General features: G+C 44.8%; 1 protein-coding gene across 7 annotated transcripts; it reads right to left on the bottom strand.

Annotated features, from left to right (window-relative positions):
* Nucleotides 1-327,874: 327,874 nt before the first annotated feature.
* On the bottom strand, nt 327,875-832,035 carry USP28 (ubiquitin specific peptidase 28). 7 transcript variants are annotated; one of them, XM_086957380.1, is made up of 26 exons: nt 831,835-832,035; nt 766,193-766,270; nt 755,197-755,329; nt 748,143-748,245; nt 746,423-746,585; nt 696,200-696,286; nt 695,443-695,580; nt 687,266-687,339; nt 677,836-677,912; nt 649,896-650,044; nt 648,194-648,321; nt 611,607-611,702; nt 549,582-549,758; nt 512,899-513,134; nt 512,647-512,717; nt 492,083-492,311; nt 481,652-481,846; nt 475,702-475,841; nt 467,714-467,899; nt 466,190-466,285; nt 406,962-407,140; nt 388,524-388,602; nt 387,388-387,467; nt 377,039-377,162; nt 373,923-374,118; nt 327,875-328,730 (listed from the first exon to the last, which is right to left on the bottom strand). In XM_086957380.1, the coding sequence occupies exons 1-26, from the start codon at nt 831,886-831,888 to the stop codon at nt 328,555-328,557; spliced, it is 3,444 nt and encodes a 1,147-aa protein (XP_086813506.1). In that variant the 5' UTR covers nt 831,889-832,035; the 3' UTR covers nt 327,875-328,554. The 7 variants fall into 7 exon arrangements, with proteins under 7 accessions (XP_086813506.1, XP_086813507.1, XP_086813508.1 ...); XM_086957381.1 differs by having other exon boundaries at nt 481,652-481,843; nt 831,835-832,029; XM_086957382.1 differs by lacking the exon at nt 549,582-549,758 and having other exon boundaries at nt 831,835-832,029.
* Nucleotides 832,036-1,153,433: the final 321,398 nt, after the last annotated feature.

Consider the following 1,153,433-nt stretch of genomic DNA (forward strand, 5'->3'; position numbering starts at 1 on the left):
ACGCGCTGCTTCCCTTCTAGGTGTACTGGATTGAGCCATATAAGAAATTCCCTTTGCACCTGATGCAACACCTATTATGTCCGTAAGTTAACAAGATCCAGAGTTACAGACAGAGAATGTCTAATAAAATGTTTTGGCAAGCGTACTTTTAGGGTATCCAACCACAGCGTTCAAGAATATGTTACGGCATTTAATTCTGTTTTTTCCCATATACTCTTAGCAGAGACACTTTATATATATATATGTGCTGTACATACATGGAATTTAATCATGATATATTTCTCATACCAGGTGTGAACACGTGGATGCTCAACTGAGATTCTCCACACCCTGCAAATCATCGATGCTGTCCACCATTTTCGGATATTATGATGACAACCGTACCACCAGCCTACAGCTGCTAAAGATACAGAAATCTTCTTCATACTAAACAGCATACAATCAAAGACTGCTGCATTCCGCAGCATTTCATCTTGAATCTTCCGTACAACACTCTAAGGAAGTCCTCAAATTTTCCACCTCTCTGTTTATAATGTCTTCTGATCCTCTCCTGCGTCCACTTTCAGGTACTAGACTTGGTGGCTCTTGAAACAAAGCAGAGTTCTTGTACAAACTCATCTGCATGAGGGACTTTGTAAAACGCGATATAGAAGTATACCTTGAAGCACTTCACCTAGAGTACAAGCAGGGCTTAACAGCATGAACCTGGAAGTTCTGATGGCTTCTTCTATCTACAGATTCCTCAACTTGCGAATCTTCCCAGGTGCAAGAGTGGGTTTCGAAACATGCCATAGCTTTCACACATTGGCACATGTCACCGTCAGACTCCACGTGGACTGCACTACGTCTGGGGGTTGAAGGAGCTAAATTCCACGTTCTAGATTTACTTTGGGACCCCAGGTCGATGTCTCTTTTTGTCTGCATGAAAGTGTGGAGGGGAGGAAACTCGTTGGCCAATTACTCATTACTGTTCAAATGAACTAGGACTCCGCAGAATCAGAGACTCACGGTCCAAAGTTTAGCTAGTTTATTACAAACCCCAGGAAAATTGGACATACAAGCACCTCAAAACAAGGGTGTAGGAATACATTGGAACTAATACAAAGCCAAATCTACGAGTGAAATTGAGACGGTGCAGCATGAACAGAATATTCATTTCCAGAACCAGGATACCGAATATGATGGCTCCAACCTCCAAATTACCCTTCATTGGGGTTCGTAGGTGAAAGGCATTAGTCTATACCTAAACTACTGTGACATCCCTACTTAGCATTCCCCAGGCAAGTTCCATAAAGGTGTCAACACATGAAGGCTTCCTAAGAAGTCCCTCCACATTGAATGGGTCAAGTAGCATAAAGCTACAGAGCGCATTCTAAGATGCTCTCTCTCTCAATGCAAGGCAGAAGGCCCCGGACTCTGTCCCTAACTTCAATACAAGGGGCCCGATTTACAAAAGTAATCTGTGACAAAATCCTAACTTTACGACTTTTGGTATTCACAGAACACATTTAGGAGTACTAAAGTTAGGATTTTGTCTCAGTTAAACTTAAGTTTTGGTCTTAAGTTAGACTTAAGATAAACGTAAGTTTAACTGAGACAAAATCCTAGTCATAAAGTTAGGATTTTGTCTCAGTTAAACTTAAGCTTGTCTTAAATTTAACTCAAGACCAAAACTCAAGATTGACTGAGACAGAATCCTAACTTTAGTACTCCTAAATGCCTTCTGTGAATACCGAAAGTCGTAAAGTTAGGATTTTGTCTCAGATTGCTTTTGTGAATCGGGCCCAAGAGCTTTGGGTAGCGTACCAGGACATATTGCGGCATCACCACTTCCAAGCAGGCCACCTCCTCGTAAGTAACTTTCCATGTGGCAGCGATGTTCCCAGGCCTTGGCTCAAGGACCTTGATTCCCAGGCTCAGTCCGATGACAAAGAACACTGCCCCTTATTATCAGCATCACCGTTCAATGTATCTTCTCCTCCATAAGCCTAACTCCTAAAAGACATTATTCTAACTAAAAAGGATGCATTTTCCACCTGCAACAGAAACGTGAGAACAAACAAATTCCACATGCACATGAAATTCACTAGTGAGTCTAATAAGATAGCTTCCTGGGAAAAATACAATTCAGTCCTCCTGACATCGGCCAACATAAGAGATGGCACATCATTTTATAGGGCACACATATAAATGAAAGTTATTACAGTGCACGTGTAAATTCGCACATTACACAAACACATTAATTACAAAAATATTCGTTAGCCACATGTACAATTCTACATATTAAGGTTTTCACCTAGCTGCATGTAATTGCAATGCTAATTTCTTCATGTTTATATACCTAACACTTCACTTTTTACGGTATTACAGTACACGATCTAATGAACCAATGTTAGCAGAATAAAGGATTACATGCGGGCGCGAACTACCCATGCTTATAGTGCACCCCTACAAATGAAAGAGCAAAATAGTGCTCAGTGTGATGATACACAGCCACATAACAGCATCACCCCTGCTCACTCTCACTAGATTCTCTTTTTCTGCACCCTTCTATACGGATCCAGAGCTCCGCTGCCAACTTAAGTTTACCGACTTAACAACATTCTAAAAAATTCAGTGTGATGGGGAAATTACTTCTCCAAAGAGACACCATCAAGCTGTGACATGACTGCCATAAGCAGATGTCCCTGGTGCTGCTTTCCCCCACTTGTCAGTTTCCCTGACAATACAGGAAAGTCCAGGGGTTCTTGAAAGGCTTTGACTATCAACAGAGGCAGCCCATTCAACAGCCTACCCCAATCTTTCATGGATCCATGCAGAGCCAGACTGGGAACAGCAACCAGCCCTGTCAGATTCCTGCTTGACCGGACCGGGGGAGAATGGGGGGATAAGCACCTCTACCGATTGTTACAGGGGGGCTAGATTGCCTTGAATTGCGATATTGCAGCCCCTAGTTAACAAACTGGTCCCCACTGGCAATAAACTGGCCCCCACCTCTCCGGCCCACCAGGGAAATGCCCGGTGCCTGCTACAGCCAGTCCGGCCCTGGATCCATGCATGCATAGAGAATGAGCAGAATTATGTCAGTGGTTTGTATACTCTGGAAGTTGTGGATGTGATGTTGCCAGCTTGCCAGCCTTCCACTAAGTTAATCTATGCTGGTCATTGTGCTACATTTGTGGCTTGGTGCAAGCACTGTTGCATTGACTATCTTCAGACCAAATTGTCTGACTTACTCCTGTTTATTTTATGTTTGGCTAGACAAGGCTTTGGTTTGGTCGTTGGTAATGGTGGCCTATCAGCCTTTGTAGACTTTCTCCATTTGTCAAGTCAGCCTTCTCTGTTCGAATCACCTGCTGTTATAGGTTTTTTGAACGGGTTACTTATATGTTGCCACCTGTTTTCTTTGTTAAGCAGCAGTGAAGCCTTCATTACCTTCTTACTTTATTGATGTGAATGCTCTGGGAAGCCATGCACACTTGTACCATGAGATTCTTGGCTCTTAAACCATCTAACCATCCCCCTTATCACTATCAGTTTTGTGTGACACGCCCAACACTTCATTAAGCTATAGATATTATCTGTGCAGCCACCATCCTGCACATTCTTTCATGATAAGTTAGTGCTTTGGACTGTGGTGTCCCTTTTCCCATAAGTGGTGTTGCCCTTCCATTTGATGCTGTCTGTCATGCTCCCTGCATTTTTCTCTCTGTCATCACTTTAAGAAGGCGGAGTGGATGCACCGGTTGGATCCCAAATGGACCCTCAATTTCTACGTCAATAGGACTAAAGATTGCCATCCCAACGATAATCTTTCCATTGGTGTCACCTTTTTGAAGGTACTGCTTGGGTATCGCATGACAAGGTGAGGAGTCTGCAGTTAGAAGTGTCCATCAGAACGAGAGAAGAACAAGATACTTACCTTTGGTAACACTCTTTCTGGTGGACACAGTAACTGCATATTCCTCACATCTCGCCCTCCTGCCAATTCTGTGGAGTGGACTTTTCATGATAAAATGGTCCCAAAATAGAATTAGCACACTGTCTATACTTATTTATCAGTAACTGCATCTGAGAGCACGGAAGATATAGTGATACATTTATGTCAGCTTGCAGGGGTGCTCCCTTTATTTGGTTCCATTTGGTCGCATCTGGGGCCTATGCATAGTCAATGCAGAGTACAATATCTCCAGCTGCCAGTCCATGGGAATTATTTCAAGTTTCCCGATCCAATATAGTGCCAGGTAGGATTCATAAGGTAAGGAATATGAGATTTAATTAAGTGTAGAAGGGAATGAGTTTCACCAAATGTATGTAACTGATTCATTTCAGCACATGACACTCAGCCACACCTGAGTCAACTTACTTTTATATTAAAATCCGCCAGTCCTTCAAGGTCTCTGTGAGGAAGAAAACCAAGTGGCTTGGTCCTTGATCATCTTAGTATGAAAACTGCGAGTCAAACTTTCCCATAATCTAGGCAATGTCTCCTTTGGACCTTAATACATTTACACTTACATGGGCACACACCTTAGGAGTAAATCTTCCACAGATTATCCAATCATTATGATTGCACGACAGGCATCAGACTCCCTAAGCATCTGTCAGGAGAAAATCACATAACACTAAAGCAACTGCCCTGGCACTAGCACCCACCCACTTCAAATCCTGGTGGGTGCGATCCATGAGGCAATCCACACCTACAAACCTGGCTACTTAAATCGCAATGCTAAAATCTCTGTTGGCACTAGCACAACTTTCAGTGTCTCCTTGCCAGACCCCTAAGATTATGGATAATGATCATTGAAACATGCTATAACTGTCTATGCCTGTAATCTGTGAATGATGTCGTCCCGCATCTAAAACTGGTCACGTTCCTACAGCACATCCGGAAACATCACAAGACTCATCTCTTTTTCACCTTCTGACCTCTCAAGCATTGATTATCTCCCCTCTTCCTCTGCCACTGTCTATTTTACCTCCCAACCTCAGATTAACACACTGTCTCTTTGAAAAGAAAATGCCAAAACCTGCCTCTTTAAACTCACTTCTTGGTAATATATTTTCTGTTGCTACGTACATTTCTTTGTGCCCTTGGAGACATGACGACACTCTATAAATGCCCTCAGTAAAATTAATAAATACAGTTATGCCAGGTACAGCACACTAAGAAGGTCTGCAGGTGGTCCAATAGGTAACCCTGGGCGTAGTTCGCCTAGTCGCGCTACACGTAGTTACGCAAAGTGCACTTCTCACTACGCAAGCTACGCGAACTGCGTAGTGCAGTAGGGAAAATGCTGTTTGCACTGATTGCACAATGCCAGATGCTTGTCCGCACTGGGCAATCTGCATCTTGCACAGTGCAAGCGATCATTTTCTGCAGCTCGAGTAGATTTGTACAGTGACGAACACAGTAAGGCCTGAGAGCTCTTAAAGAACTGCAGTGAGACAACGGTCATGTGGATAACACACTAACACAAATTAGATGGTCAATGGATCAATCATAGAGCTGATAATAGAAACAACATAGTGAGTTAGGGAGAAGGAGGAAGACAGCAATGAGAACTCGAAAGAAGAGCAGAATGGGAGATAATGCTGAAGAGGGCAAAGAAAGAGGAGTGTGATAGAAAAGGATGAGAATAAAGTGAGGACTAGAGAGCAGAACAACAAGATAGAAGGAATGAATGGCTAGTAGAGGGAGAGAGTGAAGGAGGGCAGCTAGAACAGAACAACAAGAGGGTAGGATGGTGGCTGGGGGAAACGAGAGAGTGGAAAAGGGAATAAAAGGAGAGAGTGAGTTGGGGACTAAACAGCAAGCATAGCAGGGTGCAGGAACATATTAGTGCGAGATGTTGAAAAGAGGAGGAGGAGGCAGTGCTGTAACACATATGTATGGTGGGGGGGGGGCCTGCGCCTCCCATATTTCATGGATATTTATAGGCATTAATGGGTTTTGAGCCTCCTGGCCACCGGGGCTGCAGTGGTCTATGTTATGTCGCTGGGAGGGGCAGGAGTAGAAGAAGAATTGGAGGGAGTAAGAGCAGAGGAGAAAGTGAAAAGGGGGATGGGGAGAGAGAACGGAGAGGATGGGAGGGTGAGGAGTAAGTGGGAAGTTGAGAAAGAAGGCAAGGAATATTTAGAGGTAGAAGGGAGGGAGCTTGCCCAGAGGAGGGAAAGGTTGGTAGAGGAGGAGAGTGAGTGCTGAGGAGCGAGAACAAACAGCTGGAGAGAAAACTGAGGGAAAGAACGGGAAGTAGATAAAGGATGAGAAAGGTGTGGTGTAAGGGAGGTTAGCACAGGAGTAGAGGAGAAAAAGGGGAATCAGAAAGTGTAAAAAAGAGACAACTATAGAATGGCTGAAAAACTAAATGGAAGGAAAGAGGAGCCATGCGGGAGAGGAAGTGGAAAGCAAACGATTGTTTGCAGAAGCAGGAGGACTACAAACTTGCAGTGAGCTATCAAATTGAAAAAGCGGTCACGAAGCCCGGAAGTGGTGCACGCACACGCGCTCTCTAAAAGGAATTTCAAGCAAGCATTGGCCGCGCGGCTGTGAAAGTGACACGGCCGCGAAAGTGAAAGTAATCGCGAGCATTGAAAGCCGCTGCAAGTGTAAGGGTAGAAAGCCAGATGGCGCCTAATCGCTTTGCGCCTGCAAGAGTAACCGCAAGCTCTAGGCCATTACAGCATTTTCAAAAGCGCACTTACTAAAAGTCTCACAAGAGACAGCGCATGCGCTGGCTCAGGTGAGACCTAAAAATACCTAATAACATTGTGCATCTATTCAATAAAACCTATTTAAGTCCCAATTGCCAACTATGACATTGCTGGATCCTTTATGGATATGTATCTTCTCACATAACATTTGCACCAATCTTTTCTTTTCTCCTTATATCTTTATTTTGTGAGATTGCTTTGATTGTAGAATTAAGGAATTTACCTTTGAGTAACTGATAGTTTCCACTCTCCAGTCAAAAGCTACAATTGAGGAATGATAGATAGAACTATATGCTTCACGAAATTGTTTGTTTTATGAATGAACTGGATATTCTCTTTTTAGGAGACACAGCTTCTGACTTATATGTAGAGGCATTGAATGCTGATTGTGCCAGATTTACACAAGTGCAAAAAAAAATATTAATATGTGCAAACTGGCACCAATGTTTTGCATGGGCAGAGAGTACCTAGGATGCTGAGAAGGTCCCATCACGACTCAAGGTGTACGTCTGAAACACGCAGCATGGCAGGAGACATAGAACCAGGCAGCAGCAGGGATAAAATCTCATTATGAACCTTGAGTGAGGTTGAATTCACAGTTGCACAAGAAAAAGCATTAACAAAAGTCCTAGGTGTTGTACTTCCGAACAAGGAAGATAATTTTAAATTGAAATGTGAATTGGCCGGTTTCTTCCGGAATGTTTGCCTCAGGGTGTTTTTCGGAGAAAAAGAAGGAACCGCTAATGAGGACGGAGACACACAGTTTAGGAACAAATCAATCGTTGTCTCAACACTAGGACAACTACCCTCAGAGGTGGGTGTTTTTGAGCAAGCTATATTTAGAGAGATAGAACAATCGGAAACGACTAACAGAAACAGGAGTTTTTTCAATCTTACTACTCCAGAAAGAAAAGCCCTGGAAGAACTGAGAGAGGACCCAAAAATAGTAATAAAATCCACAGACAAAGGTGGGACAATTGTTATTTAAGGAAAAGAAGCCTATAACAACAAATGTCTGTGCCTCTTAAGTGACAGAAGAAACGACACCATCCTTGAAAATGATCCCACAAATGATCTAAGGAGGGAAATTAGTACCCACGTAGAAGAGGCTGGATTAGCCAGAAGGAGGCTATGTTTATATGTAATCAACATCCCACAGTACCTTACTTTCGCACCTTACCAAATGTACATAAACCAACTTGTCCCCCCTCAGGGCGCCCCATAGTTTCAGGGATCAACTCAGTACTCGAACATCTAGGCAAATTTTGTGATTTCTATCTCTGCCCCATAGTGCAGAAAAAGAAATGCAGGTGTATTTGAAGGATACCCGGGAGGTACTTAACCTCATTAAGGACCTATATTTTGACTCTAACAGCGAAATGCTTATTGGACTCGATATTGAGTCATTGTATACAAACATCACCCAGAAAGAGACCCTCAGGGTGATTGAGAACATACTGTTTTCAAAGGATTATAAGTACCAGACACACAGAGCCTTCATTCTTTGCCTGATGGAACTAGCCCTCACTAAGAACTTTTTCCAATATGGAGATACAATTTTTCCACAAGTCCATGGGATATCCATGGGGAGTTCTTTTGCCCCAAGCCTAGCTAGTCTCTATGTCTCACACTTTGAGGGTGAAAACATCCTCTCACGGAACAACCCTTTCTTTGACCAAATACGAGTTGGAGAAGATATATAGATGATGTGATGTTAATCTGGAAGGGGAATAAGCCTTCAGCAGAGGAATTTCTGGTATGGCTAAATGAGAGAAACCCCTATCTGTTTTTTACAGGAACAATGACAACTGGATCTCTCTCATTCCTGGACCTGAACATCAAGGTGGAGAATGGAGGCTTAGTGAGTAGTGTGTTCCATAACCAACTTATAGGAACGAGTTACTACCATTCAAGAGCTTCCATCCACACTCCTTAAGGGAGAACCTCCCATATGGACAATTTCTGCGTTTACGCAGAAACTGCTTAGAACTGACGGGGTACAATTGAGAGGCTGAACTACTGAGCATGAGACTCCGAGAACAGGACTATCCCGAACAAGTAATCTAGGGAGCGCACAAACTTGCCAAGAGTAACAACAGGGACGCTCTACCAGAAATACATCAAAGCGAGAAGGAGGACAGGAGTATCACTACATATAATACGGTCTCTAACCATATGAAGAAGGTTATATTAAAGAAATGGCTTATACTCAATGCAAACGTACTTAACAAGCTACCACCTCTTTTTTCTTTCAAGAAAAGTGCAGGTATTAAAAATATGTTGGTCCATATAAGACCTAGGACCCAGAGACCAGTAGAAACAAGGGAGAACCCCTGGAACTTACTGGTTGTTAGACCTGGTATCATTGGCATGAGTCTCCCTTCCATTTTTTACTGAATGCCTCCTGTTTTTGATCTGTTTTGCTGGTTTAGATGCTTTGGGCACTGTGTAACTGCTATTCAGGGCCACAATGCAAGTGCTTCCTTTGTTAAATTGATGTATTGATTAGTGACTCCATGATTGGGTTATTTGATTTACTTGTAAGACCCTAGTACAGTGCACTATGTGTACCCAGGGCTTGTAAATCAAATCCTGCTGGTGGGCTTACAGCACTGGTTGTGCCATCCACAGATGCAGCTTCTAAAAGTGTGTCTCAGGCCTGCCACTGCAGAGCCTGTGTGCAGTCTAGTACTGCCATGTCGACTTGGTAAGTTGCACCCACTTGCCAGTCCCTAAACCTTCACTTTTCTTCATATCGGACATCCATAAGGTAGGCCCAAGGACAGGGGGCATTGTAAGTGTAAGGTAGGACATGCCCTGGTGTGCGTGGTATGTCCTAATTAACCCTGGGCAAAGCACTACGCTACGCTCTCGTAGTTTGCGAAGTTTGCGCTACTACGCGAACTGCACGTAGCACAGTGCAAACATGCGTAGTATAGCGTAGCGTAGTGCAGCAGTCATTTTTTGCTTGCTAACGGTCCTCAACGTCAAGTTGGCGAAAGCGAGCAAGCAAAATGACATCCTCGCGAGACTTTTTCCTTGTTCGCGATCGCGAGCATGGAAAATAAACCTCTCGGCGTGATTCTCAACGCGGGGAGGCCAGGTTTCTCATTGCAAGTGGTCGTGCATGTGCGCGACCGCTCGCAATGAGACACTACCAGTCCGCGTTGAGAAAGCTGCAGCTCGAGTAAAAATCTACTCGAGCGGCAGAAAAGTACAGCTCGCACTGTGCAAAATGCAGTTTTCAATGATTGCACAGTGCCGGATGCTTGTCCGCACTGTGCAATTATTGAAAACGACATCTTGCACAGTGCAAACATGCTACTACGCTGTTTGCGAAGTGCTACGCATAGCTTGCGTAGTGCGAAGTGCACTTTGTGTAGCTATGCATAGCGCTACTTCGCAAAGTACGCCCACCCATAGTCCTAATAGTGAATTACAGCCATTTTCGTTTTTCACTATTGCATGGCTACGTCTTCCCCATAGGCCAGAATGGGCAGTTTGATTATAACATCTTATAATCCTAACTGGCCCAGGGAATATGGCAGAAATTTGAATTTAGTATGCCTGAACTCAGAATGACAAAATACATATTTTAGTGAAGTTGATTTTAACATTCTGTGTTTGAAAATACCACTTTTAGAAAGTAGGTATTTTCTTACCTAACTATCCAGCCTGCCTCTGCTAGCTTGTATATTGCGTGTCTGGTTTTGTGAGTGGCAGGGGCTGGGGGATTCCAGGAGACAGGGTGAGTCAGCACAAGGCTGAATGGATCTATCTGAATGCAGATGGGTGGGAGGAGTAGCACCTGGGTCTGAATAGGGCTGTGCATACCTTCCATAATGCTGGCGCCATCGTGACATCACCTCCTCTCCGGTAAGGAACCGATGCCTCCCCTGCCTGCGCACGCATCCAGGACAACGACGCATCATCTCCCCCGAAGTAAGGAACTGACACTGCAATGCGCCAACGAAGCTGCACCTCCCTGATGCCGTGAGCTGTCTTTGTTTTCACGTTTGTCAGGTACTGTTCTCTGTGGGTCTGTTTTGATTCGGAGCCCGACGCCGATCACCTCGTGGTCGGTCCCGTACTTTGGGATTTCTTTGACCTTGACGTCGTGATAACTCCCGTTGGGGTTATCTGTTGCTAAAGACTGCTTTTAAGACAATAACCTATTTTTGAACTCTTTCTACTATCTTGAAGAATTAGTGTTGATTACAGTATTGTGGATTTTTGTCGGTGTGGTCTTGTGTTAAGTTTACATAAAGAATACTTATTTTTATAAAACCTGTGTTGTGTCCATCTGTAGTTTTTTCACTGTCTTACTGTATGTGTTCACAAATGCCTAACATACTGCCTCTGAGATAAGTCTGTCTGCTCGTGCCAAGCTACCAAGGGGTTGAGCAGGGGTTATCTACGTGTAATTCAGACAATGTTATTTATCTAATGAGATGCCCCTGTGGCATTCAAGATGTGGGCATGACTACCCGCAGTGTGAAGGTTCGCATACTGGAACATATGAGCAACATACGGTGAGGTAGGTCCAAAATTAAACTCACGACCGACTATAAAGAAACTGGTCACACAGAAAAAAATCTTGAATAGACGGTGATTGACAGACCATACATCCCATCAACAATCACTGACACTACAAACTTTCTTTTCATAAGAGAACAGAGATGGGTGAATAGACTAAATAGCAGTAGTCAAGGTCTAAATTATTCTATCCCTTGGTACCAATTATATGGTATAATGAACACTTTAGTTAAGAAGGAGAAAGGTCTGAAAGATGCTAAATCTTTGATATTAATCACAAGGTAGAAAAAACATACATACCAAGAGGAAATGATAATCCAGGGGTAAATAACAATAATGTGTAGTGTATAACCAATTGAAACTAGCTTCCCGTGATTCCTGAGGAGAAGGGATCATTAAGGATAAAAGTGAGATTAAATACAAATCTAAAATTCCCTGGCCATAATCAAGGGGCAGGGATGGTAGTAGTACATCAAAAAATGAATCTCTTGTTAATCTCCCAAGAGACTTTTATTTTGAAAAATATCTTCCGAATACAGAATGATTAAGCCTTTAGGAAATAGGTGATGTAGGGTTTACAATATGGCTGCCATAACACAAGACACCCAGAATTAGATGTGTATTCTTAGCCCATGAAGCACAAATAAGAAGTGAATTCCAATATGGCTGCTGCAATTTACGGAAGCTTCACACAAACTACGGGGGTCTAGTTGTTCACCGGTGTATTACCGGATGCAGTCATGAGACTGAGGGGAAACAGGCTAAAAGGAAGTCCCAGCAAGAACGAGGCATCGCCCGAGGACCCGAGATGGGGATAATAGACAAACACCGTTTTTTGATGAAGTAAGCTGGGAACAATGAGGGTGCCGCGTTACATCGCTTAGCGGTGGAGGGCAAACATGGGAGAGGATAGGAAATGGAAGTCTCCCTTTGGTATGAATTACTTTATACCTCCTCCAGGTTTTAAATATCAGAGGGGTCATGGCAATGCCTATGAATTCCAAAATTTATTATAAGTCGAGCATGTGTAAATAGAACTATTAGGATGACTAAAAAACAATTTCACGTGTTATTCAAGATGGTGACGAATGGGGTAATTCTACTGAAAAAATAAGATCCGAATTGGAAATTACTGCTAAATTACATTGGGATCTAATATAAAAGTTGAACTTGTGCGTCCTTACATAGAGTGTGACAATAAGGCGGCGTTCCCACGACGGTCCCGGGTTTAGAGAATTACTTGTGAAACTCGGGTAAGAACTTTGGCATCATACGGGCTATTTTTTTTTTTTTTTTTTAAACGGGAACACATGGGCACATTTTATTTTAAAGAGGCTCGGGATTGCAGTGTCTGTAAACCTCACATGTGTCCTAGCACATGTAATGTGCTAGGACACATGACTACTCATATGTTTTTATGGGCTAGATATGGGGTACAACACAGAGGTGCATTTAAGATGGGAAAACTGAAAACATATGATGGTGTTTTTTGGAATGGAGTGAACATGATTTATGTATTTTGTCTCCTTTGCAGAAAACGAATATGTTACAGATAAAGCAGAAGGTGCATTTTACCTTTTACAAAAATTGCTTTTATAGAAAAAGATCAAATACTATCCAAGGGATCTACACCCTGAAGAAGGCCTTTGACCCATGAGGGAAAAATTAGAAGGCTGAAACATGTTGGTACTTGCAGTGGGGATTTAGGGGCAGTTACTCCTCCTTTATATCCCCAGATCGCACTATTTTTAACCCTGTAAGAGGGGAACCAAGAATAAAGGTATTGCAATGGTATCTCCTTAGACAGTTTTACTCTCCTGTTTTTTTCTGCACTAGAGATCCATTCTTTAGGGAATACTCTTCCCTTTCACAAACTTTCCTTTCTTTTTCTCCCTCACCTTAAAAAAACAGTGCTTCATCCAGTGCGTTGGTCTGCGCCTGGACATTTGCTGTGGCCCGATGATGAAGCATGCCACTGCATAGTGGGAGAAGGCAGTATTGTTTTGTTTCTACTTAGTTGACAATCGCGACACAGTGGAGAGGGCAGGAACAGAAAAATGTCAACCAAAGTTGGGTTAACGTCCCTGGCTCTTTTATTAGTCCTTCTCTCTTTTTTGTGAATTTAGGAACTTCTGAAAGAACCTGAAAGCTGGAAAACCTACCTCTTATACCTACCCCTTCTGCCAAGCATATAGCGGATGGTAACCGCCTGGATAAATGTGGGCAAGCACAATTTGCACTTTGCTTCTAATTGGCACTAGTACTAAAATGGGTGAAACAGCATTTATCTACAACAGATGAAAGCTTGACTTAGAGGACACTGAATGATATGTTTAAGGCACATCTACAGAGCAAAAATGAGGTTGTAAGGCAACTTCGGCAGAAGAGTCAGAATCACGCCAAAACCATTCACTGCTGCAGCTGATCATTATCCTGGTGGAACTCGCTGTCCCAGGATACCCTCCTGTTTCTGGAGGGGGCAAGGCACCAACAAATGCACTCATACAGCTGCCTCGACCACACGGCACGGGACACCAAAACCATTCACCGTTGCCGCTACTGGTTGGACTCGCTGTCCCTTGATACCCTGCTGTTTGTAGAGGGGAGAGGCGCCAACAAACACACTCATAGAGTTGCCTCGCCCTCTGTGGCGTGGGACGCCAAAACTATTCACCCCTGCCGCTGATCATTATCCTGGTGGGACTTGCTGTCCGAGGATACCCTGCTGTCTCTCGAGTGGGTAGGTGCCAAAAATTGCGCTCATATCGCTGCCTCAACCAGTTTGGTGCAGGATGCGTGCAAGCCAGGCCTGGGTAAAGCCCGAGGCAACGTCAGGCACATCTTACGACCGGAAGAGGCCAGGCCACCCCCCTAATGTTTGTGTCACCATCAAAATCAGGTGAGAAGCGGTTGAGCATTGTACATGAACAGACTGTTTGTTTGTCCAAGTATGAGAAAGCATAAAGCAAAGAAGCATCTTCCACAGCCTCATAAGCCGCCAAGCATTGATACCATGCTTGAGAGGGCGCTCGGAGTACTAAGTACTGAAATCGCACCAACTGAGAGAAGAATTTCTCTGGGGCAAGGGTCACACCCGGTTGAGGTAACAGATTGCTGGGAAGTGAGCTCTAAAATACATCTGGCACTACTAGTAGAGACTCAGTGGCAGCCCCAGTAGGGGATCCTAGAAGCAAGAGCCTGGCAGAAACAAATTGGAGAGCTGAATTGAGGGTGGACATCCACAAACAAACAGTAGCAAAGAGTACCTTAAGTCATCATGCCTCCCCTGAACGAATCCCAAAATGTAAAAAATCAGCTGCTTGTGCACCACGCAGGAGATTGCAACCTGGAAAGACAATGGTAAGGGGCGGAAAGGATGAAGTAGACCCTCTAAACGCTAATGTTATGCATGTTTTATTGAAGGAGGTACTAGACCAGAGTCTGGCACCTATATTGTAGCGGTTGACAGCAATTGAGGGGATTCTAAAAGCAAAACCGCTCTCCTGTCTAACTTGTGCAAATCATACTCATACCCTGTCAGAGGATAATATGTGTACTGTTGTGCCACATAAACCCACGAAAGAGAATCAAGTTAAGCTCAAAGCAGTCACATCCTTAAATATTGTTATCTGCTTTACTCTGCGGTATGACATGATGAGCAGGGAGAGGGAGCAAGATACCTCTGTAAGGCAGCATGACAGGGGTCGTGACATTTCATGTTTATCCTATAGACCCTCCTGAGCCTTACCCTTCTTGTTATGTTACCACTCTACGAGAGAAAGCTAGTCTGCAAGTTGTAAGTAATAGCACCACAATTTTGAACTTACCTCCGGAGTACTGTCCCTACGTTGTGATATTGGTGGCTACACTGCCATTAAAAAAGACACAAACCGAATTATAGGAACAGACCCCGGAATAAAGTCACACACTGGCTAAAAGTGAACAAGCGTATAACTGACATTAGACTCAAGACATTATAATGGTCAAGCGGTTGGGGTGGTTGGGGCCCTAACCAAAGGCTATCCCAGGGAACTACATGGTTATACATTTTAGGCCCCCCTGTGTTGCAAAGAGACTGGTAAACCAATGTTACAGAATTTCTTGTTTGTTTCATGTTGTTACAGCTTAATTTTGTTAGACGGTTTGGTCTGCCATTAGTGATTCTGGTTTTTTTTTACAATGCATTCTTATGAATAGTGTATATCAGCTTGGCTTTGAATTTGTAATACATATATACTTAATTGCATCTACCAACTTTGGGTCCTCACTGTGAGGCCAAATGGTTACACAGAAAATCAAATTTGTGGATGATGTTACCTCCTCTTTATTCTTCAGGCATCTAGAAAGGTCTGTTGCAGAGTGTTATACTTTACTTTTTTGCCTCTGCCGCCAGTATTTCTGATGGCTTAGATGCTTGGGGCACTTTGCCACTGCTGATAAGTGTCAAAGTACAATTGCTCCCGTACACATTGTTATTATGATTGGTTAGCCATGATTGGCATATTTGATTTGCTGGTAAGTCCCTAGTACAGTGCACTGTGTGTGCCCAGAGCCTGTAAATCAAATACTACTAGTGGACCTGCAGCACTAATTGTGCCACCCACATGAGTAGCCCTGTAAGTGTATCTCAGATTTGCCACTGCAGGGTCTGCCTGTGTAGTTTTAATCTGCCATGTCGACCTGGCAAGTGCACCCAGTTGCCAAGTCCCAACAATCCCTCTTCTTACATGGAAGGCACTCCTCAGGTAGACTCAAGGTATCCTCATGGGCAGGGTACAGTGTATGTAAGAGGTAGGACATGTGCTGGTGTGTTTTGCATGTCCTGATAGTGAAATACTGCCAATTTTGTTTTTCACTATTGAAAGGCTATCTATCCCATAGGCTAACATGGGAGTTGCTTTGTAACATCTTACACGTATATTTTTCCATTGGGACAAGATGGAGAAATTGAGTTTAAGCTCTCTGAACGCAGAATTTAATAACACATCTTTTGAGGGAGATGGTTTTTAATTTGTGTGTTTGTAAGTGCCACTGTCAGAAAGTAGGCATTTTCTTGTTACACCGTTCTGTGTGCCGCCAATGTTTGTGTATTGACTGTCTGATTTTAGAGTGACAGGAGCTGGGGATGAGCTAGACAGCCACAAAGGGGGTTGAGGTGTGTTTTGCTTTTCCCGGGTGACTCATAGCTGGGCTGAATAGATCTTGACTGCATTTAGAATGGTGGGAGGAGTTTCACCTGCTACTGAATAAGCTGTGTCTCCTTTGCTCAATGCTTTGTCCTCCTCCTGTGGTCATGCTGCACCAGTGAGGACAGAACTGGTTTGGACTTGACTCAGAGATCCTTGCCACAAAGAGAACAAAGAAAAAATGGGGTATCAGTATTTGACCTTAAACCCCAGAGAATTAGATCACTTCATGACTCAAGAGCAACCTCTGCCAAGGAGAAGATCTGGAGAGCTGTAAGGAGGAGACCTGCCCCTTTGCTGCTCGTGCTTTGCTGGGTTGGCCTGCAGTTGCTGCTTCTGCTGAGGATAAGACAAGGACTGGAACTTTGCTGTGAAGAAGACTCCCTCCTGTTCAGCAGTCTCAGAGTCACAAAGACTTCACGTGCAACCCCCTGACCAGCAACTATGACTCCTCTGTGGACTCCTGCATTTAAAAGGGAACCAATTCCAGTTCCTGGGCCCTGAGAATTGTTTGGTTGGTGCTGCAATGCAAGAAAAACATCTCTGAGGCCATTAGCGCCACCGCCAGTGACTCCGCGGCCTGCATAAGGTCGGGGGCATGGCTTGTGAAGTGCTCGATGTACCTACCTGTACCACAGCTCCGTCCCCTTCGATGCCAGTTATCGGTTTTCCCGCCGCCATCGCTCGTACAAATGATGTCACAGCCTGCATCGCGCTATCGCGGAGCCTATAACCGACGAATATGACTTCACAAACTCTTCGTCGCATCGCCTCACATGAACCGATGCCTCATCGATGATGTCGCTTAACTTCCCATGTTCAGTATTCAGTGCCTTACCTCCTTACGGGCTTGACACCTCACCTCCCCTGTGGCAGAAAGCAACCCGCTTCACCGTGGCACCGACTTATCACCTCCACGATGCGGTGCACAATCTGTTGACTTTGTTTCTAAGATACTATTTGTTTGGGGGACCATGTGACTCCGAGCATGGCCCGCGCACCTCGCAGTCAGCACCGTACTTTGGATTGATGCCTGTCAAAACGCTGCAATAGCCCCAGGTGGAGCTATTTGTTTCTGAAAGTGCTATTTTTGAAATAACCGTTCTTAAAGTGATATCTCAATACATGTATGTTGGGTTTGTGTTGTTCTGGTCTTGTTTGGTTTAGATAAAGATACTTTATTTTTTTAACCTTGTGTGGTGTCCAGTTGTGGTGTTTACACTGTGTTACTATGTGTTTGGGTACAAATACTTTACACATTGCCTTTGAGATAAGCCTGTTTGCTTGTCCCAAGCTACCAAGGGGGTGAGCAGGGATTATTTAAAGTATGTAACTCCCTTACCCTGACTAGAAGGAAGGGTCCCTACTTGGACAGGGCTGCATACCTCTGCCAATTAGAGACCCCCATTTCTAACACAGGGAGATTTGGACAAGGGCCAGAGTGATCTAGCAGATGGAAGCAGAATACGGTTACATCCTGAGATAAGGAAGTTACAATACTTTATATAAGAATAGTTTAGATCCCAGCCCCATACCTAGAGCCCATGTTTTGGTTTGGAGGATTGGCAGAGTTCCAGAGGTTCGGGACAGAGTTGTAACAGCAGAGAAGTGAGTATCAATAGGTTTGAGCGTTTGAACGGCTTATGCTCAACTTATAGTGTTTATAACAATTGTGTGATATTTGGCGGAGACGTTTTGAGTGTTGTAGGGTTGTGGTGATTAATGTGGAGAAGTTAAAGTTGTTCTTGGGCCCAATGCGCCCTAAAATCTGGGGGATAATATTAAAAAGTGTAGAAGACACTGTATTGTAATTGTACGCTAAGGTTTTGTGGTGCTTTTTGTGAGACATCGTCAACAGGAAAATTGAGATAGGATTAATTATCTTGTGAGTGAAAGTAAGGTGTGGTTAGTGTGGTGGACCCTTTTGAGCAGGGAGAAACTTTTCTAATCAGAGTGAATGCCTGTGTGTATAGGAGTTGGTTGGAAAGTGGTATTCCGAATAATTTTTTGTATGATTGAATACTGCCTATCTCTTTAGCGGAGAAGGCAAAGTTATTAGTTGCAGTTGCTTTAAGTTTGTGTGCATGCGTATTGCTGAGGAGAGAGTGTTTGTGAAAATTGTGAAGGAGGATAAACTGCGAGGAGTGAGATTGACATCACGAGTGCCGTGCTGGTATTGGTTGTTGATTCCAAACGAGAACTGTGAGTAAACTATTATGACCTGTTCTGAAACAAAATTCTATTTGTGATTATTGTCAATGTTACCTGAAAATTAAATATGTTAAAATGATACAAGATTTGATTAGGGGAGATGAAACGCTACCCGTTAGAGAAGGAAATGAGACATCACCTGAAGATACTGCAGTTCATTATGAGGCGATAAACTTAGGGCTCCACACTTTTATTTGGCTTAATCAATGGCATAAGATCACTTGGAAAAAAAGGTGCACTGGCATTTCCATGCTATGGTACATTTAACATGAGAATTATTGAAAATTAAAGAGGATACTGTACGAAATGAGGCCACAACCTAGACTTACATAGTTTGAAGCGCTCAAAGCTTGGGAGCACGTGAAATGCAGAGAGAGGGAAAGGTGTTAGGGAAGAGCTAGGAGGACAGTGGATACAAACGTTGATTTAAGGCGGGATGTAGAACAGAGGAGGCGGAGAGCAGACATGACAGAGGGGGCCAAGTTATATCCTGCATTAGTAAAGAACTTGTGCAGGGAAGGAAAGATGAAAAATAGAGAGAAAGGGGATGAGTCAGAGGAACAAGATTAGAGAGACAAAATAGAGACAGTGACTCTAGTGACAGTCTTCTAAGCATATTGTTGCCCACCTCCGCCTAATGAGACCCAATTATTGGGAGGTGGAAGCGCTCATGCAAACAGAAATTCAGAAGAGGCTACTGCACCAATAAATGTGAACCTTAGTACGACCAAAGCCACCCCTATAAATGTGATTCAAAACCTGATAGGAGGAAATCCTGGGATTTGTCTCCCGGGTGCCTCTACAACTCCTAACGTTCCATATGCTCTCACTGTCCCGGTTACCATTGGTCCTGTGGTTCCTATATAGAATCCCAGTTCCACAGAAAATGTAAGACATAATTTGGCTGTCCCAGTCAAGCCGAAAGCCCCAGAGAAGGCTCCCACAAGCTTGAGTGAGGTAAAATGTGTCTCCTTAAATCCAATGAATGCCAGTTTCCCTTGGGGTACAGTGTATGTAAACAGTAGGACATGTGCTGGTGTGTTTTACATGTCCTAACATCTAAATACTGGGGTGAGTGCAGATTCAACTATGATCCAGACAGGGTTTGGACCTTTAAGGCCATTCCCGGGATTGACAGATTTAGGTACACTTACCTGGGAGCCATCTTCCAATGCACACAGTAGGACCCAGAGAGAGGGTGCAGCAACTAAAGCTCCTAAAGCACAACATACACGGTCAAGAATTAGATGAATGGTTAAAGGTTCGTAATGCCTCATCGAATGAGAGTAGAAGCACAGAATTGAGACATGAAACACTGAAGTTCTCATAAGGATAAAACCCGGCAGAAGTAAGTAAATTGAAACTTGAATTGGATGAAATGATAAGTGGAAGTCTTGAATTGGCTCAACGGGATACTTACCAGGAAGGTAAACTTTTGTTTATGAGTAATGATGTTACCAGGCGAGCAAGTCTATGATAAATTGTCTGAAACAGCTCAAAAATATGAATTAGATCTGGATAGAACGTGGGGCCTGATGTAGGTAAATCCCATTTACCGATTTTGAAATACCGAATGCTACCGATTCGGTATTTCAAAATCGGTAAATGGGATGTAGGTCCCAACATCTGGAATCGTTACCGATTCCTTACAAAATCGGTATTTACCGATTCGGTAAATACCGAATCGGTATTTGCTATTGAATCCTATGGGCCTTTGAGGCCCATAGGATTCAATTCAAATACCGATCGGTATTTACTGAATCGGTAAATACCGATTTTGTCAAGGGTGCAGGGGGTGTCACTTTGACACCCTCTAGCACCCCCAAAACGGGCATGTGTGCAATGTGGCACACAGACATGCCCTAAGGGCACGTCTGTCTGTCACATGGCACATGTGTACAGGAATCGGTATTTTACCATGGATTTGTATTCCATGGTAAAATACCGATTCTGTAAGCCATGTGCCAATGTTAAATTGGCTACCTACATTGCATTTTCGGTAATTTTACCGAATCGGTAAATATTACCGAATCGGTAATTATTTTACCGATTCGGTACATATTACCGAATCAGTAAATTTACCGATTCGGTAATGATACCGATTCGGTAAAATTACGGAAAATGTGCCCCTACATCTCGATAGCCCTTTACCGATCGGAAACGGCCGAAAATCGGTATTTTCGGCCGATTCCGATCGGTAAAGGGCTACCTACATCTGGCCCTAAGACCCTACAGGAAAACCAATGACTCTGTTTTTTGTGATAATGGCATAGAGTGTATGAGAATACCAGGAATTAAACTGCAGATTCAAGAGTTGATGCTTAACATTCAGATTTGGAGTACATTAGGTAAGTGAGAAGGTAAATGGGTGAAGAAGAAGTGTCCCAACGGACCTATGGAGGAACCGCCTCTCCCCGGGGAAGGGGGAACAGGTGCTACAAGTTTGACTTCATAGGAAGTACCTAGTGGAACCTATATTCTTGTACTTTGGATAGGAGTGACAAATGACTTTCTACAGAGAAGCCTGTAGAATGGTACAAACAAGTTGAGCAGTTTGTGAAAATCTTGAAGGTTTTGTGGACTGATTTGAATACTCTATTTGATATTGTGGTCCCAAGTGACTTGTGGACAGCACATAAAATAGACACAGGGTGGCCCGATTGAGAGCCGACAAGGGACCCATTGACTAATGGCCCGTCACCCATAGTAATGAGGAAGTATAACCAGGTGATAATGTGGTTGAAGTCTAAAGTGTTGCCCACAAGATATTGACTGGGTCAAGACTGACTGAACTGCCCTGGAACCCAAAGAGACGATTTATGCATACAATGAGAGATTGTTGCAGGCATTTACACAGTACAGTGGAATAGAAATGTTGGAGCCCAAGGATATGGCTTAGATTAGCATGATCAGTCTCCAGCATTTGATTTGTTGCCAGAATAATTTGGTTGCTGAGATTTTGAGATATGGCAACTACCGTAACAATGAAATAGAATGAGGCAGAAGCAATTGAACGAAACATTTATGGTAGTGCTCCACAAAGGGTAGGTCAAAAGCAGCCTTTTCTAGGGAATGTTCCCCCGCGCAGGGAGTGTATCAGAAGGGAGCTCCTACAGTGCAATGGAAGTGGATTTCAGCCACCAGGTCGAGGTCATGGCGTTCCAATAGACCCGAGTACTGGGATCGATGGAGCTACTTTGAACATTTTTATTCTGTGTCATTATTGTAGTAGGTTGGGGCATTAGGGGTGGGAATGCCATCTTAATCCAGCAAATCAAGGTCAAAATTCAGGGTTTATACAGTCTCAGAATAATAACCCAGTGCACTGGCGTACCAAGGCTCCTGCAGTCCCTGTAGTACAGGGGGACCAAGCTGCAGGGGCCCCAGCAGCACAGTACCCTGGCCATAGAACTCCTAAGTGAGCCTTAAGGAGGGCCTCCCATGTACTTTGCAGGGGGCCCCCTCAAGCTTTGTTGCACCACTGGTGCTGTGCAGTAGCAAAGGTGCCAAGAACAAGGTTGCAAAATTTCAATGTGCCACAAGCCCCAGTGATGCAAGTTCCACAGCCTCCGATGTCACGGCAAGCTGCTAATGGTCCTAGATTCGCTTCCAATCTGGTTACAAATACAAGCCAGACTTATTTCCTGAATAACAATCCTTTCCAGCAGTATTCCATGTTTGACATAGTAGAAAATTATGGCTCCGATCAGTTCACCTGGCGGTGCCTGAGAGGGGAGGAAGATTGCGTGCTTCGCATAGTCTTGGAGGTACACCAGATTGGTCCATTTATAGACGGTAAGGTAAAGGGCCACCCTTATCATTTTTGGTTGATATTGGTCCTACCTGTTCTACTGTGAGAACAGTGGAAGTTCCAAACCTACCTCTCTGGTGAAAAAGATTCCAAGTTGTAGTTGTTGCAAATAAACAAATGACCAATCCTATAACAGAGGATCTGCCTGTAAAAATAAGTAGTTTTGAGGATAATCACCAATTTGTATTCTGTGATCTGAGCCCTGTGAGTTTGTTGGGAGGTGATTTGTTGAGCAACATGAACTGCATTATTTACTGCATACCAAGAGATTTGGAGTTTCAGACTCATGATGAAGTTTTTGCCTTTATAATCGCTAATCAAATCACAGCAATTGATCTGTTCCTTATGATGACAACCGAAGAGCTACCCTTGAATCTCAGAAATACAGTGAAGTCAGAAGTGTGGGATTTTTCAGGGAAGGACATTGGACTAATTAAAGGAGTTAAGCCTGTCCATATACAGATAAAGCCAAATGTTGAGTACCCAAGAACCCAGCAATATAATTTGGCCCCTGATAACTCCAGTACTCAAGGCAATGATTCAACAAGTTATTATGAAGGACATTAAGGGGAGTCTGTACAACTCACCAATTATGGGCTTACAGAAGGCAGGCGGTAAGTACCGAATAGTGCAGGACCTCTGAAGGATAAACACATTTGTGGTTCCTTGTTGTCCAGTAGTCCAGAATCCTGCTGTGATTTTGTTTCAGATTCCATGTGAGGCTGGGTGGTTTCCTGTCATCAATTTGTGTCAGGCCTTTTACTCCATACCCTTGCAGAAGGACAGTTAGATCGTCTTCGCATTTCTGATTGGCAGTTGTGTTTTGGGTGGTGCTGAGTGCCATAAGAGTATACAGATCCTTAAAAAGAATCTAGAGTCCTTGGTCATGCCCTGTAACTCTGTCCTGATACAGTACATTGTCGATCTACTGGTTGCGTCAAGCACTCCGGAAGCTTGAAAAATGGACACTATTTCCCTGTTATTCCACTTGGCTTAGAATGAACACAAGGAATCCCCCAGTAGGTTGCAGTAGTGTTAGAGGGAAGTTTTGAATCTTGGTCATCACATCAAGAAAGGTGTTGCAGGAAAGAATCTCAGCGATTCTGCAAATGAAACTACTAATAACGCAGATATAAGTCATAATGTTCTTGGGAATGGTGGACTAATGCCGCCAGAGGATAGCCAACTTTTCCCTAGTATTTAAGCCTTTGCAGAGACTGACACACAAGGATATGTCAGCTATGGTAGCCTGGGATAATGATTGTTTGGTTGCCTTCCTAGAGCTGAGAGAAAGTCTCTGCTGTGCCCCAGTAGTGGGAATGCCTGATTGAAACAAAGGGTTTTCACTTTTATACAGTGTGAGGGAAGGCTGCAGTCTCTCAGTGCTTACACAGACTCATTGAATTGCCTGTAGACCTGTTGCGTATTTTTCTGTTACACTAGATCCAGTAGCTGTGGCGTTGCCCAGATGTCTTAAAACTGTGGCCACTGCCAAGGTCAGCATGGAGAGATGTGAAGGCATTGTATGGGTCATCCTTTAACTGTGTATGTGCCTCACTCATAGAAATACTGTTGATGTGTTCTCGCACTCAACACTTAACAAACAACCGCTTGACCCAAGAGATCATACTGGCTGCTGAAAATGTTACCGTACGGAGATGTTCTGTTTTGAACCCTGCCACCTTTTTGCCCCTTCCTGAAAATGACAATGATGAGAGTAAAGTGGAGCATGATTGTCTTGATGCTACTGAAGTGTGCACCAAGCCAAGACCAGAAATACAAGATGAGGCACTGCCTGAATCTGATTTGGCATTGTTTGTGGATTTCTTATGTTTGTGAGACCATGAAGGAAATTTACGAGCTCCCTAATCAGTTTGTACAGTTTCAGGTGATTGCAGTCATCAAGTGCGCGGCTCATTGTAAGGTTGATGATTATGTGACCGTTGGCAAAAGATATGCAGACGAGGTCGCGAAGTACTGTACTCAAAATGCTTGCACCTTCAATTGTGAATACACTAATAAGGGGAGAGACAAGACAAATAACCTTTTATTAAGATTCACTGATACCTGGGAGGAAGTCAAGAGGCTGCAGGAAGGAGTATCACAGGCAGGGTTGGGTTACTGCGGTTTGTGTGAATAGAGATGAGGATGAGATTTGGGTTTCAGGAGATGAAAGACCTTTGTTGCCTAATAGTCTTTACCATCGATGGCCAGGCATTATCACGGTCCTACTCATGTAGGGGAGAACACCATGGTCAGGTTCTTCAGGCAGACTTGGTTCAATCTAAGTTTTAGATTGATGGCTGAAGCATTGTGCCACAGAGGTGTTGTGTGTCAACAGAACGATGAAGGAAAAGTACTGTAGTGACATTTGAGCCACATAGGGAGCCACAGAATGCCGTTGAATTTCATTGTGATGCCTGTGTACGATAAGCTGAGGTACGTTCTGGTTGTTGGGTATCTTTTGATGATTGGTTTGAGGCATGCCCGACTATGAAGTATGACACTCTCACAGAAACAAAGTTGCTTTTGAGGGAGTTAATATCTAGATTTGGCTTCCCGACCTCTCTGGAATCAGACCGATGCATGCACTTCAACAATGAAATCTTGAGAATGTTGTGTGCCGCTTTACAAGTTGAACAAAGACTGCATTGTAGCTATATACCTGAGGCTTTAGGTCTGGTGAAGCAGCTCAATGGGACTTTTAAATCCAAATTTGTAGTGTGTGCTTCTATGACTTTGAAATGTCCTTATTCTTTACCACTTGTGTTGAGGAAGCTAAGCAGCATACTTGATCGTAGGACAGGATTGTCCCCCCATGAAATCATTATGGGCAGATCAAACAGACTGCCAGCTGGACCTGCAAATGTGCTTGTGAACATTACTGATCATCTGATACTTCAGTACTGCAAATAACTGGCTGGTGTGGTGGATTCTGTGTCTCATCAGGTTGAAGCCACCACATCCTCACCTCATCAAGAACAGTGCCATTATCTGTGAAAGAGATGTTTCACCCATGTGGTCCTTTCCAGGTGATTCTGGTCACTACAACTGCTGTCAAGTGTGGAGGTCTCCCTAGTTAAGTCAATGCTGCCCACACTTGATGATTTCTGTGTCTCCTTGATGATGTAACAGCACCTTTTCTAGAAGTGATAGTAGTGGTCGAGAGACCATGGGAGCAGGTTAGCCAAGCTGTAGGGGACCAGCAAGAATCTGAAACAGTACTAGTTCGACCTGAGGGGGGTCGTGGAGAGACAGTAGCTGATGCCATAGAGTCTAGTCCTGTGGTTGTGACGACAACAAGACTTTATTATGGGCTAACCTATCTGAATGGGGCATTCCAAATCAATTGCTTGGCATGATTAAATTGCTATATACCAACACGTGGGTCCAGGTTAAAGTCAGAGACAGTAGATGAACAACTCGCCAATTCAAAACTAAAAGTGGTCTTAAACAGAGTTGCGTTTTGGTACCGTTCCTTTTTAATCTTTTTATGGCCGACCTACCATCATATCCCAAAAATGTCAATGCCCACTCTCCCACCTTCTTAGAACAAGATGTCAAATATTTACAAAATGTAGATGATACCATACTGTTAAGCAACACTGCTATAGGTCTAAGAAGATTAGTAGATGAATTCAACAATTATATAACTGCTAATGGTTTACAAATCAATACCAAGAAGACAAAAATGATGACAATTGGCCGTACCAAATCAGACAAGAGAGTATGGAAGATTAATGGCTTACATATTGAAACTGTGAAAATCTATAAATATTTGGGTATTACATTCAATGATATATTGTCTTTTAAAAATAATTTTATTAACCAAAAAGCTAAAGCTACAGCCTTGTCCTTTGCTTTTAGAAAGTTAAGAGATACGTTGGCATGTCCAAACCATGAGCATTTGCTTAAGGTCTTGAAATCAAAGCTTATTTCCTCTTGGCTTATGGTTCAATGATTTTTCGAGGAAAAGACGCAAATATCCTTCGTAACCTGCAAATAAAAGTTTTTAAATCTGTTTTTAGGGTTCCAAGGTATATTGGGCATGCCAATGTCAGATTGGAATTTGGCCTGAAAAGACAAATTTTGATAAGATAATCTGTCTTTTTTAAATCGTTACATTCTTTCTTTTATTCAAACCAGGGCACCCTTACGAACCAATGTTGATAGGAGATAATGAGGTATGAGCATGCTAAGGGCTGGAGAACATACTTGATGAAGAGTTTAAATAACTTTAAATCGCTGCCCCTCAAAGACTTAGCCAGGAGCAAAGCGGCTTTTAAACAGATAATACATCGATCAGCTAACTTCCTATTGATTCTCTTAGACAAGGATGAGCTCGCCAAAAAGAGTCACTCCTGGTCAATTATTAATTCATTCACAAAAATAGAACCACAGTCATATCTCACAACCCACCAAAAACCATTTTTAAGGGACTGATTTATGCTGTTACGATATGGGAGATATCCCACAAAGGATGGAACACCCACATGGGAACGAATTTGGCCCACAATCAGCTGTAGGTTATGTGGTTTTTATAAAGAATCTTTTATGCATATTGTAACTACTTGCCCTCAGCTGTTAGAAGAGAGGAAAGCTCTATTAAAATTATCCATCTTTAACGAACTAGGGCTGAGAACCTGTCGACAAGTTATAATACCTTGTCTTGCTGGGAACAAGCCTCGCCTGAACCCACAGTTTGTAAAGTTCGTCCTCACCGCAGAAAAAAAGCTACTTCGTGAGTGTGACCCCTGACATCAATTGCATGCCTAGAATATTAAAATTAAAGTCTAGTTTTACAGGCCAAAGTGCCAATCTAAAAAATGTTAAAGAAAAAATTTGCAATCCCATAAAATGTTTCCTGTTGTTATGTGAATGGCCCTCAACCTGACATTTTAAAAGATTTTAGTTACCCGTTGTAATTGGGCATAATCTCAATTCTAAATTAATTACTCGCTTGTGTGGGCCTGCTCTGATTAATTATTGTTTGTTTAGAAAGTTGTTAGATGTAGACGCTGCACAATCGCACTTTAACTATTGCTGCTAAATGTAAGTCTTGCACAAGTGCTCCCTAACTACTGCTGCTAGTAGTAAGATTCCGCACTGGTACACTTTATTTATTGCACCTTAATTTTGGCACCTTTGTGTATGCATTTTAAACTTGGGGGTTGGGTAGTTGTTCCTTTTAGAACGTTTTTATTATCCATTTGGAGTAATGGCTGTTGTGATTGCTGTGAAGTAAAATTTTATTTTAAAATGTTCCTTGATATTATTTACTGAAAACATTTATAATGTGGGTTTTTGCATTTTAAAGTAGCAATATTATACTGATCGAATTGGAATAACTAAGTGCTCTTTCATTATCGCTACTAGATGTAAAACACTGCACAAATGCACTTTACAATGTACCTTGATATTATCCTCAATACAATGTAGTATATGTGCTTTGTCGGATAAAGATGTGATTTCAGTTAGATCTAATTGGTAATTTCAAGTTTCTGTCACAACCCAAAGTGTTTTTTAATCTCTTTTGTAATGATTTTTATTAATCAACAAATAAAGTATTTCTCTCACAGACCCAGCAGAATGACACGTCAACATTTTTTTTCGACTTGTGCCCTTAGGGCTTAGTGCTGTAGAACCACAAGTGGCAGCAAGAGAACGTTGGCTAAGAAGACAGGAGAGAGGCAGCCTACTTCTGCAAGGAGAAGGTGGGCTCCAGGTTATTCCGGAAGATACTGAGGATTCCAATCCAAGTGATTTAGGAGGAGAGGGGACTGCACTCAGAAGATCAAAACTAGCTAGGGGGCTCTGTCGGAAGTACTCTTCTCCAAAATGCACTTACTTTGCTGCAAATGACAGGAAGAGAGAATTCTGGGAATTCTGGGATAACTGTAGAGATTCAACTGAAACACCGGGTACTTGATCTTACTTTTGAACTTCCATTGTTGCTAAGATTAAGTGCCTTGAGACATCTTATCATGGATGTGATTGAAATTCCTTTCTTGAGACGTTTCATTCCTTTCCTGATTGTTAAACTTGAACCGTTCCTTACCAGAGACATTTAAATAGACTTTGAAGGAGAAATAAGAAGAGTACCGAGGCCTGAGTCTGCTGAAAAAAGTGTAAAGATGTTATTTAGAAGAATACAGAGTAGGGTTAAGGAAGTTTCATGAAGATTTTGTAGATAATTAAATTACTGCAAGAGCTCTGATTTTGCAATTTGCACAGGTGAAAAACAACAGAGAGGACTCTGCTGCTGCCAAGCTCCCCTCAACGTATCGCTTTTAGAAAAGTTATCTAAGCCAATTCTACCACTGTCATGTTCGTTCGGCTGTTGCTGTCATTTATGCCCCTTTTACATACATTGTCCCATCCACACGACAATAACGGTTCTGAGGGGTAAACTTTTACCTAGTAGTTTGCCCTGTCTTTTTGTAAATAGGCTCTTAGTATATTGCCATAATAATGCTATACCTGACATACATAAACATGTCCCCAGGCACCGAATACCAATTCTGTATAAGGGTCACCACTTTTTTTCATTGTTGGCCAACAGCCCGCTGATCGCATTTGTTTGGAAAAACATTCATGATTATTTTCAAAACATTTATGCTTGTTTTAAAACATATTGATTCTAGAAGAAACCCTGGAGTGACCACTCTGGTATATAAGACCCTTATTCCCCCATGCAAATTAGAGGAGAATTCCTTCCATGCTGACACAGGGTCCTGCATGCAGAAACTTCGACATGTCTGACATCCCTTGTGGGGTGTCATCCTCGGAGCAGAGACAGGGTGAGGGGATTGGAGCTTTCCTAGATGATTCTTGGTTATATACATACATATATGCACATATACATGCTACACCTACATATCTAGGCCAGGTACATTTAGGCAAATTACATGGGATGCACATGATAGGAGTATGCAAATGCTACTGTTTATCTGAACTGTATATGTACATTGTTTTTTTAATGTATCTTTATTGACATTTATAACACACATGACAAAAACGGCATGGACAGTCACAAAATTATACAATAAGACTCATCAAATATTCAGGAACATTATGTTGATTGGGGCAGGTACATTCCATTCATATATATTAAACCAATTATTAAGAGCCAAGACCCATCTTCATGAATTTTCATTACGGATCTCGGTCCCCATAAGGTTTAATGCATTAGTCCATGTCTTCACCATAACAGGAGGAGTTCTTGGCCCCGAAGGTCCCACAGCATCCAAGAGGACTTCATCCCCCAAACAGTAGTGCACCAGGATGTGCGTTTGAAGAGTGGTGGACAAAGGGGGTGAGGCCTCCAACCTGCTCTCAGCAATCCCGCTGTGTGGGACTTACTGAAGGAACTACGAGGGGTCCTTGGCCCCCAAAGACATCGCATCCAAGGGGACTTCATCCCCCAATCAGTGGTGCATAACAAAGTGAGTTTTCAGACTGGTGGACAAATGGGGGGGGCTCTGATGAGCTTTCTGGAATCCCATCAGGGCCGGACTGGGAACCACAACCGGCCCTGGCAAAGTGCTCGGCCGGCACCTCCCTCCCCACTCGGAAGGGGTTGGAGGTGCCGCCGAGCTCTTTGCCGGGGCCGGTTCTCGGCTGAATTTGGTACAGGGCCGTTTTTGCAGCTGTGCTGCTAAAACTGGGCCCAATACCGGCCTCCACCTGAGCAGCACACAGGTGGTTGCCCGGTGCCCGCTATGGCAAGTCCGGCTCTGAATCCCATTAGCAAATGGGGCAGGGGTGCTTTACAGCACCAACTCACTCTTTTGAGCTTTCCTAATGTCAGATATAAATAGTAGTATGCATTGAGGAAGACCAAATTATGGATTAAGGTTATGTCAATCATGCAGCACAAAGTACAAATTATGCAGCACATTCTCAGGCAGTATTATTTCCATCTGTTTGAGCTAGAAACAACATTTTTGCGGAATATGAAAACTATGCAAATGTGGCAAATGCAGTATATCCATAATTATGCAGTAAAAGCTGAAAGCGAGGAATCACATAAATGTGCTGGCCATTACCATACCCCATTGTTTTATCATCAGTTTTTTTATGAAAGACAACCAAAACCAAATATTATAATTCCAAATTCTAATTCCGGTCATTTGTCTGCATTGTTGTCTGCATTGTAAAGGATACAGCTTTTTCAAGCTAACTACCTCAAGATAAATATATCAAAATATATGTAATGGATAACATGTAAAATGGTCTCATATTGCCATTTCTGAGGTTCTTTTGACATTAACAAAACACACGCCCTTCAGCCTCATAGTTTATTATGTCATCAGAGCGTCTTGATAACTATATTGGACAATATTACACAATCATGTATTGGCTGTTTTTTTTAATCTATTTAAATATAGAGTATGTGAATGTTTATTTACATTTGCACACATTTTTCCTCCCATTGTATGGTGCCACTATCTTACAATTTAAATACTCACCAGACAATTTTATTTAAATCATTACATTTTGACCCTCCAAACTCACACTCTGTACTATGATCTATGATGTGCAACTGTCTCAGTAACATTGAAACCCAATGACTCCCCAACCTCATGCTCCTCATATTAGTCCACTTTGCTTATAAACATCAAGACCAAAATATCAGTTAGGTTCCTTTCCAACCGACAGGTAGCAGTAATTGCTTTTCTCTTTCATTGAGATCAAAATGGCTTTGTGCTGAAGTGTGGCACACACCCTTACCTCTGCCACATAAACACAGCCCTCACCCGGTCTCTGAGCCTTGTGTGCCAAGCACTTTAGTCCTAATGGACATTAAAAAGGCCTTTGACTCAGTTCACTGGCATTCTATTTTTCGGGTATTGAAGCGTATGAATTTCGTCCCCTTGTTCCATAAATATTTTAACATCCTTTACACCACTCTGTGGGCTCAGGCCAGGGTTAGTGGCATAGTTTCCTTACCAAGTGAGCAAGGCACCAAGCAACAATTCTTCTGTAACTCCATATTTTAGGTCTGGCATTAGCAAAGACTTTTTGATGCTACTAAAATTATATGTATAACATACTTAAAGGGGGTTTCAGCCACCTCTCTTCAGCCATTGGTCTGTTGTTGTGTCATTCACATTTTGCTTCCGTCTACTACAGCATACAGCACAGGGCAATGAGTCAGCCTGCTTAAGCCACTGATTAACTTCATTTTGAGTGACTGCATTTTTCTTTCACAAGAAGTACATCCACATACAAGATAGTTCCCATCGGTACCATTGTTTTTGTTTTTGGTTTATAATTACTTTAGTATTATCTTTTTGTTTAGAGCCTGAAGAGATAGCAAAATGCGTTCGATGTGAGTACAGGGCACATTCCTGCTTGATCAGACCCAATCTCCTTTTGGAGTGGCCGTGTTTATATGACTGTTGCTATTTCACATCAGCTCACACAAACTCTGAATATAAGATATCAGTGTGCTGTATTTGAAACCCTAACTGTCTGTCTCTGTCTCTTTCTTTTTCTCTTTCTCTCTCTCTTTTTTTATTCCTTCTTTATTTCCTGTCTTTGTTTTTCTTTCTTGCTTGCTTTCCTGTCTTCTTTTTCCTTTTATTCTTTCTTTCATTTCTACTTCTACTTACTTGCTTTCTTTCCTGCCTTCTTTCTTTCTGGCCTTACCTCTTTCATTCTTTCCTTCCATCTTCTTTCTTTCATTCTTTCTTTTTCTTTTTTTCTTTCTTCCCTTCTACCTCTGTTTCTTTAATTCTTTCTTTCTTGCTTTCTGTTAAAAATGGGTCTCTAGTTGACAGTGGTTTCCACCCAGTCCAAGTAAGGACCCTCACACTAGTCAGGCTAAGGGAGTCACACAGCTAAGATAACCCTTGCTCACCCCCTTGGTAGCTTGGCACGAGCAGTCAGGCTTATCTCAGAGGCAATATGCAAATCATGTGTACTCACACACACAGTAAAACAGTGAAAGTACTACAAACGAAGTCCACACAAGTTTAGAAAAATAGTCAATTTTTATCTGCATAAAACAAGGCTGAAACAACAAAAATCTAACATACACAAGTCAAGATATCTCTTTTAAAATATTAAACAAGTTTAGTCCATAGAAATCAATGGATGAATTTCTTTTAGCACAAAGTACTGTATTGCATCAAAAATCAAAGACAGTGCCAGGCACAGGTGAGGTGAGGCGCCGGAAATCCAAAGAAATATGTTGGTCCCTTACTCCACAGGGGAGGTGATGTGTTGGTTCCTTACTGCGAGGGGAAGTGATTTATTAATTTCTTACTGGAAGGGGAGGTACGTCAATTCCATAGCCACTGATCAGGCGCTGTGTCAGATTTGAAGCAGGTGGCACAGTGCTTGGGACCGCGCTGCGGCAATTTTTCCGACGCTTAGCAACAGTAATCTGGGGTTAGCGATGAAAGTCGTGGTCAATGCGCCGATCGGGAACCACACTTTGATGCAGGCAGTGGCGAAACGTTGATCTTGTGCAGCAATGCATCAAGAAAACAGGCACTGATAGTCCTTGCAATAGTGAACGAGATGGGAGAGGAGGAGGCAGCAGGGGGAGGAGAGAGAGGAGGGGGCTTGCTGCTGTTTCCCTTGTGGGAGCGAGCAGGAACCATATGTTAAAGCTAGCTCCCGTAAGGGAATCGCCAAACATGCACGCGTTGCATTCAAAGCAATGCAATGTGTGCACGATTTTGACTGAAAAATAGAATACATTGCTAAAGGTCTCTTTCCTATGCAGCGCATGCGTGCTGCGTAGGCGAGACCTAAAAATTAAATTAGCAGTATTTCACTAATAGGTCATATAAAACACACCAGTACGTCCTACCTTTTAAATACACTGCACCCTGCCCAGAGGACTGCCTTGGGCCTACCTTAGAGGTGACTGATGTGTAGTAAATGGGAATGTTTGGGCCTGGCAATTGGGTGCATTTGCCAGGTCGAAATGGCAGTTCAAAACTGTACTCACAGACACTGAAGTGGCAGGTCTGAGACATGTTTGCAAGGCTACTCATGTGGGTGGCACAGTCAGTGCTCTAGGCCCACTAGTAGCATTTGATTTACAGTCCCTGGGCACACCTGGCACACTTTACTAGGGACTTACTAGTAAATCAAATATGCCAATCATGGATAAACTAATACATTTTCGAAAGAGAAGGAATGCATTTTAGACCTGGTTAGCAGTGGTAAAGTGCCCAAAGTCCTAAAACCAACATAAATAGGAGGAAGAAGGCAAAAGGTTTGGGGATAACTGAAGGACTGGGTTCTTTTGGACCCAGCGGTGCCAGGGCACAACACCTGAAACCTTCGTGGGTAACCTGTTCCGGCGTACAAGTCACAGAGACACGGGACACTTCCTTCGGCGTCAAAGAGTCAAGGTTTATTTACTGCAGGGAACACAGAAATCACGGCAAGTACAACGCGTGCTACTTGTGGAGACTGCTTCAAATTGGTTATGTGGATCGCTCCTTTTATACAGTTTTTACCCATAGGCTAACATTAAACACAAAGGTTTACAACTCAGTTCCCACATCTAGCTCCCAGAGGGGTCGCTTTGGTCGCTTTGAAACACATAAGGTCCGGAACATAAGTGCGGAAACATTTGGCGGTTCCCAACTGTAAAAACCCATCTTCCCACCATTAGCAAATTCCAATCAGCAATCAAGTAGATCGAAACAGGAACGAAGACAGGTGCAGAGGAAGACGGAGACAGTGGGGAGATTGGAAAGGGTGTAAAAGGGGAGGTGTCGGGAAACACGAGATACAGGCATCAAAGGGACGTGCCTAATGAGATGCACGGCTGAGACAATAAGTCCGTGCGGCAAGATGAGCCTCGAGCGGCGCCACCTGCCTTACAGTAGCAACCCCCTCGTCATAAAGACACTTTCAAAGAACATGTGTCTTCCGCAAATATCTTGGGAGTCCCAGGGTCGCGAAGCGGACAGCGTCCGTTCGCTGACTACTTGAGGGCAAGAGACAAAATGGATGCCGTATCTAAGATGGAACCCGTGGGTACAGATGAAAAGCCCACGTAACAAACGAACGGTTTAAGTTAGCACAGCGAAACTGCGCACACTTACTAAAGTCGTCATTTGCGGTTCATAGATACCAGACTCGACCATATTCGTACGAGTCGGAAACACCACTTACAATTGTCACGGAACCTCAGACGCTCCTTTTGCCCTCATGTAGGCAAGCACTAGTCGGAATCATATTCGATATTCATCAGACCATCAAGATGTCGTTGTAGCATAGCCTTGTCCAACCGAGTCCCCTTGGTAACAGGTGGTTGTCTCATACACGTTGTAGCACAGAGGCCACATAAGGCAGGACCACACTGCACACAAAGGCAACACGTGAACAGGAACACTACCACAACTCCGATGATCATCAGAATCTTCCAACCCCAAGTCGACATCAGGCCCCAAAACCAACCGAGTAGCGTCCAATCCCCTACATCCACGTGTATGGATTCGGAGATCTTATGCAACTTCGAGATGGCTTGATAGACAGTAGGAGCATTATCAGGTATGAAAATGCAACAGCTCGAATGGATCACTTTACATACCCCACCACGATCTGCCAAGACGACATCTAAAACCATACGGTTTTGTAACGTCATAAGTCTCTCCGCCTGAAGTTCTGTGGTGATATTACCAAGGGCACTGGCAGTAACATTAGCTGTCGATTCCACCACTCGAGTCAAATGTCTCAGGTTCCTACTATTAACCATAGGTCCCCAAAACGGGAGGAAACCCTTGAAAAAGTCTCCTGCCTCTTGACCGGCAGTATCCTCTTCGCTAATTACGCCTCGTACAACTCTAGTCTTATGGTAATCGGCATCTACAGTAAACGTCGGAGGCAACAGATTTGCAACAAAACATGAGCCCATGAAGTCCGAGGGCAACCATGTATATGCACGATCATGACAGATGAAGTACGTACCCTTGGCAGCCAGAAACACAGGGATCGGGGACATTGACAGAACGTAACTTTCAGTGCAAGCACTTACTCCAAGTGAGGCTTGCGAACCACGACCCACAAGACAAAGATTACCAGTGTGGGGTACGACCCATATTGGAGGCGAGCTTTTAAGCTGCTTTTCATTAATGAACGTACTATATTCCCCTCTATCCGGTGCCCTATAGGCTTGTACCTCTGCCTTAGGGATGAGAAAAGCATCATAGATCTCATCTTCCAAATCCTGTATTATCATCGATACCACCCACTGCCACGAGGTAGGACCCGGTTTGGGGGAACGTTCTGGAGAGGGGTGGAAACCTAGCGCGCTTCGAAGCATTGTTTGGTATGCTCGAGCTGACCCTTGGGAACTATACGGTAACACCAGATATGGAATTCCCTTACCCGTAGTATGTGGCATCAACCCACACACCCAACAATTAGTAGTGTTAACCACTAACTGATGCTGATGGAGGAGCTGGATAAAGGAATTGTTGCGGAATTCTACACGTCTAGCCTGTTCGTGTTCCGGTAAAATGTGAAAAGAATGGGGAGAAACAGTAGTAGCAGTAAGAGTAAGATTAGGGTAAGGAGTAGGAGTAGGGGTAGGAAGTAAAAAGTAAGACATAGCGTAATACACCCCACCCGCCAGGAATGCAGAAGCAGTTAAAAACAATACAAACAATTGGAATACAAAACATTTAGTACGACTGAGTTTCTGCAGTTTGACTCTATACGCCTGAGCTCCTTCCAAATCGTTCAGCTTCGAAAATGCCATTTCCCTATGACCGTCCGCAACGTTTCTTGACGCACTTCGTTCTGTGCAGCAATGGTCAATCCCTAGGAGTTCCTAGGAACCGACGGCCTTTAACCTAGCGTCAAGACCTACTGTCCAGAAGGAAGTACGCGCGCGGCCCTACGGCCCTCAATACACAATATGTATTTATTTAACACAATAATTCAGCTGTGGAAGGAAAAAGATACAAGGAAGAAGCTTAATATATGTACAAAACAAGTTTCAACGATACGAAATGTTCAAAGTTGATCAGGGGAACGAGGATATTGCAGTTATCAATTTCAACAGAGCAAGAAATTTTATTAGTCCTTAATGCGAGAACGCAAAGAATATCGATGTTTCCCGGGACGTGTCTGCTCGTCGAACAAAGGATCCGTTGAAGAGACAGCGTCCTGCTGATCAGTTTGTTGATTTGATCTTGAGTCTTTTGCTGACAATGTTCCAACAGTGGCTTTCTGCTGCGCTGAGTGTTCACCAACAAGCTGTGCGTCGCTAAAAGGTACAAACGCCGGCAATGTCTCTGCTTCTGTTGACGCAATGCCTTTCCTCACCCACGGGTCTGCCGGTAAAGGAATAGGGACTCGTTTGCAATGGGTAGCATGTACCCAATTCTTCCGCCCCTCAAGACGAACGGCAGTCCTCGTGGCCAGGAGCACCTGGTGAGGTCCAACAAAACGGGGGTCCAGATTCTTCTTGCGTGAGAAATTACGGGTGACAACCCAATCACCGGGCTGGAGCTGGTGGCCTGGACCCTCCGTCTGCGTCGGCAAGGCGTCGTAAACCTGTTGATGAATTAACCTCAGTTTAGCAGTCAAGTCATGTAAGTAATCAATCAACATCGGATACTCAAGATCAACGAATATACCTGGCCTAGGAACCCCCCACACATTCGCAGGACGGCCGAACACTATTTCATAGGGACTAAGCCCTATTCGGGAGTGTACAGTCGTCCTAGTTGACAGTAATGCTAGAGGCAAAGCGTCAGGCCACGAAAGTCCAGTCGTAGCCTGAATCTTCGCTAGCTTTAGTTTAAGGGTACCGTTGTACCCTTCAACCAATCCAGCTGACTGGGGATGATTGGCGCTATGGAATTTCTGATTAATTCCAAGGCCCTTACACACATTCTTCATTACACTTCCAACAAACTCACTTCCGTTATCTGACCACACAACTCTAGGCATTCCATACCGAGGAAAGTATTCCTTCAGTAGGATTTTCGCAGTAGACAAAGCAGTATTGTCTTTGAGGGGATAGGCCTCGATCCATCGGGAGAATGCGCAAACCACAACCAAAACGTATTTCAGGTTATTGCATCTCTCCATATGGATAAAGTCCAATTGAATCACCTCAAAGGGATACGAAGGAGGAGCAAAACTGCCAGGGGGAGTTGGGGTTCCTTTGCCAGGATTGTACATTATACACACCATACAATTCTTCACCAGACGTTCAGCACACTTTGTAATACCATCATTCTTCCACACAGGCGACAACAACTTGCAAATGCCTTTCGCGCTGATATGTGCTAACCCATGTGCCATTGTCACAACGGCCAGCACATACGCATCAGGCAACATCCATCTTTTCTGATCCGACAAATCAATCCAACAACCATTCACATCCAACTTTCCCGTACTTTCTTTCCACTTCATCTTTTCCGTATCGGTGGCCTCATTCTGAATTGCTTTCACGCTCTCTATAGTATTTTCACACATACTCGATTCTGTAGGCCACCTAACCGAACTTGTCACATACATTCGAGTGCTAAGGTTCCGGGCAGTCTCCTTAGCAATCTCATCTGCAAACGCGTTACCACGACCAACATCATCCGTTACTTTACGATGCGCACTACACTTAACAATCGCAACTTGAGCGGGCAAAGTCAATGCATCCAAAAGATCATTCACAAGCTGGCCATGCTGTATTTTCGTGCCGTGTGACGTCAAGAAACCACGTTCTCGCCACAATCGTCCAAAGCTATGCGCTACACCGAAAGCGTACTGGCTATCGGTGTACACATTCACACGTTTACCTTTCGCTAACACGCATGCTCTAGTAAGAGCAATCAGCTCTGCAGCTTGGGCAGAATTCTGATTCAATCTCGCAGTCTCAACAACAGTATTCAACGTTACAACAGCATAGGCAGTAGTCACATCACCATTCGGCAATTTAAAACATGACCCATCCACATACAAAGTGCCGTCAGGGTCTTCCAATGGGGTGTTTTTAAGGTCCACTCGACCTTTTGTTTCCTCTTCTGTACGCAAGTAGCAGTCATGTTCTGTTACTGCATCTGACTCTGCACTAATTGGTAACAAAGTTGCCGGATTCAGGACATTACAACGTTTTATTTGAATGTGGCTTGCCAAAAGCGTTAATTCGTACCCAGACAACCTCGCACTCGTCAAGTGCTGAGTTTTCGTTCGATTCAAAAGAGTATCGACTGCATGCGGAACCATCACCGTAAGCATATTATCCATGACCAATCCTGCTGATTGTCGGATAGAGACCGCTGCTGCCGCAGTTGCTCTCAAACAACTCGGCAATGCTCTAGCTACTGGGTCTAAGGTCGAGGAAAAATATGCACATGGACGTTGCTTATCACCAAAAGGTTGCGTTAAGACACTCAACGCACAGCCTTCTCTCTCGTGAACATATAACGTGAACGGTTTACTGTAGTCAGGGGTACCTAACACAGGAGCCGAACACAATGAATCACGTAGTTCAGAAAAACTTTTCTGACATTCTTCCGTCCACGGTAAAGGAGTTGAAACATCCTTGCACGTAAGAGCCACCAATGGTTTCGCTAGCAATGAAAAATTTGGAATCCACTGCCTACAGTACGACGTGATACCTAGAAAGGCACGCACATCTCTTTGGGTTTTTGGCACAGCCATTCGCGCAATCGCTGCAATTCTCTCTGGGGTCAATCTCCTTCCCTCCTTTGACAATAAGTGACCTAGATAGGTTACTTCTTGACAACAATATTGGAGTTTAGAAGGTGACACCTTGTGATTCAACTCACAGAGATGTTGCAGCAACGACACCGTAGCAATTTTGCAAATGTCCTGAGTATCAGCAGCCACCAATAAGTCGTCGACATATTGAATTAAAGCCGCTCCAACCGGCAACCTAAACGCATCCAGTTGACCCTTCAAGGCTTGACTGTAAATAGACGGACTTTCACAGTAGCCCTGAGGAGCGCGTTTGAACCGGAAGCTACGTCCACCAAGAGAGAAACCGAAAAGGTCCCTGCTCTCTTCGGCGATCGGGATGCTGAAAAAGGCATTTTTCAAGTCAATCACCGAAAACCATGATGCAGTAGCTGGAATCAGAGTCAGTAGCGCCGTGATGTCAGGCACAACAGGGAATTGAGGAACCACAATTTTATTTACCTCCCGTAAATCGATAACAAAACGATAAACAGGCGGTTTGGTAGGATCAGTACGTTTAAGAATGGGCAGTACAGGGCTATTGCACACGTTTCCTCGAGTCTCCTCAATAACATCTTTCTCGATCAAATCATAGATGATCGCTAACAAAGCTCGTTCACCATCAAGGGAGATACGGTATTGGGGAATACGTGGCAATCGCACATTCGATTTCAACTGAACAACATAAGGGGAGATATCAAGTAGGCCCACATCGTTTGGACCCGTCGCCCACAAAGACGCAGGAAGAGAATCCAATTCCGGTGGAAGCTTATCGAGGGACAAATACATAGGAGAGACTACTTTCTCCCCAAACGTAAGCTTTACACCCGCAGGAGAACAATACAAAGTTGCATACAAACGTTTAAGCAAATCCAGACCCAAAAGATTTTCGCCACAACCTGTGGTCAAAATCAGTGGAGCTTCGAGCTCACGCGGCCCAATTTGAAGGGGCAAAGGGCGTGAAACTGGATTGCTAACGGGGGCGCCAGAGAATCCAACGGATACATTTGTTAAGCCAGACAAAGGTGCGCCAGGGAGTTTCGAATGCATAATGGAACTTTTCGCTGCACCAGTGTCCAACAGAAAAGGCTCAACGACGCCCGATGTAGCAACTGCGACGTAAGGCCCTCTCTGATCAACCGGAACTGATACCACTCCCTCTCCTTGTCTTCGGCTGTCCTAGTAATTACTGTCGTCAGTTCCCTGATCGACGTAATAATCGTCTACATTGTACTGCGCAGATCGTCCTTGCGATGATCCACGTTGGTCGAAACAGTTATTAGAATTTGATGAGTTGTCAGAGCGGTCATTCTGAGCACCACGACCTCTACCATGTGATGCATTCTGCGAACCACCACGGCCTCCTCTAGACGAATTACCACTATTACGATCATTTAAAGCAGGACAATCAAATTTAATGTGTCCCTCCTGTCTACAATAAGCACATTGATTGTACCCCAACGAAGATCTGTTGAAAGAGGAATCATTACGCGACTGCGATCGATTCGATTGCGACTGTGATCTATTCTGCTGAGACGCATTCTGATTAGAACGCGGCGGATATGCTTGTTGTAACAACACTTTAGTTTTCAGCTCTTTTGTCTTTTTATCAGCTCGGTCATTTTCTTCTTTCTCTCTATTTTCATAATATTGCGCCGTAGCCAGAATCTGAGCTGAGGTAGAAACGGCCCATGCACTTTCTGAATTCTTCAATTTATTGCACAAGTCGGGCAATAAGTTCGACACGAATTTATCCACAAACAGCCTTTGTCCACCCTCAGTACCCATATCCTGTCCACTATGATCAACGAATGTTTCCTCAAACCTCGTAAAGAAGTCTGAAACACTCTCATCTTTCTTTTGCTTACAGGCTGACAACTTGTCCCAATTTACCCTCATAGCTGGCATAAGCGTTTTCATTAAAGTAATGATTCGCTGGGGAAGAAGTTCGATCAACTGATCGGGTTTAGTAGCAGCCGCTTGTCCAGCGTCTGCCGCTGTAATAGCAGCCCAATCACCACCTAATTCATTCGTGTGATCTTGATGACGAATCTTAGCCCATACCGGCTGCGGTACGACGTTGCCAAACAACATGTCAATATCGGCAAGATTCATTACCGTAGCATCTACAAGCTGCGATAATTCTTTGTAATACCCCGCAGGATTTTTGCGAGGATCAGGCAAAGTTTGTTTCACCTGAAGCACCTCCGATCGTTTCCATGGGAGATGTATCCATACTCTCTGGAAATGTGCCGCCACTGGAGCGTTAGCATTAGTATTATCAGCGGGTACCCAAACCGGCGGAACTTCACGCATGGGATATTGGCCAGACTCAGCTTGCTGGCGTTCAAGATCCTCAACAAACAGTGCGTGAGGAATAGGAGCAAGGCGAAAAGACAGCAACTGCTCAATAGCACGTCGGACATTAGTATCGACTATCAGTCCAGTTGCGAACTGAAGCCGAAGATTAGACAGGGCGGTCAGCACCTCGTCAGGCGCAACAGCCGCTATCTGATCATGTAGAAGTTTACACATTTCGTCAAACACATATCTCTGAGTCGGTATGTTGAATTGACTAAATGTTTCAAGAACGACTCGGGGTGGATTTCTTTGCGGATTGTCCATCCAACCCATCGCCATATTGTATAACGCAGCGCGTTCCCTATTACCAGGAAGCTGACTACGTCTCTGTGGTGGACCATCAGAACCAGCGGACCCAAAGACAGGTCCGAGCGACTGGAAAAAATTTGTCGCAATGGGAGAACTACGATTACGAGTAGAGGGACAAGAGTAAGACACAGAACTAACAAGAGGAGGAGTAGAAGCGTTAGCAACAACAGGAGTTAACAACACAGGAGCAGTAGCGCGAGCAGGAGTATGTGGAAGCGGAGGAGCGGTAGGAATAGAAACAGGCACAGGAGCAGGAACAGTCGGAAGGGCGGGTGCAGGTTGAGGAACGGGTGGAGGAATAACAGGTGGAAGAACAGGTACGGCAGGGACCACAGGAGCTGCGGTACCCTGTACGTACGGGGGTGGCGACTTCATAAGATAGGACATTAAAGGATCCTCAACTGCCTCTTCCTTCTTATCCGACTCCGTAGGCAAAGCAGGATAACATTTATCTATGGTCATACGTTGTAGCCTCTCAAACACTTCCTTATCCTTATCCTCCTTATCACGCTGAAACTGCTCAGCTTTCTTCACAATGGTAGCAACATTATCTCGCTCACTACGTTTATTCTGTCTGATCTCTTTCTGTCGGGCTTCTTTGCGCCACAACCGAAAGGCATCAAACATGGCCGGCCTAGATTTGCGTTCGAACAACTTTATTTCCAAATTATCTAAGATCGACGCTTCGAAGCTACCGTGAGGTGGCCAACGAAGATCGCCGTCTTTCTTTGTATATTTTATCCAATAATCGTTAAAAGCAATCGGGCCTAGCCCATGTTTGCTATATAAGTCATAAGTAGGAGTTCCAACCGGAGGTATCGGACACGAGTCCTCCAGCAGGGAATCCGCACCACAAGGTCTACAACAACTGAACAAAGTACTGCGACCAGGCATCTTGCACGCTAGCCGAGTTTCACAAACTTCAAGGGTTACGGGATTTACCAAGTCCCAGCAAGAACAAAAACCCTCGGTCTTTGGCGGCTGCAGTCGTCAAACAAATACAACAACAAAGTACGCTAGCAAAGTGTCACCGACAAAAACACTCACACAGCGTGTACAACAAAGCCACTAGTGTTTACAACAAAGACACTCGCTAAAGTGTCTACAACAAAAACACTCGCTAAAGTGTTTACAACCAAGGATTCTGGGAGCGACCCACAAATACTTAACTCAAAGATCAATGGCGTCCTCGGGAAGGCCCGTCAATCGTCTCGCTATACCAAGGTCTACGCCAGGCGCCAAAACAGGTCTACAGTCAGGGCAGCAGTCCGTCGCAGCCGTCAGGAGGCGGGAATCTTCGCGGGAAAAGTCTTCGGGCCACTTATTTCGACAACAGGATCGATGAAGCGGGGTGCACCTTCCCTCGGAGATTTCACACGAAGTTCCTCACGATCGTCGGGCTTGGACCGGTACCACTGATGCAGCCCCACGTTGGGCGCCAACTGAAGGACTGGGTTCTTTTGGACCCAGCGGTGCCAGGGCACAACACCTGAAACCTTCGTGGGTAACCTGTTCCGGCGTACAAGTCACAGAGACACGGGACACTTCCTTCGGCGTCAAAGAGTCAAGGTTTATTTACTGCAGGGAACACAGAAATCACGGCAAGTACAACGCGTGCTACTTGTGGAGACTGCTTCAAATTGGTTATGTGGATCGCTCCTTTTATACAGTTTTTACCCATAGGCTAACATTAAACACAAAGGTTTACAACTCAGTTCCCACATCTAGCTCCCAGAGGGGTCGCTTTGGTCGCTTTGAAACACATAAGGTCCGGAACATAAGTGCGGAAACATTTGGCGGTTCCCAACTGTAAAAACCCATCTTCCCACCATTAGCAAATTCCAATCAGCAATCAAGTAGATCGAAACAGGAACGAAGACAGGTGCAGAGGAAGACGGAGACAGTGGGGAGATTGGAAAGGGTGTAAAAGGGGAGGTGTCGGGAAACACGAGATACAGGCATCAAAGGGACGTGCCTAATGAGATGCACGGCTGAGACAATAAGTCCGTGCGGCAAGATGAGCCTCGAGCGGCGCCACCTGCCTTACAGTAGCAACCCCCTCGTCATAAAGACACTTTCAAAGAACATGTGTCTTCCGCAAATATCTTGGGAGTCCCAGGGTCGCGAAGCGGACAGCGTCCGTTCGCTGACTACTTGAGGGCAAGAGACAAAATGGATGCCGTATCTAAGATGGAACCCGTGGGTACAGATGAAAAGCCCACGTAACAAACGAACGGTTTAAGTTAGCACAGCGAAACTGCGCACACTTACTAAAGTCGTCATTTGCGGTTCATAGATACCAGACTCGACCATATTCGTACGAGTCGGAAACACCACTTACAATTGTCACGGAACCTCATAACCCTGCAAAAAAGGGCCAGGACCATCACTTTCTTTCTTGCCTTCTTTGACTATTGCCTTTTTTATTACCTTGTATCTTTTCCTTCTTTCTTTCCCTCTTGCCTACTTTCTCTCATGCTTTCTTTCTTAATCTCTTGCCTTCTATCTTGTCTTTCTTTCTTTTTTTCTTTCTTGATTTCCTAATTCCTTTCTCTCTTTCTTGCCTTCCTTCTCAAATGCAGGAGTCTGCCAGCCAATGTTAGATGAATTGGTGTTTCTAGGTCTGTGCTGGCCAAGACCTTTTGATTTTAATAAAATTATGTGTACTACATACTTATAGGGGTTTTCAGACAGACAGGAGTCCATTAGTCAGTGGTTGCGTCATTCACATATTTCTTCCATCCGCTTCAACATGCATCAAGCGGCTATGTATTAACCCACTTCAACTGTTGCCTAACTTCACTATGGCTTATGGCATGCTGCACTTTCACACGTACCCCATCCATACACTACGCCGTTCCCGGCAATACCAGGGAGTTCTGTAGTAATGTCTGCCGTTCTTTAGATAAAAATACATTTTTACATTTAGCCAATGTATTTTTTAGATTGTTTAAAGCCTGACAGCTCCTTGAACTGTAAAGATTTACAAAATCCATGACAAAACAAAACAATGCTAGACCTATTGGCTTTGACAATGCTTGTTGCTCTTGCTATCGAATTACTGGCAGAATCGATTAGACAGGATGCATGTCTTAAGGGATTTAGTTAGGATGATCACCACGAAGTCAGAGGAGCCCTGTATGCAGACAATATGCTAGTATATGTCCAAGAGCAGGAACATCTTGTACCTAAGCTGATGAAAAAGTTACAGATATATGCGAAGGCCTCTGACCTTGCCATAAATTGTGACAAAGCTCTCTATGTACTGGTCACCGGTGTACACCTCTGATTCCCAAGGAATATGTACCAAACAAAAAGTGGACAGCCAACCATTTTAAGTACAGTGTTGCACATATCGTAAAAGATCAGCAAAGAAGCTGGGAAGTGAACACTAACCCACATTTCAAAGGAATACGTCTAGATATGGAGGCCAGTGCCATTTTCCATTGCAGGCAGAGAAGCACTCTTTAAGAGGGTCTCCCATTTGCAACTTGTCTATGTGATGCAAACTTACCTCATCGAGAGTCCCACACATTCTATTAACAACCTACATTCATCTGTATGCAATTTGTTTTTGGAGGGTGACCAATATAGATATCCTTTACCAAATATGAACTATCATACCAAGACAGGCCTAGCAGACATTATATGGTATTCCAAATAACCCCAAGGAATGACTGGACGTTCTTGGATTGTGATGATCCCATAAGCAGCCTAGAGCTGGCTCAGCTGGATCGAATGGGACCACTTGATCTTTTATATTGTTCAGCTATCCATGGGAATTTGCCTCCAACCACTCGGACCACACTGCTGTGCTGGTACTGTGCACTGAGGTGGATCTGATGGGCAGGAGTACCCACATGTGAGATCTCGGTCTGGAATGGGCTCCTGGCTGGGACAGGTAGCAGGTTTGCAGGAATTCCGAGCCAGGACCTGATTGGCATATCTAAACTTAGGCATGTATGGGACAGCAATCATATTAAAACATGTGAACAACTCTCTACTACACAAGACACAATTCTGCAGATATCTACAATTGTATCATGCACTCAACGCACTTAAAAAGAAACTTGTTTCACTCGCCCAATTCAATCCTATTAAAGCTAAGGTCACCATTGGCAAATTAGAGTGAAGGAGGATCTCCGGGATTTATAAAACAGTGCTATCCAGAACAGCAGCCCAGTCATATAACTATGGGCTAGGTGGGAGCAGGACCTGCTGGTTCTGGAAGAAGCCAACCGAGCAGAGCCAAACATGGCTCCTTGCAGTCCTGCACTGTGGTGTAGGCTGATAGAGCTGAAACATGTCGCATAATTTAATAATGCCCCCACAGACTATGAAAAGAAGTGCAAGCCCCAACCGTCTCTGGCACATAATAGTGATAGGAACATTATTTCACACAATTTGGTTGTGTCCTAAGATCCAACCTTACTGGACCAGTGCACATGGCACATTGGCCCAAGTGGTTAGCAGACCCCTTGTACTTGAGCCTAAGATTGCACTGCTAGGGCCAATGGATGAAGGGGGGTTCAAGAGGCAGTACCTTGGTCGCTAAGGGTTAAACTGTGTCAAAGAGGGACATTGGGAAGTATTGAAGATCCAACACAGCCCAATCCCTCAATGAATTGGTTGGAGACATGAGTACTGCACCACATCTGAAAGGTTTATCTATAAAGCCTGTGCCTCAGAAACCAAGTGTTCACTTTACTTAATGCGAAGTACAACATTTACTGCTATGTTAAATTTCACTTACGATGTGAAGATAAGCTAAATGCAACATCAAAGTGCACAATACCACGCTTTATCGTTTGTGGTGGTTAAAAAGCATATCGGTGGCTTCCCCATTAAAACAAACAAACAAAAAAATGTAATGCTAAATTATAACAAGCATTTGCAATGCAATAGGTCTCGCATTAGGAAAGTTTGAGCTATTGGTCTTGTAAATGACAATTTTTTTTATTTATGTGTTGGTTTTGAAAATAGCTAAATTAATAGCTTTGTCATTTACAATGCCAATAGTTATAACTTTCGCAAATGTGACACCTATAGCATTTGTAATGCAACATGTTTTGTATTTACGTGACTTAGCTGTATTGATATTACAAATTACAATGGCTTTTAATTTTTTTAAATAATGAATACTTAAATAAAAGGGATTTTAATTTATAATGGCAATAGCTTAAACGTTTGTAAATAACTTTTGTGAAGATTATGTTCAGTGTATTTTATTATGACGAAAATCCAAGAACAGAAGTGAAATATTAACATCTTTTTGTGACATTTGTAATAAAGTTTGAAACATTGAGAGAACATATTCGAACCAGTTGTTGTTGAATGGTTGCGCAGATTGATGCTGGGGTGGAAATGTACTATAAAAACACGCTCAGTGCATGCATAATATAACACACTTTGTGATGTGCTGTAGTGTAGGTGTGCTGCATGTCTGCTTGCGGTTGCATGTGTGTGTTGCAGCATAGATAAACAGCAACCGTTGCGGTTTATCTATGGAATCATATGTCAGTATTTTATGTTTTCTCTGTTTGTGTCTCCGTTTGTTGCCTGTGTGTGAGTGCTTTTGTGCTTGTGTGCACGTTATGTCAATTGTTACATGTATCTGTCTGTCTTTGCTTTATTTTTTTTATATCTGTACATGTCTGAATTAGCTCATATGTGCGTGAGTGCTTGTGCGGTCATATATGTAACAGTAATGAATGTAACTGCATAAACGTGTGGGTTTGTGCTTGTGTGTGTGCGTATTATTATTATTATTATTAATAATAAATTTTGTAAAGCGCGTAGTCACCCGTGAGTATCCCAGCGCTAGGAACAGTTATCCTGAGGGGTAGTGAAGAGCAGGTATTGGGGTAACTGTGCATGGTGTGGGTTGCATGTTAGCATCTGTATGACTGTATGTATTAATAATTGCCTGTGTGTGACAAGTCGTTGTGTGTGCATGCATTTTACTTGTCTGTGTGTGTCGGTGAATTTGTGTTTAAAGATTTGTGGCTTTGAGTTCCTGCCATGTTTAGAGCAAACCGCAATGATAGAGAAAGAGAGGGAGTGGGGGCTGGAGGAGGTGGACAGGTTGGGGGCAGAGAGGCGGTGAGCGCGTGTGGGCGGTGGAATGAGCAAGAGAGAGTCAGGAAGGAAGAGGAGAGGAGAGGGTGAGTGGGAGTCAGAGAGAGCTGGGGGAGGCAGGGGTGCGTGGGAGAGACGGAGAGCTAGAGAGAGCGAGGGGGAGGAGGGAATATATCATTTAGCTGCATTCATAAACCCCTATGCGGCTTGTACCAGCGCAGCGCTATAAAAGTAACGGAATGATTGCAATTCTATGGTTCCTGAAAATAAGGGGGGAAATAATTGCCTGCGACGAAGGAAGCAGTGGTCTTTTCATTGGACGCGGTGAATAGGTTTGAGGGGCATGTCAGGCGCAACCCAGTGCAGTGGCACCTGGCGAAGGGGGGCGGGGGCACGCGTGAGTGGAGCGCCTTCAAGGCTGCACTTAGAGCGCGGCTTGGTGCTGGCTATATTGAGAGGCGCCATTCCGGAAGCTTCCAGGGCCTGCAGTGGTGGCGTTTCTTGCTAATGCTGCGCTGATTTAAAGCCTCGAGCACACGATTCACTGCTCACCTGTTCCCCAACAGCCTGACCTGCACGAGCTCAGGACACATCCTAAAACACCCACCTGTTTACTCCGAACCACAGCGCAAGGCATCCCTGTACCCCAACATCCCAAATTACCAGGTTTCAAAAGACAACCCAATATGCACGAACCCCAATGCATCGAACTTCTACAGCATAGGCAAACTAGCAACCGGAAGTTCGGCAGCGTGAAGCCGGTCGTGGGGCGGGACTTCCGCCTTCGGCGTGAAGCCCGCATCCATGGAGTGCCAGAGAGCAGCATTGGTGATGCGGGGCTCCCATGCCTGAGGGAGAGCCCCGCGGTGGCTGCAGAAGTCAGGAGTGGCGGCGATGCGGTGAGTGGGGCTTAGTTGTAAGGGGGGGAGGGGGTGTGTGTGTGCAGGGGGGGTAGGGGGCGGCGGCGTGTGTATGCGTGCGTGTCTGTGTGTGTGTGCGTGTCTGTATGTGTGTGTGTGTGTGTGTGCAGGGGGGGTGGGGGGTGGCAGCGTGTGTAGGTGTGCGCGCGCCTGTGTGTGTGTGTGTGTGCAGGGGGGTGGGGGCTGGCAGTGTGTGAGTGCGCCGTTAGTGCATGCGAGCCAAGCGAAAGCAGGGGCTGTGTGTGCGTCTGCGCAAGCGCGTCTCAGAGCCGCGGTCAAAACTGAGAATGGAAAAGCGCGCGTCTGACTCGTGTCTACATTCCCAGAAACGGGTGACAATAGTTGTCGAGCAGACAGCAATCAATGCTTCGCATTGATTACACGTCGAGCTCGACCTAAAAACAAGAGGCCTAGTACCAGCTCTCTCATCAAAAGAAAAATCGAACTGTTTCTTCCAGAAAACATCTTGAGAACTGGTGGTCATGCCCACAAACCCCCGCATCTCAGTGGTGGTAATGCCCTACTCTATCAATGCCCCCTGTAACTCCACATTGGTGCCCTTACGAGCATCATAAACACCACAGCACATCTCATCGAGGGCCAGAAGAAATAGCATCACGTCACTCCTATCCTAATGTAACTCTAATGGTGCCGTTTGCCAGTCTGCAGCACCATCTTTAAAACCAGCTGCATCATTTACAAAGCCGTCACTACCTGCACCACTGCATATGCTATAGACAAGTTCATCTCTGATGGTGCTCGGCACACCCGCAACCAGGACACTGTCCGACTGTCCAATAAGACATTTAAACAAGTAATATAGAGTTAGTAGAGTTGCAGATAGTGAGTAGTAGATAGTAGAGAGTGATTAGTAGAGTGTGAGTAGAGCAGAGAGAAGTAGAAAGTGAGTAGTAGAAAGTGAGTAGTAGAAAGTGAGTAGTAGAAAGTGAGTAGTAGAAAGTGAGTAGTAAAGAGTGAGTAATAAAGAGTGAGTAGTAAAGAGTGAATAGTAAAGAGTGAGTGGTAAAGAGTGAGTAGTAAAGAGTGAGTAGTAAAGAGGAAGTAGTAGAGTGAGTAATAGTGAGTAGTAGAGAGTGCGTAGTAGAGAGTGCGTAGTAGAGATTGCGTAGTAGAGTATTAGAGTGAGTACTAGAGAGTAGTCGAGATTGAGTAGTAGAGTGAGTATGGAGTATTAGAGAGTTGTAGAGTAAGTAGTAGAGTAGTAGAGTGAGTAAGAGTGAGTAGTAGAGAGTGAGTAGTATAGAGTGAGTAGTAGAGAGTGAGTAGTAGAGAGTGAATAGTAGAGAGTGAGTAGTAGAGTGTGAGTAGTAGAGAGTGAGTAGTAGAGTATTAGAGTGATTACTAGATAGTAATAGAGTTATTAATAGAGTGAGTAGTAGAGAGTTGTAGTGAGTACTACAGTGAGTAGTAATGAGTATTGTGAGTAGTAGAGAGTGAGTAGAGAGTAGTAGAGTGAGTATTAGAGAGTAGTCGAGATTGAGTAGTAGGGTGAGTAGGGAGTATTAGAGAGTTGTAGAGTAAGTAGTAAAGTAGTAGAGTGAGTAGTGAGAGTAATAGAGAGTGAGTAGTAAAGAGTGAGTAGTAGAGAGTAGTAGAGTTGAGTAGTAGAGAGTGAGTAGTAGAGGGTAGTAGAGAGAGTAGTAGAGAGAGTAGTAGAGAGTGAGTAGTAAATAGTGAGTAGTAGAGAGTAGTAGAGAGTGGGTAGTAGAGAGTTGAAAGTGAGTAGTAGAGAGAGTAGAAGAGAGAGTAGAAGAGAGAGTAGAAGAGAGAGTAGAAGAGAGTAGTAGAGAGAGTAGTAGAGTAGAGTAGTAGAGTAGAGTAGTAGAGGGTGGGGGTAGGGTGAGGGTGGAGTTTTATGGTGAGGGTGGAGTTGGTGGATGGAGTTGGTGGGTTGAGTTGGTGGGTGGAGTTGGAGGGTGAAGTTGGGTGGAGGTGGAGTTTGAGTTGGAGGGTGGAGTTGGAGGGTGGAGTTTGAGTTGGAGAGTGGAGTATGAGTTGGAGGGTGGAGTTTGAGTTGGAGGGTGGAGGTGGAGGGTGGAGTTTGAGTTGGAGAGTGGAGTATGAGTTGGAGGGTGAGTTTGAGTTGGAGGGTGGAGTTGGAGGGTGGAGTTTGAGTTGGAGGGTGGAGTTGGAGCGTGGAGTTTGAGTTGGAGGGTGGAGTTTGAGTTGGAGGGTGGAGTTTGAGTTGGAGGGTGGAGTTTGAGTTGGAGGGTGGAGTTCGAGTTGGAGGGTGGGGTTTGAGTTGGTGCAGTTGGTGGAGTTTGAGTTGGAGGGTGGAGTTTGAGTTGGAGGGTGGAGTTTGAGTTGGTGGAGTTTGAGTTGGAGGGTGGAGTGTGAGTTGAAGGGTGGAGTTTGAGTTGGAGGGTGGAGTTGGAGGTTGGAGTTTGAGTTGGAGGTGGAGTTTGAGTTGGAGGGTGGAGTTTAAGTTGGAGGGTAGAGTTGGAAGGTGGATTTGGAGGGTGGAGTTGGATTTGGAGGGTGGAGATGGATTTGGAGGGTGGAGTTTGAGTTGGAGGGTGGAGTTTGAGTTGGAGGGTGGAGTTTGAGTTAGAGGGTGGAGTTTGAGTTGGAGGGTGGAGTTTGAGTTGGAGGGTGGGGTTTGTGGGTGGAGTTGGAGGGTGGTTTGAGTTGGAGGGTGGAGTTTGAGTTGGAGGGTGGAGTTTGAGTTGGAGGGTGGTGTTTGAGTAGGAGGATGGAGTTGGAGTTGGAGGGTGGAGTTTGAGTTGGAGGGCGGAGTTCTAGTTTGTAGATACTCAGCTGTTCCCAAAACCGCCACCCTTCTGTACACCCCAGGTCTTTCAATACCATGGTCTCCCAGAGTCTCTAGTCTTTATTAAAATACAGGCTACATTTATGTGTGACTTTTTGTTTGAGAGCATCAACTGTGGTGGCTGGGGCTTGTTACTACACTGGGGCATAGAGACTGAAAGCCCAGAAGAACTGCACATGTAAGGTGCTGTTCATGGGACAACAACGCTTTTGGATTAGTGTTTAAAGGCCAAGGCAATAAATCTTTCTCGAACAAAAACCTCCTATCCTTCATGGGTTAGGACTATGGCCAAGTTATTCCTAAACAACAAGTTAAGCTGTTCTTGCGTGTAAGAGAGTGGCAGGTTTCATTCCACACTGTTTAAAGAAGAGAGAGGGGTATAAATAAGGAAAAAAATATTATTTTTTTTACTTGAGATTCCACAAAAACAATATCTCCGCCAGCGGATTGGTCATGGACTGACTGATGGGGTAAGGCATCTAAAAGGAGGCAGTGTCAGTCTGTTGTGTACTCCAAATCATCAGAGAGGAATAATCAATAAATTTCTGGTATTGTAACTAATTGTTAAAAGTTTATTATTTTGCTTATTCAGATGCCCTCAGGGTAATCACAGTTGATCTTAGATTCAAATGGCGCCAACCTGTTCATGAGAGTGCCAAATTCTTTACTTGGACTCTCTGAATGAGTGTTGTGTAGTCTGCAATATGAGGAGGTGCTGTAATCAAAGGTGATGATTAATCGCCTCACTTTAAACCAAAGCACTATTTTTTCACACTAGAAGTTGGTTGGACATGCAGAGAGGCAAGTAATAGTTCCCTTGTTACTTTCTTCGAGGATGCTTTATTTATATAAAGTTTTATGTAGCGCGGACAAGACCCAGGCGGGTATCTGAGCCCTACAGATGTTCCCGGACCAAAAGAGGTAGGCCAGTAGGTCCGTAGAAACAACAGTGATTGGCAAGATATTGAAGTAAAAAGAGGAACAAAGGGATATATATGAGCATATATGCACAACAAACAAATATGTTCCGTTCTGCACGCATAATTGGTAGGCTCGTGTGGTATGTGGTTGGTCAATAAATATATCTGGTGGTCACGAGCATTCTATTGTGGGTCAGGTACACTGAAGTTAATCCATGCCACTCAAATGTATTGAAAATGTATTATGTGGCATATAAACAAAGGTCGGCTATGGGGATTTGCTGACAAGTTTTCCTCCTCGGGCAGACATGTAACTTAAAATATCAGTGATACAACGTCGTGTGAAATGTTGCCAGCCTGCAAAGAAGTACAGCGCCTGAAATCCAGACAAAATACTGTTTTCAGCTGCTTTGATACGAAGCTGTGACAGTAGGGGCCTGGTTTGCAGAAATCGAAGAGCTCCCATCAGGACTTATTTTCGTCTCGAAGCCCCCGTGTGGCCCACTCCTCACACACACCCACACACTCACACACTCTGCGCCCCCCACTCAATCACGGGCCCTAATTGTGAAGCGGCTTAATTTCCTCGCTGCTCCCACAGCGCTTCTCCATCCAGCCTGCAACCACTTGGCTCGCCCAGCTCCAGCTGATGCGAGACCTTCATAGTTGAAATAAAAAAACAAGAGATGAAACGTGGATGAATATTTATCGAGATGAATTATAACATTTACGGATGTTGTATCGACCTCGAAATGATAAAGGCTGAAAGAAGTCAATTCCGTCAAAGAGGCTTTACACGCAACTTCAGTAGCAGCAGGTGCATTAACTACTTTGGCCGTGAACCATCGGAAGACGCCAGTTAGCGTTGGGAGAGTCTGCCAGGGGAGGGGGGTTGTTGAAGAAAGAGATGACCGCCTTGGACAAGCAAAGAGAAGAAACTAACAGTGAGAGCGCAGAGAGAGAGAGAGAGAAAAGACAGAGAGAGAGAGAGCAATGCGGGAGAGGGAAAAGGGAGAAGAATAGAGCGAAAAAGTGGGTTGGAAGCTGTAGCGTGACAACAAGACAGCAGACGATGCGTTGTCACATTAAGATTTATTTCAATAACAAGGGCCCGCTGTGGCGGGATTAACTAGCGGTCACCACGGGAGTCAGCTGTCATCTGAAACCCCGTTTACAGTGACGTCACATAAATACCATATGAACATTCTATGGTGACGTGGTGTGACGTTACATGGAAGAAATGGAAAACATACTAATAACATTACCTTATGCCCCCACAACAAGTACAACATGTACAACATCTCCCTTCCTCCATCAGAAACACAACAAGAATTTTATTCCATAACATAGTCCTTAAACTTTGTCGGCAAGTTGATAACTCTGCCCACTCTGGAAGATTGCCCCCCAGTTTGTTTGACTTCAGTGTCCCTCGCGTCTGTTACAGTACATTCAACACCCTCTAGATTGTTTTCTGGCATACAGTCTTCCTGGGCCAGAACAGTGTTCCCACTGCCTACAGAAGAACTTCTTGAACCGTCTCCCAAAGCCAAAGAACGTCCTTGGCTGACATTGGAATGCAACCATTCTGTGCTACTAGACATGTCATCCCATTCCAGGACGCTTTCATTTAGACTTACATCTCCTTCTTCCACATTCCTCATTATTATTTTTTCTTGCCCATGTTTGAGTTTTACCACATCATCTTTATTGCGCCATCCTTCCCCTTCGATGAATACAGCACCACCTGACGCTCTACCAACTTTCATTGGTTTGCTGAGTTTAGACTCGCCCTTACTCACCAAACCCGGTTTCTTTACTAACACCCAGTCTCCAGGTGCCATGATTTTGTCTTTAGCTCTGTTCACCTTATCAGAATACATTTTGTTTTTCATATGTTTACACTCTATGCTCTCCCTCACTTTGAGTTCCTCTTCACACACTTGTCTCGCTTCGATAGCTACTCCTTTCCATCCATGGTGTCATGACATTGTTACATGCTCTTCCCCTCATAAGGAAAAAAGGTGTATACCCAGTGGCTTCCTTTGGCGTATTGTTATACGCATTGATTTTTTCTTTAATGAATTCTTTCACATCCATGCCATTCGCAATGGCCATTTGGATTCCTTCTTTAAAGAATCTGTTTATTCTCTCCACTTGGCCGTTGCTCTTTGGGCTGTATAGAGGTGTTTTTTCCTGTACAATTCCACGTTTTTCCAAGAACTCAACCATCACTCGTGATATTAGTTGTGATCCATTGTCTGATACCATAACTTTAGGCTGTCCCTCACTTTCAAAAACTTTTTCGAGAAATTTTATGACCACTTCCGTTGTAACTACATTCACAAACTTGTAGCTCACCCATTTGGTATAGTAGTCCGTCAAAACTATTAGGTATCTGCACCCTTCCGGCAAGATGTTGAAAGGTCCAGCAAAGTCTATTGCTACCTTGGCCCAGGGGCCATCAGGGATTTCCACCATTTGCAGTTCATTCTTTTCAATTCTCCAATGCTTATCAGACTTTAAGCATTTCTCGCATCTGTCCACGTGACTCCTAATTTCACTGTCCACGCCCGGCCACCAATAGTGCATCCTTAGAACTTTTTTTGTGGCCGTTGCGCCTGGATGTCCCCTGTGGGCCATCTGAATTATTTTCTGTCTGAGCTCAAACGGCGGCACGAAAACCTCTCCCCTTTTTAAGTAACCATTCTCCAGTGTTAGTTCATCACTCACCAGCTGGTAAGACTTCAGTTCATTTGGAAGGTTCCTTATATGCGGCCATTTTGTTTGTACATACTTCTTTACTTTGGTCAGGATAGTATATTTTTCCATACTCTCCTCCCACTCCTTGTCAGTTATTAACCCTTCGCACATAACTGTGGCATCAATGTGCGCTACTACACACTCCGTGTCGTCTTGTTCCTCTTCTTTTTTCTCCTTTATTGGCAACCTTGATAGGCAATCCGCTCTACTGTTTTTTCCTCCTTTTATGTGCTCGATCTTGAAATTAAATTCCTGGAGTTTTTACATTAGTCTAATCAGCCTAGAGCTTGCGTTTCCATTGCCTCGACCTTTGCCGTCCATCATATATACTAATGGTTTATGGTCGGTTACAAGTGTGAAACTTTTCCCCCACAGATAGTCTTTGAGTTTGTGCACTGCCCACACACATGCTAAAGTTTCACGTTCAATTGTGCTGTAGTGGACCTCTGTGTCATTTAGCTTCCTGGATATAAACGCAATCGTGTTCTCTTCACTTCCATTTTTCTGGCAGAACACGGCGCCTATTCCCTCATTGCTTGCATCTACAGTCACAACGTTGTTCAGTTGTGGGTCATAGGGTTTCAGCGCTGGTGCTTTCGCTATCTCTTCCTTGACTGTCCTGAACGCTTTAGCTTGTTCGTCCTTCCACTCATATGCTATATTCTTTTTCAACAGTCTCCTGAGTGGTTCCACCTTTTCTGCATAATTCTGTATGAACTTCGCATAATATTCACTGAGGCCAAGGAATGACTTGAGGGTTTCCTTGTTTCTAGGTTCCGGGGCCTCCCTTATTGCACGTACTAGATCATCTTTAGGCAAGATACCCTCAGCTGTTAGGACATGCCCTAAGTACTCAATCTCTTTTGTCATGAATTTGCATTTATCTTTTGAGACTGTCATGCCCTTCTTTTCCAGAACATCCAGAACCATTTCAATCAACTTAATGTGCTCTTGTTCAGTTTTGGAATGCAAAAGAATGTCATCTTGAAAGGCTTCCACCCCTTTCATCTTCCCAAACAAAATATCCATGAGTTTCTGGAAAACCCCTGACGATGATGCAAGGCCAAAGGGAAGTCTCACATACCTGAACGCGCCAAATGGCGTAATGAAAGTTGTCAATTTCTTAGACCTTTCTGACAGACACACTTGTTGATACGCGGCTCTTAAGTCGATCAGTGAAAAATATTTTGAACCAGACGTTGACTGAAGAATGTCCTGGATTTTTGGTAGTGGATGACAGTTCACAATATTGTTTTTATTAAGCGACCTCAGGTCTACACACAACCTAATGTCCCCTATTTTTTTCTTCTTTGATACTACTATAGCAGAAACCCATTCAGATTCTTCTGCTTCTTCAATTACACCTTCTACTTTTAACTTCTCAAGTACTTCCTTCAACTCACTTCTTATGGATAATGGTATCGATCTTACTTTGTGCTTACATGGTATAGCACCCTCCTTAATTTTGATGTCATGGTCGAACCCCTTCACACAACCAATTTCATTTTTAAACACTTCTTTATGTTTTTCAAAAACAGAATTTAAATCACTATCACTTTCTTCTAGGCATATGCTGTTCATCATTCCTCTCTTAATATTACTGGGTCTTTTGCCCCCGGCACTAGTACCACTCCTAGTTGGGCCAGATCCCTCCATCCTACTAGTATCCTCCCTTTCTCTGCTACATAAATCTTTGTTTCAATTACTCTCCCCTTGAAACTCACAGGGCCCGATTCACAGAATGAACTTACTACTTTTGGCATTCACAGAATGCACGTACTACTTTTGGTATTCACAGAATGAACTTACTCATTTCGGTATTCACAGAAGTTAGGACTACTAACTTTAGGACTCCTAAATGCCTTCTGTGAATACCGAAAGTCTTAAAATTAGGATTTTTCTCAATTTAGTAGTAGTAAAGTTAGGACTACTAACTTTAGGATGCCTAAATGCCTTCTGTGAATAGCGAAAGTCTTAAAATTACGATTTTTCTCAATTTAGTAGTAGTAAAGTTAGGAGTCCTAACTTTAGGACGCCTAAATGCCTTCTGTGAATACCGAAAGTCTTAAAATTACGATTTTTCTCAATTTAGTAGTAGTAAAGTTAGGAGTCCTAACTTTACTACTACTAAATTGAGAAAAATCCTACTTTTAAGACTTTCGGTATTCACAGAATGCATTTAGGAGTCCTAAAGTTAGGAGTCCTAACTTTACTACTACTAAATTGAGAAAAATCGTAATTTTAAGACTTTCGGTATTCACAGAAGGCATTTAGGCATCCTAAAGTTAGTAGTCCTAACTTTACTACTACTAAATACAGAAAAATCCTAATTTTAAGACTTTCGGTATTCACAGAAGGCATTTAGGCGTCCTAAAGTTAGTAGTCCTAACTTTACTACTACTAAATTGAGAAAAATCGTAATTTTAAGACTTTCGGTATTCACAGAAGGCATTTAGGCGTCCTAAAGTTAGTAGTCCTAACTTTACTACTACTAAATTGAGAAAAATCCTAATTTTAGGACTTTCGGTATTCACAGAAGGCATTTAGGAGTCCTAAAGTTAGTAGTCCTAACTTCTGTGAATACCGAAATGAGTAAGTTCATTCTGTGAATACCAAAAGTAGTAAGTGCATTCTGTGAATGCCAAAAGTAGTAAGTTCATTCTGTGAATCGGGCCCACAGTGTCAAAGAAATACCCTAGCATATTTATTTCCTTCTCCAAATGCTTTCGGGTTTATATCTGATTCGGTCAGTTGTACACCTTTCCATTTTTCTTCAAAAAGGGTATCAGATATGGTTGTTATGGGCGCACCTGAATCAGCTGTAAATTTCAGTTCAACCTCAACAATTTTTACATCGCTAACTGGGCCCTTTATTTTTCCTTCCTCCATTTCTACATATAAAACTATATTCGCACACATTTCTTCATCAAAATTGCCTACAGCATTTATATTCATACTGTTACTCATTATTTTGGTTTTACATAAAGTGGTATAGTGACCATACCTTTTACATTTGATGCACTTTTTGTCTATTGCAGGACAGTTTTTGAAATCAGCCAAGTGTTCATTTGAACCACATCTGAAACAGCACAACTGCTTACCTCCCACCTTCCTTTCACCTATACTTTTTTCATGTGCCTTACCATCAGCCTTCTTCTTGTCCTGTAAATAAAATACATTAGTGTTATTCCCTGTTGAAGACAATTCTTTAGTGGAAATTAGAGACCTTTCTATACCCCTAGCAATGTCTATAACCTCCTGCAAGGTTGGTCTTTTGCAAGCTAACAGTCTTTCCTGCACTTTCTTCGTATAGCAATAGAAAACAATCTGGTCCCTTATGTACACATCTGTCATCTCCTCATATTCACATTCTACTGCCAGAACTCTTAGAAATGCAACATAGTCTTCTACACTTTCCCCTTCTTGTTGTTTCCTTTGGTCAAATTTATGTCTTGCGACCATTATATTGTTTTCCTCATCGAACTGCCTTTCCAATCTTTTTAATGCCTCCTGATACTCATTTAATGGCACAAATGTTCCAGGTGGACTCTCATATTCGGGCAGGCTGTCAAAAATATCCTGTCCTGCTTTTCCTAATAATCCAAACAACAAGGAACATTTCCTTTCTGCGTCAAAAGCTTTCCCATCTATTGACACGATGTAATTTTCGAAAGCCCTCACCCACTTTTTCCATTTCATCGTGGGCTTACCAGGTTCGTCTAGAAATCGAGGAGGTGCACATATATTATTGCATTCAGCCATGTTATATTCGATCAATTTCCCTTATAGCCAACTATTTTCTCCGTGGGATTTGATGTAATAAGCTTACTTTTCCTTTTAGTTTTATTTATTAAGCTTACTTGAGTCTGTTTTCAACTCTTCCCCTTTACGCTTTTATTATTTTATTCAAGCGCGATGTCTCCGATGTGAGTTTTTTATCTGCCTCGCGCTCGTTCGATCGCTTACAAAAACAATTTTAAAGATGGCCGCACTTTGTTTACGTTGATGACGCGCGTTGGCCGGCTCCAATCAGCTCACGCTACCGGCATGCTTCACGCGGCTCAGCTGAGGTAACTGACTGACGCCTCAGCTGTGAACTGTCAACGAAGCGCGCCAATTACTGAAGCATTACAAGAAAGATTTCGCTGGCATCGCGGCGTTCACAGGGTTGTCTCACAGTTCATACGTTACACTTAGTCAAGCTGTACATTTCATCCGCCAGATCCTTTAACATATTAAATTTCCTGCTATTATTTACTTTATGCGCTACTGATATTCTTATGCGTTACATTTATTTCTGCATAAAGATTCTTCTTTCAGTCAGCGCTCGCTCTTTCCCACAGTGTACTCACTCCGTACAATTTTCCTTCACAGGTTTCTTCCCGCTTGTTCATTCCTTTGATGTGATCTCAAGCTTCGTAAATCAACTTGTCGATCCTTCAATTGTGTTCGCAGGCCCTTGTCGTTGCCAGTCCTCGTCGCCAATTGTAGCGTGACAACAAGACAGCAGACGATGCGTTGTCACATTAAGATTTATTTCAATAACAAGGGCCCGCTGTGGCGGGATTAACTAGCGGTCACCACTGGAGTCAGCTGTCATCTGAACCCCCGTTTACAGTGACGTCACATAAATACCATATGAACATTCTATGGTGACGTGGTGTGACGTTACATGGAAGAAATGGAAAACATACTAATAACATTACCTTATGCCCCCACAACAAGTACAACATGTACAACAGAAGCGTGGAGACAGAAGTGCGTGCCTGGGATAAAAGCAAGCACTGGCCGCACAGCCATCAAGGCGGTGCGCAATGTGCTTAATAAGAATGACGAGGATCGCCATATGCGCTGCGTCAGGCCTAAAAACCGAGACCCCAAGAAACTGGTTTTACCCTCTCTTTCTTCCATTCCTTTATTTGCACCTATGTGAAATGGATCCAAAAAAGAACTAGTCAAAACGAAACCTAAGAGCCGCGCGCGTGAGCTTTTACCGTAGACAGCCGTTGCGCGGCTCTTAGGTTTCGTTTTCCAAGGCGCATGGCAGAGTCGCGCTCGCACGCAAACAGCCAGCAGCAAAAGCGCGCTCACGAGGCCAAATCCGAGACGGAAAATGCGCGCCTCCGACTCGTGTCCCCATATTCAAGTATACTAGAGTATACACGAGGTCCATCGCTACGCTCGACCTAAAAAATAAATCAATATATGCTGTATTTGTTAGATATTTTTCAACATGAGGTCATTGTTAAACTATAGAGCAGAGAAAATTGCTTCCAGTTATAAATAGCTACAAGGGCCGCTCTATTAACCCACACAAGAGACTTGAGACAGAGACAGTGGTAATGATCTGCTTGTTCTTTCCTAGGCAGATTTCATCTTCACTTAAGCGGTCATAAAAAGAACTGTTTGAATCCCTTTCTGTAGATCAGCATAAACAAGTATAAGAGCCAAGAAAACAACTCCAATTCGGAATTCTCACCACGTGCTTTGTGGGTCTACAATTGACACCATAAGGGTGCCCGTGCTACCAGGTTCAAGGCGAGCACTGGCACCACAGTCAGACTTTTCCATGGTAGCGCCATCGATGGAAAGAAAATGCCCATCCCCGGGCTGCGGGGGAGGGGGCCGAGTGGCTTTTGTTTTCGCAGTCCAGTCTCTGGTCCACTACACAAACTTCTCTGTATGTGCCCCAATTCACCAGTACATTCACCGCTTCGCTCTGTCAGGCTGAAACCAAGAGGCTTATTTACAAGCCCCTTGCGCCTCCGCTAAGTCACTTCGGGCAATGAATACATCACTGATCGTATGGGGGTTAAAGGTCACTTTATTTGCAACAGGCAAGCAGTTGATGACAATTTACAATAATTTTGATAAGGCCTAACTAATACAAATCAAATCTAACACCCCCCGAGCCCCCGAATTGATTCCTCACAAACTTTTCCCCATATTGAACCTCGTCCCCAACCCCTTAGTTTTGCCACCTGCCTACCTCCTGCCTCATTTCTCTGTCATCTGTTTCCCTCTGTCCTAAGCTATTCTGACTGCCCCAACCCTTCCTGTAAGCCTCAAACTCGTCCCAATCTGCCTGTTTAACAAACTACTCTAAGAACTTAAACATTCTTTAAGAAAGATTTTTCTGAGCAACTGCTAAAATTAGAGTTAACTAACTTAAAGGGAAGATGGGAGGGGCCACAAAGAAAAAACATATCCAGTTCACTTTGGGGTAATTGTGACTTTCTTCCAAAAATAGGAATATTCCTTTTCTCATTATTACCATTCAAAATATTAACTTGCTCAATAACAAAATTGTTAGTATTTAATTCACCACTAGATGGCAATACAACTAAATTTTCGACAAGATTTTCTTCACCTTTAAAATCACAAACTCCTTTAGGGGCATTCCCTTTACCAAAAAGCATGCCCCTCGCAGCACGTGTGCGTGACCTGCATCTCCCTCTCTTCAAAACCGGGAAGGCAGGCTGCTGATTAGAGGTAAGGTGATCTTCCTCCTTCCGATTCTCTTTACTTGCTAAACCACGTATTTTATGACAGGCTTGTAATGTCCTGTGGCGCAAGGTAGCGGTCTGGGCTACCCGCGCCGGCAGGAAACGTGAGCGCGGGTGCGTGACGTAACGCGCCCGCTAGATAAATAAAGGGGCGTGGCAGCGGACAGGCAGTCCAGAGCCGCGAGTGAAAGTAAAACCGGCTCTGTGTGTCATTGCGTGTTTTGTGCGCCGCTCCTTATAGCGCTAGCGCATTATCAAACACCACACTGGCGACGAGGGGCTTATTGACCCCATGCTATGCCAAGTGCCCACCTCCCTGCTGTGATTTGGGAGACAGGTTCTGGTGCTGAGGTGTCTAGGCCCAGGGAGACCACGAGTGCCTCGTGGATGCCTGCTGATGACTCCAAGTGATGCATGCTGCTGCTGAGAAGCCTGAGAAGCCCCACCTGCACCACCCATCGTAGGAAGCCCCTGGCAGCACAGTAAGGTGACCCTCGCCGCACCCCCAGAGCCTAACCCACGCCGGAGTGCCACGTGAGCCCCCATTGAGGTCAGGGCTGGACACCTGGCGGGTCGCCTACAGGGAAGAAGGAAGGGCAGACGGCCACTCGAGTTCGCCCAGCGCGGTCATAACTGACCTCGGCCAACCCCTCGCCGACGCCCCGTGAAGTGAGTGAACAGCGCACGTGCCGCGAAGAACACCACGCACGCGCCAAAATGGCGATGATTCCTGCCATAGAGCCATTTGTCGTCGACGGAGCCCTGTCATCCCTCGCTCCACGATGGAGAGACTGGGTAGACCGCCTCTAAATATATTTCGAAGGTGCGGGCACAGCCCGGGAGAAGCGCAGAGCATTACTCCTTCACCTGGGAGGGAAAGATATCCACCGCATATACAAATCGATAGTGAAAGCCACGCCAAAGACGTACCACACCCTCCTCAACGCTTTGAATGCACACTTCGAGCCTATGGCAAGTAAGGACTACGAGCAGTTCATCTTCCGCCAAGCCAAGCAGGACACCGAAGAATCACTGGACGCCTTCCATGGGAGATTGAAAGAGTTGGCCAGCACGTGCGGATTCCAAGATGAGCAGGAAGAAATCCGAGGACAGATAATCCAAGGGTGCTACTCTTCCAAACTCAGAGTCTCCATCCTCCAGGAAGACGGCAAACCGCTGGCGGACATCTTAAAACTTGGGCGATCCAAGGAACTTTCGCAGGCCAGAGCGTCCCATATGGAAGCAGCCCTCCACCGGCCCATGAAGACGGAGCAAGTCAATACGGCAGAGACAGCAAACGTCGTGAGGCCAAGAGTGCGCCAATATGGCGGCAAGAAACAGCAGGACAAGCGCAAGGAATGTGAATACTGCGGAGGACCGCCCCACTGCATGCAAGATTGCCCGGCAAAAGGAAAGAGGTACAGCGCATGTGGGTGGATGAACCACTATGCTGCGGTATCCAGGTCGACGAGATCAAAGAAAGAAGCTGCGCAAGCAATTGTGGAGGAAAGAGATAGTGAGGACATGGACGACGACACCAGTGACTATACAATCCATTATGTGTTTGCGATTGATCAGCCAAGGAAAAAGAAGCGACGACTGCCAAAATGCTGAATCAACATTCACCAGCAACAGGTGAGAGCCAGGATCGACACTAGAGCATCCATCGAACTGATGGCGGCCAACGTATATAACCAGCTCAGCAATAAGCCCCCCCTCCGCAAAGCAAGAATCAGGGTATTCGCATATGGCCAGAAGACACCTATTCCACTCATAGGATGTTTCAAAACGGAGCTGCAACATCATGGCCTCAAGGTCCCCACCACAGTATACGTCACTAAGGAAGGCAGCGGCATGCTATTGAGCGGGCAATCAGCAGAAGAGCTGAGGCTCATATCATTCGCCATGGCAGTGCTGGAGGATGACCTAGAGGCCATCTTAGAGGAGTTTGGAGATGTCTTCAAAGGCATCGGATGCCTGAAAGGAAAGGAAGTCTCTCTCCACATTTACCCATAGGTCCAACCGGTGGCCCTGAGACACAGACGCATCGCGTTCCACTTAAGGAAGAAGGTCGAGGAGGAATTGGAGGCACTGGAAAAGCAGGGCATCATCGAGAAAGTCAGCGGACCCACACTGTGGGTGTCCCCAATTGTCGTGGCTCGGAAGCCAAAACAGCCTGGACAGGTCTGAATCTGTGTGGATATGCGCCTCCCAAACGCAGCGGTAAAGGGGGACTGTCACCTAACCCCAACCATTGATGACATCCTGGGAGAACTGAACGGCGCAAAATGGTTTTCGAAGATGGATCTCCGGTCGGGGTATCACTAACTGCCGCTACACCCTGACTCTCGATACCTGACCACCTTCTCAACACACGTAGGCCTCCGGAGGTACCGACGCCTCAACTTTGGGATCTCGAGTGCCGCTGAGATGTTCCAAAACACCATTTGTGAAGTACTCAGTGGTCTCCCGGGAGTCTTGAAAGTGAGCGATGACCTGCTCATCTATGCATCGTCAGTGGAAGATCACCATCAGAGGCTGAGGGGAGTCCTATAAAGGATCAAAGAGTCCGGCCTGACCTTACATCGGGAGAAGTGTCAATTCCTGAGAAGCAAGATCAGTTTTTTTGGTTACACATTCTCAGATCAAGGAATCGCTCCAGACCCCGAAAAGGTGAAGTACGTCCAAGAAGCCCCAGCCCCCACCAACATTTCTGAAACCAGAAGTTTCCTAGGCATGGTGAACTTTTGCGGACGCTTCGTCCCCGATCTTTCCAACCTCACCAAGCCTTTGAGGGAATAGACGAAATCCACCACGACGTGGCAGTGGGGCCTTGAACAAGAGCAAGCATTCAAAGCCACCAAACAAGCTCTGTCAGCGGACACAACGCTATCATACTTTGACCCTACCAAGTCCACCAACGTCGCAGTGGACGCCAGCCCATATGGACTCGGAGCAGTGCTCACTCAACTACAAGGTAATGGAGAATGGGCCCGATTGCATACGCGAGCCGCTCTCTAACAGACATGGAGCAGAGGTATTCACAGATAGAACGAGAGGCGATCGCCATCCACTGGGCCTGTCGGCACTTCCACGTCTACCTGTACGGTCATCCCTTCACGGTGTTGACGGACCACAAACCACTCATACCCCTATTCCAGGGCTCGGTGTCTAAACCTCCACCTCGGATCGAAAAGTGGATACTCCAGCCCCAAGGCTATGATTACCGGGTCGAGTACAAACCGGGATCGTCGAACCCTGCCGACTATCTTTCAAGACATCCCCGAAAGGCCACACAGAAAGAAAGAGAGGAGGCGGAAGATACTGAAGAATACGTCCGGCTGGTACTAGAGAGAGCCCGGCCCCTGCCAATGAGTCTGGAATCCATCATTGAAGCAACCCAGAGAGATGAGTGTCTACAACTAGTTGTTGCAGCGGTCCAAAAGAACGATTGGCGTACGATCCAAGCCACCCTGAACCGGCGGACGCCGCAAGCTTAAGGGACCCTAGAGTCCATGATGAGGATCCGAGACAAATTGTCGGTCGACAGCCAGGGCTGCCTCCTGCGAGGACCGCGACTGGTAATGCTGTTCAGCCTAGCTCAGCAAGCCGTAGACCTGGCACACCGTGGACACCAAGGCATGGTAAAAACTAAGAGCAGGCTGAGGGCCAAAATGTGGTTCCCAGGGATGGACGCAATGGTAGAACAAGCAGTCCGGACTTGTACATGGTGTCAAGCAGCAGGCCAACCTGACCGCCCTCACCCGATCATAACGGAGGAAAACTCCAAAAGGGCGTGGGAATGTGTAAGCGCTGACTTTGGGCTCCTTCCGGATGGGCGCTATGCGCTGGTGATTATCGACAACTTTACAAAATATCCCGAAGTGGAAATCGTAGCGAGCCAGGCCGCCATGGAAGTCATCACCAAGTTCGAAAAAACCATTGCCACGCGTGGGATATTTGAGGTAGTCAATACCGACAATGGCCCACCTTTTCAGGGACAAGAGTTCGCAGACTACCTACAGAGTTGGGGAATCAACCACCGGAAAGTGACCCCCCCGTTGGCGCCAGGCCAACGGGGAAGTGGAGAGATTCATGCGTACACTCAACAAAACAATAAGCATTGCAAATGCTGATGGATCACCCGTGGAAAGAGCCATATACAGCTTCCTGCGAGAGTACAGGCAGACACCCCATCTTATCACCGAAGCAGCCCCAGGCCCAGCAACCATGGGCCGAATGTGAAGGACACTCTCCCAAGCCATCCCATTTGGGTCCCCGCTAGAGTGCAGGTAGGCAAGACCCTGGCAAACCGGACCCGATCCAACGAGCAAGCCAGCACCAGGAGAGGGGCTAAAGAATCGGACATTCAAGAAGGGGGCAGGGTACTTGTCAAAGACCGATATCCAGGAAGCAAGTTCCGGCTCCCGTTCGAGCACAGGCCCTGGACTGTTCTACGTCGGACCGGCACCATGGTGACTACGCAGAGAGGATCAGAAGTTGTCACCAGGAACATCTCATTTTTCAAAAAGGCACATCCTGGAGCACCAGATCATCACAAACCAGTTCACCCGCCGGCCAGGCCCAGCCAGCAAACTGACGAAGATGAGTATGAGCTACCAAGGCAGGTCACCTCCGAAAATGAGAACCGAGTGGACCTGGACACCCAGTCGATGTTGGAGACTCCGGGTGCGAGCTCGCCCGGCTCCCCTGTGTCTCCAACAAGTGGGGCCTCGCCGAGAGTGACACCCTCCGTGCCACTATCACGAGGGGAGCAATCCAGGTATGGTTTGCGTCGGAATCCAGCCCCGTCATCCCGGCTAGCTGATTTCATGGTGTGACCACCCAGAGACTGAAACCAAGAGACTGGTAACAGATCCTCGTTTTTTTTCTATAATGCTGTTTGTAATTTGGTTCAAATAAAGGTTAGAAGGAATGTAATGTCCTGTGGCGCAGGGTAGCGGTCTAGGCTACCCGCGCCGGCAGGAAACGTGAGCACGGGCGTGTGACGTAACGCGCCCGCTAGATAAATAAAGGGGCGTAGCAGCGGACAGGCAGTCCGGAGCCGCGAGTGAAAGTAAAACTGGCTCTGTGTGTCATTGCGTGTTTGTGTGCCGCTCCTTATAGCGCTAGCGCATTATCAAACACCACAAGGCTGTCATATGTGAGCTGTCACTTGAAGAACATGCCAGCACGGCAGCAGAAACACCGTCAGCTGACGTCTTCCTTTACTTCTCAAAACCCACCCACGCATGACCAAGAACACCGGGGACCAACAAATCCTCCTGCCTCACTTCATACAGGAGCCTCAGTGCCTCCCTAACAGAAGCAGAAGACTCAGTCACACCTGCTTTAATAATGGCCCAGCTCTTTCAGCAATACAATAACCGTGCCACAAAGAAAAAAACACTCTGCCTACCTCAGCGCGCACCCTTCAACTGATTCAACGAACGCAGTGTTCAAATTCACTGCGTTCTAAAGCAGGTGCCTCACCCGCTCTACAGCTGCTGCCTGGGCCGTACCATTCACCCAAAGCAGCCCGGGTGGACATTTGGACATTCTTCAAATGCTACCCCCAGGAGCTCCCCATATTCACATTTTAAAAGTGATGTAGCGGCGGCGCAAGGGGCTTGTAACTAAGCCCCTAAGTTGTGTGGGGTAGGGGGCTTGTTTGCGTGAGGCGGCATGGGGTGAGTGAGAGATTGGAAGGCAAGGGTGGTGGCTGATGGGTTGTAAAAAACAGTGCCTGTGCATATCAGTTTTTAAAAGTACATCAAAAAGAACCAAGTTCCTAGTGGTAGGGACGCTGCTCTTTGCATGACCTTAATGCAAACAGCTGCGCGCTCCCACGCCAAAGTCAGCCCTGAACAGCATGCACTAGTTTGCATGGTAGGCTTTATAGAGCTCAATTGACAGTGTGAAAATGCCCCCCCCCCTCCTCTGTGTCAATGAGTCCAATATTTGGAAAGGGGGTTAACTGACACCACCTTTAAGTGACGTCTCAAGTTGTTTGTACGTTTGGTCTTTTCAAAATACTTTGTCAAAAGACGTGCGTACATTTTGTGTGCAGGGAAAACAGATTTAATTGTTTTGTATACGTCCACCCCTTCTCCTAATCCTTTGGTTGCATATTTTTACATATTGCATAAAATGCAGGTGTTTATTAGGAAATTAAACACATCTTTCAATTTCACATTCAAAATCTTTTTTGTTTTCACTGCAAAATATTTCTCAAATTGTGTCTCTTCAATGCAATCACTATCTTCTGTGGAAACTGGCAACTGAGGTACTTTACAACACTGTCAGCTACACTTGCACCTGCATTTTAACTTACATGTACCGAAAAGTGCAGACAACACATTTACAAATGTTTGTGAATACCTACTAAGGAGGCAATTGACAAAGACAAGGAACCAAGCTACACCCAACTGAAGAGGCCCAATCAGGTTGAAACTTGTCTTGGGTTGCTTGTGTTCCGGTTCAGAGAGGGCCTCACAGGCAGTTTGGGCGGGACTGTTCCTGTTGGAGCAGGACCAAGACTGAATTGCATATGGGTGGTTTTACTCTGTGGTGGCATGGTGGGCAATATAATGGTGCGTTAGATTGCTACCCCAAGTGATTTGTAGTGCTTAAACGTATTGAAGCATTGCTCCCATCACCTTTTGTATGTTTGCTGTATCGCCCTAAGAGGTCATAGATATGCCCAGGTGAGGGCCCCTTGCTCATTGTGCCAGTAGAACCAAGTTATACCTGACTGAATAGGCCCAATCAGATTTAGACTGGTCTGGGTTGCTTTTGTTCTGGTTGAGAGAGGACATTGCTTAGCAGTTCGGGTGGGTTGTTACTATTAGAGCAGGACCAAGACTGATTTGCATATGGTTAGGTCTACTATAAGGTGAAATGGTGGACCAAAGAAGTATCGGTTGAAATAATATTCTGAGCTTCCCACATTTAGACTGCAGCGGATGGTCCAAGAGCCTACCACAATTAAAGATCCCATGACTTGGCAGGGATGGTGTTTGCCGAAGGTGTTCTCATTGATAGTTCCTCACCTTTAAACAAGGCAGGGGAATTAAATAACTGGGCAGGTTTGTAGTTAGAGGAATCAGTTTGAGCTGTAAAGAAGTCTGATTGAACTTTTATGATTTTATGATGACATTGATTTAAGGCTTTCTTGCAGATTAATTTATCTTTTGGGGTGTCCTGGCGCCTCCAGCCTCTTTCAAGTCTCTGCCATTACTTGTAAATCTCTTTGAGCTCTTCGTTAAACCATGGTGCTGATTGTCGTTTGGTTATGGGGGTGGCTACTTGTGATTTAATGGATGCAATAGTGTCAGTTGTTTATGTGAGCCAGGCATTGACTTCTGCATTGTCAGTGTCACAATCTCCACTCATATGTGGAGGATGCATGTTCAAGGAGAGACTTAACTGCGAGGGAGAGACTGTGGCTAAGTGTCCCTGTGATCGGTGGAGCTGGGTCTGCAACCACGAGGGCCTAAGTGAATCTTCCATGCAAAGCAGATAAGCGAGTGGTCTGACTAAACTAGGGGTAGAATGCCGGACACTATTCTATGACCTGTAGAAAAAATTGAGTTTAGGACATGGCCAGCAATGCGAGCGGGCTGATTTACAAATTGCTGCTTATCATACGAGAAACAAAAAACAAGGTGATTCTAATGGCAATGCTTATTATCAAAAGGAAAGAGACCAAAAAATATATTAGGTCTGCTATCACACAAATTGGTCCTTTTGCGAGAGAGAGAAATCTTTATATACCAGAGAGAAAACACAACTCTTTTTTTTGAGGAAAAAGATTCACATTTTATATTTTTATCTTCGAGATGAATCAATAATTCATACAAATAAAGGAAACAATTACTTTGGTAGTTACTCAAAAGAAGTGCATAAAGAGGTGTTCATTAGGGTGCTCATGTGCAAAGTGAAATAGGAAAAAGAAAACCATCAGGGAAAAAAACGGGGAACAATTGTGTAATTCTTCACATGGACACTGGCTGATGCAACTTAAGAGAAAATACCAGTGTGGTAGGCCTGTTTGGAGAACAATTTTACAAATGTTTAAAGTCCATACTGGGGGATAGTAGTCCATTTTTAAAGTCCATACCGGGAGATAGTAGTCATTGAGTATGGATTCACCATCCAAGAAGGGCTAGCATGTCAATCCAGGCCAAAAGATAGAGAATGCCGATGTTTCGGCCTGACTCCTACATAGAGGGTTGATTACGACATCAGCATGTGAGTCTTCATCAGGATATCGCAAACGCTATATGGCAACCTATGGTTCGACGTGACAATGGGTTCCCAAACACAATGTGTTCAGACCCACGTGGGGCCAATGGTCCTTAATTCTAAAATACCATAAATGGTAAGTCACTGCAGTGGTGCATGTCAACAGAGTACAGAGTATATGTAATCCAGGCTTCTTGGTGGATAGATTATATTTTCAGAGAAATGGTCAAATTGATCACCGTTTTATTTAGCAAAAGCAAGACTTAAAAGTGAGCAAATAGCAGCGGTCCTTTCAAGATCAACATCTGCTCGATCGACCATTTTTATGAAAAAGCGTCCATGTGAAGAATTGCAAGATTGTTTCCCCCTTTTTTCCTGATGGCTTTTTTTTTCCTATTTCACTTTACACATGAGCACCCTAATGAACACCTCTCTATGCACTTCTTCGGAACAACCGCCGAAATAAATCTTTCCTTTATTTGTATGTATTATTGGTTCATCGTGAAGAAAAAATATAAAATGCAAATCTTTTTCCTCAAATATTTTTTTTGTCTTTTTCCTTTTGATAATAAGCATTGTCATTGGGGCCACCTTGTTTTTGTATTACATTGTACTCAAGTCCTTTGGCTTACCATGGATTACCCCATTATTCTGTAATGGCACATCCCATGAGGGCATGTTACCTAAAAGAAGTCAGCCATATAAGTCGGAAGGAGAGTCAACATGTATGTTGAGGTCTCCTATAATCGTGAAACTAGAGGTGGATATTCTCAAAAACTTGTGATAATTATCGCAAAGTAAGCTTAACGCAACTCTTTATAACTCAGTCCATTGCGGGAAAAAAACGCCTTTTTAATGTTGTATTCTCAATGCGATAGTCTCAAGATAAGGTGTCAAATGACCACGTAAAAATTAACGTGACGCCAAAAAACCGTGAAACATGAAAATAGTAGCGATGAGGCCAATCACAATACAAAAATCAGCGATAACCAGCGACAGGGCTGCAATTCCCACGTGTCATCATGCGGGAAAATGCACCATAAAAACAGAACAAAAAAAAAGAGGAAAAAAAATAAACTGCGTAGAACCATGGATGCAGCCAGACCAAGTGCAGAGGCCAACTCGAACCCCACAAGCCCCAGAGACCATGAGCAAGGAACCTCGGGTCGTGGAAGGCCAAGCAGAAGAGGAAGTCGAAGACGGGGTTCAGTCCGCAGAAAAGCCGGATATTCTTCACGGCGGTGATAGAACGTTAACAACAACTGTTCGTCACTTCCATTGTGTCATTGGCAACACAAACGGAAACATGCCAGTCCACCGTGAACAACATTAATGCAGTCGGAGTGTCGAGGAGGTCAACGGAGGAGCTCAAGAGGGGCTGGCATGATGTGAAAAGCTAAACCAAGCAGAAACCCGCTGCCAACAGGAAGGCAGCCACAATGACTGGAGGTGGGAGTCCTGGCCACAGTCATCAGTGTGGAGACGGAGCAAGGAGTTGGGAGTCCGGACACAGCTCTATATGACCTGACGCAACAGGGTGAGTAACGACCAGAGACTGAGGGGACAGAGTGAAATGGGCACAATGGCGCCCATGCACAATCATATGTAGCACACTGGACACCAACAATGACCCCGCATCATGTCCCCTTAGCCCCGTGGCACAATGCAGCACACTTACAAATACCAAGTATGCCTCCATTCACCAGGTGCAAAAGGGGTCCCACCCCACACATCACCAATCTCACAACCAACCGATGCACATGACGATCAGCATAGCAGCAGTACAATCATCTTTATATTCTGCACGCCACAACGCTGAGGTGGCTAAGTGTGAACGACATCCATAAAGGAGCAGGTCACACTCTGACACATCCACATGTACCAACAACCCCTGACGTCAACAATACATCTGCAGACAAACAATGCACAAGGGTACAAAAACCGTCCAAGAGCACAAAAGACCTAAGGCGCCAACATCTCAGCACTGTAAAAGCACAAAAGTCAAAGGCACACCACCTCAAAGGGATAAGGGACAGGAATATCACAGCTGCAGCACATCTACATTGATGACAATGTGGTACATAGTGCAACACTTGCACTGCAGAACAGAGGACACAACTGGGTCCACTTGTGCGTAGAAACTAGCCAATCACATCTGACATAGCAGGAAACTGTGAGATGAAAATGTACTTGTACAACCTCACATCCGTGATGTTGTCCAAATGTCCACTGTCCCACATCAAATAGTCCGCTCCTCCCAAACAGTCACAATGTACATTGTCATGCAGATTGTATGTAAACTTGAACAATGCATCAACATACATGTCAACACAATGTCAAAATGCATCTCCCCTTCACATTGCAGAGGGACAAACAGCACCTCAAGCAGAGCAGACCAGACAACTCATCAGTGATGCGGAAGGGGACCTCCACACCGTCGACACATATGCACTCAACAGTTTATGGACATCTGAGGCAATCCACCTCCAGGAGCAGGGCAGCCCAGCTGCATCGAGGAGACTCCACCCCCTGCACAGACCACCCAGCTGGAAGCACCCACCACCACGGCTGGCTCCCAGCACCCCACCGAAGCTTATATCGCATTCCAAGTCCAAGTGTCAGACTGCCAGAAGGAGGTGGCCAAACAGGTGTGGTTGGGGTTCGACCTCATGGAACTAGATCACATACGCGGGTGTCTAAGTCCCATCAGGGACCACTTACACTGCCCAATGGAGACCCACAGTGCGACAGAGACACATGCATTTGTATATTTCAAGTACTGAACCATGCCCAGAGCCCCGGGATAATCATTCACACCCCGACCCTGGACTTGCGTACGCTGGCCCAGTCTACTCCTCTTACGTATTGAGTGGGGGACGTCAAAGCTACATGTCCAAGGTCTTACCCGCTGCCTGTGGTGACATGGTTGCATCCGCAGTACTCAGCACAATGTAATGTTGTAGGGCCCGGGGCCCTCATGCATACATTATGACCACATGGACACACTCAGATAGTTTGTGGAACTGGCTACAGGCACGTGCACCCGGAACCTTTATTGCCAGGTTCACATGTACAGAGACGCCTGTGCTGGATGTGTGTGGGGTGACTGTAAGCCAGCCTTCATGGAGTGGTTGGTGCTGGCAACAATTTGAACAGTGATCACAATTAAAGCAGAAACAGAAAACACCAGCATAACCAAAATAACTGCGAAGCATCATGGTGGTAGCCGGAGCAAGTACAGAAGTCACCCAATATGCAATCAGAAGGGTCCGTGAGTTGCAGTGCACTGAGGTTGGGGCACCAGAGCTGAGCGTGCTCATGTAAATAAAGTGTCTAGGATTGTGTCCCTTCAGGATATTCCTGCAGTTGGGTGTGTTACACCTGCATCATCTTCCTCTTCATCGTCAAAGATCTTCCACACTGCCTGAGGTGACATTGCTGCGTGAGCTGTCCACAGCACAAAACTCAATCAGAAATGGTCCATGAGTTGTGGTGCACTGAGTTAATGGGACCTGGGTGTGTTACACCTGCATCATCTTCCTCTTCATCGTCCCAGATCTTCCACACTGCCTGAGGTGACATTGCTGTGTGAGCTGTCCACAGCACAAAACTCAATCAGAAATGGTCCATGAGTTGTGGTGCACTGAGTTAATGGGACCTGGAGAGCTAAGCAGGGTATCAAGCTGATGATGGCATCCACGACAGGTGTGAGCAACTCTGATAGTCTGGCAGTAAGACTCTTCTGACTCCGGCAGTTGTTGGTTGGAGGTGGTCCTGGCGGTGGTGGTGTGTGCATCCTATGGTGATGCGACGTCGGGGCAGGTGGTCAGGACTCGATTTGATGTGTGAGCCCAGGTGGACCGCAGTTGAGGCCGGAGGCAGCAAACAGCACAGGGCCACAGACACATGGCGTTGATGACCCCCAGTCCATCGACCCAGAGGCCATCCAATATTCAATCCAACAGGGTCCATAACTTGAGCTGCACAGAGTTAGTGGCCCCAGATGTACTGCGGCTGGCACAGGCACACTGCCACGGGACGGTGACTTGCAATGCACTGAGGTAGGTTCATGCGAGCTGAGTGGGTCCTCGTTGATGTCCAAGGAGAATGTCGTGGAGTGTTTCGGGGGACAGTGGAAGGTTTCCTCCAGGGCATGATTCAGAGGGCGGAAGCCAGCAGAAACAGGCAACTGGAGGAGTGGAATGCTACAGCCTCATTTTTACCACCAAGTTAGTATCACCTACATAATGATGAAGACAACCCCCTGTCCATAGACTCAGGCTCCATCAAAGTTCAACCAGAGAATGTCCATGAATGTCGGAGCACAGACTTAGTGGCACCAGAGCTGAAATGGGATGCAGTCTTCAATGAGGCCTGTACAATGCTATGAACTCTGCCATAAATAAATCAAGGCTCAGTTCCAAATGTGTGACCTACTCAACCACAGTGTAGGCCGGAGACACTGGTCACCCAGGTACCACAGACACATGTAGTTGGAATGCTCTACACAGAGTTGGTGGCACCACATCAAAGGGGGTACAGTGATATCAATCATCCCATGAACATATGAACTCGGCCATCAGGATATCAAGACTTATTTCCAAATGTGTGACCTACTTGACTGTATTGTAGGCCGGAGGCAGCAGTGGAGTATGTTAACGAGTACTGCGGGCCTGTGTCGCGGAGTCCATGATGGTCTGAGGAGGCTGCCAAGGTCGCGGGCCTCGGGCCTCGGAGCTTGCACCGGCACGTGGTGGGCCCTCTTTGACACACGCCGGTGTCAACAGGTGAGCAGTGAGGCCTGGGTGCGCAGGGACAGGCAAAACAGGTTTGGGAACCGGCAGCCCAAGGTGCAGCAGGTGCACAGGATCGCAGGTAACACCGCTCATGGCGACGGCGTCAGCCTCATGGCGGGTTGAGAGGTGCTGCCCTGACAGACATATTGGCCATTCCGTAAGAGAACCACCCCCAGAGCTACGTGCTTTTTATTTACACCTCTACGCTAGCCTGGCCTACGCCGGGCCAGCCCTCTCCGCTCACGCTTACAGGGGGGGACGTAACAAGCTACAATTCTGCGTACTTCCCCACCAGCCAGGGAGACATGGTTGCATCCACTGTCCACTACACTCCAAGCAGCAGCAGTGTATGTCGACATGGATATGTCTGTTGTCTGTATACTGCAGTCTGTCCAGCACATCCACGCCACACTTGGCATTGTGTATATGCTTATTCATGGGTCACTTGCCTCCTTCGCACTTGGCTGGTTCCCACCTCTCCCCACATTCTGTTATTGTGTGGCTGAGGTGCCATGCCATTGATGGCTCATGTACATGGTTAGCCCAGGTTACCACAGTAAGTTGTGCTGTCGTGTCTGGTGGGTGCAAACTAAGGAGATGGTAAAGGAGGAATAGATATCTAAAGAATTAAATAATAGAGGATATGAGAAAGTGTCTCTGTATATACTGGACCAGAATAAGGTACAGTGTGTATAGAGTCCACAAACCCCAAAGGTATAACAGAGGTTAAAGTCAGGACTGACCTTACTCTCAAAAGTGGTAGCTTGGTTGAGCAGTAAGGCAGTACCAGAGGGCAGTGCAAAGCATTTGTTGTACACACTCAGTCAGCAAAGGATTTCACACACTCACAGACTGAACTCCAAGCCAATGGTTTTTATATCCAAAGATATAGGGCCAGATGTAGGTGGCCCAATACCGGTCGGTAACGGCCGAAATTACCGAATTCTGGGTGTTACCGACCGGTATTAGGCATTTTGTATGTAGGGGACTGAAAATCGTCCGAATCGGTAAATATACTGAATCGGTAAATGAAAAGTGGTAAAATTGAAAATTGAGATGTAGGCACTGTTCCCTCTAGGCCGCGGGCGCACGCACCTTCCCTGACGTCAGCGCGCACCACCTATTGTGGAGTGCGCACACAGGCCGTCGCAAGAGATTCGCGCCGCCCGCCGCTTTTAAAAAGCGAGCGGCGCGAGCGGCGCGAACATGACATGCAGCACATTTCCAGTGGTGGTGGCGGCGGTTGGCGGCGGCGCGGGCGTGAGAAGTTGCAGGTAAGGAGAATGTATTTACCGAGGCGGGAAGCGGGAGGAGAATGTAATTACCACGGCGGGAGGCGGGAAGCGGGAGGCGGGAGGAGAATGTATTTACCACGGCGGGAGGCGGGAAGCGGGAAGCGGGAGGAACTGGGCAGGATGGGCGTAGGGTAGGGAGGACGCAGCGACAACATCGAGCATGACCTGTGGATAATTTTTCATCATTTTCCTCTTGGATTGAGCCTTTCCTGTACAACTTGAGAGAGCAGAAGCTCCTAGTTACGGGTCCTATAGCTGCTTTGTATGTGAACGCGGAGTGTTAAAGTCTCAGACATATGTTATGATAATTTTTAGTGTTTGTGCAGACCTCATATCCTGCACTACTAATTACCCAATTTCCTAGAACAAACTTGTGGCAAACAATAGCAGCAGTATCACTGTGCTAGGATTTAATAACATCGATAAACCTGAAGTGCTCACTTTTGATTACAAAAGTGATGACTTATCCTTACACCCTACATGCAAAGGGTGTCAATAAGTTTTGTAATGGTAGCTCTTGTATTTGAACAAATGAAGAGGCAATTTTGTCATTCTAATTGGGTTCAAAGCTAAGTATTGCAAGTTACATACATACTTCAGCGCCTTTGACCAAGCCACTGAAATATATACAAAATGTGTTTTCCTGTGTGTAAAGGGTTACATATTTCTATCTCTACTTGCGTCTAGAAAAAATATGAATTAATTACAGTGTTTTCATCAAACTGTGAAATTAACAGATTGTATCTCGTAAACACATAATTAAACTTCTCAGACTCTGTCAACTATAATTTACCTAAACCCTGGTTCAGGTGTCATTTGTGATAAAAAAATGGCAATTCCTGCCAAATATAGTGTATTTTTCCTCACAGGAAGGCTTCCCTTTCGGATTCTGGAGAGGTAGCACATGCCAGGATTGATTTCCCAAGTGTATATCAAAAATATACTATCACTATTTGAAATAGTTCATGGTGTCATCGCCTCCTAATATGTGCTATCAAATGGCCTTGAGGATATTTCCGATAGAAAGCTGTTAATCGGAGCCCATGAGGGGGCTCTGATTGTCAGCAATATTTAAACAAAAGGCCACAGCAGACTCAAAAAACGTGTGTCACACAGGTCAGAAAGGCACAAAAAACGAGTGATGCACAGGTCAGAAAGGCACAAAAAACGACTGAGGCACAGGACAGAAAGGCACAAAAAACGAGTGATGCACAGGTCAGAAAGGCACAAAAAACGAGTGAGATACAGGGCATAAAGGCACAAAAAAACGAGTGGGGCACAGGACAGAAAGTCACAAAAAACGAGTGGGGCAGAAGGGCACCAAAAACGAGTTGGACACAGGACAGAAAGGCACAACAAGCATTGGAAATGCAATAGGTCTCACATTAAAAAAGTTGGAGCTATTGGTCTTGTAAATGACAAATATTTTCTTTATGTGTTGGTTTTTAAAATAGCTAAATGGATAGCTTTGTCATTTACAATGCCAATAGTTATAACTTTAGCGAATGTGACACCTATAGCATTTGGAGTGCAACATGTTTTGTATGTACGTGACTTAGATGGCAGCTCTGGTCGTTAGGCCACATCTCTAGAGAGCACGAGCGTGCAGCAGGGGAGAGAAGCACAGAGAGTGCAGCAAGGAAGGGAAGCACGCAGAGGGAGCCCAAGAGTGAAGCAAGTGTGAGATGCACGGACAGGGAGCCTGAGAGTGCAGCAGGGGACAGAAGCATGGAGAGGGAGACAGAGTGTATCAGGGGCGAGAAGTACGGACAGGGAGCCCAAGAGCGAAGCAAGAGAAGCAGGAGAGGGTGTCTGACATTATAGAAAGGGAGAGAGTTGAGCATAGAAAGGGAGAAGATGAGTTTGGGAGAGACGCATGAGAGGTGAAAGGCAGAGCAATGGAGATAGACCTGGGAAAGGAGTAACCATGGGGCAGATAAAGATGAGAGCAACAGGGAAAAACTAGTGGTGTTGACTAATGCCGAAATGGTATAAATGATGCTGTGTTAGTGCTCATTGACAATCGTGTGTACCTTGAGGAGAGACGATAACATACTCCAAAGAGATGTAGTGGCACCAAAACTTCCACTGTGCTAGCACGCTTACCTGCAAAGTCAATCATGGCGTCTCGGCTCACGGAACAGCATATAACCCTTGTGAGCCAAGAAGCCCGTATATAAACAGTAAATGTAGCGAAAACCTTCAAGTAGCCATGCGCAAAGAAAGACTTTGTTGGCATCAAGCCAACATGATGTACTCCAGTTCTGCTTCCAATCCTGCATGGTTCACCAGCTTTTCACCAGGCATTTTAACCTCCTCAGCTACTTATTGAGTCAACTTCCAGTAGGCAAAACTGAGATCTCTCTGCAGCAGGTCCATCATTCTTCAGTTATCTTGACATATTTATGGTTGCCTGAAAATTGCTTGAACGTAGTCAATCATATTTTTGGCGCGCCACTGCAGCAGCTTCAGGTGGGATCTTTTGATGGATTGTGTGCTTCTCAGCCATCCTGTGGGTTACCTTGTTCACCCACCTCAACCATTTGCAGTTTGTATTTTGTGCTACACCTTCTGTAATGCCGCTTTCCCCTGGGATTCACATTTATAGACCAGTTTAAGATAATGGATGCTAATAATGGAACACATGGGCACACCCCTGTTTGTCCTAGGCTGAAATCCCAGGTAATTATTTGGTCATTTTTTGTCTTGGGCCTCTTTACCGGTCCCATGCACAGTTTGTAATTCTTCAGGCGTTTGCTGACTTACTTGTCTTCACTTGTAGGTTTCCAGTCTGTACGGTATTTGGATTACAGTGGTCAGGTGCGAGTACCACAAAGAGAAGGTAATTCTGTTTACGTTCCTCGTTGGGTTGGGGCTTACTGGGTAAATAGATTCACAATCTGCACCCTTTTTTCTTTTGTAGGTTCATGAGACCGTACTACAAAGACAATTGCACAGGCAGACTTGAGTGCAGGCAGAAGAGGTAATTGTTGGGTTGAGTTAAACTGTGGTGCGTCTTGAACATTGTAGTACCATATATACTTACCGATGTTTTCTTCTGTTGCAGGTTTCACAGCAAGAACCCCATACATTTAAAGAGGCGCACGTGAGTGCAGGCAGAAGAGGTAATTGTTGGGTTGAGTTAAACTGTGGTGCGTCTTGAACATTGTAGTACCATATATACTTACCAATGTTTTCTTCTGTTGCAGGTTTCACAGCAAGAACCCCATACATTTAAAGAGGCGCACGTGAGTGCAGGCAGAAGAGGTAATTGTTGGGTTGAGTTAAACTGTGGTGCATCTTGAACATTGTAGTATAACAGTTTGCATTCATGAGCTAGGCGTCAACGTAAGCCATGTTTCCTTATTTTGCAGGCTTTGTGGGACAGCAGGCTCAAACCGGCGGGTACGGAAATGTTCAAGCGCAAAGCTGTAACTTCGGGAGAGTGCAGTGCTTCACCACAAAGGAAGAAATGTTGCCTTGTATTCAAGGAAGAGTGGATGAAGGAAATTGTGGAGGCTGAGACACAGAAGTCACGAAGCAAGGCCCGCATGCAACTCGGGGAACTATTTCAATACAGTCCGGATGTGGGCTTGATTTGCAAAGCATGTGCCGAAGCCAAGATTGTTGGGGACTTTTCCACAGGGAAGAAATGGAGTGATGGCTGGAAACTGGACTACATGAAACGCCATCTACTTAGCAAAGTACACGAGTCTGCCATGGTGATATTGAGAAACAGAAGTGCTGCTGCGAGGTTTGGTTTTGGAGTACGGGCAATGCTGACAGAAACTGCCACAGACAAAGCAAATAGAATGGAAGTAGTTGAACGCCAAAGATCTATGCCTGAGGAGATAAAGATTCTCATCAACAATGTGTTGCTGGCAGTCAAGATGAACACTTCAATGTTATCTGTACAAGACATCCATGACCACTTAGCTTTGTATGTGAAGATACCAGACAGCTGGAGGAGCAAGAACTATGCCTTTGAGTTCCTTGAGGCCATCAATAGCGTGATACACTGTGAAGCTATGACAGAACTTTGGCAAGCTTTGTATCACACCTTGATAATTGATGAGAGCACAGATATTTCTGTTTCAAAAATGCTCATCCTGTATTTCAAGTTCCGACCTGTAACATCAACTGAGCATAAAACGCAGTTTGGGGGCATAGTGAAGCTGACTAGCTGTAATGCTGAGGCTATCACTACTGCCGTGAAAGAATTCTACACTGCCAATGAACTGGACCTCATGAAGATGGTCATGTTCACATCTGATGGTGCATCTGTGATGCTGGGGAAGAATAATGGTGTTGCTACTCGCCTTAAACAATCCATTCCTCATCTAGTTGAGCAGCATTGTGTCGCCCATCGAGAAGATTTGGGAGTTGATGATGCCTGGAAGAGGGTTCCAATGATTAAAGAGATGGAGACATTATTGAGGACTGTCTACACTGTGTTCTCCAGATCTCCTGCAAGGAAGTCCAAGCTGGATGAAATTGCATCGGTCACTGAATGTGAAGTTGTCTCTTTTCGACCACTGAATGAAGTCCGGTGGCATTCAAGGCATTTTACTGTTGGTGCACTAATTCGTAATTACGAAACTGTTCTTAAGTACTTTGAGCATGAGAAAGTTGAGGAGAATGATCCAATTGCTAAATATTGTTATAAAAAGCTATCGGACTCCAACTACCATATTTCCCTTGCAGTACTTAATGACATTCTGGGTGAATTTGCATCTTTGTGCAAACTATTCCAAAAAAGTTCTTTAACTACTGTTGAAGCCGTACAGTATGCAAGAGCGAAGATTGGCCAAATTAAGCAACAGTATTTGGGGGACACTGTCTTTTGGCGCAGCAATGTAAGAGAGCTGATGGTTTTGTACAAGGATAGGCAAGAGTTTGACAGTGGGCCTATTTTGTCTTTTGTTTCCCTTCTTTGTGAGCACATGCAAAAAAGGTTCCCTGAGGGTGAGCTAAAAGAATGGGCAAGTTTTGAGATCCAGGCAATAGCCACACAATCGCATTTTGATTTTGGGACTGAGAATATTGAAAGACTTGTTGAAAAGTATAAAAATGTCTTGGCCCTGGGTGATTGTGAAACACCAGAAGATGTTGTTCGACAGTACAGAGACTATAAATATGTGGTGGCAGAACATGTTAAGGGTGGGTTATTTACCACCTTTCAAGACATGGTGACTTTCACTGTACGCAATGCTGCTCAGTATAGTGTCGTGTCTCAGCTTGTTGATGTCTGCGCAACATTTCAAGCATCTAGTGCAGACTGTGAACGAGGATTCAGCCTCATGAATACTATCAAGAGCAAATTGAGGAATAGACTAGAGCAGAAGCATTTGGACATGCTGATGAGGACAAAGGCCTACCTCCTGAACGGGAAAGTTGACCTAGACCGAGTTTATCAGCACTGGAAAAATGGCAAGGATCGCCGTGAGAAGCAACCCTGTCACCCATCTAGTGACGCCACTTGACGTGTCTGAACAGCCCTCTACCTTCTTGTGTATATGTGATATTGTATAGGCTCGCAGCATTTCCCCACCCAATGAACTGTGCTCCAGTTAAGAATATTTATTAAAATCTAATGATGGTACCACCATTGAAGTCTTGTGCTTTTCTAAACTTGAAGTGTACTTGCCAGTGTAACCAGTTCATGTCATGGCGTGCTTATCCAATATTGCAAACTGCCCTTAAGACCCTTATTGTGGCGCTGCATGTGTGAAAATGCACTATCTTTTCGCTTTTTAAAGAAAAATTTTGGAGTGCCATTTGGCGCCGCAGACCCGCGCGGTTTGGTTCCTGGCGCACATAGCCATGGTTGCAGCGCACAGAGACCCTCCACTGCCGCACACAGAGGAAAAAAATTAGAGGAAACATTGGATGTAGGTAGGCTCTGAAATACCACATTTGCTTGAAATTCGGTATTTAAGAGTTTGTATTTACCATGGATTGAAATCAGGTGGTAACCAGTTCAGCCTATAAAAAAGGACCCAAAATGCAATATTATTTTCAAAATGGCGGCATTCTATGTCATTTCGAGGCGGCTACGGCTACAGGAGGAAGGAGAGAGGCAATGGCTGAGACAGGAGCAGGTCTACAGACAGAGGATCACCTTGTTCATTCTGACAGAGCCAGAGATTCTCCAGAGGTACAGGTTGCACCCAGACACCATCTTGGACCTCATCAGGGACCTCCACCCACTGTTGGAGCACACTACCCCAAGGGTGCACGCCATTCAACCCCACGTGCAGGTGATGTGCAGCCTACACCTGCTTGCGTCAGGGTGTTTCCAGAGTGTTGTTTCTGCGGTAGGAGGGGTGACCCAAAGCAGCCTGTCACACTTTTTCCACAAATTCCTTGATGCCATGGTACAGAGGATGGACCACTATACTATATAAGTTTCCCTGAAACCCATGCTGAACTGCTCCAAACAAAAACTGACTTTTATCTGATGGCGCATTTCCCCAATGTCATTGGGTGCATTGATGGCACCCACATTCCCATATGTCCCCCTGCTGCCACCGAATACATATATAGGAATAGAAAGTCCACCCACACCATCAATGTGCATGTGATCTGCAATGCCAAGTGAGGCATCACTGACCTTGTGGCAACATTTCCTGGGAGTACCCACCACTCCTACATATTCCAAAACAGCGGTATCTATGCACGGCTGACAGCAGGGGAATTTGGTGAATCAATCAATCAAGGACATTTATAGAGCGCACTACCTACCCGTAGGGTCTCGAGGCGCTTGGGGGGGGGGAGGGTGCCGCTACTGCTCGAACAGCCAGGTCTTGAGCTTCTTCCTGAAGGAGAGGTGGTCTTGGCGGCCAGGTAGGAGAAGGACCTTCCTCCTGTGGTGGCTCTGCGGATGCGTGGGACGGCGGCAAGGGCATGGCTGGCGGATCGGAGGTGGCGTTCGGGAGCGTAGAAGTTGATTCGGTTGTTGAGGTAGCTCGGGCCTTGGTCGTGGAGAGCTTTGTGTGCGTGGGTAAGGAGGATGGAAGGTGATTCTCTTGTTGACCGGGAGCCAGTGCAGGTCTCTTAGGTGTCCGGAGATGTGGCTGTGTCGTGGGATGTCGAGGATGAGTCTGGCTGAGGCGTTCTGGATGCGCTGGAGTCTCTTCTGGATCTTGGCGGTGGTTCCGGCGTAGAGTGCGTTGCCGTAGTCCAGTCGGCTGGTGACGAGGGCCTGGGTGACGGTCTTCCTGGTCTCTGTGGGGATCCACCAGAAGATCTTCCGAAGCATGCGCAGGATGTTGAAGCACGACGAGGAGACGGCGTTGACTTGCCTGGTCATGGAGAGGGAGGAGTCCAGGATAAAACCCAGGTTGCGTGCGTGGTCCGTTGGTTTGGGTGCGGTGCCCAGGGCGGGGGGCCACCAGGAGTCGTCCCAGGCGGAGGGTGAGGAGCCCAGGATGAGGACCTCCGTCTTATCTGTGTTCAGCTTCAGGCGGCTCGTCGTCATCCACTCGGCTACTTCTCTCATCCCTTCGTGCAGGTTGGCTCTGGCGGCGGCGGGGTCGTTGGTCAGGGAGAGGATCAGCTGGGTGTCGTCGGCGTAGGAGATTATGTTGAGGTTGTGTTGGCATGCGATGGCCGCGAGGGGGCTCATGTAGACGTTGAAGAGAGTCGGGCTCAGTGAGGATCCTTGAGGGACGCCGCAGATGACTTTGGTGGCCTCTGACTTGTACGGTGGTAGGCGGACTCTTTGTGTTCTTCCGTCGAGAAAGGATACGATCCATTCCAGCACCTTCTCCTGGATTCCGACGTTGCTGAGGCGCTGCACTAGGGTGCGGTGGCAGACCGTGTCGAAAGCCGCGGAGAGGTCTAGGAGGATGAGGGCCGCCGTTTCCCCGTTGTCCATCAGGGCTCGGATGTCGTCAGTGGCGGCAATGAGGGCGGTCTCGGTGCTGTGGTTGGCCCGGAATCCGGACTGCGATGGGTCGAGGGATCCATTCGTCTCGAGGAAGGTGGCCAGCTGTTTGTTGACGGTCTTCTCGATGACTTTGGCTGGAAACGGGAGTAGAGAGATGGGGCGGTAATTCTTGAGTTCGGTGGGGTCTGCTGTAGGTTTCTTCAGTAGAGCGCTGAGTTCGGCGTGCTTCCAGCTCTCAGGGAAGGTGGCGGTGTCTAATGAGGTGTTGATGATGTCCCGCAGGTGGGGTGCGATGATAGCGTCGGCTTTGTTGAAGACGTGGTGAGGGCAGGGGTCGGTCGGAGATCCGGAGTGGACGGAGTTCATCGTGTGGACGGTGTCTTCGGTGTTGACCGGGGTCCAGGTGCGGAGGGTGGTGGTGGGTGGCGTTGCTGCGGTCGTGGCGTGCGTCGGTTGGGTGCTGAAGCTGTAGTGTATGTCCGCGATCTTGTTGTGGAAGTAGGAGGCGAGGGAGTTGCAGAGGTCTTGCGAAGGAGTGATGTCGTTGTTTCCGGCGTTGGGGTTGGAGAGCTCTTTCACGATGTTGAAGAGTTCCTTGCAGTTGTGTGCGTTGTTGTCCAGTCAGTTTTTGAAAGCCGTTTTCTTGGCGATGCGGATCAGTTGGTGGTGTTTCCGGGTGGCGAGCTTGAGGGTGGTCCTGTTGTCCGGTGTGGGTTCCCTTCTCCAGGCTTTCTCGAGGGCTCGGCAGTTCTTCTTGGAGCTCTTGAGTTCGTCGGTGAACCATGGGGCCTTCTTCCTGCCGGGTCTGCTGGGCGGGGTCCTCAGTGGGGCGAGTTCGTCCGCGCGGTTGCTGATCCACTTCGTGAGGTTGTCGGCGGCCTGGCTGGGGTTCGCTGAGCTGGCCGGAGGGTGCTGGCTCAGGGAGGCGGCGAGCTGGTCAGCCGTGATCTTGTTCCAGCTTCTTCGGGCAACCTGTTGCTGGTGGTGGTGGGTCGTCATTCTTCTGAAGGTGAAGTGGATGCATCTGTGATCTGTCCAGTGGAGTTCTGTGGCGTGGCTGAAGGCGATGTCTTTGCTGGATGAGAAGATGGCGTCGAGAGTGTGTCTGGCGAGGTGGGTGGGGGTGGACACCAGCTGCTTGAGTCCAAGGTTGGCGAGGTTGTCGAGCAGGGTGCTGGTGTTGCAGTCGTTGTTGTTCTCTAGGTGGAAGTTGAAGTCCCCCAGGAGGATGTAGTCAGCGGAGGGGAGGGCGTGCGGGCTGACGAAGTCGGCGATGTCCTCGCTGAATTGAGTGCGTGGTCCCGGAGGTCGGTAGATCAGGGTGCCTCTGAGGGTGGTCTTCGGGTCGGTGTGGATCTGGAAGTGCAGGTGTTTGGCGGAGGGTGGGGTGTTGTCGGTGCTGGTCGTGATGCGGATGGTGTTCCTGTGGATGATGGCGATGCCTCCTCCCACCTGGTTGGCGTTGCGGTCCTTCCGGGTGATCTTGTATCCTTCTGGGATGGCGATGGCGATGTCGGGCGCTGAGGAGGCGTTCATCCAGGTCTCCGTGATGAAGGCAACGTCAGGGGCTGTGGTGTCGAGGAGGTTCCAGAGTTCGATGGCGTGTCTGTGGACGGAGCGGGTGTTGAGCAGGATGCACTTGAGGTGGTTGCTGCTGGTGTTTGGCACGGTAGGTGCTGGTGTCGGGCAGGTCCGGATGCAGGTGAACTTGCAGGTGTTGCAGCTGAAGGGTCCGTGGACGCGTCGTGGGGTGGCTCTGCAGCATCCTGGGACTCGGCCGGTGTTGAGTGCGATGAGGGTGGCGGCGGTGTACGTCAGGCGGGTCGGTCGGGGTCTTCGAGGGCCAGGGGTCCTGGCACTGGGCGCGGTCCAGGCGCGGACGGGCGTAGACGGGCTTACCTTTGGCGCGCCTTCGGCGCACAATCGGCGCGCCCGCTGCGCGTGACTGCTGCGCGTTCGCATGGTCGCCATATAAGGCGAAGTGCGCGGGGGGGCGGAGCAGCTGGGAGGCGGGAGCGGGGAGGGTACAGAAGAGAAAAAGGGGCGGGGTAAGCGGCGGTGGCGGGAAGCGGGGAGGGAGAGCGGAGGGCGGCGAGGTAGGCGGGCAAACAGGAAGGAAAACGTTAAACACGGGCACAAAAACCAAGAAAACAGGCACAAATGGAGATGAAAACAAGAGCAAAAACTAACAGCAGTAAGGGAAAACCGGCAGGCAAGCACGGACCACGCCGCTCGGAGGAGGGGGCGTGGTCAGCGGCAGCGAGTCAGTAGAGGCAGGCAATGGGGCACACGCAGCAGCTGGTGGCCGTGCGGCGCGGGGGTGTCCCACAAGTGGGTCACACTCACCTGCGTCGCACGGTCGCCATATAAGGCCAAGTGCGCGGGTGGGCGGAGCAGCTGGGAGGCGGGAGCGGGGAGGGTACAGAAGAGAAAAAGGGGCGGGGTAAGCGGCGGTGGCGGGAAGCGGGGAGGGAGAGAGGAGGGCGGCGAGGTAGGCGGGCAAACAGGAAGGAAAACGTTAAACACGGGCACAAAAACCAAGAAAACAGGCACAAATGGAGATGAAAACAAGAGCAAAAACTAACAGCAGTAAGGGAAAACCGGCAGGCAAGCACGGACCACGCCGCTCGGAGGAGGGGGCGTGGTCAGCGGCAGCGAGTCAGTAGAGGCAGGCAATGGGGCACACGCAGCAGCTGGTGGCCGTGCGGGGCGGGGTGTCCCACAAGTGGGTCACCTGGAGGATACCTGCTAGGTAATACACAGTGTGCGACCACATTAACATCTATTGCATAAAGAAGTACATGTATGCATGTGAGTGATGTACTCCCATTTCCTTTTAGGGGACAGTGCATATGCCCTCCGCTCCTTCATCCTCACCACCTACCTCAACCCCTCAACACCCAGCCAAAGAAGATTTAACAGGGCCCACAAGAGCACAAGAAATATTGTGGAGCATACCTCTGACATATGGAAGAGCAGGTTCAGGTGCCTGCATAAGACTGGAGGTGCCCGTCAGTATACCCCCATCACCTGCTGCAAAATCATTGCTGCCTGTGCCATGTTGCACAACCTTGCAGTTGAGAAGGGCACAGAAGTGGAATTATCAGATTTCGAGGATCATGATGATCACCAAGCTCTGCCTGACCCACACAGCTGGACATGCAACACCAACAGATGGCAGACACAGACGGGAAGAGGTCACACGCAACTTTTTCTAAGTAAGTAAAGAGACACAGACAGGTGGAGTATGCACCCAATGTAGTTTAATGTAGTCACTACGCAGGTATCTAAGGCACAAATGTGCAATACAAACTCTGAACTTTCAAAATTGTATGTCCTGGGTCACTTCCCTATAATATTAACTGTTCATTTGCGTCCACCCTTAGTAGCGCCAGATGTATGTGTCTCACTGTGTTCGCTGGGCGTTTGCTCTGTAGCCTCACCTTGTCGCCTGTTGTTCCTCCTTGTCTCTACACCATGGGAGCTTGCCATGCTGCTCCTACTTGTGTTCCCTTCACTCTCTGGCACATCAATAGCAACAGTTTGTGCTGTTTGTGTATTTATGAGCGCCTCTAGAGCACCAGTCATCCTGGCTATGCCCCTTGTCACCTCATTGCTGTTTTGCGTCAGACAGTCCTAACTGTTAATGCTGCGCCTGCATAGCAGGGATGTGGCTGTGGCCAGGTGGTGAATTGCTTTGTTGTTTTGCTGTGCACTCTGCTTCTCCCTGCGCCTTGATGTAATTTCTGTGACCAGTTTGGAGCACAGTAGCTGCACCGATTGTGTTATTTCATGTATCCCTGTAGCCATGTTCTTGTTCACTTCCACCAGTTCCCTGATGCCCTTCCCTATTTCTTCCATATTGCAATTCAGGTTGCGCATTTGGCGTTGACAGGACATGATGCCCTTCCCCTGCATCCTCTGGATTCTCACCATGCTCCCCTCCAGGCCATGGGACACACTGGACCCCTCCCCACGTGCACCTACACTCCTTTGTTAGACTCTGCGGTGCAACGACATGCCTCCTGCTTGGTTGTGCTGCAGGTGTTTCTACATGCAGTGATGCTGGCATGTCTGGTGAAGATATTAACAGAGGGCACTGCGAACGTCGTGGGGATGCCTCCAAGTCTTGAGTTATTCAGGGTCTTGGGAAGGTGGCTGGCTACTCGGTACACCTGTGTCCTGTGATGCACTGGGACCTGGCTCCTGACTTTCATCCCTCTCGGGTGCCGTGCCTCCAGTCTCCTCTGACTGCCTTCTGGATGTGTGACCTGTGGACATATGAGCGTATATCAGCTGAGCGCAAATATCTCACAGCCACTACAATGAAATCTTTTTAATTTGCACAATGTACATGTTGCCTGCCCTTCATTATGTCTGCAATAATTTGCCTGACTTGGTGGTTGCTGTGCTGCATGACATTATCATTAACTGACTACATGTCCCATGATACATTGCTACTGTATAGTGCAGGCACACCTGGACTGGGGTCACTTAGCTTCAAGGGGTGAGGGAAGGATGAGGGTGTGAGGGGGATTGCTGTGCATGCATCTTACCTTTTCTGCTTGCAGCTTTGGCTGAGCTGTCCACTTCTCCCAGTCCGCAGACGCTTTCTGGCTCCAAGATTGAGGCCACCATCTCCTCCAGGTCAGTGAGGGGGGCTGCTGTGTTCTTTCCTCCACCAATTTTCAAAGCCTGTTTGTGGTGGTCTGCCAATTTCTTTTTTGTGAGGCTCCTCAGGTCATAGAACCTTTTTTTCAAGTCCTCTGTGTCTCTGGTGGTCACTCCCACAGCATTTACTTTGTGCAATATTTCCTGCCATATCTTCCTTTTGGCTGATTCAGCCACAGTGAGGGACTGCCTGCTAAAGAGTTTGTGGTGCACCTTCACCACCTCCTCCATGAGGACCTGTAGCTCCACGCTGCTGAATTTCACCTTTCTCTTCCTCTCTGGCTGCTCTGTGCCTTTGCTGCTTGCCATTTTACAGGTTTTAAACTGCACAAACTCTTTCTGTTGCTGCTCCCATTCTCTCTGCTCCAACTGCCTCTACAGAAGCTTCTAATTAGTTGCAGCTGCCTGTGTAGCCACTTCCTGGTAGGGAGGGGGAGGGTGGTAGCACCTGATTGGCTGTTTTCTTAAGTTTCACTTTTGCTTGCTTTCTGATTCGGTATTTACCAAATAGGTATTTACCGATTTGGTATTTACCGATTTGGTATTTCCCATTCATTCCTATGGGCCTTTTGGCCCATAGGAATGAATGGGAAATACTGATTCGGTAAATACCAAATCGGTAAATACCGAATGTCCGATACCGAATTTTACCGATTCAGTAAAAAATACCGATTCATAAATACCGATTCGGTAAAATTCAGTATTTATGAATCGGTAAATCTGATTTTCCTACATCTAGCCCATAGTTGTTTTATTTTTAGAACCAACAGGCATAACAATATACTTTGCTAGATATGAGAACTCTTATGTAATTACTGTGCAAGGAAGGAATAAAGTTGGTGAACACAGTAGGTACAGGAGTTGCTGAAGGCAACTCAAGTCTAGACACACTTTCGCATTGAGCTTAATGGATGGTTAACATAAAAGTACAGTTGATTACAGTACAGATTACTTTAGCAGTTCCAGAGCTAGATCCTAGATTCAGTCCTGGGGTCTAAGCTGAAACCAGATTAGCAAAAACGTTTTAGTTACTGTGGTGAATTTTCATGAATATAAAGCTGTTTTAAAAGTTCACACTTAGAAACTTTTCAATGACAATCTGGCAATGTTATTCAATGGGAGAAAATTCAGGTTGTAGGTAAAGTATGATCGCGTTACTTTTGTAATCCAGTACTGGGCTTCTAGGGCCAGTGCCGGGGTCTGAACTCAAAACAGGAAGGTAATTGCGTTTTCGTATGATTTTTAAAGAATATTTCAAGTTTTCAAAAGTAGGCACTTAGAAGAAATTTCATAGAAAAGCATACAATGGGTTCCTACGGAGAAAATACAGATTACTAGTAAACCCAGCAAGGATTACTTTTACGGTTCAGTACCGTGCTGCAAGGTACAGTACTAGCTTCTTACCTGCTTGCAGGTGAGTACTTCTGAATTCGGACTTCGGCTGATTTTATATGAATATTTGCTGTTCCCAAAACTTCACACTTTGAAAATGTTCGAGTCAAAATGGGTCAATATTATCCAATTGCAGGTAAGTGAATTACCGGTTTCTAGGTGAGTACTTGGCTGGTGAAGTTAAGGTTCCAGGTATAGTCTCAGGGGTCCCACAGGGTCAGGCAAGTACAGTCGATTCCGCCCCAGCAGCGCAGGGTGCAGAGGTAGGTAGGCCGAATGATATCCAATGAGGGAAAGGGGGCCTCCGGTTGGTGGCTGCTGGCTATCAGGCCACGCGGCTGTGGGAGCTGGGCTCCTGGTCACTTGCTCAGGGCAAGGGGGGAAGTAGGATAGGACAAAGGTGGCACAGCCAGTGGCCCTCGGGCGGCTGGGTGCAGGGTGCTCTTGAGACGTCGGGCGCTCAATGTTATCCTATGGGAAAGGTCAAAAAGGAACAAAGGCTGTAGGCTCGGGACGGAGACTCTCCAGGGGCGACCAGCACTTTGAGAGGTAAGTTGGGATCTTGGAGCACAGGTAGGTACCCCAAAGGGAGGCACAGGGGGCTGTAGTGCGCCGGGTGCAGGGGTGTCTTTGGGTGTCGGAAAAGCTTACCCTCGGCTGGTCACGGTTGGGGTTGCCCCTGGTTCTGAGTCTGCAGGCGTCGGCTGATTCATTGAGGAGGGTCTTTGGGCACTGGACTTTGGGTCACAGTCACTTGGGGGATGTCCTTGTGGTCTTGGTTCGGTTGGGTCCGGCCTGTGCTCGGCTGGTGCAGAGTGGGCTGGTCCAGAGCTTCCTGGTTGGCACCAGATGGGTTGTTGCAGCAGAGCCTCTGCTGATGAGAGCCCCAGTCTTTAAGAGGGTCAATGCAGGCAGGTCCTCCGGGTGTCCCAAGGTTGTTGTTCGCAGGAGTCGCCGGGATTAGGCAGCAGCAGGTTCCAGGATCGATAGGCCAGTAGGGGTGGGGCCAAGTCAATTGTTGTCGTCCTGTTGTGAGCAGCTGCACGGCGGGTCTTCTTCTTCTTGATCTTCTTTCTTCTTTTCGTATCGGGATCTGAGGAAGGGAGGTTCAGGGAGCCCCTAAATACTGAATTTAGGGGTGTTACTGGTAGGGCAAGGACATGAACCAATGGGTCCCTATCCTGGGGTGAGTACACCCCCTAGTCTGCTCCTCTCCTGTGGGAGGGGGCAGGAGCCTAGCTGGGATTGGGCAGGGCTCCCCATCTACAAGATGGCCGGAGCCCGGGGTTCTGCTTCACCTCGTCTCCCCCACCTGAGGGGTGGGGTTGGCACAGGCTGGCAAACCCCTTCCTGATGTAGTTTTTACCACCAGAGTGGGGGTTAGAACTGGTGGGGGCCAGTTGCTGGGTACAGCAAATGGTCTGGAGAAGCTCACAGAGGCGGCATGCCTTTGAAGCTTCCCCCTGCCCATCCTAGGGGAGGAGACCTAGCACCTCGACCAGGATGTGCATTTTTGCAGGCCCAGGAAAACGGGGGCTCTCCACCCGGGGTCCAGCAACATGTCTGCTGTGTGGCAGCCTCTGCAGCCACTCAGCCCAGACGTGGACTGTAGGTTAGGATTTCAGAGGGCATCTGTAAGATGCCCTCTGGTGCATTTTACATTAAATCCCACACTGGCATCAGTGCGGTTTAATGTGCTGAGAAGTCTGGTACCAAACTTGTCAGTCTTTAGTGTAGCCATTATGGTGCTGTGGAGTTCATAATGACAACCTCCCAGCACCATATACTCTTAATGGCATCACTGCACTTACAGTGCCCAGGAATGGCCCTGGGTACTGTAGGGGCACAGGGCTCATGCATTTGTGCCCACACCTCTGGCAAAGGGCACCCAGCTAGTGGGTCGACTGAAGTATGCCAGGGCAGTGGGTTCTGTGGGCATGGCACACAGGGATGTGTGCCATGTCGACTCTTGGATTAGTTCTGTACTTAGGCACTCAGCCTGCAAAGGCAGCATGTGGGTGCCAGGGTACAGGGCCCCTGAAGGTTGCACAATAAGTGCTGCAGCCCTCAGGGGGTCTCCTCTGGTCACCATGCCCAGGGTACCTAGGGTACCATTTATTAGGGGCTGACAGGTGCCAGAATTGCCAATTGGGTTTTTAGTTTCAGCACAGTTTTAGGGAAGGAACACTGGCCCTGGGTACCTGGTTGGCAGGAACGCAGGACACACTCAGTCAAAGCACATCAGCAGTTCAGAAAAAAGTGGGGGCATACCAAGGCAAGAAAGATGGCACTTTCTCACAGGGGACTTTTAATTCTCCTATATTAGGGACACTGTCCAATCATTCACTTTACTGTGACTATAGGTACCATCACGAACAAACGAAGACGTGATTACATATTTTATTTATCGTAATCACAGGGAAGTATTGTCAACTAAATTTATATCAATTTCAAATATACATTATACACAAATATATATACATACATATGTACACAGATATACACAACAAAGAGAGACAAATGAACAAAGTTTGTACAAAGAACACAAGATCATAAGGATTCCTTTAACACCCATAGAAAATTAAAGCAAACGCTAAGTGCCCTCCTATTCATTCTAGGAAGTACACATAGAGGTAGTGGGACACAGTCGGTTCACACAAAATATAGAACCCAAATATAAGGACTGTGTCAATGCATCTAATTCCACTTTGATTTAAATAATTAGATCAGACTCCTCCTTATGGAAAGTGTCGACGCGGTCGCGTTTCGGCCGTCCAACCTATCTTGGCCTCCTCAGGACAGTGTGATTATAGAACTTATGCAAATCAAGTTCGGCTGAACCCTTCGTGTAACCTCCTTGGGTCAAACAGATTCTTCAATATGGTGAAAAACACCTCAAGAAAGCTCTATCTTGAGCAGCTCCTTAAGGTGACCAATACCGCGATAACAGTACTTCAGCAAAAAAGCATCTCCCTAGATGACTCAATCACTCAGCAGGGTCTCCCTTGAACACGGCGGTTCAACAGTGTCTGGTGGGTGGGCATGTTGTTTGGCATGTTGTATGTGGGATTGAAATGTGTGCATTACCAGAGTTGTGCGTTGCATGATTGTGGAGTTATAATGTGTGGTTGTGGGACATGTGTGCAGTTAATTGCCCCCAAAACGTGCGGGAAGACAGCTATTGCATAGAAGCCTTGCTTGGCCTCCAGCTGTCCCTGCGCAGTGTGGGGAAAGTGAAGGTGCTGGGGTACCAAGCTGATGATGGCATGCAAGACAGTTGAGAGGAATTTTGATAGGGCTGGCGTTGAGACTCCTCCGACTCTGGCAGTTGTTGGTTGGAAGGTACCAGAGGCTAACAGATGCAGCACAGCCAGCAGCTTTGTCTGTGGAGGGATGTTGGTTGTCTGCTGTGTGGGCACCATCAGCCTGGGGGCAATGATGTTCAGAATGCGGGGGATGGTTGTCCTTTTAAAGCTGTAGAGGGCAGTGACATCCTCTTGTGTCAGTGAGGCTGGCGCTTTTTCTGAAGGTCTGCTATTTTGGTCTGTGCTGCCTCTAGTCCGGGGGGGGGAGGGGAAGGCCCGGGTGGGGGGTGGCTTACCTGGGGATGGTGGCGGTAGGTGTTGTTGCCCTCCTGGGGCTCCGGGCTGCATGATCAGTGGCTCCATGGCATCTGTTGTTCTTCAGGTGTGACTCTGGGCTGGGCTCCCTTTTCTGGTGCAGGTTGTCGTCCGACTTTACAACAGGTCAGAGGAGGTGGTAAATTCCTGCTGCTAATGCGCCTTATCGTCTGTTTTGGGATCTTATTGCCGTTCTGGCTGGTCATTGAGAATGTCGCTTAGTGGTGTTGTTGCAGCTTTTTGCACGGGAACACCTACTCTGTATCTCATTAGCAATAGTTGCCGGGGTCATCTGTGGCGATGTTTTTGGCGGCTGCTATAACAGGTAAACTGGTGATATCGGCTGTTAGCACCAGCTTGTGAATGAGGCGATAAATTGATCACCACTTTGGCTGCGATAAAGTGCCGATAACTCGGCGATAAGTCCTTGAGAATATGCCCCAGAGAGCTTTAGTATAAGTTTAGGTAAGACCCCATTTAGTGTTGCAGGGATTCTGCTCTGGAACAGATCTATGCTTGGGACCATAAAACATCAGTATATAGGGACTGAGTCACCATACCTCCTCAACATCCATGAGCTCTATTCCGACTAGCTATAGTGCCACACTTTCCCTCCTAACCTTACGAGAGAACTAAGTGAATTGACACCCCGGAGCACAACACGCTCGGCCCTCTCAGTAATTGCAGGAACAGGACACACCCTTTTGTTCTCTCACTCATATGTTTCCACAATAAGATAACCAGGAGACATGAAGGAAGTTTAGACTATTCATTTAAACTATTGTGCTCTGAAATGCAGTGTTCGTGCCACAATTAGAAAACATATGCATACTGAAAATCCTGTTTGCATGGTTAATAAACAGTATACCATGAAAGGCCCTGTCATTATATACGACAGAGTAGCCTAAACCGTCTCCCTGCTGCTGAGGCTAAGTGATCATATACATAAAATTTCTTTTGGGATTAGTGGCAGACCCTGTACCTTAGCATACACAGATGGACGCACAACATCTCAGCAAATGCAGTGATCTTTTCTCAGAATCCTTGCTCAGTTTTATTCTTAAACCACTTGTGCTCAGTTTTATGACAAAATAGCTATAATTAGTTCCGTCGGGTAAGAACAATTGCTGGATTCATAAACTTAGTTTTAAGACAGTAACAACATTTGCTAACTAAATCGATCTTTAAAAGTGAGGCCACTAAAAAAAGTGCAATGTAATTCTATCTCCAAAGCACTATACACGCACGATCTCTAATCAAGGGCTATCACGTTCAGATTGAAGTACAGTTTGTAGTGCCTTAATACAATACTACTGGCGCTTCATCGCCTGACTGTTGCCTGTCTCTAATATGGAGGATGCTTACGATCCCTAGAAGTGAGACCACTCGCAGAGGGCCAATGCGACTTTCCCAAGGGAGACCATCGCTAATACAGCGCCTGTGCGAATCTCCTGGGAGGTGTAGTAATCCCATTTTACACACTTGGGTGCTGCACATGTGGTGCACTCGAATGCTATTTACAATATGGCGGCCTCCCATGATGCATCTGCAGTCTTTGAAACTGTCCCTTCCACCTCTCCTTTCCCCACTCGTGAACTGGGGGCGAGCTGGAGGACGAGGCGGACGGCGATTCCCAGCAACACCGGGACCAATGCTTTCGATGGAACTTAGACGATGCACCCTGGGTGGAAATCATAACTGTCTGTACCTACTGAGGAGCCCGAGTAACCTTGGCCGATGCCCGGTGGAGCTGTCCTACGCAGCTATAGAGGAGTGTGGCTCTGGTTCACCCCCTTGGCCGTCACCTACCCATCCGGACATCAGACATTGTTTTCCTCATCTCCCTGTTGTGTTTCCTTCCCTCCCCCGCCTCCTCCCTCCGTGATTCCTTGGCTGCCTCTCCTTCTTCAGCCCTGCTTGGAACCGTGGAACCAGCTACCTTTATTGGTTTTTTTTTGTTTGATTTTATATATCCTGCCATTTTGGGATAATTTTTATTGGCTTCTCTGGATTCGACCTATCCTCTTTGCTACTGTTCTGCTCATTGTTCCCCTAATGGACCTTTTCTACTAATCCACCCCCTATGGTCTCCCGCACCCCTCCCATCGTATACTTTCACTGATACTCAGGTTAGGTTGTCTTTCTTTCACTTTGACTGCTTTGTTTCCCGTGAAGTACTTTATTCCCCCTTGCCGGTCTGCCTGACTCTATCTGCATTCCTTAGCCCTGTTTACCATTCCACCTATACCTTTCATTCCCAATAAGATGTGTGTCTTGGCTATGCTATGCGCTATTAACTCATATTATAGTATAATTTCATTTTTTTCTCCTATGTCTATACTTGGCTCCTGTACTTGATGTAATTATGTAACCTGTAACTCGCTGATCTTCATGTAAAACGCTCTAATACCTCCGGGTCTAGCCAGCGCTATATAAAACTTTGCAAATAAATAAATAATAATAATAAATTTGCTCATAAGTGTGAGCTGGAACACCTGAGACCAACAATGTATGCAGAGTCGTAAGAATTTACTTTTTCTCTGAATCAGAGTCTTTTATCATGTAGCTGTCAACATTTCAGTAAGAACAAGGTGACAATAAATAAAGTGAAGAAAGTACTCAGGTGGCATGGGTGACTGAGTGTCATATACACATTGGTGAGACAAGGACATATAATCTATATACAAATTATACAAAGGAGTGATTCTTCAATGTAGGGAGATAGCGTAATTGCTTGGCAGTTTAAACCCGGAGGACCTGGTAAGACTGGACCGATATGGATTGTCGACGTTTCAACCCTATCGTAAGCGTAAATTAACAAAGTGTCATGGCCTATCTTCTTCAGGACAGGACAACAACAGGACAGCCGATTTAATGTGAAAGGGATCAATCAATCAAACATAAGGTTGGCATACGTTGCCTCACAGGACGTGGACACCTAATTCTCTCAGTTAACAGAAAGACGAATGGTGGCACTCAATGGTTTCAACTATTCGATGGGCTGTTGCAGTGGTGAATCTGCAAATGGGGGGGAACTCTCTTAATTGCTTGGAGGTTTCCATCGCCCAGTGGAGATGCATGGCCAAAGTCCCTATGAGATCGGATCACTTCGACCTCTCAGTCAGCAGTCTCACTCATCTCTTAGGGACTCTGACCATGCATCTCCACCGGGCTATGGAAACCTACAAGTAATTAAGAGAGCTCTGCCCCAGTTTGCAGATTCAGTGGTAGGACAAGTTTAATAAGAGAGACAAGCCATTGAATAAGAAGCAAGCAAATAAGGTTGACAATAAACTCAACCAGTGATAAAAAATGGGCGGGCACTAAGCCACTGTTTTCGATATGGTCCACAGCTAAAAGCTATCTGGTAGGAAGAGACCTCCAAAGGATGCAGAGGTAGACAAGCAAAACAAATGAAAACTAAGTAAAACTAGATCAGAATAAAAAAAGATGGATCAGAGTGAAAAGTGCAACTGGAACTAAGTCTAACAATATCAGGTAAAAAAAGAAAAAATGCAGAGAAAGGAGCAGAACATAAAATAATTGTCACAAAATCTGAAAAATATGATGGTGCAGAGAACCAAATAACTGATATTAAGTGCAACAAAGAACAGAATAATAAAATTGCACAGAGAAAGTGTCATTACAACCAAGGTGAGAAACAGGCAAAAGGTGTATAATAAAAAAGTGAACTGAAATAGGTTTTGCAAATCTAGAAAAAAGAAGACAGTGGCTGGAGCGAAGTGCACCACATTATAGTCCAGTGGGATTAATTGCAATCAGATATCTGTAGAAGTAAATGTGCTCATTGTGAAATTGTATTCCTCTGTTTCTATAGAGCACAGGTATCCAACGTTGGTCCACAAGGATCAAACCCATGCCAGAATTTGCATCTATCCAAGTTACACAAATTCAAACTTAACAAACCTAAATTGAACTATTTCACATAATCAGTGGTTATCATGGATATCTGGCATTGATTTGACCCTTCTGGATGAACAACCATTAGTATCTGGCTAAAGATCCCAAAGAGTGAGTTTATTTCAGTCTGATTTCCATCATTCTATTTTTCATGATTTTGTACAGTGTGTTACCCATATTATGAACTCCACATCCTCTGAAGAGACCTGGAAATGATGAAAGACTAGAAAGACTTGCCCTGTGTATTGGACTTATTAGCCCACTAAGCCATCAACCACCTCTCCGGCCAGTACAGAAATGATGGGCCTCATTTACAAGAAAGGGCTGCAGTGCAGCACTGCAAGCTCTTTGGCTGTGCCACGCTGCAGCACTTTCAAAGCACATGGGTGCAACATATTTACAACAATATGTCCCATCTCTGTTCTTTTCCCTGCACTGGCTCACAATTGGCTGCCATGCGCCGACGTAGGCAACCTTGCACCATGGTGCAAGGATCCTTCGTCACAGGGATGATGGTTTATGTGCAGGAAGGGACACCTCTGGTAATTTCCTAGTTCTATGTGTGCTGCACAATGCAGCATATAGAAAGAGGAAAAAAACTAGGAGAAATTAATATGATTCTCCTCGTTGCACCTCCCTACGCCTCCCCTGATGAGGCATAGCATTTAGGCACATTTCCAGGTTTAGGACTTCTCGTAAATCTGGAAATGTGTCAGGTTCCATGGGAATTGCAATCAGGTATCTGTAGAAGTAAATGTGCCCATTGTGAAATTGTATCCCTCGGTTTCTATTGAGCACAGGTGTTGGAAAAGTGCTGCGTGTAAAGGGGCCGTGTTTACAAGGACAGGAAAAGCCACAAAGGGTGGCGTTTCCTGTCCTTGTAAATATGGGGCAGCAAAGTGTGCTGCCAGTGCCTTGCAAAAAGTGACACTCTGGCAGCACATGGGGCTTGTTAATAGGTCCCTACATTTTTAACAGCTGGTTTTTGCAAATGCCAGTTTGCACCTGAAGCAAATATGCCCTGCAGCATTTTTGTGAACTGGCCCTGCCTTGTTATATCACTAATCACTTGCTGCACTTGCGGGGCAGCACATGCTGCACCTGTATAAGGCAGGCTTAGCATAGTGACATTGCAGATGCTCCACTTAAATCACACCAACCTCGAGGCATAGGATAGGCTGCGGATGAGGGACAGCAGCACGTTGATTTTTTTTTCTTTTCTCACTGTCTCTCCAGACACATTCAGCTGCTGCAACTCATATAGTCTTGGTAGATGACAGCTTTTAGCATGCCTCTTGTTTTTTCAAAGAGTGTTAATTGTAGCCCTTTTAGCAGTGAGATGCTGCATTTGTGTTTGAAAGGCTACTCTACCCTCTCACACACTCAGCTGTTGAACCCTGGTTGTCAACAGGAAAAAAGGCACAAGGTTACAAACTACATTTTATTTTGACTTTCACAAGTCTGCCCAGTAGCCTAACAACATGATACCATTAGGCATCGCTGGATTTTTTGCCAAAAGCATGTTGCATTTTGGAGATCGTAATTTTGCCTTTAACACTGTCATTGTGGGCGCAAAACCCCAGCATGCAAAGTGATATTGGCAAAAATGTCAGAATGGGCTGTCAATGTTATTCAGGAAATAAAGCCAGTTGTTAGCTGTATTTTAAAATCGTATCGAATTGTCCAGTTCTTTTGAACAAACTGCTCGTTTCACACATAAATACAAAAGTAAACTATGCTTACGCATTCTGCTAAGATTTAGGGGCATATTCTCAAGGATCTATTGCCCAGTTAACTGCACTTTATCGCAGCCAAAATTGCGATAATTTAATCGCCCCATTCAAAAGATGGGGCTAACAGCCCATAGCACCAGTTTACCTGTGATAGCAGCCGCAAAAATACATTGTCACAGATGACCCCACCAACTACCGCTAAAGAGATGCAGAGTAGGCTTTCCCGTGCAAAAAGCTGCGACAACACCACTCCACAACATTCACAACGGCCAGCCTTATCGGCAATAAGAACCCAAAACAGGCAATAAGGCGCATTACAGCAGGAAATTAACACCTGCTCTGACCTGGTGTAAAGTCGAATGACAGCCTGCACCAGAAAAAGGGAGCCCAGGCCAAAGCCACACATGAAGAACAACAGATGCCATGGAGCTACTGATCATACAGCTCAGAGCCCCAAGAGAACCACAACACCCACTACCACCACCCCAGGCCGCCACCCCCGCCACCCCGCCACCCCCCCGGACCACCACAGAGGCAGCGCAGACAAAGACAGCAGACCTTCAGGAAACGCACCAGCCTCACAGACTTAACACCAGAGAATGTCATTGCCCACTACAGGCTCAAGAGGACAACCATCCTCTGCATCATAAACATCATTGCCCACAGGATGATGGAACCAACACAGCGGACAACCAACATCCCACCTCAGACAAAGCTGCTGGCTGTGCTGCACCTGTTGGCCTCTGGTACCTTCCAATCAACAACCGCCAGAGTCGAAAGAGTCTCAAAGCCAGCCCTATCCAAGTTCCTCACACATGTCCTGGATGCCATCATCAGCTTGATACCCCACAACCTATACTTCCCCCACACTGTGCAGGAACAGCTGGAGACCAAGCAGGGCTTCTATGCCATAGCTGGTTTCCTGCACGTGTTGGGGGCAATAGACTGCTCACATGTCCTACTTGTGTCCCCTGCCGACTGCACACAATTACCGCAACAGAAAGCACACGCATTTCATCAATGTGCAGGCAATAGTGGACAGCCGGGGACTCTTCACCAATGTTGCCGCCAACTACCTAGGCAGTGTGCATGATTCATACATCTTCCAACAGTCCATCGTCAACCAGCGCTTCCAGAATGGTACCTATGGAAATGCACTTCTCCTTGGTAAGTACCAAATGAACACAACACACACTTCAACTCCACAATCATGCAACTCACAACTCTGGGAATGCACACGTTACAAACTCACATACAACATGCCCACCCACCAGACACGACAGTACAACTTACTGTGGGGAGCTGGGACAGCCCTGTACATAAGCCATCTAATCTTTATTGACCTTCTATGGATATTTTCCACCGACAGGGACTAATGTGCTGTCATCCACTAAATAACCTTGTTTCATCAAAGTGTTGTCATCTATGTACAAACCCTTGTTTTACATTAATCTCACTGGCTCCAAGACTAACCCGAAACTACAGAGAACTGGGTCAGAACTACAGTTCCCATTGTTCCCAGCACGCTACGTGATGCATCCACAGCGGAGTCGTTACGGCAGTTACGGTTTTCCCGGAGGATGCGGACACTCCCCCCCCCCTGGGCTTTACCGCGCTAGCAATACATTTAAACTCCGGCCTTGCGTCTCACTAGTGCACGAGACGGGGACCGGAACTGCAACAGGTAGAAATGCTGGGTGAGAACCTTCACTGAAGTAATTATGTTAGCAGCTTTAGGACACGCTCGGTGTCCGCATGCCAAGACGTACCATGTTACTTCTCCCCGGGGCTACCTGCTCCTTCCCCATCCCCACTACCACCATCATTTTTTAATACCTTTCCTAGGACCACCCACATTATCGCACCAGACCTGTGTAGTACACGCAGCCCTTCCACAGTTGGTAAGTAACAACTGCAGTTGAAAGAGATGATGGGCATAAGTGAATGAATGTGAATGTATGTGCATGGTGTTTTATAAAGTCACTACTATTTCATGAGACGGTGCACGATATGCTGCAATTTGAGACTGCCTTTCATTGGTGCATTGATTTTTGCTGATGGCGAGACTAATGCGCAGATATTGTTAGAATGAGAGTAAAATTGCCGCTTTACTAGGTCTGTCACATATAATGAGTATGTCACAGAACCACTTACTATGAGTGGCACAATGAGGGAACATCTCCTCAAACTGAGGCATGTTCACAAATATTCGCATGTGTTTCACGTTACAATCACCATACACCTATTGGGTATGAAGCACTGATCGTACGTTTTTAATAAAAAATCATTTACAGTGTGTCTATCCCCGATGTAATCTTTCAGATAGAGTTTGGCAGTACACAGACACACATACACTTCACACACCGTGAGGATTAGCTACTCTGCCCTCGCTTCACGGAGAGGATAGGGACTTCCCCTCCTGTAAGTACTCCTCACATAGGGGGGTTCTCCCTCTGCCATGAAGAAAGTCCGGGACCTTTATGGCCACACTAGACTGAAACATGTCGGCACTAGGGTCTTAGGACCATAATACCCCAACAAGACCCGATTTTAGATTTTTATTGAATGAAGGGAAACCCGGGGTCTGACTGAGGTATTATAATCTTTAACCCCCCCCCTGTTTTTATCTATCGAAAGAGCTCCCAACACTGTTTTCGAGCCCACCCTGACTTTTAGGTGTCGGGGTGACCCGATGATAAAGCATGACACCACTAGGAGGTGTGAGGGTAATTTAAATAAAAAGTGCTCTTTCCCAGACACAGGATTGTGATTAGCACAACCTCCCACTAGAGAGGCCTCCCAAATTTTTTCTTCCCTGTCCTTTGACACGGGTAATATACTAAAAACTCTGACCACTGATCGGTCCTTTTAAGTATTTTGGGAGATTAATGTTTTGAAGGGAGGATATACTCCGAGTAAGATTTCCTCTTTGACCCTCCAGACATTGGGACAAATCCTGGTATCCCTATGTGTTAATAGCAATTCACATGCAGACTGCATGTCAATCTCCATTGTGACTGTTTGTGAGGGGATGCATATGCTTTTCCCTAAATAAAGTTTTTCTCCCCTCTTAGACAATTTCTAGGTCTCACAGCGCGGGGATGCCTCCGGGTCACCAGGCGCTTTACAAATCGTTAAATAAATAAATAATAAATAAATAAATATTTGATGCGGGACAATGGTAATTTGTTCAACGTCACATGTGCGGTTGTGCTCGTACATTGTCATCTCACTGTTTTTTTAATCTGCTTTTATGGTGCCTTTTCCTGCTTGACACGTGTGAATTGCAGGCCTGTCGCTGGTTTTTGCTGCTTTTTGTATTGCGATTGACCTCATTGCCGCTTTTTTTTGTGTTTGTGTTTTGCATTTTTGCAGCGTAGCGTAGACTTTATCGCGGTCATTTGACACATTATCGTGGGCCTATCGCATGGTACCGCCGTGTTGTGGATACTAAGTTTACACAGTGTTATTTTCCCAAGATAGTAGACTGCAGTAGGAAGTTTTGCGTTAAACTAATTTTGCGGTAATTATCAAACTTTCTCGAGAATATCCACCTAAGTCTTTCATTTACACCATACAATATCGTAAGCACTGGCCATGTGAAACGTTTTCTATTTTGTGCAGTGGAACGTTTTATACCAATCTAGACAATACAACAAAGGTAAAACATGGTAAGCAGCAATTTAGTCTTCCCTAACACCAAGAAAGAGGGGTGAAAGAAGTAAAATGACATTTGTTCACCCCCTATAGTCATACACATCAGGAAACAGTTGAACCTCTTATGACATTTCTATACATTATGGAATTACTACACATTCTTGTACTCACATAGGATGATGTACTGTCACTTACTTAGTGTGGTATGCTTCAACCTTTAAACAAACACAAAATGGTAACCTGGCTCGGAAAAAAAGGGACAAAGAATGGAAACCACTGTTGAAGCGTTGTGATTAGTCTGAGCTCTGTGGTTTGGCTTAAACAGGGACTGGTAGCCTAGGCATGTTCTTCACCCAGGTTGTACAATACAGCCGGTGGAGAAAATGCAAAGTGCGCATGATTGTTTGGCCGGCCCAAGACGGCCAGCCAAACAGTCATGCGCACTTAAAGAATGCCACCACTCCTCCCCACTGCTCTGCCCAGCCCCGCCCGCAAAACTGCCTCAGTACGGAAAAATAAAATGATAATAACATTGCATTATTATCATTTTATTTGTCCTTTTATGCAGTGCTGAAAGGCAGTGGGACGACACTCCCCCGCCCTAACAATCCTCCGCCTTAGCGGAGGAGCCGCCCCTGCTATATTTGTTAATTCTTTGGTTTTCCAAGTATTAAGAAGTAGACATTACACCTTCTAGAACACTGGAATGTTGAGCGCTCCATTGAAATCAGTGATGTCGCTCAAAGCTAATAATGGCTGGATAAATCTTCTGCTCTTACAATCTATTGTTTGTCTTTCTGTTAGTCCCTTTTCAATTTAGAACTTTCTGCCCTCAGTTTGTGGAGTGGTCTAATAGCCTTAATGCCCTTCTCAGTGCTTAATTTGAGCCGGAAGTTGCCGGTGCTGGGCACCGGGACTTAATTGTCAACAGAAGAGCTTGGGTCAGTCTGCCATAAGGTGGTGCTGTCTGAAGATGACCACTACAGCAGGTAATTAATAATTCAATATATATTAAAAATATCTATTACCTGCCGCCCACGCCATTCATACAGCTTTGGGGGCCTCCAATAGTCAGAACTGTCACACTTGTAAGTGCGATGGCTGTAGTTGTGTTGTTACTATCATTGGCGGCATAGCAGGAGCAATGGGTAGTGCAAGCGGCAGTGGCCTCTAGACAAGAGCCCTGGCACTTACTTTTTTAAAAATTAAGCACTGCCTCTTCTACCTTCCACTATATCAGTTGCTAAAAGCCTCCACATATGCCCCAGCGCAGAATCCGGGCTCGGGTCTGTTACATCCGGTATAGATCCTAGCAGCAGGCTATAAGAAGGCATTGTTATTTGGAGCAGCCAAGCCACGCCCACAGCCTACCTAACCATGCTCCAGAGAAGCGCGAGCTACCACACCTTTAGAGCGGTTTTAAAGACGCGCGCGCGTACACCGCGCTCGGCAATCGCAGCCTGGGTGCTGCACCTGCTCTGAACGCGGAGGGCCGCCACAGCCGTGCGCTCACGCTTTGCTTCAACTGCGCAATGCTACGCCATGGAGGCAGCAAATTCCACCCCAGTGCTAGAAATAGTTTCTCCCGTCCCACTGGCAGGGTACGGAGCCCCATTTAACGAGAATAATACAAATACCATTGCATTCTCCCTGCGCGAGAGGCTACAGCAATTTAGAAAGCCTGTTCTTTAATAAGACTCTAGATAACAAAGAGGTGGGATTAGCGATGGATTAGAGCCGCAAACTCTCCAATACAGCTGGGATTCTAAAAACCGCTCATTGGGCCGCCTTTGTGTGTCCGCAAGCGGAGGCGCAGATGGGGAAATAAATGTGCAATGAGGCGGGTGAGCAATCGCTGGCGAGGGGCTCAAACCGTTCCTTTTCTGTAACAGGATGCTCTATTTATAGGTCATTTATATAAAACAATGAAAGCATTTCGGGACGAGAGCGTTTGCCTTGGCAAAAGAAACCAAATGATCACTTTTGATTTCCGTGCCTTATTGTCGGGCCTTATTGTCGTACTATGTTGCTTTTGCATGTATATATGTATGTATGTTTGTGTGTGTGTATGATTTGTGCTTTAAAGTAAGTGTATATATACGTGTGTGTGTGTGTATATATATATATATATATATATATATATATATATATATATATATATATATATATATATATATATATATATAGGATGTATGCTTTAAAATAGAAAATAGATTCAAATAAAAACTGCACAGTATTAAAACATGTACATAATGTTATTATTCAGAGCACTATTGTTTTTATGACTGGTATTACAGTCACTATTAATACAATGGTATTATGAACAATAAAAACTGTTGCTTCTTTATACAGTGTTTGCTACGGCAGACATTTTCATTTCTTACTCAGTGGTATCCATTTTATAATCCCCAAAAGAAAAACGGATGATTGGACCTTTCCGGGATTCTAATCTATCACTTCAAGCCTGTACACATGATTTGGCAAACAGTGCTTAACTCACTTAGGATTCTTCTGCCAATTTATTAATAATATCGTTACTGTTGATAACCCTCTGTGATTGATCTGCACACAATTTGCCACCAACTTGACAGTGGTTCAGGTACTTCCTGCTATTTTTGGCCCGAGATACTTATTCAAGGCCATCGCAATTATGTGGCAGTAGAGGACCAAATTATGCAACAAGAAATTAAAAATTATGCGACATAATATGCGACATGTGATAGATTTACTTCATTTTTGCCATGTTTATACTTCCTAAAACTGTGTCACCTTTTCTGTACCAGTGTAGCACCTAACTATATCAATAAGCACCAGAAAGGCGACCAGACAACCTTTGAGAAGGACTTACCCCTTGTACAACAGCACGTGTCCCCTGTTTTTAGTAACTTTGGATCCGTTTGAGCTAGAAACACATTTGTCCTCATAAATCTGCACATTATGCAGTAGATGAATGATAATGTGGCAAATACCACAAATTCATAATGATGTGAAAAACGTCACACCTGCAAAATTGCATAACAGAAGTGGCACTGCTTTTATTGTGGCACAATAATAATAGAGATTATAAAGCACCAATCCTATCCTTGGCTAAGACTGTAACTACTTTTATTAACTTATTCCTTTTTAGGTCTTGTCTACTGAAGAATGCAGCAGTCTGTTCTCGAAGACCTATGTATACAATACAATAGAAAATGTATAGGATCGACTTCAGGGAGTCCATTCTTCGTTGTCTAATGGCTTTCTTGTCTCAGGTCCTGCCATGTATGGCTTTCCTCTCTATTCTTGTGTCTGTTGCACCCTACAGCATTTTTGTGTCGCCATGTGTCTGACTGGAGCACTTTTGAGGGACTATTTTTTTAATTGCATTTCAGTCCTGCATGGGAGTGCATTCACTTACCTTGCACTTCCTCTTCCTCATCCCCTGGGGCTCTGACTGGTCATCCTGGCTGGTACTGGGGTTGCTGTCCAGGGCTCTGCTCACTGCTGGCTGCTGCTTTCAGGTACGTGCACCTTTATTTTCCCACGTAGCAGCGTTTTTGTATTGTTTTACCTGCTAGGCGCAGAAACTCACACTAGGACGGCTAGCGTCTATTTTCTAGACACTAATTGGCTGAATGTCACTTTTGCAGCATTAGCGTCAAATTTCATACCGACACAGCGCACACAACAGCATCAGTTTATATGACGCCGGTTTCTTCCGAATGCCATGGTGCGCCGTATTGTAAATACGATGCAAACATGGCATTGGAATGTGCTGCATCGCAGTGGTAATTTTATTGCTGCACCGTTGCGTTAAAACAGCGGCGCACCAGTTTTTGTAAATATACCCCATTGTGTGGACAGATATATATGGTGGCTACAGTCTTGACAAAACACGAGGGCTAGGTGAGTGTACTTTTTCAGGTAGTTGAACAAACAGAATCGCAGGGTGGCAGAGAGTAGTGAATGGACTTTTGTGAAGAATGCGAAAGCATATGTATGAGCAGAGATTGTGGATGAATGCGGGTGATATGGAACAAACCTGTTTCAATGCCACTGTGACTGGTTTGTTCTTAGCTCTGTGTCTGATTCCAAAACATATTTTGTCTAACAAAGATCATATATTTGGAGATCCCTGTAAACAGGTGAAGTTGAAGTTAGGATTAAGTGATCTAGCACTTAGTGGTCTATTGGCACTGCCACTGATAAGGAAGAATGGTAATGGAAATCTGAATTATGGAAATGCCAGGTTTTCAGGAATTTCCTAAATAAGAGGGGGGTTGACATATTTATAAGATCGTGCTCTTCCAAAGTGAAGTAGCACATACAGGATGGCAATATCTCAGAACACAGAGTGGAAGAGAGGAAGAGTAGTGAAGGAGATTATTTTGTTAGTCTTTTAGTCAGAAATGTAGGAGTCTTGCCATAGAGAAGGTGAAGAATTACACACAGAACTTTAAAAGTAATTCCTTAATGGACTGAAAGCAGTTGTGAAGATTTAAAAGTAGGCATGGGGTGGCTAAATCGATGGGCTCCTCCCACAAGGTGAACTGCTTGACTTGAGTTGATTGTTGCCACAACCGCCTCTTGCGTCCTCTGTGTAGTGTTCTAGCGCACAGGACTCATGATATTTTACCCCTATGGCTCCCTATGCATGCTATGACATTATGAGTGATGTTCCCCGCATCCTCATGATCCATGTTCCCCCAACTTCCTCACGACAACTGTTTTTCCTGCATCCCTCATTACTGATGTTCCCCCAACTTCCACATGACCGATGCTACACCAGCACCCTCTTGATTCCATTGCATTTGCACCTCTGCATGCGTTCCCCCTTAACCCCGTGATTCCCGTGCACTTGATCCTCCATCCCAAGACCTGTGAACCCATTGAGCTCCTTGCACCTGTTGTTTACTAGTGCCTTGGTGTGCTTTCCCTTTGAGTTTTTACAAGCTTCCCCCAGTATACAGTGAGGAAATAGAATGCCTTGCAATCGCAGGTACTCTAGGGCCTGGTCGTGTTTTCTATCATGCTCGTTCGAGCAAGAACAATATATTTGCTTCCTGTTGTTGGTTCCAATATTCACGCTGCATCTCTCCTTCCTGTAAGACCAAAGTGAGTGTTCTAAGACATGTTTTCTCCAAGGTTCATGAACCTTTCAGAAGGCCATGTGCCTCACCTGCCCCACTTGCCAAACGTGACCTAGATACTTCCTTTGAGCTTTCAAAAGGGTATATAATCCCCAGATTAACCCCCAGTCTTTGCCTAGCCTCACTCCCTGCAGAACAAGCTTCACCCTTCTCACTCACCTGAAACATCCTGCCGTAACCAAGAAGAGCTCTAAGATCATTCATGTTCCGTGGCTCCAGCTCCCTTGACGACTCCTTCCTGCACAGCTATTCTGGACCACCTGCTTCAAGATCTTCTTCAAACATCAGTCAAGTGGAAGAACTAGGCTAAGTGCTTGATATCAGGTTAATGCACACAAATCCTCCTATAGTAGTAAGCAGGACCGAACACCAGCGTCATAAAAGACTATAAACTTTTCCTCCATGCCCTTTCAGTGATTTCCTCCAATGCTTCTTGTGTATTCCTACTCCAGACCCCTCCGTTCAACCGTGGCATTTGAACGGATTAATCAGAGACTAAAGACTTAGGGCCAGATGTACAATAAACCATTTTGCAATTTCCTAATTGCGAATTATAGTGATTCGCAATTAGGAAATCGCAAAATGGCATGTATGGTTGCAGACCGACAGGATTTTGTGACTCATAAACTAGTCACATTGCAAAATTGGAAATCTAAATTGGCAATTACCTAATCGGTCGCAAATTGTGAATGCGGTTAAAATTGGAACTGCATTAAAAAAATTGCGGTTCTGCTTCCTCGATCAGAGAGATGACCCCACAAACAGGAAGTGCTGCCCAGTAGAAGATAAGAGAGTGGTTGTATGACCGAGGCACGCATGGCTGAGCGACGCGTGCCTCTACCACTACCATGCAGCCCCAAAAACTAATGCGTCTAAACAACTCATTCCTTTACCACGCCTGCCTTTACCATGTAATTTTGTGGTAAAGGCATGCTTGGTAAAGGGATGTGTGGTAAATTTCACACCCCAGCCCACCGCCCTGAAATCTTGGCGCCTGCCCTACATCACGATCCCCCCCTGAGCCTTAAAAATGACACCACCCCTAAAACCTTAAACTATCCTGATTCCCCCTGCCCTGAACCCTAAAAACGTCCTCCACTGCCCTGGAAACTACCCCTACCTCCATGCCTGAGCCCTAAAGCTCTGCCCTACCATAACCCCTTCACTGCGGCGGCTATTCCGCCGCAGTGCTAAGGGGGTGGGGGGGGCCGCGCGGCACGCCCATGCTGGTGACGGAACCGCTCCGTCACCAGCCGCGGTTGCGCTGTGCTCATGACGGAGTGGTTCCGTCACGGCCCCACCCGCTCAATAGAACGCTCAGCGCAGGCACGGAATTCACGCCGCGCAGGCGTGCCGAGCGGGCCGTGACGGAACCGCTCCGTCATCAGCACAGCGCAACCGCGGCTGATGACGGAGTGGTTCTGTCACCAGCAGGGGAGGGGTTAAAACCTACCCTGACTCACCCTGACCGGAGTCCTAAAAACTGCCCCCTGCCCTGAAAACTGCCCCATACCCTCCACCCTGAGCCCTAAAACTCTCCCCCTCCCTTAAATCCTAGCCCCCTCACCCCCCGCCCTGAGCCCTAAAACCGGCACCTCTCCCTTAAAACCTACCCACCAGCCCAACATACCTCGCTGCATCCCCGTCCTTCGTGCAGGTCCTCCCTTCCAGTTCCTCTGCCTGCCCGCTTAGTAATCTAGAACGCCGACTGCCTTAACCACGCATACGCATGGTTCAGCCATATGCATGGTTAAGGCAAGTGTTTAGTTTGCAGTGAAGCAGAATGCATGCTTCAAGCAGCGTTGTAAAGCCTGTTTCCCCAGAGTGCAGGCAGAGTGAGGAGGAAAAAACTGCTGCACAATCCAAGAGTCCTGAAGAGCCCCAAAAACTATTTAAAACCACAGGAATTGTCACCAACAGGCAGAGAATGAGGCAGGAGTGAGAAAGGGAAAATTGAAGTTCTTCGAAAAGGATCTGGAGATTCTAACCAAGGAGTGCTGCAACACATATGAACAGCTGTTTGGCCGTGCATCTGTGCCGGAGACCCAGAAATGCCAAAATCTGGAAGGTAATGCAGCAGAAAATCAATGCAGTAGGTGAGGCACAGGACTCGGTGCAAGAAATACGGAAACTGTGGTATGACCTCCGGTATAGCAGCAGATAAAGGGTGACAGCATGCCTGAGTGAATACCTGGCAACAGAAGGTGATCCCTCAACTTTACCCCCATTCACTACACTGGAAGCAATGGTAGAGACTACCTCTTGAGCCAGAAGTTGGTTTTGGCACCCCCGACACTTCTACACCTGCACCATCGCTAAGTGTACATCTATATAACTGTCTACTGCATGCATGTGTAGAAATAGAACTAATACAAGCTGATCAATATGGGACCATTACATAGCTGAAATACCTCTTATGGTGCATCATGGGACTTGTAGTAAAGAAGATACACACTTTAGTCATTGTCTTGCATTTAATGAATCATATTGTCAACTCAAGACAAACGGGTTCCCCGTATAATGACAGTAATAGCATGTCCGTTCTCCAAATAGATGCACCTGAGGAAGAAATGGATTGCCCAGTTGATGAGGGAGAAGAACAGGCACAAATGGTGGAGGAAGAAGCAGTATTGGTTGAGAGTCTGCCTACACCACCTCATTGCCATTTCAGCTGTGCATCTTTCTCCCAACAGCCACCATCATTTGAGGATGAGGATGCCATTCAGCTGCCCACTTCAATCCTTCCACAAGTCGTCAGGCCTCAACAGCAGTGCCTGCTCGTAAACAGTGTGATATTCCGTTTGTACACCAGCCTTCTGGGTCCCAGGCAGCTGCAGAACAGCAATCGTCATTTGGTTGCCTTGAGGCACCATGCTGCAGATTCAGCACCTGCAGCACAAGCAAATTCAATGAATCAAGAAAACATTGCATAACATTCAGCATGCAATTTCAGTGGGGTTCAATACAGCAGCTAATAAAATGGACAACTTAACTAGAGTCCTTGAGAAACTATGCACACAGATGACAGAGGGCAATAGCAATCAGAGGCGAAGAGAGGGGAGCAGTGCTGCGGGTATGGGTGCCTTAACAAGTTCCATAACAGAGGCTTGTGCATGCCACCTCAGCCTTATCAAAGTGTACTGTGAAACTTCAGACTAAATTGGGGCACTGCAGTGGGGATGTGTTGGGAGGCCTTGGCTACATTACCAGTGCAGTGGAAGCTATACAGAGAGCACATATGGCAAGTGGGGTGGTTGAAGGGTAGCCTGATAGTGAGTGATTGTCGAGTGTCAGCAGCATCTCAGCCACAGATGCACGAGTGCAGCGACACAGTAGTAGCGGTACAACTGCACCTCAACATGGTGCCACGTTCCATTCTGGACATAGTCACAGAAATAATTGAGGTTTACCAATCACGGAATGGCTACATTTGTTGGTTTAAATTCGGTTGAGGCTGTAACCAACTTACATGTTGACCTCATGTTGCATACATTTATGTAGGAGACAGATTGTTCTGAAAGAGTTGTGAAACATCTTACATTAAAGGTATCTTTAGTTTGAAAATTGTAACTATTCTGTAAACATTGTATTTCAATTTGTGGAACTACCCATGACTCACCTTGCGAAATAATCTGTGGCAATGTGGTCCCTGTCCCTCCTTCCCTCCACTGCACTGCTCTCCTCTGTTGGATGCTGTACTGGTGGGCCGGGTTTTTCATCCCCAGTATTGTATTCCAACACTTCAATCTGAAGGCTTCTTCTGCAGGCAATGTTGTGTAGTATGTGTATGCAAAAAAGGAGGGGGTACCCCCGACTATAGTTCCTAATTCGGGATACACAAATCGGTTGAAGAAACAGATAATTAGGAACAAATTTAATTAGTGGACATAAACTGACATCAGACAGTAATAACATAATCTAAACAATGTGCATGGTACAAAAATATATGTTTTATTTTATTTTTTTGAAAGATTTCTTTATGGTTTAAAAAGCAAACATTTTTTATCTCCTCTGTATATGTGATAATCAGTCTACATATAAGGAATGCTGTACAGTTTTGTTCATTTCAATTTTCAGTACATTGCATAACAATTCATTGTATGGAGACTATGTTTAGAATACTGATCAAACTAATCGTTTCAATCTAAAAACATGGCTAAAGGTAACTACGCGCGTTTCGGCTGAGGGCCTTCATCAGGAAGCCATGAAATTTCCAAATGAACCTATGCAAACAAAAAATAATAAATATATACAACTTCTCGTTTCTGGAACACCATCACCTAAGATTCCTGGGGCATCGAACTTTGAAGAATAAGGTACTTAGGCTTTTTAGAAACCCTCACACCATGATATTTCTTCTTCTTTTTTGAATTTTACCTTAATCATTGGTTCACACTAGAAACTACTGTTCTTCTTTTTTCAACAGCCTGCACCATACAACATTGGATCATTATCCCAGGCTATCCCTTACCTTCACCACCTACCCTCAGGGTAATTTCAAATCCCTTCCTAATTTTCTCCATTTTTCTTTAATCAACCATTAGCAGTTATCATCATCCTGCTTCAAGCCCTCGGTACAATTTGGGTTTTCAGAACCTTCATCTCCCCATTATTTTTTCCAACCGTTAAGATAGGATATACACCTATAGAACTCTTAGATTTTGTCCAAACCCCAGTCTTTGTAAATAGTCAGCTAGGATGTGCACAAAGTTGTATATATTTATGTAGATAGTAGGGCAGGTCTGAGCACTTTCAGGGCAATTCTGCTCATGTTTTTAACCACAAACCTGCAAAAATGCACTGTATGTTTTTGAGAATGTATATGATTTGGACAATACACTGACACTGATATGTATTATTTTTTGTTTGCATAGGTTCATTTGGAAATTTCATGGCTTCCTGATGAAGGCCCTCAGCCGAAACGCGCGTAGTTACTTTTAGCCATGTTTTTAGATTGAAACGATTAGTTTGATCAGTATTCTAAACATAGTCTCCATACAATGAATTGTTATGCAATGTACTGAAAATTGAAATGAACAAAACTGTACAGCATTCCGTATATGTAGACTGATTATCACATATACAGAGGAGATAAAAAATGTTTGCTTTTTAAACCATAAAAAAATCTTTCAAAAAAATAAAATAAAACATATATTTTTGTACCATGCACATTGTTTAGATATAGTAATTACTGTCTGATGTCAGTTTATGTCCACTAATTAAATTTGTTCCTAATTATCTGTTCCTTCAACCAATGTTGTGTAGTATGGCACACATTGCTACCATCGTATAGGCAATTGCAGGTACATATTGTAGGGGACCTCCACTCTTATGCAGGCAGCAAAAGCGTGATTTCTGGAGCCCAAATGTCCACTCAATTACAGTCCTGGTGCAATGATGTGCAGTGTTATATCTCCTCTCATCCTGAGTGGCGGGAGAGAGGTAAGGTGTGAGAGTCCAGGGACAGAGGGCATACGCACTGTCACTAGAAAAAAATACACTAGTGTGAGACAACATACATTTTGTGTGCATTGGGCAATAACAAATATGTTTTGACATGTATTTTCAGTACCTAATAAATATCCGTCATCAAAGTCCCCTCTTTCCAGTTGTCTGTAAATTCTGCTGTGCCTAAAGAAGATGGAGTCATGGCCGCTTCCAAGATATTTTGACACTATTTCAGTGATTATTTTGTGGGCATTGGAAACCTCCTGAAAGTTAAGGGAATGGGTATTTTTCCAGTTACTAAAGAAATATTCAACATGGGATGGTGCACATATGGGTACATGTCCCATCGATGCACCCGATGACATTGGGAAAATTGCCAACCTGGCAAAATTGCAGCTTTGCACTTTGCATTTCTTGCACATTCCTGGGCAGGTATATGTGGTAGTGGACATAGATAAGCATGGCATCTAGGAATCTCATGAAGAAGCGTGAAAGCGCACTTTGAGACACCCTTCCTGCAACAGCTATCACATCCTGGTAACTTTCAGTACTAATAGGAGTAACGAGCACAACACCTGAACATGGGTGGGTTGGAATTGCTGCGCAGAGTACTGCTTTCTAAATGTGGATTTAAAAGGGCTATATCTTCCAGAATTACATTGCTACTTAACCTGTATTTGTCATAGATGTCTTCTTCTGTTTGTTGGAAAAGAGTCAGCGTGGCTCGGAAAATCTTTTCTTGTCTCTACCTCCTCCTCCTCCGCTGAGCAGCCAGTTTGCACATCCTCCTTGCTATCATGTACAGGGCAGCCTTTGAGAAGAGGCCAGATGCATTTTGGGCCCGCTTTTATACCTTGCCCTGAGTTACCACCAGATTGGAATCAGTGGTAAATTGCATATGCTAACGACTGTTCTTGCAACAAGTCACTATTTGCGACTGTCCCTAAAATACCATTTGAGAATCGGAAATAGTGATTCCATATTTGCGAGTCTCTATTACCAGTCGCTATTGGTACCTATTTGCAAACCTGTCACAACACTATTTATGGTTTGTGAACGACTCTCATACATTGCGATAAGCTGGTTTTGCATTCGCAAATACATTTGCAACCGATTTGAGAGCCACAAACCTTTCGTACATCTGGCCCTTAACTCCATGCTTTTCTGAATGAACAGTAATTGTAAGAGAAGGCATTTCTGAGTATTTGATATTTGTATGAACCTTGTCCCAAAACCTATGCACCAAGTTTTACTTTGGGAGTGTTAATAACTCAAACCTATGCCCCAAGTTTAGCTTTGGTAGTGCTAATAACTCAAACCTATGCTCTGAGTTTATCTTTGGAGTGCTATGCTCCAACCTGTGTTTCAAATTTACTTGGGGAGTGCATTAACTCCAACCTATGTTCCCAGAGTTGTCTTTAGGAGTGCCTCACTCCAATCTGTGGTTTTGGTTATTCTGCTCCCATGCTGGGCTGTTGGCGAAACCTATAAGTCTCTGTAACTGAAGTCAGCGCATGGTCATTGTATGTTGAGGCCTGTTAGTGTACAGATGGTAATTACCTCCTCTTGATATTTCCACTGTATTGCATCATCACAAACCCACAGGCTCAGGTCTAGTGCGTGTCTACCTCTCAGACACATAAGGTCTCTGATGTAAAGAAAACCCTGTATGCAGTATTACACAGCTGCTGAGCAGATCCAGTACCATAAGTCTATCTTTTCTTATTTTATTCCAACTCGCCTTCCCCCCAAAGGACAGCTTGTGCTAGAAGGTTTCCCTTCCTCCCTTCCTTTGGCATGTACCTTTTTCAGGAGGGATATGAGGTCTCGCATTTGCTCTAGAGTCATCTCCGTTGTTGGGACCAGGTATGTTCATGACAACTGTATCCAATCACTTAAAGAAGCATTGATGCCCAGGTCTTGGCAATTAAGGCATGATGAAAAACTATCTACTTTCAGGATAAAGCTGGTTTCAGGAGATAGCAGAGGTAACACAGGACAATGTCATTTCATGTGTAAAACACTTGAGGAGATGACTGAGGGCTCTTGGGTAACCATCCGCAGTCCCTTGTCAATCTTGACACCAGTCATTACTGACCTAGACAGCTAAGGACATGAACCAAATCCAGCAGGTTAGAGTGAAGGATAGCAACACGTCTGGTTGATTCCACTGATCAGAATTTCAGTTTTATCGAAGTTGAGTTTATGCCAATGATCAAAAGTCATCATCAATTATCACAGGTAGATTGATTAAGGACCAACGATCGAATAATAGAGGCCACAGATCTCATGTACCGATTGAGGCCCTCCTTTATGAGACTCCTTGCACTTCCAGAACATCACTTTTTGTGACGTACCGTGGCGCAGAAGCCTGCGTGATATTTATCGGGCAGCACTAAGCCACTTTTTTTGGCTTAATGCTGCCTGATAAATATCAGTCCTTTTAACGCAGTGTTCTGCGCTAAAGGGGCGAGCAATGGGTGTTGCTGGGGGCGTTCCCAGTAACATCCGTCGCCATTTGACAATGCCCCAGGTTTAGGAGAAATCGTAAATCTGAGACAGCACCAAAAGCTTACGCCTCCCCAGGGGAGGCATAAGGGAGGCGCAACGAGGAGAAATATCTTTATTTCTCCTCGTTTTTCCTTTTTCTAGGTGTGCTACATTGTACAGCACACATAGGAAGTGGAAAAAGCCTCTTGTGATTATTTTTGTACAGGAAGGTTTCCCTTCCTGTTCAAAAATAATCATACCCGCAATGCAGGCACCCTTGCACCATGATGCAAAGGTACCTGCCTTGGCTCACGGCAACCCATTGAGCACTGGTGCAGACGAAAAGATCAGGAATGCGCTGTATCTCAAAGATACAGCGCATTCCTGCCCTATTTTTTGTCACAGGGAAGCACAGCAGGAAGGCCTGCTGCGCTGCCCTATGGCAAAATGGCAAAACCTCATAAATGAGGCCCTACATGTATGGCAACTCTGAGTCCTGGAGAACTGCATATGAGCTTTAGGTAAAAGGCCAACAATAATGTTCCATTGCCACCTGATGTGTTCTCTAATTTAAAATGGAAGTAGGAAGTGAACAAATCTAAAATTTTGCTTCGGATGTCTACGGAATATACTTGGTTAATACGGAACCCATGATCGATAGTGTCAAATGGCACAGAGAAGTCTAATAATAGTGGAACTTTCATCATCTTTGTTGGCATGCAAAGATTGGCTACTGATGCAATATTGTATTCTTGGGGTTGTGACGTTCACCATGGTATGCGAGAACACAAGATGATGAGTTGCCCGAAATTAAACTGGTTTTGTCTGCTTTTGTTAAAGAATTGGAGGTGGTTAGTGATTTTTCAAACATTTTTTACAGGGAGGGGTCTCCTCCAGGAGCGTATAGCGGGATAATCCTCGCCTCCTTAATAGAATCGAAACTTTTCATTACGTTAGCTAGGAAATGTTTCATTCTTGGCCAGGACTGGATCCAAGGATTATGCTTGTTCAAAGCTTGCCCACAACCAGCTGAACCATATTAAACACTGGTTTAAAGTAAAGCCTCTTAAAGGTAGAATCCGAAGACCAATCCAATCGGCCGCGTTGAGGATATCCTTCAACCGGGCACCCAAGCCAAACGCTTTAGAGGCCATAGCCCCCCACACTGAATGCGCTCCAAAGGGACGAAGGCTAATGCCCCCCTCTTGCATCACCCAACAAACCCATCTAGCGATGGTGGGGGAGGAAACCGCATTTACGGGTTTCCGGAGAGCTATAAGGAGCTGATGCTCTCCTAGGGGGTTGAATTCTTCTGTCATTTCCTCATATGCTTTGAGACATCTAACAACGCACAGTTTTGGATAGTCAGGGAACTCTGGATAGGAAATAACCCTGGTATGGCATTTGGTAGGGCGAAGCAGAGTGAAGGTCACCCAATCAAGGGTTGAACATCTTCCCGGAGATATCCAGGGCCCGGAAATCCGAGACCCGTCTGCAAGAAACAGGGCAGAGAAGCATTGCTAGCTTTGCCGAAAGTTCTTTCCTGGAGAGGAACCTGTTAGGTTGCCAAGACATAAACAGGTTGAGAATTTGATTAACATCCCAAAGAGCGGAACAGCGTGGCTCAGGTGGTAACGAAAGACGGATACCCTTAAGAAGCCTGCAAACTAATAGATGCTCACCGATAGGGGCCCCCTGGACCGGCACAAGGCCAGAATAAATGGCTGACCTACAGGTGTTGATCGAGCAGTATTCCAGCCAGTCCGAAGCGAACTGCGCCAGGGTATTCACGACATATACAACGTTGGCGACCAAGGGATTGAAACCATGTCGCAAATACCAACAGGCCCATCTGCCCCACGTGGACGTGTATCTCATGACCGTACTGTCCGCCCAAGCCTTGGAGATGAGACTCTCAGGCTCTTGCAAAAGTCCTGGGGCTTCATATCTACCCTGAAATCCGCCACACCATGAGAAATAAAGAGCCCATCAACACAAGCGGGTGAGGAATCCCTTCCGGGTTTGTGAGAAGAGTCAGAAAGTGGGGGAGTAGGATTGGAAATTTCCAAGAAAGTTGCAGAAGAACTGGAAACCAGACTTGTGACATCCAAAGTGGGGTAATCAACACCAGATCAGCTGACAGCTTGCAGACTTGCGCCGAGGTCTGTGTGATCATCGCGAAGGGAGGGAATGCATAACCCTGCTCCAGACTCCAGTCTTTCAGGAAGGCATCCAGTTAAAGAACCACAGGATCTGGTGATGCAGCCTGGATGCAAACAGATCCACTGAAAAAGGACCCCAGTGATCATTCAACGTCGCAAAAACGGACTGATCCAATTTCCATAGGCTGGAATCTCGGAAGTGGCGAGGTTGGAAATCTACTTCTAGGTTGTCTTGGCACGGCAGGTACTCCACGGTGACAGAAATTTGGCTGTCCAGGCAATACTGCCAAAACCTTGCTGCAAGGTCTGAGAGAGCCTTCGACCTGGTGCCTCTCAGGTGGTTCACATTGCGGACCGTGGAGACATTGTACATTTTCAGAAGAACGCAGGACTTTACTGAGTCTCTTGTCCTACAACGCACTGCAAAGGAGCCTGCCAGAAACTCCAGACAGTTGATATGTAATTTCTGTTCTTCGGATGACCACAAGCCGACTGTAGACAGATCTCTTCACCTGGGACCCCAGCCCTGTCTACTGGCATCTGATTTGATTACCAGATCGGGGCTGATCGAAGATCTCTCGGCCATTCCAGGCCTCCATGTGGTCTAACCATCATTCTATTGCAGCCTTTGCTTCCGCTGACAAGGAGACCGTGTGAGAGTATGGGAACCCTTTGTGGAGGCAGAACGCTTTGAGGCGCTGAAGGGCCCTGTAATGCAGCGGGCCCAGAAAGACAGCAAAAGGCTCACTACCCAGGCCAGCTGGTGAAGAGAAACCTGTTGTTTGGACATGAAGCGACGTAGCTTGTGACGAATCTTGGATATTTTCCTGGAGGGAAGGCTGAGAGTAGAGGTTGTGGAGTCGATCACGAACCCCAAGAAGGTAACTGACTGGGCAGGTCGTAACAGAGATTTGCTTTAGTTTATCAGGAATCCCAGATCCTGAAGGAGGGAGATGGTCATTTGAAGCTGAGAAGTCAGTTGACGAGGGCAAGAAGCCATCAAGAGCAGGTCGTCTAAATACACGATCATTCTGACCCCTCGAGCTCTCAAAAACTCCACCACCGGCTTGAGGACCTTGGTGAAGCAGCAGGGGGCCGAGGAAAGGCCGAACAGGAGAGCTGTAAACTCGTAAATGAGGTGTCGCCAAGCAACTAAAGAAACCGCCTGTGAGGAGGAAAAATTGGGATCACCAAATAGGCGTCCTTGAGGACCAAATGGACCATCAAGTCTTGAGGACCGAGAACGTCCGGAAAGAGATGAATTCCTTCCATTTTGAAATGGCGATAAACTAGCCATTCGTTGAATTCGCTCAGATTTATAACAGACCTTTTGCCTCCGTCTGTCTTGTCCACCAAGAAAATATTACTTAAAAAGCCCCTGGGATGCAGAGAGGTAAGGGAAACAGCGCCCTTGATGAGGAGGGAAGCTACTTCCTCATCCACTAGGGCCAAGTCTTGGCGGAGAACTGGATGGGGCAGGGTCTGGTTCTTTAAACTGGGTGTCCCATGAACACTATGTGAAACCCTTGCACCATTTGGAGTACCCATGCATCATGCGTTAGAGACAACCAAGCCTGGTAACAATGTGCCAGTCACCCCCCTCAGGGAAGAAGGGTGAACACTCACAGGAGAGGGGGAGGATCCTCCCCAAATGCTTTACCTTTCCCACACCGTCCTCTAGTGTGGTAAATGTTCCCGAAACGGGACTGGTCCTGGTACTGACCGAAGCCTTTCTGGTTATCCTGAGGGTGCTGACGACCGGCCGAGCGGCCCCTGCCTCGGCCGGCCCCACGAAAAACACGGGGGTAAACTTTCTTTATTGTGGACAGAGCTCTGTCCAGAGATGTGAAAGTGTTAAAAAACTTGCTGAGCTCTTTCACGAAAGGCTCACCAAATAAACCACCTTGCGCAATAGCGCCAGCCTTGGAATCCGCCAGGTCCCCTAACTTTGGTTCTTTTTTATGAGGATGGACCGGCGGCTCTCGGTGGAGAGGGCACAATTCACATTGCCCAAAAAGATGACCACCCTCAGTGCCCAGCTGGAAAGGGCCTCCTGGGAGATAATGAAGCCAGATTCTGCCTCCTCTGCCATATCTAGAATTTTTGTAACTGGGCCAAGGGCATCCAGGAGCTTGTCTTGGCAAGCCCTCCAGGATCTATCAATCCCTTTTTTGGGAACACAAATAAACTTTTGAAGGAAGGTGGACATGCGGGGTCAATCTCTGGGGTCAGGGCCACCTTCCCCTACAAAGATGGGCATGGACATTCCGCCCGTAGGCAGTTGCGGGCCTCCTTCTCCAAAGGACGGCAAATGTGCTCCGCCACATATTTGGCGACTTTCTCTGCCGGGACCCACTCCGAGGAGCGGGGGTGGACGATGTCATTAGTCAATAGGGTTCAACATATCAGAGGTTATTTATGGGAGAACGGGGGGACGGAAAGGGACCCAAGGCCTTGAAGGGCCTGGAGAATCGGGGTCACCAGCCTCGTACGGGTCAGTAGACGGGGGGCTGGGGTGCAGTTCGGGTGCTTTTGGCTATTCACAAACGCCTGCTGCAGACTCTCGAAAGCGCCAGAATCTACCCCAGGTTCCCAGGGATGTTTTGCAGGTGGGGAGCCAGTGGGATCGGGCCAGAAGGGACTGAGGTGGAAGGGCCAGCAGCCATCCGCTGCTCGAGGCGTGAAAACACCTGATTAATCTGGTGATAGAGCCCATCTTCTAAGGGGGTGATAGCCTGGTCCACCGCTTGGTAGATAGATGAGTCCACAGCCTCGTAAAAGGCATCACCCCAAGGCATGTCCGCAAGAGGGTCTTCCTCCTCTGGGAATTCATCATAGTACTCCATGGCACAAATAAATTTGGTCTGGTTGGGAGGTGGAAACTTACAGGGCTAACAAGGGGCGTAATTGTTAATGGCTGGGTGGCAGCCTGCACTTTGGGCGGTATAGATCCGCAAATTATATGGGGTTCTAGCCCCGGTACAATTGCTGGCTATAAATTAGTATATAGGGAGAGTCTGCTAACCCAACACTTGAGAGTAAACACTGGTCCGGGCTGCGTCCCCCTTGAGGGCCTTCACAGACCAATACAGGACCTCCACGAGGCGTCAAGAATGTTAACACAGTACAGACTCCAAATCCCTCAAGGCAATCAGGCCGGGAAACGGAGCGTAAATATTTAAATCGGCTGTTTGTGGGTAATTAGTACACCGCCGCTGCGTACAGACCCCCAACCGGGCGTTCACCTTGGACCTGAGCTCTGCTGTCCTTTCAAGCTGGCGCGCTGTGTTTGAATTCCTGAGGAGGACGAACACTGCGTTGCGCTGAACCCAGCCTCCCACGCCACCTGTCGGCAGGAGGCCTGCAGAGCAAGCCAGCAGGCACTGCATAGGGACAGGAAAACCCTGTACCCGTGGCACGAGACTCCAGATTCCTAGCTACCTCAGGCTATTAGGTAGCCATGTCATCTCCAAGCCAGGTAAGATGACCTTCATCATCTTGCCACTGCACCCAGGAAGAAGAGGCACGTTTTGCCTCAAATATTAGAGTTGATTGACGTAGAAATGATAAGGGAAACATCACAGAAAAACAGGGAATATAGACTCCCTATTTACTATTCAAACCACTAATGGATATCCCACACCCAGAGATATTAAAACAGAGCCAAGTTTTGTGAGTATCACCCATTAAACAGATTGAGCGAGTAAGCCAGATTTGTATTAATTAATTGTTGCATGATTGTCTGTCCCTCTGACTTAGAGAGGTATAAAGAAATTTGATCCCAGGGCACATTTTGGTCCAGATGAAAGCTCACCACCTTAAGGGCTGAAACATGTCGACAGATTATTAGGCTAACAAAGCCATTACATCCCTTCCTTACTCCTATGTTTGTTTTTTAATTTTACCTGAACAACTGTTATGGTTGTTCAGGGTATTTTTATCCTTAGAAGGCTGCACTGGAATTCATATCAAAAATGCTCCCTGGAATACGGTTGAGCCCATCATGGTTTGTAGGGACCACGATGAGACCCGATGATGAAGAATGCCACTAATAGAATGGGTGAGGGTCTTATAAAAAAACTTGTTTTTTCCTCCAGCTGATAGGGTGGTATTTATGGAGATTGGCTTTGTTTTAATATTTATAGGTATAGTGTACCCATTAGTGTTTTCAAAAATGTATTTGGTCATCTAAAACGATTTATATGGATTGACATTGCACATTACAAAGAAATTAGCCGGCGCTAACCATGTGAGCTTTCTTAGGACTCTAGCCTTTTTCCACAGACTATTTTCGAACTGCAATAGACAAAGGGAAGTTCACGCCTTGCAGAGTGGCAGTGACATAAGAGAAATACCAAATAAGGAAGGGCAGAGTGGGAAAGACATAAGGGAAATACATAAGAAGGAAATGTGTGTTTGTGCGAAGGTGGGGCTACCTTCTAAAATGGAACAGCTGTGGGGAGGAAAGAGTGTATCTCTAATTGCTGCTATATAAATAGCACTTTAATGTGATATCAATACAATTTCTGGTACCAATATATTATGTATCTGTGTACAAAGCTTGGCTCTGGTTTTGACTGATGATTTATAAATTTGGAAATAGGCCTGAGATTTTTATATTAATAATAATGCAGCTATTTATGCCTGTTTTTATACTTTGGATGAACTGCTCAGAAAACTGTATGTGTAATTTATGACACTCAAAAAATAAAATAAAAAAGCTATTTCCGGAAGACCTATTCCCCTGTTAGACCTGACAGCCTTAGGGTGCTTCCCCCAAACTTTTTGCCTGCCTACCTCCTCTTTTTGCTGATTCTTTTTGTTGCCCATACAACTCTGAGCTCTTTACCACTGCTAGCCAGTGCTAAAGGGCATGTTCTTCTCCCCTAAACATGGTAACATTGGTTTATCCACAATTGGGATATTTAATTTATCTGTAAGTCCCTTGCAGAGTGCACTACCTGTGCGCAGGGTCTGTAAATTAAATTATACTAGTGGGTCTGCAGCGCTTATTGTGCCACCCACCCAAGTAGTCCTTTAAACATGTCTCAGGCCTGCCTATGCAGAACCTGTGTGTGCAGTTTTACTGCCATTTTGACTTGGCATTTAAAACCCTTTGCCAAGCCTTGAACTGCCATTTTATTACTCATAAGTCAGCCCTAAGGTAGTCCCTATGTAGCCCATAAGGCAGGGTGCTGTGTGACTAAAAGGTAGGACATGTACTTTTGTTTTGCATATCCTTGTAGTGAAAAACACCAAAATTTGTTTTTACTACTGTAAGCTTACTCATCTCATAGGTTAACATTGGGATTTCCTGTTGCAAAGTCATCCTGTGCTCTGGGCACCCCCAACTTTTTGCTGACTGGTACTGGTGGTAACTGACTGACTGACCCTGGGCTCTGCCTAACCAGGCCTAGGGCCAGTGCTATGCTGAAAACACTTAGAATACAGTGAAAACACCTATATACACTAGGGTACACTAAGGGTTGGGGTACCCCTGTGATTGGTATGGCCTTCCCCATAGGGCTATAGTACTTAATAGGGCAGGAGGATTGGAATAAGTATCTGAGAAGGGCAGAGCCCCTCAGAACTGCTGCTTGAGACTTATTAAAGCAAGACGGGCCATGCTGGAAGTTTGATGTGCATTTCCAAAGGTTTGCACTCTGAAGACTGCACCTTCTGCACCATCTGCATCTACAGCCTGTTGATTACTTTGCTGTGAACGGACTAAAGTATGGACTCCCTGCAAGCTACAGGTTAACAGACCTCACCTGGAAAATCACCACAAGAATCCCCAGCCTGGAGTACTACCAGTGGATTTGTAAGGGTTTTGTTCAAGAGGATTGTGGGAATTGAATGTCTCACACTTTCAAGGGCTCTCTAGGAGATTCCAGAGCCTTGAATAGTATGTTGGATACTTTGGGACCTGCAAGAAGAACTTCAGGAAGGAGTTCTAACACGAACCAGCTTGCAGGAGGGGGCTGCACGAGACTGGTGACAGATCCTCCAGAACAATTGCTAAAGGTGAATGTGTCCCTGTCAGAGGCAACAAAATGGCCAAAAGCGGAACTGTTGGTTTCTAAGCACTAGAACACGACTAATCTTTCAAAATTCATATCTCTGGTTCCCTACATTGGATTTTTTTCATTTTTGTGTCATCTAACCGCTTCAATGCGGCGCACCTTTCCCCTCTGTGTGGCGAATTCCATGTGTGTGCAAATCGGAGAGCCCCGCCATCCAACGCACATGCCCACTGTGAGATCGGACGGCATTGAAGAGGTTAAAAGAAAAAAATATGTCCTTTTATTATAAATTGGTATTGGATTTTTATTTTGTGTTGTGTCTTAATTATTTACTGAATTGGTGTTTTTACATGCTTTACATACCTGTCTTTGAAGCCATGTTACCAAGGGTTGAGCATAGGAATACTTTTCTAAGACCTATTCTGAGACCTATACTGTGTTAGTGGCCTTATTGCCAGCGGCAGACCTACATTTGCCCCTACCAATAAACCACTTTCCAACAAATCCTTACTACACTTTTAAAATGGAGTCCTGATTGAGAAGAAGCAGCTCTGTCATAATTTATATCATTGGAATGGTCAGTATAAAATGTATTTACTGGTAAAGTTGGATTTACCATTTCTATTTTCGAAATGGTACTTTTAGAAAGTTGGCAGCTTGTCTCCAATGCACATCTGAGGTGGGTGACAAATTGAGTTTCTGCAACCCCTCTAAATGAATGTCTGACATACTATCGACAGACAGAATATCGAAATGCAAAAATATCGGAGCAAAAATATCGACAGCAAAAATATCGGAATCCTATCTTCATTAAGGTAAGTACAAAAATATCGAAAAAATAATATCGTAGTACAAAAATATCGGAATCAAAAATATAGTTTTTTAAAATGTATTAATAATAATGTAAAAATAATTTTAAAATACATATAATTTTACAAATATTAAATAAAAATATTAAAACAAAATTAAAACTAATACATATACATTTAAAATAAATAAAACACTTAATAATTTAATGTAATTTTAATTTTTTTCATGTAATTTATTTGATTTAATGTAATATTTTTTTGTTTTTACCCTGTACGCCTGTACCCCAAAAACACAAAACTGACCCTGAACCCTAAAAATATCCCTGTACCCCAAAAACCCAAAACTGACCCTGAAACCTAAAAATACCCCTTTACCCAAAAACTGAAAACTGACCCTTATCCCTAAAAATACCCCTTTACCCAAAAACTGAAAACTGACCCTGAACCCTAAAAATACCCCTTTACCCAAAAACTGAAAACTGACCCTAAACCCTAAAAATACCCCTTTACCCAAAAACTGAAAACTGACCCTGAACCCTAAAAATACCCCTTTACCCATGAACTGAAAACTGACCCAGAACCCTAAAAATACCCCTTTACCCAAAAACTGAAAACTGACCCAGAACCCTAAAAATACCCCTTTAACCAAAAACTGAAAACCTACCCAGAACCCTAAAAATACCCCTTTACCCAAAAACTGAAAACTGACCCTGAACCCTAAAAATACTCCTTTACCCAAAATTAATTAATATTATTTAATTACCAATTAATTATTAATTAACAATAACAATAAAGTAAATATATTAGCACATTTGCTGTAATTAATTTAATTTAATAATTAATATTATTTTTCCCAATTAATTATTTAAGAATAACAATAAATTATATATAAAAAAATTACTATAATTAATGTAATTAAATAATTAATATTAATTAATTACCAACTAATTAATAATTATAAATATGTACAAAATTATATTAATTAATTAACTAATTAATAGAAATTAATTACCAATTAATTATTAATTAAAATATGTACAAACATATATCAATTAATTAATTATTATTAAATTACTTCCCACCCTATTCCCCTATAAGCCCATAACCCGCTACAGAACATATTTATCAATTAATCAATTAATTAAAAATAATTAAAAATTATTTCTCAATTAATTAATTAATAATTCCTACTAATTAATAATTTATTTAACATAATTAAATTACTTCCCACCCTATTCCCCTATAAACCCACAACCCGCTACAGTAGTAAAAGACAATATTTAATTAAATTACATTAAAAATAAATAATAAAACATAATAAATACAATATAATATACACTAAATTTATTTAAAAATTGATATTAGTAACATCGAAGTTATTTATTTCGATATTATTGACATCGATATTTACAACTTCGATATTACTGATATCATACTAATATCGATATTAAGACTGTCGATATTACTTACCTTCGATATTTTGTCCCATCGATATTTAAACTTCGATATTTTTGTATATCGATATTTAAAAATCGATATTTTGTCTGTGTACCCCTCTAAATAGCCACACTCAACGAAAGGTTAGGTGTGTCTGAGTGCCTATCTGCATCTAAATGGCTCATCCTGGGCAGGATGGGAGAAGGAGCTTAAATGTGCACCTTAATAGGCAGTGTCCTGCCCCCACACAAAAGGTTGATTACCCCCTATAGTTAGTCTGAAGCCAGGGCTAGTAAGAAAAGATCTCTGTGCACATTAAAGACCCTCTTTGACTTCACCCCCACTTCAAAGGCACAACTGGGTATAAGTACTGGATCTCTGGCCCCACCAAATCAGACCCTTCTGTACCTGTAAAGAAACTCTGTCGGGAAGAACTGCTGTGCTGCTACAAGGAATGCCACTCTGCAGGACTGCTGCTCTGAAATAACTGGTTTTCTGCTGTGCTTTCCTGCTGCCTACAACACTCTGGTCCTGCTGAGGAAGAACTGGACTTACATCTGAACCCAGAGTAATCTCCAAGGGTTTGCTGATTTGCCTCCTGTTTTCCCGAGACACAGGGATATCAACGTATCACCTCCTGCTCCATTGAAAAAGGACCCAGGAGCTTGCGCCAGTGGAACAGAACAGTGTGAAACAGAACCAATACATCGTCGATGTTGCATGAAGAGGACGGGTGCATCGCACTCGAACCAGAGCATTGCCTAAAGAAACCAGTGCATCACCTAAAGAAACTGATGCATGGGAACCGCTACATCACCCCCGCTGCTGTGTGGGAAGTTTGACACATCCTCTCAATTCCCTGGAGAAACTGGCTCACCGAACTCAGACCCAATGCATCTCAGCTTCAAAACCAATACATCACCATTGTCGCATGGAGAAAATAGAGGCATCACCACGACCGGAGGGAATGACACTGAATGATGCATGGGAACCGCTACATCACCCCCGCTGCTGTGTGGGAAGTTTGACACATCCTCTCAATTCCCTGGAGAAACTGGCTCATCGAACTCAGACCCAATGCATCTCAGCTTCAAAACCAATACATCACCATTGTCGCATGGAGAAAATAGAGGCATCACCACGACCGCAGGGAATGACACTGAAGTGTCACTTGGCTACGCTTCGCTTGTATGGCTAAGCACAAAACTGAGATTTATGAGTTGCTAAGAGATAAAAAGCCGGAAGCAATGTTTCTTACAGAGACATGGATGGATGACGCCTCATCTCCAGATGCTCTCGAAGCTATTCCCCCTGGTTACAGTCTACTAAGACTGGACAGAGAAAAACAACGTGGAGGTGGGATAGCCCTTATCTACAAATTACATCTGGCATGTACCCTAGTCAAGACCCCACTACTTAATAGTGAGAGTGGTTTCGTTACTATAAGAGTTGGACCTAAGAATATTATTAATGGACTATTGATATACCGCCCGCCAGGAAGTGCTGCTAACTTTGGGAACCAACTCCTGGAACTAACAACCCAATCAGTGCTAAGATATAAAAAGTTTCTCATTCTGGGTGATCTAAACATCCATTTCGATGACATAGAATGTAGAGAGGCGCAAGCTGTGCTTATGGCACTGAAACCCCTGGGGGTTAATTTGTTATCCACAGCACCCACACATCAACTTGGCCATCTTTTAGACCCCATTCTTGCCAACTGGGAACGTATTGAAGTCCTACCCCCAATTGAAATAACTTGGTCGGACCATACTATCGTCCCGTTTGAACTTAAGAATGTGCCCCCAGAAACTAGATCTAGGATACATCTTCCTCTGAAACGTAGGGAATGGAAGAAATTTACATCAGAAATGTTTGGAAACGCCTTATCAGAACATCCTTTACCCTTAGGTGATACCTTACAGGAGGTATGGAGCAATTTTGAAAGTTGGATGTCCAATACCTTGGATAAAGTAGCACCCTGGACCACCAAACCCCCGGCAAGGCAATCCAAAACCGCACCATGGTTTTCAGAAAAACTGAAATTGGCTAAATCTAAATGTAAAACTATGGAGCGGAGATGGAGAAAAAACTATGCCCCAGAACATAAAGCTCTTTATAAACTAGAATTAAAAAAATATCAAAAACTTGTAAGATCTGAGAAAAGCACTTATCTTAAAAATAGGATTGAGCTGGCAGACAATCCCACTAAAGAACTCTTCGTCATTTATAAGGAGCTTACAGTTCCCACTAGACTGGAAGCCCAAGATACTTTCTCTGATGAGATATGTAACTCTGTAGCGGACTTCTTTTTAGAGAAAGTCGATAAAATCCATGCCACTTTTAAACCCAATGTCGATGTCTCAGGCCACCAAGGCGGCATGAGAGACAGCTCGGGGTCCATTAGGAAATCTCATCTTACATGCTTCAAAACACCTGAAAGACATGACCTACTAGCTATCATCAATAGCATACAATCCGGCTCTCCCAGCGACGTATGCCCTCCGGCACGTTGCAAAGAGATTATGGAAAGTATGCTAATTGACCATATTAGCCATATGGTGACACTGTCCTTTCAGGAATGTTATATACCTGAAGCGTGGAAAACTGCCCAAGTGATCCCTCTTAAAAAGAAGCCAAACATCCACATCTCTCAACTCCAAAATCTACCCCCCATCTCCCTTCTACCTTTCTGCTCCAAAGTTGTAGAGAAGGTTGTGAATAAGCAGCTAATGGCATATCTAGAGGAGGAAGTCCTCCTCCATTCCTCCCAATCAGGATTTAGACCTGGCTATTCTACGGAATCGGCCGTCCTCTATTCCACCGAGTGCCTCAGAAGGCTAGTAGATGAGGGTGAGACAGCAGCGTTGGTGTTATTAGATCTAAGCGCAGCATTTGACACCGTGCTGCACACAACGCTGCTGTCCCGACTCTCTGAGATGGGGGTGGAGGGATCGGCGTTGGAGTGGATACGTTCCTTTCTGGTCAATAGGAGCTTCCAAATTCATTGTCCACCCTTTAGGTCATCGATTAGGAAGGTAAGCCATGGGGTTCCTCAGGGCTCAAGTTTGAGCCCTACTTTGTTCAACATCTATATGGAACCCCTGGCTCACGTGGTGGAGGCATTTGGGATGACCATTGTTAGTTACGCCGATGACACCCAACTAATATTCAAGCTCACGCCCGACCACAGTGATGATGCCACTAATTTCTCCAACTGTTTATCATCAGTGGCATCATGGATGAACAATAACTGCCTGCGCCTAAATGGCGAAAAAACAGAACTGCTAGTGGTGGGGAAAGCAGTATCTGCCTGGTCGCATAGGTGGTGGCCTACTGAACTGGGTAGCCCACCCACCCCTGTGGATTCGGTAAGAAATCTTGGCGTGATGCTTGATTCTGATCTCTCTTCCAAGTCACACGTCAATAAGGTGACAGGCAGGTGTCTCAGCGTACTAAGGGTCCTTCGGAAGGTTCCCCATTGGTGCCAGAAAAACTATTGTCCATGCCTTGGTGACCCCCCACCTTGATTATGGAAATGCCCTGCTAGCAGGCTTGAGTGTGAAAGGACTCCATCAACTCCAGTGTGTCCAGAACGCTGCTGCACGACTGGTGCTTGGACTTCCTCGCAGAGCCTCTGGTAAAACCGCGTTGGCAAAGCTTCATTGGCTCCCTGTTAGGGAGCGGATCAAATTTAAAGTCCTCTGCTTTGCTCATCGCATTGCACAAGGTAAAGGCCCGAACTATCTGCAGAACCTCCTCACTATACATCGTCCCACCCGGAATTTAAGATCCTCCGGCACGATGTTGTTCAAACTTCCTCGAGTCAAGAGGGCCAGGATGGGTGGCCGCTCTTTTAGATACTTGGCCTATAAACAGTGGAACGCACTCCCGCTATATCTGCGCATGGAACCCCCGGAAACTAGATTCCGGGGTACACTTAAGACATTCCTGTTTCCCATCATGTAACCTCCTCCTCCCTATGGCTCTACTATCATCTGTCTTTTTGAAATCTTAGCAGCAATTAGCGCGGGACACACTGTCTTCTGTGTAACCAGGCGCTCAATAAATGGTTTATTATTTATTATTTCGCATTTCACTGTTGCGACCAGGATCAATTCATTTTGTTCAGCAGGCCTTCCATTGTTTGTGTACACGGCCCGTGCTTCATTGCAGTCAGCCTGAGCTCTTGACTTTGCCCCGGGCCAGTGCAACCAGATTTCCCCATAGTTGCTTCCTGCTTCTAAGCACTATTGACACTTTTATTCTTTAAAAATTCATATCGCAACTTCTAATTATTGGCTTTTTGTTGTGTTGGTCTTGATTTTTTTATATAAATATCACCTATATTTCAAAACTGGCGTGGAGTTTTTTGTGGTGTTTTCACTGTGTGACTGTATAAAGTGTTGCACAAATACTTTACACATTGTATTTTAAGTTAAGCCTGCCTGCTCTGTGCCAAGCTAACAGAGGATGAGCATAGGTTAATTTATGGTGTGTGTCTGACTTACCCTGACTAGGATTGTGGTTCCTGCTTGGACAGGGTGCATACATCTGTCAACCAGAAACCCAATTTCTAACAATCCCACAGTCTTGGGCCTTGTGGAAAAGACATAGCAAAAAATGTTGGAAGCTGTGAGGCTTTCCTGTAAAGGAATACTTGTTGAACCACTAGCCCACTCACATATGAAACAGATTAATCTACACTATCAAGAGTAATATGTCCAGGATTTCCAGTTTTTGAAGGCTCGCTTTATAAGAACTCATGCTCCACACCACTTTAAAGTGAAGAGAGTCTGGTATTTAAGATGCTGGTTTTGTAAGCAAGAATCGTAATTTCTTATTCCATCTTCCCTGCTTGACCTAACTCGTATAATGACCATTAGATAAACACTTCATCTTCCTGCTGGATATCTGCAAAATTTAGGAATGCTTCAAAATTGACTAAATGCTGGTATTAAGTACTAGTCAGAAAAAATAAAATAGCAACTGTGGGGCATATTATCAAGGGGGTTTATCTCCGCTTTTTTGGCTTCAAAAGCCAAGAAAGCCGAGATAAAATTATCTCCCTATTACCTAGCTGTCGCTAACACCAGTTAGCGACAGCTAGTAGGAGATAGCGACCATCTTGGGCCCCACTTTGCATGTCAGTGATATTTATCACTAATGACATGCAAAGTGGGCGTGCCAAGATGTTAGCGACTGAAAACAGTCGCTAACATCGCTATCTCCTATTACCAACTTTTGGAGATATTCGCGCTAAGCGCGAATATCTCCAAAAGCTAACACCTGCCCTGAGCAGTTCTTAGCCATGTTATTTAATGGGAGGTGGATAACATGGCTAAGAGCATTAGCTCGGTAATGCATGAATATCGCTGACTTTTCAGCGATATTCATGCATTGCGGCGATTTTTATCGCATTTGCGATAAACCTTGGTAATACCAAGATTTATTTGCGGTAAAAATCGCCGCAGCTCAGCGGTAAATTTTTGTCTCTAACCAAGCAATAGCGATAATTATCGCTTTTGCTTGGTAATATGCCCCTGTATTTCTTCTTTTCTACTTTTATATTTCTTTTTAGTCTCTGTAGAGTTGACAGGATTCCCCAGTACCCACCTCCACACTTTCTGAAGCCGGATTGGGAGGAGTCGAGGATGTTGTGATCTTCGATGAATGTGACGAGTTGGCTGTTGATGGCTTTCTCGATGACTTTCGCTGGGAATGGGAGCAGGGAGATGGGTCTGTAGTTTTTGAGGCTGGTGGGGTCTGCCGGGGGTTTCTTCAGGAGGCAGTTGATCTTGGCGTGTTTCCAGTTGTCGGGAATGAGGCGGTTGCCAGGGAGCAGTGGATGGTGTGGCAGAGCATGGGTGCGATGGTGTTGGCGACTCTGTTGAAAATGTCGTGGGGGCAGGGGTCCGTGGGGGCCCCGGAGTTGATTGACTTCATCGTCTTATTGTGTCTTCGGGGGTGAGGGCTGTCCAGTTGTGGATCGCTGGCTTCAGGGTGTCGGGGTGGTTGGTGAGGGTTCAATGTGTTGGTTGTCTTCGTCGAAGTTGTCGTAGATGTTCTTGGTTTTGTGGTAGAGAAAGGTGATGAGTTTGTCGCAGAGGTCTTGTGAGGGAGGGATGTCGGCAGACTCGCTGGTGGGTTGGGTGAACTCCTTGATGATGTTGAAGAGTTATTTGCTGTTGTGTGTGTGAGGGGAGGTTCTGTCGTCAATCGCTTTATTCCTCGTTTTTCTGATGAGTTCGTGGTGGGTGTTGGTGGCGCTCTGAAGTTTCTGAGTGATGAGGTTAGCTGGTCGTCGGTGATTCTGGTCCAGTTTCTTCGTGGGAGCAGGTGCTGTTATCTGTGGATGGTGGGTGTTCTGCAGGTGAAGTGGACGCATGGGAGTTCGGTGGTGTGGATGAAGGTGATGGAGTTTCCTGTTCTGAAGAGGGGCTCGAGGTTGCATACTGCCAAATGTGTATGGATTTGGTCACGATCTGGCGGAGTCCAATGTTGTGGAGGTTGTCCAGGAGGGATGTGGTGCTGCGGTCTGGTTGGATGTCGAAGTGAAAGTTGAGGTCTCCCAGTAGGGTGTAGTTGGTAGACGCGATGACATGCGGGGAGATGATGTCCATGATGGAGTTGGTGAAAAGTCCGCGGATTCCAGGGGGTCGGTAGATGAGGGATCCTCGGAGGGTGGTGGTAGGGTTGGCCAGTATGTTGAAGTGAAGGTCTTCCATCAGGTCTGTGGGCTTGTCAGGGAGTGTGCTCAGGCGGAGGGTAAGTTTGTGGACGATGGTGATTCCTCCTCCCGGGAGGGTGGGGCGGTCCTTCCTGGAGATCTTGTATCCTTGGGGAATGGCGATAGCGATGTCCGGTCCCGGTCCGGATCAGATGTTGAGGAGGATGCATTGGTGGGTCTTCGGTCAGTTGTGGTCTGGCGGGCGTGTTGCTCCGGGTCCGTGGTCATGGCAGTGCTGCAGGTGTGCCGGCAGCGCTGACAGCTGAACGGTCCGTGGGTGTCGGCTGGTAATGCTAGCTTGCAGTTGTTGCTGTGTCCTGGGTTGAGAGCGTGGAGTGCCGCTGGGTCGTAGAGTTCACTTTGCGGAGGCCCAGGGTATCTGGTGCTCGTGGCGCTCGGGTCACGGACGTGCGCAGACGTGCTTACCTTTGTCACATTTTCAGTGCTCCAGCGGCAAGCCCTCTGCGAGTGACCGCCATTAGGCAGAGGTCGGGTAGGGCTGGACAGCTGGGCGGCGGGAGCGGGGAGGGGAGCTGGATTGAGCCGGTGGTGTTGGTCGCGTTGGGCGGAGGGGCCATGGGGGCAGCAGCGGCAAGGAAAAATGGGCAGAAAAAGGCAAAAAGAGTGGAAATAAGGCAGTGAAAAGTGCAAGAAAAGCGGAGGAAAGACACAGAAGGGGAGTGAGAGGGGGAGATTAAATCAGTGAAAAAACAAGTGAAAATGGAGGAAAGACACAGAGAGGGAGTGAAAGGGGACGATTGAAATCAGTAAAAAAGGAGTGAAAACGTTGGAAAGACACAGAAGGAGAGTGAGAGGGGGAGATTAAATCATTGAAAGAACGAGTGAAAAATGAAGAGAAAGAGCGGAGGCAGAGAAAGGATACAGAGGTCCTCTGGACGACCAGAGATGAGGTGCAGGTAAAACCTGAGGGTGGAGGAGGGCCTCGAACACCAACACTCAAGAGTGCAGGGGCTTGAGTGAAGGCCTCACTTGATGGTGGAGCTAAAAGGGAGGGGGAGTAATTTCACTGACAATGAGTCAGTGGTCTTGCTCCCTTACCCCCTCGGTAACATTTACCTTAGCTCTATATTGCACCGAATGTGCTCCTTCAATTTCAAGGGTTACTGTTAAGCAGATAATAAAAATAAGTATAAAAACGAATCCGACTTTGACTCGTATTCAATTGGACAATATCTCAAAGTCAAATAATGGATCATATCTAGCCACAGCAAAATAAACACGTAACAAATCGAAATATCCATATGTAGTAAATGGATCAAACATCGCCTATCAACAATATTGCCTCCGCAAGTAGGCCCACTGCCAAACAAATGAGCCCAAGTGAGGAATCCAGGGGTAAATACGGACTCTAGCCTGTCAATCTTAATGACATTGTGTTTGACTAACACGTTTAAACTGCCATTTGGCACTTCTTTCTCTCATATAGGCTAAAAAGATATCCTCTATTACATTACTAAAAATGCATGTCCCACCACACTGACTGAAGAGTTAGGCCCTCCCCGCAAGTCGGATCTAGTGCCTCACTGTCACAGAGGGCACGAATACAGAGGAATTCCACTAATTTGTTCACTTATATCATAGCAAAAACACATGTACACACGTGGACATTTTTGTTCGCTTTTAAGATCAGTAATTATCCAAAATTGTTTTAAAAAACCCTTTGTAAAAAGTAAGGTAAGAGGATATTGTTGTAATAGTTATCCTGCAAAATTTAGAGACCACTGAAATTCATAATTATAGCGGGCAACACATTAACTCCTCCCCAGTGTCCTACCATTGGCATCACAAATAACAATATCGATGATGTCCCGGATGAGAATACATATTAATAATAATGTGTAGCTATATTTTCAGTAGTTAGCTCAAATTATATAGATACTTTTCCTGATGAAGCATCTTGTTAGTAACAGTTTGATTATATATTTTTTTCTAAACAAAACAATATTTTGCTTATTTTAAAAAAATAACACCACAACTAGATTGCATTTCCTCACATGGTGGCATCTTCATGTTCGAAAAACAGCAAGACCCCTGTAACGGGATCTATTGCGAATAGAAACATCATTAGTGTAATAGTGTTAAGAGACAGGAAATCCCTCGCTGCAATGCCTTACTAATCTAAAGTCCATGTATTTAATATGGGGACAGGTTAAATTGACTGCATTGCTTCAGAAATGATTACTCCTGCCCCAGGGATAAGTGAAAGCAGCTGTCTGCCTACCAGCTGCTGGCTGCCTCTGACCATGGATTAAGATTGTAACTCTGGTTTTAGGAGCCTGCCTCCCGCACTCCAGCCAATTCCCATTGCGGTAAAATATCAGTGACCGTGCTACAATTAAAATTCAGCAACCACATCCCCCTTTTTTAAAATAAAAAAAAAAAGACATGATGAATACTTGTTTTTGTGGACTAAAATCTAGAAACAACTGAACCATATTAAAAAGGAAATAACTGTGATATGAGATTGTCAAACAGCTAAAATGCAAACAATTTTTATATTCATCAGAAAACTATGGCTGCCCATGGTGAAGCTCACATCACTATGGTTTAACCGCATTCTTTTTTTTAAATCTCTTTTATTGCAGTTTTCATATTCAAGTGGAAAAACAACAAACACGGGTTCCAGGCCATTTAGGAGATGTCTCTGCAATACAGTGTTACAAGGAAGTAGTACGAATAAAGGCCATGGTATACAGTTGGACGTCACCCACGGCTCTTGGAGTGCTTCAACAAATAATTCCTGGTAATACATTATGGAAGTTTTCCATCCATTTGCACCATATCCTTCTGTGTTTCCCAGGGCAACCGCGGCTTCCATACCACGCGGCCTCTAATAGTGCACAACAGCATTCGCTGGTGGCACCATTAGAGACTGGTGGGGCGGGCAAATAGGCAGTGGGTTGGGGACACATTGAATAAAGGAAATAAGCAATAAAGAAAAAACACTTACCTGCACAAACGTCCTCCTTGCTCCTGTCTGGTCTTCATCTTCTCATCTTCTCAACCGCAGGACCTTCAATAACTCACCTCATCAATCCTGGTGCTGCTCTCATGCTGCACACTGTAGTGGGGAGCGCAGAATCCACGCTCCACTCCCAGACGCACTGCATAACTGGATACTAGATCCAACATACTATTCACCATTTTCCATTACTCAAAATTAATCCAATGTAATCCTCCTTGTGTTTCACAATTTCTTTCCTTAATTCCACTTTGCATGACATAATGTATTTAGGAAGATTCTCATATTTGCGTGGATCCATCCGGACTTCTTCGAAAATACGATCCAAATACAACAGATAGTTTAGAGCAGCATTTCTTTATTGTAGACCCAATGTATTTCGGGCCATAGCATCAGCCCTTCGTCAGGGGACACTGTAAATCAACAATATCAGGAAAGCCCATCATGATCAGAAAATAGCATTTTTAACAATACATGTGTAAGTCTAAATTTCAACTCAGTATTATTCATTTTTTAGTTCAAACCCAACATTTCAAATTCATTAAAGTGCCAAATCCCAGTGTTTCCCCCACGAGCATGGTTAAAAACATATATCAACCCGCAATCCATTTTTTATGAAGACATCCTCTATGCACACAATACGCTTTATACACTCCTATATCACCCTTCTGCTCGATATCATTCTTGCTCCGTATTAAAAAGAAGTAACTTGTGTTTTACTCGGAGCACATGTGCGTTCCAACCCTCCTTTCACTTCCCTTCCCCCGTATCCACCTCTATTTGTATTCATGATGAAAAAATGAAAAAGGACTTCTAAAAGAAAGTCACAAATCGTAACTAATGTCTGTGTGTTCCTTTTTTTTCAGTTGGTGTTAATAGCCACTAGATGAACGCTTGAATATGATGATAGATTGATACAGTACAATTTATAATGTGATGAGATAGATAATTCGTAGTATCTGTCCCGCAAATAACCTTTCCTTAAAAATACCGTTGGCATCCTCTTGTCTTTATTTAAGTTATATTCACCCAGATGCCTATTGGTTTACCGGGTATCCCCTGCTGTTAATATTTATATATTCATTTTATTTTTCAATCGCCTCAAACAGCCAGGGAGTTCCCGCTCTCATGCTGCAAGCACCAAACAATAACCTTTTCAGATTCCTCTAACACCTCGGTTGAGGACTCCGACCTGGGGAGGGCTCCAGTACAGAAAGAAACCAGAATGGACCACCACCACCACTCCTACCCACCCGTTTTTTAGACGGGAAACCGGGATGCAGAAGAGGCAGGGCCAGACCCAATTATCAGTACCAATCTCCAAGGGAACGCCAGACCTGATGCAAGTTCTACCAATGGGGACTGCCTCAAAAACCAAACCGAATAACACTTCAGAACTCGATGTGCAAATGATTCCCATTTCCAATCTTTTTAGACATAACATGTCTTCTCAAGAAATTTCCCTTTTAAGTAAGTGTTTATCATTCATCCCCACAGATCGAAGTAATTTCTTTGACCTCCGGGAAAATTTATTCCAGTTTAAGCCGAATTAGACTAAAACAATTCTTTTTTGACAGACCGCCTAGGGACTTTCTACCAGAATCCCCTTTTCATCCTCCTTCTACGTTCCTCCCACCTGCTGCCACTATGCCGCCAGAAGTACTGATCTTTGAAAGGCTTGTTCTTCAAGAAATCATGAAAATAAAAAACAAATTTGAGGTTGTCCCTTACAATCTTACCCTTGCAGAAAACAGGAATTACTCAATCTAAAAGAAAACTCAAATATTGTAAGAAAAACCAGCTGATAAAGGTGGGGGTATTGTCATTATGGACATAGAAAAATATAACTCGGAGATACTGAGACAACTATCTAACATCTCTCAATATCAAAACCTTAAACTGTGGTCCCTACCTGATATTCGTTCTAAAAAACAGATTTTGAGAAATCAAGCTAGATTACAGAACATATTAACAGAAAAGGAATTGTCTTTCTTATACATTCCACATCCACGTATTCAAGTCATCTACATATTACCCAGGATACAGCCCCCCCTGGCCGACCAATAGTCTCCGGGTGTAGCTTGTGCCTCAAGCCATTCAGAAAATACATAGATGCTATGATCAAGGATTTATCCCTTCCTCGGATACATTCGTACGAGACAGCAGTGACCTCATTAACCTCATAGAAAACAGACCATTCAACACCAACACTGACTTGATGGTGGGCATAGACATTGAGTCTTTACAGAAATATCCCACATGACGATGACCTATTGAAAATTAAAAACCTTTTGGATGCCCAACCTAAACCCACCGCTTCCCGACAGAATTTATAATGGACCTACTCAGAATTGCTCTTAGCAATAATTACTTCTTATACAAGGACACCTTTTACCTGCAAGTCAAGGTGTCTCATTGGGTGCATGCTTTGCACCTAACTTTGCTATCCTGTATGTACACAACTAGAGAAGACTTGCATTCTTACACCTCTCAACCCTTTCTTTGATCTAATAGGATTCTGGTGCAGGTACATTGACGATATCCTCCTACTTTGGCAGTGAAACTACGGCACCTTGAGTTCCTTAGTGGAATGGCTTAATAACTGTCAATCTCGCTTGACATTCACTTCAGTCCCAAAGAAAAACGATCTCCCGTTCTTGGACGCTACCCTTCATGTAGAAGATGGAAAGATAGGTACCTCCTTACTCCGAAAGCCCACGGATTAGAATACGATTCTACTTTATTGCAGTTACCACTCCCACGGACTTCGTGATGGTCTCCTCTATTGCCAGTTTCTCCATATTCAGAGGAACTGCAAATGGAAATAAGATTATTTCCGAGTGGCTGCCATACAATCTGACAAGCTAACCCATGGGGCTCTCCACGTCGCCTGATTTCACTGGCTTGTAAACACGCATTGTATAGCCGTAGAGATATTCTGCTGACTCATAGACAAAAACGTGTAAATACACACACTCTGTTTGTCTTCTCTCTGCCCATCATGCAACAAAATAAACAAAATCATTAAGAAGAAATGGAATATTCTGAGGACACACGGGGGCATATTACCAAGCAATAGCGATAAGTTGGTAATAGGAGATAGCGATGTTAGCGACTGTTTTCAGTCGCTAACATCTTGGCACGCCCACTTTGCATGTCATTAGTGATAAATATCACTGACATGCAAAGTGGGGCCCAAGATGGTCGCTATCTCCTACTAGCTGTCGCTAACTGTTGTTAGCGACAGCTAGGTAATAGGGAGATAATTTTATCTCCGCTTTCTTGGCTTTTAAAGCCAAAAAAGCGAAGATAAACCCCCTTGATAATATGCCCCACAATTCTTTTCAACAAACACCGTTATTCTCCTATAAAATAGAAAACAACCTGGCAGACCACTTGGTACACGCCATCACAAGGCCAAATACATCTGATAACAGTGGATCTATCACATCAGCATGGGACCTTCCATCCATACTGGGACACTACAAATGCTAAAACTGTGTCGTTTCCCCTCTCACATTTAATGCTAAAGAATTTAAAGTGATACATTTTAATCAAACCTACTAGCTTGTGTGTTTCATCAATTGGTGTTCCACAAATGTGATTTATGTGATACATTGTCCATGAGACCTATTAAATATAGGTCAAACTACACAGATGGTGAAACAATGCATTATTCAACATAAATGTTGCATTCAATGCAGAGTAGAAATTACCCCCCTTATCACACCTTAAATTGAGGAAAACCATTCTGAGACACACATGGTGTGGCAAATGATCAACCGACACTACCTCAACGTGGTGGCAATCTTCAATAACTCCTGAATACATGCAAATGTAGATGGATCACTCGTTGCGACTCTGACAACCGGTAGCACATTTTGCTGCCCCATATTTACAAGGACACAAAAATCCACCTTGCATGACTTTTCCTGTCCTTGTAAATATGCCCCTGTTCCATGCAGCACTTTGCATGAAAGGGGCATTCTATGGGTGTTGCTGTGGGTGTTCCCACGCAACAACCCCAGAACCTGACACATTCCAAAGATTTTCAAGAAATCGTAAACCTGGGAATGCATTTGAATGCTACACCTCCCTAGGGGTTCCCTTCCTGAACAAAAGCTATCATTGAAAAAATGCCTTTTTCAACTTCTATGTGTGCTGCACACATAGATGTTTATGAACACTATTTCAGATTGTTTATGTTCAGGAAGGAAAGGAGACCTTCCTGCACATACACAATCATTCCCCTCAATGCAGGCACCCTTGCACTATGGTGCAAAGGGTGCCTGCATCGGCGCATGGCAGCAAATTGTGCGCCAGCGCAGGGGAGAGCAAAGGGATCCGTCATATCATTGTAGATATGATGTATCCCTGTGCTTCAGAATTAACACTTCAGAAAAGGGGGTGGTGATGAACAGAGTGTCTGAATTAAGCAGACCACTCTTACCCAGTCCAAAGATCAGGGCTTGATCCATCACCGTTATTTATCTCACTGCACCATCCCAGCTCAGAACCTGGCTATATGCAAATCAGTCTGTCCCTGGCCCAGTGCATCATGGGAACAGGGCAGACTAAACTACCAAGCCAATTCTTCACCAGAAAGGAGACAAGCTACCGGGGACCGGTTTCTGGCATTTCAGCCGTCTTCGGCCCGGCTTGCTTGAATCCTGATGGTGCAGTGAGAAAGGGACTCATGTCTGAGTATACCCTGCCACACCTATAGTGGCCAAAAACGATTCAGAAAAGGGGGTGGTGATGAACAGAGTGTCTGAATTAAGCAGACCACTCTTACCCAGTCCAAAGATCAGGGCTTGATCCATCACCGTTATTTATCTCACTAAATTAACGCAGCATGACGCAGCCAAATCCCTTTTATGCGTTAATTCCTTGTAAATGAGACCCCAAGACTTTACAGTGGTTTAACTTTGGATTCTCTGGTCAGAGGGCCACTGGACAGAAGAAGCTGTAACTATTGCTGAAGGCTTGTTAATTCAGCAATAGGAGCTGTGTTAGCCATTAGATCTTGTACATGCAAAAAACATCGTCCACATGCATGAATGTCAGATATCGTTCTTCCAGATAGGTCACTCTTCTATCCAGTGGCGGTGCGCCCATTAGGGGCGTTGGGGCGTAGCGCCCCACTATCCATGGAGGACCGCCACTGTGCACGGGCAGGATTCAAAATGAAAATAATTCTGAGTGTGAGCGCATTCGCAAACTTCTCTGCGGCAACGGTAGATCAACTTTACTGGGACAAGTCCGACATCGCGGAAGGAGTGGGGGCGGGGCTGCGGCAGTGATTGACAGCGCAACACTAACAGCACAGCTGCAGTGTGCGCATGTCAATTTTTGGGCTAGTTGGTTTTAGTACTGTCCTGCGCATGCGCACACGGTACAGCACCTTCCCCTCCCTCCCCTACAGCGACTCAGATTGCGAGGGACCCGGGCCTCCCGGGTCTCATTATGGGCAGGCACTAAACCCTCTCTTAGCCAATCCTGGCGCAGTGGCGCTGCTAATGAAGCGCCAGGATTGGCTGAGAGCAGTCACCATGCAGCCAGGCAGCTTGCAGTGCCGCAATTCTTATGGCCAATCACACTGTGAGCGATGCAGGGGTGAATGGCCATTTCTCTGCACTGTCGGCCCCACGTCACTGCGGTGCACCGCGCCTGGTGCGCCAGTGCAAGTCGACTAGGCAGTCACGAGACGAGAGTAGAGTCGAGGAATGCTATAGGCCTCGGCTCGTGCCACCACCGGTGTGTGTCTTCTTCTCTCTGTGTGTTGAGCCGAGCCGAGTGAGCGGTGTGTGTACTTCTACACACTTCCTCAACACAGTATGGAAGAGTAATAAAGTACGTTTTTTTTATTTCACACTCAGCAGGTCTCAGTTGTTTGTTTCTAAATCTATTCTAACATTGGCGCTGCGCCGGCGCCGCATACTTAGGCAGGTGGCAGACAATGGCAGCGGCTCGGAGGCGCTTCTGCTTTGATTTGAATAATCTGGGCGTGGACCCGTCACCACCTGGGTCGATCATATATTCCCTCTCCCGGCCACAATCAGCCTTGGATTTAATCAATACTGCGCGTGACTGGCAGGGTAAAGATTTTGAAGAGCACATGATTTTCAGCAAGGGACTCCAGGAGTAAAGCCCTCCCCCCGCCTCGCCCGTTCCAGCAAAACCACCAGTGCGCTGTTGGGCCTCGATGCGGCCTTAAGTGGTGGCCTCAACCTCGCTCCTGTGGTGTCCAGTCTTTGAAGCAGTGTCCGGTTCTAGGACCACCATGGCGTGCCCCGGCCCCCCAAAGCACAGAGTGGGGAGTTTCAGGGATCGCTGTACTCTGCTGTATAAAATAAGTTAAGTATCGGATGCCTTTCATCCTTTAGAGTCGCTACACGCAGATTTAGAAGGCAAGCACTAATATGGGTTTGGGGCAGGAGCCCTTTGCACTCTCCCATGTCAGTGAACATCACCTGCTTTGGTTTTCCCGCTCATTCGATCAACGCAGCGCAGCTAAATGTGCAGTATTTAAAGATTTTATTTCACACAGTATTACATTTAATTAAGCCTCGAGTGAATGCCTTTGAATACTCTGGGGACTTTTTTGCTGTAAAGAACTGGAAAAATATCTACAGGAATGTTTTGTTTTCTACCCTGGTCCTTTCTTGAACTAAAAGGAACTGCTGGTTTCCTGCTATTCCGGAGCATGCAAATCATGACTAATGAAATAAATGCAAGCCAATGCCACCACATATTTGGTGCCCTTTTACCCTGTGCACAATTCTGTAGCCATTTTTGAAATCCTTGCCTCAGAGAGGTGCAAGTTGCAACAGTATGCATATTTTGTGTCTGCACTGTCCCACACTGGTGTCAAAGATTGTCCTACCGGCATTACTTAACCTTAGAAACAACGTGAAGATTGGAGAAACAAGAAATGTAGGAATGTGCATATGTTAGGTTGTAGGTAAATGCTTTGGCAGTCGTAAAAACGGTTTTCGCAAAATCACAGGGGTGGCGAATGGGAAAGTGCGAGGTGCAATATACTAAATCCATTTTGAGAGTTGGGAAATGCCTTTCCAGGATGCAAATGGGGCTTGGAACTCATTTCAAATCATAATGAGGCTTGAAAGTAGTTTCACCTATTATTTGCGACTCACTTAATTCCCTTGTGCCGAAAAGGAACAGTAAGGTGTCCTAGTTCTCCTTCAGGATTGTCTACACTCCGCCGTAGACTGCAAGTTATGTTTCTGTGCATTTGCCATATTAGACACGTTATTATTTCTTTGTATACACAGTGTGCATGCATGGGAATGGATTGCATAGCATGTGTGTCATGTGGTTCATGCTGTTAGACGGGATGTCTCAGGCTGTGCATACTGCGTACAGGCTGTGCACATGGGATGCCATGGGCGAGTGCGGGCTTTGTGTGTGCTCTGCACACGGGGTGGTTCAGGGGTCTGTGTACACAGGATGGCAGGGCGCGTTCAAGCTGTATACATTGGATTTCTTGAGGGGTGCATGCTATAGGCACAGGCTGTATTAGTGCCCTCTATGCAAATGGGGCCTCATTAATGAGAAATGACGCATCGCTGCGTGAAAGCAGCGATGCGTCACTTCTCAGTGCGCACTCCTTGTGACATACCTGATGCGTCATATTTAATGTATGACGCATCATGTCGCAAGGAATTACAGATACGTCAGTATTTCTGACGTATCTGTAAGCGCAAAAGTGACGCATTGCTGGAGTGTGCCACAAAAGTGACGCAACTCCAGCAATGCGTCCTTTCACATGGGGCAAGCCCCATGTGAAAGGGCCTGCGTCAGTCTTACGCCTACTGTGAGGCAGGCGCAAGATTTTGACGCAACGGCGTCCTAGAAGTGACGCAGTGAAATCTCATAGATTTCACTGCATCACTTCTACGGAGCTTTTTGCGGGGGAACGCCCCCCCTGCATACATTATACATGGCGCAGGTATAATGTAGCGCAGGGGTTTACAAAGTGACGCATCTGCTTAGATGCATCACTCTGTAAATAGTGCGCAACAGGAGGCATGTTTTACGCCGCCGATGCGTCACAAAAAGTGATGCGTCATACATTCAATATGACGCATCAGGTATGTCGCAAGGAGTGCGCACTGAGAAGTGATGCATCGCTGCTTTCACGCAGCGATGCGTCATTTCTCATAAATGAGGCCCCTGGTGTCTCTGAAGCCGTCCTCGTGCTTTCAGGCACACTTGGCTCATATATAAACACACTCTGGCTCTACTGGAGCAGGCTGTGTGCTGTGAATACAAGGTGTGTGTCTCTGCGGAGTGGAGGTGAAGTGAGCAGTATTGCCGGGGTGGGAGATTTGTTTGATTTCCGGAGGATCTCCTGTATTTGGGGAAGTCTCCTAGCGGTGCCTTTGTGTTTTTTTTGTTTTCTATTTATTTATTTTTTGCTGCAGTTTTATGTAGCGTGAACTCCCGCACAGAGATGTTGGAGTGCTTCGCATGAGCACCAGTTGCATTGCACAATAACAGATCCATTTTTAGGTACAAGGAGATTGTGATTTGCCCAGAGTCACAAATAGTTTTACAAAAGCTATTTAAACATGTTGCGGATGTGGCTGGTATTAAAGGTGCATGCTTTTTAACAAGGGACAGCATTTTAAAATTGCCTGCACTATTATTCTGCTTATGTTTTGTGTCTGCTGCCAGCAGTTTACACTCAGTGGTGTCCCTTCTGTGGCAAAGACAGTGATGTTGGCATATCATTGCCCTGGGACAGTAGAGCATCTGTGGATGAGTTGATGCTCTATTGTCTGGTGTTTTTTCAAGGGTCAGTGAGACAAATGTGGAGCACTGAGGAGTCCTGGAATCTGCCAGCTAAAGGTAAAAAAAAACAGAGCGTATCTTGAGAGTGGAGCTTGGCAGTAGGTTTCTTGTGTAGTGCAGTGCTAAAGGGAGACACGTAAGCACTATGAGAAGGCACTGCAACAAATATAGAAGTCACATTTGATGTGCTGGTTAACACCTACTATGATACCTCCCTGCTGGAAAGGAAACCAGGTCAACCCTGACCTATTATTTGAAGTGGATTGAACCTGTGTGTCTTATCAACATCTAGCACTCTCTTCAATACCTTTCTCAGGATCGAGGGCTGTCTCAGTCTGGATCAATCCAGAGAACCGCATTGACGTGGGGGTACATTTTGAAATCAGGAGGGTTAGGTTGAGGGCTGAGGAGTCTAGAAAGAAGGCAGTAAGCGGGTGCAGCTTGTGGCAGTTGGTAACAAGAGAGAATCCACACAAAAGTATCTGACCATTAGTAGCAGCTGCCATGGAAGATTAGGCCCATGGAGCTCGCAAAGTTATTACTTGCACTTCTCCCTCCTTCCTGCTTACACCTCTCGTCCTTACACATGTGTTTTCTCCCATCTTTATCTGGCCTTAATATTCCCCTCTTTCTAACGCCTCCTCCTCCCTGTACTGCACATTCTCTCGCCAATATGTACCCATCACACTCCTCTCCTCTCATCTCTCTATTACTACTCTTTATTTAAAAAAATGTCTTGCATGTGGGGTAACTTCCACATTTTCAGTTGAGCTTGTTTGCTTTGCTCACTCACGACTTTGCACTCATCATCAACTTTTCCCCCTCACCATGTTCAAAACTCACCAGCCACCACTGCTTCTATCAAAGCCTCACATCACACACAAGAGGCTAGCAACTTCACAGCCAAAGCGAGCAGGATTGGGAAGAAGCAACAGTACTGACTGTTCTTCCCTCAATAAGTCAATGGTCCAAACACAACCTTCCTATGACATAAAGTCCATGAGGTCAAATTCCATCATGAGCATGTCGAGACTCCATGGTCTCTATTTTTGCAGAATCATTGATATGTCTGCCTTTTGACAGAGATGTTGTCTATCCTTATCATTCCAAGAACCTATGAAAGTGTCATGTCATTTAGACAATTACATCGATAAGACACTTGATGTACAAACAATGACCTCACTAGAACACTTAATGTGACATCACTCTGGGAAATGAGCCTTGTTATCTCTATTTCAAAGTCAGAAAATAATAACAACATAAATAGGGTAGTCTGAATTGACATGTTTCTAGCTTGTTTATTCATAAGAGTGCCCCTAGGACTAACATCTTAATGCAAACAAGTTGTGTCAGACAAAACTAGAAATGGAATGGCCCACCCACAGAAAAGGTCAACAAACCTTGAAGTATGTATTTAGAAAAGTTCTTCTCTTATTTAATCCCACTTTTAAAATGTACGATCCAGCAACCAAAGCTTATAGCCTACGCGATTCGTTCAATATGCATTGAACCTCATCAGGGCTTGTAGGTCTTGTTCAGCATTAATTTTCACTCCTTGTGCCAGTATCAATAATGTACAGTAGGCCATATACGGCTTTCCACCAAGCAGTTATTTGTAATATCCCATACCAAGTTTGACCGGCTTCAATAGTAGTTCCAAATGGGACAAGGGGGTAATGGTATCCCCCAAACGATACCCGGATCCGTATTGTGATGTTCCGTCCACAACCCGCCATAGAGAAGCCTTATGAGTATGAATCATTCTACAACTTGGGGGCTTCATACATAGTGGGGGTCCCCATGATACACTATCCAAGCACAAGCAAGAAATGCACAGAGCTTGAAGGAGTGCAGTTATGACATTCTATAGAACTTTTCCAGGGAGAGACAATAGGTATTCCACAAAGTAGCTCAGATAAAAAAAGGGCTTGTACCCCATACCTAGAATCAGCTGCCACCGCCAGTTACAATCTGGGAATGGGGACAGAATTACCTCGCCTATACTATAGGGATTTCCACTTTGGGTAGTTTTAACCCCACACTGTCTAGCGCCCAGGTACAGAGCACTGCCAAAATCAAGTAGAACATTGAAAGGGTGGAAATGAGAAAGATTGCCAGTGCAGAAAGGTAAAATAGCGCTTGACTGTTGCTGTGTCACTGTCTCTCCCTCCCTCCCTGTTGCTCGTCAGCACTACAGGCTCTCAACACTGCGAAAGATCCGTGGCATCAGACCGATGCTCATATTGAACTGAAGGGCATCAGAAGGCAATTTTGCCGTACCTGCTTGAAGGACAAGTGTGTGCTAACACTTACTGTTCATTGTCTGGAGTAGATCCAGGCCACATCTTGAACAAGATTAACTCCAATTAGGGAGAGTTAAGGAATCCCTTTCCAGAAGACAGAGTGAAGGAGTGTTTATACCTTGCTAGAGGTTATATGGCAGAGGCAAAGGCTCATGATGTTGAGAAGCAAGAGATGTTTGAGTATAAGTGCCATTAGGGTGTATATACCCATGTTCCAGATGGTATTATTTTGTGTCTTGCTTGGCACTTTATGAATAAACATTCTCTAGTTTAGCATCAGCTCTGCTTGTAAATTTGATTCATTTGAAGATACATCGAGAGCTATTTTGGGGCCCGAAATCTATACTACTAGTATAAAGAGAGAACAGAAACCTTTTGGCAAGGTAAACACGGGAACCACAGCGCCAATCCACACACCCAATACATTGTTGGAATCCTCAGGGTGTGTAAATGGACATAGGCAACATAAAAAAAAAACAGTAAATTAAAAAATTAAAATTTCTAAACAAAGCAGTCCCCTAAAACGAGCGCCGGCCGCGACGTAGCGCTGACCACGACCTTCACGTAATGACAACATGCTGGGAGGAGCGGTGACGTGCGGCAAGGAATGGCGATGAAGTCCAGAGTGGGATGCTCAGGTAAAGCAAAGGCAGGCGGGAGGCGGTAGGCGGGAGGCGGTATGGGCAATGTCGGCAAGAGGCTCGAGGCGGGAGGCGGTATGGGCAATGTCGGGGCGGGCGGCGGCGAGGCGAGAGGGATGCAGTCTGGGCAATGTCGGGGCGGGTGGGAGTGCGCAGAGGCTGAAAATGCTGCCCCCAGGCCCCTTCTGCCCCGGGCAATGCCGGGGCGGGCTGCTAGTTGATAATAAAGTCACTCTAATTTATACTCTTGTATACCAAATCCAAATAGTATGTAAACACACAACCATGTATTTGACTGCTCCTGTACTGGCAGCACATGTACACACTGAATAGGGCTACCTGATGCTGTAGTAGAATGCATGCATTCAGTAGAAAAAACATAGGTTACACGGTTATAAGGGACTTCAGCTATTTTTAGTCAACTTTCTAGGGGGGAAATGAAGAGACAATCATAGTGAGACACGAGGTATTGGTCCAGTGAGTTTATAGACCATATGTCTTGTCTGGTAGACAACTCAGCTTTAGAGCAGCAATCAAACACCTTGACAGTGTAAGATTTGCAGATGTTCCAAGTTATTTATGCGTACCTAGTCCTACAAATTTTCAATTGACAGCGAGCGTGTGAGATCTGATTTTTGCAGACGCATCTGTGGCATGGAATAAATCGGCACTTTTGATGTTGATGAGGAAATGGAGATGCAGTTCCCAAAGGGTGCTGCGATACTGTCACTATTGCTGAATGCATACACTAAAGGTCTTTAATACCTGTGGAGCTGTACAGTGACCAAATAGATGGAAAAGCTGAACTGGTTAGACTGCTAGGCACCAGGGAGGATTCCTCCATAACTGAGGTGAAACAGAAACTTTAGGGACCCATCAGTTGTTGTTGCCACATTCCAAGAAAATATAGTTTTTAGGTCTGAATTTTGATAGTGCAGGTGCCAAATATGCTTATTATTATAAAATATCCATAGAGTAAACTCTGACTGCGCTTTTTGCAACAACTGGCTTTCGTTGGCAGCCTCTTTCAGCATTGGCTTGCCACTGGCTTTCTTTGAACAACGGAGAAATAACACGAATCGAGAGTGAGAAAAACGCTCACTCACTTTCCCTTATTAAATGCAGCAATCAATGAAAACAAGCTCACTACCATGATGGATAACCTATTTTAGATGCCCTTCTCACAAGTGCGTGGGAAAAAACCTCTAAGAACCCTCACTCACCCACGCTAGCTTGTGGGATGCTTCATCATAGGGTTCCCACTGAGACGTCTAGTGTATCTGGGTGTCATGTGATGCCCGATAACAGCAGAGCAGGTTTTGTTTAGGTGAGTCTCCATTGAGGAGGGTCAGGAGCGGCTCCTCCATTGGAGCAGAGGAGCGTCGTCCCACCTAAATTACCTTCAGAGCCCCATAGTTGAAAAATAAAATGGTCATTTATTACCATTTTATTTTTCATCTCCATACCAAACAGAGATTCATGATGGGGTTGGGCCTGCTGAGTGACAACAGCAGGGAGGGGGTGGACTGTTATGCACTGTTTAAATTGCATGTATGTTTTGGGCCTACCGTCTTGCTACAGCCAGCCACATATGGGCACTTTAATCTTCTCTAACCAGGGCTCGAGTTGGGGTACCATGCGGGTGGACGGCATCCCCCCACTTATGTCTTTGGCCTCTCTGGGACAAGGAGCTCGGCACCTTTCATGACGTCACAACAGACTTCCGGTGACAGCGTCCCCCCACTTCTTTCTTTAGGACTTGTGCCCTTGTCTCTAACCCAATTGTCTCAAGTCAGCTGGGTTAAAGTAAGTGCAGGCTTGCAGAGCGATGTAGAGCGCTAAGTGAGGCTGCTTCCTCTAATCAGGGTGCTGCTCTCATGCTTCATGATAGCAGCACCAGGATAGGTCAAGGGAGAAGACGTCCGGTTCGGAGGACGTCGTGTTCATGTCTCAGGGTTACCCACCAATGAAGGTAATTTTAATGATGGCAACTTAAGATAAGGTATAAAAACAGTGGTGGATGTGCTCTGAGACAGTGATGATCTCTCACATCACAGGTCTACATGTTCCAGCCATTTTAGTATGAATGCCAGTAGGTCATGTATGGCTTTCTTCAGGACCAGTGACACATGAGCACTAAGGCATGTGGGGGCTTATTTACAAGCCCCTTGCGCCACTTTTGTGTCACTTTTAACATGGGAAAAGTGACGCAAAAGTGGCGCTAGGGGCTTGTAAATAAGCCCAGTGGTATTTAATACCAGGTTGTAACTTATGACTGTTGTGTCACTTTTGTCGAGTTTCTGTGGTAAACATAAATGAAAATACATTATAGTTATGTGGTAGTCATTGGGTATGTGGAGCATGGCCCATGCACTAGCAGCATGTTTAAACCATGCACTGTGTTTCCAACATGCTGGAACATCCGTGTAACTTCGAGAACAATCTCATTGACTTTTTCACTTCCCCACCACAATGAATTACATGTAGTGAGTTCAATTATATTATATTGACAATACGGAATGCAGGCGTCTTCCGGCATAATGTCAATTTACACTTTCCTATTGGCAGCGCTATATGTGAAACATACATTGCGTGAAAACGTTGAGACTTAAAGTGTACATGAACAGATCTACAAAAATTATGGTGTGTTGAACCATAGCGTTACCTTATCGTTAAGTGCATTAAAAGTGATTACCTTGAAATACATACTAGTGCAGCACTCCTTCACAATATGGAAGCTCTGAAGGGGGCGACCCTTGTAGTCACACACTGTTGGGCCGGGGGCACAAGCATAATCAGATTAAGCCCTAATCCCTCTAGGCATCAAAGTTATTGCAGAATGCCTACCCCCTTACTTACTTCGTCAAAAGTGCTTCCCCGCTGTAGGCCTACTTTAGGTCCTCGTCAGCTCCGTCTCTGACGTCAACCCCAGTCGCACCTGTTTAATTACTATCAGTGGAGAGCAGCAAGGGATGCACAACAAGATAGAGGGCAGAGGCTAATACAATCCGCACAAAACAAATGAATAGTGTCTCAAGTTATGGTTTGAGGTGCCCGAAACCAGGGAGTACTTCCCTCTCTACTCCCCAAACTATAGAACCTAGTTCCATACAATGCATACAGCACAAAATGGTTCCAGCACTCTCTTAACAGTTAAATCAAAGATTTTATATAATAGCAAATTGCGCTCTCAGTAAGAATCTTTTCACAGATTATTTGCACATAGGGTGAAGAAAAAGTATTTAAATCCAGTCGTTTTGATTCTTGTTCCACAAAGGGTTCTCTTTATTATTCACAAAACACTTCTTCCATCACAAACATAGCCAACGCGTTTCGTCTCTCTAGGAGACTTCTTCAGGGCTATACAGAAAAACAAAGAAATATGCAAACACTTATTTACAGGGATGAAAACTATCTAAGTTTCAATTCAATAAAAACATTAGTGTGTACATACAATTATTATAAACATTTGTCAATTACAACAAACAGAAGAAAAGAAGTGTTTCCACACATCATTACTATTTACAATTAAAAAAAACTGTGTATATTTTAATTATTTAACAGAAGAGAGCCTAACTTTATAGTGCCCAAGCTTGGCATACCAATGGCTAACACCCATTTCATATCAGTACAGAAGTGATCTTTATCCATGCAGCAAGTGTGGAATGAAACAGAATAAATAATACCTTCATATCTATGGTGTAGCCTATATATCCTGATCGGTACTTCAAAGTGACAGTAAATAATGTACATTAGATAGTACTTCCCTACAAACTCTGCAATGATAAGAATTTAATTCGGCAATTAATGTTTTTGTCAGGAGAAAAGGTTTCTAGGTTATAGAGATCAGACACAGAAACAATCACAATTGTTCCAGCAGTTTATAATGTAAATGAGTTTTTGCAAAGCCATAATAGTTATGTCCATCAGGGAAAAGAAAAAGAAGCTGAAAAAAAGCCCCAATGTTACTAATGTGGAAGACTACACTTCATTGTGAAGTATTAGCCTATCAGCTCTATAGGAAGCATATAGTTATGTAATCCATATTGGGCTGACACTCCGGTACCATCGTACATGTGAGAATAAATGAGACCATGTTGACCATGAAAACAAGTTTGAACACGCTATAATGTATATCTGACAAAGTAATGTATATCGAAGTATTCTAGACTCCAAAGTGATCATTAGATTATAGGAAACGATAAAGTCTGAGTATTCTTACAGAGCACAGAGGTCAAGGTTACCACTCCTACATGAGGCATTAATGATTACTCCACATGACTCCTGTGCACTATAAACAGTTCAATTTGTTCATAACATGTCCCTCTCAAGAGCCCACTAGCCTGACACCACAAAATTTAGTGATTCAAAAGCAAGGAGCCCCATTGCCACTAATGAGAGGTGGCTGTTACAGTGCATCTACGCAGGAATTGGCCTAGCGTCGTTGACAGCTCTATCGTAATCCCGTTGCCATCTTTAAGGAGGCAAAGGCCCTCCGCATATACACCACACCAGGTCATAGCATCAGTACATGTTCCTATCAAGAGCTTTCACCCCTAACATGACCAGGTTTACTAATTCAATAAACAGGGGGCCCTGTTGTCGCTGATAGGCATCATGAATACATTTTGTCTAGGTAAGATTTAACCTAGTGTCGTAAATGGCTATGTCTTAATACCGTCGCCATTTTTAAATAGGCAAAACGCCTCACATATGCAGTAGCCCCAGCTTATACGATGTGTATTACATAAATGATTATCTGAGAGGATATTAACAGTTCTATGAGAATATAATATCCTTGTTGGCCCTATTGATACTGATACGGATTCATGAATAATTCCGTCTGAATAAAGATTTGGCCTTGCGCCGTTAGAGGCTATGTCTTAATACCATCACCATTTTTAAATAGGCAAAACGCCTCACATGTGCATAGCCTCAAATCGTGTCATCTATGTTGCCTAAGCTATTATCTAAAAAGATATTATCGATTCTACAAAAATACAGTATCATTGTTAGAGAGCATTATTAAAGGAAATCAAGTCTATTGAAACCCAAATTATTTAAACATCGTAAAATATTATGCATACCGATATCCCCATTAATGCCCCGACACGCCTCAACACAAAGCTCACCTTTAGAGCGGCATAGTAACCGTCCGTCCTGCAGTCCAAGGAAAAGTTAGTATAATCAAACCCAATTCCACCTGGTCAATTTTAAATTCCTCTACCCGGAAATAAACGCATAACGCGACCCGGATACCTTCACCCACGTGGTCAGTAAGAGCCAATCCCAGTACTTCGACCATCAAACGGCCCCTCGAAGTACAGAACGTTTCACTAAAATAGAATAAAGAAGGGCCTTGCGAGCTATGCTGATTTCTGCTGCACTGTCTAGCATTGTTTGTGCCCACTCTCCGTTTTTCAATTGTGTCCTCAGTATTGTGTCCTCTGCTTTAGGCATGTTCAACTACTCTTATACTGGCTACCTTCTTCCTCTGGAATTGTAATTTTTTACTTTGAGCAGGTTCCTTGTCTTTGGACTTGACGTGCTCTTCCCCTGGGTCTGATTGTCCTCTTCTTTCCGATTTCTGCGAAAAAGATCGAGAGGGACGTGTATCAACACTTTGATATCTATCAGGTTTTCTCAAGTTATCCCTATTTCTAAGGTTATATCTTTTCTCAGAGGTCTCCCTTTGGGGAGATGGTGTTCTCGGTTCGGAGTTCTTTCCCTCCGCCGAGGAGACCTTCCTCTTGACTGGAAAACTTTTTCCTTGGGAGTGGATTGTTTATTTCCATCCCAACTCTTTTTAGGAGTGTTTTGATTATTTTTAATAAATAATTTTTCAGGATTTTTAAGTAGTTGGGGTTTTACTGGTTTCCCACCCAAACTATCTCTACCTAGTTCTTCATAGCATTTTTCTATGATTCTGGCAAGTTCAATTGGTTGATCTGTTATATCTGTTTCTTTCAATTTCTGGCGGATCGCCACAGATGCTGCTTCTCCCTTAATGTTGGCTAATAATATCGCCGAGACCTGCTTGAAGTATTTCAGTAATTTCATACCAAGAGTTAAAGCAGGTTCTGGACCGTATTCATTCTGAATCTGTTTTAGCACATCTGGTATTACCGCTATGGACGGAACACCATGTGTTTTTGTGTAAATGGAAGCAAAGACTGTACCCCAAGTGTCACAGTCCTCCATATGTGGTGTGACCCCCATTGGAAGGCAGATAGTCAGAATTCTGTGTTTCTCAATAGGGGTAGTATTCGGGAATACTGCCTCTATTTGAGTTATTTTCTGTGCTAACCAGAAAGGAATCTGTTCCCATTTTAAGGGTGTTTTACCCAGACATGATTGTATGTTCTGTGGTGTAATTTTATTTGTGTTCCCCTGATGAGGGGTCAGCTGTGGAATATTAACAGCTGTTTGGACTGTTGCAGTCCGCATTACATATTTGACTAACTGTCTATGTATTTTAATCAGTAATTTTAGCTGTTCTTAAAGTTCTTCTTTTGACATTTTATAAATGTCTGGATGTGGTATGTAGCTGGCTAGAACAGGCCACGTTGCTCCTGGTCTACCTAGTGGACCGAGCCTGGTAATGTGATCATTATGTTTTAGGGCGCCTTTAAACCAGAGCAGGTGCTCTTGGTATTTTAATGGAATTTCAATCTCCTCGAAAGGAGTATATTCATCCGGTGGTTCCTCTATTTTGTAATAGTGGAACCCATGTGTTGTAGCGTTTGCCGCTGGAAAGTTTATCCATGAATAGAATACCTCTGTCTGCCGATATTCGTGTGCCTCTATCACGAAAATGACTGTACCGCCTCGTGCTGTCAGTCCGTTTTCTATAAGTTTTAAAGTTATAGTTTTTCTTATATTGATCGGAATGAGGATAGCATCCCGGTCATTTTGTAGGACACTTGTGTCATCCTCTAGGAGTTGATTTGCTATTCTCAAAGCCTCCGTTTCTTCCGCACCTTCTACCATTTTACTGGAGAAGTTTTTGTTGCAGATCAGGTTTCAAGGAAACAAAAGATTAGGTGCACAATATTTTGGAACACTGTATCCTTCAACGTTGACTAAACCAGAAACTCTACATAGGAATCTCTTCCTACTAAGTTCCGGCGGATTTTAACCTTTCACCCACTCCAGACGTCTATTAGAGTATTTACGGGAGAAAGGGTCTGTGTGAAAAAGCACGACTGAGTTACTCTAACGTCTTGCGTTAGTTTTATCGCCTTACCAAACGTTGGGGACCATGTAGTGTAGTTCCTATTTTCCCTATAGGCTCTGCACATTGGAATAACATAAACAGCAGTGTAGACGTAGGACTGAGGTCTTCTAGGTCTCTACTGACTATGTTAGACTTAATTTGGGTTTGCGCCAGCTAGCTCAGAGGTCACTGGAAACTTTCTTGACTAAATAGGAAGTGATCAGCTTCCCTGGCTCAGACAAGAAGGGATTCAGCTTCCGACAACCGCATAAAGATGACAACTTTGCTCCTCAGAATAAGAGTCAATCTCTAGAGTCGTGTGAAACAATAGACAGCTATTTCACTCAGTCAGTTGTGCAGTTTTAATTTCACCAAGGTGCAGAGAACAGAGAGACGGGCGTTTTCAATAAAAGATATTATTTATTGAACAGTCTTTCTTCTCATGCAAGAGAAATTAATTGCCACAATTGCAAGACTTGTAATAATGTAAAGTGCGTACAGTAAAAGGAGTATCACGAAGTAATGCTGTAAAAGAATTGATATGGTTTCTTAGCCATAAGGTTGTTAAGATGAATAAAATATATACAATATATACATTCATATATACATTGGCTAACGACCTCAACTGATGCTTCTAACTACGCCTACCCCGGTGTACCTGACCTAAGTCTAATACTTGGGAGGGAGTAAGTAAGTAGCAGTTTAAGTTAAGTTGGTTTTGCCAAGAGTTTGATTCAAGAATTCTCTCTAAGGGTTTAGTCAGCACCGTACCTCTGGAATAGAATGTAGGAGGTCTGGTATCTCCTCTCAGGACTCGATATCCCAGTCACCCGCAAGGGTAGGCTGGAAACGCCGGAGCTGGATTTTCTCGGCAGGAGAAAGACAGCGTCTTTCTCAGCGTGTCAAAGAGAAGGGGCAGCGTCTGTGGGCTTCTCGCATCTGCTGGGCTCTCTGCAAGGGGACAGCTGCTCTGCTCCAGTATTCACCACCACCGTGTATTTGCTTAAGGCAACGTTGGTATATTTATACCTGAAAGGTGCCGAGTTTGACGTAGGTGTTGGACATAAGACGTCAATAAAGATGTCACCAAGAACTGGTCGTTCTTACAGTGCTCGCAGGAGTTCTTATTACAAATCAAAACAAAGCAAAAGGGGCTTTCCCAGGTTTGCTGGGGGTTTGGTATGTTGAAAGAACTCGGTGTGCTATCTAGGAATCTAAGGAAGTGGCTTCTGCTGTGTTATGGATTGTCATGAAATGCAGAGGCGAGTTACTGAAATATGGCTATGATTATTATGCCATTATAGGGATATGTATAGATTATAGCCGTATAGGGGCATAAGGTCATGATTTTGATCGGGGTCCTAGATAAAACACATCACCTTGAGGTGGCCATATTGTAGTGATCCACTTGTATATTGTGAGATGATAGCGACCATAAAATGACGGACCATGTATCTACGTGAGAATTCAGATATCATGGGAAATCAAAGAAACTGTGTGATTTCAATATTTGGCACTAGTATTAAAAATGCTCGCAAAAGCTGCAAAGAGCGACCCTATTATTTTATTCCACTCAAGCAAAATGTAACTATCCTTAACAATATCCAACTAACCTGGTCACTTGGTCTTCTGAACTGGTCAGGACAGCTGGGCAGTGCCGCGTTCATGCAGTCCAGTTGTGGGGCACACGGGTCATCATCAGGCACTTATCACAGCTTCAGCTGGGCCTACGACTAGGGCACACACCTCCAGGTGCATTGGTAGCTAATACCAAGATAAGTGAAGAAGATTGCACTGCCCGGTAAGAAAGTACCATGATTCCTTCTGCGCTCTTACTTAGGGAGTCTCTGTCAGACAGACCCTAAGCCACGGTCAATTATGGCAGTCCCTTTCCCAAACAGCTCCTCCTGTAGGGTTGGCGATTCCTTCTCTTGCTCACAGGTAGGATGTCTTGGCACCCAGGACATTCCAGTAATTTCTCCTTCAGATTGGACTTCAAGCAACATGCCCTCACCTCTGGGGAGCTGGCTATCAGTGAAACGTCAACTCTTGTCTGGATATCAGGCCCTGAGTACTCTTCTTAGTAACCTCTCCTTTGTAGAAGACACCACAGCAACAAGTACAGATGGACCACTGGATGACATCTTTCTACCATTTTTGTAGATGGAGAATGTGTGATCCAGGTCTGCTTCGATGTAATAGATTTGGTCGGTTCCCCTTGCATGTGTCCTGGCCAAGCCACCATCTGGACCTGTACTTTGTCTGCAATGCTGTTCGGCCCAGCAGGACAGTCTCCAGGTGGAGTGCCCACCACAGAAATACAAAGAGGTGTGTGAGCAGGTTGTGGCCAACTATTTATGATTCCTCCTCGCAGGGAAGAGAAAGAGAGGCCAGAATCTTTGCCCCTTCAAATGACTCCTTCCCCTAACAACAGATAATGTAGGCTTCACCTTGTATCCTCTGCTATCTAACCAAATGGAAGCGCAGTCAGAGTCATTTAAAGTCCAATGTATCAGGAAGGGCCCTAGCATTTCCAAAGTAGTCCACCTCCTCTTTCCTCACCATATTATCTGGTGTTCCCCCTCCTGTCTAGGATATGTCAGCAATGCACATATGCTGTCTGGGGAAAGAAACATCTCCTCTATCTTGTACTCTGGTGCAGGCTGTGAGCTTCCAAAATGGAACCCTCAGGCCTGTATCAGTCATGCATGGCACACTACGAATTCTTGCACACACGCACATGTACAACACAGGATGTCGGCATTCAGAATCCTCTGTTCATCGTAAGAAGAGTACATTTTTAGGTGAATGAGCCGGTAGGCACCCATTCCCATCTCACAGGTAAAAAGATCTGGTACTATAATTCACTTAACTTGGCATGCTACCAACCCCTCTCTCCATACATGAAACCTGAAACAGAGACTCTAGAGGCAGATGTATCAAAATACCTATTTGCGATTCTCAAATAGCGATTTTTTGAGAATCGCTATTTGAGAATTGCAAAATGGTATGTATCGAAACAAATCGCAGTTTTTAGCGATTTCTTATTATTTCTTATTTGCGAATTCGCAATTAAGGAATAATTTCCCATTCATTTCCATGGGCCAGGAGGCCCATAGGAATGAATTTGAAGTTATTTTCAATTTGCGACTCGCAATTTGAGAATCCCAAATTGAGAATAATTTCAAGGGTGCAAGAGTGTCATAAGGACACCCTGATGCACCCCTGAAATTTACATGTGTGTGCATATGGAGCACATACATGCCCTAAGGGCATGTATGTGCCCCACATGCCACCTTCACAAATGCAAAAAAGTGCATTTGTGAAAGAATTTGCAAATTACCACCAACTTCAAGTTGGTGGTAATTTGCGATTTCTTAATGAGTATTCGCAAAAATAAAATGCTTGATGCATAGCATTTAAGGAATCGCAAAATTGTGATTCCTTAAATGCTTGGGCAAAATAAGGAATCGCAATTTTTGCAATTCCTTATTTTGCGATTTGGCTCATGCATTCCAAAAAAACGTTTGCAAATCGCAAACGGCTTCTTACATCTGGCCCCTAGTCCTTTGTCATTATGAGGGGGTGCTTGGTTTCCCCCGTCCAGTTCAGAAAAAGGTTTAGAACTGATCGCTGTTGAAGGAAGCGGCCCACCTCAAGGCATGCACAGCCCTCGCTCCCAAACCAGCCAGGTAATCCTTCTCTTCTGGTAAAACATTTCGCTTTATTTTCATGACAGGATCTTCAACTCTCCCGGCTGAACATCCACATCTGGGTTATTGCATTGGAAATGGTATGCTTTACTACTAACGGATGAGCCTACATCCCTTCCCGGGTGAAAACTTCACCTCCGTTCTAAGTCTATCTGGACCCAAGGCTCTGCTCCTTATCACAGTCTGTGGCCATCTTTGGAACCTAACAGGGACCTCTCGGTTTAGCTTCGTGTAGCCTGTCTGTAGCCAGGTGCTCTAAAATACCCAGGATTACAATGTAAAAACCACCCTGGATTGCTGGTGACTTTTGCGACCCTCAACCTATGGCTGCCCTCAATATTTTTAACAGATAAAGCTACAAGGGTGGGATTGCAGACAACCGGATGCAGATGCATTAAAAAAAAGAGGTTGACATCTCTGTGCCTGCCTATAGACTAGTTACATAGGCTTTGGCGAAGCTGTTTCAAAAAGCAATGGCCTACTAGGTTACTGTAGTTTCTCAACACGTGGAAAAACAAAATATCAATAAAAACAGGCCTCTGAGTGACTGCAGCAGGATTTTCAGGGTGCTGTCTTGGAATAGCACCTAGAAATTGCATATCCTCTCACTCATCCAGCTATACAGTACTCTGTGAGTTAATCACCTGTTCCAGATGTCTGTCCATACCTACATGTCACTCATGCCTTAACTGTTCATTTTCTGTCTTGAATGAAAGTTTGCACAATTCAGCGATGCTGAATCATTTTTGAATATATAAACGATTACACTTTTTGACTTCTGTGAGAGAATAAAGTTATCTTTGTTATTGCCATGCTGTCCCTATTAATCAAGGAACTTTAAAGCTTGCACTGCTTTTGCATGATTTGTACATGTTTAAGCTGATTCTACCCTAGCTACATCTGTCCTCTGAAGAAGGGATGGTTGCAGTATTTCTGCCCAAGTAATAGCTGTTCTATGAAGAGGGTTTCTTTTACTGCTGTTTCCCCCATGTCTTCCAAAATAAAGAATAATGTGAATATATTTGCATCACATGGCTAGGCGAGTCAGAAGCTTTTATTGCCCTTGGGCAAAACTATTTGTGGGTTCCTGACCCAGAGACCCTGGTTTCAATCACAGCTTCTCGGCTCGACCGAACTGTCTGACCCAGAGCAGTTCCTTTTCTGCACTCTGCCTCCTTTTCAGTGATCATCACATTTGATATTTTCTTCAGGATTCTTCTGTGCCCAAACCTCTGTTGTATATGGTTTAATTGACCATAATTTTGCTCCATCTTGACAACAGTAAGGGCCTTGTATAGGAGGCATAAAACAACTGACTTGCCTCTTGGGTCATTAATTATATTTTCATCAGAATAGATGAGGAAAAAAAGGCAATATTGGTACAATATCTGAACTGCACAATATCCAATCAGGAAACCTGGTTTCAATCCCAGCTTCCAAGGTTGATCAAATAGTGTGACCCTAGGAAATTACAGACTGATTTGCATATGGCCATGTCTGAACTGGGGTGGCTGAGTGAGCTAAAGAATGCTGATGGATTAAACCCAGATCAGTTGACTGGGGGTGAGTGTTTGAATTGCTCAAACGCTCCGTCCATAATCCCCTTTTGTATCGCTTTGTTCTCCCTAGGTTGGCAGGGTATGCTCAGACGTGAGTCCCTTGCTCCCTTAGCCACTAGATTCAAGATAGCCTGGCTGATGAGGATTATGAATCCGAAACCGGTCTCGGGATGCTTGTTTCCAGTCCAGGGAAGACATGGCTTGGCAGTTTGGGATGGACTGTTCCCATGAGGCACAGGGTCAGACTGATTTGCATATGGCCATGTCTGAACTGGGGTGGCTGAGTGAGCTAAAGAATGGTGATGTATTAAATCCAGATCAGTTGACTGGGGTGAGTGTTTGATTTGCTCAAACGCTCCGTCCATCATCCCCTTTTGTATTGCTTTGTTCGCCCTAAGTTGGCAGGGTATGCTCAGAAATGAGTCCCTTGCTCACTTGGCCACTGGATTCAAGATAGCCTGGCTGATGAGGATTAGGAATCCGAAACCGGTCCCAGGATGCTTGTTTCCGGTCCAGGGAAGACATGGCTTGGCAATTCGGGCAGGACTGTTCCCATGAGGCACAGGGTCAGACTTTTTTGTATCGCTTTGTTCGCCCTAAGTTCGCCCTCTCTTGTATATGGTTTAATTGACCATAATTTTGCTCCATCTTGACAACAGTGAGGGCCTTGTATAGGAGGAATAAAACAACTGACTTGCCACTTGGGTCATTAATTATATTTTCATCTGAATAGATGAGGAAAAAATGCAATATTGATCCAATATCTGAACTGCACAATATATAATCAGGAAACCTGGTTTCAATCCCAGCTTCCAAGGTTGATCAAAAAGTGTGACCCTAGGAAATTACATTTCTCCACTGTGCCTTCTTTTCCATGAGCACCTTAAAATAGTTTCAAATGCACACTGTACAACAACTCTTGTGTATGGTTAAATAGACCATAATGTTCCATTTCTAAAAAGTAAAAAGAAGTGCCATTACTGTGCCTCCTGTATTTAATCTTGAGGTAGGGAGACACCATTAAAAACATTTTGCTGTCACCCATATAGAATTGCAATAGAAGTCTAACAGTTTAACAAAGAGAGAAAACACATGGTAACATGACATAACATCACCCAAACTAAGGAATCCAATAACTAGAGACTGTACAACTAATAAACACAAGTACTCTGGAATGAGTTCCAATGCAAGATATGGAACCCACTGTTGAAGAGTAACACACTAGATAGGTGAAGGTTCAACCTATACGAGTATATGAATGTATGTTAAACCTATAAAGGGTTGGCCCTATTTCTTGCAGGAATTTGGACTTCCTTATGTTTATATCTGTTTACCAAAATTATACAACAGTCCTTTTAACGCCTCTCACTCACTCTATAGTGCGCTAGCTATCAGTGTTTCACGCGACCTGTATTTGTGAAACAATTAGGTGACAGTCCTTCGCTGCTGTCACTTGTCCTTAACTGATTATTTATGTTAGGGAACGTTCCGGCCTTTAAATTAGATAAAATAACTGGGGGGGGGGGGGGGGGGGGGGTCTGTGAAAGCAGATTGCCAAAAAGATGTGACCAGGAATACTTTACAAAGGGTGTGGTCTATGTCATTTAAGGTGTCACCTAAATCAAGTAAATTTAGAATATTGTGCCTCATAAATTATTAAAGTCAGCATGCTGCCTGAGAAGCTAGAAGGTGCAAAGACACCAGAGCACAGGCAAACAAATTAACAAAAGGCTGAAAGTAGATCCATGCAGGGTTCAAAGAGATAAAGTGGCCTTCTACCATATGAGAAATATTCACATTAACATTTTGCTTTTGCCTCTCAAGGCTTGGCCACAGGCCTGCGGCTCAAAATGGGTGGAAAAACCATATAATAATAAAAATATATATATTTTCATTACTAATCTCCCAATAAGACTTAGTGTTGCTGATCTAATATACAAGGTTCTTTATTTCAGCTTGGTAAAAATAAAAGGCTAACCACAGAGCCTGAAAGGGACCCATTTCAGTCTCCCTTTTTAGGTCAAGCCTAGCCAGCAGCATGCATGCGCTGTCTGCAAGACCTGATTTATTCAATAAAACAAGTTTGTTCTTGCCTGCTGCGTACCACAGGTTGACTCCAGTGTCACTCTTCTTTGCTGCCTCCTAACTGGTTCTCGCAGCCAATACCTCTCTTCCGTTCAGGGCTGAGGAGCACTGGTCACGTACAGTTTCCTTATGCTGTGATTCTTTATATTTTGTTTGGGGGATCCTTTTTTATGGTTGCCTGTCTGCGCGTGTCAAAGCGAAGGTGACTGGAGGCTCAGCTTGTGACTGTCTGTCATGCATGCCACGCTGCTTCTTCGCTACCTCCTTTTATACTGCGAGTCCCTTCTGCCATTTAGCAGGCCCGGCCTTTTCCTGCTCAGTGGAATGTGGCAGTAGTGGTACCCCCTAAATCACCCACCCCGTTGGCTCCATTAGTGCAGCCCCCATTCCGTGTGCGCGGGACATAGCGAAGGAGACAGTAGACTCAGCCTGTAACTAGAAGGAAACCTAAGGAGCAAATTAAACAAATTCACCAGATAGCTCACAGCTGAAACTGTTCTTGCTCATTTAGGGCATTTTAGAAATGTTCTTAAGCTGTAGTCATCTGAACACATCGAATTCACTTTGCTTTGTCAGGCCTGTACTCTGGTCCAAGAGATAGGGGTGAATATTTGACATCTGTGCTTCAGCCTCGAAACAGATATGCAGTGTCGGGCTAAACCAAATCACTGCAGAAGGAAACTTCCAGCAGTTGTTTGATTTGGCTAACCACAGAGTTTAGAAGACACCAACTACGCAACAAAAGCTGAAAACTGCAGACTACTGTCATAAGCCATCACACAGCTTGAGCGCATTTACTTTCAGCATTTTTGCTTTTACTTGGATCGAAGGGTCAGATGAATTTGTGAGTGACTACTGAGCCAGAGTGGTGCAAATGCCTAAGGTATTACAAGCAAAACTACAAGCCCCACAAAGCACATGCTATTGCCTCAAAACAAAGATGATATTACCCTATGTTTAAGTGCTAAGTGCAGAGTTGTGAAATGCAAAATAAAATTTAGTTTGTGGTTTTCCCTCAATATTTTCTTGTAGGTTATCATGGGTTAAACAGCCCAGAGGGTGCCAGGACAGAGATAGCCTTTCAGATGCAAATGACTGCATCTATAGTTTTTTTTTTTTTTTTTTTTTTTTTCTGTCCTCGTCAAGCAAAGAAAATTTAGAGTATGGAGGAGTCAGAGGCCCCATTTTCTTTGAATCGACCCTTTTTCCTCGAGACCTCCTGTTTACCTTGTCCTTTGAGGCCTCCTTTTGTCCAACTCTTGACACATGATTAACGGAGGAGGAAGAGCTAGTCATTCTGACTATTCGGTTCAAGACTCAGCTTGAAATCAATTGTACCTTTGCCTTAATCATTGGACCCCCTATCCGTTACTAATTTGTACTTTTCCCAAATGTTCCAGAACCTGTTTTTCTTACTCTGCCTCCCCTGTTTATCCAATTTGTATACCCTTAAGATTGAGTTTAACCAGTCAGAGTGTCTTGGTGGTGATTGTTTTATCCAGTTTATACATATTTCCCTCCTGGCTAAAAGGATTAGTAGAAAGATTATATTTTCTTGCCCCTTAGACAGTATGATGTTATGTGAGTATTTACTAGACCCAAAAATAATTAGATCCATGCTTACCTCAATGTGCTGTTCTATAACATCGGAAAGCGTCTTACCAATCTGATCCCAGAATTCTTCCAGCCTTGAACACTCTTGGAACATGTGTAAATCGTCCGCTCTCTCTATTTCACATTTGGGACATTTCTTTACCGAACCATTTTTAAATTTAGATAATTTTTTGGGAGTCCAATATGCTCTATGCAATGTAAACAAGTGATTCTTCTTCAAAGGGGCGGATTTTATCACTCTACATGCAATAGTGTTTGAAGATTACCAAAGGTTCCCAATGTCTAGGTCTGGCATAGAGTTACCCCAGATGTCTTGAGGAATTTTATATTCTTCTTCTCCTGATCTTATCAAGGCCCAATACCAATATGATAACTCTTTCGGGAAAGGCATCATGTTTTGGAGCTTTTGTTCAATACATTCATCCCCTTGGAAACTTTCTTTTACTCCTTTAATCCAGCTAGTTATTTGGTAGTATTTGAATCTCAATAGCGTCCCCCGGGTCTGTGTGTCCAAAGTCTCCCATTCTGTAATCTTGTTTCCTTTTATCAACTGGCCCCAGTAGTTTATATTGGCTTCTTTTAGTGGGTTGATTAAGCTGTCTTTTAAATATTCTGGTGTGCCTGGGGATTCCCAGATTGGGGAGTATTTACTATAATATGGTATTGCCAGGGTAGATCTTATGTCATACCAGATTCTTGCTGCGGATCGTATCATCTTTAATTTGATTTTTTTGAAAAATGTGGGATGTCCAAATTTATATAGATAGTGGTCGTTCCCAGGTCTGATTAGTGCTTTCCAATGCAAAGGCCATTCTTCAGTTTTGCCTAGCAGAATCCTTATATTTTTAAACTGGAATGCTTAATAATATTCCAATAGGTCTGGGATGGCTATGCCTCCATGTAGCTTGTTTCTTCTCAGCTTTTTCCAGCTAATCCTTACTCCTTTTGACCCCCATATAAAGCATGATAATTCCCCAGGAAGTTTCTTTATTTCATCCTTTCCAAACTCCAATGGGAGTGAATTGAACAGATAGGTGCATTTTGGTAGTACTGTCATTTTTAATAAATTTGATTTACCTAGGAAAGATAGTCGTAGTCCTGACCAAGCCTTTAGGAGTCTGCTTATTTCTTTATGCACTCTTTTGAAATTTAAACTCGCTATTCCTTCAATATTTTTAGTATAGTCAATTCTCAGGTACTTTATTTTGTTCTTTACTAAAGCATTGCCTGACACTATATTCCATTCCATTATTTCAGACTTTAGCTTGTTTACTTGATAGTCTGATACAGCCCCAAAATTACTTATGATGCTTTCTATTTTTGGAATGGAAGTGAGGTGATTAGATCCCCAGGAAATATCATTAAGTCGTCAGCAAACAATGCGACTTTCTTGTCCCATCCCTGATAATTAAAGGATATAATCTCTTCATCTCTTCTTAAAAGACAGGCTAAGGGTTCTATGTAAAAATTAAATAATACCGGAGACAGGGGACAACCCTGCCTGGTTCCTCTCTTTATATAAACACTTTCTGTAAGTGTCTCATTGACCAATATTCTAGCAGTTGGATTTTTATAGATATTTTTTACGGCTTTCTCAAAATTATTTCCCAGATTAAATTTTGCTAATGTGGCGCTCAAGAAGTGCCAACTGGCCCTGTCGAATGCTTTGGCATAAGCTCATGAGACAATTCGGTGATCTGTCTGCCCTTAAAAAAAACCCTTTTGGTTTGAATGGATTAGGGACCCTGCCACTGTCCCTAATCTTTTTGCCAGGATTTGCGTATAAATCTTGTAGTCACTGTTTAGGAGGGATATGGGTCTATATGACTCACACTTAGTAGGGTCCTTTCCTGGTTTTAATAGTATACTTACTATTGCTTCATTCCATGATTTAGGGAGCTCTCCATTGTTTAAAAATATTTCATTGAGAAGGTTAGTGAACGGCGTCAGAATGTTCTCTTGGAATGCCTGGTATATTTTGTTAGGTATGGAGCCTGGGCCCGCAGCCTTCCCTTTTTTTAGGGACTTTATTGCATCCAAGACCTCTTTCTCACTTATTTCTTGGTTTAGATGACTCTTTTGTTCCGGTGATGTTTTGGGAATATCAATTTTTTCAAGCAGACTCTGTATCTGATCACCAGGACAAGTGGTTTCTTCAGTATATAGTTTTGTCTTTCCAAATATCCATTATCCCTAAATCCTTCATGCAGACTCTGACCCAATCTCTTGTTTTTGGGGTTGATGGTAGTTTCCCCTAACGGGTACCGGTCCTCCTTTGGGTTTAGTAAGATGTTAAAATCGCCTCCTATTATTGTAGGTGTATTTACTGTAAGTAGGTAAGAGTATAGGTTTTGTAGTTGTTCTGGATCACCCACATTTGGTCCATAGTAACCCACCACTGTGTATATTTTGTTTAATATTTTTGCTGTCACACTCGCCCACCTTCCTTTCTTGTCTACTTCTGATCTCTCTATTGTTGCTTTAAGGGATTTCTTAATTATAATCACCACTCCTTTGACGTTGCAATTTTGATTTGTACAGATGCAGTGCTCTATCCCACTTTGCTTTTTCCACATAGGTTCCCATTCTTCTCTTTTTAAATGGGATTCTTGGATAATTAATATCTCCCAATGAATGTTTTTAAGTACTCCAGGATTCTTGATCTTCGTGTTCTCAATCTTAACCCATTTACGTTCCAGGTCAATATATTCAGCTTTTTTTCCTTCCCTCCTATGTTTGTACTACTCATTCTTGGTCATTTTTTGCATCTTACGTGATGGCCCCTGAACTACATTTGACTTGTTATTAGGACTCTGGGGCATATTATCAAGGGGGTTTATCTCCGCTTTTTTGGCTTTAAAAGCCAAGAAAGCGGAGATAAAATGATCTCCCTATTATCTACCTGTCGCTAACGCCAGTTAGCCACAGCTAGTAGGAGATAGCGACCATCTTGGGCCCCGCTTTGCATGTCAGTGATATTTATCACTAATGACATGCAAAGTGGACGTGCCAAGATGTTAGCGACTGGAAACAGTCGCTAACATCGCTATCTCCTATTACCAACTTTTGGAGATATTCGCGCTAAGCGGGAATATCTCCAAAAGCTAACACCTGCCCCTGAGCAGTTCTTAGCCATGTTATCCAATGGTAGGTGGATAACATGGCTAAGAGCATTAGCTCGGTAATGCAGGAATATCGCTGACTTTTCAGCGATATTCATGAATTTCGGACGATTTTTATCGCTTAGGAGATAAACCTTGATAATAGCAATGTTCCTAAGCGATAAAAATCGCCGCAGCTCGGCGATAAAAATATCGCCGCTAAACCAACATAGCAATAATTATCGCTAGTTGTTGGTAATATGCCCCTCTGTTTTTTTGTTTTTTCCCCCATTTTACTCCCCACCCAGTGAAGTTGTTTTTTTTCTTTTCGAGTTTTTTTTGGTGAGCATATCTGTGTGTACCCCCCTCCCCCCCTGGAGAAGCCTCCCTCCTCTTTCTTCCTTTGGGCATATATGCCCCTTGTTTTGAGCTCCCTGTCTTTGAGTGCGCACTTAAAATTAGTGTTTCCCTATATTCCCATCTTTATGGTTACATCAAAAATCCCATGAGCATTTTAAGCCATTTTTAGAGAGTGTTCCTTAATTACATGTGAGTGTTGGTACGAGCACCCTCTTCCTGCTGGGCCTTGATTTACTCCACTTCTTTCCACTTCCTTTGGATCCCTTATATTCAACATTTTATTGTTCCACATGATCCTCAGGGAGGCTGGAAAACGCATTAGGACATTTGCGCCTACTGACTTAAGTTGCGGCATAAGTTGGCCCAGCTCCCACTGCCTGTCTTGTGTGGTTTTGGAAATGTCGGATCTAATCCTGCAAGTCCACCCATCTTTGGAAAAAGATGCCGCTTTTAGGCCCTCGCTTAAGATCTTCTCCTTTAGTGCGTATGTCAAAAAGTTTATCAATATTTTCCTGGGGTTTTTCCTTTGTTTACCTTTTCTGAAAGGGTCACGATGTATCCTTTGGATATCTTCGGCGAGATTTATTGATTTGGTCCAGGGTATCAGTTCTTCCCGGAGCTGAATTGTAAAACCTTTTATATCCTCCCCTTCCAAGCCTTCTGAAATGTTTAGGATTTTGAGATTGTTTCTTCGAGCATGGTTTTCCAGAGACTCCATCCTCTCACTCATCTCTGATTCTCTGGTTTTCAGTTTGTTTATTTCCTTGCAGTTTGCTTCTGTTTTTTTGTTTAGAATTTCTATTTCCCCCTCCACATGTGTGACTCTTTCTATCAGGGTGTTTATTTTATGATCAAGCGTTTCACAAGTCTCCTGGATCTTAATCTGGTTTCGTTCAAATGTCGTAAATTTGTCTCTTAGTTCCTTCATCATTTCTCCCATCTCTCCCAAGATCTTTTCTACTTGAGACCCTCCTACGCCATCCAGACTTGTTATTTTTTTCCATCAAGTGTGTGTTCGGGTGTGTTGGCTCTAAATCAGTGACAGTCTTGGAGGTGGACACTTGGGTCTGTTTTTGTTTAGGCTGACTGCTTACTTTAGATAGCTGGTCATCCCCTGCTGTTTCTTGCTTTTCAAGGCTCTCCAGAGCATGATATTGATTGCTCGTTGGTACTCCAAAACTCCCTAATTTTGATTTTTCGGCCATCGTTGAGCCTTTCTGTGAAGTGAGTTGTCTTTGGGGTTCTCTGTGTCTCTCCTCACTCTCCTCACTCAGACCCTTCTTCTCCTGTACCTTAAAGAAAGAGCGGAGGGATGGGATGATTTTTTGGGCACTTTTTCCACCCAGCTTTGTTAGACTAAGCCGGGCCGCATGTGATAGAGGTGCAGCGTTTTTTTTGTTTCTCCCTCCGGAAACTCTGGGTGTAGTGCACGCCTTGCCTTTAGCTCTACCAATGTCCTTATCTTCGTCCCAGGATATGCTTGCCGCCTTTAGGTCTTTGGCATTCCTTAAAACCTTAGTATCCTTAAGTTCCAGGTACCCACTTTTTAAGCTTCTCAAGCTGTACGTCCCTCCTGTGACCCTCCCTTCTGCTGAGGTAGATTTTTCAAGGGGGGGGGACTTTGGTTTTATCCAGTTTTGCTCGATGGTGTACTCTGAGTGTTTTACCCCCTAAGCTTTCAGACTTGCTACTCACTGTATCAGCCCCCAGACCCCCCGTCCTCACAGAATGCTTATGGAAGATGGGCAGTTCAACACACTGAGGGAGAAGATGGCGGCAGACTGACAACTCACTCGCGAGCTCCCTGTCCCGATAGCGGAATGTGCGAAATATTCCAGTCCAGAAAGCTAAGCAGAGCATGAACATGAGCAAATGGTAATTGTATTACTTACACGGAGAGTGGTGTGGAGCTGGGCCGGAGTCGGAGCCGAGCGGAGTGCTGTGCAGTGAGGGCGGTGAAAGGAGTACAGAGCATGGGGGCTCGTGAGTCACTCCCGCCTCGCAGTTCACGGAGCTGGCGGAGACATCCAATTGATCGAATATGCTCAACTTTGAAACGGGGCAGTTCACAAGAGCATCCTGAGCCTTCAGGTACGGTTTGCACGGCCTCATAGGGCTCAGGCAGTGGGGGGTCGGTGAATCAGCGACGGTGCGTCATGAATCCCAGGCTGGCCGAGATAAACTCCGGGCATAGAGAGGGAGCTGGAAGGCGAAGTCTAGGAAAGCAGCAGCAGCAGCAGCCTGCATGATTATGAACACAGCGCCGCAGCACAGAGAGGTGCCTGTCAGAGGTGCACTGGAGGGTCTGGAGATCCAGAACTCAGCTAATGGTAATGCTAATGCAAGTAGAGCCAAGAGGAGCTCACCAGTAGTATGGGCAGAGCCAGCCCACGCTAGTTTGTTAAACAATAAAACAGCTCACCGTGTCTCAGCTAGAGGAGGTATAACACCTGCTTACAACATTGTGGTGAGGAAAAGCCCTTACACTGTCTCGACAGAGAACAGCAACATTGAAGAAAAGAAAGGTATAAAGAAAACAGGATACCTATCAAGAACTTCAGTAAGTGCTCTCTCTTGACTGCATCTATTGTTAAGGGGATAACACTAACACTGTTTGGAATCCCTGCTTGCTTAAAGGGCCTATTTAGCAGAACAATGCCAGCATCTGCACGTTGGAGTGTCTAGAGGCGCAGAAAATAAAAATAATGACCTTTCGCCCCCTCTTCTCCAGTCCATCTAGGGTGTATGCATGATTTAGGGAGTGTGCTCACAACACCACTGTGAATATGATGCATCCTTCCTGAAATAAGTGCAGCACAGGCTTCATGTGCTGCCCTGAAAAGGCCATCAGTGCCCCCAACCCCACCTTGTTTTACTTTAGCTAGTCCCAAAGCTTAAAAACACTCCTGATCTATAAGGCCACACAGTAAACTAGCCTGAGTGTGCTACATGACTATATACCACACTTCAACAGCTATACTGAACTATGTGTCATTCATTTCAGTGAGACATACATTCCGTTTAACAGCTATTTATGTGAGGCATGCCATATACCATGAGGGAGGGTGTCTGGTGGGGAGGGAGCAGATGGGCACTAGTGCTTGTATAGTTTCAAAAACGTGGCTTCAATTCTCTTTGGCATAGCATTGATTCTCCCATGTGAATTCAGTATAGACAATTCACTGTTTCATATCTCCCACCCCCTGCCGTCATGTTCTTTAATGAAAACTGTCACAGTACGGTACTCCTTCGAATCTGTCCATGCATGACTTGGTCCTCCTTGTTGGCTTTTTCAGCCCATCACTCCTCTATTTACATTACATCTCTTTTTCCATTGGTGGGGCGATGTTTGCTATCAGCTTTTGTTTCTGGGCTTTGCTCATACATCTCTTCTTTTTGCCCATCACCATACTGATTCAGTCCAGTTCGACTGCTTGTTTTGCGCTTGTCCCTGGTCTTTTTTTCAGGAATTGGGCTTTTTTTTGACTGTGTGTAAATAAAACAACTGTTCTTTTTTTTATTTTTTTGCTAAATATTTTTTATTGAAGATTGAAAGAGTGGTAACAGTATACATAACAAAATGATCTAACAATGTTAAATATATGACAATGAGTGAAACTGTCAGCTAAGCTAAAACAGAGAAATAAAAATAAAGGTTTTAAATCTTACAGAAGTTGGTGCTAATATCTAATATATACATATATATATAGTTTTTAGCAGCACATTTGCCCGTAGGCAATTATAGTTAGGACCAAAGTTTCCATAGGAAAACCGTTTTTTGTTTTGCCAATAACTTTGTCACCGCTTGACGAATCGCCACAATATTTTCACAAAACGTCCTCTTTTGGTTCAGTTGCAGTGTTGAAGGTGGTTTGGGATGATCTCTAAAACAGGGGCTGAGAAAAAAGGGGGGTCCCAAAACAAGTTTTCCCCATGTTAAGTTGATAGGGATTTTTTTTTTAACATGATTACAGCCTCAACTGCTGAACGAAATTACACCAAATTTGGCAGAATGCTAGATGTTGGTCCAGAAAGCATGCTTTTTGTTATTTGGTGTAAATCCGTTCAGTAGTTTTTGAGATATCTAACTTAAAAAAATATAGATATCCAGGGATGCGAGTCCTTGCAGTGGACTCAAGTATCCTACTATAATTTGATTGGCTGCTAATACTTCAACCAGGATATGTTAGCAGCCATATTGGGGTTCAGCTTGAAGCCGAGTCCTAGAAAAAAAGAAAGAAAAAGGGGCTGGGGGCAGATATGGTGGGAAGGTCCCTCAGGGACCCTGCTTTGGTTAAAAATCATTTTTAAAAATGTTGCAACAGACTCGCAGGGGGATTCGTGATTCCGCAGAAATGTGTTTAAAAAGTGCAAGCACGGGCTCCCACGCTTGCTTTAGAATAACTCTTTGGTGGGTGAGGTCCCAGTGGCATATGATAAATATAGGAGGGGGTGCACTGGGACCCCTCCTAGGGATTATTAAAGCCCCGGGGACCCCCACCTCCATGGCTTACTTTAATTATGTATGCAGGCGGGCCCATTAGGCCCGGGGACCACCACCTCCCTGGGGCAAATTAGAATAATATATGGGGCCTCATGGACCCACCTGCCTGGGTACCACCACCTCCTGGGGCTTTATATATATTGGGTTGGGGGCCTCAAGGATCCACCCTGAGTACCTCCACCTACCCGGGCCAATCTCTTAAATGGGACAGGGGCTGCATGGCCCTTCCTCCTGGCAACTCCTGGAGCCCTAGATAGCCCTGGGGGCTACCATCTCCCCGGGGCTGGATAAACCAATGTTCCAGGGTGCCCACCCCCAGGACATTGCAGGTTGTATGGCTTGGTGGAAGCACTGCTCTTGCCAAGCTATAGGAAACGCAACTCTGCTTTCAGCAAGCAAGACCAGATAATGGTCTCGCTTGCTAATAGCAGAGCATGTCTATCTCCCTGCCTGCTGTCAAGCAAGCAGTGAAACAGACATTGCTTTGAGATCCAGGTAGCTGCATATTACCAGCTCCCTGGGTCTCAAAGCAATGCTGGCTTCTGCAAGAGACCGGGAGCGATCAGGGACTGAGGGGGCCTTCAGGCTCCCCCGCAATGCCCCATGAAGTGGCCAAGCTGCGTGGGCCTCCCTCCCCTTTTGTAGAAATATTTAAGGGCTTTGCCCGAGGGGATGGCATCTGCAAGGCCTAAATCATCCTCAGAGGGGGGCTGTGTTGCCAACCAACCCTGAGCCAACTGTTTTAAAAAAGTGTGCTACCCCAGAGTCCGAGACATGTAAAAAGTGCGGTGCACAAGCTCCCCGGATTGGTGTGAGAAATTAGTGCAGAGCAGCAAATGCATCTAAGAAGAAGACCTTGCAACTTTAAGATCAAATGTCTCCCATGCAGATGTTAGGGCCACATCTTTCTGGAACAATAAGGGTTTCAGTCTGCTTAAAGCATCAAAGTGTGCATTTGGAATCTTAATCAAACGCCAAAGCATTGCATTTCTAACTGTGCGGGCAGGTAGAAACAATACTTGTGTATAGCAGGTCACAACCTCAGAAACCGTTACTAGATAGGCAATGCCTGGTATCACCCCACAGCAGCCTTGATAATAAAGCATCAAATAACTCCTATTAGAGAATAATCTGAAAGCCAGTAAGATCACAGCAGTTGTAGATTCCTACAGATAACACAACTAGTTCGCCTTGGACACATTACATGTGCTATGAAGCAAAACTTTACTGCAAACTAAGGAATGTCCCAAGGCACTCTCAGAGTTACTCCCACTAAGATAAACCTAAGTCTCCTCAGTCCACCATCAGTATTTGAAAAGTAAGACCCATGACTCGTGTACATACCCTTCTCCTAGTGCCTCATATCTGCCCAATTGATGGTGTTGTAAGTAATATTTGAAGTGAAAGGTCAAACTTGGCAGACAAATAAAGCCATGGAATATCCAAACCACAGAAGTTATTACAGCAACAGTGATTGGTAGTTTTTCTAGTTTTTCTATGTGTAACATAGTGGGGCATATTCTCAAGGAGCTATCGCCCAGTTAAGAACATTTAATCGCACCCATTCGTCGCCCCATTCACAAGCAGATGCTAACAGCCCATAGCACCAGTTTACCTGTGATAGCAGCCGCAAAAAATATTGCCACAAATGACCCCGCAACTATCGCTAATGAGATGCAGAGTAGGCGTTCCCGATTAAAAACCCGCAACAACACCACTCTGCAACATTCTCAACGACCAGCCACACTGGCGATAAGATCACAAAACATGTGATAAGGCACCTTAGCAACAGGAAACTAACACCTGTTCTGACCTGGTGTAAAGTCGGACCACAGTCTGCCTCACGAACGGGAGCCCAGCCCAGAGCCACACCTGAAGAACAACGGATGCCATGGAGCCACTCATCATGCAGCCCGTACACCCAAGAGGGCCACAACACCGACCGCCACCACCCCCAGGACCCTCTCTCCCCAGGCCCCCCCTGACATTGACATCCCACATTAACTACACAGAATCATGTACCAAATATTCCGCCTGATGACGCACAATCACATCAGGTTAAATGCATGTGTCAACACAAAAATGAGCATCACATATTCACCTTCGAAGCAACAAATGAAATTTTTATAAAACAAACACAGAACAGAAATGAAGACACATGGCGGCAACCCTCGGGACACTCCTTAGGTCACAGCCTGCAAGAAAAAAAACATGATGAGAAGGTGTGTCCTGCACACATCAAGGGACAGAGAGAGCGCGAAGGAGAGAGAGAGGGAGAGAGAGAGATAGACAGACAGAAAGGGGGAGAGAGACACAGAGAAAAAAAGAGAGGGACAGGGAAAGAGAGTGCCAACACTGCGCACCCAGGCCACACTACTCACCTGCTGTCAACGGTGTATCTCCAACCACGTGCCGGTATGTAGTGCAGTGCACCAGGTCCCACATCTGAGACAGACCGGTCATCAGAAACAGAGTCCAGACACCTGAATGGCAAAGTATATACAACTGCATACATCATCGTGTGTGCGCCCCTGCGCACCCAGCCAGCTGCACCCCAGCCCCTGCGCACCCAGGCAGTTTCATCACAGCCCCTCCTGCCACCCAGCAGTGCATGCCCGCTCCTGCGCACCCTGGCCTCAGGCGATAGGCCCGCACTGCCCATTGGCTCAGGCCTACACTGCAGTCCAGCAGGGCACACAAAACCTCAGCCGTCCGGACCGCCAGGACTGGGTATCATCGCAGGCTACACACCCGCTCAGCACTTAAGGTGCCCCTACCTCAGTGCACCGAAAGTCACGGTCCCGTGGCGGTGTGCCTGTGCAGTGCCACCAACTCTGTGCCCCGCTAGTCAAGGACCCTCTATGATTGGGTATCATGGTGCGGACGCCATCATGTCACCTCCAGGCCTGCGGAATGTGATTTCGCAGGCCCCTCTGCCCCCATGCCTACATGTACACCACATGGAAACACCCCGAGAGAGGTTGAAAATGGCGCCGTGCACGTGCGCCCAGCCCTTTTTATTGGCAGGGTCACATGTGCTGAGACGCGGGTGCTGGATGAGTGTGATGTGGGTGTAAACCAGCTGTGAGGGAGTGGCTGTGGCATGCTGACAATTAGACCTGTGAACAGCAGATCACTACAGAGAAGATCTGGCACACGTAGTGTTGTTGTCCCCCCTGGAGTGTAAGCGTAGTGGGCTGGCCTGGGGTTTGCCAGTCCAGCATAAGAGTTCGAACAATGACCCCGGGGCTCTGGGCGTGGTTCCGTACGGGGCTGGACAAGGAAGGAACTTATGTGTGTGTCCCCGTTGTTGTGTCGACCCCACCCGGACATGTGTCACCCTGTGACCCAAGTCCTATGACATGAGCCACATGGACTTAGGGGGAATTCACTGACCCTACATTCATCAATACTATCACACATGAAAGACCATAGACACGACACATCTGTATGATTCAGAATGTTTAATGCACATTCAGTGGAGTTTTGCATCTGGAGCAGTACAGGGCCATGCAAACCCCACATGACGATGTTGGCCCGTGGAGGGCCAGCCAGACTCCTTCAGGGCGAGAAAGAGTTCAGTCCGCAGTCTGATTGTTGTGTCATTGGTGATCAAACAGAATATGGCAGTCCATTGCAAGGTCCAAGGTGAGTGTCGCAGAGTGCATCGGGGGACAGTGGAAGGTGATGATGCAGAGGGCAGAACCAAGCTGAAACTGGCCATATGGCGGAGATAAATGCTACTGCGTCCTTCTTACCATGATGGCGCTTTCATCCGCCTCTTCGTCCTCTGCTGTGCCATGTGCCTCTCGTGTGGGTGGTGCTGGCCTTTCACCAGCACTGTGTGGCAGTGACACCTCAGGGGCCGGAGGTGGAATGTGTGCTGCACTGTGTGGCACTGACACATCAGGGGGCAGAGATGTGGATGTAGTGGTAGCAGCAGCATGCATCAGCACCAGGCTTTGTGGCAGCAATGCCATGAGGATGGTTTTGAGGTCATTGAGGAACCCAGCTACCACTCGCTGGTGTGCAGCCGTGGCAGCCGCTCTTTCTGCATTGACCCGATCCATGGTCTCCATGAGCCTCCGCATGTTTCCCACTTCACGGGCGAGCTCGATGGAGCCACTCTGACTAGTCAGTCATTCTTGTCTCTGAGTCAGGACTCTGGCGATGGCAGCCATGGTTTGTTGGAGAGCATGGAGCGGACTGTGGGTGTCCGTTAGGTACTGTGAGTGGTTCCTGATGGGACTTAAACACCCACGTTTGGCATCTAGTTTGTCAGCCATGCAGTCGAAGCCCACCCACACCTGTTCAGCCAGCTGGTATCCCAACACATGGCGTTGAAAGGCCATGTGGTCTTCGTGGGAGTCCTGGGAGGCATTCGTGGTGGTGGGTGCTGCCTGCTGTGTGGTCTGTGAAGGGGGTGGGTGTTCTTGTTGCAGCTGGGCTGCCCTGCTTCTGCAGGTGGGCTGGCGTAGCTGTCAATGAACTCTTAGAGGGCGTCAGAGTCGAAGTTGTGGTGGTCCTCTTCATCAACAGAGAAGAGAGGGTTGATTATCCCTCTGCAATGTGAAGGGGAGATGCAGTTTAACAATGTGTTCACATGTGTGCTGACGCATTGTACATGTTTACATACAGACTGCATGACTGTGTACATTGTGGCTGTTTAGGAGGAGCTGCCTATTTGATGGGGGACAGTGGACATTTCAACAACGGATGTGTGTGTGTACGTACTTGTACATTGTCTTCTCACATTTCCCTGCAATGACACTTGTGCTTGGCCAGTGTCTACACCCAGTCGTCACCAGTTGTGTCCTGTGTTTTGTTGTGGGGGTGTTGCGGTTTGTGCCACATTGTGGTTAGTGTTGCTGTGCTCTGCATGTTATGTGTATGTGCTGCATTTCGGGGGGTGGCCCCTGCTGCCCTGTTTTGCTGCACCGTATCCCTTTCCTGCAATGTTCCTTTGCCTTTTGTGCTTATACCGGGCTGAGATGTGTCATACTTGGGTACATTGGTCTCTTGGTGGGTGTTGGGGGTCTGGGGCATGGTTTGTCCGCAGATGTGCTCTACTTAATTGTGCATGTGTGCCATTGTGGCCATCTCACCCCGTCCCCCAGTCCCTGGTCGTTACTCACCCTGTTTCTGTTGTGTCCAGTCATGTTGAGCGGTGCCAGGTCCACCGACTCCAGTCACCGTCTCCCTACCGATGTCTTTGGACACCATTTCCTCCATGTCGTCCAGCTCCTTCTCTGGCGCAGGACTCCCACCTCCAGTCTGCATTGCTGCCTTCCTGATGTTGGTGAGTTTCAGCTTGGTTTTGCGCTTGACGTCCTTCCGGCGCCTCTTGAACTCTTCCATTGTCCTCTTCAGCCCTCCCACTGCATTCACCTTGTCCACAATGGACTGCCATAGTCCATTTTGTGTTGCCAATGACACAGTGGAGGTGACGAACAGTTGTTGATGGTGTTCGACCACCTCCGTTATCAGGATCCTGTTTTCCAGCGGACTGATGCGCTTCTTCTTACTCTTTTTCTCCTTGGCCCTCCCTGACCTGTGTCCCAGGCAGGTCCTCTGGGGGCTTGTGGTGTTCTGGTTCTCCTCTGTCCTTGCTCCAGCAACGTCCATTGTGGTTCGCTGTTGTTTGGCATCTGTTTGTCTTTTTTTTCTACTTTTATGGTGATTTTTCCCACCTGGCAAGTGTAACTTGCAGGCCTGTAGCTGGTTTTCCATGATTTCAGTATCGCAATTGGCCTCATCGCAGCTTTATTTGCGCTCATATTTTGCATTTTTGCGGCTTGGCGTTGATTTTAACACAGTCAGTTGACGCGTTATCCGGAGACTATCGCATGGTACCGCCGTGTTGAGAATGCTTGGTTAACACAGCGTAATTTTCTTGCGATAAACTGCGATTTTGGAAGTTGCGTTAAGTAACTTTTGCGATGGTTATCTAACATTCTTGAGAATATGCCCCAGTGTATGTTGTGTCCTTTTTAACAATGATGGACTGTTGTTAAGTGCGATTGTATGATAGAAACACGCTAAAGGCATTATTGTGTTTCTATGGAACACAACCAGCTCGAAGTGTCTGTAGAATCCAGCTCAATAAAATGATATCCTAAACTGCGTCTGTCGATGTTGCAAAGACGATATGCCACTCTTTATGATGTTGATTGAAGATGACACAATGTTACCCAGAGAGTAAATCCTGGTGGGTAAAGTAATCATTCCATTATCAATGACTACCAAAGACCTTTCTAGATTTGGCCTGTTAATTTTGCTCAGTATCTCAGCAGCTTCCTGATGTGAAACTTTCCACACATTGTATATAGCATACAGAAAGCGCTTTTGATGTGGTCTTCGAAGATCCACCAAGATGTTCTGTGATTTCGTGTCATCAGAAAGAAGGGACAAGTTTTATTTCATCTGAAACAACGTGGATTGTTTAAGCCAATCAAGGCACAATTTCCCAACACTGTATGTTGTTACCACCCCCTGAGTGTTGTGTCTGCACGTAACGTGGGTCGGGCCTATTGATCCTAAACCCTTTTTTGTTGTCAAGAAAACGTGCCTGACATACGTTAGTATCTAATGACCACAATAACCATTCCTCCTGATTGATTCTTGAGGACCTGTATGTTCCATTGTGAAGCATGTTTCTAAATTCTCCTTCGTGTAATTTATGAATTGTTGCCAGTTTGTAACTTGTGCAAATGTGGGAATGTTAGGTGCATTCAAATCTCCTATCTTGGCCAGGCCAAGGCAGGATGTTTGCTGCACACTTATGTTCAGGAAAATCATTTGGTGTGCTATAAGACCTGCTCTAAATAAAGCCCCATTCCCCTATACCTGCCAATCTTTTGTTCCCCATATAAATGTCAACATTTTCTTTCAAAAAGTAAAACCCTTGTATAGAAAGCTGGGAAATTAATGATGCACAATAAATCAGCTTGTGTCAGTGAGCATAGTTTTCTTTGCCTGTGAAAATGTGAGTTTATAATAATTAAACTCTGAGTCAGCTGGATTGTGAAGAGAAAAATATGCAAACCTCTGTGCAAATGCTTTTGAGCTACCCTGGTTGTGTAGGGCAGTGTTCCCATTGTGTGTAATTAAATACTGCATGTGGTGTACTTGTTGTATGCAGAAATACGTGACCATAATGGTGAAAACTGAACATTTCATCATAATAGGGACTACTAACATACATTGCTTCAGAATTAAAAACAGTAGAACGATGTAGATCGTCTAGCATTTCATGCACTGTATCAATATCCAGGACCTTTTAAAAAAACACTTACCTGTGACAGCGGCTGGCCGCCCGCCGCCTCTCCTCCATCCTCTTCTTCCTACTCCGGTACTGTAGCAGAATACAGGAAGCAGCAGGAAGCACCCGGCTCCCAGGCTCCTGATTGCCAATCACAATGTTACAATGCAGCGGTGTGATTGGTTTGAGCGCCGTGGATCAGCGTTCAACTAGGGAATGGTGGCCTGGGCATGTTCTCCATGTAGGCTGTAATGCAGTCTGCATGGAGAATATGTGAAGTGTGAAGAACAGTTTTTTTGCAACCACTCCTCTGTCCCTAGAGTAGCCACCCCCCCCCCGAGAAAGCTGCTGTACCAGAAGGAAACATAAATTGATAATGGCGCGAGTTATTATCATTTTATGTTTCCTGCCGGAGAGCATTGGGGCGATACTCCTCCACCTTAGTGGAGGAGCTGCCACTGAGTACTTGCTTAACACCGTAAAGTAGCAAGCAATAACAGAAAAGTGCACAACCATGTGACCTATGCAAAGGATCTACCACTGCGTGCCACCACTTTTAGCACATTTTCCTAATCTGATGAAATTAGAAAGAAAACTCGTGGGCATATTACCAAGCAATAGCGATAATTATCGCTATTGCTTGGTTAGAGACAAAAATTTACCGCAGCGCTGCAGCGGTTTTTACCGCAAATAAACATTGCTATTACCAAGGTTTAACGCAAATGCGGTAAAAATCGCCGCAAAGCATGAATATCTCTGAAAAGTCCGCGATATTCATGCATTAACGAGCTAATGCTCTTAGCCATGTTATCCGCCTCCCATTGGATAACATGGCTAAGAACTGCTCAGGGCAGGTGTTAGCTTTTGGAGATATTCCCGCTTAGCGCGAATATCTCCAAAAGTTGGTAATAGGAGATAGCGATGTTAGCGACTGTTTTCAGTCTCTAACATCTTGGCACGCCCACTTTGCATCTCATTAGTGATAAATATCACTGATATGCAAAGTGGGGCCCAAGATGGTCGCTATCTCCTACTAGCTGTCGCTAACTGGTGTTAGCGGCAGCTAGGTAATAGGGAGATAATTTTATCTCCGCTTTCTTAGCTTTTAAAGCCAAAAAAGATATAAACCCCCTTGATAATATGCCCCAAAATTGTTAAAAACTGCAAATTATAATGCAGTAGATGCCAAATTATATGGCAAGTGCAGTATAATGATTATGGGAAAACCGGTGCAGCAGCAGGATCACATATTTACAGTGTCCCTCACTATACAGTCATTGTGTTTTTAATACAGGGCTTTTATTTAAAACATCAGAAACACATTAAGTGCCTCATTTGGCAGGTGCACACAGAGTCGGTCCTTGCTCCAATCGCTCCCTTGGCGGGAAGAAATATGCCACCCTTGCTGTTAAAAAAAATAAGCAGCAGCAAGCCCTTTTCACAGGTTAGTGGTGGCAGAGGACGACGGGTAGATTGGAGGGCAAGGTAGGGGGCTGAATGGGTGCTAATATACATCGATTACAGCACGTTAAGGACGGTTGAAAGTACTTTAAATGGAATCACTCGAACCAAGGTAGGACGTTGCTAGTTGCAGGGCCTTTATGCAAACTGTTCTTTTCAACCCTCTGAAGATTGGCACCTTGGCGCAGCATGACAACAGTCAGCCCTGGGCCCAAAAGTGAAAAATTGTGCAGAGATGACTTCTGCGCCCATCTTTTCACTTTGTGCGTGTTATAGGAGAAATGGACATAGATTCCACTAATGAGTTTTACACACAGAAGAGTACCTTGGGAGAAGTGGAAAGACTGTTTTGGTACGTAATTCATCTTTATCACTGACGAACTACTGGTGTGCAAAAACTGACCTGCTATGGTGTGCAAACGGCATTACAACCATTAGTACTCGAAACTGGGAACAAAGCTGCAGTCCTGGGCCCTTATTTATGAGGCCTTGCGTCAGTTTTGCGCCGCCGGTGCGTCACTTTTTATGGCACACCAGCGGCGTACAAAATGCGACTTGTTGCGCCATATTTAAAAAGTGATGCATCTAGGTAGATGCGTCACTTTTTAAACCCCTGCGCCACATTATACCTGCGTCATGTATAATGTATGGAGAAGGAGAGTTCCCCCGCAAAAAGCCTTGTAATAGTGACGCAGTGAAATCTATGAGATTTCACTGAGTCACTTTTAGGATGCTGTTGCGTCAAAATCTTGAGCCTGCCTCACAGCAGGCGTAAGACTGACGCAAGCCCTTTGACATGGGGCTTTCCCCATGTGAAAGGACGCATTGCTGGAGTTGCGTCACTTTTGTGACACACTCCAGCAATGCGTCACTTTTGCGCTTACAGATGCGTCAGAAATACTGACGTATCTGTAAGTCCTTGCGACATGATGCGCCATACATTAAATATGACGCATCATTGGTGTCGCAAGGAGTGCGCAGTGAAAAGTGACGCATCGCTGTCTTCACGCAGCGATGCGTCACTTTTCATAAATGAGGCCCCTGGTTTCTTTTATGTGAATGCACCGGAATAAAAACACTTGATTAATGTGGATTTTAAAAAAAGGAAATCTCCGGAATGGATACATGTTTAGTGAACGAGGAACGATCTGAATACCTTCAATGGGAAATATGTTAGTGCCAGAGTGATGCAGGTTCTGAATAGTAGTGTTACACATCTATTATTACAGCAAATATGTCAAAGATGCGTGGGACTTCAGAATGCATGATACTGTAAGACGCAAATAATAGAATGTGCATGCAGAGTGCTTTACATTGTTTCCTGCGGGTGATCATTCAAAAGAGAGCAAGGGTTGGATGTGCTAGAAAAATGAATTATTATATCATGCAGTTGAAGGGATATTTTTATTGAGAGACTAAGGAATGTATTAGTCTTGCTTCCACACTATTCCTTCCACTTCAAATGCTTTTCCCCATCAGCCATTAAATAATAAGAGAACATGAAACCTGAATCTTCCTAGAACAAGTTATGCATCAATCCATGTCAGCCCAGCCCTCTATGATGATGTATTACTTTTAGAAATATGAAATGTGCAGATTATTTTCTGCCTCTCCTTCAGAGAGGCCCCCCTTTCGCAATACTATTGCCATCAAATGTATTAATACGAACACGTATGAAGCAGTTCAATATACTGTTTTCTAAAACTCCTATAAGAGGCTTGAATATGTAGGGGCGTGGCTAAGCACGCAATGGCGGAGGACGTGCTCGGGTAGAGCTCCGTGAATAGCTCCCCTTCCCCCGAGCCGATTATCCGCTACATTGAACCGAGGCCGCCGGAAACTGCAGGCGGACGAACGTGAAGGTCATCTCGGCGATCTGGCCGATTTTTGCTCCGAGGCCCCGTCGGGTCAGACCCCGGCCTATCCTGCGACTCTCCTGCGGACCCGGAGACCTCCCGGTCGGCAGAGCAACCACGAGTGACCGGGGCTTGGGCCTAGCATACAGGCCCCGGCCCACACACCCCCGAGGGCAGCAACGGGACGGCCACCGCGATGAGGGACGACGCCGAGGGTCCGGCAGTGACCCAGCCCAGCCGCTGCTGACCTGCCCAGTGAACAACGGACAGCGGAGACACATCGCTCGCATCGCAGCCCCAGCGAGACTGTTGCCGATGCGCCTGAGGACACCCGGGGGCGCGAACAGACCCGGTGAGGACGGGGCGAGTCGGGGGGCCCCTGGGATATCGCAAGCCATCGGGCGCTACCTGGGGAGACACAGGCGAGAGGGCTGCCGCGAGGGGACCGGGATCGAGAGGCCGCTCACAACTTGCCGCCACGCTTGACTCGCGCTCCCCGGGGGCCGCCAGCGAAACACTGCCGCACTGGGGGCACACACTGAGGGTCCAGCGGGGACCCGGCCCTACCGCCCCTGTCCCACCCGGTGAACGACTGAGAACCGGCGCCTACACCACAGCTCAGAAGCGATTGCCACGGGCGAGTCTGTGGCGCCTGGGGTGCACGAACTGACCCGGCGAGAAGAGGGAGAGTCAGGCGGTCCCTAGGGCGCAGCACGGCATCAGGCGCTGCCCGGAGAGTCACGGACCTGTGGCCAGGCACGGTGGGACCGGGACGGCGGAACCGCACACGCCTTACCGACACCCCCGGTCGGGCCCACGCTACGCAACTGCCGGCGGTGAGGGCACCTGGAGGGGCGCCAGCAGACCCCCCCTCCCCCCCACATGCAAAGACACCTGTGAAGAGGGGAAAAGGACGTGCGGACGCCGCCGGCCACACACGAGACGCCCGGACCCTTGGGACGATTGCTACGCTACGGGCTGCGTGGCGCAGCTGGGCCGCGGAGAGGAGGTGACACACTAGACCCCCACAGCTCTCCCTATGACGACGCCAACCACGGTTGAAGGGGGAACCCCGGACCAACGGACCCTTGGCACCGGCAGAGGGTGATCTCGGTGGTGCCACCTGAGGGGCGGAGAAAAAGACTCTGCTGGACGTACACCCCCGCACATGTCAGGAGGGGTGCGGACCCGCACCGGGACTGGTGGGGCACCGCCGAAAGGGAAAACGAACAAGCAACTCGACAAAATGGCTGCCGAACAATTGGCCACGAGACTAGACAGCGTGCTGGCGGCCGTAGAGCGAATGGAGCAATCGCTCCAGCAAACCAGAACGTCCCTGGAGTCCAAGATAGACGGCGTGGCTGTGGACTTGACCCTCCTGCGGGACGACCACAGGAAGCTGTCCGACCGAACCAAGGCCCTGGAGGGCGAGGTGAAAGAGATCGAACCCAAAGTCACCCAAACGGATAAGCAGGTACAGGACCTCCTGAATAGAGTAGAGTTCCTGGAAGACAGGGCTGAGGATGCGGAAGGGAGGGCGAGACGAAATAACATTAGACTCGTAGGCGTCCCGGAAAAATGGGAGGGGAACCACCCAGCGCAGCATGTGGAAGAATGGCTGCGGACCCTGTTGCCCGAGGGCACGCTATCGCCTCACTTCGTCGTGGAACGCGCACACCGAGTGCCGACCAGGCCCTACACGACTGGCGCCAACCCACGACCACTGCTCTTCAGGATACTGAATTACAGGGACCGGGATGCGGTTCTGCGGGAAACGAGGCGCATGGGTGAAATACGCATTGACAATGCGTCTATCATGTTTTTCCCCGACTACACCATCCAGGTGCAACGCCAGAGACACGACTTCCTGGAAGTTAAGAGAAGGCTACGCACTGCAGGCCTCAAATACTCCCTACTCTTCCCTGCGAAGCTGAGAGTGGTAGCGGGAGACAACACCTACTTCTTCGGGACACCCGGGGAGGTCAGCGAGTGGCTGGACGGAGGCACGAACTCGGCGCCCAAGCACACTCGTGGGGGCGAGGCGAGGCCCAGGAGGCGAGGCCCACGTAACCGCCGGAGATGTGGAGCCCAACAGTCCCAGCGAGCGGATGAAGGATCGCGACACTCTCCCCCGCTGGATCAGATGCTCCAGGAACAGCGTGACGCACTGCGGAAAGCTTCCCAGCTCAGCAACCCGCTCTCCCAGGACTCGCACCTTGAGGACGGATAACAGACAGCGCCCAGCGACGATGATGAAGCCATCTACGGGATTCCAAACTCGCAGATCTCTGTAGACTTGCCGGTGGTCACGCCACAAACCTCTGATCTGGTCCACTGACTCCACTGGAGAAGTATGCACCATGGCCGCACAGGCGAGGGGGGAGAGGCGGAAGGACATTGAGACGCTGCGACACAACAGACGCCAGGTATGACAAGGGGAGTGCCCCTCTCCCCCATGCCTACCGAACGGACAGTGGACCACAGGAACAGTGAGTACTGCATGAGTGGAGCTGGCGATTGGTGGGGTTGGGGTTGGCGGGGTTGCCCCCGGACCTGTACCAGTCCTTGGCCGTCTGCAGGTACGGATAGAGCCCGGTAAAAGACTTGCAACTAGAGGCTCGGGGATGGGACTAGAATCCCTTTAACAACCTTAACTTCCTCTTGGCCTCAACCGTGCTTATGCGCACTGCCCCTTAGACTGGAACTGTTGTCCCTCTCACTTGAGATTATGGACGGTGGCCCGTTTCGCCACTGCCCCTTTGGTATTTTAGTGGGTCACACCCACAGTTGGTTACTGTTATCTAATGTTTTTCCCCTACCCAATGTCTACCAGGACGATGCTAAGTGTACTACGGGGGGCGGAGATGGGCATGTTGAGATTGACAATGGGAGAGCCCCTAGCGGAGCTGCTGTCAGTGCGAAAGATGGGGAGAGGTACGCACCACTAACATGACTTCGATTAAAATATGCACTTGGAATATCAGGGGCATGCACACACCCGAGCGCAGATACCAAATATACTCCTACCTGAAGCGGCAGCAGGTGCAGATCGCACTCTTACAAGAGACACATCTATGCGGGGCGGAGGTGGTTGCACTAAGACGCAGATGGAGGGGTCAACTGTACGCCACAGAATACTCCTCGTTTGCTCGTGGGACACTACTATGGGTTAGGCCGGGTACCCCTTTCACAATGACAGAAGTGATAACAGACCAGGGGGGGAGATATGTACTAGTGAGGGGTCGGTTGGACGGGCAGCCAGTGGTCCTGGCGTCCGTGTACTCTCCAAACACAGACCAGGGAAGCTTCCTGACACACCTCTCAGAGAAATTAGCGCCCTGGCATGGAGTCCCCTGGGTACTGGGAGGTGACTACAACGCAGTGCTAGACCCTGTACTGGACCGCTCGACCCCGCCCAGACCAGACGCCACGTCATTGGGGGCAACGAAGGCTTTCACAGGGTGGGCAATGCAGTGGGACCTCAGAGATGCGTGGCGCGCACACCACCCAGACACCAGGGTATACTCATATTACTCGGGGGCACACGCGCTACATGTCCGCCTGGACAGATTCATGGTGACAACAGAAACGCTCCCACACATCACTGAGACGCATTACCTCGGCCGGACACACTCAGACCATAACCCACACACGTTGGCGATAGCTTGGGAACGCCCACACCCGCCCATACCCACGTGGCGGTTGCAGCCCGCTCTGCTACTGGACGCCCCCTTCAGAGACGCCCTACAGGCCCGAGTGGCACAGTACTTCGCCGACAACTCAGGCACGGCGTCCTCTCCAAGTGTGGAATGGGACGCCTTTAAAGTGGTGATACGAGGTCACTGCCTGGGCACACAAGGGAGCATACAGAAGAAATTAGAGGCAGATCTGAGCAGGGTGGAGGCGGACTTGCTCCTTCGGGAGCGGGAAGCAGTGGCCGGCATGGACGACAGGCTGCGGGAGGCCCGCGAGGAACATACGACACTACTAGAAAGGCTGAGGCACGTTAATTTTGCGGCCCACTCCGCGCGGGTGCACCAACACGGCGACAAGCCGGGGAGACTGCTGGCGTGGCTGGTCAAACAGGAATCCCGCACGGAACCGGTGTCCGCTATTAGGACAACTGGAGGGGAGATAGTATACACGCAGAGCAAGATACACCAGGCGTTTGTGGGACACTATCAGACCCTATACAGGTCACAGATGAGGGTTTCCGCAGTCACAGTTGCGGATTTCCTCGCAGGTGTCCAACTGCCCTCCCTGACGGATGCGCAGCAGGAGGATCTTGGGGGACCATTCACCCAAGAGGAAATGCGAGAGGCTATCTTCGCATTGTCTAACGGCAAGTCTCCTGGCCCCGATGGCCTGCCTGCTGAGTTCTTTAAGGCTTGCTCGGACGTATTGATCCCGGAGATGCTCAAGCTCTATACCCATGCGATCGAGGACTCGGCGCTCCCAAATTCACTAAACAAGGCGAACCTGGTGTCGCTGCTGAAGCCAGGCAGGGACGGCACGAATATGGGGTCATACAGGCCTTTAGCCATGTTAAACACGGATTACAAAATATTCACCTCCCTGCTGGCCCGCCGCCTGACCCTGGAGGTCCCGACCCTGGTTCACGCAGACCAGAACGGGTTCATGCCGGCTAGGAGCACCTCCTGTAACCTGCGTCGCCTCTTCAGAGTCCAGGAGGCGGCCACAACACACTGGCCGAGGTCGGGATGCCTCGTCTTGGACCTGGAGAAGGCCTTCGACTCAGTGGAGTGGCCGTACCTGGGAGCGGTGCTGGGAAAACTCGGCGTAGGAGATGCCTTCATGGATATGGTCGGGCTGCTTTACCAGAGGCCTAGCGTCCGCGTGCGGACGGGCAGGTTGCTGTCAGAGGCGGTGCGGGTACGCAGGGGCACCAGACAAGGCTGCCCTCTGTCGCCCCTTCTCTTCTCCCTGGCCATCGAACCCCTGGCTGCCCTACTACGGGACAAAGGAGGGGATTGGGGGATCCCGCTGGCAGACGGGGTGCACACGGTCTCGCTATATGCAGACGACCTGTTACTCTATGTGCGAGACCTCACCGCGGTGCCTGCGATGCTATCGGACATATTCCGGACCTTTGAGGAGGTATCGGGCCTCAGGGTCAACTGGACCAAATCCGGAGTATACGCCTTCAGCCCGGACCTGGAGGAATGCGAGGTGCACCTCGGTGGCGCCCGACTTACCTGGTACCCAACCACATTCAAGTACCTCGGGCTGCATATTTACAGAGACCCGCAGGATATACTAGAGGGCAACCTGGTACGTGCCGTGTCCTCACTGAGGGCCCAGATGAACTTCTGGAAGACGCTGCCCTTGAATGTGCCCAGCCGGATCGCTCTGTCTAAAATGATTGCGCTACCGAGACTACTCTACCACTTTGCAAACATCCCGATGTATGTCCCCACGAGGATCTTCCGCGATCTAGAGTCGATGCTTCGCGGCTTAATTTGGAACACGGGGCGCCCACGAGTGGCCCTGGCGAAATTGTATTCCCCGACGGCGGAGGGAGGGATGGCGGTCCCCAATATGGAGCTGTACTACCTGGCAGCGCAGCTGCAATGGGTTACGTACTGGCTCAGCGACTCACACCTAGACGACACTGCCAACGCAGACTACCAATGGACGCACCAGCAGGTGTGCGCGCTGTTTCATCCACTGACCAAGGGACCTCGCCCTCTGCCCCTGCACATGGCCGTAGCCCGCAAATGCTTCCTCCGCTGCTTGAAGCTGACAAAGAATGTCAGACCTTACGCTCCCGCCCTTCCCCTGCTGGGCACCCCCCGGAGGAATGGGATGGTATCGTCGTGCAGCTTGGAACCCTGGATTGCTGCCGGGGTGGAGACGATGGGCGACCTATGCGCGGACGGGGCCTTGCTCCCATTTGCGGAACTATCCGAGGGTACAGGCCTGCCGGCAGGACAATTCTTGCTCCACGCGTCAGTGGTGAGGACGTACATGGTATCCTGGGGAGACATCCAGGAGGAGCCACCGCTCCACCACTTGATCCAATACCTGCACGTCATGGGCAGAGGTTCACATATCACGCACTGGCTGGCACAGGCGCTCCTCATACACACCCAGAGGTCCACACAGCAGATTAGGGACAAGTGGGCAATCCACCGAGGGAGAGATTGGACGGATAAAGAATGGAAACTGGTCTTGGCCAGCCCTGTGAATGTCCCGCGTAACTCCCGCTTCCGTACCATCCAGCTGTACATATTACACCAGGCATATCTATCACCAGACAGAATTAATAAATACTTCGCAATAGACACTGCAGCATGTCCCAGATGCGATCTGCTAGATGCTGACATCCTGCATATGCTTTGGGGCTGCCCGACACTGTCCAATTACTGGGGGGAGGTGACATCACTCCTGACACACAGCACAGGCCCGGGACTACCCAGCACGTGGGAGGCATGCGTTCTTGGGCTGTATAAGAGGACTAAACAGAACAAGACACAAGCCCGGTTCTGGGACCTAGGCCTTATCACAGCCAAGCGCCTGCTCACCAAGCATTGGAAAAGCAGAGTACCGCCAGCTCCCGCGCACTGGTATGCATCCTTCGTTAACTGGGCCAAAGCAGAGGGCACGGCACTGCGCGGAGAGGAGATAGCGGGTCTGAGACAGTTCCCGATTGCACACATCTGGGATGAAATCCTGGGGTCCCTGCAGACAGAGGGTGTGGCCAGGGGAATCGCGCAGCAACAGCCGAGACGGACAGGCCCCCCACGAGCGACAACATCATAGACAGGGCTGCACACCGCGCTCACCCCCCCCCCTCCCCTCCCCGAGGGCGACACCGACCCCCCGGCACGTACGCCGCGAACACAGTCGGCCACGCTAATGAGGGCTCTCCACCACGTAATGGCCTACACGCTGCTCTCAACACCACAGCCCTGACACAGCCCACACGGGTACACTTCCCCCCCCCCTACTTCTGACCCCCTCTGCACATTCCCATGTTGAAGGTTTCGCATCCCTGTTCTTCCTAGCTACGGGAATACCCACTACCACATAGCGACAGACAGACACCCCTGGCTAAACACATGGCAAAGAACACGGGAGCGGGTGGCACCCACCGAAAATGTCGTAGGGGTGACACATACGATTGCCACACATGTCGTGCAACAAGCGGACAGCTGGTGGGACGCCGCCGCTCACTGACCCTGTTCACCACCCGCTTTACAACTAACCACACGGGACGGCCGCAGCTCTCTCACTACACTGATGCGCTCCTAGCACATGCATAAGCAAGTTGAAGAGACAATGATGCCGCAAGCACCGTAGGTGCATGGAGCTGCACTGACACCGTAGGTACACTGGGACGTACCGATGTGCACGGTACTGTTTATTTTTGTTGAAAAGTTATTGGTTCAATTATAAATAAAATGTAAAATGAGACGTCATTTACAGTGATGGCCGAGTGCTAAAAGCGCATGTTATGTATAATTTACCCGTGGCACGACACGCCGGACTATAAATAGACCTATGCATAATGCCCTCCCCTGTAAACATCTGCCTCGACAATGCACAGATTTCTTTTTGCAGCCGGCCCGCAGGGTTGTAGGCTTTGCTATATGTACTGCACTTTTTGACCAATAATAAACGTCTTCAAAAAAATAAATAAATAAATAAAGAGGCTTGAATATGTATTTGTGTTTAGGTATTTGTGAAGCGCTGTATTACCGGAAGCCATCATGGTCCTAGGAGGTGAAAAAATGTGCTCTCCTTATAAAGATAAAGCAAGGCATTTTGTGCTTTAGGAAAGTTCAGAAACTTGGTCTGACACCAGTGGGTGGCTGCCATTACTGAGAAGGCCCAACTATCTAGCACTGCTATCCTCACCTCAAGATTGGTGGTACCTGGTTACTCGCAATCTGAGGGGAGCGTGCAACATAGCATTTGAGGTTTTATGTACCAAGCATGGGGTTTGAAAATCACTCATTGCTTAAGAGGGAGCCAGTGGAGTGAAGATTAGGCCTGGGAGGTGAACTCCGCTCCATTTGCGGAGTTTTCCACACTCCGCGCTACGCGAAGTTCTGAAAAACTCTGCTCTGCGACCATCTCCCCGCAAGATTTCTCAATGCGGGCGTTCGTGACCGCTCACGCTGAGAAACCTTCCATTTGCATTGAGGAAGCTGCCACTAGAGTAAAACATCTACTCGAGCTGTAGAAAGAAGCAGTGCCCTCTTGCACTGTGCAGTTTACGCTGATTTTGCAGTGAGGGACAAACTCGGCGCTACAAATCAGCGCGAACAGCGAGACCTAATGCACTCAGCTGCTTGCTGAACTCCGCGAAGCGTGGCAGAGTTTTTTGTTAACTTCGCGGTGGGACAGGTGATGTGGAGCCAACTTTTAATTTCCCTTTATCTTTGTTTGAGAGGTTTGGCTAGGGTAGTGCCCCTTTCCACAGGAGTGGTCACTTAGAGGGTGTAGACACCCTAAAGCTAGGTAGCCAATTGGCTGCTACCTGTCAAACCCTTTAGCGTCCCTAAATTTAGTATTTTGGTGGCATCCCTGGCCCCTGAACTGTAGATTCGATGAACACAAAGAAGATATGGACAAAGAAGAGCTGCTGACCCGAGTACAGAAGACCTGCTGCAGAATTTTGGCATGAAACCCTGCCTGCTACTTCCAGGACTCGACAATTGTGGTAGGGCTAACTCGTCCTGCTGCTGTGAGGACTCCAAAAACCCCAGAGCACCCCCAGCCCTTCGCTAAACACCAGAGAACTCCCTTGAGTGAGAGGAACTAATTCCCTGCAGACCGCAGGCACCAAACCCGCAGAGTCTGGTTTACCAACTTGCTGCTCTCCGGCGACTCTGATGCAGCATCCAAGTAAAAAGCAGTACATATACTCCAGAGGGTCAGATCTATCTCCCCACTAAACTTGGAGACACCAGGACCTATTGGAGCTGTACCACACCAAAACCCAGAGTATCGGAACCCTTGCAACCTACTCCAAGATGAAGAGTACACTCTGGACTCCAACTTCCCAGGAACCAAGCACCCTTCGAGGGACATTGAGACCCCTGAGACTCACTTTGTGAGTGGCCCAGCTGTCACAGAATTGTCTCCACAACCTGACTGACCCTGATCGCAAGGACATCTCGCCACATGCCGCCCAGCTGACCTATCCGTACTGCACCCAGCTGTGCTCTCATGGTGCGTAGGCCCTTGCGACCTCCTACCTCAAGTGGTACCCCTCAGACTTATCTTTATGTCATCTTGATCAGTGTGTTTTCAAGCGGCCCTCTCCTTCGTAGCACACCCGCTACCAAAGACTTCAGCTCCCTGTTCCTGGCCAGATCCGGGACGCTCCCAAGAATCCGCTGGTGGAATATTGGACGTGGCCTTGATACTTATCTAAATCCTGAAGGTGAACCTCGAAATTCAACTGTATGATTTTATATGCACTTTTCTATTTTCTCCCATTAACTTCAATGGAGTGGATTTGCGCACAAAAGGGATTTATTTTGCGAACTTCAAAAATTAATATCTTGGTCTGATAAATTATATAAAAATCTGAGTTCTTTTTGTAAATTGTTCTAGGATTTATTCTTGAGTATGTGCATCATTTATTGCCTCGTGAGTACAACAGATGCTTAGCACTACCTCTGATAAGCCTAACTGCTCGCCCACACTATCACAAATAGAGCGTTATTGGTATTTACTATTGCCTTTTGCTTCACTATACCAATCTGGGTATCACTGGACTCTCTGCATAGTGTACTTCATTTTAGTGCGCTATATAGAGAGCCAGCTTCCTACATTGATGAATTAGCAGTGGGGTATACTACTTTGCATTTCTGAATACCACTCTGTCAATAAGTGACCACACCAATAAATCCCAAAATTCCCTTTAGCCAGTTGTCTTTTTCGATTTGTCTATTTTTCAAAATGTTTAAATGAACTGTTAGTGCCTTAGTTAAGTTCCTGAACCTAGTTGTTAGAATTTAAAATCTTACTCTAGTTAGGACAAAAGAAAAATTTTAAGTTTTTTTTTAAACTTTACCAAAAGGGCCCAACTTTAGTGCAATAATGGACAACTCACAGTAGCAAGCTCAGAAGCTGGACCGGACACCATACCATAATTTGTCATACTCCCAGCTGTGGGCCTTATGTATCGGTTATGGTGTTAAAACTGTCTCTCATGCTACCAAAGAGAAGCTTAAGAGGACTCTGGCAGAACATGAGAGAGATCACCCAGTGGGTGAGGAAGATGTCCGGGAGGATAATCCCACAGGAGAAGAAGTTGTTGAGGAGGTGGTGGAGACCAATCCCTCAGAAAAGGAAGCTTTCTCAGAGGAGTAGCTCGCCCTAGAAACTTCAGCAAAAAAGGTGAACTTAGAAGCTCAACACCTGGACATAGAAAAACAGAGAAAATGGGTGGGCCTGTGTATTGTTTGCACTCCCAAATAATAGAAAATACAGCTCTGCCACATGGAGGCACACATACACTGCAAAGCAAGAAAATACCTGGAAAGGGGTTTCACTAATAAAATGAGGCACATCAAAAGACAGTTTTCAGAATAAAGCGTGTGGTTTTATTTGTGCAACACTCTCTACAGAAAGGCTTTACCAATTGTCAAATAAAACAACATTTAAATGTTTATAGAAATATATATATATGTGTGTGTGTGTGTGTGCAAGCAATACAATATATGTGTGTGCAAGCAATATCACACTTACAAGTAAGCAAATGCAACTGTTAAATGCATGGAGTAAAATACAAGCAGATAATAATGATAATAATACTCGACGTCCACTGCAAGAAATATGCACTGTTAAATGCAAGTAATCAGACACAAGGAATCAAAGAGAAGCATGAAAAGATATAAAGATGTATACACTAAATACATCAGATGATTATATACACAGGAGATTTGAATGTGCACACAGACACTCTCACACAAAACAATGTCAATAATCAGAGAAAGTACATCATGGGCTGCAATAACTTCATCTTAGGCCACTCAAGACTGGGGGATTCACAGCCGGGGTGAAGAGACTCAGCAAGCAGGAACTGCTACACTGAATTAGACACGTCCGTCCTTCATTCAGGTCCCGAAATCCCTCTCTCCAAATCAACAAACCCCACTTTTATCATCTCAATGCACTAGAAGTTTCCGAGATGACCTCCTCTGCGCCATGGAAACTTACTGGAGTTGGCCAAAATCCCACAAGCATTCCAAAGGCAAAGAAGTTCTGAGGTATTCTTCTGCGCTCCCACATGTTCAAACCCCTTATCTGAGAGAACTTTACGAAAGAAGAAAACATCTCCAAAAGTACAGAAAACATCTCTAAAAGTACAGAAAACAATCTTGAACGTGGATAGCCTACACAACTTGAGTGATCTGGGGGCCTGCTTGTGTGTGCAAAGCTCAAGCTTTACAGAGTCAGAATTCAGAATGGCATAAGGTCATGTCAAAGCCAATAGTAAACATTTCATAAAACTTCCCAATGTACAACATAATGCACATTTGAGCACCACTACCTCTAACACTACACTCTGAGACAGAGAAGTACATTCCAAACCTTTCTCTCTCTTATGCTTTGAAACATTCATATCAAATGTTCTGTTACTGGCATGGCTGTAAAAACAACCACTCCCACTCAACAGCTTTAAGGAGACATGAAATGCAAAGTGCAAAGTGGAAATAAAACACATAAAATCAATTAAAACAATGGTAGTCAAAGGTCATCACGTGGTCCAATTCAAGGGAGTGCTTCTGGCACTACAGCCTCAGACCTATCTCTAGTTGTAGCAATATCATAAGTAGGGAGAGAGAGGAATCTTTTGACCCTAAACTCCCCAAAGGAGTTGTCCCTAAATATGTAGAGGGTGATGACATCGCCAAGTGATTTACTGCTTTCGATAGAGCTTGTATCAGTAGAAAGGCAGCCAAAAAGCACCAGCACTCTCTCTTGTGGGAACCTTTCTTAGGAAAATGCCAGGATAGACTGGTGACATTGACTGAGGAAGATGCTGTTATGAGCTCATGAAGGGTACCCTAAATGAGGATTGTAGACTCATCACTGAAGGGTGTAGAATTAAATTCAGGGAAACATGAAAAACTCAGAGTAAGTTCTTGGTTGAGTTTGTAGACTTTTCAGTGAAAACACTAGGTGGTTGGTTAACAGGTAGCAATGTGCATGACTATGTTGGGCTTTACAATGTAATCATGAAAGAGCATCTGTTGAGTAATTGTTACAATGAGAAGTTACATAAGCACTTGGTAGACCTATGTCTACTTTCGCCTGAAGAATTGGGGACGAAGGCAGACCACTGGGTCAAAACAAGGGTAACCAAAACTGCCACTGGTGGCGATGACCAAAAGAAAGAGGCCTACATCCCCATAAGGGATAGATGGTGGCAAAAAAGATCAAAACAAAGAGTCTTCTTAATGCCCCCAAACATGTGCGTCGTAGTGAGCACCCAGAAACTCTTCACATCTCAAGAGTGGGTACTAGGGTTAAATCTGGGATCACAAAAATTCTTGGTGTCATGATTGTAAGGCTATTGGACACCGAACTGGAGACCGTAGTTGTAAAAATAAAAATAAAAATAATGCCTCTGTACACATGCAGTAAATGCATTGATAAGTCTCCAGATGGGATTATAGGTGGGCCCTGGCTTTGCCAGAGAGCCTCCTGAGGCAACTCGATTCACAGAGGGTGGAGTGAGCAACCCTGGCTGTCTGGCCCAGTAATCTAGAAAAAAACAGACAACAGCCACATAAAAGTTGAAGCTCTGTGAGATACTGGTGCCAGTGTCATCATGGTGACTACACAACTGGTGTCCTCAGATCAGTACTTTCTTAGAGAGACATACACGTTCCTCAATGCTGACAATCAGGCTAAAGTACATTCAATGGCTTTGGTTTCCTTAGAATCAGGAGGGGTTACTGGCCACAAAAGGGTAGTGGTATCTTCTGCTATGCCTGTACAGTGTCAGGCAAGGATTTGGAGTCTTTAGCATTGGGTGGAGTCAAAAAGGTAACCCATGCAGCTATGCTGGGTATGCCTTAATAGATATGTGTAAAAATAAGAGCACAGTGTAGAACTCAGGTTGAAAAAGAAGTGTTGAAGCCTGAAAATATGAACCAACATTCCAAGAGAAAGGGCAAGAACTCTGGGAAATTCTATTCAGACACCAGATAAAGTCACCCTCTCCTCAGGGAGAAAACGTGTCAGCCAAAGAGGGAACTGAGCCACAGTAGCTTGGGCCTTACACTGCAGAGCTTTTGGGCCCAGAGGGACCCTCGAGGGAAGATCTGTGCCAGGGGCAGAGATCCAGTCCCACTCTTGAAAGTCTGAGGCAGCAAGTTGCTGATCAGGAAAAGTGAAGTGTCAGTGGTTTCCACAGGACTTACTACTAGGAGGAGGGATTCCCTTACACTGAGGCCAGAGACCCCAAACCTGGTGCTACCAGGAGAGTAGTAGTTCCTCAGTAATTTGGAGAGTTCTCCTAACACTTGCCCATGGCATTCCCCTTGTTAGGCATCTTGGCCAAATCAAAACTTGGAGTAGGTTAGTCAACCACTTCTGCTGGATAGGAATGTCCCAGAAGGTGAAGGAAGGTTTTAACTCCTGTGTCACTTGTCAAACCAGTTGCAAGGCAAGTAGCCACCTAAAGGCCCCCTTAATGCGACTTCGAGTGGTAGGGGTACCACCTCAGACAGCATCAGGGAACCGATTTGTTCTGGTGGTAGTAGATCATGCCACTAGGTATTCTGAAGCAATTCCCGTGATGACTATCAATGCTCCTGCAGCGAAAAAAACATCCTTGGTATTTTTACCAGGGTAGGGTTTCCAAAAAGTGTAGTATGAGATAGAGGTACACAGTCATGTCTGCATACTTAAAAGACATGTGGACTGAGAGTGGAGTGACTTATAAGTTCACTATCCCATACCATCCACAGACAAAAGGGCTTGTTTAAAGGTCTAATAAGATCCCTAAATGGTGTGATTAGTGGACTCCCTTAAAAGCTCAGAAGGAGATGGGATGGCTTGGTACCTACCATGCCCGCTTTTTGCTTACAGAGAGGTGCCACACAAAGGAGTAGGGTTTTCCCCCTTTGAACTTTCGTTTGGTCATCCTGTAAGGGGGCCATTGTGTCTTGTGAAGGAAGGATGGGAGAGGCCTCTCCAACCGAAGAATGATATTGTGGATTATATACCGGGCCTTCATTCCAGGATGGCTGAATACATGAAAAAAGCAAGCAAAAACCTTGACACTAGCCAGAAGCTCCAGAAGGTCTGGTATGACCAGAAGGCTCCCACAGTAGAGTTCCAACCAGGGCAGAAGGTATAACTGGAGGCTGTGGCTCCTAGGACCCACCAAGACAAATGGACTGGGTCCTATCCCAATCTTGAGAGAAAAGGAAAGGTCACCTACTTAGTGGGCCTTGACACATGCAGGAACCTCAAGAGGGTCATACATGTAAACTGCCTTAAACTGTATCATGACAGGGCTGAAATGACCGTGCTCATGGTCACAGATGAGGATCAAGAAGCAGAGTGTGAACCTCTCCCTGACCTCTGCTCAAACAACCCTAAATATGGGTCAGTTGAAGGAGTGGTCTTGTCGACACCCTCACTGCCCAACAGCAGACTGGTTGCAGGCAAGTCCTAAATCAGTCTCCATGACCCCTGGTCAGACTAACTGGTGCACACATGATTTGGACACTGATCACAGCCTTCCTGTCCAAAAGAAAATCTACAGGCAGTGTGATCATCTCAAAGAGAACATCAAGGCCGAAGTAAGTAAGATGCATGACTTGGTTATCATTAAAGCATCAGAGTCCCTGGGCCAGTCCAGTTGTTTTAGTCCCCAAACCTCACTGCCCGGGTGGAAAGAAAGAAATGGTTTTGTGTGGACTGTAGGGGCCTCAATGCTGTGACAAAAACTGATGAAAATCCAATTCCTAGGGCTGATGAATTGATTGACAGGTTAGAGGCAGTCAAATATCTCGGTATTTTTGATTACACATAGGGTACTGGCTGATAGGTATGATCCCTGGAGCCAAAGAAAAATCAGCATTCTCAACCCCAGATGGTTTACTGTGATGCCATTGGACTAAAGAATGCCCCTGCCACCTTCCAAAGGCTGGTGAACAAAGTTCTTGCTGGGCTAGACTCCTTTAGTGCAGTATATCTCGATCACACTACTGTCTCTACTTAGCTCCACCTGGCAGGATCACCTGATCCATCTTGGGGAGTTCCTGAAGGCTCTGCAGAGGACAAGCCTCACTATTAAGGCAAGCAAATGCCAGATAGGGCAATGCACAGTGGTATAGTTGGGCAACCTTGTAGGTGGAGGCCAAGTTCAATCGCTACAACTCAAGATCCACAACCTTCTGGACTGGTTAGCTCCAACCACCCAGACTCAAGTCAGGGCATTCCTTGGCTTGACTGGGTACGATAAGAGGTTTGGGAAGGTATATGGGTCCACCATGGCCACCTCACAGAACTGACCTCAAAAACGATGCCCAAAATCGTTAACTGGATAGAGGGATGTCAAAAGACTTTTGACACCCTGTAGAAAGCAATGTGCTCAACACCTATTATAAAAGCGCCAGAATACACCAAGCAGTTAGTAGTGCAGGTAGATGCTCTGAACATGGCTTAGGAGTGGACCTATTCAAGACCAATGATTATGGCCATGGCTAACCTGTTGCTTTGATTAGCAGGAGACTTATCCCCAGAAAGCAGCATTGGAGTGCCATTGAGAGGAATGTCTTTGCCGTGATTTAGTCCCTGAAGAAGCTGAGACCATACTTATTTGGTTCTTACTTCCTAGTTCAAACTGACCCAGGCCTCTCAGATGGCTTCTGCGAATTAAATGGTAAAACCTCAAACTGATCAGGTGGTCCATATCTAGCACAGAATGAACTTTTGAGCCGAACACAGGCCTGGGAATGACCATGCTAGTGCAGATGGCCTTTTCATGTGCTTCTACTTAGCTGATGAAGACTCTTGAGGGAAAGGTTAGTATCATCGTCTTTTGTTTGGGAGGGTGGGTCATGTAGAAAACTGCTTCTTTTGACAGGTTGAGACTCCACTTTTTGCCTGGTGTTTGATGTGATTTCAAAATGAAAGTGCACTAGATCCCTGCTAACCAGGTTCCCAGTGTCAGATCTCTTTCCTAAAACTGTACCACAGGTGGCACAACTTCATCAACCCCTGTAAGTTCCAAGTAGGGGATATCCCTCAGAAACCCCTCACCAAGACTATGAAAACTGCCATTGCAGATTGCATGTATTGGTGCATAGAAAACTGAAGAGTCCTCATGGCACACATCCCTCCATGCCATGCCCCCATACACTGCATGAGGTATAGGTAAGTCACCCCTACTGCAGGCCTTATAGCCTTAAGTCAGGGTGAACTATATCCCATGTATGCACATATCTCCAAGAGCAGATATGACCCTATAATATCTAAGTCCATTCTTTGATATTGTAAGTGCACAGGAAAGCCATAGAGAGTACATGGGCTGGATACTTGTCATCAGGAGTTTCATAGCTCCATGATGGCTTCACTGTACTCTAGGATGTTTGGTACCAATCATCTCATTTTAATAAATCCTCACTGATGCCAGTGTTGAATACAGGGTCCCCTGAAAACCTACCAAGCTCTGGTGTGGTCTCTGACTACTCTTCACCAGCCTGCCACCACTAGACAAGTTTTTGACCAATGAGGTGTGATCCAGCGCTCTCAGAGGCCAGGAACAAAGCCTGATCTGGATGGAGGGGCTTCACACACCCCCAGGTGCACAATGGCCTTCCAAGGAAGGAAGCTTCAAAGGCGATGCAGCCTTTGAAATGAGAACCAGGCATCTCAAGATAGTAAAGTTTACCAACCCCACTTTCCCGCACCACATTTTGCAGGAACACAGGCAGGAAAATTTGTTAAAATAGGAGTTGGGTCTCCATTCAGCCAGCACCACCCCTAAGGTGGGAAAGGGGATGTGTAGCCCACTTTTCATTTCCCTCCATCTTGGTTTGAGAGGGTGTTTGCCAATTAGGGCTAGGGTAGTGCCCTTTCCCACAGGAAGTGGTCACTTAGAGGGTGAAGACACCCTAAAGGTAGGTAGCCTGGCTACTACTTTTAACCCCCTTTATCACCCATAAATGTAGTATTTAGGTGGCATCCCTAGACCCTGAACTATAGATTCCATGGGCACAAAATAACACCGACAAAGAAGAGCTGCTGACCTGAAAATAGAAGACCTGCTGCAGAATTCTGACACAAAACCCTGCCTGCTGCTTCCAGGACTCAATATTCATGGTGTGCACCCCCAGGCCTTTGCTAATTACCAGAAAACTCCCTTTGGGTAGAGGACCTACTCCTGTGCAGATCGCAGGCACCCAACTTGCAGAGTAACCCCAGCTCTTTGTTAATTACCAGAAAACTCCTTTGGGGTAGAGGACCTACTCCCATGCAGACCGCAGGTACCAAATCCGCAGAGTACTGTTCACCAACTTGCTGCTTACTGGCGACTCCAACACAGCATCCAAGAAAAAAAATATACATATCTGACTCCCCACCACGTTTGGAGATACCATGACCTACTGGAGCCATGCCGCACCAATACTCGGGGTACCAGACCCCTTGCAACTTACACAGAGATGAAGATACCACTCCGGATTCCAACTGCCCAGGAAGCATGCAATCATTTAGGGATGTCGACACACCTGAGACCCACTTTGTGAGTAGCCCCGCTGTCCTCGAATTGCCTCTACAACCTCCCTGCCCCGGACCGTGAGGACAACTTGGTGCACGACGCCCGGCTGACCTATCTGCTCTGCACCCAGCCTGCCTGGCCTAGGTACCAATGAACCAGCTGTGCTCTCGTGGTTCTGAGGCCCTTGCAACCTGCTTCCTTGAGTGGGACCCCTCAGATCTACCTTTAAGTCCTCTTGTGCAGTCTGTTTTGAGGTGGTCCCTTCTTGTAGAGCACCAGCTACCAATGACCTCAACACCCAGCTGCTGGCTGACTCCGGTAAGTTCCTGAGAATCCGCTGGTGGAATATTAGACCTGGCTTTGCTACTTACCTCAATCCTGAAGGTGTACCTCGAAATCCAAATGTTTGATTTCATATGCATTTTTCTAATTTCTCTCATTGACTTCAATGATGCGCAAATGCGCACAAAAGTGATTTATTTTTGCAAACTTGAAAAATTCATAGCTCAAAACGTACTTACTGTAGAACAAAGTTCTTGGTCTGAAAAATAATATAAAAATGTGTGCTATTTTTGTAAAATGGTCTTGGATTTGTTCTGGAGTGTGTGTCTCATTTATTGCCTCTGTGACTGCAAAAAATGCTTAGCACTCCACTCCGAAACGCATAACTGCTCACTCACAGTATCACAAATTGAGTGTTAGTGTGATCTACATTTGCCTTTGTATATCAATCAGGGTCTCACTGGACTTTCTGCACAGTGTACTTCCTTTTAGTGCATTATATAGGGAGCAGATTACTACAACATGGCCACCAATAGCGTTGCTTCAATAGTGTAATTGTAACTGCCACTCCTGCATGAGCAAATTTTAGACCCTCATATACTCCTAGGATTAACTCTAACCTGCAATCTGTTTTTTGTATTTCTTGATCCCCCACTACAAAAATCTGAGCAAATTTAATGTTTTGCACACTTAATTGGTAGGAGCATTTTGTTGGAAAGTTTATTGACAAGTGGGTGCCATCACTTGTGAGGTAATATAAATTTTATGGTCAAGTTATGTTCCCTAGCGCGTACCCCACCGACTCCATGTACGAGTTAAAGTGCATGTAACTTCCCTCCTGTACCAGCTATGAAGACGCAAATACATTTGCGTCCAACGTTAACTTGTCCTCTTTCAGACCCACCATGAATGGGTTGGATGGTCCGTTCCTAAGTATGCTATGCCAACGTCTTTTTGTAGTGTACTCCTACGTTTTTCAGCCCTGGCTGAAGTAGGCCCTGAATCTCTGCCACCGAGCCTCTTTTCTGGCTTCTGACTCCGAGAAATCTCTGCCCAGGCAGCCCCCGTATCCGTGAACTCTGACTTACTTCTAGCGCGGCCCTCCGTGCTCAGCTCAGCCTGCTGCCTGCCAAGATTGACTATAACCTTCGAGTTATCTGTTTCCCTCCCCGAAAATACATTCCTTCCTGCTAGTTTCAGTAAACATCCTTCCTCAGCCTACAGGGCTAAAGGGCCGACCTGTCTCTGTGCAAGTAATTCATAGCTCCGTTGCCATGCTTTCATGGAAGGCCCCTTGCCCCACGCTTCTAATGCAGACACCCAGGCGCTTATACACGCACTCACAGCAAGTATAGAATAGCTTCTGCTCTAGAGACCTTTCTGCCCAGATAGCTTAGTTCCCAAACATCAGATATCAGATATGATAGAAGCACAAGTTGATCTGACATGCCAGACTTCTGTCTCTTTCCGTCAGTGTAAATGTCAAGTCCCCTGCACCCCTCCAGTTATACGTCATCCAGCTGCGCGCGCATCCAAGCTTCCGATTTCTGCTGACATTGCCACATTTTCTGTTAGTGCCACCCCTTTGTGACACCTATCAGTGACGTTTTCCAGAACACACCTCTAGTTCACGCCTCTTGATTACGTACATGTACCACGTGTAATATTGTTATCTTGTCTTCTCTCAGCTGTTACGCCTCCTGCACTGTGACTTATGGAATAAAATAAGTATATAAGCTATGTACTGTTAATAAAAAGGGGCGCGCCCTATCCCTTCTGACACCCTGTGTGGTGGTCAGAACATGATATCCTGATTCCTTTATGAGGAATAAACCCCTTAGAAACTCTTACACCACGGACTCTGTTTTCCTTCATTTTGATTGAGTTATTATTGATTAAGTACTTACCTGCATAGAAATTAAGAGAGTAAATTAATTATTTACGTCATTTTGGCGCCCGAATAGGGACCCCTCCCCCACCTCACGCGCCGGTTGGCGCGTTGCATACTGTGTCCCCTGCCATCAGTTAGATGGAACACACGTGTACTGGCAGGATTTCCTGCATCTCCCTCTGACCCACGGAGGTGACGAAGACTGCAATCAGTGCCCAGACGAGGCGGTGAGGAGTGCGGAGGATCCCGACCAGAGCCCAGCCGAAAGAAGCAAGGTCCGAGGTGTGAAGAGGCCCACCAGTTTTCCGAAGTTTTCCGAAGTTTTCCGAAGTTCCGAGTCGAGTCCAGTCGAGTTTTCCGAGGCCTTCTGTTTTCCGTGCTTCCCGGTGAGTACCATTGCTGGGTCGTATCTAGACGGGTTTGGGTACGCAAGTCCGGTCTGCACTGTTTTTAGGCAGTGTATCTGTACTGTTTAGCAGTATATCTAGTATTCCGAATTTCTGAAATTCTGCACTGTCACAACAGTGTATCTGTACTGTTGAGCAGTACATCTAGTATAGAGGGGTAGTCATCTATGTTTTAAATGTTTTTTGTAATTAATGTCGTGGTATGAATGTGAATGTTTTTGTGCATTATTGTGTTTTCTTGTATAAATAGTTACAGTCGAAATTGAGTATCAAGGATCAAGCATTTCAGTATCAAGTAGGCACAATGCCGTTTTTCAACAAGTTAAAGCAGATAGGAACTAGGAAAGGGATGTTAGAGGAAGAGATTCCAATCCCCCCTAGGGACACTCCAGGTAATTTCATGTATAATAAGCATGGCATAGACGCCATCCTGTATCTAGAATTATGGACCGATTATACCAAGCACTTAGAGGAAAGATACCGATGGCCAGTTAACGGAACATGGGATGCCGAGTGCATCATAAAGATAGAAGAGGTATTACGGAAAAAGAAAGCCAGACAATCTCAGAAAGACGCCATAGAATTTTGGCGTAAGGAATCACATAAACGTGCTGAAAGAGCACTCCGTAGAGAAGACAGACTTAAAGAATCAGAAAAGGCTCAAGAAAACGAATTAGTTACTGAAGGAATTCGAGTAAAATCAGAACAAATAGATCGCATCCGAAATAGCCAAGTGAACAACATGTATCTTTTGGCCGAAGGTACCCCTGACGCCATTTCAGAAATACCGAAAAATTTGCCGTCACCATTAGTTCCAACTAAAGTAATGCATAAAACTACTAAAGACATATTCCTAAATTCATACTTAGACGATGTAGCACCAGCTTACACCAATCTGCCTGTTCGTGCCCTGCCTATAGACAGGGACGGGGGTGGTATTCCGCCCCCAGGTCACGTTCCGCCGGTACCACAACAGACTTCTCCTGTTCCGCCAGCCCCGCCACTTCCCGTACCCAAAACTGACCTACCGAAACCACGTTTGCCTGATCCACCTAAACGACAAGTTCACGTTCAGATACAGACTCCCCAGGGAGGTAATGTACAAGCTTCCGCTTCAGGAGGTGCGACCGCGGGTCCTCAGACCCCGCCACCAACTCACAGATTCAATCTCAAAGATACGCAGAGTCCTCTCACCTACAGGTCTCCCCACTCCTCTAATTCATCCCGCCTCGACGCATTGAAAGAAAACATGTCAGTCTGCAGATATGATCCAGTACCCGGAAAGGACGATTTAATGATATTGGCATCATTACGGTTAAGATCCGCTACTGATAGCTTGTTATGCTATGCAGGAATGAAGGATCGTCTAGACAGAATATATGAGTTTGTTCAAACAGGAAAGGACTCTGACAGTATTAAGGATGCCATGGAGAAACAGAAAGTTGGCATGCAAGCACTGATACTACGATTTTTCATAAACTGTCTAATAAGAGAACGAGACAGGCCCGGAACAGATCAGAGTGAATTAGACGCATTGAACAAGTGGGGTCAAAATATAGCTGATGGAAAACATGACAGACAAAATTGCATAGAGTCTATGTATAAGAAGATTAAGAAAGCAGTGATAGCAGTACACCAGAAAGAGAAAGAAAAGGCTTCCTCCGAGGAGGAAGAAGTACAGGAAGAATCCGAAAGAGATATAGGAACAATAGCATATGTAGGTAAGGGAACTTACCTTAGGAAGGGTATCCGTCCGGAGAGCAAGAGAGTTTTTTTCTCTGCCTTAACAAATCCGAATTCTGCTGAGCATCAGTTCCAGGAAACTGATAAACGGCTTCGAGATCGAGTTGGGTACCATGTACTCAATTCTATGGATGAACAAGAACTAGCCCGATCAGCTGTATCATGGGCCGAAAATGCAGACATATATAATGATGACACAGTAGCGCAGACATTTCTGAACCTCTCCCCCGACGAACAGAAATTAGCAGGTGTATACATGATTCAGCACCTTCTTATCAAATACAGGAAACACTATTCTGATCCAGGTCCTTTACACGAAACACTAGAAGCACTACTGATGGATAGATGGAGAGGCTTAAGCACTAAATTAATTCAAATAATTCTAGAACAACGACACAGATATGATACCTTTGTAAGCTCTGAATACGTTCCCGCCCCACCTCCAGAAAGGAAAATGTACCATATGCAGTGCGGGGGTGGTATTGAAAGCCAGAACCCCTTACGAGAAGTGCACCCTGTTATGGGTGAGGATAAAATATTGAAACGCGTGTATGTACACACGCCTCTGATTAAATTAGAACTGTTAGAAATGAAGAAACTAGTACCATGCCATGATAAAGACCCTGCAGGTTTTCACAGAGAGCTTAAAGACATGTTACTGATGGGAGATTACACGTATGATGACATCATGAAAATGTTGAAAGTATTATTGCCTACGGGAATATTCGAGAAATTAAAGGAAAAGGAATGGGAGGTGGGAGACACAAAGATTGCCTGGGCAGAAATAGAGGAAGAGGAAAAGAAACGGGTCCCAGGGTTAGGCCTTGGGGACAAAACTAAAGCATTACCAGGTTTGATAGTACAGGTCCTGCCCAGATTATTGACAACTAGAAAGGAGGATTGGGATGCAATCTCGTCCTGTAAACAGAAACATGATGAAGATACTAGTGACTTCTATTCAAGATTCGAGAAATGTTTTATTATTAATAGTGGCCTCCAGCCAAGTAGCGAGTCGTACCCACATCTTTTTGTATCAAAGTTAGTAGAGAATTCCCTACCGTTAGTTAAAAATCGAGTGTACAAGGTTGAGAGTACATGGCAAGCAAACACGCCATCTCAGATGTTACAAATGTTACAATATCACCAGAACAGAATTAGAGAAGAACAAGATCAGGAACAAAAACGCATGAAAGACACGAAAATGAAAATGTTAGTAGCTCAGACAATACCATCCGACAGTCACAGAAAAGGTACGACCCAGACAAGTCACACTACGCCTCCCGTTAAAGGGACATGTAACTACTGCAAGCAGCCAGGTCACTACGTACACGAATGCCCAGTTCTGAAACATAACATAGCGACAGGTAAAACTAAAGAAAGACCGCATCCGCCTAGACAAGACCATAACCAGCATCAGTCTACACAGAATACACAGCCTATGCATGCATCCGCACAGACAGCACAGACCGTAGCAGTACCACAGCCACAGCCCATTGCTGCAACTCAGCAAGTTTCACAACAGATGTACCAGTATGCCCAGTCTGCTTACCCCGAATATTCCCGATATACATGAAACAGCCTGGAGAGGGAAGGTGGCTTGCCTCTTATTGAGATTCCTGTAGATCAAGAAGGTCCTTATGTACACAGTCAAGTATTGGGAAAAGACAGAAAATTTTTAATTGACACAGGGGCAAGTCGCACTACAATAAGTCATGACGAAGTTCCAGGGGCACCCCTCTCAGGCTCACAAAATGTTTCCCTTGGTTTTTCGGGACAGCCTATTGTAAATGAAGTGTCCGAACCAGTTCCCCTGGCTGTGGGTCCATTATCACGTGTTACAGACTTATTACTCACGAAATCATGTCCAGAAAATCTATTAGGAATTAAAACATTGAAGGCTCTAGGAGCTATAATCTGCTGTTCCCCGGAGGGAGTTAGACTCTTTCTGCGGGATTTCAAGGGTCACTATGTTCTGCGTGAGTTTGACGTCAGATTAAAAAATGTACCTGATTACTTATGGGCAAAAGGCCCAACAGATGTAGGATGTATGCACATTACACCATACCGCGTTACACTCAAGGCAGGTGTTGTATTACCCAGAATCAGACAATACAAGTTACCACCCGATGCTGTAGTGGCTTTACTGAAAATCATTGAAGAGCTCATTGCCCAAGGAGTGGTCGTCGAGACCGACTCCAATATCTGTAACTCGCCCATCATTCCGATTCTTAAACGTACAGATCCCAATGCACCGCCAGTATATCGGCTGGTGATTGATCTTCGAGAATTGAATAAATGCATTATCCCACAGTATCCTGTGGTCCCCGATATCTCATCCTTATTGACTGCTATTGATTCAGAAGCAACGTTCTTCACTGTAATTGATCTCAAGAACGCCTTCTTCAGCGTGCCTATTGATCCAGAGAGCCAATATCTCTTCGGATTCTGTTTAAATGGACGCAGTTTCAAATTTTCGCGCGCACCTCAAGGATTCACAGAAAGCCCCAGCATCTATAGTCAAGCACTGAAGAGACAACTAGATTGTATTCAAATGCCAGTTAACACCGCTTTACTACAATACGTCGATGATCTGCTGATCACCGCACGAAGTGAGCCCGAATGTGAAAAAGCATCATTGACAGTTCTACACTTTCTGGCCGACAAGGGACACAAGGTGTCTCCTTCGAAGCTACAATTCTGTGTTCAGCAAGTTGTGTACTTGGGTCACTTGCTGTCCAAAGTGGGGAGACAGCTCACTCCCGATCGCATTCAGTTAATTGCAAATATGCCCCAACCCCAGACACAAAAGGAAGTGCGGGCCTTCATAGGCCTCACCTCGTACTGCAGACAATGGATTCCCCAGTATGCATTTCTAGCCAAGCCACTCATCCAGTTAACGACACAGGAGGCAGCGATTTCGACTGCCCTCCCTTGGACTCAGGAACACACACAAGCTTTTGAAGACTTAAAGAAAGCCTTATGTCAAGCACCAGTTTTAGCGACACCATGTTACAACAAACCGTTTACACTTTTTGTTACAGAACGTGATGGTACAGCATTGTCTGTCCTCACTCAAGATCAAGCAGGTTCACATAAGCCTTGTGCTTATTTTTCTAGTACATTGGATTCAGTAGCCCAAGCACTCCCTGCGTGCTTAAAGTCAGTAGCAGCAACAGCGTTAGCAATCAGACAGAGCGATTCAATTGTTCTAGGTCATCAGTTAACAGTACAAGTTCCACATTCTGTAGAGGTTTTGTTAAACAGAACCCAGACTCAACACTTGACTATAGCGCGATTGACAGGTTATGAATGAACACTATTCCAGCCACACATAGAAATCAGACGCTGCAGTATCTTGAACCCAGCAACACTGTTACCTACAGTTATGACAGATCCAGCCCCACATGATTGTATAGAAATAATTAATGCAGTAACTAAGCCTAGACGAGACTTAACAGATGTCCCATTGACAAATGCAGATCTGACACTTTATGTGGACGGTTCATGCATGAGAACAAGTACAGGAGAATTAGTGGCCGCGTATGCCGTGACCACTGAAACCGAAGTTAAAGAAACACATCGTATTGATACACTGTCTGCTCAAGCAGCCGAGCTCATCGCTCTGACCCGAGCTTGTATTCTAGCCAAGAACAGAAATGTTAACATATATACTGATTCCCGTTATGCCTTCGGAGTTGTACACGACTTCGGAGTCCTCTGGTAAGAACGAGGTTTTCTGACTTCCCATGGGGCCAAGATACAACATGGCCCCCTCATTCAAGCACTGTTAGAAGCAATACATTTGCCCTCGGGCATATCAGTCATGAAGTGTAAGGCACATACTAAAGTCACAGATTCTGTTTCCCAGGGTAACGACCTGGCAGACCAGACAGCAAAACATACAGCACTAACTCACACCCAGATTACTGACATAACAAAAACAATAGTACCAACAAAGTGTATGGCAGTTAGAGATCCCGCCCTAGACGTAATTGATATCCAGACACATGCTACTCCAGAGGAGATAAAGAAATGGACTGAACTAGGAGGGATTCAGACAGATCAAGGTTGGGTGACGAAGGGAAAATCTATATGGTTTCTCCCTGACGCAATGGTTCAAGTCATGATAAATACAGCACATAGCCCGGCCCATCTAGGAGAGAAGGCGATGTTAGACAGTTTACAGAATCTCTGGTACAACAAACACTTACGAGCAGCAGCAAAACAGAAAGTGCGTACTTGCATGATCTGTTGTCAGTTCAATCCAGGTAAAAGCGTCCCTGTTGAGCAAGGAGGATTCCATCCTCCCGATCACCCTTTTGAAGTCCTCCAGATGGATTATATCCAGATGAATAGCTGTCGAGGTTTTAAATATGTCCTTGTAATTGTTTGTGCTCTGTCCCGTTGGACCGAAGCATACCCAGTCCCAGACTACACTGCTCCGACCACTGCCAGACAGTTGGTTCGTGAATTCTTCCCACGGTACGGTTTGCCCCGTGTCGTGTATTCAGATAACGGACAGCCGTTCTCGTCCGAGTTGATGAGACAGGTTTCCCTTTTGCTAGGATATCAGTGGAGGTTCCACTGTGTCCGACATCCCGAAGCAGCAGGCCTTGTAGAAAGGCATAATCAGACACTAAAAATCCGCCTTGCCAAGATCTGTCAGGAAAAAGGGGTCGACTGGATAGTCGCCCTGCCCGTGGCACTATTCTACATGAGAATGGTCGCCCACTCAAGATCAGGGCTATCCCCGTACGAAGTGGTCTTTGGCAGACCACCGAATATGTGGGGGACGCCCATTCCGAAGAAAATCACAGATGTTGATTGTAATATGTTGACAGATTACCTTGCCTCCTTGATGTCTGCACTCCAATCATGTCGTTCACAGGTTGCCGCAGCCTTCCCTGACAATACCGATGTGAAGGCGCATGAGGTCCGTCCTGGGGACCTGGTACTCGTCCGGAATTTCGACCGGAAAAGTCCGCTGGAGCCCCGCTGGAAGTCTCCGAAGACCGTCCTCCTTACGACCAGGACCGCTGTGAAAATCGAGGGGAGAAAGGGGTGGGTCCACTCGAGTCACATCAAACTTTGCAATGAACTAAAAAACGGACTGAAACAGGACTCTGACTCGTCCACCCCCACCAAAGACTGTGTTGAAACGAAAGATTTTACCGTTAGCAAACGAGAAAAGACTCCCCAAGAACTATATCGAATGAAGCTCCGATCTAGCAAGTCAGACAGTTTAATTGTTTAAGTCCTCCCCTAGGTGAATCGGTTAAATAGTTTCTGACATGTATCCCCTAGATCGAGATAGAGAGAGAGAGAGAGAGAGAAGCAAAGAAACGTACTTACTACAAATCACTGCGTAGTCACTGTATAGTGACGTTGTTAATAATGTTTTTTCTAAGTATTCTAATTATTATTGCCAGCATTCTGCTACCTATATATTGGCCTATTTTCAGGCGTGAACAATCTGCTTACAATGTCTCTGCTGAACACACTTTTAGTGAATTTCCTGCACATGAACTCTCTTACCGACTTGCGCTGCGCAACAATACATTCATTAGTATGTTACATCACTCCCATCAGACAAATAATGCTACGGACTGTTGGATATGTGGCCGACTCCCTCCCTACCAGAATTACAAGGGAGCTCTGCCCCTCTTTCCGTACCCGTTCACTCACAATGGCTCCTGTGGAGCATGGTTTAAAATAATTAATTCCTTAGATCCTGATATTGCTGTTTTCGATGGAGGCTGGGTTTGGGGAAACTTGAACTTAGTCCTGCTCAACGTCTGTTACCCTGATAAAGAGGGACTTCCCACTCGAATAGGAACTGATCTAGAAAATGAAGTATATGGATTAGGTAATTACACAATTAGCCTTATGATCCTTACTGTTGAATCCGAAGCTGCTCCAGTTTTGCCCCATATGTTAGTATTACCAGTCACAGGTGAATTATGTGTTAGCAAGAAAGGTTCAGTACACGTGGGTCATAGTAAATGCACTACTGTGGTCGAGTTCAGTGACCATGGTAAATCGTCCTTTAAAGCTACCAGTCATTCCTACTTTGTTTGTGGTCATACCGCATACATGCGTTTGCCTCCAGATTGGGATGGTACCTGTTACATTGCATTCCTTCTGCCACCTGTTTTTCTAGCTCCCCCTGATTACCATAGAAATACGAATCTAGCACCGAATAGACCCAAAAGAGATATTCCCCTTGTCGACTACACAGAAACGGCATGGGAACAGTACACTGATTTCAATAAAGGATTCTTTTTCTTCCTAGGACCTGTCCAAAACAGTAAATTGATACGCAGATTAACCAGAACACTTGAAGCAGTAGTACATGAAACTGCCTCCGCCTTAGGTAACTTAACTGAGGAACAATCTGCTATGCGGGTTGTTGTCCTTCAAAATCGTCTTGTAATTGACGTCATCTTGGCAGATAGAGGTGGAGCCTGTAAGGTCATCGGGTCAAGTTGCTGTGTTTTCATTCCACAAAATGCACCATCTGTCTATCAAGCTATTACCCGTCTGCATAAAATCGCAAATCAGATACATCAGAATCCAGGCACCTGGACTTGGTCCGGTTGGTTCTGGACTACGTTAACAGCTTGGGGATGGAAGATCTTATCCTTCCTAGGCATTGGCCTTGTTATAGTATTCAGCTGCTGCCTGTGCCTACAGTGTGGGCCAGCGATTTGTGGACTGTGTGCCACTTCCTGCATTGAGCATTCCCGTTGTCTCTCAAACAGTCAAAGAAAGAAAGATGAACATATAATGTTACAAGAACAGACTGATCGATTCATGAGGATCGATATATCATGAAGGGTCCGTAGGGAACAAGGAGGGAATGAGGTAATATAAATTTTATGGTCAAGTTATGTTCCCTAGCGCGTACCCCACCGACTCCATGTACGAGTTAAAGTGCATGTAACTTCCCTCCTGTACCAGCTATGAAGACGCAAATACATTTGCGTCCAACGTTAACTTGTCCTCTTTCAGACCCACCATGAATGGGTTGGATGGTCCGTTCCTAAGTATGCTATGCCAACGTCTTTTTGTAGTGTACTCCTACGTTTTTCAGCCCTGGCTGAAGTAGGCCCTGAATCTCTGCCACCGAGCCTCTTTTCTGGCTTCTGACTCCGAGAAATCTCTGCCCAGGCAGCCCCCGTATCCGTGAACTCTGACTTACTTCTAGCGCGGCCCTCCGTGCTCAGCTCAGCCTGCTGCCTGCCAAGATTGACTATAACCTTCGAGTTATCTGTTTCCCTCCCCGAAAATACATTCCTTCCTGCTAGTTTCAGTAAACATCCTTCCTCAGCCTACAGGGCTAAAGGGCCGACCTGTCTCTGTGCAAGTAATTCATAGCTCCGTTGCCATGCTTTCATGGAAGGCCCCTTGCCCCACGCTTCTCATGCAGACACCCAGGCGCTTATACACGCACTCACAGCAAGTATAGAATAGCTTCTGCTCTAGAGACCTTTCTGCCCAGATAGCTTAGTTCCCAAACATCAGATATCAGATATGATAGAAGCACAAGTTGATCTGACATGCCAGACTTCTGTCTCTTTCCGTCAGTGTAAATGTCAAGTCCCCTGCACCCCTCCAGTTATACGTCATCCAGCTGCGCGCGCATCCAAGCTTCCGATTTCTGCTGACATTGCCACATTTTCTGTTAGTGCCACCCCTTTGTGACACCTATCAGTGACGTTTTCCAGAACACACCTCTAGTTCACGCCTCTTGATTACGTACATGTACCACGTGTAATATTGTTATCTTGTCTTCTCTCAGCTGTTACGCCTCCTGCACTGTGACTTATGGAATAAAATAAGTATATAAGCTATGTACTGTTAATAAAAAGGGGCGCGCCCTATCCCTTCTGACACCCTGTGTGGTGGTCAGAACATGATATCCTGATTCCTTTATGAGGAATAAACCCCTTAGAAACTCTTACACCACGGACTCTGTTTTCCTTCATTTTGATTGAGTTATTATTGATTAAGTACTTACCTGCATAGAAATTAAGAGAGTAAATTAATTATTTACGTCACTTGCACTGTTTACAGTCATCATAATGTCTTCATCTATCCTCGCACATGAACAAGTAATTGCAGCAACTGCAACAGTTTGCATGTTGCTTTTGTTGCTTCATCAGTCATGGAATTCCATAGAAAGTGTATTCCTGCACACTGAGGACTCACAAGAGCATCATATGAGTCAGTGCAAACATGCTTTTAGTTTAGCCACGTGTCCCCAAAGCAGCTTGACTACTTTTTGGAATCTCTAAATCAAGTAGAATAAGTACTCATTGTAAGACTGGACACAATAATACGAATCAAACACAATCAGTGTAGGGTTCCATATGCTTAAGTCCCAGAATTAGAGCTTTTTTTTTTTTACTTTATTTTTCAGGTTTACAAGGTAGCAGTTAAAAAAAATGGCATCAGTACAATACATGTATACAAATCGACAGACTCATTATGGCACTTTTTTCATTTTGGATATAAGCTTCACCTGGAAATACATAGACCCATCAGGCATGGCAGAATAACATACAAATAAACAGGTAGCGTCGTGAGGAAATGACCAGACCCTGCACCATACAGTGTACTAACCACACCTTAGGAAACTCCCCCGGCCTCCTCATCAGACCCCGATCCCTGCGGCGAAAATAACTCGCCACTCGTCGCTTCAGAATCACTTTGGGAAGATTGCCCTCTCATTTCCAACCCCGAAATACACATGGCTCTCCAGGCAAGTAGGTACTCTTACAATTTCTCATCTCTCCTGCTGCGCTGCATATGTGTTTCTTCGGCTAGGGACCATTCTCTCACGTCTCTGAGCCATTGGGGTATCTCTGGGGCCCTATGTCCCATCCAAGTAATGGCTACCCTGCGCCTAGCCAGCACCAACATCAATTGCAGTAATCTATAGGAAAGCTTCCGTTTCCTACTTAGAGACCAGCGCTAGTAGGCGGTGCAAGGGTGTGAGTGTGATGCAGAGGGTGGCTCCAACAGGCATAATAACAGGATTATTGCAAAAGGTACATTCAAATAACTCATTTTGATGTTATAGAAATTAACTCTAAGGCATTTGAGGTGTAGTATCTACATATCTTTTGTATGCAAAAGAAAAAATGTTAAATATCGCATCTTTTTTCCTAATAAAGGGCCATATTAAAGAGGCAGACACAGTGGTGAAACATTTGAACCTCCGAAGATTATGAAATTGATTAACCATAATCCAACTAAAGTTTTGAAGTATGCTCATTGATGAGATTAAGCTCAACTCTGCCCTAGTGCCCATAGGGATAGATGACATGTTGTAAAAGTAATCGCTAGGAATGTGTTATTAGGAATGTGAATGTATCCTATGCTCTTTAGCAAATGTTTTTCTTTAAAAAAATAACTTTTGGCTAATATTGTGATTATTAAATGAACTTTATGTGCAGACATTTGGTAATGAGGAATTGCAATTTGAGGTTATATGACCCAACTCATATGGGCTCCATTAGGATGTCGGGCGGATTGCCTCCGCCAGCGACATCCTTCCCTGCATTCCCCCCCACCATATTACGATGGCGGAGGGGACCGCAGCGGTGGGAAACACCGCCCGCCTGTTTTCCGCCCCGGTCGCCTTGCGGCCGGGCGGAAAAGGGATTACATGGTGGCGGTGTCTATCAGACACCGCCAGCCATATTAGAATAGGCATTTTTCAATGCCTTTCCGTGGCGGCTTTGCCGCCACGGAAAGGCATGCAGTGTTCACTCTGGGGGGCCCCTGTGGGCCCCCAGAGTGACGGCCATCGGGGGTGGCACACGGGGGTACCTGTGGTACCCCCCCTGAATTTGCATAATTGCAGCGGCAGGCACCGCGCGGTGCCTGCCGCTTCAATTATGCAAATGCGTGCATTTGTTTTTAACATTGTGGCGGGCGGTGCAGTGAGCACCGCCCGCCACAATGCTAATTTGAGGAATGCGCCCGCCACTGTGGCGGGCGCATCATAATGCCAATGTCGGGACCCCCGCCCTTTAGGCGGGCAGTCCCGATCTCCGTTAGGGTGGCGGGCGGACTTTTTCCGCCGCCATCCTAATGGACCCCATAGTGTCCGCCTAATATTGTATTTTTGTACAAAAGAATACCTTAGACTTACAAATACAAGTGAAAAAATAAATGTGATTGTAATCATTGACCACTAGGGTACACAGTACATGCTAGGTTTCTAAAGTAATGTTTTTTACATCTAGATTTTAAAGAAAAAAAATTCCATCCTGATGAAGGTTAAAATATTTGTCTAACACCGAAACGCTGCGTCAACTGTTGTTTTTAACTTGTTTTGTATGGTTGATATATCCACATGATTAGATTGTAACTCAATAGGGAGGAAGTTGAATAAGGATATGAACATATATTGTGGATTTATTGAATAAGTAAATTTTTTTATACAATTGCAACCGTAAAAGGAAAATCTTTTTTTGTAAAACTGTACTGTGATACTATACATACTGGCAATAACAAATGTTGTGTAATGGTAGATAATGTTAGGAAAGTTGACATTCTCTCGAGAGCAAATAAGAAAATAGTAGTTGTGTTTAATAATGAGTTCCCCCTCTCTCTAGACACTACACTACAGGGTTTTAAGTCTTGTTTGGTTCAAATATGTAATCTACATCTGTTGCTGTAAGAGAATAGTCCCATTGTATTCATTGTGGATGTAAAGCTTTCGCGCTTGGAAAGATGGCCTTTGTGACAGCCTTTAAAGCTGGAACTGGAGTCATGACAATAATGCGTTTCCCCTGAGCCAAACATCTTTTTCTCACTACAGCAGTCTGTACCACTGTCTGTCAGTGCAAAACGCATCTCTGCATTGGTATAAAAATGTGATTTATATACAATTGGTACAGTGTCTCCTTCATTGAATGTGAACTAGGTGTACCCTGAAGCATCCACAATGATACAGGTCACCAGGTCTATGGTGTTAAAACGTGTGTATCTGTTTTGAAGCTAGTATGTCAGCTTGTACGAAACGTAGGATTTGTATGTGATCAGTTGTCCAATGTGTACTTGAAAGGTCAGGGCGAATCAAGTTGTACAACGCTTTAACCCACTCTGAACAGTCTGGAATGTATGTTCTGCCAAAGTTTTGGAAACCTAATATTGATTGGAGTTTCCTCAATGGGTTTGTTGGTTTTACAAGTGCACACTTCTCAAGGAAATGTGTTTCTATACTTATGCATTCACTTGACAACTCGTAACCTAGGAATAGCACACTAAGGTAAGCTATCTTTGATTTCTTAAAATTAATTTGTAGCTCATTTGAGCAAATCCCAAAACTACTCTAGCCAAGCGTGTAGAGAGGTTATAGTTCCTCAAATATATGTCATTGACATGGGACAAGGGCTGATCATCAAATTCTTGCTGAAGTTCTGTAACCCAGGCTGAAAACAATACTGTGCTACTCTTACACACTAGGGGGAATTGACAGAACTGCTTTTGAGAACCTAGTGTGCTGAATGAGGTCAAGTACCTGCTTTCAGTTGCTATATTTTGGCAGAGAAATCTATTGGAAATGTCTAATGTTTTGTATCTTTTTCGCACTAGACTTTCTAGCAGAGCTAAACCTTAACCAAGCATGTACACAACCAACACATGTGAAAGGAGCCACGCTAGACTGGATAATCTCAAAAACTGACAACACCTCAATCCTATCAATTGAGCCGTGCGACTGGTCAGATCACCATGTCATTACCTTCCTGATAAACACAGTGAAAAAGAACAAGACCTTACAACCAATGAGACACAAGAAGTGGATGCGAGATACTAAAGATTTGAATATGGAACTCCTAATAGAAAGATGCGAGAAGAACCTAAATCCACCGAACAATCTGCAGAATTTGGAGGATCTTACAGACCACTACACTACAACGGTAACGAATATCGTCAACACCACCATGCCGCTAAAACTCAAAAGAGTCACAGAGAAGGTGAAAAATCCATGGTTCAGCGGAATACTGAATGAAGAAAGACGGAAACGAAGGCTCGCTGAAAGAAAGTGGAGACAACACCCATCATCTCCCGAACTGAAATCCCTCAGAAAAATCAGGAACGAATACAACAAAAAGATCCTAAGCTCCAAAAAAGAATTTATTAGATCTGAACTAGATAACGCCAAAAACAGACCTAGGAAACTATTCGAGATGTTAAAGCAGCAATCCAATAAATTGGCCAAAACTGCCCATGAAACTACAAAAACTCAACTAAGTTGTGAAGAGTTCTCAACATTCTTCACCGACAAGGCCAACTCGTTGGAAAAAGAGCTCAGAGAAGAAGCTGGCAACATTGGCAATACGGACAACCAAACACCCTCAGCGGTCAATAACACAGTGGAAACTACCCATATCAGGACAAAAAACAAAGCACAATGGAATAACTTCAAACTACTTGACCAGAATACCATCACCAAAACACTATCAGACATCAAACCTAACAACCACTATAATGATCCACTCCCCTCAAAATGCCTTAAAGAAATAGGCCATATTGTGATTCCCATATGGACGAAAATAATAAACGCCTCCCTATCCCAAGGGACCCTTCCAGATTGCCTAAAAACAGGTCAAGTCGTCCCCATCATCAAAAAACCTACAGCGGACCCATCAGACCCAAACAACTTTCGCCCAGTAACCAACATTCCTATCCTTGCCAAACTAATAGAAAAATGTGTACAAAACCAACTAAGCCAACACATTGCTAACTTCTCGCTACTGGACGACTGCCAATCAGGATTCAGAATGGGACACAGGACAGAAACAGCAATACTACATATTGTAGGTGATGCACTACAGGCCTTAGACCATAATCAGACACGTCTACTCATCCTCCTTGACGTATCATCAGCTTTTGACACAGTAACCATGAAAAACTACTGAACAGACTCCGTGACAGGATGGGACTGTCTGGAAATGTGCTAAAATGGTTGGAATCATTTCTTAAAAATAGAACGCAAAGATTCCTTGTCAACCAATCACTCTCACCGTCAAGCCCTAACTCAATCGGAGTCCCGCAAGGTTCTACATTATCTCCTTCACTGTTTAACCTGTACGTCGAACCTTTCACAGAAATCCTCCGGAAATCTAAAATATGCTATCATATGTACGCAGATGACACACAGATTTTCATCAAGATCACATCCCTGGAAGACATCAAGAAAATGAACGAGGCCTTAAAAACGTCACTACAATGGCTAACTAACAATCATTTGAAACTAAATGCGCAAAAAACAGAATTCTTACTAATTTCACCTCCAAAGAAACACATAGAAGTAAAGGAATGGTCCAAAACGATCACAGCATTAAACTGCACCCCTTCCCTAGTTGTCTCAGCGAAATCACTAGGAATCACACTTGATGAGAACCTAAACATGAAGGCCCACATCAAAGCAATGGCAAAAAGTGCCCGCCATCACCTGAACTATATTAGAAAAGTGAAACCATTCATATCTAAGGCGGACTTCAAACTGGCAATCCAATCACTAGTTATCTCGAGGATCGAATATGGATGTACAACTCTAGCAGGTCTACCAAAAATTTCAACAGCACCACTAAAGGCATGCCTCAATGCAGCTGCAAGACTCATCACCGGATCAAGGAAACTCGACCATATATCACCCCACCTGAAAGCATTAAACTGGCTACCTTACGAGGCCAGAATCCAGCTAAAAATGGCACGCATAACCCACAAAGCGCTCCACTACAACACACCAAGTTACCTCGCGCAGAAAATTAAACTATCTGGAGGAAACAGACCGGGAAGGAGTACAAAGGAACTGGTGTTGAGACCAGCCAGCTTCCGGAAGAAGAAAACATGATAGAGCTTTCTCAGGAGCAGCCCCCAGAATCTGGAACTCACTTCCTCCAAACATTAGAAAAATTCCAGACACAGCAACATTTAGGAGGGAAACTAAGATCTTCCTAATGAGTAGGTTCCTTCCATAAGCAAGGCTCGGGACTACAAAATATCCGGCCAAGGACTGCAACGAAAAATGCACAGGATATAAACACTTGGGAACTATCACTTCAAGCACACTTAGATTTAATTGTATATCAAACTTATGTCATGTTCTATATATAACTTATGTATAACTTTTAATGGATATTATCTTTATAAGGATGCTTACGTAATACCTCATACCACTGGGAACATTTACTATAACAATGCTTGTCAATAACTGCCTCATTTAATGTGAAGCGCTCTGATACCTAAGGGTCTTGTTCGCGCTATAGAAAACTCTTAAAATAAAATAAATAAATAAAATATGTTGCTTATTAGTGCTACGCTGTGCGCTTTTCTACAGCAAATGCATGTATAGCAGTGTTCAAGGTTCTGTAATCTAAAACGAAACAATAAGGAGCAGACTCCAGAAACCACCCTTCCCTCCAGCGACAACAGCCAGCCTACCATCACCACCTGGACCCCAGTCACCACTGAAGATGCCACCACAACCATAAAGAGCACTCACTCAGGAGCCCCACGGACTAATGCCCTCCGCAAAACTACCACCGAGCCGCCGCCACCATAGCACCCGAGCTATGGCGCAACATCAATGCCACCTTCAAGTCCAGCACTTTACCCAACGACTGGAAATGTGCAGCAGTCAAGCCTCTCCTCAAGAAACCCTCTGCAGACCCAACGGACCTGAAGAACTACCGACCCATCTCTCTCCTTCCCTTCGGAGTTAAAGTCACTAAGAAGATCGTCAACGCCCAGCTGACAAACTTTATCAAAGAGAACTCCATCCTCGACCCCTCCCAATCTGGATTCCGCAGCAACCACAGCACTGAGACCACTCTCCTCAGCTCCACAGTTGAGATCCTCATGCTCCTCGACCAAGGCCACACCGCAGCCCTCATCCTACTCGACCTCTCTGCAGCCTTCGACAACATCTCCCACCGCACTCTCCCAGCCAGACTCCACAATGCCAGAATACAAGGAACCACCCTCTACTGGCTCCACTCCTTGCTCGCCGGCAGAACCCAAAGGATCAGACTCCCGCCTTTCCTCTCCGAACCCACAGAGATCAACTGTGAAGTACCACAAGGATAATCACTCAGCCCCCCACTCTTCAACTTCTAAATGGCCTCCCTCGCCCCCATCGTCAGACAGCATGGACTTAGCATTGTATCCTATGCCGACGACACCCAGCTCATCATCGCCCTCACAAAGGACCCCAAAACCACTAGACTCAGCTTCCAAGAATGAATGAAAGACGTTGCAGCTTGGATAACCAGCAGCTGTCTGAAACTCAACTCCTCGGACCTTCCTCCTCTGCTTTGGACATCTCCTGGTGGCCCTCTGCACTCGGCACTCCCCCACCCCCAAATGACCACGCCTGGAACCTCGGCATCATACTCAACTCCTCCCTCACCATGACCCGACAGATCAACGTCATCGCCTCCACCTGCTTTAACACCCTTTGCATCATCCACAAGTCCTTCAAGTTGACCCCCCCTGAAGCCAGAAAGACCATCACCCACTTACTCATAACAAGCAGACTGGACTACGGAAATGCCCTCTACACTGGAATCAACAAATCCCTGTTGCACAAACTCCAGCTCATCCATAAAACTGCAGCCAGACTCGTCCTCGGCATCCCAAGACATGAACACATTACCCAACACCTGCAAGAGCTCCACTGGCTCCCCGTCAAGAAGAGAGTAACTTTCAAGCTACTCACGCACGCCTACAAATCCCTTCACAGCACCAGACCCAAATACCTCAACGAAAGAGTCTCCTTCCATATACATAAAAGGAACCTCTGCTCCACCGACCTTGCCCTAGCAGAAACCCTGCGCATCCGCAGAACCAGAGCAGGTGGAAGAACCTTCTCCTACATCACGGCCAAAGCCTGGAATGAGCTCCCACTCAACATCAGATGCTCCCCTACTCTGAACACCTTCTGGAAGAGCCTCAAGACCCGGCTCTTTTGCTGACCTGGAACTGCCCCCCCTCCAGTGCCTTGAAACCCTCATGGGTGAGTAGCGCACTTTAAACCCCCTGATTGATTGATTGATTAATTGAATTGAAATGGTCTGGCTTCATTACTCGAAGCAAAGGATTTTCCATAGGGGAGGTGCAACTTTCTATTATATCTTGGTACTCAAGGTGTGGGAGTATTTCTCTAACTTCTTATTTTGTCTCGGTTTCAAAGAGGTATTGTATTTGTTGTTGGTGGGTTGATCTCACAGGTATGCTGAGATAAGGGGAGCTATCATTCCACCCTGCATAGCTGCAGTTCAACGCTGTAGCTTGCACTAAGGCACACTCCTACAGCGCCAGGACACCTCCGGGTAAACGTTGCGCTCTATAAATTGGCTAACATAACATAGTATTTGAATGTGTAACTGCATCTGGGATCAGTAAAATTACTGTTTCTCCTTCAGGGCAGTCCATACCAAACTTTGGAGGCCAATCCTTTTCAGCTAGGAGAATGTCTTAGCTGAATGACATGTTCCCCTAAAAAAGAACATTTATGGTATGCTGTACATCCCCCTCCATCTGGAGTTACCTCTCATATAATTCATAATCTGGTGTTTCTACCTGGATATAGTCACTCTTTGCTACTGCCGCCAGACATTCCAGAAAGATTCTGGTGAACTATTGTGACTTCTACAAGCGCTGTCCACAAGTCCACTCCCCACTCAGAAGCAATGTCCTCAATATCCGTGGCATGCTTGATTTTAAGGCCAGTCACCTTCCTCTTTTTGAATTTTATAAAGGCAGAAGAGTATTGTGAGTCCTTCTTTGGTTTCATGTACTCTCCTAATCTGTGCTCCAATCGACCCCCTCTCCAAGCGTTTTTCAGATGAATCCTGAACAGAAGGGCAGGAACCTGTATCAGTATCCTGATATCAATTGGGCGTTTCAATATTTTCATGGTCACACAGATTATAGCAATTTTCAGTGGACTCCTGTTGAGGAGAACCACCCTAGTCTTTTCTTCATTTTTTTTATTATCCCACTTCTTCTGAGCTGTAGAGTCCGATGCCTGCTTCGAGTTATCCCTTTCTGAATTACCCTTAATTTGTAGTTTCCTAGGTGTGGCTCCCAAATTATATGTACCTATTGATGCATAGGTTTCCTCAATAATTTTTTGTAATTCGCACTCCTGTTATCCCGGAACCAAATCAGTTGCATATAGCCAACGCTGCTGCTTACCCTTGAGTGTTACTCAACATTATTGTGGATACTGTGTCAAATCCCCCCCAAATCCAGGGAATGGACTGCCCCATACTAATTTGGGATCTGTTTAAGCCCTTCTGGCAAAATGGCTGATGAGGGTGTACCATTTGTTTTGGTATATACTGCAGCAAAGACTGTACCCTAAGTGGCACAATCTTCCACATGGACAGCCATGCCCATTGGCAAGCATATTGTGAGAATTCTGTATTTTTCCTGAGGTCCCAGGTGGGGAAACACTGCTTCATGTCGATTTATTTTTTTGTGCAATCCAGAACGGAAATTCCTCCCATCTGATCGGAATATTACCCCTGACTGCGTTGATTGTCACTGGACTATTTCCAGGTGTGCCCAATTGTGGTTATGTAGCTTGAATAGCCCTTGCAGGATTTGTTGTCATTGTACTCATGACAAATTTTGTTAAGCATCTCTATGTTCTAACCAGATCTGTATATGTATTTCTGGAGCTGTGAGATTTTCTATATCTGGATAGGGTGTGTAACCATCTACGAATGGCCATGTTGCTCCCCCTTGCTAAGGAGACTTAGTCTAAAATTGTTTCTTGTATGTGGTAGGGCGCCTATCACCCTATTTTGGTGTACTTGGTATGTAAGTGGCATTTCTAGAGCTTCATGAGCTGTGTAGTTGTTAGGAACTGCAGCCTCAGTGTATGTTTGAAACTGCTTTGTTTGTGATTCTGTGGCTGGGAAAGCAATCATTCTGTTGTGAATGATGTGTGGGCTTCAATCATGTAGGTAGCATCTCTGCCCACCACGGGCAGTCCACATTGTTGCAGCATTTGTGTGACTTCATGTCTGCAGTTTACTGGTGTGTTAATTGCTGTGCTGTCAGCCATATGAATATGTGTAATTCAGTGAGGGAACCTCTATGGGTGATCCTTTGAAATGTTGAAGCTTGAACATCCTACTGCATAGAGTTTACCTACTTGGATGAGGAGTATTTTTCCCTAACACCATGGACATCTCCTGTTAAGAGGTGAGTAGGGGTCTTTGTGTATTCAAAAGAAAACTACTCGGTGATCCATTAAATAAGAGCCCAAGCGCCTACCACCCTATTTTGGTGTACTTGGTATGTAAGTGGCATTTCTAGAGCTTCATGAGCTGTGTAGTTGTTAAGAACTGCAGCCTCCGTGTATGTTTGAAACTGCTTTGCTCGTGATTCTGTGGCTGGGAAAGCAACCCATGAATAGAATACCTCTGTTGTGAATGCTGTGTGGGCCTCAATTATGTAGGTAGCATCTCTACCCACCAGGGGCAGTCCACGTGTTGCAGCATTTGTGTGACTGCATGTCTGCAGTTTACTGGTGTGTTAATTGCAGCGCTGTCAGCCATATGAATATATGTAATTCAGTGAGGGAACCTCTATGGGTGATCCTTTGAAATGTTGAAGCTTGAACATTCTACAGCATAGAGTTTACCTACTTGGCTGAGGAGTATTTTTCCCGAACACCATGGACATCTCCTGTTAAGAGGTGAGTAGGGGTCTTTGTGTATTCAATAGAAAACTACTCGGTGATCCATTAAATAAGAGCCCAAGCTAGAACATGGGTGTCGCTATGTCATTTGGCTTTTACTTTCTCGGTAAAAACTGTGCGTTTGTTGGACAACATAAACGTCAGAACTGTGCAAGACTGATTCTAATTACACCATCAGGATATGTTGGCCTTAGTCCTGCTAGCTCGCAGTGCACCATCTGTACCCCTAACCAGGAAAAATAGCAGGTGTAATATGTAACTTCAGGACATGACAACTCTGACTCCCCAATGAAATTGTTGTAACAGATCTAGAAACCATTTCTTTGATTTCTCATGCATACCCAAAGAGATACACTAGAAATACAACACATGCAGTTTCAATATTTATTGAAGCATTGTGATTCTTGAGTAAATTACGTGTGCTGCAATAATCAAAAGTAGAGGTATGCTTGCATATACATACTGTAATATATTGTACTCCTACCTAGTGCTTCCTAACCTAGTGTGCCTAGGGTGAGTGAATCTCCTCAATCCCTATAGGATAATCTAACTCCTTGTTACGTGTGGGTAAATTGCATCAGGCAGCCCGTCTTGGTGGAGAGCTGGACAACATCCCATGCATGAAGTTAACAGAAATCAGCTGGGCTGGAATTTTGGCATGGGATGAACTCTCAGTCCCAGTAAAATTCTCTTCCGTCTATACAAGAGAGTGATGTTGTTTACATTTAAACATCATCCATGTTGCCATGTTGAAGCCCTCAGGCAGCTATTGTTTATTCTATTGTGAAAGCTCCATCACCGGAAAAATAATAACAAATAACTTTTTGTGTAGAGAACAGAGCCCTTGGACAGAATGTCTCAGGTATTTAATAATATGCCTATGAAGTGGAAACGTGAGCAAAGCAGATTTCAGAGAATATTATCCTGCACAGGCATGCAAAGGCATGTGTGTCAAATGTCATTGTGTTTAAGAAAGAAGGCAACTTAAAAACGTGAGCAGATAAATTGGTGGTGTTTCTATTTGGGCCTATAATGTAACCATATAACACCGCACACCGAGTCAAGTACCCCCTGGCATGTCAGAGTGCCCACTGGCATGTCAGAGTGAGCTGCCCTGTGAATCAAGTACCCACTGGGTTGTCGGAGTGAGCTGTGCCATGAGTCATGTACACACTGTAATGTGCCACAACCAACAGCCATCCACCCAGAAGAGGGCCATCAACGGAAGCCTTAAGTCCTGCTATGATTCTCTGAGAGGCTCACTGAAAGTCAACTGCTGTGCAGCTCTCTGAAAGGCTGCTGTGTGTCACCTTGGAAGATCCCTGCAAACAGCAAGCTCATGCTGCTGCAGGAATCCTGAACACAGCCCGGCACTGCTCCTATGAATGGGGTGACAGACTTGGAGGGCCTAAGAGACTAAGTGCTAAAGCCAAACCATGGGGAAGGGAGCACAAGCTGCACCTATCAACCTTACCTCAAACTATAAACCTGAGGAGGGACGGCACCCAGAGGAAGTGTGGGGGACCCACAAGAAGACAGGAGGAGGCATAATTGGATTAGTCTGCAAAGGCCCCTGAAAGCACACATACTCACACCCGTGAAGCAGGTATTTATGCTTTGTTGAATGTGGTGGAATTCTATGTGTTCTGTTTAATAAAGTACACATCTTTTCTACAAAGAAAACCACAGATCAGGACTTTGATTTTATTGCACTACTGGGGGGTGGCATTGATTCCTGAGCACTCACACTCTAACCTCCCTAAGAAACATGTGACTTCTCGTCCCACTCAATTGTGTAAAGGATTGTACTTAGCCCAGTTTGCAGAGCCATAGAAAGGCAGGTCACGGGTTAGTAGTATAAAATCCATTTTTGAATGGTAGTATGTAACATAATAGAAATCAAGCTTACACTAACAAAAAACAATTTTAGGTTTTCTTCCATTTTTAATGTGACATTATGATACACCATGTGACCACCACTGCTGTTGTTTTCCTTGTTATAATAAAGAATTTTTAGCTTTACACTGAGGCATTCCCAGTCACACTGAATGCTATGTACCTAATCAGGGACAATCTGGTTGTCTCAGGCTGCATTACATACCATGTATAATCTAATGATACCTGAAAAAACTCTAAGAACATCTGAATCTAATGCAATAGTATTATGAGAGAATCTTCAAATGCTGTCTGTATTAAAAGGCTTCTTCTTACATGTTTCCCATTGGTGCATGTTCTGGGAACAATGTTTTAGTGTAGTGAATGTATGAAATCCATAGTCTAAAGTCCTAAAAAGGACCTGCTTTTTCACAATTGTGGAGGCTTATTTTTACCCATGTTATAAAGTGAATCTATGCTGGCTTTCCTGCAGATCTTTACTGAATTCTTTGTACCTATTATCTATGTACTATTATGATTGATCCCAGCTTATGTATTTCTGCTATTATAATCTTTGAGTAAACTTTTCAACTTTAGCCTGTGTCTGTCATTATTATTAAGAATGTCACAGCTATATTTCAATGTTCATGATTTAATAAACTAGAGACAGGTCCAGTCTAGGAGTAAAAACATCCATACAGGGACTACACCACTTTCGGTCCAAGCAGTAGGTGCACAATGGACAAGCAAAGGAGAGACTATTTTGTGCCCGATTGTTGTCACAAAAGGCTCAAACACCGTGGTGGTGGCTTGAACAATCTCTGACACAGAAACTGTGAGAAACTTGCACTGCTATCACCCTCAGTTCTAGAGCTCTCAATAGTGCACCATCAAGCACCCATTCACAATGTAAATTCATCTAGACACCAAGGGTTGGGCTTTGCTCAGACCGAGCCCTAAGCAGAATCAATTTAGGGTCCCTTTCTTTGCCAGCATTCTGTCCTAGCTGTAGCCTACAACTTGCTGTAAAGGCTGCACAAAGTGCAAACCAATAACTGATTTGACACTTTGTTAGACCCAGCAGTTTCTGGCTGGCTGGGATGCATCGAAGCCAGACAGAATCCACCTTCCTATATAGTATGAGTATGATACACTTGTCCAATAACTTGTACACACCTTTGGGTAGTTTTGCACAGAGCAGTAAGGCTTATCCTCAGGGTCAAAGTGTAAATCAATGGCATCTGCGAGAATCAGCTCCCACGGTGGGGGGATGGAGGAGGGGGTGGACTGGTGCGGTGCCCAAGAGGAGGCCCTCGAATCCCGGGGCGCTCCAGAACAGTTCTCTAAAATATGGGTTAAATGGCACAATTTGATTCCACCGTGAACCCAGATATATACACTGTCTCTTGCTATCACCACGCAAATGTAATGTCGGTCTGGACTGGTTTAATCCCACCCAGGTATACTGCTGATTTTATCTCACTGTACCTGTTGATTTATGAGCTGCTGCCAATGAATTCTCTTTGCTGTTTTAAAATTGCTAATAAAGTTGATTATCAAAAAAAAAAATCATTGGCACTGTCAAGCGTGGAGCTGATGTTGCCTCGGAAGTACCACGGAAGTGATGCTCAATTCCCAATTTCCCCCAACCGGTTCACCATATGCCAGAATCGAATAACTGGACACAAATAGTGATACCCATCATGGGAAAACAGGGAAACAAAACAAGGAAGGTAAGGGAAAAAAACAGGTGTCTTCATACACAGCTGGAGTGACTGTCAATCCTGGGGAATCAATGTACCTCTGTAAACCATCTCCTAGATGCAAGGATAAAGAACAAACATTAGTGTAAGTTTTATTGGTATGTAGTAGAAAATCTAGGAAGGGTGAGAAATCTATGTACCTTCTGGTGTGTAGAGGTAGACAAGGAAAGGAATTATGACTGGTTGATAATAGGAATGTAGTTACTCTGTATGCCCTGCAATGTAACACGAATGATTAACCTCTACGCCACAACCAATACCCATATATAAGATAAGACCCTTTGCCTACCTTATGTATAAAGGAACACAAACTAAGGAGATGGAACTAGAATCAATCCTCCTCTAGTTCCAACTTGAAATCAAAATAAGGGTTGAAGCTAGGACCAGAATCTACACTCCTCTAATCCTAACAAAATAAAGGGGAATCTTCCCAATACTAAATTATACTGCCCAATAGCCAACAGCTCATGGGGGAACAAGACAAACACAGAAAGAAATGCTAATCCCTTTAAGTCTCAGGGATAGCATCTGAAGCTAGCCACTAATAAATACCTCCAATCCACTCGCGATTTAACATAAAACCGCTATCTTCACAAGAGAACAGACAGATGTCTAAAGCTCAAATACCTTCACTAAATCGATACCGACGCGAGCCGAAATCCCGACGGGACCCGCAGAACGCCACCACCGTGACCCGGAAAGCGAAACCAAATGACCCCGGAACCGAAAAGGAACGTGAAGCGTTCTTGGGATGGAGGGGATGGGCTATATGCCGGGAACGACGCGTATACGCATGCTCAGGTTTTCACGCATGGGCCACTCGTCTTGCCAACCAACTGGTCGTTGATTTTGCCAACCCCGACTCCGGCTGCAGGCACGACAGTACACCCCTCCTACTCCCCCTCTAACTGGTTTGGGCTTATGGGGATAACGTCTGTGAAACAAGCGTAACAGACGGGGTGCATGTACCTGACTCGCAGGTTCCCTGCTGCGTTCCTCAATGCCATAACCCTTCCAATGTATCAAATATTGCAATCTGCCTCTACTTCTTCTGGAATCAATAATGTTTTCTACTTCATATTCTTCCTCTGAATCAATGATCACAGAGCTTGGTGCTATTGGGAGACAAGTACCAGGCTCAACAGGTTTAAGGAGAGATACATGGAATACCGGGTGTATTTTCATAGATGTGGCAGGTCAAGCATTATGGCTACAGGATTCACTACTTTAACCACCTGAAAAGGTCCTATGAACTTCGGTTTGAATTTACATGACCCTCGTAGTGCAATGGTCTAGTTGACAGCCAGACTTTGTTCCCTAGCTTGTATGCAGGTTCTGGTGTTCTATGTGCATCTGCCCCTTTCTTGTATGCTATTTTAGCTTTGTCCAAATTGTCCTGTATAGATGTATGTACCGTCTGTAAGCGCTGGACTAATGTAGAGACTGCTGGAGTGTCACAGGAAACTGACAGAGGTATAGGTAGGACCCTGGGATGGAAACCATGGGACCCATAGAAGGGAGTAAACAATGTAGAGAAATGATGGCTATTGTTATATGATAGCTCTGCTAGCCAAATGATCTCATCCCAATCCTGACTTGTCTGAATAAACTGACATTTCACAAACTGTTCGAAGCATTGATTGACGCGTTCTGTTTGTCCATCCGTCTGAGGATGATGGCTAGAGGACAAACGAACATCAATCTGTAATAAGGCGCACAAATGCTTCCAGAACTTGGAGACAAATTGTGCACCTCTATCAGTGATAAGAACAAAAGGGATGCCATGGAGTCTGACGATGTTTTGCAGAAAGAGCTGTGCAAGTGTGACTGATGTCGGAAGACTAGGCAAATGAATTAAATGTGCAGTTTTAGTAAAGAGATCAACCACTACTAATAACGTGGTGTTCCCCTTCTTAGTACGTGGCAATTCAACAATGAAGTCCAGGGATACTGTGTGCTATGGGCCAGGTGGAGTAGGGATCGGACATAAAAGGCCAATTGGTTTTATATGAGAGGCTTTGCCTTGGGCACACACAGCACATGTCTTGACATACTCTTGTACGTCTTTAGTCAAGGTTGGCCACCAACAGTAACGGTTCACCATTTCAATGGTTTTCTTATACCCGGGGTGTCCCGCTATTCCTTGTGTATGACACCAGTTCAAAACCTTTTGTCTTTGTTGATATTCAGGTATGTATAAACCTCCCTGCATGTAATGCAGTCCCCGTTTCATGTGGGTGGTCTGAGATTTCAGGAACTCAATAGCTTCCGGGCAGTCTTGGGCTTTAGCTATTCCCCTAAGGAATTGCTCTTCTGCTGTAATCACTCCTATAATCTTGTGGGTATCAATGATGGCGGGTGGATGTTCGTCCACCGGGGGATTATCGTATCCAATGCGGGATAAAGCATCCGCTTTCCCATTTTTCTTTCCTGCTCTGAAGTGGATTTCGAAATCATAGCCACTAAAGAATTGAGTCCATCTAAGTTGTCTCATGGACAGTGCTTTAGTGGTCTTAAGATACTGCAAGTTACGATGGTCTGTTATGATGGTTACTGTGTATTTGGTACCTAACAGATATCGCCTCCACTCCTCCAAAACCTTCTTTATTGCAAGCAATTCTCTTTCCCCAATGGCATAATTAATTTCTGCAGGAGTGAGTTTGTGTGAAGAATAGGCCACTGGATGTAATTCTCCTGTTTCTGGGTGGACTTGAGACAAGACACCCCCTACAGCGACCTGGGAGGCATCGACCTCCACAACAAAAGGACTCTGCTGGTCAGGATGTCTGAGAATGGGGGCAACCGTAAAAGCCTTTTTCAAAGTGGTAAAGGAATCCTCAGCCTCAGATGACCACACAAATGGCGTGTCTTTCCTCAGGAGTCTATAAAACGCCTATAAAAATTGGCGAAGCCAAGGAAACGTTGCACTCCTTAACTGATGTGGGTGATGACCATTGTACAACTGCTTGTACCTTGCGAGGATCCATTTCTAGTCCATGAGTGGATAAGATATATCCCAGAAAGGCCACTTGGGACCTATGAAAAAAGCATTTGTCTAGTTTGCAAAACAGGAAATTGTCTCTCAATCTTTGTAACACTGATTGGACTTGGTGTATGTGATCCTCCAAAGTAGCGGAATAAATCAGCAGATCATCAATAAAGGCAATGACACACTGGTCCAGTAGGTCTTTCAGAACATCATTAATGAAGTCCTGGAATTCAGAGGGCGCGTTGCATAGCCCAAAAGGCATAACCAAATATTTGAATAATCCGAACTTGGTGCAGAACGCCGTCTTCCACTCATCGCCCTCTCGTACTCTCACTAGGTGGTATGCCCCTCTTAGATCAAGTTTCGTGAAAAACGTAGCTGTTTTCACCTGATCCAAAAGGGTAGAGATAAGTGGCAATGGATACCTGTTTTTGATCGACACCGCATTGAGGGCGCGATAATCAATACAACAGCGTAGACCGCCCTCTCGTTTAGGGATAAAAAAGAGAGCGGACGAGGTGGGGGACCTAGAGACTCGAATGAACTCGAGATCCAGCATCTTGTCCAAATACTCTCTTAGGTATATATTCTCCTTTTCAGTTAAGACATACACTCTTCTGGTAGGAATACGGGCCCCTGGTTGCAAGTCTATTCGGCCGTCGTATACCCTATGGGGGGTAGGCTAGTAGCTTCCTTGGCATCAAAAATTTAAAGATAGTCTTGATACACGTCAGGTAGTATTCTATCAGGTTCTTCCACATCATCTATCACACTCATGCCCTTCTTCAGTTCTACTAGGGTAGTCGTAGAACTGAGGTTAGCTGTATCAGAATTTGCTGTACTTATACTAGTCACATCAGAGGTTGGAGTGTGTATATGTACCTTACATGAGGTAGAGTTGAATACCACTTGTCCTGTTTGCCAGTCGATAGATGGGTTGTGCTGCCGGAGTCAAGGAAGGCCTAATACCACAGGGAATTGGGGTGACTGGATAATGTCAAAGCTAAGGGTTTCCCAGTGAGTTGCTGCTATGACTACTTCCTATATCTCAGTGGTATGGGTAATGGGGGCTGATTTCAATTAGCTCCCATCAATGGTATATACCTCCTCTATGTCTTTCTTCGGGATTCTAAAAAAGTGATTTTCCTCTGCCCATTGTCCATCCATAAAGTTACCGGAAGCCCCGGAATCTATCATTATGGAGACCTCCATTTTCTGAGAATTCCATTGCAATAAAGAAAGTACAAAAAAGTGGCTCTGCATGTGAGATAAGGAGGAGACTATAGATCCAGAATGACCCGATGCCTTAGTCTCTCTTGGCTTCGGGTCCTCTAGTTTTCCGATTTCTTGGAATACTTAGGCTTAACGGGACATTCTCTAAGGAAATGTCCTGCTTTGCCGCAGTATAAGCATAGCTTATGGTCTCTTCTGCGTTGCTTTTCAGCCTCACTAAGGGGCCCTTTAATACTCCATATCTGCATAGCTTCAGGGTTGTCGGAGGTTACATCAAAATCAGGCTTTCTTTCTGTATATGTGATTCTATTAAAGTCAATACGTGTCTTGTCTTTCCTCCTTTCCCCCAATCTGTGGTCAAGTTTCACCACTAAATCAATTAGCTCTGTACATGTATCAGGGGGATCTACAACGTGAGCCAGAGCATCCTTTAATTCGTCACGCAACCCTTTATAAAATAAGGCGCTGCGTTTTTCAAGAGGCCATCCTGCTTCCGCCACCAGTCTGTGGAACGTGGATATATATGTGTGTAGATCCTTGGAACCCTGTTTAAGATTCAAAAGATCCATATCTGCTGCATAAGTGAATGTATGTTTATCAAACATCTTTCGCAGTTCTCTCTTAAAAGCATTATAGTTAAGGAGCAGGGGATCACCTCTTTCGATTAATGATATAGCCCAATTAGCGGCAGAACCCCCTAAATAGGAAAGTACGAATGCCACCTTCGCTTGATCCGAAGGAAAACATGCTGATTTGCACATAAAGTGCAATTGGCACTGACTTATGAATGCAGCACATTTAGCGGGATCTCCGTGAAACCTTTCGGGAGGAGCCAAGGGTATAGGGGGAGGAGGAGTGACCACTTGAATGACAGAAGTCTGGGAGCCAGAAACGCCCTCAACTCCCTCTAAATCTAATCTATCTAATCGACCCGCCATCGCTTGGGTCTCCCTCTGGAGATTACCCATCATGTTAGCCAGGTCGCCTAAAGTTACGTGCATGGTACTTGGGTGGCAAATTGATTAAGGCTTTGCGTTCTGTCAAGCGTGGAGCTGATGTTGCCTCGGAAGTACCACGGAAGTGATGCTCAATTTCCAACTTCCCTCAACCAGTTCACCATATGCCAGAATCGAATAACTGGACACAAATAGTGATACCCGTCAAGGGAAAACAGGGAAACAAAACAAGGAAAGTAGGGGAAAAAACAGGTGTCTTCATACACAGCTGGAGTGACTGTCAATCCTGGGTAATCAATGAACCTCTGTAAACCAGCTCCTAGATGCAAGGATAAAGAACAAACATTAGTTTAAATGTTATTGGTATGTAGTAGAAAATCTAGGAAGGGTGAGAAATCTATGCACCTTCTGGTGTGTAGACGTGGGCAAGGAAAGGAATTATGACTGGTTGATAATAGGAATGTAGTTACAACGTATGCCCTGCAATGTAACATGAATGATTAACCTCTACGCCACAACCAATACCCAATATATAAGACATGACCCTTTGCCTACCTTATGTATAAAGGAACACAAACTAAGGAGATGGAACTAGAATAAATCCTCCTCTAGTTCCAACTTGAAATCAAAATAAGAGTTGAAGCTAGGACCAGAATCGATACTCCTCTAGTCCTAACAAAATAAAGGGGAATCTTCCCAATACTAAATTATGTTGCCCAATAGCCAACAGCTCATGGGGGAACAAGACAATCACAGAAAGAAATGCTAATCCCTTTAAGTCTCAGGGATAGCATCTGAAGCTAGCCACTAATAAATGCCTCCAATCCACTCGCGATTTAACATAAAACCGCTATCGTCACAAGAGAACAGAAAGATGTCTAAAGCTCAAATACCTTCACGAAATCGATACTGATGCCAGCCGAAATCCCGAAGGGACCCGCAGAACGCCACCACCGTGACCCGGAAAGAGAAACCAAACGACCCAGGAACCGGAAAGGAAAGCGAAGCGTTCTTGGGATGGACGGGATGGGTAGATATGCCGGGAACGACGCGTATACGCATGCTCAGGTTTTCACGCATGCGCCGCTCGTCTTGCCAACCAACTGGTCGTTGTTTTTGCCAACCCCGACTCCGGCTGCAGGCACGACAGGCACAACACCACCTTGCAACACACTGAGTACCCTACAAAAAGACACCAAACTGTATGTATAAAACCCTTGGTCTTTGTATTACACACACATTGAAATCAAAACGACATACACATTGGGTATATGCTTTACAGTTATATGCAATTGTCGTACTCTCCCATTAGCAGCAGAACTGCATGAGCATATACGTACTAGTCATAGGTATTCACTTGTCATGCTATCCTCTCAGCCTCGTAGGCAACATAAACCCATGTGCATACTTCCCGATGTGTTAACGATCCACGCAATCCCTCCTGCATCAAAAGCGACAGAAACATATAGGCAGGCTATTCAGAGGTATTCCACTTTCCCGCTATCACATTAGCATAAAGCACAACATTCCCGAAATAGCATACCCGGTACAGTTGTAATGGTCAAGGAATTACAGGCTTTGCCTATGACTCATGACCCAGCCCCTCAGCCACTCAAACTACACCAGTCAACGATACATGTTGCACCCGCTAGCAACACTTCGATTAGATTGTCAGGACCACCTAAAGCGGAAGGAAACAGTTACGCTACTTTGTCCCTCCAGATTAGGCCTTCAGTCACCCAGCGGCACCTCCATGAGTGTGGGATCACTATCCCTTCGTAGGCAAAAGACTGACACCAGAAGCTGGCACGCTTCCAATTTGAGAAATGTTTCCCCTCTGGCAGAGGTGCGAGCTGTATTTCCCCTAGGAAGCCAGCCGTGGGTGCACACAAGGCACAACTAGACCCCCAGGGTCCAGTCAAGATATCCTCAACAACAGAGTACCTTGTCACGTGGGTCCAGGGAGAGGGAGCCGGTGACCTCCGATGTTGTCCTCGATGTCTGACCTCCATAGCAAGAGGACAACAGTGCCTGAGGCAGTCTAGGCTCAGGTCCTGTGAACTAGGCAAACAACCCCAAAACCCCTCAGACAGCACATATTACAGAGTGTGAGCTAGCACAGGTTTCCAGTTGAAAGTATGGGTCCCTCAGACACTCCATGACTTCCTCAACACTCCATGAACTCCTCACATTACGGCACCCCAGGTGGACAGCTGATCTTTACGAGAACACTCCACTGCACACTGTGATTACGGCGACCATCAGGATGGTCCTTATACCAACCAACTATCACTTCCATCTGTTTCCTCCACACCCTGCGCAGTCCTTATGATCTTGTGGAAACAGGGAGATTCTTCCTGTTCCTTGTATCTCGTGACAGGAGGCCAGCCAATTGGCCCTTGTAGAGTGGTTAAGGACCCTGCCAACACAGTTGGAATTAGCTGCAGGCCAGCAACAACCAGACAAAATCCACCAAGTGATAATCTGCTTCCTGGAGCATGACAAGCACCATACCACCAGAAGTCTGCTGATAATCCAGTTGCAGTCCCTCCTGCTTCAATGTTTCTTCTTGTTGATGTCCCATCCTCAAACCAGCGCAATATGGTTCCAATCCCAAAACCGTCTCTAACTCCTGAGGGCGGAGCCCCAGTAGTTATACCCACCATGGCCTTTGAAGATGAAATCAGTTCAAAAAGTCACCTTTGAAAGGCACAGGCCCCCCCTAAATGTTGTCCTGACTGCCATTCTACCCTGCGAGGCTTGATCAATATCTTTACTGAAGCGAGGACCCTGCCCCTTGGAATGCAGGTGCCAATTCCACCACCTCGCATCTGTCCCAGGAAGACCCCGTTAAGTCAGAGGTCTGCATTTTCCCTTGAGCCTTCAGTTTATGGCCTTTTATCAGGAAGCACAGTTGTAGCTGTCCCCACCCCACCAAGATGTGGATTGGAGACAGGTTGACAAGCACATCTGAGACACAAGCACAGAAATGCCTACTTTCCCAAAGTGGCATTTCCACATTAGTAATGTTGAATCCACTCACACGACCAGAGGATTTGCTATTACTAACTCATCGATATCAACCACTATACTGCTACTCTTCTGCACATAGGAAATACTGCTCAATAGCCTTTTCACTGGTCCCATGTTAATCAATGCCAGAAGCAGGCTACACCGTACCAAACACACCCTCTGGTGCCATTCACTATCAGTGCATGTAGCGCACCTGCATCCATGCCCTGCCTCTTCCTGACACAGCACCCTGACCCCCAGAGTGTAATCTGATGTAGTGATAGACATGCAGAACCTTGGCAAGTAGTTTTCTAAATGCAAAACTGCCAGGGAAAACCTGTGGCACATTTGAAGAGCTATCTCCGTGGGTGGCACAACCAGTGCTGCAGGCCCACAGGGGAGCATTTGAGCTACATGCCCTAGGTATGAGTCTTAGTCCTTGACTAGGGACTTATAACTAACTCAAATCAGGCAATCATGTATACACCAATCACCAGTATATATATGAACAAGAACAGAGCTTTGGCACTGAATGGCAGTGTCAACATCGCTCAGAGTCCTAAGGCTATCCCATAGATTAGTGGGAAACCAGAAGGGACTAATGCAAAAACTTGAGAGAAAACATCCTAAAAGGGCCTTTTCAAGGACCTTTCAAATACATATTTTCTTTGCATTCTGGAACTTGTAGACCTACAGTTATAATAAGGACAAACAAACTCCAAATGTTAGAATACAAAGAGATTACGTAGAGCTTAACATAAGCCATTCAACAAACACTAAGTTTATACTTGCAAACAGTATTTGAGTAGTAAGATAGAAGCTCTTCACATTTACAAAACAATAATTAGCAGTTTGGGCTCAGCTGCTCCAAACTGAGACCTTCACTGCCTGGCTGCTGTCTGGTCCAACCTCATCTTTCTCACTGCTGCTAAGTAAAAAGTGACAACACAGGGCTTTATGTGCTCATTCTCAACCCTTGGCTGATTCCACAAATGTCTCCACACTTCCCTGAACCTCACTTGAATTACCCATAGGTCAGCTCATTCCTGCCCAGGCAAAATTGTAGGTGATGGGCCGAGGGAGGCGAGGTCTGAAAGAGATGGGAGGGGGAGATGATGTTAAACAGGGGATTTTGCAGCCTGTATAAGAAAAATATGACGATTAATTGCAGTCTGAGCGGAATCGCTGGAAATGGGTCAGAAGGAGACTGTTGCCTGATCTGTATGGAGACAGCTCCATGAGCCTCACGGAAAGTCAGCGCCCTGGGCGTGGGCCCAGCTCACCCATGCTAAAAGCTGGCCCTGCAAATGCTCAACTAGAGGAGACTCAATTCACAGTAAGTACTATTCAAGAGTAATATGCTGCATGAAAAACTATAGAAACACAAGGTATTAAAACAAAACAAATACTCAGGTATAATGATGTATATAACATGTGAAATGTAAACAGGGATTGCATCACTGACATGCAACACCTTCAGCATTTTTACAGTCATTGTTTAGCAATCAATCACTCTTTTTGCCAGTTACGTTAAGGACATGACAAAGGAGCCAGTGAGGAACCCGTTGCGTAGTATTTTTCAAAAATTGTATTAATTACTGCCAGGTCTGAAACACAGCAAGTCCCGGCCCATTTAAAGCCCTGCTTGCAAGTTAAAGATATCGACAAACTGTGGAGTCAGTTCTTCAGAAATTAAACTGATGGAGTCAAGTGCTTGTGGGATCATGAAAGGTAACCGGTAGAGGTGCCGCTGCTAAGAGCCTGTTTAATTTATATTGTAATTTCTTGCTTTTCCCCGAGAGCATATTGGAGGCTGCATCCAAGGCAAGAGGTGAACGTTGTTGAGTAATGTCATGGAGGTGGTGGGGGGGGGGGTTCAAAGGTGGATCAGGTTACTGTGAAGTGTGAACTATTCAAGGTATTATATTTAATCGACATTCACAGAAAGAGCCTCATCATTGGCAAAACCCTGTAGCCATTCTTCCGACCCCATCCCTAGTGACATCGCCAGTGACAACTACACGCACACTCTTTCCTACTGGACCAACCTGATAAACCTCTTCCTCAACCAAGACTCCCTTCCCGTTGCCCTTAAAACAGGGCAGGTTGACCACTTCTTAAAAAAAACGTGTGCTGATATGAATAATCTCAATAACTTCCGCCCTATCATCAACCTTCCTTTTCGTACAAAAATCACAGAAAGCTGTGTAGCGAAGCAACTTTCCATCACATTAAGAATAACAACCTCCTTAATGAATTCCAATCTGGTCTCAAGCAAGGCTGTAGCATTGCTATAGCCCTGCTTCAAGTAATCGACGATGCCCTGCGTATACTTGATTCTGGTGAGTCTTGTCTCTTTATTCTTCTTGACCTATCCCCAGCCTTTGACACTATCAACCACAACACTCTTCAGAACATTTTAACCCCTCCCATACTGATGACGAGCTCAGCTCGTCATCAGCCATGGTACTCGTGTGCTGATGACGAGCTGAGCTCGTCATTGCCATTAGAGCGCTCGCACGCTGGGAAAATTCCCCTGCTGTGCTGAGCGTTCTAAGGAAATGGGTGTGGTCGTGACGAGCTCAGCTCATCATGAGCACAGAAGCACTGTAGCTCATAACCATTTTTCCGACCGCATCCCTAGTGACATCGCCAGTAACAACTATACGCACACTCTTTCCTACTGGACCAACCTGATAAACCTCTTTCTCAACCAAGGCTCCCTTCCCGTTGCCCTTAAAACAGGGCAGGTTAACCACTTCTTAAAAAAAACGTGTGCTGATATGAATTACCTCAACAACTTCCACCCTATCATCAACCTTCCTTTTCGTACAAAAATCACTGAAAGCTGTGTAGCGAGGCAACTTTCCATCACATTAAGAATAACAACCTCCTTAATGAATTTCAATCTGATCTCAAGCAAGGCTGTAGCATTGAAACAGCCCTGCTTCAAGTGATCGACGATGCCCTGCGTATACTTGATTCTGGTGAGTCTTGTCTCTTGATTCTTCTTGAACTATCCCCAGCCTTTGACACTATCAACAACAACACTCTTCTGAACATTTTAAAACAAAGAATGGGGTTGGAAGGCACTGTGCTCAAATGGCAGATGTATTCCTTTCAGACAGATCTCAAATGATCAAAATAGGAAACGCTCTCTCTACTTCAATGACTGTAGGAAAAGTCGTCCCTCAAGGCTCTATCCTCGCACCCACTTTGTTCAATCTTTATATGGAACCATTGGGAAATCTCCTTATAAATGCTGGGATCTACTATCACCTCCATGCAGATGACACCCAAATCTACCTTAAAGTGTCTTCTGCACATAATATCTCAATCCTCAACACCACTCTCTACTCCATCCAAAATTGGATGTCAACTCATCAACTTATTCTGAATCCTTCCAAAACGGAATTTCTTCTTCTCTCTACCTCCCTTTCTCCTCCTCCTGTTCAATATTGGATGGACAATCTGAACTTACTTAACAACAAACCAATTGTTGTCGACAGCGATAAATCCCTAGGTGTCGTACTTGACAAAGGCTCAAACTACACCCCCATATCAATACCATCGCCACGAATGCTCGTTACCAACTACCCCTTCTCTGGAGGGTTAGAAGTTTCTTTCCTGTGCAAGTCCTTAAAACCTTGGTCCAATCACTGCTTTTCACCTGTTTGGACTAATGCAACTCTCTCCTTGCTGGCATCCCCAAAACCCTCCTTTCTCCTCTTAAATCCGTCCTCCATTCAGCTGCACATTTCGTATATGGGGTCAAAAGATATGATCACATCACTCCCATACTGTTTTCTCTTTGCTTGCTTCCCATCGAAGCAAGGTCAATTTACATGGCTGCCTGTATCACCCACAAACCCTTGCACACTTCCACCCCTCGCTATCCGGGGTATAAATCTAAAATCTCAGGCGGCTCTAGACCTTCATGGAATGCTGAAAAACTACTGCTTGAGCCCCTTACTTTCAAAAGGAAAAGATGTATGGCTCAATCCTTCTCAGACAATGTGGCTAGAATCTGGAACTCACTTTCTCCAACCCTCCGAACCTCAGCCACTATCCACTCAAAATAGATCTTAAATCTCTCCTCTTAGTCAGGGATGTAACACAGGCCCCAGCCTCCGAGGTGCGGGGGGCCCGAGCTTTAGGGGGCCCCCTCAGCACATAGTAGCCTCCTGTACGTGCTTCACCCGGCTACTTCACGGGTGCGTGCAAATTCATGCCTAGTTTCTGTGATATCAGGTTCTGCACCTTTTGAGAGCGTGCATACGCACGTAAGAACTTTCCCTAATCCCTGTGCGTCTCTCGCGCTTCTGTGTCCCGCTCTCTTGTTTGTCTCCTGGGGATGTTGTGCGGACTAGGGGCATTAGCTCATGTGCCCCTTAATGAAACCACAGAATTTTCAAGTCATCTTGGCCTATACAACGTTATACTGGCTTTGAGCCCAGCAAGGCCGTGCCTCAGGAAAAATAGTGAGATGCCAGGTTCCAGCGCCAACGCAGCCTCTTGGAAGGTGAGGGATTGCAGTGCTAGAGGATAAAAGGCAATAGCAACTTGGTTTGCTGTTTTTATTTAAGTTCAGCATCTTGTGCATTTTAAAAGATGGCATAAAAGCAGAACCTGCCTTTTTGAGTTTGTGTAGAACGCTTCTGTCATGTCGTGGCAGCAATGATGACAGACAAATGTATATATTTGTAAGAGCTTTATTCGGTGCTTCTTATCGTGTCCCTGTCCCTACTCTAACTGCCTCTTTCCTGTTGCTGCCCCGAAACTCCTCCCATCCCAACTACTATAACGTTCACAATATCACATCTCCCCCTTTGTTAACAAAACAAAACTTGAGCTATTCCTAATCCATTTCCTCAATCAGTCTCTTGGGCTTGAGTATGTCTCTTCGTGGTCGGAGACGTGTTCCAACATCTGCAGGTGCCTCTTCCTGTGGACTGTCAAGTCTCAGGGTTGGACTTGATTGACTTAGTCCGCCAACATCTCATTGGGCAGTGACCCTCTCAAGTGTTTCTATCATGCCTGGTGTGTATTTCTGAAAATGCGACACATTTCGGGTAATCCTTCTCTGCTCAGACTCAGCGGTGATCATTGTGCCTTTATGCTGAGTAACAATTAGAGGTTCGTCCTTGAACCGACAATCCGTTTTCTTGGTCTGCTCCTGTTTGACCACTACACAGTCTCCGGTCTGAAGGGAGGGAGACTTTGCGCGCCGTCTAGCATCCGCATATGTTTTCATTCTGTTCTTCTCCACTTGGTAAGCCCTTGCTGTTTCTCGATGGGTGCGTGTTGGGGACACCGGTTTCCAGAGCCCCTTCCCACGTCGGGATCCTTGTCCTGATGGGTCGCCCTAGCATGAGGGCGGCCGGACATTTTCCAGTTGTGGCGTGCGGAGTGGTCCGATACGCTCTTAGTACTTCGTTCAAAGCTATTTGCAAGTCTTTCTTTTCTAATGTGGCTTGTTGAAAGGTCTTTTTCAGGGTGGCCATGAACCTCTCAATGGTGCCATTGGCCTGAGGCCACAACGGTGTAACCTTACGATGTCAAAAGTTTAGATGCTTCGCAAACTCACCAAATTCATGGCTATTGAAAGGAGGACCATTGTCTGTTTTGAGTTCCTTGAGAACGCTCCATGCGGCAAATACTTCGTCCAAAACAGCAATTGTGCTGGAGGCGTTGGTGGAAGGCACAAACTGGGCTATCAGGAATCTTGAATATTCGTCCATGATAGCCACCACATGCCGGCCTGATTGGAGGGGTCCATAGAAGTCCATGGCAAGTTCCTGCCATACCCCTTCCGGCCATGGAGTCATTTGAAGAGGAGCTGGAGGCTCTCCCGATTTCACCAGTTGACATTGGAGACAGTCTTTCAAGGTGAGCTCAACCATTTGATCGAGCTGCGGGAACCAGACTCTCTCCCTTAAAGCTCTCTTTGTGGCAACCACTCCCCGATGACCCTCATGCGCAAGGTTGACTACTCCTTGACGTAGCTGCCTCGGAATGACAATCCGATGGTCCCTCAGCAGGAGCCCCTCTGAGGTGGTTGATAGCTCATCACTGACGTGTCGGAAAACCTGTATTTCCTGACGTAATTGGGGGTCACTCACTTCGTCCTGGCTCTCATGTCTCCAGCGATGTGTGCGCAGTTGGCGCACTACCTTCTGAAGAATATTGTCCTGCTCCGTAGCATCCTTGATCGCTTCTAATGGGACTGCTGGTGGTCGGGCTACACCTACCACAAAGTGTATATATTCCTCAGCCATCGATGGATGTGATTCATGAGAGGCCTGGGGGTGTCTGGACATGTAGTCCGCCGGATTCTCACCTTTCCCGGGTTTGTGAATGATGGTGAATGTGTACTCCTGCAATCTCAGACCCCATCTTTCAATGTGGGGCGGCATCTTGGCTTTGGGATTGCCAAAAATGGTGACAAGGGCCTGGTGGTCCGTGATCATGGTGAAGTGTTTGCCGAAGATGAACACATGGAAGTGTTCACAAGCCCACACGACCGCTAGGCTCTCTTTCTCGGGCTGAGAATACGCCTTCTCAGTGTCGGAGAGGCTGCGGCTGGCGTATGCCACGATGTCACGCCGCTCAGTGTCGTTGTCATATTGAGCTAAAATGGCACCCAGACCCACCGGACTGGCATCCACCGTTATTTCCGTCTTCCTTTTGGTGTTGAAATAAGCCAGATTGTTTGCTGATTCCACCGCTTGCTTAATTTCTTGGAAGGCCCGCTCGCACTGAGGGCTCCACACAAACGGTTGTCCTTGCTTCGTGAGGGCACGAAGGGGGTGACTGATTGTTGCATAGTCCTTGATATATCTGGAGCAATAGCTGGCCATGCCCAGGAATGATCTTACATCGCTGACATCTTGACGGCTCTTGGTGGTGTTGAGCGCAGTTACTTTCTCAGTGTCGGGTTTCATTCCAGCCCCTGAAAATACGTGACCAAAGAAGTTGAGGGTGGACTGATGGAATTCACACTTGTCCTTGTTCAACGTTAAATTCGCTTCCAGGAGAGCATGGCACACTCGATCCAGGGCTTTGTTGTGCTCTTGTGTGTTTGATTCATACACCAGTATGTAGTTTAGGGAATTCGGGATATGCATGATGGATTTGGGCCCAGATCTTTGGACTGGGGTGAATGTGTGACATTGATCCACATTCGGTCCATCACCTGTTTTGTTTGCAATTGCCACCATAAGTGCGCTGGGGATGCCCAGACGTGGGTCCCAGGCACTCCACACCACTGGAGTCAAGCTAGCCGGGCTGATGAGAGGTGTTACCTCGAAACCGGTCCGGTCCTCGGATGCTTGATTCCGTTCTGGGAAGGACATGGCTTTTGTAGTACGGACTGGACTGTTCCCATGGGGCACAGGGTCAGAGCTGATTTGCATATCGCCATTGTCTAACCCAGGGTGGTGTGGAGTGCAAAAAAATGACGGATTTGGGCCCAGATCTTTGGACTGGGATGAATGTGTGACATTGATCCACATTCGGTCCATCACCTGTTTTGTTTGCAAATGCCGCCATAAGTGCGCTGGGGACGCCCAGACGTGGGTCCCAGGCACTCCACACCACTGGAGTCAAGCTAGCCGGGCTGATGAGAGGTGTTACCTCGAAACCGGGCCGGTCCTCGGATGCTTGATTCCGTTCTGGGAAGGACATGGCTTTTGTAGTTCGGACTGGACTGTTCCCATGGGGCACAGGGTCAGAGCTGATTTGCATATCGCCATTGTCTAACCCAGGGTGGTGTGGAGTACAAAAAAACAATGGATTTGGGCCTAGATCTTTGGACTGGGGTGAATGTGTGACATTGATCCACATTCGGTCCATCACCTGTTTTGTTTGCAATTGCTGCCATAAGTGCGCTGGGGATGCCCAGACGTGGGTCCCAGGTACTCCACACCACTGGAGTCAAGCTAGCCGGGCTGATGAGAGGTGTTACCTCGAAACCGGTCCGGTCCTCGGATGCTTGATTCCGTTCTGGGAAGGACATGGCTTTTGTAGTTCGGACTGGACTGTTCCCATGGGGCACAGGGTCAAAGCTGATTTGCATATCGCCATTGTCTAACCCAGGGTGGTGTGGAGTGCAAAAAAACGATGGATTTGGGCCCAGATCTTTGGACTGGGGTGAATGTGTGACATTGATCCACATTCGGTCCATCACCTGTTTTGTTTGTGATGGTTTGGCATATCACCTCTTGAAATATTTCAGCTGCGGAAGAAATTCCGAAACTCAGTCTTTTGTAACGAAATAGGCCCAGATGGGTTGCAAATGTTGTAATGTATCTTGATTTTTCGTGCAACTCCAGCTGATGGTATCCCTTGTTGAGATCTAGCTTTGAGAATACCCGGGCTCCATTCAGTGCCGCTATCATGTCACTCAGGTGAGGCCCTGGTACCGCTCTCGTTCTATGGCTGTGTTGGGAAGCCTCATGTCCACACACAGCCGTACTTTCTCAGGGGTACCCTTTTCTGGGACAATTATAACTGGGGACACCCATGGTGTGGGACCGTCCGTCTTTTCGATAATGTCCGCCTGAAGCAGTTCCTGAATCTCGTCCTCTACCGCCTGCTGAAGGTGGAAAGGTACTCGCCTTGGGTGCTGAGCAATGGGGCGCACTTGGTCGTTTATGTGTAGGCGAATCAGTCACTTGTTCATCTTGCCGAGTCCGCTGAACAGCTTGGGAAACTTCCGGATGATGTCTGGATTGTCATGTACCCGGTATAGTATTTCAACCAGTCTGAGTCTCTCTGCCGTGGGCAAACTGAGGAGGCAATCAGCCTCCGGTCCTCCAATGACGTGGATATATGCTGGTACTGCCGTGGACTCGTTTTTGAGCGTCGTTGCAAACTTGCCCAGACAGGGAAGTGGTTTTTTCGCCATCCAGGTAAACACCCTGACGTGTGCGGGACTCAGTGCAGGCGGCGGTCTCATCTTATTGTATTCTGTCACGGGCATGTAGTTTAATGATGCCCCACTATCAAGTACAAATTTGGTGGCATGAGTCCCCACTTCAATATCTAGAGGAGGATACTTTTTTAGTTGATCCGGGTCAGCCACCATACATATATTTTCATCCGTGTATGTTGTCTCTCGAGAGTTCGACCTTGATTCCCTCAACAGTGATCTTCTAGTCCATTGAGATCTGTGAGATTCTTTGCTGGAATGTGACGAGCCAGACGGCGGCAGTGCTCGGTCTTGCACAGCTTTCACGTGGTGTCGCTTTCCTTCTGGTCGAGATCTGGTTGTCTCGCTCCTTCTCTCCTTGTTGTACACTCCGCACGTAACTTCAAAATGGTTCATGCGCCCACATTTCCGGCACTGTTGGCCCATCGCTGGACAGGTGTCTGTGTGTGGAAAGTCATAACCACATCTGTAGCATTTCCGTGGACGTTCTGGCTTTTTGACATAGTTCGATTTCTTTTCTCCTCTTCTTGATTCATAGTGTCGATGACTTCGGTGTGTGTGTGTCGGGACGCTGGACGGGATCTTCTCTGATGATCACCTGATCTTCTCTGACTGCTGGAGCTTTGAGTCCAATATGCTTGCTCTTTTCTTTCTCCCTTGCCGGTCTCCATGTTTTTTGCGTGCTCTTCCGCCTGGTCATATACCCTCGTCATTTCCTCAATCTCGTCGAGGTCATGGCTCTTTCTTAGCAACCTCCTGCGGAGGGTCTCTGAATGACAGCCTTCAATGACTCTCAGTCGGATGGCATCTTCCGTTGAAAATGAGTCAAAATTGCAGTACTGCAACAGTCGGCGCAGTCGTGAGATGAAAGTGCTCATCATTTCATCTTTGTCCTGATGTGCCTGATGAAACACGTACCTCTCATAGTCCACATTTCTTTTGTGTACAAACTTCTTGTTGAGTGCATCACGCACCTTGTCATAAGTCCCTCTGTCATCCGTCTGTAATTCTTTGATTACCTTCCCAATCTCTTTGCCAACAAGATTGTGGAGTGCAATGAGTTTGTCTCTGTCTCCTGTGACTTTCGACCCTTCTAGGTAGTCCTCAAAATCCTCCTGCCACTCCTGCCACCGAGGACCCATACCTCCGCCCGCCACCAGGGTCAATGGTTCCGGGGGGCGTAGATGCGAGACGATGGGCGCAACTGGGGCAGCCGCAGCCGCTGTTGCACCACCTCCGTTCCGGGCGGGTGAATTCGACATGGCTGGGCTGACGTGTCAGCGACGCACTTGTATTCTGACCAGTGCTCGCCTTTGCACTGTTCAATGCTTGCTTCTGCAACTGTCACTCTCTTTTTTTTGTCACTTGCACTCGCCAAGGCTTGTTTTGCACTTGTCAATAGTTGTTCTGTACACTCACCAGTGCTTGTTTGACAATCATCACTACTTGTCCTTGCACTCACCAGTGCTTGTTTGCATTTGTCAATGCTTGTTTTGCCTTTTCAATGCTTGTTTTTGCCTCACGCTGGGGATGCCTGACTTTCAAAATGGCCGCTCATGTATTTCACAGGGATGACCTTCCCAACCGCCTGACTTTAAGATGGCCGCCGCATAGGAGTTCTCATCACCCACAAGGTTTCATTCACTTTCTAGCTCACTCGGTCTCACGGGACACTCACCGAGTATTTCTCCTTCGGACAACAGGACTTGTACAGCCTCAGCTCCGACTTCCAGGCCACATTCACCCTCAGGTAGGCCAGGGACGAGCTCCGGTTTCTTCTTTCCGCCGCGTGCCGTTTCCCACGCATCGGGGGTGAGACCTGATGGCGGCAAAATCGGCGCTTTTCTTCTGGCGCCTCCGCAGGCTTTGCTCGCCTCACCAGATGCTTCACACTCTTGTAGGGCGCTTCAGGAGGGCTGGGGTGGGCTCCCAGTTCCTTCTTTCTTGGCCCAGCCTTCGGGACGCACTCCCGATTTATTTTTGGAACGAAGGATCGCGTCTAGCACCGGAGAGGCAGCGCTTCTATTACGCTGCTCCGGAGGGGCTCTACACGATCTCCTGGTCGTGGAACGAAACATCCACCGCTGGCCTCGACCTGTAGGCGGCGGCGGCTTCGGGGCACAGACGGCGCGACAGCGACCACGTCTTGCTGGTGCCCGGGACAGGGCAGTTCTCGCTCTTGATCTTCAGCAGGAATGGCAGGTCACATGAATCCCATCCTCGTCGCCAGTTGTCATGTCGTGGCAGCAATGATGACAGACAAATGTATATATTTGTAAGAGCTTTATTTGGTGCTTCTTATCGTGTCCCTGTCCCTACTCTAACTGCCTCTTTCCTGTTGCTGCCCCTCCTCTTCCTCCAACCCCGAAACTCCTCCTATCCCAACTACTAGAAAGTGCACAATATCACAGCTTCAGATGCCAAGCCCAAGTGACATCTAGAGCTTGACCCTTGGTGAGTAGAGTGACTGGGAGTGATTAATTTGCAAAAGAAAAAGTGCTCAATGTCTTGCAAAGAAACCATGGCCGACCCTATCTAAAGAATCGGGGGTTTGGGTAAATACAGAGGCTGCTTAGCCTTGGTTCCACCTCTTTATTACACCACCAGACGCCCACAACCAGTTTATCTCACTTGAGAAGGCTCTTTTTCATCCCTGCTTTCCTCCTCCATTAGTTTTTTCCGCCGTTGTCTTCCTCATTCGGTCCCATCTTTTGTGGTTTAAAAATAATAAGCGTATGTCTTATAAAATGAGTTCAGGTGGGCCCCTCCTTCAACTGCAGGCTGAGAAGCCCCCTTGGACAGCGGCTATCTCAACCAGAGGTGTTGCTCTACATATCTTTGAGTTTATTGTCAACCCAGCTTCAGCAAACCTAGGGGCCTGACGCATTTTTCACTGTCATGTCTGGTACAAAGATGTATTTGCAACTAAGCTGGCCATGGCCTGACTGGGACCCGAAGCAGCCCTGGCAAATTTTGTCAGCCCTGCCTCCCTACGTTGCATAGTGAGTGCAGTTAGCGAGCCTGACTACTAAAACGAGGTTTTGGGGGGTTCTCCCCCAAGAAAATTTGGACAAAAAAACAACACAGTCTACAACTCATTTTTCATTGTATATTCAATTGTATTAACTTTTAAACCATAGCAATTGTTGACAGAGTGCACCAGGATTCAACATTCTTTGTTGTCGCTCTGCAATGATTCCCTCACTATCACTCTCCAACAGGGATGTACGTTATTACCACGCACACTTTTACAACGCGTTCCATTACAACGCGGTTGTAACAACGCAAGTCGTTACAACGACTTGCGTTGGGGGGGCGCAAATTAAAAAAATGTAATTTACTATTCCAACACCAGTCCCCGTGGATAGTAGGGAAGGTGTTGGGATAGTAAATTAAATGATTTACTATCCTTGAGCGCCCCCCAGCGCAATTCGTTGTAACAACTTTCGTTGTTATGACCGCGTGGTAATGGTACGGCCTTGTAACGCTTGCGTTGTAAACGTCGCATACCCTCCAAGGGTGCCCCTCATCTCACCATAGCACCGCTCTCACATGTATTTCATTTGTTTTATAGCGCCTCTTATACCAGTGTAGGGTGCTCCGACACCCTACCCATGTATGAGAGGCACTATAAAATCACACACAAATACAGAGTCAATGCATCATACGTAAGTAAATCAGTGGATAGAGAATGTTACAGAAGACTAAGGGCACTACAAGGTGTAGAATTCATGTCATACCTACTTGGTAGGCATTTTTAAGAGTTCTTGCTATGGAAAAGCATAAACTCAGGATTCAGTACACAACATAGTATTTATGGTCGGCTTTACTAATAAGAATGTATTTCTATCCAAACAAACCATTTTTAGCCACATTAGGATAAGACTCAGAAAAAAACATAACTTTTCAACCTGAACCATGTAGTTTGCATGCAGCTCTTTGATGACACTTAATAGCTCAGTGTACTGGATTATGATTGTAATTTATGAACTGTACTATAACAAATGTGTCGCTGTAACAAAAGCAGTAACCCACCAAACAATGCACTTAAAATACTATTCTGTGATCTGCATGGTACACGTCTTTCGCAGGGGGCATATTAACCTTCTGCGCTACATTAGGTGAGTCAACACATCCACTAGACAAAGCTCAGATCTCTCTCCAGCAGGTACATTAACTATCAGAGTTATCTTGACACTATTATTGTTGCCTGGAAACTACTTGATATACAAGAAACTCTGCTGCAGATATTTTAAAAACTTCTGCACTGCTACAAAACCGGCTCCTCCACCCTTCCAGCCTCATGGTGAAACACCAGACACTTGGGGCATATTTACAAGGGCTTTATCTCCGTTTTTTGGCTTAACCCCTTCCACACTCATGACGAGCTGGGCTCGTCATGGTGTAGCCTCCTCGTACACTCATGACGAGCCCAGCTCGTCATAAAACAATGTAAAACAACAATTTGCAGCACAGATGGGGAAAACGCATAGCAGCCATGGAGTTAAAAAGCAAAAAACGAGGAGATAAAATTATCTCGCCATATTTACAAGGCAACCCACAGGATTTTAGCACAGGTTAGATTTTGGGGAAAACTGCGGTTTCCACCAAAAACTAACGTCTGCTAAAATCCTTACTTACCTATCCTTAACATAGGAGGTGGATTATGCTGATACGACTACAGGGTCGTATCAGCAAGGTTATCGCTGTTTTGCAGGGAACATAACTGGAAAACCAGCGATGTTAGGTACCGTGTGTCTAAAGCAATATCTGGGTGATTTGATAGACCATGTTTTGAATGGATGCAACACACGTTGCAGGTGTGGCATCATGAGAGTTACCAATAATTTACAGGATTAAGGGATAGCAAAGTATGAAATCCATACTAATATAATAAAGAGAGAGCCCAAACCTTTGAGGCGGGTAATCTCAGGAACCACAGCACCAATCACAACACCCAATACAGCGTTGGAAAGGGCAGTTGCTGCAGAAGGACATAGGCTATGCAGACGCCCACCATGTACATTTAAAAGGTAAAAGAACCGTGCCAGCAAAGTAGTCCCTTGTGGGCGTGTCTGCGTGTGCTGTGGGTGTGTGCTGGGGGTGTGACAAACGCTGGGGCCGTGTGGTATGTTCCGCCCTTCATGTCATGTCTCATATCGTGTGCTAATCCCACCCTCCTCCCTTTAAATACCCCTGCACCCCATAATCATAACCCACCCTTACTCATTAAAATACCCCAACACCCTTAAACACTAACCCATCTTAACCCTATAAATATACCCTGTACCCCAAAACCCAAACCTATCCCTAAACCCTAAAAATACCCCTGTATCCCAAAACCCAAACCTAGCCCTGAACCCTATAAATACCCCTGTACCTCAAACCCAAACCTACCCCTGAACCCTAAAAATACTCCTGTACGCCTAAACCCAAACCTAGCCCTGAACCATAAACATACCACTGTACCACAAAACCCAAACCTACGCCTGAACCCTAAAATACCCCGTACCCCAAAACCCAAACCTAGCCCTGAACCCTTAAAATACCCCTGTACCCCAAAACCCAAACCTACCCCTGAACCCTAAAAATAACCCTGTACCCCAAAACCCAAACCTAGCCCTGAACGCTAAAAATAACCCTGTACCCCAAAACCTAAACCTACCCCTGAACCCTAAAATACCCCTGTACCCCAAAACCCAAACCTAGCCCTGAACCCTAAAAATACCCCTGTGCCCCAAAACCCAAACCTAGCCCTGAACCCTTAAAATACCCCTGTACCCCAAAACCCAAACCTATCCCTAAACCCTAAAAATACCACTGTACCCCAAAACCCAAACCTAGCCCTGAACCCTATAAATATCCCTGTACCTCAAAACCCAAGCCTACCCCTGAACCCTAAAAATACCCCTGTACGCCAAAACCCAAACCTAGCCCTGAACCCTAAAAATACCACTGTACCCCAAAACCCAAACCTACCCCTGAACCCTAAAATACCCCTGTACCCCAAAACCCAAACCTAGCCCTGAACCCTTAAAATACCCCTGTACCCCAAAACCCAATCTACCCCTGTACCCCAAAACCCAAAACTAGCCCTGAACCCTAAAAATAACCATTTTCCCCAAAACCCAAACCTACCCCTGAACACTAAAATACCACTTTCCCCCAAAAACCAAACCTAGCCCTGAACCCTAAAAAAACCCCAGTACCTCAAAACCCAAACCTAGCCCTGAACCCTTAAAATACCCCTGTACCCCAAAACCCAAACCTACCCCTGAACCCTAAAAATACCCCTATACCCCAAAATCCCAAACCTAGCCCTGAACCCTAAAAATACCCCTGTACCCCAAAACCCATACCTATCCCTAAACCCTAAAACTACCCCTGTACCCCATAACCCAAAACTATATCTGAACCCTTAAAATACCCAAACACCCCAAAACATATACCTCAGTACCCCAAAGCATATACCCCTATATCCATACTTACCTTTTTTTTTTTTTTTTTTTTAACATCATTTTTATTGCATCACCAATATAATTGTACAGACAAGATAATCAAAATTACAGTTTCTCTGTGCACAAGGAATGTTACTGTCCATTGCGTTCTTGTTCGGGAGGGCCGCCCCTTTCTCAGGTACGGGTAGCCTCTGTCCATGAGTATTCCTTGTACCACTTTACACTGTCTGACATTAGTTGTACTAAAGTATCGCTGGGTTGCTTTTGTGATTTTCACCCCTCCCCCGCCCCATAATTTTCGTTCCCCAACAGCCCGCCAATTCCCGCTTCCTTCCCTCCCCCCCCGTGGTCGCGCTGTGCTGATTCATCGTTGTAAGAACGTCTGTTGTGATGTAGGAAGTACATACATTCGCTAAGGTGTGCCCCCCGGTATGGTGACAGGGTCTGCTACATCCAGCTCCTCCTCGCCCTCCTGCTCCTCATCATCTATGTCACGGAGCGCCTGCACCATCATTTCCCACGCAGTTGCCCTCTCCAAAGCCTTCTCGTCATTTGTCCTCCAGGCCATCTGGTACCTCAGGGTGCTCTCACATGCCGCCCACCTCAGGCATTCCCCATACCACCTTTTATATGCGGGCCCCACTCTCGATTTCCAAATCCTCGTTATCTCCCGCTTAGCTAGAATGAGCCCCAAGTCTATAAATTTGCTGGTAGTCATCCATACTTACCTTATCCAAACATTAAAAAAAAAAAAAACATGCTTTTACCATTCATGCATTTACAACGAATTTTGTTGTAAATGTATGCGTGGTAAAAGCATATAAAATGTAATGCCATGCCTTATAATGGCATTGCGGATTCATGGTACTTTCGTAATGAAAGTATGCGGTGTGATGGTATGTGGAAAGAAAGTTGCGGAATAATGGGTGTTTACCCTCCCCCCGTAAGTTCATTGGTGGCACGGCGGCCCACATCTCCAGCAACATACTCATTGTTTTTCACCACCCATTTGAAAAATGCACAGGTCTCTCTCATTGATGGCCAGCACCGACATACACTTTTAAACACACCTCCCGCCACAAGTTCTAGAATTGCGAACTTTAGAGCTGGGGAGCAACGTTCGAATCACGGCATCAGCTCAACATCCTGTGATTCCAGGCAAATCGCTTTGTCTCCCCGTGCCTACCACAAATGAATGTGTTCTTCTGTAATGTAAATTGTGCTCATGCCATGTTGTCGAGTTTGCGCTATATAATATTGCAAGGAAAAATAAAGTAGCGAACCTCGAGTTCACACACTACTGAACGCGCACTCTTAAGTGCATCAGCAGTGAACTGTGAATCGGAGCGTTTCACAGCCCTGTCACAGATAAGAAATGTTATCAAAACGAAATCCTACAATACAATATACTACTGGCAGGCAGCAATTCATACCCGGACGTCGGGACGGGCTGCTAGTGTTATATAAAAATTAATGTTGGGATGGAAATATCCCTTGCATGGTGACAGATGTGCACTGCTCCCCTCAGTGTCCCAGCTGCAATGATGTCTGCATTCCTGGTCCAATTTCTTATTGTTATATGCAAACAGGGATCATTGTCATGCACCATGACAAAGGCCTCCTCAGGGACCGCAGTGTTATTGGACCGGGAGGGGAGCTGAAAGTATTACCCTGATAGTAGTGAAAGGTTACGGCCTTTGCCAGGACTTGAGTATCACAAGCGTGGTGGCGGCAGCATACCGTATAGTGATCAGAAGAAGTGAATAGGCCTTTTTACCTGTGTCACTGGAGTGAGACCTATAGACTTGAATGTGGCAAGTTCTGTTGCTGCGTGTGTAACGCACCCTTGGCATACATTAAATTAGTATGTGGTGCTGTGCAGTGTGTGTGTGTGTGTTGGATGCACGTGCTGGGTATATGTGTGCCTGTGAATTATACAATACTTGCAAGATTTCTGCGTTCAATTTTGAGAGACCTAGGGCTGACTTGAGGATCATGAAGAGATAGAAGAATCCCTCCCACCACCCCAGATGTGATGTGGATGGGCACACTGGAGGCAGAGAAGAGGCCCTACAGTACACTCCAGAAGGTGGTCTTTGATTCAGAGAGGCTACTGGAAAGGGGGCCTGTGCAGATCTCAGGAAAGAGAGGGAGCTGATAAGAAAATCATAAAGAGTAGGACTTGGGGCCCTGTGGTAACATTTGAAGCACATAACACTGTGGCCGACATCGAGGTGTGAGCCTCTAGTAACTCCTGTGGCCTGTATTGTGGAGCTGTCAGATTTGGGGTCGCTCCTGCTGTGTCAGGCTGATTTCTGGAGGCAGTGCAGGGGAATGGGCACTTCAAGAGGAAGCAGACCCCCTGCAAAGACTCAGACCCTAAATAACATTTGGTTTCTTGAAATAGACTATACAAAGGGGAGGTGGCCCCAAGAAGCCTTGGGCTGCTCAATCCGTGCTAGCACTGAGTGTCAGTGGTGTAGCTCAGGCCCTGGCAACCCCTGCGGTGCAAGGGGGCCCGAGCTGCAGGGGCGCCCCTTAGCACAGTTCTCTAGCCCGAGAGCTCCTGTTTAAACCCGGGGCGGGGACCCATTGTGTACCTTGCAGGGTGCCCCCTCAAGTTTTGTTATGCCACTGCTCTTAATAAGACACTTCCAGGCTTAATTCAACACTCTCTCATGTCCCTCAAGGCTGTTTGGCATTAATTTGAACGCTGTAAATATGTCTTCTTTACCTATATTTACCTAATTCATGCACCTCTTATTTTATCTTTACCTTTTTAATTATCCTTATTATTTTTGTAACTTGTTAGTGTGTAATTTTCCTCATTTAATGTACATGGTTCTATTGTAAAGCACTCTGACACCTTTGGGTAAGGTCCGCGCTGTAGAGAGCCACCCAGCCTCTATCCTGAAATTAAGCGATATGCACACCTTGTGACTGGGCTCAGTCCGAGGGGATACATAAACGGGCGAAGAGGGCATGTAATCTCTCGCCGAGCTGGCAAAGAAGGGGGGAGATTTACAAACTCTCCACGCAATACAGCGCAGCCCCCTGCACTCTCTCCTCCCCTTTCACTTGCACCGGCGCTGATTTCAGTTGCCATGCGCCATGCACACACCTTAGAGCTGTAGCGCTAGGGTGTGTGCATGAGTGTAGAAAAGGGTTTGTACAGGAAGGGTACCCTTGCAGTACAAAATACTATGCTAGACACGAGGGAAAGCTTTTCCCACTATGTATCCATGCTGCACAGTACAGCACGCATGCAAAGTCGCGAAAGGAAGGAGAAATGAAAGCATTTCTCCGTCCTTGCGCCTGGTTGAAAAGGGCGTCGTTTTCTCACGCTAAACCCAAGCCACTGTTTTTAGCAAATTAGGTTTACCGTGAGAAACCTTCAGTATTTGCATGGGAACGCCCTTGCACCACCCTTGATACGCCCCAATGGTGCAAAGTAATGCTGCTTCGAATTACTTTTAAGTTATTTCCAGCGCTAAACAAGTTTTGCGCTAGAAAGTTAATTATTTAGGAAAAAAAGATTTTGCGCCGTTTGGCGTCACTTTTGTGACGCAAACACGGTGCAAAATCTTAGTAAATCTCCCCTGATGTGTGTGCGTGTCTATGCTGTTCAGCGCTGCGTGTAGGGCCCGCCTTACACCCGAGGCCGCCTGATACACGCACTTTATAAAATTGCATTCAATACATTTTCCCATTTTTTAGGACAAAGCAAAAACGTTCATAAACACTAGGTGGCAGTCTTACCTCATATTAAAAACCGCACGAGACGGAAACAATGTTAAAATAAACTGCTCTCAGAATCTTAAAACACCCATTTAAGAATAAACCCATCAAACTTCCGAACTGCTGCTGATACATCAATCAGTGCCAACATCGCTTGGTGACGTCGCTTAAACGGAAATATACAGCCTAAAGAAAGGTAGGGGAATAATCATGGCGTTTAAAGAGAAAAGAAATTTAAACACAAAAAGAAAAACTACGCACGACACATTAAAAACGTGGCATTACAGCAATAGGCAATTTGTGTCCTTTATTCGCAAAATACTTGTTTCACAGACCCGCATCAGCCCAATCAGCATTACAGAACTCAGCTGGCCATTCAAGGCAGTCTTTATTTGTCGCCTAAAACCCATTTCTAAAAAAAGGGATTCAAATGCCTGGATTTACTTTTAGAAGCAACTTCTGGCAGCAGGGCCTAGATTTTTACAATTCACAATCAGCAAAAAAGGGAAACATCTTCCCTACAAGCTAAAATTTCACTGAAGGGGCTTTTTGGTTGGCCGGAGGCGGGACTTGTAATTAAAATGTCGTAGTCCGCAGAAGCTTTCTAATTCCGTTGTTCTGCAGAGCAACTTGGCATTAATTGCGCTGTACTTTTTTTATATCTTTTTAAATGTTAAATGGAAGCGTTTATCTGCCAATTAAAACTGCAGCCAAGTTTGAAGTTGACTTGTTCTTCGGGCTCCGACTAACTCCTGCAGCTGGGCTCCTGACAGTCAGGCTTGTTCACTCCCACAGGCTTGCTTTTCTCTGGTTCCCTCTATTACCGAGTCAGCTTTTGTCAGTAGTTTGGCAAGATATGTTTGCATATGCCTACGCTGCCACGCGATTACATAAAAAATAAAAAAGCTACAATACTTGTGTTCTCATTGTGTTTGAAGAATATTAGTCCCCGGCAGGGCCAGAAAGTTGTTAGGACTAGGAAATTTCCCACATGGGACCAAAGTGTGTGTCAAAGCCAGGGGTTTGACACAGCGACACCAATAATTACAAACCTGGTGGTCTGCGTTCGTGTTGAGTGTTTTAAAATATGGGGCCTTATTTATGAAGGACTTGCGCCGCGGGTGCGTCACTTTTAACATGGGAAAAAGTGACGCATCAGTGGCGCAAGTCCTTCATAAATAAGGCCCATGGTGAGAAAGGATGCCAGGTACCTGTGGTGTCGTGGGTCCGAGGACCACATTGCAGTAAAGAAGGACACAGCGACCAGGGTTTGGGGAATCTGGAGTGAGGGTGTGTGTGCCCAGCTTCCTTTTATTAAACGAGGCACCTGACTGATGACGCGTATGGTTGTGGCGGAAATGTAGGTAGGCCCTTGCAGATAACAGCTGTGGGGCCGGGTTGGGTGGGGATTCGACAGATGACCACGAGGGAAAATTAATTAAATAATTTTCCCTCGTGGTTGTCTTTCGAAATCTCCCCCCATTCGGCCCAACTGCCCCACCGCTCTTACCTGCACGGGCCGCCGCTGAGTGTAGGTTCAGCCCTCTAGGAGGAGGGCAGCATTTACGTGTCCTGAAGACACTCTGGGGCATATATACAAGGGGGTATCCCCGCCAGATCGTCACGTTTTGATGGCGATAACTCCTTCGCTGTACTTACCAGGCGGCGTTAAGCCACTTAACTTGGCTTAACATCACCTTGTAAATAATGCCCCTATTCACGCAGCACTTAGTGCGAAAGGGGTGGGCAACGGTGTAGCAGCACCCATTGTTTTTAGACACTGCCCCTATTTACAACATTGGCGTAAATATGTGGCAGTGCCAAAAATAAGACCATGGAAAACCTGGTCTTAAACTGCTGCATCGAGGAGCAATGATTCATTACTCCTCATTTTTGGTGTTTCTATGTGCGTTACATTCTGCAGCACACATAGAAAGAGCAAATCACCATTAGTAATTGTTTATCGCCCTTCTATGAACAATCATTCTCTGCAACCCAGGCACCCTTGCACTATGAACATGTGCAAGTGTGCCTGCGTTGGCGCTAGGCAGCTAAATTTAAACACCAGAGCTACTGGAAACTCTGGGGCACACCGTATTAGTGTAAATACTGCGCATTCTGCGTTTTTAGAATGTCAGAGTGCAGCGTTTCCAATTGTGGTGTAACACTGTGCTCCACCATTCTGTTGTGAATGTGTCCCTCCATTCCCAAAAATCAAAAGAATGTCAAAAAGTCCAACAGTCAAAAGCAAAACACTACTTAGGGTCTCAAGAGTCATTGAGCAAAATAGTGCTGAGCAACTGGAGAAATAATGTTGCCTGCTACAGAAGATCATCTCTTAGGGGCACATGCATCAAACTTGCATCTTGCTACTAACCCCTTCGGTGCTCATGACGAGCTCAGCTCGTCATGACCACACCCATTATCATTATGGCCCAGCATAGCCGAGGAATATCCTGCGCAGCCAAGGTGTTAACAGTTAGCAATTTTTAAGGAATCGCTATTTGGTAATGACAAAATGCAATGCATCAAAATAAAGAGCAAATAGCGATTCTTTAATTTCGATTCCTTAAAAATCGCAAACGCTATTAGGTAATCGCTATTTGCTGTTGCGACTCCATTCTTTCCTATGGGCCTCAAGGCCCATATGTGGGAATGGTCTTGCATTGCCTAAATTGCGATTACCAAATTGGTAATCGCAAATTAGGTAATGCACAGGCTAGGGTGCCTAGGCTGGGTGCCTAGGCTGAGGGTCTAAGGCCCCCATAAGGCACCCCTAACAAAAAAAGGTGCACATGTAAGGCACACACATGCCCTAGGGCATGTGTGCGCCACTTGGCACTTTGAAAAATGCAGTATTGTGCAGTTTTCAAAGTATGCACATATTAGCATCAACTTGAAGTTGATGCTCATTAGCATTTCCTAAATGCACAGTTCGCATTTAGGAAAGGCTTCTTGCATATACATTAGGGAATCGCAAATTGTGATTCCCTATTTGCATTCACAATTTAGGTAATCGATCACAAAATACCTTGATGCATGTGCCACTCAGTTCCAAATTTAACCAGATGCTGGGTCAGGGCATAAACACTGATGTGTAGAGGTCGAGGGTGCATATTATCAAGGGCTGTATCGCCACTTTAGCGGCACTTTTTGCCGCTAAAGTGGCAACATTTTTATCGCCCTATTAGCAAGCTGTTGCTCACAGCTGTGAGCGACAGTTTACTGGAAATAGCGCCCTTTTTTTTGCCGCTTTGCATATCAGCGATATTTATCGCTAATGACATGCAAAGTAGGCGTTCCTCACTAAAAGTAAAGGGAAACAGTCACAAAAACAACTTCCCCCTATTATCAATGCCCGCGAAGCGATAAAAAAGTCTCGCTAACCAAGATTATCGCTTGATTTTAACGCCTGATAAAAACTTGACTAAGCCATCTTGTCAATGGGAGGTGGATTGTTAGGTTAAGTACACACTTGTCTATTAGCAAGCTTTTCATTAGCGCAGTTAATTTAGCGCTGGTATTCTCACGCTATTTCTGGTTTACGCCACTATCACTGGATTTTTTATCGCCTTAGAGATACGTTGCTAATAACGTGCTATCTTGGCGATTAAATCCAGCAATAGACAGCGATAAAAAAATGCCGCAAACCTGGATTAGCGACAATTATCACCTCTTCTTGCTGATATGCCTCCAGGATCTTCTGTTGGCTACATGATGGGATCATGTTCATTGAGTAAAGAGTTTTTCCACCTTGCAGATGCTCGTAACTGCTTGTGTTTCCTGCGTAAAATTCAAATGGTGCATCAGGAGCATTGCAGGAGTCCTTTGCAAAGCTTACTTTTGTTGTAAGGTCTCACACTCCACACACGTTGTTTGAAAGACATGGAAAATTGTCAACAAGCTCTATTAATTTTTACATCTATGACTCAGGAGCAGTGCCAAGTTCATGATGACATCGTGAACACTCAACCCTCTTGGTCAACTGGAGGTGGGGGGTTACTGGGCGCCCACTAGGTCAAGGACACATTAATTCAGAGGATGCTAACTCACCAGTTCTTGTCAGAGCAGACATCTACACACAGCACCAACTCGTTTACCTCTTAACGTTTGCTCGAGGCACTGAGGCTTCTTTGGGGCAGTATTCCGCAGGCTTATTTTTCCTACTTGTGACTGGCCTGTTTAAGACTACAACCCCCAGAAGGCTTTCCCAGGGCTACTATTCAGAACAAGTAGCACTAGGTGAAATTGCATCACCTCGACAGAGTGGTGAAAGTCTTTCGCTGCAAGCAGCTAACTGTTGCAGTGACTTTGATTACCTTTTACTTTTAAGGAAACCAGACTTGTAATTTACTGCTGTCCCTTCGTATGGTAGCTGGTTGAAAGATCACCCAATATGTGTAGTCTGCTCTCTGGAGAAGCAGTACTTAGCTGTGCACTTTATCTCAGCGTTTAAAGGGTCCCCACTGGAGTCCTGGTGGTTTGTGTATAAAATCTCTAACCAATACCACTACAGTGAATTTGGGCGAGGGAATTGCATAAGACTGTTCCTGCAGTATTGAAGACAGACTCTATGAGCACTATTTACGGTGCTTGTAAAAAGTAAACTCTCGTACACCACCACTGCCTATGTAACTCATTCTATTGCACAGCAATGAGCAGGTAATTGCTTTTTTGGTATATTGTACCCCATATGTTTTTTATTCCATATTCCCCTCTCAGAATTTCCCTTTCCTAACCCCTTCTCCCTTAGTTCCATGGTACTGTTTCCAGAGATCTTAAGGTTTATTCTCATAGCTTTGTCTTGGGGCTATGGTGAAGAGAATCTCACTTCAAAGCGTCCTTGATGCTTGCCTATCTCTGAATAGATCATACAGGGTTGCATGAGTCCATGGTACAAAACTGTTTTTTGTGCCAGATGAAAACGTGAAAAAAGCAGATTGAGAAACAGCTGTTAAAAATGTGACATGTTGTTGGCCCATGAATAATTGTACACATTTAATACATTTTTGATTAGCATAAACCCGGACTCATGATGGGCTTTAAAAAAAAAAAAATAATCAAACAGTTTAGTCCTATTTATGCTCAATTTAAAATAGGAAATGTGGAAATTTGATTTTGCTTCAAACTTAATTTGATCTTTAATAATGGAGAACCTTCCATTTGATCTAATTTTGCCACAGATTTGAAAGCCTTTAAATGTAACACTGTTCTCTATTCTCTTCTACGCGATGAGCAAAATAGGACAATTTGCTTCTCTTTATCTTTGCATTAGTGCTAAATGTAGATTTTGTAACTCTCAGGCTCTTATTTAGAGTAGTGTCGTTAATGCAGGTAGGTTGACAATGCACTAATTAAGTTATTTTCTTTGAGCTCAGTGGTATTAACCCGGATTTAGCCTTTTATGAACATGAGCTGTATGTCCACTTACTGGAAGTTTACACATTTATGTTATAATGACCATGCATTTTTGCTGGTGGTGACTGTCAATAGTTTCTTTCCCGCTATTGTGATTTAACACCTGTACTACCATATTTTTGCAGTTTTTGGTAACTTGAAACACCGTCCTCTCTATTCCCCAAAACCCTCACAACATGAGCAACTTTGTGCACAAGGGCTGCTCCTGAGAAACACATTTCTTCTCTCTGAAGCAGGACAGTATTGTGCCTTTACTGGGATTGGCCAATTGGAATTTATATGAATAATTACAGATAGATACACCACATTAAGATTTCTCAGCAGTTTCATACAATGCAAACCAGGCTCAAGGCCATTAGAGTGCTTCACAAGAGAGTCAGACTGGCTGCACATTTGTAGGCACCCGATTTGCCCAGAACCCAAGGTCGGGATTTGAACCTGGGAACTAGCTCACCAGTTCCAACGCCACCTGGTATTTGGTTCCACAGTTCAAAAGTTGGCAGCTCTACCCATAGGCCACAACTCCTCCTGCTGATTTAATTCAAGAATAATCTGATGCCTCATTACTAACCTGTAAATGCACACATTAGCTTAAAAGATAGATTGGAATGCAGCCCAGAAGGATGAACGTCGGAGTGAACACGTTACTTATCTTCTTACTAAACCACCAAACTGGTAAACAAAAACACCAAGGGGCAGATTTATGAAGGACTTGCGCCGCCGGTGCGTCACTTTTTCCCATGTTAAAAATGACGCACCGGCGGCGCAAGGCCTTCATAAATCTGCCCCCAAGATTCCAAACCCAGTTGTTCCTTTAAGGTACCACTTTCTTGAACAGTTATGGCCTTTCCTACACCCTTCTGATTTCTGGTCCGTCTTCTTACAAACCCCCTTTACCCATTCGTCCCATCAGTCAAAGGGACCAGTCTTACCGCTTACTCTTTTCCTTCCCTGAGGCAGTTGAGTAGTGTATGTGTTTTCTGATGTAGCCTATAGTAAAGATATCTTGCTGCTTCTCTTACATTGGCATTATGATATAAAATTGGGTTAACATTTCGAATAGTGCAGCATTGTGAAACTGCAAAAATAGGTACAGCTGCAAACCCCTTAAAACCGATTCTTAGCAAATGCCATTTAGCATTCCTGCTTTGCTGGTGTTTTGAAACTGAAACCATCCACTTGTGGGCCTCCACTGCCTCATTATAAAACCGAGCTGAACAAAAATTGGGATTACTGCCTAATTGTGTCTTTGAGGCACCCCTTCATGGGTGTGTACAGGCAGAAGCAGAAAATAGTCAACATAATCACTTTTTTTTTTTTGTTCAAAGGTTTCATAAGAAAGGGGTGAAATCAATGCTGTATTACATAATTCTAAAACAAAATCTGAAGAGTCAATGTGCTTTCAACAGGCGAACAAAGAAGCAGTCATAATAATACATTTCCATAGTGTTGATCCTTGCTGAAACCATTGAACACACATATATATGATTTTTTCTCTAATCCCTGACAAATCTACTGCATTAAATGAAAGTTACCACACCACCTTACAATCTAAACCTGTAGAAGATTAATATCAGCAATGCTGATGTCTCTGAAAAGAAAAAACGTTAGTACGCACACACATATATGTCTCAAACAATAAATGAACCTTCTTTACCTTAAGTGCACTATATCTCATAGATAATATTGCAACACACTATTCTGTAATGCCAAAGGAAAATAAAATACATATATATATGGCCTAGCCAAACGTAAAAGAATGGAGCCAAAATTATGCTACTCCAAATGCATTACAGTCTTTTCAAGCTGAATAGGATGAAAATCTGGCAAGACATTTAAAATATTAACATGGCAATGTCAAATACACATCCCAAGATATCCAAAATGAAGTAATCAGTGCGCGTGAAAATTATATGCAAAGATAGTAGAAAGAGTAAAACAAACTCTCCCTTTTTATTCTGCTTTAATCGATGAAATAACTGACTGCGCCGCAGTCAAGCTGTTGTCCAAATATTTGTACACAATGAGTCGCTTCAGTGTTGAGGTTTGTGATGAATGTTTGGTTTTATTCACGCAGAGTCAACAACCTAAGAATCACTAGGAATTTTTCTCCTATCTTTTGTAGAATACATTGAACTTAGGATTCAGCACCGAAGAGGTCAAGGCTATGAAGGGGCAGCCAACATTAGTGGGAAAATAAAAGGAGTCAGCACTAGAATTAAAGAAAAACAGTCTTTGGGTCATCATTTGCTGTGTTAGGCACGTGTTCTGCATAACACAATTTTAGAAAGCAGCAGTCTTCTTTTGATACGGAACATGTTGAAATCTGTTTCTGAGATTGGCTCCTTTTGACCTGTTACCAAAGAGAATGCACATTTTCAAACAAGTTAATGAACTTCAAATCAAAAAAGGTATAGAAAAACATGATAACTTCAACCAATTGAAACTCTCCTTGAAAAAATATGTCACCCAAGACCCTTCAGCATGTGTGTGTGAAGGAGACTGTAAAGTGTTACCTCTTTAAATACTCATGCCTCCATCAGATTTTGTCATTTCTCTAGTTGTTTGTGCACACATTTTACATTTCCTCCCTTAAATGTTCTGTAGTCTCAACACTGTGATCCCAGAAAGTCCCTTTTTGAAAACAAGCTTATAATGTGTTGCATAACAAATGGAAGGAGAAAGAGAGGAAGTAGAGCTGAGAAAGCCTAGTATGTGCGGGTATATTTGACTGAAAACGGTGCCTTCTATCAAACCTCATCTTTTATGGATACAAATTAACCATGATCGTTTTTTATTGACTAAATTTCAACTGGATTTTTTCTCATTATCTTTTGGCCCCCTCCAATTGGTGCATATAGAGGGCAGTGTCTCGTACCATGTGGTTGTGACGGTAAGTCTCCACAGGATATGATGCACTTTTTATTGTTTTGTAGTTTCTATTAGGTTCCCAGGAAGTCTTTATTTATTCCCATCCTTAAAAAAGCATGTTTTAAGCATGTTATACCTGCTTTTATCTTTTTACAACTTCTTTCAAGCTATTCAGTATTGCATCTGCTTAACTTTGTAAGGGCCTCCATCAGGCTTAGGTCCAGTTGTGATTAACCTTGATTGAGATCCATTAGTCGCTACTTTAAAACGAATGGGGTTTTAATGTGGTTCACGGTTATAACTTTTTATGGGGAGGTTTTGGGATGGTTTTTGTTTTTGATATGGTATTTATTAATATGTCTGTATTTTACGGTGGTTGACAATTATATTCCCTATTATGGATACTTGTCCCAAATGATGCTTGCCTTTTTATCCTTGTTATTAGCCATAACGGTCTTATTGCACTTTTCTTTGTGTATATATGATGGAGTTTTATTGATGTTTGCTTGACTTTTATGGTTTTCACTGTAAGAAACGGATACCTTTTAATAAAAGTAATAAAAGAAATAGTCAGGAATTTGAATAACTGACAAAATGTCAGAATTTGTTTAGTGTCACCCTTTGAAGCACTTTAACGGTCAAATGCTAAGGCAAGAAATGCAGTTGATTACCATTGCCGCAATCTTTATTTTCCATTTGATTCACAAGAAGTGGAGTACCATAAAATGTCAGTCCAGCATAACGACTTATTTTGTGCTTTCTTACTTATCATGGAGGATATCACAAAAGCTGATGAATCTTCTGAAAATGTCGTACTGCTTAGCTCCTAGGAAGACCTACCTATTTCATATGCCTTGAATGCTGAAATGAAAAGATGGAAAAGGCTATATAATCTCACCAGCCTTCCAATGTGTGTAACTGATGCACTAAAGTTTGCGTGTGGTGACTTATTCGCAAACCATTACATTATTTTTCGCATCCGTCTTGTTCTTCCAGTAAGCACTGCTACAGCAGAAAGATCATTTTCATGTTTGAGGTGCTTAAAAACATTGCATTGTATTGTATTGTAATTGTATTTATATAGCGCTTACTACCTCTGACGAGGTGTGGAAGCGCTTTTTCGGCGAGTAGCACGCTACTCCGGGACCCATAGAGGATTAGTGTTGAATGAGTGTAGTGAAACATGCAAGTACATTTTAAGTGGTGGATAGCTTAGTCAGTTATTTGGATTTGGAATGATAGCAGAAGGATAGAGGAGGAAAAAGGTTTGTATTAGCGCTTGTTACCCCTGATGGAGTGTTGACGCACGCTATTCAGGAAGCCCATAAAGGATTAGTGGTGAATTAATATGGTAAAATATGAAGTAATTTCAGTGGTGGATATTAGTCAGTTATTTGGAGTGAGAAGGATAACAGAGGGATAAAAGGGGGAGAAAGGTTTACATTCATATAGCACTTGTTACCCCTGAAAATCCCCGAAAGCCCCATCAATAATGATAAAAAACTGCTCAATAAAGAACAAAGATGGATATACCGCCTTTCCACATCCACTAATGGCCTGAACAACGCCATCCCCTGGAACTCTCTGTCTACCACGTAATTACCCACTCATTGAGTACCCCCAGAACCCCTCTGCACATTTGGGTCGTATTTTCCCTGGATATTGGGTCCTGTTGCTTGTCATCACTATGACACTCCCATGTACCACCAGCCTTCGTGACAAGCATTTTATTATTATCTTTAATTTGAACTGTAATTTTCTGTAATTCTTTTCTGCAATTCTTTATAAATTGGCATCCCTCTGAGATTCCTAAAAGAATGCCACTTATCCCGATAATCTCCCAGCGCCTACAGCAGTTGCCACGCAAGGGCGCCCATAACAACCTAGACGCATGCGCGGCAACACCGCTTCACCGCGCATGCGCCCTTTTGGATTACCGCTTCGCGCATGCGTGTAGACGAGCCACTCATACGCGCGCATGCGCACACGAGCAACCCCGATGCGCTTAAGCGCTAAGCAATCGGCACACCTGCAGCGCTACTATGACTCGAATTTCGAGTCTTTCCACCATTACCTCCCCCTCCAGGTGCCCTCAATTAGCCTATCAGCTTCCGTGCAACGCGACTATGACTCGAACATTCGAGTCTTTCTACCATTACCTCCCCCTCCAGGTGCCCTCACTTAGCCTATCAGCACCAGTATATAAACCAGCAGAACAAGCCATCACTTACCGGTTCTGCGAAGGAGGCACAACAGGTCCCACGCCGGCTCTGACCAGTAATCCTGTGAGTATGCTGATCTACCACCACTACGCTGGGTAAGCGCTACTTTTCTCCCTACAGGTTTCCTAACCCCAGTGGTCCCACCTTTTTCTCCCATATAGGGTCAACCCCATGCCACTTCAATAACCTTGAAGCCATACCTACCTAAAACTAGCGTAAGCCTTAGCCCTTACGCCTGATTTTTTCACTTTCTTCACCAATGTTTAACATTTCCGTTGTTTTAACCACTTCACCACCGAAGTTCTAATGCGATCTTTCACCATAATGGTACCACCAGTACCATTACACTTAAGCCGTGAATAGCCTGCACCCCATCGCTATTTAGCCGGCTGTCAGTACCTATGATAAAATTCTCCTAGTGACTCTTTTTCTCCCATGTATGTTTTGTCTATGTCCCTTTATGTTATTTGTACAGGTGATCTTGAGAAGGGAATCCCCCCTCTCACAGTTAGATACACTTTAGGGCGTGTAGACACATAGCCTGCACTACACATCCCCTAATTTTAACTGCACACACTTTTTATCAGTCCTGAAGAAAGCCAGATTACAGATAAAGCACTGGCTGAAACATGTTGACACATCAAAGGACGTAGGAGGTCGTAACCCGCCTCTAACGTCCTACTGCCTTATTTTTAACCGCTGGCGGAGGCCCATTTAATAAAGTGTTCTTACCCTTTGGGTACTGGGACCCCCGCCAAGCCGTTTTAAACTCACTCACTTAACAACCTTCACCGCACACACAGTGACATACCTGCTCCGCTGTAGTCAGGCGTCGTAGCACACCCGGGACACGCTAGGTGTCACTGGGTGGGCCCGATGATGAAGCATGCCACCAACTAGGTTGGTGGGTGAGGGCTTTCTAAAGACACCCAACAGGTGCCATCTCCTTCTGACAAAACAATACTGAGTCACTATTATGATTATAATATAATATCATACCAACCCCATTCCAGCTAGTCCTTTTTCCTGCTCACAATGCCATTCCAGTTTGAACCCAGCCATATGCAAATCAGTCTTCACCCTGTGTCCCATGGGAACAGTCCAACCCGAACTGCCATATCAGGTCCTCCCTGGACTGGAAACAAGCATCCTAGGACCGGTTTTGGGCTTTCAGCCCTCATCAGCCAGGATTTTTGTCTGGCGTTTTAAGCGCTGAGTGAATTTTTCCGATTCATGCCCTTATATAGGTACAATTCACATTAGGCATATAAATCAAACCCTTATTTAGGCATAGCCAATGCCACCCCAATACAGGCATGGTTACTTCCACCCGTACCAAACGTCATAACGACTTCTTGGAAAACCAGCTTAAGCAGTCAGGGACTTCCCCTTGCTTGAATATTGATTTGTCCAAGAACTCAGTTACTTTACAAAGAACAACTATTCCATAGGGGTTTGTTCCTGACGTTCATATGCCCAACTTTACGTCAAACCTTTGCATTCCTAAACACCTTCAAGGTATAAATATATCTTCACTCGCTCTAGCAAGGTATGGTAGTTCGAAGACCTACTTGCCCGACGCAGCTCGCTACAGCAAGTGCAGAAGGAAGCAGACTATCCAGCTGACACACTGATCAGGAAGCTGCCCTTCTCCTGCTGAGAATCCAGCTCCAGTGTTTCCGGCTCCCCTGGTGGGGTGTTGGGAAATCGAGTCCCGAGACAGAGATACCAGACCTCCTTCATTCTAACAAGGTATATAGCTGATTAGGACCTAGAGAAACCTTTGGTAGATTCTTGGCAAAAACAAAACCTATGCTACACAATACTTGCTTCTTCCCTCGTACTAGACTTAGGTTAGGTATATTGGGGTAGGCATATTTTAGAAGCACCAGTTGAGTATTTTAGTCAATGTTATTTATGTATGTATTTTTATGGCTTAGAAACCATACAATGCTCTTACAGTATTATTTCATATTACGGTTTAAGTTGTACGCATTATACTTTGCAGTCTGCATAACGATTGTAGTAGTTCACCTCTCTTGCATGAGAAAGAAGACTGTTCGATAAACCCTTTTTATTAAAAAATGCCAGTCTCACTATTTTTCTGCAACTCTGTAGAAACAAAGCATGCACGATTGACTGAATGAAATACTTATCTATTGTTTCCGCGACTCTGAAGATATATTCTTGGGAAACAAAGTTGTCATGTTTATGCGGTTGTCAGAAACTAATCCCTTTTTGTGTATTCAAGAACGTTTCTATTGACCTCTGAGTTAGCTTGTACACACACAGTTAAGTTTAGTATATTCGATAGAGACCTAGTTGACCTCAGACCTACGTCAAATCTATAGGATGTATTATTCCAATGCGCAGAGCCCATTGGGAATATAGGAACTAAACTATATGGCGCCCAACGTTTGGTAAGGACTAATTTATCTCTAGATTCTAAAGTAACTCAGTTGTGCTTTTCTCAGAGACCTCTTTTTTCCGTAATACTCCAATAGACGTCTGGAGTCGGTAAAGGGATAATATCCGCCATAACTGAGTAGGAAGAAAATCTTATGTATTCGTTTTTGGTTTGTTCAACGTTGAAGGATACAGTGTTCCAAAATATTGAGCACCTTATCTTTGTTTCCTTGAAACTTGCTTTGCAAACTTTCAGTCATCAAAATGTCCCTCGATAATAATGCCAAGGCCAGTGGAGCTGCAGCCGTTGACGCCGTACAAGCTTTAAACTTTAAAGAAAATGACGAGGATGCTATAAGCATTCCGAAAACTTTAAAGAACACCATCACTATAAAACGTATACGAAATGGCCTATCAGCAAGAGGTGGTAGAGTAGTTTTTGTGATAGAGGCACATGAATATCAACAGACAGAGGTATTCTATTCATGGATAGTCTTCCCTGAAGCAAATCCAGCAACAAAAGTGTTTAACTTCTACAAAGAAGATGAACCACAAGAGGAATTCATTACTTTCGAGGACTTTGAAATTCCACTAACATACCAAGAGCATACGCGCTCTGGTTTAAAGGCGCCCTTAAACATATACATCACATTACCAGTCTCGGTCCACGAGGTAGACCAGGAGCAACATGGCTGGTATTAGCCAGCTATACACCACATCCTGCCATTGAAGAAATGTTGGATGAGGAACTATTAGTTCAACTAAAAGAGCTGCTAAAAATGTATAGACAATTGGTTTAATATGTCATGCGGACTTTCTCGGTCCAAACAGCAATAAGGATTCCACAACACACCCCTTACCAGGGGAACACAAATAAAATTACACCACAGACTCTAAATGCAGTCGTTGGTAAATTACCCACAAAACGGAAACAAATTCCATTCTGGATAGCTCAAAAATTCACTCAAATCGAGGCTGTATTTCCTGATACTATCCCTCATGAGAAACACCGAATTCTAACAATCTGTTTACCAATAGGGATCACACCACACCTGGAAGACTGCGACACTTGGGGTACAGTCTTTGCTGCAATCTACACTAAAACACATGGTGTTTTGTCTATGGCGGTAATACCAGACGTCCTGAAACAGATTCAAAATGAATACGGGGCAGAACCTGCTTTAAATGTAGGTATGAAATTGCTGAAAGATTTCAAACAGGTCTCAACAATAATATTAGCTAATATTAAAGGTGAAGCAGCATCAGTGGCGTTCTGCCAAAAGCTAAGAGAATTTGATGTAACTGAGCAATCACATGAACTGGCCAGAATAATTGAAAAACCCAATGAAGAATTAGGCAGAGACAGCTTGGGTGGAAAACCAGTTAAACCTCAACTGTCAGAAAGTCCTGAAATGATCTTTATTAAAAACACTCCTACTCCTCCTAAAAAGAAGTGGGAGAATACTAGACAAACTTCTAAAGAGAAGTGTTCTCAATCCCGAGGTAGCTCTCCTCAAAAGGAGCCCTCTGAAAGGAGGTATAACCTCAGGAATAGGGATAATTTGAGAAAACCTGACAGATATCAAGATACTGATACACGTTCCTCTCATAACTTTCAGACTTCCTCACAGAAATCCGAAAGAAGAGGATGGTCAGAACACAAGGAAGAACGCATGAAGTCCAAAGACAATCAACACTTTCAGAAAAAAAGGAAAACTCAATTCACCAAAAAGAAAGTAGCAGGTCTAAAAATCAGACATGCCGAGGATCTTGAGGACACAACTCAAGAACGGGGAATGGGCTCAAACGATGTTGGACAGCGCAGCAGAAGTCACCATAGCTCACAAGAACTTGAAGGATCATCTCAAGACAGTGGACTTTAATGAGTACATCCAAGTTGAAACTGCAGAAACCAGGGTTAGTGTCCCACATAAGTTAAACGAAGTAACACTCCGGATGGAGGGGGACATACCAAGAAAAGTGAGAGCACTCTTTTGGGAGTGACTCTCTCAGGGTTATGACATTCTTCTAGCTGAACAAGACTGGCCACCTTAATAAGTCAGGGAGTGCCCACATGGCGAAGAAATCATTATGCCAGCTTTCTTCAACCACATTCCAATTCATTTAAAATATACCTATGCCAGGAAATGGGCAGTAGCCCAGGCTCCTGCATTATATAAAAATCATGTAGGATGAAATGAGGATTCTCCTCACCATAAAATCCAGTTAAAAAATCAACCAACTGCACAAAGGCAGTACCCATTTAAGCAAGAAGCTACAAAACAGGTCAGGGAAATCTTAGATCAACTTGAATACCAAGGGGTGATTGAAACATGCACCTCGTCAATGAAAAATCTTTTGTTTCCTGTCTCCAAACCAGACAATACATATCGTCTAGTTTTGGATTACAGACATTTAAACTCTTGTTGCAAAACTTTTGCAGTACAAAATGCACACAGTACAGCACTAATGAATAACATTGTGCGTAAATAGTATAAAACCACATTAGATATTTCTAACGGTTTCTTCTGTCAAAACATTGTCCCCCAGGGATTCAAGAATAGTCCAGGGTTATTTTCAGCCAGAGTAACAGAGTTACTACAAACCTATGATGATGATGTATTATCATATGTCGATGACATCTATATAACAGACGATGATTTGGATAGGCACTTGAACAGGGTGAACACCATAATATTGGGCTTCACCTGTGAAGGGTACAAATTCAATTTTAAGAAATCACGAATTGCCCATTTAAATGTTCTTTTCCTAGGATATGAACTTTCAAGTGAAGGCAAAAGCCTGGCAGCAAACTTTCTAGAGAAATGTGCACTGCTTCTACCTCCAAAAACTCTGAAAAACTTAGTTGATTCTCGGTTTCCTGAATTTTGGAAGAACTTACATTCTAAACTACGCAGAAAGGGTTAACCCTCTCTACGAATTAATCAAACCGGATTTCAAAACAGTTAATTGGACTCAAAAACACATGGAAATTGTGCGTTCATTGCAAACAGACATGTTATCAACAAAACATTTACAAACACACGTAAACGTACGCAACTTAGTGATCCGAATCATTCCAGGACAATGCGGATTCACATACTTAACCTTTAATGAAGGTGAAAAAGTACCAATTGCTTACAAATCCATTCCATTTCAAATCTTTATTTCGGTCCCAAGACCATAAAAGATGTACACATAATATTACATCAATAAAATCATATTACAAACATATTTTAAAATCAATTCAGATTTCTAAAAAACAGTAGTAATTACTGGAAAGGGACTCTATTACCATTATTCCCTGGCCGCCTTAAGGAGCCTTGTACGTGTGAACCACATTGCAGTTAAAAATTTTGAAATTGCAAAGACAGTTGTCGGGGATGGATCAGTTTTTAAGACTCTGTATGCCGGTTGGAGCTGCCTGAAACCCAGATTTTTAAGCAGGGGGACAAGCCAATGCTTTCTACTGTTCCGATATGCTCTACACAAGAACACAACATGCACATCATTCTCCTGTGAATGCGGGACATGCCGATGTATTGGGTTGTCTCGTCCAACCTTTTGTAAAGGACCTCCAAGGTAAAGTCCCATACCACCACTGCAAGAACAATTTTCTTGTTAGAGGGGGCATGATGTCATTCAGGACGCATTCCATGTTAAAAGTGTCTTTACTTTGGGTGAAATGAGAAGTTAGTGATCCCGCTTGGACGTTCGCAAGTACTCGCGCCAGCATGTAATCGTAATAAGTTTTTGAGAGCAGTTTCGTTGAAACGCTAGTGCTGGCTCTTTCCGTGTCTGTCCATAGTCCTGGCATTCCAAGGGACTCACACATGGTCTTTATGTATCTTAGCCAGGGTATATTACTGGATTTTGGGGTTAGTAGCAAGTCCTGGAGCTCTGCTCTATAGATTGTCAGATCTTGGCTACTCCACAGGTGGCGCCAAAAGGTCAGTGGTTTGAGGCCAAGTTCCTCTGTTATTGGCCTCACGCCCAAGTCCAGTCTTAAAGGGAGCAGTGGTGTGCTTTCAGGGAGGATTGCTAACTGCCTGAGGAACTTGTTTTCGGCAGTTAGAAGGCTTTGAGAAGGTATATGGCCCCAGAGCTCTCCTCCATAGACAACTGCCCCGCGGGCCTGCGCTTTGTAGATTTGTATTGCAGGACCGAGCGGGCGGTAAGATGATTTACTAGCTATTCTTAGAATGCCACCCGCCCTCTGGGTTAATTTCATAGTGGATTTAGCTTGGTGCGCACCCCAAGTCATGTTTTGATTCAGGGTTATCCCCAGGTACTCAAACGTCTTCACCCTTTCCAGGCTTACATCTCCTAGCCTAGGGTTAGGTCTATTGGTCGGCAATGGGTTTAAAATCATGAATTTTGTTTTCTGGGGGTTAACTTCAAGACCCCGCACCCCACAGATTTCCAGGAACCCATCTAACACCCGCTGGATGCCCATAGGGGACTTGGACAGCAGCAGGGTGTCATCCGCAAACATTATTGCGGGGACCCCGCTGCCGCACACTTTCGGGGCATCAATGTTAGGAATCCTAGCCATGGGCTCTATTACCCCGTTCACAAAGAGGCAAAACAGGGTCGGTGCAAGCACACAGCCCTGCCTCACACCTCTGCGAACGGGGAACCTTTTGGTTAATGTACCACTTTTTCCGCACCCGACTTGTGCAAAGTTGTTTTGATGTAGTTTGATGAGGATAGCCAATATGTCTTTTGGGATGCCCATGTCGTGCATGACCTTCAATAGCTTGGATCTAGGCCCCAGATCGAAGGCGGCACGGAGATCCACGAATACCGTGTACAGGGTGCCGCCCTCGATATGCGCTGTCTTCCAATATATGAGATTTAGCCTGAGTATTTGGTCAATCGTTAAGACCCCCCTCCTGAATCCCGCCTGGTATGGGCTCAGCGTGTTGGTTTCTTCTAGCCAGTTCTGAAGCCTATCTAGCATTAGCCTCCCAAAGAGCTTCTGAGATACGTCAATCAAGCTGATTGGACGGTAATTGGCCGGCAGCAGGGGGGATCCCTTTTTGAATATAGGGACCACCTCTGCTCCCAGCCAAGTATCCGGAACCCCCATTCCTCCGACGACCGCATTGAATATTAACGTCAGGTATGGGGCCCATATCCCCGGCTCCTGTTTATAGAGGTCTCCGGGTATCCCATCAAGGCCAGTGGCTTTGGCCACCGAGAGCCCTGTGATGGCTGCCCCGGACCTCTTTTACCATAAATGGTTCGCCTTCTTGTAGGGTCTCAAGGGTATATGGGGTGTGCATCGGGTCGTCTTCCTCTATCACATAAAGGGACTGAAAGTGAGCCTCCCACAAGCTCGGGCAATGTTAGGCTCAATAGCTGTGGGAAGATCTTCCGAACCCTGGTTCACAATTCTCCAGAATTTACAGGAGTCCCTATTCCCTAGAGCTCTCGTGAGTTTCTCCCAGTGGGCTTCATCCCACTCCACCCTTGCATTTGCCAGAAGATTTTTGTGTGACCTTCTTCTTAGCCGTATTTCCTCCCTGCTGCGGCCTGCTTTGACAGCTAGCAGGAGGTCGCGTTTGGACTTACGGCACATGGAGTTATACCAGGACTTTTTAAATTTCCTGCCGCCTCCATCATTCCCCTTGGTAAAAAGGTCTGCCTCCATTGCAATGATGAGGTCCTCGTGCGTTTGCCACAGAAGGGCCCTAGTGGCTTCATTAAAGGGTTTGTCCCCAATAGCAGCTGCCTTTTCCAAAACTGGGGTAATTTTGCCATAGAGTCTGGGCAGCTTATCAACAGATGAAGCAAGTTTCTCCCACCTCACTCTCCTTCTATTGCTCTCCAGGGCCAGTCCTGACTTTGGCCCTGAATTTATTGTTTCCTCGTCCGCAATACCTGGCATGGCATATTCAAGTTCTAGGGCATTGTGGTCGCTGTCCCATCTATCGATTATCTTGAAATCGATTATGTGTGACCAAGATGACATTTGGACTAACACATAATCCAGTCTGGATTCGATTCCAGTTTTGTTGAAGGTAAATTTGCTTGGGACGTCAGATTTCGTGCGGCCATTACAAGCCCTGAGGCCGTGGTTGAGTGTGAGAGCTGTTACCTGCAGGGCAAGAGGGGTCCATGCCCTTGCGGGGGGGCCATGGTAGCCGGCACCAGCCACCTTGAATCCTCTTCTAAGGAGGGTCCATCAAGAAGGCCTGGTAATGGCTCGAAATGTACATTTAGGTCAGCTCCCACCAAGTAAGGAAGCTCCCTGGGTATTTGACTCAAGAATACGGAAAGTTCTTCAATCGTGTTCAACTCCCTTGATGCTGGCACAGGTCTTGAATAAACATTAATTATTACGAGTTCGTGAGAGTTATGCCATTCCATCGGGACCGCGAGGATGTCATCTGAATCTACGTTTAGGGCTTTAGCATTGCAACCCAGGTGGGTAGCCACCCAGGTTGCCAGCCCTCCTGATGGTCTACCCCGACCCCCCCACTTTGCAGGTTTTGTAAAAACTGCAAAGCCCTGTCGAGCATGCTCCTCTCTTGCCCAAGTGTTTTGTAATAGATATACATTTCTAGGATTGGTAAAGGAGGCTCATTCCTCACTTTCCAGCTTGCTGCCCAGGCCCGCCACATTCCACGAGATCAAATTCAGTGTCAAAGGTCGTGATGTTTCTTGGGGCTCAATTTCAACCAGCTGTGTTGTTGGGGGTCCTAGTATGTCCTCGCCACTTATTCCCATGTTTGGGACTGTGACGGTAATCTCTGCCCTCAGCTGATTAGAGTCTTGGCAGGTTACCTGGTCCTGAGGGGCAGCTGTATTTTCCCTTGGCAGGAGGGTAAGTCCCCTAGGGGTAGATCTATCCAGCTGTCAATCGCACTCATCGATGTTGGAAAAAACATTGAAACTATTGGAAGTTTCTAACGGAGTGAATGGAATCAGATGGTCATTCTCCTATTCCCCTGCGAATAATCCTGCCTCCCCTGAAGCGTGCCATAGTTCCTAGTGTGAACCGTGTTCCACCCCGGGTCATTTCCAATGGGCATGGGTCTAGGAACATGCCCAGTGTAGCAATTATTAGATGGAATAAACATATTGCGCTCTGGGGGAGCTTGTGCTCCAGGATAGAATGGACGGTTCACCAAGGATCTTGGGTAGAAATATGTTAGATCGTATGGGACTATGGTGTTGGTCCTGCTACCCTCGTACCCATTCAGGATGAACCCAACCGCCTCAGGGTCCCTAAAGTTTATTACAATAAGGTCACCATTCAGGTTTTTTTTCCCTATTGCCCAGCCAGGGGAGACGTCTGACATGGATAATCTCTCCATTGATGTGATATGGGAGTGGTCTGTTTTGTCCTAGCCAGTGCATAGTTTTGTTTTTTAGCTGTGAGTACCCCTCCCTTTTCCCAGCCTCTAGGGGGGGGACTCCTGTAAGTACGACCACGAAGGGCACTGCATCGGGTGGTAGTTCGGCGCAGGGACCCTGTATTTTGTTATTCGTCAAGCAACTCTGCATACAAATCACATTTGTACACAAAAGCAGAAATGAAATTCACTTCAACTGAAAAAATTCTGACAGCGGTTCAAACTGCAGTAGCAAAAGAGAGAGCCCTCACACAGGGTAAGTGTATTATGGTTGTTACACCTGTACCTGCATTAGAGGCAGTGACAAAAGCGAGCATTCCGAATGCTAAAGATTTACATCCAAGATGGATACAATTGGTTAATTCTCATGCTGCAACAGACGTTGAATACGTTTTTGATCCATATTTGAAAACACAAGCATTTCTAAAATACGAACAAGAATGTCCTCTGCCTACTGAGATGCAGCCTCTAGAGCAGTATAAATGTATAATTTATACTGACGGATCAGCCCAACCCGCTACGGGGGGTAAACAAGCTTGTAGTGCTGCGTGCGCGATTATTAAAGGTCGCTGGCGCAATGGCAAATTCCGACCAATGGTCACTAAAACGCAATCGCTAGGAGATTGTACAGCTCAGCGAGCTGAACTACAAGCATTCAAGATGACGCTTGAAAATACGGACCGCGAATTCCCCACACTCCTAGTGTGCGATTGGTATTATTGTGTTCAATCTAACAATGAATACTTGCAAAACTGGATTTAAAACGGTTTTAAAGATGCAAATGGTGGCACAATTAAGCATGAATTGCTTTGGGAACAAGTAGTTCAGTTACGACAAGAACTACAAAAGGCTCACGTGATACATACACCGAGTCATCAACGTGATGGCGTTCACGTTACAGGGAATTCATTGGCTGATGAAGCCACGAAGGCAGCTGTGCAAACAGCTTCCGTAGCTGCAATCACTCATTCAAAAACGAAAATAGACGGCAAAATAATGCTAGCTGTCAATGCCACAGGCAAAGGCAATGGTGCAGCGTTACCTCGAAACTATCTACTCAAATACTCATACATAATTGACGCAAACTCCGTTCCTTTTGCTCAAATTCCTGGAGTGGGGGAATAGAGTGATTTCAAACAGGAAACGTACAGTAGCTTTGATACACGAAGCACATTTGGGAGAGGGTATGATACATCAGGGGATCTCTAAAGCTATACTAGAATTAAAAGAGACGTACATGTGGCCAGGGATGAATGGTCACATTCACACATTCACAATTAACTGCCATAGCTGCAACAGAGATCGCAGCAGAGAACGCCGGCAGATACCGGACTACAGTGTAGCCAGCCCAGTACAGACACTATTGTTAGACAGTATTAGATATTCTACACGCAGACGTCCCTATGGACAAATGCGGTCCCACAAATATTAAGACAAGATTCCTATGGGTGTGGCCTCAGCGCTCGGCTGACGCTCAAACTGTTATAAAAGATTTGTGAGTCTTTATCGGCACATACGCAGTCGGCACGCTACATTCTGACCAGGGTCCTGTGTTTAGCTCTCGAGCTTACAAGGAGGCCATGGCCAAATTGGGCGTTGCATTGCAGTACTCTAGTCCATTTCATCCTAAGGGAAATTCGGTAGTGGAGATAAAAAAACGGAACATAAAGCAATCTATAACGGCTAGGGTATTAGGCTCGGGTGACGCAAACATCTAATAAGTGCCCAACGTAGTCTTAATAATCTGCCAAGAAGTTCTCTAGGGGGAATCACTCCATATGAAATCCTTTTCTGAATGATTATTTCGGATCTCGATTGTCAGACTTCAGTGGTAGAACAAAAGCCCTTTGATATCAAAGATTGTTTGGCTGTTTTGCAGGACCTAAATGAAATAAGGAAAAGTCAAAGTAACGTGTTCCTGAAGCCAACAACCACTGAAGAGAAATTGACCGTTCCAGCAAGACCTGTCTGGATTCCTAGATTGGGGATATAGTCAGAGAAAAGATCACGGACAAGAAGGAATTTGGGCCTTCTTACAGACAACCAGGACCTGTCCTAGCAATCCAAGGATCAAGAACAGTATTACTGCCGCCCCTTGCTGGTAAAAAGGAGAACAGGTTTGTGTCCATCGACCTGGTAAAACCACATCATGTGGCCGATCATAAGCAGTAGGCCAAGTGGACTCCAAAGATGTAGCAGATGTCCTAATCTGGGTACTATCCAAGAGGTTCAAACTGAGAGACTCATCACCTTTGAAAAATCTGCAGTGCGGAAAGAAAGACTATGCAACAAAGCCATGGAACTTGTACCTCTGGATACCCAAATAACAGTTTGTCTAGAAACGCCTGTCTACAATGAAATAGCATCTGACTATACAAATATAACAAGTGTTCAAGTGGTTCCAGCGATTTCACTGAATCCTAAAGCAATCCCAACAATTGGCAGAACTGCCTCTGGCTATTTTATTAACTTTGATTCCGAGGATCCCAGCGAACCTGAAACAATGCTAGTAAAATAACTTTTAAAGAACAAGCAACAGAACTTTTTCATCACCTGGAAAAGACTTATCTGGTTTCACCATGGATTGAACTTTGGATTGTGTTGGGTGTACTTTTTCTTCTACTTTAGTTCACTCTTTTAATAACTTTGGGAATGCTGATAAAAGGAAGATATGTTAAAAAGGTCACAGCAAGTAAGAACATCAACTTACTCCTCAAGCCACACAAATCATCTCATCGTGAACAAAGAGACTGGTCATCAGTGAACATCACAGCCATTCCTAGTATAGCTTGGGACAAAATTGATTATGACATTTTCGGTCCGGCAGAGCTGTTGAAGATTCCAAACCAGTTCCAGACTTCCTTGAATTACTTTGTTTCATCTAGTACCCTTTCTGATGATTGGGACTTCAAGACTGTTAATAATATGATGTCAGACCTAGAAATGTCTGCAAAGTTTACAAATCATGAATACTTAGAAGGTTCATCAGATCATGAACAAATGTATTGTTATAATGACTATGGTCATAATTTCTTGCACAAATCTGCAAATCCTAGAAATGTATTGAAATATAACCAATGGGTACATTATCCAACGCCACCAAAGGGTAGCTAAAAAACATTTTATGGCAAATGTTCATACTTTTCAGGTTTTAATGTTTCAAATCCAGAATAATTTTACTTTAAAAATGTTAATAGTACATGTTAACAGGCCTTTTATGCTCAGCTGTATTTGTTAGGTTTGACTTTTGGAAAGACAACATTGAGACAAAAACTGTCTGGGGCACAAAAGACTGGTAGGTGCAGGGGTTAGAAGCTTTATTTAGAGCCTGCATCATGCCAGAGCAAATCAGGTTTGAATGACACTGTCCTACAGACATCTTGTCTTGGGTTAGCCAAGATAAAAGATTTAAACAAACCGTCAATACCTACACCTACACCTGATAGCAGTAACACTTCAGAGGGGTGGGCGAAGTACATACTATTTTGCTTCACAACAGAACAGATCCAGATTGGAAAAAAGGTTAATCTGGCCCACAGACACAAATAACTGTCAAGATAGATTCCTGAATAAGACACAAGGGTTCACACTCACTAGGCCAAATCCAAAATATGTTCAGTGACAGCATCCAGGATTAGTAACAACATACAGTGTAGGGAAACTGTGCCATGAATGGCTTCACAAATCTATACTAACAATTATCTTTAAAGACGGCGCTGACCTGAGGGACTTCTTACAAGGACCCCAAAACAGCGTCATAAACGTTTTATATATGCCGGTATCTATGCTCTGTATAATGAAGCATGCAAGATTACGCAAGCAGAGACTGCGGAACGAATACGTGAATTTGATCGTATTAATTTAGAGAAATCTTTCTCTGTAGTTGGCAATGGGTTAACGACTCTGTAGTCCAGGATATATTCTTTGGACAGTATAGTATCCTCTGCCATAGACATAATGGAACAGGACTTGGTCATGTTGCAACATGGTCAGTCGCAATTACGTTCTATAATGCTATTAGGCTGGGCGTTACAAAACCTTCGTTCAGGCTATGTGCCTTGGCGTTTAATCAATACCACGTCACTGTTTTCAGAATTCAGTCTCACTGATAAACAGATCAAACTGGCACAGAGGGGAGCAAACTATACGGTGCTGAGCATTGATAAACTGGAAAGATTGCCGTTTACTGTTGCTGAAAAGCCAGCCATTGAATGGATAACACACAAAACAATCTCTCTGCCTGTTACAATTTTATATTTTCAGTATTGCTTAAAACATAAACCAGCAGGCATATATGAAAGGTTGGGTAAAGAATACATCAAGACATCCTGGGAATTACCATACACACAAATGTTGGAGTGGGGGAAAAGAAGTGTTTCTTAGCGGTAAAAATTGTGAAAACACACTAAGCGGCTCTCTCCTTTGTCAGGGTATTAATTTACATGGGGCCTGCGATGGTTCTTCTAACAATTTATCCCGCCACCTGCAAGGTTCACCAGTTGCAGTGATTGATCCAATTTTTAGGCAACTTTCTAATGGGAGGTACATTATGTTGAATGATCACAGCTGCTGTGGCATGTTGCCAGGTTTAGCCTATCTCGTAACTGTGTCAGCCAGAATCACTTGCTGTATGCAAGTATTGTTTCCAAAAACTAAGACCGAGCAGGAGTCGCCTTCACTGAACATCTCTTCTATACAAATTGAAACTTTAAGCAGAATGAAAGCCATTCTTTCACAGAAAACTGTGCCATTGACCTCGGCCAATGAAACCTATGATCTGCAAGTCGCAAGGACTTCTGCAGAGATACACACCCTGTTAACTACAAATTGCCCTGTACATTTCTCAGAAATGTTAGTTCGTATCTTAAACAGGTCTGATACGAGTGGTATTGTACATGTATTTAAGACAATTTTTTCGGGACTGTTAGCACCCTTTGAAGCAATGCTAGGAATATTTCCACACTTCGTGCACTCTGTGTTTGGCAGATTGCCTCTCATTTTGGGACCCGCTGCATATGGCAAGCCAATCCACAGCAGACACCCAGATCACCGTGGAAAATACTCTACTGGCGATGGAGTGTCATGAGCACATAGTCCAAATTTTGGGATTAACTTGTTTAGGAGAATTGAATACCACATGGTTTATGTCATTCAGACCAATCTGGCAAGATTGCATCTTACCTGTTCTATGATGCCTGCTATGTGGAGAAGAATGCGTGTTAGACATCTGTCTCACACTCCCATCAGTCCTGCCAACGGATGTTGATACTTTGCTTGGACCAGTGACGGCTCATGCACTGTGTTGTCCCCAGCAGCTACCAATCCTGGATGACGGCATTCATTGAGATCTCACAGTTGCAAAATGCTGACGGTGAAGTACGAGAGAAAAGCGGCCCCCAGGTATCATCCAATTCGACATTGCTGACGCGATGAATGCTAACGGTGATGCTTCACATCTATGTGCGATTAATCTTCTTAATGAGGTAATGCAACTTTCACCTACAATGGTAGAGGAATTCTTTACAGACTTAGAAGATTTGATGTTTTCTCCAAACAATAACACTGACTTTTGATTGGCACGCAGTGTTCTGAGAGACTCTGAATTCGACCTTCATTTTCCAAAACAAAGTTTCTAACTTTGGAACTCAATTTTTTTCTATGATCAAACTGTTGTTTTTCCAAACTTGTATTTTTTCATTTTTTGGCACAAAGTAATCTGCTTAAAGTAGAACTATTCATAGAGAACTAGAATTCTTTGAAAACTTCCAAGAGACAATATTTGACCTTGTCCACACTCAAACAGTTTATATAATCTGACATGGAGTGGTCTCGACTTTTTCGTCTGTAATTAAGAGCCATTTCATAAATGTATTTTCGTGATTCATTTGGATAGCATTTTCAAATGTCATCTATCTGCTTTGAATGAAACATTGCTTTAAATGCGTACAGCACAAATGCTTTTCGTGTACAACCAATACCAATGCATTTTTATGTATTTTGTGTGGGTTTTAACACATCAGGTTAAGATATGTTTTTAAGTATTTAGAACTTAGTAATACATGAGAAAGTGGAGTGGGTGTTGTGTGACGTTTTAAGCGCTGAGTAAATTTTCCCAATTCATGCCCTTATATAGGTACAATTCACATTGCCCTTATATAGGCAGAGACATCAAACCCTTCTTTAGGCATAGCCCATGCCACCCAAATACAGGCATGGCTACTTCCACCCGTACCAAACGTCACAACAACTTCTTGGAAAACCAGCTTAAGCAGTCAGGGACTTCCCCTTGCTTGAATATTGATTTGTCCAAGAACTCAGTTACTTTACAAAGAACAACTATTCCCTAGGGGTTCTTTCCTGACGTTCGTATGCCCAACTTTACGTCAAACTATGGCATTCCTAAACACCTTCAAGGTATAAATATACCTTCACTTGCTCTGGCAAGATATGGTGGCTCTGAGCAGTTCAAAGACCTACTTGCCTGACGCAGCTCGCTACAGCAAGTGCAGAAGGAAGTCGACTCTCCAGCTGATGCACTGATCAGGAAGCTGCCCTTCTCCTGCTGAGAATCCAGCTCCAGTGTTTCCAGCTCCCCTTGCGGGGTGTTGGGAAATCGAGTCCCGAGACAGAGATACCAGACCTCATTAATTCTAACAAGGTATGGAGCTGAATAGCACCTAGAGAAACATTTGGTAGATTCTTGGCAAAAACTAAACCTATGCTACACAATACTTACTTCTTCCCTTGTACTAGACTTAGGTTAGGTACATTGGGGTAGGTGTATTTTAGAAGCACCAGTTGAGTATTTTAGTCAATGGTATTTATGTATGTATTTTTATATGGCTTAGAAACCATATAATGCTCTTACAGTATTATTTCATATTACTGTTTACGCTGTATGTATTATACTTTGCAGTCTGCATAACGATTGTAGTAGTTCACCTTTCTTGCATGAGAAAGAAGACTGTTCAATAAACCCTTTTTATTGAAAACGCCTGTCTCACTATTTCTCTGCAACTCTGTAGAAACGAAGCATGCAAGATTGACTGAGTGAAATACTTATCTATTGTTTCCGCGACTCTGAGAGAGATATTCTTATTCTTGGGAAACAAAGTTGTCATGTTTATGTGGTTGTCAGAAACTAATCCCTTCTTGTGTATTCGAGAAAGTTTCTAATGACCTCTGAGTTAGCTGGCACACACACAATTAAGTTTAGTATATTCAATAGGATATATTATTCCAAAGTGCAGAGCCTATTGGGAATATAGGAACTACACTACAGGATAGCTTGATTCCAGTGACATGGAGAGCACGGGACTCACGTCTGAGCATACCCGTCCCACTCGGGGTGACAAATGCAAAAACAACAGTTGATGGACAGAATGCAGAACAATGTCATACATTCACCCCAGTTCAGAGATCCGGGCCTAAATCCATCGTTTTGTTGCTCACCATGCCATTCCAGTTTGAACCCAGCTGTATGCATATCAGTCTTGACCCTGTGCCCTATGGGAACAGTCCAGCCTGAACTGCCAAGCCAGGTCCTCCCTGGACTGGAAACAAGCATCCTAGGACCGGTTTCGGGCTTTCAGCCCTCATCAGCCAGGATAGCTTAATTCCAGTGGCATGGAGAGCAGGGGACTCACGTCTGAGCATACCGTCCCACTCGGGGTGACAAATGCAAAAAACAACAGTTGATGGACAGAATGCAAAACAATGTCATACATTCACCCCAGTACAGTGATCTGGGCCTACATCCATTGCATCGTTTTTTTGCTCACCATGCCATTCCAGTTTGAACCCAGATATATGCAAATAAGTCTTGACCCTGAGCCCCAGTTTGGGACACAGGTTCAAGACTGATTTGCATATGGCTGGGTTCAAACTTGTTTTTTGCTCCCGCAGGGAACTGTCCTCTGTGGTCAGATCGGTCTTCTTGGAGTCAGAAGTCCTTTAGCTCTTGGTGTCTCTGACCCATTCAAACAGGAAGCTAATCACTTGACCCTTGAAGACCAGTTCCAGTTGCTGGGTATCAGCAGGAGTCAGGACGGCTTGTATAACTCCTCATCTTCCAACAGAAGTCAGTAGTCTCTTTCTTAGAGCACAGCCCTCTTCTTCCAGAGTAGTCTTTCCAAACCCAGGAATGTTGTGAGGTCTAAGGAGGTGGTGGAAAGGTGTAATTATGATCATGTGCACTAGCCAGTGATTAGAGAATTTCCCTACCCAACTATTTAGTTAGGCCTAAAGTTTCCATAGGAAAAGTGTTTTTTATTTTGCCAATATCGTTGGCGCCACTTGACCAGTCTTCCCAACATTTCTGTAAAACTTCCCCTTTTTGGTTCATCTGCTGTGTTGAAAGTTTTGCAGTGATCTGTCATGTGGGGTTGAAAAAAAAGGGGGTCCCAAAACGCGTTTTCCCCAGAATATGTCTGTGGGGATTTCTTATTTCCTATTGCCCGAACCGCTGAATGGAATTACACCAAATTTAGTGAGTTGAAATGGAATGGAAGGGCATAATCCCCTGAAAGCTAGATGTTGGCCCAGAAAGCGGGCCTTTTTTAATTTGTTGTAAGTCCGTTCAATAGTTTCAGAGATATTCAAGTTTAAAAATGATAACTATCTGGTAGCCCAAAATCCTACTGAAATGCTACTGAAATTTGATCCGCTGCCAACACATCAACAAGGAAGTGTTGGCAGCCATCTTTGGGTTGAGTTGAACCAAGTTCTACAAAAAATGTAAAAAAAAGACAAGGGGGCAGGGTAGAAACACTCTGACCCCCTAGGCCACTTGGACCCCACAGAGCCAAAAAAAGCATTAAAAAAATATTTAAGAGGGCTCTGGAGAGCTGACAGAAACATATATTTTTTTAAAACACGAAGCGCGGGCTCCCGTACTTTGTTCCTTATCTACCCCGTGTGGGCCAGGTCCCGGGGGCATTTTTTAATAATGAAGTGGGGGCACATGGGCCTCCCTCCTGTGGCTGAATATTGCCCTGGGGAACACCACCTCCCTGGGGCTTAATTTATAGGAATTGGGGGGCTTCTTGGACCCTCTCAGCCCGGGGACCGCCACCTACCTGGGGCTTTATGCTAAAAGAAAGCAGGGGTACTCATCCCCCCCGCAGCCCTGAAGGCCAACACCTACCGGGGGATTTAATTTGAGAAGTACGGCAGATGCCACATGGACCCCCATGCAGCCTTAATATTGAGTGCATGGGGACCCCCCTGCAGCCCCCGGAGGACACCACCTTTTTATTTATTTTATTTTATTTTATTTTGAGAGTTTTATATAGCGCTGGCTAGACCCAGGAGGTATCAGAGTGCTTTAAATGAGAAGCTAATATGAGGCAAATACGAAGATAAAAAAAAAAGAATGTGAAACAACATGTAAAATATACAAATCAAGAATAAGTATATGTGGAAAAAGCTATACACAACCAGTAATTAGGAAGATGATGTTGGAAGAAAGACAAATAGTTACCAAACAAAGATAACAATGATTTGGAGAGACAGGTGTAGGTCACAGGTTATGACCCTCAATAATTAAATTGGACAAACATGCCATACAAGTAGATAAAAGAATAGCGAAACCAATCTGTGAGATATACAAATAAAATAGATTAATGGGGGCAAGAGCTGTACAAATTAAGTAGTTTGTAGTAGAATGTACTGGAAAAGGATACATATTACTAACAATATGTAAAATGGTGAGAATTGGAGATTAAGTGCAGGTCCCAAGTTATGATCCCCAGTAATAATTGAGGAGGTGATTCTTTAGGTTGTTTTGGAGCTGGAATAGGAGGGGTTACAGCGCAGGCTTTTTGGGAGGGCATTCCAGATGATAGGGGCATTACCAGAGAAGGAGCATGATTGTGTGAATTTCTTTTTATGCAGTGGTGGGATTAGAAGGAGGGTGTTGGTGCTTCTCAGAGGTCGTGTGGTGCCTGTGATGAGGAGTTTCTTGGAGAGGTACTCTGGGGTGTTTTGGTGGAGGACTTTATGAGAAATGCAAGCAGTTTTGTAGGCTGATCTACCTTCTATAGGGAACCATTTAAGAGATTTGAGAGCTGGGGAGATATGGCCGAAACGTTTGCAGTCAGTGATGAGCCTGGCTGCAAGGTTGAGCATAGCTTTGATTGGAGCAAGGTGGACCTTGGGGATTCCGTTGAGGATTGCGTTACCATAATCTACACGTGAAAGGACAAGTGATTGAACTACAAGTTTAAAGTCATCGGTAGGTATAAAAGGTTTGATTTTCTTGAGGTGACGGAGAGTGCAGAGGGCTCCTTTAGCTGAGTTTTTGATGTGGACATTAAGGGTTAGTGTGTTGTCTATAGAAATACCAAGAGATTTGACGGAGTTGGACGGGGTGAGTGAGTAGTTGAGTGTGTTGAGGTCAGATATCCAGTATTGAACGGGAAGATGGTTATTTTTAGTGGAGAAGAGAATGATTTCGGTTTTCAAAAGACAGAAGAGACAGTGGAAACTTCCTAATTGTAGCACCTAACCCAAATCACCCCCAAATTTTAAGTCGCCCCTGGTAGTTTGTATGGGCGAAGTGTGTGCACACTGGTTAACACCCTCTGTCACAGTGATAGTTCATCCAAGAACTCAAGAAATCAATACATAAATGCAAAGGTGCACCACACAATCACAGAACTACAATGCCAATAATCACAGAAGTAGGTTTTCTTAGTTGTCATTTTCTTTATTCCAAAAAAGGTGTACAATCAAAGCACGGTGTTCGCAGCCGACGCGTTTCGTCCTCAAGGGCCTTCTTCAGGGCGTATTCTTTTGAGTATAGATAGTCGTCGTAATGGGTAGGTAGTTTCTTTGTAAATAAACGTTTCAAAAGATCTCTTAATTAGTAGTATTGGGAAGCCACAAAATTATTTGTACGCGCAAACAAGTAGTCAGAATGTAAGTCGTCTTCAAAAATTTGGCAAGACGTCTATGAACAGTCCTCTTTAGTTACTATATAGACTAATGTTCAGAGGGAGACGGACAGAGAAACGATTGTTCCATCAGGGATGACTCTTGATAAAGTCCTAAGTTCCCTGCATCCTCCTTCCTCGTACCGCACCACGTGAAAAACTGCTTCCTTCCCAGAATAGAGCACCCTAAGAAAACCTACGTCTGTGATTATTGGCATTGTAGTTCTGTAATTGTGTGGTGCACCTTTGCATTTATGTATTAATGATTTCGGTTTTGTTAGGGTTAAGTTTTAGATGATTGGAATGGAACCAGGTTTGGATCTTGGTGAGGGTGTTGTCCAGGTGTGGGTTGTCAGCGTGATTTTTAATCTTGTAATAGATTTGGGTGTCATCGGCGTAGAGGTGGTAATTAATGCCTGCTTGTTTAAGAATGACAGTGAGGGGTTCCATAAAGAGATTAAAGAGGGAGGGAGAGAGAATAGATCCTTGGGGGACTCCAAGGGAGACAGGAGTGGGGTTAGAGAGACAGTTTTGAATTTTGATTTGCTGAGTTCGATGTTGTAGGTAGAAGACAAACCATTTATAGGCAGTGACATTAAGGATGAAGCGGGTCTTAAGCACTTTAAGTAGGGTTGAATGGTTGACTGTATCGAACGCAGCAGTGAGATCAAGAAGGATAGGAAGACCGGTCTCGCCATTATCAAGTGATTGGTGGATGTCATCAATGACATTGAGCATTGCCGTTTTGGTGCTGCAGCCTTTCCTGAAGCCTGATTGAAAGGGGTCGAGTAGGTTGAAGTTTTCGATATGTTTATCTAGTTGTAGTAGGACGCATTTTTCCAGGACCTTTGAGAGAAGGGGGAGGTTAGTGATGGGGCGGAGGTTGTTTAGGTCGTTGGGGTCAGCTTTGGGGTTCTTGATTATGGGAGAGAGTTGTCCAAGTTGAAGGGAGGTGGGGACACAGCTAGTGTAGAGAGATGTGTTGATGATTGTGGTCCAGTATGGGGCGATGATATGTTTAAGGGCAGGGAAGGGTTCGATGGTAAGGGGTCTTTTGTGTAGGAGGACGGTTTAAGATTACAAATTATTTTAAGGACTTCTAGCTCAGTCATGGGGAGAAAGTTGAACAAGGAGGCATTGTTCTTTAATTGTGAGTTAAGGGAGTTGGATTCCGGAGATGCGGTAAGGAATAGGTGTGGGGAGTGGTTAGTGGGGGCTGAGGGAGTAGTCGGGTGAGGAGAGTCGCTGGGGCGCGGTAGAATAGTGGGCGAACGAGAGAAGGGGTCCACTGGTCAGGGGGATGTGGAGAAGGCATTAGAGGTGAGGGCAGGATTGCATTGGAAGTTAGAGGGGAGCTTAGTGGGAAGGAAAGATTGATACATTTTGGCTATCTTTTCTGAGAAGAAGTGGGAAATTTCTTCACATCTGGCTGAGGAGGGGATCAGAATTGGAGGTGCGGGAGAAGTTTGGTTTCAAATGATTTTGAAGAGTTCCCTCTGTCTGTTTTTGGCACGATCAAGTTGAGTGCGGAAAAAGGATGCCTTTTCATTGAAGATGTGTTTTTTGTACTTGGATCTAGCACGTCTGAGGAGTGCAAGATGGGAGGGAGATGGATGGTGTCTCCAGGTTTTTTCTGACAATCTGAGTGACCGTCTCTCGTTATTAAGCTTGGTATTAAACCAAGAGTTGGAGGGGGTGTTTCTTTGGTATTTGAGTTTAGGCGGGCCAGTTGATCAAGGATATCAGTGACAGTAAGTGTTCAATTAGCTCATTGGCATTTTGGGAGGGGGTGGGGGGAGGGAGTGATAAGAAGTTGAGCTTGGAGTTTAGACTCAAGAACACCCGGGGGGATACGTTTTAGATTTCTGGTCAATTTGTTAGGTCTATTAAGTTTGGAGGTGGGGAGATTTGCAGTGGTAGCAATGGTGAACAGTATAAAGTGATGGTCAGACCAGTCAATGGGGACGATATTGGTCACGGAGGCCAGATCTTCGTTAGAGAGAATAGAGTCAAGGATGGCTCCTTTAGTGTGTGTCTGGGACAGGCATAGTTGTTTGAGTTCATTGATCTTAAGTAGATTAGTGAGGAGGGAGATGGTGGGGTCATCGGTATCATTCCAATGGAGGTTAAGATCCCCAAGAAAGAGATTGTTTGAGTTGGATAGAGAGGATTGCGTCAGGAGCTCAGAAAAGTCCTCTTACCAGGGCTTTCATTTGAAAAAAACACGGGATGCTGTGTGGACCTCCATGCAGCCTTTATACTGAGTGTTGCCCCCCCCCCCCACAGTCCCAGGGACCACTACATCGCTGGGGTGAACTCAAACAATGGAGGGGTGGACACAACTTCTTGAGCAAATAATGGGCCGGGGTACCCCCACCCCCACGGCCAACTCCTGCAATGTCCAATGGTGCCAACCTCAGGAACATTGCAGTTTACTATGACTTGACGGGAGCTATGCTCATGCCAAGCAATAGCAAATTCTGCTTAGCTTCATGCAAGTAAGAGCATGTAAAATGCTCTTGCTTGCACGAAGCAGAGCATAATTGCTTTTGGACAGAGGGAGCTGCATGTTCAGCAGCCCCTCTCTCCAAAAGCAATGCTAGCTCCTGCAGGATGCAGGAAGCTAGCAGGGACCGCGGGGCCTTCAGGCTCCGCCTGCAGTTAACAACGAAAATGACTGAGTGCCCTGAGTGTGACCAGGGCACCCAGTATTGTGGGTAGGCCCTGGGGGATGCAGTCCCCAGGCCAAAAACAGCCAGGTAGGGGGGCCACATGGCCCCCATCCCTTGTTTAAATATTTCTATGGGCCTTCTAGGCCCATAGGAATCGATGGGAAATACAGAGTCGGTATTTACCGATTCGGTAAATACCGAATCTTACAGAATCGTTAATTGGAAAATAAAAATTACCTACATCTGCCTACTTCCAATTTACCTACTCTTAAAGAGTAGGTAAATCGGAATTACCTACATCGGGCCCTTAGGGCCATATTCGCAGAATTTCGGCGTTTGCAAATGCAATTTTGCCAAATGGTATGTGTAAAGGCAAAATAAGGAATCACAACATTTGTGATTCCTTAAATGCAATGTAAGAAGCACCAAAAAGTGCAATTTGGCCTTAAGGAATCGCAAATTACCACCAACTTCAAGTTGGTAGTAATTTGCGATTTCTTTGAAAATTCCACCTTTTTGCATTTTTCAAAGTGCAATGTGAAGCACATACATGTCCTTAGGGCATGTATGTACGCCACATGTGCACCCATGCTTATTTCAGCGGTGGAACAGGGTGTCCTTTTGACACCCCTGCACCCTTGAAATTGCATTCTCAATTTGCGATTCGCTAATTGCAAATTGTAAATGTCTTCCCAGTCATTCCTATGGGCCTCTAGGCCAATAGGAATGAATGGGGAGGTATTCCTTAATTGCGAACCGCAATTTGCGATTCGCAATTAAGGAATATGTAGGATTCGCAAAATTTATTGCAAATCCTACATACATAGCATTTTGCGATTTTCAAATAGTGATTCACAAAAAAATGCTATTTGAGAATCGCAAAATGACTTTTTGATACATATGGCCCTTACTCATCTAGGTATTCACAGATGTCATTTAGGAGTTCTAAAGTAAGGAGTCCTACCTTTACTACTCCTACACTGAGCAAAATCCAAACTTTAAGACTTTTGGTATTCACAGAAGGCATTTAGGACTCCTAAATGTCTTCTGTGAATACCGAAAGTCTTAAAGTTAGGATTTTTCTCAGTTAAAAAATATAAATGTTGCTTAAAATTGTTCAAAAAAAAAAAAGCCGTTCCTACGGAACCACATCTATTGGTTAAAAGACGAAAAATGACCATAGCGATTGCATGAGAGCATGGACACTGTGTGGGTGATTGGAGAAGTTGAAGGGTACTGCGCTTTAATTTTATGAATGTTTGGGTAGTGGCAGCATGATTGAATGAGTGTATGGATAATGGCTGGGTGATTGGAGAAGTGCATGGGTAGTACCTGGGTAATTGAAGGAGTGAATGACAAGTGTCTAGGTGATTAGAGGACTGCATGGGTAGTGCACAGCTATTTGTAGCACTGCATGGTTAGGGCCTGTGTCATTGCATCAGTACGTGGGTAGTGACTGGAGGATTAGAGAACTGCAAGGAGAGTGCATGATGAAATACTTAGTGCTTGAGTTTTGGCTGAGTGATTGGATAAGTACTTGGTGGTAGCTGGGTGATTGGAGGATTGCATGGGTAGTGACAGGGTGATTGCTGGACTGCAGGGGTAGTACATAGGCAAATGAAGGTGCAAATGAGTAGTCTCTAAGTGGATAGAGAACTGTATGGGTAGTGCACAGGTGATTGTAGCACTGCATGTGTTGGTGCCTGGGTCATATCATGAGTACTTGGGTAGTGAAAGGATGATTAGACTACTGCAAGGAGAGTGCATGGTGAATTTACAACTGCTTGGGAATTGCCAGAGTGGTTGGATAAGAACATGGTTCTGGCTGGGAGATTAAAGCAGTGCATGGGGAGTGACAGGGTGATTGTTGGACTGCATAGGTACTACCTGGGTAATTGGAGGAATGAATGACTAGTATGTAGGTAGGTTAGAGGACTGCATGGGTAGTGGACAGGGATTGTAGCAGAGCATGAGTTAGTGCTTGGGTCATTGCATGAGTACATGGGTACTGACTGGATGATTAGAGTATTGAAAGGAGGGTGCATGGCAACTTTATTAGTGCTTGGGTATTGGCAGAGCAATTGGATAAGTACATGGAGATGGCTGGGTGATTGGAGGAGTGCACGGGTAGTGAGAGGGTGATTGCTAGACTGCATGAGTACTACCTGGGTAATTGAAGGAGTGAATGAGTAGTGTGTAAGTGGTTAGATGACTGCATTGGTAGTGCACAGGGGATTGTAGCACTGCATGTGTTAGTGCCTGGGTCATTGCATGAGTGCATATGTAGTGATTGGATGATTAGTGTACTGCAAGGAGAGTGCATGGTGAATTAATAAGTGCTTGGGGTTTGGCGGAGGGATTGTATAAGTACATGGTCCTGGCTGGGTGTTTGGAGTAGTGCATGGGTAGTGACAGGGTGATTGCTTGACTGCATGGGTACAACCTGGGTAATTAAAGGAGCGAATGAGTAGTGTGTAGGTGGTTAGAGGAGAGCATGGGTAGTGCTCAGGGGATAGGAGCAGTGCATGTGTTAGTGCCTGGGTCATTGCATGAGTACATGAGTACTGACTGGATGATTAGAGTACTGCAAGGAGAGTGCATGATGAATTTATAAGTGCTTGGGTATTGGCTGAACGATTGGATAAGTACATGGTGCTGCCTGGGTGATTGGAGGAGTGCATGGGGAGTGACAGGGCGATTGCTAGACTGCATGGGCGCTACCTGGGTAATTGAAGGTGTCAATCAGTAGTGTCTAGGTGGTTAGAGGACTGCATGGGTAGTGCACAGGGTATTGTAGCACTGCATGTGTTAGTGCCTGGGCCATTGCATGAGTACATGGATGATTAGAGTACTGCAAGGAGAGTGCATGGTGAATTTATAAGTGCTTGAGTTTTGGCAGAGTGATTGGATTAGTACTTGGTGGTGGCTGGGTGATTGGAGGAGTGCAGGGGTAGTGACAGGGTGATTGCTGGACTGCATGGGCACTACGTGGGTAAATGAAGGTGCAAATGAATAGTGTTTGAGAACTGCATGGGTAGTGACAGGTGATTGTAGCACTGCATGTGTTAGTGCCTGGGTAATTGCATGAGTACATAGGTAGTGACTGGATGATTAGAGTACTGCAAGGATAGTGCATGGCAAATTTATAAGTGCTTTGGATTTTGCAGTGTTATTGGATTAGTACATTAGTCATTGGAAGAGTGCACGGGAAGTGACAGGGGGTTTGCTGGACTGCATGGGTACTACCTGGGTAATTGAAGGTATGAATGAGTGGTGTCTAGGTGGATAGAGGTCTGTATGGATAGTGCATAGGTGAATGTAGTGCTGCATGGTTAGTGCTTGGGTTACTTAATCTTACCTTTTTTATAGTAGATATAAAAGTTATTGAAAAAAATCTGTTTGTTTATAATCTAAATTTTAAAAAGTTTCAAACTTTAGAATTTGAGTCTGTAAAAGAGAAGAAAAAATACAGTTATAACATAATATTATAGTTTTTAGAACACAACATAATTTTAAAATTAAATAACATATTCAGTTTGCCTTTTTTGCTATTTTCAGGTTTTATTGAATTTCACCATACACAGTGATTTCAATGTTGATCCTCATGTAACAGCGGGCAAAAAAGTACAATCAATAAGATTGTTTTAAAAAACACAAATCTGTGTTCAAAATATTTACAACAAACTCAACTGTTTACTTTCCAAAAATAAAAACCCTCAATAACATTGCATATAATAGAGAGTTGTCCAAGTTGAAGGGAGGTGGGGACACAGCCAGTGTAGAGAGATGTGTTGATGATTGTGGTCCAGTATGGGGTGATGATATGTTTAAGGGCAGGGAAGGGTTCGATGGTAAGGGGTCTTTTGTGTAGGAGGACGGTTTAAGATTACAAATAATTTTAAGGACTTCTAGCTCAGTCATGGGGAGGAAGTTGAACAAGGAGGCATTGTTCTTTAATTGTGAGTTCAGGGAGTTGGATTCCGGAGATGTGGTAGGGGATAGGTGTGGGGAGTGGTTAGTGGGGGCTAAGGGAGTAGTCGGTTGAGGAGAGTCGCTGGGGCGCGGTAGAATAGCGGGCGAACGAGAGAAGGGGTCCACTGGTCACGGGGATGTGGAGAAGGCATTAGAGGGGAGGGCAGGATTGCATTGGAAGTTAGAGGGGAGCTTAGTGGGAAGGAAAGATTGATACATTTTGGCTATCTTTTCCGAGAAGAAGTGGGAAATTTCTTCACATCTGGCTGAGGAGGGGATCAGAATTGGAGTTGCGGCGGAAGTTTGGTTTCAAATGATTTTGAAGAGTTCCCTCTGTCTGTTTTTGGCACGATCAAGTTGAGTGCGGAAAAAGGTTGCCTTTTCATTGAAGATGTGTTTTTTGTACTTGGATCTAGCATGTCTGAGGAGTGGAAGATGGGAGGGAGATGGATGGTGTCTCCAGGTTTTTTCTGACAATCTGAGTGACCGTCTCTCGTTATTAAGCTTGGTATTAAACCAAGAGTTGGAGGGGGTGTTTCTTTGGTATTTGAGTTTAGGTGGGCCAGTTGATCAAGGATATCAGTGACAGTATTGTTAAAGTGTTCAATTAGCTCATTGGCATTTTGGGAGGGAGGGGGGGGAGTGATAAGAAGTTGAGCTTGGAGTTTAGACTCAAGAACACCCGGGGGGATACGTTTTAGATTTCTGGTCAATTTCTTAGGTCTATTAAGTTTGGAGGTGGGGAGATTTGCAGTGGTAGCAATGGTGAACAGTATAAAGTGATGGTCAGACTAGTCAATGGGGACGATATTGGTCACGGAGGCCAGATCTTCGTTAGAGAGAATAGAGTCAAGGATGGCTCCTTTAGTGTGTCTCTGGGACAGGCATAGTTGTTTGAGTTCATTGATCTTAAGTAGATTAGTGAGGAGGGAGATGGTGGGGTCATCGGTATCATTCCAATGGAGGTTAAGATCCCCAAGAAAGAGATTGTTTGAGTTGGATAGAGAGGATTGCGTCAGGAGCTCAGAAAAGTCCTCTTACCAGGGCTTTCATTTGAAAAAAACACGGGATGCTGTGTGGACCTCCATGCAGCCTTTATACTGAGTGTTGCCCCCCTCCCCACAGTCCCAGGGACCACTACATCGCTGGGGTGAACTCAAAGAATGGAGGGGTGGACACAACTTCTTGAGCAAATAATGGCCCGGGGTACCCCCACCCCCCACGGCCAACTCCTGCAATGTCCAATGGTGCCAACCTCAGGAACATTGCAGTTTACTATGACTTGACGGGAGCTATGCTCATGCCAAGCCATAGCAAATTCTGCTTAGCTTCATGCAAGTAAGAGCATGTAAAATGCTCTTGCTTGCACAAAGCAGAGCATAATTGCTTTTGGACAGAGGGAGCTGCATGTTCAGCAGCCCCTCTCTCCAAAAGCAATGCTAGCTCCTGCAGGATGCAGGAAGCTAGCAGGGACCGCGGGGCCTTCAGGCTCCGCCTGCAGTTAACAACGAAAATGACTGAGTGCCCTGAGTAGTAGGCACACAGGGCACACAGTATTGTGGGTAGGCCCTGGGGGATGCAGTCCCCAGACCACACACAGCCAGGTAGGGGGGCCACATGGCCCCCATCCCTTGTTTAAATATTTATTTTAAATGAAAAGGACAGGCCCGAGGGATGGGATCCTGGGGCCAAAATCGGCCCAGGGAAGGGGGGTCACCCCCACTACTTTTAATAAAAAAATAAACAAGAATTAAAAAAGGAAGAAATGCTGGGCTCTGAGAATGGGGTACCTGGTGCTGTAATCGTCTCAGGGAGGTTGGCCGCATAGCCCAACTTCCCACTCTAGAAATGCCAGGACCTGTGGGATGGGGACCCTCGGGCCAAATACTGCCCAGGGAATAGGTCACACCGCCCACCTTTCTTTATATTAAAAAAAACAAACAAATGCTACAGGCACAATGCCCTACCCCCTTTCTGCACCACTCTACAGTCGTGACTCCTGGTTTGCTGCTGGTTGGGGGGGATGAAGCCCCCTTGGCCACTGAGGGTCCTTAGGGGCCAACAAGACCTCCTGTTACCTCCAGTAAGTTCAACATTGCTGATAGGTGGTCAGAGGCCACTCCCCCATTCTCCACCACTCTGCAAACGCTCCTCATGGCGCACTGCTGAGGGGGGATGAAGTCCCCTTGCTTCTTGAGGGCCTCAGGGCTAAAGTGCACTTCTTCCATCGACAAGTAGTGCGCCAGAAGGTGCATTTGCAGAGTGATGGAAAAAGTGAGCGTGACTTTTAAAGACCTATTACTAATCCCAGTGTGTGGGACTTACTGGAGCTAACAGGAAGGGTAGTTGGCCCCAAGGACTATCTGGAGCCAAGGGGGCTTCATCCCCCAGCCAGCAGTGTGCCAGGAGCCACACTTTCAGAGTGGTGGAGAAAGGTAGCGTAGCCTATGAAGACCTCTCAGCAACACTGCTGTCTGGGCCTTACTGGAGGTTTTGTTGGTCCCCAAGGACCCTTTTGAAGGCAAGAGGACTTCATCCCACAACCATCAGTGAATGAATGAATGAATGAATAAAAGCTTTATAAAGCACAAACTTAGCCGAGGGGCGTCAAGATGCTGCGGAAATGGATCAGAGTACAGAGATGCCCATAGATAAGAGGGCTTACAGATTCAAGCTGGTGAAGAGCCAGGTCCTCAAGGCCTTACGGATCAAAGAATGGATTTCCAGAGCCATGATTGAAAGAGGAAGGGAATTCCACAGTTTAGCCGAAGCCAGCGAAACGGCCCTACCTCCCCATTTGGCTTTCCTAAACCTGGGGACAATCACCAGATTCTTGCTGGCTGATCTTAGCTACTTAGCGGGGACATATCTCCGAAAACGTTTTTTAATGCCTTCTGATCCCATATTGTAGAGGCCTTGTGCACCAAGCACAGGGCTTTAAATACAATTCTCCGACCCAGCGGAAGGCAGTGCAAATTGCTGATGGTTGCCGAGACAGAGTGGTATTTGAGAAGGCCCATCTCCAGCCTGACAGCGGCCTTCTGCACTGGTTGAAGTCGATGCACGAGCCCCTTATTTATCCCCACATAAAGAATATTACAACAATCTAATCTAGACAACACAATGGCCACAACTGCCTGTTTCCGCGAGGGGAGGGAGAGGAATTGAGAGATCTTTTAATAGTCCTTATGATCCCGAAAGAGGTGGAAACTATTTTATTTATTTGAGGGCCCAGGAAAGGGAAATGTCAACTTTGATGCCTAGATTTTTGGCACTAAGGCCGGGGCTGGGGCAGGATCCAAGCGCATCAGTCCACCAGGCCTCTGAATAAATCTCCTTTTTGTCTCCAAAAATTAAAACCTTAGTTTTATCCCCATTGAGTCTTAGATAATTCTCTACCATACATTAGGCCACTGCCTGCATACAGTTTTTAAAATGTGCCTTTGATGCTTCAACACTCTCAGTGATGGTAATCATAATTTGAGTGTCATCAGCGTAGGATAACAATTCTAGGCCGAAAGATCTTACAACCCTGGCAAGCGGGGCTACATAAATATTCAAAAGAGTAGGACTCAATGAGGATCCCTGAGGGACTCCACAGAATAACTGATTGGGAGCTGAGAAGAATTGGCCGATCTTAACTCTTTGCGACCTGTCCATAAGGAATGATGTAAGCAAATTGAGGGCGGAGCACTCCATCCCTATTTCCCCAAGTCTACCAGCCAATTCTAAAGGAGAGATGGTATCGAAGGCCGCCGTCAGGTCCAGAAGGATCAGTAAGGTGGTATGACCAGCGTCAACCTGATTTCGGATGTTGTTGAGTACAACGGTTAATGCTGTCTCAGTGCTGTACTCACTTCTGAACCCATGCTGCGAGCCATCGAGCAAATGCTGATCCTCCAAATAAGTGCTAAGATGGAGGTTCAAATGTTTCTCCAGAATTTTTGCTGGGACAGGCAATAGGGAAATGGGTCAATAGTTCTTTAGCTACGCAATGTCCAAAGAGGGCTTCTTTAAAAGTGGTTTAAACACCTCAGTTTTCTACGCGATAGGATACTGGCCAGAGGTAATGACATCATTAAGGATTGAAGTCAGGGGTGGGGCAATGACCTCCATTCCCAGTTTCAAGATTTTCAAGGGACAAGGCTCCAGCGGGGAACCAGACCTGATTCCACTTAACAGCCGCTCAGTGTCCTCTTGAAGTATTGGAGGGAAGGAGCGCAGGTGGCCTTCCTTCACAGGAGCTACCAAAGGATCCGATGGGAGATCTACCTTTGGTCCTCCAGCATTGAGCATCTCCAGGAAAGAATATATATCCTGGACTTTGGCATAAAAAAAGCATGCAATTTTATCACACAGATCCTGGGAAACGTCAATGTTAGCAATGGCTATGGGGGCTAGGAGGGAATTAATCACAGTGAAAAGATCCCTTGGGGACTTTAGGGATTCCATCATCTTAGAATAATAAGAGACCTTTTCCTCATTAATAGCTAGCTTGTATTCTCTCAGTCTAAGTTTGTGCAGATCTCTTTCGACGGATGAAAGATCCCAGCTCCATTTCCTTTCCTGGTGTTGGCATACTCGTCTAAACTTTCTCTGCCTTTTCCAGAATCAAGGAGCCGAAGGGCGTTTTTTGGCCACATAGTGCTCTTTAAGCGAGGCAACAGAATCCAAGGCTGCTGAAAGCCAGTTGGAAAAGTCATCATAAATTGAATTACCATCAGAGAAAAGGAGGCATCCAGAATTGCTAAGGGCCCGATTCACAGAACTAACTTAAGACAAAATCCTAAACGTACTACCATTTTGGTATTCACGGAAGGCACTTACTCATTTTGGTATTCACAGAAGGCACTTAGGGACAGATGTAGGTCACCAATTACCAGTCGGTAACGGCCGATTTCGCCCGTTACCGACCGGTAATTGGTTTTTGAGGTGTAGGATGCCCGAATTTTACCGAACCTGTAAATTTACCGATTCGGTAAATTTACAGATTCGGTAAAATACCGACTCGGTATATTTACCGAATCGGTAATTCCAGATGTAGGTGGCACAGTTTGCTGTGCCACAGGCCCTTAGGAATTCTTATTTTACCACCCAATCCCATTGGGTGGTAAAATACCGAATTCCAGTGTACATGCACATCTGTGTATGTACACCTATGCCATGTGACACACAGACATGCCCTTAGGGCATGTATGTGTGCCACATGGCACACAAGCCTGCAATTGGGGTGCTACAGGGTGTCAAAATGACACCCCGTTCCCCCTGCCAGGATTCGGTATTTACCGAATCGGTAAATACCGATTCGGTATTTCCCATGGATTCCTATGGCCTTCAAGGCCCATAGGAATCGATGGGAAATACAGAGTCGGTATTTACCGATTCGGTAAATACCGAATCTTACAGAATCGGTAATTGGAAAATAAAAATTACCTACATCTGCCTACTTCCAATTTACCTACTCTTAAAGAGTAGGTAAATCGGAATTACCTACATCAGGCCCTTAGGGCCAAATTCGCAAAATGTCGTCGTATGCGAATGTAATTTTGCCAAATGGTATGTGTAAAGGCAAAATAAGGAATCACAACATTTGTGATTCCTTAAATGCAATGTAAGAAGCACCAAAAAAGTGCAATTTGGCCTTAAGGAATCGCAAATTACCACCAACTTCAAGTTGGTAGTAATTTGCGATTTCTTTGAAAAATTCACCTTTTTGCATTTTTCAAAGTGCAATGTGATGCACATACATGTCCTTAAGGCATGTATGTACGCCACATGTGCACCCATGCTTATTTCAGCGGTGGAACAGGGTGTCCTTTTGACACCCCTGCACCCTTGAAATTGCATTCTCAATTTGCGATTCGCTAATTGCAAATTGAGAATGTCTTCCCAGTCATTCCTATGGGCCTCTAGGCCCATAGGAATGAATGGGGAGGTATTCCTTAATTGCGAATCGCAATTTGCGATTCGCAATTAAGGAATATGTAGGATTCGCAAAATTTATTGCAAATCCTACATACATAGCATTTTGCGATTCTCAAATAGCGATTCACAAAAAATTGCTATTTGAGAATCGCAAAATGACTTTTTGATACATATGGCCCTTACTCATCTAGGTATTCACATATATCATTTAGGAGTTCTAAAGTAAGGAGTCCTACCTTTACTACTCCTAAACTTAGCAAAATCCTAACTTTAAGACTTTCGGTATTCACAGATGGCATTTAGGAGTCCTAAAGTTACTAGTCCTAACTTTAGTACTAAACTGAGAAAAATCCTAACTTTAAGACTTTTGGTATTCACAGAAGGCATTTAGGACTCCTAAATGCCTTCTGTGAATACCGAAAGCCTTACAGTTAGGATTTTTCTCAGTTAAAAAACATAAATGTTGCTTAAAATTGTTCCAAAAAAGAAAAAAATGCGGTTCTTAAGGAACCACATCTATTGGTTAAAAAAAGAAAAATGACCATAGCGATTGCATGAGAGCATGGACACTGTGTGGGTGATTGGAGAAGTTGAACGGTACTGCGCTTTAATTTTATGAATGTTGGGGTAGTGGCAGCATGATTGAATGAGTGTATGGATAATGGCTGGGTGATTGGAGAAGTGCATGGGTAGTACCTGGGTAATTGAAGGAGTGAATGACAAGTGTCTAGGTGATTAGAGGACTGCATGGGTAGTGCACAGCTATTTGTAGCACTGCATGGTTAGGGCCTGTGTCTTTGCATCAGTACGTGGGTAGTGACTGGAGGATTAGAGAACTGCAAGGAGAGTGCATGATGAATTACTTAGTGCTTGAGTTTTGGCAGAGTGATTGGATTAGTACTTGGTGGTAGCTGGGTGATTGGAGGATTGCATGGGTAGTGACAGGGTGATTGCTGGACTGCAGGGGTAGTACGTAGGCAAATGAAGGTGCAAATGAGTAGTCTCTAAGTGGATAGAGAACTGTATGGGTAGTGGACAGGTGATTGTAGCACTGCATGTGTTAGTGCCTGGGTCATTACATGGGTAGTGAAAGGATGATTAGACTACTGCAAGGAGAGTGCATGGTGAATTTACAACTGCTTGGGAACTGCCAGAGTGGTTGGATAAGAACATGGTTCTGGCTGGGTGATTAAAGCAGTGCATGTGGAGTGACACGGTGATTGTTGGACTGCATAGGTACTACCTGGGTAATTGGAGGAATGAATGACTAGTATGTAGGTAGGTTAGAGGACTGCATGGGTAGTGGACAGGGATTGTAGCAGAGCATGAGTTAGTGCTTGGGTCATTGCATGAGTACATGGGTACTGACTGGATGATTAGAGTATTGAAAGGAGGGTGCATGGCAAATGTATTAGTGCTTGGGTATTGGCAGAGCAATTGGATAAGTACATGGATATGGCTGGGTGATTGGAGGAGTGCATGGGTAGTGAGAGGGTGATTGCTAGACTGCATGAGTACTACCTGGGTAATTGAAGGAGTGAATGAGTAGCGTGTAAGTGGTTAGATGACAGCATTGGTAGTGCACAGGGGATTGTAGCACTGCATGTGTTAGTGCCTGGGTCATTGCATGAGTGCATATGTAGTGATTGGATGATTAGTGTACTGCAAGGAGAGTGCATGGTGAATTAATATGTGCTTAGGGTTTGGCGGAGAGATTGGATAAGTACATGGTCCTGGCTGGGTGTTTGGAGTAGTGCATGGGTAGTGACAGGGTGATTGCTGGACTGCATGGGTACAACCTGGGCAATTAAAGGAGGAATGAGTAGTGTGTAGGTGGTTAGAGGAGAGCATGGGTAGTGCTCAGGGGATTGGAGCAGTGCATGTGTTAGTGCCTGGGTCATTGCATGAGTACATGAGTACTGACTGGATGATTAGAGTACTGCAAGGAGAGTGCATGATGAATTTATAAGTGCTTGGGTATTGGGTGAACGATTGGATAAGTACATGGTGCTGCCTGGGTGATTGGAGGAGTGCATGGGGAGTGACAGGGCGATTGCAAGACTGCATGGGTGCTACCTGGGTAATTGAAGGTGCCAATGAGTAGTGTCTAGGTGGTTAGAGGACTGCATGGGTAGTGCACAGGATATTGTAGCACTGCATGTGTTAGTGCCTGGGCCATTGCATGAGTACATGGATGATTAGAGTACTGCAAGGAGAGTGCATGGTGAATTTATAAGTGCTTGAGTTTTGGCAGAGTGATTGGATTAGTACTTGGTGGTGGCTGGGTGATTGGAGGAGTGCAGGGGTAGTGACAGGGTGATTGCTGGACTGCATGGGCACTACGTGGGTAAATGAAGGTGCAAATGAATAGTGTTTGAGAACTGCATGGGTAGTGACAGGTGATTGTAGCACTGCATGAGTTAGTGCCTGGGCCATTGCATGAGTACATGGATGATTAGAGTACTGCAAGGAGAGTGCATGGCAAATTTATAAGTGCTTGGGATTTTGCAGTGTTATTGGATTAGTAAATGGTAATGTCTGGGTCATTGGAAGAGTGCACGGGGAGTGACAGGGGGTTTGCTGGACTGCATGGGTACTACCTGGGTAATTGAAGGTATGAATGAGTGGTGTCTAGGTGGATAGAGGTCTGTATGGATAGTGCATAGGTGAATATAGTACTGCATGGTTAGTGCTTGGGTTACTTAATCTTACCTTTTTTATAGTAGATATAAAAGTTATTGAAAAAAATCTGTTTGTTTATAATCTAAATTTTAAAAAGTTTCAAACTTTAGAATTTGAGTCTGTAAAAGAGAAGAAAAAATAGTTATAACATATAATATTATCGTTTTAAGAACACAACAATTTTAAAATTAAATAACATTCATTTTGCCTTTTTTGCTATTTTCAGATTTTATTGAATTTCACCATACACAGTGATTTCAATGTTGATCATCATGTAACAGCGGGCAAAAAAATACAATCAATAAGATTGTTTTAAAAAACACATCTGTGTGCAAAATATTTACAACAAACAACTGTTTACTTTCCAAAAATAAACACCCTCAATAACATTGCATATAATACAAAGATCAAATATGAAATACTTCTTTCTAAAACAATTTTCTAAATACAATATCAAAGAACAGAAATGATAATTGAATCAGCAATTCTTGATATTTTCCCTATAGGCCGAATGATGTTTCCAAAATCATTTGCATTGAGAATATCCAAAATAAACTTCTTAATTTATATTGACATCTTCCCAATAGGCCGAATGATGTTTCTGAAATAGTTTGTATTGAAAATATCCAAAATAATCTCATTAATTCATGTTAACATCTTCCCAATAGGCCGAATTATGTTTTCAGGACTTTGGCATAAAACATTTTAGATAGGAATTTGGTAATTCAAAAGGCAACTGATATTTGATTTGCAAATGGGCATCATTACAAAATGTTCATCCTTTATTGCATTTTAATTACACAGTATAGTGTCCAGATGTTGTAGAAGGTTCTTCGTGGCAAATAATTGCCACTGCTTTGTAAGTTCTTCCTGAAATTGACAGTTTGCTTGCCACAACATATTTAGTTTTAGTTTCCAATTTTCTTCCATCTGCTCTACAACGTTGTATAATTAAAATTACATACTGTCCAAATCTTTCCATAAATAATGTTGATAACATTTCAGATTTGCAGTGACTACATTCCATATTTTGATTAGCTGATTTTACTAATTTGTTAAAAGACACTGCTTTACAATCTAGTATTGTCAAATATATGAATCTTTCAGTGTCTATTTTAGTGGTAGAAGTAAAGGTACAATGTTCACATTCATGTTCCCATCTGTAACGAAGACAAACAGATTTTCAATTTGTATTCCTTCATCTTCCGATACTGCAAGCATAAACATAAGAAATTCTTGAGGATCTTGCTGTACCATTAAGTGTAAATTGTGAAGAACCAGAACATATATCCAGAAGATTCCGAATGTCAGAAAACACTTTGGAATTTAGCTTTATCAGTTGTCAACTTTTCAAAAATAGAATGCAACAAAGGAGAAAACCTTTTTTCTCGACTCTCCATAATTTGTTGTTGGAGATTTTCTAGAAAAAATACGACATTCACAACTACATTAGCATAGCAGTTGATACCTGCACTGTTTTCTAACTGATATCCTACAACATCTTCAACACTGTCCATTTTTTTTTTGGAACCTCAACATTCTCTTGATTTTTTTCTTATTTCCAACATCACAACAGAGTTTCTCATATGCTCGTTTTCAACATACTACAAGCTTTTCATTTACAGGATATTCACCTAAGTTGGGAGCATACAGTCTTATTAACAGATTATACTCCCTTACACAATTTGCATCTGCACTGATCTTTCTCTCATCAAAATCAAATATAATCCAGATAAAGTTCTGACTCGGGACAATGACACAGATGCTATGCCCTCTTTAAACACAGTACTTCCAATGTTTACTAAAGCACTGTCTACACTTAAACCTTGAGATTTATGAATGGTCTCAACAGAACAACGTCCAATCTGTTTTACCTCTTCAATCTGATCAAACGTAATCTTCAAAAATTCAATTCCATCTCTATTTTGATAATTAACAAAATCAACAACTTTTCCCATTGGTCTATTTACTAAACCTTTTTCCACATCCAAATTACGGCGTAAAATTACCTGACAGTTTTTACATAAAGATAAATTATTTTCTAAACCAGCAGTCTTGGATATATATTTTTCCAAAGAATCCAATTTTGTTTTTAATTTTTCTGTTAAAATAATAGTAATTCCTTTGTGTTCTATTTTATCAATGGCTTCCATTTTTATTCGTTGTTGTTTTTCCTGCTTTAAAAGTTCTTAATTGAATGTAGAACACTCTCACAGTGTTGGTATTAGGCAGATTATAGATTTCTTTCCTCCAATTTCTTTGTATATTATTTCCGGAGCAACATTTTCATTTGGAAACAAGATTGTAAGTAGCCGACTTCGCAAAGCTTCTTTACCATGTTCTGTCAATACACCAATTCTTATATCTTGGAGAATGTTTTCATAATTTTTATCACTTGCCTGTCGCATATTTTTAATAAGTTATTTGTATTGAAAATATGACCACATGTTGACATTTCCAATACTTCAAAAAGATTTTCTGGTGTCTTCATGCACAAGTGTTTTAAAAACTGGTTGACCTTGTTCAGGAGTAACTTACAGTAGATTGCCGAAAACCATCACATGTTTTCCTCCAAATAACACATCATATTCTGTTTTTAAAACTTGCTGCATTCTTAAATGTACAAAGGCAAGCATTAAGTTTGAGACCATGCTCACCTCATCAATGATCAAAGGTTTCACTTGCTTTAGTACTTTTGATACTTCCAAACAAGCTTCTCCAGAAAGATTGTGATATTCCAACTTGTTTTCATGTTCAACAGGTAGCATTAGTAAACAATGTAATGTAGTCCCTTTAATGTTGTGTGCTGGTAACCCAGTTGGAGGGGTTACAACACAAGATAAATGTGATTCAGTGGTTTTCTGTAAATAACTGGTTGAAACTTTAATTAAGAAACGCTTTCCAGTACCAACTTAACCACTAATATACATTTGAATAGGTTTAAAGGATGTGCTGTAGCATTCTATGTTTTCATGAAGTAAACCATGGTCGATCTATTGTGTAACTTGCTGATACATTTCTTTATGTTCAATATTTAGTTGTTCTTCCAAGTTTCCTAAATTCATAATATCCTGTTGAGCTTGATGCATTGCTGTTTTTACTTCACTCATGGCGATTGCTGCTTCATTTTCAAGAATTGGTTGTCCTAGTGGATCTTGACTCACTGAAGCAGGACTTTGACTATCTTGAGAACTGTCTCTAGCAATCTCACTGCAATACTAGCTTCTTGTTCAATTTCTTCATTCAACATTTGGAGAGAATTTGGAAAAACTGTACATTAAAAGAATCTTCATAGCACTGAAAATCTCCAAGTAATTCCATTTCATTACGCCAAGGCTTGAACAGAGGCAGAAGTGCTAAATAGTAAAATTTCCTTTTATCTGCAGTATCGCAACTCAGTTCCCTGTGATTAATAAGATTTCTTTGACTGTTTCACCAAACATCCATCAGAACCAATCACTGCATATTTTTCTTCATTTAAGTTCTCTCGGTAATAATTCTCTTAACCCCTTCCATGCTCATGACGAGAGGCACACTGGAGCTGTGCTCATGACAAGGTGAGCTCGTCATGAAATGCTGCTTTTCAAGGTTTTTCAGCACAGGACGGGAAAAGCCATAGCATGAAAGGTGTTAAAACTGTAATATTGCAGTACTTCATAAAGACATATGTTTTCAAGATAGGGACTTCTTTTATGATAGTATGTATCCAACATGTTTTTTTTAACAATATCTGTGCTTTCTGGTTCATTTAATGCTAAATATTCGATTTCTTGTATAGATTTCAGTATCGATTTCTTGTTGCAGCAAGACCTAGACTAACCCAAATGATTCCGCTTGACTTTGAATATAAACTTGCAGAGGTCAACCGATCCGAACATTCGTAGGATCCAATCTCTTGATGAGACAGCGTCTTCAAACTAAAGCTGTCCAATTTCTTACTAACAGTCTTCTCTTTGGAAATTTCCTCCCACATTTCTTTCAACTCTGTCTATTTAGATTTTGTTCTGTATGATGTTACATACCGAGCAACAGCGATGGAATTATCCACAATGTACTGGATATCCATATTAGCATTCCACATTGACAAAATCACTGGATTATAATCATTAATATACTTTGATTGTTCACATCTTTTTAAATTGTAAGTATTTTTGGGAGATTTTCTAGTGATAGTATGCCTCACTGCTGACATGAAACTGTTGAATCTTCCTTTGGATATTACTGGACGTGGAAACCCAAAAAGACACTTTGTATAAAACTTTTCCTTTGACTTGTATTTCCGTCAACAGTATTTGCCACATCTATGAGTTTGGAACCGTAACACTGTTGTCTTAAAGTATTTCTTCTCTTGTATTTGGCTTAGCACTTAGTCTTCAATAAAAGATAAAAAAAGTCTCATCCGAATCAGTTCCAAACGTAGGAAATTCATTGATCCATAAAAACATATGTATATGGGGAGCACCTCTAGCTTGGCACTCCTTTTTCCAAAAGTTATCAATAACTTCTCCAAGAGGTGGGTTGTTTTTATTGCAGATAAATGACATCATAGCTTCAAACCTATGATTAATATTTGAACTTGATTCTCGAAGAAATTCAAATAAATCGCCACACGCGTATTGAGCACAGCTTAGCAAAACAAACCATTTAGGGGTTCCTAAGTTCCTTAACATACATTTAGGTTCTCCATGACGATGATACCAATACTCATTAGCACCACCTTGACACGCCATCAAATTAATCATCTGAGATTCAAAATGATTGTTCTCTCTGTTCTACTTTGTCCATTGATTCTTTTGCAGAAACATGTTGAAGATGAACTCATGTTTTTAATTCATGGTTTACTGCATATGACAGCCCAGACAAGTTACTTTCAAACAAAAGATGAAATATATATGGAATACATTGTCGAAATCTTGGATCTTCGGAGTACAATCTTGTTGTTCGATATTCTGATGCTGGAATCTGTACTGGTCGTTCGTCATATCGTCCAGTGGCGAAGAGCTGTGGAAAAGACTGAGCTTCCAAACTTCTTTCCACACACTCATGGGAGTCCCCTTCGCTTTCTTCATGTGGAATAATTCAATAGTATTTCCCATCACTTCCTTTGAATGTAAAGGATGTTCACTATAATGTTCATAAATTTCTTCACTTTTGGAGATGTCCACTTTTTCAATTTGTCCATTTGAAATTTCGCTACCATCTCCTTAAACTAATTCTTCTTCCACATACACATGTTGTAGTAAACATTGTTTTTCATGAGATATAATGTAGCCTTTTGGACTTTGCTGACATCTACTGATTCTTGCCATATTTTCCGACTCTTCGTAGGAACACCATTAACTAGAATAACTACAGGTTCAGTTTCTTCTTTCTCTACACCAATAGTTTCAATATTTTTCTTTAAACCTAAAGGTAATTACACAATTCTTCCTTTTAATCCTCTTTGTTAATCTGTGGGAGGCAAGTTACCTGTCCATAAGAACAATAGCCTGAAACGGGAGCACAGATTGAATCTGAATTGACTCATAAGTATTTAAATCTACCAGTTCTGAAGGAATACCTACCAACTCTAGGTTATTATGTATAGCTCTAGCTGGCAATTTGTTGTCCACTAATTTGGTATACCAATATATACAAATATGTTGATCACTACCCAAATCAAAGCAATCTTCCTCAAACAAATAAGCTCTAAATTCGTTCCACTTATCATCGTTTTCTTTTTCCCATTTTAAATACAGATCAACATTCCTAGTTTGAGTTCTATAGTGAGTTTGTCAACAACAAATAATACAAACATAGTTTGGTCTTTCACAACAAATTACCTTAAACTTCATAATTTCTTCTTTAAACTTCTCAGAACTACTATCTTCCACGTCTTCTTCAACGCCTACAGCTATCAACTCTCACTTTTTCTACACTCTTGTTCAGGACCAAAGTAACAAAACTCTATTTTATCACAAACTTTTTTTATATCTGATTCTGACCCATGCAAAAGAGCACTGTTTAAGTCACTTAACATGACTGCAGGACTTTTTACGTAGTACAATCTTCTTACTAACTTCTGAATTTGAGAGCGATGTACTGCTAACATTATCAAATGACGAAAAAACCCTTTTACACACTTTGAGAAAGACAAGCAAGAGAATGTCCTTGCAAACTAGTATTTTTTCTCACTTTGCAAGGATCTAGTCCTTGTAGCATCTTAATCTTTTATTTGACAATTTTTTTACTATACGCTCGTAAGAAATTTCGTAAAATACCAATAGACTCCTTTCATATACTGCAAATACTACTACAATCCCAAGTATACACTGGGGCTTTAATACATCTCCCTAGAACTTCATCAGCTATCACTTCTTCTAGATTTCTAAGAACAATCTTTTCTTTTTCAATTGCACAACCATTCTTCACTTCATAAGCGTGACCATTGGTATCAACTGCGTGAACTAATGTATTGCTTTGAAAATAGTTCTCTTCATTAAAAAAGGCTCTGAACTTGAAGTGTGCTTCCATTCTACCAAAAAAATATCGAAAAAGTTAGTTCTGTTAATTAGTCTCTTCTTTTTACTTTTGTCCTTCATAAATGCATTGGTTTAATCTAATAATCGCATTCTGTTTAAAACTAAAATGAACAATTTTCTATTTAATTCAAAAGCCTTTTCGACAATAGTTTCAATCTGTTTTTTCTTTTTATAAAATGCTGATCTTCTTTTATATTTCTTGCCATCTTTTAATACATTTTGTACTACTCTACTTTGAAAAATAAGTTTCCTTATTTCACAAATCCTGGATTGTTTTATCAGAACGTGATTTGCCAATAATCTGTCCTTTTTTCATTTCATTCTTCTTTGTTCTAGAGGTATTTTTTAAATTTCTACAATGTCAAACCCTTTCTAGTCCTTGAAAGTCTTTTAATTAATTATTTTGTTCTCTTACCACAAGACTTTCTTTTTTCCCACATGTTGTAGTTCATCTAATTCTTGCTGTTGTTGTTTCCTAAAATAGTATTGTTTCTTTTCTTGTTTTCTCTTTTTTTTGTCATGGTAAGTCTTTCTTACTGATGAAGAATATCGAGAAAAAAAATAATTATTAATATAACAATATAGAAATATACTATTCTATTACTAAAGAAACACGTTCTACATAAAAACCAATTAAATGCTTTCTTTTGAAATCAAATGGAGTTTGCTGCACTACACTTGGATGATATCATCAGTAATGTAATTTGAGATGTCATCAGTGATGTCACTAACCATGTCATTAATGATGTAATATGTGACATCATCAGCAGTGTATTGCGGGTGTGCGAGTTATAGTTAGCTAAACAAACTATAACAGGGGAATTTCTATGGTTTTGTACGAGAAGAATGTCCAACTAACTATAACATCCCTAAAACCTATAGTTTTTTCAGTGAATTTCTAAGATTTTTTTTAATGCTAATTTCTAACTAGAACGTGCCTGAAACCTATGGTTTTTTCAGTGAATTTCAAAGGATTTTTTAAATGCTAATTTCTAACTATAATGTGCCTGAAACCTATGTTTTCTTCAGTGAATTTCAAAGGTTTTTTAAATGCTAATTTCTAATTATAATCATTAAACCTATGTTTTTTTTCTGTGATTTTAAATTATCATCCCATTCTCAACGCGATGAAAACTGCAGATATCGCCAGTTTTCCCTTGATAGCTTCCGGAAAAAAAATTGCCACATATGAGAGCGAGAACTAACGCTAATGATATTCAGAGTAGTTGTTCTTGTGCAAATTAACACGAAAAAAACACTTTCTGATATTTTTAACGACCAGTCAAATCTGCGATGCGATCCAAAACCAGATGAAAAGCCTAGCAGTAAGAATTTAACATCTGCCTTATACTGGCGTAAGATGCAAAAACAACAATTGATGGACAGAATGCAGAACAATGTTATACATTCACCCAGTACATATATCTGGGCCTAAATCCATCGTTTTTTTGCTCACCGTGCCATTCCAGTTTAAACTCAGCCATATGCAAATCAGTCTTGACCCTGTGCCTCATGCGAACAGTCCAGCCCAAACTGCTAAGCCACGTTCTCTCTGGACTGGAAACAAGCATCCTAGGACTGGTTTCGGGGTTTCACCCTTCTTCAGCCATCTCCTTATGTTTGCTTTGTTCGCCCTAAGTTGGCAGGTTATGCCCAGATATGGCTCCCTTGTTCACTTTACCACTGGATTCAAGGTAGCCTGGCTGATGACAGCTGTTAGCCAGAAACCGGTCTAAGGATGCTTGTTTTCGGTCCAGGGAAGACATGGCTTGGTAGTTCAGGCTGGACTGTTCCCATGAGATACAGGGTTAAGACTGATTTGCATATAGCTGTGTTTGAACTGCGGTGGAAAAGTGAGCTAAAGAACGATGATGGATTCAACCCAGATCTGTGACTGGGGGTGAGTGTCTGAAAAGTTTCAGGGCTTCGTCCATCATCTCCTTGTGTTTGCTTTGTTCGCCCTAAGTTGGCAGGGTATGCCCAGAGGGGGGTCACTTGCTCACTTTGCCACTTGATTCAAGATAGCCTGGCTGATAACGGCTGTTAGCCAGAAACCGGTCCCAGGATACTTGTTTCCGGTTCAGGGAACACATGGCTTGGCAGTTGAGGCTGGACTGTTCCGATGAGGCACAGGGTTAAGACTGATTTGCATGTAGCTGTGTCTTACCTGGGGTGGCAAAGTGAGCTAAAGAACGATGATTGATTCAACCCAGATCTGTGACTGGGGGTGAGTGTCTGAAAAGTTTCAGCCCTCTGTACATTAATTCCTTGTGTTTGCCCTTTTACTGGTGTAAAGCAGGATGACTACCTACAGTATGAAAGGGAGCCGAGCCCAGAGCTACATCTGAAGACCAACACATGTCATAGAGCTATTGATCATGCAGATCAGACATCCAAGAAGGCCACAACACCCACCGCCACCACCCCCAGGACCTCCCCCCGGACCACACACCCCTACTACCACCAAGGCAGCGCAGAACAAGACAGCGGACCTCCCCAAAATGGCATGGCCCCTCAACCACACAATAGCTGAATGTTGGGAGATGTGGCAACCAAGTATGTGTGAAGGACGCAAGTCAGCCATCAATAAAAATGCACACAATGACAAATGTAGCAGTGATGTGCTGGACAGACCTCACTATGCAGAGCACAGACCTCTCCATGAGTGCTTGTAGTGTTGTGAACAGTGGACGCAACCATGTTACTTCAGGCAGTGGGGAAGATTTTGATCATCTAGCTTTGTTGTCCCCACCTGTAAGCAGAAGTGGAGTGGGCTGGTCCACCATACGCCACTCCAGCGTAGGAGTGTGAATAAATAGGCCAGGGCTCAGGGTGTGGTTCACTTCTGGGAAGGCCAACGTGTCCGCCAGAGCGGCGGCCCTCACCCTGCCATGAGGCCGCCACCATGAACGCCGGCCTCTTCGACACAGGCCCCCTGGGAACCCAGCGGCACAGTACCGCAGAGTTATGTCTGTACAGACTACTGCCTTCGATGTACACTGCAAACAGCAGGGCTCACAATCAGATTGAGTCGCGATTGCAGATGACCCAGTCCAGTAGACAACAGACATTGCTCCCAGTGCGGCCCGCCCGGACCACGCATCATTGCAGGGTGCGCACACACTGAGTGCTTCAGGTGCCACTAACTCAGTGCACCACAAGTCATCACCACGTAGCCTTATTAAGGCAGAATTTCTTAGACAAAAGAAACTCCTACCAGTGCGGCCCACCTATGCCACGCATAATCGCATGCTGCACACATGCTGGTTGCTTCAGGTGCCACTAACTCAGTGCACCACAAGTCATCACCACGTAGCCTTATTAAGGCACAATTAATTAGACAAAAGATATTGCTACCAGTGCAGCCCGCCCTGACCATGCATCATCGCAGGGTGCGGACACGCTGAGTGCTTCAGATGCCACAAACTCCTTGCACCACAAGTCATTACCACATAGCCCTATTAAGGCAGAATTCATTAGACAAAAGACATTGCTACTAGTGCGGCCAGCCCGGTCCACACATCATCGCAGGTTCCACACACGCTGGTTGCTTCAGGTGCCACTAACTGTGCAGCTCAACTCAACACCATGTGGCTGAGGGCCCTTGCTGACCGCTGCAACTGGCCTACACTGCGGTCATCAGGGCTCACAATTAAAATTTAGTTTTGAATCAATAATTGCAGAGTCCAGTAGGCAACTAAGTGGAACGTCCCTAAAACCTACATAATATCCTTTTAATATCTTTGCTTCAAGAACTTGTTTTACATGTTATTGCTTTATTACAATGACCAAATTCACCAAGTCCAAAGGAACACTGAATGGCAGTCTACACTGCGGACAGCAAAGCTCACAGTTCAAATTCAGTTTTGATTTATTAATTGCTGAGTGAAATGTAGTCTATGTCCTCAGATTTTTTCAAGAGCAAGTGACCAAAAGCATTCCTTGATGTCTTTGCTGACTACTGCCTTCGATCTACACTGCGGACAGCAGGGCTCACAATTCAGATTGAGTCACGATTGCAAATGACGCAGTCTAGTAGGCAACAGACATTGCTATGAGTGCAGCCCGCCCGGACCACGCATCATCGCTGGCTGCGCACACGCTGAGTGTTTCAGGTGCCACTAACTGTGCAGCTTAAGTGAACGCCACGTGACTCTTGGTCCTTGCTGACCGCTGCCTCAGGACTACACTGAGGTCATCAGGGCTGACAGTTCAAATAGAGTAGCGATTGCAGATGAGGCAGTCCAGTAGGCAACAGACATTGCTACCAGTGCAGCCGCCCGGACCATGCATCATCAATGTCTGCGCACACGCTGAGTGCTTCAGGTAGCCCTTTGCTGACCGCTGCCTCCGGCCTACACTGTGGTAAGCGGGGCTCACAATGCAAATTCAGTCTCGATTAAATAATTTCAGAATCCTGTAGGCAACTAACTATAACATCCCTGAAACCTACATATTTTGACAATGTATTCCATACATATTTAATCTTTTCTTCCATACGCCTACACTGCGGTCAACAGGGCTCACAATTCGAATTTAGTCTTGATTTGTTAATTGCAGAGAGAATTGTACTCTATGTCCTCGGATTTCGTCAAGAGGAAGCGACAAAAAGCATTCCTCGATTTCTGTGCTGACTACGGCCTTCGATCTACAATGCGGACGGCAGGTCTCACAATTCAGATCGAGTTGCGATTGTAGATGACGCAGTCCAGTAGGCAACAGACATTGCTACCAGGGCGGCTCTCCAGGAACACGCATAATCGCTGGCTGAGCACACGCTGAATGCTTCTGTTGCCCCTACCTCAGTGCACCACAACTCATGTACCCTTTATGATAGAATATTTTGTGTATTATTTCACATCTGGTGCCCCTACCTTACTGCAGCACAAGTCATAGACCCTTTATGATTGAATCTATGTGTGGGATCCGATAATTACTGTTGTACTTGTTTGCACCAAACATTCCCTGAAGGCTGGCTAACACTCACCCCACACGCATCCAGCACAGACGTCACTAGACATGTGACCCTGGTAATAAAAAGGGGCCGAGCGTACATGTCCGTACCCAGTTCCACTATCTATCTAACTGTGTCTGTGTGTTCATTATGTATGCATGATGCTGCCCCTGGGCCCTACCACATTACATTGTACTGCACAAATCCTAACTTAAGACAAAATCCTAACTTAAGACAAAATCCTAACTTAAGACTACTAAATGCCTTCTATGTATACCAAAAGTAGTAAGTTTAGGATTTTGTCGTAAGTTATTTCTGTGAATCCGGCCCTATGTTCATAGCCTCACACAGAACGGGCGTACACCAGGCTAGCCCACTCCACTTGCGCTTACAGGGAGGAACGACAACACTACAAGTCCCAGGTCTTCCCTCTAGTGATCTGCTGATCTCAGGTCTAGTTGTCAGCATGCCATAGCCACTCCCTCATGGCTGCTTTACACACACACCACACCCATGCAGCACAGGTATCACAGAACATGTGACCATGCCAATAAAAAGGGGCGGGCGCATGTGCTGGAGGCTTTTTCCATTCTCTCCTATGACTTGAAGTACACATAGTTGGTGGCAGCCGAGGCACTTTGCCCGACACCGGCCTCCTGCCACGTGGCGATGACTTGAGTTCCACTGAGTTAGTGCCCCCAGAGCTGAGCGGGTGTGCAGTCTGCGACAATGCGTGGCCTCAATACACCATCCTGGCAATCGACCGCGTGTATGCAACGGCTAAGGAGGTTTCTTCGGCACATGGTGGGCCCTCTTGGATACACGCCAGTGGCAGAAGGTGAGCAGAGAGGCTTGTTTGCGCAGTGGGGGCCATTCACCTCTGGGAAGCGGGATGGATGGTGTGTAGCAGCCTGTGTGCACAGGGACAGGAAAACACCTCTGGGCGTTGGGAGTGGATGAGGTGCAGCAGCCTGGGTGCGCAGCGGCAGCAAGACACCTCTGGATGGCGGGAGTGGATGGGGTGCAGCAGCCTGGATGCACAGGGACGGGACAGCGATTTAGGCGTGTGCAGTTCTGTGTACTCTGCCATTAAGAATTCTATTCTATTTTTCAGATGAGTAAACTTGAGGGCTGCATTATGTCCCGGCACATGGTTGAAGACACACCGGTGGCAGAAAGGTAAGCTGTGAGGGTTTTGTCCACAGTGTTGGTACTCACTCTCCCTTTCCATCTCTTCCTTTCTCTCTCTCACACTCTTTCTCTCTCTTCCTCTCTCTCTCCCTCTTCCTCTCTCTCACACTGTTTCTCTCTTTCTCTCTCTCACTCTTTTTCTCTTTCTCTCTCTCTTCCTCTGTCCCTCGGTCTCTCTCTTTCTCTGTCCCTCGGTCTCTCTCTCTTTCTCTGTCCCTCGGTCTCTCTGTCTTACTCTCTCTCAATCTTTCTTTCTTCCTCTCTCTCTCTCTCTCTCTCTCTCTCTCTCTCTCTCTCTCTCTCTCACTCTTTACCTCTATCCCGCGGTCTCTCTCTCTTTCTCTGTCCCTCAGTCTCTCTGTCTTCCTCTCTCTCTCACTCTTTCTCCCACTCTCCTTTGATGGGCGCATGATGCACAATCTTATTTTGCTTTTTGTCTTGCAGGCTGTGATTCACAAATTGTCGAGGGAAAACACACCATGGCTGTACCTACTTTTATTTGTTGTCTTGTTTAAATTAAATGTTTTATATGTATAGCCATAGATCACTGTGATTCTCATTTGTCTAACGTCACATGCATCTTTTTTATTATAATTGTGTAACATCAGCCAATTTGTTACGTCCCAGATTTCGGAAGGTTGCTGTCACATTTGTTTGTCAGGTGGGGGTTAGGGGGATTGCAGACACGGGGCTGGTGGCGGGGGATGTCGGGGCACTGTGGGGTGCCCGAGCTGCATGATCATTGGCTCCATGGCATTTGTTGTTATGCAGGTGTGGCTGTGGGCTGGGCTCCCTTTCATATTGCAGGTTGTAGTCTGACTTTACACCAGATCAGAGCAGGTGTAAACTTCCTGCTGCTAACGCACATTATCGTCTGTTGTGTATCATCTTCGCCGATCTTGCTGGTGGAAAAGTTGCAAAGCGGTGTGTTTGCTGCTTTTTGCACGGGAGCGCCTACTCTGCATCTCATTAGTGATATTAGCTAGGGTCATCCGTGACGATGCTTTTTGAGGCTGTTGTTGCTGGTAAACTGGTGATATGGGCTGTTTGCACCAGCTTGTGAATAGTGCGTTAAATTTATCACCATTTTGGCTGTGATAAAGTGCCTTTAACTAAGCAATGTGTACTTGAGAATATGCCCCTCTGTGTTTTAAAGACCGGAGAAGTACTCGAGTGCAGCGCACCCACACTAGGGGGCCGCTTTGAGAGCTGCGCACCCTTCGTGTTCACACTAGGAGGCCACTCTAGCGTCGTGACTCCAAAATGTTTTGAAGAATAAAAAGCGTTCACTTTCATGAATTTACATTAGCCTCGGTGAGCCCATATCCCAGGGGCAAGCCCACATCTAAATTTTTTTTTCTTCTTTTATCTTCAAAGAGGAGGGGGGCCATGTAGCCACCCTCCAGGCCACTTTTGGCCCTCGGGACCCCATCCCCCAGGGCATGGCCTCTCTGTTGGGGACCCTCAATGCCCCCACGGTCCCACAGGCTCCCCGCCTCCTGCTTTTGGGCAACGGGAGCTGCTAACATGCAGCTTTCCTTGACCAAAAGCAATTCTCCTTTCCTTTATTGAAGCAATAGGAGGTTTTCTCCTCTCGCTTCCCAGAAGCAAATCAGGGTTGGTTATCACAAGGTGGAAGCAATGCTCCAGCCCTGTCATAGCAAACGGCAATGTCCCAGGGGTGGCCACCCCGGGACATTGCAGGACCGAGCCCTGGACGGTGACGGTCCCCAAGGTCATCAAGCGCTCCAGAAGGGGGCCGCGTACCCCCCTCCCTCTATTTTTAAATTAAGTGGGGGAGCCCCCGCTTAATTTTGTAAAAACATTTCCATCCGGATTCCCGCACCCAGCGCGCATTCAGACTTAAAAAATAAATTCATTGGGGGGGGTTCTTTTGGGACCCCCTGAGCAGGCCTAGTGGGTAAAGGTGTTTCTACCCTGTCCCCTTTTCTTCATTTTTCACTTGTTTTCACTGTTTTCTTGTGGCTCGGTTCTACTGAGTCACAAAATGGCTGCCCATACTTCCTGGTTTGGCGTATTAGCAGCCAATTAGAATGAAGCCCGTGGTCGGGAGGGGTCGTGAACCCACCATGCCCATAGATAGATATTTTTATTTTTTTATTTTCTCAGCAACTACTGAACGGATTTGCACCATTTTACAAAAGGTCGCTTTCTGAACCAAGTAATACCTTTTTGCCAATTTTGTTGTAATTCAGTTCAGCATTCCGGGCTTACTGGACACGACAAATGCGGAGACTGTATTATGTGTGACTCCACTGTGGAAGACAAATAGTTTGTGTACAACGAAATCAAGTTTGAGCGTAAACATTTCACCAACTGTAACAGTTCAAATGTTATCTATGCCATCTTTTTCCCCTGTGAGAAGGTGTATATAGGCCAGTCTACGCAGAAGGCACGCATCAGAATGTGCCAACATCGGAGCAAAGTCCGCTGCAACACGCCTAACGCACCTTTGGTGGGTCACTTTGTTGAAATGGGACACACGGAAATGGACTTCTGATGAACTATTATCTCCGCCATCAACATCCCTCTGAGAGGTGCAGATGTCCATCAACTCCTAAACAAAGAGGAGTTAAAATGGATTTTAAAGACCCGCAGTATCCACAATGGCCTCAACCGTCTCGAAGACTGGACATCATTATTGTAAAATTGCCTTCGTTTTTTCAGCCCTTACAGATAATATTCTGTTGTAATTATTGGATATCATGACTGTTTAAAGTGCCCGCCTCTGTCATGATACTTGTATATATGAACTTTTTTACACACCCCATTTTCTATTTTTTCATATTATCTCCTTCTCTAATTTATGCCCTCACACCATCCTAAGATGGCCGCCACTGGCAACACCACTTCTCATCTGCCAACACTGTCCCGTTACTGGCTGACTCGGAATCACGTGACATGCTCACATGACCCTCTTTAGGCATTTGTTAGTTTCACTTTCCAGAGCTCTACTCACCACGAGCACCGACTCAAGCGCGTGAGAGGACCCCATTCCGGCCCCCACCTCCGAATTCTTTTCGGTAAGTGCATGCTCCCTGCTAATGACACTCCCTATCACTTATACGGTGCACATTCGGCTCATGGATAACTCACTCCCTTTCAATACAGGATTGCACTAATCCCGTGACGATCCCAAATCTTAAACCAGGTAAGCCTCCAACCTTTTATCTCATCTCACCCGGACCTCTTTCCCCTCTCACAGAGTCCATTCCGACTCGTTGCCACAATTGAAATTCTGAAGATCTGTCAGCGCGCATTCTATCACAAAGGCGTTTTCAGGAATAACTGCTGAGGTATGTGCCGCTGCACCGTAACTTTTGCACGCATGGAGTACATATTACTCTCATCCCTATAGCTCCTCCTCCCTCTTCTAAGGCCACTTTTTCACAGGCGCCACTCACCTTTTAGGCACTTCTTAATATTCTTAGTTTTTCCATTTTTATAACGCACAATGCTTTTAAACTAGTTTGCTCGCATAGAGTAAATGTAAATTGCATCCCCATAGCTCCTCCTCCTACTTTTAAGGCGACAAATTCACAGGCGCCCGCACCTTTTAGGCACTTCTTAAAATCCGCCGTTTTTATAGCACGAAGCTGCCCCGCATGGTTCCATGCTCTTTTTATATTCTCTTGGATTATAAATTATCTCTTGTGGCATTTTAGATTAAGCTTTTCTCCACCCTATGTTACCCACTATGATTAAGGAATAATATGCTTGTGTAAGCTCGGTTTTTGAAATGTGTAATGATGTCAGCATATCTAGCCCTTCCTAATTTTTCGTTTTATGTTCTTTATCCTTTTCTTCCCCTTTTTCCCATCCTGCATTTCGATTGTTTACTGTTTTTTCGTTTTTGTAACTTCATTATCCCACAGCTGAGGGTTATGTCACTATATCATAACAACTGAAGGCATGTATTGTATGTCCTGAAGATGAACTCTGTATTTCTATATAGGGTTCGCAACGTCGTCGACCATAATACACTATAGAATAACATTGTATGATTTTAAGCAATAGTGTACTCATTATATTACTGTCTGTTAACTCGTATGATCCACAGACCTTCTTCCACTTGCCTCTAACCCTTCCCCCTTATGTTTGATCTGTCTTTAGTGTGGTAGTTGGACATCGGCTGGTGTCCCACTTGTATCTGCACCACAATTTCTGTTATAATTATGTAACACAACATTAAATACTATCCGGCTGGACAAAAAATATAGCAACTATTTAGTCTATATTAACTTTATGTAAATATTCCGAACTGTCTAGGGACCGCTGTCTTTAGAAAGTACCTCAATAACCTGTCAAACCCCTCAATGTTATGCTGCTGTTTTCATACTCCCCTAGCTTTACAAACCCAGTAACTTTAACCAAGACCAAATTCACCATCAGAAAAAGGCATCTCAGTGCTTCATGGGTGGCCAGGGTGCATCCACATGCCACCTGTTTAAAAGTGCTAGATGCTTTCAGTTCTTGTGTCACTGGATGCATTGTTTCTCTGTGTTAGAGCAGACAGGTCATGGTACAGAATTCTCCCTCAACATTCTTCACAGTCACCGCTCTGCCAAGTCACAAGGAAGATGTTTGCTTTAGGACTAAGAAGGGTGAGATTAAAATCCTCGTTTGCTCTCGGACGATAAGTCTAGTTTTCACCACCTGCCTTCAATTTATGAGGCTGCCTTTTAGAGTGTTTCATCCTTCGACAAGTGCTGGGTCACCGTTTCTCTCACTTGGGAGTATCATAAACCTTCACTCCAGGAGATGCTGTTCTGTCAACAGAAGGAGATTTAACGCCTCTGTCTTGTCCACTGAAGTCCTATGCACAGGTGTCAACTCATTAATAAACGCATTACTGTTTATTAATATTTCCCACATCATTTGAAAGACCAGTCCACTAATGAAAGTAGGCGAGTGGGCAGCGAATAACCCACTGCTGGCTGTTCTTAAGAAAATTGTAGCAGCTGAGCTAGACAGTCGTTTTGTATAATTCAATGGTATATATAAAGTTAAATTAAAACAACCATTGGCAAAGCCATTAGATCTCGCCTATGCAAGAGATATTGCCTTTGCGGATGTGTTTTAGCCATGTTGTTTCCAATGCCCTACCCTATATTTCAACCTATACCTCTCTCAATATATCCTCTACCTCCACTCTGACTCATCCCAAACCTCATTCTACTACCATGAGCTCCAAAATAGCCCTTTCTAGACTCTTCCCTTCTCTATTCCTCCTTGGATCACCCCAAAGCTCATTTTAATACTATGATCTCCCAAACAACTCATCTCAATTCTTACCTCACCTATCTCTCCTTTGACTCATTTCAAAGTAATTTTACTACTGTGATCTCCCTCATCAATTCCTAGAGATTCTTCCCACCTCGATTTCTCCTTTTACTCATCTCAAATCTCATCTACCTACTAAGATCTACTCACCAAAAAGCGCTTTGACGCCTCATCGGGGGATAGTAAGCTTTATATAAATGCAATTACAATACAATACATTTGTCAATCCATGTTCTACATACAGTACTGTGTCCAGCTGGAACATGGTGTTTCTCCATACCCTGCATCTGGAACAGTTAGCTCTGTGAGAGCATTTCTATTTTGGTAAGTCAGGCTCCTTGTGGTACGTGGCGAGTGCCCAGTGTTTGCTCCTCACAGATGCCACCAAGCTCCCAGTTGTGCTCTTTCTCCATTTACATGTGGATGCATCCTGGTCACCACCACTTCTGCATTGCTTGGAGACCTGCAGTATGGTACCTAGCCTTTGTTTGCCCAAACTGTTGGGCCTTTCCAGTCTCCCGCAGCCAGAAATCCTTAACTGCACTAATTGCTCAGTCATGCACGGACCCCCTCGCTAGCACATCCCAATGTGGTTGTGCTTGAGATCATGGAGCCTCTATCTTGAGCACTTATGACGTGTGTTGTGACACAGTACTTCCCTTGACTAGCTTTGTACTCAGAGTACCTTTCTTTATGTTTTCATCAGCATATTGGCTGCTTTTTGGCAGGACGAGATGGTAAGGGTTTCCTGCTCCTTACAGCGCTCCATGGAAAATGTCTCACTTGGTGACCACCGTGTCAAGCTTAATTGTATCATTCACTTTTAAAGGTTTAGAAAACTTCCAGAGTAGAAAAAGAAAACAAAATCAAGGTCAGTGCTTCAGAGTCTTGTCACCAGGAATGGGGAAACCGAACTGGTGCAACTGCCACTGACAGGGCATGATGAGATAGTGCTGAATTGGGATTCCCTAAAGCGGCAGTGTCAGTCACAAATTGCTGCAGCCCATCTAGCTACATTGTCCTTCTCTTTCCCTTAATTTTCTTTTAAAAAAGATTTGTGAAGGAGAATTTTATAGTTCGTTTATTTGATGTTGTTTTCCTTTTTAAATTGGCTGTATTTTAAAGAAAATAGATGGAATTTGGCCTTTAAATGGACAGCCACATTTTTTTTAAATGAGTAAAGTTGGCTTTTCTACTGAAAAGCAAAACAATTTAAGTGCTATACGATCCCACACATGGACAGGTCAATCCAGTGCTTATGATTTCTAATGAAGATCCCTATATACTTGACGAAAATCAGTCCAAGAGCCCATGCACCTCGACAATTTTAGTCACCAATTCTCACAGCAGTGCCACCACGGAATACTAGATAACAATCCAACCAAAAGATGGTGGTGAGCCAGCTGGTCTATATATTCCATGGTAAACCCAATTTGAGCTGTTAGAAACAACTAGGATGAATATGTTACTTACTTTGTAAGCATCTGTTCATGACATGTAGTGCTGTAGATTCACATGCTCTGCATACTCCTGCCATCTAGTGTTAGTTTGGAGTTGTACAACTTTTTTTTCTTCGTACAACTTGTTTTTTAGGGCTCAGGCCTACGTCACACTGCGTAGCAGTGTAGGCGGAGTCTAAGAGTCCTGTAGTTAGCGTTTCCGAAAAGCTACCTAAGAAATTCCTGGCTGCTCGTGAATGTTCGTCCTTTGTTTTGGCAGCTGCATTCCGATTGGGCTTCTCATGCGTGTCTTTTCGGAAGAGAGCACACAATAAGCCATAGGTGGTAGAGTATCTCCGCCTATTGCATATTCCGTGCGGACACGCGCAGAAGGGCATATTTCTTCAATTATCGCGGCTGTCAGGGCCCGCGGTAATTGAAGACAAATGCTTGGCACGCGAGCACCAGTCTCGAGGGCTCGGGCTTGCCGGTCAAGTCGCGGGCTCCTGTGAACTACTGGGGCGGGAGAGCAGGCTCGCGGGCACTTTTCACTGTCTCCGAATACTCAAGGGCTCTGTATTGCCTTTAAATGCTCCAGAGTCCCAAGACTGATACCGTTTTGAGCATGTTGCCCATATGACGGAGGTCCTGAGGGGTACATGAGAAGCTTGTATCTCAGTCCACCCTTCACTCTCTGCTTTCATCCAGTGGGTAAACAGCCATGGTCTCCTCCTCCCTTGTGCGTGCTCACATTTAACCAACTTCTCTTGAGTGGCGAGTCATAGGAGACACATTTTCACTGGAGATATGAGGGAACGTGGGTCTTAGGAATGCAGGGTCTTTGGTGCTCAGTGGTGTGCCTCAAATTCCAACTTGATTTTCTTATCCGAGCTATTCGGAGAACGCTCAGGCGGGCAGTGGAAGTAGCATCCACCTCTCCGCATACAGGAATGGCTTTCTACCCTGCTGCCCGCCTCTCTGCCTTGCTGCCTTGCATCCCGTGCTCGCATCTACGGTGCAAGACGGAAGGGAGGTCGGCATTGTTGCTCCTTTGTTACGAAGAAGTTCGACCCGGCCCTAGCCCCCGAACAACAGTTTAAAGCACTTCTCAGCTCCGTTTTAAGGCTGAACCCACTGTCGCGTCCCCACTCTGATGGAAGACCTCATTTAACACATCGCTCGTTCCCACGAGCAAGTCGGCATCTCCCATCAGTTCCCGATTTTGCACCACCTGTGTCTTACCGAGGGTGGCTGACTGTTAACCAGTTGTCAGTGTGTTTATCAGCAGGACGCAAAACGCAAGTTGGTCGTTCTTAAGGAAATTACTCTGCCTTCCCTAACTTTTAAAATAGTCTTTAAAGGAGTCTTCGTGCTCTCCGAACGCAGTTGTCAGCAAGTATGCAGGCTGCGTTGTGTGTTGTGTAAGGGTTGGGCAGTTGAATCATTGGGCCTCGTTCCTTTTTTTCTTGATTAAACTTCTCAGTATAATGGAACACACAATTCACTTGAGGTGATTTCTAGGGGCAACCTATAATACAAAAATGTGCGTGACAACAGATGGTAGAGGCTTGTATTCTCTTGGCTTTCTACTGCAGAGAGATTGCAATGGCTGTTCTTGGAAGGGCAGACAGCATCCTCAGGATAAGGGTCTGTGGCAACCACATCTGCAACTTTGCTTCACAGCACTGGTTGTGGCACTTGAACACAGAACTGCCAACTTCAAAAACAAAAAAGAGTGCAGAGTGTGTGCAGAGTGAGTGCAGAGTGACGACGCGCTGATGGGTGAAGAGCTTTCTGAAACCTGCAGAGTGAGAGTGCAGAGTGTGTGCAGAGTGAGAGTGAGTGCAGCAGTATGAGTGAGTGCAGCAGAGTGAGAGTGAGTGCAGCAGAGTGAGAGTGAGTGCTGCAGAGTGAGAGTGAGTGCTGCAGAGTGAGAGTGAGTGCTGCAGAGTGTGAGTGAGTGCTGCAGAGTGTGAGTGAGTGCTGCAGAGTGTGAGTGAGTGCTGCAGAGTGTGAGTGAGTGCTGCAGTGTGAGTGCTGCAGAGTCTGAGTGAGTGCTGCAGAGTGTGAGTGCTGCAGAGTGTGAGTGAGTGCTGCAGAGTGTGAGTGAGTGCAGTGTGAGTGAGTGCAGAGTGTGAGTGAGTGCAGAGTGTGAGTGAGTGCAGAGTGTGAGTGAGTGCAGAGTGTGAGTGAGTGCAGAGTGTGAGTGAGTGCAGAGTGTGAGTGAGTGCAGAGTGTGAGTGAGTGCAGAGTGTGAGTGAGTGCAGAGTGTGAGTGAGTGCAGAGTGTGAGTGAGTGCAGCGTGTGAGTGAGTGCAGATTGTGAGTGAGTGTAGAGTGTGAGTGAGTGCAGAGTGTGAGTGAGTGCAGAGTGTGAGTGAGTGCAGAGTGAGTGCTGAGTGTGAGTGAGTGCAGAATGAGTGCTGAATGAGTGCTGAATGAGTGCAGAGTGAGTGCAGAATGAGTGCAGAATGACTGCAGAGTAAGAGTGAGTGCGCAGGAAAAGACCACACACAAGACCACACACACACACACATACCACTCTCACCACCACACACGCAACCACACACACACACATCACTAGCCGTCAGTGCACGCTTTCACCGGGCACAAACACCATCAGCAGTCAGTGCAGGCTTCCACCAGGCACACACACCTCCAACCGTCTGTGCACGCTTTTACCAGGCACACACACCACCAGCCATCAGTGCACGCCTTCCACCAAGCACACACACCTCCAGCCGGCAGTGCACAATTTCTACAGGTACACACACCACCAGTCATCAGTGCACACATCAATTGTTAACGCATCCACAATTAACTATTGTAGCAATCGCAGTATGGTGCACTTTACTTTGAAACATATTCATCTAAAGCGCAGCATGCCACCATTGCTACAATTCCAATCCAACCCACATAATTCTACTACACACCACATGCATACACTCCATAACACATGGCTAAAAGACATTGCCATTTACAATGCCTTTAGCTCTAAATCAAATAAATCTGAGACCTATTGCATTTCTAATGCTCGTCTTTTAAGAAATCTTTCAAGTGATGAGGTAGTGACTCCTCCTCTCGGTGATATTGCGCATGGGCATCGACTCCTTTGTTAGATTGGTTTCCCACAGGCGGGTGAGAAAGGAGTGCAAGGACAATGTAAAACTCCCATAGCTTTGGCAGTATCAGTGTCTTTCTTCATCTTATCTAATGTGGTGTCAATTTGAGGGCCAAACAGATGTTCCTTGTCAAAAGGCCTGTTTAAAACTGCTTGTTGAACCTCTAGTTTGAAGCCAGAACATTGAAGCCAAGCCTGTGTCCTGAGAAGTATGCTAGTATTGATGCCCCTAGTGGCAGTGTCTGCTGCATCTAAGGCACATCAAATGGAGTTATTGGTGATGGCCGGACCCTTGGAAACAATGTGTTGACCCTTTATCTTTTGTTCATCCGGGAAACGCTGTAGCAATTCTTTTATTTCATCCTAATGGGCCCCATCGTAACATGCAAGTAGTGCCTGGGATTTGGCCACGTGGCAATGATTAGTTGTTTGAGCCGCAACTTGTTTTTTGCAGCATCAAAACATTTACTCTCCTTTTCAGAAGGTACTGTATCTCTAGTTCCCTGACTATTGGTTCATTTAAGAGCTAGGGTATCAACAATAGACCCTGGTGGTATCTTACTACATATGAAAAGGGGGTCTGAGGGAGCAGCTTTATATCTTTATCTACCCATGTTGTTATTACACAGGCACACATTGGCTCTTCAAATAGGTCATCCGAATGACACAACATGCCAGGAAGCATGGGCAGAAACTGTGTGTCTTCATGAGTGGTCCACAATGTATCAAAGAGTAGTCTTGTTCAAAGACTATTTATGTAATTGGACTTCATGATAAGTAGTTGCCCTAGCAATTACTTGCTGGTAAGCACTCACATCTTCAGGATGGGAGGGACTAGCTGGATAAATGTCTGGGTAATCGGGAGTCATGTGGTCTATATCATAAGAATCCCAAGGATCAGGATCCTCTAATGGTTCTCCTATACCCCTTTGAGACCTAGGTGAACCTGGAGGTTTATTATCTAAAGGGTCATGGTGTGGAGAGGAAGGAGGAGAAGGAGGGGATGGCGGAGGTGGTGATGCTGAAAGAGGCAAAGGAGGGGGTGGTGGTAATAGTGGTTGTGGAGGATAATATGCAGGGCTGGTAGCCCTGTCCTTTGTCCTCTTTTTAAGAGTATAGGAACGTACATTTTGTCTTCAAACATTAACTGCCTATTTAGTGGAGGAGGGGCTAAAATTCACCTTGTGCCTTCTTTGATGTGGAGTTTCCTTTCTGTAATGGCCATTTTTTCAAGTAAAGGATCGACTGGGGACATAGAAACTGAGGATTGCTTCGAGGGTTTCGGCTCAACCAATTTCTGAATAAAGAGTTTAGAGGTTTTCTGTCTGGCAGCAAAGTAGATGGAGTCAGTTGCAGCGTCGGTCCCGAATGCTTAGTGGAGACTGAGGAATGTGCCTGATCCGAGTTGGCCGAACTTGACATAGCCTTTGTGGAGGTTTTCGGTGCCGGGCCGGAAGACAAGGCTTCTGAAGTATCTTTTTAGATCAGACCATGGCCAGATGGCAGTGGTGGTCTGGCGAATGTATGGAAGTCTTTTTGGGCACTGGAGCAGGGTCTGGGGCAATGCTACTCACACGCTGCCCTAGTGGGCAGGCAAGGTGGACTCAAATTTGTCCTCCAAATAGGAGCTGGAGATTTCCTCGACAGAGAACTCCTCTTCTTCCACCTCGGCAGCAGGCTCTTCCTGTGCATGCTCCCCACTGAAAATGTCAGGAGTATTGTTTTCGTTGCATCAAGACATCTCCAGTCGATGCGCCCTTTGATCACGAAGTGTCTTTTTCGATCCAGAAGTCTTGCAGGCATCTCAGTCTGCCTCACGGTGCTCGGGTGACAGGCAAAGGTTGCTGACATGGTGTTGGTTGGTGAGCAGGTAATCGGCATGAAACTGTGAGAAAACTAAAAAGTGTCTGTTCCATCAGGAACACATCTTCTGCATTGATGGTTCACGTAGAAGGGTGTGCCCGAAGATGGGCGGCAGTCCAAAGTGCGAACGGTCAGTGTCTTAACCGAAAAAGGTTTTCGAGCGGCACAGTAATAATAAAACACGATTGAGATACACTATACTGTCAAAGACTCTTACCAAACAGTGTTGAACACGGAGGAGCGGCACACATCCGAACCAGGCTGCGGAGAAAATAATCTAACAAAGGAGTCGATCCAAGGTTGCTCACATGGTGTTGGTTGGTGAGCAGATAATTGGCATGAAGCTGTGAGAAAACTAAAAAGTGTCTGTTCCATCAGGAATACATCTTCTTCATTGATGGTGCACGTAGAAGGGTGTGCCCGAAGATGGGCTGCAGCCCAAAGTGCGAACGGTCAGTGTCTTAACCGGCAAAGGTATTCGAGCGGCACAGTAATAATAAAACACGATTGAGATACACTATACTGTCAAAGACTCTTACCAAACAGTGTTGAACACGGAGGAGAGGCACACATCCGAACCAGGCGGCGGAGAAAATAATCTAACAAAGGAGTAGATCCCCATGTGCAATATCACCAAAAGGAGGAGTCACTACCTCATGACTTCAAAGTCGTCTTCTAAGAGTTGTACTACTCCGAAACCAACACTACATGGCAGGAGTAGGCAAAGCATGTTTATCTACAGCCACACATGCCATTGAACAGCTACATTTTCAAAACATGCTTCCAGAAGATTGTACAAATCTCCATGTGAACGGGGAGTAGTAGGAAAAAAATTGCCAGATACAGAGAAATCAGGGCATAGTCTCAAAAAGTATACACAGTGACTAGATAGAAACCAGGACAGAGGGCAATATTTACTTATAGAAATTCAGAAAAAAAGGGTACGGAATCTGGATATGTTTAGAGGAGGATTCAAAATGGTTGAGGATGTGAAGAAAAAACAAAACTTATAAATAGATGGTGGGGAAGGAGGGAACAAGAAACCACATACTGTGAAAAGGGGTGGCTGCATGATGCAAGGGGTTCACAGTTGGCTCTATTTGTCCTTTAATATGATTAAATCTATCAACCCTGTCTCCTCTCCGAAATGTGAAATTAATCAAGCTTGCCAAGGATTACATATCGCCCATCCTTCAATACCTCTATAACTCTTCTCCATCATCAGCGATGGCACTTATGCCAACTTCTGTCTTCCAAACAGTACTGAGCCGATGTTATTCACCTTCAGCAGAGTACTGTGAAACTATTGCCTTTGTTCTCCTTGATGTTTCGGCAGCATTCAATACAGTCTCTTCCCTCAAGTGGCTCTTATAAGGTAAAAAACAGTACTAGTGCATAGCATGCATCCTATCTGGAGATCGCACTCAAAATGTGTCTACTGTCATTTGATTGATATTCTCGTTACGCAAATTATTCCAAACTCATAATAATACACTTAGATAAAAATATAGAATCAATGCACCTAGGTTTCAAAGAATGCCTAGGGGTTATCTCTGAATGAATCCGGTTCATCTAAATGAAATTATACTCTGACAAGAGTATGATTCTTATACTTGGAGGTTCCACTGAAATTAAATGTCCAACCGAAAAGATGACTACCCTTACACCAGTGGCGACAGTTTGCACCTGATGTTTTGTCTTCAACAGCAATCTATTGCGCAAGCAATGTATTTCTTGTGCTTAAAGACTGTGTGTAAAAGGCTGCTATTTTTACCCAATTATTTGCACCAAAAACATTATCTGGAGAGTGATCGCTCTCTGCCTGGACTACAGAGATTCCTTGGGCTCGCCCAATTCACCACAGCCAAGCATCAACTGATTCAATATGCAGTTGTTAGTCTTATGCTGTGGCTTACATGCAGCGATGAAATCTCAAAGCATCTGGGTTGCGCATACACTGGTTCCCCCTTGCCTAGATGGGTCTCTTCAAATTCCAATGAATTTTTATGGGATCATTTACGAGCCTTGCCCCACTTTACTTCCAACTCATTTACATTCGCATATTCCTTCCTGCTCATTCAGAATGACTTCAACCCATTCTAACTATTCATAGAGCCCATTCGGGTAGGGCCTTCTCAAATCAGACCTCATCTGATTCGAGTAGTTAACTCTTCACAATCAACAGAATCTCAGCTTCCGTGACTAGCTTAGGACTCTCCTGTTTACCACATCCTTCCTACTTATTTTGCATTTTCTAGTCCGTGGAATTAAAGTTTTCATGTTGATAAGATCATTAGAGCCCTGATTCTATGATCAACTACTGACTGAACCTGGTCTTTTTGAAGAAAGGTTCTGGAGTACAATATATGCAAGCATCCACATGCGCACGTCTGAGAAACAAAGTGAAAATTACTTTTAGTAAATTACACCAAAAATGTTTCTTAGAAAAAAATCTAAATCCGAATGTTTTTATGCCAACTCAAAGCGGGCCCAACCGCTCATATGCTTACATAAATGTGGATCATGCAGAATAAAAAAATACATAAGATGCAACAGCAGTGGTTAAAATGTGAAATTGGTATTTAATTAATAATATGCCACCCAAACAGATTGCGCAAATAGGTGGCTATTGCTGCTTTTATATAAAACCAGATTTTACACAGGCTAGCTGAAAACATGAAAATATGTTCCCGCGCCGTACCTCAGGGCCCATCTTCCAAGATACCTGAAAATCGATAAATAAGTAATTTCACCTAGGTAAAATAATATTGCATATTTATGTACACAGTATATTAACAGTGGCAAGAGGTGCATACAGTGAAAGTTGGATCTTTGGTTAGCTTCAGGTAGAAAAGCTACCAACACAACTAGTTAGCACTCCCCTTACCACGTTTGTCCACAGGGGAACTACTTTTATCCATCAGGTATCCATTTTGCTTGAATGACTTTTTTACCTTAACAGTCAACAGCGCATTGTAACATTAGACAAAGTGGACTTTTTGTCGAGTGGTTTCTGCCTTTTATAGGATAATTGTTTTTATAATAGTATTGTTCAAAAGGTGCATCAGTTCTCTTCTTTATGTGTTCTTCCATCAAACGAGCCTAGATACAAGTTACATTCAAGAGTCACTGTCATTGTGGATAGTCTTCATGGACCCTTCTGTGTAGGTCAGTGACAGAGATGGGGTGAGGGGTAGAAGATTGTAACAGTGCTGAAGGAGCTGTCCTGTCATGGTGCCTCATCAAGTAACAGTGACTGCTGAGTTGCTGTGAATTGATTCCATGACAGCGGCAAAACGGCTGCACAAGTCGTAGGGAGAATTTGGACGGATCTTGGGAGGCTCCTTCAAAACGATGATTTCAGCTGAACAGTCTAAAAGCCTTGGCAAGAACTCTCCCAGTTTCATCTGTGAGCTCTCTGTAGAAGCAAGAGGAATGGATAGGTGAATTAAAACATGAAAGATTGATGGCTAATGACATTACAAAACCTTATGGGGCTCATGAATTTTTTTTATTGGGTGAGCAGCAGAAATATCGGAGTCGACAAGTAGCTAAGAAATTTCTACCAAACACCTGGACTTCTGCCCTTGAGCGAATGACAGATTCAAGCTGCCAACTGCTGTTCACCCGAGTTTGTAAGGGACTGGGTGGGTAAGAACAGATTATTGCCTATACCATTAGGGCCACTTAAGCTTCAACAAAGAACCTACTTCATGAAGTTGCAAAGGGCAGATCCAAGCAAAAGAATTAAGACTTTACAGTACAATATAAAGCTAGGCTATTGAAAATCTGGCACAGAGGAATTTTCAAAAACTATTAGTTAATCTAAAGTTATCAAACATTGATTCAGCACTACACTGGGAATTATACTTTATGGGATAGTGTGGCTCGTTTATAAACTATTAAACTTCACAGAAAAACAGTATGGTACCAAATTCAGTTTTTTAATGCTAATTTGGTGACAGACACTCCTTTTAGGTTTTTTTTTTTTTACCAAAAATTTTGGCTAAAAAAACAATAGCTGTACAATCGTCTTCTTCATTACTATATAGTTCTATAACACTCTTCCGATTATAGAGAAGGCATACTATTTTACACAAACTTCCCAAAACATTGCTGGATATTTATATGTAGTATAAACCTTATCTCACAATGTGTAATTTTCCACGTTAACGTTTTATGAATGATTGACCAGTGAAAGGAGTGAAGCTCAAGATACACAGAACCTGGTTGGTTTCGGAACTTAGCTGCTGATTTACAATGTGGCTGAGAGAGCATTCCGTCGCGACAGAGAACCAGCTCTGTGACTCCGTCGGTCTGCTGGTCCGATTTAGAGGTGGGCCAGCTGCCAGGCCAGGTTTACAACAACGGAGTAAAATGTATTCCATTGTTCTAGGGTCTGTAGGTGTAGGGGCTGTTTGAGGCAAGCCATCTGACCCTCCACCCTATTTAAATTGGGTGGATGGATGACTTTAAAAACAAAATTTTAATGTCTGTCACCCCAAGTTATGTCCGAGATTCGTTCACTGTACTTACTACGTTTGACAGAACCTATCTTTCAGTGTTCGATACCAATTCTTGGCCCCAGTATGAAGGCTGGGAGATGTGGTATACCTAAATTCCAAGTACAAAAGGTAGCAATTGTGAGCTTCAATATGGGGGAGGGTGGAGGGATAACAATCTTGAACCTTTCTGTCCACTGGTCTCCTTCAATTTAGGATTATTAAAAAAAAAAAAAAAGTCATTGGGCACAATGCTTCAGGTAAAAAAAAAAATTGTTTAGCGGGCACTCGTAAAATAAGACAACAGAATTATAATGTCTAATTATCTATAAAATAGATTTGAATAGAACTGTACTCAGAGCTATAAGGGTGACAACTAAGGTGAAATGCTCAAACATTGAACAAAATACCAGGTGACACTGTTCATTAGTGTCCGCTAATTCTGGTCCTATAACAAATCCTTCTTGTGGTGCTGCAGTCATTGTTCTATCATTTTAGGTGTTTTGGGGGTGGCGAGGTCGAAAATAAAAGTGACCAAAGTGGGACTTCTAAGAACTAGGATTTTCTTGACCCTCTTACACCAAATCCACCCAACCATATTCTAATCACAAATTTCTCACCATTAGAATATTCCCAAGCACCAGACTGGATCTAGAGACGTTTTCCGCCATGTTCCCTCTGCACCGATAGGTGACACTATATGGCTTTGCAGTGACTTCACCCCACCATGGAAGTGATAGAGCAAAGCCTCATATTAGCGCTACGCCAGAATGCTGTCACTTTCTTTATCTTTCTTCTTCCAAAGCCTCAGAGGCAGAGCACTTTGAGCAAAGAGCAAGTGACAGTGTGCCAAAATCTAACTTGGAATCTTATTACGATGTTCATTAGTCCAGTCCACAGAACAGGGAGCTGTGAGGACAGTGAGAAATATTCTGTTAGACAAAGTATCCACAATGTAGAGCTTTATTGAAGATAAGAAACTTGTTCTGGTGGATCTGCAGATTGCACACCTTTAGAATAGACACCCCATTTTGTCTGTTGTGATCCTAGTGAAACCCACATACAGCTGTTTCTCCACAATAGTCTCTTGTATGTTCCATGTAGAAACTCCAAAGCTCTCTAAGGGTCGAGCAGATGGAGTCTTTCCTCTTCGTTCGAGGGGAGTACTGTGTGAAAAATGCCAGCAGAGTAATCAATTGCCAGCCGCAGAAGGATGGAACCACCTTTGGCAAGAAGGAAGCCCCAGTCTTCAGCACCAATTTCTCCAGGAAGAAAATGGCACACAGAGGTTGTACGGAGAGTGTCTGTAGTTTACTCATAAAGCCTGAAAGCAAAAAAGTCTGTCTTGATTGTCAAAAGCTATAGAAAGCAACAGTGCATAGACTCAAATGGCTTGCGCAGGACACAGGTAACAACATGACTAGAATTAGACCCCTCTGAGGCAGGACAAAAGGCAACCAGTGATTCAAACAGAAGGCTGATCAGGCAAATATAAATGGCTGAAAAGGAAATATTAACTACTTAAAAGTTACCTTTTCAATCAACCCAACTAATTAATCTCTACTCTCTCTGTCATAGTCTGCTTACGTGCCAGGACACTCCAGAGTATTTGTGCACGCTACAAATCATTTATAACATAACATAACGGGGTGAACTGGAAGACCATGCTGGGACAACCAAAAAAACAACCAACAATATATCAGAAGGTATGGTCAGCAGAGGGACTTGATGACAGACCCAGCACGGAGATATAAGATTTTTCCAGTACCCTGTATTGATACAAGAATGATAAACGTCCACCTTCCCCAAGACTGGAAACATGCCTACTAAGGAAACCATCTGCAGACCCTAGCAAACTCCACAACTACCGACCCATTTCCCTGCTCCCGTTCCCGGCCGAAGTATTAGAAAAAGCCATCAACAAACAACTCTCCTCACATCTGGAACGGAACCTCCTAGTCAACCTCTCCGAATCCGTATTCTGCAACAACCACAGCACCAAAACAGCCCTCATTGCAGCTACCAACAACATCCAAGCCCTACTCAAACGAGGATAGACTGCGGCTCGGATACTCCTAGACCTCTCGACAGCCTTCAATACAGTCTCCAGCCACACACTCTTCACAAGGATGCACAACATAGAAATCTAAGGAGATGCTCTTAGACAGATCACCTTTTTCCTCACCGGGAGAACGCAAAAAGTCTGCCTTTCCACCTTCACTTCTGAAACTAAGGAAATCTGCGGAGTACCCCAAGGAGCCTTGTTCAGCCCCATTCACTTCAATACTTTTATGACACCTCTGGCCAGCATCGCCATAACCAACGGACTCAACATCATATCCTACGCCAACGATACACAACTCATCCTCTCCAAAGACACCACCAACACTAAGAATAGCTTCCACAACTGCATGACAGGCTTTGCCAACTAGATGAAGCACAACTGCCTGTAGATCAACTCGGACAAGACAGAATAACTGATTTTCAGAAATAACTAAAGGGCCGCCCGTTTCTATTTGAATACATCCGCCTTCGGCTGATTAGAAGTAGAATGGGGCTTGCGGATTCCCCTTCCTGAGCCAGTTAATGGTCCCAGGGACCCTATCGACCCAGGGCCACACAAAATTATATTTCTTTTGAAGAGGGGTGTAGCCTCTCTCCCTAATAGGGTAAGATGAGGCGAACTCTCGCCCCAAGTCAGATGCACAGCAACTGAAAGCCTTCGTGGCCATTCAAAAGTTAATCCATCATTTACTTTTCTGTGATTTTTTCTGTCAATGTTCTATTCTCGTTTTTTTTCCCATTTTTATTCTTTCCAATTTATTCAGTACTCCACACACGGGATTGGTTGCCAATTTTCCAAGCTTCTCACGCATAAACTGTGCCCATCCGAGCCTCTCGCTTAAACATGACAGTGGCAAAAGGTTCGTTCCACGCAGTGTTTATTTAAAACCCAATGCATTTCGGGGCTAAAAGCCCCTTCGTCAGGGGACACTATAAAATAACAATAAACACATGTCATTGTTACAGAACTAAACAACGTTATAGCATTTATGAACAATTATTTAAAACAGTGTATCATGTGCATCAACATAAATATCTTAAAAACTCCATCATCTGTGAGTTCCTGAATGACACCAAATAAATGATTTAAATAAACATAGTTGCCTGTTAACTATATCTTGCCTTAAAAACGCTGTTAAGGATATTGTGCTGAATGTGGCATACAATCTAAACAGAGTGTACGAATCAGCTCACCCCCTATGATAGACCACACATTTTACTACCTAATTTGAGTGTGAACCTATAATCTCCACCGAGATTCGCCTAATGTTGTTTTACCTAAAAAGTTGTGCTTTGGCTACATGTTCTAGCGTATACATGTCTCACTCTCCAATGTCTATATACCTCCCTCCTTATCTCGTGAACGAGAAGGTCCCTTAACATAACCCGATATTTTTATATCCTGCAACAACAATATGTCTAAACGGACATTCACATACCTGCTGGAAAGGAAGAGCCTTCATACTCCTCCCATCTCACATAGTGTGGCTATTCAGTATTTCTCCTGTTTTTAAACCATTCCCCTTCCAACAAGCTTTTCACTGATAGGTACTACTCTCGTTATATTCCCGCCATCTTTATGCAAAAGCACTCCTTGCCGAGCGAGAGAAACTATAAAACCCACAATGCACTACAGCAGTACATCTATGAAATTTAAATACGCACTCTAAGTCACAATTAATGCACATTTCCCTGTTGTAATGTTCGTCCATTTCAAAACAACATGTTGCTCCAGTCTGTTTCCCTGATATTAAAACAAAGCTGTATTTCCCGAACCAAGATGTTCACGCCGTCCTTGTGGATTGCTGTAGTTTAGTCCTTTTACTATTTCTTATGCAATATTCTTCTAGCGGGTGCTTTCCCGTGTAGGGCAATCATGTGACAAACAATTCGAGAAATCGGGATGCACTCCATTGTACTCATGTTCCACCATATTTCACTCTATTAGTCCATCATTTTATAAGGATGCGTGCAGTCTGACATCGAGCCTTGCCCTGTGGCCCTCAATTAGACAATAGGGTAAGATGAGGCGAACTCTTGCCCCAAGTCAGATGCACAGCAACTGAAAGCCTTCGTGGCCATTCAAAAGTTAATCCATCATTTACTTTTCTGTGATTTTTTCTGTCAATGTTCTATTCTCGTTTTTTTCCCATTTTTATTCTTTCCAATTTATTCAGTACTCCACACACGGGATTGGTTGCCAATTTTCCAAGCTTCTCACGCATAAACTGTGCCCATCCGAGCCTCTCGCTTAAACATGACAGTGGCAAAAGGTTCGTTCCACGCAGTGTTTATTTAAAACCCAATGCATTTCGGGGCTAAAAGCCCCTTCGTCAGGGGACACTATAAAATAACAATAAACACATGTCATTGTTACAGAACTAAACAACGTTATAGCATTTATGAACAATTATTTAAAACAGTGTATCATGTGCATCAACATAAATATCTTAAAAACTCCATCATCTGTGAGTTCCTGAATGACACCAAATAAATGATTTAAATAAACATAGTTGCCTGTTAACTATATCTTGCCTTAAAAACGCTGTTAAGGATATTGTGCTGAATGTGGCATACAATCTAAACAGAGTGTACGAATCAGCTCACCCCCTCTCTGATAGGTACTACTCTCGTTATATTCACGAATATAACGAGAGTAGTACCTATCAGTGAAAAGCTTGTTGGAAGGGGAATGGTTTAAAAACAGGAGAAATACTGAATAGCCACACTATGTGAGATGGGAGGAGTATGAAGGCTCTTCCTTTCCAGCAGGTATGTGAATGTCCGTTTAGACATATTGTTGTTGCAGGATATAAAAATATCGGGTTATGTTAAGGGACCTTCTCGTTCACGAGATAAGGAGGGAGGTATATAGACATTGGAGAGTGAGACATGTATACGCTAGAACATGTAGCCAAAGCACAACTTTTTAGGTAAAACAACATTAGGCGAATCTCGGTGGAGATTATAGGTTCACACTCAAATTAGGTAGTAAAATGTGTGGTCTATCATAGGGGGTGAGCTGATTCGTACACTCTGTTTAGATTGTATGCCACATTCAGCACAATATCCTTAACAGCGTTTTTAAGGCAAGATATAGTTAACAGGCAACTATGTTTATTTAAATCATTTATTTGGTGTCATTCAGGAACTCACAGATGATGGAGTTTTTAAGATATTTATGTTGATGCACATGATACACTGTTTTAAATAATTGTTCATAAATGCTATAACGTTGTTTAGTTCTGTAACAATGACATGTGTTTATTGTTATTTTATAGTGTCCCCTGACGAAGGGGCTTTTAGCCCCGAAATGCATTGGGTTTTAAATAAACACTGCGTGGAACGAACCTTTTGCCACTGTCATGTTTAAGCGAGAGGCTCGGATGGGCACAGTTTATGCGTGAGAAGCTTGGAAAATTGGCAACCAATCCCGTGTGTGGAGTACTGAATAAATTGGAAAGAATAAAAATGGGAAAAAAAACGAGAATAGAACATTGACAGAAAAAATCACAGAAAAGTAAATGATGGATTAACTTTTGAATGGCCACGAAGGCTTTCAGTTGCTGTGCATCTGACTTGGGGCGAGAGTTCGCCTCATCTTACCCTATTGTCTAATTGAGGGCCACAGGGCAAGGCTCGATGTCAGACTGCACGCATCCTTATAAAATGATGGACTAATAGAGTGAAATATGGTGGAACATGAGTACAATGGAGTGCATCCCGATTTCTCGAATTGCCTCTCATCCTAAGCCACTGAATGGCCAAAGGACCCCATCACTTGTGGACCATTGAAATATTTAGTTGGGGAGATGGTCATACGGCCCCTTTCTCTGAGTCATAAAATGGCACCAAAGACCCGATCCCCCGGACTCAGTATTGTTCTGTGACGGGGAGAGCGTGAACAGGGAATAGAAATGTAACTTTATGCATGTGTCTTCTGAGCAAGGAACATAGGTTTGCTCCAATCCTGCCAGGCGGGATCTAGCCAATGGGGCTCCCTCCCGACTGCATCTAGGATGGGTGCTGGCAAGTGAGCCGGCGGGATTGCACGACCCCCCCCCTCCCCACACCCCGCCCCGACACCTCTGAGTGGTGGGTGGTCAGAGGTGGGACTAGGGTACCCTCTGCAAAGAAAAAAGATGATTGCAAGATCCTGCCAGTACCCAGGATGGGTAAGGCTGGAGAGCCAGCGGGGCCAAGGGAGCCTTGGGCCTCCACCAGCAGTCTGAAAGTTAATGTTGTTGAGGGCCACAGGTGAAATAAAGGAAAAAGATGAGAATATGAAATTAGTGGAGTAGCTGTTGATTCCATAATGACTGATCCTGATGGGGTGCACCCCATAATGCCATGTGAGGGGTATTTATATGTATACATTTACCCTTGCCGTGCCCCTAGAACTGGCAGGGGCACCACAAAGTATTTTTTTTATATTTTGTGTGTGGGAGGCTGCAGGCAGTGCAGCACCCACCTAGGAACACATTGCCCCTAGGAGAGCGTAACATTTTTTTGAAGCTGTCCGAGCTGGAGCGGTCTGGCCTCCAGCTAGAGTTTAGGGACATCTTGTAGTTGGTCTTATGGCTGCATTGTGTGGCCTGAAGAGTGTTAAGGAAATATTCAACATGTTTAGGGTGTTTTGGGGGAGGGAAAAAGCTTTATTTAAAATATCTTTTCACAGTGAATATTATTTATTGGTATGTAACAAGCACCTTGAGACTGTTTTCAGGCACCATTTGTTGCTGCAGCAGTTTTTGCCCTAAGTGAAAGGGGTATGCCCAGAAGTTTGTCCCTTGCTCACTGTGCCATTGGAATCTAGATATCCTAGCTGATGAGGTGATATACCACGTAACCTGGTGGGGGCAGAGGTGGTAGTGGGTATCTTTATATCAAGTCGTGTTTGCCACTGGGTGGTTATTGTCAGGATTGTGTTTCCAAGGAAATGCCTTTTTTGTGTTGCTAACAACTTTGGCACTGTTTGACGAATCTCTACTAAACCTTCCTAAAAAAGTGCTACTGTTTGACTAGTTTGCCCTTGGAACGTTTCAGGGTGATTAATCAAGCAAGGGCAGAGAAAAACAGAGGTCCTAAAACACAGTTCCCCCATTCATTTTCCATAGGAACTTTAGACACAGCTACAGCCCAAACAGCTAAACGGATTTACACAATTTGGCAAGTTCTAGATCTTGATCCAGCCAGAGGGCTTTATGTTTTGATTTACATCTGCTCAGTAGTTTTTAGAGAAATTAAGGTTTAAAGAAATTGTCTATATCTTGCTGCGGAGCCGACAGATCTCATCCCGAGATCTGATTGGCTGCCACCATCTGAACCAGGAAGTGGTGGCAGCCATCTTAGGAGTCGGTCCAGAGTCCTAAAAAAAAAAAGCAAAAATAAGACATAGGGGCCAGGGTACGGATACCCTGGCCCCCTAGGCTTGGTGGTGGTGTTCCAGAGGGACCCTGCCTGGGGCCAAAAATGATACGTTTTTTCTCAATTTTGGAGCAAATTAGCAGCGGATCCGCTGCAAAATAATTCAAAGAAAAAGTACAGGCTCCCCTACGTTTAAATAGAAAAAGACCCCCCCCCCCCAGGGCTAGAAGGGGAGGCACGAGGGATGTTTTAGGGAGGTGCATGCACCCCCCCCCCCTTTCAAGCCTCCAAAAGGCGCCAGAGACCCCCTCCCCGGGGCCGATAACTTCAACAAAGAGGAGAGAGGCCTCCCTGAGCAATACAATGACCTGTAAACCCTATCCCAGGGGCTTAGCTCATTGACATTGTCCCTGGGTCCCCCACCCCTAGGACACTGTCTATTTCCCTGTCCACTGGTGCATGCATGGATGGTATCTTATAAAAAAACAGAACCAGTGGCTGTCCTGGGTGGGAATGGGATTCCGAGAAACTACATTTACGAAATAGGTGAACAAAAAAGATATTATTCACTGATCCTTCAAGGACAAGCTGTGCATGACTATCTTTGAATTGCTCAAGCACCGAGTCAGACTCCTAACCGAACCATCCATCGAAGAGCATGTCCATAAGGGAAGGTTGGACTTCCAGTGAAAACCCTGATGCTTGTTTTCAGGAGTGCCTTCTATTTACTACAATAGTGGCAATAGCACGGCCTATGAAGTCCTCATTATCAGAGTCAGGAGGGACTGTAAATATGCCCTAGACGGCATTAGAGGCAAACAGTGCCCCTGTTCTATGACAGTTCTGGCACCAAGGGAGTGCCCAAGGTTGAAGATCTAACTGGAAAAACTAAACGGTTACTTACCAGTAGGAATAGTTTCTCAGCTTGAAGAATTGCACAAGTTAAAATGCTGTGTATTAGTCTGCCATCAAGTGGTTGCTTCTGAAATCGTTCTTGCTTTTCTTTTCCTGCTGTGGGCGTCGTAGACCACAATTTGGTGGTATGTCTATACCCCTGTGTGACGTCAGACGGTGCCCCGGATGGTCCTGTGTGTAGTTGCCATCTTCAGATTCTTTTCTTTCTCTTTTGTTTTCCACCTGGTTGCTTAATATATTTATTTCTTATGGTCACTGTTGGGACAGATAATTTCTCCAAATTATTTGGAAAAACCTTTTCAAATGAGTCCCGGTTAGCCCCTAACCTTTACCTACAGGGTTGCTTGAGGGCACAATATGACAACAAAGTCATGATCTGAGCACAAGCTCCATAGGCACATGTGTGGGGGTCCTTGAGAGACATCCGTTTCCTGCAATTGCGGCATAGTTTGAATTCTGCTGCTTTCAGGGAAGACATCTTCTCTGTCACCCTGTATGAGAAAAAAAATTTAGTTGGGAGCTCGGAACGCAGACCGGATCTACCTTGAAGGCTGTTGAAAGAAAGGAAATTATGATAGCATGTATGGGTGGTGGTTATAAGTGGCTCTGCTTCGCCACTTCAGGGGCAGTATGAAGTTGCCGCCGACTCATACAACCAGTGCATGGGAACCATTGTTCAAAAAATCTCTGGAACTAGTGTAGTGCCTGGGATATATTCTAGGGGTAATGAATCTTTGGCTTACATTATTCATCAGAAACTCTGGCTTCCTGCTCCTTCCATCACTTTGCACTTGTCATGCCATTGACTTACAATCTTTATTGTGTCAGATGAGATTTCTATTCAGTATGCCACAGTGCTGTGCTTTATCCTCAGATGGTGGAAATATTTTAATTGAACCGACAAAGGGATAGAAAAACATGCTGCTTTTGCCTTGTGGAATAGTATAAACAAAGGTTTTTCCTTTCTGTGTTGTTAAACTTTAAATTGGTGACCAAAAGGTCTACACATGAACCTTAATTTCTGTTCAAGTTGTGACACACATAGTTGACTTTATACAACCCAAATTACCTTGTACTACAAGACACTAGTAATTTATTTTACTTCTCAAGTTTTATTTATTTTTAAAAAACATCAATTTTTTCAATTAAAAACATGAATAAGCATTCATTATGTATGGCATTCAAGATCATGTGCTCTGGTACATGAAGTGTAAACCTATCTAACAATTCCAATTATGGTTGCTATCACAGAGTACACTGATCCAAAATGTTAAACAAGACTCCAATCTGCATCCATCAGCAATTATAAATAACATTTAATAAAAACATGATACGTAAAAGTCCTTTGTCGACGCGTTTCGGTGCTTTTTGTGATAATATAACACCTTCCTCAGGACGGACGAGTTAAAAACAGATGTGGTCTTCTCTCTACAAAAATGAATGCACAAAATTAATTTTACAAAAAACTAGAGAAGACGTGTAATACAACAGGTTGTGTACATCTCATGTCAGTCAGTTCAGAATTTTTTAATTATTAAGAGTGAACTAAAGTGCTTACTTTATTTAGTTTACTATTGGTCCTTCTCTTGCATGGTGAGGCCCAAAAACATGCTGATTTGAATTTAAGGGAGCCAATTCAATACGGCTCAAGGGATTTCTGTGAATTGAAAAGTAGCGTAAGATTAATTTCTATTATCCCCCATTTATTCGGCATCTAATAAGTAGCATCCCAACTTACTTAAAAGCGGGGAGACTCGTGTTTACGGTCTTTCAATCTGCGCAGAAAATTCAGGAATGTTTCCTCATTCACCTGTGTAGTTTAACCAGATACTCTATTTACAGTCTGTATCATGTCTAGTAATTTTAAAACATTTACTAGCTATCTTTGGGTATAAATACATACCAGTAAGGTTAAAACTTAGGTCCAGCGTGTTATCCTTCTGCTGTCCAGAGTGATTTTTTCTGGTGCCACGTTCGCGGTATAATTACATCGACCCGTGTTTACTGTGGTCACTTACTTCTTCCGTGATACCTAGATAAATGGAGTTTGTTACACTCCTTGCCAGATTTTACATGAATCACAAATCGTTGTATTATTGGGTGGGGTTTTTTACATTATATTGATAAACCAAATTCTCCATAATATTCTACGCAAGGGGGTCCCATAATGTTATTGGAGCTTGTCCTAATGTATGACTCGACGTTTCTTACACACATAAAAGGTTTGCCCAAGGGTAGTTCTAAGGACAGACCTTCCTGTCGATCCCCATCTATTTTTGCCCCAGAGTATCCCTTTAGGCCTCAAGTGGCTGCTGTGGTACAAACCGATATTACACACTGACTGGCAATTACCCAAAGCCCCCACTATATGTCATTTGGTAGCTTATTAGTTAAAAGACAGCCGGGAGGTCCAAGTATTTGAAGCCCCAACAAAAGCTATGGTGTTCTGTATACAGTTGTCCTACCCTTCCTCTTATATTTTTACTTTGAGCGTACTCCACCTTTGTCATTAGACTGGGGCGCGTTCTTTGACTTTAAAACCCAATACTTGCCCTTCTAAAGTTGTTTAAATTGCCCTTTAATACTCGAATGGTGGAGTACGCTCAAAGTAAAAATATAAGAGGAAGGGGAATTGCCAGTTAGTGTGTAATATCGGTTTGTACCACAGCAGCCACTTGGGGCCTAAAGGGATACTCTGGGGCAAAAATAGATGGGGATCGACAGGAAGGTCTGTCCATAGAACTACCCTTGGGCAAACCGTTTATGTGTGTAAGAAACGTCAAGTCATACATTAGGACAAGCTCCAATAACATTATGGGACCCCCTTGCGTAGAATATTATGGAGAATTTGGTTTATCAATATAATGTAAAAAACCCCACCCAATAATACAACGATTTGTGATTCATGTAAAATCTGGCAAGGAGTGTAACAAACTCCATTTATCTAGGTATCACGGAAGAAGTAAGTGACCACAGTAACACAGGTCGACGTAATTATACCGCGAACGTGGCACCAGAAAAAATCACTCTGGACAGCAGAAGGATAACACGCTGGACCTAAGTTTTAACCTTACTGGTATGTATTTATACCCAAAGATAGCTAGTACATTTTTTTAAATTACTAGACTTGATACAGACTGTAAATAGAGTATCTGGTTAAACTACACAGGTGAATGAGGAAACATTCCTGAATTTTCTGCGCAGATTGAAAGACGCAACATTAATCAGGAAAAAGACCGTAAACACGAGTCTCCCCGCTTTTAAGTAAGTTGGGATGCTACTTATTAGATGCCAAATAAATGGGGGATAATAGCAATTAATCTTGCGCTACTTTTCAATTCACAGAAATCCCTTGAGCCGTATTGAATTGGCTCCCTTAAATTCAAATCAGCATGTTTTTGGGCCTCACCATGCAAGAGAAGGACCAATAGTAAACTAAATAAAGTAAGCACTTTAGTTCACTCTTAATAATTAAAAAATTCTCAACTGACTGACACGAGATGTACACAACCTGTTGTATTACACGTCTTCTCTACTTTTTTGTAAAATTAATTTTGTGCATTCATTTTTGTAGAGAGAAGACCATATCTGTTTTTAACTCGTCCGTCCTGAGGAAAGTGTTATATTATCACAAAAAGCACCGAAACGCGTCTACAAAGGACTTTTACGTATCATGTTTTTATTAAAATGTTATTTATAATTGCTGATGTATTTGTAACCAGATTGGAGTCTTGTTTAACATTTTGGATCAGTGTACTCTGTGATAGCAACCATAATTGGAATTGTTAGATAGGTTTACACTTCATGTACCAGAGCACATGATCTTGAATGCCATACATAATGAATGCTTATTCATGTTTTTAATTGAAAAAATTGATGTTTTTTAAAAATAAATAAAACTTGAGAAGTAAAAGAAATTACAAGGTAATTTGGGTTGTATAAAGTCAACTATTTGTGTCACAACTTGAACAGAAATTAAGGTTCATGTGTAGGCCTTTTGGTCACCAATTTAAAGTTTAACATCACAGAAAGGAAAAACTTTTGTTTATACTATTGACACCCGGTCCTTTCTGGTTTCTGGGAAACTCTCTTATTTTATAAGTTTGCCTTGTGGAAACCTTTTGTCAAAATAATCAACTAAGCTATCAATTCACAAGCAGAAAAACAATGACGAAAAATTGGCATGAAAAGTTTTGAAACCAAAGGGAGGTTACAGGAATCTATTAATGTGCGTATTCTTCACTTAATAACAATACCCTTCTTCCTTAACACTTTCAAGTTGCTGATCCTGCTATCTCGAAGCAGACTATGAAGAGCTGATCTACAAGTTACTTCCTCAATCCGGTTTTTACTAGCAGATAAATATTCAAATGCTGTATCCGTGACTTGTCCCTATAGTAAACATTCCTTAACATGGGTTTTACAGAAATCAGAAAATGCGCACATTGTTCATTCATGATTATTGCACTTGCATTGCGTATTCATTCACATGATCGGACTTAGGGTTTTGCAAATACAGAAATAAACACACTTCTTATATAGGACATATCAATTCCGAAGTTGCCTTACTAACAAGTGAGGAAGGTGGATGAATAGTAGGTGTAGGCGGAATGTTTTATTCTGCCTGCAGAATTTGGCATATTCACGTTACTCTTTTAAAGAGCAGTTCCAGCCAAATTCCACCAATCACCGCATGGCTGAATTTTTTTCCTTGCGCAGCCCCAGAAACGTTAGCTGGTGAGTGTGATGTGGCTTCTACTATCATCATTGTCTAAAGCGGGCGTAGAAGTGCGGAGGCGGCTTCTGTAGCAAAGTTGCGGCCGTTTGAGTAGATTTTCTACTCGAACGTCATCAATATCAACTCTAACGGCTCTTGGGCACCTGCTGTTCTTGCTGATTTTTCAGCTACCAGTGCTAATTGACAGCACGTTCTACGCGATGTAGATATGTTCTAGCCATTGGCAGAACTCCAAGGAATCTCGCGGAATTTTTTATGTAACTCTACGGAATTCCGTGGAGTAAAACTTATTAATGTGCTTGCTCTTCTATATGATTAAGTGGTCCAATGTTACTGATAGAGATTTCGATTTGGTTCATCATTTGGAAATCTTTGGACGCCAGCAGTCCATTCATTAGAGGAATTGAATTTCCCCATCTTTAACTGCAGTTCCTCAATGTAGATCTGCAAGGCACGCGGCGCCAGCGGAAGAACCTCTGTCTCCATTTCTTTGCCGCTCGTGCTACCGCTCTGACAGCCCATTAATCTGAGGGGGCTCGGTCTCAGGGGAAGAATGTGTGTTCTAATGCGCCATAAACCAAAATCGTAATGGTTTAATCTTTGCCAATGAAAGGCGGAAAAACGGCAGTCCATAAATATGCAGAAATGTTAAAACTGACGGGTTATTACTGCATCAACGACTGTGCAGTTCAAACGAGAAGAGAACACTGATCTGAAAGTCAAAGGCAAAAAACACAAAAGAAAAGAGCAGCACTTTCATCTCTTCTACCGTGCCGTTTTTGGGAGGTATTTTTATTTCTCTTGCTCAAATGTACAAAGCCGTTAAACCGACACACCGCCTAGCTTTGTATGTTAAGCAAATACGTCTAAGTACATCCGTGCACTGAGAGCTTCTGCCCTTTTATTTACAATATACGTCGCTTTTGTAACTCGTTTTAGGATTTCGTAACAGGATCAAGAGGAGAAAAGAGCAATGTGGTAGTTCTTAACCTCGCTCACACCGCCTGCCAAAGGACTACATTGCCTGACAAAAGTAGTAATCTCATTAACATTATATTTACTAAATAAAGCATACATTTTTACTTCACCCTTGTTCATAGATTCTGTGCTGCCATATATTGCGCTGCACATTAAACATTTTGCATCGCTTGAAACGTGCCCTGCAATATCCCAGCAATGCTGGAATTGTTTTTTTTGCTTCATCACCACATGTGCAATCCCCTTTTATGACGGCTGTCATGCAGCTTTTTAAAATAGGCTGCTGGTAACCATGCTTTTCATTTTGTTTTACTCTTCACTTTCACTAAGCTTGTTTCTACGAAATATTAATTCACAAATTGTACCACTTCAAGCCAAGCCAAATACAGACCCTATTGAGAGAGCGGCGTATAAAACGATATTGCCAATTACTAGTCTCACTATCATCTATAGTGATTCCAAGCACAACACATCATAACCATTTGGACTAAATATTTACTCAAGCGCTATGTGTAGTAAAATGAACTAAAGGGGCGAAATCAATGCAACAAAAAGTCAAGTGCCCAAAAAAACCCAGTCTAAAACAAAGATTAGAAAGGATAATGGAGAAAAATAATTTAAACATTTTAAAAGGTGGCACCGCATCAGTCCACTGGGGTGCACATGCGTTCTGACACATGCATGCGCCAGTGGAATAACACATCTCTGCACTTTTTTTGGGTCGATGATGCACAGATTTGAGAAAAAGCCAACACTGTAGAATATTGGGAAACCCTATAGGCCCCAAAGGCGAGAACTATCGTCTTTGCCAATGCTGGCTTCTTTTTTTCTCCCCATGCTAGAAATGACAAAAGATGGAATCATTTTTTTCTATCTTTGCTGTGCAAGTGGAGATAGTTTTCTTTCACCTCGATAGCAAGAGGTGCTTAATTTTTAATGGCAACATTGCCATCAAGAAAACTTAAAAAATGTTTTGACTTTTATATCTGTCAAACAAGGAAGAGGGGGGTACGAGGAGCTAATAAAGGTCCAGTACCTGTGCTCCACAAAATCATATTAATCCAAAAGTAGGGTTACTGTTCATATTGAGACACATGTAGTGTCTGTCAAGAAAAGAAACAAGAGTGGATATCTAGGTACTATGCTATTCAACAGGAGACTGTCAAAAGTTCTGTTTCTTGTTGCCTTCACACATCCCAAGGAATGTCATGCTTCATCATTGGGTGGTGCTCCTTGTTGGGCCGGCGCTGCAATGCCCTACGGGTCCCCCGAAGAGTCACTTCAGAAGAGATCTATTTATTTCGCCATTTTATGAGTGAGGGTGTGAGTTCTTAGTGGGGTCGTGAAAAGTGAGTGTGGGTTTAAATTTTAAAACTGGCTAGGGGATATCCTGAACGTTTTTAATATGCTGGTTCCCATGTCGGAGTAAAAAAAAAACAGTAAGTTGTTGTTAATAGTGGGGTAATAATGGCCCCAAGTACCTAGAATGAACCCTGGTGCTTCATCAGGAGCAGAAATGTTTTTCATAAAAAGTTTTAATTGAGTCAACCCCAATCGTGATTTATCATTGAGCGGTCCCCCTTTGTTTTGTTGAAGACGGTACCTACTTGTGATAGTATCACCATTGGTTCGACCTAGAATGCAAATTGTTACAGACAATAGGCTTCGTAGGCTATTGTACGGTGACCCGCACCGTTCCAGGGGTTTTGCCGGGTACGGGAGCTTGCTGCACCTACCCTTGACCTTGAGTGCCTGAATGTGAACTTTTATATTACAACAATTTCACTATTAGCTCTTTCCTCACAAAAATCTAGTAAATTGCTACACAAAATTATAGAGGGTAGCAAAGTTACAGATTTTTTTCTGACGGGTGTAGGCACTTTTTCAGATCATTAAAATGGAATGTGGACTAACAACTACAACTTCAGGGAAATCGCACTGCACAAGACACATTCACGGATCCATCTGATGACTGAGAAACATTTCATTTTTTTTTCAAAAAGACCTTCAACCTGCACATAAGCATTTTTGTAAATGATTTGGCGCATACATTTCTAATATCTGCAGATTTCGTGTCCAGATCTCCTAAGGAAACTATAACCTTTAAACTGACAATTGATGAACACAAAAAGAAAACAAGTCGAAAGCACGAGGTTAAAAAAACAAAACATTATTATTAGATAACTGTTTTTTTGGACAGGTGCTTACAGCAGCAGGGGGCATCAAATTCACTCTATTTCTTTGTATTTCTCTTCGTTGAGTTACTGCGTCTTTCTTGCCAGTAGAGAATTTCCATTTTTTCCCTTACGTTCTTGAGGAATAGAAGAGTCTTAAAAATCAGCGTCTTTACAAATTACCTTTATTTTTTTTGCTATAGTCAATGACAGTAAATACATCCTAGTATAAACTTCAGAATTTTTACAAAAAAAGGATAAAGTGCAAGTGTGACTGGTCGAAAATGCAGTCACAAGGACAGGCACAAATGTTGGAACTGCTATATTGCCCTCTAAGGAAAACACAATAAAATTACGGATGGTGCTGGATCTGAATGGCAGGATAGGCTTCTACCAATGCCCTGGAACCATAGTTGAATAGAGTTCTATACCAACAGATTTTCATATTACCTTACAGACGTTTTTCAAAGTTCTTGGCCTTCCCTAGCGAACCGTTTATTTTCTAGAAAAAATGCATTGCAGCAGACGGTTTCTCAAACAGAGAAGACCGGACCAATTCCACAAGTTTCTGTTTAACATATGATAACCACTGGACTTTGAAACCATGATCACAGGCAGGATAGTCGATAATGACTGAGTGATCAAGTGTAGCATGGGGATTAGTTCAAATAGATATATACAGAAAAATGGGTGCAAGTTTAATATAGTCCACAATGTATTTAAGACCAAGTTCCTCCATGTCATTTGCAATGTGGAATTGAGAAATGGGGTCAAAAGAGCAGTTCTCTTCCACTTCTAACAAAGGAGGAATTAGCATAACCCCAAGGTTCTCTTCCACTTCTAACATTACATTACCCCAGACCCCCCTCACGTATATCGCAATATGGACCAATTGTATTTTGTAAAATTTTAGCATCCGGGTAATACTGGAATTTTCATCTAAGGAAGAAGATAGATTAATCAAGGCACCCAATGCTTTGCTAAAAGTTAAGACACTAAAACATAATGTTTATCTCCAGAGAGAGGTAGATTTAAAAACTGTCCCCAAATATGGGAAGGCTGTTACTTTTTTAAGCCTGTCGTAATAGGTACTAACAATGCGCAAGTTGAGGCTGTTTCGACAACAAGACATATTTTTTGTGTGAAGTTGATGTGGAGATAAAAATCTGACACAAACTCGGTAAAAGCAGCCACAAAAGTTCTCAAGGCCCTTGAAGTACGAGTCAAAAGGACTAATTGGTGAACACTAAAAGAAAACAAGTTGAAGGAAAGAGCTAAAAAAAAAAAAGCACTATTAGACAACCGTGTTTTTGACTGTTGTATACAATAGTGAAAGCATCAAATACAGACTCTCTTTCTTTGTATTTCTCTCCGTTGAAATATTGTGTTATTGTTCTCACCAGAAAATTTACTTCTGTTCTCTCAGTATTTTCAAAAAGTCTGAATCTGCTTTGATTATACTAACAAGTATTGCTCACCATGCCACGGTTCAGATTAAAGGCAAAAAAATTCTGTAACGTCACATCTATGCTCCACTGCAGAAAGTTTGCTTCCATAAAGGCCAGGTAAGCTTCCTCCTATAATCTGCAGCAGAAACCTGAACAACTGCAAGTACAGCCAGTTGTTCTAATGGAGAGAAATCGGAGAAAGATATTACTTTAAATAGATGCCCGGCTCATCTACCATAGTTTCTCCCATTCTCAGATCTGAAGAAAGGCCAGTCATCGCCAAACCTGCCATCTTAGGTGCTTTGGTTTGTTGAGAAAATGAGGGGTCTTTTGAACACAGAATGTGACAAATCATTCCAAAATTGGAGTATTTCCACCAAGGCCGGCTCCGAGTAGATGTCAAAGTCAGAGCCAGTGAAACAAGCATTGCAATGCAATAGGTCTCGCATTAGGAAAGTTTGAGCTATTGGTATTGTAAATGACAAATTTTGTATTTATGTGTTGGTTTTGAAAATAGCGAAATTATTAGCTTTGTCATTTACAATGCCAATATTTATAACTTTCGCAAATGTGACACCTATAGCATTTGTAATGCAATATGTGTTGTATATACGTGACTTAGATGTATTGATATTACAAATAACAATGGATTTAAATTTTTTAAAATAATTAATACTTCAATAAAAGTTATTGTAATTTATAATGGCAATAGCTGAAACTTTTGTAAATAACTTTTGTGAAGATTATGTTCAGTGTATTTTATTGTGACGAAAATCCAAGAACAGAAGTGAAATATTAACATCTTTTTGTGACATTTGTAATAAACCTTGAAACATTGAGAGAACATATTTGAACCAGTTGTTGTTAAATGGTTGCACAGATTGATGCTGTGGTGGCGCTGAGTGATGTGATGGCGACGAGTGATGCTGTGGCGTTCAGTGATGCTGTGGTAGCGCATAGTGATGTTGTGGTGCCCCTGAGTGATGTTGTGGTGCCCCTGAGTGATGCTGTGGTGGTGCGGAGTGATGCTGTGGTGGTGCGGAGTGATGCTGTGGTGGTGCGGAGTGATGCTGTGGTGGTGCGGAGTGATGCTGTGGTGATGCGATAGATAGAGGGAGGGCGATAGATAGAATGATTGCGATAGATAGATAGAGTGAGGGCATTAGACAAATAGAGTGAGGGCGTTAGATAAAGTGAGGGCGATAGATCAAGTGAGGGCGATAGATCAAGTGAGGGCGATAGATAAAGTGAGGGCGATAGATAAAGTGAGGGCAATAGATAGATCGAGTGAGGGCGATAGATCGAGTGAGGGCAATAGATAGATCGAGTGAGGGCGACAGATAGATAGAGTGAGGGCGACAGATAGATAGAGTGAGGGCATTAGATAAATAGAGTGAGGGCATTAGATAAAGTGAGGGCGATAGATAGATAAAGTGAGGGCGATAGATAGATAAAGTGAGGGCGACAGATAAAGTGAGGGCGATAGATAGATAGAGTGAGGGCAATAGATAAAGAGAGTGAGGGCGTTAGATAGATAGAGTGAGGGCGTTAGATAAAGTGAGGGCGATAGATAGAGTGAGGGCGATAGATAGAGTGAGGGCGATAGAGTGACGATAGATAGACAGATAGAGTGAGGGCGATAGAGTGACGATAGATAGACAGATAGAGTGAGGCCGATAGATAGATAGATAAATAGATAGATAGAGTGAGGGCGATAGAGGGCAATAGATAGATAGAGTGAGTGCGATAGATAGATGGATAGATAGAGTGAGGGCGATAGATAGAGTGAGGGCGATAGATAAAGTGAGGGCGACAGATAGATAGAGTGAGGGCGACAGATAGATAGAGTGAGGGCATTAGATAAATAGAGTGAGGGCATTAGATAAATAGAGTGAGGGCATTAGATAGATAGAGTGAGGGCATTAGATAGATAGAGTGAGGGCATTAGATAGATAGAGTGAGGGCGATAGGTAAAGTGAGGGCGATAGGTAAAGTGAGGGCGATAGGTAAAGTGAGGGCGATAGGTAAAGTGAGGGCGATAGGTAAAGTGAGGGCGATAGGTAAAGTGAGGGCGATAGGTAAAGTGAGGGCGATAGGTAAAGTGAGGGCGATAGGTAAAGTGAGGGCGATAGGTAAAGTGAGGGCGATAGGTAAAGTGAGGGCGATAGGTAAAGTGAGGGCGATAGGTAAAGTGAGGGCGATAGGTAAAGTGAGGGCGATAGGTAAAGTGAGGGCGATAGGTAAAGTGAGGGCGATAGGTAAAGTGAGGGCGATAGGTAAAGTGAGGGCGATAGGTAAAGTGAGGGCGATAGGTAAAGTGAGGGCGATAGGTAAAGTGAGGGCGATAGGTAAAGTGAGGGCGATAGGTAAAGTGAGGGCGATAGGTAAAGTGAGGGCGATAGATAAAGTGAGGGCGATAGATAAAGTGAGGGCGATAGATAGAGTGAGGGCAATAGATAGATAGAGTGACGGCAATAGATAGATAGAGTGAGGGCATTAGATAAATAGAGTGAGGGCATTAGATAAAGTGAGGGCGATAGATAGATAAAGTGAGGGCGATAGATAGATAAAGTGAGGGCGATAGATAGATAAAGTGAGGGCGATAGATAGATAAAGTGAGGGCGATAGATAAAGTGAGGGCGATAGATAAAGTGAGGGCGATAGATAAAGTGAGGGCGATAGATAAAGTGAGGGCGATAGATAAAGTGAGGGCGATAGATAAAGTGAGGGCGATAGATAAAGTGAGGGCGATAGATAAAGTGAGGGCGATAGATAAAGTGAGGGCGATAGATAAAGTGAGGGTGATAGATAGAGTGAGGGAATAGATAAAGAGAGTGAGGGCAATAGATAAAGAGAGTGAGGGCGATAGATAGAGTGAGGGTGATAGATAGAGTGAGGGCGATAGATAGAGTGAGGGCGATAGATAGAGTGAGGGCAATAGATAGAGTGAGGGCAATAGATAGATAGAGTGAGGGCGATAGATAGAGTGAGGGCGATAGATAGAGTGAGGGCGATAGATAGAGTGATGGTGGTGTGTGTGTGTGGTTGTTGTGTGGTTGTGTGTGTGGTTGTGTGTGTGTGTGGGGTTGTGTGCGTGTGGGGTTGTGTGCGTGTGGGGTTGTGTGCGTGTGGGGTTGTGTGCGTGTGGGGTTGTGTGCGTGTGGGGTTGTGTGTGTGTGGGGTTGTGTGTGTGTGGGGTTGTGTGTGTGTGGGGTTGTGTGTGTGGGGGGTTGTGTGTGTGGGGGGTTGTGTGTGTGGGGGGTTGTGTGTGTTTGGGGTTGTGTGTGTGTGTGTGTGTGGGGTTGTGTGGGGTTGTGTGTGTGTGTGGGGTTGTGTGTGGGGTTGTGTGTGTGTGTGGGGTTGTGTGGGGTTGTGTGTGTGGGGTTGTGTGGGGTTGTGTGTGTGTGTGGGGTTGTGTGGGGTTGTGTGTGTGTGTGGGGTTGTGTGCGTGTGTGTGGGGTTGTGTGTGTGTGTGTGGGGTTGTGTGTGTGTGTGGGGTTGTGTGTGTGTGTGGGGTTGTGTGTGTGTGGGGTTGTGTGTGTGTGGGGGGTTGTGTGTGTGTGGGGGGTTGTGTGTGTGTGGGGGGTTGTGTGTGTGTGTGGGGTTGTGTGTGTATGGTTGTGTGTGTGGGGTTGTGTGTGTCTGTGGTTGTGTGTGTGAGACCTGGGATACCTACTGGCCAAAAGATACATTGTGCAGAAATGGGGAAATACTGACAGACCAAGATTGTACAGCTGGGCGAAGGAAATGTAGAGGTGTCGAGCCCTGGAAAAACTGGTGTACAAAGGCTGGGGATGCCCCAGGAATTTGTGAAGATATGTGATGTCTGGGGCACGGTGGAATGCCAGTGAATGCAGCTGAGGTGGGTGCAGACCAAGAAGGGGTTGGGAGGTTGGTGGGGGGGGGGGGGGGGGGGGGGCACGCAGACGACCAGAGATGTGTGATCGTGCACAGTTAGTGCCAGACAGGCAGGGGGTGTTAATTAAGTCCCTTGTGAGGAAGAGCCTGTTGAGGTCACTCAGTGTGGCATCCCACGGGAGGGAAGAAAACACTGGAACATTATTGATTGCAATCAACCCCCTCCCCCATTCTGCATGTCCCCTCCCCAATCTCTCCCTGCCCCCTGTGGCTTCTGCTTCACAAAGTAAGAAAGACAAAAGCAAGAGTGTGGGAGGGGGCAAGGGGTGCGCTTTACAGATGTGTGCAGTAAAGGGTGAGCGCTCGGAATAAGTGAACGAGAAGAGAATCAGATGAGAAAGGGGGGACACAGGAGGGGCACAAGGAACAGAACTAGAAAATGGGATTTAAAGTGTGAAACGGTATAAAATAAAGGCAGGGAAAGAGAAAAACAGTAGTAGGCAAACAGATAAACTGACATAGAACGAAATAGAAGGAGAGAATGGATGAAATCAGGTGACAAGAAATATAAATAGTTGGAGAGAAACACAGAGGAGGAAAAAATGTCAAGAGAAGTAGAGTCGGGGGAAGATACAGAACGGGAATCGATTGAAAACGAGAACGCTACGAGCAAAACAGTTGAAGTAAATATCTTAAAAGAAATGTAAATCACAGTGCGACTATACACATGCCAAATAGAACAACTGGCAGGAGGGGTGTGGGGGGATGGACGCGGCGCACACGAGTGAGGGCGCAGGACATGGCTGATGGAAACATCTATTATATCAAGTAAAACTGCCAACAACATTTTGATGAAAATGTGCAAAGGGATGTACTGATTGAGTGCCATGCAGAGGGTTGATAATCATAGAAGACATTCTAAATTAAGTGTAGTCCATAATACCAATGTACAATGTTGAACATTCTCCTGTATATTTCCTTTCATAGTAGGCCAATTTGGCGTTCAGTGAAATTTCTGTTTGCAGAGAACTTCGACAAATCCTTGCTGTTTTGTTGTGAATGGATGTAGCCTGTGATGTAATGTATTTACCAGAGTTTGAAACGCCCCCTCCACCACACGCTAAGCGTGCTTGCCTACTGGAATGGGAAAAAAATCGGGAAATCAGAGAGAAATAGTATAAAGTATGTCTATATCGATTTAGGACGGTATAGTGATAACTTTTATACTTCACCGGATGGAAGACAATTACTAAAATGTCTTTACAACCTAGAAGGTAGTAACTAGGGCAGGGAGGCAGAGGTTCACAGGAGAGAATAGACACAGCATAGATGCACAGGAGACAGGTGGAAGAAAGATGCACAGGAGACGGATGGAATAAAAACACGGAAGACAGAAACAGATCGATGAAGGAAAGAGAAATCGAATGAGGGCGATCGATAGAGTGATGGCGATAGATAGAGTGAGTGCGATAGATAGACAGAGTGAGGGCGATAGACAGATTAAGTATATTTATGTTGCATTGAGTAGAGTGTAAGTATGAGGTGTGTAATTATATGGCACGGAGTGGTATTATGTGGTGCGTATTCACGTTGCATTGAGAAGAGTGTAATTGTGTGGCGTGTAATTATGTGGCACTGAGTGGTAATATGGGGAGTGAATGTTGTATCAGTAGAGTAGTTTTGTGGCGTGTATTATATGGCACTGAGTGGTATTTGGAGTGTATGTTGTATTGAGTGCAGTGTAATTATGTAGCATATAATTATGTGGCACTGAGTGGTATTGTGTGGAGTGTGTGTTGCATTCATAGAGTGTAATTATGTGGTGTGTAATTATCTTGCACTGAGTGGTATTTGGAGTGTCTGTTGCAATGAGTGCAGTGTAATTATGTTGCATATAATTATGTGGCACAGTGGTATTAAGGGAAGGTTATGTTGTATTCAGTAGAGTGGAATTGTGTGGCTTGTAATTATGTGGCACTGAGTGCTATTATTTGGAGTGTATGTTGCATTGAGTGCAGTGTAATTATGTAGCATATAATTATGTGGCACTGAGTGGTATTATGGGAAGGTTATGTTGTATTCAGTAGAGTGTAATTATGTAGCATTCAATTATGTGGCACTGAGTGGTATCCTATTAGTATTTATCCATATTTGTTTTGTGAATAAATTAAGTTGTAATTTGTATATTTCCGCACTTATTTATTCAATAAATTTGCACTTATACTTTGCTGCATGCCGGGTTTAGCTTCTTACAAAGCCCCAAAAAAAGCACCCACATGAAAATATTAGCATTCTAGCATAGGTTTATATTAAAGCTTGCAAACATTTAAGGAAATCACATCCTTTCTTTCTTTTTTTTTTTTTAACTGTCATGCTGTCAAGCCGAATAGCTAATGACATAGAATTAGTGAATGACAGCATGGGAGTCAATCCAAAGATACACAATTTTCTGTATTTTTCCACTTTAAAAAAAAAATACAGATAGGAAACACAATGATTTCTGTCAGTATTTTACGGTAAAAATCAGTAAAAACTGAAAACTGACTGTCATGCTGTCAAGCCGAATAGCTAATGACATAGAATTAGTGAATGACAGCATGGGAGTCAATCCAAAGATACACAATTTTCTGTATTTTTCCACTTTAAAAAAAAATACAGATAGGAAACACAATGATTTCTGTCAGTATTTTACGGTAAAAATCAGTAAAAACGGAAAACTGGGAGTCTTTTGCATAACGATGCAAAACGTGATAGCATTGCAAAAGTGAGAGGAAATGCATGTCGAGCTATAGGTAATCAAGCTTTTTAGCGTGTTGTTCAAGCAGTCATTAGCGTCTGCTGTAATATCCTCATTCAAGATGGCGGCCTTTTTTAACCTGTTTCAACGGAGTGCTTCAACAAATGTCTTCCGACTAAAGTACGGTAATACTTCCATCTCAGTAAGGGAACACCGCCCGTTCCAAGATGGCCCCATTTGGCAAGACTGGCGGCTGTGACTTGAGCATTGAAATGGTCACTGAGCGAGTGCACGGGCATCTGAATAGTGCTTTCGGGATGATTTGCTGAGTGCGTCCCACCTGTGCAGCTACGTTCGAGTCATGGACGTATTCTCTGTGTATGAAGGACTTTGCTTGTAGTTCTTACAACTTGATGGAAACCAGAACCTTTGTTTCCGGGAGATGGTTGTTTGAGTAGCACTGTCCTGTCCAAGCAACCACATGTGTTAGGACGGGAAAAGGCAACCGTTTTGAGTGCTCATTAAGGAATAAAAGTCTACGTTTGTCAGTAAGCTGTGACTATTTGGAACGCCTTGTTGGTGCCATGGCAAAACAAGCTCTCGGCATTGCGGTGGGTGGGGGGTGGGTGGGTGAGGGGGTGAGCGGTATGGGTGCTTGTTGCGGGTCGCGTTAGGAACAAGCTCTCGGCATTGCGTGGCGGGGGTGGGTGGGTGGGTGGGTAGCGGTATGGGTGCATGGTGGGGGGAGCGGTATGGGTGCTTGTTGTGGGTCGCGTTAGGAACAAGCTCTCAGCATTGCGTGGCGGGGGTGGGTGGGTAGCGGTATGGGTGCATGGCGGGGGGAGCGGTATGGGTGCTTGTTGCGGGTCGCGTTAGGAACAAGCTCTCGGTATTGCATGGCGGGGGGTGGGTAGCGGTATGGGTGCTTTTTCATGAAGGCGAGGCCAGCAAGTTCGGGAGCGCATTCTTTTGAAGTCTGATGGGGACATCAAAGGAAGGGTGGGAGGGAACGAGCAGACTTGCAGAGCGCGAGAATGGGAAAAGCGGCCATGGGAGGTGGGAGGGGAAGTAGGAGGCTGGTGGTGTGCGATGTGCGGGCGGGGGAGCGGCAGCCTTTGAAGTGTGATGGGGGGGGGGAGCGGCAGCCTTTGAAGTCTGATGCGAGGCACAGACAAATGGTGGTGTGTGACGAGGCTGGACTCGTGCACGCGCCTGTCTCACATGAACTGTGTCTAATCCGCCGTTTTGGTAAACTGTTCTTTTGCCCTTACTATAATCTCACCAGCAATGCGCAAGCGCATTGGCAGGCGAGACCTAAAAAGGAGCCAGTGAAAAAAGTAGCCGGTTAGGATCTTTACCCATGGAACGGGAACATCATTAAAGAGGTTAAGGGTTCTTTTTGTGCCTTTTTGGCCCTCTCTAGGAAGACCTCATTTTGCCCCATGTAAAGGCCCTGCCCTTTAGGATTTGCCAGGTGAATTAGAGCAGGTCGTGGCATTGGAGCTGGAGTGATGCCACTTGCCCTGTGCTCATCCTGGGTCCGCATCATTAACAGTTTAGCCTTCTGCTCTTTGGTAGCCGTGGTATACATGTAGCCGTACATCTTGCATGAAATGGAGTCATTTATTTTTGGAAAACAAATTTGCACCGGGCACAATGCACAATAATAAACTGTGAAGCAATTAAACCGTAGACCAACAATCAAATTATACCAACAATACCACTGTTATATAAAAATATATTTTTCTTTTTTATTTCACTTCTTTTTATCTTGCGGCGATATGATGGCATATATTGGTATGCCATCATATCGCCGCATATATTTGGAGCTCGCAAGAAATAGGGGAGGCTATATCAGGTGTTACCTCTGTAAATATTAAAGGCTGGAAAATATTGAGCATCAGCATTTCACACAGCAAGATGAATTGATTTTAAATGTCGAGCTATGTTACATATCGACTAAATATCCAGATGCAATTATTGGATTCGCCAATTTCAACTTGATATAATCCTCGAGCAACTTCCCTTATACATTGCAGCAACTTCCTTTATACATTTCTGATCTAATCCTCCTGACCCTACAGCGGACTCTAATTAAACAAAGGAAGGGATTATACCAGATTCGTAAACCACTGGTATGACAATCCTGAAGAAGGCTCTGCCGAAACGTGTTGGTAGTTAATAACTGTAACCATTGTTTTCTGAAAATCAGCGTATTTGTGGTATCTAACAAACAACAACTGACATTAGTGTATCTGATACAGACTTACATGTTGTGTCAAATTTAATCTAATTCAGATAAATTGAGCCAGATCTAGTGTGATTGTTTTTTGTTTATCAACTGAGGGCATCTGTATCTTTCAGGTTACACATACCTTGTAATATCTTGTGGTTCAAATGTGTATATATAGAAAAAGTTAGAATGTGTATTTTATGAAAAGAAAATTTGATTATATGTATGTATATTTTTTCTGAAATAATTTATAAGATAAAAAGTGAAATAAAAAAGAAAAATATATTTTTATATAACAGTGGTATTGTTGGTATAATTTGATTGTTGGTCTAAGGTTTAATTGCTTCACAGTTTATTATTGTGCATTGTGCCCGGTGCAAATTTGTTTTCCCAAAAAGTTGCTTTCCTTGTTAAGGTATTATCCTTTTTACAGGGGGCCGCGTGTGTTTTTCCAGAGTATGAAATGGAGTCATGCCTGGGGCTCAGGCACCACAAATGGATGTTGCTTAGAACAGAGAGCAACATCTGCTTGCCACATGAGTGTCACCAGTTAAGACCAGACAATTTAAAGGAGTCAGTTTACAAATTTAACACTACAAAATCCAAACAGTTTGGACGTTTGAAGGAAGCTGGCTCTGCATATACTTTACCAAAGTTAGGTATAGTGTGCACAGAGTCCAGTGGATCCAGAGAGGCCTACAGAGGCTTAAGGTGATCACTCAAGGATTGAATCTAAGACAAATTGTTTTGTATAAAAAGTGATTACTTTGTTATTTTATTTTCGAATCTGGAGATACACAGTTGCAGGTAAGTAACAGTTCCAAGAACAGCAATAATACTTTTCAATGTGCAGTAGGAATTGTTTTGCAAGGCAGTAAAAATTATTTACAGTAGTTGGAATACTTTTTGAATTGTCAATCCGCAATTGTAAATCTTCAGAAATTGTAGAAAGTAAACATTTGAATGCCATAGGAGAAATTCAATGCAATCCTATGGGAGGAAAATAGTGATATACATTAGCAGACTTACTCTTCCAGTCTTCTGAGGTATAGACCAACACTGGGCAAGGTTCAATTTAAGGTAGACACTGGACTACCAGTGGAACTGGGACGGCCCGGAGAAGAGGTCACTGAGCCCAATGTTAGTTAATGGAGACTGGAGGCACCCAGAAGACGTGTGGGTTGTAGGTGGGTACCCGCAGTTTCAGGGCACATGCATGGGCTAAGATGAGCACAGGGGGACCACAAGGTAGCACGAAAGCTACACCACCAGCGGCACGGGGGTGGCCGGATTCAGTTTGCAAATCCGTGCCGAGCACCCAAAGCAAGCGAATGGGGGATCTCGGTCGCACAAAGAGGCTGCAGGCTCGGCAAGGATGGACAGATGAGTTGAGATGCAGGGTAAGGCCTGGGCACCGTCAGCTGGCCTCCCCAAAGTCAGGGGGCTGAGGATGCAGGGGCGCATTTTGATGTTGGATTTTCTTCAGAGGAGCCAGTCGCGTTCAGGGGGATCCATCGAGTTGAGGCTGCAAGCAACTTCGTGGGGTCCAGCGGAGGTGAGCCACCGATGGAGACAAGGTCCGGATAGCTAGGTAGATGTGACTGGGCAGGTGGGCCACTTGGGCCGTGGGCTTTGGGTGCAAAGTGGTCAGGAGTTTTTCTGGACAGGGCCGCTGTCCTCTGGAGATCTGGTCTTTGTTAAAGAGTGGCAGGCTTCCTGGGATTCTTGAAAGTCGCTAGCCACAAGACAGACATCGTCTTCTTGCTGGAAGCAAGTCGGTAAGGCCGGGGCCAAGTCAGTCGTTGTCTTCAAGCTTTGCTGCATGGCGTCTTCTTCGTAGGCTTCAGGAATCTGAGGATCAAGGTTCAGGGATGCCCCTAAATACTGAGTTTACAAGCGTTACAGGTACTGGCAGCCGGTAGTCAATGGTCTACCTGCCTTTTAGGCTGACTACACTCTTTGTATGCCCCTTCCCCCTGGACAGAGGGTATTCCACTAACCTGATTGGGTAGAATCATTCCACTCAAGATGGAGGATTATCCTAAGGAGGGGGTAGCCTTGGTCCAGGACACCTTAGGGGTGGTCTTGGCAGAGAGGGTAAGGAGTAGTTTCTGTCCTGTAACTCCAGTTCTGTAGTAGGGGTATCTCTGTTATAGTCATAATCTAGTGAATAGTCCCGCCCATGTGCGTGGACCCCAGAGCAATCAAAAATAATCTCTTAAAGTGTCGAAAAAATGCAGAACTGCACAGACACATAGGAGAGAATTTAAAGACAGATAATGCAGCCTATAACCAGGCTACACTGTCCAGTACTTCAACTAGAAATTCCACCAAAAAAATCCACAAACAGCAAAGCCTGTCCAGATTTCCCTTGCCTCAGCAGCAAAAACCCTCTGGAATGATAGAGAGGAGGACATGGACAGACAAGCCCCATAGGCTGCCATTATGTGGCTCAAAACAGGATACTGTGCCTTTAAGAGAACTTTTCAGAACTTCACAGTATCCCAGAATGCACTGTAGGTCCCTTTTACTTTCAGTTCTTTTTGAAGGCGTAACACGCCAGACCTGTAGCATTCCTTACATGAATATCTCTCCACCGGGGAGTAGGGCGGGCGCTTATGACTATAACAGAGATACCCCTACTACAGAACTGGAGTTACAGGACAGAAACTACTCCTTCTGTAGTAGGGGATCTCTGTGTATAGTCATAATCTAGTGAATAGAATGGCAAACCCATCCCCACACCAAAGCGGCGGTGGAGAAAATAAAGTAACACCACTATTGTGCGAACAAATTCCACAGCGAAGCCTGTCCAACCTGAGCATCTGCCCTGGCATCCGTGTCCAGACAGTAATGCTTAGCAAAGGTATGAACCGACTTCCAAGTGGCGGCCTTGCATATTTCTGCAATAGGTATTATTAGACCAGGACAACGGAACCCAAGGCGCAATATACTAAGGACCATGGGTAGGTACTTTATTATCAAGAACAGGGGTCCTTAGAAGAAGAAACTATAAGGAAAAATAAATATAGAACAAATGGAACTATATTTTTTTAGGGGGGAAAAAAGTCCAGCCGGACAATTTATTACCCTGATACAACAATAATCATGAAACAATAAAACACAAAGTGTGATAGAAGCGGGACACCAGCCGGTGGCCGACTAACACACTAAGAAAACATACAACATGAAGAAAATAGCAGGCAATAACAGGACATCTGATTGGAATAAATTATATACCAGACAATCTGTAACATACACATATGCAATAGAAAGTGTAAATCAACTTATGCATTTAGTGTAATGGTGTCGACGACGTTTCGAACCATAGACAATAAAGGTTCATCCTCAGGACAGAGGGTAATTGCCTTAAAATTACACATTTGTAAGAGTGTCACAGTTATGTAGCACTCAATTTGAGAAAAACAGGTATTTTGCTCCAGGGCAAAAACTCGTAAATGATCTTTGACGAATGTCCAGGGTAGGAAAGGATCCGAAATAAGTTGCTTTCGATATCCGGGTCTGGCAATGCAGCGTGCAAGTCCACAATGGGGGTTCTTGCTGGCACGGGGAATCTGCGCCAATTCCTACCCAGGACATTCGTCAAAGATCATTTACGAGCTTTTGCCCTCTGTCCTGATATTTGTTGTATGTTGTATGTTTTCTTAGTGTGTTAGTCGGACACCGGCTGGTGTCCCGCTTCTATCACACTCTGTGTTTTATTGTTTCATGATTATTGTTGTATCAGGGTAATAAATTGTCCGGCTGGACTTTTTTCCCCCCCTAAAAAAATATAGTTCCATTTGTTCTATATTTATTTTTCCTTATAGTTTCTTCTTCTAAGGACCCCTGTTCTTGATATTTCTGCAATAGGAACATTACGGAGCAAAGCTGTCGTGGCAGCTTTGCCCCTGGTGGAATGAGCCTTAGGTTTACCTCCTAAGGTCTTATTAGCTTTCTGGTAACACAGTTGTATGCAGTTGTATGCAGGACACAATCCACCTAGAGATGGACTGCTTAGAGGTCGCAAGACCCGTCCTGACTGATCCATAATTGATGAACAATTGGTCTGACCTACGAATATCTTTGGTCTTATCCAGATAAAATTTCAACACCCTCCTGACATCCAGGGAATGCAAGGACCTTTCCGCTGTAGATGAAGGATTCTGAAAAAAGTAGGCGAAGTTATCGTCTGGTTGACATGAAAATCAGAAATATCCGTGGGAAGAAATTTTAGGGTGAGTACGCATAACAACCTTAGCAGCATAAAACACAGTATAAGGTTCATGGCAACACAACGCCTGAATTTCACTCACCCTGCGGGCCGATGCAATGGCCACGAGGAACGCTGCCTTCCAGGACAGGTGCTGCAACAAAGCCTTATGAATAGGTTCAAAAGGCTCCTTCATCAATCTGGACAGCACCACATTCAATTCCCATGAAGGCGAAGGAAGCCTGACAGGAGGGAACACTTTCTTCAAGCCTTCCAAAAAGTCTTTGATCACAGGGATCTGGAAGAAGGAAGTCTGTGAAGGGCATTTCCTGTAGGCAGTCAATGCAGCTAGATGAACCTTAATGGAATGAACATTAAGGCCAGACCGCGCCAAATGCAGAAGGTAAGGAAGGATGACATCTTCCTTGCACGTCGTTGGGTCAAAGTTCTTGGACGCACACCAGATACAAAACCTCTTCCACTTGTAAGCATAGGATGTCCGAGTGGAAGGTCGCTTAGACTCCTTCAATATGTCCATGCAATCTTCGGGCAGATTCAAGTGGCCATATTGCACTATCTCAGGAGCCATGCCGCCAAACTCAAAGACGAGAGGTTGGGGTTATTATTATTATTATTATTATTATTGCATTTATTGAGCGCACAGCTACCCGGAGGTTTCCCGGCGCTTGCCTTGGGAACCCGTCCTGGCTTTTCCCTGTGAGATAGCCCCTACAGAGCATCCCCAAGGTGACAGCCAGGCATCCCGCCGCAGGGGGCCGTTGTGGAGATTAAGCAAGCTTAATGCCCAGAGTTGCAGAGTGAGAACCCATGATTAGAGCAGGCACCGAAGCGAGAATTATCGAGTCCGTGGACATTTGAGCTCAAGACCCTGCCGCGTCGGGAATTGAACCCTGGTCCCGGGTCTGACCTCAGCTTCCGGGTCTGCCTGCTCTACACCGTGAGCCACAATTCTCCACTTCAACATCTGCCGCCCGAACTTCGAGAGAAGGTCCGGCCTGCCGGCAGCCGTATGTGCGGAAGGAGAGACCGGTGAAGCAGGTCCGTGAACCACCACTGCCTGGGACATTCCGGGGCAATCAGGATAATCCGTGCCCTGGACTGTGACAGCTTGATGAGCACCGCTGGAATCAGGGGAATGGGTGGAAAAGCGTACAGAAAGCTGTTCGACCAGTTGATCCACAGCGTATTCCCCAGCGTCCCTTGCTGGTAGTACCTGGAGACGAATGCTCGGCATTTGCTGTTTTCGGCGGTGGCGACCAGATGTACGTCTGGAGTCCCCCATCTTGCGAAGACTTCTCCTAGTACTTCGTCGTTTATGACCCATTCGTGGTTTTCCTGAATCTGTCTGCTCAGTGCGTCTGCCTGAACATTCTGCACACCTGGTAGATGAGTAGCCGTTATCGTCAATCCTCTGGCCAGAAGCCAGGGCCAGATCGTCTGCGCCTCCTGAGACAGAGTGAGCTTTCTCGAGCCCCCCTGCTTGGTGAGGTAATACATCGTGGTCATATTGTCCGTCTGTACAAGCAGAGAGCTGGTCTGGAAGGACGGATGAAAGGCCTTCAGCGCCAAGTGAACAGCTCTGAGTTCCAGGAAATTGATGGGATACGCGGACTCAGTCAGAGACCACGTTCCTTGAATCTGTAAGTCTCCCGAATGCGCTCCCCAGCCGTGAAGAGACGCATCCGTCACAATAGTCTGAGTAGGAATGTCCTTGTGAAAGGGAACCCCTTTGAGGAAATTCTCCGCTGAACACCACCACTTCAGGGACTGAAGAGCATGCAGCGACAGTCGTATCTTGTTGCCCCAAGATCCTTTCCTCTGATCCCACTGGTCCTCCAAGCACTCCTGCAGAGGTCTTATGTGTAGCCGTGCATGAGGCATGAGGAAAATACAAGAGGCCATCGACCCCAGTAGAGAAGATACCGTCCTCACTGTTGTAGATGGAGCGGTCATAAGAGCCTGAGCCTTCCGAAGGATCGATCGCCGTCGCTCCTCCGAAGGAGACACGCTTGCTGACAGCGTATTGATGGTGGCTGCTAAGTACTGAATGCACTGGACCGGGATCGGGACAGGCTTGGACATGTTGATGTGCAACCCCAGCTTGTTCAAGAGAACGCACGTCTTCTGGAAGTGTGCCTGAGCTTCCGAGAAGGAGGAGGCCTTGATCAACCAATCGTCCAGGTACGGGTAGACAAACACCTTGTTCTTACTGAGGTGTGCTGCTACCACTGCCATGCACTTCGAGAATGTCCATGGCGCAGACTTCAGTCCAAATGGCAGCACTGTGTACTGATAGTGATTGGCGGCGACTTGGAATCGCAGGAACTTCCTGTGTTTGTGTGCAGTGGGCACATGGAAGTACGCATCCTGTAGGTCTATTGCACAAAGCCAGTCTCCCCTCTGCAACTGAGGGTAAATTTGATGCAACAACAGCATGCAAAACTTTTCTCTGCGTATCCACTTGTTTGCCTGCCGCAAGTCCAGAATGGGCCTGAACTCGTTCTTGTCCTTCTTGCGAACCAGGAAGAACCGGGCGTATAGACCTCTTCCTCTTTGAGACAGAGGTACGTCTTCTATCGCCCCTTTCCTTAACAGGATATCGGCATCCGCCTGGAGCTCGCGTAGTTGATACTGTGAGCTGACCGGAGGGATCGCTGGAGGAGGGCTGATGAACCGAAGACTGTATCCATTGCAAACAATATTCAGCACCCACTTGTCCGGAGTAATTTTTCTCCACTCTGCCAGAAAAAATTGAACGCTTCCCCCCCACCGGAGCGGGTAACGGATGAAGGGGAAGTAACTGCTCAGGGTCGAGACCCGGCCGGGCCCTTGTTCGCGGTGGAGGACTGCTGTCCCCCCCTACCCTTTTGCCGTTTCTGGAAGGGTCTCCGGAACTGCTGCTGCTGTTGTTGCTGCTGCTGTCCCGAAGACTGCCCCGTCCTCTTCCTTGAGCACCGAACCGTCTTTGGAACGGTCAGCAGGACTTCTTCTCTTTGGGCTTCTCCAAGCCCACAGCCGTAAGGGTCTCCGCCTCCGCCTTCATGCGGGGTCCATCTCATCATCTGCGTGTTTTCCGAACAATGTTCCCCCGGAAAAGGGCAGATTGGCCACCTGCTGCTGGGCCTCCGGCTTGAGTGACGTGAGCCGGAGCCAGGCATGTCGCCGCTGATTGATACCATGGCAGTAACCATGTGCAGCCAACAGGGAAGCGTCCGCAGCCGCGCTGATGACCTGATTGGACACCAGCATCCCTTCCTTGAGGATCTCTTGGAAGTCCTCCCTCTTGTCTCTTGGTAGCAGTTCCACGAACTGTTGCAGGGAGTCCCACAGCGCCCGGTCATAACGTCCCAGCAGAGCTGTATCGCAGGCTGCCTTCATGGCTGCGGAAGCGGTCCCACACGCCTTCCTTCCAGCCGAGTCGATCCATCGACTATCTTTATCTGGCGGCACGGTGGATGACGGGGAGGTAGAGTGCAATTTCCTGGCCGCCGTCACTATCACCGAATCCGGTACCGGATCTACTCTCAGAAAAGCAGGGTCCGAATCCGGGGTCCTGTACTTCTTTAGAAGTCGGGAGGGAGAGGCCTTCACCACCCCTGGCGTGAGGAACAGCTCCTCTGCAGGTTCCTTCAATCCAGGTACTAGTGGTAGAAGAGGGCGAGACAAATGCTTCTTGTGAAGCGTTTCGAATATCACGGACGTCGTAGGTGTTGGAGCCGTCACCGTGATACCCAGCTTCGCCGCCCCCTCAGGAGAACCTCCTGGAATGTGGCAATGTCGTCCACCGGAGAAACCCTGGTTTCAGGGGAGTCCGATAAGGTCGGCGAGTAGGAGCGGGTCCTGGAAGAGTCCGTACGGGACCTAGACCCCCTCCTCCTATGGCGACGCCTTGATCTGGTGGAGGATCTATGGCGACTCCTAGATCTTCCTCTCCGTCCGGAGCGTGAACGTGACTTCCTCGGCCTAGGGCGATCAGCCGGTTCCACCGGTGCGGGTGACTTGGGCTTGGTTGGGGCCTTCGGTCTAGGCGTACCCTTGGAAGGCGTAGGAAGAATAGGCAACAAAACCGACCTCGGTGGGACCGGAGGCGGCTTCACTGGCAACACAGGTCCAGGTTGCGGTGGAGGTAACGGAGGAGGAGTAGGATTCCTCGGAGGGGGACCCCCCTTCACCGTCGGGGTATATACCTCGGAAAATACAGAGTCCGACGAACCCCCTTCTCTACCAGCCTGGGACCTAGGCGAACCTCCCACGGCGTCAGGTCTCCTTCCATCTCTCTTCGACGTCGAAGAACGGCGACCAGACGTCGAAGAACGGCGACCAGACGGTTGGCGCCGGCCCCTTGACGTCGAGCGTCCCTTCCTCGGCGTCGAACGCCTTCGCCTCGACGGCGACCTCGTCCGCCTCGACGGCGACCTTCTGCGCCTCGACGGCGATCTTCTGTGCCTCGACGGCGACTTACGCCTCGACGGCCACCTGTGCCTCGACGGCGACCTGTGCCTCGACGGCGACCTCGACGACGAGGCTGGACGTCTCCTCTTCGCCGACGGCGAACGGCGAGCGCCGACGCCTGGCCTGTCGACATCGATCGCTAGACGCCGACGAGGACGACGATGAAATAGTCACCGGGGACTTCGATGGTCTTGTAACATCCCTCAACACCGAGCGTCGACGTCGTTTCGACTCAGACGATGGGGAGCAGACCGTAGTCATTCCTCTCGACGCCGTAGTGGGCGCAATGGACCCAGGCAGAGAATGGTGACATTTGCTGGCCTTCCTGCCGCTGGGGAGCCCCCCAGAGGCCTCAGCATGGGCAGAAGAAGCCCCTCCAGACCCACCTTGTGCCTTCATTCTTCTTTCCTCGAGGCCCTGAAGTCTGATCTTCTTCCTGTCCTTCAGGGTCCTGCCAGAGAAGCCTTGACAGATCACACACTACTCTGGGATATGGGAATCTGGAAGGCAGAGGATACACACCTCATGGGGGTCCGATTTGGCCTTCTTCCTTGAACACTCCGGGCATTTATCGAATAATACAGGCATATTCGACGAAAACAGAGTGTCAGAACCAAGGAGGAAGGCACCAAAGTACTTAGAAAGTACTTAACTTTGGAAAAAGCAGTGAAAAAACACCAAAAAACCCTTGAAAAGGGAGAGCTCAATGCTCCAGGGTCCTGCTTGCAGGAGCCGGAAAAAAAAAAAAAAAAAAGAAGAACTGAAAGTAAAAGGGACCCACAGTGCATTCTGGGATACTGTGAAGTTCTGGAAAGTTCTCTTAAAGGCACAGTATCCTGTTTTGAGCCACATAATGGCAGCCTATGGGGCTTGTCTGTCCATGTCCTCCTCTCTATCATTCCAGAGGGGGTTTGCTGCTGAGGCAAGGGAAATCTGGACAGGCTTTGCTGTTTGTGGATTTTTTTGGTGAAATTTCTAGTTGAAGTACTGGACAGTGTAGCCTGGTTATAGGCTGCATTATCTGTCTTTAAATTCTCCCTTAAGTGTCTGTGCAGTTCTGCATTTTTTCGACACTTTAAGAGATTATTTTTGATTGCTCCGGGGTCCACGCACATGGGCGGGACTATTCACTAGATTATGACTATACACAGAGATCCCCTACTACAGAAACACCTCTCCTGTCTACTAATTTTCCAACCGACCTTACCGCCAAAAGTGGGGCTTGGTCAGTTGAGGGGGGAGGGGACACTAGCTGGAAAGGCCCTGGCTAGCATTTCAAAGGGCAAGAAGCCTTTGATACTAACAGCCCTGAATGCTGTTCCTGCTCCACCCCAAGCAGCCTTGTCCCTGGTCCATAACAGCACAAGGGCTCCCCCCTCAGGAGGTAATAAACAGTTATGTGTGTGACACGCTGATGCAGACCAGTCAGCTGGATACAAGGGAGTTGGTAATTTTCCATGGGGCACCTCTAACATGCCCTCTGAGTGCATTTTACAATACATCCAACACTAGCATCAGTGCTGGTTTATTGTGCTAAGAAGTCTGATACCAAACTTGTTAGTATTTAGTAAATCCATTATGGAGCTGTGGAGTTCTTAAGGACAAACTCCCAGCTTATGCACTCAATATGGCTTCACTGCACTTACAATGTCTAAGAATGGACTTAGATACTGTAGGGGCATATCATTCATGCAGCTATACCCTCACCTGTGGTATAGTGCACCCTGCCTTAGGATTGTAAAGACTGCCAGAGGGGTGACTTGCCTATCCCACAGGCAGTGGTTGTGGGCATGGCACACAGGGATGTGTGCAGCCCTTAGAACCCCTCTCTGGTCACAAGGCTCTTGGTACCACAGGTACCTTTTACAAGGGACTAACATGTGGGACAGAGGTGTGCCAATGGTGGAAACAAAGGTATAGTTTTGGGTAAGAACACAGGCACAGGCTGCCGCTACATAAGAGAATCTTCTTCAAGATCTTGCTGACCTCTTTCAGAGCCTTAAACAAGATAGGTCCAAAGTATTTGGTGAGACATTTTGTAAGTTATAACCCTTCAAGATGCCCGAGGTTGGCAGGGGGTAACCTAATTAACATCCCTAGATTCAATTACAAAACTAAGGGAGGCAAGACTCTTTCCGTACTGGCCTCTAAGGCATGGAATGCCATACCCAAAACCCTCAGACTTTTGACTCAGGAGAATGCCTTTAGGAAACAATTAAAAACTTGGATTTATAGTCTGCCAGACAGTCTGGTAATGGCTGCTATCTAGGTTCCAATATTGTATTGAATACTGCACCAGAGCGAGGATGCTCCTTTTGGAGCGGAAGTTTGCGCTTTACAAATTCCGCATACAAATACAAATACACTGAGAAACCTGATTGGCAGAGACCCAGTGCACACTCAGTAAAAGTGCATCAGATATCAGACAAAAAGTGGGGGGTAACCATGCAAAAAAATTGGGCACTTTCCTACAACATTTTACTAGTATAGCAACTCTGCATCCAACATCTAATGGCGTAGATAGAAAGGAGCAAGAGGTGAGGAATCTGCAGACTGAAGTATCCATCAAAATTTAACACCTTCATCTAGTAATGTGCCTGTTAATAACCAACCTGTGTGATGGATAGGAATGTGGAACTGTACATACTTAAGATTTGTTATCGTCAGGTGATTGTTCTGCAATAGGGGTATAATCTGCTGAATGGCTACTATTTGAAACTTTTGCATATGGATAAACTTGCTGACAAAGCGCAGATCCAGTACAGGTCGATACAGGTAGTACTGTTAGATCTTGTTTTGCTGTCGGAAAATATACAAAGTACTCCTCCCCATGATAGAGCTATATATTGTTTTATGGTGATGGCCTGGAAGAGTACATAATCTCCTCCCGAGGGGATTCAGCATCAATACTGGCCATATTCCCTACTCTTCTGAAAGTTAATTTGTAATATGATCCTCTAGATCATATGTAAGGTGAGTTCTGAATATGTATTAAGCTGGCTCTGTATTTAGCCCGAGTCATCTCTGTGTCTCTGGCAACCCAAAGACTTAGTTAATGTATACAAGATGTATGCTTCTTCAAATTAATGCTTTTTCTTCATAAGACTGCCAACTGTTGTGCTGACTGCTTTCCTCCGCCTCAATGACACATGATGGCTTTGTAGACTTACTGCTCTTTATGGTAGGTATCTGGTTTCTCTTCTTAGGGCGAGGACCTTTTTCCCATTTAAAATGATTCATCCTCGGAAGTTGAGAGGATGCCCTTAGGCAACTCCTTTCAAGTGGCCTTCTGTTTGTGTCTGGTAGTGTGGGATTAAACGGCAGCCTATTCAACTAACTAATTTTTTGATGTCGAGGGATTGTCCATTTGAGATATATATATTTTTCAGTCTAGTTTTTAACTTTACTAGTTTCTGGGAAGACTTGGGTGCTTCCTCTACTGGCTGCATTTGATGCTCTTTATTTGAATGTACTGCAGGCTTAAGATCGATTGTATTTTTCTGAAGAATGTACCGAAACAGATTTTTTTGTTTCTAAATTATACTCGGAAAGTTCTCTGAAGTTTAATCTAGGTGATTTCCCTTCCGACCGAAAATTAACTGATTTCCTTAGTGTGGCAACAATCATGGGATACTTTTCTTCCACATTCTCTATATTGTTAATAACTTTAATCTTCTTACTTGGGAGCTCTTGCAATATACCTCCAAACTGATCAGTAGAAAAAAATTAAATCATGCTAACATATTGGGGTACTTGCATTTAGCGTCATAGTCCCTCATAATTAACTCAGCCTATAGCTATGCCCAAGAAAACAGTTTTTAAACTTAGAAAAACTTCAGGACACAACAGATGTAATAATGCACAGCATGTAAATCTAGATGAGATTCACATTGCTAAAGTATTCGTCTGAAAAATTCAAAGAGGTGGCTGCTCCTACAAAATAAGATCCCAAGCAGAAGTATCTGGTGGAGATGGCACATGCTACTGGAGCTGCTCTACTTTTAGTAGCTTACTGTACCATATGCTAAAACAAGCATTTGCAATGCAATAGGGCTCGCATGAGTAAAGTTAGAGGTATTAGTATTGTAAATGACACATTTTTTATTTATGCTTTTGTTTTGAAAATAGCTAAATTAATAACTTTGTCATTTACAATAACAATAGAGTTAACTTTTGCAAACATGACACCTATAGCATTTGTAATGCAATATGTGTTGTATTTACATGACTTAGATGTATTAATATTAAAAAGAACAATGGGTTGTATTTTTTTCAATATTTAATACTTAAATAAAAGTTATTGTAATTTATAATGGCAATAGCTTAAACTTTTGCAAATAACGTTGGAAGATTATGTTTAGTGTATTTTATTGTGATGAAAATACAAGAACAGAAGTGAAATATTAACTTTTTTTGTGACATTTGTAATAAAGTTTGAAACATTGAGAGAACATATTTGAATCAGTTGAATGGTTGCACAGATTGATGCTGTGGTGGCTCTGAATGATGTTGTGGCGTTCAGTGATGCTGTGGTAGCGCATAGTGATGTTGTGATGCCCCTGAGTAATGCTGTGGTGATGCAATGGAGAGGGAGGGCGAAAGATAGAGGCAGGGTGAGAGATAGAGGCAGGGCAAGAGGGCGAAGGATGGAGTGCGGGTGAGGGAGGGATGGAGTGTGGGCGAGGGAGGGATGGAGTGTGGGCGGGGGAGGGATGGAGTGTGGGGCTGGGGAGGGATGGAGTGTGGGGCTGGGGAGGGATGGAGTGTGGGGCTGGGGAGGGATGGAGTGTGGGGCTGGGGAGGGATGGAGTGTGGGTCTGGGGAGGGATGGAGTGTGGGGCTGGGGAGGGATGGAGTGTGGGGCTGGGGATGGATGGAGTGGGGGGATGGATGGATGGATGGAGTGGGGGGATGGATGGATGGAGTGGGGTAGCCAAAGGCAAGAAAACGAGGGCAATCAGGGGAGCAGAAGGCAAGAATTAGGAAAGTTTGAGCTATTGGTCTTGTAAATGACAATTTTTTTTATTTATGTGTTGGTTTTGAAAATAGCGAAATTAATAGCTTTGTCATTTACAATGCCAATACTTTTAACTTTTGCAAATGTGACACCTATAGCATTTGTAATGCAGCATGTTTAGTATTTACGTGACTTGGATGTATTGATATTACAAATAACAACTGGCAGGCTGATAGGTAGAAGGCTCAGGCAAGCTCGTGCACGAGGCGGCGTGCACTTCCCAAAACCCTCTGAGAGCCCTTGGCCTTAAGAAATGGTTTGACTGCATTAGGGCTCGTTTCCTATTCCTGGGGAATAGGAAAGGACGAGCCCTAAAAAGGCACTGGAAATGATTAGCGAGCAACAAGCACAGAGCAGATTCACTCATACTTCTGAAACACGAATCGTTTGCAAGCAATACGTGTCCATAAAATAGGTAACACATAACAGGTAGCAGCACATTATCGCCCCATAATGCCCTTGTGCAGATGTGAAGACTGTCACCAAGACAAAAGTACTCATTGTATCAAAAGTGCCTTTAAGTATAGTTTGTGTTTTAATAAATCGTATTGAGTATTCATATGGGAACGGGATAAGCGTTCCTCGAGCCGCTGCCTGTAGTGTGGAACACAAACTCGACTCGCCTCGACAGGTCGCGAGAAGGACATTTTGAATTGTTTGATGTCCACAAAATGTTGTTTAGGTATTGCCTCTACTTAGCAGCGTGACGAGGCGATGTTATCACATTGTTGCAAACCGATTGTATTAATATGCACACAAGCATGAAAAGCCCAGTTATGAGAAGCCTGTAAAAAAAAAAAAGTCTCGTAGTGAGGTGCAAAACGAGACGCAAGGTGCGTGAACCTTACAAATGTGAAGAGCTTGCAGCATGCCAGATGCTAGGATGCGCGCGTGCGTGTGATACAGGTACACGCGCGAGAAGCCCCTAGTGGAGCGGGAAATGCACAAAGATGAGCATAGTTAGATATACAGAACGAGGTGGATGTGTGTGTGGGGGGGTGGTACTAAGAAGTGTGGTGTTTGCGATGAACACAGCACGAGGTCACAAAAGAGCAGTGCGTGCGATGCTCACGACACAAGCACAACAAACTCAAGTATGTGGGAGACTTAAACACAAAGTATTTTGTATGTAACGCATTGTCCGGTGTGTGCTCCTCACACACACACACACACACACACACACACACACACACACACACACACACACACACACACACACACAGGAAGCCTCGTGTGGAGAAGGAATAGACACACAGAAGCGTGAGGTGGGAAAAGATCGTTTAACATTGGAAACTGGTGTGAGGGGTCAACAAACTAGCCCTGTGTGTGATTTTACCACACAGGGTAACCCCGGTGTGAGAATACGAGTGTGTACAGTGCGTGTGAACCGCTCGCAGTCGAGAGCGCGGGAGGCTCACACACACGGGTGAGAGATAGACGCCGAGTATGTGCGAGTCTAACGCTCTCGAGACGCCTGGTGTGTGCCTGTGATTCGCCCGAGAAGCAGAACGTGGAAGATGCTCACAGACAAGAATCCTAGTGTGAGATACTCTGAAACATAAGCGTGTTGTGTGTGACTCTCAAAAACAAGTGTGTGGGGTGAACACAGGTACCATGCCTGTGCGAGATTCAGGGTGAGTGAGATGTACACAAAAACGTGAAATTTGTAGAGCTGCAACAAGCATAGTGCGTGCGGCACTCACAGGCAGGAGAACCGAGCTGACCAGCCCACCCCCTCCCCCGGGTAGAGACTGAGGCCGGAGTCGTACACAGAAGCCGAATACACGTGCAACACATCTGCAAAGACCACGAACAGGCTCTTTTGGAGAAATAACCCCCTGGGGACTGTAACTGAGAGTCAGACCGTGGGAGTTGCACCGACTTCATGGTATACGACAAAGTAATGCGATTTAATATGGCATTCTCGAACTTAACTAGACGTGTAGCCATATGCGATAGTTCTTGTATTGAAGGTGCAAAATGCGTTTTACGAAGCAAATAGTAAAGAAAGAAAAAACAGTAAGGTTCTGAGGTGGTAATACACGTTTAATTTCTTCATTTCCATACAACACAAGGGCTTCTGGATAAATATGCTCAGATTCAAGAAAAACATATTTTTTTACGCGAAATGAGTGTAATTTGTCCCACCGAAGCCTAACAAATACTGCAGGAATAAAAGATATCAAGCGTGTACAAACAGAGGAATCCGGGGTGAGACGTGCAGACTGGCTACTTGCATATCTCGTTCGAAGCAACAAAAGACTTGCGCTTCGTGTTGCCGCCACCCAAGGTGACTGGAAAGCCATTTTAAGTGAGAGAGAAGGAAGACGAAAGATAATGGCCGATGCACAGGCTTCAAAGCGTGAGGCGGCTTTCGCTGTAGCGCTGAGACAGGAAGACTCAGTGCCGGGTTACAACAATTGTACAGCTTTATCGTGGGTATACTATTCATGATCAGAAATTAGCAAGAAAAGGAGCGCTTTTTCTGGGAAAATTATCATGCATTTAGATAACTAATGGACTTTGAACGCAGATGTGGCACTGCGGTGTTTGCATAGAAGATACAAAAGTATCTGTGCCAAGATTTAGAAACTTCAGTTAGGGAAGGTGCGAGATTTCTTAATCTTATGTATTTGAGGAAAAACACAGAGGAGGTGAGGGTGTTGATCATCTTTGAACTAAAAAACATGTACATCAGGGGGTCGGCAGCAGGCAGTCCTCAACGCTATGGGGTCTGGTTCTATTTTACACTTAAATGATATGAGGTACGGGAATATTCATTAATCAGTTTCATTACATTTATGGATTAGGATTAGTCGGTACTGATTTTTCTCTTAAAACTAATAGGCAATATTCATTTTAGCATTAAATAAACGTGCGTCTGAAATTTATGATTTAGAGTCGGGCTAAAACATGCAGCATAATAGGTATTTCACTGGCAAGTACGTATTCAAGTTAGAGTGATTGTGTAGCAATTTAAGTTTGTGTTTGGTAACGTTACATATGTAAAAGGTTTCAGGGAGAAATATTATGACTTGTAAATAAATACATTAAAAAAACCAAGGTTTGCAACGTTTTTAATAAATAAACATGTAATATGTGCATTACATCGTTGGTACATTGCGACAACCCCATCCAAGTTATGTAGCAAAAGTGTTGTTTTATTATGAATCTGCACCTCTAGGATTGTACAAGTAATTAAGAAAATAAAGCAAACAGTTTTAAAAATCACCTTTCTCCTCCTGCTTCCAAAAAGCAAAGCAGTTCAAGATGGCTGTAAACATCCAGTTATTTTGCAAAAGAATCAGCGCTGCATCCTCCACTCATCATAAACAGTTGCTTCAGTGATAAAAAAAAACAAGCTCCTGGCATTGATGTGGGGGGGGGAGAGAAATGCACGGCCGTGAAAGTGGCTCTCGGGGCGCATTCCTTTGAAGTGTTGGGTCTGATGCAATTATGCGAGGCAGGCTGGTTAGGAAGCAAATGGCAAGGGAGGGAGGCTGAGGCTTTGATGTGGGGAGTCACAAGTGAAGTGAAAAATTAGGGGAGGAGAACTGGCAGGCTGATAGGCAGACGGCTCAGGCAAGCTCGTGCACGAGGCGGCGTGCACTTCCCAAAATCCTCTGAGAGCCCTTGGCCTTAAGAAATGGTTTGACTGCATTAGGGCTCGTTTCCTATTCCTGCAGAATAGGAAAGGACGAGCCCTAAACAATGGGCTACGAAGATAGAGCAGTTGCCAATGGAGAAGAAAGCTTTGAAAATAATCAGAGATCTTTGGACTGGTATCTTAGCTGTATTAAAATCTGAAAATCATGAGCAACTTTGGTCCGAAAAACTCTCAAAATTAAATTCCATTTTAAACAAAACCCTTCACCCCTATTGCTAGTACTCACCAGTAATGTCCTGTCCAAGATAGGAGCACCAGCGGTTCCTCATAACTTCAATGGCATCCAGGTCGTCTTGGGAGAGGTCACAGTTCACGATCAGCTGCATGGAGGGGATAATCAGCTCATTCATGATGCAGACAGCCTCTGACACACTGTCTTCCTGGCCACTTTCAAACAGTGATGCAGCAGTATCATTCAACTCCTAGTGACATAAGCAGAAAGTGAGCAATTACCAAACACTCGAAGATGGACCATGCCCTTTCCATCAGTTATTTGGAAAAAACGATAATTCAATTATTAATGTGGCTTGTGAGCTTCTCAATAATTATTAGTACTCGTCATGAGATGAATTGACACTGGGTTTCACAACACAAGATATTACCAACATATAATCGCACTTGACAGAGTAAGTGGACCTGAGAAAACTCAATTTCTAACTTTCAGGCCACAAATACTTTTTTAAATTGGAGATGTCAATCTAGTGAATGATCTTACTTAATGCAGAAAGAAACAAAATATGAAATTGTTCCAGCTCCTTAATCCAACGTAGGCCCATCAGAGAAGTATTTTGTACACACAATAACACTAACAATGGAGCTGTTGTATGATAAAGCAATTCATAAGTGCACTCCACTGCATATGAACCAGGGTTAAAACAGAACCCCATGGTTTAAATACTTTGAAGTGCAACACAACTTTAAAGAACTGCATGTTACACAAAATAAATCATTTTTCTCATACAGAAAACTACCCACCAGAAACAAATCCTGCACTGATGGAACCGATCAGCAAGACAAACAACCATTGGCAAATCCAATATGTCTAACCTATGATAGAGCTATTGGCTTTGCCAATGTCTTTTAGCCATGTTGTACAGCAGTGTGGCTGCTGCTCAATACAGCTAAAGGTTAGTGGCATGGCGTAGAATGGCATAGCACTGAGTGGAGTAGTACAGAGTAGAGTGGCACAGGGTAGAGTGGAGCAAAGATGAGTAGAATGGAATAGAGTAGCATAAAATGGAGTGGCGTAGAGTGAAGTGGGGTGGCGAAGAATATAGTGGCTTGAAGCGGTGTATAATGGAGTAGAGTGCCAGAAAAAGGAGTAAAGTGGGGTGGGGCAGAGTGGAGTAAAAGTGGCGGAGAGTGCCACAAAGCTGAGTGGCATACAGTGGAGTGGAGTGGCACTGAGTGGCATAGAGCGGCATAGAGTGGCCTAGAGCATGGAGTTGCTAGGTATAGAGTGGAGAGGCGTGGAGTTGAAAAGAGCGGCATAAGGTGACAAAGTGGAGTGACAGAGTGGAGTGGCATGAAGTTGAGACGGGTAAGGAGGAGAGGTAAGGCATAGAGTGGCATGGCGTAGATTATAGTGGAGTAAAATGCCATGGAGTAGAGTGGCATGATGCTGCGTAGAGTGGAGTGCCACGTGGAATAGTGGCGTAGAGTAGCGTTGTCTAGAGTGGCGTAGAGTAGCATGGAGTAGAGTGGTGTACAATGGCAGGGAGCGGAGCGACATGAGTAGAAGGGCACGAGTAGAGTGGCGTGGAGTGGATTAGTGTAGAGTGGAGCGATGTTTATTGGCATAGAGTGGAGTGGCATAGAATGAAGAAGTAGAGTGGTGCAGAATGGCAAAGTACAGAGGCTCAGAATGGCAAAGTAAAGTGGCGTAGAATGGCAAAGTAGAGTAGCGCAGAATGGAGTAGAGTGGCATGAAGTAAAGTGACAGAGTGGAATGGCATAAAATAGCATACAGTGGGGTTTGCATAGGGCAGAGCAGAGTGAAGGGGCAGAGTAGAGTGACGTGGCATAGCAGCGATGAGTGGAGTAGCATGGCAGCGAGTGGAGTGGCATGGCAGCAAAAGGCATGAAGTGGCAATGTGTAGCACTGAGTGGAGTGGCACTGTGTGGGGTACCATTATTTGGTACAGAAAATGGCCACCTAATTGCCCTATACCACTTCAAAGTTTGGTCAGGGCAAGTAAGTGCTACATAAATTTAATTTATAATACAATATTTTAGCCATTATCTCAAGTTATGAGCTACATAAACATCTGATGCACTTGATCCGATGCAGGAGCTTATTAGAATGTATAACGCTTCTGCAAGAGCTGGTTTGTTTACAAATAAATGTGTTTTAGACCAGGAGGTGCGAATGGGTGAAAGAGTAACATATATATCGTACTGGTTGGGGATAAAGGAACTGGAGCTTGGTGATGGCAGTGAAAGAAATAGTACCCAAGTCACAGCGTGATCAGCGGACGGACACTTATTAAGTTGAATCAATCTGTGCTTGGTCCATGCTCCACAGAAAGAAAACTAAGTAATGCAAAGCATGTGCAGGCCAATTAGGAGGCAGCACAGAAGAGCGACAAAGAAGCCAATGGATAGTAAGCCATGTGAGGGCTCCAAGCCCTTTATTGTAAACAATATCAATTGCAGTGCACGTGCTGTGCTGGTGAAACTTTAAAAGTGTAACTTAGACAAAATCAATAATAAACTGTTACCTTCAATCATAGTATCAATGACTTGAGAAATATAGTAACGCGGCCCATAGAAAAATATACAAATAATAACATAAAAATGAGGAAAACTGTATCTTGCTCTAAAGCACTGGCTCAAAGGAAAAAAAATATTGCTCAAGTCAAGTAAATCCGATTAGATAATCCAAGCTCATAAAGACATCTTGTGTGAAAGCTAAAGGTTCAGGTACAACAAATATTTAGTGGAAGGAAAAATGGTCAATTCAGTTTTCACTATGACCATCAGGACAATGAGCAGATGCACCCACCACTACACAAAATGTATTATGGTGTAGCTGGGTATGCTCCGAAAGTCACTGAAATAACATGCACATATTGAGCTAGCATCTTTCATAAGACTCCTTGAAACACTTTATTGGTGTTTAAAGTCTATTACACAAAGCAGCACAAAGTGCTTGTATGAAGCAGAGAGAGGTAGAACTCAGAAGCTATTTCAGAGCTAATAAATAATGCAATTATTTGTCAGAGAAATAGAATCAGGTTTGCTAGAAATCCTATCCATTCTTTTCAGGTACCTTATGTATAAGCAAGTGTAGTTCTTGTATTGACCGGCATAGAGAGAGCTTGAAGTGAAGCAAGCACTTACCAAAAGACACTTTCTTCTGTACAATGCAATGAACGACTGCTCCACACCTCGGCTTGGCCCCTGCTGAAGCAGGGTGCTGTTACTCTGGTAAGCATAAACTAAGTATGTGAGAGCCTCCTGGCATCTGAAAAAAACAGTGGATACTCTGTCTTAAGTCCATTACTATCTTAGGTGTTACATATTTCATTCTAAGTAGTAGTAAACATAGATTATATGTCAACAATTTCATAAATATCATGCCATGTTCAATACAAACAATTAATCTTTTACGTAATAAAACATACTATACCGCATTTCACATAAATACATAAAATAACTCCTCAACATTTACAGCCAAGACATATAGTTTTACAAAGAGGCGAGCTAATAAAAACTACAAACCTAAAATTCTTTTAGCAAGGATTATGGAATAGAGCATAATAGAAATCTATACTTTCTAAATAATTTCAGCAAACAAAAACATGCACCATTATCTCACCCATGTGAGCGGCCAAACCCAACAAACAGGTGCCCATTACAACTGTAGCCTTTGACTACGGATGACAGAAGGGACAACCCTTTGAGAGGATGGACTAATTCATAAAGCAACTGTGGTCAGCAAGGCCTCAGTGGAGGATCTCTCCACCAGTAAATATATTTTACTAATGCTAAAATCACAGAGATTTCGTAGGAGAGACCTCATCTGCCACAGAGTGTGTGGCATCAATCCCAAAAAGTGGCAACCCTTGAAAACTGGAACAGGAGTGGCAGTCCTAAACAATGGATCTCATCTTGAATGTTCGGTATCATCCAAGACAGAGGAAAAGCACTCATGGGCTTGGTGTCTAGGATTAGTCTAATAAAGGCCAGCCAAGTTGGGAAGAGGAGGGAATTATTCTGGCTGATGAAGAACCTCAGCCGATCAAACAAGGCCAGATGGACCAATACAAGAGTGGGGGAACCCTCTAGCAGCAGCCAATCCCCCAGGAGAAAAATAAATTGACTTCTAAGTAGCTGAGGTCAACCAGCCCCTTGGAGAAGACCCATGAAGCAGTCCAAAGAGTACTGTCAAAATGTGTAGTGTTGGGACCCCACACAGAAGAGCTGAGAACATTGGCAGATAGAAATTGGCATCTTGGAGATCCAGGGACACAATCTAACCCTGAACATTCAGATTGATTGACTACCTGACTTGGATTGCAGTTTGAATGTATCCACAAGAACAAATACGTTCAAGGATCTCAAGTTCAAAATGGGGCTGATGGCCGCTGTCCTTGGGGAACAAGAAGTAAAGAGAATACAAACCCTATGGCTCTCCTCAATGGGCACCGCTTCTATTGCTCTTTCATGCAGCACAGCAGAACTTTGAGAGGGATTCCTGTTCCGGATGAATGGGCAAGAAATAGGACAGCAAAACCCTTGCAGACAATCTAAGCACACAGCCCTTCATAGTGGTCGATTAGATTCCCACCAGCTCAGAAAATTGGCGAGTCCCCCAACATAAGGGGGGGGAGGGTTTCGGGGGGGTAAATCAAAGTTGTATTGAGGTTGCAGAATCCCTTGAAGTTGGAACTGGAGCTGCAGCTATTGACGTTCTGTAGATATACCTCTTCCACAAAAAAGCTGAATAATTGCTACAGGTACTGCACCCATTGGGGTGGCTGCCACTGGTGAGAAGGTAGGCACCTGAAAAAGCCACAAAAGTGGTAGTTCTCCTAATGGACTTGTTTACGGGAAGGATAGTCTCACAAAGCAGGCTTTAGCCTGGCTGTTCCTTGACGTCTTTCAAAGAGAGGTCAGCCTTCTTGCATCATCAAAGAGTATATAAATTAGGATAGCCAGGGCTTCTTCAAAGAATTCAGTAAAATGCATCCAGTTATACCAGAGAAAGGTGGGATATCTATTTCAATTTTAAACACTACCATAATACTGAAGAAATCAAAGCTAAGGGGGGAATAGTACACACACATGATTTCAAGTCAGTAAATCTCACAAGCTGCCTAAACAAAGAAACGCCAAAGTTAAGGAGATGCCTAGGAAGTGGGTTGTGAATACCTCACAAGAGTTCTATGTGGGATAACGGTATAACAATTTGGCAGTATCCCAGAGTTCTCACTATTGGTGTAATTCACAGTTAGGAGGCAGGGGGTGGAGACTATTGACATATAAATATACATGGAGGGACTTTACTTTTATAATCTGAATTTTCCGTCTTGCTTATTCCTACCGCTGTTCCAGCATCACCACTGATCAGAATTTTGCCAGCTTACACTGGCAAATATTGCATTCACAGGAGTCCATATCCTATCTAAAACATGCTCTAAAGGAACTGCATCAGGCAATTATATGGAAAACTTTATACAGAGTGTGCCGGCACACAATAATAACCATTTTAAGGAGTTTCTTTGGTAAATGTCACTACCTTCATAATATTTCAGATTCATCAGAACTTAAAACTACTAGGACTACTAGGACTTGAACAAGTTACTTACCTTTGGTAAATCTCTTTCTAGTGGAAGATTTATCTAAATGCCGACTCCTCCCCTTAAGCATATCCCCAGCCTCCAGACCTGATCTATGAAGATTTTTCAGGATAGCCCCTGAGCACCAGTAGGTGGCTCCATGTCAGAGCTGTTCTGGCCTAGAAGTGACCGCATATACGTGCCACCCAAGTGCGCTGTCGAACCAGTTACTTACCTTCAGTAATGCTCTTTCTGATGGACCCTTTAACGGCAAACTACTAACCTTATGAACAGTCCCCAGGCATCACTGTAGAACTCAATAGCAGTACTCCTGTATGCCTGTAGGTAGGGCTTTGTGGCTCTGCACCAACCTCACTCAGTAAGGGATGAACTGGGCGTCATATAAATGCTATCCAATGTGTGTTAACATCAGTTTCTTCTGCCTACTTACCCTCGCACTTCAAAGCAAAGCAAATTAGCAATTTGGTATGTCCAGTTTGCCGATCTCTAGAATGGAGGTGGGAGAGGTAGTGAGGAAGCTGAAGTTGCAGAATCCACTAGAAAGAATGTTACATACTCTGCAAGCATCTGTTTGTAGCCTGTAGTGCCGTAGAGTCACATGTTCTGCATACTCCTGCAGTCTAGTGTCAGCCTTGGATTTTTGCAACTTGTTTTTCTTTGAAGAAGTCTTTTGAGTCACGAGGTATGGTGTGACTCCCCGCTTAGCTAGCAAAGCGCGTGGGCATCAGCTCCATTGTCAGATTGCTTTTTGCACAATGCATGAGTGTACAGATGGAGCAGTAAGTAGGAGCAGTATGGTGAAAAGGCATTGTCTAGTGTACAAGGAATTATGGGTCAAGAGTGTGGAACAATATCTGAAGCAGTCACTGGTTCCAGGGGAGACAGATGGACAGGCACATTTGAATCTACAGCACTATACGCTATGGACAGATGCTTACAGTGTAACATATTCTGTTGGTAGCATGTGTGGCTGTAGATGCACATGCTCTGCATAGACGGTGAAGCAGTACTCCCATAAGCTGTGGTCATCTAGTGGATGGTGCACAAGTCAGAAACAAAGTCTTTAAAATGGTTTCAGAAAGCAAAGAGAGGGACCCCTTATCAACCAAAGGAATAGGGTTCTATTTACAGGTAAAAAGACAAGTCATCCTTTGGTCTGCCTAACATTGAACACCAATCACAATCATCCACCAAACTCCTCAATACAGAATCTAACATACACAAAGGAGTCTAGTTGTCAACTCAAAGCCAGCAAATCAGAAATACGTCAGTAGTAGAAATTATACACATCTTTTCATTAAACTCATTAAACCATATATGAAGGTTAAAAGCAGTAATCACAAGGAATCAAATCACATATTTCATGTGCCTATAGTAAAGCACCAATGTTTTAGCAACATGAAGCAGGAAAACTTGGCACCAAGTACAAAATCAACAAATCAAGCAAATAACATAAAAAAAGATGAGTAGAACAAGACAATGCACTTAGTAATCAAGAAAATCCTATCTGTGTATATTAAACTTTAGGACTGGAACCCGATATCTTGACAATCATTGAATATCGATGGTACCAGCCACCAACACAGATTGTGTATCAAGGCGTAGACGCGTTTCGATTGTGTTGTCCTGATTAGACCATCTGCTGCATCTTTACCCTTTGCGATCGCACGGGAGAGTACGGCCTGGGCCTCCTCCGATCACTGTGGTAGCACTTGCGCAACCGTGTTCCACACAGAGTGGGTGTAACGGACCCAGGGACATGCGGTGTCCACTGACCACAGTCCTAAGCTGACGGATGAAAACATCTTCCTAAGATGTTCCAGCTTCTTGGAATCCCAAGATGTTCCACCTTCTTGGATTCCCTATAGGGGGGAGCAGTAGGGAAAGCGCCTTTGGACGCTGAGAATTGGACCACCAAGCTCTCGGGGGTAGGGTGTTGGGAGAGGAAAATTGGGTTGTCCGGTGCAGGGCAGTGGTGTCGGGCAACCATCTTATCCATGGAGCCCCTGTGCTGGGCTTGGACAAGTGCCCAGAAGGATGTCTGTGAAGGCCTTACTAAACAGCAGCAGAGGTTCTGAAGAGGCTGTTTCCGGCTGAAGCACATCAGTCAGGAGGTTAGTCCTGACTGCCACCGTAGGAAGCTCAAGGCCCAAGGCCTCAGCCGTCCTACGCAACTTCACAGCGTAGGAGGCTCCCTCCTCCGTGGCTACTGTAGGCGCAGAAAGCATACCAAGGTCTGGGGAGATATCCAGACCACTGGCCTCCCAAACTTCTCTACACAGTCTGGCTCTTCAAGCTGGTCTGCCAGAGGGGCAACAGACCCCTTCCAGTACTCCTCACCCTCCTCTAGCTGCCACTCAGGAAGATGAGGAACGCCAGGGTGAACAGTGGTACAACAGTATCAGTCCGGACGACGTTACTGGCGTCTGTTGAAGCCGGTCCGGCTCCATGTCCAAGTCTTGGGGGAGGCCGGGCTCGACGCCGGCCGTGGAAATAACCGGCGTCTGAGGTGGTGGAGGCATCGAGGTGTCATGAGGTCGATCGGCACCAATCTGGATCCCTGGGGGCACTGCGGCACTGAGGCTGGAACCGCTGGCATCGAAGGGCTAGAGCCCCTAGCTGAGCCTGAAGGCACGCCGGCAGAGTCGGGCTGCCCAAAGATGGAGTGGAGGGCAACGTAAAATGCACAAAGCTGGGCAGGGGACACCCCGGCTCCCGGCAAGGGAGGGTAGCTCAGAGCTGTCCCATTAGGCTCCGTGGGCGGAGCCAAAAGAGGACGACCTTCCGCGCCCCGCCGGCCGACAAGAAGGCGAAGAATGACGGTGCTTCTTCGCCTTCTTATTGTGCTTTGACTTAGTCGATGATGAAGATTTCGAGGAGGAATGATGGTGGTGACTATGCGACCAGTCCCGCGACCTCCCTCTCCACAGGGACCTCGAGCGGCACGGAGCTGACTGCCGGGCCTCCAGAAGCTTTCGGAACTGCTCCCGCAAAGACTTCGGGTTCATGACCAAACAGTCAGAGCACGACATCAGGTCATGGGCGCGGTCCAGGCACCGGAGGCACATGAGGTGCAGGTCAGTGACCGACAAACTTGTGACAGGACTCACATGGCTTGAAACCGGTCCGACGATGGGACATCTCTACGTGTACCAGGAGTCTAACTACTCCAAAAAGACTTAGAAAAAAGTCGAAAAAGTGTTAGTCAAAAAAAGACCAAGGGTACCGCTCTCTCCGGATCTGCCCTGGCTGGCGCGGAAAAAGAAAGAACCAAAGTCAGGGGCGGTGTACAAGTAGATACTGCAACGTCATTCCGGCGATCACAACGCCAAAGACGAACGTGGAGTCGACCAACGCCACCTACTGACGCGCAGGGGTACTGCTGAGAAAACATTCTCTGGATCCAGTCCTGGGGATAAATCTAAGGTAAGGAATCTATATCTAATAGCCTCTTTCAGAAACCAGTTTATCTGCAAAAACATCTGTGTAAGGCAGCTGAACTGAGTGCCTGAAGTTCACTCATCCGATGAGCCGATGGGACCCTGAAGAAGAAAAAAAAAAACCTTTTCAGGGTTAGGAGGCACAGCAGAAAACTATGAATAGACTCAAAGGGTGAGAAGCAAATTCCCACGGTAGCATCACAAAGGGGTCTGGGAAAAGTATGTGTTGCAAACCATTAAGAAATCTCATCACAAGTGAATTGAACAAAGAGGGCTGATCCGGCAACTGCAAAAAAGGCGAAACAGGACAACATCGCCCACTGCAAGTTTCTAGCTAGGCCTAGCATAAAAGTAACAACAACACTTCCAACAGCCTGGCAAAAATGTTGACACAGTGCATTCTCAGAGGTGGCAAAGAGATCGAGCCAGGGCTCTCCCTTAGTGCTGGAAGACACCCGGCACCACCTTCGGTGGAGCTGCATTTGTGATCCACAATAGCTGGCTAAGGTTGTTCTTCCTTATGTTTAAAGACCCAGCCAGTTGATGTAAGATGTGGGAGAAGCCCTGAAAATTCATCCACACCCAGAGGCAGAGAGCTCCCTGTCACATGGACCATGATCCCATTCCACCTTGCATGAAGTAATATCACTTAACAGTGTTGTTGTCCGTGAGGACTTGAACCAGTCTTCCATTCATGGACAGTGGGATGGCCTTAAACGGCAAGTAAATGGCCCGCAACTCCAGAAGGTTGATAGGAGGCTGGTCTCCACCTCTACCAGATGACCTCACCAACCCAGCATGGACGCTCACTTTTTTACCTTTAGCTCAGGGCTGGGTAGAGAGAGGTATCTGCCGCTGGTCGATTTGTTGTCAAGCAAGCAGCCACCGCCACAGATCTTTTGTAATCTCCAAAACGTAGAGGAAATCAGACAGGCTCTTCTGGTGCTGGGCCGAGACTTCAAATTGAACTGCAGAGCCAGACTGTGCTGCCAGACATGGTCGACAAGCAGAATGCAAGATGCCTGTGTTCCAAGATGCCTCAAAGCCATCCTCACGGAGACCCAAGACTGAGGATGAAATATCAGGATCATAGCCTGAATGTCCTGGGCGTGTTGGTCCTGGGGAAAAGGCATGAAAGTGATCATCCAGGATGGCTCCAATGAAAGGGAGCCTCAGTGAAGGAGTATGGTGTGACTTTGGCACATTGACTGTTATCCCCAGCCATATAAGGAAGTTTGCCATCGTCTGGAAGTGGCCCATGACCGACTGAGGAGAATCTGCCTTCAACAGACAGTTGACATAGGGGAAGTCTCACACCCCCAACCTCCAAAGTTACGCTGTGAACAACTCCATCACTTTCATGAAAACTGGTGGGGGTAAAGGTGAGGTGAAAAGGGAGCACAGGAATCAGAAAATGCTTGTGACCAACCTTCAACCACAGGTGGCACCTATGGATCTGCAGGACAGGGATATAGAAATAAGCATCCATCTAGTCTCCTGGTTACAAGACAGATAGAACCTGGGTTAGCATGAGAAACTTGAATTTGTTCATCTGCAGGAAGAAATTCATGCATCAAAGATCAAAATTAGGACAAAGGCACCTACCTTTATTCAGCACTAGGAAATAAAAGTAGTAACACTCAGTTCTGATCTCTATGGATCCTTTCCCCCAAAAGAGCCTAAAAATCCCGCAGCAGATTTGAAAACTGTCCTCCACAAGCTGTTCTGAGGTAGGTGGCTGGACAAAAAGGAACGAATGGCAAGGCACGGCCCCACTGGCATATTTGCAGGACCCACCTGTTGGATGTTATGGCTTGCCACCCCTATAGAAAATGAGTGATCCTGTCTCTCACTGGCTGGTTGTGTGTCACCTAAATAAGCTTGGAGGATTCTGCTGGGGGGGTGTGAGGGTTCAAGGTGAGCCTGGAAGTTGTCAGCTGGGCCACCTACTCCAATCCCAAAGGGCTGGGGTGCCTGTTACTGGGGCAACCCCCTGGTGATACCTGGAAAGGGGCAAAGTTGTTATGGATCCTGCCTAGTGGGTGTTGACAGACCAAGTGATCACACAGTGAATCTACTTTGTTTGAAGTGCTCAAGGGTGGAGCTGGCCTTTTCACCAATACAGATTTTTTTTTGCTTGAATCAATTCAGAGTCAAAATCCTACTTACAGGGCAGTACTAATATCCTTAATTTCCTCAAAGAAGTAGTAACCGATCCCACTCAAGATATACTGGTAGCACTTGAAATCAATGCACTGCATACCAACATCCTCCTGAAGGTTACTCTTAATGCTGCTGAACGGGTGTTATCTAAAGCAGAGTGGAATTGTAACATAACTCTTGCATTTGTGCTAAAATGCATTGAATTGAATCATGGCTTTTTCAAACCACCCGTTTGGCAAATATCAGAAACCTCAATGGAAGCAGGAGCAAGTATTTATGTGGTCAATCTGGGAGAAGGTTCTGTACGCTGACAATAACACATTAAAAAAAACATAAAATTGCCCAGAAGATTTACTGAGGATGTGCATGTCTCTAAGAATATCATGCCTTGTAATTATACCTCTGACCTGTTGCTCTCTGCAAATGTTAAGTATTTTTGAGTAACAGTGCCAGGCCTAACGCATTACTTCTGATACTACCAAACAGCATCATGCCTTATTTCCGTCAGGGATCAATTGTTCATTTTCAAAGGAGCTATATATTCAAAATGGACTGAAATGTGGTGCATGTTAACACTCCTGTTAATCTTCTTGTATTTAGAGGACTTCTATAAATACCTATCATCCACGAGGAATTTTTCACAAAATATTTTAACTGCTCATGTGAACGTACTTCTCTGTGCAGATGATTTTGTTATCCTAAACCACCTACCAAAAGAATTTCAATGCTCATCAGGCCATATTGACGTTTACTATGACAAAAGTACTCCAAGTGTAAATATAAATTAAATGTATGTAAACATGAGTAAAATGCAGGTAGTGGTATTTGGATGGAAAACGGTGACCTCAAAATAGCAGTCAGGGAAAGACCATCTATGGATAGTGGTAAACTATCATTGCGTGGGCTTAGTTTTTATTGCTCCCTAACATGAAACAGTAATTGGGAAACATTGTTTAGACAGCTTGGACTTGTTATGGCAGGGTAACTTCACCTCAACAATTTTCATGGGATCTTTCAGTTACCCCATTAGGAAAGGTTTTACACGAGTACAATAGTTACCACTGAAATTGCATAACTACCCCTCGAAGGACGCTAAACAGTTAACTCTGAATTGTTCCCTTTACAGGGAAAATGTCTAGGCAGTACTTTACCAATACTTGTTACACATATGCTTGGGGCTCTTAGAAATGAAAAATAAAGGATGTATAATTTGCAATTTTGAATAACTCCAAATCATAAATAAGACCTAAGATTGGGCACATCTGTTTGTTGAAGCTTTTGGGGGAAACTATAAATTTATTTTTGACATATGGGATAAGAACCACTTTGTCCTACTCCAAACACCAGTTATTAATTCTATTAATTTAAAAGGGGGAACACCAAGATTTAAGAACTGTGTGTGATCTAAGACACCTGAAAAGGAGAAAGTAATGGACTTAAGTTAAAAAAATATCTTTTGCGGGGAAAAAAAAGTTGCACTCTGACCCATATCTGACAAACTTTTAACTGAACACACAAATGAGTCTACCAGTTACAAAAAATGGGTAGATGATTAATGGTGGAGTGTGCAAGTCAAACAAACTCCAAAAAAGAAAACATCTTCATCCAGTTGCATGCAATTTGGGAATTTGTCACATACATGACACTTTTACTTTGTTATTTTCACTGGAAAGATTTGTAGTAGCTTTTAATATAGAATTGTTTGTTTGCAAAAGTGTGTCCAGGATGTGTTTTAAAAGATAGTTTAAAACGTTTGTCTTGTTTAATGTGTTGGCAAAATATGTAAATGGACATGTTTAATAAACTTGTTACAGAATAAAAATAGGAGAACTCTAGAATAGATAGATGAAAGAGTTGCAAGAGAGATACTGGCAGGGGTTACAAAAAGAGTGAGGGGATTACATTAGGTTAAGCGAGTAGGACCTTCGGATATATGGGGTCTCTTGAGAGGGTGTCAACAAATGTTAAAGGAAAAAGACAAACAACAAAGACAGTCTTAATCGTTGAGAAAATGAATGGAATATTTGAAGGTAGACTCAGCGTGACATAACCTGGCAGGAACAAACAGAAACACAACTGAACACTTAAGGAAACAAGAGAACATTATTTAACTAAAACTCTGAAAGACTTTTCCAATGGCATTACACTAATTAGAGAAACGTGCTTGCTAAAGTAGCGAAAGCAATTTTTCTAGACCATCGGCAGAAGTGCTCAATATGCAATCAGCCTTTTCTGAATAAACAAATATATATATACATTTAAAAGAGGCTTTGGGTTCACATACTTTCCATTCTGGTAGAGTTCTAGGCCAGTGAGAAGATAAACTGACACTTTCCGAAACAGGCTGTAGTCTTCATGCCACTTCTGCTTAGATGGAGAGAAAAAAACAACAGAGATTACTTGTGTTTGATAAGACTGGTAATTAGGCAAATGTATTTTAAAACGTTGTACTGGTTCTCTCACAGAAACATGAAACTGTACTATAACGAAGAAAAGTAATAGAAAATTAAATGTCAGACATTTTAATCTACAAGTCCCCAGTTTCCAATGTATTTTATATCTGTCTGCTTAGATGTGTAAGAACAGTTTTTGAATAACCTTTCAGTTTGATAATGTTCAACGTTAATTAATAGGATTGTCAATTTATTTGCAGTATTTATCACTAATAAATCTCGAAGATTGTGTTAAATAGGAAGCACGAACCAAACACAAGACTTGAAACAGTTGAATCCAATGTTCTCCAACTCCTCAAATGAAATTGTTTATATTTAGTGCACAAAATGCCAACACAATAAAGGAGTTAGAGTACCGTCTATGCATTAAAAAAGTTGCATTCTAGTGCACACACCGGTTTCGAGAATAACTGATGGGACAATGAGTCAATATATCTTAGATAGGAAAGATTTTGAGCCATGTTACGCAAACATTTATGCAGCCAATGATGTATACCTTTTGGTTTGATATTTTTTCTATACACCTACACATCAAAACCTTCTATTCTCTTTGTGAATTCTGCAAGAAGCTGAATACAGGCCTCTTTGTCTAATCCTCCCTGCCCTAGGCAGTCTAGTCACACACACCTGCACCGCACCACTATAACTCCACGGGTGACAGTGCACTTTATAAATACACTTACAAATCAAATTTAAATATCTCAAATAGAAACCAGAGAAAAACAGTCTGTATGAAGATATTTTATCCACAACAAGCAGAGACAGATAACACAATGAAATGAACATTCTTCCACGGAATGACTCAGTAAAGTATGTGCTACATTGGCAAGCAGCTAATAGCAGCATAACACAATTGCCAATATTATGGCTTACTTAACATTCTCCTTATTTTTTTTATAGTCTACATTACAGAGCGTTAACTTTATCGACAAATAATTCCTAAGGAAAGAAATGGTAGGAGGCTCACCTTATATTCTTCCATGTTCATATCTTCTGGCCCAATCTCTCGCAACTTTGCTCGTGCAACCCTCATGATACTGATTGATCTGTTCAATAATGCAACGTGTAATGTGAGCAAGGATCTAGTTATTACATTACATATTCTGGACATGGCACAAAACAATTATTGTCCAACACCACCATTTAGCAGAATGTTCAACACTCGACAAGGACGGAGACCCAGTATAAACAACTATTTCATGCTATCGTTTTTTTCTATCTGTGACGCGCCTTCAGAAGAGAACTGGAACATAGTGTTAAGGATATGCACTTTACAATGCAGTCTTTATTGGAGTCTACCAGGGTCAGACCGTACAATATTTTTTAGACATAACAAAGGCAAAGGGTTCACCAGTTAAGTGGTTTCTTCTCAGGTAGTCCATCTAAAGACTCAAATATGCAACAGCTTCAAATATCAAATGTATTTTCTAGTAGAATCAAGATAGAAACAAACACATAAAAATATGGAAAATATTCCTCCTGCTTCATCACCAACATCTGCCATTTATATAAAAGTACATACGATCTAGATGTAATATCAATTGTATTAATCAAAAAGTATACCTTTTCACTTTTCTTGACATCCTGAGACCAAAAGGTTATCATGAAACACAGCGTTTTTGCAAAACCAACACGTACGGAGACATCGGACCGAGAGCTGGATGGCGTCACATTAATCTGCCTCATAATTTATTACATCCAGTGACACATATCACAGTGTCTACCCGAATCTAGTACACTATTTACTGAGACTCGACTAGTATACGTTTTTGAGTTAGCTTCAATTGGAAATCTCACTACGACGTCAAGACCGTTTCCGTGTTCCGTACACACTGGACATTTTATACCTAAATAGAAAGCGTGGGGACTACACTACTGACAGCTTTAATTCGCCATCTACGTCTTTGAGTCCGCCACCTGTAGGAGAACACTTTGCAGTGTCGTTGATGTTCAATTATTTCTTTGCCCTGAGGAAGCCCAATTTCTGGGCGAAACACGTTGGCTGTCATTTCTGTTAAGATATAATTTGAAGACTACAATAAATATATATTTGAAGAACAACTTGAAGGACCGTCACTTCTTTTGTCAACATATATGAAAACTGTTTTTGAACAAGAATTTATTTGTCTACCGTATTCTAAATTGTTGCCTCTCTGTTCTTTAATCTTGTTTGTATGATTAGGGTTCTCTAGCAGTGGACCTAAGAGGTGGGCAACTATAGCAAATAAGGTTTTGCCTTGACTGTTTGTGTATACATCAGGGTGGTGCAACTGTTGATTCCTACTGCTATTTGCTGTTTTTTTTAACCCTGGTTATCATGAAACTTCGCCATGCATTAGCTATTTCTTGATTTTTCTTGTGTTGTGTTTTGATCTACATTCCCCTCCTCCTAATGCATAACCTCACACTCCGCTCATCAGCAATGACTCCGGTGAAACAATCAGATTGTCTGTTTAGTGTGCTGTTCTGCAAATACAAACATCTCTGCGCTCTCAGCTGCATGCACTCTGGAATCAGTCACTCATAACATGCATGTAGAAGGGAAAATATGCCATGGCACATGCCTTAAATAATTGGGATTTTTTTCTGACAATACTGCTTTTTCCTCTATGAAGCAAAAGGATGCTGACAAGCATCCCCGGCTATTCTCTAGGGAAATTATTTGAAAGTTGAAACAAAGGCAGTTAGGAGGGGAGGAGCTGTAACACTGGAATGCTTATGGCTGCCAATACATTCTGTGGCAGTATGCATCCAGTCTGCACACAATGATGTATTAGGGATCCTTAGTATTCAGCTTATGCTAGGTAGGAAAGGCAGAGAAGGTATAGAAAACAAAGGGTTTTGCAATGGAAGCAATGGAAAAAGAGGGGCAAGGGAGAGGCTAGTTTGTTCTTTGTGTTCTAACTACGAAGGGTTCAGTCTCTGGAATCAACTTGTATTGCCACATTCTATTAAAAGGTTTGACTAAATAGTTAGCTTTTTAATGGTTATCTGAATCTGAGGTTATTTGGAACAGCATTAAGGGTTGTTTTAAGAGTGTTCCAGAGCATCAGGTTTGGCAGTGTTAAGGAGGGGCCTGCCCTTACACCTTTTAAGCAACTATTACAGCCGCAGACATGCTTTCTTGATAAGGCTAACAATGCCCACAGCAAGTGCCAATCTCGGACTTTGAGGCACTTTATATTTTGTCTATCAAGGCGTCACATAATAAAGTCACTTGCTCAGCCAAAAACGGTCTATATTATAGTTAGTTGTTGATCAGGCCAGTGTGATTCAAATTTGAAATGAGTCTGACTGTGTTTATTGTCCACACTGTATGATTTTTCGTTATTTAAATTTAAGATTTGTCGTCTGGGTATTTTTGGCAGGATGAAACCTGCTGGGGACGTATGGGTGGAAACTAGGGAACAAGGATCTAAAAGCATGAGTGAAGTTTATAACAGCACGGTGCTCAGGAGTGGGAAATAAGGGTTACATAGATCCCTACTATGACTCTATGGGTGAATGTCTTGAAAGAGGCACACCGTTTTAGCCATTCTGGCTTCTCTGCAAGCCTCACCCGCTACGACCAGAAGTGATTCAATTGCAAGGGAGGCAGTTGACAATGTACGAGTTACTTACATAATTTTTTTGCAGCATCACCTCTGCGTCCCGGGGGACGCCCTGACGTTGTCCTCGTACGGGAAGTCAGCGAGGTCATATTAGTCCGCGCTGACGTCAGTTTTCTTCAGAGAAACTTTTCTGCGGCACAACGCGGAGCCACCAACTAAAAAACTGAAGTATGGGAACAGTGTGCGAGGAATGAAAATCCCATGTTTAAAGAAGGGAGATGGTGTGAGACACTATCCTAAAGACAGAATAGACACCGCCTACACATACAAGTGGAGGCTGTGAGAAAGAGCCCCACAGGTTAAGTGGGGCCCCCTGCCCGAGTGCAACAAGGGAAGAACATACAATAGACAGAAATAGACTGCTGGTGCCATGTGGAATTGTGCCGTCCAGTAAGAACGGAACACAGAAAGAACAGTCCACTGTAGGAAAGAAAGAGAAGACCCGCCTGTTCCCTGTAAAAACAGAGATAGGAAACAGAGCACAACTGACCCAAAGAGGATGACCACGAGGAGACCAGGACCCCGAGGCAGTAGAGCAGACTGAAGGGAGGGGAACAGGAGAGGAAATCAAACCTTCCTGTGAATCAAAAGTACCATATAACAGAAAAGAAGTCTCTCAGCAGAGGTTAAGTGTATATGTAAGCACCCAGGGGAGTGCAAACCCGGATCCCCCTGAAGATAAACCCCTATGGCAACTGAAGTTGCCAGTGGAGAACAACACCAGAAAGGTCCTCGCAGAACGGGGAGGCTGGGTGGGCGTTAAGGAATCTGCGGCTAGACAACGTCTCTACCAGATACATCGTTATCGAAGGGAATTAACTCGTACATCTGATAGAGACATCTAGCCGCAGATTCCTTAACTTAGAATAGATACCATAGCCATACCCCAAAACGGGGGCGGGTCTGCGACAGGACAACAGAAAGCGCCAGGCATGCGATCCGTCAACAAGGTGATGGAGAAAGTGGAAAAAACTGCGGCAGAACAGTCCGACAGCAACCCCAGCAGCTCAAAGAGCAGAAATCACAGGATAAGATATCCGACAACATGCCAGAATGGCGCCATACAGAACCAGTATAAAATGACAGGTAGAACGGTATAATCCCCAGAAGAGAGAGAGAGAGAGATAGAGAGAGAGAGAAAGAGAGAGAGAAAGAGAAAGAGAGAGAGAGAGATCCTCACCGCAAAATGGCGTACGAAAGTGCATTAACCCACGCTTGGAACGAACTTGAAGAGATGCAACCAGCGCCTAACAGACCAGTTATAAAAAGGGGGCCCGAAAGTGCCGGTGGCAAGAGCCAAAAGGCAAGCCAGAACCTGAGCAATGCATGGGAGATAGCCAGCAGGACAAGAAGCCTGCCAAGCGCATACCCAAACCTAAAGGGTAAGAGGGGCAAAACCATCAACCCTTAACCCGCTAAAGCAGGTCGAATATGCATCCGGCAAACGGCAATAGAGACCTTAAGCGGCTTACACAGGAACAGAAGGGTGCCCGACCGGGCAGCACGAAGCCAGACGGAGGAACAACCTCCATATAGACTTGTCTACAGTAATGAAAGACCACTTCCATCAGAAGAACTGTCCCACAGGCGTAGTTCTAACAAGAGTAGGCCACTCCGAAGGGAGAGGCCAAAAAACGCCCAGTGAACTAATGGCGGAAGGATCCTTGAATCCAACACCAACACTTCAAAAGACACGGATAGTGTCGAACACCAAAAAAGGGGCATATGACAATTGAAAAATCACCCTAGGAAGTGAAAGCAAGGAGGACCCTATGGGAACTTGCAATCACCTAAAAAAGGGCTCCCCTACACATGGAGCTATTGGTCCAAACTGCGCAACCATGACAAGAAGTGGCAAGGTAGGAAGAGGAAACCAAGGCAACCAGCATGTAGACAATGTATATGCAGGACCATACCCAGCACATTGAAGAGCAGTTAGGAGCCGTTTACGAAGAGGAGACCATGAAACCTCTAAAAAGAGATGGATAACCATGCCAAAAGCAGATGGCATCAGGAAAAACATAGAACACCGTACAATGGACATTCAATTGGTGCCTGGAGCCCACAATATCACCAGGCCCAGGTGAGTGAAGCAAGGCTATATAATAGCGTACAAGTACCCCACATGGGAGTATGTATAGCCCGGACAACGGGGGGGGGAGGGGACGCCTCTTAGGGCAATAGACAGATCAAAAAAACATGCAGGAACGAACCAAACCCATGAACAGAGTTTCGGCCCGTAATGACGTTACCGAGCTGAACTACCGTCTGAAAGCCACAAGCAGAGGACACAACAACCTGTGAAACACGGCCCCAAAGGCCAACAGGCAACTGAATTCAAAATGCATCCAAGAGATGTTAATAAAAGGGTAAACACCCTTGACCACATAAAAGGAGAATGTAAAGCTCACTGCTCATGTGAAACACAGAACACATGTAAGGCTCACTGCCTATGTTAAACACAAAACGCATCTAGCGGATGCGAAAATGAAAAAGTACCATAGAAGACAGGCCTCAAGGGACCTAAGTGGGAGGACGAAAGCCCGCCAGCAGCCGGTGAACCGCCGACTCGGCATGAGCATCACAGAGCAAAACCCCATCAAAGGGTAAATCCACCAGACGTTCCCGGATATTTTCAGGGAAGACACTGTCTCTCAACCAAGCGTGGTGCCTTAAGGCAACAGAACTCGCCATGGCTCGGCGCAAAGAATCCGCAGTATCGAAGGCTGAACGGATTGTAAATTCGGCCATGTCAAAGCCATTCCGAATGGAATGAAGATCAGCGCGAGCACCTTCGGAGGTGGCAGTAAGCAAAGACTCTGCAGAGTCCCACAGGGCAGAAGTTGCCCGAGCCAAAACAAACACTTTATTAAAAGACTGAAGGGCTGCACTAGTGGATGCAAAGACGTTTCTACCCCTGGATTCAAGCCACCTGGACTCCCGAGGGGGAGGAAGCGTTAGAGGGGGCAGAGAAGGAAAGGCAGTATGCAGCACAAACCCTTGCGCATCTGGGTGCACAAAAAGACAGACCGGATCATTTGGAGCTGGGTGGTGACGGTGCAGAACTGAACGTGCCACCGGATCCCCTGAAGCAGGTCGGACCCAGGTACCCAAGAGGGCATCATAGAGGGATGCCTCAAAAGGCAAAAGCGGCTCCACATTGCCGGACCCACGGTGGGGGACCTCCAGCAAGGGGTCCACCGACAAGGGGGTAGTGGGGGTTTTCATATTAAAAATGCAGGTAGCTGAAGAGACCACGCTCAAAAAAGCCACTACAGCCTCTGTAGCCCTATGCGGAGGGGAAAACAACTCATCAGTGGGGGAGGGTTATAGGCTGACCCTCCCAAAACACTGAAGGTGCGCCCAATGCCCCACGGAAGGGAGCCCCATGGAAGAATGAGGATCCCGACGAGGATCCTGGGGAGGCGAACAGCCTGCCGGATCTGGGAGCTCCTGAGGAGGCTCCACAAATTCCAAGGGGGGCACTGGTAGCACTAGCTCTGGCGAGGCCGGGCGGGAGAGCGGCGCCGAACCCTCTCCAGAGTCCAGTATAGAAGAATCCAGAACCCAGCATCAACACAGCATCGAAACGACACGTGTCTGCGCCGATTGTGCTTCGTCAGACGCCAACTCTGCGGCCTCTGGCGTCGAGTTGACCATCCTCAGGGCGTTAGCCTATTTAAGTATGGACACTACATACAATACAAAATAGAATGATCAATATTTTACGTAAGTTGTTGTGTTAATCTCCAGATTAAAAAAAAAATTAAAGTACATACCTAGCATGGTCCTAAAAATAATGAACATGTGAGCCAATGTATTTATGTAGATTACGTGGCGCTGAAAAGAGAATCAGAACCCATTGAAATAAATTGATCCAAATGGCTAGTTTCACTGAAAGTTTATGAGTTGCACTCACTTTGTGGAAAAAGGAAGAATGAAGGGAAGGAAGAGGGGTGAGAAAGAGTTTTTGGGTGTTCCCGGATGAAACACTAAAAGAAAGATCTGACAGGGGCTGGCATTCGTTATTTAAGCAGTCCTCTCCTTTTCAGTTACCTCACGGTTCTGAATGGAGCATGAGAATTCTCTTAGAAATGTTCCATTCTCTTAGCATGCACACCAATTTTAATTACTGTGCATTATATTTAAGCTTCATTTATGGCAATTGAGGGCATCTTTCTCTTGTTAGGTTTAATATTTTTGATCCCTCCCCCATGAGCCCTAATAGGATCACACCCCGGTTTATTTAAAATTAAATGTTCTAAGCTTTCTAATTCCAACAGGAGTTGCCAAGGGAGCACCACTGTTTGGATCCAGAAAACGTGCAGCACCAGCCAATGGGAATAAGGGGAGGGTGCAGGCACTAATACTCAAGTGAGCAGTAGTGCACCTGACAATAGTGCAACAAGCACTAGAGTGAAATGAGCGGACATGACGCCTATGTACCACCCTTGATATGTTCTTATTCCCTGTCCCACCAAACTCAAATGCATGTTAAGAGTGGTTGCATGTTTATTCTGACTGCTACTGAAATAGTCTAAAGCCAACAGTGGGACGAAGAGCTAGAGACCATGTGTATGTACAGCAACCTGAAAGACTGACCCTTCACCTACTTACACAGCAGTGATGACACATTTGCATGTGCGTAAAGTTCTGCCCCTTCTCCCCGCCCAAGCTAGGCCAGAAGTAGTTCGCAGTACTATACTAAGTCGTTTAGACTATTGTAATGCGCTACTTCTAGAGGCCCCAAAAAATCTGGTGGGGAAGTTACAACGGGTGCAGAATATGGCCGCCAAGTTGGCTCTCTCCCGCCCTAGGTCTAGCTCTTCTACTCTAGCTTTGAGAGATCTACACTGGCTTCCGGTACACCTGAGAGTGCTGTATAAAGCCGCGTGTATGGTGTTTAAGGCAGTACATCAACTGGGCCCAGTACCTCTGCAGAATATGTTCACCTGGTATTCTGCCCCGCGACTTCTCCGTTCCTCTTCGGCGCATTTGCTGGTAGTCCCGAGGTTTAAGAGAGTTAGGATGGGTGGCCGCTCATTTAGTGTTGCAGCGGCCAAACTTTGGAATTCCCTGCCACTCTCTTTGAGAAGCCACAGGGACTACTTTCCGTTCAGGAAAGCGTTAAAAACGCATTTGTTTCCTAAAATTGTTTAAGTAGCGAAAAGTGCAACCGCTGAAGTTCAAAGCGCCAGGATGCCCTTTGGGTGACAGGACTGCGCTTTACAAGTACACAAAATAAATAAATAAATAATTTACATGCCGTCTTCAACTTGTAACAATACACTAACCCTGGGAAAATGATTTGTACGAACCGGCAAGGTAAATTCTGTATTCCCACTAGGAACCCTGGTAACTTCATATAGATGCAACAATAGTTCGCTATGGTCGTATTTAACACAAGGATAATGGAATTAGGCTCATCACAATTAATGTGGCTTAAAACATACATAAAGCCAACCTACAAGTACAATTATTTAATATACAAAAGAATCAATTAAATGCAAAATGTTATCAGTGACCAAAGTGATCAATCACACTGTGAACAAGACCGTGTAAATAGGAGTACATATGTTTATGTACAGAAACAAGGGGCAACAATCTTGAAATTCAGCAGCATATGTTACCATCAATCATAATACTACATTCCTCATTCAATCAACCCAGATTGAGTCAATGTGTTATGTTGTTGACATTTCGACACTGGTAATCATTTTCAAGGCAATCACAGGGACAAAAATGGTTAGGGACACAATTTGTCTTAAAAAATAATCTCGGAATACGTGGACACTGTAAATAGTAGACCTAAACGAGATCCTTTTCAATGCATCTTCAGAAAACATGGATCACACTTAAAGAATGAATGCTTTCAGCAAGGTAAGGAAAGCCTATTCCATCAAATTCCAGACACACACAGTGATTGGTGACGGCGCTACTGCCCGCAAAGTTGTCCTACTGGGAGGGCTGCAGTTTTTGCGAATGGACTTTCTTGAAGTTGCTGAAAGCATTAATTGCTAAGAGTGCTCAAAAACAGAGGGCAAGAGAGGAATTAACCCCTTCGCTGCTGATGACGAGCTCAGCTCTTCATCAGCCACGGTGGTCGCGTGCGGATGACGAGCTGAGCTCGTCATGTAACGCAGCTTTTCGTAAATTGCCGCACACAGTGGGAAAAGCCGCCGCAGAGATGCGGTTAAAAAAGGGCAGGAAAGGGGAAGTATGCGCCACAAAGGAACTCCTGAGTTTCTTCAGCTAGATTACTGGAAGTGAGATTACCCATGCACAATCAAAGACTCGCCTGATCAACCTAAACTATCTGATTTTTCTCTTCCCCTCAGAATCAATATCTAACATGTTTAGACTGTCATGGGGGAGCAGACTGTTTTGCACATGTTCTGAATCCTGTAGATCAGAAATGGCGGTGCATATGATGTGTTATTAATGAAAAGATCACTTCATGATTTTTGATACTGGTGCTAGTTGATCAGCCCTGACAAAACATCTGCATTTCTTCCTCTTCCTCTCCTAGAGCAAAATAATTGATGCATTTGCCATTGTTAACATACATGTTCCTCACCCCATTACCGATTCTGTATCTATTTCACTGGGTCCAATAACTGAGCAGTGCGCCTTTCTCCTGAGTTCCATATCACCTAAAAACTTGCAGATTAGATCATTCTGCGTAAATTGAACTGTACTGTAGTTTGTAGAAGTGATGGTGTTTATCTGAATGTGCCTAAAGAACATGGAAATGTTATTCAAAAATGATTGTCCTAGAACATTAATGATACTATGAATCTGTCATCTACCACAATGTCAGGTATTGAGGATCAAGTCCCATCCTCCTCATGGTTTCAACGATTTAGTGACTTCTGTTTTTCAACAGCAGAAACAGTCAACAGCACATTGAAGCCAATGACTAAACTCACTCCCAAATCACAATACCTATCACCTCCCCAGGCGTAAGTGGGTTTCGGTCAGATAATTGCTGCTCTGTAAAAGTAAAAGATATGGGTACCCACAGTAAGCACCCACCATTCTGCCTCTCAAAAAGCCTGATAAAGGCACATAACGATACAGACAGGACATCCATCTATAAATGCTGTTGTACCTAATCAAGTTACTATTCGAACACCAATGCTGGTGAAAGACTCATTGTTCACTATTGATTTATGTTCTGCTTTCTTGTCTATTCTTATTCTTTCCGATAGTCTGCCGCAGGGGTAAACAAGAGCCACCTTCTATCTTTTCACAAGCACTTTAAGATCTTGACACCCCGGTCTTTTGAGGCGGGACTACACTGATCCAGTGCTAAGATGATTTGTTGTTTGCCTCGGACTCCATGGACCTATGCACACGTGATACCCTGTGCCTGTGCAGTTAGTGAAGTACGGGAATAACATTTCTAAAGAAAACTAACAATTGTGTTTACCCATTGTTTGATATTTAGGTTGCGCGATATCAACTGGAGAGGCACATCAATTTAAGTATCAATGCTCTTTGTTTGCTACCATAACTTATTAATATATCCCAGGTATGCATATTTTAGTGATGTGATTTGGGGTCAATTGTAGACCACAGATTTTAAGAGATGCTGGTATTGTTAAAACTTTGCAATTCATTAAAAGAGACACACCGTAACTGTTGCTTTGGTTCAAGTAGGCAGAACAAGTCTTTGTATTTCAAAAAAATGCTATATCTTACGCACCTATTTTGGGGTTAACAGAAAAAACCAAAGCTTTCACACTGTACCGTCATGAGAAGGAGGGCTTAGTCCTAAAGTCATCAGTAAAAAGATCATGGTGACAAAAAGAAACCAATTACATACCTCTGTTTTTAATGCTGTGAAGCAGGGCTACCTCAGTGTCTGTGCATCGCTGCAGATAAAGCTAACCTAGTAATTGGGACACTTTAATTTTGTTGTACTCCATGCTGTGGCTAATCACCAAACTCAGCACCTTTCTATATCTAGGTTTAAAAGTATTAAATACTGTTGCTCTGTGGTTCCCACATCACGCTGGCATGGTGACTTGTGTTCACTGTTTTAAACGTCAGTTGATGGAATATCGCACGATTGTTGCATGATTGTCTATCACCACTGTTTACCTTCGCAAAGCTGGGATTTTGTATAGAATGTTGATGGTTCTTCCCTCAGAAATTATAAAAACCATGAGTTGCTGTTTATAGTTTGTTCTATACATAAAATACAGTATGTTTTTTCTTACCCAAAGCGCAATATGCTGCGATAACTAAATTGCTGCTCTTATGCGAGTTTATATTCTAGTCACTCAAAAACTGTTCCTTAGTCTAAGTAAGCGTTTGAAGTGTCCTGTGACTTTGGGCTCCTTTGGATGCAGCGAAGGTTCCTCGCTTCAGCAGGGACCCGATTAAAAATGGGTCCTATATCAAAGGTTTACTTGGGACACATTTTGATCAATATAGTCAGCAAAAGCTTTACTTTTGTACGCCTAATCTTAAATGGAATACTGATCTGCGCATTTAACAACTTCTGTCAGGGCTATTTATAGAACGTCAAGTAAACCTTTGATATAGGACCCATTTTTAATCAGGTCCCTGCTGATTCAGGAGAGGATCACAAGGAGGGCCACACTGGCCAGCTGCCGAGAAGAGTGGGGCCCATGTGAGCCCCCAAGGTGGGCAGGAGCTGTCAGTCCCACCTGCCCCGCCTCCTGAAAATAATCCCTGCAGCGAGGAGAAAGGCCAAAGATGCAGAGAGCTACACTGATAAGCCCTCCAGCGATAAGACTTAAGACACTGGCCCGACTCAGGTCTCGGTCCCATTACTTGGAAGAACGCGCCCCGTCTGCTTGTGCTGCCCTGACATTCTGGGGATAAAGAGGGCCACATTCAAACGATAAAGAGCCCATCCATCAGGCTCCAACCTAAAGCTGTAACACACAACCACACTCAAAGAGACAGCTGCACACCGAGAGCTGCTAGTCCTGACTTGCGGTTAGTCATATCCCTGCAGGGGCCAAGAGAATACTTCGAGAGCATCATAGAAATGGAAGCTTCTCCCTGAAAAATAGACAAACCAGAAAAACAGCCTTTAAACACACCGGGGGTTTCCCTGCCTCCTCCTGTCCCCCAATCCCCCTTCCGTTTTGGGGGGTTGGGGGGGTGGGGGGAGAGTGGGAAGAGGCATTGGCCCATGATGGGGGAGGGGGTGGGGGGAGGGGGGGGGGGGGGTTAGGAGAAAAAATTAAACACTAAAAATGTCAGCCCACTACGGTTCCACCGTAATGGGCACAGCAGATTCATAGAAATCTGCGCCAGCATTGAGGCCTCCAGATGCGCCAGCACAATCTAGGGACACCCCACAAATCCTAATACGATTGGAGAGTTTTAAGCAGCTCTGGAGGCTAAAGTGGATACATTGACTACTGATCTCAACATTATGAAGGGTGATCACAAAAAACAGAGTGACCGACTAAGCCAAGCACTACACTGACAGAACTCGAACCCCAGTCGAAGGCCATCTCTAAGAAACTGCACGCCTTAAAGGAGCTAGTACAGATCCCAAAAAACAAGCTGAAGACACCAAAGGGAGGGCATAGTAGGCCAATCTGAAAAAATAATTAAAAAATAATAATAATAATTTTTTTAAAAAAAATACATTGAGAACCCTAATGTCACCTTCTTAATTGAACATGGACTCCATGAGTAAGCTTGCCCTCACGGCCTCTCCCTATGTTTACAGGTGGATATTGCCACAGAAGACAAATTGTAGCAAAAATCCTTAACTATCCGGACCAACAAGACCTCATCCTCAGCACCGCCTAGAAGAATGGCCCACGGATGGCGGACAGTTCCACAGTGATACTCCCAGACTTCAAACTGGCGGTTTAATGTCAAAGGCCGTCTTTCCTGGGAGTCAAAAAGCACATATGTGAACTAGGCTCCAACATACGCACTACTCTTCCTGGGTAAACTGAAAAGTGACAATAGCCGAAAAAATCACTTTTTTATATCGCCAGAAGAAGGCTGGCCATGGATCATTCAGCTGCACAAGGAACCAAGGAGCTGGTAAAACACTCCGACTAGTCCCCACCACACCCAATGGTCGGCGCGGCCTATGTATGCCAGAAAGCAGAGAGACGGGGCTCATACAGAGACCCTGACCAATCAACAGATCCGTGCTGATCAGAAGTCGTGGAGGCAGAAGTGGCAGTAATCTGGACCAGGAGATCACTACCGGACTCCGAGAGTCCAGTGGAGACCTGTTGAGCTCTGAACTGAGTGACACTCCCAATATCCTTACCCTGTGTGCCTCCACAAACAGCAGAAGAACTCATGTGAGACTTGGACACAACGTCTAAGTAGTATCAGTTACCCCTCCGATTTCAATCGTCCACCCAACAAAGCTGGTTCTTCAGTCTCACGGCCCACTCAAGCAGCATTACGCACCCGACTCATGTTACAAATCACAACGCTACTCTTTGCAGTTTTGACAGTTCCCCAATTATCATTTTGGTCCAGCACGGTTTCCACACCAGACTGGGAGTTATTGTTAAAGGAGTGTTTGTTTCTACCTGGATGGTGTGTTCTATTGGGTCCCATAAACAGCGCACCCAAGAAACCAAAGCCAGAGAAGGACCATATAGCCAGCCTGGGGGTATGTGTAAGGCATGCCCTTCATTTACCACTTAGTCCCAATGACTAGCCTGGGTAAATACACAGTTCTTACATGGAACGTGTGAAGGTTGGACACCCTGTGCAAGGGCTATGGAGTGCAAGCACAGCTGAAAAGACAGGGGGCCCAAACTGTGTTCCTACAAGAGACCCATCCAACAAATGAGGGAGGTAGTAGACTAAGACACAAATTGCATGGCCAATTATACTGTACTGCCAACTTCTCTTTGGCAAAGAACCTCAGTGATCCAATGGTACCATTTTATACAGAAGATATATGAATCAACCCAGGTCAGGTATGTACAATTGAGATGTCAGCTAGACGGTTCCCCCTTGGTCTTGGGCAGTATATATGCCCCCAATGTTGACTAGTCGGCTATGCTGACATCCTTCTCTCAGAAAATGGCTGACTGGGCAGGCTTGCAATTAGTACTGGGTGGGGATTTTAACTCTGTCTTGAATACTTGCAGGACTGTTCCCATCCCCAGCAGCCTGGTGCCCCAGACCTCCTGCAATGCTAAAGCTTTACAGAACTGGGTGCAGGCTTGGAGGTCTTGGAAACCGGTAATGAAGGAATACTCAGTCTTATCACCCCCACATGAGATACTAGACTATATATTTGGTAAGAATCTCAGAACACAACTCCCTTGATGTAAAATTTTGATGGATATAAGCACCGACTCCCATCCCCACCAGGAAACTTCAGCCGTTCTAGCTGAAGACCCGATCATAGGTGACACATTGAATACTGCAGGCGTAAACTGCTTCCGAACCAACTTTAACACTACCTCATCTCACCCCACCGCCCCCATCGCCAGTAGAGTGAAAGGTGTTCAAAGTAGTATTCAGAGGCATCGGTCTCAGCACCATGAAGGGCGTCAGTGACACACCCCAAATGGAGCTTATACCCCTCTTGCCAACTGAACGTGTGCGTTTGGTTGATCTCACAATTGAGCAGATACTACAAAAAGCACCAAAAAAACAAATGCTTTATTACAGAGGATTTGGTGCCTGGACTACAACTGATATATTGTGAGCTCACATGCCGGAGGGGATACAGCTGGGCACCTGTTGGCATGGCTACTTCTTTATTTATAGCGTTTTGTATAGCGCAAACTTGACTCAAAATAATCAGATCGCTTTACATAGATGGCAAAAGTAACAGTTACATGAGTTACACGTGTTAAATACAATTACATCTAGTAGTCACAATACATAGCCACAGTATACATGAGAAGTATACAGTAAACCGTAGACCTCAACAGACTCACACACACGCATATTATCCATAAACTCGACTGAGGGCAGGGTGATTACCACAGAGGCAGGCATAAACTAAGCATTCCAGTAATATTATAAAGAACTCTACCACCCCAGTGGATGACAAGACCACAGAAGTTTTCCTGCTAGAACAGCGGTCCCCGGACCTCCCGGTGAATTTGTTTGAGTCTACAGGCCACAATCACGGAACAAGAAATCGGGGAAGCCATCCGAACTGCCGACAGGCAAGATACCAGGATCTGACAGATGGCAGTGGAATACTATGCAGCCTTTGTGGTGGTTCAAGTGTCCAAACTCAAGGACATGATACGAAACACTGCTTGCAATGGGCAACCTTCCTGGTACAAACTACGACGTAATAGTGCCATCGATCCTGAAGCCTGGATGGTACCCGACTAAACTCTTCTCATCTCAATCCTAAACAAGGATTACAAAATATCGAGTAACATCTTAGTGGGGAGACTGCTTCCGATCCTTCCTCTGATGATTCAAGCTACCGGAATGGATTCATCACATTATGGAGAAGGTCCCCAGGGAATGGCCTTGAGTGGCGTGCTTATCTCTAGACCTCGACCAGGTGTTAACACACTCAAGATGGCCATAACCCTTTGAAACCTTTGACTGATTCGGACTGCCTCATCAACCCAACAAATGGACAAGACTCCTCTACAGCACCCGCAAGGCAAGGACGAAGACAGGTCAATATATATCAGAAGAGTATACAATAGCAAGGGTTTACAAGACAGGGCTGCACCCATCACCCTTATTTTTTGCACTGGCTATCAAGCCCTTGGCCATGCTGATACGGCGAAACAGTCCAACTGTTTTAACTTGGGGCATTCCCCCTCGATAACATCACACAATCCATAGAACTTTTCAGAGACGATATGCTCATGTGATGTGGAGTTCTACCTCACCCCAATATCACGATCTTACAGTCTTTGGCTAAGTCTCGGGACTAAGAGTTAATAATGCTAAATAACATGTCTTCCTGCTCACAAAAGATGCAGTGCAGAGAATGATTTTACTTGGAGACCACAGTCTGCACTGGGCTGTCGCCATGTTTCGTCATCAATATATAGAGAGAGCCCATGGGCAGAGCCATGCAAGCCTTACGGGCCCAGGTGACCACCTGGGCTTTTTAGCTGCTCTCTGTTTTGAGCCACATAGCAATCACCAAGATGGTAATGGTTCCAAGATCACTCTGTTATTTTGCAAACTTTACCTTGTATTGTGGAAGACGTACTTCAGTCTGTTAGACTCCCTATTGATAACCCTCATCAGGGAGGCGGAGAATACAACTGGCAAAGCTGAGACTACCACTGATTAAGGAAGGATGTCCCCACCTCGCCTTATACAGCTATTAGCGAGCAGTCAAGCTCCAGTAGCCAGCCAGGTAGTTGGTGAGAACTCATCTACACGAAACCGGATGTTCGGATACACAGGCCCAAGCTGGAGTACTGAACAAGCTGTTTAGCTACGGGGGTGGTAGAGTACTGGGGTCCCCAATTTTGATAACCATGTACAAAAGGGCTATGCTTACACAGGCTCTAATGTACCATTTGCCCAGCTCAGTTAGGACTCCCAACCGAGTCAGGACCTCTTTCAGTCCAGGAGCTAGAGGCGTGGGGGGGGGGGGGGGGGGGGGAGACTGGACTCCACACTCTGGGGGATCTCTACAAAGAGGATAAACTAATGGACTTCACACACTGTATGGTCAGTTTAATTTCCTGCAAGGCCAGTTTCTCCGTTATGGGAAGATTAGAGGCTCTCTAAGGAGGTGCTGGGAAGAACCCTAAGCATACCTTCACAAATGCCTTACTACAAACAGTACACACTATGGGGTAAAAGGCCATAGATTGACAACCTGGCTACACAGAGAAATCAGAGATCATACCAATGTATACCGGCAAACACTTAGAGAGTCATGGGAGGGGCTCTCAAGGAGAGCATTTTATGACAAGGAATAGCAGAGGGCCTTGGTATACCACTGAGAAGTCTCCAGAAACACCAGATTTTGAGCTATTTAGGGCCTATTTGATTACACAGCAAATTGGCAGCGTGTTTCCACTGCCATGTACCGTCTGTGTCCGTTGTCATTATGCCCTTGCAGACTTTAGACGTGTTCTATAGGACTGCCCGGCACCGCAACGCTACTATAAGTGAGTCGGCGCGCATCGGCAGCTGTCATGGGCAGATCAAAATTGAAATCCATTGAAGTATTCTTAAAATGGCACGTCCCGAGAGCCCCCATACACAAAGTCACACCCAGGTTTATCCTACTCCTGTTGGTCAAGCAATTCAATCACAATGCTGCGAAAATCCACTTGCACTCCCCCTTGCTCCCCCACCCCAGCCATCTGGGGCGACCTGACAAATGAACGCGGTGTTCAGGGCGGAGGCGCTCCACAAGCAAGAAAACAGATGCATGCAGTGGAATACAATTGCAGACCAATGGAACGCTTTAGTGCATGCACAAACACTAAGGAGAAGACAACGATCGCCGTCCATAACCAGGTCAGGGCAGTTCCCTGAAACACTGCCAAATCTACAACAGTGCACCCTAAACCGAAAACCCTAGAAATATGTTTTAGGGAATGGCCCTCCATTAAGAAACTCCATAACTGCCTGGTTAGATATCGGACTCAGGGTAGAGAGAGCCCCAAGACCAGATGCCTCAGAGGAGGAGAGCAGGACTTACCCCCTGTTCGCACTGGTCAACAACAATCCCCTCACACACTGATGCTGAAATAGGAAGCCCTGAGACAATTCTAGGGCCCACATTGTTCCAGGTGGTTTTCCCAGAGGCAGCTGTACTTAACAAAATTGCTTGTTTGGAAGATGATGCATGTCTCTGGAGTGGGAGCAAGTGAATTTTGGCACTGGACAATAAATAGTACTGTACAAGAAAAAACGTATATTCTATATAGCCCATCATAATGCCTGTATACTCGCTTTATTCATGTTGATTCTCCACCTTTGGCGGGGCTTCGTAAAAGGCAAAGCTCTGGGGGGGGGGGGAGGGGGGGGGAGGCTACACACTTTTCTTCAACTAAGGTGACGAGAGCCATATCAAGTCAGCTCATCATCAACACACCTGTAAGGTTGGCTTATCACCAACATCACAGTCAAGTGTTGCAGACTGTCTGCCTTGATAGACATATCACACTGCAAGCAATTCTCTGCACCAAAAGGAGTCAGATTCGCTGACCAAAGTACTCCTGTTGCTAAAAGTGCAGCGAGGATGCCATCAAAATGTAACCCGCTCCCTGCCCATGGACACCACCTGTAAACCCTGGTAGTAGAAAGCTTCCCAGCTACTTGATCCCTCTGACTGTGGCTGGCACTCCTTGATACAAGCTTGTCTGGCGGCATCATCCAATAGCTGTGTCAGGAAGGAGTGTGCTATGGGTTGGAAAAAGTCAACCACTGGAAGGCCACTGGCCAATCCTGGGAAAAGGCTCGATCTACAAAGACAATACTTTCCTGCACATTGTTTGCAAAGTCTGTTTCATTTGTTTACTAGAAATCAATGTAACTGTACTACCTGGAGGGCCTTAAGTTATCCCTCCTGTTAACAGTACTCAATCTTATTTTCATTTCGTCCAAAGCCAGCACTTAAATATGCTTTTTGAGGTCAAAGTGTCTCTTTTAAAATACCAGAATGCAATTGCAATGGCCTAATGTGTGTGATATGCTGTCAATGTATTACCCCATTCATTCTTTCTAGATGGTCTAGTTTATTAGGCTATATTTTTGTCAAGAATGTAATTGCTTTTTAAAAAAAAAAATATCACAAAGATGTGTGCCAGGTTTCATGTTTGGTTAGATATTGTACTACTTAAACTTAACTAACCTACCTTTCGTCATAGCTGAGGTTTCTGTCCGCAAACTGTTCTAGAAGGGTGCGTTCGATTACACGGCCTGGAGCAGAATTCTGGAAGAAGTAGACAAGGACGTGCTGAAGGCGGGGGTCATTGTGTGGAGTGGGTGCTTCTTCTGACAAAAGATGCAATCGAGAGTACTCTTCACGAAATGCCTGCCAAAAAATGGGGAAATATTTACATTTTGATGCACTAAAGCAGTTTACAATTGTGGAATTCAGGACATTCTAGCAATATATTAGCAGTTTAATAAAAGAGAGTTAACAGCCAAGTAAAGAATGAAAAAGCAGTGGCATCTCTTTCCAGTATTAATGGCCAAATGCTCCAACAATGTACTAAATTAACAAGTTACTTACCTTCTGTAACGCTCTTTCTGGTGGAAAGTCGATCTAACCGCAGATTTCTCATTTTGGGAATATTTCCCAACAGAGTCAGACTGGATCTTGAAACTCAAAAGTAGTTCTACAAGCCAGTAGGTTGTGTTGTGTGGCTCTGCACGAACATTGTGCCATTCTGGACTGTATATAAGCACCATACAGGAGCTCTGATGTCTGTTTCTTTCTAGGGCTTGTCCATACCCTCATATGAAAAGCCCATCAGCAAACCGGCTTGACCATTGTGCAGGTCTCTAGGTTGGGATTGATAGAAAAAGAGGCCATTCCACAGAAATTGGAAGAGACAGGCCTACAATACAGTCTCCAGGACAGACAGACAGAACCTGAGTCACAGTGAGCATCTTGCATTTTTCCTTTTTCAGGATGTAATTGTGAGGTTGTAGTTCGGTTATAGGGTGGAGGCCTCCGTCCTTTTTTGATACCAGAAAGTAGCAGGAATAGCAAGCACAACCTAATTCTAATGCTGGCACCCTCTGATGGCTACTTTTGCTAGAAGAGCCAGCACTTCCTGCCACAGGAGCGAAAGGTGGTCTTCGATCATCCAATCGGGTGATGATGGAAAGGTAGTGAGTAACCCCGATAGACAATCTGAAGCACCTAATGTAATCTACCACCACTGGGACAGATGATGCTCAACCCAGCCACCAACTGAGTGGCCAATTATGATATGAGGGCATATTGAAAGGAGCTCTGAAGGTGCAGCTGCCAGGGGGAAGGGGAGATTGGGTAGACCAATGGCAGTGGTGGCTAGGGGAAAAGCAAACGGCTGATAGCCCCCTACTGTAGCCGTAGACAGTGGCTGTCGCAGAGCCATGGAGAGCCCCAGTGACCTAGCGGTAGCCCTACTGTCATGACACATTCAAGTGCGGAATCCACTTTGTCGCCTAAAAGTTGCCCTCGAAGCACATGCCTGGACATCCCCAAAAAAGCCAGTAGTCCTCAATCAGGCGTGATGTTGGAGCACCACAGAGAAAGCAATGGCTCTGCCCAGTGAGTCTATCGTATCCAAACCTCATCTAACTGTGAACTTTACTGTGTACCTCCTATTAGCAAATGCTTGGTAGACTATGGCTCGGGCGTTCTCCGAGTCCATGATCAGCACTTGTGCAACCATATCCAATACAGTATGGGACTAGCGACCCATTGAGCATGCAGTGTTCACTTACCCAGTACAAAACTGGGGAATAGAATATCCTTTTCCAAAAGGTATCTAGCCTCTTGTGGTGTGGAGGCCTAAACCACCAAGTTTCTCAGGGGTGAGATGCTGATTGAGGAAGCCTTTCCCCTGAAGCGGGGGAAAGACGGCAGGCAATGCTCCTATGCACAAGAGTGCCTGTGTAGGGCTTAGCCCAGGCCTTGAGCAAACCATCAGTAAGGGATTCAATGAAGAGGAGAAGCAGTGGTTCTGAGGGGGACACCCAAGGTTGAAGTACTTCTGTCAGATGTTGGTCTTGACCTCTAGCGGGGACAGTGTCAGGCCTAGAACCTCAGAAGCATAACAGACCACCATCACAAAGGAGGCCCATTCCTCAATAGCCACAGTGGGAGGAGAGAGGCGGCCAGGGCCTAGTGGGGTATCTAGACCTCTGTCATCAGCCAGCTCCTAATAACAGTGGTCCTCTGCCATGAACTCTCCTATTGGTCGGAATAACCATAGGGATCCTCAGATCACCTCCAATCACGTTCCTCAGAGGCCCTTCGGAAAAACAGGGCTCCATCTCAATCTAGGCCATGTCGGCCTGGGTGGCGTCAGAACAGACATCGGGAGATGCCGTGCAGCTCTGAATCAGAGTCTGGAATAACGATGGGTTCGGTGCTGGAGATGGCGCCACATGCCTGGAGGAGGTTGCAAAGTCCCCGCCAGTGGTGATTCAGATCCAACAAAGGATCCTATGGGCCCGACTGGTGCCGAGGGTGAACCCACCGGTGGTACACCAGTTGTAGTCCCTCTAGAATCCATGGTCAAGACTGGCGCCGATGGTGAGCCCGCAGGCGGAACCCCAGGTGGAGTCCTTACAGAATTCCTGGGGCCCGAAGGCTCTAGAGAGATCCAGCCACCCAATAATGAGGCTCATGGTCTCAAAAAATTGGCAGGATAATGTTATCTACTGGCGTACAATGACTGCTCAAAAATGTATGAATCTAGTAGGAAGTTGGGGAAATATTAGATGGCCTCCCCAGCATAGAAGTGATCCATACATGACCACCATCAGCTGTGGGTGGGGAAGTAGATGGTTTTGCCTACTAGTTCAATCACAGTCCAGCAGCCACCACTGAAGATCTTTTGCAGCCTCCTCCAAAACCTGGATAGATTCCAATAGGTTCCCCTGGTGGTGTGCCCACTGAGACTTCAGGTCCCACTGAAGAGCCCACATGTGTTCATCTGGTGTGCTGACTAGCAGGGTCTCGGAGGCCAATAGACTCAGCAGCCTCAACGCTATCCTCACAGAGAGCCATAATTGAGATTGAAACATTAAGATCATAGCTTGTATGTTGTAGATTCTCTGCTGTGGCTGGAAGGCACTAAACTGCACCATACCCAGGATAGCTCTGGTGAATAGGAGTGTCTGCAGAGGAGTCGGTGTGACTTTGGCGTGTTGATAGTGAACCTCAATATTGTTAGGAGGATCGCAGTAGCCTGAAAGAGGTCTACAACAGGCCTGGGGCAAGCCTGCCTTCAATAGTCAGTCATCGAGTTACAAGAAGAGTGGTACACCGGACCTCTGAAGGTATGTTGCATTCACGTTCATCACTTTTGTGAACACTCGGAGGGCACTGGTAATGCCAAATGGGAGCACTGCACATTGAAAAAGCTCCTGGCCTACTGAACCACAGGAAACATCTGTGGGTCTGCAATACTAGAATAAGTAAATACATAATCTGCAGGTCCAACACTACCATCCAGTCTCCATGATCCTGGATCAATAAGACCTAGGCCAGTGTGAGCATCTTAAATTTGTCCTTCTGTAGGAAGGAGTTGAAGGTGGAGATCTACAATAGGATAAAGGCCTCCGTCCTTCTTTGATACAAGGAAGCAGCAGGAGTAATACCCAGTTCCTACTACTTCAGAGGCCTGATCCCTCTCTTTTGCTCCTTTGGCCATAGAAGAATGCACTTCCTTTTGCAAAATAAACAAGTGTTCCTCAATTAGCTGCCTTGAGCGGGGAGGAAGGTGCAGTGGGGTAAGAGAGAAATGCGCTGGCGCAGCCCCACCTGACAAGTTGGAGGACCCATGCATTTTAAGTGATGCCATGCCACCATTTGAGAAAATGACTGATCTTGCCAGTGTGGGTATGCGTCAAAAAAGACGTTTTGTTGTTGCCGATGAGGCGGGTACTGTACTGCTTGTTGTCTTTGATGACCTGAACGTTATCTCTGGATGCCGCAGCCTCTGCCATGAAATGGGTGAGAAGGTTGTCGTGTTGGAGGAAATATCTGTCATTGGCAGTATTGCAACTCAGGTAGCATTTCCACAAAAGGGGCGAAACTGCTGAGGGAACTGCCTTTTAGGGGGGAGACAGCTGCTGGGAATTCATTGCGGCACAAATCTCCTCGAAGAATGCTAGGGAAGATTCAGCTTTCTTACCAAAAAGGTGAAACTCATCTTTTGGCCTATCCATTAAAGATGCCTGGACATCCCCAGAGAAGCCTGTAGACTTCAGCCAGGAATGGTGCAGAAGCACCACACTCTTACCAACATCCAATGAGTCAGTGGTGTCAACACCAGACCATCTAATAAATTCCGCCACTCCTAGCCACCCGATATGGTTTGGGTTGAAGACGCCTGTAGGTCCACAGTCATCAAGAGTTGTGGGAAAAGCATTAGGGTGGACTCTGCTGGTGCATGTCTCGACCACCAGAATATCCGGTGTAGGGTGTTGTATAAAGAAGTTAGGATAGCTGGGTGCTAGTCTGTGACAATGAGTAACATACCTGTTGACCGGGGGCGCAGAGTATAGCTTTGCCCAACTGCCCAAGAGTATCCCTTAAGCCTCATTGAACGGCAAGAAAGGTTCAGCAAGTGCACGGCAATCCTGAAGTTAGAACCTCGGTCATGACAATAGTTTTGACGTCAAATGTAGGGAGCTGCAGGGCAAGGACATATGCAGTCCACCTCAAAAGAGGCACTTTCCTTTGTGGCAGGACCCGGGGCGAGACAAGTCCAGTGTCTGGGGAGGAATCCATACCACTGGTTTCCTGCAATATATCATTCCCAATTTTTCATGTTGTATTGTGGGACAAATTCATCCCCTTCCTTGTAGTCATGAGTGTCTTAATCTGATCCAAAGAGGCGATGCAAACTATAAGCTCTGCCATGTGGTAACGGTAAGGTATCCAAGACGGAATGATTGGCTACAGGCTGTGCTTCGTGGGATAATAAAGAGTGGCCTCAGTAGAGATCAAAATGAAGCTGGTTTGGGGTCAGAGACCACTAAAAATAACTGCTCCTTTTCCAGCACTTAAATCGATACATAACACAAAACGGATTCAATAGGCACAGTTAGCTTAATCTCTGGGACCTAACTCTATTTAGGGCTATTGATGGGGATATGTCCATGGATCTATGGAGGGTGTGGGTTGCCAGGAGGTGGGGGACTGGTACCCCGGAGAGGTTTTCATTACATTACCGGAGGCTCAGGAGACCTTTGATGTGGGGGCAGGCCACTTCCTTCATTATGCCAAGCTGTAGAGTGTTGTGCTGGAGGTTTTGGCTGGTTTTCCTGCGGCTCCTCAGCCCTCCCTGATGCTAGGTGTCCTGCTTTGATGGGGAGGCATCTCATCTCCTTATTTTACAAGGCGATCCATGGTGACATGGCGAATGCCCAATACACTTCCCAGGGGGGCTTAAAAAAGGTGAGCTGGTAGAGCCCATTGAAAAAGATGACTGGGGGCGCACGTGTAGGTTGGCAGGGTGGGTGTTCTGCAACCATTGGTTTAATTTGCTTCATTTTAATTTCCTGCATCGCACTTATGTGATCCCTAGGCACCTGAAAAGGATGGCCCCAACGAGGGAAGCGCAATGTGCACATTACAGAGAGCTGGGGGTCACCTTTCTACATTTGGTCTGGGTGTATGCAGTGATTCAAGCTATTTTGGAGGGATGTGGTGCCTAAAATAGCGGAGGTGACTGATAGTAACATTCCTCTGACACCGTTGGCCTGCCTCTTGGGGTGGTGGTTAAACCCAGGGGGGCGCTAGATTCACAATAAGCTGGCCCAACTTGCTCAGTTATTGGCCAAAAGGCGAGTGGCCATTGGATGGATGGGCACCCGGGTACTGCTGGTGTCCTCATGGTAGCAAGATCTCCTTGAATGAAGGGTGGCTGAGGTAATGCATATGCGTATTGCCCAAACCGATGAGGGTGCCTCAGATGCGATTGTGTTGTGGGGGTATCTTCACAATAAATTTGAAGAGGAGGATGTCTCTGGCTCGGAGGAGGGTTCTGATGGGGTTGGATGATGTGTGTGCTCTTGGTAATGTGATTTTGGCAGGCAAGTTTGTATAACTGTAATATTTACTGTATAATTAGCTTGATGACTTGGCTTCGATATACTCTTGTCCCCTAAGCGGTTATATGCATCTGGTGTTTCAGTTCAGCTGTGTAACTGCTATTTTTCTTTTTTCAATGTACTGTCCTGCGATATGACTGGAATTTCTCCTCCTCTTAGAATGAAGCCATGCACGGCTTGTGTGTTTTCTGTTTTTTTACATAAAATCAATAGAGTTAAAAAAAAAAAGAGGCACAGATGGTGCCATGGGTGAATCTGTAAGCCGGACCCCCAATGGAGGCCTCTGCAGATCCTGTAAGCCTAAGGGCGTGCCAGAGGGAGCCTGAAGCGTGCCAAAAATGCATAGCATGGCCTCCATAAAGGACTCTGCTGCGATTTCGCCGACAGACCTAGAAATTCAGGCTTCATCAGGACCAAACTTTAAACTGGCGGTTGAGGAGTTCAGGAGCGAGACAGAGGCACAATGATGCCCTCACGTCCTCTTTGTTGTTTGAGAGTGGCGATGAAGTGCAGATTCGGACTTCAATTTTGTGTGCTTCTTTCTGGACTTACTCAGAGTCTTTGTCTGTGACCAGGACCTGCCGCATTGGAACCTTCCTGTGGTAGCTTGGTATCACCATGGCAGGGACCTGGGGCACCATGATGTTACCTGGTATGTGCTACCTAGGTGATGAAATGAGATGAGCAGTTGTGCTGAAGGGCAGTTGAAGGATGGATGGGATCTCCTATGGAACCTTGTCTGGCAACACTATGACCCAATGTCTCCTTTAGCTGAGCAGCGTACTTCAATTGCTGCACTTCCTTTCCAATCTGACCGGACACTGTGCAGTCTTCCGATGCTTGGTCACTTAGATGTTCACCTTCAAGTTTTGTATGGCCTTAGGGTTCACAAGAAGTAAGGAGGGAGTAGGACTTGATTGGTAGGTCCAGCACACACGCTCCTACGACATCATAGTAACCGAAAAAGGTATGCTGGTCCTTAAGAGTGAGAAAGAAAGGGGAGAGAAAAGTGGCAGCTGTCAGTCGGAGTTAAGTGGGACTGATCACAAGATTGAGGATAGGACTGATCATAAACAATAGCCCTCACACACCCAGAAGGGAGTCATGCTTCATCATCGGGCAGCTCCTCGTTGGAAAGGCAGTGCAATGCCCAACGGGCGGTCAGAAGGATCATTAGTCCTAAGGACAGCCACTATCCTTTATTTACTCATGCCAAGGGGACCAGTGTATTAAAATAGATTAGGTACCCCTTAGACAAGTGGTACTCAAAGTACGGCCCGCGGGCCAATGGCCGCCCGGCTGACCTCTCTTTGCGGCCTGCAGAAATTCCTCTGGGAAAGATCAGCAGAGAAATAAAAGCTGCCCAAGTTTCGTTTTTTCTGTCATTTTTACTAACAAAGCAACTTTGTTTTCCAGTTCTGGGTGTTTTTTTTTATAGACTAAATTCAGATCGGGGACTCGAGACTTTTGAAGACGAAAATGGCTTTATATTAGCTATCTCCCACCTAAAATTGCCTCAGTTTTAACATAAGCCAATTTGGAAAACAGATTCCTCTGGTTTTTTTCTTCAATATCTCCCATTTTCCAATTTTTAAGGTGTTATTTTTAACTGTCCCGATAGTCTCCCATCCCTCCCTGTCTCCCCGGGGATGGCCCAGTATCGATGCAGCCCTCAAGCACATCCCAGACTATACTTTGTGGCCCCTGAGAAAATATTCATGAGTACCCATGCCTTAGACATTTTTGACCACTCACTTTACCACTCTACACCCACAGCACTATCACAGATACTCATCACGGCAACCAACTTTAAACCACTCTGGCAAAGAACCCCCACGAGGGGCATATTGGGCATTGCAACTCCTGCCCAACGAGGAGCTGCCCGATGATGAAGCATGACACCTTCTGGGTGTGTGAGGGCCATTGATTCTGATCAATCGGATCCCCCAATCCTGTTTATCAGTTCCCCTTATCTCCAACTGGCAGCCATCACTTTACTCTCCTCTTTCTTTCTCTCGCTTAAGGAACAGCATATTTTGTTTTGGTTACTGAGGCCTTTGGGTCCATCAGGGCACTGTAGTCATGCTCTCACCCCATGCACGACAGACATACCTCTGGAAAATCGGTTTGCAACAGTCCCTACAAGTGTTGAACCCTGTTGTTTTTGGAGGTGAAATATTTCCTGTGCACACTGGTAAAAAATTTAATTTGAGTAGAGCTCTAAATTCACGTCTGAAGGCGAGGAAATAAAGCAACTGACACCAGAGCGTCTAGATTGCTCTTATATGCAAGCTCCACTTGTCGCTTCTTGAGCAAATGACGTTTGTAGAACAACAAGACGCCACCTACAGGCGAGCAGTAAAATCAGTGCTTAATTTATAAAAGAATTAGTACTGCTGGCAAAGCTCTGCTCAGAAGCCAGCGGCAAGCGCTGTTAAATGTCACAGCGCCAAATAAGAAGGCTACTTGTCTTGAAACCACCTCATGCCTCTTTAATTTACTAACAGACATTCCTAGCTGTTTTATCTCACTGTTGCATGTTCCTGCTTTCTCCGTTTGTGACCGTTTTCCCGTTTTTCTCTTCCTTCCTCTTTGTGTGTTTTTAATTTCTTGCACTCCGATGAGGAAGAATAAATAACGGACACCAAAAAGAAGTGCAGGTGGGCCCCACTGGCAACCACCAGCTAAACTTAAGCTCTGTGAATAATACTGTGATTAAGATTCTGCATCCAGTCGAATGACTGGGGAAATACTCACAAATAGAGGAATATGCAGTCTGAAGTATCCACCAGAACTAGTTTTTTCATTGTAATATCACACCAGCTAAATAAATAGGCAAGTCATTTGGTATATTATTAAAAAAAACACTAGCAAACATGTATGTATAAGGGGTGGACAGAATTTTTATTTCATCTGCAGTGTGTTGCAAATTGAAAAAAGTTTCCACATAGCGAATTTTGCGAAGTCACGTAGGGGCACATGCATCATAGTTACAATTTGTGATTACCAAATAGCGATTATTAACAAATCGCTATCTGGTAATCGCAAATGCCTATGCATGAAGGAATGGCCGAAAAAATTGTGATTCTTTAATATTAGCTAAAAGCGATTCGGTAATTGTGATTCACTGTTAGATAATGAGCCTCTATTCATCCCTATGGGCATTGCATTCGCTAATTGCGATTACCAACTGTTAATTGCAAATAGCGAATGCAAATCAATGGGTGCCCGGAGGCCTAAGGCCCCCGTGAAGCACCCCACTAAAAAAAGGTGTGCGCGCACATGTAAGGCACACACATGCCCTAAGGGCATGTGTGTGCTACATGGCACTTTGAAAAATGCATTTGTCAAAGAATGCACATATTACCATCAACTTGAAGTTGATGGTAATTAGCATTTCCTAAATGCACAGTTCGCATTTAGGAAAGGCTACATGCATCTGCAATACCTGAATTGCGAATGACAAAACCTACATGCATTGGAAAAGGCCTTTTTCCATTCACAAACGGGCCGTTTGCGAACAGAACAAGGCTTTTGCAGGTACCCCTACATCTCTTGAAACAAAATGTAAAAACAATATTCCTTAAATCACACCCTGCCAAACCAGTGCTTCCCCCTGCCTTATTTAGCGATGTGGAATCAGACCGGTTTCCAGAGGCAGGCTTCAACTGACGCTCCCCGTACCAAACCCTTTGTTGATGGCCCATATGTCATCAGGCTTCCGGCTAGTGAACATGACATAACCTGCACTCCGATATTACATTTGTGCTGCTCAGAACCATGGAGTAAGGTGTGGCGTTTCAGACAAGAAAATGCATAAATGTTTCTTAAGGGCACACGAGCTGCAGGCGTGCTACAGGAAGCACAAGAGTTTCTGGAAATGCTTTGTGCCTGCAGATTAATATAGCCATGTTGACAAACTTAAGTCCACAAACTAAGGAAACTGCAGAGATCGCCATGTTTTCTCCTGGGGACAACAAAGGAAGGCTGTTAAATACAGTAAAAATGCAAGAACATGTTTAATGTGGCAAAGACCAGCTCAACGGAAAAGCTGTAAAATGTTGGTATGAAAAATTCTCATTAGCACAGTGCTTACATCTCATTAATAAACACGCTGAGGCAATGCTCAATTTGTTTTATAGCACGACTGTTTCCAAAGGTAGAAACAAAAACTATGGATTCTGGCGCGTCAGAATATCAGAGTGATATCCATCCAGTGTGCTTTCAGAAATCCTCCTGCCGCAGATGATAAACCAATAGAAATGAACAATGTGAAAAGAGAAAGCAATTTACAAAGTTGTGTGTACCACTCCAACGGCTCCAGCGCGTGTCTACGGCGACTGTGTCAAATGCCACAAAACTCCTTTTCGGTACCAGCAGGCGGGGGAATTAGATGTGTATCCACTGCATGATTTATCAATTGACCCTGCTTTCAGCAGGAAATATAATAACCCGCTTGTCTCTTCGACTGAAATTTAAGGAGTTTACAGCCGGCTACGGTTATGGAAAATAGCTGGCTAATTTCTTGCCTCAAAAGGTCACAATCTGTGGCCAATATGGCGGATACAGCTCCGGTACCTGAATTATAGCCAAGGAGCACGAGCAGATGGTTCAACAGGAGCTACACCTTTATCAGCCCACCAGGGACTGCAAACACCACCTCGTCAGCACTCCGAGCCCCAGCCAGCTTTCTTCCAAGCTTCGAATGACGACGTGTCAAAAGTAACAGGGCTACGATCTGAAACATGGCTCCTCTAACCGATAGCTATTTACTTACAAAGTAGGAACCTAGGTGCATGTTACTTCAGCAACGAAAATAGAAGCTAAAAAATAAATTAGCATACTTTTGCATACTGAGTAATATTGTTGCTGCTGGTGCTATGGGAAGTGTTACAGCGCCTAAATATTTCAAGTTCCTTATACGTACTAAGACAGCTTGTTTTTGTTCCGCAGAGAGCCAAAGGGCGCTGCTGACTCGGGAATGCACGATATGTCTCTCATTGAAGACGTGGGCTTGGATGAAAAAGCTGTTAAAACAGGCTGGGGTCCAATTTTACCTTTGCGATTTCAGCAAGAAATCGGAATTTAAAGCCTCTACTCCCGAGAGAAGGCAGATGCCTGTTGGTAACTCATTATTACAATCTAGCCGTTTTTCTTTAATGTGTGAGTTCGGGTCGAGTGCGTGCAAAATTCATGCGTTTGTGCATTACCAATAGAATCAATAAAAAAATGCAGGTCTTGCATACCTGTGCACACAGCAAAATCATTCCAAGGGCAGAATTGCTTCCATTTTTTAAGACTAACTTCAGTTTGTGGCCAGAGGTCATACTGGGGTCTTTCTCCTCTGCAACCTCTGCCTTTAGCCATAGATTGCCACGAATTTCCATTCTTTCACTAAGTCTCGTTATCATCTATAAGTCCCTACCAAGGGTTAAATTAGGAACCCACGAACTTTGTAGTAGCCATATCTAACACAAGTTGAAAGATGTTCTGACATGAATGCAGGGCAAGTGGCTCTTCTAGTGCAGCAAGACATCTGTAATCTTGCTAACGAGTCCCATAGACTATTACTCCCTTACAGTCACATGCCCTAAATTACTGGGCACCCACCCAGAAGAGTATAGTGTATAGCACCTAAAAATACCACTGTGAGGAAGGTTTAATTTCCAATCAATGAAACAATAGAAACCCTAGAAAATCCCCTTTAACAACAACAAATAAGTCACTTACCTTTGGAACGATATATCTGTAAGAAACATTAGTTAGTTATAGATTCCTTACCTTAGCATTACCCCCAGGCATCGGACTGGATCCGTTAAGTTTTTCATCAGCATTACACATGCGCGCCGGAAGGTGACGTCGGTCGGTTCGGCGTTCGTTGTTGGTGTCGTGTCTCCGGGCTACTTAGACGCTGCCCTCCTGCGCGGACGTCAGTTCTATACACGACTTTTCGCACCAGAAACGCAGAGCCGTGCAAGACAAGGACCACTGGTGCACAAAACTAGGGCCCTGAAAAGACAACCTTAACCATAGAAATCAGTTCGCAGAACGAGGAGGATGGGTGGGGCGCTAAGGAATCAATCACTAACTAATGTTTCTTACAGATATATCGTTACCGAAGGTCAGTAACTTGTTCATCTGAAAGAAACATGTTAGTTATAGATTCCTTACCTTAGAATTGATACCCCAGCAATACCAACCCTGGAGGTGGGTCTGCGAACCAAGATCACACCAGGAAGTCCTGGAGAACAGAAGGCCAAAGAAGCCATCTCTCCGGACTTGACTGTCAAGGCAGTAGTGTTTCGCAAAAGTCTGTATCGAAGCCCAGTTAGCTGCCCGACAGATGTCATTCAGAGGAACGCCTCGTCCCAGAGCAGTAGTTGCCACTGGAGGCTCCTTTTTTGCCAAAGAATAACAGGGTTTGATACACAAAACGACACATCGGGAGATAGTCCGCTTGCCTAAGACCCCAACCTTTCTTGGCGCCCACATATCCAACAAAGAGCTGGTCATTCACCCGGAACTGTTTGGTGAGATCCAGATAAAAGGAAAGCGCACGTTTTGGGTCCAGACGGTGGAGCCTCTTTTCCTCCTTCGAAGGATGCGGATGCAGAAAGAAGGTGGGAAAAGTGATAGTCTGCCCAATGTGAAAGGCAGTGACAACCTTGGGCAGAAAGGACTGACTTGTCCCAATGACAACTTTGTCCGATGCACAGATAGAAAAGGAGGCTTTGAAGAAAGCGCCTGGAGCTCATTCACTCGTCTGGCAGATGTGATGGCCACCAGGAATGCAGTTTTGAGATTTAAAAGCCTCAAAGGACAGTTGTGAAGCGGCATAAAGGGAGCACACATTAAATACGTTAAAACCAGGTTCAAGTCCCACTGAGGCATAACAAAGGGAATAGGAGGAAAGAGATGGGTTATGCCTTTCAAGAAGCGATTTACAATCAGGTACTTGAAAAGGAAGGCTGATCTGGAGGCCGAAGGAAGGCAGAGATGGCAGAGAGATAGGCCTCGATAGTGCCCAGAGCAGAGCTCTGCTGGGCAAAAGAAAGGAGGAACAAGAAAACCTCAGAAAGAGCCGCTGGTGTGCACCATGCCACAAATGTGTTCCACTGACAAGTCTATACCGTCTCAGTGGAAGGACGCCTGGTTGCCAAGATTACATCATAGACTTCAGGAGGCAGGTCGAATTACGTCAACTGCAGCCGCTCAATCTCCACACAAGAAGGTAGAGGCTGGACAGGTTTGAATGGTGGAGGACTGTCCCCTGTTGCTGAGACAGAAGATCCTCCCGAACAGGCAGACAGGTCGGAGGATCGATGGCCATGTTGAACAGCTCAGGATACCAAACTCTTCGTGCCCAATCCGGAGCCGCAAGATTGACTTGGGCCCGGTTGTGCCTGATCTTCTTCAGCACTCTGGGCAGAAGTGGTATAGGCGGAAAGGCGTACAACAGACCGCAACTCCACTTGTGACGAAAAGCGTCCCTGAGCAAGTGTCGCCTTGGAAATTCTAACACACAGAATTGCTGACTTTTAGTGTTCTCTTCGGTGGCGAATAGGTCTAACCAAAGCTCTCCCCACTGGCGAAAGAGACCTTGCACCACCTCCGAGTGAAGACGCCATTTGTGATCCATCATGCACCCGCAGCTGGGTTCGTCGGCCCTGGAATTCAGTGAACCCGCCAGGCGTTGAAACACCGGGGATATGCCCTGAAGTTCCAGCCATGTCCAGAGGCGGAAGGCCTCCAGACATAGGGTTCATGACCCCACTCCGCCCTGTTTGTTGCAGTACCACATGACGGTGGTGTTGTCCATGAACACCTGCACTACTCTTCCCCGGAAAGAAGGAGGGAACGCCTTCAGTGTAAGACGGATCGCCCAGAGCTCCAGTCAAGTCAAGTCAAGTCAGAATATTTATATAGCGCGCTACATACCCAGAGGGTCTCAAGGCGCTTGAGGAAAGGTGGGGAATTACTTCTCGAATATCCAAGTTTTAAGTTGTTTTCTGAATGCTAGGTGATTCTGAGTGAGACGAAGGTGAGTGGGAAGTGAGTTCCAGGTCTTAGCTGCCAGGTTGGAGAAGGATCTGCCTCCCATGGTGGTTTTGTTGATGCGAGGTACGGTAGCAATGGCTTGGTTGGTGGATCGTAGCTGGCAGGGGGGGGGGGGGGGGGGTGTAGAAGGAAAGTCTTGTGTTGAGGCATTCGGGTCCAAGTTCGTAGAGTGCTTTGTGTGCGTGGGTTAGGAGGCGGAAAGTAATCCTCTTGTTGACGGGGAGCCAGTGGAGGTTTTTCAGGTGGCTGGAGATGTGGTCTTTACGCGGGATGTCTAGTATGAGTCTTGCTGATGCGTTCTGGATGCGTTGGAGTTTTTTCTGGAGTTTTGCGGAGGTACCGGCGTATAGGGTGTTTCCGTAGTCCAGTCGGCTTGTAACCAGTGCATGGATGACCGTTTTTCTGGTTTCGGTGGGGATCCAGCGAAATGTTTTTTTGAGCATGCGAAGAATGTTGAAGCAGGATGAGGAGACGGCGCTGACCTGTTTGTTCATAGAGAGTGAGGAGTCCAAGATGACGCCCAGGTTCGGTGCGTGGTCTGTCGGGATGGGTGCTTTTCCAAGGGCCTCTGGCCACCAAGAGTCATCCCAGGCAGAGGGGGAGTTACCTAAGATAAGGACTTCTGTTTTGTCTGAGTTCAGTTTCAGACGGCTTTGCTTCATCCACTCGGCAACTTCTTCCATTCCTTCATGTAGGTTGGTTTTGGCGGTGGTCGGGTCTTTGGTGAGTGAGAAGATCAGTTGAGTGTCATCGGCGTAGGAGATGATGTTGAGGTTATGTTGGCGTGCGATGGCCGCGAGGGGGCTCATGTATATGTTGAAGAGGGTGGGGCTGAGTGAAGATCCTTGTGGTACGCCGCAGATGACTTCGGTAGCCTCTGACTTGAATGGTGGGAGGCGGACTCTCTGGGTTCTTCCGGTGAGGAACGAGGTGATCCATTCCAGTGCTTTTCCTTGGATTCCGATGTTTTTGAGGCGCTGTAGAAGTTTGCTATGGCAGACTGTGTCGAAGGCTGCGGAGAGGTCGAGGAGGATGAGGGCGACTGTGTCTCTATTGTCCAGTAGAGTTCGAATGTCGTCTGTTGCTGCGATGAGCGCGGTCTCAGTGCTGTGTTTGGCTCGGAAGCCGGACTGTGAGGAGTCGAGGGATTTGTTGGTTTCGAGGAAGGCGGCGAGCTGGTTGTTGACAGCTTTCTCGATGACCTTGGCCGGGAATGGCAGGAGCGAGATGGGTCGGTAGTTTTTGAGTTCGGTGGGGTCAGCTGTGGGTTTTTTCAGAAGGGCGCTGAGTTCTGCGTGTTTCCAGCTTTCCGGGAAGGTGGCGGAGTTGAAGGAGCAGTTGATGACGTCTCGGAGGTGTGGTGCTATGATGGAGTCTGCTTTGTTGAAGATGTGGTGAGGGCATGGGTCTGTGGGGGATCCTGAATGGATGGAGTTCATCAGGCGGATGGTGTCCTCAGTGGAGATTGGGTTCCAGTCATTAAGGAAGTTCAAGGGGGGTGGAGGTCCTGCAGAATGTTGGGTGGGTTGGTCTCCGGGTTGGTTGTTGAAGCTGTTGTGGATGTCTGCGATTTTGTTGTGGAAGAACGAAGCTAGGGAGTCGCAGAGGGCTTGAGAGGGGGTGATGTCGTTGGAGTTGGCCGAGGGGTTGGTGAATTCTTTGACGATGTTGAATAATTCCTTGCTGTTGTGGGCGTTGTTCTCTAGTCGGTCTTTGAATGCGGCTTTCTTGGCAGATCGGATTAGTTGGTGGTGTATGCGGGTGGAGTTTTTGAAGGCGTCCCTGGTGCTGGTGTTTGGGTCTTTTTTCCAGGCCTTCTCGAAGGAGCGACAGAGTTTCTTCGATTTCTTAAGATCATCGTTGAACCAGGAGGCGTTTTTGCTGCCTAGTTTGATTTGACGTTTTTTCAACGGTGCTAGGATGTCGGCGCTGTTGGATAGCCATTGGGTGAGGTTAATGGCTGCTTGGTCGGGGTTTGAGGAGTGGACAGGGGGGTTTTGAAGAAGCGATGAGGAGATCTGGTCCGTGGTGATTTTGTTCCAGTTTCTTTGCAGAGAAGGTTGAGGATGGTTGTGAGTAGTGGTCTTATTGTAGATAAAGTGAACGCAACTGTGGTCCGTCCAGTGTAGAGTTGTGGTGTGACTGAAGGAGACATGTTTGCTGGAGGTGAAGATAGGGTCGAGTGTGTGACCAGCGATGTGGGTGGGGGTAGTGACAAGTTGTTTGAGTCCTAGGTTGGCGAGATTGTCCAGAAGGGTGGTGGCGTTGCTATCATTGTTCTTTTCCAGGTGGAAGTTGAGGTCTCCCAGTAGGATGTATTCCTTGGAGGGGAGGGCGTGAGGGGTGATAAAGTCAGTGATGTCTTCGCTGAATTGTGCGCGGGATCCTGGAGGCCGGTAGAGGAGGGTGCCTCCGAGTGTGGTCTTGGGATCGGTGTGGATCTGGAAGTGAAGGTGTTCGGCGCTGGTGAGGTTGACGTCTGAGCTGGTTGAGATGCAGATGGAATTTTTATGGACGATAGCGATGCCTCCTCCTGTATGGAGCCCAGACTCCGCCGGAGATCAGAAGGCCTCTGATCTCTGCCTCTCCCATGTGGCTGCCCCATCCCAGAAGGGACGAGTCATTAACCACTGTGTGTTCTAGTTGTGGAAGGGAGAGGGATCTGCCATTGACCCAATCCTGGTTCGTGAGCCACCACTGCAGTTGTGGCGCAGTGCCCTCCGAGATCTGAACGCAATCGGCCAGATTCCCCTGATGCTGCGCCCACTGGAACTTCAGGTCCCACTGCAGAGTCCGCATTTGCCACCTGGCATGATCGACCAGCAGGATGCAGGAGGCCATGAGGCCCAGCAGCCTCAGGGTCAGTCTGACTCGCTTTTAGGAAGGAAAGACCCGAAACTGTGTCAAGTCCAGAAACGCTCCGATGAAGAGTAGCTTCTGAGAGGGAATCAGGTGTGACTTCGACACATTGATGGAGAACCCCAGCGAGTGCAGGAGGTCGGTCGCAGTCTGGAGGTGGGAGACTACTGCCTGGGGTGAACCCGCCTTCAACTACCAGTCGTCGAGATAGGGGAAGCCTGAAACCCCTGATCTGCGCAAATGAGCTGCGACCACCGCCATCACTTTCGCGAACACCAAGGAGTGCTGGTAAGGCCAAAGGGGAGCACAGTGAACTGAAAATGCACGTGGCCTACCATGAACCTCAGGTAACGCCTGTGGGCCGGCAGGACGGGAATGTGTAAATTGGCGTCCTGCAAGTCCAACGCTACTATCTAGTCTTCTGGATAGAGGGCAGACAAGACCTGAGCAAGCTATAACATCTTGAATTTCTCCTTCCGGAGAAAGTGGTTGACGTTCCTGAGACCCAAGATAGGACGCAGAACCTTGTCCTTCTTGGGAACCAGAATGTAGTGGGAATAATAACCACAACACACTTCTGGGACAGGAACGCGCTAAATGGCTCCCTTGGCCAAGAGAGCCGCAACTTCCTGCTGGAGAAGGGCCAGATGATCATCCGACATGCAGTAGTATTGCAGTGGCATGGCTAGAGGGATAGACTCCAAGGGGAGGGAGCAGCCCCTTCGAACTATCTGAAAACCTACCTGTCCAACGTGATGGCGAATCCTGCCGCCCACTGGCATTGGATGGGCCTGAAGTGTCAGACTAGGAAGGTTTGGAGGCTGCTGCAGAGGGGGGATTGGTGGACTGGCCAGCCCGCTGGCTTCCGGAACCACGACGGGTGTTCCCATGTCCCCAGCCGCGCAAAGGTTGGGTAACTTGCTGCGGCCTGTGGCTCTGGGCGGAACGTAGCGGGGCACCCCTTTCGTAGCCACAAAAGGGGGAAAAACGGACTGCGCAGAGCAGCTGGAGAAGCCCAAGGACTTAGCCGTAGCTTGTGAGTCCTTTAAACGCTCTAAGGCGTTGTCTGCTTTGTCACCGAAAAGGCGACGGCCATCACAGGGCATGCCCATGAGGGTATTCTGGATAGCCCCAGAACAGCCAGTCAATCTCATCCAGGCATAGCGTTGAAGAGCTACCGACGTAGAAATCGTCCTACCCAGAGAGTCAGCAGTATGTAGCCCACAACGGATGGTAAACTTGGCTGCATCCCTCACGGCGGCAATAGCCTGGGAGAGCACTGTACGGGCCTCCTGCGGACACGGAGGCAGCACCTGCGCAACTGAGTCCCACACAGAGTGGAAATACGGCCCAATAGACATGCAGTGTTTACCGACCGCAGTCCAAGCTGGCGGAAGAGAAAATATTCTTTCCAAGATGATCCAGCTTCTTGGATTCCCTTTCCGGTGGAGTGGTATGGAATGCGCTTTGGAAGTACAGGCTTGGACCATCAAGCTCTCAGGGGTGAGCTGTTGGGGATGGAAAGTGGGGTCGCCCGGAGCCGGGCAGTGGCGTTGGGCAATCATCCGATCCACGGAAGTCCCTGTGTTGGGACTGGACCAGGTGCCCAAAAGGACGTCAGTAAGTGCCTTGTTGAACGGGAGCCGAGGTTCCGAAGAACTCGCTGCCGGCTGAAGCACCTCTGTCAGGAGGTTAGTCCTGACTGCCACTGTAGGGAGTTCGAGGTTGAGAGCCTCGGCTGCCCCACGCAACACCACTGCGTATGCCGCTCCCTCCTCCGTATCCACGGTAGGAGGAGACAACATGCCAAGGTGAGGGGTGGTGTCCAGACCACCGGCCTCCCCCAGTTCCTCTCTCCAGTCCTGCTCAGATTCTAACGGATCAGTCAGAGGGTTACCTGACCCCTCCCAGTCCTCCTCCTCATCCTCTGGGGGTCAATCTGGCTGAAAAGGGACCGCAGGAGTGAACAGGGGCACAAAAACCCCACTCAGTGCCAGATCCGGTGTCGGGCGACGCCTGACTGGCTCCGAGTCCACATCAGCATGTAGGCCAGGGGCCGACCGGAGTCGAATGTGGTAATGGTGCCTGAGGAAGCGGAGCCAGTGGAGGCGTAATCAGGTCAACCGGCGCCGATCCAAATCCAGGCCTGGATCCAAGGGGGGCCTGAGGCGCCGGGCTGTCTGAAGAGAAGGCCCCCCAACCGAGTCTGCGAGGCCCGAAGGCGCGCCGGAGGGTTCGGGCCACCCAAAGATGGCATGCATCGCCTCGTAGAACGTACAAAGCTGGACGCGAGTCGCTCCGGGTTCCAGGAAAGGAGGGAAAGGCGGAATCGACTCTTCGGGCTCTGCACACGGAGCTGCAGAAGGGGAACCACCCTCATCACTCGTGTTGGCCGACCGACGAGGAGAAGTCTAAGAGTGACGATGCTTCTTAAACTTCTTCTTATGCTTCGACTTACCTGACCCAGAGTGCAAAGACTTCGATGACTTGAACAAATTAAGGTGGCTCCGCGACCGGTCAGTCGACCTCCCTTGCGACCGGGACCTCGAACGGCACAGAGCCGGCTGCCGGCGCTTAAGCATCTTTCGGGACCGCTCCAGCAAAGCCTACCTCGCCATCGACTGGCAGTCGGAGCACGACTTGGGGTCGTGGTTGCGCTTCAGGCGAAAGAGGCACATGCGGTGTGGATCTGTTACCGACATCAGTCAGTTACAGGAACCGCATGCTTTGAAGTCGGGCATCCCTCGTGCACCAGGGTCAATGAACTCAATAAAGAAGTCTACAAAAGTTGAGAAAAAAGTCAGTCAAAAAGTGACTGGAGGTACCGCTCTCTCCGGATCGGCGCCGAAAAAGAAAGAACTGACGTCAGCGCATGAGGGCGGCGTCTAAGTAGCTACTGCGACGCCATCCTGGCGACACAATGCCAACGACAAACGCGGATCCAACAAACGACGTGCAGAGGTACTGCTGAAGAAAAACTTTCTGGATCCAGTCTGACTCCTGGCAGTAATTCTAGGGTAAGGAAGCTATAACTAACGTGTTTCTTTCAGATATAACTAGACAAACAAGTTATTTACCTCCAGTAATGTTGTTTCTGGTGGGTACTATAGCTACATGCAGATACCCCCCTTGTGAATATCTCAAGGCGCGAGACTTGTTCCGGAGTTTTTTCTCAGCAATTCCCATGCGCACCTGTAGGTAGTGTTGTGCGGTTCCACACCGACTGGCCCAGATGGGAAATTACACTGGTGCCACATATAGCCACTACCCCAACGTCCTGGCATCAGTTACTTGACGCTGTCAAAAGCAGAGCCAATACTGATCAGAGTAAACAGTCTGCAGATCTCTAATTTGGGCTCTTTTTTGAAGGACATTAGGAGTAAATTTCACAGAACAGGGAAGTGGGTGTGTCCATGAGGAATCTGCAGTTAGAGCATCTACGAGAAAACATTGTTACTTACTTCGGTAACGCGGTTTCTGGTACAGTACCTATCTAGCTGCAAATTCATTATCTTTGGATTATTCCAGAGGTGCCTGACTGTAATCAGGAACATTTCAGCAGTATTTCACCATGCCGTCAAGGGTTGCTGTGCAGCTATACACTGATGCAGTTCCACTCCGGAAATGACGTGCAAAGCCTATGGGGCGCCTACTGAAGCCACTTGCGTTCACGGCCGTTTGCGCCCCCAGAAGCAGAGCCAAAACAGTAAATTGGTTGCGACTATTGTGCAGATTAATACATTTATGGGATAGAATCCAGTCACAGAATGGGGAGGAAGGGAGGGTCTGTGAGGAATATGCGGCTAGTTAGTCTCTATCAGAAAGAGTATTACCAAAGGTAAGTAACAAAATGGTTACTTACCAGTAGTAGTTTTGCAGCTTGAAAAGTTTTCTGGATTCACACGCTGTGCATTATTGCGCCATCTAGTGGTTGGGTCTGGAATAGTTTTTTTTGTTGTTTTTAGGTCTCGCCTGAGCCAGCGCATGTACTGCTCTGCGAGACATTTAATTAGGGCTTTTAAAAGTCCTCCCACAGCTCTTTGTGTGGTATTCTGCGTGTGGTTACGCGTACAGGCACGAGCAGAGGAACCATCTGGCTTTCCTGTCGCTCTCCTGCGTGCGCGCCTCGCTCTGCCTTTCTGCACCCTTACAGCACGCCTAGCTCTGCCCCTCCCCCACCACAGACCGCATCCTTGTGATCACTTTCACGGCCGCATTACTTTTACGGCCAATGCTTGTTTTATGTGAGCGCTGTGAGAAGTCATGCAACATACCAGTGTTCGCACATAAAATGTGTCGCTGAGAGATATTCGTTCTGCAAACCAATCTTTCCAGGGTCTCACAAGACTTTCTAGTTTATTTACATTGAGTGCGATGTGCGCATTTTCACTGTCAAATATGTGGGGACAATTGCGACCCATTGTTGGGAGCAGGCAGTGGAGTGTGCCGAGGGCGCTGCCCGAGGAGCCGCCTGCCAACTCTCACTCCCAGGAAACACACTGCCGCTCCATAGACGTGGCCTGTTATTCACCGGGCTGCCTCGATCGGACACACCGCTCTCATTTGCGGGTCATGCGCCCGGCACCCAGAGGGAGAAAGGTGCCTCAGGCCTGGGAGCAGTGCAGCTCATCACTCACTCATTTAGTGGGCAGCTACTACCAGCCTCAGGTAAGGCGGCGGCATGAAGAGGGACTAGGCTCATTCTGCAGCCAAGCTGCTTTGCAGTAATTCCTTCCCCAGTCATCTGTTCCATCCCCCACCAGTAACAGAACAAGTACCCGTAGGAGGCCAGTGGTTCTCACCAGGTTTCTTTCAACCAGTCCCTGTTCTTAGCTTAACCTTCGGAGACATACGTCTTGTTTATTTTCCTTTCCCTGCACCAGTTCTCCATGTTTCCAACAGAGCCGCCAGATTGGAAGGCAGGACCCGGTGCTTTCCACTGCAGCCTGTTTTCCGCTGCCGGAAAATCCGGTTCAGGATAGTGGCTATTTTGTTTTTCACTCATTTCAAGGGTACTATAGTGGAAGTCCACCCGGTGTCCCTGCTCTCTGTGCAGTCATGTTTCCTCTAGCTAGAAGTGCTCTCTCGCTGTCTGGTAAGGACGGGTGACATTCCGTGAAAGCGTTCGCTTTGGTGCATGAAGTACAGACTGTCTGTCTTTTTCGACACCCTTGATAAGCTTTCCTGTTTCGCTTCTGTCAGTGCAGCCTCACTCTCAGTGCTCTTAGTGGCAGAGTATTCTTTATGCAAACATGTTAATGGAAGAGGAGTATAATTTGCATATCTGCAGTTTTTAAATGTTGGGTAACAAGTATTGTTTAATTTGCGTACTAATGCTATAGTCCAAAGGTTGACCTGCTTTTTGTATAGAGCTAGTTGTTGCCAGACCACTGACCAATGTAATATACATGCGTACAATCCCTTGCTGCACCAGCCCCACCGCTTGTAAACCTCTTCTGACATTTCTGATCTGCCTTTGTTCCCAAAAGATTAATTCTACGATATAGTGATACTGAAAGGGCCTTCTATCCTGCATCTGTTAAAACCTGTAATGTCCTTTGCATGTCAGAGGTAAGTTGTGCCCTTAAGCATGAAGTTCACCTTACTAACGAAAAATGCAGGGTTTGTTAACTATCACTCCAAGTCCTTAAGTGCACCCAGGCAGGCTCCTGATTTCTATTTTCAAACATTTCACAACAGTTTGTTACTAATTTGGCTAGTTTTGATGTGGCCACCGTGAAGATGTAATCACTGATATCTTTAATATAGCAATACATAATGCATTTTTGCCATGTGTAACCACCCCTTATCCCGGTTGCTTCCCCTATTTAATGGTAGTTTTTGTAGCAACACCTGAAGGATGGAAGACTGAGTCAAGTGTTTAACTCGCTGAGACATCTTACTTCACACTACTTATGGTTGAAGGAACAATGACATTGCGACCCATCATTTTAGATTCTGCAACTATAGAAGCTAATCCATTTAGCACGCAAACTATCCTTAAACCAATATTTCTAAAAAACAAAAATGGGATATTTCTCAGAGGGTTTAATACCCGCATCACGTCTGAGATAACTCAGTTTGGCAAATTTATGAGCATCATATTTAATAATTTAATTCTTTTAATAAACATTAAGTTAGCTAAGCATCTACATATCTATCCATCTGAAGCAGAAGCCAGAAGAGGAAGTGCACTTTAATAGACACTGTTGACATCTGAATATTCCATGAATATCAATTCCATAATATTCAATTGCAAACATGTTTATGAGTTGAGGAATTTGACACTGAAACATAGTGACCTCAAACAAGACCTTAGTTTAAGAGACCAAGGTTTAAGTTTAATTTTAATGAACTATGATTTTTTTTCTTAGCCTCTATTCTTTTAGTCTTCTGGGATTCTTTGCTCTCTTTATTTTAGCATCCATATTTTACTAATGCTACTAGTGTTTGGCCATGAAACAGTTTATGTTGTTGCACCAATGATATTGTGCTGCATAACTAAATACGTAGAAGGTCCAAAAAGCGAGACCTATTGGCTATGCCATGCTTGTTTTTTGTGTTGTGGGCATCGTCAACCACCATTTGTTCCTAGGTCCATCCCCTGGGTGCTGTCAGACGGTGCTCCGGAGGTCGTTGTGCGTAGTAGCCACCTTTGGATTCTTTTTTCTGCGTTTCAGTCTTCTAGTCTTTCAGATGGTACTTTAGTGAATTGTTAATTATAGTTCCCTACCTACTTGTATTCCTTGTAGGGGAGGCTGGGTGGGTCGCATGTGAATCCAGAAAACTCTTCAAGCTGCAAAACTACACTTACTGGTAAGTAACCATTTTGTTTTGCAGCGTGAATCCTTTTCTGTATTCACATGCTCTGCATTTTATAACTTAGAGGTTTCTCCCTTCTTGGGGAGGTTGTGGTAAGAGGAAGACTTTACGAACAGGTGTTGAAGTACCTTTTAACCTACTTGCGCTTCCTTATATATCTGTATGTCCACACAGTAATGCTTGGTGAAAGTGTGTGTAGATGCCCATGGTGCTGCAGCACATATAGCGTCTATTGGCACATTGGCCATGAATGCGAGGGCTGCTACTTTCTTTCTAGTTGAATGAGCTTTTGGCCGTACGCCTAGAGTTTTTCCAGCGGAGGCATAGCATAGTTGGATGGTTTGGACTATCCATTGTGAAATTGTTGCCTTTGTGACAGGCGTTCTGTCTTGGTATGTGAGTATGCAACAAACAGCTGTTTGCTCTTGTGGGCTTGTTCTGTTCTCTGTAGATAGTATAGTAGAGCCTCCTTACGTCCAGGGTATGGAGGCTCATTTCCCCGTTTGTTTGCGGGTCTTTGAAGAAGACCGGTAGGAGAATACATTGATTCAAGTGATACTTGGACACAACTTTTGGTAAGAATTGATGATTCTTTCTTAGGATTACTTTGTTTTTATGGATTTGACAGAATGGTACTTCTATGGTTAATGCATGTAGTTCACCTACTCTTCGTAACGATGTAACGGCTATTAGGAATACTGTTTTTAAAGTGATGTGTTTGAAGTCTGCTTTGTGCATGGACTCAAATGGTTCTGTCATAAGTTGGGTGAGCACTCTATTTAAACTCCACATGGGAGCTGGAGATGTCCTTGGGGGTGCAATTCTTTTAGATCCCTCTAGGAATCTTTTAAGGACAGGTTTTCTGGAAGAAGCTTTTGCATGATTTTCCTCTTGTGTAGGCTACAATAGCTGCGAGGTTTACTTTCAGGCTTGAGTAGTTGATGTGACTGTCTAGGAGGTGAGTTAGAAATATGACCACTGTTCGTTGTGTGGAGATTGAGTCCATTAGGTTGTTTGTTGTGCATCAAGTGGTGTACCGCTTCCATTTTGCGGCATAACATTGCCTTGTGGTTTGTTTCCTTGCCTGTCTTAGAATTTCCATGGTTTGCTGAGGCAAGTTTAGGTGATCAAATTACGTATTCAGGTACCAGGCCGCTAGTGTCACTGGCTCTGGGTGGAAGATTTGGCCCTGTTGCATTGTTAGTAGGTCCCTGTCTGCTTGGAGTCTGATTATTTGCCCCTGGACAGTTCTAGCAGACTTGAGTACCATCTTTGTCTGGTCCATTGCGGAGCAATAAGAATTAGGTTTGTTCCTGGTTGTCTTGCTTTTTCTAGAACTCTTTGGATTAGGGGTACTGGTGGAAAAGTGTATGCAAATCTAGTGACAGATCATTTCCTATTGACAGGTGGTGATGAAACCTGGAGGCAAAGAATTGGCATTTCTTGTTCTGTATATTTGCAAGTAGGTCTATTTCAAGAGTCCCCCAGAGTTTGAAGATGTATTGTATGGTCTTCTGTTTCAATTCCCGCTTGTGGGAGCAGCTGTTATGCCTGCTCAGTTGGTCTGCTGTTGTGTTGTATATTCCTGGTAGGTGTATTGTTTGTAGATTGATTCTTTGTGAAATTGCCTATCTCCAGATCTGTTGTGCTAGCTTGAGGAGTAGGAATGACTTTGTACCTCCCTGTTTGTTGAGGTAGAACATTGTGGTGGGGTTGTCTGTTTAAATCAAGACAGTCTTCCTATGAATGTGTTTCTGGAATGCCTTCAGTGCTAGGAGAACTGTTTTCATCTCCAGATACTTTATGTGTTTTATGGAGTTGAGGTTGTTCCATTGTTCGTATTTTCAGTTGGCCGAAGTCCACTCCTCACCTGTTGTGGGATGCATTTGTTGTTATGGTCTTAGAGGGAGTTGGGCTTTTGAAAGGTTTGCCTAGTGTTATGTTCCTGGATGCCCACCATTTTATTTCTGCTTGCAGTTTCTGCGTAATAACCACTAGGTCCTCCCAACTCCCTGAGGCCTGTGACCAATTGTTGGACTGCCATACCTGGAAGGGTCGCATATGGAGGTGGGCATGAGTGGGATGCATGATGCCATCATGCCCATGAGTTTCAGGACTCTCCTCACTGTTGGAGATTGACCCCCTTGGTAAAGTGATGTTTCCTGTCTGATGGCTTGTTTCCTGTTTTGCGTTGGATAAGCTTGTGTGAGTTCTAAGTTGAGTCTTGCACCTAAAAAGATTTTTTCTTGATCTGGCTTTGTGGATTTCTTGTGAATTATAGAGAATCCTAGTTTCTGGGGTGTGGGGATTAATGTTCGAGCAGGGTTGCGACAATTTTTTCTTGAATTTGCTTTATAAGCCAGTCGTCTCGATAAAGGTAGACATGTGTTCCCTCCTTTCGTAGGTGTGCTGCAAATGTGGCTAGGCACTTGGTGAAGACTCGTGGTACTGATTTAATTCTGAAATGTAGTACCTTGACTGGTAGTATATTCCTTCGTGTAGGAATCCGAGATACTTTTTGTGGCTTTTGCAAGTAGGCGTCTTTGAGGTCTATTGTTGCCATGTAATCGCCTTTTTGATTTTGCTGTATTATTTCTTGAAGCGTAGTCATATTGAAATGTTGATTCAGAATGAACTTGTTTATGAACCTTCGGTCTAGGATAGGCCTCTGTGTAAGGTCTTGTTTGGGCTCTATGAAATATGGTGAGCAGTTTCCCTTGAAAAGGTCTTTCTTTGGTACGGTTTATATCACCTGCTTTTGAAGAAGCTCCTTGATTTGGGACCTCAACTGTGTGAGTTCTGACTTGTGGCACCTTTTTATTCTTGGGGGGATTGCTGGTGGTGTCTTTGTCAGCTCTATTCAATACCCATAATTTATCAAGCTTACTATCCAATTGTCTGTAGTGATATCTTGCCACTTTTGCAGGTATTGTGCTATTCTGTCCCCCATTGGTGTTGTGTGAGGGTCCTTTTATTGTGCACGAGTCAATTTGATCCATTTCTTCTTCCTCTGGAGGGTAGGCCTCTGCCTCTTCCCCTTCCACGAAAGGGCTGCTTTGGATGTTGCCGATAGCCTAGATATCTGGTCTGTTGACTTGACAATTGACCGTTTCATAGGCCCTGTTGTGGGTGAGGCTTTTGCTGTCCCTGGTAAAAGCTTCTCTTCCTGTGGGTTTCCTTGCGTTAAACCCATCTCTTTTGAAAGCTCGTCTCTGCTGCAGGGCTCCCATAATTCTTGCAGTTTTGTTGTCCTTTTTTATTTGTTGGAGAGTTTCTCCTACTTCTTTCCCTAATAGGGCGTCCCCTGTAAATGGTCTGTTAATGATGGAGGTCTGCACCTCCTGATAAAAGCCAGATATTCTTAGCCAGGCATGTCTCTTTAAGGTGGTGCCTGTGCACATTTGTCTGCTGGCAGTGTCTGCTGCGTGGAGTGCGGACTTTAGGCATGTATTTGCTATATACCTGCCTTCCTGGACAATGCATTTTCCCCTTTTTCTGTCTTCTTCTGGGAGCTTGTTGATGAGCTCCTCGATGTCCTCCCATTGCTGGTGACCATACCTGTTTAACAGGGCGTTTGAGTTAGCGATGTGCCATTGCGTAGCTGCCTCTATCACTATTTTTCTGCCCACCATGCCCATTCTCTTGCTCTCCTCCTCAGGAGGTGTTGGATAGGGCGTTGCCCCTCTTCCTTGCTGTTGTGACAATGATAGAGTCTGGTACTGTATTTCCCTGTATACACTTAGGGTCTTTGGAGGAGGGTTTATACTTCTTGTCAACCCTTGGTGTCAATCCATTGGCTGAGGCTGGTTCCATGAAGGCTTCCTTGCCCTGGTCCAGGATGCTTGGTAGCATCAGAAGATATTGTGTGCCCTTGTTGGCAGGGGCTAATGTCTCTAAAAGGAATCATGTTTCCCCTTTTTCTCCTCTGCGAAGGCAACCTGAAAGCGTCAGCTGCTCTTTTTACGATCCAGTTATAGAAGGCGATGTCATCTGGAGGCAAAGCCTTTGAGGGATAGCAGAATAGCTCCTCCTCTAGGCTTTCCGTGTAGAGGTCGTTCCATTGATACTCAAAATTCTCAGTGGCTTCTTCTTCCTCTGGTGCATTGCTCTACTCTTCAATTTCCTTGTTGTGTGATTCGGGAGTTGGAGGAGAGTAGAGGATACCTTCTTCCTCTTCAGCGTCCTCTATTCCTTCAGCGTAGACATTTGCGGGGTCAATGGTGGGAATCACGGGGATACAGAATCCCTTGAGTGATTCAAACTGCTTTTTCTTTTGGAGGAGTGCCGCCATTTCTGCCTCAAGGCGCTTTTCTTCTTTTAGACCATGAGGGACTTCTCGGTGACCCGAGGTTTCCTCTTCTTTGGAGTGGAGGACTCCGTATTCGAGGGTGGCATAGCTCCCTTTGCTGGTTCGTGCTAGAACCTTGGCTTCAGAACATTAAGCCATCTTCCCTCGTCAAGTTCCTCTGCAGGGTTCCGTATGGATCTTTGGATCGCGGTTTACCTTAAATCGCCTTTTTATACGACCTCGGGGCTGTCTTAGGCTGTTCGTTTTTAACGTGGCCCTGCAGTTCCGACGGATGTTAGGGTCTTACCTTGTCCGCCTATTTCTCAGCGTCTTTCGCCATCTTTTTCTGAGTGCGGTTTTTCTCGGTGTCTCCCTCGAGAATTTCGCCATCCGAACATTTGTGCGTCAACTCTGCTGAGACGCCTTGGTCCTCATCGTCGCTGGAGAGAACCAAGTCTTTGGAGGAAGATTTCCTCTGCCCTTGAGACATTGTCGTGTAGTGGCCCTCTCTCTGCCTTCGGTGGGCCCAGAGAGTCTTCGACAGGAACACCACGCAGTTCTCGCAATCCTTGTCTTTGTGATCCTTGGGCAGACCGAGGTTGTACACCTCGTGTAGATTGTGTTGGGCTAATTTGTGGTGGCACTTAGGGCAGAATTTGAAGGAGGTATTTTCCATGGCCCCTACCTCGCCATTTGTCGAACAATGCTTAGTCGTGTAGTGGAGGTATTCTGTATTGAAAAACGTCTTCTCCGGAGACCAGGTGTGTTCTCCAGTCGTTTTGATGCGCGGTTAGTTTTCTTCAAAAACGTGAGTTTTTCCAGGGATTGTCTGCAATTTTCGGGAGCATCCCCTCTTGCTTCCAGACCCAACGGTGGAAAACAAGAATCTGAAAATGACTACTAAGCACAACGACTTCCGGGACGCCACCGGACGTCATGCACTGACGAACTTAGCACCAAATGGTGGTCAACGATGCCCAAACACACAAAAAAACACTGAGACTATTTCTGACTCAACCACTAGATGGTGGAATAATGCACAGCATTAGAATCCAAAGAAGGATTCACGCTGCAAACCCTGTTCTTCTGATAAGAGACTTCTAGCCACAGACTCCTCACCTTTTGAATAGACACCAGAGCAGTACCGATTTGAAAGCGAGTCTGTGAGTGGACTCTAACTAGAAATCTCAGCAGGACGAGCAGAGAAAAATCCACTTCCAGCATACCGGATTGTCCAGGCAATAGTGCTTTGGGACATTAAGAAAGGACACCTCCAACGCCACCAAGCAAATGTGTAAGACAGAGACTCCGCTTGCTAATGCAGTAATAGCAGCCTTGACCGTGGTCGAATGAGCATGCAGTTCTTCCAGAGGTTACTTTTTGGTAAATGAATAGTAGATCTTAATGCAGAGCACAATCCATTGGAAGATGGTTCTCTTCTGCACTGCCTTGCCCTTTTTCGCTCCAGAGAACCTCACAAAAGGTTGATCATCCACCTGGTGTTACTTGGTACAATTAATGTAAAAGCTGAGAGGTCTTTTGGAATCCAAGCGATAGAGCCTCTCCTCCACCTTACAGGGGAGATGTGGAGCATAGAACACCAGTAGGGTGAGAGTTTAACTACCAAGGAACGGCATCACAACTTGTGGTAGAAATGTTACTTGTGTCCGCAGAACTAGTTTGTCTGGGAAGACAGTAGTGTATGGGGATTCGACACAGAGCTAGAAGCTCACTCATATGTTGTGTCGAGGGGATGGCAATGACAAAAACGGTTCTAATAGTAAAGAGCTGTAAGGGACAGCTGTAGAGTGACCCAAACAAAGTGCACATCAGGTAAGTAAGGACCAAATTAAGGTTGCAATAGGGGCATGACAATCGGAGAAGTGGGAAACCTGTTATAGCCCTTTCAAAAATTGTATTGTAACTGGTGACCTAAACAACAAGCATTTACAATGCAACAGGTCTCGCATTTACACGAGTTCGAGCTATTGGCCTTTTATTTATGTTTTGGTTTTTGAAACATAAATAAAACACATTGTTATTTACAATATCAATAGCTTAAACTCACGTAAATGTGAGACCTACTGCATTGCAAATGCTTGTTTATTAAGTAAACAGCTTCAGTCACCCATCAAGGCTGGGGCAGAGGTAGCCACAGGAAAGGCAAAGTCTTCTGGATGCAGCGTGGAATTATGACACACTTAATTGCATGAATAATCAGTGCTTTTGGAAGTGCAATAGATCTGGGCTCCAGGCAGTCACACATCCCACTTGTATCTCTCAAACTGGAGGAACAGTATGGGTTAGATCAAGTAAAACATCAGGATGAGGAATCAAACCAGTAGGACCTATTCCACCATTCGAACGAGATCTGCAGCAAGCGCCTGGATAAGGTCGCCGGTGACAAGCTGTGCTCTATAAATACCACTTGAGATCATAGCTATGGAAAAGTCAATGACGTGTGAAAGTCATATGCATGGAGCTAGGAGAGATAGACAAAATAAATTTTCACTGGTCCAGTGAAAATAACGAGCCACTCAAGATTTAAGTGATTAAAGTGTTTTAGTTGGCACAGAAAACAAGACGCGTTTGGGGTCAGTACCTCTTTGTGGTAAAGTGGTCAGTGCCTCTAGATGGTAACAGTATAGGAGTCAGTGCCTCAGGGTGGGAACGTCAGAGGGATTGGGTGATAACGGTAGAGGGTCAGTGCCTCTGGGTAGTAACGGGTAAAAGGGTTCAGTAACTCCGAGTGTTAATTGTAAAGAGGTCAGTTACAGTTCCTTCGGCTAGAAACGGTAAAGGGTGGGTCAGTGCCTTTGGCTAGAAATGGTAAAGGGTTCAGTGCCTTTAGGCGGTAACGGTTAAAAGGGGGCACTGCCTCTGGGTGGTAAAGGGGTCTGTGCTTCTGGGTGTTAATTGTAATGGGGTCATTCAGTTACAGTACCTTCGAGTAGGAAACAGTATCGGGGACAGTGCCTCTAGGTGGTAACGGTGAAGGAGTCAGTGCCTCTGGGTGGTAACAATATAGGGGTCAGTGCCTCAGGGTGGCAAAGTCAGAGGGATTGGGTGGTAACGGGTCAGTGCCTCTTGGTGGTAAAGGGGGTCAGTGCCTCTGGGTGTTAATTGTGAAGGGGTCAGTTACAGTACCTTCGGGTAGAAATGATAAAGGAGTCAGTACCTCTGGGTTGTAACAGCTCGGGAAGAAGGGTGAGAGAAGTTGGCCTGCAGGGATGATAGTTTAGAGAAGAGTCCGAGTCCAGAGCCATCCGCTGCAGCCTCTGCGACCTCCTGAGTATTCGCGCAACCACGGTCGCTGCTTCGCACTGCTACCTCACGGCTCACGCTCCGACTGCTGCTAGGTTAAAGTGTCAGCAAAGGTGCCTGTCAAGTGAGCCACAATTTTTAAAAGTGGTCGCCTCTTGAGGTCCACCGATCGCCTCTGTGTTTGACCTCCCCCCACGCAGGCTCACACCACTCCTTCTGCCAACAAACTGAGCAGACTCAGTCTGGCCTCACTCTCCTGTAACGTCAGGGTTATGAAGCAGGTGTGGCGTTAGGCAATGGTGCAGCTAGCAAGTTATTACCATTTGTTATCAACACCGTTTCACACCAGAAGTTTTCACCAAAGCTCACAGGCCCCCTGCAGTGTTTGGAGTTCTTCAAGGTTTTGTTTGATTGCGTGCTTTATTTTTTAATTGCACACCTATTCAGTAAACATGTACGGCATTGTAGTGAGATGGGCTGAGCGCCAGATCACCAGGATCCGCTCAACTACTGCCCCGTGTCGCACAGCTGCAGTTTGGCACGGAAGATGTGTAGTGCCAGAAAGTAGATCGGCAGCGCCGCTGCTGCTTTCCTTAAGGTGGACCGCCAAGCAGCAGCTGTCAAAAGCACTCAATTCACTTCCTGCCTTGGTGCGGAAGCTTCGGGCTAAGCTGCAATTAAAAAAAAAACGATACCTATTGCATTGTAAATGCTTGTTTGCTATTTCCTGCGAATGTCTGTTCCCATTTTGACCCTGTATCTTCATCCTTAAGACAGTTGCTCAATTTAAAAAAAACAATGCCGAAGAGCATAAGGTCTATTAGCACAGAACACTGTAAAACGCTTTGGGAAAAAAGATTGCATTATTGGACAGAGGCGGCATACTGAAGTAATGAATGCCCTACCTATAGATTAAGGAAACTGAAGAAGGCAGGAGGAAAGGGATATGTGCTACAGACGGTGACTAGAGGGGTAAGAAGGTTTACAACTCCTTTGCAGAATATCCTTCACTGGAAAACTGCAAGCAATATCAGCGCTTCAGAAAAATGATTTTGGCACTGGAGCACTCCCTGTTTTTTAAACGCTCTTATTTAGCACTTTGCTTGCAATTGGCCCTACACTTGTGCAAACACTCACATCCATTCCTTTCCAGTGACAGCCACATGCACGGATGAATGGATACATTGTTGGGAGTCTTTTATTGAACACAGCAAGGCAATGCCAATAAGAACAAAACCCGTATCCTTTAGTAGGATGCCAGCATGTAAGTATGGCCACATGGCGACTAGTGACAATATAATATCAGGACGCCTGCCTCTCTTTTTCAGAAGAGAGGTCCAGTTTGGCTGCTTGTGCAGGCGCTCCGGAGTATTCCACAGTGATGGGAGTGCCAGTTCTTGACAGATGAGTGTTTGAAAGTGATGTTGAGTGGGCTTGTCGACCAATCATCTCTGATGTTGTTTTGGAGAACAGACTTTCACTATGGTTCGACCATTGCAGTTGGCTGAGACCGTTGCCGAGACAGTTTGTTATGGTCATAATTGGGGGATTGGGAGCTAAGACCAGTTTGAGAGTGGAGGCTGAAATGAGTAGGGTGAAGATTGCAGTGTGAACTTTTTGTTTGGGTCATCATGCGTCTCGTCTTTCAAAGGTTAAAATATCCTTTAAAAATAGCGGAGGGAGCAACGGGACCTCGTTGCCCCCCCCAGCATGAATGCAGGCTCACCCAAATGCCACGTCCTCTGGCTCCGAGAGAGGATCTTGAGCACGGCACTATGCCAGAGGCAAAGAGCAGCGGAGAAGGAGCCTTGTGCCGCCCGCTGCCCTTCTCCACCACGCCACTTCCAACTCACGGACAGAGCCAAGCGACACACGCACCCCTTTCCCCACCACGCAGCCACAAGTCCTGCAGGCGTAAGGAATGTGCTTGACCAGGAGCAAGGTGGGGAAATGCCCAGCACTAGGGAGTGGATCACACCTCTCCAAAGGCTCCTGATGCACTGTAGAGGGCCCGGGTGCTCGCGTGAGCCCCTCGCCTCGCTGTAATGCGCCCGCAGTATCACCCCGCCCTCACAAGCCCTGGAAGTGTACGCATTTAACTTTGAATCGGAGAGCGGTGTCCGTGAAGCGGGCACCGCGCTCCATTTATTTACTTATTTTAACTTTGATTCGGAGCGCGGTGCCCGCTTGAGCTGCGCTAGCACTTCTGCGCAGTGCATCGCTAGGCGCAAGACCTAAAAAGGGCTGATCCGGTAATGGTAAGAAGGATTAAAAGGCCAAAAGTTAATCCTCAGCCATGCCCAAAGCCATGCAGTGCAAGGGGTAAAACAAACAGAACGTCAGATAACTTGGTCTGAAGGAGGTCAACTTGCTGTGTGCCGCAACGAACCACAAATTTATCCCAACAGGCATATACAGTTTTCTTTGAGGGTTGTCTGACTGCCAAGTTGACCTCTACCACTTTCGGAGGAAGACCAACGGTGTTCAGCTGTTGTTGTTCAATCTCCATGCATAAAGGTGGAGATTGTGAAGGCCTGGATGTGGAACTCTGCCATGTTGTTGCAACAGCAGGTCCTCCCGGATTGGCAGCCTGATCGGGGAATATATGTCCAATTCCAGGAGTTCTGAATACCATACTCTCTATGCCCAATCCAGAGCCACTAGGATGTCTTGGCCGGTCAGTCCTGATCTTCTGGAGGACTTCAGACAGGAGTAATATCGCCAGAAAGACACACAAGAGCCCAGAGTTCCACTTGAGGAACAGCATGTCTCAGAATGAGAAATACCTTGGAAACTCCAACGTGTAGAAGTACTGACATTGCGCATACTCAGCAGTGACAAATCGATCAAGACAAGTTCTCCCTGTTTGGGGAAGAGATTTCACACCACTTCCTGATGCAACTGCCATTTACGATTCAATAGCCATCAACAGGTGAGTTCGAGGTAGTGACTTCTGCACATTGATAGTGTACCCTAAAGATGACAGAAAGTTCACCATAGTATGCAGGTGTTTGAAGAGTGTGTGGGATGAGCCTGATTTCAACAGCCAGCCAGTCGTTGAGGTATGGGAAGACTGGCACCTCTAACCTCCAAAGGTCAGCTGTTAACACCGGCATCACTTTCGTGAACGGCGAAGGGGCTCTGGTGGGACCAAATAAAAATGCGTCTGTTCCACCACGAACTGCAGGTAACATTCATGGGCTGGCAGAATGGATATAGGAAAGTAAGCATCATGCAGGTCCAGCAACACCATCCAGTTTCTAAGGTGGATGGCAGACATAACCTCAGCCAGTGTGAGCATCGTGAATTTCTCCTTTTGGAAAAAAGCATTGAGAGGGCGCAGCTCTACAATACGATAAAGGCCTCTGTCCTTCTTCGGCACCAGAAAGTGGTGGAAGTACCAACCATGTACTACCTCTGGCACGGACACCCAGTCGAATGCCCCATTGGCAAAAGGGCTGGCACTTCCTGCTGCAAAATGAATACATGGTCTCTTGTAAGTCTTTGGGTGAGCAATAGAAGGTGCGGCTGGGAAGAGAGGAAGGCTAAGGCATATCCCCTGAAAATGATCTGTAGGACCCACCTGTCCGATGTTACTGCCAGTTATCCCGGTAAGACACTGTTGATTCTGTAAGGGCATGCTTAAGAGGTTTGGCAAGTAGGGCTGCAGGGGGAGGGATAGACTGAGCGGCCCTATGTTCTTAGCCATGGTGGCTGTGGGCACCATTGAGTTGACCGCAAGATGGATTTCCTGTGGGGGCTTGATGGGCTGGTGGTATGGGGTACCTCTATGAAAGCTGTGAAATGAGCAGGAAAACTGGTGCAGTTGGCGAGGTGAGGCAAAGAGACCCGGAGAGTGTGGGGTAGCTCGGTTTTCTCTAAAACTCTCTAGAGTGGAATCCGCCTAGACCCCAAACAAGCAAGTTCTGCCTAAGGATATGTTCGTTAGGGAAGATGGACATTGCCAGAAAAAAAAGACGATTGCAGCCACGCATGGCAGCGAATAGCCACACTGATGTCGATGGCCTGCCCAATGGAATCTGTGGTGTCCAAACCACAACCAATCGTTAACTTGGCAACAACAGCCTTGAATCGCCTGAGCTAGGACAAGCTGGAAATCTTCGGGCACACCAGGGAAGATTTTTGCCTCCACGTCCCAAAGGGTATGGGAATATAATACTAACAAGCACCTGGCATGAAATGAGCATGGGGCCAGACTGGTGGAGGAAAAAAATCTGTTTTCTAAACATCTCCACCCACTTACATTATTTGTCGTAGGGAGTGTTGGGGTTAGACCAGCTTGTGGGAGTCTGCATCACCATTCTCAGGTGACGGGTGCTGCGAGAGAAATGGAGGGTCACTCGGCGGTTGATGGTGCCTGACAATTTGTTGATTGACTGGAAGGCAAACTCCTCACCGGGGCACAGCTTCAGTCAGTCTGTACCAAAAAGGGAATGTAATGTGTGTGCGTGTCCTCCGTTGTGAAGGTGGCAATCCATGGGGAGGAAGGACGCCTTGGGTGGTATCTGGCACAACTTCAGTTGAGATTGGGCAGTTATCTGACAGAACTGTTGGGACCTCATCTTCCAGCGTGGATGAAGTTGGCATCAGAGTAGAAGTGCTGGGGCCAGCGTAAGCCATGGCATATGAAGCGGGGAGGGAGTGGAACTGGAGGCAAGATAGGCTCAAAGGGTCCAACTTGTGCCAAGGGAGAATCCACCGGTGGAAGCCCAGATAGAAGGCCTATCTACTCCTTAGAGCCCGAAGGTGCACCAGAGGGGATCTATCACATATATTTGTTTGTGACAGTTCCTGCAGGGCTTAAAGCCGGTTGCTTTTGGGAGTGAAATCCTTTGCAGACTGATGAAAAACTGACGTAAATTCCTGTGATAGACACAAAGGGAGCTCTGGATCAGCATCTGGTGGCAGAGAAAGAAAGGAACTGATGTCACCACGCAGGGGTGGCTCCTACATAGGCTCTGCACATCATTTCTGGAGCGGAACACTGTCAGTGGGGAGTCACATGGTGCTACTTGATGCTGAGTGGAGGTACTGCTGAAAAGCTTCTGGATCCAGTCTGACGCCTGTGGAATTCTTAAATGGTGAAGAATATGTGGCTAGAAGCCTCTATCAGAAGTTAGGTAACTATCTCTTCTGAAGGATACTTCTACCTGCATGTTTCTCCCTCCAGTACCCTCCTAGGTGGTGGGTCTGTTAAAGTCCAGCAGAGCTGAACAGGCAAAATGGTCCTCCTGTCAGACCTGGACATAAAATCAGTAGTGCTACATGTAGAAAAGTGCCCCTTTTTACTCACCCTCACCTTTTGCCACTGGTACATTTGTTTTTCGACTGATGTGCATTGGGTCCCTGCTAACCAGGACCCAATGCCAGTGCTCTATCCCTAAAACAAGGTAATATGGTCAAATTGTAACAAAATTGGCACACACCTTGGCACCCCCGAAGGTCCCTAGTAACTGGTACCTCTGGTACCTAGGGCATGGGTACCAAGGAGGGTCCCCATGGGCTGCAGCATGTAATATGTCACCCTAAGGAACTATCATACAAATTGCATGCAGCCTGCCATTGCAGACTGTGTCATAGGGCAAGCCATGAGTGAAAACACGATATGGCACACTCACTGTGTGCCATGCAAAAGTCATTGCATCTAATCCCAATTCAGCATCTCCAATGTAATACCCTATATCTCACCCGTGCCTCTGTCAGTGCATCCTCTGCCTTGGCTCCGACTCATCCCAAACCTCAAACTAATTCACTCTCCAATGCACTACCCTCTTTCTCACCCTATACCTCTTAGTATATCCTCTACATCCACTCTTGAACTACTATGAGCCCAAAATATCCCTTTTTAGACTCTTCTCTACTCTTACCGTACTATGATCCCCAAAACAACCCCTAGACTTCACTCCTCTTCCCCTCCCTTGCATCATCTCAATCCTCTAACTATTCAGATCTCTCTAGCAAGTCTTTCTAAATCCTTGCCTCTGAATCTTCCCTCCCCTTCTATTCATCCCAAACTTGCTCCTGCTGCTAGGTTCTTCAAATAAACTCTTTCTAGACCCTTCCTATCCTCTACTATCCTTTTCAATCCCACTAACAGGCTCACAAGTCAACAGCTTAAATTAATTTCATATTTCCATATACTAATGCACCACTATTCCTATTTAGACTCTGGAGTAGCATGCTACTCCTCGAAAAAAATGCTTTGGATGCCTCATCAGGGGTACCAAGGGCTAGAAAAATGCAAACCTCTCTCTTCTATCCCTTCACAATCCATTTCAACCCAAATAACACTCACATGGCCTTTGCTCAAACTAATTTAAATATTTCCCTATACTAATTCACCACTAATCCTTTATGGGTTCCGGAGTAGCGTGCTACTCGCCGAAAAGCACTTTGACACCTCGTCAGGGGTAGTAAGCGCTATATAAATGCAACAACAATCTTACAATAGTATATGTAAATTACCCCTACAGCAGTAGGCAGGGTGCATTATATTACATATGAGGGAATAACTGCATGAGAAAATATGCCCCTGTGCTGTCTAGTACAATTGCTAGATGGTACAAGTGAACAGGGGAGCCATCTTAACTACATGTACTGGGCACTGGTCATTACGATTTTCCCAGTGTTGTAAGCCATTTTAGGACACTGTTGTAAATTTCCCGACTCATGCCCTTATATAGGTATAAATAACCATATCCTTATATAGGCATAGAAATCATAACCATATTAGGCATAGCTCATGAAGTCCAAAAATGGCAGGGCTACTTCCACTAGTTCTGAAAATCTACAATGATTTCTTGGAAAACTGCTTCAGCAGTTAGGGACTTTCCCTTGCTCGAGGACTGACTTGTCCAACAACTCATGGAGTTTTCAAAGAACCAAGAGTCTTTAATGACGTTATTATGTCCACCTTTACGTCGAACTCGGCACCTACACGGTATATATATATGCCCACACCCGCCCAAGCAAACACACAGTGGTTTGGAGCAGTTCGACTATCTACTTGCCTGACGCGCGCTGCTACAGCAAGTGCCGAAGGAAGCCGACCCTCCAGCAGACGCACTGAGAGAGACGCTGTCTTTTCTCCTGCAGAGAAATCCAGCTCCAGTGTTTCCAAGCTACCCTTGCGGGTTGTTGGGAAATCGAGTCCAGAGACTGACCTTCATTCTAAACTAAGGTACGGAGCTGATTAGACCCTTAGTGAAATCTTGGGCAGATTCTTGGCAAAAGAATACTACAGTTATGCTACACCTCACTTAATTCTTCCCTTGTACTAAGCTTAGGTTAGGTACATCGGGGTAGGCGTATTTTATAAGCACCAATTGAGTACTTTTTAGCTTTGTTATTTATGTATGTATTTATCTATGGTTTGGGAACCATACAATGCTCTTACAGTATTACTTTATTCTACTCTTTATACTGTATGCATTATATTTTACAACCAGTTTTACGATTGCAGCAGTTCATTTCTTATGCTTGAGAAAGAAGACTGTTCAATAAAACCTTTTTATTGAAAAAGCCAGTCTCTCTATTTCTCTGCACCTCTGGTGAAACAAAGCATGCATGATTGACGGAGTGACATATCTATCTATTGTTTTCACGAATCTGAGGATACGTTTTATCTTGGGGAAACAAAGTTGTCATGTTTATGCGGTTCTCAGAGACTAATCCCTTCTTGTGAATTCGAGAAAGTTTCTAGTGACCTCTGAGCTAGCTGGCACACACAATTAAGTCTAGTATATTCGATAGAGACCTAGTCGACCTCAGTCCTACGTCTTATCTATAAGATATACTATTCCAATGCGAAGAAGGGTTCTACCATCTTCATTTTGGTGGAATTCGGAATTCTGGAACAGGGTTAAGTCCACTTCACACAGGAAGTAGTCATATAGGAGGTGCAGTGACCCCAAGGGTAAGTAGCCCTTTGACTACTACCATTCACTCCACTCAATGCTCCGAAATTCAGTATTTAGGTGGCCCCTCGATACCAGGAACTCACATCCACCTGACTAAAGAAGGACAAGAAGAGCCGAAGAATGCAAGAAATGGGTCCTAGATGAGGACTTTGTGCCAAACTCAGTCAGCCTGTTCCTGTCCCGACTCGTCCTGCAGGTGTGCATCCTCCCAAAGCTTTGGAGGGCTTCCCGCACTTCGTCAATCAGTCATAATTAATTTTAAGTGGAGAAGCCACTTCTCTGCAGCCACCGGCCTCAACGTCCAGGACGCCAACCTGCTAGCCACTGGGTCCATCAAAGCAGCAGCCACCCAGGAGAGGTCACTGTTCTCCAGGAGGGCAGATCCGTCTCCCCACCAAGTTTGGAGATGTCAAGACCTCCAGGAGCCACCCAGCATCAATACCAGGGTGCCAGAGCCCTTGAAGCAGCTAAGGCTTGTTCAGTGTCCAGCCCGGACACCAACATGCCAAGACTGACCTACCGACGTTAGCTTAAGGGAGGCCATCGTCGAGAGTGGACCTTCTGTCCCCTCTCCAGGTCGACCTAAAAAGTGAGAGCCTCCAAGGCAAGCAACACGCCGGACAGAACACCTCTTCATCTGAGCCCAACAGCCCAAGCAACTGACAGTGCACCCTTTCCCCATAAACTCTCAAGAACTGAGCTTCCCCCCCACTTAGTTTCCAACACCTTTGTCCCCAAGTCACCACTTGCAGCATTTTTCTGTTACAGGTTTTTTTTTTCCACTGACTTTAATGGTAGTGTTTGTGGCTACTTCACTTTGTCCTGAGGAAGACCCCATCACAAGGCACGACTCACCCTTAACCAAAAACGGGGTCGAAACGTAGACTACACCAACACGGCACACCATTGGACCTAACGAATTGGATTAGTCTAGCCTAAGTGTGATGTTACTAGGGACATGTGTACAAGCTAGAATGTAAAGGTCTACTGATTTTACTGTGATGTTATCAATGTCACACCACCTTTACCCAGACCCTCACATACCCTACCACGCCTATCCCCTTCTTTTTCACTGAGAGCACTACTCAAGTAATGATTTGAAAATTACGTTCATAACTTTGATTGTAAAAAGTTATTTTTCATGTGAAAAGGTAATTGCAATCTATACGATTGAAGAAAAAATGCAATTAGACTTTGAATACTAAAAGCTTTATGGTTTACTTTATCTATTAAGGCAATGAATAATGAATGATGATACATGTATGTGGTGAACGCCTGTATGGTTGAATACAGCTTCACAAGGACAACTGTTCAATAATGGCTCAAACTCGGACCACTTTCTTTGTACTTACTTAATGACCCAGGTCTAGGAGTTTTTAGGGCACATCCCGTTAAAACTCAATTCAAAGTATTTATGCAGCACTCAAACAGAAATCAAGTGAAAATACATCCGAAACTTCCCAAACCAATGTTGTCAAATTCTTTCAAGTATTATTATTATTGTTTTAGACCTCATTGAAAGATCCACAATTTAAATTAAGGTATATACAAATAATAGAGTTGGTCATATATTCGACATCTTTAAAACAGTGGTAAAAACGTTTTTAAAAATGTAAACAAATAATAACATACACATTCATCTGGTGGGACTCCTATTAGATCGAACAAATCATTAGTTTTCAAAATATTATATTTAATACATATAGGATTTATAAAATGGCTACGAGCTTCAACCAGAAGTTTATTTGGGCAAACGTAAAGAACATGCACCATATCTTGAGCACCTCCTCTACACAGATCACAAGAGCCTGATTTATCAAATGTGCCAATCCAGTTTTTGGTTAGGTCTTTTAATGATAGAGTCCTCATTCGCAGCATCAAAATGCAGTGCCTGACTTTATGTTCTAATGTCAATCTCAAATATTTTGTACTAACTTTATATTCCATGATATATATATATATATATATATATATATATATATATATATATATATATATATATATATATATATATATATATAGCTTATAATGGGACAGTTGTGAGCAATGTGCCTATCAGAGTCAAAGCTTACTCTCGGGGTAGTTTTTTTCTGGAAAAACTTCAAAAGTCCTGGGGACCAAGACTGTAGGAGTTTAATGAAGCATTGAAAAGACTCTAAAGCAGTCTCTAGGTTTTCTTTAAAGGTATTTTTCCCTGACCCAGCCGTGAAAGGATTCCTGGCTTAAAAGCGCTCTCAGTGAGCCTTCAGGTGTGTGAAGCAGATTATAGGTCCAGCTAATAAGGTTTGCCTAGGCTCTTGAGAATGCATAGAAGATTTCTAATTCTTGTCGTAAGCACAGGAATATCTTGCCCTGTGAAAGTGATCTTCCACAGTAATTTCCATACTTTCATATTTAGCATACACACCTTTTTATAGGCGTGTGCTCGAACACAAATTAGAATATGGGTAATCTTGGTGCGATAAATTTCAAGGAGGGCTCTAAAGTGTGGCCTCCCTGAAGAGAGATAGAATCTCTTTATTGCACTAAGGTGAGCTACAGCTTTTAATTCGATACATTGGAAGTGAGGAGCAGTTCCAAGTGACTGAGAAAATACTCTCTTCAGGTAGGTGTTTGATGATACTACCGCAATTGGGATTCCTCCAAAGTTCCAAACGAAGGATCCAGGCATTTCTCACTCCCCTAAAAGGTAATATTTTTGAAATGTTTATTTTTAAAAAGTTGATTTCTGAATACTTAAAAAGAGCATGCATATTGCACTGAAGTCTGATTGGAGTGAGGTCAAAGATGACCACGTCATTAGCGTACATTAATAAATGGAATTTTTGAGATACTATTTATGGTGGGAAATTGTTTACCTCAAGAAAGCAATCAGGTAAGTCACTAAGAAATAATGAGAACAGAAGTGGAGCAAGGAGGCATCCCTGCTTAAGTCCTTTCTGTGTGGGAATCTCATGTTTAAGTCCCTTATCCCCTCCCATCTGCTCTCTGCACCAAGTTGATGTGCGGAGGGCTACTATTTGCTTCAGGTAGGTTGCTGGGACTCCGATTTTCACAAATTTTCTCCACAGGGTGGGCATATCCACCTTATCAAAAGCTGAACAGAAGTTGAAAAATAGACTAAAAACTACCTGAGAATTACCGTATTTATATCGATTAGTTTGCAAAATTGCAATGTTGTCAGTCACTGAATAGCTTTGACAGAAACCTGCTTGGACCACAGGGATAGCTCTCCTGGACGTGGCCCAGTCATTTAGATGGTCTAAGATGCTGATAGCAGAGACCTTTATTGTAGCGTCTAGGAGCGCAATCTGACAATAGTTAGAGAGGCGGGAGTCCTTTTTAAAGAGAGGAACCACAATGCTTCTGAACATTCACAGGGATCCTGTCTGGGCCCATTGCTGCTGTGACTCTCGCTTTCCTTATATAAGAAGCGATTAGCTTTTCTGTAGGAGACGTTATCTGCTGGTTGAACTCGTAACAGTCTCTAGAAACATAGGATTTTATTTTATATTACCAGGGGTCACCGAGTTAGTTTCATACAATTCAGATAGGTAATCAAACCATTTATTTTGTGGGACTGGTGACACAATTGGTTGTGTTTTGCTTCCACTTACTTTCGCAATTATACCCCAGAAGGCCTTAATTAAAGCACCCTCTTGTAGGTCTACCCAGTTTCTATCCAATATAGATAGCTCTGTTATCTTTCATGCAGATCCGTTTTCTGTTTTTCTCAGGAAAGAGATTTCTTATCTGTGAGAAGTCAATGTATTGGAGTCTAATTAACTTATTTAGCTTGCTGGAGAGAGGGTTCGCTGAGATATCCTTCTTGCTTAAAGGACTGTTTTTGGTGAGGGCTGTCTTCCTCTGCAAGGTATGAAGTACGAAGAGAAGAGTTTTTATGAAATTTGTAAACATAGAGTACATTTTAATCAATAAAATGACTCCAAAACAAATAAAATCCAATAAGTAAAACCTGACTTATGAATTGTTTAGGATTCATGCGAAAAATAGTGCCAAAAAGCACAAACAGCACTTGTGGTCATCTGGTTGTGCTGGACCAGGTCAAAGACAAGTTCAGGCCGACCACAATGGAGCGCAGGTCAGATAGAGGGACTAGGCCTATCCCAGTGAAGAGTTTATCTTCTCATATTCCCAAGTCCATGTGAGGAGCCTCAGCTGGAGCTTCGCTTTGGAGGGAGAAATGGGAGGTCACTGTTGCATGTCATCGGAACATTGCTGTGGCAAGAGAAACTGGCGGTGGTTGCTGATGTGAAGAGCAGGTCAACGTCTGAACTTTGCATTGGTGGGAGACACAGCAGTCATTGTTGGTGCGAAATGTCCGTTCGCGATTGCAAGGAACCAAAAACCTATGGATTTTCACCTGTAGTTACGTTTTAAGTTTGGAAGTAAGAGCAGTACACTTTGATGCCAGCTGAGAGTCCAGTTTCTGGTGAGGCAATTTTTGGTTAATCAGGGCTCACTCCAAAAGATGTTAGCAGCAGGGACTAGGTCCAGTTGGTGGTGGTCAGTAGCAGGGCAGGCCTCTGGAGTAGTGTTCTACCTCTGTAGCTCATACAGGAGGTTAACCAACTGACAGTTTGAGTCACTTCTGGGAATCCTGGTTCCAGGAGTGTTGTGGTGTGAGGTTTGGAGGATAGCACTTTTATACTCAATGCCAGCCTTTGTATGGTGGCCCCTCTCTTTGTCTATTACTAAACTAGTTCCAGTCAGTTCTGCTCCTTTTATTGTGTTTGGCTCCAAACTATCTAGGGTAACAAAGGCCAGGCAGTCTCTGGTGTGAGCTTAATTTGCCAGTCACAGGTCAAGCAGCTTTAGAAGTTGGGAAGGTGCAGGACATATACCCCAGAAATGTTGAGCGCACCCCTCTCACCCCGGCCATCCTGTTCAGGAGAGGACCAGCATACCCCACACCCAAGGTGTTTTTGTTCTCTGTCTGGAAAGAATACACATCACACTACAGGAGAACCATCCATTAGTAGGGTAACCCCAGACACAGACAGAAAGAGACATTCTTTTTCTGGCAGGAGAATGAAAAGTTTCTGAAAGTGGCATTTTCGGAATAATACCTTAATATCTAACTTTACTGTTAAAGAGTATTTTAAATTATAATGCAAGTGAGTGGTAGAAGTATTTCTCGATCTGCTCCCAAATTGAACTTTAGTATAATAAGGTAAACCAGTGTAGTCTGAGCGGTACATACCCTTGCTACAGTGAAAAACGACTTTAGGAGTTTTTCACTGCCAGGGCATGTAAAACTTAAGCACCTTTTTAAATACCAAGAACTCTGCCCTATGAGTCTCTTAAGTCAACCTTAGGGGCAACTAAGTATTAAAAAGGAAGGTTTAGGCCTGGCAAACATTTTATTTTAACAAAAATAACAAGTGGGGTTTACCCTGCTCCGTTAACAAATGTAATCACATTTTATTTTGCCAGACTGAAATGGCAGTTTTAAGACTGCACACACAGGCTGCAAAGACAGATCTCTGTTAAAGAGTCCCTATTGAGGGTGCCCATCGGGCATTGCAGCACAGGCCCGACGGGGAGCAAAAGCCCAATGATGAAGCATGACTCCTAGCTAGGCATGTGGGGGCATTTGTTTTGCAGACTCTGCGGTTCTTAAAGGACCTGAGCAGACAGACTTCACTTATTAGGTTCTACATACCCTATTGACAATGATTAGTTATTTGAAGCATGTATGCTGGATCTTTATGCGCCCTGAGTCCCTCTCTCATGACACATACACACAGAACTTATGACAAGGTAAGCATCTTGAACTTGTCATTTTTGAGGAACAAGTTCAGAGACTGAAGCTTAAAGAGAATGGTTGGGCAATCATCATCCCGTCATTACCATCATGGGGTTCTGGTTATGAAAAACGTGTTGGCAGCGGCAATGTCCCATCAGATTCCGAATAGGGCTACATGGGTTGTGCCTGAGGTCGAGGTGGGACGTCTTTGGTCGAGGTGGATTCGCTTCAGAGTCCCAAAGGGCAATTGTTTCTTCCTCCAGCATTGGAGAATAGGCAAGGATCTCGGCAAGGGGTGAAAAGTCAGGACAGGTGTCGGCCCTGGGGTCATGGCAGGCCCCGCAGCAGGGTCATCAAGCACAGTCAGCATTGGGGAATGAGCTGCTCAGACAGAGTGGAGGCTTCTCGGATCCTTGGGGCTCATAGGCGCACCAAAGGGAGCTGGCAGGATGCCGAAAATAAGCAGCATGGCCTTCTTGAACTCTGCAACCTGCTGCGGCATCAGCAAAAGACCAGGAAATTAGAGTTGGATCGGGATGAGCTGAGAGATCAGCTCTGCATTGGGAACTGAGACCTAGATTGGGAGACACCATGACATCCATGTGACTTCTCTTAATGCGAGATGCGGGAAGAAGGGAAGTCACATTTAGACAGATGTTTTTTTTCTTGGACTTTGACTTACCTGATGATTTGGAGTGGGAAGAGATTTGCTCAAGAACGCATCAAAGTCATCGACTTCGAGGACTTGGACTTCCCTTACACATTTTTAATGGTGTTCAGCTACGTACAGCTTGGCCGCAGGGTCTCAGATGGCCTTTGGATTCATCTTGGCACAGTTGTCACATGACTGAGAATTGTGAGGAACCTAGAAAATAGTATCATACCCTGGTTGAGCTTGTCGCCGATGTCTGCTTATGGCAGTCCTTGCAAGGTTTCAAACCTGTAGTTTTAGGGGGAGACATGTCCCTTGCACACTGTATTAATTCTTGACAAAAATAAGTTATGTCAAAAGACGAAAAACGAAGGTGCAAGCTATGGATACATGTTGGAAGGTGTAGAAATAAAGGGAACTGATGTCAGTGCTCAGAGGTTGCGGATAGATGAGGATCTGGTGTCAGTTCTGGGTTGGGATGGTGTTGATGCAGAGACATATGACATCACTTGGCAGCACATTGGGAATTGTTGAGAAAAACCTACAGATTCATCCAAGCTCCTGGTGATATTCACAAATTGAAGAATCTGTAGTTTGAAGTATCAATCAGTAGTCAATGGCTGGATGGACACCAACAAAAAGAGATATAAGAAAACAAGTTACTTACCTGTAACTACAGTTATCCAGTATTGGTATCTTTCATAGATTCACATGCCTGAATCATTCCCCGTCGTCGAAGCGGGAGTCCCACGGTAATAATATATACAGTAGCAGTGCCTTAGAAAATTATTTGTAATAGGCTGAAAAGACTATAGGCCCAAAACTTAGCAGCCTATCTACCTCATTATGTAAAAAGGACTGAAAAGTAGTCCCAACCAATCAGCTGACAGCACCCTCTAGAACCTTCCCTACAGAGGCAGTTCTCCTCAGATTTTCCCAGCACAAGTGAGAAGTATGTATCCCTAATAAAGAACTGCCCTGCCGGGGAGGAGGGTGGGTGCATGTGAATCTATGAAAAATACCAATACTGGATAACTGTAGTTACAGGTAAGTAACTTGTTTTCCTATCAAGTATTGGGATATTTTTCATAGATTCACATGCCGGAATCAGAATAGCAAGCAGTAAAGTCATATCTGCCGTTAGCGGAAGGTGGGAGACAAACCATAATTGTACATATCCCCCACACAACTGGAAGGTTATAGTGCACTAAAATGTAAGTATACACACATGCAGAAGATCCTTCTCATACTATCATTCATAATAAAGACAACATTTGATAAACAGAGCATTATAGTAAACCATACATCTTTACATAACATCCATATAATGTAAGAGACTTTGAAAAGTCTAACCTTAATGAAGAAGATGCTGCAGCACCGCCTCTCCAACTGCTGTATCATCATGTAATGCCGACTGTAAACAGTAGTGTCTTGTAAAAGTATGGACAGTCTTCCATGTAGCAGCTCGACAAATGTTCTCCAGCGTGACTCCAGCAAATAAAGCTGTCGATGCCGACTTCATTCTAGAGGAATGCACTCTGACTTTTCTGACTAAAGGTCTATTAGCCTTTTCATGACAGAATTGTATAACTGAGGATAACCATCTAGCTATGGTTGCTTTAGTTACAGCTTGTCCTAGTGTGACCTGTCCATAAGCAACAAATAGCTGGTAAGATTTTTCTTATGTCCTTAGTTTGTTGAAGGTAAAACTTTAGACATCGTTTGACATCAAGAGAGTGGAGGGCCTTCTCAGCCGGTGTGACAGGTTCCGGGAAAAAGGTTTTCAACTTTACCGACTGGTTTAAATGAAAATGAGACGGTACCTTTGGTATGAATTTCTTATTAGTTCTCAATGTCACATAATCCTTTGAGAAATGTAAGAAAGGTTCTGAAATGGTGAACGCGTGAATTTCACTAACCCTCCGGGCTGAAGTGAGAGCTAGTAAAATCGCCACTTTCCAGGTTAAGAATTTCAGTTCAGCCTTCTGGATAGGCTCGAACGGTCTCCTCATTAATTGGGACAAGACAATATTGAGGTCCCATTCGGGAGGCGGAAGTCGAATTGGAGGAAAGGCTCGAAACAATCCTTTAAGAAATTGTTTTATCAGTGAAGATGAACACAGTGAAGGCTTGTTCGCACTTCTTCTGAATCGAGATATGGCGGCAAGATGTACCTTAACAGAAGATAATACCAGACCCGCCTTGGCTAGAGAAAGTAAGTAAGGTAGAATATCCTCAGGAGGAGCTTGAAGAGGATGAATATTATTTGCTTCGCACCAGCAACAAAAGCGTTTCCATTTGAAACGGTACGTTCTGATAGTACTCTGAGCACGGGCATGAGAAAGAATTGCTCTACAGTCTTCAGAGATTTGGAGATCTTTAAACTCTAAGAAGTCAGGAGCCATGCGTGCAAGTGCAGCGATTGAGGATCCGGGTGCAGAATCTGACCCTCTTCCCTTGACAGCATGGAAAGAGTCGGTTTGAGACGAATAGGAGGTTGTCGAGATAACATGAGCAGTTCTTGGAACCAGTACTGTCTCGGCCAGCGAGGAGAAATGAGGAGAAGAGTGCAATGTTCCCTCTTCATCTTCTGCAGAATCCTTGGTATCAACGGTATCGGGGGGAAAAGCATACGCATAGATTCCTGACCATCTCATGGACAGGGCATTCCCTCTTGACCCCCGTTGTGGAAATCTGCTGGCGTAGAACAGGCATTTGTTGTTTTGTCTTGTCGCAAACAGATCCAGAGTTGGTGTGCCCCAACTTTGAAAGAGTCTGTTCACCTGCTCCTGTTCTAGCTCCCATTCGTGGCAGCCTGAAAGGATCTGCTGAGGTTGTCGGCTAAGGAGTTGTGAACCCCCTTCACATGCTCCGCTCTGAGTGTTATGCCGTGCTGTATAATCCACTCCCACATCTCTTGAGCTTCCTGCGATAGGGATAGAGATCCTGTTCCTTCTTGCTTGTTTATGTAAAACATGCTGGTGGTATTGTCCATACGCACCAATACTGATGATATTTGCAATTCTTGGAAAGAACGCTTGCAGAGAAAGGAAAATGGCTCTTAATTCGAGACTGTTGATGTGCATCTGCCGATACTGATGAGACCATCAGCCTTGAATCTGGAGGTCCTGAAGATGACCTCCCCATCCCTCCATTGATGCATCTGTAGTCAGAACGAATTCCGGGATAGCCTGAAGAAATGTGAGGTCCGGAGACGGATTGCTTTCTTTCGACCACCACTGGAGAGCTTGTCTCATTTTGGGTGTCACCTTTATGCGATCATTGAAAGATCCTCCTAGTTATTGCCATTGTTGTTGTAGTCCCTCCTGCAGCGGCCTCATCCTGAGTCTTGCAAAGGGAACTAGGTTGATTGTTGAAGAGCACATCCCTAGGAGAGATGCATACGACCGGGCAGAACGTGACTTTTTTGCTGAGATCTGCTTTGCCAGTCTTTGAAGTCTGTCCTGATGCTCCTGAGACAGGAATGCTTTGCACTTTCGAGTGTCCAGAGAGGCTCCCAGAAAGGTTAATATCTGTAGTGGCTGTAATCGTGACTTTTTTGCATTTAGAGTGAGGCCCAGACTTAATAGACACAGGGCACTTTTGACCGCTTGTCTTGTGATCAGTTTCGATGGTCCTTTGAGCAACCAATCGTCGAGGTACGGGAAGACCTGTATTCCCTGGGACCTCAACGCTGCAGAGACTGGGGCCAAGCTTTTTGTAAATATTCTTGGTGCCAACTTCAGCCCGAATGGAAGCACCTTGAATTGAAAGTGGACGCCAGCCACTGTGAATCGGAGGTATTTGCGATGTTTGGGGTGTATGGGGATATGGAAGTAGGCGTCTTCCAAGTCCAGAGAAGCCATAAAATCGCCTTTGTTGAGACAATTGAGAACATCTGCCAATGTCACCATGCGAAAACTCTGTTTCTTCAAGAATTTCTTGAGCCTGCGCAGATCCAAAATCGGGCGCCACTATCCTGATTTCTTCTTTATGAGGAAGAAGAGAGAGTAAAATCCTCTTCCCTTCTGCAAGATTGGAACCTTCTCTATCGCATTCTTGCGAAACATGTTTAAGGCCTCCTTGAACAGTAAGTGAAGACGAGGGGGGAGGGGGACCCTTGGGCGTAGTTGTAGGCGGTTTCCTTAGGAATTCCATTGTGTGCCCTTTTTCGACTAATTCTAGGACCCACCGGTCCGATGTGATGGTCCGCCAATGATGGTAAAATGCTGAGATCTTCGCGCCCACAGGGAGGAAAGGATGTTGGACTGGCGTCCGGCAAAACTCATTGACGCTTGTTTGAGTCTCGTGCTTGATTGTTTGCTCTTCGTCTTCCTCCCTGATGAGAGAAATTATTGGAGGTAGACTGACGATATGATAACTGGTAATACAGTTGCTTGTACTGTGATTGGTATTGCCGGTTCAGTTGGTTATGGTAACTTCCTCTAGAAGAAAAGCCACGACCTCTTTCTCCTCTAAAAGAACCTCTCTTGTACTGTAGAGTACCAAGCGATTTTGCGGTATCCGTATCAGTTTTGATGGCAAGCAAGGCGTCATCTATGTGCTTACCGAAGAGCGAGTCCCCGTTGTAAGCCATATCGAGGATTTTTGTTTGAACCTCAGGTCTGAAGGATGTTGCTCTAAGCCAACCTTGGCGTCTGAGCACCGCAGTGCCCGCTGACGGAAATTAGTATTTGCAATGTCCAGGGCACAATCTATTATTTCAGAAGCTGCTCTTTCTCCTTCAAGCAGTATCTTACGTGCCTCTTGTTGACGGTCCTCCGGTATCAACTCTAGGTATTCAGACAGCTCCGACCAGATCTGTCGGTCATAAAGGGCAAGAATCGCAAGAGAATTTGCTGCCTTGATAGAGGATGCAGCGTTGATGGAAAACTTCTTGCCTATTAAGTCTAATCTTCTGCCTTCTTTATCCAGCGGCGTTGAGATTGGAGTGGACGGATTCTTGGACCTCTGTTGAGCGGCTTGAGATATCACAGAGTCCGGGCGAGGGTGACCCGCCAAACAAGATGGAGTTTCTGGTGGAGCCCTATACTTTTTCTCTATACGAAGAAGGACTGCAGGGATAGAAGCGGGTGTCTTCATAATCTTCAGACCTTCTTGCCAAATAAAGTCTATAATGGGTATGGCCCATGTGACCCTTCTATACCCTTCTTTAAAATCATGTAGGAAACAGTCCTACTGCTCAATGGTAACTGGCAGTTCAAACCTTGTAGCAGCCCTTTGCATGATGTTATTAAAGCCTCCAATGTCCTCCGGCGGAGAATCAGAGGGCTGTGGCAAAGGAGGTGAAGGCATGGGTATTACGTATTCATCCCATGGATCCGTAGGCGTGATGTCTTGAGGCAGCTCACCTTCCTCTCTTCCATCTTCATCTGAAGAGGAGGTATCCCCTTGTGGCACGGGTTCTTCAGCGTGTCTTGGTGACACTGGAGGCTGCGGTGGAGGAGGTGCATGTACGTCCGCTGGTACCGGAGGTACTTCTTCCGTGGACGGTGTCGGTGGGAACCTCTGGCGATAGTCTGCCAACATGGCCTGCAAATCCTGTAACAAAGAAGGAGGTAGATGACTAGTCTCCTCCGATTGTGGAGGTCTATATGGTTGCCTATAGAAAGGTGTAACCAATTCCTCTTGGTAGTAATGCTCTTGCATATCCTCTTCGTCCTCCTCATCCTGGCATTTGATGTGTAATTCGGATGGATGGCGAGCAATCCCAAAGGGACCTTCATTATCTCCGTCATCCTCCTCAGAATCTTCCTCTTCCACATAAGACTCTAAGATCTGCGATGGCAACAGTGGGGAAATATTAGAGAAGTCCTGCCTATGATAAGTCTTGAGCTGAAAGTGTGTATAGGCCACAGGTGAGACATGAGACACCTGAGATGGAACAGGCCAGGGTCTTGTTGGCAGAGTCTTGGTAATAGCTGAACTTCTTGAAGATTTAGGCGTCTTAACAAGCTGCGCTGAAGGCGGCTGGCTTATTGGCAGAAGCGCCGTCGACGAGCTCATCAACGATGGGGTCATTGATGGGGGTCGTCGTCGACTATGGTACTGTGGATGGACTCTTCGACGACGGGGTCGTTGTCGACCGGGCCGTCGTCGACCGGGCCGTCGTCGACCGGGCCGTCGTCGACGGACTCTTCGTCGACGGGTTCTTAGTCGACGGGTTCTTCGTCAACGGGTCCGTTGACGTGGCTGTCGTCGACACAGTCGTCGTCGACGGGCTCTTCATCGTCTGGCTCTTCGTCGTCGACGGGCTCTTCATCACCAATGATTCGCCGTCGACTGTACTTTTATCGTCGATGACTTCGTCGACTAAGGTATCGTCGTCGATGGAATGGTCTACTATGATTTTCCGTCCTTAGTCCCTGAAGATTTCTTAGAGGATATCTTAGCTGAAACAATAGGTGAGGTAATGGCAGATGTAGATACAGTCACCGCAGAGCTTGAAATGGCAGAAGTCACAGAGACTGTGTGAGAAGACACCAGAGAGAGAGTCTTAGTCTGGGCTTTACTCACAGTTTTTGATGAAGATCCTGGAGAAGCTGGTGATTCCATAGGAGGAGAGGACAATGGAATGTAAATAGATTTAGTGAGCGCGATTGCTGCCCAGGGGCGTCCAAGCGCTGAGGTAAGAATCGAAGGGACAAGCGACGTGACACATTAGAGCTCGGAGGCCTGGGTAAATAGTAAAGTCTTCAGTTTTTTACGGAATGACAGCAGATCCGGGTTGGAGCGGAGTGAGAGGGGGAGGGTGTTCCAGAGTTTAGCGGTGTTCAATGAGAACAGCCTACCCCCGGATCTGGCTCTCTTCACTCTAGGAACCACTGCCAGGAAAGCCTCAGAGGAGCGGAGATTCCTATTTGGGTAGTAGGGAATGACAAGGTTGCTGTTAATTGCGGGTCCTGTTTTCCAAAATGCCCGGTGTGCAATGCACAACGCCTTGAATGACACTCTGTGTTTTACTGGCAGCCAGTGAAGACTTTTCAATGCAGGTCTGGCTGACTGGGCTCGTGGAATCTGTAACAGGGTGCGTGCTGCGCAGTTTTGCACTACCTGGAGTTTCCGGAGAGTCATCTCGGGAGCCCCCGCATATAGAGCATTGTTTGAATCAAGGCGGGACTGGATGAGGCCTTGGACTGCCACTTTCTTGGCTTCTAGAGGCAGAAGTGGGAGGACCTTCCTTAGAGTTTTGAGGATGCCAAAGCAGGTGGCGGATAGCTTGGTAGCCTGGGTGGAAAATGACAGCTTACTGTCCAGCCACACTCCTAGGCTCTTGACACTTTCCTTGGGGGTGGGGGGAGTGCCCAGAGCTTGGGACCACAAGGAGATAAAATGTATTGGCGAGGCTGGGCCTAGAAGCATGAGCTCTGTTATGTCTCCATTTAGTTTGAGGGAGGAGCTGGTCATCCACTCCTTAATGTCCTCTAGGCAGCTCAGCAGGCCTCCTTGGGGGTGACTGATGTTCTCTTGAGCCAATGATACCACTAACTGAGTGTCGTCGGCGTACGACACAATTTTTATGCCGTACGGTTCGACGATTCCAGCCAGTGGTTTCATGTAGACATTGAATAACACAGGGCTCAAAGAGGAGCCCTGTGGTACTCCACAGCTGAGAGGCTTGCTGGATGATATTGTGTCGCCATCGAAGATCTGAAAAGATCTGTCGGACAGGAAGGAGCCGAACCACCTTAGAGCGTCGCCAGAGACTCCGATGTCCCGGAGACGGTTCAGCAAGGTGGCATAGCTGACCGTATCGAAGGCGGCGCTTAGATCAAGGAGGATCACTGCCACTGATCCTCCATGATCCAGAACCCTTCGAGATTCCCCGGCGACCGCTAATAAGGCAGTTTCGGTCCCATGTTTCGGCCTGAAACCTGTCTGGGAGGTATCCAGTAGGGAGTGATATTCAATGAATTGGACCAGTTGGACGTTTATATATTTTTCCAACACCTTGCCAGCCCAAGGGAGGAAAGAGATGGGGCGATAGTTGGAATGATCGTCGGGGTTCAGGTTCGGTTTTTTTTAGCAGCGCCCGCACCATGGCTTGTTTCCATGCTGTAGGAACGACACATGAGGTTATAGATGTGTTAAGGAGTTCCAAGATAACAGGCAGGGTGGCTTCGTGTGCTTGCATCAGAACTTCTGGTGGGGCTGGGTCGCGTGGGGAACCCGATTTGACTTGCCGTGCCATTTTACCGAGGGTGTTGAGGTCCAAGGGAAGGAAGTGCTCGAGGGTTGACTGGACAGGGGGAGGGAGGATTCTAGGAGAGGGTGGGTCGGCTATCTCTTGAACTGTGGCTCCTGTTTGAAAGGTGGAGTATATTTTCAGGACTTTGTTGTGGAAAAAGTCCGCAAGCTCGTTGCATTGATCTACGGTTTTGTTCGGAGGGGGGGCGGTGGTGACATTTGAGCAGTGTTTTATTATCTGAAAAATTTCCTTGGGCTTTGATTTGGCCTCTAGGATTTTATCAGAGTAGAATGTTGCTTTCGCCGTCCTGATCCCATCTCTGTAAGTTTTTATCGCCTCTTTATAGGCGACCTTTTTTTCCGGGAGAAAGTCCATACGCCAGGCTCTCTCTCGTTGCCTGCAGCAACGTTTTAGTTCTCTTAAAAAGTCAGAAAACCAGGGCGCTGATCTCTGCATTCTCTTAGATGAGGATCTCTGGAGAGGGAGGATCGTGTCTAGTGAGTTAGTGATCCAGCTAACATAGTTTCCGTTTGCTACACTGGGGTCTGAGCAGGGAGGTGGATGGGTAGCATCCAGGCTATGCATCCAGGAATCCAACTGGAGTTTTGACCAATTTCTCCTGAGTGTTGTCCGGGGGGGTAACTGAGGGACCTTGTGGGTTGCCCAGGAAAACGGTATCAGAAAATGATCTGACCATGGGAGGGGTATAGGAAGGTCGACAGTCAACTCGCTGCAGCTGCTGAAAATTGGATCAAGCAGATTGCCCTTCTCATGGGTTGGAGCTGTGACCAGCTGGGACAGCTGCAGAGCTCCTAGGTCATCTATTAGCTCCTTGGCAATATTATCTGAGGGGGAGTTGAAATGGAGATTCAGATCTCCTAAGACTGTGTAGTTAGCCACGGATAGAGTTCTTTTAGCAATGATCTCCGGGAGCGACCTATGAAACAGTTGAGGGTTCAGACACTCCATGAGAGGATTTGTGATGTTTTTTCCTCTCAGGAGAAAAACTGTCTCTTGATCTGGCTCTTTTGCTGGACGTGGAGCCTTGTCCTCATCTGTGGAAGATGATTTGAGCCAAAGTAGAACCCTTGCCTCCATGTCCCTGATGGTTTTGGCAGGGAAGGTGCGGCAAATCCTACAATCCTTCACAACATGAGAGGGATGTAGACAGTAGACGCAGTCTTTGTGCTGATCATCTACATGGACCCTCTTCTTATCACAAGTCCTGCAGGCCTTGAAAAGAGCTTTCTTCTCAGACATTTTGAAGAAAAAGGTTGAAAAAACTGAGTAGGCACTCAGGGAGACTCCCTTCCACACAACGTGCGGTGAAAATTTGAGAACTGCTTCTGTAGGGAAGGTTCTAGAGGGTGCCGTCAGCTGATTGGTTGGGACTACTTTTCAGTCCTTTTTACATAATAAGGTAGATAGGCTGCTAAGTTTTGGCCTAGTTGGGCCTATAGTCTTTTCAGCCTACTGCAAATAATTTTCTAAGGCACTGCTATTATATATATTACTACCGTGGGACTCCCGCCTCGACGACGGGGAATGATTCAGGCATGTGAATCTATGAAAGATACCCCAATACTGGATAACTGGGCATTATTTTCTGGATAGGGTGTGGGGGGGACTAATGAGAGACTACAATGTTTACACTTACATTATTTCTTTTTTACAAACTAGAGAGGATGACTTTGGTCCACCCATTTCTCTCATCAACCACTAAATACAATGCAGGTAGAAGCCAGGGAGAGGAGGAGGGGATTCGTAGGTAGTCAGAGTTAATAGGTGTGTAGCCGCATGAGAGTTTGACTCCATGCATCCACTGGATCGAAAGGAGGGCCACTTTTCCGGCTTAATGAAAAACAGAAAACCAAAGGCCCTGTTTCAAAGAAGGTAAATCACAAGAAATCTAGGAGTTTTATTCTACTCTATATAGTCACCAGGGAGGGTTGATTGGGGATGAAAGTGCATTTCTGTGGGAGGGACTGGTGCAATTAGATCATTTAATAGCATAGCAATTAGATACCCCGACTTCTATGATGGAATTAGAAAGGGCAGTAAAAAGATGTTGTAAGTGTTTCGATTGGCACAGTTGGGGCAACCACTTAATCTTGGTCAGAAGCCACGATTGCGGTGTTCTGCAAAAAGGGCAAACCTCCGGAGTTGGTGGGATCATCTCCTTATTAAACTGTGATAATAAAATGTATTCCAAAATTTTAGCTAATCGGTTATCCACAGCTATTACTTCTCTGGTCTCTCTAAACCAACATGGTTTCATCCCTCAACATGGTACCAGTGAGCATGTTAATAAAGTTGTAACACTATTTGATATCGCTGGTACAGAAAAGAGGGATTTAGCGCCGATAGTATTGGATGCTGAGAAAGCGTTTGATCGTGTTGAATGGGGTTATTTGTGGCAATTGTTGGGTCGAAGCGGTTTTGTAGATAAATTCATTATAGTCTTAATGCTTTGTATGAAACCCCTTCTGCTAAAACTTCCGCTACGGGTTTGTTATCAGAAGCGGTATCTAGAACACGGGGCACTCGTCAAAGCTGTCCCTGTTCTCCCTTATTATTTGCCCTTTATATAAATTCTTTTATAGAACAACTATCCCATAATGCTCATATTCGCCCATTCGCGGTCTATGATTATCAATTTTCTGTTGTTGCCTACGCAGAGGACATAGCAGTGACTACTGTGGACCCCTCTCTTGTGATAGAGGAGATCAAGCGGCTAGCTATAGAATTTGGATCGATTACTGGGTATAAGCTAAATGTGTCAAAAACGCAAATTTTATGCTTGGATAATATTATTTGGACAGATGAGCGAGTAGTTAAAGAGGTGACATACTTGGGTATTCAAATTCGATCCTCTATGTCTGAAGTGATGGAAGGAAATTGGAACGTACTGATTCGCAACGTTAAATGTTATAGGTGGGGGCGATTATATTTCACACTGATAGGACGCTATAATATTAAAATGAAAGTTTTACCCAAGGCTCTTTATTTATTTCGTTCAATACTTTTGAAGGTAACCGGGTAGGCCTAGACACGCGATGCGATTTATGACGCTACCTATCGAGAGAGGGGGCTTAGCGGTTCCGGATTTTGCGTTATACTTTTTTTTACATGTTTTTTGTTACAAAATGTGAGTGTTAATCACTGGGGAAGGCGCTGTTAATAGAGCTATCACACCGACAATTTTTGAAATCCTTATGGGGCCCATTGCTAAACAGTGTTTATTTACTGAAGTGGATGGTAGCTATTTCAAACGAACGCTATTTAAAGTCCCGAATAGTGCCTACACAGTGTGGAAACGATTACATATGCCAACTATATTGGGGAACATTTCATATTATACACCCCTGCACGCACTGAAGATTTTACCCGATATATTTGGGGATAAGATAGTTTTAGCCTGGAGGAAAAGAGGTATTAGGAACTTAGGGGATTTTTACTCTGTTGATGGGGTATGTAAATCTTTTGATGAGTTAGTTTTGCAATATGGTGTACCTAAAGGGCAGTTTTTCAAATTTTTACAGATTAGGGTTTTTTTTTCGGTCTAACCTAAATACGATATCTCATTCACTTATAGAGATGGTCAGACGACAATCTAAAATTGGAGGTGTATATCAGTTACTTTTACCTGGAAGACCAGATGATCTGGATAAATATAAGATTAAATGGTCTAGGGAGATAGGAGAAAGAGACATCGCGGTGGAGAAACGTATTGCACTATCCAAGGAAACATTAATGTCAGCGAATCTAAAAGTTCAATTTTTTGGGTTTGATGGAAAGGGTTTCCGTTGTGGGGATGATAGTGCGGAGAGTATACATATTTTTTTTAGTTGTGATAAACTGTGTAGAATCCTAGCAGACATAGAAAAGTTTTTGTCCTCGGTTATGAATTTTTGCTTGACAATTACACCTGCCATGATGTTAATAGGGAAGCTGCCTGAAAGTAACAGTTCGAATACATTATATCTACATCGACAGTTGCTTTTTTTCTCTATGACCGTTGCTCACCTATGTATAGCTAGTGAGTGGGTTCAGAAATATCGCCCAGTATTTGAGCTATGGAGGGCAAAAATGTATCATCTATGTAAGCTACAATGGGGACTTTTTCCCGTTAAAGGCTTTAAGAAACGCCAGATTGGTAAAAGCATCTGGGGTGCCTTTCGTGATTATGTTGAGGGGTGATTCATTCATTAATGTATTTATGTGTATATGTGTATGATTTCATCTGCCCATTGTTATTTATTGTATATGGTTGTGTGTAATCTTGCTGCTGTGAAACTATAAATAAAAAAATAAATAAAAAAAGGTAGCAGCGCCCCGGAAGGCAAAAACTACTTGAGAAACGAAAAATAAAACAAGAAATCTAGGAAGAGTTAAACATAATTCATGCTTATAAAGACAGTTGTACAGGTGACGACTCTTCTAGAAGGTGAAGATAAGACATAGTGACAACAAGAACGGCTCCGCATTTAGTGAGTTAAAGCCATCAAAAGGTGTCTTAGAATTAAGAAGGGCATGTAAATGTTTCGATGTAATTGTTTATGTCCTCACTCACCCTTATTAACAGATAGCATGGGAGTGAACTGCAGGAGGGAAAGTGAAACTTTAAAGAAAAAGGTTTTCAAGTTTAAATACAAGATAGTGAGATTAAGGGTCAATTAGAACGGCACGTTTGGGTGTGGAGTTGAGGAATTCTTTCGGCTTTTTGGGTAGCTAACCAAACAGGCAGGTATTGATTTATGCTTTTGGCTACTAATCTCTCAATTTATTGCCACTTTTCAATTATTTTTGTTGCAGTCAAAAAACTGAGAACCAAGGAACCACGCTCAAATACTTGAAATCCTATACCAATTTGTGCCTTCAAAACACACTTTCCAATTCTTTAATGTCATTACTGACCACTTCAAGCTCTTCCTGAAATATTTGTACAGAGATAGCAATGTCCCCCCTCCACTGATATCTTTTGATTTCCATGATGAACACTGCACCCATATCCAACATTGCATCAGTGACCATTATTTCCTCCTCCATCCAAAACTCAGTGACAATTCTCCTTTGCCTTACAACAAAAAGTCAAACTTTTCAATTGTCTTGTGACATCATAACATCAGTAGTCGCAATCGCTTGTTCTCCAAATGATGAGCCCAGTGGCCCTTTTTTGATATGAAACAAGTGTTCATGCCGTACTTTACTGGAAACATTGTTGAGTTCTATGTGTCCAATTGACAATCCTATTTTAGGTACCAACTAGTTTTACTTCAACACCTATAGCACTGACAGAATATTAACACCGTCAATCAGTCTGAAAATATTAAGACTCTATACAATTAGTCTGGCCAAAGCACCAGAAGAGTTCAATAAAGGTGCAAATGATAGAGATTTTAAATATATAAATATTGTTAAACATAAAATTAGATACCTTCACCAGCCCTGCTTCCGGCCCATCTCGATCAAAGGTATGTCGGGCCTTGACAATAGAGAGGATCACACCCTGCATAGCTGGACTTAGCATCACCTACCACAAAGGAATACAGAAACAAAGGGAGAGAAAAGGCAGAAAAAAGCTGCAGTGAGGAAAGAGAGAAGAAAGGAACACAAAGAAACAAAAACAAAGAAGACGCTGTTTCAAAGACCGTTGAAAACAGGATGAATGATATTAAATTGCAATCATCACGTTAGTAATTTCAGTGCTTTTGACCATTTAAAGGAAGTAAAAACAAAAAAAGGTAACATGGAGAGAAAAAGGGGGCATACGTTCGGATACCCAAAACTTCCAAAAGATCTTTTAATGCACTACACCTTATAATGGGGAGATGCTTTTGACAATAATTTAGATATTATGCATACTGCCTCAATTCATATCAGCTAAGTAAAAAAAGAGGTGCAGACTTTGGTCTTCTGCCTCCAAACAGCATGACATTTGTACGTCATGACAGAACAAGCTGCCCTGTCCAACTAAATAAATACAAGGCTTATAAAATAGTTGAAACCATTGCTAAAGCACTGATATCCGATTGTCCCTATTCTGAAGGTAGCATTGTTAAAACGCTTACTATGAACACTTCTAGTTAATGGTAAAATATTCTTCATATTAATGGGTCCCTGAACTTTTATAACCAATACTGGGCACATTCTCATGGCTGTTATCCAACTCACACCCACAGGTGCTAATAAGAAGCAAAACGTAATGAAATAGCAGGCTATTAGAGAAGAAAAATAAAATGTGGCTCAACATTATTTTCAACTGTTGCTCAGGTATCTACTCTGTCACTAACAGAATAAAGATACTCAACTAACAGTCAGGAACTGTGTGGCCCAGACAGCTGTAGAAAACACCAGTAGCTATGTCGCATATCAAAGGCCACATACCTTCAGAGCAATTAAGGAGATTCCAGAAGGCCATTGAGCATGGGCAGAGAAAAATGTAGATCACAGTAATACCATGGGAAAACCCAAACATCATTTGCAATAATGAATTTCAGCAGTGTGTCTAACAACCACCTTTATAGTTAAACCTTTGAATAAGAGATTGCACCCTAATTCCACCACAATTTGGAATATAGCATATAGATAGGGTTTTACACAGCCCTGCGTTTGATCTACACAAAAACCTACAGCTTATACAGAAACGCTGGTAAAATATGTCAATGTTATAAAACGGGAGACCTAATATAACTGGGCATTACAATTCCATGTACGAAACGTGGTGACAAACCACAAGACTCAGATTACAACATAGAAAGACAGCAGCAAATGGCATCTACAAACAGGATGCGAAACAATTTCCAAGAGTGAAGCTCCTCCCTCCACTTGCACGTAAAGTGCTACTTGCACCATTTCCATTGGGAAGTGTTAGGAGTGCCATGTTTGTTCACCAAAGCAACATATTCCTCTTACAGTCAACAAGAATAGAAAAAAAAGAGTCCTAAGCTTGGTGATGTACCTCCTCATTATATCCATCGGCATCAGATCTAACCAGAATCTTTCCCACACTGGGAATATCCACCTCAGAGACCTGGGAGCTGGGCTGAGGGTCTCCATGTGAGCTGCTAGACTTGTGCTCCATTCCAGACTGAACTGCATGCTTGCATTCAGGCTGCCCAGCCTCCTTGGGATCTGCCTCGGGTGGCTGCAGCGGCACAAAGGAACAACAATTAGAAGAAAGAGGAAGAAGGTGGATAAAGTCTTTGAAGGAAGAAAAGGCTGGTAAACAGATAAGAGTGTGGCAATGCATAATGTTCACACCACTCCACCAACATTCTTGTTTTGGTTTATAATGCGAATGTGAAAAAGTGCAATAACGCTCAATGCCTGCACTCAATCGGAATAGGTAAAGATTCTGGTATCCCTTTGAGTTTATTTTGGACAAACAAGAAATCACCCTAGTGTCATGGACTTCTTACTACCTAATGAGAATATAGTCACTTAGCAGACGAATGAAGAAAAACAGCAAAACTGATTCAAGCAGATTACTGCCATTTTACACATTGGCCATATGACACCAATCCTATAGGTTTGCAGAGTTTACAGAACTTTAGTATGCAAAAGTAAAGCTTTGTTAACAGGTGCTGTAGTAACGTTATCATTTGGGTTCTGTTTTACACTTTATCATTTTTAATTAAATAAGCATAAGACACTGGACACAACAGTAAATTAATGCAATAACAAACTAAGTCCCACAATATAAACCAATAGTCAGCTTCAAGACTTATCTGCCCATGAAATACTGTTAATTTAAACTTAGCTATTGTCATAGCATACCAACAGGCCCAACACCAGGCTGCCTTCCGCTCCATATATTTCCATGTACGGAGCTCGCAGCAAATAAAGATATGCAATATTCAAGAACCCAGCCACATTACGGAGCCTGAACACATTAAGTCATTATATTGCTTTGAAGTGGTTTGCAGTAGTTAACGTAGAATGTTTAAATGAGGCTCGGTGGTCAAAAACCTGCACATGAGCGTTCAGTGCTCACTGAAACATCTATAGCCTTTCCACGAGTGCGGTTGTGGGACACAAGCAATGTCATTAAAAATAGAAATACTACACAGATCTTTATCAACTCACAAAATATGTTTACAACCCAATCCACACAGAAAATAGAAAATTTACAACATATCTGCAGGCTTTTAAAAATTTCTCATTTCTAGACGTTCAAGCAACAGATCTTTGAATAAAAGCTAGGCTTAAATAATTTTTTTTAATTATTAGAAATAGGGGTCGCTGGGGTTTATAGTGCGTTTATAGTTAAGCATGTAAACATTTACCCTATAGAAAACAATAATGTAATTATTCACAGCAATATTTGTAGCTCCACACAAAACAACATCTTCGTTCTTAAAGCACTATAAAATGCCACAATTACTCCTCGTAACAATCCTATTTTTTTGCTAACGCCTTTGGGTGGAACAGAAGACGACATACACTCAAAACGTAATTTATCTTTGATGCATATTTCTATTACATTGGCTGGTATTTCATTGATATATTCAAAAACCAGATGCCTCATCATCTAAGAAAATAACTAAGTCACCCTGCATGTCTAATAACATACAAAATTGGATTCTGTCTAACCTACACCACTGCAGTATGAGCTATCAAGTGTACTTGAAATACAGGCAGAAAACAGAGCAGCTTATTCTTAAAACACACTGGTTTTAAAAGAAACTGCCTCAGTAAAATTATTCTCTCGTAAAACAGCATGAAGGAACACATCAGGGAGCACGTTCCTACTCAAGGTAGAAGAATGCCATGTACATTTCTGTCTTCCTCATACACTACATTTTTTTTTTTTAGCTATAATGGACTCACAGTAAATGTGTGTCACAGAATTGTGATGGACCCTGAACTCTCAAACCCTTTAAACCCACATAGAAAGGAGGCCACTCTTTAAGATTATGCTATGCATACATTCTCAATTTATCAAAACGGATTGTAAATATTGTCTACAACTAGGAATAGAAAATAAAAAAAAGGGAAACAAAGCAGTTAGAGGGACAAAAATCAGCCATCAGATGTGGAACATACCACTACTGGTCAGGTGACTGGGTATGTGTTGAAGAACTTGGTTGCTGCAACGTATATATGCAGTAGATTGGTTACATTTTTCAAAGAGTTCTATTTTTGATCGGCGAATTGCAGCTAATGCAATACTAAACAAAGACTGGTCTTGAAACATTAGGACTGCTGCTTAAAACAACAGTGCTAGCACACTTTCAGAAATAAATGATACATTTAGCTGGTTGGGTGTGTTTCCCGTTCTGGAATTCTGTAAAATGTATTTTCAGAGATTCAGCAGGACACAGATTTTCTGTGACCTCTTCTTTATTTGTATAGAAAAGTCTGATATTCTGTATTTTTTGGTGAAGAACTGAAGTTTACCCTTCAATGAAGACATAAAATACACTTTCTTCTCTGAGGGAGGTGGAATCACCACATTCATTTGTAGTTGCATGGGCCTTATCTGAATGTGTTGAGGAGTGTCCTGTTAATTGATCCGTTTTCTAATTTTGAACTATACTTTTTTGATGTATCTGATTACAAGTTCATGACTCTCATACAAGTCTTAGGTACTCGAGGTATGCTTTTCTAATATAGAAATTACAATCTCACTTCAAATGCTGTCCAGTTCATAATTGTCACCACTTGGAGAAGTACTGTCAACCCCATGACTACCCTTGTAGATTTTATATTATACTGCACCTCATGATAATTATTCAATTCTAGAGAGGTCAGTGAGGCGATTAAAAAGTGTTGCCGACTGCAAATAATATATTTAGTATACGCTCTGTCTTGTAATCGGGGACAAAAGCCCATGACAATTAAAATTCGAAAAACAATATGAGGGGAGGAGCAATTGTTCAAAATGTTGTCACTGGACTCATATGGGGGGACCGTTGCCTCTGAGATCGCTACACAGTAACAAATACCTGGTGATAGAGAGAACAAGACAATGACAAGCACTGGCAAAGCAAATGCGCCAGGTGTTAGCTGCCAGCATTCTGGCTTTGTCAATGCTACTTTTCTTTTTTCATGGTTTTTGTGAAAAGTTATCGTTGGGGTAGCTGCAAAGCCATCATTAAACTAAAACAAATTGGCTAAAAGCACACATTGCCATTGTAGACCCTGGAACAGTTCGAACCTACTATGTCCAAGGATTTCCACCTAGTGAAAGGGCAGAATGCTATAATTCACAGGGCAGTTAGCGGATGGCTGAAGTGAGCCGACCCGTTGCTTCATATTCTAGTGAGCAGAAGAAAAAGTTGAAAGGCAATACCAGACCAATGGTTGAAGAGGGTATACGTAATTATATTAAACAATCATTTTAATAATATAAAAAAAGGTATTTGCTAACATCAGACCTAAAAAAACTGAGTGTCTTCTGTGTCCAAAACCAAGCACAGATGAGAGCTCACCAGGTCTCTAGCCAGGACACACTGTAATGACTGCAACTTAATATATATTGGCCTGCCAAAAACCTATTGGCTAGCTTCAAGGAGACGTGACAATCTTAACAAATCATGACACCACTTGAAAGCAGCTTTTAAAAGTAGTCCACTGAGTTTATGAGCAAGTTTTCCTTTCCTTATATGCTGTGCTAGCATTGCTGTAGGCTTCTGATATATCTGTTAATGAGTATCTACAATGCTACAAAATAGAAATAAAGCTCCGTTGAAGAGAACTTTACAAAGGAGCCCATCTTTGACTGTAAATAAATAATGTTAAGTGTCCATTGCTCTGTGAAGCAAGAGACCAATATACATGCAGATGACGGGACATTGCAGAGCACCATTCAGGAAACCCGGATCAGGCAATGGTCTCTCCTCCCATTCGTGTATGTACAAAAAAAAAGGTGGGGAAATCTCCCCCCTACCTGAAGGGTCGTGAGGTTTCTCAGTCGGAGTATGCCCTCCCTAAGCAGAATTTTAACCACAAAAAATACCCCAATGAACCAGCGCGTGGTCAGTGGAACCGATTATCTAACTGTACAAAAAGGGGGGGGGACTCTCTAGTGAAAGGTTGCACCTAACTCAACCTGAATAGGCGGAAGTAAAACACTCTTTGTTTAATTACCCTCACACACCCTAGTGGTGTCATGCTTCATCATTGGGTCACCCCGACGCCTAAACGTCGGGGTGGGCTCAACCAGTGTTAGGAGCTCTTTGGATAAATGAAGACCAGGGGGATTTAAAGATTAAAAGACCTCAGGCATACCCCTGGTTTCTCTTTATTCTTGGGTATGTCTAGGTTATTAAAAAATCTGAAAAACGTGTCCGTAGGAGTGTTATGGTCCTAAGACCCTAGTGCCGACATGTTTCAGTCCTGGGTAGGCCGTGTAGGTCCTGGACTTTCTTCAGGGCAAAGGATACCCCCCTGGGAACTACAAGGATGGGAGTCCCTATCCTATCAATGAAGTGAGGGGCAAGTATCTGCGCCTCGTGTGCATGTAACAGATAACATATCCGTTATGTGTGATCCTTCATCTGTGAACATAAACAAAGTACAAAGACAGACAACACACAACATTAAAATAGCATCATTTCAGTATTACTGTTGTGCTTTTTACCATTTAGGTGGGTGCTAGAGATCAGACATATTTGCATGCCATATTCATGTGCAAGTCCATGCCAACAGTCTCATCCCCTTTTGTGCCACTCATCACTTTATCTGTAACAAACTAATTCTATGTGACAGGTTATAGTATAGTGGCGATTTTATTCGCATGCTAAAACTATCTCCGCGTTAGTATGTATACATTCCAGAGTGCCTACACCATGTGCCAGTCTCTTCGAACAGCTAACCACATTTATCCTTCTAACTGTGCACAATAAAAGTGATAATGACTCGACATATATTCAAGATCCCCACATCTATTCCATGTATTCTTAGTCATTCATTCAATTCCTCACCCTTCTTGGGGAGGCTTAGCGCTTCACACAGGACCGGTAGGATACTGTGGGTGGTCCTGGAGCAATCACTGTGGTCAAGTAAGTTTTTTTTTTGGAAAAATTAGAAGAGGAGAACAAGTAGACACCTCAGTACTATAGATATGGAGGAAGTCGATCCTACTACTTGCCTCTTCAATTGGACCAACCAAATGTGTCTGTGCGCATCGCATAGTACTTACTTCGATTCAAGATCTCAACCCGCTTCTCATACCTAATTGGTACCGGTCCTCAGTTTGTGCGTAGAGCCTCCGGGGATCGGTGTTTAAATATTGAAAGGTAGCGCAGGAAGAGTTACCGGTAGAAAGCAATAAGCCCACATTCTGGCAGCCGCAAATGACGCTGCAGCGTCATCGTGTATCCAACGCGATACGTGGGTAATATGCTTTGGATTTGTGGTTTCTAGCGTGATATTCTAGTTCTGTGTCCCGCTATGGCAGTATGTATTTGTGTACCGCTGCACCATTCATGTTAGATCTTGCAGCCACGCAGCATTGGCCTCATTGTATAGCAAAGATCAAAGTCGGATAATTTAGGGCTATATTAATGTAAGACTGCGAAGACTGGAAATGGAATCAGGGGATCTGTAGTTCCTCAAGGGAATTAGAAACCTGACTAAAATTAGATAGGTTATGCGTCTATTCCCATTAGTCAGATGTTTAGTATAAGCAGACCACGCCTTCCCCGCTACTATATTCTCCTTCAATCCATGTGAGCAGTTGTAAGCAGTATTGGATGATGAAACTTTTCTGTTATTATTCATTCTAACAATGCTCTAAAAGTGACTTTATTCCTCAATATATCAATTAAAGGAGGTCAGATTTCTCTAATTTGTTTAGTTGACTAGAAAGGAATGGAGTCATTCAAGCCACTCTCATGAGTCTTTAAACCGTACACCCAGCATTGCTCTCTGTCCAGGAGTTTCTTCTGCAGGTTGCCGATGCCTTTTACTTTTTCTATCACTGTCCATCTTACATCTGTGTCTTTATGTTTTTTGTCTTTATAGTGTGCTGTAAGTTTAGTTGATGTTATAGCACGTCTGATTGTGCTCCTATGCTCGCTGATACAGATTTTGACCTTTCGGCTTGTCATGCCCACATAGGTCAGGTCGCATGGGCACTTGATAAGGTAGATCACTGAATCCGAATTGCAATTTGTGTGGGACCTTTGTTCCCATGGTGAGTGCAGGCCTAAATCAAGGCTTTTAGTGTGTTCAGTGAATTGGTATACCACACATGTTCCACAAGGATAATGTCCCGTGACTGAGGGGTTGTTCCACAATGTAAATTGGTTGCTATCTTTAGGTTTATATGTGTCTGTGTGGACCAATGTGTCTTTCAAGCTTTTATTTCTACTGAATGAGAACATAGGTTTTTCATAAATGAGTTTATTAGATGTGAGTATAGGCCATTTCTTGGTAATTATTTTTTTTCACATCATTAGAAGAAGATTTATACGTTGTAACACATTATTTATTCTGGCTGTGTCTTCTCATGGGTTTCAAGTAGGGCCTCTCTCGGGGTATTGCGTGCTCTCTTCTTTGCTTTTTCAATAAAGATAACAGGGTACTCTTGTTGTTTCAGTTTATCTGTGAGGATACGTGCCTCTTTTTTATAATCTTGGAGGTCAGAACAAATTCTCCGTATTCGTAAAAATTGGCCAACCGGAGGATTCTCCCTGAGGGCATGTGGGTGTGTACTGTAAAACCTTAACAGGCTGTTCCTGTCAGTGGGTTTAGTATACTGGGAGCTAATCAGTGTACCATCACTTGCTGTTAGATTGATGTCCAAAAAACAAATCTTCATTCTGTTCGTATTCATGGTGAAGCTCCCATTCAACAGAGACTGGAACCTCTAAGTATCAGCTAAGTACCAGGCCTAAACCTCCGAATTCTTATCAAGACATCTGAAGGAATAGCAAAAACACCTGCAATTCAAAGAACCGTTCCAAACTCAGCTGTTCAAATAATACAGTAGTATTGACTACAACTATCTACAGAAGCCAAACAATGGATGAAAGGGAGCTCATTGATTCTGTTAGATAGATTTGAAATCCCTCAACCAACTGTTTGCACTCAGTTTTTTCCTGCTTACTATATAAGTCACATCTTTGGAGGCTCCTAACCCTCTTTTGTGGAATTTCTATCACCCATTTTTTCGTTAATCAGCATTTGCTTAGACGTTTGGTTAAGAATGCTTTGAAGTGGTTAGTAAGTTAGTATTCTATACACTTCCAGGTGTATCTTTCTTTAGCCCAATCGTTATTTTTTGACATAACTGGACTAGAAAACTATGTAGAAGCCTACGGGAGCTCTTTCTTTTAGGGGAGTTGAATACATACAAGACTAGGCATTTGTAGCAGCTGAGCGTAGGTGACCCAGCAGTTACATACAAACACAATATGTTAGTGTTAGAGCTGGGCTGATTTTCATAATGTAAAAAGATGGTGTGTATATACAAGGACACAAAAGAAATTGTTACACTTATCAAGCAAGCAGTAGTTCAAAAATGTTGTAACATTTTCATTTTTTATGCTAAATATCAGTTTTTTGAAAAGTACAATGTGGTGCCATATTCACAAAAGTGTTGATATGACACATAAAAGGTGCTCAGCTTCACTTACAAGCATTCAGCCTTTTCAACTCAAATGCCAGTAGAAGTCTGAAACTGCAATGACACATCTGCTAGCATTTTCTTTTCTCATAGTTTAAGCACAATGCTAATGTTCGATTCACCGCCCAACACATCTAGATGCTCTTAGCCCAGTAATTATTCCCTTCAATGCTGCTTCTGCACAGACAACAAGCAATAAAGGAAATTTCGGAGGTTCATTTAAATGAAACGTTTTGCTAAGGAACAATGTCTTCAATGTCTGTTCAATTAACATTGCAACAGGCTATGAGAAAGCATAGTGCAGTATAAAATAGGGAAGGGTGAAGACATAAAAAGAGACAATGCACAAAAGTTCAAAACCCGCATTTTACCTCCTCTAATGCTGCTTGCACACCATTCTTCTCAAACGATTCGGCCGCATTTGCAATTGCCTGGGCTGTTTGCTCCTTGGCGAAGGTGGCATGATCAGAAGATAGGGATCGCTCTTGATGACATGGGGTGAAAGATGATTCTGTGGACAAAACGTAAAGTATTAGGTTTAGATTCAGTGTACAATATAGCCCAAAAAGCATGGATGTGCAGCGTAATGTTATGGATATTGGAATACGTAGAAACGTGTGCCTCAACCCAGTTAACATATTAAACCTTTTAAGTAATTCTTTTTAGCAAGTCTCCAACATAGGCCTTTACTCTGAACCACTTATCAATATCTCTGCACCAGTTACTGATGACGTGTGTGGATTAGTATCCAGCCATCCCATTCCTCAAACATTTGTAACCAGTCTGCCATAGAAAAAATATTAGAAAATAAGAGTATTTTAAAGGAAATAATGAATTCAAGTTTCAGACAAGAAACCAAAAGTATTAAAGCATATTTAGCTGAAAACTATCCAGAAAAAAATACTCTTGAAAATTCAGCAAAATACATTTTATCAAAGTGAACACAAGGCCTAATATTTAAGTCAAAGTAATCACTGATCCTCTTCAAGTTAAAACTCTAACCTGTCCTTAAAACCATCTCTGAAGTGGACTGCAACTTTAAACAGGTAATGAAAACAGTGGCCTCAACACTATCTTAGACTCAAACTTTAATATTAAATCAAACACAACTGCAACCCTAAACATTTTCCCATCCCTAACCCTAAGTCAATGATAACATAACCCTAAACATAATTCTAACCTGCAGAGTCAAGGGACACAGAAGACTCAGATGGAGTGCACATGAAGAAAGTGAAGGCCAAATTGAGGTCACCACTTGATTGACCAAACAAGCCTTTTACAGCACCAGGCAATGGCCAGTAACTCCAAAGGTTTGCTACCGGTACACTCTGAACTCTACCTCTCCTAGGTGATCATCCCAATTCAGCAGCAATTAAAAAGTTAGTTACCTTCAGTAATGAGGTATTTGGTAAAGACATATATTAGTTGTAGATTCCTTAGGAAGAATTTCCCCAAGACGTCAGTCTGAATCTGGAGATTTTTCAACAGCAGTACCCCTGTGCGTCGGTAGGTGGCGTCGGTCGGCTCCAAGTCCATCGCCGGCATCAGGATGACGTCGCAGATCCTATATAGATGCCGCCCATGCGCTGACATCCGTTCTTAAGACAACTTTCAGCACAAGAAGCGCAAAGCTATGAAAGATATTGACCACTGGTGCGTCAAAACTATGGCCCTTTAGGCGAGTCCCTATCCCTACAAATCAGTTCGCAGAGCAGGGAGGATGGGTGGGGCGGTAAGGAATCTACAACTAATACATGTCTCTACCAGATACATCGTTACTGAAGGTAAGTAACCTATTAGTTGTAGATTCCTTACCTTACAATAGATACCCCTGCAATACCAACCCCGGAGGAGGGTCTGCTTGGAAAGGGAATGCACCCTTTTAAGAGGAGTCTTGGACAACCAAGCTCTCAGGGGAGGGATGTTGCGTGAGGAACGTTGGGTCACCCAGAGCAGGAAAGTGGCGACAGGCAGTTGTACTATCCACAGGCGCACCTGCGCTAGGCTTGGAGCTCAGTGAGGGCTTCATTGAAGGACAAAAGAGGTTCTTAAGTGGTAGCTGCAGGCTTAAGAACCTCAGTCAGGAGGTTAGTCCTGACAGCCAACAAAGGGAGCTCGAGACCAAGGACCTCAGCCACCCTTATCACCACCATGACGTAGGAAGCTCCCTCCTCCGCAGCCATGGTAGGGGGAGAAAGCAAGCCAGTGCCAGGGGAGGTTTCCAAACCAATGGTCTCTCCCAGGTCTGTCCGCCAGGCCACAGATTCTTCAAGCTGGTCAGATAAAGGGTCCAGCTGCCCCTCCCAGTCCTCTTCTCCACATACTGGCACTAATCCACACCAGGGATGAACACAGGGCGTCTTAATCAATGCAGAGCGAAGTCAGTATGGCTCCGTGTCCATGTCGGGGATGAGACTAGGGTCAATGCTGACCGGGGGCGCACTAAGTCAGGAACGTCATCGCTGGGGCAGAAGTCGGGGGAAGGTAGAGTAAGATCGGCCGCGTCAGTCCGGATCTGAAAACGGATCCACGGATGCCCTCGGGAGTAGGGGCCAAAGCTGCTGGCATCGAAGGCCTAGTGCCCAGAACCAACTTTGCGGGTCCAAAGATGCACCAGCGGAGCCGTGTTGCCCAAAAATGAGGTAGAGGGCCTCATACAACTTTTGACTTTTGGCCGAATATGCCTGGCTCCTGGAAAAGTGGGGAGGCATGAAGTCCTCTCAGAAGGAGGCTCCGGGAACAGAGCTTTCGAGCAATGATGCTCAGAGTCCCGCGCCACGTCAGTTGACCAACAGGGTGAAGTTGAAGAATGCCTGTGCTTCTTCCACTTCTTCGGCGACTTAGAATGCGACAAGGAGTGTGAGCTCACGGACGTTCACCGGACCGTCCTCTCGAACGAGAACAGGAGCGACACTGAGATGAGTGCCAGGTCTCCAACATCTTTCGGGACAGATACCGCAAATCTTTCGGGTTCATGGCCCAGCACTCGGAGCACGACATCAGGGTGAGATTGCACTACAGGCACCAGAGGCACATCAGGTGCTGATCCGTCACGTAACAGGAGCTACAGGGCTTGATGCCGGTCCTACCCTGGGAAATCCTTGACGCAGCACGAGTCCAAAACTCGAAAAAGAGGTCGATAAAAAGTAAAAAATGGCTAAGGGGTAGCTCTTTTCAGATGTGCGCTTAGGCTGGTGCAGAAAAAAAAGGGCGCCAACGTGCATGGGCGGTGACTATATTAGTCCCGCAACATCATCCCTTGCACCGGCGACGGATGCGTAGCCAATCGATGCCACCTACCCAAGGTGAACGGGTACTGCTGTTGAAAAATCTCCAGATCCAGACTGATACCTGGAGGAAATTCTAAGGTAAGGAATCTACAACTAATACTCTCTATCAGATGTAGCTATCAACACAGTCAGCTCTGATTGGGCAGGGTGAGAATTATGCCACCAGTTTAACTGCGGTCGAGTCGAGCAGCTATCACTGCAGGACTTCTGTAGTCTTATCCGACAGCTGGTTGGAGTACGACCCGTTCCCCTTGTGCTGGGCCAACTCAGGCTTTAGGTTCTACTGCAGAGCCCTAATCTGCACCTGGCATGGCCAATGATCAAGATGCAGGAGGTCAAGAAGTCCTAGAGCCACTCTCGCAGAGACTGAAACATCTAGATCACAGCCGAAATGTCCTGGGCGCGTTGTGACACAGTTAAGGCCTGGAACAGCACAATATGCAGTATGGCCCAGATGGAAGGAAGACTTTATGAGGAATCAATGAGACTTTGTCACATTCATAGTGAACGATGATTAAGTTTGAAAGTTTGCCATGGTACAACGGTGGTCAACAGCTGACTGTGGCAAAACCACTTTTAACAGGTAGTTGTCAAAGTAGTGAAAACTGAATTCCTCAACCTCAGATTATGAGCTGCAATCACCACCATTGCTTTTATGACAACCAGACAGACACTAGTGAGGCTGAAGGGGAACACAGCAAAATAAAAATGTTCCTGGTGTACCTGGAACTGTAAGTAGGGTCTGTGGTATTGCACGGTGGGAAAATGAAAGTAAGCCTGGACCCACAGCAGACAAAACCTGGGCTAATGTGAGCATCTAGAATATGTCCTTTTGCAAGAAGGAATTCAAGAGAGCAGAGATCTAAAATAGGCCGAATGTCTCCAATCTCCTCCGGCACGAAGAAATAGAGGCAGTAGCAGCCACTCTCAACGGAACCCTCTCATTTGCTCCTTTGGCCAAAAGAGCCTGCACCTCTTGATGCAGTATGGACAGGTGCCACTCTGAAAGGTGCTCTGATGTCGACGATATGAAGGATCCGCCTATTGGATGTTATACTTTGCTACCCTTGGAGGAAATGTTTTATTTGGTCTCCCACAGGATGGCCATGTGCAACTAAGTGCAAACTAAAGCGGCTTGGAGGCTGATGACGCAGGGGCAAGGGACTAGGACGTTTGCCGACACTGTTGGCCGGGACAGAGTTTCCAATATCCTGGCCCCCGACCTCAAAAAGACTGGGGTGCCTGTGATGGAGGGTCTTGGCATTACAGTATGCCAAACCGCTAGAGTACTCTCAAAAGGGGAAAAATTGCCAAGGGTGCTGCCTTGCCAGAGTAGAAGGGCCTAAGGAACGAGCCATGACCTGATTTTCTTTAAAGCATTCCAAATCTGATTCTGCCTTTTCGCCAAACAGACAAGACCCATCAAGTGGCTTATCTAGAGTCCGGCGAAGTGTTCAACACACTGACCTCCTGTAAGTGCATATATCGATTGTCCTCATCAGAATGTAGTGGGACACATTCATCATTTCCACTGTCTTTTCCAAAAGCTGTTTCACTATGATCAGTGTCAAAATCAAAATGTTCTTGGGAGCACGGGGATGCAGCTACGAGGTAGCAGCATGGTTCTGTCGGAGTCTGAATGATCAGGGGCCGGGTGTGTTGGTACGGATTTGGGGGGCGACTATGTCCAGAGATGAGATATATTTTGCTCAAAGTTAGATAAGAATATTGGGACAAGGCCTTCGTCCACTGCTAGTGGATTTGGGGCTGGTGTTGACACTGAAGAAAGCACTGTAGATTTTAGTGCTGGTTTGGTCCTGAGGTCGGAGCGGAACCCAAGACAGGTCCATGAGGCCCAGACAGTGCAGAGGTTGTACTTGCTGGCAGTGTCCCCCTGAAGGCTTTTGTAGCAACTCTGGGCCTGAAGGTGCACCAGAAAAAGCTGGATAAGTAGTAAAGATTTGCAACATGGTTCCTATAAAGACCTCAATCTGTTGCAATGTCGCCGATGGCCTCAAACGTGGGGTGCAATAGGTTAAATTTTGCGATCTAGTCCTCAGCGGCAGACCTGGGCTGAGAGGAACACTTACTCAGACAGAGTGATGAAACAGAGAGGAACCCTGCTTAGCGTTCCTGTGCTGCCTTTTCTACTTAGCGGAAAACTTGGACTGCGATGAGGACTTGCCGCTGGAACATCCCCAAGAACAGGAATAGGTCTGCGCACTCAACCTCAAACAGGAGTAGGAATTCAGTAACTTTACTGGGTATTCTGTGACATATAGCATTGCTTTGTGTTCCGGGGGGACTTAGGTTTCCTTGCACACTGGAAACATTTAGAATTTAAGAGAAAACTCATCAACAAATGAGAACAAAGTTGGGGATCCGCGTACAGAGGTACAGAAAGGAAATGGCATCAGTGTGCAGAGGTAGCGCTTATATGAAGCTCCATTTGTCACTTCCGGGACAGAATTAAACCAGCGCAGAGCCACATGATTCCACCTATTGTCACGCATGAATAATGTTATTTCAAATCCTACAGAACCAGTCTGCCACCTGGGGATATTCTAAATTAAAGGATTCTGTAGTTAGAAGTATACATCAAGAAAACAAGTAATTGGCAGAGATGCTGTGAAAGAATTGGATACCCTAACCCCCATTCAGAAAAGTCAGTTATTTCTTGCTCTCCAAAACTAATTGTACCTATTTGTTATTATCGAAAGACACAATTAAATGTAATGATGGCAATCTTTTCAAGTGTAAACTGCTTCATTACTTAAAATGTGACTGGCCACAACCAGACATGTTGACCACGAAAAATTACTTAATAGTGTCAATGTATCATTCTGTTCAATACAGAGACCTATAACCTCTGAACTCAGATACTCTACTAAGTTTCCAATGGTCAATTTCACCTATGGAAAGGGAAGTTACAATTGGGAAGTTACAATTGACAGAAAACTACTAATTGGATAGAATAAAAATTCACTGGTATCTAATCCACTGAAATTAGACTAAACAAAAATTTAACAACCTTCACTTGGAGCTGAAGAGAATTCCTCGGACTCAGAGGCAGTGGCTGGTGCAATCTGAGGAATCTTGCGGGTCTGCTCCTCTTCCCACTCTTCCACTTCCTGTTCAAACCTCTGATTGTCTTCTTGCACATAACGTTTCAGTCCTGAAGGCAGACCACAGAGGTTGGCCCACCTGTGATTTGTTTCTGTTGCTTCTGGAACATAATTAATACAATATGTAAAAGTGCCTGGGCAACAGGCCATTGCTTGAACAAGGGAATAAAGCTTTGTTTAATTCAAAATTCTAGAAAGTTGAGTTTCTATACATTTTCATTCATGTTAAGCTGATCCAAAGAATAAAAAAGAAAGTATACATAAAAAAATATGTATCAGAACAAAATAGAAAATGTGGTCAAGGGTTGTGTGCCAATTGCAGGGAAAATTAAGAGGTGTGTATTTTTTTGCAAAAAAATGGTGTTCCAATTACATCCGACCATCCCCTATTCTAAGCAGCTGAGGTCAAAAAGCCACAAACCATGGCCAGATAGAAAACCATCTCAGTGCAAAATCAGCACAATGTAGCAGACCAATACCCTAAATATGTGCATACTTAAAACTACACAGTATTTAACAAGCATTGAAAATGCAATAGGTCTCGCCTTTGATTAAGTTAAAGTCATGTGCTTTGCTAATGGTATTGTATAGCAAAGCAAATGGCGTTAACTTAATAGAAGGCAAGACATATTGCATTTTTAATGCTTGTTCAAACAAGGAACCCTTAGTGAGTGCTGCACATGAAAGAGAGCAGTCTACAGACGTGTGTGAATTCTTGACTACAGGTGGCAGGAAGTTGTGGGTAATAGCGCTGGATGGTTATTGTTGCAATCAGTCCTGTTGGTATATTCTGTCCACCCCTACCTTTCCGCCCTAGTTGGTTTATCCCACCCTGATGCTCCCTGTGGAATGTTGGTGTGCTCTCCAGTGAAGAAAGTGGATGGTCAATAAACAGCATCTTTATCTATCATCTGAGTCCTGTCATCCTTCAGGAATTCCAACACTGGCGACGGAACTGCGCAGGGGGCAGTATTGACCATTTCCCCTTTGTGTGCTCTCTCTACACGACAGGAAGGAATAGTAGTAGAAACTAAAGATATCATCAAGCGTTGTCGAAAAAAAAAAACTATTCTATGAGGATGTGCCAGCGTATTATAAGGTCAATGTGATGCCAATCCGAGTCTTGTAAAGCAGTGTGGGGTGAGACCTTGTATGCTGAAAACGGTGTAGCGGATTGAAAGAAGAAAGAGTATAGGTGTCTGGGTCCCAGCCTGAATTGCAGCGTGTCCGCAGATGGACAGTCTATCCAGTGGAATCTGTTTCACAGGGTGTAGGAAGTCGGACTCTCGCAGAGTGTGAGCGAAGAGTGGATTTGAAAAATCTGTATGAGCGGACTAGAACGATTGAACAAACGATAACAAGCAGAGGAGATACGCAGTTGCTACGTACCTGTCGCTGTTAGAGGATAGTCCTCGTTCGACTGAGGTGCGGAGACTGTGAGGCTTGCTGAGGTCGACGGCAGCCTGGGAAGCGGGACCCGTGTCAGTGTCAGGACACAAAGGACGAACGCTCTGCGTCTGGAGTCTGAAATTCAGTCAGTTTCTGCCACAGTGTCACCGTGCTGAGGCGCCTGCATAGAAGCTTCGTCAGTCAGCTGTGGGGGCCGGCGAGCTGTTTCCTGTAACTGGAGAATCCTGCCGGCGCATCAGGTGTTAAGGGCCATCAGTCCCTATCAGACTGCCTCGGGGGAAATTGAGCTGTATCTGGCAATTGTCAAATCGGCCAGCGCATCAGGAGCAAAGGGCCGCCAGTTCCTGTCAGACGGCATAGTTGAAATTAAGATAAAGTAAATCGGCAACTTAAGGACTTGCAAGGTGAAGTTGAGGAGGATATATGGTTATTGATGTTTGATAGCCTGTTGGGAAGGCGGTGAGCTAATTTACTGTCAGTTTGGCTCCATGGTCCGAGATTAATCGTATCCCAGCATCCTTTCATCTCCAACCTGAACACTTGACTCTGTGGCGTTCCTAACATATTACAATAGTCTTGTTAGAGATTTTGGGGCCTACTGGGGTAAATGCGGAATTTAAGAAAAGGTATTTCACTTTCTAGGCTGTTTTGTATTTTGACTACTAGGTCAACACCTCATTAACCCCTAGTATACTTTACCATAGTCCATCTAGTACACCCACACCCTCCAAGTAAATATGGCAGCAGCTAGCATGAATCAACCCGCCCTTTCTGAATGATATTGGGGAACCAGAGATAAGTTGGAAGGAATGGGTGAAACTGTTTGAATCTTATATCATAGCTATTGGGGGTCAAAGGTTCAATTCAGTAAGGAAACAGCACATGTTACTCCATAATTTGGGTGTGCAAAGGCGCAAGGTATATCAATCATTACCAGTGCCAGAACAGGAGGGGAATGCAGTTGGAGAAGTAGATGTGTATGAGCAAACCATGGGGAAACTAGAAAAACACTTTGGAGATAGAGTCAATGTAGTTCTAGAACGCCACAAGTTTTTTAAAAGGAGTCAGGGCAAACAAGAGTCAGTGCAGAATTATATTGCAGCTTTGTGGGGCCTTACTCAACTATGTGAGTTTGGCAACCTCACAGATTCATTAATAAGAGACCAACTTGTGAGTTGCACGAATAATCTGCGCATCCAAGAGAAATTATTGGCTATCCAGGACTAAGGGAAGCTATGGAAATAGCGAAGTCAGTGGAACACACAGCAAGGTGCATGAAGGAAATGAAACCTGACGGGGAGGTTGTGGCAACCATTAATGATGTAGAGGACAAAAGTGATGTGTATAAGATGAAGTTTAAGGAGAATGCAAACACCAGAGTAGATTACAGAGAGAGCGGTCCTAAGTGTTACCGGTGTGGCAGCAACAACCACTTTGCTACCTTTTTCCAATGCCCTGCCAGATATGTCACTTGTAAAAAATGCAATAGGAGGGGGCATTTTGCGAGGGTGTGTCGGGATGGTGAACTACACACAAGAGATCAGGATAGGAAGACAGAGAAGGCCACAAGTAAAGAGGTGAAATGTATTGAGCAAAAAATGGATATATATACTGATGCTTGTAAAGCGCGAACAGCTACCTCACAAGGAGGTGTCCTGGCGCTAGTAGAGAGATTTCAGCTTAAGACAGAAACTAGGTGAAATGCTTAGGTTTTTTGCATAAAAAGCTAGGTCTTTAGGAGTTTCTTAAAACTTGCTTCTGTCGAGGTGGATTGAATATCCAGAGGCAGGGCGTTCCAGAGTTTTGCCGTGCCGGCAGAGAAGAATCTGCCCTCAAGTCTGGCCTTCCTAACTCTTGGTATGGTTAGCTGAAGCAGGGAGTTTGAGCGTAAATGTCTTTCCTGATGGTAGCGGGTGAGTCTAAGTTTTAAATAGTTAGGGCATGTGACTTTTAGTGCTCTAAACGCCAGAATAAGAGCTTTGAAATGAATTCTGCTCGCCACTGGGAGCCAGTGCAGTTCGCGCAGGTGCGGAGAGACATGATGTTTAAAAGGAATCGATTTTATGAGTCTCGCAGCCGCATTCTGCACGGTCTGCAGGCGCTGCACCAGATATTTGGGCAGACCAATGTAGAGGCCGTTCGAGTAGTCTAGTCTAGAGGTAACTGTAGCGTGGACTACCGTTTTACGGCACTCAGCCGGTAGGAGAGACAGAAATTTGCGAAGGTTCCTGAGTTTGTGAAGGCAACATGTGGAGACCTGCTGAACATGCGAGGAGAAAGAGAGGTTAACATCCCATCTTACTCCCAGGTTCTTCGCATTGGTTCCAGGGACTGGGGCTGGTCCCATTTCAGAGGGCCACCATAGGTCTGGAGAAGGACACGTATTTTTTCCAAAGAATAATACTTCCGTTTTGGATGCATTCAACTTAAGTTTGTTAGTATTCATCCAGTTGGCTATATCTTGAAGGCAGCCCTTAATTTTGCTAAAAGCAACCTCAGATACTTCATGAAAGGGGAAGACTAATTGAGTATCATCGGCAAAAGAGATTGCCTTGACCCCCCATTTGGCGATCAAGGTAAAAAGTGGGGCCAAGTAGACATTAAAAAGTAACGGGCTGAGCGCAGACCCCTGGGGGACACCACACCAGAGACGTTTTGGTTTGGAGGAAAAGGTGCCTAGTGCAACTTTCTAGGAGCGACCCGTTAAGTAGGATTGAAGCCAGTTCAGTGCTTTACCCTCAAGACCTGTGTCTCTTAGCCTCAACATCAATCTTCCATGGTCCACTGAGTCAAATGCGGCCGATAGATCCAGGAGCACCAGCATAGCTGATGCTCCTGCGTCTAAAGACCATCTAATCGACTCAGCAACCTCAATAAGGGCCGTCTCGGTGCTGAAACTGGTCCTGAAACCTGACTGTGTTTCATGTAGGATTCCGTTTTTCTCTATGAAACTGTTCAATTGACGCTGAATCAGCATCTCGAGCATTTTTCCGGGTGCTGCTAGCAGGGAAATAGGGCGCAGGTTGGTCTGGTCATCAGGAGCACCATTTGGCTTTTTTTTTAAAGGGAGGAGGGTGGCATGTTTCCAGCAGTCAGGGAACATGCCAGTTTCAATGGATGTGTTCCAAATATGAAGAAGAGGTTCAACAATAGCTGTCGACATCATTTTCCAGAGTTTTGGCGGACAGGGGTTGTCTGGGCATCCAGATTTACATTTATTTAACTCACTCATGGCCTCTTCACGGGAGATGTGATGGAATTGGGCCAAGGGAGGAGGGGGTGAAACTTTTATTTCTGAGTTCGCCATTACAGTGGGCGTGGGGTTTGAAAAGGTCTCAGACCTGGATAATTTTTTTGTCGAAAAAGTCAGAGATGTCTTCGCATAGTCTCTCTGAAGGGGTAATCTCAGTGTCAATGGCTCTTGGTTTAAAAAAGGATTGAACAATCTTGAAAACTTCTTTGCTAGATTGTTCAGCTTGTTGGATGGAGGTCACAAGGAATAATTTTTTGGCTTTTTTTTACAGATTGATGTAAACCTCGTAGGGCTTTTTTGTAGCATTTTTTTGCTGCTTCACAATCGTTTGTCCTCCAAAGGCACTCCAGCTTTTTGCAATAGCTTTTTTTCTCCATCAACTCTGCGGAGAACCAGGGGGCAGTAGGGGATTCTCTGCGAGATGTGGCAGTTTTGGCAGGAGCGATGGATTCCACTGTGTTTCCTATCCAGCGGTTTAGCAGCACTGCATCGGAGTTCACATCCAATGTCAGTGGTGGGCGGGGGGGGGGGGCAGCTGCAAGAGCAGGACATAAGGTGTTAGCAGATAATTTAGCCCAAATTCTACATATGTAGGAACGTTTGCCTGTTTTCTGGGAATAGGACGGAAGGGGGATGGAGAAGGGAATTAAAAAATGATCCGTCCATACCAGGGGAAAGGGAGGAAGGGTAGTAGAGTCCAAAACGTTGGAGAAAATTAGATCCAATATATGGCCGGCTCTGTGCATGGGTTCTGAGATAATTTGCGTTAGGTTAGCGGCTTGTAGCGTTGAGATAAGTTGACTAGTCTGGAGGCCATCAGGCCTGCCGGCGTGGACATTGAAGTCACCGAGAACCATATAGTGAGGGTGGGCTAGGGAGCTTTGGATTATTAGATCCCAAAGTTCGCTGGTGCGTGTCGAGGGGCAGTCCGGGGGTCTAAAGATGAGCAGGCCGGCTAGGGATAGTTGCGGGTTAATTTGTAGGCAGAAGTGTAGCCCCTCTATACCAGGGATAGTGGTGGGAGCAGAGGATGTCAGTATAAATTTATCTTTGAAGATAATGGCCACTCCACCGCCTCTTCTGTCTTCCTCTCTATTTGAGAGGCTTAGTTTGAAACCCGGTGGTATCGCAAGAGGAATAGAGGCCATATTGTCGAAGTTTAGCCAGGTTTCTGTGAGAAATAGGGCATCCCAGTCAGAGTCCATTATTAGTAGGTTTTTATTATCCGCATGTTTGGGGAGGGATCTACAGTTCAGTAGAGCTGCCTTAAACGGGATCGTTGGGGAACTGGTGGCCGTTGGTTGTCTTGTTGTTTTAGAATGTTTGTTTAGGGTGGGAGAACCGATTGGGTCAGGTCTAGCCTGGACGCATGACAGAGTTTGACTGTATTCAGTGCCAATAATTCCGCACTTGTCCAGACTATCTTATTTGTGAAAGGGGATAAACCAGCAGCATGGCTGGCGCTGGGCGCAGTCTGGTCGCGGAAGGGCGCAGACGGGCTTGCCTTAGGCGCTCCCGCTGCGCTCGTCCGCTGCGCTTCCGGGTGAAGCACATTTTTTATAGACTGAAGGGGGGTGGTGGGCGTGGCCGCAGTGTTTCCAGGCAATGGAGTCAGCCGTGAAAAGTTTCCCCTCTCAGCGCGAAGGTCTGTTGCGCTGGAGGTACACTGGGCGAGTGGCAGGTGAGGTTTTTAGTTTTTTTTTTAAAATACAGTATCACACACATTTGTTAAAAAGTTTATATTGCAAGTAAAAGATGTCAGTGACACAGTAAATTCTATTTATCCTAAATGTGAAGTATTAATTGATGAAGAATGTGTAGAAATGTTTTCCGATTCCTATTCCCCGTTCACACTACTCAACAAAGACTGTTATGTTTCCCTGGGCAACAATAAGATTAGTGAGCTTAAAACACTAGATATTTCTCCTACAGGGTACAACAAGGAAACCATTCCCCTTTTGGGTATGAAAAATGTGCAGCTGCAGTTCAAGGACAGAAAAACTTATGGAACGGTATATGTAGTAAAATCGGGTTCCAATCTTTTAGGATGGGTACACCAGAAAGAGCTGGGAATCATCTTAGACCCCAATATTGACGAACAAGTCCTGCTCACAGAGAAGTTCCATAAGGGGGATAATATTTGTGAAGAATTCAAACAGCTATTCAAAGAGGAACTAGGATGTTTGCACAATTTCCAACATAAAATCAAGCTAAAATACAATGCAAAACCTGTGGTGCACAGTTTGCGTACAGTGTCTCTCAAACTAAAAGAGCCCCTTGAAAATGAGCTGCCTTGGATATAATTCAACCCATAGACTGTTCAGAGTGGTTGGCTCCAATAGTTATCGCGGCCAAGTCGAATGGAGAAGGGATCCACCTCTGTGTTGGCTTGCGCAGTCTCAATGACTGTATCTGGGTGGAAAGACATCCTTTGCCAATAATCAATGAAATGCTTAGCACAATGGGCCCGGCAAAGTATTTCAGTGTGATAGATCTATCTATGGCATACCACCAGATTGCGCTTCATCCGGATTCAAGACCACTCACGGTGTTCATTACACCTTTCGGAGCATTTATGTTTAAAAGGATGCCTTTTGGCCTTGCGTCAGCTGCGGCTATTTGTCAAAAAGCAATGCAGAAGATCTTGGAAGGTGAAGAAAGGACCATGTGTTTCCAAGACGATATCTTGGTCTATGGCCAGAATTCCGAAGAGCACGACGGTGTATTAAGACAAGTTTTTAAAAGACTCATGGATGCTGGCCTAACAGTAAAGAAAGAAAAGTGTAAGACAAAAGTACAGCAGGTCGAATACCTGGGACACTCGATCTCAGAAGATGGATTTAGACCTAAGAGCAGCTTGATCCGAGCTGTAAAAGTAGCTCCCAATCCGAGGAACAAAGAGGAACTCAAGTCTTTCTTTGGACTTATGGAGTATATGTCCAAGTTTTGACAATATTGTAAATGTACATACGTAATATATCTTGCTGTGTTAACTGCGGCTGTTGTTCTTCTGGCAGGTTTTCTCCAGCCGACCATTTGCCACCACAGGTGTCCCTTTCCCTTGTTTTCCTTTGGTCCACATTAAAAGGAAGGGAGACGTGTTGCAATCAGTCCTGTTGGTATATTCTGTCCACCCCTACCTTTCCGCCCTAGTTGGTTTCTCCCACCCCTGAAGCTCCCTGTGGAATGTTGGTGTGCTCTCCAGTGAAGAGAGTGGATGGTCAATAAACAGCATCTTTATCTATCCTCTCAGTCCTGCCATCCTTCAGGAATTCCAACAGTTATCTTTTTTTGTGACCTAAAACTTAATGCTAAATAATACTGGTTAGGATCCCGTTGGTATTTGGGGCGTGAGGGTCTTATGTGCACATGCCTGGAAAGCGGCTGAATATCCTGTGTCACGTCTTCCACCTCCATGGCATTTTTGAGCCAACAGCGCTTTGCATTCTGGGACTCCCAGTTCTGATTTGGTTTAGTTTGGCATGACATAAAAATAAAATTTTCTTAAATTGCAGGATCCACCGAGAGGGTTCAAGGAGGTGCCAAGGGTCCCACTGAGAGCACACTCCAGGAGAGTCTCAAGTGAACTCGGAGTAATGATAGAGTGGGGGGAGGGCACCTCTTGCCCCTGGGGTGTCGGAGTGGAGGAGGTGCTTTCTTCACACAATCTCTAGTCTGATAACCTCTCTGAGCGCCTGTTCAGGGGAGGGAGTCTTTCAGCCTGTGCTTGTTCAGGAAATGACTATCTCTGCAGCTAACGTTTTAGAGACCCCCCCCCACCCCCTCCACCCCCCCCCCTCCCTGAATAACCACTTGAAAGGATTGGAACCCCTTCAAACTCAGCCTATGGAGGGGGGAAGGTGAGGGGGAGGTCACAGCTATGCCCGGGAGCAGTGACTGTTCAGGGAGGAGCACTTTAGGGACAAGCTCCAGGCGTGGCTTTTCTCACTAACCCCCAACTGCCCGCCCTTTCATCCAGAGCTAGGAAGCCCATGGGCAGCTAAGCGCTTTACAAAAACAAACAAACATCCGGGTAAGACACAGGCGGTGACTGCAACCAGTCCTCCTGTCCGAGAGGGGCGGGACCTCACTTAGGACATATATAGACCACGTGGAGGAAAGGATGGGGGGGGGGGGGGGGCTCTACGAACAATAACAGTCTCCTATCACACAATTGTCCGTTTGCGATCCCCCGGGAGGAGTAATTTAGATTCATTTGCTCTTCTTTTCTAAGACCGCTGCCCTTAGCAAGTGAAGGCGGAGTGCACATACACTTGGTTTACAATAAAGTGATCTTTAACATATGCAGTTGTGGTGATTGGGGTGTGGCTTTGTGACCTGGTCACAGAAGGAAAGGATTCCCTGACCACCACTTGTACATGTTGAGTCCACTCCCTTCCTGTATATGGGCAGGGGAGGGTTGCTTCCTGTCCATGGGGGTGATGTCCTTCCTGATATTGAGCAGGGGGGGGGGGAGGGGGGGGCTGCCTTGAATTCTTAGGACTTAAATCATATATCAAATGGCATGTGATGTCCCCCCTCGCACCGCAGGGGCGGTACCCCCAGGGCACGTGCAATCTTGAGTGGTCTGCACAGAGTTTCTGCCACCCTGGGCTATGGTGGCATGTGGGCACTGCGTTTCCCCAATAGGCAGGGGGTGAGGACTTTTAAAGGAGAGGTCCAGACCTTCTAAATGAGGTTCGGGCAATAGAGCTGTAATTTTCTGACTCCCTACCATTCTGGCGTCAATTTTTTTTAGCAGAAATAGCATAATTAACACTAAATCGATGGGAGGTGGAGGCCTCATGTATTACGGCTGGGACGTTTGTGTTTCGTCATGACCTTTGCCCCGGAGATCCGGGGTCTATAGCCCCCCCTACCACTCCCACCCTTGGGTAAGGAGACTCCCAAGAGAGACTAACGTGATCAAGCTGTCGCCAGTGTGCAGCGGGGAGAGACTTAAGTGCTCAAGCTGCGGTCCACGCTAACAAAGAAAAAGCAAGAGTGCATCCCAGCAAATGAAGGAGACAGTATCAAGCCGCAAGTGAGAGATCCAATCCCGCTGGGCGTGGATAAAAGGAGACAGGGTGGCAACAAGCAGCGATTGACATGCCTTCAGTGCAATAACTGCACTGCCTTTGGCATAATTTGTGACACCAAACAACGCACACGAATAAAAAATAAAGGCTGAGATGGGACAGGGCTTCTGGAATCATATCGATTCCAAGAAGCCTCGTATGACGAGAGCAGTGCATGCACTGCTTACGTCAGGCCGAGACCTAAAAATGACAACTGTAAGTTAGCCCCTTCTTAGCAAGTAACTAATCCAATATAAACTCTTATATAAAGTTTTTCTATTTTAATAATGTTTGGGGGAAATGCATCCATGCCAGTGAACAGCAAATGCAAATTCAAATTAAAAAGCCCTCATAAAGCTTCAGTAAAAGTCCTTGAAACCAACAAAATAAAATCTGAAGTACTTTTTTTTGCACATGCCCTCTATGGTAAATAGTTGGGTTAGACTAGACAACAACAAAACAGCGGAAAATTGGTCATTTGCATTTTACTTAAATACACACTAAAAGTTATAAATTCTGTCATCCAACTACTTGAACCACATGAGATTTTCAGATATCTTGAGGCTTTATCCATGTAATGCGAACTAAGCATTTACCTGCACTATTGTGAGGCATTTGGTCATTGACATAAATCAGGCAGTAAGCACTGGCGTTCTTCAGTCCCCCAAAGGAGTCACGTGCCAACTCTTCCCAACTCGACTCAGTCACGGAAATATCATTGTACTTTAGCCAGGTCCGGTTAGTGTGGCTGTAAACATAAGCCCAGTAGTGCCCTGCGTTAGCCTGGCCTTCGTGGACTAGGACAGCATGCAGGCGATATGGAACCTGGGGACATTGGTGATGAGAAAGAAAACAAAAGAGTAACAGTTTTATGTGGTCTGCTGCAAGAAAGACATGCTCTCAACATGTCCTCCGACAAAACAAAAAAAGTCATACTTTTTACAACTTCATTCATGGGATATAATTCCATAAAAAATGAGAATCAAACTACTGAACTCACCTGCTAAAGGAAAACAGACACTCAATGCATTTGTACAAAGTAAAAATGAAAACACTTAAGATACTGCTTGCATTTACTACATTTTACAATGTACTTGATAAATGCAGCGCTAGTAAAATATTAGCGAATATAGTGAATAATATGTGTCATCAGCAGGAAATCTCATTAGATCGACTAGTAACGTTTTGTCTATTAAACAAAACTTGCTGAGAGAGTGAAAGAGAACAATGTTGTGTAGAAACGAAAACAGGCCCTTTTAGATCTAATCATGCCATTGTTTTTATTGCCGCCGCTGCCGCTGTCCCATGCTCCTATCACTATCACTTCTAAATGGATACATGCCAGTGTTGAGGTTTTAGCCAATACAACTCTCCATGCATATATTTTTCCGTGCCTACTTACATTGTTACCTACTTCCAATGTCAGTGTGCTGTAGGCTAGCAACATCATTAGCCTAACTTCAGGGCCGCTGGATTTATGTGGTAGGAGGACAAAATTATGCAGCAGGAATGACAAAATTATGAAGAATGATGCAGCTGATTTTGTCGTAGTCCTACTTCATTAATTTTTCATTTCACCCATGTTAACACGATCTTATCAAAGGGTTCATCTTATTAGTACCACTTTAACACCCAAGTTCAGCAATAAGCTGCTGAAAGGTGACCAGTCACCCTATGCAAACAGGTTTTCACTCCACTGCAACATATGCCACCACATCTTTAACAACTTTTGATTCGTTTGAGATAAAAACATTTTTTTTGGTAAAAATATACTAATTATGCAGTAGATTATGGTTGTGTGGCAAATCAATAATTATACGGCAAACACTGCAGCTGCAGCAGAATTACAAAATTCCAGGGGTCTTGCCTAAATTCATACATGGACATCATTCAACCCCAGATCTTTGTGCAGCATCTGAGATTCAAAACCAGAAGGATAGAACCTGTTCGAATAAGTGAAGGAAGAACCAAGCCGGTGAGTTATAACAGTAGGAATACAGATGGTTTCCCTCCTGCCTTTCATCCTCCACTACTTGCCTTGGATTTCTTATTGACCGCTTTTTGTGAATCAGCAGTTATAAAACAAAAAAGTACGAACATGCACGCTCTAAGGCAGGGCCCTAGCTTGCTTTAATGTGCAAAATCAAGGCCATCTTGTTTTTTCCTTTCCCTTATTCATCCGTATTGCAAGGCATTTTTGCCTTAGATTTTCACTGTAAACATATCTACGTGTCTCTCTATCTTTGTGTGGTGGCTATGTATCCTGCTATTATGTACGGTGATCCACAGGCGCCTGGAGCTATATTTTCACTTTATAAAGGCCCACAATACTACAACTCTTAAAAGCAAAACTACAAGTGCTAAAAGAAAGAAAACATTCAGCCAGAAAAACTCACGATGGAAGGCACAACACACAACAGTTACAGTTCTGCCACTGAACATTTTCTGTGCACACCTATAACTTCCTTTTAACTATACAAACACAAAACTCGACCGTGCAGAATTCTCTCCTGCAAAGTGGTTCTTTGCCACTCATTTTCTTTTACTTGTAGTCTTGAAATACTTACTTATCCCTCAATGCACCCAATGTGTTTTTACTTTGGGGCGCTCACACCGTCTTCAGTGCTCTCAACTGTTGTCGTCTGCAGGCCCACCCACTGCCCTCAAATTGTTTGAGAATTTATTCCAGGGCTGATTTTGGTTCCACAATCTGGATCTGATTTTTCTGTTACAACCACCTTCAGAAATTACTTGCACAATTTTGCCTTGCAAAAAACAGTGAACTTCAGAATAAATTCACCAAGTACAAGACAAAAGACAAGGAAGCAGCAGAGCGCCAGAAAACCTATGACTGGTTAATCATTTTTAAGTACTTTCATTCCGATTTTCATTACAAATTTACTAAACACAATCCTATACATTTGTTATACAAATATAGACTGAGTGATACAACACTAAAAAAAACAAATAGTTTAAATGTTAAATTAACGTGAGCTTAAAAGCTTAAACCTTATTAGAGAGCAAAAAGTAAAACTATCAAAACAGGACTTCTTGATCTGCCGTCATAAATTTGAACATATGGTTTTTAAATAAAAATTTGCCAACCTCACAAAATTCAGGTGGCAAAAAGAAAAACAATCTATCAAAAATTGCATTTAAGAAAAGGAAAACAGGAAAAAACCCAACATTTTATTCAAAGTAGAGTTCACCTGAAAAAAAAGCTTGCTGGAAAAAAATTTGCCGCAAAATATTTTGGGGAAGAAATTCTTAAAATAATTGCAAAAGCCACCACCACAATATTATTTTGGTACAACTCCGTCAAAATCACAATCTATCCACTCCATTGTTTGTCCATGTTTAAGGATATTCTCCCTGGATAAAAATTAAACTTTTCAATAGCTATACAAGATGAACCATTTCAATTAGTTTTGAAGGGTATTTTGTAGCACAGCCAAACTACACAGAAAACACAGTTCATAAAAACGCAAAATATAAAATCTTCATTTTTTAAAACCCTCTCAGAACAGCCAACATTATCCCACAGTATCAGTCTAGAAGGCCACGTCTTGTAAGTGCAGTAAATTGAGGCCTCACTAATGGCAGTATTGGTCACTGAGCAATTTGCTAAGCAATAAATATGTGTCTTAAAGAATTTCGTTTTCTTGCAAGATTGTATCTTTTTACTGGGGCGCTTTTTACATTAATTTTTTTAATGGGAAGGATAATTAAACTCCATGATTACTTTTTAGATCCATAAATAAGTAACACATAGTCACCAGTTCCATCTATTGAGAGGATATTCTCTTCAAGAATAAAACTGAATTCAGCCATAATCTCTATATATGGCCATTTTATGGCTCTATCACCTGCTTGCACAGTTTTCGATATTTCGTATAGATATTTATTTTAATCTCCAAGAGGTTAGTTCATCTTTCAAATGAATTACTCTTGATCTGTATAGGAGGAGATGTTTAGGTGGCTCAACATAATATTACACCTTTTGTGCTGTAACACTTTCATTTAGTTCCCATTTTTAAGTATATGTCTGTCTTTATTAGGGAATTCGACTAATCACATTACCAAAGTAAGCATTTAAAGAGGGGATAAAACACTTACTAAACTATGCATCGCATTAATGTGAGCTCAAGCAGAGGGAGCCCAGCCAGCAGCCTCACACCACAGGATGGTGTAAATTCAAGAAGAAAAAGTATAGATGAAGACATATTTAAGTTTCATCTTCTTTATTGTAAATCATCAGGTCAGACATTATTGCAGTCTAGCCACTTCAACTTAACATATAGACACCTCTTTTCACATGTATAAGGATAAAATCTCTGCCCGCACAGTCAACATTTTTTAATATTTACAAAAATGTTGCCAATCTACCAAATTGATTCACTAGCAAAGATCATGGTGCTGTAATCCCAGTTTTTCTATTAACTCATAGCAAAACCTAGATATCTCAATAATTCTGGTGAGAGTGATTTTCAGGACTGGATGTGTGCAAAACAGCAAGGTTCCCTTAAACCTCGGGTTGTATTTGACAAATGGAAAAGCGTAGTGGTCAACCCTATCTCAAAAAGCAATCTCTGTACCCAGATTCCTCTAATAACTAATGGCCAACTTCACTGTTATGGTATGTGTGGTCATTGGTTAACTGCATGTAGTAGGGGGCTTCTTGATGCCATCCAAGCAGAATTTAGACCATGCTGCTATGCAGAAGCTAGTGTCCTTTAAACCTGGATGACCTTCAATAGGAACGTGGATCAAGTTGGTTTGCCACTCTAGTATTTGTTGGTAGCATTCCACACGACTGGCAGCCATTTCCTGCGTGAGAAACTCTGTGACATCGATTTTCAAGAGTTTTTTCCTGGAGTATGCGGAGCTTACCTCTGAGACATTTGTTTGGTAGCGCTACCATCTTTCACTCATGACTGTGCCTTTCCAGCCAGGTTGTTCCCCAGGGTTCTATTTTGACATACATGCTTTATTGTAGGAAGCTGGGTTTCTGTTGCAGTAACCCCCCCCACTTGGTGCCAGACTACTGATGCAACTTGACTTCATGTGCCCTGGGTCCCTGCCAATCAGGTTCCCAGGGTCTTTGTTCTTTCCCAGAGCTGTACCTTGTACCCCAAATTGGAACCTCTCTGGCCATAATTCAGTCCCTTGTAAAAGGTACCAAGGGCACTGTGGCAAGGGAAGGCCTCTAAGGGCTGCAGTACTTCTTGTGCCACCCTTAGAGGCCCAGTACCTTTACACACACAGCCATTTGCAGGCTGTATGTTTTGGTGCAGAACAAAGTGAAGTGTCATCATCCATGTGTGCCATGCCAACAACCCACTGCCCTGGCATAGGTCAGCCACCCCACTAGCAGGGTGTACTATACCAGTGGTGAGGGTACAGGGGCACGAGCCCTGTACCCCTACAGTGCCTAGACCAATTCTTAGACATTGTAAGTGCAGTAATTCCATTAATAGTATATGGTGCCGGGTGTTTGTCATTATCAACTCCACAGCACCATAATGGCTTTACTGAAAACGGGGAAGTTTGGTATCAAACATCTCAGCACATTAAACCCACAGTGATGCCAGTGTGGGATTTTTTTTTAAAAAGTTTTATTTATAAAATTTTCAGGTAAAAAATAACAGGCAAATTTCATTTAGGAGCACATTGTACAGAATACATAGCAGCAATGCATGACCACAATACGACAAACAGGTATACCTCAAGTTCATACAGTAGGAGGATAATTACATTAACCACATTTGAGAAGGCAGTAAACAAGGATATTAGTCATTGGAAGAGCCAGTACATACTCATTGAACGGTCCCCAAAAATCCCGAGGTCTGGAGGCCTGCGGCAATTCCTCCCCATAGCATACCAATTGGTCACGACTATAGGCAACATCTTTCAACCACTGCGTCAGTTGGGGCGATGGTCTACCATCCCAATGAATGGACACTCTGCGTTGTGCCAGTAACAGGGCCATCGCAACCAGCTTCCGATTTGGGGCCTTGAGCTTCAACACATTTCCTAACATACAGACCGTCATATCACAGGGTACAGGCTCACCAACCATCTCCCCCAGAGCCTCTATAACTTTGACCCAAAAGTCCGATACCTTTGGACAATTCCATGCAAGATGACAGAAATCAGCTTCCTCCAATCCGCAGCATCTGCAACAGGACGATGTCCTAAGCCCATACTTATGTCGCTGCAAATGCGTATAATACATTTGATGTAGATACTTATAATGTATTAATCGCAGATTGCCATTGGACGCATAGAGACCTGTCAGCTTACAGCAGGATTCCCAGTCATCGTCTGAGCAGTTGTGGTAACACAGCATTCCATCTACACATAGACCCTAAAGCAACATTTGTCTCATCGGCTTGTGAAGCATTTTATAGTCTGGTAACCAATTTAGTTTGAAGGGGTGAGGAATACAGTAATTGTAACGCTGTCAGGTCAGGAGGCTCAGCAGGAAATCCAGGGTATAATGCCCTAATCGCAGCTCGTAAATGACTTTAAATGAATGTCGCCATCGCGGGCTTAGTATTCCCCCCATCAACGACTGTATACTGATAAACTGACCAGCATCATAAACATCCCCCATATTGCGTATCCCAGCCTCATGTAATACTGCGAGAGCGCCGGGTTCCCTAGTCACTGAGATCCCGTCATGATGCAGCAGGGGCATGGATGGTGCATATAACGGCAATCTCCCAGCACGCCTCCCAAGCTCCCTCCAGGCCCGCGCTGTACACTATACCGTGTCTATTTCGCCTTTCTCAAAGACTGACGCATTGTTAACAATCATCGCTTGCAATGGTACCGGCCTCACTGCCCCAGCTTCAACCGCGACATGCGGCGTACAGGGAGGTGCACTTTGCCAAAAAAAAGGCATAAGGTGCATGTGCACACAAATAATACAGATGCATGTCAGGTACCTTAAAGCCACCTCTCTCATAAGGGCGCGTGAGGACATCCCAACTAATACGTGGCTTCTCCCCCTTATCAACAATCCGTGAAGCGTATTAAAGAAATGAGACTTCAGCACTATGGGTATAGTATTAAAGTAGTACAAAAATGTGGGCAGGATTACCATTTTAAGCAAAGCAACGCGGTCCAAAAAAGTTAGAGGTAGGTGTATCCAGCGAGCGACTTGCTCCTCTAACTGAGTAATCGCCGTACCGTAGTTTTCACTGGCAACACATTGTGGATCTCTATGAATCCACACACCCAAATATTTAACAGGCTCGTCACTCCACACTAACAGGAATTTGAGCGCAAATCGCTGTGTGGCCGGTGTCAGAGAAAACACTACAGACTTATCCCAGTTGATACCTAAACCGGAATACCATTCAAATCTCAGGTATTCCTTGATGAGCTGGTCCAAGTAAACTGCTGACTCCCGCACATATAAAACCATATCGTCAGCGTACATAGACACCGCTAATGGTCTCTGGTGAAAGCGCAACGTAGCCTTGGCATGCCGCTGCCGCAATATACAAGCCAATGGCTCCAGTACAATAGCAAAAAGTATAGGCGACAGCTGAATCCCTGCTGCGTCCCACGCCTAATTGGGAAGGATTCAGACTTCCTACCATTCACCCTCAATCTAGCCAAGGGTTGTTCATAGAGTAACTTAATCCAATTGGTGTAGATATAGGGGACACCCATACGATGTAGTACCGCTATCGTATACCGCTAGGAGATAGAATCAAAAGCTTTAGCGGCGTCCAAGAGGACCGCCACAGCTGGCAGAGTGGGCTCTAGAAGATGCAGGACAGCAAAGAGCGTACGTAAGTTGTGGGCCGTGGAGCGCGATGGGACAAAACCCGACTGATCCGGCAAGACCATGACGGGCAACAACAGCTGCAACCTTGTGGCAGGACCTTTGCCAGTATTTTGATATCCGTATTCATTAGGGATAAGGGGCGATATGACTCACATTTGTCAGACTCCTTGCCTGGCTTCAATAAAGTGACAATCAAAGCCTCCAAAAGGGTGCCCGGCAACAGTTGTTGCTCATAAGCATCGTCAAACATGGCATGGAGGTGTGGCACCAGCAACTCCGCATACTCCTTATATAGCTCCACAGGGAGTCCATCCGTGCCAGCAGCTTTCCCATTTGGCAAAGCTTTAATCGCATCTTACATTTCTCCAATCGTGATAGGATGCATTAACAATTTCTGCTGCCCCTTGGAAAGCCACACCAAGGCTATGTCTTCGAGATATTGAGCAATCCCCTCTTCCCCCGCGGTTTGTCTAACTTGATACATGTTCGTATAATATTGCACAAAGGTAGCATGGATACCCTCAATATCACAGAGTCTATCGTCCCCATCCACAATGGATTGTATCATTCTGTGTTTTGCCCCGGGCCCCTTGATCTTCTCCGCTAATGCTCTGCCAGGACGTCCACCCTCGCCATAGTATCTAGCTGCCCAGCGACGCAATACGTGCTTTATTTCTGAGTCTGCAAGGTAATTGTATTGCGTAACTTTCGATCTGATGGAGGCCAGAATCTGAGGATCCAGCATTGCGTCATATTCACGCTCAAGAACTAGCTAGTCTTGTTCCAAGCACTCCATAGAGCCCTTTATCGATTTCAGAACTCAAGCCTGCAATCCTATACATACCTCTCGAATAGTAACTTTGAACGCTTCCCACCTCATACCCAAACTATCAACTGAGCCAATATTTTCTTCAAAAACGTTGGCAATAGCGTTGCGCACCCTTCCCGGAATACCTGATCTAGCAGTGCCGTGGCTTGCAGCCTCCCCTGAAACAGAGGCGGTATATAAGCAGGGATAAGCGTTTGAATGAGAACTGGGGAGGGATCTGATCGTGGTCTGGGCAGGTGATGGGCATTAGTGATCAGTGAATTAACTTAGTCTGTAACTAACCAATAGTCCAGCCTAGACCATGAGTGTTGTGCATAGAAATGGTACATACCCTCCCTCTCCCATGGATGCCTCAGCCTCCAAACATCAATGAGAGACAGTGCTTGCATACCATCCCTAACCACCTGCAAAGCCTTCTTAAATACCGGATCCACCCTAGATTGACGATCCATTAAGATCTAGGACCACATTGAGATCCCCTCCACAGACAATCGGAGCTAGCGGCAAATGATAGATCTTATTCCATACCTCCTCATAAAAACAAGGGTCATCGATATTAGGATGGTACAAATTAATCAGAGTCAGTGACATGTCACCCATTGACCCTTGCACAATGAGATACCTGCCATCATCATCGATATCCACATGAGTCGCCTGGAAGGGGCAGCCTTTCTTTATCAATATCATGACACCTCTTGCATAGGAGGAATAACTGGAGGCCCACCTAAAATCAGCCCACTTCGTGGCTACCTTCTCGGCTGTCTGTTTAGTCAGGTGGGTCTCTTGCAGAAACGCCGCTTGTACATTATGCCTATCCAAGTAGGCAAGCACCTGTCTAGTTTTCTTTAGACTATTGAGGCCCCCGACGTTCCACGTTATCCATATAAGTTTGCCTAACTCAGCTACCATTCACATTAGGTTCAATCATCATATCACACTGTAATGTTGCATGCTGTCTGTATAAATCGTTCTGCTTGGCAGATTGTCGTTCTGCTTGTCAGATTGCACTCTGTACCACATAACAATACATATGAAAAAACCCTCTTTCAGTCCCCCCACCCACACAGGCATCCCAATCATGCCCCGCCGCCCCATAAGACGAAACATAACAAAACAGCCAGTGTGGGATTTAATTAAAATTGCAGTCAGAGGGCATCTTAGAGATGCCCCTTGAAAAACGCCCAGCCTCTGGTGGGTTCCCTGACTGGTACACACCAGCCTGCCACACAAGACATGTTTCTGGACCCCTGGGGTGGGAGATTTTGCTCCCTGAGCCCAGAAACAAAGCCTTTCCTGGGCAGAGGTAGTCACACCTCCCCCAGGCCAGGAAGAGCAACTGTGACAGGGGAGCTTGAAAGACCTTGCCGCCTTTGTAACCCGACCCCCAGCCTCTCCTGCTATCAGGAGCGGGCCTCCTTCCTGTCTCCCCTCCTTTTCGATGGGAAGACAGGCAGGAAAAATTAGCACAGCTCAGAAGGTGTGCCCACCTCTGCCAACCCCACTTCTCCGGTGGGGGAGGCGCGGTGAAGCCCACTCCTCAGTGCCCAGCATCTTGCAGATGCATTAGGGATTGAGCCCACTCCCCCACGTGGAGAGATCACGCCAAGGGTGTAGTCACCATAAGATCAGTAGCCTATTGGCTACTGACCTCGAGACCCCTAAAACGCCCCCTAAATACAGTATTTAGGGGGCAGCCCTGAACCAAGAAGACAGATTCTCGCAACCTAAACGGAAGAAAGATGAAAGAATACATCCAGCAGATGGAGACTGCAAAGAAGAACTGACTTAGCCACAGCCCTACGGGCATGTCTGCAGTTTCCAGACATCCTGCGCCAAATATCACCTTGTCGTGCAGCCAGCGACCTCCAAAAACCCTGGGAGGACTGACTGCCTTCAACAAAGAGCGGATCTTCTGTGAACAGTGCTCTGTTCAAAAGAATAACAAACAAAGACTCAGAGCCTGCTGAGGACAAAGAAACCAGACGCCTGTAACCACCACTGCAACCGATGCCAGTGGGTTGCTCACTGGTCCCAGCAAGGTCCCACATCGCTACAGAGTCCCAGTCCACTGTCTGGAGTCCCCTCCAGTACTCGCCGACGTCGCCTGCAGCCTCTGCACAGAGTCCCCCACCCCCCAACCACGAGGTGGCACGGTAAGGTGAAATCCAACCTCAAAAGGCACCCTTGCCTTCAGCCGCCCTGGAGAAGAGTACCAAAGGTGCACCTACATCCCAGAGACCTCCAACTTACCTGCACAGCTGTTGATTTTTCCCGGAAGTCTTCCTGGACCAGCCTGCACCCATAATCCGAAACTGACAACTCCCATTGAAAACAGGGCACCCGACGCCAAAACAGCACCCAGCCCCCACCTTTGTCGCTGTGGGTGCACCTTATGCACTAAACTGGATCCTTACTTGCCCTGAGCTTAAGTCCAGGAGCTTTGTTTGTGAGCAGCCACCAACCGAGGGCCGCCTATCCCCCACTGGATAACATTGGGCCTCAGCACTCAGCTCCCGCCCGCCATAGTGCCGCTGAGGGTGTTTTGAGAGTGCATCCTCAACCCTGGGGGAACACTGGTTCTAACCCCATAATGCCACCTCCCACTAATAACTACTTCCCTGTGTAAACCGATACCTCCATTTTCTCCCATAGGATTGCATTGCCTGCTTTTCTTGAAAATTGTTTCAAGTGTGGAGTTGGTTTGTATGAAAACTTTGAAAACTGCAAATATACTAAATGTGAAATACTTACCTTTTGTCTAGGAAATGTCACAGTGCGATATCTAGGCGTATCACACTGATTAGCAAAATTAATCTGCACAGTAATCTGTAACGTAACTGAAAAGTAATTTCGAACTGTTGCCTTACCTGTAAATCAACCAACAGCATTTGAACCTGCATTCAACTGTAAATCACTGACTATTCATTTTCAAAGTATTACTTCACTTACCAGCACTAGGCATGCCTTGGCTCTAGAAATAAAAAAAACTAAAAAGTATTTGTGTACAAACAAACTGGTCAGAGTTCAGTCTTTAACCCCTTGCGTGCTGTGGACGGCCCCAGCCGTCACGCGTCACGGTGGGCGTGTGCCAACGATGGGCGGGGGCCATCGAACCCTGCCCAGCTCATAAATTCGGCCAGCGCGCAAGGGGTTAAGTGTGTGGCATCATTTGCTGCCCGAGTGTGTACAACAAATGCTTAACACTACCCTCTGATAAAGCCTTACTGCTCGCCCACTTTACCACAAATGGAGAGTAAGGTGCTATCTACTTTAACCCATGCGTACCTTTGGGGTTCCACTGGAACACTGTACCTCATTTTGCTATAGTATATACAGACCCTGCTTCCTACAGTTGTCAATCCTTCTCTGTGCAATGAGCATTAGATCCAACATGTATGAGGACGACAAGAAATTGATGTTTGTTCTATCCAAAGAGGTGGAAATAAGGATCAATCTACTATGCTTGCTTCCTGGTTGGCAACATGCTCTATGAGCTTGCTAACGTTAAATGCTTTCACAAGTAAGGTCATTTAGAAATCTCCACAGATCACACTATGGAGTTATAGGCCTGACCCGAAACCAAGTGTACCAAATCCATTCCAGCCAAAACAGTGCGCAAACCGGGGTTGATCTTGGTCTCTAAGTTAACACTGAAAGCTCAGGCCTCTGCAGAAACAAACTTTTTTCAAAGACACGTAACAGAAAACTCACATTTATGAGCCCTCTTGGTACATGTGACTGTTGTAAATGTCATTATCCAGTCACAGCTTGACTACGATTTCTGCATTTGTTTGGCAGTTCAAGAACCTTTTTTCAATAGCTTACAACTTGTCCAAAAGGCAGCAGTGGGTCCATATCCTCTGATCTGGTTGATTCTTAATGGTGGACCCCCTGGGCCTCCTAGGGACATGACACAGCCCCAGTCCTTGTTCCAGGTGCAGCACTCTAGAACCAACTTCATGGCTTTGAGGTGCTTTGGAGAAAAGGGAGAAAAGGATGAATAAGTTCAATCGGGAACTCTGGACTCCAGCACCATGAACACTAATCAGGGCTCAGGCACAGAGTGCCTGGAGGCACCAGGTTTGCTTTCGGAGTGGAGCAGTCCATGAAGCATAAGCTGGATCCATACCATGCTAGCCTCTCATGCGGTCAGCTGGGTACACTAGGGTGGGCACCACAAGTTTGCGGGATTCTTCTTCAGAATCAAGGACTGCTGGGTCTCAGATCTGCTGTGCCACAGTCATGCCAACGATAATCTCTTCTTCATTCAGGCAAGCCATTTGGGCAGACTCTGGCATTGGCCACAGCTGGGATGACAGCGGGAGCCACTCAAGCATGCTTCTGAAGTGCTGTGGTTTCCTCAAATATGTCAGTGAGGAGCTGCCAGGCTTGAGCACCTGTCATGCTAGCTGTGAGTCTCTGGTGGGTGGACCACAGCTTCAAAATCCTTTTGCTCCTTCCCTCTCGCTCAGGATGAAATCATCAGATTTCTAGGTTAAGACAGGAAGTTCTTCCACCAGATCAGACAGCAGGTGATATCTATTCACCTCTTAAAAGCTGATTATTAGGAAGACATTAGCTCCGGTTGCAAAGTAGTCCTCAGGATACTCTGTGGAGCATCCTCTCTCCTTGGTAAGAGAGAATTTGGAACTCAAGTAAAATTTGTGACACCCGTTCTCTTATGCGTTAATGGCAGACAGAGTATGTGTATGGTCAATCTGTCATTTCAGATCTGGTTTGGGTCAATTTCCTTTTCCAGTTCCCTTCTCAGATAGTCTTAGTGAGACCTGGGGTTACCAGCCCTCAAGGGGGTAGCATGGCGCGAGCAGCAAGGCAGCCAGGGGCTTGTGTGTAAAGCAGCTACTTAACGCACACATCCAATGTAAGACACAGTGGCGCAATAATGGAGACCACACCAGAAGTTGTATTTGAAAGAATCAAGATCTTTTATATAAGCTTTCAAATAGAGCGATGCAATATTAATTTGTCAGCATTGCATTGAGATATTTCATAAAACACGTTCCGGTTACATTTCCTATAAATGGGTGAACATTTCATTAGATTAATAACCAGATCATCTAGCAGTGAAACACTAACTGACCCCGCCTATCATATCAAACTCTCTGACAGGCAACGGGGTAACTGTATTAACCTGGGGATCCTACAAGAAGCGACTATGGTAATGCATTTAAATATCACATCAGAACCTCTCATGGACGCTTTTCCTTACAGGTAATACAACATATCGGCAAGTACTTATCAGTCCAACAAGGAACTCCAAAGAACACAACCTTTTTTTTTTGAAAACTTTATTTTTGTTGCAGAATCATCTCATATACAAAACAAATATGCCGACAGTACCATTTGCAATTACCATAATCTTCAAATCTACAGTTGAGTATCATATCGCCCATCAGCCCACACCCCGAAGGCCGGGCGGCGGTAGGTGGTAGCGTGTCAGAACAAAGGAGAACATGGCAATCCATCTGTGCAGCAGGATAATCTGATCCGCTTTTTGTGTTGCTTTTATGTAGGTTACCTCCCAACTCCCCGATAGACCCCCCCCCCCCCAAAACTGGCATAGAGTAGGAAAAAAACAATGTGTATACAGTTCGTTCACCTCAGTATGGCACTCCCAGGGGCAGATGAGACAGCAACGTGTAACAAAAATATGAAGGAAAACCTTCCGGGATTGAAACTCAACACCACCACGATTGAACATATATGTGCGTGGCAGGCTAGGCCCCACACCAATTCAGCACTCTCCTTCCCCCTCCCCTCCACCCTCATTTTCGGACCCTGTACCCTCAGGGGTGAACAACTCCGCACTCGTGCCCTCCGAATCCTCAGCAGTCGCTCCCTCCACACGCATCATTCTCCACGCAAGTAAGTCTTCTTGCAGCTTCTCATCCCTACGCACATGCTGCATGAATGTTTCCTCTGCTAGGGACCATTCCCCCACATCTCTAAGCCACTGCGACACCTCTGGGGCCCTCTGTCCCATCCATGTAATCGCTACCCTTCTCCTCGCCAACACCAATAGCAGTTGTATCATCTTGTATGACAGGTTACGCTTCCTGGGTTTAGGGACCAAGGCCAACAAGCAATGAAGGGGAGTCAACTCCATCCGGAGATCGGTAACCGTACGAATGCGCTCCACCACTGACCGCCAGAATGCTTTGACCAACGGGCAGTCCCATGCCAGATGGAGGAAGGCCGCTCCCGCCGCACCACATCTGGGACAATCGTCCCTTTTTTCCGGGGAAATACGCCTCAGGGTGACCGGTGTCACATATGTGCGGTGCATAAAATTGAAATGAATCAATTTACACCTTGCGTTACACGACACCTTCCGGGTAAGGGCGCCTATGCGTTTGCGCTGCCCCGGTTCCAAAGCAAGCCCCAGGTCAGCTTCCCATGCCATCCAGGCTGGGGGGATCGGCGGGTGGAGTCCCGTCGCATAGCCGAATACAATAAGGTTATCAATCTCCTGCCCCTACCACAGGAGAGGATAATATTGAGGGTATGGGACGTCGGGGGTGCCTCAGGGAATTGCGGCCAGGTGTCCCGCGCCATGTCGTGAAGGCCCCTATATTGCAGGTATTGGCCTCCACTGAGTCCGAAGGTCTCCGTTGCCCGCTCGATGGTCAAAAACGTATCATCTTGGTAAAGGTCTGCCAGTAGCTCGCAACCGCCTGCTCTCCACTCTCGGAAAGGCATGTGTTCCTCCATGGCCATCACTGGGGCCAGGATCCATACTGGCAGCTCCCTGTGGAATGGGGCTCTACGTAAGATTTTTTCCACAAAGCGCTGCCAGATTGCCGCTGTGTGTCGCACTATGTATGGCAGTGCCCCATCCGCTCCTCTCCCGTGCATCAGAGCCAGTTGTACCGTTCTCTCATCCGCTCTACCCGCCAGGAGCTGCAGTTCCCAGTTGTCTGAATCTGCGAACCACCTGGCAGCCGGCAATAGTTGGGCCGCATAGTAATATAGGTCAAATCTAGGCGCCTCCAGTCCCCCTTCCTCCCAGCTCCGGACAATTGTGTGCAGGGCAACTCTACTTCGCTTGCCCGCCCAGAGTAAGGACATGAGGAGTGTGTTAAGGGTACGAAATATTCGCTGGGGAAGCGGGCACAAAGAGTTTTGCAAGGTGTATAGCACGCTCGGTAACATTACCATTTTGGCCACCGCCAGGCGCCCCATCAGGGAGAGAGGCAGTGTGTTCCAAAAGGACACCGACTGCTGCAGGGATTTAATCACCCGATCCGCATTCCGGGCCAGTAACTGTTCATCTGACGGTGCCACCTGGATCCCCAAATAGCGGAAGGCCTCCAGTTCCCACCGCAGTCCCAGGTTAGGCAAGTCCCCACGCATGTCCGCATCATATCCCGCCAGGGGGAAGATCAGGGACTTTCCTGCGTTAATGCGCAGGCCCGAGGCTGACCCAAAACGGTCCAGCAGCTGTAGCAAGACTGGCAGCGATTCCCGCGGAGAAGTTAAATAAAACAGGGCATCGTCTGCATACAAGGAAACCGTGTGCACAGTGTTCCCCACTTTGATCCCCCATTGGGACATCGTGGTCCGGACCTCAACAGCCAATGGCTCAATCGCCAGGGCAAACAGGAGCGGTGAGAGGGGGCACCCCTGTCGAGTGCCCCTCCCCAGCGCCCAATCCTCCGAGCGTGCAGCCCCAAGTTTAACCCTGGCTCGAGGTGCTTGATACAGTATCTGGATCCATCTGCAAAATACGGGCCCTAGGCCTACCCGTCGAAGCACCTCCAACAGGTACCCCCAACTAACAGTGTCAAACGCTTTGGCTAAGTCTATCGAGACCAGGACCTGGGGATTCTCTCCGCCGCGCACGTCATGTAGGATATGGTTCAACCGCCGTAGATTCATTGCGGTGTTGCTGCCAGGGATGAACCCACACTGGTCCTGGTGTACCAACTGGGCCATGAGTGGTGCCAGGCGAGTGGCCAACAGTTTTTTCAGGATCTTCACGTCCGTGTTAATCATCGTTATAGGGCGGAAGGCCGCGGGATCACACTCGTCGCCACCCGGCTTCAGGAGCATGCATATCTCACCCTGATACATTGAAGGCGGGAGGGAACCGTCCTCCAGCGCCTTAAGGAAGACCTGGAGGAGGAGGGGGCCGAGTATGTCCCCGAACGTGTGGTAGAATTCGGAAGGGAACCCATCTCTACCCGGGGACTTAGCCCTTGGGAGACCAGCCATTGCCACCCGCACTTCGTGAAGCGTCAATGCCCCATCCAACTCCTCTGCCTCTTCTCTCGAGAGGGCCTGAAGAGTCAGTCCCTGGAGGTAAGGCTGATATGAGGCGTCCGTGACCAGGGGATCCGCCGTATACACTTGCTGCAAGTGGGTCCGAAGGACCTGGAGAATATCCGGTTCCGAATGCACCAGAGCCCCATCAGAGCCCCTCAGGGCTACTATCCGTGCTGGGGCTGTCTCTTTCCTCAAAATCCAGGCCAACAGTCGGCCGGACTTGTCCCCCTCCCGGTGAAGACGCTGTCTGAATTGACCCAGAGTAAACTTATCGAGGCGAGTAAGTATATTGTGTATGCGTTCCCGGGCCTCGCGCTCCGACGCCAATTCTGGTTCCCCAGGGTCCGGTGAGGCCTGCCTAATCAGCAGGGTATCTTCTGCTTCCTTCAGCTCGCGAGTCAGCTGTTGCCTGACCCCATAGGTGAGGCCCATACATTCCCCCCGTATCACCGCTTTCAAAGCGTCCCATTTCGTCGATAGGGGTATTTCGCCCCCTTCCCAGTTCAGATCAATATAGTTTGTTAGGGCCGTCTGTACATGATCCCTTCCCACTTGGTCCTGTAAAAGGTCCATAGGCATCCGCCAAGTGCGGGGGCGGCAAGGCCGGTCAATCTCCTGCATGGCGCACAACACTGGAGAGTGGTCGGACAGGAATCGGGCCAGATGTGTGATCGTTAATGAAAACGACGCATCAATGTTTGCAGCAAGGATCCTATCTAACCTGCTATGGGTGTTGTGCGTTGGAGTGTAACAGGTGTACAGCTTCTGTGAGGGGTGACCCTGGCGCCACACATCCGCAGCCCCCAAATTAAACATTACCTCTCGCAGTTTCGCCGTCATGCGGGGTTTCGTTCCCTCTCGGGGAGAACACAACCTTTACTTATTTGTGACAAGCCTTTCTTCTTGTAAATACCGGTCGGCTTGCGACCTGGATCAGATCATCAGAATACTATGGAAGCCCACCTCTGCAAGAAAATTCAGTACAGTCAAGTGAATCTCCCTCTCATTTCCGGCTCGTACATATGGTGCACAAGGAGCAAATCAGGCTGGTGGATACAGTGCTCTTATAGCATTTCAGGCTTGTAAATACGGTGCACGCTAAACATTTCAGGCTTGTAAATACGGTGCACGCTAAACACTTAAGGCTTGTAAATAAGGTGCACACTAAACACTTCAGGCTTGTAAATACGGTGCACGCTAAACACTTCAGGCTTGTAAATACAGTGCACGCTAAACACTTCCGGCTTGTAAATACAGTGCACGCTAAACACTTCAGGCTTGTAAATACGGTGCACGCTAAACACTTAAGGCTTGTAAATAAGGTGCACACTAAACACTTCAGGCTTGTAAATACGGTGCACGCTAAACACTTCAGGCTTGTAAATACAGTGCACGCTAAACACTTCAAGCTTGTAGATACGGTCTCTTGAGACATAGTTGTAGTCGGAAAGGGGCCAACAGGGCCCAGTCTCAGAGCACCCCGGGGGAGGGGCGACCTCGGGCCTCTCCCGGCCTACCGCCCTCCTCCCCAGGGGGTTACCTCACTTCTTCGGCCCTCCAGGGCCCTTGCGTCGGGTTCAGCGGAGGAGAGGGGGTTCCAACCCTCTCGTGGCTGCCCTCATCCCAGCGCGGTGCAGGCTCAGCTTCAGGGCACCGGTACTGGGGACGAGGCAGGGGCCGGGCGTGCTTCGACTCGAGGGTGCGCCAGCCAGAACCAATGGTAGCGCGGCCCTCACGTGGGGTGCGCACGGACTTCGGGCCTCACTCAAGGCGGCGGCCGTCTCCTGGCGTACGGGGGCCCGCCGAGGGGGGTAATCTCAGCGCTGGACACCGCGCAAAGGCAGGCGGCCACAGGACAGGCCGGAGGCACCTCGGAGGTGTCGCGAAGGCAGCGCCGATGCCGGGATAGTGACGCGGTCCCCTCAGGCGCCTCGGGGGCTAGTCACAGCGCTTTACACCGAAGCAGGTGAGCGCGTGGAGCAACTGCGGTGCCTCACAGGGCAGGATGCTTCTTGAGGCGAGAAGCCCCTCAGGATCACAGAGCTTGAACCACGGGGGCACAGTTAGCTCAGGGCAGGCAGTCTTAAATACAGCGCTGGACAGGGGAAGCAGAATATAGCGCTTTCCACACAGTTTAACCAGGACAGCAGAACAGTTCAGTCAGGGGGAGGCAGGTAGGGCAAGGTGAGCCCAGTTGAAAGCAGGGGATGCGCAGGGCAGCACAAGTCCAGTACCTGGTCGATCACCCCAGCAGTCTCTGGTAAAGGAGAAGTAGACTTTTTGGCGCTTGGATGGTTCTGCGCCCTTAGTTGCTGATTACTTGAAGTTGTTGAGAGATGGGGGGTTCTGAGTTGAAGGCTTGAAGAATTTTCCTCAGTCACTGCAGATGGACCCTGGGGTTCCCTACCACTGGGCCAGGTCAGGGGGCTAGCTTGGGACACCTCACCCAGCTCAAGAGGCAGCACCTAAATCCTGTCACTCCCAGTAGCATAGGTTGCTCACTAGGCCCTCCCGCCTAAACTCCTGTGTGGGTTCCCCAGGTCAGTGATGCCCCAACTGACTAGAAGGTTTCCCTCCTTTTCCTTATATAGTGTCAGTTGGCAGTGGCAGTTGGTGCCTCCCCTATTCTGGAAGGTTCCAGGAGCTTCCCTCATTCTAGCTATGGGCAGGCTGGCAGGCTGGTATGGCAACATTGTTTAAGGGTTCCAGCCAGCTCCTGACTACTAGAGTGCACCTATACAGACCACGCTGCAGTAGCAGAGGTCAGTGGCAGCCATGTTGGGGGAAGAGAGCACCTGCACCCTGGCATTGTTTAGCAATGGGAGGGTGCCCAGAGTCCTAAAGCCAACAAAAAGTAGGTGTGAAAAATGAGGCAAGGGCAAAAAATAAAGGGAAAGACCACCCTAGGGCTGACAGGTCTAACAGTCTTCCAAACTCAGCCTTTGTCTTGAGTGATGCTCTTCACAGCAGGGTTGCCTCCTGGTTGGCGCACCCACAACAGAGGCACAAACATGTGTCAGCAGTATGGACAGGCTATCAACAGTCAAACGTGACAGTGATCAGGAAGAGAGACAAAAGGTTTGCCCCTTTTAAAGGATCCTTCGTACACAGGATCTGCAGTCCACACTTCAAACATACCATTCATCAAATGTCAGTTTCAGAAAACTAATCAGCAGGACACTGTGCCAAAAAGGACTAATGACATTTCTAGAGTAGGTTTCCTGTTTCCCCACTTCAGTGGCTTGGTTCGGTCCTTCGAGTCTATGGAATGCCAGCAATTCACTTCCAATGTCTCAGAAAGCATGGTCACCTCCAACATAGGTCACCTCAATCTTGTAATCGTGTGCCTGTAAGCAGGTCTGGGGTTTCCTAAAGGGAACCCCCAGGACTATGTAACTATGGTTCATGCAATCTGTAAAAAGCTTGTAGCACACTACAAGCATTCTTCCAAGTGCTTGTCATCTTGGGCCAGCTTTCTGGGTTCACTGTTGGCAGCGGTTGGGCATGCAATGCACATGGGAAGACTGTATGCCATGCTGGGAACATTCCTATCCCGAAAGAACTCCAGACAGTTTGGCCAGTGATGTGAACAACATTTAAGGAAATGCATACATTCAAATTATACACTGTTTTTAATTGTCTACCTATGTATCTCAGGAACAAAACGGATGAGTTGTGAGGGTATTTCTTTCCCAGTTACAGCACAGCTGATGTGATGTTTACCCTGTTTCCACAGTTGGTGCAATGTGAAGTTTGGTATTTTGAGGTTTAACTGCTTTTTTGTGCAACTCCTTGTCAGTGGAATACTATTCACAGTTAAGAAATACGAAATTATCATAATGACATTCAAGTAGTACATTTACATCTGGTGTTTCTTACACTGATTTTATTTGTTTCTGTATACACTAAAAACGACATTCGCACTATATTGAGAAGGGGAGATTTACTTGGTAGAAGCAGTAATAAGATTTTAATGTATGGTTTGCAATAGGCTTCCCAGTCTCATTTCCATATTCTCATCTGCAAAGATAGGGATATTTACGAGGCTGAAGGAATACTGAGATCATGCCATTCAAGGTTTATATTGAGTGCTTCCCAGACACCTTCCTTCACTTCCCTATACAATGAAGGCTCATCCGGTACTATTCTACTGTACATACTGATTAGTGGGTAATCTCTCCAAACACATTATGATTGGTTGAAAGGCAGTGTCATATTTATTGCAAATTTCACAAGTTTCCTACCTGGGAAAGTTCTGGATCGGTGTATATCTGATCAATGGATTGGTTAGTTTCAGCAATACAATTTTTTAGATCTGTGAACAAGAAAATATGTTAGATATGCAGCACAAACACACATAACACAACGGGAAAGAAAGTGTTTACAAAACCTTAATGATGAGGGAATGTATTTACAACAGGATGGAAGGATTGTCATGCACGGTCAAGAGTGTGGGCATTATGAGGGAGTATGCAGTCCATTTGCAGCAATCTGACCTTCTATGTCTTGTTCCACCTCTGCCCTCCACCGCTTCAGGCAGGCTTCAACATTCTGGAGCTCTTCTACTGTGACCTTTCGAGGAGCAGGATGTGCAGATGCCTCAAGAGCTGTCCTGTGGAAGCCATGTGGGTGGTGTGGGGGATGATGCGGAGGCGAAACGCTTGCTGTAGAGGGATTCACAGGAGGTAAAAAGTGATCCTCAGTGTTCCGGCTTTGCGATGCTTCTGAAGGACTAAACCAAAACAGGTGTTCATTTCTGATGCATTCTTGAAATAGTGTGCAACAGAATATACTTTGCACGCTTGATGCTGTCCATTCTGAAATACTCCATTATTAATTGACTATCAACTGGTTTATTTCAGAGCACATTTTCCACAGCGGTGTAATCAAATAATTGTAAACAAATAACATGTTATCTAGGTGTTGAGGTGTCTCTACTACGAAGCTTATACTCAGGATCGCGCAGGCCCATAGGGCAATCTGACAGTGCCTGAAGGGCCGGTTTAAAATGTCTATGTGTGGGCTTATATTTCGCTGTTTGTAGGCCTGTTTTTACTGTTGGTTTCCCTAATATTACCAAAAACATTGCCTGCAGCAACCACAAATGCATGTAATCTGCCATATCTAAGAAAACAACTGTATAGAGTGTTTTTACAAATTCAAAGTGGCCCAATTGCAAATATGTGCCACTTTTTTAGCTATGCAATTTGCTAAGGAGGGTCTACTTTTATTTTGGTGCCATGTCACACATTTTCTGCCCCATCCGACCCTGCTACTCCTACATGAATGGCACGGAATGAATTTTAACATTTTTACCCTACATGCCTTTGGACTTTTAGTGATATGTTCTTGCAGTGTTTATAGTTTATAAAAAAAATGTAAATGCTGCAATTGTTAAACCAAGGTAAGGAGAGATTAAATTGAGTGTAAGGACGCTTCCATATTGAGAACTATAACCAGACCTTATGCACTAGTTCTTATTTCCTATCTGTATGCTATACTCAGTGTGAAGAAGCAATGCCAAATATATACTTTGCATATATTCAGAATGCAATAAGCCACTAATTATCATTGTTGAGTTTAAGGAGTTGCCATGATTCATTCACAAAAAGTGAAGACTCGAGTGGGCCTTAAAACGAACATCCCAAAAATGGTGATAAATAGTATTCTAACCCAGAAGTCTCTGCGTATTGAGTTCATACCATTCTGCTTTTTATGCATAGAACCTACAAACAAAGGTATTTAATAAGAACTAGAATACATGGTTTAAAACTATGCAATGAGAAACATCACATTATATAGGCCCTGTTGCTTTCCTCAGGAAAATGATTATAACAATCTGTAACGCAGTAAATTGTGATTTCTGGATGTAAGTTAGGTTGAGCTACAGCAATTTCACCTTTTCACCGTAGTCATAAATGTGCACGTCGGCTTCCAATACAACAATTGATTCAAAACAAATCCCTTAGTGAGCCACATTTATTTTGCTGTACACTTCTACTTTGTATGTCAAGGGCATAACATGTAGGTGCTCAAACGACATCCTATATTTTTTTGCAAGGATTCCAGTTGAAGAGCAGAGCCCAACTGGGCGTGGATATGCCTTAAAACAATTTCTGGATAGTTCATACACTACTTTTAAAAACCGCAACCTCACTAAAGAAAAGTATTTAGCCTTGGAAATCTTCAAACTTGCTGAAAATTCTTTTGATACCACTACATAGTGAGGCTTTACTTAAATAATTTAGGATCACTGACAAAAGCTGAAGTGTGCGATGGAAGTGCACGTAAGAGGGATAGGATATGTTGTGCTGTTACTGAAGGCAACACAAAGGTATCGAAAAAGCAGAAACTGTCCACCAGTCAGTAACAAATGGAGGAAAAATACAAACTTTCTACTTGCATCTCTGTTTGTCCAGTCACACAGCAGAGCTCGTAAGAAATTTCTATCAAAACTCATCATTAATTTTTGGGCATAATAAATACACAATTAAATTGCTCCCTCCACCCACTTTTTTTTAGATTTAAATGAGTTCGTCAAATCAGTGCTGGACGTACGTCAAACTAGTTTCAACCATTACTACAACGCACCCTGAGAGAATTGTTACACTATTTTAAATGATGGTCCCATCATAGTTAACAAAAGGCAAAGTTAGAAGAATGTTTTTTTGTCTTTTCTTGTGCTGCTCAGCTCCTCAGTCAATATCTCGCTGTGACCCCACCACAGTGTAGTTATACCGATATAACAATACCTAAATGGTAAAGCACCTCCACCCCACATCTGTGACCCCACATACTGTCACAACACGGTCGTTATAACGACCGCGTAGTGACAGCGCATACCGTTACTCCGCAAGTCGTTACAAATTTTAAATCCAACACCTTCCCTAAAGTCCGCATAGTAAATTTTAATATTCCAACATCCAGGGCCCCCCCCTCCGCAAGTCGTTGTAACGACTTGCGGAATAATGGTATGCGTTGTCACAACGCAGTAGTTATGACCGCGTTGTGACAGCATGTGGGATAATGGTATGCGGAGTGAAGAGGCATATTCCACCTGAATGGGTTCCTTATTACATTGCATTTCTACTTATTTTTTGCTTAAATCCCTATTGTTTGTTTTTGAGACGGTGCTCTTTGTGGGGGAAAAACTTGTCATTTGGTGTGACATACTTTTTGGCAAAATTAGTGGGGAAAAAAATTTGCCTTCCATTCAACTGATTTCAATTTATTTTGGCACCACACATTACAACTGAATGGGATTAGAGAAATGCTAATGGGAAAACACAAAGTGGTTTCTCAGACTGACTTACGAGTTACTTACCTTCGGTAACTATGTTTCTAGTAGAGACAATTCTAGCCACAGATTCCTTAAAGTACAATTATCCCCAGGCATGAGACTGGATCCGGAAAATGTTTGCCACAGCATCTCTGCGCACCGGGGGGCGGTACCACATGACTGCGCCCTGATGTCACCCACAGGCGTGACGTCAGCAAGGTCACATGATCCCCACCCCAGGGCGCCAATGTCGGTTTTCTTCTGAGAACTTTTCCGCGCCACGACGTGGAGCGATCAGAAACAAAAATTGTGAAAATATAGGAACAGTGTGCGAAAAAATTCAGAACCGAAAGGGAAGGGAAGGGACGAATGGTGAGGAACAACACCATCCGAAGGAGTGCCAAACACCATAGCACCAAAAGTCATAGAAGGAAAAAGCAGAGCACAGCGACTGCCCAGCCAACTTGCAAGCAAAACGGACAGCCTCCCTAGGGCAGAAAGCATGTGAAAAATGTAACAGCAGACGCAGAGGCCTGCAACCACAGTCCATAAGCAGGGAAGGACAAGAAGTCCAGGACAAAAGAGTACTGACAATTTACCCCAAGACAACACCAGCAAGGAGAAGGTATACCCTGTACAGAACTAAGGACCGAGGCACGGCCAAGAGATCCCAACTCAGAGGACTGCAGAGGAGTCAGAAAGCTCAAGCAATGAAACAGAAGAAGGGCCTGAGTAGGTCCCACACTGGGATACCAGGCTGTAGGGACACAAAAATATCCAGTAAATCACCAACCAGTCAACAGAAAGGAAGAAAACAAGTTACTTTCCTGTAACTACAGTTATCCAGTATTGGTATCTTTCATAGATTCACATGCCTGAATCATTCCCCGTCGTCGAGGCAGGAGTCCCACGGTAACAATATATATAATTGCAGTGCCTTAGAAAATTATTTGTAATAGGCTGAAAAGACTATAGGCCCAACTAGGCCCAAAACTTAGCAGCCTATCTACCTCATTATGTAAAAAGGACTGACAAGTATTCCCAACCAATCAGCTGACAGCACCCTCTAGAACCTTCCCAACAGAGGCAGTTCTCCTCAGATGTTCCCAGCACAAGTGAGAAGTATGTATCCCTAATAAAGAACTGCCCTGCCGGGGAGGAGGGTGGGTGCATGTGAATCTATGAAAGATAACAATACTGGATAACTGTAGTTACAGGTAAGTAACTTGTTTTCTTATCCAGTATTGGGGTATCTTTCATAGATTCACATGCCTGAATCAGAATAGCAAGCAGTAAAGTCCTATCTGTCGTTAGCGGAAGGTGGGAGAAACCGTAATTGTACATATCCCCCACACAACCGGAAGGTTATAGAGCACTAAAATGTAAGAATAAACACATGCAGAAGAACCTTCTTATACTATCATTCATAATAAAGACATTTGATAAACAGAGCATTATAGTAACCATACATCTTTACATAACATCCATATAATGTAAGAGACTTTGAAAAGTCTAACCTTAATGAAGAAGACGCTGCAGCACCGCCTCTCCAACTGATGTATCATCATGTAATGCTGACTGCAAACAGTAGTGTCTTGTAAAAGTATGGACACTCTTCCAGTTAGCAGCTCGGCAAATGTTCTCCAGAGTGACTCCAGCAAATAAAGCGGTCGACGCCAACATCATTCTAGTGAATTGCGCTCTGACTTTTCTGACTAAAGGTCTATTAAACTTTTCATGACAGAATTGTATCACGGAGGATAACCATCTAGCTATGGTTGCTTTAGTTACAGCTTGTCCTAGCGCGACCGGTCCGTAAGCAACAAATAGCTGGTTAGATTTTCTTATGTCCTTAGTTTGTTGAATGTAAAACTTTAGACATCGTTTGACATCAAGAGAGTGGAGGGCCTTCTCAGCCGGTGTGACAGGATCCAGGAAAAAGGTCTTCAACTTTACCGGCTGGTTTAAATGAAACTGAGACGGTACCTTTGGTATGAATTTCGGATTGGTTCTCAATGTGACATAATCCTTTGAGAAATGTAAGAAAGGTTCTGAAATGGTGAACGCCTGAATTTCACTAACCCTCCGGGCTGAAGTGAGAGCTAGTAAAATAGCCATTGGCTGTGGGAGCTCTCGGCAAACTTGGGGGCAAACACCGCAAGTGCACATCTTCCCTCCCGGTCCCGCTGTCATTACTGCTCTCCCCCCGCTGCCGCTCTGGTCATCGCGGCTGCTGAGCGGGGAGAGCTGAGCTGAACTACACCATCCAGCATTCCTTGCTGACGCCGCCTACCAGCTGATTTTGTGCCCGGAGGGGCACAAGAGGCAGCTGCTCCTCCGGCAGAGCGGGAGCGCTCAGCAACCTCGGGGGAAAACACCGCAAGTGCACACCTTCCCTCCCGGTCCCGCTGTCATCACTGCTCTCCCCCTCTGGTCATCGCGGCTGCCGAGCGGGGAGAGCTGAGCTGAACTACACCATCCAGCATTCCTTGCGGACGCCGCCTATCAGCTGATTTGGCGCCCGGGAGCGCACAAGAGGCAGCTGCTCCTTTCACATCGCGGGATGGCGCGCGGGCAGCGCCGGGCTAAGCCCGGGACAAGGGCGGGACAGTCTGGGACAGACAGGGCTGGCCCCCCCCCGCCCCCCCCCCTGACAACTGGTGTACCCATAGTGAAGAGCTCGAGTTTTACCAAGGTACTGTCTGTAGTAACATTATTATCTGAGTGCAGAACACTACGGAAGTGTCAAGGTACTATTCTAAGAAATGGGCAAATGGAAAACAACTGAGGGGGGGCAATGACACTGCTATCCAAAAAAAGGGGAAAAAGGCAAAAAAATCTAAAGCCCAGCACGCTGCAACAAACTGTGTACTCTACAGTATTGAATTACTGGTAGAGGAGTGCGAGAGGATATTGAAGGGGGCACCGAACACAGAAGAGTTTGGCTGCTTAGATGGTTTAACTCATGGCGCGACCCTGAAAAAGAATGAAGTAATTCCTGGTATTTTTCTAAAGAAATCACTGCCCAAAAGCCCCGTGGCGGAAATTCACCCCCCCTTCAAACACCTTCATCCCCTTTCGCCCAAACACCTCAGGGTCGTGATAATCTACGAACAGGGGAGAGCCCGCCGGAAACCATTGAGGGACTCAATCTGGGTGGGGAGAGGATGGTGGGAGAAGAGGGGGTTGTATGTACCAATAGTTTTGCTGTACTTGAAGGGGAATCTAGAGAGTTGAGCGAAGTGATACAACAAACCACTAGCCCAAGGAAACAAACTTTGGGGGGGGCACTATCGACTGCCTGAGTTGCCAGAACTTTAAAGGATGCAGCCTAAAGAAATTGGGGTCCTTGGGAGCAGAACTAGCTCTAAATAAGAAGATGTTGTTGGACTTAACCAAACAGGGGGGTAAGGACGATGAAAGAACCAGCCAGCCACTATCTCCAGAGGTAACTCTAAAAAACGTTGATCCAGAAATAACAAAATCCGTTGGCTGCCGCGAAGTAACAGGGCTGTTGGGCGCTCAAATCCCCCAGTCATCAGGGGGAGGCTTAACCCGACAAAATGTACTACCAAGCAAGTAGCCCCTTCAATGGGCTCTAAGCCAACAGAAGGTGCTGCGGCAAAACGAGCCCCTCTAAATGAGAACATTAGGTCAGCCTCGGGACGCCATATGAATAAACCTACCACCTATCTAGAGGCTGCAAGGCAGCAGGGCTTGCCAAACGGAGCCAAGGACCACCTGGTGATGAGAAAAAAAGAAGGAGATCCAAGGGGGCGACATGATCTAGCTACGAGAGTTTCTAAAGCCATCAACGGCCAGAGCATGTCATTATATAAACGCAGGAACACCATTATTTATATGACAGGGGTACCGAGGTTAAAACCTAATGTCCATGAAAGTAGAGATTCCGTATGCAATAAAGCCATTCACTGGCTGCCCCATGTAAGAGGGTGCAGATCAGTGATTAGGGAGGACGTGATTAAAGTTTCAAGACTGTCCCTGTTTAGTTCAACAACTGATTGTATCGAAATACAATTGGATAACATGGCATTAGCAGAAAGCTTAGTAACCCTTGAATATAGATCCCACCCCCTGCAGATTCAAACATACAAATTAGGCAGTCTCCTTTATGGTCCAAAGCCAGCATTAGCAATGACTCAAACCTTAACATCAACGACTGACTAGGGTATAGTATGCAATATCACAACATACCATATATCCACCAACTAGGAGCTATTTAGCAGGAATACAAGATCAATGTGAACGGCCTTGTAGCAGGGGACGAGGTCCTAAATGAAGCTGCTCCGGGCATGGGTAGAAAGTGTAGGGACACAGAGTTAATTGAGTTATGTTTACTGGAGGAGAACCTAGAGCCCCAAGCTCCCATCAAAAGTACCGATGAGAACACAAGTACAATTAATCTCATCTCTTGGAACATAGCGGGCCTCACTAAAAAACGGAATACCTCCGAATGTAAATGTAAATGTGTGTGCTTTGTAAAGTGCACTGCTACCCGGAGGCGTCCTGGTGCTATAGACCGCTGGGGAACCCGTCCTGGCTTTCCCTGTGAGATGTTCCCTCCTGGGTATCTTCAAGGTGAAACCAGGCATCCCCGGCGTTTGTGGGGGGCCGTTGTGGAGATAAGGCAAGCTAATGCCCAGAGTTGCAGAGTGTGATCCCTGGTTAGAGTAGGCACCGAGGCGAGAATTATCGAGTCCGCTGACCCTGGTTTACGACCATGCCGCGTCGGGAATTGAACCCTGGTCCCGGGCCGTCCTCTGCTTCCGGGTCTGCCGCCTCTAACCAGTGAGCCACACCACTCCACTAATCTTATGGAACAATCTTATTGATAGGTTTGAGATTTGCTTGTTCCAAGAAACATGGAGCATGATCCCTCTTCACAAAAATGGCTACGCTACCTACTTTATACCAGCAACGACGGTAGGGAGAGGCCGACCTTCTGGCGGCCTCCACTTATGGATCAGTGTGGCCCTAAATTGGGCCATAAGGGTACATAGGCTACCGTTAGATGATATACTACATCTCTCCCTTAAAGACCCACATGTAGCAATACCAGTAGAACTGTTCTGTGTATATGCCAGGGGCACCCCGGGTGGTTACATCTCCCCAACAACAGCAGTTCTGGAGACAGCTTTAGCAAGCATTCATCCCCTGGCCACTGTCATTATAGGTGGAGACATGAACTGTACATATGAAACCCTAGCTGAAGAAGATCTGGCGGGAGCCAGCGAGGAGGATATAAGACATTCCATCCCTCCACTAAACCTGGCCCCCATTAAGAAATGGTCTGCTAGAGCCATACAACTGAATGCCTTCACGCTAGAACACAAATTACGTGCTCTAAATGGGAGGACACCCTCAGACCCCAATGGGGCGATGACTTATAACAGACTATCTTGCCCGTCGCGCATCGATCATATCATGCTCGACATTAGTTCCTGGGGGAATCTAATTGATATGGAGGTTTTGGAAACGCAGGATAGTGACCACAATCCGCTTTGTATGAAAATTAAAGGGCTAAACAAAGCGGTATCAAGGACTGGCCCACCAATGCTCTCTAAATAAGTAACCGTCACGCACTGTAATCGAAAGCTAAAATGGAATAAAGTCTGGTGTAATGAACATACACACTCTAGCTTCAAGGAGTTAGTACAAGCAGGAACAATTGAACTAGCGGCCTCTGAGACCATGAAGACAATTGTTCCAGGCTGTAAACGAGCTGACCCCTATAAAAATGTAATAGAGAAGATCGGGGCCTTCTTTATGATGGGTGCGAAGAAAGGTCTCCCCAAGAGTAATCTCGGTAAGAAGGGAACCCCGTGGTACACTCCATTTTGCAGGGCTAAGAGGAAGGCGATTGCATTTGCAATTAGGAAGAAAGACCCACTAGCTGTAAGAGAAGCCCAAAAAGACTACCAGAGAACCTTTAAACTGGCTAAAAAAGAGTGGGAGGAAGACTACTGGCAAGAACTTAAAAAAGCGGCCTGCTTGAAAGATTCCACTATGTTTTGGAATCTAATAAATAGTTATGAGAAAGGAGGTGCAGGACCTATGTCAATTCATATCACTGAAGACCAATGGTACTTGCATTTCGCAAAATTGTATTGTGAGGCAGTACCCTTAGGGCAAGGCACAGCGCCAATAAATACCCTTACAGTAGAGCCCCCTGGTATATCTGAACCTCTAAACGCTAGGGAAGTACAAGAGGCCTTCTTAAACATCTCCCCGGGCAAAGCAGCTGACCCAGATGGGCTACCCGTCGACCTACTCCTGTATGCACCCGACTTAATGTCAGACTTCAATGAATATGTTACTCCAGGGACATCCTATCCCGGAGTCGTGGAAGGGCGCGGAGGTAGTGACCATATTCAAGAAGGGCAACAAGGAGGACCCTGCCAACTATAGACCAATAAGTCTAATCGATGTAATTCAGAAAGTAGTTGGCAGGGTCATTGTCACAAGAATAGGAACCTGGGCTGAGGAAGGTAGAATACTCTCCCATTTTCAAGCTGGTTTTAGACAGAACATGGGAACAATTGACCAGGTCTTTAGGTTTTGTGCTGTATATTGGAAGACTGTGTCTGTTGCCAAGGGCAGCCTATACCTGGCTTTCATTGACCTAAAAACGGCATTTGACCTAGTTCCACGAGAAAAGCTGTAGAAGGTGCTTGTTGACATGGGGTTTCCCACTTACCTTTTGGAGCTGATTGTAAGGATGCACCAGGGAAATTATGCCAGGATCAGATGGGGGACCAAGGGCAATTAACAGGGAGGGTGCCTGTGCAGAGGGGTCCCCCAGGGCTGTGTGATGGCTCCGACACTGTTCTCCCTCTTTATTAATGGGGAGGTGGACCATTTGAGGGAGGACCCTGCGGATGCCCCAGTCCTGGCGGGGGAGAAAACACAAACCCTACTCTTTGCAGATGACACCCTCCTCCTGTCTAAAATCCCCTCTGGATTGCAGAAGCTACTGGATAGATTTACCCTGTTTTGCGATGAGGGGGCTCGCCGTCAACACATCTAAAACGAAACTGATGGTGTTGTCAGCTCAAAAGAAGGCAAGGAAAGTGCACATAACACTAAATGGGCATCCACTTGAGGTTGTGGAGGAGTTTGACTACCTGGGCGTTCGGATCAACAACCAAATGAAATGGGACGCCCATGTGGTCAAGATGCTCCTAAACCTCAAAAGAGCCTCAGGAGCGATCCTAAGAAACCAGCGCATATCCACTAGCAGACCTGTAGCCCCAGCACTGGTAGCATACGAGGGCAAGGCTGTTGCCTCTGCTGTCTATGGTTCAGAGCTGTGGGGAGGTGAGAACACCACTGACCTGGTAAGTGCAGAGAACAAGTTTGTGAGGGACCTGGTTGCTCTCCCCCCTCTCCACCCCCCTAAAAAATTTATTTTTAGATATGGGTAAACATTCCATCGCTGATGTGCTGCGCCTTCGCCCTTTGCTATTCTGGGCACGCCTACGAAGGACGCCAGAATTGGCAAATTATGCGTTGGTCTTGGACGAGCTGATCACACTGAACAGTGCGAACAAGATACCGTGGTTGACCAAACTTAAGCAGCTGGTTTTGAAGCTAGGTTTGGGAGAATTCTGGATCACCCAGTCCCCTCCCAACAAGGATATCATCAAAAAAATATATTGGGAATGGGTCCAGGAGGAGGAATTAAAACATGCTAGGTGGGGGGCATTAACTGCCTTCATGGAATTCAAACCCAGTAAAAAACTTGAGCCCTTCCTAGATTTTATTCAAAACCTTAGGGACAGGTCTCTCTTCCTGAAAATGAGATACGGGATCCTACCCCTAAAAACCTTTACTGAGGGATGGAAAGGAAGGGGGGCACATGCCCATTCTCCCAGCTGCCCAGGATGCCCATGTACAAGCGAATCACTTCCACACTTTCTATTCGCTTGTAGGGCTTATAAAAGACCTAGAACAAAATGGTATGCAGAGAACTGGGTGTGAGAGAGACCAGAATCGCCTTGCGTATGCTCCTGTCAGATGTTACATCTATGCTAGTTGTATGCGGGGTCACTAAATATTTAGCCAGTGCGTGGTTCATCATGCCAGATTGTTGGCTTAAGACAAGAGAAAGGATGAGCTGTAAAACTGTTGTATATACGGATTCCTGCTAATGTACTATGAACCCTTTGTTTTAAATGTAAATATTCAGATTTTTGTCTTTTTAGATCATGGTATGAAATGCATTGAATAGTAGAGTTTTAATATGTGTTTTTATGTTTGTATTGTTTGTACTTTTATGATACGTAAATATTGAATAAAGTAGTACAACAACAACAAAATAGCAACCTTCCAGGTTAAGAATTTCAGTTCAGCCTTATGGATAGGCTCGAACGGTCTCCTCATTAATTGGGACAAGACAATATTGAGGTCCCATTCGGGAGACGGAAGTCAAATTGGAGGAAAGGCTCAAAACAATCCTTTCAGAAATTGTTTTATCAGTGAAGATGAACATAGTGAAGGCTTGTTCGCACTTTTTCTGAATCGGGATATGGCGTCAAAATGTACCTAACAGAAGAGAATACCAGACCCGCCTTGGCTAGAGAAAGTAAGTAAGGTAGAATATCCTCAGGTGGAGCTTGAAGAGGATGAATATTATTTGCTTCATACCAGCAACAAAAGCGTTTCCATTTGAAACGGTACGTTCTGATAGTACTCTGAGCACGGGATTGAGACAGAATTGCTCTACAGTCTTCAGAGATTTGGAGATCTTTAAACTCTAAGAAGTCAGGAGCCATGCGTGCAAGTGCAGTGATTGAGGATCCGGGTGTAGAATCTGACCTCCTTCCCTTGACAGCATGGAAAGAGTTGGTTTGAGACAAATTGGAGGTTGTCGAGATAACAGGAGCAGTTCTTGGAACCAGTACTGCCTCGGCCAGTGAGGAGCAATGAGGAGAAGAGTGCAATGGTGTGTATTTTCCACCCGAACGCCGACCGCATTGACGACCCGTTTCCTCTTTTCTGCCTAACTGCACCTATTACGGTTGTTTGTTGCCCGGCTATCTATCCGGCGGACTGCCACTGTATCTACTACTGGCATCGGGCATTCTATACTAGCCCCGCAGTATGGGCTGTACCAAAAGTTATTTATGAACTTTTCATAAAGAAGGCATGTATTGTTTGTCCTGAAGATGAACTCTGAATTATTATAGGGTTCGAAACGCCGTCGACCTTGTCACACTATATGCATATGTATTATGCTAATGTTTGCAAGCAATAGTGTGTTATTTGTATTGTCTGATTGTGAATTGTGATACACAGACTACCTGAATTGAATGTAATTTCTTGTTTGTCTTTTTTCTGAGTGTGTTAGTTGGGCATCGACTGGTGTCCTGCTTGTATCACACCATATTATCTTTGTACTCCTTTTATCAGAAATTAAATACTGTCCGGCTGGACAATGAATATAGTTGCTATTTAGTCTATATTTATTTTGCAAATAATCTAATTGTCTAGGGACCACTGTCCTGTGAAAAAACGCAATTCCCTAAGGTCCCTAGCTTATTGCTTCCTTGGGTTCCCTTGTGTATTTGAAATGGTAGTCCCTCCTGCAGCGGCCTAATCCTGAGACTTGCAAAGAGAACTAGGTTGATTGCTGAAGAGCACATCCCTAGGAGAGACGCATTCGACCGGACAGAAAGTGACTTTTTTGCTGAGATCTGCTTTGCCAGTCTTTGAAGTCTGTCCTGACGCTCCTGAGACAAGAATGCTTTGCACTTTCGAGTGTCCAGAGAGGCTCCCAAAAAGGTTAATACCTGTAGTGGCTGTACTTGTGACTTTTTCGCAGTTAGAGTGAGGCCCAGACTTGAGAATAGACACAGGGCGCTTTTGACCGCTTGTCTTGTGATCTGTTTCGATGGTCCTTTGAGCAACCAATCGTCGAGGTACGGGAAGACCTGTATTCCCTGGGACCTCAACGCTGCAGAAACTGGGGCCAAGCATTTTGTAAATATTCTTGGTGCCGACTTTAGCCCGAATGGAAGCACCTTGAATTGAAAGTGGACGCCAGCCACTGTGAATCGGAGGTATTTGCGATGTTTGGGGTGTATAGGGATATGGAAGTAGGTGTCTTCCAAGTCCAGAGAAGCCATAAAATCACCTTCGTTGAGACAATTGAGCACATCTGCTTATGTCACCATGCGAAAACTCTGTTTCTTCAACAATTTGTTGAACCTGCGCAAATCCTAAATCGGGAGCCACTCTTCCGATTTCTTTTTTATCAGGAAGAAGCAAGAGTAAAATCTTTTTCCCTTCTGCGAGATTGGAACCTTCTCTATCGCATTCTTGTCAAACATGTTTAAGGCATCCTTGAACAGTAAGTAAAGACGAGGGGGAGGGGGACCCTTGGGCGGAGTTGTAGGCAGTTTCTTTAGGAATTCCAGAGTGTGCCCTTTTCCCACTAATTCTAGGACCCACCGGTCCAATGTGATGTTCCGCCAATGATGGTAAAATGCTGAGATCTTCGCCCACAGGGAGGAAATGATGTTGGACTGGCTTTCGGCAAAATTCATTGACGTTGTTTGAGTCTCGTCCTTGATTGTTTGCTCTTCGTCTTCCTCCTTGACAAGAGAAATTATTTGAGGTAGTCTGTCGATATGATGACTGGTAATACGGTTGCTTGTACTGTGATTGGTATTGCCGGTTCTGTTGGTTATGGTAACTTCCTCTAGAAGAAAAGCCACGACCTCTTGCTCCTCTAAAAGAACCTCTCTTGTACTGTAGAGTACCAAGCGATTTTGCGGTATCCGTATCAGTTTTGATGGAAAGCAAGGCGTCATCTATGTGCTTACCAAAGAGCGAGTCCCCGTCGTAAGCCATATCGAGGATTTTTGTTTGAACCTCAGGTCTGAAGGATGTTGCTCTAAGCCAACCTTGGTGTCTGAGCACCGCAGCGCCCGCTAACTGACGGAAATTAGTATCTGCAATGTCCAGGGCACTATCTATTATTTCAGAAGCTGCTCTTTCTCCTTCAAGCAGTATCTTACGTACCTCTTGTTGACGGTCCTCCGGTATCAAGTCCAGGTATTCAGACAGCTCCGACCACATCAGTCGGTCATAACGGGCAAGAATCGATAGAGAATTTGCTGCCTTGATAGAGGATACAGCGTTGATGGAAAACTTGTTGCCTGTTAAGTCTAATCTTCTGCCTTCTTTATCCGTTGGCGTTGAGATTGGAGTGGACGGATTCTTGGACCTCTGTTGAGCGGCTTGAGATATCACAGAGTGCAGACGAGGGTGCTCCACCAAACAAGATGGAGTTTCTGGTGGAGCCCTGTACTTTTTCTCTATGTAATGTATGTATGTATGTATGTGGTCTTGTAAAGCGCACTGCTGCCATGGCGCTGTAGACCGCTGGGGAACCCGTCCTGGTTATCCCTGTGAGATGGTCCCTACTGGGTATCTCCAAGGTGAAACCAGGCATCCCCGGCGAATGTGGGGGGCCGTTGTGGAGATGAGGCAAGGACTGCAGGGATAGAAGCGGGTGTCTTCATAATCTTTAGACCTTCGGATATATGATGTTACAACGCATACTATTACAACGCATACCGTTACAACGCGGTTTTTACAACGCAAAGACTATTACAACGCATGTTATTACAACGAGTACTATTAGAACGCAAAATAGTACTTTAATAGGAAAAGTACCATTACAACGCAACAATTCACAACGTGTACCATTACAACGCATTTATATGTTAAAAAATTACAATGTAAAATAAAACCTGGCACGGGATGCAGGGAAAATAGGGGTTTTGGGTGGGTAAGTGTATTAAAAACGGCATTAAAAACTGCCATATTAACGCGAATTTCATTTATTTATTTATTAAATTATTACTCGAGTATTAATTTTCATTTATTTTACTAAAATCATACTCACCCTATAAAAAAATTCACCAATAAATATATATTTTTTTATTTTCTTGTAAAATAAAATCTGGCAACGGGATGCAGGGAAAATAGGGGTTTTGGGTGGGTAAGTGTATTAAAAACGGCATTAAAAACTGCCATATTAACGCGAATTTCATTTATTTATTTATTAAATTATTACTCGAGTATTATTTTTCATTATTATTTTATAAATTCGCACTCACCCTTCTAAAAAAATTCACCAATAAATATATATTTTTTTATTTTGTTGTAAAATAAAATCTGGCAACGGGATGCAGGGAAAATAGGGGTTTTGGGTGGGTAAGTGTATTAAAAGACGGCATGAAAAACTGCCATATTAACGCGAATTCAATTTATTTATTTATTAAATAAATACTCGAGTATTAATTTTGATAAAACAGTACTTTCCAAACTATTTAAGTAACTAAAAATGAAAACAATATACCTACTAACTTAGTACGATTCAAAAATATATTGATACATATTGTTTTACATAATATGTCAATATTCGTATAAAAGAAACATATATAATGTTTCCATGGACGCCATTTTGCTTAAGTATCATACTAATGAGTCCTACTCTTATTTCAATGTTTTCAAACCACAACATATTAACCAAAATGGATGCCAAAACGGCAAAGATTACGGAATATAAAGTTAATGAAATGAATTTTTAAATTATATGTTCTCAGAAAAATAAATGTAAAATTTAATGCGATTTCCACCGCGTATTTCTAAGATTATTTTTGCGATACTACACCAAACTTATAAATAGTAGTGAGGAACCATTTTGAAATTAGTTGATTCTCAACTACCCGAGAGAGCAGACGTAAGATTGCACTCTATAAACTTTTGACCCTATCATCCTATCGATAAAACAAAACTATATAATACTACGACTACGGACTATTTACAAGTAAGTAATATGTACGGAAAACGATAACCCCATAAAAAAAAGCCATGTTAATAAAAAAGCTACTATTTTAATTTTAACTATATGTTTTTAAATGGCAATGTTTCAAAAATATATGTCTGCTTTTTTTACAAATGAATAGAGATTAATGCGATATTATGTAAATACGTCCTAAATAACATTATACATAAATGTTTAAATTAATAATCTAAAAAACCAGTCGTGCTTCAAATATAATACAGGAGTATTAATAAATTTATAATGTATTATATTTCTTTTAGAAATCGATTCAAAACGGTTTCACACGAAATCCGTGTACATTTCATTGTTTTATGAAAGCGACCCGTTTTCGCAAGAAAACATAAGGTAAATCATTAATTGTCTAAAAATTAGTTTCTTTTTTTAAAAATGTAAAACGCCGCAGTAGGAGTAAACTGTATAAAATTTTTTCCCTCACAGACATACTACATATAAATAATTTCCTCATAAAAAAACGGACAGATAAAAAATTACAACTCCGCATTAAAAGGTAAATTAAATATTTTAAATGAAACTAAACACTACTATTGAAAGGGAAAACATACATCACTTTAAGCAGGTTAAACTAAAATGATGTTTTTTTTAAAAATCTTTCAGAATAGTAGACCAATCCAAGTAAGAAAAAGAAACGAACAGCCAGGGAAAGGACACATTTCGACTATTCAAAATACCAAATCGAAAAGTAAGTTTAAAAAAAATTGCGCAATGTATATATAAATTGTTAATAAATAATAAATAAAACGAATAATTTCAAACTGTATAAAAGTCTCGAAAACTTTACCATCTTGCACCAAATAAAAAAAACTATTGAACATTGCTTCAGTATGAAAAATAGATGTATACATAAAGTGAAGAGAACATAGTAAAGTAAAGTTAAATAAGATGTCTCATGCCTGTGAAAAAAAAAATTAAAATCATTCTCCTCTAAAATTACAAGTCACACATTTTCAAACATACTTTTCTTTGTTTTAGGTCTCCATTGAAACCAAAACTTGACCAACCTCCACGACAACCTACACAAGAAAACCAGAACAAATTTTTTCAGAATAAAGAACCCAAACAATACCAGTAAGTGAAATATACATTTCAAAATTCATACGTAAGACATGCATAAGCAATAATAAATAACACATGTTATATATAATTAAAATTTTGTGAAATGTACAAGTGTAAATTAATATTGCAACTCCTGGTAAGTGCTACAGTATAGAAAGTGCTGGATAGTCTACAGGTGTAAATGACTATACCAACTCCTACCAAATGCTACAGTAGATAAAATCCTGAATAGTCTAGAAATGTAAATTACTATTTCAATTTCTGGTAAGTACAACAGTAGGGAAAGTGCTGGATAGTCTAGAGGTGTAAATGAGTATTCCAACTCCAGGTAAGTGCAACAGTAGGGAAAGTGCTGGATAGTCTAGAGGTGTAAATTACTATTCCAACTCCTGGCTAGTGCTACAGTAGGGAAAGTGCTGAATAGTCTAGAGGTGTAAATTACTATTCCAACTCCTGGCAAGTGCAACAGTAGAGAAAGTGCTGGATAGTGTAGAGGTGTAAATTACTATTCCAACTCCTGGCAAGTGCTACAGTAGAAAAAGTGCTGGATAGTCTAGAGGTGTAAATTACTATTTCAACTCCAAGCAAGTGCAACAGTATGGAAAGTGCTGGATAGTCTAGAGGTGTAAATTACTATTCCAACTGCTGGCAAGTGCAACAGTAGGAAAAGTGCTGGATAGTGTAGAGGTGTAAATTACTATTCCAACTCCTGGCAAGTGCTACAGTAGGGAAAGTGCTGGATAGTCTAGAGGTGTAAATTACTATTCCAACTCCTGGCAAGTGCTACAGTAGGGAAAGTGCAAAAGTGAACATCAATATAATACCTCATGCCTGTGAAAAAAACTTAGAAATAAGTCTTCTCCAAAAGTATTTGTTACACATTTTTAAACAAACTTTTCTTTCTTTTAGATCTCCATCCAAACCAAAACTTGACCAACCTCCAGGACAACAAACACCAAAAAACCAAGACATCTTTAATCAAAGTAAAGATCCAAAGCACAAAGAGTAAGTTAAAAACACTTTTCCACATACATTTTTAATACATGCATATGCAGTAATAAATAACACATGATATTTTTGCAAAAAGGTTTCTAAAATATATAAGTGTAAATAACTATATAAACTCCTGGTAAGTACAACAATATTAAAAGTGCTGGATAGTGTAGAGGTGTAAATTACTATTCCAACTCCTGGCAAGTGCTACAGTAGGGAAAGTGCTGGATAGTCTAGAGGTGTAAATTACTATTCCAACTCCAAGCAAGTGCAACAGTAGGGAAAGTGCTGGATAGTATAGAGGTGTAAATGAGTATTCCAACTCCAGGTAAGTGCAACAGTAGGGAAAGTGCTGGATAGTCTAGAGGTGTAAATTACTATTCCAACTCCTGGCAATTGCTACAGTAGGGAAAGTGCAAAAGTGAACTTCAATATAATACCTCATGCCTGTGAAAAAAACTTAGAAATAAGTCTTCTCCAAAAGTATTTGTTACACATTTTTAAACAAACTTTTCTTTCTTTTAGATCTCCATCCAAACCAAAACTTGACCAACCTCCAGGACAACAAACACCAAAAAACCAAGACATCTTTAATCAAAGTAAAGATCAAAAGCACAAAGAGTAAGTTAAAAACATTTTTCCACAAACATTTTTAATACATGCATATGCAGTAATAAATAACACATGGTATTTTTGCAAAAAGGTTTCTAAAATGTATAAGTGTAAATAACTATATAAACTCCTGGTAAGTGCAACAATATTAAAAGTGCTGGATAGTGTAGAGGTGTAAATTACTATTCCAACTCCTGGCAAGTGCTACAGTAAGGAAAGTGCTGGATAGTCTACAGGTGTAAATTACTATTCCAACTCCAAGCAAGTGCTACAGTAGGGAAAGTGCTGGATAGGCTAGAGGTGTAAATTACTATTCCAACTCCTGGTAAGTGCTACAGTAGGGAAAGTGCTGGATAGTCTAGAAATGTAAATTACTATTCCAACTCCAGGCTAGTGCTACAGTAGGGAAAGTGCTGGATAGTCTAGAAGTGTAAATTACTATTCCAACTCCTGGCAACTGCTACAGTAGGGAAAGTGCTGGATAGTCTAGAGGTTTAAATTACTATCCTAACTCATGGTAAGTGCTTCAGTAAGAAAAGTGCAGGATAGTGTAGAGGTGTAAATTACTATTCCAACTCCAGGCTAGTGCTACAGTAGGGAAAGTGCTGGATAGTCTAGAGGTGTAAATTACTATTCCAACTCCAAGCAAATGCAACAGTAGGGAAAGTGCTGGATAGTCTAGAGGTGTAAATTACTATTCCAACTCCTGGCAAGTGCTACAGTAGGGAAAGTGCAAAAGTGAACATCAATATAATACCTCATGCCTGTGAAAAAAACTTAGAAATAAGTCTTCTCCAAAAGTATTTGTTACACATTTTTAAACAAACTTTTCTTTCTTTTAGATCTCCATCCAAACCAAAACTTGACCAACCTCCAGGACAACAAACACCAAAAAACCAAGACATCTTTAATCAAAGTAAAGATCCAAAGCACAAAGAGTAAGTTAAAAACACTTTTCCACATACATTTTTAATACATGCATATGCAGTAATAAATAACACATGATATTTTTGCAAAAAGGTTTCTAAAATATATAAGTGTAAATAACTATATAAACTCCTGGTAAGTACAACAATATTAAAAGTGCTGGATAGTGTAGAGGTGTAAATTACTATTCCAACTCCTGGCAAGTGCTACAGTAGGGAAAGTGCTGGATAGTCTAGAGGTGTAAATTACTATTCCAACTCCAAGCAAGTGCAACAGTAGGGAAAGTGCTGGATAGTATAGAGGTGTAAATGAGTATTCCAACTCCAGGTAAGTGCAACAGTAGGGAAAGTGCTGGATAGTCTAGAGGTGTAAATTACTATTCCAACTCCTGGCAATTGCTACAGTAGGGAAAGTGCAAAAGTGAACTTCAATATAATACCTCATGCCTGTGAAAAAAACTTAGAAATAAGTCTTCTCCAAAAGTATTTGTTACACATTTTTAAACAAACTTTTCTTTCTTTTAGATCTCCATCCAAACCAAAACTTGACCAACCTCCAGGACAACAAACACCAAAAAACCAAGACATCTTTAATCAAAGTAAAGATCCAAAGCACAAAGAGTAAGTTAAAAACACTTTTCCACATACATTTTTAATACATGCATATGCAGTAATAAATAACACATAGTATTTTTGCAAAAAGGTTTCTAAAATGTATAAGTATAAATAACTATATAAACTCCTGGTAAGTGCAACAATATTAAAAGTGCTGGATAGTGTAGAGGTGTAAATTACTATTCCAACTCCTGGCAAGTGCTACAGTAAGGAAAGTGCTGGATAGTCTACAGGTGTAAATTACTATTCCAACTCCAAGCAAGTGCTACAGTAGGGAAAGTGCTGGATAGGCTAGAGGTGTAAATTACTATTCCAACTCCTGGTAAGTGCTACAGTAGGGAAAGTGCTGGATAGTCTAGAAATGTAAATTACTATTCCAACTCCAGGCTAGTGCTACAGTAGGGAAAGTGCTGGATAGTCTAGAAGTGTAAATTACTATTCCAACTCCTGGCAACTGCTACAGTAGGGAAAGTGCTGGATAGTCTAGAGGTTTAAATTACTATCCTAACTCATGGTAAGTGCTTCAGTAAGAAAAGTGCAGGATAGTGTAGAGGTGTAAATTACTATTCCAACTCCAGGCTAGTGCTACAGTAGGGAAAGTGCTGGATAGTCTAGAGGTGTAAATTACTATTCCAACTCCAAGCAAATGCAACAGTAGGGAAAGTGCTGGATAGTCTAGAGGTGTAAATTACTATTCCAACTCCTGACAAGTGCTACAGTAGGGAAAGTGCAAAAGTGAACTTCAATATAATACCTCATGCCTGTGAAAAAAACTTAGAAATAAGTCTTCTCCAAAAGTATTTGTTACACATTTTTAAACAAACTTTTCTTTCTTTTAGATCTCCATCCAAACCAAAACTTGACCAACCTCCAAGACAACAAACACCAAAAAACCAAGACATCTTTAATCAAAGTAAAGATCCAAAGCACAAAGAGTAAGTTAAAAACATTTTTCCACAAACATTTTTAATACATGCATATGCAGTAATAAATAACACATGGTATTTTTGCAAAAAGGTTTCTAAAATGTATAAGTGTAAATAACTATATAAACTCCTGGTAAGTGCAAAAATATTAAAAGTGCTGGATAGTGTAGAGGTGTAAATTACTATTCCAACTCCTGGCAAGTGCTACAGTAGAGAAAGTGCTGGATAGTCTAGAGGTGTAAATTACTATTCCAACTCCAAGCAAGTGCAACAGTAGGGAAAGTGCTGGATAGTCTAGAGGTGTAAATGAGTATTCCAACTCCAGGTAAGTGCAACAGTAAGGAAAGTGCTGGATAGTCTAGAGGTGTAAATTACTATTCCAACTCCTGGCAAGTGCTACAGTAGGGAAAGTGCTGGATAGCCTAGAGGTTTAAATTACTATTCCAACTCCTGGTAAGTGCAACAGTAGGGAAAGTGCTGGATAGTCTAGAGGTGTAAATTACTATTCCAACTCCAAGCAAGTGCTACAGTAGGGAAAGTGCTGGATAGTATAGAGGTTTAAATTACTATTCCAACTCCTGGTAAGTGCAACAGTAGGGAAAGTGCTGGATAGTCTAGAGGTGTAAATTACTATTCCAACTCCAAGCAAGTGCAACAGTAGGGAAAGTGCTGGATAGTATAGAGGTGTAAATAAGTATTCCAACTCCTAGCAAGTGCTACAGTAGGGAAAGTGCTGGATAGTCTAGAGGTGTAAATTACTATCCCAACTCCTGGTAAGTGCTTCAGTAAGGAAAGTGCTGGATAGTCTAGAAGTTTAAATTACTATTCCAACGCCAGGCTAGTGCTACAGTAGGGAAAGTGCTGGTTAGTCTAAAGGTGTAAATTACTTTTCCAACTCCTGGTAAGTGCTACAGTAGAAGTGCTGGATAGTGTAGAGGTTTAAATTACTATTCCGACTCCTGGTAAGTGCTACAGTAGGGAAAGTGCTGGTTAGTCTAAAGGTGTAAATTACTATTCAAACTCCTGGTAAGTGCAACAGTAGGGAAAGTGCTGGATAGTATAGAGGTGTAAATGACTATTCCAACTCCAGGCAAGTGCTACAGTAGGGAAAGTGCTGGATAGTCTAGAGGTGTAAATTACTAATTCAACTCAAAAAAGTGCTACATTAAGAAAAGTGCAGAATTGAGAGTTTTATAAAAAGAAAAATACATACAAATTTTATGCTTTCCATTTCTATAATTCAAATACTAAAACAATCTTTTTTTCTTTCCAGAAAATGTCTTCACAACAACAAACTGCTAAGTATATTCCGTCCAGGAAAGGGAAACAGTTACTAGCACATCAAGGATACATTTATTGTAAGGATAGGTTAAGTAATCCACGGATTCATTGGAGATGCGTGCAATACCATACAACTCGTTGCAGCGGCAGAGCAGTTACGGTCAATGATATTATTGTAAGAACAACTGACCATAACCACTCTGCCTCTGCAATGGAAGTTGATGTCAGAGAAACTGTGAATGAGATGAAGGCTATTGCAAGCACCTCCAATGAATCCACTGGATCAATTTTAAGACAGGTTGCACAACATGTCCCTACTCATATTGCTAGCAATATCCCTAACGTACATAATTTGCGCAGAATTATACAAAGACAAAAGCAGGCAAGTAATACACAAACAAACACACCTCATACCTTTTCTGATATTATTATTCCTCCTGAACTTACTATTACTTTTTCTAATGAACCTTTCCTCCTGCATGACAACGAAAACCCTCTTAAGCGCATCTTAATTTTTAGTACCCCACGCAACCTTGTTAAACTTGAATCAAGTGAAATTTGGATGATGGATGGGACGTTTAAAAGCACGCCCCATCCATTCACCCAAATTTATACTATTCATGGTAAAATTAATAACAGTGTAATACCCCTAGTATATAGTTTGCTGCCTGATAAGACTTCAGCAACTTACACAGAATTATTAACTGTGATTAAATCTAAAACAAACCAAAGTCCTAGGAAAATTATTATCGATTTTGAATTGAGTATGATCAATGTGATCACCAAACTGTACACGGATACCCAAATTCAAGGGTGTTTTTTCCATTTTTCCCAGGCATTCTGGCGTAAATTACAAAAAACATCCTTAGTTACTGAATACTCAGAGGACAGCAAACTACAAGTCGAATTAAAAAAATTAACTGCTCTTTGTTTTGTCCCTCCCGAAAGTGTAGACGAGTACTACACTGCAATTACAGAATCAGAGTATTATTTAACTAACGAAGATAAATTGGCACCCATTTTAAATTATATGGAAGACACATGGATTGGACACCTAGGCAGATCGGGTCGCAGGAGGAAGCCACGTTTCCATGTGGAGTGGTGGAACTGTTACTCGAGTTGCCTAGAGGGAGAGGCAAAAACAAATAATGCCATTGAGGGATGGCATAACTCCTTCAACCATTTAATCGGCAAACCCCACCCTAATTTCTATTCATTTCTGGAAACTTTGAAGAAGGAGCAAAGTTTCCAAGAAATGAGACTTTCTCAAACTCTCACTGGTAGTCTAAACTCACGGATTACCCAAAGAACTAAGGATATGTCTGAACGACTATTGGCTCTACTACAACAATTTTCGTTGTGTGTGGCTTTAGATTACCTTGAGAATCTAGCTAACATCCTTTCTTTTTAATCTATAATTTACATTACTTTCCTGCTTCTACCAAAATTTAAATATTTTTCTAATTCTAATTCGTCAAAACTTTTTTCCAAACACATTTTTAATATTATATGTTGGGTCATATTTCCTCTTTTTTTATAAACATTTTTTTATAAATAAATCCCTTACATGAGATATTATTTTTTAATTTTTGAATCACATAAGACTTTAGAAACAATAACTGAAGCAATATTTTCCCAAAGAAATAAATTTTGGTCCTGCATTTTTGAATAGTAAAAAAGTACATTGCAAAAAAAAATAAAATGCATTTTCAAATTTATCATAAAGTCTTCTTTGAAAACCACAACATAAAATTAATGGTTAAAATATAAATGTATTCGATATATTGATATTTCCATATTTCCTCTTCAATTGATAATTCCTACAACATTTCTCCAAACATAGAAAAATTATTTTTAAATTTTCATGTTATTTTTTAACATTTATATATTCTCTACTCCTCCCAATACAAAAAAGACAGACTTCGAATTTTTTCAATTCAAATCAATATACATCAGTTATGCCTTTCAAACTACTATACCACAATATACAAAGGCTCCTAAATTTTAACTTTCTAATTATCATAGAATAAACAAAGCAATAATATTTCCGAAATGAATATTAAACAACTGAAATGTAACCAATATAAACAATCAGACAACCAGTAAATCGGAAATAAACCCTACATCATAATCTTCTTAAAATACAAATTTTTTTCGAAAAAGCACCAGAATAACATTGGAAATATCTTTATTCACATTCATATCATATTTTAACCACATAGCAACTAACATTCTAAAACTCAATATTTACAAACTGTTAAATCACTCGAAAATGCATTTTAATAATTTGCATACATAAATACATTATAAAATATTTGTTATACATTTCAAAACCCCTTTTCAGGTTTTTTTACTAAAAAACAACTAATTCTTACTTTAATTATATTTACCGATCTTCCCCACGCCCATCCGACCCAACATCGGCATATTCTATTAAAACGAGTAGCGACATGTTGTTTTTTTAAGTTTTTTTTTATTTCGAGCAACCTCTACTTAACTTATCCTTACAATAAATGCATATCTATTATTTAACTTTATTAGTTAGTATTAAATTGTTTTCCTACCTGGACGTAGATCAGCGTCCTGCTGCTTCCTCCTGCTTCCAGCTCCGGATACCCACAAAATGGCCGACGACGCACGCGTTTACGTGAAAACGTCAGAATAAACTGCAACAATAAAGAAAGGACTACTGTACATTGTAATATATTGCAATTTATAAACAAATAATATTTTTAAATATGATTACATGTATATATAAAAATGTAGAAAAATATACATAAAATGTATTAAAAAGTGTTGAATGTTTTAATATTTTTTGTATGTAATAAAAAGTTATTTATATTTACAAAAACAGATCTCAACGTTTTTATTTAATTAAATCTGTATATCTTAACTTTTAAAATATAATGTAAAATATATACTTCCTTTCTATACCTGTTTTCTTCTTTCAGTTCCGCTTTTTTCCTCCTCTTTCCTTTCGTTTCCTTTCCTTTTATTCCGAGCCGCTGTACATAACTAGTTGTGTCAAGGAAATAAATGAAGGACAAATGTATCCATAGAAAACAATAGTAAAGCGTGGGAACGGAAACTTAAATATAAGTATATCACCAACAAAATCAATTAAAAATTAATTTTTTTTAAAAACAATATACTTAATAAATTATACCTGTAGAAAACAATTTTTTTAATTTAATAAAAAAATAATAGAAAATAATCTATGACCAAAATATTTTTAAAAACATAAATAAAAAATAAATAACATTTAAAAATATATAATAATTTCTAAAATTCAAAATAATTCAAAATTAATATTATATATATATATTTCTAATATATTAGTTTCCTTTTTTAATTATTAAAATATACATACTAATTAATACTTCAATTAAAATAATAATAATATACAAAAACTAAAACAATTAAAAATACAAATAAGAAATAAATATATTCTAATAATTTTAATTTTTAGTACCCTAAATATTAGTTACTATAATACACATATATATATATATATATGTATATATTCTATTAAACAATATTATAAACAATATTAAATTACAATAAATATATAAATTATAACTATCCAAAAAATTCATTAAACAGATTCCTCAAATCAACTATTAAATTAAATACTATATAAAAAGATATTTTTATGTATCAATTTTTATTTTTTTTATCTTTTTACAAAAATACTTCTAAATTAATAAATTACTTTACTTTAAAAAATATTTATCATTAATTAATTATTACTAATAAATTTAAAAATATTAATATAACTACAATGTATCCTATACTTTTCTTTTGAATAATACATAATTTAACAATTATTCATTTATTAATTATTAATAATTAATTATTAAAATTTAATTTTAATATGTTAATATTACTACAATCTAATATAATTTAAAATAATTTAAAAAAATAACATATAAAATAAAATACATATACATATATATATGCGTTGTAAAAGTACCTGCGTTGTAACAGTACCTGCGTTGTAACAGTATAAGTTGTAAAAGTATGCGTTGTAACAGTACCTGCGTTGTAAAAACTGCGTTGTAACAGTACTGCGTTGTAAAAAATGCGTTGTAACAGGTGAATACCGCCAACATGGCTTGCAAATCCTGTATCAAAGAAGGAGGTAGATGACTAGTCTCCTCCGATCGTGGAGGTCTATATGGTTGCCTATAGAAAGGTGTAACCAATTCCTCTTCGTAGTAATGCTGTTGCATATCCTCTTCGTCCTCCTCATCCTGGCATTTTATGCGTAATTCGGATGGATGGCGAGCAATCCCAAAGGGACCTTCATTATCTCCGTCATCCTCCTCAGAATCCTCTTCTTCCACATAAAACTCTAAGATCGCGATGGCAGCAGTGGGGAAATATTAGAGTAGCCCTGCCTATGATAGGTCTTGAGCTGAAAGTGTGTAAAGGCCACAGGTAAGACATGAGACACCTGAGATGGAACAGGCCAGGGTCTTGTTTGCGGAGTTTTGGTAATAGCTGATCTCCTTGAAGATTTAGGCGTCTTAGAAAGCTGCGCTGAAGGCGGCTGGCTTATTGGCAGAAGCGCTGTCGACGAGCTCGTCGTCGATGTGGTCATCGATGGGGTCGTTAACGATGGTGGTACTGTGGATGGACTCTTCGTCGACGGGGCCGTCGTCGACGGGGTCCTTGCCGACGGGGCTATAGTCGACGGGGCTATAGTCGACAGGGGCTATAGTCGACGGGGTCGTCGTCGACGGCTCTTCGTCGTCGGGCCCTTTGTCGTCGACGGGCTCTTCGTCGACGATGATTTTGTCGTCGACTGGACTTTTATCGTCGATGACTTAGTCGATGAAGGTATCGTCGACGATGATTTTTCGTCCTTAGTCCCTGAAGATTTCTTAGAGGAAATCTTAGCTGAAACAATAGGTGCGGTAATGGCAGATGTCGATACCGTCACCGCAGAGCCTGAAATGGCAGAAGTCACAGAGACTGTGTGAGAAGACACCAGAGAGACAGTCTTAGTCTGGGCTTTACTCACAGTTTTTGATGAAGATCCTGGAGAAGCTGGGGATTCCATAGGAGGAGAGGACAACCTCTTTGAGGGTTCAGACACTCCATGAGAGGATTTGTGATGTTTTGTCCTCTCAGGAGAAGAACTGTCTCTTGATCTGGCTCTTTTGCTGCATGTTGAAGCCTTGTCCTCATCATCTGTGGAAGATGATTTGAGCCAAAGTAGAACCCTTGCCTCCCTGTCCCTGATGTTTTGGCAGGGAAGGTGCGGCAAATCCTACAATCCTTCACAAGATGAGAGGGATGTAGGCAGTAGATGCAGTCTTTGTGCTGATCATCTACATGGACCCTCTTCTGATCACAGGTCCTGCAGGCCTTGAAAAGAGCTTTCTTCTCAGACATTTTGAAGAAAAAGGTTGAAAAAACTGAGTAGGCACTCAGGGAGACTCCCTTCCACACGACATGCGGTGAAAATCTGAGGAGAACTGCCTCTGTTAGGAAGGCTCTAGAGGGTGCTGTCAGCTGATTGGTTGGGACTACTTTTCAGTCCTTTTTACATTAGGAGGTAGACAGGGTAACGCTTATAGGAGCGTTTAAGGTATGGAAATCTGTGAGGAAGATGGTAGGTTTAGGTCGTTTATCCTATTATACACCAACCCAAAACAATCCCTCCCTACCGGAAATCTTCAAGGATAGCTGTATTAATAGGTGGAATGCGGTTGGGATCACTCATCTGGGATGTTTTTTCTCCTCAGAGGGGCTACACTCCTTTGGAACCTTGAGGGATAAGTTTCATCTGGAATGGAAAGACTTCTTTAAGTATCTTCAGATTAGAGACTTTTTGTCAAGACATACAATGGGAGAGGGTATCATGCGTAAAATAGACATAGCCGATATTTTAAGCCACTCACAGAAAAAATTCAAGATCGGGGAGATATATTCTCTATTACTGAGATATCTTACGGATGATATTCAAAAAATCACCCAGAAGTGGCAAAGTAAAATCTCAATCTCCTCTGAGGAATTTGAACACTCATATGGGTTATCTCAAACGATCCTCATGTCTACTAAACTTCAAACCCAATTCTATAAAATATGTTTTTTTATGTATTATACCCCGGACAAAATATCCAAACGGGGTAGTGGGAGAGGTACATGTTTTCGATGCAATTTACAAAATGCGGACTGTATACATATTTTTTCTGCCTGTCCCATTTTAAGTCCTCTTAAAACAAATATTGCACGTTTTCGGACTTTGATCCTCAGAATAACGATTAATCTATTAGATGAAACCGTAGTTCTGGGTGTTACAAACCCTGCTAACCATAAAGCTGGTCACGAATTGATTTTTATCTCGATGGCCGTAATAAGAATATGTATAGCCTCGGCTTGGCTAGATCCTACCGCCCCATCATATCAACAATGGTTTGCAAGATTGTTAGCAATTTTTAATTTAGAGATGGCGATATACAAAAAAAAAGGCAGGAAGAGTCAGATTAAAGGACAAAAAATCTGGTCTCTCTTAATAGAATGGTCTAAAATGCAATGATATATACAGTAGTAACCAGTATGATTTGCTTAAACTGCAACTCAACTTTGCAATCTCACGAAATTGAATGTTAATGCATCAACTTAACTTGTAAATTTTCCTTTTCAGTATTGTTTTGTATAGCTTCCAATGATTTTCAATTGACCAATTTCTTGCTTTTCTGAACTGCTCGACCGGGGAGGGAGGGGCGGGGTCGGTGTTATCTGTTGTATTGTCGTTTTGTTGTAAAATCAAATAAAAATATTTTTTTTTAAAAAGGAGGTAGATAGGCTGCTAAGTTTTGGGCCTAGTTGGGCCTATAGTCTTTTCAGCCTACTACAAATAATTTTCTACGGCACTGCTATTGTATATATTATTACCGTGGGACTCCCGCCTCGACGACGGGGAATGATTCAGGCATGTGCATCTATGAAAGATACCCCAATACTGGATAAGGAGTGGATCAACCAACAAGCGAAGCATCCCACTAGCGAGGAAGTGAAAGAAGACACTTGCAGAAGACAAAAACCACCCGGAGGTGGGCAAGTGCCGAAGACCAAGTTAAAGGTCCTCACAGAACGGGGAGGAAGGGCGGGTTATGAAGGAATCTGCGGCTAGAATCATCTCTACCAGATACATCATTACCGAAGGTAAGCAACTAATACATCTGATAGAGACTACTAGCCGCAGATTCCTTAACGTAGAATAGATACCCTAGCCATACCCAGAAGGGAGGACGGTCTGTGAGAGAGCGTCCCAGTAGGAAGAACACAGGGCCCCAGCAGGGGATGTGTGGAGAAGTGTGGCTCACTGGTTAGAGCAGGCAGACTCTGAAGCAGAGGTCGGACCCGGGACCAGGGTTCAATTCCCGACGCGGCAGGGTCTTGAGCTCAAATGTCCACAGACTCGATAATTCTCGTTTCGGTGCCCGACCTATTCATGGGTTCACACTCTGCAACTCTGGGCATTAAGCTTGCTTAATCTCCACAACAGCCCCCCGCGGCGGGATGCCTGGCTTTCACCTTGGGGATGCCCTGTAGGGGCTATCTCACAGGGAAAAGCCAGGACGGGTTCCCAAGGCAAGCGCTTAGAGACCCCTGGGTGATAAGCGCTATATAAATCCAATATACAATACGATGTGTAACGGTTACAAGAAGGGCGGCCCAGCCATCACCAAGCAGAAGGAGCAAGGATGGGGCGAAGGGAGGCCAGAACAACCCAAGCCCAGCCAAGTTACCAAGACATCCGCCAGAAAGCCCCGAAGGGACACACAACCGCAGATGAGTACCGAGGAAGAAAGAATCACCCCAAGACTCCAAGGAGAAGGGGTAGAAATGGAGGCAAAGCCCTCCACCGGAAAACACACAGTCACACAGTGAAGGGAACCGTTGCACCTGCCACAGCCTTGAGTCAACGGACAAGGCAGAAACGACTCCACAGTCAAGAAAAGGCAGGCTTGAGAAGAAAGACATTCTTACAAGGCTACAGCAGGACAAGAGGTAGGAGTACAAGGGCACACACCAAGGTTCCCGATCGTGGACCAGAAAGGAGCATGCAGGCGTAGCCATGAACTGGCAAGCAGCACGAGCCGAACACCCCAACTAGGTCAAATCCAAAACAAAGGCAAAGGCCAGTTAAATACAGAATGACCCCCTAAAGGGAGACTGTGCCAGACAGAAACCGACCCACGAAAAGAAGTGGGACCAACCGGAAACAACAGGCGGGCCAAGCCGTCAACCAGAACATAGGAAAGTAACCCCCCTGGAACACCAGACAGAGGACCAAGCCAAAACACTGGACAAAAGGGTGGAGACACCACGGCACAACGCCGCAGACAGCATGCCAAAGCCAGGCTAGCAATGCAGCGGATACCCAGGATGACAGGACCTGGAGCAGCGCAAGCTACGCCCAGGCAAGGATTAAAGAAACCGCACCAGCGGAATGCAGCAATGCTAGGAAAGGCAAGGAGCATGCAAGAGAGAGCCCACACCCATCCAGCGCAGGACAGAGCTATACAATAGCTACCAGTACCCCACTTAGGGTATGACAGGTCTCAAAAGAAAACATGGGAACCACTCTTAGGGAAAGAATCCCGCATCAGAGGACAAGAACATAAGAACATGCGGATAGAACCACATCTGGCTTATCAAGCAGCCAACAAAAAATGCACACATGCCAAAAGGGCGGGACCAGCAGCCAACAGAAGAGAGGAGCCAATCACGGAACCCCTAAGGTACATCAAGCACACAAAACCGACAACGGCCACTCAAAACACCAGATTCCAGGAAGCAGGTGGGGGAACGCCTCCCATCAAGCCCCAGAGGACTAACAAGCCAGCCTACGGAGGGGGAGTGTAATGGAGCCCCGCAAGGAGAAATTGAACGGCAGAGTCCAAATGTGTTAAACAAAAGGACACGTAATACAATGAAAAGGGTGTTTAAAAGAAATATTTATTGATCTAGCATTGCTACGATCCCTACGTACAATAAAAGAACAAGTAGTAGCAATGGGTCAAGAATAACTAAAGCTATCTGAGAAACTGTGTCCAATCAAATCTCTAAAATCATTAAAAAACACTGGGGTATCCTAAACACTGGGAAGGACAAACGCCTGCCCCCCTTTTTGCGTTCAAAAGGGGACAAAACCTGAAGGACAAACTGGTCCATACAAGACCGAAAATGGGAATTCCAAGAACTACAGGCACCCTGTGGGAGATGCCCGCAGTTACCAGACATCATCCGTGTGGACAGTGTGCAGCATGCCCCCAAACCTGTAAATCTACTAAGATCAACATTGGTACAGAACGACCATGGGAACAACGTAGGTTCACGAATTGTAACAGTTCGAACCTAATTTATTTAATCAGTTGCCCCTGTGACAAAAGGTATGTGGGCATGACCACCAGGAAAATAAAGACAAGGATATCAGAGCATAAGAGCTCAATACGTTGTAACAAGCAGGCTACGAGACTGACAAAGCATTTTTTAACAGCCCACCATTCTCCAACCGATCTACACTGGACAGTGTTAGAACAACCAGTGATACCCAAACAAATCTCTGATATAAGCACCTTCCTACATAGAAGAGAACAAAGGTGGGTGTTTAAATTACAGACTGACAAAACGGGTCTGAATGAAGACATCCCGTGGATGTCGTTCTAAACCTCCGGTGATTGGGTGTCCTCATGTCGTGCACCATAATAGTTATTGTGACTCAGCTTTTCTGACTACCTTCAATGACAGTGAGCGACTGTTGGGATACGCTAAACATTTCACTGCAAATGTCTCTAGCATCTAGTTTTTGAAAGAATTAATCTGCCACAATAACATATCCCTCTAAAGTGCCTTTCATTCTAGTCATTGTGGCATGTATAATAATATATACATAGACCACTTTTCTCAGCAGCCTTACACAACCGCTAAGCTCCTGGCGATTACACTATAGCTCGTGGTTTATTGAAGGGTTTTGTCGCATTTTTTACAATATTATTTCGATGAAGTTTTGGAGAAAGTGTTGATCTTTTCTGTAAAGAAAATTGTCACAATAGACATAGATCAATAAAGTGCTTTTTAAGACATCGATCGACTACAATTCCCAGCAGCCCCACGTAATTGCAGCGCAAAATACGTATAATTATATGAGCTATACCACAGCTGTTCGATCGTTGGCATTTATGAATCTCATAATATTATTAAATATAGTATGTGCCAGTTCATAAATGATCGGTCAAAATAAGAAAGACTCACGGTTGACAAACTATCCCAGTGTTTCTTTTATTTTTATCCTTGTGGCGATATCTACCAGGTAGACAAACTACAATCCCCAGCAGCCCTGTGGGATTAGAGCGCGAAACACATGCGGTCACGTGATCTTTACCGCAGCCCGTGTAGGAGAGTTTAAATGTCCGCTTCCTGTCCGTCCAGGTACCTCCCATATGACAGCCTAGACGGATGTCAGGAGTACCGACGGAAAGGTAAGCGCACGGAGAGGGGGCGGGACAAACTTACCGGGCTTATGCGAGTTGGCAGCGCACATTGGGCGGGTACTAAACCCTTTGTTAACTTAACAACTTAACTTGCTTGTACGTGGTGGCAGCATTTTCTGCTTGTATCGATGTGGTTTTTAAAGCACTTCCCAACTAGACATCACTCCAGTTGGACGCTAGATACACAAGCGGTCTGGGTTCCGCTTTTTGCATGAGTTTTTGCTGCTCAAACTTCTTTCACTGCCGACTTGCTCATAGCATGTACTTTAAAATACCAGCAGAACGTAGGTAAATGCAACGTTATGACATTCTATGTTAGCATAAAACATCCGATAAAAGCCGCCTTCCTTACTTTTAGAAGCCGCGTAAGGCAGGCGCTTACGAAGGTTGCAGAATGAAATTCTACAAATGATTGACCCTTTGATGACAGGGTGTGTCTAGCCCAAGCTCTTTTAGCTCTTCCTCTTTCTATAGTGTTTTCTTCGCTTTTCTTTTCAATAGAGCGGTGCTCCATTTCTACCTGAGCTGTAGCCGGGTGAGGTGGAGAGTTTATTCCCCATACAGTGGGTGAGTGAATACAGCGTTATTCTTTTTCTTATTTAATGTTGATTTGACTGACTCAGGTTGACTATCAAGCAACCACTGACCAATATTAATTGGCATTATGTATTTTTCAAGAGATATCGGTCTCTCTTCACAAGCTATCGTCACTAACTGTGTATTTCTTTGTGTGTTTGTTCGTCCAATATGATTCTATGACCATCTTGATCATCTCTATGGGCGTTTTCAGGTGATATGATTTTAAATCACTACAATACACATATCAGCAGTAGCATATTTTGTTAAGGTCCTGAAGAAGCAGAAAGGGATCTCTTGACCCTATCACACTGCAGAAACATGTCGACCTGGATCACATCTAAGTAGTTATTTGTTACACTACTTTGCACTGTTTTTTAACCTTGGGTGTGGGTAGGATCCTATTAAAATTCATTTTCCATTCCTGCAACCCAATATTAACTCATTCACTTATTTGTTGCACATAGCACTTTCAATAATTTGCACTGCTAGTCATTTTACCCCCTGATACCACTTTCTTTTCCAACACATCCCTGTATCCTTCTAGACGATTAGGCTACAATCTACCTAATCCACAGTGGACATGCTTCCACTTCCTTCGGGTGAAAGATCCCAAATGATGTAGGGCGGTACAGGACGGGTATCTGATGGGAACACAATTTTTCACCACGAATACCTTGGATTCATAGATTGTATCCCGATAGGTATACACAGTTTCTCAGATAGCTTTAGTTATTCTTGACCCATTGCTAGTACTTGTTCTTTTATTAAACAAAAGGACCCCATCAAAGGGAAGGTCAACCAAACGCTCCCTAATATTCTCAGGAGAGACAGCATCCCGCAGCTAAGCACGGCGACGGAGAGCCACAGACCTGGCCATAGCACAGCCGAGAGCATCAGCAACATCCAAGGCTGCGTGGAGAATAAACACGGCCAACTCCCGACCATCCAACACATGGCACCCTCATGGGAGACATGAGAAAGAAGGGACTCCACAGAATCCCACAGACTGGAGGTAGCTCTAGCCAAGACACAAAGTGTTGAGCGCCTGCAAAGCAGCACTGGAAGAAGCAAAGATGTCACGCCACCAACGGGTCTTTAGAGTTGGAGAAAACAACACCACGGGCAAGCACGGAAAAGCAGTCCGCAGAAGAGAGCCCTTGGTAGAAGGGTGGAATTAAAGGCAGACTGCGTCGTGCGGAGCAGGACAGGGGTGATGCAGGAGCGACTGAGGCACCGGATCACCCGTGGCAGGATGCCCACAAGCCCCCAGAAGAGAATTGTGGAGCGACGCTTCAAAAGAAAGGAAATGGCCACCAGAGCCCTGGTGGAGAACTTCTAAGAGATTATCTGGAGGATAGTGGGCGACGGGTTCACTCATCCGCAAAATGCCTGCGGCCATAGAAATAGCCCGAACAAAGGCAGTACCGGCCTCTGTAGGGCTCCACGGGGGGGAGAGCAACTCCTCGGTGTGGGACGGCTGAAAACTGAGCTGTCCGTCTTAAAGTCCAGTTTGAGGAGGAAGAGGCCAGCCCCTGAATGGTGGTGGATCCACGGATGAGTGGGGGACCTGAGGGACTCCCGGGGAACGTGGGGAAGCCAGTGGAGGGTCCAACCGCGAGTTGCGGAAAAGAGGGTCTGAGGATTGAGGCTGCGGGGACAGTGACGAGCCCTTCCTAGAAGACGCCGGTGACAAAGGAACAACGCTGCGTCCTGTCTCCGGAGAGAAAGAGACCAGAAGATGATCAACCTCCGAAGAGGAGGGACTCTCCGGAAACGAGTCAAGGACCCGACGCCAGCACAGAACAGTGGAGTCTGCCAAAGGAGCCGGCTCAACGCCAATCGGCGCCGGAGGTGACAGTTGCGGCGCAGAGTCAACCTCCACCACCACGTGCTCCCTGGGAGAAAAGGGCGGGGTCAGAGCCGGTTCACTAAGGGAACGGCGCTGAAAAGGCGCTGGTCCAACTTCACAGGGGGCAGCCGACCGCACAGAGGGCCGAGAGGGATTCGTAAAAGCACCCCAGGTCCCGGCCTCCACCCGCGGCACCACCGGGGAGAAAGGCCTTCGGCGCCAAAGCGGCGACCTCCTGTGACATCACAGGGAGCACAGGATTTGCGGCAAGGCAGGGGCACCAGGTGCCGACAAGGGGAGCCCCGAAGAACTACACCTCGGCAACACCACCCTCCTACGACCTTAAGCCGAAACCTTCTGCGCCTGGTCAGAAACCGGCAGCATCTCGGCGGAAGCCCCGCACGAGGCAAAGGATCCACAGACGTCTCAGGAGGTGGAGGCGGGACCAAAGAAGCCTGCAAAGCCGCAGCGTAGGCTATCATTTGGACCCTAGTCGCCCCAACGCCAGGAAAATGCGGGTAGGGTGGTGACCGGCGAGGGCGCACGTCCTGAAGGGAGCCCGCGCCCTATGCCGAAGGAGGACAGGGCCTCGGAGACAAACTGCAGGACCTACCAGTCGGTGAGCGACGACCCTGGAACCGTGGCGAGGGGCAATGTCGCAGCTGGAATCGGCGGCTCCTGGCTTCCGAGGTAGGGGATGGACGCTGAGACGACACCGACCTGAACAAACTGAACAGCAGCAATTTCATCCGGCGCTCTCGCCGTGACTTAGGTTTGAGGTGCTGAAGGGCGTCACAGTCCATCAAGGCATGGTGCTCGCCCAAACACCACATACAAATCAGGTGAGGGTCCGTCGCCGACCTCGGACGTGCACAGAATGTACACGTCTTGAAGCCCAAAGGCATTCGCACACTGTTCATCAAGCGAAAGCGTGAAAAAAGAAAGCCTGAAAACAGATCAAGACACAATCCGGATCCGCGTTGCATGCAGAAAAGAGAAAAAACAGACGTTAACGCGCCGGGGTGGGGCTTATGTGACCTTGCTGATGTCACGCCGCGGACGACGTCAGGGCGAAGTCACTTGGTACCGCCCCCCTGCGCGCAGATATGCTGTGGCAAAAAAATTCTGGATACAGTCTCAAGCCTGGGGATAATTCCATGTTAATGAATCTATGGCTAGCAGTCTCTATCAGATCTTGAGAATTAAATATATTTCCATTGTAACCTGTGTGAAAAAACGGCCAAGTTCAAATCACTAAACCAGAGAGAAATTATTAGGGATAATAAGGACAAAATAATGAACATCTACCCCCATACTAGGAGTCAAGCCGGCAATTTCAGAATGTTTATGGTTTTCAAAATCTAGAGTTCACGAAAAGTTCCAATAGTATAAAATGGACCACATGTCAGGAGACTAATATTAACCAGTAAAGTTAAGAGTACTAGAATATGAAATAATATTTTTATAAGTTTCAAACACTGACGCAGAAATAGGTTCCAAATTCTGCTCGCCCTCTTTCTCACGAACAGAAAAAGTACAATTGTCTCACTCCTGTGATTGCACACACAATAGAAGATTCAACAAATACATCTCATAACTAAATCAACTTTCATTTAAAATTAAAACAAACAAAAAGTTTATTTTATTTATTTACCCATGTATTTCACTGATTGTAACAGGGGGAAGTGGCTCCTCTGTGGAAGGTGTTGCAGTGGATTGGGAGCTTTGACCACTACATATCACGGTCAATGGGGTACGAGCAAATTCAAGGGCATACTGCAGCACATCGGGCAAAGGGTATCGAATTGGACCAGAACCAAAATTCAAGTACCTAAGGGATGAAACAATTCAAAGTTTCAGACTTATTAATGGCAACAAATATTCTGAAAATGCTGAGAAAAATTGGATTATTATAACAGGGGCCGTCAGAAATTACATTTCCATCTTTTGCCATCGATGCGTAATTGATTGGCTGGAAGAAGAATGAGAATAGTGAATCTTGATAATAAGAATGTATTTATGGGCATTGAAGGGTGATTGATCATCTCATGTTCAGCCTATGCACATTAGACGAGTACAGACGGAGGTGCATCAGGATCACCAGGAAATATCATAAAAAACTGTAAACTTTTTGTCACATTGCAATCTTCATTCAGTAAAAGGGAAAAAAACAAGTTAAGCCAAAAATTCCATCTGGCGAAACCATCCAAAGGCAGTTATTTTCAAGGAGAACAAGTAAACACTGCTATAAAATGTAGTAGTGCTTCATTACATTTTATAACTACCTTTTTTGCAGATCAAAGCAATGTTTATGAGGTCACTGTGCTGTCAGCTAAAGAGACACTCTTAAAGTGTGCAAGAACAGAAACAGACAGGAAGAAGCTCTTCATTGAGCATCACATCTCAAACACAAACCAATGCTAACAAGCATGGACAGAAAAATATTTGATAACTAGCATTGTTCATCCTAAATGCGTTTCTGTCAAAACAGCTAAAAGAATTACCACATTGTGGTTTCAGAAGCAAGCGCAGAAAAGTCCCAAGGGTTCCGTTTGATGTAACCTCTCAAAAAGTATGGAACAATTAGAAATACTGAAATATAAAGATGTTGCATGCTTGGACAGTGATCAATAATTTAAGTAACAGTGCAACAGTAACTATTAGTCAAGTCAATTAGTTTATTTGTTACAGAACTCCAACGGAGGTCCACAAAAATACACCAATTCAATAAAAAAGACCTACTTTATACCAAATACAATTCTAATAAATAACCAGGAATGTTTTAATTTTTTTTTTAAATATTCTATAACAAATCATTTCATTTGGAGCAGAACGAATATTACATTTAATGAATAAGGGTCTCAAAAACATTTGTCTTACCCTTAGAAGTTCAGGGCACACAGATAACACATGATTGAGATCCTGTATTAGGGAACAGATTTCACAGATTCTCTCCTCTCTAGGAGTATTTTCCCAAATGCCCGTTCGTTCTCTCAGGGGCAACAAGTTAGTTCTTAAAAGTAGTATTAGCCTTCTGATTCCGTGTGGGATATTCCATGAAAGATAGGGCTGGGGTCGGCTCCGCATCGCACTCGCACAGATACCCCAGATACGGGCTTTAAGAGTACTTAAAGCTATATCTCTTGCCGTACTAATCGTGTGTATTGACTTCTTTAGAAATAACTTCAATACAGGCTTTGGCATGGGTAAATCACAGTTTAAATTATGCCCAAATAAATGGTTTGCATTGGCGCATGATCTAAAAAAAGCTGATTTATCTTTTAATTTTGCCAAAATTTCCAACTTCAAGGCGGCCCTTAAGGTGCCCTCATCCCCCCCAAAAAAGAGAGTTCCCCCACCTCAGAACCGCTGCCGAAGACGAAGTATAAGAAGAAACTAAATGGAATTCCAGACGAAGAACATGTGGGGCAGCAAAGGAATTTAAATTACAAATTTGACGGAAAAACCGGCCTTCGGCCTTATCAAAAGAGAGCCAGTAATTTCTATCCAAAACTTCTGCAGCATAAGTTAATGTCGGGGGGATTTTAACCTTAAATACTGTCAGAACATGATTAAAATGACGTCTCCCACAGGTCTTATAACATCTATTTAGAGCTCCGGCCTGGGAGGCGGCCTTGCCAACACATGTTTTGATGTGCTCTGAGTCACGGCCGTTTTTTGAGAAAACCTTCCGCAGATACAGATACGTATTGACCAATTCAAGTTCTCCCTGCAACAACAGCCACTTATACCCTTTCTTTATTGGAACACCTTTCTTGCGAAAGACTACAAGTTTGCTTTAAGCACTATTGATTTTCAAACAATGGTCCTCCGCATATTTAGTCAAAACATCCAGACGACACTGCAAACCAATGGGAGTTAAATCAAACATTGCAACATCATCTGCATATAGTAGGGAGCCAATGGACATTGTACCAATTTTAGGGGCATACCCCTTCACTGAGTTTAATTTCTCGGGGAGGTCAAAAATATAAAGAGAAAACAAAAGAGTGGCCAACAGGCAACCCTGCTTGAGACCGTTATGTGTATTAATCCTACAGGAAAGCCCCTGCGACCCACCATAACTTGACACCAATTGTCTGTGTGTAATTCTATTATGAGGCCCAGGAGATGGCATGGCATACCAAGATGAGAAAGCTTTCTCCACAGCGTCGGACGATCCACTTTGTTGAACGCCATGGAGAAATCAATAAAAGCTGCATAGACCGACATGTTTTTTGAGAAAACATATTACTCCACACTAGTCTGGACGACCGCGATGTTATCCAGCGTTCCGTGGTTCTTTCTAAAACCTCAAATCAATTGGAAGGATGACTCCGCACTCGAGTTTCTTAAGTTGTTGTAATTGGTAGGGATAAGGTATAGAAATATGGTTGGTGCTGAATGTGAATTGCCTTTCTGAGCCACAGGGTTAAATATGGATACCAACACGTGTTTCTTGAACATCAAGATTTACATTCACATCCGCACTCTTGTAACTTTCATACTCGTGGTGGAAAAAAAATGTTTACTCAATTGTAGTTGTCGAATAAACTTTGATTTGTTAATTTCATTTTAATTCTCATGAAATTATTGTTTCTCATAATATTTTCATTGTTCCAAATTATCAGTATAATATATCAATTTTCATGCTGCCCGATGCATTTCGAGCTACACAGCTCTTCCTCAGGGGACTTTTTGTCTGAAAAAAATATATACGTCTTTTCACTTATTGTGTACCCAATATAATCAAAGCAAATTTCATCACAATAACATAATCTCATAAATCACGTTCCATAGGCACATAGTGCATGCAATAACCGGTGTGTCACCTTATATCCCTTCGCTTTTTTGAATTTGTGCGTGATTTGTGGCTTTGTGTGCGGGTGTTCGATTACCTATAACACTGACCTGAACCCTTTTCTCTCTGCAATGGTCGAGGAGCTGTAACGATAAATGGGAGTTGTTTATAACAAATTGTCTATACGATGGCTGGTGGACTCTCTTCTCATTTACGGGGTTCTGGCCATCTCTTACCGTGTGTAAATCTTTGTTCGAGCTTAATGTTCTTGCTGTTGGCGTGCGACGCTCTAGCTGCGACTGCGAGTCTCTGGTAGTGCCGGTCACGGGATGTATACGTACCGGTTGTTTCAAGCTGGGCGGGACACGCTGCTTTCTATGCCTCCTCTACGCTTGTTGTACGGTTGCTATGTACGCTCTAAGTGAGCGCGCTTGTTTTCTATTCGCGCTACACTGTGTCCATTATTAACTCGATCGCGTGTGGTCACTGTGACAAGATGGTGCACTCTGGGTTAAAAATGCCGTGGGTATGTGTTCATGGCCCGATAGTGTTCGGAACGTGATGGTGTATAGTGAGATCAGATGTGTCATAAAAACATGTCACATGAAAACTATACATGTCAAAAGTAGATCTGATGTGTCGTGCTCGACACAATTAATGCGTGTAAAAAGAATTTTTCAAGAAATAACTTAGGTCATTGTTACAAAAAGCAAATAAGTTAAATTTGTTCATTTAACCCTTTCGGGTGTAAAGTACATAAGAAATTGATCCAAAATGTCTCTCTTCTCAATAAATGGTTGTCATTGTCCCTTCCAGGCAAATTTGCGACTGTTTCTAGGATGCAGAATTTTAGTTGAGACGGGTTGTGGTTTGCTTCATTGAAATGTGTGGCCACAGTGGATTTCTGGTTTCTTAACCTGATGTTACTTTTGTGCTCAACCAGTCTGGTTTTAATTCTCCTCTGGGTCTTCCCCACGTATGACAATCCGCAGGGACATCTCAACATGTACACAACATTACTGCTGTCGCAAGTACCTGATACTTTTAGTTTAACCGGTGTTCCTTTGGTGGGATGATTAATTACATTCCCCTTTATGATTGCTGAACAGTTTCCACAATTATGGCATGGTATTGTTCCTTTGTATGTCTCTGTTTCTTTTTGTTTGGGTTTTTTGATTATTTCCTTTAGATTTTTGGTTCTCTCATATGCGAATATTGGGGTCCGATGAATGACCCTTTAAAATCTTCCTCAAGTGCCAATAGTGGCCAGTGTTTTGTAATTGCCTTTTTGATTGAGAAACTTCTGGTTGAAAATTTTGAAACAAATACAGTTCTTTGTTCCTCCGGTTTTACATGGGTGGATAACAGATGTTGTCTTTGTAGTTTGTCTGCTCTTTCTGCAGCTGCATCCAAAATGGACTCGGGATATCCTCTGTTTTTAAACTTGAGTAAAGTTTCTTGTTTGTGTTTGCTGTACAATTCTTGAGTTGAAGCTATTCTCTTAATCCTGACCAGTTGTGAAAACGGTAAATGCTTTTTTAATGAAGGTTCATGGAAACTTTTGTAATGCTATAGATTATTTCTGTCTGTGGTTTTTGTAAATACGCTGGTGGTTAACTCTCCTTCATGGTTTGATATAGCTACATCCAGAAATGATATTTCGTCTTTGTTAATGGTAAAAGTGAATTGGATTCTCTCATTAATGTAGTTGAGATGCTGTAATGCGGTTTGTAGGGTGTGTGTTGTTCCCTTCCATAATACAAATATATCATCGATATACCGCTTGTAAAGGATTAAATTGCTTTGCCATACCTCTTGATTCAATATGCGGTCCAATTCAAATCTGTGCATGAATGTGTTGGCGTACGTCGGCGCCGCACAATTACCCATCGAAGTTCCAGAAGATTGAACATAAAGCTTCTCTTTCCATACAAAATAACTGTGGAATAGGGTGAAGTGGATGAGTTCCATTATGAATACCTTTAAATCCTCACTTTTTTCTTCATTCACCAGAAAACTTTCAGCGGCGATCAAGCCCAGGTTGTGTGGTATGGAGGTATACAGAGAGTTCACATCTACAGTGGCCATAATCATCTCCTTGGTGAAATTGACTTTGTGTTCTTCCAGAATATTTAAAAAGTGGGTGGTGTCCTTAATGTATGTGGTAGATTTTTGAACAATGTTCTGTAGATGTCTGTCGATGAACTTCCCCATTGGTTCATGTATGGATCCTACTGTAGTCACAATGGGTCGTAATGGCGGTTTTGTAGGGTGTTTATGGATTTTTGGTATCATGTAAATGTACGGTGTTGAAGGGTTTACTTTCAGGAGGTAATCTTTTTTTTGGCCTATCACACCTTTTACTATTGCATTTTCAATGATGTTAGATAAGACTTTTTCAAATTCCTTGATAGGATCTGTATCCATCCTCATGTATGTATCTTGATCTTGAACATGCATGTCTATTTGTTCTTCATAATAGTCTGTGTCCATTATGATGAGAGCACCACCTTTATCCGCTTGTCGAATTGTTATTTGTTGATGGTTAGCTAAGTTTTGTAGAGTTTGTTTGTCTTTTTGAGTTAGGTTGGTCTGTTTCGATCTAGGTTTCTTGAAGATATCCTCTATTTCTTTTGTCACCACTTTTTCATACGCATCCAGTACTTTGTGACTCACCGGAGGGGTGAATTTACTTTTAGGTCTTAAGCCCATTAGTACGTTAACTTGTGTTGGTGTCGGTGTCTCAATGACGTTTGAAAAGAAATGGCGTAACCTTAGTGATCTGAGGAATTTGTACAGGCAAACTTTAGTTTCCAGTAAGTTCGAATGGTACGTGGGTACATATGATGATCCTTTTTGTAGAGTTTTTATCTCATTGACAGTCATATTGTACTTAGATATGTTGATAACTAAGGTTTCTGGCTCCTGGTGTTTTGTGCCACTGTTTATGTGACTGTTGGTCTTTTTCCCCCGCCGGGTTCTGTTTGAGGTGCAGGGCCTCTCTCTAAAAAAGGTACTTGGTCAGATGCAACCAAACTAGTAGATGTTCCCGATGTGCTGGGTGTAATTTTTTCCGTGATGTTTGTTTGTCTGCCCCTTTCAGGGGCAGTTCGTACTCTTCTATTGTTAAAAGGTTCACGTCTTTGTTGAGTCATCGGAAGATGTTTCTTCTGAGGATTTGTCATTGTTTGGTCTTTGCTGTCTCCTTCTGGCATAGATGTCTGCCCATGTGTATACTTCTCCTAAACGATAATCTGTGGTGTCCCTCTTGAATTTCCTGAGCTTACGATCATTTATCTCTTTGGTGTATTCTTCTATTTTTTTGTTAGTTTCCATTAATATCTGATCCCATTCCTCTTTGGTCACCATTTTATTTAGGTCGTCTTTTAAGAGATTGATTTCTTTCGTCAGATCCTCTAGTACCTTTGCTAGTTCTTCCACAATTAACAATATGAGGTCTAGTGAGCACTTGTTTAGTATTGCGTACCATCTTTCAGTGAACCTTGCATTGTTTTTACATAGGGTTGATTTGAGTGATATCCTTAATCCACGCGGTATTCGTTGCGATTTGTGGTATTTTATTAATGTGCTCGCGTGTAATTTTTGGTTGATGATCTTTTTTGACATGTACAGTAACTGTTTATTATTTGCTTCCTTGGATTCGGTACCTGGACGTATTTCTTCAGATTCCTCTATCAATGAGTATATCCTACTGATATCATCTTCGTTAAAAGTGAGTGTTTCTGCTCTTTGTGCAGTAGTGTGTGCAATTTCGTCAAATTGCATTTTGGCGGTGCGAGGAGTCCGTTTGCTCAGATTGTATGAACTCAAATCAATTGGAAGGATGACTCCGCACTCGAGTTTCTTAAGTTGTTGTAATTGGTAGGGATAAGGTTTAGAAATGTGGTTGGTGCTGAATGTGAATTCCCTTTCTGAGCCACAGGGTTAAATATGGATACCAACACGTGTTTCTTGAACATCAAGATTCACATTCACATCCGCACTCTTGTAACTTTCATACGTGTGGTGGAAAAAAATGTTTACTCAATTGTAGTTGTCGAATAAACTTAGATTTGTTAATTTCATTTTAATTCTCATGAAATTATTGTTTCTCATAATATTTTCATTGTTCCAAATTATCAGTATAATACATCAATTTTTATGCTGCCCGATGCATTTCGAGCTACACAGCTCTTCCTCAGGGGACTTTTTGTCTGAAAAAAATATATACGTCTTTTCACTTATTGTGCACCCAATATAATCAAAGCAAATTTCATTACAATAACAATCTCATAAATCACGTTCCATAGGCACATAGTGCATGCAATAACCGGTGTATCGGTGTGTCACCTTATATCCCTTCGCTTTTGTGAATTTGTGCGTGATTTGAGGCTTTGTGTGCGGGTGTTCGATTACCTACAACACTGACCTGAACCCTTTTCTCTCTGCAATGGTCGAGGAGCTGTAACGATAAACGGGAGTTGTTTGTAACAAATTGTCTATACGATGGCTGGTTGACTCTCTTCTCATTTACGGGGTTCTGGCTATCTCTTACCGTGTGTAAATCTTTGTTCGATCTTAATGTTCTTGCTGTTGGCGTGCGACGCTCTAGCTGCAACTGTGAGAGTCTGGTAGTGCCGGTCACGGGGTGTATACGTACCGGTTGTTTACGCGCTGGGCGGGACACGCTGCTTTCTATGCCTCCTCTACGCTTGTTCTACGGTTGCTATGTACGCTCTAAGTGAACGCGCTTGTTTTCTATTCACGCTACTCTGTGTCCATTATTAACTCGATCGCGTGTGGTCACTGTGACAAGATGGTGCACTCTGGGTTAAAAATGCCGTGGGTATGTGTTCATGGCCCGATAGTGTTCGGAAAGTGATGGTGTATAGTGAGATCAGATGTGTCATAAAAACATGTCACATGAAAACTATACATGTCTAAAACCTGCCTGTTCTGGCGGTAAGATGTTCTGGTCTTGGGCACATTGCTGCACATGCTGAAGTATGCTTTTTTCGAATAATTTGCCTACAGCGTCCAGCAGCGTGATCTGTCTAAAGCTAGTAGGTGACCTTTTTGAGCCCTTTTTATACAGCGGGACTAAAATGTACCCCTTCCAAGATGAGGGAATACTAATCGATCGAAAGCAGTAGTTAAATAGTGGCACCAGGAGGGCTCCTTATGCAGCTGGATGCTTTTTAATTAGCATAATTGGTATACCATCCGGTCCTTGTGCACCGGAATTTCTGGCGTTCTTTATATAGCCCATCACTTCAGCCCTTGACGGGGGACCATAATCGACACAGACAGCCTCCTCTATTACAGGCATCTGAAAAGGCACTGAGCAATTAGATTTATATAGTAGTGAAATGCAATCCACCCTCTCACTTTCTGAGATCGGAATGGGGAGTGCCCTCTATCTAGAATCACAATACTCTGCGATCAGGTGCCAATACTTTTTTGTATCTTTAGCTCTCGCTGCTTCTCTCAACCCTATCCATTTTGCATCCATCTCATCCCTCTTTACTCTTAATTTATAACAGCCTCTGACTCGCTTTAGGCGATTAATATCCCGTTGCACACCTATAGAAAATTGTTTATATTGCTTCCGAACTAAATTGTTGATTTTGTAATTTAAAGCCTTCAGGGTAGAGGGAACCTGATTTATTCTACGTCGGCCAGAGGGTACTGAGCTTACATTTTTTATCTCCCTCATTTGTGCCTCAAAAAATTGCATAATATTAACGGAAAGGCTACCATGCTGTTCTGGAAAAGTTTTTTTCAATATCGTGCCTACCTCAACGATATTTTTATGTGTCCAAAATGAACGACCATTAGATTTATTAAAAACAGTTGTGCCCTGGCACAAGTGCCCTTGATTTAGTGCAGATAGGTTAAAGGCCAAAGTCAAGCAAATTACACTGGGATCACTCCATACTGATGGAATAACCTCTAGATTTTCACAGGCCCCAAACATTTGATACGAAATGGCTACACAGTCCAATAGGCTTTGTGTACGAGAAGACAAAGGTAAATAGAGCTGTTTTATCAGCTGGCATCCTCCCATTTAGGATGACCAATTCTGCGCATCAAATCTATCGAGCAGGAGGAGTCCCCGCTTGTCCGTTTTTATTTTATCCAGTAAAAAGGACTCGGGAATGTGCAAAATTTCTTCCTTATCTGGGTTAGCATATATTACCTGCGACGAATTAGAATTTTTTGCATTTAAATCTCCCACCAATATCACTAGAGGGCATTCTTCCATGGTGGCTATCTCATTGATATATAAAAAAAGTGAACTCAACAGATGGTCATAATTTTTCCCTGGGGGATATAGAGATTTGCCACCAGGAAGAAGGAGGGTCTATCGAACTCTCCCAGGCATGCCAGAGATTAGATGGATGATAAAAACGTTCCGATTCCAAATACTGTTCTTAAGCAAAATAGCGATCCCCCCACTAGCGTGTCCCCTTTCAGAATGCTTAGCGTAACATGAGAAAGTAAAAAACCCATTACAATCAAGATCTTTGCACGCCCAAGTCTCTTGTAGGCATATAATCAGAGGGTTTAAAGATTTTAAATAATTAAATTTTTCTTCATCGTGCCCCAGACCAGCCATGTTCCAGGACAGAAGTAGCCCCCCCCCCGGCTACCTCAGAGGAGCACTTATTTCTACCTCTGGACAGTTGGTATTCAGGGTTATTGCTACCCAACTCCACTGGGCTAAGTCATCTTCTTTATTAGGGGGATGACGCACAACTACAGAATCAGACACCAAGTTTATTGAACAGCCCTTTTTATTTAATGAGACCATATTATTTTTAGCGCTGCCCATAGGAAACTCGAAGTCGGGGCCCATGGCGTTCAACACCACGGGATTAGCCGGCCTCAGATCTTGAGGGCGTAGGATTGTACTACACCTAGTAGAATGATCTTCAAAGTTTGCTACAGAAGTTATATCAAACCCTCCTTTTGAAAAGTGCTTGCCGTTCTGTAAAGCTAAGTTGGCCACTAACAAGGAACAGAAGGTGACTCTAGAAAAGGAAACCTTCTCGTGCTGGATAATATTCACATTTAGAATATCCCTACTTTCTAACAACTTCAATGCCTCTATTTCAGAAAAGATTTTGAGAAGGAGTCCTCTATTTATCGGATCAGATTCAGACTCAAATAGCCAGATGAAATCCACTATGGGCGGTGAAGTAATCTGCACCGTATTGACTTTCTTTACCGCATCTCTTTGGGGAATACATTGAGGCACCTTATCACCGTTGTTAACCACCTGTACCTTCGCGTTGGACTCCATCTGTGTGAGAGACCCCACCTCTAGTTTACCATCTGGTTCAACCATCCGAACTCTGGACCATGTTTGAAGTATAGGGTCTCCACCTCCCGATATATTTCTCCTCCCCAAGGGATCATCCCCCTCACTAGGCGGAAGAGGATGAGGTACTAAAGGGGGCTCCAGCGGAAAACTTGATGATGCCGCTACTGCTCCGGTAGTCACAACTCTCTCATTAGGAGGCGGAAGTACTACAACTGGGTTCCTGGGTGCACCTTCCCCAATAAATAGTTGACAACCACCCTCCTCCGTTGCAGTCTGAGCAACACTCTGACTATCTGGGATCTGTGGGAAGTGTAACTTTGAAATTTTTCGTTTAGGTAATAGTCTTCTCCTTTTTTGTTTCTTCTTCCGGTATTCCCCTATGCAGTTTGTCACAAGCCCTCCCCTCTTCCTTACTTTCGTTCCCAAGTCCACCAGGGGGTTTGGAGGTTGGGCCTGAGGGGCAGATGGATTTTGGATCTCCCCCTCTGTCCCTCCCACGCCTTTTTGCCCAACATAACCCTCAATATTCTCTGCTTCCTTGATGGCTTCACCGGCCCCCCTTTTCCCCTTGATAAATAAAGGGTAAAGTTTTAGTGGGACATGTCCCAGAAGAGGGCCCACTGCAGCTTACTCAAAGAGTAAGCTTATACCTAGCTGTTCATTTTCAAGGTTGCAGGAAGATTCTATTGGGGACAATGAGAAGAGAGGTGTACCTGCTTGAACAGACACGTCTCTGTGCTCTACACAGGGCGCCAATAAAGGAGGACTAACATCAATTTGTTCATCCAATCATGCTGGTATAATGGAGGGCGGAATAATGGTGCCAAATTTATTTACTTTTTGTATTTCAAACAGCATTACGGAGATCATTTCCAGCATATGATCTGAACTAAAAACAGATTTCTCCAATAAAGACAAAATAGAACTTAAGAGTCTTTCAATGCATACAAAGAATTCCGAAGGCACACCATCCCTCTCGTTATCCAACTTTGGTTGTGAACAAGGCAAAAATGCATCATGAACATCATGAGCATCGTAGACGGACTCCACAGAGTTACCATTCAGGGGACTTGTACTACAATATAATAGGGGCATTGAGAGGCGCCTGAGGGGGGTGTATACGGTGCAAATGTTCTTCTCCTTCGGAATGCTCATTGGATACCCGCTCTTTACAGAGTTCTTCGCAGGGTATATGTTGATGGCTCCCCACTCCCTTGTTTGAACATCAGTGTCAATGTCTGGGAGTGTAAAGTCTTCCATTAAATTTGGTTCTCCACTAAAAGAAGCCTTTTCCACCATTGCAACAATATCCTTCCCGGCATCCTCCCTAGTTCCTACAACACCCCCAAGCACACCCTCTACACAGAGTCCCTTGCCGATGTTCCCCTCCATAGTAGCAACATATGTACCCTCGATTTTACTGGATGATTTATTTTCTGCTCAATGAAGTGGATTCCTGATTCTGATGGTTAAGAGGATGATCCGAACCCATGACTGCGTGCAGATCCGCGTCCGAAGCAACAGGTATACCAACAGCAGGAAACTCCGTTTTTGATGTATTCGAAGGGGTGTATAGGCTATGTTGTGACTGTTGGAACCATTGGATTGAATCGTTTCACAAGGACCAGGAACCAAGTTTGTCCTTGAAGATACATCCGGTAAAGAGCTAATTGGTTCATCTTCCGTGCCTGATCTTATTTGGCCCCTTGCCCCTTCTTATAACATTTTCAGACTCCCCGTGGAACCATAAGGGTTTCCCTGAGCTTCCCCTGTAGACAGGAGGGGCGATGTTACTGAGGCAAACTTGGAATGCATGCTACCTTGTCCCAATATTGCCTCCGCAGGAACAGTCAAGGGAGCTTTACGAAAGAAACCTGTGATAGTAGATTGAGATTGAGATTTATAGCAAAGATGTTGTAAATTTTTAGTTCCACCATATGATCTCCTCAATTTCCTTATACAGCTAGGAGATGAGGTAAGTACGCGACCGGAGAGTAATTTTCTTGAAGTCATCTTGCGCATAGGATAGAGACTTACGCCTCTCACCCACTACCACCACCTCAACTGCTGAAATGCTCTTGAAGTATAAAAATGTTCCCCTGTAGACGTCGACCAGGCAGCGGCGTGGCGTGTAGTGGTGGGCTGAGGTAGACTTAAGTACGAAACTTAGCTCAGCAGCTCGTCAGATTCCAGATACAATCACTATCCGCCGGCGTCTGCAGCCCTCGAAACGGGCTCTCAACAGGCTTTCAAGGAGCGTAGAAAATCCTGGACTAGAACTAGAGCAGAACAGAACTAGAACAGCAGCCGAGGTCTTGATTGCTAACGTAACGATATTTCTCCTTGCAAACACAGCTGCACAGGTGAAGTGAGACAAGGTGGACAAGAGGTGGCAGCTGGGGTGGCAAGCCAAGCACAAGCCGAGCTTCAGGCACTAACCGGCAGCACCAGCTCTCTGAATACGAGCAGAACTCACTCACTCACCTCCCCTGCTGACGGTGACGTGACAAAACACTGCCTCAAGTTCCATACACCTCACTGGGGCTCAATCAACTGCTAGCGCCTAGGCTCCATGGCGCCAGAGCTCTCCCGCGGTGCCAGAGCAAGCCTCCTGCGGCCTCTGGGTCGCGAGTTTGCAGACTACAGTTGCGGCTACAGGTGTTGTGGTTTCACTGATCCGAACTGATCCTGCCAAATACCACTACCGCTGTGCTGCCCCTGCTGCTGCTGTGCTGCCGCTCTTGCTCTGCTCTGCTCCGCTTTCCACTCACACTCTTGCTCCTGCAAGACAACTATTAGTTACTCCTACCCAGTCCTATATTTTTCCTTACATACAGGATTGGGAAGGGGAGAGTCTTTCCAAGTCCTGGCTTTTAATGTCACTCCTCTCGAGATAATGTATTTTGTTATAGTTGATTAGAGAACAGATTTGTTTTATTCACATAATCTTCTTCTGTGCATACAGTTAGTGATACAAGACTAGACATGTCCTTTTAAAACATGCAATATATTAGTATGTGTTAACAATACTCTGAGTATTTAAGGTATTGTATTGCCTGGTCCTATTATCATCTAATTAAACTTATGAAGTTCGAAGTCCTAGTCTATGTGTTCTAAGACTGTCTCAAATACTGTTCTCGCTACATGAATGAATCTGAGACTATCTGAAATCTTTTCTCACTCCCTGAATACATTTGGCAATCAAGAAACAAGTAAAATTGGGACTTCTTTTCTGAACATGAGTATTTAAGAACTTAATGTGAGCTGTACAATCTAACCCCTTCATATAGAAATAGAGTTTTCAATATTTTGCAGCGGTCCATAATGAAAGCACAATCCAATGGACTATCTTATTTTCTACCAAGAATCTTATTAAAACACAACTTCTAGTCAGCGAAAGCTAGCCACTTCTTGATCTGAAGAGCATTAGGTTTACTCTGAATAGCATCTTGGCACTAGAAGAGCAATTAAATACTCACTTGATTAATACAGAATTAATGACACCACTGAACTAAGGAAAATTTGACCAAAGAATAAACAGATAATGATCTCCATTTTAAAGGTGAATCGACCAACTGTAATTATAAAGGGATGATGTTGAAAAGTTTTTGCCTGAAAAACTAAGCACAAATCTCCCCATTCTGGGTTTATATTATAAGAGGGGTATTTAGCAACAACGTGAAGTGGAATATAAAAGTCTAGATGTCGTCTATACTAACCGGGTAGACCTGGGATTGAGCCAACTGACAGATTATTTAGATACGGTACAACTGTCCACCGTCACCAAAGACAAGCAGGAGGCGCTGGGCTCTCCAATCACCAAGGATGAAATTCTTAGGCTTATCGGGCGCCTTAAACCGGCGAACAGTCGGGGGTCGGATGGACTCCCGGCAGAGTTTTATAAGAGTTTTGCGCCGCTCTTAGTGTATAGACTACTTGTAGTCTAAATTGAGATGTTGTAGAATGGCTTCTGCCCGCCCACTATGAGTAAAGCACTAGTGGCTATGATTCCCCAAAAAAGACAAAGGCCCTTATATGGCAAGCTCCTATAGGCCTATCTCCTTGTTGAATATACATGCCAAGATACTGAGTGGTATTATGGCTAACCACCTCCTCCCCTATATGAAATGTTTGATTCACACAGACCAGGCGGGGTTCATCCCTGGACAGAATATTACCTATAATTTACAATGGCTGGTACATGTCTTGCATTCTCCTGCTTAGCGGACTCAGATACTGTGGTGGTATTCCTTGATATTGAGCAAGCATTTGACTCTGGAGTGGCCTTACATGTGGCAGGTCTTGAGGGGCATGGGAGTTGGAGAGCGGTACCTTAAATGGGCACAATTCCTTTATGCAGCTCCAACGGCCAGAGTGGGAATGGGCAGGACCGTGTCAAGACAGATAAAACTAGGCAGACGAACAAGGCAGGGGGTGCCCACTTTCGCCCCTACTTTTCACGATAGCCTTGGTACCATTGGCGGTCCGAATACAGGCAGTCATGGACCCTTGGGGGATACAATAACATAACAAATGTGAAGTAGTGTGGCTCACTGGTTAGAGGCGGCAGACCCGAGAGCAGAGGACGGCCCGGGACCAGGGTTCGATTCCCGACGTGGCAGGTTTCTGGACCAGGGTCAGCGGACTCGATAATTCTCTCGCCTCGGTGCCCACTCTGATCAGCGATCACACTCGGCAACTCTGGGCATTAGCTTGCCTCATCTTCACTAACGGCCCCACCAGACCGCCGGGGATGCCTGGTCTCACCCTGGAGATACCCACTAAGGGACCATCTCTCAGGGAAGCCAGGAAGGGTTTCGCAGCGGTCGAAGCGCGGAGATACTCCTCCGGGAGTCGATCCTAGCGCTATATAAACCTGCAATTAATTAATTAATTAACCATGTAATTTCATTATATGCAGACAATACGCTGTTGTGTCTGCGTCAGACTGCTGTGAATGTATCTAGGACCCTAATTAGATATTTCCGATTTATGCCCTTGTGTGGTTATAATAAATCATATCCTTATAAAGGCATAAGAATCATATCCATATTAAGTCATAGCCAATGCAGTCCAAATACGGCAAGGCTACTCTAATAGACTCCTAGAAAGTACAACGCATTCTTAAACAAACCAAGCCTCCAGCAGCCCAGGAATTTCCCCTGCTTCTGTTTTGATTTGTCCTAGAACTCCTGAGAGTCCTGAAAGAACTGCCAATTCTTAGTGACGTCTTATGTCCAGCCTTACGTCAAACTCTGCACCTTCCAGGTATAAATATACCAGCATTTGCCTTAAGCAAGACACGGTGGTTTGGAGCAGAATCGGCTATCGACGCCCTGCTGATGCGAGTGCCGAAGGAAGCCGACCCTCCCTACTGACGCAGTGAGAGAGACGCTGTCTTTTCTCCTGCAGAGAAATCCAGCTCCAGTGTTTTCCGGTCACCCTCGCGGGTTTCTGGGAGATCGAGTCCTGAGAGAGAGATACAAGACCTCCTTCATTCAATACCTAAGGTACGGAGCTGATTAGACCCACAGAGAATTCTGGATTCAGATTCTTGGCAAAAACTGTAACTCATCTACTCCTTCCCTGTACTAGGCTTAGGTTAGGTACACTGGGGTAGGCGTATCTTAGAAACACCAGTTGAGTACGTTTAGTCATTATTTTATCATTGTATGTATTTTATCCATTTTAAGTATCATATGGCATAGAAACCATATAAATGCTTTTACAGTATTATTTCATAATACTCCTTTTACTGTACGCACTTTACGACAAGTATTGCAATTGTGGCAGTTAATTTCTCTTGCATGAGAAAGAAGACTGCTCAATAAATAATCCTTTTATTGAAAAAGCCCGTCTCTCTATTTCTCTGCATTTCTGGTGAAACGAAGCATGCACGATTGACTGAGTAAAATAGCTATCCTTATTGCAGGGGGAACAAAGTTGTCATGTGATATGGTTGTCAGAAGCTAATCCCTTCTTGTCTATTGAGAAAGCTAAACGCCTTCTTGTTTACTCGAGAAAGTTTCTAGTGACCTCTGAGCTAGCTAGCACACACAATTAAGTCTAACATATTCAATAGAGACCTAGTCGACCTCAGTCCTACGTCTAAGCTATCGTTTATGTTATTCCAATGCGCAGAGCCTATTGGGAATATAGGAACTACACTACATGGCGCCCAACGTTTGGTAAGGCGATAATTTAACGCTAGATACTCGAGTAACTCAGTCGTGCTTTTCACACAGACCCCTTTTCCCGTAAAAACTCCAATAGACCTCTGGAGTGGGTAAAAGGTTAATATCAGCCAAAACTTAGTAGGAAGAGATTCCTATGTATTAGTTTTTGGTTTAGTCAACGTTACAATATACAGTGTTCCAAAATATTGTGCACCTAATCTTTGTTTCCTTGAAACTTGCTCTGCAAACTTTCTGTCAGCAAAATGACAAAGTGACGACGGAATGGAGAGAGTTACACTAGCAGCTCAACTTTTGACGAAAGACACAAGTCTCCAACAAAATCAACCGGATGCAATACTCATCCCGGTAAATGTAAGGAAAACCTTAACTATTAAACATATAGAAAACAGAGTATCATCAAGAGGTGGTACAGTAATATTTGTTGTCGAGGCACACGAGTATCGGCATACAGAGGTATTCTATTCATGGATAAATTTTCCAGCAGCAAATGCTGTAACACACGAGTTCCACTACTACAAGGTAGGGGAACCTCCAGCGGAATACACTCCTTTCGAGGAAATTGAAATTCCAATAACTTACCAGGAGCATGAGCTCTGGTTTAATGGCGCCCTAAAACATCAAAATCACATTACCAGGCTCGGTCCACTAGGTAGACCAGGAGCCACATGGCCGGTTCTGGCCAGCTATACACCACATCCTAACATTGAAGAAATGTCAGACAGAGAACGTTTAGTTCAACTACAAGAATTAATTAAAATACATAGACAATTGGTACAATATGTCATGCGTACTTGAACAGTCCAACCAGCGATACAAATTTCACAGCACACCACTCACCAGGGGAATACAAAGAAAATGACACCACAGACTATTCAATCAGTCATTGGTAAAATACCCGCAAAACTGGAAAAAATTCCGTTCTGGTTAGCTCAAAAAATTACTCAGATAGAGGCAGTATTTCCTGATACTACCCCTCACGAAAAACACAGAATTCTGACAATCTGCCTGCCAATGGGGATTGCACCACATGTGGAGGACTGTGACAGATCATACTAGAATATCAGGGGGTGATTGAAACATGTACCTCACAAATGAACAATCCTTTGTTTCCTGACTCCAAGCCAGATGTTTCATATCGTCTAGTTTCGGACTACAGACACCTAAACTCTTGTTACAAAACATTTGCAATACAAAACTCACAGTGCAGCACTAATGAATAATATCGTGCGCAAAAAATATAAAACGACAAGAGATATTTCAAATGTTTTTTTCTGTCAAAAATTGCACCAGAAAGCAGGTATTTGACCGCTTTCTCCAGCATGGGGGCCCAAAAGCAATTTTGTCGTCTCCCACAGGGATTCAAGAACAGCCCAGGATTATTTTCACCCAGGGTAACAGAGTTATTACAAATGCATGATGAGGCATTATCCTAGGTCAATGACATCTATCTTACAGACAATGACCTGGAGACCCACTTGAAAAGAGTGAACACCATCATACTTGGGTTCGCATCTGAAAGGTACAAATTTAACTATAAAAAGTCACGATTTGCACACCAGACAGTCCTATTTTTAGGATATGAATTATCAAGTGAAGGCAAAAGCCTAGCAGACAACTTCTTAGAGAAGTGTGCAGTACTCCAAGCTCCAAAAACGCTGAAAAACTTACAATCAATTCTAGGTTTCCTGAACTCCGGAAGAACTTACATTCTAACTTATGCAGAGAGGGTTAAACCGCTCTACGAATTAATAAAACCTGATTTCAAACCAATTAATTGGACTCAAAAACACACAGAAATTTTACGATCATTACAGACATGTTAACTAAAACAAAACTGCAAACGAACGCAACCTTGTAATCCGAGTCATCCCAGGAAGATGCGGATTTACATACCTGACCTCCAATGAGGGAGAAACAGTACCAATAGCTTACAAATCACACTTGTACACACAAGCTGAAATTAAATTCAGTTATACTGAGAAAATTCTAACTGCGGTACAAACTGCTGTAGCAAAAGAAAGAGCCCTCGCACAAGGTAAACGTATAATAATCGTTACACCAGTACCTGCTTTAGAAGCAGTAACAAGAGCAAGCATTCCAAATGCTAAAGCATTACATCCGAGATGGATACAATGGGTTAATTCTCTTGCTGCACCAGACGTTGTATACGAATTTGATCCTAACATGAAAAATCTAGAACATCTAGAATACGAAAAAGAATGTCCTCTGTCGATCGAAATTCTGCCTCTGGAACAGTTCACCTGTGTAATATACGCAGATAGATTTGCACAACACTAATTTGTGGATAAAAAGGTTTACAATTCAGCGTGTGCGATTTTTAAAGGTCGCTGGCGCTTAGGTAACTTCAGACAAATGGTCACTAAAACTGAATCAATTGGAAACTGTACAGCTCAGCGGGCTGAACTACGAACTTTGAAGATGGCGCTTGAAAATGCAGATCGTGAATTCCACACACTAATAGTGTGCGACTCGCTTTATTGCGTCGCATCTTATAATAATTCCATGCAGACCTGGATTAAAAATGGTTACAAAGAGGAAAGAGGTGGCACAATAAAACATAAAAAACTTTGGGAACAAGTAGTTCTTTTGCAGAAAGAACTACAAAAGACTCACGAGATACATACGCAGAGTCGTCAACGTGATGGCGATCATGTTGTAGGGAATTCATTTGGCTAAAAAAGCCACAGCGGCAGCTGGTCACTCGGCTTCCGTAGCTACAAAAAAGCGCTCTAAAAAACAACATAGATGGTGAAACGCTGCTTGCAGAAAAAGCCTCCATGGAAGGCAATTATGCTGCGTTACCTCTGAATTATCCACTCGGAAATACATACATAATTGCTGTGAACTCCGTTCCGTTTGCTCAAATCCTTGGAGTGGGGGATAGAGTAATTCCAAACACGAACCAGTGAGTCTTCTTGATTCAAGAAGCCCACATAGGATTGGGTCTAAGGCACCAATAGATCCTAAAATCTCTAATAGAATTGCAATCACGATACTGGTGGCCGGGAAGGAGCGTGCAAGTTTATAACTTTGCAATGGAGTGTCAAGACTGCAAAAGAGATCGCAGGTATGAACCGGACCAGATATCTGACTCTAGCACAGTAATACCAGCCCAGACACCTCTGTTAGACAGCATTATACGATCTATACGCAGGCGTCCGACCAGACAAATGCAATCCCATAAATATTAAGACGAGATTCATTTGGATGTGGCCCCAGCGCTCGGCTGACGCCAGAATGGTTATAAAAGATTTGCGAGTCTTTATCGGCACATATGCAATTGACATGCTGCATTCTGACCAGGGTCCTGCGTTTAGCTCTCGAGCTTACAAGGAGGCCATGACCAGCATGGGCATTGCATTGCGGTACTCAAGTCCATTCCATCCTGAGGGAAATGCAGTAGTGGGGAGAAAAAAACGTGACATAAAGCAATCTATAACAGCGAGGGTATTAGGTTCGGGTGATGGGTGGGTCAAACATCTAATAAGTGTCCAACGTAGTCTTAACAAACTGCCAAGAAATTCTCTGGGTGGAATCACTCCGTATGAACTTTTGTTTGGTACAAGAATGATAATCGAAGACCTTGATTGTCAGACTTCAGTGGTTGAACAAAAAGCTTTTGATATCAAAGATAGTTTGGCTGTTTTACAGGACTTGAATGAAACAAGAAGAAGTCTAAGTAACACAAAACTAAAGCCAAAGGCCACTGAAGATATACCACCTGTCCCAGCAAGACCTGTCTGGATTCCAAAGATTGGGGATCTGGTCAGAGAAAAGATCGCGGTGAAGAAGGAATTTGGGCCTTCTTACAGAAAAGCAGTACCTGTCTTAGCTATCAGCGGAACAAGATCAGTAGTACTACCACCCCTTGCTGGCAAAAAGGAGAACCGAGTTGTATCAATCGACCTGGTAAAACCACAACCATGTGGACAATAATAAGTAGTAGGCCCAGTGGACTCCCAAGAAGTAGCAGAAGACCAAACATTGCTACAATCCAAGAGGTTCAAACTGAGAGACTAATGAGTTAACCACACAGGATGCTCTTCTCAAAATAGTTTCGTGGAATATTGCAAGGCTGAAAAGCAAATTAGTTATAGGAGAGTGGGCCAATTTTGTGGATAACCATGACATCTTAATATTTCAAGAAAGTTGGGCCCCTGACCCTATCCACCGCCTAGGGTATCTCAATTTCTATAAACCTGCAACCAGGGCCAGAATGGGTAGAGCGTCAGGTGGTTTGACTATTTGAGTAAGGCAGTCTCTTAGATACAGGCCTCCAGAAGTGACAGTATATAACCCAGATATTCTTGGGATAAAGCTTACCAGGCCTAACCATTGGGAGATTTTTATCATTAATGTCTATGCCCGTGGCCTTCCTGGTGGGCAGAGTCCTGTGATTATTAATGAGCTAGATTTCTTTCTCAACTCCCTGGGGCGGGACAAGTTTGTAGTTGTGGCTGGGGACCTCAACTGTACTTTTGAGCCCCTATTAGGGGAAGGAGAGGACTTCTATGCAGAAGTAGACATGCTATGGAATGTCCCTCCCCGTGAATTAAAACCAATTAAAAAAGGGACCGAGGCAGCACTACATTGGCTGGGACTGTGCCTTGAGTGGGGGCTGAGAGCAGTCAATGGACGATCACATTCTGATAAAATAGGTAGGGTTACATTCGATAATGGTATTAGAACGAGCCAAATCGATTATATCTTAATTAAAGCGGAGTATTGGTCGCTATTGGAGGATATGTTTGTGTCCGCCCGTCCCGAGAGTGATCATAATCCGTTGGTGCTCAGTTTAAAACTTGAAAGCAGCCCAGAGTGTACTAGAGTCAATGAGTGTCACGGCAGAGGCCATCCAAATGACAGGCGTAGGGTTCGGTGAAGTAGGGTAGTGGAAGATCCCGTCGTTTTGGACAGGATCTTACATGAAGTTTAATCAACCCTGCATGCCATTGAGGTATTGGTTGACCCCCTGGACCATCTGGCGCATATAAGTGCACTCCATGAGCAGCTTTTCAGTACTCTGAAAGCTCTTTTTTCTAAAAGCTTTAAGCCCGGGAAAATTTCGGCTCCTAAATCAGGAAATAAATGGTATAATAAATCATGCAGACAGGCACATAGTTCCTTGGTTAAAGCCTTAAAATCCAGCGATATTGCAGATATCAGGTTGGCAAGTTTAGAGTATAAAAAGACCCAAAGGGTGGCCAAGAGAGAATGGGATGACCAATACTGGCAGGACCTATATGAGGCAAGCAGGTCTAGAAATCTGACCAAGTTTTGGCAGATCGTTAAAAGGGGAAATACCCTAGAATCGCAAGTCCCAGCGAATCATGTATCTGCAGATGACTGGGTTGATTATTTTAAGTCCCAGTTTAGGGGACCTGAAATAGAAACTGTTTGCGTCTCCACTGTGTGTGCCCCATTGACCTGGACGCCGTGCACTCCCCTAGTGTTTATGAATAAAGATGCAGAGACTGTACTGGGTCCGATACAAGCTGGAAAGGCTCCAGGTATGAACTGTATTCCGGCAGACTTATTTAAATATGATTCGTCGAATTGGGTGCCGTACATCACCATACTAGCCAATGCCATCGCGAATGGGGCTCCGATCCCAGACTCTTGGCAGGGGGCCGAAATATTACCTATATTTAAAAAGGGGGACCATTCGGCCCCGGGGAACTATCGCCCCATTAGCTTAATTGACGCAATTCAGAAAATCATAGCTAGGATGGTGTTGGCTAAAATTCAGGTTTGGATGGATCTTGAGAACATTTTATCCTCCATGCAGGCTGGTTTTAGATCCTGTGCCAGCAGATCGACCAGCTGTTTAGATTTATTCTCATCTATTGGAAGGTGGTGACCCTGGGTGGAGGAACTATTTATGCAGCGTTTGTAGACTTAAATTCTGCTTTCGATCTTGTGCCAAGAGCTAAGTTATGGGATGCTTTAGGAATCATGGGTATGCCGCGAGATCTTTTGGACTTAGTAATAAGACTGCACGAGGCAAACTTTGGGCAGGTTAGATGGGGCAAGCAGGTGCAGGTTACAGAGAGATTTCCTGTTACTCATGGTGTCCGCCAGGGGTGTGTACTTGCACCAACTCTGTTTTTATTATTTATCAACAGGGTCGTGCAGTATATTGCGGATACACCGACAGATGCCCCCGCCTTAGGTGGCACTAAGTTCCCACTCCTCATCTTTGCAGATGACACCCTTATCCTATCTAAAAACTCAAAAGGGGCTCCAAACTGCATTAAATAAGTTTGAGGAATTTTGCAAGCACAACGATCTCCAGGTTAATGAGGGTAAAACCAAATTTATGGTGCTAACTAAAAAGAAATGCGTTACTTACCTGTAACAGCAGTTATCGAGTATTGGTGTCTTTCATAGATTCACATGCCTGAATCATTCCCCGTCGTCGAGATGGGAGCCTCCGGTACATAGAAAAGTAATGTCCTATAGACATACACATAGAAAATAGGCCTAAGGGCCTCACATTAGTAGCCTATCCCTGTCCTTATGTAAAAAGGACCAAACTCTTAGAGCCAGCCAATCAGCTATGACCTCCCTCTAGAACCTTCCTGGCAGGAGCCTCAGTCCCTCAGATTTTCGTACGCACTCAGCTAGGCATGCGTAATTAGTTAGAGAGAGATGAGAGTCCTTCCAGGGGAGGCGGGAGGGTTGCATGTGAATCTATGAAAGACACCAATACTGGATAACTGCTGTTACAGGTAAGTAACGCATTTCTTATCCAGTATTAGGGGTGTCTTTCATAGATTCACATGCCTGAATCAAAGTAGTTAGCAATACGTTATGCACATTTCTGATGTAATGTTGCCTTACAGGCATGTTAGACAATACACATATTATCATATAACATTGGAATGATAGCATAAAGCAGAATATCATAAATACAAAGAATGTGCATACCCGGATGGCGGGATGTTGGAGTGCTCACCTCACTGGAAGAGATGGCGAAGCACCGCCTGGCCCACTGCTGCATCCTTCTGAAGTTCGATATCCAGGCAGTAGTGCCTGGAGAAAGTGTGTGGCGATTTCCAGGTCGCCGCTCTGCATATGTCCAAAATTGGCACTCCAGCAAACAGTGCTGCCGATGTGGACATTGTCCTGGTGGAATGTGCAGTAACATGATCACTCAAAGGCCGTCCGGCCTTGTCCTGGCAGAATGCTATCGCTGAGGAGATCCGCCTTGAGATGCTCTGTTTTGTGAGCGGCAGACCCATTCTCGGTCTGCTGTAGGCCACAAATAGTTGTGATGATTTTCTGAAAGTCTTAGTCTTGTCCATGTAGAACTTTAGACACCTCTTGAGATCCAAAGAATGTAGTGTTCTTTCTGCTGCGGTGGAAGGATTCGCAAAGAAAGACCGAAGGACTATCGGTTCATTGAGATGAAAGTCTGAAGGCACTTTCGGTATGAATTTAGGATTTGGTCTCAGCACCACCCTGTCCTGCTTGAACTGCATGAATGGTTCCTAGATGGACAGAGCCTGTAGCTCGCTCACTCTCCTGGCAGATGTTAGAGCGAGTAAGAGAGCCGTTTTCCACGAGATGTACTTGATGGATGCTCGATGAATGGGCTCAAATTGATGCCTCATGAGTTAGTTGAGGACTAGGTTGAGATGCCATGTCGGAGGGACCTTCATAGGATCTATAGGATCTATAAAGTCCCTTTAGGAACTGCTTTACCAGTCTACTGGACCACAGAGAGGGTCCTGTGAAAGTTCTGGTGAACCGCGAGATAGCCGCCAGGTGAACCTTAATGGATGCATGCGCCAGTCCTGACTGTGCCAAATGCAGGAGATATGGCAATATCTGTTCGGGTGTGATATGCAGCGTACGCAGGCCTTGCTCTGAACACCAAATGCAGAATCTTTTCCATTTGAGAGAATAGGTTTTGTTGGTACTGTCTGCTCTCGCTTTTGCCAATACGTCTCTGCATTCCTGCGGGATATTTAGGCTACAGAACTCTCTGTGCTCAGGAGCCAGGCCGATAACCTGAGCGATGGCAGGTTCGGGTGTTGTACTTGCCCGTTGGACATTGTTAGCAAGTTCGGGTGCTGTCGCAGACGAATCGGTGTCCTGATGGAGAGGCGAAGAAGATCCGAGAACCAGTGCTGCCTCGGCCAGAACGGGGCAATTAGGATCAGGGTACAAGGTTCCGCCTTCATCTTCCTGAGGACCCTTGGGATCATCGGAAACGGAGGAAAAGTGTACGCAAACACGCTGAACCAACTGATGGAAAAAGCATTTCCGAGTGACCCTTGTTGGGGATGCCAGCTTGCGTAGTTTGGGCATTTGGCGTTCCCCCTGGTGGCAAATAGGTCGATTCCTGGTACTCTCCATTGTGAGAATATGTGAGTCAGTGCGCTTTCGTTCAGTTCCCACTCGTGGGAGAGGGATCTTTGCCTGCTTAGGGCGTCCGCAATGGTATTGTCCTTGCCTGGTACATAGTACGCCCTGAGCGTGATTCCATGTAGTACTAGCCAGTTCCAGATCTTCTGCGATTCGCGTGATAGAGTGAGCGAACGCGTTCCTCCCTGTTTGTTGAGATAGTGCATCGTCGTGGTGTTGTCCGTTTTGACGAGCACCTGGGAGTTTTGGATGCGTGGTAAAAATGCTTGCAGTGCCAGATATACAGCCCTCAGCTCCAAAACGTTTATATGGAGCTGTTTTTCCTGAGTGGTCCACTTGCCGCTTATTCGAAGGTCTAGGAGGACAGCGCCCCATCCTTCCAGGGAGGCGTCCGTGGTGATCACCAGAGGCGTTGCTGGAAGTAGAAATGGCAGCCCCATAGATAGGTTCTTGCGACACCTCCACCAGTCCAGATTCTTGGATATTTTTGGTGTTATTTTTACAATGTCCTCGAAAGAACCTGTACTCTGTGTCCATTGGTTCGTGCGGGCCTCCTGAAATGGACGCATCCTGAGTCGGCAGTGAGGGATGAGGAGTATACAGGAAGACATCATGCCCAGGAGAGACTTGTAGGTCCGTACTTTTAGGTTCTTCCTTGACGCCACAACCGTGGCCAGAGATATTATCTTGTTCGTCCTTTCCATCGAGGGGAAGGCCCTTGCGCACTCCGTGTCCAAGGTCGCCCCGAGGAAGGTAATGTTCGTTGTAGGGATCATGCAGGATTTCTTGAGATTGAGAGTTAATCCTAGCCTTTGAAAAAGATTGGTGCAGGCGTTGGAGGATTCGGTCACGCCGATAGCTGAGGGTGCCTTCACCAGCCAGTCGTCTAGGTAGGGGAAGACTTGGTGACCCTTTTGACGCAGGAAAGCTGCCACCGGTGCGAGGCACTTTGTGAAAATCCGCGGCGCGGACTTGAGGCCAAACGGTAGGACCTTGAATTGGTAATGTTGTCCTGCGACTTCGAACCTCAGGAATTTTCTGTGACACTTGAGGATGGGGATATGGTAGTAGGCAACTTGGAGATCCAAAGATGTCATGAAATCTCCTTTTTCCAGCATGCCTAGTATTTCTTGAATTGTCACCATCCTGAATGATTGGCTCCGTAGGAAAGCATTGAGCGCTCGGAGGTCCAGAATGGGCCTCCATTTTTTCTCCTTCTGGCGTACAAGAAAGAAGTGGGAATAGAAGCCTTTTCCCTTCAGAGGTGATGGAACTCGTTCGATAGCCCCTTTTTCAGCATCACAGAAATTTCTTGGAGAAGCAGGCGTAGATGTTTGTGTGGCCGTCTGCGGGGAGGTGTTGTAGGAGGGATGGTGGTGAATTCCAGGGAATGGCCGAATCTTATTATTTGGAGAACCCACCTGTCCGTGGTGATGAGTTGCCAATTTGTTAGGAAATGGGCCAATTTTCCTCCAATTTGTAATGAGGGATAGGGTGGCTGGACTGGCTGGAGTAATAGGTCACTGGCGGCCGCCAGTGCCCCTCTTCTGGTTTTTGCCCCTAAAGCTTGATCTTCCATAAGAAGACTGACGACTCTGTTGGTTTTTCTGTTGGTATTGGTTTTTGTTTTGGTAGGAATACGAGGACCTATTTTGATAGGAACCTCTGTAAGAGGATTGTCCCCTGGATCTGTTGCCTCGAAAGGACTGGTTCCGCGCCTGCAAGGTACCCACTGCTCTGGCAGTATCGGTGTCCTTCTTTATGGTTTGTAGTGCTTCATCGATCTTGTCCCCAAACAGGTGCTGGCCGTCGAAGGGCATGTCTAGCACTTTTGATTGCACCTCCTGTCGGAACGACGTTGCTTTAAGCCATCCTTGACGGCGTAGGACTACTGCTCCAGCAAGTTGACGAAAGCCGGTCATGGCAGCATCAATGGCACAATCAATTATTTCCGCTGCTGAGGTTTGACCCTCCGTAAGCAGTGCCTTGACTTCACCCTGAACTGTGTCAGGCCGTTCCGTTAAATAGGGGACTATGTCTTCCCATAGCTGGCGATTATAGCGCCCCAACAGAGCTATGGAATTGGCCACTTTGATGGTCATGGCCGATGTTGTCGTAAATCTTTTCCCGATGGTGTCCAACTTCCTGCCTTCTTTGTCCGGAGGTGCTGACGGAGGAAGGGTTGCGGGAGTTTTTCTGGGCCGCCTGTGTAACCACCGAATCTCGTTTCGGGTGTCCATTGAGGCAAGTTGCCGCTGTAAGTGGGGCTTTATATTTTTTGTCCAGGCGTGGAACAACCGCAGGAACAGAAGCGGGCGTCAGCATTAGTTTCTTGCCCTGCTCCCACAAGAATTCTATTATGGGAATAGATTTCGTTGACTTCTGCGTCTGCTCCTTGAAATCGTGTAAGAAGCATTCAGTTTCAGTTGATTCCATAACCATATGGAATCGCTTTGCCGCCCTTTCCACAATTTTATGGAAGCCAGCAATATCCACAGGAGGTGAATCTGCTTGGCGTGGCTGGGGTGAGGCTGGGGAAGATGCTACATATTCATCCTCCTCATCATGGGCAGAGTGGATTTCCTGAACCTCTCCTTCTTCCAATTCATCATCATCATCATCGTCGTCTGACGATACTACCACCTGAGGTTGTATTCTCTCCTGGTGGGCCTGAGGGAGAAGTCGAGACTGTTTTGGGGCTGACGCTGGATTATTTACTGCAGGCGTCTGACTCCCAATTTCCGTTGCCGGTGTTTCCGGGAAGCGTTGCTTGTAATCTTGTATAAGATATCAGGTCATTGACAATAGAAACCGGTAGGCATACCATCGGGGTGACCTCCATGCGCACACAGGTGTGGATCGAGTGTTCCTGGTAAGTTATGTCCTCCTGTTCCTCGTCTGTGCTCTGGCATTTGACATTAAGGTCTGAAATGGAAGTTGCAGGATCCAGGAGGTCCTCTTCCTCAGATTCTTCGCTCTGGAAGATTTCTGTAGGCAAATGAGTTTGCACTTTACTTGGAGACGTTGTTTCCGGCGTAATTTGTTGTTTGGCAATTTTGCCAGACGTAAAACTTGTTGCAGAAGCTTCTGTTGTCGTCGCTGGAGTCGTCGACGGTGGCAGTGTTAGAGATGACATCTCTACGAGCTTGGATTTCTTCAACGGCTCAGAAAAGGCCAGTGTCGACAACGAGTCATCTGTCGACGGGGTCTTCGTCGACGGTAAAGTCGTCGTCGACAGTTTTTCCGTAGACGGTATTTTGATCGTCGACGATGTCCTCGACGTCGGTGCGCTAGTCCTTGGTGCTCTCGTCGGCGCGTCATTTCTCGTCGACGGCTCGTCGAAGTTTTCGTCGTCGTCTTTGTCGTCGACGCTTTCGTCGTTAGTGTCTTCGTCGTCGATACTCTCGTCGACGTCAACGGTGTCGTCGACGGCGGGCTCTTCATCGACGCCGCCGTAGTCGACGGTGTAATCTTCGTTTTCGACTTCGACGACGGTTTCAGCAGGATAATAGACGTAATAGGTTTACCTGCCGACAACGATGATGGAGTTATCGTCGTCGTTGGGGAAGCCGACGACGCTGTCGTCGTCGACACAGTCGTCGTCGCTGTGGTAATCCTTTGCGCATGCCTGCTAGATGACTGAGCCGGCTTCTTAAAAGTCTGGGTATCTTTGGCAGACACTGAAGATGTCATAGATCTTGCCTCTGAAGACTTCTTTAGCGCCTTCCTAGGAGGAGTGTCTGAGGGGCCAGGGGAAGTCACCCTTGGCCTCTTTAGAGAGACTTCTGAGATCTTTGAGACGCTACCCTCCGAAGATTCAAGATTGTCTCTCTCCTTAAGCCTGTCAAGCCAGATGAGCAGGCGACCTTCTCTGTCCCTCAAGGTCTTGTTGGGGAAAGACCTACATATTTTGCAGTCTTTAGGGACGTGGTCTGGATAAAGGCAATATAAGCACAATGTAATGTAATATGGCATTTTGTCCGCGCAGCAGCCGCTCCAAGGAGCATCAAGGCGCACAAGGCATGCTTATCCTCCACATGGAGCTTTTTCTTCCGAAGTGCAGGCCCTGAAAAGGGCTTTCTTCTGGGACTCAGACATTGTAGAAAGTGGTAGGAAGAAGCACTTACTGCCAAAAGTAGTGGATTGAAGTAAGTCTTGATGAGATGTAGACTGAAGAGATCAGTTTTAGTGAAGTCGTTGGTTTTGAAGAGATCCTGAGGAGAACTCAGGCTGGAGACTCCCTAGCACAACGTGCGGTAGAAAATCTGAGGGACTGAGGCTCCTGCCAGGAAGGTTCTAGAGGGAGGTCATAGCTGATTGGCTGGCTCTAAGAGTTTGGTCCTTTTTACATAAGGACAGGGATAGGCTACTAAGGTGAGGCCCTTAGGCCTATTTTCTATGTGTATGTCTATAGGACATTACTTTTCTATGTACCGGAGGCTCCCGTCTCGACGACGGGGAATGATTCAGGCATGTGAATCTATGAAAGACACCCCTAATACTGGATAACAGGCCGTTGGTGGTTCATATTAGTATGAACGGCATTGAGCTAGAGCAGGTGCAAGTGAGGACTCACTTAGGGGTGGTCTTAGAAAATAGGCTTAGATGGAAATCGCAGCTTGATGTTCTTTCCTTGAAATTCGCCCAACTGACTGGGTGTCTTATCAAGGAACAGAAAACCTCACTAACAAAAAGGATTGGTCCTGCACTCAAAATATATAATGCTAAAATAAGTTCCGCAATTTTGTATGGTGTGGACCTTTGGGGCTATTCGGATCTATCCTCACTGGTCAGAGTACAAAACAAATTCCTTTGTAACTTGGTTGGCCTCCCCCAATCTACCCCCATAAAGCCAATGTTACTGGACCTGGGCTGTCATTCTATTGATGAAGCTGCCCGGTTCAGGATTGTTGCTTTGTGGAGGAGAATATGGTCAACTCCGGAACTTGCACCCTTTGCTAATGAAGTTTTAGAACTTAGATCCATAGTGGGATCACGTAACCTTCTCTGGTTCAGAATTGTAAAATCTATATTGGATAACATGGGTCTTAGTCAGCTGTGGTTGGCCCCTGGTAATAATGCCTTTCCTTCCAAAAAGGAATTAAAGGCACTCTATTGGGCGGCCCAAAGAAACAAGCTTATCGTCCAGTCTGACCATTCCTCTCTGACTGGCAGGTTTTTGGATTATAAGCTCGACCCCTCACTAGAGGATTACTGGGATGTTATTACTAAGAGTAGCGATAGGAAGCTATATCACCAGTTTAAGGTCGGGTCGTTACCATTGAGATCTTTTACTAATAAATGGCGGGGTCAGTCCAAAGAGTTTTGTCCCTGGTGTAGGGATCAGAAAGAGTCATTTGGCCATGTTTTCTTTGTGTGCCCTGCTTACCTAGCCCCCCGGAGAAAATGGTTAAAATCAATCTGTAACAATCTGAGAACACGGGTGGGTGTGGAGGCTCTATGGCTTCTGAGGACAAATACATCTGATCCTGTGGCCATAGCTGTAGCAAAACATTTGGGTTGGACATGGATTATTAGAGCAAAGGCACCCGCTTGACACGTATTGGTTGATCTATTGATTGTTTTAAATTGTAATATACTCCTGGTACGTCTAATTGTAAATGTAATCATGTTTTATGTATCTTATATAATTAGACTGTATGTCAGGTCTAATCCATCATTTGGTGAGAATTGTGTTCAGAAATCAACTTTTTTAACTAAGTTTTAACGCTTTTTATTATGTAGGGTATATGCTGTAATTAGTTAGAGTAGAGCGTTTTATGAATGTCTTTTTATGATGGAATATTTCGAAATAAAGACGTATGAACTGAACTGAGACACTAATCGCATTTGATAAACCTGCAGTGAATAAAAAAGGACTATGCAACAAAGCCATGGAACTTGTGCCTCTTGAAGCCCAAATTGCAACAGTTCGTCAAGAAACACCGATCTACAATGATGTAGCCTCAGACTATTCTAATATGAAAAAGGAAGAAGCAACTACAAAGATTAATAACAATCCTGATGTCATCCAAACAATTGACAGAACTGCATCTGGCTACTTTATCAATTTTGATGACTTTTCCGATGATCCAAGTGAACATGGAGACAAGCCAGCAAACAAAACTTTCAAAGACAATATTACAGACCTCTTTCATCAACTTGGAGAAACATATCTGATTTCACCCTGGATTGAACTGTGGATTGTGTTAGATGTACGTTTCCTCCTGCTCTGGCTCATCTTAGTATTAAGCTTGGGAAGAATGATTGATGGAAAATTCAGTACAATGGACACAGCAAGTCAGAACATGAACTTGGTTCTAAAACCTCACAGAACCTCTCACGTTGAAAAAAGAGGACTATCATCAGTGAACATCATTCCTATACTTGGTGGTGTAGCATGGGAAAATACTGATTACGAAATCTATGGCCCGCTTGAACTCTTGAAATATCCACATCAGTTCAAGATTTCTTTAAGTGACTTTGTATCACCTAGTACTTTCTCTGATGATTTGGACTTTGAAAATATTAATAATATGATGTCAGATTTAGAAATGTCAGCAAAATTTACAGAACATGATTTACAGGGTTCATCGAATTATGAAGAAATGTATTGCTTGAATAATTTTGGGCATCATTATTTGCATAAATCTACTAATCCTAGAAATGTGATCAATGGGAACATTGTCCAACTCCGCCAAAAGGTAGTTTGAAAACATTTTATGAGACATTCCCAAACTTCTCAGGGTTTAATGTCACTGATCCAGAAACGTTTTATTTTAAAATTATGAATAAGACAGGAATGAAAAACATGTTGACAAATAGTAAACTGATTTATTCTGAACATTTTTATGAAAAAATGTCTAAATTTGGTTTTGAATTTTGGAAAAACAACATTGAGACAAAAACTATCTGGGGTACAAAAGAATGGCAGGTACAAGGTTTAGAATCATTATTCAGAGCCTGCATGATCCCAGAACAAATAATGTTCCTGAATGACCCCATTTAACAAACAACCTGTCTTGGCCTAGCCAAGATAAAAGATTTAAACAACTCGCCTATACCGAAGCCTATGCCTGATAGAAACAACACTACACTACAGATGAGGGGTTAGACGTGTCCCATATTTTAAAATAAAACAGAACAAATCCTAAGTGGAACAAACGGTTGATCTGGTCCACAGACACTAATAACTGTCAAGATAAGATTCCTGAACAAAATACAGGGGTTCAAACAGAATAGGCCAGACCCAAGATATTCCCAGAGACAACATCCAGGGATAGTTACAACATACAGTGTAGGAAAAGTATGCCTCGAATGGCTACAGAGATCCACACTACCCGAAATGAAGCAACACTTGACTTTACTTAAAGAAGGTGCTGACTTGCGAGATTTCTTAAAGGGACCTCGCAAACAGCGTCAAAAACGTTTCATATACGCCGGTATATACGCAGCATACAATGAAGCTTGGAAAATAACACAAATTGAAACTGCAGAAAAAATACGAGAAATTGATCGTATTCATTTGGAAAAATCCCTTTCTGTTGTGGACAATGGGTTAACGACTATCCTCCAGAATGTATTCACTGGACAGCATTGTATCTTCTGCTATTGATATAATAGAACAGGACATGCTAATGTTACAACATGGCCAGTCCCAATTACGTTTTATTGTACAGTTAGGCTGGACGTTATAAAATTTGCGTTCAGGCAACGTGCCATGGCGTCTAATCAACACAACGTTATTATTTTCTATTTATAACCTTACTAATAGACAAATCTCTTTGGCAAAGAGAGGTGCAGACTATACGGTGCTGAGCATTGCAAAACTAGAAAAATTGCCATTGACAATGTCAGAACTACCAGTGATTGAATTGATGATACATTGCACCATTACAATCCCAATAACAACTTTTCAGTTACAATACTGCCAAAAGTATATACCAGCAGGCCTGTATGAAAGGTTGGGTAAAGGATACATCTAGTAAACCTGGAATTTACATTATACACATAGATGTTGTAGTGGGGGCAAGAAAGAAGTATTTCTTAGTGGTAACAACTGTAAAAAGTCACTAAGCGGTACACTTCTGTGTCAAGGAATTAACTTGCATGGAGCCTGCGAAGGTTCTTCAAATAACATTTCATGTCACCAGCAAGGTACCCCTGCTACACACATAGCCTTTTTTCAGACAGCTGTCCAACGGCAGCTACGTTATAATAAGTGACCAAAGCTGTTGTGGCATGGTGCCAGGAAAAGCCTATCTCGTGAGCGTTACTTCCATGGTCACTTGTTGTATGCAAGTATTGTATCCAAACAGCAAACCAGACATGGAGGCGGCAATATGGCCTTCTTTGAATATCTCTTCTATTCGAATTGATACTTTAAGAAGAATGAAGTCTATTCTTTTACAAACAAATGTGCCTTTAACCTAGTCTAAAGAAACGTATGATCTGCAAGTTGCAAGGACAGCAGCAGAGATCCATGCATTATTATCAACAAATTGCCCCGTACATTTCGTAGAAATTTTAAGTCAAATCTTAAACATGTCTGATACCAGCGGCATTGCACATGTATTTAAGACTATTTTTTGGCGCTGCTAGCACCTTCCGAAGCAGTACTTGGCATCTTCCCAAATTTTGTGCACTGTGTTCAACGGCCTGCCTCTCATCTTGGGACTCGTAGCAGGAATCCTATTTTTGTTCCTTCTGCTCCGATATGGCAAGTCAAGTCACAGACAAAACTCAGGCTACAATGGAAGACACGATGCTAGCAGTAAAATACCGAGAGCGGATCACTAAAGTCCTCGGCTTGGCTTGGCTAAGAGATCTGAATACTACCTGGTTTCTTTCATTCAGACCAATCGGGCAAGATTGCATCCTACCTGTTCTAAGATGCTTGCTTTGCGGAGAAGAATGCTTGTTAGAAGTCTGTCTCACACTCCCATCAGCAGTACCGATGGATGTTGATACTTTGCTTGGTTCGGTAACGGCTCATGCTGCGTGTTGTCCCCAGCGGCTACCCATTCTGATGACGGCATTCGTTGAGACCTCACCATTACGATTAGTTGGCGGTAAGGTACAAGATGAAAGCGGCACACAGGTACAACCTTCCGTGACCATTGCTGATCTAAACACCGATGATGGCAATGCATCGCACATATGCACTATTTCCACTTTTTCGGAGTTGGCCCAACTTTCACCTACTGTTGTAGACAAATGTTTTGCCGGCCTATCTGAGGTAATGCTCTCTCCTAACAACGGGAATAATATTTGAAACAGCGAGCACACAGTGTTCCCTGAACTTGGAATTCGGCCTTCAGTTTTGATAAACAGAACTTCTGAAAAACATTGGGACTATTTTTCTTCCCGAAAGCGAAATTATTTTTCCCCAGTTCCAAAAATATTTACCTTTTTTTTTTTTGCCACATGATACTCTGGTTAAAGTAGAACTATTCTTAGAGAACAAGATTTCTATTTTTAAAATACCTAGAGACAATATTTTGACTTAGCATCTAGCACATGTACAATCATGTATAAATATGTGATGAAATGGTCTCGACCTTCTCTTCTGTATTAAGAGCCATTTCATAAATGTAATTTGTGATTCATTCAGTCAAACATTCTAAATGAACAAAATATGCATTATCTGAATGATACCACTGCTTGAAAACGTACAGTATTATACTCATTTTTCGTGTATACACCATTTCAAATCCAAACTATGTATTTTGGGGTGGGCTGAAAAACACATGCATCGTTATATGTTTAGTATTGCTTAGTATTTAGTAATGATGGACATTATACGTGGAGTGAGTGTTGTGAATGTATCTAGGACCATAATTAGATATCCCAGATGTATGCTCTTGTGTGGTTATAATAAGTCATATCCTTATAAAGGCATAAGAATCATTCATATTAAGTCATAGCCAATGCAGTCCAAATACGGTAAGGCTACTCCCACTGACTCCTAGAAAGTACAACGCGTTCTTAAACAAACCAAGCTTCCAGCAGCCCGGGAATTTCCCCTGCTTCTGTTTTGATTTGTCCGAGAACTCCTGAGAGTCCTGAAAGAACTGCCAGTTCTTAGTGACGTCTTATGTCCAACCTTTCGTCAAACTCGGCACCTTCCAGGTATAAATATACCAGCATCTGCCTTAAGCAAGATACGGTGGTTTGGAGCAGAATCGGCTATCCACTTGCCCGACGCCCTGCTGATGAAAGTGACGAAGGAAGTCGACCCCCCCTGCTGACGCACTGTGAGAGACGCTGTCTTTTCTCCTGCCGAGAAATCCAGCTCCAGTGTTTTCCGGTCACCCTCGCGGGTTTCTGGGAGATCGAGTCCTGAGAGAGAGATACAAGACCTCCTTCATTCTATACCTAAGGGTACGGAGCTGATTAGACCCACAGAGAATTCTTGATTCAGATTTTTGACAAAAACTGTAACTCATCTACTCCTTCCCTGTACTAGGCTTAGGTTAGGTACACTGGGGTAGGCGTATCTTAGAAACAACAGTTGAGTACGTTTAGTCATTATTTTATCATTGTATGTATTTTATCCATTTTAAGTATCATATGGCTTAGAAACCATATAAATGCTTTTATAGTATTATTTCATAATACTCCTTTTACTGTACGCACTTTACTTTATGACAAGTATTGCAATTGTGGCAATTAACTTCTCTTGCATGAGAAAGAAGACTGCTCAATAAATAACCCTTTTATTGAAAACGCCCGTCTCTCTATTTCTCTGCATTTTCTGGTGAAACGAAGCATGCACGATTAACTGAGTAAAATAGCTATCTATTGTTTCCGCGACTCTAGAGATATATTCCTTATTGCAGGGGGAACAAAGTTGTCATGTGATATGGTTGCCAGAAGCTAATCCCTTCTTGTCTATTCAGGAAAGCTAAACACCTTCTTGTTTACTCGAGAAAGTTTCTAGTGACCTCTGAGCTAGCTGGCACACACAATTAAGTCTAACATATTCAATAGAAACTTAGTCGACCTCAGTCCTACGTCTAAGCTATTGTTTATGTTATTCCAATGCGCAGAGCCTATTGGGAATATAGGAACTACACTACAAGACTGGAACATCCATCCTGGTGTTCCTACGTAAACTCGGGAAATTTGGGGACAGCTCGGTGCTGGGTATTAACTGTGGTAAATAGAGTGTGATACCACTGGGTGGGACGGCCGCCTGTCAACCGGCAGTACGACCAACTGTAGACCTCCCGTCGGCTGCTGAAGGGGAGCGATATCTAGGAATACGCCTGGCTTCTTCTGCGGACTCCTTTTATGCAGACAATATGGGCAGTGTCCATGTAGGTCTACGGGGCTCAGTCCGTTTCTGGGCTGATTTACCCCTATCACTTATGGGGCGAATAGCAATTGTTAAAATGACTATTCTCCCAAGGAGTATGTATCTCCTACAACACTCTTTTTATGTGATACCGAGATAGTGTTTTATCACCTTGGACAACCTCATTGGCACACTCTTTTGGGAGAAAAAGTGAGGGAGATTCAGATTAGTAACATTACAAAAGAAGTGGGAGGGAGGTGGCTTAAAAGTTCCACGGCTAGACATGAACTATATGGCATCTCAATTACAATATGCGGTTCACTGGTTTGATGACAACGATAACTGGGAGAAACATCTGCTGGCCGGAACGTATGGGTGAGTCTCATTGACTGCATTATTGATGATGGGCTCTTTAGTCCCTAATAGGTATCCCTATATAGTACAACATGTGGCAACTATCTGGGAGCAGGCGTAACGCAGGATAGTCAGACATGCCCCATATGCCCCAGAAATGCCTTTATGGGCAGTTCGTCCATTTGCAGCAATAGCGGACTCTGTGTTGTTTAGTCCCTGGAGGGAGGGGGGCGGTCTACTGATGGGAGATCTATAAAGTAATGGCTGTTTCGTGACCCAAGACAAGGCACAAACCAAATTTGATCTAGGTCCGGCCAATTTTTGCAATATGCCAAAATATCGAGGGTTGGCGTGAGCCTGGCAGGCTTTCCCGGATGAGCCACCAGTTACTAATATCCTTAAAACTATGCTAGAAATGGTCTGGGGGGAAGAGTGATATTCTTATATAGAGCCTTAAGAGCGGATCTTCTGGATGAGTTGCTGCGCTTTCAGCAGAACTGGGATGCTGCACTGGACGCACCCCTGAAGGAGGCAGAATAGCAGAAGTTGCATGGGGTGGAAGGTAAAGTTAGCACGAAAGCACGCTTTAAATTACTTCATTACAATGTCATACACCAGGTGTATCTCACCCGCGTACATTGCACATAATATTCCTCTGCCCGGGAGAACTGCTGTCCTAGATGCCATGCTCAGGGGGCGAAATTCATTCATATGCTCTAGACTTGCCCTACATTGCAGTTTTAATGGGAGGAAGTATTAGGCAGATTGGGAAGAGCCTCGGCTGGACTATCGTGCAGGATATTAGAACAGTATTACTGGGCCTACTGCTAACTCCTAAAAATAAAAAAATAAGCAGGCGATTTGTAAACCTGGGACTAGTGTTATCCAAAAGACAGTTGGTGATTGCCTGGATGCAACCAAGACCCCTGAAGCATTCTGACTGGGTACGGGGATATAAGTGAGTGGGCAACAGTGGAGCTGGTCCGGATAGGACTTGTAAGACATGACGAGAAAGCAGAGGACGATAGGTTAGCATGGGCATCTATGATTTCGGAGCTGCAGGAAGATCAGAATCCCCACACACAAGATTCTCAAGATAGGGATGATACGCATGAGGGTGACTAATCAGAGCACGAATAGACACACCCCAACACCTGAATAAGGAATGCCTTATGCTAATCTAATGGTAGTCACAAACAAAGACTGAAATGGTATGGATCGGAAAGAAGGGGGGGAGGTTATTGGATGTTTTTTAATTTCTGTTAATTTTTATTAAATGCTATGGGCTATTACAGACACTACTGCTAGGAGTGCACATGATCGGGTGATGCCAGTGGGACGCCATTGGTGATTCGAAGCACACATTTGTATAAAAGCAGATTCCAAAGCTGTGTATTATAGCAAGCGATGTACACATTGTGCAGAATGTATTGTACTTATGGTTGAAATTGCTAATAATAATATATATATATATATATTTTTTTATTTTTTTAAGTCTAGATGTTCAGTACAGGATCACTAGGGACCTGGGGTGTCAATTAAAAAAAAATAGAACAATGGTCCACAATACCAATAAAACTTTCATGAAAATCAGTCATTCTTTCATGATTCAATAATTGTACATATTCACAAATGTTCGTCAAACAATAAATCACAATGTACAGTGAAGTGCAAAAGTGTCTGTGCTCGCAAGGGTGACACACTCATGTGACATACAGAAATAGGTGTTTATCACAATGCTTTCTTAATAGATGACCAAGAGAACAAGTTAAGATACAAATTCACTGGATTTGCACAATTAGTCCATGGCGTTTTGATCCCTAGTGATAGCAGGATCATCATTAGCACTTCAAATGTATATGAGCCCAAGAAGACCTTGAGAGCACTTACCAAAATCAGGAAATACATGGGGTAGAGTGTTAAGGCTTGGTTGAAGCATTAGTGAGAGAAGAGCAGGGTGAATAGCAGCAAAATGCTGAACCGGCTGCTAAAAAAAGGAGAAGCACCGTGAACCGAAACAAAGCTGCAGCGACCAGCAGTGCTGAGAGGAGTGTGGTCACAGTGGACCCCCTCTGTCAGGATGTGGAAAAGAGACGCCATTTCACACACTGTTGGTTTCAATCTACTTCTCCCTCAAGTTCAAGACTTTACCCTTACACATTGTCCTTTTCGGACCAGTACTTCAACCGAGCCAAAACACTCCACTGATTCAGATCTCCAACAGCAATTTATTTTGTGTACTTTGCATGTATGTGCTGATTTTATAACCTTCTGCCAAAGTCTTCTCAGGCTCATATATATTTTAAGTCCTGATGATGATCCCATCATAAATAAGAATTGAAACACTGTCAAGTAATTAGGCAAACCAAATGAAATTCATATCTTAACTTGTTATTTGGGTTGTCTATTAAGAAAGCTTCGTGATATACAACTATTTCTCTACATTACACGAGTGTTACACTCTTCAGAGCACCGAGCACAAACACTTTCACACCATATAGATCTTTGCGATGTATTGATGGATACAAATTTGTAAATATATACAATTATTTAATCATACAAAATAATGACTGATTTCAATGACATTTTATTGGTATTAGGTACAGTTAACAGTCAGGTGTTACCAAGCTGGTAAAAAGGTTGCATATAACACAAAGAGCCTTATTGCTAACCCTCTGTCATACAGGTAACCAGTGTACAGGCTTCCTAACCACAGATACACGATCAAAGGTCTTCAGTCAAATCACAAAGTTTTAGATCCTTTATAAAATTTAGTAAGGGCAGTCTCAGGGACAACAGGGAAAGGAGGATACAACTCTCTGTGAGAGAACATAGGCTGAGATGCATTTAGCATAGGGCTCAGGAGGTCTATTAATTTGTGTTTCGAGTAAAAGCTCCTCATCTAAGTTGAAGTCTCGCATGGATTGTGCTTTTTCTGCTAGTTAAGGCAGAACATACGATGGGGTGACTAGAACGAGTTGTACTAGCAGTTTTTGTCCAATACTGAAACTGGAAGCTTAATTTTACTTCTTGTAAGAATATGTATTTCTGTTGCAGTACCCACTTAGTTTTCGCATAGCTTTTGATTTAACTTTGACTGTAGAGTACTGCATCCCAGCTGTCCAGGTTCCCAGTACTAGTGTTCTTTCCCTAAAACTGTTCCACAATTGGGCTTTCAGGCCCCATGTAAGTCCCTAGAAAATGGTATTTGGGCACCTAGGGCCTTGGGACTGAAGAGGGCCCCCTTACCTAGGCCAGGCAGACTGCCACTGCAGCATGCTTGGCCTGGAGCAGACATAAATGACAAAGTCGACATGGCACACAGCCTGTGTGCCATACCAAGTAGCACTGCCTATGGTATAGGTAAGTCACCCTTCTAGCAGGCCTTCCATCCCTAAGGCATGGTGCACTTTACCACAGGTGTGAGCATATCTGCGTGAGCCCCTACAATATTTAAGGCCATTCTTGGATATTTCAAGTGCCTGGGAAGCCATAGAGTACATGGTCTGGAAACTCTAGTTCCCCAGCACCATGATGGCTTTTCTGAACCCAGGAGTGTTTGGTAACAAACTACTCCTTTCAACAAACTCACACTGATACCAGAGTGGGATGTATTGAACCATGTAACCAGAGGGCACCTCAGAGGTGCCCCCTGAAAACCTACCAAACCTAGTGTGATCACAGACTGGCTGTAGGCAGCCTGCCGTCACCAAACGTGTTTCTGGACCCCAGGGTTGAGAGCCTCTGCGGAGTGCAACTGCCATTCATGATCTTCTAGGCAACATAGCTGAATGTGACAAACTGGCGTTTAAGATCCTGTCATGTGCTAGGTAACCGTTGAGATTCCCTGAGCCCAGTAACTTCTAGGGACAAAGTGCCTCCTGGCAAAAAACCCATGCTGCCCAGTTTACTGCAATACCACATGATTATTGTGTTGCCCAGGTGAACCTCTGATGTGAAGGTAACTCTCGCCCAAAGACCAGATTCAACGGACTTCCAACTCTCCCAGACAACCTCTCAAACACAGCAACAATGCATTCATCATTATAGTTGGTTTTGGGTGGGGTAGTGAGAGGGGTCTGCCAGCAGTCCTATTGTGGGCGAACAGCCACAACTACAGTTCTTTCGCAGACTCCTCCAACAACTGGATGTAATCTCACAAGTTACCCCTGGTGCTGTGCCCACTGAGACTTCAGATTCCACTACACAGCTCACATGTGCCAACTGAAGTGATTCAAAAGCAGGATGCAGGAGGCCAAGAGGCCAGAAGCCTCACAGCAGTTCTCACTGAGACCAAGGTCAAAGCTGAAGCATCAGAATCATAACTCTAATTTCCTGTACTCGTTGAGGTGAGGAATAGGCTTGGAAGAGCCCCATTTCCAGGATGGCTTCAATGAGTTGGGAGCCATTGTAAAGGAGCCAGGCGTGACTTCAGCACATTGATGGAAAAGCCCAAAGATGTCAGCAGGCCAGCTGTCATCTGGAGGTGGTTTGAAGCAAGCCTGCCATTAGCAACCAGTTGTCAATGTTTGGAAAGGTTGGTATTCCCAACTTCCGCAGATGGGCTGCAACCACCTTTGTGAACATCTGAAGTGCACAGGATAAGGCCAAAGGCGAGCACAGTGAACAGAATGTGCTCTAAGCCTACCTGAAACGGCAGATAACATTTGCTAGATTGCTGGACAGCGATATGGAAGTAGGTGTACTGCAGATCCAACGCCACCACCCAGTCTTTTGGAGCCAGGGCAGACAGAACTTGTGCCAGGGTGAGCATTCTGAACTTGTCCCTCCAGAGAAAAAAGTTCAGAGGGAACAGACTGAGGTTAGGAAGGAGGACTCTGCCCTTTTTTTGGCACCAGAACATAATGGGTGTAAGAGTAAGTCCAGATCTCGGATGCTGGAATCCTGTGTATCACGTAGCTGCAGGGAGACAAATGCTGTTGGGTTGATTACCTGTATCTAACTCACAATGACTGCAAGGCATGCTGTTGTTGAGGTACGTTGGTGTTGTCTCTGCTGCTATTTATTTATTTGAGTTTTATATAATGCTGGCTAGACCCGGAGGTATTAGAGCGCTTAACATGAGGAGAGTTACATAGGTTACAAGTTACACATTGTTACATTAGGTACATCAATTATAAGTTACAGCCGTTGGTTCACGGCGTATAGAAGGGTAAGGGGGTAATGTGAAAGGGGGAGGGGGATTAAGCGGAGAATAGGAACAAGGAAACAAAGCTGGCAGGGGGAGAGCGATTCAAGGGTGAACTTCTAAATCGGGTATGCGTGAGCTGCCGGATGACAATATAAAAGAGTTTTACGGCAGCTGCAGGAGGGAGGTTTGGGTAGCGTGCTGCCCCTAGAGGCCTAGACTCTAAAGGCTTGATCCCCTGCCTCTACTGCAAAAGGACTGAGAGGCCTGCTGCTGCCGAGGATAATCCAATCGAACTGTTAGTAAAATGACAATTATTGTTTATGTTGATATTACTCAGTTCCTCAAACCATTTCGACTTGTATGCACATATGGTTACAGCCTAGAAAAAGCCCCAGGCCTGCATGGCAACAGAAGGGGCAAAACATATGTTAGCTGCTCCTTCCAAAACCAAGCGAGATTACAAGTCACCTATCGCGGAGTAAAAAGCTACACAATAGCGGTTGATTATTGTCTATTATTGTTCATTTCCAGCCCTTCTAACCTTACTGCTGTGCCAAGATGGTCATACCGCAAACAATATGCCTATGGTTAAAATAACATTTGTGGCTGTGTTAACTGCCATACAGGTGGGGCTAGACCCCTGGCCAAGAGTGCTTGAACTTCTCCTCAGGGTATGGACAGGGGTCTTCTGGGTGGTGCTGAGATATGGTTGGCATATCCGGGGGATGTGACAAAAAGTGCAGGGAGTGACCATGTTACATAATCTGAAGCACCGATTGATCAAATGTGACACTCCTCCACCCAGTGAGGTAAAAAGTGCTAGGTCTTCCTACCGGGTGTTTGTGAGCCACCTGAAGACAATATAAAGGATTTTGCAGCAACTGCAGGAGGGAGGTTTGGGTGGCATGCTGCCCCTAGAGGGATAGACTCTGGTGGCTTGATCCTATGCCTGTACCGCAAAAGGACTGAGAGGCATGCTGTTGCTGAGGATAATCCAATTGAGCTATTAGTAAACTGGCATTTGTTGTTTGTTATGGTGATTACACTCAGTTCCTCAAAGAATTTCTACTTGTTTTCACATATGTTTATAGTCTAGAAAAATCCACAGGCCTGCAAACCAACAGAGGGGGCAAAACATGTGTTAGCAGCTCCTTCCAAAACCAAGTGAAGTTACAAGTCACTTATCACGGAGTAAAAAGCTACAAAATACCTGTTGATTATGGTCTACTATTTTTCAGTTCCAGTCCTTCCAACCTTACTGAGGTGCCAAGATTTTCATACCACAGCATATGTCCCTATGGTTAGAAAACATTTGTATCTGGCACATCCATCTTGAAGCTACAAATTAAATAGTACTGATGGAGCAAGGATTCAAGAAACGAAACTTGCTCGGAGCAAGTCATTAACTTCACTAATACGCATCAGACATTGACACATGGGGGAAAAGCGTTACGCATGCTTAATTAATATGGAATAAAATTCAACGCAACTAAAAGCCGCTTTAAAATGGAAAAACGCTTTGCGCATGTGCAAATCAGAATAACTTAGAAAAACATGTGACTAACCCGCTTGAGAGTGAAAAACTCACACATGCGCAGGAATAGCTAATATGTGGTCTCGAGGAGCCACATGCTCGACATATGCTTGGTTGAACTGAAAGCAAAGCTGCTATTATTGATGCTTTTGCTCAAGAGAATAATTACAACATGGGATAGAGAAGAAGTGGGTGGTGAACAGTGAGAACTATATATTTGATAAATTAACATCGGTTTATGATTCTTTTATTGATAATGCACATTTGGGCCCGCTATCGTGCATGAACAAGAGAAAATGGCGCTGGATGAAATGGGAGCCGCGCATGCTCAGTGGATTCGCAATATGACCCGATGACAGCAAGAGCTGAATGACTACCAAAGAGCAAGGAAAGATGACGTGAGTAAACGGAGAGGAGAATCCCTTGTCAATGGAGAGGAGAATCCCTTGTCAATGGAGTAGGTATAAAATGTAAAAATATTTCAACAATGCATGTATGAGAATTAAAAGTAAAGAATGAGCTAAGGGGAAAGGTTGGCAGGACAATAAGAATATTAATAAAAATGAATATGTTAGCATGGTGTGATGAAAACTCCCCTGGCCCCGTCCAATCATATTCAGTATTTCATCAATATTTGCAACTTTTGAGGGTGGGACATGTAGAAATAAAGACTATAACTAGAGTGACTTAAGTTAGCAAGGTAGACATTGATGCTGAGAGAGAGAGAGAGGTGAGAGCTGCTAGAGGAAAAGAAGAGAAGCGCAGACTGGGAAGATTCATGATTCAAATGACAGCCTGATTAGATTAGAAGATTCCGGAAGAACATAGAGGAGGGAGAGAGTGTAAAAGAGGGATGCGCCCTGGTGCGTCGGGTTTATAGAGAAGACTAGTAAGTGTCTGTCCTGTCCTGATCTTGTCCTATAGTCTTTGTCTCATGTTCCTAATTCAGGGGACCCGAACCAGTCCTTTGAAAAGAGGGGTGGTTTTCAGTATTTCCTTATCATTATCATTTTGGCTCAAATGTGCACATTTCTTTGTAAATATATTTTATCCATATGCCTTTTGTCTCTACATCTATCCATTCTTTTGCTTTATGATTTGTTGAATCAATTTTGTGATAATGAATGCTCTTACAAAAAAAAAATTTCTTCCATGATAAGAATGATGGTGCTTGCACTGTAAATCTGTAAATGAACGTTCAAATTTATGCTTGAAATCTTAGATAAAGCTTATGAATCTTACCCCAAGTCTGTGGTTATTTCACTGCGGACCCAGGATTAGTTAAATAGTTGTTAATATCACCATCAACTAACTCAACTAATTATCCATCAACCAGAGGAAAGAGTGTTAATTCGTGAAGATTAGTTGGGTATGACCTGGCAATAACCGCTGGAGTCAAAGTTTATGATTTTCTACCATTTCAAGATTAGTCACTTCTTATTCTCAAATAATCTTTCACTGATCAAAAAGTTGTTTCCTCTAAACAATGGACCATTAGTTGAACTAGTTGATGGTAAAAATTACATAAAATAATCTTCTTACATTTATAAAATGACCACAGAGTCGGGAAATATTTTGAATCTTTATCTGAATTAATTTCATGTGAACCACTTACAAAGTACAGTACAGTCTCAGTAACTCATAGGAAGAAAGATTCAATGTATCAATCATCAAACACATACTTTATACATTGCAATGACTTATGCTCAGAAAGGAGTAGATAGAGAAGAACATTTGAACATACACAGAAATATCAATTACCTAGGATGGTGTGAAAACCAACCCGTGGCCAAGGAGTTGGGAAGGGTCCCCCGGGAAAGTTCAGGTGACAAAGACTTCAGGACAGGATAGATGACCTCTAAAACCGATGCTTGCGTAGCACCCCTCTCTTACACTCTTCCTCCTCGAGATTCTTCCGCGAACTTTTAAGTAATTTAATTTACGATAGCTGGTTCTGCATTCGATTCTTCATCAGCATTTCTCGTCACTCCAATAGCATCCCAAGCTCTGCAGCATCAGCAAATCTATGTCTAACTAACTAAGACTACCTCAACTATACTCTTCGATATTAATGCACAACCCATTAATGTTTCAATATCGTAAAAAAAAATACTAACTGATTGGACAGGCAAGGAGGGAAGATCATCACAACATGCTTATTTTTCATCTTAGTCCATCAGTCTAATGTTCATAAATCCAACCTCTTCATTTTCATTAAAAAAAATTTATTCCCACCCGTATTCACATCTTATTAGAAACAAATGTTAAAATTTCTATGCATTTCTATTCCTTCAAGAGTCTTTGATGCTAGTTTCCGGGGTATGTATCTTTTGTGTCCTAGATGGCGTTCAAGTGTCTCTTCACTATTCCGGCTCAATTTCACTAGGCATGGTCAGGTGGTTTACAGACTATGGACTCATACTAAAGGCCGAAAATACGTACTAGCAAAAGAGTGAAAAAGACAAATGTTAATTTAAAAAGATAAATGGTTTCACTGTATACTACCTATTTCTACTCTAATCCCATTTCATTTATTAATGCTTTTCCTGCATTAGCATTAGTAAAATAGCTTGTGTTTCAGCAAAGCAGGTGCCAAGCATGTGAGCTTCCAAGCTGCCATCTTAATAGCGTCTGCTCATGCGCAAGAAATTCCCTCCAAGCGACAACTCGTCATACTGCGTAGTTGCAGCTGACGCATGCGCAATAAAGATTACCCGTTAGCAGCCATTTTAGAATTTTGCTTGAGTTACTTATTAGTAAACACGCAGGCAAGCTTCTGTCTTTTATGTCCAATGTGGTGTGTATTAGTTTTAAACAATACGTAATTAATACACTATTAAAAGTTAAATGAGAGGATTGCTTCTGAGCAAGTCTCTTTTCTTTTGTTTAGTGGGACAGGCAGAGTAGCAAATGTTTTAACGTTGTTACTAACGGAATGCAGTTAAAGAAGAGTAAAAGAAATACGTTTTTGTGACAAAAGAATTCAACTTATTCTGGAGACTCAGAATTGCTCCCCTAACACTGAGTAAAAAACTCTGTTTACCCTTCGTTCAAGCTCAAGAGAACCTGTTACTCCTTCACTGCTACCCTTTCTAGGTGATACAAGACCAAAGTTTCACCAGTGAACCCTTTTACTTTCACTGACGCTCAACTTATATACAAAATAGTCCCTGTTTTAACTCCTTTGTTAAACATAAATCAACAATCAATAGTCGAAACTGATCCAGGGGCTCGCCAGCAACAGGTCCTCCAATACCATATACTTACCTGGGCCCAAAAACACACCTACACACACACTCAGCCTGGCAATAACCGCTGGATTAAAGGTTTATGATTTTCTACCATTTCAAGATTAGTCACTTCTTATTCTCAACTAATTTTTCCCTGATCAGAAAGTTTTCCTCTGCTCAATGGACCATTAGTTGAACTAGCTGATGGTGAAATTACATAAAATAATCTTTTTTTTAATTGATTTTCATAAAGCCGAATACTGTGTACAAGAAAGGCCGCAAAGAGTACAACTATATAAAAAAGAACCATCAACATCTTGTGGCGGCAATGCATTCATAGACGGGATAGATTCTAATCACATCGGTATAGTTACATATAACATTCGGTACATGTAATTACAAATAATTATGTTCACAGGGATGCATTGTCGGGGGCATCTGGCTGTGCAACAGAACGCAAATATATCAATAGAGGCTCCCAGATGTCTTTTTGGCCTGGAGGACAATGGCAGCTCCTCCGCATAAAGCACTAGATTTTCTCTGCAGTATACCAAGTCCCTGAGCCACTGCTCTGCTGAAGGACTCTGCGTGATATCCCACACCATCGCCACTCGTCTTTTTGCAATAAGCATTGCCACCCTCGCCAGTCTGCTCGTGACACTCTTCAGGAAAGGGACTAGGCCGAATAAGCATATCTGCGAGGAACACTGCAAGTCGATCCCAATTATCTTAGACAATTTGGCAAACACATCGGCCCAGTATGCCAACACTTGCCAGCACGTCCAAGCTAGATGCCAAAAATCTGCCCCCAAGGCCCCACACCATTTGCAGTGTCAGTGTCCCGGAACCCATATTTAAAAAGAACTTCACCTCCGATACCCAGCAAGTCAACAAGGGTGTCCCTCAAGGATCAGTGCTCTCCCCTCAGCTCTTTAACATCTACATGGAACCACTTGCCAAGTTACTCAGGAACGCCAACATCCACTTCCACCTCTGAGTTGAGTTAGTAGTGTTAATTGCGTCTCTGGCCGTAGTCCTATGTTCATGTGTTAATATGGAGCTCACTGGATGGGATGCAAGTCCCAGTGTTCTACTGCTACATGTGGGGAAAAATCCTGAGACGTGACCCAAAAGTGTGGGTATTGTGCGTGTGCGCAAAGATAATAGAGATAAATATCGGACACACTAAAGCCCCCGCGCTTGTAGTCGAGAGTGAGAGCCCTCCAGCCCACCTGAGCCTACCGGCTACCCCAGATCAGTCGGAGAACAGGGAGCATACAGTTTAAAAAAAATGTTGGGTGAGTGGGATAAGTATGTTACTGAAAAAATATAAAAACTGAGAAAGTACTACCATTTTTAGGTTGAGCCTAGAGCAGTGCATGCGCTGCTTGCTCGACTTTTAGTTAAGTGGGATTTCAAAGTGCTACCCACGGCTGGCCTAAAGCTTGGGTTCACGCGGGCGTGAAGGTGCACAGCTGTTCGCTTTCAGTGTGATTACTTTAACTTTTGGCACTGCTGCGCATGCACCACTCAAGTGTTTGCTGGCACGCGCGCATGCACTCCCCCACCCCTCCCACTCGTTTACTTTACTTCTTGAGACTTCCAACTTAACCTTTAACCAACACCCACCATTAGCAGTTTCCGGTCCTCGCTTGCTCATTGAACGCTATCTTCAGTGCTCGATATATTGAATATAAGTCTCCCTCTGTGAAGCAAGCTGACTCTCGCTTGCTCTCTGAACTCTCCTCCGCCCCTCCCCCGCCGCGTCTTGCAATTGACACGCTGCTTTCTCTTTCGCCGCACACCAAACAGAGCCTTCATATCTGCAGTGACTCGCTCAGGCGTGCAGCATAAAAAAACAAAGTTTAATGAAAAATAAGCTGCATTGTGCTTTATATTATTAAACGTGTCTCCACGACCACAAATGAGAAATCTTTTAGTTTTAAGAGGGCCGTGTCACTCACACAGCGAAATGTAGTCTCTTTTTTGTCTCTATCAGACACAGGCCAGGCCATGTGTGTTTGGTAGGTGGCACCAATGCCTCCTTCAAGTTTCTGATTCTGTGAGTCTCTGGCATGGAGTGGTAATGGAGTTGTTTTACCAAATTTCGTTTGCCTTGCTGGAATGCCCCGACATCAAGCTCAAGAAGACGTCTTGGTTATGCATGTCCTCCGCCATGGCTGTATATGCGCTTGTTGTTGTCTTCTACCTACTTCCTTATCACCAGGGGTAAGTGCAGTACGTACCACTCCATTGTGCAAACAATACTCAAAAGCACTGCACACTTCTCAGGAGGTTGCTAAAGAGGGGTATGACACTTTGACATGAATCTCTAACACTGTGTACAAAGTGACGAGCTGTAACCCACAGCACAGCGGGCACGCCATCTCAATACCTTGTTTTTGGGGGGGGGGTTGCATTTTTTATATAGCGTGAACTTGCAAAGGTAGATTATGTATGCTCCTCCAACTCTGGACTTGGCTCACACTCCTCAAGCCCCAAGGCCCCGCTTGCGCTGCGGATAATGAGCTACAGCTGTGGGCAAGTGCTGGCCAGCTGTGTTTATTTTGCATAGTGAGCGGCTCATTCGGGGAACAGAGGCAGTCATCCACACATATCGACAGTGGAAGCAGTACTAAAATATTCCCGGGTTGGAATCCTTGCTGTGCGCAAGCGAGGAAGAAGAACCGCAGGGAAGCAGTATGGCGGAGGGGGATTCTTTGGCTGTTGAAGTGGGAGAAGTGGGCTCCGTGAGGCAGGAAACAGGCAGGCAGTAGCCTCACATAAGGAGCAGGTAGATTATGTGATTTGTCCAATCACAGGGTTTTGAGCCGAAACCAGGACTCAAACCTCAATCCCAAGTTCAAAAGTCTGCAGCTCTGGCAGGCAATATGGACAGAATTGCCAAATCTCATCATATCTACATAGCACACCTCCTGCTTTCCTCTTACAAGTCATTGGTATTAGGTATATTAATGATAAAATATAGATTCTACCAAATTAATACAATTCTCTTAATGCTCTAGGTTTGAAATTCAGGTTCAGGACTGAAAAAATGTGACACTACCGACAAGGGTATATCTGGCCAAAATGGGTAATCTTTAACCCCATTCCTTAGTATATGGCTTGAAATGCTAAGAACCTCGTGTCCCATCTTAAAATTAAGGTTATTTTCACAGGAAAATCCAGTTTTTCACTGCACAGCTGATCAGATTATGAAAGTTTTTGTGCCTAACATTCTTATTTTCGAATCTGTAACTCCTTAAGTGTTCACGAAAGCAACAGAGTCTTTAAATGTTATATATTGTACAACCAAAGTCAACCAATACCAAATCTATAATTTGGATTTCTGTTACCAATAAATCTCACGGTGCCTCAAATTCAAATATTCTCTAATGTGTTTCCATAGTAAACACTCACCTGGAGACAACCGATTTTAATCACACTCAACTTTTAATTTTGTTATTGCCTAAAAGACTGGCAAAGACAAGCATTGGCATAGACAATAGGTCTCGCCTTTGGGGCCTCATAAGTATTTAGTTATGCAGCACAATATCCTTAGTGCAACAACATTAACTGCCAATGCTTGTTCTCAGTGCAATGCGGTCTGCAAAAGAAAGCGGGAGTTTCACCCATCTGTCCACCTGCTGTTCCAACACCGTAGTAGCAGCTCCATAGTTCTCTCGGATTACTATATCTGGATCCCGATGGACCCACACCCCTAAGTATTTAACCGACTCTTCTGCCCATACAAGGGGGAATTCAGGTTTGTGAGGCAGTGTACACATCGTCAGTGGCATCACCACAGATTTAGTTCAATTAATATGTAGCCAAGCAAAGCAAAAATATTCAAGCAGAACCGGCGCCAGGTAAATGCGGGCTCGCGGATGAAAAGCAGCATATTATCCTCATATAGAGAGATGATAACCGGCCTAATTAGGCAAGCCAGCGGTTCCAGCATCAGGCCAAACAAAAGCAGTGAAAGGGGGCACCCCTGTCGGGTCCCTCTGGTGATTTGTATAGGGTATGAAGTGTAGCCCTCCACCCGGACTCGCGCCATGGGGGTCTGTATACAGTAGTCGCACCCAATTAACAAAGAGTGGGGAAAAACCCATCCGCTGTAACACATAAAAAAAGATAACCTCACTCCATGGAGTCAAACGCCTTGGCAGCGTCAAGCATGACAGCCGTCGCTGGTAGTTCGGGATCCATGGTGTGAAACATAGCAAACAGTGTACGTAAGTTATGGGAGGTGGACCGCGCGGGAATGAAGCCAGACTTATCTGGCAGTACCAGATTTTGCATGAGCGGCTGGAGTTGAGTGGCCAAAATCTTCACCAGGATTTTTGCATCCGTGTTTATGAGCAACACCGGCCGGTATGAATCACAACTAGTGGGCGGTTTATCCTTCTCAAGGAGTGTGATGATTAGCACCTCGCAAAGAGACAGTGGTAGCACATCCAGATCATAAGCCTCAGCATATATTTCTAACAGGTAAGGGGTGAGTTCCTCTGCATAGGTCTCGAAAAAAATCACAGGGGAACCCGTCCGGACCCAGCGCTTTCTTGTTGGGAAGGGCGTTTAATGCAGTTAGGATATCTTCCGCTGTAACAGGTGGCTGAGATATTCTTTCAGGCCATCCGACAGCCATGCGATTGCTACCTGGGACAGGTAAGTATCACGTTCAACAGTATCTGTCTCGCCTTGCGAGGTATACAATTTTGCATATGATTGCCGGAATTGGTCTGTAATGTCGGGGGCACTATAATGGTCTCGACCTGTGTCATCTGTAATCTTAGTGATGATATCCTGGCCCATACTTTTTTTTATCTTAATGGCCAAATGATGGCCCGGCCTCCCACCCTCCCCATAGGCGCGAGCAACATCACGTTTAGAGATGTAGCTCATCTCCTCCTCTACTAGCTTCGCATGCTCGAGTATAGTGTCCTTAATGGATGCCAGAGTCATCTCACAGTGCGCAATCTCGTAGTCCAGCTCCAGCCTTGTCAGAGTAGCCTCCACCATAGTTAATTGGCCTCACAGGTCCTTTAAAATGCCAGATGATGTACCTATGCAGGTGCCCTGAATAGTAGCTTTGAACCCTTCCCAGAGCACACCAGCGCTATCTACCGAGCCTTTATTGTGCACAAAATATTGTGTGATGGCCTCACGAATGGGCTCTAGATAGAGAGGATCCAGCAGCGTTTCAGGCCGGTAGAGCCAGGTAAAGAAGCTTGGAACAGTTTGTGGTACACAGAGGATGAGAAAGACCGGACTTGATCAGAAAGTGTGCGTGGCAATCCCTCCACATCCGACACCCAGCTCGCCGCCCCCTCCCTCATCAGCCAGTAATCGACATAAAATAATCTTTTTACATTTATATAATGACCACAAACTCAGGAAATATTTTAAATCTTTATCTAAATTAATTTCATGTGAACCACTTACAAAGTACAGTACAGGCTCTGTCACTTGTAGGAAGGAAGATTCAATTTATCAATCATCAAACACATACTTTATAGCTTGCAATGACTTATGCTCAGAAAGGAGAGGATAGAGAGAGAAGAACATCTGCACATACAAAGAAATAATAATTACCTAGGATGGTGTGAAAACCAACCCGCTGGCCAAGGAGGTGGGCAGGGTCCCTCGGGAAAGTTCAGGCGACAAAGACTTCAGGACAGGAATCAGGACAGGATAGATGACCTCTATAACACCGACGCTTGCGTAGCACCCCTCTCTGACACTCTCTTCCTCCTTGAGATTCTTCAGCGATCTTCTAAGTAAATTAATTTAGGATAGATGGTTCTGCATTTGATTCTTCATCAGCATCTCTCGTCACTCCGACAGCATCCCCAGCTCTGCAGCATTCAGCAAATCTCCATCGAACTAACTAAGACTACCTCAATTATACTCTTCGATAGTCATGTACCACCCATTAATGTTTCAATATCATTAAAAAAATACTAACTCTGATTGGACAGGCAAGGAAGGAAGATCATCAGACCATGCTTATTTTTCATCTTAGTCTATCAGTCTATTCTTCATAAATCCAACCCCTTAATTTTCATTCAACATTTTTATTCCCACCCATATTCACATCTTATTACAAACAAATGTTAAAAATGCCCATGCATGTCTATTCATTGAGGAGTCTACGATGCTTGTTCCCAGGGTATGTATCTTTTGTGTCCTTGGATGGCGTTCAAAAGTCTTGTCACTCTTCCGGCTCAATTTCACTAGGCATGCACAGAGGTCAGGTGGTTAACAGACTCTGGACTCATATAAAAGGCCCAAAATACGCACTAATATAAGAGTCAAAAAGGCAAATGTTAATTAAAAAAATAACTGGTTTCACTGTATACCACCTATTTCTACTCCAATCCCATCACATTTATTAATGCATTCCCTGCATTAGCATTAGTAAAATAGCTTGTGTTAATTTCAGCAAAGCAGATTCCAAGCATGTGAGCTTCCAAGCCGCTATCTTAATAGTGTCTGCTCATGCGCAAGAAATTACCTCCAAGCGACAGCTCGTCATACTGGGTGCATGCAGCTGACGCATGCGCAATAAAGATTTCCCGTTAGCAGCCATTTTAGAATTTCGCTCGAGTTACTTATTAGTAAACACATAGGCAAGCTTCTCTGTCTTTTATGTTCAATGTGGTGCGTATTAGTTTTACACAATACTTAATTAATACACTACTAAAAGTTAAATGAGAGGATTGCTTCCGAGCAAGTCTCTTTTCTACGAGTCCTTGCTCTATCAGTACCAATGATACTCAAAGAATGGGTGTTAAAGTGGTCACCAGGGTCTTAAGCAGTGTTTGTGCCAACCTGAGTGACCTAAGTAAACTGATGACAGCAGGCCTACCACAGCAGACTGCAGCAGCACTGCAAAATGCTCGAACTCGAATTTGCCCTCACCACGTGTGGCAAATACAATGCACTGTTTAATATATGCCAGTCACCCCTAATGAATGCCTCCTGAGCCCAGGAGGCAGGGTGAATTATATCAAACGTGTGGACATACATATAAGTGCAAGCTTATATGTATGTCCCTTTTATTGCCTTTTCTATTAAAGGGTACTATAAATGATAAGCGGTCCACAGGATAACATCAGCTGACACCTGGGCAAACTCGAGGTCATCAGTTCCATTATGGTACTGCCAAAATATTGAATGTTTAGTATCAAAAAACTTTCCTCATAACCCCTGACATGATTCTTTTGTTGAGGACGATGTGGCATGCTCCCAGGTGGCTACCTTAGAGGTTGCCCAACTGGTTTCCCCAGCCTTTCCTCTGCTCTTGCTGCCAGCCAGCAGCTGCTGCCATCAAGACAGAAATCTGACTCCTTGACAGGAGTCAGAAACAATGGCCTGGACGGGAAGGAGGTCACACCTCCCTCCCTGATAGGATGGCAAGTGAAGTGGCAAGTCAAGTCGTTGAGCTTCAAAGCCTTCACCACATGTGATGTGCAACTAGGCAGCCTCCCAAAGGAGGAAACAGCTTTCCTCCTGCCCCCAGGCACATCTGCACCCAGGCATGAGGGAAAATTAGGTATACAGGGGTTGCTGTAGAGTACAGGGTTCTGGGTAGAAAAGGTGACCCACGCCTTGGATGTTGTCACCTCCGGGTCGGATTAGCAGCTGGGCCACTTGCACCCACAACCCTAACGCCCCTAAATCTAGGATTTAAGGGCTACCCCTGACACCAGAACCTCTGTTCTGATTTGACTTGCAACAAAGGTCAAATAAGAAAACTGTGTATGGGGCAACAGGATCTGCACAAAACAAAGGAATTATACTGTGCACCTGTGTCAATCTTCCCTGAAGGGACCCTTTTAATAGCCAAAGTTAACTCCAGACTCCACTGGACGGGAGGCACTAGTACCCTGCAAACCGCAGGTAAAAAGAACGTACCAGAACAAAAGAATTGCTGGCCTGGTGGCTTAGGAATGTGACATGCTCGTGGGCCACACAGACCACTCCTGGAATTTATGAATTGGACAAAGACATAGACTAGTGCCAGCAAGCCGAAAGAGTGGTGTACCAGAGCAGAGGTTGCCGCAAAAAAAATTGAAAAAGGTGTGGGGCAACTGGAGTGCCTACCGTGAGCATGGGGACACCTAGGGGTAGATGTGATGAAGCAGATATAATGAGGATGCCTGTTGCATTGGGGGCAGGGTGCTGGGGATGCGCAGTCGCCATGTACTCTTGATTGCCAATTTGTTGCCATGCTACGATGCTGTATGCCATTCTAATGTACAGCACTCTGCAATGTATCCAATGACCTGTATTTTTACAGCTGCTTTAAAAATTAAAAGATGTTAAAAAAAAAAAAGAGAAGCACTGGCCATCAGGCCCTCTGAGGGTTCACCCAAAAGTAGATTATCCAGTGCATTATCGGAAACTTAATCCTGACCTCCAGTAAGTTTCACATGGCTACAGTTTTAAGCAACTACCTTCGGATGTCGAAATAACTTTCTGCTGAGCTTACAGCTGCCAAGGCTTGTTGGTAGCCAGTCCGACAACCACTACCTTCGCTCGATGCTGCACCCCGAGGGAACACTACAAAAACGTTATCCGGTGTTAGCAGTGGCTTTGTTGTCAACCTTTTGCACCCATTTCCTCAACAGCTACTTGTAAGCATTAAAATCAGATCCCTCACGGCTCCCGCTTCAGCACCAAGGACAGTAGGGACAACTCCGCACCTGGGCTTCGTGAGCCAGGTAATATCAAACTGACTGTCGTGGCTTGGTCCTGAGACTCGCATCAGCAGTACCTTCCTTGGGATCCTCGTAACTCAAACTGCAAGTGACCGATTGTCACTAATGCTTTTTTCCATTGACCACAATGATAGTTATTCAGTACTGTTTTTCACCAATTTCATTTTGTTTCTAAAACCGTTAACTCCTGTTATACTTACCCACCTAACTTTGTTTTGGTGTCTAAATTTATATGAAGATACTCCGCCTTCCTACAGACCTTAAAAAAAACAGTAGGTGGGGCAGTCTGCGTCCATATAAACTGAAAAGAAAATGTGATTTAAGATTATCTATGTTGACATAATGCTAATTAATACATTGCATCTTGTACAACTGACTGCTTATCCATCATCAACTGAAGTATTGAGATTAATTGTAGATTGTGGACAGCAGAACCTCTTGAAATAGATGCCAAAGTCGAGGGCAGATGCTCAAAGTCAGTATTTCAGAATTCCAGGCTCTCCTAGCCCAATCTGGAATCGCCAATATCAGTTGCGCTTGGTCTCACCTGACTTTAAGGAACCGTGGGATCAGCAGCAGAGGCAGGAACGTGTGTAGGAGGCCCATATTTCATAAAAGAGAGCACATCTAATAGAGACCCACAAGTGGGAAACTCTAGATTGCAGAAGGGTAGACATTGAGTGTTTTGGGAAACAGCAAAGAGGTTTATCAATGGCTCCCCACAGCTTGTGCAGATACCACTTCTAATGCAGACACCACACATGGTTTGCAAGATTAGTTTGCCTGTTCTGTTGCTGAAGGATCCAGACAGGTGACAGTCCGTGAAGTTTCAGCCATCACCATAACCCCAAGTCGCTCTGCTTAAGTACCACATTGTGGTTGTGTTGTCCACTAGCACCTGAATCCGACTCGCCTTGAGGGGCAGGAGCCGCTCGCAAGGCAGGGCAAATGGTATTTAATAGTAGGACATGTAGATATTTAATGTTAACCTGGCTTACAGTAACTAGCGCCCAAAAGATATTTTTCACTGTGGCAGACATAGCTGCCCTATGTAGAAAACCAGAACACTGATTAAATATCCTAAATTTGTTTTTAGAGAATGGGACTAGGTAGAAAATTAAATTTAACAGCTACTTGTAATAGTTATTAAAAATCCCATTCAATGGTGAAGGCTGATTTTTTTAATGAATACTAAAGAAAAACAACCTTTAGAAAGTTATACTTTCCCTGCCTACAGTTCCCGGGGGCTAAGCTTGCATTTGCTCTCTCACTTCTTCCAGCCAGTAATTAGAATTTGAAGATGTTTAAAAACTACTCCCAGAGCAGAGGAACAAAGGCCTGGGTGTGGGTAAGTCGTGTTGTTCCCTTGAAACAACGACCAGTGTTGTTGGGCCCGGAAACTAGATTAACCCCTTTACTGCTAAGGCAATATTATTGCTGCCATTCACTTTCCATTGAAATCAATGGAAAGTCCATGACGAGTTACCCTTGTCATTAGCGGCGAAGAGGTTAACTTCAAAGAGGCCTCTCCTGTCACACACAAAGGTATGTCACAGTGGGCCCCTTTTTGACCTTCAAGGGCCAGATATAGGTGAAATAGATTTACCGATTTTTAATTACCGAATGTTACCGATTCGGTAATTAAAAAAATCGGTAAATCTAAGGGTTGGATATGTAGGTATTCCAGATGTGCTGGAATACCGATTCGGAAGAATTCGGTATTTACAGATTCGGTAAATACTGAATCGGTAATGCCCATGCATTCCTATGGGCTTTGAAGCCCATAGGAATGAATGGGCATTACCGATTCGGTATTTACCGAATCTGTAAATACAGATTTTCACAAGGGTGCAGGGGGTGTAACTTTGACACCCTCTGGCACCCCCAAAACAGGCTCGGGTGCCATGTGGCAGCCATACATGCCCTAAAGGCAGGTCTGCCTGTCACATGGCATAGATGTGCATGCACACCGGAATCGGTATTTTACCATCAAATTGGATTTGATGGTAAAATACCGATTCGGTAAGGTCTCTGGGACTCTGAAGAGTCCCACCTACATCTGGGTGCCTCAGAATCGGTAAAGTTACCGAATTTCTATTTTACCGAATCGGTAATTTTACCGGTTTGGTAAAATAATGCCCCCTACATACCTGTTACCCATTTACCGATCGGTAACGGCCGAAATCGGCCGTTACCGGTCAGTAAATGGCCTGAAACGGCCACCTACATCTGGCCCCAAGTGTCAAATCCTGCTGAAGTGTTAAACCTGGTTTGACAGGTCTGCTGGGATTTGCATATAACATCGGGGTGCACTTCAAAGGTAGGGAGACAGCGTGCCATAACAGTATCTAACCTTATGTTTAATGGAAAAAACGTTTTCACTCTACCAAACCTCAGTTTCAGGGTTAATTTGAGTACAGTGACTACCTCAACTGGATTTCAGTGTTACACCCGGATTACCATTGTATACTCCCTACCCTCAAGCCCACGTTAAATTTTGCTGAAGACTTTCATACTCTTGGAAATGTTCTAAGTGGGTACGGAACTTTTACTCTACGACACGAAGAACAATCTTCCACATCATGGTTGAAACTCAAACTCCAGATGCAGTCATCATGGGGGTCGGTAATAGACATCATTTTACCGCACTCCCTGCAGGGCTTGAAGCCGGTCTTCTTGGATGACATCGTCGAAGAGACAGGATACAAAGAAGCAGAAATATGCAACAAAATGGCAACAAGGTACCAGATGGCTACACAGATTCCCGATAACCGTTAGCGTCGACGACGCAGAAAAAAGGGAACTGATGTCATCACGCTGGCGTGGGCCTATTATAGGTGTCGGTGACGTCAGCGGAGTCGCGAGCTGAGCCGTATCTCTGTGATGTCCTATCCACGTCGGCGCGAGGCTACGAAAAGAATTTCCGAATGTTGCTGGCGCAAGGGGGATATTCACAAGGTGAGGAATCCACACGGCAGATGTATCTATCAGAAATAGAGGGAGGAAAATGAGCAGAAAAGGCAAAACAGAGCAAGAAACTAGCAGAGGAGCCCAAACATTTGAAGCAGGTAGGCGGACAGCAGACTGCGGACAAGCGGGACAAGAGAACTGTTCCAAGGGAGCTGGCATGATCACCTCAATAAAATATTGAGATAAATAAATGGCAGAGCAGAACGGTACGAAGGCTCGATGAATGAACATCAGCACACACAAAGCAGAGGTCCTTGCAATAAGCTTGTTGAATCGGTACATGACAGTACCCATCCGGCATGCCCGGGGACACTACTAACCCCCTGGGATCCAAGACAAGCAAAACATGAGAAAATGTGATTTTTAACTTTGGCTTTTAGAGGAACGAGATCAATGCCCCGAGGTCCAAAATTGGTCTCAGACCGCACTCCTTCTTGGGACCAGGAAGTTTCTGAAATAGCAACACAATCACCTCTTTCCCTTGATGATGACTTCAGTTGCTCCCTTCATCATCACTTATATGGAGAAAACAGCAGCTTGATTCTATGACACTCGAGCAGTTGCAGCAGAAATGTGAGAGAGGGTGTATAGAAAAGGAAGAACATAACCTTGCTGAACAACTTAAATGGCCCATTCATCTGCCTTAATCAAGCACCAGTGGGAAAACAGATGTGGATTTCGCCCCTAATGACCGCAATGGTTGTTGGAAGGGTAGCTAAAGTGGCTTGCTGGTGGTCAAAAATGAGCTGAATTACTGCTGCTTTTGCAGAATTAATCTCCTGTCACTGCCCAGAACACCACAAAAAGGAAGAAAGGTCGAGAGGGCAGCCCTTAGAGACAGGCATGGCCTCTTGAGTATCCTCTGAACTTCTGATGCTGAAGATGGAATTGGCAAGTTGGGAAAAGTAACCTCATGGAGCGAGTAGTAGTTCTGCTATGCTTACTGTGTTTAAGAGGCATGTCTTCTTTCTAATTAAACAGTTTGGCCCCATAACAGGGCATGCACAGAAAAGCTGTTAGAGAGCACTGAAGTATGGTGCCATAGTGCGAGCCACAAAACATTTTCTATCTAAGCCAGACCATAACAGATATTTTGCAATTACCTGCCCATTCTGCACTGTAGCGTGAAGGAGATTAATACGTTTTCAGGCAATGTGAATAAAACCTCACTTCCGATGTCCTAAAGGAAGTGAGTGTGGTGAACCAGGATACAAACAGCATTCATGGAGCGAAGAACTAGGCAGACTAATGAAAACATCTTCTTACTCATAGCAGCCATTCCTTTTGATTTCTTGTTTGGGATGACATTAGAAACGACTTTGTGTTGACTTTGATTGTGGAAGCCAGAACTATAATGCGCTCAGTTGTAGGATGTGACAACAGGAATGTTGTCGATCACCTGGTGAACCTCTGTGTCAAGCCACAAGAAAACAATTCATTGGTAGACTCAAGCCATACCACCATGACAAACTAACTCATGGCTTTGTTAAACAAGAGCAATGGCTCTGAAGGTGGAGGCTGCAAAAATGTTGTTGGAAAGTTTTTAGTCTCTGTTGTAAATCAATCCTTATGTGCCACCACTGCAAAAGATGCACACTTGTCTGTTGAAGGTCTCAAGAAAGAAACTGATTCTGTCTCCGATGGGATATACATTGAGGTTTTTTAATATCAAGATGTAAGCCAGGTTCAGTGAAATGAAAAGGGAACAAGTGATCTGTCTCTTCACAGTCATCTTCATTATGCGCAATATGGCAAGGCCTTGGGCACCAGAATCTAAGCAATAAAGAGCTTTGTCTTCAAAAAATAATGCTAACGAAGCAGGGGCCTGGGGAAACTCTTCCTCAAACTAAGTCTGAGATTAATGGGAAGGAGCTTGCTGTATCCAGTTCCAGATCTGAAACCAGCATCAAATTCAATACTGGTGACCCTGGAGCCAAGGGCTGTGCCAATGGAGGAAGAACCTAAAGAGTCTGCAGCATTGCAGTGCCATCAATCTCTTGCGCTGAAGGGTGAGTAGGCTGGCTTCATTTCGGGTCAGTCAGTGCTGGGGAGAGTGTTTGCCAAAAGTAGTCCAACTCAAGGACCGGCAGACCTGTTTAGTTCAAAAGCGCACAAGAGGGATCAAGAACATTTTTGTAGAGTAATAGCATGGCCTCTTTGAAGACTGCCATTTTTGCAAGTCTCGACAATGGCACTTGGGAACTCTGATGCAGCCGCTCAAGAGTCGGAATTTAACTGAGTCTGAAAACATAGCCAGAGTATTGTTCCTCAAACGCAGACTACGAGACCTCTCCCCAAACACCTAGACTTCAAAGGGCTTTGCATATTTCTTTTCTTGTGTTCTCTTCAACTTGTTCTTCGACTTCGATTTGGGCTTGCCCAAATATGGAGAATGGGCCGGGGAGAGGCCCCATAACTTAGAGGCGAACCAAGTTAGTATTTTGTCCTCAGTTACCAAACGTTTGGCCTCTGTGATTGGTTTTAGATGCATCAGGGGGCATATGTTGCAGAACTTATAGTTTTGCTTGGAGACAAAGTACCAAATACAGACGTCATGCACGTTTGTGGCCGACATATGCTTGCTACAAGCCCAGCGTAGCTTGAACCCTGCTGTCTTTGGAGGAGGCATCCCTGCACAATGCCAAAAAAGTTTGGGACAAGCTTTGGTAAACAACAGAATTTACAGTAGTGGAACCATAGATCTCTGTCTAAGGGCTCTAGCCATTCTGTTCAGAGGGAAGATGGAGACCTGAAGGAGGCAACAGAACGCTCTCCTGGTGTACCAGGTGAAGAGTCTGTGCTAAAAATATCCTTCAGAAATAAGAGTTTTCTTTGTTCTGGCCCAAATAGGTTTGCTATGAAGTTTAGCTAAGGCGAGGCAAATGCATTTGGTTTGTTATTAACCAACTATATTGAGAAGTGAAGATTAAATACAGGACACATTTACAAAGTATTCTGCTAAAGGGGCCCTATACTTTCTACACAATTAACTTATACTGCTTTACTTTTTTTTCAACAGGTATTTCCTAATTTTTTCATAATCAAGTAATCAAGGAAGTTTTACATTTGCACGTTTTATTAATCCAAAATTCCAGCTTCAATCCACTGTGTAGACTTTTTTATTTTACCATGCACTGAATATTTTCTTGATATCCTCCCCACATTACAATAGATCTTGGTGATCTTGGAAATTTTAGTAGTGATGTAACATTCATCATCGCTCAGCTAAGCCGGAAAAATCTTACACCAAACTCCCTAATGCCACACAAACGCCTGTCGTTTCTGTGACTTTCTTACTATTCAGGTGGTCCATGTGTTTCTCTTCCAAAATGCTTTATTAGCACTGCAACATTTATCATTGTTGAAAATGCCTCAACATTTTACACTTCAGTTTTAAATGAATTTCGAAAATCCAAGAACTTTGAACAATATCTGCTGTCCAAATTCCAAGATCGTTCATAGTGAAAAACAGATCGCTATAATACAATTTTTCTTAATTCAGTGACTGAGAGGGGGCACTGTGGGCTATAGAAATTGGCATTAAATACATTTTCAATGTCGGCCCTGACATGCGTAGAATTCAAAAGTAAATGTCAACCAAATACATCAGCAGCATTAACAAGAGATAAAAGTAAGAGGCTCAAAGCGAGTGAGACCTTGAACTGCAAATATCGGCCTCAAGACGCCCATACCTTTCCCGTTTCTGTTGCAGGAATGATACTCTCCCCTTCAGTCTTCTGATCTCCTCCCTTTTTGTTCGGATGAGTTCTTTGTTTCTATACAAGTACCTAGGCATAGAAAATGGAAGACAACTGAAGAACTGTAGCCTGCTCAGTTCACCTGTGTACAACATCTTGTGGATTTCCAGCACCCAATTAAATGATGACAGACCATGAGAAACAAATGAAAATTAAGCAATGTAGGGGCATGAAGGTTAACATCCAAATGCACATGAGGAAAAGTTACAGCATATAGCAGAAGTACGAAAAAGAGTGGAGTACAAGAAAACCTTAATTCCAGAGCAGACAAAGGACATGGGCACCGGGTCAGAAAATTGCACTTCGAAATTCTGCGTCTGCACTTTCAATACAGAAGTTGCTTAAATTTTAAATTTGCAAGCGAACATTTGAATATCTAAAGGTTTAAAGGTGCCACACAGATTTAGGATTTTAAAAGCAACTGCTCCAGTGCACCAGATGGTGTTATCGAATACCACAATGCAGTGCTTAATTTGTAAAATAATGACCACCATTGCCCAAAGACCATCTCAGAAGCCCTCGGCTGGCGCCGAAAGGCAGTGCAGTCCGGAATCCAACCAAGGTCAGGGACGGATTGGTAAAGTGGGCACTAGGGCGAAGGGCCAGTATCAGAGTTGCAGCTGTGGCCGCTTTTTTGGCAAGTGCGGTGACTGATTTGGGCTGTGTCTCTGCTGCTAAGATGCCTCAAGAGGCCCAGTGGGGGCCTGAGCGGCCTTTCAAGAGGCAGATGGGCCTCTATTACTTACCTTTTACAAACGCGGCAGAGGTGTCCTTCCCAGTCTCTTGCTGGGCTGGCCCATTAATGTATGCAGATTTGGCTGGGGGCCTTAGTAGAAGTGGCCTCACTTGTATTCAGGTGTGGATCACCATTATGAACTTTTCGATGCACGAACAGTCCTGGAAACATCTGCTTTTTAGGTCGAGCCATGAGTCAGCGCACATGCGCTGCTCTGTGAGACTTGTAGTGGAGTGTGGAATAGAAGCCCCATCCACTCTCTGCCCATATTTGTCATTGGCTTGTGTCCTTGTCCTTCATAAATTGCTGGCTTCCGATTCATAAATAGGGTGTTAGTCCCTCCTTAGTACTGCCTTGTCTTCATTTGTAACCTCCCATGGCGACTGGCCCTTTTACTTCGGTTGTTCAACAGTATGAGTTAATTAGTCTTATAAGCACTATTTTCTTTATCGAGTTTCTCTTACTGCAGGCCTGATGTGCTTTGTGTACATTCAGCGCGCAGAGTGCACTTTCTCTTTTTAAGCAGCCGGGAAGGGACACGGCGGCCACTTCTTTCCAAAACCATATTGCATTGCAAATATTTTTATTTTCAGTCACTGAGTTAGAGCGGCGGCTGCATAATGAAGTCGTGCAGCTCGTGCACAGAATCTCATTAGCAAGCACCCGGAAGAGAACACAGCTCTAAATAGGGCTCCATCTTTAAAGGTCTCTGTGCTGTGTAATTGTGGGAGAATTGTGCTAGACAATGAATGCGCACGATGGACCAGCAGGCATTTGCCCAGAAGAGATAGACTGATTAAATGCAAGTAGTCGAAAAATGCATTTCTCCGGAGCTGCATCTAAACTACAGAACATTCTCTCATTCTAGGAATCACCTATGACGACAGTCTTTACTTCTGAACTCAAAAACATTCTAACCCTACATCTACTGAAACACATTCTTACTATAAATGGTACATTGCACAGTTGCTTAATTTGTTAAAAACAAAACAACAAAAAAAACATGACAAATGCCAGAGCCCTCGTCAGGGGACCACCGTAGCTTGCAAGCCCATTGCCACTGCCCAAGCGCTGCCGACAGTACCTAAAAAACTACTAACGATCACACTTGTGATGACAATTCAGACTGTTCAAGGTTACAACCTTATGGCTGACTAGGGCGCGTATCCACAGCTAGAAGAGGTTTGACTCTGACAAGTCTGAAAGGATATTTTCCCCTGATGTAGGGCTTGTCCCGAAATGCATTGGGATTCCTACTAAATGCATTTGATCTTTCAGTTGTAGTGTGAGGTTCTAACACTAAGTACAGAAATTCTTCATAATGAATTAATGATGATCTACATCTGAATAATATGACGACAGAGTGATTAATAATTGGATGAAGTTTACAAATATTATATACGGATACTAAATACTCACATTGGAATGCAATAGTGGGGACATTGTTCTTTTCTAGGATAACCCAATCATTGTGATGTAATTTGCACGCCTTAGATCAGTGGGCAGTACCCACCTTCATCCAACACTTTAAAGAAGTTAGAAGATTCACAGTGAATTAACTTTGAACAAATGTAGGAGTGTGACATTTTCTACTTTGTATTTTCATTGTCTTGCTTTACCATTCTATGTCCATGCCTGTGGAATCAATGTCTGTTTAGACGGACAGCTGAGGTGTAACCTGCATAGCCTGATGGCCCATCACTAGGCTGATTGGCTGAGATAGAGTGGTGGGATGAGTTGTCACTGACACCTGAATAGGGCTATGCCTGGCCTCTCGCAATGCTGTCTCTGCCCCCCTCTAGTGTGTCTGTAGCCAAGGAATGGCAAGGCAGGATCTTGTGGACAACAAACTTTCCTTTAACCCTTTCACTGCGGCGGCTATTCCGCCGCAGTGCTAAGGGGCGGGGGTGGCCTATCGGCGATCCCGCGCTGGTGACGGAACCGCTCCGTCAAGCCCCTCGGGTGAGCTGTGTTTGTGACGGAACAATTCCGTCACGGTCCCGCCCGCTCAATAGAACACCCCGTGCAGGCACGAAATCTGCGCCGCGCAGGCGCGGCGAGCGGGCAGTGACGGAACCATTCCGTCACAAGCGTGGGAGGGGTTAAAGTATGCTTACGTCAAAGGCCAAAAGGGGTGTAAGTATTGGACCTATAACCCCAAATCTTTAGAATACTTTTAGAGTATGGACTCTGCCAAGAAGAAGAGCCGAAGAGATGTCAGGAGTAGTACTGTCCCTTTGCTTGTGTTGCTTTGCCGGGTTGGAACTTGTATCCTGCTTTCCCATGGCTCTCCACAGCTTTGTGTGTGCTTGCCTCCTATTGGAAGTCTAAGGGCCATCAAAGACTTCATTTGCAGCTTCTCTTAGCTCCTCTGCTGGGAGTTCTGACCCGCCAAGTGGTGCCCATTCCAGTTCTGGGCCCTTGGAGGTAGTTCTGCTGCTTCAAGACTGGCAAATCCCTGCATCGCCCTTTCAGCGCTGTTTTTCCCGCCACAAGCTTGACGTGTGGTTGAAAAACCAACGCACAGCCGTGGTGCGGCAGAAATAAAAAACGATGCAGCGCCTGTTTACGGCCTGAAGAACCGCCACAGCCCGAATCCAGAGCACTGTGTCTCCGACATCAGAGACCCTCGCTCCGACTTCGAAGCTGGCCTTGCTGTACGACTTAAGGAATCTAGGCATCACCTGTCCGCGGAAGTGGAAATCGATGCAGTGCCTGTTTTGTTGCAGCCTTGACGCGCCTGGATTTTCTCAAGCATTGCACCTGTGCGCCAAGTTTCCAACGCAACGCTCCACTAAAAGGAGTCACCTCTGCAAATCAACACATCACTTCTACTTGCAGTAAGGAATCGACCCAAAACTTCAGCTGCGTGCAGCAGAAATGACTCCTCCATTCCCCTGGGACTCAAGAACAGATGCATCACTGAGTTTTCCAACACTTTCCTCCTTTACGGCTGTTCTTCGTCTTGGATTTTGATGCATCAAAGGTACTTTGTGCTAAAATCAAAGCATCCATAGAATTCTATGGACAGAATTGCCTAACCTTTTAAAGCACAAGTTACTACCTGTGTAACGATATATCTGTAAGAGACATTAGTTAGTGATAGATTTCTTACCTTAGAATATTTCCCAGGCGTCTGACTGGATCCGGAAAGTTTTCTGCTTAGCAGTAACCCTGCACGCCGGTAGGTGGCGTCATAAGGCTCCGCGTCCGTCACTGGTGTCATACTAGGGCCCTAAAAGGGGATGACCTTAACCCCAAGTAATCGGCTCGCAGAACGGGGAGGATGGGTGGGCCGGTAAGGAATCTATCACTAACTAATGTCTCTTAAGATATATCGTTATACAAGTAGTAACTTGGGCATCTGAAAGAGACACGTTAGTGATAGATTCCTTACCTCAGAATAGATACCCTAGCAATACCAACCCCAGTGGTGGGTATGCAAACAAGATGACACCAAAAAATTACGTAACACAGAACAGCCAAAGAAGCTGTCTCTCCGGACCGGACTGTCAAGGCAGTAGTGCTTGGTAAACGTGTGCAGAGAGGCCCACGTAGCTGCCTGACAAGTGTCCTGCAAGGGAACACAGCGTCCCAAGGCAGTAGTGGCTGCAGTCTCCCTGGTCGAATGGGCACGCAGCCCCACAGGAGTCTCCTTCTTGGCCAAGGAGTAACATGCTTTGATGCACATAACAACCCACCGGGAAATGGTTGGTTTGTGCACAGCCCGACCTTTCTTGGCGCCCATGTAACCAACAAAGAGTTGATCATCCACCCGGAATTGTTGTGTACGCTGCTGAAGCCTCTTCTCCTCCCTGGAAGGAGGCGGAAAGAAGGTGGGAAAAGTGATGGTCTGCCCGATGTTAAAGGGCGTAACATCTTTTGGCAAGAAAGAAGGACGGGTCCTTAAAACCACCTTGTCCGGTTCAACAGAAAGGAAAGGAGGATTGGAAGAAAGAGCCTGAAGCTCAATCACTCTTCTGGCAGAGGTGATAGCAACCAGGAAAGCAGTCTTGTGAGTAAAAAGACGCAAAGGACAGTTATGAATATGCTCAAAGGGAGCACACATCAGAAAAGTCAAGATCAGATTCAAGTCCCACTGAGGCATTATGAAAGGCACGGGAGGGAACGTGTGTATAATGCCTTTGAGGAAACGGTTAACAACTGGGGAGTTAAAAAGAGAAGGCTGATCAGGAAGCCTCAGGAAGGCGGAAACAGCAGAAAGATAACCTTTGATAGTGCCCAGAGCAGAGCCCTGCTGGGCCAACGACAGAAGAAACAGAAGAACCTCAGAAAGAGGAGCCAAAAGGGGGTCGACAGCTTTTGCTGTGCACCATGCCACAAACCTGTTCCATCGGTAGGCGTATGCAGTTTTAGTGGAGGGACGCCTGACTGCCAGAGTGACACCACAGACTTCGGAAGGAAGTTCGAAAGGTATCAACTGTCGCCACTCAATCTCCATGCATGGAGGTTGAAGGTGGACAGGTTCGGGTGGAGGACCGTCCACTGCTGCTGCGACAGAAGATCCTCCTGAAGAGGCAGACGGATCGGGGGATCGATGCTTATACTGAGTAGCTCGGGATACCATACTCATTAAGTCCAGTCACAAGAATGACTTGGGCCCGGTCGCTCCTGATCTTCTTCAGCACTCTGGGCATAAGTGGTATAGGCGGAAAGGCGTACAATAGACTGCAACTCCACTCGCGACGAAAAGAGTCTCTGAGCGAGTGCCGCCTTGGCAATTCCAACGCACAGAACTGATGACACTGCGCGTTCTCTTCGGTAGCGATAGATCTAACCAAGGCTCTCCCCACTGCTGAAAGAGACCTTGCGCCACGTCGGAGTTCAGACGCCATTCGTGATCCATCATGCACTGGCGGCTGAGTTAGTCTGCCCTGGCGTTCAGAGAACCTGCCAGGTGTTGAACCACCAAGGTAATGCCGTGATGTTCCAGCCATGTCCAGAGGCGCAGAACCTCCTGACATAGGGTCCAGGGCCCCACCCGCCCTGTTTGTTGCAATACCACATGGCGATGGTGTTGTCCGTGAACACCTGCACTACACTTCCCCGGACAGAGGGAAGGAATACCTTCAGTGCAATCGGGATCATCCACAGCTCCAGGAGGTCGATATGGAGTCGGGACTCCGCCAGAGACCAGAGTCCTCTGATCTTAGCTTCTCCCATGTGGCCTCCCCATCCCAGGATGGACGCCCTCTGAGATCTGGACGTGATCCGACAGGTTACCCTGATACTGTGCCCACTGGAACTTCAGGTCCCACTGCAGAGCGCGCATATGCCATCTAGTATGCGTCACTAGCAGGATACAGGAGGCCATCAGGCCCAGAAGACGGAGGGTCATCCTGACTGAAATCCTGGATAGAGGCTGAAAGAGCGGAATCATAGCCTGAATATCCTGGACTCACTGCTTGGAAGGATAAACCCGAAACAGTGTCAAATCCAGAACCACTCCGATGAAGGGGAGCTTCTGAGAGGGACTCAGGTGCGACTTCGGCACATTGATGGAGAACCCCAGCAAGAGCAGGAGGTCGGCCGTAGTCTGGAGGTGGGTGATGACCGCCAGGGGCGAGCTTGCCTTCAACAGCCAGTCGTCGAGGTAGGTTGAAGACTGACACCCCTGACCTGCGCAGATGAGCTGCGACCACCGCCATCACATTCGTTAACATCCCAGGGGCACTGGTAAGGCTGAAGGGGAGCACGGCAAACTGAAAATGCTCCTGGGCCTACCGTGAACCGCAGGTAGCGCCGGTGGGCCTGCAGGACGGGGATGTGGAAATAGGCACCCTGCAAGTCCAACACCACCATCCAGTCTCCTGGGTCCAGAGCAGCCTGGACCTGAGCCAGTGTTAGCATCTTGAACTTCTCCTTCCGGAAAAAGCGATTTACGTCCCGGAGGTCCAAGATGGGGCGTAGGCACCCCTTTTCCTTCTTGGGGACCAGGAAGTAGTGGGACTAACAACCACTCCCTACTTTCTGACCGGGAACGCGCTTGACGGCCCCCTTGCCCAAGAGGGCCGTGACTTCCTGACGGAGAAGAGCCAAATGATCCCCCGACATGCGGTGGTACCGAGGTAGCATGGCCGGAGGGGAGGACAGAAAGGGGAGCGAGTAACCGTGACAGATTATCTGTAGCACCCACTTGTCTGATGTAACTTCGTGCCAGTGGTGGAGGTGGTGGCGAACACTGCCACCCAATGGCATGGGGTGCTCCCTGAAGCTCGGACTAGGAAGGTTTGGAGGCGGAAGTAGCAGGGGTGGAGGTAGACTGAGCCGCTCGCTGATTACCAGACCCACCCCTGTGGAAGCCACGACCGCGGCCACGCTGAGGCTGGTTCTGCACAGGCTTAGCGAAGGAGCGTGCTTGGGTGCTCCTACCCTGGCCACAAAAGGAACAAAACTCAGAGGTGGCAGGGGCCTTCGTGGAAAGACCCAAAGACTTGGCCGTGGTGCATGAGTCTTTAAAGCGCTCTAGGGCATTGTCCGCCTTGTCGCCAAGCCATTGAAGGGCATGTTCATGAGTGGGCTCTGAACATCGGGTGAGAACCCAGTGGAGCGCAACCAGGCGTGGCTCCGCAGCGCCACTGTCGTGGAAATCACCCTGCCCAATAAATCAGCGGGATCCAAGCCACACCTGATGGCAAACTTCACCGCATACTTACCATCGGCTGGGAAAGGACAGCCTGGACCTCCTCAGAGCACTGAGGCAGAACCTCTGCCACCGAATACCACACTGCGTGGGAGTAACGGCCCAATAAGCAGGCTGTATTAAATGATCTCAACGCCAAACTGGCTGAGGAGAACAACCTCTTGCCATATTGGTCCAGCCTTTTAGAGTCCATATCCGGTGGAGCAGTGGGAAAGGCACTCTGTGATGTCGAGCCCTGAATGACCAGGCTCTCAGGCGTGGGGTGCATGAACAAGAAGGCGGTGGGAGCTGCATCCCAACGTGAATCCCAAGCAGGAACAAAATGGTCCGGGAACCGGGGTAGGGGCGGGATAAAGAGCACCCAGTGCGGTGCCTGTGGAGGAGCCAGGGGCAGGAGCCAAGAGCTGGCGCCAGAGGCGGTGCCGCCGGGCCAACACGATCTGGACACGGGACCGCTGGGCCCGAAGGCGCGCCAGCAGGAGCCTGGGGCCTGTAAAGGCGGTCCAAGGCAGCAAGGAACTCTTGCACCTGTTCGTGAATCGCTGACGGACCCGGGTATAGCAGGTAGGCCGCAGGACTCCCAGGCTCCGGAGGAGCCGCAGGGGCAGAGCCCCTGTCCCCCATGTCCGCCTCCGGGGAGCGACAGGGGGACATCTGAGAGCGAACGCGCTTCTTCAACTTCTTTTTATGGCGCCGCTTACCGGAATCTGAAGGGTAAGACTTAGAGTCTGAGGAGGGACAGCTCCGGACCCGCGAACGGTCCCGCGAACGGCCCCTAGACCTGGAGCGACAGAGAGAGGAGGGCCGGACCTCCAGCAGCTTCCGTCGCTGCTCCCGCAAGGCCTTTGGGGCCATGGCACAGCAGTCCCGACAAACCCGGGAGTCATGGTCATGCTCCAGGCAGTAGCGGCAGACATCATTGGGCTCCGCCACCGACATATTACGGTGGCCCCTTGTGTGAGCGCCAAGATACTCCTTGGAGTGAAAGTCGCGCGGTAGAAATGTCCCTTACATTACATTACATTACATTATAAGTAGTTTCCGTGATGTCATTTCGGCGCATACGATGCCAGTGACGGACGCGGAGCCGCATGACGCCACCTACTGGTGCGCAGGGGTACTGCTAAGCAGAAAACCAACGTTCTATCAAAGAAGCAAAAAAATCGGAGGGCAAATGGTCATGATCAACAAGTAAGGGTTCTACACTCTTCTGGATCAATATAGAGCTGTCAAGATGATTTGAGCATGGTCTTTCCACATCTTTCTCAGAACACAAAGCAGGCGGGTTAGTCGTGGACCTCAAGCTCGCAGTGAATGTTACACTGATGTTCTCAGTGGTGGCGGCGCCAAAACGTTTCAGATGGTGTAAGCTATACAGGTCAAAGATGTACTGAGCCACAGTGGGGTGAAGGTGCCATCCCTCGTCTGCTAGTTGGCATCGGCTTAGCTGGTTTTCCTAGGCGTAGAGCATCCCTACCATATGATGGGGGCGTGGCAAGGCAAGATGGTTGCCTAGACTTGTTTCCCGGAGCTCACGCCGACACACGAAAAATTCTATTGCTATACTTGATTGCTGCCGCCACTGCCACTGCACACTACTTCAAGGTCGCAACAATGCCCGGATCGACCTCCATCTGGCAGTGGAGCTGTGAATCGGTTAAATCCCAGAAAAGTAAAAGGCGGAGTCGGAATGCAGCGGAGGGCCTGCCAGCCCGCGTGGGAAGGAGTGCTACGACTGCTGGTTCCGCTGTGCTGGGCTTGACCAGCCAACTAATTGCAGGGCACCCGGGTGGCCTCTGGGAGCTTTCTGGATCTTGAGGTAGAGTGCATGCGGGTCACTGGGACTGGCCACGGGAAGCTCGAAGGTGCATGCGGCACCAGCGCAGGGGTCTGGGGGAATGGAGAAACACTGCCTGGCACCTGACTACGGCCTAATAAGCAATAACCAATGGTGAGAACAATATTAACTCACACTGCTACCGAATAGAAGGCCCCGGGTCTACAGGCATGGTTGATGTTGGGTGAGTCCCTGTGGTGAAGCTCCTGGATCGTGAAACGGGACTATGATGTGGACCCCCAAAACAACTAATTCATAGTGCCTTTAGCCTCTGTGGTGCCAGACTCGGGGAGGCTAACAGGGTCCCATGGGGACAATTTTCTTGGTTGGTGACATTTGCACTGGGGTCACAGACTTACAAATCCCACAAGGCTAAAATCAAACCATCAGAGCCAATCCAAACTAATTAAATGAATAATTATGCCCAGCCCCTGCTGGTGGAGGGTGCAGCCGGGGGTCCTGCACAGCCGGCTCCCCCAGGGGTTCAGGGAGCGCCCATGATGGCAGAGATCCTAGCAATGATAAAGAGTTCAAGAGAGATCACCCTTGCAAAAATCGACAATGTGGCACTTGAAGTGGGCTTGCTTCACTCTGACTTCCGCAAAATATCAGAGAGGGTTTCCGAGGCAGAGGGTAATGTACGGTTGCTGCAAAATGAGGCGGCTATCCTGAAAAGGACAGTGTCTGAACTACAGTCTTTATCGTCCCGCATAGATGTGAGGCTTGAAGAATCTAAAGGGCATTTCAGGAGGAACAACCTTTGCTTTGTGAGGTTCCCTGAGTAAGCAGAAGGGCAATCCACCTAGTTTTTCCTGGAGGATTGGATCACAAACACCCTGAGGCCAAAAACACTTTCCAAATTGAATGGGCCCATCAAGTGCTGGCTCCGCTGCCAAGGCTGGGCGCACAACCACACATCATTTTGACACACTTGTTTCATTTCAGAGTTAGAGACGGGATCCAGAATATCACAGTATTTCCGGATAACACTCGTAAGTTGCAGACTGTTTATCAATTAAGAAACGGCTGCGCGACAGAAATCTCCACTACAGTCTCATGTTTCCTGTGAAACTCTGGGTACAACACAGGGGGGTAGTGTATTTCTTTGTCAATCCCTGCGAGGCCAATGACTGGCTTGATTCACTAAGAGAACCATCTCAACAGGGACCTCCGCAATGCAATAGAGCTGAGAGTGGCCTTAAACGTTGGGAGACCTAAAACCTGCAGGCACTCACCTGCCTTTTTCCACGCTCTGACGTCCTTCATACTGGGAAGATTATAGTATGCCAGGATGGAATTTTAACAGACTCGAACTGTGTGCCTGACACCAGTGACTACTTTACATTGCATAGAGATGCTAGGGACTGCCAGAGTGATACCTCAGATCAGGAGCGGGGGTGATAGTGTGGACATTATGCGTATATTATGAATTTTCCAGTTAATTGAGTATACGTATTGATGCAATTCAGACCAGATATATCCACGGCATTCATATCTGAGCTGGTGTGCACTGGTCTGGGAAAGGTCTCTTGCCTTACTATGGGTGGGGGTATGAGTATATATATTTTACATTTTATTTTCACTATATATCATGCCATTGACAGCAACATGGTAGATGTACTGGCAGGAAGTCCCAGTGGGTCACGATCCTGTTAGGTGGGATTAGAGCCCCGGCCTGCTGGGATGCTAGGTCCTCTGCACTATGCATTTTACTTAGTTGAGGCAGTTTCCCCTATGGGGGAGGGTTGGGGCAGTGGGACCTGAGAGTTCACTGTGTTGGGTTAGGCTTCAAAGTTTGGGCTCACAGCCTGTGGGAGGGTGGGGGAGTTGCCCACAGTTTTGGGCTCATGTGTCCGTTTTGGGGATTGAGGGAGTCAGGCACTACCATGATGCCTATGGTTCACAGTACATGTTTGTAAATGGGTGGGTGGGGCGGAGTGTGGAGAGCGAATGGGACGTTGGCACAACTGGCTTTAACTCTATATGACTTCTGGATGGAAATTTGTGGCCTGAAATGCCAGGGGAATGGCTCAACCGAGCAAACAACAAAGGGTATATTCCTATCTATGTAGATATGGGGTCTCGGTGGCTTTCCTTCAGGAGGCCCACACATGGGAATCTTGTATCCTGTGGTGGGGATTTTATTTTTTCCAACATCATACTCCAGCTACGCCAGACGGACATTGATATGGATTGAGCCTGGTGTCCCTTTTTTTGGCGAAGGGGGTGAAATTAGATCCAGAGGGTCACTATGTGATAGAATCTGGGGTACTGGATGCTTGCTTGGTGAATGTGTACGATCTCAAAGTGGATGATTCCGATTTTTTGGGGGCTGTGCTTGCTGCAACCATTGAGCATGTGAGTCCAGCAATAATTCTGGCTGGAGATGTGTGCCAAATGGCACATTAGACAGTCTTCCCCCAAAGGTAGCCACTCAGCCTGGAATGGCGAGCACTCCTCGGGAATTGAGGGGGAGCAGGGGGCTGGGAGTGCATGTTGCATGGAGGGTGCGCTATCCACAGACTAGAACGTTATCATGCTATGCACCTGCTACTAGGACGCAAAGCCGCAATGATTACCGTTTGCTATTGGTAGCCTTGCTACAATTTGCGGAAAAAGTGACTTATTTAGCGTGCTATTTGTCGGGCCATTCACCACTGCTAATCTCTTTCTGAAAGAATAAGGAGGCACCTGGTGTGCCGTTATGGAGGAGAGTGGATGAGCTGTCCAACAGGTATTTGAAGGAGTGGCATCGAAAGTCATTGATCACCATTTTGCATGGAACTGGGGTAGTGTGACCACAAGAGCTTTGGAGTGGGACGCAATGAACGTGCTGCTGCGTGGTGAATGTATGAAAGTCAGTACGGTGTCAAACAACATCTGACAAGGTCCTTGGATGGGCTGGAGTAGAAACTTGGTACCCTGCAACTTGGTACCCTGGAACGTGAGGTAGTTGAGCTACCCCTTCGATTTCCTGAATGGAATAAGTCTAAACAGGAGCTGCAAGACACTTGGATAGGTTGGATAAATGTGTTTGCTCCAATTATAGAAAGCATCTCCATTTGGAAGGGGACACAGCTAGCAGGATGCTTGCCACACTCATTCGAGGTTTAACTTGTTATTCACCTATAGTGAAAGTACGGGATGCGCAGGGGCGTATGGTGAATTCACAAAGTTGCATCAATGAGGGGTTTGCATCGGACCTGAGGTTCCGTGACGATTCGAACCCGTGTTTGACATCGTCGTAAACTCATAATTTTGGTACCGGTGAACCGCAAATGATCCATTTAGTATATCCTGGTGTTTTCGCTATGCTACGAGCAAGAGCACTCCTGTAATAACCACATTTCCGATACACCGATGGCATCCATTTTAGATTATGGCATCCATCTTGTATTCTTGCCCTCACAGTCAATGGACACACAGTGACCTCTGATCAATTCATTGCACTTAAGGACACGTAAGCTTTAGCCGGCGATTCACCTTGCCAGTGACACGTGCACCTTAGGACAGAAACGCTGTGGCCGCATGACTCGGCAAAAGCTGCCTCCTCTGCCTGTGGCCAGTCCTGCTATACTGGTTCTCGTGTTCGTTGGCCTGATCATGATTAGGCGGCCGAAGCTGGTAGCCTTGCCCATTTACGACCCACAAACATCTCTTATCCTGTTTTTCTATCTTCTGCACCTGGCTCTGCTCCTTTCCTTCTGGGCCTTTATTAGGGGGAGGTAACGAAATTTACAATGAGGCGGTCCGGCTCTTGAATGAAAAGATGACATGGGATTATGATCGAACAGTGGGAACCTCTCATTCGTAATGTTTTGACATCAGATATTGTTGACGATTCCTGTGTACGCCAAATATTTATTGTTTAGGACATAAAGGCTAAGAAACGTACTAGTATGTGGAGAATGTTGCCCTCAGCTAAATAATTTGTATTTAAGGAGCAACCCACTTAGTGCAAATCGAACAGGCTCCTAGAATCTGCCCGTGTGTAGTTTCTGTGACTTCTGTGTCCCTGCAGTAATAAACCTTTGGTCTTTGACGCCACCATCGAGAAGCCCGTGTTTCTGTTCATTTGTGCACAGAGACAGGTAGAACTCAGGGGTCTTCGGGTGTTGTCCCTGACACCTCTGGACCTTAATAAAAGTCCAGAACTCCAATTGGCGCCCAACGTGGAGCGACGTCATTCGGTACCGGTCCAAAAGCCTGAAGAGTTCGAGAAGCTTCGTGTGAAGATTCCAGAGGGAGGCGCCCCACTTCATCGATCCTGGCATATCGCAAAAGTGGCCCGACGTTCTCTTCCACGAGGGTTCCCATTCGGACGGCTGCAGTGGTCCGCTGCCTTGACTGTCGCCCTGTCTTGGACCCGAGGTGCAGACCTTAGTACGGCGAGACGTGACGGGTTTCTCCTTGGTGACGTCTTCAGTGCCTCAGTTAAGTATTAAGTGGTTGCTAGTTGTTTGGCTTCTTCGTAAGGGTTTGCTCCTGTTTGGATAATCCTTTTTAGTTCCTTGGTTTGGTTTCGTAAGATTATCACTGGTTGTTCTAGTTACGGTAATCTTTTGGTTTGGTTTGGGTATCGATACATTCGTTCATTTGGTAGGCCTAAGTTCTAAGTTCGAGTGCGCACCTTTGTTTGTGTTTGTTCTGTGTTCCGGTTTATAAAATGGTAAGTCGGAAAAACTGTATGTTTTCATGTTTCGGTTGCAACAGGGATTCCCGGTTGGAGGACTCGTGTCTGGTTCCTCCGATTGGAACTCCTCTTTATGATCTTTACTGTAAGCACGGTGTGGGTCCTATATCTTATAATGAGGTATGGATCCGTTACACGGAGAAAGATGGTGTCCTTAGTTGGCCACTACATGGTAGTTTTGAACCTGAAATTCTCGATAATTTAGAAATGAAGTTGTTTAAGAAGAAAGCCCGGCCGGCAATGTTTGATTCTTTCCGTTGTTGGCGAAAAGAATCCAAACAGAGAGAGACTAAAAAGTTGAAGAAAGAGCAAAAAGAGCAAGAGTTGACTTTAGAACAGTCTGCCAAGCAGCTGCAACTCAATGAATCTGAGAAAGCAATAGAGGTAGCCAATAGAGAGCGTAATTTAGCGATAGACAAGTGCTACCCTGCCTTGCCATCGAGTACTACTAAGACAGTAGAAGACCCTGAAAAGGATCCCCTGTTGTCTTATTTGTTGAGGTCACCTCCACCGTATGCACAGGGTGCTACAGCTCCACCTTTGCCAAATGTTTTGTTACCGGATGCTGGACAGCCTGGTATACCCGCTCCTGCTCCCCTGAATCAAGCTCCTGCACTTCCTGTGGTTAACAATATTCCTCCGGCACCCCCTCTTCCAGGGTTGCCCGCTCCTTTGCCTCTGCCTGCTCCGCTTGTACCTGTTGCTTCCCAAGCTACTTTGCCTGCTACCCCTACTGTTGCTGTTTCTTCTGTCCCAACTACTACTCTACTTCAAACTTCTGCAAGTTATATGACTCCGCTTTCTGTCCGTCGGAGAATCACTGACTCTGTCTCTAATATTCTATCTCCCTTTTACAAAACTCTGATTAGGAGTCCTGCCTCTGAATCTGTTCAGAGACGTAGTCAGCTTCCTAGTGTTGAAGAACGAGGAATATTAGATTCCACTGCCCTTAGGTGGATTTCGAAAGTTGGAAGGTATAGTGTACGAGACGTATTAGATACATTTATGCAATGGAATGAACCGACACAGCGCTATGTGTTTGATGTTATGTGTTCCCTTTTGCCTGAGGAGTGTGAGGAGAACGATTCTGAACAAATTCCGGATGAATTAATTCATGTTCAACAAAAATTTGCTGCAGGTATGATAGTTGGTCAGGAGATAAAAGAAGCAATGGAACTGATTTTAGGTTTTAGATTTGATCCTTCCCTCCGTTCACCAAGAGATTTAGAGAAATGTAGCACAAAGCAAGGTCTTCAATATCCTATGAGAGAAGTTCCGCCAATATGGCGCGAAGCTATTCAAGCTGATGCAGTGAATGGTATTGCAGCCGCTCCAGCCCAATTCCAGAGAGTGTGGATACACATTCCGTGGAAACGAGCTGAAGTGTTAGCAGTAAAACAGGCCTTGCCAGATCCACGTAAAAATCCCGCTGGATATTACAAAGAGCTGGCCCAGACGGTTGAAGCTTGCGTAATGAATTTAGCGGACATAGATATGCTATTTGGCAATGTAGTACCGCAACCAATTTGGGCTAAAATTCGTAAAGAAAATCATCCAGTTGCCCTAGGTGGTGATTGGCAGGCTATAATAGCGGCAGATGGTCAACAAATTGATGGTTCTAAACCCGAACCTCTGATTGCTAATTTGCCCGGTAGAATAATCGATTTAATGAAAACTCTGATGCCAGCATTGCGTGTTAACTGGGACAAATTGTCCGCATGTAGGCAAAAGAAGGACGAAAGCGCCTCCGACTTTTTCACTAGATTTGAAGAAACTCTCGTAGATCACAGTGGTCAGGATATGAGCACGGAGGGAGGCCAGAGATTATTTGTTGATAAATTTGTGCACAATCTGTTACCAGAGCTCAGTAATAAATTGAAGGATTCTGAAAGTGCGTGGGCTGTCTCAACGACTGCGCAAATACTTGCAACTGCCCAGTACTATGAAAATAGGGATAAAGAAGAGAAAGAAAAATCAGATAAGAAAACAAAAGATTTAAAAACTAAAGTCCTTTTGCAGCAAGCATATCCGCCTCGTACGAATCAGACAAACACACAGCAAGGGCCATACCAGAGGACCGACTATGGTTCACAGAGATCGCAATACCAATGGAATCAGTGTGCGTACTGCAAAAAGGAAGGTCATTATAAGAATGAGTGTCCAGTACTAGCACAAAATAATGCTGCTGCAGCTCAGAGAGGTCGTGGTGGTTCTACGCAAAATTCTAGAGGTCGAGGAAGAGGTGCTATGCCTCCACAAACGAATGATCGCCCTTCTAATTATTTTGATCAGCGAAACGGACAATCTGCACAACCAACTAGATCCCAACAATATCACGTTGAGGACTACTGTGAAGTTAGTGAGGAATTTCAGCAAAATGAGTACTAGGACAGCCATGGACAAAGAGAGGGAGTAGTATCAGTTCCAGTAGATCAGAGTGGGCCTTATGTCGCAGTAGCCACATCAGGTGTAGTCGAACCGTTTCTGTTGGATACTGGTGCAGCAAAAAGTTCTATCATACATGCGAAACTCCCTGGCGCACCTTTGTCTGGCTTAACAAATGTTTCAGTAGGTTTTTCAGGCGCCCCTGTTCACAACACCGTTTCTGGTCCTTTGTCTATTTCTGTTGGGCCTCGTCAATTGAAAGCACCCCTGATTTTGACGACTGGTTGTAATGAAAATCTGCTTGGTTTAGACTTGTTAAAACGCCTATACGCGACTTTATACTGTTCTCCGTCAGGAGTACAGCTTACATTGGGTAAGAGAATCATCTCCCCGATGTACTTGTCAATGGATGCGCTCCCACTGGAGCTGCGTTCTCTCCCTGATACTCTTTGGGCGACTGGTCCTAACGATGTAGGTCTTTTGGAAATTCCACCCTATGTAGTAACCTTGAAAGCAAATGTCAAATTTCCACGAATTCCTCAATATAAGATCTCTAGTGAAGGTGAACGTGCGCTCTTATTGATAGTGCAAGATTTGATCAAGAAAGACGTAATAGAGGAAACTAGAGGAAATGTCTGTAACAGCCCTGTACTGCCAATTCTAAAACGCACTGATCCTTCAAAACCTCCAGTCTATAGATTTGTAATTGACCTTAGAGAGGTTAATAAAATTGTGATCCCACAGTTTCCTGTGGTTCCAGACATTACTGCATTGTTAACGTTGATTCCGGCTACAGCCACATGGTTCTCAGTGATCGACTTAAAGAATGCCTTCTTCAGCATTCCGATAGCCGAAGAAAGCAGAGATATTTTTGGCTTCTCTCTAGGAGGCCGAAGCTTCAGGTTTAAACGTGCTCCACAAGGCTATTGTGAAAGCCCGTCCATTTACAGTCAGGCATTAAAAAGTCAGTTAGATTCTTTTGTACTTCCTCTTGGTTCTGCTTTGGTGCAATATGTCGACGATCTTCTAGTGGCTGCCGATGACAAGGAAACTTGCAAAGCAGCTACAATTTCACTATTGCATCATTTGTCTGATTTAAATCACAAGGTGTCACCTTCCAAAATGCAATATTGTTGTCAAGAAGTGACCTACCTAGGTCATCTCTTGTCAAAGGAGGGAAGAAGGTTGACCCCAGAGAGAATAAAAGCAATTATGCAGATGAATGTTCCTAGCACACAGAGAGAAGTGCGTGCGTTTTTAGGAATTACCTCATACTGCAGGCAATGATCCAAATTTTTCTCTTTTGGCAAAACCATTGGTGGCCTTGACTGGAAAAGGTGTTCCGAGTCCGGTGCCATGGTCTGCCGAATGTCAACAAAGTTTCTCTGAGTTACGAAATGCACTGTGTTCAGCTCCTGTGTTGGGTACACCCGACTACAGTAAGCCATTTACACTCTATGTTCACGAGAGAGAAGGTTGCGCGTTGAGTGTCTTGACGCAACAATTTGGTGATAAACAACGCCCTTGTGCGTATTTTTCATCAGCATTAGATCCGGTAGCCAGAGCGTTGCCAAGTTGCTTAAGAGCTACAGCAGCAGCTGCAGCGTCCATTCGACAATCTGCTGGTTTGGTCATGAACAGCATGCTAGTGGTCATGGTTCCACATGCCGTGGACACGCTCATGAACCGAACAAAGACACAGCACCTTACCAGTGCTAGATTATCAGGCTATGAGCTGACACTGCTAGCAAGTCATATTCAGATTAAAAGATGCAATGTATTGAATCCAGCAACATTGTTGCCGACTAGTCAGGAGTCGAGTGATTCTGAACCACATGACTGTTGTTTCAGAACTGAAGAGGAGACAAAAGGACGGATTGATCTTAAAGACACTCCGTTATCAGACCCAGATGGCTCGTTGTATGTCGACGGGTCTTGTTTTAAATTGGAGAATGGTGATTTAACAGCTGCATACGCAGTAACGACTTTAAGTACAATTGGGGAGACTGCAAGAGTGAGTCAGAATTCTGCCCAAGCTGCGGAATTAATTGCCTTGACTAGAGCGTGTGTTTTAGCTAAGGGAAAGAGAGTGAATGTGTTCACAGATAGTCAGTACGCGTTCGGCGTAGCCCATAGTTTTGGCCGATTGTGGAAGGAAAGAGGTTTTATTACGTCCCATGGGACTAAGATCCAGCATGGTCAGCTAGTCAATGACTTGTTGGAATCTCTAACCTTACCAATGGAAGTTGCGATTGTGAAGTGCAGTGCTCATCGAGCAATCAGGGATGATGTTGGTCGTGGAAATGCCTTTGCTGATGAGACAGCTAAACAGACAGCTAGGAATACGATGAGTGGGATGTATGTTGCAACGTCTGCAAGATGGGTTACCGAATCGGGAATGTGTGAGGACACAGTGGAAAGTGTGAAAGCGATTCAGGAAGAAGCGACTGAAGAGGAAAAACTTGCATGGAAAGAGAATACGGGTAAATTGGACTCGAGTGGGTGTTGGATTGATTTGTCGGAACAGCAGCGTTGGATGTTGCCTGATGCGTATGTGCTTGCAGTGGTAACGATGGCGCATGGAGCAGCGCACATCAGTTCTAAAGGGATTTGTAAGATGTTGGCTCCAGTCTGGAAGAATGATGGAATTAGTAAGTGTGCAGAGAGAGTGGTGAAAAACTGCATGATATGCCTGATGCATAATCCTGGCAAGGAAACCCCTACACCCACTGGTCACTTCGCTCCTCCTTCTTGCCCCTTCGAAGTGATTCAGTTAGATTTCATTCATATGGATCGATGTAACAACCTTAAATACGTCCTAGTGGTAGTCTGTGCTTTTTCAAGGTGGATCGAAGCATATCCACTAAAAGACAATACTGCCCTGTCCACTGCCAAAATCCTCCTAAAGGAGTACTTCCCCAGGTACGGTATGCCACGGATTGTATGGTCGGATAATGGAAGTGAATTCGTAGGGAAAGTTATGCAGAGTGTGTGTGCAGGCTTGGGTATCAAGCAAAAGTTTCACAGTGCGAACCACCCCCAGTCAGCAGGTTTAGTTGAAGGGTACAATGGTACCCTCAAGCTGAAACTAGCCAAGATACAAGCCTCCACGGGCTTGTCCTGGCTTGACGCATTACCTTTGGCCCTGTTATCCACAAGAGCGACTGTGCATTTCCGAGTAGGGCTTAGCCCCTATGAGATTGTGTTCGGTCGCCCTGCTAATGTTTGGGGGGTACCAAGACCTAGGGAGTTCAAACAACTGGAATACCCAATGCTAATTGATTACCTGTTTGACTTGACTGCTAAATTGAGTCTCATTCACCAACAGGTTTTCGATGCATTGCCAAAGCCTCCGGAAAGTCCAGGTCATCAGCTGAAACCCGGCGATTACATTGTTATCCGGAATTTTGGACGGACCAGGAATCTTCAACCCAAGTTCGTCCGCCCGTTTCAAGTGCTGTTGGCAACAAGAACTGCTGTACGTGTGGCTGGAAGGAAAAACTGGGTCCACGCGACACATACTAAGCGTGTACCCCTTCCACTCCCTTATGATAATTGGGTTAGACAAGGAATTGGTGCCTCTGACACAGAACCGGTTCCTAGATATGTTCCTTTCAGTGATGCAGAACTGATAACTGATTCACCGAACTCTGACTCTCCTTCTGAAGCTGCTCCTTTGATCACTGACCAGAACACTGCATCAAACGAACATTTGCCCTCTGCGAACTCGAACATTGTTACTCCTGCTGAAAACAGACTATTTCCGGATCAAACTACGCCAGGAAAACTGAGATACAACCTACGTTCTCATACAAAGGACAAATAAAGCAGGAAACTGCCTATTTTCAATTTTTGATCTGATACATTGCCTCCAACCAGGAAGTTTGCTAATATTTTGTATTTCTCTGTATATTTCTGTTGTTCTTATTACCTTGCCGTCTGGGTCGCCGTAGGGTAGTGGCTTTGTGCCTAGTTGAATCTGCGGGGGTAAGACACAAGGTCGGTCTTTCTGTTAGTTCTGGGAACTCCCAGGGCTGATAGAGGCATTTTCAACTACGTACATATCATCAGTGGTCGCGAGCGGTTGTAGAAGATGGAGCTTCCTGGGCTGCACCGAGAGAATGTAAATTATGTTCGCAGAAATAGACTATACAAAATTTTACATAACAAATGTTTTCTGATGCAATGTGCAATTACGTTTTTGATTGTTTTAATAACATTGGTGGGTGGAATTGTCTTTGGAATACATTTAATTTTTGCACCGATAACAACTACAGCACCTCCCCCTGTTCTTGCTTCTCCTTTTATTGATTCTCCTCATTCCTTTCATTCGTTTCCTGAACATGAGCAAGCACGACGCTCAGAATTCATAAATAACACCTTTGTACAGCTCTTGCATCAACACCAACTGGTAGTTAACACAACAGACTGCTGGGTGTGCGGTTTGATACCACACACTATGGATAAAGGCATTCCCTATCTGGTCTTGCCTTTTAGCTATAATGGATCATGTCGGGCCTTCCAGACTGTATTTGTCTATGCTCTCGAGACCTATCCCCCGCGTCCTCCACGTTCCGCTAAATATAACTCCGTTAATAAAGCCTTGATAAAGGGAATAACTGACATGATTAAAGACGTCAATCCCTCCCCAATTGTCCCTAGAGACGAGCTTCGAGTTTATCTGAGTTGGAATTCTACGGAGTATAGCATTAGTTTGGGTGAAAGCAAGCGTAAAAGCTCCACTCCAGTTTGGGTCGTACCTCACCGAGGTCAATTCTGCTTGCAGGGTAATGGGAGAAATCCAAGAGCTCGGCTAGGGAAGAGTGACTGTGTTGAGACTTACGTGTATCCGTCAAACTCTTCCCCTGCCTTCCTAACTGCTAAGGGTACCTACTTCATTTGTCGAGATAGGGCGTATACATGGTTGCCTGCTGACTTTTAAGGTTCATGCTATATTGCTCGACTGTTACCTCCGACATACACCGCTTCCCCAGATTATCACAAGACCAGAGTTGCAAGAGGTGTTTTCAGCAAAGAAGATACCGCTGGTCAGGAAGCCGGAGACTTTTTCAAAGGTTTCCTTCCGTTCTGGGGGCCTATGGCCAATAGTAGAAATCTACGTCAGCTAACACGGTAGTTGAATCTACTATTACAGAAACTGCTGGTGCCCTTAGTAATTTAACAGCTGAGCTCCAGGCGGATCGACTCATGACGTTACAGAATCGTATGGTTCTTGACGTAATACTTGCAGATCGAGGTGAGGTATGCAGAATGATCCAATCGAGCTGCTGTGTTTTTATCCCCAATAATGCTCCGACCGTATACAAAGCGATCTCTAAGCTACACAAGATTTCCGACTCTATTCATGTAGACAAGGGAAGTTGGTCATTAATGGAATGGCTTTGGACTCTACTATCAGCGTGGGGATGGAAGGTTCTGATGGTCGTTGGTATTATCTTAGTATTCTTATTGGCGTGCTGCCTTATTATCCAATGTGGTCCTGCTTTGTGTAGCCTCTGTGCTGCATCCTGTTTTAGAAAACAGCCTGTGTTTGGAGACAAGGTGCGAGAAAGGATGATGCTGCAACAACATATCACTGACCTAATGAACATCGAGATAGACTCTGACATAGACTGAGTAATTGCCTATGTAAGGGCAAAAGGAGGGTCTGAGGTTCCGTGACGATTCGAACCCGTGTTTTCGACATCGACGTAAACTCATAATTTTGGTACCGGTGAACCGCAAATGATCCATTTAGTATATCCTGGTGTTTTCGCTATGCTACGAGCAAGAGCACTCCTGTAATAACCACATTTCCGATACACCGATGGCATCCATTTTAGATTATGGCATCCATCTAGGATTCTTGCCCTCACATAGTCAATGGACACACAGTGACCTCTGATCAATTCATTGCACTTAAGGACACGTAAGCTTTAGCCGACGATTCACCTTGCCAGTGACACGTGCACCTTAGGACAGAAACGCTGTGGCCGCATGACTCGGCAAAAGCTGCCTCCTCTGCCTGAGGCCAGTCCTGCTATACTGGTTCTCGTGTTTGTTGGCCTGATCATGATTAGGCGGCCGAAGCTGGTAGTCTTGCCCATTTACGACCCACAAACATCTCTTATCCTGTTTTTCTATCTTCTGCACCTGGCTCTGCTCCTTTCCTTCTGGGCCTTTATTAGGGGGAGGTAACGAAATTTACGAGGAGGCGGTCCGGCTATTGAATGAAAAGATGACATGGGATTATGATCGAACAGTGGGAACCTCTCATTCGTAATGTTTTGACATCAGATATTGTTGACGATTCCTGTGTACGCCAAATAATTATTGTTTAGGACATAAAGACTACGAAACGTACTAGTATGTGGAGAATGTTGCCCCCAGCTAAATAATTTGTATTTAAGGAGCAACCCACTTAGTGCAAATCGAACAGGCTCCTAGAATCTGCCCGTGTGTAGTTTCTGTGACTTCTGTGTCCCTGCAGTAATAAACCTTTGGTCTTTGACGCCACCATCGAGAAGCCCGTGTTTCTGTTCATTTGTGCACCGAGACAGGTAGAACTCAGGGGTCTTCGGGTGTTGTCCCTGACACCTCTGGACCTTAATAAAAGTCCAGAACTCCAGACCTGCAAGTGGTGTATAAACCACACTGGATAGGGGCATGCACGCTAGGGTTAACTACTTAGCTACTATACAAATGTCCTCTTTATCCTGGGAGGAGAGGAACAGTTCGCCCCCATCACGAAGGAAGAAATTATTACAGCAATAAGAGCTTTGAAGAGAGCCAAGTTGAATTTTACCAAAGTAGAGCATTTCCCCAATGGCCGATCAGCTCGTAGAGGTTTATAATGAAACCTACAGAACGGGGATACTCCCTGCATCCATAAGAGAGGGATAGCTGAGTGGCAACCTCCTACCGCCATTTGTCGATGCTTAATGTGGATTTGAACAGTCTCAGTAAATATTAGCCACAAGATTACTAGAGTACTAGGCTCATCTGATTGCAGAAGATCAGTGCAGGTTCATCCCACCCTATGTAATCTGTGGAGACTATAGTTGGTGATCCATTCACCGTCGTTGGAGGATGACCTTTATGCGCTGCTTGACAATCATCAAGCATTTGATTTCCTGTCATGGGAGTTCTTTTGGGGGGTGCGGTGTAAGGCTGGCATTGGAGGGACCTACATAAATTAGGTGCAGATGTTACATGGTGCACACACAGCATGGAGCGGGTGGGAGGTGTGGTGGAGCACCACTTAGCTCTGAGCCGGGGAACCCGACAGGGGTGCCCCTCTGTCATGCCTGCTCTTCACCCTGGCCATGGATCCCTTTGCTTGCCGATTGCGGGCTGTGCTGAAGGGATGGGTGATACAGGTCGGGGAGGCCACACATGTGGTTTCCCTATTTGCTGATGATGCATTGATAAACTTACATAGCCCGTCGTACTCAGTCCCTATCATGTTGGCGGTTCTAGCAGAGTTTAGCAAACTCACCAGCCAACATGTAAATCACATGAAATCAAAACTGTTCCCATAGGGGATGTTGCTGGACCTCCCGTGGGAGATTGAGATGGTGAGATACCTGGGGATATGGGTTACCCATGGAGTAGGGCTAGGGCATTTGAAGCAGCAAGCTAGAGTAATTGATGGTCTGAAGCCCACAGTAACATTTTGGAATACACTTCGACTCTCCTTGATGGGGAATCTAGCGTTGGTATAGAGAATATTGCTTACTCGCTGTATATTTTTCAAGGGACTCTTTTCGACATCCCCTGGAAGTTCTTTCTGGATCTTGATAGGCTGATAGTAGAATTACTGTGGGCCAATGGGGGAAAGAGTTCGCTTGGCCACTCTGAAGTGCCCCTGGCATAAGGGCAGTCTTGAGTTCCCCCGTTTGAAACTTCACTATCTTGCTGCACAACAGCAGCAAGCGATCCACTGGTTGGACGACCAAGAGAATTGGGAACGCAGACTGTTGTGGGGCACTTATAAGGGGTTCCATTGCAGAGTTATTGATGATGGCAAGAGGGCCCCAGCAACTCTACCTTATTTGGTCAAGGAGGTGTGTGGGGCATAGGAGCAGGCATTTAGGATAATGCTGAAGAGAGCTCCCTTTTGCGCCGGATATGAGCATCTGGGCATTGTGCCAGTTTAAACTTATTGAAAGATCTATGTCCATAAACAAATTGCAGGCTGGCGGTTGGGATACTCTGCAAGATCTATACCCAAACTACAGGTTTTACCCTTGCATGTGCCACAGATTAGGTCCAACTTAGAACTGGACATTTTCTTCAATTTGACAATACAACTGCTACAGCACGCAAGATTTAGACACCTTTCCCTGAGATACCGCAGACATCCTACACACCTTAGGAACTCTGTTAACTATGGCAGGACTTAAGAGGCTGATCCCCATATCTACAGTCACTGAGGGAGGAGGATTCTCTGACAGAGCTTTCAGTACAACCCAAATTGCAAGAGATCTTGGAGGTATCCCTCTCAACGAAAGACTGGGAGGGAATACACAAGGGTGTAAAATTCACATCCACCAACACATGGGTTTCAACTGCTGCAATATATAATGTGCTCCATCAGATTTGCCTTTCCACCAGTAGGTTACTTGTGCCCTCTTCTAGGTGTCCTCGATGCAGAGGACAGAAGGCAGGTTTGTTACATTTGATTTGGGGATGTCTGAATATTGATGAATACAGGTAGACAGTTCTCGAGTCATTGGGTACGGCATCGGCTTGCACAATCCCCAGGGAAGTGGGTCCTTGTCTGTTGGGACATATCCCAATTAGGAAAAAGCAAAAACTAAGTAGGAAATTCGTGATCTTAGGGCTGTATTGGCAAAGGTTAGAACCGCTATAGGGTGGCTGTCACCGATCGCACTGAAAATTACTGACTGGTTGAAAGATATGAATGAGTGGGCAACACAGAGGACAGTCACATGCGAATGATGCACAGGGAAAATAAACTGGAAGATGAATTACGGGCCTGGGTAGTGATGCTCTGAGATACTGACTCGTCCAGATGAGATGCCCCCTTAGGAATGCGAGTGGTGTCAGACACAAAGGTGATATGATTAGAATAAGGGTTCTGAGATTACTATTAGCTTATGCTTTGCAAATGATATGCTTGAACTGCTGCCCTCTGAGCAGACATGGGAATTCACGGACATTGCACTGTATGTATATCTTGTAGCGAGATTATGTTAGAGCCTGAGAGGGGTTGGGGGGGAACCACAAGAGGTTCCTTTCCTGTTTTGACACTGTACTATAATCACTTGGTTAATATTGGTAACGTAATTATAAAAAAAGGCAATAAAAAAGTAAAAAGAATCCCCTGTCAGAACAGCTATTTCAGCACAAGGTCCAAGGCTCCATGCCACCCTGCTTGCTGCAGTCCCACATGGCAGCTGTGCTATCCATCAGGACCTGCACCGGCCCCTTCCTGATGAACGGGAGAAAGGCATTCCAGAGCTTGTGCCATCCGTTTGGTTCTGAAGACGGAGGTGGTGCTTTAGTTCCACTGGGTGCCAAAATTCCAGATCTCCACTTCTAAGGTGACTATCTCCAAAAAAGATGGACACATTTGTCACTACTGTGAGCTGCGGTTGGGGATGGAAGACTAGCCTGCTGCATGACAAGTTGGTGTCCACCTGCCACCACTGAAGGTCTTCAAGATACAGATGTTGGATAGACAGCCCTGATATTGTACCCATTGGAAATAGAGTTTAACTGCAAGGCCTTTATGTGCCAGGGGGCACTAGGGACCAGGAGGATAAATGAGGCAGGAGTCTAATAAGCAATAGAATCATCCTCACCGAGAACCCTGATTAACCCCGAAACATCAATATCATGCCCTGAATGTCCTGGGCTCATTGTATGGAAGAAAAGGCCACAAAAAACACCATGTCTAGGATATCCCTGATGAAGGGAACCCTATGCACATGTGTCAGCTGGGACTTTGGCTCACTGATTGAAAAACTCAGTAATGAATGAGGAATGACCTGTTGTGAGGCCTTCTTGGGCCCACTTTATTTCCCCATTTTATTTTGACATTTTGCACATTTTAGGCTAACATTGTTTTATCAATGTTGTTTATACATGTTTTGCTTGCACCATATTATTCTGAGAGGACGCTGTACATGCTGCTTGCTTTTAGAAAGCCTTTCTTGTCATGTAATTTGTTCACTCGATTCAAGGCTAGAAACACAGAACAAGATACCCTAGTGTTTGCATTGCCCATTCAGAGACAGCTTTTAACATCTAGCTATATCAATGTATCAGAGCTGTACTTCTAACGCAGTGGCTTTTATTATATAAACAATACACTGTCCTTCAGAGGTCAGATAGGAGCACTCTGGTCACAAATGTCCTGGAACAAACCTGTTGACATACAGCTGATCTTTCATCCTGCAGAAAAGGACTGCCAATCCTACTCCAGATAGATTCCCTGGGTTCAGCTATCCAGATATGGGGGCTCAGGCTAACCTAAGATATCAGGCAGAGGGTACACCCACTATGCTCTCAGAATAAGGGCAGCGACAGGTAGGAATAAATAGAAATCAGTCTGCCATAGTTGGACTGTTTATACCTTACACCATGTTCATAATGCTGGTTACTTTGCTTTGTTATCTGCCTAATAATCACAGCTCATTCTTTCTATCAAAGACTATGACTGCTTCAATAAAGATATTGAAAACTTTATTTGTAGCTTTCATTTTTTTCTATGGACATGCATAAGTAAACTACAAAAGGGGTAGGTTTGTTTTTCAAGATTCCCTTGGGTATTGGAGAATCATGATCGAGGCTGCCAAAAACACCTGCCACCCCCAGGAAGGTTATGGGTTTGAGTGAGGCACTGTGAGCTAGATACAAATTTGGCAGACCGTCTCTGATGGTGTAGATGGACTCAGCCAATATATTCTGATGTTCTGTCTTCCTAATACACAGTCCTACCTTTTCTGGTGGGAATCGTATAACACAGACCATCGCCATCCAAAGGTGGTCAGCATCTGACTGATAAAAAGCAACCATAAACAGTAATTTGTCGAGGTACAGGAAGATTTTTTTGCCAAACCTACAAAGATGGGCTGTGACCACAAGCAGGACTGTAAGAAGCTGACTCTTTATGTGATATTTCAAAAATCTGATATACCGTGTAAAGATTCCAGTGGGTCCCTTATGAGTGGACAGGGGCTTACTATCCAATCCCAACGTGCTCTGCTAAGCTTAACACAGAGGAGTTGGAGACATTTGCAAATACAAAAAGTTATCAATAAATGACAACAAGACTCAAAAAGGAGGTCCACACCAATAAAAAATAGCAAGTATCGCTATACATGTTTAGGCATCCGAGAAAAATCGTTCAGGTAGGTACATTTTTAAAGGTAAATACTTTTCAGTTAAAAAAGTGAACACAGTGCAATTTTTCGATTTATGCAATGTTATCCTAATTGAGGAAGAACAAGGTCTGCAAACAGGTACAGTACATCGACTTACAGGACCAACCTCCAAGAGTTAAGGCGAGACGTGGGCAAGGTCCTATTCAGTGCCAGCAGTAGACCACCAGCGGCACGAGGGCAGCCGGGTGCGGGGTGCAAAACAACGTCAGGAGCCCAAACGGTTCCAATGGGGATCAGTCACTGTAAAAAGGGCCGTAGGTTCTGACTAGGAAGCCAGTCGGGATGAACCAACAAGGGGGTTCAAGGCTTGCTATGTTCGGGACATAGGGACACTTGGGGTCCTCTTCTTCACAGTCACGGGGCAACGAATGCTGAGGTGTCTTTAGGCGTCAGGTTTCTCTTACCAGGAGCAGTCGCAGTCGAGAGGGCCTATCACCAATACCTCTACACTCTTTTCTCAGACATTTAACCCGCACTTTGAGAGCCTTTTGTCTCATATAGCTTAAATCTCCTCTGCTTTGCTATTCTTTGCCACACCTGTGTCTGTTTTGATTGAATCTCAATTGTTTCAATCTTTGTTCTCAGCACTACATCATCCTTTAACTATGGCTCTAGTGACCAGTGCCAAGTACTCTGAAATCCTTTGTATTGGGCTGTCCAGTGTAGGCTCAGGAGTGGTGGGATCCATGCCAACCATTGAGGATAGTTGGCATGGAGGATAAATCTACAGGCAGAATTTTTTTTTTATTTTTTTTATTTTTTACACTTCATTGATATTTTCATAATACATTAAAAACATCTGTAATGAAATACAAAGTACACCACAAAGTACTCTGCCCCAATATAAATATTATATTAAACAGGATCCCAAAAAAGCATCAGAAAGAACTTAAGAGAGAAGATAGAAAAATAAAACCCAATAAGGAACAAAAAAGCCATCTCGCCTAACAAACACAGTTTAAGAAATGCCTGAGGTAACCTATCCCCACACAAAACATACATACCACAAACAAATGGATTACGTCACAAGCCATAAATGTTTCATCCCAGATATGAATCATAGATTAAAACACTCCAAGCGCCATCACAATTGAGCGGATAAAACTAGTAGTCCTATGCAAGAGGAAGAAAGTGTTCACATCAGCTCAAAAATGGACCCCAAATCTCATTGAATCCCTGGATTTGATCTTGAAACTTGTCAATTCAGCGTTCATATGTAACCAACCGCTAAAGTCGGCTGTCCATTTTTGATATCTGGGCACCTGCGCTGTATGCCAATGCCGTAATTTGGAGGTCTTAGCCACCATAGGGGCAGTCGACATCCACCTACACCAATGAAAGTCGTAGTAGCCGAAGCGACAAAATCATTTAAGAAGACCATCTTGTCCGACTCCTCAAAAGGAATAAAACTAGTTGAGCGTAGCGTCTACCATACATAACGCCGATAGGTATCTAATGCAGGACATGACCAAAGTATGTGGTACAAATTACTTGCAACATCTGGACACCTCCAACATACCAAACTAGGAACCAGACAAGCCTAATACAATTTGAAGGGAGACGGTAGGAAGCGGGCTCTTTATTTGGTATATCAAAAATCTGATTTATAGTGTAGAGTCAAGGGGTTCGCTTATGAGTGGACAGGGCTTGCTATGTAATCCCAAAGTGCTCTATTAGGGAGTAGTGTGGTTGCACAGCCTTAGGCTGAACACAGAGGAGTGCAAGACATTTGCAAACACACAAAATGATTAATAAATGACGCCACAACGCAAGAAGGAGATCCACACCAATTTATAAAAATAGAAAGTATCTTTATATATGTTTAGGCATCAGAAGAACGTTCAGGTAAGTATTTTTATTTTATAGAGTTTTATATAGTGTGAACTCGACCCGAATCAGAGCACTTTACATAGCACCAGTTGCATTGCATGAGGACACGTTCATTATTTTATTTTTTTGTTATGCACTGGGAGATTTGCCCAGAATCACAGGATGTTTGGCATCATTGCTGAGATTCGAGCCCAGTTCCCCAGATTTGAGGTCAACCGCCCTAGCCGTTAGGCCAACTCCGAGGGAAAACGAGTTCTGTAAACAGGTACAGTACATCGACTTACAGGACCAATCTTCAGGTGGGCAAGGTCAAAAGAAGCACCAACAGTAAACCACCAGCTGCACGAGGACGGCTGGGTGCAGGATGCAAAACAGCATCAGAAGCCCAATAGGATTCAGTGGGGATCAGTCACTGTAAAGAGAGGCTGCAGGTTCCGACTAAGAAGCCAGTCGATGTGAACCAACAAGGAGGTTCGGGATGTAGGGACCATTGAGGTCCTCTTCTACACACCCAGGGCGCGCAAATGCAGAGGTGTCTTTAGGCATCAGGCTTCTCTTACCGGAAGCAGTCGCGAGGGCCTGCGTGTAGAGGCTACAGGTGACATCTGGCAGTCCACGAGGAGCAAGACCTCGAGCTCTTGAGGGCTGGGGAACCTTGTTGGCACCGGTGGCCCAATTCAACTCAGGCCGGCGAGTCTTCTCTTTTGGTGTTTCTGCAGAATGCAGGGAACAGTTCCACTGTTCTTCGGAAGGTCTTGGTCTTTATTGAAGGCAGGAAGTCCTCCTAGGTCTTAGATGAACACAGCGCAGGAAGAGTTCTCTTTGGTGCAGATTCAACAGAGTACAGCAGACAGTACAGCAGGGCTGGGGCCAAGTCAGGAATTCAGTTCAGTCTTCTGCTTTTGCAGCTCTTTGTGTCCTTCATAGGTCGACGGGATCTGCTCCTCTGGTGCCATGGAATCTCCTAAATACTGAATTTAGGCGTGTTAGGAGTGAGGAGGGGTGTAGCCTATGGGCTACCCACCCTTTGGGTTACTATGCCACTAAATGACCACTCCCTGTGAAAAGGGGGCATAACCCTGTACCAGAATTCAAAAGTATGCCATTACAAAGATGGCTACTTCTGAAAAATAATGTCCACCTCATAGTAGCCTACCTATGGGTTGGTACTAGCCTAGAGGTGGCATGCCCATCTGAATCGCTAATTTTCTTGCCTGTCCAGGTGCCACGTGGGCTCTGGACAAGGGGGGTGGCTTTGTCTCCTTTGAGGGGAGCCAGATTCACATTCCAAAGGCGGCAGCATCTTTAAAGCTCACCGGCCCAAGGCAGCTAATCAGCAGGTCATCCTGTGGGAGGGTTTTACACCCTCTTCCCGAACAGGTTTTTGTTCTGGGTCTACTGAGAGCTAAGCCTCTCACCCTAGAAGATCAGAACGACGTCTCAGGTGGCAGGCTGGCAGAAACTAGTCAGCAAGCAAACTAAAGGCTGGTCGGTTTTTAGGGGGCACCTCTTAGGTGCCCTCTGGGTGCATGTATTGGTAAACCCAACACTAGCATCAGTGTGAGCTTACCAATACGAGATAGATGATACTCAAAATCCATATTTTCAGTGAAGCCATCATGTAGCTGGTAAACTTGTTTTCACCTTTGTTCAGCACATGTTTTAAAATGGCTTCGCTGGTCACTTGCACTGGCAGTAAGGGAACTGAGCAGCACTGGGGTATATCTTTTCATGAAAGTATGCCCTCATATGAACCACTAAGCACCCTGCCTTAGGGCTATTAGGCCTGCTGTAGGGCTGACTTCCAAGTATCACATGCAGTGGTAAGGTACATGGCACACAGGGATGTGTGTCATGTGTTTTCGCTTTTATCTGCACGAAGACAAGCAGCCTGCAATGCTAGTCTTGCATGTGCTTGGTGAGGGGTCCCATGGGGTGGGCAATTTGAACTGCAGCGCTTAGGGGGCCCTCTTTAGTACCTCAGGCCCTAAGTACCACTGTACAATTTAATATTATTGCTACAGAACTTGTAGAGCGCACAGCTACCCCAAAGGGTTTCCATGAGGAATGGCGAGAGTAGGGGTAGAAAGGGAGAAGCAGTAGCAATAGTTAGAAAAGGCAGGTTTTTGGCCCTTACGGAAATCGAGGAGGGTTGCTGAATCTTTCAAGGCTCCAGGCAGGGTGTTCCATAAAGTGGGCCCTAAGTAGGAAAAAGAATAACCTTTCATGCAAGCCAGTCGGGTTTTAGGTACCACATACGAAGCCTGCACAGCGGATCAGGGGCTGAGAGGGATGGTAAAGATGCACTAAATCAATCAATCAATCAATCAATCACTGCATTTATATAGAGCACTACTCACTCGGAGGGTCTCAAGGCGCTGGGGGAGGGGAGGGTCCGCTACTGCTCGAACAGCCAGGTCTTGAGCTGTTTCCTGAAGGCGAGGTGGTCCTGGGTCCGGCAGAGGTGGGTCGAGAGGGAGTTCCAAGTCTTGGCGGCCAGGTAGGAGAAGGACCTTCCTCCAGTGGTGGCTCTTCGGATCCGGGGGACGGCGGCGAGGGCGTGGCTGGACGATCGAAGCTGGCGTGTGGGAGCGTAGAAGTTGAGGCGGCTGTTGAGGTATGCTGGTCCTTGGTTGTGCAGGGCTTTGTGCGCGTGGGTGAGGAGACGGAAGGTGATACTCTTGTTGACCGGGAGCCAGTGCAGATCTCTCAGGTGTCCGGAGATGTGGCTGCGACGGTGGATGTCCAGGATGAGTCGTGCTGAGGAGTTCTGGATCCGCTGGAGTCTCTTCTGGAGTTTGGTGGTGGATCCGGCGTAGAGGGAGTTGCCGTAGTCCAGACGACTGGTGACGAGGGCCTGGGTGACCGTCTTCCTGGTCTCGGTGGGGATCCACCGGAAGATCTTACATAGCATGCGCAGGATGTTGAAGCACGATGAGGAGACGGCGTTGACTTGTCTGGACATGGAGAGGGAGGAGTCCAGGATGAAGCCCAGGTTGCGTGCGTGGTCTGTTGGTTTGGGTGCGCTGCCCAGGGCGGGGGGCCACCAGGAGTCGTCCCAGGCGGAGGGTGAGGATCCCAGATGAGGACTGTCTTGTCAGAGTTCAGTTTCAGGCAGCTGTTCATCATTCACTTGGCTACTTCTGTCATCCCTTCGTGCAGGTAGGCTCTGGCGGTTGCGGGGTCGTTGGTGAGGGAGAGGATCAGCTGGGTGTCGTCGGCGTAGGAGATGATGTTGAGGTTGTGTTGACGTGCGATGGCCGCAAGGGGGCTCATGTAGACGTTGAAGAGGGTAGGGCTGAGCGAGGAGCCCTGAAGAACGCCGCAGATGACTTCGGTGGCTTCTGATCTGAACGGGGGGGAGGCGGACTCTCTGTGTCCTTCCGGCGAGGAACGAGATGATCCATTCCAGTGCCTTCCCCTGGATTCCGACGTTGCTGAGGCGCTACACTAGGGTGCGGTGGCAGACCGTGTCGAAGGCCGCGGAGAGGTCTAGGAGGATGAGGGACGCTGTTTCTCCGTTGTCGAGCAGGGCTCGGATGTCATCGGTGGCTGCGATCAGGGCGGTTTCGGTGCTGTGGTTGGCCCGGAAGCCAGACTGCGAGAGGTCGAGGGATCCGTTCGTCTCGAGGAAGGCGGCCAGCTGCTTGTTGACGGTCTTCTCGATGACTTTTGCAGGAAACGGGAGCAGCGAGATGGGGCGGTAGTTCTTGAGGTCGGTGGGGTCGGCTGATGGCTTCTTTAGTAGAGGGCCGAGTTCGGCGTGCTTCCAGCTCTCCGGGAAGGTAGCGGTGTCGAAGGAGGTGTTGATGATGTCCCGCAGGTGGGGTGCGATGACGGCGTCGGCCTTGTTGAAGACGTGGTGAGGGCAGGGGTCGGTCTGAGATCCGGAGTGGATGGAGTTCAACGTGCGGATGGTGTCTTCGGTGCAGATCGGGGTCCAGGCGCGGAGGGTGGTGGTGGGGGGCGGTGGTTCAGTCGTGGTGTGCGTCGGTCGGGTGCTGAAGCTGTTGTGTATGTCCGCGATCTTGTTGTGGAAGTAGGAGGCCAGGGAGTTGCAGAGGTCTTGTGAAGGGGTGATGTTGTTTCCGGCGTTGGGGTTGGAGAGCTCTTTGACGATGTTGAAGAGTTCCTTGCTGTTGTGTGCGTTGTTGTCCAGTCGTTCCTTGAATGCAGACTTCTTGGTGACGTGGATCAGTTGGTGGTGTTTTCGGGTGGCGATCTTGAGGGTAGTCATGTTGTTCGGTGTTGGGTCTCTGCGCCAGGCTTTCTCGAGGTCTCGGCAGTTCTTCTTGGAGCTCTTGAGTTAGTCGGTGAACCATGGGCCTTTCTTGCTGCAGGGTCTGCTAGGCGGGGTCTTTAGAGGGGCGAGGTCGTCTGCGCAGTCGCTGATCCACTTTGCGAGGTTGGTGGCCGCCTGGCTTGGGTTCGTTGTGCTGGTGGGAGGGTTCATGCTCAGGGAAGTCGCGAGCTGGTCGGCGGTGATCTTGTTCCAGCTTCTGCGTGCAACCTGTTGCTGGTGGTGGTGGATCGTGGTCCTTCTGAAGCTGAATTGGACGCAGCTGTGGTCCGTCCAGTGGAGTCCGGTGGCGTGGCTGAAGGTGATGTCCTTGCTGGATGAGAACACTGGGTCGAGTGTGTGTCCGGCGTAGTGGGTGGGGGTGGTCACCAGCTGCTTGAGACCGAGGTTGGCGAGGTTGTCCAGCAGGGTGGTGGTGTTGCGGTCGTTGTTGTTCTCCAGGTGGAAGTTGAGGTCCCCGAGGAGGATGTAGTCAGCGGAGGAGAGAGCGTGTGGGCTGATGAAGTCGGCGATGTCTTCGCTGAATTGTGTGCGTGGTCCCGGAGGTCTGTAGATGAGGGTGCCTCTGAGGGTGGTCTTGGGGTTGACGCGGTCCCTCCGGATGATCTTGTAGCCGTCCGGGATGGCGATGGCGATGTCGGGCGCTGAGGAAGCGTTCATCCAGGTTTCCGTGAGGAAGGCGACGTCTGGGGCTGTGGTGTCGAGCAGGTTCCAGAGCTCAACGGCGTGTCTGTGGATGGAGCGGGTGTTAAGTAGGATAAACTTGAGGTGGTTGCTGCTGAGGCTTGGCTTGATAGATGCAGGTGTAGTGCAGGTCCGGATGCAGGTGAACTTGCAGGAATGGCAGCAGAAGGGTCCGTGGGTGCGTCTCGGGGTGGCCCGGTAGCAGCCCGGGCTTCGACCGGCGTGGAGTGCGTAGAGTTCGGTGGCGTCGTAGGTCCGTCGGGTGGGTTGGGGTCTGCGGGAACCAGGGGTCCTGGCACTGGGCGCGGTCCAGGCGCGGACGGGCGCAGACGGGCTTACCTTTGGCGCACAATCGGCGCGTACGCCCGGTCGCCATTTATGGCGAAGTGGGAGGGAGGGAGGAGCTGGGAGGCGGGAGCGGGGAGGGTACAGAAGAAAAAGGGGGCGTGGCCGCGAACACGGCGGCGGGAAGCGGGGAGCTGGGCGGGGGGCACAGGGGCACAAGTCACAGGGGCACAAGTTGAAAATAAATAACACGGATGATACTGGCACAGAAAAAACAGAATCCCAAGGGGGGAAAACGGCAGGAAATACAGGGGCGGAACAAACACAGTCAATCCAGTCGATGCGATCCCGCTAGGGCAGCGGGGGGCGGGGTCGTAGCGTCAGGCTCAGCGAGGCTGAGTGCAGCAGCGGAATGAAGGGGCACATGCTGCAGCTGGTGGCCGTGCGGTGCGGGGGTGTCCTGGGAGCAGAGGTATTTAGGAGCAGATCCAGACTCTAAACATATAGCAGAGTGCTTTGAACTTGATACGGTTTGAAACAGTCAGCCAGTGAAGATCACAAAGAATGCTGGAAGCGGAGGTGCTCTTGAGAAGGCAATAGAGGAACCTAGCAGCTGCATTTTACACTAGTTGCAGTCTGTGGATAGCTTTGTTGGCTCCCAAATACAGGACATCGCCATAATCTAATCTAGGGATCACAGATCTCTGAGCTGAGAAAGGGATCAATCATTCACTCAATCAAGACACTTATAAAGCGCACTACATACCCGTTACGGTCTCAAGGCGCGGGGGTGCTGCTACTGATCGAAGAGCCAGGTCTTGAGGAGTCTTCTGACTATGAAACGCCTTCAATATTCTTATTGAATTGTGAGCTCAAGATAAACAGTTTCCTCCCTTCCCTGCCCCCTCATACTTCCCTTCTCTGTAAAGGAAGAAGTTGTCACAATTACCTTTATGTGAATGGGGGTTGAGAATCAACTTATTTTATGGCCATCTCGAAAAAGGGCGAATTGTATGCATAAAATACTGCATTATGCTCTCCAACAAGATATTATTCAGGACATTCATGGTTAGTCGGCAATACAGTGATAAGCGATTCTTCCTAGTGAATGACGGATACATGCAGGAACAGAACAAGCTATTTGCTATTATAAATTGAGAACTAGGAAAGATGCATACATTAGTACAGTTATCGGAAAATAATTGAATTGAAATTATTTGAAATGTAAATCAATTAATGCCTTTGCCACCAGAAAAAAAAAGTTTTTTTGTGCTTAGATTACATTACGTATCTGTTGATGGGTCTGCAGGAAATTATATGGAATATTATACATAGAATGTTGGACATGTGCAATGAAAAGTAACTACTAGAGCACTGAAGAACTCAAAACAATGGCAACTAGAGCCAATCATATGAAACAAGCGTCTCACCCCAAAATATAGATCACACTCTGGAGACATTTACAGAGGGAGCAGATTTATAGACAATATATTTGATGAAAACAGAGCTAACGTTCTCTACTTAACACACACAACTTGTGATAAAACCAGTGCCCTTCAGTTTCTTTGCTGCTTGATTGCAATTAAAATCGCACAGAAGTTTGGTCAACAACAATGTGATGAAAATTAAACATCCAAGTTAAAAACTGTTGAGACCAGTCAGAAAATGCTTCAAAGATGAGCCTGCCTCTTACCTGTCCATGTAAATGGTTTGCGGGAACTCCAGCTTGTTATGGATCTTCTCTGGCTGCCCCAATGACTGGTTGAATTCAAACCTGGAGAGCTCAAATGTTAATACTGGAGGTAACTTGGTAAACCAACGCTGTTTAACAATCAGAAAAGGTAAAAAAGAAAATACAGAATAAAATGATTGACAAATTATAACAGAGGAAGCACAACACTTTCAACAATGCTTTCAACAAAGATCAACAAATTGTGATAAACAGATCGCAACAGCCAACTTGCTTAGAATTTCTTCTTTTACATCTCGTTCACTCCAGTGTTTTACCTGCCAAGTACTACACAACATTTTCGTGGCATTAGTTTTCACCTTAGTTTTCACAAATAATACCAGACATCAGGTGTGTTTTTTTATTTTAAAATATTACCCTGGAATAGCTCTTCCAAAAAAAGCCTATAGTTCACAATTTTCCATTTTTCTTTTTGCCAGTGCCAAATTGCTGCTATCTTAAAATACAAAATACAGACCTTTAGCCTTATATGGCGGATTATTTGCTGTAATCTTGGGCTCATAAACAAACTTACCAATCCACCCAAAATATTCCTGCAACTACTAATAAATATTTGACATAACATTGGCACCATAATCTAAGCACAGAGAAGAAAGTGATATTGAGCAATTGATCCTCTATGTAATTGCCTTTCTTTTTAGAAAACCTAAGTGGACAGTGTCTTACTCTAAGGAGGAATACTCTGAAACCATGATGTGGAGACACAGGCTAACATCTACTGAGCAAATCCAATACATCTTATGGATGAAATAAAACCTTGTAAGGAAAGATCTGTTCTATACAAAAAGAAATTACAAAAAGACAAAAAAGACAAATTTATTTGGAATTCCACAGCCACTGCAACGTTATGATGATGCTTTTGTATGCCTTTCTGCCTTTCAATATAAAAATGCCTGCAAACCCATTGTTTTAGTTAGAAGTCTGGGCTAGAGACCTGATTGTAAGTATAGCAAAATATTAGATTTGAGCTAGAAGTGGCATTTTAGGTGAATTGTGACATTGTGGATGATTTATTCACCACCTGAGACGGTCTTTGCCCCTGCACATTAACCACCCAAAAAGTGCTTTAAAAGGGCACATAAGAGAATGTTTTGCTCATTTACACATTTATTCACATATATGAAAGATATGCTTTTTTGTGGAAAGTTATGCTTTTCTGCATAATAGCTGCTGGGAAAACAGTGGCAATTGACGGAAAGATAGGTATCCTTTCCGAAAATGTAAACACACCTTTATTTCTCAAGTAAACTTAAAATAAGTAGAAAGATCAGCAAATGTCGCACCTTTCTAGGTATTATGTATGTGCTCCACACACATATTGATAATAATGTAACTTATACCTAGCTAGAGAGCTGCTGTGACTGCATATCAACGGACGACAGAGATGATTGGAGGTCATGCACATCAAGTTGGACAATACATATTTGTGTAATTTTAAAGAATGGGTTATGCAAACAGACTGCATTACATATATTTACAATTGCAGGTACAGAAAGATGATTTGCTCAAAATCACAAGCATTTTGATCAGAGGTCAAAGCTGAGATTTAGAACCAACAGCTTCAAGTTCCAGGGACAGCAACATAGGCACAAGAGTGTATCTCTTATCAGTATGATTTGACATCAGGTTCCAAACTCACACTCACCTCTTGCACATACTTCACAGGTTGTTCTGGCCGTGAAGTATCAATTTCGCCTTCCATCATGGCACCCTCCAGACACTCGCTCAGGTTCCGGTAACCATTTACTTGGAGTGGATACTGGCCAAATGTTTCGATGTTGGAAAATGTTTTACCTGAAGAGAAAGTACGAAAAGTTTAGAACACTATGAATCTCTTCCGAGCATCAAGTGCATGATCCAGACTTGCCATCTAGCAGTAAATCTAACTAATTGAACATCTGTGCATGCAGCATTCACCATGTGCCCGATATGAGCCTATGAAAGTATGAGGACTATAGAATAGAAAGTTACTTACCTTCAGTAAAGCCTTTTCTGGTAGAAACTATATCCACAGATTGGTCACCTTTTAAATTTTCCCAGCCACAAGATTGAATCTTTAAACTTTTGAGAGTCATTCCATTGCACGTCCATTGGTGGCATCGTGTGGCTCCACGTTGGATCCACCCCTCCCAGATGTCACGTCAGAGCACATAGAAATTATAATGTATCACAGTGCAATTTTCTAGGCTGAGAACATATTAATAGACAATAGGGGTTCATTCCACAAAATGGGAAGGAGAGAAGGTCAGTGAGGAGACAGATTTTAAATCTACCAGAAAAGGCGTTACCAGATGCAAGTAAATTAATCTTCTGATAGACTTCGAACTGCAGATTCCATACCTTGAGAATAGACACCAAAGAAGTACCACCCCAGGTGGTGGGTCTGTTGAATTGCTCAGGCCAGGAATTCCTGCAGGCAGATCAGGCTAAGTGCCCGTTCCTCCAGACCTGGTTATCCCGGCAGTAGTGCTTCATGAACAGGTGGAGGGACACTCATGAAGCAGCCTGGCAGATGTTCAGAACTGGCATACCACGCACCAACACAGTGTTAGTAGCCTTTGCTCTGGTCGAGTAAGAATGCAACGTTTCTTAGGGCTGCTTCTGACCTAGGCCTTGGTGGATTTTGATGCACGAAACAATCCGTTGGAAAATGATCCACTTCTGTACTGCTTATATATTTTTTGCTCACGAGAAGCCCACAGAAAGTTGATTGTCCAACCAATGAGCTCTGGTCCAATCGATTTAAAAACGGAGGACTCTCTTAGGGTCAAGAAGATGAATCTGCTCCTTCTCCTTAGAAGGGTGAGGTAGGGCACTGAAAGCTGGCAAGGTGTAGAGGAAGGTGGCACTTTATATAGTATACCAAAAAGAAGTATACTCTGTAAAGAGTCCAGGTATCCCTTATAAGTGGACAGGGGCTTACTCTAGCAATCCCAAGGTGTTCTCTAAGGGTGTAGTGTGGTTGAGCAGCCTTAAGCTTATCAGAAAGGAGTGTAAGACATCTGGAGTATACCCACAGTCAATAAATGAAACACAAGACTCAATAGGTAGATCCACACCAATTTATAAAAATAACATATAATTTTTCTTTTATTTGAAATAATTTTTATTTGGTTTTGTGCAAAAGAAAGAAAAGAGAAACAGTATGTCAAAGTAGGTAGTTACACTGAATATTGTTCTTGTATAAGATTGGTAAACACCTGTAGGGGGACTAAGGAAAGCACAACATAAGGTAAAGCAAACCAAATCCTGAATGTGAAATAAAATACAGGACTAAATAGTGAATCAGCACATTTACAGCAGTAGGCATGGCATACTTGTATTTCATCAAAGCAATGTATATACTTTTGAGAAGGCAACAGTCAGGCGTCATACTAGAGAGATCAGGGTAGGTAATGGCTCTGAGGCCGCTTCATGGTATGCTAAGAAACTCATGGTGGTTTGGTAATGGCAAAGTAGTTGTCAAGTGGCTTCCAAACAGATCTTCAGTCCTGAGGTATCCAGGGGGAGTTTTTAGGAGTAAGTAAGCAACCGAGTTCTGCCAAGATCGAAACGAGGTAACAGTATTTTTCCAGTTAGCGATGAAGGATTTACAGGCCGCAGACAATAGTAGGACTACCAGGAGACCATCATTCTATGTCTTGAATTGTTGATAAAGGAAGCCTTGATTTAGTGAAAGAAAGTCCCTTTTCAGAGGTGTCCCAAATAGAGTTTGAATTAAATCAAATATGGAGTCCCAGAAAGGAGCTACAGCCCCTTAATAGAAATGTAGATGAGGGAGATACCCAGTGGCTTTATTACAGTTCCAACACATTGGGTTCACTCTAAGAGATATTTTATGAAGCTGTGAAGGGGTCCAGAATTTCGTTTGAGATAGAGCGGGGGGTTTTAAGAAGAGAGGGATCCCCCTTAGGGCACTTAAGTTTAGACAAACTAGACTTTAGCTTGAGGAAATCAAAAAAGTCTACATCTAATAGATTATATTGTTGTTGTAGTTCTCTGAAGGAAAAAGGGGCGTGTTGTGTGCCTAATTGCTTAAAAAAGTGAATACCAATAGATGCCCATGAGCACAAAAATATAGGTTCACCATGAATTTTGATTTTAGGGTTATGTCAGCGTGAGTTCAGGTTGGAACTGGTAATTGCGATCTCTAGTAGTTTGCCAATCATCAGGAGAGTTTTCTTCTATTATTTAAAACATATTTGGCTGGTAATTGCGATCTCTAGTAGTTTGCCAATCATCAGGAGAGTTTTCTTCTATTATTTAAAACATATTTGGCTGGTGGGGCTGGGGCTGGTGGGTGGGGGGGGGAGGGGGGGGGGGGGAGATTGGGGAGTTAGTTTTGATCGTTAGAAGCGTTAATGGGGTGCAGATCTCCAAGAATCGCCTCATCGACTAATAGCCATGTGGGGGTTTAACCCAGAGTTTGGGAGTACTAAAGGAAGCCTGGCCTGGCTAAAAAGGCAATGTAGAAATTTCTGAAATCGGTCAGGTTAACTCTGCCCAGATGGATTAGTAGGCTTAGTTTTTTTTTTTTTTAAATGGAAATTCTGGGGCGCTTGTTCTGCCATATAAATTTTGTTAACAGCTTGTCAAGTTTTTGATGGAATTCATTGAATAGTACAAGAACCAGCATGCTTATAAGATAATTGAATATCGGGATGACAATCCTCTCGATAGTCTCAATGCAGCCCCACCAAGAGAGGAATTTGGGGTTCCATCCATCCAGTAGATTCTCAATTTTCTTTAGCGTTAGGTTTTCATTATGGTGGAATGACTCTAGGAGGTCAGAGCCAAATTCTAGACCCAGATATTTTATGAAATGGGATAGCCCTGTAGATTTGAAAAGATAGGTAGTGCAGAGATTGTCTAAACCCTTGACTTCGGATTTATCCTTATTGAGCTCATAGCCTGAAACAGGATATATTCGTCTATCATCTGCAGGAAAGGAGCGATTGACTGAGCTGCATTCTCGGGCATGATTAGAATATCGCCACTTCCACCGTTGTTTTGTTAAAGGAAACACCGACAATGAAGGACTTAGCCCAAATGTTATGGACTAAAGGCTCAAACGTCAAGATGAATAGAGGGGGGGGGGGGGTGCGGGGAGACTAGGGGACATCCTTGCCTGTTGCCTCTTTCTAAGTAAATGGCAGGGGACAGTAGGCCGCCAGATCTCACCTTGGCAAAGGGACTACTGTAAAGGGCCATGACCATCTTAGTGAAAGCTTCACCAACATTGAACTTCAGGAGAGACAAATAAACGACCAGGAGACCCTACTGAATACTTTTTCATCTAAGGTAAGCGAGATGGTGGCAGAATTAATTGATTTTGCCCACTCAATGATATGGCATAGGAGGGGAGTATTGTCATTAGAAAGACGATTCTTCATGAACCCTACCTGTGGGTTACTAATCTGGATAAAAGCGGTTCAAGTCTCTTACAAAGGATTTTAGCAGAGATTTTTGCATTCAAGTTAAGGAGATTGGCCTGTAATTTTTTTGCCAGTGTCAGGTCTATGCCCTCTTTTGGGATCCCTACAATAGTAGTATCGCTAGCTCTGCCTGCAATGACACCTGAATTTGTGAAGTGATGGGAAAGATCAAGAAGTATAGGAACAAGGATGGAGACAAATGTTTTACAAACGTTAGCAGTAAAGCCATCACGACCCGGAGCCTTATGCTATGGGCCTTTTTCTCTAGGTCCGTGATAAGAGGTAAGTGTGTGTTATTTAGGTAATCCCTGCATTTCTCTATAGAAGAGTTTCAATCATCCTCCTATAGAGATTTGTAAAAGTCTCTAAAGTTGCCCAAGAGTTTTTGATGATTCATTGAGTTATGTTCGCTTTATCTTTAAGTGCATTGATGACCTTATGGCTCTGAGTTTCAAATATGATGCTAGTATTTTAACAGCTTTGTTTGCCTCACTCAGTTTTAGGCTTTTATATTTGTTAATCCAGACCCCAGCCCTCTCACTCATGATTCTTTGGTATTTGTATTTTTTATTGATAAGGGCAGAGAGAACCTAAGCATCTTGGTAGGAAATGTGGGAACCCTCAAGGTTTTAATCTTTTTCGTGCTCTAGGAGATAGTTAACTTTGGCTTTGTTTAATTTAGATTGGATCTCAATTAGTGCGCCTCTAACAGTAGATTTGACTATGTCCCAATGGGTAGAGGGAGCCGTATACAAGGCTAAATTTACTTTGACATAATTTAGTATGGTGTTTTTGATAATGTCTCTGGGTGCACAAGTCTTTAATGAATTCATCATTGAACCTCCAAATTTTACAAAATGGTTTTGAGTTTGTGCCAGTAAAAGACTTAGTAGATTGTCTGTCTGGTCGATTAGATGTGTGTGTGCCTTAGATAGCAGCAGATTATCACTTCTGTAGTATGACATGATGGGTTAAGAGAAGATATAGTCCCTGATATCAGAGTGTTGCAGTCTCCAGGAGTCATGTAGATGGAATCTAGAGCATAAATTAAGCAGGGACTTGTGTGATTTAGGGGACTGTAATGAGGTCCTGCATTCTCTGTCAATGGTAACATTGATGGGGAGATTAAGGTCTCCTGTGGTTCTGAAATTCTGGACCCTGCTGTAATACCGGTACGAAGGTCCAACACTCGTGTCACAAAATATCACCGTACCATGACGAATTTGGTATCGGCAGACCGGTAATGATTAGGACATAATCCCTATGCATTTGCGTCATGATTGAGCAATGCTAACACCCTTAAATCATGGTTTCCGTTCCGAACCCTTGGACTCCATTTTGTGAACGGCATCCATCTTATGACTTGCCCTCATATAAGTCAATTAATTGAGGCCGAGCTTGATCTGAAAGGACACGTCCACCTTAGCTGACTTCCCCATGACCTGGCCAAACTGACTCCACCGCCTCCAACCAAACCTGTTTGGGCAGCTCCTCGCCCAGTGGCCGAGTAAGATATCATCAAGGTACAACCTGCCATAAACCATTCACTACATACAGACCATGTTTTCCATACACATACACCTGTCCATGATTCTTGTTTATGACCAGTTTTACGACGGGAGGGTGCCCGACCTTATTGGTGTTTTATCGATATCTGATGGGAATTCTGGGCCTGGCGGGATAATCCATCACGATCTGGACATCTAAAATATGTGCTGACCAGCATGACTTCGCTCTTTGTATTATTGTAGAAATATGTGTATAACCATATCATACACTCAAGAATTCTTGCCCGCAGCTGTTATTTCTGTATATAAGGAGAAGGCTGGTTCTGTAAAAACGAACAGTCTCCTGAGAACTTACAGCCCGTGCTGTTGTAATTCTAGGACACATGTTACTTGGTTGCAACCAATAAACATCGATCTCTGACTTCAGCTAGAAGACTCTGTGTTTCTGTAGTCCAGAACAGGGAGAACCCAGAGGTCTTCGGGTGTGGTCCCCTGGCACCACCGGGTCTCTAAAAACCCGGCACCTCAGTTGGCGCCCAACTCGAGGCGATATCAAGCGGTGACGGTCCAAGCCAGATGTTCGTGAGGAGCTTCGTGTGAAAATTCCGGAGGAAGGCCAGCCACTTCAGCGACCCCTGCATGTCGACGTGGTTCCGAAGGTCTTTGCTGCGAGGTTCCCCGCGTCCCGACGGCTACGAAGGACTGCTGCCCTGACTATCGCTCTGTTTTGGACCCAGTGAACCTTGGTAGAGCGAAACGATAGACGAGTCTTGTAGCGACGTCACCGATCTTCAATATTCAGTTAAGTATAAGTGGAGCGTCTCCCAGTCCTTAGTTTGGTTCTTAGTCTTGGTATCCCAGAGATACGGTTTGTATTGGTTCTTGCAAGCACCAAAACCGAGGGATTCGTGTATTCACGACAAAATCATAATTAGATAATCCCTTGAAGTTTGAAGCTAGACTAGTGAGCGAAGATGCCTGGTCTTAGCAGACTTGGAAACTTGTTTTGTCTTGGTTGTAGTAAGGACTCCCGATTAGAGGATTCGTGTCCGGTTCCTCCGATTGGAACTCCAACATATGAGTTATATATAAAGCACGGAGTAGGTCCTATCACGTATAATGAAATATGGATAAGATACACCCACAAGGATGGTGTTTTAAAATGGCCCCAATATGGTAGTTTTGACTCCGAAGTATTAGACAACCTCGAGGTCAAACTGTTTAAGAAGAAAGCCCGGCGGCGATGTTTGACTCTTTTCGCTTATGGCGCAAAGAAGCCAAACAGAAAGAAATAAAATTTGCTAAGAAGCATAAAAGAGGTATGTCGATGGTGCAAGCCGCCATCGCATACAGGGATAATGAGGAAGAGCAGGAAAATGAACAAATGCTTAGGAGCAAGAAACTAGCAGTAGATAAATGCTACCCGATGTTACCACATGAAGGACAAGGCTCAAAGGGAACATCAGAGAAAGATCCATTAATGTCCCACTTATTAAGCTCACCACCCCCATATGCGTTAGACGCTACTGCACCCCCAAAGCTCTTTGTTATACGACGCCCCAGTGCACGAAAAGCAGCTCTTGCACAAGCACCAGCTCCTCTTCAGCTGGTTCCTACTTCTCCGGCGCAGCCTTCTCAAGGGCCGCCGCCTTTGCTACATACTCCATTTATTTCTACAACTTTGCCTACCGCTCCACCTGTTAATCCTGATACTACCTCTGCTACTGCTTCGACTTCCTCTGCTGTTGCTTCGACTTCCTCTTTACATCAGCCTGACTTTTCTGGCGCATCCGCCTCACCGCAAGCTTCTCCTTCTGTCAGACAGAGTGGCAAGTACTGTCACTGGTCTATTCTCACCCTTCTTTGGGTCGCCTAAAACGACCCCTAAAACGGGACGTAGACAGTTGCGTAGTCAACTGCCCGACTACGAGGAAAGAGAAGTGCTAAATGAGTTAGCACGCAAATGGGTTACTGACACTGCTAAATATGATGTTCAGTCCGTTATGGAAGTTTTCCGTCAGTGGGATGCGCCCACTCAGAGATACGTATTTGAAGAGATGTGTGTATATCTTTGTGAAGATTTGGAGACAAACGATCCCAAACGCAAAATGCAGGAATTATTTTGTATGTGTTTCAAATTCTATGAAGGCATGATCGTAGGTGCCGATGTTGAAAAAGCAATAGATCTGTTATTATCCTATAGGAGTAAGGGAAATGGGTCTAGATCACTGTATGAGGACGATGTGTCAGGTAGGAAAAAGGCGCGACAGTACCCTATGAGGGAAGTTCCTCCAGTTTGGAGGGAAGGTGATGCGAATGCACAACCACCTGTTCCACCTCATTTCCAGCGTGTATGGGTACATGTCCCCTGGAAAAGATCTGAAGTGTTAGCACTCAAGCAGACATTACCCGATCCACGTAAAAATCCCGCAGGGTATTATAAGGAGTTATCACAAACCGCCAGCTCGTGTATAATGAATTTAGCAGATGTAGACATGCTGTTTATGAACGTCGTTCCACAGCCTTATGGAGAAAAATTCGTCATACAGATCATGATCATGAACTAGGTGACTCATGGGCTAATATTACCGCTACCGTTGCTAGACAAGTCGGTGGTTCTAAACCCGAGCCTTTAATAGCAGAACTTCCCGGTAGGATTATCACATACATGAAAACGTTAATGCCTGAATTACGTGTAAATTGGGACAAGCTATCTGCATGCAAGCAGAAGAAAGATGAGAATGTGTCTGACTTTTTCACGAGATTTGAGGAGACCTTCGTCGATCATAGTGGTCAGGATATGGCTACCAAGGGTGGCCAAAGATGGTTTGTGGACAAATTTGTACATAATTTGCTGCCCGAACTCTGCAATAAATTGAAAGATTCAGAGAGTGCTTGGGCTGTTTCCACGTCAGCGCAGATCTTAGCCACCGCCCAGTACTACGAAAATAGGCGCAAAGACGAGCTAGATAAGGCAGACAAAAAGACTAAAGAGTTGAAAACTAAAGTTCTTCTCCAACAAGCCTATCCGCCTCGCACTCCTAGTCAGCCCAATTATCAGCAACCACAGCAGTATTCGAGAAACGCGCAAGGAAACGAGTTTTCCCATCAGCGTTCTCCGTATGGCCCGAATCAATGTGCCTATTGCAAAGAAGAGGGTCATTTCAAAAGTAATTGTCCAGCTCTTGCGCGACGCTTAAACGGTGTTTCCGGTAGAAGAGGTAGAGGTGTTCAACAGGCTCTTAGAGGTAGGGGCCGTGGAAATTTCCCCCAGAATACCACTTCTTTTCCGCCTCAAAATTCCATGAATAGCTTTGACCAACAGAACAATGCATCTTCCAGGTCAGCTCAGTACTATGCAGATGACTATTACGCAGAAAACGAGAATGAGGGTAGTAATTGCTAGGACAGCCATGGACAAAGAGAGGGAGTGGTTTCAGTTCCAGTAGGTCAGAATGGACCTTATGTCAAGGTGATTACATCCGGAGTGTCGGAGCCATTTCTGCTGGATACTGGTGCTACAAAAAGTTCTATTATGCACTCAAAACTTCCTGGCGCACCTTTGTCTGGCGAAATGAATGTTTCAATAGGTTTTTCTGGCGCCCCTGTTAGAAATCCGATCTCCAGTCCCATGCCCCTTTCTGTTGGCCCATGCGAATTAGAAGCACCCCTCATTCTTACAACAGGTTGTGGCGAAAATTTGTTAGGTTTGGATTTGTTAAAGAGATTATATGCGACTTTATACTGTTCTCCTTCGGGAGTACAACTTATCCTTGGTAAGAAAGTGATTACCCCGATGTATTTGTCAAAGGAAGATATTCCGACTGAATTGTCATCCCTACCGGATGTACTTTGGGCGAAAGGTTCTAATGATGTAGGTCATCTGGAAATAGCGCCATATGTCATAACATTGAAAGCTAATGTTAGGTTACCACGCATTCCCCAATATAGGATATCGAACGAATGTGAAAAGGCTTTGTTAGCGATCGTTTACGACCTGATCGAGAAAGATGTCATCGAAGAGACAACAGGCAACATTTGTAACAGTCCTGTTTTGCGTACGGATCCTTCACAGCCCCCTGTGTACCGATTTGTGATTGATCTCAGGGAAGTGAATAAGATCGTTGTACCACAGTTTCCAGTCGTCCCCGACATTACTGCCTTATTGACAATGGTTCCACCTTCAGCCAATTGGTTTTCAGTGATTGACCTGAAGAACGCTTTCTTCAGCATCCCGATTGCCGAGGAGAGCAGAGATATCTTTGGCTTCAATTTAGGAGGACGAAGCTTCCGCTTTAAACGCGCTCCTCAGGGCTACTGTGAAAGTCCATCAATATTCAGGCAGGCTCTGAAAACACAACTAGACACGATTGTTCTGCAGGATGGTGCAACTTTAATTCAATATGTGGACGATCTGCTGATCGCTGCAAACACCGAAGAAATTTGCAAACAAACGACATTGTCAGTATTACATCATTTATGTGACATGAAGCACAAAGTCTCGCTTTCCAAATTACAATTTTGTCGACAAGAAGTAACCTACTTAGGTCACATCTTATTGAAGGAGGGAAGGAGACTGACCCCAGAAAGAATACAGGCAATTGCAGAACTGAGTGTCCCAAGGACACAAAGAGAAGTGCGTGCCTTCTTGGGCATTACATCGTACTGTAGACAATGGATACCGAATTTCTCCCTATTAGCTAAACCTTTGCTGGCACAACCAATCCTATGCCTTGGTCTGACGATTGTCAGACAAGTTTCCATGAGTTGCGCGAAGCATTGTGTTCGGCTCCTGTGTTGGGCAACCCCGACTACAGCAAGCCTTTTACATTATATGTCCATGAGAAGGAAGGTTGCGCATTATCAGTCTTGATGCAACACTTTGGGGACAAACAACGTCCATGTGCGTATTTCTCTGCGACTCTAGATCCTGTAGCTAAGGCATTACCAAGTTGCTTGAGGGCCACTGCTGCAGCAGCTGTCTGTATTCGACAGTCTGCTGGGTTAGTCATGAATAATACTCTGATCGTCATGGTCCCACATGCAGTAGACATTTTACTAAACAGAACGAAAACACAGCATTTAACTAGCGCTCGACTGTCCAACTATGAGCTGACACTGTTAGCGAGTCACATACACATAAAGAGGTGTGATACACTCAACCCCGCCACGTTATTACCTATTACGACAGAGACAGATGAGGTTGAAAAACATGATTGCTGCTTTAGGACAGAAGAAGAGACAAAAGGGAGAATAGACTTGCAAGACACTCCCCTTCCTGAATGTAATGATAACTTATGGGTTGATGGTTCATGCTTCAAGTTGCCAAATGGTGATACGACTGCAGCCTATGCTGTGACAACATTGCACACGATTGTAGAGACAGCTCACATCCCCCACAATTCCGCGCAAGCAGCAGAGTTAGTCGCACTCACGAGAGCGTGTATGTTGTCGAAAGGAAAAAGAGTGAATGTGTATACTGATAGCCAATACGCCTTTGGCGTAGCCCACAGTTTTGGAAGATTGTGGCGTGAACGTGGGTTCCTGACGTCACATGGTGCAAAAATTCAACACGGCCAGCTAGTACACGACCTTCTCGAGTCACTGACCTTGCCCCTACAAGTTGCGATTGTGAAATGCAGTGCACACAGAAAGATTCAAGATGATGTTGGTCGAGGGAATGCATTTGCCGATGAGGTCGCGAAAGAGACTGCGAGGAACACAATGAGTCGGATGTATGTTGTAGGTCCTGCTAGATGGACCCCTGATGTGGGTATGTGTGAGGACACCATTGAAAGCTTAAAATCTATACAAGCTGATGCTACTGAGAAAGAGGTGAATGAATGGAGAGAAAGCAAGGGTAGATTAGTTGCGAATGGTTGTTGGGTCGACCTGTCAGAACATCAGCGATGGATGTTACCTAACGCCTATGTGCTCGCAGTGGTGACAATGGCCCATGGAATGGCGCACATCAGTGTGAAAGGAATATGTAAACTGTTGACCCCAGTATGGCGGAATGGTGGTATCCCAAAATGTGCAGAGAATCTGGTCAGAAACTGTATGGTGTGTTTGAAGCACAATCCCGGTAAGGGAACCCCAACCCCAGTTGGTCATTTTGTGCCTCCAACGTACCCGTTCGAGGTCTTGCAGCTCGATTTCATCCACATGGAGAGGTGCAATAACCTAAAATATATGCTTGTTGTCGTGTGCGCCCTCTCCAGGTGGGTAGAAGCGTACCCCCTTAAGGACAACACTGCATTGTCAACTGCCAAAGCCCTTGTCAAAGAATTCTTCCCTAGATTTGGCATGCCTAGGATTGTCTGGAGTGATAATGGAAGTGAATTCGTGGGACGAGTAATGAAGAGAGTGTGTGAGTGTCTAGGCATCCACCAGAAATTCCACGCTGCAAACCACCCCCAATCGGCAGGATTGGTAGAGTGCTATAATGGCACGTTAAAATTGAAATTGGCCAAGATCCAAGCCAGCACAGGTCTCAAGTGGCCAGACGCCCTGCCTTTAGCACTCCTGTCCACCAGAATGATTGTCCATTCCAGATTGGGACTTAGCCCACACGAAATTGTGTTCGGCCGCCCAGCTAACATCTGGGGTTTGCCCAGACCCAAGAGATTGAGTGAAATAGAGTACCCAGCACTGTCTGACTATTTGCACGAAATGACAACTAAACTGCATGCTTTACATCAAAAGGTCCACAGCTCCTCTCCACCGGCGTCTGACGATCCAGGCCACGCCATCGAACCTGGCTCCTGGATCCTAGTTCGGAACTTCAGGCGAACAAAGAACGAGGAGCCTCGCTGGACCGGACCTTTCCAGGTCTTGCCATCTACCCGCTCTGCAGTACGTGTCCACGGAAAGAAACACTGGGTGCACGGCGCCCATTGCAAAAGGGTCCCGCTGCCCCTTCCATATGACCGGTGGGTCCGGCCAGGAGTTGCCGATTCCGAGACAGAGTTCATACCTCGCTTTGTCCCCTTCAGCGATGCACGATTAAAAGGAACTGGGACCGACAAAGAGAGCGATTGTATTTTGCAAAGATCTGTGCCACCGTCAATGCAGTTGGACATTACAGAACCGGAAACATTGTTTGAAGACCATACCGTACCTGGGAAAGAACGATATAATCTGAGGTCAAGACCAAGGAACTGACGTAATCAAATCAGTGTGATTTTCCCTTTTCCCTTGAACTATTTTTGATTTTACAGCTCTCTCGCCCAGGGAACTAGCTCATTTTTGATTTTCGAACCGCCATCCGGTTCTGCTGCTAGGGCCGCGGTTGAAGTCTGAGGAGTGCAGCCGGGGACGCCTAGGTCAACGGTTCTGGTCGGTCTGAGGGAATTACCCCGGACTGGACAGAGCGCACATCTTGGAAGAAGCAACCTCCCACCGCGGGCAGCAACCAGAGGATGGAGTTTCCGAGGGTAGAGAGACCTGCTAGACCCATGAACTTTAACGAGAAAATGTGCATTGTAATGGCAAGAAGGAAATTCTTGATGACATGTATTTTGATGATATGTAGCATAACGATGTTCTTGATTGGTTATACTTTATCCACGTTTCGAGTCACCTTTGTAAACAACACTCAGCCCACACCTCCTCCAACTGTTTCTTTACACTCCTTTCACCCTCTTCCTGAACACGAGTCTGCCAGAAGACTAGAGTTCGTAAATAACTCCTTCATCCAGCTCCTACACCAGCACCAGTCTATATTGAACACATTGAATTGTTGGATTTGTGGACTCATGCCGCACACGACAGATAAGGGCATTCCATACTTCATCCTGCCATTAAGTTATTCTGGTTCTCTGTGGGCTTTCCAGACCATGTTCCTGTTCGCCCTAGAACCATACCCGCCCCGTTCCACAGAGAGCGATTCCAGCAACAAGGCACTAGTGGTAGGAATAAGAAATATGAGTAGGGATGTTGACACGTATCAAACGATTCCTAAAGATGAACTCACTCCCTACAGCCGTTGGAATGTAACTAAATACGGGATCTCTTTGAATAAAGGCCAGAAAACAAAGAAATCCTCCCCAGTCTGGATAGTGCCCCACCGAGGTCCCTTATGTCTGCAAGGTATCGGTAGGGATCCCAAAGATCAGTTAGGGAAGAGCGTATGCACGGAAACATATGTGTTTGCCTCCCGTACTTCCCCTCCATTTTTGGCGGCTAGAGGCACCTATTTCGTCTGCCACGACAAAGCCTATACATGGTTGCCCCCTGACTTCTCGGGCACATGCTTTATCTCGTTTCTGCTGCCACCCACCTACACGGCCGGGGCAGATTACCATCGGACAAGGACAGCTAGGGGTGTCATGAGTCAAGACGACACTGCGGGTCAAGAGTTTGGGGACTTCGCAAAGGGTTTTCTGCCATTTTGGGGGCCTATGGTGAACAGCAGGAAAATTCGACAATTGATGAGGATAGTTGAGTCCGCCGTGACTGAAACGGCCGGTGCCCTTAGCAACCTGACAGCTGAGCTTCAGTCGGATCGACTTATGACCCTTCAGAACAGGGTTGCCCTAGATGTCATACTTGCAGACCGTGGTGGTGTATGTAGAGTGATCCAATCTAGTCGCTGCATTTTCATCCCTGACAATGCTCCGACAGTGTACAAGGCCATCTCCAAATTACACAAAATCTCTGATTCCCTTCACGTGGAGAAAGGGGATTGGTCCTTGCTAGGGTGGCTGTGGGAACCGATCTCTGCCTGGGGATGGAAAACTCTGATCTTCATTGGGATGATCCTGGCCGTTCTGTTTATGTTCTGCCGGTTTGTACAGTGCGCTCCTGCAATACGTGGCCTCTGCGCTACTTCATGTGTAAGGAAGCCTGTATTAAGGGACGAATTGATCAACAGAAGGATGCTACAGCAGCATCTCCATGAATTCATTAATACCGATTTGGATTCAGATTAGCATGAGTCATTGCCTAATATGAGGGCAAAAGGAGGGTCTGTGGTTCTGAAATTCTGGACCCTGCTGTAATACCGGTACCAAGGTCCAACACTCGTGTCACAAAATATCACCGTACCATGACAAATTTGGTATCGGCAGACCGGTAATGATTAGGACATTATCCCTATGCATTTGCGTCATGATTGAGCAATGCTAACACCCTTAAATCATGGTTTCCGTTCCGAACCCTCGGACTCCATTTTGTGAACGGCATCCATCTTATGACTTGCCCTCATATAAGTCAATTAATTGAGGCCGAGCTTGATCTGAAAGGACACGTCCACCTTAGCTGACTTCCCCATGACCTGGCCAAACTGACTCCACCGCCTCCAGCCAAACCTGTTTGGGCAGCTCCTCGCCCAGTGGCCGAGTAAGATATCATCAAGGCACAACATGCCATAAACCATTCACTATATACAGACCATGTTTTCCATACACATACACCTGTCCATGATTCTTGTTTATGACCAGTTTTACGACGGGAGGGTGCCCGACCTTATTGGTGTTTTATAGATATCTGATGGGAATTCTGGGCCTGGCGGGATAATCCATCACGATCTGGACATCTAAAATATGAGCTGACCAGCATGACTTTGCTCTTTGTATTATTGTAGAAATATGTGTATAACCATATCATAAACTCAAGAATTCTTGCCCGCAGCTGTTATTTCTGTATATAAGGAGAAGGCTGGTTCTGTAAAAACGAACAGTCTCCTGAGAACTTACAGCCCGTGCTGTTGTAATTCTAGGACACATGTTACTTGGTTGCAACCAATAAACCTTGATCTCTGACTTCAGCTAGAAGACTCTGTGTTTCTGTAGTCCAGAACAGGGAGAACCCAGAGGTCTTCGGGTGTGGTCCCCTGGCACCACCGGGTCTCTAAAAACCCGGCACCTCACTCCGCCCATGATAATTAAACCATAGATAGGAACTTGGCTTAGAGGAGCGGCCAGGGAGTCTCAGAATTTAAGATCATCAATGTTTGGGCCATGCACAATGAGGAAATGGAAGCAATTTGTGTTTTTGGAGATTTTTGTCAAGATCCATCTTATCATCTGTAATGTGAGAGATAGGCTTGAATTTTTAGTAATCATCATTATTATTACCCCTCTCTTATTGTTGGCAGGGGAACACAGGGTGTCACTGATATAATTCCTTACAAACGATAACACTTCTTGTGGGTAATCTTGGTTTCCCGTAGTAAGATTACATCGGCTTTGAGTTCATAAAGGTAGTTTTCATTTTTTGGAGCTTAACTGGATGGTTGAGTCCCTTGACATTTAGGGAGAATAATTTTAGATTCATATTAAGGGGGTTATTAGTAATGTTGTAGGGATATGTATATGGTTATGAGATGTATGAGTGGAGGACATGAATTGCACCTACAGCAAGGACAGCCATTTTGGTAATTGATCTCAAAAGATAACCATAATGCCTGTAGCATCAGGCTTTTGGGGTGTAGTCATGTCCACGATATCTCTGTGGGAAAGTGGGTGAACGAGATTTGTCGACATGGAGTAGACATGACTCCGGCTTGGTGGAAGACGTTTGATGTCTGTCCATTAAAACACCATTCCTTTCATCTAGAAAAGAATGTAAATCTCAAGTAGCTGAGGATATTGTGTCTTCCGTCAGCAAGGACTTCGAATTTCACAGGACCAATAAAGGAGAGATTAAGATTCAAGCTCTTAAGTCGGGGTCTAAGGTCAAGGAAACCCTATCTGGCTTGGAGCAATCCTGCGAGATAAATATTTTAGGGCTGTTCCACATTTTATGGTTGTTTTTTACGCATATGACTGATGATGTGTTCTGTGTGTTGATATCTTAAAGGATGGCAAGCAATCTGGCATGTGATGTTCCTGTAGTCATATTTGAACAATAAAACGAGATGTGCCTTTTCCAGTTTAAAATCTTTCTTGGAGAGTATGCCTGTTATTTGTTGTATCTACCTTTCCAAAAATGCAATGCAAGAGTCTGATATGTCCTCTGATCCTTTAGACACTCTAAAAATATGCAAATTCCTCTTGCGTTTTCTATCTTCCAACTCGGCTATAAGCTTTTGTAGGATTTTGGTTGTGATCTGTAGATTCTGGACATCCTTGCTTGAGAGAGAAGTTTTGTCTTCCAGAGAGCTGATTCGCACTACTGCATCAGCCACTTTGGTGCAGATAGTGTAAATGTCAGATCTGATTGTGCACAGTTCCTGTTGAATCATATCCGTGTTGGTTTTGGTGGATGTACCTCAGCGAAGTGTTTTAAGGCTCATGTACATGTGTTGTTTACTTATGTTTTCCCTTTGATAGGGGAGTTAGGAAGCGGTTTCTGTTTCTGCCATAGTTTTGACAGTAGAAAGAAGTTGAAAGTTACACGTCAGGCTTGTTCTGAGTGCAGATTAGATTCACCGGCACTAAACCTCAGCTATGTTACAGATGATGGTAATAGTAGAGGCAGCGGATACGTAGAGTAGATATGTAGAAAGAGCATGTGGAGTTTGTAGGTTGCACATGTCAGTAGGAGGATAGAGAAATCAGCGTTCGCGCTATAGACCCCCACAAAATAGACACCATTACCTGTCCTTTGGCATCTAAATCAAAAGTGGAAAACCAAAGATCAGGTACTAGTGAATGTAGTCACTTGTAAAGGCAATATAGGCTAGCTGAGCTCAGGAGGCCACACGTGTTCAAATCGAGATGCTTGGAGCACTGCATGGATTAAAACAAAGACAGACAGATTGAATCCCAGGCAGACAGAAAGGTACAGAGACCAGCAGCTCAAGTAGTGATGCTTGTATTAATCACAGCCAGTGATGAAGAGTCAAGGGTCAGCATAATTTTGACCAAGAGTGTTCATGATGTCTTATTTTCTAACATCAACTGTATATAGGTGCAGAGGAGAGCAACCGATGGATGCCTTAAGAAATTTCTTAGAGTGCCTCGTGGCACACTGCAATCTTAGGGTCAGGCATGGTGAGATGAAATTCCCAGAGAGTTCGAGGAGGCAAACAGACACCAAAGCATAGTAACATGGATCACTAGCAGGTAGGCGGCAGATAGCCCTCTGTGAGAGCAGTAATTTAATACTAAGGGGCTTACTTGCACAGTGGAGCTCAAGCTTGTCTGTGCATCAGTGCCTGGTCTCGTCCGGGCCGGCAGCCATTTTGATTATCAGCGCGCACTCGTCCCACAGAGTACGGCACTCAGCAGAGGAAAGGAGCTGGTAATTCTACGAAATGATGAGCTTGCTGGGTGTCCCCAGTCTTCCGACGCTCGGATCTGTAATTTTTAGGTTGACACTGGGCAGTGCATGCACTGATCTGCAAGGCCTGCTGTACTGTGGTATAGACTTGAAGCTCCGCCCACATTTTTCATTGGCTTGTGCGATTGTCCTTTGGAAACTGAGGCTTTTCATTGGTCAACAGGCTTAGTAGTCCCTCCTAAGTAGCGCCTGGTCTCAATTTGTAATCTCCCATGACGACACTCCCTGTTACATGTGTCGTTAATCAGTAGGCTTTAATTACAGCCTCTGAGCACTATTTTGCTAAATGGTTTTCTGCCCTGCTGTTGCAGGCTGGGCAAGCTGTCTCACAACACATGGCGGCCCGCACTCTCCACGCCAAGTTTCTGTCTCTCCTGATCTTTTTCAGTACTCTGAGCAGGAGAGGCCGGGCAGTAAGATGTACAGGAGTTCCAACCCTCAGTTCAGGTGAAAGGCATTCCCCATGAAGAACTGCCTTGAGAATTCCAAAATACAAAAGCTTTAACACTGCTCATTCTCTGCAGTGGCGAAAAGATCAAGACAGGGTTCTTTCCATTTTTCGAATACGCGCTGTACTACCTATGACAAACTGCCATTCATGATCCGCTAGGCAATATCGGCGGAGTTCATTCGCTATGGCATTTAAAGATCTGACCAGATGCTAAGCCACCAAGGAGATGCCCTGCATTTTCAGCCACTTCCAGACAAGCAATACCTCTTGACATAGCGCCCACTGCCACACACCACTAGGTTTGTTGCAGTACCATATGGCAGTCTGTAAATAATGTTTATGACAAAACTTTTAGTACACAGCGAATCACAATGCGGTTGTTACAACGACCGCGTTATGATTCCGCATACCATTACTCCGCAAGAAGAACGACTTGCGGAGAGGGGGAAGGTGTTGGATTTAAAATCCAACACCTTCCCTAGTGTCCGCACATACTGGAGTTGGAATAGTAAATTATACTATTCCAACATCCAGCGCCCCCCCCCTCCGCAAGTCATTGTTCCGACTTGCAGAGGGCTACTAAAAGATTTGCTCGTACTAAAAGACTGCGGAATAAGGAGGCATATTTATGGCAGTCATGTTGTCCGTGAAAATCTGTACCCAACTCCCTCGATAGTTGAGAGGCACACCTGCAGTTCCAATCAAATTACTCGCAACTCCAGCAAGTTAATGTGGAGATGAGCTACTGCCAGAAACCAGACTTCTATGATAGTCACCTCTCCCAGATGACCTCTTTAACCCAGCAACGATGCATCAGTCAAGACAGTTAACTCTGTGTGGTGTAGGGAGAGGAGGTCTGGCGCGGGTCCAATTGCTGTTGGATAGCCACCACTGCAGGTCTTTCGCAGTCTCCTCCGACACCTTGGTGGAATTAAACAGGTTCCTTTAGTGGGTAGTGAACAGACTTCAGATCCTACTACAGAGCCTGCATGTTCCACGAGAAGGAGGCCAAAAGGCATAGAAGACTCAGAGTTGCTATCATTGAGAACCAGGTCAAGGGTTCAAACATGAGTCTCACAGCACAAATATCCTGGACTCATTGAGGCAGAGGGAAGGCTTGGAAGAGTATCGTACCCAGGATAGCTCAGATGAAAAGGAGCCAATGCGAAGGAGTCAGATATGACTTCGCCCCATTGATGGAAAAGACAAACTAAGTTAACGGGTTGGCCATTATCTATAGATGGCTCATAATCGTTTGAAGCAAACCTGACTTCAATAGCCAGTAGTCAAGTTACAGGAAGACTGGTTTTCCCAACCACTAATGATGGGCTGCAACCGAGGGGCAGAGCCTAAACAGGCATCAAGATGGCTGCATGGTAGAGGGCTCTGCCGGCTGATGTCAAAATCTGGCATTATCTTGGCCCTTCGGCGGGTGTTTTGATGAAAGTGCGTGGACCCTGTACTCACTGTACATGTGCCCCAACACAAAGTGCGTAGCGGAGCCTCTGGGTGACTGGAGAAGGCACTGAAGAGGCAGAGAGGGCCGCGGCCTAGCTGATCTGGACCGGGGTTGCATGCGCAACGTGGTGTGGCCGCATCTGCAGTCTCCCCATGGAGTAGCTGTGTCTACTGGGGTACGCGCTGCTGGAGGCCTGCCTACCCCCTCTGGGCTGGGCCTGGTCTGCAATGCCTTGGGAGTGACGCAGAGTCGCACGGAGGTCAAGATCAGGACAGCAGTAGGTGCGGCCTGTGAAAGCTGAGGCCGATGGAGGTAAAGAGCGGCCTACATTTCTGGAACTCCCCTACCCGAGGCTGCCTGTGTGAGGCTCCTGTGCCAGGCTGGCAGGCCCCTTAGTTAAAGACCCAAGTGTGGAGGTGGGGTTGGAGGCAAGCACCTGAACCCTTGTGCCCTGCCAGCACATAGGGGCTCTCTGGTCCGCGCCGGGGTGCAAGCTTTTTAGACCCAGGTAGGCATACAACCGCTACTGGTGCACACTCAGCATTGTTTGCCCCTTACCGGTCGAGTGTACTGACTGGATAATACTAACATTATTACACCCTGAGCCTATCCTGACACTGTGCTGCCTGGCTCCTATGCCTAGGAGGCATTAGAGGACTACACTGCCAGGAGTTTAATACAATCAGACTTCACTGCTGGCGCACCGGCTTGGGGTGCCTCATCTGGACCCCCGAAAAATCGGTAAACACGGGGCACACCAATCACAGTGGTTATTTGAAAGTAGAAGGCAGACCCAACAGGCAGGCTAGGAGGTGCCGCAGTGGGTCGGAACTGAGCTTGCTACAGAGGTTGTCGACCAGGACGATGACCGTAAGGCAATCCTAATAGACAGGAAATCAAGCCTGCGGACCATCGACGCTAAGCTCGCCCTCATGGCCAGCCGCTTAGACTGCATTAAGGAACAAGTCAACAAACACAAAGATTGCCTGGATCATCTGGAATCTCGTGTCTCAAACAACGATGATGCATGTGGCAAGACAACCAACAGCTACTGCGAATAGATAAAGTCCTTGAGGTAATTAAAGCCAAAAACGAGGACCTGGGGGCATGCTCGAGGCGCAATAATCTCCACATTATCCCTGAGTCCACAGCTATAACCAAGATGGAGGACTATGTCGAGACCATGCTCCAGGACCTATTTGGGGACGTTTGGTCTCCAGTTTTCCTTATGGAGTGCGCACACCACTCCCTTGCACTGCACCCAGGCCACCCCAGTCAACCACAGCTCACCCAATAATAGCTAAGCTCTTAAACCACAAGGATTGAGACATCGTTCTTCGGCTAGCTCGCGAGAGGGGGATATTACACAATGCAATATCATTCTACCCTGATTTCACTGTATCTGTACAGGCAGTGTGAAGAGAATTCCCCACAGCCAAGTGCTTGTTGGAAAAAGCGGACATTAAATACGCTCTTCTATACCTGGCTAAGCTGCACATGTCATACGAGGAAAGACGTCATAATTTCACTGACGCAAAGGATGCACTTAAATTCGCAAGGAACATCACAGCTGGACAACGCTCTCCTTGGGAGCCCTCGCAAACCTGGTTTGGTGGGGGGCGACCTGAAGGACAATGACTAATGACTCACATGTCACGGGGGGGGGTCACAGTTCATTGCCACTGATTTCGCCCTGACGTGGGCAACTAAACTGGTGAGATATCTGGGAATCGGGCTCAGCCGAGACCTGGATGATCTGTGGCACGCTAACCATGGCAGAGTGATGTCCTGGCTTGAGGACAGATTCCCCGTCTGGAACGGTCTCCCACTGTCAGACTGTCTATTGCAAAAATGGTGGAAATACCCAAATTCTTATATCTGTTTCTCACTATCCCCATTTTTCTCCCTAGACAGTTCCTTCGACGAGTATGCTCTAATCCAATATCATCAGCATGGGCTGGGAAACAACCCAGCAGAATCGCATGGGAAATACTCACATTACCATTAAAGCAGAGGGGCTTACAGGCACCTGACATAGCGCTCTATGCTCCGGCCCAAAATCTGCATTATTGGGTATACCCATAACCTCCCCCCCTGCCATTCCCCCCCCCCACACACACACACACGATTCCAGCAGCATGTGCGGAGGAGGCAGAGATTGCCTCTCCAATACCTTTGATAACTGCACTCTATCAACCCTACAATTCTCCACTGGCAGAAGTCAATACATTGAATGTGTTAGATGGCCTTGGGATGGCCTTCGCCGCCGAGCTGAGCTACGCTGTCTTTATGTCCCCTCTATCCCCTTGGTTCACAATCCAATGCTGCCTGCTTTACAGGATGTTGGTGCTAAAGCACGGGTGCACAGAAGTAAACTGCTCACGTACAGAGATTAGTATCCCAACAATCAATTTCTTCCCCCCCATTTATGTTAGAGGGGACCCCTACCTCTCACCATACTCGATACACTCCTGAACTATCAGATTTGTGCTACTTGCAAAGTGCAGCATGCTACTTTCCCTGCACGCCTGTATACCACCATGCAAGACAAAGCACCCGCCCCAAGCCCCACTGCGTTCAATAGGTGGGCAGCAGACATATCCCCCCCCAACCTATTGAAGCACAATGGGCTTTTTGTTGTGAACAACTGAGGGCACTTTCACCCAACTATAGACTAATTCTTTTCAAATTTCTAAATAGGTTATACCGTACACCTGAACAAATGCAATGTATGGGCCTCTTGACAGAGGTATGCTGCGTGTGTTGCGCAGCGCCCCAAACTCTTTCTTCCACTTAGCCTGGGATTGCCCCAAAATTGCAAACTATTGGAGTGAAATACACCATATCATTCAACAAATAACAGGTCACTCACTATCCACAACTCCACTAGTCAGCCTGATGGGCACCAACGCCTCACGGCCATGCTCCTGCTCCAGGCCAAAAGTGAAATAGCTAAGCATTGGGGGAGGAAACCTGCCCCTAAAGGCGAATCATGGCTACAGAATGCAGTCTACTGTCAAGAGCAGTTGGCCCATTACTGGGAATGAATGCCGCTGACCTCTCCCCATCTAATCACGTGGAAACCTCTATTCAATTACCTACGATCCAGAGCCCCTTCCCCTTCTTAGTCGCTACACGAGTCTCCTGGTCATTGCTGCCAACGAGTGCATTTAGCTGTAGTGTGTGGAAAAGTTGACAACTTATCTCCTTTAATTTAAATAGACAGCAGGAGTGGGTCTCTGTATTTAACACCGCTATACTGAGCACTACAGAATGTAGCACGTTACAGCGCGTGCTTTTATCACGCGGTAGGTAAGAACGCAAGAAGTTTCAACGACTTGCGCTAGGTGGCACGCTGGACTTAGGAATAGTATTAATTACTATTCCTACTCCAGTTAGCGCAATAGCAGGGAAGGTGTTGCACACCACCTTGCGCAATTCTTTGAAATGTCGTGCAATGTAAAGGCACGTGTGTTAACAAAGTGGTCGTTGTAACGACAGCGTTGTTATCTACCTGCGTGGTATTGACAACGTTGTAAACGCTGCTTCACAGTTCTACCATAGCATGGTCCTTCCATTAAGTACACCAACTTGTATATGTTGCTGTGACTTCTTGTATTATAAGACATATGGGATGATATTATGATGTAATGATGACACAGATTTCTGCCTTCTGCTCTTATTATAAAATGCTAATAAAATAAAATAAATAAAAAATGATGGCCTGCAACCACCACCATCACCTTTGTGAACACCAAAGGTGAAATGGTAAGGCCAAAGGGGAGCACAGAAATCTGAAAGTGCTCATGGCCTACCCGAAAGTGCAGACAGAACCTGTGGAATTGCATGACAAGGATGTAAAGTAGGTGTTCTGCAGATCCAACACCAGCACCAGTCCTCTAGGTCCTAGGCAGGCAGAACTAGGGCCAGGGTGAGCATTTTAAATGTGCCCTTCCGGAGGACAAAGTTCAGGTAGTGAAGATCTAAAATGTGACAAAGACCAACGTACTTCTTCAGGACCAGAAAATAACAGGAGTAACAGCCAGTTCCGATATCGGATGCCAGCACTCTCTCTATTGCTCTCTTGAACGAGAGGCTGAACTTCTCCAAGGAGTATGGACAGGCGGCCTTCCCAGAGGTGTTCTGGTGTTGGTGGCATATTCAGGGAATGTAGCAAACACAAGGAGATGATAGACGGAGCGCTAAACTTTTCAGACACTCACCCCCAGTTTCAGATCTGAATTGAATCCATCATCATTCTTTAGCTCACTTTGCCACCACAGTTCAGACCCAGCAATATGCAAATCAGTCTTGACCCTGTGCCTCATGGGAACAGTCCAGCCAGGTAATGTGACATGAAGAGTAGAGAGTAACCAAGTTTCACTATTGGTGCACCCATTAGTTGGATGTAATTCTCTACCTCCTGGGGAGGTGGATGGTGACACGTCTTAATAGGTTTTGTTGCAGGAGGAGGGGCTGGGGTTTGGGTAGCACGTTGCTTCTGGCGGCTTGGACACTCTCAGCCTAATCTCCTGCTTCTACATCGAAAGGACTGAGAGGCCTGTTGTTGAGGAAGGTTCTATTGCTGCCTCTGCTGATATCGCCTGCCGAAGCCTCAAAATGGTGCACAATTTCTAGCGGAGCTGCCAAATAGGCAGGGAAAGCCATAGAGAGCACGATGTTGTCTTATCTCTTTTAACCGCTCCAAGGCAGAGTCGGCTTCACTCTAAAGAGGGGGGAGTCATTGAAGGACATGTTCATTAAAGACTGCTGGGCATCATTGGAAAAGCCTATGGAAAGATTTCAGGCCCAAGTACCAAGTACGAGTGAATGGAGTACTTCAGCGCATCCTGGCCATCTTGAATCAGAGATTGCATTGTTGGCCAAATTTCATCTGAGACAGGTGGTAAGTTGCCCGCCACTCTGTCCCACAATGCATGGCAGCTGGTGTTGACCGACATGATTGCAAGGCAGGCAGAGTTGAACACTTGCTTTGCGAATGCCACCATGCATTTTGATCCAGTCTGGTCGGGTGGTTGGAATTGTGTTTGGGTTGAGGCGACCAGTGCATGCTTACACCACTAGGCTCTCAAGAGTGGGGTATTGTAAAAGGAAATCCAGATCCCCAGGGACTGATCTGTTCCACCTCGCTACTTGCCTACAGATTAGGGGGCAATACTCTGGCTTTTGCCAGGTGCCCCACAGCCCATCTTGGAAGGCCTCATTGACAGGTAGGAGAATTTCTTGTTCAGTTTGTGCTGGGATCAGTGCCTCAGCCAGCATGTTGGTCTTGACCTCTGTGGTAGGTAAGGTGAAGTCCAGTAATTCAAACACATTTCTGATTACAGTGATGAAGGAAGCAAATTACTGGGTTATAATTAAAGTGGTGGGGAAGAAAGGACAATGTCTTGGCGAAGTAACAAGACCAATGGCAACTTGTATTTCTTTCAAAATATTGCACTAAAGGGAAGGGGAATCACCATCACAATTATTATAAAACTGAAGGTAAACTTCTGAGTTCTAATGGAGTTAAGGGTGTGATGACTAGGACCTTTGGACAGGCTGCTAGGTCTCGGAGTCCAAACAAACTGATGCTGACGTTGGTGCTGGTATCAAGGCTCAGAGTGGCGGCAGCAGACATTGCAACAGGGTTGGAGTTGGTTAGCCAAACTTGCAGAAAGTGCAATGCTCAGAACGAAGTAGAGTGGCACAGTCTGCATCGAGGAGGGATCCGCTGACAATAGCCCAAGTGGAGGCCACCTCTAATCATTTGGGTCCAAAGGCATCCCAAAGGTATCTAGTGGGTTACACGGTCAACCTAATTCCATGGAGGAGTCGCCAATGGCCCAGGGCGCATCGGAAGCAGGGCCGGAATCTGGGAAAAAGTCCATGGCCTGGGGGTACCAGAGTGCTTGGACCTTTTGTATTTCTTAGATTTTCTGTACTTACCTGAACTATGTGACTCAGACGATGACTAGTCTGGAGATCGCCTTCGAAGTGAAAGCATCTTCACACCCTCAACTGTGACCGTATGTTCTTTGACTTCTTGCAGGGGATTGACAACAGCAAGTTTGGTTCTATAGCCATGGATGGCCTTGCGATTCATCTTGGTGCAAAAGTCAAATGACAGAGTTGTGTTCAGAACCGAAGTACAAGAGGCATACCTCATGGGTATCTTTGAATGACATCTGGAGATTACAGTCTCAACATCGCTTAAACCCTGCTGTTCTAGGGGGTGACCTATCACTGCACATTGAGAAAAAATGTTGAGACCATCCTGTAAGGCTGACAGAATTCGAAGTAGACACAGATCTGTGTTGGAAGGCGTGGAAAGAAAGGAGCTGAGGTCTGCATTCAGAGGTGGTACAGATATAGAGGCCCCTGATTGCATCTGATCCATCCCACCCCAGATGTGACGAGTCGCACTACGCTACCTTCTCTAGAGGAAATTGCTATCAAAAGTTTCCAGATCAAATCTGGCGCCTAGGTAAATTCACATGGTGAGGAATCTGTGGTTAGAAGTTTCTATCAGAAATAACTCTTACTAAATGAGAGCAAGAAGCTACACATGTGCAATATCTTAGTAACTGCTACAAAAAATGTAAACTATGCACACACTACCATGGAAAAAAGCATATAAGTGAACAAACCTAGAATTAGATTTGTGTGTCACCATGCAGAAACATAAGAAACTAACATTTTCACACTTCTTGTAGAATGACAGTGTCTAAGTCATGAGCCTCCATTTTGCACCAGCATGTGATAATGTTTTTATATGGTGGTTAACCCACTCTAGAGCTGCTCTCTGTACAATTCAACATAGTAGGTTGATCACCGACAGGTGCTAGGTACAATCAAAATAAGCACATTTATCTTTTGATTCAGACCTATCATCTATAATGCATTTGGGTTCGACAGTCCTCTGTCTTTGGCAAGAGCTACCCCATTTCCCCTTAAAATTATGCTCTACTATCCTATCACCCAAACCTCTCTCAAATATGTTGGTCCCACACACCTGGACTAGAGTCTGAATGGGATTTCATGCAAGTGGCACACACACCAAATCGCTACAAGGGGGTTACTTGTTTAGCAACTTCACAAAAATGTGAAATTGTATGATTATCATCTAAACATTCAAACTGTTCACTGAGCTGCGGAAACCAGGGAGCACTCGCTTAGCTATCACCACCACTGCTGAGGTATTGTTTTCATGAAACAACCTAAAGAGCTCTGCATGTGTTCTGAGAAAATGCCTCTCTTCACTTGCTTACACTTTTCTGACAGGTGCACTCCATGATCTTCAGTCCCCCACAGCACCTGGTGTTTTACTTTTGAGAATACAGGTTTTAATCATTTTGGCTTTGTCTGATTCAGGATTCTCATTAAGATGTAATATACAGACCTAGCAATTAAGCACCCTACATTCTGCTACTTATATTCTACTTCAAATGAATACCTATTCAGTTGCTTCCTGCTTGCAGGATGAGCAGAGAGAATCAGTAAGGATTAGTTTTAAATTATAGATATGTAACTTAGAGTCTTCAGGTCACAACCATTCACAAAAATAGGCATAAAAGGTGCCCAGCTAAACCAAAGTTGCATATATTGTCAACTTAACTGCATTCCCTTCTACTCCCTGTCGAAATTATTCATGGTGCAATATGTACACTGTTATGGTATCCAATTCTGAGAAACAATGAGAACTTTGGACTGTAAACTTGCACATGGCCCACAGTCAAGTGAAATAAGACTTTTTTTTTGTTTGTTTTTTACCTTGGCCCAACACAGCATACAACATGGGGCAATGGTTCAGCCTAATTCAGCCACTGACTCTCAACCACTGTGAGGGATAGCAATTTGCCATACAATAAAGGGCACTTCATTGCCAGGGCTGGTGGTTCAATACTTTACTTTGTATTCGCTTTTTGTTTTTTTGAGCCATCAAGAATGATTGGTTATAGCACTCGTGTTTAAACAGTCTTCAGGATAAAGTAATTCAAATACTAGACTACCCTTTCTTCGTGACAATATGAATTCTATTTTTCTGTGAGAGGCATTTAAGCTAAAATACAAAGTCCACGCCTGTTCTAATTTGACCTGCCTGCTGCAGATGACCCAAATGTTAATATATTAAATTATTTGCAATGGTTAATTTTTGTTTTTTAATTTACAAATGTCAGAGCAAGCCTCTGGCAACTACGTTTGGGCTAGCATGTTTACACTTTTCCCCCTTCTTTCTATTTTTGAGGCACATATAATGTACACCATAGATCTGTAGCGTAAACTTATTATATAAACTGCCATTCTACTTTGTCTTGCAGTATAAACATGTGCATGTTTAGATTATTTTTTTTGTAATGCTTATGTTTCTTTGCAATCAGTAAAAAGGTCTAAATCAAATAAGTGTAAGCACTGGCAATGGAACTCTTTTAGGGAACATTTCCAACAATCTACTTCAAGTAATGGCATATTCAACAACAGATTGCAAGATTAAAAAAACATACCATCACGAATGCCTTCAGTCAGGAAAGTGCCATAAAAAAGCTGCACCATTGGATTTTCAGACTTGTCCCTGGAGGTGCTGTAAAAAGGGAAATAAAGTTTAATATCAAATATATCAATGAGTAACTAATTATTCCAACATGACACAACTTAGCTGTGTTCCAAGTGAATTCCACACCCAAGATATCGAGCACAAATGACAGATTAGTTACTTCAACTATTTTACTGATGATGGAAAGGATGCTTGCGAAGACTGTAGGAGAGGATTGTGACAGTGAGTACAAGGAAAAATTTGTGATTTCTTCAGAGTAGGCTTGTCCAGCATAGATCAGGGGGAGCTGGATTCACTTTTGTTAGGATTACTACTCAATGTGTAAAGGAGTATCATTTAGATTTGCTGCCTGTAGTGACAAGATAGTGGCTGGGTGCAAAATGGCTGCTTCCCTCTAGAGCTTCGATGCCTCCCAGCACCCCCTCTGAAAATGTACCACTCTGTTAGGCATCTCAGTTAAAGACTGATACAGAGGTAGGGGTCACCATTTGATCCTTTTTGGCGGTTCCTGGAAGCATTGCTTTAGCGGAGAAGTGAACCGACAAAATGCTCAAGATGGCCAGCTTCCACAAAGGTTTTGAAGCCACCCAGAGTCTTACAGATGGTTTCTTGTGGGTGGCTCTATTGGACTGTGAGGGACTGAGTTCTACCAAATGAATCCAGCTCATGTCTGGTCTCAGGTCGAATCTTCATCATTAATATTGTACTGGCACTCAGATAGCAGGTGAAAAGGTAGACAGGGTTCTTGCAGTGCAATAAAGTCCACGGGAAGCAAATTTTGCCATTCCAGCGATCCACAGTGAGACTCCAGGATTGCTCACGCACCCAGTGGAGATAATAGAAACATTAACATGTTTCTTCTCAACACTTCAAATCACAGAGGCTTCTGTTCATAACACCTCCGAACTGGATTTCCTGCAGGATTTTCTCTTTACCTCCTTGTCGGATGATGGCAGGTAGCTCCTTGAGGGGAGATCACAGAGGAGGAGATTTCAGAGGGTATTTCTTGCCTCTGAAATCTCCTCCAACAAATTAAAACAAAGTCTCTGGAGATAGAGGGGTTGGGCGTGCGTCAGGTGATTAAGTCCAAGAAGCCAATGTAAAGTTTTTCAAATTAGTCTTTATTTTCAATCAGTTAGTGCTCACAAAATTGGAGATTTCACTGTCAGTCAACGCGTTTTGTTCTCATGATGAGAACTTCATCAGGGCTGAAAGTAACAAACATACATTTAAAAGACGAAATTACTTTCAACACAGAAGGGAAAGAGAAAAGTGAGGAAAGAAGAAAGAGTAAAGAAAGACACGAGTTCCCTCATTTCCGAGAATTCAAGAACATAGTCGCGTCACAATTGTAAAAACTTCAATATAAAGCAGAAGAGCAGTCCCTGGAGATGATGGTTTCCCGATTCATTTTTATAAGATTAACTACCAGAGATGATGGTCCCACTTCTTTATAGGCTCTTTTAAGGCACTATAGGGTGATGCTGTCATTCAGTCAGAGGTTAATAGAACGCTAATCTGCTTTTTCTTGAAGCCCAATAAGGATACCACTATCTGTGCAAGTTACCGTCCTTTGTCGCTCATTAATGCGGACATGAAGATTCTTGAAAGGGTCTTTGCAACCTGCCTCAAGAAAGTTCTCCCTACCTTGATACATAGCTCTCGGATTGATTTTGTGCAGGGCCTTCTTCCCCTAATCATAGGAGTCTTTTTTTCAATGTGATACGGCAAGTATAAAATGATTCGGATCACTGAATCAATCAATCAATCAATCAATCAATCAATCAGGACACTTGTAGAGCGCACTACATACCTGTGAGGGTCTCAAGGCGCGGGGGGGGTGGGGGTGTTGCTACTGATCAAAGAGCCAGGTCTTGAGTAGTCTTCTGAAGGCCAGTAGGTCTTGGGTCTGCCGTAGGTTGGTGGGGAGGGTGTTTCAGGTCTTGGCTGCGAGGTGGGAGAAGAATATGCCTCCGGCTGTCATTCTTCGGATGCCGGGGACAGCGGCGAGGTCGGTAGAGCGGAGCTTGCGGGTGGGGGTGTAGAAGCGGAGTCATCTGTTGAGGTACGCTGGGCCGGTGTGGTGGAGAGCTTTGTGTGCGTGGATGAGGAGCTTTAAGGTTATCCTCTTGTTGACTGGGAGCCAGTGTAGGTCTCAGGTGGGGAGTGAAGTGGCTGCGGCGGGGGATGTTGAGGATCAGACGTGCCGAGGTGGTCTGGATGCGTTGTAGCCGTCTCAGGAGCTTGGCCGATGCTCCTACGTAGAGGGAGTTACAATAGTCCAGCCTGCTGGTGACGAGGGGCTGGGTGACTGTTCTTCTTGTTTCAGTGGGGTTCCACTTGAAAATCCTACGTAGCATTCGGAGGATGTTGAAGCAGGAGGAGGAGACGCCGTTGACTTGTTTAGTCATGGTGACGGTGGAGTCAAGGATGACCCCTAGGTTGCATGCGTTGTCTGTGGGTGTCGGAGCAGTTCCCAGTCTGGTCGGCCACCAGGAGTCGTCCCAGGCTTAAGGGTGAGGACCTCCGTTTTGTCAGAGTTCAGCTTCAGTCGGCTGTTCCTCATCCACTTGGCGACGGCCTTCATTCCTTCGTGGAGGTAGGGTTTGGCTGTGTGGTGGACTTTGGTGAGGGAGATGATCAGCTGGGTGTTGTCGGCGTAGGAGATGATGTTGAGGTCGTGTTGACGAGCGACGTGGGCGAGGGGTGCCATGTAGATATTGAACAGCGTCGGGCTGAGGGACGAGCCCTGGGATACGCCGCAGATGATCTCGGTGGTCTTGGAGTGGAAGGGGGGGCAGGCGGACGCTCTAAGTTGTGCCGGAGAGGAAGGATGTGGTCCAGTCCAGGGCCTTCCCTCGGATTCCGGCGTCGTGAAGGTGTGTGCGTAGGGTGCGGTGGAAGACCGCATGGAAGGCGGCTGACAGGTCCAGGAGTATGAGGGCTGCTGTTTCTCCGTCGTCTAAAAGGGGGTGGTGATGGACAGAGCATCTGAATCAATCAAACACTCACACCCAGTCAAAAGACCTGGGTTTAATCCATCACTGTTCTTTAGCCCACTCTGCCACCCCAGTTCAGACATGGCTATATGCAAATCAGTCTGACCCTGTGCCTCATGGGAACAGTCCAGCCCGAACTGCCAAGCCATGTCTTCCCTGGACTGGAAACAAGCTTCCGAGGACCGGTTTCTGGCATTCCAGCCGTCTTCAGCCCGGCTTGCTTGAATACAGTGGCAAAGTGAGCAAGAGACTCACGTCTGAGCATACCCTGCCACACTTATGGCGGCCAAAAGCAGTACAAAAGGGGGGTGGTGATGGACGGAGCATCTGAATCAATCAAACACTCACACCCAGTCAAAAGATCTGGGTTTAATCCATCACTGTTCTTTAGCCCACTCTGCCACCCCAGTTCAGACATTGCTATATGCAAATCAGTCTGCCCCTGTGCCTCATGGGAACAGTCCAGCCCGAACTGCCAAGCCATGTCTTCACTGTACTGGAAACAAGCTTCCGAGGACCGGTTTCTAGCATTCCAGCCGTCTTCAGCCCGGCTTGCTTGAAACCAGTGGCAAAGTGAGCAAGGGACTCACGTCTGAGCATACCCTGCCACACTATGTGGAATGCCAGAAACCGGTCCTCGGAAGCTTGTTTCCGGTCCAGGGAAGGCATGGCTTGGCAGTTTGGGCTGGACTGTTCCCATGAGGCACAGGGTCAGACTGATTTGCATATGGCCATGTCTGAACAGGGGTGGGGTGGAGTGCAAAAAAATTATGGATTTAGGCCCAGATCTCTGTACTGGGGCGAATGTATGACATTGTTCTGCATTCTGTCCATCAACTGTGGTTTTTGCGATTCTCCGTCGTCTAGCAGGGTCCTGATGTCATCTGTGGTGGAGATGAGGGCGGTTTCGGTGCTGTGGTTGCTGCGGAAACCGGATTGGGATGGGTCCAGGATGTTGTGGTCTTCGAGGTAGCGGGTCAACTGTTTGTTGACTATTTTCTCGGTGACCTTAGCCGGAAATGGGAGCAGAGAGATGGGCCGGAAGTTCTTAAGGTCCTTGGGGTCCGCCTTTGGTTTCTTGAGTAAGGCGTTGATCTCCGCGTGTTTCCAGCTTTCCGGGAAGGTTGCCATCTCGAAGGGGAAGTTGATCGCCTTGCTGAGATGGGGTGCGATAGATGCGCTGGCTTTGTTGAAGATGTGTTGGGTGCATGGGTCTAGCGGTAAGCCGGAGTATATGGTCTTCATGATCTCGCTGGTGTCCTTGTTGTTGCCGCTTGTCCAGGAGAGTAGATGGTTGGTGCATGTGATGTGATGGTGGTGGGGGCGGTAGTCGTCGGTACGGTTGTGGCGTTGAAGCTGTTGTGGATGTCGGTGATCATGCGGTGGAAGAAGGTAGCCAGTGAGTCGCATAGGTCTTGCGAAGGCGAGATGTCGTGGGCGTAGGAGCTTGGGTTGAGAGTTCCTTCACGATGTTGAAGCGCACCTTACTATTGTGAGCGTTGTCGTCAAGGCGGTTCTTGAATGAGGCCCTCTTGGCGGCTCTGATGAGTTGGTGATGGCTGCGGGTGGCGTTCTTGTGGGATGTGTAGCTGTCCGGTGATAGTTCGCGGAGCCAGTTCTTCTCCAGTTTTCGGAATTTTCTTTTGGAGGCCAGGAGGTCTTTGGTGAACCAGGTGGCTTTCTTACTGGTGTGCTGTTGGAGGGTCTTGTGAGCGGGGCGAGGGTGCTGGCGCAGTCGTCGATCCATTGTCGGAGGTGGCAGGCGGCGGTGTCGGGGTCAGTGGAGTCGGTGGGTGGGTTCAGGGCGAGGGTGGTTGTGAGCTGGTCCTCAGTGACTTTGCTCCAGCATCGTTGGGGCAGCAGTTGGGTGCGTGGTGGGCTTCCTGAAGGTGAAGTGGATGCAGTGGTGGTCGGTCCAGTGGGATTTGGTGGTGCGGTTGAAGGAGACGTGGGGACTCTCGGTGAAGATGGGGTCGAGCGTGTGCCCGGAGGTGTGCGTGGGTGTTGTCATGAGCAGGGCGGTGGGGTTGGTGTTGTTGTTCTCTAGATGAAAGTTCAGGTCTCCTAGGAGGATGTAGTCCGTGGAGGCTAGGGCGTGCGTGCTGACGAAGTCGGCGATGGAGTCGCTGAACTGTGGTCTGGGTCCGGGGGGTCTGTAGAGAAGGGTTCCTCTGAGGGTGGTGTTGGGATCGGTGAGGATCTGGAAGTGCATGTGTTCGGCGGTACTGAGGGTGTCGTAGGTGCTGGTTGACATACTGAGGGTGTTCCTGTGGACGATGGCGATTCCTCCTCCTGTTCTGTTGGTGCGGTCCCTGCCCATGATCTTGTATCCTTCCGGGATGGCGATGTCGGGTGTGGAGGTGGGGTTCAGACAGGTCTCCGTCAGGAAGGCGACGTCAGGGGAGGTAGAGTCTAGGAGGTCCCAGAGTTCGATGGCGTGTTTGCAGACTGAGCGGGGGTTGAGGAGGATGCCTCTGAGGTAGTTGGGTTCCATGGTTGGCGGTTTGGCTGGCTGGATGCTGATGAGGTTGCAGTTCTGGCAGGAGAAGGGTCCTTGGGTGCACCTTGGGGTTGCCCGATAGCAGGTGTGTTCTTGGCAGGGTTGAATGCGTGGAGGGTGCTGGCGTCGTAGTGCAGTCTGGTGTTGTGGCGTCTCCGGGGTCCAGGGGTCCAGGAGCTGGTCGCGGTCCAGGCGCAGACGGGCTTGCCTTAGGCGCGCCTGCTGAGCGGCCCCCATATGAGGGCATGTGGGAGGGAGGAGCAGCTGGGAGGCGGGGTGGCCAATGGGAATACAGGGGGGCGGGGCCGCAGGAATCGCGGTAGCGGGAAACACGGAGGGGGGACGGGCGGGGGTCACAGAAGGCAAATGGGGACACAGGCAAAACGGGGGCACAAGGGAGTCACAGGCAAAATGGGGCAAGGCAGAAGAAATATGGAAATACACATAAGTAGCAGTGGGTCACAAAATAGAATACATGCACAAACCAATTACGGGGCACAGATCAAAATATATGCGGCAGCAGCATCGGGCACAGGGAGCACAGGGGGGCTATGTGGTGGTGAGGGGAGCGACCTGCCTGGTGACAGGGTCGAGGTAGGTATTGGCAAGTGTGTCATACCTTGAGAGGTAAGCTCAGGTGAGAACCGAGTCATCTCTTGGCTTCGCTAATTTTAATTCTAAAATACATCAAGTTGTGGGGCTATTCCAAGAGAGGTGTGTCAAATATGTACCAATACTCATTAACAATCTCTACTCGCCTGATACTTGCTTTCTGGCTAAATCCACCTGGCAGGAGCAGTTGGGTGTAGAGAACATGGAGGCTGATTGGAAGAACATTTTAGATAATCATGATCGCTCGCTCAGAGAAGCTTGCTTTAAGTTTGTTTATTTCAAAATCCTCCATAACATGCCCCTTTGTTGAAATGGTCACCCCCACTTTTTGCCTGGTAAATGATATGATTTCGACTCAAAGTCCACTAGGTTCAAGCTAACTGGGTCTCATGCGCCAGAGTTCTTTCCCAAATCTGTACAATTGTTCCCCCACTATGTAAGACCCTAGTAAACAGGACCATGGTAAGCAGGGCCTGAGGCACTAAGAAGGGCCCCTAAGGGCTGCAGCATGAATAGTGCCACTCTAAGGAACCCCTCACCAAGCACATTCAAGACTGCCAAAGCAGGCTGCTTATCTTGGTGCAGACTAAAGTGAAAGCTTGACAGTGACATATCCCTGTGTGCTATGTTCCCTACCACTGCATGTGATACTTGTAAGTCACCCCTACAGCAGGCGTGACAGCTCTAAGGCAGGGTGCTTAGTACTACATGTGAGGGCATACCTGTGCGAGCAGATATGCCCCTGTCCTGGTCAGTACCATTAATGCCAGTACAAGGAACAATGTGCTGGACACTGGTGCAAATAAGTTCCCCAGCTACAGGATGGCTTCACTGAAAATAGATGTTTGTTATCTCAGGAGACCTAGAACAAAAGCTTATCCGGGGTGTAATGCCACCTCACACAGGTTGACCTGCAGTTTAGCCTTCTTTTAGCGGCAAACCTCAAAGGGCGGCTGCCTTTGAAATGAGAATCTGGCTCCCCCTCACAGTAGGGGAATCCAACCCCTTTGTCCAGGACCCCCTTGGCACCTGGAAAAGTGGGAACATTGGCTTGTCAGGTTGGCTTGCCACGTCCAGGCTAGTACCACCCCTACTGTGAGGTGGACATACAATTTTAGAAGCAGCCATCCTTGTGATGGCATACTTAGGAATTCTGGGACCGGGTTATGGCTATTTTGCACAGGAATTGATCATATAGGGGGCGTAGTGATCCAAAGGGTCAGTAGCCCTTTGGCTTCTACCATACCCTCTCCTAATGCCCCTAAACTCAGTTTTTAGGGAAGTCCCTGGCAACAGAGAAGCAGATCCAGATGACCTATGAAGAAGGACACAAAGAGATGTGAAAGCAAAAGAGAGCACTTGACCTGGCCCCAGCCCTGCTGGCCTGTCTGTCGTTCTCCATCTACTCTAAACAAAGTTGACTCTTTCTGCAGCTGAGGATCTCCATAACATGGGAGGGCTTCCTGTCTTCAATAAAGGCCAATACCTCCTGTGAACAGCGGAACTGTTCAAAGGAAACTCTAAAGAAAAGACTCTGAAGCCTTCGGAAGCACAAAAAACCAGACACCAGAAGTCACCTCTGCACCAGATGCTTCCAGCCCGAGCTGAGTTGAAGTGGCTCAATGGTGTCAACAACGTTCCCCAGTGCTTCAGAATTAGAGTCCAGCATGGTCTCAATGACGTTGCCTGCTGCCTCTGCCCCTCGACTGAGACTGCTCCTGGTAAGGAAACCCGACGCCTAAAGACATCTCAGGAGCTGTCACCCCCAGGCAGTGGAGAAGGGGACCTCTGATGCCTGTCGATCCATTCAATTACATGTTTGATGTCGACTCGTTCATCCCACCAGCATGCCGGCTCTCCTAGACTCCTCGACCAGGATCCCCTGACCCAGCATGACTGCTGACTTACTATGCAAAGGACATTAGAAGACTACACTCTGATAGCTCATGTCTGGTTTTCATCTCTTATATTCAAAGAGAGTACTTATACTTCTTGCGGATTTTCTGATATTACAGCAGATTACGTATCTACCCTCATAAATTGAGGCTATGAATGCACTTGTGTCTCATACATCTTGCATGTTGATTTCCTCTTCATGTAGACAGATGTTTTTATTGAAAAACAGTGGACGTTCTTCCAATTGATATTTTTGTCCTGATGATGACCCTGGAACCATTTATTAGGTTGAAACGCCATTGACACCAATACTGTGTCTTCAATGAATGAGGATACCATTGTTTTGTTGTGTATTTCTGTTTTGTTTAGAAACCTGTTTCTGCCATTTTCCCTCAGCCACTATTTGTTTACACCTGCCAATGTTCACAATTGTAACACCATCTGTGTAACTGTATGAGCGCCCCGATTATTGTATCTATATATGTTCTTCTTTTGATAACATTAAAATGTATTTTTGAAAATTGGAAAGATTATCTGGACATGGGTATTGTGTGTATTAGAAGCCCCGAATTTGGGTAGCATACTTTCTCTTTTTCCTAATCTTTATTCTAGATTGTGAGGTTTTCTTTTTTCCTTCTATAAAAGTTTTTCTCTTTTCCCAAGTGGTGTACTTGAACCACTGTTTGGACTACACTATCCTCAATAGTTAGCACGGATCCAACACTCCTGAGCCTAGCTACACTGGACACCCCAATACAAAGGATTTCAGAGTACTTGGCACTGGTCACTAGAGCAATAGTTAAAGGATGCTGCAGTGCTGACAACAAACGAGGGAACAGTTGAGATTAAAACAAAGCGAACACAGGTGTGGCAAAGAAAAGCAAAGTAGAGGAGACTTGAACAATAGGAAATAAAAGGCTCTCAAAGTGCAGGCTAAATATCTATGAAAAGAGAGTGTAGTGATATTGGGTGGTATTGGTGATAATAGTAATAGAGGATACAGAAATTGGAAGATAGGTATGTGAAGAAGGAGGTGACAAGAGGCAAGAAGATGCTGCTAGAGATAAGCTGCAAGTTTCCAGGTTACAGATTTGGAAACATGAAAGGAAGATTTTCAGTAGCAGCCATTTTATGAGTGGTAATTTCAAAGCAGTAGTATGTATTTAATGGTATCTCAATAAAATGGAGTCTCAGTTGCAAGGAACCACACTCTCAGTATGATCTCAAGATTCACTTCTGAGTCAGAGCTGTGATGCCTTAAGAGTACAAATGGGACACCCCCACTTTGAATCTACAACACTAAAGCGTGTTACTGTTGCATCCTCATACAGACTTGTTAAAATGTCAGCACAAAAAATAATGAAGCTACTCACTCTACATTTACAGTCAGTTGGAAAGCGTCCTCCAGCCAATCCAGGAGTTTGTGTGTGAACTCGCTTACATCTTGCTATAAATTGGTAGGAAATCAAATTCATTAAAAGGTAGAAGATCAAATGATTCATTCAGACTCAATTTTAAAGTACATCTGTGGTGTATGCAATGGAGAATTAAAGAACATTTCTGCTAAACATGCATGGTATATCGATTAACCAATCACTATATGTACAGGCATATTTAGCTTTTTAATGTTACCTGCAAAAGCCTGCAATGCATGCTTAAAACTGAGCTTTTTGAGTGTCTGGCTATTGTTTTGCTTAGTCAAAAACAGTAAGCATATGACAATCTGTATGTACTCATAAGCACATGTCTGATTCAAAATAAACCGACATTCTTTTAGAACTCTTATGCATTCAGAGGACAAATACGTATGGTTCAATTTCTAACGGAGTATAGCCTTCAAATGAATACATTTTTCTTTATAAAAAATTAATACAAGACGACTGAAAAGATTGCAGCAAACTTCACCAAGATCTGAAATAACATCTCCACATCACAGGAACATTCGCTCTTCCTTCCCGTCTTGCAACTATCACTGCAGTTGACTCTAAGCCCTGATACTGTACAGCTGCTAAGCATAGCCAAGGAGTGTCTAATGCTACTATGGACCTCAGCTCAACTAATGCTTCAAACAACTCCAATTCCATCTGTTACTCTGTGAAACACATTAAACATTATCAATTCTACCTTCCAGTCTGATTTTATACTTTATTATTTATTTAGTAACTTCTAAAGCGCTAAGCTACCCCCAACAGGGATGTCCCAGCGCTAAGACAGGCAGCAGATGCAGGTACCAGAAAGGGTCTAAGGGCTAGAAAACAGCCAGGTCTTCAGAGCACGTTGAAAGATAGTTTCAGACTCAGTCGTACACAAAAAGAGAAGCAGGCTGTTCCAGGTTTTGGCAGTGATCCCTGCAGAGGCTCTGCCGCCCATTCTAGACCGGCGGAAACAGGGAATTGACAAGAGGAGATGATTCGATCTATGGGTAAGGTTGGACTGGGAGTGCTTGAGTCGAGCTCTAAGACAGGCTGCACCACGACCCTGAAGAGCTCTGAAAGCCAGGACAAGGGACTTTAATTGAATAAGTTTGATCACAGGAATCCAATGGAGCTTCTTTAACACCTTGGCTGCGAGGGGGTTTTCCCCTCCTGTGCTGTAAAGTGGTATTTATCTTTGTTCATGACAAGGTCAACTCGTCATAAGCACAGCTCAACCGCGCCTCATGACGAGCTGGCCTTGTCATGAGCATGGAAGGGGTTAAATGGGGTGTGATCGAATGGCGATATGGGATTTTGAATATCAGCCTAGCTGCCGCGTTTTGAACGATCTGCAGGCGTCTAAATACATATGCTGGTGCCCACATATAGAGACTATTTGCATAGTCGAGATGTGAAGTGATCAAGGCATGAATAAGGGTCCAACGGGAATTCAGAGGGAGAAAGTGAAGGATTTTGCGGCGCATGTGTAGTTTACCAAAGCAGGCAGAGGAGACCGGACTAATTTGGGATTTGCAAGACATCTCATTATCAAAATCGAAACCCAAGGTTCCTAGCCAAGTCCACAGGTTTAGGGGAGGGGTGGGGGGGGGGGAATTCAGCTCAGACGGCCACCATAGCAATGGAAGAAGGGGGTTTATTTTAATTAAAAACACAGAACCCCGGTTTGTCCGGGTTGAGCTTAAGCATATTTAGTGACATCCAAGTGGAGATATTACACAGGCAAGGTCTGAAATTTGCAAATGCTGCTTCGGAATGATCTTTAAATGAGAACACCAGTTGCCTATCATCTGCATAGGAGATCACTCTAACCCCACAGGATTGTACTAGAGCTGTTAAAGGGGAGAGGTAGACATTGAAGGAGAAAGGGCTCAAGTGCTTCTCCTCGGAAACAAAAGGGTGGATAAAGACTTGTTGAGGGCTGCCGGTAACATAGGATCGAATCACGGACAAGGGGGTGCCCTGGATCTTGAGGCTGTAAAGTCTCTCTAACAGGATAGAATGAGAGACCGTGTTGAATGCCGCAGGCAGGTCACGAAGCACTAGCATAGCTGCGTCGCCTGAATCCACGCATTCGCGAAGTCTCTGAGACTTCAAGGAGGGCAGTCTCAGTACTATAGCCGGATCTAAACCCGGACTGGGAGTTGTGAAAAAGATGACAGGATTCGAGATAGCTTGACAGTTGTTCCTGAACTAGTTTTTCCAAAACTTTGGCTGGCGCTGGTAGAAGGGAAATGGGTCGATAGTTTTTAAAGACAGACGGGTCAGCATCAGATTTTTTAAGGATAGGCACTAGGAGAGCCTGTTTCCAGATCGAGGAAAAAGTCCCAGTGCGCAGGGAGGAATTCCAGATCCTGTTCAGAGGCAAAATAATTTGGGGGGGGGGGGGGGGGGGGGTGGTAAGGTGCGAAATAGTTATGCCGGGCATGGATCCTTAGGGGAGCCTGATTTATAGGCGAGAAGTTTTTGAAGTGAGGTATCGATGGAGATCGGGTGAAAGAAAGTCAGTGGATCGCTATTAGCCGACCCAGTGTCTGGGATAGGGGAAAGTGATGATGGGGCAAACGCTGAATATATATCCAAAATGTTACTGTAGAAGAAATGTTGATGAATTACTAGCGATATGAATTTTATTGATGAAGTACTCTCATCGCAGAGCGCTTAAGTTTATGAAAATTCTTTATGGCGCCTTCTGATGTTGTTTTAGGTCGCACAGAAACTTGCCATCAACACTCCAGTCTCCCCCCCAAAAAAAACATCCCCAGCCCTGAAGATTATACCAACTACAGACCTCTCTCTAACCTACCCTCCCCATCATAACATCACTAGACAGCTCCTAGACACATGGAAAGCATCCGCAGCAAACAGCAAGATTTCAGAACAGCAAGGGAATTGAATCAGACTTAACCTATATCAGACTCCACTGATGACATAGTACACCCCACACTAGTGGTTGTATGAATAGCTTGATTCTAAATATGGAGTGAGACAGCTACGGAGATATACAACTGCTAAGTCAATTACCATAAAACTACCCGAGACTGAGATACCTTTGAGGAAGTTAGTTAAGACAAAATATGTGTTGGCTGCAAATGGAAATTCGAGAGTAAAGGGAACGAACAGAGCTAAACTGCCTGGGACTTTGATTAAAAGGCATTCAAAGGTTCTGCTATCCATTGATGGCACAAAAATAGGTCTCATATTCCTCAGCAAATTGGTACTCTCAAATGCACAATTCTTTTAGAAAGGCTGGAACACTGAGCTGGAATATCTGGACCTGCTCTATGGTGAATACAATTTGCTTAAACAGTAAAAAAAAGAACTCAGAATGGGGTCTGCTGAATGCTCTACATGTCCTGCTGCTTGAGGTGCATTCAAAGGACCATTCCGTATTCAATAGCAAATAATTTTGTGAAGCTATCAGAGCAATAACCAAGTGAGATTGCAAATATATCCAGCCAATATGCAAATTAATTTCCAGTTATTTAGGGCTTCCAACAACTTAACTAACTTAACTTACTGACTGAACTATGTTCTCTTCTAGGTGAAACTCTCTCATTGCATGAATGGAGTTAAAACGGAGATCATCATCATGGGAATAATGGAACGTAAATCATTACCCTTTGACTGAAACCCAGGCCTTGAAATCCCCTCCCCATCATCTTTCTAAAAGCAAGCCATGTGGGAATTGCCCCTGATGGAAACCTTTCCATTGCACCACAGTTCAGGGCATTATTTGACAACACCATGCTACGACTCTCCATAATCTGCAAAATCTTACCCCTACTCAGAACTGACCACAACAGATCATGAGATGGAGCGGACACAAGTTTTGGTCATGGCACTTGCAGACTACTTTAGCGTCATTTATACTGGTCTCTACAGAACCAGACTGCTTGCTTGTGTCATATCAGCAACCTTCCCACTTGGTCCCAAATGGAGTAGGAATTAAATTAAATGCACTCTGAGCAGTCTAGAAGTCGTACTGGAGCAAAGACTCAGAAGTCAGCACATCATTAGGCACCTACCATTGGGCTTTTCACAGTCTGATCTGAGTCAAGGGCCAAGAATCCGGAATGCCGCAAACCACAAACTGAAACTAGTCAGGGTAATATCTTTTGAATGGCAATAGTGAAGTAAATATTTCCACTTTGCTGCATAACAGGCTCTAGAAGTGGGTCTACTTGCTTCTTTAAGAATAGCCATGCATTGTTGAGATGGATTTAAGTATCCAAATTCTAAGACCGCGAGAGTCAGATCATAATTGAGGTTTGAGTGACTTACTGCTCCCTGGTTTTGGTTGAGAAGATCCTGCCAGTTAGGAAGTATGAGATGTGGAACTACTGAGAGTTCAAGTGATGTGGTAAAATCATGGTTGTACTGCTAATGTGAAAGCAACTAGGATGAGGGTCAGAGCTATCTGCCAAAGTTTGCGAATCACGAACTGAAGCATTGAGAGAGGTGGAAAGCATCAGCAAGTATCCCTGACAAACTCATCCATTGTGCGTTGCCCTTGGCCTGTGGAAACGTAGATGCAAACTTAGGCATTTTCTGCTGTGGGGAAGAGGTCTAGGTTTTGTTGATCCCATACTTGAAGGAATGGGATGAGGACTTGTAGGTTGTGCTCCCCCTTGTGGACTAGTTGGCACCTCATGCTGGAGAGAGCTTCACAGTCATTGTCCACTCCCAGTATGTACTCCGCTAAGAGGTGAATGGTGTGCTTGAGAGCCCACCTCCAGATGGTCTAGGCTAGATGAGATAGCTAAGATTACCTGGTACCCCAAACACCCCCGGTTTTTGCAGATAATACATGGCAGTCATGTCTGTTTTGATGAAACCCACTTTGCTTTTAAGGTGAGGAATGAATGCTTTCACCGCTAGAGGAAGGCTAGCAGCTCTAGGTGATTGATCTGGAAATGAGTTTGACTGGGTGCCGAGTGACCCTGTAGAGTAAACTCCTATGACTACGCTCCCCAACCTGTGAGTGATTCATCCGTTGTTCGGGTCCTCCACAGAACTGGGTCTATGAAAGATAGGCCTTCTAGAAGATTTTTGGTGTTCTACACAGAGCAGAGAGTGGTGATCTTGACTGCTGATCAACACTAGATCTTCAGTTGACCATCTATTTAAGTCTATTGATGCATTAAGCATTTTTGCAATGGGCACATATTGAGTCTGATGTGAGGTACTATGGCTATGCAAGATGCCATAGTGCCTATGAGTTGCATGCCTGTTCTCACTGTTATCTGCTGAGGCGGCTAAAATCCTTGCAGCATTTGGGTAAGCTATCTCTGTGTGTGTGTTGAGGATGGCTCCCAGGTAAGGTTGTATTTGGAGAGGTTGGAAGTGTGACTTGTCTGCACGGACTGTGAACCCCACTCGGTGAAGTAAGTTTATGGTAGTTTGAGTGTGTTAGAAACAGCTATGAAAATGTGTGCTTTTGATGAGCCAGTTGTCTAGATAAGGGAAATGTGTATGTATATGTTTTGCCTGCGCAAATGAGCTACTACTACTGCTAGTCATTTAGTAAACACTCCTTTAGGCCCAAAATGACAATGAAGTCGCCTTGTTGTAGTAGTGGAATGACATCTTGAAGAGTGACCACATGGAAGTGCCCTCAGAGAATGTACCTATTTAGGGGTCTGAGGTCAAGGATTGGCCTTGGAGGCCCGTCCTTTTTGGGAATGAGAAAGTAACGTAAATACACCCCTGTACCCGGTTCGTGCAGGCGCAAAAGTTCCATTGCTCCTTTTTGCAAAAGAGCTTGGACTTCCTGTTTGAGCAGCCGCTGATGGTTCGGGACAGCCTGTGTGTGTAGAGTGGAATGTTTGGAGGTGTGGAAGTAAGCCCTAGGCAATAACCATGTTGAATAATATCCAATTCTAACTGCCCGCTGCGATATTTCGCCATGCAGACAGTTGTAGTGTGATCGGGGGAATGGTAGAAAAGTCAAGGTCTTGTGGCTGATGTTTTAGAGAAACCGCTCCTACCTCTAGAATTGTTGCCTCTGAAGGATTATATATATTAACCCCTAAATTATGTGGTATGTGTTTGGGGAGGTGGAGGCGTCTGAAGATGTGGATTTTGCTGCCCCACGATAAGGGGAACGACAAAAAGTACCTTGTGACGCAAGTGTCTGCAACACCCCCATAGCTTTGGTTGTTTCATTATCTTTTTTAATTTTTCCACATAGAGTATCTACTTGAGGGCTAAAGAGGTGTTAACTATCAGAGGGAAGTGAAAGGATGTTTTGCTCCACTTCAGACTTAAAACCTGAAACCTTAAACCAGGCATGCGGTCTAATGAGAACACTTGTGTTAATGCCCCTTGTGGCTGTGTCAGCTGCATTCACAGCGCTGCGAATAGAGGTATTTGCAATTAGTTGGCCTTCTGAGGCAGTCTCATATGCCCGCTTTTTATATTTTTTCTGTGAGATGTTGGATGAGCTCATCTATTTAATTACATTGTGCCCTGTTTTAACAGGAGAGGAGACCAAAGGATTTGGCAATTCTCCAGTGGTTGCAGACGGGCTGCCACTCTTTTTCCCCTAAGAGTCTATTTTTCCACATTCATGTATTTTTCCACATTCGTAAATTTGCCGTTTTCCTTGCTGTTGCAACCACTAAAGAGTCAAGTGTTAGTTGACCCTTTAAATATGTTGGATCAGTAATGGACAGTTTGTATTTTTAATCGACCATTGGTGTGATGACTCGTGCCTTGACCGGGTCTTTGAAAATGTCTAGTGTATGTCTCAGCATGCAATTGAGCATCAGCAGACATTGGACTGAGCATTCGGTGGAGGAAAGGGTCTCAAATAAAAAGTCATACCCCACTGGTTCAGTGTGGAGCTGAACCATGTGATAATTAGCCACTCTACCTATAATGTCATTGTAGGTAGCAGTGTCATTTGGAGAGGAAGGCTTTGCTGGATACAAATCTGGGTGTTTGTCTGCAGGTGGGTCTGTATCATGCTTGTCCCACATGTCATCCTGAGGCGGACGGAGAATTGGTCTCGTCCCCATGCCCCTCAAGAGTAAATTTAACCTTCTGGAGAATACTGTGTTGTCTGCAGCAGGTGAAGGTGGCTTGGAATGAGACAGTGGTACGAGACGTCGAGAAACTGAGAATTGCTCGAAGGAAGAAGGCCTTGGTCGACGGGAAACACGTCGATGAGCAATCGAAGTAGATCTAGAAGTAACTGTGATTGAAGACAATACCGATGTTAAGGTGTAAAGACTAGGAAATGGCAATGCCAAGACAGAGCAGTGGCGCACACGCCCGAACGAGACAGCGAAAAAAAAACCAATGTAACAATGAAGTCGAGCATCATGGTCATTGCAAGCAAAAGGAGGAGTCACCATACTTTGTGACTCGAAATACTTCATCGAAGAAAAACAACTTGCACACTTCAGAGCCCAGCTACCAGATGGCAGACTTATGCTAAGCACATGTATCTACTGCATAACATGCCTCCAGCATATATATTTAAATGGCATAGAGGGGAAGGGGATTGAAACATACAGGAAATCAGATTGAATTTCAATGTACTGAAGTAAACCTTAAATACTCATTGTTGCTTTACGCCACACAGTAAACCAGTACTGCCTACAAAATCGACCTCGGCTACTATTGGTAAGGACAACTGCTTCTATACCATTCCAAAGACACCTGAGGAGTGTGTTTGTAAAGCTCGACGTGTCCCAGCCAGATGTACCATACTCCAGTGTTGCAGTGCTAATAACTCAACTTCATGCCCATGTTTGGAAGGGGACTTCCAGAGTGAGAAAGAGGCTTAGTGGCAGGGATTTATAAAATGCACAAGCCAAAACCCAAATCAGATATCAAATTGACTGTTATACAACACAGCAAGTTCTTTATTTCAAGCTAAGATATATCAATGTTTAATTTCATACTGTCCACTCGTCATAGTCACAAACAGACAACAAATGACAGAGCAGTGCTCTCAAGGCATCCAGCAATTACAATTTTGAAAATTGCATGGGTCACGAAGGATTCGCAATATTTATTTTTTCTTGTGGGAAGAAACATAATAACTAAGGTTACTCTTGGATACAATTGAATATTTAATATACTTTCCAACAACAGAACTGTATTACCTGCTGTGCCTCCACAGAAAGAAAAGCATCTTTCAAGAGCTCCAACGCCGCAGATGGGTCAACAAACTTACAATTCGAACCCACCATGAGAGCGAAAAGGTACTGAAGCTCCTGCATGAAGGCAATATTTCTTTTCTCCTGTGCATTTGTAAATTAAATGGAAAAGCATGAAAAAATATAAAATAAATCATTACAAAAGAACATTTTATTTCATTATGGTCACTGAGGCACTTTGAACAGACAGAATACCCAAAGCAGATCACTCACAGTAAACAGGGCCAAACATGTGGTAGCTCTGAGTTGCATAGATCTACGTGCAACAGGGGAGATTCATAAGAGGTGCCACTGTGTATAGTACGGGGAGACGCAGCATAGGTTCAGGGGGGTCGATCTAGGTTGGTAGTTAGAGAACTCGGTGTTAAGTAAATGAACGCTTTTAATTTAAATGAATGGAATTAATTTACATAGCCTGAAACAGTCTTAAAAATGCGGCATGGATCTGGCCGTCTTGGATCCATTTTAGACACACCAGTTGCCAGCTATCTTACTACAGCACAGGTCATGGCATGATGTTCAAGTCTTCGTAGGTAATGCAAATACCCATGGAAATAAAGACTAAAGAACAACTCTGGAAATCGATTGGGGTTACCCAAAACGGGGGATTGAAGCATTGCACATGGACTGCAGTGATCAAGCTGGCAACGTCAGCAAACAATATATAGCAGGAGAAACTAAACAGTTATAAAAAAGCTCTTACACCATGGCTTCGGCAATGTTCAAGTACACTCTGGGGAAGACTATAGCCCAACACTAATCTTCGGAACTCTGGAAGCTGAAAGAGAGACTACAAAACAAAATATGAAAATTAGCAGATTAGCAATAGAATTTATTCCTTTATGATTATTTAATTTAGGGTACTTGTGAAAATCAAACCTGTTTGTGCATGCATTAGGGCAAATATTAGAAGAAGGAGCCAGGGATAGAGCGGTGTGAAGGAATCAGTTGAGCATGTGGAACAAGCTATATCGATGAAATAAGGATGATGCTGAAATGTTGGGGTTCAATTAGAACCCTCATGGAATTAGTTACTTACCTTATCAGCATCTGCTCGTGGCATGTAGTGCTGTAGATTCACATGCTCTGTATACTCCCGACCACCTAGTGCTGGGTCTGGAGTTGTGCAAGTTTTATTTCTTCAAAGAAGTCTTTAAAGGCACGAGGTCGAGTGACTCCTCCTCTTGGTGGTAATGTGCATCAACATTGACTCCATTGTTAGATTGTTTTTCTGTGGGTGGTTGAGAAAGGAGTGTAAAGTATGTGTAATTAATGTGATGACCAGTCTAAATGTATAGTGAAAAACTAGTAAATGAACTGTAACTGCCACAGGTTTTCGGGCCAGGGAGGAAGGTGGGCACATGTGAATCTACAATGCCACAAACAGATGTGTACAGGGTAAGTAACATATTCCTCTCAATGGCATGTGTGGATGTAGATATGCATGCTCTGCATAGACTGTAAAGCAGTCCTTCCTTGTAAGTGGTGGCTAACCTGTGGGTGTTGCAGAGATTTGGAAAAGGGTTTGTAGCCATGTCTGTCCAAGTCGGCGTGCTAAAACATTCACACAATAATCTTTGATGGAAGTGTGTGGTGTGGACAATGTAGCTACTTTACATGTCAGCTATGGGAACAGTTCTTAAAAAGGCCATGGTTGCTCCCTTTTTGCGAATAGAGTGTGATCTGGGAGGAGCAAGTAAAGGTTTTTTGGTCTTAGCATAGCAAGTCTGAATGCATTTTGCTTTCCATCTGGCTATGCCTGATTTAGATATTGGGTTGCCTTTGTGTTGTGAACAAAAGGTGGCAGAAAAGTAGTTTGGGGTTTCTGAAAGTGTTAGTTCTATCCATGTTGGACATTAGCGCTCATTTGACATCTAAAGTATGAAGAGCTCTTTACGCAACAGAATCAGGTTGATGAAAAAAAGACTGCCAATTCAATGTATTGGTTGAGGTGAAATAGAGAGGCTAGGGGACTAAAATGCCATCTTACAAGATAGGAATTGAAGGGAGCATGAGTATAGGGTTCAAAAGGGGGACCCATGAGTCTTGTGAGTTCTACAATAAGGTTCCATAGAGGTGCAGGAGGAATCCTGGGTGGAATAACCTGTTTAAGTACTTCTATAAAGGCATTGGTGAATGGGATTTTAAAGAGCATTAGGTGGTGTCTATTTTGGAGATAAGCTGCCATCGCATAGAGAAGTAAGTGTACCGATGTAAATGCTAAACCAGCCTTTTGTAAGTGCAGTAGATAGCAGATAAGGGTTTGTACTGTAGCTGTGAAAGGGTCAATTTGTTTTGAGTGGCAGTAGAAAACAAAACATTTTCATTTTGCTGCGTAGCAGGCCCTGGTGGTAGGTCTATATGCTTTAGTAAGAATGTCGGTACATTCTGCTGGTAAGGTTTTTCGTTTTTTTTTTATAAATAACTATGTTTTAGTTATACCATAAACATATTGTTCATTGTATGTAACAACCAATAATGAAACACAACAATGCATATCATGTTAGCAATCACATTCAGACTCACAATGACAAAGTAAGAACATTTTAAAGTCTACAGAGTTACAGCACTACTGAAAAGGAGATGTGCAAAGTCTGCATCCCTTTACATTTACTGGGTGGAGTCTGGTGTGGACAGTGCCAGTAGGTACTCGGTCAGAGGCTGCCAGATATCTTTCGGTGGGAGGGAGTTAGTTGATGGGTTGCATATAATCACTATTTGTTTCACAACAGGTTAGACTATTTATCCATGTCACCACAGTAGGTCGGTGCTTGCTTCCCCAATGTATGGCAGCCTCACGTGTTGCCAAAAGTAAGATAATGGCAACATATCTGCACATAGCTTTAGGGATGTAGGAGACATAACAAATTAAGGCTAGTAAGAGGGAGTGTTGAAGTGTAAACTAGTCATCAAAGCAAGTCAAGTGAATACCTCACTCCCATATATTGATTCACTAGGACATGTCCACGTCATTTGGGCAAAGCCTGCGCCCTCCATGAAGTTAACAAACTGAGCTTTTGCACCATTTTAAAGGGAAGTCACAATGCAACTGCGTAGTCACATCAGTCAATGGGAAAAACTCTGACTTAATCCAATTAATATGGAAGCCCAATAATACCTCACACTGGATTCATTCTCTAAATATTGGGGCAAAGTTGTTGGTGGGATGAAGTACAAAGAGTAATATATTGTTGGCAGAGTGAAACCAGGATTGGGCAAGGTTTAAATTGCACACCCCTGTGTAAATGCTTAGCTTGAAGATGGCCCACCAACGGATCCACCACTATAATGAAGAGCAGGAGTTAGAGGGGGCACCCTTGCTGTGTCCCCTGTGTTATTGTGAATGAGACAGACAGTTTACCATTTACCATACTCCGAGCTGTTGACAGTGAGTGAAGAAGTGCTATGAGCGAGGAGAAGTTACATGGAAAGCCAAATTTACTAACTGCGGTGTGTAGGAATGGCCATTCCAACGTATCAAAGGCTTTCTCCACGTCAAGAGGGTGACTATAGTGGGCACAGTAGAAGACATTCTATTAAAGACAGCAAATACCGTAAGAGGTTCAGGGAAGTCGAACAATGCGGAACAAAGCCCTACTGAGCCGGGAGATAATTTGGTCAATTAGAAGGGCAAGGCGGGTTGACAACAGCTTAGCTAAAATTTTACTACCAAAATTTTATAGGGATAGTGGCCGATAGGAATTGCAATGTTGTGGGTTTTAACCCGGTTTTAGGAGTAGTGTGATCATTGCTTCTCACAACACAGGCGGTGAAAATCCCCTCTTGAGAGCTTTCGAATAAAGAGCAAAGAGATGTGGGGCAAAGAGATATTTGTACACCTTGTAGAAGGCCAGGAGCTTTAGTGACATCCGTTGATTCAATCGCCTGAACGATCTTCCTCAGCCGTAAAAGGCTCCCTAACTGTTGGTGTGCAGTAGTAAGCCAGCCAGACAATCACACTCAGGTAGGCCATCCTTTCAGTGTTGTCATCGCCCAGGCATATGGTTTAAAGATCAAAATAACAGCAAAGGAGATCAGCCTGTATATCTACAGTATCTGTGAGGTGGATGCCATGTGCTTGGTGTAACTCAGATATATATGACGTGCCCCCAGGGGGTGTAGGAGCCTGGCTAGAATATGTCCGAGCCTCTGTATCGACGGGCCCTAGCATATTTTCCCAAATAGTGGCCTTCACACTCCTCAGTGTCTCTAAACTCGGCCATTAATTTAGCACGTCAGGGTAAGGGGGCCTTGGTGGTATTCCGAGCACTTGCGCAATCCAACTCAGCCAGCTCTGTCTCAATGTGAGTCAGTTTCCTACGCAAATCATGCAGTATACCAGCATGTTTAGAAATACATACGCTTCTGGTGTATGCCTTAAAGGATTCCCATAGGATAGCCTACAATTGAAGTCTTTATTAAGCTCAAAATATTGAATGATAGCGGACCAGAGCCACGTGAAAAATAGGTAATCCAAGTGATATATTAGGGAACCAGCAATGACGTTCAAGCAACCTGCAATAGGAACACGCAGTGTCATCGCAACAGGGGAGTGATCGGAAAGTGTTTGTCGGAGAAGTCTGAATGAGCTGAGCCATTGTGTAAGCACGGCGATAGAAACCAATAGTTCATTCCCGTCGAGGCATTGTGGGGTGCAGAAATAGAATGTGTGTGCAGGGCAAGTGGGATATAGTAGGTGTGAGAAGTTGGCCTGATATATGATGTTTCCAATTCTGGAATTTGAATTTGAATTTGAATTCACCTTGTATGAGTCCAAACAACCCTTATGGTGTCTGGTTCTAAGTCAACCTTATTAGACAAGCTATCTTAATGGTAGCATAGACTAAGCAGCCTTAAAGGCTTAACTCAAGAGGTTGTGTTAAGCAAGCTGTTTTACCAATCACAATCCTGTAATATCAAATGAAAGGACACCACACAAGTATATATTATAAAAATATATGTGTTTATTTCTAAAAATAATCCCCAGTACTCTTTATGAGCAAAGGGGCACAAGCGTTAAATCAAAAGCACAGTATAACATATGAAAGTTGCACAGTTATGGATGAGGGCGGGTGGCCACTTAAACCATATATCAAGAAAGTGGTATAAGAGATATCAATCGAACAGTGGTTAGGCCTAGGGAATCGCTGGGAGCAGTCGGGACTAGCAATGCTGAAGTCGGAAAAAGCCCGCGGGATTCGGGTGCAGCGCTTAAAGCACACGCATGCACCAATGTAATGTCAATGGTGCGTAAAAGTTACACAAATAGAGTTTAAGGACACTTCCGCTGAACCTAGAAGGACAAAACTTTAGACACAGGCCCTAGAGGTGTGTACCAGTGTGGGAACACCGGCGTTGCTGTGTTACCTCACCCACAGGAAGCGGGTGCATAGGGTCGAAGTGGCGTCGGGTTTCGTCACGCAGGTTCTTGGTGCTTGAAGCTGAAGATGCTGCAGGCGATGTGAAGGAGAAGTGTCCGGTGGATCCAAGGGTGGATCTGAAGTGGTGAAGACCTGAAAGCAGAGGGGACAATGTTCAAAGTCACTGACCAGTGACCACCGTGGAACCAGATTGGAACCAGGCAAAGTCGGGTGCAAACAGGTGATGAGGTGTTGCTTCTCTCTGCAGCCACGTGGACACGAAGAGGTCAAGGACGTCCAGGAGTCGATCACGAGCTGTCCCACGAAGACTCTAGCTGATGGCGGTGTCGGCAACTTGATTGAAGCAAACAGGCCTTGGCTAATGCAAGCCACGCAGAAAGTGAAAAAGGCTTATTACTCGGACCAGCAAGGTCAGAGCAGGTGCTCCTTTCTACAGGAGCGAGGGCAAGTCTGGAGCAACCAGACCCGCAGTGTAAATTGTAGGTTTCGTCGCCAAGATGGCCGCTGACCACGGGGCAAGTGGCTGGGATGGCGCGTCGAGTGGCACAAAGCAAAAGGGCCCCACACAGATCGTGGAGATGCTGGAGGGCTGATCTTTGGTGCAAATGCTGCTCAGTTGTGGGGCTTCTCAAACCCCAAAGCACAGAGTCGAGGGTGCCTCGGGTGCTGCGCAGTCAGCGTCTCGGGGGTCTTCCATGATGTCCGGTCCCACGTCTCTCTGTACCTCCACGGGTCCCTTCTTTGCAGGGACTGTGGATCGGGCTGTGAGAAGTCTGGGAGTCTGGGTCTTGTCAGGCTCTGCACTCGGGCTCCGGCAGAAGGCGGAGGCAAAACAGACGTCGAGGTGCTGGATGGTGCCTGTGTTCACAGGGTGGCCCCTCCTAGGCCACAAGGGAGATGCTCTTCAGTCTTCTATTCATCAGAATGTCGAAGTCCAGTCGTCTTCTTAGTTTAAAGTTGATTCAGGATGATCTGAGTGCTTTGGCACTGCTCCCATTCTTATACCAATCTTGGGGGCTGGATATCCTACTAGGTCCCCTCCTATGGGTGGGACCAAGGAAGGGGGTGGTTACACCCCTTTCCCTTTGGTCGCACTGGAGCTGGGGCTGGTGTGCCCCAGAACCGGTTTGACCGGATTATGCAAGGGGAAGCTCCCCAGGCACTGTCTGGTTTCTTTCAAACCTCCCTGCTACAATCCACTATCTCCTGTCTGGGATGGTGTGACACCTCCCGGCGACAGGAAAGCCTTTGTCCAGGCCTCCTCTGCTGAGTTTCGGTCAGCAGCAGGAGGTCAGACATGTGTCTGTGGCAGAAACATCCATTTTGTGGATCTGAGGCTCTTTTAAAATTCAACCGCGTTTTAGCAAAGTAACATGCCGTCTCCCTCTAGAGGGGTGGAATGCCGGAGAGCTACTCACAGCCGGGCTTTGCTCCGCTGTGCGCTTGTGCTGGGCGGCATCAACGTTGTGGTCAGAGGAGGGCCGGGCTTTGCTCCGCTGGTGGCCTGGACGGGCTTGGCTCTGCCGGGTCACAAAGAAACCACAACTCCCAGCAGCCCCTTGCGGCAAAGAAGCCGCCGACGCCCTCGAAACCAGGAAGTGCCTGGGGGCATGAAGGAACACCGGCTCCCTCATCCCGCGGGGCGCGCCCGGGAGAAGCCCGGGACAAGGGCGGGGCCGTCTGCGGCCGGAGGAGGCTGGGCTGGGCCACGGACTTTGGCTCCTGTATATAGAGTAAGCCCTACTTTTTTAATCATTGATTTATGTCTTGTTTTAATAACTTTGTGGTACATCAGGCTTGACTCTTGCTACCTCATATACTCTAAAATCTGCATCTGTAGGGCCTCATTATGTCTAAGCTCAGGTCGGCTAAACCAGCGGCAGCAAATGAGGTCCGGATAATGGATAATTATCTTGTTAAGGTTGTAAGCAAAATTAATAAAGACAGGAGATTATCACTAGGGAGGGGTAGTCCAGATAGTTCACCTATAAAGCTGAGTGCACCTTCCACACTGTTGCCTCATATAGACAGTAGTTTGCCCGCTGCAAATAATGATGACATAATTAATGACGATTCCATTATAATGCCAACAGAGGAGCGGGAAATTGTAACTGAAACTACCCCTAGTCAGAGATCATCACCCTCCCCAAGGGCCTCTCCACCTCAAACACCTGTACGGAGGATAGTGCGTGCCTGCAGGAAGGCACCTGTCAAAAGGGTGGTGGATAGGAAGACTAAAAAGACAGGCCCAACACCACAGAATAGGGAAGATAGGCCGAGCCTGTAAATACAGTGGGTGGGAGCACTTTATATCCAGCCCACATTGAACTCTTGGTTTCCATTATGGAGACTAAACTAAAGGCATTGATTAGACCCCTGGAGGAAAAGATAGATTTAGTTGCCAGTGAGGTCTCTAGACTTGGTAGTCTTATAGATTCCCACATGACCCGGCTCCCTACTCAGATGAGTCCTCAAACTGGCCTACAAGGTCATTTGGGTAATACTGCAGAGGGACCTGTTGGCCTAGCACCAGTTAGCTCTAGGGATAATGACTAGGGGTTACTGCTCAGGTGCCCACAGTTGTACATGCACCGAACATCTGAACTGCAAACCCACTAATAGTGGCAACACCTATAGTACAAACACCAGCACAACCCCAAGTAGCACTAAATGGTACCCAAAATAACCTAGCAGGGGGAGATACGGCGGGGCGAAGTAGGATCAGGAGGAAGAACTCTGTCAACCTCCCACCGGAGTGTGTTCCATACACGGTGGTTTTAACAAACGTACCTGAGGTTGGCTCCTGCCTAACAGACCCTAGGCTAGAAACACATGCAGCCTTAAAAAATAAAACCCTTGCTTGGTTGAATAGGAACTGTGGCTTTCCGTATGCCTTTTCTAACGATATAATATCTACACGCAGAGTCAGTTGGATTGGCAATGGTAGGAAAAATACAAGTGGGGACTGTATTATTATATATTTTAAACATCCGCAACACGTTGCAACTGTCCTCCTTAGAGCTGCCTCCCTACCAAACCTTGATAACTCAGTATGTGCTAGACCTCTTGGTTTTTTTCTATAATCATCTGGACAACTCCCAACATCGAGTGCCTCATAACCAAAGGTATCTTGCACAGGGGCATGGGAGGGGAATGACTGGTTGTGGGTCGAATGCTCCTTTAAATGTACCCCTGCAACACATTAGAGCGGACTCTTACTGTTATCAGGTGGCAAACAGGCAGTTTGATCACAGTTTACCTCTCTATAATCGTTTTTAGGGCTCGCCTGCTGTGCGCATGCGCACAGCTGGAAGCTCTATGGGGGCTTATCCAGTGTTTAACCACCACTGGCGATTCCACTGGCGATTCCTTTGAGTGCATGTGCTTTTTAGGTCAATGCGCAAGCCCTAAAAAGCGCGTGCACAATGCCACCAGCCATCTGCCTGCCTGCCTTCCATTACCACATCAAAGGCAGCCGTCCCAGGTCATTTGTCACCTCCTAATTATTCACTGCCTGCCAGCCGTATTTTCAGTTTCGTCTCCTAATCTTCCCGCCCCTTGCTGCAACAACTGTTTATGCTCTGCTTGAAAAGAAACATGGAATGCATGCTGTATCCAGAACCACGAATTCCATGCTTCTTAAGAGGGCTTTTCGGAGTTTTGGTTTAAGTACTGAGTGCACTGTGTAGTAGCTAGCTAAGGCGCAGTTATGTTGCCATGTGCTGTTGCCGTACCCAGACAACATTCATATATATTTTCTTTCCTTTCTGCACACATTGTTGCGATTTATTTTGCCCTGCTACTTATCATTTTCTAAGCAGACCTTTAAAATTCGTCATTCCTTAAAATATAGTGTAGCTTTGGTATTAATTAAACACCGACAGGTTTAACAAAACCTTCTCCCAATGCAGATGTTAACAAACAAACCTCTCTCATTTACGGTTCGTACTCTTTTCTTTTCTGTGATTTAGTTTTCCTTCCAGAATAACGTCCTACATATTTTTCTGCATGTATCTGTTGGAACAGTAGCAAGCATGTCCTACATATTTTTCTGCATGTATCTGTTGGAACAGTAGCAAGCACGTCCTACATATTTTTCTGCATGTATCTGTTGGAACAGTAGCAAGCAATTTATCCAGCATCGTTAAAGGATAGATTTTTTTTGTTTTGAGAGTTGTAATTTCCGTTAAGGCTCCCACCACACAGCTTCACCTACACAGCTCCACCAAGGCACCCACCACGGCACCCACCACACAGCTCCACCGAGGCACCCACCACACAGCTCCACTGATGCACCCACAACACAGCTCCACCGACACAGCTCCACCGATGCACCCACCACCCAACTCCACCTACACAGCTCCACCGATGCACCCACCACACAGCTCCACCGATGCACCCACCACACAGCTCCACCGAGGCACCCACCACACAGCTCCACCGAGGCACCCACCACACAGCTCCACCGAGGCACCCACCACACAGCTCCACCGATGCACCCACCACACAGCTCCACCGATGCACCCACCACACAGCTCCACCGATGCACCCACCACACAGCTCCACCGATGCACCCACCACACAGCTCCACCGATGCACCCACCACACACCTCCACCGATGCACCCCCCACACACCTCCACCGATGCACCCCCCACACACCTCCACCGATGCACCCACCACACACCTCCACCGATGCACCCACCACACATGCCCCCACTACACATGCCCCAACCACACAGCTCCACAGATGCCCCAACCACACAGCTCCACAGATGACCCCACCACACAGCTCCACAGATGCCCCCACCACACAGCTCCACCGATGCACCCACCACACAGCTCCACCGATGCACCCACCACACAGCTCCACCGATGCACCCACCACACAGCTCCACCGATGCACCCACCACACAGCTCCACCGATGCACCCACCACACAGCTCCACACAGCTCCACCGATGCACCCACCACACAGCTCCACTGATGCACCCACCACACAGCTCCACCGATGCACCCACCACACAGCTCCACCGATGCACCCACCACACAGCTCCACCGATGCACCCACCACACAGCTCCACCGATGCACCCACCACACAGCTCCACCGATGCACCCACCACACAGCTCCACCTATACAGCTCCACCGATGCACCCACCACACAGCTCCACCGACACCGCTCCACCGATGCACCCACCACACAGCTCCACCGACACAGCTCCACCGATGCACCCACCACACAGCTCCACCGATGCACACAGCTCCACCAATGCACCCACCACACAGCTCCACCGATGCACACAGCTCCACCAATGCACCCACCACACAGCTCCACCTACACAGCTGCAGCGATGCACCCATCACACAGCTCCAGCGATGCAGCCACCACACAGCTCCACCGATGCACCCACCATACAGCTCCACCGATGCACCCACCATACAGCTCCACCGTTGCACCCACCACACAGCTCCACCGTTGCACCCACCACACAGCTCCACCGATGCACCCACCACACAGCTCCGCCGATGCACCCACCACACAGCTCCGCCGATGCACCCACCACACAGCTCCGCCGATGCACCCACCACACAGCTCCGCCGATGCACCCACCACACAGCTCCGCCGAGGCACCCACCACACAGCTACGCCGAGGCACCCACCACACAGCTCCGCCGAGGCACCCACCACACAGCTCCGCCGAGGCACCCACCACACAGCTCCGCCGAGGCACCCACCACACAGCTCCGCCGAGGCACCCACCACACAGCTCCGCCGAGGCACCCACCACACAGCTCCGCCGAGGCACCCACCACACAGCTCCGCCGAGGCACCCACCACACAGCTCCGCCGATGCACCCACCACACAGCTCCGCCGATGCACCCATCAAACAGCTCCACCGATGCACCCACCTCCACAGATGCACCCACCACCCAGCTCCATCGATGCTCCAACTAAGCTCCACCAATGCATCCACCACACAGCTCCACCGATGCACCCACCACACAGCTCCACCGATGCATCCACCACACAGCTCCACCGATGCATCCACCACACAGCTCCACCGATGCATCCACCACACAGCTCCACCGATGCATCCACCACACAGCTCCACCGATGCATCCACCACACAGCTCCACCGATGCACCCACCACCCAGCTCCACCGATGCACCCACCACATAGCTCCACCGATGCATCCACCACATAGCTCCACCGATGCATCCACCACATAGCTCCACCGATGCATCCACCACACAGCTCCACCGATGCACCCACCACCCAACTCCACCGATGCACCCACCACCCAACTCCACCGATGCACCCACCACACAGCTCCACCGACGCACCCACCACACAGCTCCACCTACACAGCTCCACCGATGCACCCACCACACAGCTCCACCTACACAGCTCCAGCGATGCACACATCACACAGCTCCAGCGATGCAGCCACCACACAGCTCCACCGACACAGCTCCACCGATGCACCCACCACACAGCTCTGCCGAGGCACCCACCATACAGCTCCGCCGTTGCACCCACCACACAGCTCCGCCGAGGCACCCACCACACAGCTCCGCCGAGGCACCCACCACACAGCTCCGCCGAGGCACCCACCACACAGCTCCGCCGAGGCACCCACCACACAGCTCCGCCGAGGCACCCACCACACAGCTCCGCCGGAGGCACCCACCACACAGCTCCGCCGGAGGCACCCACCACACCGCTCCGCCGAGGCACCCACCACACAGCTCTGCCGATGCTCCAACTAAGCTCCACCAATGCACCCACCACACAGCTCCACCAATGCACCCACCACACAGCTCCGCCGTGGCACCCACCACACAGCTCCGCCGTGGCACCCACCACACAGCTCCGCCGTGGCACCCACCATACAGCTCCACCGATGCTCCAACTAAGCTCCACCAATGCACCCACCAAACAGCTACACCGATGCACACACCACTCAGCGCAACCACAGCATCACTGGTTCAAATATGTTCTTTCAATTTTTCAAGCTTTCACGCTTTATTACAAATCACAAAAAGATGTTAATATTTCACTTCTGTTCTTGGATTTTCGTCACAATAAAAAACACTGAACATAATCTTCACAAATGTTATTTCCAAAAGTTTAAGCTATTGCCATTACAAATTTAAATTAATAATTAAGTATTAATTATTTAAAAAAATTAAAAGCCATTGTTATTTGTAATATCAATACATCTTAGTCACGTAAATACAAAACATGTTGCATTGCAAATGCTATAGGTGTCACATTTGCGAAAGTTATTATAACTATTGGCATTGTAAATGATAAAGCTATTAATTTAGCTATTTTAAAAAAAACACATAAATAAAAATAATTCATTTATAACACCAATAGCTCAAACTTTCCTAATGCGAGCCCTATTGCATTTCCAATGCTTGTTCTGCCCTGTCATCATTAGAGGAAAACGATTGACTGCCTGTTGTTCCAGAGAATTCTAGTCGGATATTAACTCGGTCTTTTAAAATTGCTACTTGGAACATTGCTGGCTTGAAGAACAAAATTGGGAATGACGATTGGCTACAGTCATTAAAATCCTATGGTATCATTGCCCTACAAGAGACTTGGGACCAAACAAATAGTTTCTCTTTGGATGGATTTTGCCATTTTTTCAACCCAGCCAGTAGTAGTGTGGCAGGAAGATCTAAGGGGGGTCTGTTAACCCTTTTCAAATTGGACATAAAAGGAACTTTAACTCAATGTTCTTCGGGCTCGGAAAACTGTCTGATTGTTGAACTATCTATTCAGGATAAAACCAAGATTATGTTTGTTAATTTTTATAATTCACAGGCAAATGAGCATACCAGTCAAAACTTGGAACTATTGGATACATTTTTGTCAACGTACAGTACTAATGTAAATGCCTTTGAATTGATATTACTAGGGGACTTTAACATTCACCCATGTACACTACCCTGCATTATTCATGATGCTGATGGTCTCCCCCCCTCTCCACACCTGTCCATCTGGAACATACTAGGCGAGGAGAGCTCCTCGAAACATTTCTTGCAAGATGGAACCTACATGACTCAGGATGTAGGGATGGGAAAGATAGGTCCCCTACTTTCAAGGGTAAAGACGTGGGCACTATTATAGATTATATTTTTGTGTCTTCTTATTTGTTAAATACTGTGACAAAATACTATACAGAGGTGTCAGTTTTTAGCGATCATAATCCTGTTTTAATTGAAATTATGCATTCGGATTTAATTTCTTTAAAATCAGTAAAGATTAAATGGGGGACAAAATGTTATGGTAAAAGATCAAAACCGTAGGCTGAAATGGACAAAAATAGTCCCTGAAACTTTTCTTCAAGAGGTCTTGTCCAAAGTGGAGGATGAAGTTGCAATATGCTTAGCGAATAGAATGGAATGTAAGGATGTTATAGCAGCATTTGATAATATCTGTATTGAAATTAACCAAAGTCTGCAGAAAAAAAAAATCGAGGCAGCCCCTGCTACAGGGAAAAAGATGGTTCGATAGGAAATGCTCAAAAGCGCATGGCGTGCTATTAAAAACTCTGAAAGCCATCCCTAAGAACCGCGCAGATATCGCTATTGCTAGGATTGCTTATAAAAAAACTATCCTGGAAAGGAAGAGGGTCCTAAAAGACAACGCTTTGGCCCAACTTCTTGAACCAGAAACTTTAAAAGATAGTGGTCTTTTTTGGAAAATTATAAACCAGCCACTCTTTTCGGATGAAGAAAATGCCCCCCTAGAGGCAAATATTCCAGATGAGGGCTGGATTGAACATTTTAGCCAAATATACTCGGAAGCTAGAAGTGCTACCACTTCTATTCCCATCATAGAAGCTGAGGAAATCACACCATTTACCCCTGTGGATGCCGTTATTTTTGTTGCCACAGAAGTGGAAAAGGCAATAGATCTGACCTTAAAAAATAAGGCACAGGGTCCCAATGGGGATGTCTTTAAAAGTGCCCTGAAATTTTGGTCTAAGGTCTTATGTAATGTTTTTAATGCTCTTTCATCAGATAAAATCCCGGATTCCTGGAAAAAATCCATCATTATACCAGTCTTTAAAAAAGGTAACAGGCAAGACCCATCCTGTTACAGACCCATTTCATTGATAGATTCATCAGTGAAAATATTGGGCGGGTTATTTTATCAAAACTGAATGATTGGTTAATAGAAAATAGGGTCCTATCAAACGTTCAGTATGGCTTTAGATCAAAAAGGAGCACAATAGATCAAGGCCTTAATTTGCACTTGTTGGTAGAAAAGTATACAAGGGCTAAAGAGGGGTCCATGTACTTAGGTTTCATGGATCTCTCGTCAGCCTTTGATCTGGTAAACCGCGCTAAATTATGGAGAATTCTGCTTGAGATAGGATTAGATAGGGCACTTGTTTGCCTTTTAGCAGATTTACACACTGACCTAATAGCCTCGGTCAGAGTTACCCAGGAGGGGTATTGCACAGGCCACTTTAAATCAGAAAGAGGGGTTAGGCAGGGGTGTATTTTGGCCCCTCTTTTATTCACAGTCTACATAAATGCCCTGGAACCAGCACTTAGAGAGGCATCCATTGACATTCCACGTATAGGAGAACTGGGAATCCCGGTTCTCCTATACGCGGATGACGCCGTCCTGCTCTCGCGTACTGGTGTCGGTCTCCAAAGACTCCTAGATGCCTTTGAGGACTTCATGGGGTCATTGGACCTAAAAATTAATGTAAAAAAGTCTCCAATAATGATACTGGGTAAGGGTACAAAAAATAAGCTCCCAAAAACATTTACTTGTGGCAAACAAGAACTTTGTAGGGTTGCCACTTTCCCTTATCTAGGTATCACTTGATGACAGAGGCACATGGGGCCCCCAGATAAAAAATAGGAACATCTCCCTTGCAAGATCTTCTTCTGCATTGCAGAGCTTTTCAAAAAAACTGGGAGCAAGGCCAGTAGCAACTCTTCTAAAAATGTATAAAGCTAAATGTCTTGCCGTTGCTACATATGGAAGCGCTATATGGGGCTATTGTTCCATGGAAAATTTACAGATTACGGAGAACACATTTTTAAGAGCTGTTCTCTCTGTACCACAGTCCTCCTCAACATATATAGTTCACACTGAACTGGTTTAGGTTATATTTCAGACCTGATTAAAGTGGCTCCTGTTCTGGCTTGGTTAAAGACATGACTGAACCAAGAAATTCCCCTTAATCATATTATTCTAAAAGACTGCTTGCAACTGGACAGAGTAAATAAAATCCAGTGGCTAGCCTACATTAAGAATGGTCTTGTCAAAATGGGGAGACCAGATCTCTTTTCTTCCCCGGCCTCTATAACTGTTAAAGATATTGAGCTTATTAAGGGCCTGATGGGAGAATCTTTAAGGCTGGAAAGGGAACAAGTAGAGCTCGAAAAACCAACAGTGCGGACTAGTATTATTCTGAGCACTCATGCTGGACCAGAATCATACCTAATTACTGTAAATCAACCTTTTCATCGCTTTCTTTTGACGCGTTTTCGGTTCAATTTGATACATTTAACTCTCGGACATTTCTCAACCTGGAGTACTCCCGAAAATGCTATGCCGGGTACCTGTGACAATTTTTCAATCCAGAACACTTTACATTTCTTAATATTCTGTGATCATTACACGGCACCAAGAAGGAAATACTTGATCCCTATCTTAAAGGAGGCAGGTTTTATGCAGGTTAGGCCAGCGCTCCTGTTCCTACAGTTATTACAGACCCCCAGGATTATGTTCCATGTTGCGAGTTTTTTAGTAGGGGCTGTTAGGATCAAGAAAAGGATGTTGCCCGATAATATAACAAATATGACCCCATAAGTGATGAAATCAAATACTGGTCATAGGAAAATGTTTTACAACATGAATTAATATCCTGAAATGCAATATGTATATATGGTTTTAACTTACTGACCTCTTTTTAATACTTTAAAAAAAAATGAGTTTGTTATATGATAATGTGTTTCTTATCTTTTTCCTTTTGTATAAAACTAGAGAATGTAAATTAATTAAGATCTGATCATGTATAATTATGTGTTGTTGTTTGTATAAGATTGTATTTTGCCTATGTCTTTTTATGATATTAATTTATCGAAAATAAAGTATTTTGACTGACTGACTGGCTACCCCCATCGCCAGGACTGGTGGGGGGTAGTATTCTAATTCGTATGACACCTTACACAACAGGTTTTGCTAAAGCCAACCAAAGTTAACATATAACCGCGAGGATTATAATGCACTTAATAGTATATGGTTTGGCATTATCCCGGAACAGCTAAGGGAATTGGTCCCGACAGCTGCAGACAGCTCAGCTCATGCTAGAGTCCCATCTCACATTAAACCACGCACTCTGCCTCCAGGATTGTTAAGGCCTGCCATAGGAGTGGCTTATAGGTTTATATGTGTCCAGTTAGTTTTAGATATAGGTATACTATATCTAAGCAAGGGGTGATTACACCACCTTGCCCCAGCTGAGTGATCAGCCAGTGTGTCAATCGTAGATAGCCAGCCAGGGGTGGCAAAAGATATGCTGCAGCCCCTGGTAGGCCTTGGATGCACCTATGCCCTGGGCACCTATAGTGCTCTGTACAGGGGCTGATAAGGTGACCCAAGCTAATCTAGTTATGCACCTAGGGTACATGGAATCCATTTTACAGAGAGAGCAGATAGCCTGGGGCCCTGATTAGCAGGGAACCAGGCCAACTAAGTCGAAAACAAGCTAAACACAAGGCAAAAAAATCTGGGGTAACCATAGTCAGGTAGCCACCTTCCTACAGTAGGCACCACAGGTGAAGGTGCGTGTTAGCACAACATAAGTCACTTAAAATATGTAGTGAGCGGGGTTACTATCCGGGTTTTACGGAATGGTATCCAAAGCTTGGACAAGGAGTATATTAAAATCACCCTAGTAGTACAATGTGCTCAGCGTCACTGCGATTAAGCAGGGCTCAGAGTGTCTGAAATAAATCTGGGTTGTCAATATTCGGGGCATAAACTATGGCAAACAATATTTGTTGTTAGGCCTCGTGACCTGTCACTAGGAGCTACCAGCCCTCCTCCTCAGAGTGGATGGCATGGGGCTGGAAAGACAGGAGTTTATGCATCATTGTAGCTAGCCCACGTGAGTATGTACTGTCGCTGGAGAGGAAACTATGTGGACCCCATGTGTTGGCAAATGCGTGGGAAGGGCTAGGTGGTAAATGAGTCTCCTGAAGGAAGGCCACGTTTCACCTTACACGAGCAGTTGAGGACCCCGATGTTCTAAGACATGAAAGTGGTGTCTGTGATCGTGCATGGTTTGTGAGCACAATGGTGCATTGTGGACAACAAAGGGGAAAAAAAAACAACAGTGGACCTCCCCCACACCTCGCGCCAATTAGAAAAGTGGATACCCATATCAGTAAACCAGAACAAAACATTTCCCCAAACACATCTGTAGTATAAACCTCAGTGAGGTAGCAAAGCCACAAAGGGTGGCTCTGATGTCAAGATATGGAGAAAAAAGAAACCTCTTTATAAACATAGATGGGCCCAAGGGAACAGCCATAATGGGCCCACCGCTGACAGGTCAGCAGTAGTAGTGGGCCAAAGAGGACATCAGATAATTTGCTTATTGTTTAGTCAATGCGTGATGCAACTGTAGTGCTAACTTCGAATGGAACAGTTCCATGCTGGAAGCCACCAGACAGTCTGGTAGGGTTTGATCAGTAGACACTAGACCCCTGAAAGTGGTGAGGGTTCAAACTCTCATGCCCTCCGGAATGCTACACCTCGATCCCTAACATAGAGGATTTGGGCGACAATCGGTTGCTGTGGGGCCCCTGGCACCAAATGGGGGCAAAGGGATGTGTGTGTAGCTTGACTACAAATGTAGGAGTGAAATTTAGTCTGCCTAATAGGTCAGAGAGAAGTCGCTTAACAAAGAGGTCAACATGTCACATGTCTGTTGCCTTTGCAACACCCAAGATGGGAATATAATTCTGCCGTTCCTTGGCCTCTAAATCTTTATTTTTGATGGCCACCGCTTTCAGCCACGTCTTTAACCTCTCCAGTCGCTTCACCACTGTAGCGGTAGTATATTCTAGGCCAGATATGCACTCCTCTGCTCCCAACATTTACTCGTATGGTCTATCTAGGTGATCAACAATGCGGTCAAATTCGATTGCCAATGGTGTTGAAGCGAGCATTTACAGCACGGAATCTTGTTTGGAGCTCAGCAAAAATGGCTTCCAGGCCAGCCGGCGGATCAGCCAAAGGGCCTCTGATCATATCAGTCAAATCTCGGCTCCCCCAGTAGTTTTCTCAGAACCAATGGAGAAAGGGGTTGGTTCTGGTATCAACAGTAATGATGGGTAGACCCCCTCCCCCCCTTTCGCACGCAGAGCTCAAATCTCAAGACCAATTGGGGAACTGAGGATTAGCGACCAGATGCATGCCTCACCCATCCTGCAACATAGCGCACTTCAGTCCGTGGGCTGTTCCTCGTGGTATAGCGGGCTGAAATGGTTCAACAAGGCCCACACATGCAGCAAACAGCAAGGACAACCCCACAAGCCCAGGGCCCAATCGCGGACTCCATGGCCCAATCAGGCACCACCCCAGGTGCAGAGACCGCATTTCTCATGGGGGAACTTAGTTTGCGCACTGCCATCGGTGGTAGTACCTTAGTGGCTGAGCAGGTTTATAGGGCAGCCCTCTACGGGACCCTACAGCAATGTCCAAGGGTGTCACGGTCAACAAACTGGTCCACGGCAGGAGCACCATCACACGAGGCCAACAGGCCATGATGTGCAGCAAACAGGGATAAGAAAGAGTGTCATACCTCAGCAATGCGGCCCAGCAAGGCTCTCACCGGTAACCCTGCGCAGCTGCCGCACAGCCAAGATAGTCAGGCAGGGGGCTGCACCACTGCCCAGTCACACCGCTGGCCCCACATCAGGCCCAATCCTCAGGCCTTAAGCGATACGTAGATGGGACGGTCAGGACTCCCACAGAATACTATAGGCCCACTTCATTGCGGTTGCCCAGTGCATTTAGGGGCAATTCAGAACGCATTAGGGGCATAGGATACACCACTCGGCCTGCCAGCCCTGCACCTCAGGCTCCCCCACAGCCCCTATCACTGTGGGGACTCCAAGGCACGTTGTTGTTGCCAAGTGCATGTCACGGCCACCGGGAGCAGCCAAACTCAGGCCCCGTATTCGTCGGATGGCAAGGGGAGGCTTTTCATATGCCGCAATCCCCATTAACGTAGTCTACACACCCATCTGACCCAGGATCAGAGCCAGATACATCGGAGCTTCAGTACCATGTGGACATCTTCGTTGTCAGCATGGCCACACACCCCCACTGGTAAATTGAGATAAACAAACTATGATCTCAGGAGCTAGATTACCAAATTGAGTGTTTTGGGATCCGAGTGTCTGATTTGTCTGTAATTGGGAGTGAGAAGGGCCGGTCCGTTGGGGAGCTTCTCGTGTGGACTACTGAAAGGTCTAGTAATGTTGTGAAACAAGGTCTAGGAATGTTGTAAACCAAGATTTATGAGCACATGTAGGAGCTATTAGCATCTTTCTTAAAGAAGTCGGCCTGAGCTTCCGAACCAGAAAGGGAAGGAGAGGGAGGTTCGGAAAAGGGTAGGCAAATATCATTGGCCACCTCATCCATTGTGCAATGCCCTTGGATAGTGGCCGTGGAGACCTGTGGGCAAAGTTTGGTCATTTTTCACTTTCTGCTGTGGCAAAAAAGTCTATTTAAAGGAACCCCCGCTTTTGGAACTAGGGTAGGATGACTTGTGGGTGGAGTTTCCATTTGTCTTGAATTCTTGTGGGATTGGGATAGAATCATCCTATTTGTGTGTTTAGGATTGCCCCTTTGTATGGTTAAACTTGTAATGGTTGCAGGTGAGACTAATGTTGATAGCAAAACCTTAACTGTGGAGAAGATCTATTGTCATCAGGGTGTGTTGTTGGCAGTGCTGGAGAGTGCTGGCTTTGATGAGTCAGTCGCCCAAGTATGGGAATACGTGGACATTTTGTCTGAGCAGATGAGCTGCAACCACTGCTCGGCATTTGGTTAACACTTGAGGTGCGGTGGTTAGCCTGAATGGCAGAGCTTCAAACTGGTAATGTTTGTCAGCTGTGACAAATCTTAAGTATGTGCAATGAGCTGGATGTATTGGTATGAGGAAGTAGGCGTTCTTTAGGTCTGAGTTGCCATAAAGTCACCATATTGAAGAAGCAGAATGACGTCCTGTAAGGTGTTCTGATAGGATGTATTGGTTGAAGGGCCTGAGATCTAAGATTGGCCTTAAGGACCTGTCCTTTTTCGGGATGAGGAAGTACACAAAATATACTCTGGAGCTCTGATGTTAAAGAGGGACGGGCTCTACAGCACCTTTGAGGAGAAGAGCTTGAACTTCTTGTTTGAGTAATGTTTGATGCTCATTTGATAGACTGTGAAAGTGAGGTAGAATGTTGGGTGGTGAGCTAATGAGCTCCAGACAACAACCATGTTGGATAATGGTTAATACTCACTTGTCGGAAGTGGTGGGATGCCACATGGGTAGGATATTGTGATTTCTGCCCCAGACAGGTGTTATGCTACTGGAGTGAGTGAGAGGATAGTCTCTGCTTAGTGGAGGGTGTTGCTCCACTGGGGGAGGCACCCTTACCTCTACCACTGGCGTTTTTACCTCTGTAGGAGGCACAAGAGTAGCCCTTGGAGTAGGAGTAGTGACTGGCGGTTTTTGTTGGGAGGTGGAGGCCTCCGAAGAGGTGTATTTTGAGCCTTCATGGTAACCCAGGTGAAGAAAAAAACTTGTAACAAGTGTTTGGAGGGCTCCCATAGCTTTGACCGTCTCAGTATCCTTTTTTTATATTTTCTAATGTGGAGTCCACCTGAAGACCAAAAAAGATGGTTCCTTATCAAAGTTTGTTGAACCTCAGGCTTAGACCCAGAGATTCAAAGCCAAGCATGCCCCCAAAGTAAAATACATATGTTGACTTCTCTGGCTGCAGTGTCAGCAGCATCTAATGCGCACCGTATGGAGGTGTTAGTAATAATCGGTCATAGCGTGCTAGGAGAGCTTGCAAGTTGGCAATATGCCAATGTTTGGCCAGATTGAGCCGACACTCTTTTCCCCACTGCATCTATTCTTCTACTCTCCTTGTCAGGAGGAAGGTTGTCTCTACCCCACACGTTACAACTCTAGCCCAAATAGGATCGTTAAATGCCCAGTGTAGCTGTCCTATGCTGCTATAGAGGAGTTTGGCTCTGGTTCACCCTTCGGCCGTCACCTACCCAGCTGGACATCGGACACTGTTTTCCTCGTCTCCCCATTATGTTGCTTTTCCCTCCCGAACCTCCTCCCTCTGTGATTCATATTCTGCCTCCCTTTTTCCAGCCTGACCTTTCTTTATCCCCTGAAGTACCTTCCCACTTGCTGATTTTTCTATGTTATGCTATGCTTTAGTAACTCATGTAACTATGTTATACGGTCTCCCTTTCTAGGTTATGCGACGCTCCAGAAACTGATGTAATTATGTCAATCAACCAATCAATCACGGCATTTGTAAAGCGCGCTACTCACCCGGTAGGGTCTCAAGGCGCTGGGGGAGAGGGGTATGTTACTGCTTGAACAGCCAGGTCTTGAGCTGCTTCCTGAAGGAGAGATGGTCTTGGGTTCGTCGAAGGTGGGTGGGGAGGGAGTTCCAAGTCTTGGCTGCCAGGTAGGAGAAGGATCTTCCTCCGGAGGTGGCTCTGCGGATGCGTAGTACGGTGGCGAGGGTGTTACTGGTCGATCGTAGCTGGCGGGTGGGCGTGTAGAAGGTCATGCGGTCGTTGAGGTACTTGGGGCCCAGGACGTGGAGAGCCTTGTGTGCGTGGGTGAGGAGTCTGATAGTGACTTTCTTGCTGACGGTGAGCCAGTGCAGGTCTCTCAGGTGTCCGGTGATGTGGCTGTGTCGGGGGATGTCCAGGATGAGTCGTGCGGAGGCGTTCTGGATGCGTTGGAGTCTTTTCTGAAGTTTGGCTGTGGTTCCGGCGTAGAGTGTGTTCCCGTAGTCCAGTCGGCTGGTGACGAGTGACTGGGTGACGGTCTTCCTGGTTTCAGTGGGGATCCATCTGAAGATCTTGCGGAGCATGCGCAGGGTGTTGAAGCACAAAGATGAGACGGCGTTGACTTGTCTGGTCATCGACAGGGAGGAGTCCAGGATGAAGCCCAGGTTGAGTGCATGGTCCGTAGGTTTGGGAGCGGTGCCCAGGGCCGGGGGTCATCAGGAGTCGTCCCAGGCGGAGGGTGATGATCCCAGGATGAGGACTTCCGTCTTGTCTGAGTTCAGTTTAAGGCTGCTGTTCCTCATCCAATCGGCGACGTCTTTCATACCTTCGTGTAGGTTGGCTCTGGCGGTGGTGGGGTTGTTGGTGAGGGAGAGGATCAGCTGGGTGTCGAGGTTGTGTTGGCGTGCGATGGCTGCGAGGGGGCTCATGTAGACGTTGAAAAGGGTTGGACTGAGTGAAGATCCTTGTGGTACGCCGCAGATGACTTCAGTGGCCTCGGATCTGAACAGAGGGAGGCGGACTCTCTGGGTTCTTCCGGCGAGGAACGAGATGATCCGCTCCAGTGCTTTCTCTCGGATTCCGATGTTGCTGAGGTGCTTCACTAGGGTGTGGTGGCAGACAGTGTCGAATGCCGCAGAGAGGTCCAAGAGGATGAGGGCCGCTGTTTCCCCGTTGTCGATCAGGGTTCTGATGTCGTCGGTGGCTGCGATTAGGGCGGTCTCGGCGCTGTGGTTGGCCCGAAACCCGGACTGCGAGAGGTCGAGAGATCCGTTCGTCTCGAGGAAGGGGGCAAGCTGTCTGTTGACGGTCTTCTCAATGACTTTGGCCAGAAAAGGAAGGAGCGAGATGGGACGGTAGTTCTTGAGGTCGGTGGGGTCCGCCGTTGGTTTCTTCTGGAGGGCGGTCAGCTTGGCGTGCTTCCAGCTCTCCGGGAAGGTGGCGGTGTGGAAGGAGAAGTTGATGAGGTCTTGGAGATGGGGTGCGATGATGGCGTCGGCTTTGTTGAAGACATGGTGTGGGCATGGGTCGGTTGGTAATCCGGAGTGGATGGAGTTCATCGTGCGGGTGGGTCTTCGGTGCTGATCGGGATCCAGTTGCAGAGGGTGGTGGTGTCGGGCGTTGGTTCGGTGGTAAGGTGCGTGGTCTGTGCGTCAAAGCTGTTGTGTATGTCTGCGATCTTGCGGTGGAAGAACGAGGCAAGTGAGTTGCAGAGGTCTTGCGAGGGAGTGATGTCGTTGTTTCCGGCGCTGGGGTTGGAGAAGTCTTTGACGATGCTGAAGAGTTCCTTGCTGTCGTGGGCGTTGTTGTCCAGTCGTTCTTTGAGTGCCGTCTTTTTGGTGGCGCGGATCAGTTGATGGTGTTTGCGGGTGGCGTGCTTGAGGGCGGACATGTTGTCTGTGGTCTGGTCGAGCCGCCAGGCTTTCTCGAGGGTGCGGCAGTTCTTCTTGGATTCCTTGAGTTTGTCGGTGAAACAGGGGGTTTTCTTGCTGCCGGGTCTGCTGGGAGGGTTCTTTAGTGGTGCGAGGTCATCGGCGCAGGCGGTCAGCCACTTGGTGAGGTTGCCGGCTGCTTCGTTGGGGTCTGTTGTGCTGGTGGGAGTGTTCTGGCTGAGGGAGGCGGTGAGCTGCTCGGCGGTGATCTTGCTCCAGCTTCGGCGGGGAACCTGTTACGGGTGGTGGTGGGTCTTAGTTCTTCTGAAGCTAAAGTGGACGCAGCTGTGGTCGGTCCAGTGGAGTCCGGTGGCGTGGCTGAAGGAGATGTGCTTGCAGGATGAGAAGACGGGGTCAAGCGTGTGGCCGGCATAGTGGGTGGGGGTGTTCACCACTTGCTTGAGTCCGAGGTTGGCGAGGTTGTCCAGCAGGGCGGTGGTGTTTCTGTCGTTGTTGTTCTCCAGGTGGAAGTTGAGGTCCCCTAAGAGGATGTAGTCGGCGGTGGGAAGGGCGTGTGGGCTGATGAAGTCTGTGATGTCATCGCTGAATTGTGTGCGTGGTCCCGGTGGTCTGTAGATGAGTGCCTCGGAGGGTGGTCTTGGGGTCAGTGTGTATCTGGAAGTGCAGGTGTTCGGCGGCGGTGAAGCTTTCGTCGGAGTTAGTCGAGATGCGGATGGTGTTCTTGTGTACGATGGCGATGCCTCCTCCCGTCTGGTTGGCGCGATCCTTCCGGGTGATCTTGTATCCGTCCGGGATGGCTATGGCGATGTCGGGCGCTGAGAAGCCGTTCATCCAGGTTTCGGTGAGGAAGGCGACGTCCGGTGCTGTCGCGTCGATCAGGTCCCAGAGTTCCACGGCGTGCCTGTGGACAGAGCGGGTGTTGAGCAGGATGCACTTCAGGTGGTTGCTGCTGGTGCTCGACTTTGTGGGGGTGGTGCAGGTCCGGTAGAAGGCGAATCGGCAGGCTTGGCAGGCGAATGGTCCGTGGGTGCGTCTCAGGGTGGCTCGGTAGCAGGCCGGGTTCCGGCTGGCATTGAGTGCATCGAGAGTGGCGGCGTCGTAGGTCTGTCGGATAGACTTGCATCGGCAGCGGGGGCCAGGGGTACTGGCGCTGGGCGTGGACGGGCGCAGACGGGCTTGCCTTCGGCGCACAATCGGCGCTCCCGCTGCGCGTGACCGCTGTGCGTATGCATGGGCATCATAAGAAGGAGCCGGGAGGGAGGAGCAGCTGGGTGGCGGGAGCGGGGCGGCGAATGGGCAGGAGGGGGGGGGGGCGCAGGGAGGCAGCAGCGGGAAAGAATGGCAGGGGGCGGCTCAGCGGCGGCTGGGTCGCCCTGTGGAACGAAAACCGGAAGAAAATGAAGGCAGCAGAGAAGGCAAGCGAGGGCAGAGCAGAAGGAAATGGGGCAGCAAGAAGGCAAAAACGAGTGCACAGATGGCTGCAGAGAAGGCAAACAAGGGCACAGCAGAAGGAGACGAGGCAGCAAGAGGCAAAAACGAGGGCACAGCAGGCAAACAGGCAAGTAAGGCAGTAGCAGGGGTGTGTGCGGGCGACCTCGCCTGGTTACAGGTCATGAAACAATGTCCTACCTCATGTAAAGCGCACTGATACTGCCGGGTCTAGTCAGCGCTATATAAAACTTTTCAAATAAATTAAGAAAATATGCCATCAGTATGCCTTAGCATGCCTTTTAAAATGGGCAGGTATTGGGTACCCTAGGGGCGTTGGAAGGCATGCCGAAGAGGAAGTCGTTCTCTAAAGGCTCTTGATGGAGCTCCACATTATGAAATGAATCAGCCCTTGCTATAAGTTCCTGGTAAGAGGTAGCATCTTCAGGAGGAGAAGGGTGCGCAGGATAAGGATGAGGATCCATGTAAGCAGGAGGATCGGTGTCATAGGTGTCCCAATGGACATTTCCCTGTGCGCCGCCCTACCCAGCAGTATCTGACTGTGGAGACACTTGTGGTGAGTCATCTAGTTGCTTGCCTGAAGATAGTGGTTCAGGAAAGAGTGATTGTGGGGGTGAAGTTGGCGGAGGGTGTAAGGAAGGGGGAAGGGGTGGCCAGCCTTGTCAAAAGTCTTCCTCTTACAAGGAACTGGTATGTCTGAAGCCTCTTCAAAGGTAAGCTTCCTTCTAGGTGGTGGAGGAGAGGAAGCTGTGGCAAGGATTCGTCCAGTATACACTTGGATATGAATTTTCTTCTGATGTGTGTCCAACTTTTCCTTAACATATACAGGACTGGTTCGCCCTGTGGTTTGGGACCGGGCTTGGAACTCCGCTTCAACAATTTCAGCTTCAAAGCTTCCGGTTTTGAGGTGGAATGGGTGCGCGGTGTCAAGGTGGATGAAGTTGACTGCCGGCTTGGCATCGAAGATCAACCCAATGCCTGTTGCTGGTCTTATTCCGAAGAAGCAGAAGTAGATTGTTTCGCCTTTGCATGTGCTTTCGGAGCATAGCACAAAGGCAAGGGCGCGTCCGTAATGTTTTTTCTGTGCCAGCAAAGGCTAGACAGCAGTAGTAGCCCACGCACATGGGATTCTGAGAACAGAAACGCTGAAAGTGTTTTGGCATGATTGGGCTGGTAGACATGAGCAGGGGCAGCCGTCCTGCTAATTTTTTGAGCTGGCATAATGTCTTCTATTTCAGAGTCACCCTCAAGCTCCAAGCTGGAACTTTCATCGACATAAAACGTCCCCTCCTTGTCGACCGATGGCTGCTCCTGGGCATGCTTCTCACCAAATATGTCAGAAGTGTAGTCGTTGGCTCTGTAGGACATCTCAAGGTGATGAGCTCTATGGTTCCGAAGTGTCTTTTTGGAACAGAATGACTTAGTTGTGCTAAGGGGACAAGCATAAGTTGCACAGCGAGTGTTGATCTGTGTGAAGATACTGCAGGTGGCAACGGGGGGGCAGAACCGAACGGGTGTTCGTTCCATTACCAGTGGAACATTTTTGGGAAGACGGGTAAAAATATGAAAGGTAAGCCTCCAACGGCACTGTGCCAAAGGGGATTTGGTCGAACGGAGTCGAACCGGTGGAGTTTTTGTAAAAGGAGCAACTGAAGAAGAGCGAACAATAACAAACTGAAGACCTGAACCGAAACAAAGTCGAAATACGGATCGGAGGTACACATGTCCGAACTCGATGGTGGAGAAAAAAACTGTTTGACCTGGCCCTTTTGACATGTTTATCCCTAAACCTTTTGCCTCAGATTTTTCTGACCCTGTTTTTGTTGTCTATAGGACTGTGGGCACTTTACCACTGCTGATCAGTGCTAAAGTGCATATACTGTCTGTATAAATTGTGACAATGATTGGTTATCCATGATTGGCATATTTGACTTTCTAGTAAGTTCCTAATAAAGTGCACGGTGTGTGCCAGGGCCTGTAAATCAAATGCTACTAGTGGGCTTGCAGCACTGGTTGTGCCACCCACATGAGTAGCCCTGTAAATGTGTCTCAGATCTACCACTATATTGTCTGCGCACGCAGTTGTGAACTGCCAGGGTTGTCCTGACAAGTGCACCCACTTGCGAGGCCCAAACCTTCCCTTTCCTTACATGTAAGGCACCCCTAAGGTAGGCCCAAGGTGCCCCCTTGGGCAGGGTGCAGTGTATGTGAATGCTAGGACATGTATTAGTGTGTGTGACATATCCTGATAATGAACTACTGTCTATTTCATTTTTCACTGTTATGTTAGGCTATCTGTCCCATAGGCCTATCATTTGGGTTGCACTGTAAACATTTTATGTGTTGAACTTGCAATAGGGACAAGATAAGAAAATAAAATTCAGACTCTCTGAACTCAGAATTATTAACACACCTTTTGGTGGAGGTGTTTTTTAAATCCTGTGTTTGAAAAGGCCACTTTTAGAAAGTAGGCATTTTCTTACTTCACCATTCTGTGGGCCTCTGGCTGATGTGTATTCAGAGTCTGGTGTGTGAGTGACAGGAGCGGAGATGTGCACTCACTCTAGACAGTCACGGAGGGGTGACTCATCACTGGCCTGGACAGATCTGGTCTGTATTTTGAGGGATGGGAGGAGTTGTGCTTACACCTGAATAGTTGTGTCTCCTTTTGCAAAATTCTGGCTCCGCCCCCTGTGGTCATGCTGCACCAGTGAGGGCAAAATTGGTTTGGACCTGGTTCAGAGACCCTTGCCACAAAGAGAACAAAAACATTTTGAGGTATAAGTATTACACCTAAAACCCCTGGACTTTAGATTACTTCCAGGAACAAGAGGACCCTGCCAAGAAGAAGAGCTGGAGAGCTATAAGGAGGAGTACTGGCCCTTTGCTGTGTGGGGTTAGCCTGCATTTGCTGCTTCTGTCTGTGGTGGAGTAAAGAACGGACTCTTTTTGCCCTGCTGTGGTTTCCCGCTTGTGAAGAATCTCCAAGGGCTTGTGTGTGCTGGCCTCCCGTTTCTGAAGACTTGGGGACAAAGTCTTCGCCCTGTGTACTACACTTTATTTTTATTTCCTGGAGCTTCACACGATCTGTGTATATTGGCCTAAACTTCCGTGCGCTGCTAGGGGAGTTGGCGTGCTCTTTCAGAAAAAACTCATTGAGTGCTGCACTGCCAAATACAGCTGAGGAGGTGCTTATTGAATTATTCAGCGCTGTGGGTGCCATGATGTTCCCCCTTCTTTTACTACAAAGAAAAACGTGTGTTGGGCACTTTGCTGTTCCTGACGGGAGAAGCATGTGTTTGCTCTGCTTCCTAATCAGTGCATGTGGAGCGTGCTTTCAGAGGCACAGTGGTGCAGCAAGAACTCCTGGTGCAAGGAGCACTCGGACCTGGAAGCGCGGAGTGAGCCTGCTTCCAGTGCATTCGGAGCGCTGCAGGGCTCCCTGTGTTTTGGGCAGTGGAGGGGAGAGTTGGCTGAGGGAAAAGTGCTCTCCCCGTCCATTCACCGCAGTGGGATATAAATGCTGAACAAAAAGATGCTTCTAGATGAGAGGCGCCGACTACCCTGTATAACCCCCCTCGAGGAGACCCACCAGCCAACCTGGAGGGTTGGCTGCTGGCCGCAAGTCAAAGACTCCCCTAAGTGGCCCCGCCCTCGTTCATATTTCAGGCAGGAATGTGACTCTGAGGAGTTCCATCTTTTACCCAGCTGCAGGCCGGGCCAGCGAGGAAAGCTGGGCCCGTTCTCCCCGACCTGCAGCATCAAGGTCATCCTGCTGGAAGCGGGACAGGAGACCACCAGCATCAAGGTGAGGCGAGAGTCTTGCGAGGGCTCAGGATCAGCGAATGGCCCGCACCTGGGGTAGGGACACTTGTCTTTGCTCCCACTGCACCGAAGTCTCGTGGGCAGCTGTAGGGAAGCCATATATACCCACAGGAGACCTTAAGGGATGTCCTAGCTGTGTGGCTCAGGGAAGTGGGGCACCTGTAACCAGGTCGCCATAGTGACTTGTACCGCATTATCCGTAGTGGGTGGGCAGATGGCCCAGCCGCCTAGGAAAAAGGGCGCACCATATAACTGGTAGTAGGTGCACAGAGATCTGTGGCCTACGGATATATGCTGAAATACCGTACCCTGTGGCCTACGGGCTACAATTGCCATTCCTGTATCCCATGGTGATTTTGTGGGGGGGGAATCTATGTGGTATCCCCCTTACCTACTAACTCATGCCATAATGTATGTTAGGGTGACACGAGCAGCACAAGGAAGGTGTTGTTTCTCATAATGTTGCCTGTAGGAACTGGGGTCACAAGTTCCCCGGGGGGTAGCCTGGCACGAGCAGGTAGGCACCCGAAAGCTTAGGTGTAAAGTGACCACACAGCACACACACATCCACTGAGACAGGGAACGCACACAATGACTGAGACCACACCAGTGAGTTTGGGTAAAAATCAAATAGCTTTTATCTAGAATAAAATTCGGGGTATTCAATTACTCAATACATCAACTCATCAAAGCATTTCATCAGGGGAGCACTTCAATATTCACTGTAGCGTATCACCATAACCATTTCATTAAATGAGCAACCCCTTCATTATAGCACTGTAGGCATTGGGTCAACAGTTCCTTATGCAAGAATAAATATTTCATCAGGCCACATTAAACATTTCCTGAAGAATAACCATGTCACTGAACTGGGATGAGCTTTTCATTAATCAGCAGTAGAGCCCCTTCTGGGTAGAGGACAAGGCAACACCTTATCAGAGATCAAGCATCACATTAGGCATAAATGATCATTTCATTCGGGAAGCAACATTTCCATTTCACAGGAATAAACAATGCATCAGGCAAAAGCACTTCCTTAAAACAAAATTAAACCAGGCATCAGGGCCTACATTAGCTGGCATTTAACTTGACCCCAGGCAGGGGTTAACTCATCTAGCCCTGGGTCCAGGGGCCTACCGGAGTCTTAACCCAGTTTAGAGGGCTACTTCGGCTAATTGGGGCTAACGGGGCCCAACAACAGTGTTCCCCAGTGGAGGGGCGAACTCGGGGCCTCCAGTGGCCTTCCTCCCTCCACCGAAGGGGGTTACCTGGTCTCTTCGGCCCTTCCCGGGCCCTTGCTGAGGTTGATTTACAGAGGAGGGCTCCGGCCCTCGGTTAGGCCCTACTCGGCCCCGCGCTGCTAGGGGGACCGGTCCCGGGCCTCCGTCAGGCTCCTCCAGCCTTGAGACCAGTCGGGGCAAAGCGGCATCTCGTGGAGGGCTCTCGGTACTCCGCAAGCCCTCCGGTGTAGTGATGTCCTGTTCCCGGGCCCGTGATGACGTGGGCGGCACGGGAACCAATCAGCAGGCGGCTCAGGTGGGCGCGGCAGCGTCAGCCAATCGCTGCGCGGCGCCGGATGGGGGCGTGGCCAGGGACGCCACGTCCCTCGTCATGTGATGCCGGCGTAGGGCCTAGTGGGCCCTACGCGGACTGCAGCGGTGGCCTTCCTAAGACTCCGGGGGCCGACGCAAGGACTGCACACAATCAGCCGGGCCTGGCCCACAGCAACACGTCGGCGGCCCTCTCCTGGCACCGAGGGCCGCCTGTGGGCAAATCACAGCGCCTAACAGGGCAGCCTCAGCTGCACAGACGAACTGGGCTGCGGCGGTGAGTGGGGGCAGATAGCGCTTCGAGGGGGCAGCGCTCCAGGACACACACACAGCGCTAGTAGACGCGACGCCAGGTCTTGGGGCCACAGCACTGGGTAGATATAGCGCTTGTGGCAGTCAGCACGTTACAGCCCTTCAGCAAGCAACAGTCTTTAGGCTCACAGCGTTTCTCAGGGAACAGCAGGGGAGCACTGAGGAGCAGCACAGTTCGGTTCAGTTTTAGGCAGATTAGCAGTTCAGGCAGGGCAGGACAGGCCACACGACAGTGGCAGATCAGCAAAGGGGGCCCAGGTGGAGTCAGGGAGCGCAGGGGGTGACAGCGCCAATACCTGGTTGATCCCCCAGCAGTTCTGTGGGCAGTTAGAAGGTCTTCTTGGCGCTAGATGGTTCCAACACCCTTTGTAGAGATTTTCTTGAGGGGGGGTGGGGGGGGTTGAGTTGAAGGCTGCTGACAGGATTTCTCAGCAGGTCACTGCAGGTGGTCCCTGGGTTCCCCTCCCGTTGGGCCAGATCAGTGGGCTAGTTCAGTGTTCCAAACACAGCTTGGTGGGCAGCGCCTAAACCCTGTCATCCCCCAGTGGTATAGGTTCCTGACTAGGCCCTACCGCCTAAATCTCCTGCGTAGGGTCCCCCAGGTCAGTGATGCCCCAACTGACTAAAAACATTCCCTCCTTTCTTTATATATGCCCAGGTCAGGTGACCACCCTCTAAGGCGGCAAAAGCAGACTCCGCCCCTATTCTAGAAGGTTGCAGGAGCTTCCCTAGTCTAGCTATGGGCAGGCAAGGCAGGCTGATATGGCAACAATGTTTTAGGGTTCCAGCCAGCTCCTGGCAACTAGAGTGCGACTAAAAAGACCACGCTGCAGTAGCAGGGGCCTGTGGCAGCCATGTTGGGGGAAGAGAGCACCTGCACCTTAGCAATCGGAAGGTACTCTGAGACCTAAGGCCAACAAAAAAAGAAGGTGGGAAAAATGAGGCAAGTGCGAAAAAAAATAGGGAAAGACCACCCTAGAGCTGACAGGTCTAACATGCGTCCCGTCCCCCCCAGCTGAAAGTGGGGAGAACTACCTAACCTTTAGGGAGTTCTTGTCACTAAGGCGGAAAAACCGGGAGACACAGTCAGCATTGGCGTGGTCAACTCAGGGCCGATGTTCCACCCTAAAGTCCATCCCCTGTAGGGAAATGGACCACCTTAGCAACTGGGGATTTAGCCTCTCATCTGCATGATTCAGCGCATGGGGTCGGTGGTCGGTTTGAATCAGGAAGTGAGAGCCAAACAGGTATGGCCACAACTTCTTCAAGGCCCAGACCACAGTGAAGGCGTCTCGCTCGATGGTACTCCACCGTCGTTCCCGAGGGAGGAGTCTTCTGGAGATAAAGGCCACAGGTTGGTCTTGGCCGTCGTTGTTCAGTTGCAAAAGCACAGCGCCTATGCCGTGCTCAGAGGCGTCCGTCTGCACGATGAACTCTTTCGTGAAGTCAGGTGTTGCAAGCACCGGAGCGGTGCACATCGCGTGCTTCAGTGTCTCCAATGCCTCTTGGCAAGCAGCCGTCCAGATCACTTTTCGTGGCTGCTTCTTGGATGTTAACTTCGTCAATGGGTCTAAGATGGTACCATACCCCTTGACAAACTGGCGGTAATATCCAGTGAAGCCGAGGAAAGCTAGGACCTCAGTCTGGGTTTTGGGGGGCTCCCTAGCCAAGATGGTCTAAATTTTGGCCTGGAGGGGTTCTACCTTACCCCCACCCATCAAACCAAGAAAATCGATATTCCGGCAAAGATAAACCAGACACATCCAAGAATTAAAGGTAGGGCAAACTAGTGCTAAGAGAGTCAGGCTACCGGCCATGTATTTGAGCAATCATTAAATCTGGAATACTGCTATTTTTCAGAAAGTGCAGTTAAGGCAGAGATACAGAGTGAACCCGGGATACCTGCTACAAAGTAGATCAAAGGTATATCACTTGTAACCAAACAGTATAATGTAATATGAAAGGGATGATACACAAACCAACCTAGCGCTAATGTTTTTTCTTCTACATATAATTTGCAGATAATAAAAGTGATAAAGCCCTGATGAGAACTCGTAGATTGTGATAACGAGTTCGAAACGCGTCGGCAAAAAAGGAGAAATTAATTGGTGGACTAATTACAATAAGGATTAATATATTTAGTCAAATCTCATCTCCTTTTGAACGTGAATTTATCCTTTAAATGATATATGCGAAATACCACGCAAAGATTAAATATTTGCTAGAAAATAGATGTGCAATGTATATGTAATGTATTATGTATTGAATGAAATGTTTTTTCTATGTATAATGGTGAAATTCATGAATATGTGCAATATGTTACGTGTTGTTTTTCTCATGCAAAAAAATCTTTACCAAACAAATGAAAAAGTAAAGGGTATAAATAAATTGTACCGAACAAATCCAGAAATAGGACTGGATTTGTTGCTTGAATTTACGAGCTTTAAAAGAACGAAGTGTAGGGCTGGCATCTTGTTTCTCAAAAAGTATCACACGGTCCAGCTGACCCTACGTCCCAGGACCTACCTCCTCAATTTAATAAAGTCGGCTATATGCTGGCATTCCGCAGCCAGATGGCCATGCTGTGGAAGGAAGTCTCAGACAATTTGGAGGCTAGGCAAGCCGTCATGAAGGAGTGGTATGACCGCAACGCTCGGATGGTGGAGTTGGACGCTAGACAGAAGGTGTGGACCATGGAGCCTGGGGAGCTTAGTGCCCTCCAGGACCGGTGGACTGGTCCGTACGAAATTGTGGAGCGTCGAGGCCAGACCACCTGTGAGGTGGATTTGAAGACCCCCTACAGCCCCATCGGGTGCTTCACGTCAACCGCCTGAAGCCTCACCATGAGCGATCTCAGCTTGCTCTCCTCATGGTGACGGATGGGAGCGAGGAGGAGGAGAGTGAGCCTCTTCCGGACCTTCTGGCGGCCCAGGAGCAGGATGGATCGGTGGAGGGAGTGGTCCTCTCCCCATCCTTGACCCAGTAACAGAGGGCTTGCCGCCAAGTGTTGGAGCAGTACGCCTCGTTCTCCCTTCCGCCTGGAATTACACATCTGTGTAGGGGACAGTCTGCCTGTAAAAACCAAGTCTTACCGGCTGTCTGATAAAGTTAAGAACAGCATCCAGGGTGAGGAGGCCAAAATGCTGGAGCTGGGGGTGATCGAACCTTCCAGCAGCCCTTTGGCTAGTCCTGTCGTGTTGGTGTCGAAAGCGGCCCCACCAGGCACCACACCAGAACTTCGGTTCTGTGTGGACTATCAGGGATTGAACTCTGTCACCAAGACAGACGCTCGTCCGATCCCACGGGCAGATGAGCTGATTGACCGGCTGGGAGCAGCCCGGTACCTCAGCACCATTGACTTAACATCAGTGTACTGGCAGATTGCCATGGCCGACGGAGCAAAGGAGAAAACACGTTCTCCACCCCAGAGGGTCACTTTCAATTTAGGGTGATGCCCTTCGGGCTCCAGAATGCTCCGGGCACTTTCCAGCTACTGGTGAACCAGGTGCTGTCTGGCCTGGAGTCCTTCTCAGCGGCGTACCTGGATGACATAACTGTCTTCAGTAGCACCTGGGAGGACCATCTGCAGGATCTCCAGGAGGTGTTACAGGCTCTGCAACGTGCTGGCCTGACCATCAAGGCTAGCAAGTGACAAGTTAAACAGGGATCTGTCGTCTACCTGGGACACCTGGTGGGTGGGGGTAAGGTAGAACCCCTCCAGGCCAAAATTTAGACCATCTTTGCTAGGGAGCCCCCCAAAACCCAGACTGAGGTCCTAGCTTTCCTCGGCTTCACTGGATATTACCGCCAGTTTGTCAAGGGGTATGGTACCATCTTAGCCCCATTGACGAAGTTAACATCCAAGAAGCAGCCACGAAAAGTGATCTGGACGGCTGCTTGCCAAGAGGCATTGGAGACACTGAAGCACGCGATGTGCACCGCTCCGGTGCTTGCAACACCTGACTTCACGAAAGAGTTCATCGTGCAGACGGACGCCTCTGAGCACGGCATAGGCGCTGTGCTTTTGCAACTGAACAACGACGGCCAAGACCAACCTGTGGCCTTTATCTCCAGAAGACTCCTCCCTCGGGAACGACGGTGGAGTACCATCGAGCGAGACGCCTTCACTGTGGTCTGGGCCTTGAAGAAGTTGTGGCCATACCTGTTTGGCTCTCACTTCCTGAACAAACTTCCCTCTGCACTGAGACTGGAGAGCAGCGAAACGCGGTTTAGGGCTCTGCTTAAAACTCATTTATACTCTTCATAAATCCGGGTAGTCTGTATGCTGATTTCTTGGACAGTGTCAGCGCAGGGACACGCCGTGATGGCGTTACTGAGCGCTCTATAAACTCTATATTATTATTTTATTATTATTATTATCTGATTCAAACCGACCACCGACCCCATGCGCTGAATCATGCAGATGAGAGGCTAAATCCCAAGGTGGTCCATTTCCCTACAGGGGATGGACTTTAGGGTGGAACATCGGCCCTGAGTTGACCACGCCAATGCTGACTGTGTCTCCCGGTTTTTCCGCCTTAGTGACAAGAACTCCCTAAAGGTTAGGTAGTTCTCCCCACTTTCAGCTGGGGGGGACGGGACGGATGTTAGACCTGTCAGCTCTAGGGTGGTCTTTCCCTATTTTTTTTTCGCACTTGCCTCATTTTTCCCACCTTCTTTTTTGTTGGCCTTAGGTCTCAGAGTACCTTCCGATTGCTAATCAATGCTACGGTGCAGGTGCTCTCTTCCCCCAACATGGCTGCCACAGGCCCCTGCTACTGCAGCGTGGTCTTTTTAGTCGCACTCTAGTTGCCAGGAGCTGGCTGGAACCCTAAAACATTGTTGCCATATCAGCCTGCCTTGCCTGCCCATAGCTAGACTAGAGAAGCTCCTGCAACCTTCTAGAATAGGGGCGGAGTCTGCTTTTGCCACCTTAGAGGGTGCGCACCCAAGAAATCTCAAAACTAATCTACCTTATGGACAGTTACTTCGAATTCGAAGGAACTGCTCAGAAGTAGAGGACTACGAGTTACATGCACAGAGGTTTTGCGAAGAAATGACCACCAGAGGCTATCCCAAAAAACTACTCAGACACTCTTTCAAAAGAGCGCGATACACTCCGCGTGAGTGCCTTCTCCAAAGTAAAGAAAAACATGAACTGAACAAAATGGTATGTGTAACAACGTTTGGCCCTCATACTCACAAAATTCGACAAATAATACTAAAGAACTGGCATCTGTTAGAAGAACTAGAATGCCCCTTCCCCCGTCCGATCTTTGCATACAAGAAGAACCGCAGCATTGGCCAACATATTGTGCGGGCAGATGTGATGGTTGAAAAACCTAAACATGACTTACTTTCAAAATGGGGCCTAAAGCCGATCCAGGGACATAACAGATGCAGCAATTTCGTCTCGTGTGGCACCACGATTGAGGGTAGTGAATTCACCTACAGGAACGTAAAATGGAAAAATGAAGGTTTTTCCAACTGTAAAACCGGAATGTTGTATACGCAATTATTTGTGGGTGCAACAAAATTCATATCGGTAAAACCAACCAGCAGGTGAATACCCGAATCACGCAACATAAGTCACGACTAAAAAATAAAGTGATGAATGCCCCAATGGTCCAACATTTTATGGAAAGAGGCCATGAAGAAACAGATTTCAAATGGACGGTTCTGTATACAATGACTCGAACAAAAAATACCAGAGATGTGGATGATGTTTTACTGAGAAAAGAGGCATACCTAATACTGCGATTTAACAGCATTCAGACTGGCTTAAATACCATGTCTGAAATTTCCAGATTATAAAAACATAACTGAGATCGCCACGGTTGTATAACGCTGCACACAAGATATCAAGCCATTACCTTTAAACCTAATTCAGCAGAGCTTCATTTTTGTGGGACTACATATCCCAGCATTCCGGGAAGCACGTGATGCAGGTAAATATCACGGTTTCCAACATGGCGCACTAACTATGAACCAAGCGGACTGAATGTAGTTGTGCTGAACAAGCTAAGACCGGGTAGGTGCTTAGAATGCGATAACCGCTAAGGTGGAGAAAGGGATTAGTAACCGTTCACTAATCGCATCTTCTCGGACAGGATTGCGATTAGACCTCGAATGGTGAAATCACGAAAAGGGATTCAGCGCAGAGCACGCCACGCCCAAAAAAGAACACAGGTATGTGTTGATTCCGGCAGGCGCGTTCCATTGATCTAAAAGTATGAATGTTGACACAAACTATTTGTGTCTCATAGGAAAACCGGCACCATATCGAAGAGTCTGCGAGAGCACGCCGTGCCCCAAACTTAAAACACAGGTACATGTTTACCGCTATGGGCAGGGCATCTGATCATCAAATAGGCACGCATTGTGATATAAACATTTTCTCCTGCAGACCAACAGGCAATGCATGGGCATTCAAGAAATTGAGATAGACGCAGGCAAGTGTGCTTTCGGTGCCTTTGTTCAAAACAAAAGAACAAACCAAGAAAATCGATATTCCAGCAAAGATAAGCCAGACACATCAGAGAATTAAAGGTAGGGCAAACGAGTGCTAAGAGAGTCAGGCTACCGGCCATGTATTTGAGCAATCATTAAATCTGGAATACTGCTATTTTTCAGAAAGTGCAATTAAGGCAGAGATACAGAGTGAACCCGGGATTCCTGCTACAAAATAGATCAAGGGTATATCACTTGTAACCAAACAGTATAATGTAATATGAAAGGGATGATACACAAACCAACCTAGCGCTAATGTTTTTTCTTCTACATATAATTTGCAGATAATAAAAGTGATAAAGCCCTGATGAGAACTCGTAGATTGTGATAACGAGTTCGAAACGCGTCGGCAAAAAAGGAGAAATTAATTGGTGGACTAATTACAATAAGGATAAATATATTTAGTCAAATCTCATCTCCTTTTGAACGTGACTTTATCCTTTAAATGATATATGCGAAATACCACGCAAAGATTAAATATTTGCTGGAAAATAGATGTGCAATGTATATGTAATGTATTATGTATTGAATTAAATGTTTTTTCTATGTATAATGGTGTAATTCATGTATATGTGCAATGTGTTGTTTTTCTCATGCAAAAAAATCTAACAAACAAATGAAAAAGTAAAGGGTATAAATAAATTGTACCGAACAAATCCAGAAATAGGACTGATTTGTTGCTTGAATTTACGAGCTTTAAAAGAACGAAGTGTAGGGCTGGCATCTTGTTTCTCAAAAAGCATGTAGCTGACGACATCACGGGGAAGCTTCTTCGATGTCTTCGCCCACCCCTCCTTGACAAGGCTGAGGGGCCCCCTAACGGGGTGGCCATAGAGCAGCTCAAAGGGGCTGAACATGACTCCCTTCTGTGGTACCTCGCGGTAAGAAAACAGCAGGCAAGGGAAGAGGACGTCCCACTTCCGCCTCAAGTCCTCTGGCAGGCTCCGGAGCATCCCCTTCAGAGTCCCATTAAAGCGCTCTACGAGCCCGTTAGTCTGGGGGTGGTAAGGAGTGGAGAACCGATAGGTCACTCCGCAGTCCTTCCACATGGCCTGCATGTAGGCCGACATGAAGTTCGTGCCCCTATCTGACACCACGACCTTGGGGAATCCCACTCGGGTAAAAAATCCCCATCAGGGCCCTCGCCACCACCTGTGCAATGACGGTCCTCGGAGAAATAGCCTCTGGGTACCGAGTGGCGTGGTCCACTAACACCAAGATGAACCGTGTCCCGCAGAGGTCGGAGGGTCCAACGGCCCAAAAATTTCAATTCAGACCTGCTCAAAAGGGGTCTCGACCACCGGGAGCAGTTCCAAAGGGACCTTCACCTTAGTCCCAGTCTTGTCACTCACCTGGCAAGTCTTGCAGTAGGTGTCAGAGGCAACTCTCATCCTGGGCCAATAAAAATGTGGGACTAGCCGCGCAAAGGTATTGTCCTGGCCCTGGTATCCAGCCAAAGGAATTTCATGCGCCAATTCCAATAGGAAGGCCCGGTAACATTGGGGGACCACTAAGGCCCTCGAAGATCCATGCACCGGAACCTTAGGTTCACTGTAAAGGAGGCCATCCTCCCAGTACACGTGATAACTGCCGGTCTCCTGATTGGTCACTTGGGCTTCGGCCTGCCGCCGCATGCCTTCAAGCGTGGGGCACTCTTTCTGCACCCAACAGAATTCCTCCCTCCTTCCTTCCTTCCACATGCCATTCGGCAAGGGTCGGCAAGTCCCCCACGGGAACAACCTCCACCGACTCCGGGGTTACCTCCGCGGGCTCCCCATCCATCACACGGGGTGTGTCCTCCACTCCATTCTCCTCTGGACCGGCATTAGGTTGGGCCGTAGTTCCAGGCTCCAACCCGGGTTGAGTTCCTTGACGGGCAGCCATGGACATCGTGACCACGCAAGTCCATCCTGGTAACCCGAGCATCTCAGTATGGGCCTTAAACTCCACTTCCTTCCAGGCGGTATGTTCCAGGTCGTTTCCTAGCAGACAGTCCACAGGCAAGGCTGGGCTTATAGCAACTCTCAACAGGCCTTTCACTCCTCCCCACTCAAAGGGAACCTGAGCCACGGGATAGTAGCTCAGACTGCTGTCAGCCGACACGGCCCGATGGAACACATCAGGTACTACTTGCTCAGGGGACACCAGCTGCCTTACTACGGTGGTCATGCTGGCACCTGTGTCCCTCAGAGCCTCCACCTCCTCCCCGTTAACCTTCACCCTCTGCTGGTACTTAGCAGTGTTCGATGGTAAGGACGTCACTTGGACCATCTCTCTGTCCCAGAGTGAAACCAGGGTCAGGCCTGTCCACTCCCCTTCCCCATCTAGGGGCAGCTCCATCCCAAGTGCTACTCTAGCCACCCCAGGACTCTTGCCACCTGTGGGGGCTGGGGGTCTCTTGCGACACTGGGTATCCCCCTTGTAGTGTCCAAACTCCCCGCATTCGTAGCACCGGACAATTCTTGGCTGCTGACTTGTCAGGGTAAGTGGGCTTCGGGGAACTGGACTGAGGTGGCATACCTACTCCTCTCCCAAACTGTCTGTTTTGTGGGCCTCATGATAACTCCTTTTAATCTCCCCCTTCTTTCTTCTGGGGGAAACCCTGTCCGCCTTTCGGGCCATCTCCCCCAGGGCCCTTGTGAGACACCCGGGTGCTAACCCAAGTATCAGCCTCCTCCGCAAGCTCACAGGGATCAGTCAGCTTGCGGTCCACCAGATGTTGGCGCAGCTCCTTAAAGCATTTATCCAAGAGGTGCTCTCTCAAAAATAAATTGTACAGGCCCTCATAATCATGCACCTCGCTGCCACACACCCAACCATCCAGAGCCTTATGGGCATAATCAAAAAAGTCTACCCAATTTTGCGTGGACAGCTTATGGCTGCCACGGAACTTCTGGCGATACCTTTCGGGTTGAGGCCAAACTTTTTAAATAGCCCCTCCTTCCTGGGGGATACCTGAACAGGTCCGCCTTATCTAGGTACAGGAGAGTGTCCCTGACATTGGGGGGGTATGCATCTATACAGGCCACCTCCCCAGTAGCTCTCAGGCACCCCATGGGCTGTCAAGGCCACCTCATACACCTCCAACCACTTGGCAATGTCTTCCCCCTGAGTGTAACTCGCTAGCACCTCTTTGGGTAACCAAAACCTAGGCTCGTGTTGAGCCCCTGGTACGCTGCCACCATTAGGACTTCCTGGCGCACTTAACTGCAAGGCTCTCAGCTCCAACTCCTTAAGCTGAAGCTCGTGCGCCAGCTTCTTCTCTTCAAATTTGAACTTTTTATCTTCCCTTTCTCTCTCCCACTAGTGCTCTAGCTTGGCAAGTTCCCATTTCAATTGCCTTTCCTCCCTTCTGTCCTCATATTCCCGTGACGACGTACTCCTTCTAGGCCCACTACTGCCTGTCCTGGAACGTCTTCCTGGCAACACATTTTCCGTCACATCTATGTTTAGTAGATCTAGTTCTCCTTGAGCACCCGCTTCCTCTTGTGACCTGCCCCTCCTGTTCCCCATCCCCTCTCCCTTCTGGGTGGGCCCTTACCCAAGGCGGTACGGAGCTCCTCCTTCGCAGCTCTCCGCCCAACCGGCACCCCCATCCCCTAACAAAATTCCGTTAGCTGCACCACTGTGTACTCTTCCAGGTCGGCTAGCTGGAACTCAATTTTGACAGGTGGGTACCCAGATAAATCAAGGGAACGATACTAGGACGTAAGTAACAGGATTGGGTCAAACCAGGACTCTACACACTCGGGTTAGACAGTGGGGGGTCAATTGCTTAGGCTTGCATGCACAATAGGTGTCTAGTCAATTGTGGCGCTCCCCGTCTCATCGGAGGGTGCTGTATAGTCACAGGTTCTAATCCCACCGCTCGCCATCAAATGTAGGAACTGGGGTTACTAGTTCCCCGGTGGGTAGCCTGGCAAGAGCAGGTAGGCAACGGAAAGCTTAGGTGTAAAGTGACCACACAGCACACACAATGACTGAGACCACACCAGTGAGTTTGAGTAAAAATCAAATAGCTTTTATCTAGAATAAAATGCGGGGTATTCAATTACTCAATACATTAACTCATCAAAGCATTTCATCAGGGGAGCACTTCAATATTCACTGTAGCGTATCACCATAACCATTTCATTAAATGAGCAACTCCTTCATTATAGCACTGTAGGCATTGGGTCAACAGTACCTTATGCAAGAATAAACATTTCATCAGGCCACATTAAACATTTCCTGAGGAATAACCATGTCACTGAACTGGGATGAGCTTTACATTAATCAGCAGTGGAGCCCCTTCTGGGTGGAGGACAAGACAACACCTTCTTATCAGAGATCAAGCATCACATTAGGCATAAATGATCATTTCATTCGGGAAGCGACATTTCCATTTCACAGGAATAAACAATGCATCAGGCAATAGCACTTCCTTGATAAAAAATAAAATAAACCAGGCATCAGGGCCTACATTAGCTGGCATTTAACTTGACCCCAGGTAGGGGTTAACTCGTCTAGTCCCGGGTCTAGGGGCCTACCGGATTCTTAACCCAGTTCAGGGGGCTTCTTTGGCTAATTGGGGTCAACAGGGCCCAACAACAAGGTTCCCCAGGGGAGGGGCGAACTCGGGGCCTCCTGTGGCCTTCCGCCCTCCTCCCCCGGGGGTTACCTGGTCTCTTCGGCCCTTCATGGGCCTTTGCGGGGGTTGATTTACAGGGGAGGGCTCCGGCCCTCCGTTAGGCCATATTCGGCCCGCGCTGTTAGGGGGACCGGTCCCGGGCCTCCGTCAGGCTCCTCCAGCCTCGGGACCAGTAGGGGCAAAGTGGTGTCTCGTGGAGGGCTCTCGGTACTCCCCGAGCTCTCCGGTGTAAGGTTGTTCTGTTCCCGGGCCCGTGATGACGTGGGCGGCCCGAGAACCAATCAGCAGGCAGCTCAGGTGGGCGCAGCAGCGTCAGCCAATCGCTGCGCGGCGCCGGATGGGGTCGTGGCCAGGGACGCCACGTCCCCAGTCACGTGATGGCGGGTGAGGCTTCAGGAGTTGTCGGACCTAGTGCGCCCTACGCGGACTGCGGTGGCGGCCTTCCTCAGACTCCGGGGGCCGCCGTAAGGACTACACACAATAGGGCCGGGCGCGGCCCACAGCAACACAGCGGCGGCCCTCTCCTGGCACCGAGGGCCGCCTAGGGGCAAATCACAGTGCCTAACAGGGCAGCCTCAGCTGCACGGACGACCTGGGCTGCAGTGGTGAGTGGGGGCAGATAGCGCTTCGAGGGGGCAGCGCTCCAGGACACACACACACAGCGCTAGTATGCGCGACGGCAGGTCTTGGGGCCACAGCGCTGGGTAGATATAGCGCTAGGGGCAGTCAGCAGGTTACAGCGCTTCAGGCAGCAACAGTCTTTAGGCTCACAGCGCTGCTCAGGGCACAGCAGGGGAGCGTTGAGGAGCAGCACAGTTCGGTTCAGTTTTGGGCAGATTAGCAGTTCAGGCAGGGCAGGACAGACCACACGACAGTGGCAGATCAGCAAAGGGGTCCAGGTGGAGTAAGGGAGCGCAGGGGGTGACACAGTGCCAATACCTGGTTGATCCCCCAGCAGTCCTGTGGGTAGTTAGGTCTTCTTGGCGCTAGATGGTTCCTACGCCCATTGTAGAGAGTTTCTTGAGGGGGGGGTTTGAGTTGAAGGCTGCTGACAGGATTCCTCAGCAGGTCACTGCAGGTGGTCCCTGGGTTCACCTCCCGCCGGGCCAGATCCGTGGGCTAGTTCAGTGTTCCTCACACAGCTTGGTGGGCAGCGCCTAAACCCTGTCACCCCCAGTGGTATAGGTTCCTGACTAGGCCCTACTGCCTAAGTCTCCTGCGTAGGGTCCCCCAGGTCAGTGATGCCCCAACTGACTAAAAACTTTCCCTCCTTTTTTTATATATGCCCAGGTCAGGTGACCACCCTCTAAGGCGGCAAAAGGAGACTCCGCCCCTATTCTAGAGGGTTCCAGGAGCTTCCCTAGTCTAGCTATGGGCAGGCAAGGCAGGCTGGTATGGCAACAATGTTTAAGGGTTCCAGCCAGCTCCTGGCAACTAGAGTGCGACTAAAAAGACCGTGCTGCAGTAGCAGGGGCCTGTGGCAGCCATGTTGGGGGAAGAGAGCACCTGCACCTTAGCATTGATTAGCAATGGGAAGGTGCTCGGAGACCTAAGGCCAACAAAAAAGAAGGTGGGAAAAATGAGGCAAGGGTGAAAAAAATAGGGAAAGACCACCCTATGGCTGACAGGTCTAACATTGCCATAATGTTTTCAGGACTTCCAGGACTTTTAAGTAAATGATTTACTGCACTAATGGTGGCAAAGTGGTCATGATGCACATGAGGTTATGACAAACTGCCCTACGGCACAATAATTCATGTAATGGTGATCTTTTGCTTCATATGCATCTTTATGACAAGCGCCTAGTGGCGCAGTGATTTAAGTGATTTAGACTAATGTGTTTTACATGCTACAAAGTGATTTATGGTCTAATGTGTTTTATGTATGAAAACAAAGAATTTTTTTAATATAACCTTGTAACCTTGTGTGCAGTTTCTTTTTGTGGTGTGCCTAGTAGTGTGCGTGTGCCTAGTAGTGTGTGTGTGTGTGTGTGTGTGTGTGTGTGCCTAGTAGTGTGTGTGTGTGTGTGTGTGTGTGTGTGTGTGTGTGTGTGCCTAGTAGTGTGTGTGTGTGTGTGTGTGTGCCTAGTAGTGTGTGTGTGTGTGCGTGTGCCTAGTAGTGTGTGTATGTGTGCGTGCCTAGTAGTGTGTGTATGTGTGCGTGCCTAGTAGTGTGTGTGCGTGTGCCTAGTAGTGTGTGTGCGTGTGCCTAGTAGTGTGTGTGTGTGTGTGTGCCTAGTAGTGTGTGTGCGTGTGCCTAGTAGTGTGTGTGTGTGTGTGCCTGTGCCTAGTAGTGTGTATGTGTATATCATGTGATCAAGCGCTCTGTGAAGCGCGAAACGCGTCGTGATGACTATGGGAACACCACTTGCTGAATAAATCACCATCTTTGCACTAAATTTTGGGTTCGAGTCCGTTTTTGCAGCTGTTTGAAAACTCTGCGCCACATCGGATTATCCTTGGAATATATATATTATATATATATATATTTTTTTTTTTTCAGAAAAACCATAGGTTATAGACCATATAAGTTAGAAATTAGCATTTACAAAACCTTATTTTACTCACACAACGCCATTGAAATTTGCATATATAGTTAGTTGCACTAACTATATATCGCGCACCCGCAATCCACTGCTGATCATGTCACATATTACATCATTCATGACATGGTCAGTGACATCACTGATGACCTCGCTGATGACATCACTGATGACATCTCAAATGACATCACTGATGACATCACTGATGACATCTCATTTGACATTACTGATCACATCACTGATGACATCATTCATGTGATAATACGATGAACCTCTTCAGACTCTAATATAACCTTAGATACACTCAATGTAAACAGACACTCACAGACTGTCATTCATCCATGGAGTTACTCACACACCTAGTCAGTCATGCAAAGAATCAATCACACCTCCATTTCCTCAACTATACAGTTATACACACCTTACTTATTCAAACATATACTAACACATATTTACTCTCTTATACAATCCCTGATACAAGTTCACAATGATCCATACAGCCACTCACACATTCACTGGCTCTTTTGCACAGTTATTTATATATGTCAACTCTCACATGTACTGTGTTTTACATATGTACTTACTTTGACATGTAGCACTGAGAAATCCATTCAATCACCAATACACTCATGCAGACAGTCAACCGCCCATACAGCGGTTTCCACATGCACTTTTGAACCCATACATCTAGTGAATCAACTGCTCACACATCTATGCACAGAGTCATACACCTCCCAGCCACCCACACACACACTCAGTCTCCCATACAAATACTTGGGCAACCAATCAATAACCCATATAGTTACTCATATAGCTACTGATCAACACATGCAGCAGTTTACAGAACAACAGACATAATGATGCACAAATTAAGACAGTTTAGTCACTAACCCATGTACTCAGTGAGACACATTTAATCACTCACTCATAGTCAGTCATGCACCTACTAAATCCTTCATCCAGACACTTATACATCCACTCATTCTTCAATATGCAAGACATATTTTAACTTTACAGAAACATACAGTCACTGGATGTTGTGATCAGTGATGTCATTTGAGATGTCATCAGTGATGTCACTGACCATGTCATGAATGATGTAATATGTGACATGATGAGCAGTGGATTACGGGTGCGCGATATATAGTTAGTGCAACTAACTATATATGAGAATTTCAATGGTTTTGCGTGAGTAAAATAAGGTTTTGTAAATGCTAATTCCTAACTATATATGGTCTATAACCTATGGTTTTTTCAGTGAATATATATATATATATATATATATATATATATATATATATATATATATATATATATATATATATATATATATATATATATATATAAATATAAATAACATTTCTATGGGAAAATTAAACCCCTCATTTTGTTCCTTTTCAAATTAAATGTATTAAGTGTTACCACTTTATTCCAATCAAGATGGCTTCAGGTGTGCCATACTTTGTCATAAGTAAGACTGTTAGCGCTCTAGTTGTTCTTTAGAACACTCTGGGACATTCTGTCACTGGGCTATAGTTGGGCTACATCTGGCTGATATTTGGGCTACATTTGTTTTTTTTTGTCTCTGGTGGCCATCTTTGGGCTACATTTGGGCTCTAACATATATGTAGCCCAATGTAGCCCAATATATATTTTTCAAAGTTAATTTTCGTAAAAACCACTGGAGCATATATCTTGAGACATAGCAAAGGCACATCGGGCTACCAGTCCCTACAATTTTGCCAAGTTTTGTGGAAATCCATTCAGCCGTTTGAGCTAAAAGTGAGTCCAACCGCCCTATGGAAAACTCAATGTTAAAAACACGTTTTGGGACCCCCCTTTTTTCTCGGCCCCCGCCTGACAAAACCCCCCCCCAAACTTTCAGGGGACGCTCAAACAAAATGTGCCATTTTCCTGAAAATTTCTGCCAATTCCGTCCATCAACGCCAAAGTTATTCAACATAGAATTTTCAGAAATCCCTATTCAAAAAAATCCTAACTATATATACCTACTGGCGAACGCCAGTAGGATATATATGGATATATATATATATATATATATATATATATATATATATATATATATATATATATATATATATACACACACATACATACATACATATATAAATATGCTTTACACATTGCCTCTGGAATAAGCCTGTCTGCTCTGCCAAGCTACCAAGGGGGTGAGCGGGGGTTATCTTGGTTGTGTAACTCCCTTACCCCGACTAGACTGGTGCGTTCTTCCTGCATACCCTAGCCAACCAGATACCACATTTCTATCACAAACTAGATGGCAGGAGTATGCAGAGCATGTGTATCTACAGCCACATACGTCATCAAACATATATTTCTGGAGTATATTTAAACGTCCATCAAGTGGACAAGTGGTTATACATTTTACTAGTGCATGTCCAATGACAAGTTAATTTCCCTTTAGCTTGAGCTTTAGAACCAGTGTTTCCAGATCCTGTTTAGAGCCCAACAGACAGGGTGGCATAAAAGCTACATGGTGTTTTAAGGGTCTGGGGTCACTGCTTGTGGTGGTTTACTGAAACTAGAGGGACAAGGATTCAGCACCACTGCTAAAGAGTTGCTCCTTCCAGTGTGGGATCTATTCAAGTTATGGTCAATCAGTATGGTGGCTTTTTTTATAGACGTAATCTTGTGAAATAGGCAATACATTTTGAAAACACTTTGGGCATGCAGAGGGAGCTAGTGTAAGTGGGTCAGAGTTGAGGTGGTTTAGTATTTTGTTGCTCCTCTTTCATGAGATGGAGGCATCCTGAAAGACTGCTTTCAAGCAATCCGGGCAGTTTCTTGTAGACCTGTGAGGCAGAGTTGACATGTGGTAGAATGAGACCACATAGCCTTTTATAGAATGTAATGAGTGACAAGTGAGTCTTTAGCTTGCATACAAACTATCATTAGAGGCAGAAGGTCTGCAAAGTTTTGACAATGAGTATTTCAAGCTCTGCTGTGCATTAATATGGAAAGCAAGAAAATAGGCACATATTACAGGAAAGGAACATTTGTTTAGATCAGTGGGATCTAACGTAGGTCGAGTGGGCCCAGCTCCAGCCAGATTTTAAGGATATTCACAAAAGTTAAACGTACACTGAATAAATCTAAATGAAAATCAGTTTCACAGTCTGAGGTTATCTCAAAACTCTGACTCTGATCCTGTCTCATGGACCAACACTGGACACTCAAAATGAAGTTGCTTAGTATCAAACCAAAGTGAAGGTAAAACACAAATTAAAACGTATCCAAACATGCCTTTAAGGATTTATTACAAGATTTTTTTTTTAAAAGCCAAACCAATATAACATTTTCATACCGGTTATATAAAAGTACAGAATGAAAGAAAGGAAAACCACAAGAGCCGCATTCACAATAAAGGAGCCTTATGGCCATAGATTACAACCTCAAAAAACCAAACTCCATCCAACACCCCTCTATCAAGAGACTTAAATAGTCTGCATAACAACATATTCCGAAAGCATTTCTCTGGCACAGCAACGGCCTCACCAAGGGCAACAAAATGATTCTTTTTTATTTGCTCACAAGCACAGAAAAGCAGGCGGCAGAACTGCCACCGACCCATTCCCAGTAACATGTGAAGTGCCACTCTGCTAGCAAACGTACTTTTTATGTTGAAGCCGGCCAGACAGCACAATTGTCTGGTAAGAGAGACGTATTAGAAGGATGTTAAAAACTGACCTGGAAAGCAACTCCACCCATTGCTTTCCATTGGCTTTTTGTTTTGTCACTATTTTCTGGATTTCTATTATGGCTTTATTTGTTTTACCCTGTTCATCTAGTCTTTGCCCCTCCTGTGGAGCACAGCGTGTTTACCATCTCTCGGATTGTCTCCTTTAATCATTCCACCAGTTTCTGCTTTTCTGGAATTTATTTTTTTCTTTTTCTAAAGGCATTCCTTGAGAGTGCATATGTTTCCGCCATTCTGTACATTTTCCTACTTCTACCAGCACATTTCTTTCATAACATTATAGAAGTTCTACTTTCAACACTTTTTACCTATGAGCCAGAAGTTTTATATAGGTTCACCCTTCCAGTTATTCTCAATTTTAAGTCATTCCATCTAGGGCTTTCCTGTATGTATGTAGTTTACTACACTGCAAATTTCTTCATTGGGCATACTTGACCCCAAAGGCCCTGGCTCAGTTTGACACCACTAGGCTGCACCAATGCCCCAAATGAAAAGCAGAGTAAGACGATTTTGCACATTTATCCTGGAATTGTGCAGTGATCCGTTCCTTTCAGAGGGAGGTTTACTCTATGTTATCTCTCATGATTGAACAAACACCTAACCCAGACTCACTGATGGCCTGACTCGTTATGTTAAACCCATACCCCTTCCAGTACGGTGCTTCACTGCAATTGCGCTACTTCTGGCCAAAAGAAAGGTGGCGTTACATTGGGGCAGTAATACCCTCCCCACTAAACCCGCCTAGCTGATAGATATGTCCCACATCTGGTGCTATGAACAATTGTGCAGACTGTTCATCATCTGAATTGCGTCGCTCTGATGTGATGTATTTCTTTAAAGCCCCTTGTGTTTTTATGAGTATTTGCCTCCTTGCTATCTCATTTCCTTCATATTGCTACCGCCCCCACCTATTTATTTTGCCTATTTCATTGGAGTGCCAAGTATTGTGAATTTCTTGCAATGTGTAGTTTCTGGGTTTCTTTTTTTTTGCAAATGATAAAGAAAGAAAAAAAAATGCTACCTGCAATAGCACATAAACAGCAGCGTGAGCAGTTCTTCACACTCACTAAATGTGTTCTCGCAGTAGGACTATTTTCACTCAAATTACTCTTAATTACGCAAAGGGGTGTAATAGTGGTATTATCGGTAATTCCGTGCTATAGAGTAACGCAGAATTACCAAAATGATTCAGATTACTCCGCCGTAATTAAAATTCCGCCCAGGTCTAATTTATACCATTTACTGTGTTTTTGGCTTCTCTCAGCCCATTTCTTTTCATTTCATTACAAAAAACTAAATTTTTCACAATTTTGTCCTTTGAGCAGCTCTCATAAACGCTTTAAGTTTAATAAAGCAAAACTGAACTCACATACAAGTTATTGTGTTGGCATCGTACAACACAACTGGAAAAATCAAGTCAATAGTATAAATCGCTAAGAAACCCGAACTTTGCAATTATCATTACCGTCACGATAAAACAAGGAAAAATCAGATTTTCAATTCCAAAAGAAGACAGACCTTCAGTGTCTCGAAGAAGAAACCCAAATCCACTTATCACCACTCTGAAATTAATAGCTACCATACACAGCCTGAAAAAAACTGATAGAGACTGTAGCTAAATAAATACAATAATCTTCACAGGTACAAATAGCCCCAGTTTTCAAAATATGTTACTTACAAGCAGTCAAACCAGTGCACCGCCACTACATCGAAAAACTATTAAATCAATTGGAACATTAGGTCAACATGCAATGAGGTAGAGGTTGTTCTTGCGACCAAATAGCTAGGATATCAATTAGAAGAGTAAATCTTTCAGGATAAGTTCATGGCACATTTAGGTAATGGCAACATAACTTAGAAAAAGCTGATAAGGTAGTACTAGGCAACAGACATATACAAGTGTTTCTTACTTCAAAGAAGGCCGGGTCTATACAATTGTTTTAGGTATCCATATGGGTCAAACCTTCAAACAATTAATCAAATTAGGAATCCTGAAAGTCTGGAATGGATCAGTCCACAAGGACCAAACTTCATACCACTGCTGCTTCTGGAAAAGTGAGGACATAAATATAAGCCAGTCGTGGGTTAAGATATTAAAGACAAAGGTGCAAGAGAAGTGGGTAGCTCTACAGATGGAACGAAGCATCATGAGGGGATGCAAAGCTGGTTGAACACAGGAAATAAGGTTACGGGCAATGTGAGAAAAGCGGTCTAGTTCAACAATATGTGGGAAAAGAATAAAAACAAGACTGTGGAAATAGATTACGCAACATCAACTAAGTACAATATGGGTAGACATGACAAAGTTGGATCCTACAAACAAAACAGAAATATAACAGTGAGAATAGTACAGGTTAAGAGAGAAGCACAATTTTAAAATAGCAAACAGAAGAGTGATATAGCAGAGGACAACCAAGTGGCGTTTCACCAGTGGTCATTCCTCACAAGGAGAATAATGCACAAAAAAGGACTTGCAGCTGATGCTACCAAGTCTGATTTCTACCAACCTGTATAACTGCACTAAACCAGCACGTGTTACCGATATTCTTCATCCCAACTGGCCAGTTGTCCACTCTCCTCCACTCGTTTGGGTTTGGATGATCTCTCCACACTTCGCAGCGTTTCCTTTTGGAGCGGCTTTTACTTTCATTGATTTCAGACTCATAGGTCCTGCCGCAGAAACAAACAAAGGTAAAACATCTAAGTTGGCCGAAATAGAGGGAAAAAACTGTTTTGCTCTCTTGGACGAGTGTTGGGAAAATTGGAGGAGACCGCAACTGGACAATTTAAAAGCATGTTATGTTATAACAATTTTTCCAACATCTAAAAGTGGTGACGAAAATGTAGCAACATTGGACAGAAAGCCTGTGAGCAAGTCAACCAGAATCTGTTGTTCTTCCAAAATCCAAATCCCCCTGTCAGTCAGACACTCTTATATGGTACTCAGAGGCTCTGTATAGTTATAGGAGGCTGGCCAATTATCTACTGCAAAGCGCCTCTACTGCTGTGAAAGACAAAATGCGCCCTTCTATGCAACTGCAACCACCATGCAGAACACTGATTCAACTGCTGGCTGCTATCGTCTTGCCAGGTTATCCTTATACCAAAAGGCTATTGTGTGCCTGCTTTACTTTGCCTTTTATTCTGAAAGAAGAGGTAACCTGTGACTGCAGTTTACCACACCCTTTACCCAGTTCATATCTTAAGGTTACAAAGAGCAGTCGCTCAGTCTCAATCACAGTAGGATGCTTCCTAAGAAGATCCTCCCACCCTCATTGCCTCAAGTTCCTCCTCAAATTATAAAGTGATGCCTTCAATTTTTCAGTGCTTTGAGATATTGCCAATCTCCAAGTGTTGTTGGTCTCTAAGCGCTTTCAGATAACCACCAACAGGTTACAAGTATCAAGAAATGTCCACCTTTTTATGTGTCTCGATCAAGCATAAAGATTTCCCACACATCAATGGTTAGCTGAGGCAAAGACGACTCTCTCTGCAGATGATCACTCCACATTGCAAGTCTGGGGGTGAAAAGCAAAACCAAATCTCCCATTTGGCCCCATCATATTCCTAATCGTTTTCACAGTCTTCCAGATACTTGCTAGTTATGCTTGTGAGTGAGACCCGCAGGCAAGGTTTATCTGTCAGTTCTTCCAAACCTACAACTAAAGATCTGTAACTGCAAATGGATTTTTCATGATATTTTGCATTGGATGAAGGGCAATTAGAGAATGGTTACATTTGCTGCTTTCTTCCATTTACTTTCACATTATAGTTTGTAATATTCAACTCCCCTACATTCAACAGCACCTTCGGTCTCGCCAACATCAGATCATAATTTTTAATATCCAACTCCTCTACATTCAACAGCACTTTAGGTCTCTCCAACATCAGATCATGAAAGCATGATAACCTATCCAATGCACTTCCAAAGCAATACGAAGTCATTTGTAGTGGCCTTAAGTCGACACTGTTCATATACATTTTGGTGTACAAAAGCTGATCAACCATGCTCTATACCAATCAAAGCCACTTCACATTAAAAATATCCACCCGGTAACTTCCACTACCTATCAACTAGCTCACTGTACAAATTTAGTAGTGCCTTGCATGAATTTGCCTCAATTAACCAGACATCCTTAGTCACCGCAAAAACTCTGCGGGACTTACAAAAGGAGAGAACATCACAAGCTAATGTCAATTTAACCCAGAAGTGTCTAGTGAATGTACCTGCAAGGGTCTCGTCCTTCAGCTTCTGGATTTGTAGAGTCCCGTAAACTAAGAGCGATGGCTGCTTGAAGTGCTTCTCTATCATTTTTTAAGTCAATCACAGCTAGAGGATTACAAAGACTGTATTTTAACACACATTAATTAAATCACAACGCATCTCACCCAGAATAGGACCCCCTTGAAAGTATGAATTCCTACAATTATTTTTAACTTTCAACATTTATTTTAGTTATTTTACAAATGAATGCCATTTTATTTTAGCATCTTATGTTGGAATTCTTAGAAATGAAATGAAACTAATTTGAGTTTAAAAATACACTACACTGAGCATTTCATACAGACTATGCAGTTGGTATAAAAGCAAGTCTATCAAAAAGATATTAATTTTCAAAGAAACAATATTAAACCATGTACGGCAAGTTACATTCTAAAGTTTGATTGGATCATTAATACAACCTCCATTACATGTCTTCAGAAAGACAGTCTTGCTTGTTATTGTTTAAACTTTTGAAAGTATGTTGTTAAATATTCAGACAAATGCACTTTTATTTTTACACTTTAGTTAAAAGGTCTAGAGGTACAAATACCTTGGTCAATAAAGCAATACTTTTTTAGGTCACAGAATTCGAGTATTACTCTATACATTAACAGGTAACAAGAATGATGACTAAACAGCCCAAAATGTAGGGTTGCTACGTGTAATAAAGTGATGGAAGCATTACAAAACATACCAATTCTTTTCTCTCCCATTTCATAGTGTGCTTATTCTGACTTTTTGGGTAGAACCAAGGACAACAGCAACTTAAACAAGACTGCATTACGTACCCTTGAAGCTTAAACCAGACTCCGATCTAACAAAACGTGATTACATTCCTAGAGAAAGACCATGCTGCGAGTTGCCACTGGTGAAACATGTCTTGATTAAATTATTACTTGTGTAGACTATTGGGGTACCAATGCAGTAACTGTCCTCAATAAAGGATTTATTCTATATAAAATAAGGTGTTTTAGCTCATTTTTTTACATCACTAAATGAATTTTTAACGGAATTAATTACAAGGTTTAGTCAACTCAATTTCTTCGACATTACTGAAGGTATTCTGTGAAAAAATAACAAGGAGACTTAAGTGCCATCTTCCAACCATGCAAGGAGTATGCTACCCTGTAAGCATCTGTTCTTGGCATGTACTGCTGTAGATTCATATGCTTTGCAAACTCCTGCCATCTAGTGTTGGGTCCGGATGAGTGCAAGTTTTTTTCCTTTGAAGAAGTCTTTCGAGTCACAAGGTAGAGTAACTCTTCCTAATGGTAAATTGTGCATGGGCCTCGACTACATTGTTAAAAAAAATGATTGCAGGCGGGTGAGAATGGAGTGCAATGTAAGTAAGTAAAGAGATGTCCATGCATATAAAAAACATAAAGGAACTGCAATGGCTGTAGGTGTCCGGAGAGGAGAGTGGGCACATGTGAATCTACAGCACTGCATGCCAAGAACAGATGCTTACAGGGTAAGTAACATAATCAGTTCGAGGCATGTGTGGCTGTAGATATAAATGCTTTGCATAGACTGTAGAGTACTGCCGTCTAAAGCTATGGCTAATCTGTAGGCGTTGCAGTTAAAAATAGTTCAAGAGAAATTTAAAAAATGTTAAAAAGCTTTACAGTGTATTTAGTTATTGTTAGAGAAATGGCTTGCGTTAGGGAAAGAGAGTTGTTTAGGGTTAGGATAAAGGATGAAATAAGCGTTAGCACTTAAGTTAGAGCACGGTTTACCTTAAAGGTACAGCAAGAGTAATGTTAGGCCTTGGAGTAGGGGTTAGGCTTGAGTTTATTATTTTGGTTAGGTGTAGACTGCACGGGGGTTGTTATGGTACTTTACAGCATAGGTAACTGATGGAAATAGTGTAAAAAGGCAGGGACAATGTTTTCTTTTTTTAAGTTAAAATTAAAATAAATTAACAATCGCATATTCTGCAATTAATTTTAGACTATGTTTCTTACTTTCTCTTTTGACTTTTGGCTTTTTAACTTTCAATGTTGGGCCTTCAACCTAAATTGGAATTTCATCCCTCTTCATTGCAGTGTCCTCAGCTTATTCACCCTAATACATTAACTCTTTCTTTGACTGTGAAGAAGAGACGCTAAAAGCCTACTTATGTCTACTAATGTCAGATTCTCCAAATAAACACTGAAAAGTACAGCATTCAAAATAGCAACGCTGGCTGACGGCTAGAAATGTCCCTTTTAGGTTTCGCCTACCAATGTGCTTGCGTATTGCTGGCAAGAGATATAGCAAGGGGAAAAGAAAAGTCTACCAAAGACCTCTGGAATGCGGATTATGGCCAGTGCATGCGAGGCATTCAAGCGCGAAGCTGGCATCTGGACAGCTTTCGCCAGCGCGCGCTCGGCCTCACTTCCTGCTCCCCCTCTTACTTTCATTATCGCTCACACCCCATATGTTCGTTCCCTCCCACCCTTCCTGTAGCCTGCCTCTTCCTCCCCCCTACCATGATAAACTGTTGTTTTACATTGTAAGAGCACGTTCACCCAGAAGGGCATCTTGGCACTGAATAACAGATATTCATTTCACCCAACCCAATTGTACTCATGTTATCGACCTTAGTAGGAGGAAAGGCTGAGTGCAGCGCGGCGGGACACACGCTCACCGGGCGCACCCACATTACAATGTGAGACTTATTAATCTACAATCCATCAGGCAGCACAAGCGGAATCTATTACTGGAGGCTAAGCATACGGTCTACTGTTAGTCAACTGAGGGGTACTCATTTTAACAGTCTCAGAGGATTGAAAGGTTGAGCCAGGTATGTCTGCATTTTACACTTTTAACTGGCAGCCTACGCTGTGATCCACTGAGTGGTTGGTAACCCAGTGATACGTCTACCCTCATTCGGAGGGCGTGGACTCCACTCTTTTATAGGAAACAAGCCTCTAGTCATTTCACGTGTGGCCCCTGGAAACATAAATCTACTCTAATGCACGTGACTGGAAGTATTAACAACACATATTTATTTGTAAGCGCACGTTCACCCAGAAGGGCATCTTGGCGCTGAACAACAGATATTCATTTCACCCAACTCAATTGTACTCATGTTATCGACCTTAGTAGGAGCAAAGGCTGAGTGCACTGGCTGGAATTTGATCCAGTGGCCATGTGGCAAAAGACAGGCCCCTACAGTGGACCTATTAGTCTACTAAGCCACCGGAAGTATTAGCTACCCATGGAAGTCACTTCCGGTGACAAGTCACAGATGTGAAAGGTCAGAAGCTATACAGAGGCAGATGAAGAGAGAGTCACCGCAATCCAGCTTCTTTCTCCCATCTTATGCATTTGCTAAAACGCAGAACACTCACCAAGGAAACGCAGAAGGGAGTGGCTAACAATATTTTTAGCTTCAATGGACGGGCGGCTACTCATTTTCATCGAAGGCTACATAACTTTGAAACAGTTTCTCACAAATCAGAATAATGCAGCTTTCCCTCCTCCCAGTAAAACACCACTCTCGTTTTCTGTAGGGCACTGACCGCCAGTGTCTGTCCGACTGCTGGTGCAAGGGCATGGCAGGCTCCCCACAGAGAACCAGATGATTGCCACATTTAGAGGACACCCAGTGATGGCAAGGCCTATGAAAATTTGGGAGATCTCTGTGACAAGGACAAGCCCCATGCTTTGTTTTCAAGATCTCCACGCAAAGGCAACAGGCATGTCACATTTTCAGGACACCCACAGCAAATGTCTGGCGTATGCTAACTTACAGCAGAGGCAATTTACATATAATGAGCTGAATTAGCATTATTTGCATGAGAGGGTCATCTGCAATCCCGCCTCAGGTTTGAAGAAAATGCTGGCCTCCCCTGGGTTAAACTCCAAGGCCCACGTGCCAAGTTCCAATCACTCCTTTATGGTATTCCAGGATTATCTGCTCTCTCTGACACCGGGACACCACCTTCACACACCCTCACCCTCACTCACCCTCACACCCTCAACCTCACAACCCACTCAACCTCACCCTCACACCCCCCCACCCTTACCCCCTTACACACCGTCTCACACACCGTCTCACACCCTCACCCTCACAGACCCTCACCCTCACAGACCCTCACCCTCACAGACCCTCACCCTCACAGACCCTCACCCTCACAGACCCTCACCCTCACACACCCTCACTCACCCTCACAACCCCTCACCCTAACAACCACTCACCCTCACACACACTCACACACCCTCACCAGCATAGCATAGCAAAACATAGCATAACATAAAAAGCACGGGATAGCAAAACATAGCATAGCAAAACATAGCATAACAAAACAAAGCATAGGATAGCAAACCAAAACATAGCATAACAAAACAAAGCATGGCATAGCAAAACACAACAAAGCATGGCATAACAAAACACAACAAAACTTAGCAGAACATAAAACATAGAATAACAAAACAAAGCATAGCATTACATAACAAAGCATAGCAAAACATAACATAAAACAAAGTATAGCATAACAAAACATAGCATAACATAAAGCATAGCATAACATAAAACAAAGTATAGCATAACAAAACCTAGCATAACAAAACACAACAAAACATAGCATAGCATAAAAAAACACAACAAAACATAGCATTGCAAAGCATAGCAAAACAAAGCATAACAAAACACAACATAGCATAGCAAAACAGCATAACAAAGCATAGCATACCATAACAAAACATAGCATAGCAAAACATAGCATAGCAAAACATAGCATAATAAAACACAACAAAACATAGCATAACAAAACATAGCATAACATAAAGCACAACATAAAACAAAGCATAGCATAACGAAACACAACAAAGCATAGCATAACAAAACACAACAAAACATAGCATTGCAAAGCATAGCAAAACATAGCATAACAAAACACAACAAAACATAGCATAGCATAACAAAACACAATATAGCATAACAAAACAGCATAACAAAGCATAACAAAACAGCATAGCAAAACAAAGCATAGCATAATAAAACACAACAAAACATAGCATAACAAAACATAGCATAGCAAAACAACAAAACATAGCATAACAAAACACAACATAGCATAGCATAACAAAACACAACATAGCATAGCATACCAAAACACAACATAGCATAGCATAACAAAACAAAGCATAGGATAGCAAAACGAAACATAGCATAACAAAACATAATATAACAAAACATAGCATAACAAAACACAACACATAGCATAACTAAACATAGCAAAACACAACAAAACATAGCATAGCTTAACAAAACACAACACATAGCATAGCAAAACAAAACATATACTAGCATAGCAAAACATAGCATACCAAACACAACAAAACATAGCATAGCATAGCATAACAAAACATAGCAAAACAACAAAACATAGCATAACAAAACACAACATAGCATAACAAAACACAACATAGCATAACAAAACACAACATAGCATAACAAAACACAACATAGCATAACAAAACACAACATAGCTTAACCTCATAGATGCTATTAAACATTCCTCCCCAGTGCTGCGCTGTCCATTGGAACTAGTGCTGAATGGACGTCCAATGGTCGTGCGCAGCACTGGGGAGGTAGTGCTGCCGTCGGCCAATGCACCGAGGCAGCACTTAAGGGGTTAACAAAACAAAGCATAGGATAGCAAAACGAAACATAGCATAACAAAACATAATATAACAAAACATAGCATAACAAAACACAACACATAGCATAACTAAACATAGCAAAACACAACAAAACATAGCATAGCTTAACAAAACACAACACATAGCATAGCAAAACAAAACATATACTAGCATAGCAAAACATAGCATACCAAACACAACAAAACATAGCATAGCATAACAAAACATAGCATAGCAAAACAAAGCATAGCATAATTAAACACAACAAAACATAGCATAACAAAATTATGAGATACTGTCAGCGCGGCTTCAAGATTTCATTCTGTATTGATCTGTGATGCTTGAATGCTGAACCGGCGTGACCGTAATGTCATGATAAATTGATTGTTCTTTGTACTGTACTTTGAAAACTATAAAATGCTAATAAACAGATTTGACCAAAAAAAAAAACATAGCATAACAAAGCATAGCATAGCAAAACATAGCATAGCAAAACATAGCATAGCAAAACATAGCATAGCAAAACATAGCAAAGCAAAACATAACAAATCAAAGCATAGGATAGCAAAAAATAGCATAACACAACAAAACATAGGATAGCAAAACATAGCATAGCAAAACATAGCATAGCAAAACACAGCATGCCATAGCATAACAAATCAAAGCATAGGATAGCAAAAAATAGCATAACACAACAAAACATAGGATAGCAAAACAAAACATAGCATAGCATACAGCATCACTCCGCACCACCATAGCATCACTCAGGGGCACCATAGCATCACTCAGGGGCACCACAGCATCACTATGCGCTACCACAGCATCAATGAACGCCACAGCATCACTCGTTCGCCATCACAACATCACTCAGCACCACCACAGCATCAATCTGTGCAACCATTCAACAACACCTGGTTCACATATATTCTCTCAATGTTTCAAGCTTTATTACAAATGTAACAAAAAGATGTTCATATTTCACTTCTGTTCTTGGATTTTCTTCACAATAAAATACACTGAACATAATCTTCACAAAAGTTATTTACAAAACTTTAAGCTATTGCCATTATAAATTACAATAACTCATTTAAGTATTAATTATTGAAGAAAAATTAAAAGCCATTGTTATTTGTAATATCAATACATGTAAGTCACGTAAATACAACACATATTGCATTACAAATGCTATAGGTGTCACATTTGCGAACGTTATGACTATTGGCATTGTAAATGACAAAGCTATTAATTTCGCGATTTTCAAAAACAAAACAAATAAAAAATGTGTCATTTACAATACCAATTGCTCAAACTTTCCTAATGCGAGACTTATTGCATTGCAAATGCTTGTTTACATAGCATTAGAGCAGGACGTGGATTGACACTTACATGATCGGGCCTGCTTGCCTACGGCGCTCCCTTCGCCGTCTGATGGTTCTGCTGCTTCTGTGTCCAGGCCCAGCTCTTTCGCACTTTCATCTGTGAGCAGACTAACAGCTTGCGTGATGTCCCCATTACTCGCCTTGAATAAAGCACATTCGGACATGAGCACTGGCGTCTCAATGAAAAACACAGAGTAAAAACTCATGTTCCATAAAATACATTTATCACCATGAGTACGTCATTGTTAGCTCACTTAGCGATACCAATATTCTCTGTTGTTTGAGGTACACAAAATTGAAGAATACAACAAAATAAAGTAAAAAAAGAAAGTAAAGAAAAAAAATGGGAAAAGAAAAAAAATAGAATAGTCAGGCCTTTATTTGTGGTCTGAGTAAAAGCTGCTGCAGCTTAGGAAATCACCACTTCAATGTAAAATAAGAAAATGACTGTACATAACTTTAGAGTGGATAGCAATGGACAGGGTTTTCCGGCATTGGTCTCAGTGCATACCAGATCTCCAGGAATACCACCAACTATGTAATCACATTCCATGTAGATCTATCATTTCGAATGATATCATTTGGATATCTTGAAAATGTGTCATGGAAGCAGCCCTCCTTGGCCTATACTGGACATCACTTTCCCAGAACTATTTCAATATATCTAAAGACACTTCAGCAGTGTTATTTAGAACTCGAGAAACTGATTTTAATACAGGTAATATGCAAGACACATATAAGCAAGTTCCACAGCTCTTAATATGGCTATAAATCTGATTCACAAGAAAGGCAGACCGAAAATTCCAGTATCAGTGACCCTGGAGTGAAGAAATGTGTCTAAGAAGCGCTGCTTTACAGGTAGCACATCGATAATTTTGATAATATTTTAACAAACTGTTACAGTAGTGTTCTTATAAGAGACTCAATTTCCTCCATGTTTTACATTCCCACATCCTTGTGTTTTGAGGTCGTTTGCCGAACAGCCAGCGCAAAGCTGTCTGGTTCTAAAAGACCTATTGTGTACCAACACTGGGATTACAGTGCACCCATTACTTACCACTTGCCGCCTTTGTCACCGTCATTCACTTGCTTCTTACTCAAAGGTTTGCATTTCCATTTCTTTCCTTTGTCTCTCCCCGGAAGCATAACCTCTTAACCATTCTTTTGATTGGTGGGCTTGTATGCGTGCACTGGTCATTTTAACTGAACTACTTTTTTTCCTTCTTGGCTAAGCAGTTCATGAGGGTGCGTCTGCTTTTCAGATTTCTCCTTTGTGTGCATCTCCCCCTAGCAAAATTCCGTGTTGCTCTCTCCCTCACGTGCTGCTCTCTCTCCCGTGCTTCTCCCAAATCTCCCTCGCACATACTCTTGCTGTCTCCCTCATGAGCATCTCCAGACTCACACTTTGCTCTCTCCCTCATGTCCTTCTACTTCCCCACTCCCTCTATTTCTCGGTCCCTCGTGTGCTGCTTTTCCAAGATCTATTCGCTTTGCCAATTAATGTTATACAGGGGAGTGAAGCTAAAACTAATGTAATGAACTGATAAACATTTATTCACAAGCCCAAAGTTAAAACATACTATAAAATAAATGCACACACTTTGTGGGACATCTAGTACCGTTTCGTACACGCCTGCGTTATACACTGCATCAGTATATGGCTTGGAAACGTGTTTCGGCTACAGCACAGCGAGAACTGGCCTAGGAGGCTGAAACCACACCGGCTGCAACCACTTACTTCGTTTTCTGGGACGATAACGTATCTGTGGTAGAGCTGTTTTTAGCTTGCCATTTTCAATGTGGGTGTGGGGGCGAGGGAGAAAGCACTTTAAAAATAGACCAGCAAGGCATGAGAAACGTGTCTGCTGCCATGGGCATCGCAGGGCTGGGCAACTGGGCCTGGTACAGCGTCTGTAAGTGTTACACTACTTACCATTCCCAGATTACGTGTCTGATGTAAACATAGGAAAGGGATCTTCCAATCTGCCTTGCCCTTACCCTTTTCAATGCACTACAAGACAGTCCAACTCCCATTACCAACTCCCATTACCAACTTCCATTAGTTTATGCAGTTTTCTTCCAATACTGAACGAAACTTCAATATGCTTCCTCTTGTACTGCTTGTTACTAATGCTGTGAACGATCCTTGAATGTGCATTATCTTGTGCATTATCTTGAGCATTACGTTTTAAGTATGTCAAGAGGTCGCAACCTTCCACCATCTTGTGCAGCTCTTCAACAACGCGTCAAGAGTTCGTCCAACTGACATTGTATTCTATAGTGCTCTTCTAGTACTGAAAGAATGTGCCAAGGTAGCATGTGCACCGTGGTACCATCACACTAGCTAACACTAAGGTTCTCGTCCCAGCAAACACCCGAACACAGTGATGCCTGTCCCTCGGCAACGTTCTTCAGAACAGAACTGGATTCTGTTTCTCAGCTGCTCGAACTTGCATGAGGTTAGCGTTTAGTTGGGAACGGTTTAGGATAGTCGGATAAGTGAGTGCAAGAAAGAAGATGAGCAGCAAAAACAGACGACATATAACAAATCAAGTATTAACAAAAAATACAACTGTGCAGCATTACAAATTAAACACAGACCAGGGACCTAAACACAGAAGTTTCTCAACAACTAAACTCAAAAATAACATTAACTGAAATAAAATTAGCAATCGCTGCTTTACCGTTAGGAAAAGCAGTCGGAGAGGACTGTTTACCTTTGGAAATATATAAAACCTGTGCTCAAGAATTGTTACCACTCTTGGAAGAAGTGATCAACTCAATACTTACATCTAAGAAAGCACCATCATCTTGGAAAATAGCTAAAATAGTCTTCTTCCTCAAAAAAGGCAAACCCGAAAAAGAATGCGGCTCGTATCGGCCAATCTCTTTGCTCAATTCAGACGTTAAGATTTTTTCTAAGATCCTAGCTAATCGGCTTGCTCCCATCATGCCAGATATGGTTAACTTACAACAACATGGCTTTGTGATGGGGAGAGACACCACTGCCCATGTAAATATGGAAATTACAGCTTTCGATGTTGCTGAGACTATTCACACCCCACTCGGTATGATCATGTTAGATGCGGAAAAGGCATTTGACCGAGTGGGGTGGGAATATTTGTGGGAAGTGTTAAAGAAAATGGGTATCTCCAGACCATTCCTGGACTGGGTTTGCTCATTATACGATAATCCACTGGCTAAGACTAGCTATGGGGGAAAAGACTCAGCTAACTTCAAGATAGGAAGAGGAACAAGGCAAGGCTGCCCTCTCTCCCCATTACTATTTGCTCTATCTCTTGAACCTTTTTTAAATGCGCTAATGGAACAGGTTAATATCACTCCAGTATACCACGGCGAAAAGAGCCTCAAACTAACAGCTTTTGCTGATGATATTGCGATATATACAACAGACATAAACAAGGCAATGCCTGAGATAATTGAAGAAGTGACAAAATTCGGCAATGTATCAGGTTACAAATTAAATGTGAGCAAAACACAAATTATTGCTAACTATCTCCCAGAAGAACCTACATATGATATATGTCAAAATGCTACTTATTTAGGAATTAAATTAGCTGCCAACGTTGAGAACATATTAAGTATGAATTATGAATCTTTACTAAAAGAAACTGCTCTAACTTTCAAAAAGTGGCATAAGATACCACTTAGCTTAATAGGGCGACTTAACATGATAAAAATGAAGATATTACCTAAAATACTTTATTTATTTAGGGCTACACCTTTACAACCTAACAAACTTTTTTTTTTTAAACTCGATGGCATATGTAGCAGCTTCTTATGGGGATTTAAGAAAGCTCGTAGGGCTATAAAGCTTCTGGAACTACCAATAGCAAAAGGCGGTCTTACATTTCCTGATTTTAATTTGTACTTTTTTGCAACTTTTTTTCGTCGAATATGAAGTTTAATGAAATACGAAAGTCCTCTATTTTCCATCACTACATGCTAGGGCCAGATAGTAACCAATTTGTGTTTCGCGTACATGATCCGAACTATTTCAAACAAGTTAAATTTAAGACGGCCAAACATATTAAAAAAATCTGGGATCAAATTTTGTCTATTGACAAAAGCTCATTTTTTAATGCTGAACTTAGACTCTGGAACAATCCAGGCCTTCCTGGTATCTTTTCAGATGGGACAGGAAACCGCTGGATCAGACCTGGTATCAATACACTGGGAGACCTTTACGGTTCAAAAGGAATTTTAGATTTTGAAAGATTGAAACTAACAAATGGTCTAACAAACGATATGTACTTTAAATACATGCAAATAAGACTTTTTCTTTAGTAAAATGAAAATAACTGAAATAACACAATCGGACTTATTAGCCTGTTTATATTCAGAAAAAACAAAATCATTAATAAGCTTGGGTTATCAACATCTAGCTAATGGCAAGTGTGATGACACTATCAAAATTGCAACTAAATGGTCTGATAGACTTAATATGGATATCAATCCTATACAGATTGCAGCGGCACTATCCCATATAAATATTATAGTACACTCTTCCAATCTTAGACTACAATTATATAGAACAATCACACAACTTTACTACACCCCACAAAGAATATCTACCTGGATTCAGGGGAATTCAGCAACTGATAAAACTAAATGTCCAAAATGCGATCTGTATGCAGCTGGATTAGAACACATGTTGTTCTCTTGTCCTAAATTATCTATATATTGGAAAGGAATAATGGAGCTCTTAAAACGCAAACAAATTACAACTCCAGTGCTTTCTGCACACTTTGTTCTATTAGACATCCAAGAAACTAATTGCTTGAATAAGGACCTCTTAACTATGCTCTTTGCATGTGCTAGATTAGTTATAGCTAGAACATGGATATCTAAGGATACCCATAATGTTTCAGAATGGTGCGCTTTGGTCAGCGAAATAAGAATTATGGAACTTACACTAGCAAAACAGAGGCCCAAAAGCCTTTAAAAAAAGGAAAAGATTTGGAAACATTTTTTCGAACTTTAAGAAACGGAATTTCTTAATTATGACTATCTACTATTCGTTTGGCATAATATACAATTATTTAAAATGTATTGTATAGTTTTGCCTCTTGTTTTCTCTTTTTTCAGTTGCTCTTTTTGATTGCTAAAGATTTACTTTATGATAATATTCTGTCATACCATTGATATGTGAACTCATGTGTATTTTTTTTTCTTGCAATAATAAACATACTTTAAAAAAAAAAATTAAACACAGACCTCCCCAAGATGGATGTGAAAAGTGTGCAAAGGCCTAAAATCTTGCAAAACAGCACTCCGCCTGGTAGGAATTGCTGTGGAAACTTCCACAGACTGTGCATGCAGTTCTACTTGACAGGCACAAAGGAAAGGCAGAGTCTCTGGTTTTGCAGTAGTTCTCATTTGTTAAATCATCAGGAGAACAGGGCAGGTGGTGAGGTCAGATATTGAAATGAAAGAACGACACTGGTTACATGGTCAGTGGAGAGCGGCGTACGGTTGGTCCATGGCTCAGAAGGATTGAGGGGGCACTCGTGGTAAAGGACACACATAAGGATGATTCTGTACCCTCTTGTTCGAACACAAAAAAACAAAACAAAGGTACAGCTAAGATCGAGGCAGCAGACATCCGCTTCTTGCCTGCTTCAATATTTTCTATCATTCCTCCTTTCCAATCCTGCCTCTTTAGAACAGCAGTCTCTGCAGTGCCCCCATTGTGATCAAGACTGGAGCGCTGGCTTTGATGGGGAAAAAAAAGGTGAATCGTTTTTTTTGTCTCCAAGGTCCTATATTCCTTCAAATCAGATCAGCTTCATGCAGTTCAACATCCCTAAGTATGTAGTCATAATGTGTAGTCAAATACCACTTTGGCGGCTTAAATTAAGCAGTGACCTAGCCTGAAAATCATTAGTCTAACTTGTGGGTTTCACTAATCGTTCTCTCGGTTACCAGTATATGTGCCCCCCTCTTCTTAAGAGGCTGCTGAGGATGGACATTATGGCGAGTAAACAGGTGTCTGATTGTTTGAATTTGTGACTGCTTAATTATCATATAATAGGATTCCATTAAGTTTTACTTTTCTGTTCAGGATGCTGACTGTCTTTAGGGCGTGGTGGTGTGAGAACACATGGGCAATGTGCCCATCTCACCCACCACAGGCAGACAAACATACCCTACGTCTTCAGGGCTTATGACTAAACCTAAAATGCAGGTGAAGTGTAACCAGTGCCAGCAATCTGGATATTCTGATTAGCTGTCCAAATCATAGCATTCTAAAGGGGCTGCTGATAAACATTGAGGCATTTGTCATTACTACCACAAAGTGATGCAGGAAATAAGAACCTGGGGTTTAATGTAAATGCCACTATTCCACCTAGTCCTTCCCGAGGGTGTGAATACAGAACGGCATGCCGGGGGAAACATGTGTGTAAAAATGCTTCCCTTCGGCCTGTTTCTTCACAGTTCACCAGCAAGAAATAAAATATTACCGGAAACAAAAAAAATGCCCCACAGACTAAAACGGCCTGTTTTTCCGGACATCAGAGAGCCTTTTTAGAAGTCAGCAAGGCAGATTACTAGACCAAATTGAGTTGAACAAGACTCAGTGCTACCGTAGATAACTACTTTTCAGCATAAAATGGCACTACGAGGAACATTTTATGAACATACCACTGTGGAGAAAAGCATTTGAAACGAATTGAATTTTTAAGGTCATCATAGCACAAGCAACAAGTATTTGCAATGCAACAGGTCTCCCAATTGAAAGATGTTTTGTAAATGACAATGCCTTTTATTTATGTGTTTAAAAACCTGCAATAATGAAAGGCATTGTCATTTACAATATCAATAGGTCAAAGTTTCTAAAATGGGAGACCTATTGCATGTGCCCCATGCTGCACTTTCCCGTTAATAGAGGCCACTCCCCTTTCTATGCACAAGACATGTCTAAAGAAAGGTCAGCGGCAGTTATTAAAGTGAAAGCGTGGTATGGGGCACTTTTACCAAAAGAAACCATCTGCTTGTCAAGTTGGCAAATACATGCGTTTTTGTAAAAGCGCCATGTGAAAACGTGCATGGCACCCTGAATGTTGCAGGAAAGCATGTTGTGCCTGCAGTAGGAGAAATTCATCAAAGAAAATAGTGCTTCACAGACTAAATAAGACGTGCAGTGTAACAACCGAAGTAAAAGGGTCAGTCCTCATGGGAGATTACAAATGAACTGCTTCAACAAAAGAGGAGGGGACCAAGGAGCTTTTTAAGGTCCAGTGTCCATGCTCCTTAATTATAAATGTATACCAAAAAAGGGAACACTGTTCCTAATGCAAGGTGCAAAAGTCACCCATGCAAAAGGGTGCAAAAAAGTAATCCGTTAAAAACCAGGGGAAGAAAAGAGAAAGAACAGGGATCCTAGGTAACAGTCCCCACTAGTGATAGGATAACCATCTTGTTGTCCTCTGTTGCCCTCACACACCCCGAAAGGTGTCATACTTCATCATTGGGCAGTTGCTCCTCGTAGGGCCGGCGCTGCAATCCCCTATGGGTCCCCCGAAGGGTCTCTTTATCTGAGATCTTTTTAGGACTGCCGGTTGATGCATGTGGGTGTGTGGGGTGTGGGGAATGGGTTCAATTGAGGGTAATAAATTGACGTGCAAGTGTGATAAAAATAGGGTCACCATGCAGCGAAGGTAAATTGGTGTACCCAGAGTAGACTCAACTACTAATTAAAATCTAGCCCCACTAGCATACTATGCCCGGGCATAGAACAACATAGGTCAACATGTTTCGAGCCTGTATTGCCAGAAGGATTGTTGGCGCTTCTTCAGGACCAGTGGGGCTAGATTTTAATTAGTAGTTTAGTCTACTCTGGGTACACCAATTTACCTTCGCTGCATGGTGACCCTATTTTTATCACACTTGCACGTCAATTTATTACCCTCAATGGAACCCATTCCCCACACCCCACACACCCACATGCATCAACCGGCAGTCCTAAAAAGATCTCCGATAAAGAGACCCTTCGGGGGACCCATAGGGGATTGCAGCGCCGGCCCTACGAGGAGCAACTGCCCAATGATGAAGCATGACACCTTTCGGGGTGTGTGAGGGCAACAGAGGACAACAAGATGGTTTTCCTATCACTAGTGGGGACGGTTACCTAGGATCCCTGTTCTTTCTCTTTTCTTCCCCTGGTTTTAAACGGGTGACTTTTTTGCACCCTTTTGCATGGGTGACTTTTGCACCTTGTATTAGGAACAGTTTTCCCTTTTTTGGTATAGATTACAAATGAAGACAAGGCAGTACTAAGGGGGGGACCAACAAGCCTATTAATGAATCAGAAGCCACCATTTCGAAGGACAATGACGCAAGCCAATGAGAAATATGGGCGTAGAGTGGGTGGTGCTTCAAGTCCATACTCCAATACAGCATGCCTCGCAGAGCAGCACATGTGCTGGCCAGGCTCGACCTAAAAATATAATTGAGAAAATAACATACTTTAAGGGGGGAAGGTATCTACCGGATATTGTTTAAGAACTGGTAAGGGATTAAGTAGAGACTATGTCAGTTTTAGATTAAGGGTTACAGTTGAGATAGTGTAAGGGCAAAGCGGATGATTAAGGTCACAATAATTTTAGTATGGCCCCAATACATTTTCTTCAAATAGGAATTTGCTGGAGAATTGACAGTGTGGTCTAGTGTTAATAAAAAATGTTTAATTTTTTAGGAATCCTACTTTGTTCTTCATATTAATTTTTCAGCCGAAATGCATGGTTTCACTTCAACATACTCCCTGTTCAGCAGGTCCCTGCCACCTGTTACACTGGATGGCCAATACTGCAGTTCTTGCCAGTCTGCCACATGGAGTTTCCCTCGCCCAAATCCATGTTAGCCATTCAAAACATTCAACAAAAGCACACAGACACTCCTTCCTTGTCCCTCTGGCTCCATAAAGCCTCCGTGTGTGCTGCTTACTATTGCCACCACTCTGTGTTCCTCATCCTGTACCATAATGAAGTTGGATAAGCCACTATGTTGTAACACAAGCTGTAGCTTTCATCTCTAAACATTTCTGATATTTGATCAAGTTTCCCTTTTGAAATAAGGCATAAACAAATGCAAAGCATGTCGTTTCACAACAGGTCAGTTAGTGTCAAGCATTCAACCTGGCATTTAAAAGTAGGGGCTTTTTGAGGCTATTCACAACTTAAACACACCTTCATCAGATTGTAAGAGACGATATACAACTGCAAATTGCACATTTTATTAAAAAGTCAACAGTAGCTAAGGCACGCAGGCCAAATGATATAGGACAGAGCGAGTCCTTCACTCTAGATCACCTAACATGAACAGGTGCATGTTCATTCAGTAAGCGTGAGTTAAGCAAACTCCTAAGTCACTAGCCCCAACAGCCCCTCAAGGGGCTCATATTCCTAAAAGAATCCTTGAAATGTGTCCTTTTAGGTCGAAGCCTACCAGTTGCACAGACATCTTCGTGATATTCCGAAACCTTCCCTGGGAATGCATTCCTCCAATTGTTTGACATTGGCTTTGTGATTTGTAACTCACATTTGCTTGCTTTCTGGTTGCTTGCTTTATGCGTTTTAGGCTGTCCAGCACGTCTTTGTCCCTCCTATGAGCATAGCCTGTTAACCACTGCTCCTTGTAGTCTTCCACAAGTGCTCGCTTTCAGTAAATGGCCCTTTAAATTTTGTTGTTATATTGTCACCTTTGCTGTACATTAGACCAAGATCAAATTCAGGCTACGTCTTCCAGGGAGCTTAATGTTTAGATTTCTTTCTCCAACTTCAAAGTGTGAGGATTTATAAGACAATCCTGCTGAGAGGAAAGGCTATAGGATGTTATTTTTTCTAGCACATAACAAAATGTAAATGTCTAAGTGAACTGTTAAAATATTTCAGATTCTATCACAATTTGAAAAGCACAAATGAAGCACTTTAACCCCTTCCATGCGGCCGCGATTCTGCGCCTGTGCGGCAGAATCGCGAGTGGGCGGGTTCATGGCGGCCCCCAGCCGTCATCAGCACACGAGCACCGTAGTGCATGACGGCTGGGGGCCGTCATCAGCATGGAAGGGGTTAAAAAAGAAAAAAATTCTGATGTGTGGAGGAAATAAATATTTATACGATCAAAACAAATCCATACACTTGGTGACACCCTTTCCACACTATTTCATTTGAACGCTGTAAGTTTTATCAGTAAAACTGTATGTCTATGCAAATGTAATGTCATTTCAATTGAAAATGCAATGTCTGTATTGGCAATGAGCTACCATGCCATGCATACTCCTCTCTACAAAACGACTCTATTCCAGTCCACTCTACTCTACTCTACTACACTCCAGAACACACTACGATGTTCTACTCCCCTCTATGCTACCCCACTCCACTGATGCCACTCGACTCTATGATACTCCACCTAATGAAATCATGACACTGTTCGCCACTCCACTTGCATCACTTCACGATATTCTGAGACTCTATGCCACTGCACTCTACAATGCTTTACTGCACTCAACACTACTCCACTATAAAACACTTTACTCCACTCTATGCTACACCACTCTACACCCCTCCACTTCACTGACACTACTTCACTGGACTCTACAATACTCCATTCGAAGACACTCTAATCCATGACAGTAGACCTACCTCTATGCCACTTTACTCTAGGTCACTCTAGGACACTCCACTCTACCACACGACACTCCACTCTATTCCACAAACGTTTAGCCATGCTGAATAGCAGTCACTCTGATGTGCAACACAGCTAAAACACATTGGCAAAGACAATAGCTCTTGCATAGGTGTGACCTATTGGCTTTGCCAATGCTTGTTCAATCTGCACCAAAATCTTACTTTGTGCAGGCCTTACTTAGCCATTTCTTAAGGGGAACTCCATCACCACAATCATTTCCTAACAACCTGGAAGAAGGTCAGGCCTAATAAATGACATGTTGCTTAATACCTTGACATAAGCACCTTACTAACCTTTAGCGCATCGTGCAGGAATGAGGAGTTCTGGATGCCAGTTATCTCCCTCAGCTGGTTCAACACCATTTGAGCATTCTGAAAAAGGAAACAAGGATTAGACACTGGGAAAAGGTTAAATCCTTTACTCTTGTCCAAAACACGCCCCTCCCACTTTGGCATTAAACACATAGGTCAAAGGTTCGCGTAATTCAGACGACTTTCAGACAAACAGCCGTTAGCAGATGCGGGTTCATACCTCTAGTGGCAAAAGTGAATCTATGGGTCCCGAAAATGAGTGAACGTCCTCGTCATAGCCAAGGACCAGTTTCTTACTCATAGATGGGGTCATTAACTGCCACAAAGAGTTGGAAAATCTGTTAAACCGCTGAGAAATACAAATCTGCAACAAGCCCCTGAATCTTTGTTTTTCAACTAAACATTTGAATCAAATAATGATTTTTATTGACTCTCCAAAGGAAAAAAAACAGCATGATTCAACTCGCGAAGCAGTACAATATTCTCGTTGGATTAAAGAATAGTTTTTATTTAGTTCGCAAAAATCATCCGCATTAAAAAGGGGGATTTCCAGAAAAAAAGACACTACGAATGGAGCAGAAAGACTAAAATAGGTGCTTAGCTCTATGCTCGAGCAGAGCCAGTGACACGAAGGAATGTGGAACGGCCGATGACAAAGGCTATTTTAGGCCCGTCTGCAAGAGCCACTTGTGTTTGTCATTCCTCAGTCACAATCAGCCGCCAGAAATACTAGTGTGAGCCTCTGAGGAACCGATGCCGGAGGTTTCTCATCTGCTAAATACGGATGTTCGCGACGGTCCAGTGTGCTGCGAGACATGGGCAGGGTAGGCAACACAAATTGATAATTTCAAAAATGGATATACACATCTGGATTGTTAGGGCATGTAGACAAGTGGACATGTGTGCCCTGCTGAGGATGGAAAGAACTAAAATTTATAATCTTAGCGAATCTGTACAGATAAGTTAAGAAGGGCACGGGTGATAAAAGCCATGATTGTGTGGGTACAGAAAATAAGGACATAGAATACATACGAAAACACTAATTGTCTGGAATACACGTACATAAAGGCAGGGCTCACGTCAGTGATGACACATGGGTGTGGCTCAGCATGCGGAGGGGCGGGGGGGGGGGGGGGGTGTAAACACTTAATGGGAAAAAAACCAAAGGTTAAAGCGAAGTTATAGTTAGGAAAACGTTATTTATTCTCTCTATATAAACCCAACTTAAACTATAGAAACTTTAGAAATTCCAAATTTATAGTTCAAACTTAAATGCATAATTTTCTCACCACCTGTTGTAACTTACATTTATAATGTACTCTGCACCTTCAATTTTCTACAACTAATGCGTCTACAGACCCAATATTGTCACCTCACTTGCCAGCTCACTTGCCTCACTGCATCAACTATAACTCGCCACTCCGCCATGCATAGCGTTCTCAGAAATGATGACGTTTGACATGCCATAACTGTTATAAATGCTATGATTTTGCATTGTATAAGAAGTTATATAATAAGCAAGGGTATAACCATTGTTTGGAGAAAAGGGAAGTTATATAGTTAATGTAGTGTGGCGAATGAGGTGACAAGGTTGTGTACAGAAGTGCCACAAGTTAAACTAAATGGAAGGTGGTGAGTACAGTATAACATTAAGTTACAAGAGGTGGTGAGTAAATTATAAACTTAGGTTGGAACTATAACTTTAGAACTTCTAAAGCTTGTATAGCTTAAGTTAGGTTTGTATAGAAATAATCAATAACGTTGTTTGACTATAACAGCTTTAATCTGCTTTTTTCATTAAATTAAATTATTTTAATTTTTTTTTATAAAAATGTGTTTCAAATCGTAGTGTCGGGTGTCATTCAATTGAGTGTCGTAAAGTGGAGTATCAGAGTATAGTGAAGGACAATGTGATAGAGTGGAATGTTGTACAGTGAAATGGAGTGTAATGGAGTGATGTAGCGTACAAAGGAGTAAAGTGTTATACGGTGGAGGTCTGTGGTGTGTCGTATGCCGAGGAGAAGTATCATAGATTGGAGGGATGTATTGTATAGTGGAGGGGCATGTCGTACAGTTGAGTGCTGTACAGTGAGTGGAGTGTCCTAGAGAGGAATGGGGTGTCGCTGAGTAGGGTGTCGCACAGTGGCATAGCATGAAATAGAGAGTTGTACAATGTAATGGCACAAAGGGGAGTTCAGTGGAGTACACAGTCCTATAGTTCAGTGTTGTTGAGAGCACTGTCGTACAGTACAGTGACGGAGTGTCTCGTACACTGTAGTGTGGTATGGTGAAGTGCCGTAGAGTGGTATGTCGTATACTGGAGGAGAGTGATGTACAGTGGAGTACTGTGTCATATAATAGAGTGGTGTGTCATACCTACAGTGTCATACAGTCATTTAGAGTATATGGGCATAGAGTGAGTATAGTGTCAGAGTGGCATACAGTGTAGTACAGTATTGTAGAGTGGAGTTGCATAGAGTACAGTAGTGTGTCGTACAGTGGAGCGGTGTAGGATGGACTGACAGTGGCGTAGAATGAGGCAAAGTGTCATGCTTTGGAGTAGACTGGAGTTGAGTGGAGTGGCTTAACAGTGTGGAGTGAAGTAAAATAGACTGGATTTGCGTGCCAGAGTGGAATGGAGTAGAGTGGAGTGGTTTAGCGTAAAGTGTCAAACTGGAGTGGGATCTCATACAGTAAAGTGAACTGCTAAGTCGTAGACTGTTGGAAAATCTTGCACAGTACAGTGTACAGGCATAAAGTGGAGTAGAATGTACAGTGGCATACAGTGTTGTAGAGTGGACTTGTATAAAGTACAGTGTTTTCAAGTGGAGCGACATATACTGTTGTAGACAGAGGTAAAATGTTGTCCTGTAGAAGTGGAATAGCGTAAGTGTAGTGTAGTGGTGTACAGTGGACTAGCGTCCAGTGTAGTAGTGGAGGTTCGTACAGTGGAGTGGCATATAGACGCACATTGGCATACAATGGAGAAGCTTACAGTAGAGTGGCATAGACTGGAATGACGTGGAGTATAGTGGCGTACAGTGGAGGGACATAACTGGGAGTACCATATAGTGAAACAGAATGAAGTGGAGTGCTGTAAAATGGAGGGTTGTACATTAGAATAGCGTAAGTAGTGTATAGTGGAGTGGCGTAGAGCAGACTGGTATACAAAATATCGTACAGCTGAGCTTTTTAGAGTGCAGTGGCATAGAGTGGAGTGTGGTAGAGTGGAGTGGCGTACAGTGGATTAGTATAGAGTGGAGTAGCGTAGAGTGATGTACACTGGATTAGCATAGAGTATGATACCGTACACAGTGAAGAGTTGGAGTGGAGTATAGTGGAATAGCATACAGTATACTGGAGTGCAACAGAGTGGAGTAGCATTGAGTGGAGTGACAGAGTGGAATAACGCACAGTGTAGTGTTGTAGAGTGGGATAGCGTAGCATGGAGGGGCATACATTGTAGAGCCATACAGTGCGGAATGAAGTGGTATAGAGTGTAATAGCATATTGTGGAGTGGTTAAGAGTGCAGAGGGCGTAGAGTGGAGCATGATAAAATGGACTGACATACAGTGAACTAGCGTAGAGCTGAGTGGCATACTTGAAACAGACGTAGCATGAAAGTAGGTGAACGGATATAGATGTAATCTGCCAGGAATATACATTATTCAGGTACACTTTATGAAAGTGGTAATAGAGAAATGTATTTATAAATTTTCCTTTTATTTTATAAGTAGTTTAGAGAGCACTGTGCATTCAAAAAAAGTCGTGCAGTAATTTCTTGGTATTACCGCTGTACTCCATAGACATTTATCTGAAATTTTAAATGTTAAAAATTTAAAAGACACAGTATTACACTATTTTTAAACAAGCATTGGAAAAGCCAATAGGTTTCGTCTATGCAAAATCTATTGTATTTGAAATTGTATTTCTATAGCGCTTACTACTCCTAACAACGATTCAAGTTCTTTATGACGAATACCACCCTACTATCCTACGCAAGGTTAGTGGTTAAACTAGTGGTTAATATCGGTTATTGCGATCAGTCATGTGCTCTTAAGAAACAATTACATGCATTTACTCCAGTTACTTTCGAATATATTATATTAATACCAGTTAGGTAGGATCATTAGTGGGAGCTATGGGGTTTCAGGTGAATGGTTGGTCAAGTGGATAGGCTGGTGGAGATTAGGTAATGTTAGTTTACATGGATAGGTTCAGATCCATGAAATATGGTTATCAGCCAATTGCAGAGTTACAAAAAAGATTAAGGCAGGTATGAGACTGAGAGGAGGCTATACTTGGAAAAGCAGGCATGAAGAGGACAGAAGGTAAGAAGAGCATCATTTAAGAAAGATAGGAGAGGAACCAAGTGGAAGTACATCAAGATCAGTTTTTCATGCGGGGTTTTAGTAGTATAATGGGGGGAAGTCTTTCTGAGATATCAAGCAATCGGAGGATATAAGCTGTAGAAAGAAACAACAGCATACAAAATGCTCCATATCCAGGCAGAGAGTGTATCGCCAATGCGCAGTCAGATTTATACACTTTTTTGTCAACTAATACCATCCAAGTGTCTTTTATACATGTTTGTGTAGGTGGCAATTGTAGTACATGCATTGTACATAGGAGTGAAGCAGAATGATGAAGGCCTGGGGTTCTCACATTGGAAGTACAAAGCTTGTTTCTGTGCGCAAGATGATTGCAGTGCCCAGACAGGGGAATGGCATCACAAGAAATGGAAGAGGGAGGAGATCCAGGCAGCGAAGCGAGAACAAAGGAGCCAAGGCTAGTACAGAATTCTGGCTAGATCCTTCCCATAGCACTGCCACTTAGTAGACAGCAGGGGTAAAGGGGGCTGCAGTCTGTTGTTCAGAGTGAGAAGGGCATTTTGGGTAAAACCACCCTTTTATTTCCTTCCTGGTCACTGGTTTGTGGCAGTTAATAGCCAGGAGTAGAAAGTTCATACCTCTTTATGACTTGACTCCGTCGTGGGTGCTCCAGACTAGAGACCACCCTGTTGTGAGGAGCACACTCCAACACAAAGGCAGTGTCTGCAGAACTGTCCAGAGAGGTACTCAAAAAACAGAAGCCACCCCAAGTAAGTTCTCTTGCCTGCAGAATCCTGGAAAAATATTAAGACTGCTGTTCTTTTAACATCCTGACTTGGATAATATCACCTCAATTCTGCTAAATGTGATACAAAGCCTTTCTGGTCAAACGGTTTAATCAGAAAGCAGACTGGCACACAGACAGCATTTGTAAAGCGCAACACTGTCACCCCTAGGTGTATCTAGGCGCTGTATCTCCGAAGAGCAAGGTCTTGAGTCTCTTTCTAAAGTCTGCCAGAGAGGGGGATGTACAGAGCTGGAGGGGAAGGTTGTTCCAGGTCTCGGCAGCGATGTAGGAGAAACACCTGCGGCTGAGATCAATGCGAGGGTGAGTGAAGAGGAGCACAGGTGTCTAGGTGTTTGGTGGAAGTTCAGTCGGTGGTTGAGGTAGGTGGGTCCTAGGTCGTGGAGGGCTTTGTGGTGTGTATGAGGGTCTTGAACTGGCATATCTTCTGGATGGAGAGCTAGTGGAGGTCTCTCAGGTGGGGGAGGGGGGGGCGATGAGGGGTTGTGTCGGACGGTCCAGGATGAGTTTGGATGCCGCGTACTGAATGGTCTGGAATCGTCTGAGGAGCTGGCTGGAAATGCTGGCGTAGAGGGTAATGCTGTAGTAGAGGCGGGTGGTGACGAGGGCCTGAGTGGCAGTCTTTTTGGTGTTGATTAGGATCCACCTGAAGATTCTGCAGAGCATGCAAAGTGTGTGGAAGCAGGAGCAGGCGACTGGGTTAACTTGTCATTTCATGGCCAATGGCCTGTTGAGGATGATGCCGAGGTTGCGAGCATGGTTGGTCGGCGTGGGTCCGAGTTCTGTTTCTGATCAATTAAGTGTCATCAGCGTAGGAGATTATACCTCTACAGGTCTGAGAGCACAGAACATATAGCCCCTGACAGAACATCACAAAGCGTAGAATTTGGCTCACAGTCTACGGTCAGAGACAGCAGCTCCGGCTTGCAGTGATGGCTACTCTGGAAAATGAACACAGAGGGAACACAGACTGAAGAACGTCTCTCCTAGAAGAATTGCGCCTGCACTAAAGCCAAGGCAACAAGCCTAAGAACACAACTCGCTGGCAGTTAAGGCTTAGAACATGGGCGCACTGGTGTAAATAAGGGAAATTGCGTAGTTTCACCTTCATGATCAACGTTATGTGTTCCCACTGCAACTGGGCCACGTCAAAACAAAATTCCATCCTTAGAAACAAACGAGTGTGTAAATATCAATCCATCATTTATATAATAGTTCAAATAATTCTAATCTTGATCCACTAGCTCAATAGGATCCAATCACAAATGGTCTCTTAGGAGTCTTTTAGTTGATTTTTTCAATTCCAAATTTTATTCAGTCCATGATACATGAATAGAAGCAATCAAATCAATCCAGCCAACGTGTTTCGTCCTATATGGACATCATCAGGGTTAGAAATAGCATGAACACCACCACCACATAAGTAATTTGTATGGACACACATGTCACTGTTCTTAGAAACTCTTCAAGTGAAGTAGGGTGCTGTCTCCAGTAGAAAAAAGTCACAGCCATATTAGGATATTAATTGGCTTTCCACAATAGTGCAGCTTCTCTGAATTCCACACTGCTTGGAATCCTTTCATGTGCATTTTACAAAAACTTCCAGCATCCCTCTCACTACAGATCCCTATGCAGCGCCTTTGACTGCTTCTATTAATGTATCATGGACTGAATAAATTGAAAAAAATCTAAAAGACTCACAAGAGACCATTTGTGAATGGATCTAATTGAGCTAGCAAATCAAGATTATGATTCTTTGAACTATTGTATAAATGATGGATTGATATTTACAAGCTCCTTTGTTTCTAAGGATTGAAGACAACAAGCCTGTATAAGGGTGTGTGTCTACTATTAGTACTTTTTAGATCACTCTTCTTGTATTAACTGAATTTACATTAGATGTAGGCGGACTTTTAACTTCCTGAACATATTGGTTAGTTTGCACTGCGTCTCTGGCTATAGTAACTGTAGCGTGAAAGCCAATGTCTGTGGCTGCTCATATCTCTTGTATAGTTTTACATTTGGTTCTCATGAAATCGATCTCAGTAACTGATAATAGCAAATATTTTCAAAGTCACAGGCCACCGCGACAGATCCCAAAAAGACAACATAATGATCAATAGATTTCTCTTTTTCTATTACCTGAATAGCACTCACTGTTCTCAGGATCATCTAACAAAACTAAAATATTAAAAAAGTGGGCACCACTTTCCACAAGTCCCAGGTAACAATTAGATGAATACAACGATATCAATTTCCAATAAGGTCAAAAGCTTGAACTTTCAGCGTTCATCCATATTCTTAACAATAACATCACAGCACTATCTTAATATAATTCCAAATATTAACACTAAAGACTTCATACAAAACTGGTAAAACCTAATTTGCTTTCTACCCTCCTCACACAATATTACGGTACTGAGTTTATGATTTTTGCTACCTCACATCACTTCATGTATTCACAATTGCATACTCAGATTTTCAATAACGTTGTGGAGCACTGCACTCAGAATCACTTTTTTTTACGATTTTCACCACAACACCTAAACAAGAGCACAATAGTGTCTTCACATTGCTGAAAACATATGTATATACTTTACCGAACACTTCTGTAATACACAGAAAAGAGTTGACAGCCCAGTTATGAGAAGGCCCCTACCCTGCCTCGCGTGGGCTCACACTAGGCACTTACTACCCAGTGTAAGTCCGCATGTCTCCTAATAAAGGTTCTACTCATCCAAAATTGACCATCATTTATCACACATAACGAACACTGGTTATGTCTAGCATGTGCTAACAGACTTCAGAATGAAATTGGCTGTGATAACCAACAGACAACATTTCTCTGCATCTGGTAAACTAGTATGTACTTACTACTCTACAGTTCTCTTCGTCCACGTGAAGAGAGGCTGGAGAACGCAAACTGTTATTCATAAGAATTTGCGTTCAAGATCACTGAAATGTGATTGCCCTCATCATCAGCCACATACACTTATCCAGTCTCTCCAGAACCTGGGCGTAACCAGTGCCACAATCAGAAAGAGGAACACTGGAACACAGCGTGTCCAATGGCATATGCTTTTCAAGTATTATACATGTACAACTATGAGCGACAAATGCAAGTATCAGTATTAAGTTTAACTTCCAATTGTCCGCACTTATTCCATGACAAATTCTGATTCCACAATGCACCCACACTACAGACATAAACAAGCATTTTTTTTTGCAGTGGAGTGATCATTTGACCTATCTAAAGAGGTAGGAAGGAAAGAGGATGGAGAGGAAATAGTGCAAAGCAGGGGTGGTACTAGTAGTGCTTTACAAAAGAGGAAAGATGGAATTTGTGCGCAAGTGGCCCTCGAGCACTGCAATGGCACCAGTGCACAAGACAATAGGAGGGAGGTGGGGTGGACAGAGAGAGAGTTAGCATATGACCGGGTGCAGTGAAAGCAAACAGAGACAGCTGTTCCTATACACAGGGTGTTAGGACGCTTGTCTTCAGAGACGGCAATGGAGTGCGTCAGACGATCCCACCACAACCGGAGTAGTTTATGATATAATAATGAGAAACCCCGTGTCACAAAATCAACCACCTGAGGCTCTCTCTTTATAAGGGGTTGCATTCACATTGTAGAATAAAAACAAACCGAAAGAGAAGGTAGGCCCAGGAGGGGAATGCAACTCAAGAATTGGTGAGGGGGAGGGACAGTAGCTAAGCTGAATTCTGTTCCACCTCCTACAGGCTACAAGTGGGCAGGGAGTCGCGGTTCGCCACGAAGCAGCTGGGATCCGTGGAGAGAAGCAACTAGGAGGGTGAAGCGCAAGACCATGTTCCTGCACTGGGAACAGCTGTGCTTATGAAAAAAACATTGCAGCTGTCATGATAAAAGATGACCGCGCCGTGTTGATGAAATAAAAAGCGCTGCGCACCCCCTGAAGCGGCTGGCATGCTGCCACTGTGCCAGTAACCATTTAAAACCAAATAAAGTTCCTGAACACAAAACAAAGAACATGTAACAACAACCCCTAGTGTTGGCAAAGCTGCCTCGGCAGCCTCTTATGCATGTTCCCTGCTGCTGAGGCCGGAGCTAGCTCTAGAGGCAAACAAAAAAGAAAATAGTGCCACAAATGAACAAACTTTTTTTTTTTTAATAGGAAGAACACATGTAACAGGGGCAGTTTGCTTGGAGGGTCCAAAACCGCAAAAGGCCTGCTGGGAGGGTCCGAAACCGCAAAAGTAGGGATGAATTTGCCATATTCACCAATCACAAGCAGCCATTAACAAAGAGCATTAACAGGAGCCAATAGAAAACATGGGAGGAGCTTCAAGCCCATGTTCTCGATACAGCAGGTCTCTAAGAGAAAGCGCATGCACTATCTAGGCTAGACCTAAAATACATACATTTCACAATTTAGCATGACTTTCCACTAAGCTACAAAATAATACAAGCAGTCGACCCTACAATAAGAAAACACTTGCCCTGCAACTACTCTTATTTCCATCTACAGAGTCAACGTATTAATGCAATGTGAAAGCGTTTGGATCAAACAAAAAGGTGGGGGGTCAGAGAGTAACTAGAGACTGAATCGGGTCAAATAAAACTTGGTTGGGGTCACCTGCGTTCAAGAGACTGGGTAGGCACAGTGACCAGAGGGGGGCTCCGGGGCACAGTGACCAGAGGGGGGCTCCGGGGCACAGTGGCCAGAGGGGGGCTCCGGGGCACAGTGGCCAGAGGGGGGCTCCGGGGCACAGTGGCCAGAGGGGGGCTCCGGGGCACAGTGGCCAGAGGGGGGCTCCGGGGCACAGTGGCCAGAGGGGGGCTCCGGGGCACAGTGGCCAGAGGGGGGCTCCGGGGCACAGTGGCCAGAGGGGGGCTCCGGGGCACAGTGGCCAGAGGGGGGCTCCGGGGCACAGTGGCCAGAGGGGGGCTCCGGGGCACAGTGACCAGAGGGGGCTCTGTATTTTCAAGAGACAAGGGAATCCAAGTTATCTGGTAGGGACCTGGGGTGTAAGTAATTATACAGGAACAGTGGTTCCTTACAATAGAAGTAAGACAGGCATGAACACAGAGATACAATGACATCTAAGTTAAAAGAGTCCCAGGAGGAAAATTATAATTTTATTCACATCAAAAATAAAGAAACCATAGACAGTGAGACAGTATTCAAGAAGAAAGGGAGTTTCAGAACTCTGGCAGAACATCGTGTGGTCACAATACAATCAACGATTAGGCCACAGCCATGTAAATAGTACCATTGCACATATTTACAGTAACTGAATGAACAAATCAGTGTCAAGGTGCTAAGGTCAACGGCGTTTTGATCCCTAATACGGTAATGGTATCATTATCAGGACATAGTAATAATGCCTGAGAAAGATGCCTGCTTCATAAAAGTGGAGATCCACACCTCAAGCAATTCCAAGCAATCAGTAAGAATGGTGGGGTGATAGACGCAGGATCAAAGCTATATTTGGCCACAGGGAGGACACGGCGAGTGCCCACAATGCGTGTGGAAGTTATCAACCATCGAACAAATCAGATTAGGTTACGAATGGGACACAACATGTGTCCCAATTGTGCGTTCAACCAGGGAATCAATGATAGCAATCAGCCAGTGAAATATCCCAAAAACGCATTAAAAGGGGGTCTAGGACACAGGGACAACGGGGCCAAGCCGGGCACAGGTACAAGGGCTGCACGCCAGGCACAGAGACAAGGGGGGCACGCCGGGCACAGAGACAAGGGGGGCACGCCAGGCACAGAGACAAGGGGGGCACGCCAGGCACAGAGACAAGGGGGGCACACCAGGCACAGAGACTAGGGGGGCACACCAGGCACAGAGACAAGGGGGGCACACCAGGCACAGAGACAAGGGGGGCACGCCAGGCACAGAGACAAGGGGGGCACGCCAGGCACAGAGACAAGGGGGGCACGCCGGGCACAGAGACAAGGGGGGCACGCCAGGCACAGAGACAAGGGAGGCACGCCGGGCACAGAGACAAGGGAGGCACGCCGGGCACAGAGACAAGGGAGGCACGCCTAGCACAGAGACGAGGGAGGCACGCCTAGCACAGAGACGAGGGAGGCACGCGGGGCACAGAGACGAGGGAGGCACGCGGGGCACAGAGACGAGGGAGGCACGCGGGGCACAGAGACGAGGGAGGCACGCGGGGCACAGAGACGAGGGGGCACACGAGGCGCACAGACAAGTGCGGCACAGAGAAAAGGGTGCACAGAGACAAGGGGTGCACAGAAACAAGGGGGGCACAAAGACAAGGGGGGCACAGAGACAAGGGGGGCACAGAGACAAGGAGACATGCGAGCACAGAGACAGGGGGGGCATGTGGGGCAAAGAAACAAGGGGGCATGTAGACACAGAGACTAGGGGTCCATGAGGGGGACACAGAGACAAGGGGGGCATGTGGGGTACAGAGACAAGGGGGGTATGATGATCACAGACAAGGTGGGTCCATAGGGCACAGAGACAGGGGCATGTGGGGCATAGAGACTGGGAAAGGTGGGGCACACAGAGGGAGGGGCACGTGGGGCATAGAGAGGGAGGGCACGTGGGGCACAGAGACGGAGGGCACGTGAGGCACAGAGACGGAGGGCACGTGAGGCACAGAGACGGAGGGCACGTGGGGCACAGAGACGGAGGGCACGTGGGGCACAGAGACGGAGGGCGTGTGGGGCACAGAGAAAGGGCACGTGGGGTACAGAGACAGGGGCACGTGGGGTACAGAGACAGGGGCACGTGGGTCACAGAGACAGGGGCACGTGGGTCACAGAGACAGGGGCACGTGGGTCACAGAGACAGGGGCACGTGGGTCACAGAGACAGGGGCACGTGGGTCACAGAGACAGGGGCACGTGGGTCACAGGGGCACGTGGGTCACAGGGGCACGTGGGTCACAGAGACAGGGGCACGTGGGTCACAGAGACAGGGGCACGTGGGTCACAGAGACAGGGGCACGTGGGTCACAGAGACAGGGGCACGTGGGTCACAGAGACAGGGGCACGTGGGTCACAGAGACAGGGGCACGTGGGTCACAGAGACAGGGGCACGTGGGTCAGAGACAGGGGCACGTGGGTCACAGATGATAAAGCTTGTGGGGATCAGAGGCAGCAGGTACATGGATAAAAGGAGAGTGAAGTATTACTTTCAGGGTGCCAGTGCAAAGAAACAGATTGCAAGTTGGCAGAGAGGAGGGTTGTGGGGGTTAGAGTAAGCACAGTCTTTGTGGGGGCAAAGAAAAGCAGACTAGAGTGGACCAAAGAAGTGCAGAGAACGGGGGGCAAAGCAACGCAGACTCCAGGAATCCCAAAGACATGCAGGATTTAACAAGCATTGGCATAGCCAATAGGTCTCGCCTTTGGGACCTTAAGTGTTTAGCCATGCAACAGTTGATGTTGCACAATGGATATTGTGCTGGATAACTAAACACTTATAAGGTCCCAAAGGCAAGACCTATTGGCTATGCCAATGCTTGTATTAGTATGCCAACGAGGGCTTCTAAAATAATTCTTTTTAATCTCAAAGATTGAGAGAAACGATCAAATCTAAAAATCACTACAACTGGTCAGCAGCTCCCGCAATTCGAGCTGCTTGGCACATTAGGAGATCGATAAAAACAGTGCTTTGCAACGTATTCAGCCTCTGTTCAAATACAAGTTTATGGCCATGCTTTGCTTTAAAGTTAATTGTGTTTTCGCTTAACTTCTTTCCATATGAGCTGGCAGAAATATGTTATTAACATTCCAGTAAAGAACTGTGCTTACATATTTCAGAAAATGCTCTAATGGTGCTTCAGCAAGCTGTTCACTGTTGATTGGAGCTGTAAAACGAGGGTGAGGGCGGGGAGGGATGGAGCCGGCAAAAATTCACTGTAAAGAACGGGGGCGACAGGACAGCAATGAAAGCCATCCATATTTACGTGACTTTCTTAAGCGAAGAAAGAAAGGGAGACAACGAGGAGGAAATAAGGTGGACCCATTAACCTGAATCGAATATCCAAGTTAATAGCATCCTTGGTGAGAGAACTGGAGATCGACAACAAAGCATCACATTTTCACCCAGAATAAAACGTTTCTTTGGCGTTCTTCTCTTGATGGTATAGACAAGAGGACCTAAAGCAAAAAGGGAGGGAAAGAAAGAAAGGAAGATAACCAGGGTGAGAGATGTTAAGAGTAGGGTGGTAGAATGGAATCGCGAGATGAAGGAAGAAAGGAAAGAAGGGAAGATGGAGAAAAGTGATATGGTAGGAAGAACAATGGAAAAAAGAAATCAAGGAAGGAAGGAAGGAAGAAAAGGAGGAAAAGGAGGAAACAGGAAACTAATGCAGCGAATAAAGAGCAAAGCCAAGGCAGATGGAGGAGCGTTGAAGCACGCGCTTGGGAGAGCAAGCAAGAGGAAAGCCAGATGGCACCTGATCGAGCAATGTGAGGAATACGTGTTACTGTGAGCGTACCCGCACGCTCTAGGCCACAAAAAAAGCTGTGGACGGCTTTTTAAAGCCCACTGACTAAATGTCTCGCCAGTGCAGCGCATGCGCTGGCTCAGGCGAAGCCTAAAAATGAATATTGATTGGAGTATACTATCATTTAGAAACAAAACTTTCCTAAAAAGTATAGTAAATTAACAAAACCATGCATGTTCAATTCTGCACAAATCAAGGAATCTACGGGTGAACAGAAGATCACCGTAGTCTGATTGGCTGGTAGAGAGAAGACCTTGAAAATACATTTTCAACTTTTTAAAAGCAATTCTCTGCAAACACCGAACTTAATAAATCCAAGACAGATTTGCATATGCCTGACATTTATCTAGAGTGAAGGATTGTGCCAAAAATATGATCTGGAAAGTGGCCCGAGCAGAAGCCAGTGGCTGAGATTTATTCAAGCATTCCTTCCATCGCTTTGCGGTTTGTTGCGGGAGGAGAGAGCCCCAAACATCCACAATAGTAAAGCAAAGCTAGTGGTCAAAGATTGGGGGATTTCTCAGACTTCATGGTATCCCAAAAACAGGTTTGGTAATGTTCTCTCTAGAGCCATTTAAATTGCTTATCCTTTTACTGATTCCTTTGTTCAGCGTTCCCAGTTTTCAGCACAATATGTGAACTGAAAAACGACATCAATCACACTGTCTTAATCGACACGCCCAATGGAATATACACAGAAGTAAATGCAAAATGCTCCAGATTGACTGGGCTGAAAACGTATTTCCTTTATTTGAGTTCACATAACTTTTGTTGCGCCCCCCTCTAACAAGAAACTAGAAGTAGAACTTAGACCAAGATATAACTTCCTGGATAAACTGCCTGCAGAAATATTGTGCCATCCAAAGACCGAACGCAATTGAACAATTTCCAAAACATATTTCTCATGCTAATCTGCCTGACCTTGAAGCTCCTTGTTAGCTGCCCATGAACTTTACAGAATATCCAGAGTTGACAGTTCTACAAGATTTCCCTCATACACAAAAAGTAGTATGGGGCCAGGCGGATGACTGTTTTGGTTACACAAGCAATGATTTTTAGCCCTAAAGGATTTTAGATCTTGTTAGCAAAAGCACACACTGTCAGCGCTTTTGTATGAGTTTTATCATTTTTGTGGCATGTGCATGCCTCTTTTACTGATGTAACACTGAGCCTTCACCTTCATTCTCACACATCTTCCTTTTGAGTCTGTCATTCACTTATCTTCTTCCCACTCTTTTTAACCTTCACCTTCCCGCCTAACATTGCGTCAGCGCATTTGGTCTTGCTGTACTCTGCACCGTTTTTTGTACTCCCATCTGCGTCTTAAGTCTAACTCCAGCCTTTTTTATTTCTTTCACTCTTCTTTCTTCTTGTAACTTCACTCTTCATTTTTGTGTGCCTACCGTTTGCCTTCGTACATACTATCCTGCACCCCCAGTAACCACTCCAGTTCTCAGGAGGCACAAATCTTTCACATTTTCCATTTATTTACAACACACAACCACTAGCTCAGACTCCATAATATTCAAATAAGAGTTCAAAGACAGAAAATACTACATCTAGTTCTAAATACCATAGCCAAATCTCAGTTAGGACAGACGGTTAGCTGGACGTAGCTGAAGAAAATCCTGGTGCCTAGCGGACTGAATAGGAAGGTTCTCAGGAAAAACACTTTGTCACTGGAATGTCATGCTCCCTTGGCCTCCAAAACTCACATCTAAGCTTAGCCAGAGAACTGAGAATTGTCAGACAATGATGCAGCTTAGAAACTAGCACATGGCTGCCTCAGGGATATTTTCTAGTGCCTGATCTCTGGTAAAAAAAAGAAAAGCAAAGAAATGCAAAATGCGAAACATGCCCCTACACTAAAAGTTGAGTGTGCAAGATGGGGGGGGGTACAAATGAACGCAAAGCAAGCATGCCAAAGTCTCTAACTGAACATAGTAGCTTAAATCTCATTTTCAATTAAAAACTGATTTTTTTAGAATCCTAAAAAGTATTTTTTTTTTCAAAGATTTACAGTGCAACTATACATGGTCATCTAAAACCATGTCTAGTCAGAACTGTGACACGGAGGCTGCTACAGGCCTTTCTTTCAGCAAGAGTCCACTGAAAGCAGCCAGTTGCTGTACCTACTCTCTCACTCAGACAACCACCGCTCCAAATCTCTGAAGTTCCTGCGCAGTGAAGGATTTACTGAAAAAGAGTTTTTGGCAATATCTGGCCACAGGCCATGCTTGGTGGCCAGGCACTGCTGTACAAGTGCTTTGGGTATATGCTGCGAGCCATTTGCCGAAAAGGAAGTTAAGCGCAAGGCCTAGACGAAGGTCAGATTCTATGCTGGACCCCAATGAGCACAGCGATTAGCCATGTGCAGCAAGGGAAGTTGTGTGCAGAATCCTAGCTGTGGACCATCCTTTGCAACTATTTCTATGTCAGGACCGGAGGCGAGGATTATGCTTAATCTTCCTTCGCTTTATTCCAAAATTATCAAACAGCAGCTTCTTAAAAACATGTACAAAAAACTACATTTCCCATAGAACTAGGGAAAAAGAATACACAGTCTTTTGGCAGTCCTTCTACAATGTCCATGCCTTCATCGAATAAGATGCTGTGTCATTTCCTGCACTTCCTCTTTCTTTGCTGCTCAGCAGCTAGAGATAAGTGCTTTTTTGGTGTATTCTTAATGTGCAGTTTTCTGTCTTACGGGGATACTGGTATATGTTATTGGCAGGTTATCTTTCAGGAATATCCCTTCTGTGGTATTTGTTGACGCGGGAACGCTTGACGCGGCTTACATTTAGTCTTGCGGCCAGGCCGCCAGCCCCTAGAGGGTAATGTGGAGCCGCCGAGTCTCGGTGATCCGGAGCGCGCTTCTGTCAGAATCGAGTGAAGAAGCGCTCTGGTCACTGTTTCTGCCCACGCTCTGATTTTGCTGCCTGAAGTGCCCTGCGAGACTGGGACAGTATTGCCCAAGTAGTCCTACGTCCGTGTTCCTACACGGGTAGGTAGTGGTGTGGTTGCACCGGCTTAGTTAGCCCTAAAGCCCTGTTTACAGGGTCAGTACACTGGTGTTGCCTTCCGGCCTGTGTGATATCTCTTACACCCGGCCAGGCAGCTACCCCCTGTACCTTGAGGGTGTGTTGGTGTCCTGGGGACTTGACAACCTCCCCATAAATTGTGTGCCTTTGGCCCCTCAATACCCTGAGAGACCCTCAGCATACATCCCTTGCGCGCTGCTGGAGTGTGCCCATTGGCTTTCAGCTTGGGTGTGCTATTCCCTTGGCCATGGAGCACGAATATTACGAGGAGGACTCCCTTTCCTACCTACAGTAGGACGATGATTTTATAATAAGGTGGATAACTCCAATTATAGGGCCGTCAATGAGCTTATGACCCCGATGGAGCAGCGTTTGGCTGATAAAATTGAGCAGCTATGCTCGAGTCGGACAGCCGCCCCAGACTAACCCGGCAGAGATCCCGGCGGAGACCATGAGGGAACCAGACAGTTCTTCCTGCCCCCAAGAAGTGTGACGGGAGGTTGATAAGGATGCCTTTGAACGCCTCAAGCAGGCGTTCTTGGAGCACACAGCGCTCATAGTGCTTCCCCAGGAGTCGGTCCCTCCCAGTTCGGACCCCGAACCGGCTTCTCCCCAGACCCAGCAAGGGGACACTCCGGACGTCTCTGATGATGAGGCAGGTTCCTCGAGGTCCTGGCGCCCATGGGTTCTACCGAACCACCTAAAGCGGGCATTGACAACATGTTAGACCCGGAAGATATTGTGCATCCAAGGTCGGCTGAGTGGATCCCCTCTGAGAAGGCCGCCTTGTATGTAGCGTCGCGGCTCAGGAAACCGTTAGAGAATGAGGCCAGAAGTCGACTGCGAGCGGAATGCCCCAGACCTACCCTGGACGGCAAGGTGGCCCTTACCCCTGAAAATGAAGGAAAGATGGCTACCTTCCTAGCTAAGTTCATCAAAGACCCTAAAAAAGGGATAGATCGTTCCTGGCACGCATGTCAGGACAAGTTATTAGGCGCCATTGGTCCAATGACGAAAATCCTGGACATGGAGGAGGAAGCCCGTAGTTCGGGCTCCTTGATTGATCCTGAAGTCCTGTCGGCTTGGGCGCAAAGGGCAATCGGCTTTCTGGGCAATACCAATTGTGCCCTCTCAACGGAAAGACTTAGGTCTCTTTTGATAAAAGTTGACCCTAAACTTGGTGATTTGGCCTGTTCGGAGGCGGGGGCAACGGCACAAGGGGGTTTGTTCGGCTAGCCCTTCGTTGAAGAACTGGGCAAGTTCGTCGCCACCTTTACATCCTTAGATAAGGCTCAGGGGAACATTAAGAGTTTTTAATCCTCAGGTTTTCCACTGGGCCGGTCAAGGTAGGAGCCGCCCGCCCGGCCGTGCTCAACACCAGAATACCCAACTTCTACCCGACAAGAGGACAGCGCTTTCAAGGCCAAGGAGGTTACAAAGGCGGCAAAGGAAATGCTAACGGTGAGTGTTTTGCCAGCTGCGAGTTGGGGGCAGGCTGGGGCAGTTCTTTCCTGCTTGGGAAGCTCTTACAAGGGACGCTTGGGTGCTGCAAACTGTGAGAGGTTTCCAAATAGAATTTTACGGATCCCCCCGTCAGGACCTCTGTCCGCGCCCAATAGTTTTCTGTGTTGAGGATGCAGCTATGGTAGACGAGGAAGTGGCCAACCTGCTCCGAAAAGGGACGGTGTGTTATACGGAGGTCCATCCCGGAGGTTCTCTCAGCAACCTATTTTTGGTGGACAAGACAGACGGGGCTAGAGATCGGTTATCAACCTTCGGGAATTCAACGAGTGGCTGTGTACATGCATTTCAAAGTGGAAGGCATTCATTTGCTCAGGGATGTACTCCTACCACTCGATTGGATGGTGCGGCTGGACCTGAAGGATGCATAACGCGTGGTCCCTATTTTTCCGCCGCAGAGACGATTCCTTCAATTTCTTTGGCGGGGAGAAGCCTACAAGTTCCAATGTCTTCTGTTCGGGCTTTCCTTGGCCCCGTGGTGGTTCACCAAGGTCCTCACGCCAGCGGTAGAATAATTGAGGGCACACGGGATCCGCTTGATTGTCTACTTAGACAATATTCTTAACTTGGCCCAATGCCCCTTACAACTGCGGAGTCATCTGCAGATGGCGGGTGTATTTGCTTCAGGAATTGTGGTTTGTGATCAATGAGCAGAAGTCCCTCCTAGTCCCAGCCCAGAAGGCGTTTTTCTGGGGTTTGGGAATGACTCAGTCTCATCTTCTCCAAATCTACCCTCCAGGAAGGTAGCGAAGATTCAACACGAAATTCGGCAGACCCTGGCTAAACGTGGGACTTCTCTGCGTCAGATAGCCCGCCTGGTGGGTCTCTTTTCGGCCTCCATTCAGGTGATTTTCCCGGGTCCGTTTCATTACGGGCCCTTCAGCACTTAAAAGCACATCATCTGCGGAGAGGCCTGACATTCTCAGATAGTCCCTTTGACGGAAGAGGTGCGAGAAGAGTGGTGGCTTTCCCACATGGAGGCTTGGAACGGAAGAGCCATCTTCGGTTCCGCGCCAGATTTGGTAATAGCGTCGGACGCAAGCCGAGCGGGCTGGGGCGCGCGGTGTGGGGAGTTCTCCACCGGCGGAAGTTGGTCTCCCCAAGAGCAACAACTTCATATCAATTGTCTGGAGCTTCTAGTGGGCTCCTTTGCAGTCCGTTGCTGGACTATGGCTCGCATCCAAGCCTCGGTACTACTCAAAATGGACAATGTGTCGGCGGTCAGGTATATCAATCACCTGGGGGGCACTCGGTCCAAAGCCATGGCGAACATGGCGAAGCAATTCTGGGAGTTTTGCCTTTCCAATCACATCTCGGTCACAGAGGAGTACCTCCCAGGGCGAGAGAACTTGGTGGCGGATTGGCATTCCAGTTACCTGTGGGACACCAGCATTTGGAAGCTGGATCCGAAGATTTTTCAATACCTGCAGCAACGCTGTGGGCCTTTCTCCGTCGACCTCTTTGCTTGTCGCCTTGATCAGCAGCTTCCACGGTTCTTCAGTTGGAGACCGGATCCGCTGGCAGTGGGAACCGATGCGTTCACTCAAGATTGGAGTCAAGAGAAAGGCTATGCGTTTCCGCTGTTCTCCATAATCACCCGGGCGGCGGCCCAAGTGCGCAGGCAGGGAGCCTCGGTGGTTCTGGTGATGCCGTTTTGGAGGTCACAAGTTTAGTTTCCAGTTCTTCTGGAACTTTCTTGGGATTTTCCAATCCCACTCCACCAAACTCCCCATCTTCTGTTGAGTCCAGAGGGAGTTCCTCACCGCCTGGTGGAGGAAGGCTCACTTCATCTCATGGCGTGGCGGACTACAGGCAACGCCGGAGATTGCCAGGTCTTTCGGAGCACGCTGAACTCCTACTTTTTAGAGCTTGGCACGTCCAAACGATACAGATCGGCCTGGATGAGATGGGTATGTTGGTGTATGCAACGGGAAGTGGATCCTGTGGTCGCATATTTAATGCATGTGCTTAACTATCTGGCGGATTTGGCAAAGAAAAGCTATGTCAGTAAACACGACCCGTTCAGCCATTTCAGCGGGTCATGCACCGGTGGATGGAGCCCTGTTGGGGGAGCATCCTTTCGTCTGTAAACTTCTTAGAGGTATTAGATTATCTTTACCTCCAGAACCCCGCTATTCAGACCTCTGGGACGTTAATCAGGTTTTGAATTTACTGTTATCTTGGCAACCGAACCATTTTTTTTCTAGGAAGGAATTGTCAGCAAAATTAGCAATGTTGCTATGTTTGGTGTCATACAGGAGAGTATCAGATGTCAGAGCTTTAGATATTACAACAAGGGTTTTCTCCCCGGAGGGTGTAACATTTACGGTAAGTAGACGCACTAAGTCCAATACCCGTACAATCTCTTATCCTGCTTTTGAGGAGTCACCGAAGCTCTGTGTGGTTCAATGCCTGGAAGCCTATGAGGAAGCTACGTAGGAAGTCTGCCCTCCAGGCGAACGACAACTCCTCATAGCCCTCAAGAAGCCATTTAAGGTGGTTTCATCTCCCACTATAGCCCGTCGTGTTCGGTGGATAATACAAGAGCGTTTGGTGCACATTCAGCACGAGGGGCGATGGCTTCGAAAGCGTTCAGCTTAGATGTTCGGTTAGAAGACCTTATGAAGGCAGCGGATTGGTCATCAGACTCTACTTTTAAAAGGTTCTATTTTAAACCTCTGCTGAATGTGGCCCAGGTGGTCAGTGACTAGCTTTAAAGGAGCATATTCCTCGCCTCCGGTCCTGACATAGAATAGAAATGTGCCTAGCCTACGAGAAGGTAAATTTCAATTCTATTAAGGACACGGAGGAGAGGATTATCCCTCCCTGCAAGCTCTTTGGTTGCTATCCCGCCCAGTGCGGATGTAAGTAGTCCTCTTTTAACTTTTGTAAAGGGGTCATGGGATTGAACTGTGTAGTCTCTTCATGTTGATCGCTTGTTGTCTTATCAATTACACCTCTTGTGTTTACATGCCTAATTTAGGTTGCAAATTTGCTTCTTATGCCAAAGGTGGTGTTATTCGAAAAATGATTGTTTTTTTTTAAGACATCGATGGTGTGAAACAAAATGCTTAAACATGGGAGAGCTCCTCCAGCGAAGAAAGAGGAAGTGCAGGAAATGACACAGTATCTTATTGGATGAAGGCATGGACATTGTAGAAGGGCTGCCAAAACTCTGTGTATTCTTTTTCCCTTGTTCTATGGGAAATGTAGCTTTTGTACACTTTTTTAATAAGCTGCTGTTTGATAATTTTGGAATAAAGCGAAGAAAGATTAAGCATAATCCTCGCCTATGCGTCCTTAATAGAATTGAAACTTACCTTTGCATAGGCTAGGCAAATTTCTATTCCTCCTGCGTATGCCAAAAAGCAATGAGCAGAGGAGATTTGCTGCAACTGGAATTTGGGGAGAGGGCCAGGCCCATTGGTTAATCCCCACCCTTTCCACCACCACCCCCCCACTCCACACACACAAAGGATGTGCACAGTGATAGGTTGGCGCCATATAAGTCTGGCAAGCGCAGAACATAAGACCAATTAAGATATATTCTGCAATTAAGATATATTATGCTATCAAAATTAAAAAAAAACACAAATCACGCGTTAAGGCTTTTAAAATGTCAGAAATTCTTTGGAAAATAACAGTCGAAGTGATCTTCTGGTTTAGAAAAGAAACAAAAAAAATCATAGCTCGCCCCAGTGCACTGCATAGGACCTCAGACGTAAGCTATGAAACCACAGACCTCACTGATTATATCACTATGGATAGTCCCAGCAGCGTAATTCCATTCAAACTGTTGAAATCGGCGATATAAAACAGAAATGATTGTAAGAAACAGAAAAATGTGGCTGACCACGGTTAGGCACTTCAGTTTCAAAAAAGGTTTGTTGGTACTGGGGTTGTGCACAACACATCTGGAGCTAGCCACACGGAGGCTCCGCTGTTGAGACTGATACCAAATATTGAGAATAAGAATGGTGCACCAAAGATCGAAGTCCAGAGATTTGCAATATTTTGAAAAATAAGTCCTTTATTAACTCAATCTTTAAAAGGCCTCAGCCAACGCGTTTCGTTCCTTGCGGAACTTCATCAGGGCTGAAAAGAGCACAAATAAAAAACAACACTAAGTACACAGACATACAATACATATATATATATATATATATACAAAAACACATTCAAAATAGACAAAATACCTCATAAGACAAAGCATAAATAAGTCTTAAAACTGGGTCATGTGCAAAAACACCTGAAAGTCAACCGGCTCGAGAAACCCGACATAACGTGTATCCTATGGCGAGATCCCGTGTTACATGCCAGGTGCATTATGGGTAAATGCGTAATATTTGATCAGGACCTGCTGCCATGTCTGGTTTCACGAGCCGGTTGACTTTCAGCGTGACCAGGTAAGGGGGTTATTTTCAGTGCCCGTTTGCTTCTTACGTAATGATGGTGGGGCGCATAGGCTGCTCAATTGTCTCTCTTGCTCAAGTACTCTGAAGGGGGGGTCTTACGATAAGCTTTAAACCAAGGCTATGCAATTTTATGCATCTTATGCGCCCATCGCATCGCATAACTACCGCGATTTTGGATCAGATGGAGTAGACATCTGCTGGTTACTTTGGATCTGATTGAGAAGATACTTGCCAGTAATGTTGGAGTGTTTTTTAGACACTATGTGTACATTCTCAAACCTCCTTTTAATGCTCATTTTACCATAGCATTAAACTCTTAGTGTGTGGGTTGGAGCATTATTGGCTTGTTACAGGCCCTATGAAATAGTAATTGTGAGTTTTACTATACTCCCAGATATTTTGTTACTGAATGACGAGTCTGTTTAGAAGGGAGCTACATGTAGGGAGTAATAAACAACTCCCTTCACTCAATAATTATCAGCACTAGCTACGTTCATTATTTAAACTCTGAGGACTGCTATTGTGTGTGAAAAACGATTTTTCATTCTTTCTACAGTGGGGACGAATGTAGACAGGCGGAAGTTCACATTTGCGTGGTTTGGGGTTTTATATGCTCTGCTTCCTATTTATTCACTTAAGGTAAATATGTCAGCCAACAATCTGATAAGTAAATTTTAATTTTAGAACAATATATCCATTGTTGCACTAAATGCCATATTTCTGACCTGTTTCATTTCTCCATAGCTGAACGACTGCTACTTTCGTCGCTAGCTTAACTCCAACGTGATAGAGGGTTATTTTTTAAGTCCATAGGTGAGTACACAATAATGTTTGATTTCTACCTACAGGAGTAGTCTTTTATGATAACACCACTCATATTTGTCTGAGGCCTTACGGCAACGTCTCTCTCCTTTGCTTGACCTTCTGTGTCTTAGAACGCTGTGAATCCAATATAGGAGTCTGATAAATATTAGTGTTCTATCCACAGTGAAGTATAGCTGGGGATGCTTATTTTTCGTTAATAAATATACATGCATATTGTGCCCGTGAGAATTGGATATGTGCCGAGTGCAATATTAACCCTTTAAGCTCACCTTAGAAGACAATTAGACAAGTGGATCATTTAGTCCACTTGGTCACCGGTCATTTGACCTTGTACTGTATTTTTTGGGCCTCCACTATATGTATATGTTTATATATTTCTGTATAGATCTACAACTACTTTTGTTGTCTACACCTGCCGTGAATTTGGAGATACCTAGTCGCCCATATTTGCTGCCTTCACGAATTTGACCTCTATATCTTCACCTAAGGTGAGATTGTGCAGTGTCTCGATATAGGGGAATTACAATCATGCCCTTTGCTTGTGACTACTGACTTCAGATGTTGCCTTTGTGTTGATGGGGGTTTGGTAGCTGTTCCAGTTCCCCATAGGGGTTGCATCACTTTTTTTATCCACATTACCTGGGGGCAATGTTCCCTCTAATTTTTTTCCTCTGTGTGCGGCAGTGTAGGGTCTCTGTGCGCTGCAGTTATGGCTATGTGCGCCAGGAACCAGACTGCGCGTGCATGCAGCGCCAAATATCATTCCAAAGTTTTGCTTGGAAAAGTGAAAAGACTGTGCATTTCCACACATACAGCGCCACGTTTGGGTCTTAAGGTAGGTTTTCAATTTGGTTACGCATGCCATGACATGAATTAGTTACACAGACAAGTACACTTCGGGTTTAGAAAAGCACAAGAATCCAACGGTGGGACCATCATAAGATTTTACTAAAGATTCCTAACTGGAGCACTGTTCATTGGGTGGGGAAATGTTGGGAGCCTATACAAGAACACATATACAAAATAAGTCACGTGCTTACTTAACATATTTACAATTTGATGGGCAAGCTACTGAGTAATGTCGGGCTATCCCATCAAAGATAGTGTATGAAATGAGATTAACTTGAATACTTTCACAAAGGCCCACAATCAGACCCGCAGCCACGCTCTATTAAGAAAAGAAATGCATCAAGTCCAAAAGCATAACGTGTTTTAAACATCGTACTTTTGGACTTGACGCAAGTGGCATCTGGCATGCTACTTTTTATATTATATAGATGGATGCAGAGAGAGAAAGAAGCAGCAAAATACAAACGATGACAAAGCCAATAGTCCTGGCTTGTTTTTGGTGTAATGTTACTTGTATTATATTTCTGGATGCAGTGACAGAAGCAGCAAAATACCAGTCAGGCAGCACACTATGCTAAGCACAGATTTTCAGTTTGTGTTTTTAAGCCATGCCCTTAATTACATCGGTCACACCCCTTTAAGAGACCCCCTAGTTTTTTCATCCCACTTTAAGCCCAGTCTATAAGATTTGTGGACAGTTACTGCAAATATAAAAGAGCATATCTAGAAGTTCTAACATTATGGGATTGGGCTAATTGTAATAAAAAAGTTTCCTATGTTCTTTGTACTGCATCTTCTTTGAGGAATTCACCTCGAGATCCTGCAAAGGCGCTTCATCTTTTATCTTATCAGTCTATCAAAAATACCGCGAATGGCCCTATTTGGCCTACAATGAAATAAGTCACAATTCTAGTGAAAGTTACTTTGAGAATCCTGTATTGTTTTTCAACATATCCTCTCTGAGAGCTTCCTCTCATCATCCCCATCTTCCTCCCACCTGTGCCTTGAATTAGTAATCAGCAGTATTTGTCCAACAGGCCCCTTCTGGTCCTTTGCTATGGATCCCTTTGCGAGGTTAGAATCTGCACAGCAGAAGCAGGTTGTTTTGTATTGGCTTCTGGCCCTGACACAGATCAATAACTGTGAATAACAGATGTTCAGCGACATGATATTAGGAGTTTGCGTGAGAAGGTTTTTGGAGCTGAATGGTATGTAAACATGTTTATTGAGTTCTTTCTGGGTCGCTGTGAGGCCCATCACAGTGCTGGAAAGAATGTATACTAAGTAGGCGGCTATATAATGTCTTTTTATAAGACTATCTTACCCAAAGTCCTGTTTGCTTGCACCGCATCTGTGGTTGCCCTTGGTACAATATGGAAGTGAGCAGATTTAGACCCTCATTGCCAGTGGCCTAGTTTTATGTGCGATATTTATTGCACACAATAAAAACGAACATTGATGTGTACACAATTGATTGTGTTATAATTATGATATGTGGTAACTGGAGCTAAAGGACCATTAGTAATGATGAACAGTGTGCTTTACAAATTCTCAAGTACTCCTTTGCATGCACTGTAAAGCGCCACGTTTTAAAAGTCATCTTTTGCAACCCCACTTTCTTGCCTTGATTCATAACAATCTTCCTTTTTTCTTTTAAAAGCAGAAAAAAGCATGCTGAATAGCTTTTATAGGAAGCACACCAAAAAATAAGTCAATGGGCATAATTATGAGGCGCAAAATACAGTCAAAACAAAGTGTTTTGTTCCCCGAAGAAACCTTTCATGCAAACCCAAAAACTGCAAGCACAAGCCAGTTGCTTGCAATTAATTCTAACCTGATATTCACATTGATTGGAAGCAGCTGTAAGATGCACGTAAAGCTTTATAGAACTTGCAAACAAGATAAAGCACGATTTTTTCAAAAGTGCTAATTGCAAGCCTTCACGCACAACATTTTAAAACTTTGTTCATGTTATGTAAACATCTAAGTGGCAGATGTACATAGCTGCAAGGTTTCAGATTACTATGTGTGACATTTTCCTAATTTCAGAGAAATTATGAGTGACATTTCAACGACTATACGTGACAATGTCTCAGGAGCAAAATTAAGCAATGAAGACCAGGGGAACACTAATATCAGAAATTACACCTATTTGAGCAACAAGAAACTCTATGAAGAGTTTAATACTGCTGCAAAGCACCGGAGAACAGAAGAAAAGGCACTAACCATAGACAGACTGTGTGACTGCAGTTCTCAGTATAAGACAGCAGGCAGGCACTGCAGCTGCTCAGAAGACCATCTCATTGATATGACCATTCATGACCTGCGGGCTAGCCTAAAAAGCTAATTTCATTGCATAGCAAGTGCAACTAGGAGATTTTCCTGTCACTCAGTCTCATGCATAATCAGTTGCTATTGCAATAAGGTCAAAAAGAATGCTGGGAAGCGCCAGCGCAAAACCCAAAGTTGTTCCGCTCTAAACACGTGGTAGTGCAGTATAAATAAATAAATACAAACTGCACATAGCTGTCAAGATTTGAGATTGGCATTTACAAGTTTCAGTGTTCTTATGTGTCATTCCATTCTCTTTGAGTGACACTTTAATGTGACAGTCAAACAATTATGCCTGTTATTAGATGCATTCCATGAATTATCCAATTTCTTGACTTAAAGCTGTCACAATTCTCCATACGTGATTATGCAATGTTACTAACCTAATTCCTTTTTTCCAACATGCTTATTGTGAGGTAAAGCTGCAATAAAAGATATGACCATAAGGAGTTGCTTTCCAATGTAACTGACAGAAATTGAATCTGCCCCATCATGTGTGCTGTGAGGATTGGCTTTTTAGCCAACATTACATTGCATTCTGGGAGTTATAGTCTCACTTTAAACGCTGGCTGGTAAAGTTTATGGTCTATGAGCAATGGTTAGGAAGTCAGGATAAACTACAGTAGCACATTTCAGCCTTTGAATAATAACCAGCTGTGATGTGCTGAGTTGCATTGTCATGTTTCTATAACTTTCAATAATTAACATTAGTTTCTGCTGTTAGATTTGACATGTAATTAAGTTTAAGGTGATAGCAAAGAGTTGGGGAGGACGGTCATTGAGAGAAAACATAGATGATGGACCCTGGAGAACTGTGACTTACAGTAAGGCTCTGTGATGATGACTGACCAGTTACAACATGGTAGAAGCTGAAGTCAAATTTTTAACATGGGTAATGATAAGAAACTGATGTAAATCAGCAGCAGACACATTGTGAGTGGTGCTGTCCCCACCGCCTTAACCCTCCCACCCTGCTTCCTGGGGTAGATCAGTAGTTGTCAGTTGTAGTACAGTTAGAGCTGGTAACTCACATCGTTCTACCAGTCTCCAGAATGTTTTATCTCTCTCTATCTCTCTGGTTGCATCCTCCCTCTTTTCATCCGTCATCTTTTCCTCTCTCTTTCTCTATCCTCATCTTCAAATCTCTCCTTCCCCATCACTGTCTTTACAGCCTCTTTCCTCCTACTTATCAGTCTGTTGCCCTCCTCATCCTCTCTTTTTAGCTCTTTCTGTCCTCCCTTGTATCACAGTCTCTGAGTCCTACCCACTGGTTTAGAGCAGTAGGCTCCTAGATTTAGGCCTGTGTTCCTTTTTTTATCAGTGTCTTCAGCCTCCCTCTTCTTCCCTCTTTCGCCTCTCTTTGTAAACTTCTATCTCGTTCCCTGCATTCTTTCCACCCTCTTCCATTTGCCCTTCTCTTCTCCCTCTCCCTATCTCTAACGCTTTCTCCCCCTCGTCTCCTCCCTTGGCATGCCGTCCTGTAAATTTATATCTCCTTTCGTAATGGCTTGTCTTATTTCTGTCCTCTAATTTCTTTCCAACTCCGTCACCTCTTTCTCATTTCTTATACTATTTTTTTAATGTTATCTTTGTCTGACCCGTACCCTCAACTCATACTGTGACTGCATGTTTGTGATCCGGAGGCTAGATGTGCAGGAAATCAGCCGCGCAGTGAGGTGAAACAGGAGAGAATTGTGCTTTCCCTTAGGTCACTTTTCAGCGCTAGCAGCCTGTCGCACACTGTGTGCATCCGAGGCTGATGAATAGCTTCATGGTCGCAGAGGTACTTTGGCTCCATTCAATGAGCCAGAGAGACAAAAGTGGACAGAACAGGCATGGGCAAATAATAAACCTGGAGCTCATGCTTGCCGCTCGCAGCTTTCCACCTGCCTTATGGTGGAGGGTTCAGCGTCACCCTAAAGTTATGCAGGCCCTATCTCAGAAATCTTCCTACTTTGGTCGGAATGTGTGTCCGGTTCCCTCCGTGCACCTGCACTTCTCCGATAGTTAGAATCGTTATTTCTCACGAGGGCCACAGACCTCACACTAGGCTGACTGCCCTGTAATATGTATTACGTCACTAGCCATGATCTAATCCCGAATATTCAACCTTGTGGTGCACAGCAGCTCAGGCTCATGAATATTGTAGGCCTAAAATGTCATTTTATTGGCTGCAGGGATCTTGAGCTCTGTCTGTCTCTGCAAGTGGAGGGCTCGGTTTCCAGCTACTGGAAATGAACTACCCGGTGGCCAGGCAGAGGTGATACATCAATTTAATAATCCTTGATAACTTTGAAGCCCTTTGAGCCCACTGGAGGATGCGCGCCTGAAGCCAAATGCCACCTGCATCAAGTCCAAAAGCACAACGTGTAAAACACACGCTGTGCTTTTGGACTTGATGCATTTCTTTTCTCAACTGCGGGCTGACTATGGGCCTTAGTGAAAGTATTTATGTTAATCACAGCGCATGACTGCTGCGATTAACAGGAATACTTTCACAAATGCCCCACAATCAGCCCACCGCCGCGCTCCATTAAGAAAAGACATACATCAAATGTAAAAGCATGACATGTAAAACACACGCCCTGCTTTTGCACTCGCTGCGTTTCTTTTCTTAATGGAGCGCGGCGGTGGGCTGATTGTGGGGCATTTGTGAAAGTATTCCTGTTAATCGCAGCAGTCAAGCGCTGTGATTAACATAAATACTTTAACAAAGGCCCATAAACATCCCGCTACCGTGCTCCATTAGAAAACAAATGCAGCGAGGGCAGGGGTACCTTGCTGCTGAACGCCCACAGAGGCTACCGATCTGCTTTCAAAATACACTTTCATGCTGTGAAATCACGTTTTGTGCGCTCCTCTTGCCCCGTGTTAACACCATTTCCCCAAACAGAAAATGATTGTTATTAGCGCTGCTCGCGTTTAAATGCGGCGGCACAAACGTCTGGCGGGCTGTCCTGAGTGCGCGCTACACACAGGTCAATGCGCGCTGGTGGTCACAGACGTGCGCGCGAGCGCATGCGCGCAGCCTGCTGGGAACACTGCCTGGGGGTAATCAGCCGGTTCTTTTCCTTCTTTCAGCTCGATAGCTGTTTTGTGTGACAGGTTATATTTCTTCTACTATCACCTGGTGATAATGATATGCCTCCGTGATTGTATATATTGACCGCTAAGGACTCTTCGAACTCCAGATTCTGATACCCCTTTATCATCTTGTCTAGAGGGTGACCTAGCCATACCGGGGAGGCTTTCCATAGTTACTCCTTGACCGTCTTATGGGACCTTCAAGAGATTATCAAGGTGAGATCCGGATCAGTGCTTATTTGCAATACTTCACAGATTGGCAAATTACTGAAAGTTTATATCTATCCCTATGTCCTTACAGCAACAATGCCTTATTGTCTCTTTCATTCTCATTCTCATTATGTGATGCATTAATACCCCATTACACACTGTCCTATTGGCTCGGTAGTTCTCTAGATCCCGCCTGGACCAAATATGGGACACTGTTTCTGTCTTCTCTATCATAGACGTATTTTTACCCTAATTTCTACTTGTACCTCATGTTTCTCTTTTCTCTTCTCTCTTCCTTTCTTATTTCCCGAATCTTTTTACTGTTCTAGTGTCACCATCCGTTTTCCTCTCACTGGGTCTCAAAATGCGTCCCAGTGATATATATGTAAAAAACGGGTGGAATGTAAAATTGTATATATTATACTTTTGCTTGGTAAAAATGTTACACCTGATAAAATGCTCTTCTAATCAATGGCCGAGTACATCTACATTGTGCCACGATGCATTTACAATACTTTTTTTCCAATATGGAGTTTTTTCTATGTATCCTCTCATACAATCGTTTTCATTTGCCTTTTCTTTCCTCTTTTTTTCCGTTGTTTCCTTATCCCAATCCTGTGCTTGTTCTTTGTGAATAACTTATTTTTTGGAGTCTTTTACCTGTGGTAAAATGATGGGCCATACATGGCCCAGTTTTAAGACTTATTTATGCTTTGTCTTATTATGTATTTTGTCTATTTTGAATGTGGTTTTTGTATATATATGTATTATATGTCTGTGTACTTAGTGTTGTTTTTATTTGTGCTCTTTTCAGCCCTGGTGAAGTTCCGCAAGGAACGAAACGGGTTGGCTGAGGCCTTTTAAAGATTGAATTAATAAAGGACTTATTTTTCACAATATTGCAAATCTCTGGACTTCTATCTTTGGTGCACCATCCTTATTCTCAAAAAACATAAATGAACCTGCTCTGCAATACAAATGTCACCAGAATTGAGGCATAAGGGAAGTAAATTATTAAACAGGAAATACTACTGTTGTATTAAAGGGTCAAAGAATACAATTACTTTTCAAATTGCTAGAAGGCCACGAGGAAGATGATGCAGATCTAGAGAGTACTTTGATCACTGGGAGGCGGGTATGAGTTCATATACAAGGCAGAGCAGAGCACTGACCAAGCCCTACTCTTACACCTCACTGCGCAAGGCAAAAGACCTGTACATTGACTCATGTCCAAACTGGGGTTCACCACAAAGCAGAACTGAAGGCTAGGCTCTGCGCTCAGAACCTGCCACACATGGATAAAACCTGTGGTCGGAGGGTTATGCCAATAGAAGGACTGGGCACAGGTCCTTGCCAAAGGCCCAAGTCTGTGCTTAGCCGAAATTGGGCATGGTCAAAATAGGAGGTCAGGGAGTTAAATCCATAAGGAGGCTTGGCACAGGGCACAGCAAAAGCCCAATACCCATGAGCACAGACGAAAACTGCACACAGTGATCAAGAAGAGGGCTGATTGCACAGCCTGAACAATGGTAGAGTACTGCCTCCAGCCCATTTTGCACATGGCTACAAGTCATGTGCAGTGGATTTAGACACAGATGCCTGGACAAAGTGGTTGGACACAGGTGAAACGATATGTGATAGTTAAAGTAACATGTAAGCTAAAATCAGTAAATAAGAATACATACTAAACTATCTACTAATAAGTCCAAAATCCTGGGCCAAATCCACATTGCACATGGCCTGAGATCATGTGCAGTGTTTTCGTTTAGGAACGGTTAGCCAGGCGCAGTGGCGAAAGGTGAGGAGAAATGTGACAATGAAAAATGAATCACATAAGACAATATCAGTAAATAAACAGATATACTAAGACTAATAATTGAAGAATTATGCCATCAACAATGCGAATGGAAATATATATATATATATATATATATATATATATATATATATATATATATATATATATATACATACATATAGTTAACAGGGATGTCATTGATGATGTAATCTGTGACATGTGATGTCATGAGCAATATATAAGGAACAAGTTATGGTTTGCGCAGCTAAACTTCCATATCCTATTTCAGTGGTTTTTAAGTTCTGTTTCGTAAGAACACACTTTTGGGGAGTAAAAATATGTATATTAATATACAAACATCCTCATATTACAGTGTGTGATAGGGATTCACTAGTGATCATTCATTTTTATACTTGTACTGAGAAAGTGATTATTGATTTACTAAAAACTCTGGCGCGGTTTGCTGAATCTGCAATAAATTAGGCCTATAAATTAGCATCTTCAACTAAGTTTTGTGATATTAAATTTCATGCCTGGCTGATAGATGGCGCCAGATTAAAGAGATAAAATTAAGTATTTCCAATTTTGCACTCAGCTAGATATTTTGTTCTCTGCTACATCCCTCAAGGATCCCGACCGACCCGCCTGACGTACACCGCCGCCACCCTCATCGCACTTAACACCGGCCGAGTCCCGGGATGCTGCAGAGCCACCCCACGTCGCATCCACGGACCCTTCAGCTGCAACACCTGCAAGTTCACCTGCATCCGGACCCGCCCGACACCAGCACCTGCCAAACCGAACACCAGCAGCAACCACCTCAAGTGCATCCTGCTCAACACCCGCTCCGTCCACAGACACGCCATCGAACTCTGGAACCTCCTCGACACCACAGCCCCGGACGTTGCCTTCATCACGGAGACCTGGATGAACGCCTCCTCAGCGCCCGACATCGCCATCCCAGAAGGATACAAGATCACCCGGAAGGACCGCAACACCAACCAGGTGGGAGGAGGCATCGCCATCATCCACAAAAACACCATCCGCATCACGACCAGCACCGACAACACCCCACCCTCCGCCGAACACCTGCACTTCCAGATCCACACCAACCCGAAGACCACCCTCGGAGGCACCCTGATCTACCGACCTCCTGGACCACGCACTCAATTCAGCGAGGACATCGCCGACTTAGTCAGCCCGCACGCCCTCCCCTCCGCTGACTACATCCTCCTGGGGGACTTCAACTTCCACCTGGAGAACAACAACGACTGCAACACCAGCACCCTGCTCGACAACCTTGGACTCAAGCAGCTGGTGTCCACCCCCACCCACCTCGCCGGACACACACTCGTCGCCATCTTCTCATCCAGCAGAGACCTCGCCTTCAGCCACGCCACAGAACTCCACTGGACAGATCACAGATGCATCCACTTCACCTTCAGAAGAACGACGACCCACCACCACCAGCAACAGGTTGCCCGAAGAAGCTGGAACAAGATCACAGCCGACCAGCTCGCCGCCTCCCTGAGCCAGCACCCTCCGGCCAGCTCAGCGAACCCCAGCCAGGCCGCCGACAACCTCACGAAGTGGATCAGCAACTGCGCGGACGAACTCGCCCCACTGAGGACCCCGCCCAGCAGACCCGGCAGTAAGAGAGCCCCATGGTTCACCGACGAACTCAAGAGCTCCAAGAAGAACTGCCGAGCCCTCGAGAAAGCCTGGAGAAGGGAACCCACGCCGGACAACAGGACCACCCTCAAGCTCGCCACCCGGAAACACCACCAACTGATCCGCATCGCCAAGAAAACTGCTTTCAAAAACCGACTGGACAACAACGCACACAACTACAAGGAACTCTTCAACATCGTGAAAGAGCTCTCCAACCCCAACGCCGGAAACAACGACATCACCCCTTCGCAAGACCTCTGCAACTCCCTCGCCTCCTACTTCCACAACAAGATCGCGGACATACACGACAGCTTCAGCACTCAACCGATGCACGCCACGACCGCAGGACCTCCACCAACCACCACCCTCCGCGCATCGGACCCCGGTCAACACCGAAGACACCATCCACACGATGAACTCCGTCCACTCCGGATCTCCAACCGACCCCTGCCCTCACCACGTCTTCAACAAAGCCGACGCTGTCATCGCACCCCACCTGCGGGACATCATCAACACCTCATTCGACACCACCACCTTCCCCGAGAGCTGGAAGCACGCCGAACTCAGCGCTCTACTGAAGAAACCTACAGCAGACCCCACCGAACTCAAGAATTACCGCCCCATCTCGCTACTCCCGTTTCCAGCCAAAGTCATCGAGAAGACCGTCAACAAACAGCTGGCCACCTTCCTCGAGACAAATGGATCCCTCGACCCATCGCAGTCCGGATTCCGTGCCAACCACAGCACCGAGACCGCCCTCATCGCCGCCACCGACGACATCCGAGCCCTGATGGACAACGGGGAAACAGCGGCCCTCATCCTCCTAGACCTCTCCGCGGCCTTCGACACGGTCTGCCACCGCCCCCTAGTGCAGCGCCTCAGCAACGTCGGAATCCAGGAGAAGGCGCTGGAATGGATCGTCTCCTTTCTCGACGGAAGAACACAAAGAGTCCGCCTACCACCTTACAAGTCAGAGGCCACCAAAGTCATCTGCGGTGTCCCTCAAGGATCCTCACTGAGCCCGACTCTCTTCAACGTCTACATGAGCCCCCTCGCGGCCATCGCACGCCAACACAACCTCAACATAATCTCCTACGCCGACGACACCCAGCTGATCCTCTCCCTGACCAACGACCCCGCCGCCGCCAGAGCCAACCTGCACGACGGGATGAGAGAGGTAGCCGAGTGGATGACGACGAGCCGCCTGAAGCTGAACACAGATAAGACGGAGGTCCTCATCCTGGGCTCCTCGCCCTCCGCCTGGGACGACTCCTGGTGGCCCCCCGCCCTGGGCACCGCACCCAGACCGACGGACCACGCACGCAACCTGGGTTTCATCTTGGACTCCTCCCTCTCCATGACCAGGCAAGTCAACGCCGTGTCCTCGTCATGTTTCAACATCCTGCGCATGCTTCGGAAGATCTTCTGGTGGATCCCCACAGAGACCAGGAAGACCGTCACCCAGGCCCTCGTCACCAGCCGACTGGACTACGGCAACGCACTCTACGCCGGAACCACCGCCAAGATCCAGAAGAGACTCCAGCGCATCCAGAACGCCTCAGCCAGACTCATCCTCGACATCCCACGACACAGCCACATCTCCGGACACCTAAGAGACCTGCACTGGCTCCCGGTCAACAAGAGAATCACCTTCCGCCTCCTTACCCACGCACACAAAGCTCTCCACGACCAAGGCCCGAGCTACCTCAACAACCGAATCAACTTCTACGCTCCCAAACGCCACCTCCGTTCCGCCAGCCACGCCCTCGCCGCCGTCCCACGCATCCGCAGAGCCACTACAGGAGGAAGGTCCTTCTCCTACCTGGCCGCCAAGACCTGGAACTCCCTCCCGGCCGACCTGCGCCTGACCCAAGACCACCTCTCCTTCAGGAAGAAGCTCAAGACCTGGCTGTTCGAGCAGTAGCGGCCCCCCCTCCCCCCCCCAAAGCGCCTCGAGACCCTACGGGTAGGTAGTGCGCTCTATAAATGTCTTTGATTGATTGATTGATTGATCACATACAACTGAACCGAATTAAATGAAACTTGGAACAAAAAGATTGTTTTTGTGGAATAACCTTTTTTGTAGTTTGGCAGTAATCAGGTTAGAACTTTTTGAGATACATGCATTACAAACAAGCATTGGCATAGCCAATAGGTCTCACTTTTGAGACCTTATAAGTATTTAGTTATGCAGCACAATCGCCTTGGTGCAACAACATTAACTATTGCATGGTTACACACTTAAAAGGTCCCAAAGGCGAGACCTATTGGCTATGCCAATGCTAGTTTATTTTTTATTAATGCATATTTATATAAGGTGGGCATTACCCAAAGATGCTAGAGCACTGCAGGAGAGATATTTCGTTGCATGGAAGTTACAGATGGGTTGGGGTAGACAGTACTGCTTTAGGCAATTACATGGTTCAGGGTACAGCTAGGTAGATCATTACATACAACAGAGTTTGCAAAAGAGGGGGGTGTAGTTTACATGGTGTTTAAAGGGTAAATAATATGGTCATAAAAGGCCCAACCTGCAAACAGCTGTGGTACTCTGCTAAATTCATGAAACACCTAAGGAATATCAGAGAACAACATTGAGGAAAGGTAACATCTACATTTGGATGCCCCTTATAGGAAGATTTGAAAACTTGGGAAAGGTGAGATATCCTCTTACTGAGGGGTCGCAGGAAGAGTCGCCTGTATAGTCCGGCTGGCTCTCGTCGGCGGAAGTTTAATTCACAAGGACCGGTGCAGACCGTTTTGGACTTGCACTGCCGTTTAGGCAGAGGGATAGGTACAACTATTCAGTAGGGGGCTGGGTCAGTGGATGGAAGGCGGGACTTGCAGCCGGTAAATTATGTGCCCGAGGTGAGGTACGTTCGCTACCTCAATGAGTAGTAGTAAGGAGCATGGGGTGCTTCGCTGCAGTGTAGCCGCAGTGATTTCGGACAGCTCCCACCAGCCAGGTTGTGCGGATGAGCTGAGCAGCGGAGACTGTACGACAGCGTGCGAGTGCACCGCTTCTGGTGCGAGTGCACCGCTTCTGGTGCGGGCTGTCTTTAATGCAGCCGCCTACTTATTGAGCAGTTGCACTTGCCACCTATTATGATTTAGTATTCTGTGACCATATTTACCATGCCAATTCCGCCCCCTGCAATATTCATTTAGTTTTATTTTTCTCTCTTCTGCCCCTGTGACTTGAAGAAAGTTTCCACATTGCCAAAGACATTTCCGATTAGCAAAAGAAAAGACAGAAGGGCCACAGCCCTGTTATCTAGAACAGTAATCAAATAATGCCTGTTGTTGAGGGATCTCAATTACCTCGTTCACGCATTGCCTCCAGGATTAGCGAGCCTTCAGGGAAAATAAATATACTGTGACCTCGAAACTACTCAAGAAACAACGTGAATTAATTCTAGATTTTTTAATCTCTCTAAAATATCTAAAGTCTAAGTTTAATACATACAAAAATGTGATACCAGAACAAAGGTATGCGAGTAACCATTGCTTGCTGCAAACAGGTTAAATAGTGCTTTCAATAAAGGCAAGAAAAGTAACATGCTTATTCAACACACGTCAGGGCTCGACAAATCCACTCGCCCGCTCGCATTTGCGAGGGAGAATGGATGAGGGCGAGCTATTTTTAGGTCCTACTCGCCCTTTCTGGCGAGTGGGAAGACAAACTAACTTTTGTCCTCCGTCTTGGAAAACGGAGCAAAAGTGACAATATAACAAGATTTAAAGGCATTTTTATTGCTCACAAAGGGGCTAAGCAATAAAGATGCCTTTAAATCTTGTTAACTTGTCACTTTTGCTCCGATTTCACAGACAGAGGTCAAGTAGGTTGCACTTGGGTCGAGGGGATTTTCCAAGTAACTAGACCTGCAGGACTAGTACATTTTTTCAGATTTGTCGAGCCCTGCACGTGATATGTATTGTCTTGTGTAGAGGCGTCTGTGTGGAATTACACTGATTAGAAATATTTATAGAGCTCACAAAACATACAGGTTTTTGGTACACGATTGATGATAATTTACTGCCTATCGTGATTGACTTAAGATCAAGCACTGGCCGCGCGTTCGTAAAAGTAACGCGGCCGCACGGCCGTGAAAGCGATTGCGTGCTCTGTGGTGGGGGAGGGGCGGAGTGAGTCGCGCCGTAAGGGTGCCGCGATGAAAGACAGATGGCTGCTGCGCGTGTGCTCACAAGCTTGAGGTCAGACAGAAAGCTGTGAGGTCGAATTTTAAAATACCCACTCACTAAAAGTCTCGCCAGACCAGCGCATGCACTGGCTCAGGCGAGACCTAAAAAGCACCTGAACATTACTGGTATAACACGATGGGCCTGGTGTTGAGGTTTCATTTTGGGGTGTACAAGTTTACGGGTTCTTCGCTTCCACAGTAATACTGACGGAAAGGATACATGACGTTGTGATGCTTAGCTGAAAAGTTGCACTATTATGTATATATTCATTTTGTTTCTCTTTCTAGAGTTTTTGATTGGCCTTATTAAGTCTCTCTTGTATTATCTGTGTTACTCTTCCTTCCGTTTCACGAGGGAGGGAGAAACTGTAATGTGGTTCTTGTTTCTTCACATATGTTCTCGAAATAGAGTGTTGTTCTTTGTGAGTTCTGCTGTTCTACTAATGACAGGAGGAGTTTGTCATTACTTATGAGAGGCACATCTTGACAGCAACCAGGGCAGGCAGCTTTTCTTTTCCTTATGGGCCTATTCTTTGTGGCTTAAATTACTAAATTAACTCGCAGTGAAGCTTTCGAAATGTGCGTCATTGTACTCTCTTGACACCATCTACGACACGACACTCATGACGTGGAAAGCTGCAGCTGACAAGATTAAGCAAATTTTCCGGCGCTATGCCTTACTTCTGTTTATGATAATTTGGCGGTGAGTATAGTTTACTGAATTAACGGAAAAATAAAAACATAGAAAAAAAATTCGGGATTAATGCAGTGAAAATATTATAAACATAATACAGGTTTGTAAGGGTGCCGCGATGAAAGCCAGATGGCTGCTGCGCGTATGCTCACGCCCGTGCTCGCAAGCTTGAGGCCACACAGAAAGCTGTGTGGTAGCATGTTAAAATGCCCACTCACTAAAAGTCTCGCAAGACTAGCACATGCGCAGGCTCAGGCGAGACCTAAAAAGGGTTGACCAAGCTTCAGACGATATTTTGTCAAACAGATTTTATTGTTTTCCACATCAAAGATTCAAGGCACAATCCGCCAGTAAGCCCACGCAGGAGCCCCTCGAAATTCAAAGCTTATCAGTTACACCATAGACAAGGAGGGTCGGTGCTTCCCATGGTCATATTGTACCCCAGGCCTGTCCGCCACAAGTTCGTAGAGCTCAGCCTCTGGGAGGATGAGGTACAGTCCTAGCGTGAACCATTAGGGATAATTGCTGAGAGCAGCGATGCGTCATAAGTGTCTTTGTACTGAGTGTTCTCTCTATGCTTCCCAGACCAACCAGTTGTCAGTGTGCCTGTTTGACTAGTAATGTCTCTCCAGAGCCCAACAAGACCCAAAAATTGATATTATACCATGACTCAAATATTAAAGAAAAAATAAATCCCTCAACTTGACCCCCCGCAAACTCCCTTTCCCACCCTTCTCCCCAGTGGTGGAGTTGCTATAGAGTAGAGTGTCAACCGTATGAGATCCTTAGAGTTGGAACAAATGCTTGGCCCTGAGAGTGAAGGGGCAGACCACCGATGGCAGGCCCTTCGAGAGGAATGAAACTAAAGGTCCCCATCAGTGCTCAAAGTTCTTAAAGTCTTCTCGGGATATATCAGACATGCGCTCTAAGCTGAGCAGCTGCCACAGGCGGGAGTGTCATAGGGACATCGCCGGTGCTTCCCTCTTTTTCCATGCAGCCGCTACCGCCAGCTTGGCAGCTCCCATACATAGCCACATAATTCTTTTATCGGCCCTTCAGACGATATTTTGACTATTAATATCCAGATACACCACAGAGCCAGACCAGAGGGTGAAACATTAAAAAAAAAATCCAATGCTATCTCTAAAAGAGTACTCTTTGACTCATCAGCCAATGCGAGAGGCAAGCATCTACGTTGGATCAAATTGGCTAGGATTAATAATTTTTCTTGCGTTACAGTGAAATAAAATGATGCAGAGGAACACAAACATTTCTAGAGCTCAGGTAAGAATTAATAATTTCAGATTATAAGAAGGAAGCACTCATAAAATGCTACAGATTACCAATGCCACTGTGGATTCATTGTCAATTACAAAGGTTTTTAAAAACTTTCTGTCAGTCATTGGGTTATAATTTGGTAGCAGGTTATCCTTACCAATTTAATAAATTACAGAGTACAAGGAGAAACTCAGCTTAATTTTTAGTAGCAATTGCACAAAAAGCATTCAAATCCCAACAGACAAGTTAAATTCAATTCATTACAAACAACATAAAAGTGAAAAACACAGATTACTATTCTCATCAAGTAAGATTGCATAAAAAATTTGGCACAGTCATGGTTACATACAGCTTAGGTGAACAGGAGAAATTGATATTTAAAGTTTTAAAGCAGACATGGATAAAAAAATAATAGGAAGCACAATAGAGGTGTTGAGATTGCCTAAAATGGTCAATGGGAGGCTGCTCTTGAACTACAAACAATAAAAAGGAAAAGTTACAGGCAAACTGTTCTGCCTCACAGAGGCCAAGAGGTCAGGGTTACAGTCTGTTATCTATCATACTGCTGCTGCACTCCTACATTTTCAATCTTCCTGGTGCTCTTTTGTGGAATTCTAGTCAATGCTCCAAGAGTGAGAGATGTGTTGCAAGTAGTTCTTCCTCCTGCGATTGAGAAAATTGTAATGTATACCACGTTAATGGCCTCAAAGGTGAACTAGACTTTGGTCTGACATCTCCCTGGGGTTTAGAACACACAGCAAAAACTGTTGAATATTTAACTGAGCACCCATAAGGACTACATTATATTGTATAAGTTGCAAATGTGCAACAATAACGAGTAGACAGCTTATAGACAAGGGGCACGCACACAAGATAATATCAAGTGAGTTATTGGAAAGAGGAGGGGGAAATCAACCACCACCAGTCCCACACCAAGATGCTAATCAGGCACCAGGTTTTTTTAGTTACAGAAACATATTTGCGAACTCAATAATAAAATATTATGGATGTCACTCAAATAGTTTTGACATGTATCTCACATAGCATTTGATATGATTCTAGATCCAAGCACTTGATCTTTAGGTCTGTCCTTTGAGGAAGACTTTACTGTCTCAAAACATTTTTTCATCAAAGATTCATACATAATATAAATACATAGAGGGGTTTTTGGCCAGCGGGCTTACACAAAGGTCTGTTAAAATGTAATTTACATTTTGCTTTGGCTTATTAGAGGATACAGCACTGGGAAGCCACCAGAGGGGGTTAAGATTTTGTTCCTGAATTTATGTTCTCTTAGATCACCATCGGTGGCAAGCTTGTACCATGATAAAGACTCATACACCAGGAGAAGAATATTTTGTGTTCATCCGTATATGGGTATCTGCTCAAGCAATCACTGCAGGGTGCCTTTATTATGAGTGGTGCTTTTCACAATATTTCAAGTTTTAAGCACTCTCTTTCACTGCACCAATGCATAGATTTGTAGGATCAGTTGGCAACTGCAATATTTTCCTTCATGTAACTTTGCTATTGATAGTCTTTGGACTGGTGTTCCTTCTCTTTCACACACACTTGTGCAAGTCTGTTATGAGGGTGTGAATAGAAAGAAAATATTCAACCTGTAGGATTATGAAACAGACATATGTTATTTTGCTAGCAAAGATGGCCTCATTTCTATATGGACTTTGTTCGGCCTACACCTATAAGAGGGAATTCTATCCGAATGTATGTTACAAGGGGGACTAAAATAATCACGGACTACTAGCCCAGACGGGTTTGGTATTTAGGAGATCTTATTTAAGACAATTTGGAACCCAGGGTCATCACCTGACGGGGCGTAGATATTTATTATGCAGAAGGCTATCCCATACTAAGTTTAGTTAAAGCCATATTCCTTTGTTATCATGTATATTATCAGTAACTAAGACATCAGCTCTCTTGGAAAGGAGAGCAACCACTCCAGTTTACATTTCTATTTGGCAGAGCGCTAATTAAGCCTTGCATCCAGTGCTTTTGCCTACTCTGATCCAACTTTGCATCCAATTTTGGACTCCTGTAATAGGGTGTCACCTCTAAGTTTATGGCAGCAGTCAGTAATTTTCTTTCTTTTTGCTGGGTGGTTAAGAAACGTATTCAGAAATGCGATCTTCAGGGTATTTTTGGCTTTTACTTAGAATGTTATCATGGGTGAGTCCCCTCGTGGGCTATGGAGAGGGCCTTACCCCCACCGCAAAGCGTAATGATGTGTCCAGACTTAGAGATCACAGTGCCTGCCACACAAGAGATAGAACAAAGAGAAAGGAAAGAGAAGAGGAAGGAAAGAGAAAGGAAATTAAAAGTACTAACAATTTTAGAACACCAAAACCCTCCTCCCTATATTTTTCCCCACCCCAAACAATGTATCCCAGAACGGCTGGATTCTCGAGCGGCCATGGCCAAGACCGCCCCAGCCTACTTTAGAAGAACTAATACTATCCTTAGTAAAATGATGTAGTAAAATAACAGTGGTTGTGCCTATTATAGCATACAGGTCAATTAATCAAAAGCAGTGACAGATCGTCAATTTCTAAAAGTCTTCTCTCAACATTACTATTCCCATTTACTGTATTTCAAGTATATAATTGCACAAAACAGTGGACTTATGAATTAGAGACAAGAAATTGTACGGATTGTTATGTATCTAAATAGGTGTTGGTCTATGGTAGAGCTTGACACTGATAGCGTTTGATATGTTGTGATATCTATATATGGAAAAGACATTTCATGAAGTAGGTGTACATGTGTTTATTTATAAATGACCAGACCAGTATGTTTGATTTTCAGTGGAAAAGGAAAAGGAGCATGCTATTTAACAGATTACACATTGAGGCTGCGATTAGAAGGGATTTGAGCTCCATTATCATCTTATTGCGGAGTAGTGTACAAAGAAGTGAACAGTAACTAGCAAAAACTATCACTAATTGGCACATATCAACAACCAGGATGACTACTAGCTGGTATGTGGATTTAAGTAAGGAATTAGCTTGGAAAAAGAATAGAGAGAAATTGCAATAATCTTGTCAATAATGTAGTAGTGACAGATGGGATCATACATAGGCCGAAGAAAGTCAGTCATAAATCAGAGACCCATTTCAGAGTGAGACGAGATGCTAATGAACACTTCTAAGTCTGTTAGTTCATTGAAAAGAACTATTTTCCCGCCATGATTACGTCTCATCTTAGTTGGGCTGTCCTAGGAGAAGAGGACATTCAAAGATCTCATGTTTCATCTTACAGGCCAAAAATTCTTTACTGTTGGCGAGACAGTCTTTTGCATGGTTCTGCAAGATGCAAAAAAAAGTTGTCCTGGCCACATATGGTACTGCACTCTGCAATATGGCTAGGTACAAAAAATTGTCATTTATAATGCCAATAACTCCAACTCCAACAAATGCAAGGCCTAGTGCATTTGCAATGCAATAGGTCTCGCATTACTTAAAGTTTGAGCTATTGGCGTTGCACTATTATTAGCAAAGCCAAAGTTTCATTAATGCGAGTCATGTTACATTGCAAATGCTTGCTGTTAACTTTAGATTCATAAAAGAGGTTATCATCTTGAATTGGTGCAGTTCTAGTGGAGGCGGTACTGAATTACCCCACGATTTCATATGTGTGCGCAGTGCCTCAGTCAGCCTTATCTGATTGGGAGCAGAACCAATGCGGACTCACTCACCCCTGACGTACACACCGTGCGTGGTGAACCCTCAGTGACTCATTGTCTTGCTGATAGGTGAATGGAACCCTGAAGGAATATAAAAGTACAAGAACAGACATTACGCCGGTCACTGTAATATGAGCAAGTATTTGAAATAGGGGAAGAAGTCGCCTGATAAACATATTCAATGACTTCACAGGAGCAAATGAAGTGATGTCACATTCACGTTTACATCAGTGACAACACCAGAAATTACTTAGATGAAAGGACAAAGCACTTAAAATAAATATAAAATGTATAAATATAAAATGAGCAATATTACACTACAACCTCTTTAAAGTGGACTAGTGGATTGCAGAAATAGTGAAGCAGATCTGTGATGTGTCCAATGTGGACGTACTGTGAGCTGGAACACTCTATAGGCGAGCTTCCATGTGCTGTTTCGCACAAAGCAGAGGAGTGAAAAGCACCCCTGATGGTTGATTTAACCTAATTGGACAAACATGAGTCTCTCCGGAAAAGTATGTTTTTGAGATTTTGCATGCGGTTCTTCTCGCCTTGTCTCAGGCTTCGCTAATGCTGCACATGCTTTGGATGCAAGTATATTCACAAGCATTGCAAATGCAATAGGTCTCGCATTTGTTGGAGTTAAAGTTAATGGCATTATAAATGGCAATTTTTTTTACCTAACCATGCAGCAGGGGGCAGCATCATATGTGGCCAAAAGAGGTCCTTGGGACCTCTTTTGGCCACGTATGGTTCTGAAACATGGCTAGGTAAAAATCATTGCCATTTATAATGCCAATAACTCCAACAAATGCGGGACCTGTTGCATTAAGTTTGGCGAGCCACTCCGATGAAAAGTAAGGCTCGGCAGCCAATGTTAAAGATGAAGGCGTGCCTCGCTGCCGTGTGCAGGGTGTAAGCCAAAGCGGGAGAGCTTATCGTGCCTCCTGCAAAAGCAGATAGAAGGTCATGAATAAAATAGTGCTCAAAGACTGTAAATGAAACACTGGGTAACAACACATGTAACAGGGGCAGTCCACATGGGAGGATAAAAATCGAGAAAGGGCTGTACTATGAAGACTCTACTAAGCCTATTCACGAATCAAAAGCCACAATTTTTAAAGGACAGCAAGAGGAGCTAATTGAAAAGATGGGCGGAAAATGGGTGGAGCTCCAAGTCCATACCTGAAAACAGCATGTCCCGAAGAGACAGCGCAAACTATGCCTAGGCGAGATCTAACAAAAAGGGCTGATCTAGCAACTGCAAATAGGGCAAAAGAGCAAACAAATAACCTTTAACCGTGCCGGAGGGGAGATCTTGTTGGGGCCAGGGACAACATAAAAAGCAACACTTTCGAGAGTTTAGCATGAAGTCGGTCAATCTGCTGAGTAGTTTAACAAGCCACAAATTTGTCTCAACTACAGGGATATAAATATTTGGTGGAGGGACTCCTGGCTGTCAAGATGACAACAACCTCAGGAAGGAGGTCAATTGCCACCGCTCCATCTCCAAGCACGGAGGTGAATATTGTGCAGGCCCAGGTGCAAGACGCTGCCCTGCTTTTATGACAGAAGATCATTCTGAAGCAGCATACTGATCAGAGGGTAGATGCTCATGCCCCGGAATTCCGGGTACCACACTCCCCTGGCGCAATCCAGTGCCACTAGGATGACTTGGGTTTGGTCATCTTGATCATTTTTAGAACTCCGTGCAGGACAGGTGGGAGCAGAAATCCGTGCTACTACACCTCCACTCTAGGCGAAATGTGTGAGAGAGAGAGAGTGTGAGAGTGAGAGTGTGAGAGTGAGAGTGTGTGTGAGAGTAAGAGTGTGTGAGAGTGAGAGTGTGAGAGTGAGAGTGAGAGTGTGTGTGAGAGTAAGAGTGTGAGAGTGTGAGTGAGAGTGTGAGTGAGAGAGAGAGAGTGTGAGTGAGAGTGTGTGAGAGTGAGAGTGTGTGAGAGTATGTGTGAGAGTGTGAGTGAGGGAGAGGGTATGTGAGAGAGAGTGTGTGAGAGAGTGTGTGAGAGAGTGTGTGAGAGAGAGAGAGTGTGTGTGAGAGAGAGTGTGAGAGAGAGTGTGAGAGAGAGAGTGAGAGAGAGAGTGTGAGAGAGTGAGAGAGAGTGTGAGAGAGTGTGAGAGAGTGTGAGAGAGTGTGAGAGAGTGTGAGAGAGTGTGAGAGAGTGTGAGAGAGTGTGAGAGAGTGTGAGAGAGTGTGAGAGAGTGTGAGAGAGTGTGAGAGAGTGTGTGAGAGAGAGTGTGAGAGAGAGTGTGAGAGAGAGTGTGAGAGAGAGTGTGAGAGAGAGTGTGAGAGAGAGTGTGAGAGAGAGTGTGAGAGAGAGTGTGAGTGAGAGTGTGAGTGAGAGTGAGAGTGAGAGTGTGAGTGAGAGTGAGAGTGTGTGAGAGTGAGAGTGTGTGAGAGTGAGAGAGTGTGAGAGAGAGTGTGAGAGAGAGTGTGAGAGAGAGTGTGAGTGAGAGTGTGAGTGAGAGTGAGAGTGTGAGTGAGAGTGAGAGTGTGAGTGAGAGTGTGTGAGAGTGAGAGTGTGAGTGAGAGTGAGAGTGTGTGAGAGTGAGAGTGTGTGAGAGTGAGAGTGTGTGAGAGTGAGAGTGTGTGAGAGTGAGAGTGTGTGAGAGTGAGAGTGTGTGAGAGAGAGTGTGAGAGAGAGTGTGAGAGAGAGTGTGAGTGAGAGAGAGTGTGAGTGAGAGAGAGAGTGTGTGAGAGAGAGAGTGTGTGAGAGAGAGAGTGTGTGAGAGAGTGTGTGAGAGAGTGTGTGAGAGAGAGAGTGTGTGAGAGAGAGAGTGTGTGAGAGAGAGAGAGTGTGTGTGAGAGAGTGTGTGAGAGAGAGTGTGAGAGAGAGTGTGAGAGAGTGTGAGAGAGAGAGTGTGAGAGAGTGTGAGAGAGTGTGAGAGAGTGTGAGAGAGTGTGAGAGAGTGTGAGAGAGTGTGAGAGAGTGTGTGAGAGTGTGAGAGAGAGTGTGAGAGAGAGTGTGAGAGAGAGTGCGAGAGAGAGTGCGAGAGAGAGTGCGAGAGAGAGTGTGTGAGAGAGTGTGTGAGAGAGAGAGTGTGTGAGAGAGTGTGAGAGAATGTGAGAGAGTGTGAGAGAGTGTGAGAGAGTGTGTGAGAGAGAGTGTGAGAGAGAGTGTGAGAGAGAGTGTGAGAGAGAGTGCGAGAGAGAGTGCGAGAGAGAGTGCGAGAGAGAGTGTGAGTGTGAGAGAGAGAGTGTGAGTGTGAGAGAGAGTGTGTGAGAGAGTGTGTGAGAGAGTGTGAGAGAGTGTGTGAGAGAGAGTGTGTGTGAGAGAGAGTGTGAGAGAGTGTGTGAGAGAGAGTGTGTGTGTGAGAGAGTGTGAGATAGAGATAGAGATAGAGATAGAGATAGAGATAGAGATAGAGATAGAGATAGAGATAGAGATAGAGATAGAGATAGAGATAGAGATAGAGATAGAGATAGAGATAGAGATAGAGATAGAGATAGAGATAGAGATAGAGATAGAGATAGAGATAGAGATAGAGATAGAGATAGAGATAGAGATAGAGATAGAGATAGAGATAGAGATAGAGATAGAGATAGAGATAGAGTTAGAGATAGAGTTAGAGATAGAGATAGAGATAGAGATAGAGATATATATCTGGTAAAGTCCAACGCACAAAAATGCTGACATTGTGCATTCTCTGCAGTGGCTAAAGATTGAGACAAGGTTCATCCATTTGCAGAAGATAACTTGAACCACCTCCAGGTATAACTGACAATTCATGATCTGCTAGGTGTTAGGGGTTGAAATTGTCCACCCTGGTGTTTAAAGATCCCACCAGGCAGTGTGCTACTGGGAAAATTCCTTGGTGTTTCAGCCACTTCCAGATAAATAGAGCCTCCAAAAACCAGGTTCGTGACCCCGCCCCACCCTGCTCGTTGTGGTACCACGTCAGTTGTGTTGTCCGTGAGCACCTGCACTAATCTCCCTTTTGGATGGCAGGAAGTATTTCACTGCCAAGTGGAAGGCCCGAGACTCCACAAGGTTCATAGAGAGCCAAGCCTCGGATGGAGACCATGTTCATCTTATCTTCAGATCACCCCGATAGCCTTCCCAACCCAGAAGCAATGCATTGGTCCCCATTGTTAGTTCTCGGGCAGGAAAGGGCTCTGCTAGTGACCCAATCGTAGTCCAGCAGACACCATGGCACGTCCTTTGCAGTCTCCTCAAAATCTGGATGTGGTCGGAGAGGTCACGCTGATGCTGTGCCGACTTAGCCTTCGGATCCCACTGCAAAGCCAAAATAGTCCACCTGGAGAGGACAGGAGGCCATCAGTCCCAGCAGCCTTTAGAGTAACCCTCACGGAGATCCAGGGCAGAGACTGAATCACCCTGAACTCAGTTGGGAGGGGGAGGTCAAAAATCTGATGAAAGGGAGAGTCTGCAAAGTAGTCAGGTGAGACTTCAGCACATTGATAGTGACCCCAAGGATATCAAGAGGTTCGCTGCAGTATGGAGGTGGGTGATGACTGCATGGGACAAGCCCATCTTTGGCAGTAAGTCATTGAGGTAGGAGAAGACTAGCACACCCACGATCAATAGATGTGCTGCAACAACCACCATCATTCTGCTGAATAACCAACAGACACCGGTGAGACAAAAAGGGGAGTACGGCAAAGTGAAAGTGCTTATGTCCTACCGAGAACTAAAGACTGCCTGTGGGCCTGCAGAAAGGGGATGTGAAAATAGGCATCCTTCATGTCAAATTCTACCGATCAGTCTCCATAGTTGAGGGCAGACAAAACAAGAGTGAGCATCTTGAATTTGTACTTTCAGAAAGGCTTTGAGAAGGCAAAGGTCTAAAATAGGGCAAAGGCCTCCATTCTTCTTTTGCACAAGAAAGTAGCAGTAGAAATAACCAGCGCTTACCTCTGATTCCAGTGCATCTCTATGGCCCCTTTGGCATAAAAGGCCTGCACTTAAAACCGGCTGCATTATCTTCAGGGCACTACAAGGAAAGGGCCCCAAATTTATCATCAACTTGCTTGCTAGATATGTCCCCTCTCGCAACCTTCGGTCCAGTTACAAAAGCCTGCTCACGGTGCCTGTTGTTAGGAAACAACGTCAGGGCGGCAGCTCCTTTCACTTTCTTGCTGCCTCCCTCTGGAATTCCCTGCCAGCTTCTTTAAGGTCACACGAGGATATTCTGGCCTTCAGACAAGCCTTTAAGACCTGGCTCTTTAGAGAAGCCTATCCTTAGATGTTTCAGGCTGTCCTTCTGTTGTTGTGTTGTGTTTCTAGAAAACTTCCTTCAGCGCCATGAAGCCTACGGGCGTACGCGCGCTTTATAAATCAAATTTAACATAACATAACACTTCCTGCTGCAAGAATGACAGGTGGTCCTCAGTCAGCCACGGTGAAGGTGGAAGGTGTAGCAGGTGAAAAGAAGCGGAAAGGCTTAACATCGCTGGACAACTTGTACGACCCACTTTTCCGAAGTGATGGCTTGCCACCCGGTAGAAAATGCCAGATCTTGCTTCCAGCAGTGTGGATGTGCACCTTGAAAGACACACCGAAGAGGTTTTGCAGGTGAAGGGACAAGGAAATGTATGCATGCTGTGCCTGCTGTCAGCATTGCCTATAGGTATTGTGACCACGGCCACAATAGCAGAGTAGAGTCTGCTGGGCTGGTTGCATGAGTGGGTGGGAAAGAGAGTGCCTACAATAGCCACAGAGGGGGCAGTACACTTGTGCAACTGATGCACCACTGCTGATAGGCCAAAAGGGGCACATTGTGGAACGCGGTCTTTAAAGAGTTAGACCAGCATTTGAATTCTTGCCCAAGAGCCACCAAAGAGCATGTCCATTAAGGAACCTGTAGACCTCATCCAGGAGTGTCTCCTAGGTGTTAACACTGCTGTCGACTGCCTAACCAAGGCAATCTGTAGTCCCCAATTCACAACAAATCATGAATGTTACTGAATCGTGGCCATCCTGAATGGGGTGTATAAGGGTGAGGCACAAGTCATTTGGTACTGCATTAAGGACCTGAGGGACAGAAACCCAATGAGGATGAGTAAAATGTCTGGGAGGCAGCTGGCATTGACAGATTGAAGGTCAGGCAGCTTGAGTGCATTTGTTTCCCAAATATTTTAAGGCACTTGGATTCTCTATCCTGTGGGGTGGTTGGAAACACATTGGAGTTGATCTTGCGCATGATGCCTGTACTACCTAGTTTATTCTGTGTCAGCTGTTGCGTCACTAAGGCTTGGTCATCTGTGTCAGGGTGGTTGTGCTGCACTATCTATTTTTTTACCGGGGGTAGAACATGGCTTCGCCCATGTTCCATTGAGGGTGTTTGTGAGGGACTCACTGAAGAGTTGTAGGGGCTCAGTGTTAGTTTGTCCGGGTTCGAGGACTTCAGGTAATATTTTCACCTTCATATTGGAAAATCGGAGATCAAGAACCTCAGCCGTTTTCTGCATCACAATGCAAGGAGGCACTTTCTTCTGTAGCAGGTCCAGAGAGATAAGCTCAGCGTCTGGAAAAGTATCCAGGCCATTGACTTCTGCATATCAGTCATCATCAATACAGAGTTGAGAAAATGTACCACCTTCATCATAGTCATCTTTATCAGAATCTGTGCCAAACAAGATTGTGAGTGATCTGGGCCCTTTCCTGAGGCAAGGACTATGTATCAGAATCTGATGGGTTACCAGAAGGCTGGGGCCCAGTGAAATCCGGGCCTTAATTCAGTTGAAGTTGAAGCAGAGTCAGCTGTGAGTCAAGACAGCACTATTGGTTTGGCAATGCTCCACGGGCTTGCTTAGAGTGTGGTGTAAAGACGGGCGTCAGCACTAAAGCTTTTGCCAACCTGTAGCAGGTTCAAGAAGTACCAGCTAGCACCAACAGTGGGCCCCCCGGCGCAAATGCAGGTGGAGATCCTTGTAGTTCCTTGTGTTCCGAAAGCACGCCAGAGGGATCCGGCAGTGCACCGAAGAGACGCAGCATCACTTCGTACAACTCGTGGACTTGTTGCTGCCTCACAATGGGGTCCAGAAACTCAGGATTCCCCAGGACAAGAATGGGAATAGGCTGCCAAGGAGATTGAGTTCAAGAGCAAGTATTAGAGGCACTTTAAGCCATCGAGCCTTTTCAGGCGTTTGAGAATAACAGGAAGGGGCAGAGTCCCATTTTTTGTACTTCCTCTGTAATTTATCCATGGACTTAGATTGTGACTAAGATCTACCACAATGGACTTCAGGAGAAGGGCCTTACCTTCGAGAGATTACCCTGTGGGGTCTTCTGGGACTTGGCAACATACTGCTGCACCTCAGAGTCCCGAATGGCTTTCAGATTCATCGAGGCACAGTTGCTACAGGTTTTGGGAGTCGTCACCTGAACTCAAGCACCAAAGACTAATCTGATGGAGATCTGTCACAGACCATTTCTTTCCCAAAAACATATCAAGCTGCAATGCCAGAAGAAGTACAAAAACACAAAATATTACAACCGCACGGCTTGAAATGTAGGAAAGAATCCTAATAATCAAAGCAAGCACTACCTTTCACCCAATCAACAAATTAAGCTACAAAGAGAGACAGAAGCTGTGCACATCCACTAAAAGGAATGGCCCAATCTAAAACATGACTAAAACACATTGAGCCAAAACCAGAAGGGGTAGCCCCCAATTAAATGGCCAAAGAGAGTGAACACAAAGACCTTTTCTGTAGGTTATGTGTTTTGTGTGATGAGTCTTGTGCATACATGAGGTCAGGCCCACTGCTAAGCTGCTTTTTGCTAGACGTTTTAGGTTTTTAGAACCTGATTTGATTTATTTTTCCTGGTGCTGCTTTTGTGACCACAGGTAACAAAGGTGTAACCACTGATGGCAAGGGCAGCACCACTGTACCGGTACCAATGGTTAAACCAAGCGTAGGCACTACTATCCACATAGATGAGCATGGGATGTGTTGGACTTGGCCCTTTTTGCAGGGTCATCCCTGAACTTTTTGCCTTCCTCATCTATTGTATCTGACCTGTTGTTGGCTGTTTTATTACTCTTGGCCCTTTACCACTGCTGATCAGTGCTAAAGTGCATATGCTCGCCCTATTGTAAATTGATGTATGGATTAGTGACTCCATGATTGGCTGATTGGTTTACTTGTCAGACCCTAGTACAATGCACTGAGTGTGCCCAGGGCTTGTAAACCAAATGCTGCTAGTCGGCTTGCAGCACTGGTTGTGCCATCCACAGAAGCAGCCTTGTACAATTTGACTCAGGTCTGCCACTGCAGAGCCTGTGTGCAGTCTGGTACTGTCATGCTGACTGGGCAAGTGCACCCACTTGCCAGTCCCTAAACCTTCCCTTTTCTTCATATCAGACACCCCTATGGTAACTCCAAGGACAGGGTGAATTGTAAGTATAAGGTACGACAAGCCCGATGTGTGTGGCATGTTCTATTAGTGAATTAGAGCCATTTTCATGTTTCACTATTGCAAGGCTACCTATTCCCCATAGGCCAGAATGGGCAGTTTGATTATTACATCTTATAATCCTAATTGACTCCGGGAACATGGTAGAAATTCAAGTTTAGTATGAATGAACTCAGAATGATAAAAAACATCTTTTAGTGAAGTTGGTTTTAACATTCTGTGTTTGAAAATACCACTTTTAGAAAGTAGGTATTTTCTTTAACTATCCAAGCCTGCCTCTGCTAGGTTGAGTATTCCTTGTCTGGAGTTTGAGTTAGAGGGCTGGGGGATTCCAGGAGACAGGGTGAGTCAGCCCAGTGAGGAATAGAGAGAGCTGCATCTAGATGGGTGGGAGGAGTTGCATTTGGGACCGGAATAGGGATATGCCTTCCCTCCACAATGCTGACTCCACCTCCTGTGGGGCGTCTTGATGGTTCTGCCCTGCACTGAGAAAGGTGAGAAGGAGTAATGTCAACAGAGTGCTCCAGGGATGTGCCTTCCCTCGACAATGCTGGCTCCACCTCCTGTGGGGCGTCTTGATGGTTCTGCCCTGCACTGTGAAAGGAAAGAAGGAGTTATGTAAACAGAGTGCTCCGGAACTGGTTTTGACTAGGCAAAGGCCCCTCTGCCCTCAGAGGACAAAGGATTTTGGGGTATAAGTATTGGGACCCTGATACCAAGAATTTAGATCACTTTTGGACAACAAGAAGAAATGTTTGCGGAGGAGAGGAACCTGAAGAAACTGAGGGGAGACTATCCCTAAGCTTAAGTGCTGCTTGGGGGATTGGCCTGCAGTGGTTGCCTGACTGCCAAAGAAAGAAGAAAGGAACTTTGTGTGCTTTATTTCAACTTGTGAAGGATCTCCAAGGGCTTGAGAGAAAAGCTTGCCTCCTGCTGAAGTCTCAAGGACAACATACTTCAACCCCCAGCTCCCCATAGCTCTTTGGAAGTGCCTGCTGCTGTTTTGGGCCTTCTGAGGGCCTGTGTGTCGCAAGGAGCTGGAAGCGCGACTCAAGAGGGAGAAGCATGTCGCAGCCACTGCCGTTGCATCACTGATGTCTATGATGTAGCTGACGCATTGCACCGCATCAAGAGAAGCGTCTCGCAACGAGAAAGAAGCGTCTCGCCGTATCACTGAGTAAGGATGTCGCCGCTGTAGCTGTCGCATTGCTCCGCATCACAAGAAGAACCTCGCATCCAAGGAGAAGCGTGCCACTGTTGGAGCTGCTGCCAACGCATCACTGAACAAGGGTGTCACTGCTGCAGTTGTCGCCTCGAGCTGAGACTTCTTGCAACATTGGAGAATCGTGCCGCATCAGGAAGAACTTGGCGTCTTTATTTCTTTGCACCGGATCTTTGCCGCATTTCTATCTTGCAACACTTTTGTTGCCCTGCTGAGTGTCGCCTTAACATCAGGTGATCACATACAGTCTAATACACACAGATCATTCCGGCCAGATACAGGATCTAAATCAATATTGTACCATGCTAGAATCATGGGGATTCCTGCGCTTCCAATCTCAAGCTCGGCAATGGTGGTTCACAAATCTCTCCCGGGTGGGAATTCCAAGCTCCCCACACCTTCTAACATTTCCTCGGGCATCCCCTGGCCATGAACACAGACTTTTCCTGATCATGCACCAGTCAAGGTCTTCAGCCCACTGGGCGGTCTGGGGCGGTTGGCTAGCTCCCCAGAGCCTGGCAATGTTTCGCTTGGCACCATATATGCCAGAGTGACCCATTGCTTCTGGTACACATTCAGATCTGTAGGCTCCCTTACGTTCAACAAACACCGTTGAGCTTCCGGTAGTATCTCTGCCCCCAACACCTCCTTCAACACATAGTGAATCTTTATCCAGAACATCTGTATCTCCACACAATGCCATAAGGTATGAATCAGGGTGCCAGATTCTCCACACCGTCTCCTGCACTCACCACTCTCTCCCTGTCTCATTCGTGCCAATCGGGGCCCTGTGATATATTAGGCCTATGTAGTATCTTCAATTGCACAAGTCAGAGCCTCATCTGAATTGCAACAACCTTAGGAGAGGAAACCGCTGCCACCCTGTTTCATCATCCAATTCCAATCCATCCATACACCATTGGGCTCTAAGGGATTCTCCGAGTTGTTGGCCAGCTTCCTATGAATCAAAAAGATTGTCTTCTCGGGAATATGCCCTTCAAGCACGAGATCTTCAAGGGGAGACTCTGGGAGAACTGAGCCCTTAGGTATATGCGCAGCAAGGGCGCGCCTCACCTGCAAATACCGAAACCGCTCGTTATTATGTAAGCTATATGTTTTTTGTAGAGACTCAAATGTAAGCACCGCATCCTTCCCCAAAACATCCTTTATTTGAGTGACACTAATAGTGTCCCATTTATCGAACCCCTTAGTTTTCCAAAGGCTACCCAGCCTCTCCGAATTCAACAGGGGGGTAACGAGTGTAAGTCGACCTTTCCACCCTAGACACCTATTAGCCACATGCCACACTTGTACCACATGTGCAGTCGGGCCAGTTAATGCGAATTTCCCCATTTTGGCATATAGTGCTCTGTCTATCATTCCTCCCGGTGCCTGTACTTGGTCCATGGCAAACCCTGGGTTCCCGTGGGGGGGGCCATAAACAATGTGGTTCACCGCAGCCAATTGCGAAGCCCAATAGTATCTCCGCAAATCTGGGAGACCTATCCCGCCATCGTACCACAGGAGAATTAGCTTGACGAACGCAATTCGGGCCCTACCATCCCATAGGAGCTGCCTCTGGAGAGTTTCTATCTCTTTAAAATAGGAGGTCGGCACAGAATCCATCTAATTCTGCAAGGCATATAAAAACCGGGGTAGGGTCATCATTTTGAAAAGAGCGGCTCGCCCGAGCATGGATAGCGGAAGAGCCCTCCAACGCCCACATCCTTCCTGCATCTTTCTAATGGGAGAGCAAGATTGTTGGTATATCGCAGCCGCGGGTCCAACGTGATATATATATATATATACCCAAGTACTTGAAACCTATCTTTTCAATTTGGATTGGACATGATCGCGGGATCACTGGCGGATCTCCCACTAGGACAAAGAGCACCAATTTTGTCCAATTTATGGCAAAACCGGAGTATCTGCCAAAGACTTCTAGGACATCTAAGAAGTTGCTCAGGGAGTCTCTGGGATTAGTGAGGCAAAGTAAAACATCATCAGCATAAAGTGATATCTTATCTTCCCATTCAGGCGTCCCCCGTAGGCCCCGTATCGACCTGTCCCATCGGACCCAGGGTGCAAGGGGTTCCAGAGCAAGTGCAAAAAGCAACGGGGACAACGGGCATCCCTGCCTCGTGCCTCTCTTCAGGGAGAAATCCCTGGACCTACAGTTATTAACCACCACTCTAGCCAGGGGTTCAGCATATAGCAGTCGTACCCAACTGATGAACTCCTGCCCAAAGCCCAACCTTGCCAGCACTGCAAACAGATACTGCCATTCTACCCTGTCAAACGCCATGGTGGCATCGAGTGACACCACTACCGTTGGTTCATGAATCCGCGAGGAACCCCCCAAGGATACTGTGAAGCCGTCGCAGATTCAGCGCCATGTTACGACGTGGCATAAATCCAGATTGATCCGGATGAATCAAGGATGTGATCACCTTGACCAGTCGGGTGGCTAGTAGTTTCTCCAAAATCTTGGGTTCCGCGTTGAGAAGCGAGATAGGCCTATACGAAGAACATTCTGTCTTGGGCTTACCCACTTTATGAATATGTGGGGCAATCGGTTGGCATTCAGTTTATATAGTTCGATCGGTATCCCGTTAGGGCCCGTCACCCTGCCTGATTTTATTTGCCTTATGGCCTGTGCCACTTCATCATCGGAGATAGGGGATCCTCTGACAGAGTCGGCATGACAATGTCTCTAATCATATCAGTATTCCCAGCCTCGGAATACCCACTACCAGCAGCATAAACCTTTTCGTAGTACACTGAAAACTCATCTGCCACCACCTGCGGATCCGTAATCATATGCGACTCCGATCCCACGAATTCCGGTACCAGCCTGGAGGCTCTTTCACAGTGCTTGAGCCATGCAATTAGTTTACCTGCTTTGTCGCCATGCTTGTATATGCGGCTCTGCACGGTACTATTATGAGCGATTGCTCCATCTCGCGCCAGACCCTTATATTCCTCCTGCCGAAGTCTCAGATGGTGGAGCTCCGCAGCTGTGTGAGACACCGCCACCCTCTTTTCCAAACTCATCACTTCCGCACCATATCGGCTTGGTCCATCTACTTTTTCCCTGCAACTAAGGACAGTACCTCCCCCCTCGGCACCATTTTGTAGGCTTCCCAGAGAGACTGCGCCGAATCAACTGAGCCTTTATTTTCCAGGAAGTAGCGGTCGGACATTCGAAGTATCTCTTTTTTAATAAGTGGGTCTTTTAACTGCCAAGCACTAAGTGGAGCCATCCTACCTGCCGCGGGTCTGTCGGATACAAGATACAGCCACAGTGGGGAGTAATCAAAAATCCCTAAAGCAAGGTACTTCACCTCCAGGATCGCAAGCGCCATTGCCGCCGGTAACAGGAGATAATCCAGTCGCGACAAGCTCCATGCGCTACTGATACATGCGTGAAATGCATCAGTGTTGGGTTACGTGGGCGCCAGCTATCAATGAGTCCGAGCGTTTCTATAAATTCTGAGAGCCATCTCTGCGACTGCGTATGTTATTCCTTCGGACCCGTCTCTCATACTCATCCAGCTTGCAATGCATCTAGGCGCCGGACGCCCTAGGATCTCTGACATCCTGTTGCAGCTGCGACAAGTTGTTAGTCAAGCTTGTGGTCTTGATATCCAACAATTTGACCTTCTCACTGGTTTTGGTGAGATCGGCGCGAATCAAGTTGACTTCGATGGTCACAGTATCCAGCTTATGATCCAGTGACGCCATCTGTTGCCCCAAGGAAGTCTTAATGCCATCAATAGCCGTCATCACATCTTGCAGTGTAGGTTCCGACGCTGCGTCTACCGACTCTCTGCCTCCCTCCGACACCCGACCTGATCCAGATGGCGAGTTCTTGGGCAGTGTATAACGGTCCAATGTATTAGATTGTACTGCTCAGGATCCCCTGGTCGATATGGAAGGCTGTCCCCCGCCCTCAGCACGTGCCGCCATTACAGGTCCGTATTCCAAGGGTATGACCACACTGACTTGAAAGCTACGACTGTTCACCTTCGAGCGTGGGTATGGCACCCCACCAGGTCGAAGTCCGCTGGGCTCACCGCTCCTGGACCCGTTCTATCACATAGCACTCACCAGGGCCGAGAGCCGGGTGCCGCAGGTGCATTGTGCAGCTCCTCAGACTGCAGCCCACCCCTCCGTCTCCCGGGGCAGCGGGCACAGAGACAACGGGTATCCGGCTTCACAGGGCCCAAGCATCAGCCGTCCAGCTGGTCCAGGAGGCGTCCGCCAACGAGACCAGCACCCGTCTGTAGCGAATCCCAGACCACTGCGACTCCAATGGGAGGTTAGGAGTCAACCGCCTGCAGCACCCCAGGCTAGTGGCGCCAGCAGTCAACCGTGGGCCGTGGGCCGCAACCGGGCGCCCAACCCCCTCGCCCGTACCTCCGGCGCAGCAGGGATCCACAGCATCAAACAATATAGAAGCCCAGATATGAATATACAGAGAAGGGGGCCCACTAACGCCAGCAATACAGCTCCAACACTGGCACCGGACTGAAGGTCTAGGGCACAGCAAGGCAATGCCCGCTCATGTATGCCAGTGACCGTATCCTTATGACAGTCCTTCGTTTCGCTGAGCGGGCACCCCACGGCACTTCACTCCACCCCACAGACAACCAGCGAGGGTCTGACCCGGGTGCAAATCCAATCACTCAGCATGCGCATCTGTCGTTGCTGCAAACGATGAGACAGACGCCAGCGCCACCACAAACCCCCTCTCACAGGCCTCCTCGCCCGGGCTCCGGCGTCTAATTCAGTGGAGAAGGTGCGGTCGAGTCCCTCCCCCACCAGTAGGTGAGACAATAGATTGTCGCCACGGGAAGAGCGGCTTCTCAGAGTGATCCACAGTCTATGTTGGGCCGCGGCCGGTTACTTCCGGTCTGCCCATCCGTTATTGTTGCACTCCAGGTCGGCCACGCAGTAACTCGGGTCCCCGGCGTAGGCCCAAACCACTCCCGTCCACATCTCCGGCTTCATTGCGCCTCGTGCGCCCGGAGTCGGACCGATCCGCGCCGCTACCCCTCCGCTGTAATAATCTGATCTCAACGCCACAGGAGATCTTCAGGATAGATTAGGCGAGGCGCGGGTCGCACAGAGCTACGTGCTCACGCGGCCATCTTGTATGGACGCGTAGCTCCTCCCCTGAGTGTTGCATCTTAAATATTAACATTAAAATATTTAACATTAGAATGTTGCATCTTTTGCAAAACATCTTCGGTGTCCTACAGACAATTGCCAGACGTGACCACTACCAAGACAGCTATAGCACAGTTTATCACACACAACTCAAAAAACACACTTTGTTAAAATATATCTGAAGCTACTTACACCACACTAAAACGTTAAAATCGATTCCGTTTGTCTTGAAATCAGTATTATTAACAGTTCTGCCCATAAGCACTCTGCCTTACCCTACGTTGGTACCCAAAGCAGAAAAAACAACCCATTGAAGGTCATAAGCTACCAACTAGCAAAGAGTAAAAGTCAAAGATTAAGAAAGTAACGTGATATGGCTCAGAAACCAATGGCATTCATCATCTCAAAAATAGCAACATTTAAACAAAACCAAAGAGGCCAACATCTGTCCTTTTTTTTTTTTAAACTAACATGGCACAAAATTCAGCACTATCACGGGAAACCCTCCCGTTAGATACTCCAATACCTGAAAATGAAACAAATTACACAGCTATAAAAGATTTCATACGAGAAAATCTAAAGTAACCTCCAAAACCAAAACAGAAACCTACATCTCCCAATACTGAAAACACTCCAACAGCAGCCAGTCAACATATTCACCACTCTCAAACTTTTAACCACACAAAGCCAAGTCCACTACATAGTAGCCTTACTGTAAGGGGTATCCTTTTTAACACCTAATACATATCAACTTATGTTCCAGCACAAATATACTCAAACTCCATAAATCTTCAGGTCTGCATCTCATAAGTTAATTGAGGAAATACCCCCACTCTGGTTAACAAACTCCTGTTCAGCTTCTCAAACCCAGTGTTGCATAATGGCATTCAGAAAGCAACAGAACCACCAACCATCTTTACTGCTATTTAATCAGTAACATTCAGCTTGAAAAAGGGTTATTTCACCAGAGGGGGTCATAGAAATTTTGAAATCTGAATTAATTAGGTAAAAGGCCATACATTTGTATTCATATTTTCACAAACTGCAACCATGCACTTTTTGTTTACTGCGAAGGTGCAAGTAAGTATTTTCTGCATTTCATCCTCTCGCTCAAAATGCATATACCCCTATACCAAAGCTACAGAATGCAGTCACTAAGTATATGAGATATGGTCAATGCTAGATCTGGAGAGAGTGCATTCTGAAATCCCATTCATGGATTTGGCATCTACGACTACCACCAATGTCTACAGAATTTTATCAGTATGTCATGTATTTGTATGTCATGACCAGCAAACAAAAGACACACAAAAAAACACACACACAAGACGCTCAGAAAATCCGGTATTTTTCCTCCTTTGAAATGTAAAGTTGCAACAGTAAATGCAAGAAGAAACCACCTCAAAATGATTCGTCTACACTATCTCTAAACGATTTTAAAAGCAACAAAAGTCAGAACTGGAATGGTGAACAAAAAATTGAAAAAAGGTACAAAAAAAAAAAAGGGTTAAACACACATTCTTAAGCAGGCTCCAGATCCAGAACTGTCAAGAATCTCAGAACATGAAAAAATGGCCGGTATTTGTCTCAGATAAATTTGGTAACTTTACACAATTACGTGACATGCGGAGTTCGACAATTCATTACACAGAACATAGGTTTTGTTGCACAGCAGGTTATTTGTTTGCAACACCAAGTTAATCATGAATACTTTTAGAGAGTATAATATGGATGAGCACTTCCATCTCAAATACTGGGTCTCCTTCGAAGAGAGATCTTTACAGAAATTATGCATTGTGTACAGTACAGTTATAGGCTAGCTTCAAGTTACAATCAGAAATAAACCGACTTCTGATCAGTTCTAACAGTAACCCAACGGTACTCTTAAATGTTTAGCTTAATTTCAGTAAAACCTAATTTGTCGTTTTAAACAGGATAAAACTTTGTCACATGTGCGGGTGCCTTTCCACAGATCACCATTCACTACACTGGACAGCTGCGTCATTCGTTCCAACTGGTAAGAGTCTAAAGAAAACAGTCCGAGGATTCATGCAGTACTATCTGGTTTCACATACGTGTCTAAATTGAGACCATGATGTAGCGATATTGAAACCAAAGCAGAGTTGAGCTCGTTCACCACTCCAAAAACACAATTGTGTCAGGATAATGACCTAAGAGCTTACGTTGTGTTCGGACAAATATAGAAGCATTTGCTGTACTTCTATTACAATGTGAAAAGCATTACAAGAGTGGAAGATTCCACAACATGTTCCACTGCACACAGGGTGCTCATAATGAAATTAAAAGCAACATTCACTTTATTGCACTGGAGCACACAAATACATTCACCAATTACTTACTGTATGTTTTAGAAGAAAAAGTTACAATGCACATCAAGTTGGTTTCACAAAATGCAGTCCGACAACTCATTAGATTTAAGGCAAAATTACATCAAAATAGCATTTGAAACAATGTCTTTTTAATAAGCTTATCAGGGAACTGAAGTCTTGCAGACACCATCTTACTTCTAAAATAAAGAGGCAAACAACTTAATACAGATTGATATTAATTCTGACTTCCTACTGACTAAAACTATAAGTTACAATCCCAATACTGGGCATTATATTATTATTATTATATAAAATGTATACCGCGCTCAGTTACCCAGGGGCATCCCGGCGCTGTAGACACAAGAAGGAAAGCATCAACAACCTTTACGGATATGGTTCAGATAAATTAAGTAAGATATGTTCCTTGGAATACTACAAACACAATATAGATAGAGTAAAACTAAAACCACTGGTTGCACATTAAACTTTTTTTATTACCAAGATCTTGGTGGGCTTGGTTCCTGTATGACCAATGTCTCTGGAACTGACGTTCTTCTGTTAATTTCTCAAATAAACTAGTCAATAGGCTGCATAAAAATAGGCTTCCTGGTGCTTGAGAATCTTCTCTCATTGTCAAGAAAAATTCAAAAAGGGGACATATGTGTTTGTGAGATAAAACCTAGATGTTTACTTACAAATTGATTCAAGTTTCTGTTCCTCACATTTTGAGAAACAGGATTATGCCTTTAGGACAACTATGCCCTTTATCCCACTACAGTCACTCCATTCAACAGAGAGGTAGTGGCAGAAATTTAGCTGTATTTGCTCTATATGAATGGAGCTTAAATTTTGATCAAAACAGAACTAAAATGCCCTCATTTGCAGAAAAAAAACTTTACATACTACTGCCAACGTCTCGACTAGATCAACAGTACTTTGTCAGCAATAGAAAGCCGGCTCTACTATTATTACAATCTGAACCAACCCAGTACAAGGTAGGGACTCTTTTAGCTTATAATTCAATACAATATCCCAGAGCAAAAATAAAAATAATATGATGATTTAAGGTACAACTCGAATCATTCCACCAGGGCATTGAAAACCAGACAGCCTCGGGCAAGAAGCAAAAAGTATTGTTTAACAGACAGGATAATGCACAAGGTAAATTCCTTTTAAAACTGGTTGGCAGTCACAACGCATTAAATGTGGCTCCACTGATGAAAATATTGTACATTCCATTTTTGCCTGGAGGTGAAGATATTCTAGGTAAATACTGAAGCATCAGAAGGAATACTAGAAAACATGTTTATCTGATGTATTAAGCCTTTGTAGGGTTTGGTCTTGTGCTAGAGAGAAATGTTTGCAGCCAAGTGGAAGAGAGCAGTGTTTCCGGATATGCACACAGGAAGGAAATGAACTACAGCAAGATATCTGGAAAAGCAACTTGTGCTACTAAATGATGTCAAAGAATGATCAAGAAAGTCCAACAGCCTTCCCGGCCCTCTTTCATAGTCGCAATGTAGCGCACTTGTTGGCACGGTTGCGGGCTGATGTCCAACATTGGAGATCTTTGCCATTGTCGCTGGTTGGCCGAGCTGCTCTTTTTAAGATGCTCGCCCTTCCGCGGTTTCTCTATATTATACAGAATTGTGCACATAGAGTTCCAGATGCCTATTTTACGGCAGTGGAAGGGGAGGTGCGTACGTTACTTATGGGATGGGAAGGCCCCGAGAATTGCGCTCCAGAGATTGATGAAGGGATGGTATGATGGGGGCATTGCGTTACCTGACATACGGCTGTATTACAGGGCCTCGCAACTGGTGACTGTGAATAGGTGGATATATGCCCCACCGGATGATCCTGCATGTGCTTTGGATAGATCTGGATATTTTGGGGCACTTTACTCTAGTAAAAGCATGTTGTAGGTCCCACTGAGCACACGTTGCAGATATGGAAACTAGCCAATTCTGGTTTGGGTTGGACAGGCAGGCTTGCCAAAATGACGCTGCTGTAGTATACCCAGAAGCTAGATATGCTTTGCCAGTACCCGGGATTCGATAAATGGGATATGATCTCGACGGTTGGTGACTTGATTAAGAAGGGTAAAATCCTTCAGTTTGAGGAGCTCCAGAAGGCATACCAGTAGGCGCCCAGTGATGTCTTTCGCTATCTACAAATTCGGCATGCTTTGATGACGGCGTACCCTAGTTGTGTAGATATACAGGAGTCATCCCCTCTGGAGGACCGTCTGTTGGATGGACAGTTGCACACCAAGGCGACCTCCCTTCATTATAGGAAACTAAGTAATATTGTGCCTGACTCCTTCGGAAAGCTTAAAGAGAAGTGGGAGGGAGACATAGGGACAATTGAGGAAGAGGATTGGAGGCAGGCGTTAATGTCTCCCAGAGAGGCTGCCATCACGCTTAGATTCTGCCTTATCCAACTCCGTATATTCCACTGTTCATATTTGACTGGGGTTACTCTTGGAAGGATTGGGTCTAGGCCAGATGATCTTTGACAAAGGGGCTGCCGGCAGTCAGACACATTTTTCCATATGATATGGGAATGCCCGATGGTGCAGAGCAGTTGGGACACAATCACGACACATATGCATTCCACGCTGGGGGGAGCCGCTTACTTTGACGCCACGACTGGGCCTACTCAATATATGGGAGGCGACTGATCATAGAGAGACAGAACAGCAGTTTGTAACGTTGGGTTTCACACTATTTAAGAGGGAAATTGCTAGGGGGTGGGGTGGAGTGGAGTACGACCCCATGCAGTGGCGTTTGGCAGAGGGAGCTAGATAGGTGCATGATAGCTGAGAAAGAATTTTTTATTGCAAGAGGGTGCCCGAAGAAGTGGGACAGGAAATGGTATAAATTGAACTTGCATAGGGGGGACATTTGTGTATCACCTGTGGTGGAATTGGAAGTGCAAAGGAACAGAGATGGGGAGCAAAATGTATAATATGTGTGTCTAACTGAACTTGATTCCCAATATGACGCTAAATGTAACTTGCATTGTGAATTGTATGAGTAACAGTGAATTTGTCTGTTATCTTTCAAATAAAAATTTTTTTTTTAAAAAAAAGAAAGTCTGACAGCCTTCCAATAACTTATGTCAACATACAGTGATGGTTAATGATAAGGATTGATTCTACCGGTGTTCAAGTACTATTCTAATGAAAAGTTATTGCATGTGACTAATCCATAAGCCCATCTATATAGGGGATGTTGCAAATTACAACAGTGGTTGGTTGCTGTATTTTATAGGAACATATACCACAGTATTCAAGTACAAAAATATACCCATAAAAAAAAAGAAACCGACAAAAATACAAATTACAATTTAAAGAGACATAGATAACGTCATATGTCATTGCTCAGATAATACCACGCCATGTGTGTTTGAATACCAATTTGAGACTTATACAAACTGAGACACTTCAAAATTTCAAGCATCAGATGAAGCATAGACACAGTATCAAAATCCATAACACTCCTAAAACGTTTGGTATCCAAGGGCTTAATTGTTCTGTTTCAGCTATTTCAGAAGTGTCCTGTTTGACAATGTGGTTTTTGGCTGAGATATCATAACAAAGACAGGCGATAAACGATACCTTAATGGCGTTGGTTTAAACAGCAAAATGATCATTAAAGTGCACTAGGTGTGTCACACTGTGTAGGGGCAGTATCTTCGTAAAAACAATCAAAAACGGACTGGCAATTCATGCGTACACAAGGGATTCAATGATCTCTGGACAAGTGGTACATAGTAGTAAGCGATGGGATGGCAATATACGCTCATTAGTAATTGAGAAAGTGATCGGGTGGTAGAAAAAACAGCTTCTGTGAAAATTGAAACACCAACCATGACTAGAACCACAGTAAAAGGGAGGAAGCTTGTAAACGAGGGAAAAGGGAGGGCTTTGCCAATCGGGATGGATACCAACAAACTATTAATGGAAGTAGTGGATGTACCGTATAAAGGTCACCAATCTGCCTTAGCTGGTCACTAAGTAGTAATTTTATAGGTAGGAATGACAGAGAAAGGGAGTTTGGTGTCTGTTATTGATGCGGTTGAAACTGGTATTATGGAAGATGTGGTAGATGCCAGTTATTGGGCTATTTCATTCATGTCAAAAGCAAGGAAGAGAGCATTTGACACCGATCTAAGGTAAGAATTTGTTGTGAAGATTATTTGTGGATGGATGTAAAAAATTGTGGAAAGACTCTTGGATTAATTATAGTTTAGAGGCAGTTAATAAGTAGCATGAATTTAGCATTGGGGTGCTACAGGTGCAATGTTAGTTAATAGGAGGGGAAATTGTGCTTGAATGTTTAAGGCACGAGGTGACTTCTAGTGGGGCTGAGAAATGAGGCTTGACTTACCATGGTGTGGTTAATTAGGGTGGCACTTATCTTGAGAGCAAAAGTGCCATTTTTTGTGGGTTAGGTATAACGAGCACATAAGAATGAAGGATTGCCCTAATGCTGCAGAACCTTTGGGGGAATGTCCAACATGGATTGCCATGTTTGGGACCTACTGTGGTTAGGTAGAGCGTATATCTTATAGGATACACGTTCCAGAGTTGCTACCTACTCTTGGATTGGAGTGGAGTGGCATTTATTGTGAAGGATAGTGGTGACACATTGTGGGAGACTGGCACCAGGTGTGCTCCATTCTAGGGAATTGGTGCCAGCCAAGCAACCTTTTATTTGGAGCGTACATATTTGATTTGGTTGGTACCACTTACGGCGGGCGATGGTTTCAAGGGAGGTCATTGACAGGAGCGAGAGTCAGGAGTGCCACGGGCTACGCAACAGACATCATCTGTGGCACGGGAGCTTACTACCGGAGGTGCATGTCATGAACATGAAAAATGTGTTCTATTAATACAGTAGCTATGGATGATATATGCTGCTATTGAGGGTTTCAAAGACAAGTGTGCAAACTAATGTTTTAAGGAGCGGTCGACACGCACAATGCGGGGTTATGGGATACAGAAGGTAAAAGTGTGGCTTGGGGTCATGTATTGTCTGACAGACTGTTCCAAACGGTGGGGATAAATCAGGTTTGCACAGGGGCAGCCGAGGAACGACCTGTTGACTGGAAGATTGGTTTGTACCATATCTGTCACTAGCCAATTCGTCTCCAAGCACTTCACATGCTACTGTACCCTGTCGCTATTACCCAGGCCCACTAGCCCTATCTCGTCCCCTGCCTCCCCGTAGCCTTACTGCCCTTGCCCCATCACTTACAACCGTGCCTCCGGGCTCGGGCGCGCTGTCCTCGTCTTGCAGCTCGGCTGTCATAGCCGGACCAGACTGTCCGCCTCTCTCCCGGAGCCTGCCTCCTCCCCCCGTGGCTGCAGCTGCACCGTCCGGAGACCGGACACCAAAAAGTAGCAAAGGCAGCAGTCCAGCACCAGCAGCCTGACTCTAGGGGGCGGAGACACAGACAGAGGGTATGAAGTGTAGACACAGAAGAAAGACTGTCAAGCACTGAGCCGTGACACTAAAGAAGGACAAAGCGCTCCTGAGTAACGGATTGGTGTACACTGTACACCGATAGAATCTTCACTTAAAATCTTGAACCGTAAACGCTATAGATGTTGTCTTCTGATCCACTTTTATTATTCCTGAATAATAAAACGTATATGGAACTTAAAATTACACTTTAATTTATTACACGATTAATTATATTTGTTATACATGTTAATATTTGATAACATCGCTACATTTAATAGGATTTTTTTTGAGAAAAATGAAAGATAATATTCACTGTTGTGTCCTCAGTAATGCAATGATCGTCTTTTAAGATGGCCTCTTACATTGGTGCACTCAACCTGGCCTCCTTATTTCAACTGGCTAACCGTTTTGGAAAAGGGCTGTTTGTTTTCATAGGATGCTGTGGATACACACACGAGGCAGGGTCACTGTAATTATGCGGCAGGGGAGGGTCAAATTATGCAGCAGGGTTGAGTAAATTATACGGCAAGAAAACCCTACTTATAAAGTTGCTGGGTCAGGGAAATGAGTTCAATGCGAAGGTATCAACCCAGGCCAAATTACAAAGGACAAACACTGGCTATTTTAAGACACAAATTATGCATAAACTATAACACAGAAAAATATACTGATATAAAAAAGTTTTTTAATTATATTGATAAAAGAGATTGAACACATATATCATGTATACAAGATAAATTGATACAATAAAAAGATTTTTGTTGATGTTAAAACTAAAACATTTGTTCTAAAAACACTCAAGGGACAGGATTGTTGTCCTATATATTATTAGCGCGGCTGTAGTCCGTCAACGCGTTTCGACACGTCGTCGTGTCTTCATCAGGACAATATTTTTTGCAGCCAAATTTTCTAAAAAGAACAAAACATTTTTAGTACTTCTAAATACATAGTACATAGTGTTATAGTGCTATAGTGCATTCTACTCTTATATTTTCTTATAAAGAATTAAACTTTTGCTTTAATTTCAGGTATTCTTTTTTTAGCCAGGTATAAGAGTCTGATCAATAATTTTTCCACTGAAGTTACCCCAAAAAGAGCGGTCCTGACAAAAGTCTAGGAACACAATTCCTATAGTGAATATTGGCATCAGTCAGAGATTGTACATCTATCCAGAATTTTCAATACATCTGATAAAAGCTGTTGATCACATATTTAATTAGTAGATAACACGTAGATGCAGATAATTGCATTTGAGTTTTCCATCTTATTTAAATGCAAATAGTCATATCTTTGGATTTCACATCCTGCTTGATTAGAGAAAGAAAGATACAAGAAAAAATGAATAAAGATAAAGGGGTGAAAATATTGGAGGTATGAAAAACATACATCTATTCTTGTAAATGGTGTATCTCGTAAGGCTAATCTGCTTATAAGTTTCTATATTCCCTAATGTCTTTTATCAAGTCACTCAACATTTACAGATTTTTTTAATTAAACTGGCCTATTTCGTATCTGCTTCCAGTAACTATTCTCTTTGTTAAGTTCAGAATAAAAAAAAAAAAGGGGGAGAACTCACCATTGTATATAGGATGAACTCAAATTCACTAAGATTTCTGTAACTCCTGTAGTTTCAGGTTAAAAGTCGATCGATATTTATCAAGCCTGAAAGGTTATAGTGAAAAACAAGCTATTGGATATTGTCTATTTAGTTATGATTATTCTTATTTGCTTTCACTTATAGGTACTTATTAATACCCTGATCCTAAATTTCATTGATTACTTTATTCCCATATTCTTTTTCGTTACAACCAGTCATCCTTTGTTTTATTGCTTTTAGTTTTGTCACCTAATGAAATTGGAAGCATTTTTTACCTGGAGTGGCTTCTTTTATTTCTTCCAGTCTTCACAGTAGCGAACGAGGAGTGAGGCACCTTAAACAACTTTGTTTCAGTATGTGATATCTACGAAAACAAAAATGTATTTCTAGCTATTCCATCATATCGCTATATCTTACTAGAGAGTGGAATTCCTAATTTGCATAAACGCGATGTAATATCTGCATATTCTCGCGTTACCTTTTTCAGAGGATTTCACTGCTCGCTTCTCACTCTTCGTTTCAGAAATACGTAACCACTATTTTCCTTAAAACCAATGTTCTAGAATAGAAGAAATAATGAAACATAGAATTACGGTCTAGTACAGCATCTTTTTTTTTTTAAAAAAAAACCTTTATTGTGCGAATAGAGGCATACAAATACGGGCCTACAACCAATCAGGCCGGCCACGACACATTAGAAACGCACAAGAGGCATCATTGAAGTTCCCCGGCAGTCACCCAGTGGTATACAGGCAAGCAATCAAGCATTAAGATTCCGAGTGTAACCGCTAGAAGCAGGATGAAATAAGGTTAATTTTATAATATAAGAGGAAGTATAGCAGGATCAATTGCAACTTTTCGACATCGAAATCCCCATGGCGGACTATATGTAAAGCAGCAATACAAAGGGGCTGTGATAAATGGAAATAATAGCAGCAATTGACAGGAATCAATTTATGGTCGCCCCATTTCAGATCAGTTCCCACCACGGCCCGCCACACACCCGTCACCGCCGGAATGCGAGCTAGCACGGATCAGAAGAATCAGAGCAGCAACGTAATACCCATCCACTATACTAACCCCAGGAAAGAAAGAAAGAGGGGAGGGGTAAAGAAGAGAATGTCAGAAAGAGGGAAAGAAAGAACGCGGCGCCATTGCACTCACCCCACGGCGGGCAAAGCACGCAGAACTGGAGGACCCGCTATCGGGCCAAGTCATGTAAGACATGCTACATGTGCAGTCAATATCGTGGAAGCGGGAAAGCAACTCCTTCACTATCCGCTAACACTCCATGGAAGATGCGCGCAGACACAGCGCCCCCATAAAGGGACACAAAAGAGCCATAGAACTAAAGAAAAAAGAAATCCAACAACAGAAAGACCCCATCCCTCCCACACCACCCTGCACCCCTGCAGAAGGCTACGGCCTACCCCCCCAGCAGTGTGCCTGTCGCCCTAAATAGTACCCGAAATATAGAAGAATCAGAAAGTAAGAAAAAGAACACAACAGACCAAAAGAAGAAGAAAAGGGAAAGGGGAAAGGGATCCAGTGGGAGAGAAGATCTGCAATCGAACATTCAGCTCCTACCCCCGCCATAACACAGCTGAAAATCACATCAGAGCGAGAAGGACACAACCTCGAATATCAGGAACAGGAAAAGGAATCGGTCATATTGTCACAGCTGCGGGTAGTCGTCATCCACGTACATTAACCATTAGTCCGCCGAAGCACTTCTGTCTCACCCCTGTCCTTTCCTAATCCTGGCTTTCGTGCGTGACAAGGTGGTAGGTAGCAAGCAATTCGGCATGGAGTACACACAGGATCGAAACAAGGCAGGCCAAGGGTGCAGTCTAGAGGACCCTAGTCTCGGACAGCAAAGCAAGTAGAGGCTGCGGCAGACCAGACTGTCAAGTAGCAACATCAGGAGCAACAAATAAATTGGGTGCGGCCCGCAGTCCAGACCAGTGAGGTAGCCCCTGCAAGGCAGCCGCTGGACCACACTGAAGCAGTTCGAATCAAACATCCGCCGGGCTCCCCAGCTAGACCGGCATGGGCGGGTCCCAACGTGGGGCCCTCGGTCATGTTCGCTACAGTTGAAACTTCCTGGAGATTCGGGGCTGATGGCATACAATCTCGTAAGTGCACGGCGGCATCACCCACCGCAGCAGCCGAGGGAGGCAAAGCAGCACACACCACCAGTCGAGCCGCACTCACAGGGGACAGGCCAACAAACATGGCGGCAGAACCACTGTCGCGTACAACAGCGTTGAAGGCCATGGCCGCACGCAAAGAACTTAGGGCGGCCAAGACATCACCAATTGTGGGCTCACACCCACAAGCCTCAGCCATTGTGTGGTTCGACAAACTAAATTCGCCGCCCCAAGCAGGTCCGGGACCCGGGGCGCCGGCGGCCATCTTGTCAATGCAGCAGGGACTCTCCGCTCCTTAACTTCTGGACCGGGCGTTCGAATAAAGCCCACCGGAGTCACCTCGAACTCCAACAATGGTAATCTTGGTGCAGAAAGATGGGCCAACAAAAAGCAGGGGTCGCTGGCGCCACCGTCTCACAGGGCACCGCCCGCCGAGTCCGGGCGAAGGGCTTCAAGATGGCCGGACAAGGCAACAAAAGGGGGGGGACAAGCCTCCTATACGGTCCACCCCCGTCTGAGGTGGGCCGCGCCCCACCACAGAGCCCTCGGGCCACCAGACCGGGCCCGGTCAATCGCCACCGGAACAACCGCACAATGGCCTCTTCAGCCGACCCCTCTCCACCACCGGGGGCCGGCGTCGGCACACTACTCCAGCCGACCGTCGCAGGCGAGTCCCCGGCCTGCACGCCGCGGAGGCTCCGGAACAAACAAGGGCACAACTCTAGATCCGTGGCACCCAGGAGCCCCCGGGACAACGGTAAGTGCCAGCAAAGTTTCACCTTCCCATATTTTGTCGATTGTGTCTCCTGGGGCAGGATAAGGTGCAGGATATGCGCTTCAGGCAGAAAGGTTGACGGAGCCGAGCTACAGTGCGGCCATCACAGTCGCAGGCTTGGCTCCTCCCCCTAGTACAGCATTTTTTAATAGAGTTTAGTAGAGTAAGTTCCTGTATTCTTACCGCCACAAATAATGTTTTCGCTGCGAGGCGGTATAAAATGCTCGTACTGAAGAGAACGTTCAGGACGCCATGATAGCTCTGGATATAACCCCTTTAACCCTAGTCAATGGAAACTGATATTAGCATATACTCAGCTTGAAAATATTTCTTTAAATAGGTTTGCTTGGGAAAGCCGGGCGTCTTCCTACCTTTTGGGGTTCCGCTCTGATTGGTGTTTTCCTAATGTTGATTTTCTAATGTAAGACTACAGCGATGTGGCCGAGTCTTTCTTTTCGCGTCTAGCTGACAAGGGGAACAGTGCTTCTAAGCGTCAAAATACGAGGACGTTTTCAAAGCGAGGTTTTCAGAAATCTAAGAGAGTAAGACAGCAACAATTTGACATTTTCTTAGTGTTATAAAGTTTTAAAGAAAGAGAGAAAAAGGATTATTCTCTCTTTGTTTGGTATTCTTATAGCGTTCCCCCAGTCCATGTGCGCTTACCAGTGAGGTTTCTTCTACTCTAGTATTTCCACCGTGTACTGGCTGGTTCGAAAAACAAGGGGATTTGTAAGCCACGTTTTCATTGGTATTTATACTAAATTATTATGATGTCATATCTTCAAAGCCCTGCCCCTATTTAAAGAAAAATCACTTACCAATAGCTTGTTTTTCACTATAACCTTTCAGGCTTGATAAATATCGATCGACTTTTAACCTGAAACTACAGGAGTTACAGAAATCTTAGTGAACTTCAGTGGAAAAATTATTGATCAGACTCTTATACCTGGCTAAAAAAAGAATACCTGAAATTAAAGCAAAAGTTTACTTCTTTATAAGAAAATATAAGAGTAGAATGCACTGTAGCACTATAACTCTATGTACTATGTATTTAGAAGAACTAAAAATGTTTTGTTCTTTTTAGAAAATTTGGCTGCAAAAAATATTGTCCTGATGAAGACATGACGATGTGTCGAAACGCGTTGACAGACTACAGCCGCGCTAATAATATATAGGACAACAATCCTGTCCCTTGAGTGTTTTTAGAACAAATGTTTTAGTTTTAACATCAACAAAAATCTTTTTATTGTATCAATTTATCTTGTATACATGATATATGTGTCCAATCTCTTTTATCAATATAATTAAAAAACTTTTTTATATCAGTATATTTTTCTGTGTTATAGTTTATGCATAATTTGTGTCTTTAAATAGCCAGTATTTGTCCTTTGTAATTTGGCCTGGGTTGATACCTTCGCATTGAAATGCCTAAAATACACCATAATTATGCAGAAAAAACACATCCGAAACACAATCACATTATTCCAGTGGCCCTGATACTAGAGAAGAGTGAGAGGAATTTATTCATTTTTTAGACTTTTATACACATATATATTTTTGTGATTTTACATAGCAAAGACATGGCCAGAGGCATCAGAGCACTTTCTAAGACATTAGTTACTAAACAATCGCAGCAGGATTTACATTAGAGATACAAATTTGAATGTAGATTTACCTAATAAGTTATGTCAGAAAATCTTAATTTTATTAAAGACACGGAGGCGAGTACTATGCTTTCTAATCTTGCTTTATAGTGAATAGCAGCCAAGATAAAGTAATAAAACTACAGTTCCCAGGCGGCCAATCTCCAGAATGACCAATGGGAGACAATGGAAACAAAGAAATTAACGACCAATGAACACACGGTCTAAGGTATAACGATAGCTCTGACTGCGAACAGCCCTCTTTTCTTCAGCGAGCAGGTTAAATAGTGACCCTAACTAGAGGAAAAATAGCAAAAACAATGCATAAAGCCAAAGTCCAAGCAAAAAGGTTTTGACTGAAGTCCAGCAAAGTCGTCTTGGAAGCAGGAGCGAGGGATGGATGATCACCGAAGCCTGAGGAAGCAGTACTTAGCCAAGCAAACTCCTTTCTAGGATGTTGGGTCCCATCAGGAAGAAGCAGGTGATAAAGCTGGAGTCTCTGTGGGGAGGGAGAAAACACATATTAAGAGGTGTTGCAGCGGGATAATACTTGCCTCTGTGTCTTTAATAAAATAAAAATTTTCTGACATAACTTATTAGGAAAATCTACATTTTATGTCAAGACCGGAGGCTCCTATTATGCTTGTTTAAAGCATATCAACTACTAAGGAAGCAGCGGAAATAACAGGTGTAATATAAAACATTCAAAATACATTGTCGTTGAACCAATCAGCCGATCTCAGAATGTCCTCCAACCTGGAGCCTGCCCAAAAAGCTTTGGAGGCCATGGCTCCCCTGGTAGAATGAGCCCCAAACACAGAAACATCAATACCAGCCAGGGACATCACCCACTGAACCCAACGGGCTAAAGTGGCAGAAGAAACATGGTAATGAGGTTTGCGGAAAGAAATGAGAAGCTGGGAATGGGAGGACGTTCTTAGATTAAAAGTTCTTTGTTCGTATATTTTGAGACATTGACCTACACATAATTTAGGTTGATCAGGAAAGTATTGATAAAAAACAGTGTTCAATTTTGTTTTTGTACGTCTATTAATATGGAACAATACACCAGAAGGAGTAAACTGTAGAGAGGAAACATCCATAGCCTTGACATCAGAAACACGTTTGATAGAAACCAAGTACAACAGCATAGCTAGATTGACTGAAAGCATTTTCAAAGAAAGAACAGAATTATCTGGCCAGTCAGAAAAGAGTTTGAGTACCAAATTCACGTCCCATAACTTAGAGTATTGAGGTGAAGGAGGTTTAGAAAGTTTAACACCTCTCAGAAGACAACAAATCAGGGGGTGCTCAACTGCCGATTTGCTGCCAATAGGACAGTGGTTGAGGGAAATTGCTGAACAATACAAGTTAACTGTTCTCTAAGACTTACCTAAACTGGCCTCAGAAGCCAGAAAATAGATAATGTAATTTAAAGATGCTGAAAAGGGATCGATACATTTTCCCACACACCAGCTTGCCCATAAAGACCATGCTGACTTTTAGGCTTTAGTTGTTCCTGGGGCCCAAACCCTGCTAATAAAGAGAGAAGCCTCTTTCAAAATGAGGAGGTCAGAGTGGTTTGACCCGAGACCTTCCACGAAGACAGGCCCAAGGATTAGAGGATGATGATGACCCAATGGATCCAAGAGAAGATTGTTGTAGGAAGGAAGAAGGACTGGGAAGTCCACCGTCACCTACAGAAGAGGAGGAAACCAGATCTGGGACTGCCAGAAGGGGGCCACGAGTACCAAGGAGTCAAGTTTACAACTGGTCTGAGCAAGAACTCTGTTGATCATGACAAAAGGAGGAAAAGCATAATCGAGATGGGCGGACCAGTTTGTGAGGAAAGCGTCTGTGGTGAAAGCCAAAGGGTCCGGACGACAACTGAAGAAATGCGAAGTTGGGTATTGAGGTGGGAGGCAAAGAGGTCGATGTGAAAAGGACCCCAATTTTTGAAAAAGAGATCGAATAATGGAAGGAAGAAGCCTTCAATCACTGGAATATCTTAGATAACAACAGTCCACTGTGGAATTGAGATTGCCTGATAGGTATTCCGCTCTGACCGAGATCTTGTTGAGGAGACAGAATTCCCATAGGCACTTTGCTAACTCCGCAAGGGGTTTGGACTTGGCACCACCTAGATGCTTGATGTAACGTACTGCAGAAACATTGTCCTTGCTAAGAAGGATAGAACAGCATATCTTGTTATTTGCGAGGCTTCTGATCTCAAAGGATCCTGGAAGCATCTCTAAGCAATTTATGTGCAATTTGGACTCCTCTAGAGACCATGTACCTCCAGTCGAGATTGTGCCACATCGGGCGCCCCAATCTGTCAGGCCTGCATCGGATTCTAATACAAGATCTGTGGCTGAGGCAAAGATGGTTCTGCAGTTTGAAGCATATAAATGGTTTATCCACCATTGAAGTTCTAGAAGGGACTCCTGATCTAAGGAAAGAAGGTCAGAATAAGCCAAGCCTAGATGTAGATGACAAATCTTTAGGCGCTAGAGGGCTCTATAATGAAGAGGCCCTGGGAAGATTGCTTGAATAGAAGCGGACAAAAGACCTACAATCCTTGCATGAGACCTGAGGGAAATCAAGTTGTTTCGAGGCACCTGGAAGATTTCTGATTTTATATTGGATACCTTTGACTGAGGGAGATGCAGGGAACCGGTGGTAGAGTCTACGAGAAAACCTAAAAACTAGATTAGTTGAGAAGAAATGAGCATAGACTTTTTGGGGTTTAGAAGAAAGTCCAGGTCTGAAAGAAGAGATTGTTATGCAAATGAGATAACAGGGTTTGTTTGCATAAATTCATCAGCAGGATATCATCAAGATAAATAATCAATCTGATTCCGAGAGAACGTAGGTAGGTCACCACAGGTTTCATAATCTTCGTAAAGCACCATGGTGCTGACGACAGACCGAATGGGAGAGAGCAGAATTAGTAAGTCACTCCTATCCATTGAAATTGGAGAAATTTCCAGTGGGAATGATGTATCGGAATAGTGAGATTGGCGTCCTAAAGGGCTATTCTGACCATCCAATCATTCAGACTGAGGGAATCTCTGAGATGGATGATGGCCTCCATTTTGAAGTGGCGATAAACCACAAAACTGGTTGAACCATTTCAGGTTTATGACCGGACGCATTTTCTTGTTTTTCTTTGAAACCAGGAAGATAGAACTGAGGAACCCTGAAGGATCTAGAGTGGCAATCTGAATTGAGTGTTTTTGGAGAAGTGATTGAAACTCTATTGAGATAAGATTTTACATTTTGTCTCCGAAGAAGAGAGGAGGAGGGAAAACTGTCTAGAAAGGTGGAGCGTAACATTCTATAAGATAGCCTTGGATGGAGTTTAGGACCCAAGGGTCTGCAGTCAGAGATTGCCATTTTGGGAGGAACAATTTCTGATGGCCCACAACAGGGGGATGAACTGAGGGACTTACCTTGTTGGGAATTGTTCCTGAAGTTCTTCTGATCACGGCCCCTGAAAACCCGGCCACTCTGGGGTAGAACTGGGGCTTGAAATCCTGGTAATTGGCAGTAGAATTGAACAAATCCCTGGGGCCTTGGTTGTGGGAGGGACGGCCAGCAAAGCAACCCCTGCCTCTGCCGGCCCATCCAAAAACACGTTGGGAGAAAACCTTCTTAATAGATTGTTGGGCCTTGTCAATGGATGCAAAGGTCGTGACAAACTTGCTAAGGTCTTTTACCAAACAATCACCATCAGCCTTGATACTGGGATCTAAGGTAACCAAGTTAGCCAACTTGGGATCCACCTTTATTAGGAAGCCCTTGCGACGTTCATGGGTAATTGCTGAATTGGCATTGCCAAGTAGACAGAAAGCTCTTTGAACCCATAAAGATATATCTTGGGGATCCAGATCTGTGCCGTCTAAACAGGCTGATTCTGCCAAGTCAAATATACTGGCCAGGGAACCAACCACATCCAACAACTTGTCCTGACAAGTAGACCACGCCCTTATGTGGATCTTTCCCAAATTTGGAAAAGAAGGTCTACAAAGGCTGATCAACAGTTGGAGTACTAGTAGTATTAGAAGACAGGGAATGTTTAGGACATTCCGATTTATTTGTAAATTTGTCCAAAGGTAAACGTAATCTAGCTGAAATATAATCACCATCATGGGAAATGGGAAACCATTCAGTGGAATTTGGGTGACAAATTGTGGAAGGATCAAACATGTGAGTACTCTCCGCATCCAGTACGGGATTAGAGAAAAAAGAATCCGTTTTGCTTTTTTAGGTGGAGGGAAAGGTTCATCGGCATCAAGGTTGTCAAACAAGTCATCTGCGTCACCAAAATCATCGGCGGTGTCCAAAATATTGGAAATTATCAAGTTTTCAGGTACCTCAGTGTGCTTTGTTTTAATTTTACGTTTGCCGTCGGAAACAGAAATCCCCTCCTTTTAGAAGGAGGCCTGAGAGGTACTGAGACCTCACAAACTTAGGAGGAATAACCTCATTAAACCTTTGTGGCACATCAGAAATATCACCTTTAGCGCTGGTAGGTACCAATTTCCTTTTTCTGCTATCCCCCGCAGACTGGGCCAATGCTTCGGACATAAGTGGCAACAATGAATTTTCCATATCCTTGGAAAAACGTTTCATAGATGCCTCAAAAGCATGTTCAACCTATGAATTAATAAAGACATTTAAGTCATTCTTAAATGCCTCCCCTTCCTCGTTATGTAATTTATAGCTGTGAAACAGGGAGAAAACCAGGCAGGAAAGGGTTAAGACAGAGCCAGGAAAGGAGCACCACCCAGTGGGCGTGAAGCTATGACAAAAACTGCCTGGGAGACGGAAAGCCACTCCCCTAAGGGGCTGGATGTGTACGGAGCAGACCGGACCCAACAACGAGCTCAGAAGGCTGGAGATGCGCTGGAGAGAAGGCTGGAGACGCACTGAGGAGAGCACTGCAGAACGGGCTGTAGAGGAGGTGAAAGGCAGCAAATGGCCACCTCGCATCGCGTCGAGACAACTGGCGATGCGCATGAGTGACCGCTAGCGCCCAACATGGGTGGAAGAGCGTTGGAAGCACAGAAACGCACAGAATAATAAGGCGCACTGCCCGGATATCGAAGTAAGAACAAACAACTTCAATAAATTAATACAATACGAACAAACCAATATCATGAAACCACCCTACTAAGAAAATAACGATAGCGTGTACTTTTCTTGACTGCGAGCAGCAGGAAAAGAGAGCTTTTCAAAGTCAGAGCTATCATTATATCTTAGACCGCCGGTTCATTGGTTGTTGATTTTTTTGATTCCGTTGTGTCCCATTAGTCAACCTGGCGATTGGCCTTCTGGGAACTGTAGTTTTATTACTTTATCTTGGCTGCTGTTCACTAAGAAGCAAGATTAGAAAGCATAATAGGAGCCTCCGGTCTTGACATAAAATTAAGCGTAGGGTTGCGTCCTGTCTCAGAGAAAAATACAGGCAATCTGTTCCCGTTCTGGTATGCTGCAAAAGCCCAGACATGATTCAAAAACAGAACTTTATACGAAGTTGTCTGTATTCTTTTTTAACATGGCCTTTCTTTCTTTGTTTACTTTAAATATCAACCAGGAGGTCATTAGTCAACTGTAGAGCACATATTAATGTGTGTTCTTCTAAAATTTACTGTTTACAGTATGTATTGATAAGGTGATAAAATACCAACATCAGGTGATTTTCCTAATTTTTTTACTGGTAGGGAAATTCAAATACTTGCCATACCATTTGAAAACCGGCCATGTATGAACCTTATTTCAGTTCCCAAACAATCAGCGTTGGGTTACAATAGAGATCCAGACAATTCAAGAGTGAAAGTGAGCAAAATGAGTTTAGACCAAGTGCCTTTCAAAGAGAAGAACTTTGAGCTCTTTTTTGAAGGTATCATGCCAGGTGGGCATACGGAGGGTTGGCAGGAGGGAGTTCCAAATTCCTGTGGCGCCTCTGCAGAATGACTCTCTCATGAATATCTTGTTTGAAGGTATGGGGTTTCCAAGAGAAGGGACAGAGTGTTTCTTAACCCCGTTTTTCATCCAAAATGTAAAGAAAATTCAGTTAAGCACAGAGGAGTACAGTACCTTGTGAGAGGTGCAGGAAGTTTTAAACTGGGCTATCGCCTCAAGAGGTAACCAACTGAGGGTTTGCTGGACGGGAGTGATGTGGTCAAACTTCTTGCGACTCAGTAACAAAGTGGGCTGCCCCATGTAGAACCTTGGGGTTGCCTGAGAGGAGCAAGCTCTCGTAATCAAATCTGTAAACAGCCAACACCTGTACAACAGATCTTTGGTCATGTTTTGGAATGGGTTGCTTAATTCCCCAGACGAGTCTTAGTTGGAACCAGGCGTTCCTGGCCATTGGTGCAATGTTATTCTGGAGGCTGATGTGTCTATTGAGGGTGAAGTGACGTGACTTGGTGTTCTGTAGTTCAAAGAACAAGGGTCCTAAGGATTTCAATATAGCAATAGAATAATAATATAGACTACAATCAGTACTATATAATTTCAGCGCCCAGCCGGGCGTGAGTTTATTTAAGGAATAATATAAAATCTTGTTGATCCAAGAAGGACCAAAGTCAGCGGTGAGATAGGGTACAGTCCTGTACCTATCCCAAAAGGTTAGAAAGAACAGATCAAGGCATAGGAGATAGAAGAAGGAAGGAGGTTTTTCAGGCAGGAAACAATTTTTGAGCCAAGGGGTGACTTGCAAATACAATAGAAAATTTTTCAACAAATTCACCCTACAGTGTAAACAATTTCAAGTGTACATATTATATCATATGTTACACTGCATAGCGCGTCGACGTTTCGATCCCTAAAGGCTCATGATAAACTGGGACCATCATCAGGACAGTTTTACAAAGAATACCTGCATTACAATGCGAAAGCCTGTAAAAAAGAAGGGGGAAAAAATAGAAACAGGTTTTGAGGCATACGCCTAGAACATGGAATCATACACAAGAGTGAATATTACGTCAAGGCACCGGTGCAGGTTTTAAAACAGGCCACTCTCACATTTTTACTCGCTGATCTATAGCTAGTGTGGTGGTGATATTTATAAGAATTTTAACAAAAGGCTGGAGTGAGACTAACGGCGCAGGGGAATCCAAAAAATTGTGACATTCACAACTGTGTTGCTCAAGTCTAAAGTGAGAATAACGGCGCTGTGACGTGAACAGAAATCGCAAACATTGGTGGTTGTGTTGGCGCTGTGTCCGAAAGGATCGGGAAGATTGATTTCACGGCGCGTGTTTTGTGGTGAGTGTGCAGTGAGATGGTGATAAAAGGTGAGGAAGTTCCGGGGCAAGAAGGTCAGGCATTACCTTTTTGGAATATTTTTGAGCCCAGAGTATTCGGGAAATTGGCTTGCGACTTTATTACAGATATACGTGCCTTGATGCTTTTTGGTAAGGAAGGGGGAGTTGACGTTAGTAGACCAGCCATCAGTAGGAAATGGAATTAGGGCTTTAAGGGGTGTGATTATGTGAGCTTACCTTGCGTTGCTGGATGGGGTCGGGGGTGTTTAGACCGGTCGAGAGAGTTTTCAGCCAGTGCAAGAAACAGGATGCTACAGGGTGAGTAATTCATACTGTAAGCATAACACTCGGGGTGGGTGTCTAGCAAGTATGAGGGGTAGGGATGAAGGCTTACCTAGCGCTACTGGAATGTAGACGCATTCAGTTCAAGGATTGTTGATTTGACCGGAGGGGAGATAGTTCCTGCCGGTTCGGTACTCAGGTTGCTGCATGGTAAAACAATAATTACCATTAGCGCGTCTTACGGGGCGGGGGGCTGTCGCGATTTGGCGGGAGTGGCGAGGCTTACCTGGCTACGTGTAAAGTAGCCGTGCAGGAGGGGATTTTTCGGGTCCAGAATACGCCGTGTTGAGGGAGAGGGTAGTCTCCAATAAGTTGGCTCCCACGAGAATACTGGGGAAATATAAGTTAACCGGGGTTAGGGGGAGGCTCCATTTTAGTCGGAATCCTCTGTTGGGCTATCTAACCAGAATTTGCTTACCTGGTTGCTGGATCGGAGCAACGGCGGGTTGGGGTGAAGCGCAATGGACTTCTACCCCTTTCCTGGCAGCGCGAGTTCGCTGTACTGCAATGACTCGTGGGCTGTGCTTAAGGGCCAGTGGGGGTGGCAATGGAAGACGGACCAATTCCCAGTGGAGCGTATTTCGGCAGACATCTTAGAGGGGTAACATTGCCGAGGTACACATAGGTGGTGTAGACATGGGAATGGAAGACGGACTAGTTACAAGTGGCGCGTGTTTCGGCAGACATCTCAGAAGGGTGAATTTGCCGAGGTACACATAAGTGGTGTAGACATAAAAGTTTGGACTAATTGTCAGAGGTTCAAATAACGGACGCCATCTTTGGTTGTTGCAAGTATCAAGATTTGATCATTGCTTAAATTGAGGGCTTATTTAAGCGAAGCGTCGCAATTATTATAAACGAGCCCTGTTGAATAAGGTGGCTGTTGCCAACATAGTGGGTCATTAAATTAAACCATGATTCATATTGCCAATTAAATAAACGTGAAAGATGAGTGGTGACTGGGGTGAATTGCCGTTGTGCGCATGCAGCGAGTGGGAAGAGGCCAGACATGCCATCCATTCAAACACATTTGACCTGACAGTGTTATTAAAACATTAATTGGAATGACAGTGTTATAAAAACATTGGTTGGTTCACTGCTTCACATTATTATAGTATGGACACTGTGATGATTGAAAGACAGACATTCTTGAGTGATTGGGATGGTTGGAGCCACATCCGTGCACTCAGAGTAGTGAAGTCCAATCCTCTGTGCGGTTCAATCCATTGCGGATAGAGTCTAGCAGTATTATGCATTTGAGCTCCTCCCTATTCAGTAGATTGGACATACTTCCTCCTCTTGGTGGGAGTTTCAGTGACTTCAGTACAGTCCAAAGCATATCATCCTCACTGTGATTCAGTGCCTGGAAATTTTCCACCAATGGGGCGTTTGGCGTCCGACATCTGATGCGGCTCCTATGTTGGCATATCCTGGTCTTGATCTTCTGCGATGTCTGAACAATGGGGATGGCACTCCTATGCCAGGAGGTATTCCATCCAATCTTGTACACAGACAGATATCAGGAGGAATTCTGTTTACGTGGGATTTAGTTTGAGATGATGATTTGACATCCTTAATTGAATTCTTATCAAGGTATTAGATAGAAGGGTAATGTCATCGGGGCATGCGACCTTCAGGTAGATTTGGGCATCATTAGTGTACAGTTACAGAAGCATTCCAAAGTTCCTGAGGATCAAACAGAGAGGCTCAAGATATAGACTGTATAGAGATGGAGAAAGGATTGAGCCATGATGGACCCCTTGTTGCAGGCAAACTGGCTTAGAGACAGATCTCTCAATTTTCAATACATGGAAGTGGTGTTAGATAGGAGGCGAACCAATTAAGGACTACACTTTCGACTCCCATTCAATTTTTCAGGCTGATTATCAGAGCATGGTGGTTGGCAGTGTCAAATGCAGCAGAGAGATCAAGAAGAACAAAAAAATGAAGTTTCAGTTTTAATGATATGGAGAGCATCATCCCCAATCTGCAGAATTGCACTCTCTGTGCTGTAGCCCTGTGTGCAGCCAAATTGGAGAGTGCCAAAGAGGTTGTTTGTGTGAATGTGAAATGAAAGTTGGGAGGCTATGCAGTTCTCAATCACCTAATCCAAGAACAGAAGGGCGGACACTGGATGGAAGTTGATAAATTAATCTGGGTCCAATTCATGATTTTTTTGGAAGAGGCAGGATTTGTTCAACTCTTAAACAGTCTGGGTACCCTTTTCAAAGGAGGACTTCACCAGGGTGAACCAAACAGGAGCAGCTGTTTGGTGAGGCCTTTACTGATGGAGCAAGGGATGGCGTCTCAAAGATGGTTTGAGGATTTTACCATGGATAGGGTCACTAGCAGTTCTGAATCTGAAACTGAGTTTAGAGAGGTCCATGGACTCTGCTCTGCAAGAAGACGTCTTCTCTGATTTACAGTCTAAGGTAGCTAGCAGGCATATATTTATGTTTTTGGCTTTTTTTGTCAAAAAACTCCTCAACGTTGTTCGAAGGTGCCTCAGAGGACTTGGGTGGGGTATTGGAGGAAGTGTTTTTGGCCGTTGAATTACTTCAAATAGGTTTTTAGGTCTGTTCTTAGCAGAGTCTAGGAGGGATCTGATACTAATTTATTTTATTTATTTCATAGAGTTTTATAGCACATGATCAACAAAGGTAAGTATACACTTTACAATTAACAGTACTATGACACAGGGTTTTATATAACAGAGTTGTACATAGCAACAAGTTGTGGCATAATCAAAAATATGCTCAATAGTAATCATAGGTAGGAGTAGTTCCTCGTCGGCCAGATGGTCACCAGAGGTGGGACCACATTGCTAATGCTTCTGTCAATGGGAAATCTGATATTCAGATCTTAATGCCCTCACACACCTGTTAGGGTGTCATGCTTCATCATTGGGCTCTCCTCGTCTGGCTTGCGCTGCAATGCCTGGCGGGTCTGGGGGCTCTTTAGGGGAGATCTTTTGATCGTTCCAGGTCGGTGGAGGTGAGTAGGTTGCTAGCAGTGTCCCATCAAGTCTTCAAGTGTCCCTTGAAGTAGAAGGATGAGGTGCAACACTGTTGCAAAAATTTAGAGCAATACAAGGTGGAAGGAAGATGATGCTATCAGATCTGATTCATTACGATAAGAAGAACTGCATGCATTCTTCGATAAAAGCATTTGTTTGTCTCGGGTCTGCTCAGTATATCCCATCAAATGTAAGACTTGCACCCTTTAATTAGGAATACCCTCACGGGTTAACAGGTGACATTTTTCCTTATTGTATATTAATAGCTTCCAAGTTACCTAGGTCCATCAGTAACTAGTTAGGCCAGACCTGTTTTTATCTTAGAATTCTAGGACTTGTAGCCCTGGTTTTATACTGTGCCCAATAAGACTACAAGTCCAAGAAATCTAAGAAAAAAAACCAGAACTAACCTAACTAGTCACACATGGACCTGGACCTGGGAAATCTTGCAGCTTTGTATACTCTTTCAGTGTATGCTAATCAGGAATTTCGGAGGTATTTGTCGTTTATTTGGTTATAGGTTATTGTATTCTTTCTTTCAAAGAAAGGCAACGGCAAGCTCACGTTAGGGGTTTCTGTAAACTAAGTCAATTTCAACCTTTCAAAAGAAAATAATCTGAAGCTCTAGTAAGTCATTCAAGTAAGCTACCCATACTGACATACTGAGATTTGCAGAAGTTACTAAAATATACTTGTGAAGATTTGAAGTGGGAAAGAGGGAGATTTAAAAAAAGAAAATTCTAAAGAAAACTATTTTTCCATTAACCTTGATTGAAATGGAGCGATACAAAAGGGGATGATGGACGGAGCGTTTGAGCAAAATCAAACACTCACCCCCAGACAACTGATCTGGGTTTAATCCATCACCATTCTGTTGAGAAATAAATTTTATATGCATACATGATTGGCCCACTATGTACCATATAACCGCATATACGTATGAATAACCGCATAGTATTAAATGTATATGTTAGCTCAATGATAGATTCATGTAGGCCCACTTAGACCTATTGATATAGTCAGGGCCACTTTGTTTCGTTTCCCTTCGTTCATGTACTGTTTCCCAGAAGTCACATGGTTTACCTCATGGTACGAAACCATGCTAAACTATTCTGTCTGCTTCTCTGATCTTTTGTGTATAGCTCAGGGAAACCCAAGGTCACACCTGCCCTTCTTGTGGGACGCGTACATTCTAGCAGAGTCCGTTCCTGTACTCCCCGGGTTTTAGATAGACGAGAGGGCGCCTCACTGACCTGCCCCCGGGATAGCTTCAGCTTAGCCACCAACAATTAGTGGTGCCTTATATGGGTTTTCCTGCTGGCTTACTGACAACTTGTGTTCTTCCTTCTAGGGTGTTAACATGAGTGTGTGGAAACGTATATATGCCTTGTATCATTTGTATTTCGTCAGTCTCCTCTGCGCACCTCCATGGGTCGTGTAGACCGAGGCTCCCCTGTCAGGGCTTGTATTTGATTGAATAAATGATTCGACCTTCTCCATTGCCGACTGCCTTATTATTCCTTTATGATATATATATTTATATATGGACTATTGGTAAGTATAGTCCGGCCTTGTAAAATTTGGTTCCTTCAGTTGGCGACTCCGCCGGGACTCCGCGATAGGGTCGTCTCCTCCTGTAAGCAGGAGCAGAAGGGACAGGGAGGAGTTCTGGCCGAGTGGGTGGACAAGAAGGATTTTGATCCGAAACACCCGCTAGTGGTTGGACAATTGGAAATTCGGCCCTCGAGCCCAGTATCCCTCCCAGCTGTTGAAGACCCTACGCCGGAGTCCTACGGGCTTAACCCGAGAGAAGAACAGACTGTGTCGGTCTGTCTAGAAATCGGCAGTGGAGAAGTTGGGATCGGCCTGAGTGCACCAGGTGAGTGAGCCTTTTGATTAGATTTGGAAACGGACACTTGGAAGGAGTGTCCACTTGGAAATAGCAGTCTGCTTTTTGTTGGTGGTCGGGGAAGCCGGTATACAAGGGAATCAGAAAGGGGCTGCACGGGCAGACACCTCTTGGATTTGTTTGGTATTGAAAATAATACTCGGTGCCTTGCGGAAAGAGAGTGCTCGCTCGGCCAGATTCACTCCAGGGAAGCCCTGGGAGCAGCTGGGTAAGCTAGGGTTCTGGAGCTTCGTGCCCCGAAACACCGGCCCAACCAGAATGCGACCAGTGGAAACCCTGGGAGTGGGTTTGTGGTTTTCCTGACCGAGTGATTTATCTGTGGTTGAATTTCGGATTGGTCTGGAATTCTTTTTGAATTGATTCCCCGAACAAGAGTCGACGGGCTCTGTTCGTATCTGAAGACATGTCATTTGCATTCAAATTTGTATTGAGCTCATTTGAAACCCTGACGCACTTTGCAGCACTTTATATGGTTAAAGAATAGGAAGAGTCTGAGAGAGTGAATGGTGAAGAGGGCGCGCCCGCATGAAAAACATGATTGAAGACTTATAAATGAGAATTGTGATATTGTTGTTATCATGCCTTGTTTCAGCAAAATATGTTTTGAGTGCTGCTGTCAGAGAGGTGCTCGGCTGGAAGAAAGACAGCCTGCCCCTCCCGAGGGAAGCCCCAGTTTTGATATGTATGTTAAACATGGTCTTACACCAATTTTGCTTAATACTTTATGGAACAAATATACGAGCGATAATACTGACTTACAATGGCCTTTAACAGGGTCGTTTGATGAGAAAAAGATTAATTATTTACAAAATAAAATGAATGAAAAGTCGCCAATCGATGTTTGACTCCTTGAACCTATGGTTGAAGGAGGCTAAACAACGGCGAATAAGGGAAGAGAAACCGGGAAAGATTAAATCTGGGCAGACTGTAACCCAAAAAGCCATAGCTTACGATAAAGGAAAGGTGGAGGAAAATATAGCCCAAATGGACAGACAGTTCCGTTTGGAGACAGACAAGAGTTATGTGGCCCGACCCGACACTGGAGATGAGATAGAGGATTTATTAGAAACTCGTCCGCCTCCTCCTTATGCTCCACAGGGTTTATATCCAGTGGTGTTCTTGGCCCGAATAGATCGCCCCGCGGCTGCGTTGGTCCTTAAGGACCCTATGGGAACAGCGGCTACAGCCCCGCCTGACGGGTCTGTACGGAGTGCGCTGCTTCCTCCTCCCTCACTCCGACCAACTACCTCACCCTTGATTTCATTGCAGCCTGACTCAGTCGTTCCTTCTATTTTACACCCAGTATTTCACTCCCCTCCGGCTCGAAGCGCTATAGATCCTCGAGCTTTGGCGACCTTAGATACTACGCCTAAGCGTCTTGGGTCTGATTCGAGCGACCAACGGATTTTTACTAGATCCTCGTTAGGTATGGAAGAAAGGAAGGCTATAGTAAATCAGTTATCCCAATGGATGCGGAATGCCATTTATGCAATGGAGGATATTTGGAGCACTATGAAAGATTTTGAACCCGTTGCCCAGCAACTGGCTCTAGAAAATATGGCGATCCGATTGATTTCGTTATGGGAACAGTGTTTGGAGGAAGGGTTTGCTCCTCAAATATTGAGGGATATAAGAGATCGAGCCCACAAATTCCAACTGCAGTCCGATGAAGTATATCAGAATGTAGTAACTCTTTTGCAGTATCAAGAACGAATGCATCGGAAATGTGCTGATTGGGGAACACAGAATCCTATGAGAGAGGTACATCCTCTTTTCTTCCCAGAATTACCTGAAATTAAGGATAACGGGGGCAATGTAACCAGAGCAAGGCTTCAGGAACAATGGGTTTATACCCCTTGGAAACGAAGCGAGGTCCTTACATTGAAAGCCCAGCTCCCTGACCCTCGTAAGAATCCCACTGCTTATTACAAAGAATTGGCAGAGGCTGCCAATTCCGCCATTATGACTATACCAGACATTGAGTTATTTTTTGGCCTTTTGATCCCGGTTGATATTTGGAGACAGATACATGATACGGATCACGCTCCCGAGCTAGGGGGAACGTGGGATCAATTGAAGACTTGGGATAAGGAACGAAAGCCTGGAGTGAAACCGCGAGATGAAATTTTAGCAGTACCAGATAAAATTATTGCATACATGCAGACTCTCCTGCCTCCTAGGAAAATAGATTGGGATAAGTTAGCAGCATGTAAACAGAAAAAGGATGAGAGTGTGTCGGATTTCTTCACCAAGTTTGAAAAAACATTCATAGATTTTAGTGGGCAGGATTTATCCACTGATGGGGGAATACGACTGTTTGTAAATAATTTGTGACGAACTTGTTACAAGAGATTATTTCTCGCCTCCAGGCAGCTGAGAGTACGTGGACTACGGCCACCCCGTCCGTGATCCTCAGTATGGCTCAGTATTATGAGCATCGAGAGAATGAAAGCAAGGAAAGGACTGAAAAGAAAACTAAAGATTTAAAGACGAGTCTTGTTGCAGCAAGTTAGTAGAGGACAGAATGCGGGACGGGGTGGGTGCGGTTCCTTTCAAAAGGGAATAACAGGCAGAGGAAGAGAAGGTCCCCCGAACATCGGCCTGAATCAATGCTCGTACTGTAAGCAGGAGGGGCATTGGAGGGCGGACTGTCCTTTGTTGATGGAAAGGAACGGCCCCAGTAGGGGACGAGGACGGGGCCAGGGAAATATTGATCGAAATAGCATGCGAAGGGAAGACGAGGGTTCCCGAAAGAACTATTTTGATAATCCACAGAATAGGCAGTACTATAATGAAAATTATAGGGACAACGGGTACAATGGACAAGATTAATGCATGAGACAGCCAAGGACAGAGAGGGGGCCACAATACTGTACCAGTTGACCAAGAGGGACCTTATGTACAAGGGGAACTGTTGGGTGCATCAGGAAAATTCCTATTGGATACTGGAGCAATGAATAGTTCAGTTGCTCATACAATGGTCCCAGGGGCTGCTCTGTCTGGCCAAAATAATGTATCAGTAGGATTCTCTGGAAGACCTGAGGTAAGCCCCGTTTCTAAGCCTTTGCCTTTCACTGTAGGTCATATTTCTATACAGTCACCCTTTCTGCTGACATCCAATTGTGGTGAGAACCATTTGGGTTTGGATATTTTAAAGAAATTACATGCTCGGATTTATTGTTCACCGGACGGTGTATATTTGACAATGCAGAAACCTTCTTTGACGGATGCTCAATATTTTGCGAAAAATTAGTGTCTTCCCCCTGAATTCTCTACAATTCCTCAGACTTTGTGGGCAACAGGAGACACTGATGTTGGTCTGTTAAAGATAGCCCCCGTATCCATTACCCTGAAATCTAATGCGCAGCTGCCTCGCATTCCACGATATAAAATTTCACCCGAAGGTGAACAGGCCATGTTAAACATTATTGGTGACCTTATTCAAAAGGGGGTAGTAGAAGAAACAGCGGCGAATACTTGTAATAGCCCGATTTTACCGATTTTGAAGAAAGCCCCAATTGATGGTGCTCCAGATTATAAGAACACGTATAGTTTTGTGATTGACCTCCGAGAGGTTAATAAAATAGTGGTTCCACAGTATCCAGTGGTAACCGATATCACTGCCATTTTGACTATGATTCCTCCCACAGCCCAGTATTTTTCTGTAATAGATCTGAAGAATGCCTTCTTTAGCATCCCGATTCATCCAGATAGCAGGCATATCTTCGGAATCTCATTGGCTGGCCGAAGTTTCAGATGTACACGCGCTCCCCAAGGCTATACTGAAAGTCCCAGTATTTATAGCCAAGCTTTAAAAGCAGTTCTTGATGAATTAGTTCTGCCAGCCGGAAAAAACTATTATCCAGTATGTAGATGATATACTAGTGGCCTCTGATACTAAAGAGGAATGCAAAGAGGCTACGGTGAAATTGTTACACCATTTGGCTAAGAAAGGGAATAAAGTGTCCCTTTCTAAATTTCAATATTGTCGACAGGAAGTGACCTACTTAGGCCATTTTCTGTCGAAAACGGGAGGCGATTAACTCCTGAACGAATATCTATTATAACTAACATGTCTGTACCTCGTACTCAACGTGATGTTCGTGCTTTTCTTGGAATAACCTCTTACTGTCATCAATGGATCCCTAACTGTTCACTTCTCTCTAAACCCTTGTTGCAATTGACAACCAAAGATGTGCATGAACCCCTACCCTGGACGGATGAATGTCAAGAAGCCTTTGAATCTTTAAAGTCTGCTCTTTGTTCTGCAGCTGTGTTGGGAACTCCAGATTATCGAAAGCCCTTTTCACTTTATGTGCATGAGGTAGACGGTTGTTCATTATCAGTGTTACCACAGACTTTTGGTGGGAAACAGAGACCCTGTTCATTTTTCTCTTCAGTTTTGGATATTGTTGCACGTGCCCTCCCAAGCTGTCTGAGGGCTACTGCTGCAGTAGCACTGGCCATCCGACAGGTAGAAGGAATAGTCCTTAACACTGATCTCACAGTCATGGTACCGCATGCTGTGGATATCCTTTTGAATAGAACCAAGACCCAGCACCTCACGAGTGCCAGATTGACAGGATATGAATTGACATTGTTTGCCCCTCACATTACTATTAAAAGATGCACCACTTTGAATCCCGCCACGCTATTGCCTCTCCCTGAGACAGATGAAAGAGTTGATGTCCATGATTGTGTATTTAGAACAGAAGAAGAAACAAAGGGGAGTGTAGATTTAACTGACACCCCTTTACTTGAATCAGACGAGAAATTGTATGTGGATGGCTCTTGTTTTAATTTACCAGATGGCACTGCAACAGCCGCCTATGCCATTACCACTTTGAAGACGGTAGTGGAAACCACAAGGATTTCACACCACTCAGCCCAAGCAGCTGAACTAATAGCTTTGTTAAGAGCCTGTGAAATGAGTGAAGGTTTGAGGGTGAATATTTTTACTGATAGCCAATACGCCTTTGGCGTTGCCCATAGTTTTGGGAGGCTGTGGAGGGAGCGGGGTTTCTTTACTACGCATGGCCAGAAACTTCAACATGGTCCCTTGATTGATCGATTGTTATTTGCTTTAACCTTACCAAAGAAGTTAGCCATTATTAAATGCAGTGCACACAAAAAGATTGTAGATTCTACTGGAAAGGGGAACGCCTTTGCCGATTCAGTAGCAAAAGAAACGGCTCAGGCTAAAGGAAGTCCCATGTTTCTTAGTACATCTGCCCGATGGCCCACAGAAACATCCCTTTTTGATAATACCATTGAAAGTGTGAAAGAATTACAGAAGGAAGCGACTGTCGAAGAGATGCCGAGGTGGGAACAGGGAATTGGGAAATTAGATGAAAATGGATGTTGGATAGATCGATCTGAGAGGCAGAGATGGTTGCTCCCCAATGCATTGGTATATGCAATAGTCACCATGGCGCATGGCCCGGCCCATATCAGCGCTAAAGGAATTAGCGCAGTATTAGACCCAGTATGGAATAACCCCAACATTTCCAAAATAGCAGTCCACATTGTTAAATATTGCCCGGTGTGTTTACGACATAACCCTGGAAGTAGAGAATCTGTTTTGAGTGGCACTTTTGCCCCGCCATCCTTGCCTTTTGAAGTCCTACAAATAGATTACATACAAATGGAACGTGTAAATAATTTGAAGTATGTATTGGTAGTGGTATGTGCTTTCAGTAAATGGGTTGAGGCTTACCCCACCAAAGATGCCACCGCAATTACCACTGCCAAGGTCCTAATCAAGGAATTTTTCGCTAGATTTTGTTTGCTCCGAATTATCTGGTCGGACAACGGGCCCCATTTTAATGCCTTACTTATACAAAGTGTTTGTGATGGATTAAAAGTAAGGCAAAAGTTCCATGCTGCTAGACACCCACAATTAGCAGGCCTGGTCGAAAAATATAATGGCATTCTGAAGCTCAAGATGGCCAAAATCTGTGCAGACACTAGATAGAAGCGGCCCGATGCCCTCCCATTAGCTTTGCTATCCCTTAGGACGACTCCTCATTCTAGGACTGGCCTGTCCCCGTACGAAGTGACATTTGGCCATCCCACAAATGTGTGGGGATCCCTAGGCCCAGATCTTTTAGAGATATTGATTATCCGTTGATGACAGATTACCTTTATGCTTTGACTAAAGACCTGCTTTCTATTCATCAACAGGTATCGGACACATTGCAGCCACTACTGGAGGGTCCTGGACATCGATTGGAGCCCGGCCAGTGGATACTGGTGAAGAATTATCAACGGACATCGAGCTTGGAGCCCAGATGGTCTGAACCCTATCAAATTATCCTGGTGACAAGGACGGCGGTGAAGGTGCATGGTCGCAAACACTGGATACATGCGAGCCACGTCAAGCGCCTCCCGCTGCCTCTGCCCTCTGACCGGCAGAACAAAGACGGAGTGCCGAGTCAGGAAAGGGAATTGATTTGAAGCTTTGTGCCCTTTTCGGATGCTCAGGAAAAAGGGCAATCAAGTAAAGTGTTGCCTGAAGGGGAAGGTGAGACAGCTCAATCAGAAGCAACTGCCAGTCCCCAGGCATCACAGGAGGTGACCGAGTCTGTTACCCATGCCACTGAATTGTTTTCTGACCAGGAGCAACCTGGCCATTGTCGATACGATCTGTGGCCCCGAAAACAGAGCGGTACCCCACACTCCAATGGAAGAAATTAGACCAAGACTTTGTGATAAAAACCATCGAGTAGAGTGATTGGGGTGCTGAGCGAGACACTCGACTGAACTCCCAGAGAACTTGGAACATTGTGTAATAGGCTCTTTTCAGAAAGAAAGACTGAGTTAGGGGCCACGATCGTGCTTTTGGAATCTGAAAGTTTGCTTTTCCTTGGATGGGAGATAAGGGTCTGCCTGTGAGGCTCTAAAAATCGGACACAGGGAGAAGATCCCTTTGTGGGAAGATGAAACCCTCTGGTGGTGTGCGTGCTTTGTGGATACAAAGATTAGTTGTGGACTTTTAGCAACGGACCGAGATAGATTTGGACTTTTAGAGAGTATGCTTCCCTTTGATCGATTTATGATGGAAGATGAACGACCACTCGCCCCTCAGCGTCATGTTCATAATATGCAATTGTTTTCCGGATGGCCCACCACAGTGAAGGTGGCATTTGTTGCTTTTATTGTCATAATCACTGTAATAATGATGAGTGTGCTTGTATACCTGGAATTTCAGCATCCAGTGCAGAAATTGTTGAAAACTACTCCTGCGCCAAAGGAACACCTCTTTTATTCTCTGCCTCCGCATAAGGCTAGGGATAGGGAAACCTATTCGAAGAATGTTTTTATTAAAATGTTGCACCAGACCCACAGTACCACACACAAAACGAACTGCTGAGTTTGTGGCTTGTTACCGTCAGTTATGCATCAACATGAGTTATTTATCTCTCTCCCTTTATCGTACTTAGCCAGTTGTGAAGCATGGTGGCAACTGTTATCGTTGATGTATGCCCACTATGTTGCAAATCCCAAAATATATTCTGAAAGGGATTATGAAGCCATTTTAAAATATATAGAGCAACATCAAGGATTTGATGCTGAAGGGGATCAAGGTCAGGGTTCCTTAGATCCAAACGCCTCTATGAATGTATATACTGATTCCAAAAATTATACCTGGTTGGAAGAAGAAATGCAGGATTTTGAACTTTTTAATTCCACTTTGTATTTTCTGCATTTTAAGGAACGCAATGTTACAAATGATAGAGCCCTGCCAATCCCCATCATAAATTCCACCTCTTTGTTTTCTATTAGGGGGCGAGGTCACATTAAGGTAGGAATTAGTGGATCACTGACAAAATATCGACCTACAAAATATCGACCTACAGGAATATTGAGTCAAAAATATCGAGGGCAAGAATATCAACATCCTATCTACAACATGGTAAGTACAAAAATATCGAAAAAATAATATAGATGTTAAAAATATCGATGTTAAAAATATTGTTTTTTTTCTTTTAAAATATAAATGTAAAATAAAGTAAATAACTAATAAATAAAATGTACATAGTTAAAAGTATCTAATAATGTTTAAAATTAATAAATAATACATATTTAATAATAATACATTAATTAAATATATACAGTAAATATATAATATATATGTACTGAACAATAAATAGTAATAATTATTTTAATAATTTATAATTTAATGAAATATATTCTAATTTACTAATACATTTACAAACATAAAATAATAACATAAATAAAATGTAAATAATATAAATAATTAAATATTCTTTTAATATTTATAACATTAATTATTTAAAACGTTGGATAGCGTAAGGGTAATAATTACTATTCCCACTCCAGAGAGTGCAACTGTAGGGAAAGCGTTGGATAGCATAGGAGTATAAATTACTATTCCCACTCCAGAGAGTGCAACAGTAGGGAAAGCGTTGGATAGCGTAGGGGTTAAAATTACTATTCCCACTCCAGTGGGTGCAACCGTAGGGAAAGCGTTGGATAGCGTAGGGGTTAAAATTACTATTCCTACTCCAGTGGTTGCAACAGTAGGGAAAGCGTTGGATAGCGTAAGGGTAAAAATTACTATTCCCACTCCAAAGAGTGCAACAGTAGGGAAAGCGTTGGATAGCGTAAGGTTAAAAATGACTATTCCCACTCCAAAGAGTGCAACAGTAGAGAAAGCATTGGATAGCGTAGGGGTAAAAATTACTATTCCCACTCCAGTGGGTGCAACAGTAGGGAAAGCGTTGGATAGCGTAGGGGTTAAAATTACTATTCCCACTCCAGGGAATACAAAATTAGGGAAAGTAAATATTTCATATACTATCCTAAAATCTAAAAAATGAATATCTATTAACAATTAATTAAAAATAAATAAAAATGTTATCTAATATAAGAATTAATATTTTTAAATTACTAATTAACAATAAATATTTGAATTAATCACCTATTGATACAAATTAATTAAACATTAACAATTAATTATTTAATAATTTGAAATTATTTTACAATTATTTCCAAATAAATACATTTTAATTAATTTTATTATTTAATTAATTATGAATAAATTACTTCCCACCCTATTCCCCTATAAACCCACAACCCGCTACAGAAATTAAATTAGTAAAATTTACAAAATTACCAATTAATCAATTATTAAAAATTAATTAACAATTATAATTAAATTAATTAACAAATATAAATTAATTAACAATTAATTACTAATTACTAGCAATAAATAAATTTACATATTAAATTAATTATAATTAAATTACTTCCCACCCTATTCCCCTATAAACCCACAACCCGCTACAGAATTAAATTACGCAATAATTATAAAAACAAAATTCATTAAATAAAATTATTTATAACATATATACACACTTTTCACACATATTATAACATAAAAATACACTATAAAAGATTATATATTATTAAAAAATCGATATTTTTAACTATCTATATTATATACTTTGATATTTTAACTATATATATTTTTAACAGTCGATATTACTTCACTTACCTTAAAAACGATATTTTTGTTATCTATATTCTGTCCTGTCGATATTTTGTCCAGTCTATATTAAAAACTCGATATTATATCCAATCGATATTTTGGACTCAATATTATGTCTGTGCACCGTCAAATACATACAGTAAATCATTACATTTACTCCAACTGTCGTCATTCACTCTCTACCCTCTCCTGTCACCAACTGGTTCCTGGATTGAAGAAAAGAATAGACAAAAACAGGTTAATGATCCCTCCAGGGCCCTGGGTCCACTGGCATTGCCGTCGTTGCCTGAGCCTTCCAGGCCCCTCAGGTAAGGGTACAAGGGGACCCCTTTGGCTCCTCAGGTTTCGTCGTCACTGTCTCCATCTGATCCGTCCAGTGCTGCGTAGTCACGCAGGTGGCTGTGGATCATCTTACGGCACACCAGGGTAAATGTCTCCATTTTCCCTACTACCAGGCGGTATCTGGAAAACAAAAGAACATATTTAAAACAGAACAGGAGCCTCCAGCAGCCCTGGAGGTCACCTGGTGCATGTGTCCCTGGGAACAGTCCATACATCACAGAGTCCGCAGTGATGCAGGTTGTAGGTATCCAGCCCCTAAGCTCTGTGCCTAGGGTCTTCAGCAGGCCCTGTGCATATGTGCACTCCCAGAAGAGATGGTATGTCATCTCGTCCATGGTGCACCCTCTCGGGCAAGACTTGTATTGGTTGAGTCCTTTTCCATGCATGAAGGCTCCCACAGGAAGTCCTCCTTGAATGGCCATCCAGGCGATGTCTTTGTGCTGGTTCATCAGGCACTTGGATGCAACATTTCCCCACCCGTGGTCTATAGTGGCTGAGGGGAGGGCGCCGATCAGCTCGCTGATGTCCCTCTGGAGGTGGACAAGCTTTGAGGTCCATGTGGCAGGGCTGGCTGCCTCCAACCAGAACTCTTTCATGAACTTCCCCACTTCTTTGTAGAACCATAGTATCTTCCAGTTATATGGGATGGCTCGCACCCACTCTGCCCATCCGAGGTGCCTCCATGTTGGCAACAGGAAGAAGCGTGGCATCAGAAAGCCAACATGACTCTCATCTTTGGTCCTCAGGGTGTTCCTCACGCAGTGGCACACGAAGATTCCCCTCAGGATGGTGGCGATGTCTGGCACTCCCTTGCCTCCCTTGTCATGTGTCTTGAACATCACCACCCTTTTCACTCTGTCCATCTTCGAGCTCCAGATGAAGTTGAAGATCATTCTTGTGATGGCCTTGGCCGTTTTGGTCTGCACCGGCCACACTTGAACAACGTACTGGAGCATTGGCAGGGTCTCGTTCCGCTAGAACAAAGACTTCCCTTCGATCATCAGCTTCCAGAGGCTCCAGAGTCCCAGCTTCTGCCTCGTCTTCGATAGTTTTTCCTCCCAGGTCTTCTCCGGCGGCTCTTTTCTGCCGAACCAGACTCCAAGGATCTTCAGGAAGTCCTGCTTGATGGGGAATGGCAGTGGGTCTCGGGTGGGGGTTTAGTGGCCGAAGAGTAGGGTTTCTGACTTGGCGCTGTTGATCTTCGCTCCTGATGCTTTCCCAAACTTGATACAAGTCCTCTCCAGCTCTTTCACAGATGGTCCGTCCTCGCAGAATACTGAGATGTCGTCCATGTAGAGGGAGCACTTCACTTAGCCTCGTCCTCAGCTTCCCGGTGCCTTCACTCCTCTGATGTTCCTGTTCTGCCGAATGCGTTCGGCAAGGAGCTCAATCATGTAGATGAACAGAAGGGGGGAAAGCGGGCAGTCCTGCCTCCCCCCTGACAGGATGGGGAATGGGTCGGTTCTACAGCCATTTACCAATGCTGTGCTGGAGATGTTTTTATACATTCTGGTCACCATGTCACAGAAGAAGTCTCCCAGTCCCAGTGCTCTGAGTGTCCGGTTCATGAACTCCTGGGAAACGCTGTCTAAAGCATTTTCCTGGTCGAGGCTAACCAAGGCCGTTGGGACATTGCAGCCCTTGACATACTTGATCATGTTCCGAACCAGGGCCAAGATGTCCGTGGTTTGCCGAACCGGTATCCCACAGGACTGGTCAGGATGGACTATCTTCGCTATCACCTTCTTAAGGCGGTTGGCCATTACCTTCGTGAGAATCTTGTAGTCCACATTGAGGAGAGAAATGGGCCTCCAGTTCTTGAGGTCTTCTCCCTCTCCCTTCTGCTTGTACAAGAGTGTTATCATTCCCTCCCGCAGGGATTGCAGCATACTGCCCTTGCCCACCATTTCCTCATAGAGGTCCAGCAAGTCCGGTCCGATCAGGTCCCATAGTTTGACATGAAGTTCCACTAGGGAGAACGTCATTCCTGGGTATCTTGCCTCTTTTGGAGGTTGTAGCAGCCAAGTGCAGTTCTTCCAGGGTGAAGGGCGCGTTCAGGCCCTCTCTCTTTTCCGGACCCAGTGTCTTTGAAATGCCCACCAGGAAACTATCCACCTGGGCTCTGTCCGACAACTTCGGTGAGTAGAGTTCGCCGTAAAAGTCGTTTACGACTTTCTCTTTCTCACTTTGGAGGTTGCCCTCCGAGTCCTGAAGCTCCACCAGCAGTGAGTGGGCCAAGTGAAGTTTCTTAAAGAAGAACAAGTTACATTTTTCGCCCTTCTCAAGGTTCTCGGTTCAGGTCCGGAAGATGATTTTCTTGGATTCTTCCCTAAACTGCTCTTTGAGCCCTTTTCGGGTTTCCTCCAGGTCATCAACCATGTCCCATTATCTGAGCTTGAGTTCGTACAGTTGCTGCAGTTTGCTCTGCAGCTTCCAAAAAGCCCTCTTCTTTTCCCGTGTAGCAGCTCTGCTTGCATCCTGGAAGAAGCTACGGAACCTGTCCTTCACCCATTCCCACCACAATATAGTGGAGTGAAAGAAGTCCTTCATGTCCCTCAAACTCTACATACACGGTTCTGAGGTTCGCCACTAACTCCTTGTTTTCCAACAAAGAGCAGTTCAGCTTCCACGATCCTGGGCCAGTGGGGAACTTCCCTGTAAGTTCCCCCTCAAAACTGACTGCTCTGTGGTCAGAAAAGTAGATGGGGACCATGGAGCATCGCCAGGCTTTACTGTTGGGGAGGTGAATAGGAAATCGATCCATGAACTCACGGATCTGTCCAGCCTACTCCAGGAAAAATTCCAGCAGTTCGGCCCCATACTCCCAATGATTTCCTGGAGGGACACCTCACCTATTATCTCCACCAACAGCCTGGACGTCACATCCATTCCTGCAGAGCCTGACCCAGCGCGTTCATCCAGCTCTACTATGCAGTTGAAATCACCACCCCTCAGAATGGTTCCGGAGGTCACGAGTTGCATCCTGAGTACCATGAACATCTTGAGTCGTTCATTCTTCCATGGGGGGCATAGACTTTGATGAGCCTAACGGGCTCACCAGCCCTCAAGCCATCTGCAATCAGCACTCTGCCGTTGACCTGCTCGGTGACCTTGTCCACGGTGAAATGCCTCCCGTTGATTAGAATGGGCACTCCAGATGATTTTCAATCGTTCCCTCCAGACCAGAATGATGGCACGTGCATCCACTGCCGCTCAAGTTGGCTGTACGACTGGGCGTACCGAATCCCACATTCCTGCAGAAAGTAGATATCTCAGGTCTGAGTGGCCAGAAAGTGCGCTATCTGTCAATATTTTGTTTGGAACCTACTGGGGTTGAATGCACTATTTTCTTAAAGGACTCGAGAAAGAAGGGTAACCCACAGACAACAGGGCACTCTGCACCATCAAGGGGATACAATTCATATATCACAGTAATCAGGGTGCTCCTAGGGAAGAAGATGCGGTTACCAAACACCCACCAAGGTTTACCAAGGTAAAGCCAAACGTCAAAAATTTCCTCCCGAGCACTCAAAATAATGGGAAGGTATTTCATGAATATAGTGTGTTAATAAGTCCAAATTAAGTCGACACAGTCACCAGAGTGCAAAGTCCAAATATAAATCCAATATTCCAGAATAAGCGTTCCAAAAGCATTTAATTCTTCAAATCCTTATTCATCACAAAGATACAATTGGTTTCTACTTCTTCTAAGTGAAAATGTAGCACCAAATTCCAGAATCTAACCGCTTTTTCATTTACCAGTCTCCAATAAGCTTAGACAAAATTACCTCAGATGTATAGGAATCACCTTGGAGTCTATGCAGCATGTCCATATCCTTACCAGCGAGTGAACGAGGATTGAGGCACAAGAGGTCTGGGGCAGACAGAAGCACCACGCCAAACGACTACTGTTACCGCCGCCACCAGCCGCGCCGCCGCTCCGGGACTTCAGATCCCGGCAGCCTTTGCGGCGGCGCGTTCCCTGACACTTTAGACGCGCCAGGAGGGGCTTTAAATCCAGCGAGCCCCCAGCGTCGCGGGACGCGAGCGGGACGCCCGGTGCAAAGCCCGGGCAAAGGGCGGGCCTTCTACGGCCCTCATCGGCCAGAGGAGGCCGGGCAGGGCCAGTTACTCTGCCCAATTAACCTGTTGGGCTTTGCTCTCCTAATTCTGGGCTATCTACGTGACTTTGGACTTGGATGTATCGTGTTAAGACGCTTTTTTACATCCCCTTATTGTATGGTTACTGCTTCTATTGACTGGGGTTTCTTATTCCACGGTCATATAAATAACTGTTCTTAACTACATCATGGAGATGCGTGAAACTAGAAGCAGGGCAGCAGCAGGGGGGAAGAAACTAACAGGCACCCTGGATGATTTCATTGTCAGAACCCATATATTGATTGATGAAGGGATTTCACTGATGGAAAGAAGGGTTTCGCAGGACTTGGAGCATGCCAAGAGGTCTTCGATGGGCCATTTTGCAAATGTACGGAGCCCAAATAGAGGAGAGAATGATAAATTGCATTTAGAGGGGACAAGTATAGCGGTTTTGCAACCTCCCCTTGTAACACCTACTTCTATCCCCTTTCCCCCAATTTTACCACCGGCCGAGGCATCCACTAGTGTACTGATACATACAGCAACGACCCCTAAAGACAAAAATGTGGTGACACAGGGGTTAAAGGAAGGGGCTATACCCAAAAAGAGGCCTGTTCAAAATACGCATACTAATGCAGCTGGAAAAGACCTATTATCAGATACAAGTAATGTACTTCCTGTTAATGTTAACGATACACAAGGAGATGATCCTCTACCCCCTAACATTGTGCGTTTACCCATCCCGGATGACACCATCCTGGATGATTTGATGGCCGATTTAATTTCTAATACCTCTGGGAATAGCGCGGATGAGGATAGCCTTAATGCTAGTAGGGCAAGAGAGAGCACTATGCTATATCTACTGGAAACTTCAATAAAAACTCTATTAACCCCAGTGATAGAACTTTTGAAGGAGCTGGAGAAACAAATACAGGACTTGAAAAAAGACACAAAAACCCAGCTTGAGAATTTGGCTAAACAAGTACTTACTCCTAGTGTGCCCAAGTCCAAAGTTACTGTCACAACATTAAATAAACCCGCACTAACACTGACAAAGAGTCTCCTAAATAATGCTTCTTTAAGTACAACCAACTCCGAAAAAGGAAAACTCCCTAATAACCAACCCTCAAAAAGTGCTCCAAAACCTAAAACTCCGGCCCCAACTGATAAAGAGGCACCAATTCTACAAACTCCTAATTTATTACAGGACAAAGACCAACTACCTAAAAGGGAGGTGCGTAGAAGTATACATTTACCCCCAAAAGCCTCCCCGTATGTTGTGATTCTTACTGGAGTGCCTGAATTGGATCCACAATCTACTGAAAATAACGGGGCACTTGTAAATAAGATCATTCACTGGCTGAATCATAATTACCCTCTCCCACCAGCCATCAGAAGTAATATTCTAATGGTTGAAAGGGCACCATGGATTGGGTATAATAAAAAAAGGGTTCAGGGCGACTGTGTGGTAATAACTTTTGAGAACCCACACACCGCCGAATATATCACAACGAGGGCCCTAAGAAACAATGGTCTCTCGATAGTGGCCAGGGCATTATCTTATTTTTACCCTGATGGGGAACATCCGGATAATCGATGGAGCTGGACCAGGGACAACAGACATCAAAGAGCCAGAAATGGTGTGGACTTTGATAGGAATCAATATAATACACAATGGGGAGGAGGTGTCATATGGTTATTACGTTTCCATAGGTTGTGTTAAGTTAGCATGTGCTTGTTAAAAGTTTAAACGCCATCTTTTCTTTCTGCTTCGGTTTGCACACGACACCTAATTGTTATTTCAGCTTTTAACCTAGAAGAAAGATTTGATTTACTTCAGAATAATATATTATTACACTGATATCAGTCGTGCCTGGAACATTTGGAACAACTGTCTGCACACTGAGAGCTGCAAACTCTAACACAAGGTTATTGTAGGCCTGATCCTCGCACTACGTTAGTCATAACACAAATAATGTTTGTGCCAACTTTGGGCTTTACGTGAGTTCAAGATACAGTTACAGGAAATTCTAAACACACTTGATGCGGGACATGCTGAGAGCTGGTAGCTGTTGATGTGATCTCCTACTACTGAGAATTTGAGGTATGGGTTCGCCCAGCTAAAGCCCAAATGAGACCTTCTTAGATATAATATAATATGCTAATTAGGGTGCGCGAAATATAGGTGATACAGAATTCTATAGATTTTGCATCATAATATGTTATCACAGTTTGCTTATTATGGATTAGTGACTATGCTGCTGACTCTGATTTTTATAATATGTATGTTGGTATTATACAAGATACTGCGTTTGAGAATGTTGCATTGAAAAAATAAACATTTCAAACTTGCACGTGTTCTCATTGCCTCCCAGTTTCTGTTTGGAATGATAATATAACGAAAGAGTGTTCATGTGTTCCACGATACCTGAGGTATTCTAAGTTTATGTTCTGGATTGTCTAAGACATCGGGAAGTATTTACTGCCGATGAGATACTGTAGCTAGCCTGGTAAGGGGATTTCTGAAACATAGGTGAGTTGTGGGTCACCATGACTCACCCAGGTTCTAGGTCTCTGAGCACAGTTCTGTGAGAGAACGGAAACCCTGCGACATGGCGCCCATACGTTGGTTGGCCCTATAACATGACACTCGAGTAGTATATCATTCAAACCTTAACGCCTACATTCCCGTTTCCGGAAAACGGCAGTGTCGGAAAAACCTACCTATTTTTGAAATAGGTTGTTTTCAAGCTTGAATCTATCTAAAACGGTTTCCTTGAATTACTACCCAGTTGTGCTACAAAGTATACTTTGTTTTTTCTTCTTCCTGTGCTGACATGGCTCAAGCCGTGGACATCCCGCAGCATAGTCGCATTGCGGTGCGTGACCATTTGCGGATCTATGATGTCCCTTTAGATGGCTTGGCTGTGGTTCTGGTGGTGAGCGCGGAACATGCTTACCCGTACGAACTGTTTTATTCGTGGGTGACATTTCCGGCGGTGGACGCTAATTCTGGTGTGTTCCACACATACACAGCTACGGTAGTACCGGCTGCGTACGCTCCGTACAGAGCACTGGAGGTTCCTATTGACGCTTGGCAGCATGGAGTTTGGTTTGGTGGCGCCCTACCGCACGCTTTAACCGCTCCGAGGTTAGGTCCTTTGTCCATTCCGGGCACTGCTTGGCCTGCTTTGGGTGGTTTTACTCCTCACCCTCAACGTGCCACTTGTAACGTGGCTGATCTGCGGCGGCTTCATGAAGTCGCGGTGGGAGTAATTAGAGCGCTTGTTCATTACATTGGCCGTAATGTTCAGGAAGCGGCCCCTAGAGGCGCACAGCTTCGAGCAGAACATGCTGGTCTGAAAATCAACCCGGTCATGGTTAATTCCGTGATGGGTAAAAAGCCCTTGGAAAAGGACGATTTTCCGTTCTGGCTTGCTGAGAAATTCGGCCAGCTGGAGGCTGTGTTTCCTAATACGAGTCCGGGTGATAAGCATCGGATTCTTACACTAAGTTTACCGAAGGATCTGGCTCCTGAACTTGCTGACTGTGAAACCTGGGGAAAAACGTTTGCGGCGGTCTATTCGAGGTGCTATGGCTCCCCGTCTGTGACCAACCTAGGTGGGGTCCTTAAACGTGTTCAGGATGAACATGGACCGGAGGCGGCTGTTGAATTAGGCATGCGCCTGTGTGGCTCCTTTGAAGTGGTTTGCGGTGTGATCCTTGAGAATGTCAAGGGTGATGCAGTGAACTTTCAAGTTGCTAACGCGTTAGCGTTGGTTCCCGAGCCCGATCGACCCCGACAGTTAGCAAAGATTATTGTGCATGCTTACGCAATGGTGGGCCGCAATGCAAAGGGGGTTAAGACTTTTTCTGAAAAGGAAAAGAAACAGCCCCAGAGTCAGACATCGGAAACTGGTGGTCAACAAAAGTCCAAGAAACAAAATTGGCCTAAAAAACAGAATCAGGGTAAGCAACAACAACAACTAACACAGGTTTCTACTCCTGCGTCTCCATTGCCTGCGCAGTCGGATCGAGTTTATGATTTGCGCGACCGCGCAATGATTAAATCGCCTGAGAGGTTTCAGGCTTCTGAACAACGCTCTCCTCGTTCCTTTCAGGACTCATCGGCTCCGTCAACCGATGGTGGAGGGGGCGGCAGAGGCCGGGGTGGCCAACAAGGACGTGGTCAGCCCCGCCCGCGTTCCAGTGGAGATCAGCAGGAAGGCTCTACGCCCAAGAGACCTCAGTTTACTACGAAGAAAGTCGCTGCCCTGACCGCGCATCGTTATGCCCCAGATAGTGAGAACGCGGCTTCGGAATCTGACGTGGGCTCTGACCTTGCTGGACAGCGCTGCAGAGATTACCATAGTGAGAGAGGCCCTCCGTCCACTGTTGAAGGTGACAGCGACTGAAACTTTTGTTGTGATTGAAACTGCAGATACGCATGTTGCTCCCCCTGAAAGACTTTTTGAAATTGTCCTGTTAATTGAAGGTGACATGCAGCGAACTGTAAAAGGGGTATTTTGGGAAAATCTCTCGTCTACGTATGACATTTTGCTTTCGGAGGCTGACTGGCCCCCACCTTTTGTTCTCGCAGCTCCGCGAGGGGAGGAGGTAATCCTGCCCAGCTTCGCGCACACTGTGCCGAGGGTGGAGGCGCTGCATTTTGCAGAAGAGTGGGCTCTGGCGCTTGCGCCGGCTGTGTACCGGAATCAGTGTGGCTGGGATAAATTGTCACCAAGCCATGAGATTCCTTTACGGTCACAGCCACAGCCTCAACCCCAATATCCCATACGGCGTGAAGCGAAAGCTTCAGTCGCAGCTATCCTTGAACAATTGGAATATCAAGGTGTAATTGAAACGTGTGTGTCACCGATGAATAACCCCCTTTTTACTGTAAACAAACCGGACGGGTCATATCGTTTGGTTTTAGATTATAGGCATTTGAACTCGCATTGCCGTAACTGTGCAGTACAGAATACGCACGGCTCTGCGTTAGTGAATAGTCTTGAGCGTAAACGGTTCAAAACCACGCTTGACATTTCCAATGGTTTTTATGCACATAGGTTAGATGGTCTAAGTTCTCAATGGACCAGTTTTACGTGCGGCGGCGTGCAAAAAATGTTTAAACGACTCCCAATGGGCTACAAGAATAGTCCGGGAGTTTTTTCCGCGCGCATAGTCTCTCTTTTGGAGAGCTTCGACCCAGTTGCTTGTTCGTATGTGGATGATATTTATCTCACAGACGACGATCTTTGGGAGCATCTGTGTCGAGTAAATTGCATAATTTGTAACTTTGCTGATGTGGGTTACAAGTTTAACTTTGCAAAGTCGCACATTGCAGAGTACACAGTGTTGTTTCTAGGTTACGAGCTTAACCATGAAGGGAAGGGTTTAGCACCCCATTTCCTGGAGAAATGTGCACAGTTGTGCTCTCCGACAACACTGAAAAAATTACAATCTCTTCTGGGTTTTCTGAATTTCGGGAGGACTTACATTCCGGAATATGCCCAGCGTATCAAGCCTTTGTATGCTTTGATACAACCATCTTTTTCCAAATCATGCTGGCTGCCAGAGCATTCGGCAATTCTGCAGTCTTTGCAGGCTGATTTGCTCGCTTCTGAATACTTACAGACTCGTGATAACCAGACCAACCTGGTGATAAGAATTATCCCTGGGGCGGTGGGTTTCACGTACCTGACTTTTAATGAAGGAGATACAGTACCTATTGCTTACAAGTCACACTTGTACACTTCGGCTGAATTGCGTTTTTCCACTGTGGAGAAAGTTTTAACGGCTGTGCAGATGGCAATTCTTAAGGAACGTGCCCTGTCACAGGGAAAGCGCATGTTGGTTGTTACCCCGTGCCCTGCCTTGGAGGCGGTTACGAAAGCCAGTGTTCCTAATTCCAAAGCTTTGCACCCTCGGTGGATTCAATGGGCTGCATCCTTGGCATCCCAGGATGTCACGTTTATTTTTGACGCCACTTTACGGTCGCAGGAGTATTTACAGTATGAATTTGTTCATCCTGCTCCTTTAGCGATGCGGCCGTTGGAGGATTTCCATTGCATCATTTACACTGATGGTTCGGCGCAGGTTGCGCATGGCTCTAAACATGCCTACGTTTCCGCTTGCGCCATTGTGGTCGGTGCCATGGTGAACGATGAGTTCAAGTCCAGTGTCGTGCACACGCAGACGCTTGGAGACTGCACCGCACAATTGGCAGAGCTTCGTGCTCTGATGCTTGCATTGGAGTACGCAGATCCAAGTGTGACGACTTTAATCGTAAGCGATTCTTACTACTGTGTCCAGTCTTACAATGAAAACTTGTTCTTTTGGATTCAGAATGATTTTCGTGATTCCAAAGGTAGCACAATAAAACATAAAACTATCTGGGTCCGAGTGGCGGAACTTAAAGAGAAACTGCCACTCGTGTTTGTGATTCATACTCTCGGTCATCAGCGCGTGGGGGTCCACGCTGTTGGCAACTCGCTTGCTGATGAAGCAGCGAAGTCAGCGGTATCAAAATACTTGGTTGCAGCAGTCACGAGGTCCAAAAGCAAAATCGATGATGACATCTTGGCAGCTGTAGCTGCAACGGAGAAGGGAAGTAAATATCCTGCGGGATTCCCTTCTAAATACACATACCACTTAAGTCCCGATAAGGTTCCTTATGTGAAAATCCCTGAAGTTGGCGAACGTCTAGTTCCCAACTCGGATCGCAGAGCTGCTTTGATGACAGCGGCGCATGAAGGTGTGGCGTCTGCGCATGCGGGCGTCTCGGCCACTGTAACTCAGCTACAACAGAGATTCTGGTGGCGGGGTCTGTATAAACAGACGCGTGAATATGTTCTTCAATGTGACATTTGCCAGCAGATTAAGCCTTCTACTGCTACGCGTCCGCCTCAGACACAGTTGTACATCTCTAATAAACCACTTGGTTGCGTTTATTTGGATCACTGCGGTCCTTTTTCTTCTGATACTGCGTTCAAATACATCTTAGTAGCAGTTGATTCATGCACACGCTTTGTATGGGTATGGCCGCATCGAAGCGCTGATTCGCGGACTGTCATTAAGGATTTGCGTGTCTTTGTGGGAATTTTTGCCTGTGGTGCTTTCCATTCGGACCAAGGACCGGCTTTTGCCTCTAAGGCATACAAGGCTGCTATGGTTTCGTTGGGAGTCCAAGTCAAGTTTTCAAGCCCCTACAGACCCGAGGGTAATAGTGTAGTAGAACGAATGAACCGCGACTTAAAGCAATCTTTGATAGCCCGAGTTATAGGCACTGGTAGAAACTGGCTAGCCCACCTCATAGGCGTGCAGCGTGCGCTTAATAATCTCCCTAGAAGGTCTCTGGGTGGGCGGACCCCATACGAAATGCTCTTTGGTATCAAGATGTATGTACCTGACCTTGATGGGCCGGACTACAAGGCCCAGGCCGGGGCCTTTGACGTAGATGAACATTGCAATGTTTTACAGAATCTACAAAAGACCAGAGACAGTCTTGCAAAGGAACATTTGCCCTCCACATCGGATGATGCGTTGCAGATCCCGGTAGTTGGCTGGCTACCCCAAGTTGGAGAACTGGTTCGAGAGAAGATCGATAACAAAAAAGAGTTTGGTCCCTCATATCGAGCACCAGTTCGAGTCCTTGGAGTGAAGGGCACAAGAACAGTCATTTTACCACCACTTCCAGGTCGTAAGGAAAACAGATTTATTTCTATTGACAATGTCAAGACACACAGGGTGGCCGATTCTTCATAGCATGACACCGGCTGTATCCTGTCCTTCCATGGTGAGGCACTCTGTGCTGGCTATTACATCTGGTGCAGAACAGGAGGTGTCCCTCGAGATGCCTGCCATATCCAGACCTTTATTAAATACTATTCCTGATACTAACATTGATGAGCTAACCTACACTTATCCTGCTGATTTATCGATGCCTGATTTGCAGACCCGTTTGGCAGGCCAGTCCAGATTCTCTTTTGACTCTGTTTCGGAAACATCAAAGAAACCCACAAACATTGCAAGATATGCCACGTTGTTCAAAAAACATTTTTTAATTCCGCCTTGGACATACATTTGGTTGATCCTATTTTCATTCTATCTTTTTATGTCAATTGGTTTTGTGTTTTATTTTTTCCGCCTGATCGATGGTCACTACGTTAAAGAAAGAACAGGAATTCGGTACCTTAATGGAACATTGAACCCTCTTTCCTCTTCACATTCTGCGCTCAGACAGAAACGGAACTTAAAAGCAGTTAACATTACAGCATGGCCTGTCCTTGACGGGATTGTGTGGGATGCGGTTAGGTTTCAGATACATGGGCCTACTGAAGTGATTAATGTACCAAATGTGCTTAGAGTAAACATGGGAGATGTGATTAAACAAAATGTACGTTCTGATGATTGGGATATTCAGGCCGTAGAAGCATTATTCTCTGATTTAAAGTATTATGCTGCCTTCGATGCTGAGGATCTGTATACTGATTCTATTAATTATGGTGATTTGTTTTGTTTTCAACACTATGGTAATCATTTTTTACATAAGACAAGTTCCAGGAGGGTTGCTGTGAATTATACACAATGGGAACATTGCCCTGCTCCATTCAGTGGCAGTTCCAATACATTTCTGAAAAAATATACATATTTTACAGACTTTGATCAGTCTAATCCTGAGTCATTTTATTTTAAAATGACACGAAAGCCCATTTCCAAAGTTAGACTTACCGATACAAAATTGCTGTATTCGAAGTCCTTTTTAGACAGGTTGGCTGTAGATGGCTACGAGTTCTGGAAAGGAACAATTGACCTTAAATCGGTTTGGGGTACCAAAGATTGGCAGGTACAAGGCACTGAGGCTTTGCACCGTGCATGTCTCATCCCGAATCACATGCTGTTTTTAAATTCTACCATTTTCCAGACAACATGCTTTGGATTGGCTACTTCTAAAAAATTAAATACACCAACCATCCCAGATTTAAATGAATATACTGGTTGGGGTAATTTCACTGCTTCCTCCATTCAAGAGTTGCAAACTCTTTTACATAATTCATCCTTTGACATTTCCAGTTTGGATTCCAAGGGTTGGCTGGTATGGCAAAAAAGTGCTGATTCTTGCCAGCGCCGTTTTATGGGTTTGGCTGAGGGATTCACAAAACTCAGGCCCGATCCACGTTTTGAGGGAGACTATTCTGTCACGACTTATTCTGTAGGTAAGCTGTGTCAAAATTGGTTACAACATTCTACTTTAGCTGCAGTTAAACTACATTTGTCTCAATTACATGATAATGTGGATTTAAACGATTTTATAAAAGGCCCTGCTAAAGGTAGATCTAAGCGATTCCTGTATGCAATTTACAATGAAATTTGGAAAGTTAACCAGGTTGAAGCTGCTAAACGCCTAAGGGCTATTGATCAAGCTAATTTGGAAAAAGTGCTTGCAGTGGTTGATAACAGCATTAACACGCTTTCTTCCCGAATTTACACTTTAAATAATATTGTGTCTTCTGTAGTCGACATAGTACATGATGAAGTGTCCGTGTTGTATCATGGTCAAAATCAATTGCGTTCTGTGATGCAGTTTGCATGGACACTACAGACTCTTAAGTCTGGTCGAGTGCCATGGACTTTTTTAAACATCTCATCATTATTTGCCCCTTTTAATTTGACTGAAAAACAGCGCATGTTGTCAATGAGAGATGCTACATTTTCTATGTTACATATTGAAAAATTAGAATCCCTGCCGTTTTCGGTGGCTGAAGTAACTGCAGCAACATGGCTTATTCATGGTGTTATAACGTTACCTTTTGCTTTGTATAAATTTACAAATTGTATGAAATATATTGCCATTGGGAGATATGAACCATTAGGCAGTGCTTTCCTCCATGAGACATGGTCTTTACCATACACTTACAGATGTCTTAAGGATGGGAATGAAGTGAATCTGAATGGTGAAGAATGTACACAGTCCCCTGACCGCTCACTTATTTGCAGACACATCCAGTTGCATGGTTCTTGTAATCAGGACAAACCTAATTTGGCCTGTGTTTTGAAAGGGACCCCAGTTCCTGCAATAGTTCCCACGTTCACGTTGTTGTCCAACGGTAGTTATTTACTTTTGAATAACGAGTTTTGTTGTGGGCTAGAGCCTGGAATAGGATATGTGGTTACCGTGTCTGAAAGGGTCGTTTGCTGCAAGAATGTGTTGTATCCACCCACGCATGGGAATGCAGAAGTTTTAATTTGGCCGAGAATACCAACCTTGAGAGCTGAATTCAATGGTTTAGGCCGTATAAGAGCCCTTTTGTCTCAAAAACAGGTGGCCCTGAGCTCTGCCCGTGAAACTTATGTCCTTCACATAGCAAACACACGCACAGAAGTACAAGCTCTTTTAAGTACTGATTTGCCGTTTCATTTTTGCGAGCTGGTTCATCAGATCTTTAATGCCTCCTCCACATCCAACCTCGCTCATTTTTTTAAAATGGTTAGCAGTGGTCTTGTGACTACATTTGAAAAAGTATTTGGTATAATCCCTGCGTTCTTCCATTCTATATTCGCTAGTCTGTTTGGCGGATTTCCTGTTTTGCTGGCTTTGGCTGCAGGCGTTCTGGTGGTATTTTATTTCATAAAACATGGATGCCCATCCTGCGCGAGGAAACGCACAGCACCTACTGATGCAGTTTCGCAACCGGATGCTTGATTATTATGGATCCCTGCCGCTTGCGACTTTAAGCACGGCTTTTGGATTATCTTTCAGATTTTCCTATTTCACCTGTGTCCAGCCTGTGTTTCATTGCTTGAGCTGTGATTTCGACTGGGCCATTGATTTGTGTCTCTGTTTACCGACTTCTCCTGACGTCAATTTTGATCAGCTGATGTCCCCCGTAGTGGCTCATGAGTTGGTCTGTTCTGGCGAAAGGGTTATGGCTATGGCAGCGATGCATGGACTAATGGGTCAGTGGGACATCTTCGCAGCAGCTCATGACTTTCTGGCACAAAGCGTTCTCGAGAACCCGCTGAGTTGTCCTCTGATGATGCTAGAGGATTCAGTACTGGAGGAGCACGTATGTTCTTTCCCATTGCTTAATTGGATGGCTGAACTGTTTTCGGATGATGACAGTGATTTCATGTTGGAAGCTGTTGCTACATATTTTGCATATTCATTCAACGAGGGATGACTTTGAATACTTCCATCTATATGGCACGTGACTTTTTAGTAATTCTGAATGGTGCCACTTTCGATACGAACATTCGATTTTTTCATATGTTCAAGGCCTGTTTATTATTTTTAGGCCTCAAGTTCGACTTTTTATATTTTGTGTGGCCACTATAGGCAGTCATACATAGTTTTTGTATTTTTTAAATTTTACATACATTACATACATTTTAGCTTGGCTCAATATTATTGAACTCTGCTTTCAAGTCTTGCCTTTCATAGAGTATTGGCTTAAATATTTGTCTTTTGACCGTCCTCGGACCATTGGGGGGGTGTCATATGGTTATTACGTTTCCATAGGTTGTGTTAAGTTAGCATGTGCATGTTAAAAGTTTAAACGCCATCTTTTCTTTCTGCTTCGGTTTGCACACGACACCTAATTGTTATTTCAGCTTTTAACCTAGAAGAAAGATTTGATTTACTTCAGAATAATATATTATTACACTGATATCAGTCGTGCCTGGAACATTTGGAACAACTGTCTGCACACTGAGAGCTGCAAACTCTAACACAAGGTTATTGTAGGCCTGATCCTCGCACTACGTTAGTCATAACACGAATAATGTTTGTGCCAACTTTGGGCTTTACGTGAGTTCAAGATACAGTTACAGGAAATTCTAAACACACTTGATGCGGGACATGCTGAGAGCTGGTAGCTGTTGATGTGATCTCCTACTACTGAGAATTTGAGGTATGGGTTCGCCCAGCTAAAGCCCAAATGAGACCTTCTTAGATATAATATAATATGCTAATTAGGGTGCGCGAAATATAGGTGATACAGAATTCTATAGATTTTGCATCATAATATGTTATCACAGTTTGCTTATTATGGATTAGTGACTATGCTGCTGACTCTGATTTTTATAATATGTATGTTGGTATTATACAAGATACTGCGTTTGAGAATGTTGCATTGAAAAAATAAACATTTCAAACTTGCACGTGTTCTCATTGCCTCCCAGTTTCGGTTTGGAATGATAATATAACGAAAGAGTGTTCATGTGTTCCACGATACCTGAGGTATTCTAAGTTCATGTTCTGGATTGTCTAAGACATCGGGAAGTATTTACTGCCGATGAGATACTGTAGCTAGCCTGGTAAGGGGATTTCTGAAACATAGGTGAGTTGTGGGTCACCCTGACTCACCCAGGTTCTAGGTCTCTGAGCACAGTTCTGTGAGAGAACGGAAACCCTGCGACAGAGGAACTGAAGACGGGTGGAATGTAGTGAAATATAGGGGGAGGACCCCTCACTTTCCAACGCAAAGGTATGACCCGGGTTGGTATGGCAATCAGCAATTTCCTCCGATCACTCCGTGTTATAACCGGTTTGACTGCCTGGAAATGGTGGATTGACTCCCTGTGTCAAAGGCCCCTATGCCTGTAAACCTGGGCTTGATTAATCTACCACGGCATGAGGTGACACACGAAATTCGAGCGGTGGCCGAGACAACACAAGGGAATCAGGGCGGTCAAGCTGGGGACATTGCAGAAGTGTTCCCTACAGAAGAATTTTGTAAGGTGGTTTTTTGGAACGTGCCCGGTTTAAAACAAAAAATTCTTAATCCATCTTGGGATGACGTAATTTCTGGTGTAGGCATACTAGCCTTACAAGAAACATGGGCCACCGCACCGATTCATTTAAATGGTTATAAAACCTACTTTACTCCTGCGGTGGGGGGTTCTCATGGTAGACCCAAGGGTGGATTGATTACGTACATATCAAACCTGCTAGTTTATGACAAGATTTTCTTCTCTCCAGGATCCAGTTACTATCAGAAAATAGTGATAGATGTAAGACAGGGTCCAAGGATCGTCCTGTTAAATTTTTATAATAATTTTATAAGTAGCATGATTAAGGATGTACTCGCCGCAATAACTGTGGACATAAAGTCTGAAATTGATTAAAAAAAGGGGCGAAGTAATGATAATGTGGGGGGGTGATTTTAATTGCACATTGTGTAAAAAGGGCCATAAGGGTATGTGCGGCCTGATGTTAGAACAGGATATTAATTTGACGCACTTTGAACATACCCTACTTGGTGATTCGCTAAATGTGATGCTTTTTAATTTTGATTTTGGATTTATAAATGAGTTAGCCAACCATACAATGCCATTTGTACCAACTTTTGTGGGACGGGGGGCTTCAACTATTATTGATTTTAGTTTGTGTACAAATAGCTCTGCTGGAAGATTGATCAGCTCTAGCATAATGGATTTACCTCTGAGTGACCACCTCCCACAGGTATTAACAATGGAGAACCTATTTGTTCCATCCAATAACGTAGTAACTTCTAAGCATATGGCGCAGGATGTGAAGTTAGGTTCCCAAAATGGTTATACTCTTAAATGGAGTAAAGTGGTCCCGGATGATTTTTTGTCCAAATTGATGAGTAAGTGTCTGGATAGCTTTTCGATCTGTCTGAATGAACATGCGGAGAGTAATGAAATTTTACTTCATTTTAATATAATTGCTACTACAGTTAGGGAGGTTTTGTGGGTTACGAGAAAAAATTCCCTAAAGTCAAATAGGAAATGGTTTGACAAAACATGCACTAAAGCCTTAACAAAGCTTAGACACGCTATTCACAAAAGACCACGGGATGTAATTTTAATTAGAGAATTGAGGAGGGATTATAACACAGTACTGAAGGAGAGGAAGGACCTGATTAAAAAGGACGCTTGGGACGAATTATGCTTAGCGTCACAATCAAAAGATTCGGCCGCCTTTTGGAAGGTCATAAACACTCCTCTCCTGTACGATAAAAAAGCACGTATGGAGATCGCCGTCACAGAAGATGAGTGGGTGACTCATTTTTCCTCCCTCTATAGGGCCGTTGAATCAGTGCCCGATACAAGTCATGACCCTATGCTAGATCCATCCAAAGCACTGGTTGTAACTTTACCTGAAGTTCTTGCAGGCCCGAAGGCGACTAAGGGGGGCAAGGCAGCTGGACCGGATGGCATACCAGCCGACCTTTATAAGGCCAATACTGACCTATGGGGGCCATTGCTAGTCCAGCTTTTTAACGTTGCCTTGGCAAAAGGTTTAATCCCTACCTGGTTTACATCAATTATAGTCCCGATATTCAAGAAAGGCGATAGGCTGAACTGCACATGTTATAGGCCAATTTCTTTATTGGACTCCTTCGTAAAAATTCTTGGGAGAGTGGTTTTAGTTAAGTTGCAAAGCTGGGCAGAAGAAAATGGGGTGCTAAGTGATTTTCAATATGGGTTCCAAAGGGGTTTAGGGACCATAGAGCAAGGTTTAAATTTGTTTATCTTGCAACAGAAGTATATAAGGGTCAAAAAGCAACGCCTATACCTCACTTTTGTTGACTTATCGTCAGCCTTTGACTGTGTGTTACACAATAAACTGTGGGTAATTGTGGCTGAATTGGGGTTAGACAATTCTATTATATGCTTCTTGAGAGATTTATACTCCGGGGCTACTGCAACTGTCCGGTATGGGAAAGAGGGAGAATGCAGCAGACACTTTGGGATTGGTCGTGGTGTACGCCAAGGGTGCGTTCTAGCACCTTTTCTATTCTTGCTATATACAAATGGTTTGGAGCGTCGCCTCGTGCAGGAGGGCAGGGACATGCCTATGGTGGGGGGAAGGCCCGTCCCTGCCCTGCTGTACGCTGAGGACGCAGTCCAGATGGCACGCACCCCAATGGCACTTCAAACTTTGGTTACATCTTTTAATAGCTTCATGCTTAGCTTGGACTTGAAAATGAATTGCTCCAAAACACTGTCTATGTATTGTGGGACAAGAACAACCAGGCATTTGAAGCCAATTTTTATAAATTCCAATCCTTTAGAGAAGACCGCCACTTTCTCATACCTGGGCATTTAGTTTCATGAAAGTGGTTCATGGACGTCTGCAATTAATGCTAGAAACCTGCTATTTTCCAAAACTATCATGGCTTTACAATGTTTCATGAAAAAGCTAGGAAAGAAACCCATACAGGAAATTTTAACTATCTATAATGCTACTTGTATATCTGTAGCTTCTTATGGTTCAGGATTGTGGGGCTACTCGAATGTTAGTTCAACTCAAATCATGGAAAATAAGTTTCTACGCCACATTTTGTCCGTACCTGAGAGCACTGCGACCCATATATGTCATGTTGAACTGGGCGTGGTGTTTGTGACTGATATAATTATGATTCAGCCAATTCTACTCTGGCACAGGGTTTGGACAAATGAAGAATGCGTGGTTAACCGGGCTATTTTAAAGGACATTCTTGCACTGGACAATATTAACAACTTCAAATGGATATGTTATGTCAGAAACTTTCTTAAAGAATTAAGCTGTGCCCAATACTTTGAGGACCCGTTATCAATGGCACATATATCAAGAAGAGGTTTGAAAAATCTGTGTATTGCTCACCTCAGGGTCAAAAGACAAACGGAGGAAGTAAAAAAAAAGACGGTTTCTGCTCACCAAGTGATTATAAATGGAGAGAAATTACAGCCATACTTATCATTATATATGTCCAATCATGAACGTTTCCTTTTAACCCGGTTCAGATTCAACATTCTATTTAGGCTATTATCTTTTCCTGTGATGAATTGTTGGACGAAAGAATTATGTCCTTGCCCATGTGATGATGTTTCCCCACAATCTGATATGCATATTTTATTCTTTTGTAAATTTTATCTACTTTATCGAAGAAAACTTATCATTCCCATTCTCAAAGAGTTAAATGTATATAGATGCCGCTTAGCGTTTTTAGAGTGTCAGAAAATGGAAACTGTTTTTATGGTAGCATCCCTTGCTGAATTTTTTAAATCAGTTTTTAAGTGTCGTAAATCAATCCAAATCAATTAATTCCTTTTATGCTGTATATATGTATTTCTTCTGGGTGTCTTTCTATGTGTTTCTACTATTTTTCTTTTAAATGATCATCTGACCCATGTAAATTGTACCTTTTCATGCTACTTTTATGGTTATTCTTTGTTTTTAACCGAATAAAGTAATTTTGAATCTTGAATCTTGAATCTATGCAGCATGGATTATGGAGCTCTCATATGAAGATCCTGAGGCGCTATCATATATTAATGACATAGATATATAAAACAGACAAGGACTTGGCTGAACTCCTGGTTAGGGTGGAATGAACAGTGAGGCTTATACCTAGATGTGACAACCAAATCAATTCTAAGAAACCTAATATTGCTTATCATAATGTTATTTTTCTTAGATATTAATTGTCCAGTGAGGTTAAAGAATTGGCACCTGACTTCTTGCAGATTTGCGCTAGTATACAACCTGCAAATGCATTATCAATGTTACAAACCCATCATGGTTTTTTTTACTTTGGAAAATCTTACTTGTCAAATTATGCTGAGTGGGTTAAGACCTTGTTTGAATTAATCACTCCAATATTTTCTGAAATTAATTGAATGAAAACATATACATCTATCTTACGTTAACTGCAATCACACATATTAGAGACGGACTGATGTAAAGTTTGGCAGAGAGGGTACTCAGTCATAATGAAGATGGAGCTCCCTCTCAGCCAAAGTCATAGTCCGCTTGCCTGATTTAGAAGTGGGCGAACCCTCCACTGTTGGATGTCATATATCAGACCATCCTTACGCATAGAGAAGAAGCTAGGCAGGACACCTGAAAGTCACAGGCAGCAATGCGTAAGATGCAGGGGGCTGTTAGAAAACTCTCTAAGGCATGTACCAATGTGGGGGATAGAGTCACTAATTTGGAGGAACGGATTGTGGCTACCGAAGCTGAAGCCGCAGCAGCATCTTCTAAGGTAGATTCCCAGTGCGCTCAGGTTGTTGACATCCAGTGGAAACTGGAAGATATGGAAAACCGGTTGAGGCGCAACAACCTCTGAGTCTTAGGAGTTCCGGAAGGGGCAGAGGGCTCAGATATTAGGGCCTTCATGATCAACCTGTTCAAAAAAGCGTTCCCGGAACTATCTGAGTGGAACTGGGCTGCGGAAATGCAGAGAATTCATTGTACTCAATTTAGAGCTCGCCGGGGGGCTGGAAGTGATGATAAACCCAGGGCAGTCTTAATATTTTTTGGTAACTTTGTTCTCCGGCAGATCATATCGGAAAAAGCTCACCCCGATGCTAAAAGATCTAATAAGGGGGTTTCTTTCTTTGTGAGGCCAGACTTTTGTCATGCGACAGTGGAGAGGCAGTGGAGACTCCGCCAGCTGATTAAGCCCTTTCAGGACTAGCACACCCAGGCTTATTTAGTAAATCCAGCGCAACTTAAGATACTGAAAGATGGGAAGACCATATGTTTTTCGTCAGAAGTTAAGGCAAAGGAGTTCCTGGACTCTTTGTGATTTAAATAGTCTGACTGGTGGAGTATTAGGTCCGCCAAGGTGTCTAAAATTTAGAATATTTTTTTTTCTTTTTTGGGGTGTGGTGCACTATCTATCTGAACTGGTTGGTTCAACAGTGGGATTTTGCTTTGTCTGTTAGGGGGACGGGCTGGGGGAGGTAAGATATGGTTCATATGACTGTGAGGGTTTAAGAAATAGCTTCGCCCTTGTTCCGCGCTTCTGCACACAACCATCATTAGCTCAGACCAAGGTCTGAGTGCTCCTAACGGGAGGGGGAAGAGGGAGGGTTCCTCTGGGGGGGCACTGGTGGGAAGGGTAAGGGGGGAAAAAAAGCAAAAAAAATGAAAATTTGTGGTACAATGTTTTTTACAGCTTTGGGGTTTTTGGAAAATGGTAAACTTGTTTTGGAAAAGGTTTTCTTTTATGATTATGTATATTCAATAAATATAGGGGGGCTAAACGATTGGACGAAGAGATCAAAATTGGCACAGTTTGTCAAGACCGAGTCCGTAGATATTCTGTGCCTTCAAGAAACCCATCTACCATGGGTGAAGAGGCAGCTGCTGAGGGTTGGAGGGTTCAATATTTTGGCATGTTCTACCCAAACGTCAACAGTAAGGGGAGTAGCGATTTTGGGGAAATCCTTTTTTGGGGAGGCAAAACGGGCTAAATCTGATGCACATGGTAGATGGGCTCTGGTGGAATTGGAGTGGGGTCTCACTATCTGTGGCATATATGGCTCAAACCAGGACGACCCAGAGGTTTTTGAAAATTTGGAAGAGGAACTGTCATCATGGCCAATTCCTATACTGGTCTGTGGTGATTTTAATATCTCCACGAATCTTTTTGAGGGAAGCTCATATGCTGGCAGAAAACCAAGGGTATTCATGGCTCTCCGTTCTATGATGTTGTCGCACGGTTTAATGGATGTCTGGGGGGGCAAAGGAGCCTAAAGATCCAGGCTATACATACTTCTCCAAGCAAGCCGGGCCGACGACGGCTGAATTGCCAGAAAGCGGTCCCCGGAAGCCTGTCTCCTTTCCAGTGAAGAATTGGCTTGGTAGTCTGGTCTGCCCTGTTCCCATGATGCACTGGGCCAGGGACAGACTAATTTGCATGTAGCCAGGTTCTGAGCTGGGATGGTGCAGTGAGCTAAAAAACGGTGATGGATCAAGCCCTGATCTTTGGACTGGGTAAGAGTGGTCTGCTTAATTCAGACACTCTGTTCATCACCACCCCCTTTTCTGAATCGTTTTTGGCCACTATAGGTGTGGCAGGGTATACTCAGACATGAGTCCCTTACTCACTGCACCATCAGGATTCAAGCAAGCCGGGCCGACGACGGCTGAAATGCCAGAAACCGGTCCCCGGAAGCTTGTCTCCTTTCCAGTGAAGAATTGGCTTGGTAGTCTGGTCTGCCCTGTTCCCATGATGCACTGGGCCAGGGACAGACTAATTTGCATGTAGCCAGGTTCTGAGCTGGGATGGTGCAGTGAGCTAAAAAACGGTGATGGATCAATCCCTGATCTTTGGACTGGGTAAGAGTGGTCTGCTTAATTCAGACACTCTGTTCATCACCACCCCCTTTTCTGAATCCCACCAGAGGTATAGCAAATTGGACTATTTCCTAATATCATCTACAGAAATTAGTAAGATCAGTATTAGGAAACTTCCCAAGGTCCTCTCGGATCATAACCCGTTGGCAATTATATACAAAGGTTTGGGGCTAGTTAGGAATTGCAGGGCTTGGACATTCAATCGAAAGCTCCTGGCTGATGTACATTTTGTTGAACATATGCAGAAATGGGCCAGCGAATTCTTTGATGCCAATCGGTACAGCGCATCGAGGAATTCTGTGTGGGATTCATTTAAAGCAGTGTTAAGGGGGGAGGTTATTAGTTACACTGCTCACTGCCCACCAGACATTCTGGGAAACGGGCCCAGACATCAACCGCTCCCTGATTTCTCCCTACAGGCCCAATAAATCCCTCCGCTCTTCAACAGCATTTCTGGCCAAGATTCCCAGAATCCGCAGAGCCAGAGCAGGAGGACGCTCCTTTTCGTATAATGTCTCCAAACTCTGGAACACCCTCCCTCTGCAGCTGAGAAACAACCCCAACCTGACTAGCTTTCGCAAACAGCTAAAAACCCTACTGTTTAATGCCTAATAAAGTAACCTCATGAGGGCTTTCTCTGTTTCAGCGCCTGGACGCCTCAGGGCAGCTGCAGCGCTCTACAAATCACATTTTCATTTCATTTTCATTTCATTTCATTTCATTTCAGTCCAGGAAAAAAGAACAAGCCACCAGGGTCAAGCTTTTGGGGGATCTAGGTAAGGCAGAAGAACAACACTGCCATGAATTAACCCAAGGAAGGGAAGGTAGAGAGAGCCAAATTAACATCTGCCTAATTAAAGCTGAATTACAAAAATAGTTTGCAGAAAAGGCGGCAGCAGAATATTGGCATACAGGGGGAGGGTATATGAAACTGGGGAGCAGGCTGGTAAGGAATTAGCGCTAAGGATCAGGCAAGATTATACTAAGAGTATAATAAAAAGCATTCGCGAGAATGGACGTGATGTGGTGGAACCCCAGGGCATCCTCTCAGTTTTTGCTAATTTCTATGAAACCTTATATAAGGAGGAAATGGGTGGGACACGCACAACTGGTGGGTATCCGGATAATGGGCCTAAACTGGGACCAGTAGAGAGAGAAAAATTGGAGCTGGATATAACAGGGGATGAGATCTGCGAGGCACTATCTGACCTGGCCGCTGGCAAGGCTGCTGGGCCAGATGGCATCCCTCTCAAGATGTATAAATGCCTCTCAGGAGAGCTGGGTCCAATACTGATGGACCTATTCAATGGCATCATAGGTACGGGTAAGATCCCGGAAACATGGAAAGATACTAACATCATAGTCTTCCATAAAAAAGGAAAGCCGAGGGAAAACCCAGGGTCATATATATCCTCCATGTTACCATGCAAAAGCCCCAGTCACGCCACTTTTGTTTATTCTATTATTCTATTGTGATAGCTCTGTTACAGAGCGGCCAAAAACAAATAACATCTTGCGTGCTGAAACTTAGCCCTTGTACAAAATGTTTCTATGAAGTGGTATTGTAAGCTAAACTGAGTTCGAAGAATGTTATCCTGTATGTGCTTGCAAACAAATGTGTGTCAAATGTCATTGTTGTTGGGAGAGAAGGAAACGGAAGAACGTGAGCATGTAAAAATTGAGTTTCTTAACCAGGCCCAATACCGCCACTTGACACTCACTCCTTGGACTTGAGACAACTAAAATAAATCTAAATATATGTAAAAGCATAAAAACCCTTAAAACCATCAAAAAGGCACTACGTTAGTTTGAGGATACAGCATACAGAAAGCCATATTTAAAAATATAAAATCAAATTTTAAAATGCATTAAAAAGCCGGGGAATGAGAGTGCTGTGCCAGCTGATACGTGTACACAAACTGTTGATATTGAATGGAACCGTGCAGGTGGGGGGGGATCCGGGAGGGCTGGGGGTGGGAAGGGAGTTGGGGGGGCGGGAGGGAAGGTGGTTTAATTGCATTCTTTTCTTGTTTGGATTTAATGTAAAAGACATGATGGATTGCAATGCGCTATGTACAATCAAATGCTTTGGCAGTTGCCACTGGGGAACAGAGCTCTGTGATTTCAACGTGATCTATCAATAAAATTTGTTTTAAAAAAAAAAAGCCGGGGCATAAAACAATTTAAAAACAATTTGGGGTGTTAAAAACAAGTCTGAATCAAAAATGCTCCCGCAACTCAAAACTGCCAGATTTTTTATGTGTTCCGAGTAGTAGAGAAAACATTGCTGTTCCCAGTAACCGCAGACAATGTTCCTAAAGGCACCTAAAGCATCAGGTATATAGAGCAAAGATATTCCAGTCCATCCTCTTCAGCATTCGCCAAGGGAGGAACAGCCAATGCTTAATACACAGAAAACAAGTCAGGATCCAAATCTCCAGGAGCCGAAGCATCCCAGGAGGGCTAATTATATGCATTGAGGAGTAATCATAAGCGCAAAGGACAACAGTACAAATGAGTTGTTAATGGACCCACCAGTAGGTCAATGTCCAGATTTTGAACAAGTTGCGATCCAAAGCATATGTCCAGGGCACACTCGAAAATACACAGCACACAGTGGAAAACGCATGGGTGCACCAATGCACTGTATCATCCATTCACTACACAGGAGCATGTGTGGTAGTGCTATCCCCATTTGGCCTTGTGATGGAACATGCATTGAGGAGCAGAAAACTTTAAAGCACAATCCCAACACCTAGGAACAGGACAAGCGATAAGCCTTCAAAGGTACTTCTAATCACAGAGTATATGAATAAAAGAACAACTCAGAAGACTGTCTGGAAGGTGCTAACCAACCAAAAGCCAATTATTTTTAAAAAGGTGTGCTACTCCTACTGCATTAGACTAACCCTGGGAGGAGAGCTCCGCTCCACCTAAAGAATTTGCGGAATGTTGCCTACTCTGCGTTTCGTTGAATAGGCATAGTAGGCAGCACCCCACACACTCTGGGGTGAAGCAAAGTTGGAACCAGCCCCCGCCTCCCTCCCGCCCTATTAATAATTAAATTAGAGGTGTAAAAACAATTTATGAGTATGTGAAATGTCTTACCTGAGATGTGGCGCCCAGGGGCTCCCTCTTCCGCCTTCATCGCGACTTCAGCATCTAAACTGTGCATGCAGGAGCCCGTGCATGCGCAGTTTTGAGGCTCCCTCTTCCTCTTCCATTGCGCCTTCTTCATCAAAACTGCATGGGCCCGCACATGCGCAGTTTTGATGGAGAAGTCGGCGATGAACGAGGAAGAGGGAGCTCTGGGACGCCGCATCTCAGGTAAGACATTTCCGTTACTTTTAAATTGTTTTTACACCTCTAATTTAATTGTTATTAGGGCAGAAGGGAGGGAGGCGGGTGGAGCATAGTGGGGCTACGTGGAGTGTGCGGAGATTGTCCCCCCTCTCTGGCACTCCGTGTAGCCCCACTACACACACTACACCTACCCTTATGTTAGAAATCTTAAAAATGCTGTGCACACGCACCCCAAAATGGTGTGGGAAATTTGTGCTGTTTAGTGACTATATCTTAGAGACCCCTGGGTGATAAGGCGCTATAGAAATCTAATATACAAATACAAATACAAATACAATACAAATATCTCAGAAGAGGTCCTGGCAACTTGAAGATCAAATATTTCCCTTGCAGATGTTAAGGCCACATCTTTCTGGAACACTAAGACTTTCAGTCTGAATAAAGCGTCAAAGCGCACATTTGTACGTTTTAATGAAGGCCAAAGCATTGCATCCTTAACTGTGCGGGCAGGTGGAAAAAGTTTGTGTACAATAGGTAACAACCGCAGAGACTGTTACCAGATAGGCAATGCTCGGTCTCATCCCAAAGCAGCCTTGATCATTCAACACCAAGTAACTCCCATTCAAAAGCAATCTGAAACATAATAAGTTTGCCTTGGATAAATTACATGCCCTATAAAGCAAAACTTCCCTGCACACTAAGGAATGACCCAAGGTATCCCCACAGTCAGTCCCGCAAAAAAAAAACTCAGTTTCCTTATTACAACATCAGTATTTGAAATGTAAGATCCAGTGCTCATGTACATACCCCTATTCTAGCGTCACATATCTGCCCACTTGAGGGTGTTGTAAGCAGTATTAGAAGTGAAATGTTGAAATTGGCATACATAAATCTGTGAATTATCCAATTAGCGGAATGTGCTTCTGCAACAGTGAATGGCAGCTTTTTATAGCCTCTCTAGGTGTAACATGGTATATGTTCCGTTCTTTTTGCCCATTATTGTTTGTTGTTTTGTGAGATTATAAGACAAAAACAAGCTAGTGGCATTAAGTTGTTTCCATGGAACACGACCAGCCCAAAGTTTTTGCAGAATAAAACTCAGTAATATTATAGCTGTGAGCTGTGACTGCCCATATTGTAAAGAAGACATGTCACTCCGTATGATGCAAATTGCAGATGACTCTATGTTACCCAGGCAGTAAATCCTGTTGGATAGAGTAGTGACACGATTATCTACTACTGCCAGATTCTTTTCTAAGTTTGCCCTGTCAGTTTAGCACAATCTCTCAGTAGCTTCCTGTTGTGAAATCTTTTATACTTAATTGCATATGCATAGAGAAAGCGCTTTTGACATGATCTTTGAGGACCTAATAAAAAGTCTGGTAAATCTGTGTCATCAGAAAGAAGGAGCAAGTGTTGTTTCACCTGAGACAATGTTGGGGTTATTAGCCAGACTAGGCATAACTTCCCAGCACTGTGAGTAGTTACCACCTCTGAGTGCTGTGTTGGTGGATATCATGGCTGGGGCCTACTGATCCTAAACCAGTAGGTGTCACCCAGAAAATGACATCCGTTAGTGGCTAACGGCGACACTACCCATCCCTTCTGATTGGTACATGAAGAACTGTATGAGCCATTGCAAAGCATGGTGTCTAATGTTTCCTCCGTGTAATTATGCGAATTGTTGCCAGTTTGCAAATCATGCAAATGTGGGAATGGTTGGTATGTTTAAATCTTTTATCTAGGCCCGGCTAAGACGAGAAGTTTGCTGCATATTTTGTTCATGAAAATAATTTGTTGTGGTATAAGGCATGCTCTAAATAAAGCCTTGTTCCCCTGAACCTGTCAATCTCTAGTTCTCCAAATGGATTTCAAATTGACATTGTCTTTCAAAAGTCAAACCCTTGTACAGACAGCTCAGAAATTAAAGATGCAGAATCAATCAGCTTGGTGTCAGTGAGCATAGTTTTCTGAATCCGTGAGGGAGTGAGTTTATAATAATATGACCCTGGGTCAGCTGGAATATGATTAAAAAAAATATGCAAACTCCGGTGCAAATGCGTTTGCGCTACCCCGTGATGGCGTATTTGGTATTTTTAAATCGCTCATCCCCAGAGGGATATCTCGGTGCTAGTTTGAGTCAGTAACTGATTCCTGGTTAATGAGACTAAAGTGGATATAGAGCTGTCTTCAACTTTTTTCTGAAAGTTAGCAGATCCAGTACTATACGTAGATCCTGCAGGAGCCTATTCCAGTGGGTGGTGGCTAAGAAGTTAAAACAGCATCCACCCATCTGGGATTTCTTAATTCTTTAACAGAATATCAGGGCCCTGCTGGCTGATCTGAGATTACGAGTGAGTTTGTAAAAGTTTTTTTTTTAACAATTTCTTAGGAGCCATTACCCTGAAGTGCTCTATGTGTATGGCACAATAACTTAAAGACAGCTCGTTTAAGTACTGGTAGTCAACAAAGATAATCATGGCAGGCAGATGCTGAGTTTCCTTTTCCTGCATTGCTCAAGTGGTGGTATGTTTCTGTAGACACCATCTTTGTCTGCTTGTTGAATAGAAATCTGTGTTTCCGTGTACAATGTTTGTAATGAGTTTCCTGATGTAACAGAAAGAAGGGGAGAGGAGGCTTCATCGTTGATCAAAGCTTCCATAGGGACTTCCTGTAGGGTAGTGAGAGGCTGCAGGTAAGTACCTAGGAGCCTTCTCAGCCTGCTGTGTAGAACTGGCTACATAGTGTGGTTTGATGAGATCTATTGACACAAATCTCTTGTTTTTGCAACCAGCAAGAGGTGATAGAAGTACAGTTCTCATATCTTCAACGGCCAATACAGGTATAGGTGCTCTGTAAGATGGCACAATTTCCTTCTTGTCCACAATCTTCTACCGAACTTGTTCAGCAATCTTGGGGATCCAACCAGGATTTGCTGGTGCTTCCTTCACTTCTCCAGTGGCATAATGTTTCTGCTGGACATTGCTCTGAGCTTTTAGAAAGTTATTCAGATCCTGTAAAACATCCAAACATTCATTGATGTAAAATTGTGCAAGTCAAGGTCAAGGTCAGAAACCCACATCTTAACCCCAAACAGGACTTCATAAGCAGTCCGACCACCCAGGGATTTTCTAGGCAGATTGTTCAGGGCTCTCTGGATTCCATACAGATGATGAACACAACTGCGACCGGAACATTAAACCCTCACTGTTAAAACCAGCTTTAAGTCCCGGTTCTTCCTCGCCACTACCGCATTTCCCTCAGGATGATAGGGGGCAGAATAACGCACAGCCACACCCAATTTTACCATGTGTCTCTAAAAGGTCTTGAGACAAACAACGGACCCTGGTCCAAATGGAATGTGGCTACTGCATATTTCCTAATAAAGACTTGTAGATCTTTTATAACTGTTTGGATGTCAGCCGATCGTTCTGGCAAAACTCAAAGGAATCGAGAGCTGGAAGCCACTGCTAGCAAGATGTATTTATAAGCCTGTTTGATTGTAGAGGGCTGCAGTGGTCCAAGTAAACACAAGCAAGAAGCTTGTCAGTGATCAATAGAGGTGCCTGTGGTGGACGTGCCCCAATGGAAACCTTCCTCTGCTGCCAAATGTCACATTTAAGGACAAATCCTCAGTCTGTTTGTATAGACCTGGCCACCAATGAATTGCTGCAATAATGGATTTGTAGTTACCACCCCTGCATGAGCAGATGCTAGGTTCCTCCTGTGCTGCAGCTAGAATTAAACTAAACCGGTGGTCTGAATTAGATATCACTCGATCACCCACTCCGGGAATCTAAGCAAATGAAATGTTTTGCGCACTAAATTGATAGGAGTATTTTCATGGAAAGCCTTTTGGAAGGTAGGTGTATTGTGCACAAGGTTGACAACCACCATGATGTCGCCATCCATTCTCATACTTGAATGAGTAATTGAAGCGACTGCAGCAGTTCGCACTATTGCTTATGTGGCTTTGTCAGCCATGGAATTCCCTTCAACTTGTATTCCCACATACTGATGTGGAAATGTGAGAATTACTTAATTGTGTGCAAACACTCTTTGAGTTTTGCCACCTGTCCCCAAAGAATGTTGTGCTTTATTGTGTACCCTTTGGAATCTCTGAATCCATTTTGGCTCCAGTAGTGTAAGAACTCATTGTAAGACTGGACACAAAGATACAAATCTCACACTATAAGTGTGGGGAATTGTTATCCTCCAGTGCCAGACTTAGAACTCTGAGTTCTGACAGCTGCGCCGTGCAATCACCTAGAGACTGTGTGTAGGTCTGGTGAGGGCAGATTTAACCATCCTCCATTCTACCCTTGACAGTGGGGCATGCATATTGGCAGGCTGTCATGAACCATCAGTGTAAATGATGTAATCATACTGATCAAGATGCAGGACTTCATTAGGCAGAGGATATTCATTCTCATATTGCAGGTAGGCTTGTGTTTGTAGTGTAGAGTCAAATGTGCAGTCAACGGATTGGTGTCACTACAACGCATGCTTTTACATCGCATGCCTTTACAACGCGGTTTTTACCACGCAGTCCATTACAACGCATAATGCTTTTAGGCGCTGGATAGTGAATTATTTAATTTACTATTCCAACTCCAGTCCCCGTGGATAGCAGGGAAGGTGTTGGATAGTAAATTAAATATATTCCCTATCCTAGAGCGCCCCCCAGCGCAATGCGTTGTAATGGTATGCGTTGTAATGGTTGCGATGTAATGGTAGTGCGTTGTAAAAAATGCGTTGTAAGTGATGTTCCCCGCAGTCAACATCTGCTGCTGTGAGAGAGTTGGCCCACTGTATCCATTGTGGATGTAAAGCATTAGCGTTGCAAATGCTGGCCTTCGTGACAACCTCAAGGACTCCCCTGAGCCAAAAATCTTTCTCTCACTTCAGCAGTCTGTACCACCATCAGAATCTTTTCTGTCAGTGCAAAGCGCATCTCAGCATTGGTGCACACATACGTTTTATATGCAATTGGTACAGTGTCCCCTTCGTTAAACGTAACATAGGTACAGGGGTGTGGAATTTAATAAATGATCTACCTGCCCATGGGACAAGTTGCTTCATAAATCTACTTGTCCTGTAAACAAATCTGCTTGTACCTTTGGGGCCACATAGTGCGGCCACAAGTTATGGTAGCAATCTCATTATATAAGAGCTCTGATAAAAGCCTGTCTGATTATACCAAGTCAAACATTATAGTTGGGTTTGAATTCTAGCAATTGCCATATTTTGCCAACTTTCTACAGATCTACATATTGGGACTGGAGGTAGTGTTAAGCAATAGTTCCAAGGTTGGAATGTGCTTTTGATACTGTGCAAACGTACTAACATGCATGTTTTAGGTGTTTTCCCCAGCTCTTCTCTAGTCTTTTCTCATCCTGAGAAAGGGCGAAACTTTACCCCAGACAAGGGCAGAAGTAAAAGTTGGGAAAAAAGGGGTTGGAGGGAGAGTGAACTTGTAAACGCTCAACAGATTTTCACAAGACCAAATCCAAACATGCATATTTGCTCATTCTAAAACGCAGTGAACATATATTTTCTAGAAGTAAAATTTCCTGGTCTACTTCTGTAAATTATTGGGAATTCATTAAAGCCGTAAATGTATGTTACTGCAAGGGCATATATCATTGGTGCACCTAATTAGCTCTTGAGTTAACCAATACCTTTTGTATTTACTAAAAATCTCTCTCTCTCTCTCTCTCTCTCTCTCTCTCTCTCTCTCTCTCTCTCTCTCTCCTTCTCTCTATCTATCTATCTGTATGCTAGCTTTACTGTGAGTGACAACATTCTGTTCTTTCTCAAGGAGCATGTCGGCACACAAAGTAGTTTTGTTCAGTGGCAGGGACTACTATGTGCTTTTTAGACCAAAACATATTGTTGCTTTTTGCCAATGTTTGTTATTATGGTGAGGGTCTGGAAGCTCCCACAGTAATACATTTTTTACAAAAACCATGTCAAAACAAGACATGCATTGACAAACAAAAGACTGACCACCAATGACAGACTTATTGGCTTTGCCAATGGTTTTTTATCTTCTTGTTTCCCTTAATCTTTTTGAAACTGGTTGCACTGATTTTCCAATCTGAATATTTTTGGGGAATACTACCATGCATCAACATATTTTACTAGATGATGCGTCAAAGAAATACTACCTAAAATGTCACAGTAGTTCAGCAAATCATTTTATTTCATAGTTGCATTTCTTGTGAACATTTTATTTTGAAAGCAAAAAATCATCAATCTTGCTTTTACAAATATCTGCATCTAATCAGAGATCATTCTAGGAGCATTATATGCATCCTCAAATTGTTAATCTTTGCAACCGTGTGTACACATTTTTATACTGGGACCACTGTCAGCAGTGCAGTACTTACTTACAACAGTTTCTTTGAGCGCTCACCCTAATAATAAATGTTTTGCATTAATGAACCATAGTTATAAGTTCAAAGAGCATTAACATATGGACATATATTGCCTAAACGGCAGACAATGCCTTTCCTTACATTGGCAGCTAAGTGGTTTGTGCTGAAGAGGTTAAGCATTGTTGTCACAAGGACAAAATGAACATGAAAACATGTTGTCCTTGACCCCATACAATACCCTGATTTACCCGCAATTATATGGATCACCAGGTTGTTGATGTTTATACATGTATTTAGGTGTTTGGAAGTTAGCATGTCTGCTTGTACTGAACATACTTTTTGTGTGTGTTCAGTTGCTCAATGTGTGCTTAAAAAGGTTGTAGAATGAATAGTCTGAAATGTATGTTCTGCCAAAATTCAGGAAACTCAATAATGATCAGAGTTTCTTCAGGTGTTCGGTGGTTGTAGAAGCGCGCAAAGGAAATGTGTCGCTAGACTTTTGCTTTCACTTGACAACTCATATCCAAAAAATAGGACATTGAGGTGGGCTACTTTCAATTTTTTTTAATTAAATTAATAGCCCATGTGAGCAAATTCCAATATCATGCGCTCCACTCTGGCCAAGTGTGTTGAAAGGTCATCATCCGTCAGATATATGTCATGGACATCATATTCTTGCAAAAGTTCTGTAACCCAGGCTGAAAACAACCCAGGGCTGTTCTTATACCTTTGAAGTAATCAACAGAACTGCTTTTGAGACCTGAGCGTGCTGAATGTGGTCAATTACCAGCTTTCAGGCACTATATTTTGGCAAAAAATCCATTGGAAATGTCTAAAGTGATTTTGTATTTTTTCCGTACTATGTTGTTCATTAGTGCAATGCTATGCACGTTTAGTACAGCGAATGTACGTGTAGCCATGTTCAAGTGTCTATAATCTAATACTAGATGATATGAATGGTCAGGTTTCATTACTGGAAATAAAGTATTAGTCATAGTAGATGTGTATCTTTGATTGCACCTTGGTATTCAAGATGTGTGAGTATCCGTCTAACTCGTTTTTTAGCTTTAGTCTTTGAAGTTGTGGTGTTGACCTCACCGGTATAACGTGATAAGGGGAACCTTTATCCCACCCCACATGGTTGCGGTATAACACAGGAGCTAGCGCTAAAGCCCACTCCCTGGCATATGAATGTTTAACTGTATCTGGGACATGGTTGGAGAAGGCAGGTAAAATGACTGTTTCTCCCCTGGGTCAATCCAATCCAATCACAAATTCTGGTGGCTAGTTCTTTTCGGCCAAGGGAATGTCGTAGCCGAATCCCAAATTACCCCAGAAGAGAACATTAATGTATCTTTTGATATCCCCTCTCCAGATGGAGTTGCATTTCATATATTTGATGAGGGACACTCACTATTGTGTCTAGTGTGTCCACCTGGACATAGTCACTCAACAGTACTACCGCCAGACAATCCAATGAATTCTTCTGTGCTGTCCAAACTGGTCAGACCCCCCTCCACTCTCAGAAGCAGTGTTCTCGATATCCGTTGCATGCTTTAATTAAATGCAGCCACCTTCTTCTTCTTTTTGAACAGAGGTTTGGACTGTTTAGGTTTATCTTCCTTTTTTATTATGTAGTCAAAAGAGCGTTGTGAGTCCTTCTTCGGTTTCACATACTTCTCTGATCTGCACTCTGATCGTCCACCTCTCTCTGAGAGTTTTTCAGATGACTCTTGAAAGGAATGAGATGAACGTGCTTCAGTATCCTAATACCTGTCAAGCGTTTTAATATTATCATGGTTACGCAAATTATAGCGCTTTACAATGGCCTCCTGTTGATGAGATTGGCCTTGCAATTTAGACTTTTCTTTATGTTTCTTACTATCCCACTTCTTCTTAGAGGATTAATCTGTCTGCTTCCAGTTATCCTTCTCAGAATTACTCTTAATTTGTAGTTTACTAGGTCTTCCTACCAAATGATAGCTACCTATTGTTGCATAGGTTTCCTCAATAATTTAGGTAACTTGGGCTTCTGTTTTCTCTGAGTCAAATTAGAAAGAAGTTGGCATACCGCCAACGCTGCTGATTCCCCTTTAATATTACTCAACATAAAGGCAGCCCCATACCAATTATGGACCTGTTTAAGCACCACTGTCAAAACAGCTAATGAGGATGTACTGTGTATTCTGATATACACTGCAGCAAAGACTGCACCCCATGTGGAGCAGTCTTCTACCTGGGGAGCCATCCCCATTGCCAGACATATGGTGAGAATATCGATTCTCATATGCTAAGTGAAAAGAGAATCGTGATTTTATTGAAGACAAGGAGGCTAGCATTATGCATAAATCCTTTTATTCACCACCTTCAAGCTGCAACCTTTAACGATTTATACTAGAACCAAGTATGTCAACATAAACAAAATATAACAGTCCAGTCCATAAAACTCCCCAACACACCTGATTCTTCCTCTTTTGACGCTGCAATTGTCATCCTCCTTCTTCTCCTTTAAACTTTCTCCAAACTGATTCCTTTTCTAAATTGAAACATAAGTAATACATGTATTAACCTATGATTCTTAAATCCTCTTTACATACTCTTTTTTTGTATACAAACTCCTCTATAATCCTCCATTCTCTTTTCATAGTCTCTGATGCAACCTACCACACAACATTTTGGCATTTCTTCAAAACTTGTATAAAGCACACACTCTGACATAGTCTTGGTTCTTCTCCAAACTCGAAAAAGTACCCATCTGGTTGATAAACTCTGTTCTCTAAATCCAATGCCAGAACATCCGAAACTCTCCTGAATGATATCAAACACAATAAAATTGCCAACATCCAGGAGAACTCTCTCAGAGCCAAAAACGTATTTGCTGGCCAACTATAAAACAGCCTTAATACCAAAATTCACATCCCCAAGTCTATTATATCTTACTTACGGAGGCTTCTTCAAATGGATACCCTTCATACATCTACCAAAGGGCTCCTTCCAACAGTGAATGGCCTGCTGCAAAGCTGATCTATAGCAATTCACGGTTCTATACGCTAAACCTTGACTAAATAAATCTGCATTGGCCACCTCAATCTCATCCACATCCATGGGATCCAAATCCTGTTCCATGCACCAACATAGCAAAACACTCCAAGCTCCCCGGCATCTCTTCTTTGTCCCCGGAGCTCAGGCCTCATCAAGGAGCTCTGAAGCCTTCCCTGAAAGGCCTCTGAATAACTCTTCATACCTGATATCCTCCATACTAGAGGGTTAAGCAAGCCCGATTCCACCAGAGGATGCTCCTCTCCGTCTACACAAACCACTGCCATCTCAAAAATTGTAGGAAACCAAATCTGAATAATCCAAAGAGGAGTTACTAAAATAAATCGACAACCTTGTCTTCTCACTTGTAATAGTACCCTCTGTATCATAGCAAAAGAGGGGAATGCATACCCCTTCAGACTTAATAAATTCTGGGTGAAAGCGTCCACTACTACCGCATCCAGATCTGGAAGCCAGCTGAAATCATCTTTCTTCTGAGTCATCAACCAAGATGTGAAAAGATCCACCTCTTCTGGACCCAGAATGTAATCTAACCCAATGAAAATCTCTTTCTTCATCATCCATTCACTTTAATCCTTTATATAATGGAAATTCCAATCCGCTTTCACATTCTAGTTCCCTTGTAAATACCGCGCTATCAAGCTTATCTCTTGCTCCTGACAAACTGTCAACATTTCCTTTGCAATCTATGACAATCTCTTGGATTTGCTTCTTCCTAACTTGTTTATATTTGTCACTGCCAAAACATTGTCCATCCTCAGAAGGACCGAGCAGCCCTGTAAAGTTTGCCTGAAGCTGCGTGGTGCAAAGAATCATCCTGCTTTCATCCCCAAATAATTTATATGTTCCTGTTTCTCTTGTACATTTCATTTCCCTCCTGTCTTTTGACCCACACACATTACACCCCACCCTAAATTGCTTGCATCTGAATCTAATACAAAATCCAGGCTTGCCCCAAACACAACCCGACCATTCCATGCTTCCGAATTCTCCAACCAACAAGTTGAATTCTCTCTCACTTCCTCAGTATACCTTACTTCTTCTCCATATCAAAGACCCTTCGATAGACCTGAAGTCTTTAATCTCTGGTGAGAATTGAAGTGCAAAGGACCTGGAAAAACTGCCTGAATTGAGGAAGACAGAAGTCCTAACATTCTTAAAAAATCTCTCAACAATACTACCTCTCTTGATCATAACTGACTCACTTCTTTCTTTATCAATCTTATTTTCCTTTCAGGTAACTTTAGTTGCACCTTCACTGTGTCCATGATGAACCCTATTGATGAGCTGGCTGCAAAATTGCCTTCTCCAAATTCCCAATATATCCTAGTTTCTCCAACAAAAGTCTCACCATACTTAACTATTCCAATAAAATCTCTTTCTTTTTGTTCATTATAAGAATAGTGTCCAGGCAAATCACCATTCTCACCCCCTGTTCTTTCAACAGACCCACCACTGTTCTTAAAACCTTGGTAAAGCACCACGGGGCTGATGAAAGACGGAAAGGGTAAACACTGGAATTGGTACATTGTTTTAGCGAGCGTTCCCGACCGTTTCTAGGATCCCTTCCAAGTTTAAATAAAAAGGTGATAAGCTCTGGATCCAAATTAGGCATCATTGTGTCCTTATTCCCAATTACAGGACAGTAACACTCTGCCCTAAAATGATTCCTTTCCTTTTTTTCCAGAGGTTTCCATATTCAGCCATGTGCCCCATTGGCCACCATTCGGAACCTCTAGGGGGTTACATTTCATTTGGCTAAAAAGGATTTTGCCCCAGAGGGTCTTTAATGCATTTCTCTTTTTTATGTGATAAAAAAGTACTGTCTCCAAATTCTGTTCCTGGGAAAACATCCACATCATCATAGTTCACATCAAATATATATTTGTCAAACTCTCTATTATTTACATCTCTTTTATCTTCAAATGGAAACTCATTTGCAGGATTAGCCTGCCTTGAACTTGTGCTGCTTTTGGTCACTTTTCCTTGTGAGCCACATAGGACTCCTATATTTGAACAAACAGATACCTCTTCTACAGATAAATGCTTCTTTTTGCAAAAACATTTGGCCCCGGGTCCCTTATTTGAGTCTCCTTCTTCCCACTTTCCATTTTTTCATAAGAGCACTTATGTGCTCCCTTATGATGATGACTGCGTGAACCTGCATTTGCCTACGTCAGGTTAAGCCTGCTTGACTCTCTGAAAACTCTGAAATGTCTACAGGACAGGGACCATGCCAACACTGCGCTCGTGACCCTTTGGCAATCTTCCTAGGCTGTGACATTGTGCCTTTCCCTGAGCATCTCAGACGACCTGACAAAGAGCTATTATGCCGCGGGTGACAAAGCTTGAGGTATTTGAATTTTGCTTGCACTGTAACGAGCAGCCTGCTGGCACTACCTGCTCATAGAATGATAACAATTACTGCTACCTGTCGATTTGATTACATGGCCAACTGCATAATGATCATATTGTTCAAAGTAGTTACAGTTAACTTCGGCGTTGGTTTTTCCTACATGGTCTATAACTTAAGCTGGAAAACTAATCAGAAAAAAAAGTAAATGAATTCGTCCTTTTAGATCTACTTAATTAGCTGTACCCAACCACACCTAACTAGAACCCAATAATGTTTTTCTCTCTATATCTTATCTATGAATTAATTAATTAAACAACTACAAATCAATTATTCATACTCTAACCATGCTAATAAGTGAAAGATATTCGTATCTGCTCAGAAGCCGCAAACAAAAGAGGATTGTTGGGAAGTTTTATGGACAGGGTGTTCTATTTTTGTTTATGTTGTCATACTTGGTTCTAGTATGGTAGTTTGGCAGCTAGTTTGCATTGGCACTGGGACACTTTAGTGGAAGAAGCCATGTGCTTTATAAATTATTATTATTACATTATTATGGATCTTATAAGGGTGCTACTTGGAGGTTGAGAAGAAAAGGATTTAAGCATAATGCTAGCCTCCAGTCTTGCCATAAAAAATATCTGTTTTTCCTGAAGTCCCATATGGGGAACTGCTTCAAGCTGGTTTGCTTTTTGTGTAATTTAGAATGGTATTTCCATCTGTCTGATGGGAATTTTACCCATGGCTGAATTGATTGATTGTGGATTTATTCCAGGTGTAGCCAATTGTGGTTTTGCAGCTTGAGCGGCCCTTGCACAAGTTATTTTCATAGTTCGCATGGCAAATTCTGTTTAACTTCTATATGTCTTACCCAGATCTGTATATAGCATATGTAGGTCTGGAGCTGTCAGATTGTCTATATCTGGCTATGGTGTAAAGCCAGGTAAGACTGGTCATGTTGGTCCCTCATTGCTATGGGAACCTAGTCTAATATTATTGTTTGTATATGGTACGGCGCCTTCAAACCAATTTCATGTTCTTAGTAAGTTAATGGTAATTCTAGTGCTTCATAAGCTGTGTAGTTGCTAGGGACTGTATCTGCTGTGTATGTGTGAAACAGTCTAGTAGTTCCATAGTAGTTCCATCTTTATCCTGAATGCTTCATGGGCATCAACCACATATGCAGCTTCTCCACCCGTATTTGCCACACCAGGTTGCAAAGCATTTGGGAAACCGCATGTCTGCAGTCAGATGGTGTATTTATTGTTGCATCTTAAACCATATGAATATGTGGAATCAGAGAGGGTACTTCTATGGGGAGATCCTTTGAAAGGCTCAAGCTTCTAGAACCTAAAGCCTATACATATGGTTTACCAACTCAGTTGATGAGGATTTTTCCCTAACTCCACGGTCTCTGGTTAACAGACGATAAAGGATATTTGGGTATACAAAAGAAAGCTACTCAGGCTATCCATTAAGTAAGAACCCAAGCAGGAACGTTGGCAATGCCATGTTGTACGGCTTATACATTCTCAAGTAAAACGGTGCATTTGTTGGACAACATAAACTTTGAAATAGTGTGAGACTGATTCCTAGCACTCTTCAGGATATGTTGGCCTATAGTCCTGCTAGCTCACAGTGCACCCTCTGTACCCCTAACCTTACAGGGCAACAAATGGATGTGCAACCTCAAAACATTACAACCCTGGCTCCCAAGAAAATCATAGTAACAGATCTAGAGACCTTTTGTTTAGTTACTTATGTATACCCAAAGAGATGCACAAGAAATACACAGTAAAACATTACAATATTTATTGAAGCATTGTGATTCTTGAGGAAAATATGTGTGCTGCAATAATCAATAGAAGAAAACAGAATAATGTGATTAGCATTAGGTAAATGGTGAAAAAGATGAAGAGTTCAACTATTTTGCTTATTAGAGAGAATAAATGCTTGCATACAAGTACTGTAATATAATGTACTCTTACCTAGCGCTTCCTAACTTACCTTGTCTAGGGTGAGTTAATATGCCAATTCACGATTGGGTGGTCTAACTCCACACTACCTGCGGGTTAGAGCCAGCAAGTTGCGAGGGAACAGGAATGAGCTGAGCTGGAATTCCGGCATGGGCCGACCTCTCAGTGCCAGGAAAATGCTCCTCTGTCTAAACAAAGGCCGGACATCATATATATCCTCCATGTTCCGATGCCAAAGCCCCAGTCAGGCTGCAATTGTTTATTCTATTGTGGAAGCTCTGTTGCAGAGCGGCCAAAAAAAATTAACAAGATCTTGCGTACTGAACTTAGCCCTTGTTCAAGGTGTTTTGATAGAGTGCCTACAAAGTGGCATTGTAAACAAAACTGAGTTCAAAGAATATTATCCTGTGTGTATACGCAAACTAATGCGTGTTAAATGCCACCATGTTTAAGGAGAGAAGGTAACTTATGAGCGTGAGAATATAAAAACTGCATATTTTAACAGGGCCTAATATCTCAATGTGACAATGCAACTGAGTGATATTTGCAAGGTTTTATATCCAAATGCCTCAGAATACCCTTTTTATTCACAGGTGCATCAGATACACACATGAATATATATAATTTAAGCACATCAGATCTAAGTACTAAAATGTGGCTGTTGAAGGTTTTGGGTTGAACATTATCAGATCAAATCCCATTACATATTTACATTTCGAGCAGGAATCTAAGATCTGCTGCTAGGAATTGGGTAACAGTTGCTAGGTTCAGGAAAGCCAGATGGGGAGGGAGGGCTTTTTCGCTGCTGGGCGCAAATTTTTGGATTCTGCTTCCTCTATCAATCTCTAATTTGAAATTGCATCCTGCCTTTAGGAAATCTTTGAAGACCTGGCTTTTCTCTTGCTCCAGTCCTCATATCCCATAAACCCTGAGTTTTAGTAATATGTGAACTTTGATATACTGACCCTGTCTGCAGCGCCTTGATGCCTTCGGGCTAGGATCGCGCTTTAAAAGTTTTATATTCATTCATTCAAGGTCCCAATGTGCGATTTTGCTTAGGTGCATTGTTTGATACCCCATTGTCAGAGCTATTCAAGATGGTACAGGTCATTACAATTGAGAAAATGAAGGCACAGGAGTGAAATGGGTTGCCTTTAAGGTGGTTGTTGGAAAGTTTACCTTTCTCCACGATCATGCCAGATTTTTGAACTCTGTATCAAAACCCATTTTGGTTGCCTTAGGACTCTGTGCACTTTAACCCTGGTGAACATGGGTAAGGTGCATGTGGTCTTCCCTTTAAAACTGTAACATTGGTATACAGCAGATTGGTACATTTAATTTACTTATATGTCCATAGCATATGGTACTAGATGTACCTAGGACCTCTAAATTAAATGCTACAAGTGGGCTGCATCACACATTGTGTTACCCACTAAAATAAAACTGTAAAACATGTCTCAGGCCTGAAATTACAGCCTGGAGTGGATTTCTAGAACTGACATTATTACCTAGCAAAAAAATATTTCGTCATGTCTAAACCTTCCTTTTTAATACTTATAAATCACCCCTACAGTGGGCCCTAAAAGCTCATTGAGAAGGTGTTGTAGTTTCTCTACAGTGGTACATTCCGCAACCCCTTGCCTGTGTTCACCTTGGTATGCCCCACTAGAACTCACCTTAGACTGTTGGGATCCTCAGGAGCTGTTGTGCTGTTGGAGAGTGGATGGTCAATAAAGAGTACTACTGAAGTTTTCCTGCTGTCATTTCATCTTTTCAACAGCAGGATGCACTGTATTTAGAAAGTAGGATATGTGTACGTAAGGTTTACATATCCGGGCAGTGAAACCTCCCAAAGTTGCTTGTCTCTATAGCAAGGCAAGCTCTCCCAAAGACTAACACTGGGTTACCTTATTACTTCAATAAATTATACCATTTCATTTGGGAAAAGCTAGATAAAATCCTATTCCGTTCAATTGAATTATAATTTAAAATGATCTTTAATGGTAAAAACAAATTAATAATAAAACATCATTTTAGTTACTATTTTGAAAGTGCCACTTTTTGAAAGTTGGCATTTTTTTGCCAAAACCAAATGTGAATTCATGCCAGTGTTCATGGTTATATGACTGTCAGTGGATTTCCTGTGGTGACAAAAGGGCCTTGGGTGTGGATAAGGGTTTTCTTTTCCTCTCCTGAGCAGAATAGCCTGGTGGTAGTAACGGGTCCCTTCTTGAGCTTCAAAGAATAGCCTGAGGGTTGTACTCAGACTCTTCCTGACTTATGCAGCTCGCACCCGGGCCCGCCTGCCTACCTTTCGTTTCACTAGCCAGCCTGGAGCCATACCCAAGGAAAGAGAATAACTGTCTGGAACCAGTGTACGGTTTGAAAAAGGGGTGTCTGCCATGTACAGGCTGGCATTCGATATTAAATTGACACTCTCAGGACTAAAATCAGATAACTCCTGGACCTATGGATACTCAAACGAGGGTCTGCCTTGCTGTCCTAAGTCTGAAGGAAGACTAGAATTGTCGCCTTGAACCCAGGACCCCCCAGCTACATGGACACAACAAGCATTGTGAGGCGTTTCCCTGCAACTACCCAGCTGACCTACACCAACAAGACCTGCCTGAATCCTGCTGCTAGACTCTGCTGAAGTAATTCCTGAAGACCAAGAGTTGTCCCTCAGATCCTGGACCCTTGCCTGATGTTAGAGTGTACTCCTCCAACCAATGCAAGGTTCAGATTGCCGGTCAGGGCTCACGCTGAAAAAGGCAGTTCCATCGTCTCCAGCCACCACAAAGTTCCGTCCGGGGTCTAGGTCTTCAGTGGGCAATTGTCAACGAGCTCCACTCTAGAGCCAGCCTGCAGCCCAACTCACCAATGACCTTGTCCATGACAGCTTCTAACATGAAACAGGAATAAGTTGTAAGGTAACCTTTCCACCAGGCTGAACTTGGTCATTGTATTTGGCTCGTGCTTCATCATAGTCTGCTTTAACTTTGTATTTGCCCCCGTCTAGTGCAGCCTTATAACCATGATTGGTGCTTTTTGGCACTATTTCTACTGATATGTCTGGTTCTAATTTTTTTCTTTTTGTTGTCATTTTATTTATTAAAATTATCTCTATTTTTCAAAATTGGTTTGGGATTTTTTGTGTTGTGTTTTCACATTATTACTGTTTGAGTGTTGCATTAATACTTTATACATTGCCTCTAAGTTAAGCCTGACTACTTTTGTGCTAAGCTACCAGAGGTTTATTTAAGGATTTGTGTGGCCACTGTGACAAGGATTGCGATAGACTACATCTATCAACAAATTAGCAAGAGGGAAAATGATAGGGAAGGATTTTTTCCCTGTAGAAGTCTAAGCAAAATTAATACCTGACTGTCTATATCATTGTTGGGTAGGATAGGTTAGCACTTGTAAAGTGCACTAATACCCGGAGGTGTCAAGGCGCTATAGCAGACCAGGAGTACATCAGAGGAAAGGCGGCCAAACAAACAAAAACTAAGATGTAAATTCTTTTTAAAGTGAAATCTTATATGGAAGTGAAGCAGAAGGGTTCACTTCCACAATCTATGAGGGAAGTTACAATTGCAGTTCTCCCAAAGCATGGGAAAGATCCACTTGATGTCAGTTCCTATCATACATTATCGTTATAACATTTTGACAATAAAGGGGCATATTATCAAGCGGCAACGATAATTATCGCTGGCCGCTCTTAACGAGAACATATTTATCGCCGGCTATCGCTGGTAATTATCGCCATGCTGTTGCTGTATTAACAATGCATAGCGCAATAGCAATAATTTTCCAGCGATAGCTGTGTTTTCCATGGAACATCATTGGTTTTCCAACGATGTTCAATGGAAAACTGCGATAACCTTGCTGATACGACCCTGTGGTTGTATCAGCATAATCCACCCCATTGTTAGAGGGTGCAAAGGTAAGTCAGCATTTTAGCAGACTGAAGTAATGAAGATCCGGAGATTTTGAAGGTAAGAAAGCTGTTCTTTATTCAGGAGTCTACTGCACCCACAACCAGACGCTCCCGCAGCTCACCAGGATACCTGACAACTGATTAACATTGTCAGAACCCTGGCACTCACCGTACAGCATCCGATTGTGGAATCATGTTCAAAAGAATACATTACAGGAGTGAGGCATCCTCGAGCCAGGATGTTGGCACGAGGATGCCCAATGCCTGCAATGGCTGCACACTACAACTTCCCCCTCTCCACAAGGAACAAAGTAGAAAGGCAACAACAGAAACAAAAAAACCTCAAGGAAGGGTGATGCAGTGGCTATTAAAGAAAATGGAGCAGACTAAATCAACATAAAATACAAAATTATGACAAAACATAGTCATTGAACTTGGAAGGTAATTTTCTACAATAAACTCCCAATTCTGGTGGTAAGGAATAGGTGTCAGCAGTGCTCACAACAGGGCCAGGGGCAGATGCACATACCGGGCTGGAATGTACCATGGGACACCGAGAGGTGGAGGAACTTTCAACATCGGATGCTGGATCGTGTAAACAATAAGACCAATTAGAATGCTTTAATTCCTGTTTGGATAATTTGAGTAAGGATCCAGCCTGTGAGTCAGAAAGGTGTACCAGTGATCTCTTGTTCCACCATCCATTATTTCCAAGTAAAGCTGAGACTCTGCTTACACCGGTGACTTGCACCGGCAGGGAACATTTTGATAAATCTGGGATACTTTTTTGGGATTTTTAATGAGGACCCGATCACCAACTCTCAATTCTAGAGTGTTGACATTTTTTGCAGAATCATGCACAAACTTCATGAGATTTTGTTTTTGTAAAACTCTAGATGACAAGTCTTGATTGCCATGAATGCTCTTGTTGTTCTTATTAAGTAACCAATTTGGACACAAACTAGTGTGAGCATTCCTACCCCTTAAGAGGGAAAATGGAGAAACACCTGTGGTGCAATGAGGAGAAATATTATAAGACCACAGCTTGGCTTCGAGAAAATCTTGAACATCTTGATGAGAGGATAGGGCTGTTTGAATGCCATCCTTGACTGACCTGTTTGCCTTTTCAACCAAACTGTTTGAGGTTGGTGAGTATAGAGTGACTTTATAATGTTTGACATCACACTCAGTTAAGAATGAACTGAACTTTTGGGAAATAAAACGGGTGCCATTGTCTGTGACTATAACAGAGGGGGAGCTTCCCACAGAAAATATCTTCTTTAAAAATGTAATGGCATTGGTGGAATTAGCAGAGTCACAGAACATATGGTAAACCCATTTGGAGTGATAATCAATCAACAAAATAAGATATTTAAGGTCATGTGGCAGGAGGTTGTAAGGTCCAGTGAAGTCTAAACCAACTTTGTCCCATGGTTTAATGGGAAAGGGCACAGGATGTAAAGGTGTGTTCATAACTTTCCGTTTTTTTATCAGATAAAAGACATTCAGGGCATGAATCAATATAAAACTGACCTGAGATTCTAGGGATGGCCACCAATAGTACAACTTAATGAGTTGTGAGGTCTTTGATATTCCTAGATGACCTTGATGCACCAATTTGATTATGTCATTTCTGAGACTGGAAGGGGGAACACAAGAATCATGTCTCATGACCATGCCATTAACCAGGGAAAATTTTGGAAAGTTTCCTATTTTCTGGCCAACCCTTAACAATATAATTAGTGATAAGTTTGAGGTTTTCATCCTTGTTGTGAGCTTCCAGCCAGGATTGTTCAGTAATGCTGGAACATAATTTAACAGCATCTAGAGCAGCAATCACACATTCGGTATCTTCTAAATACTCAACTTCTAAAGGATTGTGAAAAGCCATACGTGAAAGGCAATCAAGCCCTGAAGTTTCTCCCTCCAGAAAAATGTTTAATGGAGAAGTGGAATTCCTGTAACTTTGAAAGTAGTCTAACAAGTCTGGCTGAGGCTTTACCAAGCCCATTACCATTGAATAACTGCATAAACAGTGCAAATTCACGCCCCCAAATGTAATTAAATTATTTTTCGATAGCCCAAACCAATTTGTCTTCTCTTGTTATTCAAGGAAAAATCAAGAACGCCTCCTCAGCTGCAGAAAACCCATACTCCAAGAAACAATTGATATTACTAAGAGCATTGAGAGATCCATCATCACTTCCAAGGTTCTTTAAAATGATCAATCTCTCAACTCTTTCAAAACTCCTGCGCAAGACATTGTTAATTCCGTCAATGCTGTGACTACAAAAAAAAACCTTTAGACAAGTAGTAAAAAAAGGGAACACTTTCTGTTACAGATGTGGATCAACATCACACCTGGGCAACTACCCCATGAGTCCCGCTCTTGGAAAAAGATGTGTCCTATGCAAGAAAATAGGTCATTTTCAAGGATCATGTAGATCTTCCAAAAGACCTACCAGAGTCAACAGCATTGAATGTTCTGAAACCATTGATGATTGTACAGAGCATTTTCAAGATATAATTGTATCAATTGAGTGTAACTCTGTTTTTAGTCCTCATTTTGTCAAAGGCCCTATAGAGACCGCATTTTTTGGAAATATAGAGATTCCTGTCATGGCAGATGCTGGATCGCTAATAACTGTTTTATCAGATGTCATGTTTCTTGAGAAATGGCAAGGATCCATTTCATTGTTTCAAACGGACATCAACCACAAAGCGTTTGGCGAGTTTGAGATAGACATGTTGGGCTACTTCAACTTAAGATTAGAATGTTTAGGAAGGTCTATATTTCCAAAGGTATATGCTGCAGTTAGGGGACACAACATCATTGGTTGGCAAGACCTTGCCAAAATGGGCTTACATCTTGTTCCAGGCTCTGCTAACACAATCACTCTTGGTGATCCTTCCCCGGGCTACAGTTCTGCTGGGTCTAGGAATGATACACACCACAGAACTGATTGCCTATGTCTCCCTGATCACACCTTTGATCTCAAAAAGGTTCTAGATAAATTTTCCAGACTCTTTTCTGACAAATTGGGGACTGTCAAAGGTTTCCAACACCAGATTGGACTTAAGCCACACGCTTAACCCTTCGTCTATAAAGTACGTCCTTTGCCCCTTAGACTGAAGGATGAACTCAAGTCAGTCCTCAAGTCTTTGTGCGATGAAGGTGTCATTGCTCCTTGCGACTCCGCCGAATGGGTCTCCCCCATCATTATTTTCCGTAAAAAAATCTGGAGAGGTCAGGTTATGTGCGGACTTGCGCACCTTGAATAAAAACATCTTGATTGACTGCCACCCCCTTCCCACAATTCACAAACTCTTGGCCAACTTGGTGGGGGCAAAAAAATGTTCAATCATTGACCTGCAGTCAGCTTACCACCAGATACCTTTAACAGCATATTCCCAGGAGTTCACCATGCTCGTCACATCATTTGGGGTTTACAAGTACCTCAGACTTCCCTTTGGCCTGGCCTCCGTGGCCATTGTTTTTTAGAAGATTATGGAAAATATTTTTCTAAACATGCCGGGGGTCCAGGCCGACGAAGATGATATTTTGTTTTTTTCTGATGACTGGGAAACACACTTGGGCAACTTCTTTTCTGTTTTGACTAAGTTAGATGAAGCAGGCATGACAATCAGGGCTGGCAAATGTAAATTTGCCACACTGCAATTGGATTACTTGGGTCATACTTTGTCTCCAGAAGGAATTAAGCCTGAGATGTCACTTATCAAAGCTATCAGCCACGCTACTCCTCCCAAAGACAAAGATTCACTTCGATCATTTTTGGGCCTAGCAGAATACTACACTGTTGTAAAAAGGGAGGCAGTTTGGACAAATTGTTGAGAAGTAGCCATTAAACAGGATTGAATGAGCCAGGAAAATGTGAAGAATGTAGATGAACTGTAAATAAAGTTATGGTTAAAACAACATTTTCAGCATAGTAGAACATAAAGAAATATTATGAATAAAAATGGCCATAAATAGTTTAAATAGTTGAATAAATAGTTTTAAAAAGAGGTGAGCCTGTCACCGATATTTACAGTTCTAGGCAAAACTTTGTATTAAACTTGAAATAATGTAGAAAGGTGAGCCTATCACCAAATTTGAAGGCTCAGACAAGGAAGAAGAACTGTCAATAGTAAAGTGAAGCCAAAAAGTTGTGCATGTCACTAAGAAAGTGTGCAGGCTGGAACCTACCTGGGATCAAGGAATAGACAGCTCAGAGAAGAGCGCCGGCTGTGTCTTTGCAGCGTTACGTTACCAGGGTAACGACATGAAGCTAAGATGGCAGCAGATGTGGGGACGCTTGCGTGAAGCATGAAGATCTTGCGGCATCAGGGAGCTGCGTCAATGAACATCTTAGTACCTTGGAGGAGTGCTCCCGTTGCTAGGCGATGGAGCGTAGCGAGGGCAATGTCGAGGAGAGTGACGTCATCCAGCCGCAACTTTTCCCAAGACTGTTGAAAATGCGGTTTGTCTTGATGAGGAAACGTAGCACAGGAAACAGTAACGGCATGGGGGCCTTCCACTTGAGGGAGTGGCGTAGAGAAGCAATGATAGAGAGGCTCAATGAGGAATCGCCGAAAAGTGCAAATTTGGCTGGTGGGTGCTGGACAAGCAGCTTCGTCTGCTTGTCGCCAAATGAAGTAATGAAGATCCAGAGATTTTGAAGGTAAGAAAGCTGTTCTTTATTCAGGAGTCTACAGCACCCAAAACCAGACGTTCCCGCCGCCCACAAGGATCTCTGACAACTGATTAACTTTGTCAGAACCCTGATACTCACCGTACAGCATCCGATTGTGGAATCAAGTTCAAAAGAATACATTACAGTAGCGAGGCATCTTAGAGCCGAGTTGCAGGCAGAAGGATGTCCTATGCTTGCAGTAGCTACACACTACACAGACGTTAGTTCGTGGCGCTCCTTGTAAACATCGCAATGTACATTTTGCGATATTTTACAAGGTAGTCCGTCAGGGGTACGCTCATTGACGCCCACTTTGCAGCTCATTAGAGATGCAAAGCGAGGCGTCGGGAAAATGTGTGCTAACATGCGCTAATGCATGTTAGCACCACCTAGTAAATAGGGCGATAAAAATATTGCTGCTTTAGCGCCAAAAAGTGCTGCTAAACTGGTGATACTGCCCTTGTTAATATGCCCCAAAATACTTAGGATTGGGTTGGCCAAAAATACTAGAATTGATTCACCCCGACTAAATGGCTTTCTTTTGGGAAGGAAGTAACATATTTTCAAATATTAGGTGATTATTCGACAATATGGATTTCATCCTGTTATGTTGAAGAGGCTGGAGACAGGTACCTAGACAGTTCTTTTATTCAAGTACAAGCAAAGTAGGGGCCAACTCATCCAATTGCCATGGTAGGTAGCAAGTAACTGTCAACAGTGGAACACAGCTAAGTAAATCCCACAATCACCCAACACATTCCATACTACATAATAACCCCCTTGTGGCCAGCAGTGGAAAACAGATACGTAATTCCCACAATGACCCAACACACTCCATTCTACATAATAACCACCTAGTGACCAACAGTGGGATACAGATATGTAAACTCCACAATGACCTAACACATTCCATATCACATAACCCCCTTGTGACCACATGAATTAGGCTAAACACAATGCATCTTCCCCCTAGACAGAAAACTGAAACAAAAACAATACATTAAAAAAAACAAGACGTGTGATAAGAAAATTAAAACAATCTCTAAAAAAAATAACTAGAGCTACAGTCCTCCTTCAGGGAACATAATCCTGTAGGTACAAAGGACGCTTGATTGTTCTTTCAGATCTACTGTGAATCTGAACACCTCTTCATCCACGTCAATATTTCCACTTCCTTCTGCATCACAATGTTCATTCCCATCAACTACATCTTCCTCTGAACTACCCAATCTATCCACACCCTGATGTTCACTTTCCCTTGAGCCTCCAGCCTCAGCTTCACCAACTTCGCCCTCATACAAATCCTCATTCAAAACATCATTAGCACCCCCTCACTGTAGAAAAGTGCCCCTCTTTGCATTGTTACCACCTACTTTATGCCAGATTTGTGATGCACTTTGAATGTGCACTTTTAAATATATATATATATTTTTTTATTTATATGCCTTCTCTGAAACCAGCCTGTAGTGGAGTCAAGACTTCTGTATCCACAATCCAACCACTCAGTCTATTCAGGATGATACAAGAAAACTATTTATGGGCACTATTGATGAGGTTTATTTTTATAAGTCTATTGTTGGCAGGGGATGATCTGCAACATTTTTTAAATGTTGGGACGATCTCTGCCCCAGCTACCGTTGAGGGTATGGGAGCACCGGACTGCAGGGCATAAGAAAAGAGGACAAAATATGGGCACCATATGTCTTTAAACATCCTAAACAGGTAACTAGGCACTTTGTTCAAGCCTGGTGCCTTGTTGGGCTTCATCAAGTCCAGGGCATTGGCAACCTCTACCTCTGTTATGCGGGAAATATCTAATTGTGGTTGGTCGATAACAAGACAAGTAGTGGCAGCATCATCAACACAATTGCCAGTGTTCCACACAACCTTCACATTGTCAGCTGTAGCCTGGGATTCTTCCTCTCCTACAGTCGAGTTCTAGAAGCTACCTGCCAGATTTTGAGTGGGGGCTCCCTGAATTTCTGCTTGAGCATACAAATTGGAAAAATACTTGACCCAGACACTTGCCACAATATTGTTAACAAGTGGGGCCTGTGTACCTGAGTCACACCCTGAAACTAAACGCTAAAAGGTACAGAGATCTTTACTTTTAATGGCTTCTAACATCATAGACCATTTATCACATGCCTAATATCTTTTGGCTTTTAGTATAGTGGCTTTGAAATGAGACCTGGCTGCACGTATAGCATATCTATGCCCTGCTCTTATGGACCCTAGGAAAGCACACTTGGCTTCCCAGCAAGGCTTAGTATACCATGAGGCCTCCTTTTCCTTGACCCCTGGGAGTCCTTTGTAAGTAGTGCTCTGAGAGAGGCAAACCTAGAATTGTGCATTGCATATAAATTCTGCAAAGGGTCTAGGTTATTACTGTCTTCAATCATACCTGCCACTAATTCCAGCCCTGCAGTTACAACCTCTAGCAACTTCTTGAGGGTTTCTTCTGACTCAGTCACTCCACTCCACTTGAGCCTCTATTGATTATTGACAAGCACTAATCTTCTGTCTAGGACCACGTTTGGTACGGCAGAGAGGGAGTCACCCAGGGCTACAAATGGTAGACTCAGAGCATTATGATCATTATCCTGCCTTTGAACTACAGTCATGCCTACCAAGGCTGGCCACAGTCATAGATCCAAAAGAATATAATCGCTAAGGCTGGAGTGGTTTAGGTGATTATACGTAACTCTCCTAACTCTGTCTGATTTAGATCTTCCATTACATGCCCGAAGTCCATTTTTGAGAGTAAATGCATTCAGTTGCAATACCACAGGAGACCACAGCTTTAAAATAAATAAATAAAGTGTACTGCCTTGCTAATCAGGTTCCCAGTGCCTGTTTTCTTTCCCCTAACTGTACTTTTGTTTCCACAATTGGCACATCTCTGGCAAATATATAAGTCCCTTGTAAAAGATACCACTGGTATTAAGGGGCTTGTGACCTGAGAGCACCTCTAAAGGCTGCAGCATGTATTGTGCCACTCTCAGAGACCCCTCACCAAACACATAAACACTGCCATTGCATACTGTGTGTTTAGGTGCAGCTAAACCTGAAGAGTCGACATGACATACATCCCTGTGTGTGATGCCTACAAACCACTGCCTATGGCATAGTAAATCACTCCACTAGCAGGCCTCACAGCCCTAAGGCAGGGGGCACTATACCACAGGCGAGGGCATAGCTGCATGAGCAATATGCTCCTGCAGTGTCTAAGTCCATTGTTAGACATTGTAAGGGCAGTGTAGCCATATCGAGTAAATGGCCTGGGAGTTTGTAATTACAAACTCAACAGCTACATGATGGCTTTATTGAATTCTAGGAAGTTTGATATCAAACTTCTCAGCATAAAAAAACCCACACTGATGCCAATGCTGGATTTAGTGTAAAAAGATCTCAGATGGCATCTTAGAGAAGTCCCCTGAAAAACAACCAACTCTCATCCAGGGCGGTGACCATCAAAGGCTTCCTGCCCTTTGTTATGCTAGCGAGGGCCTCTCCAGCTAGTGGAGATGCCGCCCCCCTGACCAAGCCCCACATTTGGCGCCAAGGTCGGTGTGAAAATTAGTAATCAGGAGAGGTGTGTCCCTTCTCAGCCACGACCACCCCTAAGGTGTCCCGAGGTGAAGTGACCTCCTCCTTAGAAAATCATCCATGTTGGATGAAAGGATTTTAGCCAATAGGGTTAGAGGCACCCCTGAACCTTTTTCCTAAAATTCCTGGTGACTTAAAGAAGAAGGACCAAAGAGCCGTGCAGCAGTGAAGACTTCAGATGACAACTGACTTGGCTCCAGCCCTACTGGACTGTCTGCAGCCCTCAGAAAAACCTGCTAGAAGAAGCGACTCATCCTGCAGGCCCACTGACCTCCAAACCCGGGGAGGACTGCCTGCCTTCCCTAAAGACCAAGAGTTCCGGAGGACTGCGGCCCTGTCCACAAATAAACAGAAACCAAGGACTCTCTTGCCTTCTCGATCCGCATGTCAGGCCCACTCTGCACCCCATGGCCATAGTATGAGTGGCCAACTGGTCCAGTGGAGTCTCACCAGTGATTCTGATCTCAAAAACATCGGTTGCTGACCTCTCCTGGAATCCACGAAGACGCCTTCAACCTTATGACAAATGATTCCGCTGATTGCAACCGGGTCCGGTGAAGATTTTCTGACGTCGAAAGGCACCAGTGCATCCTCAACCCCCCAACTCTGGGGAGCCCAGCCGAATGTGCCTAGGCATCCCAACTCACCTGTCCAGTCGTTGGTCACCTTCATCCAGCCTCCTGGTCCAAGCCTGCAGCCTCTTTGTGAACCAGGTTTCCCCATTCACTTGCATTGGACGCCAGACACTGTCTTTGCACTCTGCACCCTGCCGCCCCTGCGCCACTAGTGGTGGATGCCTGGTGCTGCCTTGTGGTCACCCTTGCCTGCTTAAACCCCTGGGGCCTTAGCCCTGAATTTGCGGGTACTTACCTGCAAACTGTGCAATTCCAATCACCCCCAGTCTTCATAGACTTACACTGGGCTCCGGGCACCAACTTTTACCTCTGCACCCAGCTGATCCTGTGCCGCTGGTGGTGCAGATTTGGTGCCCACTTGAGCCTCGCCCTATGAAGATCTAAACACCCAAACACTGAGATTGTATGTCGTGTACTTACCTGTAAGTTTGCATAACTGTTTTCCTTCCATATGATTACATTGTATTTTCTTGCTATTTGCACTGTCTATTTCTACATTGCTAAGTATTACTACTGTTGATTGGCACCACAAAGTATTTCTAATACTACTGTAAAGTATTCTTATTGCTATTTGCAGCACATTCCTGTTGTACTTGAAAGTACTGTTATTTTGTAAACTGGTACTGACTTGCAACTGAGTTATTCTTGGTTTTAAAATAAAAGTAACAAAGTAATATTTGTATACAAATATTGGACCTGGAATTAGTCATTGAGTGTGTGCCTCATTTCTTGACTGTGTGTGTAAAACAAATGATTAACAAAACCCTATGGTAAGCCTAACAGTTCAACCACACTAACACAAAAGAGAGTATTATCAACTTTAGCCTCTGTAAATCCTCTGGGGATCCACTGGACTCTGCACTCTATACCTTACCTACACACAGTTCATCAAACACATAGTAATTCACCAAGCCTTTGCTATATTCCCCAATCCCCTTCCTACATTTCACCAACCGACTCATATGCCAATCCTTGCCATCGCTCAGTCTTGCCGAGTTTTTCAACACTTCCATTCCCATTATAGGCTTAGAAAATTGACTTTACCCTTTACTAACCCATACATTATTTGCTGTCCAAACTCAGATCCGCCACCACAGAAACAATAAACTCTTTACTATGGCAGGACATACAAGACAGGGACGTCTCTCAGGCAAGAACTTACTTGCAGGCAGCACTGGAAGTTACAAAACTCTCCGCGCCCTGGGACATGCAACTTGGGCATAGCGCGTTTAAAAAACTAGTTTGGAAAAACGTTAAATCACTTTCCCTATTAGAGGACAAGGTCCTTTTCTCCAAAAGATCTCATGCAAGGATGACCCTCAACACGTATAAAGTCTTGACACCACAATCATATTTTAGTCAGGGTTACCCAAAAGCAACAGAAATGAGGTTCCTGAAACATAGACTATGGATTCTGCCAAGTACAGAGTATTTTCCGCCATGGCTCAGGACAAAGGGCAACAAGGTCTGCCCGCTTTGCGACTTGGATAAAGGGGACATTCTCCATCTCACTTGTCTTTGTGAAGAACTTCAACAAGCACGCCAACTGCTCCTCAAAGACCAGCTTAAGCAAAAAGGGATCAGAACCAAAAGGCCAGCGGTGCTCGCCTGCCTGAACCCTCAAAACACCAAACTGAACTGCAGATAGGTCAAATTCCTTGCGATGGTCGAGCAAAGAGTCTCAAGACTGCCAAAACCGGGGATCAACAATGTAGACACAGGTTACCAAGCAGACTGTCAGAAGGAAGCAAGGGAACCCACTGTCCAATCTTTGTAAAAAAAGGCGCATTGACAGCCACACTGTTCTTTTATTTAATTATATGCTCAATTTTTTAACGGTTTTAAATCATGATATTTTATGATTCTTTTGTAAGATGTTTGCACTGGTTTTATTTAACTATGCACAATAAATTTTACCTTACCTTACCTTACCTTTCCTAACCCTCAGAGAAACCAATTGGAGGTTAGGGATGAACCGCAATCCTCAGTCAATTGACAAAGGTTTCTGTGAACCACATCCGCGGTCCCACAGAAGGAATTTATGAAGCGGGGTCAGAGTCGACCTTCTCGAAATTAAATGCTGGGATAAGGTGTCTTCGGTGCCGGCTTCTCCATGCAAGTCGACTGAGGATTACGGTTCATCCCCAACCTCCAATTGGTTTCTCTGCCGGCTTGGTTCTTCAAGTAATTTGGATGTAATAACTTCCACGTGATTTAACATCTTTATAAGTGCTCCTGTGCTGGTTGTAGGCAATTGTATTCAGGCATGCTAATGTAAATGACCTGATGATGATCCCAATATGTTGTAGAGGAATCAAAACGTCGTCGAACTAATGTACACCCTTCACACATTTCCACTGAATATTATTTATGTGTAACAGTGTCCTACAATATTCTTGTTTGTGTTATCAGAATGTGCAACATACAAACAAGTCCCTTTGCCTGATTTTTTACTGCTTGTCTATTGTGTGTTTTGTGTCCGTTCTGTACCTCTAGTAGGATGCAGGCGTGTGTCCCACTTTATTGCATTTTTTCGAATTGTTGAATATATAAATATTCAGCATATTAATATTGAAGCATTCCTGTCTGGCTGGACCGCGTTAAATATAGTCCTGACTCTGGGTCTATTTTCATCTCTTTCCTTGTCCATTGCCCCTGTTTAGGGACCACTTTTCCCTAAACTATATAGCCATCAAGCAGCATTCATGTTGGCCCCACACACCGTCAAAACCGTCAGCTCTAACCTCTGAGCGCATTAACAGTTGGCTTGAAAATGTGCCAAAATAACAGCTCAACACGCCGTAGATTCTTCCTCAGTCCGTCACCAAAATTGTTATGTTGAAGAGGCAGGAGACAGGTAAGTAGACACTTCTTTTATTAAAGTACAAGCGGAGTTGGGGCCAACACGAACAATCTCTTCGGTAGGCAGCAGGTAACCACCAAAAGTGGAACACAGATACGTAAACTCCACAATGACCCAACACATTGCATACTACATTATAACCCCCTTGTGGCCAAAAGTGGAGCACAGATACGTAAACCCCACAATGACCCAACACATTGCATACTACATTATAACCCCCTTGTGGCCAAAAGTGGAGCACAGATACGTAAACCCCACAATGAACCAACACATTGCATACTACATTATAACCCCCTTGTGGCCAAAAGTGGAGCACAGATACGTAAACCCCACAATGAACCAACACATTGCATACTACATTATAACCCCCTTGTGGCCAAAAGTGGAGCACAGATACTTAAACCCCACAATGACCCAACACATTGCATACTACATTATAACCCTCATGTCGCTAAAAGTGGAGCACAGATACTTAAACCCCACAATGACCCAACACATTGCATACTACATTATAACCCTCATGTCGCTAAAAGTGGAGCACAGATACGTAAACCCCACAATGACCCAACACATTGCATACTACATTATAACCTTCATGTCGCTAAAAGTGGAGCACAGATACGTAAACCCCACAATGACCCAACACATTGCATACTACATTATAACCCTCATGTCGCTAAAAGTGGAGCACAGATACGTAAACCCCACAATGACCCAACACATTGCATACTACATTATAACCCTCATGTCGCTAAAAGTGGAGCACAGATACGTAAACCCCACAATGACCCAACACATTGCATACTACATTATAACCCCCTTGTGGCCAAAAGTGGAGCACAGCTACGTAAACCCCACAATGAACCAACACATTGCATACTACATTATAAGCCCCTTGTGGCCAAAAGTGGAGCACAGATACGTAAACCCCACAATGAACCAACACATTGCATACTACATTATAACCCCCTTGTGGCCAAAAGTGGAGCACAGATACGTATGTAAACCCCACAATGACCCAACACATTGCATATTACATTATAATCCCTTTGTGGCCAAAAGTGGAGCACAGATACGTAAACCCCACAATGACCCAACACATTGCATATTACATCATAACCCTCATGTCGCTAAAAGTGGAGCACAGATACGTAAACCCCACACTGACCCAACACATTGCATACTACACAATAACCCCCTTGTGGCCAAAAGTGGAGCACAGATACGTAAACCCCACAATGACCCAACGCATTGCAGACTACATAACCCCCTCATGACCACATGAATTAAGAAAACACAACACATCTAGAGTCCTGCTCCTTGGTGACTCATTAGATATAGAAAAGGCATGTGATACACTCAGTTGGATATATCTTCACGAGGTACACATGAAACTCGGAATATGAGCATAATATGTGATGTGGTTATTGCTTTACTTGACCCCAATCGCTAGTGCTCACACCAGCCTGGTGTATTTAGAACTCCGGCTGATTGAGAGAGACGCACCAGAAGGGGATCGGTCCTACACCCCACTCTCTTTGTCATGCTTACGGAGTCACTGGCTTGTTTATTGTTATCTGAAGGTAGGGACTGGGCAAGTCAATTGAATAATAAATGCCACATAGTAGAACTTTATATGGCTGGCTAGCTTAAATGACTCCAAAGTAAAGTTCGGAACTTCAATGACGTTATGGTAATATTGGATACATTTGGCGAATGCTCTGGGCTCAAAATAAACTTGTCCAAATCCTGTCATTTTCCAGTCAGACCGTTGGCTAATTTGGGGGGGAACAGATGCCAGTGATGAGGCTGTCTCAGACTTTCAACACTGTAAAGTATTGAGCAGTACATATTTGTCACATGGAAGAAGGTCTAATATCTGTTAATGTAGGTTGGGCAGGGATGTCTATGAGGCAATCAGTTCCATTCTGAACTGAACTCCTGCTTTCTCCTTTGGGTAGGTGGCACTTGTATTGCTCAGACTGTTGTTTCATGGCCTTAGCAGTCTGTGTAAGTGAATGCTTCATCCGAGACCTGCACAGTATACTTACTTATTTGATTTGGGGGAGCAGCAGACCCAGATTTGTGCTATACAAAATGTAGAGGCACATTAACAGTGGAGGAATGGGGGGTGTTATTATGAGAAGTAATATTTGTATACAAATATTGGACCTGGAATTAGTCATTGAGTGTGTGCCTCATTTCTTGACTGTGTGTGTAAAACAAATGATTAACAAAACCCTATGGTAAGCCTAACAGTTCAACCACACTACCACAAAAGAGAGTATTATCAACTTTAGCCTCTGTAAATCCTCTGGGGATCCACTGGACTCTGCACTCTATACCTTACCTACACACAGTTCATCAAACACATAGTAATTCACCAAGCCTTCGCTATATTCCCCAATCCCCTTCCTACATTTCACCAACCAACTCATATGCCAATCCTTGCCATCGCTCAGTCTTGCCGAGTTTTTCAACATGTCCATTCCCATTATAGGCTTAGAAAATTGACTTTACCCTTTCCTAACCCATACATTATTTGCTGTCCAAACTCAGATCCGCCACCACAGAAACAATAAACTCTTTACTATGGCAGGACATACAAGACAGGGACGTCTCTAAGGCAAGAACTTACTTGCAGGCAGCACTGGAAGTTACAAAACTCTCCGCGCCCTGGGACATGCAACTTGGGCATAGCACGTTTAAAAAACTAGTTTGGAAAAACGTTAAATCACTTTCCCTATTAGAGGACAAGGTCCTTTTCTCCAAAAGATCTCATGCATGGATGACCCTCAACACGTATAAAGTCTTGACACCACAATCTTATTTTAGTCAGGGTTACCCAAAAGCAACAAAAATGAGGTTCCTGAAACATAGACTATGGATTCTTCCAAGCACAGAGTATTTTCCGCCATGGCTCAGGACAGAGGGCAACAAGGTCTGCCCGCTTTGTGACTTGGATAAAGGGGACATTCTCCATCTCACTTGTCTTTGTGAAGAACTTCAACAAGCACGCCAACTGCTCCTCAAAGACGAGCTTAAGCAAAAAGGGATCAGAACCAGAAGGCCAGCGGTGCTCGCCTGCCTGAACCCTCAAAACACCAAACTGAACTGCAGATAGGTCAAATTCCTTGTGATGGTCGAGCAAAGAATCTCAAGACTGCCAAAACCGGGGATCAAGAATGTAGACACAGGTTACCAAGCAGACTGTCCAATCTTTGTAAAAAAGGCGCATCGGCAGCCACACTGTTCTTTTATTTAATTATATGCTCAATTTTTTAATGGTTTTAAATCATGATATTTTATGATTCTTTTGTAAGATGTTTGCACTGGTTTTATTTAACTATGCACAATAAATTTTACCTTATCTTACCTTACCTTTTCTAACCCTCAGAGAAACCAATTGGAGGTTAGGGATGAACCGCAATCCTCAGTCAATTATCAAAGGTTTCTGTGAACCGCATCCGCGGTCCCACAGAAGGAATTTATGAAGCGGGGTCAGAGTCGACCTTCTCGAAATGAGATGCTGGGATAAGGTGTCTTCGGTGCCGGCATCTCCATGCAAGTCGACTGAGGATTACGGTTCATCCCCAACCTCCAATTAGTTTCTCTGCCGGCTTGGTTCTTCAAGTAATTTGGATGTAATACCTTCCACGTGATTAACATCTTTATAAGTGCTCCTGCGCTGGTTGTAGGCAATTGTATTCAGGCATGCTAATGTAAATGACCTGATGATGATCCAAATATGTTGTAAAGGAATAAAAACGTCGTCGAACTAATGTATACCCTACACACATTTCCACTAAATATTATTTATGTGTAACGGTGTCCTACAATATTCTTGTTTGTGTTATTAGAATGTGCAACATACAAACAAGTCCCTCTGCCTGATTTTTTACGGCTTGTCTATTGTGTGTTTTGTGTCCGTTCTGTACCTCTAGTAGGATGCAGACTTGTGTCCTGCTTTATTGCATTTGTTCGAATATTTGAATATATAAATATTCAGCATATTAATATTGAAGCATTCCTGTCCGGCTGGACAGCGTTAAATATAGTCCTGACTCCGGGTCTATTTTCATCTATTTCCTTGTCCATTGCCCCTGTTTAGGGACCACTTTTTCCTAAACTATATAGCCATCAAGCAGCATTCATGTTGGCCCCACACACCGTCAAAACCGTCAGCTCTAACCTCTGAGCTCATTAACAGTTGGCTTGAAAATGTGCCAAAATAACAGCTCAACACGCCGTAGATTCTTCCTCAGTCTGTCACCAAAATTGTTATGTTGAAGAGGCAGGAGACAGGTAAGTAGACACTTCTTTTATTAAAGTACAAGCGGAGTTGGGGCCAACACGAACAATCTCTTCGGTAGGCAGCAGGTAACCGCCAAAAGTGGAACACAGATACGTAAACCCCACAATGAACCAACACATTGCATACTACATAATAACCCCTTTGTGGCCAACAGTGGAGCACAGATACGTATGTAAACCCCACAATGACCCAACACATTGCATACTACATAATAACCCTCTTGTGGCCAACAGTGGAGCACAGATAGGTAAACCCCACAATGACCCAACACATTGCATACTACATAATAACCCCCTTGTGGCCAACAGTGGAGCACAGATAGGTAAACCCCACAATGACCCAACACATTGCATACTACATAATAACCCTTTTGTGGCCAACAGTGGAGCACAGATACGTATGTAAACATCACAATGACCCAACACATTGCATACTACACAATAACCCTTTTGTGGCCAACAGTGGAGCACAGATAGGTAAACCCCACAATGAACCAACACATTGCATAGTACATAAAAACCCTTTTGTGACAAACAGTGGAGCACAGATACGTATATAAATCCCACAATGACCCAACACATTGCATACTACACAATAACCCTTTTGTTGCCAACAGTGGAGCACGGATACGTAAACCCCACAATGAACCAACACATGGCATACTACATAATAACCCTTTTGTAGCCAACAGTGGAGCACAGATACGTATGTAAACCCCACAATGACCCAACGCATTGCATACTACATAATAACCCCCTTGTGGCCAACAGTGGATCACAGATACATAAACCCCACAATGACCTAACACATTGCATACTACATAATAACCCCTTTGTGGCCAACAGTGGAGCACAGATACGTGTGTAAACCCCAAAATGACCCAACACATTGCATACTACATTATAACCCCCTTGTGGCCAAAAGTGGAGCACAGATACGTAAACCCCACAATGACCCAACACATTGCATACTACATTATAACCCCCTTGTGGCCAAAAGTGGAGCACAGATACGTAAACCCCACAATGACCCAACACATTGCATACTACATAATAACCCCCTTGTGGCCAACAGTGGAGCACAGATACGTAAACCCCACAATGACCCAACACATTGCATACTACATAATAACCCCCTTGTGGCCAACACTGGAGCACAGATATGTAAACCCCACAATGAACCAACACATTGCATACTACATTATAACCCCCTTGTGGCCAAAAGTGGAGCACAGATACGTAAACCCCACAATGAACCAACACATTGCATACTACATTATAACCCCCTTGTGGCCAACAGTGGAGCACAGATACGTAAACCCCACAATGAACCAACACATTGCATACTACATTATAACCCCCATGTGGCCAACAGTGGAGCACAGATACGTAAACCCCACAATGAACCAACACATTGCATACTACATAATAACCCCCTTGTGGCCAACAGTGGAGCACAGATACGTAAACCCCACAATGAACCAACACATTGCATACTACATAACCCCCTCATGACCACATGAATTAAGTAAACACAATACAACTAGAGTCCCACTCCTTGGGGACTCATTAGATATAGAAAAGGCATGTGATACCCTCATTTGAATATATCTTCAAGAGGTACACATGAAACTCGGAATATGAGCATAATATGTGATGTGGTTATTGCTTTACTTGACCCCAATCGCTAGCGCTCACACCGGCCTGGTGTATTCAGAACTCCGGCTGATTGAGAGAGACGCACCAGAAGGGGATCGGTCCTACACCCCACTCTCTTTGCCATGCTTACGGAGTCACTGGCTTGTTTATTGTGATCTGAAGGCAGGGACTGGGTAAGTCAATTAAATAATAAATGCCACATAGTTGAACTTTATATGGCTGGCTAGCTTAAATGACTCCAAAGTAAAGTTCGGAACTTCAATGACGTTATGGTAATATTGGATACATTTGGCGAATGCTCTGGGCTCAAAATAAACGAGTCCAAATCCTGTCATTTTCCAGTCAGACCGTTGGCTTATTTGGGGAGGAACAGATGCCAGTGATGAGGCTGTCTCAGACTTCCAACACTGTAAAGTATTGAGCAGTACATATTTGTCACATGGAAGAAGGTCTAATATCTGTTAATTTAGGTTGGGCAGGGATGTCTATGAGGCAATCAGTTCCATTCTGGACTGAACTCCTGCTTTCACCTTTGGGTAGGTGGCACTTGTATTGCTCAGACTGTCGCTTCATGGCCTTAGCAGTCTGTGTAAGTGAATGCTTCGTCCGAGACCTGCACAGTATACTTACTAGTTTGATTTGGGGGCGCAGCAGACCCAGATTTGTGCTATACAAAATGTAGAGGCACATTAACAGTGGAGGAATGGGGGGTGTTATTATGAGACATATTATGACAGCTGCACTAGTAGCGAGATGACTTGATGCTGGCGGCAGCCCTAAAAGGGATCAAGTGCAGGGCTTACTAGGTGATAGTTGTATACTAGTCTGGATACTGAATACAAGCAAAACAAAAGAGAAACTGTCAATGTTGTTGAAGGTGATTAGATACAGTAGGAAGGGCTGAGTTAGGAACCTGAATGGAACTACACCATATTGCACGCAAATATGATATACCATCATCATATAACTTTATTTAGATGACAAAGATCTTAAAAAGTACATAGCACAGCACAAGTTAAGACAATATAAAAGATAAAAATGTTATTAAAAGAGGACAAGGCTTCCATAAATACAGTTTACGCGATAAGAAAAATCAATCCATACAATACATTTAGAGCGTTTAATCCATAGTGTATGCCAGTATTTGGCCAAGCCAAAAACTATTAACCTACGGGTATCAGTAGATAGAATTCCCAGTTGCTCAAGATATTGGTCAGGACCAACTTTGTTTGCAAAAAAGAACAATCCGCTTGCCTCTCAAAATGCTATAGTGGGGACAAAAAAATAACAAGTGAACTATAGACTCTGAACTGGCTTTGCAAGATGGACAAAAGTCGTCAGAGGAAACATTTTGGCGTCACTTGCAACAAAACAGTTTGGTGGGTAAAATCTTATATCGAAATTGTGTAAATAATTTGCGTGCCAAAGGGGGGGCAATTTCATCATAGTTTCCTCATAAATAGGAGCAAATTTGAAATTCATAAAATCCTGAGTCAAAGTACCCCCCGATTTGGCTATCTCCTTCTCCACTATTGTTTCCCAATATTTTGTTTCGACCCTGGACTTTGTTATTAGAGAAAGCTTTTCAGGATTAAACCAATAAGCCTTCATCCCTAGCCTCCTAGGTAGATCACTCAAGGAGCTAAACCATGGGATGAAGGTTACCTGAGGCTGTTTCAGAAGGCCAATCCTCATAGCTTGGTAGGGGGCTAGCTCTTCAACGGACCACAAGCGATGCCAAAACATTAATAGTGCGTAGTCCAACTTACTGGCCAGTTGTCTTTCGGCCAAGTCCAGATAGAATGAGTTCAGAGGGGAACCCAGGGGTAAGTTTAAAAGAGATCTTAAGAAACTATTTTCTTTGGTAGTAAGATTTTCTGTGGTAGTGGGAGTGAAGGCCCCCCTAGGGCTTTAATATTATTAATTTCTAGTGCTGGTGCCACTTTCTGGACACCATACTTTTGTGAATGTTGCTTATGTGAGCGGGCTGCTGGGTTAGCAACAGTTTTACTTTATTAATATGGGCAGCCAAGTGTCGGTTAGGTGTGAGATGGATGCCTAGTTAGTCAAAAGCAGATACTTGCTCTAGGATACTTCTTTATACATACATATATACATCTTTTGGGTGATTTTACAATACCTCTAGAGCAAATCATGTATTTTGTTTTGGCCTCAGTTAATACCAGGCCTTGCCTGTTGCAGAACCGTATAAAATCATTAAATAGGAGGCCTTGAGGGGATTTGGAAATGAGTAGGGTATCATACCCATCCCTATCTGAGAAATCTACCACCCCATTGATGAAGAGTGAAAATAGGATGGGTGCTAAGACACATCCCTGTCTCACACCACGTTGAATTGCAAATTGCTGTGAGTTGATTGTTTTCCCCCCACCTGGCTTGGGCTGTGTTTGATGAGTGCAATCGAATTAGAATTTCTAAAAGGTTGCGAGGTAGGCCCATCTCTTTCACTACTCTCCATAGTTTGGCTTGGGGTACCGAGTAAAAAGCAGTACTTAAGTCAACAAAGGCCACATATAACTTCCAACCTTTAATGGCAATCTCCCTCTAGTAGATACACAGGGAGAGAAAGACTTGGCACAGTGTGCTAATATTAGCATGAAAGCCTGCGTGGTACTTGCTCAGGATGGGGGAATCTGAAATCCAGTCCTGGATCCTAGCCAATATCTGCTTACAGAACATTTTCTGCAAGGAGTCAATGAAACTATAGGTCTGTAGCTGGCCAGGCTAGCTCTATCACCCTTCTTGTAAATAGGGATAATTTCCGCTATCTTTCACGAGGGAGGGATGTTCATACCTGATGTAATGGCATTGGTTAGCATATTGATGTAAGGAACCCAAAAGGTTGGGTCCTCTCTGTACAGGTCATTTGGAATTCGATCAGGGCCAGGGGCTCTAGCTGGAATACAGGAGCAGATCACTACTTGGGTTTCTTCCAAAGAAAACACCAAGTCTTTGACAGCTGCAGACGCGGCTTCCCCCTTCATTTCAATAGGGTCCTCTACCTCCATGTCACCTAATGCATAGAGATGCCCAGAGTGGGACACCCACTCTTCTGGCTGTACTGTAAACTCCAATACAATATCTCTACCATTAAGCCAGTGGGCTGCTTTTTTTCCAAAAGGTCTTAGAATATTTGGCTGCCAGTGCCCTGTGTAGAGAGGACCATAGGGAGCTTTCCCAGTTCTTCTTGGCTGACTCTATTGCTTTACTGTATCTTATTCTGCATGCCACCATATTGGGAGCACATTAGATTTTACTGCCCATACGAGCTCACCCTTTGCTTTCCTACAGTCCTGATTATACCAAGCTACCTCGGGATCACACCTTAACTGTTTCTTTTCTACATCAAGTTTCTGCTCCTTTAACAGTTCACCCAATAGATCCCTAATCTCATTATAGAGGAATTCATGGCGGATGCCCAATTTCTTGGCTGCTTCGTCTTTAGGGAGTTTGGCCAGTTCTTCCACCTCTACACAGACTTTACCTTTGACTATTTCCAAAAACCCCTGGGTGTTCTCTGGTTGTTCATGATGGACAAATCGCCCAGATCAGACCTGCCCCTAATATCGGGTTCATATTCACCCTGATTTACTAGGGAGAGGATCAGGGTGTTGTGGTCGCTATCTTATCTTTAAGCCACTGACATATTATGAACTAATGGCCAGAGTCTATGGTCAACGAAGCAGTAATCAATTCTGCTGACATAGCCAGGTCTGTTGAATGTTAGATTACCATTTGGATTAGATTTTGTTCTCCCATTGGTGGCTCTCAGGTAGTGTTGCAGTGTAAGGGCCAAAACCTGGCCTCCTCTTTTTGACCATCTAAATGGGGGAAGATCTAACTGTGGGATTTGCCAAACGCTATCCCACTCCTTAGTCAAACCTAAAGGAGTGAGGGCGAATGGTTCGAAGGTACAATTAAAATCACCAGCTACCAGTACTGATACATTGTCTGAGAGATCAGACAAGGCATTGTCTAAAATTTGAATTATATTAGTTTCCTCAGCGCCCAAGTAACTCTATTATAAACATTAAAAATCCTAATTTTCAGACCACTATAAAGTGCCAGATCTTCTGCTAGACTATCTTGGGAATCTACGTGGACCAACTTAACTTTTGACCCAAGAGTGGTTTTAACCCAAATGACTAAATCTCCCGAGGGTTTCCCCATCTCTTTCCTTGTGGCATTTAGACCAAATGCAGAGAACCCACATCTGTGGGGAGTGAGCAAGCTCCAGGTTTTTTTTTAAATAAGATCACATCATGTAGGTCCACAAAGGTACACCAATCAGGGTCTGCTAACAGTTTAGAAATCCCTGCCACGTTCCAAACCAGGACCTTTAGTTGTTGGTGGCAAGCTTTATTTTATTTATTTTGCGTGTTTATAGAGCGCTAGAATAGACTCCCAGGGGAGTATCTCCGCGCTATATGACTGCCAAACCTACCAGTTATATAACTGTAATCCAATTCTGAAACCTGTAAAGCTAGACCTGAAACAGAAACGTCTTCAACTTTTTCCTGAAGGCCAGATGATTTTCAAGCTGTCTAAGCTGGAGGGGGAGGCCGTTCCAAATCTTTGGTCCTCTTACCGACAGAGCCTTACCCCCTTGCCTTGCCCGCTTGATCCTAGGAACCACAAGAAGCAATTGATCACTGGACCGTAGAGCACGGGAAGGGACATACGGCACAAACTTGTCTGCGAGATAAGAGGGACCCAAGCCATGAAGACCTTTATGTACCGTGCAACAGATCTTAAAGGTGACTCTCTGCCGGATGGAGAGCCAATGAAGCCTAGCAAGAAGAGGTTTTGATGGTGTTCTGGGAGGAGCATTTACCACCAGCCTAGCTGCAGTGTTCTGCACAACTTGCAACCTGTCCAAATCCTCCTCATTGGCTGACAACAGGAGGCCATTACAATAGTCGAGACGACTAATAACCAGCGCCTGGACCAGGGTCTTTCTGATAGTGTCTGGAAGCAGAGGAAAAACTCGGCGTAGTAGCCCTATAGTTCGAAAGCAGGACCCTACAATGTTGGTAACATGCTGCTTCAGGCTGAGTTCTTGTTCCAGACGGACCCCTAAGTTCTTAACTATCTGCTTAGGCTCAGGGACAGGGCCTAGGTCTAAAGGCCACCAGTCAGGAGCCCAGCAGATTTTAGCCTCACCAAAGAGCATAACCTCTGTCTTTGAGACGTTGCACTGCAACTTGTTCAAAGACATCCATTGGGAAACTGCTCTCATCCCCTCAGAGAAAGAGTGTAATACCTCTGGAGTTAGATGGTCAAAGGGAAAGAGCAGCTGAGTATCATCAGCATATGACACTGGGCGGAAGCCAAAGGCTCTCAGGATGTTCGCCAGGGGGGCCACATAGATGTTGAATAATGTGGGGCTCAAACAAGAGCCCTGTGGCACCCCCTTAGTAATCCTGGTCTCCTTGGATCGAAAATCTCCCATGGTGACACATTGGGTTCGATCCAGAAGAAAGCTCTTTAGCCAAGCCAGTGCCGTGCCCCCTAGTCCAGTCTCAGTCAGGCGCTCAACCAAAATTTCATGAGAGATGGTATCAAAAGCTGCCGATAGATCTAGCAGCACCAGGACAGCTGAGTTTAGTTGAGATATAATCAGTGCTATACTCAATGGTTTCCCACCCTGCCTCAATTATGGAGGGATTGACGGCCCCCTCCCCCCTTAAACCCATGTTAGGTGGCTCACAGTTAACCTCGGTATTGGTGGCCAGCCTAGGCCAGGAAAAAACTTCCGGCTGGGGCCTGGTCACATTAGGCCCAAGGGCCTTTACATTTTAGTATCAGGGCGACAATCCTCCTGTCTGTTGTCATCCCTGTCTTCCTGCACCACCTGTATTTATGGGGGCCCCTTTTGCGAGGCAGACCTGTATGAGTCTATGCCCGTCCCTACCGGTAGTCTATATCTAATGATAATAGAGGTATTAGCAATAGGGATGGTACAAAAATCAATTGACATTAAACCATCAACTGGGGCCATACGAAAGAAGCTAACTTTGACCATATCCTTTGGCGCCCCCAGGAAGGACAATCTTTCAACCTACTTGATGTCATCACTTATGATTGAATAACAATGTTAGGTAGTCCTAAACCAATGGATGGCCTAATTCTTGAGGATCCTCATATCCATCCTTTTGGAGTTTGGGTACCTCTGCTAGGTATATTACAGCTCTTTTTGTCCTGGGCATGGGATCTGGTGTAGACGCCATCCTTCACTACCCCCTTTCCTATTGTTCCCCCGGGGCTAGGCATAGAAGGGCACCCTTCATCTAGTGTGACCTCACCTCTATCTGTCACCCTCCCCTTACCTGGAAAATGCCTCGGGATGCTACTGACTTAATAATATATGCTTTACTACAGGAGCGACCTCTTGCGCAGGTAGAAAAACTGGGGATGGACCGGGGGGCACTGTGTGCTGGTCTAACATCGTCCATCCTAGATGGTCAGAGCATATAGCAGATGCACCCTTAAGAGCACCGGGCGGAAGATCTGGGCTGGTCTCTAGTGGGATGGCCTTGTCACTCTTTACCCTACCATTTAGTTCAGCAACCTCCAATCTCAGAGAGACTATCTCGTCTCTCAGGGACTCAATAGTGCCTGCAACTGGCCAACACATGCTTACTATTATAGCCATGACCAACTGACCCTACCCAGTTACCCCAATTTTTTCCCATGTGAGGACCTCAGATCTATTGAGGCATTCTACTTGGATTGCATGCACCTCTAGAGGGTGATCCCATAGCTCACTATGAGGTGAGGGGCTTATAGTTTAGGCTCAAAATCAATGAGCCTGCTTCCAGGACCTTTCCCACTTCCTTCATGCAGATTCTTAAAAACATCAGAGGAATTTGCTTTGCAGGTTTTTTTGCTGGGGTGGGGTGGCGGGAGGGAGTTCTGTCAGGGCTCCGGAAATTGGATCGGGCTGGTGGTACTTCCTAGTTGGGAGGAGAGCAGAGGTATTCCAGAGTGTGCTATTTCATGGCATTCAGTGATTATAGATTCAATCCTATCCATTGCCTCGATGCAGACTGCATCCGTAACCTTCTTTTTTGAGTGAGACGAACCCTGCGTATGTCCTGGCCTTTTCTTTTGCCCATAACTCAGCGTACCCTCCAAGTACTCCTTTTATTACCACTGGGACAAGGGTAAAAATAACCAAAAGGGGTTCTTCATATATAAGCTTTGCCCAAAAAGGGAACAAATCAAACAACTCAGCAATTGACCCTAAGTGAAGCACAACCACCCCCACAAGTTCTACACACAAGTTTCACCAAACATGATATACAAATGTGGCTGAATTCAAATGCCAACAAGTTGGGTGATTTATACGAACATTGCTTGTTGCACTCTTTTAATAATGTTATGGAGATGTATCAGATTCCTGGTGGTCAATTTTTGGTATATACAGCTTGATTCATCAAGCCGAAATCGGCTCGCAAAGGGCCAGATTCTGAGAATCTGGCCCTTTTGCGAGCGCTATTTTTGCCTTTGGGCTTCATCATCCCAAATGCAAAAATCGGTAATAGCAATTTCGCTATTTTGCGAGGAATTACATTTATGGAATCTCTATTTGAGATTCCTTAAATGCAATTCATCATCCATTTAAAAATTGCAAATTCGCAATTTCGGCCCGCTATTTACCGCGAGGCCAAACCTCGTGGTAAATAGCGAAAACTTAGAAAAATGCTTTTAAAAGCATTTTTCTAAGTTGCATGTTGCACACACTCCCCATTCATTCCTATGGGCCTTTTGGCCCATAGGAATGAATGGGGAGTTATTCCTTATTTGCGATTAGCAATTAGCTAATCGCAAATAAGGAATGTGTAGGAATCGCAATTCTTTTTGCGATTCCTACATTAATCCCGTTTTGCGAGTCTGTAATAGCGATTCCTTATGAATCGCTATTATAGACTCGCAAAATGGGTCTTTGATGAATCAGGCTGATAATGCTTTACAAATAGCGATACGACTCACATGGGAACAGGAAATGAATAAACCCGTAAAATATGATTTACAACATTGGGGTATTACACATTGGTATGACAAAAATGCAGCAATGACTAAAGGTGTCTTGAATATACAAAGGTAATGTTCAGGAGCAAGTGTTTAAAATTTAAACAGGTTAATTATTTGCATCGAATGTCTGTCTCGGCCCAGTGTATAGGGAAAAGCAGGGGCAAACCCTTTTTGCTGCAGTTGTAGGTCTACAAAGGCCAACTTTTTTTCACATGGTGTGGGGTTGTGCTCATATCCAAAAGTACTGGAACAATGTTCTTCAGATCATCATGCAGGTCACGGTAAAGAACTTGAGTTTGCGCTTCTAATATGTCTGTTGGGACTGCCCTGCAAGATCTAAAAAATGTTAATGCACCATGAAATGATTAGGTCTGGCCTTCATGCAGGTGAAAAGGAGTATAGTTATGTCATGGAAAACCTAAGCGCCACCCACTATAAGAGTGTGGATGAAGGTATTCTAAGGTGGACATGTGTCCAAATAGCTGCTAAGATTTCCACCAACAGACAGACGGTGAAGGGGCGGCCCACACAGCTTGGGACTCACTAATGCTCGACAGGAGGTATTATCAGACAAATACCCACATTGCGTGTACAGAAAGACGATGTTGTGCGAACAGATGAACATAGGCCTCAAAGTTCTCATTAAAGATAGTGGGAATTGGGTTGCTGTGTTATTATTCAAAATTTTTCATAGGTGATTAAATTGTAATCATAGCTAATAAGTGAAGATGTAACTGTGGGAAAGAGAATCAAATGTTAATAGTAGAGCAAATACTGGCTTGAGATAATGGTCAAACTCTAAGAGACTTGATATGACATATGGGTGGGCGGAACCTATGGTTGTTATTATTAAAAAGTGTATAGTTGTATGTAACAGAAAACATCCTTTGATTGTACTCCTATGTTTTTCCAACACTCCAACACATCCTTATCATAGACGACCAACCCCTGTAGCCTGCCCAACAACAAGGATATGAACCATGGGAAAAGCAAGGGCACAGTACCCAACCACGTGGCAAGCTAAGGAACTTGCAGGGTGCCATCGCTGTGATCAAAGCCACCATCTTGTGACTACGCATGCAGCTTATCTTGTGATATGCGGGTGTTAGATCAGGTGTGATGAAGACCTTGGCACTCTCCAGCAACACGAGCATATCTTTGATATTGGGGAGAATGAACAGTCGTCACAGTAGCGTACTGAGAGTAGTATCAGGTAGATGCTGATATGAATATGCAGCCACACTCCACTTCTCATTGTCAACTGCAGGCCTCTCTCACTATGAGACGCTCTTACCTGGGCTTCCGTAGAGTATCCCATCCGGGCCCCGCTGCGATGGCGTTGGGTAATGGAGGAGGGGCACGAAGCGCAAGCACCATCTGGGCAGGGGTTCAGACTGCCAGGCGGGTGCCCGGAGACACGAGGTGTATGGACGGCCTCGGAACCTTCAGTAAATCCTGAAAGAGACGGCCTATGCGTCGTGTGCACGGCGGAGCGTCTCACGTTTCGTATAAACTCTCCCAGCCTTACCACTGCCATGGTCCACGCTGTGTAAGTGGACCGCCAGCAGCATCCGACCGCTGCGCACTAAAGGACCGAGATGCAAACGTGATCTCCACGGCAACAGTGTACATTCATTGTGCGTCACAATAACGCGCTGTGACCCACAACTCGTCAGTCACACGTAACACTCAGCTGATGAGGATGCTCTGGGTAACCCAGGTTTGAGTCTTGCCTTCCACTCAACATCCTGTGATTCTGGGCAAATTTCCCCTGCCTTAAAAAATGAAGGTGACTTTGTGTAATGTAACTGGTGCTCATGTAAAGCCCTCAAATAACTTTGGGTTGAGTTATTCAAAATATCTAAGTCATAAAAAATTGCCCAAAAAAATCCAGCTTGGCCAATTGCTAGAAATTGTGTTGTAAACTTAGGGTCAGATCTATCAAGGGTTTGTGTCACCCTTGTGCCTCGCAAGGGGGCACAAAGGTTATGCAAACCCTAAATGAGCTCAAGCCATGCAAGGCCACCTTGTGTGGCACTGCATAGCTTGATAAATCTAGATTAACTCAAAGCTGCACAAATCACTGCACAAAAACAATCCTGCCTACAATGCATGCACCCTTGCATCTTGACGCAAGGGTACCTGTGTGTTGGGTTCTTCTTTGATGTGTTGGAACCTTCTCTTTGCGCCCGTGTTCCCTGCGTGGAACGTGGGAGGGTCGGCAGTTGCTGCCTGGGAGCGGACAGGACTGGTCGGTAATAAAGAGCTTTCCAACTTACCTCGTTTGGCTCTTCATTTCACTGTGTTGACGCTAGGTAGCCAAAAGTGCCACAGCGCTAGGAAAGGACATGAATGCACCATATAATTATAAATACACTGCATTCCTTCCCTTTCACGCAGCGCAGCAGTGAACGCTGCAGATCATCAATTCAAGCCAATGACTGACATAACTCCACATTATGGTGAATTGGGCTCATAAACCATAACTCCCCCAGCTTTAAGAAAGGGAAGACTTGTCTAAATATTACGATTCTTAATAAATCATGTGGGATATGAATGTATTGAACTGAGCATTCTCTTGCTTATGTGGTTTGCTCTTAATTAGTGCCACCTCAATCAGGAGGGATTTGTTAAGCGCAGCTTATCACCCACGAGGGTGTACAGGCGCTGGGGAAGGGGGTTCTTCGCTGCTCTGAGCTATTTATTGAAGAGCCAGGTTTTCATTCTGTTCCTGAACTCCAATAGTGTTGGTGCAGATTGCAGGGGAGGTCATTCTAGAGTTATGGTGCGAGGTGGGAGAAGGAACAGCTGTCTGTTCTGTAGATACGGGGGGTGGGCGAGGAGGAGGGGAGGAGCAGAGTTGTCTCGTGGGCCGGCGGAAGTTCATTTTCTGGTTGAGGCAGTTTGTGCCATTGCTGTGTAGGCTCTGTAGGTGTGGGTGAGGAGTTTGAAATGGCAGAGTTTGCTTTTGGGGAGCCAGTGTAGTGTTCCGAGGAGGGGGTCATGTGGGTCCATCTTGGGAGGTCGAGGACGAGCCTGGCGGCTGTATTCTGCATTATTTGGAGTCTGTTTAGGAGTTGGTTGCTGATCCCTACATATAGAGCATTGCCATAGTCCAGGCGGCTGGTGATGAGACCCTAAGTGATGGTGCTTCTGGTGTCTGTGGGGAGTCATTTGAAGATTTTCTTCAGCATGTGGAGGGTGTGGAAGCATTCTGAGGCAACTGCATTCACCTGTCTTTCTATGGCTAGATAGATTGCGGTTGAGGATAATGCCTATGTTTTTTGCATGTTCTGTGTGCTTGGAAGGGGGGCCTAGTTTGGTAGGCCACCAGGTGTGGTCCCAGGGGAAGGCAGAGTTCCCGAATATTAGTACCTTGGTTTTATCGGTTTAAAGCTTGAGGCATCTGGCAACGTTGGTCATGCACCTGTGGAAGGTGTTTTTTGTGTTGGTGGGGTCGGAGGAGAAGGATAAGATGAGTTGGGCGTCATCCATGTAGGATATGATGTTCATGTTGTGGGATTTGTCATGGGTGGCTAGTGAGAGCCTTTATCACTATTCATTACATTTCTACAGAGAACCTAAAGAGCAGTATTGTTCAGTAACTGTAAGATATCTTTTAGATTCATCTAAGCAACCCCTAATGTTTACTTTGGTTTAGATCGTCTTTACAAGATGTTTAAGTCCTTCCTGGACCTTGTATTCAGTCGCAACTACTCGTTCAATTGGTCTAAGCGTGGTTAGTAGAGAAACAAAACATAAAAAATTCATATAAGCTGTCCATTTCTAATTCTTATAATGAAACATTTTTAACCACGCATCAGGGTTTTTGGTTTGTTAGGATACCTGGACTAATATGTAATACAAAGTGATACAAATCGAATAAAAAAGCATTGCCAATGCCAATAGGTTTGGTTTATGATTGGAAGTGCTTTTTATGTCATTGATGGGTTTAGGCACTCAATAAATCATTATAAATTCACTGTGCCACTCATCTTTGCACTCATGCTATCCATTTAGCCATCCACTGATTCATTTTGCGCTCACCATCTAGCAGAACCACAATAAAACACACATAAACTCAACAACAATCTGCACAACTAATTAAAAGAATACAATTAGAAAAAAGAAAACATGCTCCTGTTAAATCACGGTGGACATATGCTTGCAATAACAAACCTAAACATAGCAGTTGGAGTACATTGTGCTTTGGCATTATATATAGTTTTTCATTGTTTTAAATTTTGAGCATGCGCGCCATGTTTTAAAAACATATGCTTTTTTTTATTAATTACACTGATATTCAACAAGCCAGCATTCAAAGACAACAATAGTACACAATTCAGTTTCTTAGTAGTACAACCCTTGTCACCATAAAAGTACCAAGCCCCCTTCAATGTTGAATCATATACATAACCAATCCTTTTTCTCTACTTGTGGAAATACCAGAGAGTCCCCCCAGACCTGCCAATGCTTCGTTTCCCCAGCCTCGTAACTACCCTTCCAGTCCAGCAGATTCCACCAGATCCGTTAAGCCATCGCCTGTTACTGCATCCATGTGCTGTGTATTAGAGTCAGAATGCTGTGACTGTGTCCCCAGTTGTTGAGTTCCCCCGTCTGCTTCCTGAAATGCTTCCAATGTTGTCACCCAGGTTTGTAAGTCTTCTGTCATTTTATCATCATGTCTAGTCTGTCTGAGGTCTGTCTCCTCTACCAGCGCCTACTCAATTGTGTCCCTACTACACAAAGATGTCGAGGGGGGGTTCTTCCCCAGCCACCCCATGGTTTCTCACCTTTTAGCAATGACCAGCGCTAGCTGTATGAACTTCCATCACAGTTTCTCTCTCTGGGGTGACTTAATTATTCCCAGAAGGCAAGGTCTTGGGGTGTCTTCAAATTCAATTCCAGTCACCACCTCCAAACTCATCATCACTGTTGCCTAAAAAGCACGCATAGCCAAGCCACGTGCAAAAAGGAGGCTCCATTCCCTCCTCATCTTGGGCTAGTTGCTGCCCTCCCCATACATTCTATTCAGTTTGATTGGGTCCGATAAGTTCGAAGGTTGTATCAATTTGAACCTGAGGTTACATGACAACTTTTTATATCCATTTACACATCACTATCGATTCCTTATCCATCAATGGATGTTAAGTCACTCATCCATGCTTGTTTGGCTTTAAAGCTCTCCCTAACACTATCATTGTAGTGCTTTATAGAGCATAGACACCAGGTGTCGCGTTGAACCAACTGTCAACATTACTTGTAGAGTGTCATACTGCTGGGTTGTTTCAGGGAAGCTTGGGCCCAATGTAGGTAATTAGTATTTACCGTTTCGTAGATACCGAATTTTACCGATTCGGTATTTACAAATCGGTAAATGCTATGTAGGTATTTTTACCAAATTATTTAACAAATCTGTAACATTCGGTAATTACTGAATCAGTATATACCGATTCGGTAATTGCCATTGATTCCTATGGGCCTTGAGGCCCATAGGAACCAATGGCAATTACCGAATCGGTAAATACCGATTCGGTAAAATTACCGAATTGACAAGGGGGACAAGGGGCCCGATGTAGGTAATTCTAATTTACCACTTCTAAAATACCGAATCATACCGATTCGGTATTTAAGAAGTGGTAAATTAGAAGGGGGGAAATGTAGGTATTTCAGATTCAGTAAATACCGAATCGTTAAGATTCGGTATTTACCGATTCTGTAAATACCGAATCGGTAAAGCCCTTTGATTCCTATGGGCATTGCAGCCCATAGGAATCAATGGTCATTACCGAATCGGTATTCACCGATTCGGTAAATACCGAATTTTGCAAGGGTGCAGGGGGTGTCACTTTGACACCCACTTGCACCCCAATTTCGGACTTGTGTGCCATGTGGCACACAGACATGCCCTAAGGGCATGTCTGTGTGTTACATTGCACAGGTGTGCATGCACAGATGTGCATGCACACCTGTATTCGGTATTTTACCACCCAATTGGATTGGGTGGTAAAATACCGATTCTTAAAGCCCTGTGGCACTCTGACATGTGCCAGCTACATCTGCATTTACAGAATCGGTATTTTACCGAGTCTGTATTTACCGAATCTGTAAATTTACCGAATCGGTAATTTTAAGGCCCCTTACATCTGAAACTCCAAATACCGGTCTGTAACGGCCGAAATCGGCCGTTACTGACCGGTATTTGGCCACCTCCATCTGGCCCCTTGTCCCTATTTCACTTCCTATACCTGACATTTTAGCATACTGTAGGAACTGACCAATCCCCACTGAGAATTCCTCACATGCTTCCTCAAATGTAATGAAACAGTCTCTCGGGTACAGGTCTCCCAGCGTTCCAAATCCACCCTCCCTCCAGCAGTCAACTGACACATTTGAACGGCAGCAGCCCCACAAGTTCATCTCCCCTACAAAAGGGGGTTAATTCATGATTCTATTAATCACCCTCCCCCAGATGTCTGCAGTTTGTCGCACCAGATAGGGGAAGTATGCTGGGACCCTCAATCCCCTCATAAGCAACTCATTAGGGGTGTGTTACCACAGGTGCCCCTCAGTAGTCTTTTCTACCAGCTGTCTTCTGTCATCACCCACTGAGCCGCATGTTGCAGTTTGGTTACAAATAATACAACTCGATATCAGGTAATCCCATGCCCCCCTCTTCCATATCCAATTTGAGGGAGGCATTTACCACCCTGCTTCTCTGAGCTGCCTACACTAAGGATATCAGCAGGCTATCCAGTGCCCTGAACATTTGTCGGTGGCGCGTGGGCAACACGTTCTGTGCTATATAGATGCATCAGGGGAGAAACACCATCTTCGCAATAGCAATGTGTCCCACCACTGAAAGCGGCAACATATTCCAGGAAGCGGTGGACCGTGTCAGACCCTCTAGCATCTTGTCTGTGTTTAGGCAACGTTGTTCACCTGCAGTTTGTGCCACCATAATTGCCAAATATCGAAATACCTCAGTTTCCCAATTCAGGCCAAGATTAGGCAAGTCAGGCCCAGAGAAGCCACGCAAAGCTACCAATGGGAACAGCAGCTTGTTACGCCGGTTAAGCCGGAGACCTGCTATGGCAACAAAGTCATCTAATTCTGTTAAGAACAGTGGAACAGAGTCCACAGGTCTCCTCAGTTAGAAAAGAACATAATCCACATGCAGCGATATCAGATGCACATTATCTCCTATCTCAATACCAAAGTAAACCATGTTGCTTGGTACGTTTCACTGCCATGTGTTCCATTGCCAGGGCGAACAACAGAGGGGACAGGGAGCATCCCTATCTGGTCCCCTGTTCCACTACCCAGGCTTCTAACCCTTGCCCAAGATGCACTGTAAAGGAGCTCCACCCAACCACAAAAACCTGGTCCAAAGCGCATGCGCATTTGTCCAGCCAAGTGTATCAAATACTTTTGCGATATCCACTGAGACCAGCACTGCTATTCTCCACTGTATACATGTGATCAGCCTACGCTATGAAACCACACTGATCTTCATGGACTAGGGACCCCACCACCGCACACAGTCTTTCGGTTAGTATCTTGCATAACACTTTTGTGTCTGTATTATGCATGGCCAGAGATCCATATGAGAGGAGGGAACCGCTGAGTATCCTCCCGGCTTAGGTGCCATCCAGACCACCGCTCCTCTGAGCGTAGGAGGTACTTCTCCCCCATCTTCATTCCTTGTAGGCCTCTAACAAGGGTTCCGCTAACTGTGATGCAAAAATATTAGAATACTCCATAGAGAAGCCGTTCGACCTGGGGTATTCTCCTCAGCCATCTTCCCCAGTGCCTCCTTAAGCTCCTCCAATGTGATCTCCACCTCCAACTCTTCAGGGATGGCCAGCAGGACAATGGCGAGTACCTTTTTTTGAAAAATAATTTTTATTGAGCGAATGAACACAGAATTAAAACATTACATAAGAATTTTTGGCGCAAGAGTACTAAATAGTGACATTAGCAAGTATTATAATGAGAAGGAAAGAAATGTGTAAGAAAAGAGGAGAGTTTATATGGGTAAAAAGAAAATACATCACCATATTAAAGGAGTGTGTTCCATCAGAGAACATGTTATATTTGAATGATTTGATATATAAAAGAGATAGAGGAAAGAGTAGAGTAGAGAGAAAGAAAAAAGGAAAGAGGAGAAAGAGAGAAAGAAGAAGGGAGGGTTAAAAGATTAGAGAAGAAATGGGTGTTATAAGAAAGATGAGTGTTAGGATAAAAAGGTGGTAAAAGGTAACCATCGTAAGTCAGACTTAATCTTTAAATAAATAGAAGAGTGGGAGACAGAAGCAATTCTATGTTCATCACAAATCAAATTCCACCATAACAAAAAGGATATCCTAGACTTATCTTTCCAACATGTTAATATAACTTTAAAGGCAATAGCAATAAAGAGGTCAAATAAAATAGTTTTAGAAGGGAGGTGATCGAAATCTATGAATATGGTACCTAAAAATATATTTTGAATGGCAAATGGTACGTCACAAGTAAAAATCCATAAACATTTCGACCATATAGCTTCCCAAAAGTCATAAACTTTAGGATAATAATAAAGTAAATGTATCAACAAGCCTTCAAAAGAGAGACATGATCAACATAATGGAGAAATAGAATGGTCAATTTTGTGTAGAAATAGGAGAGTAATTACAACTCTGTTATAAATAAAATATAGGGATTGTGTAATATTGGCAGCTTTGGAGGTTTTGAAAAGCCTTGGCCACATTCAGTCCCATTGATGAACAGAGAGTGATTGAGATAAGTCTTGTTCCCAAAGTAGCTCCATAGGGGATATACTCTGTAGTGGTGGTAGGTGAGGATAAGGTTTTATATATAAAGGAAGCACTTGAAATTGGGCCAAGGGGAGTTTGAAATAGGGGTGTAATAGGAGTAAAAGAAATATGAGTAAGGTTGGAATTAAAGTTTTGCAGAAAGGTTTGGAGAACAGGAAATAATGTATTATATTGGTGAATACAAGAGTCAGGAAGGTTACATTTCTCTTGTAACAGGGTAAAGGATAGAAGCGAATAATTAACCATCAACTGATGTACATAAAATATACCCTTTTCCTTCCAGTGCTTGTAATAGAAAGATTTGTGTCGGAATTTAATATGTTTGTTAAACCATATGGAAGACGCTAAAAAGGATTGCTAGGGATCAAAACCTTGGGAAAAAAGGGCATGTAGAAGATTGTCAGAGTGTTTTAAGATAGTATATTTGGAAATGAAAGTACAATTAGTCATAAACGTAATATCCTGAAAGGAAAAACCCTTTAACAATGAACGTTCAGCAGCAACCCATGTTGGCATAGGAGAGTCTTGATAATCTTTAGACATGGTATAAAATGGACAAATCAAAAAAGCAGTGTGATACAATTTAAAATCATGAAATCGGACACCACCCTCAGATTTTGGATGAGTGCATTTAGATAGAGTAATACGAGTTTGTTTGTTGTTCCATAAGAATGTGGTACAAATAGAATTATTGTTATTATTTAAAAAAAAATCTTTTTATTGTTTTCAAACACAAACAACACAAATGAGAATGGCTGAGCTTGCATATATACAACAAGTTCTCGATAGAGACCATGGAGGCAAAGGCATCAATCCCCGCTGCTTGGCAGGTTCAGTTACTATGGTAGTTATTGGTCACCCTCACAATGCAATACATCTCCATCCTAGTGCCCCATACATCAGATCCATTCTCAATGTAACCCCCATCTCCCTGCTCCCCTGCCCAGTAACCCCCCCGCCGGCGCATCAGCTCTGAGATTGTATATGAACAAGTGTAAGATCCAGTCCTCCATGGAGACCATACCTGTCTTCAATTTACGTCTTGAGTAGATATAGTGACTATTTAGGGAATACAGAGACTCTCCATCGCGCATCTCATCCCATAGGATGGCATTATTCCTCTAGTCCTCATCCCCGGAACGGGCACTCATCTCTGACTCAGATTCCATGTCCGCCCCCTTCAGTTCAATAACAAGGGCCTCCCACGCTCGCTCCCCTTCAAGTGCTTTGTCATTGTGGGACCTATGTGCCTGCTGCAGTCAAACAGGGCTCTCGCTGCTCGCCCACACGAGCAATGCAGCTCTCCATCTAAGGTAGCTTGGCCCCGCCGCAGCTCTCCAGTGGGACGTAATTTCCCTCTTGGCAAGCAACAGTCCCAAGTCCAAGAATTTACTCGTCAGTTTTGTTCTGCTAGTATGCGGAAACCAATGCAGCACGCAGGTCCCCTTATCCAGAACAATCTGACGTCCAGTTACCCTGCAAAGCAGCTCAACCACCTCCTCCCAGTACTTGCCCAGTTGCGGGCAGTCCCACAGCACATGCATCAAGTCCGCGTCTCGCAACGTACATCGGGGGCAATGTGCAGTGTCCACTTGGAAGTATTGATTCATTTTTGTCGGTGTGAGATATGCTCAGTGCAAAATAAAAAATTGGACCAATTGGAACCTAGCGTTCCTAGTACTCTTCCACGCTCTCTTGAGGATGTGGGACCAAGACGAGTCGGGTATCTCTTTGATTATATCTTCCGCCCACTGCTCCCTCAGCCTCTGTAGCGGCGTCAACCCCTCCCCAATCACACGCCTATATAAACAGGTAACTGTCTTAAAGGTTCCCGCTGCCATCACTACAAATTGACACGCTTCGTTTATTGGTGGTTCCGAGAGTCCCATGCCCCAGTGTCGTTGGATGGCAGCAACTAGGGCTGCATGTATTGAAAATTGACCCTGTGGGAGCCCAAAACTCTCCTGCAGCGCACTATAAGGCAGCAATACACCGCCGCCAAACAAATCTCCTACCATTTGAAGCCCTAGTCTCTTCCACTCCGCAAGAACAGACCAGTCCCCCCCCCATGTGGCAGAACCATACACATCCCCAGCGGTATCTCCGGGGCATATGGTCGTTGCATGCCAATTCTGTTATGGATTCGCTTCCAGCAGTGTCTTAAAACGCTCTCCTCAATCGACAGCTCGGCTGTTCGCAACTTTTGCTGTAGTATCACATACGATAGTACGTGCCGGGGAACATCTAGTTCGAGGTCTCATCCCGGTCCACGGAATTACGGCGCCAATGGTTGAGTAAGGCCATGGAACTGCGCCACCAAGTAATACAACTCGAAGTCAGGGACAGCAAGGCCGCCCTTGGTCGCATCAGTGTGTCAAGTGCTACTCGGTGCCTTCCGGCCCCCCAGATAAAGCCCCCACCGCTGATCAGAGTTGTCGAAACAGCGCAACAGGTATCCGTATGGGCAAGGTACGGAAAAAATATAGCAGCCGAGGAAGTGCCACCATCTTCAGCAGGGCCACCCGACCCGCCAACGACAACGGTAGGGTTCCCCAGAACTGCATATTGCCCCTAAGACCCCTCAGCGCCCTACCGATATTACCCTCCAGCAAGTCCTCCTGGGTATGATATATGTGCGTCCCTAAATAGGGGAGGCACGAGGGCTCCCACGTTACATCAGGTAAATGCAGAGGTCGGACACACGCTCTGGTGACCGGGAACACACAGGTCTTTGTCCAATTGACTCTCAGACCTGACACATCTCCGAATCGGCAGAGCAGCTCCCGCGCCCCCTCCAGCGCCCCTCCAGCGTCTCTCAAGAAGAGCAATAGGTCGTCCGCGTACAGCGAGATATAGTGCCCGCGGCCACCACTCCTCAGGCCCTGAAACGCCCTTCCCATTCTGGCTCACGTCACCGAAGGTTCAATAGCAAGGGCAAACAGAAGCGTGGAGAGCAGGCAGCCCTGCCTAGTGCCACGCCCCACCGAGTATGAGGAGGAGATAACCCTACCCACTCTGACCCTAGCACTCACCGAGGCATATAGAATTTCAGTCCAACTGATATAGCCCTCCCCAAGTCAGAAGGCTCTCATGACTGAAACTAAGTAAGGCCTACCAGGCTATCAAATGTCTTCGCAATGTCCACCAAGAGGACCATTGCTGGATCTTCCTCGCCATAGTCCCCACTCAGTATACGTATCAATCTACGTACGCTACCAGCAGTGTTGCGTGTAGGGATAAAGCTGGGCTGATCCGGGTGAATCAACCGCGTCATAAGGGGGGGGAGTCTAGTGGCCAGCACTCGACTCAGGATCTTATAATCAATTACCGGGACCCAGTGCACGCATTCCAGGGTATAAAAAGCAGACAATCCCTCGGGGGCCACTACCGCTCTCAGCCAGCCTTCCAGTTAGCCCACCATATCCGACCCCTCCGTTTTTTCCGGGAGGCCTACTACTCGGATGTTGGTCCGCCGGTTCCTCCCTTCCGCATCCTCTGCGCGCTTTTCCAGCGCTGCGTCCGATCCAATGCCCCTGCCATCTTGGCGGCCAGCGCAGTTTGTGCAGGTGCGATCTCTTGGACAGTGTCCTCCACTTGTTTGACACTATCCGACAATTATGAGTGGTCGGCTCGCAGAAGGCCCAATCCCGTCGCCACCTGCGCAATGTCCTGCTGCAGGGCGGCACGAGAATCAGCTATAGCAACCAGGATCTTGTAGAGCTGCTGTTACAGCCCCGGGTCCCGCGGCAGTCCATGTGGCCCTTGCTCAGCCTGGGGCGGGGATTCAGCGTCAGAGAGTTGGTGTTCTTCCTCTTTTATCCCTCTGGGCTTGCCCATGGCGGTGGTCACTGGGGCCCTCCCACAGGGGCCGTTCCACTGGAGCACCCGACTAGGTGCAGGCAGCAGTCAGGGCCCACTCCCAATGCAAATTAGCCAAAGTAGCGCCTCTCCACCGTTCAATCTGTCCCCTTTTAAGGACACTTCCAGCCAGGCAGTTCAACAGCAGCAGGCCCTTTAATTGAATGGTCTCCTGAGCTTGGAGGTCGCGCCACTTTTCGCAGTTCAAAGCTCAATGACCCGATGCGCCACTGAGACCTTCCAACGCCACTACAGTCCAAACACAAGTTCGATATAGCGATCCCAGGGTGCACCTTCGCCACTTTCAGCGCCGGCCTCCGTTCCACTAGTGTATACCACACATTCATCCGCTGCCACACGTCGCCCAAGCCCTCTCCGTGTTGCCTTGGCTTACCGCAGTGTCTCTGGGCCAGATCACTCACGGCTCCTCACGGTGGCAAACAAGAGGTCCAGGGTAGGGTCGCCGCCCCACACAGCGCGTTATAATCCAGTGCCTTCCAGCCACCTCTTTCCCTTGCAATGCCAGTTTTGTCGTCTTGCCTCATCCAAGGTCATCTGGCCCACGCTCTCCATCTGCCCCAGGACCCGGTTGCGACCTCACAATCCCTCATCTCACCAGTGCGTTCCTGGGCGGGGGGGCCCCCCTCCGGGGCCTGTACATCAGCAGCCCGGGCCCCCGTGGTACCTCAGCAGGCCTCACCAGTCTCACGAGCATCCGCCTATGCAAATCGCCTCTCACCCTCCAGGCACTAGGTTTGTCTCTCCCTCGGCGCCGCCTCTCTCCCGGGGCCGCTCCGCCGCACAGCGTCGATTGAGTAGCAGCTCCCAGATCGGAGGTCCCAGGGCTTCAGCGTCGGTGCGTCCCCTCCGTCTTCGCAGCAGGGCCCCGCCACTAGATCCCAAGTCCGGATCGGCTGGGCTCCTCACTTGCGATGTCGCTCCAGAGCCAGAACAGCCCCCAGAGCCGCCATCTTAGGCTCCCAGACAGTCTCCGGCGCAGCTCGCCGCTCTTCGCCAATAGCCCAGGTTGAATCGTCTTTCGGGGTGAAAAACACTGCAGGCTGGCTCCCCTCCTCAGTGTCGCCCGTCCCCAAGTGGTGTGTGTGGGGTGGCCTGGGGATCATTTACCAGGAGAAACGCAGGGTTCCTCAGCGGAGCTCGGTGCTCACGCTTCTTCTCGCTTTGGCATCCAAGCCACGCCCCCTGGTACAAATAGAATTAATGTGAGAAAAATAGTAATTGGGAATTTTAAAAGGTAGCATTGAGAGTATGAAAAGCACCTGGGGAACAATCATTATTTTAATCATATCAAGTCTGTCCCACCAGGATTAAAATAATGGGGACCAAGAAGATAATGAATTGGTAAGTTTGATTTTTAAGGCAGAAAAATTATGGGTTAAAGTATTAGGAATATTTGATGAAAACCATGTTCCTAAGTATTTAATCTTTTGGGGGCACCAAGTGAAGTTAGTTGTATCAAACATATAACGATACTATAATGAATTTAAAGGTAAAATCTCAGTTTTGGAGTAATTGTGAGGCATATTATCAAGAAAGGCGTTAAAATTATCGCCGCTTTAGTGGCAGGAAACTGCCGCTAAAGCGGCCATAATGGGCTTGATAATATGCCCTTGTGAATTCCCATAGAAGCCCAGGTTCTGGTGTGAACCTGGGCTTCAATAGGAATGCACAAGGGCATATTATCAAGTCCATTATCGGCACTTTTGCTGCAGTTTCCTGCTGCTAAAGCGGCGATAATTTTAACGCCGTTCTTGATAATATGCCCGAACAGGGGGCATCTTGGAAGCACCCCCCAGGAACAGCTTCCCAGCGTGTCACGTGGCCGTCCCACATTCAGCATCTAAAGCCTCAAAACCAAGGCAAAGAAGATACTGCCTACAGAACCAGCGCTGGAGCCTACAGCCCGTCAGAGCGGTAAGAGGGGGGGACCCCCCCTGATTGGAATAGCAGGAGGGTTCCTGATCAGCCGCCTGACCCCCAGACTGGTCACTGCCTGACTTCAAAATGACGCCGACATCACACAGCGCGAGGCAGTTAGACTGCACTATGCTTCAGCTTTCCACCCCAAGATTGTGGTGAGCCACAGCAGCAGCAGACGTAGCCTACCCAACAGAGGTCCCACAGCAAGGACAACAGTAAACAGCCTTGTTTTTAGAGCCTAGATGGCTCCAACGCTTGGGCATAATGCGTGTGATGGTGTGTGCATGTATTTGAGTGTTTTTGTATTAGAGCATGGAATTGTATGTGTGCGTGTGGATGTTTCTGTATGTGCGCCCTCAGTTTGCGTATGAGAGTGTGTGCGCACATTTGTTGTGTGCTTGTGCATGTCTGTGCGTGTGATGGTGTGTATGTGTGTGCATGTGTTTGTGTGTACGTCCTTGGGTATTTTTGTACTGGAGTTTGTGATTTTGATATGTGTGCTTGTGTGTTTGTGCGTGTATGAGAGTGAGCGCATTTGTGTGTGCTTGTGCATGTCTGTGCATATGATGGTGTTTGCGTGTGCATGTATTTGGGTGTTTTTGTATTAGTGCATGGGATTTTATGTGTGCTTGTGTTCTGGGATGTTTTTGGCTAGGTGCGTGTCTATGTGCATCAGTGTGCATATGAGAGTGTGTGCTCACATTGGTGTGTGCTTGTGCATGTCTGTGCGTGTGATAGTGTGTGCACGCTGGATTTGTTATTTTCTGGCGGCCGCTGTCCTGGATATTGACTTGAACTGCCTGATGCCTGACCTTAGGATGGCCACTAGTGTACCAGTGTAACATACAGTCCCCTGCCTGACCCCAAGATGGCTTCCATAGTGGTCCCCTACACGTTGTTTTACTTCCCTGGGACAACAATTGGACATTGACCAGACCTTGAACTTATTCCCTAACCTGCCTACACATCAGGACTTAGAACCTGGGGAACTTACCCTAGACTGTGGAGACCTAGCGATTTGGCTGATGCCCGGTGGAGCTACCATATAGCTAAAGAGGAGATGGGTTGTGGACTCCCCCTCCCTGCCGTCACCTACCCTGCCGGACCTTGGGCAGATTTTCCCCTCGTCTCTATGTCTTATCTTCCTCCTACACCTTTACCCTATCCCCTTACCCTTCCTTGCTCCATTCACCTTGCCCCTATGTTCTTTAAATGCTTTTCTTGATACTTATGTAACTTTTAACTGATGTGGGGCGGAGCTAGACGAAGGGATAAATGGCTGCTTTCTAAGCGAGCCCCTCGCGACAGCTCACACAATCCTGCAGAAACATCCTAGAAAGTGACCTGAGACACGTCAAACTGACAGCGGAGCCGAGGGGGGGAGCCGTGCACCTAGCGACACGACTTTGCACTCCCCTGCGGTCACTTTGATGCCCTGTACCGAGGTGCGGACCCCCGAGGCCTGACGTTAAAAATGAAAGTGGATCCGCGGGCTGGAGTGCGAGTCCAGCCCGAGACGCACAGGACGCAGCGCGGCCACCAAGGGTGAGCGGACCCGGCGGACCTGCGCTTTGAACCCCGGAATGTCAAAAGGGGGCCGCAGCTGTGGGGGATAGTGTGTATCACCCCCGCTGTGTGAAGATCGCTGAGGCGGGCCACAGAAACAGCCGGAGGAACATCTGGAGGAGCGGTGGGAGTCTGATTAAATGTGGGCCGGACCGGAGGCGAGGATAGAGCTGCTGCCTCACTGACCCCCCCTGCGGCACCGGCGAGAACCCTTGAGCCCAGGAAATAGGAGAGGAGTGGCCTGGTCAACCCCTGCTGGCACATGAGAGGCGGGGCGGCTGGTCTGGCAGGAGCATGGGGGAGTACTGAACTGCAGCGCGCAGGAGTGCTCTCCCGAGTGGAGCCTTGACTGGTGATATAGGCGGGTAGGCTTCACTGTGGGGCACCCGAGGCGACGACCTCCTAGATGGACCCCCTGGTGCCCGCACACGAGACCTAGAGCATCCTGGGGGGGCCGGAGGAGCCCACCGGAAGCGGGGCCCACTACCGACATAGGCGCACAAAGGAGGATTAATGCACCCCCCTATAGGCATGTGTAGCTGGTAAAGGCGCGGCCGGAGGTGACAGTCAGGAAAGGAGTGCCCTGGGGCTGGAGCAGAGGAACAACACACAATAACGCAACAGGTATAATCTGGAAGACCACTGCTATTGGTAGTATCTACAGGCAGAATAAGGAAATAAACAGACCTAAAAGGCATTAATTGCTACAACTGGTGTCTGTGTACTGGTGATTTCCTGACGGGCTGCTCGTCTGGTGGGCCCTAGACTGCGGTGCCGAATACACCACGACACATCCCTAACAGAGGCTGTGAACCAGATAACCCTATCACTGACAATGGGGAAGCCGGACCGCGCCCAGTCCAAAATAAATTTTGACCAGGCTAAGAAATAACAGGAACAAAGCTTGGATGCCCAATCTGTAACACAAAATACGCCGGGAGCATCGGGAGGGGTAACAAACAATGACATACAATCCATGTTTACCATATTTCAAACCGCACTGTCCAATATCGACGGGAAGATAGACACCCTGACGTACAGAGTGGACAGAATGTCTGAACGACTTGATAAACACACAGAACGGATTGACATGGCGGAGCGGAGAATATCAGAGGCAGAAGATACCCAGGTGCAGCTGAATGTGAAGCTGACGAAGATGGAGAAACAAATGGCGGCAGTGACTGCAAAGACGGAAGACTTTGAAGCCCGGTCACGGAGAAGCAACATTTGCTTGATGGGAATCTCGGAAACAACAAACACGGGGCCAATGGAGCAATACATCGAAGGGCTGTTGATCTCCCTGTTGGGAAGAGACACCTTTTCTGAGGTATTTATTATCGAAAGAGCCCATAGATGATTAGCGCCCAAAGCACCTGCTGGATCCAGACTGCGACCGATCATTGCCAAGATTCTGAACTACAGAGATAGCGACGCGGCACTTCGGAAGGCCAGACAACTAGGGAAGCTATCTTATGAAGGAATGGATATATCCCTATATCCGGACTTCACCTCTTTGGTGCAGGAAGCGCGGAAGAAATTCATCACTGCAAAACAGAAACTAAGAGATTTGAGTATTCCATTAGCCATGTTATACCCAGCTAGACTTAAAATCACGGTAGATGGCAAGACGCGGATATTTACTGAACCATCGGAAGTACAGAAGTTTCTGCAGCACAAAAGCCAACCAGGATCACAGAGGAGATCTCCGAGAGGAGAACAGGGGGAACAGACTACAATGTCTGATGTTGAATAACTATGCCTAACAGATATATATTGGACACTGTTACGGACTGGCTACATGTACTGGAGAACACTCTCCTCTGGAAGGTGGAAAGAATTGGGACTCAAATGTAGAATGACTCTCGATATGCACCTCCAGATAAGTCAACAGTTTATTTGAATTCCCTATAGAATTGTTACACGTTCATATATTGGGAATATACTGTGCATTATACAACTTGGGCTTGTGTGTGCGGCTGGCCGGACGGTTCTCTTACGCACTGACAAGTAATGATAATACGTGTTGAAGTGATGCTATATATATATAGGGTGTTGTCCCATGTGGCTTGAGCTACAAGTAACGGGAGGGCAGCTCTACCCCTACGCGTGTACCTCACTGATTATTGTATTTCTTCTTCTTCTTTTTTCTTTCATTTGTTAAGTATGTTGGTGGTAGTTAATGGGTGTGTCTCCACTGAATTGGGGGTAATGGAGTGGGAGGAGGGAGTGGGGACAAACGAAAAAATCTGACTAGCGGTGCAGTGGTGGCTAGATTCACGACTTACAATATCAGACATCATAGGCACACATATAAGTGTTGGCGTACCTAGGTAGACACAAAATAGACGTGTCCTGTTTACAAGAAACACACTTCACTGAAACTAGAGAAAAACAAATTGGAGCAAAATGGGCCTCCTTCAGACTGACATCGTCCTATTCTTCATATGCCCGGGGCGTCCTGATATGGGTGAAGTGTACAACACCATTCACGCTTATAAAAGCAGTGGGGTACGATCTGGGGCGATATGCGATACTGCAGGGTAACTTTGGGAGTACGGTGCTAACCATAGTAAATGTATAAAGTCCAAACACCGACAACCCCTCTTTTTATGCTAAAATTTGGACACAACTGAATGACCTCCAACCTGGCACTATCCTTTGGGGAGGTGATTTTAATACTTGTTTAGACCCCACTATGGACAGATCGACAGGACTAGATAGATATGGGAAACACTCTGCCAAGGTCATAAGAGAAGGGATGACGGATCGGGACTTGGTGGACATATGGCGGCAGAGGCATCCAGACAGAAGGGACATGCTTCTCATTTACACACCTTACTTGGTCCAGGCTTAACTATTGGTTAGTGACGCAGGAGGTATGCACATTCGGGGATCAGAGCGTGAATATGCAGAAAACCAAAACACCACAATATTGGCAGAAATTAGGAAACACATTGACAAATATAACGAATTTGCACATGACGAGGTTAAATACATTTCACGCAACTACACAGCTCAAAACTATGGGGAGGGGGCAGACCTGGTAGAGCATTATCATATAAAATCAGATCCACCCACACCACGGCGTACATCACACAGATTCAGGATGAACAGAACAAGCCAGTATACGACACTCCAGCTGTACTGCATGTTTTTTTTTTATTTCTTTATTGCATTTCAAGTGAAAGTACATCAATTTGCAATCGCAATCCCCAACAAGACCCCCCATCCGACTTTAGCCGATAACCGTCAGTAATTCAGCGCTATAACATTAGATTGTTCACTAGCGTACACAGCCATTTAGCCAACAACCCATAGTGAGGGCAGGCGGTGCCGTTCCACAATTATTCATGTCATGGTTGGTAGGAGACTCATGTTAGACGTGTAATCACAACACAAAAGTGACTGCATCTAATGCCAGGCCTAAGTCAGTCTGCCATTCCAGCCGCGCCTTAGTGTATGGGTGACGTGTAGATGATTGTGTGAGCTTGTATAGGCTGGACAGCAGTCCCCTGGGTGAAGTGGTTTTGAGTACATGTGTGAGCTCAGGGACCTCTGGGGGTTCCGCCATGACCCCACCTAATATGTCGCCCAAAGCGCCACGCACCCGGTGGAACTGAAAACGCGTTAGCAGCCGGGGAGTGTCACTGGAGCCCAGGGCTTGCTCCCACGTCTTAACAACTCCATCTGCGAACAAGTCTCCCGCCGTGTTTATGTTTAGGGTGTGTAGGGCTGCAACCACTCCCTTCTCCATGAGTGGCGGCAGCCACCTAGCCCAGTCAACTGGCATCACCGGTGAGTACAGCAATGCCCCTCCCTGCATCCGCAGGAGGCTGTGCCATTCATGGTTGGTAGCTGTCAAGGAATCAAGTATGCCCGTTCTGTGATCAGTCGCCCGGAAAATAGTGTAATGGAGTGGATCTGGTTGAGCAAAAATGGTTTCGATGCGAACATGAGGAATTTGTCTGTCACCATGTAGCCATGTGTGCAAATGCGACGCCTGCGCAGCTCTGTAGTACGCTTCCATGTCCAGGGCACCTAACCCACCCAGCGAGTAAGGCATAATCAGTGTCGTCCATCAGACGCGTGGCTGCCCACCCGCCCAAGCTAGCTTCGTCATCTGTTGTTGTAGTCGTGCAAAGAATGATTTAGAGAGGACTATAGGTATGGTTAAGAACAGGAACAAGAATCTCAGGAGTACTATCATTTTCATTAAAGATATGCGCCCCATCAGGGAGAGAGGAAGTTTGCTCCATCGCTCCACATCGTCCTCCAATCTACTGACTGCGGTGCCATAGTTGGCTCTGATGATTACACACGAGTCTGTGTGCAAATGTATCCCCAGATACCGAATCGTATCTGTGGTCCATTGGAGGGGGTACTCCATTTGTGTTTGTTGCGTGAGCGGCGTGAGCGGAAAGGCAAGCGATTTGGTCCAATTGACCCGCAGCCCCGAGAGTGCTCCAAAGCGCACCACCTCCCTAAGTACTGATGATAAGTTGTTGTCCGGGTCCCGGACGTACAGCAAGGTGTCATCAGGGTACATTGAAACTATAATCCTGTAGCCCGGGAAGCCTATGCCTTCATTTCCGTGGTATTCCCGCAGAGCGCAGGCTAGCGATTCCGCCACCAGGGCATTTAGGAGGGGTGAGAGGGGGCATCCCTGTCTGGCACCTCTGCTAATGGGAAATGGGTCTGTAACCAGGTCCCCCATTCGAAGCCTCGCTCTCGGTCCATGGTACAGTGCCCCTAACATTTGCAGAAAAGGCTTTCCCAGGCCCATACGCTGTAGTACCTTACGCATGAAGGGCCACTCCACGGAGTCAAAGGCCTTCTCCATATCTAGGAAGACGGCCAGCGCCTTCCTATCCGTCGGGTATGCTAGATCACTCCCCGGACCGTACGTATGTTATAAACTAGGTTTCTGCCAGGGACGAACCCCGCCTGGTCTGGAGCGACCAGTCGGCCCACTAGCAGGGCTAACCGAGTGGCCAGAACCTTGGCGAATAGCTTGTTATCAACATTAAGCAACGACAGGGGCCTATATGAACTGCACTCCTCTTGTGGTTTTTCCGGCTTCAAAATGGTAACCAGGAGTGCCTCCCTCATTGAGTGCGGCATGCTGCCCTCCACACATATGTCGTCAAAAAGGGCCGAAAGATGTGGTAGCAGTTGATCCTTGAAGGTTTTGTAGAAGCCCGCCATTAGGCCGTCAGCTCCTGGTGCGCTGCCCGATTTCATGCTGGCTAGCGCGTCTAATATCTCGTCCTTCTCAATCAATTGCATAAGAAATTCCCTGTCGTGGTTGTCCAATGAGGGGATGTCTATATGATTTAGGTAGTCATCCATTTCCTACTCCATATCTTCCATTTTCGAGGAGTACAAGTCCGAGTAGTAAGATTTGAAGGTCTCAGCTATTTCTCTCTCATCTGTGGTAGGTATTCCCGCTGCAGTGTGAACCACAGAAATGTGTTGGCGCCGTCACGACCCCTTCACAAGATTGGCCAACACTGCGCTCGGTCGCTCCCCTTCCCCATACACCCGAGCTGTGGAGTATTTGCTCATGTAGCGGACCTCTCTGTCCGCCTCTTCGTGATACTCCGCTAGCAGTATCTTAATTTCAGCGCTAATTGCGTTGTCGGCCAAGAGGCACTGTCTGCGCTCTAAATCTTTTAGCTTCCCCTCTAAGACTGCCAGTCTCTTCCTGATTGCTTTAAGTATGCCCGAATGCTTTGACATCGCTACTCCTCTGATATAAACCTTAAAGGCCTCCCACACTACTTGGAAGCTCTCCACTGAGCATATATTCTTTTAAAAAAACACGTCTATGGCCTCAGCCAGCTCTCCCCTAAACTCTGGGTCAAGCAATGAGTTCGGAGGGAACCTCCAGGTAAATGGTGGTATGAGTTTGCCTGGTGTGCAAATTTCCATGAGAACCGGGGAGTGATCAGATAGGGTTTTAGGCAGCACCCTGCAGTCCCTTACTCGGTCTATGAGGGAGGAGGAGGCAAGCAGATAATCTATCCTAGTGTGGATATTATGATATGCAGAGAAGTGAGTGTATCCTCCCTGTGTTGTTTTTAAGAGCAACAAGGGACCCCAAGTAAGTCAGCATAGGACCTCGGGGAGCATACTTTGTAAAACAACAACTGTCCCATGCATTACAGGAATATGCGAAGCAAATGAATATAGACAAAATAAATTCTATATGTGGAGCGACATGTCCAGCCGGACAGAGGTCTTCAATTTTTTACTCAAATGAAAATTTACACAGAAGAATGACCTTCAACAAATCACCAGTGTGGGGCACAAGCCTGTACCCAAACACAATCGGATCAGAACAGAAGGTAGGAGGACAGAAGACAGATCAGGAAGCAGATCCCAGTACTGACTAACCCGGTAATCCTGGCACCGCTGAAATCACTCTATCCTAACGCGGATACCTTTTCTAGCACCCGATCCTGGGTTGCTCCGCCTTACCTGGCACCCTACCGCCCAGCTTGCTGCTCGGTTAGATCGGGATTACCATACCCCGGCATTAGAGGCTTACAACTTTAAGGCATTTATTAAATGTCCTGATGATGGTCCCCATGATTAATTAGTGGGACCGAAACGCCGTCGACCTGTTGTGCACCTTATACAAAAACTTTATTTATATGTTATGTATATGTAATGCTGCTTGCCTGACTTTTCTGTACACCTGCATTTTTACAGAAATCGCTGCTTTTGCCTTAAAAAGCCCTGTTCTGTCTTTTATTCTCCTACCTTCTGTTCTGATCCGATATAGAATTGATTTCGTCTATATTCATTTGCTTCGCATATTCCTGTAATGCATGGGACCGTTGTTGTTTTACAATGTATCCTCCCTGTAGCAGATTTCTCGTCCGCCACACATCACCCAGATCGAGGCAGGTGATCGCGCTCCGCAGCTCCAAGGCAGCGGCCGCAGGTCTACGGGGAGGACCGGTGGATCTGTCTAAAGTCGGGTCAATAGTAAGATTGAAATCGCCTCCCCATAATAGCATATTCCCATGGTCCAGTCGTCTAATCCTGACTGTGAGAGTCTTGTAGAAGTCTGGTGAGTCAAAGTTAGGGCCATATGTATTAACAACTATAATGTCCGTCGCTGGGCCGTAACATCTAGATATGACAAATCTCCCATCAAGGTCTGCTTCCAGCATTTGGATCTGCAGCTTAGACTTCGGGATAACCCACGTCATGACCCCTCTAGCGCTGGTGGTGAACCCCGCCACTGAGATGTTACCCTCCAGCCCTCTACAGCGGAGCACGCGATTATGTGTCGGAAGGTGTGTCTCCTGACGCAGAGCGACGTCTACATGCTGGCGCTGCAGATAGCTAATGAATTTTCTGACCTTACGGCGGTCGTTCAGGCCGCGGACATTCCAAGTAAGAACAGTTAGTCTAGGTGTGTGTGTAGGCCTCTTGTCTATGGTGGTGTCAGCCATTACATCTTGATGTAGGATAGGGAGTGAGCATAGGGATAACTGTGTAAGACAGGGTCATAATGTGCAAAGTCAGATTAAACAATTCCCCCAACCTAACTGTACAAACTCCTGCAAAATGCAGTATCACTCCCAACAAACTCCTCAGAACCCCACCCCCCCCCCTCCCACAGCAGACCAACCCCAACATGGCCCAGAATGCGAATTTCCCCCTCCCAAATCCTCCCAGTTACTCTCAAAAAATCCCGAAGGGAGATCAACAGTGCACGCAGCGCGGGGGCCGAGGTTGCCAAGTGAAACGGCCATTACTACCGGCAGTGGCCCAACAGGTGTCGCCCCTGCCGCCAAAGCCAAAAGAGGTGGTGCCAGTGCGGGCCATCAGGGCACAGATAGGTCACTATAACATGCATACAGGCTTGCGCGCCCCACAGCCAATATGTTCCAAGTTCGGGCTAAGTCCAGAGCCGCACAGGATCCCTGCTCACATGTGATAGCAAGCTTGGCGTGCATGCTCTAAGCGCTGCAGGAACGTGCTAAACAAAACTGTCTCACCAATACATCGTAACGTCAGTATTCCTCAGCACTTCCCTCAGAGGCGCAGGTAGGAGATATACGAATGTCAGAGTGTTCCGAGAGACTGCTCCAGGTCTCAATACCGCTGCGAGTCTCGCCGCTGACACTCACGTGTTCCATAATCAGCGAATCCACTGGTCAGTACAGTCCATCTAGTCTTGTTTGTCCAGTTGGCGGCCAGTGTCCTCCTCGCCATTCTGGCCCCTAGGGCTACCCTTGCGCTCCTTTGTCCAAACTTTCAATGCCTTTTGTAGGTCTTTAGGATCCGTGAAAATGTGAGAGTGACCTTGCCTATTGATTCTCAATTTTGCTGGATACAGCATGGCGTAGTCCAATCCCAGGTCACGGAGCTATCTCTTATACGGGGCAAAGTGTCTACGCTCTTCTTGCAACTTCGCAGTAAAGTCCGGATACAGAGAGATGTCGGTGCTCTCGTATTGCAGTGTCCCTTTCTCATGGGCTATCCACAAGGCTGTGTCCCTATCTCTGTAATTGAGGAGCTTGGCTATGATTGGCCTCGGGGGTGCTCCTGGCTCGGGCACGGGCTCAGCGTGCGGTGTGCTCGTTCCACTATGAACATCGGTGAGAACGCCTCCGGCCCCAGTAGCGTTGGCAGCAACTTCTCGACGAAGAGTTCCATTTTACCTGTTTGTGTGGTCTCCGGAACTCCCGTGATTCGTATGTTCGATCTTCCAGAGCGGGCCTCCAAATCTTCCGACTTTTCCTGTATGACCTGTAGTAGCCTATCGTGCTGCTTTTGGGCTTTGTCCTGTTCCGTTTGTGCCTCTTAGACTTGGTAATGCGTCTCTCCGCCATGTCTATTCTCTCAGCGTGCTTGTCAGCTCTTTTGGCCATACGGTCCATGCGATAAGATAAGGCATCTATTTTGGAGCCTAACGATGCTATGCTATCTTGGAGGCCCTTTTCCATCGATACCACATAGTTTTAATTTCTGCGCAAATCGTGCCTTCAGCTCCTCTCGTCTGTGGGTCCAACTCCATTACCTGCACCTCCGGGGCTCTGGTACGACGCTGCTCGAATGGTAATTTGGTTTGGGTTTTGTCACCCTTGCCCATTCTGCTCCCAGCTCTCAAGGTAGCTCCCTCTCCGCACCTTCGTTATGCCTCGGTGATGTGTCTCGAAGGGGTACGGCCGTCCGCACTCCCAGTGCCCAGCCGCCGTGTTCCAGAGCCTGAACAGCAGTACAGGCTCCCGGGCGGAGGGCTTTGGCCAACCTTCCTCCCTGGGCTTTCCTCGCTGCAAGAGCCGGACTGCTAGTCCCAAACTGCGCCGCCCCACCTGGTCAACAACTCTGCGCTCCGCTGTTAAGTATGGAGGCAGGTTCCAATCACCGCCCGTTATCGTGCGCCGCCGGAGGCACTCACCGCAGAGCCACCGCAGTATGCGCACATGGAGAATGTCCCAAGTCGCCACCAGTGTCCGGGCTCCAGAGGTGCCCAGAGTCTCTCTTCACGTGTTAGGCATAGTAGGTGGGAGCACGTCAGGTCGAAAGTCGTTTGGACTCCTGGTGCGGGGTAGCGACTGCAGAGACGATGAGATCCCGTATCTTCAGGCCCCAAAATTCAGCATCAGGAATGGGCAGCCGGGGGCTCTGTTATCAGGTATGCCTTGCACTGGTCGTGTTGTCGCTTTTCGCCTCCTCGCAGGGGGGGCCTCGATGTCTTTCCGGCTTTTCACGGCTCTCCGCACCCCTAGCGGGTCAATGCCTCTATGGCTTGCCGCACGACCTGTCACGTACTGCGGCCAGCGCTGGAACTTTAGGGCGGGGATGAGTGTTCAAGCCCTCTCCCGCCCGTTGTACAAGCCGCCGCGTCTCGCAACGGCTCCGTTCCTCCCGATACCGGCTGCGGAGGCCTCCGGTCTTGCGTGGCTAGCTCTGAGTCTCCTCTATGCCCTCACCAGCAGGATATTTGTCAAATTATTCAGGCGTTAGTGCGAAGCGACTCGTTCACGCGTCCGCCATTGGCCATGGCAAGCTTCGCCCCCCAGCTGTACTGGAATGTTTTGCCAGATTTTACACTTAACTGTATACGGCCCAGGTATCGGCCTCCACTTCAGACATAAGGGATTATTTAGATGACATAGAGATAGCATGGTTGTCAGACACTCACCAGAAATACTTCTGTCTCCCTGTATCTAAGGATGAAATAATAGACACGTTTAACTCTCTCCCTAATATTACGGCTCCAGGACTCGATGGGCTCCCGGGAGAGTTCTACAAAGAATATAGGGATATACTAATCCCGCACTTCGCAGAAATGCTCAAAGAAGCATACGAAGAAGGCGCATTACTGGCCACGCTAAGCGAGGCTCTCCTGATAGCACTCCCGAAGCCGGGAAAAGACCTCCTAGAATGCGAATCATACCAGCCCCTATCCCTGATAAATATGGATGCTAAGATTCTGGCAAAAATAATCGCAAATAGAATACAACCACTTCTTTGTAATCTGGTGCTACTGGATCAAGTGGCTTCATGCCAACACCGTCCAATACTCATAACCTCTGTACTATCTTCTCGCTCTATCACCACCTCGACCCGGATGTGCCAGCAGCCGCATCTCTACTGGGCGCCGCTAAGGCGTTTGATTCCGTGGAATGGGACTTTATGTTTCTCACTCTACGCAAGATGGGATTTCCTGAGCCCTTTCTAAAGTGGATTTCCTTACTATACAAAGCACCTAAAGCACGAGTCAGGATCAATGGCTCTACCTCTGACCCTATAGGGATCACAAGGGAACTAGACAGAGATGCCCTCTGTCGCCGATGCTCTTTGCCATAGTCCTCAAGCCGTTGGCTTGCAAAATCCGTCAGAAACATTCTGAGGCGGCATTACAATTTGAACTCAGGCCAATCGGAATAGCATTGTATGCGGATGATATGGTTTTTACACCACACATCCGGATAGGAATCGATAATTCGCTAATTAGAGAATATGTTAAATAAGGAACTATGCTGGGCTCCGCATCAATTGGGATAAATCAGTTGTGATACCTCTTACCACTGACGCACAGGAGCCCGACCTGGACTTCCCCTTGAAATAGTGTACGGACCCGGTCAAGTACTTAGGCATTTGGGTTCATAGGGACCCAGAGATAGTCATCAGGGAGAACTATGGGAAGGCAATGACAAGACTAGAGGACCAGATAGACAGGTGGATAAAAATGCCCTTCTCTATGGCGGACAGGATAGCCCTTCAGAAAATGATAATACTGCCTAGGTTCCTGTATCTGTTCTGGAACATACCAATATGTCTAAATAAGACCTTCTTTGATAAACTACGCTCTGTTATACAAAGACTGACATGGGCCGGCAAACAGGCTAGGACCAGTAGGAAGGTACTCACACAACCATACTACTTGGGCGGTTTTGGTGCACCAGACTTTCAGTTATATTATCTTTGTGCACAGGCGCAACATGCGCTTTACTGGACGAAGCCACACGCATACATACCTCACATTGCAGTGGAAAAAGACAAAACTTCCCCCGCTCCACTGACTGTATTGCTAGCTGACCCGATTCGTTATACGCCAGGTGACAAGATATATACGGCTAAGTGTACTTCCATGGTGTGACACGAGCTGGAATGCAGGGCACACAAATTACCAATATACGCATGCACCCTGCCCACTGCACAACATCACAACCTCACGGTAACTCAAGAAAAGAATATGCAAGCGCTGCTGACGGAGATGGGACTGACAACTATGGGATAACTGTTTCCTCATAACACATTTATTAAATGGACTGACCCTTCCCTATGTGCACATCAGCTCCTCCTGAAGAGCTTTGCGTATTTAAGGCTGCGCACGGCAGTGAGGTCACTGTACAACACGTTCCCGGCCGTACCAAAGCAATTTGATGCATTACAATTACTACTGACAACTCCTAACCGTAAGAATTTGGTGACACACCTATACACGGCAGCCCAGGATGAGCAGGCTTTGAAGCCTGAAGCAGCATTAGGTAGATGGGAAAGGACACTGGGCGTACCAATAGAGGAACAAGACTGGCAATACAGTTGTACACAACTCACACTTCTTACGTCCAACTGCAACTTGCGCATTATACATTTCAAATTCATCCACCAACTTTATTATACACCAGCTAAGCTACACAGATTGGGCATTAGGGAGACGGACGCCTGCCAAAGGTGCCAAGCGCCAGGTGTGGATTTCTTACATGCCTCATGGGCATGTCCACAACTGCAGGTATATTGGGGCGAAGTCACCACCACACTAACTGAGATGTTATCAGAACAAATCCCTAACACACCCTTGGTATGTATATTGGGAACCAAAAAGCTCAAATATGCTAGGCGCAGGAAATTCCTGGCAGTGGCTCTACTACTTGCAAAGAGGCGGGTGGCGATTAGGTGGGGAAGCAAAAGGCCGCCCAGGTTCAAAGATTGGAACACAGATATGACGTATTGCAAAGAAGAGCTAGAAACCTACTCAGACGACATCCCACAAGCTTCGAGACCCAGAGATATCTGGGAACCACTGCAAAACACTATAGAACCAGAGACACGTGATGATGAACGCCTATGAAAGTGATATTGCACCACTCGGACGAAAAGCTCATACAGAGACTAGACGAACGGAGTGGAGTGGGGGGGCTACTGCAGGAGGGGATGGAGATGCCAAATAGATCTACTTGATTGTCTGCGGAAATTGACTTGGCTAAAGTATTAATGATTATGTGTGAAATTTGTATTGCACTATAAGATGTCAAATGTCCCAACAAATCTGATATCTGTAAAGTCTTGTTTACTGTAACTGCTGGTCGGAAGGAAAACAAAAATAATACAAAAAAAACCTTTTAACTGATGTAAATTGCAACATTATTGTCCCTCATGTAAAGTGCTCTGATTCCATCGGGCCTAGCCAGTGCTATATAATACTCATTAATTACATTTGTTCCCATTTAGTACTCTTTCTCTCTTTGTCTACCTCCCTAGCTCCTAGCTCCTGTCCACTCTCCCCTGAATCTCCCACCTTGCCTGCTAGTCTGCCTAGCCCCCTGTCCTTTGTGCCCTTTGACTAAGCACTCCTTCTCCCCTTGTTGGGGAAAGATCCAATATTTATACTCTGGAGTCTCAGCGTACCCACTGAGAGAGTCCACTGCGCCAAGGGATAGAGATAGGGAAGTGATACCACTTCCCCTGGGATCACAGCTTATTGGACTTTGGACGTTGCTTTGACTCGTCTGCCGGTTTGTGTCCCCGTCCCCCTTCCCCTCCTTACATGCGGTGTCTTTCACCCTCCCCTCCTCTTTCCCGCCTTCATTACCTGTCTACTTCCCCAGCTCCTCCCCCCTCCCCTGAATCTTTCTCCTTGCCTGCTTTTCCCCCTACATATTTGTCCTTATTGATTATCTTTACCTTACAAGTAACTATGTTGCCATGCTCTAATATCTGTCTAACCTTTGTAACGATTTAATCTGTAACTATGATCTGATGCTCATGTAAAGCGCTCTTATGCCTCTGGGTCTAGCCAGCGCTATATAAAACCTTTAAAGTAAAATAAATAAAAAATAAAGTTTGTAACCAGAGACAGTGGAAAACAAAGCCATCTCTTGTAAAAAAAAAAGGGGAAAGAGAATTGCAGGCATTGGACATGTAAACAAGGATATCATCTGCGTATGCAGAACGTTTGATTTGATGGGAATTAAGATTAAAACCAGTGATATAGGGTTATTTCTAATACGTTCAAGAAAGGGTTCTAAACAAAGGAGAAAAAGTAATGGAGAAAGAGGTCAGCCCCGACGGGTGCCTCTTTGCAGGTGGAAGTATGAGGAAAAAAGACTGTTGACAAAAACACAGGCACGTGGGGCAGTATATAGTAATCTGATATAATAAATAAACTTTTGACCAAAACCAAACCATTTAAGAGTATAGATCACATATTGCCAATTTATTCGGTTAAAAGCTTTTCCAGCATCAAGTGAGAGGGCAGCCAAAGGAGAAGAGTACTTTTTTCAAAGGGCTAGAATATTTGAAAACATTCTAGCGTTGTCAGAGGCAAGATGGCCCTTAACAAAGCCAGCTTGATCTGGTTTGATGAGATAAGGAATAATCTTTTCTAAGTGGAATCCAAAATATTTGCAAAAATTATACGATCATAATTAATCCCTGAAATTGGTTGAACATTTTTACAGAGATAGGAATGAATTAAAAAGGTCCAATAAATCTGGGGCAAAAATTGTGGAAAAAGTTAAGAAAAGTTCAATTGAGAAACCATTCGGTCCCGGGGCTTTGGCCTTTTTCAAAGATTTACAAGCATTGATTATCTCCTGTAGGGAGATATCATCTTCAAGAGGTAAAAAGTTATCAGGGAGGGAGGGGGGTTTAAGAATACCTTGGAAAAAAGTTTCAAAATCCTTTCCAGAAGGAGTGATATCTTCTGTATATAAAAGTTCATAATAGGATTGAAATGTATCCACTATGTCTGAATCGGAGGAAATAAGCTTATTGGTTATTTCTGAGTGGATAGGTCCAATATTTTGACGTTCAGTTTTCATTTTAAATAGTTAGCTAACATTTTATCCGCCTTATTTTGGCCTCCATGAAATTTAGATTTAATCTTAAGGAGAATGTTACAAGCATCAGCAGTGGCAATCTTATTCAAGGTAGATTTGGCTGCAAATAATTCTTGCAAAGTAGAAGAAGATTTAAATGAAAAGTAGTTGTGTTCCAGGGTTTTATACCCACATGCATCATTCATTGATTTTGCGATTCTTTATTTGCGAAAATTACCGAATCGCAAATAAAGAATCGCAAAATGCTATGCATCAATTTTTTCGCAATTTCATTGCGATTCGGTAAAAATCACAATTTTTACCGAATCGCAAGGAAAATGAGATTTTTGAAGTGCGAATTCGCATTTTGCGATTTTGCAATTTGCGAATTCGCAATTTGATGCATATCAATGAGGACACACCCAGGAAGCCAGTACACTGATTACACACACCTGAAGCCTAGTTCAAACTGCAGGAGTGGCTTTTGGCAGTTGGAGCTCTGCTTGCAGCAAGAGGAGGACTGTTTTTGGTGTGCTGCAGGAGAAATGGCTACTGAAAGTGCTGTTGAAGACCTGCATGCAAGAAAAAGGAAAATAAAGTTTAGTGACCAGGAGCTTGAGATTTTAATAGAAGAGGTCACTTTGAGGCATGATCAGCTTTTTGGCAAAGAATCCCTTAAGGTCCCTGAAGGAGTGAAGAGAAGACTGGGGCTGGCTATTCAATCAAAAGTTAATGCTATAGGGGTTGCCCACAGAGACATTACCAATCTCCAAAAACGCTGGTATGATTTACGCAGCCGTGCAAAGGAGAAAATTGCCTGCAGGATTAAAAGTGCAAATAAAACTGGTGGTGGTCAGCCAAAGGATAAACCAAATACCCCACTGGAGGACATGGTTGAGGGGACCCTGGTCACTGAAGCAGTGATTGGAGTGATTGACATAGACACCTCTGAGCATGCTGGCACATCGCTAGGTAAGTGTGTAATTGTCTTTTTTTTAATAAATATGTTTCAGAGTGTAGTTGCCTTTTAATTCTTCTGCAAATGATTTAAGTAATCCCCATCATGTAACCTTAAGAGCATACAAAGAGGTTTGGAGAAATAGTCATAATATAGCATTGAAGCAATGCATCATGGGAGATGTAGTTTTTCTCACCATATGTAAAGAAACATTCTGATGGATATGATTTCCCAAAGCAAAAATAATCATCACATCTGTCAGTAAACTTTTATAAGCAAAGTAGATGTTTAATTTTGAAACAAAAATGCATACTTTCACAATAAACTAAAATTTACAGATATTTTAAAAGTAAAGATTACATACATTTTTCTTTCATAGATAAAGAAAATGAGGATGAAACAATTGATCTGGGCAACACTATCAATACTGATTGGGAGAACACACAAGCACAAAATGAAATGACAACCTCACCCAAAGTTTCAAGGAAAAAAACAAGGAAAAGAGTGCAGCAAATGCAAGACTCAGACACTGAAGAAGAGCCCAATACACATACGCAGCAAGCAGTTGAAATGAATGCCATTCAAAAGACAAAGATAAGTCGTCGTAGTAGACTGCAACAATTTTACAGAAGAAGGGCACGTTCAGCAAACCAGAGATCATCCTCATAAGATGAGTGCCAGGCCAGTGTAGTTGAAAAAAAGCTCCTGAAAGTCCAAAGGCTGCAAGGCAAAGATATAAGGGTAATGAAGGGCAAACTCAATCATATCAGTCAAGACATCAGTAGCATGAGTAACAGTCTTATTAAATTGACAAATGTGATTGAAAGTGCACATATTGCATCAAGTAATAAACTGGACCGCATGGCAACAGCCATGGAAACCATGTGTGAAGCAATACAAGCACAGAACATTGCCAATTGCAATAGGCACTTGAGATTAATGTCTAGCATGCACACTTATACTAGAGCAATACATCGCTTGTGCAATACCAATGCTAAAATGACAACAAATACACTGTGCATGCAAAAGGAATTAATTAAATGTTGTAGTAAGCTTTCAGAAGGGATGATGTCCAACAAAAGTACAAAGGATGTCATGCAGGAAGACATGAGTTTGCTTCAATCAGTACAAGAGGGCAAAAATGATGAGAGTGCTAAACCCAGTTGTGAATCTAAATCTGATACAGTTGTTGAACGCCGCAGTTCAAGACATCTTGAACCAAAAAGTTACTCAGCCTCAACTCAGAGAAATGCAAAAAGCAAAGCTTTAGGTGTGAGAGGAAGAAAATGAAGTCATGAATGGACTGCCTTCTGAAGGATTGACATCATGAAAATACTGTCCAGAGACTGATAAAAGTCATAGCTACATGTTTATATCATTTACACTTGTCATGCATTAATGTGACCTTTGTTTCTCATTACTTCCTTTATGATTTAAAATAAATTTGACTCAGATTAACTGAAAATTCTCATGCTTCTTACCTCTTTTAAAAATAATGTTCAGTGATTTCTGCTCTCCTTCGCCTTCCTTCTGCTGCATCTGCTCCATGAAGTCTTGCATGTGGTTGTTGTGGCTGGTTGTCAATTTTTGGTAGCATGTCATCTAAATCCAGTTCCAAGCCTCTCCTTGTGGCTATGTTGTGCAGCATGGTACATGCTGCGACTATTTTGCAGCACACCTCAGGACGATATTGCAGTGCTCCACCAGTTTTGTGCAGGATCCGAAACCTAGACTTCATGACCCCAAAGGTCCTCTCCACAACATTTCGGGTGGACATATGGGCATGGTTTTAGTGCTGTTCTTTATGAGTTGCTGGAGTAAGGTATGGTGTAAGTATATATGATCTCACACCATATGCACTATCACCTATGGGGGTGTAAAATGGTAGAAATGCAGTTAACATATCATGTGACTGCATGTGAAGTAAATGAAGATTAGGAAAAAGAACAGTATTTACCAAGCAAATATCCATCTCCAAATTCACCTGACAACAGTCGACCATGGATGGCACTATGTTTGAAAATGTAGGAGTCATGGGCACTCCAAGGGTAACTTGAAACTAAGTCTGTGATGAATGATTTTGAATTACAAATGACTTGGATGCTTAAAGAGTGATAATTCTTTCTGTTGCGAAAAATAAACTCATTCACAGATGGGGGACAAATGGGAACATGTGTGCCATCTACGCAGCCTATGACATGAGGAAAATTAGCCATGTTATAGAAGTCTAACTTTGTTTCCATCAATTCCTGCTGAGTTTTGGGGAAATAAATGTGATGACGTATCCTTTGCAACATTACATTTAGGAAATCATTAAAAAATCTAGAAAGTGCACTCTGTGAGACCCCCCCAGCAACAGCTATGACTCCCTGGAAGGACCCAGAGGCTAGAAGGTGTAGAGAACATAACACCTGTACATGGGTGGGTATGGCTAGGGTCCTACGAGTTTCTCTACCCAAAATAGGGTCTAATTCAGCAATGAGATCTAAAATGGAGTCAGCATTAAGCCTATACTTGTCATATATTTCATCCTGTGTCTGGGCAAACAAAGTGATGTGCAATCTAAATATCCTTTCACTAAGCATCCTCCTTCTCCTTCCTGCTGCTCTCAACCTCGACCTACGTGCCAGGACAATGACTGCTGCCATCCTCAAAGAGGTCTGGCTCAACTGTGGAACCCCTTAAGTACCCTACAAATTGGTTTCACATTTTTTCCCAGAAATTTTTTTTTACCACCTGCTCTCAGTACTTCTAAATTTAAGAATTCTTAAATGCGATTCCTTAGAAAATCGCTATTTGCGAATTTTGATGCATACACTTTTTTGGTAATCTTTTGCGATTCCTTGAATTAGCGATTTTTTAAGGAATCGCAATTCAAATTGCGATTTCTAAAATTGCGAAAAATAAATTTTAACATGATGCATCTCAAAAAAGGAAATTGCATTCGCAAACGGCCGATTTTTGCAATTCGTAACGTTTGCGAATGCAATTCTGCTTGATGCATGTGGGTGCAAATCTTTAGAAGAGTTTCCTTATATTGGGCATTGAGTAATTTCCTTTTCTTTGCAGAGTAAGCAATAGTAAAGGCTCTAAATGATGCTTTAAAAGCATCATAATTGTTATGAGTTGAGGTATTTGAAGATTTGTTGAGTTGGTAAAATTCATATAATAAAAGAGGTCGCTTCAGAAATGAAGGTTTGGTCTAAGAATAAGTGATTATTAAAACGCCAACAGCCTTGTTTGCAAGTGTTAAGGGACATATCAAAAGAGGCAGATATCGGTGCATTGTCAGAAATAAAAATAGAACCAGTTTCAGATGAATGGATACAAGGGAGTAATGATTTAGTAACTAGAATATAATCAATACAGGACATAGTATGTGAACAGGTGAAAAGAAAGTAAATTAGCAAATATCTGGATTGCATGTTTTCCATATATCATACAACGGACGAGAGGCGATGGCAGATTGAAATAATTTATGGGTCTTAAAAGGTTTAAATTTGCCTTTAGATTTTCTATCAGAAAAAGGATCTAGCCAGTTGTTTAAATCATCACCCACGATTATATTGGGGATAGGATAATTTCAATTTAATACAGTGCCAAAATTGTGGGTCGGGTTTGACCGGGCCATAAATGTTAACCACTTCAGTGCTGATGACGAGCCCAGGCTCGTCATGCAGCACTGTGCTCGTGTGCTGGTGACGAGCCTGGGCTCGTCATGAGCCGTGGAACGCTCACAGGCGGGGATAATTCCCCCGCTGTGCTGAGCGTTCCATTGCGCGGGCGGGCTCATGACGAGCCCAGGCTCATCACCAGCACACGAGCACTGTGCTGCATGACGAGCCTGGGCTCGTCATCAGCACCGCAGCGCCGTGCGCGCCCCCCCTCCCCCCACGCCACGGGGGAATTAGCCCCACGGCGAAGGCGTTAAAGAAAGTGACTTGGTTTTTGCCAATTGGAATCACATTCAGTCGATAATATTTGTGCATTAATTGATTTATGAAATAAAATAGCAACACCACCATGGTGGTTACCAGCAGGAGAGAAAACAATTTGGTTAACCCATTGATGTTTAAGCTTAAGAGATTCCACATCGTTGCACTCAGTCTCTTGTAAAAAGGCAACACGGGCATTAAGTTTGGATAAATGAGACAATACGTTTTGATGCTTGACAAGATGACTTAGACAACGTACATTCCATAAGACAACGTTAAACATGTTGAGTGTTGGAGGAAGACATGTGGAAACAGGAACAGTAAGCTGTAAGACCAATAAAAAAGAAAAAAAGACAACATTTATGAAATGTTAAGCAATGAAGACAGATGATTACGAAATTGAAAAAGAAACAATGGAGATAAAGCAAGATACTCATAGAGGTAATAAAATAATAATAAGAAAAAACAGTAAGGGAAAATAGCCAAGGAACCAAAAGAAAAGGGGGAGAGAAGAAGAAAAAGGTAGAAAAGTAGAAAAAGTAAACAGATCAAGGAAAAAAATCCAGACCCGAAGAGAGATAAGCAACCGATAAGAGAGAAGCATGGTGACGCCAAAGACAAGGACGGCGGTAGGAGTGAATATGCACTAAAAGGCCTCTTAAGAAATCAAGAAATAAAACATATAATAGGAGACAGGAAATAAAAGAAGAAAATAAGAGAATAAAGTATTTAAGTAATATAAGAAATAAAAAGAGTAAAGGTATTACTAGAAAAAATAGAGAACAATAAGGAGAAAAAAGGAACGAATAATAGAAAGAACAAGCTGGGTATAGTTTCAAAGAACAATATCAACCAGTTCAATAAAAGAAAGTTAAGCATTAGTATCCATATAGTGAGAGGAAATGCTGTTTAGAAAAAGTTTCAGTTTCTCAGGATCGTCAAAGGAGCTTGAATTTCCTTCATGAGTGACTTTGCAGAGACAAGGATAGAGAATGCCATACTGAGGGGCTTATTTATGAGCCCTTGCGCCACTTTTGCGCCGCTGGTGGCGTAAAAAATTTGCCTTGTTGCACCATATTTACAAAGTGACTGATCTACCTAGATGCGTCACTTTGTAAACCTCTGCACCACATTATACCTGCACCAGGTATAATATATGAAGGGGGCATTCCGACGCAAGAAAGGGTCGTAGAAATGATGCAGTGAGATCTATAAGATTTCACTGCGCCACTTTTAGGACGCAAATGCGTCAATATCTTACGCCTGTCTCATGGCAGGGTTAAGACTGACGCAGGCACATTTCACATTGGACTTGCCCATGTGTAATGACCCATTGCTGGAGTTGCGTCACTTTTTTGACACACTCCAGCAATTCGTCATTTTTGCACCTACAGATACGTCAGAAATACTGACATATCTGTAACTCCTTGCGACATGATGCGTCATAGTGTAAATATGACGCATCATGGGTGTCGCAAATAGGGTGCAATGAAAAGTTGCGCATCGCTGTTTTCTTGCAGCGATGCATCACTTTCCATAAATGAGGCCCTGAATATTCAAATGTCTCATCTGAGGGCGAAGAGCCAGAAATTCTTTACGTTGATCATTTGTTGCATTGGAGATATCTTGTGAAATGAAGATATTATGTCCCGACCAAGTGAGACGTTGTTTGTGTTTGGCTTGCTTGAATTAGGATGAAGACGACCCAAATGATGTGCACGTGAGGAAGATTGAAGGTCTAAGAGAACTTGGAGGCTCTTCTTTAAGAAAGATAGCATATCCGGGCCTTCAATATTTTCCGGAAGACCATAAATGCGAAGGTTTTTCCTCCGATTTCGATTTTCAAGGTCTTCGGTGTGTAGTTTCCGTTTATGGATCGCTTGCTCTAGTAGAGGAATTTTTGTGGTAATATCTTGAAGGTCTCCCACATGTTACTCCAACTTCGACAACTTTCACTCCGTAACAATCCATTGGTCCTCTATTTGTTGTAACTTTTCATTGGTAGTGGACATAAAAGGTTGAAGCCCGCGAACCTCATGTAAAATAGAGTCAAGTACCGGATTTTGTGAGGAGAGAATATGAGAAGGTGGGTCATTTTTGTGCCTTTTGGGTTTTGCACCTGAAGAGGATGGTTTAGAGGTGGTGTGAGGAACACTGGACATTTTAGCTTGCTTATAGGAATGGTGAGTAGTAAGTAGAATCGGGCGGAAACGTCCCATTTACCAATGGAGAAGCAGTCAAAGTCAATGAACATCCAAAAGTAGAAGGAAACTTGGAATGAGACAGAGGGGTAGAAGTAAAGTATATTAGTCACTGAAAAATGCCTTTAATATTCACCCCAATAAGGAGAGGAACCGCCACCTCAGCAAATGTCTAGTATCAGCAGAAATCTAAAATATTACACCATCCAAGACATAGAGATGAAAAAAGCTCCCTTAGCGCGCAATGATGAGGTGAGAGCACCCTGTAATGCAGTCCAGGTTGATTTAAGAACCCCAGAGGATTAATTGCTGAGGGGAGGCCAACAAAACATTTTCCAGCACATAATGTTATAATCTGCAGTCATGAACAGAGGACCGTATAAAAATCATGGTCCCGGAGCCAACACAAGACTGTATGGCATGAAAAATTGGGGAGGGAGCCCAGCTGTGAAGAAAAAACGTAGCACGAGTACCGCGATTCAAAATGGCGGGCGCTCGCATTTCTTGAGGGGATAAACACAGCTGCGGCTCCTGGGCTCGAAAATAATGCTCAGAAAGCCAAAAGGGGTCTGAGGACTCCCCGCCACATGATGCAGGCGGGACTGGCATCAGAGCCCGAAAAACTCCTCGACAAGAGGCACTTTTTACAGCAGGAGCTCCGTGTCCTAGCAGAGCTTACGGTAGAACCGCCATGTTGCTTCGGCGTCCAGGCCACGTCCTCCAATGCCGAGTACTATCCATCCCAAATAGGTAGCAACGGTCTCGACATCGGCGGCTGCACCCACCATACATGCCTGCCATATAGCCACTGAGCATACCATTAATTGCTATCTGCGTCATTGCTAAGGGCCCATTGAGTCATCTCAAGGGAATAATCAGTGGTTTGTCCATCTCTCATTTCAGTATCTGAGCCAGCATATTGCTAGGTTTGTCGCCTTCACTGTTCAGCCTTTGTTGATACTCCCATTGGATAAATGTATCCAGCCTGTCACATGTTTCCTCCATCAAACGTCTAGCTCTCGTGAGTTCTGTCCTTATCATTGGATTTCGTACTTCCTGTTTCTATATATCTGCCAACTTACCCTCTAGTGTCCCCAGCTCCTTAGTTAGAGGTTGTCTACTCCTTAGAACCCACTCATGCCCTCTGCCCTAATCACTGCCTTCATCACCTCCTATTCAGTGGCTCTACTGTTAGTAGTACCCCAATTCTCATGTAGATATTCCCTCCCACTCTTTCCCTACATGACAGGTTTGACAAGACCTCGGAGGCTGTCTCTAGTGTGTTGGGGGGCATTCAGAGATCTCCTCCCTGTAAGCTAAAGGAGCATAGGTGAAAGGTCCAATAAATAGTGCCCCAGGTATTTAGCTGATTGCACTGCAATGGCCATCGCCACCATCCCCAATGCTCTGTCCAGCCTACTATACGCGTAAGGGAGAAAAATGAGTGTTCCTTGACTGTAAGGCACAATTCCCTCCAGATATCCATACAGCCTACATTCTCTTGCACTAAGCGTAATGTCTCAACCATGCCCAGTTTTGTTAGGTTTTCAGGGTCGACCTATCCAATTTTCCATCCAGCACACAATTAAAGTTCCCCACCCACAGGATCCTGGTTGTCAAACAGTCAGTCAACAATGTCTGCATTTTAAAGTAGAAGTCCTTATAATCGTTATTAGGAGCGTAAACATTCAGAATACAGATTTCTGCTCCATCTAGTGTTCCCTGCATTAGGACATATCTGCTGCTCTGGTCTGCCTTAGAGTATTGTAGCTTGGTTGATATCCCAGGCACCACCCATATCGACCCCCCCTCAAGCATAGGCAGAGTTCTTAGCCGATAATAGCAGCCCTCTTCCACTTTTTCTGAAGTTTATTATTCTCCTCCACAATCAAGTGTGTTTCTTGTAGACAAGCTATGCTCATCCCCATTGCCCACATAGATAAGACATCACCTTGTGCCTCTTCACAAATCCTCTACAAATCCTGCCACTTACAAATAGAGCGACTCATACAACTAGTCAGTCACTCAAAGAGTCAATCACACTGCCACTTACTCACCTATACAGTTATACACACATCACCTCACCTATTGATACAGATACTAACACATACTTACTCTTGTATACAATCACTGACACAAGCACACATTTATTCACACAGCCACTCTCACAATCACTCACTCTCACATGCAGCCACTTATATACTCAAAAAAACTCACATATACTGCCTTACACATATGTAGTTACTCACTCATATACCACTGAGACATCCATTCACTCACCGACACAGCCATATGCACACTCACACACCCATACGGCCCCTCACTGATGCACTCATGTACCCGTACACCCAGTGAATCACCCACTCACACATCCATGCAGAGAGGCACACACCCCCCTACCCACCCACACAAGCACTCAGGCACCCACACAGGTACACAGACAACCAATCAATAACCCATAGACACTCATGTAGCTACTCACCAACCCATGCAGCCACTTACACACTAACTGACAGACTGAAACAGACATTCATACAGATTAGTCACTCACCCATACATTCACTGAGACACGTATAATCACTCACTTATACAGTCAGTCACACACCCACTGAATCATCCATACAGACACTCATACACCCATTCATTCTTCAATACACTGCTGGGGCTCGAGATTTGATCAATATCTTATCACTCCTGATCTAACCCCGATTCTGGTCGACTGAATCTTTATTGCCTGTCATTAAGGAAGAAGGTGCATCTAATACCAGGTTAGTTCAATCAATAACGGACTTGACTCGGAAGAACCACAGACTACTTCTAGCTTTCGAAGGTTTATTATAAAGTCAATATAAGTTGCAAGTACAGGCACCTCAAAATGAGATTCACGAGGTATACAGGCCCAACTACATACATGTGCTCTCTGAAAGCCCTCAGACGAGCAATGAAAACTACAAGTACCAATTCTAAAAATAATAGGGCTACTAGCATGGACACGTATTGAGATCTCTCAGTCATTTACAGCAGGAGGGAAAATACAGGTTAGGCTGTCCCTACCCTGATCTGGATGGTATCCCTACTTAACAAGTTCTCATCCTGCCAAAAGGTGTCAGTTGTGAATGACTTCCTAAGAAGATCACCCACTCTTAATCTCTAAGTGGAAACCTATATTCGCCAGTCATGACCCCTCTCTGCCTACCCATCCGCTCTCTGAAGGGTCCTCAGGCATCTGCTCCGCCTCCACCCAGGGGTGCTGTCCCTAATACAAAACAATAACATTCTGAGACGCCCCTCGAGAGACGCCCCTTCACGTGATGTTTTCTTCTGGCTTTTTCCATGATCTTCCTCATTTGAGCCTCGTGCGTTAGAGTTGACCTTGCTTCTCAGACTCGTCTCCGGCCCGCTGATACACCCCAACATTCTCGAACCCTCCTACGTGTCTGCGTTGAACTCCTGAACAGCTCTCTATTCATCTCATTATTAATTTGGACCCCCTCACATTTGCAGACAGACATCCGTAGCTGGATCCCCATTCCCATAGACTTCTAACAGAAGTCTGCAACAATTTCTAGACACAAGTCGGCCTGTGCCTTTACGTGCAGATTAGAACCTTTAGGCCTACAACCCTTCTTGCAACAGTTAACTAAAATAACATGTTAGCATCATTTCTGAATTACTAAAAGAACTCACATCTATGGAATATAAATCTAACGAACAAACAACATTAATTATAACATTTGTGCCGTCCATGTAAATGAAAGGTATACCATTCTAACTCTTTCAGGCATGGTCATGTGGCCTGTTCCCTTCTGTGCTTTGCAGCACGACCTTTTCCCATTAGCAGCTACATTTATCATGGACCTTGATTAATCACGTCTAATAAGGTTATACATTTCATACTCGTTTCTACATTAATTCCACTTCTATATGTATATTTTCTACGTTGGCTACACAGTTCAGATATAGGTGAATATAATATTCGCACTCATGGCATTTCTCCTCATGACTTGTGCGTACTACATGTAATTCGGATATACTCATACATTTTACTCAGTTTACGCTCTCTCACACCTTGGCGTATATATATAACATTCTTAAACTTTTTAGAAACACTCACAGTCACTGGATGAGGTCATCAGTGATGTCATCAATGAAGCCACTGACAATTTCATGAGTGATGCAATATGTGACATCATCAGCAGTGCTATGCGGGGGCGCAAATTATAGTATAACGGCTGTATTTCACAGGTTGTTTTTATTATGAATTTCAAAGGTTTTTTTAAATGCTAATCTCCAACTACCACGTCCCTGAAACCTGTGTTTTTTTTAGAGAATTTCTAACGTTTTTTTAAATGCTAATTCCTAAATATAACGTCCCCGAAACCTTTGTTTTTTTTCAGTCAATTTATGTATATATTACCTACTGGCGGTCGCCAGTAGGTAGATATAGTTAGGACCTATTTTCCATAGGAAATCCGCAACATTCTATTTGAAATAACTTTGGCGTTGGTTGACGAATCTTCGCGAAAGTGTCAAAACTAATGGCCAGGTCCACTTCGCTCCTATCCTGAAAGTCTCGGGGTGATTCGTGAAACGGGGGCTGAGAAAAATGGGGGTCCCAAAACGTGTTTCCCCATGTAATTTTCCATAGGGGCCTTTAGCTGCAGCTACAGCCTGAACTGCTGAACGGAATTACACCAAATTTGGCAAAGAGGTAGTCCTCAGTTCAGACTCGCGCTTCTGCTTAAATGGTGTCAATCTGTTCAGTAGTTTTTTAGATATTAAAGGAAAACATTATATGTATATCTGGGCGGAGCCTAACGACACATCTCATTGTGCGATCTGATTGGCTGTCAGCACTTCATCCAAGAAGTGTTGGCAGCCATCTTGGGACCATTATACATGATAGCACCTCATTAAAAAGCATTGCAGTTAATAGAAGGTTTTCAGACTTTAGTTACATTATACATCAGTTGTTGATGGTACCATATTCATTTTAGGAATTGTGGAGTTCTAAGGTGATTTTACCATGTGAAAAAGCCTTCTGCTGGGATATCATGAATCATGTTTGAGAGAAAACTATTTTCTCATGCTTGTCCCATGCAAGTTTGGAAGGTGCTCCAAAAGCTAAAATGAAAGCATATTTTCTGTAAATTCACATTATCTTTCTCAGTCATGTGAGAATGAAGTCTGACATTCTCAGTAAAACATGTACATCCAACAAGGGCAGAGACTGTCAGTTGATTAATTTGAGTTCTACTGCAGCTTCCCAGAGTGTTCTAAAGAACAACTAGAGCGCTAACAGCCTTACTATTGACAAAATTATGGCACACCTGAAGGCATCTTTATTGGAATAAATTGATAACACTTAAAACATTTAATTTAAAAAGGAACAAAATAAGGGGGGTTATTTCATCATAGAAATTATGGTTAGTGCTGTAGAAAGAACAATTAGGACATGTTTTAAGTGAGATCTCAAATTTCTTCCTGTTATATTTCAACAGGAGCAGCCTGTCAGTTGATTGCTTTGTGTTCTACTGCAGCTTCCCAGAGTGTTCTAAAGAACAACTAGAGCACTAAAAGCCTTACTAATGACACAAGTATGGCACACCTGAAGCCATCTTGATTGGAATAAACTGGTAACAATTAAAACATTTAATTTAGGAACAAAATAAGGGGGTTTATTTTGTCATAGAAATTATGGTTAGTGCTGTAGAAAGAAAAAGTTAGGACATGTTTTATTTTTATATTTCTAGAGCGAGATACAATATCGACAGTGTGTGGACATGTATATTATTTACACTGCAATACGTAGGAAATTAAATTATTCCTACCATACTATTACACTAATGGGACACAGTGGGAGTATAAATAAGTAAGTGAGATACGCGACACGCAAGGAAGTCAAAAAGAAATAAAATAAATAAATCATACCAAGTGTGTTGATCACGATGAATCAACTACGCAGCGTTCTGCAGTTTCAAAAAACCGCCGTCCCTGCTATCCCAAACTTCCACCTGTGATAGGTTATTAAATCAGACGCCACATGACACGTGTCCACGTGCGTCACGAGCCCAGTAGGTCTTTGCACTTGTATTTAGACAATTGTGCGGCCATCTTAGCACTATCAACGTGCATTTTAATTGTAATGGAAATATATTTATTTACAAAGTATTTCATGACTTCGCCTTCAAAGAGAACCCCCGTGTATTACAAATTATGCAAATCCGTCTTGCCGATGCCATATAGTATATTAACACCCTATTCTAAACCGACGTCTATTTATTTTAAAACAAACATGAGAACGCGCTAAGCCATATGCACTCGTTCTGTGAAACAGAATGTCGGCCGTATCGCTCTCTATGTTTACACAGCCTCGACAGATATTTTGTGAGAAGTAGTGGAAACCGCTGTAGTGTAGTTCCTATTTTCCCTATAGGCCCTGCGCATTGGAATAACATAAACAGCAGTGTAGACGTAGGACTGCGGTCTTCAAGGTCTCTACTGACTATCTTAGACTTAATTTAGGTTTGCGCCAGCTAGCTCAGAGGTCACTGGAAACTTTCTTGACTGAATAGGAAGTGATCAGCTTCCCTGGCTCAGACAAGAAGGGATTCATTTTCCGACAACCGCATAAACATGACAACTTTGCTCCTCAGAATAAGAGTCAATCTCTAGAGTCATGTGAAACAATAGACAGCTATTTCACTCAGTCAGTTATGCAGATTTACTTTCACCAGAGTGCAGAGAATGGCGAGATGGGCGTTTTCAATAAAAGATATTATTTATTGAGCAGTCTTCCTTCTCATGCAAGAGAAATGAATTGCCACAATTGCAAGACTTGTTATTATGAAAAGTGCGTACAGTAAAAGGAGTATTACGAAATAATACTGTAAGAGCATTGATATGGTTTCTTAGCCATAAGATAGTTAAAATGAATAAAATATATACATTCATATATACATTGGCTAACAACCTCAACTGGTGCTTCTAACTACGCCTACCCCGGTGTACCTGACCTAAGCCTAATACATGGGAGGGAGTAAGTAGGTAGCAATTTTAGTTAAGTTGGTTTTGCCAAGAGTTTGTTTCAAGAATTCTCTCTAAGGGTTTAGTCAGCACCGTACCTCTGGAATAGAATGCAAGAGGTCTGGTATCTCCTTCTTAGGACCCGATATCCCAGTCACCCGCAAGGGAAGGCTGGAAACGCCGGAGCTGGATTTTCTCGGCAGGAGAAAAGACAGCGTCTTTCTCAGCGCGTCAAGGAGGAGGGGCAGAGTCCGTGGGCTTCTCGCATCTGCTGGGCTCTATGCAAGGGAACAGCTGTTCTGCTCCAGTATTCACCACCACCATGTGTTTGCTTAAGGCAGCATTGGTATATTTATACCTGAAAGGTGCTGAGTTTGAAGTAAGTTTTTGGACATAAGACGTCAATAAAGATGTCACTAAGAACTGGTCGTTCTTACAGTGCTCGCAGAAGTTCTATTACTAATCAAAGCAAAGCAAGCGGGGCTGGGGGTTTGGTATGTCGAAAGAACTCGGTGTGCTATCTAGGAATCTAAGGAAGTGGCTTCTGCTGTGTCATGGACTGTCATGGGCTGCAGAGGTGAGTTACTGAAATATGGCTCTTGATTGTTATGCCATTATAGAAATATGTATTGATTATAGCCCTATAGGGGCATGAGGTCACAATATTGATCGGGGTCCTAGATAAAACACATCACCCACTCCACGAATTTATGTCCATCAAATTACTAAAAACTAAAGCAATAAGAAGCACGTGTATTCCTACCCACCCCAAAATACATTTTGCATTTGAAATGGTGTATATGAAATACATGAAAATGAATAGGTACTGTACGTTATCAAGCATAGTAATCATTCAAAAATGTTTGCATATATATTCAGTTGAACGATTTTGCGAAGAATTACACATGAAATGTCTCTAAATACAGAAAAGAAGGGCAAGACTATTCCATCACATATAAATACAATTGCTGTAAAATGTGCTAGAGGCTGAGGTATTATTGCGTCTCTAGATCTACTAAAAATAGAAGCTCTGTTCTTTATGAATAGTTCTACTTTAAGCAAAGTATGTGTGCCAGAAAAAAAGGTAAATATTTTGGAAATTTTGGAAAAAAATAATTTCATGGTGAGCAGGGAAAAAATAGTTCAAAACGCTTTTCAGTAGCTTTTGTTTATCAAACCTGAAGGCCAAATTCAGAGTTCATGGGAACACTGTGTGCCAGATTGTTTTCCTAAAGTTATTGTTTCTGTTCAGGGGAGAACATCATTTCAGACAGGCTCGCAAAGAATTGGTCTACATATTCAGGTGACAGTTCGACCAAGTTTGATAATGCTGTAATTTGGCAGTTGTGAGAATGATTGCTATCATCGATCTCAGGATCAGCAATGCTCACAGAAGGTCGTATCTGGGTGATGTTGCTTTCATTTCTTGCCTCACTGCCACCACCTAGTCGTAGCGCAGGAGTCTCAACGAATGCCGTCATCAGGATTGGTAACCGCTGGGGACAACACGATGCGTGAGCCGTTACTGGACTTAGCAAAGTATCGACGTCCATTGGTATTGCTGATGGTAGTGCAAGACAGGTGTCTAACACGCATTCCTCTCCGCATAGCATACATCGAAGCACAGGTAAGATGCAGGTCTGCCTTATAGGTCTGAATGAAAGAAACCAGGTCATATTCAGATCTCGTAGCCGGGCTATCCCAAGGACTTTAGTTATGCGGTCCCGGTAGCGTAGTGCTAGGATCGTTTCTTCTATCCTTGCCGGAGTCATGTCTGCGTTTTGGTTTGCCATATCGGAGCAGGAGGGTCAAAAATAAAATACCTGCTAGGAGTCCCAAAAGGGTGGTAGGCCGCCAAAGATCGAATGGACAAAATTGGGAAAGATACCCAGGACTGCTTCAAATGGTGTTAACAGTCCAGAAAAAATTGTCCTAAATATATTCGAGATACCACTGGCATTTGACATATTTAGGATTTGGCTGAGCATTTCTGTGAAATGCACCGGGCAATTTGTTGATAAAGTGTATGTATCTCTGCAGTCGTCCTTGCAACTTGGAGATCATACGTCTCTTTTGATGACGAGATGGGCACTGTTGTCTGCAAAAGCACAGACTTCATTCTGCTTAAAGTATCAATTCGTATAGAAGAGATATTCAAATGAGGCCAAATCGGAGCCACTGAGTCTCCAGGGCCATTTGGATACAATGCTTGCATACAGCAAGTGACCATGGAACTCACGCTTAAGAGATATGCTTTCCCTGGCACCAAGCCACAACAGCTGTGATCCGTTATTAGAACGTAACTCCCGTTAGAAAGTTGCCTAAGGAATGGCTCTATTTGTGCTGCAGGTGTGCCATGCTGGTGGCATGAAAGGTTATTTGAAGTACCCTCACAGGCCCCATGTAAGTTAATACCTTGGCATAAAAGTATACCGCTTAGTGATTGTTTACACTCATTACCACTAAGAAATACATTTTTGTTGTTTTCACTATAGCATGTGTGTGTATAAGATAATTTCCATGATGACTTAATGTATCCTTTACCCAACTTTTCATACTGGCCTGCCGGTATATACTCAAGGCAATTTTTAAACTGGAAAGTTGTTATCGGAATTGTGATAATCCCGTGTATTATCCATTCAATGACAGGTCTTTCTGACATTGTCAATGGTAATCTCTCAAGCTTTTCGATGCTCAGGATTGTATAGTCTGCTCCTTTCTGTGCCAAACTGATTTGTTTATCAGTAAGCTTAAAGATAGAAAATAATGACGTTGTGTTGATTAAACGCCATGGCACATAGCCCGAACAGAGATTTTGCAACGTCCAGCCTAGCTGTACTATAGAACGCAATTGGGACAGGCCATGTTGTAACATTAGCAAGTCCTGGTCTATAATATCAATTGCAGATGATACAATACTGTCCAGTGAATATATTCTGGAGGACAGAGTCATTAACCCATTGTCCACAACAGAAAGTGATTTTTCCAAATGAATACGATCAATTTTTCGTATTTTCTCGGCTGTTTCAATTTGAGTTTCTTTCCATGCCTCGTTGTATGCAGCATATATGCTGGCCGCTATGAAACGTTTTTGACGCTGTTTGCGTGGTCCCATAATGAAATCGCGCAAGTCAGCACCATCTTTAAGTAAAGACAAGTGTTGCTTAATTTGTGCCAGAGTGGATGTTTGTAGCCATTCAAGGCATAATTTCCCTACACTGTATGTTGTTACTATCCCGGGATGTTGTCTCTGGGAGTATCTAGGGTCTGGTCTGGTCATTTTTAACCCCTGTAATTTGTTCAGGAATCTATCTTGACAGTTATTCATGTCTATAGGCCAGATTAACCACTTTTTCCAATCAGGATGTGTTCTGTTTTCATTTAAAATTTGGGATACGTCTACTTCAATATCTGTGGTTGCATCATCAGGTATTGGCTTTGGAATAGACGGTTTGTTAAGGTCTTTAATCTTGGCTAGACCAAGACATGTTGTTTGTTGAATTCTGTCATTCAAGAACATTATTTGTTCTAGGATCATGCAGGCTCGAAATAATGCTTCTAGGCCTTGTACCTGCCAATCTTTTGTACCCCAGATGATTTTTGTTTCAATGTTATTTTTCCAGAAATCAAAACCAAATGTAATAATTTTTTCATAAAATGCTTCTGAATATATCAATTTAGTATTTGTCAGCATGGTTTTTGTCCCTGTTTTATCCAACAGTTTATAATAAAATGTTTCTGCATTACTTGTGTTAAACCCAGAGAAGTATTGGAATTTCTCATAGAATGTTTTTGAACTGCTTTTAGGTGGATTAGCACAATGTTCCCATTGGTTATATTTAAAAACATTTCTAGGTTGAGCAGATTTATGTAAATAGTGGTCTGCGTAATGTGTAAAACAGTACATCTGTTCATAATTAGATGAACCTTGTAAAAAACTCATGTTCTGTAAATTTTGCTGACAACACTAAATCCGACATCATATTGTTTATACTTTCAAAATCCCAATCATCAGAGAATGTACTTGGTTTTACAAAGTCACTTAATGAAACTTTAAATTGGTGAGGATATTTCAAGAGCTCGACCGGGCCATATATTTCATAGTCTGTCTTGTCCCAAACTACCCCGCCGGGTATTGGAATGGCTGTGAAATTTACTGATGATAGTTCTCTTTTCTCGATGTGAGATGATTTGTGAGGCTTCAGAACTAAGTTGATGTTCTGACTTGCTGTGTCCATTGAACTGTATTTTCCCTCAATGAATTTTCCCAAACAAAGTACCATGATGAGCCAAAGCAGGAGGAAAAATACACCTAGCCCAATCCAAAATTCAAACCATGGAGAAATAAGATAGGTTTCTTTGAGTTGATGAAAGAGTTTTGTTGCTTTTTCTTTAAAAGTCTTTTTTTCTGGCGTCACTTCAGGGTCGCTTTGATCTTCAGAAAAGTTGTCGAAATTGATGAAGTAGCCAGATGTAGTTATGTCGATGGTTGGAATTGTTTTTCCCATTTGGCTTTCATTAGCACATTCTGATGCCGCATCATTGTAGACTGGTGTTTCATGACGAACTGTTTCAATTTGTGTTTCAAGAGGCACAAGTTCCATGGCATTTCTGCATAGTCCTTTTTTATTCACTGCAGGTTTATCAAATGTGATTAGTCTTTCAGTTTGTATGTAGTATATATTTTTAAAAAGTGTTTATTCTGCCTGCTGCTTCTGTTTTTCATATTGTCCAAAGAAATATTTGTCTCATAAATGTAATAGCTGGATTGTTTTTAACTGTATGTTTATGAATTGTGCTTTTATGATTGTAAGGTTTACAATCGAATAAAGATATTTGAATTGAATTGATTAGTCTTTCAGTTTGAACCTCTTGGATACTAGCAAATTTGGGTATTCTGCCACTTCTTGGGAGTCCACTGGGCCTGCTATTGATTATAGGCCACATGATTGTGGTTTTACCAGGTCGATTGATACAACTCTGTTCTCCTTTTTACCAGCAAGGGGCGGTAGTACTACTGATCTTGTTCCGTTGATCGCTAAGACAGGTACTGCTTTTCTGTAAGAAGGCCCAAATTCCTTCTTCACGGCTATTTTCTCTCTGACCAGATCCCCAATCTTTGGAATCCAGACAGGTCTTTCTGGGACAGGTGGTGTGTCTTCAGTGGTTGTTGGCTGTTGCTTTAACTTTATGTTGCTCAGGGCTTTTCTTGTTTCATTTAAGTCCTGTAAAACAGCCAAACGATCTTTGATGTCAAAGTCTTTTTTCTTATCTTCTACCACTGAAGCAAGACTATCTAAGTCCTGAACATACATTCTAGTTCTGAACAATAGTTCGTACGGGCTGAAACCTTTTAGAGAATTTATTGGCAAGTTGTTAAGACTACGTTGGACACTTGTTAAATGTTGGACCCACCCATCACCCGAACCTAATACCTATGCCGTTATAGATTGCTTTATGTCTCGTTTTTTTCTTTCCACTACCCCATTTCCCTCAGGATGGAAGGGACAAGAGAATCGCAATCCAATGCCCATACTGGTCATGGCCTCCTTATAAGCTTGAGAGCTAAAAGCAGGACCCTGGTCAGAATGAAGCATGGCAATTGCGTATGTGCCAATAAAGACTCGCAAATCTTTTATAACAGTACTGGCGTCAGCCGAGCGCTGGGGCCACATCCATATGAATCTCGTACAGGAATCCTATGCGACCATGATATATTTATAGTTGCCATCCCTTGGTAGGGGACCACAGTGGTCCAGGTAAACACATGCTAATGGTTTATCTGAGATGAGAAGGGGTGTCTGCGCTGGTCGTTTCACTGTTGATACTTTCATTTTTTGACATATTTCGCATTCTAGTACATATTTCTTAGTTTGTATTCTCATGCGGGGCCACCAATATCTCTGTTTTAATAATGATATTGTTGCGGAAACGCCAGCGTGTGCAGAAGCGAGCCCTTCGTGTGCCGCTGTAATTAGTCCTAACCTGTGTTCCATGTTTGGAATTACTCTATCCCCCACTCCAGGGATTCGAGCAAAAGGAACATTATTTGTATCTGTTAAATATAAGTACTTTTCTGGAAAGTCTTTTGGGAGTGTTTATCTATCATCTTTTACTGACGCACTGACAGCTTGTAGTATATCGCTGTCTATTTTTGTTTTTGACCTTCGCGGCTTCATCAGCCAATGAATTCCCTGCAACGTGAATGCCATCACGTTGATGACTCAGAGTGTGTATCATGTGAGTCTTTCGTAGTTCCTTCTGTAAAAGAACTATTTGTTCCCAAAGCATTTTATGCTTGATTGTGCCACCTTTTGCATCTTTGAACCCATTTTCAACCCAATTCTGCAAGTATTCATTATAAGATTGAACGCAATAATATGAATCTCACACTATAAGTGTGGGGAATTCGCGATCGGTATTTTCAAGCGCCATCTTAAATGCTAGTAGTTCAGCTCGCTGAGCTGTACAATCTCCTAGAGATTGCGTCTTAGTGACCAGTGGTCTAAATTTTCCTTTGTGCCAACGACCTTTAACAATCGCGCATGCAGCACTGTAAGCTTGTTTACCCCCAACTGCGGGTTGTGCTGATCCGTCTGTATATATAATGCTTCCGTATTGTTCTAGAGGCAGGATTTCAATTGGCAGAGGACATTCATATTCATATTGTAAAAATTCCTGTGTCTTTAGGTTAGGATCAAATTCATACACTACATCTGTTGCAACAAGAGAATTAACCCACTGGATCCATCTTGGATGCAGAGCTTTAGCATTTGGAATGCTCGCTTTAGTTACCGCTTCTAAAGCAGGTATAGGTGTAACGATTATTATTCGTTTACCTTGTGCTAGGGCCCTTTCTTTTGCTACAGCAGTCTGAACCGCAGTTAGAATTTTTTCAGTTGAACTGAATTTTATTTCAGCTTTTGTGTACAAATGTGATTTGTAAGCTATTGGTACCGTTTCTCCCTCATTAGAGGTTAGGTACGTGAATCCGCATCTTCCTGGGATGACCCGGATTACAAGGTTGCGTGTATTGTCACGTGTTTCTAATTTTGTTTTAGCTAACATGTCTGTTTGCAGTGATCTCAACATTTCTGTGTGTTTTTGAGTCCAGTTGATTGGTTTAAAATCAGGTTTAATTAATTCGTAGAGAGGTTTAATCCTCTCTGTAAGTTCTTCCGAAATTCAGGAAGCCTAGAACCGATTGTAAGTTCTTCAGCGTTCTCGGAGCTTGGAGTACAGCGCACTTCTCTAAGAAGTTGTCCGCCAGGCTTTTTCCTTCACTTGATAATTCGTATCCTAAGAATAAGACTGTTAGATGGGCAATTCTTGACTTTTTAAAGTTGAATTTGTAACCCTCTGTGCGAACCCAAGTATTATGGTGTTCACTCTTTTCAAGTGAGTATCCAAGTTGTCGTCTGTGAGATAGATGTCATCGACATAAGATAATGCCTCATCATCATATATTTGTAGTAACTCTGTTACTCTGGCTGAGAATAGTCCTGGGCTGTTCTTGAATCCCTGTGGGAGCCTACAGAAATTTTTCTGTGACCCCATTATTGAGAAAGCGGTCAAGTACCTGCTTTCTGGTGCAATATTTTGGCAAAAGAACCCATTAGATATGTCTAATGCCGTTTTGTACTTTTTGCGAACTATGTTATTCATTAGTGCAGCACTATGCAAATTTTGTACTGCAAAGGTTTTGCAACATGAGTTAAGGTGTCTATAGTCCAAGACTAGATGATACGAATCGTCTGGTTTGGAGACAGGAAACAAAGGATTGTTCATTTGAGAGGTGCATGTTTCAATTACCCCTTGGTATTCAAGTTGATCTAAAATCTCCCTGACTTGTTTATTTGCTTCTTGCTTAATTGGGTACTGCCTTTGTGCAGTTGGTTGACATTTTAACAGGATTTTGTGAGGAGGAGAGTCCTCTTCCATTCTACATGATTCTTATATAATGCTGATGCCTGGGATACTGCCCATTTCCTTGCATATATATATTTAGTGTGAATTGGAATGTGATTTGAGAAGGCAGGCATAATCATTTCTTCGCCATGAGGGCACTCCCTGACAAACTCTGGGGCCAATCTTTTTCGGCTAACAGGATGTCATAGCCTTTTGAGAGGTTATCCCAAAATAGACCCCTTATTTTTCTAGTCTTATCTCCCTCTATACACAGTGTTATTTCGTATATTTTAAGAGGTTCGCTAACTCTGGTGTCTGCAGTTTCTACTTGAATGTATTCATTCGTGTCCACTGTCTCCAGATGACTCATCAGGATCTTGCGAGCTATGCTGATTTCTGCTGCACTGTCTAGCATTGTCTGTGCCCACTCTCCGTTTTTCAGCTGTGTCCTCAGTATTCTTGGCATGTTCGATTACTCTAATACTGGCTACCTTCTTCCTTGGAAATTGTAATTTTTTACTTTGAGCAGGTTCCTTGTCTTTGGACTTGGTGTGCTCTTCCCTTGGGTCTGACCGTCCTTTTCTTTCCGATTTCTGCGAAAAAGATCGAGAGGGACGTGTATCAATACTTTGATATCTATCAGGCTTTTTCAAGTTATCCCTATTTCTAAGGTTATATCCTTTCTCAGAGTGCTCCCTCTGGGGAGACTATTGTTCTCGAGTCAGAGTTCTTTCCCTTCGCCGAGGAGACCTTCCTCTGGACTGGAAATTTTTTTCTTTGGGAGTGGATTGTTTATTTCCTTCCCAGCTCTTTTTAGGAGTGTTTAGATTATTTTTAATAAATAATTTTTCAGGATTTTCAAGTAGTTGGGGTTTTACTGGTTTCCCACCCAAACTATCTCTACCTAATTCTTCATAGCATTTTTCTATGATTCTGACAAGCTCAATTGGTTGATCTGTTATATCTGTTTCTTTCAATTTCTGGCGGATCGCCACAGATGCTGCTTCTCCTTTTATGTTGGCTAGTAATATAGCAGAGACCTGCTTGAAGTCTTTCAGTAATTTCATACCAAGAGTTAAAGCAGGTTCTGGACCGTATTCATTCTGAATTTGTTTTAGCACATCCGGTATTACCGCCATGGACGGAACACCATGTGTTTTTGTGTAAATGGAAGCAAAGACTGTACCCCAAGTGTCACAGTCCTCCACATGTGGTGCGACCCCCATTGGAAGGCAGATAGTCAGAATTCTGTGTTATTCAATAGGGGTAGTATTCGGGAATACTGCCTCTATTTGAGTAATTTTCTGTGCTAACCAGAAAGGAATTTGTTCCCGTTTTGTGGGAGTTTTTCCAAGACATGATTGTATGTTCTGTGGTGTAATTTTATTTGTGTTCCCCTAATAGGGGGTTAGCTGTGGAATATTAACAGCTGTTTGGACTGTTGCAGTCCGCATTACATATTGGACTGACTGTCTGTGTATTTTAATTAATAATTTTAGCTGTGCTAAAAGTTCTTCTTTTGACATTTTTTCAATGTCTGGATGTGGTGTGTAGCTGGCTAGAACCGGCCACGTTGCTCCTGGTCTACCTAGTGGACCGAGCCTGGTAATGTGATCATTATGTTTTAGGGCGCCTTTAAACCAGAGCAGGTGCTCTTGGTATTTTAATGGGATTTCAATCTCCTCGAAAGGAGCGTATTCATCCGGTGGTTCCTCTATTTTGTAATAGTGGAATTCGTGTGTCATAGCGTTTGCCGCTGGAAAGTTTATCCAAGAACAGAATACCTCTGTCTGCCGATATTCGTGTGCCTCTATCACGAAAATGACTGTACCACCTCGTGCTGTCAGTCCGTTTTCTATAAGTTTTAACGTTATAGTTTTTCTTATGTTTGCCGGGATGATAATCGCACCCGGTTCATTAAGCCCTGTAACATCGAAACCCAGTTGATTTGCGTCTACTGCGACTTCATTGGTTCCGTTGTTATTGCCATTTTCTGACATTGTAATATGAATGAAAGTTTGCAGAGCAGGTTTCCAAGGAAACAAAGATTAGGTGCACAATATTTTGGAACACTGTGTCCTTCAACGTTGACTAAACCAGAAACTCTACATGGGAATCTCTTCCTACTAAGTGCCGGCGGATTTTAACCTTTCACCCACTCCAGACGTCTATTGGAGTATTTACGGGAGAAAGGGTCTGTGTAAAAAAGCACGACTGAGTTACTCTAACGTCTTGCTTTAGTTTTATCGCCTTACCAAACGTTGGGTGCCATGTAGTGTAGTTCCTATTTTCCCTATAGGCCCTGCGCATTGGAATAACATAAACAGCAGTGTAGACGTAGGACTGTGGTCTTCTAGGTCTTTACTGACTATGTTAGACTTAATTTAGGTTTGCCCCAGCTAGCTCAGAGGTCACTGGAAACTTTCTTGACTGAATAGGAAGTGATCAGCTTCCCTGGCTCAGACAAGAAGGGATTCAGCTTCCGACAACCGCATAAACATGACAACTTTGCTCCTCAGATTAAGAGTCAATCTCTAGAGTCGTGTGAAACAATAGACAGCTATTTCACTCAGTCATTTGTGCAGATTTACTTTCACCAGAGTGCAGAGAATGGCGAGACGGGCGTTTTCAATAAAATATATTATTTATTGAGCAGTCTTCCTTCTCATGCTAGAGAAATGAATTGCCACAATTGCAAGACTTGTTATTATGAAAAGTGCGTACAGTAAAAGGAGTATAACTAAATAATACTGTAAGAGCATTGATATGGTTTCTTAGCCATACGATAGTTAAAATGAATAAAATATATACATTCATATATACATTGGCTAACGACCTCAACTGGTGCTTCTAACTACGCCTACTCCGGTGTGCCTGACCTAAGCCTAATACATGGGAGGGAGTAAGTAGGTAGTAATTTAAGTTAGGTTGGTTTTGCCAAGAGTTTGTTTCATGAATTCTCTCTAAGGGTTTAGTCAGCACCGTACCTCTGGAATAGAATGCAGGAGGTCTGGTATCTCCTTCTTAGGACCCGATATCCCAGTCACCCGCAAGGGTAGGCTGGAAACGCCGGAGCTGGATTTTCTCGGCAGGAGAAAAGACAGCGTCTTTCTCAGGGCGTCAAGGAGGAGGGGCAGCGTCCGTGGGCTTCTCGCATCTGCTGGGCTCTATGCAAGGGGACAGCTGTTCTGCTCCAGTATTCACCACCACCGTGTGTTTGCTTAAGGCAACGTTGGTATATTTATACCTGAAAGGTGCCGAGTTTGACGTAAGTTTTTGGACATAAGACGTCAATAAAGATGTCACTAAGAACTGGTCGTTCTTACAGTGCTCGCAGGAGTTCTATTACTAATCAAAACAAAGCAAGCGGGGCTTTCCCAGGTTGCTGGGGGTTTGGTATGTCGAAAGAACTTGGTGTGCTATCTAGGAATCTAAGGAAGTGGCTTCTGCTGTGTCATGGAATGTTATGGACTGCAGAGGTGAGTTACTGAAATATGGCTCTTGATTGTTATGCAATTATAGGGATATGTATTGATTATAGCCGTATAGGGGCATGAGGTCACAATATTGATCGGGGTCCTAGATAAAACACATCACCGCATAAACAGGGCATATAATGGGCAATGTGAAGGTTATTTATAGACAAAGGAGAACCAACCAGGTTACCCTGAGAAATCATTGGTATTAATGAAAGATATTTACCCAAATCCAGAATACATGTCCCGGTTAAATTAATGGGGACATGCATTATCTTATCACGGATGAAAGGGAAAAAAATAAAAATAAACAAATTATTAATTTGATAGGTCTCGCAACCGGCTTACAGGAAAGGTACGTAAGATGTGCAAATATAGTACTATATTGTTACTAACACATCATATGAATCAGAAGAGGTCACAAGGCTATTGTAGATGATAGTGCATTTCATCTTCCGTATTGTGTCCCATTTCTAGACACCTAAGGCGACATATCCAAGAGGCCTCTCTTTTACGTAATGTCAGTTCGTGATTACCCCCCCCCCCGAGGGTGTGGGGGGATGTAATCAATACCGTGGAACCATATATTTCTGATGTCATGGTGCTGTTCCCGCATATGGTATGCCATTGGGTGTTTAAGGTCAAAGTTCTTAAGTGCCCGGACATGTTTCTGAATTCTTAGTTTTAGTGGCCATACCGTACTGCCTACATAGATCTTGTGGAATTCGCAACCAATTATGTAGACCACTTGACTGGTATTGCAGTTGATGTAGTGTCTTATTTCATTCTCTCGATTCGTGTTATCCTGGAATTTCTTGATTCTGTTTCTACCTAGTGGACAGATGTTACAGCCGCTGCATGTAAAAAATCCATTTGGTGTTGTGGGAAGCAATGTCTTTGTTTTAGGTGTTATCGGATAACTCGGACATAGCAAATTGCGTAATGTCTTGCCTCTTCTGAACGTTACTCTCGGTGTGTTTGTAATAACATTTTTCAAATGTGGTATCTCCGTTAGCAAGCCCCAATGTTTTCTCAAGATTTTAAAAACGTTAGTGCTGTTCTGTGTGTATTAAGTTATGAAAGCAATTGTCGATTTCTCTGGGGCTTTTTTGCGCTTCCCTTGTTTTTTGACCAAAGTACCCCTTCGAGTAACCTTTTATATTCTTTTGATGGCATAATAGGTAATTATCAAATTTACCCGAGGGATAAAAAACTCAGGAAAATAAAACGTGACGATAATGACGATAATCATGGACAGCGTAATAGTATGGTAGGAATAATTTAATTTCCTACGTATTGCAGTGTAAATAATATACATGTCCACACGCTGTCGATATTGTATCTCGCTCTAGAAATATGTCCGTTTGCGCTCAAGACAACTGATCATTGTGTTTATCAGGTCTGTCTGATACTTTCCATTTTTAAACCCCATGACTTAGGTGACTACCGGTATAATACTTATTACTTGGGACCGTGGAACACGGGAAAACACATATATTCCCCCAAACAGGACGGAGTTATATTTCAAAGTAGGCCCTTGCGCAAATAATGACAAGAGTACTGTGCTGTTTTTACTTTCCATTAGCATATATAATGCCCATGCCATCTCCCCGCGCCGTATGATTACCCTTATTTCCTTTCTTTCTTTGTCACCTTTTTGTTCACCCCTCCCTCCGCCCTTCGGGACAGAAAACAAAGTCTTTTTTTTTTAAATCAGTCACGTGACCTGCAGCATTGTGAGACCGTGATTGCGGTCTAAGGCTCACAATAAATAAACAAATTAATAGATAATGCGCTAAGATAGAGTGCGCGTAGACAATGCTTATTTGCACTCTCTTTATCATTCCAGATCTTTGTCTCTATACAAGCAATTGCTTTTGAGTTAACTGTGTTGAGGCACACTCTGGATCCAACGAGTGACAACTATTTGAGCAGAATAAATGTATTACTCTTAATATGGAGCTTTGTCTGGGGAATTCGGACAAAAAGGAATAAAAAGGATTAAAAGAATTTAAAGGACCTTCCCCTTCCCGTGTCGGATAATATTGCGCTTTGGAACAACCATTTGGGTACAGAATATTGCATGTTTAATATGTACTTCATTTGACCTTGGATACAGTATGTTGTTTATTCTCTGGTTTTGTTCCACACATTTGGCATAACTAGAAACAATCGTTCATGACTCTATCCTTATCGGATTGTTCTGTTTGAGACATGCATATTTAGGATATCCAGTTGGGCATATTTATCACTGGCTTTAATGATGGTTAGATATATTGCTTGAACCATGAAACATTTCATTCCTCGCTGTTCTTAAGATCGCATTCATCTCGAATGTTGGGATGAGATATGATGAATTGGAAGGTTGGATTTGGTATCCTCATTATAAATGTACACATTGAACATCTTTTAGCCTCGGTCCTATCCGTTAGAAGTAACAAAAATGACCTTATGAGATGATAATGATGACACAATGCTTTCCTGTAGCATCTCTGAATTGTGGTTTTTAGAGGGACACAAATTCAAATGCCTAAATAGGAATGAGTATAGAATTAGTTTGGCTATCGTCAACATCACTGTGAATACACACTGTACAGCACATGAATGTTTTTTATTGTTGAAAATAGATACTTTCTTGTATAGATGACAAAATATTATGGCTTGCTTATATGTTGTTGTGTTTGTGTTGACACTGTCAATGTCTACATTTATTGTGTTGTCTTGTATAGCACCAACATTGTCTTTTTATATGTTTTTTAAACTTTCAGCCCTGAAAAAGTTCTGTTTTCAGAACGAAACGTGTTGGCTGGCTTTTTTCCAAAATGGAATATTAAACAAGCATTGAAAATATACATCAAGACTCAGCGTCTATATGCAAAGACAATAAGAGAGTTATCTAGCGTTCCCATTTGGATTGGATTGATTTAAAAAACGGTGCTTTTCCAAACTGGACAAAAAATTGACATTTTACCCCAGGTTTGGGTGGTGCTCTTAGGACAGAGGGCACTTGGAAATAGTACGCTAAAGGTTGAAGAATATTTTGATTGGTAAACATAGGGTTGGTGCCTTTCTTTTCGCTGACAGGTCCACTGTCCAAAGTGTTGTTGTATAAATAAGTTGATTGCTTTGTGTTCTACTGCTGCTTCCCAGAATCTTCTAAAGAACAACTAGAGTGCTAACAGCCCTATAATGACAAAAGTATGGCACACCTGAAGCCATCTTGATTGGAATACACTGGTAACACTTAAAACATTTAATTTAAAAAGGAATAAAATGAGGGGGTTCATTTTCTCCTAGAAATTGTGGTTAGTGCTGTTGAAAGAAAAGTTAGGACATGTTTTAAGTGAGATCTCAAATATCTTCCCTGTTACATTTCAACTGGAGCAGCCTGGCAGTTGATTCCTTTGTGTTCTACTGCAGCTACCCAGAGTGTTCTGAAGAACAACTAGAGTGCTAACAGTCTTATTTACGACAAGATTATGGCACACCTGAAGCCATCTTGATTGGACTAAACTGGTAACACTTAAAACATTTAATTTAAAAAGGAACAAAATGAGGGGGTTCATTTTGTCATAGAAATTAGGGTTAGTGTTGTAGAAAGAACAATTAGGGCATGTTTTAAGAGAGATCTCAAATCCTCTTCTATTTAATTAGCAAATTCTGACATGCAGACTGAACAATCACTTTCAATACCAGCAGTAGACTTCCAGTTAACTCCCTGGTGAGCACTACCCCCTACACTACTCCAACACCAATGCACTACCCTAAACCCTAAAACACTACCCCCAGCACGAGCCCTTACACTACACAAATACCACTGCACGACCCTAAACACTAAAACACTACCCCCCTACACTATCCAAACACTACTGCGCTACCCTAAACCCTAAAACACTATCCCCGGCACAGCCCCCTACACTACCCAAACACCTGGGGGCCAACTAGCCCACCAGGTACCTTCAGTATATGCCAGGGAACTGCGTTGCAGCGAGGTGTTCTGAGGCCATGCCCCTTTTTACACCTCTCTGCAACGCAGCTCTGTGGAGCTCACTGGAGGTAGCTTGTGGGCTAGTTGCACCCCAGGGACTCTAAGTATTCAAGGGGAGTTAATCCCTAACTTAAAATATGCCACGGGGCGCATTTGGACAGTGGTTAAGGGAGGGGGCGGGGCCTGAGTTCACATGTGTGCAAATACACCCTGTGGCGCGGTTTAAGTTGGGGAATTAATTCCTTGTCAATTCTGAGGGTCCCTGCGGGCCAACTAGCCCATCAGGTACGCAGCCTCCTGGCGCATACTGGAGGTACCTGGTGGGAATTAATTCTCTAACTTAAAACGCGCCACAGGGCGTGTTTGCAGACATATCACCTCAGGCCACACCCCCTTCCTTCACCACTGTGCAAACGCGCCCTGTGGCGCGTTTTAAGTTGAGGAATCAATTCTCTTTCAATACTGAGGGTCCCTGCGGGCCAAATAGGAGCCAGGGAGCTGTGTACGCAGCAACGCAGCTCCGTGGCGCTTACTGGAAGTACCTGGTGGGTGAAGAGAGGGGACAGGGCCTGAAGTGAGGTGTGCAAACACGCCATGTGGCGCGTTTTAAGTTGGGGAAAAAATTCCACTTCAAACCTGAGGGACCGTGGGGGCCAAGTAGCCCACCAGTTGCTTCCAGGAAACGCCACTACGCTGCGTTGCAGAGAGGTGGTGCAGGCAGTGCCCCTTTCTACATCTCTCTGCTACGCAGCTCTGTGGCGCTTACTGGATGTACTACGAATTCCGATTTACTTACCTGTTGTCAGGAGATACCTTAGTGCTGCATCTTTGAGCCAAGTACTGATCCTGAAAAGTAATTCTAACCATACTTACCAGTAACTTGAATTTTCTCCCATAGGCTAACATTGACTGATTTCACTTGGAAATTCTTCTAAGTGTGGAGTTTTCGAACTTTAAAATATTCACCTAAAATCATCCGAACAACAAATTCTGATTTACTCACTTGTTATCAGGAGAGAACCCAGTGCTGCATCTTTTAGCCCAGCACTGAACCTGAAAAGTAATTCTAACCATACTTACCGGTAACTTGTATTTCCATTATCTGGTTTTCACCAGAAAAGTTTCTAAGTGTTGATTTTCACAAACTACAAAAATTCCTTAAAAATCGCTTGTATGACTTAAACACATTCTTTCAACTGTTTATAAGAAATGCATCAGTGCTGGATCAAGGATCCACAACTGAGTAAGAAAAAGTAACTATAACACTACTTACCTGCTAAGTGAATTTCCTCCCATAGGTTAACATTGGTAATTCTATGTGAAAAAGTTTGTCAACTTTTAAAATATAATAATATTCCTTAAAAATCACTACTGTAACTAAAACGCTTTTACTCAACTGTTTACAGGAGATATCCAAGGACTGAATCTAGGATCCAGTCCAGTGGTTAGAAAAGTAATCCATAAAGTAACTAATTGCAATTAAATAGAAATTCACTTTGAGCTCAATGTTGCATTGTATTTGAAATTGTGTTGCCCATTGCATCAACCTTAAGTACTGTACTTAAAAGTCTATTGCCTATTTCCAAAGTATTTAAACTAAAGTAATTCATTCTGAGAAGGCATATTTTGTAATGTAATTTATAATGTAATTAAAATGTAATTTAAAAAATAAAATATCTAATAATAAATAGTGTAAAAAAAATTTGTAAATCAGTATCAAAAAATAAATATAACAATTAATACATTTGAAATTAGCCATTTACAAAACCTTTGAAATTCACTTAAAAAACCATAGGTTTCAGACATGTTATAGTTAGGAATTAACATTTAAAAAACCTTTGAAATTCACTGAAAAAAACATAGGTTTTAGGGGTGTTATAGTTATGAATTGGAATTTAAAAAACTTTTCAAATTCACTGAAAAAAACATAAGTTTTAGGGGAGTTATAGTTAGCTGGACATTTGAGTCCTACAAAACCATTGAAATTCCTCCAAAATAGTTAACTCGCGCGCCAGCAATCCACTGCTGATAATGTCACATATTACATCATTCATGACATGGTCAGTGACATCACTGATGACATCATTGATGACATCTCAAATGACATCACTGAGGACATCACTGATGACATCATTCACGTGACAATCTGATACATCTCATCATACACTAGTATAACCTTTCAACACTCATTATAAAATATGGAGTACTATATTTGAAACCATTGTCACACCAATACAAGTTTCTAAAAACCCACTCAGTGATTACTACATCTACACACACATCTAAACACTTACTTACAGATTCACTCATACGTGCTAACAAAGATCAATAGAACACTATTAAATATACTTATACACCTACATCGACATTACACACCAGCACACATCATATTGACTTATGCAGTCATTCTACTCACTTATGTAAATAATTGATCATACTTACATTTACTCAGCTACACACTTATACAAACACCACTTTAATTATTCATATAGTAACTCAGATAGTAACTCATACTTAGTGTGTTATAAAATCACTATGCATGTATAAATATTTGGATACAGTCACTCATACAATCACTGAGTCTTATATGTATACTTATTTATATTAACAACTGTCACATACACTGCCTTTTATAATTCTAGTTTGTTGGACATGTATCATTGAGAAATATATTTACTCATCACCACAGCCAGAAAGACATTCACTCATCCAAACAACTGTTTCCACATACAGTCTTAACCTCATATACCTACTAAATCAACTATTTAACCATCTTTGGACAGTCACACACCTCCCACCCAACTACACACACATTCACTATCCCATACAAATACTCACTTAACTAATTAATAAGTAATATACACTTTCAAATAGCTGGTAACCAACGTATGTAGTAGTTTACGCAACAAGAGATAGAGTGATAAAGATATTCACACTGTTTAATCACTATCCCAAATATTTAGAGAAACACTTTAAATTAGTCACTTAGACAGTCAATCACAGTGCTACTAAATCCTCCATCCAGACACTTATACATCCACTCAGTCTTCAATGCACATTGCTAAATATATAATACTTATTTAAATATCAAACCAAACCACATTCACTGTATGATGTCATCAGTGATGTCATTTGAGATGTCCTCAGTGATGTCATTTGAGATGTCATCTGTGATGTCACTGACCATGTCATCAATGATGTAATATGTGACATCATCAGCAGTGGATTGCGGGCGCACGAGTTATAGTTAGTACAACTAACTATATCGGAGGAATTCTAATGTTGTTGTATGAGTGAAATGTCCAGCCAACTATAACACCCCTAAAACCTATGTTTTTTTTCAGTGAATTTCAAAGGTTTTTTTAATTCTAATTCCTAGCTATAACACCCCTAAAACCTATGGTTTTTCAGTGAATTTCAAAGGTTTTTAAAATGCTAATTCCTAACTATATATATATAACCTACTGGCCATAAGATATCCGCAACATTCTATTCCCAATATCTTTTGCGCCGATTGACGAATCTTCGCAAAAGTTTCAAACCTCATGGCCAGCTCTGGTCCGCTCCTTTCCTGAAATTTTAGGGGGTGATTCGTCAAGCGGGAGCCGAGAAAAAAGGGGGGTTCCAAAACGTGTTTTCCCCATGTTATTTCCCATAGGAAAATTTAGACACGGCTACAGCCCAAATTGCTGAACCGAATTACACCAAATCTTGCAAAAAGGTATCCCTTGGTTCAGAAAGCACCCTTTTTTTTTAATGGTGTAAATCCGTTCAGTAGTTCCTGAAAAATTAAAAAAAATAGTGGTGAAAAAATAATTTTCCCATAGGAAACTTTAGACACTGTTATAGCAGAAACTGCTGAACGGAATTTCACTAACTTTGGCAAAAAGGTACAGCTTGGTTCAGAAAGTGAACTTTTTTAAAATGGTGTAAATCCATTCAGTAGTTTAAAAAAAAGTAAGGAATTAAGATAGTGATATCTATGGCCGCGGGGGATGTACGCACCCTGTCGAGTATGAGCTTTATGCTAATTGGCTGTCAACACTCCAAACCAGGAAGTGTTGGCAGCCATCTTGTGCCTCAGTAGAACCGAAGCAAAAGAAAACAGTTAAACTAAGGCGTAAAATGCAAAAAGGGGGTAGTGTAGAAACACCCTGACCCCCTAGGCTTGCTTAGGGTGTCCCACAAGGACCCCCAAAAATGTTGTTTAAAAAAATATCTGCAAAATCTGCGCAGGCTGCTCGGATCCTGCAGAGAAAAAAAAAAAGCGTAGAGCGGGCTCCCGCGCTTCGTTGATATTCAGCCCCCGGGGGGCAAATTCCGGGGGGAATATTAGTATTGGGTTGGGGGGCCCAAAGGGGCCCCCCAGCCCTAGGGACCACCTTCTCTAACATAATTACAGGGGGGGCTCACAGCCCCCCCCAGCCCCGGAGACTGCCACCCCCAGCGCTTTGAAAATGTAATGTGTGGGGGGCTCAAAGGCCCCCCAAGCCCCAGGGACTTCCACCCCCGGGGCTTATCTACAATATTTGCGGGTGGCTCACAGCCCTCCTGCAGCCTCGGGGACCGCCACCACTGGGGCTTGATTTTGGTTAAATAAAAAAACCTGTTTGGGGGTGCTCAAGCCCCCCACATGCCCCGAGGACCGCCACCTCCCCAGGGATCTAAATATTCAAATTGGGGGGTCTGTGACAGACCGTCCAGTCCCAGGGACCACTACCCCCGGGGTTTTGTGAATTGTGGGAGGGGGGCTGCACGGCCCCCCTCCTGGAGCCTCGTCATGGCCCTGGGGACTGCCATAAGTGGCCTGAGGAGGGGGGCAACGCAGCCCCTGGCCAAAAGAAAAAAAAACAAAAGGTCATGCCCCGGGGAATGGGGTCCTAGGGCCTGATTAAGGCCTCAGGAGTGGGGCCATGCGGCCCCCTTCCAAATATTTGTATTTAAAAAAAATAATTTTAGGGTGCAGGCCCTGGGGGATGGTGTTCCCAGGGCCAATAAGTTAGAAAAAAAAGGTGGGGCCAGGCAGCCACCCTTCTTTAAAAAAAAAGACCGGCATTGCGCCGGAGGCCATGCCCCCTCAGTGCAGCACTCAGCAAACGCTCCCCCTGGCCTGAGGTGACATGTCCTGAGGGTCCCCAGGGACCCTCAGGATTGAGTAGGAATAATTCTCCAACTTAAAACGCGCCACAGGGCTTGCTGGTAGACATGTCATCTCAGGCCATGCCCCCTTCCTTCACCATTGTGCAAACGGGCCCCCTGGCGAGTTGTAAGTTGGGGAATTAATTATCTTTCAATACTGTGGGTCCCTGAGGGCCAACTAGCCCAACAGGTATCTCTAGTATGCGCCAGGGAGCTGTGTTGTAGACAGGTGTTCAGAGGCCACACCCATTTTTACAACACTGCAACGCAGCTACGTGGCGATTACTGGAGGTACCTGGTGGGTGAAGAGAGGGAACAGGGCCTGAAGTGAGGTGTTCAGAGGACACGCCCCTTTTTACACATCTCTGCAACGCAGCTCTGTGGTGCTTACTGGAGGTACCTAGTGGGCTAGTTTGAGCCTAGGAACGCATAAGATTCAAGGGGACTTAATCTCCCAACTTAAAATGGCCACAGGGCGCGTTTACACAGTGGTGAAGAAAGGGGACGGGGCCTGAGGTGAGGTGTGCACACACGCCCTGTGGCACGTTTTAAGTTGGGGAAATAATTTTCCTTCAATCCTGAGGGCGCCTGGGGGCTAACTAGACCACCAGGTGCTTCCAGTAAGCGCCACTGCGTAGCGTTGCAGAGAGGTGGTCCAGGCCGTGCCACTTTTACACCTCTCTGCAACGCAGCTCTGTGGCGCTTACTGGAGGTCCCTAGTGGGCTAGTTGGACCCCAGGGACTCTCAAGATTGGAATGAACTTAATTTCCCAACTTAAAACGGCCACAGGACGTGTTTACACAGTGGTGAAGGGAGGAGACGGGGCCTGATGTGCATGTGTAAACACGCCCTGTGATGCATTTTAAGTTGGGGGAAATAATTCCCCTTCAATCCTGGGGGCCCATGTGGGCCAACTAGTCCACCACGTGCTTCCAGTAAGCGCCACTGCGCTGCGTTGCAGCGAGGTGGTCCAGGCCATGCCCATTTTTACACCTCTCTGCAACTCAGCTCTGAGGTGCTAACTGAAGATACCTGGTGGGCTAGTTGTACCCAAGGGACACTCAGGATTCAAGGGGACTTTAACAGCCAAATTAAAACGGCCAAAGGGCGCGTTTGCACACGTCAGCTCAGCCCCCCTCTCTTCACCAGTGTGCAAACGTTCCTTGTGGCTCATTTTAAGAGGTAGTTTTAATTCCCCAGCCCAATTATATACTAGAGGCTTACAGAGGAGGTCATGCTAAGTACAGGGGTATCCCAACGCATAGTGTTCCATAGTGTATGTAGGTGTTTTAACTGTATTCTAAGTGTCTTTTAGCATAGTACTGGCTCTAGGACTGGTTAGTCAGAGTCAGTCACCACCAGTACCCATCTGAAAAAGTTGAGGGTACAGGATGATTTTGCAACAAGGCCTCTTGCTGCTCCTCTGTTGTTCTTTCTGCATGTCTTCCTTCTTCCAGCACTTTTCTTCATCTTTGAGGACTTCTGTTGCTTCTTTTTGCATTTCTTTTTCTTCTTTCTGTGTGTTTTTTCTTCTTTTTTCACATGTCTTACTTCTGTAAGCATAGTTAGAAACTAGCATTTAAAACACCCTAGAAATTAACTGAAAAAAACATAGGTTTCAGGCACGTTATATTTACAAATAAGCATTTAAAAAAACATTAAAATTCACTGAAAAAAACATAGGTTTTAGGCACGTTATAGTTAGGAATTAGCATTTAAAAAATCTTACAAATTCACTGAAAAAACAATAGGTTTCAGGGGCGTTATAGTTAGTTGGACATTTCGCTTGTACAAAACCATTGAAATTCCCCCGTTATAGTTAGTTCAGCTAACTATAACTCGCGCGCCGGCAATGCACTGCTGATGACATCACATATTACATCACTCATGACATGGTCAGTGACATCACTGATAACTTCTGAAATGACATCACTGATAATAGCACTGATGACATCATCCAGTGAATGTGTTTTTCTGAAAATTAAATATGTTTTATATCTGTATATCTCAAGGTCGATGGAAGAATAAATGGGTATATATGTGTCTAAATAGATGATTTTTGGGGGAAAATTTATTGGACAACTGACTGATTAAGTGTGTCTTAGTGAATACATGGGTTAGTGAGTAATGTTTAAATCTGTAAATATCTGTATCAGTCTCTCACTTTGTGTATAAGTGGCTGTATGGGTTGGTGAGTAGCTACATGAGTGTCTATATAGGTTATTAGTTGTTTTTTGTGTATCAGTATGAATATCTGTATCGTTCGGAGGGGGGTATAACGTAATGCATAGATGCATGAATGAGTGACTCACTGTTTGTATGTGTTGAAGACAGCATGTGTGCAGGACTGTTTGCGTGGAAAAGTGTGTGTATGGGTGTGTTAGCGAGTGAAAGGGAGTTAAAGGAGAAGACCGAGCACACACTTCTCCTTGGGAGCCTTTGAGAAATAAGAAACTCGAAACATGTCAGGCAGCATGAGAGGCTGCTTCATTTTACCAGCTGCTGTGCCTGCCCGTACCTCTTCAATACAGGCTGGTAACCTTGTGTGTTTCCTGTATGCTTTTCAGGTGAGATACCAGTGTTTTGCCAAATGTAAGAAGTTGCTCACCGCTGAGGATGCACCACCCCAAAAGGCTCAGGGGGCTGCGTGGTAGGGATTTACCTACCTCATATGCGGGGAAACACAGCAGGATTGAGGCCTCGAACAGTGGCAGGAGCTCAATCCAGGGCTTCATCAGGCAATAATTTGTGCGCAATATTGAAAGGATTAAAAGACACTTCAACGCCCATAATGCCACAAGATGACAAGTAGCTCCAATGTAGGGCAGGACTTTATAAATGCGTTGGGTGGAGGAGACCGAGCACACGCTTGTTGGGAGCCTTTGAGAAATAAGAAATTCAAAACACCCCAGGCAGCACGAGAAGCTGCTTCATTTTACCAGCTGCTGAACCTGCCCATACCTCTTCAATAGAGGCTGGTAACCTTGTGTGTTTCCCTTGTGCTTCTTGAGTGAGTTACCAGTGTTTTGCCAAATGTAAGCGGTTGCTCAGCCGCTCAGGATGCACCACCCATAACTTCTCAGGGGGGCGCGTGGTAAGGTTTTACCTACCTCATATACAGGGAAACACAGCAGGATTGAGGACCCGAACAGCGGCAGGGGCCTAATCCAGGGCTTCATCAGACAGTAATTTGTGCACAATATTGGGGGGAATAAAAGATACTTCAACTCCCATAATGCCTCAAGATGACGAGTAGCTCCAATGTAGGGCAGGACTTTATAAATGCGTTGGGTGGAGGAGACCGAGCACACACTTCTCGTTGGGAGCCTTTGAGAAAGAAGAAATTCAAAACGTGTTAGGCAGCACGGTAGGCTGCTTCATTTTAGCAGCTGCTGAACCTTCCCGTACCTCTTCAATAAAGACTGGTAACCTTGAGTGTTTTCTGTGCGCATCTCGAGTGAGTTACTAGTGTTTTGCCATATATATATATATATATACATTTTGGGGCAATTTTCTTGTGGATATATTACCTACTGGCGGTCACCAGTAGGTAGTTATAGTTAGGACCAAGTTTCCATCGGAAGAGCATTTCTTGTTTTGCTTATAACTTTGGCATTGTTTGATGGATCTTCATGAAATTTTCCAAACTAATTATTTGTTCATATCAGCTCCTCCTATGTTGAAAGTTTGGGGGTGATTTGTCAAGGGGGTCAAGAAAAAGGGGGGGTCCCAAAACATGTTTTCTCCATGCAATTTCCATAGGAAACTTTAAATAAGGCTACAGGTCGAACGGGTGAACGGAATTACCCCAAATTTGGCAGGGAGAAGGATCTTGGTCCAGAAAGCACGCTTATGTTATTTGGTGTAAATTTGTTCAGTAGTTTTAGAGAAATATCGAAATTTACAGATATCGATATTTGGGAATTCTGCCATCTGATTGGCTGAGGCGTTACGAGCACGAGCTTGCTGTTTATTGGCTGCGAGCTGTTGCAACTAGGAAGTGTTGGCAGCCTTTTTGTGATTCCGTTGAAACGAGTAAGGGGAAAAAAGGGCGAAAAGAGTAGGAAACAGGAGGATAGGAGCACTGTAAAGTCTGTGGGGAGTGCAAAGCGAAGTAGTCACTCCTAGCGGTCTGAAAGTGCTGTGTTGCTCAGAGTGACATGGTGCTGAGATGAGATGCTGCTACATTCGGGTATGAAATCGAGAGCCTAAACCCGGAGCTCATTGTTGTAAAGTGATGTGCTCTGGTCTTTGTAGCATACGTGTGCAAGTAGTGTTAGTAGGAGTTTATACCACACAGGGAGTGGGAAGCGAACTACTGACCCCTACAGTGCGTTTATACTATACCAGAAGTGGGAAGCGAAGTACTCACGCCTACCGGTGTGAATACTCGGGGATCAAACCGAGCTTATTGCTGTAAAGTGATGGGCTCTGGGCGCTGTAGCATACTGGCCGCTGTAGTATAACTGTGTAAGTAGTGTTAGTGTGCGTTTATACTATACAGGGAGTAGGAAGGGAACTACTCACCCCTACTGGTCTGAAGACTCGGGGATTAAACTGTGAGCCTAAACCGTGAGCTCATTGCTGTAAAGTGATGCGCTCTGGGTGCTGTAGCATACCTGTAGAAGTAGTGTTCATTTGCATTTATACAATACAGGGAGTGTGAAGCGAACTACTCACCCCTTCCAGTCTCAAGACTCATGGATGAAACCATGAGCTCATTGCAGTAAAGTCATGTGCTCTGTGTAGTATTCCAATGTAAGTCATAGTAGAATGTTAGTATGTAATGCTACTAGAATGTAAGTATGTAATGTTAGAATGTAGAGCTTTCATGAAGGGAATCTTGGGGAGTTGTACACAGTGCTGGCGAAGAAGGTTGCCTTGCTGTCTGCTCCTGTTGGCGGCTGTTTAAGTTGTCTTCTTTTCCTGCAATAAATCTACTTATCGGATCCACTGCTGTCTGCCTCTTCACTACATAAATGTGGCGACGAGCGGGAGAAGGTGAAAAGAAGGCAGCACTCACCAATATTTTTAGCTTCCTTGTATTCTGCTGAAGACCCGTTTTCTTTGTGAACCTTTTTCTACTCATCCCAGGGTCGTCGGCTCATTGAACTATGTCATGCGACCTCTGGTAGGATTGATATTTTTTGATTTTGGGCTTCCTCTGCCTCTTCACTACACTCTAGTCTCTGTACTACATGTGTGCAAGTAGTGTTAGTATGCGTTTATAGCAATTCTGTAGTTATGCAGTAACCAAGGCATCATGGCCCTATGGAGCGCCACCTCCTAGGCGCAGCTCATACAATGTCCCAGGTGTGCATCCGCAGGACATTTATGTTTGCTATTACAGGGCGGGAGCATGGCTTTCACCCTGTGACAGCAAATCCTTGTTTGCCTTGTTGAAGCGAGAGGAGGAAAACCTGGCATTGCTTCAATAAAGCGGATCCGGATGGTAAAAATGGAGAAAAAAAATTAAGCGTGGTCTCACCCGTTCATTTAAATGAGCCCCCTGGTGGGTAATGTTCCGGGTCCAATCCGAATGTTATATTGCAGGGTATCTGCAGCACTGGGGAACTTAATCTCACATGTAAATTAGGCTGGGGAGGGCACAGATACGTTTCGCAGCCTAGGGGATCGCCACCTCCCAGGGTATTGTTTACTAATTGTTTGGGGGCTTCGAGGCCAACTCAAGTCCGGGGATCGCCACCCTCCAGGGCTTGACTTAAATATGCAGGGTGGGCCTCACCATTCTCTGAAGCCTCAGTGGCCCTAGGCAGTGCCTTGTTTGTTCTGTAATCACACAGGCAGTACTCATGGTGTTATAAAGTGATACACTCATAGAACCCTTGCAGTTGTAGAATTACCCAGGCATCATTTCTGTCTGTTGGTTTATATTTGGTATGTGCACCGGAAAATTACAAATGTTTTCCCTCATAACCTCCTATTAACCACCGATTTTCCCAATAAACTACAGACAAGTGTTATCAGAAAAGGAAAACCCATACACTTACTTATTTATTGGTAAAAAAAATAACCTTTATTAAAACAACACAAATAAATGGAAATGCAACTTTATTCAAAGAAACAACAGTATAACATGAAATAGGTGGGTGGGACTCCTCCGGAAGCAGCGTACAAAACCTGCAAGACAAAAAAGAAACATAAGTATGTGTGCCATGTCCAAGAGAACAAGCATTTGCAATGTGATAGGTCTTGCATTGGAAAAGTTTGAGCTATTGGTATTGTAAATGACACATTTTTTATTTATGTGTTGGTTTTGAAAATAGCGAAATTAATAGCTTTGTCATTTACAATAGCAATAGTTTTAACTTTCGCAAATGTGACACCTATATCATTTGTAATGCAATATGTGTTGTATTTACGTGACTTAGATGCATTGATATTACAAATAACAATGTATTTTATTTTTTTAATAATTAACACTTAAATAAAAGCTATTGTAATTTATAATGGCAATAGCTTAAACTTTTGTAAATAACTTTTGTGAAGATTATGTTCAGTGTATTTTATTGTGACGAAAATCAAAGAACAGAGGTGAAATCTTAACATCTTTTTGTGACATTTGTAATAAAGCTTGAAACAGTGAGAGAACATATTTGAACCAGTTGTTGAATGGTTGCACAGATTGATGCTGTGGTGGCGTTGAGTGATGTGGTGGCAACGAGTGATGCTGTGGCATTCCCTGATGCTGTGGTAGCGCATAGTGATGTTGTGGTGCCCCTGAGTGATGCTGTGGTGGTGCTGAGCGATGCCGTGGTGATGTGATAGATAGAGTGAGTGCGATAGATAGATACAGTGAGGGTGATAGATAGATAGATAGAGGGAGGGCGATAAATAGTAAGAAGGAGGGCGATAGATAGATAGATAGATAGATAGATAGATAGATAGATAGATAGATAGATAGATAGATAGATAGATAGATAGATAGATAGATAGAGTGAGGGCGATAGATAGAGTGAGGGAGATAGATAGATAGATAGATAGATAGATAGATAGAGTGAGGGTGATAGATAGATAGATAGAGTGAGGGCGATCGATAGATAGAGTGAGGGCGATAGATAGATAGTGTGACGGCGATAGATAGATAGATAGATAGATAGATAATAGATAGATAGATAGATAGATAGATAGATAGATAGATAGATAGATAGATAGATAGATAGATAGATAAAGTGAGGGTGATAGATAAAGTGAGGGCGATAGATAGATAGAGTGAGGGCGATAGATAGAGTGAGGGTGATAGATAGATAGAGTGAAGGCGATAGATAGAGTGAGGGCGATAGATAGAGTGAGGGCGATAGATAGAGTGAGGGTGATAGATATAGGGAGGGCGATAGATAGATAGATAGAGTGAGGGTGATAGATAGATAGATAGATAGATAGATAGATAGATAGATAGATAGATAGATAGATAGATAGATAGATAGATAGATAGATAGATAGATAGATAGATAGATAGATAGATAGATAGATAGAGTTAGGGCGACAGATAGATAGAGTGAGTGCGACAGATAGATAGAGTGAGGGCGATGGCAGGATAGAGTGAGGTGGCCTCTTGGTGGACATGGTGGTGGCCGTGGTGGTGGTGGTGGACGTGGTGATGATGGTTGGGCTGGTGGTGGATGTGGTGGTGGTGGTGGTGGTGGACAAGGTGGTGGTGGAGGCTGTGGTGGTGGTGGAAATGGTGGACATAGTGGTGGTGAATGTGGTGGTGGTGGAGGTGGTGGTTGTGGACATGGTAGTGGAGGTAGTGGTGGACATGGTGGTGGTGGTGGATGTTGTGGATGTGGTGTTGGTGGATATGGTGGCAGTGGACATGGTGGTGGTGGAAGTGGTGGTGGTGGACGTGGTAGTGGTGGACGTGGTTGATGTGGTGGTGGACGTGGTGGTGGTGGATGTGGTGATGGTCATGGACTTAGTGGTGGACTTGGTGGTGGTAGTGGATGTGGTGGTGGTGGAGGTTGACGTGGTGGTGTTGGTGGACATGGTAGTGGCCTCGTGGTGGACTCTTGGTGGTGACCGTGGTAGTTGTGGTGGTGGACATGGTGGTGGTGGATGTGGTGAGGTGGATGTGGTGGTGGTTAACATGGTGGTGGACGTGGTGGGTGTGGTAGTGTTGGTGGACGTGGTGGTAGTGGTGGTGGGTGTGATGGTGGACTGGTAGTGGTGGAGGTAGACGTGGTAGTGTACTCATGGTCGACATGGTAGTGGACATGGTGGTGGTGGACATGGTGGTGGTGGACATGGTGGTGGATGTGGTAGACGTGGTGGTGGATGTGGTGGACATGGTGGTGATGGACGTTGTGCTGGTGGGTGTGGCGGTGGTTTATGTGGTGGTGGTGGACATGGTGGTGGTGGACGTGGGTTGGGGAGGTGGTGGTGGTGGTGGTTGAGGTGGAGGTAGTGTGGTGGAGGTGGTGGTGGATGTGGTGGTGCTGGACATGGTGGTGGTGGATGTAGTGGTGGTGGACATGGTGGTCGTGGACATAGTGGTGGTGGATGTGATGGTGGTGGACGTGTTGGTGGTGGTGGATGTGGTGGTGGACGTAGTGGTGGTGGATGTGGTGGTGGTGGAGGTGGTGGTTGTGGATGCTGTGGTGGTGGACGTGGTGGTGGTGGACTTGGTGGTGGTTGATGTGGTGGTGGTGGATGTGGTGGTGGTGGACGTGGTGGCGGACATGGTGGTGAATGTGGTACTGGTGGACGTGGTAGTGGTGGACATGGTGGTGGATGTGGTAATGGATGTGGTGGTGGACGTGGTGGTGGTGGTGGACATGGTGGTGGACGTGGTGGTGGTGGATGTGGTGGTGGATGATGTGGTGGTGGTGGTGGAGGACGTGGTGGGGGTGGTGAGTGTGGTGGTGGTGGATGTGGTGGTGGTGGAGGTGGGTGTGTTGGTGTTGGATGTGGTGGTGCTAGTTGTCGTGGTGGTAGATGTGGTGGTGGTGGATGTGATGGGTACCATGCAGTGGACATGGTGGTGGTGGACATGGTTGTATTGGACGTGGTGGATGTGGTAGTGGATGTGGTGGACATGGTGGTGGTGGACGTGGTGGGTGTGGTGGTGGTGGACATGGTGGTGGTGGACATGGTGGTGGTGGACATGGTTATGGACATGGTGGTGGTGGTGGACATGGTGGTGGTGGGCATGGTGGTGGTGGAAATAGTGGTGGTGGACGTAGTGATGGTGGATGTGGTGGTGGTGGTGGATTTTGTGGTGTTGGTGGTGGACATGGTGCTGGAGGTCATTGTGGTGGTGGATGTGGTGGTGGTGGATGTGGTTCCGGACATGGTGGTGGACGTGGTAGTGGTGGATATAGTAGTGGTGGATGTGTTGGTAGTGGTGGACATGGTGGTGGTGGTGGACATGGTGGTGGTGGTGGACGTGGTGGTGGTGGATGTGGTGGTGGATGACGTGGTGGTGGATGATGTGGTGGTGGTAGTGGTGGTGGACATGGTGGTGGTGGTGGGTGTGGTGGTGGTGGACGTGGTGGTTTTGCAGGTGGGTGTGGTGGTGTTGGACGTGGTGGTGTTGGACATGGTGGTGGTGGACGTAGTGGTGGTGGACATGGTGGTGGTGGATGTAGTGGTGGTGGATGTGGTGGACATGGTGGTGATGGATGTTGTGGTGGTAGGTGTGGTGATGGCGGTGGTTTACATGGTGGTGGTAGACATGGTGGTGGGGGACGTGGTTGTGGACGTGGTGGTTGTGGTGGTGGAGGTGGTGTGGTGGAGGTGGTGGTGGATGTGGTGGTGCTGGACATGGTGGTGGTTGACATAGTGGTGGTGGAGATGGTGGTGGTGGACGTAGTGGTGGTGGATGTGGTGGTGATGGATGTAGTGGTGCTGGACGTAGTGGTGGTGGATGTGGTGGTGGTGGAGGTGGTGGTTGTGGACATGGTGGTGAACGTGGTGGACATGGTGGTGGTGGATGATGTGGTGGTGGTAGACGTGGTGGTGGTGGTGGGTGTGGTGGTGGTGGATGTGGTGGTGGTGGAGGTGGGTGTGGTGGTGTTGGATGTGGTGGTGCTGGATGTGGTGGTGGTGGATGTGGTGATGGTGGGTGTGGTGGTGGTGGATGTGGTGGGTACCAAGCAGTGGACATGGTGGTGGTGGACATGGTGGTGGTGGACGTGGTGGTGGATGTGGTGAACATGGTGGTGGATATGGTTGATGTGGTGGTGGATTTGGTGGACGAGGTGATGGTGGACATGGTGTTGGTGGGTGTGGTGGTGGTGATGGTGGACATGGTGGTGGTGGACATGGTGGTGGTGGACATGGTTGTGGATGTGATGGTGATGGACACAGAGGTGGTGGACATAGTGGTGGTGGACGTAGTGGTGGTGGATGTGGTGGTGGTGGACGTGGTGGTGGTGGATGTGGTGGTGGTGTACATGGTGGTGGTGGACACGGTGGTGGTGGACATAGTGGTGGTGGCTGTAGTGGTGGTGGATGTGGTGGTGGTGGACGTGGTGGTGGTGGACGTGGTGGTAGTGCTGGTGGATGTGGTGGTGGACTGGTAGTGGTGGAGGTAGATGTTGTAGTGTACTCATGGTGGACACAGTAGTGGACATGGTGGTGGTGGACATGGTGGTGGTGGACATGGTGGTGGTGGATGTGGTGGACATGGTGGTGGTGGGCCTTGTGGTTGTGGGTGTGGTGGTGGTTTACGTGGTGGTGGTGGTGTGGTGGAGGTGATGGTGGATTTGGTGGTGCTAGACATGGTGGTAGTGGACGTAGTCGTGGTGGACATGGTGGTGGTGGATGAAGTGGTGGTGGATGTGATGCTGGATGTGTTGGTGGTGGTGGATGTGGTGGTGGACGTAGTGGTGGTGGCTGTGGTGGTGGTGGAGGTGGTGGTTGTGGATGTTGTGGTGGTGGACATGGTGGTGATGGACTTGGTAGTGGTGGATGTGGTGATGGATGTGATGGTGTTGGCAGTGGACATGGTAGTGTTGGTCATGGTGGTGGTGGTGGTGGATGTGGTGGTGGACGTGGTGGTGGTAGTGGACGTGGCGGTGGTGGTGGTGGACATTGTGGTGGACGTGGTGGTGATGGATGTGCTGGTGGATGATGTGGTGGTGGTGGTGGTGGGTGTGTTGGTGTTGGATGTGGTGGTGTTGGATGTGGTGGTGGTGGATGTGGTGGTGGTTGATGTGGTGGGTCCATGCAGTGGACATGGTGGTGGTGGACATGGTTGTGTTGGATGTGGTGGTGGATGTGGTAGACATGGTGGTGGATGTGGTTGACATAGTGGTGGTGGACATGGTGGTGGTGGACATGGTGGTGGTGGACATGATGGTGATGGATGTGGTTGTGGACGTGGTGGTGGTGGGCATGGTGCTGGTGGACATAGTGGTGGTGAATGTAGTGGTGGTGGATGTGGTGGTGGTGGACATGGTGGTGGTGGACTTGTTAGTGGTGGATGTGGTAGTGATGGAAGTGGTAGTGGTGGACGTGGGTTTGGATGTGGTGGTGGTGGTCGTGGTCGTAGACGTGGTGGTGGTGGATAGATAGATAGATTGATAGATAGATAGATAGATAGATAGATAGATAGATAGATAGATAGATAGATAGATAGATAGATAGATAGATAGATAGATAGATAGATAGAGTGAGTGAACGCAATAGATGGATAGATAGAAAAAAGAGTGAGGGCAAAAGATGGAGTGAGGGCGGTAGACAGATAGAGTGAGGGCGATAGATAGATAGAGTGAGGTGGCCTTGTGGTGGACATGGTGGTGGCCGTGGTGGTGGTGGTGGTGGACATGGTGGTAGTGGACGTGGTGCTGGATGTTGTGGAGATAGTGGAGGTTGACATGGTGGTGGTGGACGTGGTGGTGGTGGATTTGGTGGTGGTGGATGTGGTGGTGGTGGAGGTGGGTGTGGTGGTGGAGGACGTGGTGGTGGTGGACATGGTGGTGGTGGACGTAGTGGTGGTGGATGTGGTGGACATAGTGGGGGTGGATATGGGGGATGTGTTGGTGGTGGACGTGGTGGTGGTGGGCGTGTTAGTTGTGGATGTGGTAGTGGTGGAAGTGGAGTGGTGAAGAGGTGACTCGCTCCTCCTCAAGGATAGAGTGGTCGCTCCCTGTGCCCCTGACTTCAAGCTGGTATCGTAGCGCTGCTCTGCCAATATCTCTGTGATTCTTGGAATTGCTTTCACCTGCTGTGTGCCTTGTGTAGCGCTTTGCCTGATTAGCGCTATAGTGATTCAATTTGGCTGCTTTTAACTTTGTATGCGCATTTGCCTAGAGCGCTCCGACCTGCTCCTCCCCCCGCCTCCATTTTGTTTGTTTATCAGCCTCCTCGTGTGCCCGACCCGCCTCCCAGCTGAGACGCCCTCCCACGAGCTTAACACAGCGCTGCTCCGCTGCAAACGCTGTGACTCGCTCCTCCTCAAGGATAGAGTGGTCGCTCCCTGTGCCCCTGACTTCAAGCTGGTATCGTAGCGCTGCTCTGCCAATATCTCTGTGATTCTTGGAATTGCTTTCACCTGCTGTGTGCCTTGTGTAGCGCTTTGCCTGATTAGCGCTATAGTGATTCAATTTGGCTGCTTTTAACTTTGTATGCGCATTTGCCTAGAGCGCTCCGACCTGCTCCTCCCCCCGCCTCCATTTTGTTTGTTTATCAGCCTCCTCGTGTGCCCGACCCGCCTCCCAGCTGAGACGCCCTCCCACGAGCTTAACACAGCGCTGCTCCGCTGCAAACGCTGTGACTCGCTCCTCCTCAAGGATAGAGTGGTCGCTCCCTGTGCCCCTGACTTCAAGCTGGTATCGTAGCGCTGCTCTGCCAATATCTCTGTGATTCTTGGAATTGCTTTCACCTGCTGTGTGCCTTGTGTAGCGCTTTGCCTGATTAGCGCTATAGTGATTCAATTTGGCTGCTTTTAACTTTGTATGCGCATTTGCCTAGAGCGCTCCGACCTGCTCCTCCCCCGCCTCCATTTTGTTTGTTTATCAGCCTCCTCGTGTGCCCGACCCGCCTCCCAGCTGAGACGCCCTCCCACGAGCTTAACACAGCGCTGCTCCGCTGCAAACGCTGTGACTCGCTCCTCCTCAAGGATAGAGTGGTCGCTCCCTGTGCCCCTGACTTCAAGCTGGTATCGCAGCGCTGCTCTGCCAATATCTCTGTGATTCTTGGAATTGCTTTCACCTGCTGTGTGCCTTGTGTAGCGCTTTGCCTGATTAGCGCTATAGTGATTCAATTTGGCTGCTTTTAACTTTGTATGCGCATTTGCCTAGAGCGCTCCGACCTGCTCCTCCCCCCGCCTCCATTTTGTTTGTTTATCAGCCTCCTCGTGTGCCCGACCCGCCTCCCAGCTGAGACGCCCTCGCCCCTCCCCCTCCACTATCCATATATGACAGTAGTTCCCGCGCGCAGCGTCCACGCGCAGCGATCGCGCCCAATTCGCGCCGAAGGTGCGCCAAAGGTAAGCCCGTCTACGCCCGTCCACGCCTGGACCGCGCCCAGCGCCAGACCCCCTGCCCCTCGCGCTGCCCAGCCCCCCCGCACTACCTACGATGCAGCCACCCTCCTAGCCCTTAACCCCGGTCGCGCCCCCTACTGCGTCCAAGCCGCCCCTGGACACACCCATGGACCTTTCTCCTGCTACTCCTGCAAATTCAGCGGCACCGACAACATCTCCGCTACAACCACACCACAGATTCCCGACCCCAACCACCTACAATGCATCCTTCTCAACACCCGCTCGGTCCACAGGCACGCCATTGACCTTTGGAACCTACTAGACACCATCTCCCCTGACGTCGCCTTCCTAACGGAAACATGGATGAACGCTTCCTCCGCCCCTGACATCGCCATCGCTATCCCTGATGACTATAAGATCACACGCAAGGACCGCACCGACCATACAGGAGGAGGAATCGCTATCGTCCATAAGAAATCAATCCGCGTCTCTACCAGCTCCGACGCCAACGTCGCTAACTCCGAACACCTTCACTTCCAGATTCACATCGACCCCAAGACAACTCTCAGAGGCACCCTCCTCTACAGACCACCAGGACCCCGCGCAAAATTCAGTGAAGACATCACGGACTTCATCACCCCACACGCGCTCCCCTCCAAAGACTACATCCTTCTGGGAGACCTCAACTTCCACCTTGAAAAGATCAACGACCGCAACACCGCCACCCTCTTAGACAACCTCGCCAACCTCGGACTTAAACAACTGGTCACTTCCCCCACCCACATCGCAGGTCACACACTCGACCCCATCTTCACCTCCAGCAACCATGTCTCCTTCAGCCACACTACGGATCTCCTCTGGACTGACCACAGCTGCGTTCACTTCACCTACAACAAGCCGAAACCCATCATCCACCTCCAACCAACTCTACAAAGAAACTGGAACAAAATCACCACGGATCAGATCTCCACATCGCTCCTTCGAACCTCCCCAGCCCCCTCTACTAACGCCAACGAAGCCGCCTCCAACCTCACCCTTTGGTTATCCGGCACCGCCGACACCTTAGCACCACTGAAAAAACGTCAACACAAACTTGGCAACAAGAAGGCCTCATGGTTCAACGATGATCTCAAGAAGTCCAAGAAACTGTGCCGCTCCCTTGAAAAGGCCTGGAAAAAAGACCCATCCACCAGCAACAAGGACGCCTTCAAAAGCGCCACCCGTACTCACCACCAACTGATCCGAAAAGCCAAGAAAACAGCATTCAAGGATCGACTTGACAACAACGCCCACAACAGCAAGGAACTTTTCAACATCGTCAAGGAATTTTCCAACCCCTCGGCCAACTCCAACGACATCACCCCCTCTCAAACCCTCTGCGACTCCCTAGCCTCTTTTTTCCACAACAAGATTGCTGACATCCACAACAGCTTTGACAACCAACCCGGAAGCCAACCCACCCTACCATCTGCTGACCATCTTCCCCCCGTAAACACCCTTAACGCCTGGAACCCAATCTCCACGGAGGACACCATCCGCCTGATGAACTCCATCCCCTCTGGATCCCCCACAGACCCATGCCCTCACCACATCTTCAACAAAGCAGACTCCATCATAGCACCGCACCTCAGAGACGTCATCAACTGCTCCTTCAACTCCGCTACCTTCCCAGAAGACTGGAAACACGCTGAACTCACCGCCCTTCTGAAAAAACCAACAGCAGACCCCACCGAACTCAAAAACTACCGCCCCATCTCGCTTCTTCCATTCCCGGCCAAAGCCATCGAGAAAGCCGTCAACAACCAGCTCGCCGCCTTCCTCGAGGCCAACAAATCACTCGACCCCTCACAATCTGGCTTCCGAGCCAAACACAGCACTGAGACCACCCTCATCGCAGCAACAGACGACATTCGAACTCTACTGGACAATGGAGACACAGTCGCCCTCATCCTCCTCGACCTCTCTGCAGCCTTCGACACAGTCTGCCACAGCACCCTTTTACAACGCCTCAGAAACATCGGAATCCAAGGAAAAGCACTGGAATGGATCACCTCGTTCCTCACCGGAAGAACCCAGAGAGTCCGCCTCCCACCATTCAAGTCCGAGGCCTCTGAAATCATCTGCGGCGTACCTCAAGGATACTCACTCAGTCCCACCCTCTTCAACGTATACATGAGCCCCCTCGCGACCATCGCCCGCCAACACAACCTCAACATCATCTCTTACGCGGACGACACTCAACTGATCCTTTCTCTCACCAAGGACCCCAGCACCGCCAAAACTAACCTACACGAAGGAATGAAAGAAGTCGCCGAATGGATGAAACAAAGCCGTCTGAAACTGAACTCAGACAAAACAGAAGTCCTCATCTTAGGTACATCCCCCTCTGCATGGAACGACTCCTGGTGGCCGGAAGCCCTCGGAAAAGCACCCATCCCGACAGACCACGCACGGAACCTTGGCATCATCCTGGATTCCTCACTCTCAATGAACAGACAAGTCAGCGCCGTATCCTCTTCCTGCTTTAACATTCTTCGCATGCTCAGAAAAACATTTCGCTGGATCCCCTCCGAAACAAGGAAAACAGTCACCCACGCTCTAGTCACGAGCCGACTGGACCACGGAAACACCCTCTACGCAGGTACCACCGCTAAACTCCAGAAAAAACTACAACGAATCCAAAACGCCTCTGCCAGGCTCATATTAGACATCCCACGCAACGAACACATCTCTGGTCAACTTAAAGACCTCCACTGGCTACCCGTCAATAAGAGGATCACTTTCCGACTGCTTACCCACGCACACAAATCACTCTACGACATCGGACCAGATTGCCTCAACTCTCGACTGTCCTTCTACACCCCCTCCCGCCAACTTCGCTCTTCCAGCCAAGCCTTCGCCACTGTACCTCGCATCAACAAGACCACCATGGGAGGCAGATCCTTTTCATACCTGGCTGCCAAAACATGGAACTCACTCCCCGCTTACCTTCGCCTCACCCAGAATCACCTAGCGTTCAGAAATCAGCTTAAAACGTGGTTATTTGACAAATAATCCTCCTCCCCTTCCTCAGCGCCTTGAAACCCTCTGGGTATGTAGTGCGCTATACAAATTTTATGACTTGACTTGACTTGACTTGAATGTGGTGGTGGACGTGGTGTTGGTGGACATAGTTGTGGATGTGGTGGTGGACGTGGTGGTGGTGGACACAGTGGTGGTGGACATAGTGGTGGTGGACGTAGTGGTGGTGGATGTGGTGGTGGTGGATGTGGTGGTGGTGGATGTGGTGGTGTTGGTGGTGGACATGGTGCTGGGGGTCATTGTGGTGGTGGATATGGTGCTGGTGGATGTGGTGCTGGACATGGTGGTGGACATGGTACTGGTGGACATGGTAATGGTGGATGTGGTGGTAGTGGTAGACATGGTGGTGGTGGTGGACGTGGACGTGGTGGTGGTGGATGTGGTGGTGGATGATGTGGTGGTGGATGATGTGGTGGTGGTAGTGGTGGTGGACATGGTGGCGGTAGTGGGTGTGGTGGTGGTGGACGTGGTGGTGTTGCAGGTGGGTGTGGTAGTGTTGGACGTGGTGGTGTTGGACATGGGGGTGGTGGACGTAGTGGTGGTGGACATAGTGGTGGTGGACATAGTGGTGGTGGATGTGGTAGACATGGTGGTGATGGACATTGTGGTGGTCAGTGTGGTGATGGCGGTGGTTTATGTGGTGGTGGTGGACATGGTGGTAGTGGATGTGGTTGTGGACATGGTGGTGGTGGTGGTGGTGGAGTTGCTGTGGTGGAGGTGGTGGTGGACGTGGTGGTGCTGGATATGGTGGTGGTGGACATAGTGGTGATGGACATGGTGGTGGCGGACATAGTGGTGGTGGATGTGGTGGTGGAGGTGGTGGTTGTGGACATGGTGGTGGACGTGGTGGATGTGGTGGTGGTGGATGTGGTGGTGGTGGATGATGTAGTGGTGGTGGTAGTGGTGGTGGACGTGGTGGTGGTGGTGGGTCTGGTGGTGGTGGACGTGGTGGTGGTGGAGGTGGGTGTGGTGGTGTTGGATGTGGTCGTGGTGGACATGGTGGTGGTGGACGTGTTAGTGGTGGATGTGGTAGTGGTGGAAGTGGTAGTGGTGGACATGGGGGTGGATGTGGTGGACATGGGGGTGGATGTGTTGGTGGTCGTGATCGTAGACGTGGTAGTGGTGGATAGATAGATAGATAGATAGATAGATAGATAGATAGATAGATAGATAGATAGATAGATAGATTGATAGATAGATAGATAGAGTGAGTGAGGGCAATAGATGGATAAATAGAAAAATAGAGTGAGGGCGGTAGAAAGATTGAGGGCGACAGATAGAGTGAGGGCGACAGATAGATAGAGTGAGGGCGATAGATAGAGTGAGGGCAATAGATAGATAGAGTGCGGGCGATAGATAGATAGAGTGAGGTGGCCTTGTGGTGGACATGGTGGTGACTGTGGTGGTGGTGGTGGTGGACATGGTGGCGGTGGACGTGTTGGTGGATGTTGTGGAAATAGTGGAGGTTGACATGGTGGTGGCGGACGAGGTGGTGGTGGATTTGGTGGTGGTGGATGTGGTGTTGGTGGAGGTGGGTGTGGTGGTGGAGGACGTGGTGGTGGTGGACATGGTGTTGGTGGACGTAGTGGTGGTGGATGTGGTGGATATAGTGGTGGTGGATATGGGGGATGTGTTGGTGGTAGACATGGTGGTGGTGGGCGTGTTAGCTGTGGATGTGGTAGTGGTGGAAGTGGAAGTGGTGGAATCTGGTGGTGGACGTGGTGGTGGTGGACGTGGTGGTGGTGGATGTGGTGGTGGTGGACGTGGTGGTGGTGGAAATGGTGGTGGTGGACATAGTGGTGGTGGATGTGGTGGTGGTGGACATAGTGGTGGTGGAGGTGGTGGTTGTGGACGTGGTGTTGGAGGTGGTGGTGGACTTGGTGGTGGAGGTGGTGGTTGTGGATGTGGTGGTGGAGGTCGTGGTGGACATGGTGGTAGTGGTGGATGTTGTGGACGTGGTGGTGGATGTGGTGGTAGTGGACGTAGTGGTGGTGGACGTGGTGGTGGTGGACGTGGTGGTGGTGGATGTAGTGGTGGATGTGGTGGTGGACTTGGTGGTGGACTTGGTCATGGTAGGGGATGTGGTTGTGGTGGAGGTAGATGTGGTGGTGGCCTCGTGGTGGACGTAGTGGTGGCCGTGGTGGTGGACATGGTGGTGGTGGATTTGGTGGTGGTGGAGGTGGGTGTGGTGGTGGAGGACGTGGTGGTGGTGGACATGGTGTTGGTGGATGTAGTGGTGGTGGATGTGGTGGATATAGTGGTGGTGGATATGGGGGATGTGTTGGTGGTGGACATGGTGGTGGTGGGCGTGGTGGTGGTGGATGTGGTGGTGGTGGACGTGGTGGTGGTGGAAATGGTGGTGGTGAACATAGTGGTGGTGGATGTGGTGGACGTGATGGTGGAGGTGGTGGTTGTGGACGTGGTGTTGGAGGTGGTGGTGGACTTGGTGGTGGACGTAGTGGTTGTGGACATGGTGGTGGAGGTCATGGTGGTGGTGGATGTAGTGGTGGATGTGGTGGTGGACTTGGTCATGGTGGGGCATGTGGTTGTGGTGGAGGTAGATGTGGTGGTGGCCTCATGGTGGACGTAGTGGTGGCCGTCGTGGTGGACATGGTGGTGGTGGTGGACATGGTGGTGGTGGACGTGGTGGTGGATGTGATGGTGGAGGTGGGTGTGGTGGTGGATGTGGTGGTGGTGGGCATGGTGTTGGTGGGAATAGTGGTGGTGGACCTAGTGGTGGTGGCTGTAGTGGATGTGGTGGTGGTGGTGGTGGATGTGGTGGTTGTGGACATGGTGGTGGTGGATGTGGTGGTGGTGGATGTGGTGGTGGTTAACATGGTGGTGGATGTGGTGGTGGTGGTAGTGGTGGTGGATGTGGTGGTAGGGGTGGTGGGTGTGGTGGTGGACTTGTAGTGGTGGAGGTAGACGTGGTAGTGTACTCATGGTGGACGTGGTAGTGGACATGGTGGTGGTGGATGTGGTGGACATGGTGGTGATACACGTTGTGGTGGTGGGTGTGGTTGTGGTTTACGTGGTGGTGGTGGAAATGGTGGTGGTGGACGTGGGTTGTGGACATGGTGTTGGTGGTTGTGGTGGAGGTGGTGTGGTGGAGGTGGTGGTGGATGTGGTGGTGCTGGAGATGGTGGTGGTGGATGTAGTGGTGGTGGACATGGTGGTGGTGGACATAGTGGTGGAGGATGTGGTGGTGGTGGGCGTGTTGGTGGTGGTGGATGTGGTGGTGGTGGAGGTGGTGGTTCTGGATGTTGTGGTGGTGGACGTGGTGGTGGTGGACTTGGTGGTGGTTGATGTGGTGGTGGTGGTGGATGTGGTGGTGTTGGTGGTGGACATGGTGGTGGTGGTGGTCATGGTGGTGGTGGTGCTGGATGTGGTGGTGGTGGACTTGGTGGTGGACATGGTGGTGGATGTGGCAGTGGTGGACGTGGTAGTGTTAGACATGGTGGTGGACGTGGTGATGGACGTGGTGGTGGTGGTGGATGTGGTGGTGGTGGTGGACATGGTGGTGGACGTGGTGGTGGTGGATGATGTGTTGTGGTGGTGGACATGGTGGGGGTGGTGGGTGTGGTGGTGGTGGATGTTGTGGTGGTGGTCGTGGTGGACAAGGTGGTGGTGGTGGATGTTGTGGACGTGGTGGTGGTGGTGGATGTGGTGGTAGTGGACATAGTGGTGGTGGACGTGGTGGTGGTGGACGTGGTGGTGGTGGATGTAGTGGTGGTGGACTTGGTGGTGGACTTGGTCGTGGTAGGGGATGTGGTTGTGGTGGAGGTAGATGTGGTGGTGGCCTCGTGGATGACGTAGTGGTGGCTGTGGTGGTGGACATGGTGGTGGTGGTGGACATGGTCGTGGTGGATGTGGTGGTGGATGTGATGGTGGAGGTGGGTGTGGTGGTGGATGTGGTGGTGGTGGGCATGGTGTTGGTGGGAGTAGTGGTGGTGGACCTAGTGGTGGTGGCTGTAGTGGATGTGGTGGTGGTGGATGTGGTGGTTGTGGACATGGTGGTGGTGGATGTGATGGTGGTGGATGTGGTGGTGGTGGTAGTGGTGGTGGATGTGGTGGTAGGGGTGGTGGGTGTGGTGGTGGACTTGTAGTGGTGGAGGTAGACGTGGTAGTGTACACATGGTGGACGTGGTAGTGGACATGGTGGTGGTGGACGTGGTGGTGGATGTGGTGGACATGGTGGTGATACACGTTGTGGTGGTGGGTGTGGTGGTGTTTTACGTGGTGGTGGTGGACATGGTGGTGGTGGGCGTGGGTTGTGGACCTGGTGGTGGTGGTTGTGGTGGAGGTGGTGTGGTGGAGGTGGTGGTGGATGTGGTGGTGCTGGAGATGGTGGTGGTGGATGTAGTGGTGGTGGACTTGGTGGTGGACTTGGTCGTGGTAGGGGATGTGGTTGTGGTGGAGGTAGATGTGGTGGTGGCCTCGTGGTTGACGTAGTGGTGGCCGTGGTGGTGGACATGGTGGTGGTGGTGGACATGGTGGTGGTGGATGTGGTGGTGGATGTGATGGTGGAGGTGGGTGTGGTGGTGGATGTGGTGGTGGTGGGCATGGTGTTGGTGGGAGTAGTGGTGGTGGACCTAGTGGTGGTGGCTGTAGTGGATGTGGTGGTGGATGTGGTAGTTGTGGACATGGTGGTGGTGGTGGTGGATGTGGTGGTGGTGGATGTGGTGGTGGTTAACATGGTGGTGGATGTGGTGGTGGTGGTAGTGGTGGTGGATGTGGTGGTAGGGGTGGAGGGTGTGGTGGTGGACTTGTAGTGGTGGAGGTAGACGTGGTAGTGTACACATGGTGGACGTGGTAGTGGACATTGTGGTGGTGGACGTGGTGGTGGATGTGGTGGACATGGTGGTGATACACGTTGTGGTGGTGGGTGTGGTGGTGGTTTACGTGGTGGTGGTGGACGTGGTGGGCGTGGGTTGTGGACTTGGTGGTGGTGGTTGTGGTGGAGGTGGTGTGGTGGAGGTGGTGGTGGATGTGGTGGTGCTGGAGATGGTGGTGGTGGATGTAGTGGTGGTGGACATGGTGGTGGTGGACATAGTGGTGGTGGATGTGGTGGTGGTGGACATGTTGGTGGTGGTGGATGTGGTGGTGGTGGACATAGTGGTGGTGGATGTGGTGGTGGTGGAGGTGGTGGTTCTGGATGTTGTGGTGGTGGACGTGGTGGTGCTGGACTTGGTGGTGGTTGATGTGGTGGTGGATGTGGTGGTGTTGGTGGTGGACATGGTGGTGGTCATGGTGGTGGTGGTGCTGGATGTGGTGGTGGTGGACTTGGTGGTGGACATGGTGGTGGATGTGGCAGTGGTGGACGTGGTAGTGGTAGACATGGTGGTGGATGTGGTGATGGACGTGGTGGTGGATGTGGTGGTGGTGGTGGACATGTTGGTGGACGTGGTAGTGGTGGATGTGGTGGTGGATGATGTGTTGTGGTGGTGGACGTGGTGGGGGTGGTGGGTGTGGTGGGTGTGGATGTGGTGGTGGTGGAGGTGGGTGTGTTGGTGTTGGATGTGGTGGTGCTGGATGTTGTGGTGGTGGATGTGGTGGTGATGGAAATGGTTTTGTTGCACGTGTTGGTGGAAGTGGTGGTGGATATGGGGGACATGGTGGTGGTGGATGTGGTGGTGGTGGGTGTGATGGTTGTGGACATGGTGATGGTGGACATGGTGGTGGTGGACATGGTGGTGGTGGAAGTGGTTGTGGACGTGGTGGTGGACGTGGTGGTGGTGGACACAGTGGTGGTGGATGTAGTGGTGGTGGTTATAGTGGTGGTGGATGTGGTGTTGGTGGGGGTGGTGTTGGTGGGTGTGGTGATGGTGGATGTTATGGTGTTGGTGGTGGACTTGGTGCTGGTGGTCATTGTGGTAGTTGTGGTGGATGTGGTGGTGGACGTGGTAGTGGTGGACATGGTAGTGGTGGATGTGGTGGTAGTGGTGGACATGGTGGTGAAGGTGTACATGGTGGTGGTGGTGGACGTTGTAGTTGTGGATGTGGTGGTGGATGATGTGGTGGTGGATTACGTGGTGGTGGTGGTAGTGGTGGTGGACATGGTGGTGGACGTGGTGGTGGTAGTGGTGTTGGGGGTGGTGTGGTGGAGGTGGTTGTGGACGTGGTGGTGCTGGACATGGTGGTGGTGGATGTAGTGGTGGTGGACATGGTGGTGGTGGACATAGTGGTGGTGGATGTGTTGGTGGTGAACGTAGTGGTGGTGGACATAGTGGTGGTAGATGTGGTGGTGGTGGAGGTGGTGGTTGTGGATGTTGTGGTAGTGGATGTAGTGGTGGTGGATGTGGTTGTGGATGTGATGGTGTTGGTGGTGGACATGGTGGTGGTGGTCATGGTGGTGGTTGTGGTGGACGTGGTGGTGGACATGGTGGTGGATGTGGTAGTGGTGGACGTGGTAGTGGTGGGTGTGGTGGTGGATGTGGTGGTGGTGGTGGATGTGGTAGTGGTGGTGGACATGGTGGTGGACGTGGTGGATGTGGATGTGGTGGTGGTGGATGATGTGGTGGTGGTGGTAGTGGTGGTGGACGTGGTGGTGGACGTGGTGGTGGACGTGTTGGTGGTGGACGTGGTGGTTGACATGGTGGTGGATGTGGTAGTGGTGGATGTGGTAGTGGTGGACATGGTGGTGGACGTGGTGGTGGTGGTGGACATGGTGGTGGTGGTGGACATGGTGGTGGACGTGGTGGATGTGCTGGTGGTGGATGATGTGGTGGTGGTGGTAGTGGTGATGGACATGATGGCGGTGGTGGGTGTGGTGGTGGTGGAGGTGGGTGTAGTGGTGTTGGATGTGGTGGTGGTGGATGTGGTGTTGGTGGATGTGGTGGGTACCATGCAGTGAACATGGTGGTGGTGGACATGGTGGTGGTGGACATGGTGGTGGATTTGGTAGACGTGGCGGTGGATGTGGTGGACATGGTGGTGGTGGACTTGGTGGTGGTGGATGTGGTGGTGTTGGTGGTGGACATTGTGGTGGTGGTCATGGTGGTGGTGGATGTGGTGGTGGTGGACGTGGTGGTTGACATGGTGGTGGATGTGGTAGTGGTGGATGTGGTAGTGGTGGACATGGTGGTGGTGGTGGACGTGGTGGTGGTGGTGGACATGGTGGTGGATGTGGATGACGTGGTAGTGGTGGATTTGGTGGTGGATGATGTGGTGGTGGTGGTAGTGGTGGTGGGTGTGGTGGTGGTGGACGTGGTGGTGGTGGAGGTGGGTGTGGTGGTGTTGGATGTGGTGGTGCCAGATTTGGTGGTGGTGGATGTGGTGGTGGTGGATGTGGTGGGTACCATGCAGTGAACATGGTGGTGGTGGACATAGTGGTGGTGGACATGGTGGTGGATATGGTGGACGTGGTGGTGGATGTGGTGGACATGGTGGTGGTGGACGTGGGGATGGTGGGTGTGTTGGTGGTGCTGGTGGTAGTGGACATGCTGGTGGTGGACTTGGTGGTTGTGGATGTGGTTGTGGACGTGGTGGTGGTGGACGTAGTGGTGGTGGTGGACATGGTGGTGGTGAACGTGGTAGTGGTGGATGTGGTTGTGGTGGTGGATGTGGTGGTGGTGGATGTGGTGGGTACCATGCAGTGAACATGGTGGTGGTGGACATGGTGGTGGTGGACATGGTGGTGGGTATGGTGGATGTGGTGGTGGATGTGGTGGACATGGTGGTGGTGGACGTGGTGGTGGTGGGTGTGGTGGTGGTGCTGGTGGTAGTGCACATGCTGGTGGTGGACTTGGTGGTTGTGGATGTGGTTGTGGACGTGGTGGTGGTGGACGTAGTGGTGGTGGTGGACATGGTGGTGGTGAACGTGGTGGTGGTGGATGTGGTTGTGGTGGTGGATGTGGTGGTGTTGGTGGTGGACATTGTGCTGGTGGTCATTGTGGTGGTGGTGGTGGACGTGGTGCTGGACATGGTGGTGGACGTGGTAGTGTTGGACATGGTAGTGGTGGATGCAGTGGTAGTGGTGGACGTGGTGGTGGTGGTGGACCCGGAGGTGGTGGTGGACGTGGTGGTGGTGGATGCGGTAGTGGATGATGTGGTGGTGGATGATGTGGTGGTGGTGGACGTGGTGGTGGGTGTGGTGTCAAAGAAAACGGGACTGTGGAACCGGTGATAATTCAAACCCGGTTCGAAAATGGGTAATAATGCGTGGGAAAGCCAGTGGTGGCGGGATTTTTATATAAACAATGCTCCCATAAAACCTGAAGCAGCAATCAAAGGAAATCCAAAGTACACAAAACAGGAAAATCAACTATTGTTTGTCGACCTTGTCTTTTATCATGCTTAGCTTCATGATAAACCAGTAATAGACGTTACTTTTGATTGACTATTCTACGTGTGCACAGGACTTGTGTTTGCTTACTATGAAATTGACTCTTGCTGATTCATTTTCAGGGGTTTGGGTCCCCCGTGACCTAGTAGCTCCGTCCACATTTTTGCAAAAATTACCTTTTCCACTGCTACCTGTTAAGTGCGCCATTTCTTCCTGTACACTGAAAACCCTACTCAGAAACCTCAGAAGTATATAAATGTTTAAAATATTTTAGATTATCGCTTGCTCTCATATACACTTTAAACTTATTTAGATATAGTTTTGAGACATAAAAAAAAGAGGGAATGGCGTACCCGGCGCAACACCATACGTCTATAGCATAACACAGGGCCTGGCAGCCTGCACTCGTCGAATACGCAACGTGCAGTGGGCGCGACCCCATACGTACATGACGTAACATGTGGCTTGGTACTGCGTACCCGTCGCATACCAAAGTAGCAGCTGTCGCGATGTCATACGTAAATGATGTTACGCGGGACGCGGTGCCACGAACCCGTTGGATACAAAATGTGCATCATTGACAAATTTACCAATATGGCGGATAGGGTTTGTGTGCTGTTGGGGCTTGGTACACTACCAGTACGTAAAAAAAAAGATATACATACTTTTTGGGGAAGATATAAAACATTACATCATTTTTAAAGTTAAAAAAAAGATAATACAGTTCCTAAATATTATAGACTAAATATAGGCTTTATAAATATCAAAATATGAAATTAACATTTAAAAAAAACTTTAAAATTCACTGAAAGAAACATAGGTTTTACAGACATTATAGTTTGGAATTAGCATTTAAAAAAATCTTTGAAATTCACTAAAAAGCCAAAGGTTTCAGGGACGATATATTTAGTTGGACATTTGACTCATATAAAACCAGAGAAATTTGCCTGTTATAGTTAGTTGAGCTAAATATAACTTGCGCGCCCCCAATGCACTGCTGATGACGTCACATATTACATCACTCATTACATGGTCAGTGACATCACTGATGACATCTCAAATGACATGACTCATGACATCACTGATGACATATATGTAATGTAATGTATGTATGTGGTCTTGTAAAGCGCACTGCTGCCCTGAGGCGTCGTGGCGCTGTAGACCGCTGGGGAACCCATCCTGGCTATCCCTGTGAGATGGTCCTACTGGGTATCTCCAAGGTGAAACCAGGCATCCCCAGCTAATGTGGGTGGCCGTTGTAGAGATGAGGCAAGCTAATGCCCAGAGTTGCCGAGTGTGATCCCTGGTTAGAGTAGGCACCAAGGTGAGAATTATCGAGTCCGTTGACCCTGGTCCATGACCCTGCCGCGTCGGGAATTGAACCCTGCTTCCGGGCCGTTCTCTGCTTTCGGGTCTGCCGCCTCTAACCAGTGAGCCACACCACTCCACATCATCCAGTGAATGTGTGTTTCTGTAAAGTTTAAATATTTTTCATAGATATCTATCCCCAGGTGTATTGAAGAACGAGTGGATTTACAAGTGCCTGAAGGGATTATTTAGTAGGTGCGTGACTACTGTATAAGTGAGTGATTGAACGTGTCTTACTGAATGCATGGGTTAGTGACTAAACTGTGTGAAAGTCTGTATTAGCCTCTCAGTTGGTGTGTAAGCAACTGCATGGGTTGGTGAGTAGCTACATGAGTGTCTATATAGGTTATTGATTTGTTGTCTGAGTATCGGTATGGGTGCCTGAGCAATGGCATGACATGTTCCGGTCTGTGCCTTCATCAGATGCCTGCTCCAACACAGCTCTCCAGCCAAAGCACTCACAATTATGTTCCCAATCGTTCCGCCATAGGTGGCTATTCAGGTGGGCGGAGTCAAAGTCAAAGTCCCAAATGATACTGCAGCCGCGTTGGCAGACCACAAGTACCAGCATGCACCTCTCACGGCTTGCAGGTAAGTTACTTCTCCTCAGTCCAAGTATCCTCGCAAGGGCCCTGAAATGACATCCGAACTTGGGTTGTAGTATTTTGGCAGAACTGTGTTGGTGAAACAATTTTCCTCCCGAGTCCCCAAAACGCCACTACCGCATGGCTTTACTCGCACTTAGACCTGGAAACGCAGATGCAATAATCCCGGTTCCTCCGTGCAGTCACGGACTGCAATGGGCAGCGGTCGACTTACTGAAAATGGATGCGGTGAGATCCTTGGATAGATACCTTGGATAAACAAACAAGCGCCAAAGCAGTCCTTGATGCTCTGTCCTCTTGGTGAGCCGGGTAACCTCCAGCACGCCCAGGACCAGCGCGCACTTAATGCCACAGGAGATTCTTGGGTTAGAAGAATCGGAGGAACACAGTGGGGATAACAGAAGAATCTTTATTAACACATGAGCAATGGCATGACGCGTTTCGGTATATATATATATATATATATATATATATATATATATATATATATATATATATATATATATATATATATATATCAATGAAAATCCTCTGACTTCCACACCAGCGGCGTGGCGAAAGAAGGAGACAGACCCCACGGCTTCAGGCAAGATGTTGCTTTTATTTAAAACCTTCCTGGCGACGCGTTTCGACTAACTAGTACTCTTGATCACACACCATTGAATGAGTCAGCCTGTTATTTTTGAATGCTTGTTTTCCCTGACCCCTCCTATGGGCCACACCTCCTAAAGTGCATCACATGGTTTGTTAAAACATAGACATAGAAAGGGTACATATATCGTAATCAAATATAAAACAGACTGTTGTGGACTTTTCCATTTAGTAAAAAAAGTACATTTTGCCATAAACAATACCGTATAACAAATTAATTCTGTTTATACTTAACAATCAATTTTTCATGATTTTATAATGCTAAAATATCGCATATAAAAACCTTAGTTACTTCCATTAGTAATTATTGCACATATCCCATGGCTGTGTGTAACCGTTTATCATAACTGCATGAATGCAGAAGAGCCTCACGGCAAATAAAGTGACTGGTGCTGTATCCTTGCTGCGTGAATCCATATACCCATCGGGTATAAAATAACCAGTAACGGATAATATTTAAACAACCATCAGATTCGTGAATATTAATTCCGCCTATAGTTGAAACAATCATGTAATATAAAATCTAATTGTATTGGAACTAAACCATGAAACCCCCCAGGTCATGTAATTAATATTTATTAAAAATTCAAAGTGCTTGAATTTATATACATCATAAATATTAATACTATATACACTGTACATACTCGAAAACATTTTTTTCTTTAAAGTACCAGTGCTATTTGTGTACATGTGCTTGATTGTGAGCGAGAAAAAAACTGAAAAAACCCAAAAATTAACTAAAAATAACAAAAAATGGAATGCTGATATGAAAATATAATACAGCCTATGTACAACGTATACAAGCAGAGAGATAAATTTTTTTTTTACTTTGACACCTAACTTACTAAGTCCAGTGTGTTAAATTCATATTACACACTTAAAATGTATTTGTGTCTGGCCGGATGAGTTAATCACGGTAAGTATTACTGTAATTCGCCGAGTGGGATACAACCCGGACTCCTAACCACAGATGTAGAAATAACCATATAGGGCCCCAAATGGACAAAAAAGGGGTGGAAAAGCCGGAGTTTACAGAAAGTTGTGAAGATCTTCTGTAGCGTTAAGCCCATAGGGCTGTTTACTGTCCAACGCTATGATGTATTGGGTTTCCAACTTCCTCAACATTTTGTCTCTATCGCCACCCCGTCTTTGTAGTGGCACTGCATCTATGGCATAGTAACTCAAACACAACAGATCCCTGTTATGTAAAGAATTAAAATGTCATGCCACGGGGTAGGCTAGGTCATGGTTTACAATTGCCCGGAGATGCTGCAATATTCTGACGTGCACTTGCGACCTCGTGCTTCCTACATAGCACAAGCCGCAAGTGCGCGCCAGAACATACACAGCAAACTCCGTACGGCAATTGAAATTGCCTCTGATTGCGATCTTGGCGCTGGAGGAAGGATTGACATAGTGGGTCATATTTTGTCCAAACTTGCACGCACGGCAAGAACTACATATATATATATATATATATCAAAAAGGGTTGCCACTTGCTCGGAGACGCACACAAAGAACAAAGAAGGATCCAATTCTTTCCAAATGCGGAAAGACAAACTCTGCTCAAATTAAGAACTGGATTCCTTTTGAAATACCCACTGGAGGGTTAATAAACAGTGCCAAGAAAGAGGATTGCATGGCTAGAATGCTTTGGAAATAAAACAGCTGGCGATAGCAAGCCTACAAGTCCCAGGATGCCTGAAGATCTGAGCACCGGAACCAGTCCACCTGGGGGCAGGTAATCACCATTTAAATGAGGGACTTGCAAAGATGATAACATTTCTGCCATTAATCACAGCCCCGGTCCGTGAACAAGAAGCAGGAGCTTCGAAACGCGTAGGACCTGTCACATTGAACTTTCGAAATGAATGCTGTTCAGTAAGGAAATAAAGGTCCTTTTTGCAAAGAATGGGGTCCTTCTTTGTTCTTTATTTGCGTCTCCGAGCAAGTGGCAACCCTTTTTGGTATATATATATATATATATATATATATATATATATATATATATATATATCCAAACAAGAGTACTTGGAGTCCCAACGAATTTCCTCGCAGTGGATTGCCGTGTAAAACCTCCATTCTGCAATACAAATAAAATCCCAAGTGGGTTGGGAGTACACTGTAGTGTATATATATTTATTTATATATTTTTAATGTTTTTTACTTCTTACAAGATCCTGGCAGACGTCTTAATGTTTCAAGCGTTACAGAGAGATTCCTACTTGAATTATTACAATGCAAATCTTCTACCCTTAGGGTTTGTCAGAGGGAGTAACCAAAACCAAAATCCTTCCCTACAAAGGTAATCTGTGAGAATGAATGTAACAAAACTCCTGACTGCAGGCTTTACCATGGCATAAAAATAATCCACCTTTAAAGGCCTTTTAGCTTTAACATATGAGTTTTATAGTAATAAATCAGGACTACTGCCTTTGTCATAACTTTTCATAATAAACAGACATCTTTTGCCAGCACACCAAACAAGCATTCACTTGTTATTGTTGGCTTCTCACTATAACCAACTCAGGCCTACTGTAGTGAGTATAATCTTTCTCACAATGCAACCATCAGGCATACAATCATAAAATTAAAAAAAATACTGTTGGCAAAGGAAAATACAATTTCTCCTAAGAAGGCCCATCAAGAATTCTTTTCTATACCCACAGTTTGTCAGCGGTGGTAGCCAACACCAAAACCCTGGTCTACTATTATAGTTTTGGAAATTCCATGTACAAAGATACATATCTGTAGGCATTAACACAGAGTAATGACAATCCACACTTGAATGCCTATTGACTTTAAGATATGCTTTTAACAATCAATTCACTAGGAATGCTCCCTTTATAATACTTTTTTGTAATAAATAATCAGGCCTACAAACCTTTATCATTGGTTATATCACCATAACCACTCAGACTTTCAGTGTTGAACATAAGCTTTCCCACAAGAAGACCATCAGGTACACATAATTAATTACAGCTATGTACAAGATCAAGAATAAGTATTATAATACTACAAATATTCTATTCCCTTAACTTGTTTGGGTGGATGACCAACACAAAAGCCCTTACCTACTATGGAAATTTGTAAGATTCCATCTAACAAAATGCCTGCCTATAGACTTTGATTCAGAAAAGGGGGTGGTGATGAACAGAGTGTCTGAATTAAGCAGGCGACTCTTACCCAGTCCAAAGATCAGGGCTTGATCCATCACCGTTTTTTAGCTCACTGTACCATCCCAGCTCAGAACTTGGCTATATGCAAATTAGTCTGACCCTGGCCCAGGGCATCATGGGAACAGGGCAGACCAAACTACCAAGCCAATTCTTATACTGGGAAGGAAACAAGCTACCGGGGACCGGTTTCTGGCATTTCAGCCGTCTTCGGCCCGGCTTGCTTGAATCCTGATGGTGCAATGAGCTAGGGACTCACATCTGAGTATACCCTTCCACGCTTATGGTGGACAAAAATGATTCAGAAAAGGGGGTGGTGATAAACAGAGTGTCTGAATTAAGCAGACAACTCTTACCCAGTCCAAAGATCAGGGCTTGATCCATCACCGTTTTTTAGCTCACTGCACCATCCCAGCTATGAACTTGGCTATATGCAAATTAGTCTGACCCTGGCCCAGGGCATCATGGGAACAGGGCAGACCAAACTACCAAGCCAATTCTTATACTGGGAAGGAAACAAGCTACCGGGGATCGGTTTCTGGCATTTCAGCCGTCTTCGGCCCGGCTTGCTTGAATCCTGATGGTGCAATGAGCTAGGGACTCACATCTGAGTATACCCTTCCACGCTTATGGTGGACAAAAATGATTCAGAAAAGGGGGTGGTGATGAACAGAGTGTCTGAATTAAGCATACGACTCTTACCCAGTCCAAAGATCAGGGCTTGATCCATCACCGTTTTTTAGCTCACTGCACCATCCCAGCTCAGAACTTGGCTATATGCAAATTAGTCTGACCCTGGCCCAGGGCATCATGGGAACAGGGCAGACCAAACTACCAAGCCAATTCTTATACTGGGAAGGAAACAAGCTACCGGGTACCGGTTTCTGGCATTTCAGCCGTCTTCGGCCCGGCTTGCTTGAATCCTGATGGTGCAATGAGCTAGGGACTCACATCTGAGTATACCCTTCCACGCTTATGGTGGACAAAAATGATTCAGAAAAGGGGGTGGTGATGAACAGAGTGTCTGAATTAAGCAGACGACTCTTACCCAGTCCAAAGATCAGGGCTTGATCCATCACCGTTTTTTAGCTCACTGCACCATCCCAGCTCAGAACTTGGCTATATGCAAATTAGTCTGACCCTGGCCCAGGGCATCATGGGAACAGGGCAGACCAAACTACCACGCCAATTCTTATACTGGGAAGGAAACAAGCTACCGGGGACCGGTTTCTGGCATTTCAGCCGTCTTCGGCCCGGCTTGCTTGAATCCTGATGGTGCAATGAGCTAGGGACTCACATCTGAGTATACCCTTCCACGCTTATGGTGGACAAAAATTATTCAGAAAAGGGGGTGGTGATGAACAGAGTGTCTGAATTAAGCAGACGACTCTTACCCAGTCCAAAGATCAGGGCTTGATCCATCACCGTTTTTTAGCTCACTGCACCATCCCAGCTCAGAACTTGGCTATATGCAAATTAGTCTGACCCTGGCCCAGGGCATCATGGGAACAGGGCAGACCAAACTACCAAGCCAATTCTTATACTGGGAAGGAAACAAGCTACCGGGGACCGGTTTCTGGCATTTCAGCCGTCTTCGGCCCGGCTTGCTTGAATCCTGATGGTGCAATGAGCTAGGGACTCACATCTGAGTATACCCTTCCACGCTTCCAAGCCCTGATCTTTGGACTGGGTAAGAGTGGTCTGCTTAATTCAGACACTCTGTTCATCACCACCCCCTTTTCTGAATTGCCTATAGACTTTAGCACAGTGTTTTAACAATACACTCTCAAATCCCAACTAGCACATGCTTTGCACCATTAAGTAAGTCAGGCCTACTTGTTTTGTCATAACTTTTCATTATAAACGGCTCGCACAAAAATAATCTAACATGACTTTTCCCAGTGAACCGATAAGGCCAGCCTTTTTCAGAGCCTTGATAGTATATACAACACAAGGCATCCTGTGCTCTTAAATAGCCAACAGTTGGCAAAACCATATACATCCCGTCTAAATAGCGCCTAGCTAAGTCCTCATAGTGAAAATCTTCTACTCCCGGGGTTTATTAGAGGTCATGCCAACATCAAAGCACTTGACTACTGTGGTAAATTGTGAGATTACATGTAACAATATACCCATTTACAGATTGTAAGAGTGTGATACAAATTCACTGTTGAGGCCTATTGGTTTTAACAAATGTTTTTCACAATAAATAAGTCAGGCCACAAGGCAAATATCATGTGCACCATAATTATATCACAAATATGTACAAAATTACATTTATCAAAACAATATAAATACCCTTCTAAGAAAACCTAATAAAGATTATCGCAGTGCACATCTTCCATCCCCATGGCTTGTTTGGGTGGGTCACCAACACCAACCCCCTAGCATAAAACAGAAATCTGTGAGATTCCATGTACCAAAATATCTGTCTACAGTATTTAGCACTGTATGAAAGAAATCCACCATTAAAATCCTACAGCCAATAACACATGCTTTTCACAATAAGTAAATCTGGCCTATTGGCATTGGCATTTATTTACAATGAACAGATTAAGCCTATAGAATCTGGCATAACTTTTTTCAGCGAACTGATAAGGCCTACAGCCATTAACATTGGCTTAACACCGTAATCAGCACAGCCCTATTCAAGCGTACAAAAACTGGAAACCATCATGCATACAGTAAACAAAAAAGTCAGTTTGCAAAACAATGAGACTGATATGAGGTTTATAAAGCGCACAGATACTCCCAGGAGTATCCCAGCTCTGGATTAGAGGCTACCTACAAAGCACAGATCGTCCAGTCAAGCTTGTTGACAAAGCGTTGCTTTTAATTTGTTCTAAAAGATGGATTGCTCAGTTGTGGTACGTAGCTCCAGAGTAATTTTGTTCCAGGCGACTGGTCCAAGATAGGAAAAGGGCCTACCACCAGTTCCAGTAGATTCTTGGAACTCTAGCCAGTCGATCGAAGGAGGATAATAGATGTCTGGGAGAGGCTTAGTAACAAATCAACTCTCTTGGATAGCCAGCTCCAGTCTTGTGCAGATCTTTGTGAACAAGGACCAAGGATTTAAAAAGGATTCTATTTTTAATAGGAAGCCAGCAAAGTGCTTTCAAATGCAAGGACATATGGGTTCTCAGGGGAATATTGAGAAGGACTCAGGCCGATCAATTCTGCACCACTTGAAGTCTGTTAATAAAATAATCTGGAAGACCCAAGTATAGAGCATTTCCAAAATCCAATCTGTAAATTATCAAGGCCTGGATCACTGTTTTCTTACCTTCAACAGATAAAAAAGGAAGACATTTTTTCAAAGTGCTTAGCAGCCTGAAGCAATATTCATCCAGTGCCTGGATGTGTGGTTGAAATGAAAGGGCGATATCGAATTTAATTCCTAAATTTTTTACAGTGTCTTGAAGTGGGCCAGGGAGGGTGGCGTCCTTTCGCCAGAAGGTCCTCCATAAGGCTAGTGATGTAGGACCAAAGAACACGATCTCTGTTTTGTCAGGTTCACATTTTAATTGGTTTATAGACAGCCAGTGAAACACCTTAGAGATACTATTTTTAATGGCTTCTCCAGCAACCTTTTCTCCCTTTCCACAGGGGAAAAGAAGCTGGGTGTCATCAGTATGTGAGATTACCTTAGCCCCCAAGGTCTCAGCTAACACTGCTAAAAGTGTGAGACAAACATTAAATAAGGTGGGGCTGAGTGCCGATCCCTGAGGCATTCCAACTGTTAGCTTACAAACTGTAGAGGAGAAAGGGGGCATCCAGACTCCTTGACTTCTTTTATTCAAGAAGGAAGTGAGCCACTTAAAAATAATATTCAATCCCTGTAAATGAAAATGATAACAATGAAAACCCTTAGGGTTTATCGGAGAGGATGGCCAAAACCAAAACATTTGCGTCCTACAGTTGTTAGAATTCCCAGGATCCTTGGTTGGCTGAGGTAGGTACCGTAGGCCAAACAGGGACCCGTGAACCCCAACATTAGGGAAAAGACAGGTCGCCTCTAGAGATAGCCACCGCTCCATCCCCTTGGTAGCTTGGCACGAGCAGCCAGGCTTATCTTCAAGGCCAATGTGTAAAGTATTTGCAATTACACTCAGAGCAATCCAATGATGACACCACATATAGAATCCACACGGGTTTCATAGAAAAACAATTATATGTTGATAAAAAGATATATGATGCGACCACACAATACTTATCCAACATATGCGTCGGGGTAATACTCCCCCTGGCCTATTATTATTGAGCTAAACTAAACAATCCTACGTAATCCTAATGTCATAATATGCAGTTTGTGATGCAAGGATCAGGAGCTTCACAACATAAGAATAATGCAGATCGTAATACGGCTATCTGGCGATTTGTACTGTCATTGTAATGCAATGCGTAAAGCAACAACATTGTAAACTGCTAAGCCCCGTAATGCAATGCGTACGGTCCCCTTTCAGGTACTCTGTTAGGAAAAAGCAATGCAACGTGTAATACAGTTATCAGGCAGTTCGTTATGTGAATCTAACGCAATGCGGAACACATATATCCGGCAGTTTGGTATGCAACACTAATGCAATGTGTAATACGACAATCCGGCAGATCGTGATTCAGGACTAAGACAAGGCGTAACACATCTATCAGGCAGTTCGGTATGCAAACCTAGTGCAATGCCTAATAAACCTTTCAGTACGTAGGGCGCATGTACTTTTATAGTATTATTCAATTCATTTCAAACATTCCCCTGGAGCAGGAAGGGGAGATGGGGGAGTGACATGTTTGAAGTGAGGATAAAAGATGAGTAGGGAGTTCAAATCACACACATATATTAATTACACAGAACGAGCTTATGTTTAAAACCCAACAAATTCTTGTTATACAAAGGTATTAAATAGCCATGATTATATACAATGACACAGTGATGAATCGCTGTTGAGCAGACTGGCTATAGATATAAAAGATGACGATGTTTCGACCCCTGGTTGGTAGGTTATTAAATGTATAGCGGGGTCTTCATCAGGACAGGGTCAAAGGAGAGAGGCAGGCCCCATTGGAAAAACTCCACTGTTGTTGGAGGGATGTATTTGGGCACGTAGGCTCCAGGAGAGAGCGGGAACGAGAGGACTTGTTGTTTAAAGGTTTACCTGGAAATCTTTGCCGGCGCATCCGAGGTGCCCTATTTTACGAAACAGATCCTTGATAGTTCAGAGACTCTGGTAAATTACTCAGCTGATCTTATTTAATACGTCTTAGTCCATCTATGTATCCTCACTTCAAACACGTCACTCAACATTTGAAAAGAATTGAATAATACTATAAAAGTACATACGCCCAGTGTGATTAAATAACACTGTGTGTAAACTATAACAATGTGTGTTTGAATAATTGTTTTGATTGTTATTTTGGGTATTCATGTATTGTTTACTGGGACCATTGTTCCTATGTACTGTCTTATACCCAGGTCCCAGTGACGCATTTTGGGTTTACCCTTTAAGGTAACTAACACACCTATCAGGAGGTTCGTTAGGCAAACTAATGCAATGGGCCTTACGAAAAAACAGGCATTCAGTTGTGCAGGAATAAAGCAATGCATTATACAATCATCAGATAATCCGGTATGCAGAAGTAATGAATACGTAAATTACTCCACACCGTTCACTGTGCCTCCGGCATTCTCTCCACCACTCATGCTGTGTTGCAATTAGTCCCCGGCCACAGTTGCCCCCCGACATGGGTAAGATAGAACACAGTAAATGCAGCTTCGTACTCAGGCCCTGGTGCTGCCACTCCCTTGGCACACGGACCTCAATCCGAGCCTAAGCAGAGGCTCGCGCTGCAGGACAGAGAGAGAGGCCGAGAGCGTCTCCCTCCGTGACCGCACCCCGCCCCAGGAGTCGACACACATTACCCGGGCAGCGCGAACCCACTCTCTTCTCCTCGTCCAGGGTCTTGGGCCTCTGATGCAATTTCTCTGAATTTCCCGGCAATGGGAAGATCCCAGGCTGCATACTACACCCGCACTCAGAGTCAGTGAGGCTCATGGGAACTCCGGGTGCACGATAACTAGACAACTCCTCACAAGGGTCTCAGGCTGTGCATGGCACACACACGCAGCGTCCCTGAGACACACTTGATTTTCTGGTGCCCACGATCACAGGACACCACTTGCACAGGTCTCAGCGGTAGAAGGTACAAGCACACAGCATCGCTGAAACACACTTTATCTTCCGGTGCCCCCGTTCACAGGGCACCTCCAGCGAGGGTGTCAGGCTGCAAACAGCACACGCACACAGCATCGCTGAGACACACTTGCTCTTCTGATGTACACGATCACGGGTGAATCCACACAAAAGTCTCAGGCTGCCCCCAAGCACATGCACAATGTGTTGCTGAGACTTACTTGGCTCCCCGGTACACACGTTCACAGGATGATCCTCTCGATGGACTACAGCTAGACAGAGCACATGCACACCGCATCTCTGAATCTCGTTTGGAACTCCAGTTTCCCAAGATCACAGGGCACAACTTGCGAAGGTCTCAGGTTAGACAGAGTACACGCACCCACAGCATATCTGAGAGTCTTCTCTGGAAACTTTTGTGTTGCTGTGTTTCCAAACAGGGAGCCAGCTCACCTCGGGCCCTTGAGGACAGTTACTTCAGGACACAGCACACAGCAAAGTCCTTCAAGGAGGGGGACACATCACACAACAAAGTCCCTACAGCCTTTTCTTAGTTGAAACAGCAAACTGCAGGGCAGCCCCAGATCACACAGCAAGAGCAGTCCTTTCCAACAGTCTCTTCAGTATCTTCTTCCTTGGCGAAGGTTCCTCTTGAGCCACGAAGTAGCTCCAGTCTTGTTCACACCTGATCAAACCATTCTCCAAAGTTCAGGAGCTTCAGCTCCCATAGTTATACCCCTCATTGGCTTTGAAGTCTTTGTGTTACAGGGGGCACTGAACCCTGTTCAAACCAGTTCTGGGTGCCTCCCTACCAGAGACACCTTCTTCCTTTGATTAGTGGGGGTCTGGATTCTTAATCACTCAGCAGAAGATGGGACAATTGTTTTATAGCACCAGCCCAGGCCTCTTTACCTCTAGGCCTACTCCTCCCCCTACACACTCCAGATGCAGGTCAACCTGTGCTGTCTCACCTCCTCCCCTGGGTCAAGACATTCCCCAGATCCTATCGCTTTCAAATCCAGCTAGTCAATCCACAACCAGGCAGAGACACACAGGAATGTTTAAAGCGCAAAAACCCAGCCACTTTAGAAAGTGTGGCTTACAAGCACATAATGCAAAAAACATCTTTATAAAAAAGATGTGTTATTGCAGGGTGAGTTCAGGAATACTAAACTTCACCTTTCCATCTTATGCCTTTGAGATGATAGGCTGACAAACACATTACAGAGCTTTTCCATTCTATTCTAATGGGCAAATTGGCCTTCCAGCTGTGAAAACAAAATGGAGATTATTTCACTGGCAGGACATGGTACACACCTTGGTACATATCCCACCTTTGACATGCACTGCATCCTGTTAAGGAGGTACCCATGACCTACCCTAGGGATGCCTGATGGTATGGAAAGGGAAGGGCAGGCCCTAGTAAGTGCTTGCACTTACCAGAGCAACATGGCAGTTTAGAAAACTGTGCGCATAATGGACAGCCAATCTCCATTACACTTTTCACAGGGAGCACTTGTACTCCGACATGGTTTAGCAATGCCAAAGTGTCCAAAGCATCTAAGTTGGCAACACCATATCCATCATAGTACCAAAAATAGAGGAGGTAAAGGCAAAAAAGTCAGCGGTAATCACGCCAAGAAATGCCAGGCCAAACAACAGTAATCTGTGAGATTACGTGCAACGAAATACCTTTCCATAGCTTTAAACACAGTGTAATGACAATCTGTTCAAATGGTCTGTTGGTTTTAACATATATTTTTAAAAGTAAATAAGTCAGACCTATTTCCTGTGTTATAACCTTTCATAATAAGCAGATCAGACCTATGGCAACATACGTCACTTTTCCCAGTGCATCAATCACGCCTAGAGGTTTTTATCATAACCAACTCATGCATGCTGTTTTGAGCATAACTCATAAAATTACAAAGGCATAAAAAAATTACAGTTTGCAAAACAAAGTACTATCTCGCTTAAGAGTGCCTCACAAGGATGCTCACAGAGCAAATCTTCTATATCCACAGTTCATCACAAGGGGTAACCAACAACTATACAATACCCCTGCCTACTACAGTAATATGCTAGACTATGTGTAACAAAATCCTTCTCTGCAGGCTTTCATACAGAGTGATAACAATTTACCTTAAATGGATTGATATTAACATAACCTTTTCACAATAAATTGGTCAGGCCTTCAGTCATGATCATTGATGACTTGCCCTCATAACCAACTCAGTTCTGCTGTCACGATTATAAGTTTTCCCACAACCCTAAAAGTGAACTACAAGCATTCTTTTCAGTGGATGCTTACAACTTCTGGCCAGTCAAATCCTTTACTCTGGGACACTTACATGTTGGTGGAGCCCAGTCCCCTCTCTCAGTAGTATCCTGAAAGCTCTTTTTCTGTTGCCTCACAGAAGGCCAGCTGACAACTGCGCTGCCAAGCCAGACCTAAACAGGAATCTCAGCTTTGGATCTTCTGGCATAAGTCTTTTGAGGCTCGGCTAGCTACTTGCTTTAAAATAAAATGAGATCAAACTTCAAGAAGTTTTTTAAAGGTTAATGCCTACTACCTTTAAACATAAACTGCTGCGATTCAAATTAGTCCAAACCGAGTATATTTTTGTTGAGACTTTTTTGTTGGAACACCTGCATATCAACATATATTCTGCACCACTGTTCCCAAAGGAATCTTGCTTTGAGGTGCACTGTAAAGCACTAACAGAGGGCTGCCAATAAGAAATAATAAAAGCCGTAAATGGAATGGCGGTTTCCATTAAATTGCTCGGGCGCAGGTTATGCCACTAGATTTCCTGCCAATAAGTTGGATGATTTTCACATTTCATTTTCTCCCATCAGTTAAAGTCCAATAATTCGCTGACCGCTGATTTGCGAGATTTCATTAGCCGTGGCACTAGCGCGCCATTTTTAAGCAGGCCAATATACTGTTTCCAATATATGCAGTTAGGATTGATCTTCTTGCCACTGTCTCCAGGTCTGCCCATTCGATGAGTTTTCCCTGACTTGGGTAATTGTATTAGAAATGAAATAAGTCTCCCCTTGGTTTACCAAAGTTAGTAATTTGAAAAACTCAAAGTTACGGAATGAACTAACAAGTCTTGATAAGTTCACATTGTGGAGAAGCTTTCGTATGGGTACAGAGTCGCTATTTGTACAAATTGTCCCTTGGTATTTTCAGTCAGTTTACCTCTTTTTTGATTTTTCCGCCAGTTTGCCTCTTTTTTGATTTTTCAGTCGAAGCTCTTCCAAAAGGTATGTGCCATGTACCCTTTTCCACTATCTCATACAGGCAGTGTCAAACTTTGGCGCACAAGGATCCATTCCAAGCTGAATTATCATGATTTCATTTGGGAGAAATCTGCATACAATTTACCTACTTAGGCCCTCATTGGGAGTTTTCTCTATTTTGTGCAGGAATACTGGGGTGCTGGACTCACCCATTGGGCCTACTATCCCTTCACCATAATCTGGCAATCGTGAGATACTCATTCTGTGTTTTTTTTTCCAGATTCTAGAAGCAAATGCGCATAACCTTCCTGCCTGCTCAGAGTAGGCGAAAAATGTCAGTGATAAAAAACTGGTGGGGGATTGGGTTGGGGGTCAGGGCTGATCAGGAAATGTTGTGGTCAGTTAACAGTGTGCATTGTTTGCTTCCTTCCTCCCTGTTGTGTCGGGGAAGGTACAGGTGTCCTCTGCACCAGCCCTATGCCTACATCCTGGGGTGTGTTGAAGACACCAGTCTCCTTCTTTTCCATTGGGCAGGAACTGTCCTCCTAAGGTGCTGGGAGAGCTGTGGGAGCCATCAGCCCTGAGCTCTGATGGAGGTCTGGGGCCAACTCCCTTTGAGAGTGATCGGCTTGCACCCAGCAGTGTAGAGGTGGGGGCCAGGTGCTGATCAGTGCTCCAGCCAACACAGGAGTCTCTAGCTTAATTGGGACGTTCTGTCTGCCTACAAGTGCAGTGTGGGGCCTACTGTGAGCCCTGGCCTCTCTAGGTCAAAGCCTTAGTCCCTGGCTCAGGACATACTCACACCAGGCTTTGCTGCTTGGAGAAGGGGAGGGGCAAGCAAAGGCCAAGCCTTTATAGCAGGGACCATTTTGTCCACCCCTGTGATGCTGCAAGAGTCAGGCATTAGGTGGACTGTGCACCTGCCTGCAGGCCCTTCCCCTGCAGTCCCCTATAGCACCATCACTGTCTTCCATATTGTAAATGATTATGCGTCAAAGCTAGCCTTCCTATGTCTGTGTCAAAGCTTTAGAAAACTAGATTGTGCTAGGGAGTTAAAATTGAGTAGTTGAAGAAAGCTCGAAACAGTAATTTAGGACCGATTTGCCTCGATAGACCACGTCACTTTTATTATCTCCAAATGAAGGTAAAACATAGGAGAAGCTATCTATACAACTGCTGAGCTGCACAATGTGAAAACAGGAAACCTGTGGGGTAGGGGTGCACTTGCATCTACTTGACCTAATTGTATGTTCTTAGTCAAATCACTTCACTTCACTGTGGCTTGCCTTCCTTGATCCTCACATTTGAGAGCATCTTGCAGTGAGGTAATCCAGGGGCTGCTCTCTGCAAAATCACTCCTGTTTCAATGGACTATGATGTTGAACCATCTGTAATAACAGTATTGGTCGTTTGCATGGGGAGCATGAAAGCTGGCTTCTCTCTTCATGGCATTATAGACAGGAGAGGTGGGACTTATGATTTTTCTACGTTTATGTTTAGAGGTTTCTTGGTACCATTTAAAGTGTTGATGAAATGTAATTTATTAAACTGAAACTAATCAAACTGTTAAAAAGAAAACACTTTTTTCATTGTAAAGACTTTACGTCATTTTACAATACATGTGTTGCTTAATTTGAATACCAAATATTTAGATGGCTCTAGTTGTGCTTTGGTTCTTAGAGACAAGTAGGCTCCTGGCTTGGCCCTGTCATGATTTTCCATGTTATTTTGCTGGCTTGCCCGCCTCTAGTGGTCATGCTGAAAAATGGGACATGGATCTGGAATCCTGGACTAAGGATGTAAACTTTCTTTGGCTTCTGACGAGAAGTTTGCACACCACAACCACACAACTCTCATTATCCTCTATGTCCCCTACCCCTGTTTACACACAGGAGTAGCACTACACAACACTACCTATGGACTTGACTGCTTGCTTCCAATTATAGAAATACTATTAATAAGGTGAAGGATATTTGCATTACATCATTATCAGGCATGCGTACATTTCCCTTTACGTCAGAGTAATTTCCTGCTACACTTGTTATGTGAACTTCCTGAAATTCGATTTTATGCGGCATCGTGTAATTGCATGCCATTTGCTGTATAAATTTAACGCAAGTGAACAGGAACAATGCGAACTAGCACAAGAAATGAGACTGCTGTTTGCTCTGCTTGTGTTTTAGCACTAGTTTTTTAGACACAAGGATACATTTTGCACTAAAATATAGCACCAGATGCCAATTTTGCATTTTTGCGAAATTGCATGTTATTTCACATAATTTTACAAAATGTTGCCAAATTTTGCAAATTATGTACATTTTGCTAACTTGGGGCCATATTATCAAGAACGGCGTTAACATTATCGCCACTTCAGCGTCAGGAAACTGCAGCTAAAGCGTCGATAAGGGGCTTGATAATATGTCCTTGTGAATTCCCATGGAAGCCCAGGTTCTCACCACAACCATTTTACTTTTAATGTCAATCACTGGAAAATATGTTTCTTATTAACGGAAATAAAGGTACTATTGACTTTGTATCACAATAATCTGAAAATATAGGTTAAGCACACAAGGATGACTAGAAAGGGATAAAGAATGCAAAGGAAAAACATTTCATTATAAAGTATTTGCCCACCAGTCTGGGCATTAAAGTTCAGTTTCAGACTCGCCCATAGGGCAACTGGGCAGTGTGAGAAGGGCTAGTCTGATAGGGCAGTGTCCAGGTCATTTTGTGGCTGTTTGAGGGATTGTTTTATGGCCCGGTGGGGTGTTTTTACTGTTAATTTCCCTGCTATGACCACAAATGTAGCCTGCAGTCAGAACAAATGCACACGTGTTTGCAAGATTGTCAAAACTGCCATTACTTGCAAATACGGGCCGGTTTTTAGCTATCTGATTTGACAATGGAGCCACTTGATGCCTGATCCAATTTTCTGTCCCAGCCTGACCATGCTAAAGTGTACTTATTTTCAGTCAAATGTGCATATGTGATCAGGCAAAACTCAATTGCTCAAATTGCAAGAGAGCCAAGTGCTAAGTTGGCTGACTGATTTCCAATCCTCTATGCTGTGGTGGCCAGAAGCAAACTTTGAATGATAGTTGAACACAACAACAGAAGACAAGGGCTGACCCAAAGCTATGTATGTATTCTTTATTTATGATTTTTTATTATTACTTAAGCAGTCTCTGGCTAGTATGAAAGAGGCAGAGACACTGAGATATAGAGAGGCAGGGAGAGTGAAAGAGAGAGAGCGATAGAGATAGCATGACAGATATTTAAAGTTTGAGAAAGCAAGTCAGAAAGAGATAGAGAGAGAAAGGACAAAGGGACGAAAAAGAGAGAGGGGAAGGCATTGAGACAGAGAGATGAGAGGCAAGCATAGAGAAAAATTAGAGGGAGAATGAAGGAGGAAGAAAGAAAGAGATAGAAAAAATGAGAAAGAGAGATGTTCAGGGAGAGATAGATAAGGGACGTTCAGCCTGATAGAGATAGGGAGGGAGAGCAACAAAGAGACAGTGAGAGAGAGAAAACACAGGAGCGAGACTGAGGGCAAGAGAAAGCAAAAATGAGAGTGGAAGAAAGAGCGAGTCCAAAGTATCACACAAATTAGGAGATGTACAATGGAACAACGCATGCCTTTACCATGCATTCTTTACCATGCAATGCATTTACCATCCATGCATTCCCTTTTCCACGCAGGCATTACCACAAAAATATTTCTGTATTTAGAAATTTCTAGAGCACACAGCTACCCTCAACGAAGGTGTTGTGGTGCTGAGGTAGTCAACTGAAACAGGTGCACATGGATCTAAGAACTGTTGAAGAACCAGGTTTTCAGGGCTCGGAAAGTTGGTTCTGATTCAGACAGGTGGAAGGGAGTGGCAAGGTGTTTCAGAGTTTTGCGGGACTGCTAATGCTCTGCCGCACATGCCTTTGCAATGAATTGGTAAGTATATATATATATATATATATGTATATAAAAATATAAATATAAATATATATATAATATATAACCATAACCTACTGGTGGTCGCCAGTATGTAGTTATAGTTAGGACCTACTTTTCATAGGAAATCCACAACATTCTATTTGGAATAACTTTGTCGTCGGTGGACGAATCAAGAAAATGGCCTGCTCAGTTCTGCTCCTTCCCTGAAAGATTGGGGGTGATTCGTCATGTGGGGGCTGAGAAAAAAGGGGGCTCCCAAAACGTGTTTTCCCCATGCAATTTTCCATAGGGAACTTTAGCCAGGGCTACAGCCCGAACGGCGGAACGGAATTACACCAAATTTGGCAGAGAGGTAGAGTTCGGTTAGCAGATTGTGCTTCTTGTTAAATGGTGTAAATCCGTTCAGTAGTTCCTGAGAAAATCATAGCGATATCTAGAGACGAAGTACAGCACGTGTACCGAAATCCGTACAATTACGAGCACGAGCTGCATGCTGATTGGATGTCAACTGTCTGACAACACTCCAAACCAGGAAGTGTTGGCAGCCATCTTGTGCCTCGGTAGCACCGAGTCACAAGAAAACTGTGAAACAAAGTTGAAAAATAAGGAAAGGGGGTAGGGTAGAAACATCTTGACCCTCTAGGCCTGCTCAGGGGGTCTTACATGGATGTTTAGGCACAATTTTTTTTAAAATATTAAAAAAAACACGTTGTACGCGTATTGTACTCGTACGCGGTGGAAAAGTTAAAAAAACTAGAAGTTTGTTTTATTCCTAATTAGCTCCCGGGGGGGGGGAGCTAAATCCCGGGGGCAATTTTTTTCTATAATGGAGGGTTTGGAGGTGTCCAACAGGAAGAAAAGAATGAAAAAAAAAAGTAATGTCGAGGACAGTGGTGCTTTGGAAAATTTTACAGGTTACTTTTGGAGCATTAACCTTTTTTTGCCCTTCGGGAAAAGTAAAAAACTGCCAAATTAGATCTTCTTTCCTCTTCTTTGGAGTTTCTTTAGGAATTGAATATTCTTCTGCAGAATGGCTGGAAGATGAGTCTATTGATGTTAATATGGTAAACTTTGTTCTATTTGATAAGATTCTCAAAAGAGATGCTTCTTTTTAGAAAATCAAAGTAGAATTATTAAAATGGGATGGAAGTTTCAATAGTTGTAATAGGAAGTGTTATGAAGTGTTATGAACCAATGAAATTTCTTCTTTTAAAGGCACATGGCTTTGCGTACGGTTACGCTGTTATTACGGTGTTCTTAGGATTCGAGTACGCATGACGTTTCACCGCGATTGGTGTAATTGCTTTTGAAAGTAATGTAGGATTATTGGAACTTAAATTCTTTTTTTTCATAATTATCCTAGATAATGTGTTCTGTTTGTCAAGATCACACTCCGCAGGATCCGTATGCAGAAGAAATGCTCCACCTCCGGACCCCCCAAACACCCGAATAGATATCACAGGGTATTCAGGAGATACGGTGAGGGAAAAACCCCAAAAGGGGAAAAACCCAAAAGAAAAGATAGAAGGGAAAGGGTCAGCGGGGGAAAAGAAGCTGTGATTAACTCCTTCCTGCCTCTTCACACAGCTGTATTCATAAGCCCCTCCTGCCCACGCAGTAGAAAGTAACGCTTTAAGAATAACCTCGTCTTAAAGAAAGCTGAAACCTCAATAAGCAGTTCACCTTTAAGGATGTAGGGATTACTGAAAAAGTACTAGAAACCCCACTCAACAGGCAGTCACTGCGGCATGATGAAAGACAAACAAGTTCTTGTAACTTAGTCACCAGAAGGGACCTAACACGGTGTGTTGTAGTTTAAGACACTACTAACATCCGCTTAGGCAATTATAATCCTCTGTAAATACAAGCAATGCACGTTAGACCTAACACGGTATGTTGTAGTTTAAGACACTACCAACATCCGCTTAGGCATTGGTAATCCATATGGAATTAGCAATAAACAGTAAACCTAACACGGTATGTTGTAGTTCAAAGCACTACCAACATCCGCTTAGGCATTTGTACTCCTTCATATATTATGCCTTGAACACTTTCCTTCGTGCCGGTATTGCGGAGGACACCCCCCCCCTGCAATCCGTCACAAGTCGATAAAGATATGACCCCCCTCCGGAGGTGAGTTAACAAACAGTACTGTACAGCAAAGAACGGAACACTCGGAGAAAACCCTTTGCAGCCGCAAAGGTACAAAGTCTAATCCGACAGCCAAGAAAAACGGAATCAGAGCACTTCAAACATTAGCGCATTTGCGCGAACACATTACCCGGCTGTGCAATCTTCCCTTCAGATTCCAAGGACTGGCGTGGCAAAGGCATCACGCAGAAACGAACGTCAGGAATATCAACAAGCTCCCTGTAACGCACACAAAATCACGAGCACTGTTTCCTGGTCCTGCCCCGCCTTATCCATGCGTCGCAAAGGATCATGGGACCAGTAGTTCTACTCCCTAAGTTCATGGGAAAGGTAGTTCTAGGTAGGCGCTCACGTTCCAGATCCTGACAGTATGCCCTCCTCACTGGCGCCTCCTAGGACCCGGTTTGCCAGGAAACCTTGTATGGAATGACTTGACTGCCCTGGGGGCATGAACGTTGTGACACGGCTCCCAGGAATCATCCTCTACCGTATATCCCTTCCATGAGACCAGATACCAGAGCACTCCTCTACGGTATTCGGAGTCACGAATAGACTTTACCTCGTACTCCAGACCACCGTCACAGGGGGCGGTGCCTTCCGGCGTGCGGAAAAGGCCTTTTTCAGCAACTGCACATGGAACACTGGATGAATTCTCAATGAAGCAGGCAACTTCAACTTATAAGCCACAGGATTCACTTGTCTCACTATGGTGTAAGGTCCAATGAACCGTGGATGAAAGATACTCCTCATCTTAAACCGGATGTATCGTGTGGACAACCACACCCTGTCTCCCACCTGAAACACAGGACCCTGAGTACGGTGTGTGTCCTCCCATCTTTTATACGCTTCCTTGGCTTTCAGAAGATGTTTCTGGACCCACCTATGCACCTTTCTTAGTGACACAACTCGTTCTCTCACAGTGGGTTGGTTGTTCAGTTCTGTTGGGATGTCTACTGGCAAGGTGTTCGCGTCATATCCATAATTGGCTTTAAAAGGTGACATGCCCGTTGAACTGTGCCAGGTGTTGTTGTAAGACAACTCAGCCATCCATAGTAGGTCCACCCAGGATTCATGGGCAGCCTCGGAGTAGCAGCGCATGTATTTCTTCAATGTCTGATTTAGACGCTCCGTTTGTCCATCGGTTTGAGGATGGAAGCTTGTGGATAGCGCTGCCTCTATGCCCAAAGCCTTGCACCACATTTGCCAAAAACGGGCTATGAACTGTGGACCTCTGTCGGATACGATTACCCTCGGAAGGCCATGTAGTCTTATGACCTGTGAGGCCAGCAATTGAGCGGTCTGACCTGCCGTAGGTAGGTTTACACAAGGGATAAAATGTCCCATCTTTGTCAGATTGTCTACGACCACCAACACTGCTGACTTACCCTGGTCCAAAGGTAAGCCTGTTATGAAGTCCAGACTTATGTTCTGCCAAGGGCGAGCGGGGGTCGGCATAGGCATCAACAGACCTTTCTTTTTGGTGTTCTCTCCTTTGGCTCTGGCGCAGCTGTCACACTTCCCTACCCATCTGGTAACATCCAAAGCCAAAGAGTCCCACCAGAAATGTCTTCTAAGCAGTCACACAGTTTTGGTAATCCCTGGATGTCTCGCAGATGGTACTTCATGACACCAGCTATAAGCCTTCATCCGTAGTGCCTCCCTAGGTAAAAACAAGCTTTCACCCTGAAAAGGCAGTCCCTGTCTCACCTTCCTACCTGGCTTCTTAGCCGCCCAACGTTCCCAAGAACCCAAAGACCTGGCGCCTTTGATTTCTCCCAAAAACTTGTCAGCGCGAACCACACACACTACTTTATCCTGAGGGAGTATGGAGTGTTGTGCATCTTCCAGAGACTCCGTACCTGTGTCCTGCCTGGACAGGGCGTCTGCCTTCCTGTTCTCCACACCAGGACGGAAAGTCACCATGAAGTTATATTCAGAAAAGAACAGCATCCACCACATTTGTCTTTGCGTTAAATGTCTTGCAGAGGTCATATACTGAAGATTTCGGTGATCGGTGTATACCGTCACCGCTTGACTAGACCCCCAGAGGTAGGGCCTCCATTCTTGGAATGCTCTTTTAATTGCCAATAGCTCTTTCTCGGCAATTGTATAATTGACCTCAGCCGGGCTCAATTTCCTTGACAAAAAGGTGACTGGATGGAGCTGTCCATTGTCCGAATCTCTCTGGGATAGTATTGCCCCTATGGCTTCATCAGAGGCATCAGCTTCAACTATGAAAGGCGCTTCCAATACAGGATGGGCCAACACGGGTGCAGTTGTAAAGGCCCTTTTCAAAACCTGGAAAGCTTTGTTCGCCTCAGGAGTCCATACAAAAGATGACCCCTTTCTTAACAATCTTGTGATGGGAACCGCAGTCTGAGAGAAGTGCAGTATGAATCTGCGATAATAATTCGCAAACCCTAGGAAGCTCTGTACCTCTCTCACATTTCTTGGGGCTGGCCAATCCTGGACTGCCTTAACCTTTCTCTCGGACATTTGTAGGCCATACGGGCTAAGATTCACTCCCAAAAATTCCACTTCCTGAACCCCAAACTCGCATTTGCTCAATTTTACGTATAAACTGTGTTCTCTCAATTTGTCCAAAACCTTACACACCTGGGCTGTGTGACATGAGACGTCTTGAGAGTATATCAAAATGTCGTCAATATACATGACCACGAACCGATCCACATACTCCTTCAACACATCGTTTATAAAAAAACTGAAACGCCGCTGGGGCATTACAAAGCCCGAATGGCATCACCAAGTATTCGTAAAGGCCGAATCTAGTCTTGAACGCCGTTTTCCACTCGTCCCCCTCTCTTACTCGAACCAGGTGATAAGCCCCACGCAAGTCCAAGCGGGTGTAAATTTTGGCTTCTCTCACCTGGTCGAGCAATACCGTAATAAGGGGAAGAGGGTAACGGTTGCGTATGGTGTTCTTATTCAATACTCTGTAATCCACACACGCTCTCAAATCCCCATTAGCTTTCGCTATAAAAAAAAGAGGAGAAGCCGCGGGAGATCGGGAAGGCCTGATGAACCCCAAACGCTCGTAGTGGTCTATGTACTCCCTCAAATGGGTGGTCTCAGGTACCGATAAAGCATAAACCCTACATGTTGGTATTGTAGCCTCCTCTACCAGGTCTATGCGGCAATCATACTCCCTGTGTGGGGGTAGGGTTTCTGCCTTCTTTACACTAAAAACATCGCTATACTTCCTGTATTCTTTGGGTAATTGGACATCTTTTTCAGCCGCTGTGGCAGCCCAAAACGGGGTTGTTAACACCGCGACATGAGCAGGAACATTTGGCACTAAATGATCCTGACAAAAGTCGGGTACAAAACGGAAGGTCTTTGTCTTCCAATCCACCACAGGATTGTGTCTGTGCAACCAAGGCATGCCCAGGATAACCTCATATTGAGGAGCAGCTATGATGTTCAAAGTTATTAACTCTGAATGCACATATCCATGCAACACCAATGACAAACCTACTTCGCTATTTCTTTCAGTAATCTGGCCTGATGTTAACGGTTTACCATCAACGGCCAACACATCTTCAGGACTTTCTCTTATGACACGAGTTAACGCCAAACGTGTTACTAATCCATCATCAATGAAATTGCCTGTGGCTCCAGAATCCACCATCACCATAACCTGATGTTGTACATGATCGCTTTCAATATTCATAACCACTACCAGATGTGATTCATTTTCCTCTGGTCCTGCAGAGGACAACGAGGTGAGTTTCCATTCCTGCCCTCCGTCCGTCTTGGGTGTGCTGTCATCTCTTGCTGTTAGATCTGACACATTAGATGAAACAGCCACCCTCTTAACCCTGTTGAAACCACCAGAGTTCTTGGGTTTGGAGGGACACTCCCTAACGTAGTGTCCCTTCTTCCCACAGTACATACACAAGCCCTGTATTCGCCTTGTCTCCCTCTCTTCTCTTGACAAAGGAGCCCTAACAGCACCAATCTCCATGGGCTCAGGTGCGGATTCTGCTCCGCCTACACATCTGCGAGGTGTCCTTTCGTAACTGTAAGTTCCTTTGTCCCAACGTCTCCTACCACCCCCTCTCTCAGTGAGACGGCTATCCAACCTCAACGCTAAATTCACCATGTCCACATAATTGGTGGGTTGTGGATCCACCTGGGCCACCACATCCTTCAACTCCTCTTTCAACCCTAAATAGAAGAGGGACATTCTTTTCTCCTCTGGCCATTCAGCTTCGGCCACCAACCTGTTAAATGCTGTCAAATAAGGAATAAGTTCTCCCTTACCCTGCCGCAGTTCCAAAAGTTCCCTATCTGCGCTACAAGAAGTAGCCCTCCGATCAAAGACCCTCTCAAATTCGGTTCTAAAAGCGGACCAATCCGACAATATAGCGTCATCTTTTTTTACTAGTGGTACTGCCCAGTTAGCTGCATCTCCAACCAGATAAGAAATAGTGAATGCCACCCTAGAATGGTTGGTAGGGAAAGAAGACGGTTTACACGAAAAGTGCATAAGCACCTGGGTCAGGAACACCTGCACCTTTCGGGGGTCACCAGAAAACCTTTCAGGATTAGCCAAAGGGATGGGAGGTGGTACTGTGACCTGTACATTGGAAGCAGGGGCAGAAGCATTGAATGGGTTACTCCCCAACCTATCCACCTTTTCCCTTAAAGCAGCTGTTTCTGCCTTAGAGGCGGCCAACTCCTGTTGTACTAGTACTAAAGCGTGTAATACATCCTCCATGGACGCCATTACTCCCACACACGGATCGGGCAGAGTGAAATTCGTGGGCTCGTGATTCTGTCAAGATCACACTCCGCAGGATCCGTATGCAGAAGAATTGCTCCACCTCCGGACCCCCCAAACACCCGAATAGATATCACAGGGTATTCAGGAGATACGGCGAGGGAAAAAAACCCAAAAGGGGAAAAACCCAAAAGAAAAGATAGAAGGGAAAGGGTCAGCGGGGGAAAAGAAGCTGTGATTAACTCCTTCCTGCCTCTTCACACAGCTGTATTCATAAGCCCCTCCTGCCCACGCAGTAGAAAGTAACGCTTTAAGAATAACCTCGTCTTAAAGAAAGCTGAAACCTCAATAAGCAGTTCACCTTTAAGGATGTAGGGATTACTGAAAAAGTCCTAGAAACCCCACTCAACAGGCAGTCACTGCGGCATGATGAAAGACAAACAAGTTCTTGTAACTTAGTCACCAGAAGGGACCTAACACGGTGTGTTGTAGTTTAAGACACTACTAACATCCGCTTAGGCATTTATAATCCTCTGTAAATACAAGCACTGCACGTTAGACCTAACACGGTATGTTGTAGTTTAAGACACTACCAACATCCGCTTAGGCATTTGTAATCCATATGGAATTAGCAATAAACAGTAAACCTAACACGGTATGTTGTAGTTCAAAGCACTACCAACATCCGCTTAGGCATTTGTACTCCTTCATATATTATGCCTTGAACACTTTCCTTCGTGCCGGTATTGCAGAGGACACTCCCCCCCCCTGCAATCCGTCACAAGTCGATAAAGATATGACCCCCCTCCGGAGGTGAGTTAACAAACAGTACTGTACAGCAAAGAACGGAACACTCGGAGAAAACCCTTTGCAGCCGCAAAGGTACAAAGTCTAATCCGACAGCCAAGAAAAACGGAATCAGAGCACTTCAAACATTAGCGCATTTGCGCGAACACATTACCCGGCTGTGCAATCTTCCCTTCAGATTCCAAGGACTGGCGTGGCAAAGGCATCACGCAGAAACGAACGTCAGGAATATCAACAAGCTCCCTGTAACGCACACAAAATCACGAGCACTGTTTCCTGGTCCTGCCCCGCCTTATCCATGCGTCGCAAAGGATCATGGGACCAGTAGTTCTACTCCCTAAGTTCATGGGAAAGGTAGTTCTAGGTAGGCGCTTCACGTTCCAGATCCTGACACTGTTAGTATGTTCAATAAATATATGTTTTTAGCAGAGAGGTGTAAAAAGGGGCGTGGCCTCTTTACACATCTCTGCAACGCAACCCCCTGGCACATACTGGAGGTTCCTGGTGGGCTAGTTGGCCCCCAGGGACCCCCAATATTCAAGGGGAATTATTTTCCCCTCTGCAAACACGCCAGGGGGCGCGTTTGCAGAGTGGTGCAGGGATCGTTTTTTTGGGGGGATCGGCGGGGTACGCGTACCCTACACGTATCCCAAGATTGTTTTTTAAAAAAATAAAATTTTGGGGGCCTTTGGGGTCCTTGTGGGACCCCTTGAGCAGGCCTAGGGGGTCAGGGTGTTTCTACCCTGCCCCCTTTGCATCTTTTGCACACTTGTTTATCAGTTTTCTTGTGCCTCGGTTCTACAGAGACACAAGATGGCTGCCAACACTTCCTGGTTTGGAGTGTTGACAGACAGTTGACAGCCAATTAGCATGCAGCTTGTGCTTTTAATGGTACGTGGACTATCCAGGGACAGTACGGATACCGTACTTCGTATATATGTCACAGTCTGCGTGAACCATGTTACGCTGACCATTTCTCCTTTCGAGTGATTTACGTTCTAGGGCATGGAACTACAATCCCCAGCATGCCCGGAACGTCAACAACGTAATGCGCACCCACGCTCTACCAGGAAATAAGGTCGGACCGGAGGAAGCCGGCGTTGCCGAATATTTTTCCTATGTTGATGTTACTTCGGACTGCGGATTTTGGGTAAGTGTTGTGCGTTTAGCACTGCCTTTCACGTACCCTATTTGATTGCCGGAAGCCAGTTCTGCTGTGCCTCGAGTATGAAGGACGCGCTGAACACCGGACTTCTATACACATTGTTTATCTGGTATTGTTGATATTTGTTCGGTTCCGCATACTGGGAACCGTTGTTTGGAGACTTTTTCATACATCGGAAATGGTGCTAATGACTTGTTATACGTTGCCATTCATGCATTCTCCGTGTGGAAATTAACACGAGTGTTGTAGTGCTTTACGAGGCGATTGTACAAGGGATTGGGGTCCAATCAGGACTGGTCAAGCTTTTGTTACAACAATAACTGTTTTATAATTACCTTGAAGAATCCACAGATTCCGTTGTATCTTTGTAAGGAGACGTTAAGGATTATTATCGTGTCCTGCTGGTTGCCTCTGTTCTTTTCTTCGCAACCTGTTCTTTTGTTTTCATATAGAAGAGAGTATACAAGGAATTCACAGGGGATCATAGTCCTAAGAACTCTACACAAAAAGTGTTGGTAGGTTGTGACTCATGTTATGCAATATTTGTACGCCATGTTTAACATGTTATCTAAATCTTGTTGTCTCTTCTTAGAGGTCTAATATCTCCTGGAATCTCCTTATCTCTTCTTTCCTACAAGACTACTATTTTCCTTTTCAGGTAGGAAGATTGTAGGGGTTGTATAGGGGTAAAGGAAGAAACTTCTGTTGATCTAACATTACACTTGGGTTACATGTATTGAGTGCAATATTATTGCTGTTGCAGATCTCCCTCCCCGCTGTCCCCTTCCTTTCCCTCCCTCACTTGACTATCCTGGTGCTCTGTATATATGATTTCAGACACTGGGGACGTCAGGAAGTGGAACCTAATTATCTTCAGCACAATCCCGAAGACACAGGAAGACTGAGCCTGACAATATAGATATATCTATGATTTTACCTTTGATTTTCTCAGGAACTACTGCGCAGATTTACACCATTTAACAAAAAGCGTCATTTGTGAACCAAACTCTACCTTTTTGCCAAATTTGGTGTAATTCCGTTCAGCATTTCGGACTGTAGCCGTGGCTAAAGGTCCCTACGGAAAATTGCAAGGGGAAAACCTGTTTTGGGACCCCCTTTTTTCTCGACCTCCGCTTCATGAATCACCCCCAAACTTTCAGGGAAGGAGCGGAACTGAGCAGGCCATCTTCTTGAAGAATTTTACGCAGATTCATTAATCGGCGTCAAAGTTATTCCAAATAGAATGTTGTGGATTTCGTATGGAAACTAGGTCCTAACTATAACTACCTACTGGCGACCGCCAGTAGGTAATATATAAATATTTTGCCAAAACCTCAGTTTTCCCAAGGACGGACGACGCCATGTAGGGACAAAATAGGCGTTATTTGTCAGTTGTTTGTACGCATTTCACCTGAACCAGCAGGCTTGTTCACCAATAAAGTTTTTGACAATTTCCACCATTTTTAAATTCATGTGCATGTGACTCAATCACGTGTTGAACTACACAACTAATACACTAGAAAACAGACTAGTAGTTTTAAATCTGTAATGGAATGAAAGCAAAATCTCATTCTCGCATAATGTTATCACTGTCAAAAGATGCATGAATATAATAATTCGACATTGAAAGGGCAAATGAATAATAATGGTCAGAAATTGTTAATTTCAATATGCCCTAGACCAACATTGGTAAAATATGATAATCGGAGCATATTTACCCTTCAAATTACATACCTACGCTACTATACAATGTCATTTACATTTCGTTCTGCCCCAGTGGGATCACAATCGTTTCACAATTTATTCAATGATGCTTCTCTGAATATTAAGCCCCAGTGGGTAATCTTAAAAATACAACTTTTCTCATGTTGTGTAGTATCTAAACCGAAAAGTGCTCAAAAAGTGCTAACAAAAACTTAAAAATGAGAAAAGGGAGCGTATTTGGAGCTAGAAATACAGATACTCATATGCAGCACACAACAAATTCATAAAAGAGTATACAGGTCTTCTTCCATATTAAGACCTGCAGGGCTTCTTGTATCAAGCTCTGCTATGTAACAGAATTCAAGTTTCCTCAATTTTTTCTCTCTGTCACCACCTCTACTGCTGGACGGAATTGCATCTATGACATAATAGGTTAAACTATGAACTTCTTTATTATGAAATCGTTCAAAGTGGCATGCTACTGGGTATGATCTATCACCATTCTTTATTGCTCTCAGATGTTGCAGAATTCGCTTATGCATTGGTAAAACAGTGCTACCAACGTATTGCAAATTACATGAACATCTCAAAACATATACAGCATACTCGGTTTTACTGTTATACTGCCCTTTGATCTTTTTCTCTCTTTTTGCTAATCCTGGTTTGTAGGTCGTCGTATTTCTCCCATGAGCACAAGTCTTACATTTCATGCATCTTATGAAACCATCTTTGCGCTTTAACCTTGTAGAGCTAGTTCCCTGTATACCTTTTTTCGAAATCACATTACTGATCAGCATTTGTTTAAAGGATTTTGCTCTCTGAAAAGTTAGTAACGGTCTCCTTGGCCTTAATTTACCCAGTACTGGATCATTTCTAATCACATGCCAGTGTTTAGACAATATATTTCTTCCTGGCCCATGTTGTATATTATAGGTTGTTATTAATCTACAAGCATTCACATTTCTTTCCATCTTCTTTTACTTTAAATAAGACTTCTTCCCTTGTTTGTTTCTTTACCTTTTCTATTGATGCTTGTACACAGTTTTCAGTATAGCCTCTTCTTTTAAAACACCTTTACAATCTAAACAACCCATTCTTATTTACTTCTGGCTCACTACAGTTTCCTAACAACCTCAAAGATTCACCATACGGGATGCTTCTCACCAGGTTCTCTGGATGGAAACTTGCTGCATGAAGCAGCGTATTGCCCGCTGTAGCTTTCCTATGCTGCCTTGTCTGTAATTTTGAGTACTTTACATAGATGGTTAAGTCTAGAAAATAAATAGTAGTGTTACTGTGAGAAAGTGCAATCTTTCTTGCATTGGTATGCCCCCATTTTTTTCTGAACTGCTGATGTACTTTGACTGAGTGTGCCCTGGGTTTCTGCCAACCAGGTACCCAGGGCCTGTGTTCCTTCCCTAAAACTGTGTTGAAACTAAAACCCAATGGGCATCTCTGGCCACCTGTCTGACCCTAGTAAATGGTACCCTAGGTACCCAGGGCATGGTGACCAGAGAAGACCCTTGAGGGCTGCAGCACTTATTGTGCCACCCTCAGGGGCCCTGTACCCTGACACCCACACACTGCCCTTGCAGGCTGAGTATCTAAGTACAGAACTAAACAAAGCGTCAACATGGCACACATCCCTGTGTGCCATGCCCACGAAACTCACTGCCCTGGCATCCTTCAGCCACCCCTCTAGCTGGGTGCCCTATGCCAGAGGTGTGGGCACAGGTGCATGAGCCCTGCGCCCCTACAGTACCCCGGGCCAGTCCAGGGCACCGTAAGTGCAGTGATGCCATTAAGAGTATATGGTGCTGGGAGGTTGACATTACGAACTCACAGCACCTTAGTGGCTACACTGAAGACTGACAAGTTTAGTACCAAACTTCTCAGCACATTAAACTCACACTGATGCCAGTGTGGGATTTGATGTAAAATGCACCAGAGGGCATCTTAGAGATGCCCCCTGAAAACCTAACCTACAAACCACGCCTGGGCTGAGTGGCTGCAGAGGCTGCCACCCAGCAGACATGTTGCTGGACCCCTGGCTGGAGAGCCCCCACTCTCCTGTGCCTGCAACAATGCACATCCTGAGGGAGGTGCTAGGTCTCCTCCCCCAGGATGGGCAGGGGGAAGCTTCAAAGGCATGCCGCTTCTATGAGCTTCTCCATACCATTTGCTGTACCCAGCAACTGGCCCCCACCAGTCCTGACCCCCACACTGGCAGGAAGACTGGCGGGAACAACTACATCAGGAAGGGGGGTGTGCCAGCCTGTGCCAACCCCACCCCTCAGGTTGGGGAGACAAGGTGAAGCACGACCCCGGGCTCCAGCCATCTTGAAGATGGGGAGCCCTGCCCAATCACAGCTAGGCTCCTGCCCCTCTCCCACAGGAGAGGAGCAGGTTAGGGGGTCTACCCACCCCAGGACTGGGACCTTTTAAAAATTCCCCTGTATCTTAGATATAAGTGTGAAGCATTTTCACTAGTGGATTAAAAAATGAATCGACAAATTTAGAGGTATTTTCCAACCCACTGCCTATTGCTAATATAAAAGGGCGGCCGGGTGGGTTCTCGATGTCTTTATGCACCTTTGGTAATAGATAAAAAACTGATCTTTAAAAACAACTCATCTTGTGAAATCATGCCTTTGCTATACCAATCTTGCAATTGTTCATTATATCGCAAATGGCTTTGTAACATGATCTGCATGGGTATTCTAACATTACACACCTTGTTGTTTAATTGCTTATAGGCTTCATTTAAATACTTTTGTTTATCCCATTGCACCACGTTCCCGCCCCTATCAGCATTGCGTACTATACAGTTCTTTTTTGTTTTTAGCTTTGTAATAAGTGCAGAATGTTCTTTTTGCTGTTTGTTCAAGATTTTATTCTTTACACTTGTGCACTGCTCCAGGTTCCTTAAGTCATCGATTACTAGATCATTGAAAACATCAATGGAATCTCTGACAGACATAGGAATAAAACGTGAATTAGGTCTGAAGGTTGTCGATTCACTACCCTCAATATCAATTCCTTCTTCCGCAGCTGTTTCCATTACTTGATTATATATTTGATCCATATTTGCCTCTTCATTTGTCTCAGTTTCTGTTGCAATTTGTCTCATTCCAACTAAAAGTTCCATGTCGTTTACTTGTAATCTGTCTAAACGATTTTCATCAATTCCGCAATGATCGCAAACTGTTTTTTATTTCAGTAATCTTATATACTTAAAAATATCCACCCTCGTCTGACTGTAGTTGAACTCTGCTGTAGGGCAGTATGACAGACCTAGATTCAGGATGCTTTCTTCTTTTGCTGATAACTGGACATTAGTTAGGCTAATAATCATTGTTGTTTTTTCTTATTCTCCTTCCTCATCGATTCGGTTTTTACTGCCATTTTTCAATTCCCGTTGTTTGGTGCCTTTGCGCCTCTGTTGCCTCCACCTCTTGTCTCCCAGCTATGTGCATTTGCATATGGGCTGGTGGGAGGAGCAGGTGGCCCAGAAGCAGTACCAAGAAGAATGGCAAAATTATATTTTACACTGGAGCCACTAAATAGATGATCTTTCATCGTATGGAAGGGCTCTGTTACATCAGTGAATGAGTTTATTAGCAAGATCCAGTTGAATAGTTTGAATCTGAAATTCACCAGCAAAGTTAGTAACACAATGATTGATTTTCTAGACTTTACCATTTATGTAAAGGAATCAAAATTACAGACAATACTGTGTAGGAAAGCTGCAGCGGGCAATATGCTGCTTCATGCAGCACGTTTCCATCCAGGGAACCTGGTGAGAAGCATCCCATATGGTGAATGTTTGAGGGTGTTACGAAACTGTAGTGAGCCAGAAGTAAAAGAGAATGAGTTGTTGAGATTGTAAAGGCGTTTTAAAAGAAGAGACTATACTGAACACTGTGTACAAGCATCAATAAAAAAGGTAAAGAAACAAACAAGGGAAGAAGTCTTATTTAAAGTAAAAGAAGATGGAAAAAAATTTGAATGCTTGCAGATTAATAACAACTTATAATAAACAACATCGGCCAGTAAGAAATATATTGTCTAAACACTGGCATGTGATAAAAAACGGATCCAGTACTAGGTAAACTAAGCCCAAGGAGACCGTTAATAACTTTTCGGAGGGCAAGATCGTTTAAACAAATGCTAGTCAGTAAGATATACAGGGAACTAGCTCTACATGGTTAAAGCGCAAAGAAGGTTTCAGAGATGCATAAAATGTAAGGCTTGTGCTCTTGGGAGAAATACGACGACCTACAAATCAGGATTAGCAAAAAGAGAGAAAAAGATCAAAGGGCAGTATAACTGTAAAACCTAGGGGGAGTTGGTGGTCTCTGGCCTAGCGGCTGGGTTCTAATTGGTGTTCTAGCGTGGGGACACTCTGTTGGAGTAACCAGGCGCTCTATAAGCTGTATAATTATAAAAATAATGCTGTATATGTTTTGAGATGTTCATGTAATTTGCAATATGCTGGTAGCACTATTTTACTAGTGCATAAGCGAATTTTGCAACATCTGAGAGCAATAAAGAAGAGAGATCGTACCCAGTAGCACGCCACTTTGAACGATTCCATAATAAAGAAGTTTAACCTACTATGTCATAGATGCAATTCCGTCCAATAGTAGAGGTGGTGACAGAAAGAAAAAATATAAGAACCTTGAATCCTGTTACATAGTAGAGCTTGATACAAGAAGCCCTGCGGGTCTTAATATGGAAGCAGACCTGTATACTCACTTATGAATTTGTTGTTAGTTTTAACTGGGACTAACATTTGAACTTAGACTAATTATATCTAGTCATTAGATTCTGCTTTTAAACTGAGGTAGACTTAGATCATTTTCCATTATGAAGATATCACTCAATACCAATTCTATTTGACTTGTTTACAGATACCAACCCCTGTAAACATGGAGACTTGCAATTTAAAAATTGTTTCAGGTATTAAAAGGTTTTTTCATGCACTAAAAAATGTTTTTTCATGTATTATAAAAAAAAACATTTTCATGTACTAGTGAATTGGCCTAGAGTAAAACTCTTTTCTTCTTTCTACACACTTGAAGATGATATGGCCTTTTTCACAGATATAGTGGCCTCATTCGTGTAGAGCCTTTCAACCCCTTTGTCTGCTTTCAGTCACACAATAAGGTTTTGGCACATAAGTCCAGATTATAATAATAATCTTATATCATTTTGAAAATTTCACCGCGTTGCCTCCTTTGTCCTGAGCAAGTGCCAGGTGAGGTGAGGCTGTTCCTGCCTACAATATTGGGTAAGTTGGAAGGTGAAATTTATCAGACACATAGAGTATCAATACAATTTATATGTTGGATTGTGACTAGATTTATGTATTGTGTCTTTCTGTGTGTCTTTCACTCGATTTCTTCACAGGAGAAGGTTGATAAACATAGACATACAACTGTAATAATGGATATGTCTACACTATGAAAATTATCTATCACAGCATGTGGTAAGTGTTGCAGTAGTGTACACCATAGGTCCTGACGAAAGCCCAGGAGGGCTGAAACATGTTGACCAAATATCACTCATGGTGAATAGTAATTTCTTCCATACTATTTGCACTCTGTTCTTAATCATATCGTCTTGCTGGGCGCACCTAATAAAGTTTTCTTATAGACATGAAGACAGGTATTTTTAATCACAAAGATCATTCTTTCCTTTGATTCACTTTTTCACAACTTTTTGAGCACTGCAACTTGCCCTTTCAGCCTTTGAAACTCTCATCGGTTCCAGTTGAGGGTACAACCTATGGGTCTAAGTTTGGCTAGCCTCAGGAGTGTTCCTGTGGAAGGGCCAACTAGACACCAACTGTTTAAGAAAACCCCAGATGACGAAGTTCCACTATTGTGTGGGCTGATGGGTACACTTTTTCCTCTTACTACACTATATTTCCTTCTCTTCTCCTGCGTATATCTTATGACTAACCTCTTGGTATATATGGTCTGGGACACTAACAGGTCCTAATCACAAACACAATCAGAAAGACCCTTGGTATCTCTTGTGTGTTTTTTTTATCCCAATACCTCCCCGAAACTTTTTTAAAAGTGTCCCAAATAGCTACTATTGAATCTTGAAGGTGTCCCCTAAATATCATTAGGTCATCTGCATAAAGGCCTATTTTCTTTACCCATCCATTCCAGGAGAATGGAATACTATCCTTACACTCCCTTAGTTTGATGGCGAGCGGCTCTATATACGAATTAAACAGTAATGGTGAAAGGGGGCACCCCTGCCTAGTGCCCCTACCTATTATAACTTGGGATGAAGGAGTGCCATTTACCAAGGCTCGGGCAGCAGGATTTTTATATACTGATTTAATTGCTAGCAAAAAATGATAGCCTAAATAAAGCGTTGAATTACTTCTTGGAGAAAAAACCATTTGACCCTGTCAAACGCTTTGGCTGTGTCACAAGTCATTACCGTTAGGGGCATGGCATTTACGGTGGCCAGATCAATTGTGCCTATTAATTCATGAGTTAAATTGTGCAAATGCGTACCATTAATAAAACCCTTCTTATCATTATGAATCAATAGACCAACCACCCTCTCCAACCTCTTTGTAATTACTTGTGTGTATATTTTGTAGTCTGAGTTGAGCAGGGAGATCGGCCTATATGACTCGCAGAGATTTGGATCTTTATTGGGCTTTAATAATATAATTATTGTGGCCAAATCCCAGGATGCAGGGAGATCTTATTTTACAATATAGATGGAATCAAACAAGTCAAGCAGAATGGGGGCAAGTTTCTCTTTCATAAGAGAGTAAACTTCGTTGGGGAGGGCAATAGGGCCAGCAGCTTTACCTTTCTTTAAGCTTTTAATAACCTTATAAATTTCTTCTACTGTGAATGGAACCGATAATTCCTCTCTAAGTTCATCACTAAGGAGTGGAAAGTTTATATCTTGTAAGAAAGCTGCTATTTGACCCCTACCTGGATTTAAATCCTCTGTATAAAGATCCAGATTTTTTTTTACAAATGCCTGCTTTATCCCCCCATCTTCCTTGATTCTATTTCTGGTTTCTTGACATTTTACTTCTCTTATTATATTCCTATCTTGGTCTGCTCTTATCTTCCATGCTAGAAGTTTACCGCAACCTTCTCCATACTCGTAGTTTGCAAGTTTGCTTGCTTCCCATTTTTGCTTTACTAATCTTCAAATAATCAGCTAAATTGCTCTTTGCTTTTGTTAACTCCGATTCAATAGTTAAGTTTTGAGAACATTCTAAATTCCCCTGTTCCTGCTTAATTGCCTCTTCTAATGCCTGGAATTCTTCCTTGTCCTTTTTCTTATGGTATGCATTGATGCCGACTAGTGTCCCTCTAAGATATGCTTTGTACACATCCCATACTTTATCTAAAGGGGCAGTATTCAGGTAAAAAAGAAAAAAATCATTTGTAATGCTTTTCAGTTTTTCTAATGTTGGAATATCTGAAAGTAGAGATCAATTCAAAGTCCAACGTCTTTCATCTGTTTTATTCCTTGACTCAAATTGCAATGAGACTGCCGAATGATCAGACAGATGCTCAGGGATATGAACCACGTTTCTAATATGTTCAATAATCGACACTGACACTAAAAAGAAATCAATCCTGGACCTATGGCCAAGTTTTTATAATTAAATGTATATTTTTCTGCTTCTGACCCCGCCTTAAAATTCCTTATAGCCCAAATATCCACAAGTCCGCAGTCTTGACTTAATTGTTTTACTGTTGCTCTCATTTTTGGTACTGCCAATGCCACCCTTTTAGATGTTGTGTCCTGTACTGCATTCAAGGGAATATTAAAATCACCTTCCAAAATGAGGGGTTCATTCACCTCGATTAAGAGTAGAAATAGTGTTTTTAGAGGAGCTGGTTCATCTAAATTTGGGCCATAGTAACCTACCAGTGCAAGCCAAATGCCCTGAACCTTAACCTTTGCAATTACCCATCTACCTGATGGGTCCACTTGGGTTTCTCTTAATATACTCTGACAGGCTTTTTAACCAAGATTGCTGCTCCTTTTATTGTAACTGTTTGAGAGGTGCATATACAATAATCTATCCATGGCTGACGTTTTAAGATTTCTAACCATTCCTCTTTAATAAGATGTGACTCTTAAATGAATATTATGTCCAGCTTCAGATACTCTAAAAAATGTTGTCTTCTTGATGGAACCCTTAAGCCATTGACGTTCCATGTCATAATTTTCAGGCAACTAGATTTGGTTAAAACTGTCATTCCAGTAGATAATACACCTGCGTTTTTCCAGGTAGCTCAAAAAAACTGAAGAAAAGCTGTAACAATTAAGAACTTTTTTGTGTTTTTTCCCATATGCTCCTCCACCCTATGTGAAAATTATATATATATGTTTTTTTACATTTTAAATTGTTACTTTTGTCCCACCCCTCCCTCCCTGGGGAACCCTCCCAAAATTCTTGTGGTATAATAATACAAACCTATTTGAGCTCTCCAACTTTTAGATGGGCTTTTAAATACACTTTTTATTGTGGCTGTGCTCTAATCTGATCTATAAAGGTTCTCACATCTTTGGGGTTCCGGAAATTGTGCATCTTATTGTTCAACATATCTCTTAAGGCTGCAGGAAATCTAATGTTTGCTGTGGCTCCGAGATCTCTGAATTCCAGAATAAATTTACCTAGCTCCCATTGCCGGTCCAGCGTTATACGGGATATGTCTGACCTTATACGATATGACCAGTCATTCTTCTTATATGAACCTGCTTGTAATTCTCCTGAAAGAATCCTCTCCTTCAGTGTATATGTTCTGAAGTTTACCAAAATCCTTCTGCCTGTCGTTCTGCCGGTACGGGCAACAAAGGGGTCTAGGTGAACTCTCTGTATGTCTTCTTCTAATGAAGCTTGATCGAGGTCCCTATTCTGCTCCAGTATAAGAGTAACTACAAAAGCCTTTATGCCCCCCCCCCCCCCCCCTTATGAGCCCTCCGGGACATTTAAAATTCTGAGATTATTGTGCCTTGTGTTGTTTTCGAGGGCTTCTATCTTGTCTTTTAGTTCTTGCTCGTTCTTTTTTAATTTTGTAATTTCCAGCTGGTTTCCCACTACCTTCGCAGCAAGCTGCCCATATTCATTTTCCATAGCGCCCACTCATTCCACTAAGCCATTTATCTTGTCTTCCATTGACTCACACTGCCCCTGAATCTTTTGCTGGTTATTTTCAGACGTGACAAAACTCTGTCTTATCTCAGATAGCATTGTCGTCATTAGCGTCTCCAAATCTTGTGGATTTCGCTGTATCAGCAATGATCCTGATTCCACTGTCCTGTCTGAATGAACTGAGGGAGATTGTAAAGAAGAGGTTTGGCTCTGAACAATCGTGTGATTTACACTGTCTTAAGCTAAGTCAGAAGCATTTTCCAGATCAGCTAGTGGCTCAAAACTATTTTTTGTAGGGGTTTGTAAAATAAGGTCCTCCTGAGAGCCTATAGTTGTGGCCGAATTCATATTCTTGATCAATTCCTGCTTTTGCAGTGTGGCGTTATCAGATTTTCGTGATTCAGGATTAGCTTTGATATTGGTTACTGACTCCTGGGTTTGTGCTTTGAAGTATGAGCGCAAAGAGGGTGTAATTTTGACTTTCTTAGGCTTCCTTTTCTCTTTTTCTTTTCCTTTCTCTTTTACTAAGGAGCTTTTAGGGGGTTTATACCCTTGGGTCAAACCAATATTCAAAGCCACTCCTATTTGTGCTTCTGCTACAGGGGCAGGAGTAGGTAACTTGACCAAACTGGGCTCCGTTAGTGTTATTGGTGAAATTACTTGAACTCTTGGTCTTGGGTTCACTGCCCTTACTGTAAGATCCTCCTCGCCCCAAACTCCTCTGCTCCTTAATGTATATCTATTTATTGTATTACTAGTAGGTAGCTCCTTAAGGGACCCACTCTTTAACTTCTCCTGCAGCCTGTCCTCCCTTTTGCCTTTCCTCCCCTTATTTCCTGGGGTTTTTCTAGAGGTTTCGGCCCCTTCTCCCTACTGCGCCCTCCTCCAATGCTTCCCGCTATTGCCCCCTTACCGGGGTCATCGATATAGGCTCCCCTCTTGCATTCTCTGGCTCCTGTGCCCTTATACTGGCAGTTGGTACAGAGTTGTCTGCATTCGCTTTTCCGAGTGGGTTTACTTTTTTTGCCTGAATCTTGCTCGGTGATCCTGTATAGGCAACTACCCTATACGGATGCCCAACTCTCGCTACCGCGCAACGACTCTTTCTGAGCCACGCAGCTGCCTCCGTCCAGATGCCTCCCAGCGTTTCCGTAGCGGTTCACTGCGTAATCGGGGCCGTCCGCGAGGACAAGACGCCCGGGGCAAGCTGCACAAAAAAGTTGCCAAACTACGCCAAAATGCGCAGATAACTTTGATGAAAGGACCCCGTAGAGTCCTCGGAACCTTCGGAGTTTGTTTCCCGCAGCCTCCAGACATGTACAACAGCTCTGGCTACGCTCGCCCATCAGCCAGGTAGGTAAGGTCACGACCGTTACAAGTTAGCAACCGTCATGTTCCCCCATAGGTACTCTCTTACTTAGCTTAATATAATGTTGAATTATTATATTCACGCATCTTTTGACAATGATAACATCATGCGACAATGATATTTAGCTAGTCCTTGCATACTGCAATCCCCAACATGCATTTGGAAGGTTGAATCTCTTGTGATAATAAATCACTGTTATTTCTACAGCAAAAATGGCAAATATACAGAGTTCCTTCCAAAGCGTTTTCAATAAGCTCAGTATTTGATGCGGTTTCTTTATTTCAATTTATGGCAGTACCTTTGATTTCCAAGACCGTCGTGAACGGCATGTGTCCATTCACTCTCCCTTGCCATGCAGTGATTCACAAGAATACAAGCATGTTGGGGATTGCAGTATGCAAGGACTACGTAACAACAGGGAAGTCCGTGAATGGCGTATAAAGCACGCCACGGAGGCCACGGACGGAGGAGGAAGCACAACGAGGCTGGGGGTTGATTGGACCCCTAAAATACCCTTCGATCTAGTGTTGGCTCATGAGGCACTGTTCCTCACCATAATAAGCATACTACATGAGTATCTTACTATTTAGCAAGGGATGTGTATTAAAATATAAAGTATATATACATACACATTGATCTTTTTTTCACCTTTTTGTAAATACACCCATTGTGGCGACACATTAGTGAGTGACAGGGGGATCTCTTACCCCGGTCCTGACGAAGTGGCATGGCGCCCCAAAACATGTCGACCCGCACAGGAAAGTAAGCCCATAAACCCGCTTACCCTTTCCGACACCACCTTTTTTTAATAATACCAGCCAGTGTTTATTAAATAGTTTTTTTATCACTAGGCCAGGTATTTTTTAACATCACTTCTCTATCACCCCTGGCCCCACTGACACTCACTCCAATTCACTCACATAGCACCCACAATTTAAAAAGGTGCTCCAGCGTAGTCGCTTGTCGCAGCACTGCCCCGTCCGGCAGCCGGGCGGGAAGACCCCGTTGATGAAGCATGACACCAAGGGCCCTTTTGGTGTGTGAGGGGTAATTTAATCAAGTGTGTGTATTCCAAAGTCAACAGGATACACACTAACCCTCTTTGAGGTGGACCCTTTTGATTACAGGTACTTTCGCAAGAGGTGGACGTGCCCACCTCGGTGCCACGCAGCACTACCTCTTCCTCCCCCCTTTGATTTCCCTACTATAAACTATAAAGCACGCAGACACGCAGCAAATCCAGTCAGACAGCTCACCTGTGAACAAGACTAGCTACATAGTTGAAACGCGTCAGGTTTTAAACGAGGCTGTATCTTTGGAAATGAAAGCACCAAGAGTTTTCAGAAGTCTGGTCCGGTGTACTTCCTTTTCTTCGGATTTTGAAGTGTTTTGTTGGATCTGTAAGGAGGTTGTCCGCCCCCTACACCGAGACTGCCCTGGTGAGGTCCATGCTTCCTGCGGACAATTGTGTTGGAGTAATTTGATTAGGAGCAGGACCCGCCGGCAGTGCAACAAGCGGCAAAGGCACGGATTACTCCAGCCCGGTATTCTTGTGAATCACTGCATGGCAAGGGAGAGTGAATGGACACATGCCGGTCACGACGGACTTGGAAATCAAAGGTACTGCCATAAATTGAAATAAAGAAACAGCATCAAATACTGAGCTTATTGAAAATGCTTTGGAAGGAATTCTGTATATTTGACATTTTTGCTGTAGAAATAACAGTGATTTATTATCACAAGAGATTCAACCTTCCAAATGCATATTGGGGATTGCAGTATGCAAGGACTACGTAACAACAGCGAAGTCCGTGAATGGCGTATAAAGCATGCAGCCACGCAGCAAATCCAGTCAGACATCTCACCTGTGAACAAGACTAGCTACATAGTTGAAACGCGTCAGGTTTTAAACGAGGCTGTTTCTTTGGAAATTAAAGCACCAAGAGTTTTCAGAAGTCTGGTCCGGTGTACTTCCTTTTCTTCGGATTTTGAAGTGTTTTGTTGGATCTGTAAGGAGGTTGTCCGTCCCCTACACCGAGACCGCCCTGGTGAGGTCCATGCTTCCTGCGGACAATTGTGTTGGAATATATATATATATATATATATATATATATATATATATATATATATATATATATATATATATATATATATATATATATATATATGTTATGTTATGTTAACAATATTTATACAGCGCACAGCTGCCCCAGCAAAGGGGCGACCTGGCGCTTAGACAGATACTACAACATAACACGCAGGAAGAGAGGAGGAAGGGGGAGCGACTACTCAAGAACAGGAAACAAAAAAGTTTTAATGGCACGCCTGAAGGTGGACAGGTTATTCAAAGCTCGAATGTGCACCGGGAGCGAGTTCCACAACCGCGCGGCAAGCACCCGGTAAGAGCGGCTACCCATTCTGCTGAGTTTGAAACGGGGACAGACCGCAAGATGAAGAGCCTCCGATCTCAAAGATCTCGAAGGTATGTAGGGGATGAGCAAGTTGGCAAGTGCCGGCGGCGAGGAGAGCTTCATGATTTTAAAGGCAAGACAGAGCGCTTTAAACTTAATCCTCTGTCTGATCGGCAACCAGTGAAGGGCAGAGATAGTGCTGGAAACAGAGCAATGCCTGGGAAGACCAACAATGGCCCGCGCCGCAGCATTCTGTACCCTTTGAAGCCTGGATGCCTCAGCCTGGTTTACCCCTAGCATCAGCGCACTTCCGTAGTCCAGCCGAGATAGAACCGAGGCTTGGACCACGAGCTGCCGGGTGGGAGGGTCAAAGAACTTGAGGACCGGTCTTAAGCCTCGCAAGATACCATAGCAGGTGGCTGCAACCTTCTTCGTGTGACCTGTGAAGGTGAGTGCTCAATCCAGCCAGACCCCTAAGTTTTCACTTCGGAAGCTGGGATGGGAGTAATGCCCAACTCTGGAGGCCACCACTGGTCTCCCCATAGTTCAGCATGTTTCCCCGGGACCAAAACTTCAGTTTTTGTGGCATTCAATTGTAAGCAATTGGTTCTCAACCAACTTGCTACTGCCACAAGTCCAGCTCGGAATCTGGGGGCCTCCACTTCAGGGTCTCCACTCAGTGTCACCGCCAGCTGCGTATCGTCAGCATATGAGGTCATCGTCAGACCCCACTGTTTGACGATTGCAGCTAGCGGTTATATAGCGGTATATATATATATATATATATATATATATATATATATATATGCCCTACTGGCGGATTTTTTTGAATAGGGATTTCTGAAAATTCTATGTTGAATAACTTTGGCGTTGATAGACGTAATTGGCTGAAATTGTCAGGAAAATGGCACATTTTGTTTCTGAGCGTCCCCTGAAAGTTTGGGGGGGGGGTTTCGTCAAGCGGGGGCCGAGAAAAAAGGGGGGTCCCAAAACGTGTTTTTAACATTGAGTTTTCCATAGGGCGGTTGGACTCACTTTTAGCTCGAACGGCTGAATGGATTTCCACAAAACTTGGCAAAATTGTAGGGACTGGTAGCCCGATGTGCCTTTGCTATGTCTCAAGATATATGCTCCAGTGGTTTTTACGAAAATTAACTTTGAAAAATATATATTGGGCTACATTGGGCTATATATATGTTAGAGCCCAAATGTAGCCCAATGTAGCCCAATGTAGCCCAATGTAGCCCAAAGATGGCCACCAGAGACAAAAAACCCCAAATGTAGCCCAAATATCAGCCAGATGTAGCCCAACTATAGCCCAGTGACAGAATGTCCCACAGTGTTCTAAAGAACAACTAGAGCGCTAACAGTCTTACTTATGACAAAAGTATGGCACACCTGAAGAAATCTTGATTGGAATAAAGTGTTAACACTTAAAACATTTAATTTGCAAAGGAACAAAATGAGGGGGTTCATTTTGCCATAGAAATTATGATTAGTGCTGAAGAAAGAAAAATTAGGGCACATTTTGAGTGACTTCTCAAATCCTCTTATATTTCATTAAAAAAATTCTGATATGCAGTCTCCCAAGATGGCCACCAGAGACAAAAGAGCCCAAATGTAGCCCAAATATCAGCCAGATGTAGCCCAACTATAGCCCAATGACAGAATGTCCCAGAGTGTTCTAAAGAACAACTAGAACGCTAACAGTCTTACTTATGACAAAAGTATGGCACACCTGAAGTCATCTTGATTGGAATAAAGTGGTAACACTTAATACATTTAATTTGAAAAGGAACAAAATGAGGGGTTTCATTTTGTCATAGAAATGTTATATATATATATATATATATATATATATATATATATATATATATATATATATATATATATATATATATATATATATATATATATATATATTCACTGAAAAAACCATAGGTTATAGACCATATATAGTTAGGAATTAGCATTTACAAAACCTTGAAAATTCACTGAAAAAACCATAGGTTATAGACCATATATAGTTAGGAATTCGCATTTACAAAACCTTATTTTACTCACACAAAACCATTGAAATTCCATATATAGTTAGTTGCACTAACTATATATCGCGCACCCGCAATCCACTGCTGATGATGTCACATATTACATCATTCATGACATGGTCAGTGACATCACTGATGACATCACTGATGACATCTCAAATGACATCACTGATGACAACATCCAGTGACTGTATGTTTCTGTAAAGTTAAAATGTGTCTTACATATTGAAGAATGAGTGGATGTATAAGTGTCTGGATGAAGGATTTAGTAGGTGCATGACTGACTGTATGAGTGAGTGATTAAATGTGTCTCACTGAGTGCATGGGTTAGTGACTAAACTGTCTTAATTTGTGCATCATTATGTCTGTTGTTCTGTAAACTGTTGCATGTGTTGATAAGTAGCTATATGAGTAACTATATGGGTAATTGATTGGTTGCCCAAGTATTTGTATGGGAGACTGAGTGTGTGTGTGGGTGGCTGGGAGGTGTATTACTCTGTGCTTAGATGTGTGAGCAGTTGATTCACTAGATGTATGGTTTCAAAAGTGCATGTGGAAACAGCTGTATGGGCGGTTGACTGTGTGCATGAGTGTATTGGTGAGTGAATGGATATCTCAGTGCTACATGTCAAAGTAAGTACATATGTAAAACACAGTACATGTGAGAGTTGACATATATAAATAACTGTGCATAAGAGCCAGTGAATGTGTGAGTGGCTGTATGGATCATTGTGAACTTGTATCAGGGATTGTATAAGAGAGTAAATATGTGTTAGTATATGTTTGAATAAGTAAGGTGTGTATAACTGTATAGTTGAGGAAATGGAGGTGTGATTGATTCTTTGCATGACTTACTAGGTGTGTGAGTAACTCCATGGATGAGTGACAGTCTGTGAGTAAAGTCCTAAAACCCTCTATTAACTACAATGCTTTTTAATGAGGTGCTATCATGTATATTGGTCCCAAGATGGCTGCCAACTCTTCTTGGATGAAGTGCTGACAGCCAATCAGATCAGATGTGTGGTTAGGCTCCGCCCAGATATATATCTTTTTTTGAACCTAAATTACTCAAAATCCACTGGAGCACATACATTGAGACCTAGCAAAGGCACATCGGGCTAACAGTCCCTACAATTTTGCCAAGTTTCGTGCAAATCCATTCAGCCGTTCGAGCTAAAAGTGAGGCCAACCGCCCTATGGAAATTAACATGGGAAAAACGCGTTTTGGGACCCCCCTTTTTTCTCGGCCCCCCCTTGATGAAACCCCCCCAAATGTTCAGGGGCTGCTCAGAAACAAAATGTTCAATTTTCCTGAAAATTTCAGCCAATTCCGTCCACAAACGCCAAAGTTATTAGACATAGAATTTTCAAAAATCCCATAGAGAAAAAATCCTAACTATATTTACCTACTGGCGACCGCCAGTAGGTAATATATATATCTATATATATATATATATATATATATATATATATATATATATATATATATATATATATATATATATATATATATATATATATATATATTACCTACTGGCGGTCGCCAGTAGGTATATATAGTTAGGATTTTTTTGAATAGGGATTTCTGAAAATTCTATGTTGAATAACTTTGGCGTTGATGGACGGAATTGGCTGAAATTTTCAGGAAAATGACACATTTTGTTTCTGAGCGTCCCCTGAAAGTTTGGGGGGGTTTCGTCAAGCGGGGGCCGAGAAAAAAGGGGGGTCCCAAAACGTGTTTTTAACATTGAGTTTTCCATAGGGCGTTTGGATTCACTTTTAGCTCGAACGGCTGAATGGATTTCTATGAAACTTGGCAAAATTGTAGAGACTGTTTGCCCGATGTGCCTTTGCTAGGTCTCAAGATATGTGCTCCAGTGTATTTTGAGAAATTAACGTTAAAAAAAATATGTATATCTGTGACAGCGTCCCGGTTAGCGCCCCGGTTCGCGTACCAGACGCGTAACGGAACTTCGCGAGGAGAAGCGGATTGGCTCTCCGGTGACTGTCAACATTCTAAACAGTCCGGAGCGGCCGCCATCTTGTCTCTCGGTAGGATCGAGAGACAAGAGGTGGAAATAAACGAAGGGGGAAATAAATGAAAGGGGGCAAGGTAGACCCCTCCTGACCCCCTAGGATTGATGTGGGGGCTATTAAAGGGCCCCGCGGGGCAAAAAAATCCCAACATTTTTTTTTTCGATTTTTTCGCGGTGGAAGCGCTACCCGGTACGCGAACCGGGTAGCTCACCGGTAGCGTAACGGGAGTCCGCTATCGAATTTAGTCACAAGATGGAGGATAAACAATGTTGGGAATGGGTATAAGGGGGCACGGGAGACATATCCTGACCCCCTAGGTTTTCTGAGGGTGGCTGAGGAGGGCCATATATGTAAAAAAAAAACACCTTTTTTTTTCAAATTTTCACACGGTTAGCGCCCGGTCCGCGCACCAAGGGGAAAACCAAGGGAAATAGTAAAATAATATTTTAGAGTGCTTTGAGGTAGGGTAGCTCTGAATAGAGCTGTTGTGTTGTGTGGGTGATGTAAGTACCAACATGTAGGTACCAATGAAGAGTCTAAAATTCAATGTACACCGTCTCCTCTGTAGATATTTTGTATGTTCTAATATGGGTTATTTAAATGTAAATGTGTGGAAAAGCACTTCATGCTTTAAAGCAATTGTATTTTGGAACTGATTGTTCTTTCCTCTTAGTCCTCCTCTTTGGTTTTTTTCCCACACTCTTCTTCAGCATGATAGTTGATAAATTCGTTCCCTCAAAAAATGTATATACATAAAAAAATTATATTAAATACATATAAAATATATTTTTCCTTTAAAAGACGAATACATTTTACAGCTTTTGATATTTGCTATTAAAAAACCATTCAAATTCACTGAAAAAACCATAGGTTATAGACCATATATAGTTAGGAATTAGCATTTACAAAACCTTGAAAATTCACTGAAAAAACCATAGGTTATAGACCATATATAGTTAGGAATTAGCATTTACAAAACCTTATTTTACTTACACAAAACCATTGAAATTCGCATATATAGTTAGTTGCACTAACTATATATCGCGCACCCTTAATCCACTGCTGATCATGTCACATATTACACCATTAATGACATGGTCAGTGACATCACTGATGACATCACTGATGACATCTCAAATGACATCACTGATGACATCACTGATGACAACATCCAGTGACTGTATTTTTCTGTAAAGTTAAAATATGTCTTACATATTGAAGAATGAGTGGATGTATAAGTGTCTGGATGAAGGATTTAGTAGGTGCATGACTGACTGTATGAGTGAGTGATTAAATGTGTCTCACTGAGTGCATGGGTTAGTGACTAAACTGTCTTAATTTGTGCATCATTATGTCTGTTGTTCTGTAAACTGCTGCATGTGTTGATCAGTAGCTATATGAGTAACTATATGGGTTATTGATTGGTTGCCCAAGTATTTGTATGGGAGGCTGAGTGTGTGTGTGGGTGGCTGGGAGGTGAATGACTCTGTGCATAGATGTGTGAGCAGTTGATTCACTAGATGTATGGGTTCAAAAGTGCATGTGGAAACAGCTGTATGGGCGGTTGACTGTGTGCATGAGTGTATTGGTGAGTGAATGGATATCTCAGTGCTACATGTCAAAGTAAGTACATATGTAAAACACAGTACATGTGAGAGTTGACATATATAAATAACTGTGCATAAGAGCCAGTGAATGTGTGAGTGGCTGTATGGATCATTGTGAACTTGTATCAGGGATTGTATAAGAGAGTAAATATGTGTTAGTATATGTTTGAATAAGTAAGGTGTGTATAACTGTATAGTTGAGGAAATGGAGGTGTGATTGATTCTTTGCATGACTTACTAGGTGTGTGAGTAACTCCATGGATGAGTGACAGTCTGTGAGTGTCTGTTTACACTGAGTGTATCTAAGGTTATATTAGAGTCTGAAGAGGTTCATCGTATAATCACATGAATGATGTCATCAGTGATGTGATCAGTAATGTCAAATGAGATGTCATCAGTGATGTCATCAGTGATGTCATTTGAGATGTCATCAGTGATGTCATCAGTGATGTCATTTGAGATGTCATCAGTGATGTCACTGACCATGTCATTAATGATGTAATATGTGACATGATCAGCAGTGGATTGCGGGTGCGCGATATATAGTTAGTGCAACTAACTATATATGCGAATTTCAATGGTTTTGTGTGAGTAAAATAAGGTTTTGTAAATGCTAATTCCTAACTATATATGGTCTATAACCTATGGTTTTTTCAGTGAATATATATATATATATATATATATATATATATATATATATATATATATATATATATATATATATATATATATATATATATATATATACATATTTCCTACACCCCTGTTTCTAGTAGTGCATGGAAAGTTTCAGGGTTATCCATCAAGCGGGGTGGAGAAAAAAGGGAGGTCGAAAAAAGAGTGTTTCACATGTTAGTTCCTGTAGAGATTTTACACACAACTACAGCCCTAATGCTGGACGGAATTACACCTTATTTGGCAGAAAGGTAGGTCTTGGTCCAGAAAGTGCCTGTAACCCAGCCCTCACAGTCTGTGGGCTTTCAATATGGCCACCACGGCTTCCAACCTGAAACGGAACATCTATGCTCCAATGTTTGGTACACACATCACAGCCGCATTGAGTGGAGAGCCAATGAAAACACCAGAGGAAGGGAAAATGTATGTGTGTGATGACTACAACAGAGAGAAGGACGTGAATCCAGGAGATGAGGAGGAAACCAGAGCCTTGGAGGAAGATGCCCGAGTGGAGAGAGCGGAAACCTCTGGTACATCGGAGGGAGAAGAGGAATGACACGAGAGACCGGTGGGAGGCGAGGCTGTTGGCAAGCAGTTCACCCACAACACTCTTGAGTCCAGTGGTCCCAACAGGGAGAAAGATGCAGTGATGACCACTGCCACTACCCTGGAGGGCTGTGGCAAGTATTTCCGTACTTTTCTTTATAAAGTTGGAGGCAGGGTAAAGCTTAGCAAAAGGGCACTTTCACAGCCTGGAAGTAGTCACAGATAATAAAACACAACCACCAGAAATCACGGGTGTGATGATGGCACTAGAGGAGGTTAGACCTGCATTGTATAACCCAGACACTTACCCCATGTTGTTTATTTACCCAGGGACAAAATACTTCTCACCGCTGGGCCACAAGAAGATTCCAAGCAGTGCTCATAGGAAGAAACCCTACCTCGAGCAGCTGAAGAGAGCAACAGATCTGTTGTCCTTTTTTTCTTTTCTTTTTTTAAGAATAACTGAATATAATAACAATAAATTCAACTCAGGACTGAACCACAAAAGTTTGTTGTGTTATTGCGTAACCACAGTGCCCTTTTTGTTATTTGGTGTAAATCTGTTCAGTAATTTTTGAGATATTTAAAGTAAAAGAAATTTGTATATCTAGAGTTGTGAAGCCTTCACGAATATTGACAATCTCGTGCAGAGATCTGATTAGCTTCCAACACTTCAACCAGGAAGTGTTGGCAGCCATTTGTATACTTGGCCTCAGCAGAGTCCCCAAAATAAAACACCCCGTAGCCTTGTTGCTATGACAGCTCCCACCAAGTGAGAGAAAATAGTAACTCCACTCCAAGTGGGCAGCTGGGATCGGAGTTTTCATGGGCAGGAAAAAAGATGATAGAATTGATCCTGCACTCAAGGAGCAGCATTTTTGGCTACTCCCTATGTGCAAGAGTAATGCTGGCTCTTGCTGGAGGCAGGAAGCCAGCAGGGACGGAGGAGCATTGGGGCAAACCCTTGCAGTCCCCTAACAGGGTGCCCTAGGTGGGCACCTGGGCACCCAGCCTTAGTTTGCTGGACATGGGGAGATTGGTCCCTAGGGCCAAACTTGGCTTTTGGAGGGGGGCTGCGGGTACCCCTTCCCCACTTTAAGAATGTGAAAAACGGTACACTCTTGTTCCAGAAAGGGGCTGATGAGGTTCTGTTCCTGCCCTGATGCTCATTTCACAGAATTAAACCTCAATGGGAAGTACTTACACTTATAAACATAGCAGGTGCCCCAGTAGAACTCCACTTCTGTAAAGAGCAAATTATCCTAACTTCCTGGGCTTGGGGAAGGCAAAGCAAGTGTGTTTCCTCAGCAATTCCACATTGAAAAACAATCTAAGGGGCACACTACCAACAAGTGGCGATATTTATCACTAAATAGGCTTAGTGGCGATTTTTTTATCGCTGCCTATCTCTGGATATGTTAGCGGAGAAAACATGCTATTAGCAAAGTTTTTCTCCATTGTGCTAAAATATCCAGCGATAGCGGCAAAATGCGTGAATATCGCTGAGAATACAGCGATATTCACGCATTAGCGACGAAATGCTCTTAGCCATAATATCCACCTCCCATTGGATAACATGGCTAAGAACTGGTCTGAGCAGGTGTTAGTTTTTGGCGATAGCGGGAATTTTTCCATTGCTATGCCTGCCTTGCTAATAGGCGATAGCGACGTTAGCGACTGCTTTCAGTCGCTAACAGGTTGGGTACGCCCACTTTGCATGTCATTAGCGATAAATATCGCTGACATGCAAAGTAGGCCCCAAACCGCTAGCTATCGCCTAAAAGCTGTCGCTAACATCAGTTAGCGACAGCTTGCTAATAGAGCGATAGAATTATGGCCGATTAGCGGCCAAAAACAGCCGCTAAATCAGCGATAATTGCCTATCGCCCCCCTTGGTAATATACCCCCAGAATCCTTTGTGAAGGTGAATGCATTGTTGATCTATCGCAGCACAATCTGTAATGACTGTGAAAATTGTGTTCCTTCTTGGCCTGTCCTGGTGAAAGTAGAGTCTTTAAATGACTACGAGTATGCAAGAGTGCAAATTCACCTAGAGGCATTGCTTATTTGTCCCTGCCCTGTCCAGCGTAGTAGTATGTAACTTATAGAGTCATAAGCTCACTCACACACCCAGAAAAGCACTCACACACACATACAACCACTCACACACCCACTTACATGTCCATACAGCCACTCACACACCCACTCACAGATCCATACAACTACTCACACACCCACTCACAGACCCATGCGCCACTCATAAAGGTTACAGGTTACAGGTTACAGTTAGGAAATAACATTTAAAAACCTTAGACATTCGCTAACAAAGCAAAAGGTTACAGGGACATTACACTTAGGAAATAGAATGAAATATTCATAGAAATTCAATTAATAAAAGCAAGGGTACAGGGACATTATAGTTAGGTTGGGATTTCACTCATACATGACCATTGAAACAGTTAAAGTTACCTGAGCTAACTATAACTTATGCCCCTGTAATTCACTGCTTATGATCCCACATATTACATCACTCACAACATGGTCAGTGACACCACTGATGACATCTTAAACTACATCACTGATAACATCTTCCATAGAACCACTCACACACCCACCCATTCCCTCATATAAATAAAACCTCTCACACATCTACTCACATAACCACTAACATACTAATTGACAGACCCATAAAACAACTGACGCACACATATTTACCCACTCATACAGTCACTCACTCACACAGCTACTCACGCAGCCACTCACAGACCCATGCAACCACTCCCACGCCCACAAAATCACTCACATACCAACTCACAGACCCATACAGCACCTCACACACCCACATAGCCACTCACAGAACCACTCACTTACCCATATAGCTTCTCACTCACCTGTACAGCTACTAACAGAGCTACTCACTCACCCATACAGCCATTCACATATCCATTTGCTCATCCACAAAACCACTTGCATACCCATTCACACGTCGATACAAGCACTCATACGCTGACTCACTCACCTATACAGCCGCTCACATAGAATGCAAAAGAGCCAATGACACACCCACTCACTTAACCATAAACCAATTTAAACAGCCACTCACATACCCATACTTCCACTTACACAACCAGTCAATCACCCATAGAGCCATTCACATATTCAGTCACCCATACAGCCACTCACATATATACTCACTCACCCATAGAGCCACTCACACAGCAACCCAGTCACCCATACAGCCACTCACACATGCACCCACCCACCCAAATAGCCACTCACACAGCCAGTCACCCACCCATATAGCCACTCACACATCCACTCACTCAGAATACAGAACTCTGACAGTCACTCACGCACCCATATATCTACTCACACACCCACTAATTCACTCATACAGCTACTCACAAACCCACTTGCACATTCATAGAGCCACTCAGACACCCACTCCCTACACTGATACAGTCAGACAATCATAGTGCCATTCAGATGACATCTATTAGAAACAGTATCACTCATTAGTAGTAAAAAGAGAATAATAATGTAACTTATGCAGTAGCTTAGAATATAAGTTAGCTTTGTATATGTCTTTAAGTCTCAGAAACAGTTACAAAACATATTCACTGGATGATGTCATCAGTGATCTCATATGAGATGTCATCAGTGATGTCACTGACCATGTCATCAGACATGTAATACGTGAGGTCATAAGCAGCACATTGTGGGGGCATGCGTTTTAGTTAGTTCAGGCAACTAATTGATGAATTTCAATGATTTTGAATGAGTGAAATCGGGGCCTAACTATAACATCCTTGTAATCTTTCTTTTTTTCAGTGAATATGTGTGTGTGTGTGTGTGTGTGTGAGAGAGAGAGAGAGAGAGAGAGAGAGAGAGAATATGTGTGTATCTATCTATATAAAAAGAAATTGGGGAGACCCCTCAAACCCCCATTTTCTTTTTCAACACCACCCTATTCCCTTAGAAACCCCAAACCCCTAAACTCACCAAACCCTAAGAAACACCCTTACCATCCTATACCCTTATCCACCAAATAACCCTAAAAACACCCATACAGGCCTATACCCATCCCTAAACCCTAAAAACACCCACACAACCCAAAACCCATACTACCCCAAAGCCCTAAAACCATGCTTACCACCCAAAATCCTTACCCACCCCTATACCCTAAAAACACTTTTACCAGGCAATAACCTTACCCACATTAATCCCCAGGGGTGTAGGGGGGAAGGTAATGGGTAAGGCTGCCACCCACTCAGTCACAATTAATCAAAGGTCTTGCTGGCTTTTTCTCTTTTATTCTGGTGCTGCAAAACCTCCTATAGGGCTATATTGTGTTTAATTGTGACTGAGTGGGGGGCAGCCTTACCCATTACCTTCCCCCTACACCCCTGGGGATTAATGAGTTTAGTACGGCGGCTCAGTCGTGAGGGTTTTCCTTTTAAGTTTGTTTTTACTTTTGAGCAAGCAGATTGTTATTGACGAGACGTCACTGTGCCACACATTGATATAGAGTTTCTTCTGTTATTGTTCACCCTACAGGCATTTAGGGATGAACTGCCTGGCATTTTCAGACGAGCAAATTGCATTAATCTTAGCTGGCCCATCACTATTACCTGATGCTCCCCTTAACACTGAGGGAACTGCGAGGGAAGAGTGGGACAAACTGAGCAATCTTAAGAAGCGTCAAATACGGGTTGCCCTACATGGGGCCCTCATGACCGAATATCTGCGGGCTGGTGCCTCCCCCCCCCCCGAGCTTAATAGTACGGTATACAACCCTTACAACAAATCTTTTACCACGCACTACCATTACAACACAGTCATTACAACGCAAACCATTACAACGCATTGCGCTGGGGGGCGCTCTAGGATAGGGAATAAGTTTAATTTACTATCCAACACCTTCCCTAGTGTCCACGTGGACTGGAGTTGGAATAGTAAATTAAACTATTCACTATCCAGCACCCCAAAGCGATATGGGTTGTAATGGTATGCGTTGTAAAAACCGCGTTGTAATGGTATGCGTGGTAAAAGTATGCGTTGTTACGACATACTTCCAATAGTACGATTGGAGCCTAAGATTTTCCTTGAGGATAAGCAATTCCGGGTAGATTGGAGCTTCATAGCAAACAAATGCACCAGGGATTGGCTTATATTGATTATTAATACTGCGAAACGCCTGAGCGAGGCCTTGCTGAAATACATTTTGGAGTTGGAGGACAGTTTGAACACCAACTCTGCACTTACTGATGCTAAGGACCATCTAGCACGCATTCAGGGAGACTTGGCTGAGTACAAAGCTTATATGGTCAATCAGAAAATTAAGGGTCTTAAGAAAAACCTGGACCGCCATACACATTTGTGGGCTTTTCCCTACATTGAGGACGAATATTACGACAAACCAGTAGAGCAAGCCAGGTCTCAACCATACCAAAGACGTGACATTGTGGTAAATCTTTCCTCACATGTACTTACATCAATCAAATTGAGAGTCCTTAACAAGGGCCTTGGGTTTGTACCCACGCCTAAACATGACTCCTTTCTGTGCAGAACTGAAATCTCAGAAATGATGAGGAAGATTCAATTACACAAGTTTTTCGCTGACAAGGAGAAGATGCCCTTATCGCTTTTTGACACCAATCTCCGTCGCCCTTCGAGCTTCTGTCCACCCACTTCCCTCCTGGGCCCGGAGGTGGCGGTATTCGAACAACGTATCATACAAGAAATTGAATCCCTTGAACTACATCAAGAACGTAGACAGGGCAACAACATGACCAAGGAAGAATGGTTGGCGGTGGCAGCCTTGCAAAAGAACGCTGCTATTACCATCAAGCCAGCCGATAAAGGCGGGGCCGAAGTCGTGTTGAACACTACCGACTACGAAGCAGAGATTCTCAAACTTCTGGGGGTTCGCACCAACTACCATCCTTTGGTACGTGACCCCACCCCTGAACCTGCGGAAAGCATCAAGAACATGGTGGCAGAGGCAGTGGCAAAAAAATGGATCACTTCTAAGGAAGCAGATTTTATTATTAACAACAATCCAAGGGTACCGGCATTTTACATTCTGCCGAAGATTCACAAGCCCCAACTCCCGCCTCCTGGACTCCCCATTGTTTCTGGGATCCAATCGATTCTCGAACCTCTATCCCAGTTCGCAGACTTTTTTCTGAGGGAAGCGGTGGTCACACAGGAATCATATGTGCAGGACACGACTGACATCCTCAACATCTTGAAAGAGACAGTGTTCGATCCTGAAAATCAATTACTGGCTACCATTGACATTGAGTCATTGTACACCAGCATCCCCCAGGATGCCATGCTGGTGGCAGCAGCGAGGGCCCTGGGGTCGATGGTATGGTTCTACGACACTCCGCAGACATGTGTGCTGCAATGTATCGAACTAGCACTAACGAGAAATTTCTTTGAGTACAGGGGTCAATTGTACCTGCAGACATCTGGGACTTCGATGGGGGCCACATTGGCTCCGAGTCTGGGCTGCATTTATGTGGGCCAGTTCAAGGCAAATGTGGTCAACCATCCGTCCAACCCATATCAAGGAAACATTTCCTTATGGAGACGATATATTGATGATGTCCCCTGTATCTGGACGGGTACAGAGGACCAGCTCAATGTGTTCTTACAATGGCTGAACCAGGCTGATACCAGCTTGCGGTTCACCTGGACCATTAGCAACGTATCTGTGGTCTATCTTGACGTGGATATCGTTGCAATGGATCGCAAACTGGTGACCAGTGTGCATCACAAGGAAACAGATAGGAACTCCCTCCTGCATTATCATTCGTTCCACCCAAGAGCACTCCGGGACAATCTTCCGGTGGGGCAATTTTTGTGATATCGGCGCAATTGTTCCACCACTGAAGCTTTTCTGGATCAATCTGCTGAACTAGCCACTAAACTCCAACAATGGGACTATCCAAAAAAGGTGATTAAACATGCACGGAAGAGGGCACTCAACACACCACGGGAAGCCCTGCTTGAGCGCAATGTGAAAGAAAAGCAAATTGGCATCCCAGTGGTAACAACTTTCGATCCCCTCTCAACCAGGATCAGGCAGATCATTAGAAAACACTGGTCCATACTGGATACCACCACTGAGAAAATGCTGGCTCCTCGGTTTGCTTTTAAGAGGGCGTCCAACTTGCGTGACAAGTTGGTGCACACGCGAGGCCCCAGCACCATTCACGCCAGTACCATTCCTACAGGACATTACCCATGTGGTAATTGCTCAGTGTGCAGTATTACATCAGCCACAAAAAGTGTTACACTGCGTGATGGCCGAACCTGGTTTCTTAACCGGTTCAGTAATTGCAATACATCTTATGTGATTTATAGACTCATGGGCAGCTGTGACCTGCACCATATTGGACTGACCACTCACAAAGTCAAGATTCGCATACAGGAACACTTGAGCACGATCAGTGCTAAGAAACTCACCACACAACTGGTACAGCATTTCACGGAAGTGGGACATGATCCTAAAGATCTAAAATGGACATTTCTAGAAAAAGTGGTAGGTGACACACATAATCTGGTCAACATCTTGGCGAGAAAGGAGGCGAAATGGATCTTTTCTTTAAAAGCAGACCGGGAGGGGTTGAACGAAAATATTGAGTGGAACAAAGTTAGCAGGCGTGACCCCTTTTGTCTACATTCTGCATTCCATAGTTAGGAAGCTGTATGCACATGACATTGCTAGTACCACTTAGAATACTCACCACGACTCCATCGGAACAAAACTGACCCTTTATACATTCGGGCCCGCTTGTGACCTATTTAATCACATGCTTGTGCAGCTGTGTATAATACAATCAAAATTTGGCTATTTGCCTCTTAATATGTGATAGATATTGATATTTTGTATGAACACGGTAATAGGAAGTTTGGCTTCGTGCACATTCAGGTTCAGTCTCTTTTATTTTCTATCTAGTTGAACCCAATCCATTATGGCCACGGCACGTTACGCCACGCCACGCTACGTGGCTGGCGGAGCCATCCCACCCGGCTACTTCCTGATCCTCCGAGCAGCATCCGGGGAGGATTGAGGGGAGCGCCGGAGGGACTCGGCATCAGTAAGGTGGTGCATGTGAGATTGAATGATAGAGCGGGGGGCTGCACTGGGTCTCCGTCCATGGTGTAGGGCACTACATCACAGCCGCCGGGGTGGGAGACGAAATCAAGGATCTTTGGAAATAGTGTGAGCCTGGGTTACTGTGGCATGCAGAATGTTGGTTGAGGACATTGATTACTACAGTTGTCCCTTTTCCCGGTGATGGACCGGGTTGTGGGTAGCATGACAAACGCCCCACCCTCCGGTTCCACTTGGTTTCCGTCCAGGGCAAAATGCATTACATCAGAGTCGCCTGGGTGGGAGACGAAATCTAAGACCATTGAAAACAGTGTGAGCCCGGGTCACTATGGCATTTAAAATGATGGTTGAAGATATTGATTACCGTATGTGGCATACTTGGTGCTGGATCGGGTTATGGGTAGTATGACCAACGCCCAATTCTCCGGTTGGTAGAATGATTGGCATGCATTTTTAACACCCTGAGAGTCATATGACACCCACCTGGCCATTTCGTTTATATTTATTTTACATTTATTTTAATGCAGGTGGCTCAAACCAGGACGAGTCACTGGCGGACACGTGATCACGTGACATGGGGTCCACTGGATGGTTGCCGGTACGCAATGACTGGGCAACCATAAGGTAAATAAGAACCTCTGGTATTAGTAGCGTGTGGCACATGCAACGTCTTTGAATATACCCTCTTGCCGAAAGGGTGCAGGATGATCAGTACAATCATTGCAGTGCTCTGGTTTTAAATTTACACAGGTCCTTGTCTAATCAGTATTATGTGAAGACTGAGAATAGAAAACCCCTTTCACGCCCTGATGAAGTTGCTGTAACTAGAGCAACGAAACATGTTGGCTTGAAAATAAAGAAGTATGGTATATCAGTCAGTCAGTCAAAATACTTTATTTGATTTTATTAAAAATCATAAAAGATATAAAACATTTATATACATTTAAAAAGAGTTTAAAACTAACGATAATAAACAATACATTGGGTAATTATCAGTGCATTGGGTCAAAGATTGTGCTACATGAAATTTAATAAAAAGGCTTCTTACATTACACTCAATGGCGCATTACATGATCTAATTCTAAACGCCGCTACTAGGTAGTTTGCCATGCAAAATATGGTACGGATATTACTCAGGGACTGGAGGTACAATAGTGCAGGCCTCACTTGAATGAAGCCAGCTTCTCTTAAGATTGACAACAGGAACTTTTTCCGTATCTCTGAGAACAGACCACAAAATGCATGGTATCGTGCGTTGAGAAATTATCACAAGTACAAGGTGAAGCATTTTCTGGTTTTACCCATGCCTGATAATTTCCCAGGTAAAAATGGATCAAATTACATCTAAATTTAGTCAGTAGGAACCTAAGAAATGGCCTAGTGACAATATTGAGGTAAGGCTCAAGCGAGGTAGGATTAGAAATCAGATAATGCGATCTAACTGTGGTTTTCTGCATTTCCAATTCCTCGCGGCCTAGGCATGCCCTCATCATAAAGTGCTTTTCCAGTCTACGTCCTTTTTCCTGATACACGAAGTATGGTATATAATTAACCATTTTTAAACGGGAGGTTTTGCAGCACCAGAATAAAAGAGAAAAAGCCAGCAAGACCTCGCCAGGTTTTATTTATTTGTTTGTTTGGTTGTCTTGGGGTTTTTGTATGTACACATGATTTTACAGTACTGTCTAGATTCACTCACTGTTTTTCTCATCACTATTTTCACCTGTGCTCTTCTACATGTCTTTGTGCACTTTCTTTTCTTCACATAGAGAGAGTGACCAATGATGAGAAGTGGGTATACCGGGCATTGCTAGCCGGCAACCTAAACGGGTGTTACAACCATGAGGCACTCTCTCTAAACTCTACACTTTTCTGTTTTCAGTAAGTGTTGGCCTGTGTTTTTACATTGTTTGACTTTGTGTTTATTAACCTAGACATCCTGACCCGAGGAAGAGTGGTGTTATTGTACACATCCAGGGTATAGAGACTGATAACAAGATCTTTTACCCCTTATATTGGTCTAGTAGTTGGATGGTTGTTGGATGAGGTAGGGCTATATTGTGATTAATAATAACCTTACCCACCCCTAAACCCTAAAAACACTCTTACCACCAAACAAACCTACTCACTCCTACACCGTAACAACCCAATACCCTTACCCAACCCTAAACTCTAAAATCACCCTTACCACCCAATACCCTTACCCACCCCTAAACCTTAAAAACCCCATTACCACCCAATACCCTCATCCACCCCAAACCCCTGCCCACATTGTGAACTCCTTGACTAAGGGCAGGGCTTTATTTTGCTTAGCACTGAAAGACCTTCTTACAGAATTTACAGCTTGGGAATGTCTAGCGATCTCTAGTTTTCACTGTTTGATTGTGTGTGAGTAAAACTACTTTTTCTTTTTAAAACAGGAAGCACTTGCAGGACATATATTCAATGTGCATTACTGTTTTCTTTGCAGATTTCTGAATTTTTAACATAACCACCTCCAAGAGAATCCTTGGAAGGCTTGGCCTTACTACCCTGAGGGTCAATGGCTAAAGGAATGTACTTGGAACTCTGTTTAGGCCAAGTAGTAGGTTGGCCCTAAGGCTTTGGCTCTGTATTATTGTTGACCTCATTCTTTAAAGGTGATGATAAGGCAGTAATTATGTTAACTAACCCACTATGAAGTGCATACATTGCGTATATATGATTGACATTCTTAATGTAGAACTTGGGTCACATACAGCAGACATGCCCTTTGCATGATGTAACCCTCTAACCGATACAAAATGTGTCCAGAAAGGAGGCTCATTATTGGGTTTGGGATACTGCTACCAATTCAATTAAGCCCACACTGGTTAGGTCAAAACATACATCTGAGAGAATCCCTGCTCAACCCATGGTAGTGTTGGCACAAGCAGCAGGAGGTTCCCAGAGAATATCATAATAGGTTCAAGCACTGTCGAAAATTTTAAAATAAAGACCACAACAAAATTAAAATCTCAACCAATGTAGAAAAATAAAGAACTAAATAGTGTACAATTGTGGTAAATAAATATTTACCGTCGGAATTTCTATGCAGTAAAGTTCAATAAAATAACTCAATCGGAAATGAGAGGCAGAATCCGTGATATCTGAGTTTATAAGGGTTTTATTCCAAAAAATGGAATGGTTCGAACCAGGGTATCATGTTCCTTTCACCATTAAGGATCAGGAAGGGACAGACAATACTTTATTAACAGAGTACAATATATATAGTAAATGCATATAATGGTGATGGATACAGAAGGCGTAACAGCTGAGAGAAACGAGATAAGAACACATGTGCGTAACAGAAAGGCGTGCACGAGGGCGTACACAGAGGTGTGTGCTAGAAACGTCACATGAAAGTGTCACAAGTGGGTGGATACATAGTGAAATCTTGCAATGTCAGCAGAAATCTGTAGCAAGGATGCGCGTGCAGCAGCATGACGTGTGACTGACGTGAGGCTGGAGGGTGCAGGGGACTTGACATTTAGCACTAGAGGAAAGAGACAGAAGTCTGGCATGTCAGATCGACTCGTTCCTAAATCATATCTGATATCTTGTGTTTGGGGAACTATATTATCTAGAAGGAAAAGGTCTCTTGGGCAGAGGCTACTCTATACTGACTATTAATGCGTGCATATGTGACTACGTGTCTACGTGTAATGCGAGGGGCCATGGGCCTACCATGGTAACGGGAGCAATGAATTACTTGCATAGAGACAGAGAGGCCGGGCCCTTTGCTCTGCAGCCGGGGAATTGTTTATCTATTCTGCTAGACTGGAATGTGTTTTCGAGGAGCTGAGCTCGGCTATACTGATAACTTGAAGGCAAAATACTGTCTTCGGCAGGCAAGCAGGCCGAGCCGGGCACCGCTCGCCACGCAGGGAGTAGGACATAGGTCAGGGATGTATCCCACGTTGCAGCTTTCAGGAGGCAGAGAGCAGAAAGGGCTCGATGGTAGAAATCAGGGCCTAGCTCTGCAGGGCTAGGAAAACGTGAAAGTGCACCATGAAAAGACGTTGGCAAGGCATACTTAGGAACTGAATTATCGATCCATTCATGGTGGATCTGAAAGAGGACATGTTAACGTTGGACGCAAATGTATTTGCGTCTTCATAACTGGTCGAGGAGGGAAGTTACATGCACTTTAAGCTCGTACATGGAGACGGTGGGGTTCACGTTAGGGGACACAATTGACCATAAAAATTCATATTACCTCATTCCCTCCTTGTCCCCTACGGACCCTTCATGATATATCAATCTTCATTAGTCCATCTATTTGTTCATATAACATCATTTGCTCTTCCTTTTTCAGGCGGGATTTAGAATGTGGACTTGGATGGGGAAAACATGATGTGGCGCACAAGCCGCAAATCGCTGGCCCACACTGTATACATAGGCAACAACTGAATACTATGAGAAGGGCTATTCCGAGGAAGGATAGGACTTTCCATCCCCAGGCTGATAACACGCTCCAGAACCAACCGGACCAGGTCCAGGTGCCTGGATTCTGGGGTATCTGACTTGCAATCTTATGGAGACGGGTTATGGCTTTATATACTGACGGTGCGTTTTCTGGAATGAAAACACAGCAACTCGATCTGATGACTCTACAGGCCCCGCCCCTATCGGCCAGGGTGACGTCAAGAACAAGACGATTTTAAAGGACAACAAGTCTCATAGCAGACTGTTCCTCTGTTAAGTTGCCTAGGGCGGAAGTAGTTTCATTTACCACTGCTTCAAGGGTTCTGGTCAAGTGACGTATTGATTTGCTATTGAAGATAGCTCCTAAATAGGGAAAGAAACCTTTATTGAAATCTATGTATCGTTCCCATGCCGTTTCAGTATAGTCGACAATCGGGAGTTCTCTCTTGGGTCTATTAGGTACTAGACGGGAGTTCTTATGATAATCAGGTGGAGCTAGAAAAACAGGTGGCAGAAGGAATGCAATGTAACATGTCCCATCCCAATCTAGTGGCAAACGTATATAGGCTGTATGATCACAAATGAAATAGGAATGGCGGGTAGCTTTGAATGTAGACTTGCCTTTATCACTGAATTCGATCACAGTAGTACATTTACTATGACCTAGGGGTACTGAACCATTCTTTCTGACACATAATTTGCCTTTGACTGGTAACACTGACATAGAGGGTAAGTCTGGTCCTGTATCGGACTGGACATTCAGAATCATGAGGTTAAGTGTATAATTACCTAATCCATATACTTCATTTTCTAGATCGGTCCCTGTCCTTTGTGGAAGACCCTCCTTGTTAGGGTAACATGCTTTATGCATAACTGTGTTCAGATTTCCCCACACCCAATCGCCTTGGTAGACTATGGAATCAGAATCTAAGGAATTTATTAAACTAAACCAGGCACCACAGGAACCATTGTGTGTGAACGGATACGGGAAGAGGGGCAGGACTCCCTTGTATTTCTGGTAGGGAGGGAGTCGGCCACATATCCAACAATTGGTAGCATTGCTGGTCTGATGGGAATGATGTAACATACTGATAAAAGTATTGTTGCGCAGCGCAAGTCGGTAAGATAACTCGTGCGGGGGCAATTCGCTGAAAGTATGCTCGACAGTGCTATTTGGAAAGAAATGTGCATGTATGGAAATAGGAAAATACATGTGTAATAGTAAACTGGCAGCAATAATCGTAAGACTCAGAAAAAACATAATCAATAATGTCACGATGCAGTGACTACGGAGAGATTTACAATATTCTCGTTTCTTGAGCTGCTTCTGTCTATCTCTCTCTCTATTGGGGTCTAACTTGTACATGTCAGGAACCTGTCTAACCGCTTCACCTAGGGGAGGACTTAAACAATTAAACTGTCTGACTTGCTAGACCTCAATTTCATGCGATACTCCTGCTGAGGAGTTTTCTCTACCAGGGGGAGTTTAGTATCAGTCTCTGGAATGGGGCAGGGCTGGGAGTCTGACTCTGGCGGCAGTCCATGATATTTTTTTATATGACTCGAGTGGAGCCAGCCCTTGCGGCCCTCCACCTTCACTGCTGTCCTTGTAGTTAATAAAACAAGCTTCGGCTCCTGCCAGCGGGGCTCCAACGGACTCCTCCTGTCGAAGTTCCGAACAAAGACGTGATCCCCAGGGACGATCTCGTGTGGCTTCACCTCGGTGTTGTCGGGAAAGGCTGCAGCCACCTGTGAACAACAAGATTGTAGTGCAGACATCAAGGAGGCAAGGTAATCTGTCAGCATATTACAGTCAACATCTGTGATCTTACGAGGCAGAGGCGTCCCCCACATATTCGGTGGCCTACCAAAGACCACCTCGTACGGGGATAGCCCTGTTCTAGAGTGTGCGACCATTCTCATGTAAAACAATGCAACTGGCAAGGCGACTATCCAGTCTACCCCTTTCTCGGCACAAATCTTGGCAAGACGTGTTTTTAGTGTCTGATTGTGGCGTTCCGAGGCCTGCTGCCTCGGGATGTCGGACGCAGTGGAATTTCCACTGATATCCTAGCAGGAGTGATACCTGCTTCATTAGCTCGGACGAGAATGGCTGACCATTATCTGAGTACACGACACGAGGCAAACCGTACCATGGGAAGAATTCACGAACCAACTGTTTGGCAGTGGTCGGAGCAGTGTAATCTGGGACTGGATATGCTTCTGTCCAACGGGAAAGTGCACATACAACTACGAGGACATATTTGAATCCTCGACATCGTTCCATCTGGATATAATCCATCTGGAGGACTTCAAAAGGGTAATCGGGAGGGTTGAATCCACCTTGCTCTACGGGAATTCTTTTACCTGGATTGAACTGACAACAGATCATGCAAGTACGCACTTTCTGTTTTGCTGCTGCTCGTAAATGTTTATTGTACCAGAGATTCTGCAAACTGTCTAACATGGCTTTTTCTCCCAAGTGTGCTGGACTGTGTGCGGTGTTAATCATTACTTGAACCATAGAGTCGGGAGAAACCATGTGGCTTTTCCCTTCGTCATCCATCCCTGGTCTGTCTGGATCCCTCCTAGTTCAGTCCATTTCTTTATTTCGTCTGGAGTAGCATGTGTCTGTATGTCAATTACATCTAGTGCGGGATCCTTAACTGTCATGCAATGTGTCGGTGTCGGAACTATTGTCTTTGTCATATCAGCTGCATGTGTGTGAGTCAGAGCTGTGTGTTTCGCGGTTCGATCGGCCAGGTCGTTACCCTGGGAAATAGTATCTGTAACTTTAGTATGTGCTTTGCATTTCATGATAGCTATGGCTGATGGCAAATGTATTGCTTACAATAATGCTTGAATGAGGGGACCATGTTGGATCTTGGCTCCGTGAGAGGTCAAGAAACCTCTTTCTTGCCAGAGTACACCGAAGTCGTGTACGACTCCAAATGCATAACGTGAATCTGTGTATATGTTAACATTCCTGTTCTTGGCTACTATACAGGCTCGAGTCAGAGCAATGAGCTCTGCAGCTTGAGCAGACAGTGTATCAATACGGTGTGTTTGTTTGACTTCAGTTTCAGTGGTCACTGCATATGCGGCCACTAATTCTCCTGTGCTTGTTCTCATACATGAACCATCCACATAAAGTGTCAGGTCTGGGTTAGTCAGTGCAACATCTGTCAAGTCTCGTCGGGGCTTTGTTACTGCATTAATTATCTCTATACAGTCATGTGGAGCTGGATCTGTTGTGTTTGAAGGTAACAATGTGGCAGGATTGAGCATATTGCAGCGTCTGATTTCTATGTGTGGCTGGAACAATGTCAATTCATAACCTGTCAGTCGTGCTATAGTCAAGTGTTGAGTCTGTGTTCTGTTTAAAAGAACTTCCACAGAGTGTGGAACTTGCACTGTCAGGGGATGTCCTAACACTATGGAATCACTTTGTCGGATTGCTAAGGCTGTCGCTGCAACTGATTTTAAGCACGCAGGCAGGGCCTGGGCTACTGGGTCTAATGTACTCGAAAAATAAGCACACGGCTTATGTGAACCTGCTTGGTCTTGTGAGAGGACAGATAATGCTGTGCCATCACGTTCTGTAACGAAAAGTGTAAAAGGTTTACTGTAACATGGTGTTGCTAAAACTGGTGCTTGACATAATGCTTTCTTTAATTCATCAAAAGCCTGTGTGTGTTCCTGAGTCCAAAGGAGGACAGTCGAAGTCGCTGCCTCCTGTGTTGTCAACTGTATGAGTGGTTTGGCTAGAAATGCGTACTGGGAAATCCATTGTCTGCAGTAAGAGGTGAGGCCAATGAAGGCCCGTACCGCCTTTTGTGTCTTGGGTTGCGGTAAATGTGCAATTAACTGAATGCGGTCAGGTGTTAGCTGTCTCCCCCTCTTGGACAGCAAGTGCCCAAGGTACACCACTTGCTGAACACAGAATTGTAACTTTGAAGGGGACACCTTGTGTCCCTTGTCAGCCAAGAAATGCAAAACCGTCAGTGATGCTTGTTCACATTCAGGTTCGCTACGGGCGGTGATCAACAGATCATCGACGTACTGGAGTAGGGCAGTGTTAACTGGCATGTGAATACTGTCAAGTTGTCTTTTCAATGCTTGGCTGTAGATGCTGGGGCTTTCTGTGAATCCTTGAGGTGCGCGTGCAAATTTGAAGCTACGGCCATTTAAACAGAATCCGAAAAGATATTGGCTCTCCGGATCAATGGGGACACTGAAGAAGGCGTTCTTGAGGTCAATTACAGTAAAGAACGTCGCCTCTGAATCAATAGCAGTCAATAATGATGAGATGTCTGGGACCACAGGATACTGTGGTACAATGCATTTATTTAATTCTCGTAAATCAATCACCAACCGATAAACTGGAGGTGCATTCGGGTCAGTACGTTTAAGAATCGGAATGATAGGGGAATTACATAGATTGGAGTCGGTTTCTACAACCACTCCCTGTGCAATGAGCTCTTCAATGATTTCCAGTAAAGCCACTACAGCATCGGGTGGTAACTTGTATTGTCGGATTCGGGGTAGTACAACTCCTGGCTTGAGTGTAACTCGGTATGGTGTAATGTGCATACAACCTACATCAGTTGGGCCTTGCGCCCACAAATGTTCAGGTACATTTTTCAATCTGACATCAAAATCTCGTAATACATAGTGACCCTTAAAGTCACGCAAAAACAGTCTAACTCCTTCCGGAGAACAACATATTACAGCTCCTAGAGCTTTCAGTGTCTTGATACCTAACAAGTTTTCTGGACATGACTTCGTGAGCAATAAGTCTGTAGTACGTGACAATGGACCAACTGCTAGGGGAACAGGTTTCGATACTTCATTAACAATAGGCTGTCCTGAAAATCCAAGGGAAACATTCTGTGAGCCTGAGAGGGGTGCCCCTGGAACGTCGTCGTGACTTATTGTTGTTCGACTTGCCCCTGTGTCAATCAAAAACTTTCTATCTTTTCCTAATACTTGACTATGTACATAAGGACCCTCTTGATCTACAGGAACTTCAATGAGAGGCAAGCCAACCTCCCTCTCTAGGCTGTTTCATGAGTATCGCTGATAGTCGGGGTAATCAGATTGTGCATACTGGTACATCTGCTGTGAAACTTGCTGTGTCGCGGCAATGGGCTGTGGATGTGGTACCGCTACTGTCTGTACTGTCTGTTGTGGAGCAGGCATAGGCTGTACGTTCTGTGGAATATGTTGCTGAACCTGGTGTTGGACCTGGTCCTGTCTAGGCTGACGTGGTCTTTCTTTAGTCTTTCCTGTTGCTATATTGTATTTCAGAACCGTACATTCATTCACATAGTGACCTGGCTGTTTACAATAGTTGCAGGTCCCTTTAACGGGAGCCGCAGTATTATTAGACTGTGTCATACCCTTTTTCTGACCGTCAGCTGGAACTGACTGAGCGACTAACATTTTCATTTTCGTATCTTTCATACGTCTCTGTTCGTGATCTTGTTCTTCCCTAATTCTATTCTGGTGGTACTGTAACATTTGTAACATTTGGGACAGCATATTTGCTTGCCATGTACTTTCTACTTTCAAGACACGATTCTTAACTTGAGGCAGGGAATTCTCGACTAATTTTGATACAAAGAGGTGTGGGTATGAGTCGCTACTTGTTTTCAGGCCACTGTTAATAATAAAACATTTCTCGAATCTAGAATAAAAATCACTAGTATCTTCATCGTGTTTCTGCTTACAGGCTGATATTGCGTCCCAGTCTTCCTTTTTAGTTGTTAACAGTCTAGGCAAAACCTGCACTAATAAACCTGGTAATGCTTTAGCTTTATCCCCAAGGCCTAAACCTGCGGTACGACCATTTTCTTAGACTTCTAATGCAGCCCAATCGTTCTTTGTGTCTCCCACCTCCCATTCTTTCTCCTTTAATTTCTCGTAAATTCCAGCAGGCAGTAGTACCTTTAACATTTTCATAAAATCTGTATACGTGTAATCGCCCATGAGTAACATATCTTTAATTTCTCGGTGAAAACCTGCAGGGTCTTTATCACGACTGGGCACTATTTTCTTCATTTCCAATAATTCCATTTTAGTGATGGGTGTGTATACGAATACACGTTCTAGTGTGTTATCGTCTTTTCTGACCGGATGTACTTACCGTAGGGGATTCTGTCTGTCAAAGTAAAACATTTTTCTTTCTGAGGGTGGTGGGGCTGAAATAAACTGTGGTTTCAGGAAGGCACTATATTTGTGTCGATGTTCTAGAATTTCTTTAATTAAATCAGTACCTAGGCCTCTCCATCTATTCGAGAGTAGTTCTATTAATATATCCGGTAAGGGACCTGGATCAGAGTGTTGGCTTTTGAACAACGTAATGAGATGCTGAATCATGTATACACCAGCTAATTTCTGTTCATCAGGGGAAAGGTTCAAAAACGTCTGTGCTACTGTATCATCATTATATGTACTAGAATTGTTAGCCCATTGTACTGCGGATCGGGCTAGTTCTTGTTCATCCATGGAATTGAGTACATGGTACCCCATTCGATCTTGAAGTATTTTATCAGTAGCCTGAAACATATGTTCAGGAGAACTCGGATTTGATATAGCAGAGAGAAAAAGTCTTTTGCTTTCTGGACGTATTGTTTTCTTAAGGTATCTTCCCTTACCTACATATGCTATTATCTCTTTGTCTGACTGTTGCGAGGTTTCTGCTAGATTCTCTATATTATCCTCCTCTTGCGAGGAAGTTGGATCGTCTAATTCAAATTCTTCTTCAGGTGCTCGTTGGGCATGTATTTCTATTATTTCTTTACGGATCTTTATAACCATACGATGGACACTGTTCTCCTTATCATGTTTACCCTCCGACATATTCTGGCTCCATCTAATCAGTCTATTCATCTCACTTTGCGGAAAACCTGCCTGATCTTGTTCTCTTATTAAACAATTAACCAAAAATCGCATTATTAAACCTTTAGTCTCAACTTTCTGACGTGACATGGCTTCAGCAACAGACTCCGGTCCTTCTCCTGTTCTAATAAAATAATTCAATTTGTCTAGATGTTCTGGCATTCCTGGTAGTAGTATCAAATAATCTGTAACGCGTCTCAAACGTAGGGACGCTAACAACATGGGTCCTGACGTACCAGGCACTGGGTCATATCTGCAGTCTGTAAGTTCTCTTCTAAGTTGTTCGGCCGGTGCGCCTTTCGGTGTCCGAGCCTTTGCTAGATCTCTCATTGTCACTCGGTGTATCTGTGGGGGTGTTTGGTAACCTCCTGTAGCACCTCCTGAAGCGGAGGCTTGAGCATAATCTGGCTGTAGGGTCGGTACCTGCTGTAGCTGGGTTGGGTCCTGGACCACGCCAGTCCCAAAAGGATTTAATGGATGAAGTTGTTGAATACCGGGGGGAACAACGGGAACGGGTGCGGGTAGCGGACCTGGAGGGATCTGCTGTTGCAGAACTGGGGGCTGATGATCATGGGGTAGGAGGCCGTCAGCAGGTGCAGGTGGTGCGGGTACATGGGCAGGTGTAGTAGTATATGTAGGAGCTACATCGTCTAAATAGGAAGAAATAAAAATGTCTGCTGCGGTCTTGTGACGTAACTTAGTCGGAACCAATGGAGGGGGCAGATCTTTTGGTATTTCCGGAGTGGCCTTAGGTAAACCCTCGGCCAAAAGAGGATACATACCATTCACAAGAGTGTTTCGTTGTCGGTCTACTTGTTCTGCTTTAACTCGTATTCCTTCTTCAACTAATACGTTTTCTCTGGCTTTATCTGAATCTTCTCTATGCTTTTCTGCTTTTCTGAATTCTTTCTCGGTACGTCTATGCGATTCTTTACGCGACAATTCTATGGCGTCTTTCTGAGATTGTCTAGCCTTCTTTTTCCATAGGGCTTCTTCTACTCTCATGATGCAATCTGCATCCCATGTCCCTGTAACGGGCCATCTATATTTCTCGTCTAGGTTCTTAGTATAATCGACCCATAAATCTAGATATAATATGGCATCTAAGCCGTGTTTCTGATACATAAAATTTCCTGGAGTGTCCCTAGGTGGGACAGGAATCGCTTCCTCTAGTATCCCTTTCCTAGTTCCTAACTGTCTTAACTTTGAAAACAATGGCATCTTGATATTCGGCACTTGACACTTACTCGAACTGGAACACAATTTTTACACAGAAAACACAGTAATGTATATCAAACAGTCACTCATACCACGACATTAATCACATAGAAACATTTTGAACACATATTGTCTATGCTTGAATTCTATAACGAAAACAAAATCGAACCGTTGAAGACACGAATTACTTGATATACTGCTAAACAGTACAGATACACTGCTAAAACAGTGCAGACCGGGTCTGTGTACCCAAACCCGTCTTGACCGGATACATAGTAATGCACCCGTCTAGATGCGTCCCCAACAACGGTACTCACCGGGAGCACGGAACGGAAGGCCTCGGAAAACTCGTCTGGACTGGACCGGACTGGACTCGACTCGACTCGTGACGTCACAGGCACGTCGGAACAGGTGGGCCTCTAGACACCTCGGACATTGCTCTCTCGGCTGGGCTCTGGTCGGGATCCTCCGCACTCCTCACCGCCTCGTCTGGATGCTGATCGCAGTCTCCGTCACCTCCGTAGGCCTGAGGGAGATACAGGAAATCCTGCGGGTACGCGTAATTGTCCGTCACGGCTGTGGCAGGGGCCGAAGCCTGAGACGCACCTACCGGCGCGTGGGGTGGGGGAGGGGTCCCGGTTCGGGCGCCAAATTAATGTGGTAAATAAATATTTACCGTCGGAATTTCTATGCAGTAAAGTTCAATAAAATAACTCAATCGGAAATGAGAGGCAGAATCCGTGATATCTGAGTTTATAAGGGTTTTATTCCAAAAAATGGAATGGTTCGAACCAGGGTATCATGTTCCTTTCACCATTAAGGATCAGGAAGGGATAGACAATACTTTATTAACAGAGTACAATATATATAGTAAATGCATATAATGGTGATGGATACAGAAGGCGTAACAGCTGAGAGAAACGAGATAAGAACACATGTGCGTAACAGAAAGGCGTGCACGAGGGCGTACACAGAGGTGTGTGCTAGAAACGTCACATGAAAGTGTCACAAGTGGGTGGATACATAGTGAAATCTTGCAATGTCAGCAGAAATCTGTAGCAAGGATGCGCGCGCAGCAGCATGACGCGTGACTGACGTGAGGCTGGAGGGTGCAGGGGACTTGACATTTAGCACTAGAGGAAAGAGACAGAAGTCTGGCATGTCAGATCGACTTGTTCCTAAATCATATCTGATATCTTGTGTTTGGGGAACTATATTATCTAGAAGGAAAAGGTCTCTTGGGCAGAGGCTACTCTATACTGACTATTAATGCGTGCATATGTGACTACGTGTCTACGTGTAATGCGAGGGGCCATGGGCCTACCATGGTAACGGGAGCAATGAATTACTTGCATGGAGACAGAGAGGCCGGGCCCTTTGCTCTGCAGCCGGGGAATTGTTTATCTATTCTGCTAGACTGGAATGTGTTTTCGAGGAGCTGAGCTCGGCTATACTGATAACTTGAAGGCAAAATACTGTCTTTGGCAGGCAAGCAGGCCGAGCCGGGCACCGCTCGCCACGCAGGGAGTAGGACATAGGTCAGGGATGTATCCCACGTTGCAGCTTTCAGGAGGCAGAGAGCAGAAAGGGCTCGATGGTAGAAATCAGGGCCTAGCTCTGCAGGGCTAGGAAAACGTGAAAGTGCACCATGAAAAGACGTTGGCAAGGCATACTTAGGAACTGAATTATCGATCCATTCATGGTGGATCTGAAAGAGGACATGTTAACGTTGGACGCAAATGTATTTGCGTCTTCATAACTGGTCGAGGAGGGAAGTTACATGCACTTTAAGCTCGTACATGGAGACGGTGGGGTTCACGTTAGGGGACACAATTGACCATAAAAATTCATATTACCTCACAATGATCATTAAAAAAGGGTTAAGTAGACTTGGAGATATCATTTTTTTAAGTTTGAAGGCAAAAGGTACCTTAGAAAAAGGAAAGCACTATGAAAAACAACAATAAGCAGTGGACTGGGACCTAGATGCAATTTCAGGAAGACTGCAATGGGACGGAGGCCAGATACACCAACGGACTGGTCCCGATCATAGGGGCAGATTTATGATAACTGGCGCATCCCCAGGGATGCGCCAGTTATTTTGCGGCGCTGCTCCGCCTCCCATGGTGCGCCGCATTTACAATGCGGCGCACCATGGGGCACAAACGGCACAGATGCGTGACGCATCTGTCCCGTAAAGGTGGCACATTGCTGGAGTTGCGTCGCAAGCACGACGCAGCTCCAGCAAGGCTCGGGGGTGCCCCATCTTTACAATGCTGCGTCAAGACCTACGCCTGCTTCAAGCAGGCGCAGGGTTTTGACGCAGCATAGTCCTGAAAGTGACTGAGTGAAATCTTATAGATTTCACTCAGCCACTTTTGCGAGGCGCACCTGTCCACGCTGCGCCGGAACGCCCACAAGTGGCGCAGAACTTTACAACGTGACGCATCTGCCTAGATGCGTCACGTTGTAAATGGGTTGTAGGGATGCGCCACGTTTACGCCGCAGTTGCGTGACGCAAACGTGACGCATTCCCAACATAAATCTGCCCCATAGATTTTTCCTTCAGACTTAGCCTCCAAATCCTAGCAAAGTTCCTTCTGGTCAAGGCTGGTTTCTGGGCACCAGGTCTCTCGCCAGCCAGGTGTCCTGAGGCATCCAGTTTGCTGTGGTCAGGTGGGCCCTCTTGCAACCTGGAGTCTTTCTGCTTTATGTGTCCATGAAGCAGGTAACTAGGAGGTTAACCACTTGACGCTTGGAGAGCAGTTCCAGGCTCTGGGTGCCAGCAAGATTCAGGATTAACACCATTGAAATGTACTAAAAAAGTAGCACTTTCCTTTAAAACACTTTTTTTTAAAACTGCAGAAGTGAAATTCCATTACTGACATTGCCTGGTAGAGGCTCAAACTGAGCAAGATACATCTGTGATTAGAGAACATCTTTGAGCTATGTCTATCGATCACTGGCCCAGTCAGGTTTAATAAGACACAGGCTTGGATTGTGAACTTTGATGCTGAGGTTAAACATCCGTCTGAATAAAAGAACGTAAGGGTGTTTTACATCCTTATTACTATTAAGTACTCCTTGTTGGTGCTAGGATCCTTTGGGGGAGATTTACTAAGCTTTTGTGCCGTGTTTGCGTCACAAAAGTGACACAAAATCTTTTTTTCGTAATTTACTTTCCAGCGCTAAACTTGTTTAGCGCTGGAAATAACGTAAAAGTAATGCAAAGCAGTGCATTTTGCTGCTTTGCGTTACTTTGCGCCATGAGGGAGCACCAAGGGTGGTGCATGGGCATTCCAATGCAACCACCCAAGGTTTCTAACGCTAAACCTAATTTACTAAAAACAGTTGATTGGGTTTAGTGTGTGAAAACTGCACCCTTTTCAACCAGGCGCAAGGAAGAAGAACTGCTTTCATTTCTCATTCCATTTCCGACTTTGCATGCGTGCTGCACTGTGCACACGCATACAAAGAGGCAAAAGCTTTCCCTTGTGTCTAGCATAGTAATTAGTACAGGAAGGGTACCCTTCCTGTACAAAATCTATGCTAGTCTCATGCACACACACTAGCGTGCGATGCTAAGGTGAGTGCATGGCACTCAGCAGCTGTAACTAGCACTGGTGCAAGGGAAAGAGGAGGAATTAGCCATATATCCTGCTCCCTCCCTGTTACGCAACTCAGCGCATCCTCGCGGGGGGCTGCGCTGCGTTTTTTTTTTTTTTATTTCTGAATTTGTAAAGCGCATGGTTACACTGTCAGTGTGTCCCCGCGCTGTCAGAAGAGCCAGCTACTTCGTCAGTCAGAACAAGACGGGCTAATCTTTAGGAAAGAGGAATGTTTTAAGCTTCCTGCGGAAGATGAGCTCCGATGTTTCCACTCTTAAGCTCAGGGGGAGAGAGTTCCATTTGTGTGCCGCCAAAGTACGAAAGGATCTTCATCCCATTCTGGCTTTCTTGTGTCTGGGGACAGCGAGAAGGCCTGCTCCTAACGAGCGGAGTTGTCGGGTGGGCATATAGGGGCAGAGAAGGTTCCGAAGGAAGGCCGGGCCCTTGCCATGTACGATCCTGTGACCAATACAAAGGACTTTGAAGTGGATTCTTTCATTGATCGGAAGCCAATGTAGTGTTTGTAGGGATTTTTTTGAGGCAGCTCTTCTGGGCAGCCGGAGGACCAGGCGAGTGGCAGCATTCTGAATTGTCTGCAGTCGCCGCCGGCTAGTGGCGTTGGCACCTAGATACAGGGCATTGCCGTAGTCCAGTCTTGACGTGACAAGGGCGTGGACCAGGGTCTTCCTAGATGATTCTGGGAGCAGGTCGATGGTTTTGCGGGGTTTCCGTAGAATCGAGAAGCACGTACCGGCTACCCGTCTGGTGTGGTAGTCGTAGTCCAACTTTGAGTCCACCCATACTCCAAGATTCTTGACCTGATCACTAGGGGTAGGGAGGGGCCCCAAGGTCTGCGGCCACCAGGCAGATGACCAGACTGAGGGGGGTTTTCCAACAATCAGCACCTCAGTCTTGTCACCGTTAAGACGGAGGCAGTTCTTCGTCATCCATCCAGCCATCTCCTGGAGGCATGCTGAGAAGTTCGCGGCGGCTTGTTCAGCAGGTTGGGTCAGAGCGACCACCAACTGTGTGTCGTCTGCGTATGTCACTACTTCTACCCCATAGCGTTCCGCAGTAGTAGCCACGGGGGTGACATATAAATTAAAAAGGGTTGGACTGAGGCTTGAGCCCTGCGGCACTCCTTGACCGAGGTCAAAGGTGTCGGAACGTGCTCCTCCTTGCTCCACCGAGAAGCTGCGGTTGGTGAGAAAAGATTCCAGCCATAACCAGGCCATGCCTGTCACCCCTCCTTTCTTCAGACACTGTAGCAACGTATGATGTGCTACAGTGTCGAAGGCTGCACTGAGGTCCAGGAGCACTAGTGCTGCCACATGTCCGGCATCGACGTGCTTCCTCAGTGCCTCAGTCGAAAAAAGGAGGGCTGATTCTGTGGAGTGGCGGGCCCGGAAGCCCGATTGGTTGGTATGTAGGAGGCCTCTGGACTCTATGTGTGCTGAGAGTTGTTGGTTAACCAGCTTTTCCGCCAGTTTAGAGAAGAAGGGTAGAAGCGAAATGGGGCGTAAGTTGCTAAGCTGGGACGCACTGATGTTGGGTTTTTTCTTAAGAGGCAGTACGACTGCCTGTTTCCACCCGTGAGGGACCTTGCCAGTGGTAAAAGAGGTAGACAATATGTGGCCAACATAAGGTTGCGTGACTTCTTAGTAAATCTCCTCCTTCAAGTATGTTAATAGTCATTGTACTAGAATCCATAGTATGTCACTGCTCTTGAAATCCTCAGAATCAGTGTAGTGATGTGATTTTTCACCCAGTATCCCTTTTTTGTGTTTCAAGAATAAAAGAAATCTGTTGGTAAAGTTAAAAGAAAGTGAGAATGGACGCAAAAGTTCATGCTTTACTCAAAAACGACATTTGACAATCATTGGTATATGACAACAATTGAACAGCGTGTAATGTAGTTGCCAGCTACTTACGTAGTGTAAAGACACCATTATGCCCACCCTCTTAAATAGCATAACAATCACAAAACAATAGGTACAGGAATGCAACATATTTATAATGATATGTCGCATTCACACAAACAGCTGCAATGCGCCGGCGCAGGCACCCTTGCACCATGGTGCAAGGATGCCTTCCTCATGGGGAGATTGTTTTTGTGCAGGAAGGAGCACATTAATTGAAGAAGCTTTGGGGTCGTGACGCTCGATATGTCATGCAGAGTGATTCTCGATATGTCAAGTAGAATTCCGCCGACAGTCCGTCGGTGCCCGGGGTCTTGTTACACTCCCATTGATCTCTTGCTGTGTGTATTTCCGCTGTTGTAAGCATTTCATCCATGGTGGATCTCTGCAGAGGGCTAAGCCTCTGGATAGGCAAGATACCCATCAAAGACCCTAGAGCCACATCACCCGTTATATCCGCCAAAGTATAGAGCATGGCATAGTACTCAGCTAATGTTTCATTAATAGCAGCTTGGGAGGTGATTGTTTCACCAGTGAGCGATCTTATAGCCCCCTATGAGGGTTTTGTGGGTCTTTGTGCAGAGAAGCCATGCCAGCAATCAACCTAACTTGTCTCCTTCTGTTTGCTGTTGAGCCACATACTCCCTGTAATCGATCCACGCCAGGGACTCTTCCAACTCTTTGCAATCTCTTCACAGACAGGCAAGGATGCACCGACCCCAGACCTCTCCTTGCACTTAACTTGGTCTCCCACACACAATCCTCTGTCGCAAGAAACCTAGTCAAACATACGTTTTATACCAAATTAGGGCTTAATGCATAGCCCATCGATCACAGCCTTGAAAGCATCCCATTCCACACCTCTGCTTGAGGTAGAGCCATCATTGTCAGTTAAAAAAACTGATCAATGCAGCTTCCGATGTATTCCTGATAAGGTGCGTTGAGCAGGGACAAATTGCTGAGCTGCCATACGGGTATACGTACATGGAGCCTGCCCCATCGCACTCTCTTTTTAAGAGGGCTCTTATCCAACAACGTTTGTCCCGGGTATTCCATGTCAATGACACAGCTGGCCACTGCTTTGTTGCATAGCAGCAGGTCGATGCAGGTGTGCAAGTGGTGAACTGGGGAATACGAGAATTCTAGGCTGTTGGGGTGCATCTGATGCACATATCACAGAGTTGGCTGTCTCTGATCCAGAAGGCAAAATGTCACAGTATTTTCTAGCTCGCTGCAATGGGGGTACTGATCTACTGATCTATTGAGGCCAATGTCATATGCAATGAAAGTCTCCCCCATATACATGGGCTGTGATGTTCTGCACTAGTGTGGGTTATAGGCTATTGAGAAACTGCAATTGGTTACTGTTGGGAGCATAAATCGCTACCAGTGAAAGTAGCTCTCTATATAGTGTGCCCTCCACTACCATATATCGCTCCTCTTTATCAATGACCCTATGACTTATCACCAGGGGAACCTTAGATTAATCCAGATAACTACTACTTGAGCATATGCTGAGTAAGTGGTTCCCACTCTGTGTCCTGTCACCTCTTTGAGATTTTCTGTAGCTCTGTGGAAGTTAAGTATGTCTCTTGGAGGTAATGCAATATGTACCCCCTCTGCACTTCAGGTATGCATACATTTTATGGTGTTTCAGGGCTGTCGATATCCCTTGCACATTCCAGGTCAAAACTGTATCTAGAAGTCACTACCACGTGTGTGTTAGACAGCAGTGTGTGTCCCCCTCCACCTCTCTCTTGTGGGCAAGCTAATCTGCGTGTAAGGCATTGTGGGCTTCTATTATATGTAGTAAAGGTAGCTAGAGTCATATCCACACAAACCTAAAAACTCCTGAAACCCCTCCTCAAGTCAGGACCACAAACATAGACATCCATAATTCGGTCAAGTTATGGTAGCATAAGATGATGTGTCCTCCTGCGTGGTCTAGCCTGATGTGGTGACCCGATGCACCCCCCCCTCGTTCATCACAGAGCCACATCTCCCCCCTCCCCAATTCCCTCCCTAACAAACCATTGACATCAACAAAGTTGACAAGTAGAGGATATATCAGTGTCCCACTGAAATGATTTAGTCGGAGTCATAGGGGTAACAGCCAGCCCTGCGTCAGTCTAATATCAGCCAAAGCAATTTAGCTGGGAATATTGAAAGCCCATGTGGTGTAGTTTTCGTTTAATGCCTTAAAAAGATACCTAATGTCAGGTAAAGTGCCTACAGGGGATTTCTTTTACAAACAGTTCTGTTTAATTTTTAACATACCAATTTGAGGACTCAATGCAGTGGCCTCAATCAAATACATTGTTAAACCTAATTAAGAAAATTATAAAGGACTAAGGGCCAGATGTAGGTAGGCCAATACCGGTCAGTAACGGCCGAAAATACCTAATTTCGGCCGTTACCGACTGGTACTGTGATATTAAGATGTAGGAGCCCAAAAAATTCCGATTCGGTAAATACAAGTCGGTAAGTTACCGAATCGGAACTTACCGATTCGGAATTTACAGAATCGGAATTTACCGATTCAGAATTTACTGAATCAGTATTTACCTAATCGGAAATTACCGAATTCTTATTTACCGAATCGGTAAATAAGAAATGGGAAAAAATTAGTTTTGAGATGTAGGTAACTTCTAAAATACCGAATTTCGTGAAATTCGGTATTTAAGAGTCGGTAATTAAAATGGGTTGAAAGCAGGTGGTAACCAGATGCAGGCCATAAAAAATGTCCCAAAATGCAACAGTGTGACCATAATGGCGGCATTCTACGTCATAGGAAGACGGCTACGGCTACAGGCAGCAGGAGAGAGGGTCTGGAGAAGAGAAGAGCAAGTCTACAGACAGAGGATAACGGTCTTACAACTCACTGAGCCAGAGATCTTGCAAAGGTACAGGCTACACCTCCAAACCATTCTGGACTTGATCAGGGACCTTCACCCACTTTTGTAGCACTCAACCCCAAGAGCGCACGCCATCCCACCCCATGTGCAGGTGCTGTGTAGCCTACACCTGCTTGCATCTGGGAGTTACCAGAGTGTGATTGCTGCAGTAGGTGGGGTGTCCCAGAGCTGCCTGTCACGTTTCTTCAGGAAGTTCCTAGAGGCCATGATGCAGAGAATGCATCATTACATCTGCTTCCCTGACACACACGCAGAACTGCTCAAGACCAAGACTGACTTTTATCAAATGGCGAATTTCCCACACATCATCGGCTGTATTGATGGCACCCACATCCCAATATGCCCACCTGCTGCCACTGAGTACATCTTCAGAAACAGGAAGTCAACCGACTCAATCAATGTACAGGTAATCTGTTATGCCCACAACATTAACACAGACATAGTGGCCAAGTTCCCAGGAAGTACCCATGACTGCTACATCTTTCAGAACAGTGGGATCTACACACGCCTGACAGCGGGGGAATTTGGAGAAAGGTACCTGCTAGGTAAAACTAGGTAAAACACTGATACACACCCTGATAGATATTGCCGATGTATGTGTATGTGTGCATGTGAGTAATGGCTCTCTCATTTACAAACAGGTGACAGCGCATATGCCGTCCGCTGGTTCATCCTGACACCCTACCTCAACCCTTCAACCCCGAGCCAGAGACGATACATTCACTAGGAACGTTGTGGAACGCACCTTTGGTCTTTTAAAAAGCAGGTTCCGCTGCCTCCACAAAAGCGGAGGGGCACAGCAGTACTCACCATTCATCTGCTGTAGGATGACTGCAACTTGCGCAATGTTGCACAACCTTGCTACAAAGAAGGGCCCAGAGGTTGAATTGAGCGACTATGAGGACCACGATGATGAACATGCACTGCCTGAACCCAACACAGCAGGAGTTGCGCCACCAACGGATGGCAGACAGAGACGGGCAGAGATCACACAGACTATTTCTGAGTAAGTAAAGAGACACAGACATGTGGAGTATGTACCAAACATAGTTTAATCATTGGCACTACGCAGGTACTCAAGGGCACAAATGTGCAACACAAATGTCATGCATTTAAAAATGGTAGTCCAGGCTCACTTCCCCATTAAATGTCATGGAGTGTGGACAGCATCAGTCATTTCCGTCCACGCCTACCGGTGTCAGATGTCATTTGCTGGCTGTCGTCACTGGGTGTGTGGGTTGTTGGAGCACCATGGAGCCTGCTGCTCCTCCGTTTCTCAACAACAGTGGGGGTTGTCATGCTGCTCCTACTGGCGCTTTCTTCACTCTCTGGTACATCTAGAGCAGCAGTATTTGCTGACTGTGCATTTAGCTGCACCTCAACAGCACTTGTAACCCCTGCAAGGTCCCTGGACACCTCACTGCTGCTGTGTGTTAGTGACTCTTGCATGTTGATGCATCTCCTGCATAGAAGGGAAGTGGATGTGGCCAGGCGGTTCACCGCCTTAGTGTGTTGCTGCGCTTGCTGCCTGTCCCTCTACCTTGTTGACCTGTCTTGGTCCACTTTTGTGCACAGAAGCTGGACGGATTGTGTCATGTCCCGCATCCCTGCAGCCATCTCCCTCATGCCTGATGCCAAGTTTTTGTTCTCATCCACCAGTGCACTGATGCCCTTCCCTATGTTCTCCATGTTTGTATTCAGGTGCCTCATCTAGCGTTGCACCAACCGGATGGCCTTCCCCTGCATTCCCTGTATCTTGATCATGCTACCCTCCAGAAACCAAGAAAGATACTGGGACCCTCCATATGTTGTTCAGCACTGCTAACTCTGGGCCTGCGGCGTCTGGTACCTGTGCCGGCACCCTCTGCGCTGAAGTACTGTGTGGCAGTGCTTTCTTGCCCAGCCAAGGTTGGAGTGTCATCCCTCTGCATGTCACCTGCTGATGTTCCATTTCCACTAGTGGTGCAACAGCATGCCTCCTGCTTTTTTGAGCTGCAGGTGTTGTTTGCGGCAGTGACACAGGTATTTCAGGTGAGGACAGTAGCAGAGGGGATTGTGAACGATCTGGGGAGCCCTGCAGCTGTGGAGACATTTCTAGGTCTTGGGACGGTAGCTGTGTTGTTGTTTCACCAGTGTCCTCTGTTAAATTCCCAGCTCTTGGGCCTGCCTCCTGGCTGTCGTCCCTCTGTGGTGCGGTGCCTTCCATCTCCCTGGTACGCCTGCGAGATGTCTCGCCTGTGGACATAAAAGCATACAATAGCTATGTGGGCCTGCCTCAATGCTCATTCAACTAAATTCTTCTCACTGACACACTGTACATATTGCCTCTGCTTGATTGTGACTGATATGTGTTGCATTACTTATAGCTTGGTGTGCTGTCTGACATGGTATGTCTTTCAATGACTACATCTGCCATAATGCATTGCTCCTGTATACTGCTACTTCTACTGGAGTGGAGTTAACAGTGCTACATAGGGGAGAGGGAAGGTGATGGGGTGGGGGTGATTGCTGTGCATGCTTCTTACCTTTTCTGGCGGCAGCTCTAGCTGAGCTGTCTGCATCTCCCAGTCCACAGATGCTCTCTGGTTCTATGGTGGACTCCACCAGCTCCTCCAGCTCAGCCAGGGGAGGTGCACGGTTCTTCCGGTATAGAGTCAAAATATCGAGTTTTTATTATCGACTAGACATAATATTGAGTAAAAAATATAGAATAGACATAATATCTACTAGACATAATATAGACTACCAAAATATCGACTAGAAAATGTTAATATCAAATAGAATGGACATAATATTGATTAAAAAATATAGAATGGACATAATATCAACTAGACAGAATATAGACAACAAAAATATCGAATTTAAGGTAAGTTAATATTAATTTTTAATTTTTGTGTAATATAATTCTGTAGCGGGTTGTGGGTTTATAGGGGAATAGGGTGGGAAGTAATTTAATTATAATTATTTAAATATGTCATTTTATTTATTATTATTTATTTAGAATTAATTGTTAATTAATTATTAATTGGTAATTAATAAAAAATATAATTGGTAATTAATTTTAAATGATTATTGATAAATATGTTAATTTTACTAATTTATTTTCTGTAGCGGGTTGTGGGTTTATAGGGGAATAGGGTGGGAAGTAATTTAATTATAATTAATTAAATATGTTATTTTATTTATTGGTATTTATTTAGAATTAATTGGTAATTAGTTATTAATTGGTAATTAATTAAAATATAATTGGTAATTATTTTAATTGATTAATTGATAAATATGTAAATTTTAGTAATGTATTTTCTGTAGCGGGTTGTGGGTTTATAGGGGAATAGGGTGGGAAGTGATTTAATTATAATTAATTAAATATGTTATTTTATTTATTGGTATTTATTTAGAATTCATTATTAATTAATTATTAATTGGTAATTAATTAAAATATAATTGGTAATTAACTTTAATTGATTCATTGATAAATATGTTAATTTTAGTAATTTATTTTCTGTAGCTGGTTGTGGGTTTATAGGGGAATAGGGTGGGAAGTAATTTAATTATAATTAATTAAATAGGTTAATTTATTTATTGGTATTTATTTAGAATTAATTGTTAATTAATTATTAATTGGTAAATAATTAAAATATAATTTGTAATTTATTGTTATTGATTAATTGATAAATATGTTACTTTTAATTTTCTGTAGTTGGTTGTGTGTTTATAGGGGAATAGCTTGGGAAGTAATTTAATTGTAAGTAATTACAGTTTTAAAATATTTGTTTGTATCTAATTTTTATTTATTTTTATATTGTAAATTAATTCATTGGTAATTGGTAAATAATTAGTATTAGTAGGTAATCTTCAATATTAGTTAATTTTTATTTGTAATTTTAATTGATGAATTAACATATTTTATAAAATTGTAAAATATTTTAATTATTTTTAAATTGCTATTTATATTTATGTTATTCATATTTATATATGAAGTATTTACTTTCCCTACTTTTGCACTCACTGGAGTGGGAATAGTAATTTTTACCCCTACGCTATCCAACGCTTTCCCTACTGTTGCACTCACTGGAGTGGGATTAGTAATTTTTACTCCTACGCTATCCAACACTTTCCCTACTGTTGCACTCACTGGAGTGGGAATAGTAATTTTTACCCCTATGCTATCCAACGCTTTCCCTACGGATGCACTCTCTGGAGTTGAAATAGTAATTTTTACCCCTACGCTATCCAACGCTTTCCCTACTGTTGCACTCACTGGAGTGGGAATAGTAATTTTTACCCCTACGCTATCCAACGCTTTCCCTACTGATGTACTCTGGAGTTGGAATAGTAATTTTTAACCCTACGCTATCCAAAGCGTTCCCTACTGTTGCACTCACTGGAGTGGGAATAGTATTTTTTATCCCTACGCTATCCAACGCTTTCCCTACTGTTGCACTCTCTGGAGTGGGAATAGTTATTTTTACCCCTACACTATCCAACGCTTTCCCTACTGTTGCGCTCTCTGGAGTGAGAATAGTAATTTTTACCCCACGCTATCCAATGCTTTCCCTACTGTTGCTCTCTCTGGAGTGGTAATAGTAATCTTTACCCTCTCACTATCTAACGCTTGCCCTACTGTTGCACTCTCTGGAGTTGGAATAGTAATTTGTACCCCTACGCTATCCAATGCTTTCTCTACTGTTGCACTCACTGGAGTGGGAATAGTCATTTTTACCCCTACGCTATCCAACACTTTCCCTACTGTTGCGCTCACTGGAGTGGGAATAGTAATTTTTAACCTTACGCTATCCAACGCTTTCCCTACTGTTGCGCTCTTTGGAGTGGGAATAGTAATTTTTACCCCTAAGCTATCCAACGCTTTCCCTACTGTTGCACTCTCTGGAGTGTGAATAGTAAATTTAACCCTCTCACTATCCTACGGAAAAAGTATTGTATATGTTTTGTTAATAATATGTATATATATATATATATATATATATATATATATATATATATATATATATATATATATATATATATATATATATATATATATATATATATATATATATATATATATATATCCAGCAGATGACTCCCTTTCCCTCCGTAAGGCGCTGCTTAGTCCTGGTCGCGTTACTCCTGTGGTCGAGTCAGACCACTGCAAATTCAACAGGTTTTCCCCGCTGAGGGGGAGAGTGGGGTCGCAGAAGAAAACAGACCGCATACAGCTTGTTCGTGCAAGTTTTTCTGATTTAATTCATAAATCCATCGGGGGTTTCAAAACAATATAGCAACCAACGCTGCAATGATGCGTTACCAGTAATGCTGGGCCCAATGGAGGGCGGTACTCCCATGGACAAACATTGAATGAGACAGCATGCCCCCAAAAGCAATGTAATTACAATCACTAAGCGTTATACACTAACCTAGTGCCAACTACAAGTCCCAGAATTCCAAGCTTACTGGTAACACATCATGTGACAGGGGGGCGTGTCTAACCAAAATGTTTGTTTGTTGGTTCCTTAAAAATGTTGAGCTGCACTGAGTAGGCTAACCGTGATCAAGACAGCAGACGCTGTCGAAACGCGTTGGTTGCTATATTGTTTTGAAACCCCCGATGGATTTATGAATTAAATCAGAAAAACTTGCACGAACAAGCTGTATGCGGTCTGTTTTCTTCTGCGACTCCACTCTCCCCCTCAGCGGGGAAAACCTGTTGAATATATATATATATATATATATATATGTATATATATATATGTATATATATATATATATATATATATATATATATATATATATATATATATATATGTTTGATTTTTTTTTTTTAAGTTACATTAATTATTTATTTTTAAGTTTATTTAAGTATGTTTAAATTAACTATATTTATTATTATATTAGTTTTAAATTACTTTTAAGATATTAAAAAAAATCGATATTTTGACTGTCTATATTTTTTCCTATTTATATTTTGGAGTCGATATTTTTGTACTTACCTGTTTGTAGATAGCAAGTCGATATTCTAGCTTTCTATATTTTTACATCGATATTTTGGCAAGTCGATATTTTGACTGTTGATATTCTGTCAGTGATCCGGTTCTTCCCTCCTCCAGTTTGGTTTGCCTCTTTGTGGAGCTCTGCTATTTTCTTCTTGGTTATGCCCCTGAGGTTGTACCACCTCTTTTTCAGGTCATCTATGTCCCTTGGAGTCACTCCCACAGCATTCACTTTGGATTGTATTTCCAGCCAGGGACTGCTTTCCAAACAATTTATGGTGTTCTTTCACCACCTCCTCCACGAGGACCTGCAGCTCCATGATTTTTCTCTTCCTCTCTGGGAGTTCCTTTTCACTGATGCTTGCCATTTTCAAAACTTTAAAAGCTAAAAAACTTTCCTGTGCCTCAGTGACTCTGCTCTGCTCTCACAGCCTCGCCAGAACCTTCTAATTGCTTGCAGCTGCCTGGATGTAGCTACTTCCTGGTTGGGAGGGGGATGGTTGCACCTGATTGGCTGACTCGTGAGTTTCACTTTTCTTTCCCAGCCGATTCGGTATTTACCGAATTGTTATTTACTGAATCGGTATTTACCGATTTGGTATTTCCCATTCACTCCTATGGGCCAAAAGGCCCATAGTAATGAATGGGAAATACCGAATCGGTTAATACCAATTCAGTAAATACCGATTCGGTAAATTCCGAACGGCTGATTCCGAATTTTACCGAATCGGTAAATTTTACCGATTTTTTACCTACATCCCATTTACCGATTCTGAAATATCGAATCGGTAAAATTTGGTATTTTAGAATCGGTAAAATAGGATTATCTACATCTGGCCCTTAATCAGAAAAAGTGGGCTGTAGTTGTTGAGGTTTCTCACTTTCACTATCATTGTCATAGAGGAGTTGATCATCATATGCCTTAATGACAATTTCTACAAATATAGGAAATGGGTTGTTGCAAAAATGATTGTGAGATAAGAGCACTGTAAAGGATAATTTTCTCAGTCATTTTGGTTTATGTGAACTGTCTTTTGTACCCTCATGTTATGCTATTTATTTACATAAATTTGTATAGAAAAAGAATATACCCTCTCGCTCTATTTTGTTTACTTTTGTTCAGTTGTGTTTGTTTGTCTTTTTCTGATTCATTCCTTTATAATTTTCTTAATTAAGTTTAACAATTAATTAGGTTGAGGCCACTGCTTTGGGTCCTCATAATTGTTTTTTCTTAAATTAAACAGAACTGTTTGTAGAAGAAATCCCTTGTAGGCACCTTTACCTGACATTACGTTTCACCCAAGTCTTCAAGGGTATATTGGGTTACCGAATTTTTGAGTAGTTAAAAAGATATCTGGCATTTCAGAATTTTCTGGTTGTAGTCAGGGAATATATTCACCCTTGAATGATCTACTTGCCACAGGCCTTTGCTCTTAAAGACCTGAAAGATGTGATCCCTATCTTGATAATTGAACAGTCTGGACACCATTGACCTAGGTAGCAAACCCGGTGCTGGCTTGCTAGCAAAACCCTGTGCACTTAATACAGGGAGAAAAAGTGTGACTTCTTCCCCTCTAGGACCGTGTCTTTCAGCCAGTCGTCAAGGAACTATTCCATGTTAGTGCCGTCAGTCCCTTCTGGTAGGCCAATGATGCACGCATTATATTTTTTATAAAATATTTCATTGATTTTCCAACATTACAACATGGCTATCCAAACCAAATACCGTTCCCTAACCTCACCGACATCCCTTGAGGTCACTGTATAAATTACTTTACACATCACTAACCCAGCCATTCCAAATGTTAGCAATTTTTTGGGCATCCTCTCCCCTTCCAAATCACCTTTTCCTGCACATAGCAAATATTACATTTTTCTTTCCCAGTCTCTCGCCGTTGGTAATGTGAAGAGCCCTATTTGCGTGTCACTTCTCTCTTGGCCACAAGAAAACCTAAATTAAATAGCAGCCACTGATAGCAAGAAACCTCAGATCTATTCCATATCCCTAACAATACTAGTAGGGCCCTTGGGGCCACCTGAGAACCAGTAGTGCTCTCCAACCTAACGGTCACCCTGTCCCAATATGTATGGAGAGTGAGGCAATCCCACAGTGTATGAAGGAACAGACCATCTGCCTGCGCACATTATTACATCTTGATCTGCCTTCAGCATTGTGCACTCTCCCTTCAAGTAAAGTCACTGCCTGCTTCAGGTCGGCTTGCATGCCGGATATCAATGGGCGTATGGTGGGGAGCTTGGACTCTGCAGAGTTCACTCATTCCAAAAGCTTGCCGTGGTCAGCCCACCAAAGTTCGATCTCTTTGGTAAAGGCATCAAGTTTTGATTACAAGGCCATTTTGACATCTTTATGGGCCTGAAGCAGGATACCTAGCTTTCCAGCTTGGGATTGTAGGGTTAGTTCCATACTACCACCTGGTGCTGGTTGGTATGGACTTCTGGCTGACACGGGCAGCTCCAGTTCTGGTGTGCAGCTCACCTTGGTACCCTCCAGTTTCATCATACTGCAGTGCCACTATACGATGGTGCTGGCCACTACTGAACCTTCTCCACTTGGTGAGAGGGCTACTATGCTCTGCCAACTCAGGTGACTATGAACCTCTTTGCTAAAGCTGGATGCGTGGAGCCTCAGAGGGGGCATCTCCCTAATGGTGTCATCTCAGAACCTGTGCATGCATACGTCATCATACATTCGTATGCCTACAAAGTGACGCTCCCACCAGCCGAAGCTGCATCATTGTACCTTTTCTTTTTCATAGGGGCCGATTACGATGGTGGGCGGTCCGCCACTGCCGGGCCAGTGGTGAGGACCGCTGGCCCGGCGGTGGCGGACTGCCCGCCATCAACCTCAATATTTCCACCACCACATGAGGATGGCGGTGGGAATGGGATTGGTACCACGGCAGACGGAAAGACCGTCCACTGTGGTCCCGCAAGGTGATCCTTTTCCGCCCGCCTTGCGGGACATGGTACAATGGGGGTATACTGGTGGTGCCTTGCAGGCACCGCAGTGTGCATTTGGATGCCTATCTTTTGGGCTGAGATTCCGCTGCTAAAAGACAGGCGGTGAATGCCTTTGGGGGTCCCTTGCGGGCCCCCAGCGGGGGGAGTGGGGTGCTGCACGTGGAGGGGTATCACATTTGCATGTACAAGGTGGCAGGCACCGCACAGTGCCTGTCATGTTGCACATACATATGCAAAACATGTCTTTTTAGATTGTGGCGGGTGCTGCCGCCCGCCGCAATGTAAAAATAAGGGATGCACCCACCAGTGTGGCGGGCGCATCGTAATTTGTATTGCAAGACCCCCGCACCGATGGCAGGCGGTTCCTTTTGCCTATGCGATGTCGGGCGGATTCGTAATCAGCCCCTTAGTTTGGACAATGCTAGTAATCATACCGAAATGGCATTGGAAAAGCCAATAGGTTCAAAAGGTGCGACTTACTGACTTTGCCATTGCTTTTTTAAATTTATGAGTCATATTCTTTTAGTTGTGGGTTTATAGGGGAATAGGGTGGGAAGTAAATTAATTATAATAAATTAATGATTATATTTTATTTATTAATATTTATTTAATTGAGATTTTATATTGTTAATTGTGGGAAGTATTTTCTTAATTAATTATTAATTGGTTGTTAATTGATCTTAATTAATTGCATGATAATTAATTATGTTAATTGTGTAATTTTTCAATTTAGGGTTCTGGGGTTTATAGGGGTAAAGGATGGGAAGTAATGTATTTTTGATTAATTAATAATTGGTTGTTAATTTATATTAAATAATTAATTGTGAATTAGTTATGGAAATCGAGTAATTAATTCTAGATGCAGGTTGTGGGGTTTATAGGGGTAAAGGGTGGGAAGTAATTTATGTTAAATTAATTAATAATTAGTTGATCATTAATATATACTAATTAATTGATATTTAATTAGGGTAATTGTATATGTTTTTGCATTCTATAATTTGTTTTATTTCAAAGAGTTTAATTGAAGACATTTTATAATACAGTACATTGGTAATGCGAGGGGCGATTCAGGTGAGATACAAGCACCTCCGTGGCTACAATAGGCATCACCGCAGGATTGGCTTATCTTGGTAATTGACGTATCTGTAGACCCCAGGAAAAGGGAAAGAGAAGAGTGGAGAGAGAGTGGGAAGAAGGGGATAGGGGGGGGGGAACCTACCAATAACATGGTGGTTTCCCTCTAGCCTCCAGTCTGGTAATAGCAACGGGAGTTGGGTGGTTGTCTATCTACGGGGATCAACTACATGCTAGGTATGCTACCACTAACACTCACTGAAGAATTTCACAAGAAGATAGATAATATGATCAACAAGTTCATATGGAAGGACAAGAAACCTAATATTAGCCTGCAAAAGCTGAGACTGCGCAAGAGCTTGGGGGGGTTAAACATCACAAACTTCAAAGTATTCCAAACTGCCTGCCTGGCCAAACAGAGAATATTCTGGCTCATCCCGAACCAGGAATACACACCAGTATGGCTCGCGCTAGAGAGGGACACCCTAGACGGTTTAGACCCCATAGCCATGCTCACAGCCAACAAGCACCCAGAAGCCAACAATGCAGTCCTCAAGAACACCAGAACCGCACTCCTGAAGGTAGACAGGAAGACGGAGCAAAGTATCAGGAAGTCGAGATGGGAATCAATCTGGTTCAACTCAAAGATACAATACAAGGGGAGGACACTAGACAACAAGGCATGGTATGGGAGGGGGGTCACCATACCTGCACAGCTAGAAAAGGATGACACACCTTTAACATTTGACACCCTGAAACGGGCCTATAACCTACCCAACATAGAATTCAACTGATTCCTAAAAGTCAGGGCAGCTATCACAAAAGCAAGCCTGACTAAGGGGACTCCCCTTCATCATACAATAGATGCGAAACCTGAACAAGACCAGACACCAGACTGCCCACCTGTACAAACTTCTAAGCCCACACACGTCAACACTTAATACTAAAACAATAGAGTTCTGGGAAACACTGCACAACAGACACTTTAGCGAGGAAGAGAAATCCCGCCTCTGGGTCTCGGCCTCCAAGAACAAAGTCTCCCCTCAACTAGCCTAAACAAAATACTGGCTACTGCACAGAGCCTTCTGGACGCCGGCTCGCCTAGCTGAAGTCGGTATCAGAGAGAGCGACACATGCTGGAATTGCCACTAAGCAAAAGGTGATCTTGCCCACCTCCTCTTCGAATGCTCGAAAGTCAGGTCTTTTAGGAGCAAAGTGAATGACCTCATCACTACATTAGTAGGGAGGGACATACAGCAGGGACTCGAAGGGCTAGCCACCGCATTCATGGCCCCAGATCTAGAATCCAAGGAAGACAGGGAACTGGTTGACCTCCTACTCACAGTGGAAGTAAAAACAATATTAGCGAACTGGAAGAACACAGGCAAGGCGACCTTTAGGAGCTGGATCAACTGGGTAACCTTCCTCAGGGGGGCGGACAACAGCACGGCAAGGAGTTCAACTAGTCACATAGCAAGAAGTGAGATGTGGGCCTCCCTGGACGCACATTCTATAATTTTTTTATCAATACTTTTTACATCAGTATTCTATCAGTGTACCGTTCCAGAAGTTGTGAGCCCCGGAATTTGCTAACTATTCCCTTCTCTGCCAGGCACTTGTTCACACTAATGCACCAGTATTCATACTGACAAAAAGAGTTGTCCCCCATTTAGCATGGTGAGACTGGCCTATAGGGCAATCAGGAAAAGACCAAAGGACTGTTCTGTTAGGTCTGCGTGGGGGCCACGAATACCGAAAGTCGTAAAGTTAGGATTTTGTCTGAGATTACTTTTGTGAATTGGGGCCATTGTCTCCAGCCAGCACAAACCCATGCTGCCTCCCATACCGTGTACAACACTTATGCAGCGTATCTTTACAACTTCAGAACTGTCCCAATTTGCAAACATGGACCACTTTTTTTAGTTTAGCGTTCTAATACAGTAATGGGGAACACTTTAATTTTGGTGCCTAGCCCTTTTTTCTGTCCCAGTCCGAAACAGAATTTCAAATCCAGATCCTCTGATTTATGATTTGGTTTTGTTATCAAATTCAATTTTCTGCACAGCTAAGTTGAACTAAGACCCCGAGAATGTTTTTGGAATGGGCTCTGTGGGGAGATCGGATCAGTCGTGTATTGGATGGCTTTTCTTTTATGCGCTCAATTCTATAACCACATCTCGTGATACTGTCAACCGAAAAGATCTAGATTTTTTTGTAGCACTTTAGGCATGAAATGAAAACCACTTAGAGCGTGCATAACAAGCATGACGAAGTTCACTTTATCGATTTGCAATCAATTACATTACTTAATTTCATATTTGAAGAGTGCAGCTTGAAGACCATCCTAGAATATCGCCCCCTCTTGGGAGGGATTGGCTCCTTTTACAGATTCTAATTACGTTGGGATGTTTATTTGCTTTATTCAAGATAATGGAGAGGTTTGCAGCTTTGTTACATGTCATATTATTGTAAAACTGCCAAATATTGCCTATTAGAAAGCACGGGAAAGCATTCTCCTTCGTCGGAGGCTGAAAGCCTATGTTTGAAATCTTCACTCACTCAGGGCTGACTTCACAGCTGGCTGTTTACAAGAGGCAACGACAGGTATTTTTTATGAAATCACAAGCTCAAAATGCATTTTTAGAGTGGCGCATAATGCAGAATGCTGGTGGCTCGGCCAGTTGAACGCTCGCCGCTGATATGTGTGGTTGCTTGTCAGTCACACGTTTAACCTACTGCAAACCAGGCTCAGATTTCCATCTTCAGAAGTCGGTAAATGAAATGCTATTACATTGTTTGATGCTATCCCCTGTTATACAGTACTTAGAAATGATAAAAGCGTGGTATGAAGTTCTAGACAAAATAGACAAGTTATTATTCTTACAAGAATGAACACTGTGCTTTGCAATACCAAACGAACAAGTAAAGATAGATTTCGTCCACGAGAGTGCCTTTTTTAATTTTGGAAAGTTTAAAAGTTAAATTCAAAGCATGGAAGTTATGGCTGATGTTTGTGTTGCATTGCAAGTCATCAGTTCAAATCCTTGTATTGCCAAGCTCTGCTTTTCCTCTTTCTGAAGTCGGTATATTGAGGACCATGACATGGGTTAAAGGTTAACAGCTCTTAGAAACTACAGCCATGCACTATGAAGCACAGTACTTAATACTATAACACGATCAGGTATTGATGTTCGCACTGCAAGAGGAACAGCACGATTGATCTGGTCAATAAGAATGTTGGACCTTTGTGTTTTAGGTTATAGGCATTTTGTGATGTAACCTCATATGTTTTAATATTGCACTGTTCTGTATAAATTGCATTTATAAAGTATTTGACTTGATAATATAAGCCACTCTAGTATTGTGTTTTTATAACCTTTGTTCTAGGTAATTACAGATTTTAATCTTGTGGCTCCTGAAGAAGGCGTTTTCCGCCGAAACGCGCGCCGAGTACTGTTTCTTCATTCTGGTTGTGGGAACCATTGAACTTTAGATGGTGTCTTATTTATATATAAAGATTGCATATTGTGTTAGTGTATGTATTAACTGCACATAATTTTATTGTACTGTCATATAAATTCAATTCTCTTGTTATTGACATGATTTTTATCAATTATATTAAAAACATGTTTACTTTTAATTAATGATTCTTTGTTTATTTTTAAATTGTGTTGCCTGTTCCTATTACCACTGGGTCCATACAATTTGTTGTCTACTATTGAGACTACCTTGGAATTTTTTACATATATTTCAATAAGAGTATGTATTCACATTTTAAAAGCTAAGGACGCTAGTTAAAGGGTTCAGAGAAGGAACTGAGGATCAAAGGATTTCAACTAGTGGGGTTCTATAGAAATAAAAAATAACACATTCGCTTCCTCTCACTTCCTAGATTGACAGCTCTTGAATTCATGCGTCAGAAAGAATGAAGGGCTCTATTTGTAAACGCTTTTAAGTGCTACATAGATTTGCACCTCGAAATTCCACATCCTAGTTAACATACTTAAAATTAGTGTACATTTTCTAAGTGCATTACATGCCTAATATCGCTGTGAACACTATGGGGTCGATTCCGAATAGGGAAAAACCGCTCCGAATAGCCGTTCGGAGCGTTTTTCTCATAAGAATCGTACCCTGTAACGTCCCCCTTACGTACGACGAAGTACGATTCGTACCAGGAGCCGTACTCCGTACGTACAAGACACCCTACGACTCTAATCTCCGTACAATTCTCCCTCGGAACCCGCTGTACGCGACATCTGTACGGTTCGCTGCTGGTTTTTACGACCCAGCAAGTACGATACGTGTCGGGTACGCACCTACGACCCTTTTTCTACGGGAGCTGAAAACAGCCGTAAAAGCAGAGTTCGTGCCGAAACAGGTACGGAACGGCCCCCCTGGGTACGGTGCGTACCCCTCATGATCGCAGGGGTACGCACCGTACCCCTGCAATCATGGGGTGTACGAGCCGTACCCCCAATGTACGATCGGTGTACGAGCCGTACTCCATGTACGATCGGTGTACGAGCCATACCCCATGTACGATGGGGGTACGGCTCGTACACCGATCGTACATGGGGTACGGCTCGTACACCGATCGTACATGGGGTACGGCTTGTACACCGATCGTACATGGGGTACGGCTCATACACAAATCGTACATGGGGTACGGCTCGTACACCTTCCACTGCTCACATTTAGCAAACCACTTTTTCTTTTTCATTAAGTACATCATGATGATGCCTGGGTTTTCCAGCTCTCTCCCTTGTGTGCTGCTTACCGCAATACCATATCAATGTTACTCCCTTCTCCCTGTCCCTAATTCTGATTTTTTTATTTAATCCTCCTCCCCCCCAAGTTCGTTGCTCCTAGCACACACTCCCTTTTGCTCCTATCCCCTTGGGCTACCCCCATCAGCTTTTCTCTTGTTCCCCACCCCTCACGGTCCTTAAAATAATTTTGTTACATTTTTTGCCAGTCTCGACAGCTCCAATTTGCTGCTAGGCTGCTCTGCTTTTATACATGGTGCTCTACTTTCATAAATAGACTTTTGCACGTTTGAAAGTTCCTTTTTTAATGTACTGAAGTGTTATTCACTATCTTGGATCAGTAAATACAAAATTAAAAAAAATTGGAGCCCCTGTCATTCAATAGGCCCTGGCGGGCATGATGATACATACATGTGCGTACGTCCTCATGCGGCTTCTGAATGACACGTCCATATGACATCATGACTTTTTTTTCTTTTCTTTGTTTTTGCTGATGCTGTAAGGCATTGGCAAATAAACATTTTGCATAATGAGCGCTGGCAATGCCAATAAGTCACAAAGGGGAGGCCAATTAGCTTTTCGAGTACTTGCAGGTTAGTGTGGACAAATGATGCAATGCGCAGCTTTAGGTGTCTAAGCTCGAATGCCTGAATGGGTCCACAAACATTCTGTAGGTCGATTCCCATTAAGGAAAGTCAAGGAAATCTTCTCTTATAAATGTCTTTCCTCCTCGGGGTAAAGAAAACACCAGTGAGGTGCAGGGTAAGCGGTTCTCCAAATTAATTTGTTTAATTCACAAGTGAAATACACACTTTTTACAATTACAAATCTGCTAATATGGCAAATTTCTCCTTGTATTAGGAGTAATGTTAGAGGTGGAAATATGGCCAGAGGAATTACCATTGGCTCTGATTAATTCAAGCATTCCATTTATCATTTTTTTGTATACTTTAGTGTGATGCCCTAAGTGGGACGGTATGTCCAGACAAGGGTCCTGTGCCCACTGTGTCTAGGGAACCAAGCTATACCTGGCTGATAAACCCTAATAAGGGTGATACCAGTCCTGGTTTGCTTGTGTTCTGGTTTAGGGAGGACCGGACCAGGCAGTTTGGGCTGGACTGTTCCCATTGATTCAGGGTCTAGACTGATATGCATATGGCTGGTCCCAAACTAAGGTGGCATGGTGTGTGAAATAACAATGGACTGGGATGCGGCCGGAGTAATTACCAGTGGCTTAGATTAATTCAAGCATTCCATCCATCATTTTTTAAATATAATTCAGAGACAAACGTCATCCGAGCAAGATGGTTCTGCCGAGTTGTGGTGTCCTAGGCTGGGGCATGGACAAATACTTAACAGCTCTTTCTTCTGCTTTACTCGAGAAGAGAGGCAGCTATAAAAATGCCCTAAATAAAAAATATCAGTAAAGAGCATATATTTTTTTCAGGTCAGAGAACTTCATCTTATAAGAATTAGAAATGTTTTAAATGATTTGGATCTTAAACACATTGAGATGAGGATTCGCAGTCATGGAAAACTGTTGGCATTTATGTTACTTCTTCGGATTAGTCATCATCAAAACCTTATATGGTTTTCCACAATGATAAAACGGTGCTTTGAACCATCCGTCTTTTGAAACAAAGTTTTTAACAAAATTTTCATTTTACCCAAAGCATGTCTTACTAATGGCAGGTTTTACCTATGGCATTCTCCACCTGCTTGTTTCACAAATCCTGCACTTTCTGGTCCTTGGCTGCTGTGTCGGCTCTGATGATTGTGGCTTCTCTTAGAAATGTGTGGGGAGGCTGGTGTATTAGAGTCTTTGCCTACTGGGTTGAAGTGCCTAAAGGGCAATTAAGCTTCATGGCAATATGTGTCTCCACTCCAACATGGTGCCTGCCTTTGTTTTTCCACTTGTTTGCTGTGTTTGCTACCTACTACCGCCTTCATTTCTGCTGATTCCAAAAATTGTTTTCCTCATTGTCAGGCTTGAGAATTCCATTGTTTTCCTACGGCCCGCTTTGATGACTTCTTGGCCTCCTGGATTTCATTGACCATTTGTTCTACTCTGTGGTCTAGTAAATTTATGTCTTTTTTTATCTTTTACTAGCTTACCCGTCGCGCGTTGCTGTGATATCAGAAGAAAGGGAATTTAAGGAAACTTGTTATGATAACATTCAATTTACATTGTGTCATTTTTATTGAAACTTATTCATTTTAATATGGAAAACATTTTAAAGTGTTGTTTTAATTATGTTTATTTATTCGAGTGCTTGTGGATACACAGTATTTTTTGTTTTTCCGTCTGGTGCATACACAAATAAATCAGAAGGTTTTCCGAAGCGTGAGCTGGCCACATACAGTTGTCCATGTGAGAAGCACGGATTCTCCAAATCTAGTATACACACTTGCAGCGATTGTCCTTGTGCTTTGTTGATGGTCATTGCAAAAGTGAGTCGCACCGTAAATTGCAAACGTTCAGTATTGGAAAGATTACGGGGGCCGATATTTAACACATATTTCTTTTTCTTTTTTTTTATGCCAGAAACCTTCGCAGGAGTGTACTCGACAACTTTTAACACATTTTTTATTTTTTTATTGTTTATTTTTTTTGTTGCCAGAAACCTTCGCGGGAGTGTTCTCAACAACTTCCCAAAGTTTCATGGCGATCGGATGAATGGTGTAGTAATGCATAAAGGACAAACAGACATACTTTCGTTTTTATATATATAGATAGACTAGGAAGAGACTTTGAGAGACTCTGATGAAGCAGATAGGACCCTCTATTACTTGAAAGCAATAAGACCCCCATTGTGTATGGTGGGCCTAACACTTGTTGATGGAGGTTATTTCTAGAGCACACTTCCAATTTTGAGGTTACTTTGAAAGATATCTTTATTGAGAACCCAATCTTGAGCTCTTTAGAAGTTTCGCAGAGGGGACTCTGGTTTAGTTCTTCAGCCTTGTATAGTCAATTTTCTAAAATAAATCCTTGATATAGATATTCGCTCCATTGAAACCTCAATGATAAAAAGTAATTTTAAAGAATATTTCCAGTTGATCTTTACACTGAATGTTTGGAAGATGACTTGTGGATTAAATGTTCTGATCTGCATCTCATCTCACAAGTACGAATCACAACAAGGCCATATAAATTGTCTATAATGGGTAACTGGCTCTTAGTAGGAGTTATTTAGAAAACTTAAAAGTGGTAGAAATGCTGTGGTGGGTACAATGTAAATGTTCTCCACAACTGCTGAGAATGCAGATCAATGGCAACTGGAGGTCTTTCTAAGATTTGGTGACCCTTGACCCTGTGTTCAAGCAGGCCGCTCCCCACACTGCACAGCTAATTCCACCTGACTGTGTCCGCGCCCTTTCTCCTACTGCTGCCACAAGTTCAAGCCACCTGTGGCCGCTATCATCCCGCTGCATTTTTGCATTTTGCCCGCACTTCTGGGCCACTGTGTTGCCTCCTCCTGCTCTGCTGTTTTTGTTTTCCCGCTCTGCTGTTTTTTGGTTTTTGGTTCTGTTGTCTTAATTTTGCTCCTGTAAGCCCCCTGGTTTCCTTTTTCCCCACTCAGTCTGCTTTTTTCCCGCTGATGTGTCCCCTGCGGCCCCGCCCCCTGCTCGCCCGTTCACCCTTCCCACCTGCCTCCCAGCTGCTCCTCTCTCCCAGCTCCCCTTCTTAATGACGGCCGCGCGCAGTGGGTGAGCCACTGGCGCACTAAAGGCGTGCCTAAGGCAAGCCTGTCTGCGCCCGTCCGCACCTCAAGAGCTCCCAGCGCCAGACCCACTGGTCCCCGCAAGTGCCATAACACCAGACTCTTCTATGCACTCAACACCGGCCGATCAACCGCCTGCTTCTAGGCCAGCCCAAAGATCACCCACGGTCGCCCCAGCCACACCCGCCCCCTGCTCTCCTGGAACCAAGTCAATGATGAAGACACCATCAAAACCAAGAACACCATCCACTCCGGCTCACCGTCAGACCCCTGCCCTCACCACATCTTCAACAAAGCAAGCTCCTTCATCACGCCCCAACTCTTGAAGATCTTCAACAGCTCCTTCGACACCCCCACATTCCCGGAGAGCTGGAAACGCGCCAAGATCAAAGCCCTACTCAAGAAATCCAAGGCAGACCCAAAGGACCTCAAGAATTTCCGGCCCATCTCCTTGCTCCCGTTCCCCATGAAAGTCATGAAGAAGATCATCAACAGACAAGTGACCCACTTCCTCGAAGAGAATAACACCCTAGACTCATCCCAATCCGGTTTCCGCAGCAACCACAGCACCAAAACCGCCCTCATCGCCACAATTAAGCATGGGCGAATTTTGCGAATCTCACGTTCGCGAATTTTGCGGATTTGCGAACTCGCAATCCGCAAAAATCCGCGAATTCTCGCGAATTTGCAGATTTATTTTTTTGTGTTCGCGCGGGTTTCTGCCAGTTCGCGAGGGTTTTGTACAATTTCGCAAACGCGAACTTACCTGTCGGGTCGCAAGTTTTGCGAACTTGTTGTTTCTACATGTCCAGCCTGTTTGGGACACTCTTCTTCATAACTGCCACCCTCTGTCACCACTGCCACTCTCTGACTACTCATGCCACCCTCTGGCCCACCCATGCCACCCTCTGTTTCATCACAGCACCCTCTGGTTGTCCAGTGTACATTATTGTGGCAAAGCAAAGCACACCTTCCTTGTCTCAAGTGACCTGAATTAATTTGGGGCTGATTAATGTGTCACAGAATATTTTTTTAGCTGGCACCTGCTTCCTTAGTGCTTCCTGATTAGTGATCTTTTGCACTTGCTAAGTGCTTTCATTGTTGCAAAATTAGTTACAACACCTGCCCTGCCCCAACTGACAATAATGAATTAGGGGCTGATTAATGTGTCACTGTTGGATTTGAACTTCCAGCCTGGCTCCTGCTTGTCTCCCTTAGCTGTAATTCAGGACCTTTGTGTCATATGTGTAACTATTCTGAGGGTCAGAGCAGGGTCACATAATAGTTGCAAGTAGGCAACTGAAGTCTGGAGGGGCCCCTCAGGAAGCACTACAGGAAATGGCTACTAATGATGAGCTTGAACTTTTGAACCTGGTAAGTAGTTTCAGTTTTGCTAAGATCGTATTTCTGCAATTTAGCTCTTATTCGCGGGCGCGAAGTTGAACTGGGAAGCCGCGAACTCACGCGAACAGTGCGAGCAAGCCATAAAATCCGCTGCTCGCGGATTTGCGGATTTCGCGGGAAATTCGCGAATCTCGCGGATTGCGAATTTACCGAATATCCACAAAATCCGCGAGCGGAACGGATTTTCCGCCCATATTTAGCCACCATCGACGTCATCAGGACGCTGCAGGACTATGGCGAAACAGCAGCCCTCATCCTCCTAGACCTCTCGGCCGCCTTTGACACCGTCTGCCACCACACCCTATACATACGCCTCCACAACGCAGGAATCCACGACAAAAGTCCTGGACTGGATCACTGCCTTCCTCACTGTCAGAACCCAGAGAGTCTGACTCCCTCCATTCCGATCCAAAGCCACCAAGATCACCTGCAGTATCCCACCTGGGATGACTCCTGGTGGCCGGCCATGCTGGGAGCTGTGCCGACACCAACCGACCACGCACGCAACCTGGGGTTCATCCTGGACTCATCACTGTCAATGACCCAGCAAGTCAACGCCATCTCCTCCCCCTGCTTTAAAACCCTCCACATGCTTCGCAAGATCTACAGATGGATACCGACAGGAACCAGAAGAACGGTCACCCAGGCCCTCGTCACCAGCAGGCTGGACTAAGGCAATGCCCTCTATGCGGGAACCACAGCGAAACTCCGAAAAGACTCCAACGCATACAGAACGCCTCCACACACCTCGTCCTCGACATCCCCCGCCACAGCCACATCACTGCCCACCTGAGAGACCTGCACTGACTCCCCGTCAACAAGAGGATCACCTTCAAGCTCCTTACCCATACTCACAAAGCACTCCACGACGCTTGACCCACATACCTCAACAAACGACTCACTTTCTACACTCCCAACTGCCAGCTGCGCTCCGCTGACCTCGCCCCTGCCACCATTCCACGCATACACCGAATGACCACAGGCGGCAGATCCTTCTCCCACCTCGCCGGAAAGACATTGAACACCCTCCCCATCCACCTGCAACAGACCCAGGACCTGCTGACCTTCAGGAGACTCCTCAAGACCTGGCTGTTCGAGCAGCAGCAGCCCCCCCCCTTAATGCCTTGAGACCCTCATGGGTAAGAAGCGCGCTCTACAAATGCTTGAGTGATTGATTGATTGATTGATTGATCGATTGATTATCAGAAAGACAATCATTTGGAATCTTTACTACTGAAAAGATGAGCACCTCCCATTTCTAACACTACCTGCCCTTTCTACAGTTCCCCTGTGTCCGGTGTAAGACAATTTTAGTCCCTTTCATTGTGGCGCATAGTCAACCAAGTACCTGGCTGCTAAGAGCAATTTGATCTGCTCTAGAAGACGGCACGTAAAGGAAACTTCTTCACTCAGCCCTCCTTAGAGCAGGTAAGACAGTTAGTCGGTTTGTGGTGAGGTTGGGGTGGGTCCTTTAGCCAACGTGAGCTGCTCCCCTTTGTAACTATCTGGTGTTTAGTTTGTGTTTGCCTTGGTCCTTTTATTAGTGTCTTCCCCAGATTTCTTTCTGGCTTCTAATGTTAAACCTGTTTTTGTTGATTTTAAGACTATGTGCAACTTGCCACTGTTAAAGACTGGTAAAGCGATTGTACTCACTCCCTAAAACATGATAAACTTGGAATACATCTAATTGGCACATTTAATGTACTTTTCTAGTCCCTAGTAAAGTGGTACCATGTATACAACTTGGCCTGTAAATTGAATGCTACTACTGGCCCTGAAGCACTCATTCTGCTACCCACTAAAGTAGCCTTTTCAAACATATATCAGGTTCTTCACTTCAGCTTTTGTGTAATTTTAAACTGCCATTTTGACCTTCTTTTTAAACATATGTCACCCCTAAGGAAGGCTAATAGGGCAGGGTGCATTGTATTTAAAAAAGTAGGACATGTGCACTTAAGTTTTACATGTCCTGGTAGTTAAAAACTCCTAAAGTTGTTTTTCACTGCTGTAAAGCCTATCTCTTCCATTGACTGACACTGAATTGTTTTATTACATTTAATAATTGATAACTTTGGAATGGGAGCATATAGAATTATACTGTTTATGCCGATATGAATTATAATTATAAACCCTCTTTAATGGTGAAGTCAGATTTGAATTCATAATTTTTAGGAAGTTGGAATTTTCTTGACCTATCCATTTGTGCCTTATTCCGGGTCACAGGTAACATGGCTGTGAATGGCTCTGTTGTTGAGGTTTGTACATTTCCTCCACACAGTGACACCGAGGAGGCTTAGGTGAGGGCAGGATCATTGTGGCAGGGTGACTGGGATGAGCTGCACCCACTCACTGGGCAGTGATCAAAACAATACATGGGATCCAGGAATATAATACCATGTTCACCAAAGTGGATCGTGGTACCTCATAGGAACTACATTGGGGCCAAATGCTCTACATGGCTTGTGGGGTACCCTGACCCATGGACTAAATTCCAACCAACCACGTTCCCCAGTCTCTTAAACCATGCATAATCCACTACTCTAATCATTTTGTGTGGCACCAACCAAAAGTATCGAAACTCCAAGCTGCCTACCTTGACCACAGAAAGTGGGGAGTAAGCACAAAAAATAAGCAGGGGCCGTATTAGCCTAGACAACATGTAATTATATTGCTGCGTCACAAGAAGAAATGTCAAAAACCTATCTACTCATCATCTGAATAAGAAGGATTTTATTTTTCCGTGAAGTTGAGGTACAAACACAATCAGATTTGTATATTGATAAGCAACTGATTAGTCTTTATTGATGGCGGATTCTTTCTAAAGTGCAAAATAAAGTCTAATACATTCCTTCATAACACAACTAGCAAGGTAAACAGGTGTTAATACAGTGTCAATGCCTAAGATTATTTAAGATTGGTTAAAATGGCAGAAGGAAGAGACAAAACACAAAGTGCAAGGCATACAATATATTTATGGATTAATATTAGAACATTTATATTAAAAAGGCAGATTATAACTGCAGACATCAATACAATGACAACACAGATAGGTGGTAGACATTTGTTTCTTAAATCGCCACAAGTGTGACAACATTGAAATATAAAGAAGTGTGTAAAAGTTTTCAGGGGTCACTTCTTCACATCTGCAAACAGGAGAGGAAGGACCATCCTTCCAGGCAACTGACCTACCTGTAATTGGAAGCCTCCAAAGACCATTTAGAAGAGTCCTCTTTGGGCTCAATAAAGTGATCAAAACCAAATTCTCCATATCAAAATATTCGAACACATTTCCTTGTCCTCAAAGACCTTCACTGGCTTCTGATTGAAGTCAGAATAAAATGCAAGGAGGCTATCTGATCTCCAGCATCTCCAGTACCAAAAACATGCTGTACCAGGACCCTAAGATCACAAAATTTCACCCTTGAAATCAAGAGAATAATACTCCAAAATAGCTTCCCTATAAATCTCCGTTGCAGCATTCACTTACTGGAACTCGTCATCCACTGAAATACGTATAGCTGATTCTTTACGGTTTTTGGCAAATAAATGAAAACGATTCAATTTCTAAGAATGCTTTCGTCTCCCGTCCCTGTATCTTCAATTTAAGATCCTGTTTCTACTTTCTCCCCCCGTCCCTCCCAACTTTCCTTAACCCCATCAACCTTTCTTACTCACTTGTATTGTACATCATTATCTTACACAACACATTTGTTTATGTCTTGTACTAGGTAAAACTGAAATAAGCAAACTTCACCCTGTTTTATTTACAGCACACTGATTCCCTTGGGTAGAACGCACACTGTAATGATCCATAGTTAAATAAAGCACAATAAAATAATGTCTCCTATATTTTATATATATATATATATATATATATTACCTACTGGCGGTCGCCAGTAGGTATATATAGTTAGGATTTTTTCCTATGGGATTTTTGAAAATTCTATTTCGAATAACTTTGGCGTTTGTGGACGGAATTGGCTGAAATTTTCAGGGAAATGGCACATTTTGTTTCTGAGCAGCCCTTGAAAATTTGGGGGGGTTTCGTCAAGAGGGGGCCTGAGAAAAAAGGGGGTCCCAAAACGCGTTTTTAACATTGAGTTTTCCATAGGGCGGTTGGACTCACTTTTAGCTCGAACGGCTGAATGGATTTACACGAAACTTGGCAAAATTGTAGATATGGTTTGCCCGACGTGCCTTTGCTATGTCTCAATATATGTGCTCCAGTGGATTTTGAGAAATTAACATTTTAAAAAACAGATATATCTGTGACAGCGCTCCGGTTAGCGCTCCGGTTCGCGTACCTGACGCGTAACGGATCTTCGCGAAGCGAAGCTGATTGGCTCTCCGGTGTCTGTAAACATTCTAAACAGTCCGGAGCGGCCGCCATCTTGTGTCTCGGTAGGATCGAGACACAAGAGGTGGCAAAAACAAAGGGGGAAATGAGCATAAGGGGCAGAGTACATCCTCCCTGACTCCCTAGGTTTGATGAGGGGGCTTTAAAAGGGCCTCGCGGGGTTAAAAAATAATAATTTTTATATCGGTTTTTTTGCGGGGGGAGCGCTCGGTACGCGCACCGGGGAGCGGTCCGGGAAGCGTAATATTGGGAAAATAGGATGAAAGAATGTTCAAATATTGTATGTTTATTGATTGTTATTTTTGTTTTTTTTATTTATTTTATTTAAGTACCAACATGTAGGTACCAATGCAGAGTCTAAAAATAAAAATACATTGTTTCCTTTGTAGATATCTTGCAGGTTGTTTCAGAAGTTATTGAGGTATATGGAATTCGTAGCGTAGTCTGTCAGGAAAGCAGAAACACAATGGAGGCAGGACATGATAAAGAGATGTTAAATACACATTGGAGATGATATAGTGGAAGAAAGGAAGTAACTATGAGCAAACTTAAAGTTGCACAGTATATTTAAAGTCTGATTTTACATTAAAATCAATTTGCTACTAGTTTAAAAAATACATATAAAAATGAATAATGTCTCAAACAATTTTTGAATTATTATATATAAATTTATTTTTCTGATTTATTTTCAAAATTAAAAAGAACTTCTAATAATTCTTGGTCAGATTTTGTCTCATTTTCAATTAAGAAATCCACAGCTTCAACACATTGCAGAAGTTCTATGTCCATTGATTCATCAAAGAATTCTGAATCATTTTCTGTGTCTTGGTTGCATTCTGCAACAATTTCCACGTTATTTTTCTGCTCTCCTTCCATTTCTATGCTGTAAAATGAATTTAAAAAAAATATATCAGTACAGATAGGGCACTGTTGGGTTTAAGTACAGACAGGTAGTTTGGTTTTTTAAACAGTGATTTTTTTCGTTGGGCAGTGCATGGTATCAAACTGGAAGTAGAAATATCAAAAGATTTATGTGATAAAGTCTAAGTCAATTCTTAATTATACAAGACAAGTCTAACTCCATCCATAACTAAAACAGAGAAGTCTATTTTATTCTATAAGTATTACAGAGGGATAGTATATAACTATCAGAAAATGTTTTCCTAATTAACTTACAGTACAGAACATACTTCAGTTTTTAAAATAACATCTTACCTTTCGAATAGAAGTTTAAGTTATCAGTTGAAATGTACTTGATATGTACTTCAAGAAGTAGTAGTCAAAATGGCTGTGTTTCTCTCTCTTTCTTTATATAGACTCAGGTACATAACCAATCAAATGTCATGAAATAATAGAAGATATTGAAAGTAGCATTTTGATTGGTTGTCAATTCTAACACTTCATAAGTGTTTTGGTTAGGTAATTTACCTCAGGATATTTAATCAGGCTTACAGCATAATTTTCACAATGAAATTCCATCAAATTTGGGGAAATGGTAGGGACTGCTATGCAGTAGGGGCTATTCTATTTTTGATGAAAGTGTCTGTAGTGGTTTTTCTGTAAATTACTTTCCCACCCTTTTTTATCGAGCGCTTACCGGTGCGCTCCCCGGTACGCGAACCGGCAGCGTTACGGGAGTCCTCCATTTTGAGTATTGGTAGAATTGAGACACAAAATGGAGGACAAACAATGTTCGGAATGGGTAGAAGGGGGCTCGGTAGACACTTTGTGACCCTCTAGGTTTTCGGAGGGGGGTTAGAATGCTGATACATGCAAAAATAAAGAAAAAAAAATTAAAAAATTTCACGGGGGGAGCGCCCGGTACGCGCACCAGTAAGCGAACCGGGGAGCGTACTTTGGAGAAAAAAAAAAAAAGAATACATTTTACAGCTTTTGATATTTGCTATTAAAAAACCATTGAAATTCACTGAAAAAACCATAGGTTATAGACCATATATAGTTAGGAATTAGCATTTACAAAACCTTGAAAATTCACTGAAAAAACCATAGGTTATAGACCATATATAGTTAGGGATTAGCATTTTCAAAACCTTATTTTACTCGCACAAAACCATTGAAATTCGCTTATATAGTTAGATGCACTAACTATATATCGTGCACCCGCAATCCACTGCTGATGATGTCACATATTACATCATTCATGACATGGTCAGTGACATCACTGATGACATCACTGATGACAACTCGAATGACATCACTGACAACATCACTAATGACAAATAAAATAACATCACTGATGACATCATCCAGTGACTGTATGTTTCTGTAAAGTTAATATATATTGAAGAATGAGTGGATGTATAAGTGTCTGGATGAAGGATTTAGTAGATGCATGACAGACTGTATGAGAGAGTGTTTAAATGTGTCTCACTGAGTGCATGTGTTAGTGACTAAACTGTCTTAATTTGTGCATCATTATGTCTGTTGTTCTGTAAACTGCTGCATGTGTTGATCAGTAGCTATATGAGTAACTATATGGGTAATTGATTGGTTGCCCAAGTATTTGTATGGGAGAGTGAGTGTGTGTGTGTGGGTGGCTGGGAGGTGTGTGACTCTGTGCATAGATGTGTGAACAGTTGATTCACTAAATGTATGGGTTCAAAACTGCATGTGGAAACAGCTGTATGGGTGGTTGACTGTGTGCATGAGTGTATTGGTGAGTAAATGGATATCTCAGTGCTATATGTCAAAGTAAGTACATATGTAAAACACAGTGCATGTGAGAGTTGAGATATATAAATTACTGTGTATAATAGCTAGTGAATGTGTGAGTGGCTGCATGGATCATTGAAAACTTGTATCAGTGATTGTATAAGAGAGTAAATATGTGTTAGAATAAGTTTCAATAAGTAAGATGTGTATAACTGTATAGTTGAGTAAATGGAGGTGTGATTGATTATTTGCATGACTGACTAGGTGTATGAGTAACTCTATGGATAAGTGACAATCTGTGAGTGTCTGTTTACACTGAGTGTATCTAAGGTTATATTAGAGTCTGAACAGATTCATCGTATTATCACATGAATGACGTCATCGGTGATGTTGTCAGTGATGTCATTTGAGTTGTCATCAGTGATGTCATCAGTGATGTCACTGACCATGTCATGATGATGTAATATGTGACATCATCAGCAGTGGATTGCGGGTGCGCGATATATAGTTAGTGCATCTAACTATATATGCAAATTTCAATGGTTTTGTGCGGGTAAAATAAGGTTTTGAAAATGCTAATCCCTAACTAGATATGGTCTATAACCTATGGTTTTTTCAGTGAATTTTCAAGGTTTTGTAAATGCTAATTCCTAACTATATATGGTCTATAACCTATGGTTTTTTCAGTGAATATATATATATATATATATATATATATATATATATATATATATATATATATATATCGGCACCAAACCAAACTTTCCATCAAAAATAATAAGGCGCTGACTCCGTGAATCATAATCCAAACGATTTTAATGGCTCATTAGCTGCATAGACGCGTTTCGGCGGCTTGCCCCCGCCTTGTTCACTATATATTCTAGCAAATATTTGCAAAGTATAGTATACATACATTCATTCCTTGTTTTAAATAAACCGCGTAATTCATGTCTATCAACTTTTTGGACTGTCACTGCAACGCAGTAGTGAATATCTGCCATGTAATAACTAAGTTATCAAGGAAAACAAATGGCCTGATTTTGAGTTTGGCGGATGTGTACTCCATCACAAATGTAAAGATACCCCGTCCAACTTATCATAAGTGCATTAGGATATAATTCATCTGTAATATGATGGATAGGATGTCCGTCACATCAGAAGCGTAACGAAACTTGAGGGGCCCCCATCCGGACTCACTTAGGAGCTCTCAGTCCAGGGTACTGTGCTGAGGTGACCCCTGGAGCTCAGGTACCCTCCCGCACTGGTGGAGCCTTTGTTATGCAAATACGACACGTTTGTGATGGAGTACCCGTCCGACAAAATCTAAGTCACGCCAAAAGGCTGCTTCGATGAGATATGCATGACTATGCTACCATTCTCCAGATGGGGATCTCTTCAAATAAAATAACTAATGGTGGTGTGATACAAAAAGTGGCTGCATGTGCGGATTGTGATCATCTCCTGTTTTTAGGTCTCGGCTAGCGTAAGCTGCGCTTGCGCAGTCTCGGCTAGCGTAGGCTGCGCTTGCGCAGTCTCACTTGCGAGATCTTATGTCTCTAGTAGTGGTGCTTGAACCCGCTCCTCTTCTCCATTGGCTGGCCTCCTAAACGGCGGCCAGCCATTGGAGAAGAGGTCTCTCTGACGTTGTGTTTTCACTGTAAGCCCCGTCCTTTTCGGATTGAGGGGAGTGGTTTTTTCCGTTTTTTTCTCTCCCCTAGAAAAACACGTCCCTCAGTCTGAAAAGGACGGAGCTTACAGCGAAAACACAATGTCATGGCGAGTGCTTGTTTTGGTTTCCATATGAGCAGGTTGTTGAAATGGAGAAAGAACTAAAATATGTTGGAGCACGTGACGTGCATCGTTGCATGTCAATGGCTTGCCTTGTACTCTGTCCGGTAAAATAATGCTTGGCATTGTCTTAGTCCCCATAGCAGGCTTGTTGCGTGGTCTCTTTGTGCAAGGGCAGCACCGCACTGTGTTGTAAAAACCTGCGACAATCGGGGCTTACATCACTGCAAACAGCTGAAAACCAAGAACATGGGCCCTTTTCATCAAAGTCATCCGCTGCGGGTGAGCACAGTTCTATCTATAGAACCATGTTCCCCATCTGAGCATAATGAGGCTGTAATGTGGCACAGACTGATTGCGTTATTTCCTAGTTGCGCGATACTGCAGCTCGAGGATGCAAGGTCATGACATTGGAGACTTGTATGTCACGGCACCAATAATGTGCTAGTTTTACAGTTATTTTCTAAAATGCAATAACAGTAATTGTACTCTTGTTCGTGTCTAGTATCTGTTCGCCGTTGTCCCTCATTCCTGCAGTCCCTCGTTAACTTAAAGTTTTTAGATCTGGCTTAAGACCATTTACCCATGAGGACTACTTCTTTTCGAGGCAGGATGTTTTTTTTATAAAGGCAGCAAACGTCAGCAGCCGTTGTGCATCAGGCCACGCCCATTGGATTTAAGACCTCAGCCATCCCTTGTTATTGTGAGGGGATAGTCTCAATGGTGGCTCATCCTGATTTTTTATCCTCCTTCTTTCCGCCATTTGACAGGACGAGTGCTCATATATTGCGGAGATGATAGAGGGACACTTCCAAATAATATTAGATTTAGGTCACAGTAGTACACACTTCACATCCACCCCTAGGCCATAATTCCTATCTGTGATTCAGAATTTCTTTTCTCGTGACCACGTCGCAGGTTTTTTGCTGGTGTATATGTGTACTGCCTGCCTGCCTACGTTTTACTGGGTGGAAAATATGTAGGGGGGTGCGATGCCCGCAGAAGCACCACATTTTGCATTTAATACTTTATTGTTCAGAGGAAAACTTTGAATAGCAGGTATATATCATGCCGGGTAAAATATCACACTCCTCGATATCTTTATTTTATTGGGGAGGGAAATACCTGAAGCCTCTCCGGCCCACTCGTAATCCAGTTCTTTGTGTTAAAGTGAATCTTGTTAGTCAAAGGGAAGATCCCTGGAATCGACTAGTCTACTGGTCACTGAAGGCCTTTCTTGTTGTACAAGGAAAGCTCACAATACACCATGGGTATTCGGACAAACATAGAGAAAGGTTTCCACAATGAAAAGAATCTTGTTCACAGTCTAAGTTTATTTAAAAAAAAAAATTTTTACATTGGTTTAAACAATAAAAACAGTATAAATTCATACAATTCTTCTGAAATGGTTAAAATCCAAGATAAGATATCTTGGAGGAATAAAAATAATTGTTCCACAATATTACACAAGCAGAATGTAACGACACATAAGCAATAAAAAAACAATCAAAAGACGTTCAGACTAAACATAATGAACAACAACCCCTCACATAAACGTGGCCACTTGTTATCTCTGCCACTGTATTTCGCTAGATCCAATGGCCGTAGAAAGTTTAGTTGATATATAACTTTAGTGGAAAGATGTCATATCCATCTCAAGGTTATACCCGGCCCTAACTGGATTCTTTTAGACCAAACAGTGCGTCGACGCGTTTCGGTGCTTGACACTTGATATTGCGGCACCTTCCTCAGGACTTCTTATTTCTGGGGTTTCGGGGAACGGATGGATGCACCGTATCCTTGGGACCGTGTCAGGAATGTTCCTGGTTGGAGTCTACTTGATGTGTCACTTATTGATACTATGGGTATAGTTCTTGGAGCCTTCTCTCTCATGTAAAGGTAGCTCCTTTTAATGGGGTTCCTTGATTGTTTGTCTATCGGGCGGTTGCACACTAGTCGTATATCTTAGATTGTCTTAAAACGTACTTGGAACGGGCATAGGAAGTCGTTGGTCTACTCCTGAACTGGATATGTTCGGGTTAAAACTGTCTGTTGGCTTCTGCCTCGTCCTTTCACTCTGCTAAAGTGAATCTTGCCCTATGTGTGCTCCATCTATCACGTGACTCCATATGACCCCTTTCACTTCCTAGCCCGGTTTGATGGATGGGAAAAACGAGGAGATAATCTATATTTTACTAAAAACAAAACGTGAGTTCGAAAAGATGGGTTTGTGTGCTACGATTAAAGGTTATGAATATTTGTTTTAGGTCTGGCGTTAGCCAAGACTTTTAGATTTGAATACACTTATATGGACTATGTACTTAGCTATAGGTGCTGTCAGTCACCTCTCTTCACACATTGGTCTGTCAGTGTGTTATTGACATTTTTGTTCCACCCACATGCATTCAGCGTGGGAACCTGATCATCCCACTTCAGTCGTCAGCTTAGCTCCCTGACTGACGAGGTTCTTGCACACTGTGCACCTAAACACAGTAAGTATTTAATTTAAGCAAATTTACAACAACAAAAAATCACAAACATTGGCAAAGCCAAAAGTTAACAGCCAATAATACCAGATTTATTGACTTTACTAAAGTTTGTGTTTTTTGGCAACGAGTGTAGTGTACTAAAGTGTTTGAAACATGCACTGAGCTCTTGAGGCGGAAGCCGAGAGCGTTTTTTACCTGCTTTTAAAAATTAACTATTGAAATTTGATTGTCACTTTAACTTGTTGCACTAGTCACTTACTGAGCTCCGATTGTGCTCGCGCAGTGGATCTAGCGCTGCCGCGGCCCCCAGACGAAACAATCTCTTCCTGCCGCCATCTTGGTGAGGCCGCAGGCCACGCCCCCTTCAGAGGCCACGCCCCCGCCGCCGCCCTACAAAGAGACGCTGAATACAAGCGCCTCTCATTAAGACTGCACTGAGCTCTTGAGGCGGAAGCCGAGAGCGTTTTTTACCTGCTTTTAAAAATTAACTATTGAAATTTGATTGTCACTTTAACTTGTTGCACAGTCACTTACTGAGGTCCGGTTGTGCTCGCGCAGTGGATCTAGCGCTGCCGCGGCCCCCAGACCAAACAATCTCTTCCTGCCGCCATCTCGGCGAGGCCGCAGGCCACGCCCCCTTCAGAGGTCACGCCCCCGCCCCTCCAGACCTATAAATCATGTGCATCTTTCGGACGCGCAGCGGGCGCGCCGTCAGCGCGCCGTCAGCGCGCCGAAGGCGTGCCAAAGGTAAGCCCGTCTGCGCCCGTCCACGCCAGGCCGGGCCCTAGGGCAAGCCATGCTGGCGATCCCCTCTCATACTCTTCACAATCTCTCAGAGAGCTACAGCATCTTGCCCCCCGCTGTCTCCCAATTGCTACAGCCGTGTACACACATCCGGCCTTATGCGCCCTGCTCTACACTCTCCATGCGGCCACACACCTTCAGTTAAACCGACCAGGAACGCCACTTTCAACAGGGTGTCATATCTGAACACCCGCTCTCTAGTAAAACACTGCGGGGACATTTTCATCCTGTTGTCTAATAACAACCCTGACATACTCCTGCTAACGGAAACATGGTTAACGTCAGAGTCCCTCCCAGATATTTTGGCGGCCCTCCCCCCTGACTACTAAATCCTCCATGCCGATCGCCCCAGTGACCGGCCTGGGGGTGGGGTGGCAGCCATCATATCTAAGCGCCTGAACTCGACTTCTTCTTATTCCCTCCCCCTTCCTGAGGTGGATATCTTGCTTGTCAGCTTGGAAACTGACGCCGGTGCCCTCACGTTCCTCCTCCTATACCGGCCTCCACATCCTATGCCATCCTTCTCTACCATCATGAGCGAACAGCTGTCCAATCTATTAACGCAGCACTCTAGTTTCGCCCTTTTTGGCGACCTGAACTATTGGTTCAATGATACCAACGCCGGTCCTCATGCTATTGAGCTCTTTGAGACTCTCAACAGCCTGAACCTTACCCAACAGGTCACCCGACCCACTCATATCAAGGGCCATATCCTGGACCAGATTTGGACCTGTAATCTGGCTTTGTCTCAGCCAGCTATATCCCCTTGCGTCTGGTCAGACCATCATTTAGTTGACACTTCCATCACTGTCGTTGGCCGGATCCTTGCTCCTCTGATGGCTGTCGGCTCCTCACCAAAATGGAGCACATATGACCCCCAGGGCTTTCTCACGACCCTGGCCGACACCCGCCCTGTCTTTAATCCCACTGATAACATCAACGTCATAGAAAATGACATCGGTTCCTGGCTGAGGTCGGCCAGCGACCAGTTCGCCCCCCTTACCAAATTTCCCCACTCTAGGCATCACAACTCCCACAGGTGGTTCTCTAATGACCTCAAGCAACACAAACTAAAAACGCGCCAGTTGGAACGAATCTGGACACGCGATTATTCTAACTCAGCCAGGCTGTCTTACACGGTTGCAAGCAGAGAATACAAAACTGCCATTACCATAGCAAAATCGGAACATTTTTCCAATAGGATCTCGTCTGCTGTCAATAAATCAAAGGAGGTGTTCAAAGTCATGAATGAACTTACCACAGATGACAGAACCCTCCCAGCCCAGACCCCCACTCAAGAGACATGCGACACTCTCAACCTCTTCTTTGTGGAAAAGATCATAAAAATCAAAAACTCTATCCCTCCCCCACCCCAGCCACACCCATCGGACACCTCCTCTAATAACCCCCTGACTCTTACTACCTTCCCTGCTCTGAATCCTATCTCATTAGCGGAACTCGCTACTCGGGTCAAATCTGGCTCCCCTAATGACTGCTGTCGGCCATCTGTCTTATGGAATATCTGCCTCAATCTACCTGATTGTATTCTACCCCTGCTGAATGGTTTACTCAGCAGCGGCATCGTTCCTAGTTCTCTCAAGGAGGCCATCCTAGTGCCCCTCCTCAAAAAACCTGGCGCTGACCCCGTGGAACCATCCAATTATCGTCCCATCTCCCTCCTTCCCTACTTTTCCAAATTAATGGAGGCCCACGTCACCCGATGCCTGTCAAATTTTATCGAATCCTCTTGCCACCTTGAGCCCAATCAAGCTGGCTTCAGACCCGCCCACTCTACTGAGGCCATCATTCTGGCAGTCCTGGACACGCTTAGGAGTAACGCGGATGCGGGGATCCCCCAAGCCCTTGTACTCCTGGACTTGTCGGCCGCGTTCGACACAGTGGACCATAACATCCTTCTCCACCGTGTCAGACAGGCAGGCATCCAGGGTACCGCTCTTAAGTGGGTCGAGTCCTTCCTGACCGGAAGAACACAGGCTGTCCGCCTGGGCCCCTATACCGCAACAAAAACCCCCACGATCTGTGGAGTCCCTCAGGGCTCCTCCCTTTCACCGCTTCTGTTCAGCCTATACCTCCGGCCCTTGATCCACTCACTTCAGAAATGGGACATTATTGTTTACAACTATGCCGATGATTTGCAGATTGTCCTCCCTCTCAATTCACCTCATGCCATCAATACGTGTCACACTGTCATGATTCACATCCAACATTGGATGAACCTGAATCAACTGAAGCTAAACCCCGGGAAAACCGAGCTCCTCCTCCCTGGACTCAGCCAGGCTCACTGGGGTCCGCAGTTCTGGCCCTCTGAGCTAGGCCCCCCCAGTCCCAGTCAAATCAGTGAAGAGCCTGGGTGTGATTATCGACACCGAACTGTCCCTCAAAGCTCAAGTGGGTGCGGTCATCTCATCTTGTATGCATCAGCTCGGAAGATCCGCAAAGTTCGCCACTTACTTCCGCCCGCCGCACTTACCCAAGTTGTCATCTAGCTGGTACTTTCCCGTCTGGACTTCTCCAACTCCCTCTACTACGGTCTTCCACAATCTCTGCTGCACCGCCTTCAGGTTGTCCAGAACCAAGCGGCGCGCCTCATTCATAAAACCCCCAGATGGCAATCGGCAAAACCTCTACTTCACAGACTGTACTGGTTACCAATAGGCCAAAGGGCAGCTTTCAAGGTGGCCTGCCTCACATTCAAAGCCCTCCACTGCACCAGTCCCGCGTTTCTCAAATCCCTAATCACTCCTCATCGACCTACGCGCAACCTCCATTCAGTCCACCTTCATCTGCTAGTCACCCCCAAAGCTAAAACCAAGAAATTCGGTGGTCGTCGCTTCTCCCACCTAGCCCCCGGATTTTGGAATCTCCTCCCTCTTTCCATCAAATCCAGCCCTTCCCTCCTGAACTTCAGAAAATCGCTTAAAACTCACCTCTTCCCACCCCTTGGTTAAAACTCCATCACTCACGCTTCACCCTCACTCAGTCTGTCTTAAAGCGCCAGGAAGCCTTTGGTGTCAGTACGCTATACAAGTTGCACTTAACATAACATAACATGTTCCAACCCAGACAGAAGTCTTGCTGTTAAATATTGCAGTAATTGTAGGTGGGCCACGTTGTTGTTAATCTCTCCAGATATATCAGGGCTGTTACAAAGAGAGGTAGGGGACCGCCAGGGCTGTTTGCCCCGGGCAGAGCACTTTACAGAGCCACACACTGCTACTTTCAAATTTAGGTTTTAATTCCAAATGTAGGCTTCACGTATTTTTGTGGTATAGTAAGACAAGTTAAGACCGCTGCCGATTTTAGTGTTTTATTCATGAAAGAAGTAAAGGCAACTGCCACTAGGTGGCGCCATATGCTCCAAATGTTTCGTCAGACATTGCTTCTGTTTTGAGGTGCTTGTGCTGAAACGTGAAAGGCCCTCTCACACATGATATTTGGTCCCCACAAATGTTTCTGACAATCCATGATGCTGTAGGCACAACCCAAAACCTACTGGGTCAGAGCATTCCTCACAGTCCTTTGCAGGACTGCCAATTAATCAGTCAAGTCATTGACTGTCTGAGTAAGTGGTTAGACAGGTTTTTATTTTGACAAGGTAAATGGCTCATGGAAGCAGTAAATATGTAGTGGAAGGTTATAAATTGTATTCCTTTAATTTGTTTTGTCACTCGCGATACTTTCAGCCCTCATTCGCCGGCAAAGAGATTTTGAACAATAAATATTCCACAGTTGGAGTTATGACCGCAAATAAACCTGTGGGACTGTTTTGGGGAAAGTTGTATTTCGTAAAAAGAAGAAAAAAACAAGTGTATGGACCCAAAATTGTTCGTAGAAACCCGCCTCCCGGGCTGACGGCCGCCGGAATCGCGAATGCCAAGGCTGCCTAGTCCTAACTATACACATTTCTTTCACCCCATTTTTTTACCATTTCATTATCGTATTCTTTATTGTGAGTTCTTTATCATCCTTGACTTCTCTTTAGGTCTCGGCCTGCCAATGCGCTTGCGCATTGCTGGTTAGAATTATAGTAAGTGGAAAAGAAAAGTCTACCAAAACAGCTGCGGATTAGCCACAGTCATGTGATCTATGCGCGTGCACGAGGCCAGCAACATCACACACCACCATTTGTCTGTGCCTCGCATCACACTTCAAAGGCTGCCACTCCCCCCGCATTAGACTTCAAAGGAATGCGCTCCCGCTCCCCCGCCCCCTCGCCACAGCAATGCCAAGAGCTTGTTTCAATCCTCTGCTCCCCTCTTTTCTCTAACTCTTTTTCCGTCACTCCTGGTTCTTCTATAGTATCCACTCCCGACTTCTGCCCCCAACACAAGCCAACCTGTGTAACTGCTTACTCCATCTCCCCCCTTCTCATCGCCAACACCTTTCATTCATCAGATCACACCCAGACTTTCCTCCAGCCACCCTCCTTGGCCGCGCTCGTGACCTACCCGTCCCCCTTGCCGCCCCCCATCACTACTACACGATCGGCACATCTGGCCTCTGCCCGGTTTCCAATTACTGAAAAGCTGCTAGTACCTATCCTTTAACAACAATCACCAGTGTCTCTTGTAGTTCATGCACTAAGTCCTGGACATTTGGTTAACGTGTGTTGTTAGCACCTCGTCATCCATGCGTGACTCCGGTTTGTGTTGTTGTGCAGCGGCTAGCTTAACCCTTATCCTCAATTTTTGTATGCATGTTGTGAAGCACGATGTTCTGAGTTGTATGTGAACATCTCGCTCCGTTTATTTATTTTTTATTTACATTTAAATCATTGTGTCTTCACAAGCGCAGTAATTGTAGAGGACGTCTGTTTAACTTTACTTTGTATGCACGTTGTGAAGCGCGATGTTCTGAGTTGTATGTGAACATCGTGCTCCATTTATTTTTATTTTTTTTACATTGAAATTGTTGCATCTTCACAAGCGCAGTAATTGTAGCGGCCGCCTGTTGAACATTTATTTATTTTTTATTTACATTGAAATATGGCGGACGCGTGTTTTGTGTTCTACACATGTGACAGCATGTCCATCTCCTCTGTTGCACGAGGGACTAAATAATCTACGTGTTTATGTGGGGGCACTTTTATCAGTATTTATTCTGCTCTGTGTGCAGTCACTACATGTTAGTTGTGAGCGCATCCAATTATGTGTATGTCTATTTCTCTGTTGTATGCACAGTTCTCAGCGGGCCTCCATATTGCTGCGTGGGCAGGGCAGCGTTTTAACAGGCGGGCAACCATCGTTATGGCGCATTAGTCACCTATAATGTTTTGCAGGTAGCCGCCATTTTGTTTATGGTCAGGGAGATAAGTTGTTGGCGAAGGGCAAGAGCTGCCAAGCGCAAGATGGCTGAAGAATAGCCTCTGAAAAGATTTCTTGGGGTCGTCCCGAATCCGGTTTCATCCGACACCAAAACCCCAATCCGTGGCGCAGCCCGCGGTAGTACCTTTTCGCAATGCCTCCTAAGTTTGACCCCACTGAGATCAAAGTTGGTACGTGAGTGGCTCAGTGAGAACCCCAGGGTACAGGGAATGGCTTACCCGGGATTATCGCGCATGTCCCAGGGCAGCGGGACCCGTGCACCACGGTATGGAGGTTTGGTGGGTAGGGCGTCTGGCGGCCGTCTCGAAATGAGGTCTGTGATGTTCGGGGTAGGGTTCTGCAGTTTTGTGTTGATCGGGGCCAATATTGAGGCTTTATTTTTGTGTGGGGGTGGGGGGATGTTATATGTTGAAATTGTATCCTTGAACTAGATTAAAAGTGGCTCATACCAGTTAGGAGCATATGATAGCCGTTATTCACTTACCTTCCACGTTGTTGTACCCTAGGTTGAAGACAGGCAATGTGACCTATTAAATGGGTCAGTGGTGTATACTTTCCAATCTCCATGTTCGGTAACTGACCTCGCTTCATCAAAGCACATGGGGATGTAAAGTAAGTGGACTACCCGCCCAAAAACGGTGTGCTGCAAGCATAACGTCTTTCATACACTGTATGATGAACATCCTGGCAGCCTTTTGTTTTAAATCTCCTATAACATGCAATAGGGGCTTTGGGGCAATCTTTCCAGTTTAATGACCTGTTGTATTACTACTCGGCGTACATACTGTGGTTACTGGCCAGCCTGTTTCAGCAATTCTTGTACTGTGCGCAGTACCGTTTTGCCTGTTCACGTCCATACTTGCCTATGGTGTTACCGGGCCAGTCTCATTTACCTATTCATTTATTTATTGCATATGCTTTAAAAATGCACATTGTAACATTCCATATGTATATTGGTTTGGTCAATACTGTTTACATTAAGAATCCAATACACTGTATTTGTTGGAAGATGTTCTTTTAGGCAAAAGGTCTGCTTGTGGTTTTTTTTTTGGTATAAAAATGCATATGGTATTTACTTACACCCACGCAGCTTAACGCTCAATTTGGTGTGAATAACATGTATTACAGGGTGAGAGGCACAACAGTGAACCTGACAGCACTGGCAGCCTCCCATCAGATAGAGGGACCTCTCTGAAAGGAAGAAGCAATACTGAAAGGAATAGGCCATGCCAAATAGCCGCCCCAGTGTGAATGGCCACTGTTAGCCCATCATTGAGAGTATTGCATACAGTGACAAACCCTGACAGTATGCCTGAACCTAGGCAGGACCAAGTGCTTCGATGGTGCAGCATGAAGGTGACCCTCTATTCAAAGGGTGAAGCACCAAGAAGATCCCTGAGAAAGAGCAACACCTGCAAACAATTCGCAAAAGTAGAAAGTCAATTCCTACAGCAGGACAGACCTGCAACAGGTCCACAGCAAAAAACAGGATGCAACCAGTGAGCTGTCCATGTGGAGTCAACATGCATCACTTGGCATGTCGCCACATCACTGTGGGGAACCTGGTTGGAAGTAGAGAAGCCACATCGCGAAGGAGTTGAAGACAAGAGAGTGGCACGATGTCACAGCGTGAACAACTACCTCAGGTGTGCAAAAGAAAAGGGAGAAGAGCAAAGACTGAGGACTTGTGCCAATACCGGAGAGGGCATCTATCAACAAAAAACCAGCAACTGGGGTGTAGAGACGTCACTGGAGGCAGCTCGGTGGGAGGAAAAACTTTAAACCGCCAACAAGCGCAAACAGCATCCAGGCCCAATGCTTCACGGTGCCACCATCCAGCCACCAGTCACTGACTGCCTGGCATAGATAGCATCCTTGCTAGTAACTGCACATGCTGACGAAGAACTGCAAGTGGCTTTAAAGTCACTCCAGTCATCCTTACTCCAAGAAAGACATTGCCATCTATCTCCCTAGTTGCTAGATGATAAAACCATTATCATTACCAGGTGCATCACCAGAATCACCTAAGGAGCATCGCACCACCAGAGTGGAGGTGTATGGCTGCAAAACAGCGAGAGGTTAACAAGGCATCCCTGTCACCATGGGTAGCTGGCCACCGTGAACCTGAGACCAGCCGAAGAGAGCATACTCAACCATTGGACTATCCACCCTTAGGGTTGCACGAGGCTTGGCTGTGGCCCATTTGAGAGTTATGCAGGTACCCCTTTGCATGGCCTAATTGAGGCCCCGCATAGTCCACGCAGTACTGTGGCAATCCAGGGGCAATGGCCTCGAGGGATTTCGGTGTGAGAGGAAATCCCAGCAAGAGAGATATGTCTGCAGCAGCTCCACGACATGCACAGGGAAGCACTGACGTTGCGAATGGAGACTGGTCACCCAAAGACTTTCTGATGAAGGTCCATGCACCTGAGTCCTGATGGCCTTAGAGTACAGACCCTAAGACAACCACCCTTTGTGGCTAAAAGAGCGACTTGGATGTGGTCCTGTTGGCAGTTCCTCAGAGACGCCTTTGCGTGGCCTATGAGATGCCTGCACAGTCCACACATTCACGTGGCAGCCCGGCAGAAAGGGCTTCAGGAAATTTCCTGTTAGAGGGGAGTCCTGTCACGAGAGGGAAGTCTGAAGCTGCTCCACCAGTGGGCCTGGGTAGCACATAGGCCTTCAAAGAAGACTCCCATTCATCAATGTCGTCCTTAGTCTTTGAAGGTTTGCCGTCTATATAGCCCGAGCGGCTTCAAAGAGAACTCCACAGTGGACTTTACCACTGCTCCGGATGCTCCCCAGATTGAGATACGTAATTAGTCTCCCACACCGTGAGACCAGGCTGGTCTGAATGGCATCGCTGGGGTGGACTAAAACCTCAAGAACATGTGGTCAAGAGACCCAGTACTGCCCGGCACATGGCCTGAACAGATGCAGTTGTGCTGGATTTTGTTTGTTTGTTCTTCCCCACAGGTTGGACTTGTTGTTCTCTTTTTCATTAAAGTTTGGAAGGGATGTAGTGTCCTTCCGGACACCTTCTAGTGTAAATACTGTACATATGCTGTACATCCACCCATGACAATGCGCCGCGCAGAGATGACGTGTTATAGCTGAAGCCAACTGTTGAAGGCTTTTGTTGCGTGCTAATTTGTTTTTCAGTTTGACCACATGGAGGCTTTTTTAAACGTACCTATGAGTTCAGATATGGTTTAACAAACAATTTCCACAATTTTTTCCAGGGGGCAGAAATATGTCTTTTATTGCAATTGCATTCATAGAGTGCTTACTACTTCTGACGAGGCTTTTAAATGCTTTACGGCAAATAACACTCTGGAACCCAAGGTTAGTGACTAACCCAGCGTTATTGTTGGTAATTGGGATTAGTATTGTGTTATAAAGAGAAAAAAATACATTGAAACAAACATTCTTAGGGCCTTATTTATGAAGGCCTGCAACAGTTTTACGCCACCTGTTGCGCCACTTTTTGTGACGCTGCAATGGCGTAAATAATGCACCACATTGCACCATATTTACAAAGTGACGCATCAAAGCAGATGCATCACTTTGTAAACACCTGCGCTACACTATACCTGTGTCAGGTATAATGTACGTAGGGTGGGCGTTCCCCCGCAGTAAAGGGTCGTAGAAGTGGTTCTGTGAAATCTATGAGATTTCACTGCAACACTTTCAGGACACTACTGCATCAATATCTTACGCCTGCCTCACCGCAGGCGTAAGACTGACGCAGGCCCTTTCACATGGGGCTTGATATACTGACATATTTGGTAGCTCCTGGAGACCTGGAGCACCGTACATTAAATACGGCGCATCCATCCTGTAGCAATGAGAGTGCAGTGAAAACTGTTGCATCTCTGTTTTCACGCAGCGGCGCAACAATTTCCATAAATGAGGCCCTTTGTTTCTCTCACTGTAGATAAGGAATTAATAGCCTAAAATTCGTGTGCGCCTTGTTTTCACCATTGTAAAATTTCTACTATATGGTCTGAGCACGGTTGCAGTCTGGGGAAGCTTGCCCCTAAAGCAGGTTTGTGATGCACCGTGTCTGCAAAACGAATGTGCTTAAACTCTCAGCTTTTTGTAACCGCAGTTTCCACTCCGAAAAATATATTTCAGACAACTAATAAAATCAAGATGTCTCTCACACAATTTCTGAAATTGTAATCATTTTGAGGATAATTAAAAAAAAAAACACTAAAAAGCCACATTTGCAACAAGCCTTAGCACATGAGCGCGCCGTCAGGGCGTAGCGCGTACCTTCATAAAACCATAACTTGATACTGCAGTTGGGAATAAAACTGAGCAGACCTCAAGGAGGTTTTTAGGAGAACGACAATTCAGATATTTATTGCCTATTTTATGAGCTAATTGCATTTGCATATTTATGGAATCCACTGATGTTTGCAGCAATTAAAAAATATTTAGTAGTCGTAAAAGACCCGCAGACGATGGAGCCTATGTTTGCATAATAAACACTTATTTCCAGACAGCCTGAGTGGCAGTGACATCAAATTCGCAGTTAGAATAATGCAATTGTTTGCAATTTGTCAAGCCTGCATTGAGGGTAAGGCCGTCACTCAGGGGTTCTTTGGAAGGTGGTGTAATACAACATAATTTCTTGGGAAATCCATGCAACTCGCACCAGGGCTATTCTCCCAGTAAATCCTCAAACTGTGGTCTTACTTCAAAGGCCTGTCAAACTCTTAAGGCACTGAGGGCCACATGTATCAAATTTGGAAATTGTGATTTCCTAATTGCGATTTTGTGAGAATCGTAATTAGGTAATCGCTATTTCCAATGCATGAAACTCCGTGAGTTTCATATACCGATTCTTAGTGGGTCGGAAATCGACCTACCTCATTAAGATTAATGAGGTAGATCACAATTTGCGACCCCCTAGGAATCCTTTAAATCACAGCGATGGTGGCATGCTGGGGTTAGCAGACCACCATGTCCGTGATTGCTTTTAAATAAAGCAATCTTTTTTTTTAAATGCAGCTCCTATTACTTAAAAAAAAAGGGTTGTGTTTAAAAAAATTATGGAAAGTTTCCTTTTCATTTTTTAAGAGCAGGCAGTTTTTTACAACCATTCCCATGCGAATGGGTTACCACCAACTTGAAGTTGGTGGTAAATTGTGAATGTTTAGGACCACATTCACAGCCACAAAACATTCATAAATACCATTACGATTTGGTATTTGGAAGAGATGCCCTAAACAAGCCCCTTTCCAAAAACCAATTTGCAAACCCATTTTGCGATTCAGTAACAGGATACCGAATCGCAAAATAGGGTTTGATACATGTAAAAGCCTTTTGTGCATTCTCAAACCGGCCAATTCTGCAAATCAGCCCGTTTGCAAACGCAAGATTGGTTGATATATGTGTACCTTAGTCCCTGATTCCGAGCATGGGACAAATTACAACCTTTGTGCAAAAAAGAGTTTGTGCAAGGATCAAAATTCAAAACTTTAAAGACTTTTAGTTTTTCCCAGGTCAGTTTCGGCAGGTCAGGGAACTAGGCACTAAATTCCACAGGTTACGCCTTAATCCTTGGACTAAAATATAAACTCCTTCACTCCATTGTGCGAATACTTTCTAGGTCCGATAAATATTTCAACACCCTTATTTTCTTTATATAAACCTTTTTATTGATTTTATATGATTCCCAATATAACACAAGAGGAAGGGGAAATAGCCACATACAGGCTTTGTAACAACATCTGCAGCACTTAAGGAAGCAAGAGGTCACAACTGTTATACGAGTACAAAATATGTTGGCGACATGCGACCAGTAAAGAAGCTAGGGCATCACATACCCTGGTTATGGTAATTCCACCATGGGTTCTATATTTTAGCATATTTCTTCCACACCCCGGGAGTTTTATAAACAAGTTCTTTTGTCCAAAGTAGTCCATTCCTCCCTCCTCTCCAGTGTTGGGCCACATCCCTCTTGACAACCAAAAGGCATATGGAAATGTGTCAACCAAAAGTGTGGGGACACACAGTGTTTTGTAAAATACCCCTCACACACCAACAGACCCCTTGGTGTCATGCTTCATCATAGGGGTCTTCGCACCCCTCTAGCGGGATGCGGCATGCTGCGATCTACGACTACGTGGGAGCACTGAAAGTTAGACTATGTGTGGTGTGTGTGATGCAAGTGGTAGGGGTATTTAAATGTGAGTGGTGGGGTATAGTGAAGGTTTAAAAAGTACCTGGCTCGTGGGTGTACAGGAATTTTTTTTATTCACAATCCCGGGCTGGTACTGTTAAAAGAAGTGCAGTACGAGGTAATTAACTGTCATGACTATGGACAGTACCTCTGGTGTGCGTCGACATGTTTCGGAGCATATGCTCCTTCTTCAGGACGGGGGCACAACTTCCCCACCTTACTCACGTATTTCTATGATTCGTGTAAATAACCAAAAGTGCAGGACTATTTACAGTGTCTTAATATTAAATATAGGCTATAATGTGCCTACAGCGGTATTACGACCATGCATTTGCATGACCTAAAAAGAGGAAAAAAGAAAATTGGTATGGTTACCCTTAATAGGGTGGCTCATACAGGTGCAGTCACCTGGAACACCACATAGCATGTTAGCCCTGAAAAGGAAATTGACAGACAAGACACACAACATAGATAACACACATAAAAATTGATTGAAACATGTCACGACATGTTGGTCATACTCATTGTATAAAGATGGCTTGCTTCATGAGCATTCAAGTACGTCTGGGGTTGATTGCTAACTTTGCAATCTGGAGGGACAAAGGATCGTTTTTCAGTATTTAATACTCACTTTTGTGATGGAAAATGGTGTTTCTACTTACCCAATACTCACAGACTCAGGACAAGTTTGCCTCCGTGCTGCCCCACACGCTGCTCCGCTGGTAGTGACTGGGGATGTATGTCGTGTGATATTTATACTCTGATTCCTTATTGGTTCAGCAATCATAGGTTACCAAGTCAGGCAAACCAGCAATGGAAGATAGTACATCAAGGGATCCTCAAAGTCGACAAGCCCACAGTCCGGTTGGGGTCACGGATTCACATAATCCAGGGCCAGACTCGCTCTCTGCGCCGGAGCACCATAGGTAGTGGAAAGGGCAAGAAGGAAGGGGCGAAAAGGGTGTCTCGCAGCGGCCATCCTTATTGAAAGGAGGTGTAGGTGTCCCGAAGGGGGGGTCGGCTTGAAGCAATAGACAAGCTGGCGACACCAAGACGTAGACCGGCGTCAAACAGCGATTTTAGTGACCGGTCGAAGCCGTCAAGATGGAGGACCCAGGTCACGGACTCCTATACCTGCAGCACAAAAAGGAGGGATAGCAGATCAACAAAAACTCAATTCAAAATCAATGAGGAAACCCTCCTCAGGGAGCTGAACTGGATGGGGGAGGCAGCCACAGGATTGGTAGGGCGGAAGACAGAAAATCGCCAATCTCGCTCAGGTCATCACGAAAAACACTTGGGGACACAAAGGCAGAAGCATTTCAGTTGTAACTTGCTGCTTTGTCAAGGGACGTTGACTTCAGCGCCCATGCAACAGCCCTGATGGGGGAGGCAGCTACAGGAGCGGGAGGGCGGAAGACAGGGCGGAAGACAGGGAATCAGCGTGCTCACTCGGAGTTCGTAAAGGAAAAAGCTCAGGGACACAGGGCAGCAGCGTCGCGGCATTCGCCTTGCAGCTTTGCCAGGGGAGCGAGACTCATGCGTCCAAACAGCATTCCCGGTAGGCGTAGCGGGATGATGAGCAACCGTGTCAATGCCCAAAAGGTAGGTGATGGCCGGAGGACTGATCCCCAACCCATCTTCTCTCAGCTACATAGGCAGCTCAATCGAACATCGGCCATGTAGCTTGGGATCCTCTAGCGTCAGTCTATCCTGGATACTCGGTGGGTGCTGTAGCTGGTCTCAAAAATACTCTTGGGGGTTAGAGAATCGCAGGAAAGCAGTCCACAGATCCCCAGAGGTGTAGTTGGTCAGAAGGGGGGTTTATCCCTGGGATTTAAGTCAAATGGCATTGCCTCGCAAGGGAGTTCCCGGCCGGTGCTCCTTACCAGGCGGCCATCTTACTCAATGTGCCCTCACAGTTGGAATATATATCCTTCGCTGTGAAAATTAATAACCTGGACTCAGCAGAAGACAAAGATCTGTCTCTAAGCTCAAGAAGCACATGGGTGTTAACTGCTCACCACTTAGCAGGCATTAGCTTTAATATTATTATTATTAATTACATTTATAATTCACAAAATGTCACTGTTACTGATAGCATAAGGAATGAACACACTTGCTGCTGGAACCTTTAAACAGAGCACTATCTTGGGCAGTTACTTAGGAAAGAGCCAGGTATTTAAGGCCTTTCTAAACTTCAGTAGATCTGTACCTGATCTAAGAGAATGATTTAGTTTTTTCCATAACTGGGCAGTTTGAACAGTGAAAGCACGACCTCCTGTTGTTTATGTGAAATGTATTCACAAAGACCAGATTTGCTTACATAGACCGGTGTGGTCTCCTTGGCGTATTGGCTTTGGTCCTTTGTTGCAGCAGCAATCTGGGTTCACTACCTTTTTTTACTTGGACACAATAGGGACCGCTTTGTCAATTCATTACAGGTACTTCCCTAGACAGCCAGTCTTCAGTTACAGTGGGGGGAAAACAGTTTAAACCCTGTCAGGTGGGATTAGAACTAATTTAATTAAGACAGTGGCCAAGGAGCTATCAGCAGGCCTTCCTAGCGACCAGAGGATTCTGACATACTGACACAGGGGGTGCTGGGTAATTGTACTGTAAAGCAAGGAGGATGTGAGGCAACCAGAGATGTGGGTAACATAAGATTGGGCTTCTGAATTTCTCCATATACTTGCTAGTACATAGGATAAATGTGGAACCTCAGCGACTAACACTGCAAACCATTCCTAGATCTGGGAAGACTTCACCTAAAGAAGAAGGCTCTGCTGAAAGTAGATACTTACCCCTGATTCCTGACTCTAGACTCTTGCTGGAAGAAGAGGTCTCACTCAAGACTTTTTACTCAAGGACTTGTTCAAACTTAGGCTGCAGCGTCAACATTATCGGTGCCATCTTGCCCCCTTTTCGAGCCCATTCGTGCGCGTAAGCGGCAGCCATTTTGGGTACCATGGCCTCTCTGCCCATCGCTGATAGCCAGCGCGACTCTCTCTCTCTCTCCTGACCTCGCAAGCATCCCCCGCACGCTGACAGCCCCCGCTCTCACATGCCTTGGGTCATAAACCCCTCTTCAGCGCAGCTCTGCCTCGGAACCCCATCCTGTTCCCAGCGCAACACCTCCCTTCATTCCTTTCATGGTCCCGGGTCCTTTGATAAAACCCCCTTTCCTGTGTGCCCGTTTGTCTTGCTCGTTCCCAGGCCACCACCTGGCCCTACGGATACTGTGTATTGCCCCCCTGTACAGTAGGAAGCTTCCCCCATCAAAGGACCCTCGAGTTGATCAAAGCCCCCACCCTATGAGATCCGATCAACCTCATACATTCCGTGAATCGGCGGAATGTCCAGCTGCGCGATAATCATCACCTGTTGTGACCGGGGTGGGGACTCCAACTGTAAATGTGTGTGGGAACAGGCCTGAAGGGGGGATTCCGAGGATGTCTTTCCGTACATCAAAGTATTGACAGAGATGTGTTTCACACAATAAAGCAATAAACTTGTGTATAAGAGGCCAGGCCTCAGAGATGCGGTTAGAGCACCTCGAGAAGATACCCTGTTGTCTGATGTGATGTGTTCTGCTCCGTCGGAATAAAACTTCTGTTTCCTGCCTTCCAGTCTCCAGCGCCTGTCTCTTTGTTTGGTAACTTGAGTGGGTATAGAGGCGGTTAACGCCGGGCAACTCTGAAAAAGGTCATCGGCCTTACCTTTTTCCACAATTGGCGTCCCAAACATGGGGCCCATCAGCGACTCGTGGATCCAGTGGGAGAGGTCCCGACGACAGAGTGAACGACTGCAACGATCGGGAGAGCTCCTGTCCGATAGACCCTCGTCTGACAGCCGATCATCCGAACTTCACTGGTTCCGAACAGACCTCTCTCGAGTGATCTACGGTCCTGACTGGGAACCATCAGGAGTGCCGCGAGGATCACGAAGAATAGAGGACGATCGGGCGCTGGATTCGGAAGACAAGAAACTGTCCATGCGGTCCGGGTAAGGTCGTGTAAACACGACGAATTGCGAAATGATTGTTTGATTGTTTGGAAAATACTAGTATTACTCTTTTGTTGATTTGTTTGGAGATTCACTGTCTGCAAATGGAGAAACAACAGGCTCTCTCTTTGCAAGCAGTGAAGGATAGGTAACGCAGACTTTTGTCCCCGTTGTAATCCGTCGTGCCTATCTCCCTCCCCCACTGATTGATTGTTTGGCCCGAACTGTTGTTCGTGGATTGTTCTCTGGAGATTCTCTGTCTGCAAACAGGGAAGAACAGGTTCTCTCTTTGCAGGTAGTGAAAGGGTAGGTAACGCAGACTTTTGTCCCCGTTGTAACCCGTCATGCCTACTTATTCTCCCCATTGATTGTTTGATTGACCGAACATTGACTGTTCGATATTGGTTCTTTTGAGGTATTCACCGCCTGCAAACAACGAAGAATAGAAATATTCTGTCTAGTCTTTGCACGCAGTGATAAGATAGGTAGTGCAGACTTTTGTCCCCGTTGTAATCCGTCATGCCTGTCTTCTCCCCACTGATTGGTATCCTGTTTAGCCCGGACCGCTTATTAGAGATGAACCATCCGGCTCCACTGGAAGGCACCCCTAATAAGGACATGTTCATGAAGCATGGATTGATCGCTATAGCTTATAGCAAGCTGTGGCATAAATATACGAAAAAGGATCGAGAAAGTCAGTGGCCACTGATAGGGTCCTTCGATGAGGATAAAATAAGCGCGCTAGAAACAGCCCTTGGTAAACACAAGACAACGCCCACTATGCTTGATAGTCTCGGCATGTGGCGCAAAGAAACCGAACAGCGTAAAAAGAGAAATGAGAGTAGGTTGGGAAAAGAGCTGCGAAAGGCAGCCCACCTAGCTGCTAAGAAACTAGAAGAAGAGATTAAGGAAAGAGAGGAAGCCAAACAGAAACTAGAGGTAGAAACATCAAGCCAGTGTCCGGTTAGAACGCCCTCTACGCTCTATCCTGAATTGCCCTTGAAACAGCGAGCCAACGATGATCTGTTGTTAGGTCCTCCGATCATCTACATGCCCCCTCCATATGCCCCTTCCCAACCCTTAGCACAGCACCCACCACCCCCAAGCACAGACGAGAGTAGTACCAGAGCTTCGGCCCCCGTGGCCTCTGTGCCGGCCGAACCCCTTGTATTAGATACAGCACAAACGACAGTGTTAGATGACCCAGAGATCCGGAAGGCAGATTCCATAAGAACGAACAGATTAAGCAAGGATGAGCGAGCAGGGATTGACAAGGTAGTGAGAACATTGGTAGAAAGAAAGGAAAGTGAAGAGCACGTCACGGACATGTTCAACACGTATACAGGGAGCCACAGACGACATTTTGCCGTACGACTGTGTTACCACGTCTTGAATGCGTACGAGGACCGATATCGAGACAAAGGTCCCGAGAGCCTAACGACTCTGTACAGGAAGGTCGATATCGGGGATGAGGGCGAGTGTGATGTGACGGACCTCCTTACGCGTACGCTTGAGGTTTTCCGTCACCTCACTGAACAGGAATCGGAAGCTAAACCCACGACACCTGTAGCAACCGAACCCCAAACTGAGCGAGCTAGCGCCATGATGCCAATAAGAGAGGCTGCCCCTTACTGGGTTCCTCCACGAGGTCTAGGAACTCACGATGACGTCAACCACAAAGATGCAAGAGGGAGGGTAGTGTACAACTGGGTCTACCAGCCATGGGATCGGCAAGATATTCTGACGTTCCGGAAATCTCTGCCTGATTTACGTAAAAACCCCACTGCCTTCTATACTGAATTAGGTACAGCCCTAGGTTCAACGATTACGACCGTGGCTGACATCGACTTGTTTTTCGGGTTATGTCTGCCAGCTGATGTGTGGAAGCAAATCCGGAAAGTCGACCACCTTGAGCTGTTCGGACATACCTGGTCACAACTCAATGGCATAGATAGGCAACGAGAACCTGGACAGAAGCCTTTGAAATCCATTCTAGACCTCCCAGATAAAATCGTACAGAAATTAAAAACCCTGATTCCAGAAATGAAAGTGGACTGGTCGATAGTAACGGCTTGCCTTCAGAAACCCTTGGAGGACGTATCAGACTACTTCTCCCGATTTGAAACGGTGTTCTCTGATTACAGCGGCCAGGACATGACCACTGCAACCGGACACCATCTGTTTGTCCAGAATTACGTTAAGGGTTTGTTACCGGAGGTCTCCCAGAAACTACAGGCCAGCGAGAGTAGTTGGGCGGCCTCCAAACCTGCGGCTATCCTTCAGATGGCCCAATATTACGAGCACCAGAAAAATGAAAACGATAGAGCAACAGAGAAAAAGAAAAAAGACTTAAAAGAGAGGGTGATGATCGTACAGTTGCAAGGGGTGACTATAGGACGAGAGCAATACAAAGGAAACTATCAGACAAATGTCCCTAGGAACGCACCTCCTAAAGACCGCACCTCGACACCCCACATTGGACGTACAGACATTAGAGAGGATCAGTGTGCCTTCTGTAAAGGATTCGGCCATTGGAAATCCCAGTGCCCGGTTCTTTTGGAGATGAACAGAAATAGGGACCCCAAGGACGTAGCGGGTGGACCAAGAAATAGAGGACAGCAACGGGGGCCCACAAATGACATGACTAACGATAGATCAAACAGACCGAATACATTTGACCGACCCAGACAGAATCAGTACCAACAGTCTGACTGTGAGGATGCCCACAACTTCGCATAGGACTGCCAAGGGCAAGGGAGGGATCCAGTCGGGCTCTATGTGGACCAGCAAGGCCCTTATGTCACTGCTAAGGTCCTGGGTACAAAGTCTCCATTTCTGGTAGACACTGGCGCAACACGTAGTGCGTTATCTAAACGACACATTCCAAGGGCACCCTTGTCTGGCTCACTTGTGACATCGATAGGTTTCGATGGAACGCCCTCCACTAACCCTTTGTCCACTCCGATCCCCTTTGACTTAGAAAACAATACCACTAACACGACGTTTTTGCTTTCCTCCAATACTCCTGACGCCATTATGGGACTTGACTTACTGAAGCACTTCCGAGCAACCATTAGATGTTCCCAAGACGGAGTTCGAGTTTTCCTGTACGACAACCCCATTCTGCTTAGACATTGCCCTTCCCGACGCATGTTTTCTATCAATGACGCTAACACGTCCCTGCTTGACACTCTGCCTCCGTATCTGTGGGCCAAGACAGATTCGGACGTAGGGAGCATGATGATTGACCCAGTGCACATTACTGTCCGACCGGACGCAATACTCCCAAAACTTCCACAATATCGGATATCGCCCGAGGGCGAGAAGGCATTGGTAAAGATTATTCAGTCACTGATTGACGCAGGAGTGGTAGAGGAAGTGGTTAGCAACGTTTGCAACAGTCCTATCTTGCCCATCATCAAGAAACAAGGAGAGGGGGATGAGAAAGCATACCGCTTCATCATTGACCTTCGAGAGATCAACAAAGTGGTTGTACCCCAGTACCCCGTGGTCTCAGACATCACCACTATCCTGACTTTGATTCCTTCTACTGCCACCACCTTCACTGTCATTGACCTCAAAAACGCATTTTTCTCTATCCCCATCCACCCAGACAGCCGATATCTCTTCGGCTTCACTCTAAAGGCCCGCTCATATAGGTTCTGCCGAGCACCCCAAGGCTACACAGAAAGCCCCAGTATCTACAGTCAGGCCCTCAAGAGACAGCTGGATCAGGTCCAGTTACCCGATGGAGTGGTGTTAGTACAATACGTCGATGACATCCTTTTGGCGGCCGACACCACTCCACTAGCAGTCACAGCTACCATTCAACTCCTGCACTTCCTTGCGGAAAATGGCCACAAGGTCTCCAAAAAGAAGTTGCAATTCTGCCAACCCCAGGTCACTTACTTAGGCCACCTCCTGTCCAAAGACGGAAGGAAACTTACTCCCGACCGGATCCAAACCATTCTTGACACCCCTGTCCCTAAGACTCAGAAACAGGTCCGCTCCCTACTAGGCCTCACCTCCTTCTGCCGACAGTGGTTACCAAACTTCGGCCTCATTGTGAAACCGCTGCTTTCTCTACTAGCTAAAGATGTCCCTTTCCCCTTCCCTTGGACCACTGAATGCCAATCCTCCTTCACGGAACTACGAGATGCCCTTTGTTCGGCCCCTGTCCTAGGTACCCCCGATTACACAAAGCCCTTCTCCCTCTACACTCACGAAAGGGAGGGGTGCGCTTTATCTGTCCTGGCCCAGTCCATTGGCCCAAAGCAAAGATCGTGGGCTTACTTCTCTGTCACTCTTGACCCCGTAGCCAGAGCCTTGCCTGCCTGCCTTCGAGCTGTAGCTGCCGCTGCTATCTCTATCCGACAGAGTGAGGGGATCGTGCTCTCGAATTCCCTCACGGTACTAGTACCCCATGCAGTTGACACCCTCCTGAACCAAACCAAGACGCAACACCTGACGAGTGCACGACTGACTGGATACGAACTGACTCTGCTTGCACCCCATATCACCCTGAAAAGATGCACCACACTGAACCCGGCAACTTTGTTACCCCTACCAGAGAACGATCCCAATGTGCCCCCTGTACACGACTGTGTGACCCTCACAGACGAACAGACTAGAAGTAGGGTTGACCTCAGAGACACGGCTTTTCCTGACCCTGACGGAGAGCTGTGGGTGGACGGCTCTTGCATCAAACTCCCCGATGGCACCACTTCAGCTGCCTATGCAGTCACCACGGCTCGAACTGTAGTCGAGACAGCCCGCATCACACAACGATCTGCTCAGGCAGCGTAACTGATTGCCCTGACACGAGCATGCATCCTAGCAGCAGGAACCACAGCGAACATTTACACCGACAGCCAGTATGCCTTCGGGGTGGTTCACCATTTTGGGCTCCTTTGGAAGGAAAGGGGATTCTTGACCTCGCACGGCACCCCTATCTTACATGGAGATTTAGTCTCCGCCTTGATCGAAGCTGTCCTTCTCCCCAAAAGACTTGCGGTCATCAAATGCCAGGCACACAAGAAAGTGACAGACATTATTGGACAGGGAAATGCACTAGCCAACCTCACTGCTCGAACGACAGCTGAAAATAGGACCACAACACGCATGTACGTGACCAGGTCACAAGCAGAGAAATGGACCGACGCTAGGGACACTATTAGGGACATTCAAATGGCTAGCACACAACGCAAATTGACTGAATGGGCACGGGTGGGATTAAAAGACGATGAAGGCTGCTGGCGGACAAAAGACACAAACAAATGGTTGCTACCTGACTCATACCTGATTCCCATACTGACTATGGCACACTCCCCTGCTCACATAGGATCAGCCCCCATGATTGAACTTGTCTCCAGAGTTTGGCACAACGATAAAATCACAGACTCCGCCAAACGTCTGGTCCAACAATGCCTGATATGCCTGCAACATAACCCTGGGAAAGGAACTGTGGTCCCCCGGGGAGGGTTTGGGGTTCCCAATCACCCATTTGAAGTCCTACAGATGGACTACATCCAACTAGACAGATGCCAAGGCCTGAAATATGTGCTTGTAGTGGAGTGTGCATTTAGCAAGTGGGTGGAAGCATACCCAACCCGTGATAACACTGCTATGGCCACTGCAAAAGTACTGTTAAAAGAATTCTTCCCTCGCTACGGTCTTTGTCGAATTTTATGGAGCGACAATGGCCCCCACTTCATAGCCGAAGTCATCCAGCTCATCTTAAAGGGGCTGGGTATCAAGCAAAAGTTCCACGCAGTCTTCCACCCCCAGTCTGCTGGACTTGTTGAGCGACACAATGCCACACTAAAGCTAAAACTAGCCAAGATAGTGGCTACCACAGGACTGAAATGGCCAGACGCTCTCCCACTGGCATTGCTATCGATGCGTTCCACCTGCACCAAACACCACTTGACACCTTACGAGGTCGTTTTCGGCCGACCCATGAGCGTCTGGTCTGCACCAAAACCGACCTCCATTCATGACGTCCCGGACGTCCTAATGTCTGATTATTTGTATAAGTTGACTGAAACTCTGTCTGTCATTCATCAGCAGGTGCAGCAGGCCATCCCCGATGCTTCCAGGGGTCCGGGCCACGACATCCAACCGGGGGACTATGTGTTAGTCCGGAATTTTCAACGGGCGAAGAGTTTGGAACCCCGGTGGACGGGCCCCTGGCAAGTACTGATCACCACCCGGACGGCGCTTCGAGTTGAGGGGAAA

Source organism: Lissotriton vulgaris, chromosome 2_1, assembly GCF_964263255.1.
Source record: "Lissotriton vulgaris chromosome 2_1, aLisVul1.2, whole genome shotgun sequence".
Lineage (NCBI taxonomy): Eukaryota > Metazoa > Chordata > Amphibia > Caudata > Salamandridae > Lissotriton > Lissotriton vulgaris.

Bases quoted from the DNA above. Each gene is read 5' to 3' on its own strand.
- USP28 (XM_086957380.1), bottom strand. From the start codon at position 831,888: ATGACAGCCGAGCTGCAAGACGAGGACAGCGCGCCCGAGCCCGGAGGC. The intron at 766,271-831,834 runs GTAAGTGATGGG...TTCCTTTTTCAG, and splicing joins CCGAGCCCGGAGGCACGGTT to AATGCTCAAATGGTGTTGAA. The intron at 475,842-481,651 runs GTTGTTAAATTT...TTTTGTCCACAG, and splicing joins CTCTTCAGCTCCAAGTGAAG to AATCATCTTTCACCCCATGT.